The 1,152,192-nt window shown below is 40.5% G+C and overlaps 15 protein-coding genes and 1 long non-coding RNA gene across 37 annotated transcripts; 11 read left to right on the top strand and 5 right to left on the bottom strand.

Moving 5' to 3' along the window:
- The first annotated feature begins 84,961 nt into the window (after positions 1-84,961).
- On the top strand, positions 84,962-88,291 carry IRX4 (iroquois homeobox 4). The gene is made up of 4 exons (XM_075086155.1): positions 84,962-85,207; positions 85,830-85,936; positions 86,882-87,204; positions 87,395-88,291. The coding sequence occupies exons 1-4, from the start codon at positions 84,962-84,964 to the stop codon at positions 88,177-88,179; spliced, it is 1,461 nt and encodes a 486-aa protein (XP_074942256.1). The 3' UTR covers positions 88,180-88,291.
- Positions 88,292-145,869: 57,578 nt separating this feature from the next.
- On the bottom strand, positions 145,870-153,027 carry NDUFS6 (NADH:ubiquinone oxidoreductase subunit S6). Its single transcript, XM_075084459.1, has 4 exons — positions 152,845-153,027; positions 152,004-152,057; positions 147,864-147,986; positions 145,870-146,017 (listed from the first exon to the last, which is right to left on the bottom strand). The coding sequence occupies exons 1-4, from the start codon at positions 152,989-152,991 to the stop codon at positions 145,952-145,954; spliced, it is 390 nt and encodes a 129-aa protein (XP_074940560.1). The 5' UTR covers positions 152,992-153,027; the 3' UTR covers positions 145,870-145,951.
- Positions 153,028-153,048: 21 nt separating this feature from the next.
- Positions 153,049-154,040, top strand: MRPL36 (mitochondrial ribosomal protein L36). Its single transcript, XM_075084460.1, has 2 exons — positions 153,049-153,134; positions 153,248-154,040. Exon 2 carries the CDS (start codon positions 153,258-153,260, stop codon positions 153,597-153,599), a length of 342 nt encoding a protein of 113 aa, XP_074940561.1. The 5' UTR covers positions 153,049-153,134; positions 153,248-153,257; the 3' UTR covers positions 153,600-154,040.
- A 117,327-nt stretch (positions 154,041-271,367) lies between these two features.
- On the top strand, positions 271,368-332,391 carry LPCAT1 (lysophosphatidylcholine acyltransferase 1). Its single transcript, XM_075084458.1, has 14 exons — positions 271,368-271,635; positions 278,257-278,399; positions 279,907-280,121; positions 289,767-289,879; positions 291,408-291,468; positions 293,936-293,994; positions 298,577-298,611; positions 301,205-301,259; positions 304,669-304,751; positions 316,437-316,562; positions 323,532-323,685; positions 324,590-324,688; positions 326,198-326,336; positions 331,488-332,391. The coding sequence occupies exons 1-14, from the start codon at positions 271,519-271,521 to the stop codon at positions 331,670-331,672; spliced, it is 1,584 nt and encodes a 527-aa protein (XP_074940559.1). The 5' UTR covers positions 271,368-271,518; the 3' UTR covers positions 331,673-332,391.
- A 10,944-nt stretch (positions 332,392-343,335) lies between these two features.
- CLPTM1L (CLPTM1 like) lies at positions 343,336-374,124 on the top strand. Its single transcript, XM_075084457.1, has 17 exons — positions 343,336-343,570; positions 343,975-344,075; positions 346,072-346,261; positions 347,482-347,624; positions 349,448-349,526; positions 353,433-353,550; positions 356,276-356,370; positions 358,513-358,597; positions 360,321-360,424; positions 362,995-363,060; positions 364,180-364,230; positions 364,836-364,918; positions 366,735-366,769; positions 367,086-367,141; positions 367,224-367,268; positions 370,578-370,693; positions 371,973-374,124. The coding sequence occupies exons 1-17, from the start codon at positions 343,394-343,396 to the stop codon at positions 372,055-372,057; spliced, it is 1,629 nt and encodes a 542-aa protein (XP_074940558.1). The 5' UTR covers positions 343,336-343,393; the 3' UTR covers positions 372,058-374,124.
- An 11,791-nt stretch (positions 374,125-385,915) lies between these two features.
- Positions 385,916-419,870, top strand: TERT (telomerase reverse transcriptase). Its single transcript, XM_075084456.1, has 16 exons — positions 385,916-386,515; positions 387,685-389,587; positions 392,304-392,499; positions 397,327-397,516; positions 400,976-401,158; positions 402,460-402,621; positions 403,001-403,096; positions 405,177-405,262; positions 407,810-407,923; positions 409,682-409,753; positions 411,597-411,782; positions 413,237-413,363; positions 413,683-413,744; positions 415,521-415,645; positions 416,024-416,161; positions 419,446-419,870. Exons 1-16 carry the CDS (start codon positions 386,288-386,290, stop codon positions 419,547-419,549), a joined length of 3,972 nt encoding a protein of 1,323 aa, XP_074940557.1. The 5' UTR covers positions 385,916-386,287; the 3' UTR covers positions 419,550-419,870.
- A 6,009-nt stretch (positions 419,871-425,879) lies between these two features.
- LOC142053926 (sodium-dependent neutral amino acid transporter B(0)AT3-like) lies at positions 425,880-453,179 on the bottom strand. The gene is made up of 12 exons (XM_075086154.1): positions 453,023-453,179; positions 444,779-444,919; positions 442,513-442,650; positions 438,096-438,277; positions 437,622-437,732; positions 434,896-435,008; positions 434,488-434,616; positions 433,716-433,872; positions 431,849-432,053; positions 430,044-430,203; positions 428,097-428,259; positions 425,880-426,092 (listed from the first exon to the last, which is right to left on the bottom strand). Exons 1-12 carry the CDS (start codon positions 453,177-453,179, stop codon positions 425,880-425,882), a joined length of 1,869 nt encoding a protein of 622 aa, XP_074942255.1.
- A 2,136-nt stretch (positions 453,180-455,315) lies between these two features.
- On the bottom strand, positions 455,316-479,184 carry SLC6A19 (solute carrier family 6 member 19). The gene is made up of 12 exons (XM_075086153.1): positions 478,917-479,184; positions 470,295-470,435; positions 468,606-468,743; positions 467,143-467,324; positions 466,283-466,393; positions 465,407-465,519; positions 462,960-463,088; positions 461,196-461,352; positions 460,268-460,472; positions 459,504-459,663; positions 457,094-457,256; positions 455,316-456,014 (listed from the first exon to the last, which is right to left on the bottom strand). Exons 1-12 carry the CDS (start codon positions 479,116-479,118, stop codon positions 455,805-455,807), a joined length of 1,911 nt encoding a protein of 636 aa, XP_074942254.1. The 5' UTR covers positions 479,119-479,184; the 3' UTR covers positions 455,316-455,804.
- Positions 479,185-492,000: 12,816 nt separating this feature from the next.
- CCDC127 (coiled-coil domain containing 127) lies at positions 492,001-496,633 on the bottom strand. 3 transcript variants are annotated; one of them, XM_075084450.1, is made up of 3 exons: positions 496,553-496,633; positions 495,796-495,924; positions 492,001-495,155 (listed from the first exon to the last, which is right to left on the bottom strand). In XM_075084450.1, the coding sequence occupies exons 2-3, from the start codon at positions 495,914-495,916 to the stop codon at positions 494,482-494,484; spliced, it is 795 nt and encodes a 264-aa protein (XP_074940551.1). In that variant the 5' UTR covers positions 495,917-495,924; positions 496,553-496,633; the 3' UTR covers positions 492,001-494,481. The 3 variants fall into 3 exon arrangements, with proteins under 3 accessions (XP_074940551.1, XP_074940550.1, XP_074940552.1); XM_075084449.1 differs by having other exon boundaries at positions 496,304-496,599; XM_075084451.1 differs by having other exon boundaries at positions 496,352-496,599.
- On the top strand, positions 496,606-512,411 carry SDHA (succinate dehydrogenase complex flavoprotein subunit A). Its single transcript, XM_075084427.1, has 15 exons — positions 496,606-496,744; positions 500,050-500,136; positions 500,427-500,588; positions 500,997-501,140; positions 501,287-501,451; positions 502,636-502,784; positions 503,049-503,173; positions 504,416-504,584; positions 505,176-505,371; positions 506,173-506,344; positions 507,710-507,828; positions 508,207-508,318; positions 509,454-509,584; positions 510,113-510,226; positions 511,133-512,411. The coding sequence occupies exons 1-15, from the start codon at positions 496,679-496,681 to the stop codon at positions 511,217-511,219; spliced, it is 1,998 nt and encodes a 665-aa protein (XP_074940528.1). The 5' UTR covers positions 496,606-496,678; the 3' UTR covers positions 511,220-512,411.
- Positions 512,412-512,624: 213 nt separating this feature from the next.
- FH (fumarate hydratase) lies at positions 512,625-530,052 on the top strand. 3 transcript variants are annotated; one of them, XM_075084428.1, is made up of 10 exons: positions 512,625-512,835; positions 517,988-518,122; positions 518,880-518,990; positions 522,082-522,258; positions 523,187-523,369; positions 524,323-524,488; positions 526,316-526,519; positions 527,644-527,771; positions 529,141-529,294; positions 529,852-530,052. In XM_075084428.1, the coding sequence occupies exons 1-10, from the start codon at positions 512,713-512,715 to the stop codon at positions 529,992-529,994; spliced, it is 1,524 nt and encodes a 507-aa protein (XP_074940529.1). In that variant the 5' UTR covers positions 512,625-512,712; the 3' UTR covers positions 529,995-530,052. The 3 variants fall into 3 exon arrangements, with proteins under 3 accessions (XP_074940529.1, XP_074940530.1, XP_074940531.1); XM_075084429.1 differs by lacking the exon at positions 512,625-512,835 and adding an exon at positions 513,267-513,493; XM_075084430.1 differs by lacking the exon at positions 512,625-512,835 and adding an exon at positions 515,043-515,168.
- Positions 530,053-530,108: 56 nt separating this feature from the next.
- On the top strand, positions 530,109-540,737 carry CHMP5 (charged multivesicular body protein 5). 2 transcript variants are annotated; one of them, XM_075084448.1, is made up of 8 exons: positions 530,109-530,384; positions 535,231-535,335; positions 536,101-536,147; positions 537,756-537,849; positions 537,930-538,001; positions 539,084-539,192; positions 539,546-539,658; positions 540,145-540,737. In XM_075084448.1, the coding sequence occupies exons 1-8, from the start codon at positions 530,316-530,318 to the stop codon at positions 540,193-540,195; spliced, it is 660 nt and encodes a 219-aa protein (XP_074940549.1). In that variant the 5' UTR covers positions 530,109-530,315; the 3' UTR covers positions 540,196-540,737. The 2 variants fall into 2 exon arrangements, with proteins under 2 accessions (XP_074940549.1, XP_074940548.1); XM_075084447.1 differs by lacking the exon at positions 530,109-530,384 and adding an exon at positions 530,717-531,144.
- A 369-nt stretch (positions 540,738-541,106) lies between these two features.
- Positions 541,107-560,738, top strand: BAG1 (BAG cochaperone 1). 5 transcript variants are annotated; one of them, XR_012659108.1, is made up of 9 exons: positions 541,107-541,246; positions 544,407-544,535; positions 544,692-544,774; positions 545,505-545,618; positions 546,128-546,235; positions 546,396-546,532; positions 551,750-551,815; positions 554,913-554,975; positions 557,387-558,147. XR_012659108.1 is itself a non-coding variant. In XM_075084452.1 (7 exons), exons 1-7 carry the CDS (start codon positions 541,204-541,206, stop codon positions 560,551-560,553), a joined length of 669 nt encoding a protein of 222 aa, XP_074940553.1. In that variant the 5' UTR covers positions 541,107-541,203; the 3' UTR covers positions 560,554-560,738. The 5 variants fall into 5 exon arrangements, 3 of the variants coding, with proteins under 3 accessions (XP_074940553.1, XP_074940554.1, XP_074940556.1); XR_012659109.1 differs by lacking the exon at positions 546,396-546,532 and having other exon boundaries at positions 551,738-551,815; positions 557,387-558,185; XM_075084452.1 differs by lacking the exons at positions 546,396-546,532; positions 551,750-551,815; positions 557,387-558,147 and adding an exon at positions 560,425-560,738.
- A 571-nt stretch (positions 560,739-561,309) lies between these two features.
- ZNF830 (zinc finger protein 830) lies at positions 561,310-573,123 on the top strand. Of its 2 annotated transcripts, XM_075084446.1 has the most exons (11): positions 561,320-561,508; positions 561,648-561,747; positions 562,863-562,983; positions 563,540-563,573; positions 564,935-565,146; positions 565,476-565,566; positions 566,250-566,313; positions 569,050-569,130; positions 570,484-570,560; positions 570,696-570,756; positions 572,443-573,123. In XM_075084446.1, the coding sequence occupies exons 1-11, from the start codon at positions 561,387-561,389 to the stop codon at positions 572,443-572,445; spliced, it is 966 nt and encodes a 321-aa protein (XP_074940547.1). In that variant the 5' UTR covers positions 561,320-561,386; the 3' UTR covers positions 572,446-573,123. The 2 variants fall into 2 exon arrangements, with proteins under 2 accessions (XP_074940545.1, XP_074940547.1); XM_075084444.1 differs by lacking the exon at positions 570,696-570,756 and having other exon boundaries at positions 561,310-561,508.
- LOC142053177 (poly(rC)-binding protein 3-like) lies at positions 567,878-997,400 on the bottom strand. 12 transcript variants are annotated; one of them, XM_075084443.1, is made up of 14 exons: positions 997,312-997,400; positions 755,828-755,927; positions 633,739-633,890; positions 619,406-619,429; positions 619,274-619,306; positions 615,195-615,311; positions 611,239-611,370; positions 607,177-607,305; positions 604,929-605,072; positions 600,550-600,591; positions 599,964-600,039; positions 598,073-598,125; positions 588,355-588,524; positions 567,878-570,051 (listed from the first exon to the last, which is right to left on the bottom strand). In XM_075084443.1, exons 3-14 carry the CDS (start codon positions 633,814-633,816, stop codon positions 569,991-569,993), a joined length of 1,059 nt encoding a protein of 352 aa, XP_074940544.1. In that variant the 5' UTR covers positions 633,817-633,890; positions 755,828-755,927; positions 997,312-997,400; the 3' UTR covers positions 567,878-569,990. The 12 variants fall into 12 exon arrangements, with proteins under 12 accessions (XP_074940544.1, XP_074940543.1, XP_074940534.1 ...); XM_075084433.1 differs by lacking the exons at positions 567,878-570,051; positions 755,828-755,927; positions 997,312-997,400 and adding exons at positions 581,501-582,580; positions 660,723-660,792; positions 718,890-718,951 and having other exon boundaries at positions 600,535-600,591; XM_075084442.1 differs by lacking the exons at positions 755,828-755,927; positions 997,312-997,400 and adding an exon at positions 718,890-718,978.
- LOC142053924 (uncharacterized) lies at positions 904,558-911,367 on the top strand. Its single transcript, XR_012659373.1, has 4 exons — positions 904,558-904,858; positions 908,606-908,730; positions 908,826-908,911; positions 910,851-911,367. It is a non-coding gene; the product is annotated as an uncharacterized LOC142053924 (long non-coding RNA).
- Positions 997,401-1,152,192: the final 154,792 nt, after the last annotated feature.

Below are 1,152,192 nucleotides of genomic sequence, written 5' to 3'. Positions count from 1 at the left end.
TGTGATCTCAAAGTGAAGTACTGCAGCACCTGCTCATTGATTTGAAGTTTCCCTGTCATTCTTATATTCTTCAATATATGTTTCTTGTTTGTAAGTAGTTTCAGAAGTGTTTATTCTCTAGGTCAGTTTTTCACATTCCTATTGATTAACTTTTGCTGGTTTCATTATTGGGGTTTTTTTAATTACAAGTGCTAAATAATAATATCTGGGGACTCTATGTTCTTGCTTATGCTGCTTTTCCTCTTTCACAAGGCTCTTTAATAGGTTCCAGTCATGCAGTAATGCGGAGGCTTGAGCTTGTCATTTCTGCCCATTAAATCTCTGATCACCCGCTTCCGTCTGCTGGTCAAACACACCATTTGCCCGCAGTAATACAAATTGTTTGAGGCCTGTCAATAACTGGGGTATTCCGTCCAGGTGGGAAGGGTACTCAGCTTAATGAGTGAGAAGAGCATGAATGCCAGCTTTCCTTCGTTCCCAGCCTCACCTGCCCACCCGTGTGGACAGCTGGCAACAGCTCTTTCACCGATTTTTCCTCTGTGCCGCAAGCCTGCTATCAGGTTGCCAAGTCTGAAATGCAGAAGGTAGCACCAGCCCCTTCTAGATGTTTCTAATGTACCAAACAGGCACTTACAAGTTGGATTCCAGTTTTGACAACTTTTCTGGTTGCTGTTATTGGCTGGTCACTTAGATATATCCTCCAAACACAGTAAGCGTTTTTGCAACAAAAACTAAGCATCACAGTCCTTGCTCCCTTTAGATGAGAATAATTTGTAAATTAAGATGCCTGAAATAATTTAGATAAAACAGACATATCAGATCAGACTGATGTTCAGTTTAATCCACTAGATGCTGACAATAGCCAATGGTGTATTCCTAGCCAAGACTGCAAGTATGGGACAAGGAAAGTGGGATTTAAGAGTCTCTCCCATAAAATTGTCCAAACACCATTCAAACCATGTGCACTTTTAGCAGCCACAATGTTCTGTATCAGAGAATTCCACGCTTCAATTCTGTGTTACGAGAAGCACAACCTCTTGTCATCTGCTTTGCGCTTACTATCTGGTAGTTTTCACTCCCAGGTCTTGTAGAGAAGAAAAACAGAGGACAGACAGTTACCCTTCTATCCTCTTAATGGTACTCATGATTTAGTAGGCGGCTGTTGTGTACCCCCTCAGCCATCCTGCATGGCTCAGAAACCATCCCAGAGTTTTGATTGTCCCTGTGGCCCTTGTCTGAGCCTTTTGCAGTTCTATCATTTTATTTTTGAGATGGAGCGACCAGAAGTATACAGGGTGTTCAAGCTGTACATGCCTCAGGGATTCATCACCATCGGGTGGTGGCAGAATAATGTTAGTCTTCTCTTCTGTTTTATATGACTTTCCTCAGAATCCCTAACATTCAATTTCTTTTTTTTTTTTAATCTGCTACTGAATGATCATGTTACATCTATGTTTTCATCAAAAGAGCTATTCATCAAAACCCCAAGATCTTGTTTCTCAGTAGTAACAGTTAACTCATGATACATGCAACATTAGGATTTTTGTCCCACGTACATTAATTTACTTTCATCTATGGCAATTAACATCTCCATTTGTCTAGAAATTCAACACTGTGAGATACTTCTGCGCCTCTTTTAGAGCTGACTTTCAGTTTCACTGCCATAAATTATCATCAGCAAACTGTCGCCGAAGTGTGACCTTTTCTAGATCATTTATAAGTAAGTTGGACCGCATAAGCCACACCTCAGTTGCAAGTGTGTCCATTCCTAAGTTATCAAGTGATCCACAGAAAGCATGAAATTATACAAAGTCTGTCTTTCTTTGTTTATCCTTATTCTTACTGTGTATGTATTAGTTCTAGCTTTAAGGAGGCAGATTGTCAGGGGGTGTGTAAGCAGGCATTGAGAAGCCCAATCTTCATGCTGTTGTGACTCCTACAGGCATCTCACTTTGGTCTGGGAGGTAAAAAAATAAAGAAGATGCATACAGTGAAGCAAGAAACAAAGTTCAGAAACCAGCGTGGGAGGTGAAGATCATGAGGTAACAGCTTAGAGGACTGGGAGACTGAAATAGAGGTAAACCTGAACATAGCCTGGAAGTGCGGGGATGAACAGAGAGGGCTTCAATACCAGAAAGTGGCAAAGGGCAAGCGGCAAACAAAAAGCAAGATGAAACGAAATAAAGAGGCAGAGGGATTCTCCAGAAACATACACGGTACCAAGGGACAGAAAGGAAAATAGCCCTCCAGATGTAGAAGAAAACACAGGTAAGGAAAGGAGGAATTCATTTAAAGGACAACCGTCCCCAGTCTTTGCACTTAAAACCATAAAGGATGTCATTTTGTTTTCCAGATAAGACAACCTGAAAGAAAAGTCCCACAGGGTATAAAATCACCAGTTCTTCCATTTGCCATTATAGCCAAAGACAGAAGTCTCACATCTGCTGGCACTGGCTTTGGTAGGAACTGCAGAACAAATATATGTGTAGCTTAGCAGTGCTTTAAGAGTTGAGAGAATAATCTGCGAGTAAACAGCCTGTAAAAGAAAATGGTTACAATCTTTCTTAAATGGCCTCCAAAGGGAATTGCCCATGTTGCCATGTTGCATGCTGTATAGACACTGCTTGTTAGACGACGACTTTCTCAGCAAGACCCAATGGATAGAAGATCTAATTGATACTGTCAGAAAAATCTGTTGCCACATTTCTAAACTCAGTAGATGTTCACAAAGCACTGAAATCTCTGCATCTGGCAAAACCTCCCTCTGACCCATAAAATTGCTGGAACAAACATCGTGTTTGTGAGAAACAGTTGAGTCTGATTTTAAGAGTCTTGTTCCTATGACAGGGCTCTCTCCAAACTGCAGATGAGAAAGTTATTCAAGAGATGGTAAACTCCAAGTCGGAGTGTGCTTCTCATTCTGGTTTTTTGTTTCTCGTTAGCTGAATTGATATTTCTTGGCTAGTTTTTTTATCTGTTTAATTCGTAACAAGCACCAGAGTGATAACTCTGAAGCCTTTGCATCGTTCACTGTATAGATAGAGTACTGCCAGCAAAAAACAAGATTTCCAATTATGAGCTGCCAAATTGCTTTAGCCTTGTTACGAAGATCCACTCAGAATGACAAATTAATTCATTTTCCTTGCCAACCTAGTCATTGTCCTCTCCACTGAGACTGTCAATAACTGCCAATTGCAATGCTGAAAATTGTGATGTTTTATGAGACACTTGGCTTGTGTGCTGGTGGCAAGGAATAATAAGTAAGAATAAGGTTTGACAAAATCACCTGCAATTTGTGCCCTGCAGAACAGGTAAAATCTTACACCCAAGGAAGACTTTCATGCCTGAATGCTGAACAATGACCCCCCCAAAATGTATTTAAAAATAGAAAAGAACTTATCAAGAAACAAAAAGATGTCTTTAAGAGGTTAGAACTATCAGGATAAAATTATAAAATCACAGACAAAAATTATGCTGTGTTAAATTTTGCAAAGAATATTAGAAAACAGAATTCTTTAGCTGCATGAATTTTATACAAATTCAGCAAAAAATGAGAGAAGGTAGTAAGAAGGGGAATGGGTATGCAATGACAATAAAGTGGGGATTAAAGATAGCTGAGATATGGCTCCCAAACTAAATCAATAGTCTACCTTAGTTTCTCAAAAATTATGAAGATTAACAATGTAGGGGGGTGGTGAATGGGAATAGGGTTTGTGGAAATGGAAATCACTTCATCTTAAGTGGAAGAAAAGTGGAAGATTTAAATGGGGGCAAGAGTGGGGAAGAAGAAAAAATAACTTTATAATCTCCGTCCCAGTATTCTGAGAAAACTGGTACTCACAACCAGCATTTACAGTATCAGAGTTTGTTTGGCGTAGTACCATCTGATTGAATTATAACATAGGTAAAGTCTATGTTTGAGGATGAAGGGGGAAAAAAGGTGCCCAGACAAATCTATGTCCATTAAGTTGATTGCCATAAGACATTGGACGTTAGAACTGAGTTTGAAGAAATAAGCAATGACTTAAATGGAGATAAATAGAAAAGGAGATAGAATGCAATATGGATTTAGCAAATGTAGGCTGTATCGCTCAACCACATGGTGTTCTTTAGTCAGAGACATGATGCTTTTTTAAAGAGAAGGGGAATGAAATATACCAGAGTTACTCAGATTGCTATAAAGTGGTTGGTACAGTTCAAGAGGGGAAGTTATTAGCTAAGTGGAAAAAGAGAATGATGACTAGAAAAACTGTAAACTGAGTAAAGTGGTAGGTAAAAGGAAGACAGCAATGAGTAGTACTGAAAGAGGATGCATGTGGCTAAAGTGAGGATTAGTATAGTTGTTTCTTATGGATTGATTCTAGGGTATTTCTATTTATTCAGCATTTTTGTTAATTGACTTGTCACAAGAAGCAGGAGTGAGCTAATCAGATGTACTGATGACAAAATGTGGGGAAGAACTGTCAATAAAGAGAAGAAGCAGGATTCTGTAGGGAGCATTATTTTAATAAAAGCAGATGAAATTCAATAGTGGTGTCACAGTAAGTCACTTAACTAAGGCAAAGCATTTATACTAGGACCTGATCATTTAGAAAGGAGTGAGAGGGGCAAATGCCTGGGTGTATGAGGCAATCCCAGTATCTGCCTAAGGAACGTGCAGTGGTTGTATTAAAAAAGAAATGTAACCACAGGATGTTTTGGTACTAATGCTATTGATAAAGGCAGTGGGAGGGAAATGTTTGTCAAAGCTGAGAGGTTTCAGGCAGAAGTGACTGGCATTTTTCAGTGAAATTAGGTTTTGCTAGTGAATTTCCACCCAGCAGTGCTACAGTCCTGGAGTGTCAACAGAATTCTCCCTTGGGTAATCTCTTAGCCTTTTCATGATGCTTTTAAATGACTTGAGATAAATGGCACATCCAAGCCATATCCAATGGTGAGCTGATGGCATCCTTTCACTTCCCAGTGCACACTCAGTAGCTCCTTTTTTGATTGTGTTTGCTGCCATGGTTGCTTAGAGTTTTGTTAACAAGCACAGGCTGCCAGCTCTGCATCAGGGCAATTCCTTCATTTCCTTCTTACCCCTTTTTTTGAGGCTTTGTAGCACTAGCTGCATTGAAGAGCTGGGGCTGTTTGGAAAGAGCACAATATCTAAGCGTTCCTTTGCATTTCCATATGTCTGTAATTGAATATTATTGTGGGGGTGGCTCAAAGGTTGATGGGACTTCAAACATAAAAATTTCAAAATCCATGGGCTTCCTTCATGCCTTTTGATATAAGCACTTCCATAGTGGCTCTTAAATTCTGTCTGGACCACTCTCTCAGAAGGCAACAGGTGCTTGATAGAGGCAGTACTTGCATTTGGCACTCTTGTTATCTGCTTAAAGATAAGCAGAGTATTGCCTCTATTGCCTTAGAGTAAAAGCAACCACAACTCAGGACTGCCCTTCCATGAGAATGGTGCGCCCCTGCCCCAGGCACTTTATACAAGACTGACAATACATTACAGTTCAGGGCTCATGAAAAAATACATGGTGGGAGGACGGGGGAGATTGTCCGTTCCTTAAGGAAAAATTAAAATATTTCTCTCTCTTTCTTCCTGAATGATGTGGAGCACCGAGCCATCCTAACTCCTGGGAAGCCTTTGTGTTTACCTAGGACCTGAGAGCAGCTTCCCAGGCAATCCTCAAGGCTTCGTGGGTCTTGGAAGTTCCCTGGAGGCACTAGGATTGCCCTCCCACCTCTCAGCCCTTGGCTGAGTCCCCAGGAGCTGTGGCAGCATCCGTACTGCCAGGGCAGACGTCTGTCATTCACCGTGGACTCTGCCTTCCCTCTGAGGGGTTTGACAGTATTGTCTGGAAGCGGTGGGTTATCCAGTCTCAAGGGATTTGTCACCTTGGACCCACAAGTTGTTTGTTCCATCAGTAGCTGAGATGCCAGGCAGGAGTTTAATGAGACTTCATCCTCACAAAATCATTTCAGCATGATGTCTTGCCAAAGCCTGGTTTGATTTTGTTGAATTGGTTTAAAAATATCCAAAAATTCCTAGGCAGCTGTAGGCAATAACTCTTCCCAAAAGCATAGATAACACTGGAATATCTCTTGGGATGAACTGCTACTTATAGAAACAACTGCATAACAGTACCTGCTAAATGGTGTGGCACAAGTTGTCAGAGCTGCTCTCTATAGTTCAAAGGGAAAAACTCATTCTTAACATTAACAGCAAACATTTTTTGGCCCTGAATAAATCAGGTAGCCTGAATTGCAAATGAATGCAAATTCATTTGCAATTTTTTGTAACTTATTGCCATTACAATGCTTAGTGGTTTGGGTTCAGCAGATCCCTAGGCTTATCTCTAACCTCTTTATCTCTCATCTCTGCTAATGTGAAGATTAGTTTCTGTGAACGCTGAGGTGTAACATCTCTGCAGACTGCTAGCTTCTTGCTGCCAATGCCTTGCTTCACAAAGGCTGAATTTTAGAAATATTGTTGGGCTTTTTCCATCTTGAGCTCCCTCATTCACAGTCCATCTCCCCAAAAGATATTTCATGCTCTGTCAGGATGCTGGACAACAGAGCTGGTTTTCTCTCATGATGAAGAGGATCTGGCAGTGTTCTACAACCAAATTGGTTGGCTGGCATTGCTCACTGCCTAGCAGTGGGAGATGATATCGTGTGCCTCACGTATGATGCTGTCTCTAATTAACCAAACGTCTGTGGTTCCAAATCTAAATGTGGGTGCTGGGAGCCTCAGCTCTGTGATATACATCTCTGTGCCATCTTCAGCAGCTCGGTTCTGGGCATAAGGAAAATGTTTTTCTAATTTTTCATTCTCAGTGGAGTTTCAGTCCCTGTCAAGCAAGAATAGTTTTTTGTCAGTTGTCCTAGTGTTTCAGGCATTATTCCTGGCAAAAATTTCTCACTCTTTTCTCAGTGACATAGCGAAAAGCTTTACCTTTATGATTGCATCTGTGTTCCCCAATATCAAGGTTATTATATATACAAAATATGGTTTTCTTCTTTTTGCTTGTATTTTTGCTGGGAAGACAAGTATACTTTGTCATTGAACTCCCTCCATGCTAATACTGCCATTTTTTTCAAGTTTTAAGGCCTACATGCCTGTTAAATACTCACTTTTTTGCTGTCCAAAATCCTCATAAACCAACCATTGTTACCTTATTTCATGTGACAGAGAGAACTGCGTGTTTCACCAAACTGAACCAATCTGGGGACCTATTCGGGTAAGAGCACACAGCCTTACACACTTCTGTGTAGGTCATCATACAGCTCTCTTTGTAACAAAAGGCCGTGCCTAAGTGCACCTATGCATTATCAAGCTGTGGACAAGTGGGTCAAGACAATCATGCAGGATGAACTCATGCATCAGTCATAATTAACATTCATCAATGAGGTGTATTTTCCCATCGCTTTGTCACAGAAGGACTCTGGCATTCCTCAGCACAAGTGAGTTTATCCTGTAGGATAATTTTTCCTTCATTTGGAAATCAGCACTTGTTCCTTGAGCTACTGATCTACTTGATTCACTTCCCGCTTAGTACATGTCTGGCTGCACCTTCAGGTAGCTTCCTCTTTTCTTTCTGTCCACCTCACCAAGGCAGTGGAGTCAGAGAAAGGCCAAAGGCTTGTACCACAGATGCCTCTGTATCCTGCTGAGGGCATTTGTTTGCTGCTCTCATCAAGGTTACGAGTGTAAATGTGGGCAGTTGAGCTGTGACCATATTCCCCCCTTTGTATGTCGTATAGGACAAAGAGGGTGGCTGTAATGGACAGCTGAGCATTACAGCATCTTAAATGTCATGCATTAAGTATTTCCTTGTATACATTTTCAGTGTTCAGCACCATTACTGAGGAGTTCTTCAAAGGCTATAGCACAGCTTTTTATGGATTGGAAAATTAAAACTGAACCACAACATCATACAGCAGGCAATGACAAAAAACCTATCTTTATTAGAAGAGCTATACATGGTAGCATAAGGAATTCATAATATTCCATTGAAGAGACCATAATTCCTTCCAATAGTTAGTCATCCTTAATAAAACAATTTAAAACAAGGCTTGTTCTCAGTGTTAGTCTGTGGTCCAGATTTAGTATGAAATTTCATTTTGAGAAACAGTATTTTTTAAAACGCCCAGATGAAGAAGAAAAATAACATTATTTTTCTATATTTTTCTATTATAAAAATTAACAATAACAGGAGCTAACAAAAAAATCTTAATTATTAATTTTATCCTAGGAATAGATCTTGCCAAGTGTTAATAATCTCTTTGAGCTAAATTGAGCACTGAGCAAAGATATCACATGTGTAGCTGCACAAGCAACATCAACAAATTATTCTACCTTTTTCATTCTGAAATACCAAGTTTATACAAACCAAGTCTTTTTCCAGATGTGTTTTAATTTCAACATTTTTCCCTTGGATTTGGAATTAAATTTCTGATCCAAATGAGAGAGAAGTAGAAGCTATTCCCCAAGTGACTGTTGAACTGGGATGTGGAAGCCACAGGTGCAAGTTCCTGTCTGTATCAGACAGAAGGAATTTCACTGTGGAGAAAGTATTTCATTTCACATGAGTGACTCCAGTATTGCTGTTCTGTGAATAGCTCTTTTTTCTAGGTTTTACACCAAGAAAAAAATGTTTCAAAGCCTCTTGTTCTTTTCCAATATGGAATGAAAACAAATTTCAAAATCTCCCACATTTTTTTTTTCCCTGAACTTGAATTCTCATTTTTCAACTAGCTCTACAGTCACATGGTCCATCTTATATTTTGCTGCCAATCTTACACATGTCATAAACAGTGTCTCCAGCTACAAAATGAATTATTTATATGAAGGGAGTGAATCCCAGAACGTCGCAAGTTTCCTGCATGAATACTTTTGTGCCTCTCGTTTGTCACACACTTCATCCCATATTTGGCTCTTGTCAGATTGAGAGCAAAGGCCCCGAGTTGCTGCCCCAATAAGAACATCTCCTCTTCCCCTTTTTTTCCAGAGCCCAGAGGAGGTAAAAATATGACGCTGCTATACTAGGAGTGTTTTATTACCCCCTTTGTATCTGCCCTGTCCCTGTGCTTGCAGTCAAGTAGGGAAGATAGAAAGGTTTCTTCATTCTTAATGGCTTTGCTCATGGGTAGGGTGAGTTCTGGCTCACTGGCCGTATCGGCCTGAACATCGAGCCACAGTTTATACTGGTCCTATGTGGCTACAGAGAAAGTAAGTAGAATAGCTTTTAAAGTTCCACAAATAATTAAATGGGAAGGAGGCTTTTACAATTTTAATATAATTTTACTATTTGTTATTTAAAGTCTTTTTTTGCCCCTAGTCCTATACAATTATCTGACTTAGTGCTTAGAGCACTCGTGGGGTGGGTGGTCACCGGTAGACCCTGAGGTGTCAGTTCTTTATAGCATGGAAAGACCATGTATCTGAATTCTCCCATTTGAACTGCAGGATTCTCCTCCAAAACTACAAATCTCTAAGAGTCCACAGAGAACAGGAAAACATATGAGTTATGAACAAAGGCCTTAATGAAAAAGGAGTGGACCTGTGGAGAACTATCTTGGGAGATAAATATAAGTTATGGAGGGTACCTCCTTTCAGCAACACCAGGAGCAAAGCAATATAAATTAGATGCAGAAGAGAAAAGAATCTAACTGTAATTAGGTCAGAAGTGCACGTGTCTGTAATAATGAGTTTCTGAGATGCTGCTGCATATTAGGCCTGTTAACTACTACCCCTGCTCCTCCACTTTGATGCTCCTCCCCAGCTCCAGGCTGTGACTCCAGGTTTTAGATGTGTTTCACCTGGAGCTCCACAACCTGTTGCCTGCAATGGCCCTGGTGCATCTCCAGAAGGCTTTGAGTGCTTTTTCTGCCTTAACTGACAGGAGCAAAGCCTTTTGGGATAATTAGTGCTGCTTCAATTGGACAGGTAGCGGATGGGAAATAAACAGGTTCAAGAGCTCAGGGGACATCCGTGTTGCTGTAGGCAGGGAGGCAGTGGAAAATAAATATAGCTAAGCAGTTGGAAAAATATTTATTTATTTATGCTCCTTTCCTTTTGAGATGTGAGAAGAGGGCCAGCTCCAATATGAACTCAGTTTTTTTCTAAGCAGTTGCTAACTCTCTCCAGCTCTTGAAAATGGCATCCCACATAAGTCTATGGCCAGCTAGAGTGATGACCCATTTGGAAATGCTTTTCCTTATTGTTAACTGTGAAAGGAGATAATTTGTTACATAAATAATGAATTAGATGTGTATTAATTTAGAACTGCTTGTCTGAATGGTTTGCAAAGCAGCTGTGTGATTTTAGGCAGTCATATGCTGTCAATTAACAACTTACTCTAAGCCAAATCTGTTTAAGCTTATTATGTGTATCACACAGTGTGGAATTTCTTCATAGGTTTTACTAATTCTAGCTATATACTATTGGCTGCATAGTAGTTTAAAACTGCTAAAGATTAGTAAAAATCCTGGTTAAATTACTGACGGGCAGAGGGAACTTCCAGCTGCATTCCAGCTATTAATCTGCTAGTGATATTTTTCCTGTTGTTGAGAGGTTGGGAGACCTCATTAAAATCCCCAGTTTTTCTTTATAGAAAACTTAATACAAGTCCAGGAAGGCAACATTAAAATTGAATAGTCATAACATATTATCAATATATTATTTAATTAAGGGAGGGAGCTTTTCAGTTCATAGTTGAACAAGCAGCATGGCTTATACTTACAAGTCTGATTGCTCACTGTCTTTCCAAAACCAATATGGCCCCAAATTTCAAAGGACTGATCTTGTACCATTCTAGAATTTGGGAATATCTGAGATAACTAATTTTAAAAATATGTTTCTTCTTTAGAAGAGACTAATTTAAACCTTTGACAAGCTTCTTTTATTTTTTAATTTTAACCAGGAATTCCATATTTTGATTATTCTGATCTTGTTGGAAGCTAACAGGAGCTTTAACAAATCTTGAAGGGCTGCCACTGAACAGTACAATTATTCAAAGCCTCTCTTAACAATGCAAGTTTTCTCTGCTCAATATTTCTAAAAGGGTAATCCTAAAGATGATAGCATGACCAAGATACACTCTTTTATACTTGCTGTTAGTATTTGCAATATACCCCACTGTATAGTTTGGACTGAAGTACACAAGGGTGACCATGGCCCATTTTCTGCAAGAGTGTCCCTTTTCCAAGAATGTGGTCATTGCTAAGAAAAAAAAAAGACAAGCTTTTACACAGAAGTCCAGGGCACTTTTTGACACACAAATTTAGTCGTAGTCTCCCAGGCATATGAAGCTTTAAGCATTTTCACAGGAAGAATTTCTCGTGCTGTGTATCAAGTCGTTAATAAAATCACTTACAATGAAACTTGTTCCACTAGAAAAATGGTGTGGAAGCTTGGCTAAGAGTCAGGGAAAACTCAAGAGTATCAAGACTGTGTATTTCTGTGCTTTCCAGAGTGGTGGCTCCCCAGCTTCTCACACTATCTGGGCACCTGACCTGCAGCTAAGAAGGAGAGGGAACATCTCTGTGTCATTGCCAGGAACTGTGTGCTACTGTAAGGAAATTTTAGCAGTTTCCCTATTAACAATGGTCTCTACTAGTGCTTTGGGATATCTGCTTCTCTCACCTGTGGAAGCAAGGTCTGCCTTCCATTCAACACCGCATGAATACACTCGGTCCTGACTCCTTTCTCTTCATCATCTTGATGCTCCTTGGTTTCTCCATTTCCTCTCTTCTCCATCTGATGTTTTTATTCCATTACCCATCCAGCTCCATTTTCCTCTCCGATCTATCTGCTCCTTCGGAGACAAATCAAATTTTCAGATCTGCAATTCAGTATTCCTCCTTTCCAGGCACGTGGAAAAAAAAATTCCCCTCAAACAAATATTTTCAAAAAAAAGAGAAGGAAAACCTGCAGAAAAACTTTAATCAAAATGTCTTTGGGAGACAACTGCCTGCAGACAAACCATTTCACCAAACTTAGTCAATGAATAATGAGTTTCAGAATCACCACTCTTTGATCCCTCCCTCAGTAGAGTAATTCAGCTCTAGTTAAGTGGGCAAAATTGCTGTTAACATGTTGTAAGAGTAAACAGAACTGCCATAAAACTGAGAGGCAACAATTTTTAAACCTGATAAAAGGAAGTATTTTCTTATGCAGAAAATATTTCACACACAGTTTTCCTTGGAACAAGATAACATTGACACCGAGAGCTTAAAGCAATACAGAGAAATAGTGATTTCTACAGAGAGTGTGAACATCCAATTACATTAGACAGATTTCAGTTGCAGACTTAAAAGGCTATTATCTAATCTACCAGAGTCACACCAGGATAAAACTTTCCTAACAGCAGATTGTTTCATAATTTGTCGTAACAAAACTTCACGAACCTTTTGCTGAACCTTTTGGCAATTCAGACAGGTACGAAGAAAAGGTAGTACACCAAATTAATAGTTTGAGTCTGCTTCATTTAATTGTAAGCAAAAGAAGTAGCATCATATTAGATCATATACGGATATTTTATTTATGTTAGGAAAAATCACAAGGATTGATTTTGACTTTTTCAGGTTAAAGTTCTTCTTAACTAAAATGACCTGCTCTTCCATTTCTTCCTCTCTGCTTCCTTCTTTTTCCAGTTTGCCCTTTCTGCCTCGCCATACCTCTGCCTGTGTAGTACAAACACTTCCTCTCCTTCTTCACTCAAACTGGCAAATTCTGATTCCTTAGCTAAGTTCTCCAGTAAGCCAAACAGCCAGCAGAATTAATAAGATTTTCATAGCACTTCTTTTTAATTCACTCTATTGCTTAATTTTCTTATATGATTGTGCAGCCAAAGAAAAGGGATAAAATGTCAGACTATTGTACAGATCCAAAGCAGCCCCTTTGAACTCTGATTTTACAGCAGAAGCATCAAAGAAGAATTGCTACTCCAAGGCTTTTTATCAACAGAAACTATAAAAAACAAATTATAAAAGAACATATTCACATTCTTGCCTCAATTTCCCATTCTGACTTAAGGAAGCTCCTATTGACTTTGATGGTGTAGGATTAAGCCTTCGGGCCCAGATCCTCAAAGGTGCTTAAATGTTGCAAATCTAACTTTTATTCCCCCTGTGACCTCGTGGATTTCTCAGCCCAAATGCAACTTCCCGGGCAATGAATGGTGAGAGTGAAGGGCTGACAAAAGAAAAAAAAATCAGAAATCAGTTGAGCAAGGATCTGTCTATTTCAGCCACGGCTGAAGAGCAGAGAAGTGGGACTAGGCATAGTCATCTGCCTCTGCATAGGCTCTGAGTGACCTAAATGCCATTCCTCTCCATCTGCATTCTGGTTATTTTGGTGTGCAAGGTCTGGTTGATGGCTGTATCTGGATTACCATGGCTGACATGCCTAATCTGACTCCAAATCAACCAGTAAGTAAAGAGTTAGAATGGGATGGGATAGAATGGGATGGGATAAAATGGGATGGGATAGAATGGGATGGGATAGAATAGAATAGAATAGAATAGAATAGAATAGAATAGAATAGAATAGAATAGAATAGAATAGAATAGAATAGAATAGAATATTTTCAGTTGGAAGGGACCTGCAATGATCACCTAGTCCAACTGCCTGACCAATTCAGCGGATAGGTTCTGGACCCCATGCAGCTATCTCAGCATGCAGGGCTAATTCACCTGGGTGAAACACAGCTCTGATGCAGGTATGTTGCTTCTAGAGCCAACTTGCCCAGAGTCAAGTTACATATCTGTCCACAGAGCCACACTATTCATTGCAGACCGACCAGGTCTCCTGCTGAATCCCTTCACTGTCTACAAATTATTATGTGTTGACTGCAAGAGAGCAGAAAACTGATGATGAAATATCTCACATGACATGTAGGAAGGTGACATTCAAGCCCTGGACTTGGAGATTAGATTTACATCTAATCTAAAACCCAGTTGCAGGCTGAGGCAGGGATCTCAGCCGCTGTTAACTCGCAAGCTGACCTCGGCATTTAGGCTCCGCAGTGTGACTACGCAGTGGTCACTAGCCAGCCAACTATGTGATTTAAACACCCACCCAGACAAGTTGTTTCTTGGCAGAGATTTTAAGCACTTGAGATTTTGACATGGTGTGTGCAGACAGGGGTGCCAAAGAGATACCTTTAGGGACCTGAGATTCAGTTTCACTAACGTGGAGAACCTCTTGTTTCTGTTTCCAGCCTACTCTGATACTTGAAGGACAGGACACTCTTGCCTTGGCTGTGGACCTGCCTCACCATGATGGGCCTGTTGGGGTGATGAGGACTGTGGGTGACCATCACCAGGCACCTCTACCCTCCTTGCTGGGGTAGGGCAGGATGGCAGCCCTCAGCGGCAGGGCACTGCCTCTCCTGCCCCACCACCAGCCCCTGCCCTTGCAGACCACCTGCTCCTCCTGCTCCCTAGTGCATGAGACACAAAGTAGTGGAGCCAAGGAGCATTGCAGCTGCAGGGAGATAAAAGATTTCCAGCTGTATCCATCCTGCTGCTGCTTCTGATTCCCTCCCCAGCTGCATTTGTCAGGCCCATCTTTCACTGTGCTCTATCACCTCTCACCCTTCTCTGTTGCTCCGATTTTATGGAAATTCATTTATAAAATGAAGACAGTTATATTTATAATGTAGAGCATGCTGGAATACTTAATCTTTCACTTCATTTTTTTCAAGTGTGCCTTACTCAGACGTGGACTGATAAGATGACAAGTGCTAAAACAATCTGTGAAATGATGCATGGACTTTTAAGCAAATTAATAAGTGCCTTGGAGCAAAGTTATATATAATCACAGAAAAACCTGACTCTTTTCATAGGAGATATATCCTTGAAACAGTGTTTTATCTGGTTAATTAGAGTTAAGGGGTGGAAAAGCTGGCTTTCCCAAGATTAAAGAGAAATCTTAAAATATTCAGATGGGAATTTGTTTTATATAATATACTACATATACACTTAAATATTAAAGTTTGATCCTTTAATATTTAACCAATGGACAGTCCACCGAGACATCTCTTTCATTTCCACTGGGGTCCTGGTACAAGCACCAGCTAGTTTTAATAGACATCACACATTTTAAAAAAATAGGCACAGTTAAGTCACAGTTCAGCTAAGAGCCATGGGGCACAATATGTTGCATGGGTCAAAAGCACACGTCCTAAAGGAACTAGTGAACTAGAACAGTGTCTTTGTTATTAATCCGGAAATTGCATTTTTAGAACATATATTGCTGACTATATAAGTCTCCTTTTTTTTTCTTCCAGTAATTTTTTTTTCACATGAACAGAGCAAACATCTTTCTTTGTTCCTTATAAAGATCTTTTAACTGTGCTCCTGTTCCAGCTAGGTGGTAACAACCCCTTATGCATCTTAACATTTATGTTTATGCAGGCTAGAAATGTTCATGCTTATACTCAAGCTAGACATCTTTAATACACACTTCCATCTGCCAGTGACCTGCTCGTGACCTTCTTCAGAAACGCAGAGTAACTTGGCTAGCTCTATTTGTGGTCCTTCTGAAAAAGGATTGTCAGGTCAAATTCTGACAGTTTAAGTGTGATGTCTGATATTGACTGCTGTCCAGCAGGGACTGTAAGCACTGTGTCTCCCACTTCATTCAGGACCTTACTATTGACTTGCACTATCATCTTAAGGTTAGTCTTTTATCTCCTATGCTTCCAGGAAAGAAATAAGTGGCACTGGAGCAAACTGCTGTACCGCAGCCCAGGGACACTCTTCTCGTGAAGCTAGTGGCTGTATGACTTCAATGTCCACAAATTAGCTGACCACCGCATGGTCTGTCAGGAACCGCTGCAATTACTCTTAAAGCACGTTTCTGTAGCTCACTTTTAAATAAAATAAGTTTTCCAAAATATCTCTTTATATGTGTGTCTGTATACTTTGGGCAACATAGGACAATTTCATTTAAAAAAAAAGTCCTTCTAAAAAGAGGCAGGCAGGTAAGGGAGATACCAAAAACCAAGCAAACAAACAAAAAACTGCCACTGTTGTTTGCCTTTTCTAACTGTACATTATTGCTAAAATATTATTATTTCACCTTTTTCTTCCCCTTTCCGTCTTCCAGGCTTGTCAAACCACTTTCCTAATGCCCATATTTGTGCTTGCCAATCCTTTCCAACAGCAGTGCATGTCCTCATGGTCGCTTCACTTCCAACTCTAAATTTTTTACATAAAAATTAAATGTGGGACATTAGGACCTTTGAAGTACACCTTCTAATAGAGTAAGAACTTGAAAGAACTTGGAAGCATGGAGGATCCCTGCTGGTTACTGCCCAGGGTCACTAGCAAAAGGGCAGAGGACAGAAACATCTTTACATTCCTATCTTTCTCCTTTTCAATTTAGTGGATTTTCTACATAGATAAATCAGAGTTAAAAACTGAGGGCTTCAAGAATTACAGCATTCAGTTTGGTCTGATCTTTGACCTAATTTAGTTTAACAACGGAATAACAGACCTTCAAAATGTGCAAATTATTTATAGTTAGTAAATGTCTTGCAAATAAACTCCATTCAAAACATACTTTGTAAATCAGATGCACTATTATTGCTGTTGTACCTAATTGGAAAGATTGTTATGTAGACTGTAGAAAAGCTTGGGTCAACAGGCTACATGTACCTTTTAAGCAGACAGTTGCACCTCCTGTCTTTCTGCTCCATGCAGCAATTGTACTAACAATATTGACCCAGGACTATTGGAAAGGCTGACTGCATGTATCATGATTTCTCACTAAGAAACTTTTTTTGCCTAAGTACCACAGCTTTTGAATGCCATTTGTTAATTTGACCACCAGTGCTGTGTTGTAAAAGTGCAGAAATTTCAGGAGTCAGAAAATAGTTTAAGGTCTCTCCCCCTTTTTCACAAAAAAAAAAAAAAAAAAAAAGGCCATTAAAGGAGTTTATTCATTAACTGCAAAATATAGATTTGTTTCCCCACTATATGCAGCAGCAGATACAACTTCAGTTTAAGTGAGTGGCATTACACCATCGTCATATTTTATCCCAGGATAAAACCATATAATTTTATTCTTCTTGTCCACTTTCCAGGTGCAGTTCCTCACCTGGATTATTCTATGGCTGGAATCTTTTTTTGACATGAAACTCTACCCAAGCCTTGAGGAAACCTTTGCTGCAACAAATATATCAACGGTATTTTTTTTTAATCTGGATTTTAGCAAAAGAAAAGTTGAAAACTCTTGCCTCATTCCACACATGAAAACTTTGTTCAGTGTTGGCTTAGAATAGCTCAGTCTCGTTCAAAGAGATTAGCAACAATGGGTTTTCAGTTTTTACGATTTTAATCCATGATTAATCTAAACATATTTTAATGCTCCTTGAAGCACAGTATTATTTTCCTAATCCCAAATTTGCTTCATTGATCTCATCCTTCCTTATTTTTCCCACAAAAATTAAATTTATACAAGACCATAGCTAAAGTCTTTACAGTTAAATTTGGTAGTACATAATTATTATTATTATAATACTGAATGTAGCTGTAAGAGTTGATAAGATAGAAAGTTAGACCTTTTACTCTTTCCCACCCTTCAAACATGACCATCATCCAGAAAAAGTACTGAAAGGTGAAGTGTTAATGTGATCATTTTTCACCTACTTGGTCTTAATGAGTATTTGCCGATGCTGTACGTCTGCCGTTTTATATTAGTGAGAAGAAAATCAGTTAACAAGATACCATAAGAGGCTAGTTAAAAATTTTGCTCACAAATATGACGTGTCAAAAAGGAGGACATACACAAGTTTTCAGAATGATAAGGAGATTTTCTTGGATTTTGACTTATACCAGGATATTTTCATGAACATTATTTTTTAATGTTTTTCATTACTTTCAGGTGAATAACAGAGCCTGTTTGCTATTTCTGAGTAGACCTCAGTATATGAAACAGTAATGGACAATTAAAAGAGCAGATAGTCACAAAATGTGCCTTCAGGCTCACATAAGATCTCTAGAAATAAAATGGTTTCCTACAATTATTTAAACAATTAAGACCTATATTAAATAACAAAGGTAGGTTGATGCTAAAGGTTGATTCATGGCTCCTGTTGTTTAAAATTAAAAACTAAATGGATTTGTTAAGTGCCTCCCATGGCTGATGCCTCATAACATCTGCAACACTCACCAAAACCACTGTGAAGGTCAGGACACAGGCATTATTCAGCCTTTGTTTTTAATGGGCAGGTTGTGAGCAAAGTCAACATCATGAAAACAGCTGAAAGTTTTAGAGAATTCCCTTTGCATTAAAGTTTCAATGGCCCTTAGTGAAAACTAACCATATTCTAAACTGTTAATTTTCCTGCTTCCAGACTGCGCTCCTTTGTCATAAGTAATCTTTATTACTGCTACAGTCTTTATACTCCCGAACAATATTTAGGGAACCCAAAACATATTTTTTAACCTTTCTATGTAAATGTTGCAACCATCCCATCCACCACTGCTCCTCCAGTGACTCTACAGGTTGTTTTAGCAGGCAGGGTGTTTCGGCAAACTGCTGTCCTCTTCAGACTGGGTATAGCCATGCCACATTTAGCCCCAGAGGGCCCTCCCGTGCCATGATCAGATGGACATGAAGGAGCTTCTGGCTTTGGGGTGACTGTGAAGAGGCAGCTGCCCAGGCTGCCCATCCGTTCACCTGGAGCGAGAAGAGGCAGTGTCCACACACTCCAGCCTGTCACAAACATGCCTCCTGTCAGTCTGGCACCCGTGTGACTGAGGTTCCCCTCCTTTGCCCATGGAGGATGTCAGAGTTGTCACAGCACAGTAAAACATCCAGCGCCATTTAAGTCAGGTCAGCTGATAGGCAAGAATAAAACGCTACCTAAATGGAGAAACACCACCTCTCCCACCAGTGGGGACTATTAGCTTTCCCAGTGACTTGCCATGCTGAGGTGAACAAGGACACCTCTGTGGTTGCCCATCGCTTACGGGCAGCTACTGTGAGGTGACTGAGGACACATCCATGGTTGCCCATTTCTTATGGGCAAAGTTATGGACTGTTCTGTAATTTATTTGCTCTCTAGCAACATCTGCTCATACCTGGGGAGAGGAATAACCTTCAGGGGGTTGTTATACCCTCCCAGGGCTGTGGTAGTTGTGAGGAGGCTCTGGGCTCTCCATTCCTTGCCGGGCTAGAGAGGGCGGGAATGCAAATGAAACAGCAACAAGCTAGGGAGAGTCCAGGAAGAGGGGTCTTCTCTCTCTGTATCCAGAGAGGCCATGCTCACTCCAAGTCCTCCCAGCAAAGGCACCAACCTTCCAATATTCAGAGGAGAAATTCCAGCTGAGCCTTTTTAGACCTGGCCAAATTATATTTGAATAGGTTCAGAGGTTTTAGAAATAAAATACATTATTTACAACTAGAAGTATTTATCATTCAAGCCATTCTGTCCATCCTAAAAGAATATTTAATGGCTAATATATTTAATCAATTTTTATTAATAGTCAAATAATTTTTATTTCTTTTTCCTTTTGTCAACTAGTTTAAAAGCCATGCTGAGAAATAGCTTATTAAGTTCGTGTCACAAATGCGATTTCTATTTTTTAACTCACAGCTCAGAAATATGCCAAAATAAAAAAAGAATAAATAATGTTTTCCATACCTTAACACTATTATTCTTAAAACTCAAAGTAGTGTCTATGCAAATTAAAGGTGAAAATGTGTTTAATATTTGATCACTACTTTCAAAGTTCACGTCTTGTACGGCCATTCAGAATGTAAAAATCTATCTCACTGGTTTATCAGCTGTAAATACAAGCAGAAAAATTACCAATATTATGAATTTCAGAAAAGCATTAATAAATATTTGAATACTCAAATCCTTCCCAACCCAACAAGAAGCAGTAGCAACTATTTCACGTATCACATCAACTTGCAGGAGATTATAAATCACAGAAGTGCAAAACAGAAATACAGTTCAATACTCCTAAATGATGTGCAGGAAGAAGGAGAAGTTGCAGGGTCCTTTCCTCTCAAAGTGCAGAAGTGAACTGTAATGAGCTTCTGACAACCAGTGTGATGACTGGCAGAAGGATGACGCCTACCAGGATCATCCATAGTTTGCAGAACACCAGAGTTTGCACAGCAGAAAGCAGTAATTCCTGCCAGTAAGAGTCAAGAGTATCCTTAGGACCTACCCATAGCATCAAAGACGTGCCCAAGTTTGGAGCCTGTTCCTATAAATGCTCTAAAGATTCCCTATAGATTTACCTTTCTCATGTAGCTTGTTTCATATTTCTTCTATGGACAAGAATGGCAATTCTAAATCAAGGTCTTATTTTCTGCAAATACGCTCTATATTGTATTTCTGCTATTCAATGCAAATGTCAGAATATCAATAAAATGCAAATGCATAGAGGCTATAAGCAATGTGGAAAATAATTCACATTAAAAAAAAAAACAAATGCTTTTAAAACAGTGGCTGCCATATTTCCCTGGATCTATATACTGTAGCATCTTTTCATTTGTTGTTTTCATGTTCTCTTACCACACTTGTTTTCTTATGTTTTAATTTGGTTGGTTGTACTCAACACTTTCACTTTTCATCTTGCTTCCTTTTTGCTTTAATGTCTGAAATGTTTGCAGCTGCAGTCTCTTTGGAATATCTTTTCTTCTGAAACAGACAGGATGCAGCATGTCCTGCCATGCGGAACTAAATTATATTAAATGCATTATATATGCAATACATGTAATATAGGAATAAGGTCTCTTTCCTGTTGCAACAAATAGTGGTAAATGTTGGATTATTCCAAGAATCATTTTATGAAAATTTCTCAGCCTGGTTGACAGCAATGGTGCAAGTAGTTAAAAGGTTTGTTTTCTGTTTATTCTGTAAGTACCATTTATTATATTTTGTTAAAGAGGACAGGAGGGCTGGGCAGGAGGAAGGAAAACAATTTGTCCTGGTTGCTGTACTCTGGGGACCCTCTGGAGGGAGGAGAACTGCACCCTTCCTGGACATGCCTGGCACAAAATGCTTCTAGGGTACGAGCAGGATGGGGGACATGATGTGGGAGTCTACAGAAGGAGGAAGGACTTGGCACAAGGGGGGAACCTACATGTAGACGGGAGCAGACCTCCCTTTGGTATGATGGAAAGAATAAAAACTTTCCTAAGCAAGGGGTTTGAGCAAACTAATGGTCATTGACTGTTTCTGGTCTGAAAGGGAAATGAGGGGGAGACCTTGCCCTGTAAGGATACAATGGTCAGGAGAGAGGAATTCAGAGATTTGTTTTCAAAACTTCTTACTTAATATGGGTCACCTGACAGATCAGTGGCCTCTCTGTACAAAGAATTATGTTGTTCTAGTTAAGGGATTTTTATCACTGATAAAACCTGTCTTTAGAGTCAGGGAGATATTTAGTGCCCCTGGACACACTCATTGAGAAAAGACAGAGCTTTCCCACACTCGGCCAGTGCAAGGTTGGGCTCCTGATTCTGTGTTTATTCTCAGCAAATGGTTTGCCTACAATTAAACGTGGGTATTATTTAGCACCTTACACAATTCTCAGCAAACAAAAAAACCTGGACGGCAGCATCCCTGACATGTCTGTGACAATTTGTATGGCTTGTGCTATATCACAGCTTGTGGTGGAAAAAGCTGAGGTGAATGATATACTCAAGCCTGATACATTACGTTAGTTATCAGAGGGTACATTTTTGATACTTTTATGCATGTTAGAGCAAAAAGGATGGCTGTCACTCAGTACCATTTAGATTGTCACAGCACTTACATTTTCTAGTCTACCCACCTGCATCAAACCAGCCATACAAATTTATCTGATGTTATTTGCATCAGCCCCAAATCACATAATGTTACTTGTTTCAGACATTAAAATGCGGACTGAACTGGAGGTTATACTGGAGAAAGATACGGGATCCCACCCCCTTCCTAAGCCCTCTTCGTGAGTGACCAGTTACAGTTGCGTTAGAAAGCCCTGTTCATATGGAGGAAGCAGCCATGGGCAAACATAGTCATATATTGGGTTCTAGTTTGTTTCTGCTTATATTAAAATACATCATGTTACTTGGTTGCTCCAAATTTAACCAAGTTATCCAGTTCAAACTGAGTAATTTACCCTGATTTACCAAGCCACAAGTCTCAGTATCATCTGCAAATTTTATATATACATCTTACACCCTTTTCTTCGCATATTTTCTTCTAGAAAGTTGATTGAATTCCATGGGCTACACGGTGCTGCAGTCAACCTGCAGTCGACAGTCCTTCATACTTCCAAATATATATATCAACAAGCAAACTTTTAATCTGTGGAAGAATACATGCTCTCACATTTTGACTGCACATAGTAACAGGTTCTTACTGAAAACACTGTGCAACTATTAAGTCTGAAGTCACCTTGCTGATGGCCAGCTACCTCTACATCAGTGCAGTTGCTTTTATCAGCTGAATTTGTTATCTCTTCAAAAAAACAGAACATAAATATTTTCAGGAAAATTTACTTCCACCGAGGCAGGATGATTGCTAGCAACTCCTGTTCTGTCTTTTGACTCCATGTGCATAGGGTTCTGTGTAGCACGACCAGGATAATCCATCTGATCCCTGGCCTCAGTGACTCTTAGGGCAATGCAAGACTAGATGCACCATCCTCGTGGCCACTATAGGTTCAGAAATCTCCCAGATACCTCCCCACTGTGCACCTGGACAGCACTCTGCCTTGTATATACGCTGGACAACCAGCGTGAAGGGCATGTGGTAGGTTTTAGGACACACTGTAATACATTCACAGCTTTAATTCTGCATCTTCTCAGTGAACTCACTGTAATAATTTCAGGGTAAGAAAGGCTATGAAGGGGAAGGCAGTGGGCAGTGGGTTAGTCCTGCAACTGCTGTGTGGGGGTTGTGAAAATTTGGGTGTCACTGCTTCATTTTGTTGAGTACCATTTTAGAAATTGCCAAATTTTTTTCCAGGATGAGCATCTAATTGGTTAGCTAATATTACATGGTTTCATATTTTTAAGCTGCTGTTACTCTTTTTCAGACCCCGGTATAACCCCTTCATCCTCTCGGTTTTCCGTAAAGCAATTGGCAATAGATACTGCAATAGTACCAAGAGTTTATATGTTTTAATTTTCTTATTTATATTCACTTGTATTCATATTTATGCTGGTTGCTTATTTTGCTTTTTTAATTCCCTCTTTCCTTATGTATTGTACTCTGGTATATAACTTACAGAGTTCCTTTTTGGTCATGAAACACAGTGTTCTTAAATTTCATTTTCTGTTTAACAGTTGGTAAACACCTCTTTTGTTTAAATGTCTAGGTATTATGTACTGGTTTGTCTAGTTATATATTTATATGTATAGATATTATGTACTGGATTATTTTATTTTGGGGTAAAACTGACTAAAGAATATCTAAATTACTTTTCATACAGGAGATACCGTATTAATGGTTACTTCGGTCTTATTCATCGCCCTTTTGCATAAAGTAATAGCAGAAATTTTTTTCTGAGGTCTATCAAGAAAGAAATAACATGCCAATATTTGCTAGCACATGCTGTTTCTAATAGAGGCTGCTCAGCGCAGAAAGTGTATGTAGTAGGTGATGGAATGTCATTTGATTCTGCATTTCTGAGGTTTTCCAAGCTGCAAGTTGAGTCTTTTGTCCTTTCTGACTGTTGGCATGAAGAAGATGCACACATACAGCTTCCTGTGTTTCTTTCATAAAACATGTCAGAACAGGGGATGATCAGTATAAAGTTGCCCAGCCAATTTCAGTACATCTTGGACAAGATATTTTCCAGGCAGTGCACTGAAGTAATGTTTAGGGCTGCTATTGTTGCTCTACACATGTGGATATATGTAAGTTTGCTTGTACTTGTGCACGTTTGTGGTTACCACTAGATATCTGTTCCTCTGCTATTACAGAATGCTTTGATACAATATTTTTCATAACCTGGATGAGTCAGTGCTGTATTAATCAGAGCCAAAAAGCATATCCTTTCCTTGAAAGATACCTTTATATATATTTTATGTGGTTTTCATTTAATTGCATGGGTTTTCCTTATATCTTTTTCTGTGTCTTTCCACCAAACATATATTTTTTTATGCCTTGAACTTACAATGCATTCAAAACAGTAACTAAATTATTATTAGTAATAGTAATAAATTTTTGTTGCTAATAGATATTATAAAATATATATTATACTCAATATATATGTATATAGTATATATTATATGTATTAGTGTATATAGTATATACTAGAACCATAGAATCGTAGAATCATAGAACCATTAAAGTTGGAAAAGACCTCTAGGATCACTAATTTGATAATTATCATTTATAAACTAATAATATTTATAGGTTTTGTTGAATTTTACTTTTTATTATATTTTAAAATATTATATATAATACACGAATATGTAATAAATAATTTAATAAAAATAATATTAAAGATAAATAATATGTGTATATATACTAAATATTAGTATATGTAGTGTATATATGTACTATTATAAATAATTGAATAAAGTAAAAATAAACCAAAAAGTAACTAAATTAATGTTCTTATCATTTCAGTTGGTTCATTTGTTCAACAAACACCAGTGTAACTGCTATCAGTATATTTCAAGAAAATGTGTTTATAACAGCCAATCATTTCTAAAGAAGTTGACATTTTAAGAACATGCATGATTCTAGTCTTACAAAGAAATTGCAAAAACATTACAAATACTACTAGAAAATACTTTTCTATAGGTTTGTACTACTTTGTTCACTCCTAAAGATTCTGTGGACTGTTTTCAGCAATAATTACTGAGACTATCTGTTCTTTTTTCCACTGAAATCATGTAAAGCTCTAATTTTAGGAACTGCATTTAACTGTGTTAGATTAGTATTAAGACCAAGCAGTGCATGACTCGCATTCTGAAAGACACTGCTAATAGTGGCTGTAGTATAATACACATATCCAGTGATGTCCAAACATGCAGTCGTTCACAAACTACATGTTTATGATTTGGCTATTGTGTTCAGACTATAGCTGCAAGGCCCATTGGAACAAGGAGAGGTTTGTAGAGAATGAGAGATATCCCCTTTCATTCAGCCAGGTTATCAACCAGAGGATGTTATCTTGCTCTACAACTCATTTACTGCATTTGCCACAAGTTCTGCTGAACTCGGTTACAATTACACCTGCAAGTCGGGGGATGGACTGTTCCCATAGTGTTTATGAACCACAATGGAAAGAAACGAGCAGTGTTCACAATTGCCAACTCTTATACCTAGACCAGAGCTAAAGCCTTGTCACCAAGAAATGCAGCTGCTGAGACAATAAAAAGGATGATGCGTAAAACTGGAGGGCATTGCAGTACTTTGCAGTCTGTGAGTAATTAAGAAGGATGTTGAACAACATCCACAAGAGATAAATATCTTAAAAACAGAAGATTCAGAAAATTTTCAGCCAAGAATTCCATAAGAATTAGCTGAAATGCCCTTCCGGCTGATACTCATCTCCAGTACAGCTTGCAATAGCAGAAAGATTTCAGATGCCTAGAGATCATTAATTTTGTGAAAGCTCTCAATAGAAAGGGAAGCAGACCAGTGCTCCTGGTATTAATCCAGGATATATTAATGAAAAAGTCATGTAGGATTTACATCACAAAGAATTAAAGGATAAGAATATTAATCCTACCACCAGTCATCAGAGTACAGCTTGTCAAAAAGGCGTTTTGATTCTTTGAGGATAATGGCTCACAGACAGGTTTCAAAAAGTTGGGAATCACCTACAGCAGATGTTTCTAGTGGAGTCTGTATTTAGCTTGATGCAGGTCAACATTTTAATCAAATCTGTAGCTGTCATTGATCCAAGCTGAATGGCAAATGAAACTGGGAGGAGGTGAGCCCAGATACCCTGCCGAACTCTAAACAGTTACACAGCATAGCTGGGGATGAAGGGATTGAGAACAGCCCTGCGGAGAAGGACTTGGGGTATTGGTGGATGAAAAGCTGCACGTGGGCCAACAATGTGCGCTTGCAGCCCAGAAAGCCAACCACATCCTGGGCTGCATCAAAAGAGTGGCCAGTAGGTCGAGGGACATGATTCTCCCCTTCTCCTCTGCTCTGGTGAGACCCCACCTGCAGTGCTGCATCCAGCTCTGGGGCCCTCAGCACAGGAACGGCAGGGACCTGTGGAGCCGGTCCAGAGGAGGGCCGCAAAAATTTTCAGAAGGATGGAGCACCTCTCCTACAAGGACAGGCTGAGAGAGTTGAGTTTGTTCGGCCTGGAGAAGAGAAGGCTGTGGGGAGACTTTTTTGCAGCTTTTCAGTACTTAAAGAGGGACTACAGGAAAGATGGGGACAAACTTTTTAGCAGGGCCTGTTGCAATAGGACAAGGGGTAATGGTTTTAAAATGAAAGAGGGTAGATTTACACAAGATATAAGGAATAAATTTTTTTACAGTGAGGGTGGTGAAACACTGGAACACATTGCCTACAGAGGTAGTAGATGACCCATCCCTGGAAACATTCAAGGTCAGGTTGGACAGGGCTCTGAGCAACCTGATCTAGTTGATGTCCCTGCTCATTGCAGGGGGGTGGACTAGATGACCTCTAAAGGTCCCTTCCAACCCAAACTATTCCATGATTCTATGAAAGTCACACATCTAGGAAAAAAGAATGCTGACCATAGCCACAGGCTAAGGAATTGCATCCAGGAGCAAAATAAAGTAATAATTATGGGCATCTAAGTACACAGATGTGTGAAGATAAGCTTCCATTATTACGGTGACCCAGCAAAAGATGCATCTATGATCCTCAGATACACAAAGAGCAATAAATGAGACAAAGCCAAGGTGATTTTAGCTACCCCTTATAGCATTTGTGAGACTAATACTGGAACACTTCCTCCAGTTTTGGCATTCTTATTTCAAGAAAGATGTTGAAATTGCACAGAAAGTGTCACCCCAATTATTTGAGAGCTCAAAGAAAATGCCTTGCATAGACAGAATAAGGAATCTGCTAGCTTTTAAAAAAGAATAGTGAGAGATGGTTTGCTTACAACGTACAAAATATCTACATGGCAAAAAAATAGTGCCTATAAAAGGGATTTTAATGAATTAGGAAAGGCATAACAAAACAAAAAATACCACTCAGCAGACAAAAGCTAAAGCTAAGCACAAGAAAATTTAGATGGGGAAGTGCTCTGGTTGTTAACTACAAGAATGATTAATCCCTGCAACAATGACCAATGGTCATGTAGTTTCCCCATTTCTTAATGCCTTCACATAACGATTGAAAGCTTTCCTGTAAGAGCCACATAAGTCAGATGCAAAATATGCACCAATTAATGGCAAATTATTAACCTCATTAGAGAGGTAGATGCGCATATTATACAAGAGATCAGACCAGATGACCTACTGATTCCTCTGTCCTTCAACCCTACAATTTCAAGTAAAGAGCTGAACTCCCCTGTTCCAATTCAATTTTCATGTGTTGCTGACACATAGGTGTTTTATGACTCCTTTCTCCTCACAGACAGCCCACTGCTGGAGTGACCATGCATGAATTACCTGCAAATCTTATGACGTTGCCTTTCTCTGAGGTGCAAACCATGATGGTCCTGATTTAAAGTAAGATCAAAATATGGTCATTAGGAACTTAATTAAAAATATTTTAATTGCAAATGACTTTCTGCAATGTGTTTGCTCAATAGTCTGTTCTGCAGCTGTCACTTATGAAGTCAGAAGATCCAGCACAGCGGTTTTTTTCTTTTGTATGCAAAAGGGTTGTAATGAACCCCATTATGTAACCTGCTGGTGAAATAAATATGATTGTTCAAAATATATTGTAGAATTTGGTATGGGGAAAAAGGGTAGGCATGAAGAATCTCTCTTTAACTCACAGTTAGAACTAATGATGACAGACTGTCAGGGAAGAAATATGAAGGTATATAATTATTGGCTGGCATGCCTCAGGCATCACCCAGGTGTTAACGATACATAAAGGCTGGGCATGCAAGGACTAACCTCCTCCAAAGGTCCTTTGGTATCTATCCCCCAAATATTTTAATAGTGCCATTTGTTTTACAGTATTGTTGGACGAGCAACAATTGGTTATAACATAATAATAACAAGAAGCACACATGCATACAGTCCTTTTTATTCCCAGATATTCTGAATCCACACTTAAGATAACTCAAGTTATTAACTGAATTGTTCAGAAACATAACTTCTGAACACTATGTGCTAAATCAGCAAGTTCCCCTGCTAAACTGATGGCGAGAAGTTTCTAGAAGTGATTCTTTTGATTCAGTAGCACAACTCCAATGGCCAAAAGTTTACTAACATTACAGAAGGTATGCAACACTTGCTTCCCATTAGATGAACACTCACAACAGGAATTGAAAATCAGGTCCTTTAATTGTTGTTAATTCTGACCTAGTTTGATATTCATTGTTCAAACTTCTTAAATGTTTAGTTCTCCAGAAGGGAAGCTGAAAGATTACACTGTAAAATTGTTAATCAAACACTTTATGTGAACAGCCAGTGGTGACACACAGCAGCAATCAGTTTATCGACATTCTGTAGCCTGAAAGTTAATCGCCCAGATTATTCAATTTATGCTTACAAATAACAAACCAATAGAAGAAATCTGGATCCGTTTCTGAATGATTCATAAGCATGGATGGAAAAATATAATCCCAGTAACTACCTGACGAGCTCTGACACACACAAACACCCACGGACTGGCATACAGTGCAAAACAGTTCTTGTGGTTGCAAAAGAGTTTCCATTTCTTCCCTGCTTTCCAAACTTAAAACTTTCAGAAACATTTCAGGCCTGTAATTTCTGATGTTTTCTCTTCCATCAGTGAGTTTGGGTTATTTTTTGTTCTTGGGGTGGGTTCTTTAGAAAAGTCTGGAAAAAAAAATACACAGTCACTTTAAAATAAAAATAAGCTTAAACATATTATTTGCATCATTAAAAAATAATACGTGAAAAGAAAGTTTCCCCATTTCCTTTAAGGCCTGGAGCCAAAAAATTATTTCATTTTAAAATGTCAGCTTAGCAAGAAAATATTTCTCCATATGCACAGTGGGCTTTGCAGAAATATTTGTTTAAGGGCATGATCCACCTCTCATTCACTTCAGACTGATATTGACTTCAAAGACTTTAGCTGAGGCCCTACAGGTACATTTGGACAGTGGTGAGCTTTACCATGCATAAATCTGTAGTTAATTACACACAGAAATGCCAAATCCCATTAATTACTCCAGTATGGTCAAGGCAACTTTTCATATGCTTCAGGAAACTCCAAAAAGCCATCCAAAAGCCCCTCTTCTCTTAAGTCCATCACCTTCTGCAAACAAGACTGTCCTATGAACTACAGGGCTAAGCTCTTGAAGATTTCACAGCTTTTATTCCTTTTCTCCTGTTTCTGACTGAACACATTTCTTTCCTTTCACCACACATGCTTAATTGAGTTAATTAGCTGAAGTGCCTGTGTTGAACCCAAAGGGTCATTGGGGATGTAGCTAAGCTCAACAGGCACTATGCATGAAGAGGTCTAGCTTGGGCATTGACAGCTACATAGCCTTAGTGTAGTTCTGCACCCAGACTAAGTGCTGTCACCTCCTGGTTAGCATGGCTATACTGCTCCCAGATCTGGAAAAATGACCAGATCCCTGGTCAGTGCTGTCTGAGGAAGCTCAGAACTCCACATACAAAAGACTGGCATTTCAACACAGGATAGCTGGATCATCTCAAGAGGTATCCAGAACTGTACATTGCGTAGGGAGTGTTAGCCACATCAGCCTACAGCTCACCAGAAGAGTGGAGGTATGACTAGCTACATACCTTCCTCATCTCTATATGTACCAGTTAGAGCTCTGCCTCAAGTGCTCTTTTTTCCCTCACACACCATCTTTAACTCCTGCAGAATATATGACTTGCCAGATGAAATCTGACATGTAGAAAACAACTTTGCAAGAAACAATGTCCTAAACGTTCTGCTGATAGAGAGGGATGACACTCTTCTGAATACTACTTAACTCTTCAGATAAGATGTTTTATTAAGTTTCACATTTCAAAAAAGGAATTACCTACATTGATTTGCCATTTCCATTTCCAAATAATGCTCTATTTGAAAATGTAACTCCTACATATGTCACCAAAAAACAGAATTTTAGGAAGAACACGTTAATTTATACAAGTTTCAATAGATCATACATCAGTTAGTTTAAAAGTACTCTCACTTTATTTTAGAGGATTGATGAGTCCTGCTTTCCGAAGGAGCCTTGTCTCATAATAAGAGCCAATTCTGAAGTATATAATACTTGCTGTTGTGATGGTCCAATTATGAAATCTCCAACATCCTTAAATACCAGTTTTATGCTTCTATTCTCATTTGAACCAAATTTTCTTTAATTCCTCTGTAGTTGGCTCTATTTGTATTTTCTTCCAAATGTTTTCTTGAAATGCAGAGAGGTCACATAGATTTACTTTTCTATTTTCTACTTTGTGACTACCAGATCTTGCTTTCAGGCATGGATTTCACATGTAATGTTGATTGAGAAGCACAACGGTCTTACTGCTAGTATTATTTTATCGCTTTTTTTACTCTGTGTTTCTTTTTCTTGTTGAATTTTAATGCATACAAGTACCTTGGAGTAAATTGGTCGTTGAGTTTCATTCAACATATTAAATTTTTAGCTGCTAGGTTAAGCTAAGATAGCTCTTACACACAGCTTAATGCACCGCCTTTAACTCTCCTTCCTTCCCTTCCTCAGATCAGCTCATGCCACCCATGCCCCCTAAGGCACAAGTGTCTGTTGCAACTCTAATTACTGTCACTCCCTCATCTATTACTTCATTCTCTCTCTCCTTTTCCCCCTTTGCACCCTAGACGGGGTGTGGTGCATTTCTGTAGCAAAACCTCTTCAGAAACAGCGCTTCTCAGCATTCCTAGGACGGATTGCGAATGTGCGGTGCCAGACTTCATTCCCCTATAACTCATACCAGCTGCCCCACAACACCGCAGCCTTTGGCTCTTCACCCCATCACCTCAGCAGCCACAAATGTGCAACTTATCCACCACTGAAAATGTGTCCTCCAGCAGTCATACAGGCAAGGGTAAGCAATTATGTTCTCCCAGAGCATAAGCAGTACCAGAAGGAGCTCGTCCTGCAGGTGTTCAGTGTTTTGTATCTGGGAAGAGCCTCTCAGCTGGCCTTCAGTATGTCCCCCACAAATATATATGTTGTAACCCAAGATAGCAAAAGCATGCAGTAAACTGTGGTGGTCAAATTGAGAAACTCACAGCTTTGCATGCCTGTAAGGGGTGAGACAGTCTGTGGTACACCAAACCTCTGCAGGTGCTTTCTCTGAGGGCCAGCTAAACTGAACCATTACATAGCTGCCACAGGCAAAGAACACAAAATTGGGCAGTTAGCACAGCACAGCTGACACGTGTTAACTTGCTAGGCTGAATGTGTAAGATCAAACGTTTCCTATATCTTATGGTACACATCAGTTTACTACACATCAAAAATTACCTTGCATCATTTAAATAATCAAACTTAAAATTAACAAAAGAATTATCCCAAAACACTTGGTACAAATTGTCTTTCTGTTTACGTGTCCAAAACATGACAAAGGGAAGCATCCACAGAATATGTTTCGGATCACGATCTCTGCTGTCTGTAGTGGAGAGTGGACAAATCAAGTTTTAACAAGTTTAATATACAATGAGAAAGAGACAGCAGGAATATAGTGTGTTGGCAGCTGGAGCAGCTTAGCACTGCACACTGATGGCACCTGCATGAAGTGAGGGGCAGAAACATGAAGATCCCATGAGATCTCTCCAGTGACTTTTGGTCACTGTCTACAAATGCAGCATCACTACTGAGCAGTCATCTTTCTTAAGGTATGACGCATGTGAAAAATTACTCCTGTCATTTCCCCACCACAAAAATCTTGGGAGACACCCCACTAAGTCATCTCAAACCTAAGGCCACTTCAGCAATAGCCTGCTGAGATTTACAGTGCCAGATCAGTAGGGTATGGAGGAACCAGAAGCACTGCTGCCGTGATAGAGTGGACCGTCACCCAAGCTAATTTACCCTGCTTCTCAGATGTTTGCTCCTGGATGATCATCTCTTTTGTCCCTGTTTATCAGAGGTTGTTTCAAAGATGCTTCAAGAATGCTATCTATGGCAGCCCAGTGCCAGCCCTTCGAGGATTTATGGAATAAGGGTCATGATTTCAGTGCCTATTAATAACAAAATGAGCAAATAACGTAAGACAAAAGCTACTGATTCAAAATTATGTTCATTAATCTTTCTGCATTAATCACCCTGCTGCATGCTGCACCTTGTAAAGCTTGTATATCTCTTCTTAACTAGCCTCAGATCACTTTGTAGTAGTCCAGACTGGATAGGAAAAAGGCATAAATGACTATGTAAATGCTTTGTAATGCATTTATTCCATTTGTTAATTTGTCATCATGCTAAGTACCTGCAAAACAATGTTTGTCAAATGCCACGAGTGCAATGCATCAATCATGATAAGATGCAGGGCACGCAAATATGCTTTAGGATGCTGACTTCAGCCCTCTGCTGCTTAATCCTTGGTTTGTTTGGTTGGTTGGTTGTTTTGTTAATGGGCGTTGGCTACAAGGTCTTTTTTTTTTTTTTTAATTCAGGACATGTTTTGGATTCCTGAGAATGGTTTGGGTAGGAGTTTTGGTCATCTCTCAAAGTTCTGCACCTCCACAATTTCAGAAAAATAAATCATACATACATACAAAAATGATCACATGGATTTAAAAAAAATATGGTTTTTTTCCAGTTGTGTGCAATCATTTCAGTAAAACACCACGATTAAAATGCTCTATGTAAAGTACATTTTCCAAAATTTCTTTGCTATTAAAGCAGTTTATGGTTTTAATATGGAATATAAAGAACCTATAAATAATCTTCTTACTATTGCAAGGAATGCAATTTTAATACTAATTTTCCAGGATTTTAATTAATTAGGTAGTTTAAATTTCTTTATTTATTCATTACAGTTTCATACTTTCCCTTACACTTTTAGGTGAGAGGTATTTGAAGCCTTAGGGAAACAAGTTGCAGCACAATCCTACTCAAACCACACAGACCAAGTTTCCTGAAGATGCACATTTCATTGTCTAGTCCCTAGTTACGTTCATAATTACCACTAGAATAAACAGGAGTTAAATAAAGCTAGTGTAGGTTTAAGTCTTTGTCCGTTATAAAAAAGAGGATGAAACTGTCCAGACCTAGGTTGTGGCTGCTGCTGTTCTTTTCCTTCCTAATCCTTCCTGCTCAGCTAACGTTTCTGAAGTTAGCAGGCATTTAATGGCTATGAAATGTGCTTTTCCTCCTTGTACCTCCTGCTACAGAAGAAAGGCTCAGATTAGTCTGGCTATGCACTGCTGTCTAATATTGGCATGGCGGGGGGGTAGGGGGTAGGTGTTATAATCCTGAAACACAGATGAAAAATGTCCAGCTGAGCTTCACAAACAAACGCTCTGGGCAGTGCAGGAGCCACTACAGTGAGCTGCGATACTGCAGTGTGCTTACAGGAGGAGCCGTCTACCAAGTCCAGTTAGTCTGATCAACCAGCCTAGTTACCCAGCTATCTACCTTTGCATGGACAGGTGCGCAATTGCAGAATGGCTGGATTTCACAACTTCTGTTTAAGTTTAGAGTGTTTGCTAATAATAATAATACAAAGCCTAATGTGAGCCAAAGGACCTGTTAACTCAGTATCTGAGGAAAACTGGGGTGACGTAGTGGTACTTAATGTTGGTCTGTCCGATCATCAAGCATCTTATACAAGTTCAGAGAGGGAAGTTTCTTCTAGCTCTGCCCAGCTTTTCTTGCCCACTGCAGGTTGTGTACCTGTACCTTTGGTTGCTTTGGGTTCTCTTTTAGGGATTACGACCCTGATTCCAAGGTGTGCTTTGGACTCTGGAAAGTTACAATTTGGAGAGTCGCAGAGGTGCATAGGGCATTTCAGAGGTATCGTGAAAACCCTTGAACATATGGTTTGCGAATTCAAATTAAGGTGGCTGTGGGACGTGTCACATGGCATCTCTCAGAAGAGGCGAATCAAGTCAAATCGCAGACAGAGGCCTTGGGGAAGCAATTGTTCTCCTAAATGACTAAAGACCAAAACATTTTTTTGCAGAAGCCTCACAGCAAATGCTAAGCTTGCCAAGAGCACTAGCCAACAGCTTGTTTTGAGTAGACAGAAGTCATGGCAGGAATTTGCAAGTCTTGCCAAAACCCTCGTAACTATGAGACTGATAATCAGATATACCCACAGGTGAGAAAGCATTCTCCTAGTGGCTTGTAAAAATCTTTCGCTGTTCAATTTGCTCATGATACACAATAGCTAGATTTTTAGATTAGGCAGGGTTTTTCCCAGCTTGTAACTAGTACTCTTAATTTCTGCATGGATCCCTCTCCTATTCAGAGCCATGTGAAAAGCCTCCTTTGAACAACATTTGGACAGTTTTGCTTATGCTGAAAATGCTTCTTAGGAAATGACTGGTTTACTGCCTGGTTCAACAGCCTTCAACACCATGTATTATGAATCATAAAATATTAATCTTGAGTCTTTAACAACATAAATAGGAATCTTGTTTAAACAAGAACAAACAATCTTTGAACAGGGTTACACTACTGTGAATGAAATTCCCATTACTTCGATAGTGCCAGGTTTCCAGCCTGAATGCTTTCTTGTTAGTTCTTGAACTTTCAGAAATAAAAATCACAGCAAAAGAGCATAATAGCATAATTTTGTTTTCATTTTCATGACACAAGTGCAGACGTCAGCCAAATACATAGATTTCAAGCTTACTTCAGGATCCAGTCACCAACGCTAAATAATTGCATGCTTTTCACTGATTATTCTATTTAACTAATAACTTGGAATTTTTTTAATATTGCTCTAAGTCTAAGAAGTATTACCCCAAAATACTAATAGCAAAAGAAAAGTGAAGGGACTCTTCTAGCCAGTAAAATACATAACAGAGGGAAATGAATTACATTTAAAAGGCATCAGACCTTTAACACCTCTGCTAAGCATCAAATCCAGAGAAATAATAAATAATGCACTATAGTTCATGTTAATTCTAACATTATTCATTCATGAATGAACAGGTAGCTAACTCAATAATGGAACTTTACTAGTATAGCCATGGTAATGTAAAAACTATGTGGGCATTTTAGGTTGGGGTTTTTTCCCCATAAAATGCAAGTATCATAAAAAACCGTGCATGGACCTGGCAGGATTGAGGACGCCTAAAATAATGTGATCTTTTTGAGTGAAAACACATGGGGAAAAGAAAAGACTGTTTTTTCCACAAAGTTTAAATTCACACAAGAGGCTGTGACAGTATCTTTATATTAGCTCACATTCAAAACCAGAAAGCTTCAAGCAATGAGGACATGACATAAGATGTTTTCAAGCATTTAATAAAGTGGATGCTGGTGTCATAATTTTTAAATGGATAGGTTATCTTTGCTTTTGTGTTAGCAGAGCTGTTATCCACCCTCAGAAAGGTTTATATGCAATGCTAAAATTATAAAATCCCCAGCATTCTTAAATGTTTAGTCACTTGGCTACCTCTTCAAAGTAAGCAGCATTTACAAGAAACTGAAAGATCTATTTACTGAGTGGCTCATGGATTATGTTGTACAAGGAAATTAAAACATGGGATTTGGAGCATTTAAAAATATTTTTCCTATTTCTTTTCACTACAATTGTGGGTTTTTTTACAGTATGTATTTTTTTTATTAAACTAATGACAACCTTATAAGGTTAGAAGTCCTTATTTTATCCTCTAGTTATTACAATATAATTCTTTGGGTAAGCATAAAACTTCGTTTCTTAGTAACATATTTCCCATGACCAAACAGCTGCTATAAATGGCAGAAAGAAAACGCATACACATGAACATACAAAACCACTACTGGTGTCACGTTCCACTATCATTCTGTTTTCTTTTTTAGGTCCTAGACCTGAATTTCTTGCATATTACAAACTACCATCACACTTCTAGAGGCTTTTAAGTGCTCAGAACATGTATTCAACATCTATGTAAAATATAAATAAAAATGGACAGTAAAAAGAGAAATCTTTGTGGTGTAAACACTTCCATGGCTTAACTCAATTTCATTTAAAGGACTTAATTAATAGACTTTCCATTAAGTGTCATGCAAAACAGATACTCATTCTTTTCCAGTGCGAGATTTATATGCACAATGTCTTCATGTCCAAGACTGGAAAGCAAATCTTGATCTGTAGCTACTCTAAATTCTAGTTCAAGACACTCTAAATCATTTTATAATCCCACGTTAGTGTTACACAAATGACAAATAACAAAAACATACATTTAGCAAAACTAAGTTGATTATTTCTTCGAGCAAAACTGAATTCTCGCTTTTGTAGAAAATGCTATTATTGGAAAATGTCACACTAAGCGCGGAAAAGTAAGCCCATTTTATGGTAACTTAGTTTGTATCTAAAATTCATTATTGCAATTTTTAAGTACTGTAAGAAGCTCTATCACTTCTAAAGGGAATGTTTGATTTAATGCCCTAAAAATTGTCAAATGTCCTATTCAAGTAGAAAGATCAGTCAGAGTTTATAGGAAATGGCATTACAGTTCCTGGAGAAATAGAAATTCAACTTAAGCATATCATAAATCTAATTTTTAGTAAAAAAAAATTCACTTTCTGTAGCTGTAATTTAACTTCGCAAAAATCAGCAATACAAAACTTTATTCAGACAAGAAAACTTATATTTTATGTTCCAGCGCAGTAAACTGCAGACCCTCAAATATCTTTTTTGATTCCAAATAGGTTGGTTTTAGTTTTTATTTTTTCACTCAACCTGAGTGCAGTAAGGCTACATGCTCTGTCTGCAGGGAGGGAGAATGGGGCTGTAGTGTGACAGATGAGTCTGGTGAATACTTTTGTGAAATAATAAAAATAAATATGTCAGCTTGTCATTAAAAGAAATAGGTTGTCATTCTTTGTTTATTAGTCCTGCCTGCAACCCAGGGTTACCTACTGTGTATAAATAGGTTGGCTAGATAACTTGATTTCCTGTTTCTTTGTAAAAAAAATTTTGAACAATTGACTCATTTATAACACTTGTTAGGTTAAAAATTTGTTTTGTATTGTTTCCCTGTATATTTGTATTGTATTGTGTATAAACCATACATTTTATACAATAAAGGAGAGGCTATTCTAATTCTGGTTTATCCTAATATTGTCTATGAGAAAAGTAAGGACGATGCATGGTAATAGCTGAAGGGTCAACTGAACTTCACAGTAGAACCAGAAAGAGTCTAAACGAGTGCACATATATATACACACATATATATGAAATATATTAACAAAACCAGGGAAGGGTCGGTGTTCACAAGAGCCACAGAATTGCTGGATACACTGTAGGCTTCTCCTGAAGTCTAATACAAATGTCTCTATTATAACATACACCTTACAGTGACACTGGTCCCTTTGTTCCTAAATACAGCCTTGTGTAAAGATGAAGCACTGTAATTAAAGGAAATAACCCAAGTAAATTACTATTTACAGCAAATTGAAGTAATATAGTGCTTATTTTTCAAAATGTGCCTGGCTCAGGTGACTTCATTTAATCATGCTTTCAAATATTTCTGTCACAGACATCTATAGGTTTGATCTGCTAGTAAGAGAGATGTTTTGAGAGCTCGCTCCCTGCCTTTGCTCATGGCAGCCAGAGAAACTTAATAAACTTAGAGCATCCGTTCAAATTATCACTTTCTCCTATACATGGCCAAGCAGGCAAGATACCTCACCTGGTTTCCACAGCCAAGACAAAAGGAGGAAAGACAACAAGCCCCCATAATGAAAGCACTGAAAGGTGTTTATTTTTGGATACTATGTCCCAATCCTGGGACCCTCTCCCTGATGAGAAAGCTGTGTGAAAAGGCACAGTGCAGCTTTCAGGCTGCATCTGTACCTTCTGGTGTGCGAGAAGAAGGTAGATTTTGATGCCTCAGTGACCAGATCTCCTTCCAAGTAGTTTGCTAAATTCCCACCGGCTAGGAACAGCAAAGCTGGAAGGGCACTAGATGGAAACCAGGGGCCATGATAATTGTACTAAGGCCTGCTGAGATTTTCCTAACTGCTTCCAGTAAAAGAAAAGAGTCCCCTAGTAACAGTGGTAAGTCCCACAAGAAGGAACAGTACACTATGTTCACTCATATATGAATAACACTTATTTTCTCACATGGAGTTATAGATCCAGGAAAGAGGGCTTAAACAAATACATCACTGAGTAAAAAACTTGCCATTTTTCCCTCAGATATGACTTAACTTGCAGGCCTCTGTTGTGCCTAACATAAGGGGTGTTTTGTAAGCAGTTAGATTCAGGAAGATTATTTTTTATTTGGTATCATAACAATACGAAAAGGATTATGTTAATTCCATCTTTTTTTGTTTACACAATCTGGAAAAAAAAAAAAAGAAATCAACTTAAAGGGCTATGTGATTGACCATTAAAGGTAGGAGATCATATTGCTATGACAGGATATTGTAAGAGGAAAACCTGAGGGACAGATTCTGATCTCCCTTGCACTTTTCCCAAGCTCAGTTATAATACTGAATATAAGGTGATTAACCCCAACAACTATAAAAAAGTTAAAGCTTTCTGACCTTTTTTACAGTTTTAATTTTAAAGGCTACGTAATATTCTACTACTAAAAATATCAGAACCCATTGACCACTACCTGACTTTGTGCACATTTCCGCTGCAGGGGGGAATAATCTGAAAGCCCAGGAGCACAGAAGTAAAAAGCTACTGGAGGTGAAAAGCTGTGCAGACCCAGCTGTGGGGATTTGAGGTACAGCACTGGTTAACCAGGAAATGCCACAAGTATGAATCGTCTCTGTGCTCACAGAGTGGCAGATTTTGAGACCACTGAGCGTTAGACAAAGCAGAACTTCAGCTACTAAGGTAGTCTGTGCTTACTTACAGTGTTGCTCTAAAGTGAAGGCTAAAAAATGTATCTTCAGAACGCCTTATGAGTCCTCAGATGATTGAGCTTACTGTCACACAGGCAGTGAGAAAAAAAAAATTGGAGAAGACAGGAAATGCACCATTCTGTGTTCTGTCAGAATAGTTCGAGTGCCCCGTCTCAGTGGAAGAAAACAAAATCAGTGATGTTATATTTTCTGAGGCATGAAACCTGCACCTGGATCAGACCAAAGAACCATTTATTCCAGCATCCTGTTCCTAACAGCATCTGCCTGAGAAAGGCCATGTGAACAGTGTAGAGGGTAGGAACATAAAGAGAGACAGCATTAAGCCGGACTCCAGGTCCCACCAGTAACTCGGTATCTGGCCTCTAACAATGGTCACCTATTGTCAAGCATGCAGTGAGACTTCCCCTGAACACCCTCTGAGCAGTAGGTGATGCCTACTTTGAGCAAGAAACATCTTTGCATTCCACAGCTGCCAGTCTGGTGGGGTTTTGGTTACCCTGAATTTGGCCAGCCACTTTCTGAACACATCTAAAATTATCTTTTCTTCTCTTACACCCTCCCAGCTTCCAGTGCTCTTTAGTTTTTTAAATCAGTGCAATAGCCCTCAATGGCTTTATCTACCACACATTCTGCTTGTCTCCCACTGCTAAAAGTCTACTCCATAGGTGCTCGTTTCTCTTTTCTCTCAGGCTATACAAATTGTTCTCCTAAAATATGTTAGTTCTTCCTACAAGTTCTGCTTCTGGTTTGAAAGAGGGTGAGCAAAATGAAAAGTTCAGAGTGAAACTCACCATAGGATCTGCAGTTTTGCTTGCCCTTGGCTATGGAAGAACCTGCAGCCTTGCACAGCTACAAGTAAACAAATGTTAACTCACAACTGGAGAGAAAGGTGCCACTAAGCCCAGCTGAACCACAGGGTGACTGTGGAGTAGAGCAGTGGTCACACCGTGTGTAGCTGTACGCTTCTACGGGAGAAGTTATCTTGGGCCGCATATCTCCGGGACACAGGGCTCTACCCACCCTGGGGACAGCGATGCACAGACATCAATATGATGGATACAAAATGTCTGTTTATTTAGCTGCGTCACACGCTTATATAGCTCTTGCGCTTCCTGTTCCTGCCACTCCTATGGGGAGGAGTCTATCTTTCCGTCACATCCCGTGATCTTCCGGTCGCCGATCCCTGTCTATTCCCCTACAACCGTGGGGCTAAGTATAGGGACATTATCCCACTGAGAGTGCAAGTCTGCTGAGTAGGAGCATGTGTCTTTAAAGTAATGTATAAAGTGGACTTTTGAGATATTATCTGAGTTAGATGAGTAGCTGGAAGAGATTATCAGTAATCTTGGATGACTGCAGAGCTGCTATCTCATCCCTGAAAAGCAGCAGGTCAAGAGCAATACAGTGGTGCTGGTCAGCGAGGGGGTGGAAGGGGAGAGCTGAGCGTCTGGAAGAGCTCAAGAGTAAAAGGTTGTGTTCGCCACGCACAGAACAAAGTGATACCTGAAACTTTATCCAGTTCTGTTTGCTCCCCAGACATGAAACAGCTTATTTTGACCTCTCTTATCCACACATCTTGGAGGGAAGGGTCAATTTAAAAACAAGGAAAAACAATTTTCTGATGCTTTCCCTGTCTGTAGGCTACTTGGAAGGTATTAGACATGTTAATCAAAATTCTAGCTAAGAAAAGATTTTGGCTAACATTTATTTTCAGAAGAATGTTCCTGGCACAGGAGGAAGCCATCACATATAAGGCCTCCGGGATCCAAGATCTCTAATTACTGGCACAGTTCTCCAGTCAGAGTATCCTTTAGCATTCTCCTCTCTTCTACTGCTCAGTTACAAAGCCAGTGAAAAGCTAATTTTAAACTTATGAGATATTGATCATTAAAGCAGCATATTCAGTTTTGTGTAATAAAAGCCAGTAGCAGTAACCAGTCTTTAAGATAACTTATTCAGAAGCATTTTCATTCAAAATATTTTTATCTCTGTTTAAGAACTGTGGAATGATTATAACTGATAAGCCTGCATTTCATACAAAGCATTAAGAGATTGGAAAGTGGATGAAAATGATTTCCTTTTCAGGGGAACTCAGCACATGATAGTAACAGTTTGGAAAAAGCTTTTGGAATATTCCTAAAAACATCTTAAACTGTTGTAAACAGCAGTATCTGCTCTTGAGCTTTTGTTACTTTTTGAAGAAAGGGAAAAACAAGCGCTTTTTGCCACTCAAAATAAAAGCCATTCAGAGTGAAAGTATATTTTGGTGTTCAGTACTGGAAGCATGTAGTCAGTACTGTAAACGAGGGTTTTAAATGTTCTGATCTAAACAAAACAGGAACATTAATGTCACATTTTACTTTTCTACAAAGGCAGAAGACTGCTGAAGGTCAGGGACTACAGCAATGAGCCTCTATGAGAAAAATCAGTGGAAAAGAAGGAGTAGCACGAACTGACTCTTAGAAAATAGGTTTCTAGTAAGAAGTCAGCTCCAGCTGGACATCTCTGTGATAAGAGAGGTGGTTGAAAGAGGGGTCCAAAAGGCAGTGAAAGCCAGGTGGGGGTAAAGGAGAGGTGTAACTGTACTGACGACAGGACAAAAAGGGAAACCGGCAACTATGGGATGGGCCAGGAGATGGTAATGAGCAGAGACGGGGCAAATGGGTGGATGGATGATGAGAAATAAAACAAAAAAACAGTGAGCGCATGTGGGAAAAGGCAAAAAGAAAATCAATAAACTACATTAAAAAAACTCTGACAGTCCAAAGGCCTGAGGAATGGCAGTCAAACTTGTAGGTACGAGATGTGTTTGATCAGGGAGAGGAATGACCGATCTGGTGTTGAGCAGCGGTGGAAAGGAGGAAGGCAGCAAGGAGCGTTCCGTGCCCCTGCCTGCCTCTGCCCGCTGCCAGCCCCTGCACCAGGAGGGGACTTGGTGTTACCCAGCGATGCATAAGCCAGGAAGAGTGGGCAGGGGAGGGAGCACGTGGGAAGCAACTCCACCCTGCACCTGGCTGTGGGGTGAAGTGTGCTCCACCAGCCCTTCCAGGGGGGATATTCTTTCTGAAAAGAAGCCAAGGAGCACACTGAGGTGCTCATTGTGCAACGGAGCCCGGCATTTTGTTTAAGCCTTGAACCTTAGCTGTTACTGAGCCTGGAAGGAGGAAAATGAAAGCAAGAAAAGAACATGAATTATTAATGCTTCTACATTATTGTGCTTAGAAAGCAATAGCCAGGGAGCTGGGTGGAAGGGAAAGGCCTTACAAAGGGGAAGCTGGGGGGCTAGATGCATCCCTCAGAAAAGGTGAGGTGTGGAGGTGGCATTTTATTATTACTCTTACAGCTCTGAAAAAAACAACAATCACCCATCCTGATCAGGAGTATAAATGTAGAAATCAAGCGTTATGGAACTGAAGGCTACAAAGTAAATTAAGACAGCATCAGAAGAAAGACAGAGACTTCTTGTGTCTGGAACATTTTGATCTGTGACAGCTCATACCAGCAAAGAGTTGGTCTGGCCACCCTCCTGGCATTCTTCTATTTGTGATTTTATTTTTCTATGTGTGCACTTAATCATAGCTTAAATGCCCAAATATTTTCCCTACATTAATACACCTGAGTGTAGCTAGTGATTTCAAACACCATACAGAAGCATTTTCAATTCTGTGTACCTCCTTATGTGCCCATCTATCATCTACTGTACTAAGATACTCTTACTGAAAAGCACGCTAATTCAACCAGCCTAAGACTTGCAGACCATGAGTGGGAACTCAGTGGCCATCATATACAAACAAGGATTCTTGAAAAAGCAAGACATTTGACAAGCCTGCTTGCCTGCCTGCCTGTTATTTGACATACTAAACATAAGCTGTGGAGAGGAAATGTGCCCTCCTGATTCTCCAGAGAATTTCTGTGGCAGTAGCTTCCTCTGGATCACCACAAAGCAACTTTTTTCACAAGGAAAAAAAAAGGAATGCGATTTATAATATATGTTTTTCACAATAACTAGCAATACGATCAATAACTAGCAATAGAAATGTTCCGCTAGTGGCAAGGAACATTTTATGGTCTCAGCTCCATCAGCTGACATTACTAAGAAATACATGCCATGGTTTCCTTCACAAGACAAACAATATTGTGGCTACAAATTCTCTGTGTTTCTTACAGGCTTGTTGTAATCTTTATTTTCTTTCACATTTTATTTCCTAGGTTATAAACATATGCTTTATGCTATCCTGCAGCACATCTACAAAACGTTTTAATTTATATTTCTGCTGAATCATCCTAGTCCAAACTTGTTAATGAAGCTTTGGGAGTGCCATAAGGAGGAGATATTTCAACCCATCCATAAGCAAGATTCTGTAAACCTAAATCCTCTCTGGCCATTAGGGTCTACCATTAAGACCCTCAAGTAAAAGCTTTTAGCTCTCTAAGGGTTAAAATCAAAGCTCTGAAGTGACTTAACCACTTAAGGGCTGATATCAGGTATTCCTGCACAAAATGGATTGGCCTCAGGCAATCAGTGCCCAGGCAATGAAGAATCTTGTATAGATGAGCCCAGAACTGGTATAGGAAATAAACAAGGGGACATGTGATTCCCGGACAGGTTGTGCAATGGGTTTCCTTGAAAACATTCTGCCTGTTGTCTCCATATACAGTTTATAGAGGCAAAGGTCTGGAACATACCTCAAGAGGTCACCTTGTCCAGCCTCATTCCCTAAAGAAAATATCTACTACATTTATGTTATTCTTGACAGATATTGCCTAGGCTTTGCAACTTTCATCATTGGAGGTCTTTACATACAACCTCTTCAACCAATTTATTCCTCTGTCTTTACCACAAAGAAACAGCTCTTAACATCTGTCCTATATATCCCTTTCTGAATTTTAAACCCATTACCTCCTGAACCACCCACCACAAATTAAAAAAAAATAAAATCAGTGATTCCTTTGTCTCGGCAGAGGCCTTTTGTATATTTGAAGCCTGTTCCCCTTCCCCCCAGCCTCAGTCTTCTCTTTTTATAAAAGACTATCTCTCCAAACTTGTAGACTGGTACATGCTGTCGACCTGCTTTTGGTCTTCATCCCTAGTTATCCATATTGTGGACCTGGCTGAAACACCAAGGACCTCTGTCAGCTTGCGTGCCTGGTTTTCTTTCCTAGGAGCTAAGGCATCTAGGCATTGGCAAGAGGAGGAGGAGGAAGGATGTGAGCTGCCTGCAGAGCCCACAAATGGCCAAGGTCTGCAGCCAGACCCTGGGAGGGAGGAAGGACTTTCCAACTTGCAACATGTCCAGCTCCAACCTGCAAGAGCATACACCAAAGGCACCATAGCACAAATTGCTGTGGCAATGTCTGAATTCTGTGAGATAAATGCTACTGCTAGACACTATTCAGTGAAAATAATGAAATTTTGGTCTCTCACAGTAGTACTCATGAGACAAAAGTGTTTCCTTCATGCAGCTCAGTGTCACAATCACTATGACTACACACAAACCAGTCTGACTTACCCATCTGGTTAAAAAAAAAAAGTCTACAACAAACTATTAGCTTGTTTTCCTGGGCTGGTTTTCTTTCATCTCCATTACCTGAATTCAACTGACATATGGAGGACAGTAGGGCTCCCAGGCTGGGAAAAGGACCTGCTCCTTGTGTTGCTAGCAGGATCTTGGATTGACTCCATGGGCAAACTGTAGCATCCCACAGGCTCTTCCCCTGTTCAGTGTGAAGATCACAGGTGCTAGATTTGTTACCTCCTAACAAATAAGTCTGCATATCAAATGACCCTTCTCAAGTCAGGAACTTGGTGCTGGGTGTCCCAGACCAGAACCTTGATGGACAGAGTCCTTTAGTTAGACTGAACGTGGACTCACAAAAACATTAATGTTTTTCAGCACAGCTGATTTAAAATTAATGGAAAGTAAACTCCCAAATAGCTTTCTGAATCTTATTCCACCTGTCCACTTATTCTCCTGTCCATTATGCACTGACAGCTTTTTCAGTATGTGTTTGTAGGAGGAGCACCACCTACTTGGACAGCAGCCATTTGCTGGTGACCAGCACCTGAGCAACAAGTGATTGCTGAGATCACTTGAGATAGTTGTAGGCATCTTTTAATGCTGTGAGAGGAACATATGAAAATATTTCCCAGAAGGATAAGCATGATGGAAAATGGATGGACTGAAAGGAAATTGGAGTTCTGTCATCTTTTCCATGGTGCTTTTGATTTTGAATGAAAAATGTAAGAGTGTACAGATTCAAAAGCCACAATAGGAGACAAAGGACAGAAATTCTTGCCACTGTTTACTGTTGACTATATTACTGTAACACAGTCTTTTCAATACCATGAGCAACTGATAGTAATTAGATCTAGATAGATCTAAATCTAGACTATAGATAGATCTATTTAGATCTAATATCTAGACCTAAAGAAAGAATAGAAACTTTCTGCTTCTGGGACTTATCACACACTTTTTTGTTTCGTGAATAATAGGTCCAAAAATGTGTAAAAACTAATTTCTTCAATAAATTCTGTGGTCTCTCTAAAAAATAAAAAAATAAAAGCAGGCATTAATAGGTACATCTACTTCTTATATACCAGGGATTTCTGATAAAACACAGTGTCCATACATGGAACAAGTCTCTGGAGATACTCAAATATATCCACCAGTCATTAATTAAGTACATTATGTTGTTATAAGACAAATGTCAGGAAAGCAACAGCGAAAATGTTGCTGAAAACCAGACATCAGTAAGCATAAGAATACATACTACAAAGAAATGCCTAAGAAAATCCCATAATGTTACCTGTACATAGGCACATAGCATTACAGCTATAAGTGGTTACTCCTGCTAAAAGGAAAATTTGAAATTATTTGTGTAGTGTATACTTTTACCCACAATGTTTCTGAAAGTATACTCCTTTCAGCGTGCTCCAGTGTGTTAGAAAGTGAAGAACACAGTGCTGACTACTGAGAACCAATAGAAATTTTTACTGTTGAACAAAGATATGCTCAATAGCTTCTCTCCTAGTACTTCTTGCTATATGCTTGCCCTTCTAAAACTGTTTTTAATCTTACATTTTAATAAACTCATTTGGCAAGAAACACTTGTATGTGCTGAGCATCTTCATGGCCTTCATCAGTTTTGTTTCAAAAGTGTGATCAGGTATGGTAACTGTCAATGGAAGAGAAAAATAGAGTAAGGAAATAATAAATATAAACTTGAAACATTGGCATAGGTTAATATACTAGAGTAAAAGAATATCTTTCCCAGACATCTAAGCCCTTTGCCATCATTTAAAATGCAATAGAGAAAGCTGTATCAGCAGAGACAAAATACTGCCCTCCTTTTCAGGCATGGGAATGATTTCAGAAGAAATAAGAACTAAAACACCAAAAAAATCTTCCTAGCTCTCAATAATCAAAGGAAAACTTTATCTCACTAGCAGGGGAGTGCTTTAGTTCCTCAGATTCTTCTCTAAAACAGTTGGTTCTTTTCTTTTGGGCTTGTTTGGGTTTTTTTGCTTCCCCCCAAGGTTATTTTGAAACAAACTAACATTGAGTGTTGGAAATATGTAAGGGTTGAATTTCTCTGTGCACCTGTTTGAAAGGCCAGTTTTGGCTATCCCAATACTCTAAGGGGCATGTCCTTCCTCCTTCTAGGAAATTACGCTTACTAAGTTTTTGTGCTCTTTTATTTTGATTCAGTAAGAAAGACCTTAATTTAAAATAACTACCTAGATCCATCTATCTCTATGTAAATGAATCCGACCCAGAACTTATACTTGTCAACACTAATATTGCAGAAAACTAGAAGCCTTACTGCAAAAAGGGCTTCCATTTAATGTTGCTGATATAGGAAGGGTACCATCAACACACTGCTCTACTATAATGATGTCTAACTTATTGGAAGAGAATTCAAAATGTTGTCCATGAGCCCCACCAGCACTATGCACACACAGCCCCAGGAACTAAAAAGTTAATCTTAAGACCAGCAATAGGAGCAAAGTCTGATTTTTTCCATTGCATGTTATTCACTCAGCAGCGTTCCTGAATGCTGAAAAGACCACCAGCATGGAGTATTACCCAAAGAACTATAATTGGCGGTTGATGTCCCTCATCAGAATCTATTTTTTGTCGCTATGTTTATGAAGTACTGCAATGTCCCAGCAAGGGCTACAGACCTGTCTCCTTCATCTCAGAGGTAAACTATGATGAACATGAAAGCCTCTTCTGGGCATCTCCACACATGACCTGCCAGAGCTAGCTGGACGTGAGTCACCTCCAGTCCTAGCATAATATGGCTACCTATATACCGCCAGAAGTCAGGACTGACTGGTTTGAGACAGGTTGATTAGTGGAGGTGCAATGTTGGGTAAATAGGGTTAAGGTGCACCTAGATCCCACCGAGGATCTGCGCCAAGTACTGCTGCCTGTGTATCATGAGGATCATAAAGACTCAGGCCATCAGTTTAGCCACCTGTACATTACACTCATGACTCATACATGGCACCTATATTCCATTGCATGCCTTTCTCTTTACAAATATTGATTTAATCAGGTATATAACTGGCTGGCAGCTCACCCCCATGCTAAACACGAGCAGCTTCCCATACTTCATGTTCCACAACATCAAAAAGAAATCTTCGGTTTCCCTGTGAAATTCACCAAATCCTCCCACCAAATCATTAACCTTATTCCACTGTGGTTTTTAACACACAGATGCCACCACTTTGTAGTTTTGTAGACTTTGAGCCTGCAACTCTTCAATGAACTACTCTGATATCCTTTGAATGTGAATGTATATCACAGATCACAGTTCAAACTGGTAGCTCCCTATGGAGAAAAAGAAATCAAGATAAAGTGGTTGGCAAGTGGCAGAGGCTCTACACACGACTATGTTGTCCTCATGATTATTTACCATTCTGTTAATCTATCAGCAATGACCTTGTATTAGTTTAGTGAACACTGAGGCAAGAGTTGTGCTGAGCACGGTATCTGTCCCTGCAGAAGACCATGAGAAACACCTACATTCGATGATGGCTCTCAATTGACAACTACCTGCATTACCTGTCAGATAGCCAGATTTTAATCTATTTAACATGTGTTTTATTGACATGGTATAGTGATAGGGTGTGGTTTTTTTTTAAATCAGAACAGCATGTTGTACAAAGTCAAATGCCTTTTAAATGTCTAAGTGCATCACACCTACTCCTTTACCGTATCAGCCCTATTTATCATCATCAAAGAATATAAGCAAGCTTGTTTAACAAAGATCTATTTTCCATGAAACGTGCTGACCAGTCTTAATTTTAGTTGGATCTTTTTGATTATGTATGAACTATTATAACCACAGGGTGTTCTCTTCATTTACCACAGCATGAAACCCACCCTACCAGTTCCCAGGCGTCATCACACACCCTCTTGGAGTCTCAGGGTAACATGAAGGGCACTCTTTTGTCCTGGAATTTTCTCCAGTTTTCTAAAATTTATTGAAAGCAAACAGGGCTGAGGACACAAAATTTCTTTGCTCGCTTTTACAGGTCACTTGCATGCAGGTTTGGAGAATCTGATGGAGGTGTGGGTTTGGGTTTTATTTTTATCTTTTGAAGAGAACCTTTAAGCTTCTTAGTTGCAAATCGCAATATGTATCACAGCACATCATTATTTATACTCTAAGCAACTAAGCCCATTTTAACAGCAAAAATGATTTGGTCTAACAAATTATGAGGGGAAATTAAAAAAAAGACTGGACTATTTCTATATGTAAGGTCATCTGCCATGGAATCTCATGAGGGGAAAAAGGAAGTCCACCCTCCTAGTAACATGGTTCACAGATCTAACACACAAAGGGACTGAGCAGAAAAAGTGACTACAGGATTTCTTCTCTCCCACTCCGGGAAAAAGAGCAGTGCAACAACAGCAATTCTGTTCCTATCACAAACTAAGATTTTTTTTAAAACTTATAGGGAAAAAAATGTAACCAAACAATGTTCGTTTACTTAAAGATTGTTTGTCTTTCCTGCATTTTTCATCAGTCTTACATAACTCCTGATCTGAAAAAGTCTCTGGTCACATAAGTTTAATTTCAACATCAGGAGCAGACCAAATAAAATAGAGGAAGCTTGCAAGAGAAGAGTTAAATATGTGCACAATTGTTTGCAGGATCAAGACCAGTGTTGTCAGTAATTGACTCTATCTTCACTCACAAAACAAAACAAAAAGGCTAATATGAATGTTTTTTTTATAAAATAACATAAAGTGTAATTTACTGAGGAGTTTTTAAACCCTCAATTTATGGTTCTATGCTACTGCTCATCTTAATGACCTGAAACTTTTTTCCACTCAATTTTAGCAATTTTCTAAATGAAAAGAGTTTCAGCATGGAAAAAGAAGATGATCTGAAAACACAGGAAACACACCTTTGATTTTTAAATAAAAAATTTTTGTGAATAAAAGGGTCTCAAAATCTCTGTCATCAATGTTTTCTTTAAAAAAGCTGTATTTTGGAAAACATTGGCTATCTGTTTGTACAGTGCACAACTCACTATATCAACAACTAGGATGAGGGCATTGAAATCCAACTATGATATACTCTGGGTATGAGCAATAAACTACTACTAATGAGCCATTATAGTAGCTGGTATTTTCCACTTTAAATTCTTGCAGTACATCATGGATTGGTTTTTTGTATTCAAAAACTGAATTCATAGCCAGCCTTTTACTTAACAGAAAAACCCCAACCATCAGAGACTATATTTGGCAATAAAAAGTACAACAAATCCCTGTCTGATTCATTAGGTTTTCAAAACAAATCTTTTCAAGAGGAAGTGTGGCTTTCAAAAAGGTCTGTGTTTCGGTAGATGGAGTTTTGAACATCAAGTGAGCTTCAGAATATGAAGGCTCAATATGCAAAATGAATCCCCAATTAATTTCAGTGTTTCATCAGTTCTAGCGAAAGGATATTATTAACATCAAATCCATTAACACCGATGTACATTTTCAAAAACCAGAACAATTACCAGGCTTTATTTTGTGATATTTTTTCCAATAAAGTACATAATTCAAATGTACTTTTAAAAAGGAACAATGGTAAATTCAAAAGCTTTCTTTTCTCCTTGTGAGCAACAAAATTCAAAACAAATACCATGTAAAATCAGTCTAGATACACTTGTAGTCATAAGAGTCTTTATTGCTAAGCAGGTAAAGCTGCCGTGTATAAAACACTGAGTCCAAAACCAGACCTGTACACCTTCTGACAAAGAGCTACCCTGCTGGTTTAGCTATTGTCTTTGAGGTTGGAAAATCACCCAGTTTCAAGAATTTCCTATGAATATAATAAGTGCTGTTATTATCAGGAAAATTACTTATGTTCTGATATTAAATTTTAAATTGTGGAAGTCTTAGAAGCAAATAAAGCTCTTTCTTTTCTCCTAGAAAAGAAAAAAAAAAAGCTGGAAAAATTGTAAACCTTATTTAGGTGCCTTGGATTTAATTTTTTCTGATTTCATGGGGGGAGGGAGGGGAGAATCCCACTAGCACTGGTAATTGCATAAATGCTATAGAAAAAAAAGGAATAGATGAATAAAATAATTCAAGCAGTGACGTTTACTACCTGGACCAGATTAGTTTGCTGCAAATCTAATTTGCATGAGATAACATTAAACATAGGGGAAAATGTAACTAATGCCCAGAACAGCTTATAGATATATAGCTCAACTACCAGTAAAAGAGTGTGAATAAGTGAAAATAAGGAAATTATTATTTAAGGGCTTTATATTTAAAAAAGAAGTAATTTTGAAGATGTTACTTTTCATCTTCATTTAATTTCCTTTCCTCCTGTCTTGGATTACTTTTACAGTGTGGAAGTTTGCCTCTTCCAGCAGATGATCTAAGCAGCTTGTGGGCACATATTTTGATCCATTATAAAGTTCTATGCACTTTATTAGAAATTAAAGTGATATTATGAATAATCTCAATAGCAGTGAAGTCTCAACACCTCTAAGAGATCAGCCAAGGTGTATGTCTGATGCACTTATAAGATTACTTATTCATCATGCTTCTATTGAATACAATAAAAAATAAGGTGCATTATGTTAGAAAGCATTTTATTGTCTTCTTCTGTATCTCATTTTATGCCTAAACTAGTAAATGGACTTCTTTCTAATGACATAGCCATGTTATTATCAAAGTGCATATTGTACTGCCCAAGATGAAAGCAGCATGTTTGGAAATCCAATTACAAATTCTTTCAATCAAAAATACTGTGAATGCATTTGAATATTTTTTTGACCTAAAAGAATTAAAACTACAGTATACTAGGTATTTAACATGTAGCTGCTTTTTTCAACTTTCCATTTATTTCTAGGTTCACCTAAGTCAAATTCAAGTAACTTTGGCAGTTCTGAACATAACATTACTTTTCCACAATAGGAAAAAACTACTTACTTTTTGCATATGGTGCCCATGAATAAAACACTTGAGACACTAACTCTTCAACCCAGAATTTGAACTTTATCTGTCATTGTCAGGGGTGGTGATTCTGCATTGCACAAATCAAAGAAGAAAAGAAGGCAGGCACGAAGGAAGCTTGCTTTTCTTCAAATGCCAACGTACAAAATTGAACCTGAAGTGAACACCTATTTTAAGAAGTAAATGTGTAAAAATAATGATTTTAACACCTAAAGATTCGTCTTCAAGTGATGGCCATAACAGTGTGTTCGGTCTTAGAGAAAAACTACAACCTTCCACCTGCCAGCCCTGCCAAATTCAAACAGTGTGGATGGACAGGCCACACTCTTCTCCTCCTCACCAGTAATAATGCTCCTGCAAGCCAGATTAGTCTCTCAGTTACATTTCTTCAGCTCCCCATATTGCTTTCTATTTAGATTCCTAGTAACACCTTTGAATCAATTGCTTCTTGAAAGAGTTTGCCCTATCACACAAAAAAAGGAAAAAAAACTTTCGCCTTGGTCCTGAAGATAGTATCAGACTGCCCATTTGCTTTTCTTTTCCTACTCAAACTGGGTATAAAATAGGCATTTTAAGTCATGACCTACTTTAGACGTCATTTTTTAATGGACATGATCTGAGCCCCTAAAGGTGCACATTTCTCTCCTTTAACTCTAAGAGAAGCCAAAGATGAGCAGTGTAGGTGCTTGCATGAATACCATCCCATTTTCCTCTGATGACACTCAAGAAGGATGAGACATACAAAAAGAAGCAGACCAATCATAAAAAACAAGCACCCAAAGTAGTAAATAACATTAGCTACGACATGGAACAGGCAGGCAGAAGCAGGAGGCAAGAAATGCTATTTTGCAGTTGTTGAGACTTTCAAAAACTCCCTAGCAATGCCTCCTCAAACAGGCTTCTCAGAAAAATCACTTGCTGTTAGATGGTTGCTTAAATACAAGTCTGGTCATGGAGCACATGAGGAGGATGTGGGAGAAGCCATGAGGGAGAGAAATACATGTTTCTCAAAAGATTTGGCTTCTGGGAAAAAAAAAAGGAGGGAACAGGACCATGGGCTCCTCAATTCTCTGAATAAACCTGGTGTTCAACTAGGCTACTGCCTAGAAAAATTGATGCTTTCTTTGATACTTAAAAAAAAAAAAAAGAAAGAAAGAAAATAAAAGACCTCTCTTAAGAAAAGGGCATAATTACTGACATTTAAGGTAGGTTTCCAGGTTGCAAATCCTTTGTGGACTATCTGCCAGTTCTAATTGTGGCACCGTGTAAACCACAAAGCCAACAGAAGGCCCATGGTCCTCTGCATTTTATGCCCTCAGCATTGGCCTCCTTAGATATTTCCTTTTCACTTCAGTGGAACTCTTTTAAACCTTAGATAAAAAGTTAAAACCTTAGATTAAAATCCCACTTAGATTTGTTCCTCTTTTAGGATGCAGGCCTACATTTCTTTGCCTGATCTGAAAGGAAGATAATGGAGTAACCAGGGCGTAAGAGTGCTCTGATCCCTCCCCGTGTGGTTTACCTCAATTTCCTCAACTGCTCCACACCTCACAGCTTACCTACCTTTTCATGATCTTTCCTGATGGTAACTAATCCAAATAACTGTCTGCTACAGATTTTGTCATCCCACTACTCTCCAGCATAACAAATTTGTTAAAACAACACTGACTGTTACATTAAACCCTGGGGCACTTCACCGTTAACCATGTGCCATCACGGAAAATTGCTATTTTTACTAGTCAGTTTAACTGATTTCTGATCCAAGCAATACAGTTTCCGTAGCAGAATTAGTTTGTTTCTTTAGCAGCTCATAAGGTGCTTCTGAAAATCTAAGGAAAAAAAAAAAGCTGTAGCTATGAAAGCCAAACACATCAGAATCTGAAAACTCATTTTAAAAAAGGGGGAAAGACCACATAATGTAAATTAATTCTTGTTCTCTCCAAAAGCACTATCTTAAATTTTCCTTCTCTTTACCCACCACCAGTAGGTGCAAAATAACGAGAAAGTCAACAGAACCAATGTGTGATTAACATAAAATGAGCTATTATGTTGCACACATCTCTAAGATTTTTCTCACTGTCTGCTTTCTTGTGGATATAAAAGCCAGCCACACAGTTGAGGGGAAAAGGCTGTACGCATGGAGCACTTGACTCCTAACTTCTCTACCTACTACAATGTTTTCTTGAAAGCTGCTGCACCTGGCACAACAATGAGAGACATAAATGTAGCACAATGTCATGGTCCTCCGATGGAACAGACACAGCATCAAGAAATCCTGCATTTTGCCCAGTTCTAGTCACTGTGTCTCAGAAAAGAATAGTGGAAATAAAGACTTTACAAATCTAATTGGATGTTCAGATGTTCAGAAACAATCTCACGTTCCTCCTGAACAGCCCGTGGAGAACTTAAAAAAAAATCCAAGCTCTGCTGAGGGCAAAGATTTCATTCCAGCACCTTTTGTAAATTATTTTTGAAAAATATTTCACACACACAGTATTCCTCATATGCTGTGTGACTGTAATGTCACTCTGACATTAGCTGTATTTGGGAGACAGCAGATTAAGTATTTCTACTATTTTTCAGTATCTGAGCAACACAACCAGTAAAGCATCATTGGCTCCACTAGAGAGAGCTCTTGTGCTAACATAATTATATTAATAAACATAATTACCTATTTGAAATCAGTGGAACTATCTATGGAGGAAGTTGTGTTATACACACACAAGAAGAGTTAGCAGAATCTGGTGTTGGATGACTGGTGTTTCTATGACTTACCAAATACATGCTGCAAGATGTTCCCTTTGTGCTCACCTTTGGAAAGTGTTTAGATAGAATGTTTTCCATTTGCATTAAGACCTTTTCAAATTATCCTGGCTGGGGGGGGGGAAGAAAAAAAATCACAAACAAACAAAAAATCCCACCAAAACACAGACTATGGCCTGAAACCAAATTAAGTCCTCCTAACGAGCATTTGCAGATTTCTTGACTTGAAGACAAGTGCTTAGCATAAATTTAGATATTTTGAAGTTGTTAGAGTGACTGTAATCTTACTGAAATTCCATTGAGAATAAGCAATTAAATGAGGGCATAATTGGGTTCAATATGCTGAGGGGGGTCCTACAGAGCCCTAGGTACACATAGAGCTATGGCAGACAGGATTGGAATCCCTCCTCTGGGCTATTTCAAGGAAAAATGCATGAAATATTATCACTGAAGGAATAGGAAGAGATTTAAAAAGTTTTGACCTAATCCCAGTGGGGTTTAGATTTTAGTTAATAATCATTCATCTGTCCTAATCCTACAAAGTGGCTTAATACAGAAGAGTGGAAGGAGAACTACTGAAGCATGCAGAAAAGGTACAGAGAGGACTATTGATCGAAGGAACTAAGCTTCCTTTTCTACTCTGTTTCCCAATGCAATTGTTGTAACTAGTTTTATGCTTTCAAATCTTAATTTCTTTGTTGAAAGTGCACAGATTGGTTTTGCTATTTTTATGGTTGTTTGGGGAAAAATAAGAACTGAATCATAGCCTTACTTACGTGAAATATCCTGACTTCAATAATACTTTGATAAACTACCAGATCGAAGATCTAAGACTGAACGTATGTGGCCTAAAAAGCAAAAATTTTGCATGCCTTCTTGCCATATAGTACACCGAAAGTCCATCCGGGTGTCTCCAATAAATCTTTAACTTTTTGATCAATAAGAGAGCACTGTTCTATCAAAGGAAGCGTTAAATTACCAGTGCAGTTTATTCCCCCCACCCCCACTGTCATCATTGCTCCCCCAGTTCTCACTTGCAGAATATCTTTGAGTTGAAAGGCTGCTTAACCCATAGCATCCCGCTTGCTCTGCTATTCGTTCAACTCGTACTTACCTCAGTGAAGACTTTGGTGAGTCATCATATCACAAGCCTGTCTTCAAACTTAAATGCAAAAGTGGTCTGGATATCTGATTTCCAACTGAATCTACTATGTTCCCCTAATAGGTACAATCACTGTAAAACAAGCTCTCTTTTTTTTTTTTTTTTTTTTTTGTTTAAACAGAATCATTAGAGATTTCTTTAGTGCCCTGGCACAAAATACAAATTCATTTGGCTGATTGCTTCTGCTCGTGTCTCCTCTTTTAAGAAGCATTAGCAACACATATCACATATATTAGTCCAGTACCTTTAAATTTATTTCTTAACATCTAGTATGCAAAAACATAGCATTTTTCCTGCCTCTCTATATGAACATGACAGACTTTGACAGTACATTGCATACATCAAATTGTTCAATAATTCAATAATTACTAACATTTTTGGTTTCTTTGTAAGGGATTTTCTACAAGTATCCACTGAGATTCAGTGTTTATCTATATTCCTGAAATATATGTAACAGAGTCTTTCATTCAGATACCTGTTCTTCTGATGAGTTCTTCTAACCTACAGATCAGAAGAGAAACCCCGAAGTCCTTTTCTTCTGTGTTTCTACTATCTGCTAAACTGCATAATCTTGTTGCTATGTGAAATTAGCAGTAAAGATCCCTGTGCAAAACAAACCCTGACACGTGCTGTACATGAGTTACAGTAAGACAGCACCTAATCACAGAAAACTGGGTCATATATCCCCCGCTACTGTACATAGCTAAGATTTCTGGATAATTCCTCCTTCACAGGGCTGCTTTGTTGACAGCTGTTATGCAGACAGAAGTTGTAACTTCTTTATTTAATATAAGAGCTTTTCACCTTAATACCTTTAAGTGCTAAGCAAGTTACATTAAATAGTAATATTAAATGCAACTTAAAGGAGAGCTTCAGAGAGAGGGTTATCCACCAGAGAGTTAAATGTGAGAAGTACCAGCTTATTATTCATCCACGAGGGTAGTCCTTCATTTCCCAGTCTTAACGAATTGTTCTGTGAAACTGCAGAGTTAAAGAATTTCAACCTACACAGTGATTCGGTACTTGGAAATGGGATATAGTGACAAAGAGGAAAAATCAATAACAAAATACATTCAAAGGCAACTACCCTTTTCATTATACACCCCAAAATCCCTATGTTCTGCGTAGTTATTTAGTTTCTTCGGTGCACCCTCAAAATTCACTGCAAGAATCAAAATGCTGGTACAAAGTAAGCAGTCGACTCACTTGCTAAGCAAAGGTAGAGCAGTTAACATTGTTCCAAAACCACTAAAGGTAAATGCTGATACCACATTTGATAAAAGTGACAGTGCTCGACCTCTTCCAGAAGTTTGTAACACTGTCATCCTTTACTGAAGATAAAAGCAGGGGCAAAGCACAATACAGAATATTAACAACACGTCAATTCTTTCAGCTTCAGACAATAAAACATTTTGTTTTAAGGCTTGAGCTTTTTGTTTTGTTTTTACAATGTGAATTATACTGTATCTTGATTTTGTCATCTTTTTGAAGTGTGACTTTATGACCAGCTGCTAAGGCTCAGCTGTAAGCCAGGCTTTTTCTGATAATGTGTTCTTATAGAGTGGCTGTTCATGAGTTAGGGAAACAGACTTAGTCCTAACAGAAAATTATTAACTGATTTCATTGCATGCCAAGTAGATTGTAAAATATATCAAACCATACTTCACTAAAATGTATTTGAATGTTTGAAATAAGCAAATCAGGTGTGGCTTTACTGTTGTTTGGGGTTTTTTCCCAGCAGACCTCAAAATTGTAGTAAAATGTCATTTTCTCAAGGAAACTAGTGGCAGTGAAAGATCATTTGACATAAACTTTGCATGCACTGAACTCTGAGACACATGCTTATATTTTGATTCTTAAAATATCAGAATATTTTTAAAGTTAAAATTGTATGCTATCTATTTATAATCTGACCTAGATGCAAAAAAAAGAAAAACTACGGGAAAGATTTGCTGAACCATTTCTGTATTTAAAAGTTCACCAAAGTGTTAAAAATAAATCATCATTTCTTTTGAGTGTGAGTACTCTGAGCATGCCATGTCATCTCTAATGGAAAAGTCAGGTCATTTACTCAGGTATGATGCACTTGCTACTGAAAAAAACATGATGATTTGTCTCTTTTTATTACATATTATTCAGATAATGCTAAATAATTAAGTTATTTAGAATCTAGGAACTCGTGACATTACCAAAGTAAACAGAGATGGTAATAGGAAAGGATTTGGAATATTTTTGCTTAGATTTTTGTGATCCCAAAAGATTTCACAAAAGAAGTTAGAAAGATACAAATAATTTTCAAAACTTTAAAAATTTCATTCAGTTAAGCACTGACATTGTATCATATTATTCTAAGGCCATTACAAGAGAAAAGACAGAATATGATTTAATTAAACATCAGAATTGATTTCCAGATCCTTTATAGCTGAGGTTACTTACTAACCTGCAGATGACTTTATGATTAAACTACAGAAATTACCTTGTAATGGAAATATTAAATGAAAACCACAGCTAAGGCAGGATTCAACTCTGGACTCTGAAACATCACTTGAAGCATTTACAGAAGGTGTCTGCACATGAGCCAGAGGTGGAGGATCTCGGCTCCCTCTGAAGTTGATGGAGATTTTGCCAACATGGCCAATAGTGTCCCGAGCCCCAAGGCAGGTTCTTGCTACCGCAGCCTGCCTGGCCTCCAGATGCTGCTCCAGGCAGGCATGAGTGTCCTCTACAGACTGTGCTAGATCTGCTAGATCTAGCATGGCAGCTAAATGATGCTAGATGCCTACATTTAGGCAAATGAACAGGTCCCGGCGCCCCATCAACTGGCAGGACTTAGACACTCACTCACATGTGAGCATCTCCACTATCAAGACACTTCTGTTAGTTGTCTGAATCTGGAGCTGAATCACACCCACAGTCTCACCCAGCACAAGTACCATAGCTTTCCTAAAGAGGAATACTATCCTAACTTAAATGTTTAATTAATAAAATGCTATACAACCTAAAGTCTCGATGTTACAATATTCGTATACCAGATTTTTTTCTCACTTTTTTATTACTCATAATTGCACCTTCTTAAACAATATAAATTTCCTGAAGTTTAAAACCCTTCAGCTATTATATACTATTAGTACACTGCCCTCTCTTTCTTACCACCTTTCCACTGCAGTCACCTCTTGACAAATCTCTGCATGCCTTGCTTTTATACTCTGTCCCCATAAACCAATTTTGTCACCCATTGTTTCCATCCAGATTATTTTTGTTGTTCCCTAAATTCTTCCCAGGGTCTTTTTAGTAATGTGAAATTCAGAACTGAAACAATATCAGCTGCCACCAACAAAGCTGCGTAAAGTGTTGTTTATACCTGGGAACTCTTCCAGGGCAGAAAACAAAATGCAGGAATTAGAAGTGACAAAAAGCTGATACTAACTGATGTGCCAACTGTATTACAACCATCTGTGCTTTGAATCTTTGTCTTTCCAAATTGGTAGGGTCTATAAGAAAGTAATTTTCATTCCTAAGAAGAATAGATTGCCTTAAAAGTAACTTGCAACTAATCTCTGCAGAAAATCCATTAATTAATCTTTATTCTGTTCAGAGATAATTTTCCCGGTTTCCCTCAGTTTGTTTACTCTCATCAAATGAAACTATATGGCATGGCAAAAAGACTGTATTCAATCATTGCCCCACAATCTACTACAGTGTTCAAGGTAAAATTTTAAAAGCTTGTAAATAATTCAGAAACCAACCCAAACGTTCAGAAATTAATATGACACTATGAGTGTTACAACACAGGAACTTAGACATTTAGACACAAGAATCTAGACACAGACAGTTAGTAGATTTTTAGAAATTGTCTAATTTCTGTTGCTTTCCATAATAATTCAGAGGCTTCAAGCTTTTGAAAACCCCAGTCAGCATAAATAGTCCTGTGAGGTGATTTACAGCATCATCTTTTGTATCAAAATGCTGCTACTTCAAAAACAGAGATTCTCTGCTATTTGACTATGTAAAAGAAGCTACTGTGACCAGACTCCTTTTTCTATCTATATTTGGCTAAGATGTATCCATCTTACCTCTGAAATGACAATCAAAGTACTTTATTGGCATTTCTAGATCAGAATATTGCAGTGAAATCTATCCGAAGCCACACCTTTAAATTTATTCTCAGACAGAAAACTTATGCATACCTTAGAGATTTTTAAATGCTCTCACTGCTCTTGTCAGTGGATCACAAGATGTACTTCTAGGTAAATCTTAAGACACTGCTTTTCAGCTGTGCAGCCCTGATGTGTCTTTTCCACCTGAGCCAGGTAGAAAATGTTTTCCCAGGACACATTTCTGCATTTGAGACCTGTGGATACCTTTCATTTCAAACAGAAGAGGTACAATCAGCATTTTCTCTTCAAAGACAACTTCACTTTGGAGTTAATATCCTCCATTGGCCCAGAATAACCAGGGACTGTGACTTCCTTCTGTTTAAGGCAGGCCTGGAGTAAGGAATTACCTTTAGACTTCACTTGGCAATGATTTCTAATTTCAGAAATACCAGCTGATGTTTGTTTTTACAGGCAATAACCCAGGAAACATGTTCCCGCATTGGCTCTGTGATTATTCCTGTACTGTGTTCCTCACATAAACAATAGAGCTAATATTGGAACTCTTTTAAAAATGCAGGGACATTATTAATTAATGTGTCTATTAATTATTTGGGAAAAGGTGAAGTTGAAGGTGGCGTATTCACAGATGTCAAAATAATTTAGGTTACTGAAAACCAGGAAGAACTACGTGAAATTCCAGAGGCACTCTAAAAGATAGACAGCTGCGCAGCCTGACTGCAGTTAAAACTCCATGTTAACAAAGGCATGTTAAGGTACAGTGGGAGGTAAAACATTCAATATGATCTGAGCTGACGATACACCTTCATGAGCTCTAAGTGAACAGTAATCATTTGGGAGTCAGGCATAGGAGACAATGAGTCATTGTTGGCACCTCCATTAACATATTTATTAATTATTTGTGGATTTGGCAGACTAAATTTTAAAATATGTAAAAAATTGGATTAAAATGATATCTGAAAAATTATATAATGCCATCACCAATCAGATTAGTTGGGTTTGCATTAACTGCTCCTAAACCATTTTATTCCCTTGCACACTTTTCCCTTCTCATTTCTATAATTTATTCACCTTTTTAACAGCTGTTTTAAAATTTGATTGGAAGATCTTCCAGGCAAGAGCTCCATGTTTGCGCAGTATGCAAGCCAAAGGAACTTTATGCAGTCTGGAGGCTTGTGGACACCAACACACTACAAATTAATACACACTGCTACAGGCTAGTTGTATGCTTTCATTTTGAACGTTGTGCTTAATTCTAGTCACCTCATTTAAAATAAATAATAGAGTGCAAATGGAAGGTGTTCACAGAACATAAATGCAAATATAATGACAGATTTTCATGAAGTGAAAGCTTTTAACGATCAGGATCCTTTCCTTTGGAGAGGAAACATGTAAGAGAGAAATAAAATAATACATGCAAAGGCAAGAGCAAATTGTGAACTCTTATTCATCTCTTCACTGCAAAAAAAAAAAAAAACCCAAGGAAACAGCCAATAAAATTAAAGGAAAATTAACGACCTAGAAATGGAATTTCTTCCTTTCCTTGTGTGAAGGGAAGCAGAAGAACTCGCTGTGATAGCATACAATTGAGCCCAACAGCTCAAAAATGAACAGGGTGGAAGGGGGTCATTCACTTGCCTGAACATGGCACGTAGAGACATTTAACATAATCTAAAGTATCCTAAGAGGGTCGTGTGTCAAATATGCTGGAAAACCTACAGGACACTTGCACTGTTCTGAAAGCAGGTGGAGACCAGTGGGGACACTCGGAACATCTCCATAGAATAAAAATTCCTTAAGGACAGAGAATTTCATTCTTCAGAGTATAAACCAACAAGTGTCTGACTAAAATTAGAATAGACAATTACCTTCAAAGGAGGTTATTCTTACAGATTACACTTAAGTGATACACAACGGCCAGCGCCATGTACAGGTTGCTCTTGCAGTAGCACAGTGTTTTCATGTATGATTCCTTGGGTTTTCCCCAAGACCCCTGTACGGATTGCTCAAAATTGGTCTGGCTTTTACTGCTTATCATGCCTCACCATGTGACTGCCCAGTTTGTTGACAGAAAACTGGACAGTTATTTTTCCAAAAGGGAAGTTAACTTAATGTTGCCATCAAAGATCTGGGTAGATCTTTTTGAAGAGATCTGGGTAGAGTGAAGCTGATTAACCTACAACACTGCGAGGAAATTAGGTTCTTACTACAGCAGAGACTTAAAAACTGAGTGAGCGATTTCAGTACTAGATAACAAAGGGTGTCTCATGTTCTTTTTTGTTATTATTGTTTTTATATATTTATGGATATGGTTTGGTGTCATTGATTGCACATAGAGACATCTGTTCGTTGGAGGCTGGCATCTCAAATTCTTATTCCACATCCCTCTGGTGTGTTGAATATCAGAAATAAGATTTTTTCCCTACAGATGCTACATGGTCAAAGCCTGGTCAGAGTTTATCAAAATTATCAAGTCACCCGTAATAGCAGGGAAGAGTGGAGGAACATGCCTGTAAATACAGCTTCTTCTCTGGTTCCATAATCAGGCAGTAAAATAGGAGCTAATTTTCTCTCTGAGGATTTTTCCCTCAACTTGCTGTTCAACAGCATTGATAACGGATACTATCTTCTATATTCAATCCAATCTACGCTTGTGCACTTAAAATCTTTTTTATTTTTACTTCTGGGGTCTATCTTTAACCCAGCTTTTCCAGTGGCTTCAAAGGAGATGGAAAATCCTTTCAGAAACAGTTCTGGGGGAGGTTGCTGGGGAGTACTCAACCAGCAAGAGGAATTACATTTTCTGTCTTTTGGGAAGTGTGTCAGCTTTGAGACTCTCATTTAACATGACCTCAGTCTGGCCTATCTTGACTTGATAGGAAATGTATTACCATCCTGATTTGTCCTGATACAGTAGCCTCGATTCTTTTGTTGCTAGACACTGAGCGTACTTTTCCAGTAAACGCCAGCAGGCAAGAATCACAGCATGACATTAACATGTGGCAAGTTCAAAAGATGCAAAAGATAATACTTCATGCAGTGAGCACATAAGTGTTGGAACTCCTTGCCACAGGATGCTGCAAATGCTGAAATGCAGAGCATGTCAAAAAGAAATCAGAAAAATTAATGCAGGGGAAAAAAAAATCAAGGACCACTAAACACAGAGGTATTACCTGTATTGCAGGTCCTGATCTGAGAATTGCTGGAGCCTGGGAGAACATCATTATATTCTTGCCCTGGTGCTGTATTTTAGCATAGGCATCCTCCATGAACCTCTCAGAAATAAGCTGTGGATGGGCCTTTGATCTCTTGTTAGGGCTTTTATATTTATTTTTAAAACATTTAAGTTTTTAAGCTGTTCAGAATTTGAGAAGTAAGCACAAGTTTCAGGCAAAAGAATTTAATGTACATTTTTCAAATAAAAGTGTTTCATAAAGCCATTTTACCAGATGTGCTCAGTATTCCCTTTCTTTCCCATTTGTGATCAACATTTGCTCTCTTTTCTTTTTCTCTAGATATCCTTTTATATTTTGATTTGCAATTGGTCTTTTCCTGAAAGTACTTATTATTCACATTGTAAATCTTTCATTGTTTGTACAAGCCCTGTGTGCAGACAAGCCTTGAACTCTGTGAAGTCCTGTAGGCATCTCAATTTGCATAGCAAATGATTGATGGGGACAAAATGTGATGTCATATTGGCTTTCATTTTCAAACTGTGAAATGTTCATGCAAAACCTTTGAGGAAAAATGTTTCAGTTGAAAATAAAGAAGAAAAATCTCAAAATAGTGCTTCAGTGTTGTTCTTATTGTTTGATAATGGAATCCTGCAATTTATGGACAGATGATAAGCATCACTTATGAAGAGAAAGTGCAGTGAATTTTACCCTGCAAAGTCTTGCAACAGGAGACTCTATCTCAATATCTTTTTAGGAAGGGCAGATAAGGTCTTACAGATACAAATCCTTACTTTAATGAAGACTTCAGAAAACTGGAAAGCCTGATGTTCTCAGTGGTTGGAAACAGCCTCTCAAACAGATATATTTTTTATTAAAAATTGCAGCAATTTCTGTAAAAGGGTTGTACATGATTTGGGCCCTCAGGATGAAAACAATTTTCACCCAGTTTTATGAAACTACAAACTTAAAATCATGATCATGAAAGTGTTTCAAGAAATAAAAAATAAAATAAAAAAACCCCCCAACTTTCATTATATCACTGTATAAATCTACAGTGAACCAACATGCTGAATATTGTGTGCAGGTCTGATTCTGTCCCCCATCTCAGAAAGATAGAAAATATACTTAGCAAGGTGAAAGAATCATCAGAGTCACTTCACATTAGATACAATGGAGAAGGGGGAGCCTCCAGGGCACCTTTCTGGGGATGGGCTGAGGCTGGACAGGATGACAGCCCACAGGTCAGAATCAGGATCAGAACCAGTGATGACAACCAGGACTTAATAATATTGGAATCAGGAAGCCCTTGAACCATAAATTGCTGGAGGTTGACAGATTATTCTGGAGAAAGTCTCTGTATCGTGTTCATACCCACTCAGCAGTCAGTATCTGCCACTATCGAAGACAAGGACAGCCCAGGACAGCCATCTTTACGTTAATGCTTATCATGAAAAAAGATGGAGGAGGGATGGAAGGCGAGAGCATGACTCAATCCCTTGATTGGGAATGGCATCAGCTGGACAGATGGAGAAGCCAGAATCATTTAAACAAGGCTGGCTGTTCCCCAGACAGAAAAGACTGTCTTTATCTGGCATCGGTGCAGTAAAATGTTAATTTTGCATACTTTTAATGCTGAAGTAGTCAGTTGGTTTAACCAGGGTGAAGTGATTAACTGGAGTGAGAAAAGGTACAAGAAAGGGAAGAAGCGCTTCTTAAGTTGTATAATGAAGTTATCCATCACGTTGCCACATAGGACAGCTCTTTTACACCTCAGTATAAAAATTGGCTGGCTCTAGAGGTATGATTTTACTTGAAGGTAAACAAATTAGTAACTCACTGAGATGACTGTAAGTCCTTTTCACAGAATCACAGAACCACTTTCCTATGGAAAGAATTATTTACTACTAATTCCGTTTATCATAATCTCCTCCTCCTCCTCCTTTCCAAAGTCCATATGTAAACAACCACTGCTTATTCCTCACATTAGTTAAATAACAGTTCCATGGTCTGGAGACAGGGAGTACAAATGACTCTGAGGTACTCAGGTCTATCTAGAATAAGTTTACAACCACCTTCTTGAAACCAGAGTGTCCGAAATCAACTATCTGGCCCAAGGAAGGAAAGGAGGCAGGAAGGGATGTAGAGTAGGAAACAGGACTTAATGACAATGACAAGATGATTAGCAAGCACCTCCTTTTTGAAAAATTTATCTTATCTTTCTTATCTCAAAAAACCACAACCCATGTCTCTCCTAACCTAAAAGAGACATCAAAATGAACTAAAAAAAAAAAAAAATCCTTCACACTAAGCTAATATAGCAGCAAGGCAGCCATATAGAAAGCAAATATCCCCATTATATAATTAGAAAATTAATTATCTGTAATATCCCAAACATTTGCTTGACTAGAAAGCCATATTCCTCAAATAGAATGTGGGTGTTTATACATATTTTAGCAGCCACTTCTTAAAAGGCTTCAAGTTTAGTCTCATTGGGAGAGAAAACAAATTCCCCAAAAATACTCTGAAGCAATCACGAAGAAATAAATTGTGCACTCCAGAACTGTTCCCAGAGAAAGTGGATTAGGGCAATTTCTAAACGTATTTCTCCCAGCTGTTTCATAACCTAAAAGGAAGGGTCCTTCATTGAAAAGGAGAAGGGTGCACTCTGAATCCAACATAATCCTGACACCTTCAGGCTATGCAGATGCATGTCACTTGTGCAAGTATCAGAACTTTCACATAGAAGGGAAAACGTCATCCTTTGTTATTGAGAGGTTGCTGGTCTCCAGTGCATTAAAACTTTTGTGTATTCTGCTGCAAAGTAAAATAGCCAAGGCAGAGGCATCACCTCTGTGCTTCCAAGTTGATAATTAGAGTTGATAACTCGCCTAAAAATGCCAGTATCTCAAAATCTGTTTCTTGATACTCAAAAGATGAGAAGGGACCATAACACATGCTCAACCAGGAGGCCCAAGTACTAGGAAATGGTTTTCAGAGTAGTCTTTTCAAATGACAGTAGAACCTAGAAATTATGACGGAGCCTTCCAAAGACAGGACAGATGCAGCCTGACCAGGAAAGGGGTGGTAAACAAGAGAAGGTTGTTTTGATGGTTCTTCAGGATTGTAGGGAATCTACAGACCCTGAAGAAAAGGAAGTCTTGATTGCAAAGTCTGGTCTAATTGTGAGAGCAGGCAATCTACACTGACAAAATAGTCCTTAACTGTGCAAGGTGGAATGTATTGTTCCTATCAAAACAGAAAGGGCAGGTTTGGGAACTGTTTATGTCACCCAATGAGCAGAGAATTAGTGCCAAAAATTTTGTGTATAGCTTATCAAAGCCTTATTGAACAGCTTTCTGATTCTGGTGAGAACAGCTCTGGGCAAGCTAGTAAGCCATATTCCAGTGGTGGAATTGAATGTGCTCTTGCCCAAACAGGACTATGTGTCTGGCCTAATCCTCAGCTAGATTCTTAGGAGTCAGATATCCTTGGTGTTGAAATATTGCAAATATAGATGCCATCTGATATTATGTACTGTTAATGAGAACTTCCAAAGAACAATTATTCACATTTAGGTGGACTTAAAGCTACGTAAACGCTTTTCTTTTCTCTTGGAATTTTAAAGTAAAGTACAGTCTTGTTTTTTGCAAAAGCAGTTTAAGGCAGCTGTTAATAAACTTGCAAAAGATGAAATAGTATTGTGAAAATTACATACGCTGTAATGTAATACATAAACATGGAACATATCAGTGTATACAGGAAGGAAATTAAAGAAATGGATAGCTCTGAAAATTAGAATTCCTCTAGCTAAGGAAACTGGAATCTGTAGAATGGTGTATCTGTGTCTAGAGAAATTAAGGTCTAATGGTCATGGACTACATAACCAAATGATCCTTAACAATGCCTGGGTCAGCAGTTGAGAGTAAGCCCCTACGCTGATTATACAAATCCTGGGTCAAAGAATATGAGTGCAAGTGAAAGTAGTCAGAAGTGTCCTTTACCTGGTCTGTTTGCCAGATTGGTATAGATATATTCCATGATACTATGACTTATTATAAAAACAAACAAACAAAAACAAAAAAACAAACCCCACCTAAATTGCAGTAAGGATTCGAGAGATTTTCTTAACCTCTCTTCTAGGAGTTCTCCATTATCTCTGAAGTGGGCAATAGATCTCTGTCTAAAGTATTGGATTCAGATTAACAACAAAGATTTAGTGGATTTAACCACAGAAGCATCAAGTATTAGAAGAGACAAGAATTCAATTTCTATATTTTGGTCTTCTAGTTGGGTGCATACCATTAACCTACTCTTATTTGTTCCCACTCCCAGTTGCAACAAGTAAATTGTCATTAAGTGCTTAAAGGCACAAAAGAAGCTGGGGTTTTTTTTGTTTTCTTCTGGCTACTTACTAGGTATTTCTAAGTTTTGAAGAAATTTCAGCTAAACAATGACAGTTTTCAGTAACTGCAAACCAGAGTTGCTTGTTTTATTCCAGTTTAGGGCAGATTATATTTTCAAGGAAAGATTAAAAATTTTCTGAGAATTTCAAGAGAAAGCTAATTTGTTTAAATTGGTTTTGAATCAGTTACATTCTAAAACTTTTAGATCAATATTTTCAGATACACCATAGTCTTTCCCATATATATATTATGTATATGTACATATATTTGTATGAAACCTCTCAATTATGTCTAGATTTCAGAAAAAAAATAACCTTTCTGCCACACACCTTTTCACTGCTCTTTTCTTCTGTCTTTGTTCAAGCCCTTTAAGTGTTTGCAGAGTGCTTGTGGGCTCATCATAACTGTTGAAAATCAGGCTGCGCAAATGTGGATTTAAGTGAAAAGTTTCCCAAAGGGACCAGTTCTGTTCTACATCTACTCTAAATGTTTCTGGTATGTTCAAAACAAGAAAGGAAATTCTGTCAGAATTTGCATTTTGGAATTGAAATCTGAATGTTTTGATGGAGAGTCATCATTCACACATGTTCAGTCCGACTCACAGAAGACCTGAGTTTAGGTTTCTATCCTGCTGCTTTGAGCAGAATCTTTCATCACAAATTGCTCTAGCTTAAATGCATCACATCACAAGAGGCTTTTGCTTCTAAAGCTACTGTCTTAGTCACAAGATAAGACCAATTCTTACTGTTAAATCTCTAAATGAAATTTCCTTCCTAAACATGACTTTATGCATCCCTTTCTGCAAACATTGGCACAAGGAAATGAGTTCCATCCCTTGATACATAAAAGAGTTAAGAGCTTTTTCCAGAAAGTGACCTAGTCAGAGATGCTGAGCATCAGCTGTTACTGACCAGAGCAGAAGCTCCTGATGCTCGGAAACTCTGAAAAACTTATTTAGGTTCCTGAATATGTATTTTGACTCCTGGTTTGGCTCAACAGCTGAAGAAAGAATTAACACTGACAGATTCCCAAGGAGATATTGCTGCCAGAAGGACAATTTCCTCTGAACTGGTTAGCAGAAGTCCAAATAAATCTGTCTTCAATGAAAGCTTTAAAAACAAGGCCATGAGCGGTGTGTTGGGGTAAATATTCTTGATAATCTTGGCAGTCAAGAAAGGAGAAAGAAATGCTGAATCTGGAAGAAATATGGGAATGGCTATTCTGAAACAGAACTACAGTCTATCCATCAGGTATCCTATTTCTAATATTGACCAGTACCATCTGCTGCAGAGAAAGACTATAAAACCCCCTCTCAAAGCAGCTCAAGTTCATCAGTTGGCTTATGCCCTAAGACATGACAGTTTATGTCTTTGCAAATCGTGGGGGCAGATAAAGCGAGAGGAAAGATTCTGGGCATCTTATTTACCTATGGAATTACCCTTCTTTTCTGGAATCCAGCTAAATTAAGCTTCTAAGTACTTAGGTATAAAAGCTGGACTGCTATTTATGTGTTTAAAATGTTTTGGGACAGGCAGCTTTACCACATCATTTTATTCATTTCATCCTTTGCAACCACTATTTATGAAGTTAAATCCAGTAGAGAAAAGAAAATCAAATTGGTTATATACACAGAACCTGTACCACTTACACAGATCTATATAGTACTAGCATAAAGCTTTCCTTCCAAATGAAAGAAATATATTAGGCTTACACAGGACCCTTGATGGGATTCAGCTACCACTGGGACATGTTTCTGTGATGCACATGTAAAAGTGGAAGAGAGAAGTGTTTGGTGTCAATGTCCCAGGCCTTCTTCATTCATCTTGCTATTTTTCACCATAAGCTTTTTTAATTTTATCACCTTCTGGGAAACTCCTTGCAAGTTTTATTTCAGCGAAGCTTCTATATTAGGTTGCTTTAAGTTTAGTTCCCCTTAGCATTTACTCTGCAGCGTGATCACTACTTGGGAATGCCGTCACTTGCTTGAAGGTAAGTCCTTTGAACTTGATTTTTAAGATAAAGAATAATCTTCTCATTCAGCTTTCCAGAGCATTTCAAAATAGCTTCCAGATCTGAAGTAATGAACAATTACTATCCTTAGTGGAATTCACTAATTGCATGATTCATATATAACACAAGATTCATTCTTTATTTGTATTGTTACAACTGACTTTATTTTTCCTAGTTCTATCTATAAAATTTTCAATTGTAAATTCTACTATTGAACAAATTTACCTTGGCACAGGCACTTCCATGAGAATAACAAATCTGTGAAAAGGAAAGGCGGCTTCAAAATAGAAATATTTTTTATCATTATCCTGTTTCTCAGTGAGTTGTATGTGGATTTTTTAATGCAACCAAGGCAAGACAAGATTAAACTCATATGACTCAGTGGAAGAATGAAATAAAATGAAGAGGGAATTGGGACTGGGCGGCTGAACTGCGGTTTTAATGACTGTATTTTTATAAATTTATAAAGGTCCCCCTTGCCTGCCTTTTCTGGTAATCCTGAAGTGCCTTCACAAAGCTGGTCTAGTGATTTTAAGTCCTCTAAACTGCAGGTGAGCAATGCTGGGGATTGTTTGGCTAGCAAGCCACGGCGTAATTCCAGGAGGAAAAAGACAGGTAGGAGATCCTTACAAATTTATCAGTGGTTACTGAAACACAGATTAAGCTGGGCTTCCTGAAAGTAGATATATTGCATCAAGTAGGAAAAAAAAATTGCCTTTGTTTTTTTTTTCTCTCACACAAAGGTCAACCATTAAGGTCACATGACTCACAAATTGCCCCAAAAAAAAGCTATTTAGGGTCCCATATCACAAGGGCCGGCATAACACAGACCAGAGGAACAAGCTGCCCTCCCAGCCTTCGGGCGAGCCTCTCTGCTTTCCGGAGTGATTGCGGAACCCCCATCTGCCTTTTCCCAGCGGTATAATTCACATAAAATATTGTAAATAGGAAAAATCCAGATTCATAGGTCTTACTTACATATATGGAGTCATCTTCATCTTTTCCTTTTTCAGATCATCTCAGGTTTTACTCCACCATGTTTTCTGTTTCAAATCTTCAAGTTTCATGGAAGAGTAGTCAGCTGGGATTGCCGCTTCCAGCAAGTCCTCCTCCCAAATGCTCAGCGAGACTAGAAAGCACTGTCTGAGGCCCAGGAGCTGCCAGAGTTAGGAGATCTTTCTTTACACATTAGTGTCAAGTGACTAACTGCCTTTTGGTAAGAAAACCTGGTGCAAAACTACAAGCCAACAACAGTCCCACAGGGCACCACAAAATAGATTTGGCAGCTCAAGGTTTTAGTTATTAGTTAAAGCTTGACGTGACAGTGGGCAAAAAAGCCAGGGTTCAGCTGAGCTCCTGCTACCGAGTCCGGACAGACCCAGCGGTTGCCTGTGTTTTGGTAATGCTGGAAAGGAGCAGGTTTTCTCACACTTGTTCCACTCTGACTTCTTCATTTGGCTGACCCCAGGCAGCCAGCAGCTTGCATGACCCCCTGGCCAAACTTGCAATAGGCATCCTTTTGCAGCTTGGGTGAGAGCTCCAGCTTCTGGAAATGGCTGTGGTGCCACCGGCTGCCATGACCTTTGGCTCCATCGCGTCATTTCAGCTGAAATTTCCTCTAGGTGATGCACAGTCAGCCACAGTAACCAGCTTCATCGATGCTGCCGCCAGTTCTGCTGCACCCCCAAGCTCTCTGGGTTTGAGCATGGTACTGACATTTTCTTGGTTCCTGGGTAAGCAGCTCTTGTCCTATTCTGCTCCGGTTCCACCTGAAAAATAGTCTGGCAGGGGAAGAGAGCACAGCTCGGAGCCTTACGCGAGGCTTGAAATGTCAAACAGGACACGCTCTCTGCGGGCACGTGCGGCTGTAGGTATCCGCTCTTCATCTTTTACCTCCCACAGTTGTCTCTGGATATGGGCAAAGACAAGAAACAGAGTCATCCTCCCAAGGAAGGCTATTCCTTCAACACCGGTGAGGATTTTGCAGAAACCCCACAGCTCCCACTCTCTGTGTCCTAGGCGTGATAGCTCTACCTGCTATGAAATCAGATGCTTGGGAGAGGAGGAGGAGGAGTGTTAACTGGAAAATACAATGCAGATGAAACATAGCGCCTTATGACAAACATGACTATATTTTATATCTTGACTGCACTTTGCAAACCTAAAAATTAGATGTATGAGGGTAATTTTTTCCTTTCTTAGTCATATTTAAACTTGCCTGACATGTATTTTCAATTAAATGATTCTACTTTCTAGACAAGTTATCCTGAGTTTACCCAGCTTTAATCTGAAGCCAATACTCCGACTTGTTTTTTACTTCAGCTCTTCTACATTACTGCAGTTCAAGCATTTCACCACAGGTTGGGGGGAGAGGGGGAGAGAGAGAGACTTTTTTCATTCAAATATTTATTGATTAAAAAAAAAAAAAGGAGGGAGAAGAGGAATGTCCTACAGTTTCTCAGAATTTATGGGGATATTATATACTCATAAATCCATGTGTTCCTTTATTAGACAAACAGCCCTTCTGAGATAAACAACCTAACTATTCTTGAAAAAGATCTTTTAACTGCACAGTCCTCAGAAGAGAAAAGCTTTTAAATGCTTGTGAATGATTGGAGTAATTGGTGGAACAAACGCCTAACAGAAAGTTCAGGCTTTTTTGTATGGAATTGATTTGAACCTGGGGCTGCAGGTCACAGGTGCTAATTTGGTAGATGTGAGTCTCTTGTGAATATTATGGGTATTTGCCCATAATATTCAAACTGTTTTCTACAGTCCACAGCCCCTGATTAAAAGAGGGTCATGGTTAGACTATTGCCTTTATTAAACAGAGTTCTTTGACGAAACCCAAGTCTTACTGGTGTTTTTAGTCTTGTATTATATTTATTACAGGCAGTTTTAAAATAACTGCTATATAACAGATGCATTGTCGGTGACTGCATTTTTGCAACTGCAGTCTATTGTAGGTCTTTCCATTGCTCAGTGACACCCCCCCAACCTCGCGCCTGCAGGGTGCAGAATTACTGTGTGTGGCTATAAAAAAAAGGTTACATTTTCATGACATAACATCACTGTTAAATACTCAGAGATTCCTGTGGCGTTTTTGATTTTGAATGACCAAAGAAAAGAAGAAGACGGGATAAAGATGTATATGTCTCTGCAGCATTATTGTCACATTTTACTCAGTTCAACACATTTTAAACATGAAGAAAATGTTAACAAGCTACTGAGAAAATTATCAGTGAGTATTGAAAGTAGGTAGCTGTTGGAAATATCATCATTAGTCTTCTATAGAGTATTTTCAGTCTTTTCTTGGAATACAGTCCCTTCACACAGAACAGACCCTTCTCTGCACCCTTTCCTTCTGTGTGTGTGCGTACATACAAGTGCGCGGACACGGGTGTGCATGAAATGTACATGTGTGCATAAATCTGGTTCTACTATTTCTAAACTTTTTGCACTGAGGAATGATACGCATGCAGTTTAATTATTTGTCATCAGTGAATAATTATAAGGAGCCATTTTGCAAAGAATAGAAGTTAACCCTTATCTCCATGGTAGGATAACTGTGGGTCTATGATCTGCTTTCGTGGCCTGGGTACAATCAGGAGCGTGGCTGTAGGTCGAGATTACTGAAGGGAAGGACGAGCTGCTCAGAACAGAGCACACCTATTAAAAAAAAATTGACTGGTAGCAACAGTTCAGCTTCTACGTATTTCTTACCACTTTCCTGCTGCTGAGTCATTATAAAATCACCTTGCAAATCAGAAAATTGTGATGGTTTAAACACTTCTATTTTAAAGCAAACCTCTATTGCTCATAAACTACAGGCCAAACGCCAAGGTATTTATTCACAGAGTCGGATCCTACTGAGGCATACTACCTTAGACAACTACCCGCAAAAGCTGAAAGCGGCTGTGACTGTTTGAGATGTTCAGCACTTTGCAAAGCCATGTGGGTGTTCAAGTTTGCACGATTAGTCCGAAGAGAGGGGAGGAAAAAAAAAAAAGAAAACCGATTTGGCCCACAATCAGATAGCTTGTCTGGTACACGGCTATACACAATACCGGTTGCAGGGTGGAATTTTGGTTTGATTAAATTCAATAGAAAAATGCTTACTGGCTTTAACAAGGACGGATTTAATTCCAGAACCTGAAATATCTCCACAAACCTGTTAAATTCCAGTATAAAATGTCTAAATGTGTGTTTTACGAAGCCACTTTTATGTTTTGCTGGCCCCTTTATCTTGTGTCAACCAAAAATTCATAATACCAGTTTTGACTGAAGGCTGGCTTTAATTACAATTTCTTTTACAGGTCTCAACTGCTTTTTGTATCCTGGGAAATGAGAGCAATTCTTTCTATCATATTCAGAAAGAAAATGAAAAGGTTGGTAAATGTATAAGTAATTTTAACTGATTCATTGATCTGAATACTTTTAAAGTAATACAGTAAGTATTTCTGTCACACTTTGAAGTTCAGCTTGGAGCTCAGTTACATCCCTTAGGGTTATTTTATAGCCATTAAGAATGTGTACCTTTTATCTGGTGCCTTCAATTAATTGAATTTCAAAAATATTCTCAAATGTTTTTAGAAAATCATTTAGTTCCTGGAGGACATTCCTGTGTGATTTATTGTTACAGTAATTAAAAGCAGTGAGTATTACACTGGTCACTGTTGGAACTCCTGTCTGCCTTTGGCTATATTTTGGTTTAAGTTAAAACACATAGTGCACTTGAGAGACTTGTGAAGGGAGGCAAGAAAAAAATTAATTCTTTTCAGATTGCTTCAGAATTTTGGCACACTTAGAAATAACCTCTTAAAGTGATCACAGTGATATTTACATGATAATTATATGCAAGCACAATTAAACTTCTATATTAAACAATTAAATAATGCTTTTCCTGCTATGGTAAATTATTCCTGACTACCCATATTAGTATTCTGTAGTTCTAATCAGTGCCATAAATAATTCTCAGTTTTACACATTTTGCTCTGAAGCAATTATTAAGAGCTCTCAGGAAAAGTTAAAACAGCTAATGAAAATAATTAGCAGAAGGAAAAATGATGGTTCATCCTGCGTTGAAAGATAGCCCTAACCGAAAACTACAAACGCTGCTTTAACTGCACCTTTGTTTTCTGAGGCACACACAGTTCTCTTCTGTAATCCCTTTTGTGCAAGAAGTGATCACTCGCGAGTAGCATTTCACAGAACTACTCACTCATGGGAAGGTCGGTGGGATTAGACCCGAGGTCCACTGCTCTCTACTTGTATAACATCGAGGAAGGAGCTTATTCCTGCGTTGCATTCCTGGAGCTCCACCTCAGTAGCATTGCGCACCTGGGCAAGGTCTGCAGGCTCAGGCTGCCCTCCCGGTGCAGGCACAGCTGCAGTGCAGGAAGGAGGGCTCGGTGCTATGGACTCACTTGGTACCTTCTGCCTTTTCAGGGTCTTCAAGGAGGGTTGCAATGGCTAAGCTTTTAAGCAATGAAAATTATGCTCTTTTCCTACTAAAAAATAATCCTCTCCAACCATCCATATATGGAGCACACTAAGACAGCCTTAGCTATTTCTCAACCCCATCAACATTTTTTTTCTACCGCAGAATAAATAACTTCTCAAAATCATGGGCTCACAAACAGAATTATGGTAACACTTGCTTAGAAAATTACTGAAAAGAAAAAATTATGAGCCTATTATCATTCTGGACTGCAAAAGACCCACAAATGGCCATGCAGAACCTGAAAAGAAAGATGTTTTATCAGCTTAGGCGCGCATTTATTACTAAAAGTATAGTTGTACAGGTCAGTACAATGCAGGTCAGTCTCAGATAAACATTTCACATTTAAACGTACACACTGAAGTCATTGTTCAAAGTAAAAACCTATCCTTTTAATAAACCATCCCTTTTACACTGAAATGCCTAAAGGTTTTCTAATGTATATCAGTCTTTTGAACACCACATAATGAATTTAGTGTGAGAAAAGGAAAAGAGATGTACCTGTATGGATCCCTGCACATTAAGATAAACCTTGTTGCTCTGAGGCTAGCATAAAACTTGGCACCCAAACCAGATGAGGACAAAAATAGTTTCAGTGAAAATCTGATTTCTGTCTGTATATTTACTACATTCTGAGTTACGTTGGCTTTCCTGGGAAATTCTTCCAGGTACGTAAATTATCTCAGAGATTTCATCATTAAGCTAATGTGTTTCTAGGACCTTCACAGTGTATGTGAGTTATGGGACAAGCATTAGTATATTATTCCTTGACTAGGTGTGATTTAATAACCTCTACAGGAAAATAAAGGCCAAAGAAATAAGAGATCAAGCCAGTGTTTTCTCCCACCTGATCTCTTAGAAAGTAGTTCTTCAAAGAACAGCCACTGCAGAAATTGACACTGGCAATTAAACGATATTCCCTTTCCGAATGGAAGTATGTGGTGCTATCACCAGTGGTGTTTGTCTAATGACATGGAAAATTAAGGTTTTTAACCACTTGGTATCATTTAATGATGGCCCTTTCACAGCAGAGAGGACATTGATCTAGCTACAGAGATGGGAAAGAGTGCCAAAGAATGCCAGGAGAGACAGGAGTGACACTGTATCTACTGTGGAAAGAGCACTTTTTAATAGTTTAAGCCTTAAAAATGGTTGAAACCTCAGTATTATTTGTCATTTAAAAAAAAGGGGGGGGGGGGGGGAGAGAAAATCTGATCTGTAACAACGTCATGAACATCAAGCAAAATCTACAAATGCCCTTCCAGCCATGGGCTGTGGCCCATGACTTTTGGGAAGTGCTTCCCAAAAGCTTTTGCTCTGGTTGCAAGCACCTTCCCAGATTTACTGGCGACTTGCATTCCCTTAGCGGTTGTATCCTTCAGGACACTACGGTTGACTTGCATGCATGTCTACTGGGATTTCAGCTCTGCTCAGTTTGATCGCCCGCCTGCCTGGCTAGGCCGGTCTTTGTCAGAAAGCCACGGTGCTTTCTAGTGCGTAGGTCAAAGTGGCAATGGGTGGCAATTTCCAAGGTGTGCGCGTTGACATGGGCAAATCAGAAAAGACAGACTCGAGGGTCTGCTCGCTTCCTTTAACCGCCACTGAAATAATAAAACAAATGTTGATCTGGTGGAACTGAGGTTGTTATATTACAAAAGGTACATATTAACATACAGCTACTGTTGGTAGGTGTCAATATAAAAAAGGATTTTTCTGAACGATGCCTCCTGCCCTGGAACATCGCAGCAAATTCGGGGGGGGGGGGTGGGGGGGGGAAGGGGGACAGCTGCATTCAGCAGCCCCCCAGCACCTCACCACAGTAGTTCCCCCCTGCTGCTCTGCCAGTGGGAAAGGCGGGGACGGCAGCTCCCCGGGACCCCGGGCCATGGGCACTCGCTCCCCCAGCGCTCCCGGGCTCCACCGGCGGCGGCTCCGGGCCGGAGGGGGGCTGCGGGGTCCCGGACCCCCGACGGCACATTTGGGCCGGAGGAGGAGATGCCACCCCACCCTGTGAGACACGGCCTCGGCCGTGCGGGCGGCTGGACGGGGTGGGCGGCGGGACCCGCCCCCGGCCCCCGGGGCGGCGGGTCCCCACCGCAGGCACGGCGGTGCCCCGGGAGCCCCGGCCCCGCGTCGCCGGGGCTGCCTGCAGCCGGGCCGGAGGCAGCCCGGGGCGGGAGCCCGGGGGCAGCGCCCGCGGGACGGGCCTCCCCGGGGGAAGGAAGGGAAAGCCCCGGGCCGCGGGGCCGGGCCGGGGGCAGCGCACACGCCTCCTGCGCCCCCGGGTGATTGGGGGAAGGCGTCAGAGCCCCACGGGGTGGTTGGGGAGCGGAGCGATGCCCCCGCCCCGGGCCAGATACCCCCCGCCTTGCCGGCGAGCAGGCCAGCCCCGGGCGGGCACCCCAGGGCGTCCGCGTCGCTGTGGGTTTGTTACTCGGCTTTAAAATGCAAAGGCTCGCTGCATGATTGGCTTTCTGTTTACAAGTGCGGATGGGGAGAAGGCTCACGTTTTCTTTCTCCGTGTGGTTTCCCCGCCTTGGAAGCTGCAAGGGCAATCCGAGGAGGGAGAAAGGGGAAGAGAAGAGGATTTCCCAGTTCCAACGTTCATCAGATTTACCCTGTCATTGCACTACAAGGTGCAGCGTGTGTCGAACATTACGAGCGCGGGTCCATGCAAATGACACGGGCATGAAAGAGCCCTGGCAAGGATAAATCTGTCGATGTACAGATGTTCCCTATTAACGTTATTGTTCAGCCTTGGTGGTTACGGTGGGAAGGCACGGGATTAAAAATTCCCATTGCCACCCCACCTCTACTGAACCTTTCTCCCCACACCTCTTTGTCTTCGCTTAATTAGGTAGGATATAATATTCTCTTCCCCCCCCCCCCCCCCCCGCCTTATTGAGACGTCTGCCCAGGCTTACGCCTTTAAACAGGAATGATATTGATCCCTCCTCCCCCTTCTGTCAATCCCGATTTGTCCCTTTTCGTGCTAAACAAACAATTAAGAAAAGAAAGTACCGACCGACCGCGCTGTAAAACTTGGCGTGCGGCGGGTCCCCGCAGGGCCGCCCGGGCGCGGCGCGGCCCCGGGGCACCGGGCAGGGGCCCGGAGCGGGTCTCGGCGCCCGGGGGTGACGGGTGGGGGGGGGGGGTGGGGGGGGGCTGCACGCCAGGAAGGACATTTAAGACCGGGGGGTCGCTGCCGGGCTCGTCCAGCCTCGGGCCCGAATAACTTCTGCGCAGGAGAAAGGGGCAGCAGCAGCAGCCTAGGGCTGAGACCGGGCGGGACGGACGGACAGACGGGCGGGCGGGTGCGCGCAGGAGGACGGAGAGATTAAGCGGGAGCAAGCGCTCCTGCCCCGACCTGCCTGCGGCCGCCGCCGGCGCCCAGCCCCCCCTCCCCGCCCGCCCCCCGTACCCGTGGCCGGAGGGAGCCTCCGGTGCCCGGGCAGCCCCGGCGGGCTGCGCCCAGGGCGGGCGGTGCGCGGCGGGGCCGGCCCGGGGGGCGCTGCCGGTAGCGGGTACCCGGAGCCGGGGGGCGCCGCCGCGCTGCGCCGCCCCCCCCGGCCCCCTCCCCGCGTCCGGGGGGCGCCGGCCCCGCAGCCCCCTCGGCAATTCCGCGGCGGCCGGCTCCGCCGCGCTGCCCCGGGGCTATGAATAAAGCCGCGGGCGATGGGCGGACAGGTACAGGTGCCCGTCTCCTGCGCGCAGGGCTAGCGCCGGCGTCCCAGCCCACCTCCTCAAACGGGAGGGAAACAAAGGCGGCGAGAGAGGCAGGGAGAGTTGCCTGTAAGTTTAGCGCCTTTCGGTCGTGACTCGCAGAGACAAATGATGCTTCGGAGGTGCGCGCAGTTAATCAAGGCTGCGGCTGCCTTACAGCGCGTGCAAGCCGCAGATCATTAGGTTAAATGGAGGACATTCGTGTCCTTCCAGAATCAATGCAATTATTGTTGGCAACAAGGACAACAATTGGAGTGGCAGCGCTAATTTTACTAACCCGCTATTAATTATGGTGTCCCCCACGCCCCAGACGGCGTTTATAATCCGCGGAAGCGAGCGGTGCTGGCTGCTCCTGGTTTAAAACGGGAAAAGTTGGAAGCGGAGCGCCTGGTCGCGTTGGAAAGTGTTAATCAGTAGGAAAGAGTGTGATCAGTGGAGCTATTCACTTGAACGTCACTCTGGTACAGGGGGTTAGTGAAGTGGTTGTGGCGCCTGGGGACCGAAGGCACTGCCGCTCCGCTCAGGTACTGCACACTGAGAAATGTCTGCGTTAGTTCCCCGTAGCTGCCTGCAAAGTCAGCCGGCGCAGACGGGAGGAGAGAAGCCCTGCCATGGCACAGCCATCGCTACGAGGTTTTAGCCGAAGCCTGGCGTGATCGCAGGTACAAATTTTCTTCTTGTTTTGGTGGTGGTGCTTGTGTTTGCGTGTGTGTGTGTTTGTGCCTCTCTCTCTCTCTACGGAAGCAGGGGGTGGGGGGGAGCGGTGGGGTTTATTCCCCCCCCCCCCCCCCCCCCCCTTTTTCGGAGCCTGCTTTAGCAGCAAGGCAGCTGAAAAGGAACTGCTGGAGGGAAGAGAAACTATCTGTGATGAATCATTTGGCTTTGTGCAATCTTTACCTAGGACAGAGGGCAAATGTGTTTTAACATATGTGTGTTATTTCTTGGGAAGGGGGTGTGGATATGATATTCAGCGAGCGCTAAGGTAAGGTATCGAGTCAAACTTTCTGGATTTTAAGGCAAACTTTAAAAGGCGTAGAATTTGACCTTGCGAGTAGGAAAGTTTTATCCTCGCAGGGAAGTATGCTCAAGCTGCCCACTGCCGGGCAGCTTAGAGGCGGTGGCGTTTGAATGCCTACGAGTCTGCGGCACTGGGGGTGCAGAGCCTGGGAAGAGAAACCTTACGCAGCCTTTGCTTTGCGGGTGAAAGCGTAGTGCTCTGCACCGGGCAGGTAAATGTGGATGTGTTGTAGGGTCCCTCTAGCCATACAGCAGCTGCCCGGGTCGCAGCGTTTGCTTCTCTTGCTGAAAAGTTTTGTCTGTGTGCGTGCGTGTGTGTGTGTGCTGGCTCTAGCTCTCAAGTGTGAGAAGTTAATAAATGCAAAGAACAGAACAAGCCTGTGAGGCCTTTCTGCTTCAACCTAGATTGCCAGGAGGACTGAAGACTTACAAAATGAAAGCGTTCAAAGGGATAGCTTTGAACAACTGATTTTACGTGTAGCTGTAATCTGAGCAAATTAATTAGCGGCGCCTTCTTATGCAACTGTTACGTTTGTCATCATGGCTCTACCGATCACAAGCCATTGCACAGGTTTGTGCAGGTAGGCAGTGTCAGGTCGCTGTCCCTCGATTCAGAGGGCGGGAGATGCAATTACACTTCAGATGGGCTCAGAAAAAACAATCGTATTTACTGGCGATAGCGACTTTATGGGAGCTAATCTACTTGAAAATGTTGTAGGCTGCCCTCGGTTCCATGTCAGATCCCAAATGGGCAACGTGTAGAGCTTCACAGCGTTTGTCAGGCGGTGTCAAGGTTGCTTTAAGTCTGTAACGTGAAAACAAAGCGAAGTCGACTGAAAGAGCTCGCTAAAGTCTGTTTAGCCCATAAGCAAATTCCGTCGCTGAAGTATTTCCAGGAGTGGCAATAACCCCTCCAAAAGAGGAGGCGATGAAAACGCAGATAGTAAAAGCGTAACTGTATTAACTGCCTCTAGATCATGTCCCTGAAGACGTCCATCAAAGCATTAGTCCCGAAGAGGTTCTCTGTTTTACCTGCTGTGGCCTGTTCCAGCATCACAGCGTTTCCTTCTCGTTTCATGCTTTTATGATAAAACTTGCATGAACCTTGGCTCCAGGTTCTCGGAGAAGAAACATATCACCCTCGGAGACAGACGTACTTGGGCTTTGGCTGTAAAATACCTGCTCGCCTGGGTGTGCAGGCTGACTTCCAGGAGGGAAGCTCTCCAGCGTTTCCTATTGATCGCGATGGGTTTACTCACTCAAACTTTGGAGAAAGCAGTGCGTGGTTCCCTTTCTCGAAAGCTGCTCACTGCTTTGTGCAGGAAAGGGGCTTTGAAAAGGCTCAATCTTTATTGCACAGCGAAGGCTTGCATTTTCCAAATGCTTAAGGATGTAGTCCACAGCATTAAGCGTCTTTGCCTGGATTTGAACAGTGTTGCGTTGTTTATGTGCAAGAACCACAAAGGTTATTTTAAAACATTGCGGGGTTTGTTGCATGTTTGTGCGCTGGCACCAAAAATTCAGGATGAAATATAGTTGGGCTGCGTTTCTCATCAACAAAGGGCCGTTATTTGCAGATTGTAAGTGAAACGAGACATGAACGCTGGAGGAAGATCTAGTGTCAGCTTTTAGCGTCTAAGGTTATTAAGTGTTGAAGGTTATTAAGGTTTTCTTTAGTGGTGGTTTTTGGTTTTGGTGGGTGTTTTGGGGGGTTTGTTTTGTTTTTTAATGACTGCTTTCTAGGGAATACGGATTGGAAATGGCACAAACCTGACCGGGAGTAAAGTAATAGAGCAGGCAGGCTGCGAAGAAAAATGGCAAATAATTCTCATGATTAATACAGGAAAGTTCAGTGCAAAAATGGGCGCCAGAGTATTTGTATGGTGCAGCGAAAGACAACTGTGACATATAAATAGGCAAGGAATAGAAATATTGAATTTCACCTTGTGTTTTTAAAGTCGGATAGACTCATCTAAATATCAAAACCTGTAGTCTTCTGTGGGCCGCTGCGGAGTTGACATCTGCAGTAGCAGCAAAAGAGGGAAAGAAAAAAAAAAAACAACAACCCCCCCCAAACAACCCACACCGCCAGGACACATCTCCCAAACTGTAGCCTGGAAAACTGCGAGGACTTCTCCAGGCAGTCCTCCAGCTCTCCCAGCTAATTATAGCGCTTTGCACCGAGCCGCTCTTGAGATAAGTGCAACTGTTTTCTTCCCCAGCACCGGTGAGTTATACTCCGGGGCTTAAATAAACATCCCCCGGCGCAATCCGCGCAGGAGGCAGAGCGAGCAGCACCGAAGGCTGCGAGCAGACCATTGTGTAAACACCGGGTGTCTTTTCTTCCCAAACAATGCAATAGCTCGTCAGCACGTCGCGTAGAAGGACGCCGCTTGTAAATAGTAGCTTAAAAGTATCGTAATATCCTGGGAGCACCGGGGTAGCAGGAGGAATAAAGGAGCGTTTCTGTACCAGAAACCCAATGGAGGGGTTATTAATATTCCCGGAAAGAAGAAGGTATTAGCATTTCAAGTGAGGAAAGAATAGGCACTTTCTTTCCCCCCTCTTCCCCCGCCCCCCCCCCCAAAAAAAATCGATACAGAATTCAAAACCGATTATTAATGTCATTTGATTCCCGTTCTTTATACCTTTCTCCCGGCTACAGATACTGAGCTGTCAGGATAATTTGCATGTACTGTGTCTGATAGCTTTTATTTGCAAACACTCTAAAGCGCCATAAAATGCCGCTCGTTGCAGTCTAACTCGATCCGAGAACTAGTATTTTCATCTGTAAATTAAAGCAATTACGCAGCAGATATTATATTATGTGTACTGTGGTCTCCAGATAGTCATCAATCACCCTCAATCGAGCTGTCAGTGTGGGCAGATTCGTTTCTGGGAGGCAGTCTTCCAGCTGGGGAGAAGAAGAGAACATCATCATTAATTAGAGTGTGACCCTGGGGCTATTCACATGTCTGAACCCAGGAATCTCTCTGAGCAAGTCTGCACACCACGGAGCAGCGTTCAACTGAACCAGCAGCCGAGCTTCAGCCTCGGAGCTGACTCCTCCGCTTCCTCCGCCCGCCCGGCGGCTGCCTCATCGCCCTGTCCCGGCGGTAGCTGCCCGTCGGGGGGCAGATGCTGGGGCTGCCGGACGGCGGAGGTGGCCCTTGGGCAACGCCAGCATCTCCCGCCCCGATGGCTGCTACCTCCGGGCTGCAGCACAGTGCCTGCCCCCTCCTGGGGTGAAGCAGGGGCGGTGGTGGGGGATGCTGCCTGCTTGTGTGGAGGGGTCCCAGCCCCCTCACCCCACCCCGAGGGCAGGGAGGCTGATGGCAGCGGTGGGGCGGGTTGGAGGGAGAAGGGGGTGATGGAGACGAGACTCCTTCCCAGGCCCTCCTTCCCACCCGCCGTAGCCCCGGGGAACCACCCAACCGGCGGGAAAGAAATGTTTGCTCTTCGGTGAGAAACAGCACTTGGCACATTTGAGTTGCACCCCTCCGCTTCCCTAATTCACCCCCCACCCCCCACCGCCCAGCTGTGCGCACCTCGGAGCAGAGAGGCAGGCGGCGTACGGCCCTCCGCCCCGCGAAAGGCTGGCTTTTCCAGCCGAGGTTTGCGATGGGATCAAAGTCGTTTTAACGTGAAAAGTCACGTCCTTTCAATCATTCCCCGGAATACGCTTGTAGGGTTTTCTACCTGTAATCACACGTCTGGAATAAAAGCCGAAAAGAAAGGCAGGATTGCATGTCATGTGCTTTATTGTCAGCGTTAGCGCTAATTTTAACTGTTGATTAAATCTTAAATGAAGACTCAGTCGTGTGTCCCTTCATATGTCTTGTTTGTAATTGAGACTAATTATTACTGTGGGGTGGGAAGAAGCAGCTGCTCATTAATTAATTTCTAATTAAAAGTGCTTACCAGCCCTTCAGTGACGAAGAAGGGTGTGGGGGGGAAATCTTAGCTGATACAACATTGATCCTTCGGATTAAACCCATTCATTTCCTTCCCTGCAGAAACACACAGAAATGTCGCACGCAGGGGTAGCCGCTGCCGGAGAGCTTTCCAAACTTTCCCTCCTGTTAGGCAGACTGAGAGGGGCGCTGGGCAGGCACTTTCCGCGCCAGGGGAAAGGTTCCCGAAAATGAATGTTAATTTACAGTCAGGTTAATCTGAATAGGTTTTGCGTGACGTCAGAGGCTCAGCTCTTTTAAAATAACGTGCTTCTGAACTGATGTGTTTGTATCGCTTTTCTTCCCCCCCCCCCCGCCCCCTTTAGTTTTCCGTGGGTGTAAAGTATGTATTTCTGCCGTCACGTTTGCCAGCCTCGGAGCCCTCACGTAACAATTCTTTCTGTTTCGTAGCTGCAGAGGGGCAGGTGCTAAAATCAGTGTACAAATCTTTTTTTTCTTCTCGGGTTAAAAAACCTAAGTTTTAAGAATTCATGTAAATAAATTAAATGTGGTTTTCTGCTTCGTCCTATAAGCATCTAGGGACCTGTGGTTACCAATCAATTGGTACAATAGAGCAGAGCCAGGCTGCAATAGCGTGCAGATCAGACGTCTCGCCTTGTTTCTAGATAACTGGGAGCCTCTGTACCATGTCATATCCTCAGTTTGGCTACCCTTACTCCTCTGCACCCCAGGTAAGACTTTTTGCCTACCGACGTTAATTGATTGAATTTCAGTCCTTATTGATTGCTTCCGTCCAGGGCTAAGAGCGGCAGCGACCCTTTACTATCTCGCATGCGGGAGCGGGCGACCGGCTGCTCGCCCCGCATCTTCCCGGGATGCTCACGTTGTATCTCGCGCACGTATCTTAAAATGGGAAGGAACACGCGGGATTTAGGGTGTTCGGGGGTGATAACGATGCGTGGGGGAGGACTACAGAGATGGGGGAGGTGAGAAGGGGAGCTAGAGATCCCCCAACCCCCAACTGCTCTCCCTTCCCCCGCCCCCCCCCCAGCGCTTTTTCCTCTTTCCCGATTAAATTCACAGTTTACCAATTAAACACGCAAGTACCGAGGTCCGGACTGCAGAAACATGATGCGATATTCCAAACCAGCAGGTTAATAACAGATGCGTGCGTGGCCGCTACAAATCTGCGGTCAAAATAAATATGCATGAGTGATTTAGAAAAAAGGTTTAAAAACGCAGATGGGCAAGCATTGTGCTGCAAGCGGAGAAACCCGGTGTAAAGCCAGTCTTGTGAGGACGCATCAGAAAAAGTTAGTTTTTAAATGGGAAGGACTGGAGCGACGTGTTACAGGGGATTAAACGTCCACGATCACGGGGCGTTTTGTTGTTGTTGCTGGGGGGGGGGGGGGTGTCGGATGACGGACTGACTGACAAAATACTTGCACCTCTGCGTTTTTACCCCGATTGAAGTAAAATGCTGGAGGGGAGGGAGGGGGGCGACACCCCAAAGCTGCGACCTGATAAAAAAAAACAAACAGAAAAGCCCTAAACTTGGTTACAGTTTGGGAAGTTTCCCGCCCTCCCCCCCCGCCCTCAGCGCCGCTCTCTCCCCCTCCAGTTCCTGATGAGCACCAACTCCCTGACGACCTGCTGCGAGTCCAGCGGCCGGACGCTGGCCGAGACGGGGGCGGCCGCCTCCGCCCAGACCCCCGTCTATTGCCCGGTGTACGAGAGCCGCCTGCTCGCCACCGCCCGCCACGAACTCAACTCCGCCGCCGCACTGGGGGTCTACGGCGGCCCCTACGCCGGGCCCCAGGGATATGGAAACTACGTGACCTACGGCACCGAGGCTCCCGCCTTCTACTCCTTGGTAAGCCGTCCCGGCCCGCCGCCGCGGGGGACGGGGACCGGGACCGTGGGGGTGCTCCCGCCCCGCCGCCGCGACCCCCCGCCGGCGGCAGGGGCAGCCTCGGGCGCTGCTGCTGCTTCTTCTCCTTCTCCTCCTCCTCTTTCTTCCCCCCCCCCCCCCCCCGGAGCCGCAGGGCGCTCCCCCGCGCCACCACCCCGCTTTGGGCCACAGGCGCGGATGGGAGCGCGCCGCGTCCAGCCCCGCCGCCGTCATTAAATATTCAAGCCCGGCACGGTTCTCACGGTAACGCAATTAAAAGTCGCGCCTGACGAGGTGGCGCGGCCGAGAGCCCGGGGCCCGGCCGGGAGGGCAGCTGGGGGCGGCCCCAGACCCCGACTCGCCAAAAACATGAAGCGCTCTTCCCAGCCAGCTTTTTCCCTTTTTTTTCCTTCCTTCAGTCCCCCCCTCCCCTTTTTTTTTCTTTTCCTAGCACCATAGTAGCGCGAGTTAATGTCGCTATTGATCTCATGGCCGCCGCGGCCGAGGGGCCTCCGGGAAGGTCCGTCCCCCGTGTCCGTCCCCCCCCCGCCCCGGTACCCGGGGGCGCCGGGGGCTGAGGGCGGCGGCGGCGTGTCTCTTGCAGAACAGTTTGGAGGCGAAGGAGGGGAGCGGGTCTGCGCATGCGGGCATCGCCCCGGCGGCTGCCTACTACCCCTACGATCACACCCTCAGCCAGTACCAGTACGACAGGTAAGCGCAGCCCCCGGCCCCGCTCGCCGCCCCCCCTCCCCCGCCATCCCCGCCCCCCCTCCCCCGCTGCGGGGGCGAGCCTCCGGGCCGCCCAGCATTCCCTTCCCGGCCCCAGTCCTGGCGCCTCCCCTTCCCCGCCAAAAGCCCCCCCTCCCGCAGGCTCAAAGCCACGGGTCCCTGTGTCCCTCCCCGGGGGGGGACACGGGGGGACTGTCCCTCCGCAGGGGCGGCGATTACCTTTTCCTGCGCGGAGTCAGGCTTAGGCGCCCGGGCACTTCCCCTTGTCTTTATGAGTTTTAAACCAGCGCAAAATCACTTACACACCCTTTCAAGCTCTGAGGCCCACTGGGCGCCTATGACCTTTCCTGGAGGATGTGCATTAAATATTCAGACGCAGCCCAGTGTCATCTGCGTTGGGTTTCTACAATTTCAGGAACAAAAGGGTGGGAGAGATTACTAATAAAAGGGGTAAGAGGAAGTATATTTCTACTAACGGTTACACCTTGGGGTCACCCAGATGTATTCTGTTCGGGGAGGACTGGCCAAACAACAGGAAAGTGGGATTTCTGTGCCTTTGCATGCTGCTAGGATTTCCCTGCTGCCCGAAATGTCGACATAGACTTTTCCACGCCAAAAGACAGGCACTTTCTTCCCTCTTTCTGCTACCAGCGCCGTGGCACAGCGGGGATTTGCATTGCCCGGTGCCGCTGTTAGCTGAACCCTTCCTCCTCGCTTTCATCCTCGACCTGAATTGTCGAGGCAGGCCGCTCTCCTAAAGCTGGGCTGCCCTTGCCCACCTCCCCCCTCTTGGGTGCAGCTGCCCCCCGGGGGGTGCTGCAGGCGAGGGGCCGGGGCCTCGGGATCCCGCGTCAGGGCCAGGGCACCGTGTCACACTGCGGGTGCTCCCCTGTCAGTAATGCTGCTGGTGCTCCCCTGTGCCCGCAGGTACGGCACGATGGACGGCGGGACGCGGAGGAAAAACGCCACCCGGGAGACGACCAGCACGCTGAAGGCCTGGCTGCAGGAGCACCGCAAGAACCCCTACCCCACCAAGGGCGAGAAGATCATGCTGGCCATCATCACCAAGATGACCCTCACCCAGGTCTCCACCTGGTTCGCCAACGCCCGCCGGCGGCTCAAGAAGGAGAACAAGATGACCTGGCCCCCGCGGAACAAGTGCTCGGACGAGAAGCGGCCCTACGAGGAAGAGGAGGAGGAGGAAGAGGAGGGTTCGCAGGAGGAGGCGATGAAGAGCGTGAAAGCCGAGGGTACCCTGCTAAAAACAGGCACTTAGCGGTTCGGCCGCGGGGGCTCGGCCGCCAGCTCCCCCCCGGGGCGGGCCTCGCTCGTGGGGGCGGCCGCGGGCCTCGTTCGTGGGGGCGGCCGCGGGGCAGCGCGGCGCCGCCAGTGACCCTGTGTCTTCTTTTTGCTGTCCCTTCCCCCGCCCCCACCCCGCAGAGCCCACGGGCAAGGAGGAGAAGGAGCTGGAGCTCAGCGACCTGGAGGACTTGGACGCCGCCGAGTCGGAGAGCTCGGAGTGCGAGCTGAGGCGGCCCTTCCCGCACCCGCTCCCGCACCCACATCCGCTCCCGCTCCCGCATCCCGGCGGCAGCCACCCGCCGCGGGCCGCCGAGCCCCCCGCCAAGATGCCGCCGCCGGCCGCCGCCGCCGCCGGGGAGGAGGAAGAGGAGGAGGAGGAGGCGGCGGCGGCGGAGCGGGCGCGGAGCTGCCTGAAGACGGCGGCGGAGGAGTGCGGCCCCGACCTGCTCGGCGCCCGGCAGCGCGGCTGCGAGTCCAAAATGTGCTTCCAGCAGGGGCAGCAGCTGCTGGAGGCGAAGCCCAGGATTTGGTCCCTGGCGCACACCGCCACCTCCCTCAACCAGGCCGAGTACCCCTCCTGCATGCTGAAACGGCAGGGGGGCTCGGCCGCCGCCGCCGTCTCCGCCCCGGTCAGTGTCATCGACAGGCACCAGGATTCGCCGGTCACCAACCTCAGGAACTGGGTGGACGGGGTGTTTCACGACCCCCTCTTCAGGCACAGTACTTTGAACCAAGCCCTGAGCAACACGACAGTTTCCTGGGCTACCACCAAAGGAGCCATTCTGGAAACGGGCGCCTTGGGACGCGCGGTGGGGAACGGCGCCAACGTGCTCAAGGGGCAGCTCTCAAACTTGGCCCACCATGACTCAAACAAAGAGTTTCTGGCGTTTCCCAAATCAGGAAGCAAAATGTTTTGCTCCTAACAGGTCCGCCGAGGGGGCGAAGGACTTTCTAAAACGCTTGAAGAGTCAGCTACACTGAAAAGAGACTTGCAAGAGTTTAAATATAAAACTTTTTCTTTCCTTTTTTTTTTTTTTTTTTAAGAAAAAAAACCAGACAAACCAGAAACGAGGATTTAAAGTTCAGTTTGCTCAGTTCAACGGACAGACTTTGCTCATAGCCGTTCTGAAGAATTTCTCCTGGCTGCGACTTTAAGGGATCAATGTCGTGAAAGTTATTTAATTCCATGTCCAAAAAGCACGTACTATAGCGTAGACCTACTGAAAAAGTTTACATCCGAAAGTTTACAGACGGGAAATTTTAATTCAGATTTAATTTAAGGCATGCCGACATTAGTTATAAAGACTTTCCGAGAGTTTTTCCTCCTGATTTCCTTGTTAGCATATAATTCACGAACAGCACTTCTACTACGTTTACACCCACTGCACAAATTTATCTTGAGAAAAAAAAAAAGAAAAAAGAATATGTTAAAAGGTATGTTCACTCCAATAAATTGTCTGTTTCAGAGGTAACACAAGTGGTGGCGTTTTGCATTGCGCAACAAGCACCTTTTAGGTTTCCAAATCCCCCCTCGGAGCCGCTCCCGGTAATTCCAAGGACCGGCAGCAGGCTGCCGGGAGCGGGGAGAAGCGGCTCGGCGGGGCGCTGCGGCGGGAGGACGCTCGGCGCTGCCACCCCCGGCCCGGCCCGGCGGGGGCGAGGGGCGGCAGCGGGGGCGGCGGCTGCCCCGCGAGGCCCAGCGGGGCGGGAGCACACCCCTCCCGCTCCCCGTTGTCCCCCCGTCACCCCGGTCCCCGTTGCCCCCCGCCCCCGAGGTGGGGGCGGGCTGGCAGAGGTCGGCCCCAAAGGGCCGGGCTCGGCCGCGGCGTCGGCTCCGCCGGGCGCGGAGCAATTGATTCACATGGAAAATGTGATCTTTTAAAGAACCGTTTTAAGCTTTCCAGCTCCTCTGCCAGTATGGAGAATCGCTGATCCTCCATGAATATTTCAGCACTTCAGGACAGATGCTTTACCGTTTTGACATTAAATAGAGTGCAGCCAACAAAAAGAGAGGGGGAGAAAGAGCACTCTCGACGCGTGATTCAGGAGCACTCGCACCCAATTTACCACTTAGATAACAGGCGTTTAAAAGATTTCCTTTCTTTCCCGAGAACCAGAACAAACTTTACTGATCCCCGGACCGGGAGAGAGGAACAGCTGGAAAAGAAAGTGCGAGGCAACAGCAGACCCCGGCTTACCCAGACCGGCCTAACCCCCCTGAGCTGCGGCGCCCGGCGCTGCGGGGCAAAACGGAAAAAGCGCCCGAAGGACCGAGCTGAGACCGGACAAGCCGAAGAGCCTTCTTGCTTCCCAGCCTCCTCGCCCATCCCACCCCTGCGGCTCACCGCCAGCCCCCCGCCCCCAATACATAAATAAATAAGAATACAATGCGGAATACACACATACATATGCGTATATATACGTATAAGTGCAAGGCTAAACGCCACCGAGCCAGCACCCAGCCAAAATATAACAGACTCCAGCCCGCAAAGTTTCTAGCGAGACCTGTTAGTGCAAGGACTGAATAAAGGAATCCGGGTGCGGAGATCAGATCAAGCCCTTCCCCTCTCCAGGAGCAGCCGTAATTGGATTGTATCCAGTCATATTCCCTGTCATTGTATTGACTTTCGCTCTCTTGGATGATATTATCGAGATCACTGAACCCCTCTGCTGATCTGGCTGTCAAAAGGCTCAGACAGGAGCCCCCGGCCTGGAAAACGTGCATCAGCCAAGATAATTTGAAGTGAAATTTTCATTTTGACAGTAAACCCCTCAATTTCTAAAGGCTCTGCACCGGAGAGCTCGGTGGCAGGGGGAGGCTTTACAGAAAGCCCACGTCTTAAACTGAAAAGGGCAAAAGAACTCGAATTAGTTGTAATAGATAAAAGGGCAAAAATAAAGAGTCAAGGGTACTTGACAGTAATAGCGAAAGTGGAGTCTCCGGGGAGCCGCGATCTCAGCTAAAGGCTGGGCCGGCAGGAATTTTAATGCAGCCGGGGCGGCCGGCGAGCTTCGCCTCTGAAACCCTTTAGACAAAGCAAATTATTTTCAGCCGAACCGAGGAGGTGGGGACGAAGGAGGCGAGGAAGAGGGAAGGGAGGAAAGGGGAGCGTTCAGGCTGCCTTCGAACCGTTGGGGGAGGCGAGCGGGATGGGGGGGGGGGGAAAACCCCGCCGCCTGCCGTGATTTGAGGGCAGGGAGGTGCGTGCGTGCCAAGCCTTGCGGCGTGCGCGGGGACCGGGCGGGGGACACCGGGTCTCCCGTGGGCTTCAGCTTCCGCGCGGCAGAGGGAGGCTCTGCGGGGTAGGAGGGGACTTCGTTCTTGCTGCCACCACAGCCACAGCCGAGTGCGTGCGTGAGACTGCGCCTGTGTCTGTGCGTGTGTGTGCGTGCAAGGAGAGGGCTCCTCCGCTGAGCAGCCAAAAGCCTCCCTCAGCCTTACAGGTGCCCCGACTTCTGCGGCCCCGGCAGGCGTTCGGCAGGCTGCACCGCGCGCAGTTACGAATCGTGATGTAAAAGTAACGCGATTTGGTCAGCTCGTCATTTCGGGGCAACTCCTCCCCTCCCGGGGACTTCAAATGAAGGCGATAAAACGGTGGGCGCACTGAAATACCAGAAGCCAAAAGAGAAGAGGATCAAACCTTTACCCCTTCATTTTCGTGTCATTGTCGTTGTAAAACAAGTTTGAGTAAGTTTATGCCTGTTGTATAACAAGCCCAGATCCCGCCGGACCGCGGGGTGGCCGTGTGTGAGATGCGGCGGGTGTGCGTGTGCCTGCGCCCCCCCACCCCACGCAGCGAAACCTCACCGATCCCGAGATGAGGCTGGAGAAATTATGGGGGAGGGAGGAAAATAGTTTCTTGCTTTGGTCCACGAACCTTATCTCTAGATCAGCCGTCAAACGCAGCGGTCTTCCAAAAAGGTTTTTTTTTTTTCTTTTTTTTTTTTTTTAAATTTTTTAAAGTATGAACAAAAAGGAGTGGGAAATTAATTTTGCCATTTGATTCAATGGCACAAGTCAAAGATCAGGTTCAGCTGCTTTAGAGGAGGCTACGGGGCTGAAAGGGAAAGCCGTGTGGCTCGTACGGCTGTACAAAGCAGAAATATAAAGGCAGACTGAGAAAGAAAGGGCGGGGGGGGGGGGGAATCGTAGAGAAACGGCTTGAAACTGAGAGACTCTAAATCATTCAGCCATGGCAAATTCAAACACACAAAGGAGGGGATGCTAAATTAACAGTGCTTTTTACATAGAGCCCAAATAAAACTGTAATCAGCGACGCGTTACTTTTCATTAAGCGAGTTTGACAGCAGCATATTCAGCCTCGACAAGGGAACAGGAGCGAAGAAATATACGGCTCTCCCAGCCCGAGTCATAAGATAATTCCTTAAGCTCCATTAACAACTCTTAGCCGCAGGAAATGGGCTCCCTGAAAACATCTCCAAATCTAAAAGCTTTATCGACCTCTCAAACCTCTGCTGATGGTTCTGTTTTTTTAAAAAAACTTAGAGGCGAGACGTCCAGCAAGGTAATAGACTTTGACACAACACCTTCTTAACTAGAGAGAGAGAGGCAGGGAAAACGAGACCTTAAATGATATTTAAAAGGCAGCCAATTAAGATTTAAAATGATTGTCTCCTGAGATTATGCATGCGATTTATGCCATCTACTTTTTCTCCCAGGCATGCATGCAAAATTGCAATGGGGCATATTGCCTGCTCCTTAATAATAATGATAATAATAATAACAACAATAATAATAACAACAGTAGCAATTAACAATCTGTAACTATCTCACATAATTGTAAATGCTAATTTAGGAAAGAGCTAGCGTTATTTAAGCTGATTTGAGAGCACCTTGCAAGAGTCAGATTATTTATAGGTGCCTAATTAAAAGACAGATAGATGAAATGATACACACATTTTCTATTCATGTTTAGGAGCACATTTCTTTTAATCCTGAGCATATATTTGGCTATTAAAGTCGCATAATCAGTTCATAGTCACAGAACTCAGTGTAGCAGCTTCTTCCCATCAGCCGCATGAAGAGACGTGTCCAAGGAGACTTTGTCTTGGCAAGACTTTGAACATTATGTATTTTAAAGATATAATGGTTCAGAAGTAGACTCTGACTTACTACAGCCTTTCTGAGATACGTTTACCTTTTCCATTTAAATCTGACCTTCAAATAATATGAAGGCTTGAGAGTGTGAAAGTGTATCCAGTTAAATGCCAAGAAAAGAGTTAATGCTCTCGTTCTTCACGCAGAACTTCTGGAAAATGCAAGAAAGGATTATAACTGGCTGATTTTGTGAGGGGTCAGAAACTGTTTCAATGAGTGTGATGATTTGTAGATGAATGGGGAGAAAAAGGATCGTTCAAACACTGCTGTGTTTTGGCCAAAGTGTTTAGCTCCCCCCTTAGATGAAGTTAGTACTGGCTGCAAAGCAATGCGCTTGGGTCCGAGTCCCGTGTCTGTTAAGGTTTATGCATGTAACTTTGTTCTTGAAAAAGGGAAGAATAGAGGGATGTTAATAGTCAAATTATATATTGATATTTCCCTGATTAAAAAAAAAAAAAGTAATAATATTGCTTCCCTTACAGAGGAAGCTATTTTTAATGGAATAGCTAATGGCCAAAACACAGATCCTGGAAGTGTGACATCTGGCATGTTTTAACTCACATTTACTGTCAAAGGGGTTGCGAGGTGATTAGGAATTGTGGGAATGATTCTCTTCATACTCCTTGTGAAATGGCAACACTGCAGAAGATAATTTCAGATTTGTAGGCCCCCCAAAAGCAGATTTAATATCCACACCAACTACATAGGACGGGGGCAGTTTCATACGCAAGGCACCAGCCTCCCGTACCATATGACTATAGAACAAAATCTTAATTTGGCCAAGAACTTGAAGATACATTTAACATAAAGTGAAGAAACGAGGGAAGAGGAAATGCCTGGGAGAAATTCAAAAGCAAAAGATGATAATTGTTCCCCAGTGTCCCCCCACCCCATTGAGAAGTGGGACTGGGTTCAAGGGAGGAAAGAGAGAAGCCTCCGTGCAACCTAGAGAGAGTGAATATATGCAAGCCCCACTGGTACCCTGCTTTTCACAGTGGGGAACACAGTCTGGGCATGAGAACTGCAATTGACCTACTTACAAGGCTCAGGAGCTATTTCTTGTCCATCCCAGTTTAAGGAGAGCATGAAAATGAAGGAAATATCTTGAAGGAAAGTGTTCTCGTAATGTTCTTTTTTTTTTTTCCTGACACAAATACATGAAAAAATCCTTTTTCTCATTGATTTGGCTAGACAAAAATGAGGGCATAAAAATCTTTTTCTTCTCGGTTTTACCTCTATTTCCTTTCTCCAAATCAGCATGACATTATTTAAATTTTGAAATGGATGGATATCACTTGCCGTTGGTGAGTATTTTGTCAGTGGTTTCCATAGGACCATAATCAGGCCATTTTTCAAAGAATACCTCAGAAATACTGCCAAGGATGACGGTGGCGATGAAATGGAACAGAGGAAACAGCTCCCTCCAACATTATTTCTTTGATTTATATGACTCCTATGGAATGTCAAAAATCAAACAATTAAAAAAGATTGTACTTGAGATCTCATAAAATACTTTCCCCCATGTATTTTGTTGTGAAACAGGGTTAAAACACTTGCTAGAAAATAGAACAAAGCTTAATAACCAACACCTTATGATGGGAGATGTGCTACATCAAAGGCTGATGAGTCTTCTAAACTTTTGTCCTCTATCACAGTATCGATACTGGGCTTGTAATAATCTGACAAGATATTCAGAGTAAGTTCTGTTGTCATCAACTTAAAGGCGCTCAGCTAACAAACAGGGTTCACTATATTAGTATTTTTGCCGGGGAGGAAATTATTGGAAAGGTAGGATAGTGCCCAGGGAATGAGCTGAACAGGGACACTTCCAGGGTAGGAGAAGCGGCCGTGAAGTGACTAAAGGGGTGAATGCTTGGGAATCCTTTGTGGGTGGGGTTCTTCTTCCTCCCTTCCTGGGAACAGGAAAAATGGCCAGACAGGCCTTCACAGAAAGTATTTAAAACACGGCATGATGTTTTTCCTTCTGGCCTGGTTAGGTTACAGCACACAAACAAGAGCTTTGGATCTTGAGGCTTCATGCCATTAGGTTGCCCCCTTTCTGAACATACCATTGTCTTCTCACTGACCTAGTGCCACAAATGGCTGACAGCATGTTAAACAGAGGAGCTAGAAGGTGGGAGCTGTTGCTGTCACTGCAAGTAAAGATGACAGACAACTTTTAGTCCAATGTCACATCTGTGATCAAGGAAAGATAACGTTATTTTTTTGAGTCTTATTTGCCACGAAGTCTGGTGTACACAATTTAATTCTTTGGTTACAGCCTTCAGAGAGAGACATGTGACAACCTGATCACATAAAGGAGCAATCTCATAATCTTAAGGGTAAAAGCAAACCAGATCTGAAACAGCCTGATCAGTTTTGTAGTTAGTTTACCACAGGTTTGGCCCACAATAGCTGAAATAAACAATAACTAAAAAAGTAAGGTATCCATGTTGATTTTACTGGGGAATTAATGTGGGAAAGTCCCACCATGACAGACAACTCACTAGAGAAAAAGGAGCAAGGGATGGGAGGTTTTTGTGATAGGACCTTGACCCAGTACTGATTTCTGCCTTCATTTACACCAGATTTAGTCAACTATAACTCAGATTAACTTCGTTAGACCTTCTCCGTATTTACAATACCATATGAGACAGGACGAAGGATCCTTGTGCATGAAGCTGACTTGTGTAAACCCTCTGCTGACACAATTCCTGCATGTAAACCTAGGGGTTAGCAACACCCACAAAGTATGTGAAGGAATCTCATGCTATGTAACTGGCTTAGATTAAGGATTTTAGTCACAAAAAAGGAATGCTTTACTGAAGCAGGCCAGTTCAAGTTATGTTACTTCTCTGTTAAATTGAAGCAAATGGAATCAACAAACATAGAGGCCAAAACTCAGATTCCCAAACTTATTGCCAGGTTTACCTACAAGCATTTCCACTAAGCCTCTATTCTCTGACACTAATGCAGGAGAGAGAAACATAAAGAATTTTCTCTTTCTCCATATGAAAACAAATAATGCTGCAGTCTCTTCCTGCAAACACCAGATTCCTGCTTTTATAAAGGCTTTAATTAGCTATGCATAGACAATTCCCATGCCATCCTTCTTCAGTTAATAACGACCAAACAAATAGGCTTGACATGGTATGTGCACAGCAGTACCATAGAACTACTTTATAGCTGTCACTAATTCAAAACTGTCGCTCCTTAATCCTGAAGAGCGTAAGTGGGCCAACTATATCACTGAAAGTGCCCAGTTTTTAATCCAAGAAAACTGTATTCTAATATCAGTCTGGAAACCTGGGTCACAATGCAAGGGGAAATCAGTTTGTTTACTTAGTGTCCTATCTGATCAGCTTCCCATTAGGATTGTTTGGGCTGAATTTGAGCCTGGTACTCTGCCTTTCAGAGTTGATCTCCCAACTGGCTATAGTTAAGTCAGTATCCCAGCCCTTCATAAATACCCTGAGCTCTTCACAACCTAACTTCAGGCTTGGACCGTGAAGACTGAAGAGGCTTGGTACTCCTGAGTGTGAGGGACCCATGGGGAGTTGACAATGCGGCATTGCTTGAAGTCTTCTCAGTGCCACTCCCAGGACTGCTAGAGAAAGGATGCAGTCCATTCTTGCTCAGCTGTGAGCAACTGCTGACATCTTGCTCTCTGTAAACCCAAAGGTAGGACAGATAGTGACAGAGTAGATGGGAGACATTTTATTTTGTGATGCATCATTTACAGTGGTAAAATGCAACATTCTGCTTACTAAGAGTGTGTTCCCAAATTTGATGCAATTACAGCTGAGCACAGGAAAAGATTCTGCGGACCAAGAAATAACAGCAGCTTGTTGTTTCCCAGTGAGTGGCTGCTATGTGAGGCTATGCATATGGGAGAGCCACAGAGTTACAGATGAAGAAGGATTCTTACAAGGATAGCTGCAGAGATTCCCCTTCTGGGCATACCTATTTTCAGCCAGTATGCCCCTGGGGTTGTAATTTTTAAACAGTTGGGACTCTAGATGGCCAGGAGAACATGACAGGAAGTATCGTTACAAGACCTTGATTGCTGTTGTCACAGAGGTAGCTGACTGGTAGACAGATAGCTCTAGAAATAGGGCAACATTAAGAAAAGGACGTAAGGAAGTGTTTTATTTTCATTCCATTGCTTTTAACTACTATAAATTCTTCAGACATTGAGATGTAAGGAGACAAGGTTCTCAGCCTTCATCTTGACTTATCCTGATTAATGCTCTGCCAGAAGGAAGTAATATATTAATTGTTTGTGATCTGGAAAAGGATAAGTCCATGACTTTGCATATGTTACCAAAACTCAGTCAGATAACGCTGTCTTAAAGGCAGGCTTTGGCACAGCTCTCACCAGTGAGATTTCCTGAACTAAAGAAGGATGTGTGGCCATGATTATTGCATCCAGCTTCAAATGAAGGACACCTCCTTCTTCAAAGGTGGAGCAAAGAGACTGAATCCACTCCACATGCATATTCAAGTGGGGGATAAAAATGGAAGATACTTTAGTGTGGCATACCCCACATCACCAAATCTTTTTGTGGAAACAGTAAGCCCATTAGAGCCACAATTTAAGAAATAGAGACTGAATACGTTCAGTGACTGCACTCTGCACAGAGGCAATATATGCTTTTAATCCGTAACACATTTTCTAACAGCTTCAGCAATGGCAGGCTGCCACATGTTTTGGGGGGTTGGGTTAAAGGCTAGGCAATTCTCTGAGAAATAGAGTTAATTGTTTTCGACCATTTCGCTACCTTCACCTCAGAGCTGTATCTGGAGCACGTTTCACTGTACGTGCAGCTGGTGCACTGTAAAGTGGTTAAGCAGGTCCTTTATATTTCTAGTTCTGGGCCTTAGCACTTGCATAAATAATACTGTGGAAAAAAACTTTGTTCAGACTAGACTAGGGCATCCCTTCCCTCCTTTGCTCCTCTGCAAGGTCCTGAAGCTTCTGATTCAAGAAATTGGTAATTATGCAAACCGCACCTAAACGACCTTTGCTTAAAAAGCCCAGAAGTTCAATATTTTGTTCTTCTTGAATGCTGATTTCTCCTATCCGTTGTTCCTGCCCACCAGATCTTGGCCCTGCCCTTTTGAAGAGCGTAGGAAGAAGTGAGGATCACAGAAGCAGTTCTCCCTCAAACTGTGACACATCATACATGCAATTTGCTTTAAATAACATGGGAACTGAACTTGCCTAACATGCATACATGAATGCCTGTCATGATCTATATTGTTTAGTGCAGTTTGCCAATGTTAAGACTACAGGCTAGGAAAAAGGTGAGCTAGTAATTCAGGGTGGGATATTTGTGCACTGGGAAAGCTGCATGATAAATCATGCACAGTACTTTTTATCACCTTATCTAGTTTAAGCAATGTCAGCTTCTTGATTACCACAATTATATATATTGGTTATATGAGGAAAGGAACACTTGCATTGTCTCAAATATTGGCACGTACATGCCTCTTTAAGCAGAAATAGGGGTGTTTCTGCTAGACGTTCTAAAGCTTCAGAAATCTATTTCTCATTCTTTTAATATAAATATTTGAGCTTGGTCCCTAACATGTACGTGTCAGCAAAAACTCGATAAATATCAACTAGTAAAGCTGCACATTTTAGCTGTGATAAAATTAACTGCATTTCATTTATTTTTAATAAATTTAAGTATGGCATAAGATAGAAACTATCTGTATGCTTTAATATGTATGGACAGACACATACATTTACAAAGCTTGCTTAAGTAGTCTTCTCATTTTCTTCCAAAGCCCCCAAAGGATTCAAATGACATATGGCAAGAATTCTTTTAAGGTAATCACACAAGAAAAACTACGCAGAAGGAAATACATGGTTGCTGACTGTAAGATCAAAGGTCCCCAGTGAGTCTGTTGTGAATACCCAGTCCATACTGAAATGGGTTTTTATTCCTTCTAATCTGTTTTGTCCGTTTTGTACAAGATGTGTGCTTTCCGTATTAAAGTAAATGTGAAGTATGTGCATGTTGAGTGATAAGGTTATTGGTTCTGGAAACAGAGTTAGTGTAAAAATTCCTCCTTACAAGCTCAGGATCAGGTATTTTAAAATAATACTTATTTTTCTATCAGTAGGTCCCAAAGTTATAACCGGAATACAATTTGTATTCTGTCACAATAGTCCCACCTAAGGCAAAGACACCAGCTACTTCCACTAAAAGTTGAGGCTCTCACTTTTCACAGCTGATCCACTTGCTTCCTTTTTTAGATTTCTTTGAGGATATAAAATAATAAAAAAGTGTATGGGTTTCTGTGCTGCCGTTTCCAGTAATTTTTCATTCTGTACTGCTCATGTTTTAATAATTAGCACAATGGAGACATAAGCAATATTTTTAATGCCTCTAGGAAAGAGAATATTTACACTTCAAAAGTTTTAGATAGTTTAATTATAATGCAAATAATCAAGAAACAATTAAAAATAATATAATTTTCACAGAAAAGCAATTATATGGCGGACCAGTAGTACCAGAAGTTCCACTATTGCAATTTAAGGGAAAGAGAATGTGACACTGTGACCAAAATCTTAGAGATAATTTACTCTTTAGGCATTTTCATGCGTATAAGTGATTCATAGTTAGCCTATTTGTCACAACAATTTTGATTTTCAAAACTGGGCACTCCGAACTGCCTGCAGTTTTACTAGGAGTTTTGCTGAGTCCTACAACAACCCCCTGCCAAGTGCAGCCATTGTTAGTCAGATTACTGTTTCGATTCTACAGAACAATAATCCTCATTAAAAGATTTCTTTGAATCCTGGCCCATCTTTCTACAAGTACAGCTTGGAAAGCTGGAGTACAGCAGTTTGTGATCTGAGGAATGTGAACATCCAGAGAAATCCAGGCTTTATAGAAATTACTTGGATCCTTACATGTTGTTGACTTTCCATTACATATGTTGTTGGTATTTGACAGTTACACACTGTACATAATTAATTTAGTTCTTTTCCCCGTAATGTACATGACCTGACTGTAATTTTCCCAAATTAGATCATTTTTCATAATTATTCATCATATCATTTATGTGAACAAATGTCAGACTATGGTTTGTCTGCAAATGCAGAGCTGCATCTTCTGCTATGTATGACTGACCATGTAAATCAACTCCCCCGCCCCTTCTCTGGATACCCGTAGCTTTATAAATGTGAGCAAAGCAAAAAAAATATTTCCTAGGCTTTGAAATTTTAAGGGAAAGCAGAGAACACTTTAAGCAGGAAAAGGCAGCAGGCACAGGAAATTTAGGACAGCTTATGCTTTTCCTGACATTATTTGCAAAACTTTCCTTTTTCAAAGGATTCTGTTCGATTACCCTCATAGACCGCAGACTGACAACCAGTTTGGTTTCTTTTGGACACATTGAAGTCAATGGAAGCATATTATTTTAAGAATTTAAAAAATCTCAGGCTGCTTTGCAGTAACTCAAATGGCAACATAAGTGTCTCATCTTGAGCCAAAGGAAATATTTGGCTTACTGCCTGATCTTAGATTCTTATTTTTAAAATTTCAGCTTTTTCATTGTGTCCCACAGAGAATTTGTTCCTGCATAACAAGAAGAGTGGGAAATACAGCTGCAGATGAGTTGAAAAATAAGGTGTTTCACCTAATCAGCTTGAACTCCCTCTACAGCCAGTGGGAAGAGATGCTTCCTATGACAGGTCCTCTGACCTCCAATATCCATGACAGACAGTATTGGTTAGAGGAATCCCACTCAGGGTCTTGCCGTGAGTTTAGGTAAGTACCTTTCAGGGCTTTCCTCTTCACTAGCTATTCACCTGCTCTTACTTCATTCTAACGTGTTGGTCATGGGTTCAGACCTGAGAGAATGCAGGTCTGTTTATTTGGCTCTTTTATAATAACAGCCTGAAGGAGGTCGCAGTAGCTGACCTGTACAGGAACGGGAGACCGTGCCAGCATTTGTTGACACTGAAGCTTTGTCTGAACTGAGGAATAGGCTTGTGCATTCACTCTCACAGTCCCAGTCCCTTGACTACCCACAGCAGGGGATTGTTGCAACAGATCTTGACTCCCTCCTTTGCTTGTTCAGGTTTCCTTCAAGCGCAGAACAGGGTGCACAGAAGAACTGGTGGTTACTGGGGATTTGTCTTAGCATTCAGGCAAGAGCAGTTAGTGTGGTACCCTAATGTGGGGGCCAGGACACAGCACCCATGGGTAACTCAACCTGTCTGGAGCTTCCTCTCAGCAGTTCCAGCAGCACTGTCAAACTTCCCTTAACCTGAACACAGAGCTCGCAACATCGCTTCAGACAAAATGTCTGAGTATGAAATAATCTGGGCACATGATGGCCTCTTCTGTCTTTCTACCTGAACAGCACTCTCTGTTGAGCTGGTTTGTGTCTTTTGATCTGGACTTTCCACAAAGTGATAGTTAAGAGGGAACAGCATTAGTCTTCATAAGTAAAGCCGGAAGCTAAATATCCCACACACCCATCGAAATAAGGGAGACATTGCTAGCATGTCTCTCCATCCTGCAAAGCTTGCTATCAGCATCATGCAAACCCAACTGGCATGTTTCTACTTCCTCCCTTTCCTATTAGCTTACAACTGCAGTGACTGCTCAGATTATGTGATACAGTCTTTACTTTGATACAGCACAAAAGGCTTCAGAGTGGAACATGCCACAAAATTAGGAAGGGTGGATTGGTTTGTTTCCATGCATCATAATCTTCTCTTTCTTCTCCTCCCTTTCCCATGCCTCTTATCACTCATTCTAGCTCTGCACTGGCACTGTTGCCACTAGCCCTGATGTTCTTTCTTCCTCTCTCAGTCTCTCACCATTACTGTTCTGCATCCTCTTATACCCAGTGAAACTTCCCTGCCTCAACATTTCCAACTTTTCTTTTTTTTCACTCAAATTCCATTCAGTCACAGAATCACAGAATGGCAGGGGTTGGAAGGGACCTCTGGAGACCATCTTGTCCAACCGCACTGCTTGAGAAGGGACACCTGGATCAGGGGGCACAGGAACGTGTCCAGGCGGGTTTTGAATGTCTCCAGGGAAGGAGATTCCACAGCCTCCCTGGGCAGCCTGTTCTGCTGCTCTGGCACCTGCACAGGAAAGAAGTTTTTTCCTCATATTGAGGTGGAACTTCCTGTGTTCCAACTTGTCCCCATTGTCCATGTCCTGTCATTGGGCACTATTGAAAAGAGTTTAGTCCCATCTTCCTGACACCCACCCTTTAGATACTTATAGGTATTGATGTGATCCCCTCTCAGTCTTCTCTCCTCCAGGCTGAACAAACCCAAGTCTCTCAGCCTTTCCTCATAAAGGAGATGCTCCAGGCCCCTGATCATCTTGGTAGCTCTTTGCTGGACTTGCTCAAGCAGTTCCCTGTCCTTCTTAATCTGGGGGCCCCAAAACTGGACACAGCACTCCAAATGTGGTCTCACCAGGGCATAGCAGCAGGGGCCTTAAATAGCTCCCAAAAGCTCGAAGTGGCTTCTCAGACATACCCATTTCCTTAAACAGCCACTCAATAAGGAAGAAAGAATATATTTTACACATATCTGCTCACCACCTGAGGAAAGGGGTACTTTGGACCTGACATGAGGACAGGCGAAGGCAAGCAGTGATAAGTGAGAAAATCCCCTACCAGCAACTGACTGACCGACCGTGTTCTCTTGTGATAACTTCCTGCTGCCTACTCCTCCGGAGTGTGTGAATAGCCATCCACTGCTGCTTATTATCCATAGGCTGCATTTGCTCTGCACAGATCTGCACACTGAGGCTTTGGGAGATTGGCTACAGCTTGTTGTGGGATCTCTGAATGTGAGGAGATCACTTTATTGATCTCTGGGGCCTAGGCTTGGCTCTGAAATCAGTGTCCTGGTGTGTTGACTGCCTTGTACCTCCTTCTTGAAACATAGGGTTTCTTTGAGAGATAGTTTGAAAGGACCAGAAGTTAGCTGAATTCTAAATAGTAATGAACAAGAGCAGAGAGCTGGCAAAAGGCTGTACCAGGGCCGAGCAAGGATCACTACCAGGGATTTTTACTTCACAAACCATAATGTTGTAGGAACCCCAGAGTGGAAATGGTGATAGGAAGACTCCAACAACAGATCATGGGACCACGCTGAGGCTTGTAAACCTGGCAGAAGTATCTGCTGTCAGAGAAGCCTGAAATTGCAGGTCATCCACCACTGAGGAAAACAGCTCCATCAGCTTTTCAGGTGAATGGTCACTGCGCAGGGGGGCTGTGATAAATCCGTCCTGAGCACCTCCTGTAGTTGCTTCTACTGCCCTGTTTAAGCAGCAGTGCTGTTATTCTGAATGGCTGATGGTTCAAGCTTATGTTCAAACACAGTCAAGGATTTTATTCAAAACAAGGGCTGAGCCCACCACCATCCTTCAGCTGCAACAGAAGGAGCAACCAAACCTTGATTAGGCAGTAACAGGACAAGCAGCAGGGATCACGCTGCCCCACCCTCTTCTGATTTTACAGGGGGATAGAAGTGCATTGCCCTAATTCAGCTGTTTCTGTGAGTCAAAATGCAGAGACAAAGTGTGCTCCTACCTAAGCCAATTTAGCCTACCAAAAGAGCAGGAAAGTAACTAATGAAAAAAACAAAAGATGAATGGGGTTTTTTTTGCTATTTTAGTGAGCTGATGTGAATCAGCAAAGGAACCAAGAAGTGCAAGAGCAGGCAGAAGTCTGCAGCTCGGAGTGGAGACAGGGAGCAAGGAGCAGGGGAAGGAGGATAGGAAGCAGGGATGGGGTGTATGAGATTTCCTCCTTTTGTCTGCAATAAGACATTATGGGCTCGACTGCCTGTGAAACTGCAGCCTAGGGGTGAAGTTATACACACATTTCAAGCTGATAGAATTGTTCGCAGCTGCCAGAAGAAGGAAGTCCTCCCAGCTCCGAGGCCCCACCAGCTTTGCTGCATTCTGTCACGCAGTTGCTTGTAACCCATCTCTCCGCTTCTTTCCTGCAGGTTTTCTTGTGGAAAACTAATTTCCAGAAGTCAGATCAGAATGAATCTAATAACAGAGGCTTTCAGAAAAGGTTTGGGTTTTTTTTTTTTTTGGGGGGGGAGGAGGGTGTAACCTTGTGCACACAGGGTTAATAATGACTTAATAATTCTGCCTTGCCTGATTTGTAAGGAACAGACACACTGACAGAAAATGACCAAGAAGGGAATGTGCAGAGGAGTCAGCAGGAAACAGGAAGCCATCACTGGTAAGGGCAAAAGAAGGTATACTGCTTTTGTAATTTAAATAGGGACAGAGACCTCCAGAGTGGTGACACAAAGTGAGAATCATACGAACATCATCAAGCTCCTCAGGATATCTTTTTGTTTTACTTTAAATCTGGGTCTCGTTTTTGCATTTTGGATACCTGTCTGCATTTCACTGCTTTGCAAAAGTTTTTATGGTATAAGCCTAAAAAGCAAAGAAGCATCAGAAACACGTGTCCTGCTCCTACAAGATGCAGTCCATGTCTGCGTGTTTGTTTCTGGTACTGGGCCAGACTCCCTGATGCCGCCAAGTTCCCAGGGCAGTCAGTGAGCTGGTTATAGTTTCCTGGTTATCTGAGTCAGCTGCTGCAATGTATATATACCAGATGACAATCATCCCACAAGGGACTGTTCCCCTAGCTAAGAATAGCTGGAGCAGTGAAAAGAGGGGACTATAAGGGAGGAAAGCTGTCCCAGTGTCTGTGCTGAATGGACCAGGTTGCAGCTTGTACAGCTTTATCATAATTAATAACAAAAGTGATAGGGCTGACAGGCCTGTAATCTTGGCAGCCCTTCAGCATCTGATCAGCCTCATTCAGTATCTTTAACTCAGACCATAAGCACTAGAGCAATCAGGCTTCTGTCAGAGGTGAAAGAGGGTGTTTCTGAGTCTGATCAGAATAAAAGGTTTGGCTCCTTGGAATAATGTCAGTAAACCCACCAACTTCCGCGGATGAAGAGCCCACCACACCCTCGGGGCTGAGCTCAAGACAAAGGCTTGCATTGTACCGCCGAGACCCTTGAAAGAAACACCCCCTTCCCGAGACACAGGGGACAGAGCTTAGGGACTTCTGCCTGAACAGGAGCTTTCCTGCTCCAAACTCTCACCAGCACCAGTGATACCTCCTCCTTTGCCAGCCAGGTGGCATGGTGCTCAACCAGCCCAGGCCACCCCGTGGCACTGGGGGATACCTGGTTCTTTTGCTTTTTCTCTGTTTCAGTGTCAGGAGTAGCTCATGAAAGGTTTTAACTCTGTTTCATTTAAATGCCTGAAGCAAATACACATTTACGTTCAATAAACTTTTTGATAAAGATCTCCTGTTTCTTCATGGTCTCTCTTCTTGTGTATCTTAGCTCAGTAGAACAACGTGCACCATATTCAACTCTTTGAGTCATACAAATAAATACTTCTATTGCCTCTATGCTTTAGATAGTATAAATGGTAATGGTTAGTCTCCAGTGACAATTGTCATTTGGGGATCTGGGAAAGACAGAACAACCAAACTGTCAAAAGGCTACTTAGAAATGGCAAATGTGCACCTTCTGATTTTGCCTTCACTAAAATAGGTTTGTATGGCCAAATTCTACTCTGAGTTCTAATTTCATTATGCAATTGTTGTGTGACACTTAAAAACTGATTTTCTTCTTTACCATTCTCAAGTTACTGGGTGATATAAAAATACTTAACAGGAGTATGGCAAGGCCATTTTTCCCACTCTTCTTTCCCAGGTAACGAAGCTATTAACTTGCATACTGAGATGCAGTATGAAGTACAACTATTGCAGGCTTTCTAATCTACAGGCACCTTCCATTTATTGTGTTACACCAGTTGTATTAGCTATAGGCTAATTTTACATATGACTATACATGTTCTAAATAGTCCAAAGTTAGAATGCCTGTTCTGAAAAAAATTTATGCCTTTTTACAGTGTATTCTTACAGAATTACTTCTGAAAAACAAAATAAGCTCTTCATAACACATATTCTCGCTACAGAGGAGTTGTTCTCTACAAAGGGCACAAGAAAGAAATCTGAATAAAGACTGTAGTGAATGAGAAAAACAGGTAAGATCTCCATTGAAAGATGGAAATCTTTAGCTCTGAGGGTAGATACAGGGCTGTGGCCATTTGTAAGCCATTAGAGGCTTGAGGCAGGAGTTATGGCCTGGATTATGAAACTAGTCATCCCAGAAACCTGGACTGGCCTTCTGGCATTAAAGTCTGAAAATGTAAGCCAAAATATGTCCTTGTTTATGTATTTGAAGTTGGAAATCTGTTTTTCTTCACATAACCTGGAATGACTCATTTCTATCCAAAAGCAGTAGTAACAGATAAACCAGTTTTCAGTTTTATGGCAGTATTACCACTTGTGTCCTTGTAAATGTATGCTATATGTATATAATATTAAATATCTTCAGTAATTTAGGCATGAAAAAACGTATTTTCTGTTCCTCTGAAATACAGGTGATTCTGAGTATTTTTCAATCCTGTTCTGATTTGAAGGCAAAAGGGTCTAGTTCTCCTCTTCTTAGCGATCAGCTAGACTGCTCAGTTTATATCCACTTGCCAAAGTTAATATTTATGCCTAACCTGACCATTGGACTATCATATAAATAGACTGTCACAGCTGTTCCTCAGAAAAGCACGAAGACTGTGAGGAACATCTGCCAACCTACTGTTCTTTCTGAAAGTGTAATTCTTGATTAGCTGATGGAGTTTTCACAGGAGATCAGCGATACATATGAATTAAAATCCCTGCATGTGTCTTTAAGACAATTTTTACTTGACCTCGCTCATGTTTCAGACTCTCCACTTCTTTTCAATAGTTCATTATATTTTCTTTTTCTTTTCATGTCTTGGTCTACTTTTCACAGGTTTCCAGTTTTGTCATGTTCCAAGTGGAAAGTAAATATAAGGACTTCTGTGCCCTGCCTTGGAATTGCTCAGATGACTCATTAAGATGAGAGCACGCTCGTTTTCCAAGAGAAAAGAAGACCACGTTTTAGTTTTGATGTTTCCAGGGTAAAAATCTCAAAGTGTCATTAATGGTTCTTCCAAGCTCACAAGCAAGAACTATTAACAAAATTTTGACATTTTTGCATTTTCTTTTGACAATTTCCCAGTTAATTGATCATTAAGGCAGAGATCACACTCATGCTCTGTCCTTGTCCCTCACAGACATAGCTTTCTCTAAGGCACCAGCCCCCCCAAGACACAGACACACACACACACTCTCCCTTCAAGGTTCCTTGATCCCCGTGAATACCCATGCTGGCTGAATCACCAGCTCTGGGGCAGGAGGAGTTGCCCAGCCTTCTGTACTTGGCAGGGGAGAGATGGACCCGGCAAGGTCCACTTGGGTGCTCCAGCTTGGCTGCGTGCCGCACTCCAGGGAACCAACAGTAAAAGCACTTAAACAAGCACTGGAGCAAGGGCTTGAGCCCTGGCCTGTCCCAGTCACGGACAAGGAGCCCACACTGTGGCTTGCAGGGTGCTTCTGCTGGCAGTGTCCATGTGAACCCTCACAGACGAAGGAAGGGAGGTGATCTCTTTCTTATGCCTGAGTGTGGATTTGTAGCACCAGCCCATCACAGGACCAAAACATTAGCTTTTTTTTTTTTAAGGTTGCAATCCTTTATTTCAGGAGAGGGTTATAGTCCCAGTCCCTTTGTGTGTGCAGGCTATAGGTTTCAGAATACCCTCCTTGGGGCAGATAAAATCATTACGGTGTCTTCACCCATCTAAAGGAAAAGCTCTGGGATTAACAGCACAAAATGAGCTTTCTAGCATTTTTCATTTGCATCATGGTATATTCACAATTTAAAGTTCACAGCCATATAAAGAGCTGTGACAACTGTCACGTCTGAGCGTGGCTGCGGTGCCATTGTCAGCCAAGCTAGCTTGCAGCGGTTAGGATATGGCCCTGTGTTCTGCATGCATTTGTGTTATTTTTCACATGACTGCTTCTTTTATAAATATTTGCAGGTTCACACAAAATGTACATGAACATACTTACATACACACAAGCCAACATGCACACTTGTGTATGTGTAAACGCCTCAAATACCTAAAAATATGTTTCTTTTAAACAAACTATCATCGCTACAGAGCAACAGTATTTTCTGCACAGTCAATGAATATAAAATATCAGGTTAATGTGCTGTGTGCCATATCCATTACTGTGGATTTGACAAATAGGTTATTTCTACTGTTTTTGTTAAAACAACACAAACCTAATTTCTTTGAAGGCTGTATTTTTTTATGTTTGGAATTAAGTATCCCTTAAAAACAATCACCTTTTGCAATAATCTTATTTCATATCTTCTTACTACTCAGTGGGATGAATTTCTCATGCAGCAGGCAGCATTTAGCTTTATGTTTGCATACCCAGCGATGTGGCCAGGTTTCATAATGCTGTGAATACCAAACCATAAAACCGCTTTTCAAAAGCAAATTCATAAATGCACTCATGCATACCTTTTTGAGTTATGAGGTGGCTGCAGATTTGGCAGTGCTGACTTGATGCAGTTTTGACAGGTTAGGTTAAAGGATTAAGTCTAGTCTGTCTTCACTTTGCCCTGGCTCTGACACACTCTAAAAAAAGTTGTAGGCTGGCTCTGTGCCTAGCATGACCTCTACATCTCCTCAGAGTGACAACACTTCCCTTTAAGGCTCTCCAAAGGTCAAGGCAGATAACTTGTTGAGTCTTCCAGATACTTCCTTATCTGTAGCTCTTCCTTCTAACCTCACACAGTAGAAGAAATATGCAAAACCTTGGAGAAGAATAAATCAGGCTTCATAAGGAAAAACTTGCATTAGATCAAACACATCTATCAACCTTGTCTTTATTATACAACCCTTATTTACAACAAACATTCAAGACCAGAGGTCACTAAAATCAGATACGTGTTCCATATGAAGAAATTTCACCGTCCCTCGTCTTTTTGCCCTGGCTAATTTGCAACCAAAACCAACTTTCAAGCACTTAAAATGAGAGAGCTAGGGAAATAATGATACAATGATAGAGGAGTTCAATGCCACAAAAAAGCCTGCAATATTTGTTTAACAACTGTTCACATTTGAGAAAAAATTAATGTCAATATATAATAATGATAAGCACAGCCTTTTATTCTGGCATTATGCCAAAAACTTTTACAGAGAAGCGTTGGTGTATGCAAGATTCGTAGAGGTTAATAGATTTTTAAGACCAGACTATCATCTGGTTTTCTGTGTGATTTAGCCATTTAATTTCATCTGGTATTGAGTTTAAGAACTTGTGACTGATTGCAAAATATCCTTTATGAAAGAGAGAAGAAGAACCATTCAGTTCTGATGTAAAATTTCAAACAATAAAAAAATCTTTCTACACATAGTGTTATCACTTTATATTCTGATTGCTGGAGCGGGTGCTTTTGTCTTCTGAATTCAAGTGCCCTGTTAAAAGGAAACACTTTAGGTAGTTAGAGAACTATATACAAAGCACATACATCTCCTGGAGTACGATTCTTTATGATACGCTAAAAACTTTAAGCTTCCTGTAGGTTTGGTCATAAGGTGGAATTTCCTGTCTGTAAAATCATTCCTGTAGCTCTTCGCTGAACACCCTCCAAGCTTTTACTATCTTTTTTGAAGAATAGATATCAGACTGCATTTTGGCAATGGTGTCAGTAACTTTGTGGACAGAGATAATACAGCTCTCCCTTCTTCGATGATTTCTTGTCTATGAACTCGCAGTCTTACACTAATTCTTTTGGCTGTAGCTTCAGCTGAGAAAATATTTCCATTGAAAAAGTGTTACTGTCTTTTCAGGCTCAGTGTTTCTTAAAGTGTTGTCTCCCTAATTTTAAATCCTGTAGTATTTATCCCTAGGCGTTTGGCCTTGCATTTGGTTATATTAAAATGCAGGTTATTTCTTCCCAGTTTACTAAACGATGCAGAGGATCCCGTACAAACGATCTGTCATCGTGATTTTTTTACTATTCCATCTGTTTTTGTGGCACCTGCAAACCTTATCAACAATTATTTTATATTTTCTTATGTGCTTTTGTCAATGATTTATGGCTCCATTGGAACAAGAACTGGTCCGTGAGACCTCAGTGGAAACATACTTGATTACGATTCTCTAGTAATTACTCTGTTGGATATTTATCATTTGTATATCACATATCATATTGTCTTATGATAGTGAGAAATTTGCATGGTAATATGGGGAAAATTGTACAGACATTGAGCCTGATCAGGCTAATAAAGGTACCTTTAATCAGCCAGTCATCTCTTAAGAAAGGAAATGAGGCCAGCAAGAATGGTTTTATTTAAAAAAAATTAAAAATGTCACTGAAATTAATTATATTCTCATCCTTTATTTTTCATATCAGTTATCCCCTTATTTTGGTAGACTCAGTGTCATCTTTACAGGTTTATTCTAATGAGGGTTTTGAAATACAAATTTACTTGCCACACTTTAGAACTTCCCTGCCATTCTGAAATTTTTAAATATTAACAGGAACAATCCTCACAGTTCATTTGAAACTCTTTGATTCAAGTCATCAGGACTCTGCTTCTTTGTAAGAAAGGCCTTATATAATTGTCTAACTTGTTTCTGAAGCCTGTTTTTTTCTAAGAGTGCAAATGTCTTTGTTACCACTTCTTGTCTGTTAAAGAGCACCTGAAGTAAAAAGTTATAAACCCAGTTACCATCTTAAAATGTAGCTACAAGCTAAATTATTGACATACTGAATTCCCCGTATATTTCTTTGAAGCTACAAATGAGTGACCTCAGTCTCAGGCCAGTTTGGGGCTGTTTTTCCAACCCTTTTCAGAAGAAAAAATTCAAGCAGGAGAGGAGGAAGAAAAAAAGTCCCATAAGGTTCACCAGCTGCATTTTTGTTTACCCTTCCTTCCCTCCCTTCCCTCCTTTTCCTTCCTTCCCTCCCTTTCCTTCCTTCCCTCCCTCCCTTTCCTTCCTTCCCTTTCCCTCCCTCCCTTCCCTCCCTTTCCTTCCTTCCTTCCCTCCCTCCCTTTCCTTCCTTCCTTCTTTCCTTCCTTCCTTCTTTCTTTCCTTCCTTCCTTCCTTCCTTCCTTCCTTCCTTCCTTCCTTCCTTCCTTCCTTCCTTCCTTCCTTCCTTCCTTCCTTCCTTCCTTCCTTCCTTCCTTCCTTCCTTCCTCCCTCCCTCCCTTCCTCCCTCCCTCCCTTCCTCCCTCCCTCCCTTCCTCCCTCCCTCCCATTCCTTCCTTCCTTCCATTCCTTCCTCCCTTCCTCCCTTCCTTCCTTCCTCCCTTCCTTCCTTCCTTCCTTCCTTCCTTCCTTCCTTCCTTCCTTCCTTCCTTCCTTCCTTCCTTCCTTCCTTCCTTCCTTCCTTCCTTCCTTCCTTCCTTCCTTCCTTCCTTCCTTCCTTCCTTCCTTCCTTCCTTCCTTCCTTCCTTCCTTCTTTCCTTCCTTCCTCCCTCCCCTTCCCTCCCTTCCTTCCCTCCCTTCCCTCCCTTCCCTCCCTTCCCTCCCTCCCTTCCTTCCCTTTTTTAAAGCATTGCCAAAGAGGATGGCTGCTTTATGGGCTAAAGGAGTGAGGGGACAAGAAGGTGCTGGCCAGAGTGGGGTGCTGGGACAAGAACGCCCCTGTCTTCCTCCAGGGCAGGGACACTTGTGTGACCCACTCCCAGCGAGTGTGGGAGCTGTGCTGCCACTGCACTGGCTCCTCAGCAAGGGCTGCAGCCCAAAATGTGCAACATCTGCAGATTCAGCTTCTTGCCCTTCCTGTATGTGTTTATCCTTGCATATTTCATTTAATTATTTTCTTCTACCTCCATGAATAAAAATGGGCCCTTATTCCTTTTTGGTGCCAAAACATACGGTTTGTCATCTTTGGCAGCACGAGAAGATGTTGTGCCAAAAGGCAAACCAAGGCACTCCAGTGGCTTTGCCACAGCACCCTGCGCCGTGTGAGCATATGGACCAAGTATAGTACTGCATGCAGACTGCCCTCACGGTGCAGAGTGCTTCCTCGAGTCCGTTTTATAGTCACTACCTAGCAGATACACAGACCTTTAGTAAAGTACGGGGGTTCAGTACCGTATTTTCTGCTCTTCAGCCTACACCCAGAAAGATTAAGAGCGTGAGATTTAAATTTTCTTTTTAAAGAGCTTATGCATCCTCAAAGCTAATTTTCCTATGGACCTGAAAAACAATTTGATGAACTTAAGTATCCATCGATTATGAGTAGTTTTAAACAGGCCAATTCCTACACGGAGTTATTATCCAGTGTGCATTGCTGAGTGTAAAGAGGACAACGGTTCAACAAGGAATAAAAACGAATTTCATGTTTTAACATTAGAGAGAGTAAAGAAGATCATGTATTAATTAAATAAAAGACTAAACAGGACAAACCTTTGGAACAACAGACATAACATTTAAGAAGAAAATCAACATGGCAGGGTAAAGGTCGGAGAAGATCAAGTAAGACTCTAATAGTTGTGCTTTTTCCATTTTCTTATCGATCAATATTATGTTTTTCCCAGTGAAAATGCAACAGCAGAGTTATTGCTGACCTTTTCCTCACCCTTCCATTGTGTATAAAATCACAGCAAAATAACAAACAACTTCATAAGCTGCAGAGTTTCTCCGAGCCAAAAAGCATATGTCTAGAAAATAATTGCTTAAAACATGCAGAGAAAAAACATTCTGTCTATGGTAAAAAGTAAGCTACTTCTCTGCTAAATACACAGGTGAAAAACTTTGTGTTAGCTTAAAAGTCAACAGTTACACATCTTTTTTGGAAAATTCAGCAATAAACTTTGTTAGCACTTTAAATAATTGACAGATCATATATACTTGCAGAACAAGAATAGGAATCAAGTATATATTTCAGTAAGGAAAAAACCTGGACATGTACATTTCTGTTATAATATTTTTTCTGATTTTTAGTTCTTCCTTTTCAGTTTAATGCACTATGCATTTAAAAATTATCAATAATTATTACCTATATTGCCATTTTAAAAGCTATGAAAAAGCTTTTGTAAGAACTTTACAACAGTGCTTACTAATAAGGACTTGGATGGCCACAGTGAGCAATTCAATAAGAAAATTGTGTTCTCTGTTCCAGCAAAATGATGCTTTCCATTTTCTGCTACTGCCACCAGGAAGAATGACACAGAAAGTGAGGCAAAGAATAAGTTAAATTAAAAAAAAAAATAAATTTACAGTGATTTTGCTGATTCCAGAACAAATAAAGTATTTTATCCATTTTTATATTTTTATTCTGATCAATTAAAACAAGACTGGGAACAGAATAAAAGTTTACCTGTGGAAAGTGGAACTGATTAATCATTGTGAGTATCAGCAAAAAACACATAGATGTTAGGACATACCATAAAGAAACACCACTTTCAAGAAATAAATGTTTCTATTTTTCTACTGTAAATAGTATGTGCAGATCCACGTAGTAGAGATAATAAAAAATAGCTAACTCATTGAAAAATATTCACAGTTGTCCTTTTAAAAATATATACTGAAAACACCATCAGAAGTTAATAGCTGCCTGGTAAAAAGTTTCTTGCCATTTCAAATGTGCATGTAGTGAAAAAACAATTGGCTTACATACAAATTAGATAATTACAGGATTACCTACATTAAAGTTTATCTTGATAAACCTTATGGTCTGGTGCTCAATGATGCAGTAAGGATAAGTTTTATTGCAGAATGTTATACACTCACTAGATGTCCCTTTATGTGACATGCAGGGTGTGGTGACTTTTGGAGACAAAGGAAGCCACTTTGTCTTTGTAAAAGTTATAGCTGTGTCCTTTATTAAAAGCCACCAAAGAATAGAAGCATATAGGGTAACCTAAGTGTCCATGAAACTCTCAATATTACATCTCAGATTTCAAAACTTGGACATCGGCTACAAAATAAGATATATATATATTTGTAACAAATGCTTTTTTTAACAAATGCCAGCTCTCACAGCTTTTTCTGGAGCACTGATATAGTTGAAATTTGCTCTGAAGCTATGACCTACAAACATATGTGATTATGGGGAAACCTCGCCTTTGTTAAGGCAGGTTGCAGCCCACCTGGCTACACGAAGATGCTCAAAAACAGGACCTCACTGTATTCCAGGAGTGTTGTCAAAATCAGAAGGCAAATGCAGACTCCCCATATGCATTTTTTATTATCAAGTCTCATAATTCATTTAATGATTTCATTGTTTTACCCGCCTGAGTCATCATTTGTGAATAAGTGTAGTGACATAGAAACTAACCTAATAAACTGTCACTTTTGTGCTTTACTGTGCCACAGCAATTACTGTAGGCAGTATGCAGCTCTCACTTGCTCTCCTCCTTTTCACTATCCTCACCTTTCTGCACTAAACTGAAACTAACACTTCTTGAGATTACAGAAAACAACCTTTGACAACATAGAGGATGTTTTCTTTTCTATTAGCCCAGCAGTTATAACATTCACTTGAAACACTGGAAACCCACTGGAAACTTGTCAAAACTCTGGAAACTCTGGACTGGTTCTAGTAAGATCTGTGCAGAAAAGAAGACATCTGAACACAACAAAACACTGTGGTGGAGACATGGGAGAATGTAGACCCTTATGTACTCCCTTTCCATTATTTCTTGCTGTAGAGCTACTGCTTCGACCCCATTGCTCCATCTTTTTAACAATCACTAGTAGCCCACAACAATGCAAAGCTGAAACAAAATGCATGCCACAGCTTTCTGTCCGGTGAGACACTGGCTTTGTGGAGGATATTCATGTTTGGGTTATTGAATTCCCAAGGTAAGCATTTCTTGTGAGTAGGCTTCATACTGGTTCCAAAATGGCTTTTTTCCCTCACAAAAGCTGCTGTTTAGGAACACTGCTCCTGGGGCATTATGACTTTGGAATAAGCAGACTTCTCTTCCTGCTGACCAAGACACATAGAAAGCTATTTCCATAGCACGGAACTGCAATATTTCTATTGCAGTAGAGGACTTTTGGGTGTCATAAGACTGCATGGGTTGCAGCTCACTCTGCTGCTTCTCCCCTGCATCTTCTCATATCTTTTGGAGGGTTTTTAACTTTTATTTCCTTTCCTCTTGCTTCCCAATTTCCTTACACTTGTCCCTTCTCTGTTCCTACACTCTGCATTCTGCTTGATTGTCTCTCAAGCTGTCATTTTTTTCATCCATCCGCCATGCTTTTCCCACAGCTTGCCATAATTTTATCACAACTGTGGTGATACATAACTATTTTTAAAAGTATCTCTGACTTGTGTCACACATTTTCCCTTGTTCAAATTGCTTGTTATCCCCCATAATTTTCTGTGGGACTCAGACTGAGGAAGGTGTCTGTGGCAGCGGCTGTGATTTCCCTACAGTTTGGGTGCCACTGCAGATCTTGGCTGATGTGCTGAAGATGGCTTGGACCTCCTTTTATTTGTGCCTGGAAGGAGTCTCGGAAAGACAACTGCAATTGAGGCCTGTGTGTAAGAAGCTGAACAGATAGTACAAAGGAGAAAATGTTTGGGTTTTTCTAAGTGGAAGAAGAATAGGTGAGAAAGAAAACGATGTCTCAAGATATTTGAGAAACAAAGCCTCAGTAACTATGGCAAAGATAGGAAAAGCATGCACAGGGTATTGCCTGTTCTCTACGGTTTTTAAAGATGTGATGGCTGGACTGGATACCCAGAAGCCTTCACAGGGCAGGGACAGTAATCACAGAATTGATCCTTGGTGGCAGGAGAGGGCAAGGCAGAGCACCACTTGAGCCTGTGAAGCTGGCCCAGGTGACCACAGACCAGACCAGACCCAGCTGTGAGAGACCAGCTTACTTTCAATACTTTTTTTCTCCCTGCACATTAATTAGATTTGTGAATACAGTAGAAGGGGATACGAGGACTGTGCTGTCAAAAAGAGTCTTGGCCCTAACCAAGTAATGAATTTGCTAAGTGGCCCTGCAATAGCTTTTTCATAATTTTCTCTGTTATTTTTGTGTAATTTTATAGTTACATGTTTTTTCCCCCAAGAGATATATGTGATTTTACATTTTCATGGAATTCCCACCACTTGACAGAGAAATGCCTGCCTATGAAGATCACTAGGAGATTTAAATTCCCCAAATTCTGAAGTGAATAGGGCTTTACTGGGACCCTGAACCAAGCATTTTATTTCGAAAGGGATCCCTTGAAATAATTGACAGCTCTAGCTCTTATTACTGCTGGTGGATCTGCCAGAAGGGCTAATGTTTGGAAAAGGAAAGTTACAAAATGTATCTTGTATTTAAAACTCAAGAATAAAGACTAAAAACTCATATCTTGGCAAAAAAAAAAAAAAAAAAAAGGCATTTTCCAAGAACAGAAAATGCGATGTAGCTTTTTGTGGGCAAGAAATCTAGCACAGTTGCTCTGCGCCCATCAATCAGTGGCTGAGATGAACACATTTGTAAAAGTTAATAGAGCAAAGTATAATGAAAGACAAATTGGTGTTATTAGTCTAAAGTTTATGGTTCAATTAGACTAATAATATGCAGTAAAGCAAAAAGAATAATTAGAAATTATGATAAATATACATGGGTTTGTAAAAATATGACAAAACTTTACATATTTTGTTCTTTTTGAATAGACTATCTTTTTGCTAGCTTTATACACAGTTGCCTTGGGGCATACAAGAAAACTGCAACAGTAAGATTTAAAACAGATAATTACTTGAAACCAAATAGTATTAAATATGCAACATAAAATTTACACCAGAAATTATCCTGAGAGCTGAACCAATTTGAGATTTAAAAAAATAAAAGGACATTTTAAATTGGTTTTATGAAATTACTTGTTTATCAGCTTTATAAATAGATAAATTATAAATCTTTTATAGCTAAGGATTATTATTCTGTTCTCTGAACCCTCTAATATTTGCAAAATACATACAATAAACTGATCTATCTACCATGAACCAAACCTTTTATGTCCTCAGTACTTTCCTCTCCGGAAATGCATAAAGAAAAGAGTCCTTGTCAGCTGGCTAGAGCTCAGCACTACCTCTCCCTTCCTTGCAGCGTGACATCAGGAAGACCAAGGAAACTTGTACCCTCTTTTCCCCAGAAAACCAGGTAGAGGGGTAGGAAGCCAGGCCAGAAGACTTGCTTTCTCTTCAAACTGGCTTCTTCCCTAACCCCTCTCAGAAGTGTCTGGATAACTGACGTGATCCCAACAAGCCTTTTGGCTCTATCAGTCTTTCCAACAAGGCATGGTCTGCCAGAAAGTACCCAGTTAACCTGTGGATGCTGTGCTCGGCTCTGCAAAATAACAGTTTCCTCAGCTCAGGAGAACACTATTGCTTTCGCATTTATATCTTCAACAAGGGGGCAGATTCTGTGCTATAACCATGAGCACAGACTGCACAGACGTGGCTGGAATCAGCAGGAGCAGCTGAAGTAGTGACTTAGATTGAGAGGGTGAAAATGTATAAACATCAGCCCAATCGATGTTACACATAGCCTCCCAGCCTCCAAATTTACAATACAATTTTTTTAAAGGTTATTGGGATGTCAGCAATGTATTTTGGCTGTTGAAAGATGGATGGGGAATTTGCATGAGGAATCAAGCACAAATCCTACAGAAATAAGCCCAGTTTTAAAATTTACATTTAATCTCTATCTGCCCCAATCTGTAGTTGGTGGAACATCAGGCTTTCATCCAGCTCAATGGGGAAGCACGACATCAGAAAGCTGCAGCAGAAGGGAAGTGGAGAATAAGACAGTAAAAATTTCAGGTTTATAAGAGGACAGGGTTCGGTTTTGAAACATGGTGTGAATGCTCCTGTGGGATTTTGTTAAACAGACAAAGAAACTAAAGAGAAAATAACAGGAAAGTAATTAAACCAAATTAAAAAACCAACCAACCAACCAAAAAACCAAGAACAAGCTATTAATTAAAAATTTTCTGAAAAAACCAAGCAAGCCCATGCCTGTTCAACAAGATATTTTGATATTTTTTACAGATTTTGAGTACAGAAAGGACCATCATATGATCTTCTTGGGGAAGCCAAACTTCATACATCCTTCATCAGTCAGATATCTTCCCTCAAGCTCCAGGGCTGTGACACTTCAGTCAGTCAAAGGCAGAGGACAACAGAGACCAAGACACTTCCAGGATGAGAGCCTGATTAGATGTATACTCAACAAATGCTGTTACCCTCACAGCAAAGAAATGGTATTGTACTTCAAGAAACAATGTCTAGCTTCAGTAGGATCTCTGGATGCTTTTGTCAACAAGATTGGAATCCCCTACTATGTCAGAGCTTTTTTCCACTATGACATTCCTGTTGTCAGTGATCAAGTTACATCTTGATCTTCTTTTCAGATAAGCTGAGCAAGATGAACTCTGAAAGCCTCATGCCATAGGGCTCAAATATTTTGATCTCACATGGCGAAATATTTTGGAAGAGAATGTCCAAAAAGTTTCACATTTTCCCCCACAAAACCCCTAAATATCAAAAACATAACTTCCATTAAAATCGCTTTAGACTAGATACTTTTGACCACAATTTAGCCTAGAAAGAGGCAAATTGTTGGGAGGCTTTTACTACTTTATTCAGCATTTCCATTTTCTTGCCTTTTAGTTGGGTAAATTAATTGCAATAGCTTGATCCCTACTCATATTCAGAAGCTATGTCTTTTTTATTTTTTGGTACGTTTGTTATTTGAAATTTTATAACAGATTGCTTAGGCAAAGTTATTTTAACCTATACAGTAACACTTGCCTACTGCAATCATTGATTTAAATATTGTCTTACTCAAGCTTCTAATTTCCATCTATGATTGATTACTTAAATATGAGAAGATGTCTAGGTATTTTTCCCCTTCCTATTAGTTGAAAGACTCTCAAATTTACAAAGAGTTTCCTGCAATAATTTCAATTAGAACTGAGCAAATAGTCTCCACCTAGCAATTCAGGAAATGCACTATTATCTTCCTTCTTGCTGACTCTCTGGGGAAAGATCCTCAATAGAACTCATGCATTGCTAGCAGGAGTTGGTCGTCTTCTTCCCACATACGTACAGTTTACAGAATACATACAGTTCCCTGGAATATTTAGTATTCAAAATTAAAAGTCTTTTGAATGTTCTCACTAATTTTCACAACTGTATTATTATGCTGAATTGGTTGAACACAATAGCCAGTAAGGGCTGCACAACGAAAAACCTCATGGCAGGCAAACCTTGACCAGGTTTTCCCTCTATTTGCTACACTTGCAGAGCTTGAGGAGCACATATTTGAGATGACACTTGCCATCTGTTTAATACAAGGCAAACCACTTTTCGTGCCAGCCTTGGTCTAAGGCATGATGGTCACTTTGGAGACCAGAGTGAGAAAGAAAAGGAATGGAAGAAGTGAAAGTGATTTATTTGTCTGCTTAGGCTTGGACAACACAGAAAATTCTGCCTTGCCCATTCCCAGCCAAGAAATGATCCCTCTCCCCAGACTGTCACTTCATTTCTGCTCTCATTCATATTCATTTACCATGTCCTCAGTGGTCCTACCTATTCAAGCTGGAGAGGATCAGGCCTTGGCACCTTTGTTAGAATAACTTAGCTAGTAGAAAATTAAAAGGATGGGACAAGAGTTCAAGTTTTCCTGTTGTCAGCTACGAACACATTTGCAGAGAACATTTCTGGAGGGAGGGAAAAAACTTTCTGCTTTGTGAGCTTTTATTTTCAGTTAAGGGAGCCAAAACTATAGTCGTCGACCCTTTGCTCATCTGAGACAACACAGGCACACCTGCCTCAGCCTGGCAGCACTTTAAAGATCACAGGCAACTCATTCACATCTGTAACCCTATCCACACTGCCACTCACATCTAAGAAAGCTCCCAGGACTTCTTTGGGGATCTCTGAGAGGCCCAAAACTGCTTTGTGCTACTTGGAGGAGTTCCTTCACCAAATTTGTGCACGGCTGGGTCCATCTTCTGTTTGTACAGAATGGAGAGCGCTCACTGGCGGTAGGAGAGACCAGGGCTCAGTGATGGTGCTCCCTCAGCTACCAGGAAGCTTTGCAAGTGCCAGGGATATTCTGGAGCAGAAGCAGCCTGATGTCCTGCATATAGAAGGGGTGAAAATTTGAATGGCGGTACCGTTAAATCTGAATTAAGACACAGAAAAATCAGTGTGAGTGTGACAGCCTAGCCTAGCAGTCAGAGCACTTGCTGGGCAAAAAGGAACTCCTGGAGTATATTTAATGGCTGTTTGATTACTGAAAATGTTTATTCAAGCAGAAGCTTTAAACCATGCTCTCTCTCTCCTTGCTGAGTGTCCCAGCTCACAGTGCCACAAATATGCCGGGGTCTTCACACACCTTTTCCATCTGATCCAGCAGACTTCTTTTTTGTGCAATTCAAAGCACCAGAGCATAAATGGGAAGGTATGGGTTGCACTACCCTCTCATCGAGGGAGCCCATGGCCTCCTGCTGAGGGCTGTCAGGTGCCAGCTTTGATTTTCTATGGGCAGAGGAAGGTGCCCTAAAGACTCGGTCCCCAGTCATGCCAGAAACTGTTGGAAACTCCTATCTTGAACTACACGAAAAGGAGTGTGTGATGAGCAAAGAAAATCACAGTACATTTCCACAGCCTTTCCTGATGGATGCCCCTGGCAGGTCCCCACTCAGTGCTCTGGCTGCTCAGAGTCCCATTCTATGGCATGTACCCTTCCCTTTGGTCATGCAGGAGAATCAGGGACCTGCCCAACCTAAGATACAGTTACAAATTATAGCTGTGGCATATAACTGCTCAGGACTCCGTTGTACCCCTTGAAGAAAGAGAATTTTAGCCAACGCTGAAATGCTTTCCAGCCTCGGAAAGTCAGTCACTGCTTTCTGAATCGGCAAGTATCCTGAAGTCTCAGGGAAGCCTGTGTAAACACCATGACCTGGTATTTCTGAGGCAGACACAAATCTAAATCAGCTGAGGGAAACAGTAGGCATGCCTTTGAAGCTGGGCATAAAAACATATTTTGTAAGGGCTAATCTTCATGTTGTCCTGCACTTCATTCCCCATTCCTTTTCTTCATTTCAGCCAGAATCTGAGTCTGTATGTCTTTTCAAACAAACCACAAATAATTTCCCCTGTTGAATGTGTTTGCTATGGTAGTGACACTATTTTACAGTGCACCAAGAATTTCCTGAGGTTTTTTTGATACTATAACAACACCTCAGTTTTAATTACTTGAACAAAAGGGTTTCAAGTCCATCACAGTGCCTTTCAAGGCCTGCAAAGATATTAACTGATTCCATAACCAATTACCTACATTTTCCTTTACTTATTGCAAATGTGACCTTTTGTTAGAATTTGATTGCAAGTTTCCTGCTGTGAGTATATAACTATCTGTGTGTCTGAGAACGGCTACCCTCCACTCATGTGATGACTGCTGTTAATTTTAATACACTTTGATGGCTGGAGAACAAATAAGTGTCTGTGACACAGAGCAGAGACATTTGAAGGTGGATAAACTACCACTTTAATGAGTAGAAATCAGCGAGTAAAGGGGCCTTCTAGTGACAAACCAGAAGACCTTCAACCTAAGCAAAGCATTTTTCAGTCTGGAGGGGTTTAAAAAGAAAAATTCTACTTTCTGAATAGAGGTAGAATAACAAAATACCCCATAAAAATGAAGCAAATTACAGAAAAGAGGAATAAATAAATAACTGCTTTCAAGAGAGAATCTATTTCTCTTATAAATGAAACTGTGTGAGAGAAAATATTTCAGAGAAACTATTGCAGTTGTACTTTATTACCTGTTGATAGTAATTCTCTGAGAGAAAAAAAATGGTTTGTAGACCTGTTTTCACTACACTGGCACTGTATTACTGTTGTTTGGTTTTGGTTTTTTTTTTAACTTGATTCCAAAGACAATCCTCAGGCTAGAATCCTACCTCTGAAGAAAAATATACTCACAGACTTGTTGGAGTCCAGAGGAGAGCAAGAATGAAAATGAGGAAGCAGAATGGATTTGCTTGCAAGACAAGATTAAAAGAAGTTACTTACCCTAAGTAATGATCAAGGTGAAACATATTAATTCTTTATAAATATTTATATAGTGTGAATCCTTAAGAGTGAGAGGAATTAATTAACAATAGGTAAAGGAGGACTGGGATATCAGAAAGGTTGTAAATAATCTAAAAAGCTGTAGACTGGATTATTTATTGTACAGAAAAAATATACAAATCCTTCAAAGAGAATGAATTAAAAATATTGCCTGCTTATGTAAAACGATATGAGATTAAAGTTTGGTTCTTGAAGCTGCATTCTTTTCTTTACTGTTATTTCCACTAAAAATGCACAATTGCACAGAAACGTTGCATTGTGCAAAACCAGGAGACAAACAGAAAAGCCTTGCACCCAAGCTCTTTTTTTTCTTCCTTTTCTAGTTTTGCTCCATAGTTTGTGGGTATATTCTGAACCTTAAATACTAGCTTGTTATCACTAATGGAAGAGTTTGCAGAGCACAGCAACATCTCTGATTACTTGTAAAAAAGGAGGAGCAAGCAGAACAGATTCTCTGAATACATTCTTTCCTACTCAGTCACTATTGAATTGTTCCCCAAAACAATGAAATAATCAATTATTAGCCTACAGAATTATCTTTCCTTTTGTTCCCAACCACTGATTATTTTCATTTATTTTCAGAAAAAAATCAGGTTTTATCTTGCCCCCAGAAAGAAATCCCATCTTTGCACTGACTCCGGAATCTACTACTTGCCTGGACCCTTACTGCCTCACCAAACACACTATAAAATTATAGGAAAAGTTTCAGATTTGTATGAGGACTTAGGGCCCTCTACAGCATTTTAGGTTCACAGCCTATAGCTGACTTGTTTTCTGTTATCACTGTTAATTTAGTAAGCAAAGGGGCATTGCCTTTGTTTAAGATGCAAAATACTTCCCATTATAAAAGTCTTTCTCAGTGATAATTATTTCTGCTAATCACTTAACATTTCGGTCTGAAATTGCCCATGCAGAGTCAGATCATTTAATACTAGTTGCTGGAAGAGAAAATTTCAGCAAAAACAACACAGCTGACTCCGATAGATGAACAGAACTACCATGTTGCTTATTCCAGCTCCTCCATTCAGTGACGGTGTCAGAGGACACCCTGCTGTAGCCGACCTTTTTCTCAGAAGGCAGGAAAAAGCTCTTGGTCTGGCCCCGTGTTCACTAGTTCATCCTTGCTAAGGTAAATTTTAATGGTCACTTTATGGCCACTACGATGAAGTGGTCCCATAGTTTACTGGGACTTCCACTGTTGGCACACGCCATCCACAGAGTCATCCAAAACTCAGGGTGATGTTCTCCTTTTTCCTTTTTCTATATAGGCCACTAAGAGAAGGTTGTCTTTGACCCATTAGCTGAGTAGCTCCATGGCTGGTGGGTAGCTGGCCTTCTCCAAAATTGCCCTTCTACTCTTCTAACGTCAAAAACCTGCCATGATGTGGCCTACTAGCTTGCACCAATCTTTTTTATTCTACTGACCCCAGGTGGCCAGCAGTCATCCATAATCCGCCACTATTATCTTGGCAACTAGTCAATGAGCTTTCTAAACCTCCTGCCTTGCACATAGGTTCTCCGCTAAAAGTAAAGTTCCATATCAGAAAATGTTTTTTTCAAGACATTAATAAATATGTTCTTTCTTTTAGTGCACCAGACTGGAGCCCACTAGATACCTGGTGCACACCGACTGGAAAACAAAGCCAGTTCCCAAAGCAGTACTGTAATGGCAAGAGCATGAAGGCAGGCAAGGCTTCAGCTGTCAGAGCTATACTGATCATAGGACAGCACTTGAGTGTTAAGCTCATTGCCAGCTGCTATCCAGACTTGGCCTTCTACAGTGCAACTAGCAGATGCACTACATAACATTTTGGAATACAAATTGACATGCAAGGGTTGAAAATGATCCTGAGGAGGATGAGCAAGGTTCACGCTCAGCAATAGCCTCATACTGGAACTAGCTTATCAGCCAACAGACACAGTCAAAAGAGATCTGGCACACAAGTCCAAAGGCTTGGGTGGTATTTCCAAGAAGAATGACTGGTAACAAGTAGTTCCACACAACTTCTTAAAAAATCAATGTTGGATCCATGTTCACATTGAATAGAAACTGTCTGTAAAACAAAGCACTTTGTAGAACATTGCTCACAAAAATGTTCAGTTGGTCTTGCCTTTTTGTATCAGTGTGGCCTGTGATTTCTTTTTTTGGTTCTCAATAAGTATTACTAAAGCAGGAAGGAGGAAGTGCTTATAGTAAAATGGATATTTTTGTAATAAAATATATTTCATAGCCAGATGTATGTCACTCAAGGTCATGAATCCTAAACTGTGAAATCGAGTGAAACAGCAAATCTTACAAAATCTGCTTATATTAAGGGCAAAGAGTGTTTCAAATATAAGGCAATCAAGATGAATTGAAATCAGAATGATACAAGATGCAAAGCTGCATGTCTTGAAGAACTGAAACCACTTGCTCTTGGCACACATTGTATTTCCACAACATCTTGCAGAACGTCCACAATTTGTACCTTCCCCCATTATCATCTTCCTTGTCTTGTTCTTGTCTTCTTATTTTCCAAAGGGAAGTGATTTATACATTTTAGTCTTTTTTTGATCTCTCAGAACTGTATTTGCCTTTTTTTTTTTTTACTACTTCATAACCTTCTAAAAGTAATTACAAAAGTATCGATAAAACCTGTAAGGAAAATACTAAGAGCAAAGAAAATCATGTCTCTCCGAAACACACCTAATAAAATGCAGTCGGTCTTTACAAAACACATCTTAAAAGTTGTACTGTGGACAGTGAAGTTTCTTTGTGAGTAATAAAAAGGAAAGCATGATACTTTGTATCAGTGAAAAAGTGTTACCGGACCAGCTACGCAATGGCAAGGGCTTTCAGACTGATTTATTTTTTGCTCCTTCCTCTGTAACAACAGAACAATTTTAACCACTGTGTAGATTGAGACAGATTGTCACATTAGTAGCCACTGGTCTTGCTGGTGAAGCAGAATGACAAGAGGAATTGCATTGCTTTCAGATGCTACAAGTATTGTATGTGCAAGATGGACAAGATAGGTGGGATTCAGTTGCCTAAACTTTGTCACCTCATGCTATCTGAGATACCCTGGGGCAGCCACAACATCTGCATGGGGCTGGCAGGTCTGAAGTAGGGCTTTAGGGAGATTTGCTCCCTTGCAAATAGCAAGTGGAGGCCAGGCAGGCTTAAAATGTCAGAGCCAATACCAAAAGTGATAATTTACACCCCTGTTTAGATAATTGAATCTTCCCCTCCTCCTTGAGTATTCATTAGCTTGACCTCCTTGGAGTGCTTGGGGCTGTAGCTTGCCTTTCACTCTGTTTCTACTAGAAAATGGAATTTCTCCAGAGATTTCATTGAAACTGAACATTGCACCCCAACCTTTTGATTCCCCAGTTATTCAGCTGGGAAAGGACTGAAAAGGTTTTCTGTCTGTTTCCTTTCTTTCTCTTTAGGAGTTCAGAGAAACTATAGGATGCACTAGCTGGGTCCTCACACCTCACTTCTGGCCACCATGGCAGAACAGAAGGAAACTCCTCCTGGAGGTGTTACGGTTTGCTAACAATTTTCAATCTCTTTTTGAATTAGATGCCTAAGACACATGACCTCTACAAAATAAATAAAAGCTACTGAAATAAAAGCTACTGAAATCTTTGCTGTCTTATAACATTGCACAATGGCGAGTGCTCTCTGATAGGAGGTGAAAGATTTGTTCTGACATACCTAATAATTTGGAAACAAGGAGCTCGACTCAGTTCTCCTGCCGGCCAGGAGACCGCCTGCAGCAGAAAACCATTGAAGAATTGCAGGTGCAGACTTCCCAGGCTTGACAGAGCTGTTCCATCTCATGTTAATAATTAAATATTCATTGGAGCATGGACCAGAACCTGACTCTCCCACTTCCCAGGTGATAGCCCTAATTACATGCCTGTGTCATCAATCTCTGTCTTTGCTGTAATGAATTATCATTATTTGTATATATTGGAAGAATTTTAATAGGAGACAGCTCCGCTCCCTCTTCCCCTCCCCTCTGAATATCTGACAGCCAAGAGGTTGCAGCGCTCTTTCTTGCACAGATGAAGAACTGGGTTCAAGTCTTCCCTCTGAATTACATGGAGTAATGAATCTGAGAAGAGGTGCATGGAGAACAGCCATAGTCACTGCAAGGTAGCCCTTGAAGACTCTTCCTTTTGCTAAGCTGAGGGAGACCGAATCTGGTAAGAATTCAACTGAGGTCATTGTGAAGAAGGATCCTGACCAGGATGGCTATGGGTACATGTTTGCGCATGTCCATTAGCCACTGAACTAGGGCTTTAGCAATCTTGCTAGTTCCTTGAGACTACAGTTATGCACCAAAAGGAACACACAGATGCTTAAGTCTCTTTGCACATCCAGCCCTTGTTATCTACAGGACTACCTGTGGAGCTATACATTGCTTCAAGTACTTTTCTAATGAAAGACAGTATCAATAATCAATATACTGGCTCTACGCTCCTCTCCCTTCAGGTATCATTACACAGTCCTTGCCACTGACTTCAACAACATAAAGATTTCACATTAAGACTCACACAAAAGATCCTTTAGACTCTATAATCACATATTGCCTCTCCAAGGCATTTTCTGCAATGCAATGCCGTATTTTCATATCCATTACTCACACTCAGTGTAACACTTCCAGCACTAACACTGTTGAAATTACTTGTGCAGGCTTTAAATAGGCTGTTTTTACTACACTAAGTAAGTGTTTCCCCAGAATTTTCCATAGCTAGATGCTTCCTGAAATGCAGCACAAGAGAATTCATTTATCACAAGTTAAGAGTCTGTTAACGCTTACCTTTTCTTTAGGAAAACAAATAAGATTAGAACTGATACACTTAGCAGTATTTATACTAGGCTCACTAGTTCTATGCATTCTCAGTGTGTGCAGAATTACTAACTCTACAGTGCAGAAAAGCTTTTTCTATTATACTCTGGTCAAAAGAGAGCATGGATTTTTTTACACAACATCTTTACACATTAACCTCTTTAATATTGTAGCTTCTCTCTTTAGTGTCTGAGTGCTTTGCAAAGTCAAGCTGCAGCAGGGGCCAATGCAGTCCCCAAGTGACTGGGAGAGGCAAGGGACAGAAGAGGAGCTTTACCCCTTGCATATCTGATCACATACCGGGGCATGAGCCTTCTTGCCCCACCATACACTAGCCATGACACAGCTCCCACTCACCAGCTTCTGTGTGGTGTCACAGATCCCCTTCAGTGATCTGCACCTGCCTCCTGTGACCAAGATGCCAAGAAGAAACTGCGATGTTGTGCTGTGGATGCCCAGGCTCCCAGTGCTGCTGCAAGGAGCTGGATATGGGGACTATTGTGTCTTCACCCCCTTCTGTAAATCTGCACCTGCAAATATTGACTGAATTTCCTATTACAGATAACATGCCCATAGCCAATCCATGCCCATATCATTTATCTTTGGTCCTTCCCTGTTGCATCTATCATGTTTGTTTTAAAAGTAACTACTATGTAAAGCAGCAGTAATTAAAACATTGCTTTATAAAATCCATTCAAAGCTGTAATTTTGAAAGTAGTCCCATGCAAATCTTTTGCACTCCAGTTGTGCTTTTGCTAACAGCAGTTACAACAGTGTCACCCCAGTGAGTTTTTTGGAATTACTATTAGTTTCACCCTAACAGAAGTGACAGGACAATCAGGCTTTCTGAATCAGCTTTAACATGGTCAGAGGGAGAAAAACACTGAAGGCAACACTAAATTTTTGCTATATTAGTGCCAGCATTCACACATCATGCCCTCACCCCGGCACAGTCTTTGTGAAGCCAGAAAAGATGTGCAGCAGGACAGTGTATATTGATTGACAAGGTCTTATGGGACCAAGGAGAAAGTTTCACCTGCAGTTGGGTATGAGGGAGGAAATGGCACACTGCTAGAGCTTGAATCATAGCGTTTCTACAGCAGGAAAAAAGGGAAAAGCAGTGAGAACATCTGTTGGGACTCAAGTGTGCTTTCTGATATACAGCTACAAGTACTATTGATTTAATCTTCTTTCATTCATACATGAGAGAGACAAACTTTACCTCTGCTTATCATTGCTTTAATAATTAAGAAGCTAAAAGCCTACATGTGATCTCCCATATATAAGTAAGAAAATTTGATGAAAAATATGAAGAAAAAGGGAAGGGAATAATGTTGGCTGAGCAGCTGACTGGCTACGGTGCAGAACATACTAGCACATCTGTTTTATCACATTATTATTATTGTGGTGGCTTGCCATGCCATCTAGCAGGGACTCAGGGAACTACCAGTTCTGGGAAAGTAGTGAAAAGGCAACACAAAAGCAAGACAAGGAAAAAAGATCTGGAATATATATTTACCGAGAATAAAAACATTTGCATTTTTCACATAAAATAATTTCTGAATGAAGAATAGCTTCTACAAAGAGTATCTTTAACCTAATTCTGTAAAACAGACAGCACTTTCACAGGATCACTATACATGGAGTATGAAAATATTTATCTTCTACTTTTAAGTGCCTCATGTTTTCTCATTTTTTCTAATATTAACAAAGAAAATCTGCAGCTGACTTTCCATATATCATGCGGGATAACTATTTGAACTCTGTTGTGTTCATTGTCTTAATCCATTCCCTGACTACTTTTCTGATGCTTCTTTCGGTTGACCCCGTCATGCTTCTAGACCAATACTGAAATTGCACTCACAGTGGTTGGTGAACATCACTGATGACCAGCTAAACTACACTCAAATATCCGTCGAGTGTAGTTGCTAATTTTAATTTTAGTTTTAACTTTAATTTCATGTAACTTTACTAATTAATGGAATGCAAAAATGGCTTGTTAGACTTTTCCTTTTTTAAAGAGGTATTATGCATTTTTTTGGTTAAAGTAATTTCCAATCCAAGAAATTACTAACCCCCAACAAACATACCAAATCAAGAGTACATTAAGCAAAACTTCATCACTTCAGGATCCTACTAGAAGATGGTATTTTATATTATATGGACAAAATAATATTTCCGTTCTCTATTTAAGTATTTTCTGAACCAGGAGAGCAGAATGACAAACAAAATATTTGTACTTAATAAAAGCTACAGATACTATATCCCATGGCCACACAGGCAAAATATATCCACACCTCTACATATACCAGTACCAGGTCAGTGGTGGGTCACTGAGGACCGCGGAATCCATTGGCACAGAGTCTAGTGCTGAAGCACATTGAGTGTAACTTTGTGGTGTAGGTACTAAGGGAGATGACTAGAAAGGTGCCCCCCTAAGTTTGCTGCTTGTGAAGAGAGAGGGTCTAGCTTGTGGAGCCGCCTGGGCCTCCCTTTCCCACCGGTGGCAGCTCTGGACGCTTTGCCCCTCGGAGGCACCGTTGAACATGGGGGGGCTGTGCCACTTGCAGGGCGCTGGGTCGGTGGGGTTCTCTGAGGACCCCCGACCCTCCTGGAATGTGGTTGCCATCGTCTCGTCGAGCAGGCCCCAAGCACAGTACAAGGAGGGGGCTGGAGCCCAGGGCTCATGACAGGAGGAGGAGGGCGGTCCCCATGGCCCAGGGCCAGCCTTTCTCTGGGGCAAGCAACGTGGCAGGTGGGAGCCAGCCCCAGGAAAGGAGCCCTCAGCCCCCACCACCTTCCTCCTTCTCCCACAGTTGGGCACCTTTCAGGCCACAGGCCCCCCCCCCCACCCAAACCCCCCATATTTCACCACGCGCATCGCCCACAGGCACAATCGACATCACAATGGCCTCCTGCTGTCAAGAGCCACCTCACTGTTGCTCGGGACCTGTAAAAGCAGGGACCCCTGCAGCTGGCCCACAGTTCACCGAGCTGCCAGCATGCCTGTAAGGAAGAGGAGCCAGAGCAGCGAGGCGCAGGGCTGCCCACCTTTGCATGGCACGCCATGGAGCCCCTCCCCGCAACCGCGCAGGAGGAAGGCCCGTGTCAGGAGGAGGAAGCAGAGGCAGCGGAGGAGGAGGAACAAAACCACCCCTCGCGGCAGAAGCGCCACCAACCTCGCACCTCTGATCGATGCCATGCAGCGCCTGTCTCTGGACCCCCCAGAGAACGCCGTGGCACCTCCACATGCCTGCCTGCCAGGGAGCAGCCGCAGCGGCGAGGCGGGTGGCTGCCCACCTTTGCGTGGGACAGCAGCACAGAGACGGTTCCCGCAGCCGCCAAAGAGGAAGGCACCTCCCAGGAGCCTGAAGAAGGGCCATCAGGGGAGGAAGAGGAGCAGGACGAGGAGGAGCAGGACGAGGAGGTGGAACAACATCACCCCTCGCGCCATGAGAGCAATGGCCCACGCTCACGCCACCGACCTCGTCCGGTGCGCGGCTGTGGGCACACAGCGCAACAGCACGGGGCCCTGGCGTGTCTATCTGCTGAGGCACGGTGTGAGGCCCAGGCGTGACAGACCATCAGAGGGCGACGTGGAACCCATGGAGGTGGATCCACCTCAAGAATCATCAGTGATGGCAGCAGGTCCACCTGCCACGGGCAGCGCCTGGCAGTACCCCAGCCATCCAGGCTCCTCTACGTGAGATGGCGCCAACAGCCTCGCAGGAGCGTCCGCACGGCTCCCTGCCGGTGGCCCAGCCTACGCACCTTCGAAGCTGCATGGACAATAAACAGCAGCACAAGAATAAAAACGCTGTCGGCCTCTCTTATTTGGCACTTTGCCAGATCTGCACTGTCATGTCCCCTCCTGCTCTCTGTCCCATCCCTCTTTGAGTGGCAGGCTCTTTCTGGAAGCTCTCCGTTTCCAAGCCCACCTTTGTGCTTTGGCAGTGCCTTACATTCTGGCTTTTCTGAGGCTCTAACAGCAACCATTTGATAACAGTTTTTTAGACGGACTACAGTTAGCAGCAGGAAAACCACTGAACCCGAGGAATGTCTTGTTTCCAGAGAGAACAATCTCCCAACAGATCTGAACTGTAGTGTTGAGAAAGTAAGCTGGTTGCATAGGAAATGCCGTGACAAGTGCAGCACTCTCCTGCCTGGACCTGTAAGAAGTACCACCTTTTAGAGGAAAATTTAAATCACCCCTTAAATCACCTGCGACGATCACTTTACCTTTCCCAGCACACAGCTGATGCTCCGCTTTTGCACCTTTTGCCTGTGGCTTTCAAAATTTCCTCCTGTTCCCAAAGGGAGGAGCTACGCTGACATTGCAATGAACTCAGCGGGAGGTTTTCATCGTTCTGAGATACTCTCAGACTCTGCCTTGACAAGTGATGTTGACTAAGCCTAGGCCAAGCTTAGTGAGCCAGGCTCAGGTAGGCCAACCTAAGCGTAACATTTTTGCTCAGAAGAGACGTAGAACTTCACATCTCTACACTAATGAATGGGCAGTGGTGTGAGGAATAAAGCGGAGGAGGAGGAGCTAGAAGCTTCGGCCCAGGCCCAGAGCTACGACGACCTCGGTGGCATAAGTGAAACCTGGCGGGATGAGTCCTCTGGCAGGTGTGCTGTGATGGACGGCTAGCGGCTCTGCAGTGGGGACAGGCAGGGCAGGCGAGGCAGGGGGGCTGCGCTGGATGTCGGGGAGGGGCTGGGCTGTATGGCGCTTGCAGCTGGCGACCACACTGTTGAGAGCCTCTGGCTAAGGACGAAGGGGAAGGCAAATAAAGCACACGTTGTTGTGGGAGCCTACTATCCACCAGACAGCCAGGCTGCCGCCGCAACCTCTGCCGCCGTCGTTGAATTATTCTGTGAGGAACTAAGGGCTGTCCAGAGATCAGCTGCCCTTGTCCGGCCTTATGGGTGATTGGCACTTGCCAGGCGTCAAGTGGGAGTCTCACAGAGCGGGCACAAACTGGTCCAGGAAAGTGCTGAAGCACGTTGAAGGTAACTTCATGGTGCAGGTACTAAGGGAGACGACTAGGAAAGGTGCCCTCCTACCTTTGCTGCTTGTGAAGAGAGAGGGTCTCACGGGCAAAGTGGTGATTGGTGTCTGTCTTGGTTCCCGTGACCACCAGGTAGTCGAGTTTCAAGTCGCTGGCGACAGGAGAAAAACTGCCAGCCAAATTTCCACCCTGGACACAAGAAGAGCAGACTTGCACCTGCTGGAGGAACCACCTTCAAAGGTCCCCTGGGAATCGGCTTCTGAAGGTTGTGGGGTGCATGAATGCCGGTCACTCTTTGAAGAGCCTTCTCTTAAGAGCGCGGGAGCAGGCAGTTCCAGAGTGTGGGCAGTCAAGCAAGCGGAGCAGAAGGCCGGCTTGGCTGAGCAGGGATCATCTTCTCAAACTTTGGTGCAGAAGGAAAGCGTACAGGCATTGGAAGCAAGGACAGGTGACACGGCAGGGCTGTGGGGGTGCTGTTTGACCCAGCAGGGGGAGAATTTGTGCAGCTGAGGCTTGATTTAGAGTTCAAGCTGGCCAGTACTGTGACGGGCAAGAGAATACTTGAACAGCAAAAGGAGCATCAGAGATAACATTGGCCCATTGCTTGGGGCAGCCCGTCACCCTCACAAAGAGGGGCACAGACAAAGCAGAGGCAAAAACTTCTAATGCCTTCTTCACCTCTGGCTTTAGCACCGGTGGTGGACCCTGGGTGCCCGGAGCCCTTGTGTTGGAAGACTGTGACCGGGGGGATGATCATCGGCTCCCAGCCAACTCTGAACTTCTGGAGACATGCTGCTCCAGCTGGATACACCCAAGTGTATGGGGCCCGATGGGATTTGTCCCAGGGTACTGAAAGAGCTGGACGATGTGATCATGGGACCTTTCTCCATTAGTATTATTCAACCACCTTGGGAACCTGGAGAGGTCTCAGTCCACTGGAAGCTGGCAAATGTGGTCCCAATCTTCAAGAAGATTAGACGGAAGACCCTGGAGTAATTACAGGCCTCTCAGTCTCACTTCAGTGCAAGGTAGAATTATGGAGAAGGTCATCCTGGGAGTTACGGAAAAACACTTGGAGAGACAACGCAGTCCTTGGTCCTACACAGCAACGGGTTCACGAGGGGAAAGCCCCGCTTAACTAACTCCACGTCCTTTTAGGACAAGGTCACCCATCGAGGCGAAAAAGGGAAGCCAGCAGATGCGGGCTTTTCTGGATTTTAGCAAAGCTTTGCCTACTGCCTCTCACAGAATCCGCCTGGACAAAACGTCCAGCAGACAGCTAGACGAGTCCGTAACACCTTAGGTGAACAATTGGCTGACGGCTCGTGCTCAAAGACTTTGAGGAAATGGGGTTCCATCAGGCTGGTGGCCAGTCACCTGTGGGATTCCCCGGGGCTCCGTTCGAGGGCCAGTGCTCTCCACTGTTTTCCTACATGATCTGGATGCAGGAGTCGAAGGCACAGGCCCTCTCCTCCACTCTGCCTCGGGGCTCCGTGCACAAGAGATGGCACCTTTCCCTGCTCCAGGGGTGGCAGGGTCGGGCAACGGAAAGAAGAGCTCACGCCACACTTGGCAATCAACAGCTCCTTTCTGGAGTGCCCGGCAGAGCTTGCGCAGGCCGCCTGAGCCTCCCTTTCCCACCGGTGGCAGCTCTGGACGCTTTGCCCCTCAGAGGCACCGTTGAACATGGGGGGGCTGTGCCACTTGCAGGGCGCCAGGTCGGTGGGGTTCTCTGAGGACCCCTGACCCTCCTGGAATGTGGTTGCCATCGTCTCGTCGAGCAGGCCCCAAGCACAGTACAAGGAGGGGGCTGGAGCCCAGGGCTCATGACAGGAGGAGGAGGGCGGTCCCCATGGCCCAGGGCCAGCCTTTCTCTGGGGCAAGCAACGTGGCAGGTGGGAGCCAGCCCCAGGAAAGGAGCCCTCAGCCCCCACCACCTTCCTCCTTCTCCCACAGTTGGGCACCTTTCAGGCCACAGGCCCACCCACACCCAAACCCCCCATATTTCACCACGCGCATCGCCCACAGGCACAATCGACATCACAATGGCCTCCTGCTGTCAAGAGCCACCTCACTGTTGCTCGGGACCTATAAAAGCAGGGACCCCTGCAGCTGGCCCACAGTTCACCGAGCTGCCAGCATGCCTGTAAGGAAGAGGAGCCAGAGCAGCGAGGCGCAGGGCTGCCCACCTTTGCATGGCACGCCATGGAGCCCCTCCCCGCAACCGCGCAGGAGGAAGGCCCGTGTCAGGAGGAGGAAGCAGAGGCAGCGGAGGAGGAGGAACAAAACCACCCCTCGCGGCAGAAGCGCCACCAACCTCGCACCTCTGATCGATGCCATGCAGCGCCTGTCTCTGGACCCCCCAGAGAACGCCGTGGCACCTCCACATGCCTGCCTGCCAGGGAGCAGCCGCAGCGGCGAGGCGGGTGGCTGCCCACCTTTGCGTGGGACAGCAGCACAGAGACGGTTCCCGCAGCCGCCAAAGAGGAAGGCACCTCCCAGGAGCCTGAAGAAGGGCCATCAGGGGAGGAAGAGGAGCAGGACGAGGAGGAGCAGGACGAGGAGGTGGAACAACATCACCCCTCGCGCCATGAGAGCAATGGCCCACGCTCACGCCACCGACCTCGTCCGGTGCGCGGCTGTGGGCACACAGCGCAACAGCACGGGGCCCTGGCGTGTCTATCTGCTGAGGCACGGTGTGAGGCCCAGGCGTGACAGACCATCAGAGGGCGACGTGGAACCCATGGAGGTGGATCCACCTCAAGAATCATCAGTGATGGCAGCAGGTCCACCTGCCACGGGCAGCGCCTGGCAGTACCCCAGCCATCCAGGCTCCTCTACGTGAGATGGCGCCAACAGCCTCGCAGGAGCGTCCGCACGGCTCCCTGCCGGTGGCCCAGCCTACGCACCTTCGAAGCTGCATGGACAATAAACAGCAGCACAAGAATAAAAATGCCTTTAGCCTGTCTTGGCACTTTGTGACATAAATATGCACCAGGCTGAGGAGATCATTCACCTGGTCAATGGCAAGCAGCTGTTGTCTCTGCTGCCCTCCAGTACTAATGCCAGGCTCAGGCACTCCCTGGAGGTGGAGACCTGCACAACCGCACGTGTGTGGGGAGCTCCCTCTGGCTCACCACATTCCTTCTGGTGATGGTTTTCAGGTGAGTGGAATTCTTTGACCACAGCCCAGGACACCACTACCCTTGACCTTGCCACTTTTTCTCTATCTGCATATAACTGCCATTTACTTAAAGAATTTTTTCTGGGCAAATTCTGTTTACATAAAATTTTCATTTTGACTGTTCGTTTATCTTTTCTGATAATGTAATTGAAAAGATGTATGGAGAATGGATATAATTATCTTTCTAGTCAGTTCTGAGGCATTTTATTTTTAAATAGAGTTTCCAGGCTTTTTTTTTTTTCTACCTGGTATTGAAAGTTTTCTAAAAATGCCTCCATGTAGCACACACAAATATTTTCTGTATTAGAAAAAAAAAAAACAATCAGGCAAAAATCTATAACAAATCTTTCTGCCTCTGAATTTCCCTCTTTCCCCCAAATGCTCACTAGTGCTCATCTTCTCTTCACTACTTCTTACCCTATCCCGGTAAATCCCACTCCCTCCTTCGTTTCTGCGATGACTTATGACAAGACTTAAGTGATTTTTAAGGTGGAGCAGATTATAATGAGGTACAGATTATATGATGTAAAATACTTTTTCTTTGTTGCCATTTTAAAAAGCCACAGAAGTGTACAGAAAATATATAGGAAACTTAGATGTACCTAGAAGACGTATAAATCTGTGAGTCTTTCATACACCTAGACATGCACACACATTTTTCTTGGCATTTTGTATTCAAAAGTAATAAAGTTGGACAGGAAATATTTCACAGGTGACCTGCTGCCAAGAAGAATTTGAATTATTTTTGGTCATTTTGAGTTATGAGGTCTCAAGATAAAAGAATAGAACATTAAGAATAAGCCATTAAGTCACTTAACCAAACAATCCTAAAGGAGTTTGCTGCTAAAGTGAACCACATTTCTCTGTTCCTCTACCTGCTGTAATGAATGATACATGAAGCACTTCAGATAGTACCATGGGGTTCAGAGTGATGAGCTGACAATGTGACTTTCCTTGGCTACACTGGCAAGCCACCGAATCAAAAAAAGAAAGTATTAAATCATTGTGGGGTTGGGTTCCTCTCCCCTCAACTTCTTCCAACTACCTGGTACACAAATATATATTTTTACTTGAATGACATAAGGCTCTTTTCCCCCACCCTTCATAATTAAGAAAGTACTGCAACATATTTGTTTTGTAATGAAGTTGAGATTTACCAACATGAAACACTATCTGTATATTTGTAAAAGTATTTTACAAATCATAGAATCATTAAGGTTGGAAAAGACCTCTAGGATCATCAAGTCCAGCCGTCAGCCCAACACTACCATGCCTCCTAAACCATGCCCTGAAGTGCCACATCTACATGTCTTTTAAATACCTCCAGGGATGGCGACTCCACCACCTCTCTGGGCAGCCTGTTCCAATGCCCGACCGCTCTTTCAGTAAAGAAATTTTTCCTAATATCCAATCTAAACCTCCCTGATGCAGCTTGAAGCCATTTCCTCTCATTCTATCACTAGTAACTTGGGAGAGGAGACCAACACCCACACCGCTACAACCTCCTTTCAGGTAGTTGTAGAGAGCGATAAGGTCTCCCCTCAGCCTCCTCTTCTCCAGGCTAAAATGTCCATATAGTGAAATCCTTATGCAATGAATACGACTCAGTGAAGACAGCTGTGCTGGTTTTAGCTGGGATAGAGTTAATTATCTTCCCTGTAGCTGGTGAAGTGCCGCTTCCTATGCTCTGCCACGTGGGCAGGAGGCCGGGAAGGGCAGGGCCATGGCCAGGGCAGCTGACCCCGACTGGCCAATGTTCATTCCATACCATGTGACACCATGACCAGTACATTAACGGGGGGGGCAGTTGGCGTGTGGCAGGGCAGTTGTGGCTCGGGGACACATGATCATAAAAAGTGAAATAAAAGATAAAACCAGTAAAATACAGGGAATACAGAATATGTTCTGTATAAATTAATCAAAATGTAAGGGACAGAGGACACAAGGAAAAAATCCATTCTGTAAAATATGTAAGGCCAGTAAATGGGAAAAGTTTTAGGAAAAGTTTTACACTCTTGTTATATTTCTATCATTAGATGAAATCAGAAATAGCTAGGTTGCAGATTTCAAAAAGTTGTTCCAAATGAGAAAATCCTTGTCAAACAAGGGTGTTTCTCGTTAAGCAAGGCCTGACACCAAGCAAAACTGTTATCCAGAATTAGAAAGAAATATAAAACTATATGTGTTCACTGGGAGTATATGCTTAACATCCTTTCCATTTACTGCTGGAATAGAACATATTTCACCAACATTTAATAAATATAAATATATCTGATGTTTACCAATCACAGGACATTATTCATTAAATACTTTCTCTCTTTGACTATTTCTGGTATTTTTATATCTTTAATGTAGACCACTTTATTCCATGGCTGTTCTTGAGGAACAAGAATGTAAGAAGATGCTGGATGATAGCTACTTCATCAAAGCCATGGAAAACTTGAGAGGCCACCATAATCCAGAATGGCATTTAAGAAGGTAAGCAAAGCTTAGAGAAGTGCAAGCCTCTTCATTCCAGAATCTGGTATAATATCAAAAGCACCACAAAAGCAATACTTATAAAAATAAAATTATGGTAACCTTTGGAAGCGGGACTTAAGTTTGAATGGAAACAATCCTTTTTAATTTTCATCCCAAAAAGCAATGCAGATTTCACATATGTTGTCTTAACTGAGAAAGTGAGAACAGACATGAAGTCATCTAATTGTCAGTGTCCTAAAGCTCTGACTCTTTTATTTTAGTTTGTTGGCTTTCATAAGCACCAACCAGATGATTACAATTCCTCATCATATTTGATTTTGATTTGAGCTTTGATCTTTTTCCACATTGCTATAAAGCCAGAGACTCTTTTGCAACAGCAGAGTTCAAGTCTCCTTCCCTTAGACTACTAGAATATTTTTGTGGGAAAACAAAGTTCAAGTCCTTTCCATGCCTTACTCAGAACAAGGTCTGGAAGACATTTTTAATGCACCAGTGTTCAACGGAACCAGTGTCTCTGGACTGATGCATCATTTCTACAGATTGAGAATGGACCACTGCAATGATCTAATTACCTTTATAACACAGTCCATAATGGTTTCCAGATTCCAGCCTTGTTTCAGTTAATACACATTTTAGAAAATACCAGCCTTAAAAATAAAGTCAGCAATGCTGCAGAATCTACTGCAATCTTTGGTAAATCACACTCACTGTAAAGCCTCCTTTCCCCCGGTCTGAATCTGCTTGTCTATAGCTTCCAGCCACTAGACCTTATCCTTTTTTAGCCAGACTAAAGAGCCCATTACCAAGGTTTTGTTCGTTGCATTTATACTAGTAGACCCTGATCAAGTAATTCCTTAACCTTGTTTATGAGGCAATGCAAAAATGAAACTTGTTAGATCTTCCACTACACAACGTATTTTCTACTCTTGTAATTAGTACGATGGCTTTCTCTGAACTTTCTCCAGTTTATCCACATTAATGAATGAACTGTGGACCTCAAACTGGACACAGTATTCAAGCAACAAATGCACTCATGCCAAATTCAGAAAGATATACCTACTCAATACATCTCTATTTATTCCTCCAAAGTTCATAAAAGTTATTTAAGGCACAGAATTGAACTGGCAACTCATAGCGATCTGACGATCAACAAACTCTCCCAGTCAAAGGTAATAGTCAATGCTTCCTGTTACCTAAAATCATTAAGGCTGCGATTCACACAGGATAAATAGCGACTCAGGCTGTTATAGTTATCACTTCATAGAAATAATTTTTTTTCAGTAAACATGGACAGAATTTTATTTTTCCTGTACAGTTCATTGCACTGAAACACATTCAGCTTTGTGCCAGCTTTGGCTGGGTAAGCAGCAGTGAACGATATCACTGCTGAATCCTCTTCCTTACTTAACAATGCTTCAGCCCTTCAATCCTCAGCAAACCATCAGTAGCTATTACATGGTTTTTTAGGACACTGATAAGAAGCTAAGTGTCATAGGGTTGAGAAAGGATGCCATCAAGAGCCCAAGAGGAATGCACCCTTTCAGCAACGAGTCTCATTTTACACGGACATTTTCACACCTAAGAATCAGCTACTCTTTAACACATGTAAAACATGTATAGTGTTGCTGGTTGATTATAAAACTTTCATTTCTGAATCAAAACATCATGGACTACTACTAAGTCTAACCGTCACAGAAATCAGAGGAGATTACATTAACACTTTTAGCTTTACCAACCACTACTTCTAATTTCATCAAAAATATGTCATGCTAGCTTGACATGGTCTCGTTTTCGTATAACTCATGTTGATTGGCACTAATTATACAACACTTATTTAATTCATTATTAATTAGGTCCCTTATTATTTTGCCCAGAAGTGATGTCAAGCTGACAGACACATAATTATCCAGGTCATGCCTTTTACCCTCTTTGAATGTTGGCAGATTAGCCATTTTTGTGTTCTCTGTCCAGTATTTCAAAGCTTGTAAAAAATCAACAGTAATGATTGAGGAAGCTCATTGGACAGCCCTGTTGAAACTAATTATCTGGGCACACCAATTAAAAAACTTCTAAATTTAGCAGCTACTAAAGAGCAACCCCTTGAGTACCTACTACTGGAAATTATTTCACTGACCTATTATACAATTACATAATAGATACATATTTTACTTTTCCTATCTTTTTACATCACTTAAAAATTTCACGACATCCCTCTCACATTAGACCAATACATCTGTTAAGACTCTCTCTGATTCTAAAGTAATTCAGTGCTTATCAGCCTTAGTTATGCTCACTATTCGTCTTGTTTCCCTTCTATTTTCTTCATTTTCCTTCAGCCTTTTATAATAAACGTATTACTTAATTTTACAGCTCTACTAGCTGTCCTCTGAATGTGGGGATAAGTTTATAATCCGTGTGGCTGCCTTTACTCCTGACTCTAAGCCAACAAATAAAATTTCCACATAGCACGCCCAGTTTTTTTTTAAACTTTTCTTTTTAACCTGACTAAATACTCCCAAAAGAATCAGGTCATCATCATCTTCTGGCTTTCACAAATAACTCTGATTTAGCCTTTAAAACAGTCATAACTTTTCTGTTTCATACTATTCACAATAATTCCTACTATAGACTGGATTTTGTGACTGCTACTGAGCTTTGAGCTGAATTTTTTTTTAAAAATGGAAATATGACAACCCTAGAATCTCACTCCTGTCTGATTCAGCTCAGATAATAGTTGACAATAGCTCATATTTATAATTTTATATGTGAAACTAAGTTCACATAGAACAGTTTACATTTATCTACACCACATTTCAGTTCCTTGGAGGGGTGGGAAACACTGCCCAGTCAGTCTAAAAAGCTCCTTTGGTTATTCTTCAGAATAACATTTTCTTCACTATCTCAAATGAACTGATAAGGAAGATTGCCCATTTAACTTTCCAGCCCCTTTTCCAGGCCTTCTACAAAGAAGTTGAAGAGTGTTTTACTGGTAGAGCTTTATTATACACAAATAAATCACAACCATTTCTGGCTATGCTACCACTAGCTGTTGCTGATTCAGGAATCAGGCCCACAGGGCTACTTCTCAGCCACAGGACTTTGAAACCTTCTCAGACTCCAAAGCCCTGACCCCAAATCACTGCAAGATCCAGCCATGCCTTTGACCCGTTACTTTGAGCTGACCTTATACTTTGCCTTTGCTTTTGTTGCACAAAAGTCATCGAGGAGCATAAGCCAAGCAAAATAAGGCCAAGCACAGGCTCTGGCTTGATATCCAGTCACAGGCTCTGGCTTGATATCCAGTGTTCATAACTGGAGACCACAACTGTGGACTACATTGCAACATACATACCTACAGATAATGTCAGTAATCCTTCTGCCGAAGGCTGCTAGGAATAAAAACAGCCAGCTCAAGTACTTCACCATTCCTTACCAAAAACCCAAGCAACCCATCCTTCTCAAGTATAAACAGAGCCGACTCGAACTCCCATCCAGAAATCCAGGAAACTCAGTTATCGGATCTGAAACCATCACATTTCACCACATCCAGTTCATAGGTACTGTGTCCAAGTATCTTAAACCTCGAGAAACATACCTGTGCAGAAGGAACAGAAATAAAAACAAACTCAATAAAGTTTATAAATCAATTAATAAATCAACAATATTAGAGAATAATAATCTCCCACATGTAGACATCCAACAGCCTCGTTCCTGATCCTATTGGTTATGAGTGACTGGTAGACAATACATTCAAATATTAGCCACTGTATCCCCCCTTTGCATGTCAGTCAGCTTGTTTTTCAGAGTTAGCACAAACTGAACTTGGAGCAGGTCCAGTTCTCACTCTGGGTGTGCTGCTCCTGAGAGCACTCTGCAGGCAACCACAGTATCAGGGATTTACAGCTCTGGAGCCGATCAAGCAGGCAACTGCTACAATCTCTCTGCCAACTTCAGCCCTTAAAATGCTTCATTTCAAACCTGTTCATGGCCTCTCCCCTCACAGAGAGACCTAGGCTGTTGGGGACAAGAGTAGAATCCTTCCCACGCAGAATGTGCATGTTCCTAACTACATCTTTTGGAAAAACAAAATAAAAATCATTCTGTCCCAAGTAAATATACTACAGCAGGCTTCTACACTAAACTCCCCCTCTTCCTTATAGCTGCCATAGTGAAAACAAATTTAAATCTTTGAAAGTTACTTATGCCAACGAAAGTCAGTGATTTCAATATTTGGACAGAGTTAACCAGAAATGACCTGCTGTTAATACCAATCACAAGTGAAGACTAATAGAATTTATGCAGTATTTTACCAGGTTGCTATGCTATAAAGTCTCTTAGATCTTCCTCCTATGTAATTAGTACAATAAAGAGATCTCATTTTAATCATTAATGAGTGCAGTGCAAACAGTCTAGATCTCTTGATCCACACAACATTAAGATAAAATCTAGCCAAATGCCTGCCTACTTAGATCTCTTTAATTTCTGCCTTAGACCAAGTGACAGAGTTTCAGAAAGAACAGGCTTTTGAGTTAGGCACTCTTTTACTGAAGCAGGAGATAAGCATTAGAGGCTGTTCCAAAGAGCCAACTTTATTATAAGATAACCATTGCTTTGTCAAAGACCGAGTCCTTAATAAAGGGATTGGGGGGAGACGACAGAAGCATGAAAGAGGACAAGAAAGAAAACAAGACGACAGTTAAAATATTTAAATGAGAAAATACATCCAAAGCCAAATGTTAAAAAAAAAGATGGGAAAATACCTACAAAGCTGCAGCTAGTTTTACAAATTTTTGCAATGTTTAAGTATATTTTCATTTCACGACTGGATTCACACTGCTTACGCATGAGAACTTTTTGCTTGAATTCTAGTGCTCACTGAAATGGCATCTCCACTGGAAAGTGCTGTTGATAGCATTTGTCCTGGCATACAGTTGCCAGTACATCAGTAAAAATGTATGCACAGCAGGCTGATGGGGAGGACTTCCTAAAGCAGGATGTTGTATCAGCAGAAGATGTATGGATAAGTGCAATTATGCATATTCTCACAGCATTTGTATCACACTAAGGGAAACTAACAGCCCCTTTAAAAAAAAAAAAAAGGTGCTTTAAGGAGATGTTCCCAGCGCTCCATCACATCATTCCCATATTGCACAGATTACATTCCTGGTTCCTCTGTTGCACTTTCATAATCTGTTATTCCACATGGCAAGTTTTGCTTTGTCAGCTCGATTTTTGACACCTGAATGTTGGACAGTGAAATGAGCATCAAGTGATTGGATGGCAATGCAAACCTGGAATAATCAATAATGACTACATAACCTTCAGGCGCAGAAAAATCTGGTAATTATCAGTTAAATGCACCAGATCTCAGAGACATCTGAGCTCCATGAGCTGCTTTGCGCATGGGAAAAATGAAAAATCATCATGTTCCACTTGCAACCCCCTGCTGCAATCAGTCAGTAGGAAGTGATCTGGGAAGCCTGGAGTGAAAGCTGTCACTACAAGGGCATGCGAGGTCTCCAACACATACCTTGTTGCACAGGCTACTAACACTGGGCAGTGTCTGACAAAATAAAAGCGTGTGAAAGGATCATCATCCACATCAGAGTGACATTTACCGCAACAATACATATCATGGTTTTAATTCTTTTTTTTGCTCTACTATATTGCCTCTGATTATGAAAACTGAAACTGCTATTCTTCCCTAGTTACACAAGCCCTGCTGGACCTCTTCAGACACATAATTTGCAATGTGAACTTTATGACAAGGTGAATGTAGCATCATTTTTCCCTGATCAGTCTATTTCACTGTCAAGACTGAATGGTGAGATGTGCTCCTCCAGGATTGCTGGCTTTAAAGTTAGATGACATACTCAGAGACCACCACAGAAAGACTGAATTGCCTCTCAAAACATCATAGACCAATAGCAGGGAACACACCAAAGAACGCCAGCAACGTGGATATTACAGAACCAAACACTTCTATTGTTGTTACGGTATGCTGTATTTTGTCTAATACTTGCAATAGCATTAAATAAGAAGTACAAGTATTACTGGCAGGTCAGAGAGTAAGTATAGGGATACCATTTGATGATTTGGAGAAGCCTGTTACAAGAGCAACTTCCAGGGCACAATCAGATGCCATGTGCCTTTTAAAAAACTTTTCAGTCATACTTGCATATTATGCCATAATCATAGTAGTGCTTTGCACTCTTGTGAACAAACAGGACTTGCCTTGTAAATTCATTTTAGTTAGTTTTTAATTAGAGGACAGAGAGCTACCAAGTAATACGGGAAAAAGGATGGATGGTCCTTATTTGTTTTGGAACTTTAAATAATACACAGTGATTTTCACTAAGAAAAGCTTGATATATGTGGCAGTAGAAGGAAAAGAGCCTATCCAGTTTTAGTAGGTAAAGGCAAGATACAGTTGTTAGGACAAGCTCTGCATCAATGTAGAATACTTCATATTTCCATAGCGACAGAGTCTAAACTATGGTTTGCACTCCAGTAATTGGAGTAAGAGGCTATAGTTCCAGCCTGGGATGAATTATCTATGAAGAACAAAACAGTGACTGATAGAATTTAAGTCTGAAAATTTTATTCCATATTGCTTTCTAGCCTGAAATTGTTGCCTGAGAACTGCAATGCTGATTTAGTACTTAGATGTTTTAGTCTGTCCTCATAGATCCATTTTCACGTGTATCTGCTTGTGACCACAGTACAAGTTTGTTTTCCCTCACTACTTCCTGCAGATGAAGACTGGCCTTTCCACAGCTATGTGGATGGTGTGGCTCAAAGTGCAAGGCTTAACATAAACAGCCATTCCCAACTAGATATATAAACTCAGCACACAGGAAGTGAGCAAAGTCTGAAGTTTTCCTATGAAGGTCACCAAAGCGAAGTAGAGATGTTCTTTGTTTCACTGGTGCCAACAGCTTCACATATCACAAGTACTTCGGGAGAATACCCAAGAACAGCATTCCATAGTTGAGACCAGTGGGATGGGATTTGTCTGGGTCCTCAGCAGATGCTGTGCCAATTTAAACATTGTTAATTTATTATGAGCAGCAGTGATCCAAGCAGATACATTATTTATTAGAAAATCAAAGGCCCAAGGAAGAGGGCCACATACGATTCCTTGTTTCAGGTCTCTTTGCAGAGATGATTGCACCATGACAGAACTGTGCCAGCTGAGATGCTCTGCAAACTGGTAGAGAGCCAAACTAAAAAGCAACCAGATTTATGCTTAAAGGCAGACACTGCAAGTTCAAGTAATTATTTTATATTTAGAGCATGAGATGGACTTATCAGAAGACAATTTATAATGTCGCATTTATGCTCATTGGCAGATCATTTGCATAAGGTCAGATAGGCTGAATGCAAGTTACTGGGTTTTATGAAAGGATCCTTTGCCATCTTCATCTGTGCTCAGGTGCTACTCAAAATGCAACATACATTAAGTCTTCCTGAACTTGGCCAAAACTACAACCATCATAACAGCCATCTAGCCTCAGTCAGACCCTTCGAGAAAAGTCAGTATTCAGTAACTCATGCTGAATTTACAATTAATTTACTATGCATAACTAATATTACTTCCTAAATCTAGGTCATTACAAAGAATGAACTGAAGGCCAGTCAGATGATCACTGAAACCAGCAGCAAGGGAAAGGAGAAAAAGAGGGAAGTAGGAAGAAGGGGAAGAGACAGAAAGACAGGCTAAACTCTTACAGGTGGAAAGAATGAAAAGAGGAGTGTACATGCACGTGAGTGACCGCAGTATAGCCTCTAAGCACACAACTTCTACAGACAGAATATTTCACACCTTGCTTTAAGCCTGACTGTGTTGGTTCAACTTCATCTATAGATTGACATAAGCAAGTTAAGCAGCTGTAGGCCCACATAATTTGGTTCAACTTGATACCACCACATCAATTTAATTAAAGTGATATAAGCAGCAGGTTTAGAATCATGCCACATTAACCTTTGGCCAAGCAGCAATTCACCACCATCACCAGCATTTTAAAAAAAAGTCACTTACTAACAACAAATTAAAATGCTCTCTGGAGCAAAGACCACAGCTCAGACCCTCCTTCTCCAGACACATGCCCTGTTTGAGTCATGCTTATATGATGGAATGCTACATAAGTGAAATTAAGCAAGAAGGTAGATGTCCTACAACCAGCCTCACACAGCCTAGGTGGTGTTACACATAGGTGGATGCTACCTGTAATGGAGCAATCCCTACTAAGTCTGGTAAGACCCAGTTCCAAGGGAGGTTTCAAGGGTGTGAATACCAAGCAGAATCAGATATTTACACTCTGATCCTCTCAATTGGAGGACAAATGCTTACGTTGTCACCTTTCACATGTGCCAGCTTAGGTAGTTCTCCAGCTCACACTGATTACCATCCCAAGGCACTGGCTGTTTCTCTTAAACAAGTAGCAAGTGTAGCTACTTAATTCAGACAATCTTGCTTCCAGGAGTAAGCATTGTAATGCTGAATATCATATGTTTGTGCTTCCATTTGTGAATCTAGCTATAGTTACTAGGCCATGAACAAACTAAGAGTGTCAAACAATGCCAAAAGACAAACACTTCGGATAATTAATTCCCCAGTAAACTTTTACATCAATTCAGTGTTGAAAATAACGCAGATCTACCCAGTACAAACCAAACCCATGCTGCAGCCAAACGCCATTTCCAAGCCTATGAGAAGTCTGCCAAAGAAGGCAGGATATTTGTTCCATGAACACCAAATTAAGTACAAAGCAGATACTGTAATACCATTCAGCTCTCAAATATGTGACAAGCTCAGTTTTAAAAAGGTACAGATTGGACTTTCCATAGTTAAGATAAACACAAATACTAATCTTGGGTTTCTAAATATATTGTTTATTTATAGTTAAATGCTAACATCTGAACAGAAATCTTGCAAGTACACAGGGATAATCTTTCAGTGATGTTTCTGTTTAAACTGAAGCCCACAGTAGCCACACGTTCCAGTCTTCGTATCTTTGTCCTGCAAAAACATAAAAATACAACAGCTGCTAGTTTCACTTTATAAAACTTCTAGAAATTACACATTTTCTTATTTATACGTACCATCTTAAAATGGATCAATATAGCTGAAGTACAAAGTTTAATCTTACTTGAAACACTGGAAGTAAAAATGATGGTATGAGGTTCGTGCTCGATTTCTGTATCCTACGCAGCTTCCCTCCACCAGCCTTTTAACTACCAAGCCTAATCTCAACAATATAATTTTAAAGCCAAGCGATATCTCTTCAGCAATAAAGGATCCTCTTATCGAGCTCAACATCTTAAGTCCCAATGTTCTGAAAATATAATTTCACAGTTATTTTAATACACAATATGATTTGGCACTTCCAAGTTATAGCTAGACAGGAATTTTGGCCAGTAATGTAAGCTGACAGAGTTAGATACAAGAAAGATGAAATTCCAGTAAGATTCTGGGAGAAATTCTGAAACGAAGTGTTTTAGAGAAAAGTAGCGGTTACTACTGTATAAAATTTTCTTCCTCTGTCCAAAAGATACACTTTTTTTTTAATTTAGGAGTGTGACTGACTGCGAGCTGTTGTTGTACTCATCCTTAACATGACAAAAGAAAAGACATTTAGATAAACACTAGGGGATCTTCAGTGATTTAGCAATATGATTATTTGCAGTCATGAAATGAAGTAAACTCATGGTTCCTCTTCCTTAATAAGGATTAGAAGTGAGAAAACCAGACTACCCTCCATCCATGGAAGCCTGCATTTCAGTTGTTAGGGTAGGGGGAAACAAGCTGGTCTAATACTGTCCTCTCTTTGCAGACATTAGCTTTCAAGAACTACAGATGTCTTGTAATTTGACTGTTAATACAAAAAGATCTCAAAATTCACAAAAACTAAAGCATTCCTCAAGGAGAACACAACGCAGGTCAAACAAATCAACATAAATGCAACCAATCAGCAGTACGCTACAGAAGTTAACTGAAGAACGCAAGCTTCCTAAGTTTTATGCATTGGAACCTCCAAGCATTTGACTTTGAATAATGTAAAATTAATCATTATAAAGTGCTTTGTTCAAAAAAGAAATGCTTGTTATTATAGTTAGGGGTTGCAACAACACTGACTCTGAAGGACACCAGCTCTCCCCCACCATTCTTTTGGGTATTAAGCTAACGTCAAGGTTGAAATGAGCAAAGACTTTAAGACATCTGCAGTCACGATCTGCCTGAGAACAGTACCCATGCAACAGGTCATCACTGCTTCCACTGAGGTCATATGACAGTAGCCTCGATATTCTTACTCTAGAATAATAATACTCTGGAAACTATCACTACTGTCAAGGTAAATACAAAGATAAGACATTTATTCTTCACTGATTCTCTGACTATGACGGAACCTTTCAATCTTCAGAACTACCAAGACTCCCAACGACTGAGAGAGTTTTGTTTTGTTTGTGCAGGATTCAAAATAAATTGCATATTCCTAAGAATACTGCAGATGTATCTTCAATCTACATGGGAGCACTTAAATAATTAGAGTACGTTTCTCAAAATACAGCAAGCATATTTTTTATTCATGAGGCGCTGCCTGCTCACGGTTTATTTATTTTTTCAAAAACAAAAAATATTGTCCCATCAAACAAATCAAAATCAAAAGAAATGCCTGGTAACTTCAAATGGAAGCCCTCTACTTCTTCTGAGTAGAAACCTTAGTTTTGTATTAGGCACCAAAGAAAATTAATACCTCGGGTGGTTAATCCTTTTACTTTGTTAAACTAACATGCCAAAAAGTAGATGATCTTACAAACAAGAATTGACAGGCAAAACACACTATACACAGATCAGAAAATATTACCAAGTTTATGTATACTTTGGGATGTCCCAAAGCTCCACCACCGCCATCGCACGATATCACTCTGCTTTCAACTTCACTCACAGGCTGCTCTGCTATCAAATCAATTGCAAAATTCTTGTTCACCTGTAAGAGAAAAAGGAAGCTTTCAGATACCTTCCTCACTCAAACAGAAAGCAAATGCTATTTACTGCCTCCCCAAGCTGTTCCACTACGGCCATCTTGAGAAGTTCCTGCATATTTCCTTCTACCTCCTCTGCAAAATCTTAGGCTGTGCTATAAGCCAGATCAGTGAACTAAGTATGTTAAACTCTGCAAAAATAACCCCCTTCCCCTGACACACAGGCCACATCAGTGCTCAGGTTTACAGCATGACCTAAGCAGATTCAGCAGAGAGATGAACAGGAACAAGCAGCCAAGAACATAAGATATTTAACTGACACTGCTTCTGTATTCTGGTTTAGCGACTACGTGATAAAACTGCAAAAGACTCACTGCTGATAAACTAAAAAATAATGGTGGGACAAGTAAGGTCAGGAGTGAGATAAAACAACTGCTGGTAATTTAGAGCCTCACACCATGCACCTTATTCTATCACTGCACAAGGATGTCAGGAAAACATGAACACAGTGCATAACAACAGTCAGAAAGGCAAATTGTTCAGTATTATAAAAAAAGAAAAACCTCTAAATATCACTATGCCATTCTGTAAATCCATCTTATACAGACTTCCTGAACGTGCACATCACTGACAAGTAGGGTTCTTTCCTAGAGCACTTCTACGTGGCCTGGCAAACATATCCACCTCTGGACAGGCCCGTGACACTGCAGCTTGTGCCTCAGCAAGACCTATAGCACCCAGCCACAGCACCTTCCTCCGTCATCCACACCAGCCTCTTCCAACCTGGTCTGCGCTAGCACTGTGCAGACAACCACCCTTACCCCTCAGGTAAACATGCTCCAAGAGAGGCCAGCTTTTTCAAAGGCAACGTTATACACACAAGAATATAAAATAATATGCACACCCAAAGAAGGCACTATCTACTATTCTGTGTATAAGGTTCATAAACATGCTGGTATTTGAATGAAGATGAGATTCTTAATAAAAAGTTAGCTAGGTGTCCACTAAATGAAACTCTAAGAACTACAGTGGTATTTCTATATAGTTCTAGTACACAACATCTTAGGATCTTTCAGCAAGCCTCCAATTAAGCCTCCCCCAAATTTGCATTTTTGGTACAGCAGTGGAAAAGTCAGTTTTGCCAACAAGCAGATTTTCTTTACCTAAAAAAGATGATAGTTAAATAAAGTTAACAAAAAACTAACTTCCAGTACGGAAGCAAATTGCCAATATCAAGAACTTCACTGCCTGGGGCCTGTGTCCACAAGCCACATGTAATCTCTGCCAGCCTACAAGGACTTTTACTGCTGCTTTTAACAATGCTTAAAATTGTGTGTCCTTCATTTCATGCTAAGGGAGAAGGGAGATAGCACCATGATGCACCTTTGCTTCAAGATCAGAAGGAGAACCCTCCTCTTCCCTACATTTCTTAACCACAAAGATGTTTATGGGGAGAGGTGGGAAGCAAGAGCCTGCCACCCACTGTACAGCTATGACTTGTCTGTGATTCAGCCTACTAAACAAGACAGTCTAGGAATTCACAAGGAAGACATGCCAGAAAAAAAAAAGGATACTGAGAAAAAACGTGAGGAAAAAAAGAAGTGGTTTCAGTTACATCATGTCCCTTCAATTAAAGCACAGCAGTAGTTAGCGGGAAGGGGCTGGCTCCCTCAGCACATCCAAATGCTCCTTGCCCAATGCATAATTCAATGAGCAATTTTTTCCTGGTCATACTGCCAGTTTGACAATCCCATTGCTGCTTCTTTCCACCTACTCGCCTGTGCCAGTACATGGTCTGTGAGGCTGAGAGATAAAAATCAAACTTGGAATTGACCCAGGTCCAAAAATCCAGAGGGAACACAGGTTATATTTAAACTGGACCAGCTCTGAGGTCAGTTCTCCTCACAGCTTCAGCCGCTGCACCAGCCCAACAGAAAGGGCCAGGCCAAAGCAGGAACGGCGGTGTCGAATGAGGTCCTGCAGTGCCTTAGGGATTGTACAAGAGCAGGAAGACCCTAGTCGGACTGCAGCAGATGCAGTTTAACAGCTGCCACACTCAGTTTTCTCACAGCTACTTGGCTTTAGGCCCTTGCCAGAGAGCACTAATCCCGTGGTTCTGCACATCCAGCGCAGAAAACAATGATTTTATCTAAAACAGTAAGTTCATTAACAATTAGGCTGGCAGAACTGAGGGGAGAATAGCCACATACTCTGGGCCATGCTCCCAGGCCTGGCCACTGCCCAAGAGGCCACATGTAGCACCCAGGTGTGGGCCCAGATGTCCTCACTAAGGGCACCTGCGTCCAAAGGCTGCAGCACCAGACAAGAAAGCTGGTGTGGCTGGGCAGATCACAAGCCAGACTCAACAACCCAGAGCATACTAAAGGCAAAGAGAAGCAGCAACCGAGGAAGTAGTCACCAACTTCGCAGGTTAAGTTTAGCTTCAGAAACAAGACAACATTTGACTTCAGACACAGCTGTGAAACCCTAATACTAGCAGCTGAGGCACACAGGGGGATAATGGCAAAGCCCCTGGAGAGAGATCCTGTTAATACGCACAGATAAGGATCATTTTAGTATTTAACATATAGCTTTTATTCCAATTTCACAACTAAAACCTAGCATTAAACCTTGCTCAGCAGACTTGCAGCTTGTCTTTTGCTGGAGAGGGAAGAACTGGACCGAACTGAAAACCCTGGGTGTTCCTCACCACAGAGAGTCTGAAATCAGCCGCTGGCAAAGGCACACCAGAGGAACCTGTGTCCTATGGACAATTAGGCTTAAGGAGCGTTTCCTACGAAGTTACAGAAGCAGCACAGAAACAGGCATTGAGTTTGGGAGAGACCTACTTTGCCACTATCCTCCTTCAGCATTTTATGTGACATTTTCATTTAATTATTTCCCAAGTAGAATCCCCATTTTTGCCACATAACGTGAGTTAAATTGCATCCATGATACAATGTGGTAAATGCAATACGAAAACTCAGAGATCAGCATAATTAGTTCAGGTTAATTTAGGAAGGGCATAATTATACACAACTATATTAAAAATCTACTACACCTTATATTTAATACTTCTACTATGCATACACTTTTACAGCATTAACACTACAGCACTAATCAGATTCTCAGGCATCAAAGAATACAATTTAGCTGAAACAATCTGTTTCTCTTTCAAAGGCCAGTAGTCCTCTCATGGAGGTGCGCTGCTCGATCGTTAGAAAGAACGTGGCGCTAAAGGACTTAGAGTTTCACATACCCACTCTATTGATAAGCAGCAGCAACAGGCCCACAAAATAACTTCACAGTAGTATGCTTGGCTGATGCTGGTGTTACTAGACTTTGTCTTTGAGGCTTCACTATTTCAGAATACTCTAAATTTTAGTTTTACTTGTTACATCACTGTTTCAGCAAATGCTTCCCAGGCTCTGGAAGTGAAGTGGCCTCATTAAAGACTCAGTTTGGGTAAAGATCAAGATTTAAAATATGCAAAAGCAAATTAACTTTTAAAACACACATTTAAAGAGATATACAGAAGAACAATTCAGCAGAGCATTTAATTATGTGATTCTTCTGAACGCAAATGGCACTAAAAGCATGTTTAAAATTTTCTTTAAAATATATGCTTAAAACAAAAAGCGGTCCAAGTTTAAGATGCTCAAATGCCTACAACTTCCACAGCCTAAATGTAAGCACTTAACAGGATTAGGGCAAGTGTTGAATTTTCCAAATGTGCCAAAAGTAGGGAGGTACACAGAACTGTATAACCTGGCTTAAAAGAAGAATTTTCACTGTAGTAAAAAAAACACCGAAACCCAAAATCCAAAACAATTTGATTTTGCAGGATTTTTTTCTTGTTGTTGGTTTTGGTTGTGATTGGTTTGGTTGATTTGTTGTTTTGAGTTTATTTGTTTTCTTTTTTTCTTTTTAAATGACAATCAAACTGAGGACATCAATATCAGGTATAAAAAAAAAAACCATAAACCACCCCCTCTCCCGTGAGTGAAAGTAGAATGAGTTACCTCCTTTTGTCGTCCAACAAATCTAACTCTTCTATAATCCTTCTCTTCATATACCTAAAGTACAACATAAACTTGATCTTATTTGAAAAGCAATGAACATAAACAAGGAACACAAAGGTTTACACTGTCAAGACTAAACAGTTGAAATAATTTCCTCAGTTTCAAGTATTGCCATAACTTTACAAGGATGTACTGCACAGAAAAAGTAGTTTCTACCTCTCTCAGAAAAGAAAAAAAATTTTAGGTTGGGAAGTAGAAGAGAAAGGGGTGGTGGGGAACAAATAGACAGAAGCCTTAGCTCCGACCATAGAGGAGAACATAAGATTTATGACTTATAACGCTGTTCCTTGATCCCACACTGCCATCTGGAAGGTGAACTCAACTAGCAAATTTGAGTTTTACATTTATTTGATTAGAGTAACCACTGTGAGAACCTTCCTAGGTCAGCTCCATCAGCCATGCCTCTCCCACTTCTCCACACGAGGCTCTCCCGCCCCCACGCTCGGTTTTCACATTAATAGATAAAACGGAGCTACAAGGCCCTGACACAAGGGTACCTCCTACCCGCCACCTCTTCAGCCGCACCAAGTGCTGGATCCAGACCTCGGTAATAGCTAATGACGCTGTTCCTAATTAACAGGTTGGGGTTGCTTTTGGAACCGCGCGTACCTTTAGCCGACATCCCACCTCAGAGCATTAATTTCCGCAGCGCGTACTAAACGCGGCAGCACCCCGTCGTGACGCTCGCAGCCCTGGGAGCGCTCGCCCGCCCCAGGCAGCGGCGGCGGGGCAGCACCGACCCCCGGGCCGCCCTCCTCTCGCCGCGGCTCCGCGCGCTCACCTGCCCCGTGTGAGTCACCAGCTCGCCAGTACCGGAGGCCCGCACACCGTAGGGCCTAGCGGCGACAACCGGCGGCGGGAAGAGCAACAGCGGCCGACCCAACACCGGCAGAAGCAAGCGGCGGAAGGTCGCACCGGGCGCCGCCATCTTGACCCGGCCACGTGACCCGCTGGGGCAGGCGCAGGCGCAGCCCTTGCCCCGCCCCGCGCTCTTGTGGCGGGCCGCGCAGGCGCAGGGGGGCCGAAGCGGGTCACCGGCTGGCGGGCGCATGAGAAGCGGCGGCGGTGTCGGTCAGTGCCCGGCGCCTTCCCTCGGGGGCTGGGGCGGCTCGGGGCGGTTCGGTGGCAGCGGGGGAGCGGGGCAGGGGAGGGCAGGTGTTCTCATCGGTGTGGTGTCCCCGCAGGGCGCGAAGCATGCTGTCCCTCCTGGCCCGGGCGGCCGCTGGGCCGCTCCGCTCGCTGGGCCGCTCGCCCTTCTGTTCCCTGGCCCCGTGGTGGTGGCGGCGGGCGGCGGCGCCTGTGAGCCGGGCCCTGCCGCTGTGGTGCGGGGCGGCCGCCGCCGCCCCCCGCGCCCTGCTGGCCCGCCCGCTGCCGGCCCCCCACAACGGGCTGCTGCCTCCGCCGCCGCCCTGCGCGGGGCTGAAGTCGAAAACCTCGCTGAAGAGGCGGTGCAAGGACTGCTTCATCGTCCGGCGGCGGGGCCGGCTGTACGTCTACTGCAAGACCAACCCCCGGCACAAGCAGCGGAAGCTGTAGCCCCCGGGACCTCGGAGAGCTGGCTGCGGGCGACACGGATCGGAAAATGGTGACGGTGTCTCATCTTAACGCTGACCTAGAGCGAGTTGTGTCCCTGACGGCCAGTGCCGTAACTTCAGGCCGTGGTGCTGAGAGCCGGAGTGGGAAGCTGTAACCTTCGTGACCTCTCGTCATCTTAGCCGTGAAGCCTTACTTCCAGGCACCTCGCTGTTAAGTTAGTAAAGCTGAATCATCAGACTCTGAGATGCGTTTGTGTTTAATTAAAGCGAAATGAAGATAAACGCCGCCGGTTGCGCATTACTACAATATACAATGAATCTTTCTTTAAAAAAAACAAATGAGAACCCTAGGTGTTGAAAGCTCTGATAACAGAAGCAATAGTTTCAAACTTAGGCGGGCTCTTTAGTGGCAAAGAATATTAAATATGTTCATTGAAAGATGCTGTTCTGGCGTTTGTCTTGGTTCAGAGGTGTGGTAAAAATTTAACTATAGAGTTGCAGCAGACACGTAGCTTCAGTAATGCCAGTGTAAATAAGCCTTGTTGCTTATCATTGCAGGTTCTGAGGGGAGATGGTGGTACTTTAATTGGTATGAAGTAGTCAACAGGTTTTTAAGTTTTAGTGTCTAAAGCCACTTAATGATATATTGACCATTCACGGTGTATTTGGAAGTGTTCTTAGCCGCCTCTTGCTTCAGAGAAGTTATCTGTGGTGTTTCTGGTGTACCTGCTATTCTATAGTTTCCTGAACCTTAACCCAAATAAAAAGGTGGTACCTGGGAATCGTTGCCTTTTGGGAGGAGTTTGTAAACCATTTTGTGTAGGTGTCTACAGCAAAGAAGATTAAAATAGTAATTTCAGATTCCAGCTAATTTGCCTTAAGTTTCTGCAAAGCTTTAGGCTCACTCACATAAATCAATGAGTACTAATAGAGGTGTGGGGAGAATGACTGGGAACAGTAATGCCTCAGAGGTCGCATAGCCAAGCGTACTGTCAAATGCAAACTCTAATGGACCTGTGAATTAAAATTAGGCAGCCAAAATCGCTACAGTCCCTAAAGGTGTTTGTCATGTTTCCAAATACAGCTAGGCTTGAGGCAGCAGCGTTTGATCTTCCTGTGAACCACAAGTTCCCAAGGCAAGGTACCAAACTAAACGTTTGGACAACTATCAAGTTACTGCTCCAAGTTTGCCAGAGTACTCTGAGAGAGTGTTCCCAAATCAGAAGAGCCGCAGTAACTTATAGTTGCATCTTTTTTTACTAGGTGCTCAGTGGACAATGAGAAACCAAGCCTGGAAAGCTGTGGCTAAACAACTCGGAGGCAATAGTAATTGACTCTTTCCCATGTGTTGGGGCAGTTTGTCGTTTCACTGATCTCTCTCGCCACTGGAAATGTGGGTTTGGAGAGAGAGGAGCAGGTTAGTTAACGTACACGTCCATCTTAAGGGGCATCAGACAAGTTCATGGCAATGAAGGGGGAGAGAAATGGCTAGCTTCATCTAACTAGAGGGAGACAGGCTGATTCAAAATGCGAAAGTTTCCTCAACACCAAAGAACCTTGAACTGGTGCAAAACTTGCTGTACTTCAAAAGGTTCGATTGACATTTAGGCACTCACAAATAAGAACTGCTTTCTAAATACCTGTAGCTTGTGCGTATAAATAAAATGTAAGCAGAGGAATCTCTTGGAAAAGTTTTACACCTTTGATACACTTTGCCAGTTAAGTAGTCAAAGCAGCTGGAGATTTTAAAAGCTCTAATTCTCAGATTAGAGTTGATGGTACACATTTCTAGGTGTGCGCTGTGTGTTTAGTTCCGGCAGAAGAAAAGGCCTGTATGCTGTGAACCACTGTGATGCCTTGTGAGTGTAGCTGTTAGTACACCTCTAAGGTAAACAGTGTATGTATGTCCAGAAAACCCAGCGATTTCCACCCCACCCACTTTCTTGGAGGATCATAAGGAATGTGCAAGGACTGAGCTGAGGATTGAATGAGTTGGCCATCAGATGAAGCAAGGGTCTGCAGGGTTTTTTTAGGAAAGGTAATTGGCAGCTGGTCTTATTGCCTCCCGAGGAGCTTATCCAGCCCTTTGGTTCTGTCAGAAAAAAGGACGGCTCTCTGGTACAGGGCACTGTACTGGTGTGTTGCTGGGGGTGTGATCAAACAAGGGCTTGCTTGCCAAGAGCAACCTCAGATGGTGAACCTGCGAGTGCAGGTTGCCAGGACTAGGAGCAGCAGTCAGTCTCTGGCCAGGCTTTTTGAATGCGGTAGTGTGGGAGACTTGGGGACAGGTTTACTCATTCCTGGCTGGTGCTTGTTAAATGCAGTCTATGCTCAGCAATGGGGAGTGAAATTCAGGGATAGGATTACTGTACAGCTGAGAGGGGCAAAAATTATTATGTTTTCACTTCCCCCGTGGCCTAAGACTTAAGTTTGTCTACAGTGCTGACTCAGCAGCCTATTTCAACAGCTTAAAATTGGGAAAAATTGTTTCACAATTAAAGCCATTGAATTTAGTGCTGCAAGACAGAAACTTGAGATGTCAAGTGATTTGAATTCAGATGTTTAATACGGCTGTAAATTATTCGTGTGTCATCATCTGAATGGCCAGTTTGTGGTACATGGGGTGGAGTGTTCCAAAGAGTGGAGCATTCACGGCCATCACTGAAACAGCATAGCTGGTTGTGCTAATAGATTTGGGAAAGAGGATTATAGGATTAGAAACTAGAAGGCTCTGAACTGTAATTGTACTCTGCCATTGACTTGCTGTATAATCCTGAAAAAGTAATACTGCCTTTGTCTCAATTTCTCCATCTGTTAGGCAGGAGTAGTGTGTCACACTTCAAAGTACCTTTTTCAGTTGATCCCTGCAAACTGTTACAGAGGTGTTGTAAAAAAATCAGATTCCATAGTTTTCTGTAATTTGGATGACGTGAGGAAGGTGACTAGAGCTGGTGGAGGTGCATGTTTATTTTAGGCTTATTTACATCTAGAAAATGAGAAGCTGAAATAATGTCAGCCAGTAGCCTAGTTGTTGGTAGCTAAGGGTTCACATCCTTCATTACATTCAGACTTCTGAATGTTATGATACTTAAACAGCTTTTTTCAAAGGATAGGGTACACAACTGCTACTTATGCTACCCAGGCCAAAAATTAAATCCTGGAATACTAAAAATACTGATCTATATTAGTTCCATAATTGTATATGTTTTTTATTTCTCCCCCCTCCACAGATATTTTGTGGGCAGAAGATGAAAGGGAGGGGAGTGATAAGGAGAACGCAGCTAAAATATAAAATGGTTTAGGGGGTAAATAGGACCCAATAAGACCTGAAGAAGAATCCATACACTGAAAACTGAACTAAGACTCAGTCTCCAGTTGTGTTTTTGGCTTCCAGTTTCCTGCTGGTTTTGTGCCTAAGTTACCCCTTCCAGAAATTCTTCATTCTTTACATCCCCACACTGGAGTAGGAGTGTGACAGCTGATGTCTCCTGTGACCGTCTCTATCGTAGAACTGTGAAAATCATTTGCAGTTGTGAGTGACTGAACTTGTTTAACTCCTCGAAACTGTTGTAGGGAATAAGACTGTCAGATTCCTGGTACGCAACAGGTAGAGATGTATTTAGGTCAACTGGAGGATAAATCCTAGAGCTCATGTATATTAATGACTGTCAGACTTTGTCTGTGATTGTGTGTATGGGAATTACTGTATTGGTTGCTAAATTAAGGACAATAGCTCTCCAACAATGACAGGTGAGAGAGAAGTCTTTGGGAACTGTACTACTGGGGAGCCGTGTCTGCTCGGGTCAAGGCAGCACAGTTAGCTGACTGACAGGTGACTTTTCCAGAATCTGACACCACCAAAGTCAGTTTCCGAGGCTCAGTTAAAATAATAGCTGTTTTCTGGTTCTGTAGACATCATGTTGCTCTTCCAATTATTTTATCATACCATGTACATAAGCAAAAAAATAAAAATAAGCACAAGAAAAGAGCAAACCTTAAGAACAATTGCTAATGCCTGTGTGAAGTATTAACAATTGGAAACTTTCCTTTATTGGTAGAGGTGAAGTGGATGACTCTTCTGTAATATCCATGAGTCTATGACTAGGCAAAGGAAAATTAAAACTTGGAACTATTATTTTACAAGAAAAATAAAATTAAAACATAAATACTCTTAAACAAGTAAAAAGAAAGCGAGAAGCAGGCTGCTTTCTCCTATTCATTTAACAGTGCGAATAGACACATCATGCTATTGCAGACACTGTTCAGAATATCTTCTCTGTAACACAAAGGTCTTTCTGTGGTTTCAGTGAGCTCGGTGCACCTGGTATTAGAGAGGTTTCATTACCAAAGCTAGTTTACGTGTGTCTCCAATGTTACCATATTCTAAAGTTCTGAATCAGCAAGGGTGGACATACCTTGATACACGTTGCTGAAGACTGTCAAGTGACTTTAAGATGTAAATTGAGGATACAGTAGTCCCATTCAGTTTAATAAGCCTAATGATACATTTAATTACTTGCATTCATTGCATTGCAGCTCATCAGATTATTAACTTGGAGCTTGAAATCTGTACCAGTAGCTTAAACTGGGGCAGGGGGGCTGAATATTTTAGTCCCAGAGGCTGAGAAGGGTCTGGGTTCTTTCTGACAAGCCAGCACAATTTAACTCCCCACACCTACGAGGGGTCATGCCCCCATCTGTCCGGTCTCCGCTGCTCTCCAGGGCTGGATTTTACTTCCCGTAGGAATAGCTGAACTGCCCACGAAGCTGCTATTGAACTGTCACACTTTACAGCCCAGTTTATTTAGGTAAGTGGTGGTGGTTTACTTCTATACCTCTGGGAGATAAACTGCAGCAGTTTCGTTATTGCTCCGTATCCTACTTGTAGCGGAGGCAGCAATCTTTATAAGAGCTTCATCACAGTGAAGACATTGAACCTGATCTAAAAATGATGAAAGTGGGTACGGGGAGAATATTGGCACCCAAGATGAAGCTGTCACTTGCTGGACTTATCCACCTGCCTCCAGAAATGGAAAATTCACCATTTCACCTAGAAGCTTGTGCATCAGACTTTGAAATCCATTGTCTGTAAATGTGAATACAGTGTTGAAAGAGAGCAGTGTTTGTCAAGAAGCCACCTGTTTTTATGTGCCACGTTGTGCAAAAGCAAAAAAAAATTAACTTTGTGAAGTTGTTTGATCTTTAAAATACATTGATTCCATTTAGTGGCTGAAGGTAAGTAAAGGAACAGGCAAGGAATAATATAAGCCTCTCTGTTGTGCGTGGTTGAAGATTGGTAAGGGCCAATGCCTAAATGAGGAAAAGGTTGGGAACAAGCAGTCTCAGAGCTGATACAGTTTAAAATGGGCCTTATCACTGTGAAGGAAATAACCTAGGAAGCTACTCTTTATAAAAAGCAGTGACTGAGATATCTAAAATAGGTTGCTTGCATAGGAGGTTCAGGCTTTGGTAAGAGCCATTGCATGTAGATTGTGTTCCAAGTACTTTGGTTTCGCTCTGAATGCTCATCCTGCTATTAAATGACAAGTTGGTTTTAAGAAAGTTGTCCGTTTGTTCATCCTGGTCACCAGTTGAAAAAAGGGAACTTATTTGATATATTTGAGTGAATGGCAATACAGCAGATATGAAATGGTAACCTGAGACTCGGTCTGAAGGCTGAAGTATTCTGTCCTACCATATGTAAAGGCATGAAGCCTATAACAGAGTTGGAGCCATGTAATGGGTAGGTGAACAGCCAGTCATGCAGCTACAAGTCTGTTCCAAACCACTGTCACTTCACTGTTAAAAATGAGCTTTTTTGCTTTAATTTGCAGTTATTGAATTTTGTTGTGCCTTTCAGTGCTGGAGTCCTGTATTTTTTCTATTCAGAAGGTACAGTTACTAAATTCGAGTCACCCTTTAGTCTTTTGATAAGCTAGTCAGATTAATCATCTGATATTTTATATTTTTCTTTTAAAAAAATTTTCTAGCCTTTGGATATTTCTATTTTCTGTACCTTTTCCCCATTTCTTTTTAAAAATACAGACATAGGAACTGTAGGCAGAATCTACATCAGTGGTGCTGAGCATTGAGGTTAAAATGCTCCTGAATTTTGCACTCACCAATATTCCGCTTCCTTCACCTGAAGACCACATTATTGCTACAGCTTTCCATAAAGAGTTCATGTTATCAGTTTTCTATGACCAGTAAAGGCTTTACCCTGCTTGTCACTTCACAGCCCTCTGTTCTGCAGGTGTAGCTGCAATGCCTGCTTGCTAGGCGAACGATGTTGCATTTGCATGTAACAAACCAAAATTGTTTTTAGTAGGTTCAGTGTGTTGAGCAGCCTAAAATTTTCCCTGTGCCTTCCTTGTCATTATTACCTCTTTGCTGATTTTTATTTTATCAGTGCTTGATCTACATCACTGCTGAGTCACTAATAGAAGCACAGGGTATCTGTCACTTGTCCTAATACCTCTGAAACCACAGTGAAAGACGTTCAAATTTCACAGTGGTTCCCATTTGCAGTTACGTTTTGACATGTTACTAAAGTAGTTGTTAATTCATATGCATATATTAGGGTTTTCTTAGAGTTTTGAAACATAAGACATCTCATGAGTCAGGTTGAATCACTCTGTTTTTGCTCCTGCATCTTGTTCGCTTGATCATCTGCCCTGCATACATGATGGACAGCTTCCAGAAAGCTTGCATTCCTCAGGCAAAACCCAGAAACAGTTCAGTGTCTAGACTGCTCTAGCTTATTCTCATACACAGTATGGCTGGTTCCTCCAGCCTATAGTGGGTCTCTGGTGCTATTCCAGCTGGCCTTGCTGTCTCACATTACTTCATACCATAGCCTTCTGCACACAGCATACATCCTCAGCTTCATCCAATGAAAGCGCAAACATGGAAGGCTGCAAATCATCCGTCTCATTGTCTCAGGCACATAGTAAGGAAATGCTTTTTTTTAGGGAACCTAAGATTTATAGCATGTGAGGTGTTCAAAGAGCGGACACGAGGGAAAACAGGCAAGGAAAGGCAAGAAGATTGCAATGAAAGATCTTTTCTGGTGAGTTTTGGGTGCATACCTCGATGCTGCTTGAAAAAGTGAAGAGCAAAACTAAAAGCATCCCACGTTAAGGCTGACAGTGAGAGGTGGCATAGTCAGGTGCTAAGCATGAATCAGATGACGACTGTGGATGGCATGAGCAGCAGGTCATGGAGCTGTGGTGGTAGGGCTACTGGTAGGGGCCAAGGTAGAGGTCATTGGTATTAAGGTCTGTGAAACATTCAGCGTTTAGAGTATCCTTAAGCATTTTGTGGTTGTAGAGTCTCCAGGCACTTTAAAGGACGCTGCCTATTAGCAGTATGGTCACAGTCAGCTCTAGGCCAGTTCGTCAGCAGAGTGGTGATCACTGGAAAAAGTCATAAAGGCAATATATATACAAAAACTCCAACTCCCTGCTATTCTGGCAACTGCTTAATATAATTATTTAAATAAATTCATTAAGTTCTGCATTCAAAACTAATTGTCTTTTGCTACCACTCTTTGAAAGATAGGCTAGAACTTCCCTCCTCTTCCTAATCTTCTAACTCCAGCTCTACATTTATTCAGGACTTATGCCAACATTATCTTTTATGTTAAACAGTGCTTCTGTTCCTAGGGAATTTACCTGCTTGATATTTATTTCCTGACAGTTATCATGTCCTTTCTCAGTCTTTGTTTTCCAGAGCTAAACAAGTCATTTTGGTATTTTCTCATGAAGCAGACTTTCTGCTCTTCTCATCATCCTAATAGCCCTTTTGTGTAACTTCTGAATTTGGGAGATAAGGTTTGTAAGGAGAGGTAATATATTTTATTAGATCACTGACATAGTTAGAAAAAAATCAGAATGCTTTTGGGTATACAAGTCATTCTCACGTATGCCCAAAGCTTACCAGCTTTTTTTCCAGCTGTCTCAATTGTTTAATATTGCCTCTGCCTACCAGCATTTCCTCTTATACATTCCTAGGCATTGTTGGCTACACCATACGCCTTTTCAGTTAATCTTTCCTGAAATATTTTATATAATTCTATCCTCCCAAATATTTCTGGTCTTGCCAATACAACAGATGAATATCTGCCTCTGTGTTTCTTGGAAACACACCTCACCCTAGATATTTTGCAACAACTCATGGGCCAGCTTACACTGGTGCCCCAGCATCTTTACTTGAGATACCAGTGTGCACAGGTTTTTGTCCGAGAAGTAGCCAACAGCCTGCTTTCCTTCAGTTCATGGGTGATTTTATTCTTCCTATACAGTGTTTCCATTTCCTCCCATATTGGTTTCCTGTTGCTACCTTGCCTGCACAGTTGATTGAACATCCCACTTTTTGTCCTAGATCGGAAGGGACATGCCACTAACTTCTCTTCTGAAGAAATATTTGGGGTTTTGGCACACCCATCTTTTAGTCACTTCCTCATCAACCTTAAAATTCATTAGGGAATCCTCCCTGTTTCTGTTTTAATTAGCTGCATAAATGAACGGTCAAATGTTTTGCTGATGACCTCATAGATCTACTGTATTTTCCTCTCTTAGAAAAAGTCAAAGAAAGATGCTTTCATTTGATGTGATGTACACATGCTACATCATGTTTCATTGAATCCTGTTTTCTGTTGATTGTCATGTCATTACTTTTGTTCCATATCAAAACCCTTTTACACTGCGGAATTTAGCTTACAAGCTTGTGGTACTTACTTTCAACTGCTGGTATTTCAGTATTTTAAAAAAATATATGAAATCAATAGGCCAAAAATATCCTGAGCCAGCTCTTTAAAGTCTCCTGGTCTTAAGTTATCTGGACCAGCTGCTGTAATGTGTTCTTGCCTAGGTACACACTAACTGTTGTCTGTCATAAAGTGGTTTGATTGTGTAAGACTGCCAAAAGACTGAACAACAGCTTATGTTTTGAGTTTGGGGTTTTTTTGTTTGAAACAGCAAGTAAGAGCAAAGGCTGTTCTGTCGTCTTCCCCCACCCGCCCACCCACGTTTAGACATACATAAGGGGTCATGTTTTCACAAGAGAAAACATCGTGCCTTTAAAATGCTAGGCAATGTGTACTCAATTCCTCATGAGCACAAGAGAAGTTTGGTTTCAACACATACTACCAGGGGTGTCAAAAACTCCAGCAGTTTCTTAGCCACCCAACGCATACAACCATAGAAATCTCTGTGCTTACACAAGGGTTTTTATATCCTTCAAGTAGTATGTATGACGCAGTAAAAAGATCCCTTCATTAGCTTTCAGTAGGTACATGTATCTGAATTTGGATACTGAAACGCATCAATACTTGAAAATAAATATTGCACACGCTATTTTTTTGTTTAAAGATTTTAGAATTTCAATAAAATAGCAAAGGCCTGATCTAAACCCCACTGAAGTCAGTGGGAAGAAGCTGAGTGACTTTGAGGAGTCAGATGCCGTGTATATGTTCTCCACAGAGTACACCCTGTCAGAGGTCTCCCCCAAGAAGAGGAGATAAGGTGGGAGCTGGGATGTGTGAAACCTGTCCAGTGGTACATGCCTGTGCAAAACAGCTGATCTAAGGGCTTGAAGAGTCCCTCAAGGACACACAAGCTGCATTTCTAATACAATTTTGAGTGAAGAGGGTTTTCTTTCCAAAAGTCGTCTTATTCTCAGCTCCAAATAATAGATCATCCTTCCAAAATTGTATAAAAATTAGATGTCTTATAAAGATGAATGGTATGCTTTGTAAGATATCAAGTGTATTCCTCTTAAACAGTCTATTTTTAGTGATTTCTTAGGAAATTTTATGCATGTTTGTATATGTGAAGGTTTGACTGGACTCACCAATCTTCCTTTTTTTTTAATAAACCAGCATAAAGTAGAATTTATTTACATAATGCAATGATCCATGAAGGTTACCATAACATCAAGGGACCATATTAACCGCTTGAATGGAATTCATTAGAAATTAACTACCACTTAAATTAATTTTCCCACATTCACAAGGCTGTAATGGTGGAAAAAGGAACCGTCCATCAGCATGTACTGACAGGAGAGCTGTCACTGCTTTTATTTATAGGCGAATACATTAACCCATGAAGCAGCCTTTTCAGACCAAATCTTGAGCTTCTGTGCGAATAAGCTGCTTCAGAAGACTTTTCTTTTAATAAGTAATCCAGCCTCAGTTAATCAGGAACACGTACTGCCTAATGCTTTTGGCACTGGCTATATATATTGTAGCCTTTTCATAAGAACAGGAGGAAAATTTGCTCCTAAAAATCCCAACTTCACACTGTACGTAGTTTATTTTCAATGGATAATATTATTGATTAGATCTAGTTATTATGATATTGTATTACCAGTATTGGTAAAACTACACAAACAAAATATTGTCCTTTGATGATTCTTCTTTTGCAGTTTGTTACATCGTTTGAGTTGTTTAACTTTCTTACAAATGAATACACTTGCAAGTGCAAGTCTCCAAACCGTAGCATGAAAGTCAGCAAGACTTGCACCCATCTGTGATCTAGGTATACGTTGGGCAAAGTTACTGTAGTGCGTTGCAGGCATCAATTTGCATAAGCTACAATGGGAAGGAGCTTTGTGGCACCTGTTAGATGACCATAGTCGTCACAAACCAATACAGCATTAGAGGGGCATGTCTTTTATCTATGTAAACCTCATAGCTGAAGTGATCTTAGGACCATTTCCTGTACTGTTTAATCCAAACAATTTTTTTCAGGAATAATTTTCAGTAAGAAAATGATAGGATTGTTAGCTTTTAAGAAATGCCCCCTATCTCTCTCTGTTAGTATGAAAATAACAAAATAAAATCAATTTTAAGTATTTTTCCATTGATTGCTAACGTATGTAATAAACAGTAGTGACTCAGCCATGTCCAATGTGGCTCTATGCCAGCAATACTGCTCACAGAAGTGTTTCACTCTTATTGCTGTCCAGAAAGAGGAAATACAAAAGTTACGGTGAATCTCATAGTGTTGTGAACACTTTCTCTTGCGCTCCTCCATGGTTTCCATAACAGTGTCAAAGGAAGCTTTACCGCACAGTTTCTCATTTGAGGAATATGGAGAGTGGGTGGCCTTTGCAGGTATATCTATGAGTTTATTACTTTCTTCAGACATTTGGCAGATATAGCAATTATATGAGCTTTTCCTAGGTTACCCACAAGACACTATATTCTAGGTAACTAAAGACTGTCCTGTTACTCCAGTGATAAAATTGCATGCTGTTATCCTTCATGTTGTTCCCTCTGAACAGATTATTTTCAACAGCTTCTCAGAGGTATAGAGATGTTACACGCTCAGGGCTAAAAATATAAACCCAGTAAGTGAAGGGAAAATCTTTTACAAGTCTTTCCCCACAATACTATATGTACTTTTCCATTTCAGTTATTTAAATACGGCTGTTGTATGCTGTTCAGCTATGCTGAATTAAAAATTCAATGTCAGTATTACCTAAAAAGACTATTGTTGCAGTTATGTCAGTCTCAGCCTGATGTCACACGTCTTAACAAAGAATTTGTTCCTGTTGACTTTTCTTATTTTTTATAGTTTTACTTTAATTAGTTAAACTGAAAATCCTTAAGTACTTCTACTAATGGTTTGGGATGCTCTTTGTTTAGAATATAGGCAAGTGATTCTCCGATGTTCTCATGGCAGCCTAAGGAACGCTCATAGCTGGAAGCAGACTAGCCACTCTCCTTCAAAAGCAGCAACTGTCACCAGTACAACATATGATTTATTTATTATTTAATGGATTTAGAGCATTTAAAATCCTTACAAACACTATTTTGTCTAATTCTTCCACATTTTATGTGGCACTGCCTTTTAGTTTGATTTGTTTACACTAATGTACACACTTAATGTATAATGTGAATGAGTTAGACAAACTAGAAAATTATGCCATTCTACTTAGTTCTCATCAGAGACTACGGTTAATTTGGTTAATTGATACAATATTGACTAAGTAATGACTCTCACTTCTGTCAACATTCTTACATTTGTTAAATTCCCCTGCCTGATTCTGCTTTTCTGCTTTATTTCCTTTTAAAATTTAAACATCTTAAAAAAGGCTCTTCTCAATTAATGCATTTTATGATTGAGGAACACTGAAACTAACTTTTAGCCAATTAAATTTTTACGAGTATTTGCTATTGTCGACAGTAGTAAAAACTTCTGTTTCAGCCACATCAATAATTAATTTAGAAGCACATGCCTGAAATACTTCCCACAAGCCAAGGAGCTGTTATTCTCCCACAGCTTCCTTCACAGTCATCCTGGTGACTCCCTTGGCACTAGTAGGCCATTATTTTGTTGGCAGCATTTTGATTTCTGCATGGTTATGATTAACCTGTACAATGTGTTCCTCTTAATGCAAAGCTGTTTTCTTATCCCTTCAATTCTACAAACTGGAAAAAGCATATAGCCGGAGGCCACACAGAATAATACCAGTGTCAAGCTTTGAAAAACATATTTGTTTTGTGTCCTCTAAGGACAAATGATAGACATGTAAAAATGTTTTCTCTGTTTCTCTTTCAGGGAATACTTACCTCAGAATTAACTTCTGTCACAGAAAACATAATTTGAAGCACCTGCTATATATTATTTCCGAGCATTTTTTCTATAAAGAGAGAAAGTAGTACATTGTGTATGACGTGTGATTACAAGGTTATAGAAACTCTTTATGTTTCTCCTGTTATGGTTTCTCCATAAGAAAGCTTGTCACTGGAAACAGGAGTGCGTCCTTCCTTCAAAAGAGGCAAGTATGTAGTATTATCAAAAAGCGCAGAGTAATGAATGTAATCATTAATCACTTTATAATACTTTAAATTCCTACACCTCTGAAGCACTCAGTGTTCTTCGTGCAATCCAGTCATGTATCACTTGAAATATTTCAGAGGAGAAAAGAGATTTTTATGATGCATTCTTAAGTGTTCTGATGATTACACATGCTGTAACCTATTCCTTATAAACGCATTCCGTCTTTAATTTTGTCCTTTTCAAGATACAATCATCTTAGTGTCCCTTTATTCATAAAGATTGTTCTTTTACATACTTTCTCTATCCTACCTATTTGTTAATTCTGTTTCTCTGTGATATCAAGCATACTTCATTTCATGCTTCATTGTCCAGATTTTAGCTTCAGCTCCAGTATATTAAATGTTCCCACCCTTTTGCTCCATATTTTATAGTTGACAGTACAGAAGTGTTAAAAGCCTCTCTCAAGCAAAGAGAAAGATGAGTGTTCTTAATGTGGGATTCTCTTCCTTCAGAAACTTGATTGACCCCAAATCTTGTGACTCCAGTCAAGAAAAATAAAACTCATCCAAGGCAAAAAGTATCACAGCAACACTTCTCTGAAGGTAAAATATTAGAAATTTTCTCATTTCTTCCTATGTGCCACTCTTTCCCCTTGAAATAAAGACCAAAACTATACATTAAAATGGAAAAAAAAAATAAAAGGATTAGCTGTATAATTTTTCCTTAAGTCTACATATTATTAGGAATTTTATGTACCCATGTTTCTGATATCAAAGTATTCTACTTCATTACATTGAAGACTTCACTTTTTATTTGAAATCCTTAATTTCCTGGCTCAGTTGTTGTAGTGGACCTGATCACAGAAAATTATTTCCAGGATCTGAGGAAGTCCTGATAAAAGGGGGCAGCTTGGAATGGTGTCTTAGAAAACTCTGTGGCGGATGTAAAACAGATTATAACTATAGCAGAGCCCTTGAAGTCTGAGGAGATGCTCATAAAATAGTCATGGTTTAGCCTGTCCATCACTTTCTTTTTGTCAAAGGCTGGGTGGCTGAATGACAAATGGTAATGATAAGTCAACTAGAGAAAATCTTAGAAGCAGCACAGATCATCAGAATAGTTGTGGTCTGAGAAAGTACAGGTTTGGCCTGAATGGATCACATTTCCCAAACTGGATACATGCTATAGTGAAATGACTTCTCTGTGCTTTTAAAAATCATGCTGAGAAGTCATATGTGGCACCCTGTCAGCTCATGAAGGCTGGCCTTCAACTGCAGAGTGAGCGCAGCCCACCTCCCTGGGAGAAGGAGCGTGCAGTTTCCTGAGGACTTGGTCAGGAACTTGAGGTGCCCTGGGCTGAAGATCCATGGTCAGTACCCAGGGATTTACTAGTGAGCACCCAAGAGAGCACCTCCAGGGGTTTGGCCTGAGAGGGAAATAGTCTCTTCAGCTAGTCCTGGTCACACTGAGTCATGGGGAACCAAAAGCCAGCAGTGAGAGTCCTTCAAAGTCTCCTCTTCGCAGGACTCCAATGGGAGAACTACAGCAATAGCTTGGACAGCTTGGCCTGATGGATCTCATCAAGGCATGTGGCAGAGGGCCCAGTAGCAGCCTCAGCTGTTGTGCAGGATAATTCTCTCTCCAAAATGGAGTGAAACTGAACCATAGTTTGTGCTTTCCTTCCTTGTCCTGGAAGATGAAGTCTCTGCATTTGTTATCAGAGGGTCTGAAAGCAGTCAGCTGGCAACAGCATGCAGGGCAAAAAGGTCTTCCCGCTTCAGACAGCCTGCTCTCATTATTTCTTAGAGCCTCTTCCAGCCATTGCTGGCACCCTCGTGTCAGTAGGGCGGGCATCCATGGGCAAACACCCTCCTGCATGTTTTGGGAGCCAAACACTCTTCTGTGCTGGCCCTGGCTGAGGAGCCACTGAGAGGAACAGGACAGCATCCTTCTGCACTGATGGTATGTGCATGGACCTGCCTGCAGGGGGGAAACCCCTGCAGCTGAGCTAAAGGAGGCTGAAAGGGGAGCTTGTGACAGCAGCGCTGGGGAGAGAGTGGCGCAGAGGTGAGACTTTTGTCGTTTGCACAACAGAGTGATTTCTGTAGCTGTAGATCCCTATTTGCTCTCTAATATCTGTTGTGTGATGTGCTGGCACTTCTCCAGAGTAGAGGATAAAATACAAACAGGAAGCTTCTGTCTGTTTTGTCACCTTTGCCTTTTCCATAACATCCTTTTTCTCTAGAACAATTAAATTATCCTCAACTTTCCCTCTTCAGTTGCAAAATATCCTGCAGATTTTCTGCCTGGAGTGGAATTGCAAGGAAATTTTGAATGTATTTGACACAGGTATATTTTAATTAAATGTAAAATTCCAGCAGTTATTGAAATGTTGTCTTAGGCTTGGGTTCAACTGGGTTTTGGAGAACACACTGGAAAACAATGACAAAGCAGCTAAACAAAGAAAGAAGCACTTAGAATCCCAACAAGTAACAACTTAAAAATAGGCAAAAGGTGATATCAATAAGTAACAGAAAGAAGGCTAAAAATATTGGCAGCATTAAAAACCAAAAATAAAATATTTTTAATACAGCAGAATAACAAAGAAAACCAACCAGCTATGTGGATCTTAGTTGTCAGTTGAAATGCTTCGAAGACTGTAGAAAATGTAGATGTTATCTTTATTTTGCCTTGTGAACTGATGGCTTCAGAATTAAAAGAAGATAGTATCTTACTGATGGTACGGGCATAGAACAGAAAGAAGCACATGTGTTCTCCCTCTTCACAATCCCATAGTAGTAATTAAAAACGCAGAGGAAAGATTTTTCTGTCTATAATAGTTGGCCTCATTAACACATCAGCTACTCCTTTGATTTAATGAAATATCAGACAGGTTGTGCTCCCACTTACAGTCATTAGGCTTGAAGTGCTGATTGCTGTATTCAAGGCCTTCGGCTTCTCTGTGGCACCATTATGAGGAATACCCACAGGTGTCTGTCTTACTGTTCGTGTTTGAATGTGCATTAAAATGGATTAATTTGTCAATGAACAAAGCTGATTTCTGGGCAGGTTCAAAAATTTTTATTTGTATATACATATACACACACATATATGTATGCACTTTTAAAAGTTCCTAGGTCAGAACTTCTCCATATAATATATTAATGATTTAAAGCCACACTTAGACTTTTTAGCACACTTCCTTTCCTGTACATGTGCTTGAAAATTCTTAGAAATAAAAAGACAATAATGTATTTAGATTCACAATAGTTTTCCATTATTTTGGCACAACTAAGAAACTGAATTAAATTGTTACTTATAATTACAGCTGCTCTTAGAAAAATAGAATTTATCACTGGAACTTCTTCATGGATCGGCTGTTCTGTATGGGCTACACCACTGTCTGCTGTCCAGACATTTTAGTTCACTTTTACAGGAAATATATCACTCATGTCGGTGAAAAAGTAAGAGTTACTTCCTTTGAACAAAAGGGCCGAGCCTTGTTACGATGTTTCTGTTGTTTGTAAAATGAACTGAACTGCATGCTTTACTGGTTCTGCTTGGACCACCATGCTAAGTTGTGGCACAGAGTTTACAGCAGTGAGTGTCACAGATAAATGCCTATTTGATGAGCATCACCTGTTGGTGGTTCTAAAAATACCCCTTCCTTTGGAGACACAGTAATCTCTGTTGGGGAGCCAATGAATTCAGAACCCTAAAATACCTTGAGCCCAAACTCATGCATCTGTTGAATACACGAGCAAAAGAAAATTGTGGAAGTGCTTGGGTGGTGTTTTCATTTTGCTTTTATGTGATTGCAGTGTGGCAATTAGTAATTTTAGAGAATAAACAAGATGACAACTGCCTAACAGCAGAAGGCAGAAAGAAAGAATTCATCAGTGCTGGCGTACTCCCACTCCCACCGTCCCATTCACATTATCTCAGTCACACACCATAATTGGAAGTTAAGGCAGCAGCTCTTTTTTACACAGCATAACGATATACAAATAACAAGCATTAAATAAGAAACATAGCACCACATCAAGACTAACAAAAGTAATAATGCTGACCTTGCTAGCACTCAAGTCTTTTCAACCGCGAATAATCTTCCATCCTGACAGGGAAGAGCAAGACACCTAATCCTCTAGCATGTTCATGACAGAGGAATTGCCACTCCTTCCCAATTAATCATTATCTGAGGCAGTTCCCTTATACTTGAAAAGATTATTCCTTAGCCCATTGCAGCTAAGTTTCTCCTTGTACGGAGAAGAGCCAGCTAGAGGTCTCTTAACTTTGTTCCAGCAATAACCCTTGCATTTCAAGTCTCGCATGTTGTATTTGCCCAGGCCCAAATGCCATACCCTCCCTCCCAAAATGGCCGTCAATGGCTGTCAGCTGCCCTTGCCTTGCTATCTTAAAGAAAAGCATATCTAAATATTTTTTAGTTTTTTTTACAGATCAAAACTGATGTCTATTTTTGGTTTTTGTAAACATACTTTGGGTAGAGCTTTAGCATGGTATTAAGATTAATGACCCTTAAGAGGAGTCCTGCAGGTTTCATTTGTATTCTTTGCACTATGTTTTCACACTTTCCGAGAGCAGTGCTGAACTTCTGAACCACTTTGTCAACCTTGTTAATTTGACAGTAATTTACATCTCTCTTAATTCATACTGAAATACCTTCAGCTGTAGCTATTTGTTAGTTATTCCACTTGCAAGGGGAAATCCTGGACTTACTGACACAGCACAAGGTCTCAGCACACCCAGCTGTGTAAATGACCTTGACTAAAAGCACCCATTTTTTCATCCCATGTTAGTGTCCAAGTGTATGTAAAATAGAAGTCAGGCGCATCATGTATTCTGTTTCCATTTCTCACTCAGGACCTAGGTCTCTAAAATCTTTCTCTTCCTCCCTGAAAAGAGAAGAAACAGGATCTCCCTTTCTAGAGAAGTAAATATGTAGAAGCAGATGAGACAATCAACAGTGTTTATCTACATTCGTGTGGCTTTTGTTTAATGACTAGAAAAAAAGTTGGGAGTTCAAGGTTATGCCTAATGAAATTCTTGGAAAGGCTGACACAATTAGACCTGTGGTTAAAATTATTCGGTGTACTCTGACGGTGTATACAAACAATGTTCAGCACCTCAATTCTGCAAAGTTGTACTTGCCCTTACCTGGAGATACTAACAGTGTCTCTGGAAGGACTGACTTCTAACCCAGCAAGCTGCAGAAATGTCTGCAACTTCTGCAAACTTGGCTGAACTGTGTTTCATATTGGAGAAAAGGCTAAAGCAGGGGTTGGCTGCCTCAAAGGGCACCATCGATTTTACAGAAGTGATGTCTGAGAAAATGTCTATTATTAAACTTATAGACATACCTTTTGAGACAATGGAGCACTAGAATGCAGATGCTGTCAGCTTGAGGGTGGTCTCAAAATTGTACCTCCTTAAATTTACTGACTATCTCTTCCTTTTTTACATATATTGAAAAAGTAGATCTCTCCCTCCAAGATCAGATTAGCTGTCTGTAGGGTACCATTAGATTCTACTTTTTTAGGCAAGGATGAGCAAGCTCAGCTCCACTTTCCAATGCATCTTGTGGCCACATGGCTCTAGTTAGTACTTTGTTAAGAGCAGACGAAAAGCCTTGAGCAAGACAAAATGTATTGACTTCGTCTCAGCAGTGCATTAATGCTGCTAACTGAGTTTTGCGTGTTTTGGAACATGGGCTAAATGATGTGGATAATATCTGCCTGTGAAGGACTATAGAAATATACTCTTAGCCTCAGCATTGGACAGGAGGGTTCAAGTTCAATTGGTTATTCATAGTTGAATATAAATGCTGCTTAGTTGATGCTTCCTGATACACAGTCTTTTCCTTCCCCTTAAAATGACACTACCCTCCCCATCATATTGTATGTGATAAGTGATGTATATTATACTTCTCTGAACCAAAATATATAATGATAATTTGCACCCAAATTTGTAAGAGATCCATTTGTTCCATGTAGGCACCTTATTATTTACATTTCCATCAATATTGAGGTAACCTCTGTTATGGACAATATATCCATTTTATTATGTATTGTCATTTACAATTACCATTTGAGCTCGACAGACTGTAATCAATTCTTTTACTACTGTTATATTGATTTAGTTTGATATTAACCTTTTTACCAGAAATTGTGTCTAGCTGTTGCTACAAACAGCTAATTCATCTTCAAAAGGCTTGGAATGCAGCACAGAAACACCCCCAAAATTTATCACATCATCTGCTGCTTTAGGATAAGGTAGCCAAACCCCGTCCTATCTTTAACATGCTTTTATTCTAAGAAATCTGAAGCTTGTTAGATGATATGATCTACTACAGTATTGAAAACTTTCAAGAAATTCTACTGCTACTTCAGATATGATAAAGCTCTTTCACATTTTTATCTTTAATCCATTGTATCTAAATGCATTTTTTTCTTCACTCTAAGGGACTGTTGGAGTATACACTTCCCCTTTCTACATACTTTGACAGGTGGTAGGAGAACACCTAGGGAGGCCCAAGCTGTGGATGATGAGGATTTAGGCATTTCAGTTTCCATCTGTAGGAATTTATGGCACCTAGAGACCTGTAGACTTCCATTAGTTTTGTCCTTAGAAATTAGTGTGTCCAACCAAACGACCAAATTAGTGTATCCTACCAAAGGAAAGAACTGAGGATGCATACGGGTGAAATAATTTTATGAACTTCATTATTATATGTATATCTAAGGCAAACTACATGTATATCTAGGAGTTTGTCTGGATGCCTACGTTGCTGATACAGATCTACCAGCAAGACCAGTAAAGAAAGGTTGTATGTCTTAACACACCAGCTGAAATGGTTGGAGACAACTGACATCTATCTCAAACCCTTTAGCCAGGTCTGACGAGAACTAACAAAATCCCAGCAAAGTCCAGGTGAGACACAATTGCTCTTCTGCTATAGTGCCTCCACTGGAAGTGTCCAGCGATGGTACTGGCTTCAGGACTTTCCTCTTCTCCCTCCTGCTGTTTGCTGTCCTGCTGTCTCAGCTGTGCCATGCTAGCCCAGCAGGTTTTACCTATGGTACGTGACAGGGAAAGATAAACAGGAAGCTTGTGAGAGGCAATAATAGTCTACATTTTAATATTGAGAATGATAAATGCCGTCATTTTATCTTGTTGACAGTTTGCCCACAAAAGAAAAGAAAATAACTTTGGAATTTTATATTTCTTCCTCTTGAATTTTCACAACAGTGAAATTCTGATAGGACTACCTTTGAGGCTTTCAGTTAAAAATTCGTAGTGTGTTTCACAAAAATGCTATGTGAACTGAGAATAAGGCAAGGAGCCTTGCTTTGGATAAAGCCATTGCCTTTGTAAAGTAATAATTATTGTTCTTTGAAGGAGGATGCTCTGTATTAACGTTTTTTAAAAGTGCAAACTTATGTAATGAAAATGTAGTATTTGTTTAAAGGAAACTGCTTTCCGTATACTCTACTGTCTGTTATATTTCTCTAGAATAAGCGTTGCTTTTAGTATCGAACTATTTAAATTCCTGTGAGAGTCAGGGTTATTAACAGTTGTAATAATTGTATGAATTGTAGCAGAAGAGTAAATTTCCGTGAAATACACATTGCTTTCCTGAATTGTATTTTTTTTTCAAATCCAATTACTTGTCTAAGCGGAAATCATAAATATCACTACGGATGTTTTTTCTTTGTTCACTGGAGGAGACTTGCCCATAAAAGGCTTACTTACATTATTATTAAAATCATTATATTTTAAAAGAACTTAGTCTTTAATAAACAGTTCTCCCTTTAAAAGAATAAAATCAACAAAAGCATTAGTTGCTTCATGTGATATATGTACTTCAAAAACATAAGTGTATATAAAGTTGCTTACACTTATGCTTTATGCTTTAGCAAACTTTGCAGGAAATTGAGAACACAGAAGAATCTTCGAGTTTGTTTTTTTTAAAAAACATTACACTCTTGTATTAATCAAGAATTATACAAAATCAATGACAATTTGAATTACGAAATTGGATATTAGAAGAAAATCTCTGTAAGGGCCCATTTATCAATAGGAATCTGAAGGCATTTTCTAGTAGGCAAAGAATGGCACAGTTGTAGGGTTTGGGTTTTTTTAAATATATATTTTTAATTTATGAGACAAATAGTCTTAGTTTCAGATAGACTGCAAAACAGCATAAGCATTGACCACCAGGAACTGTGGATGCAGTTTTGAAATTCAAATACCAAAACAAAAATACACGTAACTTGAGAAAACTCCTATACATACTTTCAGGGTGAGGTGTAAGACACATCCACAAGCAGAAAAACAATAGGATTTCCAATATACGAAATCATTATTACTATTATTTTAATGCATTGCATCAGCCCAGGCCAAGGATAGGTTTACAGTGTTAAAAATGGTAGTAACACCATAGAAAAGGCAGAATTGCTCAGCAGATGCTTCTTACGTGATCTAACAGGTAGGGAATCCCAGCGTGCCTATACTTGGCGTGGAGATCCCTACAATGTATCCTTCATCAAGCTCCTCCCTATTTCTCCCACTAGCCCTCTGAATTGTTGGGGGGGGTTTTGAGTGTAGGTTGACAACCCACCAAAATAGGAAGAACAAACTTGCACAAAATGTTGGTTTAAAGCCTCCTGGATCAGAAAGGGAACAGAATCCAACTTCCATGTACTGGGTGAATGTTCTACTTGCCAGATTGAAAAAAAGGTCTGTAACCAGGTGATAACTGTTCTTAATTGTGGTTTCTTTTTGTCTGACTGTGTTTTAAATGGATGCAACTATATTTTTGGCTACCAAATCCAGTCTGGAGGGAGGCCCTGAGACCACAGCTGATCAACCTCCCATGTGACATGGGCAGAGAGGCAGACAGTTTCACAGTCCAGCTCAAGCATGAACATAAACAAACAGAGCTGGCGCAGAAAAGTCCCTCCTGCTTGGAGATGCGGCAGAAGTAAAACTCTGCTCCTCAAAATTTTCAAATTGAAAGATGGGTATCTAGGAAGTTTAATTGTTTCAGGAATGAAGGACAGCCAAGCAGAAGTTAATGGGATTGCAGCTTGGCTTGTCCTCTGCCTAGCACCTCTGCCAATCTCCCGTTTTCCTTGTGTGTGTGGCCCAAAATGGCGGCCGCTTGACTAACCTTGTTAGGTGACAGGTTTGCAGTATGACTGCTGTAGCCAACAGAGAAAGCAATGCCCCTCTGTAAAATGGGAATAACGATTCTCTTTGCCCTTCTAAATGTTCTGAAACACACAAATGAAAGTCTTACACAAGAAGTAAGTTTCTATTTTAAAACAAGCCTGCAATATTGTTTGCCTGCAAAGAAACAAAGGTTACATGTTTCAAAAGTTTGCACAGTAAGTACTTACAAGCTGCACATTGTTTTTCATTACCAATGATTTGTTTTCTTGCAGAACAACTTCTTCTAAAATATTAAACATAGTCAAAGTGACTAATGCATTTTTTTAATCTAAGGATTGCTCAATTAAAAATTTACAAGGCACGCAATTTTGATTTCTGCCAACAATAGTCAAAACTTGTGTATAAAGATTAATTACTTATAAAGTAAAACACATCTTCTAAAAACTGACATTAAATTTGCATCTGCACTGTATATTGGATTTTATTCTACTCTCTTTTAAGCAAAGGACTTCTGGTGGACTTTTGGTAGAGTTTGAAACTGCTGATGGAAATGCATTGATGAATAGACTAGTGCTTGAACCAGCTGAAATGGAGACACAAACCATATTTTGTACTTTTGGTTCGGATGCATTCATTATACCCTATGGATATCCTACTTAACAATATTAAAAACATACTGAATTTTTAATTTTATTATTGTGAATTATTGTCTTACGTCAAAAGGTATTCATATTTCATATAAAATTAAACAACTTGGATAAAATCTTCTTTAAAAATAGTTGCACTTTATTCACTATGTTATAGTATTTTGTACTGACTCTACATGATTAAGGTTTCTAATGACAGAAAAATTTATATTTCTTTTACTATACCAAGACTGCCCTCTAGAGTCTCATTGGGCCAAATTAATGTTTGGTGTAACTCCTCTCTCTCCAGGTTAGGTTTGAAATGTACATGTCTTTACAAGCCCCATTATGCAGTACTCCAATCTGAATGATAGAATGCTTCCTTGAAAAAGTAGGTAATACAATTTCAAGACAAAGATGGGAATTTTCTTCACTTACTATGGGCTCTGATAACTCATTACAAAAAAATTACTTTTAGCCTCTTTACTGCACATATTTTGCGTTCCAATTGAGTCGTAAAATATTAGGAAAATGATGAAAAAGAGAACAGTTTTAATCTCTTCCTAAAACCACATGAGAGATGTGTATGCCTATAAAAAATGACAGATGGCACGCATGCAGGATAACTGAATTAGGCTGGTACTTGTTCTTTCTTTACAAGTGTTAAAAAGCAGCACTTCTCCCCTCTGAGGGTTGGATTAAGCTTCCACTGAAGCCAATGGCAAACCTTAAGTAATCAAGGAAACAGAATTATTGCACTGATTGCCAGCAGCATTTGTATTCAGTTCTTAAATTAATAATGGGTATCTGGTTCAATAAACAGTTGTGTTTCCCATTAAATTGTAGCTGCAGTGCTGCTTCTTATTACTTACCAGTGTATTATGCAAAAAAGGCAGGGGAAAGAGGACAAATGTGAAATAAACGGACTCACACAATATGGCTTTAAAATATATAATGCAATGAAGTGGACTCTTAGCGCACACTTTAAACCATGCACCACCTTATATCATTGAAAGAGAGACTTATCTGCAGATTAAAAGAATGTAATTCTTAATTACAACTCTACAATTTAAATCAAAGAATGTAATAAAAAAAAAAAAGATTTTCTTTTTCTTCCCTCAAAGAAGTGAATTTTCACTTTTTTCCTGTTTCCCATGTCCCAGTAGAAATGGTTCATTCAAATCAGGTTGCACTTTGCATGTATTATATATTCTGAGGCAAATCTGGGATAAATGGCCTCAGCAAGCTAACTGAAATTGGCTTCACTTAGATAGAGCCAAAAGGATTTGGCCCTACATTGATATTTACAGCAGATGCACATGAGACTGAAGAATGGCTTATTGAATTATTTACTGGAATCTGCATTTATTCAATAAAGTTTTTCTTTATTCTGATCTTTCTGTAGGAAGAAACAAAAAAAATCAATCTGGATCACAATGAATGGCACAGATTTCTTTCTCACTGTAATTTTGTTGAGAATAAACCCCAGTTACTTCATCATTCTATATTACATGGTCCAGAGTTCTGGTAACGTAACTGCACCAGTATCTGTCTTACCAGGGAGATCCGAGACCATTCTTTTGTGAGCAGCAGTGCACAATTATTCTTGGTCACTGTGACTGGCACGTGAAGAGTTACAGGCAGACGTTTTGGACATCTAGGACCAATTTCACATATTGAGGACAGGGCATGCAGTAGAAACACTATACACACAGAATACACAAGAGTCTTTACTTTGGGTAGGTTGCGTGCAACCTGGGAAACACATCTTTAGTATAACATTGCAAAAATCGACCAACATTATGTTACACATTATAGACCTAAACTGACAAAACCACTTACCAAATAAACTAGGTTTTTTGCATCTAAAAGAAATTTTTGGAGTTTAATCTGAATGCCACTGCAGTCAGTGGAAGTCTTTCCACTGACATGAATTGGCTTCTTACCTGTTCCTTCTTATCCTCTGTATATGTGAGATGGCAGGAATCAATTTAGACCATCCCCTAAACACATCTACATGATCTAATGATCACAGGACACTGGATGAAGAATACAAAAGCCTCTGTGCTTGTTTTGTCTGGGATAAAGTTAATTTTCTTCATAGTAGCTAGAATGGAGCTGAGTTTGGCATTTGTGCTGAAAACAGTATTGGTAACACAGGGATGTTTCAGTCACTGCTGAGCAGGTCTTACACAAAGTCAAGGCCTTTTCTGCTCCCCACCCCACCTCACCAGCGAGCAGGCTGGGGGTGCACAAGAAGCTGGGAGGGGACACAGCCGGGACAGCTGACCCCAGCTCACCAAAGGGCTATTGTATGGAATGATGTCATGCTCAGCATATAAAGCTGGGGGAGGAAGAAGGAAGGGGGGACGTTTGGAGTGATGGTGCTTTGTCTTCCCAAGTAACCGTTACACCTGATGGAGGCCTGCTTTCCTGGAGATGGCTGAACAGCTGCCTGCCCATGGGAAGCAGTGAATGAATCCCTTGCTTTGATTTGCTTGCGCATGCAGTTTTTGGTTTCCCCACTAAACTGCCTTTATCTCAATCTACAAGTTATCTCACTTTTACTTTTTTTTCCCCTGATTCTCTCCCCCATCCTACCAGGGTGGGGAGTGCACAAACTGCTGTGTGGTGTTTAGCTGCCTGCCAGGTTAAACCACAACAGCCTCATTCATCTCCCTGCTGTTCCAGGAAACCAGTTTTGATATCACTTTCTTCAGTACTTCCCTTGGCCATAATGGGAAAATATTCTACATTTCTCATTTAAATTGGAATAGGTTTCCTATTATTCTTTATAGTTTGGATCCTCTTTTTCTGACTATGTCTTGGAAATACTTACCGTCAGTCCCAACATATAGATATGCTTTTATCTTTTCAAGAGTATTGATTTTTTTAATCTTCTAATTCTGTTGCCTTTGAGCTGATCATTTTTCACTGTTAGACACTTTTTCACTAAAACAGAAACACAGAGCAAAAAAGAGGCATTTTAAGAAAAAAAGTTCACTACTGATTTTGTTGAAAGTCACATCAAACATTTTTCCCCACCTAGCCCTATTACGACCATGATTTCACAAATAGTGGATAGTTCACTGGATTTGGGTGCTAAACCAGAGAGTTGTTACATTTCCACTCTTTAGAAAGATAAGAGGCATTTTAAAAGCCACCTGGTGTAATATGTGCATGAAGGATGTGAGGTAGAGTTTTGTACTCAGCTGAACAGCTTCCTGACCATCAGCCTACAATTCAATTTGAGGCATCACTTTCCCAGTCTCCCCAGTTGGAGAATCACAGAATCACAGGTTGGAAAGGACCTCAGGGATCATCTAGTCCAACCTTTCTAGGAAGAGCAGAGTCTAGACAAGATGGCCCAGCACCCTGTCCAGACGACTCTTAAAGGTGGCCGACGTGGCTGAGTCAACCACTTCCCTGGGGAGATTATTCCAATGCGTGACTGTCCTCACTGTGAAAAATTTTCCTCTCATGTCCAATCGGAATCTCCCCAAGAGCAGCTTGTGTCCATTCCCCCTTGTCCTCTCCATGTGACTCCATGTAAAAAGGGAGTCTCCATCTTCTTTGTAGCTGCCCCTTAAGTACTGGTACATGGTGATGAGATCCCCTCTGAGCCTCCTTTTCTCAAGGCTGAACAAACCCGGTTCTCCCAGCCTATCCTCATATGGCAGCTTCCCAGTCCTTTGATCATCTTGGTGGCCCTTCTCTGGACCCCTTCTAGCCTGTCCACATCCTTTTTGTATAGCAGGGACCAGAACTGTACACAGGACTCCAGGTGTGGCCTGACAAGCACTGAGTAGAGCAGGATGATGACTTCTTTATCTCTGCTGGCGATGCCCTTTTTGATGCAAGGCCTGTTGGCCTTCTTGGCTGCAGCAGCACACTCTTCGCTCATGTTGAGCTTCCTGTCCACCAGGACCCCCAGGTCCCTTTCCACAGAGCTGCTCTCCAGCCAGGTGGATCCCAGCCTGTGCTGCACTCCTGGATTATGTTTTCGCAGGTGCATGACCTTACACTTCTCCATGTTGAACTTCATAAGGTTCTTGCTGGCCCACTCTTCCAGCCTATCCAGATCTCCCTGCAGAGCAGCTCTCCCTTCTGGAGTGTCTACTTCCCCACTCAGCTTGGTGTCATCAGCAAACTTCATCAGGCTACACTTGATGCCGTTATCCAGATCACTTATAAAGATATTGAATAACATTGGGCCCAATATCGATCCCTGGGGGACTCCACTAGTGACAGGTTGCCAGTTTGAAAAGGAGCTATTTACCACCACCCTTTGGGTGCGGCCTGTCAGCCAGTTCCCCACCCACTGCACAGACCACTTGTCTAGGCCATAACGCATTAATTTCTCCAGGAGGAGACTGTGGGGGAATGTATCAAAGGTATCAAAGAAGTCCAGGTAGACAATGTCCACCACCTGCCCCATGTCAACCAGGCAAGTCACTTTGTCATAGAAGGCCACCAGGTTTGTCAAGCACGATCTGCCCTTAGTGAAGCCATGTTGGCTTTTCCCAATCATGTGCTTCATTTGACTTGTGATGGCCCCCAGGAGGGTTCATTCCATAACTTTCCCAGGGATTGAAGTAAGGCTGATGGGCCTATAGTTACCCGGATCCTCCCTCGAGCCTTTCTTGTAAATAGGGGTAACATTTGCCTTCCTCCAGTCCTCTGGGACATCCCCTGTTCTCCATGACTTCTCCAAGAAGATTCACTCTGTCTCAAATCACTGTGATAAAGAGTAAGCTTGTGAGAATGACACTACTGCTTGGAATCAAGGGTGCATGTCTGCACAGTGGAACTATATATTAGTGTTCATAGCTGTAGAGAGAAGAAATCAAGAATTTATCCTTTCTCCTTTTTCCAGATACTCCTTCTCTTAGTAATTAGTACATTGTTTAGGAGTAAGATTTGTCTGTACTCCCTACAGCAGGAAAAGGGAATTATATGAATGTGACCAGCTGCCAAAGTGAACGATTGAGCCGCTGCAGACAGGGATCCATGGACATTTCATCTGATGTGGTGCTGATGCAGAAGCAAAAACATTTTTCTGCTCTGTGCCTTGCACTGGCACTAATGCAAACAGGTGAATAGTCAGTTCAGGGAGCCAATCCAGCTGAAACCTTGCAAAAATCAGGATCGCCTCTGCACATGCAAAGGATTGGAAGGGAATGCATGGTGTACGGCTGAGGCGGAGGGAGGTACAGCAGCCCTGAGAGAGGGCAGCTTTAGAATAGTGCCTGAAATATTTTGAGCAGAATCAATAGCTTGTGTTTGGTATAAGAGAAGGTCTAGTTCCTGCTCTTCTTCTTCTTCTTTATATTTGCCTACAGATAGTTTTCTGATCCCATATTTCAATACTGAAATAAGTAACTTGCCTTTAAAAGTGCTCATGATTCAGATGTCCTCAAAGACATGCTTGGACTATGTTAATGATTTAACAAGAAAGTTCAGCTAGAAATTAAACTACAAATGTGGTATCTGTGGAGAAACAACACCAAAAGGTTTTTCAAATGGGAAAATCGCACATTCCCTCATGCTATAATTGCTTCCCCATATTCTTTTCAATGCTAACATCTTTAGATTAAGTACTTCTTCAAGAAGGGGATATGTGAAGAGGAAAATACATTGAACACAATCAATAGAATTGCAGTTAATTATTCTGTCAAACCTTTCTTTCTTCCACTTACTTTCTCTTTCCACAATACCTTTCATTTAACCAAGCATGTTTCTTTTTACATCTTGGCATTACCAAATTCATCCTCTCTCTCTAACATCTGTTACACATACAAGAACTGTATTGTCTCTTTTGGAAGGAAACTGCCACTCAGTGTTGTGTGATTGACAACTTCCACTCCATCTCTGACTATTGTTTTAACTTTTTTAAAAAAACTTATTTCTAATCCTAAACCCCAACAGTGTGAGGGAGGAAGAATCATAGCATATGAGATGTCTAAACATACCATTATAAAGGTATCATCATATTTAAGCTGGTGGACAAGAACACTAGGTTTGTCCATGTGTGGGTGATTCAACAGACATCCATACAGCTAGATTAAGAAAGAAAAGGGTCTATGTTTTTTTTCCTAGCCTCTCAATTTCTTGCTTTTGCTGCATAACACTGATGTCAGGTAAGGATTAAAGATATAGTGTTTCTTCTATAATGCAGAATGACAATACTTTAGTTAATCTAAATAAAGTGAATTCTGAATTTGGGATTAATTCTTCACACGTTACCCCTAAGGGCACAACACTGTCCTGACTGCTGTCCCAAACAGAAAAACAAAATACAAACTGAAATTTTGTCCCATCACGGTGGGTAAGCCTTACTGGTTCCCCCAGCGCAGATGCTGCACGTAGAAGCCATGTATCTGGAGACAATGGCATGTGCTGCATTGCTCTGACTTCCCTGAGTCTGCACCAGTGGTGTTGGAATTAAGCCAGATCTTGGAATGATCAAAGCTTATATATTTGAAATTTTTTTTGTAAAAGTAGTTTGAAATAGCCACTTAGAAACTCTCTGTGTTCTGAGATATTCTGTTGAGCTGGCATGCTCTCATTCTGAATTTATGTGGTCTCCACAGTAAATTTTGAAATCTCTTCAGAACTTCCTTCAAGTTTTTTTAAGGATCTTCCTGAATTCTTCCCTGTAATTAGGGTCATCCAGAAAGCAGATATAATTTATCCCTTGCATTTTTTTTCCATTATTCTTTGGATCCCAGAGGATACACTGGTTACCCTCCTCAGTAGTCCTTCACATCCAATATTGACTCTATAGTCCCCAGAACTTCTCACAATACCTTCACTGCATGAAAGACAAACACAGAGTCCTACAAGTAATCCTGAGTCTGCAGTTCATTCTGGTGCTTTTCCACAGGGTGTTGTACTACGTGTGTCACAGGTCTAGCTATAAAAGACACAGGAACTGCATTGTCTGCAACAACTGGCCCCAAAGTGACTACCTTTGACCAAACATATGTCTGTACTAAATGTCTTCGTCTGACATCACACTTGTACTTCTCAGTCCATTCTTAACTTTGTAGTCAATTTTTTCCTTGTGGAACAGACTTCTACTACTACAAATAACTCCATAAGTAAAGAAATACATTCATAAGCTGCAGTGGCAGAAAGCATGGCATGCCTTTAGTAATAAATGCCCTTTTCTTAGTCTTATTCCCACCCTGGAAAAATATCTACTTTTGTCCCTTAATAATTGCAGGTGCTTATCTCGTAGATAAGCACATAAATGCTGTCCTGTAGCCATAACATCATAACACTTTTCCTGTAACTGAAAAAGATCTTAAATACAGTTCACTGGAACATAGGACAATGACCTTTCTTGGGTCCTGGCCCTTGGTATCACAAACAACTGTATCCTAAAATTGATTTAATAAATGTATTTGGCTTCATTACAAAGTTAGGCCTTTGTAACTGCAGTGACTTCTATGGAAGAACTAGGATAATGCTTATGAACCTTCTTCTAATTTTAGGTCTAAATGCATTTATAATCTTTTAATGTCTATTTCTTCTTATGGCAACATTGCCTTTTAATTTAAATAGTTATTTCCCCTCACTGTGTTTACACCCTTGATATATTTATAGATCACAATCATACCCTCCTCCACACTACAATGTACTTAAATAAACAAGTCAGTCTTCTGCAAAGCCCTTTCCGTAAAGATAGGTTCTCGGCTTCTCTAGTCTCATTAATAGCCTCTCTGCACACCCGATCCAGTTTCAGTTCACTGCTTCTCGGCATGGGTGGGAAGAGTTGCCTGCAGTACACTTGCAACGTCAGCAGGCAATGTCCACGTGCAACGTCGCTAGCCCTCGTCCATCTCTACTGCTCAACCCTGTAGTATTCCAGAAGTCTTCAGTATTGACAAAGCTTTTGACTTTGTACCAGTGGCATCAGAATAATTCCAATACAATTGTAATGTTCAATCATGGAAATATTAAATGAGGTTGACTCCAAAGTTCATGAGCCTAACCAGTAACATTTCAGCCTTTTATTTCAATCTGCCTTTTTCAGCACTACCAGTTCCAGTCTTCACTGACCTATTTTCCTTGCTTCCTACCTCCCTTATGCTTTCTCTAGTAGCTCCTATTTTCTCAATTTTGTTTGAGGTTTCCCACGTGGCACTTCTTCAGGCACACTAATGCAAATCACACTGACAAAAACTACTCCCTCTCTTTGTTTGTATATTGATCTCAACAGATCAGTCCCACAGGATTTTGTTTTATTTTTGTTTTATCACAGTTGGTATCATTTTCTCTTTTCTTTCTATATTTTTTTATGTGTTCTTTCAGAGATTCTTATAAAGTATAATATACCTTTGAGATGAGGTTTCCAGGCCTGCTACTGGTTTAGGTCACATTTTTTTCATTCTGTAAAACAGACACTACGTTCACTATTTTTAATCATATTCTCAGTCATCCCAACACCATTTCATACCCCAATGTCCTTCTCCTCATCTGATTGCAAGACTGCTGAAAAAACTCTGTTGTGATGCTTCAATTGGAGATTCTTTTGCCAGTTCTTCCAGAAATCTCAGATTATTTTATCTCCAGCAGCTTGAATGCAATAACATTTCTTGAGTGTTGCTTCTGTCTCAGCTGAAGTTATTTATGCTTCCATTATCTTATTAACATTTTATATCTTCCTTTTTCTCCCACTAAACATCACATTATTTGAAACTGAATCAAAGCATTCACTTAGTTTTGAGGCTAAACTGAAAATGCCTTCCATCTAGAGGTTAAATAGCTGCTGTGTAGCTTTACTTCTTCTCTCTTAGCCCTTGTCATTTAGCCTGGTCAGGCATTGGAACAGGCTGCCCAGAGAGGTGGTAGAGTTGCCATCCCTGGAGGTGTTTAAAAGACGCGTAGACGTGGCACTTCAGGGCATGGTTTAGGAGACATGGTAGAGTTGGGTTGGTGGTTGGACTTGATGATCCTGGAGGTCTTTTCCAACCTTAATGATTCTATGATTCTATGATTTGTTTTACTATTATTTGCAATGTCTACTTCATGTTGAGTCTCTGCTTGTTCTTAACATCCTTCTTGAAACGGGTATTCATCCAGTTAGCTCTGGAGTCCTTTTCCATGATTTTTTCCCATTTGTTTGAGACAAATTTTAATAACATCAGCACCTTTGGTTTAATGTTGAAGGCCCTGAGGCTTCATTCTACCTGGATTCAGTGTCTGTTTCCCTTTGTTTATTAAGGTTTACCTTCTCACTTAGCTACAGGTCTGTTAATGTTTAGCCTTCTATTTAGGTAAAACTGAATTGACTTGTAAATTGTAAGTTTTCTTTCTGTGTTCTATTTTACTTAAATGCCCTTATCACTACCCAAGATGAAGCCTAAACCAGCATTATCTCCTGGTTTTGCGGTGACACTTTGGTGGAAGAGATTGCTTGCTTCCATATTAACATGGAATATCAGTATCACACCATAGTTATTAGTGTTTATTTAGATATTTCTACATTTTTGTTGTTTATCTTCTGCAAAATGGTTCAAACCCCTGTTTCGCCTCACATCACATTCTTGTTCCTGAAAGAAATCACCACTGTTATGTTGCACTAGGATAACACTGCAGCAAATGTGCATAGATATTGTGGTTCAGTAAAAAAATTTACTGTTATTGAAATGTAAGCACATCTTTAACTTGCAGATGTAACCAGTAATGTTTTTTAAAAGATTCCCACTTCAGATGTGTAAAAACAGCTGAGCTCTTCAACTTTCTCAATTCTATCAACCTCAGAAATGTTAAGACTATGGGGGACTACGAGATGATCATGTTGTTGCCCCTCCACCTGTAACACAGGTGCTAAAATTTGACCCACTGAACTCTCTCCCAAGATGTTTCCTGTGTAACAACAGAATATTTTTAAGAACTCAATAAATTTTGGATGTGAAGATGGAAAATCCATTGCTTCCCATGGTAATTTGATTTTGCCTCATTTTAACTTCCAGTTTTTATTATATACTTCTACACCAGATTTTTTTAAAATCCTTTATTATTGGGTATTTTCTCCCTTTAAGTATACTGCCTTTATATCACTTCTCAGTCTTCTTTCTAATAAACTAACTGAGCCCTTCAAATTTCATAATTTACTGTATTTTTTCCAGCTCTTGAATTTGATTGTTTTCTCCAGTTTCCCCACATCCTTTAAAAAATATGGACAGCGTGGGTGGAGATGATAATTCAGTATGGGTCTTAGTGCTACTTCCATTTCTAGTGCAGCTTGGTCTTCCCTTATTCATTTATACTCAACAGGCTTTTTAGCTCTTTTTTCCCTGGATGATTCATAGGGGGTTAACAAGTCATTACCGCTATCGGCATGTGTGTGCAAGGGGAGCACTAGAGTTGTCCGCATGCCCAGATAAGGAGAGTGATAGTATTGTGGCCTTGTCCCCCCCCAAAACACAAAATATCGGTCACAAATGGTGCTGATGTGCCGTGCCTCCATGCTGATCCAGGCTCTCTTAAGATTTGTTTTCAAAATGGTGGAGGGTAAATCAGGAGGGATCGCCTCCCTCTGTTGTGCAATCTGAGAGTGAAGTTAGGAATGAGGTTTAGGAATTAGACACTGTATCGCCCTGCTGCTTGGCTGCACTACTCGCTATCATATTCTTGGAAAAGAAACATTAATGTGGTCCCTGATAGGTGACTCACCTGAATGAAGGAAAAATACTGTGACAGTAACAGCTAGTGAGTGTGAGTCAAAATTAATATTGCAGGATGAGATGTCTACTTTCTTGAATTTATAATTGCTTTGCAATGAAAATATGAGATTATAGTTGTCAGATACTCTAGATACTCTGCTTTTCCTCACTTGGTCTTGCTACAATTTTCAGCGCTCACAATTTGTTTGAAACTGAAATTCAAGAATTGCAAAACTCAAATGTCAATAGAGTTTTAAACTGTCCTGTTACTAAAACTAATACAAACTATTAGTTAAAAAAAAAAACACCACACAATAAAAAGAACAACAGAATAATCCTGAAACAGAAAACCATTTGTTTGATGTTTCTGCCTAACAGAATATTACTTGTGGATGCACCAGTTTCTATCAAATATAAACCTTTTTAAAAAAAACAACTACTGTTATATGAGAAGATAGCACTCTGGTCCTCTCTACTGGGTCTAACAGTGTAAAATTATCAATATACACAATAGCATTTAAACCCTTCTCCAAGAAAACTGTTTGCCACATGGATTTTTTATTGACCTGTGTTTTTTGTTTCAAAGACCACAAGCCCTATACACTTTAGTTCTTAAAACAATATGTTTGCATATTCTGGACACTAGAGAAAATGGTGTCCACACTGAAAATGCTTAATCACAAACAAAAAATGTAACCTTGCCTAACCCCTTCTAGTGGAAATGCCGCCTGGCAGAGGGGTCATCGCAAGAGCTGCATGCCACTTCCTTACCAGTAGGCATACCCACGCCGGTACTCAAAACTGGGCACAAATGTAACCAACCGGTGGTGTGATTTTCACAGGCCCTCTCTAAGGGCTTCATTTTAGCCTTTGAAAGCACCCACGTAGCGTCAAGTTTTTTCAAGATGAAAGAGGTGAAGTTACGCAAAAAGTCTATTGAAGTTTGGGTAGGATATCACTGTTTTAACAGTTAAGCAACGTATGGCACCTTCTTCATTCTGCAGCTGTTGAAAAATCTCAGAAACAATAATGTTTTTGTCCACTGCACTTTTCTGTGTTTTCAAAGAAGCAACATGACTTACCTTATGTTTAACTGCAAAGTATAAGTGCACTCTGTAACAAATAAATGTAAGCGGTGTAGGCTGGAGCCCTGGGACACATATTACTTATACATATCTTGTTGGTAACAGAACATAAATACTTCACTAAAGTCTCCATTTGTAATTTGTGCTGAACGTTTCTGAACATATGAAATATGAATTACGTTTTGTAATGGCCCTTTGTGTTGAAGTCTAGCGGGAAAATATTTTTCTCTATGAGACAAAGTAAATTGCAATGATTCCTGAAGGGACTTGACTTTTGTACAAGAAAATACATTTAATCTGACATAGTTACTCTAATGATCTCTCATGTTATCTTTTATTGAACACAAAATGAGGTACAGCCATCAAAGTTTAGCATGCTACTGAGTGCACCATCATTAGATTACCAATATGGGGCTAAAGGGAATTTACTTAGCTTTGCACACTTTTAGGGACCCACAAGTTTAGCACAGTGGTCTGTAGCACCTGGTATTTAAAAGAGGAAGGCTTGCAAAATGTACTTTTAGAAACATGTACACTCAAAGTAAGTTAGAAACAATCACTCTCTCTTTACGTGGACGAGACATCAAGGGATCTCTTAAGAAGAGGGATTTAAGAGGGGAACTCATTGCTGTCTTCAACTGTCTACTGGGGCATTACAGAGAAGGCAGAGGCAGACTCTTCTCAGAGGTGGACAGCAAAAGGACAATGGGCGACAGGCTTAAGTTGAAAGAAGGAAAATTCCAATTTGATACTAGGAGAACAATTTCACAGTGAGGTGATCAGGCATCAGAAGAGGTTGCCCAGGAAGGCCATGGAATTTCCTTCTTTGGCGGTTGCTCCAAACTCAACAAAAAAGAGTCATATGCAACCTAATCAAACTTCAGAGCTAGATCTCCATTCAAAGTCAGCCCTGCTCTGAACAGGATTTTGGGCCAGATGACACCAGAGTTCCTTTCTGACCTACATTACTGCATGAACCTATGTCGTGGTTTAGCCCCAGTCAGCAACCAAGCACCACGCAGCCGCTCACTCACTCTCCCCTGATGGGACGGGGAAGAGAATCAGAAGAGTAAAAGTGAGGTAACTCATGGTTTGAGATAAAGACAGTTTAACAGGTAAAGCAGAAACTGCGCACGGAAAGCAAAGCAAAACAAAGAATTCATTCATTCACGACTTCCCATGGGCAGGCAGGGGTTCAGCCATCTCCAGGAAAGCAGGGCTCCATCATGCGTAACGGTTACTTGAGAAGACAAATGCCATCACTCCAAAATGTCCCCCCTTCCTTCTTCTTCCCCAGCTTTATATACTGAGCATGACGTCATATGGTATGGGATATCGCATTGGTCAGTTGGGGTCAGCTGTCCCGGCTGTGTCCCCTCCCAGCTTCTTGTGCACCCGGCAGAGCACGGGGAGCTGAAAAAGTCCTTCACCAGTGTAAGCGCTACTTAGCAACAACTAAAACATCTCCACGTTATCACCACTGTTTCCAGCAAAAATCCAAAACATAGTCCCATACTAGCTACTACAAAGAAATTTAACTCTATCCCAGCTGAAACCAGGAAAACCTATGATCTTATTCTAGGTTTTATCATAATTATAATGTATCTATTATGTGAAACCTTATTTAATTTGAAAAATGGAGTATATTAATCTGTGACAGTTCTGAGGAATCCTAATACAGTATAGTTCCGTATGAAGAATACAAAATTGCTATTGTCTTGTATTATAAATATGACCAATAATACTTCTTTATGGTTAACCTGCTTCCAGTTAGTTATATAAGAATGAATCAGCTTCAGCAGAGGGTTTTATTAGCTTTTAACAGAATAACTGGCAGCATAATCAGACTTTTTGTTATTCTGATATTCTTCATATACAAACAATTGTTATACATGAACTTCATAACTATTTTGCTATGTCCATGATATCCCTTTATTCATCTGATTACTGTTCCTAATCTCGGCACAGGATGAGACAACACTTTGGCGAAATGGTGGTGTTACATATAACATATGTAAATGAAGCCTACTGAAGCTGCACTTCACAGTCTTTTGTTTATTTTGTTCAGTTTGGTCTGGTCTGTCTTTCTACTTAAAGAGGGATCAGACATTTTTTGTCCTTTAATATTCTCATTTGCAAAGCTTTTGCAGACAACTTCTTTTTTTTTTTAAACCCAGAAATACCAGCTCCAACATCAAAGCAAGCTCAGAGGAAACAGCTGCACCCTGTACACTGATTTTAGATAAACTAGCACAGAGAAAACCTGTTCCTGATACTTGCAAATGCCTTTTGCAAAACCCAGCATCACATGTTTGATAGTACACAGTTTCTTTCTGAGTTTTTGATGCTTTGAAAAAGAATTTGTGAAACTATATAGCCTGTTCACCATAACATTAAAGATTAACCTCACTTCTATTGTGATACTGTAATACAAAGTCTGGCAAAAGTTTGTGGCATTCGTGTACATTTCCATGCCTTCACACATCTGACTTTATTTAATGTATGATAGTGGCAATTAAGTATTTTAAGTTTATAATGCTTGTTTTCGTTATTATATCCTTTAAATTTATTAACTATATGCTCATCTTTAACTTTTCATTAATGTAGTTTTGAGACTGAATTGGTTTGGGGTCTTTGTTTGCATTCTTGGAGATAAGGAAAGGAGTAAATTTAAAGCTTTCAAGCATAGAAAAGCTGTTACTTGTTCAAGACTTTGTTGTACTCAGCCTAGACCTTTTGAGAAGTTGGAAGGAGTTAAAAAACTTGTCCTTGGTAACTTGATGTATCTTTTTGTAGGAGTTTCTTTTTGTTAGTTACTTTTCAAGGCACTAAGGAATTTCAAGTGGTAGGATGAACGTTGAAGGAAACTAGAGGGGGACAGGATGCAGGTTTATCAGTTAAAAAGACAACTAATTAAGGAGATGCACAGCTGTTACTTAATTCTGGTTTTTAATATAAATACAATACTTTTGAAAATATTAAAGACAGAGAGAAACTTCTCTACTTTGCAGTCATTTTCCATTATAAAGCTGCATTTATACTTCTTTGTAATATTGCCTTTGACTACTTATTTTAGCTGAAATTTATTCTTAAACTGAAGGCAAAAGTAAGGGGGTTTGCATATTTAAAAAGGAAACTAAGATATGGTATCTTGGTCATTTTTAACTGAACCTCATTTAAAAGCTTGATCTATCTAGATGTTTCTTGGAGAATTTTTGGTCATAAAATAATTTATTATAAATAATAAATTTATAATAATATAATATATAATATTATATATTATACTATATTATATATTATTTATATTATATTATATTATATTATATTATATTATATTATATTATATTATATTATATTATATTATATTATATTATATGACTTATAATATAATACATAAAATAATTATTATAATTAATCTGTTCATTAATAATTTTCTGAACTTTTAATATAAATTACAATAACAGCTTTCTTTCATATTTCCTCCAAATTTCACATGCCAATGGCATGCAGAAGAGTGTCTAGTAAAACAAAGTGTACAGTGTTATTTAGTTATAGATAATTTCAAGCTCTGCTGTGCTGCTACTAAAATTTTACTTGGAGTTTTGTGTCTGTATTCCGGGAAGATGAACCTGAGCTGGAGCATGTGCATGCTGGATTGTTTCAGGAAGTGTAAAACCAGCACAGGGGACTGTAAGCACACACCAAGTGATCCCTGCCTCTTAGGCCAAGTAACACAGCACAACCTGCATCCCTCTGCAGACTGTTCCTCTTTACATGCCATAGTACTTTGAGTTTTATCTGCCTTGGCACATATGCCAGAGTCCTTGTTGCTTGCTCACCGGCACACCTGGGACACATCATTGCCAAGGCTCAAGTGCCCTGCATCTTGAACATGACCATCACCCCAGACTCCACAAGGTGATGCGTGGGTCTCTCTCTTTAATACTCACGCTGTCGGTACCCTGCCCACCGCTGCCGCATCTGCTGACCCTGCATTTGCTGCTGTGGTCATACTTGACTTTTCCTCACACTGTTTCCAACCCCACCAGCAGCCTGCTTCTTTGTCTGGTCTGGAGCATCACTCAATAAAGGCGTGTGTCCGTGAGGTAGGAAAATTGGCCTAAGACCTCTGGGACACAAAGGACTCCTGCCAGAGACCTGGGAAGCCAGAGGCTGCAGCCCTCTGCTTTCTGTGTGCCCAGCCTCGCACCATCTCAAGAGTGGATCGGGAAGGTAAGATGTCAGACAAACGTGTGAGGCCTGCTAGTGCCGAAAGAGCATCAGAGCAGAATTTTGGCAGACTCTTGCTGCTACAAAACTCAAAGAAGATCTGATTTACATTTGCTTTTCTCCCCTTTCCCTGCACTCACTTCACACAGGTAATGACAGTGTGTTCTTCTTTCCCTGCACATTACCTGAGCAGACAGTGCCTCTCCATAGAAAAACCATGAGTCACAAAGTTATACGTAGGCTGCCTCTAATCAAGAACTCATTCCACTCCCAGAGTAGGATTGTGGGCATCAACCATGGATCTCTGAGTCAACATCTCCGCTCCATTCTCCTCACTCCTACCTTCCTCCCACCATAAATCCTGGAGCTGCCCTACCCAGGCTGTTTCTTGTTTTGGAGCTGGTTTTCCTGCCAGCTGACCCGTGTGTGACCCGTGTACCACCGCCTCACCCTGGGGATCCCAAAAGCAAAGAGTGCGATATGGATGATGATGGAATCAGAGCTGGCGAGTGAAACAGGGAGTGAGCCAAGCTCACAGCACTGATGCACCCGACAGGAGTGCCTGCATGGATGTAAATGGTGAGTCCTGGAACCATGCAGTCACATTATCGTGGTATCTGGCTAGTGGCTGCCTGCCTAATTTAGCGATGCTTCCTCTGAATATTTCCCTGGCATCTTAAAACTTGCAACTCTGAAGGTTCATGAGCTAGAGGTAATATTTATTTTTTACTTAATAGCCCCTGTGAGATTTTTAAAACTTTTTGAACCTGTGCAAACTTCTGGCATTTACACCATCCATGCACTTAAATCATGTGGCATTTGGGTCCACAGTTTAACAAACCTCAGCTTCTGCCCAGGAATTTGTTGCAGCATTAGTTTGAAAGCAAATATTTTCTCTTTCTGCATCAGGGCAGTGACCCCTTTACTCCCATGGCCATCTCAAAAATGTTCTTCTTTTTATTTTTAATGAAATAAAACATTTAATAAACTGATAGTTCAGTAAGTATTTAATGTTATTTGACAACCAAGAATACTTTTTAAACACCAATGATACTTTTCTGTAACCCTAATCTAGACCCACTGTTCTAGTAAATGATATTATTTACAAATTTTATCCTGCCAACTGAACTAAGTATGATCTAAAATTTTACAGCTTAGGCCACTTCTAGAGATGTTTTTGTAGCATCACGTTTGTCTCTTATTTTTAAACTGGACAGACTTTTCTGTCAATAAAGTGTAATAGAGAAGGCAATATATAAAAAAATATATTTCTTTTACCAAGACTAAAATGAAGCTTAACCCTTTCCAAACACACAAAGGGGAATCCTGAAGGTTTCAGGCCTTTTTCACCATGTATTTCTGAGATGGAGATAGCAAGAAACAGAAAGTTTGTGTTTCACCATATACTGTGTAGCAAAAATCTTACAGACCTTGAAGCACCGTCTTGCCACAAGATATTACTTCACCAGACTAATTCATATTTCTGAGCTTGGCATAATTCAGCTACACCTCTTCTTGTCTACAAAGCACATATACACTCAACTTCACTTACATGTCATATTATGTAACCCAAATTAAGCACGTCTAAATCATTTGGGACTTTAATTAGGCAACTAGTAAAAAAGGTTAGCATCCTAAAGCTAGAAACAGTTTTGAACAAAAAGGTTTGGAAGCAAGAATTGCAGCACAAAAATATGAATGAAAATTGGTACTATTAAGGCCAAAATGCAATCAAAAAGCCATAATTCAGTAGTATTTAAATAGTTCTGCCGTTTTAACTTACAAAATCAGCAATACAATATAAAAACCTAATAAACAAATACTAAAAAATAGCTATTTCATTAATAATGTAGACTTTATATTAAGAAATGTAACTGGCACGGAGTATAGATATACTAAGAATGTATCAATGAAGGATTTATTACAACACGGCTTTAGGACAAAACCTCATAATTTTAGCTATTCAGCAGTAATGAAAGAAATCCCAGTAACCATTACAAATCCATTTCTATCAGGTGATAGAATTTGGAAATGTCAATGAATTGTCAGAAGTGTAACATTTGGGGGCTTTGTTTTAAAGGCAAAAGAGAAATACCAAATTTTTGAATTTGTGTCCTTGTTTTTAACATTATCTAAAGACAACATTAAATAGTATCTGCTGAACTTGAACATTAAATCAGCAGTTCTGTATAATTTTCACATAGATTTTCAAGGCACTGCCTGGAGAGCAATAGCTGACACTATTTTAATAATTTTAATAACTACTGAAGCTGTAGGGAAAGTGCTAGGAACAGAGGGAAAACTGCTGTTGTATAGGTATTTTCAAAGGAAAAGTGCAATGATCTGAACAAATACAGGCTAATAAGTCTGGTGTTGATACCAAGCACAATATCGCCGTTGGTGTGAGAGTATCAATAAGGAATGAAAGAGCGGACATATAGTGGAGACACATCTCTGATACAGAACCAGCCTGCGTCACTTTGTTCCACAGCACTGCACCATTATGCCAACACGAACTCAACTTTCTTCACTCTGTAAATGTTTTCCATCACAGAAGGACAGTCAAAGCCCACCAGTGATCAAACAAAATAACCCTGAAACAAAGCAACCTGGAAGGAGTCATTGGCTTTACTATGGTTTTGGAAAAGAAATCTGTCCTGGGGGTGGGTCTCAGTGAGCCTGCTCGGGTGCGTGTTGTGCACTGAGTGTTGCTGAAGCACTGCATAACCATGGCTGGTGGTCAGTCCATGGAGGAGTAGCAGAAACATAAAGCAAATTAAATATCATAATAAGCAAAAACATTTCCTCTGCAAGCTAATGGAATCTTTTTTTAAAAACTTACATTAAACTACTAGAAACCAAAGGTTCTGATCTAAAATATCACAGACACGGGGAACTTCATTACAGAACGTAGTTGGGTCCCCATCTATTTGGTAATATCTGACATTTCTACAAAGGTTCTACACTTTTCCCCCTCTGAAAACTAATAACTGGCCTAATGGTAGCTGTTCTTACAAAGGGAAGGATTTGGGCTATAAACACTTCCAAAGACACTTTTCTTTCACATAGGCAAAAGACAATGCAAAGTGATGCACGGCGGTCCCATATCTAAATTTTACCTGTTTCTGCAGCTGTGAGGCTTGTGCATAAAATCTGTTTTCAAAAATAATGAGATGAATAGTGTTCTGTTGCAACACTTCCTCTTGCTATTTTTTTTTAATTTGAGATAAAAGAAATGTTAAGCTGGCTTTAAAATGTAATCAAAATATCTGGAGGTAGTGGAAAATGCTTTCTTTTGTGGTAGAAAATTATTAGATTACAGAAATAACAAAAAGAAGGGCAAGAACTGTAAGAATTTCATCCTAGTGCTGCCACTGGTAACAGGGCTACTCTAGGCAGGCGTCTTTTGTGTATCCTGCCTGGGTTGTTATGCTTTTGAATCCAAAATTTTGACCATCACTTTTCCTTAGTACTAACATAAACTTTAAAACAATATTAAAAATATTTTCAGAAGCACAATTTGTCTCAGGAAACCAGACTGGTGTGTTCAATAAGATATTCGCAATGTCTACCTGCATTGCAGTCAAATTAGGCTTGTGGTTTGCAGGTTTCAGTTCAACTAAGGAGTGCTAAAGAGAGTGAGAATTTGCTTAACCTGTGTGATAAATATGTATTCTGACCCTCTGTTGTCTAGCAAAACACACAAAGGATGGATAACATTGCATGTAAATGCCTAATGACAAGTGCCAGGATTAATGTGACTAAGCCTGGCAGTGAGATAGACCTACCTGATGCATATTCTACTAATGGATCAAAAGAAGAATTGTACTTGCACAGCGAGTTGCTGCAGAGGTTAATGCATCTTGTAGCAAAAGGGAAGATCCCAATCTCCTAACAACAGCTCACAGGAAAAACTCCCTCTTTTACTCTTCCTAGGACAATTATATCTAAAATCTAATTGTTGGGGTTTGTTTTAGCTCAAAATACAACATGGCTGTCTACATTGTGTGCAAGCAGTACATTGTTCAACAGAAATATCACTTGTTTTATTAATTGTATCTCATAAAAATGAATTATAACTGTACCTGTGCATGTAAAGGTACAACGAAGTTTTGTTTTATAATTTGACTAATTTATAGGCAGCCTTCAAATACTTTGTGTGAAAGAGGCTGTTTGGTTTTTTGTTTGTTGTTTTTTTCTATTTGTATTTGCTAAAGAGTGATTCCTCAATCTTTTAGCATAAATGAATATTCAAATTTTTTTCAGCCTAACTTTTTATTCAGGAGATGATCCATCTCAGTGAGAGAGAACATTTGTTACATTTAAAATTTATTGCCATGTTCTTTGTGGGAAACTCAGCCCTACTAAGAACAAACCATTCTGAGCACCGTGCCAGATCTTTCTGCCCTTTCCTACCCCTCTCTATGCGAGGAAGGATGTGAAACTATAGCATCCTACCATGGCCATGCGCAGTGGTCTCAGGAGGGGCAGACAGACCATATCATCTTCCTGAAAGGAGAAAGAGGCCAAAGGTCTGTGAGGATGGGTATGAGCTCTGCAGGGATGAGGATGCTAGTTTCGTTTGGGGACATTTACTGACCCTGAGCACGCCCGTGCCTTCTCATTGCTGTGCTCAGTGCCCCACAGCTCTGCCCCACAGCCTTCTATGCCCACATGCCCTTCCCCAGGCTGAGAGACTCAGGACGGGTACTCACTGACACCCCATCCTCCATCTTCACCTGTCATGGGGATTTCTCTCACAAAAATGTCTCTGAATGTGGTCTCCTATAAGTTTTTCATGTACCTCAGCCAGAGGGAGGACTCATCTGGAAAGCTGGCAGCATCCTTGCAGGGAAGCGCTGGCTGGCTGAAGGGAGAGGACCTTGCAGGGTGCCCTGCAGGGACACGCTCTATTTCCAAACGTGGGACTTTCCCACATAGAAGGTAGCCTGGCTTCATGAACCAGCTAACTGAGCAAGACAGAGATGGGCAGGCTGATAGGCTATGGCTCTCAGAGACCTAGACGCTTTTGGTTATAGCAGCTCAGCTTCCCCTCTTTGTCCCCTATAGTATGACATCTTTCTGACCTGATACCTTTGGCTTTCCCAGACTAAAACTTCTCAGTCAATCTGTTGTTAACTGCTGTTCATTTGATCACTTCTACTCTGTTCCTTTCAATTTCAAGACCACCCATGGCTCATAGCTCTCTAGCCAGATCCTTCTCTGTCATGGCATCTGGCAGCCAGTCAAGTTCACTGCTGGCATTCGCTGGCACTTGCTGGCACAAGTGTACTTCATCATTTTCCCATGGCAAATGGGCCACGTGGGAGCTCATATGACTAAAGACAGTTCTCATTGCCTTGTGGTTTAATAATGCTTTCATATCGCTGGAGCCCTCTAACAGGCAGCATCTTCCTTCTCCACAGCTGACTAATGGTAGCTGTGCTCTCCAGAGGAGTGTCAGCTATTACTTTCTGTTTATCTGGTCTCTTTCAGACCACACATACCTAAAACCCAGCTGGTGGAGAAGGTGGGGGAAAGAGCCATGTCGTAGGTAGCTCAGGTTGCTAGTTACAGTACAATGTGAAGAGTTCTGCAGGCCCCGGTGCTAGGAGTTTGGTATACTGCTTCCCTATATGGAGCAGTATGCACAGACAAATTACAAAAATTAATTCTGGAAGGAGGCCCAGTGTCATTGCCTACAGTATCCACAACAGCTACCAACTACTCAGCAGCTGCAGAAAGATTCTCCAGCTGCTGTCACTAAGGGTTCCCCTTTCACAGCATCCAGACTTTGATCCGGATCTCTTACATTACTTGAGTACATAGGTGAGGAAGGCTATGCAAGGAGCCTTTGTACTCATAAGAACATCTGCTGAGTTTCAGAGCAAAGGCCCATTTCATCCTGTATTGTGCTTCTAAGTGTGGCTATTACTGGATGCTTAGAGAGAAAGCATCAAAGGAAAGCATGGGGTAGTATCTCCCTGCAGTAGCTCATCCAGCTTCCAACAGTTTGCAGAACAAGGTTATTTAGTCATTCTTGTATAGAAATCATTCCTTACTTCAGATCCTGTTCCTGTCACTGTTCTCTGCACATTTTCTAGTTTTATAATATCAGTTTTGTTTTTTGGGGGGTTTGCGTTTTTGTTTGTTTGTTTTGGTTTTTTTTTTCTTTTTTGTGATAGAGAGGGCCAGAACTGCACACAATATCCCTGGGCACACCAGTGTTTTATATAATGACATGATAATGCTTTCTATTTTGTTCTCTCTTTCTGTCCCAATAGTTCCTACCGTTCTACTTGCTTTTTGATTACAGCTAAGAACTGAGCACATTTCCAGAAATCTTCCACAAAGTCCTTTTCTCACTAATACATATTTAAAAAATAAGTAATAAACCCCCCAAAAAAACCACAGCCAAAACAGAAGAGTTATTGTGTCTAATTTAAAGGTGTAAATTTTCTCTTTGTCCAAAGAATAAAAGGAAACCCTTGCACAGTACAGTCCTTAAGACATAAATGAATTAATACTCTTTCTGAAATATTTTTTAGCCATTCACTAAGGCTAGATGAATTCATTATATCCATCTACCAACCTCTAAGTCTTGAATATTCAAGCTGTCATTCTAGATGTTCTATGTGCATCGTCCTCTGTGTGCTTCCTGCTCACACTATGAACTTACTGAAGTGAAACAGTCCAATTAAGCAAGAAACTCTTAGGCTCACTTTATATCTATTATTAGGGGTGTTGGTATTGGCTTCATACTTGTGACTTTCCATTGAAGAAGTTCTCAAAAACTTTTCTTGAGAACTCCAACATTTCCAATGTTTGCAAGAGACCTTTGTAGTTGAGGAACTGGAGGAAACAGAAGATGCTTTTGAAATAAGTTAATAAATGCAGATTTTACTGGCCATGAAATATTGAAAAACTACCAGTCACTGGCTTTGAACAGCTTGATAGTATCAACAAGGTAAAAAAAAAAAGAAACACTATATATGTATACACACACATTATCTTGTTATGCAGAGCAGCGCGACTGGGAAAATGGGTAGCGTAAGTTCATCCTTGTAACTTCAGGTGACTGCAGAGCATCCCCTGTCTGCATTTTGGGGGTGTCTAGGAGGTGGGTTGAGGAGCAGTCTTGAAACTCAAAAGAAGATGATAGCTTTCATCAGGGTCTTCAGCCTTGGCTTAACCAAACACACTGAAAAATCATGCAGCGTCTGGAGGATCCCTGGTAAGCAGAGGACAACACCAAAATAGCTGCATAAAATAGATTAAGTGTTCCTTATCATATGTCTTACTGGTCAGGAGGAGAAGGGGAAGTAATTGCTCAGCTTTGTAAATTAGATGTATAAGGTGCTACATTAAGTAAGCTTACATTAAACTTACATTTAAGTAAGTTTAACACAGCTAGAGATACAAGATGTCTTGACAGAGATCACCTCCGCTAGCATAGTCTTCAGACACAGAGATTGCTGTGATCATGGTCTTCTTCTCCATGCCAAAGAACAAGGCAGAGGACCAACTCTTACGGCTGCAACACTCTCCAGTTCCTTGGCAATCAGACATTCAAAGCTTAGCTACATGAAAACGATGAGCCTCTGCCTCTTGGACTTAGCTTAGATTGGCCTGTCAGTATGGACAGTTTAGATGAATCCTTGACCAAAGATTTCCAGCACAGTATAACGCCTTGTCCATCCCAGCAATTTTGTGAGATTTATCCAGTATGAGTTTTTGACAAACTCAGCCAGAGAAGATCATGATCAAACTCTGTGGTGTCACGTTCATTTTATGAGACCTTGAGACATTACTGCTGACTCTTTCTGGAAAGCAGAGGTCTCACTCCTTCCTCCATCGACTCCTCATTTTTCTAAAACACCAACTGCTCTTGCTTGTTCTCTGGATGTTTTGCTAATTAACAAAACAAGCAAACAAACAAACAACTGCCAAAATTAATATACTTACTCTACCTTCTGTTAAGCAGCAACACCACATGAAATTATATGTTTGTGATTCAATTCAAGACAAATATTTAATAAAAGCACAGAAAACTCAGATTTCCACTCAAGAAAATGAGAACAGTTACAAATTTACTTAATTTCCATTTTGTTCTGAATGTCATTTTTTCCATTTATTTGACTGGCAAAATTTTATTGTCAGAACTGGACTAACATTGCCAAGCTTTTCACTTTAAATGCAATTTTTTGACCAGAAACATAATGAAAGATTTCAGCCAGCTCTAATAATTGGTTTTTATGTCTGTGATGATGCTTATTGGCTTTAATTACATTATGCTAGGCATTGTACACCCTTAAAAATAACAGTCTTTTCTTCACGTCTGCTCTCCAGCTTCTTCACTGCCCAGCCCCACTGATCACCCCTGTGATGAACACAAGGCAACCTACCAAGACTACCTAGCACTGCCATCCAGTGAGACAGGGTGATGAGAGAAGCAAAATATCCAAACTTCTCTTTATCGTTCAGCTTCCAACAAGTGAAGTGTTCTTAGAAACCTTAAAAGAAGGGTCGAAAAATATGCCTAGGGGAAACTTGGTAGCAAGAATCTCTAGACTTTTTATGAAATAAAGAATGACTTCATAAAACATAAAATGTGTGAAGCCAACTCAGCTCTTTGCAAGAGAAAGATTAAAAATTCACTCAGGCTTGAGCTAGCCTAGCAGAGAGAAAGAATTGTGAAGTAAACCATGCCATGGTAATCACAGTCATCACATAGAGGACTGGGCCCAGAAAACCTAAGAAATAAAGCTGAAGTAAACATTTCAAGACTCACCAGTCCTTGTGGATGCCAGACACCAACCCATATCAAAACCAGGTGATCCCTCTGTTAAACTGTTTAAGGTATGGCTAGGTTTTATGAAAATGTTGGAATGATGCCCACTGTTGGAGACGGGCCAGAGAGGCCCAGAGCCTTTGTCCTTTGTTGATTATCTTCTCCATCTTGATCTTCTCAAGTAAGAAGAGGGCATGTTTTTACTGGGAATTCGTAGGTCAGAGAAACAAAAAAAAACCCTACTGGACAAGGAAACTGGGAGAATCTATCTGTCTAGAGGTGTTACCTCAAAGGAGATAGTAGCCCTCAGCAACTTCAAAGACTACGTTTGGATTGTCAACAAAACAGTATTTGGAGGAAAAACTAGGAAGCAAAAGTTGGGGAAGAATTACTTACTCCTAGTTTTATTACTATTCTTTATATACTTTTGTTCAGAGACGTTAGACAAAGCAGCATGTTCTAGCCTGCAGTACTATGAATAAACAAATTATTTTTGATGAACAGAGCAATCTCTTTATAAGGTAGGGAAGACTGAAGGAAAATTGTCCCAACTGAAGGAAATGGAAGAATTAGGGAAATTTGATGTGACTTTTAGGAGCTTTCTGAGTCCTCTGAGAGGCCTTTCAGAGATTAAAACAAATTGCCTTGGCATACAATATGCACTTTATTAAATTCAGATGACTGGAGGGCAAAAGTCTGGGTTTTGATACCTGCATACACCCAAAGAAATGTCTTAGAAAAGGGACAGCAGCCAGATTTAAAGGAAACAAAGTAAAAACAGCCATCCTATATATGGAAAATCCTCATAAGCCTGCCAAAAAAAGAGACACATTTTCTTTTGCATTTGTTTAGTTGGAAGCAAATTCCCTAAGCATAGCTTGAAATGTGAAATGGTTAAGAACTCCATTATCATTCATGCTTCAGCAAGTTCATTATGTACACAGGCCCAGTCTTTTACGGGCTAAAAGAGCAATCCTGATCCATGCTGCATGCCATCTATAACGTAGCCTTGCTGAAATACCCATACCACTAACATCTGTCTTGTGCAATGTTAAAAGGAAAAAAAAGGGAAAGATTCCCGTAGATAAAATGCACATGAGGATGACAAAAAAGGAAAATACAGAAACCTATGACAGACAAATTTTATTAATGGCTCAACCATATGCATTCAGGGCATAATTAACTATTCACAGGTGAAATTAGCAGATAGGAGTGTCTGTCGTGAGCGAATTGAATAGACTCTGATTATATCAATAGTTTTCAACCAGTGTCCCCTGGTTATCAAACTATCAAATAAATTTGTCCACTCTCTCCTTTTCTAGGAGGAGGGGGTTAGGAGGGAGGGAGAACTTTAATTATCCGGCCACGGTATATGGCAGGTCATTAATAAAACCTAGTTATCTGGCTGCAGGTTTTATAGTTTTACTGTTATCTATCTTTTATCTAAATAAACATTTTCCAAATGTCCTTAAAATTACTGGAGATACTTTGCCCCTTCTCCACCAGATATTTGAAAATGAAACTTTGCTGGATTTTACTATACAATACATGGCATCACCTCAAAGACTCCCACCTTCTTCCTCCTAGCACTATAATGGAATTATAGAATTTGGCAGTACATACATTGATGGATCTAACCAACCTGCAAATGCAGATAAGGGTAAAATCACTTGATGGGTTAGTTCTCCTTAATGTATATTTACTCAGCCTTTATGTTATGTATGCATTTTTTACTTTCGTGCCACATATATCAATGACAAATGTAAGAATTGAAAAGCCAGTAATAACAAAAAAGAACAACATTTTTTTCTCTACAGTGCAATTGCCAGAGACAGTATTTTTTCATTTGAATAAAGAACAGTAGAAAATTAACATTTTGGGGGTCCTGGTCCTGATTCTGTTCCAAGTAAATCCAATTTCTAAAGTTAAACTGACTTCTGTGGTAACAGAGGTTTCCAGTAATAAAAGCTTTACATCTCATTTACACCATCTTTTCCAACAATAACTGAATGATTACAATGGTGTGTCTCACAAAGGGATATGAATGTTTATTTTATATACGTTTACACAAGCTCAGTACGGAAATGGCCCACATAAAATGTTTGTTTTGAGGATAACCAATTTACAGATATATTTTCCCATCTGACTATTTTCAGTATTTTCTCTTCTGTCTACAGGATATAACATATAATATGATTTTTAATATTATCTATTCCCTTTTCCTGTTGACCTTCAGAAATGTGAAAATCATAGCATTCTATTAATTAAGAAAGATCTTGGTTATCCAATAACTTGAGAGTTGATATATATTCCAGTAAATTTTTTTTGCATATATGATCTTTCATAATGCTGGGAACACTTTTCTACAGCTTTTAAGTTCCAAAAATAACAAAAACAAAGAATCTAAATCAAATGGCAGGTTGGTAAAAGAAACTTGATTCCCATTTTCAAAAAAATGTAAGCCTCAAGCACTTATATTGCAGGTTTCATTAGTAGGATTATTAATTCTGATGAGTAGTCTCCATGTGACCAGGAGCAAACTGACATAGGGCACAATATTGGGGTAGGAAATGAAAGGAAAGCTGACATACTGAAGTCCCTTTAGAAGTAAATTGGGATTACAGAAAACCTCTATGTTAATGCTCTGTTAGATAGAAGAGGGAAATCCAGAGTGAGTCCTTTTTATGATTTTACATTTACAGCACTACGATTCCTTTCAACACAAAAGGATTACTCCTCATACAAAGAGTAAAACCATTGATGAAAGAGTGAAGTCTCTCTTCCTGATAAACCTCTGTAGCAGCAAGACTTGTGTTAACAGCAAGTCCAAATGGCCTTGGTAGGAGCAGAAGAGGGGGTCAGCTTGGAGGACTCACACTCCTTTTTTGGCGTGGAACTTGGAAAAGGGTTTATATAGTTTTTCCAGCTGGCATATGATGGTTTGTATTTAACATCTAAACTACAGGCAAATATAAGTAATAAATACATTGGAATTAATGTCGTTTCACTGAAATCAAAAGAACTGTCAACTTGTTGAAGACTTAGCCCTTTGGGAGGTTTTATCTACACAGTGTAGAAATGCAGACTGTCCCATATATAGTGATATATATGTGAAATATAGAAATATGACTCTCACAGAAGAAAAGGAAAAAAATATCTACCAATAAAGTTAAAATGCATTATTGACAATTCTAAACAATAAGTTTCTGGTTCAGATGTAGTAATCTTGTAATTCTTTGTTCACTGAAGTAAGTTAATCACGTCCCTTTACTTTTTGAAAGATATCAATCTGAAACACATCTTTAAATAGTGATTATATCAGAGAATTCACCTTTATATCAGTTTTACTAATTATATCTTGGCATTACTTCTATATTTTCTGTATTAACTGTATATTATAGCAAAGGTTTTCTTCCTTTGCAATTACAGTTGCTCCATTTTCCATACATTGGGCTTTGGTGGTAATATAATTAAAAAGTGGTGCTTTGCACAGGCAGTATTGCACATGGTGAAAAATGGTAGCTATTTCCACACTTCACAGATCCAGCTGCTATGAGCATTAAAAATTACTTAAAACACAAATTTATCGCATTGTGATTACAATGGATTGTGTTGTTATATATTAATTGAATTGTAAATTGCTGTTTTAAATTAAAGCACAGCTTATTAGGAATGGCAAGAGAATAATAAGGGATGAAGTAATGTTTCATGTAATTGCCAAAATAAAATAAAAAATCTGAAGAGAGAGAGGAAAAAAGTATGTTCCAGACAACTACCTCTGGTGAAAAATTGCCCCAGAGCTATTGATGGACTGTATGTTTCACTTTCTTCAGTGAATAACACCTTTTAGTCTCAGAACTCAAGGAACTATTTGTAGCAAAATAATAGTAATAGCAATAATAACAAGCCTGGCGATGAACTATCTACAGATGAAACACCGTTTTTACAAAAATGTTCTTTTCCCATGTAAGTTCGATCTCTGTAAGAAAACAGAACCACTGGCTGGCAGTTACAATTATGTAGGCAGCCAGGAAGATTATAGGAAAGTGGGGGGGAAATCCTAGCAGATGCAAAACACTTCCAGAATGACATACCTTCTGCAAGCGACATCATCCAAGGAGAGGATGATAAAGAAGAGCATCCAAAGAAGGGCAACGAAGCTGGTGAAGGGTCTGGAGAACAAGTCTTATGAGGAACGGCTGAGGGATCTGGGGTTGTTTAGTCTGGAGAAGAGGAGTCTGAGGGGAGACCTTATCGCTCTCTACAACTACCAGAAAGGAGGTTGTAGCGAGGTGGGTGTCGGTCTCTTCTCCCAAGTAACAAGCAATACGGCAAGAGGAAACGGTCTCAGGTTGCACCAGGGGAGGTTTAGATTGGATATTAGGAAAAATTTCTTCACTAAAAATGTTGTCAAGCATTGGAACAGGCTGCCCATGGAAGCAGTTGATTCACCATCCCTGAAGGTATTTAAAAGATGTGTAGACATGGCCCATAGGGACATGGCTTAGTGGTGGATTTGGCAGTGCTAGGTTTATGGTTGGACTCGATCTTAAGGGCCCTGTTTATCTTGACTGCGAAACTACTCAGCTGACTTTCGGGCAGGGTCCTAGGAAGGTATAGAGTGGTACAGAAGATAGTGATGACCTCCCACTTCCAGCCCAAATAAAACAATCTTCTGTGAAGAGCCCTGGTGACTGCTTGTCCATTTCACACAGAAATATGGATCCTGATGGCTCTCAAGCCCCAAACAGCTCTCCTTAACACCAGGCTGGGATATCCTTCTTTAATGTAGGAAGGATTTCATGACACTCAGTTAATGAGGTAGACCTGCTTTACAATGAGATCTTTTCACCAGGAATCGGAGTCTCTTGGATTTCAGAGAAGGTTATCTTGCAGTCCAATTTACCGTGTTGTAATCTCATCCAGTCTTCTGCCAGTCAGTAGCTTTTGGAAGGTAGAATTAAAGTAATTCAAACAGTGACAGACTTGCTATCGAGTCCAGTTTAAACATATTGCACAGGATTCTGCTAGGACTCTTATGTGAGTCTTTGAAAACTCTGGGTTATCTTTCCATGAAGATGGCTTTTTGAGTGGGCAGTACCTCAGGACAGCAGGGATAATCCTTCCTATTGGGTCTTCTCACTGAATCTGTACCTGCCGTCGCATGTTTCACAGGTAGATCTGAGGCGTCACACACTGCATGTGGAAAAAAGTCTCTCTTTCCACTGACTCAGGAAATATCCATTTATATAAACTCCCATGCCTTTTTCATTGTTAGCTGAAACCTCCCAGAGTCCCATATTCTCTACATGAGGGGAGTCTAGCAGGATAACTATCTCAGCACATGTGAAGACACCTAACAATGTGGCTTCACTCTGTCTGAGCTTAGCCTTCCTTAGGGAGATCACTAAAGAGAGCTCAAAACCAGATGTGTCTAAGGAGGTACTTGCAAAACTAGTCATTCATACATGTTTCAAGCATCAGACTTTCACGAGGGTGCCTAGGTTTGATGCTGTATTCAGTCGATCAGACTGCTGTTCACGTGAAGACTTTAAAATCCGGTTTCAGATAAGGGAGGCACTATTTGGATTCCCTGTAAAGTGACCATGCATCTGTTGAAAAAGAAACTTAAAAAACCAACCACAATCCCCCCACCCCAAAAAATCCCAAACCCAATCAAAATCAAAATCTAATAATAAAAGCTGGCTTTGAAAAGGAAGTGATGCTACCTGGGATGTGGTTGTCCTTACAGATATTCATCAGCTATCCTCCTTCCCTGTCCCTCAGAGTTCTTGTATACTAATGGGAGCTGCATTTTTATAGTCCATATATGAGTATCCTTCTCATCTATAGTCTATATATGAGAATCCTTCCTAAGCACAGGAAGGATTTGAACCTTGGTCCCTTACATTTTGGGTGCTTTAAGATATCTATAATCTAATTTATGAGAACAGCCCCTTCTTGAAAGTGCAAGGCAGATGGAAGCCCATATCCTGAGTGGTTGGCACCTACTGCTACGGAAGGAAGATTAATGTAAAGGGCCAATATGCACATCTGTTTTCAACTGTTTTTCACATTCTGCTATATTTGAGGGAGCTTCTCCAATAGCATAATTTTTTTTTCAGGAAGGTGAAACGATAATGGCAGTAATGTGTGAAAAGCACAGGCAATAAAGCTGTACCTGGGCTCACCGCTGATGAGCAATCACCCTAACTCATGCAAGAGTTCACTCCCTGGGATGCAGAACCCCTACACACCACAAGAAGCAGTGACTCCAGCGAGGATGTTTTTTCTCCTATAACAAGACCTGAACATAGGTGTTACATGCTGTGGTATTCCAGCTGGGGGCTGAGCATAGGGAAGAGCAGAAAGTTACCGCAGTGTGGCAGGAGGAGCGGCTAGCCAGAACTGCAAGTGGGGCCTGATAGCGTAGACGGGTGGCTAGCAAGGGACACGTTGTCAGCTGCAGCTGCAGTACGGATCTTTATCCTGCAGCCTAGATTATGATAGAGGCGAGAGATGTAGCATTCAATGCAAAACAGATTGCAAGTTAATACGCTAATGAGACATAGTAGACTCAGCAACTCTCCTCCTTCTCCTATCACCCCTCTATTCTTCACTAAAAGAAGAAAGAGCTTTATCCTTCATGTACTTCAGGGAATGGATTTTTTGTTTTCCTGTTTCTCTTATTTTGCAGCCCTCTAACCTTTTTTCTCCTCCTTTTCCATAAACTTTGTTTCACTAAAACTTTTTGGTTGAGGTATCTTGTGTTATGCCTTTTCACATGAAAAACTGGAAAGAAAAGACCTAGTTGTTTACAACACCACATCAAGGTATTATGGAATATGTTTTTTACACTTTTTAGTACACAGCAGATATTGGAAGTTTTATTAAAGGGTGAGGATATGAACAGTTCTAGTAAAGGAATATTTTTAAAAAGAGGTTGTGTTTGTAATAAAATTTAAATTAATGCATTATACAACATAGGAGGTATTTGTGTTCATAGGGTATTTTTAACATTTTTCTCCAAATCTTTTAAATGTTAAAGCACCTTTGTTCAGCCCACCTTTCCCCAATCAGTTAGAATAGACAGCAAGTTAACTCATTCCTCTTCATTCTTTTTATTCTTATTCTCTAGAACCATGTGCTTTTGCAGCCAGAATCATGGAATATACTTAAAAGATGCTATCACAGAAATTCTAAAGAGGTGAATGTTTTAAGATTCCAAATGTTTTCATCCGGATATATATCTAGCACTATAGCCACAGAAATGTACAGAATGATGGCCTGGTAATAGATTTTTAGAATAGAGCTACTTTTAAGAGCAGCACTGGTATTGCCAGAATATGGCTTCATAATTTTAGAGGACTTATATCTGATTGTAGTACAGCATTCTGAGATGATCAGGAAAACAAAAAAAGTAAAATTTGCCAAACAAAATGTTTTCAATACAGAATGAAATATGAATGGTTTATATAAGACTCTGGTGAGACCCTCCACAAATTATTATACACATTTCTGGCCACTCATTGAAGGAAAAAAAAAAAAAAAAAGAGGAATAATTTAAATAGGAATAGGTGCAGAAAAGGTCAAGAAAGATGGCTAAGTGAGCAGACAGCCTAGAGGAAAAGAGGAAATATAAAAGAAGTTGCCTTGTTTAGCCTAGAAAAATGAAAGGTAGAGGAGTTAAGACTGTACTATATAAATTCAGCAGGCAGCTATAAGCCACAGAAGGAAATGAGCTATTTAAGAAAAAGATAATGTTAGCGAAAGAACAAATTAGTATAAACCAGTCATGAATAAAATTAGACTGGAAATTAGAAAAAGGTTTCTAAGTACCAGAGAAGCAAGGTTCTGGAACAGCCCTCTAATAGGAGTTGTGGAGGGCAAAACACCTATATAATGTTAAAACAGAGTCTGAAATAAGTGTTAATAAGGGTATCTGGTGTAGTTGTCTACAGCATGGAGGAGTCTCTCAGTGACCTGCCAGTTTTCTGCCAGCTTTTCTTCCTATGTGGCTAAATTACTTGCTGAAAGTTCAAAGAGGGAGTCTGTGTAGATCATGGCTCTTCTAGATCAAAGGTCAGCATTGCAAACTTGTGATTTTCCTTTATATTCCATTACAGTTTTAACTTTAAAGATTCATCTTATGGAGGCTGCAAATATACAAGATATCTTTCTTTCTAGGAGAGGAAGAAAAGGTGGTTGCTTCTAGCCTTCCTGGCCTCAGAAAAGATTTAAAAGCTTAATAAAACAGGGTGATATAAAACAACTACTATTTTTAGCTAATCTAACAATTCAGGGGTATAAATATGTTCTCATTCTCATTCAATTCCAGCTTCCTTCCCTGAACCATTACTCTCCTCAATGCTTTTAGCATGCTATGAACTTCTTTCCCTCCCCCACCCCAAAAAACCCCTCTGTGGACCACTCAAACTATGCCCCAAGCAGGCCTTTGTCATCCCCTCCAAATGAAAGATTTGCACTCTAGACTTATTTTGCTGGTACATGTGTCACTTGTAACACCATGTTCATCCTCTTGGATAGTTCATTTACAGTTTAAACCAAAGGAAAAGAGGCTTTAGAGCCAGTCTGTGAGGAAGGTTTGTCAGTCGCCCTTTCCTACTGCATCACTCAGTAGGGCAGGATAAGATACCACTTCATCAGCATCCATCTGGCAGCACTGTCTCTTGTCTATGGGCACCATACTGCCAAGAGTCAAATGTCACTGGAAGCCACCAGCCTTGTGGCCACACTGAACAAGTCAGTGATGTTTCTGGGCTGAACTAGTTTGCTGGGTTGGCCAGCTTTCAGCCAGTCTCCTGAGCTCTGGCTGTTAATGAAGTCAAAACCGGTGGAGCCGTCATCACCTTTGGTAACCTATCTTAGACAGGTGGCTTCTTGACAATGTATCTGCCACCAGGTGGTTATTACAGAGGAGGTTTTCACCTCAGTTCTTCACCCATGCCAATCTTTATTTGGTGCCACTGTGGTGGGAGAAGCAGTTAATATTTTCATAAAGAAGATGAGTGCCAATGGTCTATGATCTCACTTGTTAGGACATCACGACCTAGCATAGCACCTTGAGAAAATTTACATTTTACAGGCTTCTGCCAGAGCTGCTTCTTGCATGTGTGCATTCCTGTTCATTGTGCAAGCATTTGTAAGGCTTGTAATGTATGGTGTGGCCATATGTTCATGTCATTGTCTTGCGTCTTAATTAGTAACTGCATGATATTCACTATCTAGACACTCAGCTTACGAAAAAATACACTTGTTAAGAAAAGAGAAGTACAGGGGGTAGGGGGGTGGGGTGCTGCAGGGGTAACGTCTGTGAGGAATGGTGCTTGCAGTGAAGTTGAGCCTGGGGATGGGGAAGAAAAGGTGTTTTCCCCCTATGTGTGTAAATATTTGTTTCCCACTACCTGAATCAGTAATTAAATTTTTTATCTTAATTGTCAGTAAATTGTTTCCCCAAGTCAAATCTGTTAGGGAAGTGATCATCCCCCTGTTCTCAGCACTGGTGAGGCCACACCTCAAATATTGTGTTCAGTTTTGGGCCCCTCACTACAATAAGGACATCGAGGTGCTGGAGCGTGTCCAGAGAAGGGCAATGAAGCTGGTGAAAGATCTGGAGCACAAGTCTTCTGAGGAGCGGCTGAGGGAGCTGGGGTTATTAAGCCTGGAGAAGAGGAGGCTGAGGGGAGATCTTATCGCTCTCTACAACTGCCTGAAAGGAGGTTGTAGTGAGGTGGGTGTTGGTCTCTTCTCCCAAGTTACTAGTGATAGGACAAGAGGAAATGGCCTCAGGTTGCACCAGGGGAGGTTTAGACTGGGTATTAGGAAAAATTTCTTTACTGAAAGAGTGGTCAGTCGTTGGAACAGGCTGTCCAGAGAAGTGGTTTTATTTTTTGTAAATAATGCTTCAGGAGAACAAGTATTTAACAGATTTTTAGCAATTCCATTTTATGGTTTTGTTTCCTTAGGCACCTGGTTTAAAGCACAATGTCATTCCTCAAATACAGGAAGGTGTAAGTGCGTTCCTCTCCCAGTGTGCTCAGGAAGCAAGCCTCAAAAAAAAAATCTCAGCTACTGAATACATTTGCAGTTCAAACAGGAATCGTTCCAGTTGTTCTTAAAGCTTCTTCATCTCTGTGATCCCCATGGCATGCTGAAATCCCTTGAAAAACAAAATAAACTTATCTGCACAGCTCTATCTGTGAAAGTAGCATTCATTCACCTCTGAGTCATAGGGAGAAGATGATGAAAAAAATTACTTTCATAGAAAAATAAGTAAAAATAGAAATAACAGCATTGTTAGCCATGTATGTTATCAGGACAAATATACAGTAAAAGTTTTTCTCACTCTGAGGAGGGGAATTCTGAGTCATTCTAGATTTGCAATTTATACTCAAGAACCCATTAAATGTATAGCAGTACCTCCGATGACCCAGGACAGCCTGTGTGGATTTTAGCTACGTTTCCCATGAAAATCAGGCTTCAGTGATCTGCCTGTCTGTCAGGTTGTCTTTTCTGCCACAGAACACCTTACTCCATCATAACTTCCATTCTGATGGCCTATTTCAGCCAAAGGAGACACCTGAGAACACGGCCCATGCACCACTTTTCTGCTTCCTCACCCTCCATCCCCAAGATGACTGTCACTGCCTTTCCCGCTGTGTTTCACAGGACCATGTCAGGTACAGGGAAGGCTATGACTGGGCTCTGCCCCTCACCACAGTCCATGGAAAGGGTCACCCGGGGAACCAACAAAATCTGTTGGTGTCTGTCAGCTCATGGAAGAACTGCCTGTGATGGGTCTTACTGTGCTGCAGGAGAAACTGCAGCAGCATTTTGGAGGGCTTACACACTCTGCTTGTCCCTCTAGCTAAAGGACAAATTTTCAGCCCAGCATGATGCAGCTTGTCCACTTGGCTGTACAGCTTTCATCACACCATTTATGAAGATCCACTGGAGCCCAGGAAGGCACCTCCAACACACACACACACACAAAGAAGTAGCTCCTGATCAGAGCCTGGTCCAAAAGTTTACTGCCGAAGAACCACATTGCAATGGTGTGACACAGTGTTTTAAATTCAGCTTTCCTTTCAGAGCAAAAAAAGCCCAAAATATCCACTATGGTGGTTTTTAATTTTGAAAAGGAGAGTTGCATAAAAATGAGAAATTAAAAATTAAAGCAGTCAAAAGGGTAACATTCTTTTTGTCTCTTTAATATAAATTTTTATATCATATTATAGGCCCTCTATTAGGAAATCAGGGCATAGTTATTGCTTCTATTAAGAAAATGCTCCCACCCCTAACCAGAGTGGAAAAACAGTAGAGTAAGGGGGCTACTGGTGCTAAACTGGTATCCTTCAAGAATTGGAACTCATTCAAACAATCAAATTAAAATGGAACCTCAACTCTGGTGACCAAAATAATGCAGACCAAGATAGGCTGAGGCATAACATTAACAGTAACTAGAATTTATTAACAATAAATTAATTACCAAAATATAAACAAATTCAAATATTACAATTTTTAAAAAAAATTCAAACCCACCCATAGCAGGGAGCTTATCAGAGAATCAGCATTCAGTAAGAGCATTATAAAAAAGGATAGAATCGGCAGGCAGCTGGATAAATGAAGTGCAACATGAACGACACAGCCTTTGCAAAGACAAGCCATGGACCCTGCATTTGATGCAGTTCTTTGAAGGTGCAAAAACCGTGTGGTTAAGGCTATCCTGAGGGACAAAGGGTTAAGATTTCCAAAATGCTTTTGTCAAAGTCCTCCACCAAAGAATCTCAGAGAAACTGATAGTATTTGGTGGACTGGACCATTATGAGAGGTAGCTCAAGGCCCTCAGCAGCACAGAGAAGCTTTGAATTTTGCAAGCCCAGGTAACTGTCTGGCCAGGATGACATTTTGCCTCATGTACCAAACAGAGCCCTTGGCTGTCCCCTGTGACTGAACCTCCTTCCCTTCCCCTCTGCACAGCACAGATCTTCCTCTTTCTCTGAACAGCGGGCTCAACAGACCTTGGGACAACAGAAGAGGACATGGGTGCCACAAAGGTGAAAAAAAGTTATCTTTCCTTTTCCTCCCATCTTGGGCACTGGCAGAAGAAATTTAGCGGTATCACTTCCTCCAGTGCTGCAGCTGCAGCATGTCTCTGCTGCTGGTACATTTTTGGATTTGCTCCCAGATGGGTAAGGAAGATCAGAGTCATGCACAAGAGCAGGGTGCAGAGATGGGGGATGACTCTCAGCAGGACTTTTTTATTGTCTTCACAAGTCTGCAGGCAAGACACTGCCACCTCTGCTGAGGCTCAAAGCCAAAACTGACCTGAGCTGCCCTAATGATGGTGAGTCACGGGCCAAACTGGGCGTAGTTAGTGTGCTAAAGCTTGACACTCTTGAGTAATTACATCACGAGAGCAATTTTGTAATGACATAGCACATTAGGTGATGATGTGTAATGAGCTTTTTTCAAGGAGCCAGTCAATATATTTAGAACTGTAAAAGGTCTGTTAAGAAGCTACAATTTTCTTCCAGAGACATTTTCTGTAACTAATTCTGCAAGGCAGATGAATCTTTCCCCTTTTTGTCACATTTAAGCACACGTGTTGAAAAGTGGTGGAGGGGAAATTCCAAACAAAACACACAAAAATTAATGTATGCTAGCATCACACGCTTGTTTTGCCTCCAGAAGTGTTGGAGTTGCAGGGTTGAGCTGACAGTGTCTACCAGCCACGGTGGGGAGGGAGGGGAGGGAGAGTAGTCTGCACCCCTCTGCTCAGGGCTGCTGGAGCAGGCTCCTTCTTCAGGAGTACAAGGCTCTGATGAAGGATCTGCCCTTTTCAAGGAGGATTGGTCCTGATGACAAATATCTTGTATTTGTATTTTGTATAATGCCAAAGCATTAAGTGCTGTATAGAGGAGCTGTAGGCAGGGGAAAATCTTTCTTTCTCATCCCCTTTCTTTTTCTTGTCCTCATTTTGCATGTCATTCACAATATTCTGTGGGAAAATGCTGTTTCAGATGATGAGCCACATACTAAAGCTGTGATGAAGACCCATCACAGCTTTAGTATGGAGCTAAAGCTAACAGATCCAAAGACCATTAACTTTATTTCACTGTTCACATTTTTTCGATGCGTACTTTCTATTTGGTGAGGCAGTATCTATTCCACTGTAGTCACCTTTCCAATATTTGTTTTCACTGGTGCTCTCTGATGGACAGTTTTCTGAACCAATGTGTGCCTGAACAGATAAAATGATTAAATGACATTAAATCATTTAAAGGGAAGCATCCTCTGGATTTGCATGTGATGCAGATCAGTCTTTTTACCACTTAATATGTTAGCATGGTAATACTGCAAGAGAAATTGTCCATCTATTATTAGGAGAGAGGTAAAGACCATCCAGTCTTACTAACCAGGGTGTCATGTTACTTTATCAGTGCATTCCCATTCTGTGCTCAGCATTCCTTCTTTATCGAGTGTTCATATTTCTGCTGCAAATCAGCAAACGCTATGTAAGGAAAAAAAGCCTTGATGGTTTGGTATAAGGAAAGATGCCTTTCTTGCACAAAGTATAACAGTAACCTAAATATTTCTATGGTATCATTTCTACCCGAGCAGCCAACTCTCTGGTTAAAATATTCATATTCACAAATCAGTTCACTAATCTTTCTAGTGTGTTTCTGAATTCAGGTTTTATCTTATACAATTCCCTACAGCAATGCATTCTAAAATTTAATTACATGTTACAAAAAATACTGTCCTTTGCTTTAATTTCTTCCTGATAATTTAGTTTGGTTGTTACCAGGTTCTCTGGATATGATAAAAGAGTAATTTTTCCCTGCTGTTCTTTGTTATATCTTCTGTTGTCCAAGTTGAGGATTCCTAGTTTATTTTTGTCTCCCCTCACATGAAAGCCATTCTAAACCACTGATTTCCCTTGTTGTGTTTTTCTGGAATATTTCAGGTCTCCTGGATCAGCTCCAGCATGTTTCTGTTGTCACCTTCCTACTTTTGGGAACCAGTGCTCTTAGGAGGAAAAGGTAGATGGTATATACATCTCACATTGCAACAGTGAAAAACTTTCTTCTCTATTTATTATCCCAGAGGATTTTAACAGCAACCTTTAAAAATACCTCTGGATTCAGGAAGTCTGGAGTTCATGGCTTCCAGGAGTTGTGCAAGGTGAAACTAAGGAAACCCTTGGGTCATTCTCAGCAGCAGCTGGAAGGCAGCTTACTCCCAGACATCCACCATTCCTAGTATTGTGCTGCTCCTTAAAAATGGGAATAGGTCAGATAACAGGCCTGTTAGTCTGCCCTTATCCCAAGAAAAATAAAGGAGTGATTAAAATGGCCCTTTGATAAAGATTTTTAAAAGCATGTTGCTCTGGATAAATTTGCTTCAGCTACTGGTGCCCTTTTTGCATGTCCTTGTTTAAAATGATAGCCATAATTTTTGAACCTCAGTTGTTGCTACGTGCCATCTTTGCAAGTCCTGTTAGATTGCCATAGTTGAATTAAAAGCATAATTTAAAACTGTGCTGCGTGATGAAGCTGTGTAATATGCCATTCTAGGCATCTTTTCCGATTCAAAACTCAGCCAATTCAAGAACGAGGAGTCAGCTGTGTAATCTGACCACAGACCCAAATATTCAACAGTGCGTGGGAAACGTCTTTGGTTTGGATTCCTCTCAGGCAAAAAATGTCTGGGGAGTGCCAGTCTACAGAAAACCATATTTGGTAGGAGGATGGTGAGGAGCCTTCAGTCGTCAGAGTTCCCAGAACAACGTCACTCAGCAGTTTGAAACCCGCAGAGGTGATGACAGCCTCCTGAGCTCCAGGCTCAGCATGTGCTAGGCATCTTTCGGTCACCGTGGCTTTAGCAGCTGCAGTATTCGCATAAGGTAACTCACAAACCAGTGGTTAAGCCCAGTGGCAGATACTAATAGCAGCAGCCTCTTTCCATTTCTCAAGTCCATTTTAAATTAATAAGAATGTTCCCCTTCTGTTTTTCATCCACAAAGAGACCCTCTTCGCATATTAATTTAATGTTAAATTGATGGATTAAATTATACCAAGCTCAAAATCAATTCTGCACATATTCATTAGAACGGACTAAATCCCTTAGTAAGGATAAAGCACAGAAAATGCATTTAGAGACACTGATAAGTCCAGGTCCATTATATGTCATTTTAAACAAAGAGCAAAAAAAAGCCCCTTTGGAGACGCTCTATCAGCTATTAAACAGAGACATTGCATGCACAGGGAGATTGATGATTAGCATTTCCATTCTCAGAACGGCTCTCCCTGGGCTGATGATAACAAGTAAATGCCTCTTCATGTCTTTGTCACAGTTCACAGAGAAGCAGATGCCTAGACTAAGCTTTTCTCCTTTGTCTTTCCTCTTGTGCAATCAGTTAACAAGTGCAAAAGCACAACACTTTCCACTGTTTGCTGGAATTCTTTGATCTCTGGTAGGATCGGGTGGCAATTTTACCTCTTTTTCTTTTTTCCTGTACTGGCCGTTTCTTTCCTGTAAGCCTCCGTGACTGTACGTTCATTACATTACTCACCAGCATGGGAGGTCTCTCATTTGATAACGTGGGACAGACCATCTTTCACGTGGCTGCTGGCCAGGAGAACCTTTTCAGCCTACAGAAACCCAAGCCCAATCCAGGTGCTTCTCCTCAGCTTTTGGCGTTCCAACACTCAGCTTTGAACCTGAATCCAGGTTTCATAGATGGGTCCCATTTTTAAAAATGAATTCTCTAAAACTGAGAATTTCAGAAACTTGTACACACCTACATTTGCATCTAAGGTCTGTTACCTACCTCACTTTTACCAAAGTTGGGATTTTTCTTGGGATTTTGGCTCTTCCTGCAGTCAACGTCTACGATGAAAGAAATGCTATCCTTTCGATGAATATTAGGCTTGTTTGAGGAAAAAGCCCTCCGCTTTCCAGGTGCCTGTCTTCTGGACAGAAGCAGTTATTTAGGCTGCTTAGGAAGCAAGTGGGGCAGTCCCGTCTTTCTTCTGCTTGGCAGCTAGAAGTGCTCTCACAGAGTCAATGAAAGGAAGACGAGAAGCAGCGCCCCAATGTTCACTAGTGTCCCGAGTGGTGCATGTACCAGATATGGCCCCTACAGACTGCCCTGTCTTGGGCCGGGCTATGGAGGTGGAGAATGCGGCCATGTTAGGGCAGATCTGTTAGGAACAAGTAAATCTCAAAAGCAGGCAGGACTATCTCATGCAGAGAAGACGGCAGGGAAAGAAGGTAAAATGATACCAAGAAATTACCTAAGATGATTCTTTGAGGTTTTTTTATGTCTTTCTGTTTTGGAGACACTGAGGTTTTTTTCTTTCTTTTTCTTTTTTTTCTTTTTTTTATTTTAAGCTCAGATTCACAACATTGATGTCATGAAGCTGTCAATATTTTACCTCTAGTCCAACTCATTACTCTAGTCCCTGCAGCCTCTCCACGACAGAAGGCTGAGGATCATTATCATAGTGTAATGTATGGTCCTTATTCATTTTCTTAGTTTAACCTGCAATGATTTCTAGTACAAAGGGGAAGAAAGGAGACTCTAACTATGTACAAACTGACTCAATAATGGTATTCAAAGGACGAAAATGTTTCCAAAATTCTGTGTGTTTTCAGAACGCGTGTAAATTCAATGGATTTGATCCTATTTTACAGTTATGGAAGTTCATAGTCTTACAGCTCATTCTGCATCAAAATAGATTTGATAGGAAGAAAAAAGGCATAGAGTATTGCATGGCTAACATCAAATCACACAGTGGTTATAGAGATCTTGCTTTTTATATATGACATTTTAAATTTGTGTAAGGAAAGGTGCAACAACTTTTTGAATAATGAGACACTTTTTTTGAAAATTGTGTGGTATGCCCAGAATTGGGCAGTGTGTGAAGTGAAATATCAAAATTGCTAACTCAGTTTTATGCCTAATCCCTGCTGTGGGAAGTGAAATTGTGACAGATGGTTGCCGTACTCATTACCCCTTTATTCACAATGAGTAATGATTTACCATTAAATCCCACTAAAAAGAATGTATCTATTCATGTAACAAGGTTTATTCAGTGTAACCAAAGAATCTGGTCTTTATTTTGTCAAGAGCCTTATATTTCAAATCCATAAAATTGAGCTAATAGTATTCATTTACCTATACGCCCAGGGCTGCAGACAACTTGAATCCAATACGTCTTCACCTGTGGTAAACGTAATTGCCTGTCTTTTACATAAAAAGAAAGAACATATTAAGTAGGGTCTTAGGCAATAAGGATCTCTCTTCTAGGCCTGGATCTAGTGTTAATTTGATATGAAATAAGATGGAAGTCTCTAAACTTGCCCTCAGTGAACAAAAAAGGTGAACTTCCATCTTATAACTAAAAATGACTGGGAAACTCTAGTTCAAAATGCTATTTATGACAAAGGTGGGAAGATTAACCTTAGTTCCATAAATAATCCAATAGACCATGGGGTTTCGTGGCATGTTTGGTCTTATGAAATTGAAATGTTGATGGAGAAAAAAAGCATTCTGATTTTTTTCTATTGAGAAAAACTAGTATTTTCCAATATGTAAAGGATATTTTGTACTTTCCAATTTTTATTTTGAGAATCGGCAAAACTAATCCACACATGATGCATACTGTATCACCACAATATTTAATATTTCTATTAAATATTCTTATCAATTGAAATATAGTGGAAAAGCAATTACTTTTGCTAGAGGGTTAAATTTTGATTTATAAGAAATACCTACTCATGTTTTTATGTCTTGCTATCAATATTTCAGTGTGCATTCTAAGTGAGTAAATATAATCTTTTTCTAAACATACAGTCTTTTTTGCTACATTGTAAGGGCTGTTAATCACTTGGAACTAGGCTTGGTTAAGCAACTGCTATTAGAACAGTTTGAGTTGAAGAACTAATTTTCTTAAAAAAAAAAAAACAAACAGGAAGCAGACACATCAAATCTTAAAAGGCATATTTCATCAGAAACTTCAGCTCCTGATGACTGGATGAAGAACTAGAGGAGGGATGTTCTTTGACCCCCCAAAAAGAAATATATAATTCTGAAATCTTACTGCTACATTTCATAGGTCAAGTAATTTGCTGTCATGCTCTTATTTTCCTCTTCCTCATACACCCTCTCCTGCGATGTGCTGCAACAGACGCAGAGCTGCCTACAACTTACCTCCAACATTAAACAGATACCACCATAGAGCACAGGGTGCAAACTTTTGCAAGCAGACCTCAGCTATGAAGCAATTGAAAAGGCAGGAAATATTCAATGTATAACACTCAATAAGCAATACCTCAGAAGTAAATTTTCATGGAATTTTTCTGAGTTTTACTGAAGAGAAAAGAGGGAAAATGCAAAGAAGAGAGAAGGGGGAAGGGGGGGGGAAGAAAGAGAAAGAAGAGAGAAAGAGAAAGAGAAAGAGAAAGAGAAAGAGAAAGAGAAAGAGAAAGAGAAAGAGAAAGAGAAAGAGAAAGAGAAAGAGAAAGAGAAAGAGAAAGAGAAAGAGGAGAAGCTTTTCCTGCCTCACTTCCTCCCATAATATTGCTTAGTGTTAGGATTATTAATATGTACCTTCTGTTTTTCACGAGAGCTTTTAATCTGAAATTTAGTATCTACTTTGTAAACAAGTAAATTGATAAAGCACAAAAATTGAAGAAAGAAACCCCATCCTCCTGCAAACTTGGCATTTAAAGCAAATGTGTCAGTCCATTTATTTAGGTACACAGGAAAAACAGTATTTCATGACCCGCTGTTTCTTCTGAACAGACTAGGTTGTGCATTTTTAATTTCAGAAATCAGATCAATATTCAATGTGTACAAAGGAGCGTATCTTCTGATTTTCTATTTGAAGATTAAACATTGTAGCTTGATTCACGAGGGCCCTGGGATGTTGACTGCTGCAGCATTTAACTTCCAGGTAGTCTTGCCTAGTGAAGCTCACAGCTGTGAACCAGGCAGTCCTTCAACAATTTAGCACTGAAAGAAACAAGCATTTCTCTTGTAACTATTCTCTTTTTTAAGCTGTGATTTTCCTGCAGGCTTGCCATGTAATTGTCGTTGTTTTTAATGACGACTTATTGATCAACACTTATGTCCAGCAATGCCTTAGGCACATGGTTGCCTTGAGACACTGCTAGGAGTTTGACTGGAGTCAGCAGGACTGCTTGCAGAGAGTAGAGCTCCTTGCAGAACTGGTGTCCTAGGTGTGATTTGCAAATGCTTATCTTCTTTCTGCTTTGCTCTTAATTTTTTCCTCTTATGATTTATCTAATAATCTCCATGACAAATCGGTCCCATTTCACCAGTTATATGTAAACCAGTCATTGCATCAGAATTGCTATGAGTATTCATAAATAAGAGCTGAAGAACTTGGCCCAACACATATAATTTTTACAGTAGCAGCAAATAAGCTTCTAAAGAATAAGTTTGAGTATCAGATTACTTGGCAAGTCATCTAAATCAAGATTTGGGAACAAAGCATTAAGCTGCTGCTTTTGAAAACATTAGTCTAACTAAAAGTCCTCCAGTCTCATGTAAACATTTTATACTACTAGAATATAGGAAAATGTGCAGAAAGGGCCCTGTGCGCTCTAATACAATCAGGGCTAGGATCTGTCGCAATGATCAGTGAATCCTACTGCAATGTTGGTTCATTTTGTCTTTTGAAATGCCCGTTACTGCTCTTTCCCCCTACCCAAACATCCCAGTCATGGCTCAAAGCTGGGAAACTCTCTAACAGTAAGTATTTTCACCAATATTTGTTTGTTACATTGGATTTTTCCATGTTTTGTACGTGTCCAGATTCTGCAAGCAGTGGAGAGGCAATATTCTTCAGGCACTTTAGCGCTGAATTCCTTTCCTCACAGTTGATATATTGTCCCCAGTATATAGTCTTTGATATCCACACGTTAGTTTTGCTGATTTCCTTCTGATGTCCTAAAGTCTATGGATACTAAACTGTGTAAAACTGCTTAACACAGCCATAAGCTGGCCGATTAATGATGCCAGTACTGAAAATTTCAAATTAACTTTTGAACACTAGCTATCTCTACTACCTTCTTCTTTCACTCATAAATTTTCAACTGTCAGGCAGCTTCTCTCTCCTCTAACATCCCAGCAACAGACTCTGCAACGGTTTCATTTTTATCCAACAGGTGTCCAGCATAAAACATATAAGTCATCAAAGGAAAACGTAGCAAATCCCAGGATTTCCTAATTCTAGCCAGTCACCCTAACTGCTAGGTAATGAGACTCCTTTCTGGCATGGAACTTTACCTTCTGGGAGACAGGATGGCCCAGCACCAATGGGAGGGGATGGCCATGATCCTGTGCTCTACAGACATATGCGATGAAGGTCTGGGTATACTGCTAGCATGTGGGGGAAGTAAGCTTAGGCCAGAAAAGGATTTAAATCCTAGCCTGATGGAAAAAGTAGTAATCCTTTTTCCCCCTGGAACCATTCTTGCTCTTGGGTGCTTCAGTCTGTGAATCACTGTTTTTTGAAGACACTCAGATCAAGAGAGGACCATTCCTTCTATATTTGCTGTCATCCTGGTGCTCAGTGATACAAGGCAGCTTCCATGTTTCCAGGACTGCAGCAGGCTCCAGCACTTTCATAGTCCCTGGGGCTGTCTCCTCATCGAGTTTGTGGCTGCAGAGCAGACCTTGGATTGCCAACAGTGCTGTCCCTGCTGGGGCTGTGCTCTGAAAACATGCCTTTCCTTCACCATGTGGCTTCCCAGCTCAACATAGTCGTTCAGCTATCTCTTCAAGCTGTTTGCTTAAGGCTCCCTTTCTTCTGGCTTTGGCTTGAGCAACTTCCAGCAGGCAAGGTGAAGAAGCAGCAACAGCTTTCTGCCAAACCATGAAGTAGCAGCCTCTTTCTTGCAGAACAGCTCAATGATTAGTCAGGAAATAAGTTCCTTCCCCTGCCTAAGACCTTCCAGCTCCACATCTCCTGCCTCTGAGATGAGCACTGCAACCTGCAGGTCTCTGTGCTATGTGACAGGAGGAACACACCTGTCTCAGGAGGAAAATGGACTATGATTTTGTAGCCCACTAGTTCTGTGGCCAGTTCTGAGGAAGAAGAGAGAGTTTCCAGTTCCTGCTCCAGAGATTGTACATGTCATTTATGCAATGCACATGTAAATTAGAAAGTTAATCCAGTTATTGTTGCACAAATTGGAACCCAGGACTCACTCTTTCTACATGAATGCCATAATCATTCCTCTGCAGAATCATGTCTCTCCTTCTGGCTCAGTTAACTCCTGAACAAAGTCACAGAACCAAAGACCGGCCAAGGTTGGAAGGGACCTCAAAAGATCATCTCGTCCAACCTTACATTGGAAAGGGAGCCTAGATGAGATTATTTAGCTGCCTGCCCAATCGCATCTTGAAAACCTGCAGTGATGGGCATTCTACCAAGTCCCTCTACTGGAGTCAAGTCACTTCAAGAGGAACCCGTTAGCAATACAGAGCTGATAGGAGGAGAGTTAAATTCCTGGAGGAAGAAAAGGGTGAGTGAGGTTTCCCCTGAGCTTCTGGATGAAAGGGAATGCAGCTGTATCTCCCCTTCCAGTCATGCTCCCAAAGAAAGGAGTTACCCAACCTGAAGCACAGTATCTGCTTTACTTGCTTGTTCTGTTTTTTAATTTTGTGTATTTGCAAGAGCACAGTCCTGCTCACCCTTGCTCTAGAGCACTTGCCAGGGGGAGAAGCTTTCATGCGGTGGGACGTGGCAGGGAGAGGAAGACAGGGACTGACGCAGGAGCTGGAGGCTGCCAGCACAGCAGGGGCTGAGGGGCTGCTGAAGGAAGCCGCATGCTGGCCAGGCATGTCCCAGGGATGACACAATCTTTCTAGGGACTGGAAGGGCCTGCTTCAAGTTTGCTGCAATTCAGAAAGGTGACTGCAACAAAGATTGGAAGCAGGGACTGCTGCTGCAGGGACACAGCAGAAGGACTTTCTGACCCTTGTATTTCTGCTCTGTTGTTTCTGGGGAGTAGAGGGGAGTTCCCCAGACTGTTGGTGTCTAAAGTTCATTTCCTTCCTTGTGTAACAACTCCATAATACCTTGAATCATTGAGGTTTTCTAACATTTCCTGGCAATATTCTAGTTCTTTGGCTATTACATAGACCTTTGGCAAGTACCTAAGACTATAACAGGAATAGGATTTGGGATGATTAGACACTGCATTGGGAGGAAGCATTAAACCCATCTCCATTTGTGCTGATGTCAGAAATACAAAGTATTAATTTTCTGGTGTGTTTCTTTTCCCATTTCTATGCCTGTGATATAGATGATGGATTTATGAATCTTAAAAACAGGTTAAAAAACAGCTTATATTGAAGTAAAGCAGACACTATTTCTGAGATTGTGTTTGGTTTCAGATCTGTGATTCTTTATCTTCAGCAGCTCATATGCCTTTATTTATTGGCTCACTCTCTCAAGTCCATTTCTGACTCATGCAACTACAAATTTCCAAAAGCAGGATAACCGTCCATTGATTCTGACAGTTCATTTCCTGATTCAATCCTGACTGTAATCATACTGATTTGATGCATCACTTGTTGGCAGGAACATGATTCAGTATTCAATTGTAATGCAATGTTTTGATGAAAAGTTCTCCATACAGTAAAATATAACTATAGTACAATGTATTTAACTGCCCATTGCTGTTGCAAGCATATGTTGTCTTAGGATTTCTCCTAGGAAAACTACTTAGTCAGACACACCGAATGATAGTAACTGCTGCTAAATCAGGACGGAGTTAACATCATTGCCACTTAATGTGGAATAATTTAACATCATTGTCACTTAATGTGGATTAATTTAACCAGTGCTAATGCATGTAAAAAATAATTAACCAGGGGTTCAATATGTATAAACTGTATGCCTTAGCCTTTACAACGGAAGCAGCTAAGTAAAGATAAATCCTGTAAAGTTCACTCATTGTTCAATAGACCTTAGTGAAGAGTAAAGGATTTCTGAGGTTCAACGACAGCTTGATTATATGACCATCAGTCAAAATTTTTTGTCCATCTTTGGAATGGCAACATTCATGAGATTTTGTAACATTCTTTACTTGCATAGACAAATTCCTTGCCTTATATTTTCAGTACCTATGAATATTTGTTTGCAAGACACCTGATAAAAACCAGAGTAAAAAAACAGGGCTCTGGGATGTTGGTTACAAAAATACTGAATACCTGAGAGTGTGAAAATAGCAAGTATTATTTACACAATCACATTCTCTTTCTCAAGTATAGTCTGTACAACAACAATATATTCAGCAGTGCAGAGTCAAAGTTCATACAGCCCATGCTGAACATTTTGATATTTTCTGGTTTTGAAGGACTTAACCCTTTTTTCCAGCATACAAAGAGAAAACAGACTAGATATATGCGCAAAGCTAGCCTACGTCTCATCAGTGTTGGTACTGCATGTACCAAGTCTTTGCAAACTAATGTCCTCTTTGGCAGTTTATGGGCCTGCATTTTCAGCTGGAGCATATTTTCCACTTTGCATCAGCATAAGATCAAGCCCTATATATTGTATTTAGGAAAAAATTATGAAGTGAATTATCTTAATAAATGTTGAAGAGACTAGAGGAAGATGTATCATGGGTCGAAAAGGCATAGCTAATGAGGTTTGACAGCTTAACTTTCCCAGAATATGCCTAGGGTATCCCCTCAAGAAGTAGATGATTTCAAAATCAACATCCTTCAGTGAGCTTTTGCATAAGCTTTACCTTTCTCCTCCTAAGTGTTACAGGGGGAAAAAAGTCAAGTGTCTGTAAAAGCAAATAAAGAGAAATTTTAAGGGCCGATGAAGAGATCCAACAGCACATTCCCAGAGGAAATGTGAAAGGAAAGCACAAATGAATCTTTCTGTAGGCAAATGGAGATGAAATTTTGTCTGGTTTAACTAGCAGTGGCTATAGCTGGTACTCGTAAGGGTAGCATGGTGCCAGCTTGTCTATAGCTATCAGTACATATGTATTGCAGTTAGCATGAATGTGACAGCCAGGGAGTGCCCTGTGGTAGAAAGAAACCTAAGCCAGCTTCAAGCTAGTTCGCTTAGTACCAGTAGCCGTCTGTCATGGCAGAACTGACATGAATGGGGTCTGCAAAACCAACATAACAGGAAGGGGAAATTACCCTGAAATCAGAAATAACCATCTAAATTAAAGTTTAATAGAAAACTAAAAGGAAATAATTTCTGCTCTTCAGGAGAACTGAACAATTTCAGGTAGCTGTTGGTCTCAAGCTTCTGTGGACCCTTAATAGCCGATAAATGGCTTGGTCCTGGCCACCAGCCATCAGCAGATTGATCTTGCTGAGAATTCCTATGTGAGAAATACATGAAGATATTTGGAGAGATACTGGTCTGGCAAAAGCTGAACGGTTTTCACATCTACTTGCTCTGCTTTGTAGCACTGCATCGTCAAAGTCAGTCAGTCAAGCAGCCGTTTCCCATCTCTCAATCATTTGCATTCATTGTAAGAAATGAGTTAATATGCAGAATACTGTTAAAATAATTCATCAACCTGAAACCAAAGGCTCAAGCGCAGCCTCAGAAATAATAAGATATACTTCAGCTTAATGTAAATTACACTTAGCTGCATTGAAAACTTCATAATCTTCTAATTTAAGGCACAGCCCCACAGGGGGAAATCTTTCTAGGCAGCTATTTAGGCTGGTTTTCTCTGACATTAGCAGAGATGGAAACTGATGGAATGGATCTAAATGCCTCCTTCCAAGCCACTGACTCTAATGAAGATCCCAAATCCACTTCCAGCTAAGCACTTTCCAGTTATAATGTTGAACTACATTTCAGTCATTTTTTATAAAAGATGAGAAATTTAATTGAGGCATTTTATCAATACAATATAGTATCTTATCAAAAGAAGTACAGTATTTTATTAAAAGGCATTATTAAAACCATAGTGCAGTCTGCTCTTGTAGAAGATTTCGGAGCATCTGAAGTCCAGAGGCTGCTTGAGAGCAAGCCTTCTCTTCAGCGCAGCACCTGCTGCTCCTAAGACCAGTCTGCAAGTGCTACCTGGGAATTCTGCTGTAGCATTAGGTTTGCAAACATGAGTTTTCTCTGCAAAAGAGAGGTTTAAATGCTTTCTGAACTGCTTTTGTTTATGAGATATGAATTAAAATCTTTGTCACCAGTTCAGTTTAAGAGCAGCAGCAGCATCCTGGTATCTACCCAGATTTTTAGAAAGGATTCAGCAGTAATTTTCAAGTTCTGCACATGTCCATACAGCTTTCTGGCAACGTCTGATCATTTTCTGAATCCTGGCACACCACTTAAAAATGCTTTCTCCCTCTTTGCTTCAGGAAACAGTTACAAAAGTAACAATTAACGCGCATTGATTGATAGAAACTGTTTTGCAGCAAGTCAATCAGAGACTCCAACTAAACCAAGTGTCAAAGTAAATCTATTCCAGTCAGCTTCAGGACACCTCTTGGGCTGAATCGCCGAGATAGTCGCTTCCAGGGGTACACACTGCGTGCAAAGTGTTATCCGACTGGCAAAGACTGCGGTGCTGAGAACCCCAAAGCCCCTTTAACAATGAGCCCTTAAAGAAACCCCACACCTGTGGTTAGGACTGCGGTAAGACTGAAGCACAAATTATGTGCTGCTTCAAATATAACGGCTTTTCAGTAGGCTATACAGGTAGATCTGTTAGGATCTGAGAAGTCCCAATGCTAAAATGCCATCCACGACCTCTTGCTGAGGAATAAGGGAGGCAGACATTATTTGATGACAAGCAGTCACTCCCACCTCAAGAAAAACAGAATGGCAAAGGGAGAAACAGAGAGGGAAAGCTTTCCTGGCCGGCCAGCTTCCATACAGCTGCTCGAAGCCAAATTGCAGTGAAATGCTTCTTGCTGTTTGGAGTTAGATGTGAGTTTCCTTGCAAGTTGGAAGGCTGGATTTGAGAGCATGTAGGGTTTCTATTTTGTTTTGGGTTCCTGCTGTGTGGAACAATCTACAGTCAAATTATCAAGCGCATTGTGCAATGGAAAGGCCAGGATGTACTAGTTAATCTGCCACATAACTAGTGTCTTACTAACAATTGCATGGCGGTCGTATATCCCAAGCATAACTTACAGGCATATGAAGGATAACTCAGATCCTTTGGCCCCAAATCTGTAAGACTGTCAGTAGCTGGGGTGGCACTAGCTAGTACTTAGGCTGTGGCACCAGCAGTATAACACAGGTGCATCCTTTTGTATATGTATTACAATGATGGGCAAAAAACTGATCTGGGTTTTTTTCCTACTCTAGGCAGAAGTAGCTGTATAGACATGTAAACCTGCACACACACACACACACACACACACACACACACACTTCCCACAAATATATATATTACCATCACTATGCTTAAGGATCTAAAAAAATAAATAGCTCTAGCAGTCGCATACAATTTTATTCTCTATGCTCCAAAAGAGTGTCTGCAAGGTATAGATTATTTTTCACTCTTCTAATCCTGTCATTAGTGTCTCATTTGAAATGAAAGCACCATATATTTATTAGGAACAGATCTCTGAAAAGTATTCAGATAAAGATTTGTACAAAAGCAATTCTAGGAAATGCAACTAAAATTCTGTTTCGAATTATGGAATAGTCTTATAAAAGCTATCCTTTTTACACTTCCTTTTCTGACATAGTTTTGTAAAGTTCTAGTGAGTGATCTTAACTGCTCTGTTAAAGGTAATACAAAATCTGAGTGCATTAGAAAATCCATAGCCTACTTTTTCTTTACCCTCTAAGAATTAATATTAAAACACAGAACTGATTTTTCGTCTTCACAAAATTAAAACATTGTTACACATGAACAGAATTTTTAAATTAAAAAATATCATATGAGCTACATTTAACTCTAGTTTATGCCAGTTTCAAAAAATGAAGATTATAGAACCAGGATCATACTCTACCCACTTTTTTCGAAGTAGCTGCCTTTTGTAAAAAAAAAATTTAGTCTTTTTAACTATAATGCATTTCTAATCTCCACTGGCCTCCGCCTAACAGACTAAACTGTTCCTTCAGCAGTCCTACAGTCAAACGCAGGTATGTGCCTTGCCAGCTCCTCTTTCTGCATCACTTTGGGAGCAGGGAAGTGGTCATCCCCAGTTCTCAAAGCAACAGCTCCACCATTTGTTGGCCAGGAGTGGTGCATCCTACCGAAGGAGAGGCAGATAAACGGAAGCCGGAGAGCTTTACTGAAAACAGGGTCACATTTCAGAGGCGATGTATATGCGCTTCCCAGAGTTAAGCTTGCAATGAACGGAGAGCTGCAGAAGTGCTGCTCCCAAAACAATCTCACTGCAGGATAAAGTCTCATTTTTCACAGTGCTAAGGGGTGGGGGGGTGGCAAGGCCGAGGAAGGCGAGGGCACTGCGACTTGCGCGGCGCTAAGCAGCACATGCTGCAAGAAAGGGTCAGCAGCATCTTTACCTGGCACCAAGCGACCGGGACCACGGTGGCACACGTGTGAACACATCCAGGCCCACACAGGGAGAGGGATGCTGGTGTGGCTGTGCCTTGGGTAGCAGCAGCAAGGGGCATGTGTGTACCAGTGGCAACGGAAATGTCCCGGTTTTGTGGCATTTTGAAATGTCTATATAGAACAAAACTGAAAGGCCAGCAGACATTTCTGGTTTTTACTATAAGCCCATTCAGATTTCAACAAAATGTACAGATTGCAGAAACTGAAGAGTATGACTTTTAAGCAGAGAGCAGAGCAAATACAGTGTTGTATAAAACACTTTCAAAGGAAAAGTGACCTCAGGATAGCATCATACCATGTACAATGAATCTGCAACTGAAAAATAACATGCAAATGCGTGATTATGCTTTGAGTGGTTTTCCATAGTCCTGACAATATTATAATTACCAAACTGCAGACTTTGTAAATGAAACCATTGGTTTTGGTGCTTAAGGAAGAACTTCAGTTTCCCCAAGAATAAAGGACCCAAAGGGCACCTTCCGCCTTTCCACAATCTTTTCAGGCTGTATGCATCTGTTTTCAGGATCCTACATTTACAACCTCATGTTTTGATCAAAGAGCAGGAATTGATGCAGTGGTCTCCTCAGGCAGCTCCAAAGCCAGGCACCGTAACCTCAGTCACCCAGGAACCCAGTTCAGATATTTGAAGGACTGAAGAAACAGTGATGATTACCAAGCCTGGCCCACACAACTGGAGCCACAGAATTTCTCTCAGTAACTTCTCCTGTCTAATGCAAAACACTTTCCTACCCATCTTATACACTGTGTGCTGTACAGTGGTACAGACTGAACTTCACATATAATGGTGTCAACTCTTATGGGCTGTGGGGCGGGGGGACAGAGACACAGAGGCAGAGGGAACAGACGCCCACTCTGACCCATCCTGCCTTTTCTGCCTTTGCAAGAGTGGCTCGTGAACCTTCCTGAAGTCTTTACATGGCCTCTTGATGTATGCCGATTCATTACTACTGTATGTTTGTGTATGTATAGATATGTCTCTGTGCATATAGACATGCATGTGTGCATATAGCTCTGTGTATATTATTATGTAAATATGGATATTACCCTACCTATACATCATGCCTCACGTTACATGCCTTACATATTATATATTATATACAATATGGGATGTTATACAAGCCAATCTTCATTTAAAGTTTACAACTGGCTTAAGCGTGTTTATTCTTAAAGCCATAGGTTTACTTACAAGGGCAAGGGTCTGTTGGAGGCCCAGCAGCATTGGCAGCTGCTGCACTCAGACTCCAACAGCTTGTGGTGTGGTTGAGGCCATATTGCCAAAGGACTCCCCACTCTGGCCAGGATCATGTCCTTTTCCAGGTGATAGTCTCCCATGAAACACAAATAAGCGTATAATGCATTCTTTCTTCTTATGGCATAACTGAAAGCATACCTGAAGCCCCGTGCATCAGCAATTCAGAAATTATATTTTCAATTTCTGTGTGATAAAGCAACAAAAGTTGCCCTACTTTGGAAATCTTTTACTCCGGTGAGAAGTTGAAGAAACTCCAGAGAACTGCAAAAGCTTTTACAAGAAAATGAATGAGAGAAATTCCTACTGAACTATCTGCTCCATAATTAAAGAAATGAGAAATGGGGTTTGGAGGGGCGTTGGTAAGAAGTCTGTAAAATCACAAAAGATTGTAATACAAATAAATTAATAATTAAGAAAATGTAATAATACTCTACAAAGGAGGCAAGTGTGATCAGCTTAAGAGTACTTACAGGTTTCTAAGTGTTTAAAACAATAGTAATGCCTGTAATAGGAATGAAAAATAAGTCGTTCTTTTTTGTGGACATGCCATGATCTTCTGGTGTCCTGGAAAGACTTCTAGATGTCAGCAACTTTTAACAAATGGTGAATCTATGTGAGGACACCTAGATTACTTTGCCATTCTAGTGCAGGAAATACACAGTAACATCATCTTATACTTCTCATTTGCACCTTCAGTCCACAGTCTTCTGGCTTTTTCATACAGAGCAAGGGTTCAGAATTGTTCTCACAAGACTGGCAGGTCACTTAAACTTGCATAATATAATATAAGAGCAATGCATTTATTACCATAACTTACTAATAAATAAATCAGAATATTTCTAGAGTCAAATTCTGTTGTGCTTTTTTTTCCTCTTGGGAGAAGGAGAAAGGTGGAATGTCACACTGTTGTGACAAATGAAGATGACCCGAGCCCTTGTGCTTTTATGATCTGTCAATATCTTTCTGGTAATAAGATGCCCATAACTGAACACAGCATTGCAAGAGCATGTTGTGCATCCTAAAACCACATAAAGAAAGATTATTAGCTTCCTGCTCCAACACATGAGTATAGGGTGCCTGGTGAATGCAACCCAAAACCACATTGACCTTTTTTTCATAGGCACAACATATTGGAAGCTCATGTCTAATTTGTTACTTAATATCCCTTGGGATTTTTAAAATTGGACTGGAGAAAAATATGCAGAAAACTATGAGTCTCATTTCAGCAAATGGATGGAATTTTTATTTTAAAAGATCCTTTCCATTCTGGTTTCTATTACCTTTTATTGTTGTTTCAAACCAGTAATTTTACAAATATAAATCCACACTGAATAACTGTTTATTGTATTTCCAGTGGATTACTTTGTATGACCCAAATCCTGATTGCTTTGGTAATATGAGGTGAGCCTTAAAGTCAAAGTTACTAGTTCAGTGCATTAAGTAACCAGGAGCTGGCTGTAGACCTGCAACAAATACAGAGGTAAGATATAAGCAGTGAGTAAATAATTTTTCAGAAATTGCAATTTCTATTAAATATGTAAACAAAAAAATCACAAATTAATTAAAGGGACAAGTGGCATAATTAAAGAGACTGTATTTTTTCTAAATTTAGCCAGCTGAAACTGTTTTCCAAGCGAGTGTTCATCTCTATTAACAACTATTGCTAAACCCTGAGTGCTCAACACAAGTCAGTCGCCTTATTTAATGTTAGGAGAGCCTGGTGCCCTAACTTTGTTTCCCTGAAAAGAGTGCGTAATGCAACTGGAATGCTAATGGGTGACATGTTGCAGGAAAGAGGAAGCAGGTTATCATATTCAGAACATTGACAACTCAAAGTGTTGGGTGATATTAAACAACAATACTCACTTGACTAGCACGATAGCATTAGAAAAGCCAAGGCCTGACCTGTAACTAAGATATGTCATGCTCAGGAAGTGGATTAAGTTCAAAATGAAATGTCCTGAATACAAAAAGAAAACCTCCCAAACAACAAGATTCAGGGTAGGTATTATAAATATGGAATAATAAACCTGTGGATGCATCTTATGCATCCACATACGCATATGCATATGCAGTTACAAACGCAGCTCTGCAGTGGCCAGCCCATCTACTTTCTTCCTGGTATCTGTTGATACCTTCCTCTTAGGGAAGAGAAAATAAAAGACACAGTTCTATAAGTATATAAAAGTGCGAGGTGTTACTTTTAAGCACTTACATATAGCCATAGTGGGAGAGCAAAAGCGGTTGTAAGCCTCCGTGAGCAGCACCCAGCACAGTACGAGCGTGCTGTGATGCAGACGCGACAGCGCAGCTGGGTAGATCACAGAGCCCTTCATCTCAGAGCTGTACCCACTGTCAGAGGAGCAATCCCCCACTGGAGGGGGTGCAGAAAGCTTTCTGCCCACAGGAAGAAAATAGCTGCTGTGACCGATCTGCACCTTGTTGCATCTGGTGATTTAGACCTCTGCAACCATCTCGTGAAGATGTCCACGACATACAAGCATCTCCTAGACACACCATAGGTTGTAACTGGCTTTGTAGTACTGTTCGTCCACAAAGAAACTGTGCAAGAATTAGAACAAAATAGAATATTTATTTTAACAGAACAAAATACTGGTTTGGGGTTTTTTTAGGATGATTTACTTTTTCAGTGAGAGTATTCTTTCTTCTCCTGCAGAGTCAGACCAGTCACCCCCCTTGCCTTTTTCTTGGTTGCATTTTAATCTTTTAATTACATAATTAATATAAGGAAAGGAACAGGACACAGATAACATGAGCAAAGCTCTATCAGGAACCTGTGATTTCAAGCCCTGTGTACAGTAGCTTTCAGCTAGTTTCATATTGCCTTAAGCTTTCATCTTTGAAAAGCTAGGAATAGTACTATTTGATCACCCACTTCAGAAGGACATTTTGAGGTTTAATCCATTGCACTGCTTCATATTTTGTAAAATCTAAAAATATACATAGGGAAGTTAGTATTGCTCTAGGCCAGTGTACTTCATGTGTATAATATGGATATAACAGTTCGTTTTTCATGGGACGGTAGTCCAGATTTTTATGTTGTTCTCCAATAAAAGCTTTTATTTCATCATGGGACATGCACCTTCTTTTATGCTACCCACACTTGCATCAATCCAAACTTCAGCCACACTTGCGGCTTCTTCACATGGCCACCTCACAGAGCTGAAATGCACAGCAACAACGACTAATTTGGAGGATGACTAATTATCACTAGGTCTCAATAGTCATTCATGGGATACACAGCATACACTGTTTTCCCAGTAAAGTAAAAGAAGGATCAATGCTAAGTCTGATACTATTCAGGAATTGGACTAGATCATCCTTGAGGGTACATTCCAACTCAGGGCATTCTATGATTCTACCATACTGTTTAACATCGTCATATGCTTAAAAAACAAAATCAGCAATGACAAAGGTATGGTGACCACAGACAACTTGGCAGTGTGATAGGTGATACTAAGGGCCAGCCAGTTGCACAGTTACCTAGATTGCTGGGCAGGATCATAAAAATCAGGACTGGAAATTTTTCAAATGGCCATGTAGTTTGTTTCCCACTCCCAAACCATTAGGGATGCCTGTGTCACCCTCACAGAAGCTTGCATAATCTGAATTTAAATACCTCCCAAGAGCGAGGTTTTCTGGCGTGCTGAGGGAACCTTTTCTGGGGTTTCACCATCCTTACAGCACAGAATCTTTTCCTGGTGTCTAAGGTGAATCTACCAACACACAGTTTGAACCACTGATTCTTGTGCAATTCTCCATGCATCTGCTATCTCTCCTGTAGCCACCTTCAACTTATTTAAAGTCTGCCAGCAAAGTTTATTGCCATATTCTTTACTTTTGCTACCCCTGTTGATTCAAATCTCCCTCGCAGGAGACATTTTCCAGACCTCGGATCATTTCCACTTTCTTTCTCCAGTTGTCAGGACACTTAAAATTTCAAACTGTGCATTCCTTCATGGTCATCTTCTGTATTTACCCTCTGCGACCTTCATAGTCATATTCTTTATCCCAGCCTCTAGGTCTTCTGTAGCAATATTAAGCAAGTTGTGGACACTCCACCTTGAGAGTGAAATCAGTGGTTAACAATCTTTGAGCATAGTTTTGCAAATAATTTCTACCATCTTATTGCAGTTGAGTGTGCTTCCCTACCTCAGTTGTGAGTGTATCATGTGAGGCAGTGGCGATCACCACCGACTGCTTCTCATCTGCCCGGCGAGGCTTGTCATCTTGCTGCAGAATTTTAACAAAGTGACACAACTTCGTTCTGACAAATCTGCATGGCTTGTAACTCATTTTCATGCTTTAATGGAGATGCTTACAGGTATTGGTTCCAATATTTTTTTCAGTAAAACGTTGCCCTGGGGCAGGGCAAGACTGTGGGGAGCTGGAGGCTGGCCCTGCTGCAGGGGGCTGTGGAGGGACAGTCAGAGCTGGTGGTGCCCTCACAGCCCTGACAGTTCATTTACTTTGTTTCAGAACAATGAACATCTCATGGTTTAGCCGAGTTGGTCTCTTCTGACATTGCCCACCCTTTTTTCCTCGATAGGGCAGTCTGCACCGGTGTCATTAGTACTGCTTCTCATACAGCCACTCCTGTCTCTGAAACTAGCCTTCCTGAAACCAATGTTTGTGTTTCGCAGTTCTTCCTCCTTCCTTTCTGAGGCATTATGAACCCCACTGCTGTTGCTGAAGTCGTCTTCCACTGTCATAACCTCAGCAAGGCTCCTCCTCGCTGGTGAGGCTCAGCCCTTGGAGACCCCCTCTGCTGCTTGCCTTTTCTGGCTCCCAAATTGAGACATCTCCTGCATCCAAAGGAGACCTAGGTGCTGAGTCCTCTCCTAGTCCTCTCTCAGTGGCTGTCTGGCTTCCTGAAAACCCCTGTTATCTTCAGATTGCCTGCTTGGCTTGGTTTTGCTGGTTACTGATCCAGCTGTCATCATTCCTGGTTTTGCTGCTTGTAGCAGATTTCCTCCGTGAAAGTAGACGTGCTTGTCCCTTCTGCCACCAGGCAGAGCCTTCTTAGAGCAAGTCAGCCTGGCTTTCAGGGCAAGGGCTTCAACGTGTTTCTTTTAAGTCTTTCTCTTATCTATTTTCACAGGACAAGCCTTTTGTATTAGTAGGCTAATTGATGCCACTTTGAGACAGAGACAGCAATGTGAGGTGATCCAATACAGGAACTGCTGTTTACTCTTTTCCCTCCAAGCAGCTGCTTGGATGTCAGCGGAAAAGACTGACTATGCCCTGGCAGTGCCATCACTGAGGCTTTATACTCAGCTATTGCCAGGGGCCAGACCCTTCTTCACCATCTCCTCACTTCCATAGCATTCCCCCAGCCAGTCCCCTTCCTCTCTGCACACCTCCTCCCTGCAGAGCAGCCCTCCTCCTCCTTCACCGCTTCTCCAGCAGCTGCTCTGCAACCCACCCTCACCTAGCACAGAGATGGAGGCAGGCCGGGCCATGGCCAAGCTGAGCGCACCCGAAGCCAGGCTGTCCATCAGGGAAGACAGTGTCAGGGAAACCTAGTCTGATGCTCTCACAAAATTGACTTTTGTTAACCCTTTGTGAGTAAGGAAAAAATAAGTTACCTTGTATTGTCCTTGCAAATAGCAAAACAAGATTTGGTCCATACTACCAAGGAGTCAGCCAGATCCAGTCCTAACTATGTGAATTATTCCAGCAACTCTCTCACACCAAGTAAACCATTATTTTGGGTGTTTATTAAAATTCTCACTATTTTTATTTATTCTTCAGATGTCTTGCACTAGTTTACAAGTGTCTTAAGATGACCTGCTGTCCTTTTCCTTGTTCCTTCCAGTATGCTATTAAAATAAATATACACCTTAACAGTTTTATACACGTCTGGCTCATTTATAATCTTACTTCCTAGCAGGCTTACTGCACCTATTTCTTATCCTGTGTTAAAGCTCTTCCCACTAGATTAGCAAGATGATATATAAAATTGTCCACTTTTGTGTGTGGCTGTGCATGGTGCAGACTCTTACCTTTGCTCCTCAGCTTTCAGAACACTATCCCACTGCTGACAAAACCCCAAAGCCTGCTGCCAACACCAGATATGGAAGTGTGTACTTCTCTCTAGGATGCCTCCATCCCTGCCAGTGCCTTGACTGCAGAGACTGGCAGGAACAATGTTTATGCCCCCACATCTGTGTCCTGCTCCCGCCAGAGCCTCAGAGTCACTTTGACTCTGCTTTGGGCCTTTCCCAACCAACACCACCATGCATGTGCACAAGGATGTGCAGCATGGCTACTGATGTGGTGGCCAGCTAAGCCTCAGTAACTGCTCAGCAACACCTCTGCTACCTCCTTCTGGGACGTCACAGCAGTCTCCAGCTGGTGCTTACACCCATTCCTCTGGGAACCCACCTATCACTAGAGGGTGGTAGGACCCATCCAGCACCATTGCCCTTATTTATCTTCTGGGAATGCTCATCATCACATCATGACCCTCAAAACATGTGTTTTCTTCCTTTGTTTATAACTGGGTCTGGATACTCACTGTCTTGCTCTCTGCAGTGTACATGTGCTCGGTTTCAGAGGGAGACAACTGTGGATGAACCTGGAAGTCGCTTGGCCTCCTCTGCTGAAATGGTGAAAGAGGCATTTTGCTGTGATGGCCAATAGCCACAGCTTCCTAAGAAACTTCTGCTTTTCTAAATAAATCCCATTTTTTTCAGCTGGTAGCTGAAAAGTTTCACATTGCTTCATGTGATTTTGAAAGCGTCATCTTTAAAAAAAAAAAAGAATTGTAAATGTAAACTTTAGCTCATTCAGATTTTGAAAAATAGCTATAAGAATCAGAGGAGATACAGGCACTTAGATAAATCTCATTCATCTTTCTAAAGAGAAAGGATAAAACATGAAACTGAAAAAAAACACCTAAAATGTGAAAAAAGAGGTAACAGTATATTTTGGATTTTAATATTTGCAATTTTTTATGTGCACTGTTGAGTACAATATAGATTTATTGAATCATTAGGGTTTTTGACAAGTCTTCTATTTTAGGTCATTTTGTAATGCAGCAAGTCACCCATGAGCAGCTAAATATGGTGGTAAACAGCCTTATGCCTAATAAATCTAAGATAATATAAAAACTCACAGTGCTCTGTTACAGCAGGAGATTAGGCCTGTGCTCCAAAGGTACCACACCCTGCCCAGCCACCCGGGGCTCAGCCCTGCTTCCCAGCTCACAGTCACGCTGGGTTCTGTCATTCGGTCATGATTTATTTACCCAGACTGTTAAGTTGTCCTGGCATTTCCACAAGAACTTGTAATGGATATGTAGCTGGCAGAGGGCATGTGCACACAGCGCAACACAGTGCAGACTCAGAGATACCTATCTGGCTGGGAGTGAGCCAGCACACCTATGTGGAACAGCGGAACACGCTGCAAAAATACAAACCTGAAATCCCCACCCATGTTCAAGCACATAAGGGAATTAGCTCAGCTCGGCACTACACATGCATGGCTTATGTCCCTCAACCTAGCAGGATCAGGACCAGCAGAGAGGTCTTTGTGCTGACCTCTCCTGTGCAAGGCCGGCGCTCCCCGCAGAGGTGGCTGTGCTGCCTTCTCATGGTGGCAACACAAGCTCTTCTCTCAGCCTCTTCTTTGAAGCAAATGCAGAAATAGCATCTGCTCTTTCCTCCTCCTTCTTACTAAGCACTGTCTACAACCAAGATGACCTGTGTCAGAATATACTTGTAATATTATTTATGTCTTGAATTGTTGACATACCTTGTCAAATAATGGATTTACATCCTGCCTAGCTGATGTATGAAGTCCTGGACCTGATTTATAAGTCATGCCACTTTGTATGCCATTGCATTCATTTAAGGGTCATTGAACTGATTTATGGCTTGAGCTTTTGAATTATAAATCACACTTGTATTCTACATTTCCTGTAACTTACCTGCAATCCAGCACTTTCTGCTTTGGCTATAATCTTTGCTTTACTAACTTGTCTATACAAATAGAAAAAAGGTGCTGTGCTTAATGAGCTGTAGCTCTAGGGTATGCTTCGCCATCTAAGGGGCACCTTTAGCACCACCTGTCTCATCATCCCAGACAAAACTGTTCCAGCCCTTGCTCTTGTATAACCACTCCACACAATCCCATGAACCATTCTGCAGCCCTGCAAAGGTCATTGCCCAACTCAGGCAAGTACTTCTGAGGCTGGGCTGGGCTGAACCACTGTTTCCCTAGGTCCGTGCTTGTGCCTGACAAACCCACATGGGACAAACAGCCAGCATCCATTCTTACAGGTTCAGTACACCTGAACTGAGCCTGGGGTACCTTTCTCCAGGATGAGCTGATTCTCTTTCTGTGCATTCTTGCTATGCTGGGGAAAACTCAAGTGCTACATCACTGTCTTCACCATCCCCATGTAAAAAATCTGGACCTTTTCACCCCCAAGCAGCATTTGTCTATCAGCTTTTATCCCACAAAATCATGCAGTATGGCCATCAGCATTATTACCACAAGCCGTGCTCTGCAGCCCTACATACAGGGCAGTGAAGCATACAGCAGAGGAATGCCCTCGCAGGGGCTGAGTTCCCCCTTGAGGACAAAGGGCATCTCAGCATCCTTTTCTTGGCCTTCTGCTCTGCTGCTATCTGTGCCTACCCACTGCTATCTCCAAAACTTCATCTCACTGTGGAAGCAGGGAGCTGAGGCCACTCCAGGTTTGGGGTTACACAACAAAGAGGTTGTAAAACCAGGAGAGCATGGGCTGGCAGGGCAGCTTGGGCTCAGTACAGAGAGACACTCCAGTTGAGCAGGGGAAGTTCAGTCTCACAGGGGAAGGCTACCAAGCCCTGCTGGGCACAGAGAAAGAGTACAAACATAACACACAACACCTGAAGCCCAGAAAGATGGCAAGACATGGGGGGCATCAGACAGTTAGTACTGCCTATATTGCAGAGTTCAAACATTAAAAGTGTGTGAGTTACCACTTGAATATTTTGGTTGTTACTTCCACTTATAAGTACCCCATGCTCTTAACACAGACGGAATAGGTAATAATCTTAAAGATAAAATAAAAGGAATGCTTACATCCAGTTCAGGTACCATTACCTTCCCTAAATTTTCTTTTTAAAACAGATGTAAAGTTCAGCATGTTACTGGAGGTGAAGACCTCTCTTCCCATTTGATAGTACAGTATCTCCTGGGAGCTAGGATGCGAAACCCAAGCATGCATTTGTATCTTGTATATTAACTATATGTGAGCTGTCTTCTGCTGTACCCTGAGTTTCTGTAGCGGTCATATATTTCCTTTCAGGAGAAATGGCTTGTGCCACTCATTTGTGGCTTTGTCAATTATATTTCAGAAAAAGTTGGAAGAATTTAACACCAGCAGATAGAAAAGCAGGTTCAGCTACAACAGCTCATGTTCAAAGAAATGAAAAGGAAACATCTCTCATCAGTTTCAGTAACAGCTGGGCATTTCTTTATACAAACCAACAAAGTTGTTCACACGAATGAGAACTGCCAAAGTCCTGTGGTAGGCACCCACTCCTTTTGCTCCCTCCTATACTCAGCTTAGCATACAGCCCTCAGCTGTCCTCTTATGTAAGTTAAGTTTTGTGACCATGCACTGGAGGCTGAGCGAGAACAGTAGGCAAAGTCACAGAAAAGCATTTGAAGAAGAACATAAATTCAGTTTGGTATTTGAATCCTGTGACTAAACCAGACATGGGAGCACTGACCGAAAAATAAGAAGTGCCAGAACTTCTCCTCCCAAGAACAAAATGATTGCTGAGAGGTCATTATTGTCACCACTTTGTGACTGACATTTCCACTCTCGCAGAGTGTTTCTGTGGATGATTAACCCATGTGCTGAGTATCGCAAGTTTGGGAGTAGGCAGCTTGCGTGTGACACAAGACAGCCTTCTACACGCCCTCGTGATACCCATTAGAAAAATAAGCAAATTGTTTAAGAGCATTGCCAGGAGCAAAGGAAAGGTGGCAGAAGTCAAGTCAGTGTCCTTTGTGTTACAATAAAATTTCCAGTCAATATTTTCCACCCTCAGCCAACTCTGCAGAGAGCTGAGGAGACAGTCTTACTGTCGTGTTGTCAACATCGTCCCCTTAACACACATGTAGGTGCCCTATACTTGTGGCCACTGCTCTGAAAAGAGTGCAATAGCAAACAGTTTGATATCAAAGGCAATGGAAGGCTGTGTTTACAACAGACCAATGATTCTGGCAATTAAAAGTTATGACTTACTTTGGTGTATACCTCAGCCCTGTTGGTACCAAGTCGCTTATGCTGCATGCTACACAGGAAAGATGTACCATGTACCGTGTCTCTCTTAACCCATTCACTACTCCAGGACCATACTGAAGCTCTTCAGTAGGAACCAACTGGTGCATTGGCAAATGGTCAGAAGATGCAAGGGATTTCAATACACATAAAAACTGTAACGTATAGCGTGTTTCTAAAAGGGAGGCCTTACCCTAGGCGAGCAATTAGCATGGAGGGGATTTCCAAAAGAGAGAAAGTAGATAAGACAGAAGCAGCACAGACTTGGGTAATTCCCCAGACCGTAGCAGACACAATATTTTATAGTTCTCTTTTTCTGCAATGGTGTTTGGGGGTTGGTGTTCTGTTGAAGAGCCTTCTGGTAGGTATTTCTGAACAGCTGAATGGTTTGAATTAGAAAGAAATTAAAAGAAATCTTCCTTCTATTCCTTTCTCAGCTAATGTTTCAGACTCCTTTTATTTAGGTGCAGATGACAGTACTTGTAGATGACGAAGAGTACTGACCTGAGAGCAAAAGTCATGAGAAGCTTGTGACTTACCGGAGCAGAGATCTAAGACTTTTAAGGGAAAATATTCTGCCAGAAGAAACATATTCTTTAATGATTGCACTGACAAATTTTATTCTCCATTTGGGAAAGCACTGTTTTAGAAATCACAGCTTTAGAAGTTCCAACTAGATATGTGAATTGTTACATACTCATGGCTAGCCGTGTTTCTCTTCTGTGCAGGTGTCACATTTTCCCTCGGAAGCTAGTGAATCTGGCCTGGTCTTTGCTAAGATTAAGGGAATATGCTGAAATGGTGTTATACAGTCTATCCTTTTTACTTTTTTTTAAACTAATAACTAGTTCAGGCGTGTATGATGTGTGGTGGCTAGCTTTGACAAAGTCCGTAAGGAACTAGAAATAAGCATGTTTTGCCTGCTTTCATCTCTGATTACATTCACCTCTTGAAGAGGCGTTGTTCCCTAGGAACCATACATTCGTATGGATCTAAGATTTCTGAAAGAAAGCATTATCCAACATGCTATTTAGTCACCACCAGTCCTGAGCTGGTATTTATGGTTAAATACATCAAGCTGCAATCAGGTTTGCACACCCATTTTTCTACTTTGGGCAGCTGCCTGCAAGAACTCTTGTTGTGCCACCCTGGCACAGGGGCAAAATAGAATTTTTAGGTCATTTTCTTTGTCTCTAAAAATTCATTAGAGGAAACATAGTGAACAGGTGTTTGAAAACCAATAAATTACAGCCATAAATACTTTCAAAATAAACATTTAAAGTGACTCATTGCATTACATCCGTTCAGGGCTACTTGCAGCTGCTATGACCTACAGGCTGAAGGTCAGCTTTCTTCCTCATATCCGTGACACAGAGAAGAGGCGAATTGGGTCATCTCCGTGTTTTGACGCAATTTTTTTTCTGCTATGTAGCCATGCCCCTGAAATAAAACTGCCGGGGGTGTTCTGCTGGAGATATTTAATTGTCATTATCCAGAGATGATGACCACTTAGATCACTGAATGTCATTGCGTGGAGTAAGTGTTGGTCCTAGAACAGACAAATGGGCACACACACCAATAATACCCATAGCTTGTTTCTTTGGCAAGCCAGGTTAGCATCTTTGTTTGGTGTAAGCACTGGGCAGCACTCAAAAAGGAAAATCAGGGCCCATCTGTTGACTAATAAAAATGAAAATATATTTAAAGAGCAGCTTTAGTCAGCTACAGCTATCACTTTTGTGCAGTGGACAAGGCAGTGGTCCTGTGGGGAAAAAAAGTGTAATTGTAAGTTGTGTCATAAATCATTGCGTTAGGTTACCAAATTCAGCCTGCGTTTCAATACAAATAAATAAAACTGCAAACCTTAGACACAGCACTTCTTAACATACTTAAGAGGAATGTTCTTCTATTTTTCTCTAGAATTTTGTTTCATTTGTGGCAGACTTTTTATGTTCAGGTGAGAGCTATTAGGCCAAAGAAGTGGCCTTCCATTGCCTTATAACATTTTGTTTACCTCTATTAATATACAAACTGTTAAACATCACTGTACCCACTAGTCATATTTTTGTTACCATGATAATTTTGACATTATAAGGCAATGGTGACTGAACACCAAACAGTTCCAAGGGAGAATCTGTGTCAGTGTACCTATCATGGTGCAATCTTTAGTTACAGCTACAGTTGTATCACTCAAAAAGGATTGGGAAATTTGGCTTTCTATGCACGAGTAACTAATTTTCAGAATTTCTCATTTTTCAGCATTCTGGAGGTGATGCTTTTTGAAACCCAAAATTCTTTTGTAGTTCTAATGATTCCAGAACTGTCATTAACAAGTGCAAATTTTACAGAATAAGTGTTTAATGCACAATATACTATAAGAAAAAAATCTTCATTCTTACATGTGCTCAACACCAAAATACGAGATAATAGCACAACATGAAAGATTTGACTGGCTGTGCATTGCTGGGCCAAGAAAAGCTGAAAAGTGTCCGGTGTTCGCAAGCATCGGTTTGTTTGGCTATCACAGCTGCCATTCTTGTGTTTTGTCAGACTGCTGTGGACTTATTCCCATCAGAAGCCCTATTTCAATAAGAAAAAAAAAATGCTTATTGATATAACAACATGGTTTAAGAATTGATACTTAATTCTCAAAGCTGCACACAAAATGTGTGTGTGACATGTTCATGGTGATATTTCATCCTCTTGGGTGAATCCAGCAGGACGCAAACTGTTGGCAGTTATGCTTGCACCAAACTCCAAGCTTGCTTTTGAGTTAGTTTGCTTGCCAAAGCTGGAATATCTCACTTAAAACATTCTTCATCATTGCTGGCTGGCAAGATCTTCCTTTGCAGCAAACAGTAGCTGTCCCTGCCTACTGGTTGAGTGTGAGGTGATAAGAAAACAAAATCAAGCACTAATATTTGCCTTAGAAGTTGCACCATTAACCCCAGTGACACTTCTGCTTCCTGAGAAGGCATCTGAGCATCTGAACCTCAAACATCCTGCAGACAGCACTGCCAGTCCGGGTCTTTTTATTTTCAGGCAAAAAGATGGGCAAGCACTTAGCTTTTCCTTTTTCCAAGTGTAAATCCTTTCCTCTACAGATCCCAAATTGTTTTCATTCATCAGTTTTACCCAGATGGGCAGTCTTGCTTTGCAGTTTCACCTGCCGCTTTCTGAGGTTGTTTGCCATGTTCAGTAGTGATGATGGGACCGAATCAACCAGAGCCTGGAGGTGGAACGGCTCCACATATCTCTGAAGCGAGCAAACCAGGAGATACCATCTGCCTCCAGCTTTTAAAACAGGATTTATTAGAACTCGGCATAAAATACTGGTGCAAAGTAACTTGTCAGGTAGAGAAATCTTATTAACTGAATGATGTAAATTCTGAGATACAAGTATTCAAACAGATCTCTTGCTCCTTGAAGCCTTGTAGGGCAGGTCCCTCCCTCAGGGCTGCTGCCTGCCTCACCCTGCCCCTCTCTCCTCCTGCTCAGCCTCACTGCCCTCTGGGCAGCAGCAGTCTCCCCTCCCTGTTTAACAGAACATTCATAGGAAACACAGGCTGCCCCAAACTGCCCCAGACTGCAACCAACAAGCCAAACAATCAATGCTATGAACAGCAAGGTATTCCTCATCTCTCAGTGACAGCTTACTATTAGCTGGCATTTTAGAAGCAAGATCTGTCTTCTCTGCACTGTAAATGTTCCCAAGGTTGTACTTATGGAAGACTGAAAGCAGCATTTCCAGCCTTGAACTTCCTCACCAGCAGGGTCTTGCTTCAGCAAAGATTCATCTGCAGCAGTGAAAGTTCAAGGTGTCAGAAGGAGGCCAAGGAGCCTTGCTGGTACAGACAGCCTGCAGAGCCTTTGCCAAAATCCTGATTAAGCACATCTTCACGTGACTGCTCAGTGCTGCATGCATTTTTTTCCAATCAGCTCAAAGTACTGCTTGGTTTTGCACCAAGCATTGCACCAAGATGCTTTCCTTACTTCTTAGTAGACCACTAAAGGACATGTTCAGCACACTAGATTCTTTCATATATCAGGTTGCTTATCTGTAGATATCTCCTGTTCAGCTTCCAATTTCTTGCTTGGTGCAAGACTTAGATAAGCCTTTACACTCATCATTATTGCTGTTAAAAGGTTAAGTTTTAGCTCATATCAGCCCCACTGACTGCTTGCCATCTGGCTTAACGTGACTACTGACATCGGGGCTTTAAACCCACAATGTGTCTGCAGCCTGTAACCCAGTGTTTAAGCTGACATATTGGTCTTTTAACAACCAAGATCATTGGGAGGAAATTTCACTGTTATTTAGTATGTGTGCACATTTATAATGATAAGTTCTGCTTTAACAAGCAACAAATAATCCAAAGTCTCTTACGTACATGTCAGAACAGTTGTGGCAGAGACTCTCCATACCAAAGAATACGGCAAGAGTGGTGAATTATCCCAGAGACAAATAAACCAGATTTACTATATGTGATTATGTGGAGCTTCTCCTACATGACTCCCATGTCATATACTGTACAGGTCAGAAGTGCAAGAGAGCTGAAATGAAAGCTAAACAGCAACTGTAAATTGGGCATTTTCTGACTTGTGCACAGCAAGCCAGAACCATTCTTTAATCATTTTGGCATGTGAATTTATTGATTTAGCCTGACATTCTGCATTTCCCTGGGGAAAACAAGCTAGGAAAAATTCTTTTTGCACCACTTCATATCTCTGCCAAGTCTGAGTGGAATTTGGTAAGACAAAAAGGAATCACCGAAGTTCATGACTTGAGCAGTGCAGAAGTTCTCAGCATATATCTGTACTCTGCATGAGTTGATAGTCTTATAACTACAAGAATGAAAGTGGTGCTCGGGAATTTGATGTGTGGCAGGAGACTGAGGTGACGAGGCATGCGTGTTTTTGTGCAGTGGCACCCAGCTGCCTAGCTAGGTCTGTCTGTGAAGGGAGTGGCTTTTTAATAAGCTTTTTGATTAGCAAAAACCTGAGTGACGATGTATCTAGTTGCTATGTGGAAGTGTCCTTTCAGTGATTCAGGATTGTCAGGGTGCAGGAAGCTACATCAAAGCCTTACTCATTCCTGGGTGGGGATGAGTAGGGATGAATAGGGAGAAAGGGTAAGTGTGAACCAAGTGTTGACAAAGGAGAACACACACCAGAGGCATTACCTCACTCCAAGTGTCCATCTAGTCTCTCCAGACATGATGGCGAGAAAGGCAGGCTGATAAGGCAACCTCAGAAGACAGCTTTCACTCTCCATCCTTGTCTCCTCCTTCAGGGGCCAAGAGGATCAAAATATAGGTCAGGCTCCTCCAAAGCTTAGTACAGAGGACTGGCCCCAAACCTATAAGATTTTTAAGCATGAAGTACTGCTTTCTGTACTTGACCTGGCCACTTAAGCTGATGACCATGATAGTCCTGATTTCTTTAGATGACCCTATGACCTCAGGTGTTATTTCATGGGTTTAATACAAAGGCAGAAACTGAAAATGAGCCAGGCACCTGAAATCATAAGAAGTTGCTGACATGCTATCATGGTTGCATCCTTATACCAGATGGTGGAAAGTATGTCAGAAATATGCTGGGACATGTTTATGAGGTTGTACAGGAGCCTGTCAAAGTGAGATACAGGTGATTAAGTGAGATGGTGCTGTAGGATCATTCTTAAAAATTTTCTACCTCCATGTATCTGTTTTCTGTATGGTGCAGAAATAGTTCAGTGAATTATTCTTTTAAGCACACCTGGGTTTGCGACCAGATGGTCCTGTGCGGTTTGCTACAGATGAGGATGCTACTATTCTAGCATGTGTGCAGCATGAACCATTGAGGAACCGGAGCCCTGGAGTAAACCAAGGAGCAAAACATGCCAGTATAAGGAGCAGTTTGCTGTTTGGGGAACAACAGTGTGTTGCCTCCCACAAAGCACAATTAGTGGGAGCAAAGCTTCACTGATATAATTGAGTTGTGGGTCAGGATCATAAAAGATAATGAGTAAAACTGGTGACAACAGTAAAAACACCCCAGTCTACACAAACAGATTTTGTCTCCACTACTCAGCCACGAGGCTGCAGAGTCTGCTTTATTTGAAAATAGGAGGCAGCTTAAGACTAAGACTCCACTTGAAACACCTTGTTTTCTCTTTAAGGGTATGAAGGATCAGATGTAGCTTTCAAATACAAGCCCTTCCTGGGGTGGGGAAGAGTAGGTCACATGTCAGTCACAAAACTGTTATTTCTGGGTCTGGAGAAATAACCTTGCCAAAGTAAAACAAGTCTAATAAGATAGAAAGGAAAGAAAGAGAGAAAAATAGAGCAAAGAGGTGGTGTATGCGGTGTTGTAAAAGGACAGGGGAAATGTGTGTGTCTGAAAAGGACTTGCAAAGTGACTTGACAGAAAGATCATTTTCCTAGAAAAAGTGCATACCATACAGAATTTATTTGGGTAAATGAAGTGTCTTTTGTGAAAAAGACATCTTTATAACAATAATACACTTTGGAATATCATATTTATATTACTATGTCGGATAATCATGTGTCTTTGTTTTTTATTTTATATAGTTAAGTAGGGGAGACTGAACTGGGAACTGATGATCTATTCAGTGTCTGAAAGCCCATCAAGCAACACAGAAATCCCAAGTAGAAATTTTATAATTATTTTCTCCCAAAACATCTGAAGAAAGGTGTTTGATAAGGCTTAGGGCATATATAGGAGTGCATTTTCAAACAATTGTTTCTGGGAAGTTGTTTGGAGATCTGGGAAGCTTGGTTGCAGACACATAACAGCTATTCATGTTGTTAATGCAGAGAATATTGCAGATTCATGAGGAAACCCTGGAGCAAAACAGTTAATAATATCGTGTAAACATTTTCCATACAGAGGTCACATATGACTGACACACAGCACTACCAATTTGATAAGACACTTCTGTAGACTAAAACAGCATAAGCCAGGCTGTCACTCATTTGAGCCTTAGCCTCAAGGCTTATTTAAGATACAGAAATGAAAACAAAGTGTGTTTTACTGATACTCTCCTCTTTCTCTTCCACTGGTGCTGGAAGGACTAGTAGGAGTTCAGTACATGTTGGAGGAAATTGTGGTACCTATTGGTGAATGACACTGCTATTTGTACTCTGTGCCCTACATGACCCAATCAATTCTCTCTTGCAATAAACACCGCCGCCTGACTAAAGAATTTAACCTGAGAAAAACTGAACCCAAAACAAATGTCATTTGACCTAGATTGGATTTTTTGTTTGTTTGTTCATTAAAACTGTTCATAAGGTTCCCTTTCCTAAGGCAAGCCAAAGGCAATAGGAGGAGAAATACATAACTAAACATAATCCTTGATCATCTTATATTGAAACATCAGTGCTCAGCTACTGACATACATCTTAATTATCCCGCTCTACTCAAATACTCAAAATAACAATTCCAACTGGGAATTCATAAATATCAAACCTTACTAAAAAACCTACCTTCTATGTTTATCTCTATTTTATTACTCTATTTTATATCAGGCACTCTCAGCTCAGGATCTAGACTACTCCTGTCTCTTCATGCCCCTTTGTAAAGTAGACCTGTTCCTAGAGGATAAGTGAGTGGTGCTATGGCAGTTAGCTATCTGGGTCAAGAGTTTCCTTGCTGTTTCTGTTACAATCAGTTTCTCAGGATGCTTTTCCTCATTCAATGTTATGTCTAAGAACAAAATATTACTGAACTTGAGCTAGACAGAGACTAAAACAAGGATATTTTTCAGTCCTTGCTAATGTAGGTATCTAGAAAGGTTCAGGAATACTCCCCTTGACTAACCTACCTTGGTGAAGGAAACCACAGAGCTGGCTGACTGATATGTGAGCAAAATAAATGCTTTGTCTACTTAATCCAGCAGTTTGTGGGACCATGAGCCCAAAAAAGAAACCCAGATATGTTCTAAAAGGCCAGAAGCGTGCCAAAACTTTCCCAGGGAGAATGAAGCATGCCATGAAAACTATCAGAAAATTACAGTTGCAGCTGGGTAGTGCACAGGACCCTACTCCCCTGAATGTAATTTTGGAATAAAGACAGTTCTTCCAGCCATGCAAAAGGCTTGGACAAGAGCTTTATGCACTGACACCACTGAGAAGGGAGCAATGCCTACACCAGAAAAAAAGACTGTAAACTTTATAAGGTTGCTGTAAGTTGAGTCAACTCCCTCTCCAGGTGAACCCTTAGCAATATTTGTGTCATCCTCTGCCAGCAGAAGGTATCCCATCATGGTTCTGAAAGAAATATGCTGAACCTCTGGCAATTAGTGAAAATATTAGATTACATTGATGCAGATGGCTTAGTCCTTGCACAGAGAAGGTATGTGCCATAACTGATATGCACAATGATTTTTGCTGCTTTACTGCAAAATTGTGGAGAAAGTCTCATTGTATTATCCATCACGAGACTGTTCATTCAAAAGAGAGTGTTTTATTTTGTGTTTCAATCTATGCTAATTGCCTCATCACCTGTTGCAATAAACATTCAAGACTTCCATAATTTATTTAATGAAAATTAAGAGCAAAGGGCAAGAGGGCTCCATTGTAGGGCTCACTGATTCTCAGAGAAAACATCATTAAAAAGCCTTGAGAACTAGAAAACTGGTGTTAAGGTGTTGTGAAAAAGAGGGGTACATTTGTTGATGATTGCCAGTTACTGAAAGACAAAGGCTAGCTAGACAACCTTTCTTTACAGGAAGCACACACAGTATTTTGGTGTTATGGTAGTTCTGATGATCTAAGGACATAAGCATGGCAAGATCTGTAATCATCAACCCTTATTAGACCAACTCATATTTGGAAAAAATGTTAGATGTTTGGGCACAGAGGCTTTTGTGTACATGAAAGCTTGTCTTCATTTTCCACCACATGATAATGCTGGGGATATAGAATCATAGAATCATAGAATCATCAAAGTTGGAAAAGACCCTTAAGATCATTGAGTCCAACCGCTCACAACAATGCAGTTTCTTCAATTTTAGGCTCTTTGGGATCTATCTCTGGCAAAAAAAGGACTGACCCTGGTTGTTAGTTCAGTTTGATCTTGGAGGTAAATCAGAACGAGTGGCATGAGTCCACTTTGGATGAGGACTAGACACCATTGTGAAGATCTGTCATGAAAATGAATTAGCCTTCACTTTAATCTGTGGCATGCATGATGAAATTGTATTTGTGTTGTATATACAACAATTCTCAGTGGGGACTTTCTTATAAAAAGATAGAATCCCATGGTCACAAATTTTATATCTTGGTGACTCCCTGTAGGGCCAGCAAACCTGATTTCAGGGAATGATGACTTCATGACAAAAAGTACATAGAGGAATTCCTTTAGACTGTCATCACAACACAGTGATTGTGCCCAGTTTCAATCTGCATGGAATTTCATTATATTTTTATTAGTACTAGTGTTAAGCATAGCTATAAAGGAGCTCTGCCCCTGAAGATTTTAAGAAAAAATCACTACAGAAACCATTATTCATATTACACTCATTGTAAAATGGCTATATGATGGTTGCCCAAATATAATTATTAATAAGGACTCATCGATAACAAGAGGTTTCCCAATAAAGTCTCTCAGGGATCATCTGTCAGGATAATATCCCTCAATGTTTCCATGTCAGCTCTGAAGGGAAATACAGGAGGATTATGGCTGTGCAGGAAGCCCAAAGATCAATCAGCAGCAAAAGGGAATGGTCACTCACACAGCAGGGACCATTACTCAGTCAGATGGTGGAACAAGGGCAGGGAGAAAAGAGTTATGTGAATGTTTTTGCTGGCTCCAGGTTTGTATGTACCCTTTAGCAGTGATCACATGTCTGTTTGGTTTGAGGTCTCACAAGCAGAAGACAGGGAGAGGCATTGTCTTCTTGCTGCAGCAATCTCTGTCGCGGTCAGCCTGGAGGAGTGGGGTAGGCAAAAAGGAAAAGGGTGGCAGCTCCAAGAGTGGCACTGGATGCACACAGAAAGGGCAGGCTTAATGAAAAAGGACAGCCACAGGCACTTTGAGGTCTACCTTCTCCAGCATGGACTTATCCTTGGGCCACAGTCACTTCAGAGGTATACCTGCTGTGGCACAGACATAACCATGGCCACAGACGCTTCGAGATATACCTGCTCTGGTGTGGACTTATCCTTGCCCACAGATGCCTCAGGATGTCCTGCTCCCACGTGGACTCATCCACAGGTCACAGTCCCTTCAACGTGAGTTAACGCTGGAGTTCCAGCCTGTCCAGTACAGCAGCACAGAAACAGCAGCGATGCCCTGGCCATCTGCCAGCCCAGGCACATGGCCATTGCTGTTATCAAAATGCTCCCCAGCACAGCAGAGTAAGGTGATGGCAGTACAGCAAGCAGTGAAAGCAAAAAAGCCTCTAATGAGCACTAGGCTAATATACAGTAGGCAAGCAAGCCCCGTGGCAAGCACAGAATCTAGCCGATTAATAGCTAAACAGCAATAACAGCTATAAATTTGATCCTGCGCATTCCAATCATATCTGTTGTTATCTCAAACTCTCCAAGCCCCATGTTGGGCACCAAAAAAGGACTGTTGTTGTTTAGCCCCAGTCAGCAACCAAGCACCACACAGCCACTCGCTCACTCCCTAACCCAGTGGGATGGGGGAGAGAGTCAGAAGAGTAAAAGTGAGAAAGCTCGTGGGTTGAGATAAAGACAGTTTAACAGGTAAAGCAAAAGCCATACTCACAAGCAAAGTAAAACAAGGAATTAATTAATTCCTCCCCATGGGCAGGCAGGTGTTCAGCCATCTCCAGGAAAGCAGGGCTCCATCACGCATAACGGTTACTTGGGAAGACAAACGCCATCACTCTGAACATCCCCCCCTTCCTCCTTCTTCCCCCAGTTTTATATACTGAGCATGACGTCATGTGGTATGGGTTATCCCTTTGGTGAGTTGGGGTCAGCTGTCCCAGCTGTGTCCCCTCCCGGCTTCTTGTGCACCCGGCAGAGCATGGGGAGCTGAAAAAGTCCTTGAGTAGTGTAGGCACTACCTAGCAACAACTAAAAGATCTCTGCGTTATCAACACTGTTTCCAGCACAAATCCAAAACACAGCCCCGTACTAGCTACTACAAAGAAAATGAACTATCTCCCAGCCAAAAGCAGGATTTTGTGTTGTATTTTGGAAAAAAAGATTGAACAATTGAATGTTTGAAGTTGACTTTTACTCATGCAAAGAATGAAGTTCTGCAATAGTTTTTCAGAAAAAGAAACCTGTAATCAAATAGAAGCTCAAATTTAAAAGAAACAACTAATAGTCTAAGGCAGTAATGAAAGTAGATGCAGTATAATTTTTGTCCGTTGTTGTTAATCAGCAAAGATCTCCACTTCACACAAAGTCACTTGGAAGCAGGGAGTGGGGCTCTGAGGAGCAATTAAAGTGAAGTATGCTTCACTAACAGTAATTAACAGCATGCAAGCTATAATACACTGCTGCAATGAAAAGGATTAAGCAGGATGAAGGAACTCATTACATTACTTTGAGAAAGATTCCACTTTCTTTTAATGCTGATGTAAATCTGCAGTAGCGTCAATTGCTTTAATATAGTCACTCATGTTAGACAATAGCAGAGAACAAAATTTATCAGAATTCACATCTCATGGACATTAACCTGAACGCTCATTTTCAAAACCGCTGATATCAAAATAAGCAGTAACTGCCTGCATACAAGAAGTTTTTGTGCATGCAATTATTCCATAACATTTTTTTCCAATGTATAAGTAAAAGCTACAATCCACAGAAAGAAGGTTTCTTCTAGTCACTTATTTACATTTTTTATTAAACATCTCCCAATGCTAGATAATTATTTATTGCTGAGAAAACACAATGCCCATATCCAATGGAAATATGTTTGCTAACAGACCACATGGAAAGAATAAACATTTAATTATGCCATTTTGAAACTCCAAGAGGATCAGCTAAGCTGTAATTTGTCATGTTATTCTGGTTTTGAATACTTCACAGTAAACTCTGATTATATAAATTAATGTCAGCTATCATGTTAAAGGCATTTTAGCTTTGGAGTAATACGGGACAGAAAAAGATTTTCTTTCTAGAAACTGAGGGGTGGGAGTTTTTCTATGGAACCAATACTGCTTTGCAAAACCCCACCAGTTTTCAAAACACTGTAGGTGACTCTACTGTGAACTAGTTTTTTTGCCAAAAGACTAAAGCATTTCCATCTTCATTCAGCCATTTAGAAATTATCCTAGGAAATTTTTTATAGGAGATTGAAATGGAAATGATAGAACTGTTTGCTAAGGAACATGTAACCTATTATTGATTTTACTCCCCTTAGTTTGAATAATACTTTCCTTTATCTAAAATGCGTGAGCACATTCTGTGAAATTCTACCATTCTGTGAAATTTACATCTGTGGTTCTTTTTGGCACAAAACTCCATTAAAGCTTCTCTCTGAAAAGGAGCTGATTTCTGCCCACATTGTTTACAGTCTTCTCTTCCTTCTTCAAATATTACATCTGTACCACAATCAATTTCAAATTATTAAGTTATAGTCTTTAGTATTCTTGATGGATTGTTAGGTAACCCTGCTCAAAAGTGGCACACAAAACCAAAAACCAAATAGACTTGATAGGTAAATGTGTTGTGATACATTTATGCAAATATGCTGGTAGAAAAATGTACTCAGTTACCGACTTTCATTAGGCTTTTTGAAGTCTGTAATCACGGCTGACATATGTAAAGTCAAAGAAAGCTTTAGAGAAGACTACCATTTAGGCTATATATACTAGTTTTCTGGAATTGTTGTAACATAGCTGGAATAATTACTGATCTAACAAATTTCTGAAGTTTCACATTCAGCGCTTGCAAGCCTTGACTTCACTATAACGCAGATCTGATTTTTGACAAAAGGAAATCTCCTAGTTATTTTGTGTACTCCCCTTGATTCCCCAGCCCGCACCTGACCCAAAAAAGAAGATGCATGACGGTCGTTTGTGGAAAGAAGACTGATGTTTCTGTGTGTCCTGTATTCTTACTCCAACTTCCTGTATTTGCAGATTCTGGTTCATACATATTGCGTTCATATGGAGGATTATTTGGGTTACACTACCAAAACAATGAAAAAATAATACAATTCAACAGAAAAAAACCCAAAACCAACACCAAAAGCTAAAACACAAACACATCAGCTTGGTCCTGAAGTTCTTAATAAAACATTATATACCTTGGCTGAATGGCTCAGTTCAGGGCTCTGAATGCATAAAGACAGTCAGAGAGCAGTGGGTGCAAAACAGACGAGAGATGCAACTACAACACGTGTGGATGTACTGGACCTCGAAGAAAAGGCAAGTTGTTCATATTGGTGCTGACAAAGACCAGGGAGATCCATTATTTGGGGGGAACAGATCTCAAACTGAAGTGAGAGCAGAAAACATTTCCAAATAAATTCATCCAATGTGTAGTAAAAAAATCCAAAGGACAACCTTTCCTTTTAAAGAAAGAAATGTAGTGAAAGCATTGCACAGTCATTTGCAGGGCGTTGTTTGGAGAAGGCTCAAAGGTTTAAAAAAATATTCAAAAACTGCAAAAAATGCCTCTAAGAGTAAGAGAGAGCCTTCAAGACCGCAGTCTCTTTAACCTGTCAAGGAGAACACTGAGAGGAGAAATTATTAGACACTATAATTATCTCCATGAGGGAAAAATACTAATACAGGTATTCAGTAGCTTTTCAAAGTGGCAGTGAAAAGTGCAAGAACTGAAGGCTGAAAGCTAAAGCCTGACATATTCACATTATTAAACACAGAATATTTTAATGTAGAGGGTAGTTTACCTCTGAAACATGGTAATAGAGGAAACAGCAGATTATCCATCTCTCATGGTCTTCAAATTAACTATCCTGCACTAAAACATGAAGGAACTATGGCATCTAAATGAAGCAATTATAAAGAAAATGTTAACAGGTACAAAACAGGCTGCTTCTTGTAATCTCACTCTGGTAAATGACCAGACTATTTCAGGTGAAAATCAAACACGCATAAACAGAGAACTGGCTTGAAGCAGATTCCTTAAAAGGGAAATTTTTCAAGGCTGTAGACAAATTAAATTAAGTCTTAATTATAAGCAGTAGTTCCAGCCTATTCTTTTCAAACAACACTTCAGTTTTGCTGGTCTTCTGTACAGAAGGTCAGGCAGAAACAATTTCCACAGCCCAGAGTACTAAGCAAAATTATTGACAGCATCTAGTCATTGCTAAACTGATTGCTCTCAAATATACACACATTTACTGTAGCCTTATAGCTGTATTCATACATATTTCTAATGGTCTTGATTAAAATTTCAAATAAAAAATAATATTTTAGATCCAGCAAGAAATATTTTATTCTTCATGAGGACACCAACCTTTTTAAAAATGCAAGGTAATATTAAGACAATTATCTAGTGTATTGCTTAAACCAGAAACAATCTGAAATATAATGCAATTATAGTGATTGAGTAGGTATTTTTATAGCAAAAATACATCAGGTTTTGAGAGCTTCCAAGTTTGTGAAAACTTGTTTTTTTAAAATTTTTTCATCAGTGTAGTACTAGGGGTGAAGTGCAATGTAGCCTTCAACTATAAAATACAGAGATAGTTCTGTACCAAAGCCAAACGTACCCAGGTGCATATAGTAATGCGCACTCATACACATGGATCAGATGCAAGTAACAGTTTGGCTTCATGTTTGCAAATTACATTTTTTTCTTCCCCTCCCCTAAAATTCAACTGTTGTAATGTAAGTCTTATTAGATTTTCTACTTATTATTAACCTGGAGGCCCTCCACCCTCCTCCCTACTCTCTTTCTTATTCGTTTTTATACTTCTGACCCGATGCAATCTGCCTGCAGGGGCAAATACAGTTATCTCCTTTGAAATTAAAATTGTAACTCATTTGGTACAGTTTACACAAGGCCTCAGCTTTGACACATGCAATTACTATGAACATAGGAGGAACATGATTGCTGAGAGCCACCAGAAATAGAGTTTAATCAGAAAACATGGAGTTGTTCCAACAGATTTATAATTTCACCACTTGCTATTCTTTTATGTTCCTGAGTGTTCGGATAATTAGGTACACTGGTTTTTTTGCTTCCCAAGAGGCCAGGGAAAGCAAAATTCCTACTTTTACATCAACGAGATGAAATTATAATACAAACAATCCATAACTTTTCTGTTGTAATGACAAATTCATACAACATTAATTTTAGTACTTACAAAATGTTACAAATAATTTGTTCTGTAGTACTGGTGTGTATCTCATAATGTAGACTTACGTGAATTAATTACCCATTCAGATGGACTGCCCAGTCTGCTAGCTTTTACTCACATAAGAACCCCTAAGTAGCTCACCTTGCCTTTCTTAAAAGCTAGCTTTTTAAATTAGGTCTTTAAAAAAGTAAGGTTCACATTTTGTACCACTGTTAGGTGGTGTATCGGCTCAGATCTGAAAAGAAATGGAGATGTTACAAAGCCAGATTCATAGCCGTGCCTGATCTCTGTACCTCAAGCTCCTCTCTGAAAAAGGAATTTTAAATGTATTTCATCAAGTTCAGTGAAACACAGAGTTGAATCAACAAGGAGACATCACTCACTGTAATTAGAAAGGAAGGTGCAGACTTCAACTATATGCTGCCTTGCATGATGACATTACATTCTTCTGAGGATAGGGGTGTTCCTGACTCAACTGCTTTTCCAAATAAAAGCATCTGAACAGTAAATATAAATGAACAGACATGTGCAACATTGCAGGGTTTTGCAGTCTTTTTACTGAGGTCTGAACGCATTCATTTTAATTATATGCTAATATCAGGTTTCCAGGCTGATGGATGGGCCTCTGGGAGGACTGTGGGTCAAATAAGGAGTAAGGTTACAGAAAATACTCTGGGTAAAGAAAATGCATGGCTGATAATGTGCTCTGTAGTACAAATGTGGTCCTGGAGCTCTGGCTGCTTTTTCAAGAGGCCACCTGCTTTCTGTTTCTCCTTTTATGTTAGCCATTAATTTCGCTGCCACAAGCACAATTCTTACTTACAAGGTTGGAGGCTCAGACAGGAGCAGCTGCTGTTTCAAATGGCACTACTCCATTCCCAAGACAGCCAACTCAGCTGCAACAACATCAGTGACCTGGATACACCAAATTCACCAAAAGATAGATTTTCCCATCCTTAACATACTCTTTTCTGCTGAGTACATAACAGCAAGGTGAATCCATAAGGCTGGGAGGAAACAAATTGCAAGTATGGTAAAGTCATGGAAGAAAGAGTCTGGAATAGCAACAAGGAGAAGCCAAGGACAAACAAACAAACAAACAAACAAAATTTTAAAAAAACAACAAACCCCCCACATTGCATAAATATTAGTGCTGCAGTTGTCAATCTATCTCAAGCAAACTGCTTGGTCTACAAGCTTTTCTATTTTAGTAAAAACCTAACTTAGGCAAATGTAGTATTTACCAAATTTATAAAGAGATGGCAAAATAGAGACATGTAGTACCATCATGTTTGTTTAAGTCTGGGATGGTTGAGTCCAGCTCCAAAAGTAGATTTATTTTATTAGGCTCCAAGAAGGCACCCTTTGCTATTAGGATACACTGCCATCCTGGCAGCCTGCACACCCCCAACCCGCTCCTCAGGACCCCACGCTCGGTGGGCTCTGGGGTAGGAAGGTGAAGCACCTGCAGAGTCATCTCAGGTCTTAGAGAGTTTATGAGCTGAGCCACAGTCCTAGGCAAACTGCTTTTTTTTTCTCAAGCCCATTTGGTTTCATCTCAGCCCATTCTGAGAAAGTCCAGCCCAGGAATCCCTGCACCACATTTCCAGAACTGGAATTACAGGTAATGCAGCTCAAAAGAGCTGAATGCTATTGCAGGTGCAGCTCTTGAATTGCATTGATGCTGGTACAAGGATACAAGAAGGCAGGAGCCTGCAGCCAGGAGCAGGGCCAGAGAAGAGGTGGGGGAGAGAAAAAGACTACGCGTAGCAGCCCCAAGCAGTCTGCCTTATGTCACCGTGGAAACACCCCCTGAATCAGCTGAAATTTCCTCATGCACCAGGGAGAGGTAGAGCCTGGGAGCAGTGCTCCAGTAACATATGGGGACAGCAAGGGCTCACTCTGAGTGATTTTGCAATATCCTGAATGGAGAAGAGACTGACTGTTCCCTGTCTCATCCAGTACAAGCAGAAAAAGCCATCAAATTAATTTAGTAGCAGCCACGTTCAAAACAAACAAAAGGAAGTGGTTCACCACACAGCAGATATGAGAGCTGAGAAACTCCTCGCCCAAGAGGCTGTGTCTGCAAGAAGTCTGTTGGAGCTGAAATGGAGGCTGCAGGAGTGCTTAAAAGATCCTGAGTGTTGTAAAAGAGACCACAGGAGACTCAAGAAATACTCTCAGTCAGGGAAGTTTTAAAAGGGAAGTGTTTTATAGATTTGCTTTTATTGTTCCTAAGCCATCTGTTTCTGGACACTGCTGGAGACAGGATAATGGACTAGTTGGCCCATGATCTGTACCAGTCCAGCCACTCCTCTCCTCTTAAGACTGATAAATCCTACCAGCTTCCTGAGAGCCACTGGGAGATTTCCAGGGCTGCAGCTAAACTGCTGTGTTCAACAGCCATGTTAGGTCTATCCTCCAAAAATATGCCTCATCCCATTTTTAACCTGTTTCTGATCTCCACAGCATCCTGCAACAATGAATTCTAAACTTTGTTTATAAATTGTGTAAAAGGCACTTCATCTTTGTTACTTTAAATATGCCACTTGGCACCTTCATTGAAAGCGCTCTACTTGCCACATTATGAGAAAAGAGTGAAAAAAGTAGGGGATGTTTATCGTATTCTTTCTCATACATTCATACAGCTCTTTTCTAGCCTGAAGCAGTTCGTTTACTTATTTATAACTCAGTGCAAAATTATTCTCATAGAATGTTAGAAAATACATATCTTAGGAGATAGCTCTGAGAGTTTAATGTCAAACTCTACTACAGCTAAAGCATAGGAATTTAAAGGATAAACATTTATTTCTAGAGACTATTTCCAATTCCTGTATGGTCTTCTGCCGTGCTGATTCTTCACTGAGTACAGACTCTACATTTGTACCAGACTCCTCTGCACCCCTCTGTCCTAGTTCAGACATTTAGAGGCAGATAAATTGAGTCTAAGGGAATTGGTTAGGACTGTAATACAAATGTGAAAACACCAAATGTTAAGTATAGCAGCGGGGAATCCACAGCACTTAAAAAGAAAGGACTGTGTAAAGGGGTATGCTGCATTTTTACGATGGCCATGGATATTGATCGTAACGGTGGCTAGATAGGAATAAGGATAGAATAAAAACGCTTTTGTAATTAATTTGATTTGTGATGCTAGACTTAAACTACTCTCCTGTGTTTGTAAATAGAGATAAAAGGAAATTTATATATTCATAGTGCAAAGACAAAATCTGCTACCCGCTGGAAACCTCTTGATTTGCTGGACCACCATAGGTTTCCACTAGATGGTGCTCCTAGCTTTAGAAAAGCCATAAACCGCTTACCCGGCTGCAATTTAAGGGAACAAGTTATTTCATGGACTGGTGAAACAACAAACGTGAAGCAGTTTCTTGCAGATCTCAATCCACCCTCCCAGATCCCCAGGCTGCAGTAATTTTGTTCTTTCTTTTATGTCTCCTGAAAACTCACAAGCATAACACTTTCAATCTCATTCTCCTTTTCGTGCAACGTCTCCTCCTGGTAACCCTCAGCTCCTGCCCATGCCCCTGGCTAAGAGCTGGCGGCATGCCTTGGCCAAGCTGCATGAGAGCCCACCGGCCTCAGCCAACAGGCAAAAGCCCACTGGGCCCATGCTCCAGCCTTCCCACAGCAGAGATTGGCCTTATTGCCTCATGCTTTTCTTCAGCGGCAGAATTTCACAGAAGTCTGTAAGATGCTTCTAAGACATCTTCTGCAAAGCAGGATCATGAAGAAACATCATCACTCAAACAGGCACTTTAGGAAAAAGTATGTATATACATATATTGTGCAGCTTCTTTACCCGGTCATCTTCATTCTTTCTGCAATTCTTTTTACCTCCTCCACTAGTGCCATAAGGTGTTACCATCTTCATTTTTGACAGGTAAACAAAAAACCCCATACCTTCCCTAGATAATGTTCCACACAGACACTCTCTTCTGCTATTCCATTGGCAGACATTGTGTAGATTGAACCCCCCAAAAGGGCATTAATTTCTGTGAATTATTGGGTAACCCCTGCTGATTCCTTCCCCTACTCCTTTCCATCTGAGCAGCTCTTTCATCAGTCAACATGGTACCAGCAGCCTACGTAAGGATGATGTTGAAATACTGGAGGCATTTCAGAGATGAGCTGCAAAAATGACTGAAGACAACAAAAAGTATCTCCCAGTAAGAGATTCAAAGGTTTCGAATCTGTCCACTTTAAAAGTTCTGAAGTACCATCAAGCCCCAAGATGGGAAAAGAAAGGTAAGAATTAGTGCAGAACAAAAAGATATAGACAGTTAAGTCCAACACATTATCTGTGTGCAGCAGAGTTGGTTCATGTGTATTTGGGGATACCTCACGCCTACTGGGTACATGAAGAATAACTGCAGCCAGTTTCTGGGAACATTGCACTTGCCTGGCCAATGAAGAGCAAACAGGGATTGCAAACAGACTAGGGGGTAACTGGAAGCACCAGACTTACTGCATGTTGTGTACAGCCACCATTCACGTATGCCACAATCTTACTGAGGCCTTCCAGACATGCAGAAGCCTGGTCAGAGCTGATATACAACTCAGGCTGTGGAATTATCTCAGGGGCAGATGGCAGAGATTTGTGAGGTGGAAGAAGCGAAAACTGAGCAGGCACATCTATATGAAGCCTTCTTAAAGAGCCTTTTTTTGCAAGAACTACCTGTCTTTGGCTCAAAACAGCTACCATGGTTGGTGGAACAGGTCAATACCTGGCAGCACCAGCAAAACTTTTTCCTTAGAAGTCTGCTGCTATGGTTCTCTAAAGTGAGATTTCTCTTTAGGATGTAAGATCTTCCTCTGGCATCTGGAAGACCAGTATTTAAAATTACTGTAACCAGAGCACTGTTGATAAATCATCATTGTGATGGTAGTACACACTGCCACCAGGAAGGATTGGTACCCAGCATTGCAGTGCATCTGCAAATACCACATACTCATGTGGGCTGCTGGTGATATTCATGTACCCAATATACTGAGTTTATTCACAGAAAGAATACTTCTCTGTTGTTTGTCAGAGTTACAGAGAAATCTGTAGTTACAGAAAGACTGGTTTATCACTCTTAATAGGGAAAGGCAGTTTATTTTCTTCTCTAGGTTGCAAATCCCTTTAATAATTACTTTGCTAGAAGAGACGAATGGCTGAATTTGCCCCCAGGCTGACTGGCAGTGAAATTTGCACAGGCAGACAAATGAAGAACTCTGCGGTTGAGGCTGGCAGATCCATTTAGCCTACTGTGGGTGAGCAAGATGTATAGAAGAAAGGGACAGACAGAGCTGCTAGAAGTTTGAACTGCAGATGTTACTTCTGTGAAATGCTGCAACTGAAGGGGGCAGCCCACTTTGCCCTACCACTTTGAGCCTTGACTTTATGCTACAGAGCGTACACCTGTGCTCCTAGTAAAGCCATGTCCTTGAAGGGATGCATCATGGACAGCGAGTGCTCAGAACAACACCCAAAATACAGAACACAAAGGTGTTGAAGCTACAGTTGCCATGGTGTATTTGTGGTTGCAGCGATGGTAGCCAAACACCTTTATTGCAGCAAATGGTGGAGGTCTTAAGCTCATCTCTCTTCACCAGAGATTTGAGATGGCATTGGTTTCTATTCCACAGCAGAAGCCCTTGGGCTGACCCCATTACCTACAATGCCATCAGGCTCTCTGACGTGTCTTCTTCCGCCAGACATGTTATCTAGTGGATTGACTCACACTGGTCTGAGAAACCTGTGATAAAATATGGTGCAAGGTTATCATGCTTTCCTGTACTTGAAGGCCCTCTCAAGGGCCAGGCAGAACTTCCCATGCTCACAGATACATGACTACTAGGTCAATGTAGATAGGTTTGCAGCCCCTTCAGTGACTGCTGTCACCTAAACAGAATTGCTTGCTACTTTAAGTCTGTCAAAGAGAGGACAGATATGCACTGCTGCTACACTTTCTGGCATCTCCTCCTTTCAGGAGTTTCCACATGCAGATGTAGAATTCAACTCCTTCATTCATTGCTGCAGAATGACCCTGCCCCAACTTAAATGGTAGTGTGTGAAAACTGTTGAGATTTACCCGTCTGGGCTACCTATATGTAAGGACTCTGCCTGGAAATCACACGGGAACAAGGATATCAAGAATTTTGGAACTCATTGAACCTGCTACAGTAAAAAACAAATTCCATCCATCCTACCAACAAATACGTGTGTGTGAAAAAATTCAGCCTCCAAAGAAAAAGCTTGAAACCAAAAGCTGCACACACCATGACTTATGATTAAATGTGGCAGAATGTAAAGACTGGCTAAAAAAATATACCAATAAAACAAATGCGTATTGTACAATTTGTCAACACATCTTTGCCACAAAATACATTGAAGTTGATTTTATTTGGGTTCTTTTCTATGAGGAAAGAGCACTAAGCAGCAGTCCCGAGTGAAGAAGAGCAATGTGCCAGTGTAACAGGGGGATTCACAGAAGAACACAAAACATTGTGGGTTAATTGACCTGTATCATTTGCAGAGAGATATAAAACTAGAGTTTTTGTATGTGGTCTGTGGCAAAAAATTACCTGCTGTAACCAGTTCCTATATGGTAAATGACATGAGACCAAGAACGGAAAGTATGGTGTATGCATCTGTGTGCACGAATATAAATAAATTATTATAATCATATATTCTATTTTTGTAAATATGATGCAGTTGCAAAGCTTCTGCTGAACTGGGAGGCTACAAAGCTATATTTCTTGCAAGTCAGAGAATAAGCTGATGACTAGTAATTTGACATTCATCACACAGGAGAGAGCCAAGCAAAGAGGGTGTTCCTCGCACGCTGAGGATTCTGGCATGGTTCATTTTTGGAAAAGCAGTATAGAAGATCCTCTTCATCATGTCAGACATCAGAAGTCAGCAAGTCAATGGCACAAAAGAGGCAAAGTTATAGGAGTGAAGTTTTCCCATGCTTTCTGAGGAATCCCAATGAACTGTTAAAAAGGAGGAGAAAAAATGGTTACAGCATAGCAGCAGTTCATCAGAAGAAAAAGCTGTCTTCTGAGAAACCTCCTTTTAAATCGTTGTTGTTCCCTGACTTCACAAACACTTCATGTGACAACAACAGTCTCACTGATGCTACAGATGTGGAACTTCAGATTTTTAGGCCAGCTGAACCCTGAAATATATTTCAGCTTGTCTACCTGTCACACTTTGCTTTTCCTCTCTGATGGTTACTGCGACCATTGCCTGAGTCCCTGGATGCTGGTTGATCTCCGGTGCACTTCATTAATTTAACTTCCTAGCCAAAGAGGTAAAGTCCACCGCTCCTGGAGCAATGGCAGAACACCACACGACCACCTAAGTTGATTTCTGTAACTGCTGCCCCAAATCCCAGACAGGAACTTTTGCATTAATTTCCATTTCTATTATGAAAAACATCAAATTCTTCACTAAAAATGTCTACTAGGGGAGATGTAAGCATCTGAAAGGAAGCCTGTGAATGTTTAATTATTTTCTTTTCACGATCCCCTCCCCAAATCACCTCTTCTCCAATTTAATTTGAATCTGGAAGCTTTTAGCTTCTACTTACAGTCATTGAATCTTGTTATGATACTGTTTTCTGCAGGGTTAGAGTCATCTACCTCTAGAAATCTTCTTAAGTGCATGTAATTATGGATCCTACAGAGTACATCAAACTCCAAATTTCTCACCAGCTGGTTTTTTTTCCAGACCATGGAATATTCTTTTGTGTTCTGCTGAAACCTCACTTAAACCGTAGTGTCATTTATGAAGGGAGGATGTGATACTCTGGTAGCAATCTCACTCAGCCACTAGCAAAGGACTGCCGGGGCAGACACATGCTCAACCCAAACAGGAGAGCCATGTAATTGCATGCTTATGACATGAGTGGGAGCCTGAAAGTTGTGTTGGGAGGATCAGCTAATTCTGGGCTGATGATCCCCTTCCCCTCTTAATAAATTCATCATCTCCAGATACTGTTTCCCTTTTCTCTGGCTCACTGTGATGTGAGCCAGAGAACTACAGCACGTGAATGAAAGGATTCAGATAGGGCTGCTCCACTGAGGGGCTACAACTACCACACAGGCATGCAACTACCGCTGCTCCCCTGGTGCAGCATGTGAGTAGCTCTGTATCGCTAGCAACGTGCAGGGGCAATAATCTCCCCTGCTCCCTTAGCAAATCCTCTGCTGGCTGATCTGTGATTGCTGGTGTTTGTGGGTGGATTTGTATGAAGTCACTCTGATGAGCTTAAACAGCATGTAAGACATTTTGTTTAACAGGGGCTGTTCAGTGGACCATCAGTATGACTGTTCTTCTCTGCCACTGAGTAGATTTTCTAAGATCTATCCATCCTTGCCAAAGCCTTGGGAAAACAATCTGATCCAGCCAGCCACAGCACACTATGAATGAAGCACAAGTCACTAGCGGGGAGTTCCTGCTAGCTAACAACTGGATACCTAGTACCATCTTTTTCCGCCTTACACAACTGACAAAAAAATTCAGTTACCTCTTGGTAAGAGCCAATGAGAAAGTGTTAAAATCTGAGTATAAAATTAGTATAGAAAAGGGCTACACAATTTATAACTGAATCATTCCAAGTAATTATTGCTACTTGATAGGGTTTTAAACTTTCATATTAAATTAATGCTTATTGTTTGTCATCGTGGCTCACTGTTGTAGATTTCCATTAAAATGTTACTAACTCAAAATGTATTCAAAGAATTGTCTTTGTATTGGCCATATGATCTTGAATTTAAGAAAAGATGTAGAAAAGTTGGGTACAATCAGTCACACTAATTAACCACTCCAGTGCCTAGAAATTATTCAGGGCATGAAGAACAGCTAAATGATACTGAGCTCATACAAGAGCCTATCTAAATTTAACTGCTGTACCATGTTAATGAGATATAAAATGCCCTGTGCCCACAAACAGATGGTGTTAGCCCACATTAATAAACTCACTGGAGATCTTAATATGCTTGGATTTAGATCGGTTATTCCACTGGATGACACAGCTGATGACGCATCCTGAAGCACCGTATCTGTATCTGGCAGTTCTACCGGCTACGTTGTCTGCTCTCCCTGCATCTTGTCCTGCCTCTGGGTTATCCTGACTGGCAGATATACAGGTTCCGCCCTTTGTGGTTCTTATTTGTGGAAGCCAAAAGCAATTGGAATAAACCACTTGCTGTTGCACAGCCATATTTTACATTTTCACACAATCCCTGGGTTTTACTGACCTCAGGGAAGACCTGTGGATCCCTCTGTATTTGGAGAGCAATCAACTTATCCCTGCTCTCCCAACCAAGACACACACACACACTTAATCTCCCTCTTTCCTCAGCAGAGTGGGGAGGGGTACACGGGTAAGAAAGATGTGGCTGCCTGCTCCTGCCATGCTGTCTCATTGGAGGGCTGCAGCTGCCAGGGAGCTGGCATGGGCAGGGGCATGAGCTGGGCATAAAGCCACTGGCATCACTGTGAGTTCCATATGGTCTCTTTTTCACTACAGGCTGTGATTTTGCCTCCCTATAATCTGCCTCCCAAGGCAACAGATTGAATCTGGACGTTCTTGCCCAGGGATCTTTTGGCAGCTCATCCTATTTGCACTTCCAAAAGCATAAAATGTTTGTATGTTATGTTTTGCATATTTAACCAGTGTTACTAGCTTACAGTCAATAAGTATTTAAAACATATTAAATAGTAGACTTTACTACTTCACAAAAATTAAATGAAGAATTTCATGTGATTGTAAAGTTGTATTGGATGTGATCGGATCAAGGTATTAATTTCATGAAGGCTGCTTCTGGTGAATTCACTTATATGAAATTGATCCACCTTATCAGCAATCTCCATGATTATTTTGTATATGAATAACGCACAAAGCTTCCTAAAATAAATGTTTTGGATACCGCTTTACTCATCTTCTGAATAATGTTAATTTAGTGCTCTTTAAATAAAGGTTACCTAATACAAAACTCTGTAAATATGTACAGTAACTTAGAAATGAGAAATCATTGTAAGTGTGTGGAAGACAACACGTGCAAACTGAAAGTTCAACTACATTGGAATTATTCAAAAGGTATTTTCATAAGCTATTGTAATATTTGCACAAAGATACAAGTGTGAAGTCTACAGAAAGCTTAAGATGTTCTTATCTACCTTATAAAATGCGTCCTGGAAGATGGAAAATGTTGACTCAGTAGTTAGTATTCCAACTTGCAGAAATTACCATGACAGTCATATCAAGCCTTAGCTGCTGTATACCTGGGCATGGGCTTTAAATATGCGCAAAGATTAATTCTTCTGAGCCCAAGTACATCTGTAGAATTTAATGAGCATGCATATTCTACTTGCAAACAACAGATGTACCTGAAAAGTTACAGAAAAGAATTCAAGGGTTTCTTTCTCTACTTTCCAAGATTATCTTACATGAGGGAGAGACCATTGCATTTCCTTAGGATTGCTCTTTCCTGTTGGGACTAGAAACAAAGTGGTTTTAGCTAAGACATTCAGAGAAAGAAGGGGAAGGTGTGTGAGGATGAAGAAGAAACAAACACAGATATAGAGGGCTACAAGCGTAGTAAAGCACTGAAAACATTTGCTACTTAAATTTGCAGCTAGTCCCCTTTATCTGTGCTCTGGTATCGTATTCATACACCCTGTGTGTGTGGCCGTTTACAAGGATGTGGTTTTTCAAGTAAGAACTGAGAGGAGTTGAGTCTAGATCTGAACTATATCCGAGAACCAAAACATTTTAAGTTCAGTGAGATACTACCAGAACTGCCATGCCCTCTTTCTTCTGGGTTTCAGTCTACGAACAAGGGAGAAATAAAATACACACGACGAATTGGAATACACTTGATCAACTGGTCAGGTGTGAGGCAGATCTCAGATCCCAGAGCAATTTGTTCCACAGACTTGGATCAGCCTTTGAAAGAGTTGAGCAAGGCTCCAGCTGCCCAAATTTTCTTTTCATCAGCCAGGGAAGGATGGAATCAACATGCACTGCTCCTTAAGCTCACTCACCCTCACTGCTGAGGTTCTTACGCTGCTGAGTATTTCCAGTGGTGTGCAGGGGCAGGGTTTGTGAACAAGCGTGGACTGCTCAGCACCTGGCAAAGACTCTGTGACACCTAACACATGTGCCGTCTCCTAGTCCAGTACAGAGAGACCGTCATCAGATGGGCACTGATGAGTTTGTTCGCAATTGCCGAAGCCAAGGTCATGTGTGAATTATAACACTGGGAATCCTGAGGTGAAAAGTACATACTAAGTGAACAATTATTTCTTGAAAACCCTGAATTATGTTTCCTAATAATTCCTGAATGAGAGGTCTCTTCTTTTTTTTTTTTTTTTTTTTTTTTTTTTTTTTTTTTTTTTTTTTTTTTTTTTTTTTTTTTGTCACAAGGGCCTCCTTTTTCTTCGGGCTGACACACCCAAGATAATACAGCACTATCAAAACAACAAACTGTTGTTCTTCCCACAGACCTGCCACTAACGTAGGCATTCCGTTCCTGATTCAGGAAAGTCAGATGGATCTGCATTTCCTCATAAATCGGAAGAAACTGTGAGCACATTTTGATTGCAAAATCTGTACTACCATTAGTAATTCAGCATGAACTTATTTTTCTCTTCACAGAATACATTTTTTCAAATATTTTTAAAACCTTTCCTGGTTTAAACACTGAATAGATTTGCAATGGAAGTCATGAGAGAAAAATAAGAAAAATTTTAAAAATAATGAAAAAAAATAAAAAAAATCCCTATGGAACATGTGAAATCATATGTAGAAAAGTTGTTTTAAGGGTGGAGGTGTACTTGAATTGTGCTTGAATATGTATCAGCTGTTTCTACCAAATGGCCATCAAGGTCAAGGACCATCATAAAAATCAAAGCAAGGACTTTTCCTAGGCAATGAGATCTGGGTTTTTTTCTAAATCAAGTTCAGGGCTGTGGTCAATATATTTGCTTTTTATGAGCATTTGTTTGATTTATTTTAGAGAAAATCACTTCAGTTTAGCTGTTAAATATTGAATACTCCTTTTCCTACTTCAAGGCTCACAGAAGCGTATTTCATAATTAATATTTGTATGCTTTTTATATGTAAGTCCTCTTATTTGTACAGCTCTTGATAAATCATACAAATGAATGACAGAAAGGACCAATTACAGCTTTTGCGCACCAGGGTGAAATGGCACTTTTATGTTTGTGCAATCTTACTTTAATGGTTTCAGGTTCTACGGTTTCCCTGAGGAGATTATTTGAGAGCTTGCTGCAATTTATTCTCATGATAGTCAGCTTCAACATTTCCTTTTCCAATTGTATCATAATACACTTACATCCAACATAATGTATCACACATTTTCTCCTCTTGTGAAGCAAGGTAGATTCCATAAATCCTGCAATAAATTTGTCACCTATTCTTGTGTCCTTATAAGTCCTTATTAGATGAGCTACGTAGCATATGCCAGCCTTGACAGCAACATCATAGTTACAGCTTTTTCGTGATTTGCTCAAAAAAGTAGCAATGAAACCCCAATACTGTAAATGTACTAGAGTCAATCTCCAAATTAATTCACAAAATTGATACTTGTTTTTAAATAATTATATTGTGCTATATATTATAAAATATTGCCCTTTTTTTACACACGCTCACAGAGTCTTACCCCCATGATCTCAGGGTCATCCAATATTGCAGGAGCAAGTTTCATCTTGTGTCTCTGAAAAGATACAAAAAAACTTTCCAGTTCACTGCTCAGAAAGCAGTAGCAGTAGAAGTGTGGCTTATTCTGCCCTGCCGTCTGGTCTGGTTCCTTCCCCCACTCTGTCTATCACATGCCAAACTGGTTTGCTTGCAGCCTCCCAGCTTGCCTTTCCCATTCAAGCCCTGCCATGGGATTGCCCCTGTTCCAGGGCTCATGCTCAGCTCCTTCACCAGGTGAATGTTCTGTCAAAAGAAACAGGGCTGAGATCCACCTTTTTACAAACACATTCCTGCAAATTGAGGAAAGCTAGGCTGTACATTTTAACTTATCAGTCTTAAGTTATGCTGATCACTGCAGAATTTTAAGGAAAACAAATGAGAACCAAAATCCAGGGAAGCACCTCTTAACCTCCTAATGGTTCATGTATGTTCATATAGGTGCTAAAACAACTTAGAAGGTGGCCATCAAATTACAACCGATGGAACATTATACCTACCCAACAAATGAGTTCTATAAAACTACAAAGTCTCCCAGAAACTCTTTCAGGTGGTACAGATGTGGTAATTAGAAAATAATAGGCTAAACCCATGAAAGCAGTAATAAAAAGTTAGAATACTGCTTGTGTACTCAGTAATACAGAACAGGTGTTCTAATAGCCAAGGTTTAAGAGCTAAAGGAACAGGCAGGTGTCTAATACTCCACTAGATTTCACAGCTGTGGGAGATGCTACAAATACAAAAAACTCTGATGTGACTAATAATAACATTAGATCATTTTTGGAAGCTGGCTTTAGAAAACTAATAAACACAACTAGCAGAACTAAAGAAGCCTGCTTGCATCTCACAGCTGAACCTGTTCCAATACCCTCATTGAAGGTATATACTGGACGGGGAATGATGGGGCTGCGTGTTGGGTATCTGGTGGCCACCACCTCCTGCCTGCTGCCCTGACAGGACAGCTTCTACCAGCTGGCAAGGCAGGCAGGTCCCTGGCGGGACCTGCAACGAACCCCTCCCCAGGCATGCCGTGTACAGGCCCTGTTAGAGGGAGTCTCTGCTTCATTCTTCAATAAAACTGTCATTTATCATTGAAATCAGCCCTGTATGGCTGAACTAATCACTGGCTTGAAGTCACTGGACAGGGAGGAAAGGAGAGGGCTGCCATATTGTTTGGAATGCAGCTAAAATACTTCAGAGCGTTTAAGGTTGAAAGGGATCATTGGATCACATACACTGACCATGGGCCGGTAAGTCTTATCACTAGTCCCAAACTGAACCAAGGAGCTTGTTTATGATTAAAACAGTCACATTTGTGCTAGGTTATCTCAGATCCTGACCTAGAAGATTCTTCTCCTACATTTTCTGTGTTTTTTCTACCACATTAAAAATCTTTAGCATGCTGTACTTTTTCCTTGTGAAGGCATTTGAACGCTGCAGTAAAGCCATCTCTTGCAGATCTTTTTGACAAGTAATATTGATGTAGCTTTTTAAATGTATTGTTGTAAGAGATTTCCTCCAGTCCTGTAGTATTTTGGCAGGTCTTTTCGGCACCTCCCGATCTTTAATGTTAGAGCTACACACCTTGTTCTAGTATCAGCCTCATTAGTAGACACAGTAACTGATTGCCTGTACAGTAACCCTGGTAGCACATCCAACAGTCATACCCGCCACATTGCACTGGGACCTTATCTGTAGTAGCTTGCTTCAAGTTGTTTTTAGACGATCTTTTCCAAGACACAAGCTCTTGTCCCAGAGGCCTGGCTTGTATTCTTGGAAAACATATACAGGCTTGGCTGTAAAAGCCTGCTCAAAAGCACTAGTTTCACTAAGCACTCCAAATGACATTGCAGTTGCTCTCACAGAAATTTACCAAGTTACCATTTAGCACATCCATGGATTTTATTAACAGTGAGTTTATTTTGGATCTTTGGTAAAAATCTTGAAAGACGCTGAGCCTGCAGAACCTTGCAGACCCCAATATCATGAATACTAACCTCTGAAAATTTTTCTGATCTTTCAAAAGTCAAAACCTATTTGTTTAATACATTAACCATTTAATATCCTCAGCCATTACAAGTATATATGGTACTATCCATAAGACTCACAGAGATCATTTTGCATTTCTAAGGCAAATGATTAGGAATGGTGGAGTCATGATGTTTTTGCAGTTATTTTTACCAATTCGCCTTTAAATCTCACTGAATAAGGCTATCAGTATTGTCTTGTAAGACCTATGAGATGATTGATATTGAGGATATCTTTCCATATTTCATTAACAGTTTACTTTTCTTTATCAAACTGTTTACATATTTCTTTATCAAATGGTTTACATATCTTTTTCTACTGTTTTGCCTGTGGTTGATGTTAAACAGCCAAGAAGCACACAGGTCATTCTGACTGATCTTTCGAAAACAGGCAGAACACAAGTGGTTTTTTATTTCTCAAAAACTTCTTTTATATTTAAAGATTTATTAAATCCCAAACTTAGATACTTCCTTAGCCAACCCTGTCAAGATCCCAGGGTGCAAATTAACCAGACTCTTCATTTTAAAAAGTCTAGGCTTTCTCGGGACAGAAGATTCCCCACAGCCTTGGCAAACACCCTCCAGGTGCTGCGAGTACATCTCCCTTCTTCCAGGTGGGGCGGAGGTGTGCGTTCAGCGTTCTCGATCGCCCGAGTGGTTACTGCTAAAGCACCCGAGCACCCTCCGCCTCAGCGACATTCCCCTCGTCCCCTTCGGTTTTGAGTTTATTTTTTAAAGCTCCCAACAGCCCCGCCGCTCCGGGGTGCGGGCGAGGCGTCCGTTCTGGGGCGCACCTCAGCGGCGGCAGCTCCTCGCCCGCCTGGTGCCTCCAAGCCGCCTCCTCCCCGCTGCCATCCGTGCCACGGCGTTAGGGCGGCCGCGCAGCCCGGTTCCCTGCGGTGCCCCCCCGGCATCCCCAGCAGCGGGGGGCGCCCCGCCTCACCTCACCCCGCGAGCGGGGCGGGCGGGGCCGCTCTCCCATCATGCCCCGAGGGGAACAATTGCCCTGGAGCGGGGGGAGTGGGTGGGTGCACCAGTGCGCGCGTGGCGGCCGCGGCACGCGGTGGCGGTGAGAGGGAGGGTGCGCGCACGCCACCCCCCCAAACCGCCCCCCCCCCCCCCCGACGCGGAAACCGGCGCCCAGCCGAGCCGCTGTAGCCGGCGCGCAGGGCGCATGCGCGGGCCAGCGGGAGGGCGGGGGCCGGCGTCTAGTGGCGAGGGAGCTAGTCGCCGGTGCCCGCTCGTCCGCCCGCCGCTAGCCGGGGACTAGCGGTCGCTGCGCAGTGTCTGCGCCCTCTCCCGCGCTGGGCCGCGCGTAGTCCTGCTCCGCCATGAAGTTGAGCAGCCGCGGTCGGGGATGCTGCGTGGCCGGCAGCCGAGAGCGCGGGCCGCCGCCGCGGAGCCCCTTCGTGCACCAGCTCCGCCTCAGCCCCCTGGAGAAAGCCAAGGTAGGGGCGTGTGGGGCCCGGACTCCCCCCTCCGCCCTTCCCGCCGCCGCCGCCGCCTCCTTCCGCGCGTCCCCCGCGGCGCACCGGCTGGCGGGCCGCGTCCTGCGGCGGGCGGGGGCACCCTGTCGCCGGCCCTTTGTGAGCTGCGGGGGGCGGCGGCACCGGGGGAAACCCGTCTGTCCGGCCGTGTGTGTGGGGAGGGCTGCGGCGGGGGGGTGCGGTCTTCGGCGCGGCCGTGAGGCGAGGGGTCGGTAACGGCGCGGGAGCTCGCGGGGCCAGCGGCGGCTGGCGGGGCGTGTTCTCGAACTTCTATACCGCTGCTTTCTTTAAAAAAAACAATGGTTTTGTGTTGTGGTTTTTTTTTTTAATTTATTTTTTTATATAAGGGGCGGGGGAACAATCCTTTGGAGGCACTCTGTTCCAGCGGCAAGTTAAGGTATGCCTGGGCCGAGGCATCCCGTGCATCTGAAGTTTGGCCCCTGGGTAAATAATCCCTGCGGCATAATTTATGCATTGTACAGGTAGCATGATATGACAATAATTGGTATTAAAATGCAAATCTGCAGTTGCATGCCTTTGTTTTTTTTCCCCCGCCTCCGTGCCACTGCCTCACTTCACACGGTGAGCATTAGGTGGTTGGATATGCAGAGTGCACGGCCCTTGTCTTAGGCTTTTGGTACGATCTGGGTCATTTCCCAGACGAAGAAGTACCATCGAAGGCTCACTTAATAAGGGGCTGGCCATTTCTGTTATTTTAATCATGGTAATACTTCACTTCCCTAAAGCTGTTGTTTTGGGGGCCTAACAGCCTACAGTACCTATCAACGTGGAAACTAAGATCTGTTAACATTGAACCTCTTGGATCGTGGGGCTCTAGATCGAACTTTAACTTACGTCCTGAGCGAAGTTCATCGTTGTGTTGTCCTGTCGCTGTCCAGATACTTAACACAAGACATGTATGGCCTGATTTACAAAACATTGGAATGTGCTTCATATTAAGTATCTGGCAGCCAAGGAATTCATAGTAGACTCCAGTGGAAAAGATTTTTTACTTTTTTAAATAAAGTTTCCCAGAATGACACAGTTAAATACTGAATTCAGTGGTTGTTTGAATGGGGGAAGGGAGAAAAGGTTTGTGTCATTTGCCTCATTCAGTTTATATCCACAGCTTCCTCAATAAATCACATAGTTGTAATGTAGAAGCCTTTTAGGGAGCGAAGAGAAATAAAGATAGCATGTGTTCATATGGACTAAGATTGTATATAACAATAACAATGTTTTGGTTTTGTAGTGTTAGTGTGTCTCTTTAATGTCGCTTCTACTTGGTTATCTGTAAGGAATTTTAAAAATACTGTTGGGAGGGCAGAGTACCAGTTTCATGGTTTTTGCAATATTGAGTCTCATATGAGCTACTGGCATTGCTGCTCTGTTATTAGTCCTAACAGACCTTTAGCCACTTCACCAGTGAAGCGACTGGTCCGTAGAACGTACCTGCCTTCTGTGTGGGCTGCCCTGTACATCTGTATGAGACGTGGGCTTTGCCAGTGGATTTCAAGGATTTATTTTCAATGAAAACTGCAAGATGTGTTTAAAGCTCTGTAGGTTTTTTACAGTGTGCAGACCAAAGGAATAGCCTCACTAAAGAGTGTGGCTCAGTCTTGCTTTTTAAGTGAGCAATCTTTTATTGATGTGCAGCAGCACAGTTCTTTAACACAGCCTTTCTCACCATCGTATTCCTGTAGTTTTATGTGAGGAAAAAGCACACAAGCTGACATAGAGAACTGTGATAGATTTTCTTCTTTGCCTTAGTCATGCTCTCCTAACCTCCTCACTTATTAAAAGAAAAGTTGTGCTTGAGATAGAGGCTGTTAAAGAAGAGCTGTGCAACTGTTTCACTTACTAGAAAAGCTGCTCTCCCAGAAAGAGAGACTTCTTTCTGGAGACTGCTTTACAGTCAATTACAGCAGCATGCGTTCTCTTCCATACGATCCTGGCCTGTTACTGAGTGTTCAGGATGATGTATTACAGCTGAACTGACTTCTTGTTCAGCTGTAGGTGCATCTTGTGTCACAGGTTTTTCTGTCTGCCCTGTGAATCTAACAGGTGAGTTCTGGGATTGCAAAGCCTGTCATGGGGTCTGGTTGGTCTTCACCAATGTGAAGAAGTTGGTGAGCTGCTTTGTCTGCCAGTCTGTTGCTGATGGTTTGTCAGATAGCCCTGTTATCTTTGCTGTCACCTCATCTTTCCCTCATGCTGCACTCTGCAAGAGGTTAGATTAGCTTTTTGCTCATTAATACAACTCAAAGTAAATGCATTTTAGAACATTTCAGCCTGAGACTGTGGGAGTGGAAAAAAGTAGAAAGTAAGAGGGCAGAACAGCCACAAAGAGGGAGGAACAAAAGCAGAAAGAAATCCATTTGAGTGCCAAGGAACTGTTCGCATAATCTTTTATTGGCTTTATAAAAACTGGGAGATAACAGGGGTGTAAAAGCAGTAAGGCTGTTTGAGAACTGAGTCTCATGCTTCCTGTAGAAATTACGGTTATTTCACTCTGATCTGAGGGTGACAGTGGGGGTTGTCCTTGAAACTCCCTGTTTTATTTCAATACTACAATAAAAAGATCCGTTCTGGAAGAAAGGCAGACATGATTTCATTAACCATGAATTTTCTTCATCCTAATATTCTCTGGGCACCTATCACATAAGTCAAAGCTCTTGATTCTAGTTGCCTCTGCAGAACAGGCAGAAACATTACTGGAGCTGTCACAAAGCATTCGTAGCTTTGTTTCCCTGCTGCTTAAAAACACAATATGATGCCGTTTTTCTTGCTTCCAGTGTTTCTGGCCCTTTTATTGCACCAGCGCTGGTGTTCCTCTGGTGCCTTGGTGAGCTGATTTGGTTCATTAAACCAACCGGTTATTGTGTTTTTCTGTATTCTGATTATTTTCTTTTGCTGGGATTGCTTTCCTTCACTCTGATGAGCTGTATTGGCTCATTGCAAGCTCAGATAAGTGCTAGAGCTGACTCAAGGGGAAAGTGAATGAGACCACCCTCTTTAGCAGCAATGATCTGTTAGATTGGCTTAGTTGCACATGAAAATTTCTACTCCTGTATTTATCTCCATGATTCTGTCAATCAGGGAACTTGTGGAGTGAGAAAGTGGGTAGTAACAGAATTGCTGAGGGATGAATTCTTGGCTCTTTCAGTGCCATCTTCAGTGAATTGAGGCTGTAGGGATGATAACAGGAAGTGGAAGTGTGGGGCAAGATGTAGTCTCTATCCGATATGTTTAAGAGAAAAATGAAAACCTCTACCATGTTAAATGTGCAGTTCATTATTTTTTTGTTCAGTATGTGACCATTACTTTGTAATAAGTCATGGAAATTTTGTTGTGAATAAACTGGTTTTTAATTATGTTTTTACTGTATTGCTAATTTCAAAGATGAATTTTTTCAGCTCTGTGCGTGAGAGGTGTTGATACTGACTTTCAAGACAGCAAATGGGGCCATACAGAAGGAAGAACAAGGGTATTCTTCGATTCTGCACAGTGCTTAGATACGTAGGACCTGGTATTTTGGAGAACTTTAAGGGCTTTAGTTCATATTTTATGCCTTCATTATGAGTTCATACCCAAATCTGAATGCAGAGTCTCTAAATGAGGAGAACATATGATACGTGTTTAGTTTAAGTGACTTGCCTTTCACCAGATTGAAGCCCTTCTGACAGAACAGTAGAGCACGGTTTCCCAGGGCAGCTTTCCGTTACAAGCTATAAGACCAGCTTCTCCCTTCCTGCTGTATATGGTGTGAAAGAGTCACAGACTTCGACCTCTGAAAAACTAAGTAGGCTCCTGTAGAGCAGCAAATATTAAGTGAGCTGTAGTCAAACCCCTTTTGAGAAAATCAGTCATGAGCTGAACCTCCCAAGGTATAGCTCCAGATGGATCTTTAGAGGTTTTTAAATGTATCTCAAAACACACGTGTTTACATATGACTTATTACCAGTTAGAATTCTTAATCTTAATAGAAAACATGTCTGGATTAATGTCTTAAATATGTAGAAGTATGATCACCAAAATAAGATACCTGTACAAGGTCAGACCGGGAGTGTCTCTCCTGCATTCTGATCCCTGACAGTGGCCAGTGGGAACAGGATCTTCTCCCTTTTACTGTCTGACAGTGACACTACTACTGTACGTAGGTTTTACAGGATAGAAGCTTTCTTACCCAGTAAGGTGTCTGAACATAGAAGTAGACTGAACTACTTTTCAAATGTTAGTGTCTTTGTTGATACATAACCTTCTTCAGGGGCCAAACATACTACTTCATCCTCCTACCAGGTTTCTTCTGTGGGCAGCTGCTGCGCTACAACCTGTTTCAAAAAGAGGCTGATGTCGCATCCAGACGCCATATACCTGTGTACTTGGAGCTGATTCCTGCTGGCCATTTCCACCACTGCTGTCTCTGGACCAAGAGGCCTTTTCTAAACGCTTATGCCATCTTTCACAACCTTGTGGATGCAACTACCGCTTCCATTCTGTGATGTGGCTCTGAAGTGATCTTGATACAAAGGATTGCTACGGAGATGCAAAAGACTAAATAGGTCACTGCCAGTCACCTGCAATTCAGATTTGCCCTGGTACAGGAGGAGACTTTGAGGAGTGGAAGAGGGTGTGAATCCCAGAGGACTCTGTCCTCGCCTGCATTTTGTTTCCTTTTTTCTTGACAGCTGGTCCTTTTGATCTTATGAGCCTAGAAGGCAGCTGCTCTCTTTTCCAGTTTGCAGATGAATGCTCCCCTATTTGCTATCAGACGTGGTGGTCTTCTCCATGGATGCAGAGTTGCATGAGTTGGTATGACTTCAGTGCTCATCTGACCATTGCCAATTTAGGAAGTTGAACTGGTTTGTCTGGGTAACTAGCCTAAGAAAAATATTCCTTTTTCTTCTAATTCTGCGGCTGAAGCTGTCCACCCAGGACTGGTAGAATCCTATTCTGGGGAGTGAGACCATGGTTGCTATAAGATCATGGTGCCAGTCTGAACCATCACTATAAAATCTGGCATTGCAGTGGGCTGGTAGCTTAGGGTTTGAAACTGGTAGCTTAGGGTTTTCTCCTGCTGTGTGTTCCCTGCCTCTACCCTGGATCTACAGATCTGTGCAGCTACAGGGTGAGTTGGTTATTGAGCTGTTTTGGGAAGTAAGAGGAAGCAGGAACTGATCAATGGAAAACTGAGCTGCATGATGACTAGATCTGCATCAGGGAAGAGAAGAAAAATATGAATAATGCTTTCCGCAGCAGCCTGGAGATGCATCAGATTAAGCACAACATGAGACAGCACCTTATGCCTTGTTACTCATCCTTGCCCAGCCACTGTGATGCTGCAAAGTACTTTTCTACCTCTTCTGGTACACCTGTGAATATGTAGCGTATTTCTTTTTGAATTCTCTTTCTTTACACGGCCCTTCTGTTTCATAGTGTTGTCTTCTGCTAGCCTCCATTGTACAGCTTGAGGAGCATTAGTGCTACTTCAGTTAGCCTCACACAGTCTTCGGTTCCCTCTCTCTCCCTTAGACAGTCATCTGATGCTATACCCTCCTCTACTTCAGGAGCTTTTTTATTTTCTTCCTGTCATTTGAGTGAGAAAGATAGGACTCTTGGCTCCTGGAACTGTTTCCTGGAGCAAGTGGATCATTGCACAGATAGTTGCAAAGTTGTGTTTTCTGGAGAACAGTTAGGAACAGCTCCAAACAGCTCAGGAAGGGCCCTACTTTTGGGAGAATTCTTCAAAATACCATGGGAGAACTTCCAACATGACATGTTTTTCACCAAGGTTGAAGGCAGAGGGCTGACTGGCTGAGAATGGGCTCTCTGAGAACTAGAGTGTTTGGAGGAGGTACAGAAGCAACTAGGTTCACTGTGGCTTCTCAGGGAGGTTAACTTCTTGAAAACCTCTGCTTTCCAAGGGGTTGTGCCTGTTAGCACAGGTCTGGAACATAAACTTGTATGTGTGTTTGGATGTTTGTTCAGAGGTGTCTCTGCATAGTGTTCCCCACTGTAGTTCCTCACAGCTTCTGGTTTCAAGAACATAGAGCAGAGGGACTGGTGCCTGCCCAGTCCTGAAAGAGTTTTCCAAGCTGGGCCCTGCATTGCCATGTGAATGCACCCTGCTGAAGAAGTACACATCACTGGCTAGGAGCTGCTGTGATGGACTGACATCTCTGTAGTGCAGTGAGGTTTACAACACACCCATGCTAAATATTTACTTAATATGAGGCTGCAGAAAGGGAAAAGAGCATGCAGGTGTAGTCCCTGACAAACATGTGGCTTTTGCTTTACCTATTAAATTGTCTTTATTTCAACCCATGAGTTTCCTCATTTTTCTGATTCTGTCCCCCATATCACTGGGGAGGAGTGAGCAAGCAGCTCTGTGGTGCTTAGTTGCCAGCTGGGGTTAAACCATGACAGCATACCCCACAAATTATTTGTTTGGAATTGAAGTGTATAATGCTGTTTTTAACATGAAATATTTTTAAGTTAAGACTTTAGATCAGTTTCTAGGAATCACTGACTCTTTTAGTCTGAGATTGTGTTAGAATAATGTATGTGTTCTGAATTTTGCAGATTGCCTTCATGACCCTGACTCTGTTCCCTATCCGACTCTTTTTTGCTGCTTTTATGATGCTGCTGGCCTGGCCTTTTGCATTTATTGCTTCAATGGGATCTGACGAGCAAGAGCTTGAAAAGCCCCTCTCCTGGTGGCGAAAGTGAGTCACTGATGTGGTGAAATACTGAGAGAATAACTATTTAGTTCAGCAGTTTGGAATAGAGAAGATTGGAAATACCCGATATCTGTGCCAAAGACCTGCTTTTCTCTTCAAAAGAAAAATATAAAAATTATTTAAACACTTTCCTCAGATGGGAAAGTAAAAGTACCTCAACTGTTTGATTTACCAGGTGACCCAATAATTACAGGGAGAAAAACTGGTAATTTCTGGCCTCTTATCTTTATTGAGGATGTAGTGTGAAGCTTCATTGTGACATCCTTCAATTTCAATTATTCCCGTAATGTCAACTTGTTATGAAGATCGACAGTATGGAATGTGCCCAGATTGCATATTCTAAATTGTTTTAAACTGCTTCTCCCCATTGTTTGCTACCCTGTGATGAATTGACAAAAACTCTCTTGATTCTCTGAGGGCTTGCACTGTGCTTTGGTGCTTATTAATAAGTGTGTGCTTGCTTGATATTGGAATGCTAATTAAAGTAGAATGTAAGATAGTGTTCACTCACCCATGAAAACTGCCGTTTGAGAAGCAAGGGAGGAGTATATCACCTCTTTTGTAGAGAACTTCAAAATCACAAGCTGGCACAAGCATGAGAAAAGCTGATTGTATTATGCATCACAGGAGGGAAGGAAGTTGAGAACCAGGGGCATATCACCTTATATTTAATTTGGGATGATATCAGTATAATGACTAAAGGAATAATGGACTGCCTTCAATCTTGTATACAGTTATTTTGAAGCTTTTTAGATTGTTCCTCCCCCATTTCATCCACTTGTCGGTGTCACCCTGCTCTCCAGCCTCCAGTCCCTGTGGGTGTAACAATTTGTGGTGTTTGGTTTTTGCACTCAGTTGGTTCAAAGGAAAAGTTTCTGTTTTCATGACTGTCAGGCAGGTTAAAAAACAAGCAAACAAAACCCCACAACCTGCCCCCACCGCAAACACTTTAGGAGGAGATGAGGAAAAGGGAAAAAAATAAATGTTTCCAAAGCTCCCAGATGTGTTCTGTAGGCATCCCTGTGTTTGAGTATCTCTACCCTACAATTCTCCACTCTTTTGTGTAGGTAAATTTGAACACAAGAATCAGAGTTGTTGCATTCTAGCAATATCCTAATAGCATTTTTCAGGACTCGGTTTACTAGAGCTTTTTTGGTATTACTAGAAAGTGGTATTAGACATGGTATAGAAGAAACTCAACAGCTATAGTTTGAATCAACATTAATTTAGTGATAAAATAAATGCCAATTTTATTGTGATGCAAAACCGTTAATATTCAGGCATGAAGTGAAATTGAATGTCATCTTACCTTGAAAGTGGTCTTAAATCTGCTGAGAAAGAGAAAGGTCTATGCAGCGTTCCCCTTCTGTTTAAGCAGCGTATCGTATCTGTGCTTTTATCATGCTTACAAAGTTTTTATGTAATGTTTTTTCTTTTCATTATTTTAAGGTATTCCTGTGGCAGTGTAACTGTTTTTCTGAACTCTTTACAGGATAGTGGATATTTTGCTGAAAGCAATAATGAGAATGATGTGGCTTGCTGGTGGATTCCACTGGATAAATGTAAAAGGCAGACGGGCATTGCCGGCAGAAGCAGCAATATTAACTGTGGCTCCCCATTCTTCCTACTTTGATGCCATTCCAGTAACGATGACCTTCGCCTCCATTGTGATGAAAGCAGAAAGCAAAGATATTCCTGTTTGGGGAAGTAAGTTGGTAGATACTTAATTTTTCAAGAACAAGTAAAAGTGGTTACTTAGGAAGTTCAGTGGTTGTATATGAGAAGGCCTGAAACACAAAGAAAATTTTGCTATAATATATGGTGAGGTTTGGCTTTTTTTTACTGGCCAATAGAAAAAATAGGGGAGGGGTGTATTCCCCCCTCTTCTCCAAAGTAGAATCATTGTACAAAGTCAAAACAATCCTACAGAACTCATGGTTAAATTTGCAGTGAAATAACAGCATTTTAAGACCTGACAAATATAAAAGCAAGTTATGATGGGGCTATAAAGAAAGTATGCCAAGACTTCCTTCTTAGTGCGAGTTGGGGTGCCATCTCAGAAATGTGTGTTGGGAATGTTGTCTGCTCTGAATGGTACCCTTGAGGGAGTGCTGCTAATTCTTCACGCATCAGGAAGTTTGTTTCAGGCAGGGTGTGAAATGAGTGAGAGCAGATTGTTGTGCACTCAGATGTAGTCACAAGAAATGCAGATGCCCAAGTCAGTAGTGTTTGAATACTATCTTTGGAATTACCAATGTAGATTCCCACAAAGGCTTGAGACCTGTGATTTTTGGTGCAGCTGTGCCAAAAAAAAAAAGTGTAAGCTTTTAGGCTTGTATATTTCTAACCAAAGTCTGTGTAGAAGCATTTTGGAGAAACCCACTGCGTTGTGTCTAGGGATCAGCAACATTCAAAGATTCTTCCTGTGTCTCATTGTGTAGATTTTAAGGGAAGAAAAAAAAGGAAAAAGATTTTACTTTCACCTTGGGTAGTGACTCTTTGATTTAAAAGTCTAAACAGAAGCTTTGAGTTCCTTCACAACTAAGTGGAATCAGGCGGATGGTGTTGGCATCCTCCTAAAATTTCATTAGAGAATATGGTTTTAAGGACATGTTCAAAATGAGAAGCTGAGACATGGCCACAAATGGTGAGTGGTTACATTTGAAAGCTTCATACAGGGAATCTCTTGGTATAAATGGATCTCTGTATCAAGTAAAGCTCAGGCCAGAACTGTAGCTGTATCTAGATTTCATTGAATATCTGACTAATAGTGTTTGGTAAAAGTTTGTGGCAGTGAAAAATCTGGGTAAAAATGAATAGATGCTTTGAACAAAAAGGGTGTAGGCACGTGTTTTTAAAAACAAATGTATACAAACAAGCATAATGTGAAAACAGAAAGAAATTTAACTCCCTTGTCCAATACTGAAGGAAGATATTGTTGTGAGATGGTATGTTGACACTCCTGTCCAGTATAGGGATATCCAGGCCACCTTGGGTTTTAGGAGCAGTCCAGCCATGGAAGCAGCAGCAGATTTATCTTCTTTCTCAGCTGACTCAATTGACTGTTTAATAATTGCTAGCTCAGCAAAAGGAAGTAGTCCATGTGGAGCTCTCCATTACTTGCACCTGGACTGTTTGGAGGACCCAAACTAGATTAGATGACTCTAGGCCATGTTGTGTTACTGAAGTGGGATGAAATGTTAGAATGGCATTTGGCAAAATGCCATAATGGCTGCTTAACCATTACACGTAATAGATTCAGTGGTGACTGGTGGGAAAACCTGTGGAAAGCCTGTAGGGATAAGGAGGTTGTAGTTACACTGAATGTAGTGCAAATAATGCATATTGAGTAGTTCAAACTATTTCCTATATCTGATTTCATTTTAAGGTAACTTTTAAAGGGTTCAATTGGAAGTCTAGACTTAATGCAAAAAATTTCAAAAACTATTCACTTGATTTTGTTCATGTGTGAGCACAGTGAGTTACAGAAAAACAGAAAACCCAGAAAACTACATAGTGATTTAATGGAATATTAGTGGAATGCTCAGTGCAGTCAAGTAAATGAGTGTTTGTCCTGTATAGCTGCATTTGCTTTATGTCACGCAGCCACAAAAATTTTGTAGTCCATGATGAAGTGTTCAGAAAAATGCCATGGAAATGAGGCATGGCAAGGGTCATAACTGGGATTCAGTGCTCAAAAAAACTTTTTTGAGGAATACTTTTAGATGAACAACATTATTACAGCAGTTTGTGTTATTAAAATAAATGGTCCTTAAAAGATTAATTTGGCATAAAATTTAGTGAAAACTTTCCAGGGGAGAGAAGGGCTTTTTTTGGTTGGGTTTTTTGGTGGTGTGGTTTTTTTACTGCTTGAAAGATGTTTTCTGTGAAACAGATGCTACTGACCATCCTCCCTCCATTTTTCTAGTGTTTTAATTCCAATGTTGTTTACACTTGTCTACATGCACACACAGAAAAATGTATTTCATGTTATTGGACAACTGGTATTTCTCTTATGCTATCTGTGTAAAGGTGGTCATGTTTTCCTTGAATTGTGTGGTAAATTGTCAACACTGTGGACGTTCATCTAGAATTTATCCCAGAGAGGTCAGAATTATTTTTTATGTTGTTCAGTTTTGTAAGTCTTGCAAACTCATTGTATCATGACCAGTGAAGTTTTGGAGCCAGCCACTGGTAATCCTAAATTTCCTATCTCTTAATTGAGGCTTGTTAATGGTCATTCAGAATCTTCTGGGAAGTTTTGAAAAAAGTACATTCATTTAACTCTGTGAGCAGACTTTTCAGCATGTAAAAAATGAAGCAGCAGAGGAAACTGGAAGATAATTTCCAAGGGTGAGGACTTTGGGTGAACAGTACATCATCTACTTCATCTTCATGGGGGTTGAACTAGATGACCTTTAAAGGTGCCTTCTAACCCAAACTATATCCAAATATGATAAAATAAGTGGGTTTCTTATGTAATGACAGTGTTTATCAGGACGCTGTGCCTTGTGTACCTGAGGGATCAGGTGCTTTAGCAGGCACAAAAAGATCTGATTGATAACTGGTTACCAAGATTGGTTCTGAAAATATTTTAATAGGCTTCTGAAGCTGCTGCCTGTGTTACTGTACCCTTAGTTTGCCAGTCATGGAACATTAAGCTTTTGATCCACTTTTAAGTCCAGACGATTAATAGGCTGTTCTTTATGGGATTAGAAGTATTCCACAAGTGTTTGTTGTATATGAGTCTTTTATTGCTTTTTAATGTGAAGACAGCTCTCCTGGACCACAGAGTCTAATTTCAGACTTAAGTCTTGTCAGTCCTTTGGACAATTCCCTTCTTTTTAGGAAAACAAAGAAAAGAAAAGAAAAACCAAATTTAAAAAATGCTCTTTTGCTCTGACAGAGGAATTATGCTCTCTTCAGTTGGTGGCGGTAGTGAAGAGAATTACCCACCCGCCACACATGCTACATTAACAAACTCTGGGGATGAACTACTTGCCCAAATATAAATGAGATTTCAACTATGATAAAAAATCAGTATCTGGTAAGTAGAGAAAGCCAGAACAGGTGGAGCACGCTACCACGGTGCTGAAGGAGGGCATCTCTTTCTGCACAGCGGCTTCGCAGGGTTTTGGTAGGTTGAGGTGTGAAGTTCATTGGACCACTTCAATGTAAAGTGTGCAGCCCAGGGAAGATGACATCTATGAGTCTGTTGCACCTTATGTTGGCTGAAGAAGTTAGATCAATTGATGCATCAGCACAGGTACTTAAATTTTCCTGTTTTGTCTATTGGACCCCACTTCAAGTCAGGACAAGCTCTTTGCATAAATTCTGGATAGTTACACTTGACTGCCTTATTTTTGGCTGGTAAAGCAACCTGGATAAAAGTTCTTTTTCATTGCTGAAGTGGTCAGTGCTACTGCAGAAATGTTTCAGTAGGATCAAAAAGGGATTTGTCAGCAAATATGATTCCATGGCAGTTTTGTTGGACAACTTTGAAAAATCTGTGGTCTGAGCTTATAAATTAGTTATAAGCTAATTTAAACTTCAAGCAACTTCTCAACATCTGTAACCTCACCCTCTGAAAAAGAGGAAGTTGTGGTACCTGTGAAATGAGTGGGGGAATAAGTTAGCTTAGGTTTATAAAGGGGGAAGAAGTCATTTGTACTTGGCAGAATACAGAATAGCTATAGAAAAAGGGAGAATCATAGTGTGCTGTAAAATCTATCAATTCTGTTGTGGGGTGTTTCTCCACATCTAGTAAATTTTTCAGTTTTTTTTCAAGTACATCTTCTGAAAGTGCTTTATAGGCCTTCCTTGAGCATCATGACTAAAAGAAAATAAGTAATTCAGCGGGAAGTATTTATGATGTGGTAACTGAGTATGTTTTCATTTTGGAACTTAAAAGATGACAAATTACATACTCATCAGCTCTGTGAAAAGTTGTGCAACCTAATCATCCAGCCCTTCACCCCAGTTGTTTGTTGGTTTTTTGTTTTGTTTTGGTTCCCATCACCACCTTCCAAAGCACACAAGGAAGTGTAGACCCATAGTTCTTCAGTGAGGATCTTGCATTTAGATACACCTGATATTCATCAAAACTGTCCTTAAACCCCTTTTGGAAAAACCTGCTGTAAGGTGAAGTTGTCACAGATTTATTCTCTTTATACACTGTAAATCAGCAGCTTACAACACTGTTAAGGTCACCAGCTTGAATGCCAACACGCTGTGCTATGTTGGCGTTGTAGCCTGCCTTGAGTACACAAATGAGCTCCCCAGTTCTGAGGAGCATCTTGAAGTTATTGCCAGGCTTATCCATTTCATCCTCTGTTTAAAAACTTCTGTTTCAAAATGCAGTCTTTCATTCAGGCTGTGGGCACCCAGATGATCCCGCAATATTTCAGTCCTCACATGAGCTCTCTTGGAGAGACTTACACAGGTGACAGTGCAACTATTTTATTATAAGTATACCTTAATTGTTTGGGTTGGAATGCTTGACTTGTTGGATTTTCTTTTTTTTTTCCCCACCATAAATTCAGTAACAATTAGGTCTCATTTAAACTGCTGCTGGAATGCCTAAACCATCATCACCTTTTTTAAGCATTCTAGTTAATATTGTTTATGGAAGTTACAAACTACAATGTATAGGAAACCTGCAAACCAACATAACTGCCTTCCTGATATACTTTTTAGACTGACAGCAGAAAGCTACAACATACAGCCATGCCCTCATACAGGTGCTGCAGGTGTGAGAGCAAACAGCAATCTTTGTGATATGAAAAGGTTCTTTGTCCCTCAATAAGTCCCTGGAGGAAATAGATCACATTTTGAAAGATCAACTCAAATACCATGGAATTTAATTCAGTTAAAGCTAAAGTGAACAGTGATTATTTACCTCCCGCTACTGACCTCTCCTTGTCTTACAGACCGCCTATCTCTTTGGAAACAGGGAGAACTTTCCCATTAACACTGCACTTATACTAGGAATACTTGGTATCTCTTCTGTCAGGGGATCTATATGCTAAATATTTAGTCAAGTTCAGAGAAGTTGTTCTTGACACGTATTTAGCTTTGGTTTTTGGTTCCAGCGTGGGTCAAAAAAGTATGTATTTCTGTGTTTTGTTGCTTTAATAAGATCAACACTTTGCCACTAATTTTGTAAATCTTGTGTAGAGTACCATGGCTACAGTAACACTGTTGCTATAAGAACAATATAACTCCAAGTGGAAAAGGTCCTAATTTTGGTTGATTTCAGTTTTGTGCATTGATACAACTTTGTGTATTTGTTGTGTGTGAGTTTGATTTTGGTTTTTTTTTCCTTCTCCATTTTAAGGTCTCTATGTCCACATACACAGGAAGCCATTTTATTCTGGAACTTTAATGCTTTTTTTTCCCTGTAACCTTCAGAAGACTTCTGAGCCCCTTGCAGATTTCTTTTCTTCTCTTCTTTGCATAAAAGAACAATTTTATATTAAATATTCCTTCAATATTTTCAATACTTTCAATTTCTATTCAATACTTTTCATATTAAATATTACTTAGAAAAGGTGTGAGTTCAAAACTTTGTGAGCATGTTCATTTGAGTAAGGCAACTCTTAAAAACTAATCCCAAGATAGCACTTTTCGATCCTTAACCTTCATATTTTTGGAAGCCCTAAATACAGAATGCACAAGAGGGCAACTGCTATTGGGAAAATTGTCTATTTTTTCCATAGTAGGAAAAATCAAGGAGTAAATACTGTAAATGGATATCCCAGTGCCAGGCAACCTGTATTACACAGCCTACCTCCGTGCTAAATGCAAAGAGTCAGTGTGTACTGGCTCTGTAGGCTGCCATCTCAGTGTCAGAGGAATGTACGTGATGGGATTTTGTGTTGTATCGGGGGAGAGGCCAACTGAAAGCTTCAGGTTCAGCATTCTTTATCCTTGCAGCAGATCCATCACTCTGCTGTTTCTACAGTGGTGAAAATGTAACTGCCTACTCAAAAATGTGTGTATGGATACATTTTAGAAGGACAGTATTTAGTGCCACATTGCCATTCCGTTGCTTTTTGTGTTCTCTGATGCCTTGTAGGCCAGTGGTGATGCTACCAGTATAGCTTTATCTATTCTCTGGTTGTAACTGTCAAGCATAATTTAAATGGTTTGTTACAATACTTTCTTCTATTGCATGTTAAATAGCACTTAATGTCTTGATTTGAAACAAGGTTTCCTCACCCATATTTGCCTGGAAATAGAGAGATGATATACCTTTTTTCTTTTTCCTGTTATCCTAAGAAGTTCACTGACACCAATTTTGTGTGTTCAGCTCATCAGAGAAACCTTTTTTGCTTATCCATCAGCTGGTGCTTGAAATGATTGCATCGGAGCTGTGGTTCTGAAATCAGTTGGAGCTGCCACCCTGCAATTAAGGCAATAGTGAATTTTTGCAGGCTCTCTTAAAAAAGGCTGATCCGTGCTAGAGCAGCTTTCCGTTGGGTAGCCTCTCTGCGGCATTCCGGCTGCCCTGCAAGGCAGAGGTTTTGACAAATTACTGGCAGTGCTGTTTAAACTGCAGGGACCTACCTAAGAAGGTGGAGTACAGCATGTGTCACCTGCCTTCAGGACCACTTGTGATGAGCTGAAATTGAGGATGAGAGTGACAACATCAAGTAGGACTGACACTGCTAGAGGAAAAAGTTGGAATTATGACACTGACAAGGTCAATTTTGTGAATTGAGGCATGGTCTACCAGCGCCCACTAGAATTCATGATTTAAAGGTGGTTTTAATGGAGTGAGAGGAGATGGGCAAGCACTTCTTTCATCATCTCTTGAATACTTGACCTGTTGTTTTTACTGTGTGGTTACAATCAGCCTTGGACAGTTAAACTCATGAGCAGAGAGGGTTAAGATTATGTTCTGTTTATTAAGCATATTGCACAGTTCTGCTTGTTTCCTTTAGTTACTCAGTATGCCGGCTGTCTGAAGCATTTTCATGCATGCTGCTTTTTGTTCCTGCCATGACTTTGCTCTAGCCCTGTCTATTCCTTGCCTCATATATACTACCTTACAGTACTGTCTGCAGTACCTGTGTTTTGACTTGACTTTGACTGCAGTCTCATCATGCCCACCTATTTGGTATGTTTCTCAGCTTCTCTTTACAGACCTTGGCCCTGATCCTGACTGCTTCTTTCAGAGATTGACTTGGTACAGCCTTTAAATTTTCAGATTCCTATTTACTGAATGTGAAAATATGTGATGAGAGTAAAGGTCTGTGTAGCCTTGTGCTCTGTTTTCAAAAGTGGTTATGAAAAGACTATGAGGAAAGGCAAGTACAGAGCTAGTCTTCCCCTTGGTATGTACTTGCAGCTCCTTGCTGATGACTGAAAGTTTCAATTTCACTTAATTTGTTGAACTTAGCCACTAAGGGCCCAGTAGTTGGTGTCTTACAGGCTCTTAAGTTGCTGTTTAATGTTAAAACAAGAATTCTGTCAGGTTTTTAATCTGATCCCTAAGGAAGTAAGACACAATACGATCACCCTGTCTCCCCATTAGGCTAAGATTTTGTGTGATAGGTTGAAATGGTGACAGATCAGATAAGAGCCTCAGAGCTCTGGAATGACTTGTTCATTCCTTGGCCTGAAGTAACCTGAATTCCATTGTTTGGGCCTAATGTAAAAGAAACCTGAGGGTGAAGGCTGAGGAGGTTTGAGTATTTTTTTGCTTGCTTTTACTTGGTAACGTTTTTGCTATAGAATAGTAATTTGCAGTAGTGGGGGAATCTCAGGAGTAGCATCACTAAGAAACAAAACGAAGAGTTATGAAACCAAGTATAGTTTCCTTTCCATCTTTTATTGCTTGTCTGTTTGTTCTCTTTTCTGTGTTTGGTTTTGTAATTAGTTTTGGGTTTGTTTTTTTTTTTGTTTTGGGGTTTTTTTGTTTGTTTTTGTTTTGGTTGGTTGGGTGTTTTTGCCTTCCCACAGCAGTAACGCCAGCTCGCATGTGATGATCTTTGCTCCTGTAGTAAGCCTTGTTCTGTGGATAGTGTCTAAGAGCAGCCATGTAGGAAAAAGTGCAAGAGTACGGTAACTCTTCTCTGATATACTGTCTCTTAAGCTTTGGCAACTTGTGGGATAAAAGCAGTATTTTGGAGGCTGGCTGAATGTTTGGGAGCTTGCTGTAAGGTGTGATGGGTTAGTTTTGCAGAACCGTAGAAGGATTTTGGTGAGAGCCAACTAAGCTGCTGGTGCGGTAAGACCAGAATCGGCAGCTTTTGCTGAGTACAGGACCGTAATTCCTTACGCTGTTTTTTAGTTCACACTTTTAAGCACTGGCTGTGCCATTAATGCAGCAAGTCTATCCGTAACAAAAGAAGGTTATAAAACTAGTGTCAGTGAACTCATCTCATGGTAGCTGGAAATATGAAAACTGTATTTTGTATTTGTATTTTAGGCAAATAGAATAGCTAATGATTTAGTGACTTTTGGACCTTTGAATAAGATTACAAGATAAAAAAAAATTATAAAAAGGTATATGAGGACAACCTGCTTAAATAAAAGCATGAAGTAGTATATTTGAAGATGCTTCTTTTGTGCTTTTTGACACTGCAAGACTTGTATGTGCCACTTAGATTTTGCAGCTGGGCCTCGGTGTCCTTGTGACAGCCATGCACGGAGAGGATATTGTGGATTGATTTCTGATTCTTGCTCACACTCATTTTGTGTCTGGCTATGTATAAGAGGTTTCCCACTGAGCCAGGAAGAGGGTGCCTGAGATCTCATTTGTTTAGTATGAGGAACAGGCAAACAGGTGACAGGTCAGAAAATAATCATGCTTTTTCTTCTAATCATGCTGATTCCTCAGAAAAGATAATGGAATCTTTGTACCTTCAGTGAACTGAGTTGTCATAGGAGACAAAAAACTCTAAAGACTCTTAGTTTGACCCGCAGGATGTCTTTTGGAAGCACTTGGGAGGTTCCTACTACTTTGCTGGGTTGGGGGTGGCTATAGATTTTGTGATTTTTGTGGTAGGAGGAAATGGCTTATAGTCAGCCACAGCTGCTTTGACGCAGAAAACTATACATAATATGTACAATCATGTTTTAAAATTGTGATCTGTGTGTATTGGTCTATTAAAAATTGGACAAGTACAAAGTGCCAAAATTATGAAAATGGTTTTCGTCACAGGAATTCATTAAAATATTTCAATAAAACTGAATGATTCAGATAAATATTTTAAGTTTGCAGTGTAGTAGTTACATACTTGTGCCAAATTTTTGTCCAGAGGACTACTGGTGGGAGGAAACTTTTTTCAAACAAGGGGGAAATTAAGGCTGTTTTGCTTATTTTTTGTTTTCCCTCCTCTTCAGCTCTAATAAAATACATCCGACCGGTATTTGTATCTCGGTCAGACCAGGATTCTCGCAGGAAAACTGTTGAAGAGATAAAGAGACGTGCTCAGTCTGATGGTAAATGGCCACAGGTACTGTATACTATGTGTGACAGATTGTATTTGGCATTACCAGGCTTTGGATCAGCAATTTACTTTATTCCTTTGTGGTATGCTTTAGATGGTGGGGGGGGTGGGTGGAGGGTGGAAGGGGGTGGTGTTCCCCCTCCTTCTAGAAGACATAATGTAAGATTCTTACCTGTACAACACTCTAGCTTTTCATTGCAGTGTTTTTCAAAGGGAGACTGGGTAAGTACATGGGAGTACAGCTCTAAGTGATACTAAATGGACAGACCACAGCAGGTTTAGAAAGTCCTCTGAGGAGAAAATAATCAGATGCTGAGTGGAATACATGGGGGAGTAGTGTGTGTTCTTGCTCTTCTCAAGATTTTGGCATACTATCATTGTTGGAGATGCAATTCTGTACAAGATAGCCCAAGCAATTCAGATGTTCCAATAACTGGAGTATACCTCTATTAAACAACGATTCAAATGTTGCTAAAATAAGTGGCTCAGGGTTTTTTCTACACCTGAAATATGACTATTTATAATGTGCCTTGGAAGAGAGTAATGGGGAAGGAAGGGGATGACTACCTAAGGTCTCCATTTTCTAGAAGTGTGTCATTATTTTGAAAACTTGAAGCATTCTTTTGAATTTCTGAGATGAAGATACAGCATGTCTTTCATGGCATTGTTACTACTACAGTGGTTACAGCCACATACTGGACTACAGAAACATTATGAACAGTTAAAAACAACGTGACAGAAAGGTAATATATAGCTTTCACATCATGACTTTAATCAATAAATTTCAAAGCACTTTAAAAGGTAAATACTCTTACTAACAGATAAAGAAACTGAGTTGCAGACCTGAAGTGATTTCCAGAATATCTAGCAAGTTAGTTTCAGAGTGGGCAGTAAAACTAGTAATGTTAATCCTAGTCCATTGCTTTGTCCCCTTATGACATGTCTTTTTCTGTAACTCAACAAAATTTCAGCAGTTCTTGGCTTTTTGCTGTCAGAAACTCTTTTTTTAACAATCTAACCTCTTCCTCTGAATTGGTTTCCACTTGAGCATTTTTGCCGTGTTAGAATTCCGTTCAGATATTTTCAGCCTCTGTCATTCTGACATCTGTGCACATGCCAAGTAATAAATGCAAAAAGAAAGTAAGTCTTTCTTAGCCTGTAAGCAGGTAGCTTGGGAGCAGCAATGTTGTTTTGGTGCAAAACAGAATGTGATATTTTTACCAGCACCAAAACTTTTTGTGAAAATTCTCTTGATTTGCAAGTGTTTCTGGTTGCTGTCAATGTTCCAATCAAATAGAATTATTATCACAGGTCAAGAAACAGGCAAACTGACAGATACAGAAAAATATTTTGACTATTAAGACAGACCTTTACATGATGACTTTATTGAGCACTATTTTTTCTTTACTCTAACTGAACTGTTTTTCCCTGAGAACTTTTTTTGCTGTAATCACTTAACATTAGCTTTGAAAAGATGTGTTTATAAATAAATCCACATTGAAATATTTAAGTCAACTTTTTTTTTCACTTCAAGATAATGATATTCCCAGAGGGCACTTGCACAAACCGATCCTGTCTAATTACATTCAAGCCTGGTAGGTATGATGCTCACTTCTGTTCTCTATAGAATGTTCTTGTACCTTCATTTTCTGAAATACCACTTGCATTGTAATTTGCTTGCTGTTGCAGAAATTGAGTTAAAAATCTTGCAGTAGGGTTGACTTGGAATACAAATATTCTGATGCTACAAAAAGATCATAGTTCCACTGTTGAGCAAAATGTTTCTGATTTTTCTTCCTTGCATTCTGACATGCATAAGAGCTGAAGGACTGATATTTCTTACTGGGTTTTTGTTTGTGGTTGTCTCTTGTTTTTTGTTTTGTTTTTTTCTTGCCCCCTCCATTTCCTATTTTGGGTCTGTCATGCAGCATTTAGATACATTAAGCTTTACAGTGTATCAGCTTGTATCTATTTCAGGCTGCTGTAGGATTTGTTGCTGTGTTGTATGTGGTTGATTCCTCTTGAAGTCTTCTGTTGAGTTGCATTCTGGTGAAGATGGAACAAGAATCTTGCCGGTATAGCAATGTTACAGAGGCTGTCACTTTTTTACAATATTTTTTTGTTTAACAAAGACATTCTAAGCTCCTTTCAGTTAGTATCACTCTTTTAGCTTATCAGATTAAAAGAGGCTATAACACTGAACGTTGTTGCAGCTGTAAACTACAGTTAAAATAGCGAGCAATTTCAATACTGCAGTGAACAACTAATGTTTAATGTAAACTTGCCTTTATGATGTAGGGAGGGATGTGGTGAATGAGGAGGCCACAGTGAGCGATGCAGTTGTGAATGTGTTTTTTTGACTCTTCCTAGGTTTCTTCCTAGCTCATTGTGTTCTGTTCTTACTGTGCATCTTATATTTTGTGTTGCTTACAACTTGCATATCAGTATTAGAATATCGTGCAATGAGTCAGCATTGTGATTCCTTGCACTGATTCATTTGGCTGAAGGAATCCCAGTATCGTCTCCTGAGCAAACATTCAAAAAGCTTTTCTCTCCCCTTTCAGCTCTCACCTTTTTAGATGAATGAATGGTGGTTAGGAGAACATCTACTTCTTTCTCTCTTTACTCTCCCTCTCTCTCCACCTGAATCCTGTCCATGCTTTGAAAACCAGCCTGAGTCCTTCATTAAAACTCTGGTTCCCTGTCTTCCCTCTGTGCCATAGACATTCCAGGCACCATATACTTTCTGCCTCAAATTCCCCTATCTTCCTCCCCTCTGGTCTAGTATATGCTGCTGTTGTCTGCTTCTTGACTGTCTCACTTTTGCTACTGGAACCTGCTTCTGTATCTGTCCAGCCTCTCAGAAATCCTTTGATTTAAAATTCCTCATTTATATCAAATTACTTTAGGTCTCTGTTCAAGTAACAGCTTTCAGAATGGCTTTCCCCGTTCTACTCGTGGCCTACACTCCTTGATTGTTTTTTTTAGTTTTGTGTTCATGTGAGCTAGTCATACAGTGCAAGCTAGTCTAGTCTTGTTTAAATATGGTCTTGTCATCTACCACTCAGATTTTGTCATCTTTGGGTTCTTCCAAAAGTTGCTTAGGCTGTTGTTTTTTGAGACTGAATAGGAAGTACCACTGGGCCAAGAACCAAGCCTCTGCAGCATCCCAGTTGGACAACCTTCATTTAAAGATATTCGTACTCCATTAACAATTCTTTTACATCTGTGCAATTATTATGTAAAGCAAATGTAATGCTAAGAACACAGTATACTTCCATCGTTCAGTTCTTAATTTTAATTGAAATATTAGGCAGAACTTAGTAAATTGCTATTAAAAACATAGTTTGAGTGAAGGCTTGTCTTTATTAGCTGTTTTCACAAAGTAAAGATGCTTAGAGAAATCTTGAGCAAGATACTTGTCATGCTTACCTGGTCTTTGTGCTAGAAACCAAGAAAACATTTAGAAAATTATATTTATAGATCTTGTGCTACTTGTTTGTCAGAACTATAGCTTTCATATGAAATGAAGCAATACCTACTGAATAAACAAATAAGCCCTTCTGAGGGGAATTAAGGTGGGAGAAAAGAAGTTAAATTAATTTTGTTACTTTGGAGATGATAAATTTCCTGTAAATTGATATTGCTCAGCTAAAAATAAAAAGCTCCTTTTGCATAAGAAAGCTTAGGTTCTTCATCAAAAAATACTGTTGACCTCAGGGAATATATTGACTTAAGTATCTTGCACATACTTTTTTTTTTAGATTTCCAAAGCTGAATTTGGTACTGGGCTTTAACTTGTGTACATGACAACTTACGTAAGTGGTAGAGGATAATTTAGAGAATGCAAGCAAGCATTCTTAATGGTGGGTGTACATTGTCATTCTTCAGTGCTTGCTTTTAGATTACTTTTGAGGCTACTTTTGGATCTTATTTTTTAACTATCAACTAATTTTTATGCATACCAGCACAGTAATTGTATAACTTTTTTCTTTACTGCAATAAATTTCTTCTGTACTAAAATGCACTATAAAGTAATGATGTTTCTTATGTGCCTTCTAGGAGCATTTATTCCTGGAGTTCCTGTGCAGCCAGTGGTTTTACGTTATCCAAACAAACTGGTAAGTTCAGCTTGCAGTAAATATGGGGCATTTTCTTCTAAATACATTGGCACTTCTGTAATCTTTCAGGTTAGATAATTAGCTTTAGAAATTTGGAAAGCATTAATAAATGCTTATTGGCTAACTATGTATTCCATAACCCTCTAGCAATATAAATAGTCTTAACTGAGACAGTTTAAATGTTTCTGCTTTTATTAGGTTACTCCTTTAAAACACTGCTCTGAAAGTTATTCAGGTCGTTACAAGTAGTACTGTACAACTGACAAGACAAATGTCAATTTCTGTCTAGGATCTGTGTTCTCATGCGCTCCCTGTTGCTGCAGTGTGTGCTGGAGAGTTTTCTTACTATCATTTATTAATATCATTTATCAAGATGCTTCTGCACCTCCTGCCTGTGGCGGTGTTAGTCACAAATTAACGCAACTAGCTAAATGATGATAATGTGTTGGGGACCTCAGCACCTTTATAAGATGTCTTGTTGTCCATGTTTTAACGTTCTATACACTAGGCTAAGGAATGCTAGACACCAGCTAATTTGGAGTAGTCCTTCAATATAAATCAGATTCATGTAAATTATATATGTGAATTAGTGTTTGTTTACAATATCTAAATAAAATAATTGTTACAAATGCTTGTAAAGATAAACAAATGAAGGCAAGGCTCACTCGCTCCACCTCATGATCCACCCTATGGGAAAGCATGGAAGTGGGTTTTTTGTTTGTTTTATTATTCAGTTTACCTGTTGTAGATGCTTTCCTGTCCTATTGCAGCCAGAATCCTGTCTGTCTACATTCCTGGGTTAACTAGAAGATGCTTCCTAGTGAACTTTGTTAGCTTTTATACTTGAAGTTTCTTTTTGAGACCTCTGGAGCTATTTTCGGGTCCAGTCTGTCCCCTTCTAAAATAGAAGTTTAGGGGAGGACAGGAGGAGTGTCAGAAGTAAAATAAGGACTACCTTGTCTCTTTGTTGATGCATGTCACATCAGAAGGTCTTATGTCATCTCTCCCTGACTAGCCCATTAACCATGCCTCGATCTAAGGAAGGATTTTGTTTCCTCTTGGTACCTGAGTGCTTATGATTTAAAGTGTTTCCATCCGTTGTTCTTCCTGTCAATTTACAGGTGGATGTAAAACATGCTTGAATAAAAAATAAAAGAATCTAAGCAAAGATAATATGCATAGACCACCACTTGCTCTTGACTGAGACAAGGTGTGATGGCCGTCAACTAGCTTGCAGTAACAAACGCAAAAATTATCTTTGCGGATGCTGTGACAAGTATAGCAGCCTGTTATGCTTGCATAGTATTAAGTGCACTGTAGTACGTTGTCTGGGACTTTTCATTACATACTTGTTTTATTTTCAAGAAAAAAGATTACTTTCCAAAAATATTTTTAAACCTTTATTGCACTGCCAGTTTAAATTGCAAATATGCACAGGCCTTATGTCATACTTAATATACCTTGTTACTTTTGGTTAATAGTAGGCGTATTTATAGCGATATCAAACAGTATAAAGCTATCAAACGTTCATCTGCAAATATCTTCAAAAATCCATTTTCATAGTGAAATGTCATTATTGCCTGTATTACATAATATGCAACGTTTGTAAACTAGTATTAAAAATTCCTGATACTCTATTAACAGAAATTATGAGCTTTTCACATTGAGGTAAAACAATGTAAATTTATGATCATCATGAGTTTTCGTAACTTTTTAATATTACTATGAAATGTCATAAAAGAAACGGTGAATATTTATATAGATATCCATCAGAGTTGGCCTGAATCTGTGTATGGAATTTTACAGCAATTGGAAGTATTAGGAAAAAGTAAAACACTTAAGTTTTCACGCTTTACAGTGTCATTTAACCTCCTACAATCTACTTCCACTAAGCATTAAGGGTTTGGCGGCACAATTGCTATTATTGCTTAAATTTTAGATCAGCTTGCAGGCTGCAGAAGAGTTGCAGCAAAGTTAGAATGAGGAGAGGAAGGAGGAATATGATGTGATACGTGAAGGTGAGATTTATTTTGTTTAAGATGCAGTTAGGAGTTAGGTAGCAAGTAAGAACAACAGAGTAGGGAGAGAACTGTTTTTCATACACTACGACACCATTTCTAGCAAACTTTGGCTTCCTGTTTGTTACCTTGTTTGACACATATTATAATTTAAGGTTTAGGAGGGAATTCCTTAAGATCTTCGCTTAGCCAGTGAATTCCAGATATGCATTGTGTGCAGTCACCCCACTACTTTTAGCTTGAACTGCCTGTTCTGTTCTACCTTCAGAACTCCTAGTTTCACAGTACAGATGAGAGAAGTCTTGGACTTGAGTGCAGCTGGCTGGTTTTGGGAGGCTTTTGGAGATCAGAGCCTGGGGTGAATGTAGTAGGTGTATGCATACTTAGTTTACCTAGTTCTTGAATACAGTACAAGAAAATAAAATACTGCAGCGGACTGACATGTGGCAAAAAAAATTATGTAAATTTAGTTCTCTTCTAGGAAGTAAATCTAGTTCTGATTGTCATGAAGAACTCTTTCTAGTCAGGGTTGCCCACTGAATACCTTTATTCAGATTTGTGATTGTTTGCAGTAGGTGGTGGCTCTGTCCTCTGTTGATGTTTCTTTAGGAGTAATACATTAGTATGTTGCTCTTGATGCATCAGCAGAAGAAAATTGTAAGGCTTAAAACGTTTAGACTTCAAATTCAGAATTTGCTTCTGTTTATCTAGTTTTGTAGTGTTTTACCTGTTGGATGCTCAACAGCTATTTACCTATATTCTAATTAAAAGTGCTCTAATGTCTCCATCCACAAGTTCTACAGCAGTCCTTTTTGCAATTAATTTTTAAACTAATTTTCTTTGTGTATACAGCTCTTCCTTCATTTGAATTAGAAAATTCAGAGTCAGAGTGCTGGTAATTACGAAAGGCTAGATACCAGTTTAAATATCGCAGAGCCATTTAAAATGTATTTTTATGTCCAAGTGTCTCCTACAGGTAACTACGCTATTTGATAAGAGGTTTGGCAGCATCTCTTGTGCAGCTTTGGTGTATCAGGGTTGATTGAGCATGTAAAAATAGTCAGTCTGCTGTCTGAAGCTTGGCATGATTCTCAGTACCTTCTTGTGTCAAATACAAATTGTGTGGAAGATGTACTTCCACACAATTCAAAGGATTCATTATCTAGGTGTGAAAGTTTTGAAGTATACTCAGAATGCCATCAAAGTGAATGCTGTCCATAAGCATAAGCTGGAAGCTGTGATTAAATATAAAAGGTGTTTAAACTAGGTATGGAAAATACCACTTCCCATCTTCTACTTGCTGTTTTTATCATAAAAATGTGGTTTATGCTAGCAGGAGTCTCCTACAAAACAGGTCTGCCTCTTGCAGAACAGAATCCTGTGTTCTGCTCTGTGGCATTTATAGTCCCTGCTGCATCCTGATCTTCTCGATGAGAAAAAAAATCATGCACGTCTCGTGTGACATTCACGTTGGGAATTTCTTGCAGGATTGTGGATAGCTACGTGGCTTATTTGAGTTTGTCTTGCCAGCTAGCCAGCACAATGTCTGGATTCTGAAAATACCTATTCACTGTGCAATGTTCCATTGCCCAGGCAAGAGACCTTTATAGGACTCACTACTTTGTCTCCTCCTACACTGTTGCTCTTCAGAGAGCTGAGCTGGATATGTGTAGTGCTGTGGTGGTGTTCTATATGGCAGATCTAGTCTCTGATCAGAGAATTTATCAGCTATCTACATTGCAGTGGTCAAGGTTTGTAAATGAATGTTCCTTGTGAAAAAAAGAAACCCTATTAAAAATTTGATGACCTTTACTGTTGTATTCCTTCTTGTCATCTGTTACATACTTGTTTCCAGGTCTCTGTTCCCTTTTTGCTATTTGCACCTTGTTCACTTCTTTCACCGCTATTTGTTCTCTCATAGTGTTTTACACACTGTTCATCTAAGCCACCTAAAAGTGCTGCTGGTCTTGCCCAAGAGTAAACTGGTGGGTTTAGATGTCTTAACGTACCTTTTGATTCTTGGATCAGGTGGGTGGTTGTATGCTGTCTGTGAGCAAAGGCAACTGGAAAAATACTGGTTTGAGGTAAGACTGGTTTGAGGTCTTGTCCTACTGCTTCATGTCAGTTGAGCAGACTTCCTTTGTCATCTCCACAGGTCCCAAACACTTCAGAAGTGTTACAGGGTGTTCGTATCTACTGCTGGGAGGTCCCAATAAAACGCAGAGACACTTGAGGGACACAGTGTCAAGCAGGATGGGTTACGAAAATACACATGGACTATGCATATCAAGGAATATCAGCTTATAGTAAATAACTTTGTTTTCTTAAGCTAACAGCATTTGAAGAATCCCTGAATCTTTAAATGTTGTATGAATATAGATATTCTGTGTTTAAGAGCTGGTTACTGGGTAGTTCCTAGCTGCATAAAAGGTAGGCCAATTCCTATCAAGGCTAAGAACTTTTACAAAGAAGGCACTGAAGTTTCCATTAAAACCTTTTAGTCATATGTCATCAGAAGTTTAAAGTACAATAATTAATTGCAACTATCATGCTTCTTTTCTTAGGATACAATCACATGGACGTGGCAAGGGCCAGGAGCGTAAGTGGTTTGTGTTTTATTGCTTATGTAATGATTGCTTTACTTCATTAGTTTTTATTTACATATATTATAGGTTTATATAGTCAAGTAGTAATTGCTGGTTATTGGATTATTCTGTGGGATTAATTTGTCTTCTATCTATTATTCCCTAATTATGATAATATTCACTTGAAGGAATCCAAGTATAAGCAGTGTAATTCTGCTGCTGTGATTTTGGTGGTTTGCAGCATGGATGATTTTTTTTGCCAAGTACCTCAGGTAAAACAACTTGCTTCTGCTCTACGTATTTGATTGCCTGCAAATCAGTTTGCTGTGTTTCTGTATAAAATTTGTATGGTTATTGTTTGAAATTGGTCTAGTCCCATGGAAACAGTCAACCTACTCAGGGAATTTGGAGATACTGTTTCCATTATCTTGCTGAATGCATTCATTCCTTTCTTTTTAAACAAAATGTTATTCTAGAGGTTTCTTAGCAAATTCATGGAATGTAAAATACTAAGTGAAACAGTTCTTGCTTGTTTAAAAAAAAATATTTTTTAGCATTATTTTCATGTTGGGGTTGGAGTAGAAGTTCTAAAGTGTTTAGACGAAGACCAAAACAAGAAATTTTGAACCCTAAGTAAAGGGGAGTTGTTGTTTTCTGGAGTTAATGGTTTACCATTACCTGCCTCCTATTGTTCTGAATGTCCCATCTGAGATCCTATCTTTTAGTAGTAATGAGGAAACCATTGGGATTAGCCAAGATTCAAGTAATTCAGAATTTTGACAATTAATTTTGGACCTTCAGATGGACTAGGAACCAGGCCTAATTAAGGCCATGTCTAGATTTGGAGACTTGAAATCATTGGTCACTCTTAATGGTTCAGCTTTCAGTTAAATTGTCCTGTTGGAAGTAGATAAATCCATGATAGTGTCTAAAGTAAGCAGGTACTGCAGCATTTACTGCATGCAGGGATTTCTGTTCTCTCCATGTGAGTTCCTACCTCTTCCCTTGCATTTGCACTGCAGTTCATCTAGCAAATTAACTCAGCCAGAGGGGAGAAAGGTGGGTAGCTTACTTCCAGCTTAGCGCCCTACCCAAGGAGTCAAGAGCACATAGGAGGAAGAAGGAGGAAGGAACTTGTAGGTGTGTTGCCTCAGATGACTTTAATGTGTACAAAACCCTTATTCGGAAGTGCTGACTTCTGCTAATAAAGTTAAATTAAATTAAAGCTGATTCAGAATCTGAGGCAGCATGTGATGTTATGCAAATTCACTGGGTCAGTTTAAACTACAGCTTGACTTAATTAGGATTAATTCTCCTGAGTGACCTAAAATGTATTTCTAATGTCTTGGCAGAAAATACTGTTAAGACAGATACAGTCTTTGCTTTCTCAGCAAATGTCTCCTCTTCTGCCATAGCATTAGCCAAAACTTAACCTGGAAATGTTGATGTATCCAGGAGTGTTCTGTTTGTTCAAAGTTGATGTAGCCTATAAAATAGATCGAAAACTTTTCACAGGGAAACCACATACTTCCGCTTACAGAAAGTAATACTTTTACTAGTTTGACAGTGTTCAGAGCAATCAACTGACTCTACCTTGAAAACACAGATTGACTATAGCATACAACTTAATTTTTTTCTCCATCGGACTTGAGTTAGATACAGGTTCTATCAGCTTTTTTAATTGATGTTTATAATTTAAGGTTTAATCTTTGAGGATTACAGAGAGTTGGCAGATAGAAAAGTTTACTTGTAACTTACTGGGTTTAACGCTTTTGGACAAGGGTCTAGAAACCAGACTTTCATGTTTCCTGTCGGTGATGTAAACTTCAGACCACGAGTTTCACTGTTCTTGTTCCTTTTCTTTGCTTTAATGTGTTGGAAGTTCAGTAGGGAAGAAGGGAAAAAACCCATGTTGCAGCCCTGAATGAGTGTATAGCAAAGTGAGTAGGGTGTTGTTTCTAGGAACTCACTTCATCTGCCTAAGAGGATTTTGACCAGCCCTCCCCTCACAGTGGTTGACTGCTGTAACTACCTAGATACTGTATAAAACGTGACTACTGACGCTGCTCCCTAATTTAGGTTTGGTAGATCCTTTCCTGGATTTGAATCTTAGTGCTTCCTAAGGTCAAGTTTATTCCAGCGTCTTGTGTCTTAGGCTACTAAAACACAGGTACTGCATTTCATTAACAGACTTTTGAAGTATGATGAACTTTGATTTCAAACCAAGGTAATGATAAAATCTTAGTGGTTATAATTAATCTTGGCAACTCTATGCTGAGTACAGCATTTTCTTCAAACAGACTTTCTTTATACACTTAAGCATACATATCTTACTGTATGTATTAGTATCTGTATATTATATTACTGCTTGTCTTCTTGCCTTTGGGGTATATTAAGATGCAATTTCAGTGTATGCTGCTTTTGTTCCACCTACAGAATGTAATGTATAGAAGTATTATCAAAGACCTTTTCTGTTAGTTTTGTATCTGAATATGATAACTACAAGTAGGAATGTTACCTGAAGATTTGGAGCACAATGTACTGCTGTTTCACTACATGTAAATTTTTTCCTCATACTTTTCCCTTTTTTTTTTACCCCCCTTTTAGGTTAGAAATTCTGTGGCTTACTTTGTGTCAGTTTCACAATTCTGTGGAAATTGAGGTCAGTAAAAGAACCCAGTGTGTTCTGAGCAGTATCGGAATACATACTATTTTACTTAATTGTCCAATAAATGTTGGTATTCAACCTTTATATGTCAACACATAAACTGTTCCTATTAACTGTAAAAACAGGTTAAAATACCACTTATACTTTAGAGAAATGGCTTCTGTATCTGAAAATGTAGCCTAAAAACAGAGTAACAAAATACAGTTTTCCATTTGGCTTAAGACTTCACTTTCTTATTCACTTAAATTGAGTGGATAGATTTCTGACTCTGTTTCAAGAGTCTTTTGTGAACAAATATCTTGGTTTTTAATCACCTGACGGCTATTCCAGCTGGTATATCAAATGTGTATGTTAGATATCCAAGTGTATGAATGCTGATATACAAAGGACTGTCTTCTAGAGAAAAATCATGTAAGTGGTTTCTTATAGGCCAGGTAGGTTATTTAATATGTCTGGCTAATTTTTTTTATTAGGCTACACTGTTCAGAATGTGAAATTGGAAAATGCAAAGAAAATTTAAGTTTATGTATATTCTTAAATTTGTTTTGTGGAAAACACTATGTGATCCTAAGGCTGAAGACTATTGTAGTGAAAATGCAAAAACAGTTAAAACCTTTTCTTTTAAATTGCTGACCGTATGCATTTTACAGAGAGTAATTACATTTTTGTGGAGAAGTATGATGTTTAAGGGTGTTATATAGGATATTTGGCAGATGTTCTGCAGTTTTTGCTTATATTTTTTAATAATGAAGTTGCTACTTATCTCTGGCAGGGTAAGTTATTAGGAAGAACTATTATGTATTTACATACACATACATGTTACTATTGTAGCCTATAACATATGCTAATCATAGTATTTATCATTGCTATGCTCTGTGTTTACTTATGCTATAACTTATTCTCAAAAATAATGGATGCGCAAAATACCAGCCACTGAACAGTTGTATCTATTGTAGAAATTTGTTGTTTGTGTTATCACTTTAATTGCATGTTTTCAGCTATTAATAGCATATTTTAAAAAAATTATTTAAAATCTTACTTCCAAAACATTGGGCTGTTTTTGCTAGAAGGGCCAGGGAGTGACTGCGTCACATCCTGACTGGCAGGATGCTGAGTTTCTGTAGCACATACAGAACTTGCACAAGGACAAGTTATGATCTTTGGTCAGGGTTTTTTTTTTTAAAAAGTTAGTGACTTTCTAAAATACTCCAGCCGACAGAGGGTGGAGGAGCAGGCTGCTTGCAAATAATGAGGCAGAGTACTTGAGAGAGCTACGTGTTGAATCTGTTTTTGTAAGGAAGTGCTATAGACTTAGAAACTTAGAGGAAAAATTAGTTGTTCTGTGTTCAAAGTCATGTTTTTCCCCTGGTCTCCAAAGTTTCTTGGCTTTTATTCCTGCTCTTTCTCAGCCAAAACCAGCACGCTGCTCTGTTCCATCAGCACAGGGATGCTGGCAAATACCAGCCAGCATTGATATCAGAATTACTGCTGAATATCCAATAACTTAGGGAAGTGTACAGCAAAACAACACAACTTCAGTATGTTTTTGATTAAATGCTAGCTTTTAAGGCCTAACAGCTAGCAATCAGGATCTGAAGTTTGTTAGCCTGTGCTGAGAATCTATGTAGATTTTATAATAGGTTACTGTCTATACTGGCCTGCCCAGCCAGCCAGTCCTCCATTCATTCTGTACTTGAAACTGGCATGCAAGCAATCTTGTGAAGAAACCATATGTGATCACCTGCACATGTAGTTTGTTTTGGCTCATGTCAGTTTGTTTTGCTGGCCTGTCAGCTTCAGTGTTCATATGTCCATCACGATCTGCAGCAGGTGAGAGTTCTTATCTTAGTTTTGTTAGTGGTGCTGAAATGATCATGCTATTTCTGTCCAGTTAGGCACAGGCATGTAGAACATCTCTGAAGTTGCCTCATTCTAACTTGTCCTGTGTTTGGATTAATGACTTGATAGCAATTTGCAACTCAAAGTCAAAAAATAGAATTGGGCTTGGAAATTGAAGAAACAGCCTTTCTGTCTCTGTTAGCTTTACAGTTTTTGTCCTTTTGTATATTATATCACATCAGGCTGGCATACGTGTTTGTAAACCTAGAAGACAGGAGTGGTATGTTTTCAATTGAAGTGGTACATAAAGAGAAAACTGTAGCAAACCCCAGAATAAATTAAAGATTTGTCCATCACTAAATAATTCCAAGAAATGGTTAGACAATCATCTCATGGCAGCATTTTGGGTACTGCTGATCACACCATTATGTGATTCTGAAAATACAGGTAACTTCATAGTTATTGAGAAGTATTTGCTTAAATGATAAACCTTATATTTATTCCCCAGTTTTTATTTTCTTTTTTAAAGACCAGTGTGAAATTTCTGGATCATAATTCCAACTTTGTATTACCAATAGATAATTATATGAAATATAACTAAGCTTACTACAAACTTGGTTTCTACTTCAGAAGCTTTCCACAGGATTATGAAGATTTTGTTCTCTTAGTGCATAAATTATCCCATTGCCTTGCACTAAGGGAATTGTCTGTCTGGTGCTGAGCAGGGGTGGGAATCAGTGTGACCCCTTCTTGTTCCTTCTATCTGAGAAGTCAGTTACTCGGCAGAAATGGGATGTTTTGAGGGTTTTTATAGGTGAGGCTGGCCATGATCTTGGGGCTTAGATCATATTTCAATGAACACTTAAACATAGCCAAAAGCTGGAAGGTCTTTTAATATAGGCCATCCCATACTGAAAACTACCTTTTCTGTTGCAGGTCTCCAGCAGTTCTGGTTTAATTCTCCCCTTTCAGCCTCAACTGTTCTGTGATTCCTTGGCAATCTGTATTTATTCAGAATTTTTTTTTCAATTGAGTATTAGTATCCAGTGTCCAGTTTGAAAGAGAAATTTTTCAAAACCTCCAACAACAGAAGATAAAAACACTTCTGATGTGTACATTAAGTGGTCATACATGATTTAAAAATCTGCAGGGGGAGCAGTAAATACCTGATGTCCTGAGAATTCAAGTTCTTACTATTTAAGCTATAGAACAATGTTCATGTAGCAGGTGCTTTTCTCTGTTATCTATGAAGAGCTGAACAATACAGGATATAAGATAAAAGTTTCTGCAAGAAATGCTAATACTTTTAAATAGGTTTAAAATTCTGGTCCTACTTATGAAAGGATGATAAAACTCTATACTCCATGAGGTAAGAAATGACCTTGTTATATGAATTTCTAGAAGTATGATGCATCCTGAAGCATTTAAGAGTTCATTTTTTTTACAGTCCTTTTGTTAATATAATTTTGTAAGTAGCAACAAAGTTTATAATCTTTCACCATAGTGCTATAATAGAGATTAAAATGTTAAATATTCTTGGGATAATTCAGTTCTCTGTGTGCAGTTCCTACCCGTCTATATTCCTTCAGAAGAAGAAAGAAAAAATCCAGTGTTATATGCCAATAACGTCAGACGCGTAATGGCAGAGTAAGTATGTTGTAATATAGAATAAAAATAGGTGTGATTTTAATTTTAGGATCAAGAAAATGTCATGAAATCCAGTCAGTGTAGTTGCCTGCTTGCAAAGAAGCTTGTAGTGTGCAGTAGTGTATACAAAACGTTTTATATAGAAGTTGCCTTGCTCTATGAGGAGGCCAGAGAGCCACAAATACAGCAGGGACTGTAGGAGTTGCTTAGTTTTTTTAAGGTGTATTCATGTAACAAGCCAGTTCTGCTTGCTGCTGTGGGTATTTAGTCCTCTGGGGAGAAAGATATAGTTAAATCATATGAAAGTTAATGTAACTGAATTTTGTGCTATTGAGGTTGCATTTTAAGCTTGTTGCTTTTTTTTAATGAGGTTAAGAATAATTTCATGTATTCATTGTTAGTCTGTGGTTGTTTCAAACAGTAAAGCACAGGAAAGTTGATTTTGCTGGAAACAGAGCACTGGTACAATGCAAACAATTAACTGAAGTTGAATGTTAATGTGAGGCCACTTGTCTATAGTGCTTAATAAAGCTAAACATTGAGTACGCAGACCTTCATTCTCTTTTGTTGTATTTTTAATTAACCTCTCTTGTTCGTTCTTTTTTTTTTTTTGTCGTTTAGGTAAATCTTCCATTAGTCAGTAGATGTTCTTTTCAGTATTTACAGAGAACCCTCAGGTCTATGATCATTAACAACTCTTGAATGATTTATGAATCTTTCTACTTCTAATTTTGAAGGAACTTGTGAAATCTTAATTTCTTTCATCTAACTTCTCTTCCATTTCTAAGTTACCAGTTTCAAGCAAAGACCAGTTTCTAGACAGAAACTGGTAATTCTTCTCTGGTTTATAAGCAGAACCCAGCTCTGAGTTTCTGTAGAGATGTTGGGCCTATAATATAACAATAGGTTAATATTCAATCCGTTGTAAGAAAGGACATTTCTCACAAAATAAAAAAACAAAAGGATCTGTGTGAATCAACCTGTCTTAAAGTTGCAGTGGCCTCAGACTTCTGTAGGTAATTAAATGACTTTAAGGCAGTCAGCTGACACTACATAAGTGTTGTCCTCAGGCTTTGGATAGAAGGCTGTGTTATGAAATCTTCATTCTGAACTCCACTCCAGTCAGACAACAGGGATTGTGTGGTATAAAGGAAGTTTTGAAAGACTACAGAAGCTTACAACCAGCATGTCGAAAGCCTCTCCTTCTACCTGTTCATAGGAGAGGGATATTTTCCTCTTGCTTTTGTTTCTCCCTCCAACTTCTGAAGAATTAGGCATTTGGGGTAACAGAATTGGGATGCAAGTCTAAAGGGAAGAGTGTCAGAATGGGGAATAGCAAGTATGCTTTGCTTTGACATGAAGGAAGGGCTGCAGGTGCTGTGTTGGTGTAAATTGCAAATAAATGTGTTTGGATGTCAAAATTCAGAAGTTAAAATGCAGACGGGAATAAACCACTGTGCTGACTCCTGGATACTGTGGGTTACTGTAGGCCAGTTAAAATACCATCAACATAGCCAAAGCTTATTCACTTCTGACCACTTCCTGATGCTTACTTCTAGTGGCAGTTCTCCAGACTCTCGCAGTTCAGTCGTGTGGCTTTTGGGGTAGGAGATACCAGCTCAGATGCTGTCAATCTGTTCTGGAGCTGTAGCAGTTGCAACTCCAGCACCTCAGGGTGCTATTTGGTGCTAGCATTGCACCCTGCATTGCGAATAAAGGAAGGTCTTACTGGTTCATCTAGATTTGTCTCCTTTTCTTGAAGATTGAATTGGTGACAGTATACCATTTTGATGTCAAGAGGTCACTTCAGGATCTGTTCAGATGTCTGCTTTCCCCTTCCTCCCCATCATATTTTTCTGGAAGAACAGTCTAATCCTTCTGGATATTTTACAGCAGCAGAGGTGGCAGTCCTAGATAATAATGCATTTGTGAGTCTAGAACTAGTGTTGCGGCAAAACCTTGTGTCTTGCCCGCGATTTCAAGGGGAATTGATAGAACTTGCTGAGTACAGCAATAGATAAAATTTCCACTCCTGACATCTGTATGCCTTCATTAACTTCTTGTGAATAGCTTCTGTTAAGTGTTGAACAAAGCACTCAACAGGATGTCTGATTCTTATGCTGCTTCTACTTGTTGACTCTATGGAGAACTTTTGGTTTAGCCTTATTTGTTTAGATTTTCTGTGGGCAGCCACAGATCTGAGTAATGGGGGTCTCTAGATGGTGCCTGTTCACTTACATATAAATGGAATATTTGACAAAGGAGATGCTGTCATTCACAGATGTTTGCTTCCTTAGGGCATTAGATTCTTGCAAGGCAGATGAATTTACTTGTCCAAAAAATGAAATCCAAAGTGACCCTAGACTTTTGGCTCTCTGGTTTAGGCCAGGGACTTCAAGCTTAACTGTGTTCCTGTGTGTCAGGTTCCCTCAGGCAGCCATAGCAATAACAAAGGAAATACCATTTTTTTAACTGCTGTAGTGTTCTACGTGTCTTTATTGTATTCCTTCCCATCCTTCCATCCAAGGATGACAAGGATTGTATACTTTTGAAGATGCATTCAAGTGTTAACCCACCATTTTTATCATTCATCTTTTTTGCTGCCATATACCATCCATTTGAGTGTCAACACACTGGTTTGCTTTTCTTGGACCATGCTGGGGATGATCATCTCGTTGATGTGAACATTGTGATGAGAATTTACTGAGTCTGAATTGCTATTCTGCAAGCACCCCTTCCTGCTGCTTTTCAGGACCTCATTTCACAGACTTTTTTTCTAAACTAAACTGGGTTTGTTTTGGTTAATTCAAATGTAGTATGAGCTGATTTCTTCTTGACTGATGGTGTTTCAGTATTTGTGCACTGATCTGTCACCAAATTCCACAAGAATCCAGGTGATACATTTCTATTTTTTTAAAGGACACAACTTGTGTTGTGAGCTTTAAAGCTCACAACTTCTCCAGAGCTTTCAGTTGAGTCTGTGGCTATTTGCTTCCTGGAACGCTAACTTGTAGTGATATCTTTTGTTGCAGTCCTCATCAGAAGGATGAGCAAGATCCAAGACTTAGTGGTTGATAGCTTTACAGCATCCATAAAACCCCGAAGTTTCTTTCTAAAAGGGTTTCTTAATCGCACCTATGCAGTTAGCAGTATTTCAATATCTGTGATCTTCAACCTTTTTTCACATTGACAGATAGTTATTCAGTAACATCGGGCAAAAAACTAGAATCATGTATAATCTTGTTACAGCCACTCAGCTCAGTTTCTTCTGTTTTGGGGATTATCTCCATAATCAGAACTGGAATTACTCATGCAGGATAGCCACTGCTGCTGAATAGTTACTCTATGCTTGTCTTCCTTTGGATCACTTTCGTATTCTGCACAAAAGGTATGTGCAGATTAATCTAATCTACTGTTTAAAGTATGGACCCCTGCTTATTTCCTATCAGTGTTTTGCTTTTGATTTTCTCATGCAACCTATTTTGTTTGAGTGAGTCTGTCTTGGTCTTTCTGGCCTTATTCTGACTGCTACTCTGTTTAGTCAATATCCAGCTCATTCACAGCATGCTATCAGGAAGTGTGTTTAATTCACTTTCTAAATACTTCAACAGTCTGTGCAGGTTATCTCTAAAATAAATAAAATTTGGTGGTACCTTGAGTTTTAATTCACTTCATGTGTTCTTTATTGCCCTAATACAGTTCTGATACCACCGTGTTAGTAAGTCATGCTGTGTAGATACATCTGTTAATTTACTAATTTCAGTACTTTTTCTTCTGTATAGTTTCTAGTTGAGTGTCAAGCTTTCTGGCCTATGTTGTTACTTTTTTTAATCTTCAAAGTATTAACTCATAATTTACTGGAACTACAGTAGTGTTGTAAAATTGCCGGTGTGTAGACTTGAAGCTTCAATCCTAGCTCTTCTAGAATTATTAGGATCAAATCATCTGACCTTGCCATCACAAGCGTTTATTTCTAAAAATTTCTCAGTGATAAAGGAAACATCTGTACCACTGTTAAAACACTGGAAGGTACTTCATTTTATTAAGATATGCAATAAATACATTAGGAAACAATTAAGGTGACATATGATGGCTTTTTTTGCCTCTTGGCAATTTTACTATCCTCAGCTAGTAATAAGTTATGTCACTATATGTATTATGCTTTAGAAAAGTCTTATGCTTCTTAGGTGCATCAGTTGCAACTTTTTATCTGTCTTTACCTTTCCATATTGTTTTTCTGCATCATAGTTTCTAACTTACTATTACCCATTTATGGTTTGTTTGTTTTGTGGTTGGTTGGTTTGGGATTTTTTTCCCTAAAAAAAAAATTAGTTGTCTCTTTTCATTGTGGGGTTGTAATCTTTTGCCTGTTGAATAGGTTCTTGAACACCTAATTTTCATTAGCACTTTTGTTCTGGAAGACATCTGATAGTTGTAATCAAAGTACTGTTTAGGGTATAGAAATATTGCTTTAAAGGAAAAATAGGTACTCTTCCACTCCCATTTTACAAAACAAAATTTGTTAGCTTATTACCTCAATATCCATTAGGACTCAAATATATTTAAAAGGAGTATGTCAGTAGCTCAGCTTCTAGTTAGTTGCGTGTACTTAGCACTATTCATTTTGTACATCGATAAGCCAGTGGTAGCGCAGGCTGTTCATTGTGAAAATCTGCGCGGTAGACTTTTTGTTCTAAGCAGCTTACATCTGTAATTATGGGTGAGGTTACTTTAGACTTGAAAGTTATACATAGGCCTGTTGGACACTTACTAATGTCAAAATAATTTGTTTTGCTTTAGTTTTTTAGTTTCTCTTACAGAGACTATCTTCAAAATAGGGAAGATTATGGTTTAAATGTACAATTTGGAAAAAAATGCAAGGTAAAATATTTCAAATTTTATAATATTTTTATGCACTTGGCAGATGCTTAGACTGAAACCTGATGGAAATTGGACATCTTCGCCCCTTTGTTTTTCAAAACTGTAAGCACCTCAGAACTGAAGTGTTGTCAGCATTCCTGATTTGATTTTTCTGATCTTTCTGGTGTTAGAACTCAGCATTATAACTACACACATGACACTAGCCAGGAGTTTTGAAGTTTCTTTTGTGGCGAGCCCAGAAAGGTAGATTTCCTGTAGAAATACCAAAATCTCATAGTCTGGTTTGCATTTTTTTCAATAATTTGTTTCTCTTCTCCACTTAAACATTTAAAGACATGTTTTTATATTTACGGTAGATGCTCAAATCAAAGTGCAAAGTATTAGACATGGAACTTGAAAACATCTGTCTTCCTTATGTTTTCTCTGTCAAGTCCTTGCCGGGATCAGTATCCCTGTGTTTGGAGCATGTCATACTTAAAGCAGTAACTCTTATCAGCTTGACATAGGAAGATTACTTTTTTGCTTTTGAGAAATGAATCCTTTTTTCCAGCATGCTGGTGATGGCAAAAGATATTACAGGTAATCATCTGTGTTCATTTCACCTTTTGTCATCTGCTACATAGCCAAAATCAGATTTTTTTTTTTCCATGCAGGCTTTGACAGTATCAGGATGTGATCACTGTATGTGATATAGTAATGCTGGCTGTGGAAGAATAGCCTTGAGGATGTGGGTTTGCAGTAGCTTACTGGTATGTCTCATGGCCATTTGATGTATTTTCAGTGGCCAATTAAATCTAACTCTGGAAAAACTGCTGTGCTTTGTGCCTGTGCTGTCTGAAGTTTTATATGTGATTCTACAGAAGCACTGGTGAGATGCTCAGCACTCAACTTTGAAATTCAAGACTTCTTTTCTCAATTTTATACCATCAAAGTCACAAGGATGAGTGTAAGTGGAATTACTGAAGTCCTGGAGTTAATAAGCTCCATTTATTTAGGTTTCAGGCCATATACAAAAATGGAGATGAGAACTACGTTGTGCACTCTGTTTATTTCTGTGAATGCTGTAAGTGTGGCAGTTAGGGAAATGTAATTACTGAACAGGGTTAACTCTATAAAGCTTCTTGCTAAGTTTATTTTCTCAAGGAAGAAATAAAATATTTCAAGTTAAGTAATATTTTGCAACAGCCTGGTTTGAACTAGATTTTTGAATGCTGACAGCACAAAGACAACCTACTTCATTTTTCACCCCTTGAAGATTTGTAATTGTCGTGGTTTAGTGGCAGCTCAGCCCCACACAGCCGCTCGCTCACTCCCCCACTGGTAGATGGGGGAGAGAATCAGAAGGGTAACGCTCGTGGGTTGGGATAAGAACAGTTTAATAATTAAAATTAAAAGAAACAACAGTAGAAATGCAATGTAAAGGAGAACGAGAGGCGCAAAGCCCCGGGGGAGGGGGAAGGGAGGGGAGAGGGGGAACGAACCGCCGAAACAAACCGCACGCGCCGCAGCCGCTCGCCGCCCGCCGACCCGACGCCGCGTGGCCCCCGCGCTGCCACTGCCCGCCCTCAATATACTGGTCATGGTGTCACATGGTATGGAATGAACCTGCCATTGGCCAGTCGGGGTCAGCTGCCCCCACCATGGCCCCGCCCCTCCCAGCCCCCCCCCCCCGCCACGCGGCAGAGTGCGGGAAGCTGGAAAGGTCCCCGACCCCCACAGTGAGGAGAATTAACCCCTTCTCAGCCAAAACCAGCACAGTAATGTACAAACCTACAAGACCAACAATTACAGAACCCATGTTCTTAACACAAGAGAGAAATGCGGCTGTTAGCAGCTTCTTTTTCTGTCTCAGAATTAAACCACCATGAGATACTGTATTTTTGATGTGAACTCCAGACCCTTACAACTAGACCTTCGTTTGCTTGGAGTGTGTCATAAAAGTTGGAGCAGTCCAAGAAGGGAAAAGGGGCTATATCTACCCTGGCCTTCCAAAACTAAATAGGTGAAAACTCTTCAGCTTGGGAATGAAAGAAAGAAAAGGAGGGGGGGGGGGAGGGGGGGAGAAGTGGAGGGTTGTTTTGAAGGTCAGTAAAATCATGAGTATTCTGGAAATACATGGTATAGAAAGTCCTGTTACTTTCCATAGCAGAAGAGATGGAAAACACTCAACGGTAGATCAGCTGAAAGTAAATGGAAATACCCTTTAAAATAGGTACAAAATTGTGGCATTCACTACCAGATGCATAAAATTAATCAGAGCTGAGATATACCGTAAAAAATTTGGTGTATCAATGACTCTAAAATACATTGGTACAAATAGTCTCTGGTTCAGGAAGTTCCTATACAGATGACTAGTAAAAACTGGGTTTATTTGTCCACCATATTTTGTATGTCTCTTCCTTAAACATCTGATAGAGAAGTAAAATACCAAATTTGGTACCCTTTTAATGTTATCAGCACCCTATAAAGGTTATAGCTGATTTGAAGGGTTTTTGTAGAGCAACCTGTGGAATATTTTCTGGACTAGTTCATGGTTCTGCTTATTAACAGTGAAAAATATTTTGAAAATGTTTTTGTTGAAACGTAGGTTCAGAATGTCACAATATTGCCTGTACTATTTTCTCTCACTTTGCAAAATATTACAGCAGTCACATTTTGGTTTATGTTCAGAATTTTGCATGTGTAGTGGATTGGTATGCAGAAAATGAAAGTTGTTTATTTTTATATTATGACTGCAGAAGTGTTAGGTGTGAGAAGTCAGGGATATAACAGATACAGCTGTTGTGTGTAAAGACTGTTTGCAAGAAGGCATTTGGGGTTTTGTTTGTGTTTTTGTTTGGTTTTATTTTTTTGGAGTTTCATGTAGCGTTGTATCATGAAGGGTAAATAGCCAGCATTTCAGGGAAGGTAGGGAGAGAAGAAGCCTCAGAGTATGTCAAGCCAGACATGCATGTCTGGCCATATAAAACTGCTGAACGTTGAAAAGGCCAGGCTTGCGTTAACTGACTGTGAAAGCAGAGGTAGTATGAAGAAAAAGAGGAAAAAAAAATGCTTCCAAATGAAGATAGGGGAAAAGCTGGCATATTCCTAGTTCATTAAAAACACTAGGCTGCGCTTGCAATGTACACCTCAAATTGAAATGATCTTATTTTTTTCCTAGCAGTTGAATTGAAGTAGAGAAAGATTGCCCCAATGATAACTTGGAATAGTTTGGTAACCATAGCAAATCCTGTGAGTTGCAGCTGCACGCAGCCTTTAAAGTGAACTCTTTAGTATGTCAGTCTTTATTCGAAGAAATTGAAAAATTCACAAGTCTTAGCACAAATAATGAACTTTATGTTCCCCAGTTTCAGTTTCTTCAATATTCTGAGCTGAAATTAAGGTCCTTTTGTGTTAAACTGCTGGCCTTACACAGCTTGTGATTTATGTTCTGAACTCAAGAGCCCCCTGAATTCTAATCTGGCCTTGGTTGATTCTGTGACTGAACTTTACTATGAGCAACAGTTGTTTCTTCCCCTTCTTTACTTCTGATCTGTGTAATTCTGAAAGTCTGGATGTATACATAAACATGCTGCTTCAGTTAACTTTGCTTTTTTTTGGAAGTCCAAAGGCTGGAAAATTACCAACAGGTGAGCAAGAGAAGATGCTTTTATCCTTCTGTGCTGTGTACGTGTTGATACTGGGCACACATGCGGGCATTCATTGTAGTGGGAATTCTCCTGTACTGAGCGCACTGTAAGTCTGGCCCAAATACCGTTCCTTCTGTAAGGGGTGCACACAGCTATAAGAAAATGCAGGTTGTATTTTCCCATCACGGTTTGGCTGAGTCTGAAATGATCCCCACTTTTGTTTGGAATTTGTTCTGTATCATAGGTTTGGTTTTGGTTGCTTGTTGTTTGGGTTTTGTATTTGTTGTTTTGTTTGGGGTTTTTTTGGGGGGTTTTTTGGGGGGGTGTCATTGGGTGGGTTTTTTTATTTTTGGTTTTTTTTTTTTAAATTCCTCTTTGGTTAGGCTCCTTCAATGTGTTTGGGGACCATTATTTAGGATAAGTTATTTAAATCTGGTATTGATTCTGGGATGGCAGTCAGTCAGGCTTCTACCCTTCCCCCAGGTTGAGTGGCGTGACCTTTCTTAGTCATCTTTCTTTTGATGTGTTTGAAAAGCTTCTAGCTTCTAGTTTTAACAAGTTATTGTTTCTTGCTTTGGCTTGCCACCTTATGTTTGTTTTAACTTGTCTGTCTTCTCTGTTTGCATTGAGAGAACATGGGTTGTATTTTTTTGTTGTTTTTTAAAAAAAGGTTTTTATTCTAATTGCTACCTTTAATCAGTTGCTGCATCATACTGGATTTTTTTGTCCTTTCAGAATCTTTTTTGATAAGTGTCTTGTTGCTTCTCCTGATTCCCTAATATGGTGTGCTGGCTTCTACCACACATGAACACTTTACCCTTTCAGTTTCATCTTTTAACTTATTTTTAACCAGCTTCCCCTTTTCTGTGTAGTTGCACTATGCTTCAGCTGATCATCTGTAAGTTGCTGTATCTCTTGTGTGTTTTACCTACTGGTGCCTTAAGATCTGATGAAATTTAGTGTAATGTGCCTGGCTGGACAATATCTTTGGTTATTACCACATTCTTCTATTTAAGCTCCTCTGGATGGTACTGCTTTATAGTGTCCTTGCTGCACTGGGAGATCAGATGCTTCACTGACAGTTGACAAGGAAGTTTGAGGATGATGTAGTATGTACACAGTACTAAAGAAGGGAATAGGAAGTAATCTAAACAGACAGGGTAGACTCTCCTTTCATCCACCCCTTTTTCTTCTAAGGAAAATTGATTTTGTATTGTATAATACTAATGACTTCATATCATGTAATACAATGCTATATTGAATACCATAAAACGGAAGTATTGAGAAGACATGCAATTCCTGATCTTTAAGTCAGGTGGAACTTTGAAATGGATGTAAATCCCCACAGCATAGGGGAGTTCTCCATCTGGATTTTACGCAACATTTGTTACTACATTAACCATAAGTCTATGGGATGAGATATGGTATCCCAGGAACCTCTTGTCCATTTCATTAAGGTAGTTTACTGATTTGCAAATACTGCTAGGACATTGTTTATAGGAGGAGTAGAGTGATGAAACAGGAACAGATCAAGAAGTGAAAAATTTGGAGGAACTGAATTGAATTGCTTAGGATCACCCATAACAAGGCAATCTAGCCTTCAGCAGTCTGCAGGATTTTAAGATGTCTTTTCTATGTACCTGTATCATCTTGGTGTAGTTGGCTTTTTTCTTTTGCTGCTTTCTGTTTGTTTGTTTCTTCTTGCAAGGGGGAAGATGTTCATCCAGAATCACTATTCTGTATGTCCTTGTTTTATTCATTAGTAGCTTATAAATAATATCTAATTTTTTAACATATTTAGTACTTTTGAGCTTAAATATCTGTTAGTGAGGTGTTATTCCTGAACATTTGACTTTCTTAGCCTTAGAGACAACAGAGATACTCTGATCAGTAGCTTTAATGTTAAGTGCATGTCTTACTAATGTATTGGATTTCCTGAAGTTTGACAAATTAATTGGTGGATAAAAGAGAACTGGCTTATGTTATTTACATTGGCATTCAAAGGCCTTGTAACGAGATTCTGGGGAGGAAGCTGCTTAACAGAAATTATGTGGTTATTGCATGGTAAGTAACTGCCATTACAGATTAAACTGTCTATAATAAAGCATAGAATTGAATGCAGAGTTTTCGTCAAAGCCAAAATGACTGCGGCATGCCAAAATGACTGCGGCATGCCACAAGGGTTTGCATCAATCTTGCCATTACTGTATATTAACTTCACAGATGAAAAAGGTGGTTAGTAGTAAAATAGAAAAACCTGTAGAAGAAAAGGATGAAGGTAAGTCAAGAAAAAAAAAATCTGTGAAGACTTAATCAAACTAGAAGAGGCTGCAAAAGGAAATAATGTTCCATACTAATATAAGTAAAATCAAGTAAAATGGAAAACGTGGCAGATGAGTAACTCATATGGAGCAGTGCTTGCTTTCTAAATTGTCTTATGTTTGTACATTGAATTCTTAAAGGCCTTCTCCAAACTGCAGTATCTTTCTCTCAACTTTGGCATGGCAAATGCGGTGCAATATCAGCATTTACTTGAAGTATCTTTTGGTGTTGCTGTTGCTGCAGAGCATCAAGTTAGAAGTAAAGCAAAAATGAGTACTTAATTGTTTGGTGTATAAAAACTCGGGTGTATTTTTTCTTCTGCCTTATGTTATACACTTAAAAATAACTCGTGTTTGCTTGGAGTCTAACTCTACTTGCTCTTATACTTTTTTCTAGTCATTCTTTATAGATAGATGTTGCCTTTTGTATAATTTTAATACTACCTGAAGGTAATAGGTGTATTGCTCAGATGATTATTGATTTATTAATACATTAGTGTAATAATAATATGAACATTTAACATTAATACATAATTTTGTTCTAGATTAAATTTGTAAACCCTGGTTATTCACTTCTATGAAAATATTAAGGAATTTGAAAGTCTATGTACTGCCTAATTTTCCCCTTGTGTTCTTTTATATTTTCATGTACTTGTAAAGTCAAAATAGATGTTCTGCAATAGGTAGAGTACCATATTTCATTTCTTGCATGTGAACTTTATTTTATGGGCTCTTCCTTATAGTTCTTCTGAATAGAGAGCATAATTTTTACAGGATTTCTTACAATAAAAGTGATGATTCTAGTCAGTTGTCTTAGATTATCTTGCTTACTGTGTTTCTTTGGTTTATTCAAGGGCGTTGGGAGTTTCAGTAACAGACTATACATTTGAAGACTGTCAGCTAGCTTTGGCTGAAGGACAACTTCGTCTGCCTTCAGACACGTGTCTTTTGGAATTTGCAAAGCTTGTGAGAAGCCTTGGGTGAGCATATACAATATTTATACGTAAGATGCATCTTTATTACATATCTATGTTTATATAGTTTTCCCTCCATGTAACAACATTGCATTTATGAATATATATGGAATGTTGTCATATTACAATTGGGGAAACACTAATACAAAATTAAACCAATACCATTGTCCACTTGCAAGCAGCACCTCTAGATCCTAATGAGTAGGTTGTAAAATTCATATTTTCAGTCTGACAGGTGAGCAGAGTGTGTCTGAAGTGTTCGTTCCTGACAGAACTAGAAAGACTCCTCCTGAAGAGTATTAGGAGTACTGTGGGATTCCTAACACTTAATAGAGTTAACAGTCAATTGCCCTTTCCTGCGACATCTATGAAGGGAGAACAGTGCTGCCATAGCAGTTTTGTGACTGGATTAACATCATAATAGTGAGGGCAGAGGGGTCACCCTTTCCCAAGAAGCACAAAGAAGTGGTTGATATTTTGAGTAGGTTACTGCTAGATGGACTTTCTAATGAAACTGTAGCTTTGTATACACAGTGTACAAAGTTCTCTGTTCTCATAGCTTCAGTTCTCTCTGGCTTTACCTTTCAGGAAAGCTTCAGCAAACAGTGAAAAAAAGCACATAAACAGTAGGACTTGTTGCTGCTGTTTCCAAGTTTTTCTCCTGTTTCTCCTCTCATCCTATTGAATAACTGCAAACTAAAATTACAGCCTATTAACTGCTTTAATATACAAACAGCCTTTTCCATTTTTTGTCTCCTCACCTGAAAGTATAGAGCGTAGTTTCATGTGTCCATTCTGTACTTTATTTCTTTTTACTGATTTTTCCTTCATCTTCCAGCTTGTGTACATAAATGAAAAAAAGAAGAGAAAGATCTATTGGAGAACAACAAATGTAAACCAGCATACATAATGCATTCAGATGACAAGCATATATTAATTCATTGTTGGGACCTTCATCTGAAAAGACTTCCAGTAGAATAGGAGAGACTTCTAAGGGGAAATAAAGATTCCTGCTTTGTTCCAAAGGCTCTGAATGTACAGTACTAAAAAAAACCCAAACAAAACAAACACACACAAAAAACCAACCACCCATGTCTCTTACTATGCAGTTGATAATCCCAGGATTCAGTTTAATCCTCTTGTTAAATTCTCTGGCTTCTGTCTGCTCAATTTAAAGCTGTTCTTTCAAATTATGCTTTTCTGGGTTTTTGTTTTGCCTCTAAAGCAATTATGTGCTTTTGTGAGTGAGGTTTCCCACAACCCAAAAGTTCTCTGTCTGGTTTGAGCAATTGTACATTGGTGAAATGTTATCCTGTCTTGATTTGGATGTGTGCCAGTAAGAAGGCTATTACAATGGTATTTTTTCTGGCACAATTGGATGAAGATTGTAATATGACTTCATTTCTAATGCACATTTGGTGATGCAGTCATTTTACTGTTTATTCAAAGGTTTTGAGGCCAGGAAGGCATTAAGATCATCCAGTAACATCCCTAAATAACTGGAACAGTAAATTTTATCCAATGTATTTTGCATCTAGTCTTAATACTCATTTTTGAGCAATGGCATACCTTTAAGGTAACATCCAGTTTTAAATGCAAAATTTTTATAGTAAGGCAAATCCAGACTTCTTGTTGTTTTAGATTCTTTGAAATCAAGTTACCCCTCATTTTGCTACAATGGAGAGTTACTTCTATTCATGTTATGTATCTTCAGGATTCATTAACACTGTCTGTAAAATTTGCTTAGTATGTGCTCAGCTGGATGGTGTCCAGTCCAGAAGCTGCATGGCTACAGTAGCGAGTTCTCATGCTTATCTGATGAAGAGCTTGGGCTCTGTTAAGACAGCTGTACAGCTGCCAGGTCACAGTGGGCTGAAACTCAGCTGCCTCGTGCTGAATTCTGTGGTAAAATGACTGCTGTATCAATGAGATCAGTTGATCAGTCTCATCTTCTCAAATTCTGCATTCATTAGTCCTCAAGCAGTTAGGCTTCTGTTGAGCCTGATAATCTGTGTCTGACCAATGAGCTGATTACGAAGTTATATGCAATTTATTGTAGCTTTCATGCATTGTAAATCCTCTGCTTCCTTTGATCTATTCCACAATTAATTACCCCACTGTTTAAAGTGATTCTCTATTTGTAGTTTTACTGGATCTACTACCATGTTCTAAATATTGAAACTTGTTTAAATTTTGTGCATTATTATAGACCTCTTTGGATATCTTCTTCAGAAAGTGTTAATACAGTCTAATTAAGTCTTATCTCTATTTTTTTTGAGATGTTTTATGAGTTGCTTTAGGGTAGTTGCCTGCAAGGAAATCTTTAAGTTCTGATTTGAATTGATTTGTTCGTATTGTCTCAAACTTCTGTTCATTCTAATTCCTGCACTCACTTTGCCCCTGAACTAGAAGGATCTCTTAGCCTTAATTGTTGTTCCCCTTTCTTGTGGAACTGTGGCCTTTTAGGCCATCAGTAGCTCCTTAGAGAATTCACAGTTTTCAGTCAAATGGTTTTCTAATTTTTTTTAGTTGTGATTAATCTCAGTTTTAACCAGCTATCTCCTCTCCATAAAAAAAAGGCACCAAATATAGTACATTGCAACCCAAAGCAGAAATTGTTTAGTGACTGTGTTCTGCTTTGTTAGATGAGGCTTCTAAAGATCATCTGTTTGCTTATCCCGTGCTTGGTTGTTTGTTTGTTTATTTTTTTTTAACTGATCTCTTTTCTCTTGCTTTCTGTCTACCCTTTAGTTTGTTAACATTCAGTACTCTGTTTCTGCATTATTTACTTAATTGCTTCCTGGCTGTTTTTTCCCCAAATCTTTTGCTTCCTAGGTAAGATTTGGAACATCTAGCAAGGGTGGATGTCTCTTGCATCCTTCTGTTTTAGTCACTTTTCTACTTCCTGATTTTTCTTATTCATTTCAAGTCTTCTGGGCAAATATTCTTTAAAAATAGAGATTTTTCATCCTTTTTTTCTCTAAATTTTTTTTGGAGGCTAGGCAGCACAGGATGGCACATCATCTCTTCCAGTATGGTAGTTGGCTTCTGCTTTGTGCTTCAAAAAGCAGTAAGTATAGAAAGTACAGCAAGAACATAATACAAGATCATGGTGAATATGCATTTTACGTGTATACTTGTGGCATGTGATTTGGTTTGGCAGGCTCTTGATCTAGTGAATGTATTTAGTACAGAGACTCTGAGGCTCTTTGAGATTCTTTGTAATTCTCACTAAAGATAGCATGGCTTTGCTGATGATGTCCCCTTCTTTTAAAAGGTATGGTTTGAACCAAATCATCTTTTTCAGGTCAGCTTTCAGAAAAATCCCCTGTTCTTGCATTCTAGATTTCTTAGCTTTCTCAGTAGGATTACTCTTAGTCAGTAATTGTTATCTTTAACAATGGGCAGCAATTTATTTTTGAATTCTTTTTGGATGTTTAACTATCTCCTTTGCTTTCCTGAGCCTGAGTATAATTGGTGTCTTGTACCTATGTGATGGCTACTAGTGATGTCTGCCCTGGAAGAATGTTCTATAACCTTAGCAAGCCTGCACGGTTTACCCCTTTACGCACTCCCTGGCCCTAGTGAAAGTCAGTGTTAGTAAACCTGCTTGTGTTGAATCAATTCTGCTGTCTCTTAAAAGCCGTAGTATTTTGGTAAGAAAGACCTGAATTAAATAGAAGTTCCATTTTGACCATTACTTTCCAATCTTATCTCATCCCAGTCGGCCATGAGGATCCCAGTAGGCAGTACTTCTATAGGCTTGTAAGATTTGCAAGGAGGAGATAATTACCTCTAGGCCTGGTGCCTGTCTATTCTTGCTCAACAGCTTTTACCATCCAGACTACAATGCAAACTTCTGCTGTCCATGTGTGCCTGAAATGGTGTTCCAGACTGTAGGCAGGGCTTTGCATCCCCAGAGTAATAACCCCTCACAGCTAACGGTGCCATGACTTCAGAGTGGTCAGAGATCATCTATAACAAGAAGAAACCTCTGGAGGATGTTGTCTGTCTGCATTCATGATAAAAGTGGTACTGTCCATTACAGGAGGTGATCACGGATCAGCCTTAACACAGTAAATACCAACCATGCTAGCTCCTGCGTTGTGGATCAAGGCAGGGCATGCCAGAGTATTCAAAAGGTCCGTTTTGCAGGTGTTCAGTATCCTTTCTTCACTATGACAAGAAGTTGCACTGAAGTACATCAGCAGACATAAAACTGTATTGTGCTTTTCGGCCCTAGGGCATGTTTCTCTGAGCTTGCAGTTTACAGTAGCTAGCTACAAGATCCAGCTGTTCTTATGCAACTTCCAGTTCTGTGAGACACTAGAAGGTTTTTTGGCAGGTTCCCAGCATGCAAGAAAGGAATTTGTTTTCAAATAGTCACATGCAGCTAAAACTGGCTTTAAGGAGGTAAGACGTTCTAAAAATAGTGGTTATTGTGCTGAAAATACCCTACCTTCAGGGATCTGGTTTTCCTTGTGAAGTCTGCTGTGAAGGATTTAATGTTCAGAGCAGTTAATCTTGAAAAACGTCCTTTCCATCTTTAGGGATTCAGGAATGACTTTTTGTTCTCTTTAGTGTGCATTGGCCTAAAAAGTGAAGCAAAACACCACTACAGCAAATAATGTTATATATCATAAAGCCCGGATCCTGCTTGGAAGCCATTAGGCAAGCAAGCATGATCTCATGAGCAAAGACATCCACTGTTGGCTTTCTAGCCTTTATAGCCTCCAATGGGATAAAAGTAATGATTTTAAAGGAATTGAGACGTTCAAACCATTTCACATTGGTTCAGAACCTATTGTGGGATTTGGAACACTTGGCTTCAAAAGACTTCAGCATAGTAGGTCATGATCATCCACACATCAGTTACTTTCTGATTCTGAAAGGACTAGAGTGAAGTGAGCACACCTTGGATTGCCAGAAGTACAATGCAGTCGTACTCAAGCTGAAGCAGTAAGTTTGCCTCACTGATCCACGTACTCTTTTTGACATTGGCTCACTGACATCTCTTTGTATATTTACAAAACCCAAACCACAAGATGCCTGTAAGATTCGTGGTAGGTCATGCTACTTTCTGTACAAGGTTTTGCCTTCAAACTTTTTAGCTTTTCGTACTTAATCAACTGGTGAAGAGGAGATCTTACAAGTCTCAAATACTACTCACCAAACAAGTACTCCCTAAGTTCTAGAAGGTGAATTTTGAGTTGATTCACTGCAAATCAAATCTCTCTGATTTAGAGACAGATGTTAGACTGCGTATTCTGTGTCAGTAGCAGCTTATCTCAAGGGAGGAGTCGGATGCCAGCTGTCCTTATCCCACAGTTAAAATCCATTTCGGCTTCTGCAGTGGGGATGTATTATCTGTGGACACCTCTTACATGTAATCTTGCATGTGAGAAGCTGAGTTCTGTGTGTGTCTTAAATCCTCCATGGATTCCTTCATCATTGTTCTTGATACTTTTCTACTTGATGGAAAGCAAATGTTTGCAGGGGAGTGTTTTGCTGCTCTTTCTATACTGTCTAGGACCAAAACAAGATGGGTGCTTTAATGCCAGGATGGAGAACATATGTTCTGTAGGGACCATGGGTTTCTAGAATAATTCTTGCATGTTCAGGTGTCATAATTCAGAAATACAGGGCTTGGTGGTGTTTAGTTAGTACACTTTCAGTAAGTCAGTTTGGGTGACGCCAGACAGCATAGTAGTTGTATTTTCACTAAAAGCAGTGATTTTTAGAAAGGCTCATTTTGGCAAGCGATCAAGGTCTGGAGCTGATGTATCAGATAATCTTCCTATTAGAAATGCTCTTATCTTTTTTCAGTCGCTCCTGAGAATGCTGATATTAAGTATTTTATTCACTCTTGTCACTGAGTGGAAGCTGCTGAGGCATCCCAGCTGCAGTCTGGCAACAACCCTGGTGTGAGCTTGTGAGCTCTGTAAATAAGTGCTTTTCCTTGCCTGCAGCAGCAAACAGCAAGACAGGCAACTGCAGAAGGATATTGTAGAAGACTTTATTGGCTTCTTTTGTCTTCAGACTAGAAAGCTTGGATGCCTGCGTGAGACTAAATCAGTTCAGAAGGAACCTACTGATCAAGATTTGGTTGATGTTGTTGTATTAGGGAGGGAATTTACTTTTCCTCACATACTCGCAGCACCATTTATTATATTCATAGTAAGACTTTTTTTTTTTGCAAAGCAAAAACAGGAAGCTTGACTTGGGGTGGGGGGACACACCAAAAAAAAAACCCCAAAAACCCCCACCCACAACAGAACAAAAAGCAAACCCAAACCAACAACCATGCAGTAGATATCTGCATAAATACAAGGCTGTTCATTCATCAGTCAAAATCTGGTTTTGCAATCAGAAGGACTGAGGGAATTTCTGTAGTTGTATTAACAGTATAACTTTGGGTAACCTCATAATGGTATCCAACTCCAGACTGAATGTGAAAAATGAGGACTGACTAACAGGATTAACAGTATAATCGCTATTATGTAATCCCTGATTTCTTCTAGGCAAGATGCATCAGGTCTTTCCTGTTCAGTGACATTAGTAAATTTGGAAACGTAATTGGTTTATGTTACTGTCCTCCAATACAGCCATATTCAGGTGACCTAAATCCCACCTAGTTCTCCATGCCTGGTATCTATTAGCTAGTTCCAGACTGTTTTTTCTGGTTCATATTGAACTGCGTACACATACAGTTTATAATCAAGGTAGAATAAAGGACACAAGTTTATGGTCAGGGCTCCTATCCCTTGCAGTAATTTCTAATACAGTTCAAGAGCTAACAGGAGCCTTAAAATTACAGAAATATATTATTTTATAATGAAGTTGCTTAGTAATTCTGATTCCATATTTTGTAATGTTTTACACCATTATCATCCATTGCTTCATTTGTTATATTGAAATCTGTATTCTTAAAACTGGGTTTATTTTTAAAATGTGCAAAAATAATATGCTTTCTAGGCTGAAGCCAGAAACACTGGAAGATGATCTTGATAAATATGCTGCAAGTGCCATGAAAATGAATAAAGAAAAGGTTGATCTTAAAGAATTTTCAGCATACTTGGAATTTCCAGTTTCTCACACATTAGAAAATATGTTTGCACTTTTTGATGAGGTAAGAAAGAACATAATGTTTAAAAATTGTATTACTTTTGGTAAACTCTGCTTTAGCCTAATTCTGTTCCCGTTGAATCCACTGAGCTCTGATTCAGGCCAGTGCTGAGTGCTTTTGACCACTCCACCACAGTATTTGCCTACTGCATTTGGCTTTCAGTAAGGTAAGAGCACCTATCATCAATTAAATAAAGTATTCCTTCAGGTAGAAGTCAAAAGGAGTATCAGCTGGACAAAAGTGATTTTCTTTCTAGATGCAAAATATGAAGAGGAGAAAGATGGGTTCAGGCTAAACCTCTGCTGCTGCTTGTTGCAACTGAATACAATGCCTATTAGCTGATATTTCATTCACTTTGTAAATAAATCACTTGTTCTTCTAGGATGCCTGAAACCTGAAGGACCTGGGAACGTGGCACATGAGCCAGTTTTTCATTCCTCTGGCAACCAGTCAGAATGGGGAAATGACTATTATCTTTGTCTGGATGAGGTGCGGTTTGGACCAGGAGGTGGATAGGTCCACAGTGTTCTCTCTTAGACCAGAGAGCAGATGTTATGTATTCAGGGTTTAAATTAGGCTACCTTGCCCTCTGGTTCTCGAATTTTAATTTCAACCCAGTAATTCAGATGGTTTAATGTAAAAATCATAGGCAAATGAAGGGTGACCGTAGCAGCACTGTCTTCCAAGAGCCTTTGAATTATGACTTCTGACTGAGATTCTGAGAAGGGCCTGCAGAGCTTTGATGACCCGGGTTCTTGCCCTGACGTAACTCCATTTCAGTGAGACTTTTTTTGGATTGGCATACGTAGTAATATTTCTGAATATTCTGCACCTCTAGCCACTGTTAGCTATTTATGAAAGTTCTCAGACAAATTGCAGTGTTTTGAGGTGAGGTTTTCCTTCACAGAATGAAGATGGCATAATTGACATTCGGGAATTTGTCATTGCTCTGTCAGTTGTCTGTAAGCCATCCAAAACTCTGGAAACAATTCAGTTGGCATTTCAGGTAAGCAACCTTTTCCTCTGTGTCATTTACTTATTTTTAGAAATTAATACTGCCACTAGACTTAACAGAAGCTTATTTCACGTGCCCTTTTAATGCTTAATTAAATTTTAAAATAACATTAATGGAAAGTTAGATTAAGAGGTCGTGTTCAGAGGGAATGCACTGCAAATTTAAATTGTGTAAAATTATGGAAGTTTGCAGTTTGAAATTGTTCTCTGTGGAACTCTGCTAGAATCATTTTCAGCACGTTGAGTCTCAAACCTGAAGTCCTTTGTACTGATTTAACTAAAGGCTAGTGAGTTGTGCTTACTACTTTCATAATGTTTCAATCAAAACTTATTTTTCAAGTTAATACAATATTTTAAAACTTCCCTACATGTTAATAGAGATTAATTTTTTTTTACCCACTTTTATCTTCTTGGTAAGATTTTTCTTCCCTCCTAGTCTTACCACGTTTCTGTGTTGGTCCTGCAGTCTCTGCCCAGACTTTATGCTTCCCAGAAGCGCTCCTGATATTGTTCTAGCCTCAGTGGTTTGTTGTAGGATCAGCATAGATGGTTAATACAGGCTGTTTTGGAAAGTAACAGCAGCAATACTTAATGTTTGCTATTCCAGTGGGTTTATGTGACACCTTGTTTTATTACTTTTAAATTAATTTCTTTCAATAGTACTGTTTCAACATGCAAACTGCTGCATCCTGCCTTATCTTCCCCCTTTGCCTTGAACTCACATGGTCTTCAGAGTTGCTGAAATGGAAGAGTGCTAACTCTTGATGCTGTCTTCAGTAGTGAATGCATGGAGCTGAGAACATTCAATGGCATGTTAATACATGGCAGCCTTATTTTCTGAGAAGTTGTTTTCAGGTTCTTCAGCATACCTGTATTATTCTCCTAACTATGTTCCTAAAGAAATGAGGCTCCTGTGATTGTTCAGTGTTCACATCTATAGTTCTTACCCTTTGGCCAGTATCAAACATATTTGACAAAGGAGGAAGGAACAATGTTTAGTTCCAACAAATACTGGGGGAAATCTGCCTCTAATAGCTGCTGTTACTGCTGCTTCTGAGGGAAAAGTAGAAAGGTGCCTGCCCTTACTTATTCCATTTGATCTATATAATGGCATAGAGAAATGGTCAGGTGCTGTTTGGTCAGCTCTGTGTTTTCATACTAAATGAACAAGCTCAAAGTAAACTTGAAGGTGGCATCTTAGTGTTAAACAGTCTTGTCTCTGAATACCACTGAAATTCCAGTGGTTAGGCATGTAAACATAGGGGTATTTTTTTTTCCAAATATATCAAGCTTTATTTTGAAAGCATACACAGGTGAACTGGTAATCAATGCTATCTTTTACCCAGAGTAACCAGAAATCCATAGTAGATCACATCAATCTGAGAGCAACTTAGAATTTCCAATGCAAAACTGAAGTTTTGCATAATGTCTTAGTGTGGTGCTGTTTATAGGAGTTAACATTCAGCTTTGCAATGATTTCTCTTGCTGCCTTGATTCATAGCTGTACCAGTCAGAAAATGGAACTATAACAGAAGTGGATTTAGCTCATATTCTGAAGACTGCCATGGGTGTGTCACAAATTAATGTTACGCATCTTTTTAGAGCTGTAGATGAAGAAGAAAAAGGAGAGATTACATATGGTAAGTATTCTAAGTGGATCTGAAATGTCATAAAATGTCCAAGTTGTCTGAACTTGTGTTGATTACCAAACCAGGTATATTCTTCTTAAATGTCACCTTTTTAGTTGTTAACTTTAATAATAAAAGCACTGCGGACAAAGTAAATTTTTTTTTTTAATATTTGTTTCACCTGTAATTTCAAATATGTTTACATGTTTTCAGCGTTTTCTCCTTTTCATGTCAAGTCAGGCAATACTTGGATTAGCTCTTCTAGCATATTCTGTTCTGTGACTTCTGTGTATGTGAATATGTATTTTTAAGAAATCTTTCTTAGTTCTGTCCTGTTATTTTGTCTCTTGTATCTGTTCCCCACTATTTCTGCCCTCCCGAAGTATAGGGGGATATAAGACTTCTATAATAATTTCTCAGCCTGTCTGAAAATAAGTCACAAGTGTGGGAGGGGGAAATGAGGGAGTATTAACCAGGCTGCTCAATATGTAGCCTGTAATGCAGGTGACATGGAGGCGAGAAAGTTGCATTTGAAAAATTGAGATCTGGGTGAATAGATTATGCTGGGAATCAAAGTACTTGTGCGTTACCCCAGATTCTTCATGTTTTATGCAGTAAGGCCCTAAATTTAGTTCTATCATTTAAATATGAGCTGAGTTGTTGATAGCCAACATATCACGTATCTCCAGTAGAAGTGCTTATGACATGCCCTGTTTTAGTGGTTTTCCTTCAGGATAATGAGTATGTATTTCATTTGTAAAAAATCTTACAAGTTAAGACATAGGTGTTAGTAAATTGCAGTTTCTACACTAGTAATCCCCGTGTTTCAGTCATACAATATATATGTAAAGCTTCAACTACAGAACTATTTTAGTTATTGGAATGAGAATCGTTGCCACTGCTCTCCCCTTTTCCTGACTGTTACGTCTTTCCTTCTTCATTCCTGCTGTACTACGCCTTTCCTTTCTGTACCTCTCGTCTGTCATGGCCTAGCATTTCCATGTCCATTCTATGTTACTGCCTATCTCTCTTGCTCCTTGTTGTTTCCCAACTCATTTGGGTGGTGTCCCAGTTCTTCTTCCCCTTCCCACACCCTCCATCACCAGCTTCAAAAATACCAGCACAGAATCTAAGCTGGTAAGCCTAGCAGAACTCCAATTTTGGCACACTTTATTGTTTGAGAATAGGTAAATTTGAAATTGTGTACAAGTGAACTCAGACCAGTTTATATGAGTTACCAAAGAATTTGTATTGTAATATCTATCTTTAATAGTACTTAGTTGCATTGAAATCTGCACTTTACCCCTGGGTGGTTGTGGTGTGTTCCTATCACAAGGAAATCTGGACCACTGGGCCCCAGCAGTGGCCACTGAAGTGCTTAGCTCTCATTTTCACTATTCTATTTCCTGCAGTCAAGTTTAGTCTTTTGTAAGGCTATGCAAAGTAGGATGATGTTTACATCCCTTCTTTGAAACTTTTCTTGAATCTTCTTCTGAGAGAAGTGCTCAATTTATATTATAAACATTGCACTGAGATTTTAATGTGTCTGAAAGCTTAATAGTAAGAATAAATGTCCAATTTATTGTGGTAGAGAATTAGAAGATAAGCTTTTGGTATTGCATTTCTATCTTGAAAGTTCTTGCCATAAATATTCAATCTCTTGCTTTTCCTGAGAATATGTGCAACCTTCCACACACTTAATTTGTTGCACTTAAATACTGAGAAAGGTGAGGTGGAAAATTTGCAAACTACACCTTTTCTGAAGGCATTGTCTGGACAAGTTCCGAGAAATCAAAACTTTGTATCTGGCAGAAGAGTACTGACTTTACTTTGGATACACACAGCAGAGGGGTCTGCTCAAAAGCTCCTTCTTTCTAGGGTGCTAGAATGTGAAGCAGGAATATTAAGTCTTCAGTTTTACTTGTAAGAACAAAAAAATAAAGTATCCGAAGTATCAAACCTGAAGTGCTGCATGTATAGCAGAGTCCTTGAAGCCCGTGATCTCATCCCAAAGGAAAAGCTCAGGTTGCAGGTAATCAGCACAAACAATAGCAAAATTGAGATTTTTATAATTACATTGATAATGTTGGATCTGAATTGTTAGAAGTCTGGATTTTAGTTGCATGTTTGAAAACATACTAGTTGCCAAAGATTCGTGTATTGTTTCGGTTCTCTTAAGCAGTATGCTGTTGGTGTAACTGTTTAGGTGCACCTTGATTCCAAAGCTCATCCTTTGACCATAGAGAGAGGCAAGATTTCTCAGTCTTAAGACACAATTCTGGAGAGTTTGAATAGGTTCTGTAGGTGGGCATTGCAAATTCTAGGGAACTGTCCACCTGCTCTTGATACACAAGTGATGAATTTGAAAGTGTTCTGAAGACTCTGCCTTGCTTGCTGGTAACAAGAAGAAAGGGGATTGGAAGTATTGTGATTATCCATATGGATGAACATTCAGAGAAGGAAGAATTATTTGTTCTTTAAAAATGTAGTATCCTTACCTGTATTAACTACAGGATTATCCTATTAAGTTCCTGTACACTAAAGTAACTTGTAGCTGAGGGGGAACAAAAATGGAGCTTCATGAACTCACGGCTTCCATCAGGAGCATCAAGTAGAGGGGAGGGTATTGCAAAGGCAGGAGAAAAACCTCGAAGTTCTTGTACATATGCATATTTAATGCAATAGTATAGACAGCAGTCCTGAATAACTCCACTTTGGGTTCCTTCCTTCTTTGGTCTCTTTCCTTTTAGTAGGGGTAGGAGGCAAAATTACTTTTTTTCCCAAGTAAATGACTACGGTGATCTTCTTCAGTCTAATGCTTCACAGTTGCTTTAAGCTTGAGCTCCAGGATGAGACCTGTGATTAGAAGTAATACTGGAATAGCTCATTCTTCCTACATCACCTTGTCTCACATTTCTGATGAGGCAAATAGGATCCCAAGCACTTTTCTTTGGGCTTTGCTGTTTACAACTTTGATAAATATTCCTTAATATCTTCAGGACTTGTTTCACCAAGACCCAAAATGTCTGCTTACTCAGATCTATCAGAAACATTATCCTGTTCAATTCAGTCCTCCCTGGAATGTGGGGTTTTTAATTTGGATCCAGTGCTGATAAAACATTGAGGGATGGATCCTGGTAACGTTGTCGGGATGCTGAGCTGGATATAGACTGTCGTACTTGTGTGAACAACTGCTTCAAGGGATTTTCTGAACTTATTTTCTGAAAAGATACAGTAGATTTTTGAAGAATTACTTACAATGGCATCTACAGTAAATATTCTTGTTTCTCATGCAGAAAGTATTATGCTCAATGTGATTGTAAGAGCATCTTTGGTACTGTTAGTAGAAATTTTTTGACTTGTCTTACCTTAGTTGGGCTAACTATCGCGATGACCTTTCCCAAAAAAAGCCTATTTTTTCATGATCACTAATATGATGCACACATGTGTTGTTTAAAGCATCCATGTGAAAAAAGGGAATGCTTTCATGTTCCTGCTGCAGGCCAGAGCCAGTTAAGGCGGATAGCCGATTGCTCTCTCCTTGTTAGCTGCAGAAAGATTATGGGTTCACTGAATGTGCTTAACTGTTTTGATTCTGATGAATCAGTTTGCACTCAGGTGTTTCTAATGTATTATTGCAGCTACTAGCACTGTTAAATATTTTAAATATAAAATAATGTTTTATGTTTCCTTGTTGAAAAAGGTGAGACACATCACGTTCTATGCTATGAGATTATTAAGAGTTGAACTTGCATTAAATATTATCAACAGAAAAATTTTTGCTGTATGCATTTTCAGTGTTTAAGATTTTCCCCCTGTTCCAAAGGCTTTATCATTTACATGATCAATCAGCCTGTTATACCTACAGGTTTTTCAGCATAGATGATAGTGTTGGTTTTCATGGCCTGAACATTATCAGCTTTGGACGCTACAGGGTCCAAAATACTTTAGATTCATATAGGCTGCAGATAAAGGATACCCACTTCTTTGTTTGTGGAAGGATGAAGTTACGTTTACTGTATTGTCCCCACCTATCCCTTTGCAACAGTTCAGAGGCAGGGTTGACCTACAACTTCAGTGCCCCTGTGAGCCAAGCGCCATTCCCTTGCCCTTTGCAATGTTGAGAAAAACACACTGTCTCAAACAGAAGAGGGTGGTGGAGCAGAAAAGCTGTGGTAGTTCCCTTTTTCCACACCAGCCCAGTTGTACCGGGAGGAACTGGGCTTCGCTCCTCTGAAAGGCTACTTCAGCTGTCATCTGCGCTGCTCCCAGGGGACTCACAGCATCACCTGGTGATGAGCTCCTCTGGCTTAGCACAGTGAATTTGAGTGGGCTGTGTGCGATACACTGTAGGTGACTGAGTTAGTGGTAATGTTCACATCCAGCCTCTTCCAGCGTCAGTTAACATAAGAATAGCTTCTTATGACTTGGATCCTGTACAGTATCTTGTATTCAAGCCATGTCTGAATAAACAGTCATATGGGCAAATTGTGACAAGGCTTCAATGCGTGATTTTTCACACAAAATGTAACTGCTCTCCCAAGAACTAATCTTGCACTTTTTATTGTCTTATTAGTATCCATCATTAAAATAATTTTTTTCATAATGTGTTATAAATTAATTACCTTATCACAATGTTGTTATCTAAAATATTAGGAATTTTGAAATGCTGAAATCTTTTAAGTGGAAGGCAGCAATAACAGGTGCTGTTAGGTTGAAGAGAATTATGAGAGCAAAGCTTTAAAGGGCATGTTTGCAAGAGACTTCCCAGGTTTTAAGAAGTGACTACTCTTGCTGCTCCTTGTTTCTCAGCTGGGGGAACCTCTGCCCTTCCCCCAGTAAACAGTGAGATGCTATGTCAGGGCCTGTGGTGCTCCTCATGCATTTTAATGAAAATCTGACCTGTTTACCCCTTCACAGTACAAGCTAAGCTCTGGTCTGAAGTGTTCTAAGAGGTCTTAGATAACTCTTTGTGGTATCTTGGCTCTGGGGATGTGGTAAACTTCTGCTGAGAAGCTAAAACAAGCTGTGGGGCTAGCGTTATGTAAACTGCTGCTATTTTTCTCCATAGTGATCATGTGATTATATATGTGTAAGTATTCAAATTTAGCGTCCTTCTGTTTTAAAGAGCTGATTCTGTGTAACGACAATTTTTTTTTTTAGATGACTTCTACAGATTTGCTGAATTGCACCCACACTTTGCAGAAGACTATCTCTATGCTGATCAGATGGGAGCTGAGACTGGCTTGGAGACTTCATCTCTTTCTGCTCCTAATGGTATCTGTACTGACTTCAGCCCTGAAAACGCTGAAGATAAAAACAAGCCCCTGCAGAAGAAACTGAATTAACACTAAACTCTTACCTTCCTCTCCTGGTGAGAGGATTGTCTTTTCTTGGGATTTTCATAAGTCACTCCAATTATACAGCAAATACCAGTTTTCTGTGTGAAAGTTCTTCTACCTTAATACTGTTCTTTGAATCAATCATATGTGCTATATTTAACATGTTCCAGGTTACTTTGGGGAAGGCGTGTTTATTTTTTTTTTTCAAAAAGGTCTTTGAAAGGCAAAAATGTGAATGTGCTTCATTATTAATGTTCATATTTAAAAGGAAGCGGCACACTTATTTATATTCCATTGGCTAGTTTCATGTACAAAGTGTCGCACAAACTGTGCATGTGTAAAGAAACTGTAGCTACTCTGGTGTTAAGTGCACTTTGGTGATTAGTGTTTTCCCTAGTTATGGGGATGTTTATTTGGGGCCAAACTTTGCTGTCCATATTTGCATAGTCAGTCTTGTTGATTTCAGTGGGATAATTCTCGTGAGCAAGGCAAGCACGTTTTGGCCCTTTGTTTTGGTTTCAGTGAACAGTTTGGAAACAACAGTAATGCAAAAACTTGCTAAGGATTACTTTTTATCTTTATCGTTGAATGACAAAATTGTTTCTCTTTCAGTCTATTCCATGGTAGAATGAAAAGGAAAGGCTCCTTTTCCCTCACCCCAACACTTTTTTACTGTAATCTTCTGGATGCAATTAAACATGAATTTTTTCCGAACTGACATGCCACATACTGTTTGCAAATACGTGACAAAACTGTTTGTGCTTTTTCTTTTATAATCGATTCAAATCATGTCCACCACATTTAAATCGGAGACGTTTACACAATTGTATTTAATCTAGATTTATCAGGAATCAGAGGTTACTTTTGTAGCAAGCCTGTATATACAGATAACTTAGCATGGAACACGCTATGAAAACTTTGTTGTATCAGCATGAGTTTGAAAAGGTTGTGGTTAGTTCAGAGGCCAAGCCCGCAACAAGCTGCAGAACATCCTGAAAAAATGCTAGTTAAATCTCTATAGCAACATTACATATACTGCATATAATGTATATGAAGCTTAAAATAGTTTAGAGCTGTTTAAAAAAAAGAAGGCAACTTAAACTACTTGTATTAGTAATGTTTCTTATCTTTCCTTTTGTAAAGCCATATGCCTTAATTACCAAAGGAGGTCTCAGAGAAAAATTTGAATTATTTTAAAACCACAGAGCTTCACTGATCAGGAAATGTGACAAAAGCCTCAAGGAGGAGGAAGGAGGACTCTGTCACAAAATAACTGTGATGGCAACTCTAGTTCCATACAAACAAAGAAAAAACTTTCTGATCATTTCTGTGACTAATTTTGTAGGGCTGTGCTAAAATATGATGGTTTTGTGTTTGGAAAACTGCTGTTGAGATTTGAATGTTCCACATGTTAGAGTAATCTAAAACTAGATTTGAAAGGGAGGAATTTTAGCAGAAGGAAATCTGTTTGTACCAAATGCTTTTATTATTTTTTAAATAACAATAACAGGAGGTGTGTTCAAGCTCATTAGGGCATTGGAATATGTCCTTGGAAATCCCTAACTGAAAGTGGCAAGTCTCCAAACTGGCGAGGGGGGAGGGAGAGTAAGAAATTATGCTTTCTGTGCGGTATGTGGAAGTAGGTCTTCATATGGAGGTAATAAATATTTGGTTTATCTAGGTAACGCTTGTCAAGCTGACAGGGCTGCAGCAGACTGGCAGACAAGATTTGAGTTAAAACAGATCATGAAAAATAGGATAAATGGTTCAGAAAAATAAGGGAGGTGAGGACCTAGAGTTAAGTAGGAATAGTCAGCTGCACAAACAGGAGGGAGTGGGTATTACTGCATAAAACATCTTGGGGCAGGAATGGTACAGACTGACAAGCTGAGCACTGTTAACTCATTGCTGCAGAAAAGACGCTCATCATAGTGAGAAGTGTGGTGGTATTTCTGTGTTGCCAAGGTGTGATAAAGCCTTACCTGAAGTACCTGTCCATGTTGGGGCACCCAAGAAAGGTGGGGAGTAGCTGGGTAGAGTCTGGAGGACAGAAAGTACTCCAAAAAGAGGTCATAAGTATTCTTTAATCCAACCAAAGAAACTGAGACTGAAGGTGTGAAAACAGTCTTCACGTATGGAAAAGGTTGCTGTAGAGAAGATAGGAACAGTCTTTTCTCCATGTTGATGGTAGATGCAGGCTGTTCATTTAAAAGGCAAGTTAAGCATTAGGAAAATTTCCTTACAATACACCTAGTTAGCTAAGGGGAATGGGTTATCCCAGGTGGGGCGAGGAGCCTTCCTTCGCTGGAAGTTTTGAAAACAGGACAGACAGACCGCTAAGACGGAGGCACTTTGATTTTGTTGATCTTGCCCCAGGGTTGTAGGGCTGTGTCGTGAGCCTACTTCCTGTGATTATACAGTGTGTATTTTAGTCAGTATATGAGGGAAGGCACATGAACTGTAGCCTGGGCGTATCACATCTCCTCTACAAGACTTTTTATGACACATGGTTCAAGCTGGCTGCCTAAGATAGTTATCGTTTGCTTTGTATGTGAGCTTGGGAATTTGAGAATTTCAGAGCGCAGGGGATGAGATAGAGTTCCCTGAGACACATGTCTGAAAAGAAGAAAAAGGTAAGCTTAGTATCCCATGGACAACTTTGGGGTGAGGGAAGCTCCAGAGGAGGAGAGATACTCTGTACCCATCTGTGAAAGAATAAAGCTGATTGAAGTTGGCTAAATATGAGTGTGCCTAATTTTCATGGATGGTATGTGTAACTTGGGGATCTGTCTTCTGAAAACCAAAGGGTGCATTTGGTTTCATGTTTGTTTTGGTGAGGGAGATGTTCTCTAATTGTGGTGAGTGTAATGACCATGCTTGTGTGCAGCTGAGCTGTGCAGAGTGTTTGGGTTGAAGCATGCTGCAATAGACAGGCCCTTAAACAAATGCCACGTTGCATGGTGAAGAGGACCTGAAAGCCATACGTGTCAGTGAGTTTGGTCCAGAGCTGCTGCTGAAGAAGGCCAGTGACCAGCACGTTGTTTGCTTGGTGAACAAGTACTCTTGGTGGAAGCAACCATTTACAACAAAGAACAAAATACCCCCAACACTTAAATTTTTGTAATGAATTAATTGCAATGCTCCTTTTGTGAGATTGTTGAATGAGGTAGAGCGTAATAGGACAAATGACCGGGTGAAGTCCTGATCAGCCTCCATGGAGATGCTGTTAGATCGCACACAGTGTCACAAAGCTGAGGTTAATAAATATAATTCGGGTGATTTTAGCATCTGTAGAATATAAGGCTAAACATTAGACTGCCAGATAGGGACAGAAAAGCCACGTAACATGGTGAACTCAGGACTTCATTGAGTGTTGAGACTGTAACGCGTTGCATGAGCGCAGCAGTGGTCGTTATGACTCACCTATCGAACTCCGACTGCTGAAGTGTTTTAGTAGGTCTGTTTAAACGACCTTTTTACAAGGCACCCAACGGTGGGACAGCTGGGTTGTGACCGTCAAGTTTCAGCAGCTTGCTGCAATGTCAGGGCTGAAGTGAAAGCTTCCTTTCCCCTTCACCAAATACTGGTGTGTAAATGCTTTCAGTTAAAATACTACAGATTTTACAAACGCATTGGTTTATTTTAACTGGTGATATCGACAGCCCCTAAATTCCCAGGGGGACATATGAAGAAATGAATTCAGTTCTTTGCAACAGTTTAACTTAAGTGATCCTTACACAAAAAAAATGCAAGGGTGTGAGGGCATTTGACATTTTACTACTTTTATGTAATACTGCCCTCCTTTGCCAGTAGAGCTCTTGCATCAGACTGAGTTTTTATATATTGTATGAGAGGCCCAGCCAAAGCTTTGCTATTCTGATACAGTTGAACAAGCATACTGGGTCTTTTAATGTATTTAAAGTAATCAACTTGTATTTCGTGATTTTCTTATCTAAAGTGTCTTTTTTTTTTTTCTTCATTTATATTTCTTCAAACATAACAAAACCCCGCTAAAACCAATCAAATGTTTAGGAGGTGCAAAGCATGTTTAGGCCTCTGTCTCTACCACAGTAAGGCAAGTGCTGTTACAGATGTCACAGGAGTCTGCTGCTGTGAGCAGATACACTTAGAAGGCATTATCGGCAATTTGTAAGCCTTATGGAGGAGGAATTAGGTCGTACACTTTATTTTATACTGGTGAATTACACCGTATGTTTCAATGCATTTATTGTAGCTAGAACTGTGATAAAAAGAACCCAGGCTGGTGTGTGTGTTTGCTAATCCCGCTTCGAAGATATAAATCCTTAGGTCACAAAGGTTGGAAAGGAGACACGTGTGTGGTGAGGAAGTGATGCAACCTCTCTAGCGGCAAAGCTGCCAGAAGTGAATAGTCAGGTTTTGTACGTAGCTGTTCAGTTTGCATGAACATACGAATGATCGGGGTTGTTAGCTAGCTTAAGCACCGGGCTGGTTGGAATATAGTTTCATTCATAAAGGGTAGCAGTCGTTTTACTGGAAGAGGGATTGTTGCACGTTAACACTTGCATAGCTTGATAAATTTTCTAAAGCAGGTGTACATTTGAGTTCCCTTACAAAGCCACCTTTGGTATTTTTCCTGTGTTACCATGTGGTAAGTACAGCTTTCTGTGTTAACTGTTGTAGTCCCGTTCTGCTCTCTGCTCCTTCAAAAATGGAAATCTCATTTAAAAATTCTGCAACTTGTATTCTTTGAGCACCATGTGCTGTAGGTCCCATGATCTCAATAAAACTACATAAGCCCAGCTTTGCATATACTATGGGACTGAAGTAGGATGCAGAACAAAAAAAATCTGATAAAAACTCTAACCAAGTCAGGTCAGTTTTCCTTGTTTTCCTTTAGGTCAGAGTGTGGGTTATAAGACCTGAAATGTTGCATTTTGCTTAATGTGAAGCCTCTGCTTTTTTCGTAGCAGCGCTTGCGTGAGCATCCTAGCATTAAGAAATGACAAACATGTTGGCCAAGAGTTTTACATTAGCAAAATGTAAGTTCGGGTCCTAAACTCCTATTGAAGCACAGAAGTTCCCTGTGAACCAAGTACTCGAGCTGGTTTGTTACTTTTTAGGTGTCTGAACTTCAGCTAATTTGGAAAGCATCAAATACCGAGTTAACGTGGCTAGGTCCTTTACAAAAAAAGGAGGAAGAGTAGGTCCAACAGTTCGAAATGGAAAGTAAGAATTTGTAATCAGTGTCATTGATAACTAGTTATTAGTAAATTAATTCGGCAAAACCACAAGATCTGTTTCACAAATGAGCAGGAAGAGTGAGATTGTCATGCAGGTAACTTTGCAGTCCCAGCTAGGGAGTAATTAAGCCAGCTGCTCCTTAGTCAGAGGGTGACTTCTTGACGGTACTGCAGTATCACGCGTCTGAGTAATGTCTAGGTCACCGGCAGCGCGGCCCGTGAGGCTTCATCTGCTCTCCCTGCCTTTTTCTGATGAAGACTGGAAAAAAGTATTCAGACCACGATGGGAACCTCATTAAGACCTCCTTACAGGTGAAATCTTCCAGCACCACCTCAAAGGAACACACACGATCGTTCTGTGCTAGAGATAAAGCAGTGAACTGGGTATACATGTTAGTCACCGACACATTGTGATCAAAACGTGCATAAATTACGTAATACTGAGGTCATGCTGCTGAGAGGAGGCAGCAGCAAAGAGATCATCCATTGGATGTGCCTGGGCTTGCATCTGTGAACGTTTCCCGCATGTCATAGCGATCAAGTTAAGACAGCTTCTTTCCCTAGGAAACTTTTCAGGTTTATTTCAAGATACTAATGTATTTTATGTGAGTGGAGGAATGATTTTTTTTGTAGAAAACAGCTTCTTTTTCCCCAGATGGTATGATGTGCTTTGTGGTGTGTAACGGGATTAAACTCAAGTGGGTGATACCAAGAGAGCAGAGGACTTAAGAGGCTTATAAAATGGAGAGGTTATGTTTCTGTGAAATACGCTGAGACCTTTTTGCAGCAAATGACACTGCCTAGATTGTCTTTCAAGCTTGTCCAGAAAAATAGTCTTAATAGTTGTGTGATGGCAGTGGTGGCTTGCTCCATTTTCTTCAGCAAAGTGGCAGAGCAGTGTAGTCCTGCGCAGGGTAACTTCAGGAAGCTGTCTGTAACCGGTGAAGACATTTGCAGTTTTCAAATGATCAGTGTCTGGGAGGGGAAATGGTAGAATCACTTTAGCACAAGTTGCACTGGAGCAAGTTATTCCTGTTGATTAACTTATTTGTTGGGTTTTGGGTTTTTTTTTTAGCAACATAGTTGTCGTGCTTCTTTATTCTGAGCTAAATCACACGGGGCCATATGACCATCCCAGCTTATTTGAGGTTAGCTTAGGGATCTTGGAAAAGGTGCTGTACGATAATCTGTGGATGTAGCATTAAGCTTCAGTTCTTTCACTTTCACCAAAAAAAAACGTTAGAAGCAAGAGAAGTCATAACTACTTTTGTAATTTTAATAATAATATAAAATATTTTGATATTATGAATGAAGTGCCAATTCTGAGCCAAAGAGTCAGTTGGAGAAAATTTGGGCTGAACTTCTGGTCCTGAACCAGCAAGCAGACAAGCCCATCAGGGCTAGCGTGGCAGCGAAGCTTTCTCTGTGCAGCTGGCCTTTTCCCCACAGTAAAGGACGACTTTTTCTGTCTCTTGGGCTGGTGAATTCAGTTTACTGGATCGCTAGCACTTGCTTGTGTTGCCTGTGCTTTGTAGGTGTGGTGCAGCCTGAGGGAGACCTTGCCTCCTCTTAAGTGACACTCTTGGACTTTTGTCCCTGAGCCGGAAGCGGCGGGTGAACGTTAAAGTCACGTTCTGGTAACGCCACCCAAAACGAAGGGCCTGTGTGCTGCTTCAGCTTGTGCCTGCCGCTGCGTAAAGGATTCCTTTTTCCCATACTTTCACTGTTGCAGGTGTCTCCAGGTGACAGCAGCTCTGAAAGAGCTTATGAGGCTCTCCTTGTTTATTGCTCATAAACAATAAAAAATTAAGTTTAGAAATACAGTACAACGAAACCTTAAATCGGACCGACTTCAGACTCGCTGTGTCACCTTCAGTGTGTGCCTCTTTACTTCCCAGCTCCGAATGCAGTGTCTATAAATGCGATAGCAAAGAGCCTCCTCCCGGATACTGAAGAAAGCTGAAGCTCAGACACTTTTCATCCTACCATGGTACTGGAAATGAAATGCATCTGACGATAGGTTATTTCTAAGTCTATGAATGTATACGGGGAAAACCCAAATACATGTCTTTTATTCACTATCCAGCATGAAGACAACTTTGTATTTTAAATGCTAAAGACATAAACCTGTGAAGATCTTGTATGCCCTAAGTATATATTTTTGTCCTATGTTTTCTTTTATAATGAAGTTCAAGCAAAGTATTTCTTACATTTCACAAGCGAGGTTTAGGTTAGCCAGTGCTGTACTACCCAGACTACAAAAGCAGTTTTTAAGGAAGCATCTAAAAATGAAATTGTATTTTTAAATATGTCGATTAGAATTCCTTAAATTAAACATCTCTCCTTAGTGATTGTATATAGTTAGACAAAAAGCAAAACTGTTGCAGCTCCTTGTCTATATGGTTGGTTGTGGTTGGTGATTTGTTTGTACTGCTTTCTTAAATTGCTCTGAGGGTAACAAGAGCTCTGTGTAAATCAGTAACGTTAGAAGTCAGAAGTAAATTTCCTTAGAAGCGACGGAGTTTGTTTCCTGGAGAGGAGGACCAACGCTAAGTATCCGCCAACCTTCTATTACGTACTGTACAACTTCACTGTCGTGGCGCCGTGCTGAGCGTACTTGGCACCCATTCAGTGGGACCACTTTCTCAACTTTTTTGTAATTCCCAGCACCTCTCCAGGTGCGCAAGGCATTTCTAATATGATCGCAGGTACTAGTCCATCTTTCTGGAAGAGTAAAATCGAGTTATCAACACGTGAGAAATAATTCAGGGGAAAAACTGTGTTTTTGATCTCTCGAATTATTATTAAACTTGCATTGAGGATATCATTTATATATTTTGGAAAAATATTGCTATGTTTTTGAACGCACTTCAGAATTTAAATGCAAAAGCAAAAAAAGTTAACCTTTTAAATGATCAAATTTTGGAATTCTCTCTTACTGCTACTGAATCCACGTTAGGCACTGCCATGAAAAGGATGCTTTTAGTTGAAAATCTGTGCTGGCGGAGCAGGAAGCTGTTTTGCAGGAACCCACTTGCAAGGTACTATGTGCTCGTTCCATCAGCGGTACAACTTCTGTTGCCTTCAGGGCTGCTCAGGAAGACCTGGGGTGTTTAAAGACGCATATTGGCCACGAGCTTTTGATTATAATAGCCCTTGGATATGCAGTGTAAATCTGTAACGAGATATAGCGCTACTGGATAATAGTAATCTGAACGCGTATTTTCTGCTGTAAATTTCCCTCCTGTTGCTCCTGTGGTATGTGTACATAGACTATTACCTTTGCACTGAACTGCCTGTACTTCATAACCGAAAAGCAAAACCAAGCAGTGTACTAAAGGTGACTGTAGCTTGTGGCTCCAATTGCGGAAATACTTTTGCAGAACGAAAAGTATAGCTTCAGTGCTGCAGATTTGATTTTTATATTTTTTATTAACATGCATGGAAGAATAAGGATAATATTTTTTAAAAATGAACTTGGTTTTGTACATTTTTCAATGTTTAAAACTATATGATTTAACATTACCTCTGAATACCAGTGATCAGTCAGTTCCTAAAGGAAATACCTCAATTTGAGCGTTCTTTTCTCGCTAGTTGTCCGACAGGTTGAAATGCACTATAGCGTGTGACGAACTCGGCCAAGTGATGCAGATGCTTAAACTACTCTGTAAAAGTTGTATGATGCTTTACTAAAAGGGAACCAAGCGGTACACTGCCGGTGTCGATGTGCGGTATACAGTCATGGCTCATTCTGCCCAACCGGACGTTTTCTTTATGAATGGCTTGTAAATTGAATTGCTGAAGCCAAATTAAAAGTGAAACAAAATGTTTGGGTTCCTCTGGGTTATTTTTTTATAAACAAGGTTTACAGTAAGGGAAAGGATACAAATCATAACTGCGAATAAGACTGAGTCTGTATATGTGTAAGCACACTTCGTCGGTGTGTGTTCTGTCTGGCAGTGTGCAAAGGGGAACAGTGTTTCTTTACCTGACAACTGGGAGTGTGAAATTACAGGGGTTTCAGTTCGTTCCTTTTTTTTTTTTTTTTTTATTTGGGTTTAGGGGCTTTTTCTGTGGGTGTGTGGTTTTCGGTTTGGTTATTGGTGTTTTGTTTTGTTTTGCTTTTCTTGCCTGAAGGATGATAAGGATAGTGACTCCAGTTCTGTTTTCTGTGCTTAAAGAAAAATATTGAAAGGTCAAAAAGGATTCAGAAAAGGGGCTCCAGAAGTCTGGAGGACAAGTCTGTCTAATTTAGACTGCAGTAGCTCTGGCTACTTTTATTTATCCAGGAAACAGACAAGAAGCGATCCAACACTCCAGATACCTACATACGTGAGATATGCGTAATGGAGGGTGGAAAAAGGCACAGTGAGGTCTGGTGGACATAAGCTGAACCGTTAAAATGAACATTTTTAAGAATACAAGTGAAACACTGGGGAAAAGTTCACCGGAGAAATGACGTACATTCATTGTGATATGAAGATTTCAAGAGACGACTCGTTAATGCTTTTAATAATGTTAGTCTCTAATTTCAAGTTACAGGGTGGATGCAGGATTTGAGTACGTTCTTTGGCCCAAGTCCAGATAGTCAAGCAGTGGTTTGTGTGAAAGGAGGCATCTGTAGGTGACAGCAAATGTGTATCATTTCATTCTATGTAAGAAAAAAGACTGAATACTTTGTCCAGAACAAAATTTAATCTAGTTATTTCTTCTTTCAGGGAAGTCCTACCAGCCGTGCAGGGCATGCTTTCTTATTAAGAAAAGCTTTAAAACTTGAACCTTATTTTGCTTAAATATATTTTCCCTTTTTCTTCTGCTCTCAAATGCAAATAACTTATTTGCTCTATACTTATGGAAGTAGACAAAACATTTTCTCGTGTAAACTAATGCCAGAGGATGGTATCAGAATGGGGGACGCTTTCAAACACTTATTCATTACAACACAGAAGCGGTTGACATCATTAATGAAATATTACAGATGTGCAAATGCATGGAACGCATGCAAGATTTCTTTCTCCTAAGGGTAAACATCTCCCTACCTGCCACCACCTGGTTTTAACCCCGTTTTTCCCTGCTGCTTGTCAGGGTAGCGTGAGGCCTGCCGGAGGTGACAGGCTATAGCCTGGGCTTTGCTTGTGTGTGGCGGCAGAGCCCTCTGCTGCTCCTGCCGCTGTGCTGCTTGGTTCAACAGGGAGCCGGTGGGGGCTGAATCTGCAGCCGGCCCTTCCTCGCTGCTCTGGTTTGATGTCTTTCCATGTGATGTGATCCGCCAAGGTAAGAGCATGAGCTGTGAGCCCTCATGGCATGCCCTCGTCTCCTTCCCTGCCCTCATCTTCCCACCTTTCTCCTGTTACTTGCCACCATCATCTTCTCCTAAAGATATCCATGTTCACCTTCCCCTCTGGTATTTCAGAGTTCCGCGCATCCCGCGATGCGCTTACGCCACTGCCCCAGACTGCCCCAGCCCTTCACCTGTCCGTGTGCCTGTTTCCCCGCTCGCCTGCGATGCAGGGAAGCTCCCTGTCGTGCCAGTCACCTCTGCATGCTTGTGCCTCTTCTGCCCCCACAAGCCCTCCACCTGAAGCTCTTGGTTGAGGTGTAATCGAGGTGTGTACCCACATCACCACTTTCTCCTGGTTGACATCGTGTCAAGCGCACACGTGAGGACCACAAGAAGCGTGCCTTTTTTACTCCCAGCCTTTTATTTCCGGGGCCTGGAAGAAGAGCCTTCCCAGCCCCCTTGAAGGGGGCAGCAGGTGCTCGCTTGGTCCTGTGAGGGCAGGGCCTGAGGGGCAGCGTGGCAGCAGTGGTGCCTCTGGGCTGCTTCCCTCGGTCGCCCATGGATGGATGGATGGACGGACGGACGCTGGTCTCTCCTCTTCTTCTGGGTACTGCCACTGTCAGTGTTTGCTCCTGTTGCTCCCTTTCATTTAAAAAAATAGTTACTCATATTACACTACCTTTCTCACTGTGTACCACAGGTTATTTCCTGTGATTTCCTGTTATTATTATTACTCTTACCCTTCCTTTGTATTAAGCCCTAAGCTGCCTCTGCTGCTTTCCTGTGGGAGCTGGCTGGGGGAGGGGGGGAGCGCAGCGCAGCGCCTCCCCGCCCCATTCCTCCCCCGTTACCTCCCCCCGCCTGCCCAGCGTGGCGTCACGGGCCCCTCCCCCACGCTGGTCGCTGTGAGGGCCCCCAACTACGCCGGGCACCGGCACCGGCACCGCACCGTAGAACCCCTGGCGGCCCCCCGCCCCGCGCCCGGCGGTAAAGGAGGGCGGGCGCACGGCTAACGCCCCCTGACGTCACGCCGTGACGCACCCTCCGAAGCCGGTTGCTCGGCGGCGGGGCGGCGCTTCCTCCGCCGGCCGGAAGTGACGGGCGGGCGGCTGGCCGGCTGCGTGTGGGATGCGCGAACGGCGGCGGCGGCGGCGACGGGGCGGCCCGGGGCGGCCCGGCTGATCCCGAGCGGGGCGGGGCGGGGGGTGGGCGGCCGCCGCCATCATGCTGAGCCGCAGCTCGTTCACCAGCCTGGTGGTGGGGGTGTTCGCCGTGTACGTGGCGCACACCTGCTGGGTCATGTACGGCATCGTCTACACGCGGCCCTGCCCGGCGGCGGGGGGCGGCGGCGGCGCGGCCGGCTGTGTCTGGCCCTACCTGGCGCGGAGGCCCAGGCTGCAGGTGAGCGGGGCGCGGCGCGGCGGCGGAGGGGGGCGGGAGGGGGGGGCGCGGCGCTGGTGCCCTGCCCGGCGGGGCGAAAGCACGTTTCGTGTCTCCATTTCGTGTATCTGGACGGAGCAGCCCGGCGGGAGGAACGGCTCGGCGCGCTTCGAAATCTGTGACAGGTCGTCCTGCTGGCGCGTACGTAGCGGCTGTGCAGCGAGGTGCTTCTGCCCCCAGAAGGAGGGAAGGGGCAGCCGAAAGCTCCGTTAGGCTTCCCTGGAGTGCGCTGTTTTCTTTGCCGGTGTCTACAACCGCCCTGCGACCGGGGAGATGCGCGACACTGAAATACAGGCCCGTCCCCGGAGCGCGCTGATGCACGAATTTAATGTTTCTGATTTCTCTGTGCTGTGTTTTGGTTTCAGTTAAGCGTGTATACAACCACGCGGTCAAACATTGGTGCTGAGAGTAATGTAGATCTGGTTTTGAACGTGGAGGATTTTGATATTGAGTCCAAATTTGAAAGGTAGGTGTCCGAACTACGAGTTCTTTGCTTAATTCCGAAGCGCGTATCCTGACTAGCAGTTACGCGTATGGCAGCCTGTGTGAAGCAAGGGAGACTGTTCGCGGTAGCTCCGTTGAAAGAGAAGCGTGTTGCTCTTGCATTCTTTGTTTTGGGGTTAAAGCTGTTTTTGCGTGCTGTACAGGCTGTTCAGTTCACGCTCATTTTCGTAAAGCAGTAACCATATTGTGCCATGTTAAGGCAGGAAAGATGTTAGTTGGATTTCAGCCTTAGAGTTGAGGACACAGTGCTGCTACTAATAAAAACGGTAATTTTATCTTTGATTAAAGGGTCCTAGAATATTTCATGAATTAAACATTGGCAAAGTGCCTGCCTTGATGGAAATGGTGCGCTAAGCTCACCTGGGGCTGAGCAAGAGGCTCTTAGTCAAACTTTTCTGACGTTGAAAATCATCTTGTAGTTGCAAGAAACAAAGCTCTACTAGTAAATACAGAAATACTTGTTTTCTTTCGTGTAGGTTTTACAAATTTTGAACACTGTCCTATTCTGTCTATCTTAATTTTGAAATCCCGCTCTAAACATGCATCTCGCTAGCTGTGCTAGGTCAGTAACATATGTACGATGTGCTAAACTTCAGCATTGGTTAGTTTGGATCAGCATACTGTTCTTAGCCGTATAGACAAATGTTTTACAAAAGTGTGCTTTGGTTAAAATAGTAAAAATGACTCTCCATTGTGAAAATCTAAGTCAAAGTGCTTGGAAATGCTTGAGACTTTCCTGTAATAACAGGTGCAGCCAGTGTAGTAGCTGTGTGATGTTTTGTTCTTAATAGCCACGGCTTCAGACCTGGAATTGAACTTGGAAGTCAAACCGCGTTCTCTTTTCCTGTGTTTTAGCAACATGCACCGAAAAAGTTACAGAAAAGCTAATAAAAGTAAAAGAAGTAAACCTTCTTGTAGTTCAGGGTTTTGAGATTTTCTGAAGAGATGTTGGTGCTAAGATGGAATAAGATTGTGCCCTTACACAAATTTCTGAGTATAGTATTACACTCTACATATGTCTCTATGAAATTAAAATTATTACAAGTACTTGTTTTGTGCTTCATATTTGCTGCCACAGTTGTGGTTTTTGATTTAAAATAGTCACCTTATTCCTGACTCTGTTTTCGCAGAGTCTCTCGGGTTCTTCCACGTTCAGTGTTTTCTATAATTAAAGAACACGATGGTTTGTAGTTGAGGTCATATTAAGCTTCATCCTTGACAGACCTGAAAATACAAGAATTGTTTTACTGACAGAGTCTGCTAAGCCAGTGAAGGTATTCAGAGCAAAATAACCTGAGTAAATTTATGGGAATAGAGGAGGCATTGTGCAAGGTTGCAAGTAGGATGATTTCTTGGCTAACACAAGGGGAGTGACAAGTCTGGGGCTCCTATCTAGAGTTCTGTGGTCGGCATGTCATAGCTGAGAAGATATTTTATTAATGCAAAGTGCTTGGCAAAACTAAACTTGGGATTTTCTTCTTAAACTTTGTATCACGGATATGATCTGTGATACGTATCCAGCACATGGAAGGCTATTTTCTACAAGTGGTGTGATAATTTTGGCCCTGCGACCTATCAGCAGGGGAAAACAATGAAAGAACTGATGATGCAGCCCTGTGTTATCTAGTTATCTAGGGTAATAAAGTATGAATTGGACGAAGATTAAAACATTTTAAGGTAATAGTAAAACACTGGAAATGCAAGTAGTGATACACACTGGAGTATATAAATTGATCACATCCAGCTACTGCTCATTAGGACATATTAGCCATAACCAATTGTTGTGTGCCAGGCAACCCAAATGTCTCTTTACTTGTTTTGTTGGTTTTTTTTTTATTTTAATGTCTCCAACCTTTTTTTGCTTGCTTCTAGAACATCTTCAGTGACACTTATATGCAAGAGCTAAATATTTCAGCATGTTCTATGTCATTTCATAATGTATTTATTTTGTATTTTAGGACAGTGAATGTCTCTGTACCAAAGAAAACCCGAAATAATGGCACGTTATATGCATATATATTTCTTCATCATGCTGGCATTTTGCCTTGGCATGACAGTAAGCAGGTGCATATAGTAAGTCCTCTGACCACGTACATGGTCCCTAAACCAGAAGAGATTAATTTGCTCACTGGAGAATCAGCCACACAGGTAGGTGGGTTTTCCATCTATAGGTGAACAACTGCAAAAAAAGCAATTGCTTTTGTAGACACTTATAGCGTTAGCTTCTTCTGTGCTTGCATCTTTACACTAATGATGATATTAGGGGGGAAAAAAAAAACCTCCTCTTCTCCATTATCAGCTTGTACGCTAACAGTAGACCACTCAGTACAGCAGGAGTATATATATAACGCTGGCTGTTATTAAAACACTTCCCTAGTTAACATTAATTACTTTAAGGATGCATTGCTTTGGTAGGAATACTGTATTGTTCTGTAACAGGGTGATGCTGCTTTTTATAGTAAATTGTATTAACGTGAAATAATATGCTTTGCTTTTATAAAACAGATATGAACTTGATTTTGACATTGGTGAGTGACCAGCATCAAATTGCTTCTTTTCCTTTAGGATGTTCTTACTCTCCACTTCAATGCAAGAGAATAAGATCATACCCTTTGACAAATGCTATGATTACTCTCCAGGGGGGAAAAAATATAGTATTATTTAATGAAATACTTGTGAATGGCTGTTGTGCCTCATATTAAGTGGAGCTTGAGAATTTCACTCTGTTATTCTTTGGAATCTGACATATACCTGTGGCCAGCAGCGCTGTTTCTAAATCCTGTCAGAATAAAGCTAAAAATGAATTGAGGCTAGAGTCCAACACTAAAAGTCAGAACAGGTGATGTTCGTCCATAGAAAAGCAAGTAGACTGCCCTGGGGATAGGCATCTGCTGAAAGCTAAGGTTGTACTCTGTTTCAGCACTGCTTTAGACAGCATTGGGAAGCTCAGAAGTTCAAAACAAATGGTCTGATATTTTTACTCCCCAAAATTGACATGGTTGACACCCACATCCTTTCCACAGTTTTGAAGTAACATCTGATTACTCTACAGTCTGTATTTCAAATTGACTTTTTCTGACTAGTGTCCACATTCCGAAGGTATTAAGATTAATTAGCTGAATATTCGTTCTTGATGAACAGGCTGTGAAGGCACTGAAGTTTTTCAGTGTCGGATTATAGTGGGCCTTTACAATCTGTTCTGTTGTATTTGAGCAAAATACTTGATCTGGTCAAAATTAAGGTAAAGTGTTTCTTAGCGGGCTTCTGTTTTGTGATATTGTTAATGACTCCACAGTTTCAGTGACTTAGAGTATTATCCTAGTCATAATTCTGGTTTGTTTAGCAGTATGTTTGTTGTATTTTTAAAGCAAATTGAAGCAGAAAAACAGACCAATGCTCTAGATGAACCTGTTTCTCACTGGAGGTCAAGATTAACCTTAAATGTGATGGTGGAAGATTTTGTGTTTGACGGATCATCCCTCCCTGCTGATGTTCACCGTTACATGAAGATGTAAGTCGATGACTTAATTTTGCTAGATTTGTTGGAAGTACTTTGTCCCTGGACAGCTCAGAGTTTAGAATAGTTTTTTTATATGGAGTTATCATAGTAAGACAAAGCAGAACTACAAAGACACAAGAAAAATACTACAACAGTCTTCATACCCCCTTGTTCTCAAATCATACTTCTGGCCTTAAAGCAATTACTGTCCCTTGACCTTTCCAACTATTCTTCACCTGCAAATTATCTGTACAAACCGCAGGTGCTGAAGAGGCACAGCTGATCTTCTATGATATCTTTTTTCTACCTTTTATGATTGGCTTTATTTCACTTTGTGGATTCCTACATTATGTCATTTTCTCAAGAAAATACTAAAAAGCGGGGATAGGATTTTAGGCCGCTAAATGCAGACGGTAGCTTCTGTTCACAGCTTGCTTAAATTACTTCCAGTGTTAACCATATAAATAGTGCTGTATTGACTTGTGCTGCTGTATGTTGATGCCTTTCTCTACAAGTATCCTGTTAAATCCAGAAGTAGTTGCTTAATCAGCAGACCCTGGGGTTCTGGGATAGCTTCCCAGACAGAATAGATAAACTTAGTAACTCAGAAGACAGGCCCATAAACAAGGAGGGGTTGGACTGGGGTTGATGAACAGGGATATTTTTTCTCATCTTGTTTAGATATGCATCAGTGCTGTTTTGTCATTGTGTTATACAGGAAATAGTTGGGATATGCAACAGCCTGCTGTAACCCCGCTAGAAGTAGCTTTAATTATAGTTATTATGTAGAAATCTAAACCTCTTCAGTTAAATAACCAAGCAGTATTTCTGAGCCTCGATTTAGTACTTTTCTACAGTACTGTTGCCCATGTATATTTAGTATGCAGTCTTTTTTAGCATGCATAGAGATGTCTTTCTTTTGTGAATAACTAAAATTCACCTTTCAGGCTTTAAAAACGTCCATTACGCTAGTTCTGTAGACTTTTACCAAGAACATCACAGTGTAGATAACTGCCTTTCTAGTGAAGAACTTTCAGAATTTGCCTTTCTTAGGGCATTAGGCCAAATACTTTCCTAAGATACTGACAACCCAATTGTATATAGGTCATAATTTGCTAAATAACTTTCTAGTGGTCAGTTTTGTAGAGGGCTCAAAAGCTGGTAAGTTTCTGTTGGTTTCATGCAGGTTGGTGAGGTGATAAAGCAATCCAAACGAGAGCTTCTCTTGAGGAGAAGGCAGAGAAGATTTCTGCTCCTTGTGCACTTTCCCCACTAGTATCTAGCCTTCCTGTGTTCGTAGAGTCGTCACGTTCTGATAGTCCCATGCCAGCTAGAGCATGTGCCACTGCTGAGCTGCTAGATGTCATTGGGAGCGCAGAGGAGTGGGAGAGAGGTGGTGGAGAGTTGTCATTGTTGTGGTAGCAGAGGGATACTTGAGACAAAGGATACAAATATATGGTAGTAAATTTCGGCATGTTTCTCTTCAACAAACTTTTTAATTTCCTCTACCCTTGGTCATGCAACAGCGTCAGCACCATCACAACCAATTTCATGTGTCTTTTTTTTTTTTTGCTTATTCTGTCTCTCTACAGAAAAGTGAAAATAAACTAAAAGGAGAAATATGACATGCCTAATTTTTTGTAGAGACTTCTCTCAGTGAAAGACTCTAGGCTGGTGACTTCTTTCTTGCTGTGTGTTGAAAGAAAATGTGCCTGAAAAGACTGGGAAATACCTACATGGCTAGATCTGAAAGTGATGAATGAGTGCTAATTTGAATAAAAATAGTTTTCTTTTTAGATCTCTATAGTCATAAAATCCATGTTTAAACATCCTAGGGTTCAGTTGGGGAAGACAGTGCATTACCTTCCAATATTATTTATTGATCAGCTAAGCAACAGAGTGAAAGATTTGATGGTGAGTAATAGATTACCTTTCATTACATTTAACAGTTTTAATGCTCTTCAATGTTGTTTTAATTAAGATTTTGTCATAGGTTGTTTGCTGTAATGAAAAAGTACAAATTCACAAAAGGACTCTATCAATGACTGTTTAACTTAATGCGGTCAAATATGGTAACTGGAGAGGCTGGGTCTTGAGACTCCCCTCTGGCAGAAGTATCTGCCAAGCACTCCCTTCTGTTGCACCAAAAGATATTTGGATGCCATTGCTTTTGCCCTTTGGGTGGATATGGGGGACATCTTTGCAGCACCAGCTGTGGTGAGAGCAGTCTCATGAACAATTTCACTCCCTAACCTGAAGAAGTTGTGATAGCATCCTAGAGTGGCTTCTGATATCTTCTGGGGAAATGAGCATACTGAACACAGCTGATACTGGAGCTACAGGGAGATAAGTCAGTAGCTATTGTCTTATCTCCAAAAAATTCACTTGTGGTTAAATTTTCTGGTGGTGCTCTCTACCATGTTAGAGTAACCTGAGCACCTGAAAGCTTGGTGTTGCACTACATCTGATGATTTTGTGCACTCAAACAAATCAGGACTTGGAAACTTCAATTATGTAATTACAGCAGGATGAAGTTCGATGGGATTTCTGGAGATGCTAGTCCAGCACCCCTGCTCAGAGTAGGGTCACCTAGAGCAGGTTGCTCAGGACCTTCTCCAGTTTGGTTTTGGATATATCCAAGGATGGAGGTGCCATAGCCTCTCTGGGCAACCTGTTCTAGTGTCAGTCAACCCTGCAGTTTAAAAAAAACCCAAAAGGTTTTTTAATGCATTTAAATAGAATTTTCTGTATTCAGTTTTTGCTCAACTCTTCTCTTGCGGGAGATCATGCCATTGCTTTACTGTAAGTTGCACATGGCAGTCCCCTGCATCTAAACCATGTTCATCTTGACAACTCTTACTTAATTTCTGCAGCTCTTTTCAGTTGCACTGACTGGAATTTAGCAGTCAGAGTTACTAAGAACAAAAGTCTTGGGGAACGTCTCAAAACGGTTAAATGAGGATATCTGGATTCAGCGTCTTCTAGATGGAAGTCTTGTAGATGTAAACTTTCCATAGATCTTCTAAATTGTCTTTCCAATTCATTAACTTTAGCTCCAACAAAGAATTTTGTTCCTTAGTTTTGGGGAGAATCTTCTTTAAGAACTTGTATCCCCTCCACCCCAAGCTTGTTCAGCAAAATAAACTCCTGAGCGTTTGCTAGAAATATTGGTAGCAGATAGTTCTGTCTGGTATTCCATTAGATATATTTTTGTGATGTCTTCATTGACGGTCATTGTCCTTTAAGTTCCTAGCCACAGCTCATTCAGTTCAGTACATTCGTATGAGCTTCTAAGTGGTCAAGTCATGTACACTGTTTACAAATAAACTCGGCATTCTCATGTTATTAGTAACATTCCTGCAGTTGTCATCCATGTCACGGTTAATGCTATTGTAACTCACTTCCTTGAAGTTGTTAAAGATCCTGAGAAGTGCTGCAAAGGCTATTCAGTCAAAACTAGCAAACTTCCCCTTCAGCCCTGGCATATGTGACTTCTTCGTAGTGACTTGCCAAACTGCTCGCAAGCCCTGCAGAAAGAGTGCGTACTGTGAGATAACGGGGGGTAAGCGAAGAGCAGGAAAGAATAAGGCAAGAAGATGATACAGCTTTTGTGGAGCAAGGTCAGCATTTGACTGTAAATACGGGCATAGGCGCTTCCTGGTTGGTATGCCCGACCTAAAGTCTTGCAGCTGAAGATGCATTTTCCCTGCTTGTGCTAGGCTGGGTAGATTTTGAACTGACTGTCATTTTGACCCAGACACAGGTCTTCTGTGGTAAGTATGGTCTAGAGGTTATGTTTTCCTCATGTTCCTAAATGTTCTTGCCAAGGCTGGGGGTTTGGGGGTTGTGCAGGATTCTGATTTAATAAAGATAAGACTTAAAAATTCATACCACAGAGCTTACATGCTTTTTTTACGCACCGTTTTGCAGTAGTGATAGAGTTCTAAGAGCAATATGTGATGTTCTGAGGCCATACTACAAGAATAGGTTGTATTGCAGAGGTTTGGTAACTTCGTAGTTTTCAACAGCCTAGCAACCATCACACTCAACCAGGTTGTGAGGTAGCACTTGATTATTCACTGAGAAAAAGTTCATTTGTCCAATCTTTGTGTTCATTTAATTTGCTTTTGGTGTTGAAGAATTCCTTTCTCTGTCTGGTATCGCAATCTGATTTTCTCCCTACGCTACCCCTAACTCCTTAGTAGTGCTTTGTCTGTGTAGAGTGCACTTGCTGCATGTTACTTAGCCATGCATTTGCAAAAGTTTTGTTTTGTATCTGTCCTGCACAGGTAAAATTTCTTTTCTCCTAGAAGCGTTGATCATATCTTTGACTGAGAAATTGGAATGAGAATGGAGGGATTACAGGCATCCTTTAAAAAGGAGAAGCAGCCTGGAGGATGTTTATGTAGCTTTTGGTAAATAGCTGTAGAATTTTGCCAACATTCTCTGCCATTGGCTCTAACCACTTTGGTTTCACCCTGTTTTGTTGTTGGTTTTTTTTTCCAGACTGTTCAGAGATCCCTGGCACCATTGTAGTTTCTTAAGGTTTCTCCCTGCTTTATTTATAAAACATTCTCAGCTTCACATTCTCTCCCTTGCATGCATGGATGTTCTGCCACTGTCTGAAAAGCTTGTGGGGTCTTGGGAGGGTGGTGAAATTGAGGAAAGAGTGAATGGGAGAGTGAAACTAATCCCCAGTTCACACCTGACTGATATGTGGGGAGGCTAAAACCGTGTTCTTTAACATAAGGATCAGAAGAAACCTATTCATCTCAGATGGGTGTCAGCTAACTAATTACCATAGAAACAGATACAGTGTGGAGTAGCTGTTCTGAGGTGGAAATTAGGATTGGGTAGCAATTAGGAGCCAGGAGCAATATTTGTGGTCTTAAGCTATCCTTAAAAGTTTAAAACTTATGCCTAGGTAGCTGCAGAGAATTCCAACATGTCCTTACAGGACAATTTTGTTTTCTTGGTTTTAAACTTATTTGAGGGACAGTCACCTATCATGCAGAAGGAGCTGAGGCAATGTAAGACTCTCCCCCTCCACCCCCCACAGCTTAAGGGGGCCCCAGGTAGTTCTCATCGTAACTAAAGTATAGATGATACAGGAGGATTAGCTGAAATTTATTTTTCTTGGAGCAGGAAGATGATTTCTGTGATGCTCCGTATCCCAAGTTTTATAGACAGGGTAGCTTGCTTGCCTTTAGCTGTGGTGTTTTCACCAGTCTGAGCAGGTAGGATCACCTTGCTTTCCCACCTTTTGTTTTAGTATGAGTTGCTTAACTTTAATTTCTCTCTCAAAAAAAGCCTCAATTTAGTAAAGTTCTGACTGTGGCCTTTAGGGGATAGGAATTTTTTTTGTAATATCCTAGCTTAGGTAATCTTAGCATGTACGTTCAGAGAAGAACTGTCAAAAGAGACGACTACCTTAACAATGCTTTCCCACTTGAGCCGAGACCAGCAAAGGGAACTTTATGTAAATGTGGCAGAGGCATCTGTATACAGTAACAGTGAGGTTGCTGTCAGAACTTGAACAGAACAAACTGGTAATTTAGCATTTCTTGGGAAAAACCCCAAAGACTTCAAGCATAGTATAGAAGTCTAAGATCTTATTCCCTTTCAATAAACAAACTGAACTCTTAAAATTGTGTGATTAAATCATATTGTGATATAGTGACCTCTAAAGGTCCCTTCCAAGCCTAACCATTCTATGATTCTATAATCACTTTGCTTTATTTAAAAAAAAAAAAAAAGAATGGAAATAGTTTTTGCAATTTTTATGCGTTAAAAATGAAACTATGTCTTTTTGAAATACAGGTTATAAATCGTTCAACAACAGAGCTACCTCTTACAGTGTCATATGACAAAATATCTCTTGGAAAACTCCGGTTCTGGATCCACATGCAGGATGCTGTGTACTCCCTCCAACAATTTGGTATGTTTTTTTATCTTTAATGACTTCAGGCCAAAAAAACCTCATTCCCTTAAGTTTTTTTCTTGTAAGTACATAGATGACACTTAACTCTCCCTTTTTTTTCTGGTTAGCTGGTGAAGAGGTTTAATGCTACAAATCTTACACTGTTTTACCTTAAGGTAAAGATGGAAATACAATGTTGACATGTGGTAGGAAACAAGAATGCAGAGGTAAATTAACCATTTTTACAATAAATTTTATTTGGATAGTACTACTGTAAAAGCACAAGAGGCCAAAATGGAGGAGAGAATTTTTGCTACAGGTTTCCCCTGTTATCCAGAACAGAAAAGCCGTATTGGTGTTACATAAGCTTTGATATAAGCTATATATAGCTGGTCGCTGTAGCCATATACCTACAGTGAAATACAGGCTGGCACAGCAAAGTCTTTGTGCTCAAGCTGAGCATGAAGAAGGAATCTGGGTTCTGATCATACTGCTTCTGACAGTTCAGAACTGGCTGGCCTCTCACTGTGGCACAGTTACAAATTTATAAGGTAATTCAGATAAACTGGAGGCTTGCTATGCATGGAACTATTAAATTCTGTGTTTCACTTAGATGTGATGGAGTAGGTGTACACTTTCACTCTGAAGTTCATATGCTCTGTGTTGGTGATGGTATGGCCAAGCTTCTACTGTCTTTAAATGTTTTTCCACTGATGCATGCCTTTGTGAGGCTAATCATCACTCTTAAAAATCTGTATTTTATTTTCAGGGTTATCTTTGCTGATTTAGTTTTTTTTTCTCACTAGACCATAGTTAGCTTCTTTATGCTAGAGTAAGGAGCTACATCATAACTGAACTGGTGTTGATGTATATGATGAGGTATTTTTTCTGATCCTCTCGTTTTAAGCTCTTCAGACAGCAGTTTGAATGTTTTTTTCAGGCCAAGAGATCTCAAAAGCTTCTGTGCTGTATTATTTTAGTGATTCTTAAATCCTTCCCAGTTTATATTTTTTTTTAATGCAGATAGATGCAGTATTCTACTAGTTTCCCAAGAGAAAAATGCAGGGGTAATGCTGCTTCCATAGTACTCAGTGTTGTTTTTTGTTCACCAAAATTTAGTCAGTAAGAGGGAGAGCGTTTGGTTATTCACTGTCATCTCTGAATTAATATTTTATGATGGACAACTTAACATTTAAGGCATTGATTCCTCTGGAAAAAAATGTTCTGGTTCAGCACTAGTTTCAGAGTACAGTATTGTAAGAGACAGTACCTTATACAGTGTAACTTAACTGTGAGTCTAGACTTCCTCCATTTCTTTTGCAGCCTAAGCTTTTCTCATGTTCTGTTGGGGAAGGGGGGGTGGGTAAGAAGTAAGGTCATCCTAAGTAGAATCCAGCTGCTTCTCCTTAGCTCAGGCTCATGTGTATCAAGGCTACAAGTATGTCTGCTTAAAACAACTGTCTTGAAAGAACCAAGTAACCACTTCCTCAGAGTTTGTGTGGGGCATTTGACCACCATCATTTCTTGACACGTTTTCGTGAGCCTCCTCAGAATGGCATAATTGGAATTTTCATGTTCCATGTACTGGCTGTCTTGTGATAGACACATATATCAAAGCCTATCATCCTAGGAGAACCTCCTTTGCCTGGAAAAGAAGCTTACCTAAAATGCTCCTTATTCTCTATAAGTATGCAGATTATGAATCGTAAGTTTTAAAATTTTCCTTCTGGAATAACTTATGAAAAGGTCACCTTAGATCAGCAGAAAGACTCTAAAATCACTTGAAAATGGGTATTTCACATTCTTCTTGCTGAGATGCAGGACAGCTGATGTGACAAAGTAATTTGGTATTGAACTCACCAGTGTCGTAACTAGCACCACTGCTGTAAATGCAGCATTGTGTAGACAGACTTCAGTCACAGTGGCTGGAACTTTCTACTTCATGAAGTAAGTGTCCGAACACTGGCTGAAGGAGTTCGAAGAGATGCTGTATCTTCTGGAAAACACACTCCTTGGTGGTGGCAACCATATTTATCACAGACGTGCTCTAACTTTTTTTTAATTAATGGGTGTCCAGTATATAACAAGAAAGCAATGTTCCTCCTTTAGGAGAAGGGATAGAGTAGTAGTAAAGTACTAGATAGAGCAGGAGAGAATATGTATTCAGCCTACAGACTGTGATTTCTGGAAGATGCTTTGCCTCTTTCCATTTATCAAAAAGAAGCTTCCATGTTAATTCTGCAAGGACTGTCAAAAGAGTTGATGCCTAATCCATGATCTGGGGTCTGTACTGTTACGTGTATGGCTATGTTTCCCACTGACCTTTGTTGTCCTCCACAGTGTAGTCCTTTACTGATTTTTCTCTTTTTAATGTGAAGTTCACTTTTCTTATGTATCAAATAAAAGCTCAGAGGCCAAGTTGAATAATCCTTTTTCTTCCCACTCAGGCCAGAATTACTTCCTGTGTCTTGCTGTTTGTGCCTCTGGTGTTCAGCTTGGGTTGTAATTATGCACCAGGTTAAAGGCACGTCAGTCTGCTTGGGTTTTGTTTAAGGCAAGCCAAATAACCAGCCAAAATATAGGTAGACTTGAATTTTACCAATAAGCTGCCATCTTGTTTTGGATTTATGGTTCCTTAATAAAACATGTGCAGGTGAAATAAGGTTCCTTTCATACTGGGCTCTAGCATAACAGCAATTAACTGCCTAGTACTTCTTGCATAATTACTTGTTCTTTCTCTTAGGGTTTTCAGAAAAGGATGCAGATGAAGTGAAAGGAATTTTTGTGGATACTAACCTGTACTTTCTGGCTTTGACATTCTTCGTAGCAGCATTCCATGTAAGTGGAGGATCTTTGGTATTTAGGAATTACAGCATAGGAAAAAAAAGGGGGGGGGGGGGGGACAGGGTTGAACTTCAACTCTTCCATTGAGAACTGGTCTTGGAAACAGTAATTTCAGTAGAGCAATAGAAGAGATTTCTGGTCAAGTCATCTGTGTTTCCAGTGCCAAGGTAATAGAAAAATCTCAAAGAAGATAGAACTATGAGGTTACTAGGCATAACCAAACAGTCTTGACTGAAATATAAAACATTTAACTTCATTATCATCGCCTTTATTTTTCTAGCTGAACCAAAGCACCCAGAATTAATATACCTGTCAACACTGCTTCACATCTTCTGCTAAGCTGACTTATCACAAAGTTTAATGCTGCCGTGGCATAGCTCAGGTACCAGCAGTAGGATTTGAGTCTCTGACTTCTAAGCCCTGGAGAAATTGAATCAGCCGATCTAGGTTACTTTAAAAAAGTGTCACTGTAAAGTGCAGAGCTTGTGGCTCTAGGCGTTGTTTGTTGTTGTTGTCTCTCTCTGTCAGCATTGTGTGTCTTGGTTTAAATATGAATCTTTGTTTTAATGAACAATTGCTTTAGACTTCATTGTTCTATATTCAACATTTTTGTCATCTACAATTACGCTCAATATAATTCCCACATTCTGGGATAGATAAGAACTTGCTGGGCATGTTATGTTTTTTATTTCTTATATTACATAGAGTTAGGTTGGTTAGAAACCCTTAGACTTCCCCGCCATTTAAATTTTTTTTTCTTTTCTGTTTATTAGGGGCTAAGATATATGTAGGCTGGGACTAGCTCTTCTGATATTTATTTTGTGTATCATTTGCCCAAATTAAAAGACTACACTTTTTATTTAAAATTCTCTGACCCAAAATATCTTGAATCTGTGCTGCTTTTTTTTTTTTTTTAAAGACACTGAAATCTTAAAGGAAATATTGAAAAATATCCTGGTGGCCAAATGGGCAAACCGCATTCTGGGGTGCATTAAGCACAGCATAACCAGCCAGTCAAAAGAGGCAGTTATCCCACTGTATTTAGCATTGGTGCAGCCTCACCTTGAGTACTGTGTGCAGTTTTGGGCCCCACAATTCAAGAAGGATGTGAAGGTTCTTGAATGCATCCAGAGGAGGGCAACAAAACTGATGGAAGAGCTCGAAGGCATGACCTGTGAGCAGCAGCTGAGGCTTCTGGGTTTTCCTAGTTTGGAAAAAAAAAGTGGCTATGGGGCAACCTCATTGTTCTGTACAGCTTCCTGAGGAGGGGACATGGAGACAGGTGCTGATCTCGTCTCCCTGGTACCCAGTGACAGGACATGTGGGAATGGTTCAAAGCTGTGCCAGGGGAGGTTCAGACTAGGTATGAGGAAACATTGCTATATCAAGTCAGTGGTCAGACACTGGAACAGGCTCTCTGGGTGGTCGATGCCCCAAGCCTGTCAGGCCTTAAGAAGCATTTGGATAACGCCCTTAATAACATACTTTAACTTTTGGTCACTCCTGAAGTGGTCAAGCAGTTGGACTAAATGATTGTTGTAGGTCCCTTCCAGCTGAGGCATTATATTCTATTTGGAACAGAAATACTGAAAATTCTGGGGGAAAAAGTCAATACCAATAAATTTAATGCTAAAAATGTCCTTGAAGTTCAGATCAACTTCATGGCGATGAAATAGGAGAAAATGGCTTGCCATATTTTAGGAATTTTTAAAAAACTGCAGTACAATCCAAGCCTAAACTGACTATCGATCCAATACAGAGCACTTCGAATCTAATTTAGTGTGGCTTTCCCAGGTCTGTCAAGGAGGTGAACAATTCGTCACAGTCCTCAGTTCTTCATCCTCTATTTTATGTTACCCAGTATTAGGTCACTAACTTTCTTTACCAGATACAGAATTGTAGCAGTATCAGTACCTGGAATTCTTCCTGTCATTTTGCACTGCTTTTGGAGCTTGGGCTTCTAAAACAGTTTTTGGTTTTAGCTTTTTGGTATTTTTGATATTTAATTTTTATTTCTGAGGCTTCTAAAACAGGTTTTTCTTGCAATTCCCTCTTAAATGTATTTTTTACAGTTCAGCTGGTAGTCTTTAACTAGTGCAGGTTTGAACAAATGAGTGTGTTTCTTGCTATTTGCAGCTTCTCTTTGATTTCCTTGCATTCAAAAATGACATCAGTTTTTGGAAGAAAAAGAGGAGCATGATTGGGATGTCTACAAAAGCAGGTATGGGCCAGAATGCAGTGTGTTGTGCGTGTGCTAATATACACTATGTTGTTTTAGTCTTACTCTAAGCTGAAACTTTGTAGATTCACCAAGATGGCAGTATGAAAAGAAGCGGGCTAACAGGCTGGTTCTAACTTGGTTAGCTTCACGCTCAAATATCGCTTGCTTTTAAGCACTTGTGTCACTTTGAGGTGTGACAGTCTTACAATTGAGAATAAGTTTAATACTAAGTCAGTCACCAGATTTCCTTTGCTGAAGGAACAGAAAAATACTTCAAGAAATGCATGCAGACCAGAAAAAAATCCAATGGGTGGAGAGAATGTGCTGTCATGGGTAGTGCTATCCTGCGAATCCCCGTGTTCCTTGTAGATAACTACAGGTTCCAAAATATTTGGGAGGGAAAAAGTTATAGTGTAATGCTGTTGTTTGTTTTGGGCTTTGGTGTAAACAGGAGCAGTAGCAGTTCCAGGAGGTGGGGAAGAGCATGGGAGGGTTGAGTTGACTTGGATGTAGGAAAGATGAGAGGAACATAGTGGTCCTGGCAAGCCTTCCTAGAGACAGATGAAGGTAGTAGCCAGCTCTGGGCGCTCGAGGTTTAACACACCACTCCCCAGCCTTGTTTATTGTGCTAATAGGTAGTGCTTGTTTTTCTAGTAGATTTTTCCATTCTGATTATAATCCAAAATTATAAACCTGGAGTCACTTGACCTCGGAGACTGTCCCTAATTCTATCATATGTACAGGTTGATTAAAACATGTGAGGAATATGAATACCAGGAAGAAAATTCAGCATTCTAAATTACAATTAACAGCAACATGTGTTTTTTCACATGGAAAATCTGCTTAATGTCTTTACCAGAGTGCCTGGTTTTTTGTAAGGCATTTATACTGCTGTTGGTATATGAACGGCAAAAAGTTAGTAAAAATTCAAAATGGTCTAGGAAAGTTCAGAATTAAGTGTCCGTTGCCAGTTTAAAAGGTGACTAAAGGCAAATTGGAAAGACAGAGTGACAAAGGGTTTTCTTCACCTTACTATCAAAGTACCAGTCTTCAGTCTCCAGTAATTGGTGGTTCCATCTTCTCTTTAGCAAGCCTTAATGACCTTTCTGCCTGCATCTCCTTGCCTTGAGGGAGACGTGCTACAGGCTATTGCACTGGAATGGTACAGTGTAACTGTTGATGTCTGAGTGTGTTGCATCTCTCCTCTCTTTCTGTTCTTGTTTAGGGAGATGGATATTGAGTCCAGGAAGTAGTTGGTAGACACTTACAAACATCCAAGGTTTTGCAAACCCTGAAAAATAACCCTAAAATATACTTCTTAACATTTACAAACATTTAATTAGTTGCATGAGTTTCAAAGACTGACGTTACATTATCTCACAGCCTTTCAGCTTCCTGGAGCCAAGAATCCTGAATGTAGTTCATAATAGTACTGGTACATTGGTGAATTGCTGCAGTACAGAAGTCTTCCTTTAAATATTCTGATTTCCTTTCATCATTTGTGATAAGGATTTAATAAAATGTTTTTGTTCCTTATTTGCCCGGAGGTACACAGATCACTGGCTGTTTCTAGGACTACCTAATATATCCAGATGTATGCAGGAGAAGTTCATGCTTAAACTGTGTAAGGCAGAATTACAGTAAATAGACCAACAGTCTTCTGTCATCTCAGCTGTTCATTTAAAGATGAATAACCCTTTCTTTTTTTTTTTTTTCTGTCTAGTGCTTTGGCGGTGCTTTAGTACTGTGGTAATATTTCTTTTCCTTTTGGATGAACAAACAAGTTTATTGGTACTGATCCCAGCAGGCATTGGTGCAGTGATTGAGGTGAGTTCTTAAAGCTCTAGAACCAAATACCAGTATTCACAGCAACATCCATAGTTTATTGTAGGAAAAAAACTGCTGAACTAGTTATTGGAAAAATACTGCTGCTGTGGTATGCTGTCTTAGCAGCATTGTTTAACCGATTGTCAGTTGTAGAGAAAATCGTGTGCCTTTATTAAACAACTTCACTGGAAGTGTCAGGCTTTTCTGGGAAGGGCCAGCCGGTATTGTGGAAACCAAACATAGAGCTATGCTGAGGTTCCTTCCTATCGCATCATCAGACAGGCTTCACTCCTGACTAGGCATGTATAACCATGTCAACAAGCCTTCATGGAAACTTTTGTCAAAGAGCAGGCTGTGTGCCATCAGGCAGCGCCTCAGGTCTGCAGCTTTCTCCTTGGCCATGACTGAGGTGCTTGGGCAAAGAGGAAACTGCTGGATACGTTGTTTATTCCAGCAGATCATGTCCAGTCAGTAGGTTGCAGGTACTGCTTAGAAGCCTGCTTTATATGTAGTAAAGCACAAAGTCAGCAGTAATGAGAAGGGGAGATCTCTCTCATAACATTGCTTGCAGATCTAATTACTTCTCAGTATTTAAAAATAAGTTCAGGACTCTCATGAAATTTTTGACTATACATCTGTTACAGTTGCAGATAATCCCCATGGAAACAAAATAGTTCCAAATTTTTAGTTAGTGATTAAATTGTTCCATGAAAAGTCACAAAGTGATCTTTAAATTTCAGGTTATTGTATAAGACAGATTAAGATCTTATGAAAACTATGAACAGTAGTGTCCTAAATAGTACCATTTCATTGACTGTAACATCATTTTTCAGTAAGCTGAGATTTTTAAGTCTGATGTATTTTTGTGTGTTAAGTTTCCTGTGTCAGATTTGCTGGTGGTTTTGTTCCTGAAGATAGAAATTTAGTCTTGTATCTCAAGCTTTCTTTAGCTGTCTGAAATTGTAACAGTTTCAGGGATAAATATATATGTCTATAAATATGCTGCTCCTTTTGTAGAGTATCTTTTATTTTCATCCTATATCTAAATAATTAAATTCAAAAAAAATCCTTGAATCTGAAGACTTCAGAAATTCAGAAGTGTCAAATGATTTAAAAATTTATCAGGTCAAGAAAAATTATGCTTTTGTTTGTTTCTGGTGGGGAAGAAGAAATAGACCTGGTGTCTAAATCACTTTTTTTCTTTTGAGAAGCTTTAGTGGAAATCAGACCAGGCATGTATAGTAGGATAACACAAATGATCGGCTATGCTACAGGATTTAAGTTCAATTAAAACTGTTAAGGTTTTGCATTTCTCCTTTACAGTGAAAATGGATTTCTTGGTTGCCACTACCTAAGCACATGCAGATATAGATCTCATTTGGTCGTTGCGCCTGTATGAGATTCTTCTTGGAGCTGCCCCAAGATCTGTTAATACATCTCTCTGAGAACTGTAGTCCCTTTGATTGTTTGGCTCCTAAGATCTTTCTCATGTACCTTATTTTCCACTATGTTGCTTTTGGATTGCAGGCTGGGGGAACTGGGTTGAAAGGATTATATAGGAACACTGTGTGGGACACTTAAATGGAGGGGAAATGTTCAGTAGGTTCTGTTGAAGTAACATCTCGCCTCTCAAGCGATGGTGAGATAACATGGTTGCCTCAAGGTGAAAATGAACATAAGGACTATACATCTCAAAGGGATTTGCTGGGAAGAGCTTTTTCACAACTTGTTCTTAACACCTGTTTCTCCTGCAGTACTAATAGTGACATTGGTTCTGTAATAAGTAATTTTCTCACTTGCATCAAAGATGACAGCAAAGGATTGTCTTTACTGCACTTTTTTGTTTGGAAGATGTGATAGGTGAGAAGAGAATATTGGTGTATCTAAAGTTAAATAAACAAACCTTGTGCACAGAAAACTTAATGGAGCATAGCTCTCTCCTGGTGAGCTTACTGCATTGCCTGAGTTTTTGAATCTATATAGCAGGGTGGGTACATGAGTAAATTTTCAGGTGCCCTGAACCTGTGGTTACATTAGGGTCAGCCTGATGCAGCTGTACCATGTGGCCAAACAATTCAGTGGATTCACTGACTTTTGCTTGTTACCCACCACTGAAATGAAATGACCACGTAAGTGCCCGCTTAATTGCTGTTAGGAGTTCTGAGGCACCCTCATCTTGCAGATTCCAGCAGACCTCAAAGGCATGTAAAAACCTGCTTGCAGGTGGTTACTGGAGAATTTTCTAAATGCTTGACCTGGGCTGTATGCTGGTGCTGAGAGCAGCTAACCCCCACCTAAGCGCTGCAATCCCAGTATCTTGGAAGGACTACATGATCTCACTTCAAGCGCATCATCTGATGCGGAGACTGAACAGTGCATGCTCCCAGTGTTGTATTTGTCTGGTGACACAGCATTTGGTTTGTATAGAGGTGCTGCAATCATGCTGTTGCTGCTTTTTGCAATGGATGCTTAAAATAGATATTCTGGGGTCTTGATTCTGAGTATCTGAATCCTGCATAAGACATTCTGGATAATTCTTTATATGCATATTTTGGTTTTTCTAATCACAGCTCTGGAAAGTGAAGAAAGCTTTGAAAATGACAATCAAGTGGCAAGGCTTGAGACCCAAAATTCAGGTATAGTAGACATTGGCCTATTAATGATTGCACTCTTGAGCTTTCCATCTGTTTCCAGGTTACTGTGCACCTTGGCTTTCAGTGAAATGAAGACTGGAAACAAAAAAAAAACAAACCCCAAACTATAAAACTTTCCTGTGTACATCTTTTCTTTATGGATGGCTTAATCCAAAAGTTGGATGAGCATTTTCAAACTTAATAATTTCTTTGATGAATTATGTAGAAGAAAAAGCTATTTGTGTGTATTTATGGTGTGAGAAACTTCAGAACTCTTCTGTCAGACGTGCTAAATCTTAACAGGTGGGACTCTGCTACTGCCACTGTGTTGGAAAGGCACTCTTAACTGGCATCATGATTTGAAGTTAGAAACGGAATTTTTCATGAAGCTGTAGGTATAACTTCTCCATTGTGGAACTAGTAGATGATGTGACATGTTTTGGGGACAGGACAGTCCTTGATAAATCACCTGGGGTAAAAATTTAAGTCATGAGACTGTTTGCAGGAGGTGCAGAGGTAGCTGGGATTAAAATTAACCCTTTTAAAAGTACAATCTACATTGAAAGGTTCCCTTGTTGGTAGGAGAAACAGTTGTCTAATCTTCACTGCTTGCTTTGCAAGAAGTACTGGGTTTTTGTGCTGCTTGAAGTCTGTGCATCTTGAGTGGCTCATAGCTCTGGTTGTTCCTTTGCCAGTATTCAAGGAACGTTTTTTAAGCAGTCACCATTTCTGGAGATGTGGAGATAATCTGTAACTGACCTCTTCATGCATTAAAATGGTTATGGTTTTTAATAATGGCTTTCTGTATCTGCCAGGTTCTTAGCCACTTGACTTTACTTTTGCTTTGTGAACTCTGCTGTCTCAACAGCATTTTCCTAAGCAAAGAAGTCCTCAGTGTTTGGTGTAAAATATGAAAGAGAAAATGAAACTTTTCGCCTACCCTGTATTTGGCAGGCTGCGCAGGGCATTTATATGACTCTTGTATAGAAGCTTCTTTGAGCTGTTACTGAGCTTAATGTCTAAGCAGTTTAGTTTGCAGTTTAAATCTCTGCTTAGGGATTTGGGCAGAAAGTGCTTTTTCCCGCAGTTCTGACTTGATTGTACATTTTATATGTATTGCAGTTTGGTACGTACAATGACTCTGAAAAGAAAACTGAGGAGTATGATACCCAGGTAAGAGGGAATGCTGTGACTTTGGATCTATAAAGTCTATATATGCAGCCTGCTGATGGACTTGTTTCACTTTTTATTGCTACAAGTGCATTTTCCAGTTTCTCATAGTTTTCAAGTGGATGATCATTATCTGGGTGATCAGATAGTGATTCTTTTCTAATAATTTATGAAAAGAAACAGTGAGAGTTGTTTGTTAGGTAAATCTGGTTGAAACATTTCTTTGAGAAGCAGAATTGCAAGTAACGTTCCTGAATAGAAATATCTTAAAGGGTCTTCATTCACATATTTGAAAATTTATATTTGTACTTGTCATACCAGAGGATGTTTGTGTGCTTCCTGATTCCTGGAAGGAATTGAAGAAATCAGGAAGTTAAGCAGAGAGCTACTCTTAGACTCTGATCTTCATGGTGCCTCTTGTTGCTTATGCTCTAAGGTCCTTGGTGGTCTGAACTGAGCACTAGAAGCGTACTAGAAGTAACAGTAGACATTTGGAAACAGGAAAAGATTTTCAGGCAAAAAATTATGTGGCTGTCTTCTAGTTAATGCCATGACAAATCTGCTATATATAAAACGTAAGCTAACAAACTATTTTCATTGTCTGTTAGGCTATGAAATACTTGTCATATTTGCTCTATCCACTGTGTATTGGAGGTGCAGGTTACTCCTTGCTGAATGTCAAATACAAAAGGTACTGTAAATCTATAAATGATCTTATACAGAATTGAAACATTCCCCATTTTTCCCCTATTAATTAATTGGAGACAATGGGTTGTGGAAATCAGGTATTTTCTTTTGCTTGATTCTTAAGGTAGGAAATGGAAACTTCCTTGTTCTATATGATCTGAAGCTGAAAAGTCTAGCTGGTTTTTTACCATCTTGTAAGTTATAGGCTGTTGTATTTAGCAAGTAACCTGATATTACTGAAGTATAGAATTCAATGGCTTACATGAGTAAGCTGTGAATCAGAAGAGAAGGAAGAAAGCTCCCATTGATGTTCAGAGAACTGATAAGGTGACAGGAGGGATGAGAGGAATTCAGTGGCTAAAACTGTCCAATAAAAGAGAGAAGCAAAAACTGTCCCAAAATTATTTGCTCTGACCAAGAGGTTCCTCTGTTCCTAAATGTGATAGCAAGGATGACAAGCAATTGAAAGTGTTTTTAAACAAGGACTCTGCATTGCTTTAGAGCCATGGGCTTACAGCAACATTCTGATACTTCAGCAAGAGCGGAAGACTCAGTATTTCATGAAAAGGTGAAACTCCTGTCCAGTTTCACTGAGAATAATACAGCTAGTTCATTTTGTGTGGGAGAGATGCAAGCAAGTGTGCAGTCATGAGACTGTTGTAGAAAAAACCTGCAAACGCAAGCGTGGTGATGGCCATGTAGACATAAGTTTTAATAGTCTTTAGGCCCTGAAGGGGTAGGAGGGGAAAGCAAGCAGTAGCTTAAAATAACGTCAGAAAGAGCTACTGTTGCTGCATATGTGGGCCGTAGCACTAGAAACTGGGGCAATTTCTGGGCTAATAGAAAAGTCATTTTTTCAGAAGGTTCTTGTGGAGCTAACAAATGTGCAGCATTTAAATCCTGCTTTTCTCACAAAATTCATAAATGCATTCAGTACTGCAAAGTATTATATGCCAGGTGTTCTGTGAGCTGTAGCTGAAAGTGAAAACAATACCACAGAATTTTTATCATTGTTAAATCTATTTGTAAGGAAGTGGGATGGAACAAGTAATCTTAACAGTGGATTATCTTTTAATCTTGCAGGCATTTTCTGATGCATTTTTTACATGCTTGTGGATTAGTGAAATGCTGCTACAGCTGTAACATTGCTATTAACAAGTCACTGACAAAGCCTTGCAAGTTTGATTTTAAATTATGAAACCTGAGCATCACAATTAATAGCTGTTCTTAGTATTGCAATAGAAGTATGGAATTTTACCAGTATGTGTAACAGTACTGTTATGTTGCTAAGATTGTGCCCCATTGAACATCTGGGAGGGGTTTTTAGATGTGAGGAGGGAAAAATGTAGGTTCCTTGTATTCACCTTTTTTTTTAAGTGCCTACTATAGTGGTTTGCACTGAATGGTGTTTGTTGTTTGAAATTTGGTGAGTCCTTACAGTGCCATATTAAGTGTCTCTTTAGTATTTAGAATGCACTGTTACCTTTGCAAGCCTTAATACGGTCAGGGTTCAGTGTGTGCTATTATCTGATGTCATTGGGTGCAGAAGTCTTAGAACATTCTGAAAAAATATGAAAGCAGTTGATAAAGCTCTCCAGACTTGTTGGATGCACTGAAAAACATCCTTTGTTTAAACTGTTAGCACCTTCTCTGGAGCCCTTCCTAATCAAAGAAATATGTGAGGTATTTAGTTCTTGTGTAAAGTAATTCACAACATAGCCATTTCTTAGAGTAGTCGGCGTACAGGCACGTAGAGGATGTATTACAGGTATATATTTTTGGATGAGGTGAAAAAATAACTGGACTGTCTTTGTTTGTAGCTGGTACTCCTGGTTGATTAACAGCTTTGTCAATGGTGAGTCCCTTCTTATGTTGGGTTTTTTGGGTTTTTTTTTTTTTCTATTCACATTTCTTCAAACGGAGGCCAGGACTCAAAAGTAGAAAACTAACTGCTATTAACTGGATCAGTGTAATCTAGAGCAATAACATGACTGTAGTCCTAAAATTATCACAGTGATTGAGAAAGGGAGAAGAATCAACGCAAAGTGAAACAAAAGGATTAGATGCATCTACTCCTTTAGAAAAAATGAGTGTAAATCTCTCATTGTGAAAGTATAGTTGTGTGCTGTACTTGTGCATTTGTCTGTAAGTTTTCCACATTTTATCTTCAGGAGTGTATGCTTTTGGATTCCTGTTTATGCTGCCCCAGCTGTTTGTAAACTACAAGGTAAGATTGAAAAGTGATAAAAGACTACTTTTTTTAGTCTCTTCTTCCAGGACTTATTACAAATTGATATTTTTAATCCTAGATGAAATCTGTTGCACACTTACCGTGGAAGGCTTTCACATACAAAGTAAGTAAAGCTCTGATTTAAAGATTGATGCAGTCATTTTGGAAATAATTTTCTATGAGAAACAGCTTAGTATTACGTATCTTAAGGCTGACAGTGGTTGGTTTGTCTGTTTTAGAACTAAACTGACAGTAAAAACAAATTTTTTTGTAAATGTCTTAAATAGAAACATTCATTTCCATTTTTCATAACGAATTCCATATAATGAGAATACCTGCATCCTAGTTTTGATGATAATATTGTTTTTTCTACTCTCAGCTGTTTTGCGTGGGTGCAGATGTTGTCCTACAAATAAACCAGTCTCAACTCAATACATTAATTTAGAGGGAGAGAGATTACATTAACAAAGGATAGTTCTCTGGAAGCAGCTAGGACCACTGAGAGACCTTATTTTGGCGGGATCCAGGAGCTACCAGAGGCTGAAGTAATGTACACATTGCTTTGTGCTGGGGTGGTAATTCTGAGCTTCTGGGCAGTGTAGCGACAAATGTGTGGTGGGTTGTTACATGGTGGAAAAGGGGCTGCACTGTGGTGTCCCCACTGCCTAGACTGCCCTTGTAGGAGATGATGTGATGCTGTAGCAAAGCTTAACACCAGACCTTGGAGGAGGGGAAGGTGAGTTTATTTCAAAACAAAGTCACCTTACTAGCACTTTTATACCTGCATACCCACAAGCACCCACACATCTGTCTGAGTGGTTTGTGTAGTGTTCAGGCACCAAGATGAATGTACCTGAGTATCCTAGTCGGGATTCCTTGCACTGATATGGAGGGCAAGGGGCACCCACTGTTGGGTTCTTATGTTGCCTATGTTCTTCCTCAGTCAACAGTTACATGCTAGTTTTGTTCTTGCACCCCTAAAGAGCTGACAGTATTTTGACTTCATCCTTTCCCACCTCTGTGGGTCATTAGGATTTTTGTACTGTCATTTGTTTTCCCGATCATTGTGTCCTGAGAAGCCCTAGATGATTGTGCTGGGATCATCAAGATGCCATTGACATGTGCCATGTTTTCTTCTGCTTCCACTCATAAATGTTTTCATTTATTCCTTCTTTGTGTCGATGTATTACAATCCTCCAGAACATCAGTACTTTAAAAGAAACAGTGTTAAGAAGTGCTCAGAAGACGGTGTCGAATTCTGAACAGATGATCTGGGGCAAAAGAACTAAAATCCTAAAACCTGAAGTGCTTTTCATAGCTTTTCCATTTTGTGAGCCTACAACAATAGCTGCCTTGATATTTTTAAGGAATCATGGAGCATCTAGGAAAACACTGAAATAGAGCTGATAGCAGAATAGCAACTAAACAGTGTTTGATTTGGAAATATAGTCAACAAATAAAAATAAACATCTAGTGTTTCAGACACATACTAGGCAAATCAGCATGTTTCTTAATAGAGGGGAGTAAAAGGTACATTAGTGACATAGTTTCACAATTTTACTTCAGCAACAAAATAGTAACTGAGCAGAGACATCAGCAGTTAAATAGACAACAAAGGGACAGTATTCAAGCAAGTAACCTTTAAAGCAGTATAATTCTCTTGCTGAATAGCTGTTTCCTACAGAGCATTTATGGTTCCTTTAAGATGCCAGAGACTACCCACAACAAAGGCTAGTGTGTATGTAGAAAGAAGTATATGATGTTTTCAATTATGTTTAATTTATTGGTCTCTGGAGGGGGTAATTTACTTTTTCCTAGCAGATATTTAAAGTCTCTTGCTCTCTAATGCCCTTTGAAGAGTGGAAAGAACAGTCTGAGGTCTCATCTGTAACTGCTTTTTTAGAGGGCTCTGTTTTTTCCCTTAATTTCCTGTTTTGGAGGACCTTGGCAAAAATAAAGATCAGTTTAAAAATAAACTTCCCTGTTTCTGTAGTCTTTATGTTTGTGCTCTTTATACTTTCATGAGGAGTACCTTCAAATGAGCTAATCTCAAAAGAAAACTAGCTAGACTAAATACTGTTAGATGGGCTGCCTTGATGCATTCAATTTCAGTGGCTTATGAGGACTGCGTAAGTGCCTGAAGGATGGAGCATTCAGCTTATTCTTTCATTGTTGTAGGATCGCTTACTTGGGTGTTGACTTGGAAAGGCTGCCTTTTAAACTTGCCAAGATTTTTTCTTCCATGACAAACCTTTGCACAGGCTTGAGAAGTGCCATCCGTATTCCTTGATCACTTTGGATTGATGGATTTGTTTTGACTTGCCAGGAAGAGCTTTTCTGTTGTAACTAATCAGAACTCTCTCCTGTTGAACACCCGCATCTTCTGCTCATGTTTTGTTCTATCATATAAACATTCGTTCACTTTGATGAATGAGTCCTTCTCTGTTTAGAGAATACATAATTTTCCCCCTTCTTATGGTATGGATTAATGTACAGCTTCCTAATATCGAAAGGATAAGCCACGTTACTGACTCAATTTGTTAACCCAACAGTGAATATTCTTTGCTGGATTTGTTTCCTGCTGTCTTTAGTGAGTCGAAACAGTTTATTGCACCATATGGTAAGTACCAGAGCTGGTGCACTGTGAGAGCTGATTTTTAGTCCTCCATGTAGGGTAGAGCCAGGTCCAGAGGAGTTGCCCTTCTGTTTACTTTATTTACTTTCTCTGACAAAATATTGTTGTCTTTGCATGCTTGGAGCCTGTTTGTGTTGCTTTCCCAGCAGGTGTCTAGGAATTTAAACTTTCTTACTCAGGAAGAAGTAGGGAGAAAATATTTCATTGTTGCTTCAGAAACAGAACCTACAGTATGCCTGCCTGAGTGGAAATGATGTGGAAAATTATGTCTCAGATAAGGGTGGGATGATTACTTCCAGGAGAGCACTGAAAATATTTTAAAATCTCTCCAAGGCTGTCAAGTTAATGTTCTTAAGAGCATTAAATTAACAAGTTTTTACATAACTTTCCACAGGAAATGAAAGGGAAACGACATTTTGTAAATCTTGAATCATTTGAGTAATTAATGACTAAAAGTTTTTTGCCAGTTTCTTTTAAAGATTTCACTGAAGTTGAATCCATGTTTTTCCCCTTGCATGACAGTACTCTCATTTACCTAAGTAGTCCTACTTCCTTTTTACTTTTAACTGTAATTGTGTGGTCTGGAGTAGACAGCATGGTCTTCATGAAAAGAAAGCACTTTAAAGTTTGCATTAATTAGTTTTTCAGCATAACCCTTAAGTATTGTTACAAATACGGAAGTAGTCTGTATTCCTCCTGAAAAATATAGTTCTAGGAAGCCTGTTTCCTGTAGCATTGTATGACAGATTACTTCCTTTTTTCGCAGCCAACTGAAGTATAATTTTCTTTTATTTGTAGGCATTCAACACCTTTATTGATGATATATTTGCTTTTATCATCACTATGCCAACTTCTCATAGGCTGGCATGCTTTAGAGATGATGTCGTGTTCCTGGTCTATCTTTACCAAAGATGGTATGGCTTTCTTTAATATTCATCAGAGTTTTTACAACACTGTAGATGACTGTAGCTTTAGTGCTATAAAGTACTATGAAATAGTTTGGGATAGACTTCAAGCAGAATTTTTATACCATAGTAATATATAGTATGGTCTGGATAACGGTAGTTGGGCATATGCCTAGTGAAGGGAATGTTGAGTAGGGGATCCTGAAAAGGAGCTCTCAATACAAATAAGAGGAGCAAAAGCTCTTTCCCATAACTGACAGTACTCGTGGACCCTTTGTAGCACGCTAAGAGGGTCGTCAAGAAATTCCTTTTCTCACAGCACTCAGAATTTTTATCGACTACTCCTTCCCTCTCCCCAAAAAGGCGGATAGTCCTCCTTTTCAGCAGATAGTTTCACATTTGAAAGTTACAAAAAAAAAAAGTGAAACATGAATACCTGAAGTAAGGTGAAGGGGAGCAATTCTTAAGCCTGTATTCACAAACCCTCTTAGAAGTTCTGGGTTTCTAACCCTTGCTGAGGGGCTACATGCCTACAGGTGCTCAGTGACTGAGGCATGCTTTCCAAGTCGCTCTGCAAAGCACTAGCAAAGGATGTTTTCTGATGAGGGATTGCACAGCTCTGCTTTCCTCTTTATCTACTTTCCAAACAAGTTATCAGATTCTCTTGTGAGCTGCATATCTGGCAAATTTCAGATTCTTTAAGTAACTCAAATCAGATGGGGAAGAAGCCTATATGCAGCAATCATTGAAATATTGTTCCTAAGTGAAGCTACAGAAAGTGTGTTCTTGTTCCCAAGAATAAATATTTAGATGTGGAGCAAAGAAGAATTTTAAGCCTAGTTCACATTATACCAGAATATATGGATGCATATGTCTAATCATTAATACTAAATGAGAACTTCAGTTTTATATGATCGCACATAAGTGTAGTAAAATAGGTCCCCTTCCAAGGTATTTTTCTAGAAGTTAAGAGCTCAGCAACTTCTGACAGGGGCTGGACACTGGTTTCAAGTTTGAGAGGTGTCCTGGATTGCTTGAGAAATATTCCAGCCAAGATTTAGGGGAGCTAATACAGAGGCCCTGTTATGAGACAACTGGATAAGTCTTATGTGAAGAAGCTGATGTACCTGTAGCTAATCTTTAAAACTGCTGTATTTTTTTTGCCATAAATGGGAATAGAGAATATGATGAGAAAAGAAATTCACTTTTAAAATTCAGTAGCACAGAACTGCTTAATTCCTTCAGGTAGCAGACAATATTGTAACTAATCATTTGTTTTTTCTGCCAGGCTTTATCCTGTGGATAAGAGCAGAGTGAATGAGTATGGAGAATCTTATGAAGAAAAGCCAAAAAAAAAACCTCATAGAGAATAACTAAAAACTGAAGAACATTCTGACTACTGGACTTTTACTGGCTTCATGTATTATCTGGCCTTCGGGAAGGAAAAACTTATTTAATAAGAGTATTTTTAAAGGTTATGACAGAACTACATGGACAATATGTCTTCTATATTGCCAAAATCTAGTTTTGATATCCTCCTATTTCAAGATCCTCTTTTGTCCTCGCAAGGTCCACAGTCTGCCAGATGCCATTAAATAAGCTTCCTGCATTTAAACTTCTCTTCGGTGAAAATCTAAGTGTCCTGACCATTGTGATTAATATCCAAATCTATGTTTTTAAGACAACTCCCTCACTGGAATTTTGGTGCCCATGCCACTAGGCTATGAAAAGCGGAAAAAACAAGACAGTGTGTTAGAGCAGAATCAAGCATTGTATCATAATGGATTTTATGCTAATTACAAATCATTCTCATTTGATAATGGATATAATGGAAATCCATTGAAGTTGTAAGTTGTCTGTGGGCATTTAAGTTCATAGCTTAAAAAAATTTTGTTGGAAATACAGGACGGGAGAGGTGGGGTTGTTAAAATTCAAATTCTGCCACGTTCTTAGCCCACGACATGGCAGGGGGTTCAGTTGTCTTAAACTGAACGAAGATGTGAAAAAAACTGTAATGTGATTTCTTTCTATGTGTATCCATGTTTATATGAATTCTGCATTGTTGATAAAACTTCGGATTTCATGGCACAGCAGGTATTCATATAATGCAAATCATTGTTATGTGCTAGGAAAGTCTCTTAACACATCTTAAATTCTTCATCATGTGGTACCCCAGTGACCTACTAAGCCAATTGTCTCACGTTTCAAAGGGAATAATTCCTTGGTCTTCCCACTCTCCCTCCCTCCCCACTTCTGTTTATAAGATGAAACACACATGGTTCAAGTGGAGTGATTTTGCTCAAATACAACAGAGGTTCAAGAAACTACCTGGATACAGAAGAAAAAAAAACAGCCAGGCAAAGAAGAGGTGTCTTCCTTTCACTCAATTTAAAATCCATATTCCATAGGAACAGTTCACTAAGGGAGGTATTTTGGTCTGTTTCTTTCAAATTAGTAAAAATAATCAGGTTGCATTATTATGCCAAAATTCAAACTGCACAGCTGTATCTAGAAACCACAGTTCTAGATTTTTAAAAGCAAATTTCTTAGTAACAGTAAGTGAAATACAGAGTGCATTCCTTTCAGCAGCAAATAAAATGCAACTAAATACAATCAATCCAGAAGGCAGAACTCTAGTTTCCAATTCTAGTTTTGCTCTGGTCAATGAGTGTACAAATTAACCCTAATGACTCTTAGGTTTCTTCATTAAATTGCATGCTGTTTGTGCAAGGCTATTTAACTTCAATTTATCATGATTGAAAATTTTAATTTAGTAACCTTGAAGAACACAGATCTACTCCTATAGTCTGTAACTGCTTCATGAAGTGGATTTTATCCAGCTCTGATGCTGCAGAAGTCTGAACGTGTAATACTTGGGTCCCAAAAAGATACAGAAATGTGCCTGACTTCTTTTGTCACAAACTATGGTCTTTCTTACACTGAAGTCCTCCTTACGTGCTACCGGCAGTGGAAATGAGTCATCTGGATTTCTTTGGAAGGAGCTTTTTGCTGTCAGGCAAACTAATTTGGGACTCCTATTTCATAATAATAGTTAAATGTAAGTGTATGAAAATTTTTCCTGATATAAATAATGCATATAGCAGATTCCCTTGTTGTGCCATTTTAAAACAAATCAAGTTATTGGTTCTTCTAGAATAGCTTCTTTAAGTCCAGAATACCATATTTGGATATTCCTAATGTTTCATCACTCATTTTTTTGTATGTAGCTGTTGAAAAATCACTCTTGCACCTTTACATACTGTGAGTTTATTGGTCTCCTGTCTTGCGTTTCTGGTGACAATGACCTCATAATATTGTATATAGTAATCATAAGGAATATACAGTTAGAACATTTTAAGTCTTTAAAATGAGCGAGACTTTCCTGTTCAAGTCATTGTTTTATGCATTCCATTTCCAAATAAAAGACTTGGCATATGGGATAGAGAGTTACCTTTTGTTGCTGGAAAGATGGTGAAAAACTATGTAAGCAGTGTAACTTTGGAGATAGTAAATGAAATGGTTTAACTTTCCAGTTGTGGAAATGACATCAGCTTAAAACAAAAATGCGGTTAATGCAGAAGAAAAACTTCCGATATATAAAATTTCATTTAATGTATTGCAGCTCATGCCAGCTTATCAGTACCTGTGATCTATTTAAGAGTTCACAGGTAACTTAAAAACTTCCTCACTTCTAATAAGGTTAACTGTGGTCAGCAGCTTGGTGGCCATCTCTCGTTCTCATCTTCCATTAGGCTTGTAATGGCTTTGGAAGTTAAAAGATTACGGTGTGTTGGGGGCGGGGCTGTTCTAGAGTTAATTGGGCAAATTGTCGTATGCTTCTGGAAGAAACGCTTGCACAGTGCTTATTAGTGCATAATAACATAGCAGTCATTCTCTAAGGACCTAAGCGAGGAGAGGCAGCTGACGACACTTTCTGTGGGTGTGCGCGACCTGTGGCTCAGTGCCTCGTGGGAGCGTTACGGAGACTGTGCTGGACTCCCGCACAGCGCTTCTAGCTGCATACCGTGCTATTTCCTCCTCATCTTCCCCCGGTGCTCACTGTGCTGTCCACGAGGTGACCTTCTGCCCTTACGGCTTTTTTCCCTGGAGCCATAGGGCCAACAATGACAAAATGGGCGGCAGCACAAGCTGCTGCTCTCTTATCAGCAGAGCTCAAGAAGTCTGCTCTGCTTCTGTTGCCGCTAGAGCAGGTGATGTATACGTTGCTGATGCATAGGCTCAGCGCAAGTGTATGTTCCCTTTTGATACGGCATTACGCTCCAGTAACTGTCAGCTCCAGCATCTACACCTCGGCGCCAGAAGCATTAAGACAGATAATTCTGTAATTTGCCTGCTTTTAAACATCACATTTTCCATTTTCATCAGAAGACGACGAATCTCACATTGAAGAAGTGAAACATGATTGTTTACTAGTATGCTGGTCCTCTTTACGTTACAACTTAAGGCTTTTCAAGGTCATAAGATCTAAAATAATGCGGCGGGGGAAGGGACCTCAGGAGGATATCAAGTACCAGCAAAGCATCTTCTTTCCCCTGCCCCTTACGGACCAGTCAGGCTTTTCTGACAGCCCTGTGTAAAACCGCCTGAGTGAATAGATGTAGCTGTATGAGTTGAGAAATAAAGCCGGAAGGAGCCCAGCTTTCCCAGATGCCCAACATCAGTCTCTGACTGCTTCTCCTCTTACACTAGGAGAGGTTTGGTTCTGTTTCCATGAGGATCCATGCACTTTTCCAGTGGTTATAGACACATTTAGGAATTTCCTGTTAGTACAGAGGGGGAATTGTGATGTCTCCTATGTTTTCATCCATCTGCATGAAATACTGCTGCTCCTTGTTTGCTCCAGTTTCTCCTTTACACAATTCTCCTGTTTCATACTGCTCCTTTTAATATCGGGTCCCCCAAAGTCCTGTATTGTCTTGTTTTTTTTACCCTAACCCCCACCCTGATGAGAATACCTGCATCAAAAGGAACAAAATACTTCAGATTCCACAGACAAAACACCTTAACGCTGGGGAATTCTGGCTCACGTCCGCCTATGTTCGGTTTAAAGAATAGGATATCTTCTCCCCTTCTCCTCCCAGCTTTCTTTTTGGCAGTAATCTGTCCTTTTGGTCCTCGCCACATGGTACCTGTAAACCTTCTTGCAAGCTTTTTAGGGTTTAATATGTACCAGCCTCTCAATTTCTGGCCCCTAATGTTCTCCTTAGTCATCCACAGCTCTACAATCCTTATTAAGACAGAGCACTTTGATGCTTGCCTCTATGATGATTTGTCCTCCTGCTCTTGCACTGATGGAGTCTTGCACGCCTGGAAAGGCTCATGAGCTATCTTACTCTTATTTCAGACTTTGAAAAGTTCACTCTGAACAATTTTTTAGGCATTAATCACCTCTAGCAGTCTCTAGCTGCAGGTTAGTCTGTGTTGAGCAGCCTAAAGCTAGGTAGATGTTTCATTGCTGTGGTTCAGGATGCTCTGGTCCAGCGAACCACTGAGGCACGGGCCCTCGAGCATAGACTTTGGAAGTGCAGCTGCGCTCTTTGCTCCATTCAGAACAGCAGGCCTGGCACAGCTCCAGCTTAGTGCCCCATAACGCTTGATGCCTGGCTCGTGGCCAGCCAGCAGCAGCTATCCAGGACACTTTGCCTCCTTGCTGCCTTGCAGCCTCCCATCTGCATCACTTGCAAGCTTCAGCTCAAAGAGTTGTCATACTTAGTTTGGACTGACTTCCACAGGATCTACTGGGCTATAGCCTCTACTTTTCCAACTGGAGTTAGCAATTTCTATTTCCTGTACTGAAATTCTCAACTCCTGCTACATCTGCTGTTTAGTCTCCATCAGAATCTGGCCTTTCATTTGGATAGTGCTGACCGTGAGAACAGAAAGGGATAAGCGGTGTTTCGTTTGGTAAAACCAACAAACTCTTCATCAACTTGCTTGAGAAAGAACTGGTCAGCCTCACCCTTTCTGCCATCCCAGAACTTGTTACAAAGATACACAGGAGAAAAAAAAAAAAAACAACACCTTGAACCAAGACTTCGTGTTGTTTCAAGCCAACTCTGATGTCTTAAACTTGGGCATCTCAGAGATCAGTGTCAGAGGACCATGCAATCTGAAAAAATCCCATTCACAGACCTTGACTCCATTATCCCTGGAACACAGTAAACGTTGCTCTGCAGCCACATACAGGCTACCTCTGATCCTCTTTAGTTATGCCAAATGTGCAAGGATCAGCGGTACATTATGGATCCGTTTGCTTATTATCAAAAACCTCCATTGAAAAGCAGTTCAAAAAGCAGACTTGAAGATACAAGCATCCATGTCCTCAACTACTGCCTTCTCCAACCTGTCACTTCGCAGCATTAGAATTTCAGGAAGTAGCTATTGAATACAAAAAGGGAACAGAAACACATTCATCCCTTTTGGGGAAGGGAGAGGGGAAAAGAACAAAGTATTCTTTGGTTATGGTGTGTTTTTAAATGGTTATAAATACCTCTAGCTGGAGTGCCAAACAAGTCCCTTAGACTTTCTGGTTTCCTATCCCAGGAATTCAGAAAGGATTGGGGTCTTCTGCTAATCAGCTACAGCTGTTCTGAGCCTGCAACGATCTTTTTTGAAAAACTGCCGTTTTCCACTGACCCCTGCATTTCTAAAGGAAGCACAGTCTTTGACTGAAGCTCTCCCCGTGACAAAGGCTAATTTAGTTCACGTACAAAACAGGTATTTCATTCTGCTGAAGATTTGACCAACTGAAGGAACTGTTCTTACATTCAGCTCTCAGCAATATTGTATATTTTGCTTCTTTCAGATTACTCTTCCCCAGCATCTTTTTCCCAGGTTAAATGTAGTTCTATAGCTCCTTCTTGGGACCGTACCCTGGCATCACACTACTGGGGCAGAGCTCCAAAGGACTCAGCAGAGAAGTGAAAGGACACTCCCTTCTCTAATGAAGTTGCCAACTACCAACTCTTCTTTAGGGTCAGGCTGAAAATTGCTTATCAGAATGGACCATCTTTGAAGTGAGATAGTAACACCTAGGTCCACCAAGGCCAAGAGCAAATGCTGAGAAAAGTGCTTTGTCTATAGGAGCAGAATTAGACTCTTTAGCACGCAGAGCTTTTCTACCACTGGACTGTTTCTGGACACTACTAAGGTTTAGTGCACGTGAACTCTCACCCCACTGCCACAGGGGCAGGACTTGCTTTACATTGGGCTGTTGAGAAGCTTACACTTCTGCCTTCTGGCACAACAAGTCACAAACATGAGCAAAGTAAACTTAGAGCACTTGTACAGCATTTACTCCACACCTACAAATGTAACTCTGAGAAGTAATTTTATTGCTGGTGCCCCTGGCTGGTGGCAGGTACCAAGCAACCTCTGCAGGGAAACACTGGTTTTCTTTCTCCTTTCCTCAAATACTGATGTATAATGAGACATGCCTTTCCTTATATGGCAACACCGTGCTGTAGGTTTGTGAGCTTGGATTTAAGGGGAAAGGGTTAAGATATTATGTCTGAGTTACCCTTACTGTTTCCTACATAGCAGTCCCCCCACCCTGGGGGTACAAGCACAGGACCGAGAGCAGAGTTTCCACCACCCAAGAACAGATACGTAAACCACAAATGGTCAATTAATGGTCACTGGGGAATGCCATCCGAGAGGCCGGGTAGAACAAGGTTCTGGACAAAAAAAATTAAATAAAGAACCCATTTGGAGAACCTCCCATATTTGGTGAAAATGCAGAGGATTACAAGGCAAAAAAGATGGTCAAAGACCCACCTACAAGAGCAGGAAAGAAGTTATTACAGAGACAGAATGCTCCAGCATTAACCCCACCTCTTCACTGCCAGCAGGTTCTCTGCCTCTTCAGTATAGGAAGAGCACTGCTTTTTGATTCACCTTTTGCTACTGCAGACTCTTCAATCACATGGTAAAAAAATAACCCAGTGAGATGTAAGGTATTGAGTAAATAAAAATTTTAGGGAGCCAACTGTGCACACATTTTCTGCTCTACCTTTCCCATGTGAGAAGGTCATGGATGCTGCACTTAGGCAGAGTAAATTTAGATGCAAACTGGTGGATGATGCATGCATCTTCAGCACTAAAGTAGAAGTCAAAGTCTGAGAGCAACTGGACAGACCACACCTGGGCTATGAAGAGATCGGTGCCAGAGGGAATAAATTTCTGCAGAGGTCTCAAAACTTATGAGTCTTATCTGTATGAACAGAGGCATGTCAGCACAGTGTGAGCTTGCACAAAGTAGTAATTCAGTAGGGACTGAACTCACAATGTTGTGGTTTAACCCTAGCTGGCAACTAAGCACCACACAGCCACTTGCTTACTCTGCCCCTACCCCCCAGTGGAACGGGGAGGAGAATTGGAAGGGTAAATGCGAGAAAGAGCTCGTGGGTTGAGATATAATCAGATTAATAATTAAAAATAATTAATAATTAAATAACACAGTTGTAAGGAAAAGAGCAGAAAAAATATTCATAACAAAGTGAGAGGAAAATAAAACCCACGGAAGACAAGTGATGCAAATGAAAACAATTGCTCACCATCAACTGAGCAATGCCCAGCCAGTTCCTGAGCAACAGCCCCCCTGCCAACTTCCCCCAGCTTTATTGCTGAACATGACATCATATGGCATGGAATAGCCTTTGGTGAGCTGGGGTCAGCTGTCCCAGCTGTGTCCCCTCCCAGCTTCTTGTGCCCCCCCAGCCTGCTCGCTGGTGGGGTGGGGTGAGGAGCAGAAAAGGCCTTGACTCTGTGTGAGCCCTGCTCAGCAGTAACGAAAACATCCCTGTGTTATCAACAACTCTTTCCAGCACAAATCCAAAACACAGCCTCATACTAGCTACTGTGAAGAAAATTAACTCTATCCCAGCCAAAACCAGCACACATGGAAAATTAATTTTCCCTCAAACTCTCTAATACTGAAAGGCAGTGTGAAACAGTGAGGAAGAGTGTGCCTGAGGAAGAGCAAAGTATGATGCACTTGGGCATGGCTGGCTGTCAGCCAAGAGTCTGAGAAAAGGATCAAAGAGTTTGTGGAGGAAATATTGGGACTGAGGGGTGAAAAGCAGCATTGAACACTGATTAAACAGAATTGAAGAGAAAAGTTCAAAGTTTGACCAGCACAGGGTGTGTCTGACGCAATGAAGACCATGACTCTTAGGAGGCAAATGTAGAAGGAGAAGGAAGGGCTAAACATCTGTTTTAAGGAGCAACAGGCAAATAGGGAGAAGCTGAATCAGGCAGAAGGGCTGAGGCTGGTGTGAGAACAGAGACACACCATGCAGAGACCATCACACACAGTGCAAGAGACACACAGCGGCCTGGAAAAAGCAGTTAAAAGTTGGGGAAGGGACCACCGCTACTCTCAGGGAGAGCCCTAGTCAAGAGGATTGGGATGAAGACGCGTGGGAAGATCCAGACCCATGTAAGTCTGGTAACTGTAATAATAATAATAGTGCTAGAAAGGGCTCGTTCTACCACACCACATACCCCACGGCAAGATGAGCTCCGTAACTCAGGAAGTCGACCAGAGAAACACATGGCACCTCCAGTTACCAAGACCACTGTAAAGACACCAAGGCTGAAGATGCAGCCCAGCAGAGGAGAGAGCAAGTCACTGTTGTGGAAGGCTTCATTCCACAGCAGATGAAAACCATGACAGGTATGAGTGCCCTAAAAGGGGATTACACTGAGTAGCTGGTTAAACTGGAAGGATGTCCTTGATTAACAGCATATGACTGTATGGATCTAGCTCAAGCAGCAGCCTCAGGGTGAGACTGGGACCAAGATCAGCCACATTGGCTGAAGATCCCCTAGTCAGTGATGACTCAGACTGATGGATGTGATGGATCATTAAGGGGTCTTACTCTGACAAACCATACTGGGTCTAGCTGAGACAGGTACCTGTCTTCATGGCAGCCTGTATGGTGCTACTTTTTGGGTCTGTGACTAACAGTGTTGACAGCACACCAACATTTTGGCTATTGCTGATCAGTGCTTGCACAGTTTCAAGACTTCTTTTCCCACTCTGACCCCACAATGAATAGGCTGGGGTGGGCAAAAAGTTCAGAGGGGACACAGCTGGGACAGCTGACCTGAACTGACTAAAGGGATATTCCATACCATATAACCTCATCCTCAGCAAATGTAATGTTGGCTCCTCCAATATGCCATAGTTATCAATGTGTCCACTAAATCCATTCTGCATTACAGAGTTAGTCAGCTTCCACAGCACAGTCCTCTAACTTACTGCTAGGTAGTCCCCATGATCTCCTTTGGGATCCTTGGTATCATATTATGTATTTTCACGGCTTGTGATATTAAAACATTCTGGCATGACAGAGGTGGTTGTTCAGCCACTGAGTTCCTTTAAACTCACTGGTAAATACCATCTGATCTCGGAGACTCACTGATTTTTGAACATTTTTTCCTCTCTCTTTATTGAACAACAGTATTTGTAGTCCCTGATCTTGAGACAGATAGTTCTGTGTGCAAAGATTTGACACAGGGCTCCCCTCAAGTTCATTATGTAATTTCCTCAGTATTGCCACAATTGCCCTAAGTGTTCTTTCTCTAGTTTTACATTATGGACTTCCTGGCAAGCTTCTGATGTTTGATGTTTCTTTCAGCTTTGGAAAGTTATTCATCAAACTATTCTGATTTTATTAGTGTTTTTTTTTTTTACTTTTTTGTTTGAACACAGCTTCAGGTTTTTGAAAGATGCCTTTCTTCTTCCTCTCATGACACTTATAACAGTTTTCTTTCAGCATTTTCAAAGGGAGCTTTAAAAAGAGAGACACATTTGCAGTAAGCTTGCATCTTTAAACAGTCACTACTGAAGGTAAACCTAAACACATCATCTTACTTACTTCCACTTCACTGTTGGATTATAAAAATGGCATTTTATTTTTATCACTGCACTATCATCACCCATTCCCACGGTAACTCCCTTTCACAGAAACTGTTTGTAAAGTTGATAAGATTAATTTTGCCTTGAACAATAAATTTTGTTGAGGAGAACTGTGACCTCATTATTTGTACAGATCTGGGTTCCCAGTACAAGAATGACATGGATATACTGGAGTGACCCCAGTGAACTTGCCACTAAGGGACACTAAGATGGTTGAGGATCTGGAGTGTCTAGCATATGAGGAGATGCTGAGGTAGCTGGGATTGTTTAGCCCCAAGCAAGAAAGGCTCTGGGGGGATCGTATCCAAGTGTATAAACAGCTGATGTAAACAAGATGGATCTAAATTCTTCTCAGTGGTATCCAGTGACAGGAAAAGAGGCAGGGGGCACAAATTAAAACACAGGAAATTCCACTTAAATGTGAAAAAAACTTTTTACTCTGGGGGTGATAAAACACTGGAGCAGGTTGCCCAGAAACTTTATGGAGTCTCCATCCTTCGGGATTTTAAAAACCTGATTAGATGTGGCAGTCAGCAATCTGCTCCAAGTGACCCTGCTTTGAGCAGGGCGGTGGACTAGACACCTCCAGCCTCAGCTATTCTATGACTCTGTGATTCTATTCTTTTCCTTAATCATCCTTGTAAAAAAAACCTAGTATTTTCCATGTCACTTCATCCCCCACTCCCTCCTGAATTCTCTCCCCAGCCCAATGGTAGGCACACAGAAAATCATGTGGTACCTGTGAAAAGAAACAGGAGGAAAGAGACCCCCTTAGCCTGGATGCAGCAGCCCTCCTCTCCCCCTCCACTGTTGCTGTGGTCACCGCCACCAAGAAGGCATGAGCAAGAGGCACAGGTCAGGACTTACTGCGGGACTCACCAGCAGCTGGTAGAAAGGGTGAAGAGACCTCTTCAGAAATTCAGCCTGCAGCAACACCTACCACCCAGCCATCTGCAATGAGTGTGTCAACCAGCTTTGAGAACGTGGATCTGCCACTGCCAGAGCCAGGGCCAAGTATTTGCAACCTCACTAGCAACCAGCATGTCCTCAGCTGTGGGCATGTCTGTGGGCATATCCTGCACTACCACCACAACTCAATTGCTTGCTTGTACACCAGTCCTGGGGCTGCATCTCCTAAGGAAGACCCACTGGTAGAAAGGCATAGTCTAATGTTCACCTCTTCAAGGAGAGCCTAAACACCAAGATCTCACAGATGGTCCTCCTCACCCTCATGCCCTTGCTTTTTCCAGTGTCAACACCCTGGCTGCTGAAGAGGACTCCATTGTGGCAGTCAGGGGTCGGGTTGTCATTTTCAAGATTAATTAAGCCCCTTCTCTTCCTCCTCCTCCTCTTCCTCTTCCTCCTTCTTTCTTCCTGAATACGTTTCTCATAGGATTCTACATTGAGGCTCCCGTCACCTTTGGAGCAATGTGGGGAGGGAAGAAATACATGCAAAACAGACCCACCAGAGGTCAGAACAAGGCCATCAACCCTACTCTCCCAAGGGGCAGCTGCTGATGAATGCAGCTCCAAATCCCCTGCTCTTCTGTATGCAGTGGCAGTGCAATGTTTCGGTTACTTAATTGCTGAGGTCCCATGAAGCCTGCTGGTGTTATCACTCTCCCTCCTTTGGGAGTGCCACCTGGTGGCTATAATCCGTGTCAAGGGGTAATGGAGTCTGGCAAGCAGACAATGCTGAACTGGGAGTGATATAGGAATGCCTCAACTGAGGTGCCAAGGAGTTGACTCCTCAGCCATGCTGATGTCACTAGATGAGCTTCTTTGCTCCCTGGAAGAGATTAATTGGTTTAGAAGGAAAGTAGGCCACTCCTCAATGAGCAGTGGGATGCTGACCTCACTCCCTAGCCTGTAAAGGCTTCACATGAGGAAGGGAAGGTACACATTGCCCTGTCTCAGCAGGCCCACAACTTCTACACCTCTGCCACTGCCATTGGTCAGAACTACTTGTTGCTAGCACCACCACTACCAGGGACAGGACTGTCCCTGGCCACAGAGCCAATAACATCTCACTTCATCCAGCGACACAACTGAAAAAAAACCTTCTCCATGCTGGGTGCTGTTGGATGATTCCTCACAAAGGTGAGGTACTCTCTAATCTTTGGGAAGGAGAGAACTCGGTCATGTTCCTTTAGGAGACTCACGGCAATCTAACTAGGAAGCCTAGCTAGAAGACAGTCACCTCACCAACATCCCTGATGGAGTGCTGACTCCATCTTGCCTGGACCTTTACTTAAAGGTCCTGGATTTGTTGAATTTATGCCATGTGGCATGCCACCCTTCTCTGTTCTTAATCTTTAACACCTACAGCCCCCTGGGCCAGGAGTGCAGCCTTACCAGCAGACACGTCTTGGTAGTCAGAGCCCCAGAGTCTTCTGCTGTGACTGGATGTGAGGGATCAGCAGGACAGAGCAGCTGGAGCAGGAGAGTTGGATTTGGAGAGGAACTTGGTGCCTTTGCAGCATGTTTTGAGTGACCTGTAAGACTGCCAGGCCCCAGGTCACATATCCAGCTGCTTCAGGAGGTGGATCATGGCATACAGCATTTGCCCTTCCCCACCAAGTTATCCCTTTTCCAGTTCCAGCCTACCATGCCATCGCTTATACAGGACTGTCCCATGCATTCGATTGACCTTCTCTGAAGCTATTCTAATTCTAGTACAACCTTTCTGAGATGCAGAGACCAGAGCTGCACTCAAGGTGTAGGCAAACCTTGAATTTATGCAATGGCGTAATGAAGTCCTCTTTATTCTTTCCCAATCATTCCTAACATGTGATTTGTTTTTTTGACTGCTGCTGAGCACAATGCCTATTTGTTTCATGTAACCTCAGGGTCTCACTCATGAGTGGTACTAATTAGCTCAGAACCCATAATTTTATATATGAAGCTTGGAATGTGTTTCGTCTCTGTGCTATACTTGATTTATCGGCATTAAATTTCATCTGCCATGCAATTACTCAAACACGCCATCTTGTGAGGTTCTCCTGCAATTTTCTAGTCTGTTTTTGTCCTTGCTGCTTTGAATAACTTCATCTCATCAGCAAATCTTGCCACTTACTGCATATTTACAGTACTTCTGGGTCATTTATGAAAGTTACACAGTCCAGGTTAATGTGGAACTCCGGTGGAGATCCTCCTCAGTTGAAAGAACTGACCATTTATTCCTACCTCTGTGTCTTATCTTTTAACAATAATATATCTGTACCAGCACCTTCCATATTTTTTTTAATTGACAACATTTCCTTGCAAAGGTTTTTGGAAATTCAGGTAGAATATATGCTGTGATATATATCACCATAATTTTCATGTCTTTCCAACCCTTCATAGAACCCAGAGAGGTTTCTAAGGCAGGATTCCCTTTTATGGGAGCAATGTTGACTAAGCACCTTTTACTTCTCCCAGCATCTGCTAATCCTCTCTTCTGTTATTTCTACTAATTTACCTGGAATAAACATCAGGCTTGGAGACTTACGGTTCCCCAGAACTCCACTGCAATCCCTTTTGCAGTCTGATATCAAGTTTAAGTAGGACAAGAGGAAATGGCCTCAAGCTGCATCAAGGGAGGTTTAGATTGGATATTAGGAAAAATTTCTTCAGCAGAAGAGTGGTCAAGCATTGGAACAGGCTGCCCAAAGAGGTGGTGGAGTCACCATCCCTGGAAGTGTTCCAAAAATGTGTAGACGTGGCACTTGGGGGCATGGTTTAGGAGGCATGGGGGTGCTGGGTTGACGGTTGGACTTGATGATCCTAGAGGTCTTTTCCAACCTTAATGTTTCTGTGTTCTGAGTTTGCTGCTGTGAAGTCTTCAGATGCCAAGAAAAGTTTTGAGTGGGAGGTTACGCACTACCATAAGCAATTTGGCTTCTTCATTCATGAGCTTGATGAGACACTCAGGACCAGCCTGTTGGTTATTTTTATGGTTTACTCTGTTCACCTCCAACATAACTTCTTCTACAGTTGCTCTTATTTCAGACAGATCCTCTATAGAGTGCTGATCCTAAAAGGGGTTCTTCGGAAGGGAACCTTCCTGGTTTCTTCCAGAGGAAGTCTACTTTAATAAACCAGCAAGGCTTGCTTAAAAACTTCCTTCAACACCTTGCCTGAACTGTAGCTCACGCCATCCTAAGCATCCTGAAAATTCACAGCATGAATTGTCCACTGAAAAGACGCCACAAAGCTGACTGAAACTAAAAGCCTGGGTGCCTAGAAGTCGAGCCGCACACCTGCGGAGGACAGTGCTCGTTCCCGGCCCCGCGGAAGCCCCAGACGTGCCCTCGCCCCCCGCCGGGCCCCGCTGCCTCACCGGGCGGCGCCGCAGGAGGGAAGCGGAGCTGGACAGCGGCCTCCCGCCCCGCCCCGCCCCGCCCCGCCTCACCGCGGCCGCCGCCCCTCCACGGCCACGTTGGGGCCCGGCGCCACCCGGGGGCAATATTCCGACGGCGTTTTCTTAATTGGTTGTTTTTTTTTTTATAAATAACACGAGTGTTGGTTTGGGTTTGGGTTTTGTTTTGGTTATTTTTGTCTGTTAAACAGCAGCCCGTTGTCCGGCGGTGGCGCGGAGCTCAGCGTAGCGGTGCGGTGCGGTGCGGGAGGGTACCGCGGGGCCGCCCCAGGTGGCGGCGTGCTCCCCTCTCCACAACATGGCGGGCGCAGAGCCCTTCGCGGCGGTGCTGGCCGCCCTGCGCGGGTGCTACGCCGAGACCGCCCCGCTGGAGACCTTCATCCGGCGGCTGCGGGAGAGCGGTGCTGGGGAGGCCGAGGTGCTGCGGGGCGATGACGCCCCCTGCTACCGGACCTTCGTGGGCCAGTGCCTGGTGTGCGTCCCCCGCGGGGCCCGCGCCATCCCCCGGCCCTTCACCTTCCAGCAGGTAGGAGGAGGCAGGGGCGCGAGTGATGGCCCGCTCGCACCTGCGTCGGGCCCGGGGTGGCCGGAGCAGCGCAGACCCGGCCGAGGAGCGAACCCTGCCGGGGACCCGGCCGAGGCCCCCCTGGACCGGGGCTGGTGGCTCGGGGCTTCCCCGGCGGCTAGCGGGAGCAGCAGCCACCGCCGCCCGCCCGCCCATGGGGGCCGGGGCCGGGGCCGGGGAGAGGGCGCCCTGCGCCGCCGCCCGCCCTGGCGGGGTGGCAGCGCGCTTCCTGTCCTCCATGCCGGCGCGGGGGCGGCGGCCCTTTGCCCCTCGTGGCTGCGGGCGGCCGGGCCTCCCCGGCGGCCTCCTCGGCTGGCGGGGAGCGGTGGTGGTCCATCGCCTCCCCCCGCCTCGTCTGGGGGGTGAGCGAGCAAAGCCTTGGTGCTAGCGGGTGGGTGGTAGGTGACGGGAGAGGTCTGGGCGCCTGGGGCTCTCTGACCCTCCGCTTGCCCTGTGAGGTGGGATTGAACAAACCAGACGCGACTGGAAACGAAAAACGCCGCTTTCCCACTCTGCGAGGGTAGAGAAGAGGGGGAAAGGCAGCTTGTGTGTCGGTGTTTAAGCAGAAGAAGCTTTTCAGCGAGGAAAGACTGCTTTTGTCTCCGAGCTACTGCATACCTGAGCAAAACCCAGCTATGGTAGGAGATGAACTTTGCAAGCTTGTTGAGTGGGCTTTAGAATTGTGAACTGAGTCGTTTCGTTGAACTTTTCTTTACGTGAAAGGAAATGGAGGCCTCAAGAAAATCAGCGTTCATTCCCTGGAGTTTAGAGCCTGCGTGAGCACGTATTTACGGGCAGAGTGACCTGGGGGCCTTGTAGTCCAGGTTGCTGAAGGAGCTGAGGGGAGTAGCGTAGGGTGTTTCCTGGGCATGAAAACCAGGATCAAAAGGGCGGACGTTAAAAAGACTTCCTTAAAGCTGTAGGCTCATGTTGCTGCATGTAAACATCTTGTGGTACTCTTGAAAATCTTCTTTTTTGGGTACGGCACTTGCAAATCCTTCATAACCCATTTGAAAGGGTTTTATTTTAAGCTGATGTCCAGGACGGTGTGTCTTGTATGTCTGTTTAAAGTGTATATTGTGGTTTATAGAAGAGTTGGTGATAAAAGCTAATTTTCTTTCTTTCTTTAGTTATCCAGCCAGAGTGAAGTCCTCATGAGAGTTGTTCAGAGGCTGTGCAAAAAAAGAAAGAAGAATGTCCTCGCATATGGATACTCCTTACTGGATGAAAACAGCTCTCATTTCCAAATCATGCCGTCTTCAAATATATACAGCTACCTACCCAATACTGCAACAGAAACCATTCGTATCAGCGGCCTCTGGGAAACGCTGCTGAGCAGGATAGGGGATGATGTGATGATGTATTTATTGGAACACTGTGCAATCTTTATGCTGGTTCCCCCTAGTAATTGTTACCAAGTTTGCGGGCAGCCAGTGTATGAACTTATTTCGCATAATGTAGACTCATCCCCGGTGTTTGTTAAACAAAGGTTTTCAAAGCATAGACGTAGTAGCTTGCTTGACTATATGCAAAAAAGGCTTATGTTTCATAGACAGTATCTTTCAAAAGCACGTTCGTGGAAATGCAGGCAAAGACTTGAAGCGAATGTCTCCAGCATGGCAAATAAAAATAACAAGACACAAAGCTTAATGTCCAGTTCCCAGTATTCTGCAAAAGCTGTTTCTAAAGCAAGCAAAGAGATCAGAGTGGTAACTGAACATCTGGAAAAACAGAGTAGCTCCAGTTTATATTTGTCAGCTACGGCACCATCTTTAAAAAGGAAGCTTGATAGGGAACAACTTGAGATTCCAGCCAAGAGAGCAAAAGTAGAGGAGAAAGAGAGAGAGGAAAAGGCTTGTAATATCCCTCCTGATGTAAACCAAAGTAGTTCCAAGAGATACAGAACTGGGTATGTAGCATCACATTCTGTAAGTCTCATTAAAGAAAAGCGCGTTTCTCAAAGAAGTAACAGTGATATGTCTGGTCCTTCTTTAGTTCACGCGTCTCATGACAGCAAGAAGTTCGTGGCAGGTGAAAGCTCTTCTCTGCGAGGAGTTCAGAGTGACAAACCTTTAAAGTCCAGCATTGAAATGCAAGCAGAATCCTATAGGAAAGGAGTAGAAATGCATATGTGTAAATCTCAGTTGGATTCTGTACAAATCAAACCCATGGAGGGTATTTCTTCAGAATGCAGAAAGCGGGAAAGTCCCCTAGCTCATTTGGCAAAGAAGTTACCAAACACGCTCTTGCGTTCTGCAGTGTACATTGACAGGAAGTTTCTTCTGTATTCCCGCAGGAGTTTCCAGGAATGTTTTCCTAAATCCTTTTTATTGAATCGCTTGCAGGGCTGTCAGGCAGGTGGAAGACGGCTTATAGAAACTATATTCTTAAGCCAAAATCTGTTGCAGCAAAAACACAGCCAAAGTCTGCCACATCACATCTGGAGAAAGAAGAGGTTGCCCAAACGCTACTGGCAAATGAGACCCACATTTCAGAAACTGTTAAAGAACCATGGAAAGTGCCCTTACTTAGTTCTCTTGAAAAAAAATTGCCCTGTCTGGATATCTGAAACCAGTGTGAGAAAAACTGAGCTGCCTTGTCAGGCAGCCTTGCCTGGGGAAGCAGAGGTTCACAAGCAAGCAGAACAGTTTGGGAAAGAGCCTGCTAAGTGTGTGACGAGCAGCAGATGTAAATCTGGTCATGCTGATGGTCCAGACAACTCAGGCACTCCTCTTGCAAAATCTGTGCACGGGGAGTCACAGAGTGAGGAGCAAAACCCAGGAGAGGTGTGTGATTCAGCCCTCGGGGAGCTCCTCAAGCAGCACAGCAGCCACTGGCAGGTGTACATCTTTGTGAGGGAGTGCCTGGAGCGGGTCATCCCTGCTGAGCTTTGGGGTTCAAACCATAACAAGTGTCGGTTCTTAAAAAATGTGAAAGCGTTCATTTCCATGGGGAAGTTTGGTAAGCTTTCGTTGCAGGAGTTGATGTGGAAGATGAGAGTGAATGACTGCCTGTGGCTTCGTCTAGTCAAAGGTACTTGTACTAAAGAACTTAAGTGGTGGGGGTGTCAGATGACTGGTGTTCACAGTTACGGTGAGAAGGGGAGGGTATTGAAACACAGTTCAGAATGGTTGGGTTCATCAGTAATAACCATAGCTGAGAGAGCAAACCTAGCAGTGTTTGTAATTGGTGGTAGAAGAACACTTAAGCCTGTCTTCCTTCCAAAACTTAAGTTTGTGTTGTTTTCATCCTGCTTTTTGTATTTAGTAGGATGACATTTTCATAAACATTAATTCAGAGCCTGGGCCTTTCAACAAAACTCTTTACCTTCCACCCTCACCCTCCAAATTGCAGTGACTCTGAGAAGTCATTGAAGTATGACTTAAGCACGTAAGGAACAAATGTAGTCTGCCTGTAGGTTACCGTAAGCCTTCAGAAGGAACTAAAGGCAAATCAAGACACTTGTAGTGACATGTGTTCCTCTGCTATGGGAGTGAACCTTCATCCCACAGCGTGGGTTTTTTCTTCCCCCCCCCTCACATCAGCCCTGTGAGAAAGACATGAGTGTGGGACCCATGCAATACAGGAGTTGCCCACCATCTGTCACCTTTCTGGAGCCCTTCTCTAGGAACAAGAGACCCTTACTGAGCACTGCCTCAGACTGTGTAGCTTGGAGGTGCCGAGGTCACCAGATTGAGTGGTCCCTGGCTGAAAGCCGTTCTGACAGCATCAGCTGATTGTTCCAAATTCTATACAAATTCCTTTTGTTTAGTCCTTTTTCAGATGATGACAGGTAAATCTTGGTTCCTTGAAGAAGTCTGTCTTCAGACACTATCCTAGGACTTAAGTCTAGGCTGAAGCTGTGGTTCTGTGGTTGATTGCTGTAGGATCTAATGCATATTGTAATTTTTCTGTGCTTGTATTCTCCATCTATACAATGTGGATTGCACTTTCTTAACTGGTATGTTTGCAGTATTTATTCTTACCTGGTAATGTATTTGGATCCTACAGTAATGTGAGCTCAAAATGGTATTCCTTTTTAAAAGGTGCAGTAAGGTTCTGAAATTACTACAGGTTCTTTGTAATGTAAGAGGTAAATAAAAAGTCTAATGTTTGAGAACTGATGTCAAAATAGGGGAGGTTACACTTCCATAAGAAACTGTTAATTCTAGCAAGTTTCTTGATTCTTTATTCAGAAACTATGGCTCAAAAATATGCTTTTCAAAATGCTGAGGAGGTTAAATATTTTAAAAGGTTTTTATTGTAAAATATATGTTTGGTTCATAGTCATTTGGAACATGTTCTCTTAAAACAAAAAAGTAATACCCTTTTATTCTCTGGCCTTATTCCAGGAAAAGCAACACATAGGCTTGATTTTACTTTTCATGAAACTACTCCCTTGTGCTTGAGGTTTAAACACACATGCTGTTGCTTTGCTGCACTGTAGGTGGGGTTTTTTTTTCTCCAAAACTAGTACTAGTGGTTTCTTGTCAGTTCCCTGAATTGTCGTCAGCACTTACATCTGTTGTCAAGAACTTAAAAAACAAATTATCTCGTTCCAGGGCAGCTGCTTAACAACGTGATTTAATTTGTGTATTACAACTGCATATTGCAACTCTTCAGTTAGAGAATTTTCTAACAGTCATTGGAATTTTTTCATTGATGTTACCTTCTGTTGAAGTGAATGATGTTTTATCTCTTTATGGTAGTCTTTTCTTAGGTGCTGTAAATACATGAAAATATCTCTGCCCTGAAGTTCACAAAACCCAAGCAGGGTAGAGAATTGGAAACTTACTTCCATTTTATGAGTTTTAGTTTTAAGCCTCAGCTCTGTTGTGTCAAAATTAAGTGTTTTTAACACATTTGTGCCATAATCATCATTTGTGCTGTGCAGCTAAACTAATATTTCTGTGTAATTTCTTTAAATTATCCTGTTGCATTTTGCAAAGTTCTACTCTTAAATTTAATTAGAAAAAATATTATTGGAAGTTGGCAGAAATTCAGTATTACAGCACAAGGTTTTGTTCCCTACTTGTTTACTCATACTTAGAGATCAATACAAACCTGTGTGGCCTTAAATTTGACAGTAGCTAGGAATGTTCTGGGTTCGTAATTTTTGTGCCATCTGACTATTATAAGTGCTGATGGACTTAGTTGGGGTGATTTTTTTTTCCTATTTTTTGACCGCAGCGGTAAGTTCTAGGTAGGATGTCTGAAATCAAGCCTAACCGTTACATTAATTTTTATGTAATTGGGGAATCCGAATATCATTCTTATCCCCAAGTTAGCCCAGTTTAATTCTGTTGTTTTTACAGTATGCCTAAGTATTTTCATTCTTTTGCCTTTTTTTTTTTAAAGAAGTTTTATATTATAGTAGACTTATTTTCATTGTTCATTTCCTCTCACTATAGTCTTGCCTTTGTGCATTAAAGACCTTGCACAATCAATGTTGGGGGAAGAAAGTAAGTCTTTGGGCTACTAATGGCATGTATTTGTATCCTGTTAGTCAGTTTGTCACTGCAAATTAGTTTCTGTGTTTGTACTGTAAGCTTGGGTCACATTATTTAATGCCAGTGAAAATTTAGAGCGGCATCTGTGCCATTGTTTTTGTTTGCTTTTTTGTTTTTCCCATTAACCTCAAGCTAAGAAATGTCTGTTACGTGTGGGTTTTCTGTTTGTATGTTCTATTTTTTTGAACTAATACAAATAGTTGATATTTACTATAACTACCTTTGATTGTTTATTGAAGGTGATCACTTTGTTCCTGCCTATGAACATTGTTTCCGTGAAGACCTTTTGGCTAAATTCCTATACTGGCTGATGGATACCTATGTTGTTGAGTTGCTCAGATCATTTTTCTATATCACCGAGACCATGTTCCAGAAAAACATGCTTTTCTACTACCGAAAATTTATTTGGGGCAAGTTACAGAACATTGGAATTAGGTAACATTAGAAAACTAATCAAACATAAATGGAATATGTGGCAATCTCATGTTTTGTAGTGTAAAGTTACAATTCTGCTTTCCTTTACTACCCATTTATCCTCCTTTTATTTTCTTAATTTCCCAAAAGAAAAAATCAACCTGTATAGTATGCGCAGCTTGTAAATTCAGAAATATTTTAGTGAGAAATTATTCAAATTTTGAGTCCTTTCGTATGAGAAGAGAAACCTTTGCAATAATAAAATCCGTTATGAAGAAGATTTTGTTTTGATAAGTCAAATTTTTACCCCTTTTAACAATGAGGAAAATATTGTGGTAGAATCCCAAAGTAACCTTGGGAAAGTTAATTTTAAAAATACTCAGTTTGCTTTAGTTTCCTTAATAATAATTAAAAAAAAAACACCAAAAAAACCTGAACAAACAATAAAAAAAAAAACTCTGCTGAAGTGCTGTAATACTCTATTCATAAATTCAGGCAGTGGGTTTGTTTTGTTTGTTTTGGGTTTTTTGGAAGGTTGAGGGTTTTAAAAGCTGCAGTTTCTTAGTGCAGCTGTGGAACTCCTGCTGGTTTTTGGTCTTAAAAATTCGTGTGTGTATTTAAGTTACAACATTATTTAAGATAAACTTTTAAGCAATTTTGGGGTTTTCATTATAAATTTTTGGTATCCAAGAGAGCTTTGGAACTGTGCAAAGTGAGAATACTTGATGTCTTGTGTTTTAATGGCCATTTTATATGGTGAACCGGTTGTATTCACAGTGTTCTGTTGGTCTGCAATGTTATATGTGTGATTATTTTTTTTTCCCCTCCTGCCCTGCTCCTCCCTGACCTTAACATTGGTATCTCCTGTGCAGCTCTTATACATATGTGTTTGCACTTAATAGGGCCCTGGTTCTGTTTTGTCCAGAATACGCAATTTAAACAGCAGTAATAGAATATAATTTTCAATCTCACATATACTGTTTGTCTTGTCTTCAAACTAACAGCCTTAGTGTTTCAATTAGTGTTTTATGTAGTTTTAATGTATTTCAAAGGCTACTTTGTGGCAGAAAGTATCATCAAGTACTAATTTTTACATATTATATATAATGCTCTTTTTAGTAGGGCATGTGATTAAAAGAAAACAAGTATTTTTGGTTTTAGCCTTTTTGTCCCTATTCCCAGTTTCCCAGAAGAACCCAATGTGTAAGGATGTCGTGGTTTAACCTGGCAGGCAGGTGAACACCACACAGCGGTACGCTCACTCCCCTGCAGTGGGATGGGAGAGAGAACTGGGAAGAGGGTAAAACTCATGGGTTGAGATAAAGACAATTTAATAAGATAGAAAAGAGAGGGAAACTAATGATAAAAGAATATAGAAAGCAAGTGATGCATAATGCAGTTGCTTACCATCCACTGACTGATGCCCAGCCAGTTCCTGAGCAGCAGCCCTGCCCCCCTCCCCGGCCAACCTCCCCAGTTCTTTGTTCAGCATGACGTCATATGGTATGGAATATCCCTTTGGCCAGTTGGGATCAGCTGTCCTGGCTGTGTCCCCTCCCATTTCTTGTGCATCCCCAGCCTGCTAGCTCACAGGGCAGTATGAGAAGCTGAAAAGTCCTTGACTTAGTGTAAGCACTGCTCAGCAACAACTAAAACATCAGTGTGTTATCAACATTATTCTCATCCTAAATCCAAAACGCAGCACTATATCAGCTACTAGGAAGAAAATTAACTCTGTCACAGCTGAAACCAGGACAAAGGACAAGGTGCTCTGAAACCAGAAGACCCTAATCTGGGCTGTTTCTTCTGATTTACTCCCCACATATTACCCCACCGTGCAGGAAGCGCCTTCTCATCTTTGGCTCAGGAAGTCCCTGAACTGCAGATTACTGAAAATTGGGGAAGCATCCCAAGGAAGTACTGCCGCATGTTTGCCAAGGGCATGTTGTAAGGACACGGCATTTGCTGTTGGCTACAGGATATGTAGCTATGTGGGCTCTTAGTCTCATCCCAGCAGCTTCACTTAAGCTTCACTCGCAAGACTAGGGCTTTCAGCACTACTTTTTTGAGTGTGGAGTGTAATATGAGGTCTCCTACTAATCCATATTACTGCATTCATGCAGGTGGCAAGCTGCCTACTTCAGGAGAGAAATTGGGGTTTAGAGATATTGGGAAGGACACAGCTGTTTAGGGTTGCCTTGGCCATTTTGAAGCTCTCCAGGCACTACCCTCTCTTAACCAGCCAGTGTTTTCAGGTACTATTGGTGAATTGGTACCAAAGGCTGTTGAGCTGCTTCCATCTTCCTTGGAGGAAGAGTATCTGGTGGCCTCAGTTGTTTCCCTAATGGCTGTTCTGTGGCTGTCCTGGTTTTTTTCCGCTCAGCTGGAGCTGCTCACGGTGATTACTCTGAGCTGGCTTGCAGGAAGGTGTTCACAGCCAAGCATAGCCACTGATGCTTTTCCAGTTCTTCTCTTCCTCCCAAAGGAGGATGCAAAATGGATGGAACAGGCTACACTGAGTGGACCTGGACTTCACTCATGAGCTTGCCCTTGTACTGCACCCTCATCAGGGAGTAAATCCCCATCCTGAAGGACTGTCTGTATGAGCAGATCTTCCTATGTGGAATCCCACTCAAGGATACAGACTGTGGTTCTCAGCAGGGACCTGAATCTGTATGCTTGTCTTGCTGTGTGGGTGGAGGTGAGAGTGTGCTGGTCATTTTGCACACAGGCAACTTTCTGTTAATTTTTGAAGCGATACCAAATGTCATGCCCCAAATTAAAAACAGTGCTTGTTAAGAAAAATTCAGTATTTCATGATACAGTTGCTTCAAGTTACACGGCTCAGGGAATGCAAAAATTATGTTTTAAAAATAATGTACCCAATGTTGTGGTGACAGCACCTGTTTTCCTAAGGACCGCGCCCTCCCCGCCCTTGCCACACACATTGGCTGCTGAGGATTGAAAATGCTGCTGAATCTCACCCATCAGATTGTGGTGAGATGTCAAAAGACAGCAGGACTATCCACTCCACTTCCTCCAAGTTCCAGTGCGTAACAGCACCATGATTGTACAAATGAGAGTAGGGTGGTTCAGTGGCCGCTTGATTAGCGCATTGCCAAAATCATTAGCACTGCTATAAATGCCATGAAATAAGCAATGAATGTTGTGGCAGGCAAAATGACATCTGATTCTACAGAGGTAGTAACAATGAAGGTCTGCCAATAATTGGCCTTTGTCTTTACCTCCAGAGGAAGTAACTTTTTTTTAATATATAGTGGTTGGTTTTTTGGGTTTTTCTCCCTTCAGTCTTAAGTGTGAACTGCAAAGCGATGGAGATTTGATCATTTGGTTGTTTCTGTTAAACTGGAGCTCTCTGTTTTATCTTAGTGTTCTAGCTAATGCTGTAGTACATGATGAAGTCTTACGGGCTCAGGAAAGAATTTTAAGTCACAATGAATAATAGTGATCTCTAGCTGTGGAAAAGTGATCTCACTGTGGAGAAGTGCTTTACTTCGGGCTACATCCGTACCAGGGATTTAATTCCCAAGTTTGAATACAAATCCTCAAAACACGTGCTTGGTAATAGGTCAACTTGCCGGCCCTGGATGCCTGTCTACCTTCTTGGTGTCACGTGCTGTCTTGCTCAGACGCCGATGGTCCCAAGCAGCTGCATGATTAGCTTGTATGGGAGTTGTGTTGGCAAACAGAAGGGAAGTATTTGTGTGCCTCTCACCTGCGTGCTTAGCTTCTCAGGTGTCTCCTAGAGCATGCTTATCAGGTTTCCACCAACTGTCCACTGCCTTTTGTGTTAGTGTGGCCTCCTTTTGCTAAACCAGCCTGTTGGTTGGTGTGGGGTGAGAAAATTCTGCATGCATGTTTGTATTTGCATCCCCCATCTGCAGGGATTTGAATTGCTTCGCCTCACTTCCCAGGGGAGTATCCTAACCGCTCAGCTGTAGAGCTGTTTGGAATGGCACATTTTGTCCTTCTGAAGAAGTGCAGGAGATTGATCCAGGTCTTTTACTTTACCAATAGGCCACTTTAACAATACAATCTAATGTAAAACCAAGGGCTTTTGTACCACCTCCTTTTCCTGCCTCGTTGCATGGGAAAGTATTGATTTGGTCTGAACTACACTGAACTGTAAATCCTGAGGGGTGTGTCTCAGGCAAAAATACACTTCCCAGTAAGATGGGCTTATGGAACTCAGAATCTGTGACTTGGGAGCTTTCCATTCTTCATTATTCTCTGCTGTTCACTTTAGCTGACACTTGAGCAGCAGATAGGTTCTTTTGAATTATGTTACTGATTACCTAAATGCTCTTATGTTGTATATGTATCCTAGTATCTCGGTTCACTGTTACTTTTAATAAGTAATAGGTCCCCTAAATGTTGGGAGTAGAACAGCCCACTACAGTGTGTAAGTCCTTCCCTGGATCTTTCTTAAGATAGTTTTCATAAGGCTCTATGTGACTTTGTTCATGTATTTTAAGCTTCTGAAACCAGGAGAAATGTCCATCTTCTTGTTGTCTTGCATAAAAAGTATTCCTTAATGTTCAAATATACTCAATTGGTGCTTAAATTTTAATTTGTGTTAATTAAGATTTTTTTAAACTATCTTAATTTGCATCAAGCAGAAATGTGTATTCTCTCATTATTGTATTACATTGCCATTAAGATACCGTGAAATAGTTCTGAAATTCAGATTTCCATGTCGCTTTCTGCAGAGGTTAGTATTTGTAATTATCTTCTTAGTAAAACATTTGTCTTTGGTTATAAAGAAATTAAATGTTTTAACTTACTGCCTTTCCTGTTGCTTACACTAAATGTTTATTTGTATTTTAGAAACCATTTTGCCAAAGTACATCTACGTGCTTTATCTTCAGAGGAGATCAAAGCTGTCCGTCAAAAAAAATATGTTCCTATGGCATTAAAGCTCCGGTTCATTCCCAAAGCGAATGGGTTAAGACCCATAGTAAAAGTGAGCGGTGTTGTTGAAGCACAAGCATTCAGCAGGGAAAGCAGAGAAAAGAAGGTTTTTATTTTCTTTATTGTTTTATGTGTGTTTGGTATAGGCAGCTAATAAAGTGAGGGTTTTTTATGTTATATAAAACTAATTTTAACATGGTGAACTGAACATTCAAATCAGAATGACTGAATGGGTCTACCTGTGGCAACGTAGCTTCTCCTTTCCCAGTGCTTAATTACCATTAGCCGCCAATTCCAGAATCACGTACTTGTTTGCAAGCTTGTCTTTAGGAAATTACTCTAACAGAATGGCATGGCCTGTCAAGTAATCATGTTTTCGTTCTCTTCTCTTTCCATCCTCCCTTCCCCCCAGGCTTGCCAACTGTGTCTGGTTGTGGTGGGCGTTGGCCATCTATGGGAGCAGAAGGACAGAAATCTGAAAAATACTCAGTATTTTGAACTAGTATGTCGTATTTGTTTGGCACACCAGAGGGTGAGGGATGGATGAGTCCAGCCTGGGATTTACCTTAATATACTGATTGTGCATGTTGATCGGCTAGTTGGCTGTGGTGACGGGTCAACCCAGGGGGCTGAACAGTGGTGAATTGGGTGTGTTACAGAAGGAGGTCTAAGAAGGGCGAGGAAGCTGGACCAAGCATAGTAGGGAGATAGGAAGGAAGCTGGGAATTACTGCAGTGTGAGAATGGAGACAGAGCATGTACTGCACACAGTGATCTATTTAACAGGCCAATTAATCAGAAGACATAGTGGGAACCCAGTTTCATTATCTTGCATGACTCTATTGTTTTTCCTTAAGGCTGAGTCCTGTTTAGTGCACAAGATTAAATGTTTCCCATATGTGTGAGACATCAGTAACTTCTTAGTACTTGCTATTCAGTATGTGATCCCAGACCAGATTTACAGGGCTAAAAGCTGTTCTGAAGTGTTATTTCTTCATAGTCTTTCTGTGACAGTCAGATTTGAGAGTATGCACACAGTTAATTTGGAAATGGCTGCAGTGCTGTAAAGCTGCTAATGCTCCTGTAACAGATCTGGCATAAAGGATGACATGAGCATACTGAAGAAGAAGAAGAAGGTTCAAAGTCGTGGTAGCTGGTCAAGCGATTTGAGCTAACCTGGCTGTCGTGGAGCTGAGAGGGAATATCTCTGTCTGCTGAAAAGTGGGAGCAATAGACTCCTGTTGGAGAGTGCTGACAAATAGCTGAGGCCACTAAGGTTTTCAGCTTTTAGACAGACCTCATCTGTCTAAACTATTCACACAGCATAGCTAATGATTTTCATAAATCCATGAAAGAGAAGGTGGTAGTAGTGTTACCTCTCTTCTCAGATAGTAGACTGAGATGGAGAAAAGTGTCTAGTGCAAAACGTTCATCTTATTCATCAGTTTAGGGCTTCTAATGTAACGGAAGTGATGTAGTCCTCCCCCCACCCCAAACTTGCATGGCTACTCAGCTTTGTTTCTGTCATTGCCTTTTATCCTGCACTCTGTCCTAGTTTTTCACCTTGTACCATATCCAGCTTGTCTCTGCTCTCCACTTTCCTCCTAGCATTTAAATTGTAGGAGGAGGACGATTTTCCAGTTTTTTTTCTGTCTGATAATATTACAGTTTTTGGAATTTGGAAGCTAGTTTGGAATTGTAGGGCTAGCCTTGGCCAGCTCAGCGCTGGACTGTATCCATGTGAATTGCCAGAGATAATCTCCCAGATATCCAGCAAACCAACTTCTGATTCTTGGGCAACTCCCAAACCTTGCTGCAAAATACATGGTGGAATGAGTCCAGTTCTGTGAATTTATCTTCAAATCAGTGTAGATTTTGTTTTGTTTCAAAGGTTTTACATGTTTGCTTTACATCTTTCTTCCTTTTTCATTTGAAACTTTTTTTTTTAATGGGAAGCTCAAAGCACTGGGAGGCAGCAGGGTTCTAAAAGATCTGATTTGTCTGAGAGCTTGTAGTCTCTTACTGCATTCTGCAGAGATTCCAGCAGATCTTTAGGTTTTGCAAAAATGTTTGTGGATTAGACCTGTTCTGGGGAATGAAGAGGCTCAAGGGAATTCCTTCTGACATGAAAATAAGGAGTTACTGTGACTATTGCAGCTCCAGGTCTCTCAGGTGTAGTTCAAACCGGGTTGGAAGATAGTCTCAGTTTTCTTTTATTGACTCACCTGCTAACACCCGTAATGGCCATCAGCTTTGTGAAAAGGTGAAGGTGTGCTTTTTGTGAAAAAGCAACCATCCTGGGATATGCTCATTGAGAAGGAAAGGAGGAACTTTTCTACTGACGATTACTTTGATTTTGCTGCTTTGCTTTACCTTTGAGCTACATCTCTATCCTTTTTTCTGTTTTTCTTAGGAACTTGGCCTATAACAGAAAAGATACAGCTGCAGTAATTCAGGAAAGCGTCTTAATTTTCAGAATTCTTTGTTTTATAAACTAGTCAAAACCAAAGATCCTAAGAAAAGTTAATGGCCATATGGGTGTTAGCAGGTGAGCCAATAAAAGAAAATTGAGACAGGCTTCAAAGCCAGTTTGGCTGATCAGCCAGTGAATGAACACACTTACCCTATATAAAACAGTGAAGTTTGATCAAGTTGTTCTGGAGACGGTGGCAGTGAGTACACTAAACATTTTTGGTGTGCTTTAGTTCTGCTAGCATTCACTGAAACCTGTAATTGATTTTTTCAGTGCAAAAATAAATGTTTCCAGATGAATTGGAACACTTCCGTAATGAGTAGTTTCAGTGTATCCAGATCATGATCACAATACTACCATTGAGAGTAAGAAACCCTTTTATGTTCTGTGTATACATTTTGAAGGATATCTCTGAAGTTCTAAACTGATTCATAAGTATGCTACGTGTGCAGTTTGTTTACTTTCTTCAGTAGTATGGCTTGCCCTTCTAACATTCTTTTGTTGCCAGGTCTGTCAATATTTTTTTTGCCTTAAAGTGTTTACAGAGCTAATCAGCCTGCACGACTTCACTGCCGCTCTGGTGTACTTTACTATTCCCATAGCTGAGAGTTAAATCTTTGCTAACGTGCCATAAAGTACCTGCAGAGGCTTGAATGATGGTACAGCTGGAGTTAGCCTGAAGTCTTGGGGCACGTGTTCTTTTTGCTGTTCTTGTTGCAGTGATAATCTCCGGCAGAGAGAATGACTAATACTTAAGAAGTTACCTTCTAATCGGCGGCAGTTTTATTTGCTGGAGTCCATCTCTATATCTCCTTAACTGTTAGACCTTGATTTCCGAAAGTTAAGTACAGAAAAAGCCATTTTCCAGAGGATTTAAATGTATTTTAAAAAAAAAATCTCTGAGGCTGTCTTGTCACTTGGAAGTAGTTACTACAGCTCTATTCAGGCTTTCTGAAAACTGCAGTTGACCAAAATAATATAGTAAACATATGATTTTAATCTCATATTTCATCTAAAAGTAAAATGTGTGTATTGCACAGAATTTAATATGTTTTCAGCATACTTTAAGGTGATTCTCTTTGGTCTCTTTTAGATGCATCACTACAACACTCGACTGAAAAATCTATTTAGTGTGTTAAATTATGAACGGACTATAAACACCAGTTTTATCGGCTCTTCGGTGTTTGGGAAAGATGATATCTACAAGACATGGAAGAAGTTTGTTACAAAGGTTCTTGAATCAGATGGTGAAATTCCTCATTTCTACTGTGTAAAGGTACGCGGTTTTAATTACATATTCAAACTAAGTTTTCAAAGTCAGCCTGTGCAGATACTTCTATAGCTGTAATAGCTGTGATCTGAGTGCATAATTGTTTCTTTTTCAAAATAAACTTTTGTGCATACCTAACAACAGATTCTGGTTGGTTTTTTGGGGTGGGGGGGTTGGTTGTTTTTTGAGAGGATGGTGTCCCTGCAGTAGTGCTTCCTTTACTTGGATATTTTTCTGTCCATCTTTCTGTCATGTAGCAGCTCTTCTGCACATGCACTGGATTTTTGCAGTTACTTGGGTATAAAAATGGGACAAAGATATAAACTCAGATATGGTTTTAGGGCCATATCCCCAAAGGAAAACCAGGAAAAACTTGCTATGAGCACCTGGATAAATTCAGCATCCTGTTAAAGACAGGTCTCTTCTATCTCAGTACAGTTAGTTTCTGTTGAAAATGAACACTTGAACTCTAGTGTCTCTCCAACAAGTTTCTTCTCCCACTTGAAAAAAAATGTGTCCTTGTTGTATTTGGCTATTTGAAGGAGTTTCTTCTTAACGCTTGTTTTTCAGTTATGTCTAGCAGGCAACTTTTTGTGTTTGAGCTCAGTTCGTAGCTTTGAACTGGGCGATCTATACAGAAGTTTGTAAATTACACAGATTTATATATATATTATAGTGGGGCTTCTCTCCTTGTCGGTTGTAATTCTGTCCTGAAATTACTTTCAGCGATTGTCTCATTATCTTTCAAGCAAAATAATCATGTCATTGACATAGTTCTCCTAAGATTATTGCTTCTCCAGAAGGTTTTGAATTTTGGCTATGACAAGTAAAATCAGAGGTAAGATTGCAATATGAGGGTTAGGAAAGGTAAAACATCTAGGTTTACAGCTTTCTAAAAGCCTAAGATGTCACCTCCATGATCGTATGGAGAGGAAGGTTTCTTTAAATATTTAAACATATGAAAATATCACCAGTAAACTTTAGTTAAATGATTTAAGGTTGAGCGTTAGATTTAAGGTTGCATATGATATCATCTTCCGTTAATAACAAAAATTGTGCGAAAACTGATGGTTTGGTTATCTCCTGTAAGGGAAAACTCACTGATGAGCAAGAAAAGGTTTTTGCAGGTAAGCAATGGGAATGTTTTGTTTTGTTACAAATTTGGACTGAATGATGCAGTAATTTGACTCCTATGTGATATATCCTTCAGCCTTGTTTACATACTACAACAGTACTTCTTTCTTACTACCACAGTGTTTATAGTGATATTGATGAATACATAATGGAAGATATTTTGTCTGTTTCAGGCTGATGTGTCCAGGGCTTATGATACCATTCCTCACAATAAGCTTGTGGAAGTGATTTCACGGATATTAAACCCTGAGAAAAGAACTGTCTACTGCATACGGCGCTATGCTGTGATTATGATTACCACAAGTGGAAAAGCCAGGAGGTTATATAGGAGACATGTATGACTTGATTTCTTCTATTTGCTGCTGTAGATGTATTTCGGCCATGGAATGTTTTTGTTTATAGCTCTTTTTAGTCACAGTTTGAATTAGGCAATTACTTCATCAACCCTTTTTTAGTAGTGTGGTTATTTTCCAGAGGTAGCAAAGCTTCTTTTTACTCTTTACTTTTTACACTTTTTACTCAATGTTAGTGAGAATAAAGATACATGTGTTGTGGAAATAGAGATAGGTGAGAGAGATATTTCATTTTAACAATAGCAAAATTGTTGGATAAAAATAATGCAATAAGGCTGGCCCTTCGACCTTCACTGAATAAACGTCTGGTACTGAATTTTCTATTGTTTTTGTCATTTATTTCTTTACACTCAATATACAGGTTTCTACTTTCAAGGATTTTATGCCAGATATGAAGCAGTTTGTGTCCCAGCTTCAGGAGAACGCCTCGTTGCAAAATGCAATAATAGTTGAACAGGTAACTATTAGGAGGCTTCTTTTCAACTGAAAAAGAAAGCTACAGAAGAATTGGAGGAAGATGGGTTTTTTTGATTGAATGTACATATTATGTGGTGACACCACCTCTCTTCCAGTTTCCCAGCACCTTCCATAAAAAGATTTTTGTCATCTTTTCTTTGATGTTGTAACAGGCTCTCCATGTTCAGTGGAAGGAGTGCACCGGGCAAGAAACCTGACAAAATGTCCATCTAGACTTTTCCCAGATTTTCTCATTGTTGTCTCAAACTTTGATTTTAACCAGTGTTTTCTTTTTCCTTTCCTAATTTAATTGTTGTTTGCAACAGTTCTCAAGTGAGCCATTAACTATCTAGTAAAGAAGGGCTTTAACACTTGCTATGTCCAAAACATACAGAGGGAAGAATGAACAAAACGTATTCTGAGCTAAGTAGCTAAGGAAATAGATGTGGCATCTTGAATAGCAAGCTGCATGGAATGGGAAAATGACTTTAAAAAAAAAAAACAAAACAAAACCAAAAACAAAACAAAACCCCAAACATTATTTTAATGACTACCTGCCAACATTGATAAGAATGAACTCTTCTTTGTAAGAGTTAAAATGCAACACAAAACAAGATTAACTAATGTGTTTTTTGTTTAAAGAGATTTCTCACTTTCAGTGAATTAAAGTATGGTTAAAATTACATATATTTACTCCAGCTGACGCTTTGTTACAAGAAGGAAGTGTCCTTCTGTTGTTTTAATTCTTGTGCTGCTGAGAACTCTACTAGTTCCAAATGTTTGTTCTCAAGACTTCCTTCTGTGCAAGGAGCATGACAGAGAAAGACACCAAGTAGATGATAATGCTCAATCAGTTTCTTAATACATTTCATTGCTTGGCATCATGGTGTTCCATGATAACAACCTACAAGATTCCCGAGCGCCAGGTGACCCCACAGGTATTTTCTCACAGGCTACTTCCTCTTTAAATTTTTTTTTTATAAACTTGCCAGTGGAAAATTTTGACACAGTGTAATTTATGCTTTAACATACAAGTCAGATGATCTGGTATATCTGATCATAGGAGTAGAATATGCAGTGCAGGTGGTGCACAATTGCCAGATCATAGGAAGTGCAAAGAGCCTAATGTTTATGTGGATGAAAATGAAAACTAGCTGGACCTATGATGATGGATATGTAGGTTTTGTTTTGGGGTTGGTTTGTTTGTTTTTTCCAATGGGCACCTGATTTAGATAACTATGCTAGATAATACAAGAACAGCAGCATTCTATTTCAAAATATTTTAAATTTGAAAATAATTTCTGTGTGTGTATCATTACTCAAAAAAAAAAAAAAAAGTATTCTGAGAAAAGGATCATGTCAGCCTGGGTGTCTGTACCACAGGTTCATCACATTAGATTTTTCAATACAAATAACCATGATCTCACAAGGCTTTATCAAAGGCTGGTTGCATTTGTCTGATGTCTAGTCTATGCAAATAGGAAGTAATTTTGCTGTAGTTCTCATAAAGTCATTGTTAAAGGGATTTAAACTGCTCTTAAATGAATGTTTTATTACACAATTTTTAACACAAAAAGCTTTGTAAATACTGAGTGCTCAGTCACACATGAAATACGTGGCAAAGAATGCGTTTTGCAGCAGAACTGGCAAGTGGGTGTGCCTATACTTTGGGAATCATGAAGAACATGACAGTTACAGAAATAGTCCTGCAGGATCGAAAGTGGCCAAAAGACCAAGGTCTCATATGTTGTAATAATCCAATATAATATACCAGCACTTTAAAAAGTGCTTTTAGATGTGTTATCTGACTATTTTCCCATGTAAAACCAACAAAAACTGCTTTTCTCCTAAAGCAAGGCTAAAAAAGGACTGTACCATTCACTTGTTGATAGTGAGCAGCTTTTTAGTGCTTTTATTCAGATCTTGGTTTTAGGTGGGTTTTTTCCTCACTGTAGGGGTTTGAAGTGCTATAGTCTAACTTTTCATAAAGGTTTCTGTGTATCTTTCACATTTATATTGCATTTTTAGTTTTCAGTACATTCCTAAAGTAAAAATCTTGTTTTGTTTTGTCCCAATTCTAGAGCTTAACTTTTAATGAGACAAGTTCCACCCTGTTTACTTTTTTTCTTCAAATGATACATAACAACATCCTGGAGATTGGGAGCAGGTAAAAAAAGAAGTTTTTCTTTGTACAGTGCGTTTGGGTTTTTTGGTTGGTTATTTTTTTCTGTTAAGCAGGATACTTTTAATTGGATCGGGAGATTTTTGATAGCTGTCTCTTAAAGATTTTTATTTGATGTTAATTTGAAATCTGTTTATCAGTTTAAGCTCCATAAAAGCATGAAGAATTTGGAATCAAGTTAATATTTGAATAAAATTTCTCTTTCCCACCTGGATGATGTTTACTGTACACAGAATGTGTTATTCTATAAATATGTACACTTCTCTTAAAACTGCAGGTGTAGTTAAAAATACTTTAAAATGTTGGGATCCATAGCTGTGAACAAAAGCAAGGTAACATCGAAGCAATCATGCAAAAGCCTTGTTAGTCGTTTCCCTATTGTGCAAAATTAAACCTTTTCTGCATGCTTTGCTATTTGGCAAGTTACAATAAAAATAAACGGCAATAACAATAGGAATTAAAATTATTGGCAGCTCCAAAATTGGGAATCGCATGTTACAGAGGGTAGTAATGCAGATTTCCTCTTGTGTTGCTAGAGGAACTGATCTGGTATTTATGTTTTGCCTCTAGGTGGCAAATGTGTACCATGTCTAGAAAGCAAGTACTTACATGATCTTTATTTGTAAATTCAGAGTGAGATGTATTAGAATGAATAGCTTCCTGCTCTTGAAAAAGTATGTTTATTTTAGAATACTTAATCTCACAGGATTGAGAGAGGAGGAAGGCTTCCAAGGAGGCAAATAAAAGAGTGTTTATAGGTTGTTTTTTTCTAGCATTGATGCTTACTCTCCCTTTGGCAGGATCATGAGAATGCTGAGGTGGCATGCTGTTAATAAGGACTAACTGACATCAGTGTATCTAATAAAAGTGTAATGGTTTTAAAGAGGGTACACCCTGACAAAGCCAACTTCACACTTACTTAGATTCAGTCACAGCTTGGTTGAAACAATACTTTTTGTCCTGGAACGAATTTGCCCTTTTTAAGTAGCTCATTCTTATTTGTTCAAAAAAAGGCCAAAACTGCAAATAAGTTTAGTAAATGAATACGCTCTTTAACTGATGGTTCTCAAAAAACCATCACAGTTAGTTAGTCAACATTGACTTGATGTTTTGAGCAAGATACTGGGGACCTAGAAGGAATCTTTTAATACCACTTGATACATTCATCGGAAGTCTGGGAAAATGTAAAATTACTGCTAGAAAAACTTGCAGATTACTCAAAACATAGGTAAGATAAGTGCTAGAATGTAGTATGTGGCTCTGGTGTCCAGCTGCATAATTTCATTCTCTTCAGTTTCACTAAGCCATTCATGTAGTAATGGTAAAATGGACATTATAATATGATATCTCATTACTTCAGAGGAGTGTTGTGAAAATAATTCCCTTGAGTTTTGTGAGGCATACTCATTCTATTGCCAGTGTAGACAAACCCACAAGGTTATGCGGAACTCTGTCTTCAGTAGCATATCTAGATGTGATGCATTACTGTTACTGTGTGTGGCTGACCTGGCTTTATACAAGTAACAAGACAGGGGAAGTATTAAGGAACCTCCCACTGACTACATCTGTATGAATTCTTTGAAGCCATGAGAGAAAAATCAAGATTTATTCTTTTGCAAAATGACAACTGGCAACTTCAGTAAATTTTTCAAGTGTGGTGTCAGTTTAGTATAATTACAAATAACAAGGGTTAGCATTTCACAGGATGTAGTGCTTTTCTTAGTTGGAAGTAAGATAGCTTTGTGCCTGAGCAGTTAAATGAGGAAATAAATGTGATTTACAGTATAGCTGGGATGTATAAAACTGGATCACGTGCTCTGTTGGGCTAAGCCGTCAGAGATTTTGCTGAAATTAGTGATATTTATTTGTGGGGGGAAAAACAAAACGCACACCCCAAAAAAACTTTCCCTTGGCCAGATCACACTGCAACTATACACCGAGAATAAACACCTCCATTTAAATTATTGACTTAAGTTATTTCAGAGTTAAGCATTTTTACTCTCACTTGTGCTGATGAAAAAGCTTTTTTTTTCCTTCTTTTTTAAGAAAACTTAGCAAGGTTTGATAGTGGTGAAAATTTATATTTGAATTTAAGGTGGATGTCTGTTGTTTCTGAGAAAAGTTGGAAGTGTTCCATCTCAAATTGACCTAAATTTAATTCCTGATGTAGATGTACAGTATGAGCTTAAATGAAGGATGGCTCTGCAGCTGAAGGAGGAGGGGAGGCATTGTCATTTTAGATCAGTTGTAAAACTAATCTAATGACAGTTGTCTACTGGAGTTTGGTTAAAAAAAAGGAGTATGTGTATTAGTGCGTTTTTTTTTCCACTGTTTAACTTAAAACTTCTGGAGCCATATGTAGATTCTTAGGGGAAAGAAAGAAAGAAAAAAAATTAAGTAAGGCTAGCTAGCAAGCATGTAGTATATTTCTTATTGAAACATATATGTTATACTTGAAAAATAAGTAAATGTTTAATGGCTATAGCAATCTTCGTGTTGCATGTTTTGATTTTTTTTTTTATTCTCTACTAGGTACTACTTACAGTGTTGTGGAATTCCACAGGGCTCCATTTTGTCAACCTTACTTTGCAGCTTATGCTATGGGGACATGGAAAACAAATTGCTCTGTGGAGTTCAGCAGGATGGGTAGGGATGCTTTGTTCTGTGCTCTGTTATAGTGAGGCATAATATTTTCGCTGAAGTTACATATTGGATTTCAAGGATTTCCAGCTCTCCAAGATAAGTGTGGTGCACACAAATATCTCTGCAGCTTCAGGGTCACTGTGGTTTTTTTTGTGGGGAAATGTCTCTGTTTGTTGTAAGATTGGGAAGAAAAGGGCTGAAAATAAGCTTTCCTGGATCTGTGAGTAGAAGGCTTGTTCTTACAAAAAGCATGGTATTTAGGGAAGCTGTAAAGAGTGTGACAAGCTCTTCTTGCACATCGAAGCTTATGGTTCTCCCATACTCATTCCCACAACATCTATGGTCTTTTGTCCTGAAACAAGATGGGATGTTCATTACAGGCTTTCTGATGCTCCAGGCTTATCCCTGAGGGCTTTCCAATTCACTATCTGTAAATCTTAACATTATCAAGTTCACAGCTTTATTGCAGATTTTTTACAAGGCATGTTGGTGGTTCTTTGAAGCCCTGTGTGGCTCTTGGTACATCTTCTAAGTCGTTGTGCCCTGCTTGTGCTTGCTTCTTAGGAGCTTGACAGAAAGCTAGCCTGATAAAAGCTCTACCTCTTTATTAGGTGTAAAAACTTTGGGGCCCCTTTGACCTCTGTATGAACTGAGCCCCAGATGCATCCCAGATTAGGGTCTTTAGGCATGAGCTGGACCCTGAAGCTCACACATTTCCCTCCATTGCTGTGAATTCTGTCCTAAGAAAGAAAAAAGAAACTAAGAAATGTGTAGAGTACTCTAGATAAGTGCATCTATCTGGTGTCTCTTTTTGGGAGGCTCACCGAGTGATGGAAAGTCTCAGAATTTTAAACATTTTCCTATACAAGTAGTAGAGTTCTTCCCATAGGCTTTAGGATGCTCTGATGGTATGAGTTCAAACAGTTATCTTTTCCTTTCAAAGGATGTTGTTTATACATACTGAAATTATGAAAGTGCTTTCAGAAGAATGCACTTTTTAATGTAGCAGCTGTTTTTAATTAAGGCAGATTTTTAGAATGTTACTTAGGTGTCTGTTGAATGATTTTGATAGTTTCATTTCGCCTTTAAGTCAAAAAAATAACCTGGCTATAGATTTGGCTGGGCAAAGGTGCAGCTGATCTGATCATAGTGGTGGCAATACTGCTTTCAAGAGAAGACTGGACAAGATCATCTCCAGAGATTCCTCTCTGATCTGCTAGGCAGGATTTATCAGAAAAATATGGGCATGCTTGGGGTCTGAATTCTGTTGAAAAAGACAATTCCAGCCTTAGCAGTGTTAAACGGTAGTCTGTTTTAAATTCAAGTCATAGCTTCACAAACAAGTTATTACATGGTAAATGAAGATACAGAGTTAGAGCACATCAGGAATCCACTATCTGCTTGTGTACCTGGTATTACACCACCTTTCCTTGCCTTGTGGATTAAGATACTGCAAATTCTCCCTCGGAAAAGTGTAAAACCCTGTACCCAAGCAGCTGCTGTGGAGTAGCTTGTGCGCTCTAAATTCCTGTCATATTTCATGTAGCCAGCCCCTTTGCTTTCTTCTTTTTATTTTGTTTTCCTTTATTTTTACGAAAGAAGCAGAACTGAGAATTTCTTCACGAGACTTGAATTGGAGATCATATTGGCCTCTACCTTCTTGTGAATTAAAATGGGCATGTTGTTGCTCTGAAAAGTATGACAAAAATTTGAAAGGATTACATATAAAAAAATCTAACATCAGTTTCTTCTTGATTACAGAGTCCTAATACGTCTCATTGATGACTTTTTGCTGGTTACGCCACATTTAATGCAGGCAAGAACTTTTCTAAGGTATGCTATTAAAGACATAGTCTTCAAAGTAATGAGCTTTAACACCTTTTATGTCATTCTTTCATCTTGATACATGCTTGAACATATAGGTATATTTGTTTTATGGGTTAATAATCACGGGCTGTTTTGGAGTCCTTGTTGGTAGCCTGTGCCTTGGAATAATCCAAATAGCTACATTCTTGATGCCCAACTAACAATCTGTTGCAGCTCAGATGATGGGGGATTCCTGCTGAAGTTTAAATTAAGGACCTGGCTACTGACCTTGCTGGAGCTTCTAGCAGCAATTAGTCGTGCAGACTAACCAAAGCAGCTGACAGTTGTCTTTTCAGACCATTTTCCCTCAAATTTTTAAGAAAAGTTACATTCTTAAAATGTTTCTATCGGGCAGGCATGCTGCTACCTTCTGTTCCCGGGGAAAGAATGCAACTTTTCTCTGATCCAATATTGCTAAGAATTTTCTGGTCATTAATATTCTGGGGTGAGTATTTGAAGATACTGATAGCATGGCAGCATGCAGCTCACACAGAAGTTTCCAAAGGGTAATTCTTCAGAGTGCTTCAAAACTACCTTTTTTTTTTTTTAATGTTGGTCCCCAAAAGAGGTTCCTGGTTATAGTGGATATGAATGTACAGTCAGTATCCAAGAGGAGTTCTGCTGATGCCAAAGCCAGTTTTAAGGATCTGAAGGAGAGGTTTTAAAAAAAAGCTTAGCATCTACAATGCAGTCAGTTACATGATGCTTTTCAATAGTCAGAAAGATGCAGCTCTGTTGTGAGCCTGAAATCAATTAAGCATATTTTGAACTACAAATTGTACTGAATAGTGGATAGTGTGCTTTGAAGACTTCATTTGTCCTCATTTCCTTATCAGAACAGAAAGATGTTTCTAGGGATGTGCAGACTTAGAGCTCTGGAAACGATAAGTCAAACTAAGAGGCTGGGGATACCTCAAGCTATTAATCTCTATAACATCTTTTCAGCATAATGTCACTTGCAGTAGCATTGCAGATATTGTCCTACTTGCCCTTTGAAGTTATCAGCATCTTTGTTCTGTACCAGCTTCTGCACCAGCTGTGTTAATTTTCTGCAGAGAAGTTGCCTCTCTGTGCAAGTTTTCCAGAACAGCTTACAGATCCTATGAACTCACTGCCACAACGTCGTAACAGTTTTTTCTAATGTACTATTAGAACGGGGGGTCTCAAGAAATTAATTCTGAGGAGACGGTGTTATGTCTGTTACTCCCCAACAAGAAGAGCCTACCTCTTCCTTTCAGTCTTTAAAAGAATGAAGCCTGCACATGAATACATCGCCAAGTAAGACAAACTGCAGCCTGTCCGTGAGATGACGCTGCTGATCCAATGTGTAGTAGGTAATCAGCAGGCGTTCTCTACTGAAAACATCCTTAGGGAAAACTTTGTGAAGAAAGGTCAAAACTTTTCATCAGGGAAATGAGGTTTCTGTTATGTGGATTCTCCTTGTTTTCGTTAACTTTCAAAAACAATAACCCTTCTGTCTTCCAGTGATTTTGTCTCAGTGGTTTCTGTGAGTGTGGTTTATGCAGCTTGTCTCAAATATTAAATGGCTTAAGTTCTAATTTGCATTAATTTGTAAAAGTTTTTCTCCATGATCCTCATATCCTTAAGCTTGCTTACTTAATGTATTTATTTACCTCTAATATCCTCAGTTTTGTTCAGCTGTGTTCCTTACCGTAAAGAGTTGGCTGTGGTTCGCTTTATCCTTTGATTTCTGTCCTTTTTTGCAAGGTCATATCTGTTGCACAGCATGGTGGGGTTTTCTGTTTGCTTTTGCAGGAGGAGTTAGGCTAACTGTTTATATCTGTTTTAGGACTCTAGCAACAGGTATTCCCGAGTATGGCTTTTTAATAAACCCCAATAAGACAGTCGTGAATTTTCCTGTTGATGATATCCCAGGATGTTCCAAATTTAAACAGCTGCCAGATTGTCGTTTGATCCCGTGGTGTGGTTTGTTATTAGATGTACAGACACTTGAGGTTTACTGCGATTACTCCAGGTAAATAGAATTATGTACTCCAGTGTCAGCTTTACAGTCTGTTGTGCACAGTGGGAGAAGCACAAGGGTGTCTTGTGGATGGTGGAGTTGAATTAACTGCAAAATAGATTTTACAATTCTGTTTTTTATACCAAAATTTAAACATTTTATTTTGCTGTGCAGCCTGCTATTTTCTTCATTCCATCGTGGTGGAATGTACATACCATTAACACCATCAAATGCGGCACAGGTCACTAGTGACCAGGGTCATACACTGTATGGTGGCTACATGGTTCTGAGAAAGTTCATTCAATCACCTTAGTTCAGCTTCTTTCACTGTTATGCACTGTATTGTACCCGATACCCTTACTACATTTATTGTTCTGAAATTGTTATTTTTATGTACCTTCCTTGAAGAAACATTAAGTATTACATGAACTACAGACTGGGATTAATTTTGTATAGACTAGAGGGGCTAGTAATCCTTTCAACATAAGAAGTGTTCCCCCTGGTACATTTCAGATGGTAGTGTAGAGAAGTAATCTCTTTAAACTAGCAACCTTGGCTATGTACACAGAGCAGTCTGAAATGGCATAGAACTTGTGATGGAACAATGTATCCTACTGAAAAGCTGTGTAGACCCTTTACATGGACTCCTAGAGATAGCATGAGGTGTTTGTTAAAGATTAACAAGAAAAAACTGTTTAAACTGAAGGATAATATTGCTGTGTTATTGACCCTATTTAATACAAACAGCCCATGCGTACATTTAAGTGGGAAATTAGAGGGAGGTTTTTCATCACCAGCTTCGTGAAGTTCTTCAGTAGTCTTCCAAAACAGAAAAGCTTGGTCAGTTTAGGATATGAATGTATACAACATGATTTTCTGTAACAACAGAGGACTAAAATCAAGAGCCAAAGACATGTATTCATTAGCTGTGTTTCTAAAAGAAACAGTTTACGTTGATGAAGGCATTGGTGCTACTGGTCTGGGAGACGCTAATCTGAATCCTGAGGGTGTTTGTTACAAGGGCCGCCTTGCTTTTGATACGCTTGACATAAGTAACTGGAATTCCAGGGTGAACTGAGGTGGCTTCCAGCCTAAGCTCCTGCATCGCATGGATCACAGAGTATAGCCTGGTTGTTAATGGAGTCATTAATAATGATCTGGCTAGACAATGTGTTATAGAAATACATCCAGTTTGTGTTTAAGATTATTGGTTTGGGTTTTTTTTAGCAGGGTGAATTATTCAGCCCTGAGGTGCTGAAGTCATTCCTTAGCTAATAGCCTTAATGCCACAATGTCCAGTCTGTTTCTAAATTGAATTTAGTTACAGTCATCTTTTTAGCTATTGGCTCATTGATTAGCAGGCAACCTCTGTAACATAAGTTAAATGAGGCTTACTTTACAGAATTTAATTTAGGCTGTTAGCCCATGGAGTTTAACTACTTGTTTTCTTTTTTTTTTTTTCCTAGTTATACCCGTACTTCTATCAGATCAAGTCTTTCCTTCAATTCAAGTAGAACAGCTGGGAAAAACATGAGATACAAATTGATTACAGTCCTCAAACTGAAATGCCACTGTTTATTTCTTGATTTACAGGTGGGAACGTGGAAATGGATGTTTGGAAATATTGTGATTAGTGGTAAAAAGCATTAAAACTGCTTTGAGTTCTAAAAAAGAGTTGATTTTGAGAGGTCGTACACATAGCTTGGAAATGTCGACATCAACTAAGATTTGGGGTCTCAGCACCTTCCAGGCCTGAACCTTGACAATATTGTTACTTAGGTACATGACAGAAATCTTTGAAGTTTAGTATCAAATGTTTTTTCTCTAGATCTCTAAGTCATCTTATGCTGTTGAACTTGAACAAATCATGACAGTAAAATATTCCTATAGCCCTCTTTCTGTTCTGTTCTAGATCAATAGTCTTAGAACAGTTTTCATTAACATCTACAAGATATTTTTACTTCAGGCTTACAGGTAGGTCACTCTTTTTTCAACAGTGAATCTGAATATTTCATTACTCTTTCTTGACACATGGAGGAGCTATGGATTATGAAAAAGTGTGCCATAAAAATGCGCATTGGTAAATGTCAGTAGTAAGTCACGTTATTCTTGTTTCAACACCATTCTTACGTAATACTATTAGATTCAGCGTATAGGATTATATTGATGCATGTGTTTAAGTGACACTTCACTAAATGGATTTTCATTTTTCTTTCTGGATATTGACAGCTGACCTCAAGAAAAGCTGCCTGCTTTGCTGCAGTGGGGTGACGAGAAGCCTTATCACTCATTAACCAGTTTATATTTAGAACTTTGTATCTATTAAAATTATATAGAACTTTGACCTGTATAACTTTGCCATAAGAGAGGTTTCATTATACCAAGTTAATTGCAGTTTCTTAACTGCTGAAAACTACTTAATTGGTCCTTAGCTGGTAATAACTTGGGTTTTTTGTGAGCTGTTCTTGACCAGCAGAGGAAGTGAATGTTTTAAACAAGGATAAAGGGAAGGAAATCAAAACTGATAAGCAAATTGGGAGGAAATACTAATCCTCATGCATCAAAAACTTTGAATGGTTTGCAGCACCAAGTAATTGTTCATTTATTGTTTTAATGCAAAAAAGGTATAAGAGTTGCTTTCCTTCCAACAGAAATCAGGTGTTGCTCTTCTGCTAGGCTTATACTTGTTAGGAAGCAACATTTTAGTTTGTTCCTAAATTCAGCTTGGTCCACATTCACGCTGTATCATTCCTGTGTCCAAAAAGTGTAACTGGACTTGTCTAGTACAACACTGATATGTCAAACTCTTAAACTTTGTGTTGTGAGTGACTTACGGTTTTACTCTGATGTTGGACATGATTACTTAGTTACTTCTGTTTGCTTTTATGGTAGCACTCTAATCAAAGGTCTTTATGTTAGAGTACCTTTAAAGAAACTGTCCACCATGCTAACAGCATGTCAGGTTAATTCAGCCAGAGCTCTGTGATGCAGTGTGGTAATTATGTTTATCCTTTAAATACTTTAAAATGTCAAAATTTCTTGAAGTGATTATGCTTATGCTGGGTTAATTTAATAAACAGGTATATACACTGCTGAGTAATTAAAAATCAGCATTGTAATTGTTGACTATATTCAGCATAAGCAGGATTATAATGCCAGAGTCTGGAAAAACAAACAAACCACCAAAAAAAAAAACCCACAAAAAAGCCCCCAGCAGTTTTAAAATATGTCCAAACAGAGATATAAGGGAGCATAAAATACAGGTAATTTCCATAGAACTGGATTCCAAATAGACAAAAGAGTGGGAACCCTGGTCTGTGGAACGCTATGTCATTTGGAGATCTGTTTTCCTGAACAACAGAATTTGTTGTGGGATTGTGTTTTGTTTTGTTTTTTCTTACTCGGACTCTGTCATGTGGGTGTTCTCTGGCTGCGTGGTCTGTGATCTGGAATTGGTGGGGATGCGTAGTTTAACTTCCCGTGCACGTAGGACAGTTGTCCTCAGAAGCGAATTCTGTTGCCAAAGCAGGTGCCTTCAAGATCTTTCAGCACAGAATTTACAAACAAACATCATATGTGTCTGACAGTCCAGGGATGTGTATATATAGGAGAGGTGTTTTATGCTAAGTGTTGGTATAGCTAAAGACTGTTGGGTGTTTTAAAATGTTGTATAGTGCCTCAGGTATGTAATACTAGTTTCACTTTAAATTGCAAATGACTTCTGATTAAATAGGCTGGTTTTGTGAACAGGTTCCACGCCTGTGTTCTGCAACTTCCCTTCAACCAGAAAGTTAGAAACAATCCTTATTTCTTCCTAAGGATCATCTCTGAAACTGCATCATGCTGCTATGGTATCCTGAAAGCAAAAAATGCAGGTATAGTATGTTAATGGCAATGAAGTACATGTTTGGGTTTGGGGTTTTTTTTTTGGTGGTTTTTTTTTGGTGTATTTTTTTTTTAAATAAACTGTCTTGAGTGTGCAGTCAGATCATGTCATTTTGAGATAAAATCAAGAATGAAAAATATGAAGTGCATGACAGGAATCACAGTGCATTTTTTATAAACTCAATTTCCTGAAGATACTAAAATGTTTCAGGTTTTAGTTTTTAGTCCTTTGCTGACATACAAGGCTTCATTAACTACATCAGTTTTTAGTAAAAATATCTTGGAGTGGTTTTATAGGAAGAGAGGAGAGGTCAGGCATCTTAATGCTCATCTTTTTCAGTGACGTTATTTTCCTGTTCTGTCTCTAGGGGTTGCTTTAGATAACAAAGGTGCATCCGGCGTGTTCCCTTCTGAGGCAGCAGAATGGCTCTGCTATCATGCCTTCACTGTCAAACTGTCAAACCACAAAGTTGTTTACAAATGCCTGCTTAAGCCCCTAAAAATCTGTAAGTGTTCGATTATTTTTACAGTTTGAAATATGGTTAATTATAATAGAACTTGGAATCTAATGGATTTTTAAACTTTTCTTACCATAAAGTGTTCTAAAATGTACATTAATGAGCTTTCTGATTTCAGTCAGGTTTACTGAGTAGGCAAATTAAAATCGTATGTTTTTCAGCACTGTATGTTCCAGAGCCTTGTTCTTAGGGACAGCTAGTGATACTTAGCACTCAATAAGTTTGTACAGCTCACAAAGCTTAATGAGATAGGGTTAATCATATAAACATTCTCAGCAGGTTTAACTAAATGAAATATGAATGGTCAGTTTTCTGTTTTTAAAAAGCAGATTAACTGGCAACTAAATAAGTTCCTCCTGCAATGTAAACTCTTACTAAAAATAGTGTCACTGGGGTCACTTTGAAACAGCAGCACTTGCTGTGCTGCATATGCTGTATCGTAGTAGAGTTGTGTGGCAAATCTTGGACTCTTCTACTCAGTGAAAGAAGCTGCCTGTGGAGCTGGCCTCTGGGAGCTCGCTCTCTGACCAGTTGTGCGGTCTGTCCCCAGGTCAGCCACAGAAGTAATAGAATTTTCAGTTCTAAGATATTAAAAGTGAACAGCAGTAGGTGTTTCTGAAGCAGTCAGTACTGTTGAATTTAGCTGCCAGACTCTCAGCACTGACTCTGTAATTCACACTCTGAATGAGTCATTACTTGGGTGGTTTTATTATACAATACCGAGAAATTCTTCCGTCGGGTTCCAGAACTGATGGTTGGGATTGCACCAGGCGTGTTCCTGACAGCTGTGCACTTTCTGTGTGGAGCAGAACTCCAGCAGCCTCTCCCAGAGAAGCTCCTTCTCTCAGAGTTACTCACCGACACCAGAACTGGGGGCACCATGTCTGATTGCTGCTGCTGAGAAGCCAGTTCTCTTCAGCCCTTCCAGAAGTACCAGGGGAAGCAGGCTGCCTCCGGGAAAGGAGGAGATGGCTGTTGCCTCACTTGGAATGGACAGAAACTGAAGAACTGAGCAGAGAATGCAGTAGTCACACCCAGTAATATAATAGCTTCTCTGGGAGCTGTGTCACTTCTCTAAGGTCCATATAGAGCACATCTGAGTTTTCACCTCTAATGCTGAAGGTGTTGCTCTTGGGATCTTTGACTGGCAGCCACAATCCAAGCCAAAGCTCCCCCATGCTTCTCTGTGCATGCTTTGCTGTTGAATCTGACAGTACGTTCAGGGTGGAGGTGCTGACCTGACTGAAAGCTGACAAGACCAGCTGACTACATATATATATATATTTTTATTTGCTTCCCATCTGCCTTTCTGCTTCCTTTAAGAGTTAGTTGAGGTTTTAAAACCCATCTCAAACTGGTTTTGGGAAGGAACTGAGAAGGCACCAGGGGCACCACCTAGGGGCTGAGCAGGAGGGAAGGTGAGGCATCAGTGTGCTGGTACTGTAAAGCTGTACAAAGACTCTTGTGATCTGTAGTAATAAGTCATAGGCATACCCTTGGTGTGAACGTGCATCATTAGCTCCATGTCTCCAAGAACTCTGATAGTAGATAAAGGCTATTTCTCAGTCACCTGATTGTACGTGGTGTTATTCTTTTCCAAAGCTAGTAAGATACTAAGTCTCCTGTCCTGAAAAAAAACCACTAAAATGCATTTAAAGAGATGTTGATAGTTTTCTATTGTCTTAGAAGGTAGTTTTGTTTGGCCTGCACCAGCCTTTTTCCTGGGTGATGTCACTGTAATCAGAACATCATGCTGTAGAGAAGGTTACCACAGAGCTGAGCATTATGTAGATATAATGGAGCAAATTTTAAAACTGTATTTTAAGCTCTGTTTTGCTTCTGGAAATGAGGTAGCATGTGCGGATGTCAGAGTAGCTGTGGCGGGGAAGCCACTGGTTCTCAGGTGGGTTCCTATACAGTTAGCTCAGTATCTCTATAGGGCACAGCAATCTGTAGCACAGAGATAACCAAGGCTGGTAATAGTGCCTGTGTTGACTGAACAACTACACTTTTTGTTGTAATTTTGGAGTTTGTATCAGCTGTTTAAAACCTGTTACCCCTGTAAGATCACGTTGTTGACAAGAATTGATATAAACTTAATTTTTTTTTCCTTGTCTCCCTGCACATGCCTTTCCATTACTCTCCATGGGAATAGATATCAGGCTGATAGGTTTTGGGGAGGAGGTTCTTCCCACTGTTCCAAAACCTGTTAAATATCAACATTAGGGACTTGTCAGTACTAGTTGTCCTCATTCTTCAGAGTTAAGTATTTAAAACATAGTTACTGTTTAACATCCCTCCTATTGTTACCAGTGGGGAAAGGAGCAAGAGTCTTTCCTTATCATGATAAGATATAAGTACATCATCTGTCTTCTTTCCAAATACAGAACACATGTTTATTGAGCAGTTCTGCCTTTCTGCACCATTGACAATTTTGCCAACTCTGTTTAGGTAATGGACTTAAACTGTTGCTAGGATTTTACATGTTCTTCCTAATCTTTGAAAAGTCATTTTTATCGTCTGTAGCTATGTTGACAATAGATTCGGGTGACCTTCTGTGTTTCAGAGCTGTTATGTTCTATTATAAAAATTTCATTCCCGATCTAAGCCTCATTTAGTCTCCAGAATTTTCCACTTAAGGGTGGCTTTCCAGTTAGCCTCTCTTCTCTTACAAGGAAACACAGTGGGGAGAATTGCTGTTGCTTGGTATAGCAAAAGGTGCATTTTCCACATGATTTTATTCTTTAAAATCTTTTTGTATATGTCAGTTCCAGGTATAGGCTATTTTGATGTCATATCTGAAAGTAGAGGGGGAAAGAAACAGTCTGGGAATCCCTTCCTGCTGTAGGTAAACATTAGCAACCAGATAAGGACCCATCCCTGGTCCTTTGCATTGTTTAAAATAGGGCCTTTCAAAGTAATCATGTTTTGACAGAAGGCCTTTTTTGGTGGATATAGTTGTGCAATGAATGGTCTTATACTTTTCAAAAAAACTTGAAAATTCTTAAATCCAAACAGAGAAGTGTTACAAGGACATAGTAGGAGGAATGTGATCCTTGGTTTTCTTAGTTAGGCTAAAAATCATATGTTAAAATACTGATTTAAGAGTGGAAGAATAGTAGCATATTTTGTTATAGTTTTTTTATCCCCATATTCCAGGTGTTCCAACTTTTAAATTGGATTCAGCTAGTATTGATTTTATTAGCATTTTCCCTAAAACACAATTGTTTGTTACTTGTAGCAGTAATTAATTGTTTCTGATATTTTGGTAGGTAAGATGCAGCTATTCAGGAAGATCCCAAAGGATACTATGGCGCTACTGAAGACAGTGACAGAACCATCTCTTTGTCAAGATTTCAAAGCTATCCTGGACTAACTGACTGAGGTTTATTGCGTAATTTTTCCAGGTTTTAAAATAAATGCTGTGTCTTTAGATGACTTTTTCTCTGTAGTTTATTTTGGTAGAGTGGACTGAAAGCAACTTCACACAGATACCACACAAGGACCTAAAAAAAGCAATTTTGTTAATAGCTTCTTGTTTGTAGTTGCCTGTAAGTTCACAGGCTATTTGAAGTAATTGGTTTCCTTCAGTAAGTCATGTCGTCTTGATGAAGACATCATTGTACTTTGTTCTGTACAAACAGATCTACTTTCTTGTTTCAGCGTGTTGTTTCTTCAGCATGTTCTTTGCTTCTCTGTGCAGACTATTTTGTAATAAATTTTCTGGTTAATTGCAATAATGTGCGCTTGTCTCCAGTACCTTTATTTTACAGTAATCTTCAACTTCACACCCAGCTGGGTTACGTCCTGAAAGACAGTAACTTGCACAGGGCAAATGCATTTCATGGCACTACCTAGCAAGGTGTACAAGTTAGAGATTTTATGCTTTGGAGACCACAACTAAGATATGCCAAAATTTCAATGCCAAAGCTGGGTTTATTTAATACATGTTTTCTACATGTTGAACACTTGATGATACAGAATGATGGTGGTGCATTTATACCCACAAAACAAAAGTTCTTGATTAAATCATATACTGAGTAGATTACTCTTCTACCTGCATTTCCTGTTCTTTATTTAGGGTTAGCTTTGGCACAGTAATGTTGCTGCAGGTACTGTCTAGCCCTGGTGCTTGCGTGTGGTGCAGGGCTGAATTTTGCCTTGTGGCTGCTCTGACAAACCTGCCCATTTTTTTTTTCTCTTCAACTTGTGTGTTGAATTTGCAATAGTCTAATTCGGAGCTATTTTATTAGGATTTTTCTGTCTCTGTTATCAGCTAAATAGCAGCTGCTGGGCGGTCTTATCAGAGTAGATGGAGGACATCTTGCTGGCGTGAAGCAGTGTAGGCAGTGTTGCTGAGTAGATGTTTTCAAGGGATGACAGACCACCATCACACAGGGATCAGTAACACAGCTCCTGGAAGCTGATCTGCAGTATTGCAGTCTGTCCATTAACACCACAGCTCAGTTCAAACTGTCAAACGTACAGTGTCTCATTCATACAGTTGGGTTTGTTTGGGATTTTTTTTGCTATGAAGTGGCACAGTTACAAATAAAATAAAAATAATGCCATAGAAGAATTTCTCCTGCTAGAGTAGAGAACAGATGAAGAACAGCTCAGTTGCTCCCCAGCCAGCAGCTCAAACGTTTAAAAACCCCCATTCCCCTCAACGTTCTGCAGCGATAACGGTGTGGGGAAACACGATCGTGGACACCATCGTACAAGAGAGGCCTGACTGTGCAGGAAGCTTTATTTTATTGGATCATGTGGCAGGAAGAGGCAGCGAGATGCTCCACCGAGGGCCGTGACAGGGATAAAACTTGAGCACTTGTAGAACTTCCTACTCTTTGGCTGGAGCTGTTCCTACATGTGGCCATTCACTCCTTACCTGGACTTTCTTCAGCTGTGCATTCCTTCCTACCTGCTTCTCTTCCCCTCTCCTGCTGTAGTAGTTGTGGGCGGTACAAATTTTCACTCTTTACCGCTTACTGCACAGGCCCTGTGCATTTTGTGTGTCCTGTCGGGGCGGCCGTGCTGGTGGGTGGCAGTAGGGATGAACGCATGCTTACTTTGTCCTGGTGTTCTGCATGAACCTTCAGAGAAGGATGAGGCAGAGGAGCCCAGTCATCTCCTGAGAGCCAACGAGCGTTGCCTGTTATGAAAGAATGGTCTGGAAGAGGGGGTGGGCAACCTGAAAGGATACCTCACGAGCCAGGATCCTACAGCATAAATCCATTGGGGAGGAGTGGCCCCTGGGATGAGTGGGGGAGCCTTTCTGCAGTGAACAGCTGTCCCAAGGCAAACCCCCAGGGAGATCAAAAGAGCATCCTGGATAACTGGGGTAGAAAACTGGAGCAAGAACTGTGCTGAATTGGTCAGCTTTTCAGAACTTTGACTCTTTCATCTGTGCTGAGGCATACCTTGTTTTGTTTTGTATGTTTTAATGTTAAAGGCAGCAGTTTTTAATGTCTTTCAGCAGGGTCCCTAATAGAAAAGGATGGAGCTTTTCCACCTTAAGGCTCAGAACAACAGGTCCTGTTTCCAGCATCATTGCTTCTTTATGTGGCTTCCACTGGATGCCATTGGAGAATGCAGGGAATGTAAACTTCATTGACGGTTGGATTAGCCCATTTCCGCTCTGTTTCACAGTGGATACTGCGATAACAGAAACTGCCGACGTGGTCTCAGTTGAAGGTGTAATTTTGTAAAAACGCGTAAAGGAATGCTTGCAATTCTGTGAGCCGATACTTGCCTTTCCCCATAACTGCTTGCTGAGTCATCAGTTTTAAACTGTAACTGCTGTTTTTGAAGGCTATTTGTGCACAGATGCAAATACAATGCAGAAATCACAAGAGAAGACGATCTAATTCAAAAGTATCTTCCATTAAAGAAGGCAAGTGAAAATAAAGCTGAACCTAGTATGTGTTTTAGCAAATGGAGAATTTGGGAATCTAAAGAAGAGCTGGCAGTATGTACTAGAAACTTGTACTTACTTGCTGCTGCAGCTTATGACAGTTGGAAAAAAAATACTGTAAGCTTATACGTAAGGAATAGATTAACCATAGCAATGGCATAGATCTAGTGCTCTAAAATGAGATGCTTATACTGTTAGGAAGGCAGGGATATTCCATAAAGCTACTTCTGTAAGGAACTGTTCTAAAAGAAATAGTGTGATATATTATGGTGGTAAAATATTTTCCACTTAATTGGTAGCAAGGTAGTATATTAAACAGCGGTTTCTGAGGGAAAACATTTGGGTGGATTGAGTAACGTAATTCTTTTAATATTTCCAGATTCTGCTTAGGAGTGTTCTGAACTTTTAACAGGGATTTTCAGCAATCACTGGAAAGCTGGGAAAACTGCAAAAGATTTGAGGGTTGGGGGGAAGGTTAAGACTGTCTCAGTGTTTAGAAGAAGTAGAGAGTTTGAGAGCCAAGCCATTCAGTGTAACTGCACTGTGCTACCTACGTTGCAAGTATTGCAAACCACTGTGCAAGTCAGTGCTGGAAGCTGTGTGGGGCAGAAGAGTGATAGGGCTGAGAATTGTTTTTTAGTGTCTCTGAAGGACTGGAAGGGAGGAATTGGACAGAAGCCCCTCTAGAGGTAACCGTGGCATCTGCATGCATCCATCAAACACATCCTTCTCCCCAGTTCTTCCTTTCGGGAGGGTATTACGGACTGTGAATCTCGGTTTGAGGTAGGTATTGAATTTTGCAATGTAGGGAATTGTTGGTGATCCAGAAGGAACATACTTTTCTGTCTGCAGCCTTTCTCTATTTATTGTTTTATGATAATTTGGATGCTTCCTTATTTACAGTGCTGTTGCAATGGTCCTTCTGAGGCTTCATCCTTTAATAGGTACTTGAGCTCCTCGTCTTAGGGCTATGGACCTGCCTAAGGCTGAACATCACCATGCCTCTCTCTGTGTCCTTTATGGATCTACCCCCAAAGAATCCAGGCTGTCCTTACAGCCTAGATAATTCTAGAAAAGTCTTTGTCTGTCAGAATGGTATGAGTTCATAGAATAGTATGATAGCAAAGAAGAACTGATGGGATATGCTGATAAAAGATGAGGAGGAGAGAAAGCAGAAGTAGAAAGTGCTTAGTACGTAAGACACTGACACAGGTTCAGCTTCATGTCTGCATGCACATGGTTCCTCAAGTATCAAAGTCAGTCATGCTATTCAAGAGAAAAAAGTACCTATAAGATGCTGTGCTTCCTATGAATAGGAAGGGGAAGATTGTAGCACTGATTTTACTGGAATGAGACTACAGTTCTGGCACAGGAATTTTAGTAGCGGTCACATCAGAAGTGCACTGAGAACATAAAAGCAATGTTCCTGCAAGAGTTGCTCAACATATTTTCTACATACCTACTTCAGCTAAACAGCAACTTCAGCTAGCGTGTTTCCCTGCCGTGAGTTGTAGTAGCTGGAGCTGAAAATTGTCTTCCCCCTGAGTACTGTCCTAGGCTGAACTGCGTGTCCAGTGACCCACGAAGTCTCCCTTCTGGTGAATGGGAAGGGGCAGCTCAAAAGTCAAGAAGTCTGTGTGCTATGACAGTGATTTGAGATAGACTTGAAAGCCTTGTATGTGTAGTTTAATTCTTTTCTCAGATTGTGTCTGTATTAGTTGGATGTGTTTTTCTTTAAGAACAGATCTCTGACCAAATACTTAAACCTGCTGCCTGTACTCTACCTATATGATTTTAACAAACATCCAGCTATCTGTAGTCAGAGGCATGAATATAGAGTGTACACTTTAGTTAATTTAAAATTCTTATGTATTTACAGCTTTTATATTAATGCATGCTCAAAATTGCAATTGGGTTTTTTTTGATTATTCATTCTTTATGGAAGCCTTATTTTCTCATAACCCTTCAAATTTCATTTGGAACAGGCAGAGCGGCAATTGAAATCTTTGGTGTCGTTTTCAACAGCCTTTACAGTGCACAGCTGCAAAACATCAAGAAGTTTGCTTGGACCTCTGACTTGTGAGGTTTCTGCTAACAGAAGCAGTGTTTCTGTGCTAGGGTACCTGCCCTGCTATTGACTTGCTGGGCTGGGACTGTTGGCAGGCTACCATGGGGAGTTGCTGGACATCATCACGCAGGTCATTGGCCAAGTCCATGGCTCTTGGAAATAAAAGCGTGAAGTCCAGGCGCTTAACTCTTTTGCAGGTGATACCACTCATCCCACATAGTGGAAGGGCCAGGAGGCTCTGGCCTGGCAACTGCTGTGCACACAGACAGTTTACCCGTGCATTTCCTTCCAGCAGGCAGAAGCACGGTATGCTTTTGGTCCTCTCTGGTGGATCCGGTGTGGCAGACTGGATGCCCATGTTTCTAGTATCATCACTGCTCCAGGATAGTCTTACTGTCCAGGCTAGCTGCAGGACAGGAGGCTGCAGCAGCAGCTGTGTGAATGGGATACTAAATCTAAAAAAGAAAAAAAATACATCTCTCTTTACCCTCCCCTTTTCTTAAGCAGCAAGATAAAAATCATCTCCTCCTCCATCCCAGGCTTGCAGTTCCCCTTGTGCCCCTTTCAAGGAGTCAGGTAACTGCCTTTCCTCTGCAGAATTTGAGTTGGTCTCATTCATCTTCACTGTGTGGCCAAATCCCTGATACCCATTGTGAAGCCCTACTAGGGCACAGCCTGTCACAAGGCTAAATACTGAAATTGCCTCCATATTCCTTAATCTTCCTCTCTTTTCCTTGACTCTCCTAATTACTCAGCCTAAAGGCTTTGTCATACCTTATCTTCACATACTTGTCCTATATTTTTTCAGAGGCTGCTGGTTGCTCAAGTATCTCAGCAAAAGGAATCCTCATTTCCCATCACTGCAGAGTGACCAAGACAAGTACAGGAAAACCTGTTTTTAAGTAAAGATTAACTTCATTGCCATGTCGTTGTAAGGTAGCAGCTTACGGAGAGGCTTCCACACATCCGAACTTGTATTACAGTGTTCAGTTACTGTGTTCAGTACGAGAAATTACAGGGAAAAAATAAGGGACATTTGTTTTCACAGTATTTCCCGCTACAATAAATTCCGGAATCTGCTAAGGTAAGAGATTTGTGCAAAATTAATAACTCAGGTTTACTTAATGTACATTCTTTTAGCTGCTGATGCTTTATTTTTTGCTCTTTGTAATGCTCGAGAATATGAAATAATCATAAAATAACCTCTATTTAAATGCATGCGAGGATTTACAAAAAGTAAGTGTACTGGACAAGAGGATCTTGCTCTTCAAGAGCTTCCATTCTACATCTCTCAGAGGGGAGTCAGTGAATTAAACTGTAGGTGCTTGTGTTTCAATCTTTATGTGGCTGATCCTTAGGAACAGACTGTTTATTTAGAAAAGAAGTGAAGGAAGACAGAGGACACGCGCAATAGCTAGCAGGCTTTCCAGGTTTAAAGTCTGGCTGGAGAGAGATATGAAGTGGGTAATGCATGAGGAGGGTTAAAGCAATAGGGCTGGTACTTGGTCAGTATGTAGGATTTGGGACAGGATGTAGGAGGGACAAGATTAATATAACTGTTGTGAAATTGATTGAAAATAAAGGGAACATAGCAGCTCTGTTGATAGAGTGCTAGTAAGCATATGAACGGCATAAACCAGGTTGGTTGGATGGTCCCATACTACAGGTAATCATGTGTAACAAAAGCTGTCTTATTTTTGCTTACAGGCAGATACAATGGGTATTTATTCTTTTGGATGAGAAAAGTTGCTATTAGCCCCCTGGCATGAAAACACTTCTGGTGGTACAAAGCTCGGGTCCCTGCTTCTGTGGATTCGTTTGATCAGATGGAAGAGTGCTACCAGAGGTACAAACACACAAGGAAGGACAGCTAGCAGCACACAGATGGCCCGTACCCAAAGTGGATAGACTTTCTCCTCTTTCATAGGGAAGCCTTCCTATGGAGATAAAAAAAGCAAGCAAAAGAAATAATTGGTAGGTACAATTACATTTTGCTGTGATTTTCATATGCATTTTTTTATGATGTTATGGTAAGGATAGCAAAAGTTTTACTCTTTCTCTACAATAGCATTCAGTGGCCATGTCCTCTCTATGCCTTTCCTGTGGGTCTAAAGATGGCTGAAAATGTTTTATAGTTTCAAAGATTTATACCTGGAAATGTGAGATACTCCTAGGGATGCAGTGGTTACCCAGAGAGTTATCAAAGACAGAATCATAGAATCATTAAGGTTGGGAAAGACCTCTAGGATCATCAAGTCCAACCGTTAACCCAGCACCCCCATGCCTCCTAAACCATGCCCTGAAGTGCCATGTCTACATGGTTTTTGAACACCTCCAGGGATGGTGACTCCACCACCTCTCTGGGCAGCCTGTTCCAATGCCTGACCATTCTTCCACTGAAGAAATATTTCCTAATATCCAATCTACACCTTCCCTCCCATTTAGCCCGGTGGGAGAAGAGACCAACACCCACCACGCTACAACCTCCTTTCAGGTAGTTGTAGAGAGCAATAAGGTCTCCCCTCATCCTCCTCTTCTCTAGGCTAAACAACCCCAGCTCCCTCAGCCGTTCCTCAGAACACCTGCTCTCCAGACCCTTCACCAACCTGCTTGCCCTTCTCTGGACACATTTCAGCAATTCAACGTCTCTTGTATTGAGGGGCCCAAAACTGCACACAGTACTCGAGGTGTGGCCTCACCAGTGCCGAGTACAGGGGCACGATCGCCTCCCTGCTCCTGCTGGCCACACTATTCCTGATACAAGCCAGGATGCTGTTGGCCGCCTTGGCCACCTGGGCACACGGCTGCCTCATGTTCAGCCGGCTGTCAACCAGCACCCCCAGGTGCTTCTCCGATAGGCAGCTCTCCAGCCACTCCTCCCAAAGCCTGTAGCATTACGTGTGACCAAAGTGCAGGACCCGGCACTTGGCCTTGTTAAACTTCATACAGTTGACCTTGGCCTATCAATCCAGCCTGTCCAGATCAACTTCCACCCTTCTTGGTGGAGCTCTGATTATTTTTGTACATACTCAAAGCTTAGCTGGTTTCAGCAATTACCAAGCATGATCTTTGCCAAATAGGAAATATTTACTTGAGAGATTTGGAGGGAATGATGATAATGCCATTTCTGCAAGTCTGTGGCTCTGTGGCTCTGAGTTTTGGTTTGGGATGATAGATACATAATGGTGTTTGGAGGATACACTGCTGGTGTATGAACTACTGGGAGCAGAGAGCTTTTTCTTGAGGTCACAGTCCATGCGCATATATATACTATGAAGGGTGGCGCCTTTCTGTGAGGGTGACTGCAATCCTCATGCAGTTTAAGGCCAGAATCGAGCTTCAAACCCCTACGCAGGGTGTATCTGGGAAGTATCCAAGAAACTGCAACTGACGTGAGCCAGTGCCATCCAGATCACATGTTCTCAGCATCCTCACCTCTTTGGTGCTGAATTAACCAGCACTGTTCTCGGACCATGGCCTCCCTCCCTGGCTGCCTGTCAAAGTTACACATTCATGTTTTCATCAGGGTCCCAGTGATATTGGTAGTTATCACTGAGAAATGTTTTCATCCCCAGCATCTGTTATGCAGCTCTAAAGCTCTGCTCGTGCATTTGTTCCACCTCTGAACCCCCTGTAGGTTCGGAGTCTCTGTGAGACATTGCACTTCAACACTTCTCTGTATTACACACATTCAAAAGAAATACGGAGCACAGCGTATGTGGGTCTTCTCAAGAGAGGTCCTGTTAACAGGAAAATGTTTCAGTAGTTGTAAGCTCGTAACCTCTGTGCTACTGGAGCCTTCTCATTCTGGGCATTGCACCACTGCAGGCTGCAGTACACAGGTAAGCAGTAGATAGCAATAATTTTAAAGGATCTGGTAAGGGCGAAAAGTATACAGCTCTTGCATTTCTTAAAAGTTTAGAAAATATTTGGGAACATACGTATTTAGGGTTCCAGGCTGCATAGCTTGGTGGCTTCTGTATCTGAAGAGTAACAAAGGCCATGAAGACAATTAGCAGGAGCAGAGGGCTAATAAACCTCCACGTGATCTGCCAGTAGAGATTAGGTTTTCGTCCAGTCATCCATTTCACATCTTTACTGAACCTTTAAAGAGGAGGCATGTTTATAATGATGTCAGGCCTAAGTGGTAACAGTTTTACCTTTAATATTTTTCTGTAAGTTTTAAACATATGGTACAGCTCCCTAAATCTCTTCTATTCCATACCCTTCTTCAATAACTTACTACAAACTTAAGTAAATAATAATATCAATAAAATAGTTCTCTATTGATCCCTGCCAGGGATGATCAGTTTACATTGTCAGTTTATATTACCTGAGCACTTAGTCTAAGGTTTCTAGGCACAAATAAGTGATGAAAATATTACAGCAGTTCTGTAGAACTATTCAAACATTTTAAAAAGACAAAATTGCCAAGGGAACAAACATAGCTTGTTAGCAAGAAATCTGAAGTAACCAGCACCAAATGAATCAAAGCAGGTCAGGGACAAAATTACTGCAATCTGAACCAGTTTCCTCTGGAGTCAGTAGTGGCAGTGATTTCGACATGGAGCTGATCTTTTATATATACCTCTCAGTATTACCTTTTGTTCATTGAATGGGCACTAGATACATGGTTCTGGGCTTGATACGTGATAACCAGTTTCTATCAAGTTGGAAAGAATTTTGTAATCTGGAGTAGGAATTGTGATTTTTGTGTGTGTTGAAACACCATCTTTGTTGTCAATTCTGTTAATCTAACTGAAGATACTAGAAATTCTGTTGAGAACTAGGAAAAAGTGATTTGGCTATGCTCATATCCCATAGTAACAAAGAGGAAAAAGTATATGTATATGCATAGCACAACAGAGAAAATACAGGTGCTGTGGAATCCAGAGTCTAGATTGCAGTGTGTGAAACCAGATTTTATTGCTGCTTCTGCATCATGGGAGATTCAGACTAGCTGTACATGCAGCAAGAGGGATATGTGAAATTTTTTATGACAGTATAGCCTGAGATTTATCACCATTAAACATGGGAAATACTCCAAGGATCTAAATGCAGGGACTTTATCTGTAATTGATGAAGATTTTTTTCTTCAGTCTCTTATTTTTAAAATCATAGCCTATGGTAAGACTTAAGTTGAGATGATACTGGAACACTGTTATATGCAACAGTACTGGCCAAACATAAGTTCATTACCCATACAGTATACAAACTGATCCACAAAAAGTCAGGACCTTCATGATTCCAGTGCCAGAGTAAGAACTAGAAAGGTGAAGTCCCAACATGTAACTGAGTAAATTATAGAGGGGGAAAGATTAATCTTTACTGAGAATTGGGGAAATTTCTGGGCCGGAAGGACCCTGAGTAGAGAAGGCAGGTTTATTCTAAATCAAAATGAGATAAGGTTTCTGGCACTTACGGTTACAAAGGATGTATGAAAGCTTTTAAACTAAAGAGTGAATTTAGCGTCTGTGGCTGTGGAGATTCTCAGCATGCAGGCTGAGCCTTTTAACATGGGGAGTTACTGCATGTTGCTTACTAGGAAGTTGGAGGGGGGAAAAATAATGATAAACAAAAAATACAAGAACATACAAAAGGCAGTAAAAGGAGGATATCTGAAAGATGGTGTAACTCCTATTGGCCAAAGAACTACAATGGCTGTTGATTTTCTAGCTTTAAACTTAAGATTCCCCCTTCCATAAGTGCTATGCAGAGATTATCCTTCCTGTTTTATAAATATAAGAGACTTGAAGCAAAGAACGATAACTACATTCACGGAACCTGTAAGTGTTACGGAAATAAGTAGTCTTGTATACCTGTATGTAACACACATGGAGCGAGAGGAAAATGCATTGAGAGGAAAATTCTGTCTGCTTCCAACGTACCTTTTAATTTTATAGACATACGCAACCCCAATCACTTCAAAGAAAGCGATGACTAGAAGAGGCAACGAGCCTGCGTAGCTGTCAAAAATGTCAATCCAGTAACTCCCCGAACCCAGCGTAAAACACAGAGCAATGAGGAAGCAAATTAGACATATTATACCTGAAGAAAAGAAGGTATCTTTGTTACTGGGGTACTGAACTGAACTGAACTTGGTAAGTATATTTTTGTTCTAAATTATTTTTGCTCTTGTTCTAGTGATTTTTATTCTTTCTCCCTCCATGGAGCAACAACAAGCTTTTTCCTTAGGGGAGCTAATATCACTTCCCAAACTCAGTCTTCCCCTGTGTGTTGGCCAAGAGGCACCACTCTGTTGCAGGAGGAGTGCACTTGTATGACTCAGAGCATCCTTCAGTTGTTAGTACTTCCAGCAGATAGCCTGGGCTGTGTTGTGCTGTGTCCTCTGTTAATTTTTGACTGACGTAGTGAGTTTCAAGTGCCCTTACTTCCATGCAGTCATATGCTCAAAGCAGAGACAGCCAGCACCCGAGAACTGTGAGGGCCCCCTAGATTTCTGCCCACCATTTCCTCAGAGGGCCCAGAGCTACAAATGTCTGTCCCTTACGTCCTGGTGTGCGTGGTTTATGTTTCACCACACTCCTCTACAGTCAGTTCCACTTTAAACAAGATATGGATTTGGGGTAATTGAAAGAAAATGTGGGAAGGAGAGGAAGGAGGGAAAGTGTTGCTGGATGCAGACGTGGGCTGCAAATCAATTTTTATGTCCTTGTGCTGTGTTACTAAAGGCTTCTGACTCTGAGATGGCCTTTGGTTCAACGCTGTGTAAAATCGGCCCCAGACCTTTTTAATTTTTTTAAATAAAAAACAAACCAAAAAAGCTCACAAGTGGAAAATCGATTTCAAAATATTATGGGTACCTCATCAACTTGTAAAAAAAATTTGTTTCTACATAAAGAGTTGTAAAATGAGAAGGATATAATTTAGATGCTACAGGAAGACTCTAAAAAAGGCACGGCGGCAATATTCCCCACAATAATTTAAAAGGGCATTGCAAAAATGTTAACCCATTACTTCAAACTGCCAGAAATTTTTCTAGACCATTTTTTCTAGACCAGTTTCACAGTAGGATCTCTCAGACTCCCACTGAGTCTGGTTCTTGAGGAGCAGGTTGGGTTCAGTAACTGTCTGTGGTTGAAAAGATTCTGGTTTGGTGTAAGAACAGGATCACACGCACTCATTCCTCAGTTTCCAAAAGGTAATTTTCTACTCTGGCGTGTTCACACTAAACGTGAAATAATCTGTAGCAGCATAAACCTGAATGAAATAGGGGTGAATGACCTGTCTTACAGTTGTGTCAATGTGGTAAGTTCGTGCGCAGGTGGTTATGGCAGACCAGCTGATGTCACTGATTGCCTTAAAGTGACTTGTTTAGGCGCTGAAGGCTTAAGTGAAGACAAGGCTCTTCCTGATGTCTGTAACAGTTCAGAGAGAACTTGACTCCAGGAGTAGCATTTTAACAAACTTTCCCAGACTAAAACAGCTCTTGCAAGCTAAGAGAAAAACCTGGCAAGGGCAATATAGTACTGTCATCTGACAGCTTCTGCTATAACTGCTACCTCATCTATGTGCTTATCTTCTGCAAACACAATCTACTGCCCTTACTACCACTATAAGATAGCTAAATTAATATTACAAATTCTTTATACCTCTGTGATATTTATTAAGCTGTTGGTAGTTTGTGCATCTATAAAGAAGCCACCTTCTTTGAACAAAGCAAATACTTTACCAGATAATAGCTCTTTGGGTATTGATTTAGAGATAATTCGAAGCTCTAGAAGAGGAGTGAAGACTCCCTCGATGTTCCCAAACATAGAAGAAAGGCCCAAGCTGAACAACATTATGAAAAACAGGATGGCCCAGGCCTGGGATCCTGGCATTAGAATGATGGCTTGAGTGAAAATGATGAAAGCCAAGCCAGTTCCTGATACACTCTGCAGAATTCACAAACAGATAAAAATATGGATTATAATGGCGGAAATGTAGTTTCTCATGCATAGAGAATTATAACACGCTTCTGTCCTTCCCTGGAGTCAAGGGTCCTGGTCATCCTGCAGGGTTTTGTGGCAGCCAGCAGTTGAGAAAATGGGTAGTGGGGAGTGTTTGTGGGGATTTTAATTTTAAATGGTCTATCAGAGCTGTGTAGACAACCATAGAGCAGAATTTTAGCTTGCACAGAGAGATGAGTCCAGAGTAAAGCAGCTCTGAGAGTTGTAATTAAAATAGCAATTGTTTTGCTAATACCATCTTAAATATGCTTTTTAAAAAAATCTGTGATGTAATAGCTGCTGGAAAGAAAAATATGTAAATAAGGATGTGATTTCCACTCTAGCAGCAAGAGAGTTGGTGAGTTGTTGATCACCAAAAACCCCATAATTACTAGGGCAGAAAAGGCTAATAGGGAAAAACCCAATTTCAGCCAAATTTCTGTGAGTTCAGTCTCCCAAGGACAAGGGTATTTAAATCTAAGGAATGAAAAACTGCTAATGTTGCTTTAATTTGGGATAAAAATATGTCAAACCATAAATCAGAAATGGGTGCCATCAGAGGAAGCCAGAGAAAACAGAAACTGACTCGTGTCAGGGCTGGAATGTCATCCTTGGATTTGTCCATCATGTGAGTAAATGAGCCTATTTCACCATCATTCTGCGTTAAGGCTATCGTGCATTAGCCTTAACTAATTCTGTCTCTAGCAAATGTGTCCACTTTTGTCCTAAGAGTTGATTTTATTTTTTTCTCAAGCTCCTTTATTTCTTATTCTTTCCTCCAACCATGGGCCTATTCGTCTCTTATTAGGTGGTAAAGACTTAGTACAAGGGACTACAAAAGGGTGGGTAGTGAATGAGAATTACAGGCCCGGGTGGGATCGCTGGAGGAAGTGGAATGAGGTGGGAGAAGTAAACAGAGAGGAAACATCTGTATTTAGTGATAGGAGAAATGTTTTAGGAGGGTGGGAAAAGAAGAAGAGGGAGGGGTTCATTATGTATTTTAGTGGGAGGAAAGGGTTTGGAGGAAAATAAAAATCAAAATATTTGTGAGATCCTGTTCAGAGAGGAGGAAAATAAAAAGGAGAGGACAAGGGGGAATAGAAAGATGGGGGAAGGAAAATAAAAGGGAAGACAGTGACAAGATACCTTCCTGGCAGTCAAATATGTGATTGAAGGCAAACAGCGAACATTTTAATAGATGGTTTTATATATATATACTTTCCTAAATATGGATTTAGGAGCTCCTATTCAACATCCTTCTTCTATAATCTTTCAGCTAGATATGTTTCCTCTGTTGTGTTTATTCCTGAAAACCAAAGTAGAACTGAATCCAGCGCCCATGGTAGGCTCCAGGTAGGAGCACCTTTGAAGATTAGTTTTGTGATAATAATAGGTCATTTTGCATGCCGTACCGGGCACCTTGAGTTCAGACCGTCCTACAGCAGTGTTGTTATTTCAAATTTTGAAAATTTGTTTTGTTTCATGATTATGTTATAATATATTCATTACAACTAGAGTAAAGCACAAGTACTTATGAGAAAATGGAAGATACCTGTCCTTCTATATATTGTGTTTAAAGGGTTACTTTGTTGAAAGCAATTATGGTACCTGATCAAGAAATTCTTGAAGGTCACAGCTTTTCAGTTTGAGTCCAGCAATTTTTTCTGGATGTGATGAATTTAGGACACTAATCCAGGCTGTATAGTTCTGTCGCATGATACTTTCTTCTGGAAGATCAAATTCATTGATGATACTGACAATGTTCCTGCAGAGAAGCCAACGTATCATTAGTTTAAATGTTTGCAGATGATGTGGCTGGAAATGCTATGCCATGTATTCAGATATTAATTGAAAGTTGCGTTTACTTTCTGTTCTGTTATTTACAATATAAAGGAAAATATTAAACGAGGACTTATATATAAAATAGTTAGGAGAAAATATTCAGACTATTTAATGTCTTTCGGATACAAACTCTGAGTACCTTATGCAGATGCAGTCTCTAAAACATTTCTATTTTTATTTTATCAGCTCTCCAGACCATTTCCACCACTTGTGTTTAATAACTTAGTAAATCTGGTGGAATAGGAAAAGCTGTTGGTTTTTTGACTACTTCTAATGCTAGTCTAAGATGGAGATGTGGTCCTTGATGCACTACCTGCAATGAATTGTTTTATACTTTGTCTTGCTTCTTACAAATGCTACCGCTGATCATTCTTGCATCAGTGCCATAATACTTTTCTATTTTTATATTAGACTTCTCCATACAGATGCTTTTCCTTTTCAGTGAAAATAAATTCTCTAAAAGCGTGTTTTTCAAGTAATGCATTATCTATTTAGGCATTGAAACCATGGTGTAACACTGGAAACACAAGTTTCTCACCTGTCCAAGCAGTCCCAGTAGCCTGTGGTTGCTTTAAACCCCAGAACAGAAAAGACTGGGATGGAAGCGTAGAGGGATGTCATGCTGTTCACAATTGCCACTGTCACAGCATCCTTTTCACAGTCATTTCTAGAAATTGCATACAAACAAGTGAAGTGATTAAAAATAGGCAGTATTTTATCTGTGAATCTCTCAGGTATTTCTGCAAACACTTTATATTTTTAGATTCCCTCCCCCTTCCTGTTAGAAAATCTATTTGGCCTTTTAGAAAGACAGCAGCTGTTAAATTCCTTTGGAAAAACGAAGATCCTTTATAAAGATCCTATGGAAAGAGTTCTGAAAATTTTAGAAAATTGCATGAAATGCTGCAAGAATTTAGCCAATTTATAAAGTTGTAATTCTACTTACTTTGGTGGATTATAGCTTGAGAATGCAATAAGCCCTCCAAAAGCCAAAGAGAGAGAGAAGAAAATCTGGGTAGCTGCATCAAGCCAGACACGGGGATTTTTCAAAGTGTTCAGCTGAAATAATTGGAATAAATGCATGTATTAGGCTTATTAAAATTTCTTTTTCTCTCCCAGTTCTCATAGCTCGTCTTGTATTTCACTTCTGAAATTGAGAGTTGTGTTGCCATCTAAATACAGTGACAATGGAAATTAGCACAAAATGTGTCAGTAAAGCAGGTGCTTCTGGAGACATATTTTGGTCTATTTAAATGTATGTAGTAATTATAGAATCTGTTTCATTGTGCACCTCTTCTGTCTGATGACAAAAATGTGTTTCTAAATGATAGGCATTAGGCACACAGTAGGGACAATACACTACATTTGCCCTCAGTTTAGTTCTTTTTGTTAATCCACATACTGGGTAACTTACAGTTTAAGAATATTATCTTCCTAAAACTGTATAAACAAATACTAAACCTTCATTGTTTTAAGACACAAAGGGATTCCATAGCTTTCCAAATTTGCTTAAAAAAAAAGAAAAAAAAGACTAGAAGCCCAAGCAGACAAGAAGAGGATATTAATTTAAAAAAGCATCTTAGATTCAAAGTACTGTGAAAACAGCAATACAAAACAAAAGGGCAACATAGGAAAAATAAGGAAAAAGGAGAAATTGACAGAGTGAAATTTGAATTTTGATGTAAGGGCGACATGATAGAGGAAGCTAAATTAAAAAGTCAATGATTGTTGGATTACAGAGAATAATACGCAATTTTAAGTAGCTACACTAAGAAGGAATCTCACCATTAAAATCAGTCTAAAAGAAAAAGATAAAACATAAGTAATGCACAAAAATGTAAATGTGCTCAATAAATACTGGTTTCCTGCAGAAACTAAGAAGTGGCGTGTTATATTTGTACCCTACCACGTGAATTACTTTTCAATCTGTTGTCGAGTAGGGGGAATAGAAACCAGTATTAGTTAAGAAAGAGAGTTTTAAAAACCATCTGGCCCAAAAGTAATACCGGGGCTGTAGAGTATTTCACTTTGTTTTACATCAGGCTAAATCAAATCTCCATCCTAGTCCTGCAGGGCAAGTTGTGTGTTTTCTGTGTTGCGCCTATATGCCTGCGCTATTCATCCTAGTACGTTACTGGGAGCATTTGTAGGAGCGATCCTACTAGGAGCACTTGTAGGAAGGAGAGGTACGCGTGCCAAAAGACCCTTAATAGCATCCTGGGTTTTTCTGAAGCTGGCCTGACTTGAAGAGGGAGAATAATGGGTTCGCCTCAGTGTGGATGGGTGCAGTGAATGCCATTTCTGCAGATGCTTCCTCCACAAGCAGGCCGGTGCTTTGACCACAGCAGAACTGGTGTAACGTTTTGTGCCAGAGCAGAGCAGGCAGGTATGTGTAACCATTACTGGCCGAAACGCTTCAGCTTAGGCAAATCTTCTAGAGGCTTATTTTGAAAGATCATAACCAAACCCTGCAATGCCAGAATGCTCACTGGCAGGACCTTGTGCGGGTGCAGAACTAGATAGCTATTGCAGCGCAGAAGCTCAGCATTCACATTGCTGCGTGGCCTTCAGAGTTTGATTAAGTGCTGCCGAGTCAATTATCAGTGCTGATCGATGTGACTGTTACAAGTCTGCCTTTCTGACTGGGGACTTTGGCAAATGAATCCGGACGTGGTTTAGTTTGGTGTTGCAATGCATTTATTGACGCTAAAAGATACTAATCAACCCCCAAACTTGAAGAAATAGTGGACAGGCAAGCATGCCATGGCAATGTTATTACCTGGTCTTAAATAATTATGAATCTAAATGTTACTTTTTATTTTCAGTAATATGGCATACAGATTTTATAAGTGTGTCTTCAGAATAAAAAATGTGCTGAAGCTAGAAACATGCGGATGAAGATACACAACCAGAATGTTAATGGATGAACACAGGAGTAATGAAGAAAGGAAGCATAATTGCTCCCCTCCGGGCGATGACATGTTTGAATACTGGAACACATGAAACACAGACAGAAACTTTGTTAAAACAGAATTAAAAATACTGGGAGCCCTGTGATATGTAATTTTGGTGTAAAAGCACCTGTTGCTTTTTTCATAAGCAAGTGGCCAACGAGTAATACTGCAGTTCATTAAGGTAACGCTTTCATTCTCCTTAATACCAGCAGCTCTGTTTTAGGGACAGCTACAGCAGGGGAAAAGCTTCAGCTATGGAGAAACAGGGGTAGAAGACAATTACTTTCAATCTTTAAAAAAAATAATCACTTTGTAGTGTAATTCCTCACTTCTTTTCCTTGTGAATTCTTAAAAATTGAAGTTGTATAAATTCTGTAGCACTGGCAGGGAAAGCCCATCTTTATCATGTGTAAAAGACAGATTATTCTGTTCATGAAGTGCATTGGTTTCACTTATGCATTCAAGACCGAGGCACCCTTAACATACTTATACTCAATTTTACAATATTTTCTGATATGCTTATTACAGAATTGTTAAATACTTTGCTGCTTCTTGTCTTGCTAAAGTATATTAAAATACTAAATCACTTCATCTCAGAAAAAAGAGCTTAGCTGAGCTTTTGGATAGAGAGCTAGATCAGGAGTTGCTAGAAAATGAATATACAGTGTGAGATCCGAGGGGGAGAAAAAGGAAAAATAATATATCTAGCAATACTTACATTAGGGGTGAAGAGGTAAGTGAGACCGTCAGTGGCTCCTGGTAGAGTGAGTCCATGAATAAGGAATATAGTTAGGACCAGGTAAGGAAATATTGCTGTTACATAAATTGCCTAAAGTAAGAAAACAGACAGACAGTTACTGACAATAACACTGATAAATCCCATTTAAGTTATTGCAACGTACAATCCTAATAATACTAGATAAGACAGCCACAGGTGAACATTGGCATCTTCAAAAGAAGCAGAATGCGCTTTTGCAGAGCATATATTTAATAAAATTGCTCTTAAAACTGTGTGAGGGGAGACTGGTAGGGCAGAAGAGTTTGCAATGGAGGAGGAGAGCAGTGTCATTTTGAGCCACCTGCACCGCTGTTATCTCTTCGTTGGACAAGGAGCACACTGAAATGGTGCTAGTGTGGTAAATATGGAACTCACCAAAGTGTGATATAATGCACTTCTCTATCCTTTCCGTACCTTTCCTGTGGTTTCAATTCCTCGGATGGTGCAGAGGTACACAATTGCCCAGCAAGTTGCTAAGCACAAAATGAGCCACCACTGTAACGCGCCGCTCTCGGTGACATCGGGTGTTATGTTCAAAGTTTTCCTGTACCAAAAATAATTAACCGCGGTACTTTCGTAACATTCTTTGTTGAGTCCTGGAAAAAAATGTGGCAAGCATAAGAATAAATTTTAAAGTTGGTAATACTTTTCCCACTGACTGTATGGTTAGGCAGCAATACTTTATACTAACGGAGAGTGGCAGGACGGTCTTTTGTGGGCTGCCAAATCAGAGATGGACTGAAATGGCCTTTCTGCGCTGCCTGTAACGTGCAGCAAGACAAACTCTGTCACGGCAGTCTGAGACTGCGAGACTTACGTGAGACCTTCACCAGAACATCACCAGCAATAACCTTCTAAATAGAAAAGGTGTCATACTCAGTGCAAGGTAGAATCGAAACTGTAATTGCAATGGAGATGATGAAACTTTTTAGCTGTATGTTTACAAGTTGTTGGAGCCATAACAAGGTTCAGGCACCTGAGGATACAGCTAAACCCAGGATCCCCTGGCTATGTGGTGGCCCTGTAGTGGGGCAAGACCCAGGCATCAGCCTCTTTGGTTCATGTTTCCAGGAATTCTGTGAGCAGGAACCTTGGGTACCTGTGCCCTGGGGAGCAGGCACTGCCCAGCCAGGCTCTGTACCTGGCGAAGAGGGAACCGGGAACACGATGTATGCCACAACCCCTGCTCACCCCTCTGCCTCCGTGCAACTGAAATGCCTGAAGAGGAGGTTGACAGAGGATCTTCAGGAAACCTGCTGGCCTGCTGTCTTTAGCTGGAAACCTTAGTTCCCTGGGTGCTGCAGCTTCTGCCTTTGCTCCCAGCCAGAATCAGGTGGGTCCTGAGAGCACGAGGCAGCCCTGTGCATTTCCAGGAGCTGGGGTTACACAGTGTGGAGCTAACAGAGGTGACACTGATAGCAGTCCCTGTAACCAGGAGGTCCAGCACGCACCCAGACTGGGGGAGCTCTTTCTCCTTTCCCTACCTGGTGAGAGCTGAATGCATCTCTTCCTCTGCCTAGGAGAGCAAGCTACTTTTCTTGCAGTGTCTTCTGCTGAAGCAGCTGTTTTGCATGCAATCCCACTCAAGTTTAGAATAATTTTTTTTCCCCCTCCTTCCCCAATTTCAAGGCCTGTTAGCTTTGGCTGTTGGCTTCTGCTCAGAATACCTAATGCACTGAGCAGAGTACCTCGTGCAGGGCAGTTTGTCGCTGTCCTGCCACGAAAGGCTGATAGCCCAGGCTTGCGCAGATGGTAAGTGCTCTTCCGACAAAGAGAAAGAGCATGTCTGTGGGCAGGAGAATTATAAAATGCTGTATTTTCGCAACATCCTGATGCTGTATTTACTGGTAGTAAGTTTGAGGTGGCTGAATGAGCTAAGTGGCTACAAGAAACCTCCCTTACTCTCCTGCGTAAACTCCAGAGCTGGGCATGATGATATGTTTTAGGAAGGTAATCCTGAGGGTACAAGAAACAACTCCTCCCTCCATTTTGATTTTCCATGTTGTATGAAATGTCAGCCTGTTCAATCAAGCGCTCAGACTGGCCCACTTGTCCCTTGTCTTGTGACCTCTCGCTCCCTTCTGAAACAGCCACCATTCACAGCAAAACTCTGAGAACAAGCGAATCAACAATGTGGCAATTAAAAGAGCTCAGGGATCCTCTGAGTTCATTCCCCCATGGCTGCAGCTGGGAAGCACGCTGCAGTGCTCACAGGTGGCCAGCCCCACAGCCTCGATGGTGAATCGAATTTGGTTCACTTTTTGCCCTGATAAATTCCTTTTCTTTTAGGCAGTCTCTTGTTGTGCAGATGTTAATTCAAGTATTTTCAACTAGAGGGAGAAGGCAAAGTGCGCCTCCCTTCCATCCTTGCCTTGCAGCCCTCCAGCCTCTGGAAGACATGGTTGCTGTGGGTCCTTCTGCTGTGGTTCTGGAGAAAGGACCGACTGAGGAGTCTGGCTCCAGGAGAGGTTTGTGGAGTGGTGCCCCAGCAGCAGGGGAGTACCCGCTGCCACCTGACCCCGGGGTGCAGAGCCATCAGCTCTAGCAGGCTAAAGAGAACAGGAAGACCTTTTACAAAAGCGAAAGAGCCGTGACAAAAGGCATCATAAAAATTGTTATTTCTAATGTAAAAAAGGTAATATTGGTAAGTCAACATTTTGCTCTCATTATTCTGTAAAATAGAGCCATAACAGGTCTGCCAAGCAGTAAAAATGGACTGGAAAATGCAGATTACATTAGAAACAATTACAAATGCTAAATTTTTAATTGAACAGGTGCAGCAAATCCCAGTGGAGACAGCAGAGGAGATTCCTGGTTTGTAACACTTGAAATACTATAGAAATTCTAGCAGACAGAGTTAGGGCACCTACCTTTGAAAAGCAAAAGAAGTGACCTGAATAGATGGTGGCAAAATCTTGACGTTAACTCTGAGCTAAATTGGAAAGCTAGCCTAGCTGGCAAAAGGCTGATGGAGAGGAGTAATCATGATTGTGGTCATCGTGGCTTTATAAAACTTTCAAACAAGAATCTGGGGAGATTGCAAGGTGGAGAATGAAGTAACTTGCAGGTGTATGATGTACTGATATACCTAAGTGACTTTCTGGCTGCAAATTTACACTTGAAAGTGTCATTGCCAATGAAATGTCATTACACCTGAAGCTGGTGATCCTCTTTCAGTGTATGAGGACGCTTTTGTAGTCAGACTTGCTGGTGTCCTTTCCTCAGCTCTGAACTTAAAAGAGCAGACGTGCACCCAGACATACACTGGCCAGCGCAATCCCAGTTACCTCTGAATACACCATTTCTGGCTGTTGAATGAAAGTCTGTGGGTTGTAGGAGGGTACATGAGTAATTGCTATGTAGCGAAAAGCTTTGTTGCTCTTGTGCCTTTAGTCCCAGCTTAAGTACGTGAGCCTGAAATAATGCACTTTAGTCTAGGTTCAGCTAAACCTGGTAGATAGGAACAGCTGCTACTTGACTCACTTAGGAAGCAGCTCCCTGGAGAGAGCATTGCAATTGTGATGGAGAAGTGCAGGTTCTTCCCATCTTGGCACTGGTATTGAAAAATCCATCCTGAAAGTATTTCTTCAATATTTTCTGAAAGATGCTTAACTAAAAATCCAGGGGTTTAAATACCAAACTAGTTGATTAAAAAGTTGATCTCCAAAGCAGGTTTGGAAAACATTTGTTTAGCTCACTAGTTGGGACATCTGTATCCTGAAAAATGAATGAATCTTATTTCTTAAGGCCCAAATAATTTTCTCTACTTCTCTAACAAAGATTAGGGATGTCTAATGTTCTTCCTACTCTAGAATAATCCTAAAGTCTCCAAAAGAAAGTTGCCTTCTGGTATGTTTCGTGTTTTTTCTTAGCCTCTTACTCAGATTATGTTTCTTGCTCTGCCCTGGAACTTCTTGTCTCTTGTGCTCTGAACAAAAAAGAAAGCTGAAAAACAGTTTTAAAGAACTGAGAGCAGTCCTCCTTGTCCTGCTTACGTACACTGTCTTTGGTCTTACTAAATGTTTCGTAATGGATAGTCTGAATTTGGTCTGAGCTTCAAAGATTCCCTCTGTAAGCAGTTTCTCTGCTACCTTAAAAGTGTTTTGTGTGTTCGGGTACTCCTTTTTCTTTTTTTAAACACTGTTATTTTGTTTCCCTTTTTGAAATCAGGCAAAAAGGGTCGTGGACTTTTTGGCATTTGTTGTTCCTGTGAAGATGATGAATTTGAGTAGGCTATCATCACTCTTGTAGCTTTTTGACAGGAAAACAAACCAGGTCTTGTGCACAACTCGGGGCCAAATCAAGTGTGGCTTCTCTTCTCAGGGGTTTCTTGGTTAGCTGCTCTAGGAAGCTATCTTGCTGGGTGTGTAAAAGTAGGCTCAGCAATCTACAGGCAGAAACTAAAGTTCTCCAGTAGGACTGTGTTTCCTGATCTGGCAACTCAGCTGATCTTTCTCAGCACATGACTGCAAATGAACTGAAAGGCTTCTGTAGAAGCTTGTTATGAGTCATAACCAATGCATCACTGCCTAATAAAAACTCAAAAGTCTTATTTAAAGCAGTTACTGAAAGATGTAGTCATAAATTTGGTTCTTAATTATTCTAACAATCTCATGTCTCTTGATATGTGGTTTATGATAACAGATGTATGCCTTGATAAAGGACTATTTCTCCATAGTCAGAAAACAGAGGATGCTTTTTCAGATTGACATTTGTATTAGAGCATGAGCATAAAAAATAAACAAAATTTCTCTTTCCCCCTTGCTAGCCCCCAGCCTCTGATGTTTGTGGTCCTGCTTTTGCTACCAGTGATGCTCAAAGTGGTAGTTACCTGTTCTGTTTTCATTTAGAGGACAAACACTCCAAGGAAGAGGTTCTTGGAAGGAGTTTATGAAATACCACATCACCCAGGTTAAAACGGTGTTGTAGTATAAGCTCACCAGAACTGACACCATCCACGAACCAACCCCTGCAGAAAGCACAAGATCTCAGCTTAGAAAAGCTTTGGAAAAAATAATTATCGCAGCACTTGCTCTAAGAAGCTCATGTTTTCCTGATTTTTCAATATTTTCTCTTCCCTCCCCCTCCCACTCCACCCCGCAAGATTTTCATATGAAAGGTGGTCATTTGTGTCCTCACTAGCTAAACACTGGTGCACAGTCCCCCAGCTCACCAGCCCTGCTCCAAGAAAGTGGATGCTCCCTACTTATGTAGAAGATTAGGGTTGAAATCTTTGCTCTAATATATAATACATTGTTCTCTACAACATGGGACAACTTTAATAGCAGACACCAAGAGAGACTGAAGTTTCACAGCACGCTGCAGCTGCATGAGGGCATTCTTTTGTCCCAAATCACACATATATGCTCTAAACTGGTAACTATTTTGCTCCTACAATAAGGAAGGAAGAATAGTGACATCAGAGTTCCTACTTCCTTGCATTTTTGCAAAGGGAGGATGGACACGCCTAATTGTTGGAGATAGGTATAGCTGGAGGCAGCACCCTGCTTCTTGGTATTTCTTCCTGGTTGCCCTCTGGGCTTTAGATAACTCCTCTTACCCACACCTTCTCCTCCCACACACGCCCACAGGCATGGCTGTTTCTGCCAATTCTATTTTCAGGCACCTGCTTAAAGCAGGGCGTGGTCCAGCAGTGCTGGCTGGAGCATCCAAGGGTTTCTTCTTGCCCCTGCAGGCAGGAGGGTGCTGTCTCAAAACTAGTAGAGCTGATGGTTCAGGCCTTTAATGGTGGCTGTTCCCATTCACTTTTTGCAGTCTAACAATGCACACAGGACACAGGATAAGTTTTTTCAGTATCTATTAATTTAAATAAATAAAAGAAAAAATTGCTGATACAGGACTGCACAACAGTCTGATGCATGCTGCCGTGTAGGTTGTCCCTCATGCCCAGCCATGTTAATAGTCTTCCTTCAGTAACCCCACTGTGCCCCTCTCTCCAGAAAGGAAGCTTTCCCAGGTGCTTTAGGATCTTTAGGTGATTTTGTATCTTTCTGTCTCTGCTCCAGTTTGACTGTCCCTGGAAGAAAAAGACTGGCTTCTGGAGGGCCTCTGAGGAAAGAGTGAGAGGAACTGTGGGTGGGCAACTCTTGTGTAAGCTCCAAGATAATGTAGGGACAGAGCAGCACAGGCTAGCAGAGCTCATGATCATTATGCTTGCCACATCAGAGGTTATGAAGTTTGCATCTAAGGCTCTTGTGTGCCTAGGGTAAAACCTGATGGGAATGATGTCCTAGCGAGCATCAGGCACAGGTCTGTAGGAAGTGAGTGCCAGATTTTGCACGTGGGGCACAGCAACCCTGGATGTACATACAGACTGGGGAACGAGAGGCTGGAGAGCAGCCCTGCAGAGAGGGACCTGGGGGTTATGGTCAATGGCAAGCTGAACATGAGTCAACAGTGTGCGCTGGCAGCCAAGAGGGCCAACGATGTCCTGGGGTGCATCAAGCCCTTCATTGCAGTCGGTCGAGGGGGGGGATTGTCCTGCTCTGCTCTGCGCTGGTGCGGCCTCACCTCGAGTGCTGGGTGCAGTTTTGGGCACGTTAAGGATATAAAGCTACTAGAGAGTGTCTAGAGAAAGGCCATGAAGTTGGTGAAGGGTTTAGAGGAGAAACCATATGAGGAGCAGCTAAAGTCACGGGGTTTGTTCAGCCTGGAGAAGAGGAGCCTGAGGGGAGACCTCATCGTGGTCTTCAGCTTCCTCACAAGGGGAAGAGGAGGGGCAGGCGCTGATCTCTTCCCTCTGGTGACCAGTGACAGGACCCGAGGGAACGGCAGGAAGATGTGCCAGGGGAGGCTTAGGCTGGATATTAGGAAAAGGGTCTTCCCCCGAGGGTGGTGGAGCACTGGAACAGGCTCCCCAGGGAGGCAGTCATGGCACCAAGCCTGGCGATATTCAGGAAGCACATGGACAACACCCTCAGAGATATGGTGTGAATTTGGGATTGTCCTGTGTAGGGGACGGAGTTGGACTTGACGGTCCTTGTGGGTTCCTTCCAACTCAGGACATTCTATGATTCTGTGAGTGCTGGGTGGGAGCTCAGCTGTGGTTCCTTGAGTTGTGACCCCAACAGACGTACCGACTCCTCCAAGGTAAGGTGAGATGGTGTTCCAGGCACCGATGCTGCCTTTCCTCAGGTACTGTCCTAGGGCCAGTTCGAGATGCAACAGTGGGATTCCTTCGAAGAGAAGAGCAATGACGTATGGGATCAGGAATGCCCCTGAAAACAAAATTAAGTGGAATTAAGCCCCAGGATGATATGAATATCACTGAAGTTACTGTTTTGTAACTTGTCTGCTTTATGAACCTAACGAAGTCCTTGTGGGATGCATTGCAAGAGGGAGCATTGCTAGGGATATCTGCCAAGTAACACCTGTTACTGGTAATTTTGTTGGTGAAGGTGTAGGAAGAAGGACTGGGATGCTTAGTGCTGGAGGATGCTTCCCCTCAGGCACTGCTACAGCCCGTTATAAATAGCCTTACTATTTCCTCCATTTCCCTTTCTTTTAAGCATCTTCTTTTCTCCTGCTGTGCATGAAGCACAAGGGCTTACCTCTCCCCTATACTGTCTGTTTACCCTTCAGTGCATCGCCTCATTTCCCTCCCTAAAGCTTTCAGGACTATGCTTTTCTGTCCTCTGCTGGTAAAGCAGGCTTTTGTGCTGGAGACCCCCAAGAGACCAGGTTACTTTATTGCATGAAGTTCTGCTCAAAGCACAGAGCTTCTGGCTAATGAAAAACTGAAACAAGGGTGACACTGTTCTGTGAGACTTGGGAGCAATGAAACCTGATTTCATCCTGATTTGTATGCTCTCTGTCTTCCCTGGTTTTTTCATAGCAGCTCCCTTGGACCAGAGGCAGCATGGGCTGTTGGGCGCCTGTAGGCAGGCACCAATCTTGTTGGCAGCCTGGCTGGTTCCTGCAAAATGGTGTGCAATGCCTTGTCTCCTCCATCTTCCCTCAGAAGGGGCACAGGTTTGGGTCTCCCTCCTTTGCACAGGTAATGTTTTTTATGAGACAGTTTTAACCACTAAGAAGCAGGTTTGAAAAAGGATTCTCACAGTTAATTCCCAGAATGTTACATCCTCAATTTGGATCCTCAGTACCCCTGCTCAGTAGTCCCCTTGCTTGGAGGAAGCTCTAAAGTGGCTGTTATAAGCTCCCCCTACAAGAGAGATTTACAGAGAGAGTTAAGATCCACAACAGTTTATTTTTAAGTGTTTTACCACCTGACAAGATCTCACCTGGAGCTACCTACTGAAGCTCCCATGTGAATAAAAAGGAATTTGCAGATCCCTTCTGCAAGAACTCAGTAACCTCTCTCCATGTTCAGTCTGGCGCTCTCCTTCAAACCTGCTGCAATATCTCCCTCCACAGCACACCTGAGGGTGCCCACCCAGCCCTCCTGACAGCCTGATGCCTTGGGCTGTCCCCTGGGAAGAACAAAACATTCACGCAAGTGACTGCAGCACCGCAGTGCGGGGCACTCTGCTTGTTCGCCCGGCTGCGGGCCACACACCAGCTCCAGGCAGCAGCTGTTCCGCTGCCAGCCATGCGATGCCGGGCTCTTGCTGGCGAAGTGCTCCGTAAGGGACCGATCTGTCTCCCATATCATATCTCCCTGGAAATAACTATAATAATTAGTGCAAACTGCTCTCTGTTATCTCTCTCCCCTTTTCTGTTTGCTAGCAGAACCATTGACAAGAGAGCATGTTTAGATATTCTGCTGATAAAAGCCTGTTTATTTTGTGCTGGTTTGTACGTATCTCCAGTCATATTTATAGCACAGCAAAACATAATGTCACATTCAGAAAGAAAACACTGGTTCACTGGTTTTCCATGAGAACAATATAAAAAGTATGCTATCAGCAAATATGAAAATACAGCAGAAAACTGGGCTAAGAAGAAATAGTTAATGGAGATAATCTTTCTCAAACCTAATTCAAATAAATGGCTTGTAGTGTAAAAATATGGTTTTAGTTATTAATGCCTTTGCTTTACAGTATTTTTAGGCAAAAAGGCAATAGTCAGGAAAAGCATAGACAGCCTGCTCAAGCACTTAAATCTTATTAATTTCCACAATAAAATCCATAGAAACAAAAAGGATACCGGAAAGGTATCAGATATCTAATAGTGAGTAGGAATCCTCTAGCGCTATACAGTCAAGGGCTCTGTTTAATAGATAGGGGAGGATGTGCCAGAAGGCAGAATTTAAATACTTAAAAAAAAAAAAAAAAGAAAATACCACAAGACATCTGACCATGGAAAAGGCAAGAAGAAAATCAAAGAAGCAGAATGAAGAAGTGAGCTGGTACCTAACACAGAGCATGTATCACAAAACAGAGCAAAGACAGGCACAGCAAAACCCTGTCAGCACCATATGACTTGCAGCACAGGTACAGCAGAAACTCAGTAGGTTTGGCTTCCCTGAGGCACGGAAAAAGGAAACCTTAGTAGAAACATAGTAGAAACATCATAAAGTGCTAGTAAGCAAATTATTCTATATCTGGATATCCTAAGTACATTTATATCTACATGTTCTAGAGCTCCACAGTGAAAGGAAAATAAATGACATACATAAGAGGCAAGCCTGGGAGCAACCTCTAAAAACAAAAGTTTAGCTTCAGGAACTTTTTTCCTCTCAGAAAATGAATAAGGAAAATGATAGTGATCAAGCATTTGTAAGTACCTTAAAAGCCTGGAGAAATGCCCATAAAAACCAAAAGTGTCACCAGGGCACAATTTAGTTGCATCCCTGAGGCATGACCTAGGAAAATTTTAGTCTACACCATTCCTTCTGTCAGAAAAACAAGATACATAAAGCATCCGTCCTGCAAGTAGATACATGTGCTACTAAAAGAAGGTCAAGGAGAAGAAAAAGAAAAAAAAAAAACCAGTCCAAAATCTACCAGAGTTAAAAGTTATTTTGGAAGGAGAAACCTGCACAAGGATACCACAAAGCCAAGGAACAATCCCTGTGCATGTGAGAAGGCACAGAAAGCCTACAAGAGCTTTTTCAAATGAGGCTATCAACATTACCAATACTGCACGTATCGGTAAGTTGCTGATGCTCTGGAGGGCAGAATGACCATGAGGCTAATGAAGGAGTGCAGTCTAAAGCTGAATCATGGCAACCAGCAAAGCAGAGTAAAACAGCCAAATTGGTTTTCTCACATCTTATAAAGAGAGAGCAATAGACCTGACTAGTGGAAATGTAAAGCAGTTTGAAGTATCAGCCAGGTGACCTCCTAATCTAGATGTACCAAGACCAGCAGAAATTGGTGAGCCTCAGCGAGAGGCAGAGAAGACAACCCAACAGCTTTGCTTGATGTCAGGGTACCAGTGAAGACTTCCTAAATGGTGGAGAAAAACTTAGAGGAACTGATCCACATGCTTAATATTGCATCTTAGCATCACCTGCAGATCATCTAGCAGAAATAAGGCAAGTAACTTGAAACAATGATCTAAAGACACAACAGCATTTGAAAGGCCAGAACACAAATAATAAATTTCCTTCAGATCAGAGATTTAGGAATGGAAAAAAATATTTATAATGAAGACTGAAGTGGCCCGAAAAGTGGCAAAATAGTAATTCCAAAGCAAATGCATCTATAGAGTCTGAAAAATACAGAAAGCACATCTCGGTACAGTACAATGCAACAAGCATTCAGAGATCCCCTTCACCGGTTCTGTTGGTACATAGTAGAAATGGTGATGAGTTCATTTTTCCAGAAGACTGAGAACTTAATGGCAAGGTACCTGTGTTAACTGCTTGTTCAGATACAAAGAAAAGGCTATTAGCTATTGAAAGGGGATTATCAGACCTGTCCCCCTTTCTCCACGGGAGTTCAGCTAAACAGTGTAGTAGCCAACACAGCAATGAATCACATGAATATATCAGGGAAAAAAGCAGCAACTTAATCATATTCACCCCTGTCTCCTGATCTTCATGATCTTTTTTATGTCTTCTGCACACGCCTTAATCGAGATGAAAAGTATGAGCTACTACAAATGTCATATTTGCACAGTATATTTATGATGGCACTGATTTTGACTTAGAGGCCATGTTGCATGTCTTACAGACTCTGAAATTCTGCAGTGTTGAGCTTCCCATGTAAATGACTCTGTCTCCTTGAGCAGCATTTAAGGAACTAAAGCCATGTCCAGAAAACCAAGGAGACAACAGCTATTTCAAATGAAATGGGTAACACCAGTAGATCAACTTAAAAAATAACCTTGATGAACTTCCCTATGAAATATTTATGACTGAAGGATGTAAGTGACCAGCACCCGTGTGCAAACATGCACCAACCTGAGCTGTAACGGGCAACCAAATACAACAAGTTATGAAACGATCAACCCCAAATGCCATAGCTTTTCACCAAGGACTTGAGCAGGACACAGCAACAATCCAGAAAATGAAGTTTGTTACTTGTTGTAAAACAATTAATTTTTCTATCAGAGAGTGAACTGTTTTGCTCTTCCCCACATACTGTTTTTTTCTTTTACAGTATCTTCCAGGTATACCTGTTGTTCTTCCCAGATTTTATTTTCCTTCTGAGGACACAGTGAGCCAGGCAACTGCATTTTGTAACAAGTTTTAGTTCATATTCTAGCAAAAGGTTAGGTAGGCCATGCGTTATAAAAGTTTGTACATCATTGCCCCAGAAGTAAACAGTTCTCCCTTTTTGGCAGGACTTTAGTGTTTATATCTATTTATATTCCTAGAAAGAAACTGTATTTAATGCTAAAGGTATCTTTCAGTCATCCTGTAGGTTCAGGCACTAGCACATCTTTAAGACCCATGGGTTAGGCAAGTATATATATACTAGCTATAATCAAAAGTAAAACACTGCAGTAAGTTCCAGCTGGAACTAGGTCGGGTTTGGTTATTTTTTAGGTATACTGAGAAGACTGTACGTGTACGTATATAGCTATATGACTTGTCTGAGCCTCAGTTTTAAGTGACAAGCCATATACTGGGCCATTTAGAGACTGCTTTTCAATCCCAGTTGCCTGGGAACCTTTGTGTTTGTCTCCACTTACTCTGGCAAACAACCTTCACGTCCATTAGTCATGAAGAGTAAATAACTAACTTAACTCAGGCAATAAATCCAAATAATCAGTAACGACAGCAGGTGATAAATGTCAGCAAAACTGATATTATATTAGATTCGAGTTACTGAGTAACACTAATGTGCGATGAATAAGGTCCAGAGGTCTGATGAGAACAGCTGACATGAGACAAATATACAAGCACTTATTTTTATCTCTTGTTTTTTAAAAGATCTAGAAATGAGGAAAAGTGCATTGCCTAACTCTTAAACACTTGGATATTACCTGAAGCAGCTGTGAAACTGATCTGAATTGCTGAAGCCATTCAGCCTTAGAGCATATCTATGCCATAGCCGTATCAGGTTTTGCTGCACTTGTGGCTGTGGCCACAGGCATGGAGCCATTGCACCTCTCAGGGCTCCTAGTTAACTGCAGCGCTGCTGGTGTCTCCCGTGTTCACATCTTCAGATGCACACAAGCAGGATTTATGCTCCAGTAGCCCCGAAAACCTACTGGGCTTTTGCATCTAAGTTGTTTGTTCTCAAAAAGGCAACCCCTATTCACATCACTGCCTTAAAGTGGCAGAAGAAAAATGCAACATTATACACTGGTGTAAACACAACAGCTCTGTCTTCTTGGTGGTCTTGATGACTCATTCAAACTCTTCCAGTGCCAGCTTTCTGGGATAAATTATTCACAAACTCTACAGCACTTCGTTACCGAGTCCATCCTGCTGTTGAGCATCCAGAGCTCTCTGAGCCCTTTGTTAAAATCCAGTGACCATACATTAACCTTTAGTCACTACTGCCTTGTGCTGCTGTTTGTAATGATGCAAAGTAGTTGTATGCCTTGAGTCTGCAAGCTATTTTAAACTGATTTTTTCACTGGCAGAGTTACTACTTATGGGGCAAAGGAATGACTCATTATCTTAAAGCCTGCTCTGAACCCTGTCTCTTTGTCCCTAGCAGCTTCTGTGGGATATGCAGTGCTCAGAAGCTGGATACACAAGGGAACAGGCTTTCTGAACACTGTGCAGTCCATAAAACAGGTTACTGTGGGTCTCCCTGTACTTGGACTCATACTTCTTCTGGGATGGTAGTGGTCTGTAGGACAGGGATGCAGCGGACTGCGGAGGGGAGGAATGGAGGGGAGACATCAAACCTCAGTAGGAGGCGAGTGTTGCTGATCTTCTGAAGTGAGGCTGGGATCTGAAGAGGTTGAAAAACAGCTGGCCACAGCTAGTCCCCCACCTCCAGCACGGAGAAGCAACCCTTGGTGCATTATGGGAAGGTGTGAGAGCATTTTTATGGTCAGTAGAACAATATTTAATCTTAATCCATAACAGAGATTTGCACAAAACCTGAAGCACAAAGCTGATGCAGCCTCATGCAGCTGGTGGCCCCAGAAGCAGCTCTGTGTAAAGAGATGTGCGGAGGAGATGCCTCTTGCTATGGTCCCATCTGTGAGTTTCAAACTGAGTAATTTGTGTTAATTGTTCATTACATTATGAAAATATCACAATATGTTAGTTTTGTTATGTTGTTTGTTAATACTGAATGCTTGGTCCCTTGCTCCAAGATAGAAAGGCCACCTGAGATGTTGCAGGTATTTGTCTGACCTACAGCTCCTACTCTAGAAGAGCATCTTCCTCACAGCCCCCATTCCATATCTACTATGGAGGTGTCTCTCTAAAGCCGTTTATCATATATCATTAATGCATATATCATTAACTGAAGTGACAGGCGTTTTCCAGCCATTCCCATGGGCAAACGCAGAGAAACAGCATGCTTGCATCTATGGCTTTCTAGCCACCCAGTTATTACACTCCTCTGAGAGAGTTTCACTGGGTTTCACATCTTGCAAATAAATATTGGAAGATGTTAAGTCTCCTGGAATGAATCTAAGCTACTGCTTCTTCTCTTTTCTTATTTGAAATTGTGTAATCACAGCTTCCAGCTGTCACACGTTCAACACTAAAGAGCTCCTTGCCACCAAAATAATTTCCATTTTCTTGTTATAGACTATGATAAACGTACTCTTTCATTTTCAATTTCATGAGCTAAATAGATTAGATTCTTAAGTCATTCCTTGTCCTATGAGTTTTCCAGACCTTGAATAATTGTTGAGGCTTTTCTGCATTTTGTCTGATTTTTCAAGTTGACTTTGAAAGGTGGACTTTCAGAAGAAGTCAGAAGTTCAGAAGTTGTCTTAGTATCAGTAGCAATATCTCCACCTACTTCCTAGTGCTCTGCTTATATACACCAAGATTCTTTTTGTTGATACAACCTGCTATATCTCATTCATTCAGCTACTTACCAGAGTCCCTAAGTGGCTACTTCTTTCTGAAACACCTCCTTCCATTAAAGGCAGCATCCATTCTTGGTTCCTTGGTTGATTCAAAGATATGTAGTTCATCAAGTAACACAGATACCTTGGTAGAACAAGCTTGGATTTAATAATTTTTTCTGTCATTTGACAGTTTCTCCAGGTCTGAATTTTCTGTTTCTCCAGTTAATTGAAAGATAACGCATAATAATGGGCTGAAACAATTTGCTACCTCATTCTGCTATAGACACCTTAACATGGCAGATCTCAAAGGCTACTGTGAATGAGTATAGATGAATTATCAAGTACTCTCTTCTGATTCATTTATATTTACTAAATTGGCTGCTTCCAAAGCAATTCTGTGTAGGAATGGTGCCCAGGGGTAGGCTTGGGCAGCTGTTCGCACCACCTGGCAGGCTCCTGTTGCAGTTCTATCAGCTGAGCATTTTAAACAGACTCACAGGCATCAAAAAGTGCAATTTAGTTTTGTGCTGGGGCAGTTCTAGATGATGAGGTAGCTCCTAAGAGCATCAAAGAAGGGAGGGGAACGACTTGCTCACATTCCCAAAGGAAAGCACGACGACCATTTGTCTGGGGTCCAGTTTGTTCAGGCCTCCCCAGGACTTCTTGATTTTCTTTAGGTAACAAGCTGCAGGTTCAGTTTCCTGCTTCTGTTGGAACTATAGAAGCAGTACAAGAACTTTAACATCAGTTTTGCTGAGAGTTAGTGTCAGTCTGGTCTTCCTTCCTAAACAAACGCATCATTTTAAATGAAATATACTTCTATAGAAAAAGCTAATCTAACTGGTGCAAAACATTTATGGGAATTATATAGTTAAAACAAGAAATTATGTGAATATATAACTTCCATGCTCATCATAAGTTAGCATAGTTATACTAGAATTGTAGTTTAATATTTCAGCAAAGTCCCATTTCAATCTTACCGCCTCCATGTATCTGACACAAGTATGGAAATCGCCACACGTTCCCCAGACCAACGGCAAATCCGATACAGCTTAAAATATACTGGAGCTTATTGTCCCACTTGGGTCTGTCATCTTCTTTAGGGATTTGAGGTGGCAGCGATAAACCTTTTGACATTTTAGTGAAATATCCTTGGCCCCTCTCCCCATAAATGGAGAGATGCTTCAAAACCTGTCTCTCCTACAGGTTTTATATGGGGTGGCTGGAGGATCCCGGAAAAAGAGGTGGAGCTTTCTTTTTACGTGATGCAAAGGAACCTGTCATTGCCAAAGTTGTAGTTTAAAGACAAAACCAGGAATTATTATTATATAGAGAGTTACCACTCCACTTTTTTGCAGCTCCTTCTATAGTTAGAGAACTTGGGAATATGTTGTTAATGGGTAACTTGGGATCAAACAGGTTTTTATTTTCTGTTCTCCTTCTGTTCTCAGATACTTTCAGAGAAGTGTGACGCTGAATATAATTAAAAAGAAACCTTTACAGCGGACTCATTAAAATTGAAAAATACTTCGAAAAATCTGTGAATAAAGTGTTGCCGTTTCCTTTCTTAGTCTGTTAATAGAGGTAAATGAATGAAGTCATCTTTTGTAAGTGCAAAAAGTAAATTAAAAACAAAGCAAGAACAGTTGGACCATGTATGTTCAAACACTAGAATTTGGTCCGTTTTCACCCTAACTGCTACAGGTTAATCTCTTCCCACCTGTCAATGAATCCCAAGTAGCTATTTTTATTGTTCATTAAATAGTTACTGAAGAATGCAAGAGCTGAATACTTTCCTTCAATTGAAAGCGTGTGAAAATGTTTTTCTGGTGCCTTTCAGTTGTACCAGGGTTTTGCTATTTTGCACACCAAATCAGTTCACTCCACACTAAACAGATCAGCCAGTCAGCTTACTTGCCTCAGTAAATCAACACTTTATGTCTGGATTCCCTTTTTTGAAATGGGAAGAGTATCTAAGTGAAGATGGATGTTTTTTTTCCCAAAAAATGTTTAGAGAGAAATAAAAGCCCTGCTCTGCAGGTAAGCATACAAATATGGTCAGGCTGCAGATCATCCAACCAGAAGCCAATTTCACATCTAGGCTACGCAAGTCTCACCATGTAAGTTCAGTTCATCTGCTTGCAGCTCTGCAAATACCCAGATCCGTAGGTGGAGCAACTCAACTTCCCAGCCCCTTACCAGGATGTCTCACAGGGCACGCACGAATCGGTGCACGCAGCATGGTTTGGCAGCACTTTAACAACCCACCACCGTTGCCCCTGCTGCTGCTGTGCTTCGGGTTGGGAGATGCCTTGTGCTGTGCTGGGGCTGTTCTAGCAACAACACTGATTTCCATACCTGCCACCTGCAGCTGACCACTTCAAACTTGGTTTTACTCATTCTCAGTGGCTGAGCTTTTTCTCAGCAGGAAGACCTGATAAAAATTGTTTTTCCAATTACAGAATAATATCTTTAAATAGTTCAAATAATTGCTTACATTCAAATAATTAAAAAAAAAAAGAAATTGGAATGCAAATTAATCATTCAAGTACACATACTATGCCTGGTGCTTTACTCTCTTTTTAGAGCAGACATACTACTCTAAAGATTCACTCTGGAGTAAATATAACCTATATATCCCTATTTCTTGTAAGAGAGTATTTTGATTATAAGTGAGTGTCAGGGTATAAATTGGGTCAATTCTTGTCTTAAAAGGTAAGTACAGGAAGAGCTGCAAAGTGATACAAATGTGTTGCCTATGTACAGAGACAGCTGGATGAAAGGAACCATCTATCCAGAGGGGAACATTTACGCTGTCTGCTTCTGGCATTCAGCCTGGGTGCCCTAATGGTGCCCCTTCCTCTTTCCGGTGACCACGTAAGGAATGGGACTCCTGATTGAGCTCCTCTGGGTCACATGGAAGTTAGAAGCTTGAAATAAGTTGTAAGGGTGGTGTGCGAGTGCATGCATCTGTGTGTACATAGACTAGAGCCACCCACCTTGATTGGGACAGATGAGGGCAAGAAGCTTTGCACCACTTCGGTGCCTTGGAACCCCCATTGGCATGGACCTCCCAGGCAAGCGGCGCACCCCTTGCTCATGGGTGCCAGAGAAATCAGATTCTGCCATTTCCTGAAATGCTGCTGCCCCGTTGCAAGATTACTTCTTTGGTCATCAGCAAAAGCAGTGCTGTCTGCTGGGAACTTGGATGTAATAGGCAATTAATAAAATATCTGGAATTATAAATTAATCAAACTGTTATTCTCATACTTAGAAATGTTTTTATTAAATATTTTAAACTTCTGCATGAGACATAATATTGGTGGCTTTGTGCAACACAGTGGCATATAAAGTAAAAACAATTTAATGTGCAAGAGAAGTCAGTATTAAGTTACCCTTCACATTGGTCAGCCAACCGAATGCCTGCATATGGAAGAGTCACTTATGGCATGTCAAGCACAGTGCATCCCCAAACAGGGGACTGCAACCCAGTTTCAAACAAGCTGGCTTCAAAACCAGAAGGAGGACAAATGATTTGGCCTGGTGCCCCAATCACTTCCAAATGTGGTTGTTTTGCTTCCAGGATCCAAGCCATTAACCCTTCACAGTGCATTGCATTGTTAAGTAAACAAATGTTTACCTGGAAACAACACACAGTTATCCTTTTATGAAAATAAAATTAACTCCAGATTCTTTTTAAAAAAAAACCCAAACTTTACTTTTCTCCCTGACAAAGCATTCTTCCACATTTTTAACATGGTTTTATGCTGAATTCTTTAAGTTTCCATTAACAGAAGTCTCAGATGTGGAGATCATAAGGCCCATACGGTCATTCCTTTTCTTACAGAAATTTCTGATTGCTTTGTAGATGGCAAAGGCAGGGATGGACAAACTAGGCACTCCAGCGAGGATTACAATAATAGCATACACCCAACCGGGATATTCAATCTTCTGTGTTTTGGGGAACTCCTCCTGAAAGAGCAAACAATCATGTTGTAGAAAGTTGTGAGGAATAAATACTGGGGGACATGGACACATTCAATAATTCAACAGATCAAAAATGTAATCAGAACAGTAGCTGGCCACAATGACACAATGGTTTGCCAATTCCACAGCAGTTTCCAGCTCAAGGGTTCGCAGTCTCAGCTGTTTTTGACTTATTTTTACTTAAAAGTGATGGAAAGAAGGTAGCATGAAAAAAGCAAGAGCCAGTGAGACTGGTGGGACTGCTCCTGACATGCTTCCTGGGAACAAAAGAGTGTGGGGCTGGGGTGGCTCGCAGGCCACCGGGGCTTGGTGGCCAAACAGCCTTTGGGTGGGAAGGCTGAAATCAAAGGGTGTGGGAGACCTGAAACATTATTAAGAAGGAAGTGAGGTTTCCAAGGAGGAGAGAAGGCGGCAGTCCCATTTTCCCCTCTTTCTTTCTCTCCCTTTCTGTCTCTGTTATGAAAATAACAATTCATCTTTACAAATTAAGTGTGCTGCATGACTGTTTTTATTCTGCAGGGGGAGGAAAGGAAAAGTAGGTAACGTATTGCTGCCATTATAATTTAAATAATTCCAGTGTATTTGGAAGAGGAAAGAAGATATCTGGATATTAATATTAATATCTTTTGTCAGCGATGAGGAACCAGCAATACTGTAGTTCTGTGATTTTAAATGCTCACAGAAGTAAGCGCAACATCAAAATGGCTTCACAAATCTGGTCCTTCATCAACATAGAAAGGTTGCGACATTTCCAGATCTTCTATAAGCCCTACTGGGGAACTGCCATCTGTTTCAGCCTTGCCCGACAATTGGACTAATGTTTTGGTTTTGCCTACTCCTGAAAAGCTACTCAGGTGTCACTATAAACCAGTTGCAGGCATCACAGCTGAAGTTAGGACTTATTTTTCTATGAGTTACTTTTTGTTAGTACTTTATGTCTTGTAGTAAGTTTTTTATGAGAAAGCTGTTTCAGATGGGAGATTAATATAATGGACTATGACTCTTACATTAAAGAAGAATACATAAAATAATTCTAAAGGAATATTTTGGTTTTATATACTTACATATCTAGGGTCCCAAATGCTGTAGAGCAGTTCTTCGCTGACTTTCACCACAAAATAAAAGAAGAAGATAACTAGCATAATGAGAGGACTGATAACTCTCCAGGTAACCTGCCAGAAAATATTGGGCTTGTGTCCAATCATGAACTCAATATCCTTGTTAAACCTAAAAACAAAACCAGGAAGGTCAGGACAGTAAAATCGGTCAGGATCAAAGAGTCCCTGCTCATAAACTAGCTTTTCTTCCCAGGACTTTGCTAATGTCAGTGTGAAATGAGGATTGATGACAACATCAGGAGTTAGACGTAAGTGGTTCAAATTGAGGCAGATATAGTTGCAACTATGTTAGAAGTTTCTAACTCTATAGTTCTCAAAACTAAGTCAGGAAAATTATTTTTGGAAATGTACTTTATTCAAGAAGTCTGCAAAGCGTATGTGAAATAGTTTTGACACAAAAGAGTCAATGCAGATGGACCTTCCCTATAACACACTGCAGTATTGTTTCATGATTTTTTTGTAATCATCTCAGAGCTGCGTAAATTTAAAGGAATGACAAAGTATTTAAAAAGAGCAAAAGCAAATTGGAGTAATTTTAAAAATTAGATTTTATACATAACATTTGCTTAATTTGGATTTCTAAAATTTTTCTCAGGTTGAAGAATGAAATTATATTTAACTGTACACATTATTAAGAACACCTGAAAATGCGTTATTTGGGTTATTCGTAGAGCATGGAGTGGGCAATGTGGCAAAAATATCTCCACAAGAATACACAATTCCTGCATTGATATTGATACTGTCTGCATCAGTCCTGAACCAATTCATGGTCTCTACATATGATGCAGCATCATGTACACACATTCCTTAAAAGGTAATAATTTTGGAAGTTTGGGGCTTCTCTTGCTAGTCGTCTTGTCTTGCTTTCCTGAGTATCCTATGGAGATAAGTTTGATGGGACTATTCGGTTGGTCTCAGTTACTACATATATTTATTTTATATTTTTATTCCTAACTGCTAAGATCTAGGTATCATTCTTAAAATGCTGTGGAGGCCCGTGTCCCAGCTGCAGAGCACGTCCAGGTATCGGTCATGTGAGTGTCATGGATAACATGCAGGTTCTCCTTCAAGCAGGAGAGCCATTTTACCAGTGACCCTTTCTCAGAAAAAGGTCACAGAAACTCATCTGGAGTGGTTTCTGGGCAACCCTGATAAGCTTTGTACTCAGAGAGGGCTATAGTGATGTGTACTGGCCAGGAACATGAAAGTTTGGTGTGAAGTTCTTTTCTGAATCAGTCCCCACCTCTCTGTGGCCTCAGGCCATGTTTGTGTCCTGGGAATAGTTTTATTTTGACTTCGTAAAGTGTTCTGAGATTTTAAAGGGAAGGAAAAGTGACCAAGCAGACTTTCCTGTCGTTAAGAAATTAAAATAAGCCTTCTTTCTCTAGGGTATTCTCTCTGCTCTTCTAGTTTACCTAAGTTGATTCATGCCTCTTCAGGTAATATAAAACCCTAAGTATGGGAAAATGGGCCATAAGGGCATTCACCCCATCACCAGGAGCAGCACAGCTGGAGGGTCTGGCACAGGTTCAGGGAAAACCTATGGATGATTGAAGTCCCCACGCTTCTTTTGTATTTCTTAGATATTAGTTATGAACAGAAATACGGCAAAATTTGATTTATTACATCTCTAGAAAGTTGATAGGATAATTACTCACTGCTACAACTGATAAAGTCCTGAATCATCAGCTAAAAACATATCTCAGTAGCCTTGGATTTGCATTCTGCTGTGAAACAACATCTGCAGCCTGCCTGGAGTTTTCTGCTTTGGACAGCATCATTTAGCATTCACTTTAAACATGCCTGGGATATACCTCTGTTTTGAACTCTCAGCTTAGTGCCAATGTGCTTGTACTTCTGCTAATTAAATATTTAATGCAATTATTCTGAAGAAGATTTATTATAAACATCACCATATTTAAAATGTAAATGAGCTATAGTGGCACTTACATAACTTACAAATACGTACTTTCCGATGCCAACTTTAAAAATAAATTATTTGCGCTTATTATACTCTAGGACACTTCCTAATGCTTAATATTTTCTTGCAGTATCTTAGGGGTGTGTTTATCTTAGCTGGTTGTTACAGAGCATTCTCTATTATAATGTATCAATAAAGTGGAAAGCTTTAATGTACAAATAAAAATCCCCACTGCACTCTTAGCAAAGCATTTTTTCTTTTTTTGGGGGATCTGTTTTAGAAACCTTAATCATATAAGTAACCCTAAATTGCGGTTGCATAATTTCAGTGATTTCTATAACAGAAATTCATACACCAAGATGTAGCAAGATTGCAGATACACAACTAATCGATTTATGCACTAGTTTCTTGTAATGTTTAACTTGTATATCATACCTGTCTATTCCATAAATGTAGACGACTGAAAACATCTCACAAAATGCAATTATTAGCAAGGGAATAGATCCAGCAAAACTGTCAAACAGAGCCAGCCAGTAATTACCAGAATTCAGCACAAAAATAAAAGCTAGCAAGTAAGATCCTGCACAAATGAGACCTGTGGAAAAAAACAAAACAAAACAAAACAAAAACAGCAGCACATTTAGGCAAAGAAACCAAAAGAAAAAAAAAGTAAGATATTTTCCCGGTAGCTAGAAAGCTTTATAAATAACTTTTAATTCAGTTGCAGCCTGAAGATTACCACTGTATTTTTTAATGGTACTCTGAGAAGGCCTGTTACTATGCAGGCAAAATGGCAAAACTCTCCCGTCATTGCACAGGTGGGAGATGCTGCAAAGAAAATGGGAGAAAGCTCAGGAGGGGAAACAGGTCCTCTTCCTCCTAGTCAGTGGGAGAATGTTGCACTGAGAGAAATCCTGCCTGGGTGGAGGACTCGGGTCCTCCAGCTTCCCAATGGAGGAGATGATGATCATCATGAGCAGGCTGACAGGCAAGCCACGGAGTGAGCAGCTGTCTGCAGGCTCAGAGGGAACCTCACAAGAGCTGCCCCAGTGGGGGGCATGAGAAAACCTTCATTAGGTTATCTAGGAGTCTTAGGACCAGCCCAGATCAGAAAGTAGATGGGCGGTGGGATGATTTTTCAGCATGTAAGCTATTTCCTGGGGAGGGGGAAGGTCACTTGTCTCTAAAAAAGTACTTACCAGTAACAACTTCCTTAGGCACTTTGGGGGGTATAATCTTAAGGTCTTGTAAAGGTACAAGCACACCTTCCATGTTTCCAAACATAGATGACAAACCCAAACAGAAGAGCATGATGAAGAAGAGAATGGACCACAAAGGTGAGACAGGCATTTTGGTGATGGCTTCAGTGAAAACAATAAAGGCTAGGCCAGTTCCTTCAACTCCCTGTGGAAGATTTCAGAAGCTCCAAAATTAGGCTCATTAAAATTGTGCAGCACTTACATTTACAGTGGTATTCACTAGATTGGGTGTATGCTACACCATACCACAACACTCAGGTTTTTTGTTTCCACAAACACCTCCTAATGCAGCAGTATATTTAATGTAATTATAATACAAATTCTATTTCATGGAATTTTATGGGCACCCCTGTAGTTCGTCTGTAATTCACCATCTTTTTAACAAAAAATAAAAGGGTGCACCCAATTTATTCTTCTTGTAACTTTTCCACCCCGGTGTCAAGGTCCATTCTTTCTCTGTTGTGACACACTCTGCTCCAGCAGAGCAAGGAAGCTCCAGCTGCTTCCTTGCTCTGGGAGTCTCTTCCCTAGCAATCTTGTCCCACCATAGCTGCAACCAGCTAGTTCCAGAGGAATACCTACTGCTATTTTCCAAGTACATGAGGTCAGCCTACACCACCTGTGGTTTTAGTTACTAGTCTAACAGATTGCCAAAACTTTTCAGCAGAATTAAACAGTCTTCAAAAGCAAAATGAGGTAAACAAAAGTAATTCTTCAGTCCAAGAGCATTCCAAGCCAATTGCAGTTAATCCGTGGAAATATATAAAGAACCAACGACCTCAGAGGCCAAAGCATTATGTCGTTACAAAATTACTATGCATTCCTACCATATTTATGGTATCGATATGAGTCAGGGGGATAAACTTACATCATTCAGGAAACTTTCCAGATTACAGGATTCAAACTTCAGGCTTGCAAAAGTTGTTGGATCAGTCATGTTACATAGTTGCTGCATTTGTTCAAAGTTATCTTGGGTTACATTGCCTTCTGGCAAATCAAATGCATTCATCAGAGTAAGAATATTTCTGAAGAAGTGAAATACAAGTAACTTGAAATTATTTATTTGTAAGCATCCTCAGGATTCATTTTCATCATCAAGCAAGTTATTAAGAGCATGATGTCTTCTATAAAGATTCAAAGGAAGCAATGTTTCTGTTGCTCAAGATCAGATTTTGAAACTGGGAAGTTCAGCAGTTTTGTGCATGTGCAAGTCTTTCTTTTTCCAAGGTGAGTCTGACACTCTCTTTCATGGCACATATGACAGCTAAATGGATGGCCGCTCTAGGGACCTGTGTCAAAGTTAGGTGCCCATCTTCGCACTGCACGCTGGGCACCAGTTCCCACACTCAGCAGCTTCTGGGAACATGTAAGGTGCCTGCAGCTATGTATCATGCACTTTTACAGCTGATGTGGAGGAACTTGACTGGAACCTGCGGGGCCTGGCAGCCCCAGTTAGAAGGGAGTCTGAATTGCTCATGTAAAATTAGGTACCTCTGATGAGACCTAAGCATTTAAGCTCTCCATGAGGCAACCTAAATACAGAGCTGACACAGGGACCGGGGTAAGTTACATTCATGCCATATGTCAGCTCAGCAGGCATCAGTTACTGCAAATTCTGCTTTTATTTAGTTTGTTTGTTTGTTTGTTTGTTTGTTTGTTTGTTTGTTTGTTTCAGAGTGTCTAGACAATTTTCCAGTGGTTGGTAGAGCTTCATCTAATGGGAAGAATTTAATGAATGAATTTGGGTAATTTCCCAACGTTGTACACAGTGTCACCAGAAGTACCTGAGGTGCTTACACTGTGATCCAGCTGTGGGCAGGACTCTGCAGGACTGTCTGAACCGCCTGGTCACAGGGAGCTTTCTTAAAATGGGCAGTGCTTTCAGTGGCCTATTGCAACTGATCTCCAGGGCAGAACTGCATAGTTTGGCCACTATGTCAGGAGGCCTTTGAGGATTTGACATCCATAGTAGAAATTTGACAACCATAGTAGAAATAGCAGGAGCAACAGCCTAGTATCCTTTGTTTATTTGTTTGTTTTTGAAGTATGTGATGTAAAGTCCATTTTTTCACAGAATCTGTTTTATTGAAGCTTGCCTTATCCACTTAAGTAAACACTCCTTCAGATTGTTTTATATCCATTGTTGCAAATGATTAATTTTTCACATTTACCTCTAAAACTATAGATCTTTTAGTATGCTTTAGTGAAATAATGTATCATGAATGAAATCCACCTTTACATAAATAGGAATTGTTACATAAGCTGCAGTTATATTTGAAAGAACTGTTTCAAAAAAGCTCATTAAAATACAGAATATCCTTTTCCTCCCTTGTTACTTTTTGGAAATATCTTTTGGAAAAATCAGGGAATGTAAAATATGGTTGCTTACACCACACCTATCTAGGAAATAAGGTGGCTCAAATAATTATCACTCCCTATGGGGTTGATACCACATGATTTAAAATTTTTGAAGCAATGAGTGGTCTGATACCATGTGGGTGTGGAGCTGCAATTGTTCAGAAATAATAAATCCATTATCACCAGGCTAACAAAGCTGCCTCAGCCAAACAACCACCTGTATATTCTGGAGGTTTTTTTCAATAACTTCAATATTGACCTTTTTTTTCAATACCTGTCAAAACAGTCATCATATCTTGCTGTGGCTCTAAATCCAATGATAGAGTATATGACAGTTGCTGCATAGACGGATGTGAAACCATTGATCACTGAGATAATCAGGGCATCTTTCTCACAGTTATTGCTGCAATTCAAAGAGATGGAAAAAGAAAAGGATTTCAAACACATTTCTAAAATAGATACTAAAAACTGGCTACCAAGACCAACAAAAATCAGTCTACAGACACATAAGTACATCAGTGTGTTCTCTAAGAATATACAAGTACAGCCGTTAAAGATAGATTTAGTGAATTAAAACTTGGTGCCTTAAGCAGTTTAATAGCTATGCTTCCCCTCTTCCTCCCACCCCAAATAATCCTATTCATTAGGAACAAGTGCATGAGTTGTTTCCATGTCTGGCTCATGGAAAGTAAAACATAAAGGGCCTTTCATGTTCTTCATGAAACACTTTTTCATGCCTGCATGCATGTGTGTAGACACACATTGGCATAAGCTGTAGCTTAGCTGCTGGGGTGTTCTGCTGCAAGGCGAAAGATCTGGGTTTGAATTTGGACAGTCAGAAGGCAAAAGTGACCACAAGTTTCCATAGCACTTTAGTATGATGAAAATGCAGTAGCCAAGAGCATTTGGGAACAGTTCTGTTTGATTGTTGGACAGAAGATGGTTCAAAACCTCCTCAAGTTTTGGAAATACGATGGAACGTTGTGCTGATAAGGTCAGACAGACAAGATATTATATTGTGAAAGTTAAACTGTTTTGTAGAGACTTCTCTGCTGTGGGCCCTTGCCAGCATGTCTGTGCTAAGATGAAAAAATTGCAGAGCCAGAAAAAGGCTTTCATCTGAGAGAGAAGATAAAGAATCAATATTAAATTAGTTAATGATTTTATGAGAAGGTTGTAAAGCTCTAGATATTGTGTTACCCTTGGGCAAGAGAGGACTACTGAGATTAACATGATGTTGTCATATGTAATTTTCTGATCACCTTCAAGAGGAGAGGAAAGACAACCCTGTCCAGCCAAGCCCTGTGACACTGTGGACTTTCCTCATTTATAACATTGCAAAGAGGTCTCTAGTGGGTGGATGGCATCAAATTGAAATTCCTTGCTGTACTCTTGTGTCAGATTTTTCTGTGTAACATGAGATTCTCAATGACAGGCTTGATAAAAATATTTTTTCCCTTCAGAGAAAGTAAGATGCTTAAGTTCCTCCTGGTTATGAATGAGTGAATCTTTGATGGCATTGAAACCTCATGGTATTTCCTGAGATGTTTATAATCCCAAACCATCTGGGAGCAGAGTCATTCACACCTGGTCCAGCTGGTGCTGGACTGCAGGTTGTCCAACACCACAGTGTAACACTATGGTATTTGCATGGGTTTTTTTCTTCTATCTCCATGGGATTTTCATTACTTTCTGCAGTTTCCTCCTTAAGTCGTGAATGACTGAGAATTGAAGGAACATGGCCTGGCGCCACAGCCCTGTGTGTTGGAAAAGCAGGACACTGCTCCTTTTCTTTGGGTCTTTTGGAAGGATGCAGAACATTCTCAGCCCTGCTTCTCATGGTTGTGGGAACATTGACCTGGACCTGAAGGGGGCTTGTCACCTCACACTGAGATGCGCAGGCACCAAAAGTTCCAGATGAACTTTTGAAAAATATCTGAAATCAAGAGTGGTGGCAGGGAATTACATCAGTGGCTGAAATGCTGGTGTGGTGTGGTTGAACCTGAGCCAAAACTGAAACACTATTTTCTGAATGCATGACCAAACCAGATAACCAAAACTTAATTCGGAGATATTTATCAAAAATATTAGGTTCAGAGAATGCTGCAGTTTGTCTTTAAAGAGGACAGTGCTGAAGGGGTGGAAGTAAGAGGCACTGGTTGTTGCTCTGATATTTTGGGAGGGTGAGTGTAGAATACAGCACTGTGTAATTTGCTGACTGGATCATTCCCTAGGTGATGAGAGTTTGTACTCCTCCTCTTCCCTGGCCCCACTGCATACATAAAGGTAGGAACTGAATTTGAATTTCAAAATTCCTGGACATATCTTCTAATCTCTAGGCTGAAGATTTAAAATGGGGTCTGAAAATTGCTTTGATATGTGCGTATTGTCACCCAGCTCGACAGTGTGGAGACAAAGAGCAACGCCATGCATTTGAGCACTCCTGCAAAGGAATCTCCTGCTGGTCAGCTGGTGATAGGCATCCAGTCCCCTTCTTTCTAGCCTGCACTACCATGTCTTTCTGCACCAAATCAGCCAGCACTGGGACCTGAAATCTTGGCTTGGGAGAGCTTGGATCAGTCAGAGATGTGCCTTACACAGCTGAGCGGATGGCGTCCTTGTCCCAAGTAATTACTGTGTAATGATAGGGCAGAAGTGGACATGCTTCATTTGAAAGAATCAAATATTAATGTAAAATTTGGCTTTTGCCCAGCTACTTACTGAACAGAGTTGTAACTGGAGAATGAAATGAGGCCTCCAAAGGCCAGGGAGAAAGAGTAAAACACCTGAGCACCTGCATCCAGCCACGTCACTGGGTTAGCCAGCTCGGTAACCTGAGGCATCAGACATACAGCTTTAAGCATATGCAACGTTTCTATTTAGACTCAATATGAGGGATTTAAAACAACAATTAAAACAAGAACATTAACCATGCAGAAGTCACCATTTCTGAAGAATGTTAACAAATAGGTCAATAACTTTGTCAAACTTACTTTTTTTTTCAAAAAGAAAATCTATATGTACGTTTTCTACATGTATTTTGAAAATTGACAAACAAACTACTTTCCATAGCTGACAGCTGCCATGCCTGTTTCCAGAAAAGGTGTTTACTATTTAGCATTAATAATGACCATTCAGACGTCCTCTCATGGAAACTAAAACCCCTTTTAAATTTGTTTCAAAAGTGTTTTATAGTTAAACCGTTCTCTTAGGTGGTTTGTCCATAAAGACATACTGAGTAGATGGGTTCTACTCCCAACTGGACTATTTCTGCTTTAAAGTTAGACTCTTCCTTAACTAGAAAACAGGTAAAGAAAGCAAGCTCCCTTATGGCAACCCCATTGCATTGCTCTGTGATGATACTTCAATTTTTTATAACAGATTTTGATGGGGGGTGAAGAGAGAGAGACAGAATGTGTGTATATATCTGTATTTTACATCCATTGCAAAGGATTCACCTCCCAGAATCAAGATTTTAAAGGTGACTGGGGGATAGTTAGAAAAGCACCAATGGAGGGGATCAATTTTGAATCGGTTGTTAATTACAGAGAGAACTACATCGTGTTTCAATACGGGAGGAACCATGCAGTGACTTACATTAGGGGTGAAGAGATACACAATTCCATTGGTTGATCCTTTCAGTGTCAAGCCACGTATTAGAAAAATGGTAAGCACAAGGTATGGAAGAGTTGATGTTACATACACAGCCTGCACAAGAAGCATGTAGATAAAACATTTAAATAAAACAGAACACTTGAATAAAAATAGCACTGAAATGAGGGGGATAAACAAGGTACTGTGAATAACAATAATGGCAAGTTTCAAGCAAGTCACAATTAGCATACTACAGAAAACTATATTCAAGAAAAACAGTATATGCAGTACATTTTGATAATAAACATTTTTACAGTTATAGTGCTCTATTTAAGGCAAATTGTCATTGTTGAAATTCAACTCAGATCATTCAAAAGCAGCATAAAAAATAATCTGCAGTTTAAGATCAGGTTGATGCTGCTGATGCAAGGATGGGCTCTCAGGGCTTTGCTGGGCAGAAGAACATTGGTCACTTTTTTTAGAGGGATAATATTAAGGACTAGCACAAACCCAAATAAATCTGAGAATAGCCATAGCAAAAAGGCAGAGTCCTTCAATTCTGCGTTGAAGTTTATATTAATGTTAAGGTTGTAATACCTAAAGAATGTTTCACTAGCACCTATAAGGACAAGAAAGCTGAATTGCTCACAAAGATCTCCACATGTCACATCAAATCAAATCAAATTAAATTCCATTTCAAACAGCTCCCACCTTCAAAAAGCAGCCCCAGTGATGACACACAAATCTTTAGACATGCTTTTGCTCAAGAAACAGGCAGTTTCTACAGTGTGATTAACTCCGTATGAATAAGGAATCACAACAGCATAATGAATATCATCTAATAAAAAACCAAAACAGAGTACCTTTCCTGTTGTTTCGATGCCTCTGATTGTGCACACGTACAGTACACCCCATGCGCATGTTAAACATAACAAAAGCCACCACTGTATAGTGCCTGAATCGTCAATGGAAGTGGAGATGTTTAGTGTTTCTCTGTACCAGAAGTAATCTACAGGTGAGCTCTTGGCACACTCTTCTATGTAACCTGTAAGCACAAAATGGTTTTTATTCTGTATGTCTTTTATTTACTTGAAAAAGAAGTTAAATAGTAAACACCAGTGTTCTAAATTATACCACCTAAAGCCAATGAATTTGTTGTTGGCAAATTTCAGATTCCTAGAAGATGGTTTCATGGGAAAAATGAGAGATTTAAAAGAGAACAATTTAACAGGGATTTTAATACAGATTTTATTGTTATTTCTATTAATTCAACCATGCAGATGAAATCTTTGAAGCTCAGTCAGAGACTCTTCTACCTTTATGATTTTTCTTTTTACCTACAAAAAAGCAAGGTTAGAAGCCTCTTGTGCCAAAGAAAGTGTGGAGAGGATTCCTGAGCATAAATGTGTGTATATTGTGTGGAATACTTTTTTTCTTTAGTAGAAGAAAAGCAGTTTGGCAGGTGTTTTTCAATGATTGTACACTTCCTACCTCATCTTAAAGAAAACCCATACAACTTTGGGCTTTCCACATGCATCTTGCTCTGTCTTGCCTGATGGTGTGCAGGTACCTGCCCGTAGCTTCCTGCAGCCAGGCGGCTCTTCCCCTCCCACAACTCCTTCAGATCAGCAATACTTTGTCTTTCTGTTTTGTGGGGCATCGTTCAAGGTCTTGTCAGCTCAGGTTGGATTCTCAGCTCCCTGCAATGTGCTGACCTGTGCAGTATTCTGCCCTGGCCTGCCCTTATATGAGGCTTTTTATACTTATTCTGGGAGGAGGGGAGCAAAGCTCTCTGAACAGCTCTTCACTGAACCACCAGAAAAATCTGCTTCATACAGTTTTAGGCAGGGCTGACTATGGAAAACAAAACTGCTGTCACCAGGCAATCTCCAAGGAACTCCAGACTCTTGTTATATTGAGAGATACAGGTATTTCATATAGATTATGCATATCTTTCTTTTTTTTTCCTTTTAGATAGGCTAATGCAAGGCTGTTGGTGAAGAGATGGATGAAACACTGTCTAAATCTGGAAAAGGTTACTATTGACACTAGACTTGCATTTTGTGAATGTTCTCTGTGTGAATACATCTGTCAAAATCAGCCCTGAAGTTTCATATAAAAAGTCAAAGTTTGTCTCAAAGATTAAGCATTGATCACATTTTATACAATGTGATTTTTTACAAAACACAAGCATTAAAAGAGCACAATGCTCCTGACAGGACTGCCATGCCTTACTGTTGTTTTACAGAAAGAGGCTCAGTTAGGCTAATTGCTAGAAACAGAAAAATATGCTGTGCAACAAAATACAATATTTCATGAAATATACCTGTTCTGTTGTCATTGAGAGGACAGCTACTCCAAGGCAGGGGTTCTTGGAAGGAGTTGAAGAAATACCACATTACCCAGGCAATAATAGTGTTATAATATAAACCCACCAGGAAGGATACAAACATTGCTGCTATGCCTGAAAATAATAAAAACAGAACACAATGTAAACTTCAACACTCTTAGTCTTCAAGACATATCAAAATATATGGTATGAGCCTCAACCTTTCCCTACTCTCCTCCCCACCCTAATTCCATGGTTTACAGCCCTTCCCCTCTCCTCTCTTTATTTTGGATGTAGGTTTAATCACTGTGAATTCATTACCACAGGTTGGACGGATGAGTCCTACATATTTGTACAGCCTAAAACTACTGTGGGACTGAAGTTGGCACCCCTTTAGGAACCAACATTATGGATGGACTAACTCCCTACAGACACTACACAATCCTGTTCACAGTCTTGCCTGCTGATATCTAGGGAGTTTAGGATGTTGGGTACATGCAAAGCTCAACTGACTTGGGATTTTGCCTGAGACCCAGATTGCCTTCCCTTTCCACAGTGTCACTGCTGAGGTCAGCAGAGGTGTTTGGCTAATCTTTGTTGTATAGGATGGATAGCTGCCAGGAGGCACAGTCCACAGAAAGGTGCAGGATTCAAGCTGGTATCTGTCCTTCTCCACGTGCTCCCAAGTAATCAACCTCTGGTGACTTCTCTGGCAGACAGTAAATGCTAATGATTAGCTCCTGAGGGCTTATAGCTTCTGAAGAATTTTGAAAAAATCCAAATGCAATGAACAAATATCTTTTGTGACTGATTTACAGAGGCAGTGGACGCCAACAAAGGTCTTAACGGGCTACGTTTCTTCCCTTTCAAATGTGTGGTAATCACAGAACGGCTGAGATGGGAAGGGACCTCTGGAGGCCATCTTGTCCAACCCCCTGCTCAAGCAGGGCCACCTACAGCCAGTTGCCCAGGACTGTCCAGGCAGATTTTGAATATCTCTAAGGATGGAGGCTCCACAACCTCCCTGGGCAACCTGTGCCAGTACTTGGTCACCCTCCCAGTGTTTCCTGATATTCAGGCACCTCCTGTATTTCCTGTGTAATGAGGTATATCTGTGGAGTTGTTAATGCTGTGTGCATCATGCTGCTTTTACTTTGTTGTCGGATAGAGTGTCTGAATACTCAGAAGTCTAATACAGATGTGAAGAAGTATTTTCTGCGAAATGCTTTCTCCATGGCTTTCAGCATAGTACCTCTCTCAGATGTAAGAAAGTAACATTTCAAGGAGCTGAAGTCTGGAAGACCAGCTTAGACAAAGATTCAACTATTATTTACCCACAGAACAGTTACAGGACAAATTTTTGGCACACTTAAACATTCATCCTAATGGTAAAAACAGCCAATATTGATAATACAGAAAATACCTCTGAAGCCTGAAATTGGTCTCAGATTACAGAAAGGTTTTAACTGGACCGATAGTACCTGGGAACGTAGACACAAAATTGTCATAGTGTCTTATCATAACTAGTGTGAGCTATCAATGGAGAGTTAGCAAGAAGGGAAAAGGATTAAGTCCTGGACTATCTTATGGCACACCAGAACAAAATCCTGAAGCTTTGCTCTTAAGGTTATCAGTTCAGAGACTTGAGCTTTCTCAGGTTACTTTTTGTATCCTCTTCAGACTTACCAACCCCTTTCAGGGTAGGGTGGATAGAGCTCCAGACGCCCACACTGCCTTTCCTCAGCCTTTGACCGATGGCAAACTCAAGATGAAGCAGGGGGATTCCCTCCAGGACTAGCAAAATCAGGAAAGGGATCATGAAAGCTCCTGAAATGGATAAGAAAAAAAAAGATGTTTCCCATCAGTGAAGTACTACAATAAAGCACAAACTTCAGTTCTGAGGTCTTTTGAAACAGCAAGTGAGTTGTAAGCATACTTGCGGAAACCCATCTCCATTTTCTGAACAATGTTTTTGCCTGATTGCCCAAGCAGGGACTTCATTACATATTTGGTTTCAGTTAGGAATTCTTATTCTTCCCAAGTGACAAACATAAATACAAACTATACACTCCCAAGGTTAAACTTTGAAGAAGCCACCTTTGGATTGCAAGTGGAGGAAAGGGAGTTACTTTCCTGGAATGACTTCCTTTTCTTTCCTGCAAAAGGTTATGGTTTTGTAATTGTGAATCATGCAAATTATATGAAGTAGTTGAATGAACTAAGCCTTGAAAGATTAGGCAGGAGCCTGGGGCTGTCTACATAAAATAACCAGTAACTTCCTGGCAACTGTGTTCAACAGCTTTTACATTTGAGTAGAAGAGATCTGGACTTCAGGGTTCAAACCATGTGAATTATGACAAGGCTGGTTAGTACAGGACAAGTTTTTAAAATTAATTTTTCCTGAACAAAGTGTACCTCAGACATGGATTTAACATGTAACACCGAAGTGCAGAGTCAAATGCTTAAAAAAATGCTACACATTAGAATTATGGTTATCTGTCCTTACAAAATGCCTTTAACTTCCTAATCATAGGCAGTAAATAATCTAAGTGATTTAAAAAGTTGAAACCAGTATATGAACAGTTCAGGTTTGAGTATCTGCTGACTTTTTCCTCATGTATGCAATGAAAATCAGGAAATTTGAAGAATGGAAACTATAGTTTTGAATTCAAGGCAGTTGAATGTTTTTTGGAAGAGCTGAACTGCATGCTTTTCTGCTCCATCTTCTTGATATTGTCTACACCAGTGTTTTAGAAATTATCATTACTGCAAAGTCTTCGTTTTCTGTGTCCTTCGGCAAAGTCTGCTCAAAACAAGGTTGTTGTATCAAGTGGCCACTATTATAATGAAATTGGCCAGCTATGCTTTTTGCTTTCCACTCCTATGGAATTCAAGTAATGCTAGTTACTCAGCTGTCTTTCATGGACATTTTTAATATTTACTAATCAAAATCAGTAGTTTTAAATACATAAAAGGCAATTCAAAATACTGAGCTCTTTGAAAATGCACATGCCACAATCAGGCTGAATGACTATCACTGATGCACCAGCAAATATATTTTTTGTTGAAGCCAGTTGCCAAAGGTAGTTGTACAGACACGATATTCTCAGACTGCAGTAAAGCATGTCATTTAGCAACATGAAAACTTCTTACTAAAAATTAAACACTTTTCAAAATCAGTGTAGCTCATCCTGTATGCATTAAAAACTATCACTGTAAAAATGGAGACTGACAAACCGAAGAGGTTTCAAAGGAGAGACAGAAGAATAACTGGGGATATATGCTTTATTAGTGAAAAACTGAAGGACTTATTATGAACTGTTATTTGTAGAGAGTTTGCTGAACTTCCAACTCTGCTGACTCTTCCTCTCTTTCTTCTGTGTCAGTCTATCTCCTTGGGAAATGGATAATACACACATCATCACCAAGGAGGACAGTATCTCATTTGTTTTCTTCCCCACCTCTCACATCTCAGCTACATTGCCTTTTCCAGAGACAGTGTAGTACTTGCAACAACAAAAACCTTGCATTAGTGGGGAGTGGCTACCTGTTAGATCCAGGATCCTCAAGCTGATCCCCTCACCTTGGAGGAAAGTGGCTATTTTGTAATGCCAGAAAGGAATGGAGGATGGACGTCCATCCTAGATTTGAGGAAACTGAACTCCTCTAGCTGCAAATTCAAATTTAGCACTGTGGTCTTAGCTGAGATACAGTAGCACAAATGGTATCAGTGCTAAGCAATCACTTCCTGACTCGTGTCTTTCTGAATATGTATTTCACATCACAAACATGTGAAACATATAGGGCATATTTCAATTTTTAGAGGGACTAGGATCACTTCCAAAACAAGGTTATTCCTCTCTGTCTTCCCACCACTCCAGGGTTTTCTACAAAATTACTGACAGCAGGAGCTACTAATGTCAGATGTAATGGGGCAGTCCTCTCTCCGTGCCTAGCTGAAAGGTAACTACGCCAGAAATGGCGATGTACTCTTCAGCTGCCTGTGCCCTGGAGTCATTGTTGACAATGCAAAAGCCTTACCCAGCTCTGGCAGAGGTTCTGGGATTCGTTGAAACTGTGTCACACTTGGTCACTGCAAGGAATTGACTCCCTCTGTCCTTTCAGACAGTTTCTGGCATTTCTAAAAGTTTGCCCCGCGTTGTCTGTATGGACTTGCTTAGCTGCCCTGGGACATGCACAGGCGTGCACATAAGGACCCCTCTTCATCTGATTAGCCATGCAGTGCATGCAGTTTTGGCTCCAAAGAGTTTGTTCTCTACTGATACCCCACCGTATTTCTGTGAAAAACACTTCTCCCAACTGTTTTATTCTTGCTTTCATAGAAAACAGGACTTTTGCTGTGTACATGATGAGTGTCTTCTCGCTGTTGAGATCCATCCCCCTACGTACCAATCGCTTCCTTCCTACATGGGAGGGCCAGTGGGACAACCTCCACACACAGAGCCTCTGGCCTTTCTTAGAGACAAAGTTACTTATCAATGCATGGAGCTGCAAGCAGCCAGAAATATGTCATGTGCTCCAACCTCATGTCAGGCTGGCACACAGTTTCACTGCTGTTGCACCCTGTCCAGGAGCTCTCATGAGGTCAAGATGAGATAAGGACAAGATAATTGTGTTTATACCAGCAATTTTTAGTTCTAGAGCATTCTCTCTGTTTTAAGCCCAAGACACTCCCTCAGAGTCTGAAACCTGACCCTACAGAGTTTGTATGACTGCTCCATCTGGATCTTTTCTTTTTACCTCGCTGTTCAGATGCCAGATAGGCCTCTGCTGTACCACAATCTCACTTTTGTCTGGTAAAGCCCTTCCTCAGGAATAGTAATTAAGTCCAGAAGATGGATCTGTACAGCTACCTGATCCAAGTACTCCTCTTTTGCACTTAGGGTAAGTCTTTGTCATCCTTTGAAACTCAACTTGCAGTGATTTTAGATCGTCTCTTGAAACTTAAGATTGGACCGGCAGTTAGTTCTGCTAAGATTCATTGCTTAACCATCTTTGCTCCCAATGGAGACATGTCACATTTTTTCCATCAGGTCACAGTAAGATTGCTGAAGGACTTGATTAGAAATTCTCCCCTTGGTCAAAGATTTTGTTGTGTAAGGAAATGCACAGCCTTCATAGTCCTTTCAATCTATGACCTCTTGTTTCTCATCATACCTGTCAAAGAAAAGATTTTTTTGGTAGTTACCATCTCTGTTAACAGAGGGAGGGAAGGTCAGGCCATTTCCTGTGAAGCACTGGAAGCATTTCCTTTAGAAAGCATTCAAAGGTAGTCTCAACTTTTCACTTTCAGCAGAAAGCAGGCTGATTGATATTCTGATTTGGGCTCCATTTTCTTCCATGTTTGAGACATTCTTGCAACCCTTAAATGCAAAGTGCACCTCCACTCACAGCTCTAGCAGTCTGGGTAGAAATCATGCCTCATCCTCCAAGACAGCAAGATTCAGCAACAGCACTCTCCCTACACTATAACTCTCCCAGTGGACAGCACAGTGCATTAAATTTGCTGCAAGACCCTCAGAACTGAACCATCTTCTGTGGTGGACATGTCATGAGTGCTCTGTCATCCTCAGGGGATTTCTTGAGGTCTTGAGAGACTTACAGAGGTACCTTTATCACGATGTCATAAAAGAAGTCTTTATGCATGACTCGTCTTTGACAGAGCAGTCAGAAAAAGGGACTCCATGATGTTCCTTGCACAGCCAGGGAAAGTGGAAAGGATGCCCTTCATGGAGCCACCTATCACATGAAAAAGGTGTGCTGAGCAACTGTGTGCTCCCAGCTTCCTTGCTACCTTGGAATCAACAGGAAAAAAATTTCAGGTTCTGGGGTGGACACAAATGGAGAAGGTGGGTCTCTGTCTATCCCTTTTGCTACCACAGACATAAAATACATGGCCTGTATATACACCTGCAGTACGGAATCTATATTCCTATGCAAACGCATACAACTGAAACATTTATAGCTTGAAGGGCTAGCCATGTATATTACGGTAGCTCTGATGAGTGAAAAATGCAGGGTGTGCCATGTCAGAACTGGACAAATAAGTAAAACTACCTATATTTAGCTGTAGGAATATTGGTATATTTTCAAGAGAAAGAAAATGACAGTTCTCTATTATGTATGCCACTTTTTTCTCTTTCTGGTGTTCTTCTTTTCCCAGGGTTCAGTTCTAACAGCCAGATCGGAAATTCAACTCTGCTGTATTTTTCCATTTCTCTCAATTTCTCCCCAACCTTTCTGAAAGAAGCTATAATGGAAAAATGAGTGATAATGACTCTGCAAAGCTGCTATATGGGACATTAAAAAAAAATCAATACTTTTTAGCTCTCACAGTTTTACTAACATAACAAATAAACCAATGATCTGAAAATAAATGCCGTATAGATGTATATAAACAATGAGAAATCCTCCAGTCTGAAAACCTTACAGCTGAGATATTAGATTCTCATCCTGTTTCAGTACTGTGTTTCAGAACACATAACACTTGGTTTGAGCATCTGTATAGCTATTACTTTCTCTTCAAAAGTTTCTAATGTGAAATTGAAAAAATTATTGCTTTCACATAATTCCTCATAAAGGGAAGACAGGTAGACTTCAGACAGAGATGTTTTACTGTGTATCATATTCTTAGACCTCAACTGTAGTGAGGGTACCAGCAGCAGTGAAGAACTGCTGATGTCATTACTGTCACTTCCTTCAGAGTGGCATGCACAGAGATGAAAAAGTTCTCCCTCATGCAGTGGCAAGGTTTACTGTAGAACATATGCAAGCTGTAGACTTAAAGACTTTTTTTTAATCAATGGTTTAAACATTAAATATACATTCTCTTTTTTCTAATACTCATCAGGGATGAAACAAAAATGTTTAGCAGTTGATTAAATGACATGTTGCTCAATAAAAATTAAACAAAAGCTACATGTAATGTCAGAGATAGCTATCAAATGAAAGGAAATTTCAATCTCATTAAGCTGGTGAAAGCACCGAGGCAAACACTGTAGCTTTTACATTGTGTGTATATTGAAATCTAGTTTGCCTGTGGTAATGATGTATTTTACAGCTTTTAAGACTTGAAAAGGATAAAATGTGCTTTACTCTACTAAATCTTACTGAGGTAAATATTCCATTTTTTAAAATACAAACTCATAAACTGTGACAACAGAAGTTAGTAAATTACATAGCTACTGATTTATTTTTGTGTATTTGGGTATCACAGAGTTAAAACACTATCACAGTGTTGTGTTTAGGAAGAAGTAGCCCTCAAATAATTCTAGATTTAAGTTCAAACATCTGAAAATAAGAGTTATCTATAAACTCTCTTCCTAACTACCTTCACTACAGTCAATTTGCAGAGAAAAAAAATCCACCTTCCCTGAAGTCCAAGTACTACAAGGCTAAAGGATATAAAGGATGTAAAATAGGCAAACACTAATTCACAAAGTAGGTAGACATCCAACCTTATTTGGGAGTGTCCTTGCTGTAATACTGACTAACTACACCCTTGCTACCAGACCTCAGCCGTGCTAAATGACTCCAAACATTCATCCATATAACTCATATTTCAAAAAGGAAGAAGTTAAGATAGTAGAGCCAACCCTGAGAAATAAGAAACTATTTTGATGAGGTAGTTTATGAGCCTTATGAGTCTCATGACTTCTTATGAGATAACCTCTAATTATGTGATCACATAGGACTTTTTCTCAACCTCTGCAGATATTTACTGCGTGGTAAATAGCTGTATTTTTTTCTATCTCTTAAGGCATGGCCATAATCCACCATCATATCCAAGGCGAGCTTTAGGACTCTATAAAATAATCATGCCAGGGAGAGACTGAGGAGCAGCATAATCCCCATCTCCAGCAAAAGAGGTTCACCCAGGATTCAGCTTCAAGACATATCTTGAAGACATGAAGTATGAAGACATACACCATCCAGGGTAAAGGCACTGGACAGATTAGGGGAAAAAGGAGCTTCCTCAGTGCACTCAGAAGTGTGGTGCATGCTTTCTGTTAGTTAACTTGGAAGAAGGTGCATAAAGTTGCAGTTTTCCCCTACTTTGTTAGCGATGCACATCTGTGGCCCTGAGTGGGCAACACAAATGCAAAGATGAATGGATCATCTTGGCCACTGTGTTGAGTGGCAAAGACTAAGGCAAACCTTGTCCAAAATGTCTAGTAAATACGTATCACCAGGTAGCTGAAGCCAGGCTTAAGAGTGTCTGTGCAATCAGAGATGATGCAGAGAGCTGCATATACATTGGGCATTTGCTCTGCTGTGAACATGGCTGAATGGGAATTAGAGATACAGGAGCCAGAAAATCTCATGAGGTAGAAAATGTCTCAACACAAAAATATCTTCATAAATAAGAACTTCAAGATCTGTTTTTACAGTACAGATAGTCACATGCTCAAATTCAAAGCCATGCATCCAAAGAACAGCAAGAAACTTTTTTTTTTTTAATTGAAGGGAGAAGTTGGAGAATCGGCGCTGTAATAAAGGGACGGCAGTGGTGGCAGGAGTTGGAATTAGACCTACCAGAAGAGGCTGAGGTGCACTGTACAGCAGGGAGGAGTCCTTCCTAAGAAACCATGGGAAGGCATTGCTGCTCACTCTTATGTATTGATGTGAGTGACAGCATTTGGTGTTATGCAGAAGAACTGATAGAGAATGTAGGAAGTCTGGCTACAGGGACACATATCTGTATGGTAGCTCTAAGCCCAGAGCCAGCTACATAATTTCTTTACTATATGCTGCCTTTCAACTTCCTCCGAAATTTGAGTGAGAGAATCCCAGGGAAGCAAGAAGCCGGGGATAACTCTTGGTAGTGTTCCTGAGCAAGGACAAGCCACAGAATGATGAGAAAAAAAATTCCACCAAAGGATAAATTAAAACACGGTAGTAACAGACCCACACAAGCAATGCATAGATCTTCACTGACATCAGTCAGAAAACCATAATCCATACCAAGCTCTTTGTGTTTGTTGGTTGTTAATTTTTCAGCTGCATTTCATACTGCTAGAACACAAGGGAAAGGAAAGATCTACAGAAAAGCAGGAAAGTGCCCATAAATCAACCCTGGGACATGGGGTTGTGTAATAACATTGTGATAATGGGAAAGGGCATGTCCACTTTCTAAGACTAAGTAGAAGAACCTGAGAAGCCAATGAGTGCCATGAATTTGGATATATCCATCCACTTTTTCAAATTAAAATTGTCACACATGAAAAGGGGGTTCTGATTTTTTTGTGTCTTTCTTGTAACTTTTTTGTGACAAGATTTGGCTGTGCTGCAACTGACCTTCAGTTTGCACTGCAAACTCCGAACACCAGCCTATGTTAGAAAATCTTAATGTTAAAAGCATCTCTTCTTGCAGCTGAGTCATCTGTTGCTAAAGGTCCGTGAGTCTGTACCAGCATCTCCCCATGGAGCCTTCCCCATGGGGCCCCCATGGGGACCACAGAGTCCCTACTCTAACAAGGAAGAACAATTTTTAAACATCTCACTCTGTACATTTAATGAAAATTACTTTGAAATACTGTTCCTTAAGCCAAAAATTTTCTTTCAAGATTAAACATCACAAAGGAAGACACACTTTTTACACATACCCCAGAGTGAAATGCAGATAACAAGTAGAGAGTGGGCAGAAAAGACTGCCAGAAAATGAGAAATTTATGTTGTCGTATAATATTCAAGCAATGGTTCAGCTCAAGATCATCTTTAAAAACAAACAGCAAAACAGTGAAACAAAATTTTTAATATGGTCATTTAGTCCTAACCTGAACCCTAAGAAGTCACAGTAAATTAAATGCTAAATAGTATACATTCATATTTTAAATGACTTAACACCACCAACTGTTAAAAACATATTCTTAATATTAACTACTTTCCTGCCGTTACTCTTACCATAAATTATACACACACTGACCCTAGAGCTGATACGCAGACCAATCCAAAACCAGTGAAAACCCAGTTATGAAAAGATCATTTGGGATCATGAACAGAATCATATTCCCAAATAGTTTATTAATATTTTTAAGTATACATTATATGTATGTGTGTATGCAAAGTAAAATTAGTTTTAGACTGACAAAATATACTAGGTACATGACTTCAGAGGGTGTTCATAACTTCTGAAATAACCTTCCCCATTCAACAGCCTTCTAGAGATGAACGTCACTGTTCTTACTGGAACGGACCAGTTCTAAATATATTCAGTTATTTGTTTCCTAAAAGAGAGATTAAACCTAGTTTATAGCCAAAGTTAGTTATGACATATTAAAGACATACCTCCTCCATGGCTCTGACAGAGATACGGAAACCGCCACACATTTCCTAAGCCCACACAAAACCCTACGCATGTCAGCATATACTGAGCCTTGTTATCCCATTTTGGTCTGGAGCTTGCCTCTTCTTTCTCAAGGACTTCAAGTTCTGCATGGGAAGGTATCCTGTCCTCCAGGCCAGGATTGGGCAACTGTAGCTTCACCATATTTTAAATTTCGGGACTGAAAATGCTGCCCCAGTGAGGAGATAATGAAACAGGCAGCTAGTTAGAAATCTGAGCAAAAGGAGAACATCTATTTGCTGCCTTCAGCTATATATAGTGAACCTTTGGCACTAAACCTGAAAGTGCAGGCTTGTGGTAAAAAGAAGCGTCAGCAAATCATTCGATTGACCAAGTCAGCTCTGACACTTATTAATGCTTTATCTGTCAAGGTTTTATGGAACAATCTGTTCATCAAGTAGAAGACATTGATTTCAGCTAATGTAATTCAGGAGATAATTTGGCTATAAACTGTAATCACCTATAAAGTTATGAAACGCCCCTTGCCACTCCCTTGTTTAAACTCACTTAAATGCATATATAGCCCTAGCAAATATGAAGTAAAAAGATTCCACTGGCCTCAGGCTGAATATAGATGTTTTATACTACTTTTTATCAGGAAGATAAACTGCTTGTGAATCACCATCACATTCAGTTTCCCATAGTGTATGCTTAACAAAATCATATACTTTGTGATAATTACCAAAACATGTTCTTCCTTCTCTGGAAGAGAACTTTATTAAATGCTCTGGCAAAAAAGGATGGAGAATGAAAGGGATTATAAAATCTGACCTTTAAAATCATAAGCATAATCTGCTTACCCTAACGCCTCTAATCATTACAGAACAAGGTCTGAAGAACATAACATATTTCTTGTCAACAGGCTTGAAATCAAAGGTCCTTTCACCTTTTCAATGACCCTGTGATACTCTGGTCAAAAATAAAAAAGAGACAAGAGAGACACTGGTTAAAAAATATCAGAGATGCTACTCACACCCTCATTCTTTCAGTACAATCATAACAAGACCGTTCTGTTTGCACCTCAGTGTTATCAAAAGGTAAGTACTTGCCACTGAAAAATATATATTAAAAATCTAAGAGAGTATATAGTGTAAGAAACAATTTTGTCAGCTAAGCCCTACAGGCTCATTGCATACAACAATACAGAGTGGTCAAAATAAAGAACTAGAAGGGATCTTGTAAGTCCAGACCCTGCCAAAGAAGGTGAACACATCACAGCATCCCTTTGCAACCTTATCATGTTGATTCAAATTTGACTTTTTTGTACTCCCTCTCTTTAAAAGGCTGGTCTAGAACTTCAGTCCTCTTATGCCCCAAGAAGGCTGTTCATTATCTCTTGAATAGAAAATGTACAAAAAAAGTCTTCATCCATGAGACAGACAAATGTATATGGTAGCCCAGATGGTTTTGCCCTGTGCCTTGTATCCAAGTATTAATATTTCCCTAACTTGACTTGAAATCTCTCTATCAGTCTGCCTATCAGTAGCACTTGCCTTTTTCATGACCCTGTCAGTTCTATGGATGAGCTGTCTCCTGATTAACCACTGGATCAACACCTTTCTTTTCCTTTGGCGGTTCCACCTAAGGATTTCCTAGCTTGCAGCAGAACTTCGTTTTCTAAGTCACCAAAAGCATATTTTAAATTTCAGCCAGTTTCTGCTACTCCAGTACACTGAGCTACTCAGTTCTTCCTGAATGATACTTTTTGAGCATTCACAACACTTCTGAGATTGTGTCGTGAGTATTTCACTAACATGCTACTATTTTTTGTCCGTAATCATTAGTGGAAGAATGACAAAAGACTGTTCCTAAACCAATCCTTGAGAATCTGCATTAGTAACCTCCCATTAGACCACCGTTTCTGCTTTTAGCACAGCTTACCATTATCATGAGATCTTTACCTAGTTCTTTGTTCATGTTGTATCTCCTATTTAGCTCAGCTAATACATCCAGTTGTGGTCAAGTGGCAACGGGTCTACTGAAGCCCAGAAAGACTACATTTACTGTACTTCCATTGTCTAGAAGAATCAATTTTCGCTTGTAAGTGAAATATGGACAACTTTCAAATTGCAGCTCTTCAACTTCCAATTTTGCAGAAAGACATTGACCTATTGGTCAATAGCAACAAACTGCACAGTCCAGGGGCTCAAAACTCATCTGGGTTATTGTTCTGCCTCCTGAATTATAGGAAGATAATCCTAGGGTTCGTGCTCTAGGGAATATGAGGCAGTAATAAAGAGCAGACAGAAGACAAATAGGAAAATCCAACATACTCCCCATAATATTTCTAGATTCCCTGACTTGCAGGCTTTAGTTCTATATCTTTGCAAAGCTGTATGTAGAACCTCTTTCAATAACTGAATCAGATCATGATTACATGCTGTAATCCAAAACGTCTTTCCAGAGTTTATTTTACTTCAGTAATGCCAGGTTCCAGTGGTTGTCAGTTATCTATCAGTTGTTAAATATTTGCAGAAGGAAATATGCTGGTATAGCATCTAGCTCAAATTTCTTTATCAGTGTAATTGCATGGCTAATGATCTTGGAGGGCACAGCAGATTCTTCTCTAGGACCTGCTGTATCAACGACACTGGCTGGAGCCCAGCCCGGAACTGAATGGAGGGGTTGCCTATATTGCCACCCTGTGGACTTGGACAAACATGTTGGGGCTGCTCTGTGGTAGTCACAATCACTTGCTTATTTGACAGAGCCCTTTCCTTTGCTCTAAGTTAAACTTCTGCTTCAAGTAATGGAAGGTTTAGGTCTGGCACATCCCACAGGGTTTCTTATGGCTAATCAACCTCTAAGAAATCCATCCTTTCACAAAAGAGGCTGCTAAACAAGACATGCTTTGCAAATTGCTAATTATAAGTGCAGGAGAAAAAGACATCGTCTTTTGGTCTACCAGATCTGTATTTTTAATGTACTATTTTTTCCAAAATTTAAAAAAGGTTACACAAAAAATTAAGCCAACTTGTCCATAAGTAACTCACAATTTTAGAAAAACTTGATTAAAAAAAATACATCCTTCTTCTAGAAGTCATATATGAATATGGAAGTTATTTACTGGAATATACACACATAGACATTTGTGGAAGAATATGGGCATATTCCTGGTCTTAGACGAAAATGTCTTCCATCTCGCAGGATGATGAAGATGTTAGGAAAGAGTAAGAGATTGGGTAGCAGTAAAGAAAGGAAATGGCAGTAGAAGGATATTGGGGATGTAAATCAAGACAACAGCAAGGATGGAGCTGCTTGCTTCCACTCTGCAGCGCCAGGTCCAGGCGTGGAGCAGTAGCCACCTGGGTTGAGGGGCTCCTGGCTACGGGCTGCCCCTGATGTGTCTGCGGTAGCCTGAGCTCCTTGGGTACTGTCCCTGGCTGGGAGACCAGCCCTCCTACCCTGAGGTGCAAGTGGGGCCTGACATGCTCTCCCAGGCTGACCACCTAGCAGTCACTCCTGCTTCTGACCTTGTGGGGGGTCTCTCTTCATGCTGGTGTGGGCACTCCTGGGCCAGCACAGCTCACTCGCCCTGCAGGAATCCACCCTGGCATGGAGAAGGACAGGTTCTTCCCTCCTGTGAATGAGTTGAGTTGACTGACTGAAGGACCTGGATGAAGAACCTGTCTCCTGCCCTCCACCATGGGCTGGAAGGGACCGCACTGGGGGAACCTCTTCTGGCTGGATCCTGTGAGGGGGAGGACAAGGAACCATCAGCAAGACAAAGCAGAAGGCAGGAACCTGTTCTTTAAGAAACACAATTCCTTTCATTTAAAGCCACTGAGAAAAGCAAAGAGCGGCAGCGATATACGTGGTTTGCATCCAGTCATAGTTTCAGGAATGAAATACTATATGGTCCTTTCCTTGTGATCCCATCATCCCTGGTATGACATAGGACAAGTCTGTAACTCCCCAACTATTTTCAGAGTGACATTTACAGAGCATTGCAGCTAAAGGCAATTAATCATAACCACCAAGTTTGTGCTCTAATCTTGCCTTACGCTATACCATGCTATTAGGATTAACTACATTACTTCCAGACCCCTTTTAGTACTGTAGCAGATACTGGTGTGGGATCTCTTACTCTAGTGATTCTATAGACTATCTCAACAGCATTAATATTTTTATTCAGTCAGCTTCTGCTTTGTAGTCAAAGCAATGTACACAGCAATCACAATTACTCTTGGCTGTGTAATAAGCTTAAAACAGGAAAAGATGGAGATGTAAAGACAGTGGTAACTATACAGCCAAATGCCTAAAGCACAGGATTTACACAGGTAAAGGTGTAATAAAAGTGAAGTAGAAGAAGAAGTGAAAGAAGAAGAGAAAGAAGAAGAAAATTCAGAGGTTAAATGAAATGCTCTCTCTGACAGCCTGACCCTGACAAAATCTGCTTGAACCATCTTTTAAAATACACGGAGAAAACACAAAATCCTTTTATGAGCTGCCAATGGGTAAAATCCTTGACCAGCTACTCAAAGAGGGACCACTGAACCCCGGGCTCAGGAGGAGACTCAAAATCCCCAACCTAGTGCACACTAATGATCATATTAGAACAGGAGATATGCAGGCAAAATGTTTCAGAGTTGCTTAGTTTTAAGGCTAATAATCAATGGCAGGTGGTTATGGAGTTTACCTTGCCAAGAAATGTTCTGTAGATCTTTAACTTGATCTAAGTTTTATGCTCTGTTGTTCTCAAACTCTACCTGATAAGTAACCAAAAAACAGCTCCTCAGCTGGAATTATTTGATTTCCTGTGTGTGTACTTCAAGGCTGCTGCCATCAGCCCACAGCAGTTCAAGCAGGGATACCTTGAAGGCTTTGGATGAGTCCAATAAACTTTGGAGGCTAGATCTCTTTCCATGTGATTGTAAACTTCTCCAGATGGGAGAGGAGTACTTTCGTGACAGCAAGTATTGATGCAGAGGAGAAACAGGACAGCACTGAGCTGTCATTGAAATTGTCTCGGGCTATTTGGAATGCAACAGATGTAGGATGTCATATACAATGAATTCCACAAGCATCTTGTTATGGAGTGTTTTTATGGTGTCAGGGAGTTTCCTTCAGCAATCTGACATGCCTAGGAATTACCAGTCTATGTTTATTGTGGAAGTAGCAGTCTCCTTAGCCACAAAAGAATTAAAGGGAACAAGCTATGAATATCATGTCTGCTGCAGCTCATCCAGAACTGAGCTGAAACTGATGCCCATGTGGCAATTTTCTCCTTCTAATCTTCCAGAAGTAGGCATGATCTTTATTTTTGTATATACTGATAGCTTGCGTAATACTTACTACAGCCTTTATATCTAAATATTTCACTGAAGTAATATCAGCTGTAGCAGCATCATCCTTCTTTGTCTTGTTCTTCTTCTTGACACCAGGGAGGGAGATGTGCTGTCCTTAATGTTGCATGGCATACATTCAGAAGGTCCCCAAAACATTGCTTTCATCTTTGAAGAATATATTTCATCTTTGGAATCACTTTGAGGGGAACTACAAGTAAGGTGCATAGGTGTAGAAATGCTTCTGTGGACAGCACCAAATTATCTCATCTCATGATGGCCAGTGTCGCCCTAAATTTCTTAGCCAGTGAAGTGCTGCTACTGCTTGGATCATTCTCACCACACACCTCTCTTCTCTAGTCAGCAGCAGAACATGTTGATTATTGTAGGTTGTTGCTTGCCATGTTCATTAAGCAGTGACGAGTGTTCTTTAACCTAGGTTGTTACTGTTTTCTTTCCCAGTGCTGTAGTATACAATGAGATGCTAACAGGTTGCTGAGCTACATCCAGCTCCTGCATGCCACCTTTGCATAGAGGTCTACTCTAATCTCCACTGTGGTGGAGAGAAGTTCATTCTGTCTTGGTCGCTGAACACCACATTTTTTCTCATCTTTCTTGTTATTACACTCCACTCATGTTTGGACCAGAGACCTCTGACTGCGTAGCATCATAGGTGTGCTCCAGAGGAGCTCATGGGAACCTAAGTGCAGCTGAGGCTGCTGGCTAGAAGAGCCTTTAGCCACCAGGGGGAGGTAGTATTTAATAATATGAAGCACCAATCGCTTTAGATGAGGATTTTGTTCTGATTGTATAAATCAAGTTCAGAAGCTAGATGTCTCAGAAATACAAACCCGCAGGAGCAGTTGTAAAGAGAAGGGTGAAGAAGTGTTTTTCCAGCAGCTGGATGACTCGGGCTGGGGTCAGTCTGGAGCACAGGGCTGTTCGAGATGCATGACAACAAACAGCCATCTCCGTAGATCTTACAATCCCTCTGCATCCTTCAAACTCTTCCATGGACTCTTTGTTTCCAGAGGCACCTTGTACTTTTACTAGCTACCACTTTCAAAGCTGTTTTACCAGTAATATTTAATCTTTTCACTTTCCCCAATGGCTATATATAACCTGTCTGTAATTAGTCTTTTTGCACAACTCCTTCCGCAGTAATTTCTCAGACAGTGGTACCTTGTGAGTAAGAATATATGCCACTGCACTTGTCCATTTGGAATAAACCTTGCAACATGGGTGACTTGTCACCCTTAGTGTTGTTGTACAGTAGGTGATTATATGTACAAGCTGGGAGTTGTGACACCATGTTTTAACAGCCCGTGATGATGTTAAGGTCCAGACTCTGCATCCTTTGTGCCTGCACACTTCACCAAGTATGTGAGCTTTGGCACTGCATAGGTCTTCAAAGTTGTGAGCTTTCTGTAAAGGTTTTGACAGAGCTGTTGCCATGTTAGAAAACCAAGATTCAAGTTTCAATATTCATTTTTAAACCGAGGGCTTTATTTATTTATTTATTCAGGGCTTTAAACTGGGGGACTTGGAGGGTGGGGGCCAAAGTGGCAATGCTAATGCCATCACATCCAATGGGGGAACAAGGCAGGCCAGCTAGAGCAGTGACAAAGGTGCCTTAGCTGCCTCATGCAATGACAACCAGGAGACCAACCACCTCAGGGGTGTGCATGGCTATAGTGGATCCTCATGCACCCCTCCAGGGAAACCTGTGTACTGAAGCACCTTTCTGAAATGCCTATACACCAATGTATGCAGCACGGGGAATAAACAGAAGGAACTAGAGGCCTGTGTGCAGTCACAGGGCCATGATCTCGTTGCAGTCACAGAGACATGGTGGGATAGCTCGCATGACTGGAATGCTGTCATGGATGGCTACAGGCTTTTCAGGAAAGACAGACCAGCAAGGCGAGGTGGGGGAGTTGCTCTTTATGAGAGGGAGCAACTGGAATGCATCGAGCTCTGCCTTGGAGTACAAGAAGAATTTGAGAGCTTGTGGGTAAAAATTAAGGGACGGGCAAATATGCGTGACACTGTTGTGGGCGTTTGCTACAGGCCACATGACCAAGAAGAGGTAGCTGATGAGGTAGCTGATGAAACCTTCTACAGACAACTGGAAGTAGCCTCACAATCGCAGGCCCTGGTCCTTGTCGGGGACTTCAATCACCCTGATATTTCCTGGAAAAGCAACGTGCCAAGCCATGCATGATCCAGAAGGTTCCTGCAGAACATCAAGGATAACTTTTGGATGCAAGTGGTGGAGGAGCCAACGAGGAGAGGTGTGCTGCTCAACCTTATACTAACAAACAAAGAAGGTCTAGTTGAGGATGTGAGGGTTGGGGGTAGCCTTGGCTGCAGTGGCCATGAGACAGTCACGTTCAGGATCCTGCGTGGTAGAAGCAGGGCAACAAATAGGATTGCAACCTTGGACTTCAAGGGGGCCACCTTTGGCCTCTTCAAAGACCTGCTTGGAGGAATCCCATGGGGTATAGCTCTAGAAGGCAGGTGGGTCCAAGAGAGCAGGTCAGTATTCAATGACCACTTCCTCCAAGCTCAAGATCGGTGCATCCCTAGGAGGAAGAAGTCAGGCAATGGAGCCAGGAGACCTGCATGGACGACCGAAGAGCTTCTAGTGAAACTCAAATGGAAGAGAGAGGTTCACAGTAAAAAAATCAAGTGCAAGGTCCTGCACCTGGGAAGGAACAACCCCATGCACCGGTACATGTTGGGGGTGACCTGCTGGAAAGCAGCTCTGCTGAGAATGACCTGTGAGTGTTGGTGGACAGCACCTTGACCATGAGCCAGCACTGTGCCCTCGTGGCCAAGAAGGCCAAAGGTATCCTGGGGTGCATTAAAAGGAGTGCGGCCAGCAGATCAAGAGAGGTTATCGTCCCCCTCTACTCTGCCCTAGTGAGACTGCATTCGGCGTACTGTGTCCAGTTCTGGGGCCCCCAGTTTAAGAAGGACTGGGAACTGCTTGAGCAAGTCCATCAGAGAACTAGGAGGATGATCAGGGGGCTGGAGCATTTCCCTTATGAGGAAAGGCTGAGACACTTGGGTTTGTCCAGCCTGGAGAAGAGAAGACTGAGAGGAGATCTCATCAGTACTTATAAATATCTGAAGGCTGGGTGTCAAGAGCATGGGACTGGACTCTTCTCAGTGGTGCCCAGTGACAGGACAAGGGGCAATGGGCACAAGTTAGAACACAGGGAGTTCCACTTAAATATGAAAAAGAAAATTCTTTCCTGTGGGGGTGCCAGAGCAGTCGAAGAGGCTGCCCAGGGAGATTGTGGAGTGTCCTTCCCTGGAGACATTCAAAACCCACCTGGATGCATTCCTGTGCCCCCTGCTCTGGGTGTCCCCACTCAAGCAGGGGCGTTGGACAAGATGGTCTCCAGAGGTCCCTTCCAACCCCTGCCATTCTGTGATCCTGTGATTTAGATGTCCCTACCCAGAGGCAAATTTTCAACCTGGAATATTTTTCAGAGTCTCCTGGAGCAATTGTGTTCAGTTTATGTTGAACACCTTTGAAAGGCTGCAGTCATGCAGTCATATGGTGGTGTGTGTGCCTGTTCCCTGCCCCCACCCCCCCCGGAAATAACCACCAGTGGGGGTTGTGATGGCTGCATCCAGCTTGTGCTGGACTTTGGGGACAGATGGTGACACAGTAGCCAAGGGCTGTCTGCAGCAGTGACACACACATCTTGCTGGTATGTAAATATGACTATAAGTCAATCACCTTACTCTGTAAGTAGTGGATAGCCTGGGGCCCCTTGAGCTCTCGTGCATAGCAGCAGGCTGCATGCCAGGTTCTCCCTTTGAGTAGGGATACCTCTCAGGGTAACTCCTCAAGGTTGAGAGAATCCCTATTCCATCAAATACTCACTAAGTAATTTGGGAATAAGTGAGCTGAAACTTTGTTATCTTAGCTAAGTGATATAAAGCACTGATTATGCATATATAATCCTTCAGACATAAACCATTGACAAAATCTGTGTCTAAGTCCAGCCACACCTAGACTCCTCTCTGAGAAGGGGTTTAGAACAGAAGGGGGTCCTCTCTGAACCTCATGACTCAATGGGAGGGTCTCCCTAACAGTTTTGTCTGACCCTGTCCTCTTTGCAGTAAATAATTAAGTGTACCTTGCCATCAAATCTTGTTAAACCACTGTTGCATTTACCATTTAACTTTGTTAACTTGCTTGTTTTACATCAATAAAATATATTGTTGCTTCTTTCTTGCGTGGCATGCATCACTCCTTCTGCAACAAGTCATCGATTGTGTAAGAGTCATGGGTGGGGTTGATGAAAAAGCCATGACATTTCTCCCTTCTGGGATTTTAGACAAGTGCACTCACAGGAAGGTTTCTACAAGGGAGATGTGTTTTGCACCCTCTCCCATGTGTTCCTTGGCAGAACCAAGTCATCAGCAAAGGCCAAGCTGGTAACCTGTTTTTGCCACGTTGTGGCATTTGCTCTGGTGGAATCCATAGCCATCTTTTTCTAGGTTGCAGAGTAATGGATTCATTGGGTGACATTGGATCCCCTTGTTTGACTCTGACCTTAATGGTAATTGGCTCAGCACGATCCTTTTTCAATTCCAGATGAATGGTGGCACTTCCAGATCAAGTTTCATCTGACCACATGCTCCGATAATTCTTTTTACTTCAGAACCAGAGGGTATGTTCATGTGTCACTGAGTAGGAGGCCTTGGCTGGTTCTGTGAATACTGTCCACAAGGGTAATGTTTTTTCCTAGTATATTGAATGAAAAGTTGGAGTGACTGTACACTCTCAGAGCACCTAGGTTCAGCTGTACGGCCTCTTTGTCACCCATTAATAGGCCAAGCTTTTGTTACCCTCGTTGTCAGAAACCATGGAAAAAGTATTAAGATGGTTGATCAGATTGTGATAGGTCTCTCAGTTTTGCCACAAGCTGATTTCAGTATCAAAACAGTTCTGTATTCTTTGATACTACCCAGTACATGTGTTGGTAGCCATTAGCTCGAGCTCTGCTGCTGATGTTGCAAACATCCCTCAATGGTGTCTTCAGATGATGGACTGAGGCTCCTCAGACTGTTGTTCTGGTGAATTCTTATAATCCAGCCAACCTGTGGACCTATACAACCACTACAGTGTATGCATGATCAGTTTTTGTTGATTATCTTAAACTATGTAAGAAATACATTTTAACTACGAGTAAAAGACAGCCCCACAAGCCCATTTTTTGCATAGGCAGGAACAATTTCTACTGCCTATATAAAATTATGGATAGTTTGGTCAATTCCTTAATTGACAACAGGAACCACCTGGAGAAATCCTTGGCCGTGCACTGCATCCTTCACCCCAAGTGGTTAACTAATGTATCTAAACATACAGATGGCGTCTATCAGCTTACACGCAGCAGGAACTCCCTGGGGAAACCTCTGGTGTGGTCCCAGCTGCTGGAAGAGCTCCTGCAGCTATCAGTTGGTTGTGTGGTTGTGAAGTGGCTGGCACACGTTATCTCCTCATTGCCAAGCTACCCTAAATTTCAGTGAGTTACTTCTTTGCAGATCCGTCAGTTGTCACAGCTATGCAGTGATTAGCTGGAGGGCTCCTGGACCAGGCAGTCAATTAATGACTACGTGTCCTTGGCATGCACACAGGCAAAGCCTTCATATCCAGCTGCACCACAACTGTACCTATAGAGTAAACTTGAATTTCATCCTTTTATCACAGCTATAACTTAAATTCCATTTCTTTTGCCACAATACCTGAATAACCACTGTTTCTGCCTTGTATCCTCCACAGAGGAACTCTCAATATTTTCTCATCCTCACATAGAGGTGCTCAAAAGTGTGATTTAAAGAGCAAGAGGTAATGGGTGGCTTCCTAAGACCCTTCCCTTCAGGGGTACTTGAACAGAGCTGTCACTTCTGGAGCGCAGCATCCCATTGAGCAAGACATGCTGTCGTGCCAGCAGTCTTCTGGCAGCTCCTAGCCAGGCAAAAGGAACAGAAGGCCAGACCCTCTGGGCTGCTTCTCTTTACTCACTCCCCTTCAGGAGCAGTTTCTAAGGAAGATTTCCCCTTTCTAGCACTCAGTCCTAGTCCTGTGAAATCCAGCGTGTGTTTTGCATTTCTCTTTGTGTTCCATGCACCCAAGAAGCAGCTGTTCCACACAACCACAATGGACAGGTCAGACAGAACACGGTTTTTGCTTTGATTGAAACCACGAACCACGAGATGCCTCAGAGCATTTCCTTACCTGTGTCTAATTGTACAAAGTCATATTAACACAGCTGCTGCCCTGTGGGGCATGGACTGGGGACAACTTAGCTGTCAAGTGGTGAAACCCATGTGTGCAGCTACTCTCAGGGCACGCCCCACCAGGACTCAGATGAAGCTCAAGGCTTTCCCGAGGGACCTTCCCTTCTCAGATGCCTGTGAGGCAGACACCTGGAGCCCCATCCACCAAACCCAACACCACTACCACAGCCCCCAAGGGTGGGTTTTCTTTTGGAAAGGAACCCACAGCCCTCCACTCCACAGCAGCCTTAGGATGCCTCTTCCGACCTGCATGTTACTATCTTTCAGGAAAGGCTGTGACCCACAGATGTGTGAACCACATGAATAATACATGCATCAAAAAGAAACCCCAAACTCCATGACTTGAACAGCATGGTAATTTTAAACAGAAGCTATAACAACAAACGCGAAGTTTTAGTAACAAATACCAGCTCCTGTTCTCAGTTTGATAATAAGATGTAGTATTTTCTTAATTTATAATATTTCACAAGGATGGCATTCTCCATGTGAAGGTGAGGGATGAGTAAATGCAAAGGACTGTGTCTAATACAAAGAGATTAAGCATCTTTTATGAAGGGAACAAGGCCCACCCCCCCTACCCCTCCCCAAGCATCTGAACACCGTTCGAGAGCAGCTCAACTGTACTTCTTCACAGAGAGCAGAAAAACATGAAAATCCACATGGGGAAATGGGAAGCAGCTGACCTGCAGAATGAGGCATTTGAGGGACTTCTGGAGGAAGGCAGAATACCCTACATAACAGGCAGAGGGAATTACCCCAGCCTTTTAGTGGGGTGGTAATCTTTAGTTGAAGTTGGTACACTTATCTGTTTAATGATGCTCTTCTTTCCTAGGAAAGGAAAAAAACCTTCTGACATATTCACTTCTGAGCACAAAGACCAAAAATTTTTACAAGCCAATTTAAAAATTGTCCAATTTGTAAAACCTTAAAATTGTGCAATTTGTTTAGAAAGTTGGAATAAAATAGCAAATTCTACTCTTCCCCACCCACCTTGCCCAAGTTACAAACAGTGCAGAAATATGGGTTTTTATTGTTACTGTTTAACAGGTGAGCGTCCATTTTCATAACCAAAGAAAGTTCATTAAATATTTTGAAAACAAATTATTCTTGCATTCTACATATATGTGGGCATTTCCAAACAAATAACCAATCCAGAACAACAGCTTATGGGCAAGATAAAGCTCACAACAGAACTTTCAACATAACAATCTTCGAAGGGGGAATGTTTCAAAAATACATAACATACCAAACTAACATGAGTTTTGGTAGAAACTAACGGGATTGGTGCTTCTAAACCAGTTACACACTTTTAAAAATCCTCCTCAAATAACTCTTCAGTCTTAGTGTACTTATCTGCAGTGTCCACGAACAATAGTTCAACAATTAGTTGTACAAATAATTGACATTTCTAAAGAAGTGAAAGCAACTATCATTTATTGCATTGCATCCAACCCTGTACAATCAAGCATATGATGCCTCAACTTACACTTTTATACTGAAAAAAGCATTTTACCCTCTTGATTACACTGTCTTTAAACATTTTGAGTGATGTTGGTGACAAACTATGAAAAAACTGAAAAAGCATAACATGTTTGATCTTGTACATATTCATTGGTTCTTAATATTAAAAACTCAAGGCATGAGTCTTAATTACATTGGCATTGATTCACTGGCTGCTCTTTGTCAGCTGAGTTGCCTAACTGCCTCTGTGTACATACGAAATGCACCACAGCTGTGTGGTTAACCAGACACCTTTCACACCCTGGAGGAATTATACACAGGGTAATAAGTTGCTCAAACTAATTTGTTCTACTGGGCAATTAGGGCACACGTATATGGCCAGCTAAAGAAGCTTGGCTCAGGCTGTCACACACTAGTAGTAACGCAGCTGCATTCTCATCTCCCAACCCACATGTGCATGGCATCCAGACAGACGTTGGCATTTCTGGTGTTTGTGACAGTATCCTTTTTTTTTTTTTTCTCTTCACAACTTACTATAACTTAAAAAAAAATCAGAACATAAGAGACTAATAAATCAATAGAACAGTATAATTAGCACCACCAAGGTGAGGAAAAACACAACTAGAAAACTAAGTAGTTGGGAAAGACATTCTGTTTAAGAGTTCTGTTTCATGTTAGATATTTTTGCTGAGTAACTGGATTAGGTTGCACACACTGCTTCAAAAGATTTATCTGCAGTCTTCTGTGCCCAGACTTAAATGAAACCAGAAGGAGATAATAAGAGAAACACCTATATCTGCTGGAGTGCTTTGTTAAACTTGGCTGGGCATTCACTTAGCTGGATTGCTTCTGGGCCACGCAGTAGCTGATTGCCTACAGCAAACGTGTTTGTCAAGTCTAGCCCTCAGTAAATAAAGAACTGCTAATTAAAGATCTGACAACCTAACAACACTAATCAAAGTCAAGTAACAACACTAAACAAAGTCAAGTAAAGAGGAGACCAGATGTTCTAAACAAAAGGGTGAACACTGCCCCTTCGATTTGGCTGGATTAGAAAGGAGGAAGAAAAAAAGTTATTGTCTGAAATACATCGCACATTTGAAAAAGAAGGTGGCTCCTACTGCTACTAGGACCCAAAGAACACTCAAAGTTTTAAGGGTTTTCAAGCATGGAAATGCACTGGGTTTTTTTAAAAATATCTATATCTGTTTACTTTACTGTGCTAACTAAAGCAAAAAGCCCCCTTTCTTAAAAGTTTGCAAAGCTTGTGTAATTGTACTGGCTTTCATGGGTCATGTGTACGTGAAGTGGTGTACCACAAGCTCAAAATTTAAGAGTCGTGGAAAAGCATTCTTCAGTTCTGGGAGAACTGAGACAGACAGGGAGGGAGGTAGTGGCTATCAGTGCAGGCTGCATTTAGGTTCCAATCTGTGAATAACAAACAGGATCAGCCCAAGGAACAGAGCCAGGTGCAATGGCTGTAACCCATGGAGGTTCACGCCAGCTAACCAGGTAGCAGCCAGCGTGCTGTGATGCAGAGGCAGCAGCACGGTGGTGTCTATAACAGAGGCACATTATTGGGTTACAATTAAAACTTTGACTGAGAGAAAAAACATTAAGTATTCTTAGCAGATCTCCAGTATGATGAGAATACAGCTTTGAGGTTATACATTCTCTAGTATTCAAGCATAGATTCCTAGCTCCAATGAGACTTTCATCAAGCTGTTTCTTTATGTGTTATTTTAATTAGCATATTTTGGACGCTTCCTTCATAAAATACTATTTGTATATTAAGCTGGAAGACAATGCAAGACTGATTAATTTGAAACATGATCATACTATTCCCCCCCTCAGAATACTAATACATACATTTATACACACACACATATATTTATATAAATGTATGTATATACATGCAGGAGCCATGACAAGTACCTTGCTCAAACACGGCCTCATCCAAACATCTGTCTCAAAATCAGTCTTGCTTGAACAAACAAACAAAAAATTAAGAAGAAAAAAAGATAGCATTAAGACACCATGTAAAACATTGGGGATAAGGAACACTATGTGCTACCCCACTTGGGAAACACAAATCACACTTCTCTGTTGATGGATTATGACCATCAACTAGGTAAATCACTCTAAACAAAGTTCTGTTTTGCTGCTTCTGATGCCTATGGAAGCTGGCATATCTCTATACTATGCTGCAGTCTGTGATGCAAACACACTCACAGAGTTTAAGAGCATGCATAGCTCACTGGAGAATCTGTTGTTAGACAGTGAAAGGAAAGGCACCAGCACTGCACATGTCCCATGCAAATACAAGTGCAACGAGGAGAAACAGACACACAGTAGGAGAATTTAACAGCTCCAGACTACAACTGTGATTGTCCCTACTATGCATGATGGGTCACATGAAATCCCATTACTTCCCCAATTATTGTTTTCCTAACATGGCCTTTTCTGCCCTCTTGAACTTCTGTAGTTCAACTGCTAGTTCCCAATACCTCAGATACAGCCACATAAGTCTTCCATTTTGACTTTTGTTTCTGTTCAGCAGATTGCCACAGTAGTTATCATGTTTGAAAATATCTTTTAAGCCACTTTCCATATGTAGAGCCATAGCAACAGGATCAGTTGCTGCTTTAACTAGTAGATTTTTCTCTATTTCTAGTCTCTGGCTTCTGGGTACAACAAGACTGCAGTAGATGTCCTGTCTTTCTTTAAGTCCCTCTTCAAATTCTTTTAGTAAGATATTGGCTCTCTTTTGCCACTTTTCTTCCTTTGCCAGACAACTTTGGTACAAGCTACCTGCTGCTCCTGAGTGCAAAAGGACTTGTTTTTCTTGCTCTAACTTCTCCTGCTCCTGTTCTAGGATCCTTCTTTCTTCTACTAGTTTGCGGCTCTGGGACACGAGGGCCTCACGGTAACTCAGGGTTCTGTTGCGTTCCTTTTCAAGCTCCAACTCCAAGTGAGCAACTGTGCGACGATTTTCTGTGATTATATCCCGGTATTTGGCTTCCAAGTCTTTTTGTAAAGATGAATGTTTTTTATAATATTCTTTTTTTTCTCTTTCTATTTCCTTTTGACATTCTCTGGTCCAGATCCAACCTATCATATAAAAATGAGACTTTAGACATGAGTATAACACATTTAACATTGATGGGTATGATTAATTAACTATGCCTCTAAAGAAGCTATTAAACGGTAAAAAACTTCCTTTCCTGCCCTCCCCAGCGCTACCCACTTCTATTCACGTCCCACAAAACGTATTTCTGTGGGTCCATGTTTCACAGTAAGTCACCTTAAATGATCATGTTTCCTTTGAAACAAAATCTCCCCATGTCTTTTATTGCTAATAAATACCCTTATTGGATTAAAGAGGGAAAATAACGTTATGGGCAAACAAACTGGAGATTTCCAATGCAGAAACTGCACTGAGATATTTCTGGGTCCAGTAAATAAATCTACACCAGCAGCTCCTTGGGTTGTTACCTTTGGGCTCTCTAGCATGTTGTACGTCCGCTCTGCCGAAGCAACTTTGTACTCTGGAGCTTAGTAAACATGGACTCAATTCCATGTGTTTAAGTGGCCATTGCCTTAACCCTCTAAATAGTGCTTACCGTTTATAACATTAGGAATGAACAGACCAGAGGAAATGCCCAGACCAGGTATGGCTGTGGAGCTTCAGAGCCTGCCCTCCACCCGGTGGGCGAGGCAGCTGGGCACAGCTGGGCCGGGAAATACTTACGGAAGGCAGCCAAGCCCAGCATGGGGACCAGCAAAGCATAGTTCCATCTGCTGCCTTCATCCCCGGGCTCTCGTTGATTCGGCAGGATGTTCCAGTTGGGGGGGTCATTTAAATTATTCATGAAGGCACCTTAGATTTACAGGAGAGAAGCACGGCCTCAGCAGCGGGCACGGACGCGGGGCATCCCCATGGCCACCCTCCCGCCCGGGCCGCAGCTCCCGCAGGGACCGGTATTTCTGCCCCAGGCCCTCACACAGCAGCCCCGTTACTTGGGAACTTTACACGGACGTGCTTTCGCCCAGCGCCGGGCTCCCCAGCCCACTCCCGAACTGCCGGCCCGGCCGCCGCCACCGGGCCTCGACGTTGCTACCGCTACCACCCCGTTCCCCAGCCAGCCGCACGGTAGCTGGTATCACCACCCATCCCCAAGGCCTCCAGGCCCTTCTGCGCTGCAGGACTCGGGTCGAGGCTGTGCTGGGCAGGGCGGCGGAACGATACCGCCACTCACCATTCCTGGAGCACGGCGTCCCGGCCGAGCGCGGTCGTTGTCACCTACCTGCTGACCCCGCCCGCTCCCGGACTAGCCCATTAGCCTAGGGAGAGAGGGGGAGAGGCCGGGGGGACAACAAAAGCACTCGCACGAGTCCTAAGGGCTACCCGTCGCCTGGCCTCGCCCAGACCACTCAGACGGCGGGACGGGAGGAAGTCTGTGTGGGGGGAACCCCGCATGCAAGCAAGCAGGCAGGCAGGCAGGCACTCAGCCCGTGACCGAAAACTCCCTTCCCGGCACAATCAGTCTCTCCCGCCGAGCCTTGCGGGTACCGGCGCCGTTAGCGGCTGTTTCGCGCATGCGCCCTTGATCGCGCCTGCGGGTCTGTGTGAAATGGCGGCGACAGTAGCGGCTTCGCGGGGCTTGGCGAGGCGCTGGCTGCGGCCGGCAGCGCGGGCGGTGAGTGCTTGCCCTCGGCCCGGCCCGGCCCGGCCCGGCGCTGCCGCCGGCACCCTGGCGGAGGGGAAAGAGATAGGCGGCTGGGCTGGCGCAGCGAACCCCCAGGGAAGGGAGGCGGGCCGGCTGGGCCCGCGGCCCCCGTGCCTCCCCTGCCGCTCCCCTCAGCCGTGGCGGGGGAGCGTGGCCGCCCTCCCGGCCCGCTTCCCCCGCTGCCTGCTGCTGCGCGGCGGTGGCGGCCGGCGGCGGCCCCTATCTGTTGTCTCCCCCGTGACCTTGTCGGGTGAGCGCACGCCCCGGGGCGGGGAGCCGCGGCTGGGCTGAGGAAGCGGGGCAACCGGGGCCCCGTGGGGCCGAGTGGCCCCGCGCTGGGCTCGGTTCCTCTCCCGTAGTGGGGCCGTCCTTGCTGCTCGGCCCCTGGGGCAGGTTGCTGGGAAGTAAGTGACTGCGGGGATGGCCAGAGGGCTCCTCCGGCCTTGGGAAAGACGCGCCGTAGCCTCAGGCCGTGAGTAGGCTCCCTGAGGGGCAGGGGAAGGCAGCGGGTGTGGGGTGGGCTGGGGAGAAGCCCTGGAACACTCTGGCTGGTGCAGCACTTTCCAGCCCCAGCACCTGGGTAGAAAGCTTAGTGCTGGCTCCTTTTGGGCCCGTGTGAAATCCTGATGTGTATCTGCACGTTGCTCAAATCTGGCTAGCAGTTGTTTCCAGAAAGTGCTTCTTAAATGTTTGACAGTTTTGTTTTAGCTGAAGTGTAAGCAGTCCTTAGAGAGGGCTTGTTTTCCTTTACAGTGAAGTGGGAGTTTTCCGTTTATTTCCACTGTTCTCACTCTGTGTGTCCATAATAAATTTGGGAATACAGAAGATAAATGCATGGGAAAAGGACCCTGTAAATGCAACTGTGGTTGTCCTTGTCTTATAAAGCAAGTGCAGAAAAGATGACCTACTGAGAGGGAGAAAGGCTTAAAGAGTATCATGTTTTAGATGGCAGTGAACTGTTCCTAAGTGGACCCTGAATTTCATAAGGTCCATAACAATTCAGGATTAGTGTTATCAGTGTTCCCTTCAAATTTAGTGCAACATCTTTTCCTGCTTTGTGGGTTTTCCTCAGACTCATTTTGAAAAAAAACCCAAAAAACTTTATGGCAACAGAAATTCTTATGTATAGATTTAACAAAAAAGTGTACATGGATGGGAATAGCAGTTCTGAAAACTGTTTTGCAGAAGCTTATATGTGAAAAGGAACACAATCTGCTAAACAGTTGTGTGGTTTTGGTTTCCAGAGTCATCTGGAAAATTGCATTCCAGTGCATCTGTTGCAAAATATATTTGATAACTGTTTATAGTTACTTCAGAAAATAACAGAATTTTTTAAAAGGAAATTAATTCCAAGGCAGCATGGCAGAATTCTGACTGGAGGTTGCAGCAGGCTGTTTACTCTGAGGGGAGAAATAATGGGTCGATTTCTTTTGGGACTTTAGGGCACAATCACAATTTATAGGTCTTGAAGGATTTTTTGGAGGTGGTTTTTCTGCTCAGTTATTTGCACTTTCTTTAAACAATACTAAGTATGTACAAACCTGTTCGTTGTGTGCTGTCTTTGCATACAGTAAATATTTTCTTTGATTTGTTTGATGCAATAACCAAATGTATTGTTCACCTACAAGAAATAACTTATTGTGGCAAAAAGAGCTGTACTGATGCTGGAATGGCATTTTGGAAACCAGTAGTAGTACATGCTAGAGAGTTCACGGCTGCTACATTTAAAGTGTGCAGTATAGCCTGCCATGTCAGCTAGAGTTCTGCTAGTCTAACTTCAGTTGCACTGAGATCTGTGAAAGCAGTTTTGCTGGAGAGATGACACCCAGCTTTAGCTTGATCTGTGATTGTTGGGAGAGCTGTTTTGGAGGTAAATTACACTTGATACTTAGGTTTCATCTGGCTGTTGGTGAACTAGTGGACCTGATTCTGTATGTGAAGCATTAATGAAGATGGTTAATACAGGAATTAAGGTGGGCATGGCATTGCCCCAAAGTGTGATAACACAGCAGGGTGGAAGGGAGAAGAGTAACTGCTTGGAGGAGGGTACTAGTAGAACTCCTTATGAACAGGTTTTCAGACTCACGTTATTTAAAGATGGCTGTAAAAAAACAGAAGTGTGTTACCAAATATGATGACACATTAGATTCACTGTTATGCAAGAAGATAATGTGAATAAACTGTTATAAAAGATGATAAAACTAGGCCAAGTAAAGTGTACTGTAGTTCATTTCGGGGATGGGGGAAGAGATGGATGTTGGGAGGTGGTAGGGAGGGAAGGACCTGCTTGTTAGCATATTACAGGGTGATTGAACCATGACTATAACAGTTACTGGAAAGGCAAATATCACTCCAGTGCATTTTAGGATGTATTTCAAATAGAGCAGTGCTGATGTCACTGCACAGGTCATTAGAATGGCTTTGTGTTGCTTTTCTAATCAATCATATGTGCTCAGTTAGGTGTGTCTTTTTCTGAATGTTATAAAGAAGGAATACCACGTTCCAAGAAATTTGAGATTTGTACTGCAGAGACTAAAATTCTGATTGTTTTAACCTATCAAAGCAAAGACTGGATACTGGCTAGGTTTGGGTGGTGTGGCTTTTGTTTTGTTTTTGAACATGTCAGGGGAGAGGGAGTAACATGGCAGAAGAGTAAAACTGTGCCCTTGTGCTTTATATAGATATTAATAAATGGTTCTAAGTTGGCCACTAATTAATCAAGAATGAAAACAAGAAAAATATCTCTGGCTTTTGCAGCAATGAAGAACTGGAGCAGCTTTCCCTACCACCTAATTTCTTTTTCTTCACTACTCTTGACCACCCAAAATAATTTAAATTCTGAGGCTTGCTTGGCATGAGAGATGTTTTCCATTAATTCCTGTGGTTCCTGTAAAGCTGTCTTCATCTTTGTTGACTTATTAAAAAAAGGCAATAATACTGTAGCATTAATTGCAAACATACTCTTCTGTTAGTGCAGCCTCAGATAGTTCTGTGAGACTGGTTAGTGTTAGCGCAGTGAATAACACATAGTCTGTGACACGCTGTTACTTGCAGACTGTTCTCTCATCCAGTCAGAACTTTTTTTTTTTCTGGGTATGAATATAGGAAAGCCAGAACTTCATTGCATGTAGTTCTAAAATACATTAATACAGTAGTCTTGAATATGTGGTATGAGTGGTAAGTAAAGGTTTGTTATAAATGTAGGGTAGCCAAGAATGCTGAAAATCTTTGTGAAACATTTGCTCTATAATAGTTGTCTTGACTTCTTTCCCTAGTGGCCAGCAGCATGCCAGACTCTTGCACGTAACTTACACTTCACAGTCTATGGAAAGAAAAATGCTTCTACGAAGGTTTCTGATTCGGTATGTGTACTTCTTTATGTCTTAAGTAACAGGTTAGATAACACATGTAATGCTTGAGAGACATGAAGCAACCAGGTACTTGGCTTGTCGTGAAGTGTTGTGTTCAAGTGCATAGTGAGACTGAGTTGCTGAAATTCACTGCTTTTCTAAATGATAGATTCCACCCAAGAGAGCATATTACAGATCTAGCATTCACTGCTAGAGTCTGTTAAGGACATTAAGCCTATACTGCTTATGTCTCCATGAAACTCGAAATATTTGTGATCATAACAAGCTGATTTATTTTCCAGATCTCTACACAATATCCAGTAGTGGACCATGAATTTGATGCCGTTGTTGTGGGTGCAGGAGGAGCAGGTCTGCGGGCTGCGTTTGGTTTGTCAGAGGCTGGGTTTAATACAGCTTGTGTTACAAAGCTGTTTCCCACCAGATCTCACACTGTTGCTGCACAGGTGAGAAATGAGGTAGAACAAATGTTTAAAAAATACCTGCTGTCAGAAAGCTAATCTGGATGTGCACACAAACATCATGTTTCAAGGCCACGGTTCCTTTTATTAATATTACATATTTAGTTGAAACTGTTTTGGAGGGTAGTATATACTTAGGTTCTGTTCAGTGCTTTTTTCACTGCACTCAATGTAACTTTGCAATTCATTGTGTTACACAAAACAGAACAAAATAAGAGGCATTGTGAAACTGGTAAATTGCACATGTTTTCACAGCCAGGTTAAATCTGACTTTACTGTGTTTCTTGTACACAGAGGCGTAAATGGTATGTGATTTTTTAACAGAAAAGAGGAAAGCCTCCTAAAACTGTACCTCAGTAATATTATTCCAGGAAAATGCATTTTCATTTTCAGGGAGGAATCAATGCTGCCCTGGGGAACATGGAGGATGATAACTGGAGGTGGCATTTCTATGACACAGTGAAAGGGTCAGATTGGCTGGGTGACCAGGATGCCATACACTACATGACTGAGCAAGCCCCAGCTGCGGTGATAGAGGTGAGGCTCACTGGAATTGATGTCAGCTATAATTACTTATAACACAGACTAGCTTCCAAGGAGATCTCCTTAATAGGAACATAGTAAAATAACTTGTTGGATTGTTGTGCGCTAGCATTTCTGATGCTTGTATTTGGGTTCAACAGCTGGAAAATTATGGGATGCCGTTCAGCAGAACTGAAGAAGGGAAAATCTATCAGCGTGCATTTGGTGGACAGAGTCTTCAGTTTGGAAAAGGAGGGCAGGCTCACAGATGCTGTTGTGTTGCAGACAGGACAGGACACTCACTCTTACATACTCTGTATGGCAGGGTAAGCAGCTGTGAAGTAAACTTGGTCTGTGTTTTTGTATTTGCAGGTAATAATACTCCCCCCTGCCGCCCCTTGCCCTGGAGTTTGAAGTAAAGGCAAACAAAGCTTGTTGCTGTCCATATATCAATGAGGAATCAAGAGGAATGACTGATAACAATTCTGGATTTCCGTCCTTCCTCAGGCAGTGTGGAAGGATGTAGCCTAGGTGGTGCTGGGTTTTTGTCAGGAGTATGCAGAAATAGAACAAATTGAACAATTTTAATTATGATGGCTGTCATGATGGCAACAGATGTTAATTAGTGTACCCTGTTAGCTTTGTGATCTGGAGTAGTTCTTCATTGTTGATACTTCTGTGTCTGTTAACAAGACCCAGACAGAATTTATGTAAACCTTACCCAAAAAACTTTTTTCAAAAAATCTAACACAGCAGCACTGGACAACGCTGTAAAGAGGTACAAGGCAGCGTATTTTCACTCATCTTCAAACAGGGAGCAGGGGGAAACGAGAGGTGTAAATACATGAAGGCCTACTGTGCATTTCTGAGCTTGCTCTATGGCAAGTGACTTGCATTCCAGTGTCTGTTTCTATCAATTCTACAGACCATAACTGAAGCAAGACTTGGTTATTTTAAAATGGTAGTAAGCTACTTGAAACCTGTTCTTGGTTTTTTTTTTTATTTACTTGGCAGCTAGCTAATTGCTCTCCTTCAGGCTCATACTATATGTGCTGCTGCAATACAAATGCTCAGTGCTGCCAAACACTGTTCTGATCCTTGAGGGCAAGAAAAAATGTTTGACTTGATGCCCGCCCGCTGCTTCTGCTGGTATACTACGCTCCCAGAGATGTATTCCACCTCTCTGTGAGAGGTTAAGTAAAGCGTGCTTGTACATGTATTGAGCACCACAGCTGACTAAAGTGTTGCCAGATACAGAGGCAAATAACAAGCCTTGCTGACTCGCTATGACTTCTCAGAATTAAGTGGTTTGGTAACTACTTGTGTCTCTTTAAGGTGGAATGGAATCAGTGGCAAATTTTTACAAAGATTTCTGAGAAAACCAGCTTCCATGAGAGTTGGCGGGGGTGTTTTTTTTCCTGATCTAGTCCATATGCATTGACAGTTTTAAAGAGAGATTACTTCAGTTTCTGGATTTTTCTTAAAGTTCCTTTTTTTAATTTTCCTCCAGTCTCTAAGATACGATACAAGCTACTTCGTTGAATATTTTGCCTTGGACCTACTTATGGAAAATGGAGAATGTCGTGGTGTTATTGCCCTTTGCATAGAAGATGGCACTATACATCGGTTTAGAGCAAAGAACACTGTCATTGCCACTGGGTAATGTAAGGTTTTTGATGAAGCTGTCACCAGCTGTTTTTCAACTTTGGTTGAACATAACAGGGCAATACCAATTTTCTTCTGTCGTTTGAACTCAGTACAGGAGATGGCAAAACTTATTCATCTGGCTTGTTAACCCTCTGGTCTGTTTCCGCTATTGTGCCAAGAGCATAGTTGAATTTTATGTTCTGGTGGGTTGTTTGGTTTTTTGGGTTGGTTTTTTTTTTTTTGACTGCTAATTCTGTTAACTTTTGTGTTCTGTAGTGGGTACGGCCGCACTTACTTCAGTTGTACATCTGCTCATACTAGTACGGGTGATGGCACTGCTATGGTCACACGAGCTGGTCTTCCTTGCCAGGACTTAGAATTTGTACAGTTTCACCCTACAGGTACAGAATATGATGTAATACTTACAACATTATTTTTAATGAGTTGAACAGATTGTTTTGCTGATGTTGTTTTAAAATGTCAGTTTGCACTTTTCTGCAGCACTTCATTAGTTTATTAGTTGCTTGTGGCAGGTGTTCAGACTTGTCTGCAACTGCTGTGGAATATCAATCTGAGAGTAAGAGTTACAATGTGAGAGAGGTCTCAGCTGTTGTAATTTAAGACCAGTGTCAAATATTTTAAGGTGCTGTCTTTACAATACTAACAGGTTTTATGAATTCCACATTGAAACCACTCCATGCCTTAAACTTAGGTTTTCTCTTGCCTTTAAAATCTTAAAGGGTTTGATATTAGATATAGGAGCAATGGGATAGATGCAAATGTTCGGGAGCTGTATACTAGAATATTTTGTGGAAGTGGGGTAGTTGAAGTAAAGTCATAGTTTAGAACTGTAGTTTTACAGCACAGGATCAGTATCTAAACAGAACAACAATGGTCACAAAAAATGATTTGCTTTTTTTGGTTGTGAGCTAAATAAATGCTCAGTTCTTACTTGTGATAAGTGATCAGTTGTTTTTTAATTGTTCACTTAATTTCACAATGTTATATCATAGATATCCAATGTTCATTCCACTTAGCTAAGGTTTTTCTAGTCAAAGGAGCTTCATTGCTTGTGTGGTAATTCCATAGCTTTTAACATAATTACCAGGTGCATGAGTTGGTTAGCGTTCTTGTTTTCTATGACAACCAGTGCTGAAGGCTAACAGGTAGGCCTTCCTTCTCTAAAGCAACAGAGACCGAGTAAGCAGTCCACACGATTTGAAACCATCCTGCACTGCCTTAGCACAAGAAAAGAACAAAGATGAGCAAAGCAGCCTTGAGATAATTAAGTTCTGGTTTACTTCAAAATCTTGAATAAAATAATTGCCGGAGATCTACAAAATCTTTGTAAAATTCTCCTTACATATTGATGGCTGCAGATCTCTTCTAGTATTTTAGATACCACAGTTGTTGCAAATCAACTTGCTCACCTTCCAGGAAGAGTGTTTGAAAGGAATAACAACACTTGTTTCTAAGCAGCCTTTGGGGACAGTTGTTAGTGGTATGATTAGAGTGGAATAAAATCTCCCCCTGTGACTTGTTTGCATTATTTTAAGATGACCTTGTGTATTCAATTCTGGTTGTCTTGATTATGAAGCTGTCTTGAAAATATCTCACTTAATGGTTATTTTCTTTCTTTACAGGTATCTATGGGGCTGGCTGCCTTATAACAGAGGGATGTCGTGGAGAGGGAGGTATTTTAATTAACAGTCAAGGTGAAAGATTCATGGAGAGATATGCACCTGTTGCTAAGGATCTGGCTTCCAGGGATGTAGTGTCTCGTTCTATGACCATAGAAATCCGTGAAGGAAGGTTAGTTAAATATTCCACCGAAGCTGCAGAATGAATACTTAAACATATTAGACTATATGCACTACAGTAGTTCATTCAGATAAACACCTGATAATTTGTGGGAGTGAGCTGTAATAACTGTCAGCTGAACACTGCACGTAGGGCAAAAATTTTTCTTGATTATTCCTAATGATACTAAAAAGGAACACAAGATGTTGAGAGTCTCCTGTTTGTATTTGATGCATCTAGAGAGAGCTGCTCAAACAAGTTTAATGTATATGCTCTTAACTGCAAACAATGGGAAGAATTTGGTACTTTGTTCCCTTGGTTAATATCTTCAATTTTTACATATTTCTGCAGTGATACAGTGGTTTAAAGTCTTTAAATACTGTGAATTTTTGTGAAAAGAAAGTTGGGAGGTGAAAAATACATGTAAATTCTGCCAGGTTCAGCAGTCTTCTCAATTATGCTAGATATTAATTTTTGTCAAGATAACCTTTGAAAAAACTAAAAGTTAGAATGTTTTACAAATGAAACAAATTGGATTAGAAATATTACTGGTGTTTGCAGAATCCCTGTTATGTATTCCAGTGTTGACTTTTTTTTTGGTAGGGGTTGTGGTCCCGAAAAAGATCATGTGTACTTGCAGTTGCACCACTTACCACCACAGCAGCTAGCAACTCGTCTCCCAGGAATTTCAGAAACAGCTATGATATTTGCCGGAGTTGATGTGACCAAAGAGCCTATTCCTGTTCTGCCTACTGTGCATTATAATATGGGAGGTATTCCTACTAACTACAAAGGACAGGTAAGTAATAGATCACTTTTAGTATTATTTTTTCCACCGCGATAATAGGAAATTGTTTTCCAAATACAAAAGCATTAACAATGTTTTTCATAAATATAGGGATGCTGATTAGCATTAGCTTAATGATATTCATGACATCAGAGTTAATTCAACACACAGTCTGGTTTGTTTTTGTAAATAACTTGAGAACTATGTTCTAGTCCATCTAGAGATGGGAGTTCCGAGAAACATCTAAAATGAAGTTACTGTCATGTCTGACAACAGTTCTCTGTTAATCAAGCTGAGGATAATATATAGTTGAACAGGGGTCAAACTAGGGCTCTATTAGAATCTATAACTCAATTTAACGTATATTAATTCTCTGTACCTCATGTAATCTCCACACTAAGGCAGATTCTTTCAGCTCATACTAGTTAGAAGTCAATGTGATGATGTCAGCTGAATTTTTCCATTTCACAGTATTGTACTTGTTAATTTTTAATGTAAAATTTTGCCTTAGGAATGTGTGCAGATCAGACTTTCTTCCTGTGCTTTTCTGACTTGCTGCAGAATTGTGAAGAAGAGTACATGGTTCTGTTTCATAAGCGTAACTAATGAAATCTTAGGTTTAAGTGCAATCTGTATTTACACAGCATTATTACTTAGCCTTTAGAACTAAGGTATTTATGGTTTTAGCATTGGAGAAAACTTCTAGATTGCTGTGTTTCATCCTTAGATGCACATGGCCTTTGCAGATAAGGAGGTTTGCACTGTTATAAACTGTTTAAGAAATGAGTATTAATTGACCATCTGAAATTATAGGTGATTACACATGTGAATGGTGAGGATAAAGTGGTACCTGGTTTATACGCTTGTGGGGAAGCAGCCTCTGCCTCTGTCCATGGTGCAAATCGACTTGGAGCAAACTCACTCCTGGATTTGGTGGTCTTTGGTCGTGCTTGTGCCCTTACTATTGCAGACACGTGCAAGCCTGGTCAGTCTCACAGTTTGTCTCACTTTTTTAGAGATGTTTGCCTTTGTGTCTTCACTTCTGCCCAACAAAGAGTTGTTGCTATCTCATTCAAATTTAGAATGCTAGACATAAATTCTTAATTGTTAAATTAAATTAAAAAGGCAGAAATCAGTGCTTATGCTTTTTATAGGCATGTTCTTTGCGATGCAAATGCTTGATGTTGAAGTTGCTTTGTGAGTTGATCATCTTAAAACTAGAATTGGGTCAATGCTATTGGCAAAAACTGTTCAGATTTTTCACAAACTAGCAAACCAGAATATTGAATATTAAGACTGACTTCTCTACATCCTGCACTGCATCTTCTACAGCAAAAGGTAGTCATGTAGTCTGTCATACACTTGGCACTTTTATGTTGTGGAATTTGCTGCCACCTTGATTGATAAGGTGGACTGCATGTGCGGGTGATAAGAGATACTAAAAATTGTCACATTCATCCCCTGTATGTGGATTGTCACTGCTGAGTGTTATTTTTAAATCTAGTTCAGCAACAGTTACTAAGCTGCAAAAAACCCCAGCCCAACCAACCAACCAAAAAAAAATATCCAAACTAGAAAAACCCCAAGAAAATACTGTAAGAGGCAGTTACCTTGCCAGAGCAGCTGAAGTCCAGAGGTTTTCTTATTTTTTCTTATTGCTTAATGTCCAACTTAATAAGACTATTCATTTTTTCAGTCTGACTCTGCACTTTGTGCAGAGTGATGGTTCCTGATGGAATTGGCTTGGATCTAGCGGTGCCTGTTGGCTCTGGCTTTGTGCAAACATTTATTTGGATCAGTCTTTGTGTGGCTGTTTTGAGTTAGAAGTTGCAGGAAGGTTTTTATTAGTCTGAATGCAAAACTACAGGAGAGGTGAAATGTGCTGGTAAGATGCTGTGTTTGGTTTGTTACCCAATAGCTGATGGGTTCCAGTATTCCAGCTCATGTGTAATTGCCATGCTTATTAACTGATCCCTGGTCCTTTAACAGGTCCAAGAGAGGGTGGGAGGTTTGGGGGTGAGGAGAGAAGGTGGTAAGGGGCCACAAGCTTGTTCCATACTTCAGAATAACTTCCATCAAGTGTTCTTAAGGAATCAACAGCAGAATTTAGCCAAACCCATAAATTATATATAAATTATAAACGTGATTCATATTCCACCGATAACTCTATTTTAAGCGTATGGATACTGTTGGTGTGAGTTCAGGAGAGTTACAGTTAACTTGTACCTCAGCGGAAGAAAAAGAGACTGTGTTTTAGTCAAATCTGACTTTTAGTAGTTGCTAGTCTATGAAACTGCCAAAAACCAAAACCAAACCCAACATACTAAACTTACTGAAACTTTCTTATTAGGAGAGCCAGTTCCCTCCATTAAACCAAATGCTGGTGAAGAGTCAGTTGCTAATCTTGACAAATTAAGATTTGCTAATGGAACCATAAGAACTTCAGAAGTGCGACTTAACATGCAGAAGGTAAGCCTGGTGAAGCTCTCAAGTATAAGGTGGGAGAAGCTGCAAGCAAAGGAGGCAGTTTGGTCACACTGTGAAGTACGCTTCAGAATTTGCTTTGCAGAAGTAAAAAGCAGTGTGGGGAGATTTGTCTGTGCGCAGTAAACGCGGTATCAGTTTTGCAGGTTTCTTCTTCTCTCCATGGTTATTTCTCTTGGGTAGTTTACCCACTGTATAATAGAGCAGGGTTTCCTCTGGGGTGAACAGAAGAACGGGGTTTTTTTCTTCAGGCTGCAGGCATGTCTGAGGTCAAAACATCAAGCTCTGTTGGAACTAATGAAGTTATGTGGAGTGTTACGCATATACAGCATATGAAACTGATTTTGTTTTACTATCTTGCAGACCATGCAAAACCATGCTGCTGTATTTCGTACTGGTTCTGTACTCCAAGAAGGCTGTGAAAAACTAAGTCAAATTTATAGTGACCTGGCTCATTTGAAGACATTTGACAGAGGTAATCTGAAAGAATACACCTTTGCCAGAGTACTCTCTGGGAAAAGTGTTTTTTCTTCTCTAAACCTTCTTATGAGTTTCTTGAAACTTTGGCTAAAGACTTTGACCATTTTGAATCTTTCAAAATATTTTGTAGACCCCTACTTGCTAAACATGGTAAAGTACTTGATCTTACTGGTCATTTTCTGGTTGCACACCCTTTCAAAGAAGCAGAGGCCAAAATCAGATTTAACTGTATAAGGTACTAACTCCTGTTCTCTCAAAACATGATGTTAAGTTGTTCAAATAATAAGATGAACTTTAAGTGTCTTCTGTAAAGGCCAGGGAGTTGCAGAAAGATGGCAAGACCATTCATAGGCTGAACGCTCAGCTTTCATTCTTCAGCTGAGCAGATAGCTCTGCATGCAGACACTGCCATGTCTTGCAGTGTATCTTGGGAGAACTTGCTTAATTAAGTCCAACTGATCACGTACCTTTTGTCCACTCACATTGTGTATTTCTCTCCAACTACTGCTATCGGACATGTATCCCTAACACTGAAAGCAGAACTGGCTTTCTTGGACAGCTCTCACCAAGCCTCAGGAAAAGTGCTCTGATGGCTTAGAATGTAGGCATCAAAATGAAGATACATTCATGTAGGTGAACTTGGGTCCACCTTGGAGATACTTCAGTGAAGAACCACCTCGTATAATTAGCAGTTCTGTTTTCCTCTTTCTGAGGGTGGGAAGGAAGGGAAGGTGCTGTTGGCTAGATGTGCTAGGGATCTACTTAAACAGCTACCATCTAGCCAGCTCTTGTGATCCACGGTGAGGTATGGGTTGAGCTGCAGTGAGTTGTAAGCGTGGTTATAAAGCAGGCAAGAATCTATGGTGTAATTTTGTTTCAGTAGTATGCTGGCAACAGGGACACCTGGTAGAACTACTGAACATTTCTAAGATTCATTACGAATATTAAGGTGTAGGAATCATTACTGAGCCTCGCAGGCAATAGTGAGTAATTCATTATTGCAGAGTACTGTGACAGCAGTAAGTAGAGCTTTGGCTGGTTCGATTCTCAGTATCAGCAATAGGACAGAAGTAAATGGAGGAGTAACTTGTTTGTAGAACATCTTCCATAGTATTTTAATATTTTACTAGGTATTGTGTGGAACACTGACTTGGTGGAGACCCTGGAACTGCAAAACCTGATGCTTTGTGCTCTACAAACCATTTATGGTGCTGAGGCTCGCAAAGAGTCCCGGGGAGCTCACGCCAGAGAGGACTATAAGGTATAAATATTTTCTGTGACCCGGATGTAGGATTGAATTTCCTTGTTATGTATCCCTGGATGGCTTATTTAAAAGTTGTAATTTCTTCCAAGTATAGTCTTTAGAGTCTCGAGTTAAGATTAGTATAGTATTTGTTTGGGGTCCCATCTGCTCTGTTTTATCTGTTCCTGTTTGTTATATATAAAACGACTAATACGTGCAACATTGGGTAACAATCTCGAGAGAAGAGTAGGTCCATGTGTGAATCTGAATCATCAGAGGGGTCTAAAGCAGGACTGTAGTAATAAGGTCATGAATACATAAACAGGACTTCAAACAGAATAATTGTTCTATGCAAGGAACATTACCTTAAATACTGAGGCTTAACAAGGACTTTAAAATGTGACATGGGCAATGTTAAGATAAAGCTTGCTGGCTGTTAGGAGACATGTTATATTACAGTTGTAATTGGAATGCAACTAACCATGTGGCCATAGAGTAATTTGCAGATGCAATTTCTGGTCTGTACTAAGCTAACTTTCTCCTTAGTTACGGATAGATGAGTTTGACTATTCTAAGCCGCTGCAAGGCCAGCAGCGGAAGCCATTTGAAGAGCACTGGAGAAAGCACACCCTTTCGTACGTGGATGTCCCATCGGGGAAGGTAAGTTGAGCCTGATGCCTGGGGGCCTGTCTCACTGTCAACAGACAGCTGCTTTCTCAGACAGCTGTTAATATCATCATAATAACTGCAAATGATTTTCACTGTCTGAGTATCTGGTATAGTTCAAGGTACTTAGAGCAAAAAAAGAAAAAAAAAAGAGAACATTGGAATAAATGTTGAACAGTAGACGTAGCTGGGAGAAGTTATTGTTGATCTTTGGGAAGTGACTTTGTGATCTGAGCTGGAATTGTTTTTCCCCTTGTCTCAGGCTAGTTAAAAATCTTTTCTCTTTTCCTCTGATGGTAGCAAAACCTGTTGTTGGTGTTTAGCATAAAGTTTTTAAGGTATTTCAAAGAGAGAACTGAAAGCTGACCCTGAAAAGATCTTGTGTGTTGTTTTTTGTATCTCATTCTCTGAATCCTCTTGGTTTCCTTTCCCCCACTTCCTGCTTCCTTGAATCTAGTTTGAGGACAAGTGTGAACACTTGACATCCTGAATAGCTGCTGTGGCCGAAAAGATAGAGTGACAGTGTTCTGTCTACTAACTGATCCATTGGGTTCTCTATCTCCAAGACTCCCCTAGCTTAAAGAACTAGGAACTAGCAATCTTGGCCAAAATTTTACTTTTGTCCAAAAGGCCTCTTCAAAGTAGTAGTCTTCTGATGCCGTTTCTGGTCAGGCTTTGCTTTTAACATTTCAGTCAGTGGTAACTTGGTGGAACTTAAATGTTCCTTGTGAGTTACTAACTTCATTTTCTATGGAAGGAAAACAATAATGGAGAAATTAGCTTAAAATCAATAAAGTTATTCAGTTACCTGTGTACTCGGTCATCCTTGTTAGCTAGGCTGCCTTGTCTAGATACAAGAGCTTTGCTTGTCTTAAAGTTCTTTGTTCTCTTTTACTTTAGGTTACCTTGAAATACAGACCTGTGATCGACAGAACTTTGAATGAAGAAGACTGCTCTTCTGTCCCGCCTGCGATTCGCTCATACTAGTAACTTACTTTTTAACTTGCAGTCCTCTCCCAGAGTACATTTATTTGTACATAAACATAGCGCAATCAAATCAAAATAGTATTGTCATTATCAATTAATGGACAGTGCTGACTAAACTCTTCTCCAGCTTGTATTCTGCTGTAGCTTATTGTATGATTATGAAAATGAAATACAGGACAGCTTATGTTCTTTCACCAGTCTGTCAAAACTGACAGGGAAAACACAAAATGTGTCTAAAGTGATGGGGAAGTCTTGTATTTGTTTGAATATGCTGTTATGTATATAATAACAATGTTTTATTTTGAGTGTATAGTTATTTCCATATTGTAAGAACAAGAAAAGCATTGCGATAGTTTTAGACAAGATTGAGATGCTGAATTTTGATATGGGGACTCACAGTTAAGCATCGTAACTGTTGATTAAATAACACGGAAGATAAGAAAATTATTCACTAGTAATTATAACTTTGTTTTTTCTAAAGCTATAAAATTGTTCAAATTGTGATATTGTTGCTTTGTTGAAGGAAACAAGATACTTTCACTCCAGTTGCTTCTTCCAAAATATACCCTGAAGAGAATATAATCTTAATAACTAGTCTCTATCATCTCTGGAACTTCTGAAGCCATTCTTGTGGTGTGTCTTGGGTATTTCCAAGACTGTCTTTGCTCTTAGAGGCACCAAGGGGTCGTTTTGCAGAAGGCTTACCTAAATATTAAAGCTTACCAGACTTGAACTTTGTGGGCTGTAGTGCCAAGATGTAATGTGTAAGGCATCAACAGAGTGGTTTCTATCACCATTTCTATGAATAACTCCCATTTTTTTGAGGACTGAAGAGTAACTATGCAGATTGCAATTGAGTGGAACATTTCTTAAATTGTCAAATTATTTTCTCAGCTGCTGAATGTTGGCTGTTAACTGGAAAAAAATGAAATCTTGGAATGTTACTGGTGGTGGTAGGAAAAATTGAGTATTTTCACTCTTGGAGTGTTTCAAGACCCTGGTGCAAGAGTAAGAGACTGTGCTTGGAGAAATGCAGTGTGCCAAAGCACGACCCGTGCATGGGCAGGAAGAGGACTATAACTTAACTTGCCTTTTTTTTTTTTTTATAGAAAGAGCGCTGACTGATGTTGGGGGGGAGGAAATAGTGTTTCATACGTCTTTAAAAAGATTACAATAAAGCGGCATAACCTCATCCTTTATTCTGTTGTCTGCAAATGGCTGTTCCTGGGGCCGCCGCTGCCCTGGGGGCGGGGCCGGGGCGAGGGGGCGGGGCCACTCTCCGCCCCTGGCCCCGCCTCGGCGCTGCGCGGTGCTCACACTTCCCCCCCCTCCTCCGTCTGAGCCCGCCTCCCGCCGCAGCCTACTGGCGCGGCGGAGCCTGGTCGGTGCTGGGCGCCCCTGACACCGTGACGCATGTCCGGGGCGGATCCCGCTCCCTCCCGCCCTGCCCTCCCTGCGGCCGGCCCCCGGCGGCGCTCTCCACCGCCCTCACCATGCACCGATCACTCCGCGTCTGCCGCCGTCTCGGCTGCTCCGCCGGACTGCTCGCGCGCCCGCCGCCCCCGCGCGACCCCGCCGCCGCCCGCTGTGGCCCGCCGCTGCCGCGCGCCGCCATGGTGAGCACCGGTGACCTCTAACTGCCACTGCCGACTGTTGCCGCCGTGGCCCCTCCCCCTGGGTCCGCCGGCCCCCGCGACCCTCCGGGCGCGCGGTGCCTGATATAATGGCGGCCGCCGGCCGGGCCGCGCCCGGGGTCTTTAATCCGGTGCGTTCCCCCAGGGGGAGGGCGCTGGTCACGGCACCGGGAAGACGTTGCCGCCATCCCCGGTCAAGCTTGCGCCGCCGTTTTCCTCTTCCGTCCGTGGACGGCAGGGCGCGGGGACGGCGGCGGGGCCCAGCTCGGCACCCGCTCGCTCGGCAGCGCTGGGTGGCTGAGGGGATGGGTGCTGGAGGCCTCGGCAGTGCTCGGCGGGGCGGGCGCGGTGTCCGGGGCGAGGGGGCGGATTCCCGTCGTGAGCACGGCCATTAGCTGTCTGAGCGTGGCCAGGAGAGGAGGGAGGCACCAGGCTGGGTAGGCAGGAGAGGTGCTACTGCCGGAGCCGCTGTGGCATGCCTCAGCTTCTTCCGCAGAGGTGTCAGGCCCTTTCTCAGGACTGTTGAAGTGCAAATAAGAAAAAGCTGTATCCTCACAGAAATGGGGTAATCTGGAAAATCTTCGGGGCTGCCAGAAAACTAGGGATCTTTCAGCTGCGAACTGCCTGTGACCTCTAGCAGGTATTCTCCGTTATTGTTTAAGTATAGGTGGTTGACTATCAGGCTGAAGCGTGAGTGGGTCTTGTTTATTGCACGTGGCTCAATGTAGAAACGAAAATGCGATTTGAATAAGGAACTCTGAATCTCAATATTAACAGCTAGGGCACTGCATAGAAACCTTAGTCTCCAGTGCACTTCAGTAAGTTCGCCCCTAAAAACAGGGAGGTAATGTGAGACTCTTGAAAGAATTCCAGTAGAAAGTGGGGTGGTTAGGACTTGATGCTCTTAATAAAATTCACTAGAACATTACTTCCTAATCCGTGATATTGATTAAGGTATCGAAACAGTGTAAAACCCCCGAACTTTCAAATGAGTGAATAAGCTGCATGGTGAATGAAATGCACCTGTATAAGAAAGCCTACTCTGACACAGATTATGGAGCTTACAAACCATTGGCCTGTCAGATAGTTTCCTTCTTTGTCTTCTGTGCCATCATCCAAGCAAAATGTTATAGATCATGGTCTTCATTTACTTGCCAAAGACCTATTGTTTAAGCCTGCAGTCTTACAAGCAACATACATGTTTTCATCTTTGCCTGTTGGAAATATAAACTATCCTGTAAATTAGCATTATTAATTGGCTTTAAGTAACACCAGTAGTTACAGCAAAATGTCCCTCAGTAAATTTGGAAATCAAGCAGCCCTTGAATTGTTACAGGAAAACTTTGTATGCTTTTTATTTCCACAAGGAAAATGTACAAAAATAAATGTACCAATGAGTTTTTAAATTAATAAAAAATTTTTTTGTGGTCTTTGCAGTAATTTTTTTTTTGGCAGCGAGAGTTTGTTTTGGAGCACCTTGTGTAGACACAATCAAATGTGCATGTTGTCCTATTGTATGACTACTGTGTTGCCTTATCTTAGATTTAAATTCCACAAGATGTTCTAAACAGAATTGTGGTCATAATGTTCTTCAGCTGAATGTTGTAAAATATTTGGTTTTGGTTTCTAAAGAGTAGATTTCAGGATTTGTGACTCAATTGATATTACAAAGGCAAAGCGACGCTTAAAAATGGAAACATTCATCTGCTAAAGGAGAGCAGTTGAGCAAAAATTTCATTTTCTGCTGGCCTTTAAAGATGGGTTTTGACATGCTAAAAATGATGGTACTTTGAATTGTAATACTTATATCCAAAAGCTGCTGCATCCTTAAATCAGCATGTAATTTCACGTGAAACATTATTGCAGTGCTTCTGCTATTTTAATACCTCCAGCACGTTATGGTGCAATCACCAGTTCTAGGTCATTAGTTCCCTGCAACAAGGCAAAGGTACAGTTATGTTTACCTAACTGTGTAAACGTTGAACTATGGACTCCAGGGATTTTGGGAGGCAAAGCACACCTTGTCAGGCCCCTTAAAAAAAAAAATAATTTTTTTGTAAAGGTGACGAATAGTGGTTTTGAGCTGAGACTTGCTGTCGCTATGATAGAAACTAGGTGAATACAGGAGTTTGCCTTGGCTTGTGGCAGAGTCGCTGGGTCTCCTTTTGGCTTCTCCTGTGGCCCACAGGTGTGGGAGTACAGGGTTGCCACAAGCAAGCTACTGTTGCATCGATTTACAGCTGGTTCCAAGGGCAGGGAGTGACTGCAGAAACCGCTTTATATATGGGAAATGGGACCTAAAGCTACTCAAGAGGGTGAGTTCCATCTAAGGAGTTGACAAACAGGTTTTTTACATTAAAATTCAGACGGCTGCTACAGTAGTCTGAAGGTAGTGATGAAGTTAGTTTAGTTACTTTAATATGTATGAAAAAAATCACTTTGCTTTTTTACCTAATGTTACTTTTTACTGTTACTTGGCAAATGACGTTCAGCCTAAAGCAGTTTACCCCGTTAACTTCATGGGAGTTTGTGAATGTGTGTAATGTGTAATTGGCTAGGGAAGTAATTTAATAACAGGTTTTATTGTTTAAAGGTACTTGTACGAGGAGGTACTGATCCTATGTATCTTTGTTTCACCATTGTTGACGTTAGAATTATGCAAGTTTGAGGAATCAATTGCACAACTGCTAGCTTTTTTGACTAAAAGGTTACAGGTAGTTTAACTTTTTTATATTGTTTACCACCGACAAGATCAAGAGCTGGGCTTGGAACTGAATTGGTTCTGCGTGTCCAGCGCTAGGAGAAGCCTGACATTGTCTGCTTACACAAGTTGTCTAGAGAGCAAAAGCTGGGGTTTCAGAGCCCGTGCATCAGTGATCTCTACTGTTGGAATATTAGCATGTGCACATGTACAGTAACACCCACAGGCATCCCCATTAAACATTTTTGGTACTAAGATACTAAATAAGTGCTGACTATGTTCTGTTTCTTGTTAGCATGTAAATGAAAGCTAAGTGATTAAAATATGATAAAGAGAATTAAAGAACATAGGAATAGCATACTGGGCCATGCTAAGCTTTGTACTCCTCTGGGGTCAAAGTCTGGGAGAGCATCAGCCAAAACACAAGGTGTGGGGAGCAGGACAGGAAGAGCTAACCCTAGCTGTTTGTGGGCTGGGCTGCAGTTTCTTTTTGGTCACATGCACCGCCTTCTCTGCAAAAGTGCCCTACGAGAGTGGGACTGGTCTCTTTGGTACACGACTGCTGGAGTGCCTGGTGGTGGAGCATCTCCGCCTGGCTGGGGGTGCTGCTTACGACAGTAAAAAGGCTGGAACACTCCCCGCCCCCCCCCCCCGATTACTACCACCTGCAGCTTGCCATCCACGGTGATGCAGACGTGGACAGGCTGGTGCAGAAAGTCAGTGTTGCTGGAGAGGGTGTTATGCCCAACACCCATCTGTGCTCCTGCCCAAGAAGACTGAGACCCACCAAGCAAGGAGCAAGTGAAACAGACCAAGAAAAGAGGGGAACAGTCTGACTTCAGAAGCAGACACTTAGGGAAGAGTAAGAACTGTGCAAATGTATATGATACTTTCTTCCTGCTCTGACCCAGATACCTCATTTTCACATCAGGCAATTTCCTGAGTCTGTGGTTTCTATAATAACCCGGGTTAGATCTTTCTTCTGAGTGCTTATCTCACTTTCCCTGAACTTGTGTGGGCTTCTTGCATCTATAGCATCAGCTGGCAAGGAATTTCATCAGTCTGGTGCTTTTGTGAGGAGCTGCTTCCTTTTGCTGACTTCAGACCTGACTCCTTCTAGCCTAATGCTCTGGTTCCTGTTTCTTGTATTGGAAGAGGCAGTGAGCAGTTAACGCCTATTACCATTCTACTGATGCTTATGTTGACCTCAGTTTTCCTTCAAATCCCAAGTTGTCTCTTTTCTGAATGAAAAAGTCAGTCGTCTTAAGAAAGCTGTTCCCTACCTTTCATCAGCCCTTATTGCCTTTCTTTGGACTGTTTCCGACAACGTGCTTTTTGGGATGAGAGAACCAAATCTGCACAAAGACTTTGAAGTGTAGATGAACCATCATGGCACAGCTTTTTCTTCTTGTTTCCTCTTTTTCTTCTTGTCTTCTTGTATCCTCTGCTTTTCTTAACATTATGATGATTGCAATGATTAAGAATTAAAAAAGACGACTTCTCCTTTCTGAAGACTCTGCAGGAAAGTAATCTCCTCTTCTGGGGAAGAACACTTTTCTCAAAGAGAACTGGGACTTTGGTGACCAAGCTGTGGGGAGAAGAGTAAACTGCTCTTGCTTCCTGTCCAGTCCTATAATCTTTGTAGAGCTGCATGTGAATGTGATCATATAATCACAAATGAACGGGTTGTCTCACAAAAAGTAAAAAATTACTTTTAGTTGGTGTCTGTCACCTAAAATTAATCTACCACTAGCTATGTTAGGTAATAATGCATGCTAGGAGTATACATGATACAGAAATATTGCCTTACATAAATACTGCACAAAATACACCTAGATGCAGTTTTTTTCATGTTGCACAGCTGGGGCAACTGTGTTCCTGGTTTATTAGGCTTAAGAAGATAATTAATTGTCAGTAACTTGGTACTGAATTAGTTGCTCCCTTCCACTATTTTCCTTCTGTCCCATGTGCAGTGTGGTTTTCAAAAAGAGATTGTTACATGTATGTTGCCTGGGTGGATGCCACCTGAATGCTTACCATGCAGGTTCTTCGGTTTTGTTTAACAAAACACCGGTTCTGTAAACTGTAAGATAAGTTACTAATCCTTCGACAAGAAGAAACAGAGTCTTCCGTCAGGATCACACATTTCATACAGTGGGCAGCCGAGGTCTTAAGACTTGTGGTGCTGCCTGTCACCAGTGGGACTGCTAGGCTGCATAATGTTAGTAGTTGTGACTTCCAGTGAGACAGGTGCTCAAACTAGAAAAATGTCTTAACTTTGAAGATATAATTAGAAAAATACATATGACTAGCTGCGTGCCTTTGTTTTGGTTTTTGCCACCTTCTTGCACATTTTTTTCTTAACTGTATCTGCTTTCAAAAAGGTTGTGCTATTTACCAGTGTTTGAAATACCATTTTTTCCTTTTCCATAGTCCACTCAAGAGGCTTTTAGGATAGAATATGATACCTTTGGTGAACTGAAGGTTCCAAGTGACAAATACTATGGTGCCCAGACCGTAAGATCTACAATGAACTTCAAGATTGGAGGTGTTTCAGAAAGAATGCCAGTAAGTAATTTAAAGCTGCTTTCATTTCTTCTCTTCAAGTATGTTTTAGATGTGAGAGTGGAGACCTCCTTCTTAGAGTTTTGCTGGGAATATAAGCAACTTTGAATGCATGGCAAGATATTGTTCTGTGGTAGAAATATTTTTTGTTGCATTTAAAGAAATTGAATGTTGTTTTTGAATAACTTCATTGTGTTGCTTAATTTTTTTTAATAAGCAGGGTGAATAGAAATGTCTTTCATCTGAAGAAGAACGACAGAATGGAATAATTTGTTTGCTAAGTGTTATGCAATTTGTTATTGAAGATGTTCAGTGTAGCATGAGTTGATAGGAAGTTACTTTTTCACGTGTAGCTGCACATAGAGCTTAAGTGTGCACGTGCTTTGTCATGCCCTGGTTTTGAAACATATGTTCTGAAACATATGTCAGTTTGCCCTCAAAAAGGCTGTTTTAGAAATAGAACCAGTTCTCCTTTTCTATTAATTTTAATGCGTGTAATCTTTTTTGATACACAAAGCATACCTGGACTTACAAGGAAAGAATGAGCTGTGTACTGCTTTTTCTGGACTGCTTGGGTAAATGTTACTGTTGATGGGAGCACAGGTCATGTGTTGTGATTGCTCTTTGGTTTGGTTGATGGACTACTGCTGGATTTAAGTTCAGAAGGAGTTTGGTTTAGAACTAGACCTGTGCTATAGGTTCCTAAAACGTCCTTTTGGGGGAAAAAAATTATGTATTTAAATTTAATCTTATGTCTCAGGTTCAAGTTATAAGGGCTTTTGGCATCTTGAAGAGAGCAGCTGCTGAAGTAAATCAAGATTATGGTCTTGACCCAAAGATTGCTAATGCTATTGTAAAGGCGGCCAATGAGGTAGGAACAAACTGTTCAAAATACTAGAACTGTCTTTGTATTTTTGTTAAGCTTTTCACAGGAAGTTTGGAGGCTGGGGGAAGACCCCTTGTATTTCTCAAATTGTTAGAGGAAGGCATTTATTGTTAGTAAATTTTGGTTTTCAGATTGAGAAATCATTTACTTAATATAATGTTTTACTGTTTTACTTCTTTCATTTATAGAAGTCCTAGAATCATAGAATCTTAGAATGGTTTGGGTTGGAAGGGACCTTTAGAGGTCATCTAGTCTACCCCCCCTACAGTAAGCAGGGACATCTTCAACTAGATCAGGATGCTCAGAGCCCTGTCCAGCCTGACCTTGAATGTCTTTAGGGATGGGGTGTCTAACACCTCTCTGGACAACCTGTTTCAGTGTTTCACCAGCCTCATAGTAAAAAATTTTTTTCTTATATCCAGTCTAAATCTACCCTCCTTTAGTTTAAAACCATTACCCCTTGTCCTGTCACAACAGGCCTTGCTAAAGAGGTTGCCCCTATCCTTCCTGTAGGCCCCCTTTAGGTACTGAAAGGCCGCAATAGTCTCCCCGCAGCCTTCTCTTCTCCAGGCTGAACAACCCCAACTCTCTCAGCCTGTCCTTGTAGGAGAGGTGCTCCAGTCCTCGGATCATTTTTGTGGGCCTCCTCTGGACCCGCTCCAACAGTTCAAATACATTTTGATACCTAAGTTATAAAAACAATGTAATTTTTCCCCCTCTATTAAGACAATTCATTACTTGCACAGCATTTAATCTTCCCAGATTAAGAGTATAAAAAAACCTAGGAGGGGAATGGAATCTCAGTTCACTCAGCTAATGTGATGTCTGACATGCCAAGCAAAGCTCTGTTGTTTTGGAAGTCTTCAATATGTTAAGCAATTGCATCTTGGTAATGTTAAGACCATCTGCAGCCTGAATAGTTTCTCTGTTGCTAGTCTATTTCCTCTTCAGACTTAAGCTTACTAGTAAATCTGTGCTTTTTAAGTATCACTTTTATAGCTAAAGAGGACATGATGTGACACACAGAGGCATCTCCTCTTTCTCAGGATAAATGCCACCCAAGTGCAGAGAGTTGTGAATGACCATTATTTGAGGTATGGTAATACCAGATGTGTTGCTTTGTGTAAATCAACAGAGATATATATATATATTTAGAAGCATTGTTTTACAGAGTTTTCTTGTTCTGACTAGCTTCAAAATATTTCAGTATTTGCAGAAGCCTTATCCTCTTTCTACCAGCTGTAGCACTGTAAGTCCCAAGACCCAAGAGCTCTGGAGAACTCCAGAATATATCCAGTCTCTTCTTGTGGTTTTTAGGATTCTCTTAGTTACAAGGAGGATAGAAGTTTTGGTGGTTAAAGGCTACTTAGTTTAGAACCATGGGTTCTGAAAATTGTTTGAGGCTTTTTGTTGTGTATTAAAAACATTCCTGTGGTGATATCCTTTCCCTTACCTCCAAAGTAATTTTCTAATATAACTGAAAAAGAAAGAGATACAGCAAGGAATCAAGTTACTCTTGGAGATAGGAACTCCCTGTATGAGATGGGAAGTATATAAGATCCTTTCCTGAAAAGGATGTATCCTGATAATCTGGAGATAGTTACCTAGCCTCAGAGTTGTGACAACAGATCCTTTCCTTTGCATTCTTAACTTTTCTAAGGCTAATATGCACGGGGGTGATACTTCTGAGCACAGATTTTGATACTATTACAAACACACATTTAGAAGAAATATGCATGTAAGGATCAACAGGCTTCAAAAAATGTAGATCAAATAGGAGAGTTTGTGTACCTGTTGTTCTGTTTTGATTTGAGATAGTAGTTGTCATAGCCTACTTACAGAAGATGTAAGTTGATATAGTCATTTTGGCTGATCGGGACCTCGTTCCCATGGGTAATCAGCAAGTCAATACGTATGAAACTTTAAAAGTCCATGTGATTCTCTTAACTTGTTTATACATGTAACATGTTCAGTTACAGCTGAGGTGCAGTAAAGGCAGTTGCAAGCCCTTTTCAGGCACTTCTCAGCTTAAAGCCATGTAGATCCAGGGCAGTATTAGGGAAAGCATGCCTTACAAGAAGAAGGTGTTTGATACCAGCAACCGTCTGCCAGCATATCGTGTTGATGCAAAATCTAATGTCTATTATCTAAATCTAAATTATTAGATCTAAAATCTAATGTATAAAAGGTCTGGAACTTCCCTGTATGAAATATATTTCTGGAGAAATTTCAGAGTCCAGTCATACAAATATCATGTACTACATGTGCATGACAGATGGCCTTTGGCAAAAACACCTCTTCTGGGGGACTCTCTGCCATAAGGAATGGACTTCTGAATGCCTCCAATTCAAATTGTTTCCAATTGTTGTATAGTTCTGATCACTGTTCATGATGAAACTGTGCAGCTGTTGAGCTTGATTTCCTAGGAGAAAGCAGTGCACCCATGCTGATGAGGAGTTTGTAAACAGATAAGCGCTGTCCGAAAATTGCTGTTTCTGACACCCAAAGGATGGTGAAGACCCAAGGAGACACGCAACACTGGATCAGTACCCTGAAGCACCCTATGTGCTCTGATTGAGAAACTACTTACAGTATTTTCCTTCCCTGGGAGATCTTACGAAGCCGAGCGAATAACTGTGGAAGGGAGAACCAGCATGTACTGCCTCTAGTCCTAACCAAGAAGATTAGAATCCAAATTCCTTTAAAATTTGGGAAGGGGAGGATATTTTTGGACTTAAAAAAATCATCTGCATTGTTTGGGAAACAAGCTATAACCTAAAAGACCTTTTTAAAATCTTTCCTTTCTGTAACTGTAGAACAGGAAATCAAATTATATATTTCTCTGTGATTGAGAATTCAGCATCTTCAAAAAGCATAGCAAAAGTCTTTTGCCCTTTTAATATCTTGTATTATATCATACTCTCTTAATTATTCTGGTACAAATTCACAATTGTTGTATGTAGATTTGCAAATATAATAGAGAACATTGAATTATAGCTATAAAATTCTCAGGTTGATGCTTTTTAATTTTTTTTGTTTCAGCAGAACAACTTTTCTCTCTTTCCTTCCATTATAGGTAGCTGAAGGAAAATTAAATGATCACTTTCCATTGGTGGTGTGGCAGACTGGGTCTGGAACTCAAACCAATATGAATGTCAATGAAGTCATCAGCAATAGAGCTATTGAGATAATGGGGGGCAAACTGGGGAGCAAAAACCCAGTACATCCAAACGATCATGTTAACAAAAGCCAGGTGGTTATACTTGTATTATACTTCTTTTAATGTCATAAGTATTTTGTTTTTGAGTTGTGAATTTTGAAGTCTCTTATAGCTACTGTTTATATTTAAAAAAAAAAAGTTTTGTACAGCTTTGGCAACAATTTTCCAGGTTTTCCAGTTTAAATGAACTGTCAAATGTTGGTCAGTGACAGTATGAGCTTTTTAGATTAAAAATTCTGAACTCATTCATGAGAAATGAATTCACACATGATATAATGAGCAGAGGTGGCCTGGTGACAACCTCTGCTACTGAGACAGTCTTAAGTTAAATATAGATCCAGCTTCTAAAGGTTGGATACTTATAACTATTATCTCCATAATGCGTTACATAAAGCATGTAGACAGGATAATAAAATGTCTGAAGTCCTCTAATGGGTAATTTTTCCCCAAGGATCATGGTAGATCTTTTTATTGTACTTCACTCAATATTTCCTTCAGATTAACTGAAGTTTAGGCCACTGACTTGGTTGTATCCCTTCCTGATCTTTTGTGCTTACTCAGTATCCTGGGAACTACAGATCTAACATTATCAAAGCAACACACAGGTGTTTTGAAGTCACCTACAAGTCCTTTAAAATCATCCATCCCTTTGTTACTCGTCTCATAACTACTATAGTAATTATTTTTCTTTTTTTTTGTCCCAGTGTTGTGAACAATCTACTCAAGTTAACTTTCTGTGGGTATAGTTATAAAAAGTTGATTTTATCAATAAGGTACTGGACTGACATTTGGAAGATTTGATTAGTCCTGCAGATTGGCTTGTGGAACATTCTTTAGTTGCTTACTCTTAGTTTAGTTTCTTCTTGTTTATAAAATACAGAGAATAAAGACATACATGTACATCTTACAGCAACAATGCTGAGAAAAGCTTGTAAATAAATTTCTTGAACTTCCTTCACAGAGTTCAAATGACACTTTCCCAACGGCAATGCATATCGCTGCTGCCCAGGAGGTTAATGAAGTGTTGTTACCTGGACTAAAGAAGCTACAGAATGCACTTGAGGCAAAATCCAAAGAGTTTTCCCAAATCATAAAAATAGGGCGCACTCATACGCAAGATGCTGTTCCACTTACGCTTGGACAGGTAAAAAAAAAAACCAAATTGTGCATTTGTTTGGAAAATTCTTGTAAATATTTTGGAGGAAACGGAGGCAAACTTGAGGATGCCTAAATTAAGTTGATAGTTTAAGCGAAATTGTGGGAAACTGGCTGAATCTGTCAGAGTATTTTCATCTTTATTAGAGTTTGCTGCCTGCTGTAATCTAATAACCACATCATAAATTTTCGTAAATTTTTTCCATGTGTGTTTTACTTCCAACAGTAGTAACATAGAAATTATTTTTAAAAGATGTCCCATTACCAAATAATACAACGTGGTACTGTTGTTACAGCGACACTGGAAGGAGGAAGGTAGTTAGTCTGTAATCTGTAAGTTTATATAAATGAGTTTTTGCTAACACACAAAACTACTAAGGCTTTTGAACAAAAGTCTTTTATATATGATCATATATATATATGATAGCAAATCTTTGTTATTATATTGTCAGGAATGACTTATATTAAATTAATTTGGTAATGAATTAACTGAAACTGAATTGATAAAAATCCATGCAAAATTTGTGGATTTTTTCCAAGAGTGCACAGGTGGGGTTTTTACTAACTAAAATTAAATGAACAAAGCCCAAGATCCGTTCCTCTAATTGTACCTTAAGAACATTAGTTTAATCTGACAGCTGGTTTACCTTGGATTCAGATCCTGCTAAATACACAACTGAGATAAAAGGCAAGAGAAAGATGTATTGTGTATTCTTTGTTATATATGTAGGTTGGTTTTATGTGTAATTGTTTGCAGAGGGACAGCAGTCTTCTAATATATGTAAACTTTCCCTCTTAATGAAAACATGCTAAGATTTAGTGTTTGGGTAAAGTTCAGTGCCTTCAGGTTTTTAAAGAAATTAGTCCAATCATCTTTAAAAAATCCTAGATGCTTATCCTTGGTTGTTGTCTTTGTTCCTTTATTTTGTCCTGCTTTCAAAGGAGTTTAGTGGCTACGTGCAACAAATTAAATACGGCGTGGCTAGGATTGAGTCAGCCATGCCAAGAGTGTATCAGCTGGCAGCAGGCGGGACTGCAGTTGGTACAGGATTAAACACAAGAATTGGCTTTGCTGAGAAAGTTGCTGCTAAAGTGGCTGAACTGACGGGTGAGGAATATTTTGAGTTATCTATAAAGCAGTATATGAAACACACAGTCAAAATCAAACTGTATCTTTCAGTTTCCATACTTCTCATAAGCTCTGGTTGTATTTATATTGTAACATGAAGCTTTCTGTTAATGCTGTATGTTATATGCCTTATACTTAGGATTTTTCATGCAATGTATCTTTATAATTACACTTGGTGCATTGAAAGCAACTGAAATTACTGTGTTTTTTTGAGCAAGGCTTACTGGAGATGGATATAGTTTCAGGCTTCTATTATTAGTCCAGCTATAATGCTTCTGTCTTGATCTTTGCTCCTCTGGCTCTCTTAACCTACAGTGACTTGGTGCAAAAGAAGGGGAAAAAAACCTCTCAAAGCCACTCCTTTTTTTCATGTGAAAGAGTAAAAGTTAGCTGTCTGATTTCTTTGATGCTGTCTTTACAGAGCTTAAAACTTAATTTACAGAGCCACTGAGTTTTTTTATCTGTAAACCAGATCTTCTGTGTCACTGTATCAGTTTTTAAAATGCCCTGAAAATGAATGTGCACGTCTGTCATTTAAATTTGCTGTAAAATCTGAAACTGCTTATCAACAGCATTTTTGTTCTAATGGACCTATTATTCACTGTCTTGTAAAGGGTCAAGAGTTTCTTGTATTATGAGAGGGAAGAATTAACTTGTCATAAGCAACAGCTGCTGAGAAGCAGTACAGGCCTTTGTCTGGTGTTTGAAGAAGCCATTAGTGGTGTTGGGAAGCTCTCCCATCCTAAAACTTGTTAGGTGTACTGTATGGGCAGGCTGTATGAGTTAAAAACAAGTAGGGCAGACTATTGAAGTTCCACATGTCCTTATAGGGGAATTTTATTGGCAAGGGCAAAAATGAAAGTTTGGAATGATCTCTGCAGCTGAGAAGGCAGCTATGCAATTCAGAATCCCATGCAAAGTGGGTGAGATTTGGTGTTTGGCAGTAAATGGAGAACACTAGAAATTATGGGGGTTATGCTGCTCTTGTTTGAACTGGTAATGTAAGCTCAGGCCAGTAGTTTTGTGGGGCAGCAGTCCAGCCCACCGTCAGGCCTTAGTGATGTCCATTACCACTAATAAAATTCTGCTGAGACTTTTCTTCTAGGGCAAAGCCCTGAAGAAGTATTTTTCATTATAGAACTTAGCCTTAAATATCAGGCATTTAATTAATGTAAACAGAGCTGTTGCTTCCATTGCTCCTGTGCTCTTGCTGTTGGCAGCAGTTTCAAGCATCCTCCTAAGTCTGAATCAGCTTTCACGTGCTCTGTCTGGTTTGTTGTTCCCTTCTGGTGCTGATACTTGAATGCATCTCTCTTCTTTAAGTAGCTAATTGCATTGGGATTACTTTTTTATTTATCCCGATGTCTGCACTGTGCTGCGAAAACCTGTTTTCATAAATGGGAGAAAGCATCCTGGCAACTGACAATGTGAAGAATCTAACTTGCTTTAATGGAAGAAATACATAAGCTTGGGCTAACTTGTAAGAGATTCTAGACATTCACAAAGTACTGTGGTGCCAAACAATGTTTAGTGTGCAACACAGTATGAAGGCTTGACATTTGTACCTTTGTTGTGGGCAGATGGGCGAATTTCATATTCTTCTGTATTTTAGTGACACTTATTGTGCCTTTTGTATTGAATTTAGCCTGTTTAAGAAATATATTTGTGAGGAAAGGTCTAGAGAAGAGAGATGATCTTACAGTGTTAGTAATATTTTTTTAATTAAGCTAATTATGTGTTTGACTATCTGTTTTACATCTGCAAAGACGTGCCTCACTGGATTAATGTTTCCTGCCCTCCCTACAGGTTTGCCTTTTGTCACTGCTCCAAATAAGTTTGAAGCTCTTGCAGCTCATGATGCTCTTGTTGAACTCAGCGGAGCTATGAACACGGTGGCATGTAGTCTGATGAAAATAGCTAATGATATTCGTTTCCTGGGTTCTGGACCACGCTCTGGACTAGGAGAGCTCATCCTGCCTGAAAATGAACCAGGAAGCAGCATCATGCCAGGTAGAGAGAAAACATACAGAGAAAAATGCCTGTTTCATTTGTTTAGGACTAACCCTTAACAGAAGTTTACCAGACAAACGTCAGTAAGTCCATGATTCAGCGCTTTCTGTCAGTTTTATATCTTCTGCCATATTTTACCAAAATTTGTGTTCATAAAAATACTTGCTTGCGCAGTTGTTTGTTGGGAAGTATTTGGCGGACAGTAGTATTTGTAACATTTGACTTTATTAATACAAGCATACTTCTCAAAACCTTCTTTCAGAATTGCAAGATCTCTACAGTTTTTCTGTAAAGACTTCATTGTAGCAGTATCACGATGTAAATTAATGTCTGTCTTTACTTCCTAGCATGATTAGTGTTATGCATTCACATTCTTTTCTGCAGTGATCCCAGTGTATGGGAAGATAAGAAGGGAAGGAATAATATTAGTGATCATTCCTTGCCTCTCTCCTAAAAAAAGTGTGTGTATGTGAATATTGTATATCCAAAACTATTCTAAGCATATTCTTCCTGTACGATAAATTATAAAAGAAACAGGTGGTGACCATATCTGGCTCTCAAAAAAGTGGATAGTGAATGTTCTTATTAGGATCATTTCTACTAATTGAAGCAACAGTAAAACTTTCCTGTTAGGAGGCCGCTCTAATTTGCTTGGTTTGGTTTTTTTTTCTCCTGATAAAGTAAAGAGCGTATCCATTTTATTATAAAGTCATTCTAACAAATTGAGCTGACTGAGATTTGGTAATGATTTACCAGAAATGCCTACTTACACAAATAAAGACAGGTTATAATCTCTTGACATTTAAGAACTGAGGTAATTAACACCTGCGTAGCTCACACACATTTTTTCCAGCTGTCAAAGTCTGGATAGATTGCTAAAGCAGCCATACCTGCTTTAAAAATCCTAGCTGAATGACTGGAATAGTACAGTGAATTTAATATCATTTATGGAAATTATTTCTCTTCTGTGGTGCACAGATACCAATAAGTAAGACACGTTACCTCCTACAAAACATTTTCTGTTGAATGTGATTTGCTAAATGAGGGAAGTACTGATTTTTTAAAAATTGTTTTCCTTTTTTTCTCCTTCTTTGGTAACCTTTTTCTCTCCCTTCCACAACCAGGAAAAGTGAACCCTACCCAGTGTGAAGCTGTAACCATGGTGGCGGCCCAAGTTATGGGAAACCATGTTGCTGTTACTGTAGGGGGTAGTAACGGACATTTTGAACTGAATGTTTTTAAGCCCATGATGGTAAGTTCATAAAGTTTTAAATATCTAGGACTTTTAAAGTCTTTGTACAATCACAAAACTGAGGGAAAAAAAGCCCTCATTGAATAATTGGTCAATACAAGCAACAGAGAAGCTGCTAAAAATGTGAGAACAAATTTCATTCTTTCCATGGTAAGTCTGTGTTATTTTGACAGGGAACTGGCAATGTTTTTTACATGAAACTATCTTATGCAGATAAGCTTTAATCTTAAAAATGTATGCTTATCATCAGTCTAAGGAGGCAGGGAGAGGGGAACAGAGACAAAATTTTGTCCAAAACTGAAGAGAATTTGGTATTTTAGCTAAAAATGAGGATTTATTTTTTTTTTTAGCAAATATCTGCTACTGATTTCTGTTACTGCTGAGTACTAAAGGATTACATGCTTTTGGCAAGTGAGTTATGTAAAATTGTAAATGATTAGTCTCAGACTTCAGTATTTATATTAATGCCTGCCTTCTGCAGTGTAAGCAGGACACACCAAGATACGTACTGTGTGAGATGCTGAAGGAATAGTACAGCTGTTAGTGCAGGGATGATAGTTTAAAAAGAATGAAGGTGACTTATGGAAAAGATCCTGATATTAAATTGAAATAAAAACAAAGATTGAGATTTTGTTATTTTGTTAGAAATAACAGGCACAAAGGAAGCAGCATGTCATATGAGTTTTCTACATAGCCTATACTGACTGATGCTTTTTTATTATGGTAGTAAGAAATGATTGAAAAAAATTGAAATCTTATAATAAAATCAGTATTGGTTTCTTCCTTGCTGTGCCTGTTTAGGGGACTCTTTTTTCCCCCCCTCCGTGTGAACAAACTTCTTCTAAGCATATAGCACCTGGCTTTGACAAACAAAACCCAAACCTTCCTATTGAACAGCCAGGAGATGTACCTAGCAGCAGATAAATTGAGTCTCCATTCCCTCCCACACACAAAAAAAGGCACGTTATAGATTGTCAAAGTAGAGGACTAATGACAGACATTAATGTACTTTGTATTTTTAGATGTCTTCTCTTGATCGGTACCCGAGGGGGAAAATGACAACGAATCAAATGCCTTCACGTGTATTTTTTACTCTGTTAATTGTGAACTGTTATAACAAAATGATTATACATGCTGTGGTCTCCTTAATGCAAGAGGAGTTCTGCTATGGACCGCTTCTCACAAATTCCTTTAAATGGCTGAGGCTGAGCTTGCCCTGCACAAGGAGGCGGCTGTACTCCTTTTTTACAAGTAGCCTGTTAAAGAAGTGGATATTGCGGGAGGTGGGGGGCACTGGTTATCACCAAATGTGCCAGACTGTGCAGCCGCTAATGTCTGAACGTAACGGTATTTCTTTCTTTTTTGTTAGATTAAAAATGTTTTAAACTCTGCAAGACTTCTTGGAGATGTGTGTGTTTCTTTCACTGACAACTGTGTCGTCGGAATCCAAGCCAATACAGACAGGATCAACAAACTAATGAGTGAATCTCTGATGTTGGTAACGGCACTTAATCCACATATAGGTAGGTTTAAGGCTCAGAAACTTTTCAAAACATCGTACTGAAATATTTTACGGTAACATTATTTTGCACACTCTATTTGTATTGTCACAATGTTTGGGAAACCAAGTTATGGCTCAGGCCAAAAGTTGGTTTACTTTTAATGTCACCAACTAGTATTACTGGTGAAAAAGCCGCGTCCTCTTTGCAGCAGCTGTGCCAGGTGCCAGTGCGTGGGAATTCTGGTGAGAGTTGACAAAAAAAAAAAAAGAGATTGGGGGAATTTGTGTAGGTGTTGTCCTGATTTGACTGCTAATAATGAGAAGTGAAAGATTGAGAGATTACCTTTTTAAAAGAGAAGGTCACATGTAACTGAGATCTAAACGCATTAAGACCACAATAACAGAATTTACCTTCGCTTCAAGTAAGGAGTTGGCTAAACATCGGGTGCGCATTTACTCTACATTGGATGGTACCCGGTGAGCCAGTTCTCTAAAGGCCTGGTGTCCTCCTTCCTTCTCATCTGTAGTAAACCTTCTGACACTACAGCCAGCCGATTCCTTTGTTCTGTTTCGTTCTAGGGTACGACAAAGCAGCTAAGATCGCCAAAACAGCACACAAGGAAGGGACGACGCTCAAGGAAGCTGCTGTCAAGCTGGGGTTCCTTACCGCAGACCAGTTCGATCAGTGGGTGAAACCCAAAGATATGTTAGGGCCTCAGTAACTTCTTTCTGGGGAAAAAAAGGGTGTCCGCAACAAAAAAATAAAACAAACGCAACCCACTTCCCTCCCTCTTCTGTCCAGACCCGCCGCCGGGGGGAGCCGGGGCCGATTAAATAGGTTCTGTGCGGCGCCCCCGGGTGGCCAATCACAGCGCGCCGCGGGGGAGGGCAGGGCGGAAGCGCGGGGCGTGCCGCTGTCCAAGTGCTTCCGCGGTCGTCGCGGCGCCGCCCCCAGGGCCGGGCCGTCCGTGGATTTCCGGGTTGGCCGGGATCGCGACTGCTGTTACCGGGTCCGGGATCGAAACCGAAGCCGAGGCGCCGCCATGAACCGCTTCTTCGGCAAAGCGAAGCCAAAGGCGCCGCCGCCCAGCCTCACCGACTGTATCGGGACGGTGAGCGCCTTTCCCGGGGGGACCGGCCTCCTGCGGCCCCTGCTCCGGGCAAGGGCCCGGCCCGGCCTGGCCGCCGCCTGGGGAGGGCCCGGGAGCGGCGGGGTGGTCGCGGGGGCGGCATGGCCGGGGGAGGCCTGGGCGCGGGGCTGAAACCCCTACGCCCCGCCGGCCCTGCCCTGTCTCCGTCCGCTTCGGAGGGTGTGGCTGGAGAGCCTCGTACCGGGTCACCGCCGGTGTCGGGGGGTGGGCCTGGCCCGGCGGGTGTGGGCGGGCGCTGGTGCGTGTGTGTGTGTACACACCTGCGTTTTAGTGTGCGCCTGTGCTTCAGCACAGCACGTCTAGGAGCGAACATGTACACTACTACATACATTTGCATGTATATACACCCGTGCCGGTGTTTGTTCCCTGCGCGTAAGAGCGCGTCCCGTAAATGGATGGATGCAATGTCCATGTAAGGCCTGCCTGGCTCTCCCTACATCCTCATGGGTATTTTCAATATTTCCACCTGAGGACTTCACTGCCCTGCTTGCACTGGCCAACTCCTGCCATGCCATGTTGCAGGAAGGCAGGGAGAGGAGTGAGGGACCGGCCCCTCTCTCCAGTATGGAAGGTGGGAGGGGAAACGTCACCTTCTGAGGAAGATTGTTCCATCTACTACAGGCGAGCTTGCCGAGATGTGTGCAGACAGACAGTTAGACAAGCCCGGACCAAGAAAAAAATGCTGAGGAAATGTGGTAGAACACTTAACCGCTGTTGTAAGGTCTGAAAAGAAAGTTAAGGAAAAGTGTTAAGAAGGCTAATCTTGTCATTTTATAGTTGTCTTTTTGGCTTTTAAGCTTGCGAAGAAAACCGTGTTATGTTTTTACAGCTCCTTCTGTTGTAAACTGATTTTTAAAAGCAAAAAAACCAACATGGAGGTCTTGAGTGTTTGCCTGAGCAGTTAACAAAGTCAGGTGGAAGGTCAGTAACAGTCGTGGTATAAATGGAGGCTAACTAAGCATTGTCCCTGGTATCTGACAACAGAATGTTTCTGTGGAAAATCCCTGTTTCCCTCCCAGAGATTTACTTTGCTACCCAGTGAAGAGACTCCTTAAGTTAAATACCTAATGTTTGTCAGCGCTACCTACACAAACCCATGCACATCAGTCTCTTGCATGTGCCAGTGGCTGGGACAAGGAGAGAAGTGGTCATAGTTAGTGCTTTTCCGAGTGTGGTTTTTTATTGGCGAAGAATCTGCATTGCTTTTTTAGCAGTATTGAACCCAAATGTAGCTCCAGGTACATTTAGTTAGACCAGAATAAAGCACGTGCTGACAAATAAGGATGACCTTTCTTATTGTTACCAGTGAATGCTTTGGTGGGTGGCTAGAACTCTAAAATCCATCTGAGATACTGTTATTAATACTTAAATTTGCCATTTCACCGCTATAAGCAGAAGATCGGGAAATCTTTTCCTGACAGCAACCAACTCCATATGTAGTCCATATTAGATTTTTGAGAGCTGATTTTGACAGTTCCAAGTTAATGTGCGTTTTCTAATGGTGAGACAAATCATAACAAAAGCGGCCAGCTTTAGATATGCTGGCAGGCTGTTTTCACTAGGGGCTTGTTCAATCCCAGTGGATTTTTGGAGTACATGAAAGTGTAATTTAAACAGCTACTTTGACTAGCAACACCAGTAATTTAGGATTTTTTACCAAAAAGGTGGTAATCACCACAACCCACCAGGAGCTGCATGCAGTTTTGATCCCCCTCTAGTTGTTTGTAATCACATTCTCTGAAAATTTGCCTATAAAAGACAGCAGGTTGACTGAAAAGCAGAGTTTCAGGTTTATTTTACAGATGTGGTGACTTGGCAACCAATGATGAGTTACAGGGTGGTTTTTAAGATATGAAATCAAAAGCCTGTGTTGGCCAGCTGTTGAGAAATGAAGGGCTGGCTCCAAGCACAGCTCTTTGGTGTGAGGAAGTCTGTAAACCACTGTTGTTATTCTTGAGCTCTGTGTGAGCTTTTTGCCCTGTTTTGACAACTTTCAATTTCTGCAGATGGAACTACAATTTAAGACAGTTCTGTATACTAGTAAGTGTGGGGAGGAACATTCTTTCTTTTACAAGTTCGAAGTTTATGAATTAACTTTCTGTGCCAATTTACATGAAGTGCTGTATCTGATCTGTGAATGATTTGCTGTGTTTCAGCTAACTTTCACAGTAGTGAAGTCTCTAGTACAGGTCCTGCTAAAGGATTGGAGATATTGTTAGGGTTTTCTTCATTAAATTTTATGTGAATTATTGAAGAGAGTTGTGTGAGATGTTAAAAAACTTGCACTGTTTCTTTAGCATGTTAAATTCAACAGTTTGGAGACTTCAGTAGTATAATTTCTGTGTTGTTTTCAATCTTAGACACATTTCATTGTATCTTTTGAAAACGTCAAATTCTTTGTAAAATCTCTTACTGTGCTACTTCAATGGTAATTAGCCATTAAATGGCAGTTAGGAATTATTGTATTTGGTGAGCAATGATTAATGTTCATAGTTGCCATTTGCTAAAAATGTAGACAACTCTCAGGCAGAATTATGCCTATGTTTTGGATGTTCTTTCCTGTGTGTGCAGAAGTATTATGTCTGACCCCAGTAAGATCAGCACACAATATGCTTTTTTTTCTGTGGCAAAGGAACAAGCATCACCTTAAGGTATCTGAACAATTCAAGACTTGCATTTAAAGAGCTGGTTCTGTGGGCTCACTAAGCTGAAGTGTTTACTGAAGCCCAGGAAACATTTCTCCCTTTTTCGATGGCTGGTTCCGATTGAGTTTGCTGGCCGGCTGTGTGACGCCCTCCTGTCTCCCCACTTACTCTCCGCAAGTGTGTTCCCACTCTCCCTTGCAGTTGCTGCTTGCTCTCTTGCCGTGCTTGCCTCAACATTGCATTAAGTGGCAGATTTTTGTAATCCTTGCTCACTAAGCAGGGTCAGATGACTCACAGCTGTCATGAGGCCGGTAGGAGGAACGATGCATCGGGAACTGTGGCATTGGCATTGTTTTTACTTCTTTGAAAAAACACTCCAAGTAGTAAGTAGGAAACATAGGAACAAAAGGCTAATAGTTGTGACCACAATGTTAAAATTCAGTCTCGTGTGATGTTCTTAATGTGTTTTTTTTTTTAACTGAAATAAGCTGCAATAGCAATTTGGGGTACCACGATCACATTCTTTTGTTTACATTGGGGCCCTCCTGAGGCAATGAAATGTACCTTGGTATGCCTTATTTGTGAATAATAGAAAGCAGCTCTTCAAGTCCTAACACCCAGTCTAGTTTTCTTTAGGGTAAGCTAGATCCATCCTCCCCTCTTCTGTCCATTCTCATTTTTAAAAGCTGAGGTCCTGTGTAATGTGTGTTTGAAATTTTTATGTAGTTAATTGATGTAGCAGGATCTGTCTCTATTTCCTGCTAGTACTGCCTAAAAGAATCATAAAAATAAACCAAATAACTGGTTTTCCCCTGTGAAGGAGGCTGACCTCAGAGATGCATTTAGGTGATGGAGATCTTGAGCAGGTGCTACACTTCGAACCTACAAGAGTTTTAAAATCACAAATCTCTCTTTCTTGCTTTTAGTAAAATATTTGGCATAATAGAAAGCTTAATAAATTTTTTTCAATGCCAGCTGTGCCTGGCATTTTAATGTCTTGTGTGGAGTGTTCATATCGAATGTCCTGCTCACGATGCCCGTGGCGAATCCATGCTGCTGTTATAGAGCAGAGATTCAAAAGGATCATTGAGATACCAAAATTATAACCTGCATAATTATGCATGTTTAGCCACGCTGTTAGCAAGGCAGAATTGTAATTTTGCACCGACTGGCCTCATGCTATAATTGGAATGTCATTGTATCTAATCCCTAGAGAGGCTCCTTGGAATGAGAAGTTAATAAGCTTTACTTTGTTGTTTCCAGAGAAATGCTGTGATAGTTGGTTAATGTTAAGGAGGCTTTCTTGGCTGTTTTGTTTTGTTGTTTTTTTTTTTGTTTTTATGAAATGTATGTAATGAAATGAATGAAATGTAATTTACGTATGCTGTTAGAATGATAGATACCCGTGCTACCCATCATCTTTAGCCCTCTAATGCAGAAGGGTTAAAATCTTTCCATAATGACAGCTCTGTGACATGCTTTGCACTAGGGCTGTGAAGGGTTGGCTGCTGGAGGTCTCTGGCTGAGCTGTGCAGCCATTATTGGGATTTGGAGCAAAAGTGCAGTAGGATTCCAGAGCAGCTACCAGGTTGGACCGCTGTGGCCTGGCTCCCTTGGTGGGAAGTGATGGGAAAAGTGTCTCTCTGACAAAGTTGGGCACCTTTGAAAAAACTGTTAAGTCTGTGTTTCTTAATCCTTCAGAATGATACCTGGATTACTGGTTATGTTTAATGTTCTCTGCCCACCAAGAATAAACCTCTAGCCTTGCTGAACAGGTCCCTGTCCCTTTTCCATTGCCCGCTTACCTGCCAGCATAGTACGTTTAGGTTTTTCTTCTTCTGTTCCAGTTTAGTCCCTGGCACCATCAGAAATTTCTGAATAGAGACTGTGACTGGGGTGGGTGCGCAAGGGAGCGTCTCAGAACAATGAGAGCTTCCTGCAACCTCAGAATGTTTCTTGTGCTCCTTGTAGGAAGTTGTTTCACTTGATTATGGTTTTGGATTCTCTACAAACTTTAAACTGTTCGTAAAACCACTGAGTGAAGAAACAATTCAGTCAGAACCATAATAAAACTGAGGCTGTTCTTTTTGTTGTCCAATACCTGACTAAAACATTAATGAATGTTTTGTTTGTTTGTTTGTTTTCCCTGCCACGTATTAAAGGTGGATAGCAGAGCTGAGTCAATTGACAAGAAAATCGCTAGGCTTGATGCAGAACTAGTGAAGTATAAGGATCAAATGAAGAAGATGAGAGAGGGGCCTGCGAAGGTAAGAACCTTCTGTGGGATTTAAGCACGAGAGGATGTGACTCACACTTCTTGTCTTGTAGCGCGGTGATCTAGCCAGTTCAGCAGGTTCTTGGGATTGCATCTTGCCCTACTGGTGAGATATAAGTTCCTGCAGGACTATTTTTATTCTGAAGCATCTCTTAGACATGAGTCTTTGAACAGTGTTTTCATTGGTTTTTATTTCTTCCAAAGTGTAATGTAATTCCTCAGTCAGAAGTTACTTGCTTCCCTTCTTCATTCTGTTACGTGAAGTAAGTCTGGTAGAGAGGCTGGTTTTGTTCATCAGCCAGAATAAAAAGGCCTGCACTATGCGGAAAGGGAGTAGGAGAACTGATTTTCAAAGGGGATAAACATACATTTTATATAAAACGTATCTAATAATAAACATATCCAATATAAACAGTATTGTTAAAGTACCTAAAAGTATTATTTGATGCTGACCATTAAAATGTGTTGATGAAAGATGGTTTTGATAGACTAAGTTTGACTTTGTATTCTGCTTATCAAAAAAAAAAAATCAGAAGCCAGAAATTTTTAACGTATTTTCTATTAGGAGCTTTACATACAAGCCTCTTTGGTTAATCATGAACGCAGGACAAATGCTGAATGTGACTATTGTTAAACTCTTTGCAGTAGTAACTGAGGAATCTTCTACAAAACTTAAATGTAATACATTAGGTTTAAACAGTATAATCAAGAGTAAAGTAAAATATTTTTCCTAATGTAACATTATTGTGTCTTTCAGAATACAGTAAAGCAGAAAGCGTTGAGAGTGTTAAAGCAGAAGCGAATGTAAGTTTAAACCTTTCTCAGTTCGGGATTAATGAAAGCCTGTTTTCTTGAAGGGGGGTGGTACACTTTCGTTCCTCTTCCCAGTACTCTTGCTTGTGATCATTCTTTAAGGAAAAATGCTGAACAAGCTAGCCAGCCTTTCAGAAGCTTCTCCTTGCAGATTTTGCATCCACATATTTGTGCCTTATTTGTATGTGAGTGTATAAATTTGGACTGGGACAAGCTGACCTAAATCTACTCATTATTAAAGCTATGCTTGACTCCTAAACTTTCTGAGAGTGTGCCTCATTTTATGTTATTAATTGATTATTATAAATTGTGTACTTGATAACCTTGGTCTTGTGTACTGGAAACTTACCTGTTCTCTGTGGACACCCTTTAGGACTTGAGCATGTGTAGTGCAGGTAATTGTGTCTATGCAAAAACCCCAGAATGGACAGGACAGATGATCCTGTGGTGTGGTCTGGTCTAGTACTGTCTTGAAAAGTGCCCAGCAACACATACTGGGGAAAGAATGTCGGAACATGGCAAGTATTCAGGGGTGTTTCACTGGAACATCTTATAGTCCCTGAACTGCAAATCTCTTAGATGCTATCTGAGCCAAAGCTCATATCGTTTTGTGTTTCATATCCCTCAGATGAATTGTACCTCTACAGACTTGCTCAATTACTTGTTATGTATTTGCGAACTTTTACCATCCAAAATATCCTGTGGTAAGGAAGGCAATAGTTCAGTTAGATGTTGTGAGGAGGACTGCTTGGTTTGGGGTTTTGGTTTTTGCTTGGGTTTTGGGTTTTTTTGTTTTGTTTGTTGGTTTTGGAATTTTTTTTACTATCCTGCCTACTAATCTTATTTGGTAATTGTTCCCCTGGTTATAGTCACTGGGCCCCTCATAATAGGCTATCATCATATCCCTCAGTCGTCTCTTTTCTGTCTTGTTGAACAGCAATATATTTAGTCTTTCCTTGTCCAGAAGCTGTTTTGTATTTGGACCATCCTTGTTTTGCAGACTTCCTGCCTTGGGTGTTTGAAGAAAGACTCATTGTTCATTTTTGTGCTTCCACTTTTATGTTTAACTTGACATATTTTACGTTCTTGATTGGATACAAGTTTAGCTTTGATAAGGATGATTTCTTGATTTTTAAAAGTCTCGTTTTTCTTTTTGGTTAGTTTTAACAGTTTCTTTTTGCTACCCTATCTTCCCCTTCCTCCCTCCAAAGCTCTGGTGCAGAGCCATTGTGGTTTGGGTATCCTGCATCTCTTCCATTCTGCTTGCAGGAGCAGTGGCACCCGTCTCTACCTTATAGCGATTAAAACTTTCGCTTACTTGCTGTGTAAGCCTGTACAACTACGGGATCGCTGTCAGTTAAAACAGAAGCTTAGTTCAGGAGTAGTTTTGTCAACTTTAAATACACAAAATTGCATAATGGCCAGATTTTTATGAAGCTTTTTATTCTGTGATTGTTTATAACAAATTTTTTAAAAAATAAAGCTGTTCCTATCTTTAGACTACTGCTGCTGACTTTTCAATTTTTAAAAAAATCAAGAATTCTTGTGGCAAGAAAGAGTGTGGTGTTTTAAAGCCATTATTTGCATTGTTTTTAACAGGTATGAACAACAGAGGGATAACCTATCACAGCAGTCTTTTAATATGGAACAAGCTAATTACACTATCCAGGCACTGAAGGATACAAAGACAACGGTACCAGTATATTCATCTCACATTTTTTCAATTTGCATATTCTGCATCAGATACAAGCATGTTGTTTGTCTCTATTCTAGGTTGATGCAATGAAACTGGGGGTGAAAGAAATGAAGAAAGCTTACAAGCAAGTCAAAATTGATCAAATTGAGGTGAGTTTCTGTTGTTTAAATTATTAAGAACAGAAACAATGTACTGAAATAGCGACCAGTGGACTGTGCAACTTACAGGTAAGCTGGCTGTTCTAGTTCACATGAGTTTGCCTCCCTTTTTAATGGGACCACCATCATAATTCCTTCCTGATTTCTCTGGTACTGTACAATCAGCTGTTGGCCTTATTGCACTGATTGGTGTTCCCTTGCTGGGCAAATCTTTAACCTCTCCCCTCCTTCCCTCTACACTTCAGCATAGAAGTTGGTGAATACTTCCTGCAACGGCTTTTTTGTCCTTTTTCCCCCACCCATGTTAGAAACATGCAGATTAGTCCTTTGTTCCCCCAGTTCAAGGTAGTGCCTGATTAAAAAAAACCAAAACCCAACCCCCAAAAAAACCACCAAAAACCAACCAACCAAACAATTTAATTTCAAGAGGTCTGCAAGGCCTGGCCCTGTCTTCAAAAAATTCATTAAAAAAATCTCTAACGAAATAAAATATATATTAAAATAAAGATCTCTAAATATAATTTAAAGCATGCTGTACTTAAACTCTTACCAAATGCCAGTGCTGAATTCCTTTAAGTTCTTTTTCCTATGCTGTTTTTATATATGGCCTGCATTGTAAACCTTTAGGCAAGTATTGTCTCCTCACTTGTACCCAGGTACAGTGCCAATAGGTACGCTAAAGTATCTTCTAAATGTTGATGTGGCACAACTCAGGTTAGTGCTTACTCTCCAGACGGTGGCTTTAACTTCTCTAGATTTCATACCCTCCAGCTTTTCAAGATTAATGCTGGACTCTGCGTAATTTATTACAGGTTTTCAGTTTACCTTGAAGAATACTTAAAAGGATTTTGCAGAGATGTTCTCATACTGTTATTATAATTTTAATCATAGTTAAAGCCACACAATAGTACTGAATGCATGTGTCGTGACTTGTGTTAATGCTGCTTTGAAAAATGGTTTAGGCATTAAAAAAATCGAGTGCCTTGTATGTTGGAATTATTAAACCGAATTTCACTAATCTCCGATAAATTTAACTATTAAATATGGAGAGTTGAAATTGTTTCTTGCTTCAGGACATACAAGATCAGTTAGAGGATATGATGGAAGAAGCCAATGAAGTCCAGGAGGCACTGAGCCGTAGCTATGGAACACCAGAGATCGACGAAGATGACTTGGAAGCAGGTCAGGAAACTGTACTGAATATAAAAATAATCATACAGTCAGTCATGCAGTGATTTTTAATTTAATTACTCAAATACTTTAAATGTGTTCTAAAAAAAAGTTTTAATTACTTTTTTCAACATAAAAGCGGCATTTCTTTTAAGAGCAGTAACAAGAGTGTGAGACAAACATGAGAGATAAACTAATGGAATGCCTAATGAAAGAAAGAAGGTGTATTGCTGACTGATGACTAAGTAATGCTAAATGAGCGTGACTGTAGCACTCAGTTTCAATCCTGTTCTCTGTAAGAGCAACTTTTCTCTTGCAAAAGGAATTCCTTGCATAATTTTTCAACCAACATAACTCAATTTCAGAACTGGATGCGTTAGGTGATGAGCTTTTAGCTGATGAAGACAACTCCTACTTAGATGAAGCTGCATCTGCTCCAGCAATCCCAGAGGTCACTCCTACTGACACGAAAAACAAAGTGAGTCCCTCCCTTTTTAAAAGCAAAATACATTTTTTTTTCTTTTGGATTAATCGCATTTGTGTCGGTTGCTTGATATTTGGAAACCTTAATATTTTGAACAAAACACGGGCTTAATGTTTTATTTATGTATTTGGATGCTATATATGACAGAATACAGTGTGCTAATGTGCCTTATTGTATTTTAAAGAGCTAAAATGGCATTTTGTAACTCTCGTCTAACATTGTCAGACTGTGAGTAGAATTTAAGTGTACCATTACAGCTCCTAGTATAGTTATTGTTTAAAAAGTAAGAGAGTCATCTGTATGTTTGCTTTTGGGGCTTCATTGTGAGGAAGAACCAGTGATGCTCTTATTTTTGATGCCAGCTGTCACACAAGTCACAATTACAGATACATCACTTTCTAGAAATCGTAATGAAACTTTTGTGAAATGTTCTGGTTGGTGGAGAGTTGTTAACATGTTGCTTCTTTTTCTTCCTTACAGGATGGTGTATTGGTGGATGAATTTGGATTGCCAAAGATCCCTGCAACATAAATGTTTCAAAAGCACAATGGAGATAATGAACTATACTTTACAAATCAAAATAAGAATTTTTTTTTAAATCCTGGAGAACTTGTCCTTCCAGTGTAACCTTAATATCACTACATCCTAGAATGCAGTATGAATGGCTGGTGGTGTTCTTTCTGTGAAGAAAGTTGTTCTACTACTGACTTTTCTATTAATGGAAAATTCAGCACAATTCCCTCAAGTGGAAGCAGTCAGTCTAATAGGTTTTGACTTCCGTGTCTTATGGACAAAGGTAATACGTGAAGAGTAGTGGTGGCTGTTGATAGCTGAGGCTTGATTTGGTATTATGTTTCTCTTTCTTGAAACTAAGACTGTACGTTGCTGCTTACTCTCTGTAAAATAGCTCCCTTATTACTATGCTTATTTGACAAAAGAATCGAAAGCAATTTTTAAACTACTGCAGTCTTGAGACTTTTATGCTATTGTACTTGTAACCTTCTTGGAAGCTGTAATAAATAGGGTTATTGTTATGTATTCTGTGGAGACATAAAATCATGTAGTTTAGCTGATCCGTTTGTATGGTGTTTCTGGCAATTAATTTGGTCTTAACCTGCCCCGTTCTCAGCGGCGCCTCTCCCCTCCTGTCAGGGGGGTTACTTGGAGCAGCACTGAAAGCCAAGGGGAAACCGGCATCAGAGCGAGAGCGGGCGAAGGGAAACCGCTCCTTAATTCACCGGCCACCAAGGCGGGCCGGGGGCGGGGCCGCTCCCAGGCCCGCAGGCAGCGCTGCCGCTCCCGGGGGCACCTGAGGGGGCGCCCCTTCCGCCCGCCGGCGCTTCGTTCTGACGTACCCTGGCCGTCACCACGACGCGGCGAAACAACCGCTCTGTAGGAGCCCCGCCTCACCCGCCTGTGGCGTCACGGCCTCGCCGCGCCCTGGTCCGCCGGGGGGGGTGTGGTCTGAGGCGGAAGTGACGCGCTACCGGCGCGCCCCGACAGGCGCTCCCAGAAGGGCTTCCTTGTGGCGGGGCGGAGATGGCGGCGCCCGGAGCCCCGGTTACCGTCACCGTCACTTACAGTAAGAGCCGCCCGCGGGGGGGAGGGCAGGCCCCGCCCCCACCGGCGCCCCTCACCCCGAGCTGGCCCCGGCGGTCGGACCCGGGCCCCGGCGTCTCCTCCCGCCGCCCCCGCCTTTAATGGAAACCCGGGCGGGCCTGTGGCGCCGGGGCTCAGCAGGAAGCGCCGGGCGGGGGGTGTGCGACTGCCCTTGGCGCCCGGGCGGCCGCTCCGCAAGGCCCCCGGGAGGCGGAAAATGCCGGTGCTGGCGGCGCCGGCTCGGGGCTGCGGTTGTCGGATGGGCGGCGGCCCCGGTACCGGTCGCGGCATGGGGGGCACGATTCGCCCCCCTGCTCCTCTAATGGCCACATCTTCCCGCTCTCGCCTTCAAGCTGGACCACTTAAGCTGATCCAACAGAAGGAAAACCAAAATAGCTTATTTTTCATATCAGCCAGATGCTCAAACTCGCCGCGCAGGGGTAGGTCTGCTGTAGGGATGGCGGTGGGAAGGGAGACAGGGCCGTCCTGCCTCTCGCAGAGCAGAGTCACTGTTGTGGCAGCAGTCCTCGTTGGGGTGAAGAAATCCCTGAAGCCAGCACTGTATGTTAAAAGCAGGCGCTGCCCGATGGGCTCGCCTCTCGTTTGTTGAATACAGAAGTTGCTCGGACGTTTGCGGTTAGTGAGGTGCAAGGTTGCAACAGGAAGTGGGCGTTTCTGCAGTGTGACTGACCTGTTTCTGCAGGGGGCTGACCTGATGAAGGGGGTTACTCGGAGGCCAGCTGGGAGGACTGAGATTTTTTTCCTCAGGAAGAGGAATAGGAGGAGGGAGAAGAAGGTGGAAGGGAGGATGTGGTTAAGTCCACAAATAAATATAAAAAGTTACTGCAAAGAGGTAAGAATAGCCTAGACTCCACAGTTCTTAACCATGATATTTCCCATGTTATTTTTAAATTTTGATGAAGTGGGTCTAGGTGAGTCAATAGGAGGAATGAGAAGGACCAGCAAGGTATTAATCAGCTGATTTTTATTAACAAAACTTGTTAATTTTTAATGGATTATTTTTAAATTATTGAATAATAAATTCTGCTCCTGTTCCTTTTGCACTATGTTGATGACGTTCTTTCCACCTTTAGAGCTTATTTTTTATCTCTGCTTGCTCATTCGTTTTTTCAAACTGTTACATTATTTTGTGAGGATGTTTCCTTTATCACCTGGCAGTTTTATCTAAGATTCTTTAGTGAGGAACTTTGTGGAATAATCTGTTTAAATCTTCATGATTCATGTGCTCGTTGATGCCTTCATAGATGCCTTCATGTGGTCTGAGCTATTTCATTTGCAAAGATGACAATATCTTAACAATATTGACAGATTTATAATTCCAACATCTTGTTGTTTGCCAGCAGTCTTCTTATCTGAGGAGGTTTTTATCTTTCCAGTTGTTTTCTTATCTGGTAATTACTTTGTCATTAAAAAATAGTAAATAGAAGGCATTGTTCATCTTGGTCTTAAGCTGTCTGATTTATACCTGTTGCTGTCAGAGGCTGGTTTACTACTTAGCACAAACATTTTTATCAAAGTTTTGCACGTATGAGTGAAAGTGAGGAAAGATGGAAATAAGGGTCAGTAAAGAGAATGGTAGTAGACCCGCATGTATCACTTGACAATCTGCATCTGCTAGAAATTGAGCTGATTTTTAAATGCAATTAGGTTTTTTTTTTTCTTACAAAAAAAAAAATTGGAATTTTGCACCAGTGGTTACTTTAAATTAGCATTGACATTTACTGAAGCAAGCTGATAAGCTATCATACCAGTTGTAACCCATGCTGTATTTTTCATGCTGATTTCACTCTGCTGTGAATGTACAGTAACAATTTTTATTCCAGTCTGCCCAAAGTGGTACTCATAATTTATAATTAAAACTGTGTCTGCTGGTAGGCAAACTTCAGCTGTTCTTTTCTCCATTTGGTCTTTCTTTGGTTTTTTTTCTCTCAACTGCTGACAGGCACAGCCATTACACAAAGCAGTTGTATATATCAAAACAACTTTTTGAAATATATTGAGGTTAGGACCTAAGTTTTTTGGGTGTGCCCCCCCAAAAAAAACCCCACCAAATTGTGAAGAAGGTCTTTTTTAGGGAAAATGCTTGGGGGAGAGTTTGTAGAATGTGATTTTGAGCTTAAAACCATTTTGGAATTAAGAAATATTGTTGGAGCTTGCAAGTTTTTGATGCCACGGTGTCACTTGTCACATGACCGAGAGGCTGGTACATTTTAAAATCAGTGTTTCTAGCACTCTTCTTCTACAAAGATATCTGTGCTTCAGATTAGTAGCATGAGAATAGTTCTCATTCTGGTATATTTTAAGGAGTTCTCTATTCCTGCAAAGTAAAATGTGCCTGTCTTGATTTCCCTTGCACCAACGGTGGCTGATTCCTGTGTGTGCTTCCAGACTGAGGTCTTAAGTGTGCGGGAGCAGAGGGTTATAGAAAGGGTCTGTTGAAAGCAGAGATTAATGCATGTACTCCTTTTTTCTCAGAACTTCTTGCTGTTTGCATGCAAGTAATCTCAGGGAGTCTGAACATGATGTCCCGTAAGTAGAAGGTGGCATATAGGCTGAGAGTTCTCAAAGTGGTTAAGGCTGCATGTCGGCAGTATTATGGGGAGAAATAATTTTTGGACTGTGAGAATTCTCTCAGGTGGCTGGTGCAGGGGAGACAGGGTATACATTGATCACTTACTTTGCATATATGAGGAGTAGGGAGCAAAGGAAGTGGTAAATTGTCTCAAATTCCCCAAGATTCATGCCACTAAACATTCCTACAAGCAGGAAATGGAACTCATCAGGAAGGTGCGGGCTTTTGTGCTTCAGTTTGTGGGATGTCTGGGCACCATCTACACTCTTAAAAAGAGGTGGGAAGTAATATTTAGCAGGAGCATTATGCCAGTAGAATAGGCCTGATTGAACTCTTCAGGTTATTAGAATATAAAACAAAATTTTCAGCTGAGATAAGTCACTCCCAAGAGGAAAGAAATGCAATATAAGCCTTTGACTGAAAATTATGATTGTACATGAGAATCAGTGTAGAGAACTTTCTTCATTAATGGAAATAAACATTAGAAACGGATTCCCTGGAATATTTTCTAGGTAAAAGTAAGTATTGCTGTTACTCTGTTTTTTGTTAGGTAATGAAAAACACAGTATTCAGGTTGCTTCTCAACAAGAAGATGGTGAACCTACACTACAAGACATGGCTGTACTTATTGAACAAGTGACTGGAGTTCCAGTTCCTTTTCAGAAACTGATATACAAAGGTAACTTATAAATCTGTCAGTCTTTCTTGTAGATGATACCTTTCCTCTTAGTCACTTTCAGGTGTCCATGTTTTGAATGTCTTCAAAAAGACATTCTTATGCCACTAACTATATTTTAACTGGTTTTTTTTTACCCTCGCTTTGTTTTCCTTTTAGGAAAGTCTCTGAAAGAATTGGAACAACCGTTGTCAGCACTTGGAGTTAAAAATGGTTGCAAAGTCATGTTGATTGGGAAAAGGGTAAGTGTTGCCTTTGGACCTTTTTTTCCTCCCTTATATTATCATCACTTCTGTCAGTGATTCAGCTGCTGAACATACAAACAGGTTACAGCATAAACCTAATCTTGTATACCTACCCACAAAGTCGAGTTCAGTCTCACGATGTACTGCAAAAAACTCTGTAGTTTGTACATTTCTGAAATTACATTATTGACTGACTTCTGCCTCACGTTGACAAAGTCCTGCCTAATCTGTTGCTTGTCAGTGCTCATGAACCTTCTGTGCACTGATGACCTTATCTGCTCATCATGTTTTTCTGGTCTGGAAAAGAAAAAAAAAAACCCAAACAAATAAAAAGCTGTAGCTACTGAGTCTGTTGGGTTATTTCTAGTGAAATGACTTATGGCTGGCTTTGTGAAGTAGAGGACAAAGTAATATCTTGATACATGTTGATATAAATGTGACCTCTGCTTCAAAGATGCTAAGTGAACAACAACAAAAAAAAGTTTGCACTTTTCTTTTTTTCCCTTCATTTAATGTGTTTGTATACATTGCCGCTTTGGCTGAATTTGTAATTAAGCTTTGGAGGAAGCTTATTTGTTAGGCATTAAAATATGGAAAGAATAACCACAGTGTAGTATGTATTTTAAATCAGCAGAAGCCTTTATGTATCACCACTGTTGGTGCTTTTTAGCTGCATAGTGTCTCTATTTGTTCCATAGTTGTGAATGTTGTACTTTTGAATACACAGAATAGTCCAGAAGAAGAGGCTGAATTAAAGAAGTTAAAAGATTTGGAGAAGTCAGTGGAGCAAATAGCTAATAAGTTAGAGGAAGTTAATAAAGAGTTCACAAGTATCCAGAAGGTATGCCAATTTTGTATCATTTTATATCTTTGCAAAACAGTTTTGTAGGTGTATGTATATTTTTAAAGAATACTGTTTAAAGGGTTTGAGTAGTCAGTAGTAGGCTGCCCCTCCTAACTGCCCAAGGGGCCTGTAAAATTCTTACTGAATTTCAAATGCTATTTGTGAGTTTGAAAAATAGAGACATGGTGCTGTTTGGAAAAAGGTAAATACTGTTGCATATTGGATAAATTGTGTTCTTTAGATCTGGAAAAATATTAAGAATTCTGTCAAAGTCCAAAGGAGGATGTCTGTTACTTGTTTAATCTTTCATGTAAACCTAGCAGATCTTACATTTAACATTTCAAGGTTTGATAGACTACAGATTGAGATTGGAGTCCCTATCATACTTGAAACTACAGAATAGTAAAAGTTGTTTTCTGCTGTGATGGATTGACAGATTCTCTAAACTGAGTATTCTGTAGGGTATGGAATAATTTTCTCTTTCCTTCCCTCTTTTTCTTCCTCAGGGATTTTTAGCGAAGGATCTCCAAGCAGAAGCACTAAAACAGCTGGACAAGAGGATAAAAGGAACTGCAGAGCAGTTCATGAAGATCCTGGAACAGATTGATGCCATTGTAAGTAAATAACCACAGAAGAAGGTCAAATCTCAACAGAAATTTATTGTTAAGAATATACCTTTCTTGTAATTTAATTGATATTTTAAAATACAAAAAAAATTTATCTTGGCTTTGGAAATTAGTTAATTGGTTTGCTCATTTTTTCTTTAATATCCAGCTCTTGCCCCTGTATGTCTCCAAAAGACTACTTGGCAGCATCAATTTCTAAATGGTGATATTAATGCCTGTGTATGCATCCCCATTCTACAGAAGAGCTTCATTTGGGGAGCAGCCCGTTAAGACTACATGAAATGGGTATCCTTTACTCAAGTTTTACCCTTTTAGTTTGTCTTGGCAAACTTTCACATTAAAATTCATGATAAAACTGGAGGTCTGGAAGAAAACCCCAGATACATTTTGTTTTCTATATTGCATAAGAACAAGGAGGTCCTGAAGACTGAAGAATTTTCTGGCCAGTCATGTGTGGACTGACAGTACTTTTACATGAGGTGTCTGCATATAGAGGATTCTTTCACTGGAATGTACTGGGGTATATCCAAATGCTTCACAGTCATTAATGGATCATAACCTTTCAGCGTATTTTCAGAGTATAATATCACAGAATCACAGAATGGCAGGGGTTGGAAGGGACCTCTGGAGATCATCTTGTCCAACCCCCCTGCATGAGCAGGCACACCCAGAGCAGGGGGCACAGGAACGCGTCCAGGCGGGTTTTGAATGTCTCCAGGGAAGGAGACTCAGCCTCCCTGGGCAGCCTGTTCTGCTGCTCTGGCACCCTCAGATAATATGTTGTTTTCCTGTGTCATGTGGTAGCTGAGAGCTAGCTGAGAATAAGGGACTTGTGCAGAGATAAATAGGAGATGATGACAATTAGGGTATTTCCTTATTCTGTTTCTGTGTGCTGGTCATTCTCTGTAAACGTCATTGTATAATTATGTTGCACATCACGATCATGATCACATCATGATCACGATCAGGAAAAATGCTGCTTTTCTGTGGTCGTGATGTCTTTGGGTCTACCCCTTTGCACGGTGACCCTTTATGGGATTGATTCAAAAAGATGCCATGCAAATGCCTATATTTGGTGAACCAAATGTAGTTTAACTGATGGACACTTTTTCAAAGTTTCACAGCAGACTAAATCATAGAGTAATAATTTGAATCAGACATTATCAAATGCCACCATGTGTTGCTCGGAATGGTGGGGAGCTCGTTACCTTATTTCTTCCTTTCATATTGTGCACCTTTAATGGTAAATTAGCCTTTGCTGTTCGTGATAGCCAATAATTTTTAAATACTTTTTAAAAATTGTAACATGCTAAGTATTTTAAAGTTGTAAAAATTCTCTTTCCTTTTTTGCCTCATATAGAGGGAAATATTTTGCTGACAGTTGTTGAATGCTGTTAGACATACAGACTTACTATAACTGATGCCCTGTTCAAAGTGGCAGGTTTACTGTGTGCTGTCATGAAAATAGCAGTAAGGTGACAACTGTTTCATTTGGGTGGGATGAAAGCTTATTTCTGATCCCTTCAATTTCTATTATGAAGTCCTATTTAGAAAAAAGGTCAGTAGTTTTATGCTGGTGTACGGTTCTGGAAGCCAGCAAGCAGTCTTGAAAAGCCCTTTTCACTGCTTCCTAATTAATCCAAACTGAGTTTCTCAAGTTTACTTTTGATTCTGTTACTTTTTGCATGGCTTAAACAGAAAGCATGTTATTATCGATCTCCTTATCTAAAATACTCTAAATAGTTTTTGACAAGAGACTTTCAGGTTTAGTGCAAGATCTTAAAAGGCTTATAACCTGGTGATCTAATGTTTAGATTTAGGAAATAATGGGGTCCCTGTGCATCAGGTTTGTCTCTTGTGGAAGCGGAGCAGCCAGAGCTAAAACTAATTATAATTAGTATCCTTTAATATTTGTAATAGTTGTTTGTTACTTTATTGTCTGGGAGCCAATGACATTGATGAGCCTCATGTTTTTAAAGCAAGAAATAAGTGAAGGTTTTTATGACCAGTGGTTGAAGTTACATTACACACACCAAAGTCCATATTGATTTGTTTTAATAAACAAAGGCGGCTGTGGTTTTTGCATAAAAACTGAACTTCTGTGAAATCTTGCAGACGAGATACTTGTAGTTGGGTGGAGTCTTTACCTAAAATGTAGCTGTGCAGTGTACTGGTATTGCACCAGATCAGATGAACAGGCCACCAACTTCCTGAGGTATTACTTAGCTGTACTGTAGTTGTGCAGCACACAGAGGTAGCAACACAGCACGGTAATGAGGTATGTATATGAACAGTAAATGGGTTCAACTGAAGTAAAAAGTGGTAAACAGAAATGCAAAGCAGAAAAGCGTAAAGTTTCCAGAAAGTACTTTGTGTCTCAGAATTGTTTTATACAGTATTTAGTATTTTTTTGTTAGCCAAGTAAAAATCAAGTCCTGATAAATCTTGTGAATGCTGTTAACTATATAGATGTGCTATTGATTCAAGCAACAGCATGCTAAAAAAAGATAAGGGAGGAAAAAAGTGACTGAGCGAGCTGTTTCCTGCTAAGACAGAAGAATGGATGCGTTGTAGAAGTGAAACATTCAGCAAGTTCACACTGAACGCTCTGGTTTGTTTCTTTGGCAGAATTGTTGTGAAAGCTCTTTAAAGTGTCTTAGCTGTCATACATTGTTTGGATCATTCAAAAACATGTAGCTTGATATAACATGAGATTTGTATGGTTATAGAGAGCTAAGGGTGAGGAAGCCTGCATATTCTTTTCTATCTGTTCTAGGGGTGTCACCCTCCTACTGTTAGCAGACAAGCTCATTCATTAGAGGAACTGAGTTTGGAGCTAATAATCCTTTTTACTAGACTCCATGTGTTCAACAACAATGAATTTAAAATAAGTGATTTAGGAAGTGGACAAGTAGGTCAGTAGTCATACAGTATTGGGGTGCGAGAGAAAAAATACAGTGTTGTCTGTCACTGCCAGAGGTGTGAAAGAAAAGTGTTGAAGGGATGCTTTTGGGTAGAGTAGCTGTAACTTAAGCTTTTAACATTAAATGTGTTTAAGTAGCTACTGCTTCCACAGCAGGAAGGGTGGAAGGATCTTATGAGCCATCTGAGAAATTTTTGAATACTGTGAGACAGTCAGATGTTCCCATAAGCCACAGATATTTGAAGTTTTCTTCAGTAGGAATACAAATTGAGTCATGTTCAACAGCTGAAGATTTGTGTGTGTGCATCACCAGAAATGCCATTATTTCAGCAGTTAAAACATTTGGTCCAAGGGTAAAGGTCAAAGTACAGTACTTATTAAAGATCTCAGTGAGTAGAACACAGAAAATCCTTGACTTGATCAGCTGGCACAGTTTTTTGAATAACTGAAAGGCTTTTTTCAAGAAAAAAAAAAGGAGAGCTTTTCTGAGATCAAGGAAAATTTAAATTCACAGTCATGACACTATGTACTTCTTGTGAGCCTGCTCTAATTTCTATGAAGTCTGTCGCTAATGTTGCAGTCTGAGACATTACTTTGTTGTTATGGTGATTTCTTATGAAATAGCAGATTTGTAATCTAGAAATACAGTATTGCAGAGAACAGATTGTTCTAACAACTGAAAAAAAGCTTTCTCTTCTGAAATACCAGTCACTGATTTTATTTACATAATTCACGACAAAATCATCTGTCAAATTGCATGTATCAGTACTGAGGACATTTCTTACATTAGTGACTCATAATTACATTCTGCTGGCCCATCCTCCTTTCTTGAGGATTTTTTTTTTTTCTTATATTTCCTCTGTAAAACTTAACTTAAATTACTATACTGTTCCAGTGAAGCTTTTTTCACTGTCTCCTTGTCCCTGCTATACTTGTCACCCAGTAAATCAATACCAGACTAACTTTTCAAGGATTAAAAGACAGAAGTATGCTGAAAAAGAGGTCACAGTGACTGTGACAAACATTTCTCGGGCTTCTGGGAAGTTACTTAGAGTAAGATGAGAACATGTTACTAAATCTCTGAATTTATCTGGATAAATAACATTTGATAAACATTATTATAATTCTTAAATCTCTTAGCATGAATCATAAACATAAAATCAAAGCTTCAGGGAAAAATTTTTCTAAAGCACAAGGAGCATGAAATTATTGTCATCCCTCAGTGAGGGTAGAGCACTGAGTTGCCACTTCTGCATTCAGAAAAGCCGTTGACAAATGCTGCCAATTAACAGCTGCTTTTAAAGAAGCTGCTCAGATCTACTTAGATAAAAAGATATTCAGTGTCAACATAATGTGCTTACCCAATTTACCAATTTATTTAACAACAGGTTAAAAAAAAAAGTGAATGGCTGGTAGTCAGTAAAAATTAAACATGAAAATGCTACACATGTTTTTGTTTGGTTTTTTTTTTTTTAAAAAAAGAAACTAACGAAAAAGCTTCCTGTTGGATGGGGTGTCAGCAAAAAATCCTTGTTTGTATTTGATTAGCATTGGGGCCATGTGCAGTAGAGTGAATTTTTTTTATTTTTATTAAAGCAATTTGATAACAAAACCAAAAATGTTTCTAGCTATTATTGCTAGTGACTGCCAGTGCAGGAGACTGTCTATTTGAAGAATGGTGTCCCTTTGGTTCTGATAAGATAGTCATAAATTATAAGTTTGATTAGCATTTGTTTTGTTTATTAACTGACTGCACTGCTATAAAGTGGATTGAGGCATCAGATATTAGCTACTGGGGTCTACAGTTTGGGAAATAAGGAATAACCAAAGAGGAGAACAAAGATGTGGTGGTAACACTAAGCTTAAAACTGCTTATTGGAAGCACTTCCAAAACGAATGGAACTCAAGCAGAGCTGCAGGTGATGTTCTGTGGCGAAGGGAGGTGGTTTTATTAGGAGATCGGCTGGGAGAAAGGAAAGAAATGGCAAGAAAGTCTATGTTTCGCAAGAAGCTGTGGTCATAGTTAAAAGAATACTCAAGCCTAGGGAGGATCTAGAGGCAGGAAAATGCACAGGCATTAACTTATTACTATGTAAATGGTGATCACTCTGCAGGGTGAGAACTCTTGAAGAGGTGCGGTTAAACAACTCTGAATTCAGGGGTGTGGGGTGGGAGTTAGCCGCTGATAACAGGGGGACTCAGGCTCTGTTTGTGGGCGGATGGGGGTAGGATAAAGATCCTGTGCTCAGCAGTTCCACAGAGGCTGCTGAGGTGGCGTCAGCACTGCATTACTTCTGAAAGTTTAACACCATACAGACCAAGCCCTGTGAGACTTGAGCAGGGTTTTGTCACTGAAAGTGCAATGCAAAGAGACCTGCTATAAAATTAAGCATACGCTGTGCAGTAGAAAGCCATATACTAATCCAAACTACTTGATTGGCAAGCAATGTTAGCACCAAAATGTAGATTTGGCAATACTTTTGCATAAACACTGCCTAGGCTTAAGCTACTCCTTCGTTAATGAAATTTTATTTTAATTAAATATTGAAATGTTATTGTGACTTAAGGTTTATTGCCAGCTTCACCTGTTAAACCCTGAATAGTTGGACAACGTATTCTTGGAGAGGAGACGTAAGCTGACTAAGGTAAAACAGAGAGACTGTGAGATTTAATTTGATGTTAAGATTTGTAAACTTTACTGATTTGATTGCAAAACACCTTTTAAGCAGCTTGATAAGTTAGTACGTTTAGGCCCTCCAATTCCATGTCTCTGCCAAAGGCATTACAAGGTGTGATTTTTTTAAAAAAAAAAAAAAACAACCACGAACTAGTTGTGACGGTGTGCAAGCAAGCATAGGAGTTTGCACGCACAGATGTCATTAAAAAAAGCAGTTTTGAAAAATGTTGTCAAAAGTAGAAATAGTCTGAATGTCTTCTCTACACTCAGATTTCAAAGTTTCTTCCAGTTACCAATATCTGTTTTAGGAACAGATTGTGTGGTAAGCCCAGCTGGAGTTCCCTGTCTGCTGATGAAAGTTAACTTAGGCCTATTCTGATAATAGAAAATTGTTTGTTAGTTTGCTGTTTCAGATTGGTAGGAATACTTGCATAGGCCAGAATCTCTTTCAGAAAGTACAGCCTGAAATAAGTACTCTGCAAAGGGAGATGGGCAGTGTAACTGAGCTAGTACATAATCTCATTTTTAATTAGACTATTGAGAAATTCCAAGTTGTAGAAAACTTCAAGGCATAAAAGAATTTCTGTGATAATAACATCTTCATTTTCTGGTAAGAATCAGCCATTAATAATTAGGCCTAACCCATCTTTGTTCTTTCAGGCTATTACATATATGGAGTCAAAACAGTATGCATCAAATACTCGCTTTATGTTAAATGTTTCTTGTCATATTTTGTTAATATTAAAAAGTGAGTCGTGTTGTTGAAAACTGAGGGAAGGTTAGGAATGTTTTCTCGTGTGGTTGCAGGGTCCTATGTCTAAGATCCCTTTGAATACTTCCTGTAACTTTAGAACATTTTTTCTAAACTCCCCCGACCTCTGTAAATACTCTGAGGGCTGTCTTTTCTCTGAACCAGAACTGGTGTTTGAAGCTAATTCACCCAGAGTTTTAAACTAACTTCTCCATTGTTTTGTAATATCTTAGGAGCATTCAGTTTCTGAAAGAAAAGCATGTAATACAATCTTTTCACAGTGTCCTGCTTAATGAGAGGAGACATGTGGGCTTAGCAGGCTACAGCGAGCAAGGGCTCGTTGCAGTACACAGTACTAGAAGACACTGGATAGATAGGTGATGGAATGCATCTTAGGACAAACTGAAGACTATTTTGGTATTAAGAGGATTAACATCAATTAAAAAAAAATCCAACACACAAAAAAACCCACAAAAAAACCAAGCCCCAAAAAAACCTCCCACAAACCAACCAAACAAAAGAACCCACCCACCCAACCAACTGAAAAACCAACACGACTTCTAGTTTTTTAGATATTTCTGTCCCTGTTTGTAAGACAACACTGCAAGAGTTTGCATTTGGAAGGGTATCTCCTGTAATCCACATACTGTCTTGTGCCTCTGATACTGATGGTCATTTTTTCACCTGAAAGAAATATGTTCCGTTTCAGAAGGTACAGTCTGACATAAAAGCTCTCTGCTGGGGAGATACCTTTTCTGATCTTGAAGGGAAGTGTTAAAAGTTGATACAAGTTTTATACAGCTTAACAATGCTGCTGTTTGGGAAGACTGGTACTGGAGCAACAGAAATGGAAGCTGGAACTACAGGAACAGAAGATTCTTTCTATTACTTATCTTCCAAAAGCAAACTAACAAACAAAAATAAACACCTGACCCTGGGAACAGATCAGGGTAGTAGCAGTTACTCCCACTTCCAACCTTGACACTCTCCTAGGAGACAAGAAGCAGAATCGTGCATTCCTTCTTTCAGCTGAGTGTAGAAAGGGCGAGACATATTTTAAACCAGAAGTTTATGCAGAAGTAAGATGTAAGCATGTGTCCCAGCTTGCTCTGTGTCTGGAAACACATGCTAAGGCTGGTAGTTGAGAGTTCTTTGTCTGATATCACTCAGAATGTGCTAATTACTGCAAAAATACTGGAGCGGTGTGACCCCTGAACTTCCTGGGATCTCAGTGATGACTACAGTTTCACTTCCCATGATGGACTGTTTTTTAGTGTGGAGTCCTGTGTATTTTTAACTGCGATATTAGGTTATGTGCAAGACCCCTATATTTAACACCACATATGTTTGGCTGGACACTAAAAGAGCTTTTTTTTTTTTTTTAAACTGTTACCAAAGATTATGTATCTAAACCCCCCGGTGGGGCTTGAATTTTAGCTGAAATCAGACAGAGAGTAGTATAGGGAAGCCTCTATTCTTGATATGGAGTTAGGGTGGATAATAAAAGATATACCAGTGAGAAACTCCAAGGTTTTTACGCATTTTCAAAAGTGAGAGCATAATGCTTCTAAGAATGTTCACATAAACTTTACATGCTAATCATCCATTTTACCTGTTCCAAAAAAAAAAATCATAAACCTGAGCACTGTTTCCCACCAGCACCCCAATTTCACACTGCTCCAAAAGGAGCATATACCATAATATCCGTATGTGATGGATATATATCCATAAATAAGCATATAACATTTGCTAAGATGACATACATTAATATATTGGGTGGTAGGAGTGTGGAAAATAATGCAGTTTGAATTAAATTAAAAGCCGTCAGCATGTAACACTTCACATCCCTTCCGTGAGCAGATTGCAGAAAGGATCAGATGCACAGTTTAGACTGGCAATGCCTACATTACTGATGGTAGGTTCTAATGATGGCGAGCGATTGCGTTAATGTGTTCATCAGAAATGAATTCATCTTACAGTCTCTGAAAAAACCTGAAGTTGAAGCTCAGCAGAACAGTTAACATGCGCCACAGAAGACAAAAGCAGTGTATGCAGTTATTGCTGCATGTTACCTAAAGACATGGTAAATTTGCTAGCTCAGTTCTTTGTGATCAGCAGCTGTATCCCAGACTTCCTGAATTTATGACACTGTCTTTTAAATTCTTTCTTGTGTAATCATCCTTACTGAGCAGGTGTGGCATTTTCAGGACGCCTGTTAAGAGGATTTTTTGATGTACATTCAGTTTTTGTTGTAAGATTAACACCTTAATTTCAACATTAAGCTGCATCAACTTGTTTGTTTATTTTACTGTAGAACCTGCCAGAGAATTTCAGTGATTGCAAACTGAAAAAGAAGGGGTTGGTGAAAAGGGTTCAGGTGAGTTGCTTTTGTTTGTTTTATTTTCTGTTAATGCTGGGTACTTGTATACAAAGAGTTTGTGAAAATGAGAGCTCTTTAGAGCTTAGATTTTTTCAGTGTTCTTATGTTAGTATTTCTTATGATCTCCCTTTAAGAGGTATTATAAAACATTATACAAAAATACAGATTTTCATATTTCATGCTGTCTTCAGATAATGTTTGTAATTTGCATTAGTGGTTGGCCTTATGGCTGCCTGATGATGTAAAGTAATTCTGATAACCTGTAAAGAAAACAGGATGATACTTCCTTTCCCATATCTTAGTGGGCTGGAGTAATGAATGAGGAGGCCTGGGCACAAGGATGCAGTCAACTGTAACTCTGTTCTTTGGAAAATTTAGCTTCTGTTGCAATGTACCAACTTTCTGTGGAGAGTCTCTAAAGTAAAATCTGTACAGAAGAGCAGCTGTGCCAGGGATGGGTTTTCAAATTGCTTTGCCATTGTATGATGCTTACGAATTCCTAGGCGTTGTTTCCGTAGAGACCTTGAACTGAAGGTTTGTTACTGGAATTTGTCCTTCCTCCCTCCTCCCCCAAAAGCCAAACTTCCCTAAATGAATGGTGCTCCTATTACTTCTTTTATTTGTATTATGGTAGCTTCAGTCACAGATTAGACTCCTGAAAATTATTTGGGAAAGTACATTGCGTTCATGTATGTACGTGAAATGTTTTGTGTGTTAGTGTAACCTTATTAAATACTTCCTATAAATGTTTCTCAAAATTTTTAAAATAGCCATCTATTTTAGAGGAAGCCTTATGAAGAAGTACTTCATAGTAGAGGTTTTTTTTGTTATAGCTTTAGGGACAAAGGCCTTTGTACTCTTGTTACAAAGGTAAGTTCAGATAATGTGAATTGAAATGAAGTTTGTTGCTGGCGTAGCTAAGTTATGTGGGGGTCTGAACATGCTCTTCATGCCATGTGCCTAACCAAAGCAGCAGAAGTTTGTAACAGAGGTATGGCTATAACCCTCATGGCTATAACCCTCATGGCTATAACCCTAGAGCTCCACTCGTGGGTGAAGTTATTGCAGAAATAAGTGGGGCTTTGTGTAAGAACTGCTGTTAAAGCGTAAAACAGACTCTGTTGAGCAGAGATCAGAATTATTGTTGTGCTCCTGTAGGCACAGTGTTCTGCAACTGTAGGTTATGAACCCTTTGAGGACTGCAGAAGAATCCAAGGGGTTTCAGACCAGAGCAGTCAACAACAATGTATTTTTTCCAGAGCAAGAAAACGATGGCAAGTTATGCTTATTACTCTTAAGTATTCGTGAAACTGAGGGGGAGCTATTAACTGCCTTCTGTTGCTGGCAATCACGTATCTTCCAGAATAGGGAGTCAGATATAAAACTCTTGCAGCCGGCACCTACAGTTGTTACCACCTTGACTTTTTCATCCCTCAAGTCCTTACAGAAGTGAGTTGATGCTGTCTCAAGGCATTGGTTGAAGACAGATGATTCAAAACAGTGTGATGGTTGAGAAACGTCCACCTGGCAGAACAGTTTGCTGTTCTAGAGGGAAGGGAGTTTCTTAATGTCATTTTAATATAAATGTAAACGTAAAGTCTAGTTTGACTGTTAAAGTCTAGTGCAGACATAGCAAAACTGAGTGCAAGACGTGTATAGATAGTGGCAGAGCCTGCACTATCAGAAACTACAATGTATCAGAAACTACAACATATATTCAAATTGGCCGAAAATAATTTATAGGCTTAAAGTGCTGCCGTGTTGTGCTGTGTACAGCACAAGCAAAGTGACCAGTGGCTGCTGGCTCTTAATCACTGGGTGTGGGTTGCTATACTTGTAAGAACTTGTGGGCAGGTTCAAAGAAAGGTTAAGGTGGTGTGGACTGCCCTTTTCAGAAAAGAGCTTTCTGTCTTCTGACGCACACCAGCCACTTACTGATAAAGATGAGGGTTCATGTTGCCCTGTAGTCCTGAGAAACTGAAGAGGCCTTGGTTTAATGAAAGATTTTTTTTTAGATTTGACTCAGTAGGTTTGTCATTCCCACCCTCGGCTACAGAAGTATGTGTTTCAGAAAGCAGTTTAAAAGTCATATTCCAAACTGAAGCACTAACTTGTGTGAACCTTTGTGATCCTTATTGCTGTCTATGGACTTTGGATCACCTCAGAGTACTTCAGTGGCAGGACTGGTGAGGATGGGCAAACACGTTGTTGCCTTATCAAATACCATGCTTCTCTTGGATTTTGGGTAAACAAAATTGTGAATAAGCTATTACTAAAACTGAACTGGAAGGTGGTTGTTGAGTTGGCTTCTTCAAATTCATGATGGAGACTGCAGTTTCTGTTCTTAAGAAGCACTAACGTTGCTGTAATTGCATCCCCAATAACGTGTGCTTGTTTCTTATTCTCAGGTTTTTCTTGCCCAGTGTGATACCATTGAAGGAAATATTGGTCAAGAAATGGACAAGCTACAGTCAAAGAATTTGGCACTGGCAGAATGAGGCATTGCCCTACATAATTAGGAAACATAATTGCTCTATGAGCAAGAAGAAAAGTTTGCTCTTTGTTTTGGAGCATGTATTGAGCATTTTTTTTTTAAAGCCCAGTCTGTTAGACTGGTACTAGTCAATCATTTCTTGCTGGTTGTCTTGTTTGCCGCTTGGTTAGACCTATTATTTTGAAAAGAAAATCCTTTCTGAAGAATTGCAGAAATTATCTTCGTGGTGAATTGTTATGTATTTTATGGACGAATGTTTAGTTAACTACGTTACAAAGTTTGCAGTGATGGGCAGTTTTGTCTGATATGCCTTTGAATTTATTTACAGCTCAAATCAAAGAAGGTCTGTAATAGTACAAGTGCAATAAGTTGCAATTATAGGACATCAGCTTGATTGAAAAAGGCAAACTGAGACGACATCTGGGAAAGTCGCAACATTTTAGTAGACAGTTCAGAGCAATAAAAAAACCCCTACGCATTTGTATCTACTTAATGTTTGTATGCATTTATAAATATAAGAAAGCTTGACTATAAGAGAGTCGTAGCTATTTTAGCCTTAAATTGTCATAATAAATGGCATGTACTGTAACATGTATGGTACTTAATTTTGGGTGGTGCTTTAAGTTGTTACTGAGCTCCTTGATACAGATGTATGTTTTTTACATAGATTTCTGATGTACTGTGGTTTTTATAGATTATTCTTATTTTTATTATTTGTGCTCCATCTTGAGTTATGGTGGGAAATGAAATGAGATTACTCATGCTGCTCATATACCAAGGGTTCAGTTCAAGCAAGATATAACTAAGGAGCTATTTTGAAGGGTTTTTTATACTTTTTTCTGATTTCATTGAAGTCATGATGCTATATTTAATGGAAAATTGCAGTGATTATTTCTAGTCTGTTAAGGTAATCAGTGAATGTTTATAATATGTTACAAAGTGACACATCTTTATTTTAGCAATGCCATGTGACAGAGGGTTATGACTGATTCTTGCAGTCAGATACGTGCTGTGCCTAGCCTTCTCTGTTAGCTGAAAAATAAGCTTTTGCAGGAGATAACAACTGTCAGCAGGTGCAGCCAATTTTGCAGTTGTTGGTCAGAGCCTGTAGCTAATGTACTGTAGCGGGAGTTGCTTTTTCACTGATGCTTCTGGTCGGTAGGTCAGTCATACACACAGTGGCCAGTGAAGTATTGACTGGTAAGGAGGCTGTTTCTGTGGGGAAAGAAAAGCTCTTTAATGAGTCAGGCTGAGGATGTTCAGAGATGGCCCTTAAGTAGTGAGTCTTTATCCATATGTGACTGTTTTAAGATTAGCTGTCCTTTCGAGGTAAAAACAGGAAATGGGTGTAAAAAAAATTCTAGTAAGTTATAAACCTTAAATAATACCTAAGTATTATTATTAAAGTACTATCATTGATTGTAATTGGAGGAGCATTTCTTTAGTGCTAAATGCCATTGGACAAATGAAGTGATAGCCCTGCATTAGAAAGGGTCACTTTTATTCTAAAGATGCCTTTTGACCATACCAAGATTAGAGTTGCAATATTTTTTACTGTTAACCAGTTTCTTCAGGGTTGTATTATTTCCCTATGTAACTCTTCTCAGCATCTGTGGAGGATTACAAGATCTAAACTCCTAGGAAGCTTGTCTGTCATGTCAGGAAGTGGTATGTTTGGTAGGACTGTGGATATTTTTTTCCTATGCTACTAATCTGGTCATGCTGCATTTTCCCAGCACTTTAAGGTTAGGGGGAAGAAGTTGGTTGTAGCCATTCTTGTGAAGCCCTACCTACCTTGGTGCTGCTTCTGGACCAGATTCAGCTGACTCTTAAACCACCAGCAACACTGTTGCCTAATTCAGGGAATGCAAAATTATCCACTTTCCTGTGATGGAAAGGATCCTCACCGTCTCAAATTTGAGTCCTTTGATGCACTGAACTTTCACAGGTGCACGTGTAATAAGCAAAGCATCCTCTTGTGCCCATGAAGAGAACGGGGAGCTGTGGTCATGGCTAGGACTGTGTCTGTTTCTGCTGCTCCTTTGTATTTTTCTCTCTTGGGCGAGAGTACTAAGGCTATAGGCAGACATTGTCTTCCCAGCACTCCTTCCCAGAAGCTGCTGCTTCTTGAGATGTGCTTGTGTGAGTACATCCTCTGCCTGTCTCAAAGCCAGGTGGATTGACTTTAAGATGTTTTGTAGCAGATCTTTGGATAATCTGGTACTTTGAGGCAAAGAGAGTGATGATGAACCTCTCCCACGAGCACATCTGGATTCAGCAAAGGGTGGGTGTCGTGAGCTGAAGTTACCTCACAGTGGTTAACTCCTGGTATCAGTGTGTTCTAGGACAAAAGTAGGTGTATGAAGGCAAACTTGTGCAGTATAAAATTTTTTGTCTTCCAAATATAAAAATGAGTTGATTTTGTTTTGAAAAATGGTGGTTATATTTAGAGTTATCGAAGACCTTCTAGAGTGGATTGACTTTTATACTTAGTTTTGAAAGAGGAGCCCTACGCATCATTTTTTCATAATAGCTTTTAATTGCAGTAAAAGCAAACTTCTGTGCTTTTGAAAAGTGCAGCAGCCTACAATTGTGGGAGGAAGGGGAAGGAAGAGCAGATTTTAAATATTCTTCAGTATTTGTAAGTCTAAACATAGATGTCAATCAAGCTTAAGATACATTCTCACTGATTCTAGTCTAGGTGTACTGTGATACCTGTTTTACTACTAGATCATTTCCCCACTCCAGCCACCTGCCCTGATCATGTCAAAAGAGAAGTGACTCCCTTTGGTTGTAGTTACACTTAGCCCATCTTCTTCCTCCGGTTGCTGAATAGCTCTGGCTGTGTTGACACACCTGGGATCTGCCATCCGGGCAAAATGTCTTACCACAGTGTCTTTTATGAAAATGGATATCGAATGACACACTTCCCTGCCCCGCTTTCTCCCCCAGCTCCCTATAAGCTGTCATGTGAGACGAACCAAACCCGGTGCTCAGGGAGCCGCGGAGTCTGGAGCCGCGGGATGGCTTGCTCTCTGGGGACAGCCTGAAATACGCTGCTTGTACTGGCATCCTCTGTGACCCATCCTGAGGTAATGTCGCTGTAAACCTGGAGTAGCGCTTTCTTGACTTACAACAGTCTCTCGTGCTTTGGAGTGGAGCGCTTGACACCGTGGAACTTGGGGCTAGATTTATTTTTTTTTTAAGTTAACTTATTTTATTATACTATCATTAAATGAAAAGGTAAAATAAAATATGGAAAGTTCTTTGCTGTCTGTGGTGATGATGCGGTTGCTAAATGCTGTAGGTGGGCTGTGTTTTAGTGGGGAGAACGTGTGCAGCCCTCCATGCGGCAGGATGCTTGGTGCTGGCGGGTGGGAAGCATTTGGGAGCAGCGGCTGGCCATACCCGGCCCCCCAAAGGGTGCCGCTGGCCGGGGCCTGGCTGGCAAGCAGCGAAGGCATAAAGAAAAGCTGCATTTTGCATAAGAGCACTTTTCACAGCTGTGTGCACACTGAGGGTTTCTGCAGCTGGGTGTGTGGGATGTACTAGTTTGGGTTTTATTATTTTTTACTTATTTTGGGCAGGTGGCTTTGGGAGCACTTCTTAGGGAATTTACTCAGAGATGTGAATTTATTCAGCCGGGTTACAGTGTGTCTCTGCTTCTGACGGTGCTCCAAAGGCTTAACTAGTGAAAACCTGATCAAGCCAGAGAATTTAGTTCTGCGCCACAGTCAAGACAACTATGTTTCTGCCTCTCCCCGGCCTCCTCTGCGGGTGGGGGGCGGGACCGGGCCTTCTGGCCCCGCCCACCAGGCGAAGCCCTGCCCCCAGGCTGAGGGCGTGGCCGCGGACGAGCCCCGCCCGCCCCGGCGTGCCGCGCGCCGCCCCTCCGCTCTGCTCGCCGGGAGAAGATGGCGGCGGCCGGTGTGGGCCCGGGGCGGAAGCAGGTGCGGCAGGAGGAGCTGCGGCGTCTCATGCGGGAGAAGCAGCGGCAGAACGCGGGGAAGAAGCGGATCGACTCGCCCTTCGCCAAATATCCTCGGTACCGGGGCCCGTAGCCCTGGCCTCGGGGGCTGGCCCGGTGCGGCGGGGTGGGGGGAGGGCGGGGGGTGGCCGGTGAGGGGCGGGGTCCCGCGCCGCAGCGCCCTGCTTCCCTTAACGGCGGCCGCCACGTACAACAGCCTGGGGCACCTGAGCTGCGCGCTGTGCAACGCGCCCGTGAAGAGCGAGCTGCTGTGGCAGACGCACGTCCTGGGCAAGCAGCACCGTGAGGTGAGCGGCCGCCCTGGCCGGGGGGCGCGGCGGGCCCGGCTGGCGGAACGGGGGGCGCGGGCTTCAGCCCGGCCCTGGGCGGGTTTTTGTCGCTCGGGAGCCACTGGCCACGGCGTGAGGAAGGGGAGGTCGGCGGGGCTACCCCCCGTTAGCGGAGGCCGGGGCTCTGCTCCATTGGAGGTGTGCGCTGCTATGGGACAGCTGAGGGTCTGCCAGGAGAGAGCAGTGTGAAAACAAGCCTGGCTGCGTTGTCTGGTTTTGTTTTCTCAAAACTTCCGTACCCGCTGAAAGGCCGGCACTTGAGAGAATCGCCCCGTGGGTTTCAAGGCGTGTATCCTGAAGATGAAGCTGTTCCCACGTTAGCGACAACTTTCAGCTGTCCGCAGCTGTCCGTAGTTGGGCTTGGAAACCCTCCTTGGGTTTAGCTTGTTACCCGTGTGTTACCAAGCAGCAGCGTATACGTTGTTAAGAAAACATGTTTTTTGGTGGGGTTTGTTTGTTTGTTTGTTTGTTTGTTTTTCAATAATCTAGCAGTAAAGGTGAAGCGTTTGTAAAACAATTTCAGGGAGCCTGTAATTTAGATGCAACCTTAAGTCTGATTATTTTTTTTTAAATCCTTTTAAATTTTGCTGCTGATTAACAGAAATGGAGAGGTTGCATTTCATTTTGCAAGTACTGAGGAAAAGACTAAAAGAACTGAGGCGTTCCTAGTTCATTGCCTGCATTCTGGGTAGATCGTTGTCATGAGGCAGTGACACACCTTTAATATTACTGCTGTGTTTTAATTTTAAAACACTTAACATTTCACATGAGTCCAGCCTCCCTGCTCTTTCCTCCAGCGTGTTACTGCTGTAAATATCACTGATCTTAGTTCCTTTCTCACTCATAGAGCCTCCCATGTGCAAGTGTCAATTCCTTTGCCCCCGTGTCACATCATTCAAGAGGCTGACAGAAACATTGGTCTTGGTTTCTGTATCCATGATGTCTATTTCAGTGATCTTGTTATAACAAGATATTAGCTCATTTTAATAAAGTATTGTAAAAGAGCTGTGTTTTAAGTTGCAATCCAGAAGTTCCTGCTAGGAAAGCCTCCTGAATTTTGTATTTCTCTACAGAGAGTTGCAGAATTAAAAGGCACAAAGCAGACGGCAGCTGGTTCAGCTGCTAGCACATCGTCTCATCCTGTCAAGAGAAAATCTGTTGACACAGAAAATACAGAGTTAAAGAAAGTAAAAGGTAAGGAGAGAAAAATACTTACGAAGCACTTGCCAGAATCTAGCCGTTTTACATCTTGAATGTTCTTGGTTTTTTTTCTCATGGAAGCGAGCGTGAATACACGAGACTGTTGAGTTAATGTCAGCCTCTTGCTGCTGAAAAGGGAAAAAGTCTGTCTTGCTCTTGCTCTGTGAGCAAACTGATCAGGAGAAAACTGCACTTTTGGTAGTTTACCTAGTTTTCTTCTGGGTTATTGGGTTAATTAGGTCATAGGGCTGTGGGCTTTGTCAATACAGAACAAGAAACAGTGTAAGTTAAATAGTAGAAGCACTTGCTCAGAAGTGGTGGTATTCCTTTTCAGTGGGATTGAGCCACTGGATTACCACAAGTCCTGTGTGTTAAGTTCATGGTAAAAGAAAGATAGTTAATATTTTTCCCGTGGTGCTACGGAACGTGTAAATCTATGAAATATATGAAAGTCTGCATTTGTGAATGTATGGGTGTAGTAAGACTTTATTTGAGGGATATTTCTTTTAAACATATGGGTTGTAAGAAGTGACTCTTGGTTGTTACGCAGGTACAGACGAAAAGCCACATACGTCTACATCTGGGTAAGTAAATCTTATTACATGTGGGTTTTTTTGTAACTGTACCAGCTGTTACATTCTTACCCTGTTTTTCCTTGTCTGTCCTTCCTATCCAAGGGTAAAGATTCAGAGAATCAACAGATCTCTGCTTCTGCTCATTTTCTAATATGGGTATATATGCCCAAACATGGCAGCATTTTCCTCAGTGCAAATGAGAAAATCACAGTGTTAACTCTAGGGTATGTGACAAAACAGGAATTATTTCACTGTCACTCTTAGACTTTTAAGGATGAATATGTTCTGGTGTTACACAGTTTGCTAGAATGAAAATAACTAGATTGTGGCATGCACTCTGATCTTCAATGCTAGCATACTGCAGTAGAGGTGGTAGTCTGAAATTAAGCCTGTGTGTGAATAAATGATATTTATTCACAAAAACTACTAATAAATGTAATCAACAAATCTTTGTTAAGATGTTTCTGTCACTTAAAATTTATGTAAATGCATATCTTGCAGTATCACTCTCACAAATAGAGGAATATATTTGACTTCAGGGGATTGGGTTAAGCATCTTACTGCCACCAAAGATTTCTGACAGTATTTGGATATCTTTGTGGGATTGGTAAATGTTACACGAGGCCTGCAGGTCTCCTGTACGTTTCTTCACTGGATAATTTATTATTATCTTGCGCAGATATTATGTGCTGTTATCTTGACAGTAGAAGACACTTACCTTGTGGAAATTTTGAGTGTGTGTGCAAAATTAACAGTTGAGAGGTTTGTTCGTTATTAAACTGCTTGGTATGATTATTTTAAAATATAACCTGGAAAAATGTTTGGCTTGGAGGCCTCCAGCTATTCTAACCAAATCTGGATTTTCTCATTGCTGAGCCCATATGGCCCTTCTAAGCTGCAGTTCTGAGCCGCAGTAGGTACCCAAAATAAGTAGTTGTGTTTATATGTGAAGATTATCACGGTTTACATGACATTAATATGATCTCTGAATTACGAATTTTGTATTTAATGTGTTCACAGCAGGTGTACAGATGCAAATAACTTTGAATGCGGTAATAGTGTTACTTGAGCTGCCATTCCTCACACACTTTGTTATAATTTCATTAATGTTTCTGATACTGAATATTCAAACGCAAAAATGGAACTGATACGTGCTTTCAGAATTAACCTGAGTGTTCCTGGGGAACTTCAAAAGAAAGCAACGAGGATGTGCTGCCTTCAGGCAATGGTTACATCAGCAGCCGCGCAGTTTAGGATACTGCACAATATCTAAAAGATTGTGTTGCTCACAGATTGAATAGGCTTCACATGAGAGGCTGTAACTGATTTTTGTGAAGTTTGAAATAATTACATTGTGTGTTCCTTACTAGGCTACCAGCTGATTTTTTTGATGAAACAAAGCAAGATAGTACAAACGAACAGCTTTCAAAGGGTGCAGGTCCCAGTTTATTGTCAGGAGGTTATGACGACGACGACGATGATGAAGAGGAGGAAAAAGATCAGTCAAACAAATCTTGTACCACACATAAAACTGAAATTCCACCTCCAACTCAAGAAGCAGTAGCTAATTCTCTGCCTGCAGGTAATGATGACTGAAATAGGAAGTGATTCAGTGAGGAGAAGCTGTGTTTTAACTGATGATGGAAGGGTTTTCATTTGTTTTTCTAATTATTGCTAGTAGCTGGTTAGGGTGTGTTACACTGGAAGTAGAGAAAGATTATTTGCTAGTTTATTACTGTGTGGTGTTTTCTCAGCATGGTTATTGATTTTGTGTTCTAATTGTTTGAAATGATGTCTGGCTGTTCTTCCCTTGATTCAGTAAGCTATTAATTGAAATTCCCCTCTAGACAGAACTTTATGAAGAAGCTTGAACAGTTCTTTTTGTTCATAGGCTTCTGTCCTTTCTTACAGACTTCTTTGACAACAAAGCTACAGCTGCTCCTATAGTTTCCCATTCAGGATCCATACAGAAAGCAGAGATACAAGAGAAGATAGTGGAAAGGTAAGCAGTCAAATAAAATATTGATAAACTTGGAAACGTAAATAAACATTATCCTTCCAGGAAATACAGACTGTGCTCACTTAGAAATCTGTCATATTGTTAACTTGTATTGGAAATAGTTTGTATGCACATCAGCATCTGGGATTATTTCAGACTGGTATTTCATACCCTAAGGGCAGGATAAGAGATGGAGCAGTGCCATACAGTGTCTGTTAGGCATCTCTATTGGCAATTTTTAACACAGCATACTTCTGAACTTTAGTGTCGACCACTGTTTTTTACTGTTTAAAGAAAACCATTTGCTTGTTCTGTAGTAATAGTTCAGCTCACTTGGGCACTTTTTTAGGCAGTGGTTTAGGCTTTCAAAAGTAGAGACTGTGCTGTTGAAATGTTTGGGTGCTCAGCACGCTGGAAAGAATAGTTTAAGAAGCCTAAGCTCTTGTTTGACAGTGAGGTTTAAACCTGTCTGTGCAGTTCCTTGTAGGTTAGATAAAACCAAACTGGAGAAACAAGTTTTGATGGCTGTAGGTAAAACTTGGTGCATTAAAAAAAAAACAACTAACTTGTGTAACTTCTAGGTCCTTTTGTAAAAGATCATGGATTTTATTTTTTACTATTTTAAACTCTACAATAAAGCAGGTTGTAAAGTGTTAACTTGGAGTAATAGAAATCAAACATTTCAGGAAAGAAAACACTGCTGAAGCTTTGCCAGAAGGTTTCTTCGATGATCCTGAAGTGGATGCAAAAGTAAGTGATCTGCTCAATTTATGCTGCTGGATTTATTTCTGCCAGTTGTAATGATTTTCTGAGTAGTGAAGATGCTTTTCCAGGTAACCAGTCATACCAGAATATAAGAAAATGACTGAACTATTTTGGTTCGTATTAATTAGAAGACATGAGAAGGGACAGAGGGGCCAGGAAGAGCTTGCTATGTCATCTCTCGGATGGTGTTTTTGATTATGGCTCCTCTGTGGCTCTTAAAGAAAACTAAAGAGGAGTTATTTGTTGGCCAAAACACTGGACTGTCATTTGGCCAATCCACCTATTACTTTTATTTCTTTGAGTAGCCCCGGGAAAAAAGTTTCACTGAATTTGTACATCCAATTCTGTCTATGAATTGAGGATATAAAAATAGTTATCTAATGTCCTTTGAGAGATCCTGTTGAAAAGCGCTAAGAGTTAACTATGCAACTGATACTATGCATCCTGTGAAAATGAAAATAGGTAGATTGTGGCATACGCTGTGATCTCTGATACTGGCGTACTACAACAGTGATCTTGTTTTTCAACGCTCTTGTCTTTTACTGCTATGGGGTTTTTTTGATGCTTGGAAAAGAGAGGTGCACATTCAATGTGTTTCTCAAAAAAATCACAACTGAAGTTCTTGGAATTTTGATCAAAATCATTCATACTTCCTTCAACTTGCACAGTACCAAATTATGACCAAAATAAACACTGATATTTTACATAGAAAGCTTTTTTTTTTGGGGGGGTGGGTGTGGGTTAAAATTTACCACAGATTTGATGACTTTCCTGCTTCCTGTATCAAAATAATTGTATCATAGGCTCAAGGTCTTCTTTTATTTTCGTTGAGTATATTTTTCACACTGTGGAAGGCTGCTGGTGTATTTAAATTGGATTGTGAGGTCGACTTCTGATTTAGAGACCTTTCAAATAATGCTTCTTTATGTTCAGTTAGTTCCACTGTCACAGTTACAAGCTTAGGTGTCTCTTATTTGCTCTGACAAGATTCTTCTAGCACCACTCATGACCACGTTTTGGCATATGTGAATAGTATTTTGAGTAATGACATTCTGAATATTGAACTACGTAGCTGAAAGATGCACTTTTTTTTTGCGTATGATTAATTGCTGTGTTACACTTTAAAATACTTGGTTTCACCATGAGGTGAGAAGCTTGCAGAAGGTGGGAACGCCTAGCAGGCAAAGGAGAACCTGTTTGTATCTGTGAGGACACTGGTTAGTGATCTTTGTTCTGGTCATTGCCTCAGCTGATAAAATTTACAAGTGGATACATGTTCCAATAAGCTCTTCCTTGAATTGCTTGCAGGTGGTCTTTTTAATCAGCCCTCTCTAAGTTTAGCTGATACGCAGGGGAAGGAAAATATTTGTAACCTCTTATATTGTGATGGCTGCAGTGATTCCGTGTTGGAATCATAGACAAAACAATTCTTTTCAGAATTAACAGATTTTTGGAAAGGAGATTGTGGGGTTGAAAAATGTTGGTTTGTTACATCAGGAATTTATAAAGCATAAACTCTGGTTGAGATAAATATTTCAAAGAGAAATAGTATCTTTAGAGTTTAAATTTATTGTAAGAAATACAAATAATTATGAATTACAAAAGACAACCACAATGCATAATAACACAGTACATACACATATGATAGAAATAATCACAGAACAGAAAAATGAAATGATGACTATTACTTCCCAGTACATAGTTTGCTTGGAAGCTTCTAATTTATTCTCTAAACTTAATTCATACTACTGGATTTTGTATAATCGCTTGGGAACAAAACATACCAAACTGTTGTCTTTACCACAACGATGACTGATGTGTTACCAAAAGAGAGGAATGAATAAAGGAAAAATAAAACTAATGCAAAAAGATGGTGTCATGAATTATTCTGTTCAAACTGTTTAGTTCTCCTAGCTAGAGAATATAATTTCCACCCAGTCCAGAGCCAGGCATGATCTGTCATCTAACATATGTTACATGCCACACCTTCCAGTCTTGAATTGTGGAAGTCTTGGTTATACATGTAGATTACCTTGATTATTTGCTTGTATTAATAGCACAGTCTGGTTTTGATTACCTTAGTTGTACATCTTAAATGCATTCTTACAGCTACTGCGTTTTCAGTCTTCTTGTCTTAGTATTTAATGCCATCTACCACAGAAGAAAAAGCTTTGCATGTTGTTAAAATCGGTATGTAGCTGTACTACTTCTTCTGTTAGCCAATAAAATTAGACTAGGTTTGAAATCTAGTCAGACTATCTAACGCCAGTCAGACCAGTGACTGAATCATTCGGTATTTTATGTTATGCCAAAGGCAAATGATTCACTGCTTTTTGGCTTGTGAGATAGCTGCTATATACGATTGAACAGGCAGCTTGCAGAAGAATATAAAAGTTATCACCTGATATAGTGAAATTACAGACCATCAAATTAAGAGACGTAGTAATTTTTTTAAATCCAAATATTCCACACCATCCACTCTTAGTCAATTATTCTTTAATGCTACAGTCAAGGATGTTGTTTTAATCCAGGAGTAGAATCAGATTCTTTCCTCCAAAACAATTGTGCAGCTGCACTCTTATTCATACACATAAACTGAAGTATGTTGACCGGACTTTTCTGAGAACACAGCATTATTTGCCCTAGTTCTCCAGTTTTACAGTGCCCCAAAGAGTCACTAGACGTAGATTGTTAATAAGCCTGTTTTTTCACGTTCCTTAGGTGCGAAAAGTTGATGCTCCAAAGGATCAGATGGACAAAGAATGGGATGAATTTCAAAAGGCAATGCGACAGGTCAACACAGTAAGTAATGGAATCTATTTTTATTGATTCTAAATACTATACACAATAAGGAAAACAACAGTTTCATGCAGCTCTGCAGAATGACTGACATCTGCATTTGCCGGTTGTTTGTTGCAATGCAGTGTGTGGTTAAATGCACTTTATAAATGAGCAAAGGGTTCCTTCTGTTTTCCGTTTAAGATAAATTAAGTTGAAAAACCTTTTGATCAGGATCCAGTCATCAATATCTATCTAGACACATTTGATAAATTGTATTTAAATAAGATAGCATGTTCCTCAGATCAGCATCCTGTATCCAAACAGGACATAATTGTGGGCTCTTCTTTAGACGTATTTAGATATATTCATGTTTTAACCTCGGAAAAAACAGAACAAAACACCACCTGTTTGTCTTTTTCAAAAAGGATCTATAAAGCGTAGGTAACTTGGGGTTTATGATTAATTTAAATGTGCTGGAAAGGAACCCCAGAATTTGGGAAAGTGACAAAAGATCTTGTGTGTGAGACACATAAGTTGGCTACATTTTTTCTGTACTTCCATTTTTTAATGTTTAGCATCACATGGAAAGTTGTCCTGGAACGGGTTTTTGTCTGCCCTTTCGTACAATATAAAACTGTCACTAAAGATACCTGGTGTTCTCAGTCTTCCCCTAGAGGATTTGCTAGTTTTTACATTTTAATTGTAAATAGTTGCTCATACGTCAACCGCTCGGAAAAGTGGTGCAAAAAAATTTATCGTTGCTCATTTTAAAGTGGTCAGCACTATAAACAGAGCGAATGTTCATACAAAAGCAGTGGTGGATACATTTTGCTAGCATTAGCCATTCAGATAATTCTTCAGCTTAGAAGGAATCTTCTCAGTTATGCGTGGACCATTGATTGCATAGCATCTCCCAGACACTCAGATTTGAGAAAGTATATGCTGAAAAAAATAACAGGTTAGAAACACTTCGGGATCTAGTGGGAATATTTAACCAATACTTTCAACAAGCTTGTGTAACTAAGTGCCAAGCATTGGAATATAGCTCCTATTTCAGCCTCAGACTTTGGATGCGCGTAGTTTGTTTATATTCAGTTTCAAATAGTAGTGTATTGAAAAATTTGAAAGGTTAATCCCAAAGCAGCCAAACTACTTTTAACTTTTAAGAAAAAAATGTTTCCGTTTCAAGTTAAACCAGATCGGGTTTTTTTTCCTGTATTTGCCTCCAGAGTCTTTTGTGAAGGTGGGAGTATATGTATAGGAGATTGACATTGACTTGAGGTAGAGGGGAGGAAGGGAAGACACAGACATCAGAAGGGAACAACAGTGGAATTCAGGATGAAGGTGAATTTTCTTAGCACTTTTCTGGTTTAGATTTCAGAAGCAATAGTAGCAGAAGAGGATGAGGAGGGGCGACTAGATCGTCAGATTGGAGAAATTGACGAACAGATGTAAGTAGATCAATTTTTCCTCAAACTTTCTGTTCTCCAGCAGTAATGGATCGCTATTTGACTAGAGTGATAAAAACATTTTTATTTCTAATCTTCTGTGATACTACTTTTCATAAACCACCTAAATATTTGAAGGAGAAAGACCCCCTCAAATTGCAGAATGATACCTAAGAAAAACATGAAGTTTGGTGCAAAGGTATGTAATTATTTGCAGAGGGAGAATGTGATAGGATTATAGAAAGTACAGCAAGTGGGCATGGGCAAAATAAAGCAACATAAGGCAAATTCTTCGAACAAACTGTCCCCCTTCCCCCTGTCAAATGTCTTTATTTGTATTTCTCTGTAAATTCCAATCGATGTAGAATTTATGTGAATATTTCTAAAAAAGTCTATTTGCACTGCAGTTAAAATTCTGTTAAGGAGATTCGTGTTTTGACCATCCATTTGCTGCAATGGAATTGCCCTGTTCTGTGACTCTCTCCTTTTTTCTAATAGAAGTTTGCTTAAAGGTTTTGCAGAATGATGCACCTCATGACGTGAAGTGGGGCTTGCTTTGTTTTGTTTAAGTGGTAGGTGTAGTGGATGGATAGTTTAAGTGACCTGAAATACAGCTTAGTGGAACAGATTGTTACCATTATCATGTAGCCTAACGCATTGACTAACAGTGATTATGGCAGTGCTAGCGGTTGAAAAGAAAAAGATGAATTCTGAAGTTAATGAACCTTGCAACAAAAAGAAGAGACCAAAAATTAAGGCAACACTTAAGCCAGATTTATGCGCTACACAGATATTACGTGCTACAGAATATCAGCATGTAACAGTATCGTTGGAGTCAAACTGAGCTTTGGTAATACAGGGGTGTCTTATTAATGTTTGTGTAATTTTAGAGAGGGCTTGAGCTAAACCTGGCTGTCTTTGAGCATTCATTTTGACCAGTAGCTGAGGACACTATAATACATAGAACCAAATTCAGAAATTTGTAGAAAATTTCAAGTTTGTTACCATAATTAGTTTTCCCCAAATAAGTTCCAAATAGATTTTTAAAGACTGTTTTTGTAGCTTTGTCTTCTGAGTGCATTTAAATGCAGGCTATTTTGATTTAAATTCAAGATCAAATTAATTTCCAGTGACATTCATGTTTTCCTTTAGCCTTCAAATCTTCAGATGTGACTGCCTGTAAGTAATTGTATCACAGATATGCAAGGGGAAACAGGAACCAGATAATAATCTTTCCTGTTGACTCTTCCTAGCAAATTGGAATGAAAGAAGGAAAGATGTATGTAAATCAGGCTGTTACTACTTGGCATTTTCAACAAACGGCCAGAATAATTGTTCTAAAATGTATTTCAAGGACAGAACTTTAAGTAAATGAAAAACTGCAGCCTGTGGATTACTTAACATACTCTGTTACAGCACAGAGTAAGCAGATAAAGGATCTGAACACTTGTGCTGCTTTTTTATTTCCAGAGGTGCCACCACTAAGTTATCAAAATTGGTATCTTACGTCCTACCACTTACGAAAACCGTAAGTGGAGCGAAGAGTGGTGTCTGTTCTTGTGTGGAAGTGAATATTGGTTCTGGGTTGGGTTTTCTGGGTTGTTTTTGTTTAGTTCTGTCTTTAATGATTTGTAGTGGTATCACAGTTGTTAAATATTTGGATTAGATCTCATTGCTAGAGAACTGACAACACCTCTCTTCTGGTCTGTTTCCACCTGATTAACACAGAAAGGTGCACGAGCATATTGAAAGCTTATTTTTAAATTGATGGGAAGCTGTGGAGCTTTTGTTTTTTATCCAAAGTTGGAGAAGCAAAACCCAGCACTGTAGAAAATCCAGTTAATGTGGAAAGGCCGCAAGTATTAATAGGTTTGCTTTTCAACAGTGAATGTTATCGCCGTGTAGAGCTTTTGCGTAACCGCCAGGATCTGATGAAGGAGAAGTTAAAGGAAGCCATGAGATTAAAAGCAACTCAAGAGAAAGAGGATGAGGCTATTGGTAGCGAAGATGAAGAGGAATTGCAGGATTTGCTGTCTCAAGACTGGCGGGTGAAAGGGGCTTTGTTGTAGCATTTCTGCAACGTGACTGATATTCTCCATCTGTGGTGTTACTTCCATTGTTAGAAGTGAGACACTTCTATTAAATATTTATTTAAAGAGGATCGTGAGACAGTGAAGAGCCAAGTGTATTTAAAAAATCATCTTTGTAGATGTACAATGTTGTATTACTTGCTGTAAAAACTGTATATTGCAAATGTTTTACAATATTGAATGTACCTTTCCTATTAAAATTATTGGTTTCCTACCAGAGGTATTTTCATGGGATTAATAAGTAACTGAAGAATCTCAAAGGTTTTGGAAGCATTAGATAGATCTGGTAATTTTGAGACTTGGATTACTGACTATAGAAGTAAAGGACTAGCAAAAGTGATAGTGTGTGGAGTTTTCCCAGGCTGGGGGTTAGGGAAAGGAAAATATTATGCATTGATGTTTTCTTAAAATTTGTAAGTGCTCTTCCATCCATTGTCCCAGCTCCCAATAAAATATGTACTTTTTTTTAGGATCTATTACAGTTTCTCTGTTGCATGTAAGGGCTAAGCTCAGAAATGTTGAGCTCCAGCTTCTCCACAGTGTATGCTCTGTGATGTGCCATAGGCAGTGCTGAATATTTTTCTTTAGGGTATCTTTTTTACTTAGCGCAGCCATAGTGTAGCATACTGTACATTTCTTGAACCAGAGGGATGAAAACATCGTGGCTACATATTGGCAGAACTGCATGAAAGGGAGACAAAATGCCAGAGAGGAAGGTGCCGCAGTGGAAAGTAATGAGGTAAAATCATTTATCTTGCTGCAAATACTGGAGGTTTTCATAAGATACCATCTTGGGCACGGAGAGCGTTAAAGTTGATTTCTGTTCTGAATAAACACAGATGAAGTAAAATCAAGAACCGACAAACTTGACAAGACTGGGACATGGGAACCAGAATTACCTTGAGCTTTGGTAAGTGTCTTTTTTAATGTAGCGGGTTTTTTTTACTTTTTCAAATCTTAAAACATTTCAAATTTGCTGAGGACTTTTGGGAAAAAAGGAGAAATATGTGGTTTAATTTTTATCAAGAAGCAAATTTGTGAAGGAACAGGTTAACATTTTCCTGTTTTTTAAAGATTAAAACAAGTTAGGTTGTAAAGGCAGAAAATAAGAACTTTCTTCTTATGGGAGCATTCTAGACACTTGGCTGAAATATGTTTATTAATCAAGCAAGCAATAAAGAGAAAAACTAAAGCTAGATGTTTGATTTGTCTGTTTTGGGAGAAAGGCTTGATATATGGTGGGAACCTTTTCCATATTGTGAGATGCTTTTCCACCGCTCCTGGTTTCTGTGGTCCTTGGGTTCAGCTCTTTCTGTTTATAAAGCTGTCAAAATTCAAGCAATGGTCCTTAGCAGTTTGGTGCATCCGTTTATTTCCGCTCACATATGTGGGCTTAAAGTTGTTGTTTCTTGGTTGATTTAGTAACCATAAGTGTAAGTTGCTGTTACTGCTAAAATGTTTGGCACAACACTGCAGTCTTACGTGAATTAGTGCTGCTGTTGAGATAGCAACATTCAGAGAGTATTGAAACAAATATTGAATGTTTTGGCAAGTTGGAGAAAACTTAGCTGGGTCAAAACAAATAAAATTTCCTTCTATAGTGTGAAACATTTGAATATCGATGTATAAGGTCCCTACCGTGCTGTACTCAAAGATCTCTAGATCCATTTATCACTATAAAGAGAACTTCCAGCTGAGAGCGTGGTACAATATTAACAGATGGACAGGTTGGTTGGTTGTTTTTTTTTTCCAAAACAAGAGACACTCGCCCAATTTCACTCTCAGAAGAGCTAAGCTAAGTTTCTCGTTGTCCTACTTATCTTTGATTTTCACTCACTCATCAAAGGATACAAGTTTGTAAACACTGAACGTTAGAACTCTCTGCATTTGGCTTAATGTCAAAGAAACAGGTGTGACTGAAGTCGGGTTACACTGCGAGTCATGGGCATCTACAGTTTTTATAGTATAAAAGTGTTAATCTCTGAGTTTGTAACTTATGCTTCCATTTTGTACGTATATCTGTAACACACTTTCATTTGGTACCTGAATCTGCAAATCATGGTTTCCGCTGCAGATAAACAGGAAAGGAACTGAGCATTAAGAGAGTTCAGCTGTTTTAGTTCAGTTGCCTTCCTCTTCAGAGATATCTAGTGGTGAGAAGCTAAAGGCGGTGAGTTTAGTTACAGCGGAGGGAGCTTGTACATTCAATCCAAAGCAGTGTAGCCTGTTGTGTTAATTTTTATTAGGAACAGATGGCAGGAATAAACACCAGATCGCTCATCACTCTATTCATTATCCTTGCATAACTTCTGCTGAAACAGTGAAGACGCATGGCCAGCCAGTGGGTTACATATTGCTGAGGAAGTAACTGACAGCATTGGTCCCTCTTGGTTGATGCTTGTTTAAGAGTTGATGCTTTTTTTCCTTGGAGGAATCTCACAGATCCACAGATAGTGTTGTATACAAGTCTTATACAGCTTGTTGCATACAACTGTATGTTTCTGCACCATTTGAAACAAAGCTTTCAGAGAGCTTTGTGAAGAAGAGCGACTTCGCTACCCGTATCCTATGTGATCACTGATGTACGTTTGCTGTTGTGTCAAGACAGCAAGAAATCACCCTGCTTTTTAGCAGTGGAAGTAGCATGGCTGTAAGGGAGAAGAGGGAATTATCCCAACCGTATTGAATAGTCAAGCTAATTTATCAAGGTGAATGATCTCCTGTGTCTTAGAAAAACACAGGAATAATTAATTCATATTTTAAGCCTGTCCTCAGTTTTAGAAAACAATTTTCTGAACTTCTTACGAGCTATTGAGCTAGGTAATTAAACCAGAGCAAATAATTGTTTTTAAAGATACGTACTTCCTTAATTTCTTTCTAACTTAACTTTCTTGAGTTCTATTTTTAAACAATAAAGATGAAAGTAGTCTTAATAACTAGCTCTGTCCATAGCACTATTGAAAATGAAGTTTTAATCTCTGGCACAGTGGAATTCAGAAGAATATTTTAGTTCTCTCATCTCCAGGACTTCCAGAAAATTGAAGAATCAGAATTAAGGGGGAAGACTTAGCATTTGTAATCCTTATTTATTGATATACTAATAGAAAGCGTTGCCAAATTTAAGGACTGTGGAGTTTCATGCCACCAAAAAAACAGCGGTGATTCCCAGCTCAGTGGTTTTGAAACTGGAGAGTTCCAGGGCCAAAATACGTGTGTATGTGTGCACGCATGTGTGTTTGAAATGGAGGTCAGAGTAGCCGCTCTGCAGGGAGCAGATAACGGGCCATAGCTGCTCCCGGCAGATGTGGGTAGTTAGCTGTTCCTGGCCAGTGCAAACAATCGCGAATGGCAATCTGCGTGCTAACTTCTCTCCCGCCACGGAAGAAATAAGCTGCTGCTGCCATGACTTAGAAGTAGGTGTGAAAAAAGGGCTGTATTTGGTACAGAGGAACCCAAGTGACTGCGCAAAACCAACCAAGCCAAAATAACAACAAACGAAACAATGTTCTCATTTGCTAACGTGGTGGTTTGTCATTCTTCCACTAAAGCATATAATTTTAAAATTTGCTTCAGGATCACAAAAACTAGTTAAAAAGAACATTAATATTATCTTTGGTCAGGCCCCCCGCCAATAAACTCAATTTGAGGAGAGAAAAATTTTGCTTATTATATACCACTGTAATTATCTGAATTTTATCATCTTAGAAACACTGAGCTAGAAATAGCTCTGATGAGAAAAGTCATTGCTCAAATACTTTCAGCACTTTTTTCTTAGAATCAGACATTCAACCAATACGAATGATGCTGTAGATGTCATTAGAATCCAGAACATATGTAATGTTTCAGAAATTCCCTTTTGTTGGGTAACATCAGATGAATTTGACACTTCTCTTTCAGTTTCTGTCTGGAGACATATGCCAGGCTGTAGAGTGACGGCACATGCACTGATGCAGAAACTGATTTAATCAACATTACTGCATTCCTTCCTGGAAGCAAGGAGTAAGTACCCTTCAAAGGCAAGAAAGGCAGTGCGTACTTGTATCCCTAGGAAGTGTCGCTCAGGCCAAGAGATTGAAGTTTTCTGGTGTGGAGCAGTTTTTCAGTATCTGCCTTCATTTAATCTTCTTTTCATCGCTTCGCTTAGAACTACCCTGGCCTGTTAGCTGGGAAAAGAAATGCGAGCAATTCCCTTGGGTAGACATCGAAGCCAGGCGTGTCTTCCAAAAATACAGTCGAGGGACTAATGCCTGGTGTAACTGGCGGTTACAGCACTTGACGCAAGAGATCTGTGTTCAAATCCTTCCTCTCTGTGTTGTCCTTTGAACCTACAGTTCCTCTGATCTAGCTAAGCAGCCTAACAATTGCAGTCTTCCCTGCAGAAGCTGTGCCACTGTAAAATGATTGAATTAGTGAGCGTGTGTGACTTGTCTGATAATCATGACACTCACGAGAAGGGCTACGTCCTGTTCCAACTATGTAAATAGTGCTGAAATAGTCAGCTGAGATTGAAGCAATGGAAGAATCTGGATTTGGATCTGCCCCATCCCAGAGAGGCACTCTTATTTTCATGCTGTTGGGTATTTAAAAATTTAAAAAACAGGGATGCTTCCATTTCTGCCTGGTTCGGTGGGGAAGGCTTGGTGCATGCTTTAAGACTGTCTTGTGAAACTTCACAGAAGCACCTTTCCCATGCAGCCCAGTGAGGCTGAGGCACTTCCCAGGTGCCCACGTTTGTGGCACCAGTGAGATCTATGCTGTTAGCTTCCTAGGAGCCTCGGCTGGCACAGATATGCACCTTGGGGCCCATCGGTGCCTTCTGGCTACGTCTCAGACCAGAAAACTCTCTGGACTAGGTTAGGTGGCTAAATACCTCTTTGTTTTCTTGCTGGTTGTCTATTCTAGCCAGCATTCATACTTTCTAATTTTTCGCTAGCGAAACACAACACAGCTTTCTGAATTTGTTTGAGATGTTTGCCAGAACTCTGGTACCGATTTGATGACGTGAAAGCTGCAGAACTTGTATTATCTTTCATTTGGAAACTCAGTTGTGTGGGCAGTGACCTTTTCATATCAGGTGCGTGCTTCCTCGTGTCTACCTTTGGGCATCAAAGGTTTAGTTTTCTTTCTTTGATAATACATTGTTTTACTTCCCCCCCCCCCCTCCAGATATGCCTTCTTCTGTTTTGTTTGCCTGCTTTCTATATTAAAGCTATCCAGGAACTTTTTCTTGCCATTCAAAAATCTTTTCTAACTAAAATAATTGAATTGAGTCCTCAATTAGCCCAGATTTTATCACATTTCTGCCTATATTTTTTGCAAAAGCCCTCTCAAAAGACTTTTTTTTTTTTTCCTTCCTTTGTCCATGTGTCTTTATTTTACCTCTCCTCATTCCACACACAAATGTGCCTCTGCACTGGTTTGGTTAAATCTCAGTCTGTTCTAGCCAGTTCTGCAAAGCACACGAGAATTATTTATGTGAAAGATGCAATACACAACAGAGCTGCTGCTGCTGCCCTTTGCCTAGCAGCTTTACTGGGAGAGCAAAGCCTTGACCTACTTAGTATTGAGCTGCACTAATGTTCTGGGTTGGTTTTTTTTTTTTTTTCTTTTATGCTGGCCAGGCTAGCCATAGAAACAGCTTTTGCTGTTTAGGAAATGGAGAATGTGGAGGTCCCAGCTGTGAAGCAGCTTCACCTCTCCTTTCAAGAGTAAGAAGTTAAATATATTTTAATAATGATAACACAGAACTTTATCAGGGCGAAGGTTAGTACTACAGCCTATCCTTCTTCCGACTGAAGGGTTGGAATAGCTAATTCAACATTGGGTAAGGCTTTCTGGGTGCTGGCATGCAGCGAGGCATTCTGTAGTCTTTCTCGGCAGCCTTCATTGTCAAGAGATGCTCTGTGGCTGTGTCTGTATTGAAAAAGCTGTTGACTTCTACGGGTTTCCAGGTCTCTACACACGTCTTGTTCATATCGTAGTTCCAGGCTCAGACTCAAGACCAAGATACGTAGCAGGTCTCTGTACCCTAGAGTCCACGGGAGATAATAGCGATACGCCCCGCAAGTACTCCGCTGGGGCAGTGAGGGGACCCCAAGCTAAGTACCAGGAGACAAGTATAGACCTCGGTGGAGTAGGGATGGAAGTTGTAGAATTAGTCTTATGTCATTAAGGATGCTACTCGCTTGCACTGCCAAAAACTCTGCTTTCTCATGAGGATAAAGCATTAAACGTGAAAGTATTGTCAATGCCCTGAGAGGAGAGGTGGCCAGAGCGCAGCCAGAAGTGCTGTATGCAGCAACAACGCCGAGCCAGCCCGTCTTGCACTTTTCCTGTTAGGAGAGAACTTGAGGCTGTGCCTGCAGTGCTTCAGCCGATCCAAAGGAGGAGCTGACTGGCTCAGGCAGTGTGTCAGGGCAGGATGAGACAGCTGAATGGACAGCTATCCATTCTCCCTTTTCAATGCAAATTGTAATGCTCCTCCCAGCTGCTGGCCTAGTTTCCTGCCTGAGTGAAAGGTGCTGTCTACAAGCCTCACCACTGAACGGTGCTGCTGGGAATGGGAAAATATGAAGGGTCTCAGCAATATTGTACTCAGTATCCAAGTTGGGTCATTCGATCTTGTTTTTCTTTGCCCAGTATCTGATCTTAAAAACAGTACAGGAAAACACAAGAGAAACAAACCAGTGGCTTCCATAGCAAGAAGCCAAATTCTGTCTCTTTTATGCAGCGCCAGAAGTTCTCCAAGAGCAACTTTGTTAAAAACCAAATAAGGTTTGGCACAAATACTGCTCACTCTAACTACACAATCTGGCTCCATCTAATCGTGAAAAGACTCGTCATCCCTGACAACGGGCTCATGTACTTCTAACGTTGCCAGTATTGCACCGTTGTTACACTCTTTCCCAATGAGCACTGGGACCTTAAGCGTGATGATATGAAACCTTTAATCATTAATGAAAACAAGCAATTTGTCTATGATCTTACTTTGACAATCCATTAAATAGTGTTTCTCAAATGACAAATTAGCAACTTGGTTACAAAGAACAAAGTTTAAACAACACAACAGTTGTATGCACAAGGCTACCACGTCTTTTTTTTTTTTAAATCAGGAAAAAAATTTATTTATAAAAACGTCTCATTTAATTTACTGTCGAGTCTCTAGCTGAATACAGTGGTTTAGAACACTAACAGCCCATGCTTTTATACAGATTAGCCAAAGCATGAACATCGATGAAAATTAACCCCCGAAAATAACTTTTCTTTCCTTTATGTTATGAGCCACAACAGTGTTAAAACTGGAACAGTAATGAAAGCAACACAAGAGTTAGGAAGCACAGTTGCTTAAAGAGTAAAAGAAGTATTTTCTTTTGATGTCTCAGAATAATAAGAAAGTTAGAAATGGCAGAAACTCCTCTGTAGATTAGTCCATAGAAAGCATTGTCTCATGGGGCTTTGGAAAAGTCCTGTCTGGTGGCTAATGCACTAGGGCATGATGAGATACATTACAGAGCCCCCAGGCCAGTAACTTCTGAAGACAGCCTAAAATGTAGGAACAAAAATGAGGAAAAGGAGAAAAAAAAAAAAAAGGCAAAAAAAAAAAGAAAAAAGAAAAAAATCTTCTCACTATTAAAAAAATAACACTTGAGTACAACCAGCATAGAACAGCATTTCAATGCAGGCAAGTTTTCTCACACAGAGGTTGGTAGTTTGATTTTTTTTAAAATGTCAGTTATTGAAACAGTTACAATAGTCCAGAACAATTTTACAGCAGTTTTCTAGAGCTGTTAAATAGCTGAGGTACCTTGACATTATTTCCAGTTTGTCCTTCATTATATAAAAAAAAAAAAAAAAAGAAAGAAACCAAACCAAAAAATCCAAAACCGAAAAACCCCAACAAAACCAACCAAAAACCCCATTTGGATAAGTGCAAACTGTAACAATGGCAGTTCTACAAATGGTTACAGTGACAAAACTTAGTGCAAAAGTACTAAGGTGAAGAAAAGCCCACAGAATACAGAAATGACACAGACTACTGAGAGAGTACTTAGCCCTATACAATAATAATAACACACTTCGAAATACCATGTTTTAAAAAGTATTGCATTTGCATTGTGTTTTTAGTTTATATTAAAATGCACTGAATACAGTTCAATTGTTAAAGCTCTGTGTCCAAGGAGTGCAAAGTGGATGAGCATGGCGGGCTAATGGGATTCTGGATTCGGAAGTGGTGAGGAAAACAATATTGCATTACTGAGTTATGCAACAGAAATTAAAAAGAAGGTGGATGGCAAACAGAAAATGCAGTTAAAAACTAGTTCCAACAACTAGCGACCAGCCGTCACCTCACCCAGCTCTCTTCGGTTTGGCTGCAATTAGGCGTCTGGTTTTGGTTAATCTGACCATTGTTAAGCTCTCGTTAAAGGGATGCTATCTGTCCAGGCAGCAACCTTTGAATGTCCTTTGATAAGCACTAGATTTTAATTGTAGTTACAGTACAATCCGATTGCATTATTAGGCATGAGTTAAACAGGAATGTATTTAGAGAAACCTAACAAAAAATAGTCATTTTGGCTGAACGAAAAAATACCTGGGAGGTGGTACCAGAACAGTGACTGTGCCTGTCTGGTTTGTACCTACTGTTAAGTACTTACAGAAACAAGTACTTTGCCAGTGTATGTCTGTAAGTGTAAAACATCCGAGTGCAAAAAAAAAAAGGAGCCTGCTCTCCCTCCCTGAAGCAAAGGTCTTAAAGTTATGCTTTTCTAAACCAGAGAAAAATTGTTGTCCCCTGTAAAAGAACGGAGTGGAAAGGCACAGGTGCCTGATATGTTTTTTTTTCTTGTTGTCTTCCAATCATTTTAATTTCGGAGTTTTTCTTGGACCAGAAAGCTTCATTGGTTGTACACAGAGGGACCTGAGGTTTGGTTCGTTCTAGCCCTGCGCCTTCTGCTCGCAGGCAGGTGTTGGGGCAGGGGAGACGTGAGTCTTCAGGCCTGTTGGGAGCAGCAGAACGACTGGGGGGGGGGCAGCCCTTCAGGTGGGATTTCAGGGGCGCTAGCAACCATCAAAAGTGCCAGATTTGCAGGCTCTAGCAACAGAAAAAAAACCTATCAGAGGTGCCAATTCACCAGAGAAAATTGTTCGGCAGTCGGAGTGTTGCCTTCAAAGGGGTATAACTGTATTTACGTGCCAGGCAGTATTGCCGGAGCAGGACCCTGTTGCCAAAATTTTGCCTCATTTATATTTTTCCTTTCTCACCAGGTGTCTCCTTGCCGGGGTGGGGGCACCCTGCCATGCTGCGGGGCTGCCGCAGGGCCAGCTGCTGCAGGGCCAGCTGTGGCCACGGCCCCAGCGGAGGGACGGGGAAAGCCCCGGGGCTGGCGCCTGCCCGCTGTTGGAACTAGTTGGTAGGTGGTGCCCGGGTGTTAGTCGTTATGGAGAGCGGAAGACGACTTGAGTCGGCAACAGTTAACACTAGCAATTTAACAGAAAATAAAAGATGCCGTATTGTTTCCTTGATAACTAGGATCTACCACAGACTCTTGGTAGAGCTGGCAAAGCTTGCATTGTGTCTCATCCCTTCAATATGGAGCAAACTTCTGGCGGTCAGATTTCTTAACCCCGCTCGTCGAAGGAATTTTGGCAGTGTAAGCGGACAAACTCCCCGTGGCCCCCGCGGCGGCCGCGGCATTTAGTGCCAGGAGTGGGACAGTTTTCATGCCAAGCAGACTGGAGACAGGAACGGCATAGTGGGTGGTTGGCAGAGTTGGTAGGGGAGGGGGGGTACTGACGGTAACGGCGGAGGCGGCCGCCAGCACGGCCATGGAGGTGGGGGTGGAGGTAGGGGTGGCAGACTGAGAGAGGTTCATGTTGAGGTCAACAGGGGTCGTGACGGAAGCGGTCTGGGTGCTGACTTTAGCCATCTCTAAGCTGCAAACGAAGAGAGGAAGAGGAACAAACAGGTTGGGAGGGTCCAGCCAGGGCGGTGGGGCGAGGAGGAGGAGGAGGAGGAAGAGGAGGAGGGAAGGACAGAGGGACGGCAACCACGAAAGGGCAGGATTAGATCGGTGGACGAGGGGGACAGACGAGAGGGAGGGAGAGGAAGGGACGAGAGAGAGAAAAAAAGGGAAAATGAGGGTCAAAGGAGGAACATGTTATGTGTTAAAGAAGAGAAATAACAAAAGGGTTTTTCATGATTTGATGGTGAAAACATTATTGAGACTCTAAAGTTATTTCCAAAAAAAAAAAAAAGAAAAAAAAAAAAAAAAAAGGTTGGGGTTTGCTAGTTCATTTTACATATGAAAAAAAGAAATTTAAGGAATGCAGGTAATGGCAAAAAGATGGAAAAAACCAAAACTTAAAAGAAAACTTAAAATAACTATGAGGTTTACTCCCCAGCACTGATATGGTGAATTTTGCTTTTCAAAATTACGGTATTTTTGAAAGGGGGACGCGGGGGGTTTTGGTAATTTTTTCAATTTGGCAATTTTGTGGCATAAATAATACCCTTCATCATTTTGCTAGGATGAGAGGAGACTGAGCAATGATTTGCTGCTTCCATCTAAGGCATAAAGTTTTGTTTGGGGTTTTTGTTTTTTAGAAAGTTTTTTCATTTCATTCATTGTGAGGTCAATGTGCATTTTTCATATAAAACAAACCTGATTAGTCAGTGTGTTCACTTCGATTTGTACTTTCCCCAGACTTTTTTTAAATCACAACAAAAAATTTATGCAATCTTATAAGGAAAACAGTAAAAAGGAAGACTAAAAAACACCCCAGCTTCCACAGCAGCGCTAGCCTTTCTGAGCTTGTGGCAGTGGTTACAGTGAACATAAAAGAGCTTACCAGCTGACAGACAAGGAACTACATGGATACAAGATACACATCGTCAGACAGACCCCACCAGCACGAGGAAGTTCCGATTGACCCGACCTCCAAGCCCAAGGCCATGACGGGCTCTTCGGAGGATGTAGGTATCAAACCACCTTCCCTTTAGTCTAATTCCACCCATCCGCAGGTAAGATGAGTTTGGCCCATGCACTTAGGCTTTTCTGTGCGTTTTTACACAGTAAAATACAGTAATTCCAAGGATGTGTTGGATTTTTCACACGACAAAGTGTTTACCTAGCTAAATCCTCCCTTTGAGGTGTGTTGCAGCTTGTGCGCTGCTGTTTGGGTCGGCAAACAACCTAAATACTAATTTCAGGATGCATTTTGCACGTGACCAGCTGGAAGGTATGGCAGTCTAGCATATAAATGGGACTATGGGTTAGAAAATCTTTGCTAGCTACAGTTATACGTGTATTAATTCCAAGTTTGGGTTTGGTGGTTTTTTTTTTTTCAGTAATTACTAACTTGTCAGGCTCCTGGGCTTTCTCCTGCAGTGAGCTGAGGAGCTGCAGCAGCTTCTCCATCCCAGAGCGGAATGCCCTGAGCAACCAGCCGGCTCTGCAGAGGACCTGTGTGGCAGAGGACCTGCCGTTTTCTTATCAAGTCCCATCAGGCCTGGGGGGAGCTTCCCAACGCAGGGTTTGTGCTGGTCCCTGTTGGCACTAGGGGGCTGGGCGTGCAGGGTTAGAGAGTAGCTATAGCCAGGCTCCTTCCCCAGGACAAGGGAGGGGAGCACGGTCGCCCTACTCCGGGCTTGGATGAGCCCCGCCTTGCCTCGCCTTAGGTTTACATGCAGGCTTGAGAATAACAGCCCCTGGTCTATTCGTTGTTGGAGAAAGGCAACAACTGGAAGGCCTGCCCTCTTTGTGCAAGGGCAAGGACGCAAGTGATGAACTAGCACTATACAGGGGGTGGGGATGTTGGACTAAAGCTTCCCAAAAAACTGCTGCTGAAGGTGAGTCTAAAGGATACCCAAAGTGGGTCTGAGCCAGGAGAGGAGAGTGGAGGAGAGAGGGACATGCTTAAGCACCAAGCTCCTCTCCTCTCTGCAAAAGAAAGAGGGCTCTTGGAGTATTAATGCCTCATCAGCTCTTGCTGGGAAATTGGAAGGTTCATGTCTTCTCTGAGGGGCTGGGAGGGCAAGTGGTGGTAGGAGGTAAAGCTTTGGTTTTCCTACCCTGTGGTGCTTATCTGTGCCTGTGGCTGAGCATCTCAGATTTTTTTCTAACCTCCACAGCGGAGTTGCTCTTTGCAGAGAGAAGAGCATCCTTACGCTGTTAGCTGTGCTACTTGCAATCTACTCGCACAGTGGGGTTTACATCAAGAAAACTTGTTTCTATCCACTGAAATGGTGGATCCAACGCCAGCGTGCATCCTCGACTTGGAGTGTAGGGGTTACATGGTGAGACCTTAGTAGATTTTTAAAAACTCAGTTTATACAGTTAGAATTTTTTTTTACATTTCTGAGTCAGTTTTATTCTGGGAGGGAGGTATATAGAAAGATAATGCGAGTCTCAGTGTTTCAGTGACTCCAAATTTGCCTACCTCACATTTAACAAAACCAAAAAAACCCCTCCTACTGATGTGGATGCTATTTGAGCCTGAGCTTTCTCCTGCACCCGCAGAATAGATCCCACAGGCTAAATGCTGCTGTTGGTAGCAGCCACTCAAACTCCCCACCTCTGGTGTACTCACAGAGGTACAGTTAAAGCTCTAATTTGCCCTGCTTCACATTTATTACTGGTAGTAACACGTAAAGTGAAAGTAGATCAGGTTAGCTATGAGCTGTCCTGTGACAGCAGCCGTTTCCCAAACCAATTGTAGATGCAAGAAAATTGAATGTGAAAGCAGATGAGGCAGCCTTCATATAAAATTTCATGGTGCCAATTTTATGCTGTCCCTTTGAAGAACTACACTTTATGAATATATACACTGAAGACCACATCCTGCAATACCCCAAAGCTGGTGAAAGGAATAAAGCTCGAGCGTGGCTTTGGCGGTCCTGTTAGCTCTGTGAATGAACCGCTCATCAAAATGGCAGTAAAAAAATATCTTCAAGAAACTGCTCTTCAACAAGGAGAAAGTGCTGCTGGCTACAGTTCATTTACAATCCAAAGTCAGCTATTACACAGGAAACCTAAACTGCGGTTCATTCTTAATAAAAGCTAGAAGATGGAATTGGATCATGAAAATAGAGTTACTACAATGGAGACCAGTTAAGAGACAGAAGATTTTACAGGAACAAAAGACACTTCTACTGCAAACAAGCTGGGACACATTCTACTCGTACAGAGGTCAGCGCTCGGGTGATCAATACAGAATCAAAACGATACTTCAGAAAGATTTAAATCTCTGTCTTGATATTGTATCAATGTATTTATATATCTATAATTTAGAGTATATTATGTACATATTCAACACCAGATTGCAATAAAAGTCAACAACTCAATAAATTGTTCTATAGATGGCAACTTTGGTTGGAGGATAGTTTAAAGATACACACAGATTGTTTCAGGAATACGGTGGATAGCTTTTTCTTCCTTACATCTTATGCTGCTGTGAGACACTGATTTTTGCACAAATACTGTCCCTGGAAACTAAATCCACCTTACCCTGAATGCTTATATGGCTTTTACTTATTATAATTATTATTTTGACATACCAGACTATACCTTGGGCAGCCTAGATACTGTACTCAGCTCTTCCCCACCACTGTGTATTTGACGCCAACATCTTTAATAAAGACGGCATTACTTGTGACAGTTTTAGAACTGACAGACACTGAAATTGGCTCCCAGCGTGCACAGGCAGCAGCAGCCTAGATCTGCCTCTCAAAACCTGCCCGAGTGCCTAAACCCCAGCTGGAGCAGTCCTCCCTCTTGCCTGAAAGCTTCTCAGTTCTTCCTCCAGTGCCACTGCGAGTTAGCGCTGCTGCTGCGGTGGCACCTAACTGGACAGGAATTTCTCTTGTGAAAGGAGAAATCTGGAACAGTGTCACTTCTTAAAATGAAACAGCCACCTTAATGTCCTATGTTACCTTAGAGCTTAATTTATTACACATTACTTAAAGAGTCTTCATTTACAAATGAAGTCACTTCATCTAAATACAGTTTCAACACATGGTACATAATAATATATGATGGTTTATTGTAGATGATGGTAACAAATGACTTCTATCTAGAAATTCAGCAGGAAGAAAATATTTTGTTCCTGGGTTCACAGGGTATAGAGTATCCGCGGTATATGACTGCTGAGAAGTTTTCTTCTTTGCAAAAGTATGTTAAAGGACCTCATATATTTCCCATTCCATCAAAAGAATCATTAAACAGTAATAAACAGAAGTGTGAGAGTTCACAGGATTTTCTAAAGTGAGTCAAACAGAGGTTTGGTCACTAGAGTTTCTGTCTCTGGTGAGCAGCTCACTGCAACGCCATTAATAAGTGCATTATTTTATTTGCATGCTTTAGCTGTCTTGAAGATCTTAAATTGTTATCTTCTGAGATCCAGATGCATGCCATATGGTGTTTGTGCAACTAAAAATGAAGGGGTCTATTCTCGTCTCGATGTGTGGGGAATCCCTGAACACCAAGAGAAGAACATATCCTTAAGGGTTAAAGGAGGGAACACATTTTTATTTGATTACAGGGCTTACGGAAGTGACTTATATTTGCTACAAAAAAATATAAATCAAAAGATCTGTAGGCTGTTTTAGAGTTCTGGAAGCAACTTATCTTAGGCTTCACAACACCACCCCTCAATATATCTTTTCCTAGGAAACGACTTTCAAACTGAATTATAAAAAGTAATGTTTTTGTTTGTTGTAACACAAAGCTACACAAACCTCCTTTTCCTCCATTAAGACATTTACAAGGGCTTGCAGGTGTGCACTACAGAACTGGGCTGGAGGGGAGGTTGGACTGTAGGAGACTGTAGACCTGCTATGACTACAGCACCTCACTATATAAATCACATACTTTCTACTTCCTTAATAGCAAACATAGTTAAACATAAAGCTTGAGTCATATCACAGTTTTGGGTTTTTTTTTTTTTGGGGGGGGGGGAGGACAAAAAAAAAAGGCAATAAAATATGTAGATACTCCCCCTCCCCGCAATATATTGCCTTGATCCACCATTTACAAGTAGATCTATGAGACAGCACCTTATCCATTGCACTACCATCTCAGGATAATCACAAATAAAGGTGGCTATCAATTTTAATATTTTTCTAAATAACCATATCCAAACTGATAAAGATTTAAGCCAACTCAATGGCTTAGCTAAACAGCCAGTGCTTTCATTAATTCTGGCACTGAGAAGTGGAGAAGCAGTTAGTCTCACCCCGCCTCATTAGGGAATGCTTTTTATAAATAAATCCCACACCCTTTAGCAACCAAATGCCAGTTTAGTATCAACTCTGAATGGCAATTTCCAGTTAAATTAAATCTGTTTCACTATATTTGCTATTTAGGACAGTAAAATGGGTCTGTGAAAAGTATTTTCTTCTAAAGAATGTGTGATTGTCATTTAATATATCCACCTATGTTTTAGGTGGGAGCCAATGTGAGTATTCAGACTTTTCAGCTTTTGTCATTCAACATGTATCTGGAATTGCACCAGATTAAGCTGGTTTCCATACAAACCAACAGCAAACACAGGTTCTAATGATACAGGCTTTACAAATCATTAGGAATTGAATAATGCTATGCAAAATGGACACTGCAAAGCAACTTTCTGGATCTATCCAGGACAGACATTTGCTGGAGAGCACGCAGAGCAATCTCGCAGAAGCATTATCACTTACAAAGCAAACTTACCTTGCATTAATGAGGTACTGTGCTAAGCTGATGTTTGCAGGGGATCCTGTGATTGTAACTTGTCGTTCTGCGGAGCCTTCTGTGGCATTAGCAATCTTGATCTGCGCTCCTGACATCTGCCTGATTTCATTTATCTTACTGCCTTGTCTGCCAATAATGCAGCCTATTAACTGGAGCGGGACAAAGACCGAGATTAGTGCCACAGACACAAGCAAAAACCACTTAACTGCAATTTGTAGCATTGATAAAAACATGGTTATGAAAGCCTCAGTATCAAAACAGAAGATTTTTGCTGTGCTGTTTGGAAGGAATAACTAGCACGGTCTATTGGCTCTATGGTCATACGTCTCTAAATAACATTTTGCTGCTACATGGCTATCGGCTCAATAGCAGATTATTTAGCTGTCTTCTGTGGCAGAAAACGACAGCGTGCTGTGGTGCTGATGACTGCAGAAACACAGCCCAGCCTGACTTGCCGGTGGCAGCAGCAAGCCAAGAACAGCAGCTGGAATTCAGGCTGACCAGCCGCTGGGCGGCTTTGCACCGTTCCAGTGCATCCTCTAGCCCTAGACCTCCCTGAGCACACGTCGTCCTTGCTAAGCCAGGTACTGCGCTATTAAAGTCAGTGGGATTTACAGCTCTGTAACTGCAGACAGAAGCAGGTGTAGGAAAAGACTGAAATTTGTCTGCGTGCCTTTACAGAAACTTACCAAAACTCATATGTCATTAATAGAATTGAGCCTGCTTTTGTGTGTGAGTCCCTAGATCCCCTCAACTCTTTTAGTAAAACGGCACTGGTGTTATCTTCAATTAACAGTGTTTTAAAAGTTGTTTAAATGCTCTTGGTGGAGTCACAAGCTTTTGGAATGGTGTACAAGACCTCGAGGAAGTGTTTAGCAGCAGACGTTGCGGCGGGGGTAAGGGAGCGTGCTCACTGTGCCGGGGTGTTGCTCCTACAGCACAGGGAGCCCCCAAGAGCAAGTAGGCACCAAGCCAGCAGCTGAGGATGAGATGTTTTGGCTTCTGCAAGGGTGAGGAGTGGGTCACTTTTTTTTAAGGAAAGATGGGTGCTGAGAAGCTCAGCAATGGCCAGAAAGGGTAGAAAATGGAAACTTTGCTCTACAGGTCTGTTGACACTGGGATGATGTTGCCAGTCTGGCAGGAGGATGTACCAAGATGCAGAGACTGCCTTCCCTTCCCACCCTTCCCGCTGCTTCAGGCCCTGATGTGTCACCCTTTCTGGTACTATAGTACCTGGAGTATCCTGGCAGAAACAGATTCATATTGTCCAGACATTTTATCGAAAGAACCTCCTCTCCCCACACCAGAATAATCCTTGCTTCATGCTCAGGGGCAAGCAGAAAGCCAAAGCGTGTACCTGGGTAGCCAAAACAGAGACCAAGCACAAGAGGAGTACTCACAAGGGGGAAGAAAGGAGATTTCAGGAAACACAGGTTCCTGTCCTGTTCAAAGACGAGGGCCTCGCTGAGCTCCCCCTCCTTATCCTGAGGCCCTGGCTTAGTGTGTGACTGCACGTGCCAGTGCAGAGGGCCTGCGTGAGCTTCATCGGGAAGCCTCTAGCCTGTCTCTGTGCGTGCACGGTTGTGCCTGCATATGCTAGCTGGTAGCAGCACAGGGATCCCTACGTGTCCGCTTCCTGCACTTCAGTCTCACTGGCCTCCACGGTCCGCAGGTAGCGAAGGTGAAGCAGGAGAGAAGAGCACGCAGAGCACAGGTGGTAGCACCAGAGCCAGCCAGTGGTGGGGTTTTTTTAAATCAGATTATGGCATCTGTATGAGGAAAGCAAAGGCAGTCCTATGAGAGCATCATTGTACAGCAAAACTGGCAGGTCTAGATCCACTCTTATCTGTCAAAACCTGGTAATGGATTTCCATAATATTGGTCTCATTAATCAACTGCATGCCATAATGTAGGTATAATTTACCCAAATCTGGTCAGAAGCTTCATTACTGCAGAAGCAGAATGGAGCATAGAGCAGGGAAAAACCTTGGGTTGTCTTTACTAGACTGCTAGCCAGAGTTGTGCCCCCAGGTATCAGGGTGGCTTGAAATGGCCAACAGGAGTGGAAGCTGTCAGTTATTTCCTTCTGCCACAACTAGCATCTAACTGGTTTTGCAATGATGATCTTGAAGCAACCGGTCAAGAATCCGTCTGTTGCTACTGATGATCTTATGAAGCAATGACCAGAGTTTAGACTGTGCAGCAGCTGTTACGGTGCCTGTCACATCTTCAGATTCCTCTGATACTTCTCACATAATGTGCAGATCTGAATATGCTTGTGGTTGCTTTAATAATATGTCCTAAGTGTCAACAGGAAATTGTAGACTGTACATATTCCCTCCATCCAAAGCAGAAGGATGGAAATCTGATAAAATTACTTGGTGTAAAAAACATGCAAAAAGATATTACTTAGAAGAATTTCAAGCAGTCCAGTCCACAGGCGTGGTTGCCATTGTGGCATTCAAAGCAGAAGAACTGCATGGGGCTTCTGTGTCTTCAGACATGTGAGACATAGTCTTACATGTCTGGTTCACCAGCTCTGAGAAGGCACTTGCCAGGTCGCTCAGGACGCTGCCACTTGCACATGCTGGGGGTCCTCTAAAGAGGCTTGTAAGACAGGTGGGTCAGTAGAAAGTATTTGCAGTCTCCTAGCTGACTTCAAGTTAGGTAGTGAGGATTCAGTCCAGCCTGGTCAAGGATATTGGTGATGCAAGCATCTGGAAGAGGGGTTTGGTAACCTTCGTACTGAAGCTCTCCGAAGTCATCCTTTGTTGCTGTGACAACGAGCCGCTTGAACATGCTCTGCAAGCTGTGACATGACCTGCAGCTCACGCAGAATACACTTCTCCATTTGCCATGCAGGAAGGACAGTAGTGCTGGGGTGCTTGGGCTCTCCCTGGGGTGCCTATGCCATTGTGTGTTACTTAATGATGAAATTTGTGCAGTATCTGAATTTTCAAGAGATGACAGGTTCTAGAAGGTGTTCAAGGGAATGGTTTTAATCTACAAGGCTTTGATCAATCAGACCATGGACATTAGATTTTACATAAAACCATCTGTTCTGCCCTGCTTTGAGATGAAGCCATGTCAAACTGCAACCAAACACGCATCTCTTTTCAAGCCTGACCTTTCTAACACTGTCTGCTGCCCCCCATCATTCTGTAGCTGGCCATTTCACATGAGTTGGCAGGCTATGTGTAATTCAGTCCCACAAAGTCCCTCACCACAAAGGTAAGCTTCCCCAGACTTTGAAAGTTGCTACCTTGCATGCAATGCTGCGTGTTTCACAGACATGGGTTCGCTTCTTTTCCAAGATCAGCAGACAGAGTTAGTGTGGAGAGAGTGTGGAGGGCAGTAAACATATAGCCGTTTTCACAGACTTTAGGTGCTGCATTATTTTTGATGCTCACTTGCTTGCTCAACATACAGTGAGCCTTACTGTCACTTATGGAATAAATCAAGAGGAAATTCTCCAGAAACTAAGTGATAAAGCTGGCCCATGTGAAAGAGGAGCCAAACCTGCTATCGACTACACCAAGCCTACCATGCACTATAGTATAATACATATACTATAAATATATATATGTATAATATATATAATACAAACACACACACATGTATGTGGATGTATACGCATATATATTTCAGCTCTCTCAAGACTTGAGCAGAACAGCTCAGAGCAGATGTGCACCTAGCCCAGCAGCCTGCTGCCTCTGATTGTGGCAGTAGTACAGACTTACAAAAAAAAAAGGATAGAAACAGTGTGAGAGGTATAAAACAAAGTTCCCATTGGTACCCCAAATTCCCACCTAAGGCTTACGGACTACATGAGTAGCAGCTGGTATCTCTGTCTTCATGCTCAATAGTTTCTGTGTCTGACAATTTCTTTTTGAACCCGTTTCTCTTTCTGCTGCCCCAGAAAGGCCATAGAAGTGACCTGCAAAGCTAGCTCGTGTGTTGTGTGCAAGTACCACCATTTGTCCACATACCTCAAAATTTCAGCTGATGTCCCCTCCTTCTTGGATTATGAGCACCACGGAAAAACTAGTCCCTTTCCACTTTTTCTACACTACTTCTCTCCCTACCTCAGCGTACCTCATTTCTCCTCATGCAAAAAAACACCAAACCCAAACACACCAGTCCCACCTATAATGTGAATTCCACTTTTTGCCTGCTTTCAGTTTTACTCTGTGCTTCAGTAAAGTTCTGCTCATACCAATGTAAACAGGACTGCATCAGAAGTCTGGACTCTTAAAGGGTGCGACTGGAAGGTCTACTGTGATTCCTCCTGCCCAAACTCTTGATGCTGATAGTTTCTCCCAATACACTATGCCATCTCTGTTTTTTTTCTTCCCATAATGCTAAATATAAATGCTAAATATATATACACACACACACACTTTTTCTCCATAATGCTAAAGTCACTGCCAGAGCCTAATAATAACAACAGCTTTCTGCTGGGTGTTTCCTACAGGTTTTTTCTTCTATGTCCATCACACTGCAGTACTTCTGTGCAGCACTGGGAGCAATCAGACTTTTAGTTTTTGGTTTATTATCCAAGTCCAATGCAGAGTATTGCTTGTCACAGGAAGTGGCACGGAGCTCACTTTCATTTTAAATACAGGTAAAAAGGGTCAGGGAAGTAGCCTCTGCAACTTGCTATCCACAGTCTGGAGCAGTGGGGTTGACCACAGGTAGACGTGGTTCTCCTTGGTTCCCTGCTGCCAACCCAGAATAAGGCCGTTGACTTTGTCAAAGCCTCTGCATTAGTTGAGCAAGCAGGTGCTCATTGTGAAGGAGCCTCTTCAATCACCTTTCATAAGATAGAGGCTTTCTTAGTTCCAGGTTTTGGTTAGGTTTTTTTTTCATTAGAAATGCCAGGGCAGAGTATTCTGTAGGGAGAAAAAAAAATCTCTTGAGGTATGATTACGGTTCTTTACAGACTTACTGCAAGGCCTGGAAAGAGATGCTTAAAGACTTTGTGCCTCTTAAAAACCAATAATAATAATAGTAATAATAATAAACTTCAGTTTCCTTGCCAGGAGAATGCGAAATTTGCACTATAACAATCTCATAGGTTTTGCAAGGAGGTGGACAGCAAACTGAGAAAACATTTTCAGAAATGAGCCTTCTTATTACTTGTTTTGTAACCCAAATGACTCTGCAGATTTGTGTGCGTTTCAATTTATTGAGGGCCCAACATCAGTTCACATCCTGTTCCCTAAACAGAGCAGTAGGTGGTTCTGGAGGGACTTACTTTTCCTGCTCAGAAGTGTTTGTTCCACCAAACATGTCACACTGCTTCTGATGGATATTAAGCCTGTGAAATCTCTCTACTGATTCTTGACCTCATGTGGACAGGTCTCCTGGAGGAATCAATTGCTATTTTCTTAGCTTAAGGGAACACAAAAACCAGGCAATGTTCAAACATATCAAAAGGATTAAAAATGACTTTTTTGATAACACACCTCCTTAAACATGCTTAGCTGACAGAATGTGATTATTTCTGTATTTTTGCTCTGGACATTATCTCTATTACATAGGAGGTTCAGAGCAGTAAGTTTAACTTGTTGAGGTTGAATCCACAGGTCCCTTGCTTTCAGTAGAAGTGCTTTGGCTTACACTACTGCAGGACCTTTCCCAGCCCATTTTGTGTGTGTTATTAAGTCTTCACCTAACCATTGCTTTTAAACCCTCTCACACAACTCTGAAGTTTCTGACCCAGGGCTGGGCTTAGCCAGCAGCTTAGTTTTATAAGAACATGGCACTTGGACTTTTCTGGAAGAGGGCTGTAGGGAGGGCGAGGTGCACTTTTCCTGTAATGTGTAGGTGGTGGGTGGCCTTGTTGGAAGTCACAGCTAGGGTTGGACACTGCCCTTATGTTCTCCTTTAGGGCTTGTGCTGGTTCTCCCCTCCACAGGCGATAGACTGGGGATCTGCAAAGATGAGCGCTCAGTCCCCCCAGTGACTGCTGGTGGAAGTGGCAGTGCCACGTGGATCTCCTTGGAGCATCATGCGGAGCCGAGGCTGGATTTCACTGTGGGCTGCTCTGAGAGCATTTTGCACATGTATGCCCCCCGCCCCGTCGTTTGCAGGGAAGTCCTTCTGGCTCCATGCGGGAATAAAGGCAGTTCTCCAGTATGCCATTTCCAACTTTGATGGATTGACATTTCTGTTTCTATGGAGTATTGATCAGATTTACAGCTTTCTTAAAAATGTTCTTGGTGTTTTCTGAAGGGGAAGTTGTCCTCCTGTTACTTGCCTCTGCCTCTCTCTCCCACATATATGCAAAATATGCATATTTTTTAATAAGACAGGCTTTTGTTAATTTACTCTCAATTGACATTTTGGGGGATTGGATTGTGAAATCTCGCTCCCTACAACTATCTGAAGGGAGGTTGTAGTGAGGTGGGTGTTGGTCTCTTCTCCCCAGTCACTAGTGATAGGATGAGAGGAAATGGCTTCAAGCTGCATCAGGGAGGTTTAGATTGGATATTAGGAAATACTTCACTGAAAGGGTTGTCAGGCATTGGAACAGGCTGCCCAGGGAGATGGTGCAGTCACCATCCCTGGAGGTATTTAAAAAAAATCTGTATACATGGCACTTCAGGGCGTGGTTTGGAAGACATGGTGGTGCTGGGCTGATGGTTGGACTTGATGATCCTAGAGGTCTTTTCCAACTTTAATGATTCTATAATTCTGTCTTAATACATCTATTATATGACCAATCAGGTACACCCAGGGACACCATCTCCTCCATTCCCTTGAGGACCTGCCACTGTTAATGCTACTTTATTCTGGGATTTATGTGAAACACAATTACATAAACAAGTGGTTTTGATGAGGAAAAGGAGATACTAGATAAGGATCAAAGTGACTTCTGAGAAGGACCCGTAGAAATGTCCTCTCTCTTCTCTTTTTGGAGATATTCAGAAGTTAGAAAGGCAAATTCAGAACCCATAAAGGCAAATCTTCTGAATACATTATTTGGAAAGGAAGATTCGGCTTTTAGCACCTGGAAAATAACTTTCTGTAAAATGCATTTCTTTGTTATCCGGTATCTCTTTGTTATTGAGCAACAGGTTAGTTACAATTATCAGCATACTGTATGAAGAAAGCAGCATGATGTTGTTACAGGAATCATTAATAACAGGAAAAAAATTCTGTCACTGCCAGACAGGGAATGAGCAAAATGTATTTTAATAGGAAGCCCTGCAAATTGTAAATGGCTATTATTATTTACTTTCTGTAGACTAGGCTGAAGTCTGAGCTCCTTATTCTCTTTTTGTCTGATTTTGCTCCATCAGATTCTTACTGAGGCTTTGACTTTATGTGCTTATCATTATCTTGTTTTTAAAAAATAAGTGCAGCACATGTAGATATACACTGACTTCTCTGGTAGCTGCAGAGCGTCTAGATATTTCCAAGTCTCATGTTCTTCTCCTGCGCTGGACTTTTGCATGCATAAATATATATGACAAGAAAGCTGGGGACTCATGCAGCACAGGGGATCCCTGGAGTTGGGGCAGGCAGGGGACTGGCCATGTGTAGCCTCAGGGCTGCACCACAGCCCCATGCCAGGGCCTGCAGATTCCTTCCCCTTCAACCAGATAAAAAATCGCCGTGCCGCACCAACTGCCCATCTGTCAAAACTGGGACTAGGAGATGCTTATCAGGAAAGTGAAGTCAAATTACCCACGTGGGCTTTGCTGCACAACTGCTGTTGCTTATCCCTCCCTGACCTCCCTCCGTGCACAGGTTCTGACTGACAGGACATATCTGAAACACGGGTGCTGGCACCTCCTCACCCTGCTCCCTCTCTGCCCCATGTCCCTCCGTCTCCCTCATCTCCTAATTTTTGGCACTGGGCTGCCCGGAGAGCAGCCTTGCTGCAGCAGTGATGGGGCTGCGGGACACCGGTATGCATGGTTACGCCGGGAGACCCCACAGATGGAACCCTCCTGCTGCTGCAGCCCTAGAACAGCCTGGCAGGGCACTGCTGACAGCCCAGGGCACAGGCAGAGTGAACACCTTGGGGAGACGCATGGGGAAACTGCTTTTCCCCCTGCAAAATTCCCAAGCGGCCCCTGATGCCCGACGGGACAGGAGAGCCCTTCTTGCCCTCTGCGCTGGCACTGCAGCACCAGGTGCACGCACACACACACACACGCACGCACACGCACGCAGTGCATGTGGGCAGCACTAATGTCTTGCAGTCCCTTAATGCACACCTTAACACCATATGAACATCAGAACTCCCTTTCACCACCAGTAGAGCCCCTGCAGGCTGTTCCTAAACCTAACCCCATTTTGGCCTTGGATTTGCTCCTTTAGCAAGAACAGCAAGACACACATTGTGCAGCCAGAAAAAGTCTTCTACTAGCACGGATGTGTTTGCTTTTCAGAGGATAGTGCTGAGCCAGGGCATTTAATACCTCCTGGATGAGAAACTTTATATTAGTTTTCTGCTACACTACAGGACACAAGGCCAACTTTCTCCTTCTCTTTCTCCGCTATGAGCCCTGAAAGAAGTCAGAAGAGTGACCTTGGATTTATATCACCGATGGCAAGAGTAGCATCTGCCTGAAAGTGAGATTAAAAAACTTGCACTGATAAACAGGGATAAACAGGGTGCTCCCATAAATTCTCAAAATACAATAAATTGCATAGTAAAGTAGGTACTGATAAATCACATGGGCATCTTTTATGTAACACAAAGCTTACAAAACTACAGCACTCACACCTTCGCTTCTTTGTCACTCTGTATTTTTTCTTACTGTAAATCGTTGCCACTGAGTTTAATAGGGCTTACACAATACTGTAAGTATCTCTTAAGTAATATAATTGCTATTTGTGATCTCACTCATGCTTGAAATCTTTTTTTACTGGAGGGGAAATCTTACATTTTCCAGGTGGCTCATTTGTAATGAAAACTGAAACCTCTCCCCTCCCTGCCTTGTTTGCAATGAATGTGAATAAAACGGGAAGGCATTTTTATATGACACACAGCATATCAGTTGGGCACTTTGAGTAGCTGTTTTACGATTCAGCACTGTATTGCTCATGGAGGCTGGGTCTGTTGACCACAGCTGGTCCAGAGCTGCTGGAGCAGGAATGTTTTTAGCCCTTGTTTTTCAAATAAACCCTTATATTGCACCTTTATATAACTAAAGTAGCTTTTTTTGCTCAGGAAAAATGCTGTCTCAGGTAAGTGCGGGGTGCAGCGGAGACTGGCACAGCACAAGCCGTTGTGGTACAAGCTCTCCTCTCCCTGGCATGGAGGACTCCGGCCCAATGCACAGCACAGAGGGCTGTACATTTTTCCATTTCCTTTAGCCCTTCTACTGAGACCACCCGTGCTAGTGCCACCTGAGAGATGAATTTTGACAACTCATCTACGACCACTGCAAGCAGGAGGCACCCAGGCTTTAACGTAGCTGGTGAGGGACTGCGGCAATGGTACTGTCGTGTAACTAAACCAGCATCACTGAAGACCTGATGCAAGGGGGGGACAGTCACTTCTGCTGCTTCTGTCCAGCATTTCCCTAACCCCTCATACCCCCTCCCCAACAGACTAAATGCTGTACAGTTTGTTCTGGGGACTAGTGTTTACAAATCAGCCAAAGAAGAGAGGTTTCCCCTCGCATGGCAGAGGAGTGAGAGAAGAGAAAGTGATACTGACTATTGGTCCACTTACATCATTGGGAATAGTAAGTTCATGGGAACTGGTTGGAGTAGTGGCATCCAGTCCTATTCAGGGGACAGAGGGAAAATGTTACGCCAGTTGTTTGCAAGAAGGGCAAGACACAATAAATGATATTTTAAAGAAGGAAACATACAGATAGAAGGAAAAAAAAGAGAGAGGAGCAAGGAAAAATAGAGAACTGCTAGCGAAACAGAAAAGAAAGCAAGAGATGCAAAACTCAGAGGGCTGGACTAGTTTTAAATCAGTCTTATTTTAATTAACCTTTAACCCACCAAAGCAACAAATGTCACATGAGATTCCACAGGGTCATAAAAAGCTTCTACAAAATGAAGGCTTTCCCCTAAAATTAGTCTCTGAAGTTTGTTCTAAACACATCAATTGAGAAGTTAATGGATGGCTGAAATTTGACCTGTCTACCAGGAGTTCTAGAATATGGAAAATAGAAGTGGGAGTCAAATGAACAATTAGCAGAACAAAATACATAGATATATGAAAAAGAAAAATTAATAAACGAACATAAGGATGAGGAAACCAACCTAGGAACATTTGGAAATTATATGTGGGATTAGTTGCCGAAGTAATGTTTGGAAGGGTAATTTTTGAAGGGGAATGTACAAAATAGTCTAAGCTGCATACATTTGTTTGTAAATTGGGTGGACAAAAGGAAAATGCTCAGGAAAAATGGAATTATTGATCTAACACACAGTAACATTACAGAAACATACATCTCACAAATATAACCAGGGTAAGATTAAGGAGCAGCATGTTAATGACAAGAATAAGGAAAATACAAAGCTAGGAAAGGCAATTTAGTATGACTTGTAGATATTTTATCAGATACATCATGAAGAAACAAACATATATTTTGGACGTCATGTCTCTTTCTCTCCTCTAGCTTTTTTTGGTGTTTATTATTATTATTATTATTATTATTATTATTATTATATAATCTGCAAAGACATGCCCAAAATACTCATTTCCAACTAGAAAAGATGGAATAGAAACAGTCTTACAAAAAGGTGACTCACCTCCATTTTACTTATGTTTACAGTCAAGAGATGCATATGCTTATTTTCCATTGAATATAAAACAATCAAGTTCCTCACAGAATTTGATGTATTTGATAAAATGTTATTTGCCGTACAAAGCATGTACCAGTACATATGTACTTCGGGTTTGTGTAGTTCTTAGATGCCTAGCGTGTATGTAGTGAAGTACAGTAAAAATTATTTATTGCAGGGTTAGCTGACCTCTCCCTCTTGAATCAAGAATACAGCTTCAGCTTTAATAAGTACGGACCAAATTTGCAGACCTTAATTTAAGGAAATTTCCATTGCATTTTGTAGCTATATCTACATATCTCATAGGAAAAGAGGTATTTGTCCCAGCAGTGATGATTACAGGTGCTCTCAAGGCTTTTGGCTCTGCAAGGAATGCGAGTTTCAGCGTGCCGTAATTTCTTTAATCAGTATTTCTGTACCATGATTACATCCTGTTTTCCTGTGTTTGTTTCTTTCTGAACCATGTTACCAAACTGGAAATTTGACAAGATTCACGCCCAAGTACTTCACTCAGGACCAACTGGTACATACTGTGTGGTCCATAATAACTTCACAAGGGCTGAAGAAAAGAAACTCAGGGCTTTTAGCCAATGGCACAAATAAAGCGGTTTTGATTAAATAAATGTAACAAACAAAGCATGTTTTAGTAATGATGAAAGGAACTTTAACAGAGGCAAGGGTGGGGGGAAGAACAGAGATTAATGTGTAAAAACAGAAGGATCACTGGTCATTGACCACATTTATTATTAAAATGATGTAATGACCACGGGAAACAAAGCTGTTAAGAAGAAGGACATCCCCAGGGGGTCATGGGTACGTACCAGGGAAACCAGGGGTGGTCTGCCCAAGGGGAGTAAAGGGGGGATGCTGCATAGCCAACTGGTGAAGCTTGGTCAACTGCAGGGCAGGATGGGAAATTAGAACTAACCAATCAAATGGAATTATTTCAGAGCAGAGAAACCATCTTATGTGTTCTAAAACTGGATTAATTAAAATTATATTGGAAAAACAAAAAGGTTTAATCATTCATTCTAATCTACCGTAGAGGAAAAAAAAAACCCAAACAACCCAAACTGGTTATAAATGACATCTCTACTGTTATTACATGTAATGGCTATTGTTAATATTAACTAATTACTGTAGAATTACATATTAAAAGAACTCAAATATATCACATGCAAAGAAAGACCAAGATAACTGTCATTTGTTCCTGGGCCATTGTACTTTCTAGCAATTATTACAAAATGTAAGAGATGCAGCTGAGCTAACACGTGGCTCTACAGTGTGTTGTTCAGAAAGGTGTCCTTAGGCCATATCTTTATTGCTAACTGTAGAAAGCAAATGTTGCCCAGAACAAATAGGAGGGAGAGGAAGAAAAAGGTAGTAATTTACATGCGCAGGACTCACGTCTGGATGAGGGATGGCATACTGCCCCTGAATCGTGAACGCCTGAAAACAACAAGCACAGTTAAGACACAGGTCAGTCAGGTGGGACAAGCAGTCTCCCTGTTTTCATCAGAAAAGCTCCTCCTGGCTCCCCAGGGGAATGCGACCCACACCGCTTTCAATGCTGACCAAAGCTTAATTGTCTTGTGCTGCTTGATTACACTTGGCGTGGGACAGGAAGACCCTGGTCAGACTGCCTGCACACCCCTTGCAAGCAGGGGATGCCAACTGCCACTGCCTGAGCTCTGGTGACCCTGCTCCTCAGGACCGCTCTTCAGCCCAGCTCCGTCTTCTGGGAGCAGAGCTGGGGACACCGTGGGGGCTGAGGAGCTTGTGGGGTGGCCCCTTCCAAAAGCACGTGAGAGAGGAGGGATACAGTGGCATGTCTGGCACTAGTTAGCGTGACCCTTCGTCTCTCCTGCTGACTCTGTTCAACTCTCTGTAATGGCCTACAAAGAAAGAACTATAGAGAGTTTATAATTTTCTATTATATCCTGTAGGGCTTTTCTGAATGCAATGGCATGTCAGAAAAATTTTAATGTGCTTGTTCTTAGATAGAAAGGAAAGCAGAAGGACAAATTATAGCATATAAATATTTGTAGTGGGAAAATTATAAACAGGAACAGAGCTGATTAGCTTAGTTTTTGCAAAATGCTTGTTAGACAAAAGGCCTCTTAGAAGGTAATGAATCCTCTGCAAATGATAAAACAATTCATTTAATGGAGTTGTGATATTAAAACCTTTAATGCCCCAACTGCTTAATGCACATTTCTGCAGCAGAATTTCCCTTCTGGAGAAGGAACGTTTCATTTAGTTTTTAAATTAGTTATAAAGCAAGGCTGCAATCCGGCAAACACTATGCACATGAGCAGTTTTCAGGCAGAAGTGTGTGTGACTGGGCCTAATTGGGTGCTCATGGGCATACATACTCACATGCATCTACCGGGGATGACCATTACAGATGGCTTATAGGTGACAAGAAAAGGTTCCAGTTCACCAAAACAGGGGCTCACTGCTGTCAGTGGCTCATAAGCAAGCACATATTCAAGCAAGCAAAGCATGTGTTTAGGTGTTTTACCAAATGAGGACAACCTTAAGGAGATGCTACACTGCTTTGCTGAGTCGGGGCTCTGTGCGTAGCCAAGCACAGGAGCAGCCTCGGAGAGGTTATAGCTGGAAATAGCGCTGGGCTGGGGCTTAGGTCCATGAGCAAACAGCGAGTCTGGAAACCACGCTTTGGCCTCTGAGCCTCTGTGCTCAATCACAAGTGTCCTTTCTCATCTTGGTTTTGCTTCAAACCCAGCTGACAGAACACCTTTTACATGGGTGCTTGGGAAGCAGCGGTCTGCAAACCAGCAAGAGACTACTGCAAAAAAATCACCAGCGAACATAATAGAAGTCACCCCTTTCCTCATGACTCTGCTTCCTCATACTTCCACATATATATACGAGGAAGCAAACAAACTGGAGAAATAACAAAAATAATGAACAGTCAGAGCTTAGACTGGCTTTTATTTGGTTCTCAGTGAAAACCATGATGACAGCATGGACAAGACGGATCTTCTATTTTCTTTCCCAGGTTTTTTTTTTTAAAAAAGGCTCTTCATTTCTTAGGCTTCCAAAAGGTCATTTGATTGATTTAGGTTGAGAAAAACTGTCTTTGACCGCTTCACCCCTTGCCAGAGGAACTGTGCCCTTCTGTGGCCGAGGCATACTAAGCACAAGCCGGGTAGAGGCTACTGACACATCTGTACTGTCATGTTTCACTAAGGACATGAGCTAAGGGTCTGCTTCCATCAAAGTCAAGGGCAACTTTTCTACTGACACACTGACATTAGTAACAGCAGGAATGACCTGGTCTACAAATCTTCCTCAATTTAAACCATAAAACTGCTATGAGACATAAACGCTGTACAGCAATGTAGCACAGTGGGTAGAAATTTTCACTTTGTTTCTATCAGGCAGCAGTGCTGGATTATTCTTTTCCTTTTTAACCACTGCATATGCTAAATATTGGTAAGGGGCAGAGCAGGGCAGGACAGTGTTCACCTTCCTTTTAGTTCTGTTGTGCAATATAGGATCGAAGAAGCACAAGAGAATTAAAAGCAATACTTAAAGAAGAAGAACCCCAACTTGTTAAGGAAAACTAGAAATTTGATTTTGCTAGTGTTTCTTGATATGCAAGCATTAAACAAACCAAAACCTTTCAAGATAGCCATGACGTAATTTAGGATGGAAAAATAACTTCTGATGGCATAGCCAAAAGGTTGGATGGAATTAAGACTGCTGATAAAATTTTATTTTCAGTATTAATTTCCACTTAAGAAACCTGGTTAAAGTGTCTTTCCATATTGATGCCCAAACACACCTTGACTATTTTCTTAAAAGTCTGCTTAGTCAGAGCACACAGAAATTCAAAGCACACAGAAAATGTCTGTCTTCCACTCTTTCTCACATCAACAGGGCTGCATTAGAAAAGTGAGAACACTTTTTTTAACTGATAAAACTGAGGACGACAACAGCTATTAGACCTTAAAATAGGACACTTTCAATTATTTATACAAACTGCTCAGAGCACTCTAGCAAATGGTTTCAATACCTTTGAGTAATCATATGCAGAGACAGTCTTTGAAGGTAATGGCAATTACAGTACTAGTAACATGGGTTGCTGCATATATACACACAATTTTTTAAAGGAAAGCACCGCAGTGTAAACTTACATATACGGAGTAAATTATTCTGAACTTTCAGTCATAGACCAATTTCTGGCAAATTGTTTTAAATTTCAATTCAACTTTGGTCACTTAGGAAGCAGATTTCTTATTTTGAAGACTACTAAGAGCGGTAGGCTTGAACACCAGCAATTGAATGCTACTATATCCAGATTATGAAAATCTGGATATACATCACAATGTATCATTACAAAGTAGAAGGTAAAACTGTGAGACAAACATTCAGAGAAAGCTCATTACAAGGGCCTGTCAGAAGCAGTGGCACTTTGGCGTATGCTTGAGATGTACAGGAGCTTCCTTAAAACAGGCAGATTGTGGTGCTGGAGGTCGTCACACTGCCAACAATACCAGCAGCACCTTGTGCCCACCGCCCCACCAGGAATCCCCTGTCTGGCCTCTCATATGGCCTCTGAATTGCCTAAGGAGGTGAGACATGGTCTCTAGGGCTGCTGGCATGGCAGCCCACAGCCCACAGCCCACACCCCACCGCAGAGTGATGACCTGGGCTGGGCTATGGATGGGAGGTGGGACCTGCCTGCAGGTGAGTGGCTCTTCCCACTGGGTAACTATTTAAAAAGAGGTCTTGCCATCATCTCGGGGAAAAGATTTGGCTGGGTGGGGGTGCCTTACTGCCAGAGAGGCGTCACTTATGTGAATCCTGAGAGATGGCTGCCTTCCTTTAGTCCAGGTTTAGGAGACCAGTTTCCCCCTGAGTTGGGCAGGGCTTGCAGCATCTCACTCCTCCACCATTGCACATATCTGGGCAGTGCTGCTATATGGGTCCTGTTGTGAGCCTCCTATGACGTTTTTAGGGGACATACCAGCTGTGTTCATTGCTAGCTCTTCAGTTGCTAAAACTGCATTCCCCCGCAATGGATGATGGCAGAACAAATTCCTGCCACGTCTCAGCGGCACATTGCAGACCCATTTCAGAGCATTATCAAAAGACAAGGAAGAGTTACATTGCACATGGGGTTTTAAAGGCTGATGAGAACCCTGACTGATATAGCTTAAGATAAAGGGGGAATCATCAAAACTTACTATATAAAAAAGAAACAGGAATGCTGTTCTTTTGTTATCAATCAGGCTGTTGCATGCCACGGTTCGGAAGGTCTACATCTGCCTGTATGTAGTTCCTGTAACCTCAGAACCCCATTGCTACTTGGTCCTGAGGGACTATAAGCAGCAGCAATTATGTGTGTGTGTAAATTTTTCCTGCAGAATGCACTATATGGTCCTAAAAAATATGAAAACTGTGAGAAAAAATATGCCTTCCATGAACAGAGATATGCTCCTGTTTGATCATCTCTGAAAATTGACAAAACTTGCAGTGGACCTGCAAGTTAAGAATGAAAAAAACAGCCCCTACAATAAGCAGTTGTGTCCCCGTAAGAGGTCATCTGATTTGGGCACCTCTCAATTTGGAGAAAGCCACACTTTTCTTAATTACAGAAGTTAATTTTAAGTCTTGGTAAAATACCAGTCATCACAATTTTGCATCAAGTTTGCAATGCAGTGTTCTCCTTTCCTGCAAACTGTAAGCACACAGAGTAGACAAAGCACATCAATACTATACCAGGCAAGAAAGAGTAAAAGTTGAAAACTAACAGGCGCTGGCTGAGGCTGGGCCAAGACGGTGTGGTTTCCAGCTGAAGCCAAAATGGTGTCTGCTCTTACCTGGCCACCTGCAAAAATGATAGGTGCAGAGGCAGGTTTGGGACGGTAGGGTATGGTGGCACCTTTGGGTGGGGACTGCAGACAAAAACACAAAGTGATCAAAATGCAGAATGAAACAGAGCTCATGTTAAACAATCACTCCTTATCTTGGTCACTTCAGACAACAAGGCATGCAGGTAACTCAACCCAGGTCATCCCACCCTGCCCTCCACCCCAACATCCAAAAAGCAAGCTGGAGGCCGGTTGTCTGGGCTTCGAGGGGAAGAGCTGAGGTCTCGACTACACAGCCAAAACAGGCAGTGCTGGCACTCGTGGCTTCATTACCTCCACTCTCAGATGAAGCTATAAAGCTTCATTCAGCATGTCATGGCATTTCAGGAAACATGGGCACAATTTTGAAATTTGTCAATGTTTTGGAAGGCTCCGGCCTCTGCTCTCCCTTTGTTAAGACGGAGCTCATCTCCTTCGTACCCATCTTTCCTACCCTGCTACGCATCAAGGTTTCTTGTTTTACCCACTCAGTTAAGTCAGCTGTTCAATTGCAAATGACCAGCCTGATTCTGCCTTGTGTCTGACTGATCTGGAAGATCCGAGAAGAATCCTCACAGCTTGGCATGCATGAAAAGGGAGTTTGTTCCCTGTAGCCCAAGGCAAGGACCCAAAGGGAAAACCCCTGACTGAGGCTAACTTTCTCCTTGTAAATAAAGCAGGAGCATGTGTCTGTAAAAAAGGCTTCAAGCTGTCTGTGCACCACCTAGCAGAATGGTGCCCTGATTTCAGTGTATTAACTACAACTAAAGAAGCTAACAATGATATCACTTCCATTAATTAATAGCACATAATTAGCTATTTCATGTCAATGAAGGTGTTTGTTGCCAAATTAAATATATGCTAAAAACTAGAACACATTCATTTTCTTCAATGTTTGAAGCAGTAAACTGTAGTGAAGCCAGTACCTTCTTAGTGCTGCTTGTGATGTGCCTAATGATAAAATGAAGTACTTCTTATGTCAAAACTGGTTATTTAAAAAGTGGGAAAATAGGACTGTGTCCCTCTGATTTTGCAAAGTGGATTCTCTCATCTTCTTTAGCAAATAACTACTTATTTCACGAACGTCACTTGGACAACGGATTACCCTCTGTATTCACAAGGTTGGTAACTATTACCATCATATACTCCATCTCTAACAAAATAAAAATATTTAATATTATCTTTCTGTTCACTTGCATTTTTATAAAGAAATTCTTTCCTCACAGTAGTCCAGCAAATTCTGAAGCAAGAGTCAGTTTTACCCAGTAAAACACTAGGGATTTATTAGTTTTTATGCTTTTATTTGCATTAGGCTGTATGACATTTTGATGCATTGCATACTTCTGAACAGCCAATAGCTGTAGTGCTGTCTGAAACACTCCACTGTTTCTCTCCTCTTTAAAGAATAACAGAGCAGCAGGGTGTCAGATATCATCATGAGACAGCCCTTGAATAGACTTAGGTAAAAAACCAAACCAAAACAAAAAAGCACAAAAAAATTTTCCAACAGGAAAATACGATAAAAGCAGAGGATTTTCACGTTCCTTGTCAAAAATTATTGTTACTAGGTCAAAATACTTAATTTTGATTTGCTGAAATATTTTTTTTCAAACTTCTACTGAACTTAATCGGTTGAGAAATGTACTTGCACAAAATTATGGGCATTTTCAGCAAGGGTTAAAATGCCCAGAGTTTTATATAAATTAATTTTGTATCATTTAATCTAAGAGCCAAAAAACTGCCGTCAAAATGAAACATCCTGGCCTTATGCGATGAACCGACCCTGACAAAGCAAAAACTCCTGGTAAATCTACATTACACTAGTCAGATTTATTTCTATTTAAAACAAGACCTAGATCTTTTCTGTGCTATTCTGCATCAGAACAAAATGCTTTTCTCTCAGAATGGGCTGCAGCTCCATGCTGGACCTGGTTTGTTGTTTGACAGTGCCATGACACCCTGGTCTTTGATTGCTAAACCCTGCTGTGAGGGGCTCTCAAACACCAGGAAGGGGCACTAACAGAGTCCTTTTGAAATCCCTGGCTTGGGAAGGGCAGGCAGCACCCCTGGGGAACCCAGGGCAATTGAAAATTAATAATGTGTTTGAGCATCTCCCAAGTGAGAGGTGATATACCAAACACTCACTCACCTCCAGCATAACCACGCATATTTGTTTCACGCACTGGATAATGGCGTCGGGGGTGCCTGATATAGTCACTGCGCGCTCCGTTGAGTTTGGCAACATGTCCCCTGCCACCTGCACCTGGGCTCCTGTGGACTTGAGAGGAGACAAAGCAAAGAGAGCGTCACCGTCGGGCAGGCAACGGCACCTCTCAAAAGCCGGTGATTCACTGATGTGATGGAGGGGATGGACCTCTAAATTTTTGTCTTTGCTTTGACAGATATGTGGTAAAGCGCGTATGTAAACTCATGCCCAGACAGGGTAATTGGGGTCTGGCAGGACATGGATTTGCTTGTTCAGCCAGTCTGCAAACACTCCCGTCCTAGGAAGATTAGTCCTCAGGAGCTGTTAACGAATCAAACTGTGACCTGAATTTCAGGACAAGCCTTTTAACCCCCTCAAAGACAGATGGTTGCAATGCTGACTAAAAAAAGAAAAAGGTGAAATAAAGTACTTTTTAATAATAAAAAAATAGAAAGGAAAAAAATGCTGATAGCAGAAGAAGGTCTGCTAATCAAATGAGCTGCAGATGAACGGCTCTTTAATTCACTAATGGCTGACTTGCTTCTTTGGATGAGATCTGGGGCTGCCTTATGCTCTGAAAAATTTAATGTCGTTACAGAAGCACTTCTAAATTATAATTAATGTTGATTAAATATATGCACATCATCAACTTTTCGCTCATTAATGAAGCCAAGGAGGTAAATGAGCCAGTTTTGTTTTATTTTTTTAAAAATTTGATCTTGGCACTAATGTATCTTAGTTAACAAAAAAAACCCCAAAACAAAATAACCCAAAACAAAAAAAATACATAAGGCCAAAACAATCCCTAGCATTATTTCACAAACATCCTGAAAGACCTTTTCAGTCAATAGGAAAAAACCCAGGCATTTCATGTTGAGTTAGTACTTTCATGTATTACAAACAAAATCTATTCCTGACTGTTATTGTAATGCAATATTTTGGGCTTTTTATAAAAAGTATTTTCAGTAACCGTTGACTTTGTGTTAGTCAGCAAGGAGTTAATTTATTTTCCTGCTGGTTACATACAACACATGTTATTCTTCTTTCCAGAGACTGATTAAATTACTGATTGCATCTTCTGTTCATTAGTGCTGTTTAAGGCCAGAATATCAATTCCTTGCTCTATAATAGGCTTTGGAATTTTGCCGTAATTTGATCAATCAGTCATACTTTTCTTTTCTTTGTAATCTTATCTTGAAAATAGTACAGCAACACTATGTGTTGTTCCTTGGTACATGACTGGACACAAAAGACCATCCCTCGTACAATTGCCTCTCAGTGTGTTGTGTGATGATGAAATTAGACCACATCTAGAGCTGGATGCTCCTTTTTTTTTCTGTTTGATCGTGTTTGCTGTTTAACGTACAGTTCTGGGTATCCACGCATCTAGCACAAAATACTCTGCCAAATGCTGCAGTCATTTATGTGTTTGCTTCCAGTGCCAATCTTGTTTAGTCTTTGATTTTGGTCATATGTCAGCAACGAAAAAATGAATAATATATTGTCCATTACCCTTATGCTTAAGAAAATGTGCAGCGTGACTTCCCGCTCCATTAGCCTTATCAAAACACCTATTTGGACAAACTCTATCCTTTTACTTCCTTGTACTAGACTAGGAGGCAATTGCTTCTGAAACTATGCTCACCAGTCATTTAATGTACACAGACCAACAGACCAATCTCACCTTTAGAAACCTGTCCTAAAAGCCCTCACTTAGTGCTATGCATGAGGTTACCAATATTTACAATAAAATCTGAAGTATCAACTGCTGTAAAACCTAGAGCCAAGCACTCACCAGCACATGGTTCACAGTCATACCTACTCCTATTTTAACACAACTAAGAAATTGGCTGGATTCCTGCCGCCTGACAGCTCTCCTGGACACCTAAGAGATCCGGAGGACCAAGAGAAAGCATGTCTTGTGGCTGAGGTTGCCTCCAACCATGTGCTCTGACAGTAGCTACGCCTTTTCCAGTGGCAAGGCTGTAGCCTGGTTTCACCTGCTGCCTGCCAGGGCGAGGAGGTGCAGCTGCTTGGCAGGCTTTCTGACTCTCCCAGACACGAACTGCTGCAAACCCCAACAGTCCGGTGGCCATGCAGAATCTGAACCTGAAATGCCCCATGCGTAAGGCAAACTGAACACCTTCCTTCCAGCCAGGAAATGCACTTCAACACACAAGTGTCTTCTCCCATCTACCCAAAGTTCTCTGACAAAGCTTTTTTTTGGGATTAAAGAAAAAAAGGGAGAGGGTTTGCTCTGACCCTAACATCTGCACAGAAATTATGTTTTCTTTCCCTCAGTGTCATCAAGTGACTCCTTTTTCCCACATCTCAAAAGCTGGTTTGACAATGAGGACTACCGAGAGGCGTAGCTCCTGGACTCTGATGAAAAATAAAGTAACAGCATTCGAAGGAAAAAAAATCTGATTTGTAACTGCCTTTTATTTGCAGGTCTCAGTGAGCACAGAGACCCCCTTCAAATGGCAGGGCTCTGAACTGTTTCTCTGTGAGTTTACAGCAGACAACCTATGCATGTTTTCATGAACGCAGTTTACAAAGCGAGAGGCACGTGGAGGAACAACATGATGTTCACCTGGCAACAAAAACCCTGAAACATCTTTTGGCAGCTCTGTGAGCTAATGGAAGCAGTACCTGCTGCTTGTACTTCCCTGTATGCAAGGAGGGCAAAGACTCTTTCAGTAGTGGCCAAATCCTGAAAGGTGAACATAAGCCTTCAGAGGGAACTTCGTTAAAAAAACTCCTGGGACAATCAAATTGGAATTGAAATAATTTGGAAGAACTTGAAAGCCAACAGGATAAGACTCTTAACTGTCCTCTATCATCTCCTTTCCTTCCATGGCTACCATAAACTAACATTTCATAGCAAATGCTGGATATAAAATTTTCATCAAAGGATTTTCCACTCCCTTTTGACATTTGTTCAAATTTTCTGTGATAGAAAAATATCCGTTAACTTTTTTTCACATTTGAAATGAAACATAAAAGCTCACTGAAACCTACTGTCTTGAATCTACATTTTAGATAAAAAAAGGAAGTCCACTTCGGTAAAGCCTGTCAAAAGCTTCTGTTTTGACATAGTCAAATGGAAAAAAATGATCAGCATGTTATCTTGATATTCAACACCTCATCCCATGTTGGAATGAATATCAAATTTTGAAGGAATAGTGTCACTTTCTCCAGAATAAACATCCATTTTTTTCTGAAATGTCCTACTCAGATTTTCTCTTCATAACTGAGCATGTACCTGATTTTCTTGTCTGACTGATTACAAACATTGGACCCTTGGCTTGGCATGTGCTATGTTGTTACAGCCATGGATGGAAGAATTAAAACTGGTACCATATGATAATTTTTGCATTCCTGGTTAAAGGAAAAGGTGGCTGCTAGCACAGCACATTGAATGGATACCTTTAGATAAAATTTAGATTAAAAAAACATCAATATGGGTTTGGAATACATGAAATCGGGTCACCTGCAGCACAGTGAGATTAGTGAGAAATGGGAAAGGAGTATGAAAATAAATTTTTTCTAAAAAGTAGATCAAGCATTTGGTCGACTAACCTGGACTCCCCAGTGCTACTTGGGCCTCTCTCTGACTGCAGGGGTGGCAGCTAATTGAGAAATGGCTCAATGCTCCAGCTTGGGATCTCCTGAGGACTGCCTGGGAGGGGGCTGCGCCTGACGAGAAACTGGACGAGCCATTTCTGTCGCTGAACTGTTGCTTCGCTAAATTGTGCATGAGAGATTAACATGTTGTAAAGCTGTTTCTTTATTTCATGCTTGGTCTTTAGCTTCAAGGAAGGTAGAAGGGTACAGCTGTGCTGGACCCCGGCTTTCCTGAGAGCAAGGCTTTTCCAGGCTTTTCACTCAGCGCACGCTCACATTTGTGCGATGAGCAAAGTGCAGCATCCGATGGTGTAAGAGCGCGCTGCAGTAGGACACTAAGCTAGCCAGCGCTTCCGGCAGATGCTTTCCAAGACTTACCTCCCTGATTTCTTTGATTTTGGAACCTCCTTTCCCTATAAGGGATCCACACTGACTTGCCGGGACGACGAGCCGCAGAGTTACAGGCGGTTTGCTTGTCACCGTGCTGTTCGTCATTGAAGCGTTAATGTCCTGTAATCATAATGTCAGTGAGAATTAGTGGAGGATTTGTTATTCCTGGTAAGCACTGAAAGGCTCAGAGCAAATGCCTGGGCTGCTCATGGAGACCTGGGGAGTGTGCAGCTAGCCGTGGTTTCCTTGTGCTGCAGGTAGAGCTGCCGGCTCAGCTGGCGGTACGCCGTCAGCACGAACCGCACAAGTGGCTTGTGCCAGAGGAACCCTTTTGCAGTCTGGCATTGCAGGTCCACGCTGTGGGACCAGAGGACAGTTTCTGAGGCAAGACTAGGAGGAGGAGGAGGTAGTATCTGTCATTAGACCAGCCAAAGGAGATGGAAAAGACAAAGAGGCTTTTGAGTTCACAGGCCCCCAGATCCTGATCTGGACTCTTTTCAACTATCTCAATTAGAATATTTCTACTATATGATATGTTTTTACATTTCAGGCAATTTCTGGTCAGGTTTGATAAAAAGGAAAAAGGTTAAAAAAGGAATGATAAAGAATCTGTGAATAATCTGAAGCAGAGAAGATTAGATTATTTTCATAAATGTTTTGCTGCCCCCCAGGTTTAATTTCTCCTTTGTAGCAGATCCATAAGTATTTGTATTGCTAAACAATTTCTAAAATCTTTTCCATCACAGCTACGTAAACAGAGTACAGAGAGCTCAGCAGAACAGCGATTACCTGTATCCAGGTAATGTAACCTATATCTGTGTATCTCATTATCTAATGAGACTACTTATAGGTTCTCACGAGCATTTCAATATACTACTTGTTGCAAGGTTTACATTGTTTTAAATATATTTTGTTTGTTCAAAATCTTCTACGCAAGACAAACCAATCCCTCTAAAGTCTTTATCACAGCGGAAAAGATAAAGCTTCCCACTGATCGATGGGATGCTGTTGAGAGCACTTAGGATGACAAAAAAAAAAAAAGCCACAAGCTGCATGGCAACCGCCCAACAACTCATGAGAATCTCAGTGTGGTTTGCTTCACGTGGGCATGCATAAAAAATACCAAAAATCCCTCAAACCATGAGTCTCACGCATGCACCTTTTTTGTTTTGTTTGAAGGTAGCTGCGATAACCGGAGCTGGGCCAGACACTGTCTGCTCTGGGATATTAAATTCTTTAAATGGCTGAAGAAACCTTCAACAAAAAGATATACGTGAAAAATAACATTTGGTAGCTACCTCATTTGTAATTTCTGAAACAGTACTTTATTTTGCCTCCAAAGTGTTACAGCTACCTCATTTTATTGACAGGAATAATTATAGAAACCTAACTGATTATGAGAGACATTTTTCTTTACCACTGTTCTTTTAAATATACCAGAAGCCAATTGCATTAAAACTAAATACAGATATTACAGCATATAACTGCAGTACCTTATCTGCAAGGAGTGCCAATACCCTTTTGCTAATATCTACATGAAGAGTCCAGACTATCCTCTAAAATCTACAAGGGTAAATATGCATAAAATGTAGTCAGATGCCTGAATTTCAGATTTCTTTGCCTATTGCTAGCTACAGAACTTTCAAAGACAACGTGGTGTTTCGTGGTGGGGTGGAGATCTGATGCTGTGCAATGTTCAATGGTTTTACGAGAAATGCAGTGTTATTTCCACTGGGTACTCGTTTTGGTGGGAACTGGCAAGGATTATCTCTATTAATGATGCTCTCAGCATTTGTCAGGATAAGAACTTAGAGCAAAGCATATTTTTTTTGTGTGTAGAGGGCAGGGAAACTGCTCTCTCCAGGTCTCCATGGATTGGAGGGTGTTGTACCATACACGAAGCTGGCTCTTAAGCTAGAAGAAACAGGGATAGGTGCAAGATGGGTAGGAAATAAAGCTGAGAAGGAGATGACAACAGGTGGTTTTAAAATTGGGCTGGACAGAATAACTTGTGTGGTTCTGCAGGATTCAACCTAAAATCATTATTATCCCATTAATAACTGGTAAGGAAAAAAAATTAGCATTCTTATAAAATATACCATGCCACAAAACCAGGGCACTTTATCAACATGTTGAAAGACTGGAATATCACAAAGGAAGACCTGAAAATCCATGAAGGATTGGAGAAATATAAATGTGATTAATATTTGCAGTATAAAAAAAGGGTCATCTGTCTGGGGGCTGACGGGAATGTCTGCTGACACCGAAGAGGTTCCCACTGAAAACACCTGATCAGGAGCGGGTAATACCCACCAGGCACAGCATGGCTGTGTGTAAAACATTACAGTAGGAGGAGGTGAGGCTTTTCCAGGAGCAGTAGGGATATGTTAACCTGATAGCCAGGACAGAGGACTGTTAGCACCATTAAATAAGCTCTTGTGGAACTTCATTTGCAACGTATCCACAACTGATACATACTTTTAACGCAAACTGTACCTGGGAAAAGGTAGAAAGGGACTACTAGAGTCACGAGGGGGTGGGGAATGCATCCTCTGAAAGACTGAGCTTTGCTCACTTACTCTGGCAAAAGCAAGAGAGTGAGGGGATAAAAAGGGTTTCTAAAAATATGTCTAAGAGGGGGATTCTGAGGGATGGAAAGGGAAGAGTTATTTAAACTAATGGCCAGTGCTGGCACAGGAACAAAGCTGTATAAACTGCTCGCAAATAAATTTAGGTGAGGAGTGAAAAGAAGGTGCCTAATTATGAGACAGCTGAGTTTGTGGATCCAATATCAGGAAAAAGTGAGAAAAAATATAACTAGTTTTTGATCATGCTGTGAAGGAGGCTGCAAGTCATGCTGCTTATGCTAGAAGACAACTGCATCTGATGACCCACAAGCTCTCTTATAGTCCTGTTACTCTAAATGTGAACAGTCACCATGTATGAAGCACATGCTGATGTTTCCCATAGATGCCAGCATCTCCCAGTGCTACGGGGAGATGTGGAGAATAACCTCACTGACGTGGAGAAATAAGTACTCATAAGAAAGGGATTAAAATCCCTTCAATTTAATTACTGATGGAGAGAAACATCCCCATTGTCCTGCTGCAGGTGATTCAGTCCACCTATCTGCAGGCTCTTCCTTTAGCAGAAGGTAAATTGCCTTCTGCAGGGGCCTCTGTCTCTCCACAAAGGACAGGAGAGATGCCTGGACTGGATGTCTGGTTTTTGAAAGTCAAGGGACTTAAATCCTCCCCTGAGTGACCAGGATTCTTGTTCTGTAGCCTGCTGCCTTTTCTGTGAGGTTTCCTGTTAAAGTGATAACCATATCTAATCATAATTGGTCCATGAAACTTGAAGAGATCCCAGCACTTTAGGTATGTATCTGCACAGAACTGTAATTCTACAGTAAATTGAGTGTTCTTTTGCCTCACTTACTCTTAGTGCCTTTATTTTAATTAATTTTAAAAGCCAAGCTTTAAATATGGTAACTGGTAAGCATATAGTTTGTTTTTAAAATGATTTTTTTCTAGTTGCATGAATTATATATTCATTTTGACATATATAAAATTTACTTCAATACCAAATGAAATGATATAAAAACAGAGCTAAAAGTTAGGCAATTTTTCTTTTCAAATCAAACCCACAATGGGACCAGAAATTTTCCAAGACATTTTTCCTACCATTAGTGCACATTACTAGAAGCAATTGCTTTTCCCTGAAGCCTCCAAAAAGCAAAAGAAATGATCAAACAGCTTGTAAATTGACCCATTATTTTTCTTCAGCGCTACTGCCAGAAGCATTTATAAAAATACAACCACTTTCATTGCTATTAAATAGAACATTAAACAAATCATATTTAACATTAAAGCAAACATGAGAAAATTCAAACAGTGTTTGTATTTCAACTTGAAGAGAGAAAAAAACATATTTTATTTGCTTACCTCTTCAAATTTTAGTGCAATCATAGAAAAAGCTTTAAAAATTGCATCTGTTGGGCCTGTTATTGTCACAATTCTCTCTGGACAGGAGCCTTCTGAAATATTGATTCGAGCACCACTCTGTCAAGAAGAACAAATATTTTTCAAATTTATACTTCCCAGGGAGCAAACTAAGTAGGATTAGGGATGTAGTTTAGGAAGGAATATCTTGAGGCATCTAATTCACTCCCCTGCAACTGCAGCCCCAACATCATATAATTTCAGCATAAACTGATCACACTCCAAAAATTCATCTAACTGTGGGAAGCCGGATTCTGTCTGGGTAAATACTTATGCAGCCTTCATCGCAGTATGCAAATAGCGCCTCTGTAACTCAAAGTTGCAAATAATTGCATAATCAAGTCTTTCCCCTTTCCTCTTGCAGGGTTAATGTTAAGTAGGACTGGAGCTGCACAATTTCAGATGAGGTGGTTGTCTCCAGGTAGCATCAACATCTCCCAGGAAAGACAAACCTCTCTGGACCAGAGACTGAAAGGCGGGACTCTATCTGTCTAGCTGGGGCATTGCTTTGAGCTGTGGAGAAGGTGCCTTATAGACGCATCTCATATGAAGGCAGTCAATTAATATGCATGGAACAACCCTTTAAAGGAGTAGCGGTAGAACAAGCAACAGTAATGGTGTCATCTCCTTATGGCAAGGAGTCTGTTGGAAGGCGTTAGAAAACCCCGTCTTGGAGACAAGCAGCATGACTCTCAGGTATACTTAGTCTCCTTTATGCCACTGTGGCAGTGCAGAGAAAACGCTAAACTAGATGTAAATATATTTAAGAGGATCTTGGTGTAGATAATGATCAAAGTCAGTTCAGGTAAGATCCACGCTACATTTCCCTGAGATTTCAGGCACGGAAATGTGCCAATGCAGTCTAACATGTTACTGGAGCCTCAAACTCATCCACAGGCACTGAGCTTCTTGAGGATCTGGGCCTATAGAAAATGTGAGATAACCTGGGTTAATTTGGCCCTTTGCCTTCAGGGTTACCATGAATCAGCCAATGTGCTCTGTGTCTTAGCACTTCTTCATGTGCATACTGCTGCTCAACAGCAGGATATCGTATTCCCCCATATGACAGCAATCAAACTCAAGAAAAAAAAAACCAACCCAACAGTACTGATAGAAAAACTCTGCTGCCACAGATTTGGTTGGCAGAAATACTCAGCGTTTATAGCTAAGAAAGGGCAGCAGGCACTTCTGTCAGACCAACCTGAGTGGGACTTGCCCTCATCAAACTAGGTCAGGAAAGAGGTCAGGGCCGAGGGCTCTTCCATGCTGCCACCACCACCACCCACAAACCTGGGGCTGTAGGACTCAGCCTGGCCACAGGTGGTGAAGGAGCCAACGAGGAGAGATGTGCTGCTTGACCTTATACACTAACAAACAAAGAAGGACTAGTTGAGGATGTGAAGGTTGGGGGTAGCCTTGGCTGCAGTGACCATGAGATGGTGGAGTTCAGGATCCTGCATGGTGGAAGCAGGGCAACAAGTAGGATTACAACCCTGGACTTCAGGGGAGCTAACTTTGCCCTCTTCAGATATATGCTTGGAGGAATCCCATGGGTTAGGGCTCTAGAAGGCAGGGGGGGTCCAAGAAAGCAGGTCAATATTCAAGTACCACCTCCTCCAAGTTCAAGATCAGTGCATCACTAGGGGGAAGAAGTCAAGCAAAGGAGCCAGGAGACCCACATGGATGAGCAAAGTCCTAGAAAAACTCAAATGGAAGAAGGAGGTTTACAGTATGTGGAAAAAGGGACTGGCCACTTGGATGAATATAGGAATATTGTCAGGGTGTGCAGAGATGTAACAAGGAAGGCCAAGGTCCACTTGGAACTAAATCTGGCAAGGGATGTCAAGGATAATAGGAAGGGCTTCTTCAAATACATCAGTAGTACAAGGAAGACTAGAGAAACTGTAGGCCCACTGCTGAACGAGGTGGGTGCCCTGGTCACAGTGGATGCAGAGAAGGTAGTTACTGAATGCCTTCTTTGTTTTGGTCTTTACAGCTAAGGCTGTCCCTCAGGCATCTCAGCCCTCAGAGGTGAGAGAAAATCTGGAGAAAGGAAGACTTCCCTTTCATTGAGGAGGATTGGGTTAGAGATCACCTAGGCAAACTGGATCCTCACAAATCCATGGGCCCTGATAGGATGAACCCACAAGTGCTGAGGGAGCTGGCGGATGCTCTTGCTAAGCCACTCTCTATAATCTTTGAAAGGTCAGGGAGAACAGGAGAGGTGCCCACAGACTGGAGGAAAGCAAATGTCACTCCAGTCTTCAAAGAGGGCAAGAAGGAGGACCTGGGGAGCAATAGGCCAGTCAGCTTCATCTCCATCCCCAGAAAGGTGATGGAACACTTCATTTTGGAGGTCATCTCCAGGCATGTAGAGGAAAAGAAGGTTATCAGAAGTAGTCAACATGGATTCACAAAGGGAAGATCATGCTTGACCAACCTGATAGTCTTCTATGATGATGTGACTGCCAGGGTAGATAAAGGGAGAGCAGTGGATGTTGTTTACCTCAACTTCAGCAAAGCTATTGACACTGTCTCCCATAACATCCTCATGGACAAGCTAAGGAAGCGTGGGTTAGATGAAAGGACAGTGAGGTGGATAGAGAACTGGCTAAACGTTAGAACTCAGAGGCTCGTGATCAATGCCGCAGGGTCTGGTTGGAGGCCTGTCACTAGTGGTGTTCCCCAGGGGTCTGGGCTGGGTCCAGTCCTGTTCAACATATTCATCAATGACCTGGACGAAGGGATAGAGTGCACCCTCAGCAAGTTCGCTGATGATACCAAGCTGGGAGGAGTGGCTGATACACCAGCAGGCTGTGCTGCCATCCAGCGAGACCTGGACAGGCTGGAGAGCTGGGCCCAGGGGAACCTCATGAAATTCAACAAGAGCAAGTGCAAGGTCCTGCACCTGGGAAGGAACAACCCCATGCACCAGTACAAATCGGGGGTTGACCTGCTGGAAAGCAGGTCCGCTGAGAATGACCTGGGAGTGCTGGTGGACACCAAGCTGACCACGAGCCAACAATGTGCCCTTGTGGCCAAGAAGGGCAACGGTATCCTGGGGTGCATTAAAAGCAGTGTGGCCAGCAGGTTGAGAGAGGTTATCCTCCGCCTCTACTCTGCTCTAGTGAGGCCACATCTGGAGTACTGTGTCCAGTTTTGGGCCACCCAGTTTAAGAAGGGTGTGGAACTGCTTAAGCAAGTCCAGAGGAGAGCTGGACACCAAGATAATCAGGGGGCTGGAGCATCTCCTTTATGAGGAAAGGCTGAAAGACTTGGGTTATTTCAGCCTAGACAAGAGAAGAGTGATGGGGGATCCTATCAATGCTTATATATATCTAAAGGCAGGGAATCAAGAGGATGGGACCAGACTCTTTTCAGTGGTGCCCAACAACAGGGCAAGGGGCAATGGGCACAAGTTGGAACACAGGAAGTTCCACCTAAACATGAGAAGAAACCTCTTTCCTGTGAGGGTGCCAGAGCACTGGAACAGGCTGCCCAGGGAGGTTGTGGAGTCTCCTTCCCTGGAGACATTCAAAACCCACCTGGACGCGTTCCTGTGCCCCCCTGCTCTGGGTTGTCCCTGCTCAAGCAGGGTGATTTCCAGAGGTCCCTTCCAACCCCTGCCATTCTGTGATTCTGTGATTCTGCAATGCTTGATTTCAGATTTTGGAAGCTTTCTCCCAGGAAGCCAAGCCATCTGCAGGACCGATATTGGTATGCTGAAGAAAGGTACAGTGGTTTTGATGCACAGGATCATGCTGGCTAAGCTGTTCCTGAGATGAAACAGCAGCAGACATATTGCTACAGGAATGAAAGACTCCAGGCTGCTGAGGTGATAAGGAGTTTACATTAACAACAATGTTTAATTTAGGCCAGCACACTTACACACCACCACCTGCAAAGAATGGTGATGTTAAACTAACTGCCCACTTGATGGCAGTATCGGTCTGTACAGGCTGAATTTCCCTGTTCTCGGAACTGGAAAGACAGGCAAGTAAAGACATCAAGGCTTGTCTTACCTCCTCCCTCATCTTCTTAACCGTCTCACCTTTCTGTTAAAGAAACAGAAAAAAAAGTTAGCCTGGGCTGATGAAGTGAACTGATATACAATATTTTGACATAAAAATAAAGAGAGAAAGTAATTTCCTGACCTTTCCGATAATGCTTCCAACCTCCTGAAACAGAAAAAAAAGACACCGTGAATGATACAATTTGCTACAGAGGAGCATTTGCTCTGCTCCTAAGCTATTTCACTACCACTTATTTCAAACCTGCAATGTGAAGCACAGCCACCTTCCATTGTTGCTGTACACAAATATGCCATGTTAGATACAAAAAGGCGGACTAAAAATGCAGCTTTGCAACTTACTGATTGTGCAAGAAAAACGCCTTTAACAGAAGCTGATCTTGCGGTTACAGATCAATCCTTCTACTATAAACACAGATTAAACCCCTATCAGGCAATGGAAAGTTCAAAAATAATAGAACTGCATGACCTGCTAGAGAAAATGGGATATAACACAAGCATCAAAATAATTGTTGATCTCTCTGAGGGCAGGTGTTTACCCTCTTTACACCATGTATTAGCTTGAGCTGAATTTCCATGCTAGCGAGTGTTACTGCATAAACACCTGGTGGCCTGTCTTAATCTCCCTATTAAGCACTTACAGAACAATAACTGCTAATCACTTTTTAGGGATTTGGGAATTGCTACTGGGCTCCCGCAACCTTCCACAAAGAGACAGAAAATACTAAGAAATGCCATTGTGAACATACAACAGAGGAACAATTTGGTGATTCTGGCAATGTCCCAAGGGTTAAAAATTTGGTGCATAAAACCAACAGGTAGCAAAAATGAAGGTAACAACTCTAAAATCAATAATCTGGACACATTACACAAATCAGGCAGGTGTGACATCAGACTGGAAATCATCTGATGGAGAAAAGACCAGCTAAGGGAAAACAAACTCCTCTCCTATACTTAGATTGTGAAATCTACTTCAACAGTTAAAGATTGTCTCACATGGCTGATCTGTCCCAGACATATGATATACAGTTTCTTCTCCCTCCCCCAGTCTAATCCAGCCTGACCTATCCTGAAACACAGCCCAAAGAGTAAGATTTAAGAAATTGTCCTCCATTGCTCTATCCTGTGATGGACTCATCGTAAAGCAGTAGTGACTTCACCCTGGAGTAGAGGACTACTTGCAGTGACCTTGAGAGAGCTATTTCTCACCAGAATGTTCTTTATAAGCTCATAATATGAAGCTGTTTGTGCTTGCAACTCCTCACATCCTGCTTACAAGATGTAAAGACTTTTCAGTGAGAAGACCTATCTCAGTGAAGAACTCTGGCATAAGGTTCCTTTGTACTCTGCAAGTCTGCAGATAACACCAGACCAGTCAATACACTGCTGGACAAGGCTGCTATTTGGAGTCACCTAGACCAACTGAAGAAATAGGATGAGAGAACCTTCAGGGAGCACAACAAAGTCAAATGAAAAGTCCCATGTCTGGGATGGAACAAGTCCATGCAGCAGGACAAGCTGGGCAAAAACTTGCTACATACAAACTGGCTTTGCAGAAGAAGTCCTGAGGGTCCCAATGCGCAAATCCAACATGAGTACATGAGTGCATCAGCAATGCATCCCTCATCAATCAAATGTTGGGCTGTATTAGCAAGAGTGTAGCCAGCAGACGAGGGCAAATGATTCTTGCCTTCTCCTTGTGTTTATGAGACCACGCCTGGAGGATTGTGTCCTGATTTGGGCTCCTAGTACAAGACAGACAAGGACACACTGAAGTGAATCCAATGCAGGGCCAACAAGATGGTCAGGGGACTGGAGCACAGAACACATGAGGAGAAGCTGAGAGAAATGCGTTCACCCTTAGGAAGAGAAGGCTTGGGGGGATCTTACTGAGGTATATAATAAAGAAAGCAAGTTGCAACATCAAATTCCTACTCAATATGAGGAAAAGTTTTTTTGCCATGGGGATGGATGGACATTGGAACAGGCACCCAGAGGAGCTGTGAGGTCTCCATCCTTGAAGGTTTCCAAACCCAGCCTAGGCAAGGCCCTGAGCAACCTGCTCCAATGGGATCTGTTTGATTCAGGAGGTCAGACTGGAGACCTTTGGGGATCCCTTCCAACCTCCATGGGTTTGTCAAGGCCTTATACCTATTGAATTCAGTGCCTAACTAGCCACAAAGTTCCTCAACCCAGTGAGGCCCCTTCTCAGGTTTATTTTCAAACTTTACTTTTTCTGTTTCCCATTTCCATTTTTTAATTTCCTTTCTTACTTCTCTTCCACGATGGGATTCTGCTCTCTTGTACATGCTGACCAGAGAACAGATATTGTCCAGACAGGCATTGCAGATCTTCCAGAAGTATCTGCTTTGCAAACTTACAGTTCTACTGGGTGAGGTACAGTAGACCTTTACATGTCACACAGCTGTGCGACTGTTCTTGTTTCCTGTGACCATCTAGGACGGTGAGATGTCTGTACATCTGCACATACAACGCAAGGAAGCAGCACTGTGAGAAGAGGATTGAACGAAGTGGACTTGCTGCAGTTTTGTGTCTCGTGACCAAATTATCCTGTGTCTCTTACTATGTGGGTTTAGGTCACACCTTTTCCTGTGGCTGAGACAGCCGTACCAGCATGCTGTGTAGGCTCTTTAATAAGGTTTAGATTTTTGTTAGGATTGACACAAATTTGGGACACCCATTCCACAAAATTTTTAAGATCTTACTTTTTTTTTATATTATCATTGTAGCTCTGCCAACCTGCCTGTAACTGTTGAATGGGATTAAACAATACAGGGAATAAAATTCTCAGTGATGATAGGCCTTGGGAACCCCTCATGACTAGTAGTTCCTATCTGCCCCCTCAGCACATTCAGCAGTTTTACCTTGAAAATTTTCCATTCCTCTCAGTCTCAGCTTTCAGAAAGAATTTATTTTGTAAAACAGAATCCTAGGAGGTAGAAAGACCTTTTGCTATGGGTGAGCATATTGTGTTTCAGTTGCTATGGGCAAGCAATCATATTTCAGTCCATGGTATAATTTCAGCTTTGTACATCTGAAGTTTTGTTAGAAGCTGTAGGCCTGGTCTTGAAACTGCAAGGCCCTGCCAGTATACACTTAGTATGAAGTCTGTCCCGGTCCATTTGATCATCCTGGGGCTTAATGACAGATACTGTTCTTTCAGAAACATATTGACGGGTCATGGCTAATAAGTACAAAGATATCTTCCCTGGAAACAGGAAAAAATACTTTTGCTTTGGAAACAGAAAAGCAATATACTGTTCGTAGCCCTAGTAAAAAGGATGGTCCATTTCAAACTGGGAGTATTTAAACAAGCAGACTAGAGCATAAAATATTAGGATTCTCAAGCTACTTATTCCACTGAAGTCTGTGGGAGTTTTGTTATTGATTTCAGGGAATAGAAATTCCACTTGACTGATCATCAACTTGTTATTACCAGAGAGTACAAGCTGCCGAAGAACTGAGTGAATGAACAGTGTCAATCCCACTGAGAAAAAGTATTTCAATGAGACTGTTCCTTGGAACATGCTAGCAAATGTCACTGTAATGCTATAGAGTACTTAAAACCTTCCCCTCCTCAAAGGGTGCATTTAAAGCTTATTCTATAAAGAGGCAGTTTCAAAACATCCAAGCAAAAGCCACCTCTTCCCCTGCACCGGGAGCTGGGATTCTGCTAGGAAATGTGAGGGAAGGACGCAGGGGGAGCAAGAAACATTAATTTTACATGGATATTCCTAAATTTTCCAGATTTTTTGATCCATACAAATCACTAAAAAAAAATCTAGAATGGTTCTAAACAGGTCACTTCAGACTTTTTTTGAGCCTTAGCTGTTTCTAGGAAAGCTCCTGTAAGTATTGGTGACAACAGACTATGTCTTTAGTTATGATAAGAAAACTATGTCAGCCACAGATTACATCAGAAGATTCCTTACACCTCATTCTCCAAACTACCAATGCTACTTCATCAAACCTTTAATGTTTCTTTGTACAGTCCAATATTTGTTTCATATAGATTCCCTTATCACCCTAAATTATGTTTAGTGCTTACTGACATACCTAACATCATTTTTATGACATTCAAGTTTCATCAATATTTCTAGCCAAGGTTACTTTGAGAGATTTTTCTTCTTCAGAACATGTTTCTAAATCTGCCAGACACCAAACTGTGCTGTAGTTAACTGCATAAGACTGAAGGGATGGGACATCTGTCACCTCCATCAGTTCATTAGAAGTTGGGAGTCTAGTGTAAGCCATCCATCCCTCCACTGCAGTCCAGGGAGAGAGATAATGGAGGACGTTTTGTCCTAAAAGAGGAGGGAAGAAGTGTACTCCTGAGGATTCTGTCTCTCTCCATGTGCAGCAGAAGCAGCCTAGACTGACACTGACATACCTGAAGTTTGGTGAGAGGAATCCTAAAATTGGTGTCAAATTCAGACTCAGTGCAGGTCAGACAGGAGGCTGACTTAGCTGTCCTAGCAAATAATTGCCTACTTGAATATACTAATAACTCCTGAAGTATATGCTGTTTTCCCATGCTGAAGAATATGAGCTAAAGGTAAGTATTTATGATCAGTTTCAGACTGATTTATTGACTAACCCTCTGCACATAAACACAGCGGGAAAATAAGTTATATGACAACAATTACTAGGTTTCATATAATCACATTTCAACAGCTGACTGAAAGGCAGTGCACAAAAAAAAAAAGGTTATAAATGGGGGAACTAAAGCTCAGAGGGAGAAAGACAGGTCCAAGGCAACCCGGCAGACCAATGCCATAGCTAAAAGTACTACCCATACTCCTTGGCCTCCGCGTATAAACATCTACCTGCCAGAAGCAGATATGCCACAGCAACCGTGCTGGATCAATGGGAGGCACCAAAGAGATAGATATGAACATTCCTTTGAGAAACGACAGCAATTTGGGGTGCCTATCTTGAGATTCATCAAAGAGCCCCGAGTTTCAGATTGTGCAGAGTACCCAGCCCAGGTAATGCCTTTGAAAGGGTATATCTCCAGGTGGCAGCATCCCAAGCAGGACAGTCTCATGCTTGGCCTCCAACAGTGCCACTTTGGAAAACCCCAGGAAATTTGAAATGTACATGCTCATTTCAAATAGCCTGAGAAGAATTCTTTAGCCTGGGGGGGGGCAGGCTGAGTTGATTTATGTCTATGATTCTCTTCAGTACACTGTTTCTAATAAAACTGATAAAACAGCAAGAGGTGAACCTCACCAACAAGCACTGGAAGACTGCTCAGTATCGATAAAGTATATTGCTAGCCACCCACCCAGTTGCAGATAACTTGAGGAAAGGCAATGGTAAAAACGGGATGCTTGCTTTCATGCTGAAACGCGGCATATAATATTTTTAGTACATCTTATTCACACGAATGGGGTGAGTTTTACTCTTAATGAATACTTGGGGAGAAATGGGCCCATCACAAAGCAGAAAGCTATTTCTGCAGTTTTTGCATCATCTGAGGGCAAGGCAGCACCAGCAGAACAAAAGGTGGCAGCAGGGATGTCGATGAGTAAGGCTTTTGCAGGGCTCTTCATGGTGCGAATGACTAAACAAAGATATAAAATAGGCTGTAGGAGAAAGCTATTTCCTAATCAATTATCTGGGGTGCCTTTTGAATAGCAAGAGAAATAAATTATTCACATTAAGAAAACAAGAGGCTTAACAAATGGTAACAAGCCTTGGTATAAAGATTAACCTTTGATCTGTAAATGTAGTATGTGAAATTCCATAATTTTTCTAAGTGTGGGGCTAGTTTACTAAATACTGTGGCCCAAGAAATCAAAACAAAACAGCTAGCTATTCCAAGACTATCTAAAAGCACAGGTCTTGCTCTATTACCGTGGGGCATGCAGCTTCTATTATCAGCACTACAGGGCGAATGGAACACTAACCTCACAGGAGCCCTGAGAGAAAGCCATGTCTAGAAGGAAAATACGTTTAAGAAATAACGTAAGAATATATACTTTAACTCCAAAGCATCTGATAAAGCAGAGCATCCTAAAGCCTGCAATTAATTCAGGCAATGTTTTGATTGCATATATCTACCTGCCTTCTATGAGCAAGGAAAAGGTAGAACCAGTAGGAACGGACTCTACAAACAAAAAAGCCCACTAGAAAAGCACTGAAAGCAAAGAAAAAGTGTTCCACAGTGGGAAAGCACATCCATCATGAGGCAAGGAGGGATCGTGGCAACAGGGACCAGCATTTGCACTGATAGTTTTCTAGACCAGCACCAGCTGTCTTTCTTCCATCCATAAAGAGGCATAACATAACCCAACTCTCTCTTCGCCTTGTTCTGAGGATAGAAGTGCCAATGCTTGTTTCAGTTCATTAAGATGCTTGCATGGAAGACCCCAGGAACATGTTCCATGAAGATGTTCTGAACAATGTGTTTGTATGAAGCGTGGGGGGCATCAGCATTTTTCAAAGGCCGGAAAAAAAGTCTTAGTTTTGGAAAAGATGATGCAACATGTCTACCTCAGGGAACAAACGGCTGCCTCAGATAAACAGAGTCTGATTTATGTTCTGGGACTATGTGGGATTAGCATCACTGACACGTAAGATCTCATGGTCCTAGGTGATGCTTTAGTAGCCACTGTCTGATGCTAACAGCCCTATTAGTAAGACACTGCCATTCAAGGCCTTACTGAGACAGATGTCATGCTAACAGATGTGGTAGTATATGAGGAAACCTTCAAATTATGTTATTTCTGATGGAGGTGCAAGTGTTATGAATCTTCTGCAGGTCCATCTACCATTTTTTTGGCCAGCTGTGCCAATGCGCATTTCTCATTTGCTTTGTAATAGCAGATGGGTAAGCAATTTACATTCAATTCCACACCAAACCTTCCAGCCTTCCCCCCAAAAAACAATCCCCAAACCCAGTTCTGTCCCTCCACTTGTCCCTCCACCTGTTATGCTGAATCAGCAGCACTGAGTAGGGTGTGTGCCTTCTGCAATCTCCGTTCATTACAGCCGTGGACTAATGAGGAGATTCTGTTTGACAGAAGTGGGAAAATTTGGCTATGGATATTGATTTTGGGGACATAGAGTACCCAGGGGCTGGGAGAAAACACTCCTGCCTTTTCTGTTGATTTTTTAGGCTAGTGAGAAACTCTCATCTGTTACTACAAACACACTAAAAGGAGATCCATCTTGTGTTGTGTATTTGCACACAGAGTTTTGTTCCATGAGTAGAGCTCTTAGGTACCACAGCAATGCAAACAAACAAAACAAGACCTATAATAGCAATAGGCAGGACAGTCAATCCTCATAATACCCTGACAGTGTTCATGGAAACTAGAAAGAACAGAACAAACATTAGCTTGGTTGGCATTTTACAGCTTGGATTAAGTTACTGAAAAGGTGATTCTTAAAGCTACTTTGTTGTATGCTTATTTTAATAAGTAAAAAACAAAAGAAAAAAATGGGGAAGGAGAAGGCTATTACCTTCGAAATGGGGAAAAATTATTTCTGTGCTTGCTTTACAATCTTTCAGGGAGCAATTAAGCAGGCACAAAAAAAGTGGCCACTAAAAGAAATCCCTGATGCCAAAACTATATTACTATACTGATGAAAACAGCTATTTTCTCCATGGTTTTATTCTGTCTATATCTGAGCTGTTAAGTGTGAGCAATCACCTCAATGAGTCTAAATTTTTTTCTTTTTCTTGTAAAAAATTCTATATAGAACATTATAAAACAATCACCAAGATGTCTGAAAGTCACCACTGAAGCTGGATGCAAGTCTGCTGTAACCAGTCCTTCCAGTGCCACGAGGCACTCACTGATCCTGCTGAAACCATTGGGAGATCGAGTTCCTCAGGGCATCTAAAATTAAGCTGTAAGTACTGATAGTTTAGTGCCTAAAAATCAAAGCACTCATTGGGTTTTGTTCAAACCTGAACATTTGACTGCAGGTACGTTTTTCTAGTTCACTACTGCTGAAACTATGAGAAACATATCATTGAGCAAATGGTATCAGGGAAGGAAAAGCTCTACTCAGTCATCATATCTTTCCTCCATCAGTGCAGATTATACATTCTACATAGCACATGTGCTGCTCTTCCCCAAACACGTTTAAAATCTGCTTAGGAGACTTCCAGAACCTCACAAAAATCCCAGTATCAGGAATTTCTCTCAGGATTCCCTTATTAGGATTTATTTTCAAAAATATTTTAAATCCCATTAGTTCCAGCCACAAGCACTTGTATCATTCAAAATAACGACACTCCATTACACTCGTATTTATTCTCTCCAGGTATTTATGAGAATGTCTGAAGAAAGCTAGACACAGTCTCCTTAGCCTCCTAAAACTTTGTTATTTTTCTGTGAATTCCCCCTCTGCTCAGTCTTCAACATCACTCACACAGGTGGTGCCTGCTGCTGAGCACAGAACCGCAGGTGTGATTTTGCCAGAAGAACAGTAAGGTAATTACCGTCTCTTTGCCCCACGATGCACCAATGGTATACATCCAAAATTGCATACGCTTTTGCTGCAATACGTTTTCTCTCCAACCCAGCATATCCCAAATGTGCCACTCTCTAGACACTGCCACATCTGATGCCTTTCAGCCTTTTATGCTTTCCAGATTTCATTCTCTCACTGAACATGTATCTTCTAAATTACCTTCTCCAGTTATTTGCCTCAACTGTCCAATTTACACCTCTCAGTATTTGGCAAGAGTCCTACTTCCCTGTCAGCTTTCCCTTCCCTCCTTCATTCTACCTGTAAATCATTTCCTTCTTCTTCTTAACCATCTGACTTTATGAATCCATTTTGTTTTCTATTTCTGAACTCCTTCCCCTTTCTCTAAAAGACTCCTCGTACTCAATATTTAATATATTCTACTTCCGTTTCTTGCAGACTTCACTGCACCTAATATGGTTTCAGCGATGCACACCTTCACACAGTGCATTTGGAAATGATGCATTTTCCCTTCTGCGGGTTTGTACTGGAGGGAGGAAGCAGAGCCTCCTGTGCCACCACTATAAGATGGAGACCAAAGTGGCTTTGTGACCCTGCTGCCCTTGCCATGCTGGCATATATGAACACTTTCTCCTGTTCCACCTCACGGACCCAACTTTTAAATCTCCCTTAAGCTGCTTTCCTGAAATTTAACATCTTTTTACCTGCACAGTCTCTGTACCATCCATATTTAAAATTAACCTTTAGTGGTGAGTCTCTAGGGTCTTAATCAGCCTGTGTATGCTGGCAGTGTACAAATCCAAACCAGTCCAAAATTACATAATCATTACCCAGTATAGTCAAAGTAGGTGCTTTTACAAGAGTTATTTCTTTCTGGGCATGAACTGACCAAAACTAGAACAAGAGCACTGCAAATGTCAAGTGCTAAGGTCTGTTGGCAGAGATGTGTGGGCAAGGCTATGATTTTCCACTACCTTCCAACCTCATTACCTGCGGCAGTAAGCAAAAAAAACCAAAAAACCACCAGCCGCAAGTCATGGGGATAAAAAAATTCAGCAAAAGGTGAGCAAGGAATGATAAAAAAGAAACATTGAGCTCCATCAAAAACCCTATAACATGCAGACAACCAAAAGAAGTTTGATTTTGACAAAAACTGAAAAAGTCAGAAAAAGTGAAAGGCTTATTTCTTTTGGAGCCTAAGCTCTGCCTCTCCTTACAGAGGGTTCTGATAGCCGGGAACTGTTTACCCACGAGCGCACACACACTCAATTTGTGTTCCATAAGCCCTTCAAAAGTGTTGATCTGACCTGGGTAAATACTGCCATTTTTGCCTTTGCTGGAAGCAGAAATCCTGCAATCACTGCAATATTCCAATCCTGCCTAGAAACTTTACTTTTAAAGCAGACAAAGGTAATACAATATCTTTACCCATTCTATCTCTGCCCTGTGCAGTGACTTTACTTATTTTACTTCAAGAAACAGCAGGGATTAGATGGAAAATACAGAAGTAGGGCAATGCAAACAGCCCAAGCCTGTATTCCCTGTTCTTCTCTACTGAAATGCATGAAATAGCTTTATGCCTTAATGTGGTTCATCTTTCTCATTAATAAAATATGAAAATGCATCTCTGCATTATTTAATATACTCTATATATCCAACTCTTGCACATGCTTCAAAATACTCTTCAGTTACTGCCCTCTCCAGAGCAACATTCAGGTAACCCACTCAAAAAGGTCCTGGGCAGCAGAGGCTGCAGGGCCCTGGCAGCTTTATCGGATATATTAATTTATGTCTAACATCAACCATATGAAGTTTAACAAGGGCTAGTGCTGGATTTTGCACCTGGGACACAACCCCCCTGGATTTACATACAGACTGGGGAACGAGAGGCTGGAGAGCAGCCCGGCGGAGAGGGACCTGGGGGTTCTGGTTCTGGCAAGTTGAACACGAGCCGACAGTGTGCCCTGGCAGCCAAGAGGGCCAACGATGTCCTGGCGTGCATCAAGCCCTGCATTGCAGCCGGTCGAGGGGGGGGATTGTCCTGCTCTGCTCTGGTGCGGCCTCACCTCGAGTGCTGTGGGCAGTGTTGGGCGCCACAGTACATTAAGGATATAAAGCTACTAGAGAGTGTCCAGAGAAGGGCCATGAAGTTGGTGAAGGGTTTAGAGGGGAAACTATGAGGAGCAGCTAAAGTCACGGGGTTTGTTCAGCCTGGAGAAGGGGAGACTGAGGGGAGACCTCATTGTGGTCTGTAGCTTCCTCACAAGGGGAGGAGGAGGGGCAGGCACTGATCTCTTCCCTCTGGTGACCAGTGACAGGACCCGAGGGAATGGCAGGAAGATGTGCCAGGGGAGGTTTAGGCTGGATATTAGGAAAACGGTCTTCCCCCAGAGGGTGGCGGAGCACTGGAACAGGCTCCCCAGGGAGGCAGTCACGGCACCAAGCCTGACATTATTCAAGAAGCATTTGGACAACACCCTCAGAGGCATGGTGTGAATTTTGGGGTTGTCCTGTGCAGGGACAGGAGTTGGACTTGATGATCCTTGTGGGTCCCTTCCAACTCAGGACATTTTACGATTCTATGATTCAAACTTATCCTTAAAAACCTTCACTGATGGATGCTATGAAATTCCCAGGCAGCCTCCTCCCCTCCTCACACATCCAGCATAAGAAATATTCCCTAATTTTGCTTTTAAAACTCCCTGTAAACAGAGACACTTCCTTCTCTGTGGATGTGAAGAATAGCTGACCACTGCCCTTGTAGTGTACTTCCTAACACCTGCCCTCTAATTCATTGCAAGGAAGTATGAGAAATACTTTGTATCGCTCCTGGTTTCTCTTCAGGGCTGTCATACTTGCATAACTTTTTTATGATGTAACGTGGTCCAAGATTAAAATTAGGCCTTTCATTTTACACCATCACCCTCTGAAGTCCTGGCTCAGGAGGACACCTTTCATATCAGACCCTAGAAATTTTACCCTGAGGTTAACCTTTTATACCTTGCAGGGACTAGCTTTCTGCTGGGCCCACACAATATTTTTTGCTGCTTCCACAGAAAAAAATATTGTTGCCCTCCCTTAACATCACATTTTCTTCCCTGAAAAAATTACGGCTGTGCCTTGCCTTGTTGCCAGGCAGCTGCTCCCAAGCCTTGCTACTCTGTGGAGGAGTGGTTTTGCTGGTCCTCCAAGTGGCCGTCCCAACCTCTTTGGTAGGAGGCTACAAAAGCCCTGCAGGAGGTCAGCTGAACCTGCAGCCATTCCTCTCTCCAAAGCAAGACACGGCAAAGCAGGTGATTAGAGGTGTCCTACCTGTGGGGTAGCACCTACTGGTGCTGGGTTCTCGTGGAGCTCAGGACTGTTACCATCTGTTTTCCTTTCACCAGACACAAATATTGCCTTTGATTTTTGCTACTTACTTTGTTTGTTGTTGTTAAAGATGTGTTTTTATTCCCTACCCTCTCACACAGGTCTGTCCCTTCATAGAAATCCTGATTTTTCTGTCAGCAGGTACAGAATTCAGCTTAATTGCATAATTAAGATGTCCATCCTTGACTTAAAGCTCCTATATAAATCACATGAAAAGTAAACACCAAAAATTTCCTGTCTGCAGGATGTACAGCTGAGATAACTAAGCATAGTAGCACAAGCTATGGACATTCCATCAAAATGAATGCAAATATCACAAAGCACATAGACCTTCCCTGTGCAAAGTTACGCTGGTAATAGAGGTTTAGAGACAGAATTAAGGTTAGTGGGATAGACACCTGTATTTCCATGAAACACACTAATAAATAAATAACTTTAAAATTATCTTAATTTAAAATTATCTAACGGTATCCAGTTTGCTACTGTTATTTTTAAAAACCTTTTAATTCCCCTCTTCTCTTTCAAGTTATGACCAGTTATTTACAGCCCAAGCTCTGCTTCAGTTAATTGTTTTGTCTAAAAGTACTAATTACAAATCAGCAATTTCCACCAATGTCATTACCACAACAAATCTTAAGGAAGAGCCTAGAAACATGTTTCTTCTTCTTTTTCAGAGGCGCATACAGCTTTCAGAGTGACCTTCTCACACTGAGTTCATATTGACTCAGACGTCCTTCACTCCTCTATATTAGCATTTCTAAATCACAGAAATTACATCAAAGAAACCGTAACGGTCTGACTTTTATCACCAAAATAAATTCTGATTTAATGTACTCTTTGCAATACTTAGGCACAATAGGATACATGATTAGAGCATAGTGGAGTTAACAGTATACCCATCGTGCCTTGTTAACTGAGGATGCATGGTACACTCCCACTTAAAATTTGAACCTTGTAGCTTTTATGGGTTTAATTTAGACCCTTGGGGCTACATATATGTTGAAGATCGGACACATAACATCCATTACTGTTAAAAGTGGCTCCACACACAATCATTCATGTTTAACACTGAAAATTAGCTTTTTCTAGTTTCTTCTCTGATTCCTGTATCTTTTGTTTCAAAAAACCCTAGCCCACAGTTTAACTAAAATGTCCTGAAAATGACAAATGTTTGATTTTTGCTTTAATGGCCTCACTCTGAAAGAAGCAGAGCAAAAGCACATCTAAGCACATGGGAATTTGACTGAAACCAGAAAGGCTACTTATACCCACCAGGATAAGGGTGTGTTCAAATGCTTTTCTGGACTGGGACCAGAATCCAGTAGAATCAACCCCTAAGACCTAATTTTGAGTGCAGACATGCGCACAGATTTTAGGTGGGTTTGGTAAGAGAGACTGTTATTAAATTTGTTTGACAGATCTCTATATAAGATGCAGATTTTGCACACCAGATGCCTGCCTGAAGCTGAATATTTCAGGGGGAGAAATCAAACAAAATGGTTGGATCTTTTCTGAGAAAATACATCATTTGATCTGACATAACCTAACTTGGAGTTTTTTAATTTGCAAGCTTAAACTGTACCTCCTCATACCTCTTGGCAGCTACATAAGTAAAATACAGAGGGAAATACCTTAGTCTCTTATTTGTGCCATAGGTATGCCATATGTATGTTCATGCCATAGGTTGAAAGCATGCACTGTTTTAAAATGTAAGTGTATTTTTAGTTATTAGATTAAATTCTAGGAGTAAAAATACTTTTTAGATTTAGATATACAAGTTTGATCTCAAAAAAAAAATTTTTTTTCACTGTCCTGTGTTAAGAAGGAGCCAAAACCATCTTCATTCATTCATTAGGCCTAAAAATGCCTGGTGTTGCCTGATGCAAATAAGACAAACAAACCTATGAAATGTGTTTTTTAATTAAAAGCCCATTTTGTGATGTGGCAACGTGAAATAAACAGCTATCAGACTGTTAAGTCTGACAATACTGAATTGGCTCTTTGTCTATGGCACAGATTTCACACTTATCTGCATGCTTAAAGAGCTGCGCTGGACAGAAACTAAATGACAGTCATCCTTCCAAAACAAACCCGCAGGGGACCTGGACAAATGCTTGGTATATCAGGGGGTTTGCTCTAATAAGATGCTACATCAGAATAAAGAAGAACTATCCCATTTGCATTCAACAGAAACAGACATTCTGTGCCTAATTCTGCAGCAATCGTTTCACACAAGTCAATGTTCTGGTATCTTAGAAAAAACCCTGCAAAATCCAGCAAATGATAAGAAAGGCGAGCCACATGCTGGTCAGCCTTATGCAAGGGTCTGTCTAATTTGGCTAACTATCAAGGAAATAACTTTTTTTTTGCCACTGGATCTGCTCAGAATGGATTCGGTACAGGCAGGGTTTGTTCCAGTGAACTCAGGCTGCAGTGCAAACTTAAGTAGGATGCCTTGAAAGGCAGGGGGTGATTTTTCGGTCATGGCAATGGTGCTTTTGACTCAAGTCAGAGGAGGAGGAGCAGACCCTCTGTCAATGCCACTGTCAGGCTCTGATGGTAACCGCACACACTTGTTCAATACACAGGCAACTGCTGTGGCAACAGTAAATGCTTCACCTTGCCATGCATGAGAAGGCGTATGGTAAGCGTGACATTGAGACCTCCTTCAGTCACTTTTGTGTCCTTCGTGTTCATCCTGGCCTTGTATCTTCAATACTTGAAAGCAGCTTCGTTTTTTCTTTTTTTTTTTCTCTATTCACTTAATCAACCTATGAAGACAGAAAGAGAGAAAAAGTACCATTGAGAGGCTGAAGCTACTCTGAACTGAGAATATCATGTTGTACAAACCAATTAACATTCCTCCCTTTGATTTTCTGGACTACAGTTTAGTGCTGAAAAGGCTCCTTTGATTATTATCCCTCCCCGACTAACTCTTTAGCCCTTCACCAATTACAAGATAAACTCCCTTTTGTAACAGTAAAAATTCTTTTAACTTCCTGTATTTCAAAGCTGAAAAGTACAGAGCACAACAGAGTGAAATGCAATGTTTTCTTCTGAACGGCATCTTCTCTCTGTATATGCAATGTGTGTATGTATGTGTGTATATGCAATATATATCTGCACGTGCATGGTGCTGTTTTAATTTCTCTGCCTGTCACTACCTCTTTCTCTTTTTTTTTTTCTTTTTGGTCTTGCAGAAGAGATATTTTTGTTTTCTCTCCAGCTTGAGAGGAATTAATTCTGAGCCTAAACACTGATCCCTGCCAGCAACAGTGGATGACACATTATCAAAGACATCTGAGTAACTAAGAGCCACTTGCTGCTGTAAATCTGGGCACTGTCTGACTTTGTCTCTGTCTACCAGGCCCAGAGGTGCCTCAGTCCCTCAAAGGCCAAAGCTGAGCTTTAGCCCTAAGTAGAAAGAAGATTTTTCTTAATTCCTACTGACAAATTGCAGATTTTCAGTCATTTACAAAGCCATAAATATCCTAAAATGTTAATGAAAGCTGCAAGGGCCGGCTTTGAAGGGATAAACAAGATGCATTATGAATTTATTAATGCAAGGACATTTATCAGAACAAAAAAAAAAATGAGGGCAGGAAGGAATATTACCGAAGGCAGGCAAATTCCATGGTAGAAAAGGCTTAGAGACCCCTTATTTGTTTTTGTCCATTTCAGGCCAGTCTTACAGAGCATAAAACCCTTAAACAGAAATCATGCCCCTCAGAAACCACTTTTTATTAATCACAACCCTATTAGCTTTGCATCTTGGAGCTTCCTAAAAATTTGGCTAGCTTGAGTGCTGGCTAATGAGCATCCCTAGGGACATACAGCAGTGTCTCACCAGGGTGGCAGGTTATTGTCCCCTTGTGCACACTGCTCAGGCATGGGACCAAACTACTGGAGGGACCTACAAGATCATTCCCCTGAAAACACTGCAGGTAGCATCACACAGATTGTTTCAGTAACTGATTAAGCTCCATCTTAAGAGCCACTAAGCACTAACACACTAGACCAAAGTAAAGCCCATCTTATAGAGCATGTTATGTGAGAGAGAAGTCAACCGCAATGCTTAAAGAAAGAGCACAAGAAACACATACGGAGCCATCCCATGGAGTCAGCGATTCAGGGTCTTCTGGGAGGCTGCATCCAGACCATAGCCATTGGTGGACCACTCCTCCATGAATTTGTCTAATCCCTTCTTGAATCAATACATGTGGTCTCCAAAAGTTCTGGTCTCACAGATTAATTACTAGTGTGGGAAAAGAGTGTTCTGCTTTATCTGGCTTAAATCTGCTGTCATTTCCCTTTATTACACATGTTGCCCTCTGCATGTTGTCTGAAGACCATCCCAGAAAGTCACTCCTCTGATGGCTGATGCTTCTTGCTTCAGCCTGAGCCTGCAAGTGGCCAAGCCACTCCTGTTGTTTTTGCTGCTACGTATTTAAGACCTTCCATGGACCAAAATTTAGTGATGCAGGTACAGCTATGTTTCTAATGAAATGTATTCCCGTGTGGGGAAAAAAATCCCATACAAGATACAGTTTTACAGCTGCCATGGTCTTTTACTGCTGTGATGCTGCAGCAGTATGCTCACTTTGGGAAAAATTTTGGAGGAAAGCCTTTTCCCAGAAAACAAAACAACCCCCACCCAAGCCTGACCTTTTCCAGATAAAACCTGAAAAAAAAATCTGTATTTTTAGCTAACACCTTTTGGGTTCTTTTTAAAAACAGAGGTTAAAAATGAAATTCCACCATAAATATTGTTAAAAATATCACTACCATCTAATTTTTTTGAAGGATTTTATCTCTGCCCCTCCTCCCAACAAGCTCAAACTCTGGCACCTGATACTGAGAAGCAGAACAGATGTCTGGGGGAGGGCTGAGAGCGTACGTGCCTACAAGGAGTTAGGCAGCTGTGTGAGATACAAAGGGAATAAATTGAAAAAGGCAACCTCACATGATAAAGAAAAATACGTGAAACCTATACATATACTATGAAGAAAGAAGAGTTTTTACTATGCCGGCTCATTTACAACCACCCCAGTTGTCCTGAGTGTCTAAGTATTCTGGTAAAACATATACAGATTTATAAAGTAAACCTACAGGACTGTTAATTTTCTGGGTATTTCAGTTTGAAAGAAAGATTAAAATAAAATGCATTGTTGTATTATTTAACTAATTAAAGCAAATTTTTCCCCAGATATCATTGCAAACATGGTCTAGATGTATGGAGATGTCAGATCATGGCACAAGGAAGAGAATGGTTTCCTCTACAAAGCCTCCTACCAGTCAGCAATACATCCATGTATTTATAAACCTACTGCTGTAATATATTAGCATATCATGAATATTTAATCAGTAAAATAATTTCCCTCTCCTTTGCAAAATCAGCATGTTGAACAATTTACTATGTCCCTGGCTTGTGTGTGCCTCTGTGTGTGAGCAAACAGAAGGCTAAATACATAAGGCTTCCCTTTCTCAAGTTCTGTGTGACAAGGCCCCATGGATCGTCTAGGGGCTGGGAGAGTTGAGTCTCCAACTATGAAAAAGTCAATCTGTCACACTTTTCCTGATGCCAGAAGAAAGTCAGGGGACTCCACAGGTGAGCAGAGAGTATTGTGCAGGCAGCTACAGTCAATGGCATGGCTGAGCGTTAAGAGTGGATACGTAACCTTATGCAAATGTTTTTACCTCTAAGTATGCGTTTCTATACATTTTCAATATTAGCTATCCCAAGCTGGCATAAAATGGCATGTCCTAAATGCTCACTATTCTCTACATAAGAACCGTCAATTTTCTAACAAGGCTTTTCTATAATTGTTGGTAGATTAAGCAATTAGAATAACAAGCAGCTAAGCCACATGTTCACGAGGCTACTACAAAGAACAACACAGTTCCTCAAGGATTTCACTGAATTAATAAAAGCTACAAGATGAACTATACAGCCAAAGGGCAGTGACACAACCCCACCCACCCACCACATGGAGGTTAGGAATCCACATGGCCAAGGGGGTAGTGTGAGATGGCTGCCTACAGCCTGAGACATGAAAAGTCAATCTCATGATCCCCTTTCTTCCTACCCCTCCAGCCTACTAATCTCTTCCCAAGAAAATAAGCAGACCATTGCAGAAAATATGGCTGCACAATGCTGAAAAAGAAGAAAAAATATATTTTAAATCTCTAGGGTGACTACTTCAGGCATGCAGGAAAAGAAAGCCTTTGACTCCACAGCAGGCAGGGATGCCAAAGATGAATAAAATCAACATAGTACCAAGGTAGACATCAGGCAATTGATCTCTGAGTTTAAAGCCACAATAAATTATTTGACACTCGTAAATCTGCCAAGAAAGCTTCTCATCTGGAAGATCCAGAGGAAAGAGAGGGAAGAGGGAGAGGGTGTGTACAGGGTGAAATGGGACAGAGCTGCACAGTCACAGAGGTGTGCTGGAAAGGAAAGAGATGCAGAGAGGAGAGCAGCATAGAAACATAGAATCACTGAGGTTGGAAAAGACCCTTAAAGAAGAAAGACAGGGAGAAAGAGAGAGATGACACTTCAGATGGCTGATACAGAAAATAATGTGAGAAGACTCAATGTAGAAGTAAGAACCGCCTGAAAATTTTCAAGGAGGAAGCCTGCTCTGGTATGTGAAAACTTGATCATATGGTTGTTAAATCTGAACCCGTCAGAAGAGATGAAACTGGTCAGAGCACTCAGCACAGCATTCCCTGTGCTCGAGTCTCAAAAGGGACTCTTGAACCTAATTATGGTGCTGCATCACCATCAACAGAAAGATGTAATTATGAAGAAAGCAAGGAAGAATCTACAGAAAAAATTAAAAAGAACAAATTTCAGTTATTCCACTGAAAGAAAAAAGAATTACAACAAAGAAAAAAGAATGGGGGAAATTATAGTTACATGCAGCAGAAGCCACATCTAATTTAAATGAGGACACTTAAACTCAGTCACCTAGATCCCATGAATCTGTAGGTTTAGAAAAAGAAAACTCCAATAAGGGAAACAAAAGAACATCCAGTCTCTCACAGTAAATCTGTCATTTCCTTAATATACAGAAACATCCCAAAGGAGGGATATCTAAGCAGATGATCAAGCCATAGGGATGGGGGCAGGAAGACAGGAGCTGAACAAGGAGATTAATTACACGAGCAGAGTAACCTGAAGACAAAGAGAATTACCATGAGTTATTAAGAACTGGAAGTTGGACAGTAACACACTGATGTTATGAAGAAATAGTTCAGAAATTGGTTTATTTAGCAAGAACTCTTAAAAAAATGTTATTACCAAAAAAAAGATAGGAAGAGTCAGTAAAGAAGACTGGAGAGAACTGGACAGTGAGGTTGATAGAGAACTGGTTCAGCAACAGAACTCAGAGGGTTGTAATCAATGGAACAGAGTCTGGATGGAGGCCTGTCACTAGTGGTGTTCCCCAGGGGTCTGGGCTGGGTCCAGTCCTGTTCAACATATTCATCAATGACCTGGACGAAGGGATAGAGTGCACCCTCAGCAAGTTCGCTGATGATACCAAGCTGGGAGGAGTGGCTGATACACCAGCAGGCTGTGCTGCCATCCAGCGAGACCTGGACAGGCTGGAGAGCTGGGCCCAGGGGAACCTCATGAAATTCAACAAGAGCAAGTGCAAGGTCCTGCACCTGGGAAGGAACAACCCCATGCACCAGTACAAATTGGGGGTTGACCTGCTGGAAAGCAGGTCCGCTGAGAATGACCTGGGAGTGCTGGTGGACACCAAGCTGACCACGAGCCAACAATGTGCCCTTGTGGCCAAGAAGGGCAACGGTATCCTGGGGTGCATTAAAAGCAGTGTGGCCAGCAGGTTGAGAGAGGTTATCCTCCGCCTCTACTCTGCTCTAGTGAGGCCACATCTGGAGTACTGTGTCCAGTTTTGGGCCACCCAGTTTAAGAAGGGTGTGGAACTGCTTGAGCAAGTCCAGAGGAGAGCTGGATACCAAGATAATCAGGGGGCTGGAGCATCTTCCTTATGAGGAAAGGCTGAAAGACTTGGGTTATTTCAGCCTAGACAAGAGAAGAGTGATGGGGGATCCTATCAATGCTTATATATATCTAAAGGCAGGGAATCAAGAGGATGGGACCAGACTCTTTTCAGTGGTGCCCAACAACAGGGCAAGGGGCAATGGGCACAAGTTGGAACACAGGAAGTTCCACCTAAACATGAGAAGAAACCTCTTTCCTGTGAGGGTGCCAGAGCACTGGAACAGGCTGCCCAGGGAGGTTGTGGAGTCTCCTTCCCTGGAGACATTCAAAACCTGCCTGGACGCGTTCCTGTGTCCCCTGCTCTGGGTGTCCCTGCTCAAGCAGGGGGGTTTAGACAAGATGATCTGCAGAGGTCCCTTCCAACCCCTGCCATTCTGTGATTCTGTGAAACATGGGAAGCCATGAAAAGGTTGTAGCTAGGTCCTCTTGATCAGAAGCCTCCCAGGTGGAGGAAGACCTCCCAGGAACTGGAGGAAGCACACTGCCAGGGATTAGGATGAGAAGAAATGACCTGTGTTTTCAGCAGAGTTCTTCAGGGACAGATATATGCTACTTACATGATTTTACTCTTCCATTTAAACTGGAGGAAACAAAGGAAAGGGGAAGGAGACTGAAAGGAACATAAGGAAAATTCTACAGGACAAGAATTGATGACATTATCAATAGAAATTGACACATTCAGCCATATGGGTAAGGTTTAAAATTAAAAATAAGCTGTCTGCCAAGAAAGGTTCATGCTATAAAATGAGGAAATAACTGCTTTTCTTTCAAGTTCTTTGATAAGCTAAGCAGTTATTATCTATAGCTTTTCACTTGAAAGTGACATCTCTGGATGTCAAAGGACTAAACAGTGTAATTATAGAGAAAAACACTGGCAGAAGTTAAAAAAACGCCCCATAACCGAAAGTGAAATCAAAAGCAAAACAGCTCTAGTTGTATTATTTTGTTTCTCTTCAGAAATGGTGAGAAGTGATAAAGATCAGCAGCTGTCTATGGTCTGAGCTGAAGCACAAGAAGACGGTACATTTGCTAAACATATACTTCTTCAGTTTATGTGTCAACTGAAGGATGAAGACATCTACTGCTACTAAACCACATCATTGTGAGGTTACTAAGAACAAAAGGCTCACAGGATGCCCACGATAACAGAACAGTAATATCAGTGACAACTCTTCAAAGGATTTCTCTCCCAATGATCACTATTTGGAAAAGGAGAAATCACACTTTGAAGCCCTCCAGTTTTATACAGAAGCCTAAACAGGAGAATCTGATTAATGAACAATAGCTAAGGAAGCAGGTGCAGTATTAACCTTTCTTCTTTACCAGTTGTATCTCCCTAATTACAAGAGAGGACTGTACACAAAGGAATGAGATTACATGTTTTATTCACTGCCTTATCATTTTTATCCCAAAATAGATTTAATGTTAATCTCTAACTCTTTAATGAAGTGAATAACATCTGCAGAACCTGGCTGCATTAAATTGTCATATCATGGCCCATTTTAAGTAAGCTGATATTTGGGAAGGATCCAAAAATCCAGAAATGAGAAAATTGATTCTTTGTGTTAGCAGAATAAAGGGGGAGGGTGTCAGTTGGTAAAATGGGTTTTCACTAGAAAGATAAGATAAAGGAATAGCTGAAGAATGAAATTTAAACAAACACTAGAGAGAACAAGGTTTCAGGAAATTCATAAATCACATGCTTGAAGAGATGTAAATAACAATTAATGGGAAAGTAAGCTGAATATGGGCCACAGAAAGAGCAGCAATTGAGTATACAAACATATAGAAAACATCTGTTTTACAAAAGAAGTGGTAAAATATTAGCTCAAAGATCAAAGGGCATCAGAGAGCAGCACATTATTCTGACCAGTTAACAGCTACTAACAAAAGACAGTTACACACCTTAGCAAGCCATGTGATCCATTTACTAGCTATTGTAAAAACTTCTGTAACTCTGACATGCTAAACTCTGTAGTTACTACAGATACCTGGAAGTAGCAGGTTTGCCAAAGATGTGAAACTAGCAAGGAAATAACAGATTGGAAAAATAGCAGAAAAACTTTTAAAGGCAATAGCAAGCATAAAAACTGGCAAGACTCCAGGAGTGCTGCCTTCCAAATGTTATTTTATGAAGTATGTAAAGTGGTATTATTTTTTCCTTGAGGGATATGTTTAATGCTATTTTGTCAGAGGAAGAACCTATCCTATTTATAGAAGTAGCTGTCTTTGTGTTCTTCCTAAAATGAGAAATGCCCTCACCCTATATGGCTAACATAGTTACATCTCATTTGCTGAAGATCACTAGATGTCAAATAATCTTTGAAGAGAACAGCAAAAGCTTAGAGACATTTTTTCTGTTCTCAACTGATGGACATTTAGCTCCTGAACTTGACATATATGAGCCCCATTCTTTAAATGAACCACTTTTCCTTATGCTGGTCAAAAAGCATATGCTTCAGCCAATAGCACTGGTTGTTCCCTTTTTGATTTATTAAAGGAAATAAACAGCAACATATTTACTGACTCTTCTACTTATAACATTTTGTGTAAAGCCCTCTGAGTAAACAGTATGGCATCATGAATTTATTACAGGAAGAAAACACCCAGAAGCACAATAAAGACTTTTGTCTCACTGTCCACAAAACTATTTCCTGATATCAATATTCAGTGATTAATTACTTGTCTAATATAAATTAATATCAAAATATTATGTGGTGTGTGAATAGTTGGCTACACACTTTGCCAAAATACAGAAAGTTATCCCTTCAGAATACATCACATGTCAAACAGATAATAAATGCTATCAAGTGCCTGGAAATCAAGTCTCAGGAAATCTAGAAAAGCTGTTTAATGGCCTTCAGCAAATGCCAAACAGATCTGGGATCCTGAGGGAAGCAAGTAATTTCCAGGCTATGGAAAGCACAGTGATTCTTTTGCCAATGACATCTTCCATCTTTCTAAGTCTTTCTTATTCCTTTCTGTAATTATTCCAGAAAGAATTACCTTGGCAGGAATGCAGAGAGTATCTTTACAGTTTGCCATGAACTAAGAAAAAGCACCAAAGCGTGCATGTCAATACCTTGTACAGAACCACTAGCCAACTAGCTCTTCCATGTATGTGAAAAAGTCAGGCAGCTAAAAGCTCTTGTAGATGGAAGCTGCCACATTAGACTAATGAAACATAAACCCCTCCACAAATAAGAAAGTTGTGGCAGCCCACCGTTAATTACTCTGTACAAGCATTCTCCAGGAGGATTCAACAATGAGTTCAGGACAGACCAGAAGGTGCTTCCTTTCTTTTCCTAATGGCATGTAATGCAAGTAACTGTAGTCTTTATCATGGACTTGGCAGTCTGCAAGATCAGGGAAGACAACATATGCGTATGGTAGACCAGCTATTTACCAAAGAATAATTCCTAATCATAGCTTTGAGGACAAAACCAGCTTTATCGGCCACTTGATCCTGTTACTCCAAAACCCTCAAGCAAAGCATCACGGTTCTCAAATCTTTGGTTTTATGTTGCTCAAGTTTTAAATAAAAATTTTGCTTTACTTGCTTATGGTCAACCAAGAAACAGACACTTGAACTAACTTGTGTTAATCATTCCATATGGTCTGAGATAATAAATCTAACACAGAAATGTACATTATTGTCATGGTGAAGGTGCGTAAAAAATTGAAAAGACCATCAACAATAGGAGAGTGGCTTACAAGAGATGCTTACAAGAATGGCCTACTGTATAATAAAAGATTTTCAGTCCACACCTGTTCCTGAAAAAAAACCCTAGATTCTTATGTCCTAAACATTGTGAATGTGTTATATTTGTTAATTTATCTCTGCCCCCAAAAGTCAAAATCATGACTTTGACATTTCATCAACGAAATACTTCTATTTTGAAATAATGTTTCAATTGTAAATTTACCTCAATTTAATTGAAAGCAGATAAAACAATTAAAAATATTCTGGGGCAAACAAACCTTACTTGTTGATTTTAAAATAAATGTACTTGCACCAAACAAAAGAGAGTCAAGCCTAAACAGATGTTCTTTTTTTCCACTTTTTGAGATCTCTGAGGAAATAAAGAAATCATTCACATGTTCTACTTCCAAGAAATTTTAAGTGAGCAAGATTTATATACATATATAAAGAGATATATTTTAATATGGTATGCATATAAGCATAGAATATGGTTAAATGCTGGAAAGTAAGCAAGGTACATTTTTTACATTATAGATATGTACAGATGTTAAAAGATTGCTAGGGCATAACCTAATAAGCAAATATTGAGAATACATGAGGTTTTTTAAATGGATTTTTTATCTTTAGTAAAAATAGTCTCACACCCATAAAGAAGAATTATAATTTTGTTTGTCAGTACATATAAGAGTACAGATAACTTCTTACTGATCAAAGGAAAAAATGCCCCAAACCAGTAGAAGAGTTCAAGAAATATGGGAGAACATTTACTGGAAAACATTAACCCATCAAGTATGTTCCCACTAGACACAGAATAAACATATATTTAAATAAAATTATATTTTTACAATCCCATCAATGTTGAAATGACATCTGCCATAGAATATGTATTTGTCCAACCTATTTGTAAATTAAATGCTTTGTAAATATATCTGGTTTGATAAACAGGAGTCAGCTGTTTCACTCAGTCTGGTATAAAACACCGTTGTTGGTTAGGGAAAGAGGCTAAAAATAATAATAATGATAATAATACATTTCACCTTATTTAACAGAAAAATGTTATGTAGTGGTATAATTGAATCTCTGACACAAACAAGCAGAAATATCACTTCTGTAATCACCTTAATTACGTTATTTACAAGGCTGTGATTTGAAAAGCCATTCAAGCTCCCTAGATGAATAAAATAAATACTCATTAAAATAAAAAGGAAATTCATACAGCATCTAAGGGAGGGGAGAGGATGAGCCCCCATCCTTCTGTCAGAAGGGGATTGGTACCAGCCTCTGAAATGTGAGTCACAGATCCCCCTTCTGGGATGACACACTTGCTTGAGGCAAGGATGGATTGGGAATTGTCTGAGAAAGAAGAAGAGAGAAACTGGCCCATCAGGACCACAGCTGTAACAGCTGTAAATATTACTGAGTGCTGTGAAGACTTCCATCATTCACAGGAATAAAAGGAAAAACAAGAAGCAGTGTTGCAATGTCCTGCCAGGTCACTGGAGTTGTTGCCTTCAAAAGTCACACTCACAGGATGAATATTCAAGTTCTCGATCAGTGGTGGTTAGTCAAAACATATGGCATTATAAGAATTTCACTGTGAAACTCAGGACTATGCAGTGGGTAAAAAAACCCAGTAAATTCCCAGAGCTTCATCTGAAACTAGATTTAATAAAAAAACCCAAACCAACCAATCAAAAAGCCCACCAGCCCACAATAAATGACTCTATTATGGGCAGTCAATACTCCAAGTAAAAAGCCAAACACATGCCAAGATTTAAGCCACGTAAATCAATATTTTTGTCACTGATTTAAACCAGGAGAATCTTTAAAACTCAAAAGTAAGTCTAATTGATGAAGTATTCAAAAGCGAAAAAAAATCAAATAGTTTATTAATGACTTCAAAGTGCCAGCTGTAAAGTGAGTCACCATATCTTGCTTTAGCACTGGGAAAAAACAGCACTAAAGCTATCCATTTGCTAGTTTTGTGCAACCTTTACAAAGCACAGAGCCTATTTTTGCATAAACAACTCATTTGCTTCACAAAGCTACTCAGCTGCAACAGTGCTTCATGAAGTATCTGTCCTTCTGCCTATCCTTCAGTCCCTTTCCTTACAAATACATGCATACGTACATGCCCAGGCGGCCAAGAAGGCCAACGGCATCCTAGTTTGTATCAGGAACAGTGTGGCCAGCAGGAGCAGGGAACTGGTCATGCCTCTGTACTCGGCACTGGTGAGGCCGCACATCGAGTACTGTGTGCAGTTTTGGGCCTCTCAGTACAAGAAGAACATTGAGGTGCTGGAGCGTGTCCAGAGAAGGACAACGAAGTTGGTGAAGGGTCAGGAGGGCAGGTCTTGTGAGGAGCAGCTGAGGGAGCTGGGGTTGTTTATTCTGGAGAAGAGGAGGCTGAGGGGAGACCTTATCGCTCTCTACAACTACCTGAAAGGAGGTTGTGGAGAGGTGGGTGTTGGTCTTATCTCCAAAGTTACTAGCGATAGGACGAGAGGCAATGGACTCCAGCTGCATCAGGGAGGTTTAGATTGGATATTAGGAAAAATTTCTCTACTGAAAGAGTGGTCAGACATTAGAACAGGCTGCCCAGAGAGGTGGTGGGTCACCATCCCTGGAGGTGTTCAAAAAACCTGTAGATGTGGTACTTCAGGATGTGGTTTAGGAGACATGGTAGTGTTGGGTCGACCGTTGGACTTGATGATCCTAGAGGTCTTTTCCAACCCAAATGATTCTATGATTCATATATATACATAGGTATATATAAGCTCCCCGACCAGTTTCAACATTTTGAAGAGATACAGGGATGTCCAACGTTTCAGATTCACACAAATTTCCTGGAGCCACAGCCTAACCACAGGCGCAAGTTTGTGGTTCCACCACAGGAAGAGCTTTGGTCTGAGCCCTGCAGTGAGCGATTCCCAGTGGGGCTGGCAGGAGGTGGGCCAGTAGGCGCACGTTGGTCACTCAGCAGATGACAGCCAGCCCCACCACACGCTCTCCTCTGCTCACAGTGAGCATCACAAGAGAGAAAAATGAGAGGAGGGGGCTCTGGAAGTGAACTAATACAATCACTAAAAAAAGCCCCCATGTTGGAGGAACTCCCTACAAAAGGTGCTTTAAGCAGACATAGAATACACATTCGATTTTTTTTTCCCCAGCTGCTCATTTGAAGTAAAAAAAGATAAAGATCAAAAGAAGGTAATTGTTGACTTATTGCAGGGACTCCAGAGATGTACTGAGGCATAGGTTACTATTTTAAAAAAAAAAAAAAAAAGGCATTTCTAGAGGTTTGGTAATACACCGGTTACTGGAAGAGGGCATTCGCAGCACATTAATGACACCCTTAGAAGACACTCAATTGGAAGGACTGCGGGCATTGTAAAGAAGGGCTCAAATATGAGCAGGAAGATGACAACCTGGGAAGAAACACAGCAGAGAAATATATGATGATACAAATAGGGAAAGCCAGTTCTTAACAGTGAGTCAAATCCACTGATGATACCAAAGATTTGGGGATGACAGAAGACTGCAAATTAGAGGTTGAAAAATTATACTTTGGAGCGGGAAAAGAGGAAGCAACCATGTTCACACAACCATATCCCGTTTCATATTTGGATCTGGATACTCCATAACCACAGAGGAAAAAAAATAAGGAAAAAGAAAAAAGAAAAAACTGCAGTTCATTGAGAGGAGAGTGGAAAAAACTACTAACAGAGAAAGTTATGCAAAGACTGAGGTGGAGCTTAGCTGGTAACAAATGAGGCAGCATTCGAAAAAGGCTACTGATATTGGAGGGAAATAGGAAAAAAGAGAGAAACTAGGATGCTGCAAGTGTAGTTGGCTGATGCAAGGGCAACTTAACTAGATAAAAAGGGAAGCACTTGAAGCTAAATTTCTGCCCCAAAAATCTGTTTGGGGTATCTCTGAGGCTGAATGACATTCTCCAGAAGCAGCAGTGCCTCTGGCATTTCCATGTAGAAAGGTTGCATAAAGCTTCCTGGAAGCCATATAAGAAATACACTGAAGTCAGAAAAGACGCTCAGCACTGGTAATGCCAAACCAGATCTTAAACATAATTCAGACATAGAGTGCGTATTTCATAGGAAATTTCACCTTGCAAAGTTTGCTTTCATTCCAAATAGGACCAAAACATCAAATTTTGAAAGAATTTAGTATGTGAGTGTGTGTGTGTTTATGTATGTTTTAATATTTTTCTGTTGATCTAAAGAAGTTATTTGTCTACAACTGAATTTTTGTACAGACTTCAACTTGCTGGTTTTATATTGTTATGTATAATACATCTCAAAGTAAAAATATCTCTTTGAAATGGAAAACCAAAATGGCACAATTCTGCAATCTTGTGAAGGCAGTGTGGACAGTCCTTATCAAAACCTTTCATTTAATTTTTTAATAAGGAAATCAACACATTCACACATAACATTTAGATACTGACAACTACAAAAAAATTTGAAAAATTTCTATGTGCCTTTCTGTAGACTCACTTTGTAATGGAAAGGAAAGAGAGTGAAATGAACTAAGCAGGTCTTTTTAATCTCCAGTTTCCAAGACTCTGTATATTTTCTGCCTCTTTTCCATTTTTTGTAAGAACCCTGGCATTATCTTTGTTTAAGTTAGGGAGGGATGCTTTACAGGTTTTTTTTACTATCATTTAGTCAATGAGTAAGTTAACTTGGTAGGAGAAAAAGGAGGTCATATAGTATTCAAAAGGATACAATACTTGTTTTCTTTTTTCCCCTCCGGTACTCTGTATTGAAATCTGAAAAGCCCCGTTTCAGATTCTGCACTTTGCTATTGCACACGTAAGAATAGGATACACTGGCCTTTGATACAATTCTCTTCAGGGAACAAAAGCTTCCTTTGGCACAACTACAGCCACTGCTTGTTGTAGGTTACACATGTCTTTCCAGTCAAGCATGATTAATAACTCTTAAAAAAAATGCTCATGACCCATGGCAAGTATTCTTTCAACTATAATACCAGCATTATGGGCTCTGAATCTCAGTAATTTTAAAATGTGCTTCTACAATGGAACTATAATTTAATTACTTTTTCTGCAGCCTGTTCCATTTTGTTTCATCACTTTGATTGCACCATGCGCTTGGCAGCTTATGGAAGACTGCATCTGCCTCCAGGATTATTTCACTGGGCTCTTTCGACATCTGTTTCTGAAAATGACTTTATTTGCAGTGGCATAAAAAATAATCAGAGACTTGTTTAATCCAGATAAATTGGAAAAGAGAGAGACACAGAGACAGAGTTGGAGGGAGGGAAGAGACGGGGGAGAAAAGAGAAAGCAAATCTATGCTGTATGCTGCAGAAGACATCAAAATAATCTGACCTGTTCCTGTGCTTCTGAAAATGCTGTTGTCTGATGGTTGATATGATACATGAAAAGATGAGTCACTAAGTCAGTTCCTATTAATGTTTGGGTGGAGTTCATAAACGCAATACATATGACATTATAACTAATGCTTCATGTTGTGCTTGATCAGTTTAACATAATTTTCATGGACTACATTTGCAACGTCATCCCTTGAGAATCAAAAAGCAGTCTGAAATGACCTGTAGCAGTTGACAAAAGTCCCTATAATAAACGAGCTAAATCCAGGCTCCAGCACAACCTGACATCCTTCCAAGCGCAGCTACCGCCAACACCTGTTGCAGAGTGCCATGGCACGGACCGCCAAGCACACAGTTTAGCAGTCACCCTGATGGATAACTTCCCACATAACATCAGTCATGACCTGGGTCACCTGTGTATCAGACGCACAAGGCGTCTGTAACATGCCTGTGCCTGTATCAGCTTGTGTTCAACACAATGGGAATCACCATTGCAACCGCCGTTTATTTTTGTGTTAATGGGTGGGTTCGTTAACCCACAAACCTGCAAACCATCATAAGCATTGAAAGACTTTCTCTCTAACAGAGCACAGGTGTTGGTCAGGTTTTGTTTTGTTCTTTATTCTTTTTGTTTATTTTTTCCAAGGGGTGAGCAGATATTTGTCAAGAAGCATCCACTACCTCCATAAGGAAGTGCGTCAGGAAGGCACCTCTGGCAACAGAAGGAAAGTAGTGATGGAACAAGCTGTACAATGTGGCTTTAGGAACCAGGGCCACTAAAATTCAAAGCACCAGCATAGGCAAACCATAACAATAACAAGCAAAACAATCCCCAACATGATCTCACTTTTGAGAGTTTAAAATCTTGCCTGTCTGGTTGCTTCTATCCTTTTGAAGATTCTTTTTTCCTCTGCTATTTGCTGGTCTTCTGGGCTCTATTGCTGTAACAAGCACATCAGGCACAGTCACACTGAACAGATTATCCAGCTGGTTTGGACACATGTATTTTGCTAGGAATTACTTAAAGACAATCCAAAAGGAGGCCATACAATTCTCAGAATAATAGCAAAGAAAAATCGTTGTCCCCAAAAGTAATAGGTATCATGCAAACACACAATAGCTGGACCTAAACAACTTGGAAACAGCCTGATTCCCATAGTTATGTAGCCTTAATTAGCCATCACAAGCATTTGGGCTTTCCTTTCCCATATGGCCAGACTGACTCTTGCCCCAGTCCAAAAGCTGTCCCAGCTTCCTTCTGGGACTTCATCCATCCAGGGCATGCAACTCCCTGCACCGCCAAAGACATGGTCTTAAGAAGTGCCCATGGATTATGCTGCTGTCCCCAAGTGAAGGCCACAAAAAGGAAAGACAAAAAATTCCTCCTCTTCTGTATTTCACCACCTCACCTTTTCTGATCAAAATACAGCAGGTGAGCTGAGGACCTTGAAAAGCTCAAATCTTCCACATTGCTGATCTACTTACTACAGTTATAGAAACCATTCGTATTCTATGAGAAGAAAAATCCTCTGGCATCCTGCATGTCTAGTAACTTGGCAAGCTTGACAGACTGCATTTGGAAGCCTGGTTATTTTCATAAAATTCATAATCCCAAAAGCAAACATCTCAAACTTTTGGAAGGAAACACAGAGCAAAACAAAAATACACAGCTAACGCAAAGGAAAAGAGTCATCAGTGTAGAATATTTTGCTGAAGAACTATTTGAAACCCAGGAGAACAAGGTTCTCTCCCCTCCTCCTAACCAACCCCCCAATATCTCTTTTATGTGTGAAGAAGAAGTGAAGATTTGATAGAAGATAACACCTATTCACAAGTTTTTGTTTGGATAAAACAGGCAGGGAATCTGCCCTGAGGAGAGATATGTTCCAGTGGCAGGGCATGCCTGTGAAAATCTTATTAACAGAGAGTATTAACAATTATTTTCCTTTTTTTCTTTTTTCTTTTTTTTTTTTTAATTTAGAGAAATTCACCCCTCATTTTCTACCTCACCAGTGTGGGCTGTAACATAGCAGTTGTGCAGGTCCAATGGCCACGCAAAGAAGTTACTCATTGCTTTTCTAGAGCTTTGAAGTAAACTGTACATAACATAAGACATGCAGAGGGTTATTACAATTTGACAACACTTTGTCGTCTTGCCAGTATTACCAAAGAAAAAAGCCGTCATGCTTAATTAGAAATTCTCCCTGAAGAATTTATAAGAATTTATTGCTCCACATCCAACATGAAAACAGGCTTGCCTCTGAAGCACCAGCTAGTGACCACTACTGGACAATCAGTAGATGTCGGTACTGTACTGCTGGTCAGACGTGGCTCAGTAGCGCTCTGTCCGCAGCGTGTTTCATTAAAAGTGTCCTTAAAGACAGGGTAAGTGTTGGAGCATATGGATGTTTACCTTAGCTTAGTCACATGAACCTGGGTTGAAGGTTTCAGGTTGTTGGTAGCAACTTAAGAGACAGAAGACAACATAACCCCATAAGCACTAATAAGTAAAGCAGTTTGTAAGGTCAGGGTCAAGTCAGGACAGGGCAGCATGGGGGAAGTGGCTGCTGTGAATGAATGCTGAAATTCCCTGTCTGAACCTTAAATAGATAGATTCCAAGCTGCTTATTAAAATTTACTCAAAATATGAGTTTTACCTCTTAAAACATTGTGTTTAAGGGGACAGACACACCATCCTCATGCTACCTGTCTCAAGTGTGTATGAATCAAATGTGACCATACCTATACCCTGTCTCCAGAGATCTGAACGCCACGCCAGGAGCACCCACCCTCATGCTTTTTCAACTTTTATGCCTACTTCATTGTTAATATTGATCATGTCTGATGCAATGCCAGACTCTTAGCACCAGTTTGGCTGGTATCTTCCATCCGATCAATTACTTCATCTCCACTGACTCTTTCCCTGTCTCTCTCAATGCTACCTTCATCACCTCCTTGAAGAACAAAAAATATAGCAGAGTTATCAGCTCCTGCCTCCTCTGCTTTTTGCAGCATCAAGAACCTTGACCTTCCCCAGTGAGGAATGCTGACCATGAGGCAAGATGCAAACCAAACCCTCCTCCTGTCACTGCAGGCTCACCAACAAGCATGTGAGACCCATATCAGGAAGCAGCTGGACGAACAATTCATACCCCGTCCAAGACATTTCCACTGAACTCCAGCAGCAAGAGAAATTCAGTTTATGCAAAAGCACAACCTGCCTTTTACCCACCACCCCACCTTAGGCAGAGTGCAGAAAACTTTTTTTGAGGACACTTTAAAAGGCTACGCTGGTACCAGGGAGTAACTCCTCCAAAAGTGAAAACAGAATATCTCAGTAGAAACAGCAGAGATGCCTGCAAAATGTCTGGACCCTGGCAGGTCCTCACTTATTTAAGTAGAGCGGAGTATATTGAACTGCATGATTTAGGCCCCTTAATCCAAGCACAAGGAGGATCCCAGAACCTGCCCAGCGTCGGCACAGCTGCAGGGAAACTACCACGCCACCAAATTCTGCTACCATGAAACGAATGATGTCTGCAATCATTCGATCTTAAAAAAAAGATCTTAAACGCTGGACGGTAATTCCCCAGCAGCTACCCACAGAGACTGTCGAAGACTGCCTGGAGTCACCTAGTTATACCCAATGATACATCTGAAGAGCTAACCTGCTCAACAGAGTTGCCCTTAGGTCAGCAAAGGAGGACTGTACTGTAGTCTATTAGCCGTTCCTCCTCCCTTTCCCCTTGACATGCTCCATACAAATTAATCATTTTTCTTGCAGCATTTAAGGAAATATACTTATAAATTGCTTTCTGATGCTCCATTTCTCAACTATGTAATTGATTTTCATCTACAACTTATATATACATCCTTGAAGTGATGAAATTAAGAGGGGCTGAAATGAGAATGGACCTTGTTTGTAATGCGCAGATCTAGTTACTGTCTGTAGCTATTCTCCACCTCAGTAGGGGAAGTGATAAATAGAGAAGGAAAATGATCTGTGTGGGAGGCCACTGTGCTCTGCTTAATTAACCGCTGTTCAATATGTAGAACACAGAGCAGTGTGCACCTTCATGTCCACACATGTACTTACATAAAAAACCAATGTGCACTGGTAACAGGGTTGATATATTTTCTATAAACTGGGATCTGACACCAAAACATTGCCAAGAGGAATTAGTGTACATTAATTTATAAAATAAATCAAGATTTTCCCAGATTGCAACAGCTCTGAGTCTGCTTAGTACTGAGTTCGTGAGCAGGATCTTTTTCTTCAGGATCTAAATCTCCAATTGCTATCATGTAGATGAAACTCTGTCTTTGCAACAGTATTCGGTCAAGCTATCAGAATCTTCCCAAACTGTACTGTAATATAAAATCAAAGTAACTGAGAGACCAGCCATGCAATACACATATACATATGTATGTTCATCCTAATGGAGTCCTACATGCATAAAACTGCCTGTGTTAGTCCCAACACTCCCTCAGCACTCAGAGATAATACTGTCATCACATAAAATACAGCAGCAACCACTGTTTTATCCCACAGTCATTCTATACATAAATGTCAGATTACGTATTGTTCTCACCCGTGCAAACGTCAGTTTGGATCATTCATAGGCTATAGGCGTGCTCCAGGTTACCCTGGGTCCCCTGTGGAGCTGAGGCATGAATTCTCAGCACCTTGCAGGATGAAAAACTTTTGCCGCAGTGATAGGCAAGGGTACATTGGCCCTGCCTTTCCAGCGTGAAGGAGGCATGTTTTGTATGTGCACTTCTGACCCCTAAAATGCATCATCAAAGAAAAGCAGGGCAGGACAACTTCTGTGGATATGTAAAATTAATGATCCAGCTTCTCTGATCTGTGAGCATGGGGTAGGTCACAGGTGGGGCTCTTCTGGGCACAAACTGGACCTTTAAGGAGGGAGGTCAGGCATCTATAAAGCACAGCAAGGAGAACAGCACAACACTTAGTGGTGACTTCTACAGCTAACCACTCCTTTACTGCTTCTACAGCAATCTGTTGATTATAGAAGGTTGCTGGTGGATGTCTGTAAGATAAGAGGGTGAAAACGAGGGCATTTTAGGGAAAGGAAATATCAGACATACATGACGTATTAAATATTTCCCTCTGTTTCCCTTGACTCTCCTTGTGCTCTAAATAGGAAAGGTGGTGAACCACTCTGAAGGATTTCATGGGCTTTACTGATAGCCTCCAAATGGCTCCACTTCACAGTTTCTCATTGTGACAGATTTGGTTAATGACAAAACTGAGGAAAAAAAGATGTAGACAGCCCGAAAATATTGAACTTAATCATTTTGTGTGTTGTTTTTTTTTTTTTGTGTGTGTGTTAAAGTTTGAGAAGCATAAATTCTGTTGAAGTATTAGGACCTTGGAGAAGAATTACACAGGTAATTTGTTATTATGGCTAGCTGGAAAAAAAAATCAGAAACCTCCAAGAACACATCATTGCCTCTCAGAGTATTTCTTCAAAGATGAAGTTTCAAATGTTACATAAAGCCTAAGGCATCATGTTTTATATGAGGTGTGTATGTGTTAATAGAGGGTTATCCATGATGATATCCCCAGGCCCTAGGCAAACTAACAGCGCCTCTCCTCCCTCCAAGCCATGCTGCCTGCTTCCTTCCCAGCATCAGATTTCTGCCAGCTAGTTCACGAGACCCAAACACAAATATTCTGAATTTCTGCAAGCTATTTTGTTAATAATTCATTAATGAGACACTGGTCTGAGAGTCCTACTTCTGTTACCTAAATATTTGACAAATATAATCCATTCCCAGACATTTTTGCTACTTAAAAACAGTGGAAGCCAGCTCTCTCGGGAGTACAGATAGCTGAGATAACCACAGTTACTGAAATGTTACTGTACTCTAATAATGCTTGAGAAAAATGAAGAGAAATTATAGCAAAACAACAAAAGAGTTGTAAGTGTGAAATGCAAAGATGACTAAATACTGAAGCAGTACCTTTCAGGTCATGCAAATACATAATGCAAGTCATTCCCTTTCTATTTCACGAATCACAGGAGCTAATGTAGATGAACAGCTACCTGCTCTCTTGCCCTGCACATCCCCCAAACACACACACACACACTAGAGTTGCTGACATCCTCGCACTTCTAAAAATGACTGGTTTGCCATCCAGCTTTTGGAAATGCATAATGCAAAATTTAGTGGGTCTTACCTCCTCCTTACTGATGGACTATTAACACCATCTAGCTTGACTTTATGTCCAGACTGAATATACCAACAGCTGCACTCTTTCATAAAACGAGATACAGAGTTATTAATTTTGCCACCAAAGTCACCAGACTAGAATTTCTTAGTCGTGGCCATGAATTTCCTTTCAGACTACATACTTAAAAAAGAAAGAAAAATAAAGAATCCATGAAGGGGAGGATAAAATGACTCTCATATTTTAGCAAAACACAGGCTTGCAACTCTTAGACATGTAGGTTTGGCAGGAAGCAAATTTGTACACAACCTATTATAAAAGGCATCTTGTTGGTCTCTCCCACAAATGCATAAGTAACTGACAGGCTACTTGAAAAACTTTCATGAAAACAGCCTTTTCATGGAAAACAGCCTTTTCATGGAAAACTGAGATGTTCTGTTGCTGTGTTTTGGTTTTTTTTTTTTATTTATTTTATTTTATTTTAAACAGAGTGTCTTCCACTTTCCAACTTTAATCACAAAATACATTTGCAGCACATGTTCGAACAACAGCAGCTCTTCACAAGAAGTCTTTGCTGGATGAATTAGCAGCTAGTAAATACCATGTAGCTGCTAGAATACCACAGTGTGAACCCACTGGCCAGGCTCTCTCCCTTTCCCTTTGTCAGATCTTGCCCAAAGCAGTTGCAGTCTGAGCTTTGAGAGAAAACCCCGTTTCTTTGTCCCATTCTCCCTTGCTCCAACAGAAATGCACTGCTCTGGACTGTGACCAGGAACGAGGACTTCTGTCTCAGTGTGGAAGAAGGACACTCTGCTGTCCCCTGTTCCCTTGTTCCACAGACGAGCAGCTCAGCATGAGCAACGGAACACAAGCACAGAGGGATGACTGGAGTAAAAAGCCAAAAGGTAGGCATGAAGCCCTGCACTAGCAGCACGCATGCTACAGAAAATGGCAGAGTTATCCTGAAGTCCAAGTTCAGCTGGGTGAAAATCCCTGCACCCAGTATTTCCTGTTGGGTAGGCGCCTCCAGTGGGTGCAGTCAGAGTATACAGAAACCGAGTCCAAGGTCTCAGGTGTAGTTGAAACCATCTGAATCCAACCACCTATGCCATTTCCTACACTGCAGCCGTCTCCCAGCTCCTGCAGGAATTCTGGCCAAGCACAGGCTCGCTATTTAGACCTATACATCCTATGATTGCAGCCTCAAGACTCAGCAACCTACAGTCCTGCTGTCACTGTCAAAAATGGTGCTGCAAATTCTGCAGACATTTAGGACAGTAGCATCCTGTGGACTTACCTAGCTCAGAGCAAGGGAGCAAAAGCCATCACCACTCATTACAGTTAGGTAATAATTATAACAGCTATGCGGGACGAAAGCAAATAGAAACAACATCTAGTTCTATATCTAGACTTAACTGTGAAAGCATTAGTCTACACAACAGACTTTCTAGTAAGGGCTAGCTAGACCTATTCTACCTGTTTCTGCCAGCATGGGCTATCAAGGGAGAAGATGTAATCAGCTCTGCTGATACAAACTTCCAGGCCAATATATGGTCAAAACCATGTACCTACCAGTAGTTTACTGTGCTTGGAGACTGTGTGCAAGCTATAACGTGTTTACTTGCTAGTCTAAGCTGCAACCACACAAGGCATGCGCTGGTGGGATGGTACCGCGGATTTGCAAAGCCATTCTGCTGTTGACACCACCTGAGCACTTGCCCTTAATTTCACTGGGACTGGTTAAGTGATTGAAGGTATACAGGATTGGGCCTGGTCCTTATGCTGGTAACATTACCTTGAACTCTACGAGGTGATCAGCCATTTACATCTTTAGTAGATTAAAAGTGTTGGCTTCATTTGAGTTTGCTTTTCAAACAAATTTAATTTGGAGGATTTTGTGTCCCTTTTGTTCCTGGTATGTAAAAAGCTAATCCACTTATTTTGGTACACGTCCCTGCTTTAAGATGCTTTATGACTACACACTTTTTGTGATAGATTTACAATTTATCATATGCTGGCACTGAAGGAGATTAAATCCAAAATCTTGCAATACTGTGGCAGTTAAGTGATTACTATGAACACTGGAGCTAGTTCAACCACTGCTTGTCAACAGTTTGATAAATACAATGTTTTTATCCTGCTGGTAAATTGTCTGTAAAGAAAATAAAGTTTTTATAAGTGCGTTTGTCATTCTCAGGTGTACTGGGATTGATTTATCTGGCTACAGGTTTATCCTGAACTGTTCACAGTGAATAACAAATGGACTGGACAACATACGGCATTTTTTATTCAAGGACAGTTATGTGTGCAACAAACATGGTTTGTTCCATCATAGGGCAATCTAGCTCAAATTAATATCACAAAATAAGATATATTACTCAATACAACCTGATTTATAAGCACGTTCAAGAGGTACTGACAGATCCACATAAACCCAGTTTCTAATTTAACAGTTTCTTTAGAGGTCTTTAGTTTCTGACTCTTTGGTTTCATGCAAACGTAACTAGCCTTTCTAAACACTGGTGAGTCTTCAAATGTGTGGACAAAGTTGAAATAAAATTCCCATGGACATGGAATAAAAAAATAATTTCAAATTAATCAAACATTCTCCTTCTATCTATGTACGTATGCATTTAAGATCTGTAAGTGATTCTGAGCCAGTTCAGCTCAGACTCCCAAGCTCCTGCTATCACAGCAGGCAAGTCCATGTGCACATTGCACATCCTTATCTCCAGCATACATACTATTACATTTGCATCCTTAGCAGCCCCCCAGGTGACCTGGCAGATAATGAGGGACATTTCATTAGAAGATGTTGAAACTGCTTTGTTTCCACAAAATACTTGGCTAGTGGCAGATAATGCTATTTCTGACAATTCTCCCTTCTCCTTGTTTCATTAGGAAACTCCTAAGAAAGTGCTGCCACAACAGAACAGTGGCACTGCACACCCTCACCCTGTAAAAATAAAAGAGTTCAGAAACATTTTATGTGATGACAAATGCAGTTTAAGAAATCTTCATTCTTTTTGTCTTTACATTTGCTTCTTTCCTTCAGTCCTCTATCCCCTCAGTCATGCTGATGCAACTGTAAACTGAACAAAACTGTACTGAAGTGATTTGACTTGAAAACCAAACTAAAAGAAACAAAAAACCCTGAAATATGGATCTGGTTTATAGTACAACCCTGCAAATAATAATCTGGCACAACACGGAAGTGGGCAAAAAACAGTGCAACAATTAAACTGGCTTTGCTGACTGAGAAAATATTTGTGTAACCATACCTGGCTACACAAAATGGATGGTAATGAAAGGTCAGTCATGGCATTTTTTCCCTAGCACTTTTGCCCACTTCTAGTTGGCCAGGGTTGAAATTGTTTGCTGTTTCTCAGGAACCACAAGACTACTTGGTATCTCTTTGCAATTTCTTCCTGTTTCTCAATCATGCTATCTCAGTTCCAGGAAGGGACATGTATGTGGAGATTAATTTCTTGCAATGTATGGTGTAACTGTCTCTGTACTAGCAAAACAAGAGGAGGGGTCAATCCTTACTCTTGTTGCCTTCATCAGTCTTAGAGCTGCAGTGTTGGTATTCAACCAAATTGGAAAGATATGCCAAATCTGCAGGCTAAATTAACTTGCAAATTTTCTTCAACAATTTAGACATCAAATCACAGGTGTGGTCTTTTTCTTTTGAAAGGAGCAGCATACATTGTTTTCCAGTTAGCTGTCACAACTAAATGCTCAATACAGACCGAAAGTCCAGAAAAAAAGTATTTATTGTGCTTTCTTATATATTAACTATAACTTTTTAGGAAAATGAAAGCTTTGTTGCAAACACATTTTGATCACTGAATGAAAATGTTCTTTCACATTTCTGAAATGTTTTGAGATCCCCAGAGAGAAGATAATATATACGCCTTACTGTTAAAATTACCACCTCCTCATCCTTAGAGAAACAGTACGCAAAATGCTTACACTGAATTTTAATGCAGCAAAAATGCAGACACTATTTCTCTGTGACAATTTATCTTTTTTCCCCCATTTTAGAGAATTACTTGGGCCCAGATGTTATCAGGTGAAATTCAACAGCAGATGTCCTGTCAAAGGCATGCCAAGCAAGCTGAATTTATTCTAGTGATCTGCTGGCACTCCAGTGTAAATGACTCAGTGTTATTACCTGAATTCTCCCTGCTCACCTGAAGTGGATTTAAACTCATTTTTATCTTACAGAAAGAACCACACAGGAGTAATCTGATTAGTTTAGAAGCTGCTAGAATGATTAAAGAAGGATGTTTAAACTGAAGTGTCGGTCAAGGAACAGCAACTAGTACCAGCAGGTTTGTTGCTTTTCCCATCAAAGACCGAGAAGAAAATTTTACCGTCCCATTTCTATGCCAGTGTCCTGGCATGTCTTTGTACAACCATCTTGTTCCCACAATTTTGCTAATATGTTTTTTTGGATGAGTTGAAACCAAGACCTGAGGTGAGAATGCCAACTCTGAAGTGGCACTCCTTCCTAACTCTATCCTAAGTACAAATATTTCCATCAAGCCCCAAAAATGAGTCTTATCTTTCTTTTCTTTTTTTTCCCCCTCCATACATAATAGAATTCCCTATATTTTATTTTAATAATTTTCAGTGTCTTGGCCAATGAAAATAAGGCTCTGCAAAGTATCTGCAGTTCCTCATTAAGCCCCTCTAGATCAGGAAAAGATTGTTGCTTCTGGTTAGCTGGAGAGCACAGGTCAGCGACCACAAAATCACAAAGATCTAAGCAGCTAAGGATTGCATGTTCCTAACATCTCCTCAGAGGTCCTGCCACCCTCAGTAACTCTCTGGTTCAAGTTCATGACCCACATCCTGCCCACTAAAACAAAACCTGTGTTGATACCTGTGCCTGGGTCTAGCCTCTAAACTTTCCTTTGCTGTCTTCTGCAGGCCTGGTGGCCTCCTGCCAACACCATCTCTGGACCAACTAGAATTTTTCTAAGTCTTCAAACCTGGACAGACACCTCCTCTCCCCGCATTACAAACCACAGAGAATGACCATTTCTCACCACTGAATTGCACCCCCCAGGCTTGGGATGACAACATGTCCAAAGCTCAGGCCATCCTACAGCTGGGCCCCACTGCTGCCATTGCAGCAGCACACACTGTGTTGGGAACCTGGGGGAGCAGATCAGCCTGGTTTGCCCATAGCAGGCAGCCAGGAGGAAAGGATATGCCTGTCTGGACTTCTACCTTCCCACACTGCCCAGAGCCAGTTGCTAATCCCGATGCTTTCCTTCTCCCTGCTGCCCTGGGGCAGTGCCAGCAGTGAAGTCTCCAGCCTCAAGTTCATCTGATTTGAACACAAGACCATCATTTCCTCTCCTCAAATCATCATCCCTCTTCTTTGCACAATTGTAAATTCCTAGATTAACTTCTTCGACAACATCCTCATTCATTACACCAAACTGATTCATGCCCTGAACACTGCCCATCTCATGCCCGAAGGGAATTCTGCTCTTCTGGAAAAAACTGCTGCAATGATGTCATTCATGACTCTAACACAATATGTATGTATAATAAGGCTTAACCAAAGGCACAGAAGAAACCACACATCTAGCTTCCCTTAACTTCCAAGAGCTTGCTTCTGCCACTTTAAAGTTCTTTTTATGTTGTTCAGTGCAACACTACATACTCTTTGTTAAGCACTGACAGGGGGGTTAGTGGCACAGTGGAAAGAGATATAAAGAGAGTCTCTGTCTTGAGGAACATCCTTTCAAGCAAAGATGATGCATAAAGAAAAAAGTCTGAACCCTTTGGCCTTGTAGAACATCATGATCTTCTACTCCCACTGCCAGCAAAGTGAAACCTACAGGCACCATGGCCCTGCACCACTACTAGAGGACACATGGGAATTCCTTCAGACAGAAATAAAGCTAAACACACCTAAGCCTGTACTGTTACCAGTCTACAGTGTAACAGCATTTACACCACAGATATAAAATCCCCAGTGTCCTGCCAATGTTCATTCATAAAAACAACCCAGGTTTGTTGGTGGGGTGTTTTGTTTTGTTTTGTTTTGTTTTTAGCAAAAACCTTGCACTTTGAGCCTTCATATTATGGAGCCTATGCCTTAACGATTACTTTATTAAGCTTCATTGTTCTAATCAATATCACATCCGCTTATTTCTGCTTTACAATTAGCATCACATAATGCACAAGACACCACACACCATGAGCTTTTTAAATGAGAATCATAGCTGTACTGTATGCAAATGACCAGCACCAAGAAAAAGCAGCAGTACCTTTGGTTCTGCCCTCTCCTTCCTTGCAAGTCAGAGTCCACTCCATGCCATGGTCAGTCTGTTTCCATTTCTAAAAAGTGTAATTTTAATATGCTGAGAATTTTAGGCACTCCAACAATTTGTAGACACGTTTGAGCTTCTGACTATAAAGGGTCACTCTATGTTAAATTCAAAAGAACTGAATAATCATTTATTTTAAACAAAGACTCTTTTGTTCCCTGAAGTTGTTGCTATGCACATTGATGCGGGAATATAACTTCATCACAGGAAACAAGAAGGATTTGCAAGTTTGCATTTTTGGGGCTTACAAACGCAGTCCTGTTCACAGTGGTCACAAAGACATCACTTGATTTTTCACCAGGATTAGTAATGAAACGATCTTTTCTTGCTAATGTTTAGTGCTGCACAATTAATACACTACTGTAATACAACAGACCTGCCTTTATGGGTTTTGGGGCTGGAAAGCCTGTTTTTTGCACAGTGTTTCTTAGCGTTTCAGATTCTGAATGGTACCAGTGATGGGCAATCGGAGATGGTTTACAGTCACTCCAGCCTTGTCTCATCATAGCCTGTTCACATGGTGCACGCCAGATCCCAGACCTGCTCATGCTGCCCCCTGCGGCCTTTTGCTTTCCGTTTTGGACATGTCGTGAGGTTCTCCATAGCATAGGGTAAGGCTGCCTCAGAGAAACAATCCCCCTGGGCAGATTTGTGCCAGGGCTGATAAAGCTCCAGGAGGCAGAGAAGGCCTACCCAGACCCTGGAAGGCATCACAGTTTGCTGCCACTGTGCTGTGTGCAGTTGTGAGCATGGACAGGAGGCCAAAGGCACTCTCTGGCCTCAGACCAGACCCTGGAGAGCTCTGGGCATTTCAACAGCATGGGGTATTTTCATTTGCAGTCATGTAGATTTAAGCACTCACTTGCATGTGGGCCTTTAGCTAAGGAGAATTAACTTACAAAGCATATTCCATTTAAGAACAAATGAAGCAGAGCCATGGATATGTGAAATGACTTTGGGTGATGAGGCAAAAAAACCTCCAAACACTTCTTGCTGTTGAGTGGGTCTTCAGTAAGTAACTCAAAGCCTGGGAAACAAAAATCTCTCTTCTTTAACAGCAACAAACTGCATCATCACTAACCCTAGCATAAAAGAAAACCAGCTATTGCTGCACTTCTCCAGTTACAGCTGAATCAGTCTTGGCTCTGCAAGCAGGGCAAGGACGGGAACTTGTGGCTGGAGAGGCAGGGAAACTTCCTCGGTCCCCTTCCCAAAGACAGAGCTGTACTACAGGTCTGCTTTAAGACTGCCAGGGTGTGAAGGTATTGCCTTGTTCACTGCTGGAGCATAAGCATATATGATGTGAGGCACCAAGCAGCTTAGCAACTCAGGAACAGCAAGCAACGCAAATCACTTCATAAAGCAGCACATAAGGGGATAGTCTTTTTGCCACTACACGATATCAGTGACAATTTGGACAGAGTACTTTTCATCTGTCACTGATCTATAATTCGCTTGATTTTGTCATGCTGAGTTATCAGACGGTCTTATGCTGAAAGCAACTTCATTCCTCAGTTACCCTCATCTAACAAGGGGAAACTGTAACATTAGTGCATTTTCCATGAAAGAAAATAGAGTATCAGTTAAAAAAATTGGAATGGACTGCCTATCTTAAGGACTTTCCTAATAAAATGAGTTAGATGAGCTTTTTTTGGCATTACCAATACTAATTTCACTCAGTATATGTATTTAGTGATGGTCCGTATCAGGTGATGTCAGAATATATCTACAATTCCACAAAAAAACACAAAACAGGCAGACCACAATGACCTTCATTGGTTCGGTGACAAAACAGCATCCATTCACTTTAACCTGAAGCACACTTCCAAGTTTGTCCTGGACATGGCATTAGGTGAACATTCACACATGGGTTCGCTTAGGCAGTGAGATTAGTGCAGGACAAGAGAGAACACTGTTGCCTTAGCATGATGCCATCAGCATAGGGAGACATCTTTCCTTCTTATTTCTCCTGTAAAGAAAATCTAGCTGTCAAGTGTCAGTCTGAACTCAGACTAAAATGCTGATAAGATTTCAACAACATAAAACAGCCTTGCTCATTTTTGAGTTTTGCAACAACTAGAAATAATCTCCAAAAAACAGAAGTGCCTACTTATAACATATGGAAGATTGAATTAAAATCTACACTTCACGTTTTTCTGCCCCGTACTCTAATGTACAGGGACTAGAATAACGTATGAAGTCAAATTCTCAGGATGTAAAAAACACACCAACAACACAGCTCTTGCTTGCCTGTTTTTTTTTGGCTTCTCGGTTTGGTTCTGCTCTGTTAAGCTAGAATGAAATCACAGCAAACACTACACTAACGCTTCTGTTAATTAACAACCTGCTTCGCAACTGCACTTTTCATTCCCACAAAAAGTGCTGCATTTTCACAAAGTATCGCTTGTAGTAAGGCATTCAAACACGCTAATCGCAGCTTTGCTTCCCAGGGAGATGTATGGGCTTACCCTGCATTAGTTAAAGGCTTCTGAGTTGGTTTCCTTTTATTACTCTAACTATTTGAAAATAAATTAGAATTTGTTTTATTTTTGCAAATTTGCACAAATCCAGCTCAAGAACAGATAAAATGATACCCTGATATGCTTTACGAAGATATACAGAACCCAGCTAGGTTTACAACAGTGTCAGAAATGCAGACAGGAGGGGGTGGGAAGAAAAATTCTTCAGGCATCTCTGTTCTTTTCCACATAGGCTACTGTGCATTGGCTGTGATGGGAGTGGGACAGAGAAGCGACTGCAGCTGTGCAAAGCAGATGTGACTGTAAATTGCAACATAAGCAAATTGTTCAGTGTAGTTGCCTATAAACATTGCATATACTTTTTTTGTTGTTTTTTTTTTTACGATCTTCACTTGTATTGTTATTGAGTATTTCAGGCTTTATTTCTCTGCTTTATTTTTATCTGGTTGCTGGGTAGCAATACCAAAGATTGAAAAGGTTAGTCGCAAGACAACAGGATCCAGCACTTCGTTATTACCAGTTCCTGTTTACTGCGAACACTGACGTATGCGAATAAAGAATCTGGGTCAAAAATGCACAACAGAGGATGTTACCTGTCTTTGTACTGAATAGCAGGTAGCTGGGAAATTGGCAAGTTTTAGCACGAAAACAGTAGGAATCTGCTTCAATGAGATTATTTATTTTGTTATAAGGGCATTTTAGATGTTCAGCTGAAGTGAGAAAAGTTGGTTTCCTGTTGAATTAATGCTTCACTTTCCAGTAGAACTAGGCATCTCTGGCTCCTATTTCTGTGTTCATGCAGCAGTGAAATTTGTCTTGCTAGGCACCTCTGCACCGATTGTATTGCTAAACAAATTAGCAGGGGACTGGGACCTGTGGGTCTGGGAAGAAGCACTCTTCAGAATAGCTGTCCAGTGCTAGGTAGGGAAAGAGAGAGAAAAGATGCCCTGGAGAAAACATTATTAGGAAACCGCCTGGGAAGAGAAGCCCCAGGGATCTTGCTTTGTTTTGAAAGCAGCTGCTATACCAATAACATATGATAAACTGCCTGGAAGACTCTAGGGTAAAGCTATAACTAGAACAAAACTGATGATGCAATTTTTGACCAGCATAAGTGGTGGGAGATTGCACAATATTAAGAAAAAAGATAAAATCCAGGCCGTTGCATGAAAAGAACATCTGGAGTGCATCAGGAGTAAGGTAACAGGGCACGGAGAAATGAACACAATGGAGCCAGAGCTCCCCAGACCAATTTACAATGAGTCATGATGCTCCAAAATAACAAATCAACATAGATGACATAGCCAGTTGTCATCCAAACAATTTGGCATTTTCTGTACCAGATCTTGAAAAAAAGTAGTTTGTCACTTGAAAAGGAGCACCAGGATGAGCCTTTTTTTCAATGAAATGATGAAATGGGCAGCTAATACCTTTTTTTTTTTTGAAAAATGAAATCAATAGACAAACACATTTGATTATATAGATGTTATTTGTTGAAAATGTTGCCTTATTTCAAAATGTCATGCATCAAGAGTTGAAGGCTCTCCAGAAGACCACACACCCCGAGCATATTATGCATTGTTAGTCTTCTAGTTGGACTTGTACACAAATTTGGCCAAAAAAGATGGCAGATTTTCTTTTTTAAAAATAATTTTTCTGAATATATATATGCAAATTACATATACAAAGCCTTTACTACCTCGATCTCACTAGATGTCATTTTCAGTGGGACTAATAAAAGTCTAGAGTAAATTGATTTAGCTTATGGTATTACTGTGTAGGGAAGGGCAAAGCAGATTAAGCTCCGATCTACAATGCTAAAAACAGTCAGATACACTTGCTGTAAGATTTTAAAAATAGGACCTTATTTCAAAAGAAAAGAAGTAATTTTTAAAAGTTCCTCTAAATCCATACTTCCTTGCAAAAATTAAGTCCTGAAAACAAGAATTAAAAGCCCAGCATTACTCTTGTGGAAACCACCAGGAGCTCTGCCATAAGACTAAATGGCAGCCACATCAATTGAAGTGGAAGTAGAAGATAAATTAATTGTCTATAGGACACCTTTATTTAAAAAAAAAAAAAAACAACAAACAAAACACAAACCCATAAGCATAAGATTAATTTGTTACAATGTAGATGCTAGGTGTTACAGAGTCAATTAGTGAAATGAAAAGTTAGGATAAATCCATCACTGCCAATTAAGACATATTAAAGATAATATTGTCTCTTCGGTGTTCTAACAAATTTAAAGGCATTTACCCTTAGGCTATTGTTATTCAGCTCCTGTGTGTGAGCATTAGCCTGTGTCTTAATGATGCTCGATAATATATACACTTTAACGGGCTGTTTTCTTCATTTAAAGGTGAACTCCCAAGCAAAAAGACTATGTCTCTACTGTTGCTTTAGGATTTATTAACTGCAGTAGCAGGGCTGAGCATTTTTGCTTAAATGTTGTGCGCTAACATCTTTTGTCTTTTTTTCTCTTTCAGCCCCTTCTTCAGGGAGGGGCTCTGAGAGATGCAGCATCTTTCGTTAAAGTTTTAACATTGGCTTCTTTTGAAATGCACAACCTGCATTATCTTTAGCTTTGAGAAGATTTTGAACTTGCACACTGTCTGGGCCTGGGCATTTCCTCCACCTCTAAAAAAGGGGCAGTTGGTTTTGGGAACTTGCAGAAAGCCTGGATGCCTGTTGGCTTCCGCTCCCACACACCCCTGAGGAGGGGAAGTGTAAGCCCGGGCTGCTCAGTGAACAACCACGCAGGTGCACTTGAAGGCATGTGGACTGCCAATTTGGGAGGGAGAGGGAAGGCCTGCAGCCACCCCTGCACACTCAAGGCATATCTCATCCCTTTTCCACAAAGGGGTTTCACTGGGGGGAGTCGGCTCAGATGGGGCATGCTGACAGCCCACTGTAAAGTGGGTCCCTCAGCTGCTCTTGGGTTTGATATACTTCTGAAAGTCCCTAAAACTTCTTCGGATGACTTTGTTCATTTGCTGTCCTCAAGAATCCTACTGCTATTGCTTAACCTTCAGTGACAGGCAGACTGTTCCCAGTGCATGATTAAATAGACAGAGGAGCAGAAAGCGAAGAACAAGAACTCATGTCTTGCCTTAGGAAACCAGGACCTGCTATCAATACTAGCAGTGATGCTGACAGACACTTTATGGAATGGTTAAAATGTTTGAGATGAATGACAGGGACCAGTTTTCCAAGAAGACACCCCACAAAAAGCGTCAGCTCCTTGACTGGGCACTTCTTTGTTCAGAGAAAGAAAACCTTTGAACTAAGCTCTTCCGGGGTATGCTCCAAGAAGGCTTTATATTGCACTACATTTATAGACTGCTAGCCCTGGCTGGGCTGGGTGAAAGGTTACGGTTAGGTAAAGGTGTCCTTTGTCTCTCTGTAATGAAATGAGGAGCGACACTCACCCTGCAAGAACAAGCTTTGTCCTTAGTGGATGGGGCAGAAGTGCTGTCCTAGGCATGAGTATTATAGGAGGCAGGTGAAAAAGACAGTTGTCAATCTTTCATGCCTTGCCTGTTGTTTTAAATGGACTATGTTAGAACTGAATTGGACTGCTGATGAAATCATATTGTTAAACAAAGCCATTTAACGTGGACAAGAATTCATGAAAATTAATTCCTTTTTAAACCCTGTCCACGTTAAAAATAGATGATCATTGAACTCTTTCTTTGTTGAGAAAACATAATTAATACAAGACAGTCCTCCCACTCCCATTATAGGCATCACCAGGCTTACAGGGGTGGAGACAACTGATGCTGTCAAGAAAAAGACAGTTTTCTCTAAATGCCACCCTGCTGTCCTCTCCCATCCCTGCCCACCAGCTTTGAAGAGGGCAAGATACAGCTCTCCATTGATTCACTGGGCACAGTTTCAGCCATCTCAATGAATGAATCTGAAGGTAGAAACAAAAGAATTGTAACATTTTGTTCTCCACACTGAACCTCAAAGGTCTTGGTCTTGAAATGTCACTGGTCAGAGATGTCCAAATAGATATGCTTCAGCCAGAATTGTAACCTTTAATAAATAGTACAAGTACTTTATAAGTATATACATCTTCAGCACAAATACAATATATAAAAATTAAAACAAATCCAACACCACAGCTGGTCTTTAATGACACTTAATTTACATAACAAAACCAGAATTGAGTGTTTATGGAACTGTCAAGGGATTGAGGAGGTTGTTTTACCTTCAACCTGCTACTAAAAAAAGCCTCTGTTTCCATAGACACTTCCCAATGCATTACCAAGTGCTAGGCGATCTTAACTGAGATGGGTGCTTACTGAAAGACAAATCCACAGCCAGTTACTCCTTCAGACAGCAAAATTCACCTCAGAGTAGTTTCCCTTTTTGCAGAGGACCACCAAGCTTTTAGTCCCTCATGAACTTCCAAACTAGGGTTTAAATAGGACTTAGGACAGGTATAGTTACTGCATTGACCACCTGTCTGAATGTTAACTTAGGTGTAAAGTAGATCATACTGCACGAGTCAACAAGCCTTGTGATCAATGGTCTCAGAAGCTGACAATACATTTAAAATCCAGCACAGGTATCTCCATGTTCATCATCCATTGCTAGGAGTCAATTATCCACCATCTGTACAAGCGCATTTGAAGTTCTCCTTGTGTTACTTGAACATAAAATTGCACCAGGTCACGTCAGTTTAAAAGGCTGGATTTGTTTTTGGCTAAAGTCCACATCTCTTTTCTTGCTGTACTTCAATGCCAGCTGCAAACTTCTAGTAAAGCTGCAGTATTCTACTTATTAAAATTAACCTTCATATTAACACTGGCAAATAATCCAAGTTAGCATTTGCAGAGCTCAAAACTCCTTGGGACCAGTCAGTTTTATTTAGGTTTGGCACCAGTGACTCTATCCAGCCTTTCTCTTCTTCAGCAAAAAGAAAGCCCCCAACCATATTTTGAAGCCATCAACCCAATCTCAAGCTTTTAAGAGCAACTGCGACTCAAGTGCTCTGCTACACCCCTTGTTTTCAGACTGTTGAGGCCTGCCATCGATCTCAGTAAGACAGGAAGTCCAGGGCCCCAACACCTGAGCCTTGAAGCTGCGTGAGCTGCTCAAGAAGCGCTTTCAACAGGCTGTCATCCAGCTTTCTTCTCATCTCTTCAGTTTCAGTATCCTCATTCTGATATAAACTCCATGTTATTTCTGTTTTTCTCTTCTTATCCATTTAGAACATAAACCTGGCTTTTCCTTTCAACTGCTTATGAACTGATCTGCTACATCACTGCCAGAAATTGGCATCCCACATAGCAAATTGCTACAATTACATTACTAACAAGTTTTAATATTTCTATGATGAAAAAAACACATGAGAAAAGAACCCCTTTGTTAAGACAAAATTGACACTACTATTTACAGGTGTGTCTGTGCAAAGGGCAATTTTCTGACACCCTATTTTATTCAGTGAGCTAAAAAGAATCTCCCTGCCCAAGATATGCTTAAGAAAATGTATGCAGTAGTTTAATTAGCTGTTGCAATTTTGTGTAGTCCAGGTAAGATTTTCTGTAGAAATCCCCCAGTTCATGGGATTTCACTGGAAGGACTTGGTGAGTTCTCTTCATGTTGCACAAGAATAGTTCCACCCCACACTATTAGATGAAAAAGCATTCCCTCCTGACAACATACTGTTGCGGCACTGTTTGTGCTTAGCATGGGAGGCACTGGTGGCACAAATATTTGGTGTAAATAACTGTACGTGGAGACAATGATGTGGATTCAATCTGCCATCCTGAATTCTGACTGAATGCTCTAATGCAGAATTTATTACAGGAACTTCATATCAGCTCACACATAGTGTCTGCTACCAGGTAAGGCTATATAATGTTTATTTAGCACAGTAACAAATGAAAATAAAATTATCACCTAGTGCAGAAATTAAAAACACCTATTTGTTTAGACTACCCTGGAAGTACTTTTATGCAAGAAATCATTCCACCAGGAGCGGAGAATGATGTCCATCAAATAAAGAAACTACATAGCTGAGTAGTGGTATTCTATCAATGATCATGAAGGTATGTGCCCAATCCATCTAACGTGTTGAAGAAAATATGGTATCAGAAGGGGGCAGGATAGCCAGCTGAAGAGAAACTGGTGCAATTTCCTATTCTGCCACACATCTGCTGAGTGATCTTTGGTGACCACTGCTCATTCTCCCCTCCTCTAAGCATGGCTAACAGTCCTGACACTTTTCTGTCCAAGAGACTGGGAAGTCTCTTGGGAAGACATACTAAGAGATAAGTTAGGGTACAGCTAGAGATGTCTTGTTAAAGGACCAGAAGGAACTGAAATGCTCAGAAACCTCTAAGAGTCTCTCCATGGCGTCAAGTCATATCTTGCTCTGCTGTACAGATGAGGCTATTTTGCTGTGAATAGCTGAGAAACAGTTGTGTCAATACCTTTGAAATTCAGTAATGAATGCTGATTTAATCATATTTTCTTCATTCCTTCCAGGGAGGCAAAATTTCAAATCAAGGGTAAAAATTTGAGGTATCTTACATCCTTCCCTCTTGTCCCCTAGGAAAGTTTAGGAATGAGTCTTGGATGGGTGGATGTAGGTTCAGCCATTGGCACTTTTGTATTGAAAAACAAAGCAAAACCTACACTTGTAGTTAGAAAAGTTATTCCAGGAAGCTGTGAGAAAGTAAAACAAAAAGACATCATTGGGGAGCTCATTTTAGAGGCAGCACAGCAGGATGTGCAGCCACAGGAAAACAATATTCAAAAAATCTGACCTAGATAACAGTATTTCCTAGTGACTAGAATTCACTAAAAACAACAGATTAAAAATGTGCTGCACAGGATTCTTTGAAGCCTGAGTGTCACATTCAGTTTAAATAACCCAACCCAACCTTGCTAAAAATAAAAGCAACTTTTATTTCCTGCCTTACCAAAAAATAACAACAAAGAAAGCTGAGAGTTCTGCTATTCTGAAGAGGCTTACAATAAGTTAGTATAAAAGAGAGCTCTGACTTCATAGGGTTTTATATGAGTGAACGCTTTCTTTGGCTATGAGTGAAGCTGATAAGCTCACAGACCTGAGTGTCGGGTTCAAAGGGATTCCAAATGCAAAAGCAAAGCTCAGCAGAAAGTCTCAAAGTTTCCATATTATAAACCTAAAACATTTTCACATAATTTTAGTAGAAAATCATGATGATTAAATTATGCTGTCTCATGGTAGCAGTCTGTTAGCACATGTTAGGCAATAATCTTCAAGCCTTTCCTACTTCCCTGCTTCTCCCTGAGTGCTACAGTGAAAATCCTTTTTACAAAAGAAGGCTCAGTCGTGTGTTTCACATAGAAGAGGAAGGGAGAATCAAACCCTTTCCTCCTAGAGAAAGCTTTTGAGTTGTGTTGAATACAGCCCCAGGTTAACACTCCATTCAAGAAGCTACTCGCATGCTTCTGTACTCAAAGTTAAGCATGTGCTTAAGCGCTATACTAATACCAAAGCGCCCTTCTACATCAAGCCTATATTCACCTTAGAAGTAGATATGGTTTACTTTAAAAGCCTTAGTTTAGTAGACTACAGTTACTAGCTAATATAGGGACTATTCATCATATAGGGCCCATTGCCCAGAGAGCTGGTGGAGTCACCATTGCTGGAGGTTTTCAGAAAATATGTAGACATGACACTTCAGGACATGGTTTAGGAGGCATAGGGGTGTTGGGTTGGACTTGATGATCCTAGAGGTCTTTTCCAACCTTAATGATTCTATGATCCCCTGAAGATAGCAAAGTACTGGTCAACCGTGTTGCAGGAAAGAAAAGATTCACTGCAACTTCCGCAACCTGGGGAGTAAGCACTCCGCAAAACAATCCCTACTGGATTTAACGGGGGTGACTGAAGAGTTTGCCGGTCTTCCCATCCTCTTCCCACACCAGCCCACTGCCACAGTTAAATTGCTGAGTTAGTCACTTGAAGTCTCCAGTCACCTCAGTTCACACGCTGCCTCAAGACCAAAAAAAAACCTGAAGGTGAATTACACTGCCCTAGCACTGGGAGCTGCAGTGGCTGGGGAGCAGGCACACTACTTTTTGCTATTTTTACCTCAAGGATACGGAATTCCAGCAGAGGCAGGGCAAAGTAATCACCAGTAACTTTTTAAACTGCCTCAGTCTGAATCAACAGAGCTCTTCAATCACAGCCTATGGGAGCAAAACAGATCCCTGCTCCCCATCCGCTCCATGTAATTTACCCACAAAAGGATTTGCTAAAGTGTATTTCAATTTGCTTTCTTTCGTTGCCTCAATCACTGACAAATCTGTGGAATTAAACTTTTTATAACTCATTTCACCAAGTAGGTGAAGTTTCTTCTTAGACAGGCAGTTCTGCCTAGTAAGGCAGCTACCTGCGTGGCTTTATGTCTTGGGCAAATTTGCAGACTTACCAGAATGAAATCTGAGCAAAGCATCCTCGCATGTTTTAACCGATTGTATTCTTGCATTTTAGAGTTACTATTTTTAGGTCTCGCAAGCTGACATCTTCTCCTTGCAGGGCCAGCAATCAGAAGTTAAACTTGGTATCTTGGAGTCAGTGCTCTTCCACCTGAGATTTTTGTGTGTTGTCTCAGAAGTCCTAACACAACTGGCACCTGTCCAAGTGTTTCTAGTGACAGTGACTGCTTGGTAGTCATCTGCAAGACCTCCCTAGTGTTTTCTTTCTTACCCTCAAGAACACCACTTTACTTGACTGTATTCCCTTTAAGCCTATCTATAATGTAGAACTGCTACAAGGTCCTCCTGCTGTTTCAGAGGTCTCTGGCAGCAACCTTTTGCTGGAGACTGATTTACTCCATTTGGTGTCTAGTGCTTCTGCATCAGCTTCCATCATCTCAAAGTTCAAAACGCGGTTATAGGCTGAATAGCTAACACAGGCTATGCTGCTCTCCTGCTGTCAGGGTGCATGCTGCCTTCACCCCTCTGCCCAAGAACTTAAAAGTAAGATTGCTCCCAGTTTTTACCTGATCCTTTCCTACTTGAGAAGCTTTGAAAAAAACTGTTCCAAACTATTTTGCTATTTTACTGTTCAATCAGAATCATGATGGTTCTTTCCTGTACCTGGATGGATATTTCTCCTTTGGAGGACACCATTTCCATTGAATATCACACAGTCAAATAATCCTTCCTTCCTGCTTGATGTTCCATGTGACTGATTTGGGACTCTACATTAACTTTGGCAGCTAAAATTGTCCAAACTGTTTAATGCTTAATAATGGAGTCTCTTCGTGCATGCATGAATCTGAGGTTTCCACTTTCAGCCCCTCAAACTCCAGAAAAGGGATCAGCTTGCTGTTCCTTTATATTTATTTACTTCATTTTACTTGAGCCCCTTCTTGTGAGGAACATTTCAGTATGAGTGTGGATCTTAAGAATTAAATTCTAGGAAAAGTTGGCAAGAACAGCAGAAGACAGACAACGGCAATGTGCCACGACACTCAAAGTAAACGGACTTATATTAGGTAGGGATAGTGCCACTTAAGCTCTAAAACAGGAGCTCATTCCGTGGGGACGTATATCTGATCTCTACGACACTGGGGCAAATGCGGGACAGCTTCAGTACATTGACTGGATTTACATCAATGATAGAGGAGAAGGCGATAACTAGTTTTACAGAATGTAATTCTAAAAGTAGAAGCAGCCTGTAGGTCTGTCATCTTCCCCCACCAATCCTGAGTCTATACAGACTCACAGGAAGTAATTCAGGGGGAAAAAAACCAACTAACTAAGACTCTCACCTATACCTTTTGTTTTTTCTGGTCCTAACAAATAGTCCATTTTCACAGTAAGGTCAGAAAACAATTACCCAACCATCTGCTGTATTTCCTTGAATTCTCATTTATTTTCTCTATAGGGAAATACTGGAAAGTCTGTCCTTACCAAAGGCTGCCCAAAATCTGTACTTAAGCTGTGACTAAGCATTGCTTTGGATCACTCAAGTCCCAATATCAGTAAAACAGTTAAATTTGTGCTGAGGTTTATTTCCGTTGAGCTAAAGGCTTACCTATATGCTAAAGCCTCAGTGAAATAAAAAGTATTTAAACCATATACTTACATTTACACAAGGGAGATGGATTTAACCAGAATGTTCAACTACTCTATGGAGATGGGCCTAAGTAAATCAAGGCAAGTAACAGATTACATTTAGAAGTACTGCTCTGTGGTCCTGTGATATCACAATAATTAAGATGGGACTGCAGAAGTGGCAAATCACACTTTGCACCCCTCACCTACTTCGCAGAAAATATACTTATAAATTAATATAATTAGGGATTTTTAGATGTATCATTGGTTGAGCCATGCTCTTGCCTGTCTCTTTGGGATTATTTTACTGTCTGTCTGGTTTATTTCACCAGGAATAAGAGATTCCCAATTTCCACATGAAGACTTACTCCTATCATTGGGAAATAACATATTTTCAAGTTCAGATAAGGTAAAATTAATGTGCCAAAATGCAGGTAACTCACCTGAGGATGAGCCGCCTCAGACTGATGTAATAAATTATCATTATTTCACTCCCTACTGCAGAGATATTGGAAGAAGCTTAAGCTCTTGTCTGAAATACAATTTTGGTGACTGTAAAATCCAGTCAGATCCACAAGTACAAATTCAAATTATCCAAAGTGATTGATAGTTACACTGTTCTCCGAAGTCTTAATATGTCTCAGAAAAGTTGATGTATGTAGAATTTACAATCAGTAATAACTTATTTTTAAAACTTAAGATCTAATTTGGATGGATACAAGTAAATGACATTTAAATGATTTCAGAAAAGCTCTTTTGAGTTTACCAAAGCCATGAATTTTAAGCCCCACATCTCAGGCTTGAAAGCCCAGAGTAGCTGTTCAGCAAGGTAGAGTAGAAAACAGAGACCCAATAAGCAACTGACATATTTATAACATAATTCTGTGAGGACTGTCACACAATGATCTCCACATAAATGTATGTACATATACAAATTTTTAACTGTACAGTGTATACACTTTATAAGGATATTAAAAATATATACATAGATTATGTACAACACTATTAAATTTGCACCAAGGTGTACATTAAATTAACAGAATTTCCGATTATACAAATACTAGTACTTCTTCCAAAAAAGTAGCAAAAAGGAATCATCTCTTCCTTTTAGTCTTATAATTTAAATTTAAAAGACACCAAAATTTACACTAATCAAAACAGAAGAAAGCACCAGTTTCACTGGAGATTTTATAAAAATATTATTCTCTGCTTTGCTTGTGCTCCTCAGACTTATTACTGCAATTCTCGTGCAGTTCGGTTAAATGTCAATGCTCCAATTACTTTAATAGTCAAACTGTGCGCTATTTTCACCACACAGTCATTCAGGCTTGTCATGTTTGACAAATCCAGTAATTGAGATGAACTCTTAGAGAATACTGACATGTAACCAGTCATTTCCTACTGCAGAACATTGACCTCTGCAGCGTAAACCGCAGAGGATTTATTCAGCAGCTTGAAAAAATAAACAGGCTTGTTAAGTTTAAGATCATCGTTTCACACATCTCCACTCATTTCCTTGTTTATTCACTTTATGTTTCATTGGGGTGGGAATTAAAACATTAGGAGCGCTTGGAATAAGCATGGAAAAAGGACTAGAGCAAATATTCTGAAAAACTATTGTAAATTAAAAATCGCCTAACAGATTACTAGAGACTGAGTGTACTGTCAAACAGCTTCAAATCCCCCCTCAATCCTCCCTTGCCCCCGAGCAGCTGCACCCCCCACCCCAGCTTCAGCTCGTTAACAGAGAAGGTATTATACAAATTACATACAATATTTATGTAACAGTGCTTGTTTCAGTCAGTCATTACAGTACATTAACCCTTGCTGGGGCCTTTTTATTTTTACCATTCCTCCACCGAGATGTCCTGCAGCCAATATGTAGGCAATGCACTGAAACCTCAGGACTATCCCCGCTCACCTCAGATTCACTGAGCCAAGCACAAACGCTGCAAAACCTACCAAGTATGTACTTGCTGGGCTGGCAGGTCCTTGAGTGATGCCTTTGGGACAACCAGCAGTGTTTGATGGATCTGGACAGCTACAAGCCCATCACAGTTGCATTGAAAAACAAACTAATATTTTGCAATGCCAGCTCATTACAAAGAGAAAATGCAACAAAGATTTGGGATGAGGATGCAACCTAATTCAAATGCAGTTGTGAAGATCCCCTGTGATTTACATCAACTGGAGACCTGACGCTACTTTTGTTATAGTTATGAAAATCACTATGGACCTTTCTACAAGAATTTAGCTGTTCTTTGGACGAAGTGCTGACATTTCCTATAAATAATAATGAAAAAAAAAAAAAAGAAAAAAGAGTTGTGATCAAAAGTAAATGGTGGATAAAAATATAAAGAAGAAATAATCCACACAGGCAATACCAGCTTCCAAAAAGTGACCTTTGCAGTTGCCAAAATATACCTTTGAATGCTTCTGACTGCCTTTATTGGAGACAGTGGCTGGTCTAGGACATGTTACTAAACTGGGCTATAAGACACCTTGCTTCATGTCCCCCTCTCCCAAAGACATTTTGCTTAATCTTGGCAAGTGAATTAATTTATCTATTTTACAAGCTGATTGATTGCTCCTCCCAGAAGTCTTTGAAAGAAATGTGATAACTATTATAGGTCACTTAGATTCCGCAGGGGATAAAGACTTATTAAGTACCAAAGACAGCCTGTCCATACAATTTTTTTAATACATACTAATTCACAAGCAAGTGTATGGCAACCACTGAGGCTGAAAGGGCAACAGGAATTACCTGAGAAGGCAGAACTAAAAGCAAGAGTTTTGTAGGAAATTAAGAGCTAGAAATTACTTGCGCAAAATTCTGTTCCTAGGAAACAGTTCAAATACCCAATAGAAGGGGAAAGTGAATAACTAAACAGCTGCACTCTGATTAAACTATGTGTTTATCTTCACACTATTTCCTTCCAGTATTACTTTTTCAATCAAGCAGGCATTGCCCACCTGAGAGATAGAGACCAGAAATCTGTGAGGCTACTCAGAGCTTCTGGCAGTGTACAAAGCCCAGGAGCTGGTGGGTGAGAATAACACACTCTGTCACTGCTGAGGTCACTCAACCCTTCTCAGGGAGGAAGGCAGTAACTCTTCCTTCAGCTGGAGGCTCCAGTTTCTGCCCTTTTCCACAGGAATACACAAGTTCTTCATGAAAGATGGTTAGTTGCTCATACGTCATGCATTCAAACAGAAATTAGCCTGTGGTACAGTGCGCAGCTGACTGAAACAATTCACTGCATTTACTTTGAGGAGTCTGACTCAGAGGAATAGAGGACTGACTCTAAATTACAGTCCTTTTCATGGTCTCACAATCCTTATTATCTCCATTTGTCATGTGCACTGTGGGTCCATCCTTACCAAGTAGTGCATTCGCAGAGGTCATGAATTAACTTTCTACCTATTCACATGACACAAACCTCGTTGAGTCTTGTGATGAGGAACAACCAGTAGCAAGAAGGTCATAGGGGAGACTAGGCGCTCTCCCAAGGTACTGCAAGCTGAATAGCAGAGCTCCCTGAAGGCAACGTGGCCTCTTGCACCATCTGCATGTGACCATAGCTGCTGAAGGAGTTTCTAGGAGTGTCAAAGCACTACACAGTCCTAATCCACAGAGCATCTGTGGGCACCACCACAATGCAGAGAGGACAACTCTTCAGGCTGAACTATGAACACCCACGGCCCACACACAGTAGGAGGGAAGAGGGATGCTACCTCTGCAAGGCAGAGCCACAAAGCCTGAAGAACTGCACACATGCAATAGTGGTCAGTGCTCTGCCCTCTTCCTCACCGTATAGCAACCCCCTACTATAAAAGTCCCCATCAGTCTTCCTGACTGAAGGAAAGCAGGTTATGTCCCATCTGCCACTGTGTACGAGATCGACTTTTTTTTTTCCTTCCTTCTTCCCCACCATCTTGCTGGTAGACAATTATATTACACTAAGTAGTCCAGACAATTTCACACCACGTGCACCTGAGCAGGAGATTAACCTTTTCCATCCAGAGACACCAGCCTTGCTACCCTCCCTCCGTGGCTTCACCACCTCCCGTAACAGTGGGGCTCTGGCAGAAAGCCTTTGCCTTTCTGTTAATGAGGAGCAAAACAACATGCTAACACTAATACCTAGTGCTTTGAGGTATGCGTTGGGCTGCCTACTGCTCAGCAGGTACATCTGAGGTGTTGGTTATGATGTGCGAAGCTGTAAACAGGCATCAGACAACTGCTCAACCCAGCTCTGGGAAATGGGGGGAAAAAGTATTTTCCTGTCACAAGACACAGTAAATCCAAACCTGTGAACTCCTAAAACTTCACCCTCCTCCCTTCCCCAGTAAATCCAAGCCTGGTCTGATGTATCCAAATGACTGTCCCTCTCCCTGCGCCTTCTCGCCATAGCTGCAGAGTAGATTCTCACTGTTGCACAAAAAACCAGGATTGCAACTCCAGTGCTCTTCATGAGGGCAGCAAACTGTAGACCACAGCAAAGAGCAAGTTCTTCAAACAAACCGTAACATATGCATCCTCACAGACATACATTCCACCCATTGAATATGACCTTCCAGGTATGATTAGGGAAAGCTGATCCATACGGCAGCGAGTCTGTGCTAGAGGACCTTATGAGATGCTTTCCAGCACTCTGTCCTATGACTCTGCTTGCAAAGCCCCATTTATCAGACAGCATTTGTGGCAAAGGCAGAGCTTGTGTTCCTAGGTAGTACATGCAACGTATCGGCCTGCTAACTTATTTTGTTACCTATGTAAGGTCATCTATGTTATCTAGTCACTAACACACAACTCGGATTATTTGCCAACAGTATATAAAATTTTATTCAGAGGGTTAGCATTGATAAATCACACAGAAAAAAATACACTATTATTAGCTAGTGGCTAATAACTAAGGAAGTGTCTGAGAAACTGCTTTCCAACACTTCCCTTTTGCTGCCACACAAAGCAACTTACTGTACAAGAGATAGTTGGTAACGATTAGAAGAGAAATAAACATGCTTCAGAAAACTCAAGATTTACATGATATTTTTCCTGCATAAAAATCTGGGGGAAAATGTGTCCACAATATATCTGCTCCTGGTATTTGGACCTGCCTCATGAAATTAATCTTTTCTTTTAATAATCGGTCATCAGTATTTCTCAGGGAACATTTTCAGGCCCCAAAGGCTGTCAAAGCCACTTTTGCTGACTGTTTCAAAGTCAGCCGTATCTCTTCTGACAGTCTGAAAACAGATTATCACATCCTGTATTTTTTTTTCAGGCCACATCCTCCTGCTCTGCAATCAAACTCCCAGCCAGCCAGATGTTTGAATATCTAGTCTGAAAAAAAAGACTTTGCTCTTGCAGAAAGAGGCAACAAGGAGGGAGAAGCAAAAGGGCAGGAAGAAAGCATCATACTCAGATGTTTAACCACAGTGCATTTAAACAATATTTTGCTCTCAGTTACAAAATTAACAAACATTCCTTTCCTTAAAAATACATTTGTGTTTTTCTGAATGTTATTTCAGGTTATTTCATGGATTTTTTGACTCACTGATAGTTCACTTTATGCTGTCTTATTTAAAAAAAAAAAATCAGAGCCAAAATTATCTTCTAGATGCTAAAATGGCTGACTTGTGAGAGAATTCATGACTGCCACAACGATCTCCACTCATGTCTCCAGGCTCCTGAATTACTTAAATCTGTCTGTAAAGCACCCTAATATATTCTAAGTGGAAAGGTTACATCTATGAAGAATATAATAAATTGGTGTTAATAGTACCTAATAAATGACTTGTTAACACATCTGGAATGAAGAAGCTGAAGGGCCTGATGTCACATAAACAACCACGTATTATTTTGAAATCCCAGTAACCGTTTCAGTCTTGGAAACAATTAGTTTTGGTTATGTACTGAATATGTTGCTCATGCTAATATTAGTTATCTTTAATATTCCTTACATTTATATTGCAACAACTGTACTAAGTTCATTACAGAACAAAAGATGTAGTCCTAGCTTTGGCAGGCTTAGTCTTCAAAGATGAGAAGAGTAAGAGTGGAAGGATAGCAGGAAAGAAACGGGTTAGTCTGTGTCTCGCAAGCTACAGGGTACTAAACACTGTGCACACATGACTAAACACATCTGTGTGCAATGCAATTACTAGAGTGCATTTTCTTGAAGCGTCACTCACAGCCTCACATGTAGGAAGGCCTGTTCACATCAGTGCTGCATCTCACAAGCTACAGGAGAAAGAGAAAATCCTTTAGGAATAGTCGCAACAGGATACAAAGGCCTCCGTAAATAATTACCTCCTCCCATAACCATGGAAAACTGAGATAAAACACACTCATTTAGTCATAAAGCTGCTTTCATAAACTTACTGACATAGAAGAGACCAAAAAAAAAAAGACAATAAAAGAACAGAAACTAGTCAGGGCTTTTCTTCATGCTAAACCAGACCTCCTTTTAATCATATTTGCTTTATAGGGCTCTGGGGGCTATGATGGTTTTGCCAAAATCTTTTTTGAGTTGCTAAAGCATAATCTCACAACCCAGACAGCTTTTTCATTTATTCTGCAAATTTAAACCATTTTGGCTGTTCTAAGACAATACATTCCCTGGCACCGGTATTTTCAGTCATAAATTCTGTGCATATTATACAGAATTTTTAACATATAAACATACATACATAGATGGAATAGTAGTCCACTTTATGTATACTTGCATATAACTTACACAGTATGCAATATATTTTATATATGTATAGGTAGTATACTGTGCTATGCCTTTTTTCCTTAATACATTGCAAAACTCATTGTACTGCCTAAACAAGTACCAATGGAGAATGTTTATTATGCATCTTGGGCTTGATACATAACTTTTTCCCCTTTTAAACCTATTTAATTAAATTGAGAGTTCTAAATTCTAAAACTGGAAAACCCAAATAATGAACTGTACCAATAGCTGCACTGTACCATGACTCTCTAACACCTAACCCCAATATCTTAAAAGCACTTTACAGACTTGATCTGCATGTTTACCTGTTTCCCTTTCAATATGGAGAAGTGGAGTAGCTGTTGAATATTTTCTGTTAATTGCTCTCAAACATCTGTTGAATAACTCTGAGAAAATATGAAATCAAAAGGGTGTTTTTAATAGAGGATTTTTCTTTATGTGCCTTTCACATACTCATTCATAAGCATATCTAATACATCAAACCCTAAAAATCGATAGAAAACTTCAAGTTACTTTGAGTGGAGACAGAATTTTATTCCTAAAGGCACACATCTGCAGATGCCGAACTCTACTGCCTACACTTAAAACATGAAATTTTCCAAATAAGAAGGAAAAAAGAAAAAACCCTTCACACAACAAAAATAAATAATAAAATGCAAGCACACACACGCACCCAGAGGAAGCCTGTTTTGGTGCTACAGTAAGGAATCATTTGAACTTAATGTTTCTGGTTGGTTTTCATCCCATTACAGACCTGCCTACTTACTGTTAACACACACTTAATCCTGCCAATGCTGTTCTACAGACAACATTATCAATGTGCAACCATAAATGAACAAAATTACCATCTGCACACTGAAGAACAGAACTGCAAACATAATTATATCTCTTACGATTGTAAGTACATGGTTGTTTTAAATTTGGACTTATAACCTGTTTTTCAAACAACAGCTTCAGTCTGCTTCCAAGTCACCAAGGTAATGGCTGTAATAAGTAGCTATACCTCCTAATCAGCAAGTGTCACAATAAGCATAGTGCATCTATCTATCTATCTAATCTTTTTTGGCCATGTTATTATGGTTTATGAACAGTTTTACCACCCATATGTTATGCTGTCATGTTCTTCTAAAAGCTGGTTATTAGGATTAACTGGAGAAAGTGAAATATGAATGCCTGTATAAATTGCAGAGCTGACTGCTACTAAAAGCAAGGTGTCCTAGGTCAGAGGAAGACATGTCATGCATTGCAGGGCATCCCACTTATTTAGGTGGGAAAGCCACAGAATTTGCTTTGGCCTCTGTGGGGCTTTCTGACTGATTGCCACAGTTGACTTCATATGGAAAACAACAGCTGACCCTCTGTCCTGGTTTTGGCTGGGGTAGAGTTAATTTTCTTCCTACTAGCTGATATAGTGCCGTGTTTTGGATTTTAGGATGAGAATAATGTTGCCAACATACCAATGTTTTAGTTGTTGCTGAGCAGTGCTTACACTAAGTCAAGGACTTTTCAGCTTCTCATACTACCCTGCCAGCGAGGAGGCTGGAGGGGCACAGCCAGGACAGCTGATCCCAACTGGCCAAAGGGATATTCCACACCATATGATGTCATGCTGAACAAATATCAGGCGGCAGTTGGCCAGAGGGAGCACGGCTGCTGCTCAGGAACTGGCTGGGCATCAGTCAGTGGCTGGTAAGCAATTAACACTGTACATCACTGGCTTTGTATATTCTTTTATCATTATTATTATTTCCCCTTCATCTTCTGTCCTATTAAATTGTCTTTATCTCAACCCATGAGGTTTACCTTTTTTCCAGTTCTCTCCCCCATCCCACTGGGGGGGAGTGAGCAAACAGCTGTGGGGTGTTTAGCTGCCTGTCAGGTTAAACCATGGCACCCGCATTTATTTGTACTGCACTAATATATTCTATACATGACTGTACAACACAGTAGAATCAATCCTTCTTCTCACCACCTTTAAAGCCAGATGCTGTAATGACCATGTTATTCATCACATTAAAACCAGTATGCCTCATGAAGAATTATTGATATCCCTTTCTGACCTTAACAATACACCACTTTCATTAGGAAAATGACTACTTTCATTAGGAAAAAAGTTCACGATGCAATCGGACGTCCTTAGATGCAGACTCCTTAATTTTTGGTACAACATATAAGAGATACACAGTGGAGTATAACTAGAAAACAAAAAGAAATTTAAAAAATCCCACCAAAACCCAAAAATACTCATCAGGGATCTACGACCCACAACAATGACTTGCATAAGAACCAATACTGGAAGGCAGTGTGGGGCAGGGGGAGTGGGTGGGATGACAAATTTCATCTGTGACATATTAGCAGAAGTGCTATATGCAAAAGACAGGAGGCAATTATTGTCCTTCACTCAGCACTGAGGAGGCCCCAGCTGATGTTTGGCGCATTGCATCTGGGGGAAGTGCGGGGAAATTGGAAAGAAATAAGTTGTTTTCTTCTAGATTAAGAGAGTTCCTAAAGCTCTGACCAGGAAGGAGAGACTGAAAGGTGGGGTTTCCTATTCTTGATAAAAAAGGAGAGTTTTCTGAGAGGAAAATGTTCTTGTAAATCAGGACAGTGCTGTTTTTCTCCATGTCTGGACAAAAAATTACTGGTTTAACATGCAATTAAAAAGAAAAAAAGAATTATTCTGTTTCTAATTAATAAGAGGAAAAACCTTCTAACTGAAAGGACCACTAAGCATGGAAGCAGACTACTGCATGCAATCCACTTTGCTACAGATTTTTAAGAAAAAAATCCCGTAAGAGATAATGCAACTGTAAATAATTCTCCCTCCTAAATAAAGATCCCTCCTAGCAGAAGCAGCGTAAGAACTGTAGTGGTCCCCCCAGCAGAGGGGAACATATGAGCACCTTCCCTCTGTAGCCTAGCTTCCCGCCTCAGCTGAACAAGAGGGGCTGGCAGGGGCCAGCACTCCCACCCAACGGCCTGAAGGAATCACCTCCCTGAGGAGCTGCTTGGCCCTCTGGTCTTGTACTTCCGAAGCAGAGTTAAACAGGGCTGCATAACAACGTTTCCGTCTTCCTGCATGCAGGAGTCAAACAACATCCTTTCTTCACAAGTCCCTTTGTCAGCACATCATCCAAGAGCCCTCTGCTGTTTCTTAGACCCACCTTCCTGGTGTTTCTGTGGCTGCTTCTGCCCCTCCCTACTACCCTCTGCCCTGGCCTTCCAAGCCTTCTCAAACCTTCGCACGGACAACAGCTCCCTGCGGACTGTGGGGAACAGTCTGCTACTCTTGGAGGAGTCTGGCTTCATAAAGAAGGTAAACAACCTCTTGACACCTATCCTGACAGCAAGGCTGAGATCCACCCAGGGTATACTATGATGTATTTGTCACTAAAGCACTAGGCAAGCCATTTCTGTGCCACCTCTTACTACTTTATTAGAATGGCAATTTCAGTGTTGGAAGTTCACACACTTCTCCAGGGTGGACTCTTCTCTGTTCCAAAGTTTCTGTATCCTTCTTTTCTGACAAGCATCTTTAAATGTCTCTTCTGCTACTGTAGAAGGATTCCTTCAAAACAGCATGAAGCTTATAAACTGGGAGGAGACCTTTTTTGTAGCTGCCTCTGAGATTCAAGAAAAGGTCTTTGGCCAAAATTGCCTATGTACAGTTCCAGGGAGTTTCATACTGCTCATGATCAGCAGCATTGCACTAGAGACATGAAGCTAGCGTGGCAAGCTGTAGACAGGCAGCATCCACACCAGTACTTTGATGACCTTATACATTGAGTGAGCCCACGGTTGGCTGCTAAAGCAAACGGGATGCCAGCTGATGATGCACAGCATAGGCGCTGTGTGCTTGCAGCGCTACCCCTACTAATGAGGTAGGTTGCTGCGCTCTGCAATAGCTGAAGTTTCTATGGAGCTTTTATCTTCAGCTTCAGTGAGTCACAATAATCCAGCCTGGTTGTGCAGAATCGCTACTGCTAGATCCATGTCAAAGAAAAGGAAGCATAGCTTCTTGGACAGCCAGAAGTAGATTAATTAATTTCTGACTATTTCTAGCATCTTGGTATCGAAATACCAGCTAGAGTAGAATACTGCACAGAATTTGCAACTCTTTGAAAAACAAAGGTCAAGTGCCTTCCCAGAGAAAAGGGGTCGCTACTTATTCTAGTTCCCTCAAATAACTCACACTAAATGCATTTCTATGCTGTGGCTTAGATACAACCTGAGCCAGTCACTCTTGCTGAGTAATTTAACAGTATCTTGTGATCTACATGTCAAAACCAGTAGGAGAATCAAGTATGGATGTTAATAGGATTTAAAAGGTACTTCGCAGTAGCAACGGCTAGAGACACAATTAGGTCTCTGCCTTTGCTAGTCATGGAAATATAATGAAAGATTAGTATAAGTAATTACATTACAGTGGTCAAAAAAAAGAGCTAAGCACTGAGTTCTCTTTGGTGTCTCTACTTATTTTCAAGTTTGAGGTAGCAGTTCCTTAATGCCTTAACTATGATAATATACTGTGGAGGCTGTACTGCAGACGTACCTTTAGCATTCTGTTTGCTTCTTATGAAGCAAAACTAAATAAAGGCAGCACAAAATGGTACTTTGCAACATATGTTGGAATAAACACTCCTCTGATATGCAACAGCTAAACATTACGGTGTATATGTATGAGAGGATGGGCAGCGTTTGGTACTCTGCATTAAAAGCTGCTAGTAAACAGCACCTCATAGGTGAGATGACACCCTAAAATGTTCAATATAAACTATCTTGGTTGGAAGAAAAAAATCCCAGCCCAGAAAATTAATCCTTAAGGTGGTCAAAAACCCCTAATGTTCCACCGTGTTCCTCTGAAACAACCTACCTTGTTAGTTATTATTAATGCTTTTGAGCAAAGGGATGTTTGGCAGCAGCTGGAGGTAGCTGCTGGCTTTTTACCCCAACAGGCTGAAGGGAGGGAAAGGAGAGAAGGACTGGCTTTTCCTAGTGACAGAATCTAGAATATGGGCTGAAGAGTCTAGAGGGCATCTGCACACAGTGTTTCTGACAAAAAGGGGTTACCAGGATGTTTCCCCCTCTGAGGTAATGCATTGAAAAAGACAGAGTTGCACATTAAGTGAGATCAACATCTGACCCTCCATGGGGGCCCCAAGACCTGCAGTACTTCCTGCAAGAAATAACACCTTGTAATGCAAAGACCTTGAGTCAGTGAATGTGCCTGATAGGCACATCTAGGACATGGTACCCATACAGCCAGACACTATAAGAGCATGAGAACTTTCAACCTGAGCAATGTGCCAAACGATGCCTCTGTCTTATTCATTCATGCCTTGCTGGGATAAAAAAAGACTTGCCTTACAATGCAGTTTTGCATTTGGAGAAGAGACATGATCTTTTGATTTCTCCATCAGTTGTGGCCTTTGGCTTTCTATTAGCAGCTGTAAATGCACAGCTGGTAGGAAGCTACAAGCAGGTTGGCAAGGTACTACCCTGCAGAAGATGACTGGACAAAGGTGAGCACGTACAGCACCCATCCTGTTCTCACTCCAGTGGAGCAGTAGCTGTGACTTGTAGCCACCTGCAGGTCCAGCCATCAGCACAGAAGCCCCCAAGGAGCAATCTCGTTTTAGAGAACCCAGGCACATCAGTAGAGACCTTCTCTACACCCATTGGGGCTGCAACACACAGTGGTGGGATGCACACCCAGCCCCTGGAAATACCCTTCTCCCCATGAGGAGCTTACAAATGAGCTTAGCATAATCCACTCCTACTGGTGATGGTTTACTGGGCATCACTTTGTTACATCCTGCCAAAGATTAAGAGAGTTCAGGTTGCTTTCTCAGCCCATGAATCTCATGTAGTATCACCAAGTAGTATTCTGTAAATCCTCAGGTGCTACTATAAAATGAAATAAAATTACTAATAAGCCCTATTTTTAACCACAAAACACGTTACTCATTATGCAATATACGCTTCTGTCATTCTCTGAGGAAAAACTGACTAATTGCTTACATTATATCTCACTGGAAATATAACAAAGAAAACAAGCCAGGCCATTGAAGGATGAAAATAACCATCATGGCAACATGTGGTACAGGGGCTGATCCTGATAGACAGGTATTTATTCTGAAGAAATGTAAATTACAACAGGAGTTTTGAAAAAAGCTCTGCCAATTAAGCAAATTGTCTTTCTTACACCAAGGAAGTCACATTTACACCAATATTATTTGCTTATGCTTAACCCATATTGCTCGGTTCTTGTGCGCAGGGGTGGAGAACAGTGGCATACAAGATTAATGGAATCCTGACTTCCCCACCCTACCCCTCCAGTATCCTTTCTGCTGCTCTTTGGGACTATAACTGAGTGTAATACAGAAAGGTAGTTTTCTGAAAAACTATACTGGCCGTCACTTACCTTTGAACATATGGTCAGTTTGACAAAATCTCTAGCAGCCTTATGGTTTCGTACCTATGTATACACCTTGTTTTTGCCTCAACAGGCAATGGTATAAACCTGTATCTTTTTTCCTTTCTGCTGACTGCCCGTCACTTGCACGCATTAACAAAGAGGAGCATACAGGGAACTACTACTGCTGCTAAGTGACATTACGTTTCTGCAAATGTGATGGGTAGTCATGTCTCAGGAATCCTGTATGTCCTCTGCACACAAAACCTGCAGACCTCCAGAACAGCTGCTACTTATTAGTAGTCTATAAATCTGCACACCCATAAATGTGTTGGATGTGCTTGGTTAGCTACCAGATATGCAGAAAGGTAATGGTGTGGCACTCATTAGAATTCATGAATACACTTTTTGTAGTGCTTTTTTTGTCCCCAGAGGTATATTCAGGCCAAATCAATGGCCTCCAGAAAGTAGTGATGATGCAGTGCACAGCTTGGAAATCAATTCATGAGGGAGGGTGATATGAAAGATTAATTAGATACTTGTACTTTCTGGGGCTACAGTTGTCATTTTTGTGGAAAGGCACCTGTTACATGCAAGTGTTTACCAGGTTTGACAAAACAGGGCATAACTGGACATGAAACCTTAAAAATTCATACTTGCAATTGAAAGAGTAAACGTTTACAGGACACCTCAGCCATCGTTTTACCCATGCAGTGTGCCACGTGGAAGAATGGTGATGCCCTAACATTACTGTTAAAAGGTTCATAGTAATGACTACCTGCTAAACACAATATAATTAGAGAATACTTCCCTATGAATTAAATGCAAATACTTTGATATGTGACTGAGTGAGCACATTTAGTTACTATTATTATATTAAATATAATTTAAACCCCATTCTCAAGTGCCTGATATTTGTTCTGAAATGGTAGTCAGGCAGAATACAGTATTTCCACACCAGGGGCAGGAGGGAGACTGGAAAGCTTGGTGAGGCATGAAAAATTGAATTTCAGCAAGGCAACGGAAGGGACATTGTTGGGCAATTACAGCACTCCAGTGTTTGCAGTCCGCAAAGGCTGCAATCATCTGTGGCAACAGTGTGGTGTACGACTCCCCCAAGGCAGTGCACTCTAGTTAAATCAATTTGTCAGAAGCGGGGAAGCTCCCTCCCTTCTGCAGAGGAGACCCACCGGAGCGGAGGACAGCTGGGGCGCACAGCTGTCTCTCTGCAGCAGATCAATTAGAACATCAAAATTCATCTGCTAATTAGCAAGCATGTACAGAGGGGAAAGAAACCTCCCTTAAATGAATCATTTCCATGTTTTAATGAATTCAGTGACATCCCAAATTTAGAGCCTAGCCCAACGAGAAGAGACACAGCCACGTAAGGCACCACCTAACAGGATGAGACAATTTCAGTATTGCAGAAGTTTAATCTGCTGCTGAAGTGAAAATAAAACTCACTAAAACTAAAAATTTGCACTTCCAGTATCAGTGAAAGAAGGTGCACATCTAGTAGAGCTACTAATGTCCAATCACAGTGTAAACACTGATCACTGTAACGTGGCACTGAGAGTAAATACAAGTGGCACCAGGAAAAACACTAATCCTGGTCAGCCTGACACACTGCTTGCTCTGAAATACGCTGAAAAGTCCCTTGACTTCTGTGATGGAGAACTAGGCCTCCAGTCAGCAATGTTTATCCTTGCTTTTATTTATTTTTATATTCGACCTTTGCGTTGTTATTAGAATGACACTTACTGTTTATTCACATGTTGCAATGTTGCTGAGGGGTGTTTTTACAAGAGAACTTGGCCAAAGTCAGCTGCTGATTCAAAGCCTTTTCAAGGCTTAGCAGGACAAGGTCACTAATTTTTTTTCTGACACTTTTAGCATGGTTTAGCATGGTAGTAGAGACAAAAAAAAAAAAAAAAAGTAGTCATACTACTTTTTACATCAAAGCTCAGAGCGTAGCTGTTAATTCTTGCATGTGCAGTTCCCAGCCCAAAGAGGAGCCAAGCACGTTGATTGGCAATACATAGAAAAATAATTTCTTCAGTTGTGAAGGGCACCACCAGCCTCCCTAGTTAATTCCAGTGCCTCAGCCATCACAACCTAATCGCAATGGACTTGAGAGGCTCTTCTCCGGATACTGAGCACAAACCCTTTGTTTGGAAGTCTGTCCAAGAACGCTTGTATAATGGGTATCTTGTCAGAAATTATTACGAAAAAGGGAACATCTTTGTGGAGAGGACTAAGACACAACAATCTCCCAGAAACAGTAGCATAGTAAGGGAAACTAAAACTGGCATCAGCGATGACCCTACTGCTCTTTTGAAGCAGTTGATTCACTATAATTCAATAAATTTTCCCAAGGTGTTTATTTTTTAAGGCGCCATTTTCTTACAACTGTATGCAGATATGATTTTTAGGCCATTTGGCATCAAATAAGCAACTGCAACTCATTATTTTCAAATACATGACTATAACCTGCAACATGGAGAAGCCACAACACACAATACTTATTCAGAAACTATATTCTTTAACCTGACATACAGGGTGCTGAGTGCTTACCTTGTTCTTAGCTGTTGAGCTGCCTCACCAAGATTTTTTCTCTTTTGTTCTTTTAACAGCACTCATTAAAACCAAAACTGCATTGGATGGCTGAAAACACAAAGCCACACAGCAATGCCAGTACAGGAGGAGCTCAGTTCTCTAAGGGAAGGCTATGAAATGTTATTGTTAGCTCTGCTGCAGTAAAACAAACTGCCACAGAGAGCCACATCCATTCTCATCTACTGAAGGAGATGAGCTGAAAGTAAGTCACAGAGGAGGTCAACCAAGATAAGTACAGTGCCTCGCTTGCCTTGCAATAACGAAAAGCATGCATGAAAAATGTTTAATAATATTAGGAAGTTTTATCACCACCCTCACTTCTTTTCAAATCCTGCATTGGACTTTCATCTTACACTGATCCCCATTAGACGAAGTAAAGTCTATGCATGGGAAGGAAGAGCATGACCCACCAAGTTTTACAGCTCTAAGCTGCCATTTAGTTCTAAATTTCTTTCTAAAGTGAGGACTGCTGAATATGGCAAGCACTGAGCTGTAATATATATACTCCATTAAAAGCAGTCCAGAGAATGTGACATTCTTATCATATTACCTCAGTTACTGGCAGAATAATATAATTATGATTCACATTGAAGTGGCCTACTAAATGAATTTAATCAAATTTTAATATAAAATATGGCCACTTAGAGCATATTCCATTCAATAGCTTGTTCAGTCAAGATGCTGTGTAGGGAGGGGAAGTGCATGGTTATCTTTCCCTGTAACAAAACAACAATTGCTTTTAAGTCAAATATGACATCAGGATGTGTAAGCAGACATTAGAGGATGCATGGGTGTCACTGCTATTGTGCTGTACTCTGTAAATAATTTGGCATGAGTGACTGCTGTGTCACTTTCAGTCCCTTATGCTTACAATATAAAAACATGGAAAAGCTTAATATTTGAGAGGACCTAGCAAGGAAAGAGTAACTAATTCACTGAGAAAACTCTTCTCCTACCTGCATTCATGCAGACCAAGTGGCTGGATTCTGTTCTGAAGGACACTGGTGCAAATTACGAGTGTTGTCACTGAATGCACAGCAGTTGCTGCAATTCTACACTGTTCTGACCGAGTTGATATCTACGGATTTACTTATAACTAGATTACTTCAAAGCAGAGTGTGTCCCATTGATTAGATCTTAGGTAAGTCCAAATGCAAGGAGATACTGTGTAGGTGTGCAAAATTCTTACCATTTAGGTAGATTTTCAGAGAAGCAGCTTGGGGACTATGGTTGCAAATGTTCAGATATGAAACTAAATGCAGAAAATACACAAAAGATGATAGATGTGAGAGGTACTTGATACAAAAGGCATTTGTGCAGGAATTTAAGTTCATTACCGTGCACATTTTCTGCAGCACGATCTTGGATTTGTTGCTCTTCAGTTTTATGCTTTTGAGTTTAAAGGCTCTAGCAAAGCTCTGGTAACACAGGAAGAGCCGTGGTGAGTTAAAAAAATTCAGTGGAGAGCTACCTTTTAGTTTACAGCATCTGAGGGTCCAGACATGCAGTTTACAAGTATTTACAACATTTTAGCTATTTGACTATGATTTCCTAGCTGTTTATGAGATTTTGCTTGAAGGTGGAGTAAGTCCATGAATTCCATGGATGCCATTCATGGACTTTGTTGTTGTTTTATTTTGTTGGAGGTGTTTGGGGTATTTTTTTCTTGTTTTGGTTTTTTTGTTGTTGTTTTTTGTTTTAAAAACCCTGCCCATCTGTTTATCTCCCAGGGCTCCCACCACATCCCTTACTGCCTCATAGCATCTGTCTCCTTTATCCTTTCCTTACACTAGCTCCAGTTGCTCTTTTCCCATTACTTTATTCTGTTATTTTAATTTCTTTTTGATTCTTATCTGCTATGTCTGAACATCTTTGTTTATTGTGTCTTCATTTCCACCCCACAGCAACCCTACGATCCCACATCCTCTCCATGCTGCCTCCGGTGACATTCTAGCACCGGAGTAACCTTCCTGCCACATCCACCTTCTGCTTCACACCCCAGTTTTGGCACTACCTCCAGGTCTTTAGTAGCATTATTCTTACCTGCACAACTCATCTCTCAGCCTCTTGCTTTCCCTCTGTCTCTGCTTGTATTTCCTCTTAAACTCTGTATTTAAAATTACCATCACCAGCCACAGCTTCCTTACAATTCCCCTTTCCAAGATACCCTCAGAGATCAAGACGATTTCTTCTGAAATTACTCCTTAACTATACTTTGAGTGATTTCTCTTTTTCCCTACCACTCACTCTACCTCTGTTCAGGAGGCCATGGGGATACTGAACGCCCCCAGCAAGCTTTTCCAAATGCACTCTAGTCTGGAATATTGTTCAATTATTTTATTTTAGGTTTATTTAGTGTCACATCAAGTTCTACTTGCATCTCTGCTCCATGTTGCTGCCATCTATGATGCACCAACTCCTTCCTTCCCTTCTTCACAACTAACTGAACTAATTTTTGATGACTGGGTCCTCCACTTGTTCAGTTAGACACCTTACCACCCTATCTTCATTCAGCCAAAAGCACTGATTCAAGTCTTCCACCCCGCCAGACTAACCTTTAATTTTACTGCGTTCCACCTGAGAACATGTTCCCTCTTACTGCCATGATAGCCTTATCTATCTTCCGATCTCAGCCAAAACAGAGCATCAACCCCTCCTCTTCTCTCCCTGTCACTAGAAGTCCCAGTGATTTCTAGGTCAGGAATGCTGATGACTTTTTATCTATTATCAGTTTACTCTTGCATTCTCTTGCTTTCTTTGCCCCCAAGCATATGGCTGAAGATCACCTCCCTTTTCCACCTTTTCCATCCTCAACTCACTTACTGTTCTACCTCATTATGGATCAGGGGAATTGATACCCACTTCCCACAAGCATTTTTGAAAATACTGTTTTGAACTCTCCATTTCCATTTTTGACACCTCTTGCAGCCTGGTTTCTACTTCTTGTACAAACTCCTGCCTTCACTGATGGCTTTAGTGCCTTCTTTTTAGTCACGTTTTTTAATCAGTACCCTGGCCATCCAACTGCCTTCTGCAAAGTCAGTCAGAAGCTTCTTCTCCAAGTTTAATGCTTTTTTTCCTACCCCTCCAATTATTACTTAAGAGAATAATTCTCACTCTTCCCGCCATGATTTTCAGAAAAGGTCTGACATGGGCAAGTCTCATGTTCTTTAACCTTCTGCAAGTTATTCCCCAGGTAACATCATCAAGAAATTGGACTACTATGCTGATATCACTGATTTACCTCTCCCATGCATACCTGTCTCCTTTTCTCCAGTCTGTATTTGGATCTTTCATTCTGACATTTCCTGTAATAATTAACAAGTTCAAGAAGAACAAGGATAAAACACACTAGACCTACCTGCTACCCCCTTCTTGGCTCTATCACCTTGCCAATCACACTATCGTTGAATGGGATGCCACCTTCAAGTCTACTCTCAGTGTGACTTTTGCTCTCTATGTCCTAATCTTGTAAATGGGCCTGAGATATGACCTTTTGTATTCACCCTCATTGCCAAAACTTCCATGCTGTGCCCTTTTTGCTAGTTTTTACAGCTCTCTGTGCTTCTCAGTTCATGCAGGGAATCAAGAATTGTGATGATCATCCAGTTATGGTAGACAACATTAGATGCATTTACTGTCAGAAAACCCTTGCTCAGATCTTTCAAGTTTTACTCCCTATCCCTACCTAAAGGGTGAAAGAGGCAGGCAGGTGAACGGGGAGGGACAGAATCATACACACCTGAAGCGTGGGAGATAAGGTCCTGTATCCAATCTAGGGAAGAGCAACATGGAGGGGAAAAACAAAGGCAAAAATAAGGAAGACGTGGAAATAAAGAAAAGGACAAAGAATCAAAGAAATTCAAGCAAAGTTAGAAAGACAAGAATGAATGAAAGTGTGTGCAATAAAGATAAGCAGATAAAAGAGAAAAAAATAGTGGGGGGGGAATCTTTGATACTTAAAAGGATATTTAAAAGAAATTTAAGCAAGTAATCTCAGTTATAATTTTAGGAAAAGAAATAACGACCTCATATAATCAGACATCAACCAAAATCACCTTTTCTTAGCAGGTAGTATATAAAATCTAAAATATTTCCAAAGTTTTCATTAATCTTTAACTTGTTCTTGAAAACAGGGAAGGAATGGGGCTGGTTTGAGAAGATATTCCAAGTTAATGGTGCAGCTCCACAACCATGGCAACAAAGAGTTGACTTCCTGCCGCTGGGGCCTGACATGGGAGCTGCAAACACAGCGCAGCACTGGGATCCTGATTAATACCAATAGAAGCACTGTGGGTTCACTGCTCTGCAGGAGCACCGCTACTTCATGTGTGTGTTTGTTACTATGCTCACAAGTCATACTAGGTCCTCTCTTGTTTTAGGATTATCTTCCAATGAATTTAAACTCATAACACCTTTTTAAACATATCAGCATTTTACATTAAAAATGTAAGCTATTTTCCTCAGAGCTAGGCAAACAGCTTAGGAAAACCTGTTTTGTTTGAAAACATGTATCTTACCTCTAAACAGAAGATTGTCTCCCAGGTTATTCAAAATAAACAAGAAATCCACTATATTTTTACTGAAAATGAGCTTGAAAAAGAAACTTAAAGCCATTATAGATCACTCTAAACAAAATACAACTTGTTAGAACTGATTTCTACACAAATCCTAATTCATTAAAATCATGCTGAATAGTGAATATCTAAACATAGTATTTATAAAAAAGACAGATCATTAAATACTGTGATTGTTGTCAGAAATACTAAAACAAACAGAATTTTATTGTACAAAATTAAAATATGAGATAGGTCATTTTCAAAGTTGATGCAGGATATTCTATTCTCAAGACCACTATTTTCTCAGGGAGAAGATTAATTTTTGTTTGCTTCCTAATCTACACATTTTAAAATAATCTATGGTGTAACTATGGTACTTCCATCTGTTCCAGAAACATGCCCTTTCAATTCTACCTTTTCATTTATCAAGACCATGATGAATATAAAATCAGAAGTATCATAAATTATAACAATCAAGCCGCTGAATATATTAGAAGTTGAGTAAAGAAAGATGCTGAAATAATTTGTCTTGCCAAGTGAAATGATGGAAAAGGTAGCAGTGCAGGGGGCAATGCTATGCATGGAAGAAAAATAAATGGAAGGGTCTCTGTTTCACTGACTGCTCAGTATATTTTTTCTGTCCAGTCCTCTCTAGTAGGTTAATAGCTGGGCTGTCTTAACCATGATAGCCTTGATGACTGTATTGACAAGAAATCATGATCTACAGCAGATCTGCTTTTATGAAATGGCTGGATAAGCCCTTCCATTAACAATACTAATCAGATAAAGTATGGCTAATGGATGACCCTGCATCTGGTTAGCATGAACTATTCTGTTTAGTATGTATATGCTGTATTTCTCACGCAAGATCAAGATGTCACTGCTATAAATTTATACATTATGTTTGGAAAATTGTTTATAATTTATTCTCTACATCTGCTGCAACTTTGGAAAACAGAGAGCTGGTTCTTTGTTCTTGTCATTAAATCAGATTATTCTCATTCACTGCTAAAGGTTTTGATGACTGAAACAACAAACAAGGGACCAACATGTAAAGACAGGAATTAATTTATACATTCACTTTTCCCTCCTGGTGTAAAGGAGTTATCTATAAAAAGTATGCCTTGATAATCACATTTCTAGGTAAAACAGAGTATGAAACTGGAAGTATAACAGCCATTTGACAGATCCATTGCATAAACCCATAGTGCCCTAAGTGCCAATCCCTTCACGTAGACATAAAATATTTAAAGTACACAGTGTTTACACATAGTTAATAGATAGTGGTGAGAAATCCCTTTCAGAAAGAATAAGACAGACCAAAAAAAACCCAAAACACAACTTGCCCTGTGAGCTTTACAGAAAGAAGAGAAATCTTACAAGGCGTAGCATCCACAAAATTCACATGCCAAGAGATCCCCCATGCTCTTCTCCATGAAAAGGACGGCATCTGTGCTAAAATGTGTATGAAAACGGTTTTCCTTCAGTCCTGTGCTGGGTTTGCCACCAGATCAGCGTATGCTAGTAACAAAAGCTTTTACACCATTTGTCTTCAGTCAGTGAAAATCTCTCTTACTGGCAACACAGGTAACAGAACTTGGTCGGCTTTTTTCTCTTTTGCAGTGTAACATGCAAAAAGAGAGCAAAACATCACCAATTTATAACAACAACATTTTCTACCTATCTTGCAGAGTCAGTGCAAAGTCAGTTATAGTCTGGACATCAGCAAGAAACTGGAACTGAAGCCACTTATATTATTCTGATCCTTCCAACTTCAACATTTGTTTTATAGAAGAGTGCCGCAGTCCTTGCAGATGGTGGGTGGCTTTCATTTTAAAGCAAAATTCAGGACTCTTCCAATTTGGCCCAGAAGACAGATTTTTGCTTCAAGACTGCCAGGTTGACAGTAAAGATACAGGGATGTGTCTTTGTAAAGGCGAACACAAAAATTGAAAGTTGCAAACTGTTAAAATGACCTATCCAGTTTAAACCTACTCTTTTGCCCCCTAACATTTATTTATTTTTCCTCTACATCAAAAATCACTTGCTGCTTTACTAGGTTTAATTATCAAGAAGCTCTTGGAAAGCCAAGCTACAGAGAAAAGCTTAATAGAGTTCCTAAACCCCTAAGCAAATCCTCAGTTATGAGTTTCTCCTCCCTAATAAGGGCCTTGGACACAGAGGGACAATTTCTGATCAGCAAGGGGCTTGGGAGGTCAAAAGATCCCCTCCACCCATGAATCTTGTTTGTTAGCTGGAACTGTGATGCTTAGCGCACTTATAGAAGAACATAAACTATGCCCTAAACTTCTATTTCTTTGATATTAAGAACTTGAGCTGCATGAGCTGGGAAGCAAATGGGCATTTAGAATATTAGTAATTTTTAAACACATTTTACTTCGTCCCCCAGAAGTTCCGGAACTTAAATTACTTACACCCAGTAGTACTAGCAATGCTGAACAGTGCATGGCTAACTCATAGCACACACTTACCAACTCACTTATCATACAAAGAAACTAAAACACATTTTCACATCAGGTTACTAATAATCACTCTATAAAGAAAGAACAATTTCATCCTTTAAAAGTGGTTCTCGCTAACCTACAAGTCTAAATTTTCAGTTTCAATCAATGCAAACCTCATAACTTGAAAAAAAAAAAAAACCAAAACCCGAACCCCCCCAAGCTATCTCCCCCCTCCCCCCAAAGGAATACTGTGCCAAAGCTTTTACAAGGGTTACTTAATTTTTTATTTTTAGGTACAATAAGGTTTGGATGCCCTTTCAGCTTTAAAGCTTTGATCTAAATATTGTCATGCCCCATGTAATTTTGGTGTGGTCTACCGCCACACAGAAACAATGCCTGGGGTTATTTCTGTATATCTTTTTGCCAAATTATGCAGCCTTCCACCTGTGGATGGAAACAGATGCCAGATACTATTAACTGTAAGTGAACTCTTGTATCACACTTCTCTATAATTCATCTATTTTTCTCTAAACTTTAACCTCTGATGCTGCCAAGCTTGGATCCCTCAGTGCTGCTCTTGTGCCTGTGGTGAGGTTTGCTCAGCTTGGTCAATCTTCCTATAACACCCGTCAACTTACTGTTATGCTTTACATTCTTTCCTTACCCCCTTCACTGTCCTTTTTTTTAAAATTTATTTAATCAAAATGAAAATCAGGGTCTAAATCCTCAGCTTTGAGTCTTACAGAATTGAGCCCTAAAGGACTATGCCCAAAAGTATAATTAAAAAAAAAAAAAGATCTTAACCCACACAGTTTGGTTGGCTCCTTTAAGGCCTGGGACAGATACAGACAGTACAAGTGTTTGCCCTTAACTGGCTCTGTTACTTTCCATCCCCACTGCAAAACAGGAGAGTAGGTAAAGCAAGAAAGAGGAGAGTTTTGGTGAAAGGAGAAACTGAGCTGCCAGTTCCTACAGTTTTCAGAGTTTTAAGGATTTTTTCCTCCCTAAAATATATATATAACAAAGCAATGAAACTTTTACAAGTGAGCCAAGTTTCTCTTCCCTATCTTTATGAAGAGCATCAAAAACGAGAGACTGGAGGAAAGCCAAAGGGCAGCTGCAGCTCAGCAATTCTTGCCTGGGCTTCTGCCTGAGCACTGAGCCCAAGAGGACCATACTGCAGAGGACCAAGTGATCCAGGACTTTGTATAGAGTGATGGATGGAATTAGCTTCAACAGGCCAACCGCTACAACTATGCTCTTCCATGAACGCCCTTCAATACTGGGGTCATGTGTACAGAAAACTTTATGTATGTTTTGGGGGTCATATTGACACCGTATATGCTTTTATAGTGGATAGGAAAGTATACAGTTGAAGAAGCACCTCTCACAACAATGGCCAAAAGGTATCTTTTGGCTATTGCTTAAAGGCAGGTGCTTTCACTAAAGAGCTGTAAGCAGCATTTGTTTCAATAAATTCATGGGTGTAAATTGTCAGGAATCCCTGCAGCTATTCTTACCATTAAGATGGCATCACAGCGTTACTGAGCTGCTGCTTAAGCTTTAATAGGTCTGTGACCTAACTGTGAGAAATTCTCAGCATAGTTTGTGCTGCTATCCTGGCACCATAAGCATGTACCCCAGAGTTCACTTACTCAGCTAAAATTCAACAGTGACCTTATACAACATAGCGTCAGAAAAAGGTGCATTTTCACACAGGAACTCACCTGTCCATCCTTTCAGGATGGACTTTAATTTATTTCTCAGCTGTCCTTTTATTTTAATTAGACCTGTTTGCTGTGTTAGCAATGGCAAGATGATTCGAGGTTGGGAGTTTTCTCCCCCAGAAAAAGAAGGTACCTTGGTGGTGGTACTGGTGGAAGATGAAAGGATATTTAGGAAACAGGGATGGTTTGATGTTTTGCTCTGAGGCTGGCAAATTATTTGGATAACCCGGTGGCTTCAGGGAACATCACAAAATAAAACGATATGGTCTCAGGTAAAGGGAAGAAGGAAGGTCATAAATATCACAGCAGTGCTCAAAAAAAATGCAGTACAATTAATTCCATGAGCTGCAGCTGCCCTACCTGCATTAAGAGTGGTCTGCAACAAACACAAGCCCCAGTCGCCTGAACTGGAAAAATGTTTTCCTGCTCAAGACTGCTGCCAAAGGCTATGATCAGACATGAGCATATTTCATGAAGACAACAGTTACTTTGAGGGAAACAAAGTCTGTGTTGATGTCCACCCCAGGCAACCCTAGTGATTTCAGTACATAATTTAGGTAACAGCAACCTCCTACGCATTCCGTGCCAAAAAAATGCGGTGAAGGGGTGGGGTGGAAGGGTGGTGGAATCCCAAACACTAAAAAAAAAATCTCAACCAATTCCACATCCCTTAAACTCCACCTTCTGTCAAAATGAAGCCCAATCCCAACCTAACCACCTTTCAGGGGTAACCTTTTCCTACAAACCTCCAAACAAAAATATCACATGTATATACAAAATAAAGAACTATAATGTAAGTATATATGAATGAGCTTTGACCTTTCCTTTTGGCTTGCCCATACGACTAAAATAATGACATCTGCTTAAGGTCAGGGGTCTGTAACACATTTATGAATGCTGTGCCTGTAGTACATGCTTTCCAAAGGCAGGCTGCACTGTCATGGATAATTATGATATCTAGTATAGACACATCTCAGTTTGACAGCAGTAATTTTTTTTTTTTTTTGAATGTAAATGGAAATAAGCCTTCATCCAGAACTATAAGACATATTCATTATAATGGGAGATCTCTTTGGCAAGACTGACCATGTAAAATTAATTAAAGTGAAAACCATGGTTTTTTTCAAATTAATCTAACTTTTCATTTGCATTTAAATTTACAATACATCAGATAATTTTACAAGCACTCTAGGAAAGCACCATGCTGATCTTTCGATGCAAAAAGAGCTCATTAGAAAAGGTTTTGACCATAGGAAATGAAAGGCTATACTCTAGCTACAGACCATGTGATCCATTAGTAGGAAAGGGGGTAGGGAGCAAAGGCATCAACATTACCATAGAGAAACGTTCTGCTAACTCAGTCTTGCTGGTTTTTCTGAAAACAAGGGAATATATTTTCAGGTCAGTGATTTTCAACTGTTTTCAATTCACAGATCCCTAAATATTTTCCAGCGGAGATGCAGACCTTTGAATAGCAAAAATTAAGCCCAAGGCAAAGTACTTGCTTTTCATCTTTACCTGCCATGGGTTTCTGAGGTACAGTTCACAGACCATAGGCTGAAAAACATTTTTTAAGAGATATCTCTCTATCACAATTTAGCTGTTTTGCTCAGAATACTGCCATCTTAGCTTCCCCCAAAAGGAATGGGGAGAAGAGACACACTACCCATGCTCTGTGGACAAGACTTCTTTGAACTGAAATAACAGATGCTTACATTTTCAGGTCCCTTAATTCTAGATATGTTTTGGTACAAATTACATTGCAATCCTTCTTTCTGTAGTTTGTCAGCCTTCCATTATGCAGGATTTCAGGTATCAGCCTCAACCTAATACTCTCCCAGGCCATAGTTTTAGAATCATCAGACATGGCACAAACCTATAAAAAGGGGCGGGGGGGGGTGGGGGGTGGGGCGGTGTAAGCGCTTTTGTGGTTTTTTTAAAATATCTTTCTTACAGTTGCCTGCAGAATCATTTCCTTCCCTTAGTTCCACCGGAGCAAGGGGAGCGTCCTTTGCTCCAAAGAGGTTTGCACTATATATAGTCACCTCTATATTTCCTTCGGGAGTATCTCATGCATCCATTTCGCAACAGATATGATTCACCCAAAGGACCTGGCCCAGCATTATGTGGCCTATATGAAGAGTCCTCTATGTGACAGATACCCCTTCAGGCACAAATTTGGAAACAAAAGTGTCTTTGTGCCCACTGATCATTGAAGCCCCTGCAGCACTTCTTTCAATCTATGTCTTGCACACATGTTGGTTTTGAGGACACGCATCCCTTCTCTTCACAGAGTGTTCGCAATGCAGGCTTTTAAAAGAAATAATGATTTGAACAGAGCTCTTCCTGGCTGTGTACTTTCTTTTCCCCCATACCTTTCCAAATTTTGACGAAGGGTTTGAGCACTAAGCCCCAGCTCTAACTCTGGTGTTTGGCAATGGCACATCATGGTTCGCGGTAATACATTGTTTATAGAGAGCAAAGGACAATACAATCACTATGCACTGGATGAGGCCCAATCTAGATGATTATGCAGGCTCTTTCCAGTAACAGCATCCCCTCATCTCCATAATCTATACACAAAATAAGGATATTTTAAATCATTATCAGACTGATTTGTATGTATGGTACAATTTGGTAGAAAACATGACAAAACCTTGACAGAATCATCAGAAAAAGTTACGAATTTATATGGTGTAGACAACAAGAACCTAACTTTTTTCCAAAGTGGTTTTGATGTTCCTTATTCCACATCTTTATTACTAAATCTTTTCCCCTGCTAGCACACTGTAGAAATCCCTTTCCTGGCAAACATCATCATCAAGGGGACAATTTCCCAAAGAAATCTGCCTCAAATTCAAGATTCTTTGTTAGGATCAAAGATGGATCAAAAAAGGGGGAGGGGAATTCATGAACACATCAACCAGAAAAATTTGCATGCATATATTCTTGCACTTGATTAAAAAAAAAATTGTTTTCTTTTAGTCTCTATATGACTATGACTGATGAACAGTGAGGTTGAGTCAACATCTCTGATTTGCAACTGGGAACAACTCTGCTTTCAGAGGGATTCAGATCAAGTACATTAAATATAAACAAAGAACAGTTAACACCAGAAATCTTCATTGTGGAAGAAAAGACACAGAACAGGCATGTGTATGCCATTTTTTTTTTCCAAACAAGTGATACATATAACATCCTGACAGATCTAATGTTCATACTTGTATTACTATCAATCTGCAAAACACTCCAATAAAAACTTCATTTTGATGAGCTCGAATCAGTCGTTCAGAATGGCTTCAAAGAAAAATGGACTACTACGGAAAAATCCCTCAGATTTTTGTATGAAATAAAACATAAGACTTTCCTTTATGTGGTCATGAAAGCTTACTGTATATCTTTGTTACTTCACATAAAGGCAATCAGGCTGCTTAATTGGGGAAAATTAAAAGTAATGTTAAAACTACAAAAAAAAAAAGAATGATGTTATTGAAAATGGTACTAAAATTTATTAGCCTTGGCTCACAAGATATGAAAAAATAAAGTGAATTTCAAACATACAGGCTTGCCTTTGCAAAGCATACTGCCTGTCATGGTTTCAGCTGGGATAGAGTTAATTTTCTTCACTCTAGCTGGTATAGTGCTGTGCTTTGAAATTAGCAGGGAAAAAAAATCCTGTTGAGATAACACACAGATGTTTAGGCTGTTGCTGGGTAGCGCTTATACTAGCCAAGGACATGTCCAGCCTCCCATGCTCTGCCGGGTGCACAAGAAGCCGGGAGGGGAGGGGGCACAGCTAAGAGAGCGGATTCAAACTGACCAAAGGGATATTCCATGTCATGTAACGTCATGCCCAGTATGTTACCTGGGAGGGGCTGGCCCGGGGGGAGGGAGGGAGCAATCGCGGCTCGGGGACGGGCAGCGTCGGTCAGCGGGTGGTGAGCGGCTGTATCGTTCGTGTTTCTGCGTTTTTTTTCTGTTTTCCCTTTCCTTCCTTTTCCCTTTTATTATATTAACATTATTGTCATTATTATCATAATCATTTATCATCATCATTTTATTGTAATCATTAAACTGTGCTTATCTCAACCCACAAGTTCTTTTGCTCGTCCGATTCTCTTCCCCATCCCACAGGGGTGGGGGGGGGGATGTGAGCGAGCGGCTGCGTGGTGTTCAGTTGCCAGCTGAGGCTGAACCACGACACTGCCAAACAGTAAAGTAACTCAGGTCACACTAGAAAGGGCTTACTTACCATTGAGAACTGCCTGATTGGTGAGCACAGAGTGTAAATTGAGAGTTAACGCAAGTGACCTAACTTTACCTTGTATCGTCATATTCTGCCTAAGCCTTTCCAGCATCATCAAGTAGTACACTTTCCACTGGTCTTAAATCGTGATTGTTTAACAGCACTCTGCAACTTAACTTTCCTGAGCCAAGGTGTAAATGTGGGTGCACATCAAGCACGGACGAAGAGATTGCTACTCTGATTTGCGTGTTGCATTTTCTTAGGTATATAGGAAAAAAGAGGGAAAAAAAAAAAAGGGGGGGGGGAAGGGGAGAGGCAGAGCTGAAGGGATAGAAGAACAGTTCCTGCCTCTGTAAGTGTCCTCTGTGCCATTCCAATTTAAAGACAGACCTTAAGACAAGCACTGTGGTGGTAACAGTGATCGCAAGCCGAAGAACATAGCAATTAAGGTGTAAGGACTACCAAGGCACAAAAAACAGTTAGGAGACAATATCTGTAAGCCTGTAGTGGTGTTGTGGCGTCAACCTCTGATGCCCTGACTTTCCACAAAATTGTCTTTTCCCACCTCTGATCCTCTGTCAAGATGGATTAATGCAACGTTGGGGGTCCCAGCCACCAAATTCCCAGCCCAGCGCCAGCAATGGTTGGTGACTTTGTGTGCCAAATGTAGCTGGGTCCCAGCGCGGCCCGAGACGCACGTCACAGCCTGCAAATGCAGGAGGCACGGCCTCTGGCCTCAGCTGAGGGAATGGGAAGGGGAGCGTTACACCCAGAGGTCACTCATGCCTTATGACCACCTCACCTCTGGCTCTTCTAATGGATATAGACTTCTTTTTTCCCCCTCCAGATACCAGGAAAATGTATGAATAGGAGCAAGTTTTCCAATTTAACCTTGCAAGGACAATTCCTTACAATGCAAGTGAACTTAGTACAAGTTGCTGTTCAGACCTTGAAAGCCTGGTTCACTTGCAAAGGGATCAACCTCCCCCCCAACATGTATGACTGCTGCATCAGGAGTAGCTGTTGTTGCATTTACAGTGTCTGTGAGATTAAGCTGTTAACAGCTATTTCTGCTCAACCCAGAAGGTACACAGACACTTGGACAGCAGCTAGTCCATGCAGGCCATCTGTTTGCACTTGACAGACTAATCAACCTCAGTGGCTTATATTAAAAAAACAAACCCCAAACCCCCAAAAAATACTTCCAAAAAAAACAAAACCCAAAAAAACCCCAAAACCAACCAACCAAACAACACACCCATGAAAAAGCCAAACACGCATCTATTCTCTCCTGCTGACAATGCGACCACAAGCAGCATGACTGCACGCTCCCTGCCTCTGCCTTGCCTACCAACAGCGCTGTAAGAGCCTATAAATACCACGGGGATGCACACTTGTGGTGCGGAGCCCATTCACACTGTCTTTCCTTTTTCTGGCCTCATCGCCAGATGCCAGACTGTTCTGCAGGGCTGCAAGGGCACTCCTGGGCTTTTGTAGCTCACTGGAGTAACATGGCAGCATCGTTTGTTTCGGAAACAAAACAATACAGAAAGCTTCAGCTGTACAAGTAAGAACCGAATAGCTTCTTTTAATCTCAAGAACCTGTTATCTCTACATATCTGTCTTCCACCACACATTTTTCTTTTGCTATTTATGCACTACCACACAAACTCTCTGAACAGGCTACTAACCCTAAATGATGCCAAGTAAAACAAATAAATAAATAGGTAACTCCTCTAATATCCTAAACTAAGGTACTCATGGAACACCCCCCCAACTGCCCCTCACCACCCTTCAGTTAACAGTAATGTCAAGTGCATTCAAGAGACTTGCTCTGAGGATGGGGGTGGCAAACCAGGAATAACCATCCCCAACTCCTCTGCTGCCAGCACAGCACAGCAAGATGAACTCCACATCTAATAGCCTGAGACTGACATTAGGAAGGAACTAGTCATTTACCGAGGACATGGTAATCAAAGCTACGTCTCTGCAAATTTGATGGCAATGAGATATGAGACAAGATCCCAGCTCCAGGGCTAGAAAGATACCTTCAAGTGGCTTAAATTTGCTCCCTAAATCCCATTATTTTCTAATTCCAGTTCAATTTTGCAGCAAGTCCCCTTTCCTTGGGCTTCCCTTGGGACTTTAGGTCTGTGCTTCAACTTTTCAGGACTACCACTGCTCTCCCAGATCTCAGTGACTATTAACTTCAAAAGGGAGCACACTTGGTTCACTAGACTACTTAATACCATTCATTTTGGCACTAACCTTAAAGCACTTAATGCATTTGATTTTTTTTTTTAAATAACCATTATAACCTAGCAGTCAGAATGGATTTGCCAACAGTTGGCAAGGACCTCCACCACAGGAGGAAGCAGGCACCTTTAAAAGACAGCATGCCTAATTCAACTTTCACCTGAATTATGATAAAGCATCATCCAGAATCATGCATTAAAATATTTCATACAGTATTACAGCAACACTTATATTTTTTCCAACTGAAGATAATGAAACAAATTAATATCTGGCATAGACTAGTATGGAAGCAAATAAGAAATATGGTCACTGATGCCAAGGATAAATCTGGATGAGAAGAGTAAGAAACCACCAATGGTGATAAAATCAGCAGAGTCTTTAAGTGTTTACATCTGGATGAGCAGAAGAATTTTATAATCAAGGAACAAACTGCTTTCTTACTAATCCTGAAATTCTAGCATTCACTCAGGCAAGAACAATACAAGATGCCAGATGCATGAGCTCTTTCACACAGATAAGCAACTCTGGAAGGAAGCAAAAGGTGCTAAATGTTACTCAAGGGGAGGAGAAACAGCAGTAGAGGAAGAATTAGGCATGCAGGATAAATTTAGCAGAAAAAGACTACTGACTTGGAAATGCACGTTACAAGAAAATCACAAAGTTAAAATAAAGATTTTCTTTTTATTATAAAAGTGACTGCAGATACCATTAATAGTACCCCATGATACTTTTATGTAATCTGATTTATAAATGTAATTCATTGTTGGATCACACTGAAACCGAAAACACCTTGGATTCAAGGTAGATAAATCAGACACAGTTCAGAGGTTTGATGTACTAGGGAGATGGGGGTGGAGTAGAGAACAAAACCAACCAAGCCTGTAAAAATTTAGAGGCCTCCTAAACGTGGAACCTGAAGATCGTTTTGTGAGATTTCTGGTATATGTGGCAGTTGGTCTTACGTGCAGTTGGTTTCTCTCTGGTTTAGAACTATTACTTTGTTGCTCTCTTGAAACCAGAAATGATAGATATGCATGGAAATTAATAAAAACCCAAATACATATCAAGTAAAGATGAATGATTTTTTAATTTTTTTTTTAAAGTCTATAATCATTAAGTTCGTGTACTTTGGAGGAAATATTTTGCATCTTCCAATTTCATTTGCTTTTGTCTACAAAGCCAAAGAGGATAGCAATCCACCAACATGTGAAATATGCTAATGCAGAAAACAAGGCAGTATTTACTCATGATACATAAAACTATTTCTGCTTTAGGTTGGAATATAAGCAGCACTGACAAAACCTGTAGCTGTCTGAAAGCATCGACTGTGATGTCATCTGAAAGTAGGGGCAATATTCAATTGGAGATGGAAGATTATTTAGCAAGTTTGATCTGTTTGCAGGAGAAGCAACTGCTGGTCTTCGATAACTATGTATCTCCTATAAATCCAAGGTAATAATTCCACAGTACAAAGCCATGACATGACCACAAACAGAATATCACACGCAGCACTTATCTCAACGGATTGCCAAAAAAAAAAAAATATATATATATATATAAAATAACTACGAGTATATAAAGAAGGCTAACTTAAATGATATAGGAGTTGGAGGATAAGATACTGAATATGAAGGCAGTCTAAGGAAGCTAAAGTTATATAATCCAGAAAAGAGGATTGAGCAGAATATGATCATAGTCTATAAATAACTTACAGGTAACAATATAGATGAAAGAAGGGAATTATTTAGAGTCCTGGTAGAGGATAAGATAAGAAGCAATTTCCTTTAGCTAAAGAAGGAAGAACTGAACAGAGGAATGTAGGCCAAACATTTGCAAAGCCTAACACCCCACAGCAGTGTACATGGGACTGCATTTTAATTAAGGTGGAGCCATTTCACACACGTGGCAGTTCCAACTCCAACAGATGAGTCTTGTGCCTAGCAGGGCACAGCCCAACCCTATGGTCATCTGCCAACAGAACGGACTAGGTGGGGTTTTTTTGCTGTCTGGGTAGCCAACAGCAGAGATGAATTCAAAGAGATATCAAAGTTGAGTGTAGTTCTAAAGTTAGAAGACAGGCTGTCCAAAAGAAGTATTTTTATTTTTCCCTGCAACTTATGGCAGATGGGCTGCTAATACTAACCGCAGACAGGAAAAATAGCATTAAAAGGGCAAATAACCCATCATAACAGTTAAATATGGACAGATAGTGAGTGCCCAGAATGTGTCTCAAACAGCAAGAGAAGACTTGCTCTCAGTTAACAGAACTTGCAACTTTCCAACATAAGCAATACCTGCTCATAGCAAATAAATTGGAATGAGATTAAAAAAAACTGAAGTTTGACTTTGCAAATACATTCAACAGAACACCAGGCACCTATAAAAGATGACAAGAAGCTGGCTGGCCTTAAGGTTAATATGAGATCCATAAGGCTGCTGCTGTACACCTCATGTTGCTGTACAGCAGCACGGACTGAGCTAACTTGAGCGTAATTATTTCCTTGAGCACTGTGCAGCCAGTATAGCCATAACCACGCAGACGTTAGCACAGCCTGCAAAACCACGTTTAGGTGCTGGTAGAAGTTCAGGCTCTTCCCTGGTTTTGGGCTTCTGTGGCTACATCACTGTCACTACACAAGTAGCCCACTTAATAGTAGTTTTAAAAGATCTGCAGGAGGACTGTGGTGATGCACTAGTTTACACTTCAGGCAGCCAAATATTGATGTATCCAAGTGGATTTATGTTCAGGGATTAACTTCAGCCTAGCAAGGCTTCCCAATAGTCAGGGGAGAATGACTGGCTACCGACTACGGAATGAGCCAAGAGCAGGGGGAGGCCTTCTTAGACAGCTTTGGGGAATACTCCCCCCTTGCATCAGACATACCGTGCTCATAACGAGATACACGCTCTGCCCACTAAAAGCAGCAGCATTTTACCTTGCAATACTGTTAAGTGTATGTCTGATAATCCAACTGATTTACAATGGCTTTAAGAAGAGGCAAGCAAGAATTTTTTATACTTAATAACATTGTTGCACACATCTTGGGAAGATTTTATTGCTTGATTGCCATTAGTCATGAAAGCTCACATGAGCAGTGGAACAAGAATACACCCCTTTGCCCCATAAACATGGCTATTTGAGACATTTTTTCTGCTATGGAAATGTCACAGGTTCAAGAAAGGTAATTGACTGCAGTCCATTTGCTGACAAACATTTGTACAATGGTATCTTCCTACAAACACACCCAAGATGCACAATCATAATCAGCTCAGAAGAGAAACACTGCAGTGGTTAAAAGTGTAACTAGAGCTACAGGTTGCCCCCCTTGCTGCAAAGAGGTGGTGTGTTTTTTGTTGTTGTTTTTTTTTTTTTTTTTAACACCACACACTTGTGTCTACAGTACTGTTACAGTACACTAGATAATACACCAATGTTTACTAGGGAGGATTGGTCAACAACCAACCAAAGCCTACTTGTTCCATCCCATTAAGAGCCCCTTGCTAATGCTGACATGCTGACACTCAGAACTTCACACAGAGGTTCCAGATGCACTGGATGCTGTCCAAGACTGTCTGCTCATGTGCCACCACAGCACCTTCTTGTGGCATTTATTCCCATTTCAGCTGGTGTCAGAAGTACTCGGGCTGAGACAATTTTGAGTGGGGAAAAAAAAATGCCTGCCTGGAATATGAACTTTTAGGTATTTCGCTGCTGAATGCTCCAAATGGTTGAAATGAAAAAGCACAAGTTTTGGAAAGTCCATATTTCTACTGAAGTGAAGTAGTGGTGGACACAATACAATAAGCATTACAGCGTAGTGTTCCCACACTAACCACTAGACCTTTCCCATGTCATTAAAAATATTATCTACTCTAAGGAATGCGGGAAAAAATCCACATACCAGGGTAAGTATTTTCTACCCAAATGTATTGCAAAGACTTTCACTCTCCCCTTCTATCTCATCAGCACACCACTCTCACTATCCCTTTCCACTGGTCCCACGACTGAGACAAGGTATCTTTGCAAACCCATTTCTTTCTTCTTTTACCCCAACAGAAGGTGCCATCCAGGGTTAAAACTCAGAGGACCTTCTGAAGAGGGGAGGGAAAGTCAGGTGAAATGGATGGGGGAAGAAAACAGAGCCTGCGAAAACACAGTTTACATGGATCTTAGAATCACAGAATCATTTAGACTGGCAAAGACCCTTAAGATCATCGAGTCCAACTGTTAACCTAACACTGCCAAGTCCACCACTAAACTGTGTCCCTAAGCATGACATCTACACATCTTTTAAATACCTCCAGGGATGGTGACTCATCCACTTTCCTGGGCAGCCTGTTCCGGTGCTTGATAAACCTTTTGGTGAAGAAATTTTTCTTAATATCCAATCTAAACCTCCTCTGATGCAACTTGAAGCTATTTCCTCTTGTCCTATCACTTGTTACTTGGGAAAAAGCTGGTATCTTATTCAGATACGAGCTGGAACAGTATCACACATCACTTTCACAATAAGATGCCATCTTGCAGCCCAAGTCAACTGAAGCGGCTCGTTACATCTTTGTGTCATCACAAAGATGGATGTTCCTGGGACACATGAGCACAGAGGTTCCCGGGAGATCTCAGGGATTAGACAGAAACCTGTTCTCATCCCACTGCTCCAACACGATAACTGAGGAGAAATTCTGTCAGGGGATCTGTGGGCACTCCTCCTCCTCAACACCTTCCTTGGCTATTACAAGAGAACAGGGCTGCCTGCAGCTCAGCCTTTTATCACTTTTGGTCTTCTGCACATGTTAAAATTCAGGACAACCTTCACAGTCTGTCCCAAAGAATGAAGGCAACAAATGAGTGGAAAAGAGAGATAGCTGTTTCAATTTGCAAAAACTAACCAGGTAATATAGCTACAGTTACAAATCTATGATCATCATTTCCTAAGAATGCAGATCAACAGCACTCCAGATTGCCAAAAAAGAGAAACAGAAGATGACATTTATGGCTCAGAATCCCCTCCAATACCCTTTTTGTCACAAGGTCATTATGTGTATACACAAGCTACAGATAGGTACATAAATTAGGTACCCAGTGCTTACACAAAACTACTGTCTTTGACTAAATATTAATTGAACAACATTATTAGCTTAAAAGTGATATAGATTATTTCCATACTTTGTTGATTACACATCATAAATTAAAAAGATATTTATTTGAATAAATACAGTTCAATAAGTCAGTCCTTTTCATAAATAAGAAGTGTGAAGACAAGAGAGACTGTTACAAGCAGCAGTTATTCAAAGTTGCAGACATGAAAGCTAGTCTCACAACATGAGCTATAAACCCGTTTTTGTTTATTACTATAGCTTACCCATTTGACGTCTACTCTGATAAATGGTTCTCAATGAAAAGCATGCAAGTACACGCCATTTTCTCTGGCTTTCCCTGGAGTATTGAGGATCATTAGACAGATCATCAGCTTTCTGCAAGAGATGTCTGCATAGTTTTCAAATTTTGACTAATACTCTCTCAAAATAAGGTTTGCAGCAGAAGACATGCTGAACCAAAGTCATCACTAGTCTGAATCTATGATGATGTGATTTTTGAAGATGACAGCTTCAGACATATTTGCAGGTCCAAAGTCCATAGTTTTATTCTGTGGATATCCCCACCCCCCAAAAAACTGCAATTACTATCAAGACAACAGAAGTACCAATCCAGAACTACTTCAGCAGAGATGTTTCCGTGACTTGTTTCTCAGAATTTTCTCAGAAAGCAGAGATAACAGTGCAAACTTATTTCCTTTTAAACTTGGGCAAATATGTACACAAATTTTACTTGATTTGCCCAGATCCTATAAACAAAAGCATGCAAGAAATTTAATGTAGCATAAACATGATAATTTTATCAAGTTGCCAGCCATGGTTTAAAGTTGTAGTTAAGTAAAGTTCCCAGTTAAGTGTTTTAGGTGAGTAAGAATTAATATCTTTGAAATCAACACAGCCAAGGAAGGATTTTGTAAAATCTACTAATCTCCACATACGATAATCCCCAAATATAAAAATATATATACCTGAAAAACCTGAATTGCATTAGCAGCATAGGCACTAGAAATGAAACAAATTTTAGGTACATCTGCAATCTCCTACATTTATCCAGTATATTTTAAGGATATTACTTAGAAATACATTTCTTTATCTGTCAACTCAGCCATATTCTCATTGAAAGCATCAGATTTTGATGAAGTATAATCTCAGAGGCACACAGAGCTAAAATGAAGGTGACACTTTATTAGTAGCCGTAGGCAGCCCTCGTTCTGGCTACTTTCGTTATTATTTATCTCCCTATATATATATGATCTGCTGCTTTTAACTTTATTGACTAATAATAATACTCACTAGAGACTGGGTCTTTCCTGTCTAGTGATGGGAAAGCAGAAAGGTCACAAGGTAAAAGAAAACTCCATTTTCATAGGCACTTTAATGCATTGCTCCTAAGGGAATTCCAGTTGCTTTAGAAAGGTTTAGATATATATTGGTGGGCCCTTTACTCCTGAGCCAACTAAAAGCCCATCCATCTGTGCACAATCCATTGTAATAAAAGCACAGTAAAAAGGATAGTTTCTGTACACTTTTTTTTTTTAAAGCCTCACTTGCATTTTATTGCCAACTCCACAGTAACTTCACACACTCACAAAAAGTAAGGTCAGGGTTGGTTCTTAACCAGAAGTACAACAGGCAAGAAAAGGTCACAGTGCTGTGAGGTTTCCTTTCAGACAATGAACAGGATTAGAAGTGAATAGGTCCCAGCAAGCAGATTACCCTAAAACAAAACCCGGGGATGACAAGGCAAAGCCCAGGGTCCAAATCGTGTAGCAATCTCCTCCTAGCAAGTTTGGGGTCAAGAAGTGGCTACCAAAAAAACTGGCATATATACATATATACGTGTGTGTGTGTGTATATATATATGTAATCCACCACAAGTGGTGTTGATACATCTGCCCAGTCAAACAACAAAGCAAACAAACAAAACCTTCTAAAAGTCTAGCAAATCCAAAAGTTAAGGTTATCTTTGTCAGAAGAAAACTAAGTATCAGAAAATATGGGAATATTGAGATAGGTTGCCTAAATGGCTGTAATTCTGCCTTTTATTATCTTTTCATTGAAACTGAAAGCCAAGAGCGCAGGAAGGATGTTTCTGAGAAATCAAAAAGCATCATCCAACCACATTAAAGCATGTTCACACAACTGAAGGAGCTGTAAGACCCGCTGGCTATAAAGTACCACTCATCTATCACTCATCAGCTGACACCTAGTAGCTAGTCATGGATGTGATCCTATGTGGGGGCAACACGAAGCAGAACAGGTGAGCTACCATTACATTCCGTCAGATCAGTCTTAATAGCTGCAGGAGGCAACTATTTGCATTTCTAGTGTTTTAGATAATGCATTTGGCTCCACAGCTAGCACCAGCAACAGGTATCCTTGAAGCTCCCATGCCACAGCTGAAGATCAGTGTCTTCTTAAAGCATGGTTTTTAAGACATGGGTGAAATTACTCACAAACACTAATTAGCTACCAACAAGCGGTTGGATACTGCGTCACACATTAAGTTACGATAGGATATGCCGACAGTTTAATTAGTACTGAAGCTCCCAGAGATATATAGCCAATTACGGTTCCTGTAAAAAAACACGAGGCCAACAGCAATGCTGGTTAGAGGTGTGGGAAAGAGTCGCACCCAGCATGTGATGGTCACAACAGACACCCCCAAATGCAGATGCATTTCTGTCAGCCTTGGAGGCTGTTTGGGGAGCTGCTCTAGTTAGTCACGGGGAAGTACAGCTTCAGGGGGCTCCACCACCACAGTTCACATTGGAGGCTTTTGTTAGAGATGCATCATTCCTGCACAAGCAACAGAAGCCTCAAAAATTTCATCAATATTTTAGAACACAGGGTCAGATTCAGAGTATCTTACTTATCTGACACTACAAACAGTGAAGGGACATTAGACTTCATCACAAGCGAGGTTTAAGAGCTCTTAAAATTTTTATTCAGACTCCTCTACCCAACCCCAGTCCACAGTAAGCATTGTGGGATGCTAACAGTCATTAATTAACAGTGGCAGCCTTTCCATTACCTGCCGGGCATCTGTATTTGTACAGTAGCAATGCTGACAGGGAAAGCAGGGAGGAGGAAATGAAGTATATCTCTCTCTCACTGCGCTGGAGCCCTTGCTCTTCCCAGAGAAATCTAACGATGTAACTTCTGGTGTTCCCTACTACTTGATCAAAATCCAGCGACTTAAACATCTCTGAACTGAAAGGAGTTGAGACTCCAAACCTGATTCTCATTGCTGTGAATGAAAACTCTGAACTTACATATTGGAACAACTGTAGATATCTCAGATTTTCCCATTTGCAGGAGCAAAACATTTTTTTTTTTTAAATTTATTCTTATAGGTGTAACACACATTGATAAAAAAGGCAAACAGTCTTTTTAATCACTTGGATCATATGTAAGCAAATCACTAGATCCAGGCAGCTCAGGGACTTTCAGTATTTAATCCAGTACTATATAGTAATTATTGAGTGGATTTACAGCATTTACAAAGGTTGTGTCTGGCCCCAGCGCTTTTACAGCCTTTTCATTTAAAATCTCTGCTGTTGTTCTATAGAATGTTTAAAGTTACAAAACAGCCAGCAAAATTTCCATTCACTCTTCTGGCTAGATGCTGGCGCGCAGCCACAATCATGCTAATGAGATCCTTGAGGTACATACCAGTTTTGTTAACTAAATGAAATCACAGAAAAGTAATTTTATGGTCTTCAAAGCTCAGATTCTGTCTATTTGTTTAAATCAGGCTCAAATGCTGAATGGGTGTTTTACTGCCCACCAATGAGAAAATACAAGCCAACGAGGGTAAGGGTGGTGTGGACATTGCACCAAGCATTTCACTGTTATGCAGCTACATCCAAAAGCTCTTTTTTTTTTTTTTTTTTTTTGGAGATGTATCCCTCTTCTCTTTTCTGTAGAACACACTGCATGTGGGATGGCATTCTGCTTCCCTTGCTGCCACGAGGCCAACCAGACCGTTCAGATTTCATGTCATGAAATCCTCAGATTAGCAGTATTATCTTATCTGTATTTGCTTGCCAACAAATGCATGCCTATTTGTATATAAAACGTGACAGGAGTCTTTTTCTAGAACTCCACTTGCTCTGTGTGCAGCTGCCCAGACTTCTGCTGCGTGCTTGGGACTGTGGTTCTGACACAGCCACCCCCATTTTCTAAAACTTGGCTGAACATTCATAAAGCCCTGCTTTAAGCATCACAGTCAAGTGCTTTTATTTGGTTTCGCTGGGGGCTTTTTATTATTTTAGTAAAATTACTCAGTTTCTTCTCTCAGACATGTCCCTAAACTACTCTATAAGTACAGCCAAAAGGTTTTCAGTAAATGTACTGTGAACCTAACAGAAATAAAGCAATAGAGAACAATGCAGAGAGGTGCAAAGCGTTTTTTAAAATATTTTCATTGCTTTCTTTTGATTATTTGAAATTGTTTGTCTTAAACTGTTTGTCAGGTCAAAAAAACAACCAAACCCAAAAATTACACATTCAAGTTTTTCTCTGAACCATTTTGCAGAAGTTTTTAGATGTTGCTGCAATAAATCCCAGTAAGAAATGCTGCAGGGTCCTCCTCATGCACTTGTACCAAGCCACTGAGCAACTAGGTTATGCTGAGAACAACAGGTATGTGGACTTTTTTTTTTTACCTCATTTTTTAAGCTTGCTACTTATTTATTCCACACTGATACAGTCAAATCCTGCCAATGATGCCCACATCCTTCTCAGAGGAAAAAGTCTGTTGAGGTCACTGAGCTGAGTCTTGACAGTCTTAATCACTGCCCAGTGACTCCCAGCAGCATCTAACTATGACGTCAAGCATGGACCTTTGAGGGGGCGAGTAGAATAAGAAAGTGTATCAGACTCTAAAGGACCATTACAGCTTTGGAAAAAACGAGGTCTGATCTGAGTGGGAGTTTGGTCTGCAGAGGAACAGAATTGAAAAAAAAAATAAAGCATACATTAACCCTCTTGGAAAAAAGACCCATTCATGTTGGATTGCCTTTTTTTTTAAAGTACAGATAACTTATTTTTTAAATAACAATGACTTTCTATACTAATTGTTTTTTGCATCTCTGTGCTGAAGGCTTTCAGGGCTCGGAAAGCAAGTCAAGATGCTGAACAGCATGTGTGTACACAAGATGACAGCCCTTGGCAGGGGACACAAAAGCTTCAGAATATGGGTGAGCACAGCTAAGGGCCACCCGTGTGCGTCAGGGACAGCGGGGCTGTCTGCTAGAAATCTTGGCATACTGCTCAAATGGGAATTTGTTGACTTGAGCTTGATTTCTGTGCCCAAATGATGAATGTTAACATACAATTGCACTTGCTGAATATTTTCCTGGCTTTCTAACCACTTTACAGACACTTGGACATATTATCATCTCCTCCTTCCCTCCCCCTAGCTGATGGGCTCAATAAAAAACACACATACACCCTTAAGGCTAGGTGGATGCCTATTACAAAGATTTTCTGTTTGATTCTAATCCAAAAGAGCTGGCATTGAGCTGGTATTTTTTAATTAAGACCTCCTTCACTCAGCTCTTTTTTGTCTTGTGGAGCATCTATCAATCAGAAGGAGTCACCACAGGATGCACCCCGTGGCAGGACGCCATTTTGTCCCCTCCCCCAAACCCAGACAGTGACTTCTCCCTTCCCCCCCCCCCCCCATCTTCATTAACTAAAAGCACTGAATAAACCTTAACATCCCAGCTAAATCCTATTGGCCCTGGATTTGCTGCTTAATGCTAAAACCCAAGCGACCCATTTTTCTCATGTTGATACTTGGATTGCTGATGGCAGCCAGCAGAGAAAAATATCCAACCTTAAAATATTTTAATGTAAGGAACAGACCCCAGAGAATTCATCACTCACTCACTCTGCTGCTGCTCATGAACTTTACGTAAGCTCTACTTCGTGTGTCAAAGCCTCCTTTGCTTTTGTGCTTCATAGGCAACGCAGTGAATCTGTTGCTTAGCAAATGAATGCAACAAAGTGTATCTGTTATTAAAAGTGCAACGAGGTTTCTCTTAAAGAAAAATGATCTTGCAAAGTTTATGAAAACAAACTTCTGCGCATTCTACAATCCCCAGTCATGAAGTTGTTATAAACATCAGAAGATGGAGACCCCACTAAGTTAAAATCTTTGGGAGAGAATAACAATGACAGTAAACAATTTCAGTGCTACAGATTCATTTTGAGTTCCTATCCTTACGTTTTGCTTTAAACTGTAGTAGGCTGCCTTCCCGATTTCACGTACACAACAGAAAAGGCTAAAGATTATTCACCATCCCCCTGCCTCCTGGCTGCCAGCCCTCCTGTTGCACCCCAGTTATAATTGCTGTACCCAATCTCACCGTGGCTCAGCTGCCCAACACTTCCTCCTCAGCCCGTGATGATGAGCGGGAATGCCGATCCCAACCTTTGATTCTTTACTCCCAAAGCGCCCAAACTGGGTTACCCATCCAGCTGCAAAATCTCCCTATGGTAGCATTCAAGAGCTCTGGCGCTCCTGACTGCGCCTGGGGCCACCAGCCTGCCCTTTTGCTCCATCAGACCTGCAACCACTCTGCCCCCCCTCAAACCACCACCACTGTGACCACCATGTGTTTCACCACATCATCTGCCACTTCAAAACCCTTCCCTCCTGCAAATACCTCTTTCACACTTCTGCCACGCACATCCATGGCTGCAGCAACATCCCCATTAGCTTTGCAAGCTTCTCCACATCTTTCTGCTTCAGTGATAACTCCCTTGCCCTGTTTCAGGGCCCCTTTGCAGTTTTCCCTGCCCAGCATGCTCAGCCCCAGCCTCCCAGTACTCCCAAGCAGGAGGGATGGCTCATCCTCTGCTCCTCTGCCTCCTGTCCCACACCCCCCAGCACAGAGCGCTGCAAGGGGTGCAAACCACTGTGCTTTGGCTAGGACAGCCTCTTGCCCTGTGATGGCTCTGCGGCAAGCAGCTTCACAACTGCACACTACCCTCACGGCTTACAAAAGTAGCCCACCATGTTTTCAGTAATCTGTTGGAGAAGTCTATTCCAGTCTGCTCTTGAGCACCCAACCATCCAGCAGTCTTTTTGGATTTGACTTATATTTTTAATAACATATTTTGCTTTACTTTCATATCAAGCCTCAATGCCCTACAATACTGAGGCTGATTTCTGAAAAGAAGAGCCGCATCCTGAAACACCTACCTCATGCACACCCAGTCCTTCACCCAGCAAATTCCTGTGGCATTCAGAGGCTGTAAAGGCTGAAAAGAAACAAGGAGCCTGGACGTCTAGTAGAAATTCAGTTATCCTGAATAAAAAAAATATATTTACAAAGTACCTAAAAAGCAAACCTGATCTAACACTGAAGATATGCAGCACAGGTTACACATTAAGGTTCTTAGTATGATGTCTGTTATGAGAAGGTTTTCAAATAAAAATGCTTTCTTACTGACTGTGCACTTGTGTTAATGTATTTCTTACCAATATCACTAATGGAGTGTTTATCATGTTTCTAGCTTCTCTGAAGTAACAAGAAAAATATATTTACCCATATAAGAATGAAATTAATATATCCATGTTGCTACGCATTATCATACTGCACACACTCTACAGATACATTTAAATATGGTCCTTGAAGGAAGTAATGATTTCAGTATTAGAGAAGTATTCAAACCAGCATAAATTTGAGACCAAGAGTATTACAGAACAGAACCAGTGAAACAGACAGTTACATACTTGAGGACTCATTTTTGCAAAATGGACCCAGACGAAAGAAAAGGGGCAAGGCCTTTTGTAACAAACCAGCTTTTTCAGGTTGTAAGGAAAGTAAAAATATTTTCATTCACCTGATTATAGAATATGAAGGTACGGGGTAATAACCGCATGATCGATCCAGTTTTTCCTTTTCATTAATACAATGAATAGAATACCATATAGATAATGTATCTATTACGAGATCAATGAGTAGGCAAGCCTCAGCTTTTCAGTTTATTTCATTTTTATAAACTCTTGCCTGATTTCAGTACAACCGATTCCTGGATTCCATTTTGAACCATCCTCAGTGACAGTTCATGAACTTTGCACCAGGAATCTTTGTAGGGTATAAGTGGTAGACAAGTGGATTACCAGCTTCTCAAGTCCATTTTTTACTATCATTCTACTTCTAAAACCATACCTAAAAGAAACAAACAAGGCCCACGGCTAGACTGGATGGTACGCACACTTCTAACAGCAATTTTTTTTTTTAAAACATTTGAAGATAGACATGCACAGCAATTTCCAGCTATGACTGCATTCTGTTGTCTAGAATCTACACAAGAACTGTTAAAATATGATTAAGTAATATGTATTGTTTATTTTTTCAGTAGTAATAGTAGGGTTATCAGAAACACCAATATAAGTTGTTCATTATACGTAACCCATATCCAGTGTAATAGGAATTCTAGCAGATGCATCAAAGAAAATAAAGCACGGTTTTTGGCGCATAGTAACAAAGCTTCTTGCTTCTTTAAAAATAATATTATTAATAATAATGAGAGGCACAAAGTCCAGAGTCGTCTCTTATTACCGTTATCATAAAACCACCATGTATTCCTAACTTTTCTTTAAGAAACACACACTTTGAAGTTCGCTTTTCCCCAGTTGCACAGCAAACGGAACAGCGATATGAGGGTTTACTTAGGCTGTTTACATTAGCAACTTAAAAACAAACAAAAAAAGCCTTCGGAAACGTTACCAGCTCAACGAAAGGAAGCAACTTCCAATGCCAATGCCCCCAAAACATGGGACAATATTCCAGCTCAGTTGCTTTTGACAGGCGTGCTGGTTTACAGCACGCCGGGAACTTCGCAGCCTCGGCCTTCCTTCGGTAGCTCTCCTTGGCAAGGGCCGGCTCTCGCCTCTCCCCGTTTCACGTTAAACTTGCAGGAAACTATTAACCGGGGGGTGGCTGCGGGAAAGGCGGCGGGGGCACGGCACGCACCAGCCTCCTGACGGTACTATCGCATCTAAGCCCTGGAGCTGCCGCCCAGGCGGGATTACCCACGCAGGGGAAGCGCCGGCTTCCCGACGGACAGTCCCTAGCAGGTATTTTAGCGGAGCTCACTCGTGCGGGCGAGAAACCAGCCCCGTCTCCACGCAAAGCACTTCCACAGCAACTTGTTGGTTTCAATCTTTTAACGACTTTGCCCATCGCAGCCTGTCCCGGGCAGGCAGAGGGGCGAAACTCGGTCCCCAAGGCACCCGCAAAAGCAGCACGCTGGGCTCCTGCAAGCTCGAAACAAAGCAACCCCCACCCCACCCCCACCCCCCAAACCCACCCCCCGCACGCAGCACCCCCTCCCCGGCCACCCTACAACTCCAGAAAGCAGGAGAGGGTTTCTCCCCGCCCGCCCCATCCCTGCAGGGGCAGAGGTACCCACCTGCTGCGGAGCGGGTCCCCGAGCCCGGCCGGAGCCCCACGCCGCTCCCTTCCTCCCGTGGGGCCGTGCCGCCAGCCGGCTCCCTCCGTGCCGCCCTTGCGCGGGGCTGCCGCCAGCCGGATCCCTCCCCGCCGCCCGGGCGCGGACAGACGGCCGGGAGCCCCGAGCCCGACCAGGCTGAAGCAATGCTCGGCTTCCCCCCCACCCCTCTTTTTCCCCTTTTTCCTTCCCCTCCTTTTTCCCCTCTTTCCTCCCTTCTCCCCGTTTTTCCTCCCCTGGCTTAGCCCCTGGCAGATAAGCCCGAGTCAGCCAGAGTGCGCTCACGACACCCCCTCCACCAATCATTTCAATTAGTGCCACATGAGAGGAGCTTCTGCCCAAAATCTGCTTAAGAAAGGGCCAGAGGGCAGGGCAATCTTCTTTGCTCAACAATGACCAGAAGCTGCTATAAATATCCAAACAAAAGCACTGCCAAGGCCAGGAATGTCACATCCTAATGTGATAAAAATTGTAAAGGTCTGATGTATACCAGAACTACAAAGGAGGAAAAATAATGATAATTAAAAAAAACCCCAACAACAACAAAACAAAGACAAATATTTAAAGCAGTCACCACCTTCCTACCCTCTCCCCCAATACGTAACCTTGTAATATGTTCCCAAAGTTGTATATTTCTGGGTGCCAAGCTATTATGTTTTCGAGGTCCCGAACAGCTTGCTCACAATCCCTTTGTGACAGCTGCGCGCTAATATTTATAGGTACCCAAGTCTATGCACCTTATATAACCAAGTACAGTGACCAGGACTGGGCAGAGGTAGCCTCCAACCCCACAGATGCATTACATCACACAAATAGTATAAGCAATGACTTCTCTAAATTAAAATGTTAACAAGAGGTTCGCAATATGCCAATAAGTAAATCAATACATTAATAAAGCACAGACTCGCGTGCATTTGTATCAAAACTGGGGGATTTAATCTAATTTGATTTAGGCACATTTTACAGCAGCATATTCCAGCACTGTGAGCGAGGAGAAACTCCAAGCCGGAGGTTTCTAACTATACAGTGAGTTAGAGCTGAAAACTAACAAAAAACACCCCCCCAAACACCCTTGATCGAGCAGAGTGCCTCCAGCCGCAGTGCCCGGACCTACAGCTTGTGCACCACCTCGCAAACCTCCAGTTTGCACAGTGCAAGTAGCTGGACGCTGCCTGCTCCAGTGTGGGGAGGGCAGGGCAGGGGAAGGGAGTGGTTTCGGTTCCATTTGACTGCTTGTAAACTCTGCAGTGCCTTGCAGATAGTGGTTTCCAGCCTGTTGATGGCAGGATGACAACAGCTAGGTTCATCTGAGGGGAAGCTGATAGTCACTGTCACCTAATTCCCCCAACAGACATTTCCGAATGTAATCATTGCAAAGGGAGGGCTCTCAGCTGATGTCCCTCCAACTCTAGTGTCTCAATGTTTACGTACAAATCTTTATAGAAGTAGTTAATCCTCTTGACTAACCCCATGGTCTTTCAGAACTGAGATAAAGGCCGCCTGAAATTATCCCTGTGTTCCCTCTGTTCGGTTTCCACCAACTCAACAATAAACTTCTCTTCTAATACAAATAAATGTTATTTTTTCCATTTCATTCCCATGCCCTCCTCTGATCATGCTTGTTTGTCCCACTGCAGTGAACACTGTTTTCTCATACTAAACCCATTCACATACAGGCTTATCCTCAAAGCACCCTTATCCTCAAAGGATGTCCAGAGATGGTTTTTGCTGGTTTATTAGTTCCCTGAATTTAACCATGTGCCTTACATAACAAAGAGCGTACTTTTAGAAGATCATTTGAAGAAACACATTTAAAAGAGAGAATAGTTAAGTGAAGCTCATGCAAAACTCTAGTCCGAAAATCACGTGCACAGGCTTGCAAGAGCAAAACTTCCCGCAAAATTTCCAGACTTCCTAGTTTTAGCAGGGACAGAAATATTCTTTATTTCAACAAAGAGCTTTCAGGAACCCAGAGTGCACAGATGCAGAACAATAACACCAACACGAACAATACAGACTAAGCATTGTCGGGCCAAAGCCGCCAGCCCGTGGGCGGACAAAGCCCTCCCTGAGGACGGGAGAGCGAAGCAGAGGCCCCGTTCTCCCACAGGCAGGGCGGACGTCCATGTAGCCCAGCACAGGAGCCGGAGGTATGGCAGGATGGCCAGGTGTATTTACAAGGAATTGCAATATAGCTAATAAACCCTGCCAGTTCCACCAGCTGATCTTTATGTTGGGTCCTGCTTTTACTTCAAGCAGGGCCAAACTGGGTGTCCACAGTGGCAGCATGGACATGCTTTGCATTGCAAAGGAGTGGACAGGACCTTCGCTGAAGGAAAAAAAGAATTCTCGACAACAAAAAACCCTCCAGGTAAGCAGTAAAAGATTTTTAGAATAACGAGCTTACCTGGGAAAAACATGACCTATGACTGAAACAGCTGCATAGCTGTAACTGAGTAACAAGACAGCAAAAATAAGTCACTAATGGAGTGAAATGCAAGATTGTATGCATGGTATAAAAATCCATCCAGCCAGGAAGATTAATAAATTTGCAGAACTGAGCCACTGATGCCAGAATTGAAAGAAAAATATCCTTCTCTCTGAATTTTGGGTGGTTTTTGTATCTTTCACCTCCTGGATCATCTACCCTTACAGAGCTCAGAGACAAGAGGGAAAAAAAAGGTTATAAAAATAAGCAATATTTCCTCGTCTTGCCAAAAGGCCCTGTTTGCGATGTTCTGTCTTGACCTGGTCCTCATTGTTTTGCATGCTGCTTTCCTACACCAGCTTTTCCACCCTATGGGTAAAAATGGTGGGGGAATCTTGCAGCCTCCCTTACAAATGCTGAAATTGTAACATCAGGAAAACTGCATGTATGGAAGGACTCCTCACAGAGAGGTATTCAGAAGGGCTCTCCTTTGTAAGCCTGAAAGTATTCAAAATGCCATTTGCTTTACAGATCAAAATGCTGTATTTAATGATAAATCTAAGAGACAGATGACAGAAATCTCCATGAGCAATGTTCCAAAAGAAAATGTATAAAGAAATGATGCTGTTTAGTTTGTAACTATTTAGTATATATTTGCAATTTTAAACTGTTTATAAACTATTCTACCAAGAGATCAAGGTAAGACTTCTTGTTTAATAGAAAATTATTACTATAACCTGGAAGGGCTTTAAGTTAGCTCATTATGGAAATGGAAACCTGGATCAGATACATTGGGCCCTCACGTTTGACATAATTCCCTGGAGAAAAAAGCCTATATATGGAAAGCTATCCTCAAGCACTGGTTGAAGTTTTCCCTTAAACACTCTTTTGTTTGATAAGTGAAAACTGACAACACCATCTCATCTAGTATTAGTGTTCTTTTCTTTTACATGTCCCTGCTCTTGGAAAGGAAAAAAAAAAAGAGGATTATGCTATTTCTTTGTCTGAATAAAATGTTGCAGTTCCGGAGATAAAGACGTATTCAGCTGAGCAATTAAATAGCTAAATAAATGAATCAGCAGAGCAGAAGTGACAGATTTAATTACTGCTTAGAGCTAGGAAGGGGAACTAATTATGGGGTTCATGAACCACATGCCATTCTTCTCCTTAAGCATGTGCTTCGATTCTTCTGGATCAAGCTCTGCAAATGCAATAGCACCATGCACCAGATTTAAAAAAAAAAAAAAAAGGAGAAAAAAAGAGCTATTCAATATTTGGAAATACAGTTTAATCTTTGAAGAAAGCATAGTCAATACTGTGTTTTAAAAGCCCATGTTCAATTGACTTGATACCATGAGTTAGAGGAACATTCTTTTAAATAGATAAGCACTAAAAAATGTAGTTCTCCAAAAAATGCAAGCACAATGAAGTTCACTGGATGTGAATAAACCAAAGATTGCAACAGAAAGCTGTGGTAATTGAGGCATAAAGCATATAGCTACATGAAGTGATTAGGAGCCCTATTCATCAAAAAGTATCTGTAGCTGGGAAGCCTGAGAAAGCTGTTGATCCTAGCTCTCTACTGCTTTGGTCCGTCTACCACAGGAAGCAATACAGTTCAAAAAGATGCTCTTTTGGCCACCAGCTGCAAAGCCACGAATGGTGGAAAAAACAGTTCCTCAGTTTCTGCCTTCTGTACCATTTCTCTACTTCACATTTACTTTATGATCCTAATTTTATTCTTGTTTGATAAGACTGTCAATGCCAATTATTTGAGCTTCACATTAAAATCATAAGCCTTGCGGTATAGTCCCACAAACACAGAACTCTTCCCCCCATTAGTGGGATGGAGAAAGAGGAAAAAACCCCACATGTTCTGCATTTGGATCGCATCATTCAACGAATTGCATAATTTTGGTGAGTTTATGGCTAGCTTATAGAGATGAAGAGAGACTGGTATCATTCCAGAAGAAAAAGAAAATGAAGAAAATGAAAAAGAAAAGGAAAAAGGAAAATGAAAATGAAAAGGAAAGGAAAATGAAAATGAAAAGGAAAGGAAAGTAAAAGTAAAGTAAAAGTAAAAGTAAAGTGAGGTAAAGTGAAGGGAAGAGAAAGAAAAGAGAAAAGAAAAGAGAAGAAAAGAAAAGAGAAGAAAAGAAAAGAGAAGAAAAGAGAAGAAAAGAGAAGAGAAGAGAAGAAAAGAGAAGAGAAGAGAAGAAAAGAGAAGAGAAGAGAAGAAAAGAAAAGAAAAGAAAAGAAAAGAAAAGAAAAGAAAAGAAAAGAAAAGAAAAGAAAAGAAAAGAAAAGAAAAGAAAAGAAAAGAAAAGAAAAGAAAAGAAAAGAAAAGAAAAGAAAAGAAAAGAAAAGAAAAGAAAAGAAAAGAAAAGAAAAGAAAAGAAAAGAAAAGAAAAGAAAAGAAAGAGAAAAGAAAGAGAAAAAGCACCAAGCCATACTAAAAAAAGAAAAGAATTAGTGGAGGTAAGAGAAGACAAGTCTTTCATTCATAGCCAGTGGCTTTCTAAAATTAAAATCTTAATGTGCTGTGATGCCTGTTTTAGCATAATTTTAAAAATCAATATTTTCTTCTTTTCCTAAAAATGCTGTGAAGAAAGAGATAAATAACTCTGCACAGCTGACCTTGTTACACCATTCTGAAGAACAACCAGACCTTCAACTCCATGGACTTTGAAAATTTTTAAAAAGCAGAAGATGATGCAAACAATACAACATCTTATGGCTGGGAAAGATCTAAATCCACCCCAGCTATTGCCATGCTCTCCTTACGCATCACCGGTAATTTTGTCAGAATCAAAATAATTGTGTCCAAAGCCAGGCATGTAGGCTGATCCCTGGGATGGCTCACTGGACAATCACGAATGCCATCATCATCCAAGATTACACCATCAGCTGTCCTTGGCTGAAATTCTGTTCTTTGAAGGCAGCCAAAACCAAGGTCTATTGCATCAATAAAGTCCAACAATCTATGCAGAAAATCAGTGTCTGGGCTTCTGTATCAAGGGAGACTGTATCTGCAGGGATCCAGGAGCACTGTACACCCAAGGTAAGGTAAAAATAGGATTTTTATTTTTTTTAATGGAATTATGGCATGGCTTTATAAAAGTGACATCCCTTGTGCGGAATTCCAGTGCAGTTAGATCAGAACAAAATGCACTTTGTACCTAGACACACAGTAAAGCAGAGAGGAGCTATCTTCAGAAAAGACACTATATCTGAAACAATACGTACGAGTTGCATTAGCACTCATGCCATATGAATTTTATGGCATGTTATCCATGTTAATAAAGTGTGATGTCTAGAGAAAGTCACTAAGGTACCAGTGATCACCAACTTGCAGAACACATGCACAACTGGTATCTCATAACAGAGATATTATGCTTGTATAAATAACCTCAGTGGAGTGTGACAAGTTGAAAAGGATCCCATGGGCAGGGGCAGCTAGTCAGCAGACTGCCAAAGGACAAAGGAGAGTACACTCTTGTTGCACAGTACTTCTGATCTCAGGAGGTAAAATCAGCTGTATTTATCTGACAGTCCTTGCCAGGCTGACGTGAAAATGACCATTTAAGTATCTGAGGTGTCCCTCTCAAGACAGGACATGATCGGCATTTTCATTTGTATCTAAAAGCACAGCTCCAGAGGAATACAGGGCGTTTGGACGTGGAAGTCATGCAGACGTGAGCTTGCCACCTGGGAGGAAAGCTGACTCTATGAATCCACCATCGTCTGCTCTCACTGCAGGGCGATGCAAAAGAAATCCCTCATGGGGTACTTGAAACAGAAGTCATGGTTAAGTATAGACCAGAATCAAATTTGTCACTGTTTTACTTATACCCTTTTGCCCTCAATCTTGCACTTGGATGTCTGCCCTTAAGTCTTGCTTAACATAATTCTGTAGTGTTTCACCACCCAGCCAGTCTGGTGCAGTGGAGAGACAAGATGAAACAGACTGAAACCAGTAGGTTCTCAGAAGAAACCAAAGACAAAGAAGGGTGCACAGGGTGTCTCGAGACATGGGTGTCTCCTCTGGCAGGGTCATAGAAGCCTAGAGCTGGCAAGTATTTCCTTCCTAGTTTCAAAGGATCACTGGGAGATGGACAGAAAGGGAGGACTTTACAGGCAGGGAAAGGACTAGCCCTAACAGGCATGAACTAATTCCTCTCCTGCAAGAAGCAGGTGGCAAAGCAATACTCCGCGGTTCTGGGTGAGCCCTGCGTTTTCAAACAGGCTCCGACTCCCTGTTTGGTTGTTACAGGGAAGATAGAAGGTCATTTTTCTCTGCCATGGGAAGCGTGGCAGTTTATCAAAGCTACCCTTGGGGAAGTTTTCTTGTAAGGATTTACAAAAGAGGTAACTAAGTATGCCAGTGAGTGTAAGAGGAGTTGCTAGTTGACTGGTACAAAGAAGAAATTACTGTGTGTTTTGTTTAAAGTCTGACTAACATTTATACACTACTAGTCACAGAGCCACAAATAATTTTAAATCACCCACCATTTTCTTCTTCTAAAAATCACAGAAGAAATTTTTTTTCAGAGCCCTATTGTATTTTCCTAATAGTTCATTGAAAACTGGAAGCAAACATCCAGTCGTCACTGAGGACTAATATAAAAAACAGTCAAGCCCCTTGACAATAATGACAACTGAAATAATGGGAGCCACTGTCCAAACCAAAAGCTGAAGTAGGCATCCAGCCACAATGCCCAAAGGGTTCTTGCTGAGAAGGGCAAGGATGCCTGCATACAAACATCAGAGCTTGCTTACAGTTGAAATAAGTTGTATCTGAGAAAATATAGAAATATGCCAGAAATAAGGTGAGCAAGCAAGCACATGAACTGGCTAGAGGGCAGCTCTTGAAGACTGAGCAAAACTCAGAGTTCTTCGTTTCTCCTAGTGCAGTGGCACGCCAAAGAAGAAGCAGCCATAAGGAGTATGAAATAAGGAGTAAGAAATCTGATCCTCACAAGCCTCACAAATATGATTCTTGACCTAATACAGATGATAAAAAGGGGGGTTATAATATGGCTCGCTGTGACACTTTTGAACAATTAGAATAAAAAGCTGCCTGGATTTGTAAAACCAGAGAAGCAGTTATATTGTAAAATTCTGCCAGTTTGAAAAACACTGTCTGCAACATGAGGGAGTATCACAAGCACAGGATGGATCAAGGGAAGAATTCACAGATCTGTAGTAACAGTTCAATTCACTTAATGTCTGAAATTTGCCAGCTTCAAGGAACAAAGCTCCAGGACACCAAAACCAGTCAGACAGTTATGGAACTTCTAGACTTTTAATTTGGTTACTGCATTTGTAGTCTGAGAATTCTCATGGCAGAAGGTGTAGAAATCACCAAGCCAAAAGTCATGAAAACACAGAGAAGGCAGAAAGTTGAAACCGAACCACCTTTGTGGTTCCAATCTCAAATGCATACAGTGAAGGCAGAACATACACCCATTCATCCTGAATGAAAACTGTTTTTAACACTAATATGTTGAATTCACAGCAAAGAACCTTGGGTAGAAAAAGAAGAAACTGAGATAGCCAGGATTGGAGAATGAAATGCTGATAATGTCATCTGCATTTATGGAATGAGTAGCATGGTACATACAACATTTAGACCAAGGACACTCCGTGTATTTCTAAATGTAAGTAAGGCCACGATTATTCCTCATTTAAGACTATAAACATTTTGCATGCCCTTATTCTAGAGCCAACACAAGACTTTTCAATGGCTCAGAGAAAATTGGCAGTCAGTCCTCCTAAAATAACAAATGGGACAAGGCCACCCCTGCCTGCCGCAGAAAAGTGGGGAATTGTGATGGAGAGATCTAGAGGATCCACGCTGCTAATCTGGCTGCCTCCAGGGACTGATACCAGTCAGCTATCACAGCTGCTGGCACTGGGCATTCTACCAATAGTTTCCACTCCTACTTTAGGGGCAGCAGCAGTTTCAGACAACCTGTTTTTCCCAGTCCTAATATGGACAAAATTGGGGGGGGTGGGGGGGAGGGAAGGATGTTAAGGGACATGCGCTTTGTCTTCCCAGCAGCCTGCTACCTTAGGCAATTTCTGCTTTGCCTATGCTCACAGCCAGTCCGGTTTGCTGCTGGAAGATGAAGACTCAATTTAGCTTTGCTTCTGCATTCTCAGAAGATTCAGCAATGACTACATTCACCATTGTCATAACTCTTCTGAGAGTCAGAGGCTTTGACGCTAAATGTATGAAGTCCTCCTTATAAGGTTGGACTAGATGATCCCTGAGGTCCCTTCCAACCTGTGATTCTGTCATTCTGTGATTCTGTCAGTCTTAATTCTTCTGCAAGGGCATCAGTATAATACCATTCTCAAAAAAGCAAACAGTTCCCCTATAATGATCAAGAACTTTAAAATAAGCTGTCCATATTGTGCTCTTTAAGTTCCTTATGAAAGAGTTTGGGTGCAGTGAAATTCTTGATGTAAAAGGCTACCATGAGATATTTCAATATGCTGGTGCAACATAAGTTATCAGTATGCCAGGGTAGAGCTTGACTAGTTTGATCAGGAAACTACTGAAGAGCTGTAGAGTAAATAATAGATTTAAAAACAGGAACAGCTTTGAAGTGTGTATTGGCAGTTGCTCATCATAGGGTACCATCAGAACACTCGTTGTGTCAATATTGGCAGATAACACTGAAATGTCAGTAAATATTATTGTTTTGAGCTAGTTATTAAAGCCTTATGTAGGTATATTTGTTACAGCTTTTCTGGCAGATTATACCACTGTTGGCCAAGTCTACTAGCATAGCAACAACAGGAAAAGATGCAGAATAATAATTTTGTTCAACATAAAATCATATCTTACCATACCATAATGACTTTTTATTCCCAACTTCATATCCTACTTCATTGCATTATTGTTTTTCAAATGTTCAGACTTTACTGAAGGAGGAGATCCTTCCGTGATGCTTACCACATTCAGACCCCTTCTCCACCTGCAGATTTCCACTGTGCTCTCTTGAGATTCATTTTGTCTTTCAGTGCTTCAGCTTCATGGACATGAAATAATAACCTTGTCCTACCTCACAGAGCTGCTATTAGTGCAGCCCAGTTAGATTTTGGAGCATTGCAGCATTATGGGGGAAAAAATGGTTTATCTATGTACCGTTTTGTGTTCATTTTCTACTGAGCTTTCTTTAAAAAAAAAACCAACAACCAAATTTTTCTCATGACCATTTGTTTTTTTCATTTTCCTTTCTAACTTCTACCACTGTGTTTTGCTTTGTACTGAGCGGTGTCTCCTGGTACAGTCTTCTTCCTCCTTCAGTCACTTTTCTGTGTCATATAACTATGATGAGGTTTCTCTCCATACTTCTTTTCTCCACCGTTACATTCTTCTTATTTCTCCTATATTGCCAGGCTCTCTAGACTGAGAATAGATAATTATTCCCAAACTTTTTCACATCCTTTTACTTCCTTTCTTATGGCTCTGAGCCTTTCCTTTCCTGTCTGTGTACCATCCTGCATTCCCTTCTGAAAGAATTTTCTCACTTCACAGGGGTCAGAGAGAACCCTGCACCAGCGAGCATTCATTGATGAGGAGGTAGGGAAATCAGAAAAAGTGACCGATCAGGGAGCTTTTATTCAGGATATATGTAGACCTTTAGCTACGTGTAAAACACCTCAATGAAAGAGAGAATGAGTGCTTCAGGGCAGGGACGGTATCTACCTGAAAGAAACATTTCTCAAGTGATCAGTGCAAAAAAGCTGCTAACCTTGCAGAGGCCTTAAAGTTGCTACAGCTCAAACCCCAGGAGGCTTTACAGGTTAAATCTTACATCTTGGACCCAATTGGGAGACAAAACCAAAGCTGCTGCATGCTACAAAACACGTAGTTTATGGGCTGATCACAGCCCAGGTGCTGATGGCTCCCAGTTGCTTATTCCCTTGCCCTGTACAGTGGACTTTAAAAGACTGCCAGTCAGAAACAACCAATGCTATCATTTACCGTGATTTCACTCATTTGGAGGATCTAGATCTGTCCTCAGAAAAAGAAGTTTAAAATGTCATTGTTACGCCTAGTTAAAAAATCATGCTTAAAACTGCAACTGCAACTTGACCTTTCAAAGAACTCAGAATGCAGCAGAACTCATTGAGTAGCCATAGATATGTTATAGATATATTATTTGTATGTATAGTGATATTCATTTTTATATTTCCTTCCCTTTCAGGGGCGGCAAGTGCAGTTTTAAAGTTTGATAATTGCTCGGTTCCAAAAGGATATCTCTTTCCTTCAAATCTGTAGAAACGTTAAATTTGGCAATACATTGCTAGAAATGTTAGGGCTCAAATGTAAGGGCTAGAAATGTTAGACCTTGTTAGGGATCAAGCAGACCCACCATTTCTGCACAGAGCAGCAGGCTCAGGGAGAAATCAGCACCTCTCCTTCTGGAGTGGTTCATGAGCAAAAGCTCACAGGACTCAATCCTGCAAGGCACTGATGTAATCTGGTAGCATACTTTGCTGCTTCAGGGTGCAGTGCTCAGTCACTGCCAGGATATACCCAGAAATCATGTCTGTATGTTTACAAGAGGCTGAACCTGCCGTTCAGAGTCTGCTGATGGGTGAGGAAATTCAAGCAGCTGCCCAGGATGAAATTTGCCTCTGGCTTGGGGGACCTGCTCACTATTCAAGTGCCATCAAGGCATCTGGAAGCTTTGCTGCCTCAGTCTTCCTCACTTTTGAGGCAGGATGTATGTACACACACGCGTATAGCCAAAATTAAACCTCTCTCTCTATCTGGGTATAATTTTCAGAAAACGGAATTTATTCCTAGAATCATCCCACTAATCCGTAGTACAACCTGCACTGAAACCTTCAGTATTTCAGAAGGGATTATTTTGGTACAATTGTTGTTTCATTTGTTTGTGTAACTTCTCCCAACCTATTCTTTCCTCCTGCTACTCTTTCTTTCTTATCCATGCATGCTTACACCAACCTTTAATTTCTCTATCCATTTTTGCAATTGATTTCCCTTTGATTTTTTGCCACCATCGTTTGAATTTTATGAGTGTTCTCTTCATGCTTTATTTCCTTTTCTGAGAGGACACAAAAGAAAGAGAAAGCAATTTGGAAGAAGAACAATAATTACTTTATAACTTTAACTACATACCTAATGTCAGATCATTCTTGGGGGGAAGGCAGGGAAGACGGAAGGAGAAACTCTCCAGAGTTCTCTGGTTTTCCTAGACCATTTCAATACACAGCACAGTAAAGGAGATTACTAGAAGTTCTTCTGAAAGTGGAAGTAATTTCCCAACCCGAAAAATAGAAAAGAATATCAACTCTGGCAAGTTAAATTTAATAAGCCCGGCCAAAAAAAGATTTTGAAAAGCAATTTGCTAAAGGCGTAAAACCAATAATAAAATGTTTTCTAAGCACATCTGGAAAAGGAAGTCTGCCAGAAAGTCTGTAGGGCTGATAAGTAATTGGGGTGTGAAAAGTGAGCTCAAGTAAGATCAGACGGTATGCCAGCAAAGTGAGGGGAATTCTTTACATAGGTGTTCACTGTGGAAGAGCTTTTGGAGATTCCTAGGCCAAAACCTTTCTTTACAGGGAACAAGCCCCTTAAAACTGGTTACACAATATGAAACACACAGTAGAAGTAAATGGTCACTCTTCACAGTCAGAGAGATTTCTAGTGGATCAGTGCAGGGAAATGCAGTGTTCAACATAATCGTCAGTAATTTGGACAAGGCTGAAGAGTGAGGTGACAGTGAATCACACTAGGTTATTTAGAGTAAATGGGTAAATTAGGTAAAAGCTAAGGGTGACTGAAAAATTGTAGGAAGATCTCAATTCTGTGTGATTGGTGATAAAAGTGCAAATGAAATGCAATGCTGATAAATGTAGAATCTGGAAAAAAACCAAACAGTCCTAACCACACATACCCAGGTATAAGCTATAAGTTAGCTGTTACCACTCTGAAATACAGCTGCTGCAACTGGAGAAACCACATACAGTCCTGTGAAACATCAGCCTAAAGTGAATAGAATATTATGAATTATTAGGAAAATGAAATGAAAGAAAGAAAACTTATTGCCACTGAGAAAATGTGCCTTACCTTCTAAGCCCCAAGGGACTCACCTACAGTAGAAAACATATAGACAAGGGTGTTAAGTAAGATAACTGAAGGTAAGGGACAGTGTCTGTGTGAGAAACAACAAGTAGGCTGGGATAACTCAGTTTGGAAAAGATAGCTCAGAAGAATGTGACAAAACCCATAACATCACGTGCCACACTGAGAAGGGCAAATCAGGAAAAACTATTACCCCTACTAATAATACAAGAAGGAAAGAACAGCAAATGAAATGTTGGAGTGTCAGATTAATGCCTAAAAATGGAAGATACCTTTTTACAGAATGGGTAATTAAGTTACGGAATAAATAGTTAGAATATATTGCAGAATATATTGCCTGAATAAATTAAAAAAGCAATGATACAAATTCATGGGACAGCCCAACACCTCCAGCGTTTATTAGAAACAAAAGTATAATTTGTAGCCAAGTCCCTAAACTTCAGACCAGGAAAGGCTGAGAAAAGTACTGGAAAATGTAGCCCCCTAGCATTGCCATCTTACACTCGTGAAATATATGTTATAATTTATGTTTAGAAAAATATACCAGGCCTGCTGGTTAGGCCCAGCAAAGCCATTTTTCTGTCCTTACCCTTGGGAGAGCTGTTCTCTGAGCAGACCTGTACAGTTCGGCATGGAGGCACAAGGTTGCCAAACCAACCACTGACAGCATGTGTCAGGACAGCAAAAGGGGGCCAGAGGTTCCCTCATCTTGTGCTGGGAGCTCTACAGCATCTGTACCCAAGCTCTCTGAGCCTGGAATTCACCTGGTACAGTCCGCAGCTCTGACCACCACTCTGGCTGTGGGTTTATTTCAGTCAGTAATGTAGGTTTCCCTCACAGGAGTTCTGGGACCATAAGAGGGAGGATAAAGGCTTGTCCTCTTGAGAAAAACCACTTCTGCTCACAGAGCCATTGGACAGTAGAGTCCCTTACTTTCAGGTAGGTCTTGATATACAGCTAGTGAAAGATTTTGAAAGAGAAATCATTGCCCATATTCTGGAATGAAAAATCTCAGCAAAGTCCACGATACTTTCTTCCCTCCATTTCCTCAACCCCCAAGGCCTACCAGATTTCTTCTCTAAGTGAAAGAATATTTGCAAAGATTGAGAAAACTGGTGAAGAAAGTGGTTTGCATTTTAAGCAGAAGAAATAAACAAGACAGACAAATGCTAAAATATATTTAAGTTGGATTTGTCCAGGCTAGGAAATCACCCAAATTGACCTATTTTACCCTGTATTTGTTTACAAAGTCTGCAGAACTCTTCACTTCTGCGGATTAAACATGCTTCACTGATTTTTTTGTTCTATTTAACAAAAATCTACAATCCATTCTGGCAGCCTGGTATACGTGACCACTCCTATAATATTTTCTAGCTGCAGTGACTTACATTTTGGTAATAATAATGATCTGCATTTTCACTGTTCTCTTCCTTCAAAATAGAAAGTGCCCCAGGAATATTATTTGAATTCTTAAAGCAGCCATTTAAGCAAGCAAAAACAAATTCTGTGGGAATTATCAGGTTGGAAGGGATCCTTGGGGCTCATCTGGGCCCACTCAAGCAAGATCAGCTTTGAAATTACATCTGAGTTCAAAGGTTGCTCAGAGACTGCCCAGTCAACTTTGCAGTATCTCTCAGAAAGTAGATGCCACAGACTCTTTGGGTACCTGTGCCAGTATTTGACCCCCTCCTCAAGGCAGAAAAGATTTTTCTGATACTTAGACAAAATTCCCATGTTGCAACTTGTGTCTGTTGCCTCTTGTCCTATTATGGTGCACTACCTGGAAGAGTCTGGCTTCACCTTCTCTGTACACTGCCAGTAGGTAGTATAAAATGATTCAACGCCGCCCTTATTCCATCTTCAGGCTCAACAAACCCAGTTCTGTCAGCTTCTCCTTGTATGTCCTGTGTTCCAGCCACCCGGTACCCCAACAGTCTCATTCCAGTACGTCAATATCCATCTTCTACAGAGGAATCCAAAACAGGACACAGTCCTCCAGGCAGGGTCTCACAAGCGCCAGAAGGCAAGAATCACTTCCGTCAACCTGCTGGCTACACTGTTGCTAGTACAGCCCAGGATGCGGCTGACCTTCAGGATGCTCTGCTGACTTGTTGGAGTTGTTGTCTGCTGGGACCCCCAGGAATTTTTCTGCAAAACTGCTTTGTAGCCAGCTGGTGCCCCTCCTGTGCTGCCGCATGGGCTTGTTATGTCTCAGGTTCAGGAGTTTGCATTTGCCTTCACACACTATACCAGCCATCTGCTCAGAGCAAGCTCTCAGATTGTTCAGCCACAATTTGCCATTTGTGAATCCATGCTGGTTGTTCTCAATTGCATCCTTGTCCTCCATGTGCCAGGATGTGGTTCCCAGAAGTGTTTTCTCCAAGATCTTCCTGGGGACTGAAGGGGGGTTTATAAGCACAGAAATTTCCCAGATCTGCCTTCCTGCTCATCCTGAAGATGAGTGTGACACTTGGCTTTTCCCAGTCCTCAGGAACCTCTCCTGATTCCTAGGGACCTTTTGAAGAAGATACAAAGCAGTCCTTGCAGTGATCCCAGCCAGCTCCTTCCACATCCTCGCATCCTTCCTCTCTTGTCCCACGGACTTATGTATATCCAGTTTGTGTATTTAGTCACTAACTCAGTCTTCCCAGATCCTGCCTGGGAGACCTGAAGACAGAACTTGCCAGTGAAGACCAAAGCAAAGAAGGCACTAGGTTTCTCAGCTTTTTCAGCGTGCTTTGTTACCACGTCTGCTGCCTCATTTTGCAGCCCCACATCTTCCTTAGGCCTCCTTTTGCTGCTACCTTTAGAAGCTCTTCTTGTTGCCCTTCCCATTCCTCACCAATTTCAAACCCAGATGAGCTCCAGCTTCCTTAGTTCCCTGCCTGCATGGCCATACAGCGGTCTGCACTGCTCCAAGGTAGCCCTCCTTGGCCTCCCCTGCCCTCTCATTTGGTACCAGAGCCCAGGCTGGAGCTCCCTGCCTCTCTGTTGTGCCTGTGTGACTGCCTGGGCCATGGGCTGGGCTGAGCTTAGGTCTGGGATGTTGTCCTCAGAAAGCAGCATCCTCTCTGGGTCCTTTTCCACTTCAGGGCAGGCTACCATGGAACCTGCCAAGCAGTGCCCAGAACAAGATGCTGAACCCTCTATTTTAATTTGCTGTTGTAATTCTGAAAACTTCAAATTTTTTCCTGAAGTATTTGTTCATTTCAGACAAAGTATCTGCAAAAAAGGAAGTTTAAGTGTAAAACAAAAATAAAAAGAAATTAAAATGAAACTTTTTTCTCTATCAAAAGAAATTAAGATGCATCTCAACTTTTACCAGGAGCCAGAGTCACTAAATTGTGTTCACTGACTAAGTTGAAATAAAAAGTAATGGAGCAGTGGTACTTAATGATTATTAACTATAAGTAATGTAAATTATTTGAATTTTTAATTATTAATTTGTAAATAATGATTCATAGCTAAGTCTGACAATATGGCTGAAAAATAAAATCAAGAGACAGTACAATAAAACCCCTCCCAACTCAGCATCTCACAAATTTTGCTTGCTACCTGTCAACATTTTTTTCACTTTTCAACAGACCTAGTCTCGCCCCCTTTGCAACTCACAGTGCTGCCTAATTTAAACATTCTTTAATCATGTTTTTTAGTCCTAAATCATGAGCCTGTGGATGTTCAGTTACTGCTTCTTTCATTTTATACACAAAAGACAAGCAAGAGGGAGAATACAGTTTTTTATTCCCAGATATTATGCTAAGAGAAACCGAATGAGTGTTTGACAGGTAGAAATATAAACCATGAACCCCCAAATTAAAACACTATTGGAATTAAACTCATATACGTTTGTGAGAGTTTGGGCAAGTTCCAGAAACTGACAGCATTTTGCTTTTTCTTTGACGTGTACAGTATGCTCAAAAAGCCTCCATTAAAATGCCATGTAATTAACTTAGGATACAAGGGATAAAATGGTGAAAGAGATGACAAAGATAATTTGTCATCAGGATTTTCATTAAAAACCCCAGTATTATAGGAATCAATTTCAGCAGTGCTTTGCCCTGATTACTGCCTGTCAGAGAGCGTATGGGGACCAAACAGGATATTTGAATGGGGAGCATTTCCAAAATCTCATCCTACATCAGCATTACGAAGGTAAGTGGTTTATCTACATTGACTATAATACATCATCTATATTTTAATATTCCAAAACCTGAAGACTTTGCTCTGATTTTAACTTCTCCTAACATTACTATTTTCCAGTAAATCTTACGTTGATAATAGCTTTTCCTGACACACATTGCAGTCTCTGTCTTGGACAGGGAGAAAGATCAGTGTGCTTCAAAATCACAACAGCCATTAACTTGTTACTTTTTTCTCCCAAACCTTGTAGTTGTTCACTAAATAGCGTGGTATCACGCAGGCACAAAAACATTACTGGCCACAGAAAGGAGAGAACCAGGTTTGATTTCAGACTCTGAATTGACCTACCCCTTGCACAGCATTTAGGCAGTGTTCTCATCCAGCCTTCACATTTTCATTTTTTCCAAATGTTCCCCTTGTAAAGCAGACCACTTTGGAATCTGCAACACATTTTAAAGTAATGACTACATCTTAATCCACTAACAAGTTAAAGGGGCACTTGAGAATTTGGCAGTATCACTTCAAATAATCTCTTAGCCTACTGGTGCCTCTCTCGGTAGTCTGTGTTTCCACACATAGTTGATGAATAAAATTATTTGAAGTAATCTTTGCCCATACTTTACTTCATACAGTATTTTTTTGCATGAAGAGCAAAGGATGCAACATGCATGGCTTACAGTAAGGAAACCTGTAATAACATATGATCAAAAGTTCAGTTTCTATAACATTTTTCCTTCAAGTTATAAAAAAGTATGTTTATAAACAATCCCACCTTAAATCTAAGAGTGCCATTATGGAAAAAAGACTGTATGACAGAAATTACTTTGGTCACCTTTGGCCAAAGCAATGCAGAAGTTCAATGTCACACACGGGGGACAGGCAGGGGGTAGCAGATGGAGAAATCAAATTTACCCCTACAGGATACATGAGATATGCAACATTACTGAGGAGCAACAAGCTGCAATATTGTACAGTGTCTTATGTGTTAAGTGAGCACAAAGGTAATTGGATGTTGCCTTGAGTTCTTTTTGCTCATTGGCAGGAACTTGTGATTTGTTCTCTGCAAAAACTTGACTGAATAATGTCTGTGCTGCACACCGTTGCCTATAAGGCATGTAGGCAGAGTGCCTTTCATGGCTTAAAAATTATTAGGGGATCAAGATCCGCCTAGCTACTTGAGCTGAAATGTGGCTAAAAGCAAAGGACTAAGCTTTTGATACTCCATCTTTGAGTGGGGAAAATGAAGGTCGGGAGTGTCCTGATCCTTAAGCAGTATTTCAAACAAAAAAAGAAGCACTCTCTAGCATTCTGCTTTAACAGTTGTGTTGGTGCACTCATTTTCCATCAATTCCCAGCTTGCCTAAGAGCTATCCCAATATGCTACAGGTATCCGATTCAAACCTGCTTTGCTTGCATCTTCTGTCACAATCACATTATAAGTCATCACATACATTCATTTGGCTGTAAGGGAACTCTTAGAGAAGTCAGGTTAAGAAGATGACTCAGTTGCATTATTTAGATGAAAAATCTTCTGAGCATCTGGCACATTAAGCCATTCATTAAATAACAAAATGTGCAATCTCTTTTTCTTCTCTCTGTTCTCATCATTCCATTCCCAGTTTCCTGGTCCTCCTACGGATGCTTCCCTTCTCCCAGTCTGTTGGTCTCTTTTCTCCTCTTTGCTACACCTATACTTGCTCTTGCTCCTGTTCCTCTTCACTCTTCCCATACTCTCTCTTATCCTACTTCTACATAACACTGCCAGTCATTCCCAGCTTCTCCTTTTATTCACATCCAGCCTCTTGGTATTTATGCTGTTCTTTTCCATGGAGCATTTATACATGTCAGGAAACTAGCAGCTTTCTCATTTTCCATTACTTCACATAGGGAAAATCTGCGCCATTACATAGGATCTAAATCCAGTCTACAGCAATGCTCCAGGAGCAAATGGCCACCATTTCTTTGAATACCGAGCTATTCTAGCCAAGAACAGATCCTGTGAGTGGTGTGCATGACAGTGGCTCCATGGTAAACAGAAGGTCTTGCTCCTCCCTGAAACTTTTCAAGACTGCTGGATGTGTAAAACAAGTTATATTGGGTCAAACTCCACAAAAAGTGTTTTTCCCCTCCTCTCCCAGTGCTAGATTTATCTTTTAAATTATTAAAGCTGCTCATCAGAGCTAGTTCTACTAGGCAAGGCCTGGGGCTTCTGAATACAATGATATCACACGCATGAAAGCATTTATTTTCTGCCACAATGGAGCCATAGAATGGGAAACCCCCAAAAAAACCTATAGAAAATCTAGAGACAGAATATTAGACTTTTCTCTTTGATTTTTCTTCCTGTAAAACCTGTTAAATAGGCCAGTGTGTAGGCAACCTCTTATTTAACTAGAATTATGGCAATTGCGTCTAGTCCACGTGGAAATATATTGAGTAGTAATGGCTAATTATTTCAATGGACTTTTTTCCCAATCAATAATTATAACTCACAGATATTGATTATAATCCATATCTTTAAAAATATCAACAATTATTGCTAAATGACTGAGTAGTTGCTTATAGTGGAAAACGTCCGCATTAGGAGAGAGGAATTATTCAGTTATATGCGTTCTGCAACACAGCAAATCTATTAACACACACAAATTAGCAAGCTACTTTGTGTTTCCAGTCAGGGCACCATGATGGTCTGTGAATGGTATTCTAGAGCACAAATAAAGCTGTGAATTTGCTATGCTAAAGTGCCACCATTGATATTCCTCCATTTAACGTGTCTTACATTAATGAACTGTTCCACGAGGAAGGTGGTTAGATGATGCTTACTTACATTTAGATATTATCCTTTATGTACCAAGTATAAGCCATTGCCACAGGGCCTATATAAGAACACTAATTCCTGTGCGTAATTCTTTCCACTTGGTTGACTCTAAAACTTTAGGTAACACCTGACACAGGAACTTACATAGAAATGAGGCCATCTGAATATGATCTTCTACCCCTAACCCATTCTCTCAGCCTCTCCTCAAGGCCAAGCCATGGGATAGGTTATAAGGATAACCCCTCTCCCGAGCATGTCCAAAAATATGGCTAACACATAAAGAATGGTGAGAAGGACTTCCACCAAAATCATCTCCCATTTTCAATATAGCCACACCAGTTCCACAGGCAGGGCAACACAGTGGCTGCAGGGACATAACTTGCTGAGATTACCTTAATTATGCTTTCTCTCACCTTTCTTTATGAATGCTGCTTGTATCAGTCAAAGACGACTCTTTGAAATCCCATCCTTAAAAAAGACCCAGAGAAGGACTTCCACACCACACTTCTGGAACAAATCTGCCTTGCTAGGCTCTGAGTTATAACAAATCTGAAGAAATTTCTGTTCGCTATGTAAAACTAGGGCAAGAGAAACACGATCATTAGCAATGTGACAAAATACATTTAAACCTCTGTCAATTAATGAAAAACACTAGTTTCTTAAAAGCAATGCTGCTTTCGTACAAGTTCACAAGTACCACAAAGATACTTTCCAGTGGCTTCAGTGGGAACTGGTCATGTAAATAAAACGTGGTCCTGGATGTAATTTTGCCCTTGCTGCTTCTGTGCTGACAGAATTCTCAGCACCCAAAGTAATCTGTGCAACAGGGAGGCTTTGTTAATTCCATGAAAACCTGGCGGTAACTTGATGTTTTTTCTTATTTAGTTTTTTCTTTCCTTTCTTTTAATTTTCTTCTGGCAACCAGTGCAGTTTCCAGGAATTAGAATGCATGGGCTAGAGGAAGAGTGACATGATTTTCTATAAATCTTATGGTGATCAGGAAAGGAAAGTCACACAGCTGTGGTCTCCCTTTCATAGCGGGAATGTAAGGAAAATACAAAATATTGCAATATACACCAATAACACTGTGAATAGAATTTTTTTTTTAACTGAAAAATCAGTAAGTGTCAAACAATTATAATACAAGTAAATTCCCAGCACAGCCTGCAATGAAGTTGTGCTTTAGATGTAAGGCAAATGCAAGCGATATTTTAGCCATGTTTTGAAGTTAGCAAAAGACAGGGTTCTCTAGAATTATCCACTGTCACCATGACATTACCTGAGATTTTATTTCTCTGTCTTCAGTCATTTATTTATTTATTTAACTTCTAGGTATGTTGTCCATACTCTCTGGATAAGGTTCCGTTTAAAAACATTTCTGTTTTCGTTTACAACAGAAGTCCAATAAACACTTACATGCTTCTTAGCATGAAACATTAGTCTTTTAAAATATATACTGATGCTTTGAACCATCACAGAAGTTGTTTGTGAACATGTTCAGAGCTTCTTTGAATCTGAGTGACCCAGGCTGGGTCCTACTGCTTTACCTATCCAGAGGAAAGCACAGTTAAATATTAAAGATAACATATTTATACAGCTTACTGCATATGTGTGTGTGTGTGTATCCACACTCACTATACATACACATGCACTCTATATGCATCTATTATACCTGTAAATGTAATTTTATTATGATTAACTTAATGATCAACTAATTTGATCCCACTTTCTTTTTTGATGTGAATCTGAGATATCTCCATTCTGTTAATTCTTGATAGTGAGCTGTAACTTTTCTTTCTCTCAGAAAGAAGAAAAGATAATTTAGAATCCTTATTTCATTTGACATTTCTCATTTGGAGTGAAAAACTAAATCCTCAAGTCTTGTACCTATGCTTGGTACAGTAATTATGAGAATGAAAAGAACAGCAGTTTGTTCTAAGTTTCAGATTCATTTCAGGCTGATAACATCTGAAATTGGGAAGGCAGAACAGACGTATAAAGCCAGTGTAGAGCAATGAGAAAAGATCACCCTGTGCCTGACTTCAAAAAAAGTATGCAAAGCCCATGCTGCCTACTGCAGGTGATAAACATTGTCTGGATGGTGAAAATAATACAGTCCTCCTCCTTCAAGAAAGCATAGCTGCACACACCACCACCCCCTGACTCTGAATGGAGACAAAGGCAAGGGATTGATCTGTATGAAGGAAGGAAACTACCTGCTGAAAAGATGCAGACATACATGCCCCTGTTGTCTGGCACAGGAAAGAAGAAAGGGTGATGAATGCATATATGCACATCCATTCTTCTACTTTCAGCACTACCCACACTTTTTCAATTTCAAGAGAAAACAACCATCTTGAGAGAAACAAAGAGGAAAGAGATGGAAAATAAAATAAAGCCAGACAATCCAATGCAATAAAAGCTGAAGCAGATTTTCAAAGGAGTTCAGTACCCATGATAAGGGTTCTGTCCCTCCAACAGGTCTTCTGAGCTCCTAGAAATGGTGGGGGGGCAGAAAAGGAACAAGAGAACAATTTTGAAAGCTCAGCGAGGGTGCTGGTGGACTGCCCCACACTGCACTCTAATGCAGTGTCTCAGGCTGTGCACTAGGCCCCTGAGAACACCCACGTGTGCTTCGGTGGCTCACGTTCAGAATTTATGTAATTCACCAGGCTCTCTGGACAATTCAGAAGGAACCTTCCTGTCTGATGTCCATATGTATTTTCTGAGCATGCATGGAGAACCAGAGATGGTCTATTTCACTGTGTTCATAGGTTCACCACACAAGAGGTCTGGGCCTTATTATCGTACAATGCCACGTGAAGCACTTCATAGGGTGACAGAGCTTACTGTAGCTTTAGGGTTTACCATTCATGGAATCCAGCCCTGGGCACTGTTAGTCCCGAACTGGGTTGCTGTGATGCTGACCTGAGCACTAGTACACAGGCCCAGGTGAGCAGCATGGACACTCAACCTCTGGCTTGGCTGACTGGGTTCTTCCAACTACAGAGTAAGTCTATAAATCTCTACAGAGAAGACATTCTCAGCAGGGAATTCAGCTGCTGACAAACAGCCAAATGGAAACACCCCATGGAGCAGCTAGTGCATCTACACAAAGCAGTCTGTGGGCGCAGAAAAGTAAAGACAGTGTCATCTCCTGCCATGGTTCGTGTTAGCAGCTGTGTTGGAATCCTTTGCTCCAGAAACACCTACTAAATATCCCAGTTCAAAACGTATATAAGGAAACATTATATAGAGGTTCACTCTTATAACATTAATGCAGGGTGGGTTTTTCAGTACAATGCCTTGGTATTTCATAATGCTACCTGACTGCTTTCCCAAAAGAAGAATAACAATAACATACAGAAATAAGTGGTTTTGCTAAAGGTACAGTGATCATGAAGGAAAGAAAACATAAAATCAAGACACGTAACAACTGCTTGGGGTGTTTCCTGGCCTAAATTGCAGCTCTCCTCATGTCTAATACCCTGGATTCAAAAGACAGTTAATGACGATCATAAAATAAAATACTGAAATGACTATTCAATTCCTATTCTCTGGCAGAAATTGTGATGTTGGTTATTACCGGCCTTTCATGCTTCAATAAAAGACTTTAAAATATCACCTCTGACTTGATGGATGTGCTTTCGAAGTAGTTTCTTGAATCAGAATACCTCCACAGGCAGTGTACTATGGAGTTCCCTTGAGAGTTCCTGGCTTTTGTATTAACAAGTTTTCTTTCTTAATGTTTTTTTTCCCCTCCTGTGGTCAAGGTTTGGAAATACTACTCTGTGCATGTGTGCAAGGGCACAAGGTTCTTCTCAGTGATTTTATTCAAACTCCCTTATTTAAGAAAACGAATGCTGGGATTAAGTAATTCTCATATGTGCCTTCCAAGATGAGAAATGACATTTCTTCCCCTACTTTTTGTTAATTCTAATAAAGGTTTTTGTCATCTACTGGTAGAGAATTTAAACTGTAAGTTTGTTGGTGAAACACTTTTCAGCTTTTAATGGATCTTCCTTTCTTGTTGCGACAACGGTGCTGCTGTCCTTTTGCAGTACGTAGACGGTAAGGCCAACAATCGGCTTGGATATTGCAGCAATAGGTTCCTGATTCCAGAGGACAAAAAGAGGCTAATAAACCCTGTTCAGCATCTGGGTTCCTCCTCAAGTGTCCAGGCCATGTTATCTTCTTCATATACTTCTAGAGGAATTGTCAGGGATTTCCTGGCAAATTACCAAACTGAACTCTTCAAATTCCTTAGGCCTTTCCATAGCTGAGATTATGGAGCATTACTTATCTGCTGTCAGGTTAATCTCTGTGATCTGCTGAAAGCACCTCCTAATAAACTTTTATGTCTCTAACTGGTTCACTTAGAGAGCACACTGTAGTCTAAAACAAACTTTTGTACCAAAGGTTTGACATATCCTCATTGATCTCTGTTTACTTAAATAAATTAACAACCAATTAATCTGAAGTAAAAGAAAACCAACCTCAAAATGCTAGCATAGGCCAGTTTTAGTCTTTAGAAGGGGGAAAAAGATGAATGAATGTTTAGATATCAGTGTGAACAAAAAATATTTGCATGTCAGTATACATATTGTTGCATGCTTTGCATCACACCTGAATGCAAGTCTGCTGGAGAAAACCATGCTACAGCCACTTCTCCTGCCTTCTTTTGTGTTTAAAGTGCTTAAGACTTGGGGAATAGCAAACACTCACTTTGCACACAATATTACACTGATTTGACGACATTACTCCTCCCTATTTTCCACACTCTGCCCCATAGCTGTGCCAGCAGAAGTGGTCATGTGAACACTCTCTAAAATGCTCAAGGCAAAATCAGCCAGTTTATTTTAAGTAGTATGAACTGTGGATCTGGCCTGGCCTGGCTGAGTTTGCAAGTTTCACGCTAAGGAGCAATCACGCGAGCCACTGTATTAGCAAAACCGCAGGGGCAGCACTGCCAGCTGGCGAGTGGCAGTGACAGTAGGAAGCAGAAATGTCTTTGAGCAGAACAGCTGGAGCCTAGACTATGCCATCCCTCTGCAGCTGTAAAACTTCTGTCTCAGTGTCCCTTAGGTGTGGGAAAGACCAACCCCAAAATAAAACAGATGTGACTGTGAAACTTTCTGTTAGTAGCTGTAAAAAAAAAAGTTACAATATGTTACTTCTATCCACTTGATATAACCTATACTTGAAAAAAAAACACCCAGATAGTAAATCAGCAAACTCTTGTAAGTACAGAGAGGAAAAATTTGTTATACTTAATCCTCAAATAAACAAACTACACTTTTCTGTGGTGTAAGTGCACCAACTTAGATTTTCTCCTAGCTTTTGGCCTTAAAAATGCTCCAGACTCATAAAAACTTCAAATATAAAAAGCTAAATTTATCCTTAAATGTACTGGCAAAGGTTTTGAGCAAAGATTTGGTTCAGAGAAGACACCATTACTAGTACTTAACCTTAAACATGTCTATGTAGAGTTTGTAGGCTAAAGCATCAAGAAAATAACATGTTTTAAAATCCAGTGGTAGTTTGATGGACACTTTTTTCTGGCCTGAATGAACTGAAGCAGTTCCCTTCTATATGATACATGTTCAGTTGCATCAGAGCAATGATCTGGGGGCTACACTGCAAATCAGATGAGCACGTTGCTCTGCTTTATAAAGGACCTTGAGATGAAGAGAAAGGAGATGGGTAATTTTCCAGGGTTGCTAACCCAGGTCAGTGTTCAGTCCTACAAAAAATTATACCAGCACAGTGGGAAGAAAAGAGGCAGAGACAGGTGGCAGGTTGTGGACAGGAGTGGGAGCTACTTAAAGTCAACTTCGCCACGACTAAAACCCATGGAAATCTAAACTGGTGTTAAGCATGAGTTCTGCACCCCATACAGAACTATCAACTAACATTTAATAACTTATATTAATACTAATATACACATAAATTAGTAAATGTTTAGTCAAATATTAAACATACTAAATAAATAATATTATAGACCCTGATCTAATAGTCCTTTAGAAATGTAATCAAGTAAAACTAAAGTTCATGTATGTATTACATATTTGTATTTTAACACCTTTAAGAACTTCACCTAAAAATATAGTATGAATACGTATGCAGGAAAACAGTCACTTATGATTCAATGTGATTCATTTGTTGCATTTGGAAGGAACTGTAGGATGGCATCATGGATGTGTATTTTCCTCTCATTCTGTTAGATACACAATAAAGCTTTCAGAATATTAATGTCACAACCAAAACTCTATAGGAAGCAAAAAAATAGCTGAAAATCACAGAAGTCTGCTTTCTAAGGCCTGCCTCCAAGCCCAGACACAACCATTAGCACAGAAGCTGCACTTACTGTACAGATATGGATTATGGACTTCAAACAACGGCTGCCAAAACACACATTTAATGAAGATAAAGTAACAGAGCGCTGGAGAGTATCAGCTAGTAAACTTCTCAGGATTACTCATGAAAGACATCATTCTTTAGTGTAAATAATACACAAACATGCAGTGCCAGCCAAAAGCCATGTTAATCTAACATTGAATTGGAGGCAATTTTAACTTCTGGACTTCATATTGATGCTGAGAGTAGCTCTCCCCACTCTTGGTACTACGCCAGAATAGGAGCAGAGGGCAAGGTTAGGAGCACCTGGAGTTTCCTAGGCTGCACCACATCTTGGGTTTGTATATTAAAAGTATATGACACCCCTTCAGAGAGTGTATGTGGCTTATTAGGGCATAAAGGTCAGAGAAACCAAGAGTGATCACCTCAAGGGCCAGCCCCCCGTAAGGTGACATGGTGTCATGAGAAATGATGCTCTAAAGGATGGTCCTTCTCACCAATAGCATAATGCCTACTGTAGGGGTCGTGATTGTGGCTGCAATGCTTTAAGTGTGATTATTTAAAGACAACCGAGTCTGACCTAAAGAAGGACTTACATGCTTGAAACTTGCCTGCTTCTCCCAACTGTTTTGGTCAGCGGAAGAAAGGACAGTGCCCCTCCCCTGCAAACCCACCTCTCTTACCTTGTAGGCATTTAAAATTAAAAGCATCAGTTTGAAGCCAAGAAAAATCTGTTCTCATATAAAAGGAAAAATTACATGCAAACTTATTCAAGACATTGAATTATGAATGAATATGAGAAAACTATGAACTGTAATTAAAGTTGCACCTCTTATTATTTTCCAGAGCAAAACATATATTAGATGAGTGGCTGTATTTAATTCTTTAAGCAAAGCTGTAGGATTGGATCTTTGGGTCTCAGCTTTATTCAGAGAAATATGAAATTCTGCAAGGGTTAAAAGCTATATGAAGTTGCTGTTACATTGCATAACTACTGATCTGGCTTTACTTGGAAGTGCAGATGCAACAGACTGAAATGCTGTCTCTGATCACTCAGTGGGCAGTACTGAAGAATAGTGCAGAAAAAGAGATGTGTCCCAGCCAAATGCAGAGGAGCTGCTGTACTCATTTTATAGATTAATATGACATTTGGACAAAATTTTTAATGACAGAAGCAATAACTGAAAGAGTTGCAGGCAGTATTATCTATGAGAAAACATTGTGGAAATCTTTTTAGCTTTTGTTTTACCGAATAACAGTTTAACAAAGAAGCCTTGTAATATTTCATTTTGTTCCCAAGTATTTAATGACAAGCACGGCTCCAGAAGATGTCTCTTACTATCCTTCTGGACTCTGATTTCTCATGCAGAATGAGTGTATCGAGGTTTTAGTATTAAATAGTTTACTCACAGCACCTTCATTCAGATTCACATGCTAGTTTTCCTCCTTCATAAAAATGTATTTTTGGATACATGGCTGAAGAGGCAATCCACAAAGTTGCCTTCTGAATGCAGCAGCTGAGCGCAACACACAATCCCAGAGTTATCCCTCTCGGTACGTCCAGAGGAACGCATGGGTAACACTCTGCACCTCGTTCTGAGCATAATGGGAAATACCATCCATGCCAGCAAGGCTGGAAAAACCTTTTTCCTGATTGGCTGCTCAACCCAAACTGCCTGGCAGAGGTTCGAAATATGCAATACAGGGAAGTGATATTCTGTGGCATTCATTCAATTTACCTGCACTACACTCCAGGGAGCAATGCTATTAAACAACAGCTCCAGCGGGTCAATAAAGTTAACTTAATTAAATTGCTTTCCCTCCCACTCTTCCAACTAGCAAGATTTAGGGCAGAGGGACACAGTGCTGCTTGTAAATAAAAGGATGATTTAGCTAATCATTTGCTGAAGAAAGACATATTTTTGTCAATAATTCTATACACAAAGCAGAGAGCTAGTTTAAATTAAAACAATCATGTAGGATAAAAGGAGCGACAATACCTACTAATGAATGGCCATTAATATTTTTCAAGTAGTGTCAATTAAATCCACTACTTCAAAGTTAAATCTCAGAGATTGCATTTTTTGCTCCATAAAACTGAAATTACAATTGCTTGAGTGTAATGTTATAAAACATACTATCATTATTAGAGGCATAATGAATATACATTCTTAATTTGCCGAGGACTGATCTAGTCCCTTTCTCGTCATTTTGATATGTACACTCTCACTGCCTTACAAGAGTTATGTTTTAGGAGTCTCTAGTCTGCCCTTTTCTATGGCAGTACAGAAAAAATATCACCAATAACTAAGGATAACAAGCATTACAGTTAAGCCAATGTTTACAGATTATTTGCAACCTTATACTTTCAAAGCCTCACCTGGAAACCTCTGAGGCTGTGTGTCTGTTTGAGGCTAGACACTTTGAAAAGCTAAAATTAAACTAATGTAGCTGTTTCACAAAATGATATTCAGGTTTTCTTATTCCTTTTTCTTCAGAAGCTCAAATACTTGCTCACTCGGAATACAGACCTGCATTTTGGCAGGAGGTGCCCTGATGATACAAGGGCACCCTGTGCTCTGTATCTCGAGTGTTTCCAGCTTTTCCCCTGAATCTCCCTTCACATACGCTGTGCAAAAGCATGCCAAGCACTGGCAGCTAGACTCTCTAAAGATTTCTTCTGTGCTGTTTATAATCCATTCCCTCTGAGCTTTTACCTGCAAGTAAATGGGTCTTTTTCGTTTCTTTTCTTCAAATATCTTTACTGTTTCTGATGAATAGCAAGATCTTGGAGCTGGTCTGAGTTCTTACAAGGAAGTGAAGAAAGAGGGATGCTTGTAAAGGCACGTAGGCACAGTTTAATTTAGGAAGTATGAAAATACACTAGAAGGCAGAAAAAAAGGTCCCTTTATGTCCTCATAGCCAGTTCTTGCAGTACAGACGGTCTCTCTGTAAACCTGTCTGCCTTGGGGTCTGAGACTGTTCTTTCCTCCTAGAGCCCAAATCCTCCTCCAGTGTTGGGTTCTACTCTGACTCCATCCATCTGGTGCAAGTCAAGGTGTCTGATCCCAAACCAGTGAAATCACCAAGCTGAGTATAGCCTTACAATAGAGGCCTTTTACTACTTTTCATACTGTTTGTTTTGTCTCCAATTTCTTCACATCACAAGCTGGAATGGCAACAGCGTTACTGCACGTCCTCTCCCAGTATTGAAGAAAGAAGCCCAGGGAGAGCGTTACTCACACAGATCTGAATGTCACTCCATAAGAACTCCCACTGAATACACTAAAACAAAACTAAGATTAAACATGTTATTTACTGTGATTAGGAGTGTCAGAATTCAGTTGGAATGAATAGCCATTTGACTGCTTCATATTCCAGGATGTGTAACTTCATCAATGCTTTGTCAAAGTCGAGAGTTCACAATGAAAAATGCATATACAAATACAATCATTAAATAACTAGGCTGAGAAATTTAATATAAAACTAAAAATCACCTATCTGGGGAACTATCTGTCAAAGAGACTGAATTAATTTAAATTAATGGCACGATGCAGTGGGAAGGTGGTCAGGACACTGAGCACTGTAGGGTCAGAGCCAGGAGGTTTGGTGGGATTGCCCGTCCCCCTCCTTGCACATTTTCTGCAGCACCCCGAGTGATGCACTTGACCTCCAGGAGGGGAGGGTGATGCTCAGCTGCTCCCAGTGCACCTTCCTGCTGACAGATTTCAGCCTCAGAGAAAGAGAGCTCTATTCACAGCATCCAGAGGTGTCAGGAAGGGGAGGGAGGACTATCCTGTAGGACAGCAGTGACCTTTTGGCTAGGACTGAATACACTGAATAAGACCCTTCTGGAAGTAGAAAGGCAAAGAAAAGGGAAGTTTCTATTGTAAAACAAATAGCATTGAAATGGAAATCTTCTCTTTTTAAAACCAGTTTAACTCCATATGGCAGCATAAAATAATTCCAAATTATAGCAATTATATTCCCATATTTTCTTTTCCTTTTTTTCCCCCTCAATTCCCCAAGCCTGATGAAGTTGATAGGCCAGGAGACAGATGCTGTGCTCTTTTATTGCAATATATAAATCTCAGTGAATAGTAAGAAAACTACAGCCATTAGTGAAAAGAAAGAAAGAGAAAAAAAATTAGGAGGACAGTTTTCTTAGAATAATTAAATGGCTTGGTTCCTTCCAAGTGAACTGTACTTCTGGCTCTTTGCTTATTTGTACCCTGACAAGACAGGCAAAGAATGTGTCCATATCTGCCTAATAAGCATTGTTATCTTTTAACTAGTTATTAGTACTATGATATATAAATTATGTTCATGTTGAGCTACATCGGACATAAGAGCCAAACCTGTTCTTAAGCTGGACTGGGTCTGCCATGTTATATCAGAATGGGGGAATCATAATTTGGAAGTGGCACTCCTCCTTAAAAAGACACTAAACATTCGCTCTCTGCCCCAAATTCTTTGGGTTGCCTGGAATTTGCAGCCCTTTGCCAGAGCCCCAGGAGAAGCTGCTGGAGGGAGGGTGTCACAGACATACGCCATAGCCTGAGGGCTCCCAGCTGCAGCGACATCGTTTTCTTCTATTTTTAATGTTTTGGGTGATGCAGCGCTAGCCTATTCTGCAGCCAAAAGCCTGAGACAGACATGCTGTCCCTGCAGACCCTCCTAGGCCAGGCTCCTGCACTCACTGCAAGGGCTGCTGCTGGGCATCCACGATTTGTGCCTGCAGGAGGAGGCTGGGGGGACCCAAATCTTGAAGGCTCAGCTCCCTCTGCCTGCTGGGGAGCAGCAGGAGCAGCAGCCTCTCTGTACAGTGTAAGGAGCAGAGACCACTCGCTTCACTTACAGGAATGAGTACAGAAGTTGTCAGTGGCCCTGCCTACCTTTAGGCACTTAACCAAAGCTTGTAATTCAGGAGAACAGTTGCTTTTGGCCGACAACAGAGAGAAACAGATGCCTCGGAAGGCCCACTCAGACCTTAAACAGACCAGGGTCCCTTGAGGTCTTGCCCTCCCAGTACTCTTTCTCTATGTTAACTGGAAGAGCCTGAGGTGATGATACCTCTGATCTTAGGACTCTCAGTTGGATGCCAGAAGTTAAGACAGATGTGGGTCCATGGGATCTTTGAGGAATGAGAGAGAGTGAGGATGAGAACAGTGGGAGAGCATCTGACACCCCAGCAGGATCTGCCCACTCATCCTCTATCACCCTAAGCACCCCTGTAAAGGGTCCCCTTTGCCAGGACCCTTGTGTAGCTGCAGCTCAGGCTGTTTCACTTGCCCCAGCTAGCAGCTTTGGGGAGTGCTTGGTCCCCTGCACTGAAGTACTACCTGGCCACAGCAAAAGTGCTGACCTGGATCAGGCCTGGGGCCATAGACACATTTCTGGGGAGGAAGGCAGCACTGCAAAGAGCTTTCCACCTCCGCAGGCAGAAAGGTGCTGCCTAGAGGTTCAGCACTGAGTGTAAGCGGCAAAGACAGGCAGTACCTGCTCTGGAGCAGTCTCTGAGGGGAAAGGTAACCCCCGAATATAATTTTAACACACCTGAACTAGGGGGAATTTCTGCTTTTTTTGTGTCTAGTCCCACTGGCATTTTTTGCCTGATTAGAGGCTCCCTAAAACTGAATTCCTCATTCAGCTGTCCCCTCTGCTGTCCCTCCAACCAGGTGACTGTGACCTTTCATTTTTACTAACACATTCACCTGCAAAACTCTGACTTAGCAAAAACAGGTGTCACAGGTGCTCAGCATCACCCATGGCTGAGATGTTTATTTGTTATACCTGTCAGCCCAGTCAATGGATGCTCTATCACACTGTGGGCAAGCATATTCCTCCCTGTCAGCGTCAGAAGCATATTTATCTATTCAGCAATGCTCTATGCTGAGCAACTATCATGCTGTGGGGAGAGAAGGCTGAGATCAGCACCATTTGTCTACATAATTGCACTTGTTACTGGACAATTGTTGGGTCAGGGGCTAATGTTTTTTATTTATAGTCTTTCCACATTCATGTGAATTTTCATGTGCCTCTTCCTATAACAAAGATTGTGATGCTGTTTGGTTTCATACTGCAGAAAGTCTGCTAGAAATCTGAGAAAAATATCTGAAAGTAAATTCATTACACTTGACTGAACAGAATTTTACATTAGGGAGCTGGAGAGGTGCCTCAGATTCAACGTGCATTTCTAGGAAAAAAAGACAGATCACGTACTGTCTAGCTTCTTTTTTTCTTCATATTGTGTAACTTCTATTTCTAGGAAAATATACTGAATTCTGCTAACAGTATACATGGAATTATATATATGGAAGATGAAGATCTATACATTGTCAAGGTTAGCTTTCGTTGAGCCCTTTATTAACAACACTACCAGACAGAACTCAAAAATGCTTTCCTGGATACTACCTTGTCTTTAAAACCTGAAACAAAAAATATATGTCCCCCTTATATCTCAGTGTCCATATAATCTGGTTCTGAAATTCCCTAAATGAGAAAAAAATATTTGCTTTCTTTATCATAAGAATTCTGTTTACTTTCACAGAGATAATGCATAGTATTTTGCCTTTTTGTTATGCTTATTAAATAAACAAATCAACGTCTAAGTATAACACACTTTCCTTAGGCAAGCCACTATTTTACTTTTTTAATACCTCAAGGGTTTCCAAATAATCATGCAAAGTAGAGTTGCTTCCTTCATTTCCGTTGTCCTGCAGGCACACTGGATAGAAAATCATGCATAATTTTTTTAATATAAGACTGGATTTTGCTCAAACTGTTTTTTTAACTAGATGCATTTTTGTCAGATTAAATTTATTTTTATTTAAAAGTAAGACAATTTAAAATTAGACATGAAATTTTAACAAGGTTCTGCCAAACTTCCTAAATTCCGTAAGTTGATTTACATTAAATAACATGCAGTATTCAAGTATTACATATCTATTGATAAAGATTTGCTGACCATTAAACCACTGAGCTGGGAGAGTTTGAGTGACTGGAGATGCCATGGTTTTAGCTGGGATAGAGTTCATTTTCTTCACTGTAGCTGGCATAGTGCTGTGGTTTGGACTTAGTACGAGAATAATGTTGATAACACACCAATGTTTTAGTTGTTGCTAAGCAGTGCTTGCACTAGTCAAGGACTTTTCCAGCCTCCCATGTTCTGCCAGGTTCACAAGAACCCGGGAGGGGAGGGGGCACAGCCAAGAGAGCTGACCCAAACTGACCAAAGAGATATTCCATACCATATGACGTCATGCCCAGTATATTAAATGGGGGGAGCTGGCCAGGTGAAGCAGCGATCATGGCTCGGGGACCAGCAGCATCAGTCAGCGGGTGATGAGCGGCTGCATCACTTGTGGTTTGTTTTTTTCCCTACTCCTGAGGTTTTGCCTCTCTCTGTCTCTCGTTATTTTCCTTTTCATTATATTATTGTTACTCTTACTCTTACTGTTTTACTTTAGTTATTAAACTGTTCTTATCTCAACTCATGAGTTTTCTTACTTTGGCCCTTCCGATTCTCTCCCCCATCCCACTGGGGTGGGGAGAGAGAGTGAGCAGCTGATCAGTGCTTAGTTTAGTTTAGCCCCAGTGCTCAGCAGACTGGGGCTAAACCACGACAGGAGAAAATGGTCTCTGACGAAGTGTTCAGTCCAAGTTTAATAGCTGTCTTTTCCTCTGCAGGTGCAGAGGATGCATTTTCTTCACTTTATTCAAGTTTTCTCTGTTTGATATCTGCTTCATGCAAAGCTATCCTTAGAGCTGATAAAGACAGAAAGTCCTATTTTCTACTGTAGGTAAAAGCTCCATGGCAGAAGCTGAAATCTCCTAATTCTAAAATCTTGCAGGACACAGTAAACAGAAATTAAGACATGGTTCTGGTACTTAGTTAATTTGACTAATAAATCAGCTTAATGTAAGTAATAAGTAAAACAAATAAACATATAGTAAATGTGAAATGCCATTCATTGGTTTCTAAGATAAGAAAAAGTAAAATTCAGGAATCTGTATAAATATATCAGGCACTTTTCTATAAACCCCTACATGTAACTTAGTATAGCTCCAACTTTACAAACAGAAATACCTAATGTAAACAAAGTAGCAGTCAAAATAATCTGGTGTGTGATATTCTCACAACAGTGGAACAGGACTGACTATAGTGATCAAGGACTTTTGTCCCATCACCATTTTGACCACAGGAATTATGCTGCCAGTCAACAATACTGTAAGCAAGGAGAATATGATGTAAAAGGAAATTACCCACTCTTATTTGGGTAATAACATACTTCACAGCCTAGATTATCAAACAAGTGAGGTCACCCACCTTATTATTTACTGCTACACTGTGGCAGAAAACCAAAATACTTTATTGATACCAACTGAGAAGAACCAACCCTTTTCCAGGAAACAGATTAAAATGTAAAAGCACAAAAGAAAGACAGAGTGATGATTTCAATTAAGTTCCTTGCTTGTTTTTTCCCATGGTAAGACCATCAAATCAGCTCTCGGCTTCTTTTAAAAAAGCCAAAGCAGACCGAGCTCTTTGAATCTGTTGCAGACATTTTCTTCAGTGTACTAATGATTTCTGTGGTCCTCTTCTGACCCCCTCTGAATTTTTTCAACACTCTTTCTTAAAGCAGGGGCACCAAAACACTGTCTTCTAACATCAGTCTCACCGAAGCCAGACTTATGACTAAAGCAACGATCTCTGTTCTATGTAATCAATTTTCTCACTCGAGTTGCTTATCTGCTGTGATTCCTGAAATATTTCCCACAAAGGTTAGGAATCCTTAGAATACAATTCCTCTTTCTCTCAATGAAGCTAGTATTCTGTGGCCTTAAATTCAGTATTTCGCTTTATATGGATGGACTGGCGTTACCAAGCAACCCAGGCTGCTTGCTATAGCAAGTGGCCTGGACTCTTTGTATCATTTGCAAATTTCATTGACAGTGATATTCTGTCAGCTTCCAGGTTGCCTGAAAAATACTGAAAACCTATGTCTAATTGTGAACCTTGTTGAAACCTGCTACAAATGCCTTCCCTCAATAACAACTCCTCATGCCAAGTATTTTCTGTGATGCTCATTTAGCATGTGCTCTATTGACATTGTGTACAGTTAATTTTTTATCAGAACCCTGAATAGTGTGAGGTAAACTCTAATCAATACTTTGCCTGGGAATATTGTAGATCCAAGGTAGCTGAAAGGTACTGTAATTAGACATGAGGGATTTGGGTTGAAACACTACTTAATAGAAGAGGGAATTGACCTTGTGACTATTACAATTCTTTACTACAAAATAAAAGAAGATATGACCACCTCTACTTCTACCTATGTTGTGAACCTGCTACCCTTCTCCTTTGCTTTCGTAACATCTGCCTCAAAACACAATGTTGTTAGTTAAAATCAATTGATCTGCCCAAATCCAAATGGGCAGGTCTTTCCCCTTCCACCATCTCAAAATGAAACCCTTCCTTTTCTCCATTCAGATTGACTCACTATTTATTTCCTAGGTTGATGAAGTGATAAACCAGTGTTGTACACAGTCCTGATATGCTTATTGCCACAGAGATCCAGTAATTCAATTATTAGGCCTGGATTCATTGTGTCAAATAGTCTCAGCTTCCTCACGGTCTGCCTTCAATGGTTAGCAGGACAGAGCTTCAAAACTGCATCTTGGAGACAAATCCAAGAAGAATTGAAGCTGTTTGCTCTAGCCTGTCTTTGCTTTTAGTAAAATCCAAGTGAATGGTCAATTAAGTAGGTACAGAAACTCATATTTTTATACACATCTCTGACACAATATGGACCAGATAGGAAAGTGAACCACACAGAAGTGCAGATAATTAGAAGAGCTGAGCCAGCCTGTAACCAGACAATGAGTTTCATAAAGTCTGTTACATATACTGAAGGGGAGTATATTCCAAAAAGAAACAAATATATAGCAATTTACAGCTATTTATATTATATGGAAGGAAAAAATCTGGTTTTCCCTTTCTGTAAAATCTCTGCTGTTTTTGAGACATGCCGTTGTATTTGTCTCAGAGTTTTTGTCTTGGGCTTCACTCAGATTGGGAGTAACAACTTGTAGGTTACTTTAAAAAGCTTTAAAATCTTTGAAAAGGGGTTTTCTCTTGTTGCTTTAGAATTGAAGCCAAGGGTCAGACAAGCTCCTCTTCCCATTTCCCAGTATAGACCCAATGGAGTCCAGGAAATCTAACAATAGTGGGAGAAGAATAAAGTCTGAAGACCTTTTTCAAGTCTCAAGTTACCCATTTTACATCAGTTTACCTTTGGGGTAGCATGGCATGATGTATCAAGCCTGCACGGGCGTGAAAAGGTTTAAAGGCAAAGGTCTACTTTTGGGGGAATGCAGGGGAATTTGAGAAAGACAGTACAGAGTCGCTAGGAGAAAGTGAGTCAGGTATTGCTGCAATATAAATAAACATAGTTATGGAAACAAATTTTATAGAAAGGTTACTCTAGTGTAACCTGTTGTACTAGGAGGACTGCACTGTATAAGGTACTGATTTAGATGCAGTGTTAGCAAACTCCTGATGCAATACAAGGCTGAGACTAAGCAGCTCAACCTTTCAAAGAGTAGGACATGCAGAGGGAGCATAGGAGACTAAATGGGCAAAGGTGGTGAAGAAGGGCCCAAATGCAAATGGATAAGCATTTCCAGACCCAGATACCACACAATTCTAGTGGCAGAAAAAAGGTTTTAACCATTTATCCTTTTACCAGGGAAAAGCCACCAAACATCCAGCGATATGACTACAGTCCCACTGGCATTACAAGTTGGAACAATCCGGTGACCTGGTACTTTATCTCAATTATATCTGTAATACTGATAGGTTTCATTCTGGTTGGGAAAGATTAAGATCACTTTCATACTATTGAATTTGCACTCATATTCACTTGGCCCAGAAAATGAATATGGCAGTCTGTATGATAAATACAAGTATAAGATACAAGTAAGAAGTATAGGGGAGAAAATAAAACTGAGAATGAAGAACTTACTTGTCAGAAGACCAGTAGTACTTAAAAAACTGCTGTTGTTGGTCAGTATTTGCAGTCACTCACGGTCTCAAGGAAGAAATCTATAGGTGTTGAGTATGCTCTGAAAAGAAGAATCAAGGACTTAGTGATTATATCACCTATCAAATACTAAAACAAAACTTGTTTTAAATAACTTGCTTTCCTATTATATAGGGTTATTAATTCATAAAATATTTTTTTATTCCACCACTGAACCTGTGCAGAGAGTTTATGGGTTTCTACCAGTTGAACTGCTCAGATCAAGCTTCCTGGAATGCAGAGGGAATCAAAACAACAAGAAGAGTATTATTCTCTTGCATACTGACATTTCTACACTGTTCCAGTTGTGAGAGAATAGTGAAAATGAAAGAGGCTCCGCTCCTTTCTGGTTTAATAAACCAATATACAGAGTAAATGAGTTTCCAAAACAGACACATAAAATCATATCCCTAAATGTCTTTCAAACAATTGACTAGAGTTCATTGGCTATCTTTTGGACTAGTTCATGTATTTTATTCCTTAGAATCATAGAATCATAGGGAAGCCATATGTCTAAAGGCTAAAGTCACTTGGCTTAGTCTGGAGGAGGCTGAGGCAAGACCTCATTGTGGTCTTCAGCTTCCTCACAAGGGGAGGAGGAGGGGCAGGCGCTGATCTCTTCCCTCTGGTGACCAGTGACAGGACCCGAGGGAATGGCAGGAAGATGTGCCAGGGGAGGATTAGGTTGGATATTAGGAAAAGGGTCTTCCCCCAGAGGGTGGTGGAGCACTGGAACAGGCTCCCCAGGGAGGCAGTCACGGCGCCAAGCCTGAGAATATTCAGGAAGCACTCGGACAACGCCCTCAGAGATATGGTGTGAATTTGGGGTTGTCCTGTGCAGGGACAGGAGTTGGGCTTGATAATCCTTGTGGTTCCCTTCCATTTCAGGACATTCTATGGTTCTATGATTCTATGATTTGGCCTCCTTATTTGTCATCTAATAGCTGAGGATGTCCCATTGTATTCACAATGTTACTCTGCATTTCAAGTCTAGCTTTGTAATTTCCAATTGTCCTTAATGGACAGGACAGTTGACTGAGTCAAGGAGCCATCTCAGCTCTCCAAATCAAAATGAAACTGAAAGACTGGGAGACGACCAGTGCTTCCATCTATTCAAACTATGGGGGGAGGAGGCAGAGGAGTTGGAATTAAGGATTGAAGTTGAGCCTGGGAAAAAGAAGAAATGGAGGGAAGGTGGTTTTAGTACTGTCTTTGTTTCTCACCACCCTATTCAATTTTTAAATGGCAATAACTTAAATTAATTTTCCCCAAGTGGACTCTGGGTTTTTTTGCCCATGATGGTAATCGGTGAGTTACCTCCTTGTCTTTATCTCAACCCATGAGATTTTCTATCTTATTTTCTCCCCCTGTTCTACTGAGAAGGGGAAGTGAGCGAGCAGCTGGATGGGGGTCTGGCTGCTTGCCAAGGTCAACCCACCACATCTATAAAATAAAGTTTCTGTTACTGATCTCTCCCAGACCAGTAGGACTGACACTGGAATGGAAAAAAAAAAAAGCCATATAAAGAAAACTCTGCCTATAAGGCATGGGAATAAACAGGACTAGTAAGGAACAGAAATCCTCTCAGAGAAAATTGTGTCAACAGGAAATCTTCAAAAACCCCTAGCTTCTGTACTGTCATGCAATCACAAATTTGGAAACAAGATCTTATAGTAATAAACAAAAAGTCAACTAACTCATACTCCATGGAAGGAGAGTGCTGAAAATCTCATTTAAAAAAGATCTCTGCTTGTGATAGGATACTGAGGTATTTTTTGCCCATTAAGAAATTTTTGACAACGATCATTGAAATGTAACATAGCAAGTGGTTTAAAGTCAGAGATGACACTGACTTGCAGTAATATATTTATTCTGTCAACGCTTCTTTTAGAAACAACTATTTTAAGTTCTTTCACAGCTAGATTTTAACAATCCTGAGGTGATTTATTTAATTCCAGATTTCATTAAGCTACTGAACTCCATCTTAGCAACCATTATGATGATAGTAATAACACATTTTGGCTATGAAAAAAATTGAAGCGCTATGCATGTCTATCTCATATTGAAGACTATGGGATGAAATCTTCTTTGAGTTAGTACAACAAAGGATTATGCATTTGTTTGGATTCCTTTGGGTTTGGTCAGGATATGCCTTACAGTGGCAAAATTAGCAAAACTGTCTTAGAAAAACCTAATTGAATGAACTCTTTCCTGAATGACTTTCTTGTTAGAATTAATGTTCTGTTAAAATAATCAACAACCCACCAAAAAGATGGGGTCCATGGGAAACATTCACATTGCCTCACATGCTTGTGAGAAACCTCTGGTATAAAAAACCCTAGAACAATATAAAATTGCCAGTAGAACTGAGAGAATATTAAATTCTGCCAACAATCATTCTGTTTACAGCCTAAAACACTCTTGTAATTTAGCTGTGTTTTCATGGCTAAATAACTAACGTCTCATGCCTGTACCCTGGGAAATCTATAAACAAACAGTGAAATTAACTGTTGGTTGGGAAAGAGAGCTTGGAAACAGCTTTATGAAAATGTCACCTAAATCCTCATCAGCTGTCAAAAAAGAAAATGGTATATTAGGAAATATTAGGAAAAGAACAGAAAATAGCAGAAGAAAACATGGTAATGCTGCCATAAAAATCCATTGCCCACCTAACATTTTGAATATTGAACACGTTCCCATCATCTTATCTCAAAAATGACAGGGTAGCAATAGAAGGATAAAGAAAGGGATGACAGGATGATCAAAGGTGTGTAATGGCTTCTGTACTATGAGAGAAAAAACAGCTTTAGGATTTTCATATTGGAAGAAGGACAACTGAGGGAAAGGACTGTGACAAGACACCAAAAAAATCGTGAACAGTACTGAGAAAGTGAATAAAGAATGCTTTTTCACTGTTTTCCGCAGTACAGGAAGCAGTCCCAATAAACAAGCACTTAGCAAGTTTAAAACATGAAAGCCAAGAAAGGATGCTTTCCACAAAGATCGTAATTAAATGGCGGAACTCATTGCCACAGGGTGCGGTGGATGCCACATACATGTGTTAACTTCAAAAAGCAATTCACTATGGTGATAAACGAATCGTCCACCAGTCAGTATTTCACACAAAGATGCACGATATAAGCCTTCAGCTTAAGAAGCACTAAAGAGTGCTGTGGGATGACACCAAGGGATGTTACCTTTTGGTCTGATTTAAATATAGATGTCACAATATCCTCATTCATTTTGCTCTTTCATTGCATCCTTGCTGATCTCTTGCAACATACAGATGTTAGAAAGCATGGTGTGCCTCCAGCTAGTGTGCAAGGAAGACTTTGAGGGCAGAAAATGCCCTGTTTCCCTCATCCTCCTGTGCAATTTCACATCCTAGGGTAATTAGAATAAGTGAAGGATTTATTTCTGGGGACTTTACAAGTCCATCCATAGTTTTGAAAATAAAAAATGAATATAATGATAATTACAACAAGGCCAAGCGCTGGGTCCTTCACTTGGGTCACAACAATGCCATGCAATGCTACGGGACTGGGGAAGAGTAGCTGGAAAGCTGCCTGGCAGAAAAGGACCTGTTGCTCAACAGTCAGCTGAATAAAAGCCGGCAATGTGCCCAGGTGGCCAAGAAGGCCAACAGCATCCTGGCTTCCAGAGAAATAGTGTGGCCAGCAGGAGTAGGGAAGTGATTGCTTTCCTGTACTCAGCACTGGTGAGGCCACACCTCAAATACTGTGTTTAGTTTTGGGCCCCTCACTACAACAAAGGCACTGAGGTGATGGAATATGTCCAAAGAAGAGCAATGAAGCTGGTGAAGGGTCTACAGCAGAAGTGTTATGAGGAGCAGCTGAAGGAACTGGGTTTGTTTAGCCTAGAGAAAAGGAGGCTGAGGGGAGACCGTATTGCATTCTACAACTACCTGAAAGGAGGTTGTAGCAAGGTGGGTGTCAGTCTTTTCTTCCAAGTAACAAGCAATAAGACAACAGGAAATGGCCTCAATTTGTGCCAGGGGAGGTTTAGATTGGATGTTAGGGAAAATTTCTTCATCAAGCATTGGAACAGGCTGCCCAGGGAAGTGGTGGAGACACCATCCCTGAAGGTATTTAAAAGATGTGTAGATGTGGTGCTTAGGGACATGGTTTAGTGGTGGACTTGGCAGTGTTAGGTTGACGGTTGGATGTGATGATCTTAAAGTTCCTTTAAGAAATCATTATTTTGGCTAAGCCAAAAGATTTTCTTAGGCAGGCATATACCTACCCCAATGCCAGTCCACTCAATAATGGTTACCATTCAGGGTAACCGCATCCTTCAGAATAACATGTTTCAGTCACACAGAAGCAAACTGCCACGAGTCCCAGAATGTTGCTGTGTTTATGCTGATTATTTCAGTTAGCAGAGTTGTCTTGGTCTAGGGCAAGGTATCCAGGTCCCTGGCTGGCTGACAATTCCCCCAGGAAAAATTCATGGTGTAGGGTTTTTTTTGTGTGTGTTTGTTTTCCTGGGGGTTAGGAAACAACAAAACCCTTTCCAGGTCAATTTTACTGCCCTGTCATGGGGTGGGACTGCTGGTATAGCTGAAGCCCAGCCTGAGGAATGCTTTGCTTGTGGAGCATAGTACACCCGCATTTCTGAGTCGATTAGGAAAGTACTCCTCCTATAGGTGTGACCACATTAGACCACACTGGCTCAATCGCTTTTGTAGTAGTGTACTGCTTCATCTCCCAGCACACATCTTAAGAATTAAACTTCGCAGTGTAGAAAAGATCCCAAGTCAACTTGAACCCCTGCAGAGAAAATGAAGCAGCTCAAGAGCACCTGCAAACTATATCTTAATCTACTGGACATGCTAATCCCCCGCATGTTAGTCTTAGCTGCCCAACTACACTTAACCTTTGCAAAAAAGTAACTTTTTATTGTAGTTTGTACCAGGCCTACAAATGATATGAACTACAGTGTGCCTACAGGGCTTCCCCACTAGTACGAGAATGGACGTTAAGCCTTCTACTGATCCAGCAGCACTGCAATAAACACCTCAGATGACATTGGTGTGCCAGCAGCTTCTTGCATAGTCCTGGCCTTATTTTTCGATGGAAAACAGGAACATAAGAGTAATCAAAGAAATAAAGAAATTAATAGAAATAAGTTAAAAGGTAAAAAAATATCAATTTTTGATAGCTTAATTCTTTGCATTGGGTGTAGGTGTCCAGGTGTTGGCAGTGGGGGGGCTGCAGGGGTGGCTTCTGTGAGAAGCCAAGTTGGTGGCACCTCTGGGAAAACATATTTAAGAAAGGGCAGAAAATGCCACACAGGAGGAGGGAAAAAAGATGAGTAAGAAACAACAGAGGGAGTACCAAGGTCAGAGGAGGAGGTGCTCCAGGCACTGGAGAAGGTATCCCCTGTGGTCCATGGAGGATCCCACACCAGAGCAGGCAGATATTTCCTGAAGGAGTGTGGCCCATAGGAGAGAGCCTGGGCTGGAACATGGTGGGAAGAGTGAGAGGGAAGGAGCAGCAGGGAGCAACCACTTTGTATTGACCGTAACCCCCATCACCCCTACACTGCTGAGGGGGAGATAGGAGTTGTCTGTAAAGGAATGAAGTTGAGCCTGGGAAAGCGGGGAGGAAGAGTGTTCTTTTAATGTTTGCCTTCTTGTTTCTCACTGCCTGAATCTATTTTAATTGGCAGTCAATTAAATTAATTTTCCCCAAGTTGAGCCTGTTTTGCCCATGATAGTGACTTGCAAGTGATCTCCTTGTCTTTATATTGACTCATGAGCTTTTTCATCCTATTTTGTTCCTCTGTCCTTCTGAGGAGGGGGATTGAGGAAGCAGTTGGCTGGATGCCTAGCCACTGGCCAAGGTCAACCCACCACATCCTTGGAGCAAAGAATATGTTTATGCTACTTTTTTTTCAGTGAAAGTGTCCATACTGGGTTTGTTGCACCTCAGTAATGAACATGAATACCCTACCTTCATTTAACTTAATCTTAACTGCTCTAAGCAATCCTTATATAGACAAGGAACAATTCTGTTCTCAGAGAGCATGAGGATGCAACCCTACCTTCGTACTACATCCATTGTAGGTAGTTTGTAAATGTATTATCCAACCCTATTTCCTGCTTGCAAATTGTTAATGAGCAGATTTCTGCCAATGCATTGTTAATTATGCACTGAATAATTTGGACAAAGCGTTTTTAGCATGTGGGTTGTTTGTCAGCTCTTTGCCATTGGCTATGCACTGTTAATAATTGTTTTGACTTCTGCCTTATGTGACTTACAATGCAGGAAGAATGGTATTGTTCATGAATGGCCACCTCATAGTAACAATAATGTTTATGCTTACTGAACAGATGAGAACAACTTTCCAAAAAGACACAGGTGAATAAGGAACAAAATATTCAGCAATGCAAAGTGCTTCCTCACGCATGTAAGTAAATATTTCTCAATTATTCATAAAAGGAATAGAAACGTCATCCAACCAAATAGCTGTTTGGACCTAACAGATGTTTTTGTCAGATGTTATAGTCTTTGTGAATCAGTTTAATCTATAAGAAAACAAGTTTGCCGTGACCAACAGGTAACCTGTAATGCAAAAGTTGACATATTACTGAAGGAGTTTTGAGTAAAAGAGTTATGGGGGCAACCAATTAGAATTATATTTGCTGTAAGTTTGGACAATGACCTGGAATGATTTAATTTGCTTTAAGCTTGGTCAACCCCAGTGCATTCTTTTTTCTGATTTTCCTTAAAACCTCAGTGCCACCTGAAAAGATCACATCTGGTAGGGTCAATGCTTTTTCTTTGCCCTTCCAATACCACACACACAACATTTTTTAAGTCCCAAAGGCCTTTGACATTGCATTACAATGGATCAGCCACCTCTAATACGCTGAGAAGGAAGAAAAGCAGACTCCCCAAGAGAGGGGAAGCAGACAATCTGCCCTGAGGCTTCCCTATTGTTATTTCATTTAGAGACAGGCAATACCATAGTATGTATGACAAGAGAGGAAAAGATTTCAAGTCGACCCATCTGTCTCCTCCTTAATTTGATACGGATTGTTCAGTTGGTCCCAACTGTCTGTAAAATACTGAGATTTTTCATGGCTGCTGTGCTAGAGAAATCTCCTGCCTGCCTGTGATATGCTGTTCTTCTACTTTGAGCAATACTCCAAAATCAGTAAGCATACGAGTAATCATAGGCAGCAGACGCTGTGCTACCTTACCCAGGAGCAAGCTAGTTTTATGTTGAAGATTATTCTGGTGTGTCTGGAAGCAGGATTCATGCTTAAACTTTTCTAATTGCCTCATCTTAGTTTCATAAGGACATGTGCAACACAAAGATGTATGTGAAGAACATTACACAGTTCAGTAAGCATTGCTTTGGGGAGGATGGACAGAAAAGAGTGGGGTGGTCAGGATAGTATCCTTGTTTGACAAGCTTGGACTGACAGCTGGACAGAACTGTGCAGATAGCAAAAAACAAGAGTTGTTTCACTAACACTCTATAGGAGATAACCTCTTCTCTATGCAGCAGACACTGATCAGTAATGGTTAGGAACAGGGAATCTCTCAGAGACCATGTCTAGTTAATACACCATCTCAACTTAGAAAATACTAGTGTGTTTATTGTGCTATATTGCTCAGTAGAAATATTGAGCACTTCCAGAGTTGTCATTCTCTTCCGCAGGAGGTATCAAAATCCTTTACTAGTTGAGAAGCAGTATTATGCAAGACTGTACGAAGAGGCTGAGCTACCTGCCTCAGGCCTTGCAATGGAAGTCATAGAACTAGAAATAAAATTCACGTCCGCTGTCCTAGATGCTATGCAAGTTCCATCACTGCAGACAGAGTTACAGAGTTGACACATTTCTACCAGGTAAGGACAGAGAAATAACATAACTTGCTCCATGTCACATAGGTATTACATTATCTGCTAAACTGCCCTACCTCTGGAACTAGCTAAAGCTAAGGAAATGGTGATGCTCTCAGAAGGCAACTGAGAAGAAATGTCTCACTATGAATTGCTGAAAGTTATTGCTTACATCACAAAAATTATATCCAGTAAAGTACCACTCTCCAGCAAAGAGAAACCTAACAATCATAACACAAACATAAACATTTGCACAAAGAACTAACTATAGAGGAGGAACGAGTTTACTAGGAAGAAAAACTGTCAACATAGTATAAATTTAATCAACTATTTTTATTCCAGGACTACAATAAATGGATACATACCATATTATAAGAGTCTGTGAGCACAGTCCCATTTCACTTATATATGAAGTCAATGGACTTATATTAGAAAAGCACCTCATTCAGGGACATCCTTGAAACCATTCACATGATTAAAAAGAATAAGATTTTACTTAATATGGTCAGCTGACATCCCTGATGTATATCACATATTACCAATTTTATGTTATCCTTATACAGTGCTTCAATCCTTAAAATGTCATTTAATCCATTCAAGCATCAATATTGATCTCTGACTAAGTTAAGTATTTCCAGTTAAACAGTGTGAAAAATCCCACCTTTTCAGCTATGTTTTTAGATAAATAACTCAGCTGAAAACTACAAGAATAATTCTACATCTGAGAATGATTGGCAGTAATCTACTCATTCAAAGAGTGATTTCCCATAGTTTTCCAATAAGATATAAATGGAAACAAATAATTTTGATCAATCTACAGCTTATAAACAAAATAAATAGCATATTGCAATCAGTAAGCAAATCTGTGAGGGTAGAGTTTATAGCAGCGGGTCATTTGCTTATACTGCAATTTAGATTTCAGTTTTCTCATATCCACTTAGTAATTTTACCTGCTATGTTTCCCAGAACACTGTGGTGTATCCTGTTGTCGTAGGCAATTTGGCTGTGCAGAAGCATAGTGATGTTTCCATAGTTTAACTTGCATGCAGAAGTCCACTTTACCCTTTCTTATGCCAAAAGCAAAGCCACGATTGTTTTCATCGCTTACAGATCATGACATTCTTATGCAAAGATCAGTGGGCCCTCTTGATCCCTAAGTGTCACCTCCCACAGAATACGTGATGCAGAATCCCACTTGGCTTGTAAATCCCTGATGGCGACCTAAACTCCTCCTTTCCCACCTGTATCCCACCTTTCAATAGCGAAGCTGTTCGGTGTTAGTGTACGAAAATGGGATTCCTCTTAGAAATTATGTTTCCCTCACCTCCCATGACTGTCTCTATCTCCTCTAAATATAAGACAGACAAAAAAGAAAAAGTGATAGACAGAAAAATGGCTCTACAGAAGGAAAGAAGGTCAGAGACAGGGAACTGTGAAGTTACTGCTGTCCAACTCCAGGGTAGGTTTGTCTACAAGATAAGGAAGCACAGCCTATTCCATCAGCCAAATCTTTACCAAAAATACTGAATAGTTGGGGGAATTGAAAGGTTGCATGCTGGAAAGGGCTCAGTTGATGACTTCAAGCCCAGGCGCTCCAAGAAAATCTGTAAAATAAGTAGGGGTTCAGAAAGTCTAAAAAATGTCTAGGGGGCTGAGCGGAGTGGTTTGCAGTATAGGCAATTTGTGGGTCAGGGGTTGAAGGACAGCCCAACCCTTTGTGCAGATACTGGAGAGTGGCCTGTGTAAGGCACAAGAGCCAGGAAACACTGTGCCTTGGTGCTACATAAGCCCACTGGCACTAACTGCAGCTGTCCTTCAGGAGAGCAGTGTGCTACCCTGGCAAAACATATGCTGATGCAGGCAGAAGGTTAAGCCCATAGATCAAATATTTCTTTGTCCCCTTAGCTCTGCAGTTTGCATAAACTGAAGTTAGTAGGACCTTGCTTATATCTAGCAGGCACGGTAATATTTTACCTGTGCTTTGTTCCACTTTTCAAGGAGGGACAATGAGGCCCAAGGGAAATCTGACCCTTTCTGCACCAATATGCCCCCATTTAACATGACATCTTTGTACTTACAGCTGCAATAACATCATAGTCTATGGAATGAGGCAAATGCTGATTTTTTTTTATGAGTACCCATTGCAGTAGAAGGGAAAACTCTTTAGAAACATAAAAGTTCTTTGAATCACTACAATATTTAAAATGAAAAGAGACGTAAGTCACTACAAATATTTAAGTGTCTTAAATAAAGATTAATTAAGAACTAGGCAGGAAGCTGCCTTTTCTTTTTAAGCAATACATTTTAAATTGCAAAGTATGCTTTAGTAACAAATTGGTGCTTAATGGAGATATGAACGGCAAAATCTGAAGGTCAGGAATAATGATCAGATACCTGCATATGTGTCTGCACATAGAATACTGTTCTATATTTGAGCAAATTTTACAAAAATTATTAAAAGATATTAATTTGAATAAAATGCTAAGTTTTGTCCAAGTACACACTATCCTTTTTTATTTGCATGAGTTCATGTTCATATGCAAGAGTATCCCCTAAAAGAATACAGATTACAAATACCTACTTCTAAAAATTTTCCTGTGGCCTACATGCCATGATTAGGAGAGTAGGGAACAAAGGAAGATGCCACTCTGAAGAGATTAAAACATCTAATTCTAACTACATGGAAAAGGCCACATCTATGAAGTGTGAACATAAGCAAAAAGCTTCAGTTTTCCAGAATTCAGGTAAAAAATAATTTTTTATCCATCTGAAGATAGATGCAGGCATTCCATGTGTGATGTCATGGCCTATTTTAAGGTGTTCTCTACCTGTTTGAACAGAAAGGTAATTCTCCTCTGGTCTTTCAAGATAAACAGAGACCAGAAAGGCACCTTGGGTTCAATTATTCTCAGCTACTCAGAGACCCTGGAAAAACTGGCTTTGGAATGCATGGCCAGGGCATATTTTGGTTTTGTGTTAGCATAGTTCCTTGGTTTGTTTTGTTGAATCACACTTCCCCTGTTGAGTGAGCTTATTTCATTTATTTGTGCAACTGCACATGTAGAACTTTACACATAGGTTAGGTTATCTACGTGAACCATCCGGGTTCACAATGCTCGATTTCAAGTATTGGGTACTAATCTGAAAAAGTAACATTTTATAGACACCGTGCATCAAATGAAAGCGAGTTCCTGCATTATTAGTTGCATAAAGGTAATTTTCAAGTGCAGTTTTATAATTGATGAGCAGAACTGAAAGAAAAAATCAAACTGCAAGAAGTATCTTACCTGAACTGAAACTTAGCTCTTGATACAAAAACCATGGATCAGGCTGAAACCATTCAGTCTCTCTTCATATGATTGTGGCCTTCTAGCGCACATAGAAAAAGCCTCTATCCTATATTCTTGCTTGCCTTTTGCGCATTCAGAGCTAAGGACATAAGGATGATAAAAATAAAGGGCCAGAAAAAAACATCGTAGTTTCTCCCAGTTACTCTTTTCAACAGAAAAGAGGTTTCTTTTTTTTTTTTCCTCTACTGTTTGAATTTCCTAGATGCAACCTTCCAAACTTATCTCACGCCACCAGCAGTAGGAGATTGCTATGACTTTTGGGTACTGACCAGCCCCTCCCCACCCCAATACTTTATTCTGTGTTTACAGTGGAGCTTTGCATGCTCTCCTCCTAACCACTTGCTGGCAAGCTGAAACTGAGAAATGAACACAAGCAAGGGTGAGTGGTTTTACTTTTGGCAACTTTTCAGAGTTTCACTTGAAATGGAAATGTTTTATTATTTTGTCTTGGGAATGAAGTTCCTAATCAAAAACACAGCAATAGCAGAGAGTATATCTTCTTTCTTTGGTATTAGCATAGCAGATACCACTACAGTTAGTATAAACTCTTAGTCTCACAGCTTCTCTTTTACTGGTGCTCAGGCACTGGTACTTCTTTTGCTAATAATAGAGCATTAGGAATATCCTCTACGCCCTAATGTCTCATGGCAGAGGCAGGAACCAACCACCTTCTCACAAACAAAAAATTCCTAGTGAAACCTAAAGCAGAGAGTATTGAAGTCACGCATTGATGTGAGAGAGCCAAAACCGGAAAAAGTAGGCCATTAAATACAAGATATTTTGAACTGTATGGTCAAGACTTATGTGAACACACTGGGTCACATACTCAATTGGTATAAATAACCTTAAGTCCATTAATTGCAGAGCTACTTTGGTTCTCACCTTGCTAGTGATGTAGCCAAGTCAAAAATAATCCAATGCTGGGCTCCCAACTTGCTAAGCTTTGGTGGTTTGCATATTTTATAAAACAAGTTGAGAAAGCAACCATGAGGCATTACTAGCAGTTTGCAAGCCATCCACTTAGAGAACCTGAGCAATTCAACTGGCATGTAGCCTAGGAGCTGCTCTGCCTTTCCACAGGGGGGCCTATGCACGCTGGCAGGACAATCTGTGGTAGCCTCTACAGCATCTCCCCAGCTGTACATATGCTGTGGATCAAATGATGCCTTCAGCCTCCTCAGTATTTACTGAGGCAGCTTTCTGAACACCAAGGGACACTCTTCCCTGAGGAAAGTATAAAATCTTCTAAACATTCTAAGCATTATAAAGAAATGTGGGGAAAAATAAGAATATTTTTTCAACAATTTTGAGCACTGATTTTCCTAGTAGCTATATTGAGGTATAGACTATCAAATGCTTCTTCAGCTGTAATGTTCTTTCCTTTAAAACTTGTCAATTTAAAATGTTCGTGTTCTGTGATAAGAACTATCTCTTGCTGTCTATAAATTTGCTTATGTACAGCCTAGACCATAGTCTTGCTTAGACCAATGAGAAACAAATCCAAGTGAATTTGACATAATCTGTAAGGTGGTGTTCTATTTTACTGTAATAAATTTACTCCATTCACTCCAATATATTTTTTTCTCTCATAACAAACACTTGAAGAAGTCATGACACCCCTTGCTTTCCTCAATACTTTGAAGGTGTGAGTTTCTGATAGAGATTAAACTTTAGGGATGCTTGATAAAAAGAGAAATTAATATTAATGGCACTGATCATTGGATCAAGGTATTTATCGATTATAGTAACAGTTTAATCTGTTAAGTTTTGCTAGATTTACAAGATCAAGAAAGAATGATCAGAAATGCATCTATACCAAGCTAGATTCAGAAATAAGCACCACTGCTGGCATATCAAAACACAGCTCCTTTCAATATTATTCACAAAGATTGTTTTGGTTGCCTAATATAGTGATTTGATACAAACATAACTCCATTTATTTCAACAGAGCTATAAATGCTGGGCTTACCTCTCCACTGAAGAACACATTTTCTACCAAGGATTCCCCGCTGAAGCCCAAAATTACGTGGTGCCGTACCAGTCTCGCCAAGTGCAGAATCAGGACTCACATGTGTTTTGACCACCAGAACCGTGGTCCTCCATTTGCCCACAAAACTCCTAGTCACTAACTGACATTTCAAGGGATTTCAACTGATGATCATATCTGGCTGACAGAAATCAAAATACAGAGGTTCTTTTCTATGCACTTGTAGTTTGTCTACAGCACAAATGAAACAAGTATGTCCCTTATCATTGACCTTTTTCTATCATTTGAGCAACAAATGTGTTGAAGCACTGCTGTAAACAGGGTGGGAATACTGCTGCTGTGCATCAGGAGTAAACCAAATAAGACAAGACAGTAAAAAAAGATGCTTTCTTGCTGAAACAGACCAAATCACAGCATGGAACTTTATTACAGAATCTGACAGCAAAGCACTAATTTGCTTCTTTGAATGATACAGATTCAATCAATAAATCTCCAGCTCTCACAGTAAAACCTTCAGAAAGATAAACCAAACCAGAAAATCAGAATACACTCTTCTTTCCACAGAACATTTGAAACATTTAACTTTTTCTCTGCTGTACCTTGTTTATAAGGTATTGAGTTCATACCAAAACCATGCTTTATTTTCATCATATAAGCATATCAATGTTCCCATGCTCCCATTTTTTAAAACATACTTTAGTAAATTAAAAAGAAAATAAAGCTTCAGTGAACCAGTAAACTGTTTCTGCACAGCTTTGATTCTACGAGGTACTTCAGTATGTGCCTTGCTCACTAAGGTCAAGTCGAAGTTGAATACATATGTTAAAAACTATGGCGAATCAGGGATTAAAGCCTATATCCTGTATCCACAGCCCTATATACTCTGTATACGAAGTATACTGTTCGTGCAGTATACATTTTCTGAGGTCCCTTCTTCTAGTGGAAGAGAAGTATAGCAATGCTGTACTCTCTGGAACTTTGACATTTGCTCATCAGCTGAAAGTTGCGTTAAAACCAAAGGTTGTTATATAATTCTAAATTAAAAGAAAAACAACCAGAAAACCTGAACACTAACAATAAGAGCTTCTAGGTCTTCTTTCTTTTGAGACTGAACTCAGGTCTCATTTTTGGCTTATTTACCAACGTAGTAATTACTTTCATTTGCTCCATGTTTAGTATTTTTCTTTTGTCATGACATACTTGCAGGTGGTGGTGGAGAAGGAGGGCAGAGAAGAGAAGGTCCTGGTAGGGTTGCAGCCAGGCCAAATGCAACAAATAGCTGGGAAGAAGTGGCTAGTGTTTATGATACTTGGCATAATAACCATGAGAGAAGTAGAGTGCAGCAGAAAGATCTACAGTTTTACTGAAGGGATCCTTCCAGACCTGTTTTCTATGATTTATTTCTTGACGCGCAAGATGGAGGTTGACTGAAATTTTGGACTGAGTGGGAAATTTAATGTCTTGTAAGTCCTTGCATAGATGAGAACAGGGAGGGAAAATGAGAATTTGAGTCTTTTCTACCTTCTCTTTGACTCTACCTTCTATTTGAGAAATTAATAAGAACTTTATGAAGTAAGGTAGAAGAAGGGAAAGAAAGGATGTGAGGGAGGAGTAGGCTTTAGGGAAGGAGTCAAGGGTGATAGAAGTGTTTTGAGGACCAGGACTCAATGAAAGCTAAAAAGTGAATCTGCCTGGCCAAGAGCACAGCAGAACAGAAGGGAGAGGCAACATTTTGCAGGAAGAAATGTGATCCCAGTAATGGTTTCATGCCAATATCCAGAGGTTAGGTATAATTGTACCTAAACCAAGATCCCTTATGCACAACTTTATATGATCATCATTAATACAATAGAAGTTGTGTGGCTACAGATAGAGTATAATATGCACTAAGGAAACTAATTAGAGCTGGTAAAGTTGGCAATTTCAAAGCAGATATTTGATATCTTAATTCACATAGGTTTATCTACCTCTTACGGATATTCTTAATATTACCTCAGCTCCTGGAGCATCAGGACTCCAAGATAAATATAAGAAGGAAAGCTATTTTATAACTGGAAATTCTTCCGGGTGCAAAACTCTCACTCTGGTTACAACATTTATTGGCTTTGGACAAGATGCAGGAGCACATGCATCTAGGTTTGCATCTAGATGACCCTTTTCGGTTCAAGTGTTAAGAAAAGATGGCAGTGAAGCATTATATCTCCTGCCCTCTCGTTCTGTCCAGAGAAAGGGGTAAGAGGTTGGGTGGGGGAGCAAGGGAGGGAATTATAGACCCTGTAAAGGCATATCAAGGGAAAACTGACATGTCCTCATAGGACAGGCAGTACATTCAATGTTAAGGGGATAGATGCCACTAAAAGAATGAACAGAATAATGAGTACAAAACTGAATTTGAAACATGTCATTCTATCACGCCAGTGAGAAAAAGAGTACCCCTATCACTACTAAGGAGAGATTCAGTCAGGTGCATTTTCTGAAGCTCTTACTCTATGGAGCGCTTTTTGAATCACCAGCTGTGGTTGTTAAGCTGTAAAGTACCTCTCTTCAGACACAAGGAAATGAGTCTAAATAATACACCTGCAAAGTTAGAAATGGTTAAGTAATAGGTATCAGTTTAAAAAGAAACATTTTTTAATTTCAGATGGCATTTTCAACCACAAACTACTAAACCCTAATATCTTAAAACATTTTATTTAGAGAAGGAGCACCTGCATTCATCTGAAATTTGAATGCAACAGACAATGGAATGCTTAAAGGAATGGAAATCCTCTTATATAACCACTTACTGAATATTCAGCCACACACCTTTGTGCTTTCTCCAGCCCTCTGCTTCATACTTAAGATGAACTTCATATAAACACTTGAAGTTACCCAATTATCCTTCTACAAATCTGTTTTCAAAATTCTTATTTTCCATGATGACTATAAACACAGAAAACAGAAAAGGAGATGGAAAAGACCACAGGAGGTCAGTTATCCATCTGCCTAAGCCAGGATCAAATTATTCATGAAGAATGCTGCAGTCTCGACAGTGACAGAAGGTCTGCCTCAATCAAAGTGATCTATGCGAGTAATTTCCAAATACTCCCTTCTTGCCTTTCTCACCTTTCCTTTAAGGAAGGGGGCAAGGATGATGTCCTTTACTTCAATCCACTGTAGAAATGAACAACACCGTTTCCTTCCTCTACTGGTAAAGCCACTGTAATACTAGACCATTAACTGTGTTGACCATTCACCTCACACAGGTTTCACTGTTACCTTTTATCTGTCTTGCCTGTTTTATCGTCATTTACTTAGGCAGTAAACACCGACCTAATGCTACTGACCAACCGGTTGCTCTGTGTGGGCCTAAAATTTAGATCAGGACTTATTTGGTAGCATCTTTACACACATTTATGGTAATAAAATGAGGAAAACTTAAAAGATTGTAGTTGTTAAAAAATGAGAAAACCAGGAACTTCTACTAATTATTTCAGAGAATTGCAAAAATAATGGGTGTGGGTTAAGCAATGTTTAGCAGCCAGCTTGGGTTTGTCATGAATATTGTCAAACAGATCTGATTTCCTTCTACAATGTGATAACAGGCTTTTTAGAAGAGGAGTGTTAGCTGCTTAGATTTTGACACTGTCTCATACAACATTCTTATAAGTAACATGAAGAAAACCAAGTCTGAATTAAATGTTCATACAACAGACACAAATGTGACTGAGTTTATCAGATTGGTTAATGAAATACTATATTTATTGCAAAATCAAAGGATGGAATAAGCAGGGTTGTCCAGGGGTCCCACATCCAGTATTGCCCAATATTTTCAGTAGTGATGTAGATGGCAGAATAGAAAGTGTGCTTGCCAAGTTTGCAGATCACAGCACACTATGAAGGACTGCAAGGACGTTGAAAAATAAGATAGCAACCAAAAAGAATCTCAATAAATTAGAAAAGTGATTTGGGAACAGACAAAAAAATCATTACTCAGTATGGAAAACAGTGAGTTACGCTATTCTCAGGCAGGAAAAATCAACGGCAGAAGTATGGTGTGGCGAAAGTTTTAAGTGAGTTATATGTATGAAGATCAAGTTTGTTTCATACTTATAATTGGTGTGTAGGTGGGTTTCAGGGCTGGGGCTTATGCCCACCCAGTGCACGTCACTCATTCCTTAGTTCAGGAACTCCCCAGCCCGTCACCTGTACAGATGAGAGAAAGGACTGGTTTGAGACTAGGGACCAGCGTGAAACCAGGTGATGGCGTGATCGTTTCAAGTCAAGTGTTTGACTGATTTTACAGGAGCCCTCCTGGTGGGAATTTTGGACAGTTCCAGAAATTACTCCCCCTCCCGGATCATGCTGTGTATAATCCAATTTGTATAGCTGGGTGTGTTATTACCCTGGGTGGGGTGTCCCAAAACTGCCCTTGGTAGTTCCCACTGCAAAATTTGACACAGATAAGACATAGATAAGTAGTGGATACAAACTGTTCCTCCAGAAATGGTCACATAGGACAGTCTTTTATGTATAGTTAAGATATTTAAGAGATATTTTGTTTGTAGTTAGGAAATATAAATAGCAATGAATTATGCAAGTGCTGGGTGGTGACTTCAGACCATGTCCTGCTGAATTATAATTGAGCAGATCAGTGGTTCAAGGGTCTCACCCCGTGCAGCTGAAGAAGCCACTGCATGTACCCTTGCAATGAAGACTTCTGTCACCACCAGACAGAGACCAACCATCCTGTTCAGGAGATTCGATCCCCTCTGTGTGTGTGTTACCCTATGCTAAGATCTGCACAAATTATTTTTTTATTTTCACAAACACACTGTCTGTGCAACAACAGGATGGAAAACAAGTGTCTGTGCAACAGATCTATGGAAGAAGGATTTAAGAATTGTAGAGGATTGCTGTGTCAGTTTCACTCTGCTCTAAGAAAGGCAAATTCTGCCTGGGCATACCCAACAGAAGGACAACCTGCAACAGAAATGAAACAATTGTTCTGCTACTTCCAATACAAGAAGTCCCAGTTGAGGACCTAAAACTGAATATGTTCTTCACGTCCACAACTGGCAGGACAGGAAATAATAAGTGTAGACCACAGCAAGGAAGATTCATGTTAGAAACAAGGGAAAACTTTCTTTGAGGAAAAAGCTCTTGGACAAACTGCCTGGAGTTGTGGTGACAGCATTTCTTTTGCTGCCTAAACTGTTTTTTAAAGTTTTCAAACCTCTGTTAAAGGCAAGCCTGCCACAGGATGAAGGAATTGCCTAGGTGACTTCTTGTGATCCTTTTCAGGTCTATGACTCTGACATAATGTAGCAAGTGAAGGAAGAAACTATGTTTATTTGACACAATTAGCCCTGAAGTGTCTCAAGTGGATAAATACAGAATAGTGGAGTAGTCTATTAGAAATGTCACCGAATAATCTGCAACAACCATGTGCTTCCTGATCATTTGAGTACCTTTACCCTTACAAACAGTGAAAATCTCTGTGCAGTTTTATCCTCAATGAATCTCATGATATACAAAATGAAAGGAGTTAAAACAGATGTTTCTATGTAGACCTAGTAGACTCTATAAGACCATTAAGTTCACTGTGTCTGAAATATGCTGTTATAGGAGCTTTAATACCTCAAGACATCATCTAGTAAATAGGCATTTTTACTCCTAGACACATTAGAAGGTGAATAACCACACTCGTAAATGTGTAATGAATGAATAACTTGTTTCAGTCCCTGGAGGTAACACACAGGCTAGATACTATAATTTTCTACTGAAGAACCGTCCGTTTCAAGGAGAAGCCTATGAATTTCCTGCAATATGAATCAGTACCATCATGATGTGCTTACCTTTACTCAAGCCTATTTGCAGCAGGAAAACCCCTTTTGTTTAAATGGAGAGAGCTGCCAAATATCATGCCTCTCACACAACATTCAGACGTTTGGCAGCAGTGACGGTGACTCCTGCAGCCTGACTACACAGAGGGAGTTGTAAGAAATGTCTTCAGTGCGGGCCTGAGTCTGACAGCAGGAACCTGTCTCTAGCCCATCCTCTTGCCTCCAGCTCTTGTGAGCTGCCAAAAAGGGGGGTACATTGTACTAGCAGAGACGTGGGCCAAAGCTGACTCCCTTAGCTCCTTTCCCAAAGGGGACAGGGGCAAGGGGAAAAATGCTGTTGAGGGGAGAATAATTTGTCAGCAGAGATGACGACAGACAGGTGCATCCCCACTCCCAGGAAGGCTATAGCAAATCTGAAGGTGAAATCATATCTTTAAACATACCCTTTAATACCCTGCTTGCCGATGACACAGTGGTTGATACCATTAATGAAGATAGAGAAACACAAGCCTCTGCATAAGACACCCCGAGAATATGAAGGTCCAGAGAAGGTCTGTGAAGTGTATGGTGGTACTCGTGGGGCCATTGATTTAGTGGTTTTTATGCCTGAGAAAGCCTATGGCCCTGAAAACACTAACTGCACAGCCTGACTTTTAGAAGCCATCTCATACCACTGTAAGCTCTCAGCCCTTGAAAATCAGTCCTGCTTGAGCTCTTCCTTACCCGTCAGTTTATTGTAAGAAGATTCAGCACCCTTTCTGGCAACATGTTCCCTTCCACCTGCACCACATATTTCATTATGTCCAGTATCTCCCTCCTTCAGACTTCTCTAGACTCATGTGAACCCACGTGAACACCATTTAAATTCCTTCCCAGAGATGAGCATCAGTCCTTCCCACACTGTTTGGAGGACTATAGCAACAGCTTACCTTTTTAAACACAGGCTCAGCTACTGAATTCATACTGAATAATTATCCCCGAAAGATATATGCTACTTGTAGAAAGCTACTTGAGAAAAAGTAAGTGAATCTTGTGAGACTCTAAAATTTTTGAGTAAATTGGTGCTCATTTGCTCTTAAGAAGTGAATTTTATTAGCAAGTACACATACAACCCCCCACCCACTAGAAAAAGAGATATCCCTGAAAAGTGATAAACAAGCTACATATTAAGTTTTAACATGTATAATTGCTGGATTTCAGGAAAAGTTACAGCATTCAATAATGAAAAAGAGAACTATATTTTCAGCAATTGTAATCACAAATGAATTAGTTCTTACATAACTTCAGAAACATTTTAATAACAGCCATTCTAATTTATTTATTTCAAATACTTTTGCTGATGAGAAAAATTACACCTAAGACAGCACAATATAAAATAGTACCTATCCGCTGCTGCGTAATCTGTGGTGGTGTCCACCCACTTTACTGAGGAAAATTACAAATGAACAACTGAGAGAAGGAAGATGCTGTTTATGGGTATCGATGCAGAGACTGATGGAGTCAGAGGACTAACGTGCTCTAACAGCATAAGAGATGGAAGGCTCAGAAGCATTAGGGGATGAAGGGTTATTTACCTATTTTTGCTAGGTGTTGTAAATTTAGTTTTTTACCTCCTGAACCTTGTGTATTTTGCTCTAAGTGGAAGCAAGTCAGTTTCCAGAAAGCAGGATTTTTCAGAAAAAAACCAACCTGTGCTATGCTGTCCATTCCCCCACTGACCCCGTCACTCACTATTCCTCATTTTTCAGAGCTCAGCATCTACATTGGGCTCAAATTCAGCACAGTCACATTCCTATCAATCGATCTTTTCTCCTTCAGAGAAAAACACGTTTCTCTCTAGTATAACCGCTGCCTATGTTGGTTCTTCTTATTACAGGCAGATGACAAAACACAGCAGCTGAGACTGCATGATGTAATCTGACTGACCTACATTTCACTAAGTATCAACCTCTACAGGCTTTAAATGCATTGTTCCCTACTTTCAATTCGTTTCAGCATTCAAACTAAATTTTCCAAAAGTCTCCCCAGAGATCAGGAAGATTTCATTCAACAGTCTCTGCAGTTGGACAGAGCCGTGGGTTCCTGTGTTTATTTACAGTATGTTATATGTTTGAGTTGAATGTCACCTAGCAACTGCAACACATCCCCTTTTTTATTCTTACACCTAATCCTAAAGACCAATGCACACGTGCAATTTGCTTCCTGTGAGTAGATCTTGTCGAAGGGGATGAAGTTACTAATATTTAGTATTTTACAGGCCTGAGGGAATTACATGGATCAAATAGAATAGAAATACATTATTTCTGATCGGTGTTTTAATAAAATATTATTGTACCATATCTGAATTATTGCAGATATTTCACTGAAAAATATTCAGTGAAATCTCATCAAGAATGAAATTCTGTTCATCTTACATTACAGTATCTTAGACACAAATAAATTATTAATATACTATAGTTACTTTGTTTAGAGTATAAATAGATATATATACATGTACATGTATATGTACAAGACAACATAATAATAGCTCTAACCTATTCAACTAGATTCTTCTTAACGTAATGATTTTTAATAAGAACATGCTGGGAAGGTTGTAACAGTGTACAAGCTAAAGGGATACTGCTCAATCGATGTTCCTGTATATTGATCTAGTTTAAAAATATCCTGCTATTAAAATATTAAAACATCTCCCTCCTCTACTAAGAGCACAGTCTGGATGGAGGGAGACAAAGCCACCTTGGAGACTGGGCTTTTTTCTACATAAGGTATTGATATTGAAAGAATTCTTGTGAACAGAGGATTTTAGACTTTTGCAGTATGTTTGCCAATTTACAAGGGCACTGGAAAACATGAAAACAGTGGTGACAGAGACTACATGCCTTGGCTGCAAACCAAGACAAAGCTGGCTGATCTGATTTGAAGCCTAAGAGATTTGACGGTGTCTTGTCCACAGGACTACAGAGTGGACTGTGATTAAGGTGCATCCTGAGCACTGTAGGTCTGCTGGGTGTGTGTCCTGGATTGCCAACTTGCAGCACTAACCCACAGCTGAGACTGGAGCTCGCCATCCTCTTGTCAGGCAGAACTATGCATTTGCATTTTAATTTTCTCATGGCCACTGTAAATGCTAAAACTTAGAGAAACCAAGGCCACTAGCATACATCTCTTGCAGTCTTCTGCAATGACTCTCATCATTGCTTCTCTTTGTAATTCAACTACTGCTCTCCACTGCTGCTCATTTTTTTAAAATGAGTATACCTCTATAGCTTAGACAGATTATTTTCTTGAACTCCTCTATAGTACACATCGACCTTCTTTCTTTTATATACAAGTAATAATTATGCAGCTTTGTCATGACCTTAATTAAAAAAGAAAAAACTCAAATCATACTACACAGTGCTGATAACTTTATTTATAATCAGGATGTGCTCTTATTTTCACTGACAACATTACTACTGCTCTGAAGAGATGCAGTTCTGTATCTGAAGCATCTTAATCTGGAAAATAGCTGTGGCTATCCCTGATAATAAATTAAAAAGTCTCTATGTTCTCAAAAATATTTATTATTTCTCAGGCTCTGAGTGCCCAAAATGTTATTCCGGAGTGGCTTCTGTGGGCATGTATCAAGATGAGAAAGCAAATCAGAAGACACCATTACTATCGTGCCAATTACATTTGCCACACAAAGCTGTGGAGAAGTGCGTTCCCTGGAGAGCCAGAATTACATGCTAGAAATCACTCAAAGGGATCACCTATCCTCTGTTCCGAACAGGTGCTGAGATCTCATTTTATCAGCATTAACTGATCACAGCAAAAGGCTGTTGGTTAAAATCATCTTTCTGGTTATAACTCCATACACTAATGTCATCCAGACAGGCTGTCATTAGCCCATAAACTCACATGCTGGGAGAGAAAGCTCATGATCTTGGTTCAGCTCTGTTTACAGTGACTGCTTGTCACTGTTACAGGTATAAATTAAACACCTCTCATTTTGAACATCCATAATGCGTCTTCCAGAATATTTTTGTTAATGAAAGCCTCACGCCCACATGGTGTGAAAATTAACATGCTACGACACATCTTTTTGTAGGTACTGCTGGCCCGGGGCCCCTCGTGCTGCTCTTGCGCCCTTGCTCTACATAAGCCAAACTCTGCTATTCATCAAGCCTTGTTTTTCACCCTGCCTTTGACAAGCCAAATGGCAATATTCATTCGGCCTGCCCTACCATCACAGTCTGATTTGTAACCTAACTGCTCAGCTGTCAGCTTCACTGCAGTCCGTGTTTTATTTTCATGAAACTGTGGGAGTGAGACAACTTCTTTGTACAAGCACAGCCAAGACCTGGAGCTTGCCTAACTGAATCCATTAAGGCTTTATTATTAGCTGATCTTCAAGATCTATTTAAATAAAAAGTGTTAGTGATCTGACACAATGCTGAGAATAAGTTTATTTGACTTTTGTTATTTTTTCCTTTTTGGGGTCAGAAGCACTGAGTAGTGTTAATGCTCTGCTACTAGAAAGGGCCCTCTACCCATTACTGACTGCAGAAGAGGTTATGAACCTACCGTACGAACACTCAGGACTAAAACTTGGCCCACTGAAGACACACTCCTTATTAAAACCTAAATGTTGTGAAGCATTTAATTCAAACAGGTGAAATGTAATGAGGAACAGGAGGTTAGGCATGGTTAACACACAGTTAGTCCTGATGGGCTAATTATTTTTATCTTAAATTTCCAAACAATCGGTATACAAAACCCAAATGTTTTAGAATAGCTTACACATCCTCAAAAAACTAGACACCTGGGTTTGTCACTCCTAGAACTATGGCTAAACTCACATCAGCCCATTCACTTGCATTTCTCCAATGGAAAATGCAAGCTCCTGGGTGAAAAAAAGATAAAGCTCACTCAAACTGGAGGAATGCAGAATCCTTGGAAAATTCAATTCATATAGTCAAATAAAGTAAAACAAGTATAATTAAATATATAGGAGACAGCTAGAATTAGATTCCCAGGTCAGTGACATTACTGGTTCTGAAAAGGTGAATTTGTCCAAGCTTTTACAAACAGGATGTCCAATTTACCTCAGAACATGTTTATATTTTTCTGTTCCACCTTTCCAATCTGATGACATTTCGTAGACGACTGCACCATTAGCAAATAGCTTGCTACTTTTTAAGAATGGCTTTGCCAAGCTCAGAATGTAACAGAGAAATACAGTTCAAATTCTGTGACACCTATGTTTTAAAACTCACTATCGATCATCAGGTTAATTATTGCTCTAAGAAAATCAGGAAGTAAATGTAAGCCAAGGTGCAAAACACCCTGGAACAGCTTTTGCACTCTTATGCCCTTTTGTGCCCCACTGACAGGTTGCAAGGCATACGAACAAGGTTGAATTTTTTTCCAGGAGAGGAAATAGCTTGGTACAATTGCAGGTCTTGTTCAGTTGCATAAATGTTTCTGAATGAAATTTTGATCTGATTCACATTTTCTATTGTGTTGCATAAAGCTGCAAATCATTGGCCATCTTCTGCTTGTAGCAGGATATATACACAGGATGTGTCATTAATTTAATCTATCTGCAATAATATTAGCTTTTCATACAGTTGTTTTTTAAAAGGTAAAAAGTAAACTACGGGTCTGATTCTGCAGTCATGATCTTGTGTTCCACTGACTTAGACACACTTAATATATATTACAAATGCTAAGAGATGATATACAATCATTAATTGCCTTTAAGAAAGGTTTTTGCCTTTTTAACACCATCTTGGAAATTGCATATAGACCAATAACAAAGAGTGTTTGCTCAACTTAAAACTAATTTCATTTGCTTGAACTTCTATGATAAACAAACACAAAGAATAACTGAAATAAACATGATTCAAACCTCTCTAGGGAGGAGTTGATTTACTGTGAAGACCGCTTTCTGTGTCCTGCACTGCCCCTTGCTGGAGTATCTTACAAATGTGACAGTGTAAATTCTAATAGCAGCACTAATTAAAATGTGTATCAGTTTCTGAACCACGAAATAACCTTAAAATACAAGGATTGCACAATTTTATGATCACTTAATCAACAGTTCATTAACACACATGCGGGCTTCTTTTCTGTAAAACTATTGACCATTCCCATTTGCAAAGACTAATTTTAACCCATACAGAGTTGATGAACACTGTTAGCTTTTTCCCTGATTGCTTTCTCATAAGAGATTACTATTGAAAGAAGAAAACCATAAAATGAAACACCCAGATACATTGCTACTTTACTGCTAATGAAAAGTGGCAAGAAAACCAAGACAAGCAGATGCTTTCCTAAAAAATATAACGTCTAAGATGTACCATAAATGTGAACACGATCCATATATAGAAATGAGAATAAGAAAAAAAAAAAAAGCACACTTAGCAACATCTCTCACCTCTGAAACTTCCACAGCATTCCCCATTATCCTTCAAAAATGCATCTGAAAAACTGGTGTCTGTTCCCTTTGTGTGTGTTGTTGGTCATAGATTCATTCATTCATTCTCAAAGTCATTGCAAGCTTGACAAAATGAATACACTTGAGTACCTGTGTTTGTGACTCTGTATTTTTCAACTTTCTGGTTCTGGTGATTGTTTGATTTCTTTGAAGTTTTCCATCATGGATACTATTCAACCTTAAAACAAGAATGTGTTTTCACAAATCTTTGAAAGGTCGTTTGCACAACTGCATATGTAGAAAAACTGAATTACATGTTAGAAGCTCAATGAACACTTTCCTACATTAAAGTAAATCCTACCACAACACATCTTCTAACCAAACTATTTGTAATACCCCTCAGCTAGTCATAATTTATTCAATTTGTGCTGGTATTTTTAATTGCATCCTACGTGCATATATTAGCTTTGGAGAAGTCGTTTCATACATCGGATTTATGTGAGCCCAATGCAAGTTATGCTCTCCTTCCCTTCCAACAGGGACAATCCTTTGTTGGTAAATGAAGCCAAGGGCTATCCTTCCTTGAGTTTTTTCTATGAAACCACACAGTCTTATTTCTCAATAAACAGTAAAGCACTCTACGGTACACTTGGTGTTTGCACTGAACTGAGTGACATCACACCCCTGAAAGCTGGGGGCCATGTAAGGGTCAAAACAACTAGTCTATACTTGAAATATTACCTTCAATTTAAAAATGCACAGGAGAAAAAATAAAGAGCCATAGGCAGCTGGTTACTTAAATGCCTTTCTTTTAAGAGCTTGCAGCAAAAGTCTGAGGAAAAAGCCTAGCCCTGGCTATATTGACAGTAGAACACCTTCTGGCTTGGTCAAAGCTTTGATTTCACCTTCAGACTTTTAAACTGACCTGGGAATTTCACCCAAAATACAATGGGGTCACGTGGCAAGAACAGGAATTGAATCATACCTTTCAAATAATCCTCTATGCTAACAGATCCATGGGTGGTAAGAACACTACGGAAACAGAAGAGACTAAAAAATATGAGGTGGTATGGGAAAAGAGCACCACAAAGCACCTGCAACTCTTTCAGGACTTTGAAAGATGATAAAGACTAAAATACTAACTTTGGTCTGTTTCTGTGTGCTGTCCCAGGTGTGGATTTAGCCACTCCTTCACCTTGGGATGTGAGGCTGACAGAGGTCCAACACACAGGAGTTCTGTTTTCCTACTGCCCTGATCCAGGAACACATTGGGATGCATGAACAAAGCTGCAAACAGCTTAGGGTGCTGTCTTGTCTTAGCTCACACACATCCTGCTACTGGAGGGAAGCTCAACGTGGCTATTTAAAATGTCAGCTCACTGCCACAGTTGATTACAAATCTGCCCTAGAATGGAGTATCATTACAGGAAAAAAAGTCTTACTCATTGTACAGAGTGGAGAGCTCTGTGTGAAAGCTAAACTCAAGCCTGCCAAACCCACCAAGCCCCTTTCCAGCAAGCCTGCAGAAGAGCATCACTGTGAATAAGAATCAGGATGCTACCACAGATGTAGCATGGCAAAAAGGACGACAATAAGTCTCAAGGGTAAGACGGTGTCTCTGTGTTTCATCTGTATAAAACGAGGCAGGCCAACTCCCAGTTTACTCATAAGACTTGATTGAGGGGGACAGAAGTACAATATATTACTTCTATGTTTGGCACCAGTTTAACCATGGCTGGAACACTGTGCCTATTTCAAGCATCCAAATTTCAAGAAGGATGCTGAGAAATTGGACAAGGTTCATAACAGAGCCTAGGGAATGATTAAAGAATTAGAAGACATGCCTTCTAGTGAAAGACTCCAGAAGGTTAATCTACTTAGCTCATCAAAGAGAAGGTTAAGGGGTTGGGACTTAATCATAGTCTCACATCTAATATGAGAAGCAGAAGTTTGACAGTAAAAGAGTTTATCTCCTGCCTAATTACCAAAGGTCCAGTGGTTGAAAGCTGAATATAAATAAATTCAGAAAGGACAGAAGGCAGGTTTGTTTACTAATGTGTTTAATTTTAACCAAGGAGGATAATTAACTTCTGAAAATAAAAAAAAAAAGGTGTTACATTTTGCTAGTGATGCCAAATCAAGATTGATGCTTTTCTAAAAAACTATGCTGCAGTTCAGGCACAGCTATTGGATACAGGTTGTGCTCTTTACTGAAAGATACAAATCACACAGAATGAACTTACAGAGACAAGGGTATAAACATACTGTACAGAGAAGTGCCGTAATTTCTAAATATAGCAAGTCCTTTAGTTCAAAACTAATTCTGCCTAAACCTGAATTTAAAAAGATGCCCACAGAAATCTGAATCCCTACTAGGACATACCTAGCAGCAAATTGTAGCTAGAATTAACCATGTGAATTTAGCCAACTTCAAAAAACATACGAATTATCCACTTCATTAAGGGCTATGTTCTGAGAGACTGTTTTGTGACAATGTTCCCCAAATCACTTCCAGTTATTGATTTACAATGTCCAAGTGGATGAATGTGACTCTGATAAGGACAGATGCTTCAAAGTTGAATGATTCTCCATAGCTGTCTGACAGATAAGCTTCTGAACATGTCTGGCATTGCTGGGAAAATACAATCTAAAAATTGACCAGGGATTGCTCCCCCCGCTGCCAGCTTTTGTTAGTGGTAGAAAACACTTGCAATGCCAGTGTTTTTTACTAGGTTCAAATGAATCAGCTGTGTCAGGAACCAGTTTTGCCATAACATAAATTACTTCTACGTTTTCTCTTTGTTCTGGGACGACAGGCCTATTGGCGAACAACATCTTTTGTTGATTCTACAGTCTACAACAGTAGCATGAATTTTGAAAGACACATAACCTCTGACTCAAGAATATTAAGGTATATTAGATTTGCCTTATTGGGTGATTTTCATTAAAAAATAGAAACACAGAATAAATACATTGATAAGTGTCTCAACCCTTAAAATAAAACTCCTTTGTATATGATTTCACCTTCATCAATAGCCCAAAGGCCTAACTTTCACCAAGAAATAGTTTATTCTATATTTAATAATATTAGCTAATACAAGATAGCCAACTTTTTTGGCAGACCAAAGAAAACATCACAGCAACCTGACAGTCCTTACATTAACCCGTATGTATACCAAAATCTGCCTATTTCTTATTCAGATTAAATTTATTATGTGCTTATCCCATCCTTAAAGTATTGATGTTCAGCCCTCAGAAATGTCCATTCTTTTTGTGCTTCAAGCTTGGAATAATATTTGTCAGCCAGGAGTCGGACTGATACTGTTGCCTTAACACATAAAAACTTGATTTTATTAGAGACAGCCTAGCACTTTCTTCATTTGCTTTTTTGGTTAAGTTTCACAGTTTATTGCCCTGGGAAAAGAATCTAGAAGTTTCTTAGAAATACATTATTTCTCATTTAGGCATGCATGTGTTCTTGAGTGCTTACAGTATGTTTCAATACCCCCTTAAAGTTAATGGTGAGAGCAAGATTCTTTTCTCCTGTTCTGCTGTGATTAACACACAGAGAGGTGCCACAAGTAGCAGGACGGTGGTATCGCAACCCAGCACTGCCTAGGCCTGATGCCCTGTTTGAGTCTCTGGAGTCTTGCTAAAAGGAAGGGGAATTGCATGTTGCTATAGGGCTCAGAGTGGGTTCATGGCGCAGGTCTACACCCCAGGTAAACTCAGAGATGCGTATGACTGCATGTAATGTAAAGAAGCACAGCGCTAGCCCATGCAGTGTGTGTTGTCCAAAGCATTTAGACTGCTGCAGTGTCGTGGTTTAGCGGCAGCTCAGCCCCACACAGCCGCTCGCTCACTCAGCCACCGGTAGATGGGGGAGAGAATCAGAAGGGTAACGCTCGTGGGTTGGGATAAGAACAGTTTAATAATTAAAATTAAAAGAAACAACAGTAGAAATGCAATGTAAAGGAGAACAACGAGAGGCGCAAAGCCCCGGGGAGGGGGGAAGGGAGGGGAGAGGGGGAACGAACCGCCGAAACAAACCGCACGCGCCACATACACTCGCCGCCCGCCGACCTGACGCCGCGCCGCCCCCGCGCTGCCACTGCCCCCCCCCAATATACTGGTCATGGTGTCACATGGTATGGAATGAACCTGCCATTGGCCAGTCGGGGTCAGCTGTCCCCACCATGGCCCTGCCCCTCCCAGCCCCCCCCCCCCCCCGCCACGCGGCAGAGCGCGGGAAGCTGGAAAGGTAGCCGACCCCCACAGTGAGGAGAATTAACCCCTTCTCAGCCAAAACCAGCACATTCTCCACCCCTTATTCCATACCATTTACACCATGCCCAGGTCCCATATGATGCAATACAACCGTACCAACCACCACCCCTCCCCTTCCCATCCTTTAACATAATACACAGACATCATTCCCTTAGTTCATGGACCTTCCCTGTAAAATGTCCATTAAAATGTCCATTGAGTTCACCCAGTCCATGACTCTGGGCTCCATCTGTTGTATCAGTCTTTCCGGGTGGGAGAGATGGTTTGTGGCGTTGGGTTGCTGCATACCGAGTCAGTCATCGTTCCATCACTGCTGCACGGCTTGTTTCATAGTTGATCTTCCATGGGTTGGGAGGCTCGTACTCTGATATCATTGATACAACACAGAGGTGACACACAGTATTATATAGCAGTTCACATTGTGCCATTCAGTTCATTGACTGTTTTCACCCAAAATCAAATCCCCTTGAGGCACACATCGGATTTCTCCATCCTCCCGCATCACCCACCAAGTGCACCCAGGTCCTCGAGCAAAAGCAATCCCACGAATGGGTTTGCCTTTGCCGGAGGCAGGAAGAACCCAGACTGTTTTGCCCAGCATACTTTTTGTGTGCACTACAGGGACTCTATCCCCTTCCACAGTATGTAGGATTTCTGACTGGGCAGGGCCAGCTCGGTTGGCAGATCCCCTCGTGTTGACTAACCACGTGGCTTTTGCTAAATGTGTATCCCAGTGCTTGAATGTTCCACCCCCCATTGCTCTCAGTGTAGTTTTTAACAGTCCATTGTACCGTTCAATTTTCCCAGAGGCTGGTGCGTGATAGGGGATGTGATACACCCACTCAATGCCGTGCTCTTTGGCCCAGGTGTCTGTGAGGCTATTTCGGAAATGAGTCCCATTGTCTGACTCAATTCTCTCTGGGGTGCCATGTCGCCACAGGACTTGTTTCTCAAGACCCAGGATAGTGTTCCGGGCAGTGGCGTGGGGGACAGGATATGTTTCCAGCCAGCCAGTCGTCGTTTCTACCATTGTAAGCACATGGCGCTTGCCTTGGCGGGTCTGTGGGAGTGTGATATAGTCAATTTGCCAGGCCTCCCCATATTTATATTTCAGCCATCGTCCCCCATACCACAGAGGCTTTACCCGCTTCGCTTGCTTGATTGCAGAGCATGTGTCACATTCGTGGATAACCTGTGCAATAATATCCATGGTCAAGTCCACCCCTCGATCACGAGCCCACCTGTATGTTGCATCTCTCCCTTGATGGCCTGAGGTGTCATGGGCCCACCGAGCTAGAAATAGTTCACCCTTATGCTGCCAGTCCAGATCCACCTCAGCCACTTCAGTCTTGGCAGCCTGATCTACCTGCTGGTTGTTTCGATGTTCGTCAGTGGCCCGACTCTTGGGGACGTGAGCATCCACATGCCGTACCTTTACAACCAGTTTCTCTACCCGGGCAGCAATATCTTGCCACAATGTGGCAGCCCAGATGGGTTCGCCTCTGCGCTGCCAGTTGCTTTGCTTCCATTGCTGCAGCCAGCCCCACAAGGCATTTGCCACCATCCAGGAGTCAGTATAGAGATAGAGCACTGGCCACTTTTCCCGTTCAGCAATGTCTAAGGCCAGCTGGATGGCCTTCACCTCTGCAAACTGGCTCGATTCACCTTCTCCTTCAGCAGTTTCTGCTACTTGTCGTGTAGGACTCCATACAGCAGCCTTCCATCTCCGGTGCTTTCCCACAAGGCGACAGGACCCATCAGTGAACAGGGCATATTGCTTCTCATCTTCTGGCAGTTTGTTATACAGTGGGGCTTCTTCAGCATGTGTCACCTCCTCCCCTGGTGATAATCCAAAATCTTTGCCTTCTGGCCAGTCCATAATCACTTCCAAGATTCCTGGGCGACTGGGGTTTCCTACACGAGCCCGCTGGGTAATCAGTGCAACCCATTTACTCCACGTAGCATCAGTTGCATGGTGTGTAGAGGGGATGTTTCCTTTGAACATCCAGCCCAGCACTGGCAGTCGGGGTGCCAGGAGCAACTGTGCTTCAGTACCAACCACTTCTGAAGCAGCTCGAACCCCTTCATATGCTGCCAGCACCTCTTTTTCAGTTGGAGTATAGCGGGCTTCAGACCCTCTGTATCCCCGACTCCAAAACCCTAGGGGTTGACCCTGGGTCTCCCCATGTGCTTTCTGCCAGACGCTCCAGGTAGGACCATTCTCCCCGGCTGCAGTGTAGAGCACATTTTTTACATCTTGTCCTGCCCGGACTGGCCCAAGAGCTACTGCATGGACTATTTCTCGTTTAATCTGTTCAAAGGCTTGTCGTTGCTCAGGGCCCCATTTGAAATCATTCTTTTTCCGGGTCACTTGATAGAGAGGGCTCACGATCAGACTGTAATTTGGAATACGCATTCTCCAAAAACCCACAACGCCCAGGAAAGCTTGTGTTTCCTTTTTGCTAGAGACATGGCTGCTATTTTGTTGATCACATCCATTGGAATCTGACGACGACCATCTTGCCATTTGATTCCTAAGAACTGGATTTCTCGTGCACGTCCCTTCACCTTACTTTGTTTTATGGCAAAACCAGCTTTCAGAAGGATTTGGACTATTTTCTCTCCTTTCTCAAAAACTTCTTCCGCTGTGTTGCCCCACACAATGATGTCATCAATGTATTGAAGGTGTTCTGGAGCTTCTCCCTGTTCCAGTACAGTCTGAATCAGTCCATGGCAAATGGTAGGACTGTGTTTCCACCCCTGGGGCAGTCGATTCCAGGTGTACTGGACGCCCCTCCATGTGAAAGCAAACTGTGGCCTGCACTCTGCTGCCAGAGGGATTGAGAAGAATGCATTAGCAATATCAATTGTGGCATACCACTTGGCCGCCTTTGACTCCAGTTCGTATTGAAGTTCTAGCATGCCTGGCACAGCAGCACTCAACGGTGGAGTGACTTCATTCAGGCCACGATAGTCTACTGTTAGTCTCCACTCTCCATTAGACTTCCGGACTGGCCATATGGGACTGTTAAAGGGTGAGTGGGTCTTACTGATGACTCCTTGGCTCCTCAGTTGGTGAATGAGTTTATGGATGGGGATCAGAGAGTCTCTGTTGGTGCGATATTGCCGCCGGTGCACTGTTGTGGTGGTGATTGGCACCTGTTGTTCTTCGACCTTCAGCAACCCCACCACAGAAGGGTCCTTTGAGAGACCGGGCAAGGTAGACAGCTGTTCAGTTTCCTCCGTCTCCAAGGCAGCTACACCAAAAGCCCACTTGTAACCTTTTGGGTCCTTGAAATACCCTCTCCTGAGGTAGTCTATACCAAGGATGCACGGAGCCTCTGGGCCAGTCACAATGGGGTGCTTCTGCCACTCATTGCCAGTTAGGCTCACTTCAGCCTCCAATACAGTTAGCTCTTGGGATCCCCCTGTCACTCCAGCAATGCTGATGGGTTCTGCCCCTATATAGTTTGATGGCATTAAGGTGCACTGTGCGCCAGTGTCCACTAAAGCTTTATACTCCTGTGGGTCGGACGTGCCAGGCCATCGGATCCACACAGTCCAGTAAGCCCGGTTATCCCTTTCCTCCACCCGGCTGGAGGCAGGGCCCCTCTAGTCCTGATCGTGGCAGTCACAACTCACTTCCTGTAAATGTGAATCAGGAGTCCCTCTATTACACTTAGAAATAAAATCTGTGCTTCTACTCCTCTGTCTGGGGACTTGCTCACTGGAAACTGGAGCAGCAGCTTTCCTGGAAGAGCCTCCCTGAGTGACTGTTCTTCCTTGCAGTTCATGTACTCGTGCCTGTAGGGTCGAAGTAGGCTTGCCATCCCACCTCATCATGTCCTCTCCGTGGTCACGCAGGTAGACCCATAGGGTGGCCTGTGGTGTGTATCCCCTTCTTTGAGCCAAAGGACGCTTATTCCTAACAGCTGAGACACTGCTCTGTCGAGGTGGGGAGTAGGACAGATCTTCTTTGAGTTGCTGGACCTCTTGGGATAGTTTGTCCACAGCAGAGACAAGCAAGGAAGAGATATTTGTGTCATAATCCCGGAGTCTATCTATCACCTCTGCCACCGTTGGTGTCTCGTCATCTTTCCAGGACATCACTGCCAATGAGTTTGCATGCGAAGATGGTGCGCTCCGTACAAACTTCCACCACATGGGTCATGTGCACTCGGCTTCACCTGGATCTTTGGATGACCGTTGATCGTCCAGGTCACCATAAATCACCTCAAACACAGCTAATTCCCTGAGATACTGGATGCCTTTCTCTATAGTTGTCCATTTTCCTGGGCGATATCTAACATCTTCTTTAAAGGGATACCTTTCCTTCACTGCAGACAGGAGTCGCCTCCAGAGGCTGAGGGCTTGTGTTTTTTTTCCAATTGCTTTGTCAACGCCCCCTTCCCCAGAAAGGGATCCCAATTGTTTGGCTTCTTTTCCCTCTAGTTCCAGGCTACTGGCCCCATTATCCCAGCATCAGAGCAGCCAGGTGACAATGTGCTCACCTGAACGATGGCTATAATCTTTTCGCATATCTCGCAACTCACTTAAGGACAGGGATCGGGTGGTCTCTATTTCATTTATTACTTCTCCCTCCTCTCCCCGCCATGGCCCTGGTTCTTCATCATCCCGTTCTAAACGAGTTGATGTCCGCTTCCAATATTTCGTCTTGTGTATGGGGGCAACTGATACTGGTACGGGTTTATTTTCTGAGCTAGCTCCGGTACTTGTTGTGGGGGTTTGAGTGGCTGCAGTGCCTGTTGTCAGGGCTGGATTGTCTACAGTGCCAGTCACTTTGCATTTCAATCCAGAGACATTCTCTTCCCCCTGGGGGCACTGAATACTGTTGAGCAGGGCTCGGTATGCATGGGCCAGACCCCAGCATGTTGCAGTTATCTGTGTCTCTCTGGAGTTCCCAGCGTAACAACATACTTCCTCCAAATATTCTACTAGTTTTTTTAGGATTCTGCACTTGTTCGGGGGTGACACTCCAAAACACTGGGGGTGCCCACTGCCCTAGGTATTTGCCCATGCTATCCCACATGCCCTGCCACTCGTAACTATCAAGCCTCGGGGCAGATTTCTGGGTGATATTCTTAAGTTGCTTAGTCAAAACCAAAACAACATGCCCAAAAACTAACAATAAGTGCACTTTAACCACCCAAGGATGTTCAAGATACAAAAACGTTGTTGTAACAAAGGCACAGACATCATAGAACAAAGTTGCAAAGGTACTATTCTGTATTTCCTCCATATAAAATCTCTCAGAGGAGGAGGTATAATTGCTAATTGCCTCAACAAGGTGGTATCCGAAGTACAGTAACGGTTTCAGCAAAAACCCCAAATACCAGATAAAGCTGAAAACGAGTGTTTGTATAACAAATCTTGTAGGCAAAACATTACTAATCACAGCAGAACACAGCAGACTCAAACAACCAACACCGATTTTTAACACCAACTGCAAAAAGGACAACATGGTGCTGGGACCAGCAGCTGTTGTTATCTCCAACCCTTGAGCCCCACGTTGGGCGCCAAAAAGGACTGTCGTGGTTTAGCGGCAGCTCAGCCCCACACAGCCGCTCGCTCACTCCCCACCGGTAGATGGGGGAGAGAATCAGAAGGGTAACGCCCGTGGGTTGGGATAAGAACAGTTTAATAATTAAAATTAAAAGAAACAACAGTAGAAATGCAATGTAAAGGAGAACAACGAGAGGCGCAAAGCCCCGGGGGAGGGGGGAAGGGAGGGGAGAGGGGGAACGAACCGCCGAAACAAACCGCACGCGCCGCAGCCGCTCGCCGCCCGCCGACCCGGCGCCGCGCCGCCCCCGCGCTGCCACTGCCCGCCCCCAATATACTGGTCATGGTGTCACATGGTATGGAATGAACCTGCCATTGGCCAGTCGGGGTCAGCCGCCCCCACCGCGGCCCTGCCCCTCCCAGCCCCCCCTGCCACGCCACGCGGCAGAGCGCGGGAAGCTGGAAAGGTAGCCGACCCCCACAGTGAGGAGAATTAACCCCTTCTCAGCCAAAACCAGCACATGCAGATATGAAGCATGTCCATGTTTTGAAGGACAAACCTTTTTCCTTTTCAACATATTGTGCTTCTATTTTTGCTATTGCTGTTTATTAATCTGACCTTTTTTTAAAGTTTAGTGCTATATCACTATGTTTTCTCACATACATAGGATAGCCTTATCAAGAGAGACATTAAAGCAGCTGGTACTTTATGAGCAATCTGCATCACTCCAGGTTAGTCAAAAATATACCAGTTACTACAAAGCTTAGGAAATGAAACATTGATTCTAGGCAGTAGCACTAAGAGGTTTAATGTTTTACAGCTGTGGAGGTGTATGTTTGTATATTTCTAAACTGCTTAAATCAGTGCAGTGGGATGCAATATTTTAAGCCTTGAGGATCAAGCCGTTCAGGGGACAATAACAAATGCTGAGGGAGGTTCTCTATTATTCTGAGCTACATTGTGAAATTGCAAGGTGAATTCAGAATACTTTTACATTAGATGATTGGACTGTCACAGACTTTTTTTCTTCCAGGTGGGCTTGGGACAAATACTTATATCTTCCTGTTTTGCCATATTTTGCTGATTTTTTTTCATCAATTGTGTGTACCACATAGCCTTGTGGCATCATGGCAAGGAGGAAAAAGACAACTCACTAAAAGTCAGAAGCCCTTTTCTGATGTGTTATTCACAGAGGGATGCACTCAGGGAATCGTGCAAAGTGTGATGTTGCAAGGTCTATGTAAGCAGATTTTACTAAGATAGTTTTGTGCCATTTCAGTGAACTGAACTGGCTTGCTGTGGATGGCACTCAAGTTGGCACAAGTGGGTAGTGTAAGCAAGGCATTAGGGGGTAGGATTTGGGGGGAAGAAGTTGAAGCTCTGCACCTGAGCAGTAACAAAATGGTCAGTTTAGATCAAGCCGTACCTTGTAACTATGTCCAAAAAGTTTTTTTTTCCTGCTGTTTAAGTGAACTGATTCATGGAAGAGTCCTCCTAGAAGAGTCCTCCTGGAAGAGTCCAAGGAACACCAGAGCCAAAGCAAGAGAATACACTTAGCTCAGAGATACTATGTGGCAGAGCCATAACAACAGAATATAGATGGATAGACAGCTGAAGAGAAATAAACATTTCATTAAGAGATTTTTTAGAGGTTTCTGTTCAGCCCTACCCAGCAATAGAAACCCCAAAAGCCTCTTAAGGGACATCATCAGTAATGTACAGAGAGGCTAGACATCTTTCTGTAGAAGGAAAAATGTAAGGTAGGTATGAATTCATATGTAGGAATGAAAATGTGTAAGTGGGCTACATAGCATACATTGGCTAAGCTACACAGAAAATAGACATATATATCCTAGTTGCTTAGGAAGAAGCATGAACATATGTCTTATATTCTTCACCCACCAAGTTACACAAATATGGAAATTTAACAGCAGGTTGATGATTTTTCATTATTTTTAGTGGAGAAATTACAACTAGTACACTCAGAGTAATGCTTTGTAAACTACAACTACTAGATAATAGTAAAAAAATAAAAAAGCCCACATTTAAATTATTGTGCCAAGAGGAGCAAGCTCCATGTATGTATACAAGCATACCAGACAACAAACTTGTTAAAGCCAGGGTCCTGTGAATAGTATGCTAAGAGAAAACCTCATTATAGAGAGTAAATATAGAGAGTATGTATTATATTGTATATATATTTTATATAAAGTATATATTATATATAATACAAATATATTTATGTGTAAAATATGGAGAATAGATTACCTAGCAAAAAAATATATCTGACAATACACTGTGAAGAAGCCTGAATATTGATACACAATGTGTAAATCTAATAACGGGGAAGACTCTCAAAAGGTTCCAAATTTCGATAATACCTGTGCTGGCTGAGTTAATTGGAAGTCTTACCCATAACCTTTTTTGAATATTTCCTCTTCTTGCAATGATCTGTTATTTCCTTGTTTGTTAATGGAACAACAGGTAGAAATTTCCCAAGTGACAGCCTGCTCTGCAGGCTGGCTTGTAAACACAGAAGAGTGCATTATAGCCATCCACTGTTAAAGCTATTTGTTCTGTGAATACAATCTGCAGTCTTGCTGACTAACTTGAAATAATGTCAAATGCTTTTTTTTTTTGCTATTAGAAAGGCAGAAAAAAACCCATCAATTTGCCTTTTTTTTTTTTTCTTTGAAAGAATACTTGGATTCTACAAAGACCTGTTTCAATTTTCCTAAAACTTCAGTAATCTGAAAAACAAACACTTGGAGATACTGCATTGTAGAGCAATAACATAAGGGAATAGAACAGTACACTGGTAGAGAGAAACAAACATTTCATTAGGAGATTTTCTCTGTAAGGTTTCCATTCAGCCCTACACAGGAATACAAAGTAGAAAATCCTGTAAAGGGAGAGCATACGGTAATGCGTACAAAGGGCAGCCAGCTGCAGTCTAACATATGTTCAGTTCAGCATCTTAATTCCTCATATAAACTTTCAAGGTGAAAATGCTTATACTTCTAATGCAATGCTAATGGTTATCCTGGATCCCTACAATTTAATCACAGCTCGTGATTTTATTTTGGGGCTACTGTTTTACATTGGTGATGGTCTTAGATCTCAGTCTTTTAATGTGATGGTATTTTAATCTTATGAGTAGAAAAGTTAATCTAAAAGTTTTTAGTCAGAAAGAAACTTCTAGTGCCTAAGTTTTAGATAAACAATAAAAACATGAAAGTTAAAAAATCACCAAATACAACAAAATAATAATAATAATGAAAAGAACACTCCATCTTCAGACTTCTGCAATGATGTGGCTGTGTACACCTGCCAATCTGGATGTTGCACAGAGCTCTGCCTGGGTGTGGGTGTGAGTAGGAGAAAAGCATGCTATGTACTGCCATGGAGGGGGAGGCCAGCTGGCAGGGTTGGCCCTAACAGAGTTAAAGACTTTCCTGTGTCCTGCACTTGCTCTATGTGTGTATGCAAGCATACCATAGAACAAACTTGCTAAAGGTTGAGGGCCTCAATATGCGTCACCACAGCTGCCTTACTGTGAATAGCAAGTTTGCACCTGCAATGCTATAGTGTAAATATCAAAAGTCCCATGATACAACTGTGCAACAGGGTTGGAAAAAAAATCTGTGCCTTACACAGGACATGCAAATATTCATTGAGAAAATATACTTTCTCATCCTGGTGACAATCTTTTGTTGGTTTTGGGGCTTTGTTTTTATGAGTGTGCATTTTTTAATGAAAGTGAGTGGAGTTTGTACGTGCACATGTATTAGCTTTCAATACATCATTATTTGGTTGCCCTACATTTCAGCATAAAAAGGGGTCAATTTTAAAAATAAGAAACATGACAGAAAGTTTTCCTTTAATTCAGGAGGAGATCTTCTGTCATTCTCAGAAATCCTACTACATTTGAGTCTTTAATTGACAGTAGAGGCTGCTTCAGTTCCCCATCACATGATTCAACAGAAGTATAATGGGACCTCTGCGTCACAAGAGGAGAGGAAACACGACACAGGAATGCTCTGCAAACTCAGAGCAGTGCTACAGTGCTAGCAAAGCAGGCAGATCGAGTTTCTTTGTTAGAAGTCAGTTTTGGTCCCAATTGTCATATGTTTAAGGTGAAACTTGTAAAACAAATTAAAACTGAAGCATTCCTATACAAACCATAAATCTTATGATTTAGCATTAAGCCTAAAACTATTAATGGATAAACCTCCAATGGCCAGGAATGATGGAAAACCTGCTTAGCATTACCTGTTGTGCATACTCATTTGGTATTTAATCCTTTCCTATGTTTCCCTGCTTTCACTGCCTTAGGTTACAATATTAATATTCTTTTAATGAAGCTTGTCTTTGTGAATTAAATTATACTCAGGCTCTGAAGGATTCAGATGCTGGTTTATTTTTTCATACTTTTTCCTCCAGCTTACTTATTTTCTTGAGAAAAAAATGCTTCAGCAAGAAGGTGTTGCCACTAGCTCTCAGCTGCATGAAGAAAAACTTTCAGAGCAGTGCTTGGAGCATCCAATTTAGATAAGGATAAGTTCTATTTGGAGAATTTTGGAGAATGCTAGGATAAGAAGTTTATCTGCTGACCAGCTGAATGGCAGTCAAGAAAATGTAAGCATCCTCCACAAAGGATGGTTGTATCAGAGAGAGTGCATTAACAAAATGAATAAGAACCTCCTATTCAGAATAATTTACGAAGTTATTGTACCAGATAAGAAAGAGCTGGAGTTCAGGAGTATACCTCCTATAAAACATGATTAGACTCCTTAATCTTAGGAGTGATGAATATTTACTCTTGAGCTTTTAAATGTATCAGAAGATTTACATACATTTATTCCAATAATTCAAGATTTGACAAAACACTGATACAACCTGTAAGATTTCCCTCATGGCGGCACAGCTGAACTGGCGAAGAAGCCTTCTCCCAATACAGTTGACAGCCAATACATCACGTCATATAAAAGAAATCAACAAAATATTTCTTTATCTGCTAGAATCTCTGCTGTACACCAGGGCTTCTGCTGCAGAGGCCTCCCTCTCTGCACCTCCTGTTCCTGCTGTGTGGCCCTAGTAAAACCCTGACGTATAGATAAGCCCTCAGCACAAGGGGAAATGTCTTAAACACATAGCTCCATAGGCAAAGAAACTAGGACAGCGTGGTTTCTGGAGGACCTGAGGCACTGGACTGACTCACTAAGGAGGTGTGAGTTCCCATGGGAACTTCTCCCAGGGTGCTGGCACTGATGAGGCCGCCCTCCCGGAGGGGCATCTTTACTGCTCCGTAAGGTAACAGGAAAATGTCAAGAGCCTCCCATTTAGAAAACAAGAATAAATTAAAAATGTAACTGTGCAAATGACCAAAAGGGCGGAGAAGTTACTGGCTGTATCAATACCAGAGAAAATCAAAGAAACTGAACCCATTGACACTCCCACTGTTTTCCCCCATGCAGGATCTAGTACTAGTACTTGCAAATTCCTACTGATAGGACTATTTTTTCTTACTTCTTTGATTATTATGGTTGTTGGAATGCATTTATATAATTAAAAAAAACCCCAGCATATTATATCTAATTTGCAGAGAAAAGAAAGCAAAAGAAATTCTACAACCTGGACAGGCTGGATCATTGGGCCGGAGCCAACGGTATGAGATTCAACAAGGCCGAGTGCCGGGTCCTGCACTTGGGTCGCAACAACCCCATGCAACCCTACAGGCTTGGGGAGGAGTGGCTGGAAAGCTGCCTGGAGGAAAAGGACCTGGGGGTGTTGGTTGACAGCCGGCTGAACATGAGCCAGCAGTGTGCCCAGGTGGGCAAGAAGGCCAATGGCATCCTGGCTTGTATCAGGAACAGTGTGGCCAGCAGGAGCAGGGAGGTGATCGTGCCCCTGTACTCGGCCCTGGTGAGGCCACACATTGAGAACTGCGTGCACTTCTGGGCCCCTCACTACAAGAAGGACATGGAGGTGCTGGAGCGTGTCCAGAGAAGGGCAACAAAGCTGGTCAAGGGTCTAGAGAACAAGTCTTATGAGGAGCGGCTGAGGGAATTGGGGTTGTTTAGCCTGGAGAAGAGGAGGCTGAGGGGAGACTTTATCGCTCTCTACAACTACTTGCAAGGAGGTTGTAGCGAGGTGAGGGTTGGACTCTTCTCCCTAGTAACAAGTGATAGGATGAGAGGAAATGGCCTCAAGCTGCACCAGGGGAAGTTTAGGTTGGATATTAGAAAAAACTTCTTCACCGAAAGGGTTGTCAAAGATTGGAACAGGCTACCCAGGGAGGTGGTTGAGTCTCCATCCCTGGAGGTATTTAAAAGAAGGGTAGACGTGGTGCTTGAGGATATGGTTTAGTGGTGGACTTGGCAGTGATAGGTTAGCAATTGGACTCGATGATCTTAAGGGTCTTTTCCTACCTTAATGATTCTATGATTCTATAAAAGTTACATCCATAGCTCTTATTCCAAAATGGGCCACTTTACCAGGTCATGTGATTTATGCTCAGATTTGCTTAGATCCTCTTTGAAGAGGAAACATGGGATTGCATCCATAAATATCCAATGATGCCTCAGAGACAGTGCATTTGTTCTAGACCTCTATGACCAGAATGGTCAGTACCTTGGCAGTTTTATGGTCTATGCAATAGGAAAACTATGAGCTTGACTTGCAAACCAGACGCATACGTGGAGCCCCCCTCATCTGTGTTACTACTTCTGAAGAGCTCAATTCCATGCAAGTAAAGGAGCTTTTTCTTTTTTCTCGAAATACCATTTCCTTTTCTTCTGTATTTTATTGCACTGGAGTTTTCTGCCTCCTTATTACTGTTCTTGCTGTAACACTTCACAAGGTGTGAATGCACATCTGTGGGCATAAGAAGTGCTAACGCTTCAGTATCTACATTTTAGCAAATGTTACCTTCAATAAGCATGCTTCATTGGAGACAGCAAGAGTATGTTTGTGTGAAACTAATCTTCCTGAACAAAGAAATTGAGCTGTTTTGATAATTCCCACCTAATATTGGATGGCTACAATGCAGATGTCTACAGCCAAGCTAGTACCCCGCACTTTCTGTAGAGTCAGTGAAAAGAAATAGAAACTCATAAGGTATGATTTATGTGACCATTTTTAAACACATAATTTAGAATGGAATTATTTACATCCTACAAGTGCTTATTACTCTCTGTGAGAAGCTTGGCTACATCAACATTTACACTGTAAACATTTATTTTTGGCATTGTGAATCCCACCTTCTGTACAGCAGAACAAGCAGGGAAAAAAAAAAGGAAAGATAAAAAGTAACTCATGAGACAAATCTGATTGGCACAGCTGTGCCTTGAAGGGCTGGAAAGTCAATTAAATCCCTTGCCCTGCTGTGGCTGTGCTGCACAACTTCATAATTTGAATCTTCCTTCCACCTACAACTGGATGTTATTGATATAATTTCACGCAGGTACTAATTCATTAAAAGATCAATTTAATCAACTAAGCACAATCAATGTGACTCCAACTGCAAATTTGATTTGTTGATTGTACTAGTCTCTTGTAATCAGCTTTGTTAAAGAAAAAAGATTACACGTTAATTGATTTTTACTCTACTGGCTTGCTAAATTTCCATAAAATTCTAAAAAGAACATTGAAAGTTCCTGCCCTCAAAATGAAGCACAAGTTGTAGCCCTGCAAGAACAGATATAAAGCAACTGAACCTGTTGCCACTTTGCCATGCTTCCAAATTACAACTGTCACCTGCAGAAGATCAGTAAGTAACATAGGGAACTTGGTAAAAGCAGTCTGAAATGATTATGAGATTCTCCCACCAACCAGTGGTAATTCTTAAAGAACAGGTGAAATGTGATACAGAAGCATTTGTCTCACAAAGAGAAGAACAAACCAGACTAAAAGACCTAGCACAGAAATCCATCTTGTGTTTCAACTGGTAAATATATTTGAAAAAAAAGAGGCTTGGAGCAGAGCGCTGGAGCCCGGCCTTCTTCCAGACCAGAAACTGATGCTGTTGAATTATTTGCCCAAGAGTTTCATGCTCTCAATTTCAAATACTCCAAATTGCAGGAGTTGTCTTCCTTCCTGGACAATAACTCATGAGAAGGGGAAGTTCTTAAAGGGACGACAGACAACAGGGTAAGGGGGTACGGCAAATTAACTATATTTTGTCTGTGACTGCCAGATTAAAGTCATCTAGTTTCACATGTCCTGAAATACAGGAAGAAAGAAAGAAAACTATATTCCTTAAAAAATGGGGAGAAATCTGAGCCTTCCAGAGGAGCAAGAGCTGATACCAAAGGATACTGAGTACAAGTGAGATGAGATCTGACATCTCCGGGACGGTTCCACCTATGCTTATCGTCCCTCAGAGTCAGGATATTTAAGGTGAGAGATGTAACAAGAGCACTTGTGGGCAATGGTTGTAACACCAGCTTCTTGCTACACAGTGTATTGATTCTGTGTGTTTTAGTTCACAGTCATCAACAAGGGGGTTTGTCAGCTGTACCCACTGTGCATGAAGAACTTCAGAATGTACTGACGTTATCAGATGATCCAATCTGGGCATTCAGCTGCAATTTGCACAGTATTTGCTCTACACTGGGGATAGAAATCTGTGAAATTGGTTACCATATCACTGCCAAAAGGTAGCAGATGTTTTTGTAGACATCATCAAACAAAATACATTTTTTATCTTCTAAAACAAGGTTCTAACACTGATAAAACCATTTCACTACCTACCTAAGCACTAACCAGAAGAAATAAATCACAAAGTGGCCAACAATAAAGTCTTTGCCAGTGTGCTGGCTCCACAGCTATAAAGAGAAGATGGAACTGGAAGAAAATTGTAACTTTTCCAATTGTCATTATTGTGAGCAAGGACTTCGAAGTAATGCAGAGCAGAAAGGGAACCTCACACACTGGAAGTGGGATATACATAGATCATCACCCAAACATCAAGCAACATTTCATAGCTCAAATTCTACTCCCAGCAAAGCAAAGTGCAAGTGGAAACATTTCTCTTGGGTTTATTGGCACTACATCAGATCTACACATGCGTAGCTGACCAAAGCTCAGCTCTGAATATATAAGGTCAGCCTGTGAGGTATTTATGCACATAATTGATGGATGTACCTATTACAGTAGCTCAATCAGTGGGCCAGAGTGTATCAATATGAAATTGCCTAAACTAACATCATTGTACCTGAATGGGATGGGGAACACAATGTGTCGGTATAAGGGACTTTTACATCAATATAATGTTAGAGCTCTCCAAGAAAAATATTTGATCCAAAAAGAAAATAAATCTCCCAAAACAAACAAAACCCCCCTTGTGCTCAACTGAAATAGTGACAACAGGAAAAACTGTCAGATCTTAGTGATTAGCTTTGTCTGTATTTCTCTTCCTCCTAGATTTTCTACCCTCACACAGAACTGTGCCGTTTTGTTAAAGGATATAAAATACAACTGTGGTTACTTGATTTTTGAAGGCATACAAAAGAAATGAAAGAACAAGGAAATGAAAGGTTAAATCACTAGCTGGATTAAAGCAAGCTGTGGTCCCCATGTTGTCCTGAGCACAGACACAGATCCTCAGTATTTCAGAAAGAAGGAAATTAGCTTCTGACCTTGCACATGAAATAGCCTGGGTATCTAGTCATTACAAAAAGAAGCTTATGATCCTCACTTTGATCTGAACTGATGTGGAAACTTGGCCTGACTTGGATTAAGTTGAACATAGAAATTCAACAAGGGAGGCTTCCTTCTGTCTTTTATGCATCCATTTTAAATCTCATTTATAAAGCAGTGCCCTTAATCTTCTTGTAAACTTGTTTTTAACTGTCAGACTTGAGTAGCTATCGAGCAAAATGATACACATTTCAAACAACTGCCTAACTGGGTATTTACTCTAGAGACATGACTGCATTAAAATAAGGTATTCCATCTCCACAGGCAAATATTTTTCAATTTATATCATTTAATAAATGATTTTTAAAGACAATTTAAATATTCCTCAACTACTACTCCTGAGTAGCCACCAAGATTGCAACAAATACTGGCAAAGAAATGCCAGGTAAGACTGTCTCCTTCAGTGCCTCAGCAGTGCCCTTGTTTTGCATTTTTACAGCAGTAGCTAATAGCTTACTTGCTAGTTCCTCCTTTGTGTCATACACCTGACTGTCTTTTGTCACTTCTGTGACAGCCACTCTGTTATTTAAGCTTGTCTTTCCCTTGTATCTAATATAAGCACAAGCTTATCTGCAAAACTGAAGCTGTGCTTTCTCACTTTTACTCAAGCAAAAGTTCTGCAAACTGCAGTGAGAGGAGTAAGCTCTGTTTGCTAACTTTCCTGGTGTAAAAGCCCTCAGCAAAAGGAAGAAACATGCAATCGTCAGTGGAAACGTCTCACCCAAGATCTGCTTCTGGCCACAAGCAGAGGCAATACCTCTCGCAGACTGTGAAGGGGGCTGGGGACAGCACAGAGACTTTACAGGACCCTTGAGGGGAGTCGCATAGGAGCTCTTCATACTTGTCAGCCAGACAACACAACACCGTCAGTTCTTCAAAAAAGCTCTACTCAAGACAGCAAAATAAGTGGTCTTATCTTCAACAAAGACAGCAGCCAGGATCTTCCAGAGAGGCAGGTTATTCAATGCAAGGCAAGTTCATTAGTTGTTTCAACTCCATGCTTTTCACCCTCTGTCAGATTCTCCAGTCTACATATCAGCTGCTCTGTCCTGTTGGTCACTAACTTGCCTGGTAGCACCAGATCCTTAAGACTTGTGTGACTTTTTTTTTTTCACTGCAGAGTTAACTTCAGTTAACATATGTGCTGTTGATAACTCAGGTCCCATTTATGAAAAAATATCCATCAAAAACCCAGCAATTCTCATCCAAGAATAGTTACTCTTTTAACTGGAGTTAGCCGGCCCATCAGTGGAAATCAGCTCAGGAAGCACACCACATCAGCTACTAACACAGCTACTCTTTATTGGTGTAGTGCTAATTCACAGGGTAGCTTTCCTCAGTCAAGCCACATTACCTCGAGGGGCATTAGCTTGAGTGTATGCAATTTAAACTAACTCTTTAGTGAGGACAAGTTCTGTGAAGTAGCTTTTACCATAACCTCATAAACCTTTCCGCCGGTAGTTCCTTATCAAGAATTCATTTTAAAAGAAGAGCTTTTTTTCCCCCCACTCTTAATGTGGTGTTACACAGGGCAAAGCAACCAGCTATCTGCCGGGTATTTCAGCATGCTGGACTAGCTGCTCTCACCTAGGACAGAATAGAGCCACAACAAAGTAATTTTTATTTCACTTGTTGTTTTATGTGCTTTGACCTCCAGGTTTTGTCATTTTTACCAGAAGGACCTATTACTTTGAGTGCCTTTCACTAGCCAATATAAATCCTTGGCAGCCAGTCCCCTCAGCCTGACTGAAGCAATCAATCTGCCAGAAAATCACAACAGTGTCATGTGCTATGAATATTTTATATTTTACTTACTCAAATTGCCCATTTCATGCCCACGCACTAAGGGCACACTGGTCACACCTGTTAGGCTATTTTGTCCTCCATGAGACTGAAAATCAGCTCAAAACCCAGAATATTCTCATATCTCATAATTTTGTTAAAGGAAGATAAACTGGGACTAAGAAACAGATGAATTGACAAACTTCTCCAGACCACAGAGCTATCAAAATACTTTCAAGACACCGGACTTCTTTTCACCCCACACAGATATCTGTCAGGCACTTTGTGAACGCAGTCTGGGTCTGGAGCCATGCAGTGTCCATCTCAGTCAGTTTGCGCAGGGGTTTCTGTGGTACATGCTGATGTGGCAGGCTGACAATTAACCTCTGCTTTAACATGGGATGCCCTTAGGTTCAAAGTCAAGCTCCTGTGAAGCAAAACACTAACTATAACAAAAATTTACTTTAGCAGCTTCTTTTAGGGTTTTTGCATCACAGACCTGATTTGAATACCAGCTTCTGGAACACCAGACAACCCCAATACACTATTGAAAATGTAAATGTGAAGATCATCCTGTGCTGGATTTTCCTGCATTCAAGCTGTCTGAAGAAATACCTGTGCTATATCACAGATTCAACCCTGTTCCATGCAGCTGGCAAAGTTATGTCCTTTCCTCTTTCTGGTGAGGCTAAGACTGATGCTGCATACAGGACTTAGAGTGCAAAACGTGTATTGAGCACTGATGTAGCAGTAAAGATTCTCAAGAAACCTTCAAAGAATTCTACTACAGTAGGATATCCCCCCAAATGCAAGCACAAATACAGTGTTTAGGCACATTAGGGACAAGACCGATGCTCAGGGAAGAGATCATAAAACATCTTGTCTACCATACCAAGGAAATGAACTTGGTTCTGGTCCTCTTTTCCCAAGACAAGATATATAGAACTGGAATAACATATATGGCTTTGAATCAGCACTGCTTCTGGGTTTTACTGCTTAAAGGCAAGCATGCCTTCACAAGTACACTCAGGTTATTTCACAGTTCCAGCAAGAGATACATGACATCTGCAGCATGTATTGCTGTGGCAATGTGTCCTGGTTTTAGCTGGGAGAGAGTTAATTTTCTTCACTGCAGCTGGCACAGTGCTGTGCTTTGGGCTTAGTATGAAAGCAGTGTTGATAACACACTGATGTTTTGGTTGTTGCTGGGTAGTGCTTGTACTAGTCAAGGACTTTTCCAGCTTCCCAAGCTCTGCCGGGTGCACAAGAAGCCGGGAGGGGAGGGGGCACAGCTAAGAGAGCAGATTCAAACTGGCCAAAGGGATATTCCATGTCATGTAACGCCATGCCCAGTATGTTAACTGGGAGGGGCTGGCCGGGGGAGGGAGGCAGCAATCGCGGCTCAGGGACCGGCAGCATCGGTCAGTGGGTGGTGAGCGGTTTTACCGTTTGTGTTTCTTTTTTTTCCCCTTTTTTTCCTTTTCAATTTTATTATATTATCGTTATTGTTATTATTATCATAGTAATTATTATTATAATTATTATTTTATTGTAATTATGAAACTGTTCTTATCTCCACCCACGAGTTTTTTTTTTGTGCTTTTGCTCTTCCGATTCTCTCCCCTGTCCCACAGGGGTTGGGGGAGCGAGCGAGCGGCTGCGTGGTATTTAGTTGCTGACTGAGGCTGAACCATGACACAATGCAGCAGGTGATTAGAGATTGAGATGAACCCATTTTTCAGTGCAGGTTGTGCTGGTATTCCACAGGTTGTGATAAGAGCTGCTGTGTGGAGGCCAGGTTTGGATGTACAGCAGTGCTCTAAGCACTAAAAGCAGTTAGGAACCCTGTTACGAACTTTTGGAATGTGGTGTTATGGTGAAATAAGATTATCGCCAGCAGATTCAGAACAGACATGATAGTCTTCTGCCAGAAACAGAAAACAATGACTGTGGTAGCCTTTGTGTCCAAGAACAGGCAGTTCTCAGCTGTCCTACATATTGACATTTGGCAGGAATCCCTAAAAATGAATGTTTGCTAATTGTTTCCATACAGGCCTAATCATATTTAGCACAGAAAGTGGTTTACCAGATTTGTCAGCATATTACTTCATAAGCTATCTGTCTCTCATATCCTTTCACCTCGCTTTCTGTTGGGATTCACCACTAAATATTAGAAAAAGGAGAACTGAGTAAAGAAGCCTTCACAGCTGGATAAATGCCATGAAGCTGTCAATAGAGAAGTAGCCTGAAGTAGGAATGTCATGTATTAGACTAGTCTATTACATGTTCCAGAAAATGGTGGTTTATGCATTTCCTGGATTTCCCGTAAAGATTTTGCTTTGGGAATGTATAGAAATTACAGGTCAGGCTGTTCTTCAGCAATGCAATATTTGGCAAATATAGCCTTTTAAAACAACTAAAAAAATGCATACGGGTGCGGAGTGGTGATTTTGGTTTTGTTAGGTTTCTTCTTCAAAAACTCTTCTATTATAATTTTTTAAAAAGTACAAAACGTATATTATTCTGGATAATCTATAAATAACAAATGATTCTTAATAACCAATTTCAGTGCTCTACCATTACTTTATTGACACTTAATATAATGTAATTCCTCCTCACTATATTTCACATACTTTAGAGGGGAAAAATGGGCATCTTGAAAAGTATTGCTGGGTAAAGTCTAAAAAGTATTTTCAGTTCCTTTGTATTCTTCCAAATTTTTATGCATAATAGAGTCACAACTGCATGTCTTGAAGAAGTAGGACGCAAAATAATTGCACCAAGCACAGAGAGCTTACACGTACAATTTTCGCACTCAGAGACTGGGCAAGGACTTTTTTCCCCCACCTTGCCATGAAAACTTCTGTTAATTATTTAGTTTTCCCCATTCTTTCAGGTACCATCAATTTCCTTTAGATTTTGATCACTGGAAGATTCTAAAGTATTTGTGTATCTGTATGTCCACTTCCTTTGCTGGTATTTTTAGTGATGCATTTATTCCATTCATTTTAATAATTAATACCAGAAACAATAACTTCAGTATGACTACCTCTGATAACTTGGTTGTCTGAATTTGTCTGAAAATCTGGTCTCCTCAAAAGCTATTCTGATGGCGTATGGGAAGATGCAGTAGTAAATATGCTTACCACATTCAAATTCTTGATGAAAATAAAGTTGCATATAGTGTTTTGCATTTTGTGCTGATTCTTCTGCTGGTGAATGACTTCTGATATGTAATGCGGTAATACAGCAAGGATATTTCTTGGATATGTAAGTTGCAGTCAGCTTTTTAAAAATAGAGATGCAATCAGGAAGTCCTCTACTTGGTTCCCCGATGATAAGGATCTTTGTAGGTATACATAAAGCAAAAATACGATACTTTTCTGAAATCAATTCATTATCATGCTTTAGCAGCTGTTGAAATGATTTGAAAAGTTTAGGGCAAACCTGAACTGGCATACCCAGAATGATTTGTAGACTACAGTTATATGTCTATCCCATGTTCCCAACTGTACTGAAATAAATTTAAGACTGTTTAAGCATATTTGCCTTAAAGTGATGTGAAAACCCTTGGTCACATCTAGAAAATAGGTCATACTTTATTTCTAGGAAAATCTTTTATATATTTTTTCTTTTCAGGAGGAAGAAGCCTTTGTATTACAGGACCAGGGCAAAGCTTTGTAGCTTGTTCTTCCTTTCAAAAGCCAAATACAACAATGGGAAGCCCAGTGATGGTTTCGCCTCTGTGGAGGAAGCTGTAAGCCACATAAGCATTACATGACTGCATGCATAGTAGTCTGCTGAGATAACAATAGGAGGAGCCTGTGTCAGTCAAAATCTATGACAAAAGCTGCTACTGACAGGAACTGTTCAGGTAACTTAATAGCCCCATCTCTTCACCTGGAAATGCTGGATGTGGATAAGCTGTGGTGTCTCCAGATGCACATAAGAAATGAACATTATTGTAGGGCCTTGACTATCCAGACAAACTCGTAGGCTATCTATGCAGAGAAAGTAAGTATCTCCATCCAGCACAAGCCTGCATGAAGTCATCCTTCCACTATTTTTCAAGTTTTCCTTAGTAGCAATACCTGAAAAATGCCAAGCAATTTCACTACCAGTTAAATCTTTTCAGCAGCAGTACTGCACACATTTCCTTGTGCAGCACATCCAGCCCTAGGGTCTGTGTCCTGGCAAAAATTTATGTAAAAATGGTTTGTTATGTGCACCATCAGCTGAAGAATCAGCAGTGGTGGCACTGTTGTGGGTACTGCCTGCTTTCTTGTAAATAAAGTTAGAACTTCCTCAGTTCAAGGAACTTGCATTAGAGCTCACAAAGTAAACGAAAGCGTTGAAGCTGCTACTTTAATGACAATGTCTATAGTTACCAGATGATCTACATATATGAGAGACCGCTGATGTACGATTTTAAAGTGTGGCCACTGGGGACTTCTGCCTACTAACAACATGAATGACTGTGTATTTCTACTTATTTTATTAAAATACTAGGCTTCTACACATGGGACATGTCTGATAAAAGAAAGATTTTGCTTTTGAGATATGCTTTATATTTATTAAAATACTTCTTCATCATCCTGTTGTTCTTTCACAAACAAACCCATGAGTTATAGTTTCAGATCAAGTTTCTTTTAAGTCAATTTCATGGTAAGCAACTGTGCCATTTTTGCCCTGATTTTGTCCTGAATAGGCAAATGAGCCTCATTGTCACAAGACCATTTCTGTGCGTATGGCAAGTGGATAGATTTACAGTGACTGACCTGTCTCCTGTCTCTAATTCAAAAGCAAGCAATGTACTAACAGCAACAGTGGATAGTTAGAGAATGAAAGGCAGGCGAACAGGGTATTGGCATCTAATTGAAGCCAGCTAATACAATATAAAAGAGTCTCAGTTTTAAAGACTTAAATGGTTACCCTACCCTTAATATGGACACTTTGCAGGAGTCAGTGGGAAAAAAAACCCCCAAAACCAGTAAATAAACCAGATGCCGGGAAGAATAAACTAATACTATTTAATGTTGGTATACAGGACCTGAGCTGCTATAAATGGCAGTAAATTACATGCAGTGTCTGACAGTCAGTACTGCACATCAAATGAAGAGATGGCAGCTATCATTCAGATTAGACAGCGTCTGCTGCGGGCACTGAGCACCTGAAAGGGAACCTGAAACTGGGGACATGGGATATTATGCTGATGAACATGAAATACAAAGGCTGAACCAACCTTGGGTTTCCAGGGCTGTTACTTCTTCCCACTGGCTCTGAACACTGGGCAGTGTTCAATGGTATGGAAAGTTAAATGCTCAAGGACAGCAACTCCCTCACCTATGATTAAAAAAACAGAGTACTTTCTGCCTCTGACAGCTGATTTCAGACTGAAGGCTATATATTGTCCCCTTGAAGCAGTACGTCCTTGAATAAGATTTGAAACTTGATTTCGTGTTTGTTTAAGTGGAAGCAGTGGACCACAAACACATCTGTCCTTTCCTTCAGCATAGGAACGGGAAAACCTTCATTAATCAAATACAGTGAATGTTAAACACTGACTCTATTAACTCAGAGTAAATAAGCTACATGATTACATTAATCTTTGAGGTCAAGCCCAAGGGGATTTGTCAGAGACCACTTCATAACAGACTACACTTCTGCCCTGCCACACCCTTTCCCCTCTCTAAATAAAGCATAGAAAGAGATGGGCGCAGGCCATGTGGTGTCCACACTCTACATCTGTCATTGCAGCACAAAGATGAGAGCAATAACTCTGGACATTTTCAGGTAAGTGGACCGGATTTTTTTAATAACAGCAAAGTTGCCCGTGAGGATGAATAAAGATTCTTTATCTGTAAGAATCTGCAAGGATAAACTTTTTTTCCTCTCCTGGCCTGGTCTATGCCAAAAGCAAAATGGTAGGGAAGATGCCCAAGACTCCCCTTTGCTGAGGCATCTGCATGGCGGGCTGTGCAGGAGACCATGAGATAACTCAGTACCCCTCCCCACTGCCACCTGCAAAAAGGGTGGGAGGAAGGGCTGAGCAAGCTAACAGGCCAAAGGAGAACTAAGGCATCAAATCTATGAGTAATTTGTCTGATTTTGGTGAACTACCTTTGCAATATGCTCCTAGTTGAAGGCTTGGGAGAGTAGCAGAATTTATCCTTGTATGAATAAATAATTTATTCCACACGTATGTAATGTATCCACACATGTTTACAGAAAATGAAATACAAGACCATGGTAAAAACAACTGTAAGTTTCCCAAAACATGATTACATGCCAATATAAAATCCTTTAATACATTTGCAAGCAAGCTCATATGAAATGAAACGCATATTCACAAATGCAATAAGTGCATATCTTACATTTAATTAGCACAGCAGAATTTCTGCACTCTGATAATTTATCTGTGAAAATTACATTACAGATTTTGCAGCTGATATGAAGACATTACAGTAAAAAACACCTAGTAAAAAATATGAACTAATTATATAATGAGCCTAGAGAAATCAAGTTCTCACTTGGTACGTCATTGGTGGTATATCAGCTATCTACAGCAGTGGTACCCAAGAGCACTAATCTGCTCTATAAACATTGGTGATTAAACTTAATAACTAGCTCTTAATTCTGCTGAACTGACTATCCAGGATTAGGTGTCTGCAGATGCCTCCAGTGCTTGGAATGATTCATCTATGTCAAACCAAGACAGGCAGCTCCCTACAGCACATATTTGTGTTTTAAAAACAAACCTTGAACTATCCACACTGTAAATCTTCCTTGCTCCTTCTTAGGTTATACTATACATATCTTTTAATGCTCTATCCTTTGCTCCAGCATATACCACCATATGACCCATAAATTATTTTCTATTACTCAGATGGAAATCAGGGGAGTCTCTTCCCACATGAACGTCCTGCGCACCGAAGATCTCAAGGGCTATCCCTGCCTCAGCCAGTTATGTGCACCAGCAGGAGTGGCTCCATGGAGCAAAACACCTGTAACTTGAGATCCCACATGTGCATTATTACCATTTTGCAGCTAATCAATTAAGACTAGCCCTGATCTGTCTCCACTGACTGAATGCTTGCTTACAATTGGAACATACTATGCACAGCACACCTCTAGAGTGAATCCTCCAGCTTGGTTTCCTCCCAAAGGAAAGCAGCTCAGATGTTCTGAGATAGCTCCACATTGCAAACCAAAGCACAGTGTGTAGCGACACTTGGGAGACTTGCATCAAAAGTGCTCTCCTGATGCAAACTAAAAAGCTAATGTAGACATAACCCATTTGACCAAATCACGCTTGTGCCAAAGGGTGAAATTCTCTTTCCTCCATCTCACCTTTAAGGAAAAGTACTTCAGTACTTACACTTCAGTAGTAAAAGGAAGACTAGGGAAACTGTAGGCCTGCTGATGAACAAGGTGGGGGCCCTGATGATGCAGAATGCAGAGTTACTGAATGCCTTCTTTGCTTCAGTCTTTACTGCTAAGCCCCCAGAGGCGAGAGAGAAAATCTGGAGAGAGGAAGACTTCCCCTTCATTGAGGAGGATTGGCTTAGAGATCACCTAGGTAAACTGGATCCTCCAAAAACCATGGGCCCCGAAGGGGATGCATCCACAAGTGCTGAAGGAGCTGACAGATGTTCTTGCCAAGCCACTCTCCATTGTCTTTGAAAGGTCAAGGAGAACAGGAGAGGTATCTGAGTGGACCGGAGGAAAGCAAATGTTACTCCAGTCCTCAAAGAGGACAAGAAGGAGGAACCAGGCAACTGTAGGCCAGTCAGCCTCACCTCCGTCCCTGGAAAGATGATGGAATACCTGGAACACTCTGGAGGTTGTGTCCAGGCGTGTAGAGGAAAAGCAGGTTATCAGAAGTAGTCAACATGGATTCACAAAGGGTAGATCATGCTTGACCAACCATAGAAGGCTTGACCATGCCTTCGATGATGGCATGATTGTCTGGTAGACAAAGGGAAAGCAGTGGATGTTGTCTACCTCAACTTCAGCAAAGCTATGGATTCCTTCTGTAAATCTTCTGCAAAATTATATTATACTATTTCAATGGGAAGCTGCTTCTTCCATAAACCCTTGTTAAAAAGTGATATGTTTTTGCTGAGTGGCCTTTTCAGATTTAGCTGTCCAAACAGACATAAAAACCTGTACTAATCAAGATGACACAAGATAAGGTTTCTAAAAATGTATATTCTCCTTAACTGTTCACTTAATATATATGCTTAATGGTAAAAAGGATTTGTTATAACAGTCAGAACTAGTTTGCAGGTCAAGGTCAAGCAAATTTACAACAGATCTCTGCATATGCTTTTGTCTCCTTACACTAATCACAATCCAGTTTACACCGGACCAAACCCTGGAGGTATACTAGAGGCACCAGCAGATCACACCAGATTCTTGGGCCTGTCAAGTAGACACACTTCATAGTTGCAGTTAGCTTATAGTCAGTGTGAAAAATATTAAGTGCTCTTTGCTCTTTGTGCTTTTGTGTGTATGTGTTTTAGTATGATTTACTAGTCTTTTAAAACCAGCAATTACTTTTTAAATGATTCATACAACTGTCCACAGCTACAAAATTAAGGTCTTCTCTGTAGGAGAACAAGGAAAATTACGAAAAATCAAATAAAAATGTGAAGTCCCTTCATGTAAGTAGCATATGAAGACTGTCTTGCAAGAGGTAAAGCAGCTTGTGACCAATTTTTTGTGGATTAAGCTGTACAGACTACAGCTTCTGAATGAAATTGTATATGAATTTAAAGTGTTTTAAGTTACTTAAAATGACTGCTGTAAATAATTCATACAGTATGGGGATGGAAAGGTCTCGGTGCTCTTATTTACCTTACATCACTGTTCCTAAATATAATGTGCTTATTAGTCGCTCTCTAATTGCCTTTAAAGAAAATGTGTGTGCAAAAATAAACTATCCCGATACATGAGAAGGAAGGCAAATCTATAAAAGACAGCAACACCACACCACCACCACAGAACTCTGGTTCTCATTTAGTCCTGATCCTCTAGGAAGACCTAGGATACAGCTCCAAGCGACAAGCCTGCAAAATACCTGGGAAAAAGTATACCTCTACAAGGAGCACTTTATGCTTTACAGCACAGTACAAATTTTCTCTTATACACATCTTGTTAATGCATGCTGTTCTGTAAGAGACACCTGCTTCTCTGTCCCTTCTGGAAAGTATAACCACCGTCACTTCACCCTTCTACTTCACAGGTGCCAGCTATTTTTTTCTTTCAAATTATCTTATTAGACAGTACAGTTAAGCTAAATTCATAGAAATTGTTCCTAGTCTGCATTAGTTGCTATTGCATCTGTTTCAAACCTAGAAAGAAGAGTTTTTCTTCAAGTTTTTCTGTCTGTATTTTGTCGGTCAGATGAGAGATGATTACTTTCCCTTTGCTCATCTTGCTTCCCTTGCAATTGTAAAGGCCGTTTCCCAGACCTGTAGCTGCTCCAGCCTTTAGCTGCTTCCTGAGCATTCACATAATTATGGATTTCCATCTATAGCTGCTTGCCAGTAATAGACCCACAAATATACCAATAAAAGAGAACCATAAGACACTGAATGGAAAACTTACAGCAGAAGTAAATTAGGCAAAATTCAGAGGTCAACCTATCTCATTAATTTCAACCTACATGTGTATGCGTTTATCCATCCATCCATCCATCCATCCATCCATCCATCCATCCATCCTTCACCATCTTCAATACACCCTTTACATTCAGACCCTAAATCACGTGTGTAGTTCTTAAGGAGATTTACTAAGTGCACGCCTGAAGGTTGGGAAGGCAGAGTTACAATAATATGTTGTCTTTGAATTTTGTCTCTTCTGCTGTTACTGATAATAAATAGAATTACGTAAAATTTGATGCCCAGGAGTCATGAACTGAAGGGGACAAGCCTGTAACAGGTACTTCTAAGACAGTGCTATCAAATTTTGACATAAAAAAGAAAAAGTCTGAAGTAAGGTTAATAAGAATACATGCTCCATTACATTTTCCCAATAATTCTTGAAGAAAATACCGCCTTTGAGACTCTTCCAAGAACTGAGAAGACTAATGATATATTTGATCTTAAGTTTATTACTCTCTCTGGATATTTTCTTTCTGTCTCCTTTCACATTTATTAATGCTGTGTTAGTCAAACTCTTCTGGTTATTGCTGCCTGTGATACTTCTTCTGGGGTGAAATTAATCTTTTAAAATGTGCTTTATTATTTTGAAGTGTTTTCTTCCTCCCATTCTTCTTTCCACTTTCTCAGTAAAATTAGGAGTTCTTTGGGAACTTCTGTATCTAAAACTTTCTTTAGACATAGAATCATAGAATGGTTTGGCTTGGAAGGGATCTTTAGAGGTCATCTAGTCTAGTGAGCAGGGACAACTTTAACCAGATCAGGTTGCTCAGAGCCCCGTCCAGCCTGACCTTGAATGTTTCCAGGGATGGGGCCTCCACAATCTCTCTCAGTAACCTGTACCAGCGCCTCACCACCCTCATTGTAAAAAATGTTTCCTTATATCCAGTCTAAATCTACCCTCCTTTAGTTTAAAACCATTACCCCTTGTCCTGTCAAAACAGGCCTTGCTAAAGAGATTGTCCCCATCCTTCCTATAGTCCCCTTTTAAATACTGAAAGGACATGTCTGCTATGGTCTTTAAAAACAGTTTAGGTTCCTATTCTAGAAGACCACAGGGAAGAAAATGAAACTGGGGTGCAGTCAGTGTAGCCTCACCATTGTTCAAAGTGTTAGGTCATCAGTATGATCTGTAGTGTAACTCATTCTTAAAGTACTTTTGCGATTGCTCATTCTGTTTTATAAAATAGAGGGATGTGTATGGAAGCTAGCTTTATGTTATGTGGCCAACATTTATAGAAAAATCGCAGACTCTGCCAAGCTGTAATTCATTGGCCAGTGCTGCGGATTGCCATAATCCAGATCTCAAAACAGGTTCTACAGCAACACATAAGCATGCATTTCAGAAATACAGCAATAACTTTCTGAACTTTACCTTATTCTTTTATTTCAGCCCAATAAATCCAAAAGAGAATGTTAAACGAGAAGAAGAAAACCAAGATGGGAGTGTGTTATCTAGCTAAAATTTTTTTCTCTGAATGCAATTTCTCTGTAGACTCTGTCTTCAGCTTGAGTGCTTGTGTTATTTTCAGAAATTATTATTTGTTAATGAGAAAAAGCCAAAGCACTGCCATCATGAAATGGGAGATCCCACCGCGGGAGGTGTTTATAAACAAAAAGGCCATTCTTGCACTAAAGGCTTTATGATTGTTCCCATTATTCTAATTCATTGAACAGTTAAACTTTACTATGCTGCTGGTTTCATAAAGCTTCTGACTCACCACTGTTCTCCTTAAGTCTTGGCAATCATTTAAAGAGTAAAGTTTGACCCTTAGCCACATGTGGGAAAATAAAGACCTGCACTGGAGTGTCTGAGAATATTGTTACCAGAATTTCAGAGACATGATCAGTGAGAGCTCAGCAGGAAGAAGCAGCAAGCACTGCTAGAACTGCCTAGAAAGGGAAATCCAAGGACAGATGAGAAACCAAGAAATTAGGTGGTCAAGAACAGGACTGAAAACAATACAGAGTGGAAGCAGCCATGCAGCTATGTGACTGATCTGAGGAAGTGGAAAAGCAAATGATGGAAAAGCAGGTGCAGCATAGCATGGTCAGTGCTGAGAGGGGTCCCAATCCAATGGAGGTAAGTGCAGACCATCTCAAAATATGCAGGGATCTTGGTGACAATGAGACTATCCTGAAAAGAGGTATCAGATTCCTGAACTATCCATAAGTTTGGAACAGGGAAAGAGTGTAAGGGGACTCATGATATTCCAAATCAATTTTGTCCATAGCTCTAGTGGACTTGAGAAGCATCGACCTGTCCCACCATGCCCTCCAAAGTAACTACCACGACATTAAAGAATGGAACAGAGGCCTTTGAAATTCTCAATCTTTCACAAAAAAACCTGTCTGTCTGATGTAACGTACCAAGAAGTATCTCATTACAGTCAAGGCAAATCTGAATCCTGAGCTTGACAGAACTAAAATGAGCTATTCAGCCCCATTATCAGTGTGTCATCTCCAGAGCGTGGCATAGGATTTTAAAAGGGTGAACAGTTCTGCCTCCGAGAAACTTATGGAAAAGTAGTCAGAGCCTTTTGTTTCCTGAAATGGTATTTCCTGCTTATCATTTCCACTGTGATAGTACCTCAGAGTGTTACTTTCCTGTAATAAAGATTGGCAAGTTGTATGCTACTGATTCTGCCAAGAGACAAGAACACACCTGAAGCAAGTGCCAAGTCTGAAAATCTTTTATGCTTACTTCCCCCGCCCAAACCCCCAAAGTAATAGGTGCTATGACAACTATCGATAGTAGGATGACATGTAACAAGTCCTTTCTCTCCAGTATCCTTCTGTCAGAAAACTGATCTCTTCAATCTTTTATTAATACTTGATGTTAGCTTTAACAGCATAAAATATACGCTAGAAAACCAAAGGAGTATTTATAGTAGTGACTATACATGATGAAATTAATTTAGTAGCAAGGACACCAAAACAGAATGTGCTATGAACTGAAGATTTAGAACTGTATATACAGGATTTTGTAAGACAGCAAAGTTCTTCACTGTGTAAGTTAGTCTTAATATTAATTTCAAATCCATTTCACACCTACATTTTCAGAGCCCTAGCAAGAGTTTATCTTCTACTTATAATTTTATTTACATAGCAAACATGTGCTGAAGATTACTGAAAAAGTTTCTTGCATTGATAGCCTTAGTGGAAATAATATCCAAGTAGCAAACCAGAATTTTACAGTGCAGGCTCACACAGATTATAGAATTTCTTTTAATGCACTTACCAAAGTAAAGCTTGATAATACTCCCCTGCCAGAATAAAACTTCATCATATGAAAGCTGCCCATGTAGCTGAAGGGATGGAAATCTCTCATACAAGTTAAATAATATATGCAGCTTCATGTAGAACAATAAAGTGACTATCATCAGAATTTCATATCGACAATGGAGAATAAAGAAGCAATGGGCCCCATTTATTCCTGGTAAGATTTTATTACTTACAGTAAGGTTGTGCCTTGAAGTATAGTTTGGAGGCTTGGGCGTGTCGGATTTATGCTGACTTGTGCTTTTCAGACTATCTGGGCTTTGATTTGATAACCGATTGTAATTTCATGTACTCAAAAGGGCTGCCTAATAGGTCCTGAGGTCCAGTGGTTTGGAAAGTTTAAAGTAACATCAGGGACTGTTAAGTCAGAGGGACCTCTGTATTTGGTTTGGTGTTACATAACACTGTTAGCAGTATGCTCTGTGTTGGATCAGGTAGTTCGTCTTAAGTTTATTCACATACAACTTTCACAAAAGTTGAGTGGAGAGACTCACCACTGAAAGAGGCTTAATCTCTGAATAAAATACTTTGTGGAAAAAAACCCCACAACACCCTCCTAACTTATTAAGCTAAGTGCTGTACACAGAGTAACAAAATTATAATAAGACAACCCTCAGTGAACTAACCGGTGGGTGCCCACAAATATTGTTAGGTATTTCAGCTGGTACCTGACAGACTATCAGACATTTCTGACTTCAATAGAAATGCTGAAAAACCTGTGAAAGGAAGAATTTCCCACAGGAAAAGTTTGTCTTTCTTACTGAGTGGTGTTTTGAGCAGTTTTGGTTGGCTGTTTGGGTTTTTTTTGCGGTATTGCCACATGCCACTCCAGCTTCATGGAGTGTCTATTGCCAAAGGCAGGAGTTCAGACAAAAAAAGTATGCCAAGGCTAGTATCTGTAAGGATCAGGGACACTGGCAGAATTTTCTAATGGGGAAAAAGGAAGATAAACTTGATTTCCTGCATGGGGTGAAGATAAAATTAGGGATCTCTGCTTCCCAGGAAGTAATGAAGGAAGAACAATCATAGTATCTTGCATGCACATGGCAGGTGTCTAGCTGGCTGTAAAAGAACAGGATGTGCTGTAGCCAAGATTTGCAAGCACATTGGCACAGATTCCCTTTCTGATTTTTCCACTAAACAGAGAAAATGTAAAGTGACATCACAAGCTTTTCTACAGCCTCTCTTATGTTAATGCTTTCATACTCCTCAGTCCTTCTCTCTAAACTCTTGCCATCATGTACTAACCCCATCTTGGTGGCAGATACTTTGGATATTCCAGGAGTACACACAGTGTTGAAATAAGGTGTCTTTGGGCAACAGCTGTGCTGCCCAGCTCCCTCTCTGAGTCTGATCGCAGCTGTAAATGCGTTCAAGTGGGGAAGGATGTCTTAGTTCAAGGTTTGGCTCCTCTCCGTTTCTGACCTAATCTTTGGTATAGCTGTTGCTGTAGTTTCATGGTTTATTTTATCTTGTATTAATAAGCAAGTCAGTAACCATAAAAAGATATATAACAACAATGGAACCAGTAACATAAAACCCATCGTCATTTGGCTCCATGAAACTAAACAAAGCATGATCTGACAGTTATGAAAGAATCACAGTAAAAGACAGCGAAGTCCTGTATCATCAACCGAAACATATCTGAATAATTTTAGAATTATGTTACATCTTAGCAGGTGAGGGGCTATTACACAGATTTATTGGTTCACATTTACCCCTGGTATAACTCAGTTAAAATAAACGGTGGAACAAAAGGAATAACTTCGGTCTATTATGTAGTAAATGGTTTTTATAGCTTTGCTGAGTGAATAAATAATGATAGATAGGTTTTGTTGTCTACTACAGCACTTACTTTCTGCATTGTACTTTTATATTCATAGCAAATACATTGAATCTGTTTTAAGAGAAGCAATAATAAAAAGTCGCACACTAAATTATATAACCGGTGTGAAAATTAAAACACCACCAAACATACCCAAAAGGGATATAAACGTTTAGTCGTGATCTTAAGAGCAGAAGAAACAAGTCTACCGGTGTTCCTAAATTGTGGATCTGATCTCCTGCAGTGTTCCGCCAGACTTATTCCATGGGATTAAAATGCTGAAGCCCAAGATATTACATTCTTGGACATCCACCCTCATAGCAATTACTATCTCCACAGCAAGGACAGCAGAAACAACAACATGCAAAAAAAATCAATGGCTCTCTGGACACTGAAGTTCACAAGTTCAGCGCATTAGTTTAAACTACCTCAGTCTGTTGGATTTATCTGCAGGGTTTAACCAGTCCTCAGCAGGATGCTGAGGAGAACAGCATTCTCTTCTGCCTCTCTACCACATACCTGCTGGTCTCTCATGGCTCAGTGTATGGACACTTGGAAACAGTAATGTCCTTATTGCTGTAGCTTAATCCAGCACAGCCCATCCCTCTGAACCTTAAGATATCTGAAAACTTCCCCAGAGAAAGAATAAAGATTACTTTAGAACTCATTTATATTGCTTTTTCACACAGTGTGTACTGCTGTACTTTAATGGTCTCAGACATACTAAAAGCTTGAGCATCCAAATTTAGAGGGTCCATGGAGCTTAGACAAGGTGTGAGACACCCTGAAGCATCCCTTGGACAGTAACATTTTGCAGAGATTATGTAAGGAATCTTAGTACAGCTCTGCTTTCTTTTACCAAGGAATAAATCCTGATCCCAAGAAACTAGTGGCAAAATTTTCTTTTACTGCAGGCCACTGGGCTCTCGCTCCAATCCAACTCTCGACGTGTTAACAGAAACTGTATTTTGACTTAAAGCAAAATCTTATATCCAAAGAAAGTAGTCTGGCCCACTGATTTGCTCCAGCATACAGAATCCCACTCCCTGTGGCTCCACAAACAGTGAGGGAGAGAGTAAAATATTCCCTTTCACTTCTACGGGAGGAAATGTATAGACATAGACAAGGTATGTTCATTGATATAGCTTACCACAGGGTGCCCTACAGTATTGTGAAATCATGTGGTTTTTATTGCACAGGACATACAAATACTTACTATTACAATATGATTTCAGAAAGTAATAGTAATTAAGCAGGTAATGAAAATTAACTCAGAACAATTCTCCTTTGCCACTACTAAGAATTCAACACCCTCCTGTTTTCAGTCCAAGGGAGGCAGGAATAGATTTTTTTTTAAAAAAAGTGAATTTAATAGCTCATGGCAGCTGATTAACACAAACTCAGACAATTTTATTAGTAGCACTGTATTTTCATGTGTAAAGCCCTTGCCCTCAGATAACACCACATGCCTCTAAAAGCACTACTCCTTAAAAATCTATATCACACCGTCAGATAACCAAAACAAAGTAAGAAGTAAGGAAGGTGAAGGAGGGGTTACTGAGTGAGAGAGAACAGACAATGGAGGGGTTCCCAGGAATATTTTTCTTTTTATTACTCACACAGATATACAACCCACTCCGCTGCTAGATGACATTCTATTTTTCAAGAAGGTAACCTGCAGGTTATACACATAGAAGTACACGTTATTATTATTTGAGCTGCAGTATACTCAGGAATGGACTTACACCCTACTGTGCTGACTGTATGACAGACAGAATTTAAAAAAAAAAAAGTTCTGTCCCAGTAGACTTTCACAGCCCCATAAAATTACAGAAAAGCCAAATCTGGATGGTAAGTTCAACCCAGATCTTTTCTGCTTTCAAGTCACTCGGAGTGTTTTATATTACACCCTTGGGTTCTCCATAGTTTCTTTCAGTCACAAAAGCATTTAGCAATCACATTATAAACAGTTCAGAAAAATTCAAAATGCAGGACCATAAATTACTTTAGACACTCTCAACCTTTAGAGAGAGAAGCAAGAAGAGGGGAGGGAGGGGTAACGTGAATGTGAAACGGGGGACAAATAAAAAGTAGTAACAACGCTTTACTTCCAAACTTTTGTCTGACATCCAAGTAAGAAGGGAATCATCAGGGGGAATTTCCCAGGAAGTTCAGCCTCCAAGAAATGAAATGGTAGCTGCGATAGGGAGGGAGAGCATCATCTTTGGCAAAATTTGCTCTTACTTATAGGTGCAAAGTATATGTCCAAGATAGGTTGGAGTGATGCATATAAGCTCCTTTTTTCCTGACTTCTGGTGAATGGGAGCATGCTAAGCACACCAGCTAAGTATGCTCTCCATGGAACATGTTCCTGAGAGTTGCACTGGGGAGAGCAGAGAAAGTTCTCAAAGGTGAGACAGGGACACAGAGGCAGAGATCATGAAAACCAGGATTTTCTTCCAAGAAAACAAAAAAATGTCCAAAAGACAGCAACAACAGCTATCACCAGTCCCCAGGACTACACTGATGTAGGGAAGTGATCTCCATTTTTTCAGATGTGTGCCTGAGTATTCAAATTCTCTACTTGTTCGATACAGCTGAGATCAGGCTACTGAAATTCCACCAACCTTCACATTCATCCTCCATAAGACTGATTTTTATTAGCCCTAGTTTTTATTTTAAAAGCAGTATAACTAAGAGGCCCCTCTTGAATCAACAATCATCTTTTGAGGGAAAGCACAGGAATGTTCAGTAACGGATTGCTGTCAGTAAGAGAAGTGAGTGGACTGGAGGAAAGCAAATGTCACTCCAGTCTTCAAAGAGGGCAAGAAGGAGGACCTGAGGAGCAATAGGCCAGTCAGCTTCATCTCCATCCCCAGAAAGGTGATGGAACACTTCATTTTGGAGGTTGTGTCCAGGCATGGAAAGGAATAGCAGGTTATCAGAAGTAGTCGACATGGATTCACAAAGGGAAGATCATGCTTGACCAACCTGATAGTCTTCTACGATGATGTGACTGCCAGGGTAGATGAAGGGAGAGCAGTGGATGTTGTTTACCTCAACTTCAGCAAAGCTATTGACACTGTCTCCCGTAACATCCTCATGGACAAACTAAGGAAGTGTGGGTTAGATGAAAGGACAGGGAGGTGGATTGAGAACTGGCTGAATGCCAGAACTCAGAGGCTCGTGATCAATGCCGCAGGGTCTGGTTGGAGGCCTGTAACTGGTGGTGTTCCCCAGGGGTCTGGGCTGGGTCCAGTCCTTTTCAACATACTCATCAATGACCTGGACGAAGGGATAGAGTGTCCTCTCAGCAAGTTCGCTGACAATACCAAGCTGGGAGTAGTGGCTGATGCACCAGAAGGCTGTGCTGCCATCCAGCGAGACCTGGACAGGCTGGAGAGCTGGGCCCAGGGGAACCTCATGAAATCCAACAAGAGAAAGTGCAAGGTCCTGCACCTGGGAAGGAACAACTGCACGCACCAGTACAGGCTGGGGGCTGACCTGTTGGAAAGCAGCTCTGCTGAGAAGGACCTGGGAGTGCTGGTGGACAGGAGGTTGACCCTGAGCCAACATTGTGCCCTTGTGGCCAAGAAGGCCAACGGTATCCTGGGGTGCATTAAAAGCAGTGTGGCCAGCGGGTCAAGGGAGATTATCATCCCCCTCTACTCCACCCTAGTGAGGCCACATCTGGAGTACTGTGTCCAGTTCTGACGTCCCCAGTTCAAGTAGGACAGGCAATTGCTTGAGTAAGTCCAGCAGAGAGCTATGAAGATCATCAGGGGACTGGAGCACATCTCTTATGAGGAAAGACTGAGACACCTGGGTTTGTTCAGCCTGGAGAAGAAAAGATTGAGGGTGGATCTTGTCAGTACTCATAAATATCTGAAGGGTGGGTGTCAAGAGGATGGGGCCAAACTGTTTTCAGTGCTACTCAACAACTGGAAAAGGGGCAATGGGCACAAGCTGGAACACAGGAAGTTCCACTTGAATACGAGAAAAAACTTCTTTCCTGTGAGGGTGCCAGAGCAGTGGAACAGGCTGCCCAGGGAGGTTGTGGAGTCTCCTTCTCTGGAAATATTCAAAACCTGCTTGGACGTGGCCCTGTGTGCCCTGCTCTGGGTGTGCCGGCTCAAGCAGGGGTGTTGGTCAAGATGGTCTCCAGAGGTCCGTTCCAACCCCTACCATTCTATGATTTTGTGATTCTGTGATTTCAAAACAAATCCTGAACCCAGAAGAGTAAAGCGATCCAACAGCTGTGACAGTGCATTGGATTCTTTCTGTAGTGCCAGACGTGGTTGGAGCAGTAGTTTTATACCAGTCCTTTTCTGCATCATGGGAGAAAAGCCCTCAGAAGGGGATCACAGACAATGGATAAATTTTTTTAACAACTGTAAATCGGAACCTAAAGACATGGAATAACAATCTGTTGCTAAACCGTTAAGAAGGCTTGGCTTGCACACAAGCAGCTAATCTGAGATTAGCAACCTTCCCCTGGATTAGTTACAGAGATCAAAGACGCAGAAGTTCAAACACAGAGATTTGAAAAGCAGGTTGGGGGATGTGGTGACATGTCACACTGAAATCAGGCCAGGGAGCTCAACTTTGGCTCAGCTGGTCTCCAGGTACAGGCACCTTCTCTTAAAGTGTGGTGGTGGTATCAGGTCCTCTAGATCCAAACAGGAAAGGCAGAGTACAGACGCACACAGTGTAGATGTTTGGACAGTAATTTACAAGTGACTGGTGAGTGCCACTCATGCTGTTACAAAGCCACTTTGTGATTGCTATGCCTGCTGCTTTAGGTGCTTCACCTGACAGAGCACTGGCTGAGTGAAGAGGAGCAGCAATTATTCTGCCAGCAGCGGGAAAGAGTGGAAAGGCAAGGAAAGGGCAATGCAACTACTTTACCATGTACACTAAGAACTCGGGCAGGGGACTTTGGGATTATACTATGTTGGCCTTTTCAAGGAGTACTGACAACTCCTTGTGTCTCTAGCTTTCCTAATAGCAATAGGACAACATCTTATCAGTATTTGAACAGTTACAGAGTAGGCTAGGCTTGGCTACGCTCTAACGAGCAGTACCAATCCATACAGATGTCACGCACCTGATTGTTTCAGCAATCAGCTGATAATTTGTCAAATGGGACACCAGCAGTGAGGTCAGCCTGGCAATAAGGATACTCAAATGAAATCGCTGCCAAAAATATAAGGTCTTGTTTCCCATTTCTCCTCTTCTGCTCCTCCCATCTGCTATTCCACAGCCAGCCCTGTGACTCTTCTCCTTTCCTTGTACTTAGTCTGTCTAGCTTCTCTTTGCTGGGTGAGTTTCCTAACTGGTGAGGGGAATGAAGCATTTCACACAGAGGCTAAACAGGCACCAGAGCTGGCCCAAGGTACTGAACAGAACTGCGTGACCAGAAAAACCAGGGAAGATGCTGGAAAGAAGCACAATAACGTCCCCTCTTAGTGGTTGTAGGGAACTGTTAGATCAGTTCAAGGCATATTTCTTTTCACCCCTTCAAGTACACTCTCATTACAATATAAAGTCGTGACTTGTCTTGCTGTGCTGACCCTGGAAATGCTTCAGAGCCCCAGAGCAGGTGATGCCCATGCACACGTGGCAGGGTTTTAAGCAGGTGGGAAAAAGGCAGGAGAGGGCTACTAATCCGTGTATCCAGGCATGGATTTAATATGCAGTATAAAGAGAGGTACTTTAACTCTAGCAGGGGCTAGAGAGATGTGCAGAGCTAATGTGATAAATTCACACTCAGATGCCCAGTTGACTGATCAAGAAGTGCAGGGAAGAGATGAAAGTATAAGGGGAAACAGCAAAGAGAAAAGCATTACAAAAGCATACATACATAGAAAAGAGGAAAGTGAAAAGAACATCTGAAAACTAACCCTTACATACCATGAAGATGGAGAGTCCATTTTTACATGGAGTCACATGGAGAGGACAAGGGGGAACGGACACAAGTTGCTCTTGGGGAGATTCCAATTGAACACTAGAGGGAAATTTTTCACAGTGAGGACAGTCACCCATTGGAATAATCTCCCCAGGGAAGTGGTTGACTCAGCCACGTTGGACGCTTTCAAGAGTCGTCTGGACAGGGTGCTGGGCCATCTTGTCTAGACTGTGCTCTTCCTAGAAAGGTTGGACTCGATGACCCCTGAGGTCCCTTCCAACCTGTGATTCTGTGACTGTCACCAAGGTAAAATTTCAGGTGCTGATGCCTTACCCTTCTTCCCCTTCTCCCCCTTCTCCTCATGCCAGCAGCAGCAAATGTGTAGCAGTGTGATGAGTCTGAACAATGACCGATCCAGCTGAAAACTAAGTCCATTCCCATCTTACTTTTCAGCTGGATGCCTCTTTAAATCTAACTGACCACACAGTTACATAATCAGCAATGTATTAATACAGTGGCAGCCTGTACTTAGATGAGTTCAAAGCACCCATCACACTGCTACCCAATACAACCCTGCAACACATTCATGGCACAAATCTGTGCCATCCATCCTGGGACTCCATAAGGCAGGTGTACCAGTACAGGAGAGCTGGCCAGTTACGCAGTAGTGGCTCTCTGCCTTGTGCCATTGGATCAGCATACAAGGAGAAAGTTGCATTAAATGCTTTGCTTTACATTTTCTGTGTGGGCACACTGCTCTAATTAGTAAACTGAAGCCAGAAAATGAAATGGAAAGTGGTACATTGACACAGTGTGCTTACACAGCTATCTACCCTAGGAAATAAGGAGAAAACTGATGTTCTTTAGAGCCTCATCATCTTCTACTTACCTACATGTCAATAACTGAATCCCTGTTAAGGCCACAGAGACTTGGAATAAGCAAGGCTAGGAAAAAAAAAGAAAAAAGTGTGCAAATATAAAAGGCTAACATTTCACTGGTTTTGTGAAACAGGTCTTAAATGAGTACCATTTAAAAGACTTACTGGCTTCTTTAATGACTAGAATTAAGGAAGGTGTTGTTCCTGCAGGGGGTGTTTTGAGAGGTGGGTAGTTACAGTTCACATTGTTACAAGTGATGTGTGAACCACTGGCCCAGAACCATGGACTGAAGGACGCCATCTCCTTTCACATAAAATACAACTTCAGCATCTGTTTTCTGATGGAAGCTCATTTATGTCAGCTCTGATGTTGTAATCATAACATTAACAGGTAGCAAGCTGTTGAAACATGGAATTAAGATGAATATGGCTGATACCCCAGGATTATTTCTCAGATTAAATGCAAGGGAGAAATATTCATGTTTCAGTAGTTATGATAACATTGTAGGAATACGTTTCCTCAATTAATTACATAAATTCTGAAGCAAATAAAGGCTTAACATGGCTGATGACAGTGAAGCTGAACATGGTCTTCCTTGCCTAAGCAATAATGGTTCTGTTCACAGAGTTGGCACTTCTGAAAGGAAGATGAATTCTGGCAACCAGATCTATTTTCCTTAACAGATGTTTCAAAATATGGTAATGAGGTGTGGGTTTCCTAGGCTGTCAGCTGGAATTTACTAACCAGCAAACAAAACAAAATGGATCTGATCCAAACCATCTTTTCCCTTTAAAACTTTAAAGACTACATTAAATTTTATATTAATTTTACAAAACACTGCTTGCAATAAATTATGTAATAGTACATCCACCTCTGCTAACACAATTTACTCTCAACCTTTCCTTCACTAATTCCTAACTGTGTGTGACAGACGTCATGTCTATTTGAAGGGTTTCAGAGTGGCTTTGGCATCCAGAACACTATCACATGCTCCCAAAAGAAAAAAAATAATTTAAAAAATCAGAAGAAAAATATTTTTTGTGACATGTTCAATCAAACCCTACAGTTTGAAAAATGCAACACATGTTTAGACAGCAAAAATTTTCATACTGAACTTGAATCTTAAGTAAATTCTTAAACACAGCTTTATCTTCACACTGATGAAAGCTGTACTAATGAAGGACCAGCTAGAATTACATGTCTAGCAGAGAGATGAAAGAGAATGACTCTCTTAATTAAAAGCTGAATCACATTTAAATTTCCCACTTACAGTAGTTGCCAAACTCTTCTTTCTTGTATTTGTCTAGAATAACTCTCATGTACATCTCAGTTTAAAGGAGAAAACTATATCATGACAGCGTACCATATTAAATGTTTGCATACCCACAAAGAGGAAACAGTTGAGAAACACATCAAACCTTCCTCTTCCAGCGCTGCTGCTCATGCAAATGATAAATTTGTGTGCCTGGTGTTGTGTGTTGAAAATCATTGTTGGAGATTGGTCTTTGGTAAGCAGGTAGAAAAACCTACACTGAATCCTGACAACACAGAAAGAACACTAATAATTTTTACCCAATGTGCATTGTTAGAAAGCCAATAACATTGGTATCTGTATCAATAACTTTATCACTGGCAGAACTCTCAGCGTTGCCAGTTATTAGGGCTACTTGCCAATTCTTCTTATGAAAACCTGGAAAGAAGGGAAAATAAACAACTGGGCTGACATTTTCTGACAGTCTGCAGCTGGATTTCCCATGCACAATCACACCACCCGATTTCAAGCACAACTGTTTAAGCATTTCCATGAATGAGACTAGAGAAAAATCCATTGGTTTACAGTTTCAGACAATTCAAGTGATCATTCCCTGAGAAAGTGTAGCATCTCATGCACTGGAAGAGTAACCTGAAGTTTGGAAGATTGGTCAGTAAGCGTTTCCATCAGAAATACGGTCCTCGGTCTTATGCAAATCCTCCCAAAGTTGGCCAAAGTATGAAAATGTGAACTACTGCTATGAAAAACACTTATGCACTTATGGGAGGTTTCTCAGAGCTGGCTAGAATTCTTGGACCTTCTGTTCTTGATGAGGAAGCTCTAACCTTTCTCTGTCCCTGTCTACGACTGGATTTATCACCTGGCATATCAACTGCCCTGCAGGACCCGGACTGCTCCAACAGGGAGAGAGGGGTATAAACATCCTTCATCCCTCTGAGCTGCAGCAGTACAGGACAGTGTAACAGAGGACATCGAGTCTGCCCTCCCTTCACCGTCACCTAGCAGAGAGGATGAAGCTGCTGGACTTAAATACTGGGAAATAACCAAATCTAACATAGTTACAGGTTTATCTGGGTCCCATTGTAAAAGTTACTTGTGTTCTTCATTGCAGTCTCTCAGGTACTTTTTTTATGGTCTTATGAGTGGCAAGGAAGTGTTACTGCTCCTATATTGCAAATACAATACTGGGTATTACAGATTCAGAACAGCACCCCCAAAATGCCAGTTGTGTTGCAGAGCAGAAAATGAATCAGAGTTTCTGATTTTTCTCCTTCTCTGCTAGCCTGGTGAGACGTTGGGGTAGAAGGAGAAGAACAGTGATTGGGGCTTGCAAAAAACCTAGAACTAATATCTCCAATAGTCTTCATCTAGTTAATTCCCACCTGTAAAGTGGAAATATGTGTTGTTCTTTATCTTTTCATTGTGAAGATAAATCCATTGAAGACTTTGAAGTGACCAGATGGAAACTATAAAAATAAGTAAACCAGTAACTTCTAATAGATATGTTAGTACTACTGTGAATCCAACTTCAAAGTAGTAAGGGTAATTTGTATAATAAAATGAACTATTTTGTTTTATTTTGCTTTTTCAACTGACTATATAAAAGCAAGCGTATGTGCACATGCACATCTAAAGAGAGAGAGATGGGGATAACCTATACCAAAATGTTAACAATAATAAGAATCAAAACTTTGATGTCAGGCTAGTTGTTTCTGCCAGTCTCCCATTAAATAACTCCCTCCACTCCCCACAGAGTTAGAGTTGTCCTTATTATGGAGAATTTGAAAGACAGTGGCAAAACAGGTAATGTTTTTTTTTTCTTCTCTGCTGCTTGTGTAAAAGACAGTAAAATGCAGTTTCATTGTCCCAAGCAAAACACTATAGCCATTTCCTGCTGAGGCATTCCTTTATTGACCTGGAATAAGCAAGTAGCCAAGCTTATGTCTTAAGTTTGATGTGTCCAATATATATTGGCTAACTTTAAAATACACTGATATACACGTAAGCAGGACTTCATATTTATTTTCTCTGAGTGCTTCAAATACAGTTATGTTAGTCCTATTGCTAATGTCAGAGCTTATCTATCGTAAGTGTTGTTTTTACATCAGTCTTTCATACCTAGCAGCCGTTCTCTTTTTCAGACTCTATAAGGTTGTTAATCTTGTTCCAGTTTTGGACAGATAATTTTCCACGCACAAGCCCTCAGACAGGCATGACATCACCCATGGTGACACCAAAGCATCAGGAGCATCAAGAGGCTGAATGAGCACACATGCCAATTCCGTCATGTGTAGCAGTGGTCTAAGGCAAGAAAGTTCTTAGAGAAAGCATCTCACACTTATGCAGATATATAAATGCTCTTTTTGGACCTACTAGTCTACTGCCTCCTACAATCACTGTAATATTTATGGTGTCTGGAACTTCAAAGCCTTCCAAAGAAACCAAAAGCAAACTGGGTTTTAATCATCTCTTTAAAAAATAAACCGTTCACTAAAGAAACTTATCAATACTTCACTGCTACCTAGTGTTAAAGAAAACAGTAAAATACAAGAAAAACTTCTGAACTTGAGCACTTTCAATAGTTTACATCACAAAACAATCGACAGCAGGACTTGCTTAACCTCTGAAATCAAGAAACGTTGAAGGCATTAATAATTGACACCGGTGTCATCTTTCGATTGCTATCCCCATCCATATTTTACACATTCACCAACACTGTATCACTTCAGTGGCAGCTGCACGTTCATGAAAACACTGGTATGAGCTGACACTGGTTCAAAGACACTCCTTTTTACAGGTGTTTTGCCACCATTCAGGTGTTTCACTTATACTCATGTGTTCATCTCCTCAGTATTTTGAGGCTTGCGGTCAAAACATTTACTTTCACATCTACTCACCTCTGTCTTTCCCAGCCACACCCTTTCCTTGGCCATTTTACCAACAGGTCATTCTAAAACCTCTCTGAAGTTTCTTGCATTTGATGGTCGGTGATATTCGAAAGACTACTGCCAACTTGCTCCATGCTACTGTAGCTATCAGAGAGCCACCTCCTGATGCCTAGCTCAGTGCAGACCAACTACAACAGCTTATTTAGAAAAAAAGTATGATTTCCATCACTAGCACCACATCAGAAACAAGCAGCGCAAATTCAGTTTTGTTGATTTACGTACAAGGAATCATAAAACAGTCACTACCTTGGACCTGATTTTAGACAAAGAATATGCCTGCTTCTGCATGTCTTTAGGCTTTCTGTATGTTGCCAGTGGTCCCTGCCATGCAAAGCAGTGCTCTTCACTTCCCTGTGTCCTGAGGGCTGTCAAAGAGATGTAGTTTTTGTCACTCTTTCTTCAGCTCAAGGTGAGGTCCAAGCCCTGTATTAGCATCCTACCATTGCACACAGGCCTCCTGCACAACTAAAAGCTCTGGATTGTGCTATGACAACATCTGCCAGAGGCAGTGTCACCTTACTGGAAATTTTGACATACTTGCCAGGGACCAACTCCAGTGCCAGAATTTCCAGTCTATGATATAAAATTTGGGAACAACCATAGAAGACAGCATCTGGTCTGCAGGGCTAGCTACTCAGTGGCTTTATTTTATAATACAGCACTACCATTCCCATTTTCCTAAAGAAGGATGAACCTTCTAGCTCCACGCACTACCAAGCTTCTAAAAATTCACTCCCTTCTCCCGGGTAAATTTTGATTTTCTGACAGTTCTCGGGGACGTGTCTCACACTCGTTCTCACTTCCTTTCGTTCAGTGGTAGGTTCGATGCAGTATTGCTTGCTTTGTATACGGTGCCATGCAAGTTCATGCATCCAGATTTTAATAACACAAGGCAAACAAGCAGAATTCTCAGACTCATATACTCATTATTTCCTAAAGCAAACAGCTAGACACCATCCCTGTGCCACAGCTGAATTTGGCAAAGGATTTAACCATGGCAGCTCACTTGATTTAGAGACGTCTCCTGGAGCCTTCCCTAAAGCTAAAGTTTAAAATCATGTTTTAAACTACTTATTTTGTTGTCCTCATTCACAGCTCTGTTAAAGGCTTTCTTGTATGTGACCATAAATATTAAACAGTGTTCAGTCAGCACATTCATTTCTGATTTCATCTGTGGATTGTAACAACCAGTTTTTCATACAGAAAGAATAGGGTTCACAGGCACATATATTATTTAAATTGCTACTTTATTCCTTACAACTGTATGCAGAACAGAAAGAGAAAATTGGAATCTCAGTTTCCTGTAGTAGGCACTTTAGGCCGGCCGAGAGGAAACTCAGATACAAAGAGAAAGGAGAGCAAAGTTTCAGTCTTTCTTTTCAGGTATGATTCTTGACTGGTCACAATAAGAACTGACCGAGGTATGATCCACTAACGATTTTCAATTATAAGCTGCTTTGCCTTTTTTTCTTTTTTCAAGTAAATATTTAGAATTTCAAATAACTTGAGTAAAAAAAAAATAAATAAAAGCACAAAATATGCTGCTAGCATTTTACAACAGTGCATTAGATAATATGATTAACATCTGACACATTACCTTATCTTCTTCCCTGTGCAGGGGGCTGTCCAGTTTAGAAACAGTTTTTCTCTCTTAATATTATAATTCATTAAGAATAGAATTCACTGTTTATTCATTAGGAAAAGTGGTGTCAAAGATACGTGCCAATATCTAGAGGCAGGTATGGTAAGTTTATGATTGTTCTCACTTCCTAAGAAAGCTCAGTTGAGAACTGTTTGCTCCCACATTCTGTCTCATCCAGCTATGCTTTATGAATACCATAGAACAATGTTAAGCAGGAGACATTGGAAAATGGTCCAAGAAGTAAGCAAAAAAACCCTTTGTTCTTAACCAGAGATTTAAAAATTGCATGTATATTCCTGTTCATTACAAGCAAAGAGAAACAAGGAAATAAAAATAATGTAAAGGAACTTCAGTAACCCTTTTTTCTGTTTGGTTGTAAATTAAATGAAATATGGCAACTAATACTCTGTCCATCTGTTGTTTTCAAAAACACATGGATGGCCCTTGGATTTGTTTGAGAAAGAGAAGGTTATCTGCTCTGATTTAAAGAGTGAGAAATTGCATCACACAAGGAACAATACCTTTGAGACAGGTTCTCACCCTAGGATTGAGCACCCCAAATGCCTCCAGGGGATGATTACAAGAGAAAAGGACTGCAATTTTGAATTTGATTTCAAATTCTCAGCGAAGTCTAGTAGAAAGCAGAGACAGTTTTCATATATCACTGAGGAATCATCTTAAAGCACTGTATGCTATTTATTAATTTTCAAGAGTTCAAATTTCTGTGCTATTTTGAATTGCTATACTGAATTAAATATTGAATTGCTACAAACAAGCCAAAAGAGGATATCATCTGATCAGATCGCCTGCTAGCTTAATGAAAAGAACAAGGGAAAAAACATGGTTTTTTGGTGATACTACACAAAAGACAGACTAATTCCCAAAGAGAGTTTTCTTGATCAAATTTATTCTGCAGATACATTTTCCTAAGCTGATGTGCCATATATGTGGATAGCGAAAATTAAAATTGCTGTTTTCAGATATGAGTTAATTTATAGATGGCTTATGGTTGCCCAGCAGCTAATTAGGTACCCTCAATTCACAACTGGCCTGATTCAGCATCCTCGACCTTTCATTGATTAAAAGGTCCCAGTAAACTTCTCATTGCTCAGTCTGTTCTTCTACAGCTTCCTATTGTGATTCTTGCTAGAGATGTTTCCCTGAACCCAGCAGGATGAAAAGAAAAAATAAGAAGGGCACATTTTAAGGAACACTGCCTCCTGCCATGAATGGCATGGTAGTAGGATTGTTCTGGAATCGAGAAGTTATTATCAGGGCTTGAACTGAAAGGGAAGAAGGGGACAACTGAGTTTGACCAGAGAGCAGCAGAAGAGTTCCAAGTCCTTACGAAGTTCTCCTAGTGATGAGAATTACCTGTCAACTGACTGAATGCCTTACATATTCATTCAGTCATGCCCATCAGGCTGCTGGTGCTGGTCTATACAAGACCATTCATTGTCCTTTCCAAGCCCAGATCTCTCCCAGGTCCACGAACACTACACCAATCAGGGCATACAAATCACTGTCCTGAACTATTAACAAAACTGACCCAATTCCACAGTTCTTGTTCTATGAAGTACTCTCATTGACTTCATTACTCCGTTTAGGCCTTGACTCTTCCATGTTACACAAGCCATGAAAACAGTATGGATCCAGTTGAGATCTCATCCTGTGAGATTAAGTGACATGAAGACTTCTGTCCAGCACACGAATCATTAATAAGCAACAAGCTTAATGCATGACTTCTATGTCTTTGAAATATACACACACACAGGCTGATAAAGTATGAAAGCCCCACTCTGTACTCTCAACTCTGTTTTGAAACTATAACAATCTGCACTTTTCAATGGAACATTTTATTTTTTGGAACCCCTACATATGTAGACTCAAGAAAATATTACATTCTGAACACATACATTCTGCAAGGAAGTGAGCAGTGACAATGCTCTCAGCAAGAAGGCAACACGGTGATTACACTGTGAAGGCATCTGTCATCCTGACATCTAGCTTTGCTTAATTACTTGTATAATATCTTTACGGGACAGTTTTGAAATATCCCATTTCATCCAAACTGACATTATCTCAGAGTGTTATTATTATACAATAAATATAATACAAGGACAGCATTAGAAACATTGCTTCATAAATGAAGTTTCTTGTGGTGTAGTTTCATTACATCTTACAGTCTGTAGTAATTCAAGTGACTGGCACTCTGGTCTAACCATCTTAAGATATTTAAGTCTAGAGTGAGAAGAGACATACTCTGAAGCTATACCCAAATGGCTGTTTTTTGATCTGAAGTGACCAGTAAGCAGAATTTCTGTTCAGCAACAAGCCAAAGTTTTTAAATAAAAGCCAAAACCACACAACCATTGCGTGCCAGGGAAACTATGATGTGGTCGCCATCACGGAAACATGGTGGGATGACTCACACAACTGGAGCACTGCAATGGATGGCTACAAGCTCTTTAGAAGGGACAGGCAAGGAAGGAGAGGTGGAGGGGTAGCCTTGTATGTTAGGCAGTGTTTTGACTGTCTAGAACTCAATGACAGTAATGATAAGGTTGAGTGCTTATGGGTGAGGATCAGGGGGAAGGCCAGTAAGGCAGACATCCTGGTGGGAGTCTGTTATACACCACCCAACCAGGATGAGGAGACAGATGAAGTACTCTCAAGCGGTTGGCTGAAGTCCCACAATCTCTAGCCCTTGTTCTCGTGGGAGACTTCACCTTACCAGATATCTGCTGGAAATAAAACACAGCAGAAAGAAAGCAGTCTTGGAGGTTCCTGGAGTGTGTGGGAGATAGATAACTTCCTGACACAGCTGGTAAGTGAGCCAACCAGGGGAGGTGCCCCGCTGGGCCTGCTGTTTATGAACAGAGAAGGCCTGGTGGGTGATGTGGTGGTCGGAGGCTGTCTTGGGCTCAGTGACCATGCCATGATAGAGTTCTCGATTCTTGGAGAAGTAAGGAAGAGGGTCAGCAAAACCGCTACCCTGAACTTCAGAAGGGCAGCCTTCGGATTGTTAAGGAGTCTGGTTAACAGAGTCCCTTGGGAGGCAGTCCTGAAGGGCAAAGGAGTCCAGGAAGGCTGGATGTTATTAAAGAAGGAAATCTCAAAGGCACAGGAGCAGGCTGTCCCCGTATGCCATAAGTCGAGCAGGCAGGGGAGAAGACCAGCTTGGCTGAATAGGGAGCTTTGGCTAGAACTCAAGAAAAAAAGGAGAACTTACTGCCTTTGGACGAAAGGGCAGGTGACTCAGGAGGACTACAAGGATGTTGTGAGGTTATACAGGGAAAAGATTAGGAAGGGAAGACCCAGCTCGGACTTAATCTGGCTGCAACTGTTAAAGTAAACAAAAAATGTTTTTATAAATACATCAGTGACAAAAGGAGGGCCAGGGAGAACCTCCCTCCTTTGTTGGATGCGGAAGGTAACCTTGCCAGGAAAGATGAGGAGAAGGCTGAGCTACTTGATGCTATCTTTGCCTCAGCCTTTAATAGTCAGACTGGTCATCCTCAGGGTTGTCAGGCCCCTGTGCTGGGAAATGGAGCTAGTATGCAGAATGAAGTCCCAGTTGTTGAAGAGGTGGCAGTCACCAACCTGCTCCTTCACCTCGATGTTCACAAGTCCATGGGGCCGGATGGGGTCCACTCAAGGATACTGAGGGAGCTGGCAGAGGAGCTCGCCAAGCCACTCTCCATCATTTATCAGCAGTCCTGGTCAACCAGGGAGGTAGGTCCCAGATGACTGGAAACTAGCAAATGCGACGCCCCTCTACAAGAAAGGTCAGAAGGTGGATTCAGGGAACTACAGGCCTGTCAGCCTGACCTCGGTACCGGGAAAGGTCATGGAGCAGATCATCTTGAATGCCATTACGCAGCACATGCAGGACAACCAGGGGATTGGGCTCAGCCAGCATGGGTTTATGAAAGGGAGGTCCTGCCTCACTAACCTGGTCTCCTTCTATGATAAGGTGACCCACTTAGTGGATGAGGGGAAGGCTGTAGATGTTGTCTACTTGGACTTTAGTAAAGGCCTTTGACACTGTCTCCCACAGCACCCTCCTAGAGAAGCTGGCTGCTCACGGCTTGGACAAGTGCACTCTGCGCTGGGTTAAAAACTGGCTGGACGGCCGAGCCCAGTGAGTGGTGGTGAACGGAGTCAAATCCGGTTGGTGGCGAGTCAGGAGTGGTGTTCCCCAGGGCTCAGTGTTGGGGCCGGTCCTGTTCAATATCTTCATTGATGATCTGGATGAGGGGATTGAGTGCACCCTCAGTAAGTTTGCAGATGGCACCAAGCTAGGTGGAAGTGTCAATCTGCTGGAGGGCAGGAAGGCCCTACAGAGGGACCTGGACAGGCTGGATCATTGGGCTGGAGCCAATGGTATGAGACTCAACAAGGCCAAGTGCCGGGTCCTGTGCTTGGGTCACAACAACCCCATGCAACCCTACAGGCTTGGGGAGGAGTGGCTGGAGAGCTGCCTGGAGGAAAAGGACCTGGGGGTGTTGGTTGACAGCCGGCTGAACATGAGCCAGCAGTGTGCCCAGGTGGGCAAGAAGGCCAATGGCATCCTGGCTTGTATCAGGAACAGTGTGGCCAGCAGGAGCAAGGAGGCGATCATCCCCTTGTACTCGGCACTGGTGAGGCCACACCTCGAGTACTGTGTGTACTTTTGGGCCCCTCACTACAAGAAGGACATTGAGGTGCTGGAGCGTGTCCAGAGAAGGGCAACAAAGCTGGTCAAGGGTCTAGAGAACAAGTCTTATGAGGAGCAGCTGAGGGAATTGGGGTTGTTTAGCCTGGAGAAGAGGAGGCTGAGGGGAGACCTTATTGTTTTCTGCAACTACTTGAAAGGAGGTTGTAGCGAGGTGAGGGTTGGACTCTTCTCCCTAGTAACAAGTGATAGGACGAGAGGAAATGGCCTCAAGCTGCGCCAGGGAAATGTTTAGGTTAGACATTAGAAAAAACTTCTTCACCGAAAGGGTTGTCAAAGATTGGAACAGGCTGCCCAGGGAGGTGGTTGAATCTCCATCCCTGGAGGTATTTAAAAGAAGGGTAGATGTGGTGCTTGAGGATATGATTAAGTGGTGGATTTGGCAATGATAGGTTAGCGGTTGGACTCGATGATCTTAAGGGTCTTTTCCAACCTTAACGATTCTATGATTCTATGAATTTTAATGGAAGGAAGAGCTGCAACAATTTGCTTCAGAAACACCAAGGCATTGCCCGAACCTGGAGGCAAATGTGCAGATAACACCATGAGCAAGGGAAATAACAGCATGTGAAGTTTCATGGATATAGGCATGATGGGGTAATTGAAACCATTTTAGCTGACCTATTCCTAATAGAAAACTGAGACCTGGAGATCAGTACCTCTGAATATGTCGACAACATTCCCTACGAACATAAGTGGAATCTGAGTTTCAGAACTGAGTCTTTCCCCAATAATATATTTACAAGCTGGTTTAGCTTGCACACATGAATGCATAGCTTATGACTTGGGAAAAAAAAATACAGTTTTATGAAGAAGGTAGATTGTTTGTGTTTAATTCTCTTATTTACATGACACTAAGTCAGACTTAAGTCCTGGACATTGATGGAAGTATTACACAAATCCTCTTAGAAGCAGAATTTCATACTCCATTACTTTTAAGGCTATTCCCAGAAGCAGATGGATGGGCATGTTTATTAAGACACAATCTATTATCAGAGGTATTATATACACCATTTTTCTAAGAATAGGGGAAAAGAATGATATCTCAAGTACTAAGCACATTAAATTAGATACCTTAATGTTTATTCAAACACTTCAAAAGTATAAATATTAGTAAATATTTATGAAGTGCTGTACCCACCTTTGCTAAACCATTTGAGTCAGGTGAGAAGTGCCTTTTCCTCAATAGCACTGCTGATACAAGTCGCTGCTTTAGAAGGATGATTCCCAAAGTGATTTCACAAACAGAGCTTTCTTGCAGGTCATGATTAGCTTCTGCAGGGCTATGAAATCTTTGATTTTTAATTCTATAAAAGGTAAAATAACTGCTAGTGTTGATGATGACAAAATCTTCTCCAGGCAGGTATGGTTTAATACCTTCAGAGTGTTATGATCTTTTACAGGGACCCGTGTTTGGGATTATCACACTGCAGTTGCCCAAAGCCCCCAAATCACGGAGAGTCACACCAGAACCAGGGTAAGACCTGCACTTGGCCCTGTTGAATGCTTCAGGGAGAGGTGGGCTCACCTCAGATCTCAATCCTCAAGCTCTGCCTCTGATTAAAGCACAGGTCAACTGGAGGAGGTGATCCTCCCTGAGACCCTGTGCTTCTTTCGCTTCTCTCATTTATCATACGGTATAGGAGGTCAGCAGGGTTCTGGTTTATCTGATCACTTTAAACATACCACCTACATTTTTCTCCTTCCATTTTGCATACTCTTCACTAGGTTGCAACCAGTTTTTAGTCTTGAATCCTTAGGCTCCCCCACAACTCTACCAGGGAAGGGGACTCCCTATCAATCCATTCATTAACACCTTCAATCATCTAGGAAACATGAAATGTCTGCTCCTGCATGTAGGAAAACAGAAACTTTGGAGGTTTCCACTGAACATCACAACCCTTGTGCAATGAATCCAAAGGGGAAAACTGGGAGCAGTTCGCAAAATCGCCAGCAGCGAAGATGCTACTGCTGGAGCTCACCACACTCCTGGCATGAGAAGACCCATGTACAGCCTGTAGTCCTGATCTCCGAGCCAGACCTACAACAGTCAACAAATATCTCCCTTGTGATGACAATCTCACTACAGAGCTGCCATGTAACTCAAAGGAGCTCCAGAAGGACACTTCTGTCAGCCTGTTCCTCTGAATGGGAATACCTTAGTAAAAACAGGTGAGTCGACCAACATTAACCTTTGCAGTCAGTGCCACAGAGCATTGTAGAGCCATACAGCAACTGGTGGGGAGGGAGAGAAAACAGGTGACATTTACTTTATGTTTTCTCTAAAAATCTGCCATAAAACCCAGGGCTATTAAACTCCACAGAGATACACATAGCTTTATGAAGTATCAGTAACAGTTGAGTCTTTAAGGCAGGAAGGATGTGAACTGACCTCCTGGGTAATATTACTGGCATTACTTTTGCTCGTATTAGAGGTCCACTGAATCTCAGGGAAACCTCTAAATCTCCCTAATTTTCTTCCATCCTCACACTGTCCCTTTTACTTTCATAAAGTTACATATTCCAGCTACTACCATTCAGAGCTTGAAGGGGGACACTTGGGAGGCTACAAATACCATATCCTAACTACTCAGAAAACAAACAATGTGGGGTGTTGGAGGGCATTTTTAAGGAAACTGTAACTGGGCTAAGAGTAAAGTGTGCTGAAAACTGAGTGCTTGGGCATGTTTGAGCACGAGGTCTGCAACTCCAGCAATTCCACTGTATCAAAAGGTTTGGGAGGGAAGTCAAATCTGTGGAAGGAGGATCAATGCCTCAAGTAATTTGCTGAGTCAAGCAATCATTTGTGTAGCATTTAGTTCAGATGCTCATCCTGTTCTACAGACAGTTACTGCAGCACAACTGCAGACCTGGCCTCGCTGAGTAAAAGCTGAAGTGGATGCTAATGTAGCAGGTCTGGGGATTGTAACTCTATAGACCAGAAGTCTGCCATGCTTCTTTAAAACTGTGAAGCATTAGCCCTAAACCTGAAGCATGTGATTCACACAAATAATAATGAAAAGATAAAAATTTTAACAAGATACTAACGATATTAATTTCCAATGAAGATGCAACTTTTTGTCTCAAAAATTCTGATGTTTGATTAAAGAAGGGTCATTATCATAGATGAAATACAAGAGCAGACGTTAAACGATCTGTGACACATATGAAGATGCTACTGTTTTCTATTTAAGAAGTAAAGCTACACTCTCCACTGGTAAGTCTGTCACCATGGAATTTACTTTGACCCATTCAGCGAAAGGACTTTAGTGAAAACAATGACAGTTAATGATGGGGAGCTGCCATATGACTGGAAGCAAAGCCTGAAAGACCATGCTTACTAAAAGTTAATCAAAGTCTGCTAGAGCATGCTCTGAAACAGAGCTTCCATCTGCCATATTAAGGACAAGATTAAGCAAGTGAAGGCTAGTTTTTTTCAAAAGGTTTCCCACCACAGATACAGGTAGGAGACACAGGGAAAGTAAATGAAACGTGAAGAAGTGTTAAAAAAAAACAGCCAAAGACCTGGCGCAGTGATGAACACCATGCTGCCTGCAGAACAACAGAACATGACTTTTGGGATTTGCTTCCCATCCAGGTCTTTGAGGAAGCTACAGGGCAAAACACGTGCATCGAGTGAGTGCAGGTCTGTACAGCACTTCAGAGAATTCTTAATTCCCTGTTTCATAAATCTTCAGGAATCCAGCACTATAATATTGATTTCTCATTGCTGTTTTAATTCTGCTACTTGTCTTCTTTCTACTGAACTCTGAAAAACCATAAGCATATTCAAATGCAACCGCTCTGAAGACTTCTGTGAGAGGGTGAAGGTAAATAAGAAAGGAGTTGCAAAGATCAGGCATAAAAAATATCTGCCACAAAACTAACAGACAGTTTGAGACAGTGAACATCATTTAATGAAAAAAAGATGCAGGATCATGTGGAGTATAATTTAAAAATCTTTCTGTGACAGTTTTCCAATACTACAAGAATATGAAGAATAATGAAGATGATCCTGCTCAATGACACCTTTGAGACAGAGGGATGACTAGACACATGAAGGCACTTGCTATTTATCTTCTGTATTTACCTCTTATGTCCTATTTGCATTGCTCTGGGTCAAAGGATTGACACTGACCACTGAGGTATATCAGAGTACGAGAATGACTGAACTACCAGGGCCTTTCTGAAAGATGCTACATATCCCATCCAAATCAGCACTTGGGCCTAAGTCTGTTTCTTCAGCCTTATGCATTTAAGAAAATAGCTATAGACATCTTTTTAAAATTCTGTTTAGGTTTCTGGTTCTGCACTTCTAGAATACAGGTAAAATTGTACCTTTCTGTCCTGTCAACAGGCTGTAAAATGTATGCATGCTTCTGTAACTATCAAGATCCTGTAAAATTGCACTGGAGTGCTATTACATGCAAAACCAGGTAGGGGCCATATAAATTGAAAAGGGTATTGAAAAAATGAAGCTATTAGATGATATGGTTGCGTCAGACAGAAACAGGACTGTATTCTTCCTTCACTTAAATGTCAGCCTACTAAAGTCAATGGATATAGAGGTAAAACTAAAGCAAAACATATCCTGCTATGTACACTCCTTGTTGCACACTCATTTGTATATGTGACATAGATAAAGGACCATGTTGCCAAAAGCCTGTCCATCTTTCTGACTGTATTGGTGATTTAATGAAAGATATTAGCACTGCTTGGACACCTTGCATCACTCGTCTGTGCCCCACTGTAAGTACGCTCCTTATTTGCTTGAGCAGAACACATGATGCTTAAAGGCCCAAAATTACAGCCACCCCAAATTTAAATACTTAGGTATGTTTCAACATGCCACTTTTATATGTTTTGTTGCAGAGTTTCTGAACTTACTTCAGACTTGGGGATTTAAAAAACCAGATAGAGATCATAAGTATATTAATCCATAGAGAAAGCCCCTACACATCCTATGTTCAAAACCATAAAACATCTCTAAGGACTTGCCACTGCCCAGCCAGTGCAAGGAGAGGAGCACCAGGTGGCAAGCAGTATTATGAATTCCTGTAACAGTTGAGCAGTTCAGAGGACAGCTCAGGAGGACCTGTAGGACCAATGCAGATAACTTTTATACCTAGCACTCTGTTTTGCTATCTTGCTTTACTCTGCAAGTAATTGAGAGACAGCAAGCCTCAGGCTGCCACAAAACCATGAATCCATTGTCTGGACGTTCAGTGTCAGCTGATGAAGTGCTACACCACACATGGCACATGCTCTCTTTTGCCTCATAAAGGGTATCAGAAAGGACATGGGAAGGGAACTGGAGTAACTGTGGGAGTGGAGAAGCGGTACAGAACAGATATTAACAATTAAATGCTTGCTTAACTGCTCTAAAAGGATCAGTGTCTGGGGCCAAGGGTCATGGCAGTGAAGTACAGCCAAGGCAAGACAGCTACCTTAATCAGCAGCCTTTCATTCTTTCTATATATGTACAGAGACACATAGTGTCTTCCAGCTGCAAATTCTGTGTGAGCAACAAGCTTCAGCTCTGCTTTTCTGATTGCAGAACCTGTAAGCGGTCTTCCATCAAATGGAAAAATAGCATCAATTAAAAATATTCATGCAACAAAATTTATTTAAGAATCTCCAGTGATAGGGAGCAGTAGCAGTGAGGGATGAGGAAAAGGATGTGCTAGACAGCAGCATTCTCACCCCTCTCATATATTTGTATTGCAGTACCTTTAAAATTAATTTAAAATTAAAAATTCCCAATCATATCACAAGGGAGTTTCTGCTGTGTATTTTGGCTGTGAAACTAAAATGCATAAAGACAACCAGACCCACTCAAGTTTATGTCTCTTAGTACAGAACGGATATTTGAAGCACTTTTACCACTTATTTGTTTTATTATTTATGAGGCTATCAGCAGCCAGTCAGTTCACCTAAGCCTGGTCACAGCTGAAAGCCCTTTTTTATTGTTGTTGTTTCTGCTGTATCTGACATGGAACCTGCCTCTGAAAAAGACATGATATGAAATGCACTACTCACTCACAGCTGCCCCCTCTTTTCCCCAGTAGCTGTATGATTGTTTGATGTTAATGCGATCAAGGTCTGTAGGATGTTCCTTCTTACCACCCTTATAAAAAGCATTTCATGTACAGGCAATTCAAATTGATGGGTTGACAGCCAAAACTATCATACTTATGTTCATTTTGTTCAGTCGTTGCAATTTTTCTGGGTCTTTTTTCATTTAAATATCTTACAATAGCAGGAAGTCCTGCTGAATAAAATATCTGAGAAACATATATTAGAGGCATAATAAAGTATAACCGGAATGCATTTTTCTAAGTCAAGATCTTAGTCAATCTTCTCTCATTTAACAATGCACAGTCTCTGTGCCCCACACCTTGTTAGATCAGGCTCAGGCGTTCACTTTGTGCACAGAAAAGCTGCCATTCCCTGAAGAGTGGAAGGATTTCTGAGTATCTATTTCCACTCACTTTGTGAGAAGTCACCCTTGAAAAACAAGGGAAGAAGAGTACATGCTGGACCATGATAGCCACCACAGGTAATTCACTTTTAATGTTCTGAGGACACCACATCACAGCTTACTGTAGCTATTATTGCTTATCTCAAAGTTGCATTTTACAAATACCAACTTGCTGTTGATCTCATTTCTGTCATCAACTCCAAACAAGACAATAACTATTAGCCAAACACAAGCTGGCTAATCACAAAATTGGAAGTTTTAAATGTGACTTTGAACTTCCAAAGTGCAGCAAGACTGCATTTTCCCACTTTCCTCTGCAATCACGAAAACTATCAAGGCTCTACTATTGGCTTCTCCCAAGAACTATAGATTTAAGGAAAATATATGACTACGTGTCTTGCAGTGAAACAAGCAGAATTAACAGCACTGTATCATACCATTTAATGGTTCAAAGTTTGGGTATAAGGGATGAACAAGCCACACTGTGTGACTGTGGCCATACAAATAGATGAAATTGTGCAGAAAATTCGTTCAACGTTCTAAATGGTGTATCAGAGTTACAGTTAAACAGATATGGTGAATTAAAGAAAAAATAGCAGAAACTCTTCAGCTACATAAGTGCCCAGCACTTCCCAGTATAAGTACTATGGCCATTTTCTGAAGAACCACAGGATCTCTACAGCCCCTAAAGGGGATCTCATATCTGCCAGGGGCATTTCTCTATGACTGGTCATGTCATTTTTTCAGACTCAATAAAAATTTATGCCAGCTTAGGCAAGGCTTGACATACAGAATTTCCCTGGTAGTTTTTTTTATTATTGTTATTTTTTTGCTGACAAGATTCTTGAACGCTCCAGCAAGTAGCACTCTCATCCTCTCTCATCTTTCCCCAATGCCTTAAAGTTGAAATTTCAGGCCGGACATGGACAAATTAACTGTGTGACTGTCTAAAACATTACTTTGTCCTAAGGAAAATTACACTAGGCAAGTGATCAGAGCACATGACATTTATCTCCCAAAATCTTCTAGATGCATTTACAAAATCTAAGACTGAAAAACTAATGCAAAATGTCAGATTTAATTTAGAAAGTTCAGTATCTAAAATGCTATTTTACCATTTCTCAGATGTTCTGTAGCTAAACTGCATTCAGTCAGAATGGTCTTTGCTAATGCCCTCTCCTAACTGAAGTTACTGTGTCAATACAAATGATCTTCATTTTACATTTAAACTATTAATCGCCAACAGTGAAGCAGGACCTTCTGCTTGAATTACTAGACAAGTAACTTCAGGTATCTATTTGTAATAACGTATGAACAGGAGCAGCTCATCTTTCCAAAACACATTCAGACACCTTGTGCTGTGTCAGTGCTTGTAAAATAAGACAGAAGAGTAGATAATTTACACAACCTATCATCTGTTTTCTCCAGATAAAGTATAAATGTTCCTTTTCATGTCTACTCTGGAATAAATGAGCTTCTACCAATTCCATGGGAAATTATTCCACAAGGTATTAATTTTGGAAGTGCCAGAGTTCCGTCCTGTCAGAGTTCCTTCCACCCATAACCGTAAACAACTGTTTTTTAAATTTGAAGTCACATTCTGCAAAATTTGCACCAAGAGACAGCTCAGGACAAAATTCATGAATGTATTTTATCCCCCCGTATTCCTTTGTGGATCTGGCTCTTATTTCAGAAATTGCCTTCAGTTAAACCAGCAAGCATCTTGAGGGAAATAAGATCTGGGGAAATAAGATCCTGCATCTCATAAATAAAACTGGGAGAATCTGATTCCCTATTTGCATCCATGCATCTTTCTTCCCTGTACAATCTAAATATTAGTATAAGCCTATATGAGCAGGCAATAAGTACTTGGCAACACTAAAACACTTGTATCTTTCTTGCTAAGCAAGGCCATGTGCACTCCAGGGCAAGGGGGACTTAGGCTTTGTTGCACAATCATCTTATTTTGAGCTTGACAGAAATTAAGGTAGCAGTTAGTCAATGAATGATAGTATGATCCTGAATAGTACAGTCAGCACATGTAGTGTTTGCTTCTTATTGTTTCCGTATCATCTTTCACAGCTTGTGGACAACAGTCTCATACCTTGCACGTGCCTCTGCTAGAATGACTGGGAAGCAAGAAAGTGACCAACTACCCTCCAGCAGCTGAAGACTCAACACACTGAAGGGACAAACTGGGGCAGTTTGTAATTGCCACACAGTGTTTCACTCTGGTGTATACTGAAGTGTACATGAATATATGAAGTTTATACTTCAGCCTGTTTTTTCCCTGGTGGTCTTGCTGCCCTCTCATTAATGTATATTCAGCAGTCAGACATTGTGCAATACTTCTGTAATGAATAAATTTCACTAGCCCTCTTTATCAATTAGCAGCTGATGCTGTAAAATACACTATTTTCAGAAATATTTGGCTTTGTTGTCTTGCACCTTTTTTTTAAAAACAGCTCTCCTCTACAATTTTTACCTGCACCTGCAACCTCCTGCAAATGATAACTTTTCTTCATTACCAGGCAAATAAATTTAGGCATTAATCCCAAAGGAAGGACCATAAAATTGGTTTTGGCCTGCCTTTAAATTTCCTTGCTATTTACCTCAGCTAAATCCATGAACCAATCTCCAGCTTTGCAGCTTTGCTTCCTGAACTCATGTATTAATGATATGTCAAAATCTAAAGCTCCCTGAAGAAAAGAGGTTGCCATGGGATACTGAGCGCTTAGGAGCAAAGTGTAGAAAGACGTATCCTGCTAAGAAAGGCTCCAAAGACCTTGCTGTGTCAGCCAGTATTGCTTTCTATCTCTTTAGATGAAACAAAATCACTGCTCTGGGAGTCACTGGGCATTTGTCAGCCCTGATTGCTCCATCATACTGACCATTTCAATAGGACTATAGGAATCCTTTAGGGGAAAGGAAACTCCTCCGATTCCACAAAAGCTTTGACTTTTGGTATCAGGGCTGCTCTCCTGCAACATATGTAGACAAATAATTTTTCTTCAGCAATACCTGTCTGTCATCCTTTTCCCTCCTAGCTTTTTAAACGTCTCCAAACCCATATGCAAAGGAGTTGCATGCTACATATTAGTGATGCTTATGAGGGAGGAAAGGAGAACAAATTGTGAATGCTTTAGGTGGGGTTAGCTATCCAGATGGACATAATTTCCTCAGAGGTAAAGCTGACTTTGGAAAAAGACAAGAGGAAAAGAAGAGGTGAAGACTAGAAGATGTAACTGCTGAAGGACAATTTCCAAGGGAGAGCATAGCTTCTGCCAAGAGTATGTCCTTGGTAAGAAAAAGAGAAGCCTGAATTGCCTGAAAGGCTAACAAGAGAGAAGGCGTTTGTGACAAGTTCCTTGTGTGTATCGAAGAGCTTGGTCACTGATGTACTTAGAAGTATTTCTATATTCCCACAGTGAAGTAGTCTCACTAAAATCTTTAAAATTCCATTTTTTTCTGAACATAAATTTCTACCACAGAGCTATAATACATACACAGAAGTGGCTTCTGACACAATCTTCAGCAACACACCAGTTTACAGAAATTCAGTTCTGCCTGCAAATGATTCACAAAAGAGAAAAAAGGCTAATTTTGAGTAAAAATTTGCACCCTTTTTCCTTCCATCTCTTGTAGCAAAGTTACTCTTTGTAAAGGTAACTGTAAAGATTTGATTGCAAACATTGTGTGTAGTAATTTCGTTGTTTCAGAAAGCTACCTAAGAACACAATCTTCAACTGGTAAAACCAATGATGCATTTGCATGTCTCATATGTTTCTAATTGATTTCTTTGAAGGAGAACATAACAAAATTTTGCCTCTGGATCAGCAATGATGTTCAGTTGAAACATAGGTGATATTGATGTTTTCTGTGCACAGCTCTCTAAAGATGCAGTTGACTACTGTTATCTAAACATACAGCTGTCTACAGCTACCTAAACATCCAGCTAACAGGCAGGCTCTGGTCTACCTCTTTTGCAGTCCTTTGTACAGACAGAAGTGAGGCAAAATGACATGCAGGGGACGGCATGCTCTCCGAGAGTATGTGTAGTGTTTCTGCTTCACCAGTCAGTGACTGGTGGAGGTAAGAGGAGTTCCCCTATCATAATGGTTTCCAGTTGAAGACCATGCTGGATTCTGTCAGCAGGACCTATTTTATATCACAAGCATCCAATGCTAAACAGAAACAAGAAACCCAACATGCATTTTAGCTCTACAGGACAGATAACTGTTTACGGCAGAAAAAGGAATATGGTATTATTTACCTCCAACAGGGGATATAAGAGAGATCCCATTGAGTATACCAGTGAGACTACATCTAAAATAATTGTGTTCCTGTTTTTGAGAAGCCTGTATCACAAAAAATACAGGGAATTTACAGAAAAGAAGAACGAATTACTAAAGAACAGGACATTTTGATTTATGGGTAAAGATCAAAAGATTAATGCCTTGTTAAATTAAGGCTATGGTGAAAGGGCATGTGAAAATCAGCTTGAAGTATTGGAATGTCATAAGCAATGAAATGGAAGAGAAATTACACTCACTTAATGGACAAAAATGACTAATAATTCAATGATCATAACAAAAAGCAAATTTGGGGTAATAATAGATAAGAAAACATCTCCCAGCTGTGCATTTTACTGTAGTGCACAGGTTTTCCTCAGAAAACATTGAGGTTCACAGCTCTTAATGTAAATACACATGCAAACTCGTCAAGTTACCCACATGAGCAAAAGAACAGCGTAAGAGAGGTCTCTGTGCCAGCTTTCTCCTGTGAACTTGCAAGACTAAATTAAAAACTAAGAAATAAAAAGTGTCTTGTGTTCAGAACAACAAATGAGAGCTAAATATGAGCTAAAAATTACAGTTCTTGGTATTATTTATACCTTTTCACCTACTAGAAAGCTTCGAATCTCTTTTAAAAATCCAAGACAGAATAAAACAATAATACAAAATTGCCTTTAGTGAAACATTTCACCTTGAAGATATTTTTAGTTCCACAGTATTTTAAGGGTAAGAAATCTCTTACAAATTGCAGAATATTTCAAATCTGAATTTGTTGTTTTGCAAGTGTTTTTATGTCCACTGTATTTCTTAATAAACATGAAATCTTCATTAAATTTTGACTGTATTATCCTTAATCTCCAGACTTATTTATTTTTAAATTTAAAAAAAAAAATCCACCAGCAAAACAAACAGGAGATACAGGAGATAAAAATTATAAAAATAAAAATTATTAAGACAAGCAAAAAAATTATTCAAGCTGCAACTTGAACCCAGCTCCCGTTGTAGCTTTTGAAAACTTCATCCTCCCTGGTATGTGTGGAAGCACAATGACACAGTGGACTCAGATTGGACTGATGGCTCCTATAACCTGCACAGTTAACTGCAACAATTCCCACCCATAGACCAGGACAGAACCCAAACACTGAATAGTGCATTTAGGCAGACAACGGCCTTGGATCATGAATGGAGAATAAACTGCACCCTCATATCTTTGAATTTCACTTTCTGATGGAAAGCACCACTTTCAAGCATAAGTCAGAGCTCCTGGGAGTGGGGTTTTGAAAAACTCCTATTGTCAGTCAGTGGCAAAGCTTCCAGCGACTTCTGTGAAATGTTAGATGAGCCCTTCTGAAAAAAAAAGTGTCAGCAGTCTGAGGGACTGAACAGTTAAACTGTTACGAGGCACAGCACCATGGTCAATTACTCAGAGTGGTAAAATGGCATCTGTAAATCTACAGTTCGCTCAGAGAAGTAGCATATATTTGGGCCATGTGATGCTAGCTAACTAACTGAGACAACTACTTTTCCCAGGCTCCTTCCATAGTCAAGTAAGAATGATATGAAACCCTGGCTACCTCCTATTGCTCTCACAGTTACTAAATTCAGGTTAAAATTCAACATGTTCAGGCACAGTCCTGGTTCTCTTCTGTTTCCACCTAACAGGGCTTCTGGGGATGGGATTTAATCCACCTAACCACGGAGAGCTGTAGTGTTGAAGTATACCTCTGAAGCATGCTTCAGATCCCTTACAGAGAGGAGAGAGCAAAGGAGAGGGGAATGCAGCAGAGAACTATCATCTAGACCACTACTCATTTACCCAAATGCAGACATCTTCAACTACAAGCAGCCCTTTCAAATACAAATTCCACCCTTTGAGCCTGCACTGAACAGAGACCCCATTGTTTATTTTAATGCAACCTGTGTTAAACACACAAAGTCAGAGCAGCTGCAGTTTTAATTCCTGGCTATAGGGTTGCAGTCAGCTTGCCAGTTTACAACACATTCAGGCTTGAGTTCCGATGGATATGGGAAATCATCGCTATTTTGTATTGAAAGAAGTAACCCAGGACAGCCATTAAACCTCTTTAAAACCCCAACTTTAAACAATTATTGAACGTCATCAAAGTCAGCTTTGTACCCCAGCTCAAGCATGACCTCGAACTGCCTTATGACAAAGCTAAAACTACCTCCACTGTCATAATAAAGCAACACCACTGCCACCTCAATGTATTTAGTGCAGTGTAAAGACACCTCTTTTTTGCAGTGAAGACATGGCCTGAGGCTGCTGCTTCTCGGTTCTCTGTGTGTTGAGGCATGGATGTCTTTTGAACTTCCTGAAGTCAGGAGGATCCCCTGGGTATTATCATGTTTATTTTAGAAAAGACCTATTGTACTGGAGACCAAGATAATTTCTGAGGCTATTTTGAAACTGCTTTTTCAAACTCTTTATTGTTCTACCCTTCAATTTTAGGGACATCAGAGGAAAAGTGATTAAAGACGCATTTCCCCCAGCAGAGACACTATTTTTATTCATTTTTGATGCCCTATTTGGCTATTTATTGCCCTTATTATTCCTTTTGATGGTTGCTAGGGAGAAGGAGATTAAAACTCAATGTGCAGCACCGCTCATCCTAGGGTATAATTTTTCTGGTATTTAAAATAATATATGCTAGATAATAGATAAAAACTACTGTGTTGAGCTTAAAAGGGGATGTTGTTGTGCCATATTTAGTCTTATTTTTTCCTAGTTTTCAAAAAATGTTTCCTAAGGGATACACAGGGAGAGGACAGATGTGACAAATACAAACAGATTTCCTCTGTGAATGCAAGAGGAGAAGCATAAGCCCCAGAACAACTGACTCAGAAGGACAGAGCTTTCTGTTTTCCTCCACAGAACAATCAAAAATTCCTCTCTAGACAGTACTAATATACTTCAATTATGATTTTGCATAATCTGAAGTACATGCTGTTATGCATTATTTGGGGCATATGCTGTAATTCTGTGAATAAAATAATTTGTTACCATGGCTGTATTAGTGATACACCTACCAAAAGTGGGCAAATATCCCTTACTAAGTGGTCAACTACTTTGGCGGGCAAAACTCAGGGACTCTTTGGAAAAAGTAGAAACTTAGTTAGCAATCGTGTTTTGCTCTGGGTCTCTAGTTTCTTCCAGAGGCTTTGATTTCTTTGGGAAGTTTGGTTGTTTGGGAAGGTTGGTCCTTCCAAATGTGATCAGCAGTGAAGCAACAGATTCTGGGTAGACCACACGAGGGATCAGCTTCAGTGACAAGGCTCACCTCATGAAACGGAAACAGGTAGCTGTATGCCGGAGAAGGACTTCCATACAAGCGCTGCTAATCTGGAGTCCATGTCCAGAGAAGGAGGAACGATTCACCTACTTCTGAGCCTGCCCAGACCAGAGGAAGAAAACTCTGGTGGGGGAGAACTGTCCTGTGCAGAAGAGCTGCACAGCTAAAGCCAGGGCTGTAGCAACAGCTGTGCCACCCCTAATGCACCACTTGGCTTGTATTATTTTTCATTTTAAGTAAAACTGAGAGGCAACAAGTTTTATCAAGTAGGAAGAAAAAAATCTTTCAAGGTGACGGACAGATTTTTAAAACTCCTAAAACCTGGGAATGAATAGGGACTTGTAAGTGAGTTTGGACAAAGCATTCATGTTCTTTTAAAAACAATATCTGAAACGGGGTAGCTGATTCCTGTTGCTGACACCTGTCAGGAAGAATTCAGAGAGGAATTTCTCTGCTGTATTAAAAGAGAAAACATGTCCATGGTCACAGCCTCTTCTTACTTCCTCGGGCTCAATTTCTACAGCTGACTGCCTTTGGGCATATGCCTGTGTGCAGCTCACATAGTTTTAACAGGGTCCCATGAGGAGGAGAACTTGGAATGAGCGAGGTTTGATTCCCAGCCCTACCAAAGGGTTTCTTGTGAGCCCCGGAGCATCTCATTTAATCTGCACAGTTTGCCTCTTCATTCAAAATGAATATAGCAACACTTACCTATTCTACTGTATACTATAAAAATAAAAGTATCCATATACCTGTATCATTCAAATGCTACACTGGCAAGCATTCTATAGAAACATCCCTAAATACTCACGGTGAACAACAGTTTGTCAGATCAAAGTGTTTGACTATCTCACATTGATTTGAGATCTTTCTCTCACAGAGATTACAGCATGCGTCAGTTGTACAACCAGAACTTGTAAAAGTTGAACATTAGCTACTGGTCTCACCGATTTAAAAAAAAACAAACAGTCTGAAAGAGCTCTGGAAGACTCCAGTTTGGATTTCACTGCTCAGCCTTCAATTGTTACGCAGTCTGTGACTGTTGCATCAGACATCATCTGATTACCCAGAATTCATAAGCTATCTGCACAGAGTGCTGGAGTTGGCAAACATTGCAAGTACCAGGAAAGCTGTTTTTCTAACAGAACCTTAATTTACCAATGTCTGTCAAGATCAATGAACAAATGACTTCAGGAGTTACATCTACTTTTTAAAAGAAATTACAAGACCAGTGGTAATGGATGCAAGAGAGGCTCATCTGAAATACTAATTCAGCTGCTTTCCTCATGGATCCTTTAAAATCTGTGATCCCTGAAATTAAGTATTCCTAGAGATTATAAAGTGTGTCGTTTACTACAGCAGTTCATATACTCTGTCAAACTCGAAATAAAAGATTCACAGAGATCATAAACTTGCCAGATGCAAGACCTGGCATAGATACACACACTTTTCTGCTGACAGGTTCTGGAGAACTTTCATTTATGAGAAAAAAATTTTTCCACCTTTCTAGATGCCCTTGTATGTGCATGCGACTCTGACTACATGTGTTGATATACAGTATAATAAATGAAGTAATACAGTAACAAGAATTTCTGCCTCTACATACTACAGGACAAAAGATGTTTCATTTGAAGTAGCTTCAGTTTTGTAAGCACAAACATTAGAAACCTGAAAAATACATAGACAACCCAATGAAAATAACGATCATATAGAAGTCAGATGATAGAAAAGCTGAGAAAATGGGTTCCTTCCAAGAGAGAAGGGACCCAGGACACAAAGAAGGGAAAAAAATCTAGAGAGATAGTAACCACTTGGAAAGTCAAGATTTAAATTAAAACAAGAGGTGTTGTAAGAGGCAGGTGAACTGAGCTGACATTTTAGGGAATTAAACAAAATCTAAAAATGGAAATAGGGAATCAAAAGGATGATGTAAAAGTATGGTTTAAAAATAATTTTGGAAGAAAAGGAAGGAAACACATAAGGTGAACTTTTACTAGATTTGAAGATCAGCTATCAAGGGAAAAATGAAAATATTAACATTTAAGGAGACGGTGAAGGCTACAGAAAAAGACTCCAAAGGAATATAGGCAGTCTTAAAAGTCATTGGGAAGAAGAAAAGGACTTTCCTGAAGATGTCAGAAGTCAATATCACTATACTGCCGTAGCATCTTAGGTAAACAGACACTTAGGTAAACAGCCAAATATAGCAACCACATCAGCTACACCATTTTAAAATGAATCATTTTGGTGGTCAGATGTTACCCCAGCTGGGAAAAAAACCAAAGTGACTGTGGGGCACTCTGACTAGTGCGCCTGTGTGTTACTGCCAGTGCCCAGAAGGAAGATTTATGGAAATACTTGCAACTTAAGTTCCCGCAAATGGAAAGAATTATAAATATATATGTATACAGTGTACACCCTTTGGCTAACCACAATAGTTTCATTCACAGAAATGGCACGGTGCTGTCTTTTGGGGGTCTAAGATATTAGACAACCTCTTTGATGTAATATACGTTCAGTTAACAGCCATGGTTTCTATGAAATATATAAAATACCAGTGCGATAACATACTGGATACCTCCTCTATTCCAAAACTATGCTTCCCTCTGCTTTACAAGTTGGCAAATGTATTCCAGCTTCAAGGAGACTAACATAATTTCTCCTGGAACATTTAGTTTTAATTTAGAGGAAACTAAAGCCATATAAAAATTATAATCTTTAGTAGGTTAAAACTGTCAGCTTTTTCTGAAGGAGAAACTAACAAATTTAGAAATCTTCTGCACTGGATATTTACCACAATTTTGTTCAGTCTTGATTTAAGTGTTTCAATCAATATGGCTTCAAAGCATGTCCCTTGTGAGATCTTACTGTCAGCTATTCAGCCCATCAGTTCATGTAAAATCATAAACCCAGTTGGCACAGACAGGCACACTGAAATTTTCAAAGGAAAAGAATCAAGTCACGTCAAGAATAATGCAGAAACTTATGAAAATGAATTCCTGACATCTTCTAAAATGTCAGACTCTAAGAACGAGCAAACGATCTTGTTTTACTATAAAGCTAGACTATATTCAGACGTTGCTTTTTTTTAAAAAAAAAAATCTAAGAGCTTCACAGTCATTTAGACAACAGAATGGATATCTTAAAATATTAGATTCAGAATTACCTAAACTCCTTTCCTCATCTCAGTGTATTTTCCTTCTTTCTCATTTTGAGTGGAAGAGTATGTAAACATGCATGTACAAACTACCATTCACATCAAGTGGACTTACTTTTATAAGTGAGAGTGCAGATAATAAAGTAACATGATATTTTCTAATATAAGCAATCTTACAGACAAAAAGAGACGACTAGATTAAGACAAAGAGATGAAAACATAGAAATCTAGAAGATAAAGCCTAGGTATAAAAGCAGTTGAAAACCTCAGCTGTGGGAAGCAATTTTCATTACAATAACAAGATGAGCAAAAAGCCATTTCATCCTCTCCCTGGGCCCTGGCCCTTAGCTTCCCTAACATTCTAGGTGGTGTCTCTGCATGCTACACGGTGAGAAACAGGCCAAAATTTAAAAGTTTGGATCTGTAACTAGTGCTGAATAGATTTAACCTCAAACTGCAAGAGACATGTTTGGATACAAAATAAATTGCACTTTATTACGATTGCCTCTTCTTCCTTCATAATCTAAATCCAGATACCAAGCTCAGGAAGTACTCACAATTCAGAGTCTCGCATTCACCTCAATATTGCAACCAAAAATGAGCTCAAGTCTCCCTTGGAGGAGCTTATTACTCTGAACAACTAATGATGTCACTTACTGCAATGTAGACACAGGAACAGTACTGAGACTGCTTTAATTCTTGTTTGAAGTCCACGGAGGCTGTGGTAAAGCACTAATTATCAGAGATTTCCATACCCTTATGTGATAATATGCAGAGCTCTACAGATTTTGTATATAGCTACTCCAACATAAAAACCAGAAAGATAAGCCCAATAACTTACATAGCATCATTCTTGATTTAAAAGAATGTGATAAAATCAGAAGTTTATGTTTATAGTCACAAGTTTTTTGCTTAAAGGTGAAAGAATCAGAAATATGTAAATTTAGCTCAATGTAGTAAATAATAAGTGAAGAAGGTTAATCATCTCCAATTGAAATTTTCTTTTATTCATTTTGCAGTTATATTCTGCATGAGAAAGTATTATTGGGAATGCCAAATAAGCCAAAAAGGCATTAATTGGCCAAATAAGACTACATAACAAGATAAAGAAAAATGAAAATGAAATGCTCCTAAACTTAATTTAGGCATAGGGCATAATCATTATGAAACTTAATAAAAGGTAAACAGAGTTTTAAGAGTCACTTTTCAATTCAATTGACATGTAATGTGCTCAATTTACATGCAAAACATATCTTGGCTATATAAGCTACCCACAGCTGGAAGAGGTTCAATTTTCCAATTATAGTTAATAGCTATTTTACTGTAAGTTGAGAGAAAATTTATATACCATATAAAAGCGTGTGATGACCAGGTAAGTTGAGAAAGAGTATGCAATCAGTAACAAGTAAGATTTGGAAAAGGAAGAGCAACTCTTGCTTAAAGTGAGGGAAAACCATTGCAGAGACAACCAGAGGGACAGACCCTGGCGGCTGCTGTGTATGCCAGGTGTGTGTGTGTGTGCAGGATGGATATGTAAGAAGAAGTATGAAATGAGAATCATTTACCACTCATCTACAGATGGGAAGGGGATATTTTGCTGCCTCTGCTTTGTAGAGGCGCTGAAGAGACACCACGACTCCAGAGACACCATGGCAGGGTGAACGAATGGACACACAACCATATGAGGATTTTCCAAATTTTAACTGTGTCTGCTTAGCGAGGGCAGCAGTCAAGCGTACCTAAGAAGTGTAAGATTATATGAGCCTTTTTGGAGGATGGCTTTTCAAATTGTATGAAGACAGAAAATCAGGAAAGTGTTCAAATATATCTTTATGCATGTTATACTCATTAATTTTCACTAACAATATGGATGTTATTTCAGCTCTTTACCAGCATTACAAGGGTTCTTCAACTATCTTTGCTTGTCAAGTGGCCTAATTGGGTAGTCAGGAAGACTCAGGCCACCTTACCTGGTTGGTGTTGCAGGGGTGGTTCTAGCTGGTACTCTGGTTCCAGCCCCAGGCACAGGTCTTCCTCCAGGCTCTGGGAACCCTCCCTTGCACCATTCATCTTTATCCCCTGTCTCATGCTGAAGCCTCAGCGATAGATTCTGCCCAGAAACCACAGGAACGAGTGGAGAAGTGGAGCAGTCCATAAGGCATTTTATCCTACAGTGGGGGCGGCTCCTCCCATGCTCCCACCTGAGCAATATGTAGAGACCTCTAGAAGGAAAAAGCCCACTGCATATAGATTTACAATGTGTTTCAGGAAGGCCAGGCAGGACTTCCATCTGTAAACACTTGCTGTTGTTTGCACAGTTCTGTGGTAGGGTTTCACAATGGGAGAGAAATGCAGCAAATGCTCTCAGATGAGGTCTTTTCAGTTTTTCTAAAATGACATAAGTTATTAGCAGTGTTAATTGTGTTCCACACTACCTTACAGGGAAAACCTATCCAAGCAATATCTTAAAAACAGTTAATGGGAGAAAAGAATATTTTTTCAAGCTACTGCTACTGTTTGCAGGTACGAGTGCAGAATCTCTGCAGAACATGAGAGAAGGGGAGGGAAGGATGGGGTTTGCAGCCAGAATAAAGCTTTCACAACTGGGTTTATTTTGTAGTATAATGTATGCAACAAATAAGCCATTTTGTTTGTATTTTTCCTCCTCTTTCTTTTTTGAGAGGTGGAGAACAAAGGTGATATGTGGAAAAGATTGTGAAAAAGCTAGTTTTAGCCTGTACAATTTATACATTCAGCCATTGTCATGATCAAAAATGGGAAAAGAAGCAGCAATAGAGGTAAAAAAAAGAACTGAAAACACAGGAGGAAAAGAAAGGGTAAGTAGAAAGAAATTAGGGCTAGATATAGCACCACACCTTATTATGGAGCTACCTTTTGATGTAAAGATTTCCACTATCTGTTTCAACAAAAGACATTCTTATACAGCCTAAGAAAAGGGTAAGCCACAAGACAAGGGCAAAAGTGGAATGTTAATACAGGCGGAAATATATTCTTTTGTGAAAGAAGTGAAAAGCTTTCCTTCATTGTTTTATTGTAACAGAACTTTGTAAAAGCACATTTTCATGTGAATTTGTCTCTGCGACCTGTCAAGGGTTTTCCCCAGCATTTAACTTCAGAGTGAGTGTGTAGACTACAAGCTTGCCCAGCCTGTTATTTAATGGGATTTATAATATAACTGTCGTTTGCTAAATAACGTTGTGTAATAGCCCTTGTATTGGAATTCTGAGGTTTGCAGTATTCAGTCTTCATTTCAGCTCCGATCTGAAGGGAAAGGAAACCCTCAAGCTGACACTGAAGACAGAGCAGAGAAGTGATGTGGCCAAGATTAAAGGAGGGATGATTTCAGTGTGTAATCTAAGAGCTCACAAGGAATCCCTTCTTGCAGATGTCAACACAAAAGATGTCCTGACAGGAGGCACTTGGCATTTTTGCATTGCTGTTCATTCTGCACACAGGGATGGAGTCCAATGCTTGGGATTCTCCCAGGCTCTGTAAGGGCCAACATCACTCAAGGGTGTACACATTAATGTCATTGCTGACTTAGCTCCAGCTGCAGAAATACTAATTGTTTTATGATGTCCTTCCTTCCCTTTCCTGGACGGTGCTATGAGATCCTGCACTTCTTTCTCAGGGCACTCAGAGGAGCTGAAAACAGACCAGTCCATTTGCAAAGACACCTGTAGGGAACAGCTTCTTCCCAGTGGCCAGAAAATACCTCAAAGAAACATGCAAATGCCAAGAAAATTGTTCTGAAAATCTCGCCAAAACTTAAGATGTTGGATTTGCAGAGTTTATTGTAATTACTGTATTTATTGGAAAGATATATGTATAAACACACAAACAATGAATGTATACGTGTGTGCATATATGTTATATACATATTTGTATAGAATAAAATGTGGTTTTATTATTGCCGAGGTATATTGCCAGAGCTGTAGGGTGCATTTTAGAGCACAAATGACAGGATATCACCAGATTACTAGCACATTTGCAATATATAGCTTGACAAGGTCTATTTCAACTACTGTTGCAAATAAAAAACAAGACGGGCAAAACACTCATCCATTACCGAAGCACCTTTCAGCCCATGCTGTCTTTCATCCTGTCCTTCCATTTTACATATTTCCACATAAAGACATGCCCCAGCTTATGCTGTTGCTACACTGGGTATAACTAACATGCATTGTTGATTGAAAAGAATGACATTAAGGGGAAGAGTGTGGAGACCTCAGGAATACCATTCAGCCCTCGCTATAGTTAATAAACACATAAAGCCTCGTTCAATTTTACTAATGCTCCATCTCCAAACTGTTGAATACAGATGGCATTTCGAAACTACTACTGTATGCTAGAGGCTGAAACACCAGAATGTACAGGCAAAATTACTTTGAAAAGCCAGTCTCAGACTGCTAATATAACTAAATTTCAGCTGGCGCCACCCTTAACTTAATTACATAAACTGAAATGAAAGCTAGAGATAAAAAAAGAAAAGCTATACCAGTGTTTTGTGCAACACAAATGCAGTGCCCCTGCACGGCAGGCAGTGGAGGAGAGGAGATGGACACAGGGGACATCAGGGGTACACAGAAGACAGTGAAGGGCAGGCAAGTGATCCTGAACTGGCCTAAAGTGCAGTTTAAGATTCTGGGTAGTATAAATCAGTGTATTTAAACTCACTTAAATAAAGCTATACTATCTTACACCTGCTGAAAATCTGGTCCAAGGATTGCTTGGTTGGATTGATAGCAGTGATAAGTTGAGAAGTGGATTTAAATTACTACTTGCATTAGATGAATCAGTAATAATAATGAAAACGCAACCACTGGGGAAAATATCCCTTCAAATGACAGCTTTACGATGCTAACATTATGTTGCACACATTATTAAAGAATAGTCTAACAGGTTGATTAGCCCTTTCTAATGGTGCCCATCCATTATTAATAAAGCAATCATACTTTTAAGGCTTGATTCTCAATTATTTCATTAGCTGAATGAAAAATTAAACAAAGATGAAAAGAGAAACATTTTAGCTGCCTTAGAAGCCCTGGAGAGAAAAAAAACCTTTTCTCCCACAGTGTATTTACTGAATTATTTGACAAGCAGAATAACCAGCCTTTATCACTGAAGACTTTGGTGGTGAATGTCTGCCAATATACCCACCAGATTTGTTCATTAAGCATGACTCATGGAAAGATTTAAAAGAGTACATCATCTTAGCAATAGGAAAATGCCAAAAGATTTAGATGCTTTGCTTGACCTTTGCTTATGACTTGGCTTCACCTACAAATGGAGCTGAAAGCCTTCTATAAAAATCCTTCATCTTTTGAAAAAGGGCAAAAAGGACCGTTCTTGACATACAAGCTCATAAATACTTATGCACAAATCTGGTTTTTTTTCCCAATTTATATAGAAATTGCAATACTTTTTTCCCCTTTCCTGAGAAACAAAAGTGCTGCTCAGGCCAGCTGTCTGAGATGTAATTCATAAACAGAACAGCAGAACTTCTAAGAACAAGCTGATGTTTAAAACACAAGATGCTTCCCATTCTTCTGCTCATCTTCTCCACACTTTTACAAACTTTCTAGTCACCACATTTCCATTTTCTGACAGATTACCACCCACTACCCTATGTGAGAGCCAGAGATTCAGCTAACGTCTACCATGTGTCGGGAGGTGAATACTGATTTTTGTAGACCAGATTAGCTCAGCCTATTGAATTCTTTTTACGTACACAGGCAGGAAGTGACACCATCCTCTAGGCTGATACGCAAGCCATAGTTTGCAAGCAACGAGTGTGTCTGAACTATAGCCAAAGAGGAATGGAATCTTATTTATTTGAACCTCTTAAATATTTTGTAGTTATTCCGTATTTTTTTTTCTGAAAGCCTCCATATACACTACAGACCTCCTAATAGTTACTTTGAAACCAAAACTGCCTGCAGAATGTTGCCTGTGGAAGACTTCTTTTAAAAGAACTAGGGACAGGACTAAAGGAGAGGCAGTTTACAATTGTATCATGCAAGTGTTGAAGCAGGGAGAAACGGATGAACAAATTTCACCAATGACACCCCAAGACACAAGCAGACCATGGCAGCTGCTGCATCCCTGCTGCATATGAATGGGAAGCACCTTGAGTTTTAAACATCAGCTTGTTCTTAGAAGTTCTGCTGTTCTGTTCTGCTGTTCTGAAAACTGACGAGGTGACAGTACAGCATATTATAGTATTAGAGTATCTGATTTCTGATTTACTTTTTGCAATGCTATAGTTACAGACCGATCTGCAGAGATTAGAGGTCTGAAAGGTCTGGAAGACAATACCCATATCCAGTAAATCAGATGCTTAGTGCAACAAATATCCTCTGATTGCCTGATTTAAAAAAAAAAAGAACTAAAAAACATTCATAGTAACATACAATGTTGCAAAAAAGGAAGCACGGTATAACAAACATTGTTTGTATGTATACATTGTACGTACAACTCTGTGAAAGACAAAAAGATGCTATGCATTTCTGAAGAACGCCAGTTGTGATTGGTTGTAGTCATACTTTGAAATAAATGGTACATTCGTCATTAGAGTATCTCAGAAAAGACTGAATGAAGTCCCTCTCTCTCTGTTATTATGAAAGGTCTCTAATCATAACTCTAGCATCATTATATTACCAGAGAACTAGATTATGAATCCTAATCTTTCCAATACAGGTTGCAAAAGCAGTATTGTCATCAGATTTTGCAAAACAGAATCAGGCTGAATATTCAAAATCAGTATTTCAGCATGAAAAAATGGTATTTCTGTAAATGTTGACAAGCAGAATGTAATACTTTTCCTACATGTTCAAACAAAGAGTGGATCAATAATCATTGGAGAACCTGTTTACTCATGAAAACTTGGAAATTATTCACAATCTTGCTTTCTCCATTAACCTAGCTTCTGATATGTAATCAATGCATCTCAGGATAAATCCTATCTGAACAGTACTTACTAAAAAAAAATAAAAGTGCACTGATGTGAGGGCCTTCAGCAAACATTTGACTTAGAGCAGTAGTCCCTATTTCAACAAGTCTGTAGAAATTGGATGCCCTTGTTTTCCCATCTCCATCAGTACCTTTCTGGGGGAGTTAGGGAAACTACATATTTTCTCCACCCTTCCAGTGGGTTTCTTGGGATCCTTAATTAGTAATTGAGATGACATTTACAAAAAACTTTATTCTCTTGTCAGTGTAAATGAAAGAGGGTTTTTATTGTTTGTTTGGGTTGGTTTTTTTTTTGTTTTCTTTTGCTTTTTTTTTTTTTTTGCATTCAGAGATGAAGATTTGTTTACAATTTCCTAATCACATTCAGTTTTTTTGGGAACAGACGATGGCTGAAACCTTGAAGTAGAAAAAAACTCTGAGACAATGGAATGGATTCTGCACCAGCTAAATGCTTTGTGAACTCCCTTGCAAAGAATAGGCTTCAAATGAATTATTCAAACTCCGTTTGTTAGTTTGACATTTACATACACAGACCTAACAGGTGAAGTAACTTTTTTTACATGGGAAAATTGTTTAATTGGTTTCTTGCTTTTAGTTGAGGTGTTTAGCATGAGGGAAGGATTCTAGACTAGTTTCCTAGTATCCAGTGTTGACACCATTGGGAAGCCAAAACCTGAGTCTTGCTATTTCAATGTCTAACAGTAATTAATAATTTAAGCTTCTCCTCCCTTTTAAATAATGCATTGACAATTCCTTGTAGCTGCATCTGGGTTTTGAGTTTCTATAACTGCTTTAAAAATTTCTCTGTGCAACCACCAAGGCTGTAGACCAAGATCACATAAGCTACTACATAGCAATAGGAATCTGGGAAATGGGGCTGTGAAAACCACCAGCAAAGGAGGTCTTACCCAGAATATGCCTAGGGGAAGATGAATTTTTCTTTTAAGCCATCACCTCTTCCCTGCTAGAAGAAGCCTGACAGATTCTTCATAGCCCTTTCTTATTCCCCCCTCTCCTCCCCTTTTTTTTCACGTGGTTACAGAAATTTTGGCTAAAGAGAAAAGTTTATCATTACATGTGACTGCCTAAGCCACAGAAAAGCCAACTCTTACAAAGCAACAGGCTGTCAATGGCACATGACATGTTAGGATTGCAGACAGACACCTTCTTTAGGACACCAGGGAAAGAAGGACACACATGAACAGGGACCAACATAAAAAATCCTTCCCCCACCCCTTTTTAACAGCAACAAAATAATTTTTCCCTTTCAGAATAGGACACTGTCTTTTTCTCTCGTCCTCCCACACTCCACTGCTCTGTTCCTCTAATTTCCATTATCAGACTTTGCTTAGACATAAAAATGTCAACGAAACAGCACAGAGAGAAACATCATAAAAACAACTCCTTCTGGGAGCTACAGGCCTCCTTAAGATACGGATATGAGTAAATGGAAATTTGGATCCGTGAAAAAGAAAAGGACCTTGTGAAAAAGTATATTAATAACTGAGGAGAATCAAGACACAATTACAACAAAGAAAGCAGTGCTGTAACCCCAAGACAGACTCTGTGTGATGAACTTGCAGAAATAAAAATTATATTCTTCCTAAGTGGAGTGGTTTGTATACTACAGCTTCTACATCTTCTGAAGAGAGACCTTTGGTTTCACCAAAAAAAAAAACCCAACCCTCAAATCAAACCCTAAATGCTGGTCACAAATTACTCTATTGCTTTTTAACATAGCAGTCACAGTTCCTCTCTCACCATGGCTGGTTTAGTGTAAGGTTCTTTTCAGTGAGTTGCTGGTGTTAGAATTTTCTCAGCTACTATAATTTCCCAACTCAGTGTCAACATGTCATTTTTTATAAGACATCTGACAACCCCCCCACTCCCAAATCCAAATGCTCATATTTTTTTGTTGTTGTTGTTTCTGCACAATGTTTTTCAGCAGTTGTTACGGCTTTTCCTGATTTTACTCACTTTTAAATGAATACATTTGATCCTCCACTCTTAGCAAGAATAGCCTATCCTGAATCATAATAATATGTAAAACTTCTTTGAAAATTAATGACTTTGTTTTCCTAGTTGCACCACATACAACTCTATTCTGCTTTAAAATGCCCTTAAAACACAAAAATGTTTCACAAATCACAAATTATATAAATACTTTTCATCACATTCCAATTGTATAAGCAATGAAAATTTGGAAATTAGGTTTTGATTTAGTTTCTACTACAATGAAATTAAGATAAAATCGTTTGAAAGAGCACTAACAATCAGAACCAGACCTATCATATTATAAATGAAACACTGCTTTACTTCATTATGCAAAAATTTATGAACAGAAGCAAACCCCAGAGCTATCACTCTGTTTCCCACAGGAAAAAGGAAAAAAATCTTTTTACTAGTGGTCTTCATTTACATCAGTCATCATTCTGCTTATCAATAGTTCCAACATCATGTTAGCTGGAGTTCATCTTCTAATTTTATAAAGCAGAAATGAAATTTAAATACTTATGAGGAAGTTTCTTCCAGGATCACTCTATGGCTTCTACTTCTTGTACTGAAAGAGATGGTGAGCAATCGGAATTATTCACCCTCCAATCACACTTGCAATTTTATAGATCTCTATCAGATCTCTAAAGGAAAAGAAGGCTGAGCCTACTCTGTTGTTCCTTATATGGAAGCCACTCCACATCCTTCTCACATAACAGTTTAATTCTCTCGGACTCCTCTGTTGAGGGACTTAGAGTCAAAGCAGACTCTGGTACCTGCCTCCACATGCTTGCTGACCATTTAGACTAGAAAAGATTTGAAGACAGAAATTTCTTTACAGTAGCCACACTGATTCTTCCCATATAGACAGTATTTATCCAGATGTCTAATAAGTCTATCTTCTGTTATAATTTCTATTATTTTCTCAGCACAGATCTCAGTTATAGGACTGCTGTTTCCAGGTTCCACCTAACAAAGATGGGCATCATACCATCCTCCCATATTCAAATAACAACAGAGTTTTAAAACAGGATGTTACACACAACTACTACTATTAAGCTATTTTATCTCTGAGTGATTTTAGGGCCCTTTGTGAATACTGTCCCGTCCTCATACTCTGTTACTGTTAATTTCCTCTATTTCTACTACAACCTCTTCGACATTCGTTTAAGTTCCACACAAAGCCACTGTTGTAGCCTTCCAAAAAAAGGTTTTGCTGTGGGACTCTCCCTGGTCTCTTCAGCGGTGAATGCTAATGTAGAGTGCTGACTTGGCCTGTCAGCAATGTACTTCTACTTCTTTTATACTTCTACCCTTTCCTCAAGTGTTTCCTCTTTATGCTTGGCCTTTTAAAGCCTCCCTGAAGGGCTTCTTGCTCCTGGGTGTGGATAGGGATCAAAGTTAGTACTGATTCCTTTAGCTACTTGCTCTTCAAACTCTTCTTTGTCCACCTAATTGTACCTTTGTGCAACTGGCCAGAGTTTAAAATCCTTTCTCTTTTCTTAGTCTGGATTCAATTTCAGTTCCCTGGAGGATGCTTTCTGCTAGTAACCTTCATTACTTTGCTGATTATCCATACTTCTATCCTTTTTCAGCCCTTCCTCTAGTGCTTTATTTCCAGGACAGTGTTCCTTGCTAATCTTCACACCACAGGTAAAGATAATTTTCTCAGCTGTTTCTTTTAGGTTCTATTAACGATGCATTCTCATTTTTACACAGCTCACCTTTTGAATAGAAGCAGTCAATTTTTTGCTGCCTGTTGCTCTTGAAGGGATGCCAAATCTTAATACACTATTGGAGACAACACTGATAGAATAATGCCTCAGCTGTAAGATTTCACACCAGGCGATTCCTTACATTGCTAAATACTGATTCAAGGGCTGAATTTTCCTGTGTGAGTACTCAGGCTCAGCCCTTGAATCAGTGAGGATCAGTTCTTCTATGCCTGGTATTATTAACAATTTTACAAATAATCTTACTAAAGTCAAACGAAGTCATCAGAGCCTGCTACCACTGTCAGCAGTAAATGCCTAGGAAATCACAAGAAAAGGCCAAACATACTTATGCCAGACTTTAGCAACAAAAGAACTTCCAGACCCAAAGATTCTATCTTCTTTTGGCAAACCTTGACGTTCTCCAATCACATTCTGAATCCATGTAAATAAAGCACTAGCAAAATTGCACACGGAACACAGGATGCAGAATTTTTCATCCTTGGTCTGATCACTGGTCTGTCAGATTCTTATCAGGAGCAGTAACTGCTCCTTGTGCTGGAGGATGCCAGCTATATATATAAGACGAGAGTTGTGCTTCTTCCTTCTGAATTGACAAATATAGAATAAGACTGAGCTGTATCCCTGCTGAAGTGGGACATGGCTGTAATGCCTATGACTATTCTTTACAGTTTAAATTTGGGAAGAGCAAAAAAAAATTATTTCTAAAGTGCCATGCCATATCCTCCCCATAGGAAAATTAACACAATTCCACAGAAGTTCAGTGGAGTGACACAATTAACAGTGTCTCTCCCCAGTTTCTTTCTCCACCCTCAGTGCACTGTCAGGTACAGCGTGCACCTGAAAAGAACACACTAGAGACAAAAATTATTCTGCTAAGCTGAGAACCTCTCTAATGCAGCTTAAGCTATAAACCCCACACCTTTAGGGAGCACCTGAAAAAAAAAAATCCACCATCTGTTTTCATATAGAAGAGGAAGATCACCAAACTGCACATTTGACTCTCTTTCAATAAAGCTACTTCAAAAGTAGATGGGATGTGAGAGACGCACCTTGCCCATGCCCATGGCCCTTGCTTAGCTCTCCTCACCCTTTGAAAGAGTTCTGACCTCTCAAAGTTCAAAGCACTTGAGCACTCTGTGTTGGGCATGTTCTGCAGCTCTTTTACTATCCAGGAGGCATACCCTGAAATAGAAACATGATGCATTCACGAGCAGCTGTGAAGTGTTCTTTCGAAAACTGTAAGAAGCATCAGATGAACTTGTCCAACTGCTTCCTCCTAACATACAACTTATGATTTGCCGTAGTTCAAAACAATGTTCCTCTAAAATACTGCATCTGAAATACTGCATGTTTGTCGTGGTTAAATGTCAGTCAGCAACTAAGCACCACACAGCTGTTCACTCACTCCCCCCATCCCACTGGGGTGGGGGAGGGAATTAGAAGGGCCAAAGTAAGAAAACTCGTGGGTTGAGATGAGAACAGTTCCATAATTAAACTAAAACAGTAAAAGTAATAACAACAATAATAATATAATGAAAAGAAAAATAACGAGAGAGAGAGGGAGAGGGGCGAAACCTTGGGACAGTGAATAAAATACCAAACCACAAATGATGCAACTGCTCATCATCCACTGACTGATGCTGCTGGTCCCCGAGCCACGATTGCTGCTTCCCCCAGCCAACTGCCCCCAGTTAATATATGGGCAAAATGTCATATGGTATGGAATATCTCTTTGGTCAGTTTGGATCAGCTGTCTTGGCTGTGCCCCCTCCCCTCCCACAGCTTCTTGTGCACCCTGTAGAGCCTGGGAGGCTGGAAAAGTCCTTGACTAGTGTAAGCACTACTTAGAAACAACTAAAATATCAGTGTGTTACAACATTATTCTCATACTAAATCCAAAACACAACACTATGCCAGCTACAGTGAAGAAAATGAACTCCATCTCAGCTAAAGCCATGACATAAGCAGTTAAAGCGAAACTAATGCTTAAGAGCCTCGTGAGAACCTAAATTCTAGCTCTTTATATCAAGTTCAGCTGGCAGAAAGAGAGTACTAGTCTTTCCTTGGAGGAAATAGAGTAAGAGAGGGAATGAAGAAGTAGCTGTATCACCCTGAGGATTTCTCCAACTATATAAATCAAGTGTGTATGGATATTTAAACAGATATAAACACACACACATACAGACATCCATGTACAGAAACTGTTACTTATCCTGAAATTATATCAAGTTGTTTCATTTATTGTCTGAGAAAAAGGATGCTTGCTAAATCAGCTTGATATCATACCATTAGTATCGTGAATAAACACAAATCTAACCTTGACTAACTAGAGACAGTTAATCTCCAGAACTAGGTACTTCTCTAGTTCTCTAGGAAATTGAACTCATATCAAACTAAACAATCTATGATTCTGCTGGAACAACATCTTTTTGATGTGGGAAGCAAAAAAGTGTCCAGGGTTCTGTACGACAGGAAGGGAAGTAAATTTGCCTGTTTATCTATCATTTTAAATGTAGAAGCTGTGTTAAGAAAGCTCTGTGAAATGGCACTAATTAGGAGACAAGTCATCTTGTAAGAATTCTGTGGATTTCTTGCTGCTTGATAGGGGTTTTTCTTAGACTTTGTGCACTATATTTATGTTCCTGAAGCTTTCATAATCAAGACTTAAAAATAAAACCATCCTCCACACTGAAATATTTACATTCCTTTAGCACCAACTTCACCAACAATCTCTGTGTCTGTAAGCTGGACTGCCCAAACATGATTTCCTTTCTAAACTGAGTTACTTGTTCCCCTTCATGCTTTGGAACTCCCTGGGGGCTTTTCCAGTCCACATCAAAACTAGGAAATGCAATGGGGGCGGGGAGGGGGGGAAGTTAATTTCCCCCTAAAATGTTTTACAGGAATTGTCCTCAAAACCAGATATCCTCAAGGGGAGAACTTCCTATTCTAATTTTGCCATGATGCACAGTCCACATTTCTTTCACAACAACCAGCCAGGAGACAATGACCTTACTGTAGGTGTAAGTAAAAGATGCCTGTGACAGCAGACTGCTGAGGTGGCCGTGGCTAGAGAAGGAATCCAGCAATGTCGGGATCACATGCGGCTTCTGTCCCTTGAACAACCTTTCAGTCCTGCAAGCTGCCACAGAGGGCGAGGTTGAGCTGGAGATCATGGCAGCTATGCAGGGAAGAAATGGTCCCGTAAGCAACTGTGGCTGACACCTTGCCCCTGACAGCATCAGGAGTAGCAAGCTCTTTCTACACTGTCACAAAGCCTTGAGCTGGCTCAGAGAGAAGACCTGATGTATTCCTCACAGTTTTAAGATGATTGTCTCTTCTTTCCATCCCTGTACTCATTTTGTAATCAACCTTTCCGCAGATGAAATGAAACATCATTCTGATTACAAGTGCATCTTTAAAACATCATTCCTGAGCATAATTTCCCAGTGACTAGGCAAAAAACCCTTGATTTACCATCTGCTTTTAATTCCTTTCTGAGTGAAGATTATGAGTAAATAGGTCATCTTCGTGTCTTCGTAGTTAGTCTACTTAGATTCTCTGAATCCACCCACACATGGCTGAAGGCACTATACACAAAAGCCATGCTATCTGAGGTTGGCGAGTGTCTTCTCTTCCAAGTGACTGCCAGACAGATACATTAATACCTCCAGCAAATACCTATGCAGCATGGTGATGGGGAATCTTTCCCCATCATTTGCATTTTTATATCCTGCTAGGACTGAATCATAACTGCCTAAGGATGCTGAAGACTATTTTTCAGTTGAAGATTATTTTTCTCTATTAAGATGCATTAAAAAGGAAACAATTACAATCTCTCACATTCAAACTTTTCACATTGCTTTCTGCAAGCGCAAGGTTATTAAACAGCTGCCTATTTTGACCCTTTGAAATGACCGCAATTTAGTAATGGAATTACAGTTCTTCACCTGTCACTGCATACCAATTTGTTAGAAGCTTTGCAATGAATTTCTGTGCAAATGAAAATGATTGTCACCATTGTTACCGGTCATAAAGAATGAGTTCAGAGTGTTTCTTAATAGGATGCAAATGCCGTGAGTTGTTTCTGATAAATTACTTCAGTCCTAAAAAATAAAGATTTTAAAAAGGTGAACGTGAAGATGCAGTCAGCAAGATAGCAAATGTTAGAGGAGGACAGAGCTGTAAGTGTAGGCACAGCAGGAATCCCAGACTATGGAGGACTACCGAAAGTGCATGCCTGAAGTATGGAGTCTTTTTTTAATTAGCATCAGGCTTCTCTGAAACAAACAGCCTTCCAGGGTAGCATTGCACTTTCTGTAGCGGTGGGATGGAAGTCAGTTAACTGCTTCTTCACAAACATTTAACTTCATCGTTTAACTCAAAGTTTCTCATTTTGTCTTATGATACATTTCTCTATTACTAGTCAGCTGGAGAAGTGGAGGTGTCCCAAAACTGACACCTGCTCTGTTTAATCACACTTTTCATATTTCAAAACTGGCCATATTCAGAAGTCCTCACTTAGTCTAGTGACATCTCGAACAATCAGATCACTGTGAGGACTGGCACATTAGTGTGCTACCATGATGCATCAGTGATATATATTTCTGTGCCTAGTACCTTTCTGGCTCAAAAGGGTTGGACAGCAAGCAAGGAAGATTAATGAGATTCAGACTTTGTCTGCTTCTGCCTAAATTGCCTACAGGAAGCAGCCAGAAAATACTGGGCTTGGTTCCTCCAGCACAGCCAGTTCCAAGGTCTCGTTCAGGTATACATTTTAAAGACCAGTGTAGCTGTCTATGTTTTTAGTCTACCTTAAACACGGCAATAATAGAATACTGATGCCGGAACTCAGACTGCCAAAAAATGGTTCACAGAAGACTTTAAAACCGCCTGCAGAACTCTTCTATTTTACAGACTCATACAACCACTCATGTTGGAAGGGACCTCAGGAGGTCTCTGGTCCAACCTCCTGTTCAAAGCAGGGTCAGCCATGAGGTCAGACCAAGTTGCTCAGGGCTTTATCCACGTACTTCTTGAAATCCTTCCACAATGGAGAATGCCCAACATCTCTGTTCCCACGCTTAGCTCTTCTCAAGGTGAAAAAGTTTTTTCCCTATATCTAGCAGTCTGAATTTTCCCTTTTCAGTTTACAGCTATTGCCTTTCATTCTCCTGCTATGCACCTCACTGAAGAGCGTGGTTTTGTCTTCTTGCTAACCTCCTTGAAGGAGTTGGCAGGCCACTGTTAGCTTTCCACTCTTCTCCAAGCTGAACAACCCCCTTTTTCTCAGCCTCTCCTTGCTGGAAAAATGTACCAGCTCCCCAGCCGTCTTGGTGACCCTTCAGTGGACATACTCCACTTTAAAATTTTCCTTTTATTAGCAGCCAAAAACTGGACAAAACATTCAAGAAGTGGCTTAGAAAGGCCAAATAAAGATGAATAATAACTTCCTTTGATCTAACTGCAGTCCTGTTAATGTATCCCAGTATATTGCTAGCCGCCTTTGCTGCCAGGGCATACTGCTGACTCACAAGCAGCTTCCTCTCCACCAAAATTTTGCTCAGTCACATGTTGCTTAGGCCTTTTCTATCCTTTTTGATGCTAGTAATTATTTCGAAAAAAAGCAGTGTCAAGAATGGCATCACTGTAGCAAAATAAGTGATTTCCTAAAGAGGACCAAAAATAGCTTAAACACAGTAACTCACATGTCTTTACTATAGCCATTCAAGTCCTGTACTTAAACCATGAAATCATACTCAGTCCCAGGCAGGCAGGTCAAAAAAAGATGTAAACGATAGATTAATTTGATCCATATTTGTGATGTAGAAGATGTGTAAAAAGAAGTACGCTGATAGAAGTAAAATAACGTCTACTTCCAACTGTAAGAAAAATTAACTACACTAACGACTATGGAAAACAAGATAAATAGTTACTTATACAGTCAGGCAATATTTAATATTTAGTATTGATGTTCTGTTTCGACTGACAATTACTCTTAAGACCTTACAGGAAATAACAGTTGAATATTTCAGCTGTTCTAACAGGACAAGAAATAAAACCTCATTCATTCAACATACCACAGATTACGAGGCTTATTATTTTGCTGAAACTAGGATCTACCAGCTTTTTTTTTTTTTTTTTTTTTTTTTTTTGTGAGTGCTAAATATACACAAGAGGCACTGAGGAGGAAAGGGTAATCAAACTGCTTAACTTAATATTACTGAATCAGAGCCCCAGCCATCTCTGATTCCTTGCCCTGAGTCATCTTTAATAGGAATGTAATTTTAAGCATCTGTATGTTCAGGTTGGTCACAAGCAATCCTGTGTAAGATTAGATATCTTACATTTGTCTTGGGATGTCATCTTCGGACCATCGCCATCAATATCTGTCTGCTAATAGTAAAGAACACTTTGTAGGACTTGAGGTTTCAACATCGATTTTATCATATCGCAAGGCACAGATTCTTACTTAGATCTTCTGGGACTTCTAAAAGCTAAGTGATCTTCACAAAGCCAGTGCTGCATATTCCATTTCTGTTAGGTTAAATCTAAGCTAAACCCAAAGTGGGCTGATGGTATCAAAGTGGGCTTTCATCTGAAAGGTCCTTGTTTAAGGTCATAGCAACCAGGCAATTTCTTACATGTTTCTCCTTACTCATACTGAGCTCAGAATACCTACTTGATCACATAAATTTCTTCAGGGACTTCCACATTCTCCCCAGGCTTCTGTGCGCTCCCTTAAAAGCATGCCCATTCAGGGGTTACCTCCACTCTCAGAATTAGATTAACTTCTCTAAGAAGAAGGTCACCATTATTCAGATCTCATTCTTTTAGTGAAGGCAAATGAATTCCAAATATTTTCACCTTGAGTGCATGCGGCATATATTGAGTGCATCTGCACCTTACTGTTCTGTGTGTCAGACCTCTCTCATTTCAGAGACCTTCCTGAATTTTCTGGTATTTTCCTGTTTATTTCTTTTCATGGGTTCCTAGAGAATCAGTTGCTAACGGCTTTTGTAGACAGGGACATGAATTTGTCGTTTTTCTGTTTAATGTTTCTAATAAAGTGCATTGTGAATCATCATAATCTCAGGCCAAATTGCACTTGAGTGAAGAAGGAAATGAGCAGGATGAAACCTTCTGTCTCCTTGTGTGATTAGATGCATACCGGCTGCAGTGTTATTTAGAGTGAAGGGATAAGACTCAGTTATGACGAACATAATGAAGATTCTTTAGTCAGGACGTTGGAGACTGTAAAGTCCCCTGCTTCTTCCTCAGTCTTATTAAACAAACTGCCCTCTCTGCTGCTACCTTCCCAAGAACTCTTTATGCCCATGCACGCTCTGCAAAGCTCCAGAATGGAACTTTGTCAACAGCAAGTACGGCATCTTTTTTGAAGACTTGGCCTGTTCCCGATAAATACCTCTAAATGCTCAGCAGCATTGAAAATTCAGTTTATTTTAATTAATAAACATTTATGTCTCAATTATTTTCAAAAGCTCACATAATAGTCCCTACCACTGCTTTAGACACTGCAAAGCTCTTCTAGCATTAATTTTACTGTCAATACAAGCTTTGTCAGCAACTACCATTTTGATGTCACTATTCTGTTCTAGCTTTTAACATTTTAAAGCTGTCCTATTTCTATTTGTTCGATTCAAAACTAATAAAAAAAGAATATTTACTTTGCCTTCATAATGTAAACTCTGCTTGAAGGTACAGATATATCATTTACTGTTCACAGAGTTCTAGTGAAATTATAAATAATGCACAAAGCAAACACGACCTCTAATCACTACCTTTATTCAGACTTTGTGCCATTCAGATGTGAAATTCTAGCTTGAATTGCATTAGAATTATTATTGCTGTTTATTTGACTAAAGTGCCAGGGGGAAGTGGAGTCAGATCTCAGTCACGTGATATGTGGAGAGCAACTCTAACAAAACCTAGAGTTATTACACTTAAATATGTGTCAGTTGGATGAGAGCCTACTTGCACTAGATCTAGCAGTCCTGCTTGTCCTATTTATGGTTGTGGTTTGCCAAAAGTCCCAACCGTAAGATAACCAAGCTGGGTTAAACATACTGACTGGCTGGAAGTTATACAAACATAGTTTAATGGCAGTAACTTTCCAAATGCTAACAAGAACAATTACTTCATCCACAACAGCATTCAATGTTGCTTAGCAAAAAATGTCGTTAAATACATTTCATAAGCACTGCAGTCTGCATGTAATACTAGAGGTGGACTGACATAATCATAAATTATTCATGGACAGTCAATGGCATTGTAAAAAATCAGATTCCTCTTCTGAAAGCCTGACTATTCTTTTGAGAATATCAGTTGAACAGCTCTGCACTTTAAGACAAAAGACCTTCAGTGAATACAAAATATAAAAATCTGTAATGATGTCTATAGCTATGCAACATAAGTCCATGTCTATGGGCATGAGCCATCAATTGTGTGTAATGAAAAGGGTACAAAGTGCCTAGCCTTGAGAAAGAAAGAAGAGTAATATACGAATGCCTTAAGGTATCAGGGTGCAATGAGCCCTAGAACTCTCACAATCAAATGTACAGGATGCACACAACCAGAGACATTGATTTTTTATAAGACCAGGAAATTAAAAAATATGTTTAAAAACCCCCACCAAACACCTTATGCTATGCAATTAGATATCAGTATAAAACTACGTTATTAACTACAACAAAGTGGACCTAACAGCTACTTAGGGTTACTCTTTAAAGAGGAGTAAGCACTCAACAAACTGTAAAAGCTTATGTGCAGAAGTTAGTGCAGACAACTAGTATGTCTAGGCAGCAACATGTCCACAAGATCCACACCTTTCTCACTGTCAAGGGTCCTAGCAATTCCACTATGCATCATGCCACAATAGCACTTGTAATCAAAGCAAGAAAAGCAGACTACTTAGTGTTCTTCATATTCGGGCACAACTTGAATAAATGCATGCCATGGCACTTCATAGTAGAAAAAAGGAAAACTAACAAAATGTTCAAAATATATTACTATACCAAAACCATGTAACATGGCAGAAATGTAAGAATTTGTAACTTTCTCCCTGTATTTGCTGATAAACAAGAACTGGATAGTAATAGGTAATTATCTATGGTGTTAATGTCCAGCAATGTTTGTCTGAGCAAAGGCCTGACAGACTTTTTCAATGTGGTGGAGAGTCTTCTGGTAGACTTTGGCATCTCTGAACCCACAGATATAAGGCAGAGGATGGGGTAACCTCAGCCATCTCACTGGAAACGCTAACAGAGAATTTGCCACCCCCTGTAACTTGTTCTGCAGACAGCAAATATTTTTGCTTTCTGTACAGTAGTTTCCAGGTAGTCAACCTTGGAGAAAACGTAATGTCTGTTATCTAAGATAAAAATCTACTTCACGTTACTTTGCTTTTATCAATCCCTTTACCAGTTGAAGGAAAAAACCAGTTGCTTTTATTTTTTCTCTGTTGCTTTCTAACAAGTAATGAAAGATCTATTTACCTCTCATATGATTTTTTTTCCATGCAGCGTGAAGCAGACCCGTTTTTAATAGCTCGTAGGTTGCTTCCAACTTCCCCAACCTTCCTATCTGACAATGAAAAAGACATTGCCATTAAATGTTTCTAGGTCAAACCCAAATTGAAGTTTCCTGTTTGACAGCTGAGAAAAACGTATCCTTCACTGTCACTAGCTGAACACAATATTGCTTTTCAAAGAAAATCATAGCAGGAGACGAAGCAAAAGAGATAGTCAAGAAAAAAAAATTCCATCAAAACAGTGGCAATGTTTACCAAAACAAACAAACAAAAAACCCCAACTCCTCTACAGCACTTTCAGAGACAGAGAGTTGCAAAGGGAGCTCATCATCTTAGTGAGCCTTGATTCTTTAAAATTAGGAACCCAACAGTAACTTTTTTTCCTCTTCAGTACAGGCCAAGAAGCGCTACTACTGCAGCCACCTTGAAGTGGGGCCAGCATGCTACTACAAAAACCAAAGATGAATCATAGGATCTTTAGCACTTGTTTAATACATGTAATTTCTTTTCATTCGGCTCACAAAAGTGTCCCTGTTCTTCCAGCCAAACTGGTGCCTAGGACAAGCGACACAGACAGCACCACGCTCAGAGAATCTTGTCCTTCATCTCAGCAGAGTCACTGTTTGTTTTCTCATTTAAGCTGTGCCCACAAACAAGGTGTACACTGAATAAATTGGTTGCAACCTTGGAAAGTACCCACTGCAGATGTTTCAAAAACTTAAACAGGAATCTCTAAGAAAGTAAGAATTAGCCATCTAACTACTACTGAAATGAAAGCCCATCTGTCTGTAAGTAATTTTGTATATAACAGCCTAAAGATTGGACGAGAGACAGTGACTCATCCTTTAATGAGGGGCAGTGGGTGAAATACTGCATTTGCTGTTCTCACAGCATCAACATGAACATTCGCTGTGTCACATGGAGCAAAGAACTGAGTCAGACAGAGCAACGTGTCCAGCTCAGAGTGGTGTCTCTGGATGGTGCTAGATGTTTCAGCAGAAGTGTGGCATCATGTAGCAGAGAGCCAGGAGAAAGAGAGGGCTCTCTCAGTGGAACAAAAATCTGAACAAATACATCCTTACAATGAGGTATTCACTGTGAAGAGTCTCACTAGAAGAAAGAGAAGTAATAGCCAGCTGACCCAGAAGGTGGTTTTGCTAAGAAATTTTCTAGAACTGTGAGAAACAAAAGGAAGCCAGTTAGATGAGGGATCAGACTGGAAATTACTTCATCCTAAGGAAGCTTGGTGGGGGCGGACTATATAAAAAAGCCCATGGCAGTCTTCTAGGACCATGGTCACCGCTCTGTAACTTGAGAATACAGCAGACATGACTTGCAGTCCCACTTCATCAGCCCTTCCTCTCTACAGCCTGAAGATTTGTCCCTGCATCTTGCTGGGGAAGCCAGATCCAGATTCACAGGTTCCCTCCCTAGACTCCGAGGAATTTGTGTTCCCCACAAATCTTTCAACGTCCTCAGCTCAGCTGGCTGAACATATTCACCCACCATCAGCTCCTTTTAGAGGAATGAGATTTCCCCAATTGCCCTCATATCAAAAGGGCAGCTCCCAGGGAGAGCTGGAGCTGCTCTCAAGAAAGGAGAAACTCGAAGTGGCAGAAAGAGACAATAGGATAATGACAGAAACAGGAGAGAATCTTATAAAATTTAAACAGAGTGGACAATTACCAAACCTTCTTGGTAGTTCCTAATTTGAATCTTGAAATGAAAGGTGATTTTCAGGTGACTATGATATGACTTGGTATCCCAGGAAGGAATAGTTTAAAACAGACAGTTTAAAACTGTCTGAGATAATTAGGCTTCAACTTACTTAAACACATACTGGTGTGATTCCCTGTTCTTACATAAAAAAGGAATACCTCCAATAGTATCTCAAAACCCTGTTGCTCTCTGATCTTTCCTACTGACAAATTATTTAAGGTACAATTAACAGGGAGTGCCACAATTACAGAACCTATGGGGTGGCATATTTAGGAAGTGATTTACTTCCCCTCCTGTCTGAAGAGCTGCGCAAGCCTGATGTGTACAGTCTATCAGACAGCCGGTCCAAAGGGACAGAGGCTGCACGCTACCTGACAAGTTGGAAACTTTAATCAGGGAGCAAACATCAAGCGTTGGTCTTGTGTAAATGAAGGAGGCAGATCAATCAAGAGGATAGAGTCATTGCTTCATTTCGCTTAACTTTCCCTCGGCAACTGATTTTTCCACTGGAATTTGCATCAGCTTTGCAGGGCTCTGTTCACCTGACCTTCCAGTTTTAAGTGCAAGCTTTGAATGGGATGGTGCTTGCTTCCTGCATGCAGAGAAGGAGGAATTTTCCCAAGAGAGACGATTAGGATGAGCTTGCTTCAGGCACAATAAATCAAGAAAACTGTTCTATAGGGGGAGATCAAGACAAACTCTTCTTATGAAAGTACATTCAGAGGAACAGTGATTGTCTAAGGTTAATTTGAACTATGAGTTTAAAATCAGCGTTACTGAGATCATGTTATGGTTTATGAATCCATATTGTGCTTGGTGATGTGGACTGTTTGCTTCACCAGACTAGGACATGGGTTTGTTTAAAAGCCACCAGTTCTTTTTCGAAGACCTTGAAATTTCGGGTCCTGAAGAGGGATTCAGCCAAAGCTATGTGAAATAGTATCCTCCCCTCCTCCACACACACTGGTTCGTCCTCAGCGAGGATACAAACTCAGAAGAAATGCCTGTGAATTTAGTAGATATAATACGTACAGCCAAACCCTTTCATTTCTACCTGGGAGCAGTGCTAAAGGAAGCCACATTCAGAAATCTTGTAAAGCAACTCCAAGCTCATTAATGCAAGGGCACTGACTTCATTATACATGTCATCTTCTTGTTCAGCCTGAAACTTGAGAAGCAGATTAAAAAAATCTCACCCCAATCCTCTATTGTTAATTAATCACTAATTAGAGGGAGACATGCTAGAACTACTTTATTTACTGCAACTGAAGTTGCCATGCCCTTTGATGCCTTTCACACATGCCTTTCAATGAAACAAAACACGTAATATAACCTCAACTGCTCCCTGTTTTGACAGAAATTGAACCTGCCCCAGTAAGCTTGGTGTTTTTTTCTTTTGTAAAATTTCACCTTATTTATAATTTTTTCTTTTTTGGATATATTTAGATAGTGACTTAAGCCCCATATAAAGTGACAGTCCAATTGCAGTGATTACTTAGATGGGACAGCTATGAGATAAGTTGAGAGAACTAAATGAAGTGTCTAAATCAGGTCAAATTCTACCCATCTTTATACCTCTTTTTCAATCTTCTGTACTATGTTTACTTTAATTCAAGCTGTTTAAAAGGTGACAAAGCCATGAAGTGTTTCAGGAACACACAAATCACTAGAGTTTTCATTTGCTTGTAAAACCCAACCAATATCCGAAACACAGATCATTTAATACATGCATGATCCCATCCTTGCTTTCTTTGCTGGGAAAACATTACCTTGAATCAGTTATAAACCAGGGGTGTAATAACAGTGGCAAAAGAAATGTTTTTGAAGCCATTTGCAGTGCCGCAACCTTTCTATTTTTCTGCAGACAAGAACATTAATATTTTGCTTTCCTTACTTTACTATGAAAACAGAATACACTCTGTGTGCATGCACACGCAAGTGTTTTAAACATACCCACCAATCACCCAAATAGTTTGACGGTCTGCCAAATCTAATTTTTCCCACAGAAACATGAATTACTGACTCAATACACACCATTGATTAAGAAGTACCAAAAAAAAGAGCAAATTTGAACTCCTGTCCTTCTCATAGAACATTTTTCTTCCCATGCTTGGCAGACTAGTCTGGCAGTTTGCACAAACAAGTTCTTATTGCTTTTAGAAGCCTTAGTCCTGAGAATACTACCTCTGGGTAGTATCACCACTTTTAATTAACTAGATCTGAGGTAAAGAAATTATGGCAGTTTATAATAAACTGAAAATGAAAACGAAAACCATATTTGTTCTTTTACAAAAACATTGGAGAAGGTTATCCAATATAGCACTACTGCCACAGGGCTGCTGCCAAAAAGCAAGGCGCTGAGGTCTGTGTCCGCTCTGTGCCGTAGGCTGTGCTTGCAGACCATACAGTGAGCAGGTACCACACCTGTGATGCATCCAACCTCAGACCAATGTAGGGTCTCTTATATCCAGAAGTGGTTCATGTGATTCTTCCCCTGCTCAGTATTTCTAGACAGTACAGTATATATTTGTGTCTTGCACAGGGTTTTCCACTTGGCCTGGCTGCCAGCCTCTACGCCATTTCAAGTGCCTTTCCTTTATACTGTAAATGCATCCTGGCACCCATTCCCTTCCACCAGCCAAGAATGTTAAGAACAGAACCTCACCATGTCTAGTTTTCATCTTAATATACACCACAACATTTGCTAGATATCCAGCCATTGAATCACTTGCACAGTTCCCGCCCTATTCAGTCCATGGCTGGACATGCAGCTGCAGTTCTCAAGAGTTCAGTTAATACGCCAGCTTCAGAGATTACCCACACCATGCATGAGCAGTTTGAATAGGTACATGTCAGTGAGAGGATGAAAGGTATTCAGCAATAAGCCAGTAGAAAAGAGAAACAGACTGTTTTCAAGTGTTCACCAACTCAGAGGGTGAGATTTAACACAGAGCTGGAAAACTATCGGGCAGGAATGCAGCTTGGTGTGCTAGAACATGCAGAGCTCCCCTTCGACATCAGGAGAGTCTCCTGCACCAAAGGTCTTGGGGACATTTTTTCAGTTTTAGATGGTCCTCATCCAGAACAGAGAGTCTGCTGTATTGTTGCAAATACAAATAATAGCAACAGTCTATCCCAAAACATATGTTTTTCTTGACACATTGCAACAGAGGTTTTCACCTGACTGTTTTAATAGAGCTCAGCTATATTTCTAGGGATTATTAATTACCTTTCAACCTCCAGCACCCACACAGTACACAGTTAACTCTACCAGAACTACAACATAGGTTGAAACACAACAGTTATTCAGGCCAAAAAAACCTTCAGGGCTTACAAGAGTGCTCTGCTGTTCAGTAAAGTCTTCACTAAGTGAGAACAACTTTTCAACAGCTTAAATGAAAGAAGGTGCAATAAATATTGTCATCCAAGCAACTCTGTTTAGGCTGTACTTTACTTCAGCATTTGAAAGGCCAGGTTAGAGCAACCTCTCAAAATTTTAGTTTGTGGGTTTTTTATTCTATTCATTCCACCACCACCAATACTTTTTTTGGTGTAAGTATTTCTATGCTATCAGGCCCAATTTCTTCTTGCCAAGAACATGTTAGTTCAGTCATTATAATAACATCTGTCATAGGAAAACCATGAAAACATACTTAAACACGTGGTATGTAAACAGGCAGTTTCTGCCCAAAGCAGTTGGGCCTGGCATAGGGTTACCCAGTGAGCGCATGAAAACCTCATTAGCTTCCTCTCCGTCTGGACACTAGAAAATTTATTTAAGTATGTCTGAAGTCACAGGGGAAATAGGATTTCTGACTATCCTTTGGTCAGGAAACATATATACACATGTGTGTATACATATGTAAATTCATATATGTATAAAACTCATACATGACACTGATGTGTGACACAGAGCTTGTCTGCAACAAGAAGAAAACATCCAATGCAAGCAATACAATAAGAAAATGAATGAATAAATAAATAATAAAATAATAACAATATAATGGAGGTTGGAAACAGTAAGCATGGATTTCTCAAGGTACACTGTTTGTATGCATTGTCTAGTGTTCAATACGAACTGGTGGTTTTTGGTTGTTTTTCTCTCAGTGAGGGCACAAACATAGCCCAGCTGCCTATCCTTATGACAGTCAATGTAACTCACTAGTTTTAGAAATACATCCCCCTGTCAAGTTTGGCTGAAGTTGTTTTAAAAGTTATTTGGAGGAGGGCTTTCAGACACATCTGGAGAATGATCATGAGAGTTGTGTTTCCTTAGGAAATTAGATTGGGGGGGGGGGGAGAAGAGAGAGAAAAGAAAAAAAAAAAAAAGAAAAAAATCAGAAAGGATGAGGGATATAGTTAGAATGAAGTACTACAGAGGAGTTTTGTGTCTCTGACTCTGAATCCTGACTCTATATTCTTTCTGTATTTGCAGGGAATGACCCTACTTCATGTGTGCCTTGGTTCTCCCTTAATGTAAAAATTACACTTCCACACTCAGAGGGATATTGGCATGCTAAACTCCCATTAAGGAGCATAAACTGTTCAGACACTGCAGGTATAAAACCATATATGATGACCAGACAGTCGGAAAGCGGCTACATTGCTGTAAATCAGAAACTAGTGAAATACATACCCACACTAATAGTGTTTTAGAGGCCACAGGTCTTTCATTTCTGAAGAGACTGAAATTTGCCCGAAGTATAAGGATGTTCTTTCCCCTGAGCTTACTAATTCTGCACTGCATTGCTCACTGTCTCTATTTTCAGCTGTTGCTTCACTATCTAATTGGCTGTATTGCAATTGCTTCTTTTCTTTTTACACAGAATAGAATATTCAGGGAATATTATACTAGATAAAACTTACATAATGGAGCAGGGGGGAGATATTTTTGTTTATGTTCCATTTCTTTAAATGTTTATAATTTAACACATTTTAATCTCAGATATATTTTTTTTTTCTTGCTGCTCCTGACGGGAGAAAAAAATCCTTGATTTTTAAGTGCTTAGTGAGAAAAAAAAATATATTCTAGGTGTTTTTTTAAATATACATACAATAGTTTAATTACTGAGAAAACAGGCACCATCTTTTCTTACACCACATGCAACTGTAAAGCTAAATTCAGTGCAAGAGTAAATAGGGATAGCATATGTTGTAGTTTACCTAAAACCATGACAACATAGTCCATGGAATTATTTGAAAAAGCCTAATACCATTTCATAGGGTTATTATGAAGGTGCACAAGTCAGTGCCCAAAGAGTCAACAGAGATATAAATATTTTTGAAGAAGTAACTTGTTGAATTCATTTCAGGGAAGTTACTTGTCAGAATGTTACCACTGAAAGACGCCATTGTATTAGCTGGACCAAAATTATTGTGTCATAAGAGCCCTCAGAAAGTATTAAAACTTTTATTTCCAACATAAGTGATAGGTGATTCTAAAATATGTTTTTGCATAACTGTGAAACCAGGTAAAGCCAGTTAGTATATGTGTGTGGAAAGGAAGGAAGTTTGTCCAAACTGATTAATACATGTACTCAATATTTTATCACTAACAATTCAGACCAAAACCACACCCTCAGAAACAACTCAGCTCAGAAAAACTGTGCATTTAAGTTTCAATTTTTTTCACTCTATAAACCATTCGCTGTTCAGTTGCTTATTATTTCTATCTCCTGCTATTTTCTTTCAGTTTCAGAGCAGAGATCATTTTATGCTTCAAAAGCAGGGTGTTCACTTGCGTTTTTACACCTGATGAAAGCAGCATATTCTCTGGCAGTACAGTATTTTCTGTTCAGGCAAAGAAGGAGTTTTCTCAAAGTATCAACTACTAACACTGATTATAGCTGCATGTCTTAGAAGTCATTAAAAAGTCATTTTGCAAAAGCCACAGAAGGAAAAAATGGAAAGAAAAGCCACAGTGTGTCATTAAAAATTACTTTAACAAGCATTATTATGAGAAATTGGGACTGTATGCTTAATAAACAGCATTACCGAAGAACTGAAGTAGGTTTATGTGAGCATCCTGCAGCCATGGTGCAACGATCCTAAGGGATGGACCTGTGCACTGTTGGCTTACTCAGCAGTAGGAGTACGTTCCAAACCAGGCACAGACACACTGTGTCACCACGCTCAAATCCACCAAGGCACACTGTACACTGCAAATGTGTTTATGCTGGCTGCAGAAGAACAGATGATACACAATGAGGCATGAAGCCTGCTGGAACAAAGCTCCTGTCAATGTTTTGGGAGCTTATCTAAGTGAGTTTAGAAAATGTGTCATGTGGTTGCAGTGGGCTTGATCTGGCAGAAGGCTGAAAGCTAGGTTTTCTATACCACAGTTTCATTGAGCATTTATGCACAGCTTCTTTTCATTATAATCTAACTAAAACTTTGACACAATTACTATGAAGAATTATTTGCTCCACCTGCTTTACTTAGCATGAAAGCTTATGTTTCCAGTAGTTCTGATATGTCTTAACAGTAAACCCAAACAGCCTACTTCTAATGTCACTTACGCTACTGTAACTCTAGGGAATGACTTTTTCCATGCATCACCTTAGTTTACCTCATGACTAATCCTAAGACTTCCTTATAGGCAAGAATTCAGGGCCTTCCAAGTTATATCTGTTATATGACTAAGAGAATGTCTACAATAGTGTCTTAGCCCGAAGCAGAAGTTACACTTTTGAAGCAGACCTCCCAGATGTCCCCACTTTGCACTTTGGTTCACATCACAGAGGAATCTCAGAGCTAATGAACTGGATTCCTCACCAATGAAGCTGAATCAAAAGATGTGCTCCAGGAGTGCACCTAATGCATCCTGCTGCTAAGGAGGGTTCAGTCCAAGGAAGGGATGACACTAGAACAAGGCCTGAGTAAACACACAGACAGCTGCTGTGACTGCTGTTCAATATGTTGTTCCGAATCTCTTGACCCACCATCTTCCTGTTGGGATGAGTCTGCTAAATAAGACAGCCTTATGCCATTTCTACACCCAATAATTGAACCGTGGTCTAAATAAAGCTACAATGTGCTGAAGAGACTGTGGAAGAAGCTTCAAGCTCAAATTTGGTAGAGTGGTAAACTGTGAGGTAAGAAATAGATGCCAAATGTGGTAATTTTAACCAAATCTATATTTTGAGTGCATGCAAAACAAGTGTAAAATACATAATGCAGAAAGGGAAAAAAAGGTTAACCGCGGTAAAGGCATGTGTATAACCTGCAGAGTTCCTACATAAGTGATAAATATTTCCCATGCATGCATAGTAGACTGTGAAAGTAGCTCTGAAAGTCAAAAAAATTAAGAAAAAGGGTCTTAAATATTCCTGGAATCTGTTTTTTCCTGTACCTCTTTTTTCTTGAGGGGTAGAAGATAGGAGTCAAACATTATTTGAACATAGGATACTAAATTCTGCTTTTGATTGCACTATAGTAAAACAATATTGCAGATCATTATATGTAACTCAGTCAAATGGACTAGGCACTCTACAAGACAAGTATTTCCTTATTATTTTGTTGCCTGCCAAAAGTTTAACCCCCAAAACACAAGCATTTTGAGCAAAGCTTGGTGTCCAGGAAAATGTAGACAAGATGATCAAGGACTGACTCAGCTGGATAACACCATTACTGGGTTCAGTAGGAGAGGACTAAATCCTAAGAATCCCCAGATGATGTGAGATAAGAAATCCCACCACACTGAACTGTTAGGAAGATGGAAATAGTACACATTTTATAAATGACATCATGTAACATAATCTAACCCTGAAATTAGCTCGAACTTTGAAGTTAGCCCTATTTTGGACAGGTGCTAAGAGAGAGAACAGCTTGGATGAAATGGCTTCCAGACATCCCTTCCACCTTAAATTATTCTACAACTCCACAATTTCTAATATTTGTTACTAGAAATATAAAATTGCTTGATAAAGAACACACAATGCCAATGAGGCCTTCTCTTGTTTCAGGGCTCAGTGTTTTCTTCAAATAGTATTTCACAGGCTGAAGGAAAGAATTCTGGTGGCCAAAACTTACAGTGCTTCACCGCAATGAGAATGAATTGGTTTTTACACAAATACATAAGGTTTATCTCAGAGCTTGAGCCTTTAATTTAAAAAAGTTTACACCACAGGTGAGGCCAAGTTATTTATCACCCATAGAGCCTTGCAATTACATGGATTAAATGAGGACTCCAGAAGAAGCAAGTTCTGCTTCTAGCCTCCTCTTACACTGTGTTACCTTAGGCAAAAAAAAAAAACCAACAAAAACCACCCCAAAAAAAAAACCTTCAATGCTTCAATACAAGTGAAATTTTTTCACCACAAATAGGTCAATGAGCAGTTAGGACGAAGTAAAATTTTACTTATGCTAATTTAAATTACATGTATAACCAAATGTCTGAAAAATCAGAGTTGATTTCCCTTAAGCCTTAGCTCTCCTGTTATAAAACAGGAAATGTGATAGGGCCTTGGCACAGAAACTACTAGAAGAAAATTCTTTGTCTTCTGTTTTACGTGAGTCAGAATAAATTGTCATAATAGTCTGTTTTGGCCTTAATCTGTACTTCATTTTCTCACACAGGTTACGTGAGGATAAATTCACTTGGGTATTATTGGTGATAGGAGCAATTTAAGTAGATAATAGATAGAGAATGTTTGTTCCAAACAAATGGATTGACAATTAAAGATAAATAGCATAATCAGTTCTCCAGTTTTATTATTATCTGCATACACAGGCAAGCACAGATATACACATAAACATTTGATTTGAAAAAAAAAAAGAATGTGCATTTTTGAAATATTAACATTTTAATCATAAATATGTGCATTAGCTAATTCTCCCAATACTCTGGCAAAGTAGGGAAATAAGTATTAATATTCCTTCTTTAGCTGAAGGAAAATTGAGAGACTGTGGTGAGCAGTAAGTGATTTTTTTTCTAAGACCATGTATCAAATTAATGGAAGAACTTAGCTCCTGGTTCTGTGCTCATTCCCTCACTCCGTGTTGCCTCTAACTTGATTAGTTTCTTATGACTAACCATTAATAATCCCACATTATGCAATCATCCCTAGGTAAAAGAGAAGTTTATTCTTAATAAATGACAGGGAAGATAAACAATTTTAGAGTACCACAAAATGTATAATAATCAGATTAATTAAAGTGGACTCTGCTTGATTATGGCCATAACCTGATATACCCAGCCAGTCAGTCTCTCACAGGCTCTAATTGCCAGAGAAAATTACATTTCAAATGTATCAGGAAAAGAGAATATCTTCCTGCATTTAGAGTAGTCATTATTTTTCTTCTCTGCAAACTATATAAAATCCAGAATAACCCTTTCTACTCCTTAGTAAGCTAAATAAATAATACTAACAGCAATTAAAAAAAATCTGTGTAATCAACAGAAGTCTTGGTAAAGCAAGGTAATAATTTTCAGTGAACAGCAAAAAAACCTGCCTCTTCACAGTGAACTAGAAGTTATTCAACTTCAACAAATCTGATCTGATCACCCCAGACAGCATTTGACCAATTAGTCTCATTTAGCAAAGCACGTAAGTGCATGCTTAGTATTAATTCGGTAACACCTTCATGGTCATTAGGAGGATGACCATGTCCTTTACGATCAAGGACATACCTGAACAACATACTGAAACTGGATCTCTGCTATTACATTGTGGTTCAAACCAACCAGTGAAGTAAATACAATGTGTGACGTGGTACACGGGCTCTATCTGCCTTCCTGTAAACAGGGAATTTCTTACTGGTTAGCCTTGCAGAGCAATTTATATCTGGCAAACAGCTTGAGAGGTGGTGGTGAATGCAAATTTATCCATGTTCTCATTGAAGAAGATGTGAACATCAGGAAGGGCAACTACAAACATAAATTTCTGTTTGTACTGGGTTATTTTAGGCACAACCATCACTTCTGTTTCTTTGCTGGTAGAGCAAACAGGTTTCCCTGCTCACTCTCAGACTGTAATCATTTTGCTTTTCCAAAATCCTTAAGGAAACACAGAGGGGAAAGCTTGGATACTTTGAAAAGATAAGAAATCTTTACAAACACCACATTATGCTGGAAAACTGAAGAAGTTTTGCAGCCTTTGGGGTTTTGAAAATCACATAATGAAATGCCAGGTTCTGTGTTAGCACAGCAAACCCCACCAGTTCTTAAATCTTCCTGGCTGGCTCCATGGCCAAAGGCCCTGTCTTCTAGGCAATTTGTGGGTGGAGAAACCCTGCAGCAGCAACTCTAGAGTGACAGGCCATGCCTCTACATCTTGACACCACCTGATGCCATTTTGCTTCTTCCCCCAGCTTTCTCTGAAGTGGAACTGGAAGCAGGAAAGACTGCTTACGAATGTGATGGGACCTGAAACTCTGAAGCAACTTGGAAAAATTCTATATCTTCCTTAGGATTGCCCTTTTAGAAAAGAAAGAGGACCAGGGTCTCATTTGCACTCCTCCTGGCCCCAGGCCAGGTGATTCTCACTGCCGTGAATGATCCAGCCTGTCACTTATGCAGACAGCAGCAATGATGGACTGCTAGTGCTGCCTGTAAATTAAATTCCAATTAACTGCACCATCTCCTTGATAGTTAGAACTAGCCCCCTCCTTCCTTACTTCTGTTCTTAATGCTTATACCTACAGAGACTCGAGGCACCAACTCCAGAGAGAAAAGCAAATTAGGCCTTGAGCTTTTTCTTCATTTGATTTGTCTTGAGCTTGGCCTCAGCCCCAGTAGCTGCTCCAGCCTCAATACTTTACCTTTGACCAGCAGGGACAGAGCTTTAGCAGTCCCTTGGAGGCTGAGGTCATGTTTGCACTGTGGATCAATAAGCTGAGTTTTTCAGTCTAATGGCCCTGCTAGCATTGTACTTCAACAGAAGTCCAAGGCAAGATTTTCTTCTGAAAGGGCCCAAAAGCCATTATACACCTTGCACATTAGGCATATCGTCAGTAGCACATACATAACAGCAGATGCAGGTGCAGCAGCACCTACAAATTCAGCTCCAATAACCATTTGTTCTCAAAACACTGTCACACAAAGAATACAAAGTAAATCCACAATTCAGAAGTTTTAGTGGAAGTGAAGAACTCCCACCTTGTTTCAGGTGGTTATTATGTGAGTAATCTGTAATCCTAATTTGCCGTTTACTCTTGCCTTCTTTTGGTTAGCCCTTGACTCCAAAGACTTCTGTCCAGAGACTCTGCAGGGTTACAGCCTTTAAAAAGATGTATTTTTAAGTAAGCATAGGGAAAGAATTTCCACTAATTTGTGGAAATCTGGCTTCCCAGAGAATGACAATAAATCAAAATGAGCGTGGATCACTAAAGAGGAGATTGTATAAGACATGGGTGCGTGACAAGAAAAATGAAGGGTTTTTGTGAGAAAGGAATTCCCATGGGTTTTTAACCAAGTCTCTGAAAACCTGAACTTTTTCACTGGAAATGCCAACCCAGTATACTGGGATTCTTATGGAGACAGTGACTGGGGAATAAGAAATACTTTCAGCTATCATTCTTTCAAAATCATTCTGGTTAAGGCCAAAATCTTGATAATTATTGCATGGCCAATACTTCTTCCACCGATCACCACTGCTTATTAATCTACAAAATGCAGCATAATTCTGTATTATAAACATTAGATTGGACATCAGAAAACTTGATATAACCTATGAGCAAATAAGAATGTTCTTCAAAGACTGTTACCATAACTGGAATGAATTTATCAGACACAGTTCTTTTCTTTCCACATAAAACTGACTCAAATGTGTAAGCACTAACAGGAACTGATAAGGTTTTCTTTTAAAAATGTTTGATGTAGAAAAGACAGCATACACTGTAGGTAATGTAGCTCAAGAATAATGATATCATATTCCAGGAATAGACACAAGATGCTCCAGGTTGAGATAATGGAAACAATTTAGGGCACAATTTAAGCTAAATCTAAATTATATCTGTTTGAGAGAGCTATAAATTCAGTCAGGAAGGAAAAGGAGTAAGTACATGACTGCAGGTTTTCAGTGGAGTAGAGCGCTCTGGATAATTGTTGAGCCTGAGTTTTTAATCTATAATTGAGGTGATTATTTAATTTGAATTTTATTAGGAACCATGCACTGTAGCAACATCCTCTTTCAGTTTACAGATACCAGCTGTGTAACATAGGTGTGAAGAACTAGGATGAAACATTACACTTCACTGGAAATTCAGCATGTCTAATTAGTCACCTAAAGGACTGATTAATTAAGTTTGGGGGGGATGGGGAGGGTTGTTTCCATCGTACTAAATCCTTCCTGAAAATGTACAGATATTCCAATAAGAGCAATCGGAAGGAAACCAAATTACAGAAGGCCACTACTGCTATTTCTGATCTTGCAGAAATCCTTTGCTAGATACTACATACCACAGTGAAATACTGGAATTTCATTAAATCAGTGTACTTGCTGCTAGATAAAATTTTAGCAGAGAGAATGGCATTGCTCAATTTTCTTGAAAAAATAGTAACAGCTTTTAGAGCTTGTACTTTTGCTAACACTTAAATCAAGTATCTGAAAAATGCCTTTGATTTTAATGACAATGAAATATTTGCAATAAATTCAGATCATAATATCTGGCAACTATTAAAAACATCCAACATTTTTAATAGTCTCTTATGACTCTTACAAGCAGAGGTGTTGGGTGAGCTGATCTCCAGAGGTTCCTTCCAACCCCTACCATTCTGTGATTCTGTGGTATCCCTTTGGTGATTTGGGGTCAGCTGTCCCAGCTGTGCCCCCTCCCAGCTTCTTGTGCCCCCCCAGCCCGCTCGCTGGTGGGGTGGGGTGAGGAGCAGAAAAGGCCTTGACTCTGTGTGAGCCCTGCTCAGCAGTAACGAAAACATCCCTGTGTTATCAACACTGTTTTCAGCACAAAAGCAAAACACAGCCCCATACTAGCTACTATAAAGAAAATTAACTCTATCCCAGCCAAAACCAGCACGTATGTTTTCCCTGTTAGTCCTCTGCACAACAGCAATGGAGCTCTGCTGCCCTTCTCTCCTCCTTACTCAGGGTAAACCTTTCCGACTGGCGGTTCCTGGAGCCCTGCCTCAGCTGGGAGAACTGATCTTGTCCAAACAACACATGAAAGGGCAGAACTGGGGAAATATTAGCTACACATTTACCTCTTATTTAATATGAATAATGTGCATCGCAGTATTCCCTAGCAGCCAGACACTGCTGTGCTTTCGCCCTCCTCATACCAACAGACAGAAACAGGCAGTTTATAACCTGCCAATAGGAGTCCTTGTAAACATAACGAAGGGGAATCATCTTGGATTGAAAATCATAGTCAGGATCAGATACCCATGCTTATCCTATGTTGCATAAATGTATAGAACACTAAATGAGTAATTCATGTCACCATATAAGCTGTAGCATTACCAGGCATACAAATATGACTGTATCTGAAATATGACAGGTAGAAAAATATGTGAGCATCAACAAAACTATTTAGGAGGCTTTTCTTTCCTGTAAAAGTTAGAAGTTGGTATTCTTCAAACTGTTGTAAATATTTATATTTTTTACTACTATAGTTTTATAAGGACATTACATACAGTATCCTCCAGTACTTCTGCTTTAGCTAACAGACTTAAAAGTATCAAATTGAAAGCATCAAAGCCTGGACAGAGAGAGGCACAGCTTTGAACTACCATCCTCATGTATCAGTTATCAAACTCGGCTGGGATGTTCTTCCTTCAAAATATGTTTCATCTTCCCATCAAAAATGTTTTCCAAGGGAAAAAATCCATTAACAAACAACAGCCTTTCTTTCTGTCCTTCAACACCTTCCATGGGGAAATATTTGAACATTTTTTTCAGCAGGGAACTTTTTACAAAACAGTACCTTCCAGGCTGCTTCGATTTGATCAATATTCTACTTGCTTTTCTGTCTTTGCTGCAGCTATTCCACTTGGCATAAATGACTAAGTAATCTTCCAGCCATAAGCTGAAATCTCAGAGAAGAATAATCGCTACCATAAATTCCGTGGTTTGTCCGTTTTTCTCTCAAAACCAAAAAATATTTATGGTTTTTACCAGTGCAAAGCAACAAAAATGCTGGAGCCACATCCAACTTCCAACTCGAATACCGTCCAACAACTCCCCAAGTAAGCAAACATCCACAGGCCAACAGTCCATATACAGATACCTAGGGAAATATTTTTCCTTCTGCTGCACTATGCAGAAGAACATAACTCCAAGTAGACCAAATCTGATCAGACAAAACCAAAGATGTACCCAGCCCACCATCCTGCACCCCAAAATGGTCAGTAAAAGAAAGAAAGTTAAGAAAGGTCATAAATATCTGAATAGCATACATACCCAAAAGGAATACAAGCAAGCAAACCCCAGATACCAGCTGAGCACTCTGGATAGCTCTCCGACAAATTCACTAGATCTCAGCAACCGTAACAGAGTTCCATCACTAACAGCCATCATTCCAGACCTACATCCTCATGTAATGTTGACCCACACCACACAAACATTTCATGTATTTTCTGCCCCCATTTCCAGGCAGGTCATGAACTGTGAACACCCGTCATTAGTAGCAACCTATTTCAAAGCAAAGAACCAGTGATGCCGTATGTGGCATGCTGGCACTGTAGCCCACCAAGTCCAAGGTGGGTCTGGATGCGCAAAGAGCCCCTTTGCTACTTCTTGTCTAACATAACTTACTTTGTCAGATATTGGCAAAGAACAGTTGAAGACAGAAGATGCCTAAATTAAATAATTTTTTCTAACCAGTTTGAGGTTAACAGGCTCTTAAAATTTCTCAGTAGAAACATTGTAAATTCAAGCTCATTGACAATAAACTTGCTTTTCTCAGTTAGGCTTTAGTAGTAGCTCACGGATCTCCAGGTCAGTGCAAACCATATAATGAAAAACAATTCCGGTTTCTTTCAAGCCGTGTCACATGCATTTTGTTTTTTATTAACACTAAGCATACTATAGTTATACTACTAATGAAATATTATTATATTATACATACAAACTCTTTATCCAAGAACTCCTAAAATAGAATTAAACTTCAGTTGCCTCACACTGAAGCTAGGAAATCATCATCAAGATTAATTGCTTTGTAGAATTAAAAATTTTAAAAATCCTACTCTTTAATACTGAAAATGCCCTTCAACACCTGTATTTTCTTACAGGGTTTATTCAGACATAGCATTCCTTCAGTTCAAAATAAACAAGGAAGATAAACCAGTGAGCAAGTTCCAAACATCCACTGCTTCTACCTTGAACAGGATTATTTTGTGCTGTTCTCCATTTTAAGAGGCGAAAAGGCATCCCCCAGGGACTGCTCTGCACCCAAGTAAAAGATGCAATTAAAAATCAGTCTTGTAAAACGTTATTGTTTCTCACAGACAGGTAGAACAGCACTCGCAGTCTTGTGCAACCTGAATATAAATGAGCTCCTATTGTATCCCATAAAATTTGCCCCTGTTCATCAGAACTGTGGGTCCCTGTGTGCTCAAAAGGTAAAACAAGGATAGTGAAGCTGATAATAAAGATAATCAGAACCTAGCCTGGCAGGGCAATAACAATTATTGCCCAGCCAACAACAAATAACTTCCATCTGGACATACACTTTCAGTGTATTTCTGTTTTTAAGGAATTTCCATGAAATATATACAGATGTTATATTTCAAACAAAACCAGTTCCCTTCATCTACTAAATCAAGCACTTAAGGACCATAAACAACTCTTAAAATATAATTTTATTTAAAAGACTTATAGGTGCATGGTGTATGGCATTAGTAGGAAAAAAGAATCAGACAGATGCAATGTCCAGTATTCACTGCTCAGCCTTTGACTACCATTATCAGCAACTGATGCCTAAGGAAGGAGTAAACAAGCAAGGGAACAGTAGCAATATTTCCTTAACAGCAAAGGGACTTCCCAAGCCAAAGTTTGTGCCTATACCTTTGATCTGATAGGACTTCAAGGGGCTTTTGCCAAGAATTCATTAAATGATTTCACAGCCTGGTTGTGTAAAAGAATTTCTAACAGTTTTAAATTGTTTTGAAAGCTTTCAGGATAAAAAATTGTGTTTGATACCTTGATTCCTTGCACCGTGAGAAAAAGAATAAATAATCTGTGTTGTTCTTTTCCCCATTGTTCAAGTTGAGTAAAAATTCTGTGTTTTTGCTCAGATATGTTTATCGTAAAGTTGAAATGTGTCTGTGACCTTCATCTCCCCATATATGGAAGTTGTCTCATATTCTTAATTGCTGGCCTTTTTATTCTTTTCTAATTTTACTCTTTCACTTTTGAGAAAGAAGTCCAGACCAGCGTAAAAATTTCAATACATGAACACAGCATGGATTTAAGCAAGTATATATGCAACACCACAATGACATTTTCAGGTTTATTCACTGTTCTTGCTTACTAGTGCCCAATTTTGACTGTTGCTGAGTTTGAGGAGACATTTTCAAGGAGCTGTACACAGCATTGCTGGCTAAATGCTAATAACTAATTTCAGGGCCATCAATGCAATATGTATACTGTAGCCTGTTTCCAAATATGAATTACTTATATTATTTTAATATGAAGTTTCATCTGTTATTTTACTGAAAAATTGCTCTAACATAAAGTTTCCCTATAATTTTTTGCAACAAGAGTTAGTTCCCATCGCCCTTAACAATTTGGTTTCACCATCCAAATTGGCCACTTCTGTGTTATCCACATTTAAAATACTCATTTTAATAATTTGCTGAACCTGGTGAAAAAAGAATTAAGGGTTGAAGGCAACAAAGAACTAGTGAACTCAACATTTTGATAGTAAGTATATGGGAGAATGATTTGTCTTCAACATGAAGAGCATCTTATTTCTGCTGATCAAACTGTAGAATAAGAAAACTTCTGTACACATTTTGTTAGGACTACAGTGCTTCTGTAACAAAGTAAACCAGGAAAAAAAAAGATAAAAACATTTTCAAACAATTTGTTTGGATTTCAGATAAATAAGTATTTAGTTCTGCATAAGTAAATAGGCAGAAGGTAAGAAAAATAATGTTGTTATTTGTAATGCTCATGAAGTTATACTAAATCAACATAATATTGTACTTTGCTTTTACTGTAGGATCATTATACATGCATACTTAAAAGAATGAATGTACAAATTACGTGCTTTTTTTAATTCGTGGATTAAATATATGAAATTTATCTTTTCCTACAGGATACCCTGAAACCTGGCATTTATCTTGTTTCTGTCATGATTGGGTTGCACATCTGAGAGGATGTGTTTTTAAGAAGTGACTTGATTTTAGTACTAAAGACAGATCTCTCTCTTTGCACAAGTACTAAATAACTGTGAGGGACTATTTTAAGGGTGTAAAAGAACTACACACAAAAAAGGAAACAAAATTTGACAGTTTATCCTAATTCAGGAGCTAAATTTATAAGCTATGTCACTCTCCATCAATTTTTCCAGCTCATGTTCCCAGATGAAGTCCTAGATGGCATAAAGAAACTGAAATGCTAAACACACAGTCTACATATGCATAAGTTACAACATAGAGTAAAATCAGCTGTAAGCATGAGGGGACCGTGTGGTTTCACTCTGAATGCAGCTCTAGGAGGACTATGTACCACAGCAGAAAAAGTAATTTATGCACACGTTAGATGATCATCAGCTTGCAGAAAGGCCCCCATTGATTTTGCCATTTGATCTTCCATGAATAATTCTAGAGAAAGCCCCAAATTAATCCATCAAACAAATGCCAGGGAAGGATCAAGCTGAAACACTACCTGGTATTCTTGGTAAACACAGGAATGGCACCGCTGGTCGGATCACAGTACACAATCGCACTGGGAAATGTGAAAACTCTCAATAATAATATCTTTCTACAATTATGTTTAAAAGCCAGAAACCAGCACATTTTGGCCAGATAAAGACATATGGTTATGGTCCAGATCTGCAAACATATCTAAGCACTTCACTGTAATTTACCACTCTCAACATGAGATTGGCTTATGAACGCTTTTGTCGGAAAGAGGGTCTCAGTGCTTCCAGCTTCCAATACCTACTGCTGGCCCACGGCTCCTACACAGCTGGGCAATTTCATTCTACTTAGCAAAGAGGCTACAGATAATTAAAAGCAATGTTGTCTTTTGGAAAGCAAAGAAAGGAGGGTATTAAACCTTTCCATCACTTCAAACCAGAATGCTCAGACTCAGTCTCTGCTAACAATTTTGGAGTAAACAAAGCCACACTGGCTGCAAAATGCAGGCTTTAAAAATATTTGAAATATACTGAAATCATGAATATATTTAAATGTCACTTTCTTCTTTCTTAGAACACTTCTACAGATATTTTGAAACCTTCGAAGGAAAGAAACATGCCACAAACTGCAATATCTCCAGTCTTTAAAGTGCATGTAGGAGACAACTCCAGCTAACAGAAATGTTGCCGGTAAAGGCAGTGTACATTTAACTACAGTTAGGCTGCAATACATCTCTTCTTCAGATAGGCAACTGTTGTTTTCCCTACCCAGCTGTGGGGATTTTGCAAGTGATCTGCAGATACCCAAGTCAGAACAAAAGACATCAGTGTTCATTGGTACTGATGTCTTTCAGTCCTAGAAGTGAGAGACCTGGATTAATTTAATTCATTTCACTAAGAAAAAAAATAGAAAAAGTTATGCAGGTCTTCTCCTTCCCCAGCTATATTAATCTTAGGTGAACGCTACATGTAATTAGCCCTGACTTGTGCTTCCAGTGCTGTCCTTACCCAGAGAAGTCAGAGACTTTATTAAGGAAACCACATAACTGCTGTCAAGCACTCCTTTTTATTGAGCTTTACGCCCATTTTTTTCTCCCTGAAAGCAAGTTTATCAGTGCATTCAGCCTCCTCCAAATCCCCACACTGCTTCATTGCCAGTCACAGGAAGAAGTAGGTTCTCCAAAACTGCTCCTGTGGCCCCACGCAAGCTAGTCAACAGATGATGCTATGGAGGGGGTAAAAGGACTTAGCTCTTATTCAAACGCTCAGTCATCTGGAGAGGTATATATGGGAAAGATAGTTGACAGAATCTAAAATTTTACAAGGAGAATATTGAGGATACTTCTAATTGCTGACTCACAGCTTTGCAGTATGGTATCAGTGAAGAATACTACATTGCAAGTTCAGGAGAATGATAAACTGTAAACTCCTCATAACAAAGAAACAGTTACACTGTTCCCATCTTTTTTATTTTTTAAGGTAATACCAACAATAAAAATAAGTTTGTGAGTTCTTGTTTTATAAGTACAGGAAGCAGTTTTGAAAGGAAGAAACTCATTAATATACTGATGACAATCCTAAATATTTCAAGATTCAAAAGAAATGTTGCAATAAATAAAATAATTTTCCACCTTGGAAAATCTTATTTTCATACAAAAGAAAACATCCTCACAAAACAAAGGCTTATAGGATGTTTGAGACTCCACTCAAAACAGGGAATAACATAAGTTGCTTCAGAAAAAAAAATCTGAAAGAGTATATTTTGTAAATCACAAAATGCTCAAGAATGTTTCTTTTTTTTTGATTTCCCACATTACATAATATCGGACTAAAATTATGTCTTCAATAATGTGAAAAGTGGGAGGGGTAAGAATATATATCTTGAACAAGATCTGATTTTGACTTTGCAATCATTTATTCTCTACAGAAAGAAATAAATGCATATTTTTTAATGAGAAATTAATTTTTTTTGTTGGGGATGAAACAACACAGAAGAGTGGCAAATGTTTAACCAGGAAATCTCTCAGAAGCTTTTTCAGTTTCACGCTGATCCAGTACCGTTTTTATCTGAACATCTTGTCTGTGCATTTTACAAATTTCCTAGCTGTTATAATTCTCCCAGTCTGATAGCTCCCAGCAGAGCTGGGTAGCAGCGGGGCCTCATTGTGCCAGCTGCAATACAAAGCACAATGGCAGACGTTTTATCTGCCCCAAATTGCTTATAATCCAGTGGCCGTGACACACGGCTGGCTGGTGATAGCGCAATCACAACTGGGAAACAGGCCCTTCTCCAGTAACGTTGCCAGTATTTCACACAAAGGGTTAAAGTAATATTTATCAATCCCTAGCAGAAAGGTTTCATTTTGAAGACAATCAAGCATTTGAAATCTCTCCAGCCACTGACTACTCAGGAAACAAACACATTACCCAGGCTCTACTTTCACCGGCGCCGCATACAGAGAGCCAGCGTGCTCCACAGCCTTCTGGAAGCTGTCTAGGCAGAGTCCTTTTGGACACGGTTATTTCATCTGGCAAAAGCAGCTGAGGCTTTCCATTCCTTGTGCAGTATTTCTGCTCCCAAATTGCCAGTGATCATAATTTCATGAGAAGCAGTTTAGAAAGGGGGAAAAAAAACCCTCCAAACCCCAAGTTTGGCTACTTTCTCTATGTAGAAAACTGTAAGCTTGCTACCGAAGTTGCTTGTTGAATACCTGAATTTACTGCAACGCTAAAAAAAATGCCCTGGTTTTGTCTCCACCTTCCTTTTTAAAAATGGAATCAGAATTTTTGCACATTTGCTCGTCTGCAAGGTTGGGATCTCCCGATAATCTTTAATTTGAACGATGTGCAAATTGCGGCCTCAGATACACCACTGCTTAACCACAGGGTTGCCAGTTTTGCCTTGTAGGCATAACTAAAAATGGATTTTAAATGACACTGATACAGAAGGTTTTTTCTCCTTTGGACTTAATTCAGCATTCAGCCAAAAATGTAAATTGCACTGCCTAGCAAGGAAGAAGGAACTCCTAAAACTGATTTGCTTCAGAGGAAACTTCTGCTCTTCTGATGGTGGGTCCCTTTCAGAAGGTTGTCTCCCATCACTCAACCCTACCCTTCGGCAGCTGGAGATGGTGTTCAGTCAAGTCTCTCTTCAAGCAGTAATAAGATAAAAAAAGTTATCATAGAAAAACCTGATACATAAATAATGGGCTGCTGCTTAACACCTGTTTAATTATTACATGCAGGCTATATCTTTTCTACAGGCATTTTTAATTTATCTCTAAGAGGATTTATGGGATGGATATGCTATCTGAAACACAGATGATGAGGTCAGTGCAGCCCAAGGTATTTCATTTCAGCTTTTACAATTAACACACACACTGGAAGTGCTGGCAAGTTCTCAGAAGAGCAGTGGATTTGTCGAGCACTCTCCCTCTCTCCCACATGCATTTGCAAGGGGAGGTGATGGAAGACCAACAGCAAGTATACCAGTACTGTGCAAATTAGAAAGCCACAGATGGACAAGCTCTGGGAGAGAACAGTACAAACAAACATGCCACAAAGAACCACCAGGTGCAGAATTTTTTACTTCTTGCAGTAAGTTTCACCATGGAGAAAGAAAGTCTCCAGGGTACAGCTTTGCTTAATGCACCTTGTTGAGAATGAAGCCAGCTTCACTCTCTCTTTGTAGTTAACTTTCAACCACCACACTTTGATGGCAGAACTCATTGAACTTCTGTCTGTTTTTAAAAGAAATACCCCTTAAAACATCACCCTTTGACCAGTATTATTATTTCTATCTGCCTCAGCAAACACGAAAAGAGCAGTTTCAGATGCTATGTTATTAGAGATGGGGCTGCGTAGGATGAATAAGGAAAATACTAAGACATCCTATTAAACCTAAACTCCATGCATGGTGCCGTGCTGATCTGGAACCAGGGCACCACTGTGGGAGCCAGCACTCTCCAGGGAAGGCACTGCTCTTCTGAACTCAAACTTGGAAACAAGTCTCTAAGGTGAACTGAAAGCCTAAGGATTTGCACAGATCTACTAATACATGTACAAGCTACCCTATATAGGATGCGTCCTGATGGATTGGCGGCATTATATAAGTATTGTTACAGAAAAAGCAGCACTGAAGTGGAGGGAGGGGGGCAGGGAGCAGGAGGAGGGGAAGGAAGGAAAAGAAATCTGAAAAGGAGACACCCAGGAGATGAATTAGTAGAGAAGAGTCAGTGGTTTCATTTTCACTCGGCTCCCCAGACCTTGGTAAAGCCTATAGCTCAGCTTACTATATTTAGAAATGGATGTTTTCCTGCAGTTTTATTTGGTGATTTGAACTGGAAAAAATTCTCTTGTTGAGGAAGAGAAAGGGAGAGGGCAGAACATCCTCCTGATCCACTAAAACTGAAATTATATTTCAGACTCAGCTAAGTCTGCACCAGAATAAAAGAAAGACAACCAATTTTTAATCTGAACTTGGAGTTAAATACACATATATAGTTTCAGCACTAGTGGCTGGACATTAAAAAGCAGTCATTTATTTCCTGGTTTATTAGCAGCTCCAGTCTCTGAAAGCTAACTTGGTTTCCCAGACACAGTTGGCAGGAAGGTGGGATTTTCAGTTTGTGAGATACCATTATTCTCCCTGCCACCACCCACTCTATGTCTTTGCATCAGAAACAAATGCACAATTGTTTGTAAATTACCAATAAACCAGAAACTCAAACAGATTTTTAATTCCAGAAAAAAAACAGAATAGAGTTTCTGACAAAAAATACCCTCCATTATTTGGCTGTGCCATCTTTATGCCAGCTGAACAAGAGAGAATGGGAGTCAAATTAAGAGTTGCTCTCAGCTACTTTGATACCAATTCAAAGGTGAAGCATGGCTGGAACAGACAACTGCTTATTAAGTCTATGAAAAGGATAGATGTATTCTAAGGGGGAGGGGAGCAGTTACTATTCAACAACATTAAAACTGAGTGGTCTGCCGGCAACTTTCACAGGGAGAGTGCTGAGCAGCAAAAGCTGTCCAAAATGGATACAAATACTTTGTCAAGGCGCTGTGACAGATCCATTATGGGTGAGCAGCTTAGCAAAATGAACTTGATCTCAACTGTCTCACAATATAAATGCCACATGCTCAGAAGGACTTGAGCTTCCAGTTTCCCCATCCCTTCCTCTGATGTTAGCAAGTGAGAGCTGGCATCAAAGAGAAGTAGTGGGTCATGGAAACCCTTATCCACAAGAACAACCACCCCGGGAAAGACCCCCCTGTCACATGTCACATCTGCTATGCTGTGAGACTGCACGCTTTCAAACACATACATTTTCACAGTTGCTCTCTCCCCTTGTCCAGCTGCAGAAAGGAAATTTCAATGCTGTTACGTACAACAAACAACACATCTGTTTGCATATGGTGATTTCTCAAGTTACACCAAAACGTCATGGCATGTGACATTTTTTTCCTACCGTGAACTAATGAAGGAAACACAAAAAGGATAATGACCTAATGCTGGTAGCAACTTGAAACTTGTTAAATGACATTTCCCCAGAGTTATTAGCAGTAATGCTTCTAAACTCAATTTATGAGGTAAACATGTGACATACATGGGTAAGTGAAAGCTAGAGCTTTTAAAATTTGTTTGATTTTCAAACAGGAAATCTAACAAAAAATTAAGTTTTATGATAACAGTTAAGGGCACATTATAATTTTTGCTCACGCTTATGTGACTGTTCAGCAAAAAGCATTTTGGCATAAGTTTAAGCCTCATTAAGGTCTCAAGAATGTAAACCTTGTGATCTCCTGAGCCATGGTGTCAGTGAGAAACTGACCAGCCAAACTCAAAGGGTCTTCAGAACAACTGCAGTAGCAAGGCAGCAGGGTGGTGACTGAGGAAAGGTGAAGTATCTTACCTCTGCTCTTCAGAAGGATTTTTCTTACACTGTGATGAGTTAATTAGGAAATATAGTAATTTACAAGATTTCCTATTATTTCTTTCCTTTACAATAACAAGCTTTGCCACTCTCTTCAGATCCATCTACTTCAAGAGAACTGCTAGAGCAGACACCAAAATTTCACAGAGGATCTCTTGCTAATTCAGCATAGCACAAGCATTGCCACATGTGTAGATCCGAGTGCAGGGACATGTGGAAAAGCATATCAGAACAAAGGCTCAGCCAAATATGCCCTGCTAGCCAACACTTGGAGGGACTAAAGTACGGTAGGTGCCCTGATTGTAGAAGATACAGACTACTCTACTTGTGTATTAAAATCCAACCTTGATCTTGCTCCAAATTGCATGTTTGATGCCACAAAATAGGAAGAATAGCAAGGACTCCTGCCTGGCCGATGACCAGCTAGCTCTATATGTTGCTCCACAGGACCAAGTACTGCTGAGAAAGCACACAATGGAAAAGTTTCAGACATGAACTTGATCACACAGGAATCACTTTTATCTCTTTCCTCTCTCTTTCTGCTCTCAGCCCTCCCTCTTTTCCAATACTACAGCACAGAGAGTTCCACCTACAAGTGAGGTCTTACTGCAGAAATACCGTTTTTCAGCTCCACTCAATAAACAGACGGACAACTGATACTACGGCTCCTAACCTTAGCCAAGGTCCAACGGTGAGTTTCCTGCCATGGCAGTCTAGCCAACACTGCATGGCTCATCCATGGGGTAAGGATTCCTCGGTCACATCCAAGAGTTGGTCAACGTTCGTCATACGAATCAAATACTTTCTCATGTAGTTGCCTAAAGGACTCTAATGTCACCTGAGTAATTCAGCAGCTATTTCCACTCCCCACTCACCCACACATTTTTTTAAAGCCCACAGCCCAGCATTTACTACAATACTGCTTTTTAATGCCTGTATACCTTGATATTTGTAGGAGTGAGTATACTAGTGCCAGTTCTAGATTTTGAGGGGTTTTGAGATGGACAACAGAGGCATTTGCTTTTCTTAAACTGGCTAAGTCCTTACTGGCCAGAATTTCTGTTTGTTTTGTCTGTTGCATTTTTTGTTTTTAAACATAGATAGTTAGATTATTGCCATGAAGTCTGAGTAGATATCCAATCTAATAGACTGAAACTTTTGCACATAAGTCTCAAAGAACTGCATTGGATTATCAGTACCATTTGATGCGAGTAAGTGCTCTCCAATTTTTCAGTGTGCCCATATTAAATGAAAAGAGATATCAACTTATGGAAACACTTATCTGAACTAAGTTACCATCATCAAATGATGGCCTTATGAGATTGGATAAAGAAAGAGCCATTAACAAACTGGTAGACTGCCATGAAACCAAAGGAGAAAAATAATGAGACATCAAGCAGAACAGCATTAACTAAAAACAAACAAGCAAACAAAAAACAAACAACAACAACCCACACATAAAAATATTAATAAAGTGGCCTCCAAGTCTTCAGTATTTACTGCACATATAATGCCAGGTTGTTATTTTTATGCACATTTTTCCAAGCCTCTGCACATTGCAGTGCCCCCTAATAGAAACAACACTGGCAGAACAGAAATAACCTGATTTTCAGGAGCTCTGTCTCCACTAAGAGATTATTTTAGTTTTCCTCAACTCCCAGTTCATCTCTGTGAGGAACGGTATTGAATGTATCACTGCTGAATAATAAATACTGACCTCACTGTAATAAATAATTCTAATAATCAATTTAAAAGCAAAGCAATATAGGAAAAATAAAAACACCTTTAAAAGTACCATTAAGAATAAAACCTGGACATATCTAAATCCTTTCACGTGTTCAGTTATTCTAGTTAACATATTCTTAAGCATGTCAAAGTCAGTATTTAAAAAAACAAACCAAGAAAAAAACCCAAGGCTTAGCAGGATATGCTTTACAGGAACTTCTTTTTTAAATGGAGATATGTAAAGAAGAAGAAGACCATCTTGTGATGACCAATTTTTAAAGGTGAATTTTCTCTGACTTCTTACACATTTAGTATATATTCACTGCATGATTTATTGAGTACGTCTTCTGTACTTTTGAACTACATGTGGATGGTGCTTCTTCCTTTTCTAAACTCACTAGTTATCAGCATTATTGCCTAACAGATAAGCAACTTTTCACAATTATCTTAATCAGATTAGGCTCTCCTATGCCATGCTTAGAGGACCTGTCTGAACCCGGCTTCTAGGTCTCTGATTTCATCCCCTTTGTCCTTTTGCTTTGTTCAAGCCATGCAACTGCTAATTAAAGCAGAATAAATCAAGACGGGGAGCTACCATCACAACAGGTAATGAAGCACTAGGAACAAGAGAAACCCAATGCATTGAGCCAGGATAACAAAGGATGTTTTTAATTGTATCTCTTCACTTTCCCAACCCCACAAGTTTCTCATTGTATCTCCTCCACTATAACCTCTGCCACTGAGCTTTCACTTTTGGCCTCTTCATCTCCCTCTCAGCTCCATATTTCCAACTTGCTGGAATTTCCTTCCCTGAACCAACTGCCCATGTCTGCCTTCCCTTTTCAGCAAAGAGTGATATACACATCAAATCCACTGGCTGACATCTGTTTCCCTGTTTTTTTTGGTTTTTTTTTGTGGGTTGGGTTTTTTTGTTTAGGTTTAGGTTGGTTTTTTTTTTTAGAACATTAATAAAGTTACTTTCACAAATTTTAAGTGTGTTCATGGCTTGACAGCATTGTGTGTATGTGTCACAAACCCTCGTATTTCCAGTTTCAGCCTGTGGCACAATTTGTTTTCCATTTCCTCAGTATCAGACCTTCCAGAACATTGGACACTTGCTTCTGACACAGTGAGGGAAAAATTGACCCTATAAATGTTGCCTCTTTTCAGGAAAGATCTATCTATTAAATACTTAGTTCTTTTATGATACAGAGGAGACACTCACACACATACATACACACCCACAAACACAAAAACCTCTGATAAGATGAGCTCATGGACTGCCCTCTGCTGAGATGAATCCTTCCCTTTCTGCAAGGAAGGAAAGTTCCACATATTTCTGCAGCACCATTTTTCCTTTTTCTGCTTCCCACAAGCAACCAAGAATTGATTTATCCAATCCATAATAAAAAGCAACATAGCAATGGAAAAATATATCCATCTGATCCAGTGTTACCAATCACACTTACACAACACACCCATGCAAGATCAATTTCTCTTACGCACTCCTGCAGTATGAGTGCACCTCTGATTTGAGGAATTCATGCCCGGATCACATTAAGTGCCTGCCTGTATAATTTATCGCAAGTTATTACACGCACACAGAGTCAAACTAAAGTTCATTTTATCTAGGAAGAGAGGAGTTTCTGTACTATAAATCACAACATACTGACATCTTAGAAGCTACTCAATCTGTATGCGATACATAGGTCTGGATGCCAAACTGTTCTGGTGCTAAAAAGATTATTATATATTTTACATTCCCTATTATTAAATTTACTGTCACTTCATCATCCTAGAGTTGGACTGGTGCTACTGATTTGCCTTTGATGGTCTGTACCAAAATGAATGAAAAACACAGGTTAAAAAACCCCAAACACATTTGATACCTTGCAAAGAAGTGATGGAAGCAAACCAGACTGAATGGAGTTAAACTATCTCCTCCACAGCTTCATAAAAAGAAAACTCTGAAGTATCAACAAAGTTCTAGAAATTTATCATCACGTTCAGACTAGTAGAGAAAGCACTGACACTTTTTCTTACCTTCATTTTTAAATCCTAACCATAAAAAACTGAATGTAGACAACAACATGTATTGTAAATAGGACTCAAAATCCTACCAGGAATATATATCTTGTCTAGATTACTTCAGAAAAAGGCTGGAAAAATGACATCATTAAGCAGCCTCCTAAACTTGATGACAGAGATGGCAAACTAATAGTTATTTGTTGTTTCCAATTTTTTGCATACTTAGAAATTTCTACTGCAAGTTTCAGTTCAACTTTGTCAGATCGACTCTATCCAATTAAATACACTTCTTCACAATGCATCTGCTTGAGTGACACAAGTAGTGCAGGACACCCCCAATTGCCTAACTGCTTCTGACTGCCACAGCCCTTCCAGTAATCATTTCCACAGTGGATGTCCCTGAGACAAAGGGTTTCTAGAGCCTCACACAAGCTTAGATCGAATCCTTTCACATTTCTCTCCATTGTTTCTCTGGAACCGGAGCAGCCTCACATACTCCAGGGTAAGAAAAACTCCTGCTTGGTCACACCATTGTTTCATTACTAAGACCCAACAGGTCTGTAGATCTATGCCCTAAGTATTAAACAATTGCTGTGAATAATAAAATTCGGTGAACAGCTCAATATGAAACTCTACCCTTACTTTAGTCTCTCTTACATACTAGCGACATGCTTGGATACCTTCTTTATAACACTGCCCACCTGATTAAACAGCTAAAGAGAAAAGAAAAGACAAAGAGTGCCACTAAGTAATTTAACATCATTGATTATTACTATACCCAAACAGTTATTTATTACTCTATGAGCATGTGGAATATGTGTCAATTATATCGGATTTTCTGAGCTGCCTCCCCATAAGCCCAAACATCCTTTTTTGCACTGAAATATGTTACCCTCTTATTTAAAGAAATAAGGTATATTAAAGTTACTTGTTTTGTTCATTTATCTTCTGCCATATATTCTTTCTGAACAAAAGTTCAATAATTAATAATAATTTAATCCTTTTTTTGAAGTGTCTTTTGGAAAAGAGGGAAAGGAGGTAAATTTTCATTTCACTTCCACCAGTGTAAATGTAAAACTAAGTAAAATTATACGTCTATAGTTTGCACTTACAGTAATGTAATAAAAATCAGTATTTGTCACAGGGCAGTAATGTAGTAAGATGTGTCAAAATCAGCTTACCTATCACATCAGATGTCCGTGACCCCAATTCCACCTCAATCTGAAGAAAACTTGACCTGTTGGATATGAAGCAATACATTTTTACCCATGATAAAGTCTTGCCCATTTTGGAACAGGCTAACAAGCCACGTATTTTTGGTGGGGAAGATCAAAAAGCACTTTGTCATCACAGAGAGCTTAGCATCCCAAAACTTCCTTCCTGCTTTCCATTAAAATATTACAGATAACTTAGATTTACCAATCACTAGCCTGTCTTGTTTTAATCTTTTTACAGAGTGTTCACTGAGGTTCAGCATTTGGCTCTAAGAAGCATCTCAGAAAGCTTTACAAAAAACCCTGAAGGTTACTTATTGTAAAAAATTTGTACATACAAACTATTATGGTGTCCTTTGAACAAGTCTGCAAAGACCAGAAAGCGAAACATATCCTTCTTCCTTTACTTCCACTTTTCATCTTTGCTCCTTTCTACATATTATTTCTCTCTCAGCATAAAGTCAAAAAGAAAGGAATGGAAAAGAAGGGGAATGGAAAGAAATAATAAGGACTGTCAGGGAGATGAGGGGGCTGTTTTCTACCAACAGTACCTTTATACTAATTGCATTTTTATAAATCAGCTCTCAGACGATCATAGCTGTCAAGTATTTAGTTTTCTTGTATTTACCCAACCTAACTGAGATGTAGAACAGCTTTGCTGAAATTTCTTGAGCTATAAAGCAAGACAAACAAGACTCCCTAGCAGCCTTTGTTCCCTAGAAAGTGGTGTCCAACCCTCATTAATGTATGTAAAACATACTGCTAACGTTAATATTGTTCTTGAAAAGAAAACAGGTCAAGTTTCAACTCTTGACTAGCATGACAACAACATGAATTTTTATTATCAGACTGTGAGTTTGAGATGATACAATACACAACCTACGTCTTTTGATGTACAGAATTGTAGTGTGTTATATTAATTGCCTCCAAAGTGAAGCACAAAACATGAATCCACTATTTCTGACTTAAATTGTTTCACTGACACGACTTTAGCAGAGCAGGAGATCTGCTTTCAGGGGAAGCTAGCAAAAGATATGCAAGTCAGAAATGTTTAACCTATGACACCCAACATTGATTTTTTTACTCAATCTGTATTAACATTGGCCTTCCTATTTTTGCCTTGGTCTTACAGGTGCAGGGAACTCCACTGCATCCGAATGAGGTCAGTAAGCAAAGGCTCAATCCTTTTTCCACTCAACTAAGCTATAGCAGTACCTGAATGGCAAAAGATATCCTGGAGGTCCCCTTTTCTTGCCTTGTGCAGGGATTATAGACATCAATATTTTAGGATATAAAAGAGGGGAAGAAAAAAAAAAAGGCAGTTCTTTGGGCGAGTCGAGAGAGGAGATTATTTCCATGGCTTCGTTTGTTTTGTGGCAAGCTGTGTTGACACATAGCCAAGTGCAAACATGAAAGTAAAAACTAACACTGTGTTATATGTAGCAAGGGAAAAAACGACAATCTGGTTTTATAATGCATCAGGAAATTTCCTCAGGAATAATGCTGGCAGAGCATGCTTGTGTGGTATAAAGAGGAAAGAGATACAGAACTAAATAAACAATTGAGGGAGGAGATTTCTAACGGACCAGTTAAAGACCATCACGTTTCTGATATTGCCTGCAAGCAAATTGCCTTGTCACACACTTATACCTTCGTATAAAGGAGAGTTACAGTTAGCCCTTTCTGCTGATTTGCATCACTTGTTTGCTATTACAAGAGTTTTCCTAGGGAACATTTCAATCATTAAAACAGTTGAGCTTGAAGCCAGCTGGGCAACGCTTTGCAGCTCAGATTACAAGTATCCACTGCTTTCAATCAAACAATCCAAAGCTGATTTCCTCCTCCTCCTCCTCCCCCTACCCCATGTGTGAGCTACAGTTAACCTTGGTTTGCATTTCCTTAGGTCTGTGGCTTGAATAACTTTGAAGTAATATTTACATTAAGTCCTTAGAAGCAGTCAAACCTCTGTCTTTCTAATTATTAGTAGGAAATTAAATCAGCTCCTTTACTCCACTGCTGTTCTCAGAAGGGTGTCTCTCTGCTTTTCCTGGAAGGTACACAAGTCCTGTGGACTTCAGTGGCTGGTCCAGGCATCCCAGCAGGCTCTGTTCTAGTAACAGCTATGTCTGAGAAGGACTTGGGAGCCTCTTCCTATGAGGACCTCTAAACATTTTAAAAGGTGAGTGGCAGGATAAACACTGGCACATCTACTACATCTTTATCATCTATTTGCTAATGACTGAAGGAAAAATCTTTTTTTTATGCTTTACAATCCTTAATGCCTTTGGGAATATTACTTGTTACGTTTTTAATCTATACTGCCTTTCTCTTTATTTGCACTTTTGATTAGAGGAAGGTTTATGAATCAACCTCAGTATAATGGAAATATATTAGCAACTATTCAATCATTGATACGTATGTTCATCTAGAAAAAAAAATTACCTTGCAAATTCACACACTGTTTAATATGCAACATTTATAGTCTTTTAATTTTAAAACCTGTGTTTCCTCATTTACAGAACTGAAATAACATTTCCATTTTAGATCAAGATGGAGTTAATGACTCAGTCTCCTCTTTGCTTCTTTCTTTCAAAAGACCACCACCCCTCAGTGCACAGCATGCAGTTATGCAATACTAATGAGGGAAAAGGTCCTTGCATGAATGCTATTAGATGTGCTCTATGCTGTTTGTCTGCAGTACAGCTGTTTACAGTGGGGAACATTTTATCATCTTTGGCCTAGACCTTAAGAGTAAGAAAGGTACTATACAAAAGATGATATGAATACAATTAGAAAAATGTGCAAGTCATCCAAACTAGCATCCAATCTCTTAAAAGACTTAAAGCTTCCAAAAAGAGGAATTTGCTCAGTGAGTAATATGGACTATTCATCATACACTGTTATTCCAATTTCTTCTTAAAGTTCTTTTACAATACAGTGTATGTGTTGTTTTATACCCCTTCAAGTAAAAATGTAAAAGCCCTCAACTTTAAGTTATTACTCCACGCTGCCTGAGACAAGACATTAGTTTCCTATTTCAAGTATGGGAAACAGCAGCAGTTCAGCTATCACACTACCTCTAAAGACACAGGCTTGTTCAGCCATCACTGAGAAATCTTTGTGGTGGAGATCCTCCATCACTGTCTTCCAAGGGACTGCGCACCTCAGGAAGATGTTGCTAACATGAATTTTAAGAGAAATTGCATGACGGTGCTTCTCTATTATGCCAGCCCATAAGGTGATATAGCAGTTATTGCGTCATAACAGTGCTACATCAGGAGACAGTAACTCAAAACCAAACCAAAACACACGTAGAAAGACGAGTTCTTGATTTGGAGTCTAACTTTAATTTTTGCACATCATACAAAGCGGCACACTCTACTGCAGTGATCAACCAAGATAAATCTTCACTTTGTTCTCTTTTCTAGCCATGAAATGTTGTAAAGCACTAGATAAAGATAACTTATTTTATCCAGCATGCCAGGACACTATTGGCAATTCATATGAAAGAAGACTTTAGATAGAAATAAAAAAGACAATGTTGATTAACATAACTCAGTATTTTCCTTTAAAATGGAGTTTAATATAGTTGTAAAATTGAAAGGCTGGGGACCCGAATTCTCTACTTATGCACTCGGAAGATACAGAATGAACATGAACAATACAAGCTTCTCCAAGGCTGTTTCCAGTTAAGGTGCATTACCTGTGGTTTTCTGGAAAAGGAAAAAAAAAATCCAAAGCAGAAACCAAACTAACTACCCAAACCTGAGAGATCAACCAGTTAGATATTTCAAGCAATTTCTACTCATTCTGCAGGATGTACCAATGAGCTGCCAGTTTCAAAATGTAAATGTTCACAAAGAAATGAATTTACACAACCAAACTAATTTCTTGAGGCACTCCCACAACTTATCAGATAACAATGCTCACCACTGAAGATTTAAATCTGAAATTATTTAACTTAATAAGGATGTGATCTCCATTGTTTTGTATGTTGTGTAGGAATTTACATTTGCATACAGGACAGAAAGAAAAAAACCCTCTACTAAACCATTACGGTAATTTTGTAGGACCACTTTACAATGGAGCCAGTGAAGACTGCTAGAACATCTGTCCCTATATTACTAAGAAAATATTAACTTTTTTTTTTTTTAAGCAGCCTTACCAAGCAACATTTGAATTTAATGGTTTGCATTTGGGAGTGCTTTATCTCTAAGCTTGGAAAAGACTGCAGTGTTTTAGAATAGTGTTACAAGAAGCTGGACCTTGGTAATTCACTAACATGACTCTCAGAAACATTACAAGTTAACACACTTAGATAAATAAGAAAACAAGGCAGAAGTGGGGGAAGGAAAGCAGCTCTGCATCACAGTTACCAAAGGCTAAAACCAAGATACAGTTACTAAAGGCAACACCGCAATACTTTACATGCATTCAAAACATTTAACTACAAAAGCTCATACTATGTTAATTAACATTTTCCAGTGTGGTAAACTCAAGTAAACTGCAATTACTGTGCACACAGATTTCTGACGTAGCGAAGTGAAAGCTACCTATATAAAATGCAGTAACTTCTTAAAAGGCTGACAGCTGCGAACCACTAAGGTCAGGTGCCATATGCTGGAGAAAGCAATGCAGTGGCTGTGTCAATTTATTTGATCGGAGGCATGCTGAAACTCACAGGAGCCCTGCATCTATCAGGCTTTCACAAATTACACAAAGGAATGAGAATTAAACATACTGCGAAGAATTATAAAATGACACATCAGGAAGAATATTAAAAGGGAATATTTAAAAATTCACATGTGGATTGAAAACAAATGCAAAACAGTCTATAGCACATAGGGGTCAGGTACTTTGTTGTGCTGAGCTAGGCTCTCACAGAGCTGTACTCAGATATGAGGCCTGCAGGCTCTCTTTCAAGTATGTTTCTTTGTTATTTATATTGTTGTTTGACAACTGTTTACAAGTCAGTGGGAGCTCTAGACACTCAAAGCTCAATAAAAAATATTTAAGCACGTAAATTTCAGTTTATACATGTACATTTAAATATACATTTATGTTTCAAACTTGTGTCAACTATTAAAATTTGGGTGAGACTGTACCATTCTGTGTATTGCAGACCTTTGAACCCTGAGAGGTTCTTACCTGTGTTTTTCTTTTCCTCTTAACTCATAAGATTCTTCTCTCAACTTTAAGTAAAACCAACTTATTTTACTTCCGGTAAGAAAAGTAAATATGTAGAAAAATCCCACCAAAAACCTAAACGACCTGAGGTAGCAGCAACAAAATGTTTCAGTTTCTTCCTTTTTTCGTTCATAAGTTCTTTAATCATTTCAGAATTAGAAAATTTTAAAGGGCTAACATACACCCAAAATATTGATGATTCTTAAGAGAACTTCTTCACCTTTCAAAACACTTTGACCATCTGTAATGTCCCTGCCTGTCAGATTTCAAAATCTAAGATCACAGCTGTATATGCAGGCTCTTTAGCCTTCCAAAACCAACATACAAAGGAAGTCACAGAAATAATATCTTAAATAAAAGCAAAGGGCTCACTATTGTCATACCCACTGAACAACTTCATGTACAACTACTGACTAAATCCATTATAGATGTTGACAGCTTTAAATCTATGTATTACGTTTTGGTGAATAAATGCCACTACATATTTAGCCTTTATAGAGCAAAGCTTTTATTTTGTGTATAAATCTGCATTTAATGAGCCTTGAAAGAGATGATTGCTAAATAACAGCCTGCTGCATTCAAGCTCAACTGCCTCCAATTATATTGTTTATAATTATATAATTGTACAATATAATGTGTGTCCAACAATCCCTGTGTTTTATTACTGCACAGCACTATGACACTGGCGTAAATCACTTTTTCACTTTCACAGTCAGCCTCTTTCGTTTTGCTTACTCAGCCAAAACAAATGCATATGGAACTGCACTTTTGACTGCTGAATGCATCAAACCAGCCTACCAGCCTCAGCAGAAATAAGAAAGTAATGGAAGTGGTCAACTCACAAAGATGAAAGGGGAAAGAAAGGTACTGTCTATACAATGAAGTGAGGGAGGAAAAAAAAAAAAGAAAAAAGAATTAGTTCAAAATCATACATGGTGATTGTGAATTCTGTTTCTCAGGGTGTTTCTGGTTGGCAGGTGCTTCCAAGCATATTGCCTATCCAAAATTTCCATGGGAATGAGGGCACAGCAGCGAACATTGGCAGGTAACGTTCTTTGCATTGTTCTTACTCTCATTTGGATACCGCAGCATTTGCTGTAATGGTGCTAAAATTAGCAAGAATCTGATTAAGAAACACGCCATTATGCTGTTAAACACCTACGCAAACCTCTCTCTGTTCTCCACCTCCAAAGAACAACTTTTCTTCCTCTGTTCCATCATTTGAAAACTAACCCAACTTTTAATCACCAAATTAATACACTGGCACTCAGGATATACTTGTAATAATTTGTGCCACAGAAATTTAAGCCCCAAAGTTATCCATAAAACTCCTTTTTGGCTTAATAGGAACAGCATTTCATTGTTTTGATGTGACTTGTTGGGCACACCTTCCAAAGTAATAAAATTCTTATTTTTAAATGTGACGTAAAGCCCTCTGCCTCCCTCCTCCCTTCCCTTCAAGCACACTCTCCACACAGGATTTTCTTCTTTTCTCTTTAGTCCACAAGTCTTCACACCCAAAACATCTGGCCCTTTAATCAGCGAAGCTCTGGTACTGCAATCCCCTGTAAGAAGGGCTCCCATAGGTCTCCCCATCAGCTGAGGATAGCACACAACTGCCTGCCGCACCCTCCCCTTGCACTCTTGCTCGTGGCTGGCCGAAAGCATTGACTTTGAGTTGGTCTGTGCTGACTTTTAAAGTCTGCAGCTTAAGCCTACTCCAAATCAACAGATTGAATTTTGATGGTCCGAAACAACAACACTTCTAAGGTTTTCGGTGTCATTAGGTGACTAGTGGTTGAGCCCTTCAGAGGGTGCTTTGGGTGTAGGGCTTCACATCCTCTGAACGGCCCCAGCCTGTCCTCCTCCCTTATCAGCATCTACACACCTTTAAAACTCTTGCACTTGGAGGCATGTGTACAGTGGGATGCCTCCGCCTGTGCTTGATGACTTAAATAGTGAAATCTACTGCTGGTGTTATTTTAACAACCTGGACAATTTCCCAAATTTGGAGAAATCTGTTTAAAACTATGATTTTTTTTTTCAATGTTACCAATAAAATTACTGCGAACACCTTTTCAGGTCAATTAACTTCACTATTGCACATCAGTTCCTATACAGTCCCTTAATTAAAGTCAACGACTGAAGAAAACCAAGGAACCTGAACTTCTCTTAGATTTAGATGCTGTTTTAGAACTGAAGTCTAGATTAAAAACTAACTCGTAATTATAATTATGAAGTTGTTTTAAAATAATAGCTGTATCACTTTCTTTGATCTTGAGGAAATATTTCAACATTATTTATCAGACAAGCTACCTTTCTGTGACATCTCTTAAAAAAATTATTCAGACTACGACCTTAACACAAATGTGCGTATTGTGTTGAATAGAAAAGTATCATGTAGTGAAAAACATCACTGTGTATCTCATAGTTTTGAAAAACTAATTGTCACAGCAAGAAATACCAAACAAATAACAAGCACACCAATATTAACTTGTATTTAGATTTAGCAAATAATTTCCTATAGCCAGGCAAACTTGTTAAATGAAATCCAAGCAAAAATCCAATTAAATGAAACATCCAAGGGCAGGTGAGAAAAGGTCCAGTGAAGAGGCAGGCCACACAGCATGGCACACAACCATGCACCACCTTCGTCACTTCAAAGCAGGCTGGGGCTGACTGTGGGGCCACAGGGAAAGCAACGTGCTGTCATGTTACAGCAGTAGGAACAATACTGCTGATGAAAGAGGTGCTTTCTGCTAAACTGTGAGAATAAACATACCTCAAATTGCTAAAGTGGTTAAATCAGGTATCTCTCAAATTCAGAGTCCTTTCACTTGCCTTCCAGTTTCCAAGTCTCTAAGATTTGCTTTCCCGTGTTTACAAGATCTCCTCAGCAAAAATAAGGGACACATGCTTTGGCTTTTTCAAATTAATGCCAAAGTTTCAAGTGTTCTCCTCATCCCTTTTCCATTTTGCTGCAGGGGAAGGAGGGGTGAGCATCGCAAGATCCCCAGCAAAGAGAAAAGACCACTCTGAGCTCAGGTACTTTGGATACATCACTGGCAGCAGCTCTATAAGGCCCAACTGTTCATAAGCACCTGCTTGATGCATGAAGTGGTGACACCCCTGTGTTTCAGCATTTTAAATAAACACGTATATGAACTGTTCTCACCTGGCTTGTTTTCGCGCAGCAACAGAGAGAGGAAGCACTTGTTGGTTGGCAGTGGAAAGGTAGGGCAGGGGCAAATTTAAAACTGGCAGGGAAGGCAGAACAGACCACGTAAAAAAATTTTATCAGCCAAGGAAAAATAAATATTAAAAAAAAAAAATTAAACTAGCCTATATCTTAAATTTTGGGTCAGTTTTCCTTCGCATGTGTAATACATTACCTTTGAAAGGCTTTTCACTAAATCTATCTATACTTGGTTCTTTTTCACACTTCTGTAAATTCAGAACAGTTGTGGTGTTTTGGGTTTTTCCCATGTGCTTTAAGGGTTGTTTTCCTAACTACTATACTTGGACGTCTTCTCTAGAAATTACTGAGTTTGTGTTGCTTTGCACTTTCAGAATATCCATGTAATATAAGATATTATGTCTCCTATACAGGAATGGCTCCAGAAGATAAATTTTTTTTTTATTTCTTTTCACTCCTCTCTGGAGAAGTGATCATTAGCAGAAGTAGTCATGGCTTTAAAAATAAAACACAATAAAATAAAAAAGTGTTTGTAAGCAAGAATGATTAAATAACATTTTCAATCCAAATGAAAAAACACAATAGGTAAAAACAAAAACCTGACACACAAGTATGTTAAATTTAAAAGGAAAGAATGAGTCTTCATGTCATAATCATTAATAAAGGCCACTTTCCACCACTCAGAGGTGTAAATTGACAGTAGATAAGAAAGCAGTAGAGAAAAAATATGCATTAGATATCAGAATTTTTGCTGAAAAACAGAAATCCTACTACTCTGTAGATGCTAGACATATCAGATGGGTCAAACTGATCTCAGGCTACATATACATGGATTAACTGATACTTCCACAGGCACTGCTACCAGGTGCAGCAATTTTCTGATTGGCTTTTCCAGTTATCCCAGGAAACAAAACAAATTAAAAAATCCCTTTTCCAATTGCAAAAGTGCAGGAAAATGTACATGGCCAGGATGCCAAATTGTATGCACTTCAAGCCCTGAATTTGCAAAGTTAAATGAAGTCTGAGCAATAAAAGCCTTGCATAATTTAATATTTTTTCTTAGAATATGGGGAAAAAATGCACAACTGATAGACTTCAAGCACTTATATGTGGTTGCACACCCAGCAAGAGTATTGCTGAGAAACAGCTGTTAGTTACTTTGACTTCCAGCTCAAATAGACTTCGAAAAAGACCTCAGCTGTTACCAAAATTTACATACATTAGATTAGCTTCCGTCACAAAGTTGAAGTATTATAAAAAGGTAAAATATTCATGCTTCAACAGCTTTATCAAAAAATCTACCTCTATTTAAGAAAAAAAGAAAAATCATGTCAGTGCATGTGAATAGTTTTCACTTCTCCTTTCCTTGAACAGTCTTGCACCAAATCCCTGCACAATAGATTGTTTTAATTTATTTATTTTTACACAAAAGGATTTCAAACACCTTTTTTTATCCCTATCCCTCAGGCAACCCACTACAACTGAAGGAAAAATGTGGTCTTTTTTCTTCCCCTATTATTTGATGGATATTCATTGACTGAAAAAGTAGTGGAAGCAGAACTATTTATTTACAGGTCCATCAAGTACAGTATGCCTTAATTTGATTCCGTCAAGAGCCTGTAGATGCCACTATGTATTTGAATTCATAATAGAATATGAAAAAAGTAAATTAAGAAAAATAAAATCAATGAGGGCCATTTTAACAGAACACGCTAAAGCATTTCTTGAAAGAAATGGAAATTAATAAAGACAAACTAAAGGCAGAAAAGGTGTTGCTCCCCCAGTATTACATTTTGTTCTGTACTGAGGTTCACATCCCTGCTGACAGCTGGCAGGTAATACATTACTGCAAGTAACCAATATACATCCCTTGATCAAGCACTACAAGTCTGCGTCAAGAACTTAAAAGTCAACCGTCGGTGTCTTTTTATAAAGTATCTGGACATATGCAAAGATTATGTTTGCATCTGCTGAAACTGCCCTTCTCTCCCTGCTTTCTTCCCACAATCCTTTCTTCCCTTGGAAAAATTGTTTCATTACCCAGTTAAAACTTCATTAGCATAATTTTTAAGGCTGTAGGATATCAGGCAGTCATCCATGATATCGTAGATACCATAAGCCATAAAAATACGTATTTCAGCCATTGGTCACACACATTTTGACTGTGCATGTCATGCAAGGATGGGTTTAAACATTACAGAACATGCAAGTGAACAGAATAATAGCTTTTCCATTTCACACGTGAAACACATGGCTGATTCCAAAGCCTGAATTCCTGGGTGTGGTACTGATATCAGGATCAGTTGGCTTTCCACATGAGATTCATCTGCAAGAAGCCTCCAGGCTTGTCAATGTTAGCATTCTAGGATCTCCACCTTCCATATATTTTACTTCCATTATCTATTACAAAAAAATATTTTCTCTCCTGCCTCTGAAGCACTAACAAATGCTGTTCTTTGGCCATGCTTTCTGAGCTTCCTGCTCATGCCCTGAGCAAAGAGGATTACTTCACAGGGCAATGATTCTTCATAGGACATTTCAAGACTAATTTCAAGCTTCACCTATGCAATCAGATCTTGGGTTATCTGGCAGCTATACAAGAGCCCAAAATGCCGACAGCCACATACCTGGAGTCTGTCTCTAAAAGGCTCTTCAGCTCTTCGTAGGAAGTGCTTGCAGGAAATGAGCCCCGTCATTGGATGCTGCTCTCTCCCCTCACATTCAAGACAAAAGCAATTTGTCGGCTTACTGAGAGAACAGGTTCCCACAGGTAACTCCCTACCTTACAGAAAGAAGAAAGGACAACGTAGTTCCCTTCTGTGAATTCACATGGCCTCTTTAAACTCCTCATAAATCCCCACTGAGAAGATTCTCTGAAACATTTTCAGGACTCTGGAGTGTTGTTCTCCTTTCTGAAAATGCTGATATTATTCCTGAGTCTTCTTTAAAAGATTTTGTCACAGTTAAGATTTTCCCTTCACAATTAAGAGTTTCCCTTCTGGGCCTATCAATATTCCTCTGGGCTGTCAACCAGGGAAGTTTCCAGCTCTAAAAGCGTAAGATAAACTAAAAAAAAGAGGCATTTGCCTTAACTGCCTGTTACTTTCGAGAAGTTCTTAAATTCTCGTACTTATTCTTCACCAGGCTGCCAAAATCATTCATATGATGCTTTTTTTTTTTTTTTTCATGTTAATAGTATGGATTCAATTTTTAGCTCTGCCCCCGCATACCGATGTTTCCCTGCCTGAAGTCTTATGGGTTCTGGTTGGACTTTTTAGCAGGACTCTCTTGTATGAAACAGGACACTTTTTTTTTTTTTTAAAATGTACTGCATCTAAGCTAGCAACTACGAAGGGATCCAGCCTGGTTTTGCATAGGAACTGAGATGCCCCCTGTACACACATCACAACTCATTCCACAAATGAAAAAAATACCAAGAAACAGCAGCAAAACTAGGAAGCATGGTGCCTATATACTGAAGTAGCTTTTGAGGAGCAAGGCTGGGTCCAATCAGGCAGCTGAGATGAACAGGGGCTGCTCAGGACCACTGCTATCTCCATCAAAAGCCACCTCATAATGCCTATATTGACTTCTGAAACCAAGAACAGCACAGACACACTTGCCATGGATGTGCACGGAGCCAACTTGGGTTCCAGGCATATTTATTTCTTCAGGATTTGCACTGCAAGACAGCTGGCCCTGGAAGCAACCGGTCCACATCCAGACCTAATTGAACATGATCTCCCAGATGGGAGCTGACTTGACACAGAGCTGGCTCCCTGTTGCCCACTATGGGTAACAGAGCCAGTGGGCAGGGCTGCCTCCTACCCTGCACCAAAGCATTGTCACCTTGAGGGAACACGATCCCATGCCATTAACAAATTAGCAAAAACAGTGATGTGCACTTATTCTCAGCCTTAATGGTGAGAGAACATCACAAAAATCACTGGAACTGAAACTGGAGAGCATTTTCCCATCCCCAAACTGCTGCTGCACCCACACTGCTGCTTCAGGTCCAAGTCCCATATTTTCAGGAGGAAAGCAGGAAGAAGGGGAAAGGAAGTTTCTTTCTCAGTATCTGATATATATTTACAGATATTTTCTCTGTGAACATTCAGTGAAAGAAAATACGAAATGCAATGCTCTGACGAGGTCAAAGACTCCATTAATTTATTACAAAACAGTATAGGATTTCTGTGTCTTGAGGCAAACTGCTGCATGGGAAATGGTGATCCCTGATAAGGTAGTACAGTTACGGTACACTTGAATTTCTAAATACAAGTGCATTTAGATATTTTTTTAATGGCTTGGCTTAAGGGTATTCTGAATCCCCTAAAAAAAATGCTATTTTACTATACTTCATCTAGCAGCCTAATTAATTCTATTTTGGAACATATAAATTGATCACATTTCGATTAACACACAAATTCCAAGACAAACAAGGTTTTACATGTCTCATAAATGTTTATATATCAGGACATTTCTTGATGGAATATTCTGTCGCTCCCACACCTCCTGCTTCAAGAAGATAATTATTAAGACAAGAACCTTCAACAAAATATAAAATTTGAAAACAAGACCAATACAAAGTCAGAAATTTCTTACTGTGCTTTCCAAAAGAAATTAATTATAGACAGTATGAAACGAAGATGAAGAAAATCTGGCACTGTTAATATAAAACCTCGTATCTTGGACTAAAAATGAAGGTGCTAAAACCTGTACGCTGACCTAACAGTCAGAAGTGTTATTCAAAAAGTAAAAGCAGATCTTTAATTGCTGAATAGATGCTAGAGGTTTTTTATTTTCCTTTTTTTTTAAACACAAGTGACAGTGTAATATAAACCAATTTATGGGATCAATATTAAATCTGTTAAGATTAAGAGGTATCTTTTATCCCTATCCATAAAGCAATCTAGTCCTCCTATATCTCATCATCAAACATTATGGTTTTGATCTTTGTTTAGTCTGAGATTAGCCCAAAAGAGAACAAAGGCTGGGCAACCAAGGGCAGCAAATTCTGCCATAACCAAACACATTTCATGTTTACTGCAGGGAGCTGAACACATCTCAAACTACAGCTCTGTTAATGAATGAGTTTTTCAAATAACTGCTACAGAAGTTCTTTATCAGGCTGATACAAAAGCACTAGACAATAATTAAGCAAGTCCAAGTGGTGTAAAGATAGTCCTAAAGCTTTAGGTTAGAGGGAAAAATTTTCCCTTTCCCAGGAACTTTGGAAGGCAACTTACAAGCTGCCCTCTACAGATGTTGCTGCAAGCACTGGTGTATGGAAAAGGCCACAACACTCAGCACTGTGAATACTACAGCTTGCTCAAAGCCATAAAGGACAGCTCCAGAGAGACTACCACAATTTATGGAGGTGCCCAGAGTTGGACAGTTTATCCTAGGGTACATTTCTGCCTCCAAAGCGTCAGGAAAACACAAAGATGGCCTGAAGCATTCTTATATTTCATTCTCCAAAGCCTCCATTGTGCTTCTGAAAAGGCAAAAGGGAAAGAAAACATCTATCAGGATATTTCACTACAAATTTTCCTTGAAAGAAAGCCAGCTACATCAAATGGGGAAGATCAATTCCCTGTAAAATGTTAATAATACATAATAAAGATCTTTCTATCTTACACTTCAAGGGCAAAACCAATGCAAAGATTTTAGAAGATTCTCTAATATGTTATAGATGTGACATCTTTTTTAAGTGAAAGATGTCTTGAGGTACAATCCAAGGATGTTTCTCTCCTCAATTTACAAAACCAAATTCTTCATATCCAGAGGGCTCTTATTAACTTTTTTCCTAATCTGATTTATGAGGTCATTACTAACAATGATTACTGCTACTACTTATGGTGCATAAAAATACTGTTAACTTCATTTAAAGTTAGTTCTGTCCCTTCCTCTGTCTTATCTGTCCTCCAGCCTCTATTTGCATTGGTTAGTATCATAAAACAAAAGAAAATCAGGAAGATTTTCAAGCCTAAGGACTGCACTTTATAAATTGTCTCTCAGAAGAACTACACAGTTGCACAAGCAAGTTATAAAGCCAATAAAATACTTCCTAGAACGGAAAGTTTCACAAATAATGTTCAGGCATCACAGACATGTTTGTGTAAGTTAGGTGAATTTTGATCCTTATTCCTTTTGAAAATTGTAGGTCAAAACCCTCAGTTGTAACAGTCTCAGTGACAAAGCATACTATTCTTTTTGATGCAATTTTAAACAGCTACAAGATAAGGATTAGGAAGACTTTCCAAAGTTGAAATTGTTTGATTTTAATTAGTAGTTTCCAAAAACCATGCGAACTTCACACTTGTATGTTTTCACTGCTGAATAAATCCCACATTAGTTACTAGAAAGGTCATAACCCACCACTGCTGCCGAGCAATGAGGGCACCGTGATAACACCTACGTTTGGAACACCAAGCTATTTGACTGCTTTCTGACAGTACCTCTGGGGGATTTCAAGCTTTTATTTAACCTCACAATAGTACACTTTGGGTTACTAAGTTGTATTTTATTGTTGTCGTTGTCAAATCACATTCCATAAACCTCAAGGCAGCCTCTCCCAGCCCAGACATGAAGATCTAACTATAAATAAAGCACAGAGATGGGAGTTCTTGAAGAAATGCAGTGCTTTTCCTAGTGAACAGTTTCTGGCAGGTTTCCATTAATACCTCAAAGACATGCATAGCTGAAGATAAACCAAATAACATGGCTAATACTACTGGGAAAGGTCTGAGTTTGCAAGGATCACTCAAAAAACCACAGCTTATGTTCTGTGTCTTACTAAATAAAACTCTAGAGTAATAGATTATTCATGAAGCAAAATAAAATGAAGACATTAATTGGAACAGGAGTCATCAGAACAAACACCATGTGAAACATGCATAGTAAAATTTGAGACAGTAAATCTGTCTGTTGCAGGTGTTCTGGTTTAGGCATTTAAAAATAAACATTGTGAAGCTGTATAGTGCTACGTCAAGTCAATAAGCATTGTCCTTTGATTAAGTAACTTTACTGGTCTTGGGGAAAAATATTATTGTTTTCCCATGTTTTTCAGATCATCTGAAATCTGCTCATTTTTCCTGAGTTTTTGATTCAAATATTTTGTATTTAAAAAAAAAAAAAAAGACACACAAAGTTTTCCCTGATCTCATGTGAATTAAAATCACTGTTCTGAAAGCTCAAGTACTGACTAGTTTATCTTTCTTAGTGTTTACTATTAAATCAGAAAAAAATCCTACTAAGCCTACTTTAAAAATTTTTCAAGACATGGCAAGCAAATTATAGGATATTATTCTGAATGACTTCAGCCCCAAATCTTTTAAACCATTTGCACACTTCATTACTGAGTCAAGTTGTCCCATTGATTATTCCAAGTGATAGAACTGAAACTTAAAATTAAACATAGCAACAAAGTGAAAATTATACATTCTGGTGGAAAAACTTGCCACTGCACTGCAGTCACAGTCATCACCAACACGAGGTTTAACTGTCAATATTTTTTTTCTTGAAGCAAAGTAGAACACTTCCAGAGAAATCACCATACCAAACATCATGCGATGGTTCACCTGTTTTACACTCACACTTGTCTTTGTCAGCCTTGTTCTGTAGCCCTGATAATGTAAAGGCAGGAAGGGAGCTGTTGTGATTTAACCCCAGCCAGCAAATAAGCACCACACTGCCGCTCACTCATTCTATGCTGGTGGGGTGGGGGAGAGAATCAGAAGAGTAAAAGAGAGGAAACTCATGGGTTGAGATAAAGACAGTTTAACAGGTAAAGTAAAAGCCGTGCACACAAGCAAAGTAAAATAAGGAATTCACTCACGACTTCCCATGGGCAGTCTCCATCTCCAGGAAAGCAGGGCCCCGTCACACATAATGGTTACTTGGGAAGACAAACGCCATCACTCCCAATAATCCCCTCTTCCTTCTTCTTCCCCCAGCTTTGTATGCTGAGCATGACATAATATGGTATGGGATATCCCTTTGTTGAGCTGGGGTCAGATGTCCTGGCTGTGTCCCCTCCCAGCTTCTTGTGCCCCCCCAGCCCGCTCGCTGGTGGGGCGGGGTGAGGAGCAGAAAAGGCCTTGACTCTGTGTGAGCCCTGCTCAGCAGTGACTGAAACATCCCTGTGTTATCAACGCTGTTTTCAGCACAAATGCCAAACACAGCCCTGTACCAGCTACTGTGAAGAAAATTAACTCTATCCCAGCCAAAACCAGCACAGGAGCAAAACATAGGGGAACCTTATTACAGTACAGTCTGGGGAGGGCTAGCCCACTTACAGAGCAGAGTCTGTAGTGGAGTATAGTAGCCAACAGAAACACTCAAGCTCAAGCTGCAGTTCACAGGGACATGGCAGTAACACTGTGAAACAAGCATTTTAATTTGTATTTTAAGGGAAAAAAAAAAAAAAGAGGATTATACCTTTGGCCATCCGATTTTTTTTCCCCCTAAAATATCCTGAAGTAGCATGCTTTTTGGGGAGTGGGAGGGAGAAGGGAATTCATTGAAAACACAACTGTCTGAGAGAAATAACATCAAAATGTAGTCTGAACTAGCCCTAGTTAATTCCCTCCATCAAATAATTTATTATCTCCTTAACTTCCAAAACATCAAAGGACATGCAAAATTGTAAACAGGTCAATTTTTCTGACAGAAAAAGATGCTTTATACTATACTACTCTTCAGTTACGTGTATTTCTGTTCTCATTGTGGAAATAGAAGTATTTGAGGCAAACAAAAAATAGGGAGACACTTATTTTGTTGTTTTAAGTTTCATTACTACATCTGTATTGTAGAAGCCAAAATATTTCAAGTCTCTTTAAATGCATACATGGCACTAAGTACATTTCCCACAAAAGCCACAACTTTTGTCACAGTTTTTCTATGACTTGACTTAACAAGAGAAAATGAAAATAGAAGATATATTTGTAATTCACCCTAGTTCAAAAAAGGAGAAAACTGGGGTGTCTGAGCAAACAAAACAAAACAAAACCCTGTAGGACAGTGGGCTTAAATTTTTCCTAGATGCATTGTGAAATACCATTCTTCTGACGTAAGAAAATGGGAAAAGGTAAGAAATAAGTTTTTTAGCTGCATACTTCCTGACTTAGTAGTTAATGACATGATATTACTGTACCATTTTGCAGTCAGCTAAGCAGCAACAACTAGACTATAAAGTGTAAACCATCACAGCACAACTGAGTTGCAGGAAATTAACATTCTTGCAAGTGGTGATGTTCAATAGAAATTAATGCTTTAGTCCTGAAAATATCACTCACTCCCAGGTGCAAAAATGGTAAATCAAGGCACCATAAATACCTCTAATCGTCATTAATAAACCCCTGAACAGAGATGGTGAACATAACTCTGAGGCAAATTCAGAAAAGTCTGACTGTATCCTGAGATGCTGGTAACTTTTATCATCAGTCCACCTGCAATTCCTCTGCAGCAAATTACTTACAGATATACAGAGAGGCGCACACACCTTCACAAATGGCTAAGCATTTTGACTATACTCCAAAAGTGTGACTGAAGCCTTCTGTGGACACGCCTACGCTAACCCAGGTACCAGTTACCACACAGACACTGCAGCAGAGCTCAGCATTAGCTGCAGAGCCCTGCCAGCAAACCCCAGCTACCTTACAGGGAACAACACTACTGTCACCAGACTACAGCCCCAGTCTGCCTGAGCTGATACTGCTCCATGCTAATGCTCCTGGAGTTGTGCAGAGACAACTGGAATATCTTTGCACATGCATCTTTTGACCAAGACCGTTTTTCCCCTGCAGATGAGCAGTATGGTAAGTACGTGCTGAGCAGAGAAATGCCCATAGTAGGTATATGTAGTTTCTCAGTCCTCATGCAGACCAAGCATTCCATTCAATATTTCCCAGCAAAACTGACTGCAAGACAATCAGGGACACACAGAAGTTGTTTGTTCACTCTGATTCAGGTCTGCAGTTTGACCATGTGCTGGTGAAACCGAAGATTTGGTTTTGGACCTTCTTAAAAATGAAAAGACCAGTTTCTGCTTTGTGGTGATGATGAAGCTGATAAATCCAGGGATGGGAAGAAACTCACATCTCTATATTCAGCAACAAAGCAGAGCTAACGAGGGATAAAGCACTACCCCTTACTGAAGTGACCTCAGTGGACTGCTGCAAGGATCCCAAATCAGCAAGTGTTAGGACCATTTGAGTTACACAGCCCATCATCCTGACACACCAGCTCTAACACTGAAACAGCAGGCAAACATACACATAACTTCCCCAAGACACCACCATATCTTCAGGTCTCATAGAATTGCAGCAATTTCAGATTCCATCTTAGGTTTTAACTTACAACTGTGCATTGCTTCCTCACAGGTCTGGTTCTTCTAAACCTTGCCCTGGCATACACATTTATGCAAAGGCCAACGTGGGTAATACAATGATACCCTGTCAGAGGAGTAAGCAGGTATACACATTGTAAGGAGATGGTAAATCAGATCCCTAAAACATGCTATTTTGAATTGCAAATCCAGAGGATAAATAACATCCTTTGACTGTTGAGAGAAAGTGCTACCATTGCTACACTGCATAAAAGGTGGGAAGTGTGAGTGCATATGTCTGTGTTTGAAAGAGAGGCCATGAAAATAATGGAATGAATATAAGTACCACAGCCTAGATATGGAGGTATCACAGTAGGGAATGGGCATGGTAGGGAGATTTAACTGTGCAATACATTGTTACTCATTTATTTGGTTTGGGCAGCCTCCTCCAGAGCACACAGAAAAGTCATAAACTGATTTTAAACAAAGGCATCTTCAAAATTACTTGGTGCCTGCAGAAAACAGCTGGACAAGAGACAAGAATTTATTCTCTTTCCAAGCTCTTTAAAAAGAATTGCCTTTCATATTGACATCTCCCTAGTTGCAAATGACAGGTAGATTATCAGAAGTGAGGGCATATCCCTCGAAATGACTTTTTCAGGTTCTTGCAAACTGTACAGGTTTATTCCTTTTACATTTCTGAGGCAATCTCCAAACTTATATGTAAGTACAGGTTTTGATGATGAAAATGACAGCATGATCCCCCCAACTCAAATGAGTAAAACAACGACAAAAGCAAGGATCTTCATAAAGTAATTCAGTGTAGACCCATCTGACAGCTGGCCACCTGTAGCTATAATAAATGATTATTTGACATGCTATCGCTGATTTTCATTATTCAGCTATTCCCCCCAAGACATCATGCTACATTTAGTTTTAAAGATTCAATCCCATATTTCTGTCCTCATTTTTACCTGATAAACATCAAAATAATCCACAAATATTTTAGGACTTAACCTTAATGACGAAACCACAATCTTGCATTGAAGTTACACACTTATAATCCTTCTTAATTTAGAAATATCATGAATAGATATATAAAATAGAAAATAATTATTCACAACTCTTTATTATGAATGAATAAAAACAGAGATCTAACCAAAAATGCTTGGCAATTTATTTTTAATGTGGATGTTTTGACTTTGCAGAGGTCCCTTACATGTGGATTTCTGAAAGCATTAAAAAATTAGAATTATTTTTTACCATGGATGAAATACCTGGCATTATACATATATAACTATTCATTGGCTTCATAGTCCTCTAGGGTGTATTGCACATCTACATGATATACCTGACTTCTAGGCCTGATTTTTTTTAAGCCAGCAAATGAGTAAAAAAGACTGCATAAATCTGACAACTCTCAGTTGGATAAATTTCTCAGAGTTTTTATAAAGAAAGTTTTATTCCCACTAAGAGCTGAGAGAAACGCATAGTCATTAAATTTTTGCCAGATAAAAAGCAGTCACCTCCGCTGTCCCTCAGATTTACCATACAGATAACTGTGGAGCCAGGCAGAAAATGATATTTCAAAACAAAATGGTCCAGATTGACAAGAAGGAAAAAAGAAAAAAGTACAGAGGCCTTCAGGATGTAGAAGAAATGCATAGGCTGGAATTTCAGTCCCTCTCTCAGTAGCACTAGGGAAAACTTCTATTAGATATGAATAAATAAAATGTATTCTCTATACTGTCCTTCTGGAAGTACATGCTTGCAGGTCTGGTCAGAGGCTAGTATTTCTACTTCCTCATTTTCTCCTTTCCCAAAGTGCATAAAGAGGTTCTCACAGAACTTCATATCACCATGGAAGGCCAAACTAACCAGGAGCTCAGTAAAGGCACTTCAGCATGAAGTTGTATGAAGCTACTGCCCCTCTGAGGTGCATGGGATGTGGCGGTTTCACTTAAAGAGTTTCAAAGTGTTGGCTCAATAAATCACTTCTCAGCGGTGATACTTCAACCATCACTCTTCTTCCAAGCACCTCTTTATTAAAGGCTGTTACTGTATGGAGATCCCCATTTGGCTTTTGTTCATTTAGTTTCAGGACTGGGACCCAGCATAAAGAAACTTTTTTCTCTTGGTTGATGTTCTTCATCTGCAGAAGGGTAAATGAGTCATGAATGAACATGACTTTCGGTCTACCAGCCAATTCTCCGGGACTGAGAAGCAGCTGGCTGAAGTAGCAGCAAATGCAGAAAAAGCACAAGAGCACAAACTTCTCCCCCTGTTGTTTGCTCGCCATGCCCGGTGGGGCTTCCCTTTGGAGGGACAAGCATGGCTGCCCTGACCAAACTGTTGTCACAAGCAACGGAGCAGACTAGAAGTTTCCTAATGGGACCGCATCTGTGTCAGCCAGCCCTCTCTGCTCTGCTGAGCCCCCAAGCCAGCAAACGCAGCACCTGCCAGCCTCCAGCCCCCACAGCCAACCCCTGTTTCAGGGGCAGTGCTGCCTCCAGCGCATGGGGATACATTTCAGCTGGCACCCTACACCTTCCATGCTGCTCCTTGTGCCCTGGGCACCCTTGAGGTTCCAATGTGGGGTCTTGCACAGCCTTGACCCCCACTATCCCCATGCCAGCCTCTGCCCCTGGACTGGCTGGACACCTGGGGCATGCCACCACAGGCAGTCGCCCTTGAGTCCCTCTTCCTCTCCAAGCAGGCCCAGGCCTTGCAGCCCACGGTAACTCATGAAAAATCTGGTCCTGGATGGATCCTGCCAACTTTTTACTCATTTATTTGTTTTAATAAGGCTGGGAGGCTCTGGCTGTTATCCTGATGTGAGATGGAAGCATTTTTACATTGTGGGAAGGGAAAGGCGTGTCCGTTGCACACACCCTGCGAGATTTCCCCCCTCACCCCACGCCACTTCAGCCCTGTAGTCAATTCATAACTAATGCCATCTCTTCTCCTTACGCCTGGACAGAAAGTAAGTATCAGAAATAATTATAATACTTACTGACTTCACAGTTAGCACCAACTGAATAACCTGCTGTAATGGTATTTCTCCTGCTTTAGGCAGGACATGACATCTATTGTTTTTTTAATGTCAGGGAATATGACTTGTGTGCTTCCACGTTATTTGTTTCATTGTCAGCCTGGTCAATTTGAAGAGAATGGAATTTATTATTTTAATACCCAAAACCTGATTTCTGCCCACTGTCTGCAGGGCAACACAGAAATACATCAGAAGGCAAGGACGACAGAGTCGTTCAGTGACAAAATAAACCCGATGATCTATAAATGCAACTGGATGTGAATTTTTGCACCTGTAAGCACCCTTTAGGATAAGTTAAATATGCTAGAAGGTGATTGACAATTTTAATCAGTCCTAAAGACTGTATAATTTAAATGCAGGACTTCTTGTCTAATACAAAGTGCTGAGCACAGAATCCTAAACAAACACTGTTGAATTTAAATCTAGTCTGCACAAAATCTGAAGCAGAGGAAACAGTTTAACCCAAGGTGAGCATGCATGCTCCATGTCTGCAGTCCCATCTGATTACTGGGAAAGTGGCAGGAAAATCTACCCAGACTGCAAAGGGAAAAGGATAGGGTATGTTAAACTCATCTGAAAAAAAACAGGAACAACAATAATCCCAAGCCCTATAACTGTGCTAGGGTTAGATGACAACCTGTGTTTGCCTTGACTTATTACAGCAAAGTGCTGTGTTAGTGGGAGATGAGCCCAGATCCTCATGCATCCCAGTGGATTCACCATTTTGCTGAAGAATCAAGTAAGAGTCTGATGAACCTTACTGTCATTTACAGAAAGCCTCAAAAGAGCTTCAGAACTATGGGAAGGTAGTAGAGTAAATCCTTTAACTTGGGAAGGAACCTACATGCACATGGGCAGGCTGGCTGTGCTTGGGAATCAGCTGGTGCCAAGGAAGCTGAGGGAGATCTGCTTCCTCCCATGTCCATTCAACACTGTATGAGTTAGTGTTGTTCCACCTCCATCGGCCAGTCCTTTTCAAAAGCTCTAGCATGAGCCAGTTATTTAGTTGGCTTTTCCCAGCAATATTCATAAAACTGAATTTCCATAATTGCATCTGCAGATTAAGCTTAGGGGTGTCTTGTATAGGAATTCTTTAATATCAGCATCACTGTTGCCAGCCAGTGATGTATTAACTCTGGTGGTGGGATGCTTTGGGACTTAGCCATCTCACTTGGCTTTTGTTTTTCATAAAACTCAGGCAAACCTCCGAGACTTCAGAACACTGTGAGTTTTCATTTCTCCTTCTCTGTCTTTTCTCATGTCTGCAAGACCCCTGCAATTCTGACACTGTTTTCTTAGAGTCAAAACATCTCAGCCTTTAGCCCTCCCATGCACATAGTGCTGGCAGTGATAAAGCCAGGTTTCACCGGTGTTGTGCTGTGATTTAAGACAAAATGCAGATTGATGTGCCGCTTTTCTTTTTTTGTAAATAAATACTTCAGTACTGTAATGAATAACTGACTGATTTATTACACTAGAACTGCACGTTCAGTTTTAAACTTTACAAGAACCTGCTTAAACATGCCCTATACTTGTTGTAGCATAATCTTGATAGCTTTACACAAAACCACATCCAGTACAGGCAGCTACTCCTTCCATTAATGATAAAGGCTAGAAAGATGCTGTTCTGGGCAAGCTGTCCAAATAACCCTAATTGCTTTTTTGACAGCTGTCATTCTCAGAAATAACTGTGACAGTCCCATTCCTGCCCCTTTCTTCCCTCATCCCCATCAAACTGACATTTCTTTATAATCTAGCTATGATTAGCTAGAAATAGCTAATTTGCACAGCTATGCTTTCAACAAATGTTCAGGGGGATATGTTTGCAATCATCCAGTTTCTCCTAGGTTAGTATTCAGTTTGCAGCCACCAAAGTGCTTTCTATCCTTGTTGAGAAAGGGGTACAGGACTGCCGGTCAGGCTCCTTTCAGGAAAGGGAATCAATTTCAGCCAAGTTAACCTCCTGTAAATAAAGGTATGAACTTTTACCTACTAATTTTTCTGTCCAGACTACTAATGTACACATAAAGAGCATCTGGTTTTTCTTAGGAGCGAGATAAATAAGCCACTACTCAGTTAAAACCATACTGGTTTAGGACAGTGCATCAATGTCCTCCTAAGATACGATCTACAAATAAAACTGGTTTGTGTTTGTGGCTTTTGGATAAAATATTCTGTTCTTCTGCCCTGATTTTCATAAAAACACATCACAAAGCCTGTTAAGTTATTATGAGGATCAGAAGATGCCTGAATATGAAAAGTGACTTACGTGCACATCTCTAATACTTGAAATCTCTCTGACAAAATTAACTTTAAAGCACACATTTAATGAATATAATTACTGCTTAAACAACTATAATAACCAAAGTATGAAACATTTATCTGATGATGAGATTTCTGTGAAGCCAATAAAGCTTGTCTTTTTCTTTTCACAATGTGTCACTACATTTCTCTTCAGTTTTTAATCCAGATGCAATCTGGCATGACAAAAACTGCTGGCTTCCCAGACACAGTCTGATAAGCCAAATTTCATGCTGATTCAAACTCTGCTTCAGCGGGAGCACGTGGGTTTCAAAGACAGCATACAACAGTTGTCGTTGTTGAGAAACTTCTGAAGAAAGATGAATCACCGCAGCCAGAATAAAATTGCAGATTACTGTGATTTCTTTTATGGAACAAGGCTCTCACCCATTTCCATCTTTGCATTCATCTACTGCACATGCTTTTCTGTTTGTTTTCTTTCTGATATTGCACAAACTCATAGTGGTCAGTTCCTACTTTTCTTGCTGCCATATCAAACAATTTCATTTTTATGCACAGAGCACATTCCACTGGAATAAAAAAAGAAAACAAACCCCAGCAAAATCACACAGACAAATTTTCTTCTGTATAATCCTAAGTGGAACCAATGCTTTCTTATGCTGCCTTACTTCCATTCCTTATAATGAAAGGTGTGGGGTTGGGTTTTTTTGGTTTGGGGTTGTTGTTTGTTTTTTTTAAATTAACATTTCCATTTTTGTTACCACCGTCTGGACTGAAGGTCTTTGCTCTATTACAAATGCGAAAGAAAAATAAAACAGATTAAGAGTCCTACTCTGCTTCTCTCTCTTTCAACTCTGAAACTGAGACGCATTGACACTGATGCCAACAGAGTTACCCAGACTCAGATATACAAGAATAAAAGACAGAATAATTTAAATATAAATTTGGACCAAAAATCAGACTTGCCTTCACATAAAAGCTTGTGATAATATCGCAATTGGCAAAGCACATTTAGCTAAATATGTATGGGTACAGATAAATATGTATATAGTCTATGCGTGTAGCTGCAGAAATACAAAAAGAGATAGAGATGAAACCTGTTTAGCTCTCTAAGAAGAGAAAGCAAGTGGGGAAATCAATTTGGAATCTGGAACACTTTCACAAAAATATTCTTTTGGATCATAAAATACTCTTTTATAGACATGCATGCATGCAGGCAGACTTACTGAAAATGGGCTAATATTGCTTCTGTCAGCACCTGATGCAACAGCAACGTGTGCTTATTTGTCAAGGAAGATGATTTTCTCCAGTAAGTTAATGTCCTCAATTATAGTTTATCAGAAAACACTGTTGTTAGTATTCACTCTGAGCAGAAGAATAGCTCTGATTATGTCTTCATCCATTTGATTTTTCTCTACACACATGGTCCACACTGGCTTACTGTGTTTGCTGCTGATTAACGGAGAACAAGCATTGGGTATATCAGTCTATATTAAGCATGTGTTTTATACCAACTAAACAAATCTGAGGCAATTAAAAAAAAAAAAAAGTCAAAACTATGGTATTTCCAGCATCTATAACAGAAGATCCCAGCAATGCAAGCTGAATCTTCCTTCAAATTCTCAGATCTGGAGTCACGTCTGTCAGCTTAATCCTTAAAGCACCAGGACGAAAGACAAGGGACGAGGTGTAAAGTACCATTTTGGGGGAGGGAAAGATGAAAGGGAGGAAAAAGAAAGATGATAATCCTCAGAAGTCCTAGAATAGTAATTCAACTTCTGCTCAGACGAAGCAGATGATAGCACAGCAGCTGATGCACTTAGTGAGCACACAACCCCAGGAATAACCCCTCTTTTCTCCTGTCCTTCCTCCATCACCTAGAGGAGTAATATCTTCTAGTGACTTTGAGAAGAAGGAATCACTAACCCATCCTTTCTCCAGTGATCTGGGGGTGCCCATGGCAGCAGGATCACTCTTACTAAACTCCTCAGCAGGGGACTTAGTAGCAGAAAATATGTCCTGTTTGTTCTTTATATCAGCTTGAGAAGACGACAGTGGTAAAGGCTTGAACATTTCCTTCCTTCCTGTCTTGTCTGACTACTGCTAGGTATATATGTACATGCTGGAAATGGAGGAGAGGAAGCAAATTTCTTCAAAAGGATGGAGAGAGGAGACAATTTACAGAAAGTTGGGAAGTTACAGTGTCACCACATTTTGAACCTCTAAGACTATGTCTAAGAACCACCATACAGTTTAGAAAGAAGAGTGGTGCTGCTCCCAAAAGGCAGTTCCTCTAAATTTAGAGGCTCATCATCCTAGCTGGACACAGTCCAGCTGGACATTAGACCTCTGTCTCCACCCCATCACCATGTAGGCTATTTCATTTAAATTTGCTGAGGCTTTTATGAAGCACCCTTCTTACCTAAATTTTCAAAGCAATTTCAAAAGCATTATTTTCAACTCACACACAAGAAAGGCAGGGAAAAAAATTAAGTGGTCTGCCCAAGGCAGCTTCTCAACCTGCACCTGCTCTCAGCAAATCACTCAACAATGGCTGGGCACATCTATGTGCAACAGAAAGTCAGACACACATACCCAAGCTAGCTTTGAACGTGCCAGCAGCAACACTGCCAGCAATATAAAGTTATCAGCACGATGCTCAATGCTGTGCTGAGAAACAGGGAGTAGCAGCCCTCAGAGAAGCACGCTAGCATAACCACACAGAGAAAATACTCAAGCAACGATAGCTGGGGGCATGGTGCCCACATAAACCTATCCATTCTTAGACATAGCATTAATTTGCCTGTAGGTGGAGCTCACGAATACATATACGATTCCTGCATTTTGTGGGATGAATACCATCTCTCACATACTCACCCTAGCTCCCTCTCTAGAACCTTCACAAGCCTTACGTCAAAAGCTAACACAGAAGTTTTTAATAGAAATTACCATACAGGGTCAAAGCCACATAAGTGTATATTCAGAATAATGCATACCTGACTGAAAAAGATGGGCTGTTCTTGCTTTAAGTTATGTAAGACTCAGTAATTTTGATTACCCATCCTGTTAATCTATTCATAGAAGCAACTGTATCTCCCAGGAACTCCTTTCGTCCTTTGTCCCCACCTAGACTCAGGCCCTTCCCTGTAAGCCATGGGGAAACATCACAAGGATGCCTCCCCAAAGACCTAGCACCCCAAGCATTGCCAGCTAAGTCTCTGTGTCCATTTATCCTGATTTTACAGCAGCAAAACTGTGGTGTTCAGGGGGCCTTATATCATGAGCAGAACCAGATAAGCATCTCTTTTTGCATTTGTTTGATTCCCTGATACCAGATCGGAGGAGAGCCATTAGAAACACCAGCTTCTTCAGACGACATGCTTTCTCATTGAGAAGTGAGATTTTAATAATCCACTCTGTTGTCAATTGCTGATATTTAACCTTTCAGATCTGAACAGGTTTTTCAATTGTTGTTATCTTATTGTTTACACATGCAAAATAAAAATCGTGGTATGTTAGGAGGTATCCTGTAAGGGTTCACAGATAGCCTGTTAAATATTTCAAAAGAAAATTATTAAAATAGATTTCTCTGTCTTAGTAATAGGACAGTACATCTCAAATTCTGCTTCAAGTTATACCTACTGTCATCTTTCAAGATTGGAGCCAAATACTGCCCCAAGTTACTCCTCTACAATGCTGTCTGAACATAACTGGCAACAAAATTTAATGAATGTGCTAAAAACTGAACTTTACAAGGTATGTAACTCAGGACCGTATTTCTAAAGGCAGGAGCAGCCAGCTGTAACCTAAAGGTTACACTGACAGTTTTGAACTTCATAAGGTAAATATGGCGAGTGTGCTCGCACCTGAGAAAACTCAACTTTTGTGAAATCCCTATTAGCCTAGTAATACCGTTTAAGATGCAAAGCCAATGTGCAACTGGCCCAATCCTGATTCCATTTAAAAAGAAAGTTAATCTATACTAAACCCACTAATGGATATAAAGAGGTTCTGGATTTACACCAACACAAATAAGACCAGGGTGTGTCTCTTGTTGAGGATCTTGAAGGGCAGATGGTTATATTACATATTTTTATTATAATAGAGTGACTGAAATGAGTCACTAAGCTAGTATCCACTAGGGATTGGCGACACTTCCATGATCACATTTGGATGGTGTCTACTTTCAGGTGTGTTATTCTAAGAAGTACTTGACAAAATTAGGAACTAGACAAAAGGCAAAATCTTGGAACTTACACAAGTAAAATAGGAACTGCAATGGCCAGGGAAATCAGAACAGAAAGTGCAACAGAAGCCAGCAGAGAGCAGCATCAAGATTAACGATCTTCTGTTTCTTATATTCTTATGAGAAGTTTCTAACCGTTTCACAGAAGTTGCAGCATCATTTGTGGCAAAAAAGATGAAGGAAGCCCAAGGTGGGCATAGCCACAGAACCAACAGCAGAAGGGAACAGCTTCGTAGCAATCCACAGCACACTGGCAAGTGCAAAGGAGCAAATCCACATTGAAGGAACCAATGTGGCGGTGTTTGCTAAGCAGAGCACTTGACCTGGTCCGGTTTGTTTTGTAGCAGTGAGCAGGCTAGCCAATGCCACGAGAAAGGTAAACAAACACAGGAAAACAATGACAGTAGCTGGAAAGTACAAAAGCAAAAGTCTCGGAGGTTCCATGGAGAGTGCCAAAATTAAAAACAAAAGAGTGACATTCAAAACTGAAACTGCAAAACACCCTCAGAGAGTGGCATCCCTCAAGCTGTCCTCCCACAATTTACCTTGTCATTGCCAGGATTTTTGCAGGATTTTTCTACAATTAGTTCAAATTAATTTAAAAGTTAAGGGCTCAAATAAATACATACAATACTTCTCTAAAATATGTAAGGACCAGATTGCAAAAGGTTTCCTTTTCTTCCACATGTACACCCTTTACAACACAGACATATTTCATGGCAGAGCTCTCTATAATTACCTGATTTTGAATATCTCAATTTTATAGAAGTTGGCCCAACAGCCAAAAATTCAGAACTAATCTTAGAAAAAGTTCTCAAATGTACATCACCCCATAACATGATTTAAGTATATTAGAGAAGACAAAGCACACCAGTTCAGAAACAGTTACAAGGCTCATATATAAAAATATTAAAATTATGGGAATGCTGCAATATCACTGTTGCCTCCTGTCACTTAGGTGGTGAGAACTTCAGGGGTTCTGGTAATCTGTATGAGCTAATAGAATAAACCTGTTTTCTAGTTTGTGCATGCCAGCACCAGCACAAGATAACCAACAAGTGCAACGAAGGCTAAGAAGTGGTTGTAGACCATAGTAATAAGCAATAAAAGCCTCCGCAGCCTTCTCTCTTACACGAAGAGGGGAAGGGGGAGAACAAACCAAGAACAAGAGAGGGCAATGGCAGGAAATGAGCCTGGCACATCAGCTGAAATGCTATCACCTACGTAATGCTAATAGGAGTACTTAGCTGTGCACCCCTTCCTCAAGGCTTGCTTTTTCCCACTACACAAGAGTAGCAGCAGGACTTCCATTAGCACAGGATGGGGTACTTCTTAGCAGCTTTCTCAAAATTTGAAACACATACTCATCACTCTGCATTTGTGTCATGCAAAATTAAATTTTCATGAGTCAAAATGGAGACACTCAAATCCCAGACCAGTTGCCAGTAACTGAATTAACAAAGTATGAGTTAGCTCAAAATAAACAGCACCTCCCTCACTGGCTGCAAAAATCGCTATTCAGCATTAACTCCACTGTAATGTTTGCCACTTTGTTTATGCAATTCCTCTTCCCCACCAACTTTATGCACTAAGATTGAGCTGTACAGTCTGTTAAATATGTGTTAACTCATCAAAATCAACATGTTCCATGCAGACACTTCCATTTCAAAAGTGCTTTCTGTGAAATTATTTTGTAGGAGCAAGAAAAGCAAGCAAAGACAAATACCACAAGCTAGGATGCTTGAAGCCCAGGTTCAAGTGCCTGAGCTCTGTTTCAATGAGTGATACAAGATGTAAAAGTATTTTGCACTGGGCAGAGAGAAAACCTGAGGTGGGGTAATCCATATCCTCTGAAGCAGACGCTCACCACAGACCAAACCACTTCTTCCATGAACAGTGTCTCACATGCTTTCTATTTGAAAAGGGAAATGCATTGACATTCAGACACCAGATCAATACAAAAACCTTAGAAATGTTTAATTTTCCTTATGGCACTTAAGATAAACACAATTTAGAATTCTTGGGAGGTGAGATAAAAAGGCAGCAGCATCCTCCAGCTGACCAGAGCCTGCCCTTGCATTGTAGGCAACAGCAGATGCTCAGAGAATGGCTCTTTCATCCTGCTGCTTTGTTTGTCCCATGTTATGCCAAAACAGACAGATGTGAGGAAAAAAAAAGCCAAATCCTTGTGTTTGGTCCTGCCAGTGAAGAGCTCTGCTACCTTTTCATCAGAGAGAGAAAAAGAGAAAAGAACATTCAAAATTAAGTGCCAGAGTATTCCTCAATACATAGGTGCAACTGATCTGTAAATTAGAGTTGGGGATTAAGTCATTGATGTTAATTAATAAAGCTTTACATTTTTTAAATTGCTAAAGGTAGCTGTAATTGTCCCTCAAAGCATCCTGACAATGAACCACAATAAATCAAGTTAAATATACCAAGTGAGCTGCAGTATCAGGTGGTATTGTTTTAACATTTACTGTAATAATAATTTGAATGACAGGAACAACTGGCCAGAAAAACAATGTGCAGTTGAATGGCCCTCAGAAAGCAAAGTAGCACTTCGCTTCATTGACCACTGACACATCACAGCCATCACTTCTATTCTACCCACTGTCCAACAGCAACAGGGGTTTCTTTTTAGAGGAAAAAAAACCAAGGGAAAATTAAAATTCTGGGTTCCCCTCCCCCTCTAATTCTGTAGCAGTCAGTTGCACTACGCAACATGTCACATTTATTTTCCTCAGAGAACACAGTTTTTTGTCTAAACTAATTCAAAACAGCAAAATCATTATAACTTACTAGGTGTCTAGCTACTCCATGTATCAAAATCATAATTTTTCTGCTGTAAGGGGCCTGCATCAGACATAGTATGAAAATACAGTTGGCTAAGATGAAAAAGAGGAAATCACGATCTGCGAAGAACTTCCCCCTACCCTGAATTTTGATGAAAAAAGAAAACCAAAACACAGACAAAATCAATTTTGCATTTTTAAAAGATGCTAAGATCTACGATTGACCTCTGGGGCAGCATTGGAAGGAGCAATACGCAGGGGCAAGGAAGTGGACTGGAATTTACAACTTACTTTTTTTTTCCTTTATTATTTTTTGTTAAGAAGAAAAAGCAAAATAAGCATTTGGAAAAGATCCCATTCTTGAAAATGTTAAACAGAAAGATCACTAGCTTTGTTAGATTCTTCACTTTACAACATGTATCTGATGAAGAAGTGCTAAAATGCTATAGGGACACTTTTCCAATAGTTACTCCAATATCAGTCTTTACAGGATTTGCTTGGATCGTCTTTCATTTACACTTGAAATGAGGAGGAAAAGAACATTCACTAATCATGTAAAAAGATAGCACATGCAGTACCTTTAAAAGACAAAGTCACAAAAGATTTGAAAATAAAATACTTTTCTTACGCTAACAGGCCTACTCACAAAGGCAAAAAAACCCAAAACAATCCAGGAGCTAAATCAGAACGAGGTACCTGATCCACAAGCATTGCTGGGAGATGTACTTTCACTGACTTCAATGGGAACTGTGGTTCTAAGTACCACTGAACATTAAGCTATTTCCAATTAGTAATAATTTATGAAAGGGGAGTTTGCAAGACATACTGAGTTGCTCCAATATACTCTAGCTGAATTCAAAGTGCATCAGATATGGGAGCAGCAGGTACTGGTATCATGTATAATTTATCATAATGGGACTTCTTCAGCATCCAGCAGCACTGCTCTGCAGCCTGCTCTTGCAGGCAGCTGGAAGAGCTGCTGAACAAGTGGCCTCTAAAAAGTTTTTTGGGTATCACAGTTCCCCTGAGCTGAAAGCTCCCTGCGCTGCTGGCAAGGACAGCAGAGGGGCTTTTCGTCCCTCTTTGATGTCATTTTGGCCTCTGAATTAAAGACAGAATTTGTGGTGTGGGTGCCATACGAATCCCCTTTGAACTCAGAGTTGAAGAAAGAAATGAAGACATTTAAATAATTCCCCTGGAATATAAGCCACTTTCTGTATGAGTTATTAAGTCTTTTCAAGCCACTTGTAGAACACAGCTGGAAGTAAAATCTATCCTTCTGGGAGATATTTTAATTGCTACTGATGCTGGGAAAGACACTGAAACCTTCTGGGAAAACCAAGAGGTGATGTCTACTGAGAAAGTCAACATGTAACAGGAAAAAAGTGTACCTCATGACAGCATTTGTCTGCAGCTACAGATAGCATTTGAGGAAAAAAAAAAAGACAGGTGAATGCTGTAGTATGAAGTACAGAATTTTCCTTAACTTATTACCTTTTTCACACCATTTTGGATACAAATTACATCTTGGAAAAGTGTAAAAGCATAGTAAGAAACAGAGTAAAGAATCTCTAGCTTTAATTTATAAAGATATTAAGAAAACCAATTTTGCCTTGAGATGGCTTCTTCCACTGCTATCATCTCCAGCAATAATTACACACATGTATTCAACAGCAAAATTTTGCTGGAGTATTTGAGTCAAATCAAAGTACAGGGTAATTAGTCCTGTAAACTAGAGACCTTATTCAGCATCGCTTGCACAGTCAAAACTCCCGCTGAAGCCCCAGGGAATTCTGCATAATTAAGGCACAAAGAAAGTGGCTTTGCAACTGCATCAGAAGAAATCTGGCTAGAGATGGGCTCTCTTGAATTATGGCAGCTGGTTCAGAAGTATTACCAGTATCCATCTCAATGATGTGATGCAAATCAGAACGTAAGGTTGGGTGGACCAAGATAAAAAAAGGACATGTAGTAGGTAAAAGAGGACTTCACAGACATTAAAGCTCCCTTTTGGGAGATCAGCCCTTTCCAAGTTGGACAGGATCTTCTGACTTTAAGTCCTAGGAGATGCTGCACTCCTAAGGGGGCTAAGCCAACCCATGTGCCAGCTGTTGCGCTGCCTCCTCAGCACTGACATAGGCATTTCTCTGAGCCACTGCCTGGACATTTTACCTCAATAAACTGGCACGAAACAATTTTTGGTTGCTCTGACTTTACGCTGCCTTAGAGGTCAACAATGCCTGTGAAAGGGTGGTGCCATGGCACCTAGCAGATAGATCACCATACACAACCGTGGGTTTGCAGCAAAATGGCAGAGTGGCACAAGACAGACCCTGACACAGACACAGACAGATGGTGTGTTGCTGCTCCCTTTCCTTATCTCACCTCTTCATGCACCCCTCCTCTCCATGTTGAATCGGCTCTCAGTGCTGGACAGAATAAACCACCTCCATCTGCTAAGACAGAAAATCAAGCAGGTGGGGAGGGAAAAAACCCACAATAAAAAAGCTATCATTATCTGTTTTGTTGGCAAAGTGCGCTGGCTGACCAGTAAGTAGCAGGGTCAAAGCAAGGGAGAAGACAAGGCTACATAGCCACAGTTTTGGTTGGAGGAGGGAACAGGATTACCAGTTTAGATGACAGCCAGCTGTTGAATTAGGTCAGTAAGGTTTTGCAGCCAGAGAAGTTATTTCAAACAGTGGGGTCTACTTCTGAGTGTCACTGTTGAAGAGTCACCCAAAAAAGGGTTAGGGAGCTGGTTTATCCTCTGCAGGACAGAGAAAGACATGAAGATCTCTTGCCCCCTCAGCGCACTTTTACAGAGCATGACTTCCAATGATTTGCCTTTCCTTCAATAAATGTGTAGGAAAAAAATAATGTCCTTTTAAATAATGTCCTTTTAATTTGAACAATTTCCTTCTCTTTAAAACTGGACATAGAATAAGTTAGAGACACAAAATTGATTTCGGATTAAGTGCACTTCAATACAACACAGGCTGAATTAGGAAAAATAATAAAGGACACTTTTTCACTAGTCTGTAAAAGACAGGCCTATTCTTATATCCTTACAGAGTATACCTGTACATAAATGGAAGAGAGATATCAAGCTTGGTCTTACTGTCTCACAAGACATCTAAATATATCAAAAAACACATGCCTCAAGCTGAGGGCTTTACCATCCAATTAATATTCAAAGGGATGAGGCACAGAATTTCAGATCTTTAAAAATTTAGACTAATTGAAACAAGTGAAGTACCATATTTAAACAGTAACTTTAAAATTGTGATTTTTATTTACAGGAAAAAGACCTGCAAAATTTGGCACAAGGATAATGTAAAAAGGCAAGCTGAAAGTAGAGGAAGGTTCAGAGTTGACAGCATAGTCCTTCAGTTGTCTAGGCACATCCTAATGGAATGAAGCTGCAACAGGGGAAGTTCAAACTGAGCATTAGGAAAAGGTTCTTCACTGAGACAGTGGTCGGTCACTGGAACAGGCTCCCCAGGGAAGTGGTCACAGCACCAAGTCTGTCAGAGTTCAAGGAGCATCTGGATGAAGCTCTTGGTCATATGGTTTAGTTTTAGGTAGTCCTACAAGGAGCAGGGAGTTGGGTTTGATGATCCTTATGGGTCCCTTTCAACTTGAGATATTCTATGATTCTACACTTGCCAAAGTCAGTGGAAGTTCTTATGCAGAATTTTCATTATTGCCTCTAATAAAGACATGTTAGAAACACAGGGAAATTAGTGAAGGAGTCATTTTTGTATTCAGAAAGTTGAACAGAACAATGACATATGTTAAAATTTGACAAATTATCCATATAGTCACCAAAGGGATTAAACTCAGCATGAAGAAGAGAAAAACCACAGTACTTCTCACGTAAGAGAGACATTCAAGAGGAAATTTTTATCAATGAAAAGGTATGAGAGGAATTCAGAAGTTTTAACTGCAACCTTCAACTAACCTCAAGTTTTGAATCAAGTGTAAAGAAAAACAAAAAATTATCTACAGATCTCACTAGATAAAAGAAATAGCCAGACTGACTAAAGTAACCAGTAGAAAAACTATTTTTCATAGATTCTTTACAAGTACAGCTTGCAATATATCAATTTAGTATACGGGTGAGCATATACTGTAACCAAAGGTGAACATATGTATATACACACACCACTATAAAACCTACAAGACACTGTAGTTACATCAGCATGTGATAAATTAGTGTAAATAGGTCTGAGCACTTATGATAAAAGCATCTCAGAATGGAAGAAAGGGGTTGCTGGTAATGCAGTTACCAGTTTTATTGTGCCTGATTACACTTATGTGATAAATCAGCGATCGGCTAGCAAAAGGCAAGTGACAAAAATTCCTAGCACTGAGGCTAGCAAGTAAAGAGGGCAAGGGGAAAGGAAAGCATATGTGGCAGTTTTATGAAAAATAAAGCTTCCTAGGATGTGCTTAATGTCACCAAAAAGAAAGTAGTATATGAAGATGAGCAAGGATTATGGAACATAAGGAATGGAAGGAGCTCTAGCCACATTAGAAACGTGACTGGAAAGGCCACATTTGGTGTTATTTTATTCTAAGAAGCAAAGTCCCTGTCCTGCTGCCAACTGATGCATAGACTTCATTCCCTTTGAAGTTAATTATAGTTGTGCACATTACAATAGCTACTGTTCTGCTGATAATTCTCATATCTATTTCCAAGAGCCATTCTTCTTCTCTAGTTTGCTCTGATAAAAAGGGGTCAGGTTAAAAAAAGAATAAGGCTTGAAACCTTGACACAAGTGGTTAACTCCTGTTTGTTCATAAATGCAGTCCAGGCATTCTCCTCCCTTTCCTCTTAGAGCAGACCATCGACTCAGTCTAACGGGTCTCCTGCTTGCATTCAAAAATATCAGTTTTGGTCTAATGCCGTGTTCTGGTAAGAAACTTTTTGTGTTTGCAGTGTGGAGTGTACCCTGTTACATGTCAAAATAAGCACACCCAAAAAGTATCTGTCTGGAAGAGAGCTAGCTCCTAAAAGTGAAGATTGATTTATGCCTCTCTTCTCTTCATATAAAAATGCCATACATTTAAAACAGAGTAGAAGCTGCATACCTAGAGTGTTTGTGGAAATGATATGTTTGTTTTGCAGGGGAAGATAGCAGGCATTTGCCAGAACCACTGCATAAACAAATGCTTCTGATGCTTATTTTTGGGTAAGGGAGTAAACATAGACTGACTCCACATCCAGAATTCCTACAGCACTTGATGACAAAGAGATCAACTTGACAAATGGCTGGTACTGTACCTACAGGAACACAAATAACCATGATGACCTGGGTTACTGGAGTTTAAATTCATTAATAAAAATTTCTAAAAATACAAGATTCCTTAATAGACATTAACCAAACAGGTAACTTATCCAGGCTGATGGATACAATATGTTAATCAAAACCAGCATCTCAGTGAGAGACTGACCATTAATTAGAGACTCATCATTAGACAAAACAAACTCTTGAGTAAGAGCAGTAAGAGCACTGTTTGAAACCTCAGAATAAAAGCTTTAGGCAATATTCATATTTCTGTTATGAAAGCAGCTACAGGTGCCAGTTGGGGATCTCTGCTTTATTGAGCAAGATGCTGCACTGCATGCATGTAAGAAGAAAAATAGTCTCTTGGCCAAAGACCTTCATCTTTCTTACTCTCTGAAAAAGGAAAACTAATTATTCAGAGCTCCTGAGAATAAAAATGGAAATGGCAGTGCTACAGGACAGGTTTCATCTTCAACCAAACAGGGACCAAAAAAAAAAGTTTGAATAGGGAACACTTTGGACATAGGGTTTTGGTTTTGCTGTTGTTGTTGTTGTTGTTGTTGCTTTTTGTTTTGTTTTTTTTTTTTTAAATGTCACTCCCTAATGCTGTTTCTTCCATAGAAAAAACTTAAACCCCTCCTTGCATGTCCCTGTTGTCCATTTTCTCTGATTGTACTAGAGGATCACCAAATGCATAATGTTAATGAATACTCCTTAGTATTAAAGGCAACTAACTGCTCTCTAGCTTTATGCATGAATATCTGTTCCTTCTGGAGCTGGTGAAGTCGTGCATCTCCTCAGGCCTGTTCTCCACTCCCATTCACTGCAGGGATCACTGGAGGCAGCTTCTTCCTGTCAAACCTGAAAGAGAGAAGCATGGCCACAGCAGACCCCTAAAGTTTTCCTAAAGGTTACTTTGAGCTCTTAAGAAGTCACAAAATCTACACCCTAGAGTGCAGGGAGTAAAGCATAGGCAGCAATACACACTAGCCACGGCGGGATGACAAGTGAGCACACTGCTTCATGGTGGTAACTGCTTCCACTTAACAAGTATAAGACACAAAATAAGTTAACTGTATTAGTAACATATTAAGCCCTGAATGGTGCTGACCAATGCCTTGCAGTACTTCTAACCAATCTAGTAAAGGAGGTCACTGACCTACACAGTTTGTGCCCCTCCTCTATGAAAGACTTCCTTACTCATAGCAGGGATACCCGAGCAGGACAGCTACCAGTCATCACATTATGCTTATTTACACTGAAAGCAGCAGGCAGGAGTTTTAGGAACTGGTTGTAAGTCCCACTGATGTCCCTCATATGAAGTTGCCATCAGAGGACCTCCAGGAAAAAGGGACTGTGGGCAGTTAAGACTGTAACTACTACGACTTCTCCAGCTACATCAGTTCTTAAATACAAGTCATTGATTCATCACCAGATGAATTACCTGAACCTCAAATGCTGTTTAGCAGTGAAGTCCCTCCAAGAATCTCTAATTAAGATAGATGATCCCAGATGAACACTAATGTGGAAGTAAGTGTCTCGCTCCTTCCACTTAAAAAAAAAAAAAAAAATTTATACTGCTTTGTAGCTTAAAAAGAAAAAAGCAATGGAAGTCATGCCACAAATACACACGTTCCTATGGGTTTCTCTTAGATGTTGCCTCTGAAGTAACATTGAAAGTGCAAACGGGAAATTATTCAAACACGCTGTTTTCCTGCTGTCTCCCCCTCTACTTGCAATCCCTTAGTCATCATACCCAGTGAACAAAAATTAAACCAGCCTTCAGGCTGCTCTAACTCGAGCTGTGACAGTGAATCACAGACATGTAACCATCTGCTGGATCTCGGGTTCCTCTGCTTACGCCATTCCTGAGCTGCTAGAGGAGGCTACCTCCCAAACCAGCTTTTCCTAAGCAAGTCCTTTGGCTCATGCAAAGCCTTTGAGTTTCTACCTAATCCTCCACAAGGTCTCACAGGGCCAAACAAGTCTTATACTCAGAAACTCTTTGGTTTCAAAACTGCAAGGAGTTGGAAAACAATGCTTCCTTTCACAAATCAAAAAGTATACATTTTCTCAAAATTATCCAAATGCCACAGTGTAAAGCCTCAAGATCCAAAGTCTGTTTGAAAGCCACAGGAAAAATTACCACAGGCTACGAATAATTTTAAAGATAAGAGGTCTGTTTGTCAGGCTTTACATGAATTGCAAACTCAGTTTTCACTGATTCTTGCTAATTTGTGAGGAAAGCAAATGCCTTTTCAACATTACAATCACCCATCAACTTTGCAGCTCATGCTAAAACTGGATTCTTCAGAGGATCACAAACACCCCTAATTACTGGGAAAATCAAAACCAACCCTAGATAAAATCTCTGCAGCTTAGCTCCATCTCTCCTCTACCACAAGTTTTCTCAATATAAATCTCAACTACTTCCAACCTAAAATACTACCATTGAATATATGGCACTCTAGTCATTACCCCCCTTCCCTCAACAGGTAGAAATAAAGGCAAAAACCAATTATGCCAGCACTTTTGTGCTTTATTTATAGTTCTTTTCTGACTGCTCAGAGCTGCTATAGTGTGAAGTACTCTAAATATGAAAGCGGTTGTTCCTGTGAGAGACTTAGGCACATCACCAAGCCAGGCCATGGTCTCAGCTAAATGTGTTATGGCAAATACTTTTTTGGTTGACAGGCATTACAACAGAACAACTCCAGGGAGTGAAGTGCATGGGGGAGGGAGATGTTGAGAATATGTAAAAGAGGAAAAAAAAAAAGAAAGGGTATTATTTTTACAGATGACAACTACATGATTGTTTGCCACCTTTTACCCTTCTGTTACCTACTTTTCTACTTTAAGTTCCTGTTACAGTTTCAGCTGTGAAGCTCAACGCTGCAAACAAAATGTTACAAAAACAGATCAACTTACCCTAAAATCACCCCAGACAAGAAACACTTACTATTCACTTTTTACACATAGGGTCACTGAGAGCATAAGGATTAGGAGTCTCAAAATAACCCTGGTGGCAGAAGTAGGAAATGAACCTTCACTTTAAGTCAGCCTCTTGTGTCATGATTACTGAATCATCCCACTCCGTCCTTAACAAACCTGAACACTAAGAGGGGATCAGAGGAGTGTTGGATTTTTAAAAATAAAATAAATATAATCAGAAGCATGATCATTCTTCAGTGCCTGTTCACTCTTGACTGTATGAAATTCTCACCTTCATGTTGCCCAGTGTAGGTGGCAAATAAAAAACACGAGGCAATGGAAAACAAGGCCTGCAGTGTTACTGTATTTTAGACTTATTAATAAAATCGGTTCCCAATAAACTAAAGGGATGACAGTACTGGCCAACCCAGAAAATGCGTGTACATGTGCAGTGGGTACATGCAAAGCTGAGACTACAGAAGGAAGATGGTATGATCTCATTTTTACATGGAGTTACTGATATAACTCTGTGAGGTTCAGTGGGGGGCTCTTGATTTCATACTACCAGTCAATCAAAACAGAGTTCCAGCTGCTAATAACATCAGCTGTCAGAACTGCTTTTAAGCTGTTTATGAGCCTGCAGGGCATCTGCAAAAAGGTTTATTTTGGGGTGTAAAAATAAACATATTTTCATGCAGGCTTACAGAATTTTAAAAACAAAATACTAGAGTGAATCCTCAGCTGGAACAAGCTGTCCATTCAATTTCAGTAGAGCTGCCTCCTCATATTTCCATATTTCTGATTGACCCTGTCAGAGATGTTTGCAACTATTGCTTTTAAAAGAGAAGCATCTCAAACTTGTTTGTGTGTTTTCATTGACCTTAAATTAAAAAAAAAAAAGCCCCACCTCCCCATGGCCCCCAGAAAACCCCAAACAATCCACTACACAAACCCAACCACCCATAATAAAGTCAGAATACTGGTATTTCCTCCCCTCCCCAGTCATGCATCTAAGCTGCCATGCTCTGTCCCAGAAAGCAGAATAGTTATTTTTAATTGAAATATCTTGTGAGTATTTTTTAAGGTCATGGATCTCAGCAATCATGCTTCCATGACAATCATATGGGGGGGAGGGGGGTTGGGGGAGGGAACGACAGGAAGACAGAAATAAATTTGAATGGATTTGATGAATAAACAACCTAAGGTAAGATTCCCTTGTAAGCCTCCTGCTAACATTGAGGGCATCCCAATCTGCAGATTTTTTCAAAAAGTCCATTGTCCCAATATTCAGTCACACCTATTCTAGCTTAAACTTAGAAAGGATCAGACACAAGTAAAACTCTGGTTTTCTCTGTCGCATCCAAAGCGAGTGAGAGGTGTAGAGGTCCCACTCCGGGAAGCAAAAGCTTTAAATTTTACTGGTTCTGTAGGACTTCATTACCCAAATGTCTTGCAGTACCACCTGAAGAGGCTAGGTCTGATCTTTTCACTACTGTAAGCCACTACTTATGTACGTTGCAAATAAGAGCTTAAGAGATCAAGGCTCTAAAATACTTAAAATTGACCATAGCAAGCGACAGGTAAGATCCAACATGCTTAGGAAAGCAAAAAATCCTTAATAGAACTTCTGCTAAATATCCTTTTATTTATCTTCCCACTTGAGCTCCAGGTTCGCTTCTGGTGCCAGCCTCACACACAGGGATGCTGCCTGAAGAAGCTCTGACAGCTGGAGTCACTCACCCATTCCTGAACGGCAAGGCCAGTGAGCACCTCGGTTGCAACCTGCCTGTTCTCTAGAAAGATATTTTGTAGTCCAAGGACAAGCATGTTTTGGGATTGTGGGAGGAATTTGAGATACCCCAGCCATTGTTCCTGTTGTTAATTAGTGGAGTTGATTACATCTCTTTAAAATATGGTAAATTAAAAAATAAAATTACTCTGATACATTTAAAACAAAGGGATTAATGAAAAATTCATTAATATATGGATGGTGTAAATGCATCCTTGCACTTAAAGTAGCTTAACTAAGAAATAAATCATTACAAATGAAGGCAAATCAGTTTTCCAATTCACGCTGTATATTTATACATATGTTCAGCAACAAATACGATTTCCATTATATATATTTATTATACTAATGTATTGATATATTTTTATTTTATCATTATATATCAATACAATAAGTAATAATACTAAATGAATGGTATTATTTTCTATTTTATTTAATGTCATATTTTATTAATGTATTTAAAATATATCATAATATATAATATATTATAATATGAATTAAATATTAGCAGTAAATAACTTTATGAAAGCAAAAGGTATCTAGATTAATTAAATGCTATTTAAGTGAGCTTCAGGCTGTTTTCTAGGTACATATGCAATTTTTAAAAAGCACTTCTCTCTGGAAACAGAAAAAAAGAAGCAAACTTGGCAGATGAAGATGAATATCTTCATTTTCAGTTTTTTGCAAGAATCTTGTTGCCTCTGTGATGGCTGCGTGTAGCCTGCTGGATGCAAAATTAGACAAGATCCTGAAATTGCCCCTAAGGCATAAAGTTTTACAATATTGGATACATGTTATTTTGAAGAGCTAAAAAAACCCAAAATGAAACACAAACAAAAAAATGAAGACAAATAGCTAAGAATTCTACTCCAGAGATTATTCTTTTTTTCCCTGCAGTTTCCACCAGTTTAAATGAAAATGCAGTTTTTAAGCAGTTTTGCAGCATTTCATAAAACATGACCCAATTCTCAGGCAATAAGAACAAAAACCCCCCATTTTCTTTCTATAAGCATTACATAAGGATACAGGTTATTTTGGGTGAATTGAAATATTGAGATCAATAACAAAAACCCACAACCATTTTACTTTTCCTATTCTCTTTTCTACAACTTCAGTATCTGGATCTTTCCCTTCTCCCAGTCCAGGGTCATCTCCTTTCAGCTAAATGATCTCATGCAAGCACACGTGTGCAATCAAGTCAACATGACCGTTCAGTAAAAGCTCTAACAGAAATCTCCACACTCTCTTGTTGCCACAGCGAGGATTCCTTAGTCTTTGGGCTTTCTGGTATTGCTACAAACTGATTTCTGTTGAGATCCGTAACCACATCTCTCAGCTTCCCCATGAGCATCTGCATCTTCCACAAAATTTAAGCTGTACTTACTATAGCAAGCCCAGAGAGGCGCCAGTCTGCTCAGGAGCACCCAGGCACGCAAACCATAGTGTTTCAACACTACCAATAATTAATTCCATACAGCATCGTTTCTCAAATGTAATAAAACTCAAAGACCTGTTGAGACCTCATTATATAATGATGGCAAGCATTTTCAATAGCATTCAAGACATATACCTTGGGGAAATACAGACAACACTTGATTTACATATGAAATTTCTATTTCTCTTCCACTTCCTTTTTTTTTTTTTTTTTTTGTTTTGTTTTGTTTTGTTTTGTTTTCTTCAATGTGCCCCAACATATCCAGCTAATTTCTGCCAACATAAATCAAGCTTTCATCTAATATTTCCAGTGCTGGCTAGTCACATTTGACTGAAAACATACATTCTAGGCCAAATTTCAGGCAACGGCAAATCTCAAATGAGACTTACTTTACACTGAAACTATGCATTATCCCAGAAGCGTTGACATAAACTATAGAATTATTTCATGTATTTAAAAGCTTGCATTGGTTTTTTGTGGGTTGTTTTTTTTTTTTTTTTAAATATACTCAGGTGGGTGGGAATACACACAAATAGTCTGACTGCATGAGTGTCCACACAGCATCATGATAATTTTTGTCCCTTTCACATTTTTGTAGTTAAAGAGTCAACTTCAAGAACACATACAAGACTTTAGAAGGAGTAATTAGGTTTGCAGAAATTACCTTATCCTGACCCAGTGCTCATCACCTGAGTTCCAAAGTGGGGTGTCAGTAGGAATTGAATAGAGGGAAAAACCAACAGCCCTCAAAACTGAAAGACCCTGCCTTTACCCAAGAGAGCTGATTTAACCTATCTCCTTTCTCAGAAGGACAGCAAAGTAAGAGGATATTTGTTTGAACCAAGAGGTAACAAGGACTTCTACCCTTTCTCTGTATCACACTACCTACAATTTGGACTCTTTCCTCAAGAGCTGGACCTTGCATGGACTTATTGAAATTAAAGCATCCACTGTCTCCAATCATATTCAAGAAATATAGGGGGTTTCTGTATCTGGAGTGGATATGTCTGCCTTAGAAAGAGTGATACAGAAAAGCTTTTCTCATGAATGATGTTCTACTTTGAGCAGTAGCAAAAGTACAGAAACTCATTTACACTTGCCTCTGTTCTGTACTGAGGACGTTTGGATTCTGCTGTTGGTGTTAACCTTGACAGGAAACAGGCATCTGAAGGTGAAGAAAAATCTAGAATCCCTGTCAAAGCCTTCATAAAACATCAGCTATCGTCCAAAAGGTGAAGATGTTATCAGGACAGCTGGCATTGTGTGAAAAATCGTGCCTCCAGCTCACATATATGTGTGCAAGTATGAAATAGAGTGCATAATTTAGAGCAGGCACAACCATATAGTATGGAAAACTACCATAAAACCGGAAAACAAACAAAAGAAAAAACAAACAACCCTTACCAACACCTTTCTATGGGACTAGAAAAATTATTGTATCACTGAAATAATCTAGTCAGCGTTCCTTTATATCACTTCAGAGAATTAGCTCCTAATTCTTGTGTTCAGTCTTAATACGCTTAAAAGAGTATCTTTCTCATAAAAAGATATTCCTGAAAAAAAAGTATCATTCCCAAAGACATCTGATATTGACTAAAGGCCTTGGAATGGGAAAGATTACCCACATCACTGTTCTAATTGTCCCCTACTCTCACTGTCGTCAAATTGTACTGCATTCCCAGTCTGAACTTTCCTCAACTTCCAGACACTGGATCTTGCTTTTTCCTGATGAAACAAAGCTTGTTCTAAAGTATAATGTCTTTGTGTGTGTACTCAGAGGCTGAAGCTAAAAGCTTCCAAAACGATTCTCATATCAAAGCTCTGTTCCACACAGGGTTGCTTATACAAGATCTTTTAATAGGTATTATTTATAAAGAATCATGACATCCCACAGGCCATACAAGCATCACTGTTCCACACATATCTCAGCATCCTTCTCTTTTTCCAGCTGCAGATAAGCTTGCAAGGAACAATATCCAAGGAGTCAATAGGAGCATCATTTCTTCACTGAATGGCTTGACTTCAAGGATGGTTCTGCACTAGTAAAAGGAAACACAGTGGCACTACACACATTTCCATACACCTCCCAGCCAGGAATCTACAAAATATCTTTGCTTATTTATTTGGTTTTAGCAAGGATGCACAATCAAAACTATTTCAGAATTTCTCTGAAATCAGAACATCTGTTATATACCAAGAGATGTCCTAAAAACCTACATAATCCTGGATTTTATTATTCTATTAAGCACCAAATCATTCTATATTTATGTGCATTGGCATGAGGATTCCAGAGACTTTATATATATGTAAGCTGAACATTCATCTGTTAAACATTGACAGTAATCAAACCCCATACTTCCAACCCTAGCATACAAGATTTGTGAATGTTTTTCCCCCATTTCAGGACACTAATTTTAGCACAATTCGGTTGTCACCTTTCTTGGTTGCAGGCACACAGCCTGTACTTCAAGATCACTGTTTCTCAACTCAGTCAGAAATTGGAGGATGAAAGAACTCCTTGAAAGATTTGTCATTGAAATCTCAGGATTCTCAGAACTCCACGGTAGATGTTTTCTTTCTGCCAAATCGTCCTTTTCTCTTCCAAAACCCATACCATCTTATGTATGACTTCTCCATATAAGTAATTAGAGAAAAAAAAAAAGTAAGAGAAAAAGCATACTTACCGTAACCCTACTTCAAAAATAACAAAACTTGAAATGGAAAAAAGTTTAATCAATGACCAAGGATAGGGCAACAATAGGTGCTAGTCATCCCTCCCCTTTCCAAATCTATAGGGTGTTTGAATCATGCCTAGTTTCATATACCTAAATAAATGAAAGACCTCTTGCCTTTGCTTCTCTCTGAAAAAAAGAAAAGATTGAGGAAGAGTTTTATTGTGCAAATGGTCTCTTCTCCCAAGTCACTTGTGATAGGACGAGAGGAAATGGCCTCAAGTTATGCCAGGGGAGGTTTAGATTGGATATTAGGAAAAATTTCTTCACTGCAAGAATGGTCATGCATTGGAACAGGCTGCCCAGAGAGGTGGTGGAGTCACCATCCCTGGAGGAGTTCAAAAAACATGCAGACATGGCACTTCAGGGCATGGTTTAGGAGACATGGTAGTGTTGGGTTGATGGTTGGACTTGATGATCTTAGAGGTCTTTTCCAACCTTAATGATTCTATAATTCTATGCGAAGGCTGACTGTAGTCATCAGATCTGCACGGATGTGCATGCTCTCTGGATGGACCCCCTGCAGCCTGAAACCTTGTGCAATTGTTTGTCTGCACATGGGCAAAACACCTGGCTTTGTGCATGGGTATCATGATGCACTGCGAATCTGTGCCTTTTCGGTGGGCAGCGTGGTGCCCCACAGCGCAGTCGGAGAAGCTGGGCGGCTGGCACCACACCATGGATTCCCCTGTGACATCGCAGCACCAATGCTTCTCAGCTCCCCTTCAAATATAGCTGAAAGCATCTTCTAACTCAGAAAACAAACAAACAGAAACACCCACTCCCCCCCAACAACCCACACTTCTGAAAGCATGGATATTAGAGATTATAAGATTGTTACACCTAATATAGGAAAGGTAATGATTAAGAACTTCTGATATTGAGACAAAACTCAATGCAGAGGTCACCAGCAAAAATCCTCAGAGAATTAAATTACTCTGATGCCTTGAAAGTGATACTTTCTAAGATTTGATAACCTGCTTTAATTAATGCTTCTCTTCAAGCCTTTAAACTGAAATTGCTGAATAAAGTTGTGTCAAACTTCCTCAGGGGTTGTGTTGGGGAACAGACACATTGCAATCAAAATGCTAAACAAATCTTATCATGAAGCAGAAATAAGACCTCCTAATTTATGTATATCCTACCCTGTTTCCTGTTTATATTGTGACAAAATGGTTTAGCTTCCATTGCTGTTGCTGCTTGTAGTAATGCATTTTATTTTAGGAAAAATTGTTTTTAAGTTTTTTTTCTTTTGAGCAAAACAAGAAAAGAGAATAATTATCCAGCTATTCTTCAAACTAGGTGCATGATGAAGGGCACACTAAAAAAGCTCAATGATCAAACAACATGATATGAGCATAGAAATAAACGACAAAATAAATGAGCCACACAGCTGTGACTTACAGGAGACATTTCTCTGGTTGGAGTTTGTTTGTTTTAATGTTACTATTTCTCACAATCTTTTGTCTGACTTTTTGTTCCCCCAGATGTTATTTCTTCCCTTAGATGTTTGTTCTCTCCCAGAAGATTAATTAAAAAAAAAAACAAAAACAAACACCCTAACCTTTTGAAACATTTTTTCCCTCGCCTCAAGGAAAGCTGAATACAGGGTTTATTCATGCTTGCACTTAGTGGACACGTGTAGTAGTTATCTCAATCAGCTTATTTTCTGCCTTTAAATTCCACAAATAGATGCCATTAAGACTGAACAGATCTATCTTGGATGAAGACTGAAAAGTAATCTGTATCATATTTATTTTTCTCTGTCAGTAGGGGGCTTGGTTTCAATAAACAGCTTGTAGCACTTTCTGAGCTCTAAGATGACTGTCCAGCAGTCCTGCAAAACTATCAAAACCTTGCCATGTTCTCACATCCCTTGGGCTATGCAGTTAAAAATGTTCCTGGCTTATGCTGGAAACCTGAGATAACATTTGTTATTAGAGTATACATTAGAAGTGGAATGCAGCTGAGCCCCTTAAGTCCACTAATCAAAGTGACGACACATCCATAACACCAACACAGCATCACTAGTGCTAGCTGAGAACACCATAATGATGCATTAGACGTTCCATAACTCAGCAAAATTAAAATATTTCATAGATGCGTAACAACTCAACTTTATGGAGAGAAGCTCATGTAGTTCAGGTCAATCAACAACAGCCTTTCAGATGCCATGACTGCTTGCACCAAAACATTGCTAGCCCTAATATCACCAAGTGGTGACCAGGACCTGGCTCAGAGTATCTCCCCCTACGCATCCCACATTCAGACTGTAGGTGCAAGCAGTCCCTAGAGAACAGAAGCTATTCTCTGCCTATTTCTCACCAATGCACAAGTGCAGAAGGAAAGAATATAAAAGCAAATGAACCAAAAAAAAAAAAAAAACCAAAAACAAAGGGGGAATAAGAATGGGATTAAAGATACAGCTAAACTCAGTGGAGAGGAAGCTGGTCCCTCTAAACACTTTAAGCTTCTGCTGTCTTTCCGTCTCCAGAGCAGAAAAGAAACTGTTTAAACAGAACTGATGCAGAACTTTCACAGGGGAGAGGCTAATAACTTACAAACAAAAACCACCAACAAAGTGCATTTGAAAGCATGGATACTTGGAGACAAAGAAAGGTGTTAAAAAAAATGTTTCAATTTGGAAGCTTTCTAACTTCTCCTGGAAGGGGAAACTTCTCCCCCAGTGTCTGTGTTCTGGCTGTGTGCCCAGAAGGGACCAGGAAGTGCCCACCTGTTGTGGGCTGCACTCCTCTTACCGCTCTCCATGCAGCTCAGGCCTGAGCTCTCCTCCTGCACCCTCCCTCCCCTCTCATGCACAGCCTCCTTCATCCCCACACCCCCAGGAAGAAGACCTGGGCTGAGGCACCAGCAGGCGCTGCAGCACTCCCTACCCCTGCAGGATCCTTGATGTGGCCAGGCAACCAGGACAGAGAGGCACCCCAAGTGTCAGCTCTTCTGCAGGACAGCTTCTGTGACACCAGGACCTGTTGCAAGAGTCAGCGATGGCATCTTTCATATCATACCTCATATAAGATCTCCATAAAGGTCCAATCTTCCCCAAAATGAATAACTTTGTTCTTAGAGAACACCAAGAAAAGAAAGAAAAGGCACCAGCAATAATTGCCTCCAATTGCTTTTGTTTCCTTTTCAGAATTTCCTCTCTTCCTCTACCCAACTTCCAGCTTGAATAATCAGACACAAACACGTACAAACACCACATATGGTATTTATACTGTCCAATTCTACATGGGGTGGTATCTTCAGATACCAAACACACATGTTTTTTAAATGGTAAAATGTCTCACCTGCCTGTTACAGATATTTCACCTCTGTAAAAATTTTGCAAAACCTGTAAGTGGTCTAACCAAATTAGTAGGACAGGAGGAATGTCTCGCAGAATTTGTTGCTTATTGCTGGGGGCTAAAACACTGCACTGCTTTTATTTCACCACTTTAGTGCACTGTCTAAATCAAACCTGGAACAAAACAGTGTCAGATAGGAAATTTATGATCATAAATAGCCAAGGAATAACACCCTAAACAGTTCTACCCTGTCTGTAAAGAATTGCTTCCTGGGCAGCATCATCTGCACAGAATCATTCTTGAGTGTTCCCTTTCATTACTTATTTTTTGTGACTATTAACATGACACACACAAGAGCTGTCTGCCAGCAGAATCTCACGAGTGGATGTCGTATTGCAGATACATCTAAGAAAAGTTCAGCCAAATGAATAGAAACAGGCAAATTAATCTCAGAAGGAACTTCATTAGGATAAACCACTCTCAGTTTTCTGATGTCAATTGGAGCAACTTCTTTCCTCTAACAGGGTTACTCTGAACAGGGCTGGTACAACAGAGCAGGAATTTAGCTGACTTAACAGTGGATGAGCAACAAATAAGATTCAGTTCCTGCCACCAAAAGCATTTTTAATAGTGTGAATGTGCAAATGTTTCTGCTGGATTTGTGACATCTCCCCAAGAGTTTTAGCAATTAGTTGGCTAAGCCATGCCACACTGGGTGGCACGGCTGCGGCTGTCCGGTGCTGCCCAACCGTCTCATTGCTCTGCCGAGGGGATACCACTCTCAGCTCTGCCACTAGGTATTTTCATCCACTTACTTTAATAGGGGGAAGTCAGCTTTACCAATGAATTTTATAGCTTGATTTGCAGTGCTGCCCTGGGAGAAAAAGCTGGAAATTTGCACAGACTGTTAGAAGAGCTTTAACAGCAATACATTACAATAAGCTTATTAAATAGAAGCCTGTGATTGAAGGCGATTGCATAGCTTCTGTTGTCTAGGTAATTAACAACATTGCACGGAGGGACTTGCTTGCAATACATTTAAGATTTTAAATATTCGCAAAGTATTCCCCCTTTTCTCACCTGCCCAGACCTAATCAGTTGTTATTGCTATTCTTTATTACTGTGCTTCGTGCCTGCAGGATCCTTCCTAGCACAGTGAAAATAGTATTTGAGTTGTAAGGAGCATAAAGAGGATTCTTTATTCAGGCTATGGGAGACAGAAAGCCTCTCAACTTCACCACTCCTACAGCACGGCTCTTGCTGCTTCACGCCACTAGGCAGGGCCTCCCCCAGCCATGGTCTGACCCCCACACTCCTGGAATGGACTGAGGACCACACTGCGCTGGCTCCCCATGAGCAACAGGACGTCAGACAGAGACATGGCTCCCCTCTGGCCCTGGCAGGTGACAGCTGTGCTGCCCTCTCCTTGTGAGTATGTCCAGGTGGGTGCAGCCTTACTGGGACAGCTGAACACTGTGTTTGGCAGAGAGCTACCTCAACCCTGTAAACAGTTGTCATCTCTCATGCATTACAGTCCTATATATATTTTCTTCTTTTCCGCTTTATTACTAACATGGGTGACTTAAGGCTTTTAAGTGGTAAATTAATAAACCTGTATAAAGATAATAAATCTGTATAAAGGTATTCAGAGATTTTTGATCTCTTGGCCATTTTGCTGGGTGTAAGAAATAATTTTCAACTCAAAATTTAGTCAGCTTGTAGAAGTTTAGTTTCCAAGAGAAGAGAGGTTTATCGGCTTCCATAAACCCAGGTGCTCAGTCCAAGACTGAGGAACCAAAGACAGAATTCCCTTAAATAAGTAATCAAGCAAATAAGTGATTGGGCATCAACAGAGCTTTTAGATTTGAGTATCCCATAAAAGGGTTATTAGAACCGTTGAAATTTTTTTATCTTTAAATGTATTTGCAGAAAACACTTTTGAACACATTAATAATCCTTTATTTTTAAAGCTGCTTAGAACAATACCAAAAAAGTTTAATTCTTCCAGCAGGAGACTCCTTCAGCCAATGCTGCAGAGACGGGGCACGGCACTACTTCGTGGGCAGTGTCGCTCAGGAGAGCGGAGCCAGTGGCAGTGGCAGAACTGTTGGTAAAGAAGCCAGTAGTAAAGATTCAAGCATGCAGCAGAGGAGGATTGCTTTAGCTTTAGAAAGATGGATATTCACTTCCTCAACTCGGGGGCGGAGCTCACTTACAGCATACCATATGTATTCTTACACCCATGGTTGTAAACTCAGCCTAGGATAGTTCAAGCAACCTGTCGAGATCAGGGTTTTTTTCCCTGCGTTCCTGCAGCTGCTGCTCTTGCTCGTTGCTCCACACGAAGCCCTTAATTCTTGAGGTGTTAATTGAAAGGGAAAAAGAAAAATCTGTCAAAAAGCTAATCACTCCAAACAGATGAATGTCACAATAAATTAACTAGTACTTAACAAACTGCTCATTCTTTGACAGTCTGTCACACACCAGTACAGGATACACACCTGACTGCAGTAGACTGAAAATGCAGGCTGAAAAATGCAAGCCTAAAATTTTCCTTTGACACAAGCAGTTCCCTAGGATTTTCACTTCTCGGAGTTTCTCAGCACAATAGAAAGGGAAGTAACAACCCTGTACTACACCTGCACCAGAAGGTTAAGCAATCTGCTTTGTCACAACCCAGATACAGTATATCCGTGCTGTTCTTCTTTTTGGTCATGTGTTGACAAAGACACACACACAAAAAGACAGGGCGATAAGCCATCTCTTTTTTTCCTCCACACTTTTATTTTTCCAGAGCACCCATCTTAAGGCCCTTAATTTCTTCGGCTTCACCTGCTTCTGCTCCCCCTGGTTCTCTTCCCTTATTTTACAGGTGCCTCACCTTGGCCTCAAGAAGAGTCTTCTATTTACCCTCTAACCTGTGCTCCCCTGTCATGCTGCAGAGCTTGCACCTTTTCCCTTCCTTACCTCTTCCCCCCACAACCATTTCTTGGGAAAAAAAGCTGTTGTCAGACTGCTGCTATTTATAGGGGCTTCTAGTCCTTCATCTTTGCTTTGTGGCCAGAGGAGACAACAGACAGCATTTCTGAGTGGTCATTGAAGAAAATGCCGAGAGTCTCACCCATCTCCTGTCTGCCAAATTGCATGTGTGAGACTGTTCTCAGCCCCCGACATAAAACAAAAGACATATTTCTGGTAGGTCTGGAGGGACAGTAGACTGGTTAATAAGAGTATAACTCAGTACTTTTACCGCATGCCGTATAAAAATAGCTGCATCAAACATCTGACTTGTGTAAATGCTATCCTGAGATCTGCTTGTTGCAAATGGATTTTCAAATATTTTATCAATGTTTTCTAAAAAAAGAAAAAAACCCAAACAAAACAGTTTTAAGTCTCTCACATAATAAGTCTGAAAGTAGGGACTATCTATACCTAGCTAATTTTTGTGACCTCAAGATCCTCCCAAATCCCCTTGAGCAAACAGTCCTACCCAAAAGCACGACATTTTGGCTTGAAATGCCAGAGGACTTGCAGGGTTTTCCCTAAAAACTTCAGTATATTGGACACACTGTAATAAAGTTTCCCTGTCTCCAACTGGAGTGTTTTCAGGGTGTGTCCTATTTCTACACATTGCATTTTTACTATTTTTTTTCCTGTAGTTTGACAATTAAATCATAATTCAGCTTCCAAAAAAAGGTTGGCATATTTTTCTGGAAAGGATTGACAAAACAGATAGGTATGACAACTGTCCCACTGTTCCCTCTGTCATACGCATTCTTGCTGTTGCTACCATACATACCTCCCCCTTTACCATCAGGCCTCCCTAAATCTCTCATGCATCTCTCAGTGCAGTTCAATAAAAACATCTCTGAATAGGTGTAATCTCTGAGCAGCTAGTGCTAAACAGACTCTGCAAGGTTCTGCTTCTCTAAATTGCTCTAAGATGCTCCCAAGTCTCAGTCATTAAAAACCTTCCTCTCAGCTCATTTTTGGCCAAACGCTAATATAGCCATAAGGTTTTCATTACCTGTACACTCAAAAAGGTGTATATACACGCATACCTGTCCCACCCCCATATGGTCAGTCATGTTAGAGCACCTCAGCGATCCATGACCTTTCCCAGCCTTGGCTTCATGTATAATATGATTATAAAGATTCCAGCAATTCTTCCTCTCCTTTTTCAGCACTGGAACTAACTGCAATGCTAGGGTTTATTTGCTTCTCTTTTGTAAAAAAACCACAGTAGTACACAGCAATCTACTTTAAAAAATGGAGGTCTGTTTCTAAGGTGCTGCATAAACTAGATTGTAAGCATCTCCATATTCGAAGAAAATACACAAAGAACAGACCAACAACAGGTGAAACAAAACAGCATATCTGGCCACGTGCTAAGCCGAATAGCATTAATGCCAGCAATACATCAGAAAATGTTCCAAAGCTGTTTGCTGTTGCTCAAGTGTCACTTTTCTATTGTGGCAAGGATCAATAAGTCTTCCAAATGGCTTGACAGCCACACAGAACAGATTAGCATGGAAGTTAGTTTCACTTGAAAGAAGACCACAGAAGATTAATTTGCACCAGGGACTCCTCTGCACTTTCACGTTTCAGAACAAGAGCCTAAACATAGAATAGAGAGCAGAAAAGCACTCTCCTTCAACAGAGAACAGGAATTTTGTCAAGAGAGAGAAACTTATTTGACCTACAGTTAATGCTACTTGGCTGAGAGGTAACAGGTGTATAAATTAAACATGTTGCAGCACCATTTTAATATGGCAACAGTGATGTCAGTACCCAAAATACCTTGGTAATTTCCATTGTCCTTCATTACGACATTTCTCTCTGATTAGAGAGAGGTGTGCAATGGGTCCTGCTGGACCCTCAGAAGTAAACTTACAGAGCTAGAATACAGTTGGTCAGCTTGGAAACTATCACTGACTTTTTATAGTTTATTTCTTCTCATAAGGGTTTTTTGTTGCTTTTTTTTAAATCAAAAATTAATGATGAAAATTTTTAAAAGTTAAGGCTGCCTGCCTCCAATAGAAAAAAAAACATACTAAACCTTTAGGAGGGCAAGTAAGCCTTCAGCTCAAAAAAGAAATGAAGGGCAAAAATCAAGACAAAATGCTTTATTTAACTGGGACCAATCTGGGAGGAAATCTTAATTTCAAAATTATATTATTTTATTTTTATCCCTGCTTCAGGTGAGGAATTTAGTTAAGTAATGGGGAGATGCATAAAAATTTGCAAAGCTGACCTACGTCAATCTTTTTTGCCTGCAATTGTCAACGCTTCATGGCTGAAATCATCCTTCTTTCTCTGTATGTCACTAAACTGATGACAGGCTCAGTCATTTTTATGCATTTTGCAGTTCTAAAATACCGCTCTCAGTAAGAATACCAGGCCACCAGTAATTCTAACACAGAGTCATTGGGGAAAGGAGCTAATTTGCTATGGCCAGCCTTCCAATTTCCAGCTGACTTCCACTGCCTTTCAGCCTGCACTGCTTCAGATTCTTCCAGCTACTTGGCCAGTCTGAGACTTTTAACAACCACCCCTTCTTGAGCTTGGGAGAGAATTACAGGCTATTTCCAACTGCCAGAGAAACAAAGTCCTACCTTCCCCTTCCAACACCAGGTACTGGACAATAATCATAGAATCATAGAATCATTGAGGTTGGAAAAGTCCCTCAAGATCATTGAGTCCAACATCTAACCTATCACTGCCAAGTCCACCACTACACCATATCCTCAAGCACCACGTCTGCCCTTCTTTTAAATACCTCCAGGGATGGAGACTCAACCACCTCCCTGGGTAGCCTGTTCCAATCTTTGACAACCCTTTCGGTGAAGAAGTTTTTCTAATGTCCCACCTAAACTTCCCCTGGTGCAGCTTGAGGCCATTTCTTCTCGTCTATCACTTGTTACTAGGGAGAAGAGTCCAACCCTCACCTCGCTACAACCTCCTTGCAAGTAGTTGTAGAGAGCGATAAGGTCTCCCCTCAGCCTCCTCTTCTCCAGACTAAACAACCCCAATTCCCTCAGCCGCTCCTCATAAGACTTGTTCTCTAGACCCTTCACCAACTTTGTAGCCCTTCTCTGGACATGCTCCAGCACCTCAATGTCCTTCTTGTAGTGAGGGGCCCAAAAGTGCACACAGTACTCAAGGTGTGGCCTCACCAGGGCCGAGGAGTACAGGGGCACAATCACCTCCTTGCTCCTGCTGGCCACACTGTTCCTGATACAAGCCAGGATGCCATTGGCCTTCTTGCCCACCTGGGCACACTGCTGGCTCATGTTCAGCCGGCTGTCAACCAGCACTTCCAGGTCCTTTTCCTCCAGGCAGCTCTCCAGCCACTCCTCCCCAAGCCTGTAGCGCTGCATGGGGTTGTTGTGACCCAAGTGCAGGACCCGGCACTTGGCCGTGTTGAATCTCATACCGTTGGGACAGTATGAGATATCTCATATAAAGTCCTCAAACTCTCATATATCTCATATATATATAATATTTATATGTATCTCTCATATAAAGTCCTCAAACATCTAATCCTTAAATTTAGCATCCTGTAAACTTCCTCAGGACCCTTCCAAGTTTCTTTTAGGACTTGATAGGAGCTCTAAATGTGCTCCACGTAACACAGTGTGTGAACACAAAAGTATGCATAGAGTCCAAATCAGTGAGTTTTGCTATAACCAAGTCTTGTGCTGTAGCAGGACTTTGAATGTGGGTAACGCACTCGATTCCTCACAGCTTCTCTAGGCAAGGAGTGGGTTGTGGGGAGGGAAACAGTAACAGTTGTAGGGTTTTTTATCTTTACTGTAGATTAAATTTGTCACAAAAGAAATGTTTTATGGCTCTTGTGTGTTGCCCATATGCAATAGCTACAGTGGGATTCAGAGCAGTTGCACAGTTGCCTGTGATTACAGAGGACTGGACGGGGGGACTGATAGGCAGTCCCTTTCACGTCCACATTCATATACTACTGGTGTTAAAAAAGCAAAAGAAATAAATTAATCCATGCATTTTACAAATTTTAATTTGTAATGCATGTGTGGTTAGGATTAGTTAGGACTTGGCTGGGTTTGATACTGAAGAATTAGAGTAGTTGAGAGCACGGACAATAGCTGATTTATCTATGAAAGACAAGAGATACATATGGAGGAGTTCCATGGATACACTTGTACCTGCTTTGGTCCACTCCTCAGGTCCAAGTTTGAGGAGAAAAAGTACTGGTCTCGCCATTCCCTGCACCATTTTTGATATTGACATAGGTAGGCATCATACAGCATGCTGAGTCTGATACATTGGCATACCCTGCCAAAAAGGCAAGGAGAAAGTCTTCCTTCCAGGCATTCTCTTTTCCACCAAGGTACAAGCAGAGACAAAAACATTCTGGTAGAAGGAAACTGAACAAAACTGAAGATTGCAAAATGGAACATTTAAAATATTGGAAACTGAGGGGTACACTTCCATTACTACTACCCAATAAAAATCCACAGTGAATAAAATATTATGACTTTGGTAAGTGCAAATTTCTTTTAGTAATTCTACAAAAATTTCCAAATACACAATGAAACTGGTACCTGTAGTGCACCATTTAGAGGCAGACATCACCTTCTATAATACTGTTGTCTGGCCATGCTTTTTACTTGCCATAAATTCACCTTCCAAAGGGGAACAGTTTGAAAGAACCCAAAATATCCATTAGAAAAATATAAATAAAAATTATCTGGTAGTCACCAGGTCAGAGCACACACAAATTTAAATGTAAAAAAGCAGCATCCAGCACTTGTAGGTCAAGCAGACATTTACGCCTTAGTTTTCATCCATTCCTTAATCTGGGGACTGGGTAAAAAGCTAGGTTAAAAAAAACAATTGTTTTTTGTTTTTTCCCTGACAGAATATTTTGAAAGGAGTGGGTATGCATTCCTGCATTTCAGAAAGTTAAGGTATTAACTTTGGAATACATACTTTCATATTCTTTGGGTCAGTTACTTAAATCAGAATAGCTTGTCAAGTTTCACTCTTTACTGGAAGGATCAACACTACCAAAAAGTCCCACTAGAGCTAGAAAGTGTCAGAAACTATTAGTCTGTATTCAGAAAGGCTAGAAATTGCAAATGAAAAAAAAAAAATAGGGAGAAATGTAGAGTGGGCAAATATGTCCTAGTTCCAACCCCTTTCCCAACTGCAACATTTCCCTTTCACTGGCAGAGGATCACCAAATGCACCTGTGGTAAGAAGAGAAAATTTATTAACTTCTGGGGAAAACCATATTCCTTTATTGTAACATATGGCCATCAGACTTCAGTTTTGGAAAATATACAGCAATACAGTATATACTGTACAGGTAGGTAGTATTTTAGTGCTGCTCTAGCATGTTAAATATTTCAGTAATGTAGGTATCATCCTGTTTGGTGTATGTTTGCACAGCAGATTGTTTGCTATGAAACTCAGTTTTTCCCAGAAAAAGACAGTTGTCAATTATACACACAGAAAATGACAAGTAGCACAAGAAAGAGGCCAGCAGACTTCAGCATGTGCTCTGCTGTTTCTCTTGACTTATGTACATTTTGCAGATCAATACAGCCATTTACCTGCTATAAAGCTGATACTGTCAATTAATGTTACAGATGCACAGCTATGTGCATCAGCTAAGGACCTCTCCTTTCCTTTTCCCCTACTTAACTTGCCACCCTCGGGGGCTTGAACAACAGGACATAGTGCTATTTGCAGTTGGGAGATCTGATATTCACGTGAAGAATCATTGCTGCATTGCTAACTAATTCTCAGGTCCTCTATGTGCTGCTACGTCCTTCAGTCAGTTGGAGCTCTTCCCCTATACAGGCACATAAAGCACCCCGGATTCTGCTGTCTCTTGAAGAGCTCTCCCCAACCCAGACCTTGCAATGATCGACACTTCAGCTGTCTACCTGCAAGCTAAAAGTTTCTCCAGACTGTCTACCTTTGGGCTGAAAGATTCAAGCCATCTCCTAACTTTCATATCCATGTGATATGTATATTCTCTTATACTACAAGCATAGTTAGGCCTTTGATATAAAAGTAGTAATACAATACTCCATACCTGCCATGTCCCCAGATGTTATGATTTTGAACTGAGACTGTTAAAGCGCTCTAAGAGACATGGTTGCCTATCTCCTCTTAAAGGTGATGGATGTTTTCTAAGTAGCTTTGTAAAACCTTAAACATTAATGTAATCATTCCATTAATCCAAACTTTCTTATGTGTGAAATACTGGTCAGCCTTTGTGCATCACACCCTCCATAAAATGCAAACATTTTGCTACATTCTGCTGCTTAAGAAAAAAATTATTTTTTTGTCCCTGTTGTACACAAGCAGCAGATGGAAGTTAAAGGGGATGCATTTAGATACAGGGTGTGTATATATATCAATGCCTCTTACAAAGGCTTAATGATCAATTAATATTTTATGGCTTGGGACCATTTTCCAGCATGATTCGCTTTTTTTAATAGCTTGTATTTGCAAACAGTACTTTAAACATTAAACTGCCTCATGCACATATTCCATTCCTTTGCCTCTTCCTATAGATGAAACATATTCTTTATTGGCTACAGACTGCAATTAAAGCCATACCTATAGCTAATTAAGCAGTTACCACAGTTCCCTAAATGAATCCTTATCTGGATGCTACTCTGGTAATTTTAGCTGTGCATACAAATGAACAGATTATACTCACTTTGGCCAAACTGTATTCTCCCTACAACAGAGTCACAGAGCACATGCTTATATACACTTTGGCTACAACACAGTACATACCGAGCTTGTTTTGCTAGTCTTGACACAAATGGGTAACGTATTGTGTCCTACAGCAACATAAGTGACACAAATTACCTCCCACAAAACTGGACCCATGATGGGCACCAGCCTAGTTGCAAATGAGTAAAAGCTCTGCCATTTATGTGACATCTTCTGTGCATGATCAGACCTCAGATGACTTCAGGAAGTGCAGGGCTGACCACTGCTTAATCTTCTGTAACTGATCTTTGGAGGCAAGGAAACAAATCTCAAGAGTATGACAGCCATGTATCCCTTATGCTATGCCCAAGAAATGTATAATTTTAAAAAAATACATATTCTAATTATTTTTCCTATAGTCCAGGACCCCATGAGTCTCATTCTCTCCTTCATGCTGGAACCAGGGTAACTCCGGGGGCCTCAGCTGATACAACTGGAGGGCAAAGACAGACTCGTCCCTCGCATGGAAAACTCATCAGGAATGTACAAAATGCTGAAATAAGAATGAAGATCAGAATATTTGCTGGTATGCAACATGCTTTCTGGGCTACTGAAAGGCTGTCACACTCCTCTGTTCTTCCCGAAGGCATACCACTGCTAAGGTGGCATGTCACAGCTGAAAAACTTACGGCATTCCTTTTATTTCACTTAGAGGCATGCTGTGCAATGCAGCAACCCTAACTGCAAAATACCGTCACAGATCCCATACATCGATCAAGCATATAGTGTTACTGGACTACTTACAATTGCAGCAGCCGTGAAAAGGCTAAGAAACTGGGGGAGGGAAGAATATCCATGTGTCTGTACTTTTTAGGTCACACATATGGTGGATTAGCTGTGTTTGGCATATGAACTTTCAGCAGAAGGTTGCTTATTTCACACTTGCAGTTATGTTAAGCACACTTGTTTCTTATGCCTACTAAAGAATTGTCTAAAAATCCTCTTCCTGATTAGGCATCCAAGCTGAGACATAGGAAACCAGAGGGTTTATATAGAAAACTTGATATCAAGAGTGCTCAGGTTAAACACAGGTCATATACAAGCTAAGTACAAAGACAAAGAACAACAACTGCAAAGCCAGATCTCTCTTTAGAGCCACATGGAAAATCCTGAACTTGGCAGAAATCGGTGACAAAACTCCTATTAGTATCACTGATGCTTTAGATGTGTTTGTGCAAGGCCTAGCACCCAATGGGGAATGCCCTACTGCTATAAGTAAATCCTGGCACAATTCTCCACAAAAGGTAATGCCTAGCCAACTCAATTATCTGGGGTAACAGAACAGGAAAACTCAGATTGTGGGAAAAAACCCAAAACAACCAACACCCCCACCAAAACCACCCACACTAACAGCACAAAACACAGATAACATTAGTTGTGAGGCATATTTGATATATTCACCTTTAAAAGTATAGATTTGCAGCCATCTGTAAAGAGCAGAGGAAGCCTCAAGTGCAACGAGGCAAAGCAGACTTGATGCATGCTGTGTTCCACAGCTAGCAACACCCCGCTGCAGCCTATGCTGCTGGGGAACAGCTTAATGAATTCATAACATCAGAGGTAGCAGAAAGCTGGCTAGCTGTATTAGATGCAAGGCCACTGTACACCCCTTCTTATTCCACAGGTTGCCTGCTTCCTATGAAGGAAGCACCTGTTGGGTTTCTGACAGCATCACATCCCATGTGGGTAGCTGTTGATGTGCCCAAGTCCTCCCAGGGCAGAGGCAGCGAAGGGAAGGTGGCAATGTGAGAAGGACTTCAGGTCCTGGGATAGGGATTACTGCAAGGAGTTGCGTGGGCAAGAAATCATACCCAACCCAAATGTGAACCTGCTTTTACAGTGTGCCCTGTCCTCCAGCCTAAAACAGGAGCCAAAAACCTTTTCATGTCCTTAATCCTGAAGGGACCATTTGTGAGGCCAAGACAAATAAGAAAAGCTTTGCTGCTTTGCTCCCATGACATTCAGTTTAGAGTAGGAACACCTGCCAGCTTGACCTGCCTCACCTATAGATGCCCCATCATCAAAAGCAGATAGCCAGCTGGCAGGCAACCAGTGGGAGAAATGACACAGCTTAAAGGAAGGGAAAAAATATCAGAGGCAAAGGCAGAAAAAAGACTAGAAGGGAAAATGAAAGAAAAAAGTAGAAAAGGCAGAGAGCATAAAGGTGTGGAAAACACCTTTTTTTTTTTTAATCAGACTGGGCAGGTGCTGCAAGCACCACATGGATAGTTTCTACGTGAAATGACGGTTAAATCTTAAAGGCCCTCAGAGAAAAAGGAGATCCACAGACAACCAAAGTAATGTATTTTTACACTAATGACCAAATACATATTACTAGTTATTATTTTATAATGGAACAAATTATGTATAAAAGAATCTTGTGGACTCCACACCTGCTCACTTTCAAGCTTAGGAAACATTCATGGAGACGAGGTCAAAAACATCTCGTGCTTCACTTAAACTCTGTACAGTCTTTCAGCTACTGCTGCTTAGCTACAAAACCTGTGTTACAACTCAAAAATTTTAAACGGTATGAGATTCATTTTAGGGATACAAACCCATAGACACAATTGCTTGGGATACTCTTTTTATGGGGTAAGAAAGGGACCAGTGCTTCTCCCTGACAACATGCCTGCCTGCCTCCCAGAGCTGAAGGATAGAAAGAGCCTGCCACCAAGGCAGGCAGGGAAAGACGAGATCCCAGGAGGCCAGTCACCCACTTTCACAAGCTGCTAAACACCGCTCAGAAGCAGGGTGACAGGCTCACAAAGGTCCTTTTTTCAGTGCTTCATCCCTATGCCTTCTTGGAATATTATGGCAAGGTTGCAGATCTAATGAGAATCTGATACACAGCACTGTGGGACTAGACCTACCCATAATCACTATCTATGATACAATAAGGAGATAAATGTAAGTCACCACTAATGGAATAGACATATATGAATGCAATGATGCTTCTCAGTTTAAATTTACATCCAAGTATCACTGACTATGGCAGTAAGGAATGTGTTTGAGAAGCTTTAGTGTAACATATTAAAGCCAGAGCCATGCTCTCCCATAAGTCTTAAGCATGCATTTAACCGCAGCATCCCAAATCTGATTTGTTTACATGAAGTCTAGATCAGATTATTAATGTCTTCAATTCCTTGAATTGAACAGAATGCTAAAAATCATTAGGTATACTTCTACTGCCTTGCTTTTTTTTGGTCAAGAAAATCCCCACATCTTGTAGAATGGGAAAAGTATATGCCACAAAGCATAATGATCGGTTGAATTGAAAAATCTAGGTATTTTCCTGTATGATGGAAAAGGTTCAGAAAGCAAGTCGTGTGGGTACACCAGTTAGAAATTAGGTGGGGTACTCATCTGAAAAGGTTGTTACCAGAAACCTTAAAAAGTAGCAATATAATGTAACCTGTGGGGTCATTTTGTCAATAAATGGGGCTGTCAGTAAAAGACAACTGAAAAAGCCTGTGAGGCTGGGCTACTAGGACTGAAACATAAAATATCAGGGTCTTTTTCACGTAGGTGTCTTGTAATTGATGTTTCAGTAGTCTATATATTTAGTAATAGTTTGTGTTCTAGCTTATCAAGGGTACATTTTCAATAAATAGAAACAGTGTTATTTATTTATTACTTCAGCAATGTATAACACAGCTGAAATAAACCAGTAAGATATATTTGTAGATAAAGGAGAACCAGTGAGATTTCTCTGACGAATGAATTTTACCTACAATCTAAAAAAAACAAAAAATCTCATCAGTTCTATAGATGGATTGCTTTCGCTTTTCTTGGAAACATCTGGGAGTGGCTAGTAGCAGTGACAGGACACTGAACTTAACAGACCACAAAGCTGGTCTAAATGGTCATTCATAAATCCCTGTTACAGTGGCTAGCTTTATGTGAGAGATTAATCTGACCTTCCTCCCCGCTCATATGTATCTGGCTTTAGCAGATTTCTACAAACAAGAAGTGTTTTTGGCAACAATATTCTATACAATTTAGCCTTTGCCACTCACAAATCTCCCATATGTCATAAAGAGAAACCATGTTTAGCTTTAAATAATTGATCTGATACTCAAAATAGCACTTCATATGAAATATTTAGTAGCTGCACAGGGCAACCGTGACAAGTGCTGTGTTCAGTCTTACATACAACTTTACAAACAGAAGCCATGATTTTCTTCTTCTTTTCAGGTTTGTAAGTCAGAAACTCCAGTGAGTTCAACAGCTTCACAGTGATAAATCAGGTGAGATTCAGACAACACATCTGGTATAACCAATCCCATGTAAATTAAGAATAATTATTCTTTCTACATTTACAATTATTCCATCTCAAAACATATAATATGTTTCCTTTTAGGTCAAATTGTACATTGATAAGCACCTGAAACTCCCATCTAGTATCTGGTAGGAGAAGAAATACAAGAACAAACTCTCCAGTTATATGGTTTTGCATGTCATCAGTGAGGGATAGCAACCAAGGCATTGAACTACACCTTTTGGAAGTACACTTAAGTCTCATGGTAAATTCTGCAGCACCCTAAACAAGCTCTAGTTTCACACAATCTGGAACCACCTATTTATATTATCTATTACGTTTTCAGTATTAGCCCATATATGTAAGGTGCCCTTACAACAACAGCTGGAGATTCTGGGTCAAAACCACATCTTTCATTATGATTTGCATTTCTGGCTTGCAAAAAGCAAAGGCTAAAAGGAGACTTTCTTTAACCATTATTTTTTTCTGCCAGCATAAAGCAGAGTCGCCTTTACCTTGGATGATTTAGACCCTTTCTTCTTCTTTGTCCAGTGCCAGAGCTGCAGCAGCCGATAGGGCCAGCTTTCTGGAAGCTCTAGGGCACCTTTGATTTATCCCACCATGGATAAATCTAGCATATACAAGAAAAGTGTAGTCTCTTCCCATCTACAAAATATTGTATGTGAAACCAGCCTCTCCTTGCTAACCCAGCTCTGAAGAGACCTGCTGATGTGTCTTATAGGGGCTGGCTGCTGCAAAGGCCCTTCAGAGCTCTCCGAATCCACCCTCCAGCCATCTCTAACCTGTGTGACAGGAACAGTCTGGCACTAAGAAAGATGAGGATCCACTAAGCACAAAATCACTTTGCACAAAACACCTCTCCCTAATCTGTTCTGAGCACTTGATCTGGTCCACAGACTATTTCTGCTCATCCTTCCATATTTTTTCAGTGCCCTGTCAGCCTGTGACATTGTAAGTGTATGTATGCTTCTTACATACATGCAAAGTCTGTAATTTGAAGTGCACTTATTCTGAATAATCAATATAAATTCAGTCACCTAAGAAATGTTCCTGTATATATCCTCTAATTAAACATCAGGCTGCAATTCTATGCTACTCTGACACAACACTGACAGCATAATCCTCTCCATGGCAGCGTATGGTGTAATCACAGATCCTGAAAGTACTAAGTGCAGGCAATACCTAAGTAGACGCTTAGAAGTGTACTGCACATAAAAACATGCAGGTGAACCAAAAATAAAAGACTATACATTCCACAAGTGTAGAACTGTATGTTACTGAAGGATTGATTAAATATTTCACAGAATCACTCACTACAAGGAGTGTCTGGAGTCATTCATCTGTCTTTCCTAACAAGGGTAAATATTTCTTCGCTATTCAGGAAAAACAGCACTGTATGAATAATTGATTTTTTAAACAATTGGTATGATGTCCAAGTTCATGTAATTAAATTTCTCGTTGCCAAGACATACAACCAGTAAATGATTCCTAAAAGGGAATGAGAAAAGACAGACATTAACGTCAAAACTAAACTGGCATTATAACCTCAAAAAGACCACAGTGAGCTATAAAATTCTCCATCACTAGGCCAGAGATACATATTGCTTATAAATACCCTCTTCCCTCACTCAGTCCTGATCATGAGTAGATGCTATTGTCTTTCAGAGTACACATACAAATTATGTGAAAAAAGGCAAACAAAAATTTTGTCAGCTAAATCCCATTCCAACTGGAGTCGGTGGCAAGACTCCCATGGACTTCAAAGGCAGCAGGATTTGGCAGGGGTTAAGCGTTCCAAATGGCATTCAAACAACAGATGGACTTTCGCTGTAGTTCAAAGGCACAAGACATAGCTTGTGCCTTATGTTAAAATCTTATCCCAGCTTATACAATTGTGGAAAGACCACTAGCCTAGAAGTGGGGGACAGGCTACCGAGAGAGCCTTGTGCAAGCCACCATCCATTCTGTTCTGAAACAGAGGTGAAAGTCAGCTTACTAGGATGAAGAAGAAAAACAATGAAAGGCAGCTGTATGTGGTCAGAGGATGCCTACATTCAGCAGCCATCCAGCTGCCCACAGCAGATGCTGGGGAACAGGGATGTATCCCTCCATCCAATGTCTCTGTTCATTCTGGTCATGAACTTATGCTCAGTATTTCACCCACACTACAAAAACATGTGTGCATGCTCACACCAAGTTCTTGCTTGCCCTTAGTTTATCATTAAAGACTTGATTTTATTTTGTGAATTTGTAAGACCTGTCATATTCTACAAAAACATACTATGAGGATCTACATATTATTAACAAAAATTTGTCAAACGAGTACATTCACATCCAACTAAAATGGGAAAATCAGACATTTAAGAGAAAGAACTACTTCTTACTGCTCATTTAATTTCTTGGCACCTCTCCAATTTATCCCATCTTGCTAGCTTTCCTACACACCCTGAAAACCTTGTTCATAGGTTTGTTTTCTCAGTTTCCTCCAAATGATACTTAAATACAATCATTTCTATTCAAAACTGAGATCTTAGGATATCACCCATCCTGTAGAAAGCAATGTCATGACATTTCTACGAAAGCCACAAATTTCATCCTAAAGACAGAAAATCCCCTACCAAAGATGAACAGTTTGATAGCCCCAAGACTGGATTAAACACACTCAGCTGAGACTAAAAGTGTGGTGTTAAAGGACCCAGTAAAGATTTGGAAAATACATTTACATCAAACACAGCCAACTTACCACCACCCATGGGCAGAGTACCCAGGCCCTGGACTACACAGGCTACAGGCGCAGAGGCATCTGTGCTGGCTCCAGGCAGAGCCAGCTTGGACTCCACACCCAAATAACCAGGCTCATATGGCAAGTGTCCAACTGGCTCAGGTGAGTATTAGCTCACCGACATCTCATCTCCATTACACTTTTACTGTGTGTTTTTGTAAAATAATTTGCATATGTTTTGTATTATCTGTATTTGCTTTTTACAGCCAGTGTCATTGTCCTTCTCTGCTCTGTACCCTGCTACCAAAAATAACCAGGAGTCCCTTGCATAAATAAAGTGGCATTTGCAATGTGGTGGGGGTGGGGTTGAAGAAAGCTCTGTAACATTGCCATGAAACAAAAATACTTCATTGAAATAGAGAGAACCATTCAGTGAGCATAATGTGAACTTCAGGCAGTTCTTTGCTTTGATATTCACATCAGCATTGCCGTATTCTCTTTTGTAAGTCTCTTCTCATATTCCCAATGCATGGGAGCCGGTTCAAAGACACTTTGGGCTCCCAAAGAGTAGCCCAAACTGCTTCAGATTTACTATTCAGCATCTTGCCAGAAAAATAAAAAAAAAAACAGTCCTTTTGTTCTGGATACCTCTGACTAAGAAATCACTTTGCCTTACAAGTCCCTATTTTGCATTCTCTCTGAGCACGCACAGTTTGGAAGCAAAGAACTCTAAAAACAAGATTGTTATTAAAGGCTCTTTGGCAAACTGACAGATTCTATGCAAGCAGCCCTGACTGCAAAACATTTCACCAGCAGTTTGACAATTACACTTTAGAATTGAGGACTAATATAAGTTTTCATTCACAAATGATTACTCTAGGCATTTTCCTTATAATGGTATATTCCAAAATGTAAGTTGGAGATTAGTATTAGAGGCTTCTCATGCAATAATTTTCCTGTCCTTGTAGGCAAAGTATGTCTTAGACAAGCTGTCCAACGAGGTCTCTTTTAAGATGTAACAAAACCATTTTTACCTTGAAGTTCATGCCCTTGTGCTTAATACAACATGGATCTTGGCTACCTTTTGCCCCAGAAGCTGTCCCACACCTCAGCTGGATCCATTCTGGCAAAAATACCCAGCAGACATTATAGCAGCTTAACATCTCCTGTAACACTGGCTGGCGGTGAAAGACAGCAATGAGAGAGTTTTCATATTTCCCACATATTATTCCATCACTGGAATATTATGTGGGAAATAATATTCCCTGCAAAGAAAGCCAGTGTCAAATGTAAGCCTGTGTAGATAACATATTTCTTAGCTTGGACGTTGAACAAAAGCAAATGGAAATGCCTAAAGCTTCACAGCGCTTTTGTTTGTATTCAGACCAAATGAAAGGTTCTACTAAATCCAAATGAAATATATAGGTTCGAGCACTTACAAAAAATATGAAGGATGCACATAAATACAAAAGTAGAAAGCGAAGGTCATTCCCTTTTATCCAATACCCTACTGCACAGAGCTTTCCTTAGCCCAAGTTAGTTAAACCCATTGCATCTCAGGAGAATAGCGCACTGCTGGCATATCAGCTTTCCTAGGGTGGCATAAAACTTAAGACAGGGTTCCTAATTTCGCCATTATACATGCACTGGAGCAGAGGTGTGAATCAAAATCTTCATCCTCTCAGACAACATAAACACTTGCTGTCTTGCTTGATAAATATCTCAGTTTTCAGTGCGACAGAGCTGCAAAACAGGAGAGAGAACCTCAGCTCAGAATATCCCATCCTTGCACTAGCAGAAGTCAGAAGACAGACATGGATTCAGACTTTTCAGATAAAAGAGGGATTTCAGTTAATGTCAGAAGATGGAAATGTTCTCATCATCCCAAAAAAACCCAAACCACCAAACTCAAAATTCCACTATCCAGAATTTTTCTGACCTAAAACTATTAAATCAGTTCAGAATGAATTTACAAGTAACACATAAATCATTCACCAAATATTCAATCTGAATTTATTTTGCACCTATCTAGACAAATAGAAGCAACATCTCTTTTTTCCCCCCTTTCTTTTCAGCAGATGGAGAACAGACTGCAAAATATTCCACTTCTTCAACTTACTATTATATTATTATTTTTAAATAAGTCTTGAGGTTCAAAGATGAAGATGGGGAACTACAGACCTACAAACTCCACAAAACCAACACTGCATTTTTAATGTTTATTCACAGAAAGCAAATGAAACTGGAAAGAGATTTGCAAGAGAAGAGGCATAGCAAGTGACTATAAAAATGGATTTTATATTGAGACTTCTAAGTTTGATACTGGGTTTCTGCTGGGGGACTAAAGAAGCAACTTAGAGGCAAAACTGAGCAAACCGATTTCCATCTGTCAATGGTTAGGACAAGTAGTAAGGCACAGAAGAGAGTAAAGGTTAGTCTTCAACGGCTTTATGGAGACACAGTACATTTCCTGTGTTCACTTCCTATTCTGTCCTCAGCAAATAACTATTTCAGTGCTGAAACTTCAATACATCTGCTCAGCATATTTTACTCTTCACTTGGAAAAAAATCTCAGTCCCAGACGGCCAGTTACATTTGCAAAACAACAAAGTAAGCCATATTTTCCTGTTCAATCCTTAGCCTACAATTAGTCAAATACCAGAATTTCATTCAACAAGAACCAAATTTTGCATAATTAAAACTGAATCCACTTGTGGTATTTATGCCCTTTAGTTCTTCCAAACCGCCCTGAGGAACTGAAGGATAATTAGTATGACCAATACCAAGAGCTTCTATCATCACAGAGGAAAGCAAGTTATAAAATTTGTCTTTATACAAAGGTATATCACAGGTACAAGCATCAAATAGCAATGATGGTACAAGGCACAGAAGTGTGAAAACAGTCTATAACTGCCCAGTATCACCTGGTCATGCTAGAGCGTGCATTGTGCTGTACATGGGGGAAAAATAGGAAACTCTGTCTGCATTGAATGATTTATCTCTTTTTCAGATACCCATATTTGACCTCATGCATTCAATTTGTCCTCTGGAGCACTGTACTAGTAAGTCCTCCCTCGCTGAATCTTACTTCCAGTGGGAATGAAAGGGATATGTTCTAACAACAAGCTGTCTGAACAGTGAAAAGTTCTCATGTGTATGAGGTGAGGCTGTGGACCTCAGGCCCTCCTAGCCATCACAGGGTATCATAAAACCTAAGAAATATGTTTTGGAAAGATGAAGAGGACTGTTCCTCATACTGTTCTAGGCTTTGATTTTGTTTCATTTCTCCTGCCCTTTCATAGCATACATGAGAAATACTGGAGCAGAGGAGGCTGTCCTGACAAGGGCCAACACAGATATACAAGTAGGTTATGAAATGTAAAATAGTGAGAGGAAAACTCTGAAATGAAACAACTTAATGAGTTGCAAAAGGGCTTATACTCTCAGTGGTCAGATCCAGCATGGCAGTGATCAGGAAAAATATGTCCAGCTGCTCAACAGCAGTCAGACGTGCGGAAAAAATCCCAGAGGATCTGAGAAAAAGAAAAGTCAATCAAAACTAATGATAATACTGTGCCTGACAGTGAATGGGAGCAATTCCATAGCACTATCTACCCTTTTGGGCTTTATTCATGAGCCGAAAGTGAACAATCTGGGTCTCTCAGCAATAATTACCTGCTTGTGCTGTGCTGTGTACACCCTGCTTGGGAGGGGAGGAGATGTTTATCTGGATGGAAGAGAGAGCCAATGGAAAATCCCAGTGCTTCTTCCATTTCAGTAAGAATCTCAAGCTGAAATCATATTCTTTTAAAGCTGAAACTGTATTTTTTTTCAATTTCAAATTTAAAAAAAAAAAAACAAACCAAAAAACCACAACCTACAGTCAAATTGATTACCACGTTTCTGACAGATCTGTTTTTTGAAGCACTAGATTATTGTTTTGGTGATGTTTGTGAAATTCCCTTCTACAAAACGAGAATGTATGGCACTGGAGAGACATACACTTCTTCCATTAGAAACAGTATTTCATACACCTTTGTAGATCTGTACTTATGCTCATTTTCAGATTATCTTCAGCATATAGTATAAAAATGAGTTCTTACTTAATCTGCACAACCTGCTTGACTTGGACCCACTTCCACAGAGTTGTTTGGCCAAAACACCTCCGTATAACAAGAGGCAGCTATCCTCAGTGGAGGGACACACTGCCCCTGGAAACGTGGCATGAAGCAGCATGCCTGCCGCTCTGGATGTGTGAAAGCAACGTGGCACTTCAGGAACCCTTGTAATGTTTCTGACCTTGGCTATTGTATCGAAAGGCATGGCGTCAGACGCAGCATGAAAAGAGTTCATGCAGCTGTGCTGCTTAAACTGGTTGTCCCCTTATTTATCCCTGTACAGCCTCACAACAGAAAAACACATGCCCCTGCAGCCACAAAGACCAGTTATTGTAATTCTCTCCATATCGAGTTTCCCTGCAGGGCTTCCCTGCCTCATGCTGTTAGTGCAGCATGCAGCACCACGTCGGCCACCAGGACAGAGCTGCAGCGATCACATTACAGCCACCCAGCGCTATGCCCCATACTCGGGCAAAAGAAAGCCTTCAGAAGAAAAGCGTAGTACAGATTTGTTCACCACTGCTACAGAGTTACATTTTTTAACACCACCCCTTACCTTTGCATTCAAACTAACACGAAGGAAGGTTAAGTAGGTTTTCCTCCAGGTGAACACCTTCTCTGTAAAAAGCTCTGTGTGCCTTGGCAGGTTACGGCTGCCCTACATACAACTCCTGTATGCTCAGCGAGGCCCTCCTCCAGGTCTACAAATATTTTTGCCTTTCAGAAGGGTTAGCTTTAACGATTGCTTCATGCCAGGAGACCTTCAGAGCTGTACCACATTCCATCAGTCTCATGCCCTAGTAAGGCTGTTCACGCATTGCTTAAGCATCCTCTCTCCGCTCCAGGCTCCTGTCTTCAGGAATTGGGTAGTGTAAATCTGTACGTCTATTTCAACATGACTTTCCTTCCCTACATGAAAAAACAGTAAATAAATAGGTACCAGACCCAACCATGGCATAATTGCCATTACTCCTGGATTTATTGTGATTAGTTAGTTCAAGTGGGTCCAACATTCATGCAATTAGCGTCCAAGGCACACAGCAGTGAACGCATTATCAGCACACAGAAATTAGCAGGTAAGAATTGCTAGTGCAGCACCCCTTCACTTCTCTGCGGGTCTCAGGTTGGAGTGTTTCACAGGAAAATGTTGAATGCAGCTCCGAGGGCTCATCTACATGAAGTAAGCTGCTTCCACAGCTTCACAAAAGCCCCAGATTGCAGCGCATCCCAACAGCTAAGCCTCCTTGGCAATCTCTGCAGTGCTTTCTAGTTCTGTTTAAAGTAACAAGGAAGTCAGTGCAACCCGAACTGAGTAGTGTGTCAAAGAAATCGGCACTGAAGACAGATTTATCTGTAGCTTGAAACTACATTTTGCCTGGATCCCTGGACAGGTGTTCCCAGTGCAGAAGTGGTACCAAGCTGTTGAAAGGAACCACCAATGTCTTCTGTCCCCATTAGAGGCCGAAAAAGTTGCCTGTACAGCCCTCCTTCAAGGAATCTTGTTTGTACACACCCAAAACGCTTTGTGAACCAAGACAATAAGCAGTATAAGTGGGGACAAGGAGGGTATTCAGTTCAAAATTGCACTGCAGCTCCAAGCAAAAACCAAAAAAGCAGTCTTGGCCACTGTGACCATGTTGAGACATCTTTTGGGGGGAGCCCAAGTTCCCCTAACAGTTAGTCTGCATTAGGAACCCACAAACCTTGCCAAATGACAACCAAGAGGTGGTGCTACTAGATGCTGCTTTTCTGAACCACTGCTACCTCTCTTTCAGAGACAGATGCCTGAAAAAGAAATTATTACATCTTCTCTCTTCAGCTTCAACTCAACAAATCATAGGTTTAAGTGCTGTTCAGGTATAAAACCTCAGGCTACCGAACATGATATCCGTCCTAAGCAGCTGCCCAAACAGAGCACCTACATAGTGTGAGAACAGATAAAAATCCCATAGTGGACATAGGGAAGTGGCTGGGAAAAGCAGCATGGGTTGCTCCTCCCTTGGGAAAAGCTAAACCCATTCATGGGATTGCCTTCTGTCAATACCCAGGTGCACTTGGTGGAAAATGCAGAAGGATGGACAAATCCAGGGTGTACCTCAAGGAGATTTAACCTTGAGGGAAAATAACCCATGATTTGAGCTGAGTGTTATAGGAAGTACTACAGTAGAAACCACTACAGTAGGAAACACCAGAGGATGATCCTCACAAGGAACAGGGCAAGCATAGTGATGACCCAACACAAGGCAGTCTTGGCAGCCAACAACCCAACATGCCACCTTTCTTGTCTTGAGTGACCACCTTGACAGATGAGCCCAAGTCATCAACCATTCTTACAGACATTTGACAGGGCCCTATGGAATGTGGAAATCATATCTGTGTGTATGTCAAGGAACAGAGGACAGTGGTTAATGAGGATATATAAACCTGACTGCCAGACGTAAAGATGGTTTTAGCAGGTAGTGTCAGTTTTAAGTGTTGGCGAGTGGGAACTTTAGGCATAAGAAGTAAATAGAATGAAAAGAAATAAAAAGGTATGGGATAGAAGGATCAAATATTGTAATGCATTGTGGGTTAGGTAAGTAAGTGGAAAAGCATGAGTAGGATATAGAAATGAAACCATATATGGATGGGACAGTCAGAGGATACTTAGATGTATCATAGAATTGGAGCATGATGCAAATGGTATAGAATAAGGTGTGGGGATTTTACTGGGTCTGACTGGGATGGAGCTAACTTTCTGCATAGCAGCCCGTATTGTGCTGTGCTTTGTATTTGTGGCTAAAACAGTGTTAATAACACACCAATGTTTTGGCTGTTGCTGAACACTGCTTGCATACCAGCAGGGCTTTCTCTCTTTCTTGCTCCATGCACCCCTGTCCCCCAGTAAGTAGGCTGTGTGGGCAAGAGGCTGGGAGCAAACACAGCCAGTGCCAATGACCCAAATTGATCAAAGGGGTTTTCCATACCTTATGACATCATGCTCAGCCATTAAAGCTCATGGAAAGGAGGAGGAAAGGGGGACACTCATAGTTATGGTAATTGTCCTCCCAAAGAGCCATTATGCATGCTGAAGCCCTGCTTCCCAAGAAGTGGCTGGTCACCTGGCTGGTGATGGGGAGCAGTGTATGAATTCCTCCTTTTGCTTTGCTTGTATGTGTAGCTTTTGCATTCCCTATTAAAAGGTTGTTACCTATGATCTTCTTGCCTTCCTTCTATTTTCTCCCCATTCTGCAGGCGTGGAGAGCGAGCAAGTAAGTGGCTGGGTGGCTGATGACCGATGTCAACCCGCCACACCTATATCATTCCACGTAAACTAGAAGCACAAAGACTGTAAATGGTACATGTTAAGGACCAACAAGTTCCACCACTAAAGATATTTTTAAAAAAACACTCCCATCCTGAAAAAAACAGCTTGTCACTCTTCCAGTCATGTAACAAAAATCATTAGAGACAACAGCAGGTATGAAATTTAAAGAACAATGTATGTGTGTGCATGCATATGCGCATATGGAATAAAGCAACAGCGCTACTTTCCTGAGCAGCACTTTGCACCAAACTTGCTCCCTCAAAATCTAGAAGTGAAAAAGCAATTCAAAAGCAATGGCTCTGGACTTCCCCCATGTCACTGACTGGTCCTTCTGCACAGGGCTCCATGGTGCTCCCAGGTGGAGAAGATGAAGGCCTAGTGTGCTTGTGGGATATTGGGAGGGATGAGCATGGTCACTGTCTGGGTTTGGTGCCACTGCAGTGCCTGCTTTGGCTGTCAGCCCCCTCGTCTCTTCTATCCTGCTGCTGTCTCCTTGCTCAGCCCTGCCTCACCAGATGCTGCCCCACTTCCCCATTTGCGCACAACTACACATGCGCACCAATGTGAATGATGCTAAACTCACACTGCAAGTCTGTGAAGCAGCCAGTACGGGTCAGACCAAAATCCTTAGAGTCAAACACCACTGAATTTCCTATTTCACTGAGAACAGTTTGTATGGCTGTTCCCAAAAACTGTTATATTTACTTTAGTCCATGATGCTTTCTAGTCTTTCTATCCAAATAATGAAAGCAAATATGATATATTGTGCCAAAATTCATGTCTATATTGGTGTAAAGTCACTTATTATAGGAGTGTTATCCAACTAACAGAATTATAATGAGAATTCAAAAGTGACCTTTAAATTTTCCTTGAAAATGGTTAAACAGTAACTCTAGAAAGTTATCACCACAGAGATGAGATGCAAATAGATGAAGAATTCAGATCCATGTACTTTGTTAATCTACCATCCATTAGTGATTATAGCATGATCCAATAGCCTATAAAAACAAATCTTGATCAGGTAGTACAAACAAAACAATCAGATTTCTAATAATTAACATGCAGAGTTTTTTGCATAAAGTCAGTCACATCACTAGATTAATGCAGTTCACCTAATGAAAGTAAGTTTTATAATAGACTGAATATTTTAAAAGACTTTTAGGTCAGGAAAAGAGTGCATAAAGGCTTTAAAGAAAAAATAGCATGAATCAGTACCTTCATTAGTTGCACACAGTATAACTTTCTGTTCCAAATTGTCATAAAGCCTCACACTGTGGGACATAACCAGCTCAGACCTGTAAATCCCCCAATGCCCACACACAATTTTTGCATTCATTGGAGGACACAGGACTCATTAGTGGCAATGTTTCAACAATCAATTTCAAAAAACAAATTCAAAGATGATCTGGGAAAAGAGCCTGTCATTGTCCCACAATAGTTACTATCCTTATTACACATGATTCTTTAAAAATGGGGCAACACACTGAACAATGGATCCCTGGCTCTTTCCTCCTCTCCCCCTCCCAACCATCAAATATTGAGGAGAAGCTTTTGTTCAAATTGCTCAATTACTGCTGAGCTGTTTACTGACCTCTTAAATTTTATATTACAACATGCTGCTGTGGTAAAAATGTGAGCACAGACAAAATAGCTGTCTTAAAAAGCTTCTCCCCCCTTCTGTCACTGTAGAAGGAGCACGATTCACTGGAAGACCACCTCAATTCCATACTTTTAAGATGAGCAACAGCTATAATGGGCTAGAAATGAATTATAACGAGGCACAGTGCTCCACTTGAAGGGTAGCTGCCTTCAGGTACATCAACCTGCCAATTACAGTTGCAGAAAACATTCAGGACTGAGACATGTGAGAGCCTGGAATGAGGAGGGAGTGAGAAGGCCTCACTGACCCGTTGCCACCTCTGCAGCAGGCACACTTAGTGGTAACAACAGACAGGGAAGGAGGGTCAGAAAAACCTGTTGCTGTTTTTTTCTCTGGGAGGAAGAGTATGCCATAATGAAGATAGAAATGCCTTTTATTATAGAGTCTGCCTACTTCTCATAAATGCTTGCAGATGCTAGGAACTACTAAAATTCCATTTGGTGGAGTGCCTCTCTGCCGCCAAACTAGATTGGCCAACATTGCTGCATCCCAGAGCAGAATGATCTAGCCTGAAAAAACATCAGTCAGTACGCTTAAATATTTGACAGTTATCACTATTATTATTTTAAATCAAAGGACTTGGTGTGATCTGTGCTTTGTATACAGGAGGAATTATTTAACACAGGAGTGGATTTGGACTCAGGCTAATCAGCTTCACCTTAATCCCTGGGAAGATGATAGAGCAACTTATCTTGGAAACCATTTCCAAACACATGAAGGGCAAGAAGATGGTCAGGAGTGGTCATCTTGGATTTACAAAGGGGAAATCATACTTAACCAATCTCATCAGCTTCTACAATGAGGCGATCAGCTTGGTGATTTCATTGGAGCAGTGGATGTTGTTTACCTGACCTTAGTAAGGCTTTTGACACTGCCTCTTATAACATCCTTAGGCAAGCTGACAAACTATGGGTTAGCTAAGTAGGCAGTAACGTAGACTGGAAACTGGCTGAGCTGCCAGGCCCAGAAGGTTATGGTGAGTAGCACAAAGTCCAGCTGGAGACTAGTCACTAATGGTGCACTCCAGGGGTCTGTACTAGGGCCAATACTGTTAACCCCTCCATTAATAACCTGGTTGACAAAACTGAGTACACTCTCAGCAAGTTTGTAGATGATACAAAACTGGGAGGAGTGACTGACCAGACCTGTTATTCAGCAGTACCTGGATAGGCTGGACAAATAGACAGAGCTGAATCTCATTAATTTCAACAAGGGGAGGTATAAAGTCCTACATCTGGGGAGGAATACCCCCAAACACTGGCTGGAAAGCAGCTTTGCAGAGGACAACCTTGGGATCCTGGTGGACCACAAGCTTACCATGAGCCAGCAGCAGTGTACCCTTATGACAAAGAAGTCCAGCAGCCTCCTGGCATGCTTTAAGAGCATTGCCAGCAGGTCCTTGGCAACCTGTTCTAAATGACCTTGCTTAAGCAGGGGGGCTGGACCAGAGGTTCTGTCCAGCCTCAACCATTCTGTGAGGTTCTGTGTGACTGCAGGTCTAACTAGTATCAGCATAAGTGTGCTAAATTACTTTAAACAATTTCATAAGAAAGACCTAGAGGTTTCATTCAGGGATTAGGGCCAGACTGGGCAAATAAGAGAACTTTATGAGCACCTTATTGGCTACATTAAAAGCATCAAATTTAGAAGCAAGTCACAGGAGTTAATGTCAATGAATGCCACGTTTCAGATCACATTGTGGATAATTCATTGCGCAGTTCTGGAATAAGCAAGAGTGAATATTTAATGTTTAATCACTGGAGCCACAATACCACAGGAGCAGAATCAAGACAGATATATCACTTTCCAGAAATACTTCCAAATAATTTATGTCTAACAACAGTAAAATACTGCAGCATCAGCACTATTCATTTTCTACTTCATAATCTATTGTTGGTTTGTCTTATATTCTGCAAGTACCCAAGCTGCAATTTGTTAAGAAGTTTGTACTAGTACATTGTTATATTCCCTAAAGTGATCTGAAATCACTTTTCTGGAAGTTGTGATGTTGAATTGTTAAGAAACTGATATTTTTCTCCTTGTTTGAGGTGGAAACAAATACTCTGTTAATCAGTGAGAATACTATTGTGGGACCATAAAACACCTGACACCACATACCAGCTAGAGGGGAGGTAAGGAGAGGAAGATACAGTCCTAGTGTGACTTGTAATCTCACTGAAATCCAACCCAGGCCTTGTGCTCAGAGCTGAGAACAAATATCAGGCTGTTACTCTAGGGCTAAGCCCTCAAGAAGAATGAGGAAGGGAAGGGAGGGGGTAAAAGCCAGGCTCTTTCTTTCTTCTATGTTTGTGCAAGGAGCACACACTACTACTTTCACTGCACAGTTTATACCAAGTTTATGAGAGAGATAATTGAATACTGTGGTTATAAAGGAGTCAAAAATGTATGCAGAATTCACAGTATGAAACATATTTTCCCTGCAGCCTATGTTAAATACTGTATCTTAAAACTGCTGTTAAACCCACCTAATTTTTTAAGAAATGATGGTATGTCCAACTGACACAAACCAGATGGCTCTGATCTCTGCAGGTGCAGCAGTGCTGTGCATCTGACTAGAGCAGATACAGTTACTGTCAGGGAGAGGAGGGAAGAGACCGTGTAGTGGTGTGGCTCTACAAATTCCCCAAATGAAGTAAGCTATGAATAAAATCACTTGCGTTTTGAACAACAGCACCCCACTCCACACAACATCTGGCCTTAATGTGTTAGGAAAAGGTAAAGATGTGCTGTGGTATTATTCAGTTTACTATGGGAACACTGAATTGAGAAATTCAGTTCAGGTTAAGCTTTTATTTGGTTTCAGTAGTACTTTTATTATCCCTTTACAAAACAGTAAGGGAACACGGCTTTAAAGCTTCCTGGAACGGGGATTATTAGTAAAATAAAATTTCTTCTCAGAGGATTTCATTGCGTATCTTGTTTCTTGATTATAAAGGCAGAACAGAACAGGAAAGCAAGAAAATTTGGAGATAACTTTGAGGACAACTGTTTAGCTTGCCTGTAGTAACCCAGGCATTGTAATAAAACATCATCTGTGAATCTGAAGAGGCAGGATGAAAACAAAAGAAAAAGTATCCTGATCTTCAGATTAAAAAAGCTGGCAGACATCTTCACATCTACTAGAGACTTATTTTTAGTGGACCATGTTTTTTAGGACGATGTTTAAATTAAGTGAAAGAAGGATACACATGTGCTTGAAGACATAGCAGGACTAAGTTCCTCATCCCTACTGCCTTAAAATCACATCATCTCTGTGGTAGAAGTAATAAAGGGGAGAAAAACATTACTAAAAAGCCTCAAACTAGCATTAGAATGTTTCCTTTCCCAAAAATGTTGTAATTTATAGAAAGGTTGTTTCACTCAAGAAATATCACATGCATTGCAATATAGAGATCAATGAGCTAAAAATAATAAGTTACTGTGTGCATGTGATGAAGAAAATATGCACTGTGCGCAAGTGCAGACCAGATCTTGGGGGGGGATAAGTTTTAAACAGCATGGAGTGGAACAAATTCTAAGCTTAAAACAAAGTCAATAATAATTTATACTACCAAGCACAAGACATGATTGAAACAGCATCTGGATTCTAGATCTCATCCTGGACAAGTATCAAAATCAGTATTGAACAGCAAAGGTTGTATTAATTGAGTCCCATGATGAAACCATAAAAAAAGAGGATTCTATTACACTCTCTGTTGTGCATGCATAAATCTAAAGTAACAGTTGACATTGATGTTATTTTGTACATTCGAGGCTTAACAGGGAGCAGAATGGGAAAACACAGAATGTGAGGACTTTCATATACCTTTGATAGATTTTGTAGTTAAAAGGTGCTTTATTACAAGGCTGCGAATGGACAGACAGGAACAGCTATTTCACAGTCTTAGAAGATTTAATAGCTATGTGCTAACACTTGTTACATTTATCTCAGAAGATGCCCAGGAAATATATTATAATGATGCCAGAAGGGAAGTGAGAAAAGATTAAAATTGTTTTCCTGGTACTTCAGAACGGGAACAAAAAGAGAAATGTGAACTGTCCGTTGAGGCCCTGAAGTATACTATATAACATCTGTTAAAAAACAAAACCATAAAACCCCCCGAATGTCCACTCTCTCATCCCCAAATGCAACCTGACCATATACTTTGTAAGAACTGATTTGTTATCAAAGGTTGTAATGGATCTACTTGTTTCTCCTACGTCTTGTTCGAGGGTCTTTTGGGAAATGCATAGTAAATTCTAACATGTTTTCTCTCATCTCCCATGCTGCTCATTGAAAAGACAAAGATTGTGGCAGTGTGGATGCAACTCACACCTTCAAAAAAATAATTTCCTACTTATTTATTATAAAACTAAGAATGTTGAGGGCTGTCATTCCCTCAGCGGAGGGAAAATGGCAACAACTAGTTTGAGGAAAAAACCAAGACTGTGTCTTCAGACTAAATGAACAGAAAGCCTGCTTTCATACAGGGTCTCCCTTGCTTTGGGTCTGCTGACTGCCACTGAGCTAGTCATTAATAAATATGATCTAAGCAATATTAGAATCACATGGATATCATTCAGAAACATAAGATAAACACTTTCAATAAGCCATGCCATTAGGAATGAGACTGAGTCACAGTCAGTTTTCAAATTGCCACTTAGAACCATTTCTGCTGATCTACCACAGCATTTAGATGTCCTAATCACAGGCCAGGACCCCATCATATTTGATGCTGTGCAAACAAGAAACAAAAAGATGCCAAAACTTCACAGTCATCTTTTGTAGTTGAAAGAGCTTTACAGTTTCGATTTTAAGAGCAAAAAGTGGCTCTTGGTGCTACACCAGAACAACAGAAGTATCAATGCTTGCCTTCTCCTTGCAAAGCAGCGCTTACCAGTTTCTGTTCAGCACAGACCGTCATTTAAATAACATTCCTAAAAATCAGGTTTTGAAATTAAAAACTGATATGGGACCAGACCATTCAACTTAGAGGTACTTTTCGTACAATGACATTTATGAACTAAAATATCTCAGGGTCACTGGAGTCACCAAGACCTGGTATTGACAGAAAAGATTTCTTTTACATGAAGAATGGCATGCTGTGTTTAATGCAGAGGAAGCCTGGTACTAACATTCTCCTGCCTGGTATGTATACTTTCCTCAGATACCACTTTCTCTTGTGCACTGACAAAGGAGGAGAACTATGGTTCCTGCAGTGATGGCCACAGAGCTTCCAAAGGAACAGGGAATTATCACAGTTTTTGTTTGTGGAGAAGTGGTTTTGGCTGATGCAGGCAAGAACACATGCAGGTTGTGAGCCTCCAGAAAACATACTTGACCTGTACTAACACCAACATATGCACCAGATGAGAGTTTCCATGGGTCAGAAACCCACATGTATATGTTATGCTGCATTGGCCTTCAGAAGTTTGTAGTGAGGTTTTTATTGTCTTAGAAGTTGAAGAATATTTTTAATTTATAGGAGCACTCCAGCAATGGTCAGACTACTACATCCTGTGTCACACAGAACTGGAGAAATTCTCTACAGAAAGCTACAAAACAGCTGCTAAGTGTAGTCTTGCATGATAATGAGAAACAGAAGGAGAAGGCTGGAAAAGATTTTGTTCACACATCTAACGTAAGAAATTGTAAAAAGCCTTGAAAGAAATTTATTATGTGACTAGATTTTCTGTGCATGCAGACAATTTTTATTTTGATCAGCAAAAACTGAGTCCAAATGATTGCTTGAGTCTATCCAAAATACACCTTAAGGTTCAGATAGAACACAGAAAATATTTTCGCTCTGAATAAAGAATGTAAGAATTGCTGTTCTTGGATACTACAATAGTATATGTAGGACTGTATGAAAAAAAGACTTCTCATAGAATTGTAGAAAAGTTATTAAAAATGCAGATCCAGAGAGATTACAGTCTGAAGGATCAGGTAAAACAAAGCAAATGAGACATGTACTAGTCTGATAGTGGAGAAGTTCACAAATTCACTCCTAGTGCCCTGGCTCAATACGCCTCCATATTTGCCACTTTGATCTCTGCTTCCTCTATATCCCTGCTACCACCACATGGAGTATCCCAGTCCAGTTATCAAGTGAAAGAGACAAGAAGCTGGGGCACTCTCCTTCATTTTTTTTTTCTTGCTCTCTCCATCCTTCCCTTACTCCTACCATACCGGGTCTCATGCTAGCCATGACAGAGACTTTGCCTATAGCAGCCAGTGACAGCACCCCTGTAACCCAGCACAGCTGGAAGAAAGGGAGTGGGTACATAGTTTAAAACCTCCTTTACTGGAATCTCACACCAAAGCTCCTCCCATATCAGGTCTTGCATCAGCTCCTGCAGATGCCATGCAGAGAAGTGGAGCAAGGCACTGCAGGAGACCCAAGGTGCTGGTAGTGATAGGGAGATTTGTGGAGGAATACAGCAGAGGAAATGAAATACAGAAGTAGATGACTCTCCAGCTTTTTTTTTTTCCCCAGCCCGAGCCAGTCATGATCATCCTAGGCTGATGGCCCTCTGCCACTTAAACTCATTGGGACCTCAAAACAAAGTGTTGTTTGGGGCATGGAAAAAAAGATGGAAGTCCAATGGATCGTATGGGTCAATCTTGCAATGTGAATGTGGTCCTTTGACTTGCTGCTGAAAAGCCTCATTTTAGAGGCTTTTGTAAGACACCTCTCACACTCTTACAGAAGCACCTATCTCATATGCCATATTGAAATCTTTTCCCTCAAAGAATGCACATTCTAGCAAATATCTTGTATTTTTTATTCCAACAAAATCTGCATTTAATGTTTTCAAACATGGGATTACCTTGATTACAAGCAAGTAGCATGTATATTTTCATGAGAAAGTACTATACTTGCTAGGAAGTTTTCATAGATAGGTCCTGTACTCCAATCCATCTTGAGGAGATTATTCTTCCTACCAACTGTCAAGTTTTATGTGTTAAAGTTTATCCATAGTCATATCACAATTTATAAACAGTCTTTCATGTGGTGTTCACTCAGAAATGTAAGATAGTACACATAGTAATTCCATGTACTACAATTAAACCAAAACTTATATTCTACTTCGATAACCGACTTAGTGTTCTGATTTTTTTTTTTACTACTAATTATCTAGTATACCTTTTTAACAATGGACTCATACTGTTCTCAGCTGATGTGCAGTTTACGACTACTAATTCAAGTTTACAAAAGTTAAATCACAATTCAAGTGTCATCCTGGATATCAAAGAGCAAAAGAGTGTTTTCTTTTATAAATTTTTGTTTCCAGCATACTTGGGGAACAACAAAAAAAGGAAAAAAGACAGAGGGGGATTAACACTTGTTTACATTTGTAAACCAATTAAAAAATCTGATTGTTAGAATTTTATCATCATATATCATATCTATCATCAACGCTATACTATTGGCCACAATAATTGTCTAATATTAGACAATTAGTTGGTCTTATAACCACAAGGTTTGGGGTAGAAATTTTGGAATAGATATTCTGTCAAGCATACTGTTTTCTAAAAGCTGAAATCCTTCTGTAATGTGATAATATTTTGTGAAACAGCTTTTGTGGCTCCAAAATTCTATTTAATCAACTGAACTCAAGACTGAAAATACACTTTTTGACATGAACTGATTTTGCACTGTCCAAAGGTGTGTTTTTCTTTGAGCACAAAATGACAAATTTCAAAACCTCTAAAGGTTTCTTAAAGCTGAACTAGAATCATCCACATTGCTCCCCTGTGAAATATCTGAAAAGACCTGATTTCAGATAGGTTTTCTGACTATTCTATCTCCTTAAACTCATAGCCTAAATACTTCAGGAGTCAAAACATTTTATACCTGAAATAGGCATCTTTGCTCCTTTGCACCTCATCTCTTTCAGTAAGGAATACCTGTATTTTTAAAGGAATAACCATATGCGTTGGGCTCCTTTCTCTTCCCTAGCTGCATTAGTTTTCGTATTGTCCCAAGTACTGCCTGAGGAGGATCGGCAGCTCTACAGCAAGCCAAGAACTGGGAAATATCAGTCCACAAGAGAGAAGCAGAACATGTTGGTTGGGGAGAAACTGCTAGAGGACCAAAGAAAGCAGCTCACATGGTCAGACTCAATGTCTTAAGAGAACTTTAGGTAACTATAGATGTATCAGCCTGCATATCCAGCCTGCATTTTTGCATATGTGTATATAGACACATGATTCTGAACTAACACTTACTACACATGTAACCTGTGGAGAAGATTTTAAATGTTTAAAATCCTACAAGTTTGAAATGAAGCAGTACTGTAGTATGTAGATTAGTACATCCTGAGATATTTCAGATTTGGGAATATTCAATTTCCTTTTCTGGATACAAGCTGTATGGAATCTTAATTTTATTTTAGTTGATTTCACATAGATTAGTAGGATTTGTAGTAATTCCAATACAGCAAGCAGCTCAAGTTATTAGTTGCACTTGTTCACAGGGGCAGTGGAGAAGCCCCATTTGTCATACCACAGGAGAAGGGGTTAATGATGAGGCCACATAAAACAAGGAAAGTATTTCACCTTTGCTGTTTAAGACAGTGTTTCACAAATCAGTGATTATAAGTTCGACTCACAAGTAGTAGGATGACCCTTAGATCAGACCTAGTTTTAAAACATACCGCACAACTTCACTAATAAACCTTGTTTTCTTTCAAGAATTAAGTGCTTTAAAAGCCAGCAAAACAAATCCAGCATGTTCCAAACACAACATTTTAGGCCTGGAAATGGCATCAAGGTCAACCTCTTGTCAGCAAGTACAAGCTCCAGAGGTAGTCTTCTAAAGGCCAGTGGTGATCCTTAGACTGCAACAGCAGATTATATTAGAGAAGAGATTAATAGCACCAGCATTATGGTCCTGTGAAACTCCAATCCTTATAATACCTGTAATTACAACAGTTATTATTCCCAAGGTAAAAAAAAAAACAAAAACAATAGCACAAAAAAATACAATCCCTAAAGAGTTGCTTTCCAGAAAACAGGCTAAACACTTGCTCTCCAGCAACCCATAAAACTGTCATGCCATGACAGCAAGTACAGCCAAATGAGAAAGAAAAGGAGCTCTCATCATTCATAGCAGGCTTACAAAAGTCTTCAGTAAGCCGGCAATGGAATGACAGTGAAAAATGTGATAGGAAGTGATAATGAAGTGTGATATGGATGATAGTGAAAAGAGTGATATGAATTGGGAACAGCATCATTAGACTATATAGGGCAGTGCTGTTAATTAAGAAGTAGATCTTATGCAAGGTCTACAAACTGAGCAGGAACATAGTCTTAGATGATCCACACTGCCCTAAATTAATTCCTAAGTCCTACAACCATAGGAGCAACTGCAAGGATAAAGAAGTAGGGAAATTCTGCAGTGACATCAAAAGGCTCTGGCAGCTGCTTGTCTGGGGGAACACAGATTCTGTACAGCATCCATCAGCTCTGCCCCCACAAAAGCACAACTGTACGGTGAAGTCCATGTGTTCCAAGTCAAACAGCAGAGGCTGACTTGTGAGTAAGAATGACTCAGTAATAAAATTGGTTTTGTCCCTTCATAAACCATCAAGGTGATGCACAGCCATCGTATCAGCAGATGTAAACTAGATTAATGCTGTCATCATTTCAGAAAGTGTAACTTTGCCATGAAAGTAAACAAACCAATGGTTGAAAACCTATAAAGGGACAACACACAAAAGCTATACACTTCGTTTTCTGCCTTAGCAGACAAGCCTGCAAGTGGGACTTCCATTTACATGGAGCAAGACATAATACCTAATCCAAACCTCTTTCGATATCCACCAGGGAATTTAATTCCCTTTACATTTCACGGCAATAACCGCCTCTCCATTCATTTTGGGTGCACGCACCAAAGAACGCAAGTGTCTACCCCACCCTGGCCCACACAAAGCACCAGCTCATCCAGAGGCTTTGGACTGTCTTGGCTGCATACACTCCTCTTACCCATCTCACTTCTCTGTATCTGAGCAGCTCTGAACACACACACTGCGTGCAGATGAAGGAACATGCTTCCCCCTTCCCCACCAAAGTGGAAAGTGTTTTCCCAGACTGCACCACCCTCCAGCCCAGAAGGACTAATATTCCTTGGTTTGAGGACCAGTCATTCTGGTTAAGGAATACCACTTTGGGGAGAGGGCTGGGGAAGCTAGATACATTTTTACATACAGGTAGACTCCTTAACTCTTACGATCACTGACCACCAGTATATGTGTTGGAGGACTCACTTTTTTTATAGCCTTGTACTAGCTTTGAGTATGTTTCCCGATATACTACTTACAAGGCTTCCAGACAACTGTGAAGCATTTCCAAATAGGCTGTTACAAATAATTCTGAATAACTGTCATTCAGCAAGCCTTCACAGACATTGTTGCCTCCTTAGAAAAGAGACTGACTGAGAACATTAAATCAATACAAGCCCAAACTAATCCTTGGCTTTAGCATGAGATTGAAAATTGGCCTTCAAGCATTTTGAACACTTTTGTATGTCCTTCAGAGTCTGCATAGCACTGACCAACCTTGAAAATTCTTGATCTACTCTAGGTCCTCAGTGATATTACTTGACTGTTACCTAGTAGGTCAGATTACAGAAAGTGTTATTCAACTGAAACCATTAACAAGAAAGTTTTACACTGTCTGAAGTTCTCTGTCTGCCTTCCTATTCCTTGGCAGCAGCCAAAAAGTCCCACTGCCCTGTCTGACATCTAACAGCTTTAAGTAGCTGGAAAAAAAAAGGCAGTTTTTGTCTGAGAGACTCCTGCTTTGCTGACAATCAACTTCTTTCAAGTCTTGGAGACAGTTCAAAAATCCATGCATTTTGCAAAATGAAGTGCAGAATCAGCCCTCTATGTCTATTACTCCATGAACATACAGAAAATAGGTCCATTTTGTACAAGTTTTTGTCTTCATCATTTGATAACATATGTTAAGAACTGAGAACCAGTACCATTATATTCTAGTGTGTTCCCATTATATACACAAGGACATGCACTCAGACAGCAACAAGAATTACCACTATAAACCAGGAGCTAATCCGCCAGTCAGAAGGAGTAGGATTATTCTGATTAAATGCAGAAATTCTGATCAATGTAAGCCACCTCAGGCTTCCATGATTCTCAGAGATTTAGGTTGTGATTCCTTTCATCCTAAATTAGATGCCTAAAATAGGTCATATTAATCTCACCTTAGCTCTACCTATTTCTCTCCATTGGCTATACAAACAGCCCAAGGTGACAAGTTCAAACACAGATACACAAACCTAGGGAAGATTCATCTTACTTGAGATGCCGACAAGTTACCAATAAACTCTCTCTCTGTAGGAGAGCCCAAGATATATCAAGAAATGTGTTTACATAAGGAAACATCAATCCTGTAGAAACTGGTGGAAAAAATAATTTGAAAAGCTGAGTGACCATATTTTTTACACATCCTAAAACAGGGACTTTAAAAATGGAGAAAATAGACAGACACCTAATCAAAATAGCAGAACAACAAAACTCACCTCACTAACCTGAAAAGTCATCTCACAAAAATAAACCCTGAGAAACTTTCACAGGCAACAGAAAGGCAAAACCATTTAAGCTAAAGGACAATATTGGCAATAAAACAAATATGAATTAACTGGCTTTGAACTTGTCTTCGCCAAAAGTTAGAAGGCTTCTAATTTTCAAAGGAGCTCAACTGGGGAACAACCAGCCTATAACAGGGCAGAGAGCCCTGCTAAATTGAAGATGAACTATGACAGCCTTCTCAAAGGGATTTATATACTAGAGCAGGTGTGATGACAAAAGGAAAGACAGGATGACTCAGGAGGTCAGCAAAAGGTGTTTGAAAGTCCTATTTGGGCCTGATTAAAGGAAAAGTTTCTTCAGGCAATTACTGAGGGAAAAAAGTTATTTAATGGAATAAGAGGTGATTCAGGACAGCAGTCATATTCTCTAGCTGTTTTTGGTGAACACAGATTGGTTTCAATGACCGAAGTCACATTTTTTTCAGTTAAACTTTATGATGGAAAAACTACAACCATTCAATCCCTGTTGCAGCTGGAGCCTGGACTCAGTGCTCTTGTGATAAGCTGAGGGAGGACAATTTCCATGAGTTGTTATTGCAAGGGGAGCAGTATTAACATAACTAACCTCTCACCCGATTAAGCACTAAGAGACTCAGAGGGATAAATCACTGAACAGAAGCAACTTACTGAAAAAGTAAAGAAAAATAGGAGACAAAATTAAGTGGCTTTATATGATCCCCTCACAGCCGGAAGCTAGTCCAGAACTCAGTGAAGACTGTACTGATATCAAGGGAACCCCACTATGAAGAAAGAACATGATGTTATAAATGGGAAAGGACAAGTGAAATATCCCCTCCAAAATGCTGCTGACTCTGGTGAGAAGGTATATACTGACTATATAGGTTATTTTTGAACAAATAATTTTTCAAAAAAATACACTGTTTAAAGTTTTCTGAGATGCTAAAAAGAATCATTGCTGCTCTTAGCCAAGTTCTTCCCCACTAATTGCAATCCAGCTGCTATTAGCCAATTCCCCTGGCTTCGCCAGCTTCCACTGTGATTTGAAACCCTGATAATGTTTTTCATTTTGTTTCTTCTGTAGACAGAGGCAAAAGCATTTCCTTTCCAACACCATGACACAGGCTACAGACAGCCTGACGCCAAAGCTTTCTGCAGATCAATATATTTAATGCATTTGAAGTCAGTAAAATCTCCCAGGCTAGTCCAGGGTTGCCTGAGGAAAAAGAAAGCCAAAAGGCTAGAGAGCTGTGTGAATATGGATTTGATATTCAATTTGCTTACTTAAGGATCTCTCAATTTTAACATAAACCCTTTTAAGTTACCTTGGGTTGTAATTTAGAGTATTTTTCTCAAAAAGTTTTGGTGAGTATGGAGAAAAATTTAATGTAGTAAGTGGAGTCAAATACACTCAAACCCAGGTTGGCAGGAGTTATATTTATATGCATAAAGACTAAACAGTGAATAAATCCCAAAGATTGTACAAACAAAAATATTATCAACGCTATCACACCAATTCTCCTTTTCCCCATCTCCTGGATTTATTTTGTTCATTTGAATATTGCTCCAGCCATTCTGGCCTTTCCCACAGGCTTTCCTCATTTACTTAAGATACTCTCATATTCATTAACCTTCAATCTTTATTGCTCTGAAGCATCTTCCTTGCCCATCGATGAAGTTTTACTGCCTCTTAAATACAAAAGCCAGAGGCAATCACACAAATGAGGAAGCCAGTCATTCTCCTATCAAACCCATCAGAAATGTTCTCCTTCCATTCAGCCTCAAAAATTCCCCAGGGATTCCCATTCACTCTACCTTTTTCCCCCCTCCCAGTCCACAAAACTGTATATCAAGAAAAAAAAAGTCTCACTAAAAAAGCTGCCATACTTTTCAGTCTTATTTTGTATCTATCAAAAAACATGATTATGTGTTAGGCTAACCCATAAAACTCTGTAATACCACAGAGCAATTGCTACCTTGCTATCAGTCTTTAAAACGGCTAAATAATAGTACCCCAAGTTCACTATTTGTCTTGCAAAACAGAAGCATTTTTTTATTGCTTACAATTGGAAGAGCAACTTAATAAACTTCAGCTTTATGTACAACCTTGGGCTGCCAGAAACAGTGAATAAAATAACATCTTCCACCTTAATATAGAATTAACCAAGATGCTCAAACACACATTACTTTAAATGAAAATATTAATTATTTCATGCTAATATTTCAGCAAAAATGTATACAATTATTTCATCAAAGCAGATGCAGTGGGAGGTAAGCAAGAAGAGGTAGCTTGTTACTGGCTTGTGGGAAATAAATTGAGTCTCTCTCTCAGTCATTTTTTCTTGTATGGATTAGGTGGTTAGCAAGAGAAATGTTACCTTTCTGTTACATCAAAAGGTCTGGCTATGAAGTTCCAGACAACTTGTGCTGCTCTCCTGAATACTAACAGTCCAGGTTAACCCAATAATATCTGCAAAGTGTTCATAATAATTTTATAGGGTTTTTATTGAAAATCTGGAAATTGAGAATCAGGGTATATCGCACAATCATTAAATTTAACATCATTTATTTCTCTCTCTGAGTGTATCCCATTTTGCTACAAATCTTCATCCTGGTACATTATAGTGCTACAGGAAAGTAGAGTCCCTGCCACAAATTCCAGGACAGTCTGACTCCAGCAGCTCTTGGGAATGGCACTTTATTCCTTTGTAGCAAACATAAGAGGGGAGCAGGTGGATTATATCATCTGGCTTCAGCACAGCAGAACAGGAGAGAATTAAAGAAACAGCTTCAGTGTCTGATTTTTTGCACAACGTTGTCCTGTGTTTGAAATGGCAGAAATCAGCTGCGGGCATTGCACCTTGGGACCAGCTCTCTGCATGTCTCTGCTTACCAAGTCAAATTGCAGATGCACTGCTTCAGCCAGAAACTTTATGTGATGCCTATCAAAATTCTTGAAGAACTCAGTGATCAAAAAAGTGACAATCCCCTCTCAGAAAAACTGTTCTTGTGCAGGTCCTGAGGCCTCTGTGGCTTGAGGTTCTTGTGATGGAAAAGTTTAGCCTGAAAGCAAGTGAGCAATAAAAACTCATACATGCATTCACATCACAATGCTAACTCTCCTCTGCATAAGCCTCTCATTGAACCAACTCTTCCTAGCTGCCTGCCCCCGCTATTCAGCAATGCATAACAAAATATATGCATTTTAGAAAACAAGCACCATTTCCCTTATGTGTGGTCTTCCTTGTGATTTACCAAAACCAGGTTTTGCCCATGCTTTTTGAACACCTGTAATGTCACATAAGAACTGCATGCTAAAAAGGCAGAAAGATGTACTGAGATATAAGAAAAGGACCTTTTCTGTCTCAACAGGACTGCCATCTGAGCAGCAAAGATTCTGTTTTGAACTTGCATTCTCAGGGATCTCGACTGTAATTTTTGTATCCTACACTACAGGCCTCAAACTTTGCACATGATTTCCCAGTACAGGAAAGCATCTAATCTATCTCTTAAATTTTAATATGGCATATGGAACGCTGTAGTACCTAAAAAGTTCAACCAATACTGAGTCAGACAGATGACAGAAAAAATATTCTGCCTACAAACTTGTATTCTTTTATATGCCAGCAGTGTAGGTAAAAACTCCAGTACACCCCATTGGCTTGTGGACTAGGGACCAAATTCCTCTCTGTGTATATTGGAATGGCTCAACCAGTTGACTTCAAATAACCCGTGCCATTTCATTCCAGAAAAGCATTTGCCCCAAGGGTCTTGCTAACACTTTTGATCATAAACACTAAAAGGGCAGTAATCCTCAAGCTCAAACGAATTAACACGCTAGGTTTCAATGGCTCAGAAGAAGCAAAAGCTGTTCAGTCTTCTGTGAAAAGAAGGCATTTGTCTGATAAATGAAAAAAAAAGACAACCAATCACAGTGTTTTCAAAATAAGCGTGTATATGACAGTTCCAAAATACAAATTATTCACTCCTAAGCACAGACAAGGCTAAATATTATGGACGGCAGGTCACAGCAATGCTCTTCTGGAAGCTTCTCATGAGGAAGGCAAATGCTGCACTCTTTAAACTGACTCATATGGAAGCCTGCTGAAATCACTGGGACCATCCACCTCACTGTGAGATACACCTGCGCTTCCCAGTGCAAGACTAGAAATACAGCCAACCCCAACCCATCCTAAAAGGTAGCTGATACTACATTTATTTTTTGTAGCCATGAAATAATTATACCAAGAGACTTTCAAGAATAGGAAGAGCTGAGTAAGAAGGAACAACATAATACTGCTGTAGTCTTGGATTTGTTACACATATTTAAATATTATTCTGAAGCAGCAGTAATGACCAGCCATTACTTAGATTAGTCAGACCTGAAGAAAGCTGTTAGGAAATTTTGAGGGACCTCTGATATAAATGGGAACTGCGATGGCAAGGAAAATGCCAGGCTGCCAATTAAAGGTCTGGTGATTGAACAGAGTAACAGGAACTTCTCATGCAGATTGCTAGATTTAAAACTAGCTATTATCACTCAAGGAAAAATCGCAAATGTGAACAAGTCCCTCCCTAAAGCAAACACACAATTGCTCAAAAAGCAGCAATATCATCCCCCCCAAAAACATTAAGAAAGGCAGTACTGGAGTTCTGACTTCTTAGACCTTCCTGGAACAGCATGTTCTTGTTGGCTGACTATCTTAAAACACTGGGCCAATAAACAAACAATAAAAAAAAAAAAGAAAGAAACAACAAAAAGGAAACAGTAGCTGAAAAATATTAGGGCAATGAAAATCTTGCCCAAAAGGCAGAGACATACTACAGAAAGACAAAACAGAAGTCCTTTTCTACATAACCATTTCTCAAGAAAATCCATGCTTTTATGCTCTTTTATTCTGCTACAATTCTGTAAAGATCTCTTCTCCTCAGAAGTTTCTACTGTAACTGTTGCAGAGGATTAAAACAAAATGGCCCCAATATTTTCACTGAGACAAAGAATAAGGACATAATAACATTATACAATAGTATGGAGAATGTAAATTACAATACCTTCAAGAGAGCATAATAAAACTGTATTAAACAATGCTGTGAACTGTCAACAAGTGCATCTACAAGCCATGTTTAGGTTAGAACAGCGAAGACTGCAACATCTTTTTTCTGCTCAGTTTAACAGCTCTAGGTGAATTTATCGTGGGTGTGAATTCAAACTCCCAACCAGAAATAAAACTCAAGCTATTTCATCCTGCAACAGTCTGGAAAAGAACAGCAATTCTCATGTGAAGTAATTCTAAGAGGAATCTTCGTACTGTATGTTGGTAGAAGAAGAAATCTTATTTCTTTAGGTGGGTTCTTGGCCAAAAGGAAATTTGGACCACATACAAATTTATGTGTCTGAATATGAAAACCACCACCAGAAAATGCTCGGTCAGTGGCTGCTGAAGCTCCTTTCTCACACAATCATCCCACAAACATCTCCACCTTGGCAACAAGGTGCTCATCTCAAATTCAGGAGCCCCTGTGACCCTGAAACAACATCTAAGCCCCAAAATCTCGAATCTGCTCAGCATACACCTAACAGACACAGGCAAATTTGTACTTCTTGGGAAACACCCTCATTTTCTAGGGTGCAGCTGGAAGAGGTGGTATCCTGTATTACACAAGCATATAGCTGGAGCACTCGCTTGGGTGTGAGAGATCTCATTTCCAGGTACGCCCCTCTCTGAGGTGGCATGGACACTCACTTTCCAGCAGAACTGCAAGCTGTTCTGGAAAACACGAGTGGGGAGTGGTCCACCAGTGCCACTACATCCCTGCCAGAGTGAAGTAAGTTGCAAGTTTCAGGCAGGTGGCAGAAAGCCTTGCGAGAGGATAGCACAGCCCAGTGGCTGGGCAACTTGGTGAGGCAGGGAAGATCCCTCGGTATCACACAAGCAATGAATTCCCACATATCTGGTGGGCTGCAAGGATCACCATGAAGCCTAATAAGTCCTTTTAAAAACCCCTGCTACGGGGACCTACCTCCAGAGAAGAGCCTGGACTCTGCACCCTGTAGGCACTGGGCTCTGCTCAGCCTTTCCTATGGGCTATTTCAAGCCAGTTTCTGCTGCGTTTGCAGGTTTCCACCCAATCCTGGCATGCACTACAGAGGGAGATTGTGTGTCCCAGCCCTATGTCTTTATTGAGCCTTCCCGGGACAGGCTACTGAAGACACCTGTTTCAGCCCTAAATATGACAGCAGAGAAGCACAGTGACTACATCCTGCCCTTTGTTCTTACACCTAAAGCATTTCTGGCCCAGCATTGTAAATGCTTCACAATTCTCCCACCCACTGCAGTGGGAAGTGTATTGCATCTTCTATATTTTGATTTAACTCTCCTCTGTACCTTGCAGCTGAGGACAAAAATGTTGTCCTTGTGATAAATTTCCTTACCATAAGATTACAGACACTAACAACAATGAAGGAAAGAAAAAACACTAGAAAAAAAGAAGTGCATTACTTAGACAAAATAATGGAAACCATAAATCACTGCAGTGACAGGATTAAATGTGAAACCTTTAATTATACATTTAATCATTTACCAACTACTGATTTTCCCTGTAGTATTGTTCATGAAACTTCAATAAGATTTGAGTTTGAGCACAATTTTATTTTATATGTGAATTACAAAAGCAATACATATAGAAATGGTTTTAAGACTAAAAATAATATTAACTTTAATCTTCAACTATGTTGACACCTTTACTGAACACCTTTATTGTTCTCAGTCCTACTGGCCCTCACTTAATGGCATCACTGTGTCAATGCATGTCAAGCCCATCTCCATTGCACAGATATTATATAAAATAAAGTAGAACTAAGGGGGAAATAAGTGGAGGTTCAGAAAGTACACTGCTGTATTAAAACAAGAGAGTGTAATTACATTGTGAGGAAGACACTGTGTTATTTATGAAGTACGGACAAACCCGTGCCCGCAGGCTGTATCTGCTCTGCTGCCTTTTCCACAAGGGGGCAAGAAGCAGCTGCCAGAGCAAAAAAGTGACTCCCCAGCCCCTGAACATCTTTTCCTACAGCTCCCAGAGTCCAGCAGCAGAGAACAGGGCTGTGGTTGCTGTTGCCATCAGGTTCAGGGAATAGTCTCATTTCTGCAAAAATTCTGTGCACCAGCGTAATCTTTCAACACATGCAGAACAGTACTTACTGAAAACAAACAACAACAAAAAAAGCTAAAACAAAAAGCAAAAATAGCAAAATTCCCCTTCTTCTAACTGGACAGTAAGGCAAAGTCCAGACAACTTTTGCTTACACAGATCCCCTCAAAGAATGTGCAGTAAGGAAAAGACTTTAACCAAAATCGGAACGTTGCTAGTATGCGAAGAAAAACAGCCTAAATTTTTTCTAAATACATCATCTAGTATGAATTGTAAAGGCACTATTATACTGCTAGATATTGCATTGCATATCAGAGAGCTGTTGGCAGGGAAGTACCTGTTGTTTGGAGCACCCTCCATTTTGTTCTATCGTGTTGCAGGCTCTGGCAAATTGCCTCAAGGTTCCTAGCTGGGCTGGGCTGTCACACAGCTAAAACCATGATTCAGCTGCTCTACATTTTCTTTAAAATAAAAATGTTCACTGGGCCTGGGTTGCAGGGAAGATGGGTTTGCTCTACTCATTCAGTTCATGCTTTTTGCCCAGGCACAGAAGACAGAAACAGACAGGGCCTTTCCAATGTTTAGGGTGCAGAAATGCAGTGGGGAGGCACTCACTCAGAGGGACTTCCAGCCTTCCCAATGGAAGAGGGCAACATTTTCATCATGTCTTTTGTAGCAACACCAGCCAGAGGACTCCAAGGTCATCTTCAGGTTTTGTTTGGATTTTCTGTCATGTTAATCATCTGTTTTGATTTAGATCATCTTTTTGAAACATATTATCCTCTGTACATGGGACCCTTGAATCTGTGGGATTGGCTTGTTGGTAGTTGACAGACCCTCTGGCTCATTGCTATCAACTGGTGGAAATGCTCCAGACTCTGCTGCCATCTCTGCCTCTACCATTTTTTGGAACAGGCAAACCCAGAAAGAAAAGGGGATCATATAATTAGGTTCTGGCTATCACATAAGTCGACTACACATTTGCTGCTCAGCTAGGTAATTTGTTTCATTGCATTTTGTAAGCAAGAAAAAATTGCCTAGGGAAAACAGGGAACACAGGCCCAGATCTGTGGGAGTTGTAAGTACAGTCAGCACTGGGAAAATGAGTTTTCTTCCTTTCTTTCCTCTTTTGGATCTCTGTTTGAATCATGAAGAGTTTGGACTGATTCAGTAATAGTTAGATGTTTCTATTTCACCCACACAATTTGAAAAGGGCCTTAACAGTACCACATACATAAAAAATCCCATGACACAGCACTGTCCATTTTTTTAAATGCATGCTCAAGGCTTAACATGAAAATATAAGAGGTGTCTATCCTGGTACTTCTGAACACATGTAGGGCACCAGTGTCAGAGACCTGGAAACAGGAAACATTTTTATCATCTTTTTTGCAAAAATTACTGGAGAGGAAATTCCTGAGGCAACGCTTAGAGCAGGATCACTTGTTGCGTACCTGATAATGCAAGGCTGAGATGCCGGGACATTTACTCACCCTGCCGGCGAGATGGTCTGTAGGTCTTTGGAGTTTTTCTGTCTTTCCTTTCTCTAGTCCACTCATGCATCAGGTCCCTTAGAGATAAGGGACAGCCAAAGGAATTTATGTTTCTTGCTCCAAATGTAAGATGGTTTCCTATGACAGAGAGGACATAGAGACCAAATGTGGCATATGAATGCACTGGAACAATCATTTCCGATGATACTATAATTCAAATAATTCCTACCTCCTGCCTTCACCAGTAGCCAATATTGAGAACTAAAAACCCCAAGAGATAGTTTCCAAATAAGCACTCTGGGGAGAGCATTGCTTAGTAAGTTTCAGAATCTTTTACACTGTCCTATTTAGTTGCAGAGTGATAACATGAGGAAAGTTTCCAGTGTTTTACTCTAGTATCTTATGGCAATCAATTCTACTAGCTAATTTTGCACATTTCAAATATGTTTTCCTTTCATCAGTGTTAAATGCATGAGTTTTTAAAGTTGCTGTCCCACCGTTCAGGCACTACAGCAATGACCACGATCCTTTCTGAAATATTCAATCCCATCATTCTACGCATGTTCTCTTCCCTGTACTTTCTCTAAACTATTTTTTCTACTCGCTTTTCACTCCAGAATGTCTTCCTTAAATATTATTCATTGGTTTAGTGGTTTTTTTTGAACACCTATACACTTTTCCTCCTCAGGGATGAGCTGGTTAGACCTAAATATGTTTCAGAATCGTGACTGAGCACTTCTGTTTCCCTCTTTTCTTCCCTGTACCACCAAGGGAGCTATGAAACACCAGTTCAGAGTCAAGCATGATAATCATCTATGGCACTTTTCTTCTTCATTTCCTTCAGAAAATCGGTGCATCTGGTAGAGAAGTGGAAGAGGAGAATTCAGAACATACACACGAATCACATCCTCTATGACCACTGTGCTGACATGGGTCAAGTGGAGAAAAGCAAACATGCAAGCCCCCAAACATACGGCACTTAAGAACATTATTAAAAACAGAAATGGGCAGATGTCTAGCTTTGAGGATTTCAGAGCTCCCCTGAATAATATTTCTGAATTGTCAACTGAATAGCCAAGAGACTGGAATAATTCAGAAAAAAAAAAAAGAAACCAATCAAGAATGGGTAATTATATTAATTGCCTCACAAAGCCTAAAATACAAAGGACTTTTACTAGGGGTAACTCTGGAGGTGAAATCACAAACTTCTCTTCACAGATTTTTCTATTAAAGGTCATGGGTATCAAAATCTATTGTTTCACTTTAGAGCAGTTATAAAGCTACTATAAATAAAGTCTCCTATATGGGCACCTTGTCATTGATTCCCGCTTCAGTGTAATCGGCACTGCAGACACAGGAAATTCTTAAAATAAACAGCAGTATTCTTTACTTACTGCACTTAAAATGGAGTCAGGACTTCTGTACTTTTATTTTAAGATATTCATTATAATTGTTCATTGAGCAAATTATTTTACTACAGTTTAAATGAACACAACTACTATATCAAAATACAGTGTAACTATGACAACAATAACTCATAGTTTACCACTTTTTACCACTAAGCAAATTAAGTAATTTTTTAATGAATTATTTCTTAATAATAAAAATTTTATAATTCCCAAGCAGCAGTGTTAGCATTTACTGTTCCTAGAACTAGTCGAATATCTTCTATGACAATTGCAAATACATCAATATATCTTTCTTAGATAAAAACAAGACCATACAACTGGAAAATACAATGCCCATTCTACTGAAGCTGCTAGAGAACTCATGATGCCTGTTCCAAAGTTCTGGCTAAAAAAAAAGTCCAGAAAAAAAAGTCAAAATACTTAACAACTTCTAAACAAACAGTTCAAAACAACCTGTAGTAAGTTTACTCAAATACAAATGAAAAATCGTGCTAAAAAAGAAAACCTTGTGGAACTACAATTTTTTGTATCCTTCAGATTACATTGCTATATCTTGCTGAAAAAGATTTGGGGATGTGAAGATGGAAGGGTAGGAAGTAAGAAGGATGACCTGAAAAATCTAAACCCAACATTTGAATTAATTTTTTGACAGCTCAAACTGAAATGTGTCTCCTGAAAACCTGGGCCCAGAAGAGTGAGCTCCTTGCTGAGGACAGCCTTCCCAATGCACAGGGATTTCCCGGCTCATCATGTAGAAAGTCTTGCCGGCACAGGGGGAGGGGCAGCATGGACAGACAGAGGATGAAGAAGCTGGGAGAGTTACTTGGGAGCAGTGCAGAACTTCCTTGTTCTGGCCTTCTTGGATGAAATTAGGGAAGCCAGACCTCGGTTGGACCTGAAAATGGTAAGGGATGTGAGGAGCAACCAGATGAGCTTCTAGGGGAACATTGACAGCAAAAGGAAGAGTGGAGAACTGGTAGCTGGGAGATGCTGATGAATCTCCACCCTTGTAGATACTCCAAACTCAAGTGAACAGGGCCCTGAGCAAAGTTATCTCAGTTAGTCTCACTTGGACTAGGACATTGTTGATGCCCTCCAGAAGTCTGTTCTAACCAACATGATTCTGTGATTCTGTGAAATACTTAATTTGCCAGGAGTTTTCCTCCCTATGAATAAATGAATGGTGAGAAAAAATCTGGGGAAAAAAAAACCTGAAAAAAATAAAAGTAACAATTTATCTCATATTTATTACTCTTTTGAAAGAAAAGATGCTGAATTCTAATAGAAAATACTGTGAATGGGGTAAAACCACTGCTAATAGTATTTTTATTTTTTATTTTCATTCTCTATTACCTATATTTTTTAAGCCATTCACTTTGTTCTGCTTTTTTTTTTTTCTTTTACTGAATTAATGCAGACCAATAAAAGAAGATTAACTGATGACTTAGTTCTCATCACTTTCTTGACTAATGTAGGTAAGCTCCAAGTCTAGGTAGGCGCTAGGACTGATTAGATCGGTTTGATAGGCAGCTTTCCCTGTGCCGCATACTGGCAGTTCACAAGTGACACTACAATAAGTGAGAATAGATGGAACACAGAGTTCTGGAGTCTAGACTTTCCAAAAGGGCTTACAGAGGCCTTTCGTTTCACCAGATATTTCTCTGGGCAAAAAGCTTCCTCTGTACCATGGGATGACACCACAGTGTAGGCACTATAATTTTTCCAGGTACATGCTCTGTCTGTTTCTCCCTCTTGCCTCTTCATGTTTATCCAAGAAAAAGCATGAATTTAGCACCATACACTCTTCAAGCCTTCAAGCCTGAGTAAGCAGCTTAATTATTTAGACAAAATACCATTGATTTAAAAGTGTCTGAACAAATTAAATTCAGACTTGTCCACCTCATAGAGAAGGACAGCCAACATTCTCAGGGAATTTCCAATTGTTTTATTTACATTTCTTGTCCCTTTCTTTTATTTCAGGGGCATTTGATACAATACAACACAACATCTGGCATTGCGTGCACACAGCTTCCTTTGAAATCAGAGGAGGCTTTGCTTAAGATGCAGACCTTCAGCTTCCTCTGAATTCAAGAGCAACATATGTGCACCCAAAGACAATATACGAATTAGGGAAGCTGACAAAAGTGATAAAAAAAATAAAATGGCAGTCTCATTTAAATCTCCACTAAAATGAATGTGACTATATACATCTGTGAACGTGCTACCTATAAACATGAAGTAAATCTCACACACCGTCATTGTCATCTTCTTAAACCATAAATTCAGGTTTTTCTAATGTAATTCCACACGGTAATTTTCCAACAAGCTGTGCCTTTTTTTCTTCAGTCTTTCAAAGTGTAAGCATTTAGACAATGGACAAATATCTTCCCCAGTATTCACTTTTACCACATCAGGCATGCTACAAAATAGAGATGCTATATACTGTATTTATTAAATGTAGGCAGGAAGCAACTTCCCAGGCTATAAATGGACCACATTACTCATTATGTTATTTGCTGTAATAGTTGAACACCAATGAGTCGCAGAACCAACAAATATCAAAAAATGGCTACCCAAAAAGCCCTAAAATTAAGTTCTTGAGAGATAATAACTAATGCTGCACACCCCTACTCTTTATGTTATGAACAATATGTACACTATATTTATGCAGAAGAAACCAGTATTTAAAACTCTTACATTTATCATAAAAATAGATTTTATTATAGAAAACAGTGCCTTCCCACAAGAGATTTACAACTGATTAAATAGGATGGCTTGTCCTAAAACACTTACATGATTGCATGCAAAGAAAACAGATGGTCTGTGTAACAGTAATTTGATTTCTTCCAGTAAACATTACTCATGATATAGAAAACGCTTATGTTGATCTCTTCCAGAATGATGTGTGCGCTTTGCATCTCTCTTTAAATGAAGCCTGTAATTCTGTTCAAGGAACAGCACAGCAGCTCTGGTTTCCCAACAAATCAAATAAAATCAGGTAGTCTAATGCATCATTCCTCACTTAAGAGCCTGACAACACAGAGATTGATTTTAACTTTTCACTCTCCCAAAAGTGCTTAACATAATGCCATGATCCTTTCTCATTTACTTCTTTTGTAATGCTTCTTCGCACAAAAAAAAAACCCCTACCATTTCTTCTTTCATCTCTGCCTAAAGAGAAGTATCATAAGCCAAAATACAATGTCTTTTCTCTTCTGATTGGATCTAACGTTCTTCTCCTTTATATGGCTGCAGGTGTATAAGAAGGGAAATAAGTCTCCATGTATCCACTTCAAATTCTGTTCTGTCACCTGAGTCACACCAAGAAGGCTGCTCAGGGAAATTCAGCACCCAAATTTCCCTGAAATGACTTTACTCAAGCTTTATGCTTCCCAAACACTGGATGAAATGCCGTCTGCCTTTGTAAGGCAGACAACCCTCATGAGGTCATCTAATTCACTGAAGTCCTTGGGACCAAACTGTGGATGGGGACTCTGTTACTTGTTCCCACAGGATGACAGTCTGGGCTGATAAAGGATTCATATTGCCTTTTACAGATCTTTTGCATGGGGTGAGTATAGGTGGATTTTCTCAAAGGTATAAATTTAACCCCTAAGAGTGCACCCTTAAATCTAGCCCTAACTTTTACAGGGGCTTCACACAGGGGTATGTTCCATCATCTGCAAGTAATAACTTTCCTGCTGGGATGTAACCCTATCTGTCATTATCTTGTCTTGTTTGATTACTGTTGCTTCACCTGACTGGCTGGGACTTACCCCAGCCAGATGAAGTAAGGGCACAATCCTATTAAACGCCTGCTGGGAACACCCTAATCTGCCGCTCTTGTCAGTGGGAATTAAGGGTTCTCAGCACATTGTAACAGGTATTCAGACTCTTGAGAAATTGGACTCTTAATTAGATATTCCCCCATGGCATTGTGTGATTATTTAATGTTCTGTCAAGACGCCTCAGCAATCTCACAGGCCCTGAATTAACTATCCTAGAAGAGCTCTTTGCCAACTGCAGTTCTGTGAAACCTTTGTCATGCTTGGCCATGGAAGCAAATTGCATTTCATGGAGCATATGAAATGATTTACCCAATGAATTGCCTGAATTATATATAACGCGATCTACTGGCCAGGCTTGAGATGTCCAGTTTTAAATAGTTGTTCTTTCTTTGTCCCTTTCCTAATCCCTTGCATGTGCCCTCCCCTCCACCCTTCCATGCACACTTTTTATCGTCCCACTTGCTGGCAGAGCACAGCAGCAGCAGCAGTCCCTTGTGGCAATGTGGGATGATTCATCACGCAGTCTACATGAGGCAGATTAATACTGCCAGAGCAGTCCCTTATTATAAATTTCCCTTTCTCCTGTCTGGCTCATCTGCGTTATAATATTTGTTACTCACGCATAGATTTCCAACTCAAGCCTATCCATCCAGGGGCTGCTAAAGTTTTTTAATCTATACTGAAAACTTTAACAAAACCCCAAAAGAGTAAACAATTCTGCCTTGCAGCTGATGCCATATTATCAAACGCATTAATAATAGCTACAATAGCATGAAAAATAAAGTGTAAATAAACAGAAGAGTGCTGAATGACATAGTATATCACATAACACATGCACACAACAAATGGTCATCTTTTTATCATTCCCTATGCATAACAGCTTTAGGCATTATCACCTCGGGGAAAAGGGCATAGCATCGAATGTTTTCCATAGCATTTTAGCAACAACGCCTTTCTGAGTACTAAACCCTGTCTCAAGTGTGCAAATTTATGGTGCTTAGCAATCAATACTGATCTCCCCTCCACTTTGTAGATATGGAAGCTAGAGAAGGAGTATTTGGACTACCTACCCTAACTCCTATGACACCCAAATACCCACGCCAGATGCAAGGATTGTAGGCAGAGTGTATCAGCTATAGGTAACTGAAACTTGTGCTGCAGGTAGAGTATAAAAAAGACTATGACTGTCACAAAAGAGGCATTACAATAGACTTCAAAGGTTGTATTTTTAGGAAAAGCTTTATTAAACTTTGAACTTCTCCATCCCTGCTGGGCCACTGTGCAGAAATTGCAACACTTGCATGCTCTCCACTAAGGCTTGTAGTTACCATGTTTGCAACTGCTTTTCAAAGGGCATACTCAACTCTGCTTATCTGTGGTCACAATTTCTACTAAGTCCAACTCAAAGAATTCACAGCCATGGAGTCTCTCCCAGCCCCCTCCATGCCCTCCTACCCAGCCAAGACTCTTGCTTTACCTACTTATATTTTAGGGAGGCCTTTTTCATTCTTCTATTGCTAACAACATTTCCATCAACTACATTTTTTTTATGAGCCTTCAACAGAACCTTAAAATGTGTCTCACAAGCATCATCAAATCCACTTCCACAACGAGGAATCTAACTTCAGATAAATCATTCTACCAACTAGTTTGAACTACAAAAAAACAGCTCCTTGAGTGCTTTATGCATTCTGGCAAGCATCTGCTTTGCCAGGAGTGGATTAAATAACACTACTTCTATTATTCTAATACTGTGGAAGATCATATAAAATATTTATATTGTGAACTGCAGGCAAAATGCCTGTTGTAAATTATGTTTCAGAAGCTCAGCAAGATCTTATATTGATAGAAAAATACCTCAGTTTAAATAATTGGGCAATTTTAGTTATTCCTTATTCTACGAATCTCATGCTATTTTGCTGTTTCCCCCTTGGGAACGTGATCTATTTTAGTAAGTACTATTTTCTGTGTTCAAAGTTTTCCTGTGTACTAGTACAAACACTGCACCCACATTACACTGAAGAACAGGGCCAGCATAGAGGTAACTAAAAATAAAATCCAAATGCTGTCCATGCAGATCAGTGTTCTGCCTGGGTTTCTTCATTGCATTATACAGGGCATCAGACATTTTTTTAGTACATAGCTATAGAGAATTTTGCTTAAATGCTCAATTTTCAGCTGCCTTCCAAATTTGCAAAGAGTTTGCACACGCAGTTATTTGCAAGCTAAGACTGTATGCACAAAACCCTATTGATGTGGTAAGTTGGCACCAATCTGCACGTGCAAGAACAATGTTTACACAAATTGAATATTCTCTCCCCCCAGCATCGTATTCATGAATTTATTGGGGTTTCTCCAGTTCACTATGTGGATGTGCATGACTGCTTTAGGATCACAAGCCCATTCTCACAGAAGTCACTTGTTTCAGCAGGTTCCACTGTAGAAGGCGATTTTCTTAAAACATGGCAAAACACTGTTTTTCCCACATTTCACAACTATCCAGTGCAGGATGGTTGGCATTAGATTCTGCAACCAGCTAAATGCAGTGTATGTATGCATGTGTTGTTTTGTGCAGCCCCAGGACAACGTGGCATGAGGAAGAAGGACATGAGCCATTCCTCTGCAGAATTTTCCCTGGGTAGCAGCTTTTTCAGTCAGTCTGGAGCAAGGACAGCTCACTGAATCTGCACTTTGTCTAACCCTGATGATGCTTTGCCGGGTATCATCAGCCAGGATAGGAGTGAGGACACAGGCAGAGGCAACGCAAAGTGAAACACAACAGAGAGTGCACTGTGCCTTCCCCTCTGTTGGCATAAAGCATCAAAAGCAACCCCGCTGCAGCTCCCATGCAGGCTTTCACATGCTATGGCAGGCAAGCTTTTTAAAGGTGGATACCTCAGTTAACAGCTGAAGTCAGCTGTCAAGCCATCCAAGCTAATGGCATATTTAGTGGCCTTGAAAAATCTTCTCTGCAGACTGTCGCGCACAGTTCTGTCTACACTCAGATTCAGAGACTACTCTAGGTTGCCCTTGCTCAGCCCAGGTCCCATTGCACACAATTTCCCTGACAAAAACGGCTGCACAGTGCTGTTGATACATGAGGTTCACCTCCTCAAGTGAATGAACATGCCTTGCCCTCCAGCTTTACTCCTGTTAGTGAGGGCAGGCATGGGCAAGGGCAGCAGGACGAAAGGAAGCAGCAGGAGATGAAGGGCAGGTTTTCCTTGACTGTCTCACTCTTGTCAATTCTGCCTCAGTTCCAGCACTGCCACTTGGCAAGGACAGAGATGGGGCAGCCAGGCCCATCCTTTCCAATGAGAAACTCTGCCTGCTTTTCCTGATCCCTCCCCGCCGCATGGGTCGGCTCCTTTATTTTGTAAGCACCTCCCACTGCAATGTCCTCCAGCACTCTATCTCCTATTTCCCCAAGGGCTCCTTTCCCCTTGCCCAACAGGAGTGCCCTCAGAGCAGCTCCAAACCCTTTGGTTGCCAACCCCTTCTGCCCAGGCTGCAGCAGGGTCATGGCAGCCACTGAGATCCAGTGCAGCCAGAGGAGTAACTGGTTTGTCCATTCATCCTTTCTGGGCTGGAAAAAGGACTGATTTACCCAGTACTCTCAACTTCAGTAGATCCAAAAGCATAAAGTTAATCCCACCCAAAATCAGGTTCACTTCCGAGGAAAAAAAGAAAAACCTAATCATGTTATTGTAGCCTGTCTTGTGGCTTTTTAACTTCTCCCCCTTCAGCCACAGTATGCAAAGCTGCAATAACTTCAGACTGAAAAGTCAGCCTTGAATGCATTTAAAATGTGCACATTTCCTTTGCTGTTTATGCAGACACCATGCTGACTCTCTGCTCACACCTATAAGAAAACCTATGCGTTTCCCCTCACTGGACTGATTTCTTCCCACTTTCTCAACCTGACCCTCATGCTGACCCTCATGCTCCTGCACTCCCACCAGTCTTTTTCTCCTTTTACTGGCCCTAGTAGAGCAAAACAGTAAAAACACAGCTAGAAAAGTGAACAATGAACATCTATAACCCAGTGAGCACTCATCCCATGTATTAGGTTTTCAAATGATTTTTCAATAGAGATTTATCGGTTGCCTTGCTAGTGGATAGTAAAGCACTCAGCCAAACAGCACCCTCTCTACCTTACTACTTTAAAGATACTTACAATTCTTAAATAAACCAGAAACAATTTTCAGTCATTCAAAGTATGTAAAACAGTTTTGCCTTGCTTTCTTTTTCGCAGTTACCATCAACTATAAAAATAAAGAAATTATCAAATAAATTTTGTTTATTGCTCAATAAATACACTTAATAATAGACTGCTTAGTAAATGGTTTTCATTAAAGGAAACAACATGACAACAGAATTATCCAAGTACCTAAAATAATTTCTTTCAGGCTTGTTCCATGCCTGGGACCCTAAAAGCACTTCCACAAATCTGTTTCTTTACTACCTCCTTGGACATGACCCCAGGAGCAACAGAAATCACTCGGCCCTGCTGAAGCTGTCACATCTTGCCCTATAGCAAAACAGAAAAGCACCTCACATTATCAAGAGAACCCTTCCCAATATTCCTGTAGAAATATCAAGGTGTTTGATTTTCACTTCTATTTTAATCCAGACTCAACTTCCCTCACTGTGTAGAAGTAACCTTAGCATTAGACACACTGTTGACTATTTCAGGGTGTCTACCTCACACAGTGAGCATCTAAGGATATGGCTGAAACGTCCACAAGGCTGCAGCCTACGTAAGAACTGCATTTAGCCTAAAATTTCAAGTAGACTCCAGTAGTCTGGTATCGGGGAAGGGAAATACTTCAATAATCTGCGAGGGTCCAGTCCCACAACAGGATTGCACTCAGATATGAAGCCGAGCTGTTTGTTTTATATCTAAACAGCCTTGCTCATATTTATATGCTCTGCAAAGTAAGGAGGCAGATAAGACTTCAAGTCAAGCCAGGCATTCAGTTACTTAGCAGTGTGTCCCAAGGTGACAAGGAGGATTGAATTTTTGCATCCTTTCTTTTGGAGACCTGGTCAATACATACAAAGAAGCAAATACGGACCAACCATTTGAGTCAGAACTGCCATGTCAGACACAAAGAGAAAACCTATTTTGCTTTGAATTTCCCTGCCCTAAGAACTTCTGTGACAACACATTGTCAGCAAGTAGGATTCTATTGATGCAATCCTCTTCCCCCAGGCAAAATAAGAACCAGGTTCCCAAATACTGATTTTAATATTAAAACAGGTTCAGAGAGAGTCTTTTTCAGGTTCACACTGGAAGTCTTGCTTGGCTTTATGGCTTGTCACAGCTGACATGATTCTTAATCAGAGCTCCTTTAAAAACACAGTGAATAGATAATAATATCTGGAAAACTAGGACATTAAAACTTTGATTCATGTAGCACATTGCTCTAGTCTTATCATACATTATGCATAGCTGTACTATATTTTGAAGGAAACTGCTGTGACGTGTTTTCAGTGGGAGATATACATATGACTACAGAGTCTACAGCATATCAGAAAACAGGATTCTGATGTCTGTAAGGCATTCAGAAAATTAAGCAAAACTGCAATACAGGAACTCTTTGCCCCAAACCAGAAGTATTTTGGACTGATAATGAAACACTTGGATTCCATATTACCACCGATGTATCTCATGGGAGATATAGTTTAGGTGCCTCAGCAGCCCAGTGTCAAGGATATTTAGTTTTCCTAAAAGTCCAGGTTGCCATGTGAAGACTATGCTATTGGAAATATTCAAACTCCAGTGGGTATACAGTAAGGACCCATAGCTGCCTACTTTTATCATGCTAGTTTTGCTTTTTAAAGCAATGGTAATTATTGACAAATTGGTATTGACTGATCTCTTTAACTGTTATGCAGATAAATTTTCATCTTTATCATTTACTTGACAGTGCAAACACCATATCCCCACTTTAATGACGTGACTGACTTTAAAGATTCACAAATTCATTACTACGGTACATATCAAGGTTAAAACAGGGAGAATTCCCTTATCAGTATGAAGGACTCGTACAGTTTGCAACAATCCTAGATGAAATTACCCTTTTGTCTTTCAATAAGCAGAAATCTCCTGCAGTGGCAAATGTTCCTAATGCACTGTTTCATCTTGGCAATCATCTGAAAAGCATCTAATTTAATTAAAGCTTTAGGACAAAATCATCTCTCCTTTAACAATTAAATATTTATGTTAACACACATATCACTTAATTGGCATAACATATCAAAGGGTATTAATTTATTGCACAGGGTGTAATGACTGAAAAAAAGCACCTAGCACAGGTTTAAAAGTCTTTTCTGTGTTAAACACTAAATAAGAAATTGCAGAGAAAGGGCATCAAAGATACAATAATAAGCGAGAATTAAGACAACTGAGATTTTAATGATCATTAGCTCTATGCTACCACTATGCTAACTGCTGGCAGTACAAGCTGTATGACAAGTCACCAGAAATGCTGTGTTCACAGAAGCCACATTAGCTAATGCTGGAATTGAGAGAAAGAACAGGAGCAGAGATTAGAGAGATCCTAGACTCAACAGTAAGTCTGTGTATTCTTGGTCATTAATCACCGCTGCACACTTGATTCCAGGGCTGTGGCAAAGAAGCTATAAGTAGCATAGCACTATCTATGTCAACATGAACTGTATAACGAAACAATATCTACAGCCTACATTATCTCGACAAAGATCAAAAGAATGTATCACATTTTATTCAATTATCTGGCAGAGAGAGACAGAATTTAAATATGTGAAAGACACACTAATTGGAAACATCCTTTCCAGGCTTTTTTTCTGCCTTTTTCCTAGGGAATTAGAATATATCTGTGAAGGGGAGGAGGTGAGAATTTGTCTGAATAGTTGCTAAAATTAACTTAAATGTGCAGTTACAGGCCATCTCTTCAGCTAACAAGCGCTTACTGATACCATTTTATTTAGTAAGAAGCTGACTTCTACTCTAACAAGTAGCTCAGTGGGGAACTTTCAAGAAACTTCAGGGGGGAAAAATCAGAAATTAACCTCTTATATACTACTTTTTGAGGTCTTACAGGCTCTGCTTTTAAAGCCACATTTTTTTATTTCTCTAATGAAGATCAGAAAAGAAACCCAAAAATTAACAGGCATAGACATTCAGTACCAATTCAAGGGACTAGTTCTGGTGTAGATATGTGTGATTACCATGTCATACAGCCATTTGAAAGTGTAAAAGCTGCTCATTGAAGTTGCAAATATTAGCAAATAAAGCCTGTTTAAGCTAGAGTGTTAAAACACTTTAAGTTGGCATGACCAGATGCTGATACTAAATGTAGTCCTGGATCTCTCAATGTTGCTGCCTTTGTAGGTTTAACCCAGGCCAGTTCCTTCCAGAAACACTTGTGGCAGCATCAGAGAGGACACAGGCAAGGGAATAAAGCAGTGGGCTGGAAGGAGGAGGGGATGTCTTCCTTCAGTGGCAGTACAAGTTTAAAGTGCTTGATCTCATCTCCACCCTCTTTCCTAAAAGCAGAAAAGGATGCAGGAGGGAGAGAATACTTTAACTCCCAACCAGAAAGACTCTTCATTCTACATCCCAGAACTAGCTGGGAACTAGTCTGTGGACTCTCCCCAGCATTTATTTTAAAAATTATGTCAATATCTAGTCTTCATCTCAAACTTCAGCTTTTCTAAACAGAAAAGCTTGCTCCTTATACGTAACCTGATAACTACAACACTTACAAACACTCATATAGGAGCAACTGCTTATGAATATTCCCAACACAGTTCTATGCACATTCATTTAGCTATTTGCAATGAACTTTCTCACAATTATTACCTTCAAAATAAGTTACGTGCTATTCATCAGTTTTCTAGGGAGATGTTCTGCAGTTAAGAACAACATTTGGTTCTCTGAGGGCCCTTAGAAACAAAAGGAAATTTCAATCTGAGATGGACTGAGCAGTTGATGAAGATTGTCTTCAGAAGTGTAACATGAAATGGCTGTACTAGATCACAACATAGAGTCCAGTACTCTACCTTTGACAATAGCTAACAACAGATACTCACGGTGAAAAAAAAAATTAGAATGTCAAGTAAAGAAATTTTAGTAATCGTTCTGTTTGGGACTTTCTGAGCCCAGACTGTTTTGTCCTTAATTAGTCTTGAGAGATTACTTTTAAATATATTTTTCAAAATTATATTGAAATCATACATGCTTTCAGCATCTAAAACAGGGTAGAAAGAAAAGTATTTCCTTATGTTTTAAAAATTCTGCAACTTCTTTTGATGACTTCTGTTTCTTGTGTTGTGAGAAATACCAAACACTTGTATTTGTTTAACATTACCATTTCATATTTAACCATAGCCCATCTCAGTTGTCTCTTTTCAAAGCTAAAAAACTAGACAATAAAATAATAGATGATATTCAGTATTGATAAATTCAAAGGAATGTATATGGAGAAGAAAATGCCCTCTTACTATTCAAATATAAGGCTGGGTCTGAATTAGCTAGTGCTGTTGAGGTAACAGATCTCAGAATCACCATGGACAGTTTTGAGAAAACATCCAGTCAGCTGCAGTGATGGTCAAAAAGGCAAATATAGCATTATTGATAATCAGCAAAGGAACAGAGAACAAAACAGAAAACAAATAATAACATTTAATAATAAACAATAACCACTAATAATAATAATAATATAGTATTAGCATAATTTATCTAAATTAATGGTAAAATTATTATTATCATTAACATTGTTATTATTATTTGCTATTATTATGGTATTGTGCAAAACTAGCATGGGTCCACACCTTTGCTGATTCACAGAGTTCTGGTCCACACTCTGAGAAAGAACAGAATAAAACACCACAAGGTATATATTATACACTACACCATACAGAGACCTCAACAAGCTGGATGACTGGGCCAACATGAATTGAATGAGGTTTAGCAAAGATAATTGTAACGTTCTGCTTCTGGGGTGGAATAATCCCAAGCAGCTGTGCAGGCCAGGGACTGACTGATTTGGGTGTGCCTCCTTGCAGCAAAGAAACCGACCTGGGGCCTTGACTGCATGAGCCAAAGTAAAACCAACAGATGAAATATTGTCAGTGTTACGTTTGGCATTTGTTAGGTCACACTTGGAATAGTGAGTCCAGTTTTGGACGCCCACTTCAAAAGAGACATTGAAATATTCCAGGTGGTCCATTGAAGGGCCACCAAGTTGATTAGAGGGTTGGAGAATTTGATGCCTGTTGAAAGGTCAAAGGAATTCAGTTTGCTCAACCTAAAGAGGAGAATGGGCAGAGGGGAGTCTAATCACATTCTCTCAAAACCTACAAGGTAGTTACAGAGAAGATGGAGGTGACAGGACAAGAAGCAATGGTCATCAGTTACTTCAAAAGGAAATTTCATCGGTCTATGTGAAAAAGTTCTTCACTGTGAGAGCAACCAAACACTGGAACCGGTCATCCAGACAAGTGGTGGAATCTCCGTTGCTGGAAATTATTCAGGACTTGTTTTGTTGGGCCAATGGATAACCTAATCCGAACCCCTGCTGTCAGCTGTAGGTGGGCTCAGATGATCTCTAAAGGTCCTTTCCAATCTCGGCTTTTCCCTGCTTCTACACGGGAGGGCAGCAGGCACAATGAATTTTCTGAAACAGCTTCCACAGTGGGCAAGGAGCAGCAGCCTAGCACTCTTTAACAATGAAAAAGAAATGCCAGAGACAGAAAGGGGGAAAAGAGAGGTTTACAGAACCATGAAAGACCCAGAACAGGTAAGTATGGAAGAGGTTGGGTTTTTTTCACAATACAGGAAGGAGGGGATATAAAATGAAATTTTCAAAGGGAAGACTTGAAAGAAACCAAAGCACTTTTACCAACAAAACAAAACAAAACTGACCTGTGAAACTTACTGGCTTATATTTTCTGTGTATCAAAAGAATAAAGGGAATCAAAAGGACAAGCTGAAACGAGTCCATCAAGGACTGTTAACAGAAGAGATGCAGAAACAAACTTTGCACAGGAAGTCATCAAGTACTGAGCTGACCAAACATGGGAGAGTATACCATGGCAAGGATCACAGTATGTACTCATGCCTGTTCTGCAAGGATTTTCCATATTTGGAAAACTAGAGTTCATGGGAGAATGTTTTACCTAAAAAATTCTCAACAAAAACAAATTCTGATGCCTTTACTGCCATGTCTGAATCAGGAAGACATTCACTGGCTCAGTGGCATATCCCATCCTTTTCTTTTTCTTTCTTTTTTCTTTTTTTAAGATTTCCACTCGTAAAGCTTAATTCTTTCCCCAAGGACAAAACTAAATCCTGCAAAATATACCAAATTCCTGAGCTTTTGGATAGCTGGCTACATAACAACCAACATTTGGCCTATTTTTCTTTTTTAACTGATGCTGGGAGCACTGAGATGGAAGACGGGTCGTGCATATGATTATAGCAACAGTGGGAATTCTCCTGGCTTTACAAATGAGAACCATGGCTTACCACAGGGAAGCCACAGAACGCCTTAAGGCCTCAACTGTAGCAGACTGTCTAAACCTGCTGTGCAGCAGGATTTGTTTCTTAAAATTCACAATTTACATCTTTTTGTCAGAAGGGAGGTTGCACATTCTCCTCTTGAAAAAAGAAAGAAGAAGTGTAGATTTTGTTAGTAGCCTTTGGTAAGCATTTATTTCTTTTTTTCTAACTGAAATGTTCCAAAGGAAACCTGATTCATTTAAAAGTGAAAGATGAGCTCGCATGCGTTTTATTGGTAGCATTCTCAGAGCATGATGCTGCAATACTGCATCACAGCAGAGCTCTGCTTAGTTCATTTTCCCTGTCATACAAACTCAGAGATAGCTAAGGGTAGCTAAGTTGCCCAGCCATACCAAGAGGGGTACAGGACAGGAATAGCCATAGTATATATCTCTATTGGGATCAATGTCAGAATGCTGTCTGGTTTCAATTCATCCATAATTTCCTACTCAAGTGTTTAAATGGACTAATGCAGGGTAGACATGCTGATATAATTTTTCTAGGTTTTTACACATTACTAACATTAGAGGACTGAGCACTAAAACTCTTACTTCTTTAAACAAAATCTTTTTCTAATAGAGCCAAATTTCACTGCTGCTTTTCGCTGTGATCAAGTATCAAAACCAAACGGCGGTATCCTAGGATGATACATGTTTTTGAGCTATATTCACAGGCATCTTGGCCCACCATATTACATCCATTCTATCAAAATATTGATAAGAAATTAAAACATCCAGATTTGAGTCACTTACAGCACATGGCTCAAATAGTCACGTCACAAAATAAACAGCAGAGCATTAAATTTCCTTCTGCTTTGCTTTTCAAAATATCTTCAAAAACCAGAGGTAAGTCAGTGGGCCTCTTCATATACAAATATCTCATTTATCAGATCCATTGTTAAGTATGCAGATTCATGAAAGGATTAAATTCTGTTTATATAAAAATCTCTGTATATTCAATGACAAAGAAACAAAATTTTCTTTTGCAGATGGTGGTAAGCAATTGCCCAAAAGTGCTGAAATCTGCTTTATTCCCAGCCACTACATCAATTTCTTATTGTGGTGATTTGCAAACTGTAATTTATCAATTTGTTTTGATTTGTGACAGTCAGTTGTGTTCTTCAGGAGTCACATTCTCTGGGTTGCCTTGGTTTCACCATAGAAAGGATACATTTATGTTTTCTGGTATGTTTGGACAGATTAGAAGGCCAAGGAACTGGAACAAGAATACCCAGAAGATTATTTGTATTTTAAATACAAATGAAAAAAGAAAGCCATCCAACCCCACCCACTTGAGTAGCAATGTTTATCTGGTAAGACTTAACGAGAAAGTAGCAAATTTCAAGTTACATGTATTACTGTGAAAGATTTGTGCGGGGCGATAGATTTCACAGAGTTTACAAGATTAAAAAAAAACTCTAGGAGAGAAAACCTTAGACTCAGTATATTAAATGACATTAATTGAATGCATGCACTGTTTTAAGATGTTCCTCTCATTCATCAGAAAAAGCAAATAAAAATATGAGGCAATGCTAGAACCCACAGCAAAATATATTCTTTACACCAGTGAAAAGAACAATTTGTTTCAAGTAAAATGAGGATCCTTTTAAATGGATCACAAGTTACTCTTTAAATGCTGCTTTTTTTCCAGAATAAATAAACCAGATTATCATAATTCTAATTGAATTCCAAATATCTTTGGCCCCATTTTGTTGCTGTTTGGAATACATTCAACAAAATGAAAATGGTTTGTTGATCTGTTCCATTGAGACGATGAGCTATTATAAGCAGATAATCAATGACTTCCAGATATGGTGTCAGCTTCTTAAACACAAACAGAAGATCAAACTTTGGAGAAGAACAGAACTGATGTCATTATCCTGTGACCCTAATGGAAGTTGATTTTTCAATCACTATCAATATAAAAAATACGAAATAAAACTACAGAGTGCTCTATAGCTACTGCATTTAAAATACCCCAAGGTGCCTCTTTTTATCAAAAGACTTTTAAAATCCATCTACATGGCAGTAATGGAGGCATGCAGAAATTATTCACTACTTAAGTTTTTTAAATGGAAGGCCTAGAGGGTGAAAACCTGACTCCTTCACTGACATAAACCCTACGTATGTATTAGCAAGTGGCATCCACAAAATTCAAAAGCTACAGAATGTTACAGTCTTTCATAATTTTCTCCCAGGCTGGCAATCTGCGCAAAACACAAGCACTAATGAGTCAGCAGTTCATTTGCATGTTACCCCAGAAGATGAGAAAATTGTTATTTTTATTTGGGTTTAGGGTTGTTTTTTAAGGAGACTAAAAAGGGAAAATTATAATCAGGCTTGATTACTCTAAAACAACAAGTGCATTCAGATCATACATACATCAGCTTATCAGACCTGAAAAGAAAGCATATAAAAATGTATGCATCGTTAATGTGCAAGATTTCTAGGCACTTTACTTCCACAAACCACCTAGACACTACGTTTTGAAGGATTTCTATATTCACAATTACAATATCACATTGATCAAAATCTGATCTGTGAAAGTTAAAAGTCCTAGCACATCGGTTAGGTCTATTCCCTTATCCAATGTAACTGGAGGAGCTAATCTCTTTTTAGGACAGGTCCTACCTGCACATGCACAGACACCGACAGTATCTAAACTTCAACTGCAAACCAGCCTGTTTGTAACTCAGTATCCTGACATTTCTTATGGGATTTCAGGTTACTCTACAGGTTTTCAAACCTGATAAGGTCAATTCCTCACTACATCCGTAAATCAGAGGAACAGGTGAAGTAAATAGCCTGAGTGGGAACACACTTAACTTCCCCAATTCCTGAGCTGGTTCCTTGCAGTTTCTGGCACAATCTAATCCAGCCTTGCTGCAAAGCAAGAAATAAATGAAATAAAGTGATGGCACACTGACCAGGAATGCAACATTTCTCCAAATGTGGAAGAGAAAATAGCTCAATTCCCCAGATCTCCCAGGCCAGAAACCATCAACTGTTTGAATGTGCTTTTTCTTCAACACTTGCTTTCTCTGGTAATCTGAGGTTGAAATAAGATAACAGGCGAACCTCGTCACAGCTATCAAAAATCATGACTGGATTTAGACTAATGCCTGAGATATTAATAAATATTTCTGGTCAGATTTTCCTGCCTGCCAGTCCTCATTGTGTTTTCAGACCACACAGTATTGCTATATTCCAGTTACAAACATATTTTTGGTTACCAACCCTTATATCAGATAAGACAGTACCATGGAGCATAACCCCCTGCTTTTCCTGACCCCAAATCACATCATTTCATGCTCTCCAAGCCAACACCTGTCTTACCTCAAATTCAGTTCTACCTTTCTTCCATGGGCTGAGGTTATTCCCTCCTCCTAGAAGCGAGGGAAAGAAACACAGGAGAAATGTTCCTCTTTTTCCCTTTCTGCATTAAGGGACAGAAAGAAGAGCAGGATACAGGCTACCCTCTGGCCCCAGGATGTGGGAAATCACAGCAGAGCAGTGGTAGGCTAAACACAGCTTTCAGCTTTCCTTCCCTTCCCTCTCAATATGTTTTTCTGCTCCAGGGTAGAAGAATACCTGTCAACAGGAATTAGCTAGGTGACTTTAAATACTTTACTGTAACCCTATTTAGCAGTAATTCTGATCTCTTCTTCCAAGAGAAGAGGTGATCCTCATCAGTGTTAACAACTACACCATGCTGATTTACATGCTAAAGCTGGTGAGCTCCTGCTTGCCAGACAGAGACCACCAGGTCCTACCTTCTCACTTGCAGATTCAGTTCACAAGTTGGCTAACAAGCTCTCTTCTCTGTCTGTTGGCAGTTTTTCAATAACACTTGGAATTATTTTAATTCTAGATTAGGCAGTCATCACACTTGCCTTTTAGAAAAAAATGTTTTAATACAACCCAATCTCTAGAAAACAGCTTGGTTGACTAATTTTATTAAAACCATCTTGTCCCAAGCACCTCACACTCTGATGAGAGGTCCTCTTTTATATTAATGAGGAAGAGGAAAAGAAGGCTTTGTCTTCTTTGAAGACATTTGTGAGTAGAGTTACTTTCCTACAGAGAGAGAAACAAGCAACACACTGAACAAGGAGACCTGCTTCTGAAAAGGTTACTGCCTGCATCACCTTTCTCTGTCCTAAAACTAGCTAAAGAAAGAGCCAGTGCCAACACTGAGAGATTAATTAGTCTTTGAAAGAAAAAAAATGGACTGTCTGAATCTGAATGCAATGGTGGACCAAAAAACATTGACTGAAAACAACTGACTGCCCTGCAGACATTGATGCAAAAATGTGAAACATGATAAAGGTGGAACTGTGTGTTTTTCAACATTATGTGCCCACTGGCCAAACTCTTTCTGTTGAACTACATTAAAGTTGATGAGATGGATCAAATAAGAAGAAGTAGAGTTTGGCCATAATATTCCATTCCAAAATGGAGAAAAGGAACACCACTTATCATTTATATTTCCAAAGCCAATAACCATAACTTGACTCAACAGAATATTCAGGATTATGCTTCTAAGAGCTGAATGCTAAAAATCTGAGTGTCCTGAAACTGCCTCAAACTGCATGTGAATTCTTACTGAGCTAAAACCTCACTGAGGTTTCAAGATGGAAGGATAGCAATAAAAAGATGGCAGGACTGAGCCCCTACAGACCTATTTAAAAGGGTATGGTGAAGTCAGTGTTTCTATCAATAACTGCAATTGTAATACAACAAAGACAATATAGAGAATAATACTTATTCATTTTCCAGGGACGGTGACACAGACAAGAGTTTTGCTTGAGTAAATAATATTCTTGATTTTGTATACAAGATAGTACTGCAACTTTAAGGCTTCATAATTAGTGGGATGTGTGGGTTTTTTATTGGTGACATGAAAAGTGTTGGGTTGTTGTGCCATTTTAAAATCTTATTTCAATTTGGATTTTATTTCCTGCTAGTAAATCCAGAATAACACTTTTATGTTGTTTGACAAAACTATAAAAGTGCTCGCATATATATCAACTGCTCTTCGTTAAGAAGGGCTTTCACATCAGCATTCCTCTGCCCCCATAGAACAGATGTCATGCCATTTTACAATATATAATTCTAATTTATCAGCATCAGTAATGCTGAATTACAAAAACAAGTAATTGTTGATACACAATATAAACGATTCCTTTAAAGCATTCTCCCACTGCTATACTTCTAACTCCTGCCTCAAAAAAAAAAACAATCTGTGATTGATTCTCCAAATCATGACTTCAGAATCAACGTATTAGTCCATTTTGGGAGTATTGCTCTTGGAGTGTCATTTAATTTTAACATTTTAAGGAATTTGAGTCTCAGTGCTGCTTCTACTGAAGTCATTGGGAGTTCCAGTAGAGACTCTGGTAGGAGAAAAAACTAATTGTATATGATTGATGTGGGACAGGTTCAGATTTCCTGACTTAGATTCTTTACTCCTAATGAATACAGGTAGAAAGAGGTCAGCTCCTCGGAGTACTTCCATTGCACAACAACATACAACAACATGTACGTACTAAAACCAGAGCTTGTCATTAAGAGAAGATTAAATATTTATTTATATTAATATCTCTGTACACTCGTTTCTCCCATCAGCTTTGTTTCAGAGACAAAGTGTTGTATTCTGTTTTGGAAAGGAAAATACTGAAACTACACTTCCTGGTGAAACGGAAATTATGATTTCTGAAGAGTTCTAGAGAGGAATAACTACCATGAAGGCTTTCTCTTGGATTGTTAGTGCCAATTACTTGTATTGGGGAAAGAAACTCTTTCTTAGAGAGGTAGAATTTAATATAGAAACCCCACTGAAACCTTTACCTGAAAACAGTCATTTTTACCCACAAGTAGGCAGTCTAGTTGCCCGTTCAACATCAAGCTTGAAATCAAGATTCCTCTTTCTCTCTTGCCAGGCTCTGAATGACTTTTATATACAGTACAATACAGACCAACAGCCACCACACAGTCTAATAGTGTTTGGTACCTGTCCCGCCAGGCCCCTTGCTTAAATTCATTCACTATGTCAAGGACAGTTAAAAAAGCATAGCCTGGGAATCCATCTCTTTAGACTTTAGTGCTACCATTTTATTTTCTCATTTGACACTCATTACTTCACATACTGTCTTTAACTCATCGTATATAAAGGGCAACAAAACTCTCTGCCTAATATTTTGGTGCAAGTATGTGCTTGCTGAATAGTTCCAGGAGGGCTCATCAGCTCCACTGCTGGCATTTCTAAACCACAACAGCAAGAGGACAAGTGCTTCTCTTTTTGGTTGCTCCTTTTCTGAGGCCTTTCATAGATGCAAGGAGAAGGAACTAGATTTTGCCTCATAGTATCTTATAGCTGCAAACAAGTAGAAATACTGATTTGGAATTCTTCAAAACACATGGATCAGCCCAAGCCATACCGCTGATATGTAGGGCGGGGCTAATCAAGGACATCCTGCACTGCTGTTTTGATCTAAATGCCCGAAGAGATTTATAAGTAACTGTACAGTAAAAGTTTTTCACAAACTATTCCAGAAATGTTATTTGTAAAAAAATTAACAAATGATACTATTTAGAAATATGACTTCTGATGCTACAAATACATTGGGAGAAATGTAGTTGGACAGTTTTGATGTGAGATGTGTTATTGATTACATACACAGGCTTTTATATTAATTCCAAAATGCATAAACACTTGTACAGCTGTATATGCATTAAAAATGATTTTTTATATCCTCCATAGATTACTGATAACTATGCAAATAAATAACATTACTGTAATGTTTTTGTTTTGTCTTTTGATTGCAATCAGTTATTTATCTTTTTCATTGTCTGTTGGAGCAGCACATACTAGACTTAATAAATGTTTCCATCCAGTAACAGGCAACATCCACTGCAGGTAGGTTTAATTTGTGCTGTCAGAAGCAATACTGCACCAAAGGAAAGATCCCTCCATGCATTTTTGAAGCATGATAATGAATGCTATGCAGCTGAGATTAAGAACAAGCTCTCCACATAACACTTCCTCAATCAGTTCTTTTAATTTTGTAAGAAATGCTTTAGGTTTAAAGGACTTAACTTACAATCTGAATAATTTGCTTTACATTTACTAATGGGAATGTTTCCACTGACATACAGAAGACTGTCTGGGAAAGTAAACAATACACTGAGGAAAAGATTTACAGATCTTCCCTTGAACCCATGATTTATTTACTTTCCCTTGGTAAGTCTCCCATTTACAAAGGACACACTTTTCCAAGGCTTGCATGCTCACCTGCAACATTTTCTTTCTTTATTTCTACTCTATTTTTCACTTTCCAGACAGAAATAATTGCATAACATTAATTAAACTAATACTTGAATGAATATCTTTCCTGTCTTTGAAGAAGCATTCAGATTTTTTTCTTTTTACATCTAGATGATTTATTAGTTTCTGACTTAGCAGGGGGTACAAATTGTGACCTGTGTTACGCATAAATTACTTTGGAAACAGTTGTAAATCCTAGCTCCATGGAACAGTAGAGCAAAGCTGGCTTTCTTCCTGAGTAAAAGTGGAAGGTGATTTCAGTAAGTAGGTTGTAACTACCTGCAGCACCGATTGGCACCACAAGCATCTCCATATAGGTAGCACACAGGCACATTTTCATGTCCTTCTGCCAGGCTTCTTCTTGTGGTAGCCTACGAGCCAAACTTTGTCCACAAGACAGTGCCGTTGACTTAGATCAATGCTCACAGAAAGCCAAAGTTGGGAGAACCTATGGAGACACTCATCAAACAGCCATATATTTCAAGGCTCAGCCTCTGGTCTATATAGTGCATATTTTCTTTCCCATCTGCCTGTCTTCCAAAAACAGTAAGAGTCCTGCACTATGTTCTGCATTTCCCTTCCTGCAAGCCAATTTTCCTGTTTGAGCTCTGTTCTCCAATTGCTTTGCTACGCAAGTGATATCACCTTAGACTCTCTAGCAAAAAAGTGTTACTTATGCCCTCTGTCTGCTCCCATTTATGTCATATCTGAATTGGACCAATTGTATCTGTTAAACTCTATATGCTATTTTGGGAACATCCCCGACTTTGCTGAGTTCAGGCAGCCTGCTGTAAAGTATCCTCTGTAGAGAACGCTTCATTCACCTTTCAAGCAGACCCTTCCCACCACTCTTTCACTAACATATATTGCAGTTCTCTCTATAATACATGACTTTTGACAGAGTCAGTTCTTACCTTTACAGGTAATTAAGTGAAGAAAGATCTAAGAGGCACAGAAAAAAGCAACTGTACTATGTCATCCATGAGGATAACAGTGTGTAATAAAGTGTTGAAGATTTCTGCAAGTGCCCGACCTAGCTGGCATCAACAAAGAAGTAGTCCATGGGAAATGCATGGCCAAATCCAGTTAATCTGGTCCAGCCTCACATGGTTCTCTTCTGTATGAATATGAGTCTCCAGCTTTGCAAGTAGCACAGGAAGAATTAATGAATCATTTCATGTAAGACTTAGTCTATCACTGCTTTGTCTCCTGATGTTATTAAATGCTATGCTGAGAGGCAAGGGAAGTATTTCCTTCCTGGAGCATTATTTTCAGTGAGTGGTGCGTTTGTGATTTAACATTATGTTTTGGCTAATTGATTCAAGAAGAAAAGAAAATGTTTCAGCTTTTAATAGTGTAGCCTAATCATTATTCTTCAACCATAATGAGTTAGGTTTGTGACTTTTTCCCCTAACTCCCTGTGTCTACTTGCCAATTTTATATTTGACTGCTTCATTTTGTTTTCATTTTGATGGCTGTGTTTTTACAAGTGTATGTATGTGTGTGCATATGCATTTATACATAAAATTAAGTACTGTACTTAATAATTGTTTTCTTAGCCTAGATTACCATATTATCAACATACGATTTTTTTTAAACAGTGTGGTATTTCAAATGTTTAAAATTATATTCTTGAATAAAAATCTTAGTCACAATGGTGGCATTTTTCTAGCTCTATTAGTCTTGTCGCTTGTGTAAAGAGATGGTATCATCTTTAATACTTCATTTGGAGGAAGGATTTACTGTTTATTAATTGGTACTTGATAAAAACAGTCAGATGTTTTCCTAAGTCGTAATTTTACGTATTTTAAAACTCCAGAAACCAAATATAGACTCATTAGAACAACATGTAATGCAAGTATGGTATTTGTACAACTGCACGTAGTGAGCATTTTATATGGCTAAGCCCATGAAGAAATGGTTTCTGCTGCTGTCCACAAAGGCTTTTGAGGCTACTATTTATCCTGTGGAGTGACTTTCTTCCACCAGAAAATGCTTCATTTTTTTCACTGGTTTATGATTGCCAAGACCATAGCATGTATGTGACCCAGTCACTGGCTTTATATATCCTGAAGGGGCAGAATGATAACTTGGTTAATCACACTTGAATCTGAGTACTCTGATGTGCAAAGAGAAAGTTTAGGTTCTTTGTTCACTGATTCTTGGGAAAAATCAAATCAAGCTTTTAATGGTAAGAACTGGTATAAAATGCAGCTATTTGTTTCATGAAATGGTGAGATAGTACATGTATAGGTGCTTTGATCCTGTGGCTCACTGACATCAGGGTCACCTATTCAATCATTAAAAGCCTTTTTTAGATACCTTAATTTCCCCTTGAAGATCTCTTGTGCAAGCTGTAGTGAAATCTGATCTTGAATGGTTAGTAGCAGGTTCACAGCCCAAGGTCATATTTGATGTTTGAAGGCTAAGATATAGGTAGATAATAAGACATTACATTTAATGAGATGGGCCCAGTAGGGCAATTAGGAGTTGACTATAGAGAACATATTTCCTCCAGGTTCACATGAGTGTTTCTATAGAGGTTTGAAAAGCAGCAGTGCCAGGGAAATGGATGCACAAAGAATGAAAATAATAATGTTGAAGATTTTGAAAGAACTAGAGGAGACTCAGGAGCTTATTTACTGGAAATATCAACACAGTGAAAACCAGAGAGAGACAGGGACCTAATTCATCTTTCCGTCATTAAAAACCCCCCATGATAATGCAAAAAAACCCCTGAAACTCCAGAAGACTCACTATTTACTTGAACAAAAAAATCTACTTGGGAGAAAGAAAATAATTCTCTGGACTTCTCAGTAAATAATTTTCTGTGGGAAATATTTTAGGTTCATAATGATGATAATAATGTCTGGCCTTATAATCTTGTAGAATATAAATTTGTCTATGGCAACACCTTCTGAAAACTGTAAGTGCCTGTAGTCACACTAGCTAAAGAACAGACTGCAGCTGGGCTACTTCAAAAAGAAGATTTTGAGTGGCATGTGAAGAGTTATAGAAAACTCTAAAACTCTGCCACGCTACAGGCTTGGGGAGGAGTGGCTGGAGAGCTGCCTGGAGGGAAAGGACCTGGGGGTGCTGGTTGACAGCCAGCTGAACATGAGCCAGCAGTGTGCTCAGGTGGGCAAGAAGGCCAACAGTGTCCTCCTGGCTTGTATCAGGAATAGTGTGGTCAGCAGGAGCAGGGAGGTGATCGTGCCCCTGTACTCCTCGGCACTGGTGAGGCCACACCTTGAGTACTGTGTGCACTTTTGGGCCCCTCACTACAAGAAGGACATTGAGGTGCTGGAGCGTGTCCAAAGAAGGGCAACGAAGTTGGCGAAGGGTCTAGAGAACAAGCCTTATGAGGAGCAGCTGAGGGAGCTGGGGTTGTTTAGTCTGGAGAGGAGGAGGCTGAGGGGAGACCTTATCGCTCTCTACAACTACCTGAAAGGAGGTTGTAGAGAGGCAGGGGTTGGACTCTTCTCCCTAGTAACAAGTGATAGGACGAGAGGAAATGGTCTCAAGCTGCACCAGGGGAAGTTTAGGTGGGACATTAGAAAAACTTCTTCACCGAAAGGGTTGTCAAACATTGGAACAGGCTGCCCAGGGAGGTGGTTGAGTCTCCATCCCTGGAGGTATTTAAAAGAAGGGTAGACGTGGTGCTTGAGGATATGGTGTAGTGGTGGACTTGGCAGTGATAGGTTAGCGGTTGGACTCGAAGATCTTGAGGGTCTTTTCCAACCTTAACGATTCTATGATTCTAAAAGCATTGCATTACTTTGGTACATCAAGGAAGCCTCCTTTCAAATATCTTCAGTATTTATCTTTTGATGCATAACTAAACTGCTCCCTTCAAGAAATGATACTGACTTTAGACAGAAATATAATCTTAGAAAATAATGATTTATAAGAAATGCCATGTATCAAGCTGTTACACTGAGAGCATCCAGAGCCAAGTCACATAGGTAAAGAAGTTTGCTGTGAAGGATTTCAGCATGGGATTGTTCCAGCCACAAGAATTTCTTAGTGTGATATAGTAGCGAAACCAGAGAACATTTTTGTTTGAAAGACACTGTGACAAGCAATGTCCGTTGTAGAGCGTGGCTTCTATGTTTGCCCTGGTTTCAGCTGGGATAGAGTTACTATGAAGAAATTTAACTCTATCCCAGCTGAAACCAGGACAATGTTCCAGATTAAGCTTATTATATGAACATCTGAATCCATATCCTTGACACTGGCTTAGTTTTGGAGAGAGATTGTTTCATATCCCTAAATTACCATCTAAGTGGATAGAATGGCTATCCTGCATGAGTAACTCTACCCCTCAAAATCTTGGAAATGGTGAAATTTTAATGGCAATTTTCACTGTATGATCCCTCTGCCCCCAAGGAGTCATTTATTTGAGAAGCACAGGTAGTATAACAGTCAGATTCTCTGAACCAAAGCATCCCATTGCAGCAAAAGTTTACTTTGAAGGAAGAAGAACTGGATCAAGAATTCTGCTTAGGCTTACCTTTTGGAATTGCTGGCAGGGGACCTCAGCTATTCTGATGAAACAGCTCCAAAAGTCCATGAGTGAATTTCAAAGAAGCCAAAGGGGAAAAAAAGGGGGAAGTTGGAAAGTGATGACTAGAAGGTACTCGTCTTCTCTCTGGAGTTAATCTTATAATATAGATGGTGAATTATGTGCTAGAAGCATGTGTAATAAGTGGGAAAACCTTAGTAGATATGTTTATCAGCAGTATCCTTTCAGTCAAGTAAATACAAATATGAACACCACAAACAATATATATTCCAGAAGGAAATATCTAAAGAGAAAGCTTTTTCCTTTTAAGAATCTCTTTTTTTTCAGGGAGGTCCAACAAGGTGCAGGACCTCAAGATTACTTTTTCTTTGACATGTGGTGGAAAAAATAATGGCTGTCACTAAAAGGAACTGAGTATTTTCACTGAATTCACCCACTGAACGAGGACATGACTGAATTACCAGCTGTTACCTAACCAAAAAATTTCAGAGGGAGCAAAGACTCATCACATTTCACTAAGCATGTGAGGCAAGGTATATTCAGGCAATAAATGTAGTCCCACGACAGGTTTGCTGTACTGGTAGCCATCTCAAGAGTATTATTATCCCTTTATGAGGTGAAACTCTCAGTAACATATCAGATACTTCTGGGAGAAAAGAGGAGAGGTGCTATCGCAGGGTACAAAGCATCAAAGGTAAGACAATAGGAGAAGTTCTTGGCTCTGGTCAATTGCGCAGGAATTTTTTAGCACACACACACTTGCCTCACAAGACCTTTACCTTGCTAAAACCTGGAAAGCTTAAATTGCTCTGTAATTTTGAATGAAGCAAGTTGGAATGAATCCTCTTTGTTCTGTGCCACTCGGCACTTGGGTAGCTAGAGAGCAGCATTCACAACTCCCTGTGATTTTGAACAACTGTTTAGATGTTGCTGTTGCTTTCCACCCAAAGTTATTACAGACAGCGGCATGTCACTGTTGAGGGATGAAGGCTACCTAGAAGACACAAGAATGGACAAGAATACAGGTGATGGGTTTGATGTACTGTCACCTGTAGGAGTGGGAACGGTCCTTTCCATCTCATTTGTATTCCAGGAAAAAAAATTTCAACTGTGATTAACATGTTAATGGTAAATTGGCCATCTCTTCTTTGAGCAATTCAACTTGGTTGTTTTATAAAACAAGACTGAAATCTTGCTCTGAAGAAAAAGACATCCTTTGGTTGACAGTCCCATGTAGATCAAATAAGGTGTTTTTCTAAGTCCTGGACTTCTCCGGTGATAAACACTGCACAATGAGGTCTGTGAGTAACAAATGCTATATATCACCACAAAGGTACAAATCACTTAGCCATGTAAAGAGGCAAAAAGGAAGTGAATATTGATCAAGCATTCACAGACTGTTCTTAAACAAAGAAGAATTGATTTGGCTCCCAGTTACAATGGCCTGACAGGAATGAAACTACTGAATTTGAGTCCTCAGCTACCCCAGAGGAACACGACAATAGTCCTTCTGGCTTATAAGCACTGTCCTCGAACAATTCATTTTCTGTACGTGCCTTTCAAGGCACCAGTTCTACTCAATACAAATGCACTCTGCCTTTTCAGGCTGTCCTCAGCCCAGACCCATTGGATCAGCACATCTATTGGTGGGAATTTCTCTGTTTTTGCTCCTGTTTCTGATCAACAAAAAAAAATTGCTTGCATTTTCCCAAGCAGTCACAACACCTGAATAGGCCAGTTACCAATGGTTACCCAGGCAGGATTTAAGAGCTGTCTTCTGCCATCTTACCTTATCACACCATTTCATGTTGAGGTCCGCAGGGTGGAAAAAGCGTACCTTCCTGAGCAACGCCAACCTGCAAAGCTACGAGCCACTATTTAACAACCACAGAGCTCCAGATATTTTCCTCTGATGTGTTCTCTCATTATCTGTGTATTCCTTTCAAAGTGGAGCACAATGCATGGCACAGATTTGTACTCTGATTACTCAGCAAGATTAAAGAATATCGTTAAAGCACTTACTTAGAGTTATAAACAAATAAATATTGGCTCCTCACAGTTTTCTTTGGACCAGAGGCTAGCTGATTTATACCCATTGAGCAGCATACTTCTTATCTAAATTCAGTGAGATAATTTATAAGATACCATTTTTCAGCCAGCGTAAAGTTTTCCAAATGCAGCCCCTGGGTTTTAGCTATTGTATAGACCTTCCTGTTCCTCACTTCAGAGACTTACACTTAGAAGAAAGGACTAGTTTCATTTTCTTCAATAAAACTCTAATGTCATTCAATGTAGGCTATTCAGAGCTGACCACAGAAGAGATTTTCACAGATGTGCAGTGGCAACAGAATTATTGTTATTGCCATTATTGGTTTCTTGGCTTGAACATTACCCCAAACTGGGGCCTTTATAATGTTGTTTCTACTGAAGTAAGAAACAGATTTGCTTCTACTACAGTAAGAAAGAGAATATAAGCATTTTGGTTAGGTGCAATGCTGCTTAAACACACACACACACGAAACAAACCAAAAATAAAGGCAGCAAGTCCTGTTTCCCTGGAGGCAGATAGAAAGAAGAAAAACAAGCACGGTTTTCTTGTGATCAGGTTTTCTATTCCAGCAAGCCCTGTGCCCAAGAAGTCCTCAGTCTTTCTTCTTTTCAGGGTCACACTCACAGATTCCTAGACCAGCTTCTTCTCTAACCTGCAGCTGACATTTCTGCTACCAAGCACAAGCCACAGTCTGGGTAGTTTAACATTTCATTTTGCCCAAAGCCTCAGATCAAACCTTCAACTAGTACTATTTAGCTGCATGCAGGGTTGTTTATTCCTGCTTCCACTGAAAAGTATTGGTTTGTACACCCACAGACTTTCATAGGTGCACTAGTGCCCTTGGGTCTGAGATTGCCTGCCTAATAGCTGGCCTGCTGCCATGAATACCCTCCAAGTTTACCCTCTAGCTGTCCACATCTTCTTGGATCACCTGCTTAATCCTGAAAGAACCAGTCTGAAAAAATAAAATGCCTGCTTTTGAAACACAAGCTTGTTCACCTTTGTCACCTCTAGAGAGAAAGAACTTTCCCTGGTTTCTAAGACACTTCTGGTTTTGTTTATCTTAGCAACTCTTCGCATTTTGTGTTGGTTCTTTTTGTTGCATAACTAGTTGACTGTTGCAATCCAGTTTTATAGACATAGTGCTGACATTAAATATTTTATTTTAGGAAAGATTTTCCAATCTGTACTTAAAATATTTACTGCTTAAATGAATACTTCATTCTTTGGTTTTAATGTGTTTCTCTTAAGTATATACGCATTTATTTTTCATGTCTCACAAAAGACACCTGGTACCCTGCAAAATTCCATTTATATTTTTGTCATCAGTTTTTACCTTGACATGTTCACATATGGACACAAAGAATAACCTAGAATTATCAATCAAATTATTTTAAATTCAATTACATTTTCTTTTTTGCTACATGAATAATTTTGCTGGTTTTGTCTGGGATAGAGTTAATTTTCTTTATAGGAGCTAGTATGGGGCTGTATTTTGGCTTTGTGCTGAAAACAGTGTTGATAATACAGGGATGGTTTTGTTACTGCTGAGCAGGGCTTACACAGAGTCAAGGCCTTTTCTGCTCCCCACCCCACCCCACCAGCGAGCAGGCTGGGGGTAGCAAGGTGCTGGGAGGAGGCACAGCTGGGACAGCTGACCCCAACTCACCAAAGGGATATTCCATACAATATGATGTCAGGCTCAGTGTATAACGCTGGGGAAAGAAGGAGAAAGGGGGGTGCGTTCAGAGTGACAGTGTTTTGTCTTCCCAAGTAACTGCCACATGTGATGGAGTCCTGCTTTCCTGGAGATACAGGAGAGTGATTAAACAATTTGATATATCCTCATATCTCATTTCAGTGGAGAGATTTAACCTGCTTCTCTTTGCTGATGCATGGAAAAATCCCAAGCTATAATAGCCACTTGAAATATAAATCTTGTTAGCTGCACATTAAACATGATCAGTAATTAAAACCAGAAAATTTTATTCTTAAATTTACCAATATTCTATGAATGCCTATATATAGATACTTGCTGGGATAACCACCTACTTGTAAATATCTACATATTGTGTCATACTGCACTGTGTGGCTGCAATCAGCAGAAAGCAAAAAGTACTCATCTTAGCTTAGACTAGATGCTGCAAGTTGGGTGAGATAAACCCATAATTAGCATACTGTGGTTAGGTAGTCCTTCTAAATATTTACAGAATGGTCTGGATTCTGTAACTCATATATTGAGCTGTACTTGTGCAACAAGACCTGTTTCACTCAAGAAGCCGCTTGTGTAAATAAAGGCAGTTTGCTAGTTGGTAGGGGCCCCAGCATCCTGCCTCCTTCCCAGAGCTGTCCAAACACAAAAAAAATGTGCTGTAGAGCTTAACGGAAAATGCCCTCTAGTTTGATATGGATTACCATTGAAGTCAAATAATTTGCCCATCTAGCAGCACAAAAGTGGAGGACACAGTAATATAAATTATCTTTGGATATTGTTTGTACTGTAATTACTGAGGCTCTTGTTTCCTTCTTATTTTATTAGTAGAAACCAGTATTGCTGTTACAGTGCTTAAAAAAAAAAAAGTCTTCCCTAAATGGAAAGGTTTTCAAGCAGTAAGCCTAGTATCTTCATCAGTGCCAGCGGTATAAAGACCAGAAAGAGTGACAGATAGTCCACACACATTCAGAAGCAAAAATGAAAAGGCCAGTTACAGGTGCTTGTCAGTGCTAGTCTCATCCAGTCCTAGTAGCTTGCAAGTCCTTCAGACAATCAGTCAGTGATGAAGCGAGTAGGGGGAGGAGAAAAGCAGAAGAACCAGGCAGGAAAGAGGTGGAACACCAACAAAACATCAGTCCCCATTCATGTAAATGGGAGCAGGACATTTTAAGTGGAGCTTCACAAGGTGGCTTAAATAATTTCTGGACTAAATATCTCTCTGTACTATATCAGCTTCTCAGGATCACCATTTGTTGGGTTTTTTTGTAACCCCCTATCTCCTTTTCCACCTTCCCTTTCCTACTCCCCACCATTGTCAGCATTTCTGTTTTGACAATATCAGGTCAAACACAGAAGGGACAGAACCAAGAGAATTGAATAGAAGAGACTGTTTTGGCAGGGCTGCCTTACTAATCCAGCACACACAAGGTATTACTGAGTTACATTCTATTAAAAAATATTAGCAGAGTGAAAAAGCATCCCATGCCAAATCCAAGGGCTGCTGAGCTCCAAGTGAAGCTCTTTCTTACAGCCTTCACCTTTCACTCTCACTCTGCAAAATGAGATAAAAAAAAAAAAGAGGTCTTAGTTTCTGTTTGCCTAATAACAGCTTTAAGAAAAGCAGTATGTATACAGAGTCAGTCTGCTCAGTAATTTGATCAGCTGAGCCTAACTGACGTACGTGTTCTCCCAAACTGTGATTTAAGTTACAGGGCATCTATGCATCAAAGGGGAGCTTTGCTATCTTCTCTAACAGCTGTGGGATGAATGTACTGATTGACAATGCAATTTTACACAGATGTATAAACAAAGCACATAATTCCTTTAGGCTCCTTGAAAAATCCCATCTGACCGTATTCCTATGGAGGAATCTTTCCATGATTACATATGAGGGATCCACTCATTTTTCCATTGAGGTTTCTGAATTCACTCAAGGCAGAAAATATGGCCCTGAAGCTTTGCAGTCACAAAGCTTGGCAATGTTTCAGAAGTACCATTTTCACAAACTTTGTTAGGATGTCAATGTCCATGAACAAAGATCAGCATGCTGGTATTTGCAAAATGAAAAAAAAAATTGTCTTTGGTGAATTTGTCAGTGAAAACATCATTACATTTGCATTTTGCTCAAGCAGGTGATTCTTCGGCGAATCCAAAGGCTAACATAAGACTTCCAGAACTGGTCTTCAAATCGCCATCCATTTATTGAGTAATACCATACAGTTCAGATGGAAATTTAAGGAAATATTTAAGTAAAGTTATATTGAGTCATTAATATCTGACATTTAGTAAAAATTATAAGCTGTTCAGTAGTACATATATGCTGGATATAATGCCTTGACTGGCAGAGAGTGGACGAAAAGAAATGTCAATTGTCACCTTACTCAGCTTTATCCTTTAAATTCCCCTGTCCTAAAGAATGATGGAAACACAGAAATTTTCTACTGTAAAACGTCTGTTAAAGTTGTTTTATTAAACACTTTTCAAACTTCTGGAAATCATTGTTCTGGATAAATATTACAGTCTTTCCAGTTTTTCCTGGAAAGAGTATTCTGCAGCCTTAAGGAAGATGGTATCCCTCTAGCTATTTATGAAGAATATAGAAAAGATTCATGTGGCTTTGAATTCACTTGCCAAACAAGCAGAATTCATGATAGCCAAAAAACTGTTAGTCAGCCTTTCCTGTGCAGAAACAACAGAAGCCTACAAGTGAAAAAAAAAAAGGAAAAAGGAAAAGGAAATGGGACATTAATTGTGGCGACTAAATTTCAGCACCATGCTTATTCTAGTCCTGGACTTTTACCAATGTCTCAGGAAGAGATGAACTACAGAGATTTAAGGTGCAACTGTCAACTGGTTGAATCTTCTCTTTTCCCACTTCTCCTGGAGTTAATCTTCTGGTAGCAAAGCTGCCTGTTCTTCAGAGGCTCCAGCTGACAGCCTGGTATATTAATGCAATGGCAATTGAAGCAGATATGTTGGACTGTGATTTGCAGTGGCTGAGGAGTTGATACATGCTCCTTTCTGTTATTTCTGCTCCAGGGCCCTTGTCCACTGGGGGATGGATGGCACAGGCCATAGGACGCTACAACCTTTTACACTGCTGGAGCAAGATTCAGCAGAGCTTGATCCACTTGTGACCTTAGGTTTGTTATTTGAAGCATTAAAACCTACAGCTGGACCAGTCGTCATCTAGCAGATTGAGATGGTACTCTCAAAAAAATAGAAAAGTCTCCCACCTTGAGGAAACCACGGTCTGTTTGCAAAGGCTTGAGTAAGTACTGACAAATGGGTTGTGCTTTGGTCTTTACCAACTTCTTGAGGAGCTGTGTTTGCTTGAGTGTGTTATGGCTTGCTCCTGGCACAGATCAGCATGAAATTACAACTCCTCAGAAAGCAAAGAAGTGCAAGATGAACTAAGCTGACAGGACACATCAAATTCACACTGACTGAATTTTCTCCTGACCACTGCCAAACACACTGACCCACTGACAATACCAATGCCAACTAGTCTTAAGCTGTTAACATCCGCGTTTCATCAGTCATCCAACCTTTTCTTTTATATTTTTAAGGGGGTATTGGGACATGATTTGTTTCTTATCTATCTGACACTAAAGACTATTCACATTCAGTGAAAAAAAAAAAACAAAATAGTATAAACACAAGGCAGGCTGAGTGCATACAAATGTGCTACTTTATTGTTAGACAGAATGAAAGACCAGACCAATGAGGAAAATAAAGATATTCCTCAAAATGTCACAGTGATTTTTCCAAGATAAAATTTTCAATGCAAAGTATGAGCATCATGTGACAGCTAACTGCTGTACAGGGAAAGGCAAAGGGAAAAAAAAAAGAATAAATTTGGGTTTTTTTGGTATGATTTGATTAGTCTCAATGGCCCACATGAGGACATCACATTAAAAAGACATTTGCTTTTTTTTTTTTCAACATGAAACAAATGCTGTGTTGCAAAAATAGTCAGCATCTTTAAGCTATGCTGCAGAGAAACCTACAGTAGTGTGGCCATCTGTTTTAATTGAAAGGTACTGTTGGGTACTGCACTACTGAGAATTCGTGGAACAACTGAGTATACTGAAAAGAAAAAAATTAGTCAAAGGATGATAATGAAAAGCTCCTATGTTTTGTTAAAATGCTGACTCTCTTTGGGATACCATGTCCTATTGGTTAAATAGCACTGCAACCTTTCCTCATTACATTCTAAGAACTATTTTCTTTTTGGCTGATTTTTCTGCAAGTCAGCAGAAATAAAGGAATTTTTAATTCAGTACTTTTTCTTCTGTCTGTCTCCAAAGTGGTTTAACACCCGTGTAGCTGTGCCACTCACAAAAACTCAAGAAACAAAACATAAATCCGCTTGTCTAATTTAGTGGCTCAGAGAATATTTTGAAATTCTATTCAAAAAGGAGAATAAAACCTTCATAGTTCATCTTCTACTTTCTTTTAAATAATTCGGTCTTTCAAGCATTATATTCCACTCACTTGCTTTAATCTATTCATTTACTTTTCTTATTTTTATTGCTTATGAATGTAATGATCATGAAATAAGCTGGTATGAGAGCCCCAGTGAACGAAATTCACTGTTTGGGTTTTGCATCAGTGTTCAGTGCAACATCCTCTTTTTATCCATGCTGGACACATCAAGGGCAATGACAGCAACAGATTGTTCTGTCACTGTGACCAGTCCAAATCCAGCAAGAGCTGGATCTGTTTCAATTATGCCCTTTGCTTTTTGGTGTTATTTACCAAAAGAAAAGGTACCATTTATCAATGCAAAATAATGGCAAATTATTTCTAATTACACTTTTTATAGCCATTTGCTAACACAGATGTAAACACTTGGGCCAGATACCAGAGAATCGGGCAACACCAAAGCAAAGGGGAATCAGGCTCCCATCTCTGAGCACAACAGAGAACTCGGGCCCCGTAGCACACAGGATGCTTACAGGTCCTAGCAAGAAGGCTAGCAAGGGAACCAATTAGTGCTAGGCATAATCCCATTTTTGTTGGCCTGGATATCTCTGTGTTAGGAACTGGACGAACTGGATCAGATACCACAGGCCCACTTTCCAGAGGAGCTCAGCACCTTGCATTTCATGCTCCTGGAGTCCAAAGCAAGTTCATCCCTCTGAGCATGTCACTGTGTAAAGGACACTTTCATTTCAGCAATCAAAGGGCCTCACTCTGCTTCCATTACAGGCACTGTACACCCACTGAAACCTACTCCCCTGGTCTGAGGGGAGAACAAGGCTCACTTGTTCATGTTTCAGCTCAAAAGTATTATTTTTCCCTAGGTATGGAATACATTTTCAAGGGCTGGGGGCAGCCGTGACATTGATCAGTGACAATACTGAAGAAATGAAAACCTAATCCTTATCTAGTGATGTGGAGGTGGATCCCACATCAGGCAATGGCAATAGGAAGCAGGGATGGTGTGTGTCCAGCCCAGAAACAGCAGCAGGAAGCTTAACATTTTCAGGTATCAGACCATTCACCATCATGCAACATTTTTACAAGCCCATGGTCTATGTTCAATAAGAAAGATATAGTCTTCCCAGCATTTTGCCAACATGACCAGTAGTTTGGTATCTGCGAGGCTATCTACAAATTGCTACCTTTCAGTTTTGTTTAGAAAAAAATATGGCTTCCTTTTCTAACTTGATTTAGCATCAAAAGATTTTGTGGAACATTACCTTACAGAAATGATGTCTTAATTGCAAGTTTTTTGATGCAGTATAATCTCTCTGAGAGAGAGACAGAATTTTAAAATGTAAATGATGAAAAATCTCTATCAGTTTCTAAGAACTAGAGGCCCGCGGTGCCTAGCTGATGTGGGGTTCCCATTCACACTTGAGATATAAATGAAGTTTCAAAGTCTTCGTTATTCTGGTTAGAGAGCACATCATATTCAGATAATCCTGAATGGGAATCTTACCTGTACAGAAAAACAATCTGGGTCATCACAGTTAGCTGTATGCTTGAAATTTATATCCCCCAGTGAACACAAATAATGCTCACATATATTCAGGAGAGGTACTCTAGAAAGCAACACAATGTACGGCAGAAGAAAGAGCAGTACAATCGTTAAAGTTGAATGCAGTTGTGTCCTCATCTGGGTGACAACATTTATTCCTTCCCTCCATTTAAGTCTGAGAATGAAAAAGGGTATGGCTTCCAAACAAAGGTCTGAGGGTCCTCTTACCGGTATCATGGATCTCACCTTATCCTCTGGTAACATAAGAGGTAACCTCATCTTGGTAGATGGCTTGACATATTTTGTAAAATGAATCTCTGACTGACCGAAGACACTGGATATCTGCTAAGGTCACTGCACTTACTGGAGTGAATCAATAACCTCACAGGAATACACACTGTGGGGCAGCAGTAAAATCCTGTCCTGGTAGTCTAATAGAGAGCATGAAAAGATTAAATTAGGAGTGACAAATGACTGGCAGGAAAAACACCAATACAGTCTTAGAGAATACCACGGTGGTTCTGGAAGTTCTTGCAGAAGAGACAAAGAAATCTAGGGGCAAACTAATGCAAATTGTTACCTCTCCTGCAGTTGCTATTAACTGTCATGTCCAAAAACAAGAAGCTTTTGCTGATGTGCAGGCCAGACCTCACTGCAATGAGCATTCCATGAGACAATTGTAGTACACTGACTATGATTTTCATGTGTGCACAAGAGTTGGACTCCAAAGGGGGGTTAGGACTACAAAGGTGCACATAGGGGCACGTACAGTTTTGTGCCACTAAAATCAGCCAACTTTTTCTTTCCTGTGCATGCAGCATGGAAGCTTAATTTCAAACTAATCTTCATTAATGGAAGCTCTTAGAGCAAGATTGGGAAGCTTTCACATCTCAGCTGAGCAAGACATGAGGGAGAAGTACAAATCCAGGGGTCTCTTTTCAAGCATGGTGACTCAGTGAATTGCAACACGAGAATAAAGATTTACTTCTAGTGTACTTTCACCTTTGCTTTTTTTTTTTCTTTTTCTCATCCTTATCTCCAAAGTAATCTGTCACATCGTTACCGGCACTGACGTTAATGACACATTGAAAACTCTGGCAAATGAAATGAAAGACAGGGGTATACTTGGTGCACTCTAATGAAATAAAAGACTGTTATTATCTAGACATGAATCTTCTTTCTAAGGTGTACTTGAACCCTTATGTCCCTTGATGCTGCCTAACAAATAAATGGCATCCTAAAAGCAAGGTCCTGGTAGGATATATGGAAACCAAGTGATACCCTATACAAGGTCTATTATGTCTCTAAACTTTCAAGATGATGTGTGCTTAGGTGTCTTGAGAAGCCTTATAAAACCAGCTCCCACACTTCCTATAGATCTGGCAATACAGCAGGTCCCAAGCATTTAAGTCTTTTTTTGTTTATTCATGATGAAGCTGTGGACTAAATTGCCAGTGTTGCACTTCTTTTCTACCCTGTCTTATTCCTGAGAATTTGTTTAGAATGAAGAGGTCTCTTCATTCTATTTACACTATTTACAGGCAAGGGAGAGCTCAAAATGTTAGAAACCTGTTATATTAAGCATCTAAAATTATCAATAGTGAATGAGTAAGTAACATGCATTGCTCTTTACAATTGGAAACCTGGGAGTACATCTGTCTCGTGTCTGCAAAAATTTCACATACTGGTATGAGAGGACCTCCTTGCTGGTATCTGTCCTCAGTCACCTGCCACCGTACCTCCACAGCAGTGGAATTATAGTCTCAGTCAGCACTTACAGTCTGTAGGTATAGTCTCAGAAGTAGCAAAGAGGTTAGTTGTTCTCCAAAATCCACCCACAGACAGACTGCAACTTATCTAAAGAAGCGCTGTAGACATTGGACTGCCCAAGCCAGTCCATATTCTGGGTCCTGCACACTCTGGAGGGAATATTCCTCAGGAAATATCTGGGACTGTGTCTAAAACATGACCATCTATCCAGACTGACAAAAAATTTGGCAATACTGTGTGCTGCCTCAGAGCAACTTTCAAAAGGCAACATAGGTATATGTATTCTTCTTTACAAGACATGAGGAACATCCACAGTAATTTAGTAGCAGGTCCAGTTCAAACACTTCTTATACAGAAGCAATCTTAGCTGTAGGCTAAAATAGAAATATAAACTACCAATTAACAGTTAAGAGCAATTTTTAGATTCTGGATTGTCTGTTTCTGGGCTACCTGCTGCAATATGAGACATAACTCAGTAAGCACATTCATGCAAAAAGTAAACATATCTAACAAAGAAACAGGACAACAAATAGGTCTTTTCATTTGTGCTCTCATTTTCATGTGGGCAAAGGTTTCCAGTGCAAGAGAGGACTAATGAAATACAATATTTAATATTTAATTAATCAGAGCCATGTGGTACTTCTGTTAATGAAATGGTGAACTAAAGTTTAGTGAAAAAAAGATCAAGCTCATCTATCTATAGAAACTGAATGGAAATTCTCTGGGTACAATGCTCTGATTTCAACAACATCATGATACTCTTGTGCATTTGTTTCCACAAAGGAGTCACACACTTCTCTGTAAAGCAGCCCCAGACTCCAGCTCTGTCATGGCAGTACACTTGTTGAAATACCCTGTGAGAGTCTTCCCTGCAGCTAAGGTAGCTGGCAGAGAAGCAGCTTAAAGAAGCTATAAAGAAATACTGTGCAAAGCAGCGTATGTCTAGAAGGAACACATAAAAGACAAACTTCAGTTTTTTATTGTTGAGGAAGAAGTTCAACATATGTAAAAATAGATGCAGAAAAGAAAAACAAATAAGAAAATTCTTGGCCTGAAGGTAGAACTAGAAGAAAAGCTAGCCCATGGCCAAAGCCCTGGGGACTATTTTGAAGCCTGATGTAAAATATATAATTTTCCAACAATCCAGAGTCAATCGGAATATTCTTCTGTAGATATTGCGCTAATAAATATTCTGATTGATCTTTTTAATGCAAACATTGTGCTAATAGAGAAAGAACATGCTGCTACTTCAAGTCTGGAGCACTTTCCATTAGTTATCTGATCATGGGTGGAGGATTTCTTGAATAATAAATTGCCTACTCGCAATAGGATCGCAAAAGCTCAATACGTCCTTATTAGTGCCTCAAAATTTTGCAATACAATAATTAGACTTTGAGTGAACAGAGACATCTTTCTGCATTCTGCAAAGTGTCAGCTAATGATTTTGTGAAGTTCTGGCAGTTCTCAGTTGCAGTATATTCTTATTTGTTAAGATCCATGGGACTTACACTTGCAAGTCTTGATGAGTGAAAAGCGTCCTCTATTGGAAATTTTGAATGAGTAGAGCATGCAGAATGAAGGCCAGATGCAGTCTGTAACAGTGAATATTATTCATTTCATACATAATCTAAACAAACAAAAAACTCTCATTAAAATGTAGGATACCTCAAACAGTCTCTTAAAACTTAGTATTTCTCTATGTCTGCCTGCCAGGGAATAAAACAGTACATTACATGGAGCATGCATAAGCTGAATAGGTCTGAAAAAAAATGTATTAGCCAACAGAGTGAATGTGGACCATAAATCCCATTTCTAGCTACCTCATAATTTTTAGTGAGCGGTCCGCTCAAAAGACCCAAAAGGGCAAAACTGTACTTTAGATTGGAGGTGTAAATAAATTTAGCACACACAAAAAAATCATTCCAGTATTACAAGCATGAAAACATAAACCCCAACTTAGTTCCAAGGTTCTTTTGCACAGTCCAGCTATATATTACTTCAGCTTCTGCAAGGATTGATGTTGGAGATGCTGGTAGACGATGAACTGATGTATAAGGGCAAGGCATAGCTGATTTATGCAAAAGCAGATTACCTCTTCCTCTAAAGACATAAAGAGTATCCATAAGCATATTTTGACTCAGATAACCTTCCTTCTGATACAACACAAACCTAAATAATTAAGAATATTCAGACTCGGCTGGTATTAATTGCTTTTTAAGAGGTGGAAAAAATGCCTCCAGTTCCTTATCAGCCAGAATAGAATAGCGATTGGTGATCTGAAGGCAATTCCTGCAAGACTCTTGCTCGTACCATCATGCAATGTGATACCACAGAGGCCATGGTCACTTCTGCCTGATGTGTGCTACCACTCTGTTGTGGAAAAAGCACTCCACTCAGTGCAGCACACCACAACTAGTGTCATCCGTCCACAATTTTAATAAAAAAATTCTGTACACACTGACACCACATCCATCACAAACTAACATAACCCCATCCTTCCATCCTGATTCTGTATCGTCACTCAATGAATCATTTGCAAACAATTAAAGGTTAAGGGAGGGTGCACCTCTTCCTAATTACTGAACTCTATAGCATACTACACACACAGAGGCATGTGGTTCTGTGTTAGATTATTTTCTTTTCTCAATATTCCTCTCTCCCCTAGATTTTCACTGTTACTGTAAGGACACCATCCAAACAGCACGACTGGGTAGGCAGTGTATGCAAATTAAAAGACCTGAAATCTCTTCCTGCCTTTGACCTCCACATCTCGCAACTTCTCTAAGCCTTATTTTCTCTAAAGATAAAATGTCATTCTTAGTAACATTTTTAGTAAACTGGTGTGACAGCTACAGATGAATCATGTTATTTAAACAGCAAAGCACAAGGAATGAGCTGTAGAAACATGAACAATACAGAAAAATGATGAGCATGGCACACACAATCTGAATAAACTACCATAAGATCAGAGTAAGTGGGCAAAACCGGTTGGTATCCAGTACAAATGGTGTTGCAGGATAATCAAGGAAAGGATGGAAGAACATGTTGTTACAGCTGGTTTTATTTACAGAGATGAAACTGTAATTGTGACTAGGTACAAAGTCAACAAGAAAAGTAAGCTAATCTTATAAAATACATGCCCTTCTGCATAAATCTAAAACAACCCTGAGGCGATGACCACTAGGACGCTGCTTCTTCCAGCTTTATTATTTCCTATTTTATCAAAACCAGGTCAAATAGACTATCCGCTATGTGCCTCATATCTGTATGTAAAAGTTCGGAATTACCATGTATAACAAATGCTCTGTGGCTTGCTTTTAATACAAAATTGTTTTCTAACTGTCCTCTTTCCAACTTTAAAGTCTTAAAATAGGCAGGGTAATATTAGTCTGTGTAACATCTACAGCATTAAATTCAACCCATTTAGCCATTAAATAGCATATTTATATAGACTTGAAGTGCAGTTTCTGGGGGAGTACATGAGTAACCACCAGAAAGGGTGAGTCCAGCAGATATTCCACAGAAATAAAAGCTCTGGTTTGTTCACTTCACCAGCAGAAAGACCCACAGAAAAGTGTAGATTTCATCCCACATGAATTATTAGCAGTGGCAATTTGTTTTGAACAAAAAATTACTTTTTCCTGTATTGCCTCTGACATCAGCGCAGTGTAGTACATTACTAACATGCATCGTACATTACTTGGGAGGCAAAAAACAAATAAGGAATCCTAATTCATGACATTTTAAGGAACCTAACTATGACCAAGGCTGGATGAGCAAGTGAGGCAGGGAAGTTTTCTGCAAAATCTTTTAAATTGGGTTCAAAGTCATTCCTCTAATAAATAAAGACCTGCCTGTAAAGGGGGCCAGCAAAGAACACAGAACCAGCCTGGCATTTTGTTCTGTTTCTTTGTCTTGTGTAAAAAAATCAAGCAGGATGAAAAATATATTTATTTTTTTTTTTAGGAAGAATGAGCTCTACTTTCTTACTTTTTTCCACTTAAAATTCAAAGTTTGTTTACCTTAGTAAAATACAATGACAAAGCAACTCATGAAAAAAGGACAGTATGAAAAACAGGAAATAAAAGTCGGGTTTAGACACACAAATTCTTTGTTTCCTTAAAAAATTCTGCAACTCCAGTGACTGACATTTTGGAGAAGAAATTTTTTGTTAACACTTTTGTCTCTCAGCTTAAAGTGTGAGAACTTGCAATATACATCTTTAAGATTTCCAGTAAGTATTCCAAAAATAAGAATCAGAACAAGTGTTTCTGACATTTTTATTTTTAAATAGCTGGGGAAAATTCAACATTTCTAAGAACCTTTCCAATCTTTCTTATTCATTGCAAGAGAACAAAGAGAGGGAAAAGTTTGAATGGTTTAAAATCACCTGATGGTCACCTTGTATTGAGTGAGCATTTACAGAGACTGTAAGTGCAGTTTTTCCCGTTATCCTCGAAATGGATTTCCAGCACTATGTACAGAAGACTTTGGATTTCATCTGACCTCTGGTCCTTAGAGTAATACAGCTACAGCAGAATTAGGCTTTAAATTGTAATTGTCAATATCTGATTATGGTGTGAAATAAAATAATCAGAGCATGCTCTTTTAAAACAGGTGATACTTAAAGTGGAAATACAAGCAACTGACACAATTTATCCTGTTCATAACTAATTTCTAATGTTATGTGAACTAATACTTGAAAACAGGGAAAAGTACTGCTTGAAGTTAAGATGTCCATCAATCCGTATGAGACAACTGAAGCCTTGCTTTCTATCACTGCTTAGCCCAGAAAGTAGTATTAGCAAACATGGTGGCGCACATGCATGACCACATACGCTGATCGTGCGTCACAATGGTACATCTTTCCTTTAACATAACAGAATTTTACCATGTTGCCACGATACCCCTAAGCAGTAAGCAGTGCTCCTTAGCTACCTCCAAAAAGTCCAGATGCCTTTGCCTGTGGTGATCAAATTAAGTTCATCCATCTACCACTGTCTTAGCATGAATGCAATGTTTCCCTTACTATGCTTTATGTCAGGGCAAGAAAAACATGAGCCGATGGCTTTATTTGTTCTGATAATGTTGGAATTTTTTCCACAAATGGTTGTGACGTTTTCCAGTGAAGACTTTTAGGTATCTATGTCATATTTAAAGGGGTAATTGCTCTTAAAAATGCCTTCTGGAAGACTTAGTGGCAATTCCTTAAAATTATCATTACGTGATAACAGTTCCCAGCCCTCAGGAGGTTGGTGCAGGCTTTGGTATGGACCTGAATAAAGTCAGGACTGTATTCAACTTCTCAGTTTCACAGAGTAACCACATAAAGCTTCATAATTTAACTCTGAATATAGATTAGTATGCCAAAGTGTGTACTGAAATAACTCCCAATAACCATTGTTACACTGAGGTTACTGAGTCATTGTTGATTTGTAGGGGAATAGACAGGGATCGGCGACCGGAAGATCACGGGATGTGACGGAAAGAAAGACTCCTCCCCACAGGAGTGGCAGGAACAGGAAGCGCAAGAGCCATATAAGCGTGTGACGCAGCTAAATAAACGGACATTTTGTATCCATCATATTGATGTCTGTGCATCGCTGTCCCCAGGGTGGGTAGAGCCCTGTGTCCCGGAGATATGCGGCCCAAGATAAGTTCTCCCGTAGAAGCGTACAGCTACATTGATTCAACCGAGAATCAAGCAACCCAAACAAAAAGAATTATATGTTCAATCTTTGCTTGCTCAAAATGATACCACCACAAGCCAGTACAAATATTCAAGAGATTTGGTCTATGGCCATTTCTGTGGCAAAATGCCAAGCTATGTATTAAGGCAGCCTCTTAACTCTGTAATGCATGTATTATCATCCCACACAAATCAGCTGGAAGACAAACATGATCAGCAATTCTTATCTTACTGTTTCAGTCTTTGAGCATCTACCACGGGAAAAGAATTACAGGCATTTCTGAAGCCACTGCGGTGCTGAAGCCAGCTTCTCAGTGAGTCACTGAAGACCGGTGGCCAGGGCTTGGAGAAAAAATAATTTTAAATTCCTTATTCAATAAAAGGGACTTATTTTGAAAGGCCTGGACAATAACCTTGGATTATTATATTTCAGCTGAATGACTGAAAGTATAAAGAGTCAGTGGATGTTTCTTCATTTTTGGTTCTTCTCTGATAAAAGGAAGAGACATAGTAAAGGGGAAAGAGAAGTGAACAGTCATCATCGCTACTCTAATTGAAAAAGTGAATAATTATAAGGATCTGTAAGTTTAAAACAAGTGCATGAGAATGCGCTGCAAATCCAACTTACCAGTTTATTAACTGCTCACAACAATGAGTGAAAAATTCATCATCTAGTCCCATACTGATAATAAACAGTGGCTGCAATTAAACTTGACACTTGGCTATCTCCCCACATGTTGAAAAAGTGACTGGCAATGCAATATGTTTGAAATGCCAGGCTGTGAGCACTATTTCTGTCTGCAGTTTATTCTTCCATATCCAGCTATAATAGTTTCATCTATAAACTTAAACCTTCCAGGCTACATATTCATAACCTTTAAAAATCTCCTTGCCCTAAAAGTACTTTTCTCCAAAGCCTTTACTTCAGCACAAAGGAAGATGTAAGGGTTGTATGCGTCAGGTCTGAGATGCCCAGAATCAGTAAAACCATACCTTATCATCCTACCAGCTTACTACAGATGAAATAGATCACATACAGCCTGCCCATGTGTAAATGCATCCATATGTATTTAAAACGGCATTTCTTGCTTGCTCTGCAGCATTTTTCTTCAGAGGTTTATGTCAATATCTTTGGCAAAATTCCCCCTCCTTCCCACTGTTTTGCAGTATGCTATGAAACTGTTACCTACTGCCCATCTGTAAGGTGGCTGAATTTGAGCAAGCTTGTGAGCACGGACTGAGCAATGTAAAGCAATGATCGTGCCAGAAATTTGCAAAATGGCATATAAATTAGTGATATTATTCTGCATTTCATTTACTAAGCCACACAGTCCTATTTCAGCCAGTAGAAGAGCTTAAACGTTGCTTTATGACAACTATGCTTAATGTGCTACTCATTACTTCTTTATACTGCTGATCCTCCACACTCATGTTGCTCTTCAGATCTGAGAACATCTCCAAGTCAAATCTTGTGTTGCATTCTGGCCTATATAAAATTATTTGTTTTTCCTATATGTCCTCCATCTTCAGTTTCTTTTCCACAACGCTGGAGCTCTGCTATGCAGCTGAAAAGTCTTACAGGCAAAAGATAGAACAAGAACTGTAATTTGTGAGCTGAGTGAATCAAATGTAAATATTTCAAACAGACATTCCCAAGCCATGCTTAAACTTCAGCTCTGAAAATACCGTTTGGTTTTTTTTCCAGGTGCAATGGTCAGAGAAAGACGTTTTGGTGGCTACAAGGAACACTGAACGTATTGCAGATGGCACTGCAAAGGAACTGTCCTTGTGACAGCAGGAGACATTTTTCGTAAAATAAAATAAAAAATAAACCTGGTGTAACCTTAGCAAGCAGGCTGCTGCATGAGGCTTTGCCTGGTAGAGACTATTCTTCCACAGCCTGCTCCAAGAATGACCCAAATTCTGTCTGATCAATACCTGCCTAAAAATACGAACTTTCTACGATTTACGCAAAAGTGCTCAAGGCCACATCAGTAATTACTAAGAACACCTAGTGCTGTTAGAAATCTCCAGGTTTTCATAGCATTATCTAGACATTATAGGTAATAACTTGTTCCGGATCTGTATCAGAGAACAAAATGGTGTTAGAGATCAAATTACTCCCAGGGAATAATTTTACCCCATTCAAGGCATTCAGTGGGTTTTTTTCCCCCTTGATTTCAGTGGCTGGTATTTCACTTGTAAGAATGTAATGATTACAATGGTTAGAATACAATGGAATTTTATTTTAATAATTATTACTATTAGCCTTCAGTCAGTTCCTCTGCATATTTAAAGAAAAAAATAGTTCCTACATCTGCATATAAGATCATGGCTTCAGACTGCAAGTAATTTGATTGATTTTTTTTCTTTTCAGTGTCACACTCTTTTGCCTGTCTTCTGTTTGCAATTAGAGCACGCTACAGTTAGGAGTATCTGTGCCCATCCCATCCTCCCCTCCCCCCAAAAAAGAGAAATTAACTTTCTTTGGTATTAAAATTCCTAGTGGAACTCTCTACGCCTTGGTGAAATTTTGTTTCCATGGAAGAATATGAGTTGGAGATTTTCCAAGATGCAATGATCATTTCACTTGCATGAACAAAATCGAATTTACCCATATCATTCCTTGTGACAGTATTTCAACATTTATTTTAGGAGAATTAACAACAGAGAACCATGTCCCTGATGCAGTAACAGATGCTCTACATACAAATTGAGGAAGGTTAAACAAATATATATGAATAATCGGTATTATCCCCTACTGCAGGAACGTGGTAAATTTTACATAATGAGTTACCAATTCCACTAAATATTTCGGTAACAGAAGGATCCTGTCCAGCGATAAAATAAAACAGAATGTGGTTCATAGGTTAAGCAACTTTAATACAGTAACTGCTATATTATACATCAGATTTATTTAGTTTAGCAGTAAATAGCTTTACACAAAACACCTACTAGAACTGCTTTCATTGCATTGTAGCTTTCCCCTGGGTTCCTTTATAGGGATAACACTACTAAAAGGATAAACTGTATAAAACACAGTTTCCTCATTGGATTTGGACCACAACATGTCCTGAATAAAAGCTTTCTGTTGAATGCAACTTGCAGAATTCCCTGTGTACATGTACATGTCTTGATGGACATGTACCCTGCGTATGCATGGGCCCCTCATCCCACCTGCATTAATTCCCACTAAAGTGTAATGGTAAACTCCACAACTAGAGAACTGCTGGAGGATGGGACCAGCTGCTTTTTCCTCTCAGGGCCCATGGGAGACGTGACCTTTCACTAAGAGCCCCACACTCCTCTCCAGCGAGCTTGCGATGCGGTAGTCAGCACTGGGCAGCAATGCCAACCCACCGGGCCGACGGGTGGCCGAGAGCCTGCAAAGGACCTGCTCAAGACCAACCAAACACCAGGTGAGATTCGGTCCCTATCCCCCACCGCCATTCTCTGACCTCGTGGACTTCAGCAGAGGAGACTGCTACAGACTTTTCTGAAATGAACAAGCAAACTGGCTACACATGTGCACCTCTGGCTATTGGTGATCTTGAGATAAGTGTTCCTATTTACATAACCAGTGTCTGCTTAAATCTTTGTGTTTTCTCTGTAAATTCAAAAGTTTGGAAAGGACTAGCTCCTTCCTGAGTAAAAACTATCAGCTCTGTATTTTACAAATGCACACATACGCACTACTTAAAATGCGCAAGCTCATTTTGGAGGGTAAGAGTGTATGGTGTGGAACGGGGGAAAAAATCAGAATGTTTGAAAATTATTTCACATGTTTCCTTGGCTATTCATCATGCCATTACATTTATTCTCTGCAAACTTGTAGTCATCCTTCTTTGTCATTCTAGGCTGCTCACAGATGCCACAATTTATTTAACATTCTACAATGATTTCGACACTGCACATATAAATCTAACAATTTCAATATGAATTCTGAGGAAATATTATATTGCATTCTGTAGACTGATATAAAATGAAAAACAAATATTTTGTTTTCATCAAATTAAAAAAAGTATTCAAGCTAAAGTATTACTGTTATATTCACAAAATATAGCAAAACTGCCAAATGAAAAGAGCAGGTTGCAAAAGTAACCAAAACAGATGCAATTAATTACAGTACTTAGGAAAGGAAAAAAAAATCTTAAGACCATTTAAACATATAGTTATTAGTACCTTTTCTTCTTTTTGGTAATTGGTCATTTAAAATAATTGAATAGTGCTAGGTTACAGTTCTGAAGGAGAATACACCACCCTCAGCAAGGTTTTTCCATCTGTTTCCAGCTTCTGGTCCTTTCAGAGTCAATTTTCAATATTTCGTATCTCCAACTCCAGTCATTATTCAGGGGCAGCATTAATACAGCCAGCGATAAAACTGATTAGAAAAAGTGGGCAGGGTGGGTAAATACATTAGGAGTGAATGAGAGAAGCCATGGGGAACCAAGCTGCTTTTGTTATACATGCCAGGGAGCTAGGACCATACACCAGGGAGGATCTTTTACAGCCAGCTCACATTAATGCAGCACTAGTGGCTAATGGATGTGGAACAGGATTAAATCCATATGGTAATGGCACTGAAAAGGGAAAAGCGGGAGTAATAAGGAAAGAAAAATCATAAAAAGGAACAGTCATCTCCTCTCAAACAATTTTAAAACTCAATCCATCTTCTGCTGAAGTAGACTGACTTGCCATTGGTTTTGATGGGAATAGCACTAGCCTCATTATTGGCAGCTAGTATATTTACAGTATATTACATAACCCTCCATAATGTGCTCCCAGAAGAAGTGCTCCCCAAAAAACCCCAGAAAACATCCACAAAGGGAAGGGCTTCTATTAGTGCCTAGCATACCAAATCCAGCTCAGTTCTTTTGTTGTCAAAAAGTCAATGGTCAGGGCCCTTGGCCCAACAGCTGATCTCTCCTTTCCATTTCTCCTTTGAAGAGCAAATGGTTGGGATACCCTCATGTCTAAGGAGGCTGATGCCAAGTGAAAAGGATCATTAACAGAACCTCCCCCATAGCACTTTTGTGATCACTCAAGTGCTCATTCAGGCTTGATGCTTCAATACTTCCCAATATACCTAATGTTAATCAAGAAAATTTCTCTGCCTGGATGAATATGATTACTACTAAGCTCAAAAGTTTACTAAATGTGGAATTATTGGCAGGACGGAGACAGTTGATGGTCCTCCCCTCCTCCTCTTTGGCCAAAAAGTTAATTTTCCCATTTTCTTACGAATTGTCATCTGCCAGAATGGAGTCGCAGAGCATGGAATTCGCAGAGTAATTTCTAAAGTGATTTCAAAATGTAAGGAAGGAGAAGTGCATTTGCAGTGTATTCCCAGTGAGCACGAGAGCTATTGTTTACAACAGCACTCAAGACTGGAAGTGCTTGATATTTTACTTCCACCACCTAGTAAAATATTCGAGTGCCATCGACAAACAATTAGCACCACGAATCAACTGAAATCCTACTGCTCTACCTTAGGAAAGCTTGGAGGCACAGCATTTCTGACTCTACAGTTTCACAACGCTACCCTGAAATCCCAGAGATACTCTTGTACTATTTCTAAAGGTAGTGACTTAATGGCACTGAACAAGGTCGTGCCTTTCCTTGTAGCGTTGCATTAAATGTAGTATTGAAACACAGGGGACAGGAACAGGGGTCACCTGCTGGAATGAACAGGAACACTACTACCTCAACTTATGAAGAACTTTCTTCTTAGCCAAAGAGTTTTCCCGGGCTTTCTGTTGCTACCACTTAACTAATCCCCTCCCCCGAGAGATAGACAGTAAGGTCTTCTTTTTTAATGCAGCTGCCAAAAAAATTGATAGGGTGTTTCCCTTAAAGGCTTGAGATGGGAACTGACAGAGGAGAAGAGTCTTAGTCCTGTGCAGGGCAGCACCATATGAAGCAAAAATGATGGCACATGTCCCCGTGGTTCTGTTCCCCTAGGACTGGAAGTCTGCTTGTCCTGCTAAGCTCTACAGGTGGCTGAAAAAGCCCTTGTTGTTCACATAAGAGAACCACAAAGTGAAAGTAGAAAAACAAGCCCAGAATTAAATATCTGGACCTGAATTATTCCGTAACTTAAAAACATTGGAGCCAGGACTTTGATTCAAACCTGCCCATACCAAAGAAGCAACGTGAAGCTTCTTGTATCAAGGGATGGCAAGTTTGCTGGACTGAAATTTGCTTTTGGCTTAGAGGTTTGTAATGGCTGACATGGTAAAATACTAGCTCTAGTTATAAAGTAAGCATAAGGAGTCCAAAACTTCAAGCAATGTCTAGAGAAGATCACAGAACAAGTGTGACGGGACACCTAAATGTCAGAAGTATCAGGGATTTGTCATGCTGTTGGATGTTGGTAGTGATTGACGTCTAAGACATACAAAGCTGCTATCTCCAAATGCTTTGGATATTTGGGAAAGCTCTTATTTTGGGAAGGTTTCTGCAGAAAGAGCAGCAGGTTATCCATGGTGTTTAAGGAATTTGCTATTGTCTTCCTGACCTGCGGCTGTACCTCCAGCCTGTGTACAGAAGCGCATGGCTACCTCCACTGATGCGGCTGGACTCTTGAGATGTACCAGGGATGATAATCAATGACTTCTATAAATATGTTCACCACTCTGTTCTCCTGTCCTGCCCAGTATATTTTACTGCTGAATCTTTCTCTTTTTGCCCTCCAATAAGCGCCCAGTTTGGCACACTCTGAGAAATGTGTCCTTGCTTTGCTTTTGTGATAAAAAGGTAAGTGAAAACCGACACTTCCATCTGATTCTCAGCCACAGAGACAGTGTTAAAATTTTCCTCAGCTGAAAATCACACTTACTATACTGCCATCGTACCCACCATATTCTGAGACCTCCTGCCAAAATGCAACTCTGACTCACAAGACCAGAACATAAATATTTCTGTTCTTCAATTTTCATAAGACAGTTCAAAATGCCTTTTTTTCTTTTTTTTTTTTTCCTAGATACAGTTCCATGGCCTGTTGAAGAAGCAAATTTTGATCCATCACACTAAAAACCTCACCACTTGGGCTAGATTTATGAGCAGCCAACTCAGCCACTCTATGGGAGCAGAGAACTGCAGGAAAGGACATTCTCTCCCCAGATTTGGAGAGGTTCCTCGGCTGGCTGTCAGCTGCTCCCCTTTTGGGGAATGGTGTCAGCAGTTGTGACACTGACTTCTATAACAAGATCTGGTGCAGCTACACTTTTGCTTTAAATAAGCTTTTTGAGTACCAGAAGAATTTGTACTAAGCAGCACAAACTCCACAAATGCTGAAAATGGAGTTATGACCCTGAACTGAGCTCTGTGCTTTTGTGATGAGACTGCATTGACTATTCAAGCTAGCTATTTAAAATTCACGCTAGTATCTCCACACAACACTAAAATCTATAGGCCAGATGTGTACTCAGGTCTGCACAGAGATAAAGCTCTTCCTTGCAGGTAAAGCTGCTCAACAGAAACAACGTTTTTTTGCACACGTGAGTAAATAACTATTTAAAATCATTAAAACTCACCCTAGATTAGAGGCATAATCTGCTTGTTTTATACAGGATGGACTCCCAAATGAAGTACACAAGGGACACCAGTCTTCCTTACCTTCCAAGGCAGCCCAGAAAATCTGGAACCCCACCCCACCCCCTGTCATAGGGACTTGTATGAGTTCCTCAGCAATCAACAGCACTTTTAAAAAAAATTATGTCACAGAGAAAAAGATGCACAGCAGGCAAGATTTTTTCATCACCCTTCAGCTTTCATGCTACTGTAATGCTAGAAACTAGTGAGCTACTCCTAAGCTATGTTGGTGTCACTGACCTCGGTATCAGGTGCTTATAAAGAGAAGACACTTATGCTCTCTATTTAAAATAAGAGAATAGAGCAGTTTTAATAATCTAAAAAAAAATAAAAACAAAACACAACAAACAAATCACCCTTTGGTTCAACAGTATGCAATAAACACTTTAGCAAGTCAGTGTGTTTTAAATTTAGAGTGGTGTCATGCTCACTAATCGATGAAGTAAACGGTATTGTACCATTACAGAATCACAGACTCATAGAATGGTTTAGATTGGAAGGGACCCCTGGAGGTCATCTAGTCCACCCCCCTGCTCAGGCAGAGCCACCTAAAGCAGCTTGCCCAGGACTAATCCAGATGGCTTTTGAAGATCTTCATTAAAATCTTACTGGATGTTGCACTGTTTTATTCTGTATCATATGTATAGCATTTTGCTGACTGACAGAAAAGAAGAAAATTACCTCTGAACCTCCTAAGTACTTGCTTATTATAATTATCACTGTGTTTAGGTGGGTATCTTAAATTATACCCGTGAATGAATATTAGAGTCTGCAAAACTGTGTAAAACAGAATGAGAAAGGTTATTCAACAGACAATTTGGATATTGCTGCTCATTTTTAAACCAAATTTCAGCAAATTGACTATTTTAAAGCATTTGCTAACTTAGCCAAGAAACTTATCATTTTGGGAAAAAAAACCAACAACCAGTGTTCATAGGAAGTTGGTTGAAGAGAAAATTTCAATACCCACTGATTTTAATAAGCAGTATTTAAGAGACCTTCAAGTCCACTGCAAGGGTAAGACGTAATTAAAAAAACAAAAACAAAAACAAAAAACTAAACATGGGTGGGGCAGGACTTCCCAGTAAAATGACAGATTAAAAACATGAATAGTCAGTGTTGAACCTTTCTGTCTTGTGTAATAGCTACTTTTATACATACTGCTTAATACATGAGAGGATGTGTTTTAAAATGTTACTATTTTTCCATAATCTAAGCATAAAATCACAGTCTGGCCATGGAAAAAGGTGTCACTGGTTGTCACCATTCTTCATCAGATGCAGCTCTGATGTTTATATTTTCTATACACTATTTCTTTAAATGTTCTACTCCAGAATAGGGAGCAATTACAGCTTCTAATGATGCCTTTCTCTGCAGGATCTGCACATCTATAAAAGATAGCCTGATAAGGAGCTGGGGCTGAGATAACACCGCAGACAGATTGCTTGCTGCTCTACCAGTATGCTGCCGTATGCTGTACCCTTCTCTCAGGAACTGCACTAGATCTTACACATCCTGCTCAAAGTACTTCATGCCATCATCTGTGTAAAACTAGGTGATCCCTTTGCGATTACTCCCTTTAAAACACTTACTTCCTCTTGTTTGGCCTGGGAACAAATGCCCATAGCAAAGCAAAGCTTTCGTTTTCTGTGCCTCTGGGGTATCTGGTGTATATGCAGACAGATGACAGTGCCAGGGTGACGAAAGAGAGCAAACAACGAAGACCATCTCCTGAAAGAACTATTTTTGTTAAGGCATGTATTCATAGTGGTCTAAAGACTGAGCTAAATCACAAATTATCTGACATATGCAGGACTTCATGACATGGGGCTGCAGTACCATCTCCTCAGATTAATGGTGGGGCACAGAGCTGTTTCTCAAAATGAATGCTGCAGTTGCTCTGAGAAAGAAAATATCATCTCCTTTTCCCAAGCTTTTGCATTTAAATGCTATCTTGTCCCAGTTACGCTCAAATGTGTTAGGCATGCAATAAGAAATATGGAGTTGTTGAAACTTTTATTTTGAGATGGGCAGGATGGCAATTTGAAGTCAGGTTTAAAATAGAAAGCATTTGATTCCTTCAGTGTGGAACCATTCCTGTGACTGTAACAGAGATTGCTCTTATTTGAACAAACCTTACCGCTAAAGAGCCAGGTTATGCCATTGGTTTAAAGGAGACTCCCTGGTGAGATCAATGGAGAGGTATGCTTAAAAGCCAGTGGTATGACATGGCAAAGATATTTAATACAATTAGTTTCCCATCTAAGTAGCAAATCCCCTAATGGGGTGTTCTGGGGAAGATACGGGCAGTTTGAAATCAATGAGATAGATGCCGAAGGAGAACGGGAAGATGCTGACCGGCTCGGGAAGTGAGTGGTTTCTGAGCAGCAGTGCAGCAGCCTTCCAGCTGTGCGGCGTGCACTGCCAGCCTAACCGTCCCCGCTTCAGGACAGAAGATCCCTTGCAAGTGGTTCCATGGTGGCTGTTGAATATAGATACAGCAGCTGTGGTTTAAATAAAAGAAACAGCGCTGTGCTGAATTGCTTGCTATTTTGAAAATAAAATTGGTGGTCTGAAGCAACTCCAAAGTCCTGAATACTCAGATTAGTGCTGAGGAAGATGAACTGGTAATACATGAACAGATGAGGTGGCTAAGTGAAAAAATATACTTTTACATAGGGCTGTAATTCATCACCTGGATCAGCAGCAAATTCCAAGGTGTGCAAGGAATTGGGGAGGGGGTGGGGGAGGGAGGAAGGAAGGAAGGGAGGAAGGAAGGGAGGGAGGAAGGAAGGGAGGGAGGGAGGAAGGGAGGAAGGAAGGAAGGGAGGAAGGGAGGAAGGGAGGAAGTATCCAACACCCCCAAGCTTAAGGTAGCTATTCCATCTCAGCTGTCATCCATGGATAATGGAGACAGAGGCACTTGTCCAAAGGACTGTGCCAGCCACCTGGTTAAGTTTCCACTCTACATGATAACCCAGAAGCATAGGGCGGTGTAATTTACGCAGTGTAAAATACCCTGTCCTAATTTCTTCTTCTGCCAGAGAGGGGAACGGAGTGAGACATAGCATTCCACACTTTCATCAGAAGCTCTGTTCTATTTCAACGGAGTCAGTAGGGAAAGTAGTGACTAAAAAAAAAAAAACCACAAAAAAACCCCAACCAAAAAAACCCACCAAAGCAATTTATTACTATGAACCCATGTTCTGAAAAGACTTCTGGTTATTTTCCTGGACTATATGCCACCCCAAATTGCACAAGTAAACCACAAAATAAGACAGGAATTCCATGGACCTTTGTCTTTCTAGATACAGCAGTGATATTACTGTGATTCACACATTATTCACCTTGACACTACATAATACTTCCCAAGTAGCAAAAACCCAAAGAAAAGGAGATAATGTTTTGAGCTGTAAAAGACATTTTTGTTATTTCCTAAAATAACATTAAAAATATCTAGTAGATTATTTTGCGGACACTTTAAAAAATATATGTAGAATCAGGTTACCAAGCTTTTTTCTGTAACAGGAATGGATAGAAATGTGCTTTTTCTAAAGAAATCTAAGGTTACAATGAGTGTCAGAGGAAAAATCATGAAACATGGCAATACTATATCAGTTTACAGGACTTAAACACCAGTGTTGTCAACAGGAAGGTGGGAGAACAAACAGAATGCAGTACCTTTACAGAGGCTGCAGACAGGGAAATGGTAATACAATAAAAATGAGGAAAAAAAATCAGAATATGACAGACAAAATAAGATGCTTGGCATGGGCTGAATATATTAAAAATACAGTTTAGTTCAGTTTAATTAAACAAAATGCTTTGAATTAAAATGAAATTATTTTCTTCTCATTATGCCAACAGTGGGTTGAAAAAAGAACAGAAACAAAGCAATTTCTGGCAGAGCTGAGGTGACATTTTTCCTTTGAAATTTTCTGGTTGGAAATGGAACTCAAAAGAAAATCTCTCTTATCATAGTGTTCTAGTCAATGGCCATGAATGAGACCTCCAAAGGTAGCTTCATTTGACCCTGTTATATTTCCTCACCTCCCCTTATCTTATGCTTTTCAGCGCATACAACAAAGAGAGTGTTCAGTATGCAGCCTTTACACTGTTAGAAAAGATGCCTTTTTACTTCAGGATGCAGAATCTAATTTATGTCATTATTCTCAGTGTTTCTTTTACAAGATAATCTAATGATTCAGCAAGTAAAAGAATCTGTTCCACAATATGTCACAAAGAGTAATATTAGCTATTATTGTTCATGATATGTTAGGACGTTATCTTACCGGCTGTACCTAATTCAAAATCAGGCTGCTGCCTCTCAGGAATTCTGCAGATGTCTAAGAATGCTTCCTAAATGAGCATCAATCCAGTAGAACATATATCTGAGTCTCAGACTACCTCTGGTAACTTTTTCACTTTCTTTTTGTTTTATCTACCCATCTTATAACTTTTCTTGGGAGTATGAAACAATTTTGTCTCTTAAACACATAATGAAACATACAGTTTATGACAAGGCTTTTTCAGCTTATTCCAGAAAGCAAATATACTCCAATCCATTGTGGAGGCACGCGAGTGTAGGACTAGCTGGAGCGTAGGTAGTTCTCTTTGCTCCAAGGTTTTAAAAAGAAACCAAAAAACTTAAAAAACAAACCACAACATTAAATGCATTTTAAATCATACCCACTGATGCTAGCCAAGTGACGAATGTTCAAATTTGAAGAAAGTTTGGAAAAATTGCTTTGAAGCCTGAATGTCCTAAGTTCTCTTAATAGATGGTAACTGAAATGCTACTGTTGCAAAGCCACCTCACTTCTTTCATCTGGGTCTTGTACAATGAGGGGTCAAGAAAACAAGAACGGTGAGTATCCATACTCATACATAGAGCACTGACTTGCCTTTTCTCTAGATGCATCTTTTTATAAACTAGTGATAGCATGATTTTTAGTACTGCAAAGTATTATTATTTCACCATATTTTATCTCACTTCCAATCACTCACATAGGTGATTTTGGATTGTGGCTCTATCATCATGACAGCATTTTTCCCTGTGTACCCAGTATGTGAATCCCATTTTGTATTATCATCTTTCCTTTTTTTTTGTAAAATAGTCACCTCCTCTCTGTCACAGTTTGTCCACACCTGCAGGGGCTGTAACTCCCAAGGGAATGAGACTAACCCTAATTACTAGAGTTTTTAACAGAAAGCTGCTTCAGAATTTGAGTCCTCCTCCTAAAATCCTTGTTCAGCTGTGGACCACAGTATCTAAAAGATAACACAATTATAACGTACTTAATTTCCCTTCTGAGGTACTTCAAGTGAAATTTCAATCATCTTTTTGGAGCTTATGATCTACCAACAGAACTTGAAAGCTGGCTTATACCAACGAAGTCTTTTTACATCTCAGAAGGCAGTGAAAAACTGGGGTATACAGCATGGAATGCCATTGGGTTAAGATAGCTCCTGACCAAGTATTTATTTATTTTTAACATATAAATGAAAAAGAACAAATAACAAGGCATCCAGGAAGATGGAAAAGAAAAAACATGGGCAAAAAAAGAGAAAAACCACAAAATTTTAGGGGGGGAGGGTGGAGGGAAGGGGAGGATAATTTAGAAACTGTAGTCAACAAACAACTACAAGGCTAATAACCAGGGTGGACCCAAACCCTGACATAGCAATAACCAGATAAAATTATCTGCTGGATCTCATAACATCTTTTAGCTGATAAACAGACGAACTTCTTTGTGTTACACCTAACACAACAGGGCTCTTACCAGTGGTACTTCAAGCATGACCAACACCAAATTGTTTCTTCAGGAGAAACAACTGAGAAACGACTGGATTTATCAGTGACTAAAATACTTACAGAACACAGATGGGACATGCCAGTAGACCACACTAAGGAAGCCCAAATTACTTTCATAATTTTCCTGGGAACTTTGTAGATGATGATCATGCAACAGGCAGTCATAAACCTTGAGATCAGTAGTTTTAAATCAATTCTATAAATAGAGATTCTAGTGATGAGTATGTATACAGACAATCACCAAACTCAGAAATACTCACTCTTCTTTAGTAATTGTAAATGTGATAAAACTAACATACTAAAATTTAATTTTAACTACTTAGAACTTTCTTCAAAAAATGCATTGGTTAAATTTACCACACATTATGATTGTCCATGTTGGCTTCAAGATGATGATGATGATAATTTATTAATAGTATATTATTAGTACTACTACTGCTACTACTACCACCGCCACCACCACTACTACTACTACTACTACAATCACTACCACCAACAGAAAAAGTCTATCCATTTTTCAAAAATTAAGATGGGTTAGTGTTTAAGGAGAATTTCGCTAAGAACTTATTTTATCAACACACTTTAAAGCCTATGGTACAGTACACAAAGTATTAAAAAGACCTAAAGGATTAAAAACTCTAAAGACCTCCTACTTCTCCCCTCCTGGGACATCAGTCCCAGCCAGTAACACCAGATCAAACCTTTTACAAACACAATAACCCTCATGTTAAAACTCGCTGTTTTAAGTAAAATTCTTACTGTTAAATTCCATTCCACTGATATTGCTTCATCCTTTAAGTTGATCCCATTTTCCTCCTGTATCATGATCTTTCTCTGTTGCTAATCTCTGCAAATTTAGAGTATCGGGCCTTTTTTTTTTTTTTTTCTGACGTCACTAATAAAAATACAGTAGGATAGACATTCAGAACATTCCTTAGCAGTTTATACCATGATTTTAAGAGGTATTGATTTCTGCCAGAAGCAGCGTGTAGGTGCTTGCTAGAATTTTAGCCCTACTTAGATACCTAACTTGGACTAAATTCAGTGACTGTTGTACTTTTGGATTCCAGTTATGGGCTTACCATCTTCTTCATGTACTTAATGCACCCTTACATTCTGACTGGTTGCAACTTGAAGTTTCTCTACAAATTTTTCAAGGTTGATCTTCCATAAACCTAAACCATGTAAACTTAGTGATCACCACTGCTAAGGCCCAAGCTCCCACCAAAACTTGCCACTGTGATAAAGTATTGGCTTTTCACTGCTTTGAATCTCTCACATTACAATTGTTTCATACATTTTCATTTATCATCTGTTTTTCGCTTAAAGACCTGTGTGACAGTGACAGACTTTTGAAATGTAATGAATTTTGATATAGTATTATTCACCTCTTTAATGTTCATGCCAAAGTGTACTTATCAGTGATGCCGACAAATTACACTCTTGGAATTATGCCATCTTTGAGTTTACAGGAGATTTTTTTAAAGGGTCACAAACAGATAGGTAATAGGAGAGGGTTTCTTCTTTTTGGCAAAGTGAATTCCTTTGGCTTTTCAGCTGGCTGATAAACCAAAATGGTTTGGACCTGGTTAGCTCTTGGGCGGGAAGAGTTGATACTACAAGGGTGCATGCGCTTGTGTTACAGTCATGGCATTTGTCTTTCATAACAAGCCTTCAGCACCCTTCAAAGGAAGGAATGAGGAATGTTTCTTCTATTTAATTCTATCTCTGAGTTATTTTGTTGGCTGTGGCTTTGACTGATATTAATTTGAGAGGATGGCAGCAGTGGGAGGGGGAGAGGCATGTAAAGGAAGGGTCTATTTCTTCTCATTTTGCACTCTGTATGGATTGTATTTGGCCTGCCACCTTATTTGGATGCTTGTAGTTTTGTTTGTAAAACACTGATAAAGCCACAAAATGCTTCTGATATGAAGCAGCAAGAGGAAAAAAATTTTATTACAAAAATTCTTATTATCTTCTACAGTTTCTAAGGAAAATTTTCTCATGCACTGTGTTTATGGGTTTTTTCTTCTGATAATCCAGTGACAGTGCTCTGTAATGTTATGTACTTGACCTGGATTTTATTCCTCCTTCTGTTGTGTCACCCCCAGAGGCTTCAAGTAATACAGTTTAAAAAAAAAAAATCAGTACCGACCAAGCATACCAAGCAAGGGAATGGTGTGTCTGACCAGGTCCTCAACAGAGGCCCTCAAAGGAAGAAAAGGAAAGGAGATGTATGTACCATCATTAGGTATCCCAAAGGAGATGTTCTTTCCTCTGCAGATTCTTCCTCCGGTTTTGGCAAAAATGTTTTTTCTTTGTCTCTCTGTTCCCTCATTAAAAACAAACAAACAAACAAACAACAAAAAAAAACCCCAACCAAACAACCAAAACCCAAAACACACCAAACCTGGTTTGCAACTCTCTTCTTCAATTTAGGTAAAAAATTAATAGATCACATAGGTAGCATATAGACAACAGTAAGTTAACAATATCTACAGTAACTGACTCAGCCACACAGGAGAGTCGCTCCATGAACTTCAGATATCTAGTTTAGACTGATAAATGAGGTTCCCCCTGTGGCCAGTGGAAATACATAGACTCCTCCAGAAGATTCAGAGCATTTTGCAAGGAGCTTCTCTCCCTTTTTTTTCAGTGACTGAAGAGATAATAACCTAAATGTCGACAGTAGGAATGCTCTTCTGTCTGTGTATGTATCACAACAGTGTTTTCCTTATCAACAAATTCCCACTGATCATCACCAGTCTTGTGGGGTAGCTTTCACAAAGGACATCATGCCATGGTGGTCAAGGAGCCTCCCTCCAGTATGTCAGCAAGGCACACCCTGAAAGGCAACTGGTCTTTGATATCACTGAAAGGAAAAGGATACTGACCTGCCACCAGCCTGCCCCTACTAAATGATTTAAAACAGAAGCAAACTAAAAAGTCCCAGGCTCAATCAATCTGTTTATGCCTCAAGCCTGAATGAGCCTGCAGCTCTGGGGAAGTTGGAAAGTTCAGAAAAACATCTGATTAGAGCTGCAAAAACCATGAGCTGGTGCATAATTTTAAGATCAGTATATCCCAAGCAAATAAAAGAACTCCTGGGAGCCCATCCTCTTTGCAAATAGAACCATTAATTTAGATGCTTAATTATGAATTTGGAGACTACCATGGGCACATGGTTCCAAATCTGCTGGACTGTAACTGCTTCAGCATTTCTAATTCCTTTTCTAGGGCTCTCCATGTGTGTGCAAAAGTGGGTGAAGAATGTGCTGGTTTTGGCTGGGATAGAGTTAATTTTCTTCATAGTAGCTGGTATGGGGCTGTGTTTGGCATTTGTGCTGAAAACAGTGTTGATAACACAGGGACGTTTTCGTTACTGCTGAGCAGGGCTTACACAGAGTCAAGGCCTTTTCTGCTCCTCACCCCGCCCCACCTCACCAGCGAGCAGGCTGGGGGGTAACAAGAAGCTGGGCGGGGACACAGCTGGGACAGCTGACCCCAGCTCACCAAAGGGATGTTCCATACCATATGACATCATGCTCAGTATATAAAGCTGGGGGAAGAAGGAGGAAGGGGGGGATGTTCAGAGTGATGGCGTTTGTCTTCCCAAGTAACCGTTACACGCGATGGAGCCCTGCTTTCCTGGAGATGGCTGAACAGCTGCCTGCCCACGGGACGGAGTGAATGAATTCCTTGTTTTGTTTTGCTTGTGTGTATGGCTTTTGCTTTCCCTGTTAAACTGTCTTTATCTCAACCCACAGGCTTTCTCACTTTTACCCTTCTGATTCTCTCCCCCACCCCATCAGCAGGGAGTGAGCGAGCGGCTGTGTGGTGCTTGGTTGCTGGCTGGGGTTAAACCATGACAGTGAGATAACAATTATGTTATTCAAACAAAATACTGCACACATGTAAATAAGCTCTGCCAGGACAGTAGGCAGACATTTGGAAATCCAGAGCTTAAAATGTAACAGTATGGCTCTGTTGTTTATAAAAGGATTTCTCGTTTGCTATCATTATCCATGGTTACTTGCCAACAGTCACTTGATAAAAATCTGAGGTACTAATGTATATATAGCTTGATTTAGAAAATCTAACAAGTCGTTAACCCTAAGCAATATACGCTTATCTTTGCTGCTGATGCTGACAGTGTTTAATTTCCTGTAGATCATAAATTCAATAGAGAGTTGGCAGTGCTGCCTGGAGTAAGTAGGGGAAAAATTCCCTTTTTAATATATCATCCTATAGATCTATTTTTTTTTTAACTAGTGAAGGTCTCTGTAAGCCATTTGGACAGTAAGATCATTCCTGGAACTATGTGATTCATAGTGTCTCTCTCATCAAAATAAATGGGGGAAGAGAAGGAAACGGGTTTTCTTTTCTCTCATCCCCCTTTCTTAGATTCCTTGAGTTTTCCAGCAAGTCCTTCATTCTTCTGAACGATTTATCTCTTTACGAAATGCTTTTCTCTGAGAAACCAGCTTACTAGCATAATTTCTCCATTATAACTGGGAATGTAATCCAACTTTCTTTTTTTCTTTTGTTCAGACTGTTATCCAAACAATCACTCCTACTCCATAATTTTAATGGCCCCTTAGATACACTGCAATATTATGTAAGACCTGATCCAGTGCTCAAATAATCAGATGCCTACCACCAAGACGGGGAAAAATCCAGACAGATGGTACCTGAGCAAAAGTCTATGGAGGTGAACAGAAGTCACTCTATTGACTCAGCCCCCAGGAGGCATGAGCTGCAGCCTCCTATCAAAACAGGTGCTCCACTGAAATATTAGGGAATGGTCCATATGTCTAATGCTCTTGTGCTGGAGATCTTGAAATTGGCATATGGCTTAACTTGGAGAGTAGATTCAAGTTTTGAACAAAGTTATTTATGTATATCATGTAAAGTCTGGCAACTTCAGAGCAAATAACTTTAGAGTAACTTATTTTAGACTTTTAGAATAAGCAATGTGCATCAGCCCTCTCAAATTCGTATTCAACTGGGAACCGTCTGGCTAATTCTGAGTTGATATATCTGCCAACTGAAAAGAAACATCATATCAAAAAATACTGTGTTCAGAGACGACAGAAGTATTGTCACATTCCTACAGGGCTCATAAACCTATGAATAAACCTATGAATAGTTTATATTTAGCAACATATATAGTTCTAAAATTTATATAAAGCAGCACTACTACTGCAGCAGTCTACTTCAGTATTAGTACCATACACAAAAAAATCTCACAGATTTTGGAGAGGTTCTTTTATGCTAAGGCTTAGCATCTCCAATGTTCAAAGGCTTGCAGTTAAACTCCGTCTGGACGGCAACAGTTGTGTTCTCCACGGGCAAGGTAGCACCACGTAGCCTTATTAGTAACATTCCATATTCTTTGTGTTTTGTGAAATGAAAATCTTAGTAGAAATTCATTGAGAGGAAGTTTGGACCACTTTGTAGTTTGCTACAAAAGCCTACAGTCCAATTATACTCCTGGGGAGAAAAATGTGTATTATAAGCTTCAGTGGCAGGACAGCAGTGTTTAACCAAGAGCAGTTCTTACTGCATCATCCCAGGCTGATTAGTAGTTACAAATCTTTTAGACAGCATCGAGATTTTCACCATAGGAGCAGAACTGCTATAATGATCCAACCTGAGGAGAATATCCTGCAGGGAACCCCAGTCTGCCCTTGGAGCTATGTTATATACTCTACCTTTGACTAGAACCAGAGTCGTCAAGGCATCTTTTTCATATGAGTGAGCACCACACCATGACTATGTTTTGAATACAAAATAACTGGTTCTTGCAACTTCAGAGCTATCACAGGATGCCTGTTACATATGTAATGAGCAATGTCCTGGGTAGCTTTGCATGGATCCTGTGTGGCTCTAGCCATTCCAGTTCTACAACTGGTATATATTGACTAACCACACCGATTAGAAAATGCTGATAAATAATATCCATATGTACAGCTAAGAATAAAGGAAAACTTTTGAAAGATTATATTATTTTGTATTCTCCACCAGAACTCATAAAGAAAACATGCAACTGATCAACAGAAACCTGAGGATCAGACGATCTGGAAGAAAAAATTCTTCCTTGGCAAAAGGACATATTGGGAGGTCTTCAGATTGTTTTTTTTCTCAAAAAAATTACTTCAACAAGAATTACATATTTTTGAAAAGAGAATGGTTCAGGATACAGTCTAAAAAGGAAGAACACAATTTCAGATTTCCAAAAAGCTCTTTTAGTAAAAAAGGGCAAATGCTACTTAGGTTACTCAACTGCTAGAGTCAGGAAATGAAAATCATAAACCTCATTGCTGCTACAGCTGGGGGGGTGGGGAATCATCCCATTTAGAAATGCTTCTTGTAAACAAGTGCATATTTGTTTAGGCACTACAGATCTAGGCTTGCTGTTTTCAGAGAAACAGTGGAGCAAAGGGACTATGCTCTATGGGAACTCTCCCACTTGGAAACAGTTGCGAAGCTGCCTGGAAATGAAGGACAGTGTATGTCAGCCAGGGAAATGTCTTTCTCTGAGGACTCTTCAATAACAAAAAACCGACCATACAGGACTGAAAAAAAATTGATTGTGTAATCTCTATTCACCATTACTCCTATTCATCTGCCCATGATGATGGTGGATTGTGTGTATCGCCCTCCTTAGCGACTCATCACAGATGGCCGGTTATGAAAGAGCTCTGTGCACTGCCGCAAGCCCCACTGTCCTCTGAATTACGAATGAAGTCAACAACAAGCTTCAAAATCCCAGAAGACAGAGGAGATAACCTCTAGCATGGCAGATCACAAGGGCAAAGGCTGACTGCCACAGCAACAAAAACGTGTGCAGAAAGAGTGTTAAAAATTAAGGTACGACTGATGATGCCCCTTGGTTTGCAAGAAAAGCCATATTCTTCATTTTTTAAACTGATAGGTTACGAGATAACTTGCTGCATGGCGATTTGTTTTGGTTTTTTTTTCCACCTGTTGTTTTTAAGATAGCAAGGTATGAAAAATGGAAGTTGCATAAGGAAAATCATCTTATCATGGCTCCTACAGCATATCTGACAAACAGATTTTAAAGCCTAAAGCAGTCATGAAAATCTAGAAGGGACCATCTACATTAATACAGAATAACTGAATAGTTCCTGCCAAAAAAACCCACAAATCCTCCATGAGCTGTAACATACGTTTTCAGGACAACAAACCTAGCTGACCTTAATTAAAGAAAACAACACCCTGCCACACCCATGATAAATGGTAGGTCAGGATTACCATGTTCTTGTACTATCTGGTCATTTTGTATTTCTCTTCATCCAGCCTATGGAAAAAAGTCACCAATACACCATGCTCCTTGGAAACAACTAGTCTGTAGATTTTGCGAATGATGCAAGATTAAATAAGTCAATAATAAAATAAGGAATAGCTGTAGACAGGAGTAAACCACTGCATTTTAACAGAAACTGTGTGCAACACATTCTCTACTTGGTAGCCCACATGTCCACTACTTATCTACAGTTTCCAAAACTGCCACTTCCATACACAAAATTACAAGAATTCTCCTTACCCTGTGAAGAATAGTTGCCTCTTCATAAAACTACAGCAAGCTCACGGATCTCATAAAATTGTTATTAATTTTTATGAGTGCTTTTGGTACAACAAGGAGTGTTTTTTCTTCGCAGATTTTGAATTAATTTAATTTTAATTTTATGATTTTTCGTTAATATAATTATAACTTGGTTATGCTTTCTTTCTTTTGAAAGAGCCTATTGCTAAAAGCAATTGTTTGAATTCTCCACTTGATTTATGTGTCCAGTTGTTTTAGGATAAATCAACAAGTAATATGACTAATGCTCTTTATCTATAAAAGAATTAATCCTTTAAGAAAAAACTGTTCTGAACTAGTAGTTTAACAGCTAAGGAGTCTGTAAGTTAGAACACACATAAATCTCATCCAGCTATCAACAAAAATAATCTGACCCACTACTGCTTTATGCACTTCTGGTAAACTGTAACTCAACATGCATAGGGTTTTCTTTGCTCCATAATCACCAAGAAACAAGTGAAACTGGAACTGAATTCCATACTATCCAACGGATGGCAAGCTCCTCCTTTAATTAAATCAATACTGTCTTTATTAATTGAATTTGAAAAAGAAGTTACTCTTTCCAGAGAGAATGCTGACTCTTCATCCTACTAATGATTAATACTTTTTAGTTCAGAAAACAGTAGCCCTGTCAACCCATCAACGGATTAGCATTGATTCATGGACACCATTGAACATAAGCTAAAAATACTATAATCACACTTACTAAAAAATTAGCAAGATATATTACCATTATTGTGACATTTAAATTTTTTAAGTAGCACAAGCTAACTAACCCCGCCCCATGGCTCTGTCTTCACCATGCATGAGGCCTGAAGTATATCTGTAGCTTACATACAAAATGCAATAAAGATGACATTATGGGATATATTCCCTGGGAGCAAATGCTTGTGCCACTTGCATAGATTCCAGTAAATCTATCTTCATACTCTCCTACTCTCCAAGATGAGCCACTGAGCTGAAATGTCCCTGACAGAAATGTGGGTTTCTGTCCATATGATTAACTAAATAAACACAATGAAATGTAAATAAAACCTTTCTGGATGTTTTGAAGAAAAGGGGGAAAAAAAGAGAAGCAATGTATTCTGAACACTCCGTTTATAGCTTCTCTAGTACAATAACAGCAGTGAAAGACTACTAAGGCTTTGAGGAGGAATGCTGCTCACTGAGCGCAATGGCTCTGGCTTGTCTATGGGTACTGAAAAGAGGTAAGATACTGCAGAAATCTTTGACTGACTCAGGGGCAAGCCAAGGTTTTTAACAGAGCAGTTGGTATCTCTATTACAGTAAACTCTCAGCATGCTCCCTCTGCTTATCCATGGGCTTTAGGACCGCTGCACAGCTTCAGCTTACTCCACAAAAGCTTGTGTGAGGCAGCAATTAAGTGACTCATGGAAAAGATCAGCAAAGGATAAAGAAGATATTGGTTCAAAAATTAAAATCCTTAATCACCAAGATAATGACTCTTTTTCCATGTTCCCTACATGGTCAAAATGCCATGAACTAATTGCTTTTCAAAATGTTTGAGAAGATCTAAATTAAGTATTTCTCTCTACCCTGGGCCTCGGCCCCCCCGAGAGACCAGCACAGCCAGCTCCCAGGTCTGTGGTCAGCCAGGACGAAGTCAGCTAGCATTGGGCCTTCCCAGCACCACATTTCCAAGAAACAGCCCCACCTACCACTCATGACAAACTTCAGGACAGCTTAAATGTCTGTTAAACACCCTACAGGTCAGAAGGTGGCTGAGGCATGTGCCTCCATCTCTTTGAAGAGCCTCCTTCATGACCATGCTTGATGAACCAGAGTTGTCTGACTTAGCTGTTTTAGAGGCGCTCATCTGAACCTCACATTCACATTTCTACAAGCTAAGCCATAAACTGGAGCTGCTAAGATCTTATTAGAGCTTTCCTACATATATTTTACAAATTCAATATTTATATATTAAAAAAGACCACTTTTCTCTCATGAATGCAAAAGCATCACAACAGGAACATACATTGCTTCCTGCTGTATGAAATATCTCCTTAATCACATTAAAATATATTTGGTCTAGCCATTTAATGACAACTTTATGAAATCATCATAAAGGACTACTTTTCACAAGAGAGATTTGAAAACAAACTAGCTCCAGATTGTACATATTTCATAACTAATCCATGTAATTTTTTAACAAATTCTGGCTGATACTGTTAGACAAATTTAACAAGCTTTAATGGCCCTCATCTCGGTATTACATTGGTCTCAGTCCTAAATGAAGCTGAGTTCATAATCTGTTTTCTCATTAGATTGGCATAGATTTCCAGCTCCACCGTCTCATCTATTATTAGAAAATCTCTTCATCATGCATGAAGAGCTAAAGTTTGATGAAATTTAGCTTATATGATGCACCTAAGCAGTCCACTCAGGAGACATTATGTAAAGGTATTAGATGCTTTCTATACATAATGCTTTTTGTTTTATATCCTGCTGAATCTTGGTCCTTTTCATTAAAAAAACAACCAAAAACCAACAATCAAAACCAACCAACCAAAAAAAAAACAATAAAAGGAAATATTTTCTGAGCTTCTTATGGGTTCATTTTGATCCCAGCTCCAGTTTTTGTGCTATTTACAGTTGTAGTTCTAATTGTCACTTTGACTGTAATGTGGTCTGCAACTTCTGCAAATTGCCGTGTTATGTATGCTCATTTTCTGTTAAAGACACAATAGCCCTTAAGTATTTTCCCTGCATAGGTATAGAAATAATAAATCTTTCTTTTCCTTCCCACCACCAAGTAATCTATTTGAATTTTAAAAGCATTTTATAATTTCAAAACATTTAACCCCACTAATGCAATACAATAATCTCAGTTTTGTGATAAAAAACATTTATTTGAAAGGTGGTGAATCCTAGTTAAAGTAGTACAAAGCACAAACATATAAATTTTATCTAGATACTGCCTTTAAAAGGCATTTCTGTTGTAAGACTCATTAGTCTCCACACACTACAAGAAATCCAAAGACCTTCTGAGCATTGTCCCCCAGCTGCCACACAGACTGGGTTGGCATTAGCTATCGTGCAGAGCAAAGCTGGTTTTACAAAGAATGAAACAGAAGAACTAAAGGTTTAACAGGGACAAATTTACTTTCCTTTATAGTAAGGAATCTGCTGAAAAGATGATAGCTAGGTAGAGCACCTAGCTCCTCCGTTCCCCAAAGGCCACTGATCTTGAATGCCCACAACGCTCTTGAGTAGCACTTCAAAATGCCATATGATGTCTTTAAAACATACAGCAATTTGTATTTGCTAGTTTAAAGGTCAGTATGGCTAAAAAAGGAAAACTCATAAATTAGTTTTAAAAACCACTGCTAAAGTAGCTATTTACTGTAGTTCTGTGAAACAGTGTCTCTGCAAGCACTTAAGAAAAGTTGTCTTCCTGTGCTACCCATACATAACCAATTATCCACAGTGGGAGAGATGTGCATGCCTGAAAGGCAAGAAGTCCCTGAACACGGACTTCACAGTAATGACAGCAATGCAGCAAAGTGGACAGAAAGTTGCTGAATGGAGCATGCTAAATTTCTCATACCACATGAATCTAAAAGTTGTTTTGCAAGACCAAAACCCAGATGAAAATTACAAGGCTTTTTCTCCAGTTTTGATGCTCAATTCAAAGGCTCTAAATGAGACTTCTAAATGAGGTCCTATCTACGTGTTTCTTTAAATACCCTACATACAAGACATAATGAAAGACAAGGAAATCTGTATGTTAAAAAAACCAAACCAACTTACTGTAAAGCCAAAGATTTATCACACACTGTGTTAAGTACATAGTGACAGCAACCACTTTTCCGAGACACTTTTTCTGTGAATTTCTACAAGAACAATAACTTCTTCAGCACTAAATGACACCTTAATGTTCAAACACCAGACTGTATCACAGGAACCTTCATGTACAAACATAGGAAGAATCTCTCAATGGCTTAAAACAATTAGTTAATAGCCAGTAGAAGAACCGAGCTGGTTCTTGCAAGACACACAAGTCACCACTTATCCCAGTCACCTGGTAATAGGTCTTACAGAAAAAAAGAAGGCAGAGAAAGAAAAGCTCTACTATATCTCCTATATAGTCCCCAGAAAGTGTCAATACAAAAACCTTCCCTTAAAATTGTTTTGATCCTGAAAGAGATTAGACGCAGCACGTGGGGGAAAAAAGAACAAGGCTGCTACTTTTCAGTGCAATGTGACAGGAGAAGCGGTACCACTACAGCTGGACATCAGGCGTAGTGGGATGTTGGAACCACTTGCACATTCAGTCCCTTGCAATCTGGAGTGCAAAGCAAATGAGCTGTAGTATGGCTACTAGCAATTAGTGGTGCTTCTGCATCTCAAGAGATGCTAGCTGAAGTGCGATTCTGAACGTGAGTCCTTCTCAGGCCCCCGGGAATTGAACGGATGATAGCAATTTCCAAGGATTTTATTCTCTGGCTTTGCTCCAACTTACAGCAAAACTGAAGCACTTCAAATAATCTTGGAAGGAAAATTCCATGGCTCGTCTGTTTATTTGTTTAGTATTTGCACTTATTTCTAAAGAAATCAAAATAGAAAATGAACCAAAAGAATAATTTCAAAACTAAGAATGAAAAAGATGTATTCCAAAACATTAAAATGTGCTCTGTCTGACAGTCCTTTTCATTTTTTTTTAAACAAAAGCCTACTGCCGTTGACCTTCTTTTGTGAAGTATTTTGATTTCAACAGAGCTGCATTTTCCAGGAGAGCTTTCACACCCCCAAAATTTGTAGATTTCTTCCATCTGTCTCTCACTTAGCCAAGATATGCATTTAAATTTTATTCATTTTTTATCTTCAGCTCATTAAACAGCCTTCGTCATTCCCCAGCTGACTCCCATTTTTCCATTACCCATCACCAATCCATTTATCTCTTGCCGTGTGAAAGTGTACGGGTAGAGGGTCTGCCAGAGGCGGTTTCAGTGCGATACCACAACTTGGCCCCATAAATACAGCAATACGTGTACCACATTTACAGTTCTGCAAACTTCTTTATAAACAAGTGTCAAGGGTCCAGGTCACACCTACCAGTCTCAAATTTAACTCCACTGCTTTGTCAGCATTGGATCTGGCATAATACAGGAGAAACCCCAGTGAATTAAGTTCCATGTGTACTGTCCACCGCTATCCCCTGCTCTTCAGTTAGGTAATTTTTCTTCGTCTCTGCTATTTATCCATCTGATCAAGCTCTACCCTCGCTGATCTGTGCACAAAATGCGATGCTTTTCAGACAACCACTGAAATTGATCTGAAGGCAGTTTCTCAGGTCTCCCCTATCCCTGCGAGTATGCAAGGATTCTTCCCTGGGGGAAAGATCAGGCACCAACTACAGAAGCACTAAGATTTTTACTAACAGCACATGCCATCGGAACGTGGCATCCCCTGCCATTAACAGGAGTTTGTGTCTCTTGGGTATCTCAACCTGCTGTTGAACAGCAGAAAGTTACTTCCCCCACCATCACAAGCTTGTTAAGAAGTCACAGAAAGCATATAAAGTTAAGGACACCTTTGATACACAGAAAATGAATTACTAATGCACGCTGAATCACAGAAAGGATGGTTGGAAAAAACCTCTGGAGGTCATCTAGTCTAACCTCCTACTCAAAGCAAGACTATCACTAACATGAGATGATGTCAGCAGCGACTCTGCTTAGCTAACTCGAAAACCTCCAGGGACCAGCAAAAAAACAAAACCAAAAACAAACCAAAAATGGTCAGATGACAAAACCATCAGACAATTCAGAGTTAAAAAAAGGACAAAATATAGAAAGTATAATAACATACAGTCATAATATCTATCTTACAGTCACATTTGAAACAGCACTGCCAATGTTTAAAATCAGGCTACCTGATCATCAGCACACTGGACACACAGCCATGCTAAAAACATGCCTCTAAAATGTCTAAAACCAGGAGATGTCATGGAGGGAGGTGGAAAATGTCCAAGAAAATAACAAAAGCAGTGAGAAGGAGACTGGGTGGCTTAGGTATTGCAAGATGATACGTACCTTTTTTTATCTGGGTCACCAGTTTAAAACTGTATGAGTATAAACACATTCCTCACTGTGGAATAAAGATGTGATAAAACAATCCTGAAAGAGGGTGAGCACACCTTCCTTTCTTTTCGCCTAGCTTCAGGAGTAATCCACCTCATAGAATTCACTCTGGTATGGCTACACCAGCGCTTTGTGCATACACCCAGGATACCAGAAAGTTCAGTCTGGAGTTACATCTTCCTCAAATCTGCCTGGAAAATACTTCTCCTGGAAACAAAAGGAACTCTCTACCTATGTATCTCAATCCACAGAAACTGATCCAGATAGGGGAAGGAAAGACACCATGAGCAGCACTTTTAGTTTGTCACACGTCTTCTCTCTGCAGCAAGGTCATGCACGTGCAATTGTTCTTACGCATAATTCTCCATTCAGATATTCACTGCATTCCATAGATGTCTTATTTGTCCATAGGTTTATCTGTAGGAGGGTAGCAAGCAAAAAAAACCCAGAAGCAAGCTGTCTGGTGGCTACAGATACTCTTAGAAAAACTCTATAGGTAGTTGGTGGACGTACATTTGACAGTGAATTGTAGATCCAGTGTAGGAAAACACTTCATGAAAAAAAGGTGCATAAAGGAGTTTTGAAGATAGAAAAAATATGGAGCTTATTAGAAAAATTTAAAACAAGTTACTGATAACTTTTCATATTTACAGAAGGATCTAAGTGTTGTATCTTGGAAAAGAAGATGTGAACCAGAGGTCTATTCATGTGTTAGGAGACTGGAAGATCTTCAAGCACCCAGCAGCCAATAAACATTGCAATGGGCACTGTAGTTTGCAGGATCTGCTCTGTCCTGAAGCCTTCAAAAGTACTTTTATTTAAAACTGTTCTTCCTGTTTGGTTCACACTACTGATGAGAAACACTCAAATCTTCACATCAGCCTTCCTCCTAGAATTCCAGCTCATTAGCCGTATTAAAAAAGGATTGGTGGCCACCCCATTTCTTAGAAGGCAGGTGTCTCCTTCTGGTTTTGCATTACATGGCTTTAGGCTTACGGCTTATTCAGAGGAGAAGCCTTGTGAGTAGACAGTGACATACCCTCTGGGCCATAAGGACGATTTCTTTCAGTTAGGGCCATGAGGCATCAGCAAGGCAAGCCTGGGTGAAAGCTTGTAAGTCAGCCAGTGATCCTGTCTTATCAATAGATCAAAGATCTCTGCTTTCAGGGGAAAAAAACACCCAGCATGCTTTTAATCAAAAGCAAGTCTTTTAAAAAGAGTAAATAGAACAAACTTTCAAATAACAAAACAGACCCTGATAAGATCATGAGCAATTGTCTTGAATGTGTTAGCACATAGGGTACTCTGTTATTTTTCACAGCATTTTAAAATGTACTCCATTTTCTCCTGGTTAGAATAGAAATCTTAGTCACAGGACTAGGAATTGCTGATTATATGATATCTGCAAAACTGCAGCCATGCTATTTTGAATAATCTCCCATTAAAAAAGAAAAAAAAGATTTCAAATATATATTAAATTATCCTTAAGAAATGCTACTGTTAACCAACGTAAATGAAGAACTCTCCTGAAGACACTGAATTGTAATGACATTTCATTTACATCTACAAATGAAATGCTTTTCTCCTCTCTAAGCTTAAGTGTTATTATGCCTGATAATATTTTCAGGGTTTTTTTTCCTTCTCTTTTGTTCCCCCATTGGGCTGTCTGTTCTACAAACAGGTTTAAGCAAAACCAGTTAACATTTCTATCACGTGGACGCTCATCTCACTTAATTGTGTAGAGTTCAAACATTTCTGGGATGACTAAAATGTATATGGCTTTGCTTAGCAATGCAAACTTCCTTGATCTGCTCGAGCACAGCCTAGGACACAATAGTGTTTTTGTTCTGTGCTTTTAATGAAGACAAAAAATTGGACGGATTTAGGTCAAAGAAAAAAGAGCATGCTAAAATGCTGTGGAGTTAAAATTCAGCTGCAACAGTAACAACATATCCTAATTAATTATAAACTTCATGAATACTAACTCAAAGATAAAACCAGTTATCACAGCATTTGCAACATTTTTCTTCAAAATAGTACCTCACTATTCTTGGTGCTTAATGCTGCCGTGAAATTTCCTGTTTATCTCACCTCCCTAAAATTTTTCTTTTCCTCTTTGTCGCAGTGAGAAGGGGCATTATCATTGTGGTGTTGTGAAGATGTCCCATTTTCTGCTAATAACAACGAGGCTGACTTCAAACATCAGGAGCTATATATTGAAAATACTTATCCACTTCCTGTTCCATTACTTTATTGTCAACGTGGTATTTTCCAAGATATTTTAGCAACAAAGAATCACTGCACATGTCAACTTTTATACTAGTTCTCCCACAGAACTTTTTCCTATTCAAAATTAGTTAGGCAACAAGTCCACACATTCCATCTATAAATTTCTGTTACATGAACCATACAAATGATGGTGACAAATAGAAAACTGAAAATATTTTCCTGACTTTTGGATTTGGGATACATTATTAAAAAAAAAAAAAAAAAAAAAAAAAAAGAAGGAGGAAAGCAAGAGGAGGAAAAGGACATTGATTTCTGCTGGTGTTCATACTTTGCTGAAAAATCTATTTCTGAATCAAACCGAAGTGGGAGGAAAAGTGTTTATTCAGAAGCTTTTTCATGGAAAATACCATCAGTATTATTGTCAAAAAGAAAACCAAAAAGCCATTATGGGAATGGCAAAGAGCTTCATGCTCTGTGCAATACCTGTATATCACACATACTTCAGACATGTATCTGAGCAGCCAGGTTGCCAGCAAGTGGCGCATGAAAGAGAACAGGAGTTAATAAGCTGCATGGCTATCGGCTTAGGAGCTAGGCTGGGGTTAGTGCCCTGCCGTGGCCATGGGCAGGCAGCTGGAGTGGCAGGAAGGAGAGCACACCAAAGCAACAGGGGCCAGTGGCAAGACTTCTGCTCTAGGGGAAACTGCAGGAGAGAGGAGCTATTGGTGAAACTTGTGGCGGGATGTACTGCCTTCACCAAGGCAATGGTGACTGCACCATAGAGGGGACCCTTTCTCTCTGCTCCTTGTGAGATGGTGAGTGCTGCAAAATCAAAACTCACTTCTTGCCCTCATTATCCAAACGCACTGATTGAGAGGCCGGCCTTCGTCCAACCAGCCAGTGAAAGCATGACTAGCATAATGTTCTGGCCATAGCATAAACTGCACTCAACTTGAAATTCCATGTTCTAGCAATAGAAAAAAACCAAGGAAAATCCAAATATGCTCTAGTTAAATACACTGAACATTTAGAGGAAGAGCAAAAAGTGAATTCAAGGTGGTTCCCCTCCCTCTCCCAAGATACTCCTCAGATCTCCAAAGACACATTCACACATGGATCTGACATGTGACATCAAGGACTGCAGCATGCTCCCAATCAATCCAGCTGGCAAAGTTAATTTCTGGACAAATCAAAAAGCAGATAGATTTCCTGTTAAGCTATACACCTAGAAAATTAAGTTGTTACCGGTAAAAGTACTAAATCCATAAGATAATGTTGTTATTAACTGTACTGCACTGTGATGCTCCTGAGTTTCAAAAGCGTCACTGATGAGTTAAGACTTCCCCAGAATAGCAGATGAAGAAGTGCTCTAAATAAGAGTAAAAAGCATCAGCAAGCAAAGAGATAGGCAGTGAAGGATTAAAGGGGGTGGGGGGTTATGGTTAACATTCATTCATTCATTTCAGCAGACTGCTAAGGTTTCAGAGAACGGATGGAATGGAAACTGCTAAATCAGTCAACAGCTCTATCCAACAACACGTCTCCCTGAGTCTTCCTTCAGGGAAAACCATGCTTTCTATGTCATTTAAAGCAAGAGATATTAGTAGTAACTTGAGCACAGTGGGCAGGAAGAATGAGTTTGACAAAGCTTGTGTCAGAGGTTCAAACAACTATTTAATAGTTAACTTTTGTATTCTTGACAAACAAGATATCAACTTGCTCTTACAAGTCTTAGCTCCAGTACACAGTTTCCAGTATTTCTCACAAGAAGATGAAAAAAGGAAGAAGAAAATAAAACCAAAAATACATGAAAGTAGTAACCCTATCTGGCTGCATTCTCCAGGGGATTCAATGCAAACCAACACAGAGGTATTATTAGCTAACCTTATGAACGAGGTTAGTGAAGCAGCTCATTTATCATTACACAGTTCTAGCCCCTGTTTCACCTAAAATACTTTTTTCCAGGATGAATTACTCATCCTAAAATATCGCTTCATAGTACTCGGATCATAACTGCACTGCAGCAAAAGCTGATTCTTAACTAACAAACCCATCCTAGGTAACTGATACTGTCATTACACCCAATAAAACAATAAAAGCATTATTACACACTAAAATAACTAGAAAAAACTTTAAAAACAAAGACACTGTAGGCCTTTACACTTTATCTCAAATATCATACTTAGTTGGACCTGATCTCTGATTTATGGGTTACTTCCACCCAACAACTGACTTGTTGAAGCAAAATTGGAGCCACAAAAAAACGAAATGCGAAACCTCAGATGAGGTACCTGATCAGAAGTTAAATAAAACCGAATGAGTGTAAGAACCTTAAAAGCCATATCTAACAGCTCTTCCTGAATTGCCAGTGAAATCTACAGCCTCAGCATCACTATCACTGAATTGTGCTACTGAGCCAAATGTACACTGAAAGAAAGCATGCTGGCATGAATTATTCATAGTCAAAGTGGTGTCCTAATATACTCCATAACCATTATACTGCCTAAAGATTTGGAATATTGTAAGAATATGAAGAACAAATATTTCTCATTTGAACAGAGGGAGGACACAAATTCAGGACAGAATAACACCTAGTCAGGTATACAAGGAGAAAGTCACTATCACTAAGAGCAGTAATAGAATACAGAGGATGGAAGAGAAAGCCCATGATGCAGAACTGCAGAAGGGTTAGTTTGGAAAGGGAAATTACAACTTAAATTTACATTAATTCAAATTAGACTCTTCTCAAGATGTTAAAAATGAGAAGTATATGAACATAAAAAAACATTATTCAAGCCAATGAACATTTTGAAATGCTTTTAGCAAGAAGAAAAAGTTATGATTCCCATCACCACCTTTGCTCTGATAGAAACAGTCAAAGGAGACATATACTTATCAGCTTGACTGACAGTTCAGGACTGGACATGCAGCTTCAGTGCATCACAAACATGACCTACCTTGATTACACAAGGTTGAATATATGAAAGATTAATGTTCTGATGTAAAACAAAAGAACTCCCCCCCCCAAAAAAAATCCAAACAAACAAAGCATAAAACCCTATCTATATCTTCTATAGGTCACGCCGAAACATATTTATCCAGATGTTCGCTCAGCTGTGTTCTGCTTTATGATCCATATTATCCTTTGAAGACTTCAAGACAAAAGTTTTAACCCTTCCCTCCAAAAACAGTTTCAGAACTTTAAAGTTGTGTATGCAAAAATATTCGCCATTCTTGAATTTACGATAACTTTTCTGTTTTCAAAATTCTATGAAAGAACAAAAGAAAGCATTTCTAGGTAGTAAGTTAAATAAGTGTCTAAGTCTAGGTGTTATTTTTATTCCCATCTGCTTATTTTACCAGGTAGAGTAATTTCATGGTTCTCGTGACCTAAAATGAAAATTAAGCATGAAAGCACCCAATGAGAACCAATATGAATTTGACTGAATAATGATGATTGAGTAATAATTTTCTGAAGACAATTTACTTCTTTAAAAAATTGTGCTGAATATATTTGGAGATAAAACTCTACAACATAAATGAAGAACTATGGACTGAAATGCTGGCTTTCTTCATTACTTTCTCCTTCCAGTTTTGTTTCATTGGTTTCTTAAACTTATTGTTAATATTTATCTAGGTTCTGGTACACTACTTATAATCATGTAATTCAAGCCACTTTTCCTAAAAATAAACCATAGAATCAGAGAGTCATTTAGGTTGGAGAAGACCCTTACGATCATCAAGTCCAACCGCTAGTCTAATGCTGCCAACTCCACCACTAAACCACATCTACACATCTTTTAAATGCCTCCAGTGACTCAACCACTTCCCTGGGCAGCCTGTTCCCCAGTGCTTGATAACTCTTTCAGTGAAGAAAATGTCAATTATTATTTTATTGCCAGAAAACTAAGACATGATGCTCATACAAAAAACAACCTGTGACAAGAGTAGACCTCAGACCAGTAATCACATCTGCCAAAATTCGGGGTCTGAACCATGAAACTGTCCCTGGTTATTTATGAGTTATCCCTGATGCACCCTCCATCCACTAAAGAATCAGCAGCACTGTAACTATCATAATTCACTCCTAAAGAGTTCTAATGACGAAACGTGCAACACAACGGATTCATAAAGAGCTTCACTACAACTGGGAAGATTCAGTGCTCAGAATGGTTAATGTTAATTAGCATTGTCAATGACCTTCAGCCAGTGGATCCTGGAACTGCTTACTGAAGCACCTCACTTAATTGAAATACACATATTAACTGTTTGGCCTACAGTGTGCCTTCCTTTTAAGTGAAACCAGTTTGGAAGGGGAAAGAAAAAGCTTGTCATTTAAGGTGTCCATTGACTTTGTTAATACCTGTATACAAACACACACAGGTTTAAAGGAGACACACTAGATCCCAAACCAGAGTAGGATTTGCACAAGAACACGTAGTCTCTGGTGGCTTCATCATTCAAAATATTAGCATGCTCCTGATGTCACCTGAAAGCTTGCAATTGCTGCCATAAATGCTGAAGACCAGCAGCCCTGATTTAGTCTTGAACCTGAATGTGCAACTCCTTGCCTATGTAGAGATCACCATGCAGCAGAAAGATTAGCTATATTTTTTTTCCAGCCAGCACTTTAGTGTAGCAGCACAGCTATCCAAACGCTTTTGTAGGTTTAGATTAGACAACTGGAGAATTGTCTCACAAGTAGGGAGATTTCAGAAACTTTCTGGGGAACAACAAATGACTGCAGAGAGGTCACATCTTATAATCTGTAGACAAAGGGATAGAGAAGAGGTGAGCCACATGAACTCTGACTTTACTGTTGTCTTTTTACTCTAGTGTTACGTATTGATGCTCAAAGAGAGGTCCCTGAGAGCTGAGAAGGGAAACTGGCTGAGAATAGTTCACTGATTTAGTAGCTTACAGAAGCCACCTCCATGAAAATCTAATGGGTTGCTAATGTGCCATCCTAGAGGGAAGTACCTGTCTCCTGAAGGTTTTCCTGGGTCTACTTCTGCAGAATCAGTCTATGAGGCATGAGTTCATACCAGGTGAGCCCCAGTTTGACTGCTTACTTTTACATCCAGCTTTTTAGAAAAGCTCACCAGAGTGAGCCCTGATCTTAGTCCGTGACATATGAAGAGGTTTTAGGTCTGGAGCTCCTTTGAAAAACTGACCATGTGTACTTAAACCCTGCAACACACACACAACACACACACATGCACACACCTAAACAGATTAATGACCTCCTCAAAATTCAGTCCTATTGACTACTTGTATGGCTAAAGGAAAGGAGGAAAAAGTCACAACCAAAATGACAAATCTCTTTGTCACTCCCTATTTTAACAATATGCAGGGGTGTGCATCACTTTCCTTGCCTCCATTAAGTCACACTGCTCACACATAGTGCAGGTTTACTCCCAGAAGTGATTTAATTGAGGAAGTCAGAGTAGTTGATCAATATTTAAGGGAAGAGATTAACAACCTGAAGAAGAGCCCCTCTAAATGACCAATCTCATCTTCTTCTGCATACTTTTGCTCCCATAATTAGTAAGGTTTTATAAAAAATGATAAGTCTACCCCATGGTGTTTCATTATTATCAGAATACCATACCCCAAGAACATTTCATAGCCAAGGCAGTCTGGACTTTTTGCATAATTTGAATGGCATATTCACGTGCTAAAAAGACAATATACTATTTTGAAGGTGTCAATTTATTTCTGTACAGCTAAACAGCCATTTACAAAGCATACACAAAACTGACTCAGACTACAATATCAAACATTTCCCATTTTCCAGTTACTAGACATTTGACCCCTTAAAACAACTGCAGTTGCATCAGAAACATTTTCATGCTCCTGAAGAAAAAATATAAAAAAAGGAAAGAAAAATCACAGACCTTTTCAAACTTAGCACTTGCCACACTCAAACTTTGGAGATGCTGAGTCTGGGCACACTACCCTGCTGAGCACCTAGAAAAAAGGCCCACAGGCCTGCCCTGGCAAAATTCAGCATGAACTCAGACAAAAGCTTGGGTTTTTTGGCCTGTGTATGTAAAAAAAAATCTAGGCAGTTGTAAATTAACTGTTCTAATATTTGTTTCTGAGTAAAACTAGCTGTACTTCTAATGTTTTTTTACTTGTAAAATGAGCTGTATTTCTACTGAAAAGTTTAAGAACCAAAATGCTGCATAAGCACAATTTTCACTTTAGGTTAAACTAAATATTGGGGTGGGTGTTCCATTTTCCTTTGTAGATTTTCATTTTCTGAACACAGTCCTTTTGTGTGATTTTTTTTCTTATTCTTCTGATTCAAGCAGTCAATAAAATAAATCAACTGCCTGCATTGCCTTACCGACACTGTTTCTATAAAGTTGTTAATGTAAATTGTCCCTCTTGGTTAGTTATGAGAACCTCAGGCAGGATAACTGTACACAAATCTGAATTAATACAAGCAGGAGAAAGGGGAATACTCTCCAAATACTGCTGAGCAGTAAATAAAGCTGAATCAGTGGTGTCCTGTCTGACAGTATGCCCTCCAAACAAAGCCTCCTTCAACACCTGTTTAAATGTTCCTGTTGCTTTCACTGGCTGTGGTCTTCTGAGTTGAGCTGCTTATGCCTCCTTATATGGCTCTCTACCAGTATTCACTGCCATCAGTGTGAACAGAATGAGCTCAAAGAATCAACCTCTTGAAAGGTTTCACTCCTTACCTACTGGGTGATCAGATGCTACAGACTGCCACATGAACAACTGCAGCACCTCATTTCAAATGTCCCATTTCTGTCTCACAAATATAAGACTGGAAGGACTGATCAGAAACACAGACCTATTCGAGGACAATTGGGTTTAGGAGAAATGCAGCTTCAGTTAGCCCTGTGAAAATGTAGTCACACAGGAAATAGAGCTCCCAGGAGGAAGTGGTGTAAGGTCATTACCATCTCTAGATGTGTCTACAGAACACCTTATCATTTTGAGATATTTAAGCAATATCTTTCTTTGCATCATAATCTAGCATATTTCTTCAACTGTGAATATCATTTGGCTCTGATGCAGCAGCTCTCTGGGTTATTCAATGTTTTTCTGTTTATATTCCCCAATAATTTTCTGCTGAATACATGGATCCCTAGATAACAAAATAAAATTTTCTACCAGTGGGTTGCTACTGTTAATTACCTTTCACTGATCCCTCAGGAGTAGTCCACAGGTGCCTGGGGGTCTGTAAGACCATATCTGAAAACTACTGTGATCCATGTAACTATTATTATTTATGCTCCCACAGAAATATTACTTAAGTCTTTGCAGGACAAATTAAAACACTTCATTTACCAAGGGGCTATCATCCTCTCAAAACTGAGGGTAACTCAATCCATTTAATAACTGAATGGCCCTCTGGAAGTTCCCAGCTCTCTACATTGACTAACAGATGTGCTTAAGGCAGGTGCTCAAAAGCTTAAAGAAGGGAAATGCACAATATTTATAGTCAATGGTTGGCTGAAGAGGCTTCCTATCCTAAGTTGCATATCTCACTGATACTAAAACAAGCCTCATTGTGATAGATGTTGGATAACAAAATAGTATTTGAGTGCAATAGTTGCTTCAGAGCTTAGGTACATCAGTTCTGTTTGGGTTATCAAAACTGAGATCCTCAAATGTATTTATGTGAAGGCTCACAGAAAACTTTGTGAGAGTTTGGTGCCTTTGAGAGCTTGGGTCCTGTACACATCCTTTTGGGTCATTCTAAACGGGCAAAGATCTGCATTTCTCACATGGGTTATGTTCAACACAGATTCCTACATAGATATCTGTAGGCATCATGTTAATCAAAACAAGCAGCTTATTTTGATTCAGAAGGTTCAAAATTAATCAAGAATATTGATGGCTGGACATCAGTCACTTAGAGAACTGGCTGCTTGACTGCTCATGGCACATCCTTTGTCAAAACTCTGCTAGGAACTCTGCTTTTACCTGGGAGCAGCACAGAGCAAGAGCAAGGGTATGAAAGGCTACAGCCTTATCAGTGGCCCATGTCTTAAACTATTCGCGTTTAAGGTCTTAAGTTCAGGCTGTTTGGGTTTTTTACATTTGCTTATCAATATTCGTTTTGTTTTTAAAAAAGGGAGCAGAGTGCGCTCTTTTCCTGAGCTTTTTCTCCCCCTAATTCCCTCAAATGTTGAGCACCAATACATACCAGCAAATGGAGGCTGAGCAGTACAAAGCAAAGACTGGAAAAAGGAGACTGGGGTGCACCCATGCTGAGAAAGTTTGAACCAACAGTTATCAGTAAGTCTGTTTTATGTATATATATTTTGGTTAGGCATTTAATTGCAAATATTGTTTTAAAATGGGAATGAGAAGCTGCACTTACTTATAGTACAGCAAGGTAAATCTTGCCCAGTGTTTGTCAGCTCACCAAGTATTTTCTTGTGGAACTAACAGTATGTCCTCTGGAGTGCTAATGTGCTCTCTCAGTTGTTTTTCTTCCTACTAGCTCTATTGACAGTAAGATTTGTGTAGCACCGCCGTACCCCAAAAGTCATTATTAAAAGCATTTTTACACAGACCCTACCTTCAAAAATAGAAACTTATCTCAAATAATATATGCCAACACAGCTTCTTTGCTAGCTGGTGTACCACAAATAAACGACAATTTAAAAGTTAAAAAATTAATAAATAGCTGATGGAATCTTTAGCTGCAGTTATTCTTTATCGATATCCACACAAGTATTTGCCATGAAAATAAGCATCACAACAAGATTTCATAACCCAGCAGCACTTCTCAAGTATGAACTCCTTGGCTTCTTAAAGGATTAATTGCCAGAAATAATGCAAACAGAAATGTAGACTCCTAACTTCAATATTTATACAACTATTGCATTATTCAAACAGAGATTGGATTGGTAATTGTTGTAAGTTGTTATCCTAGATTTCTTGCATTCCTGTGAATTTGACAGGAATTTGTGCTGGGAAAGGCTTAAAGGATTAGGAAGACAGTTATGGAAAGGCAATATCTTAATCGAGATGGCTAGCAAGGTATTGTTTCCCTATAGTAAAACTGACACTTTCAGTGACCAAAGAAACCACAGTACTTTAAACTATAAAAGAACTGTGAAAGTTGAGCCTTCTTTATGTCCAGGTACAATCCAAAGGGAAAGATGTATGACCCAGATTCTGACTAAATAAATAGCATAGCAAGAACAATCTCTCCTAGCTATGGACTAAAAGGCAGATAAAATTGCCACCACTCCACCTGTGAAGACATGCTTGCACAACTAGAGTTGGATTGCTGCCCCAAATGAAGCCTGCAGTTGAGTCATGCAGGCACTGCAGGTGAGCATGAAATGCCTTCTTCATGACAACAATGAAACAGGAAGGCAGGAAAGCCTGGCAGAGGAAGGAGAGAGCGAGGAGCAGATGCCCTGCTGCATAGCTTCAAAAATAAATATGAAAGGAACAACATTAAGAAAGTAGTGGCTCTGAGCAGGATGTCTTTCGTCCCTTCTTTCAAGTCTGAAATGCATGAAAAGTCTTCTGACAGTAAGCCTTGAGCCAGCATTCTCCATGTACCAAGACTGTGGGAGTTACTGGGGAACCCTATGGATGAGCTTCCAGGGCTCACAGGGTAAAAGAGCTTACTTGGTGTGGAGCATTTCATACGACTCTCCAGAAGGCTGGAGGAGGAGGAATAGTGCAGACACATTACTTGTTGCCCTTTCATTTCCCATTCCTCCCTTGTTCTTTTCTGTGTTTGTGAAACTTGTGGTATTTGTGACAAAAGCAGGAGATATTATCAGGTTACGTGAATCGTTATGTTCACTCTCCCCAAGTTTCTTTCCACAATTAAGACAATCTATTTCTCATATTTGCTGGGGAACACCATCAAGTCTGAGACAGAGAATACCTGCCCAGGGTAGCCGAAAAGTTGCTACCCGGATATACTGTACGACTGGTGGTACTCATCAACTCTCATCTGAATGTACTTGAAAGAAGAGGAGAATTGCTGGCAAGCCAGAGGTGGCTTTTTACACCTTCACAATCAATGGAGGAGGAGTGAGACACACAATACTTACAAGGAAAAGGAAAAAAATTACTCTCTCAAAAGAAAAACAAAGCAACATCCTAATCTATGAGCCAAAAAAAAGAGAACCTGTTTGATCAGAAACTTTTCCTAGTACCAAACAGCGTTAGGTAGAACTGCAAACTTAAAATATGCAGACCTGAAAACTCAGACCATCTCGAGCGTTGATGTGATTTCTTTCTGTAGTAATCAAGCATATATTTGGGACAGTAGCAGTTTCCCTGATTTATGAAGCTGAGGGTTTGGTCCACTGGTTTCAGGAGGAACTGTTTGTGGCTGAGCAATGTTCAGCAACCTGCAAAACTGAGCTTTCAGGGAAGTGTTGAACTATACACCAGTGAGGCTGATTTTTCACATTGCCAAGTATCCTCTATCTGTAATCTTTGCAAGCCTGAGGCTGTTCTCATTCTGGATACAGAACTGTTTTCCAACTGGCTGGAGATCTGAAGTCAGGTTCACAGGAACAGGAGAGAGGGTTGATCACCGAGCCACAACTGTGGCTTCTAAGAATCAAATCCCACAGCTTGAGCCCGAGGTTCAAAGTGCAGTTTTTCCATGGATAATTAGCTTTAAGGCCTTTTTATGAAAAGCACTTTCACTGGATCAAAGCATGGGACGCTTCCCGCTTCTAACTCATCCTCTGTTCCTAATTTCTTGACATACTGAAAACAGAAATGTGAAGCCAAGTGGGCCCTGCAAAATCCAGTGCTTTCCACTGAGTAATAATACTTATGCTTAATCTAAAGTTGCATTAAAAGAACTGAGTAAACTGCTAGAGGAGACGCATCAGGAATAGCTATACATATGTAACAACAGAACCAAGTGCTTTGATGACTTTAACTTGAATCTGCATGTAAATTTTGCATAGCTTGATCATAAAGAGCCATCTGTGGTCATTTTTGAGGATGGCTTTCTTAAGTAACAAAACACATCACATCCAAGCCAGAATACCCCAAACAGACTGCAGTTAGCTGCTGGGATTAAATGGCGACTTTATGAAATAAGCACATAGTTTTTAGTAAGGTACAGTATTTTATTTCCTTAAAGACATTCATTGAACAAACATGTTATCACCTTTGAGTTAACTAACAAAACCGTTGAGGTACAAAATCAATATTTACACACTGAAACTGAAAACTGAAGGGTTTCCAGTGTGTTGAACAGCAGAATATAGGTCCTTTTTATAAACAACCCCTACTGAAAAAATGACAGCGCTGGCACAACTCACAGTAGGAAAGGGGAGAGGTAAGACATTTTTTTGTTGCAGGGAAATGTAGTCTTGCTTTGAAGAATGCATGTCAGAGAAATCATCTTTTGAACTTGCTCTAACAGAGCCATTTAAAGTATTTCTGTGCAGAGAGAGACCTTGTGGTAGAATATGTTAAAGTCTTCAAAATGGTGAAACAAATAAAAGGGACTTCAACACTGAGCTTACCCACAGAGTCAGAAACCTCAGTGCTTGTGCATGTTAGCTACTAGGGTGGACTCTGAAGCAAGTATACCAGCTAAACTAAATTACACTGAACAGCAATATCAGAGTAATGCTTTATATTTTATCCCACTGGTTAAAATTTCAGTAAAAAGGAAACCCAATATTACTTTAAAGTTTACAGATGAGATTAGGCAGAAACAGATGAGACTAGCAGACTACCATGACTCATAATAAAACCCCAGTAAAGCCGTCTGTGAGAAGTTCTACAACGAAAATCAAAACCACAGAAGACTATAACTACATTGGTGTTTGAATAAGATGATTGAAACACGATTCTCTACATGGAATATACAAGTGTATTTCCATGCAATATCACTGCACAGAAATAAAGCACACAGTGCCTGTACACATATGTGCATTTCTCAAGCTTGAGTTTTGTGAAAACTGTGAATATCTAGGCAGATAGCAGATTGAATAAATCTCAGTTGTAACTGAGCGATTACCAAATACTGGCCTGGATTATTCTTCTTCATAACAAATCTCACAAGAGCAAGCTCAGGAGGAAGAATTTTCTTTAAGCATCTATATGAGGCACTCTTATTCATTAAGTCCCCAATTCATATGAATTTGACTGCCCAACCCACTCTCCAACCAGCAGATGATGTGCTTCATGTACTAGAGGGAATCTCTGGGAACCCAGGCAGGATGGCAGCCCTCCTTGAAAGAAATGCTAACAAAAATTAATTAACTGCTTATTTTAACAAGTGCCATCCACTTCTCCAGTAAGACCACCATATAGATTCTATTTTTCATATATCCACCCATATGAATACATATATAACAGCTTAATTAGGGATTGTGTTCTGTGAACTCCTGCTACATGCAGGCATACAGTTCTACTGCACTCAAAATATTGATTTTTTTTCCTTATTGTTCCCAAGTATTGTGCTTCATTCAGCACTCTGTTGCAGCTACAGATAAGATCCAAGGAACCTCTGGTGTCTACTAACAAGTGCCCAAAAAGATGTGCAGCTGGGGTTTTGACTGCTCATCCTTCTCATCCTGCTCATGTGGTGCTACGGCACAAGGGCTAGATCGAACACTTAGTATCAGAAATTCATTCCAACAGAAAAATACTTTGGTGACAATACTCTCTGTGTATCTCTACCTGCCTTTTTCCCTTCACTCCCACAGAAAAACTTGCTTCCCATGAAAGAGTCTGACAGAAAAGCTTTTCCAATGTTAGCCAAAGCTGGAACACTTGCACTTGGAAGTAACAGTGTCTCCTGCATGTGGTTTGAAATGTATATACGCTCGTTCCTTTCACTCATTTGACTAGATCTTCCATGATGCTGATGGCCATCAGATTCCCATGATCCACTAAAAAAGGTATAAGGCTGCTCCATATACCAGGGGACACTAGCTGGTCAGAAAGTTCAGTTCACAGAAAAACATAAGTCTCCTGAACTTCAGGCCATATAAAGTACCATGGAAACATCTCCAAGCTGCCACAACTTAGGTTTTAGCCACATATTTGCACTTTTTGACCATCAGCTTCTGATTTTCACTTTTTTTTTTTTTTTTGGTAAAGTGCTCATTTCTGAAATGGGGGAAGGTACTTGAGCATAAAAACAGGCTCCTGTCATCCTTTTTGTATTGTACCATTGTCTGGTGACTGAGGAGGGCACAAAAGACATTGCCTGTATATATTCTCTTTTGTGCTGATGAGGCAAGCAGGACAAATCAGAACGGAACACATCTTTGCTGAAGACGGAATATCATTCTATAATTAATTCAATTTCACTTGTGTATCAAGAGTGATTTAGAAAGGATATGCAAAAAGTCTTGGTGTATGCCCAACATGAATAAGCATGTAGAGTACCAGTGCATTCAAAACTATGTTCTTTGTTCTTGCTAACATTCTTTTGGACAGTGATATCATTGATGAAACTTGAACAACGTAAATAATACATATGTCACAAGTTATTCCACAAATGAACACAGCATACTGCATAAAAGCTAATGACCCACCGAAAAGCAGAATCATTTAGAAGGATAAGAAAGGAATTTTTTATATTCCTCCCTACGAGAGCCTCCCTAAAACCATAAATTTCAGTTCAGTGGAAATTAAACTTTTAAAAACCCTCAAAAACCCATAAATAGAGCACTTTAAACATGCCTTACAGGGAAAATAAACTTAACTTCAACACCAGGTGATCTAAAGTCTCTCAGCATTTTAATCAGATTTCTTTGATTTTTAGCTGTTTGCTGCTGGGGAACAAATAAATGACAATTTGTGGCATCCTCTCCTCCTTTGCTTTCTAAATCCCCCCCCCCCACACCTCCTGGCACAAAACCATTATCTTTTCATTATTTAGAAAATTTCTGATATTTAATGGAACCAAGATAAAGACTTTATGCTATTTTTCCACAAATTTATTAATGTATACATGTTCTAGATGCCATTCTGTCATCATTATTTGTGGCCTTGAAAAAGGATAAATACTTTAATAGTTACACTGACATAACAGCATACTTGAATACTTGGATTAGCTAAAGCCTAAAACTGTAAGAGAAAGGAATTCAGATCCAACTGTATGTCAGGCAGGATGCTCTACAAATGCATGAGATCCCTCAGCGTCATACTGCTTCATCCTTTCTGACTCTTTGTAAAGATATTGATGAGGAAAATTCAAAACAACAGCTATTCAGAAGTACACTTTCACATCAGGTTACTATATTTCTCCAATTTCTGATATCTGATTTTGCTTTTATAAGCATTTCATTAGAATATCTGAAAAGCTGCTTTGCCTGTTTGCTGTTCTGCAGTATCACAGTATGAACAGATAATTTGACATGTAAAATAGAGTTGCGCTTCCCGTAACACCTGTACTTGCTTTTAAGACATTTATCTACTCTCTGAACCATGCAGATCGTTGGTAACGAGAATTTCATGTGGTTCATCACATTTCACTTTCTCTGAGGCATAAATATTTTTGGATAATTCCTTTCTTTTTCTTTAAATTAAATTCCACTTTGCTTTATTTTCAGGGTGCTTAAAATGCCTTGTACCAGAATTATTTATTAACATAAATGAGGACTAAGGAGAACAGGACCTGGCTCTCTCCACCCACCAAGCCCACCAGGTTTCTGCAGAAAGCTGCAATAAATTAGAGTTCCATGACAACAAACTCCTGCTGTGTGTTTAAAAACAGGTGTTTGTTGAAACTGATCCTTTCCCAGGAAATGTTTGGTGAATTGGTAAATTAAAGTCAGCAAGCAAGCAAAAGCCACTCTTACTTGTACACTTCTGATTAATTCTCCCCATAACCAAGCTATTTTTTGACCTGAATGCTGTTCGACTGGATGAGATACAACCATTCAGGTAAGAAAGGCCTGGCTTCAAGGGTTGTATGCTCCCCGGCTAGATAAGCTGCTCTTGATCATCGTCCCACAGCAACTGCTTTCAGCCCCAGCTTAATAAGTTTCTCCCAGAAAATGTGTGTCTGTCACTGGACCACCAAAACTCCTTTTATGCTGTAATTCCTGATTTTCACTGCCTGTGTAAAAAAGCATGAGTTGAAAGCCTATCTGGAATAAAGGGATGCCACACCAGGGAACTGCAATTGCTGGCTTATTCTCTGTGCTTGGAACAGCTCAAGGGCCTGTCAGCAGACTTCGGTAGGACAAAGAAACAATGGTCTTTTGCACCATGGACCAATGCATTGCAGGCCCTCAATCTAGCACACAACGGTGGCATTTCCAAGCAGGCAGCCCATTCAGGTAAGGCCAATACAGTACTGCCTGTATAAAATTTGCTGAAATGGCTTTTGACTGTTCCAGCAGAAGTGAAAGCGTTAACCAGAAATCTTGTATAAATCACATTTTGCAGGAATCACTCTGTTACAACAGATTGCGCATCACTATTTTTTCCCCACTCTTTCTGATACAAGCACCCTAGGCAAACTTTCTAATTAGAGCAGCAGATGTATGCAGTCCCATGTCTCTGTGAAGTTATTATGCCCAAACCAAATTTTGTCACTAGCAGCCAATAATTCGTTTGTCTACTAAGGGCTTGAAGTGGCCTTATCAATTATTTAAAAGCATACTAAGAAGAGGAATCCATTTAAAATCTTCTGGGAAGCCCAGTTATAAAACAGTGCATGTTCAGATTTCATTCACAATATTGTCTTTTTAAAAATACAATATTACTAATTAAGGCTTAGTGCATTAGGCCATTAGAACTTGAGTGATTCATGACAGCATAACGATCTTGCTTATCATTTGTGCTTTAATTTATGGGGTACTAAGAAAAAAAAACAAAGGAAAAAACCCTAAGCAATTTGCAAAACTGAAACTCATCCAAAAATTGCTTGCAGTAATTTCTCCTGAAAAGTGATTCCACTGTGTGTAAGTGCTATGCTGGTAAGAAAATGCTTCATACCAGTAATTAAAGTACAATGAAAATTTCATGTGTCAGAAGACACCCTCAAAACAGGGCTACAAAGAACATTGCTTTTCATTCAGACCTTCCACATTTTCAGTCTCACAATAACACCCTTCTCAAGAAAGCATTTTCAATAAACTATTTAGTGAAATATATCACTATTTAAAACACAGTAGAAGCTGTAACGACAACACAATTCCAACAGAAGTTGCAGCAGAAGACACAGTTCCACACAGTGCCACGCATCCCTAAATGCCGAGGGTAGCCATGAAAGATGTGGACAGTTATCATATGTCAGGGTTATGAACAAAAGCATTACAGAGAGGGCATTAAAGAAGCCTAGTTTTCTACAAACTTGTGTTGATTTCGAGTGTCTTAGCTGCCCAAGACGGTCCAGCCACTGACCGACTCCTATGGCTGCAGTATGTCAAAGGTCTGCCTGGGGCTCATCATGGACAATCTGCGGTCTCCTCTTTGGGGCCGGTGTCTACCTCGTGTCCAGCCACATGTTTGGATGAAACTTCTTGGGACTGGAGTGTATTTTGAGCTTTTCAGCCCCAGGGCAGATGTGGCTGATAGCGGCAAATGGAGACAAGAGTTACTGGAGACAAGAGGAGGGAGGCAAGAAGCAGACTGCCATCAGCCTTTCAGAAAAAACAGTCTAAAAACAACAGTAATTCCGCACACTGATTTAATATAGCCACATCTAATACTGACAAAGACGGAAGGTTAGCAGAATTTTCAGAGAGGTCCTTGACATAAAATCCTTTTTAATATTGACAGAAGTTAGAGACTGAAACATGTTGGAGGGGGATTTTCCGAGAGGCCTAAGTTTTCAGCCAGCTGATCCCACTGCTTCCTCACTCTAGTTATTATTGGACTCTACTGTCTTCACACTACGTGAAAGCAGTTATGCTAGCAGGCAGGAGAACCGTCCAAGCTCAAGATGGCCAGGATTGCTGGCCTTCAGCAGCATCCCTAGGGAGGAATACAGTCCCTCTGCTGCCAAGGAGGCACCTCCACCGTGACTCTCCTGCTCGGGAGGTCGGCTAATCAGTTTGCAAGTGAGATCTGGTACATTAGAACAAATTATTGAGAGCCTAAACAGCAGAAAGCTAACCCTCGAAATGCATAGATCGGTCTGAACAAGGTTACTGTGAGCAAACTGCAGCCAGGACAGCTGAAGGCAAGCCTGACACATTGCTAGAATGCTCACTCGAAACACTATTGCAGTGCAAACTCTGCATGATTCCGAAGGGATGCTGGGCTCAGCGTGAGGCCACTGACTCTGCAACCAAGGAGATGTCTGCTTCAAAAATAACTGAAGTCATTGTAGCCTGAAGAATTAACTAAACCTCTAGCTAAACATTTTTTAGATACTTCACGTTTTAAATGGTTAAATATTATAGAGCCACTCTTCTACATGGCATTTAGGTGATAGTTTACAGCAACATCTGGATTGATGGGACCATTATGTAAAAAAAAAAACCAAACCCTCAGGTTTGGGGTGAGAAACACTAAATTTGGACTCAACCCTCTTGGTCAGTCTCCCTAGTTCTGGCCATCCAATGGACAGAGGCCAGACTGAAGCGTCCTATATTTGAAGTCCATAACTCAGGAGGGGACCAGCAGTCCTCTCAAATTTTTTCCCCCAGCCTCCTGCTGCGGGGATTGGAGTTAGCCTTGTCGCGTGACATACCCGCTCTCTTCTAACGCTGAATGAGGACATCACTCTTTGATCTTCTGCTCTTCCAGCAGAGCCACTGCCTGTCACCTCCAGTGGCTTTGGCTACAGAGACAAACTTGGAGTCTCCGATCCCCTCTCCACCACTTCCCATGCATCAATCTGTAACTGCAGTTACTATTTCAAAAGTGCACTAAGTAGGGCTTCCTCTCACGTGATAAGCTTAGTTTATCACATTTTGAAACATAGGTAACTTCTGTTCAGTAAATTCAAAACTCTCTTTAACAGGATCTCTGTTTAGCAGGCTGTGGTATACAAGTACTGTTGGAAACGGAGTCAGAGCAATTAGGTCTGGAAGCATCTGAAGATGCCACCTGTTTTTCAATACTCAAATACTTTGATCAATCTTTACCATGTAGAAGCTTGGCATGCCATTATAGGCCACAGCCAGTGTTTCCAAGTTCTTTACTCATCCAATTTTATCAAGACTTGATTCCTAAAAGGCAAATAGAGTAAACTTTGGGCTACATCCTCCCTCCCCGCCCTCCCACCCAAAAGCAGTAAATCTCTAATTTTTCTTTTCTTTTCTTGGCTTCATCTCTATTACACCATCACATTTCCTTCTGGATTTTTTTCTTTATATTTTCCCTCCTGATTTATGGATGCCTAAAATTTTCTAAAGGAGGTGAGAATTCTTTTGTAGTTAACCTTAACTGATAAAAAGGTTGAATTTCTTGATTTGTTTTAGCCATGCAAAAGTAGTCCATGAATAACAAGAGAGATGCCACCCACAGTTTGAAAACTCTTTTGACAGGGCTTCAGTAGAAACTCCAAACTGACCCTGTGCTGTCCCAAGAAATGCAAAGCTCTTCCAGGTTATTTATTGTGGTATTATTTGTTATGATACCTCTTCCTGACGTGCTGATTCTTACCATAGCAACAGCATGTGGAAAAAAAATTTGAAAATCAAAAAGCATCCAAAGCATCCTAAGAAAACAGGTCACACACTGCAATGACATATTATAATATTTTTTTTGCCAGATCAATAGTTCATTTTTTAATAGAAAACTGTTTGGATTTTTTTTTTTAATAACAGCAACATAAACAACACTTCCCTGTGCATCACTGCATTCTTTTCAGCCAGCATAAACATTCTGGTTTTCTGACTAGAGTTAGTGCAAAGCACTCCGGGCTTCTTCCCAGGCCACCTTTGTGCATTCACACGCTGGCAGTCTATTCCCCTACACAGATCTTTAATCCCTTCCCCGCCCAGGTCTGCAGGACAAATGACTCAGAGCTCACTCCTACAAACACTCAAATGAGAACCTGCAGCCCCGCTAGGTTAAATGGGACAAATCCAGTGAGTGAAGTTATTTGCCCATGTAGGTATACATAAACCTTAACACTGTGCCACACACCTTTTTCCATGAAGAGGATGTCTACACCAGGATTAAAGGTTGCTCATTACTAATGGACTAACACCTTGCAGATAACATGCATAGTCATTCTGCAGGAGAGGCAAATGTCAACAGGCCCAGGAGAAAGCAAAAAGGAATGTCTGCTGTTGGACAGCTGATATGAGTTACAGTTCCAGCTGCTTCGTTCACCGTGGGATTTTACCATTTTAGATATTGCTGACTGCAGTACGACTATAGCATTGTTGTATTAGATACTACTTACTGTAGTATTTTTAAATATATAGTAAATAACAGAATTGTATCTTATCCATCCATATTAATCTTTGGACAGATGATTAATAACAAGTAATATAGGAAGGTGGGGTTTTTTAAATGACAAATGCAATAATTCCTCATTAGGTAAATACTAACCTACCTGTATAACATAGCAATGTATAAAATAGTTTACATATACCTGAACTTGATAAAGACCGTGGTAGTCATATCAATCTAACTACAGAGCATTCTCCCTTCCTTGAGAAATGTTGGTTAAAATATTTCACACAATGACTTTAAAGTTGCAAACAATTTAAAAACTTCAATACGACTTCACTCCTTGGTTTTTGAGAAAGAACAGAAAAAGCAAACTGAAAATATGGGAGAGGGAGAGGGAAAGGGAGAGGGAGAGGGAGAGGGAGAGGGAGAGGGAGAGGGAGAGGGAGAGGGAGAGGGAGAGGGAGAGGGAGAGGGAGAGGGAGAGGGAGAGGGAGAGGGAGAGGGAGAGGGAGAGGGAGAGGGAGAGGGAGAGGGAGAGGGAGAGGGAGAGGGAGAGGGAGAGGGAGAGGGAGAGGGAGAGGGAGAGGGAGAGGGAGAGGGGAAATTGCAATTGGAAGGGACCTACAACACTGCCTGACCACTTCAGGGCTGACCAGAAGTTAGAGCATGCTGTTAGGGGCATTGTCCAAATGCCTCTCAAACACTGACAGGCTTGGCACATCGACCACCTCACTAGGAAGCCTGTTCCGGTGTTTGACCACTCTCTCTGTAAAGAAATGCTTCCTAATGTCCAGTCGGAACCTCTCACAATGCAGCTTTGAACCATTCCCTTGCATCCTATCACTGGATCCCAGGGAGAAGGGATCAGCACCTCCCTCTCCACATCCCTTCCTGAGGAAGCTGTAGAGAGCGGTGAGGTCACCCCTCAGCCTCCTTTTCTCCAAACTAGACAAACCCGAAGTCCCTAGCCGCACCTCACAGGTCATGCTTTCCAGCCCTTCCACCAGCCTTCTTGCGTTCCTCTGGATGCATTTCAGTTCCTTCACATCCTTCTTAAATTGTGGGGCCCAGAACTGCACACAGTACTCAAGGTGAGGCTGCACCAACATTGGCATCCTCCACTTTTTAAAATAAAGCCATTTCAAGTAAATTCTCGAAGCATAAAAAGGCCAGCCACGTGTATTTCCTGTGCTCTGTTTACATTATACTTCAAGGAACAAAAATAAAACATACACATTCCTTTCCCTAGTAATTTTAAAATTAGAAAATTACCCCAGAATCAAAACTTACTAATTTTTAGCTTCCCAAATGAAGTATAAGTGGTAAATCCACATGAAATCCAATGCATTCTTGATTAGGACTATTAGATAGTCTGATTTGAAAATAATCATGCTTAGAGCATAATGGCTACTTCCCACTTGAAAGATTAATGCTTAGAATATTGTATCTGTTTAAATGTTAAAGTATCAACTCTCATCAATTGAAATTTAATGCAAAGGAGAAACAGGATTTTTTTCAAACTATAAACAAAGGTTCCTTCTGTCTTACTTGAACTATTTATAGTAAGAACCAGAACTAAGCCAAATGAAAATGAGTCTGCAAAAACCCCATAGAGCTCTATGCACTGGAACACCAAGCTTACCCCGAAAGAGAAATGTGGCTAAGGCACTTGACATATCACTCACTCTGAAGGTCAATACTGAAGACTGGTTTAAGATTAGTCATCACATGAACAAGGACTCTGTTCTGTCTAACTTTACTCCATTGTCTAGCCTCCTCAAGAATGTAGGAGTCCTCACCAGAGCTGAACTGCATCAGGCAAGAAGTTTGCTTTTTAAGCCTGGCGCAGGAAGGCGGCAAGCAGCACTGCTCCATACTTTGGGGCGGTCAACACTGTACAGAAAAAGCCACTGAAGCTCAAGTACATGATAAGACCAAGAACAAAGTAATATGAGCAGGCCACAAACATATTGAAGTGGAAAAAGAAACCAGAATACTAAAATAGCCTTCAAATGGTAGTATGGGAACTAAAAAAATCCTTAAATAGTTGTAAGGAGGAGTTTGATCAGTACATGAAAGGAATTATATGATATCTTGGCTGCAAGAGTAAAGGACTGAACTGAATAACCCAGAAGAATCAGTCATATCTTCTTATGAGTATGCAATTCTCTATAGGTATGCTTAAAGGGAGAAAATGAAGCATTTTAAAAATATGTTATGAAAAGACACCAGAACCCATAGAACATGATCAAAGTAAAATCTAACATCATCAGCTTGCACTTCTGATTTTTTTAGAATTTTAAAATATTTTATTTAAATAAGTTAGCTAAGATTTTTTAAAATACATCTTTTATTCTAGTCTAGACAGCGTGACATCATCTGCCAGCATCTTATTTTTCACAGGGCTGGGTAAACTGTTCTTTTTCAAACCTTTCCTTCAAGAAGTGGAATCCATAATGTGGTTTTGCATGCGTATGTGTGTATTTGTGCATAATCTAACTTCTCCATTTAATATTTTTTAAAAATTAAGGTAGACAGTAAGACCTAAGAGCTTTAGATGTCATTTATTACCAAACATATTCTAATATTTGCCTCCTTTTCTCTGAAGGTGTTTTATTCTGAATTTCTTTTTATTTTTCTGTTTTGTTTCTTCTTATCCTAAGAGAAACTTGAAGCATACGTTACCATTTAAAAGTAAGCTTAACACATGTTGCACTTGTATAGCATGTTGCAGGTGCAGCTCTGAGGCAAAAAGAGGCAGAAAGATGTTTTGTTTGGGAGCCATAAATTCTGGATTAATAAAAAGTGTTACAAGTCAGTATGAAATAAGCCGAGGCGCAATGCAGGTTGTGAGAGAGAAGCGTGGAGCTACCGGTGGGACTGCTGAGCACTGGACTTTGTCATTCATGATCCAATGAGGTGAAATAAGCCCCAGGTAGCAGGCACTGCTCTGCCCCGCAGGGGTCATGAGGGACAGGGCAGCCACTCCTGAGGGGTATGGTACTCCTGCAGCCTCTGCCACCCTGCCTCTCGGCAAGCTGCTCTGAGGGAAAAAAGCCTCACTTGATCACGAATTAAAGACTGCATCAGCAGGCGCGCCTATGGATGCTGAATTAAATACACAGGCAGCATAAATACAGGCTTTTTGTAAATTTTAACTGCTTGATTTTGCCTCCTAAGTGTCTTGAGCATCTTTTTTCTTTTGCATGCGGCCGTCTAAACAGCTCACTATAAATACTGTCCCAGGTGGTTTCTTCCTTTCTTTGTGTTACCACTCCAAGTCTTCCCAGCCGGCCTCTCTTCTAAATAATTTCTAACTCAGAATATCACCAGGACTTTCAGACCAAGAGCACAGATCCATCATCAGCGTAAGTCAATTTTATGCTGCCCTTTCCTATGTCTGCACCCCCCGTCCTTTGCCTTGAGGCAGCTGTAATGTTAATATGAGCAGTTAGTCAGCTGGATCAAGGATCTGATCTGGATGAATTTTTCTTTTTTCATATTACGAGTTGCACCACATCCTTCGGAGGAAGGAATAGTGTACAAGACTCCCTTGGCAGCAGCAGCTGGAAGTTATGTCAACTTAAGCTGATCGTGAAACTACACTTCAAATGGATAGTATACAGCTCCCTTCAGCCTGTCTTTTTGCCTTCTACCATTAGTTGCATTGTCTTTCTTCTAATCCAGCCTCCATCTCTGATATTTGTCTTGTGCTTTTTCTCTCTCACATTCTATTAAATCTTACTAATTCCATCCTCTCTCTTAAGGACTCCCCCACACTTTTTGCATTTTTGCTTATCAACGTAACTTTGTTACCCTTTGCTAAATCCTTTCCTTGATTCCAGCTATTTTACTATCCCTGATTCTGCCTCCCATTGCTTACATCTCTAGGCTGCACATATAGGTGCCACACACAAGCGAAACCTGAGAGTGTAAATTTAAAAGTTGCTTTTAAGATTTTGGCCTTGAAGATGTAGCCTGAGCTTGCCTTTGCAACATGCACTGGAAAGACCTCAGAGGAGTGGATGATCTGATATTATCCATATGGCACTGCAGATTTTACCTTCAGACTTGAAAGAATCACAAAATCCTCCCCTTTCCAGGTTCTTCCATATTGCCAGGCAGGGGAACCCTGCCAATCCCAAATGCTAATACAAGCACTGGTCCCCACTCAGAAAGAATAAGGAGCCTTAAAACTCAGGATGTGGCCAGGAACAGTCAAATTTCTTTTCTAGTCTCTACCCCACATTACCACTGAAAGCTTACCAGAAAAAGAAAAGAGAGAGGAAAATAAGTTCTCTCCTGGTCGCTCATTTTACTATTATTGCTGCTTAACATTTTGTCTATGTACTACCAAACCAAGGAGGGTTTGCTGTGATGGCTGATTAGTTGATGTCTGTAACATAGCATCATGGAATGGTTTGGATTGGAATGGACCTTTAACAACCATCTAGTCCAAGACGCCTGCAATGAGCAGGGGTTGCTCAAAGCCCCATCAACCCCAACCTTGAACACTTCCAGGGATGGGGCATCCACAACCTCTCTGGGTAACCTGTTCTATTGTCTCACCAGTGTCTCATCTCTGACATGTAAAGAATTACCTGTGAAGTGTTTATCTGCTCCTAGAATTCATAAGTATTTTTATATTAGGTGAAAATCCAAATATAGACAAAATAATTTCTTGCACATAGGTGGTCATCGAGAAACATACAGCTAAAACATTAAATCTGAACTATCGTATACAATTAATATATTTTAAATGCTCCTATATTTAACACGTCCTTTTTTTAGACCTCAGATTTTAGAAAGGACTTTAAATTTATTTCATCCTGCCACAGAATCAAGCAGTGACGCGTTGCAGAAATCAAGTGAAAGTGCCAAGGAATTTTAATCTGGTGATGCAGACTGCCTGGAACATGAGCCATCTCATACAACATAAGCTTCTCTGAGATAATAATAATGATGATACTTCACACCTTCTCTGTTGCCACTGTTCCACGAGCTTGTTTCTGAGTATCTCGCTTAGGCAAGCAACCCCACTGAAGTTGAGGAACTATTTAACACAACCAGGAACTGCTGAATTTAGCCTTAACAATACCATCCCATTTTACAGGTAGGAAGAGCATCACAGAAACCCTGCATTCAGTGCCACTTTAGGAGATGTTTGTCAGAGCTGCAACAGCAACTCCCAAGTCATGGACCCAGTCTCTGTAACAGTTAAGGGCAAGACAACCCTTGACTTTGAATTTCCGTATTTTCCCCATCTAAATCATTCCCCATTCGTTACTATAGGTCACAGTGTATAAACCTTTTCAAAAGGTACACAAATGAAACAGAGTACACTTCTTCATTAGTCTCACAACAGGATAAGGAACCATGCACATTCTTATCTACATATAAGTAAGTACTACCCTCACGAAGTTCTCCATTTCTGCTCCTGCGACCACCTCTGCTGGATTATATACATTTCATAAGGATTCTGCACTGCAGGTAAGCCACTGGGATTTTGTCGTGTATAGAAACAGCCCTTAAGTCCAAGGAAACTTAGAAGTACATCATGGCCATGTGCTGACTTCTCCTCCAGAAAAGGTTTGTTTTTTCCTGAGGGGTTTTCTAAGCCCACCTCAGGGCCCTATTTACTTCCCAGCTGATGCTCCCTGTCTTTCACCACGTTGGCACTGAGTACAGGTATATCTCTAACTGGATGACTGACTCAGCTATTAGGAACTAAAGGTATTACCCCAAACTGCTATGGCTTGTAGATACATTTTTACTGAACTCACACAGATGAAAAGATGGCAATGGTATGACTGATAGGTAACTGTACACTAATAGCTGTTTTTTTCCACCGGAGCTCAATCTAACCACTTCGATTTAATTAAAATGTTCATACTTTCTCTGCAGATCAAAAAAAAAAATCTTTATCAGAGCTCCAGATGACTCATTATAAAAGGTATTGTTGTATGCAAAGTGCCAGTAAGTTTAAAAAAGACCTTGTCACTATATATGTCATTAATATTAATGAAAGTATGATAACAACCAGTCATTAAGAGGGCTACGTTCTCATAACACCTCTGGGGACTGCCCTAAAACTTCATTATAAAACTAAACTTTTTTTAAACTGTATACAGAAGAGACTGCCTAAAATTAATAATAGTAAATCCCTTCTAACTATTTTTAAGCAAACTAAGAGACAAATTTTAATCAAGTAAGGTGTCGTCGTGAAGCACCCACACCCTCCAAAAACAAATGGAAGAATGAGTAAAGGATTTTATCTGTCAGATAGAAGATAAGCATTTTGCTCCCTTATAACCTGTTAAGTGTCCACAGCATTTAAATATATCTAATGCATAGATGAGAAAGTCACAGATGTTCCAAGGTAAACAGATCCATAATCACAATGACTGGATTCAGACACCCTGTTAAAAGCATTGCCCATTAGCAGGAATCAATAGTGCGCTATATATTTTGCCCTATAAACAAAGGTTAAATTTTGTTACTGATACCACTGCAGCGCTGGGACAGGAACCCAGTCACAAGCATGGAGTTACAGTAGTGGATCGAATGGGAGAAAGCAGCCCCACCCCACTGTAACCCGGAATTAACTGGGCTGCTCCAAACAGATCCCGCAGGACAAGAGGGGTCATGGGGACTTGCTGAGTCTCATTCTGGAAAGAGCATTTCCTCTGAATTACGTTTAAAAACGTGTCTCCTCTCAGGAAGCATGAAAGCTCATATTCACGTCACGCAAATTCTGAACATTTTACCTACAATGCCACAGCGATTCTTGCCTTCGGTTGGGGTTGGCAGAGCCATTATATTGTGTTGTTCCAAAGTTAACTATAATATGCTTTTTCCCCTTCCTACAAACACTTTCTCCACACAAAGCAGCCTTCAGCCTACACAGGTAAGTAGGGTACAACTGCTGGATGCAAATCCAGGGAAAACTGGCATAAATGAAAACATACTACAAAGAAGGAACACTGTAGCTGCAGATTCCTCTCCACAATTATTTTCTATTTGACCTCCTACGAACAGTTGCCATCAGGGAGCTGTGTTAGCACTACCAGACTGTAATTAAGTCTTCCATATCTACACTAATACAAAGGGAAAACCAAGCAGATCGCTGAACGCAAACCGCGAGATAGAGGAGTTTAATACTGTTAAGGATGAGGAAGCGACTTGCTATTTTAGCCCTGAAGCAGACAGCCACTCCAACACCAGTTAGATACTCTGCTTTCCCAAGAGCCACGCTCTTCCTTTTCCTGCCATGCCCAAGCACTTGTCAGCCCTGACATTCATCCACATTCACCAAGACTGGGAAGGCAACTGCTTGTAGCTCTGTTCAGTGCCTGGCTCTTCAGAGTTACACATGGTTCCCGGGAGGAATATACTAATTTTCTTCTATGTGTAAGCAAGTACAGCAGAAAAAAAAAAATCTATTTTATTACAAAAAGTATATTTCTCGCAGACACAATGCAAATAAAAAGTCAGCTTTGCATAAAGTAACCTCATTCATCTAAACATTTCAAAATTACAGATATACACTCAGATTGAAACACACACAGAGCACCACTGAAAACTAGTAAAGAAAGAGGGATTTACAGAGAAAAATGGATTCATTTGTTTTCAGATGGATTATGCTACTGCTTTTTAATGTATATTGTGATTGCATTCTGCATGGATATGGATAATACCACTGCACTCCATCCCCCAAAATCCCAGGCAACACTGTGATAATTTTCGTTTCCTTTTTAAAATTTTAAGAAAATCCGAGATCAAGATAGCTTCCCCAATAAGTATGTCCAAATGAAACAGCAAATTCCCCTGCAACAAAATGCTACTGAAACTGATGAGTAGTTGTAGTTTAAGTCAAGACAAAATATACACGTTCTTCATTTGTGGAAGCACCACATCCACAGAATAAAAACTCCTTGGACTAGGTATTTTAGATTGACTTTGTAGAACAATAAAGTACAATAATACAAGAAAATAATTTCAGTTGGCTAACAGTAGAGAGAAATCCCACAAAGTCACTCTGACTTCTGAACTCTCCCTCCATTACTTTGCTTACAGCAGTTCACAGCTTTAGAAGGCTTGTTTCAAGAGGGGGGAAAAAAAAAAAAGGCTTTAAAGGTGAACAAATCCAAGGTTTTATATTTCATCCAAGCCTCAAAATGTAAATTAAAGGGAAGTTTCAACTAGGTTAGTAGGTTACAGAATAACCTAAGTGTTGGTGTGCTGCCATTCACATCGATGGGAATGACCACCAGATCGAACTCGGCGTTAACCTTGCTTCAGCATTTTGATACCCAGCTGAAAGCACTCGTCTTTCAGTTGTTATGATAAAGAAACACATGACTTGGTTGGGGTTTATTTTGTACAAATATTCCATGCGTTTTTTTATCTTCACTGATGTCAATACCTAATCAACCAGCCTAAGTAACTTAGCGCACAGACTTCTGAAGCAAACACTGCTTTTTCATCAACAGCTAGCAACAGGATACCAAGAGAATTCTCTTAAAAAGCCCACGAAAAAACCAGTGCTAAACCCTTCCATCTACTGACACATTTTAGTCTTCCTGGGGTAAAAGAAAACATTTACTGGTAAACATACTATATACACCCAACGTAAAACCTAAACAAAATGACACGTTACAGATCTGTTGGCAATTGCATCCTTTGGAAAATTCCTGAATCCTGATATGTTTAGGTAAAAAAATCTTGACGCGAGCTAAACACAAGTAACCGCTAGTGACTTCAGCAGGAGTTGTGGATTAAAACGAGGAGGCACGATTTTTATCAGCAGAACAAGAGCTCTCCTGTGCAAACTCTATCAAATCAGAAAAATTGTATCACATCGCAGTGCTTACCAAGGAAATGTGTTTAGCCAGTAGTCAGGGTTCAGCAGAACGTCAGCTGACAAGCTAATGTGCATCACCCTTATTTATTTATTTAAGCTGGTAGTGGACTGTGCTGGGTTTCCATCTCTCTTTCTCACTCCTGCACACCTTCAGGGATCATGTACAAAGCACATCAGGTGTTTCTCCCCTCACTGCTTATCAAGCGTCAGGAATGGCTCACTCAAAGCATGCTTCCTGCTTTCACAACATCAGCCAGCCACAGCAGAAAAAAAAAAAAAAATCCCAAGGCAAACTTGTGTAGAAGATTTTAATTCAGGCTAACAAAAAAAAAAAAGAAATGAAGAAATGGCTCTTGATAGCACAAGACTACTTCCATGACCGCTCATTTTTGTTGAACGTCATCTACGCAGCATGTGGAAAGATAGGTTATTTTGGAATTGTATGAACTAGACAGGCAACATCAGGGTTCCTGTATCCATACAGCATGAAGGCCTCCAAACACAGATGATAGCAACCTTTTTAGTGCACTTGTAAAGTTTTAGATGCAAAAATGATTCCACCTGTTTGAAAACTATGCATACAAAATGCTCTTTCACGTCCTTTGGATCCACTAGATTTCATAAACAAATTCAAGTTTCACAGTCAGACAAGTGTAATAATTTTGAGCTCTGAATATTTGAAACTGTGTATCATTGTGAAGCCGGTTTTCCTTCCAAGTTCTCAAGCAAAATCACCTGCTTGTTTTGAAACAAACAAGAAAGATGTGAAAAATCCATGAAAAAGAGCTGGGGGCGGTTATTTTGCTTTATATTAAGTGACACTTTGCAAATGGCACCCTGCAAGTTATGCCTTAACTCCTTGTTAAAATGCAACTAAAATCTATACTACTCCACTTCACAGGCATAGGTAAAATGCATAGTTGAAAGCACACTAAAATACTGGAGGAAAATCCATGAAACGGATAAATTACTTGATTGCCCCTGAATAATAAATTGTTCCCCAGCAGATTTATAATAGACTGTTTTACTGTAGAAACACATTTCTGTCGTCAATAGGAACAGTTAGCTGAAGAGCTGAAGAAAGAAAAACAATCTAAAACAACTTTGGAATTGGGAAGTAAACCGGGCTGCAACGTTTCTGCTGCTGGCCAAACTAATAATCTTTCGACTCTTTTTTCCTCACTGAACACTAATACGTGACAGCAAATGATCCATTCGCTCTGGAGCACAAGGCTATTTTCCCCGCTCATCCCTGGAATAACACTGTCTCGGGCTGCTGGAGGTACAGAAACGCTATCAATTCACGTTAGCCCTAAAGTTTTCCCTCTCAGCACTCCTCTACTGAGAAGCCAGGAGAGGAATGAGAGCCATCACCTTGAAGGTGCCAGTAATGATCTATGGAAAGATGTCCTGGAGCACAAGGGACCGAACTCTGTGGAGAGCTCTTGTGTCTTTCCTGCATCCCTGACCGATTTCTCCACCAGCAGCCTCTGCCGTGCTCCTCGCTCTGTGTGCAGTGGCTCTTTGGAAGCTTTATCACTCATCATCCCACGAACACAAAATACAAATGCACTTCACACACACATACGCGGGTGCACACGCACACACATACACACTCTCAAGACACACGTGCACACGCACACTCGCTCCCCCCGACATCACATGCAATTCTTTCCAAGTCCCCTGTGTATTGCTTAAAAACAGAAACCAAGCACACACACACCAAAAAAAACCCACCCCAAAAATCCAAAACGAAGCAAAACCAAAACCCACCCCACAAATAAAAAAACCCAAACCAACAAAACACAGAAAGGAGGAGGGAAGGGGGGGTTTGGGGGAAAGGGGGGGGGGGGGGCAAGGGGAAAAAGACAAGCTTTTTTTTTTTCCTGCTGTCTCTGTGACTCCCAAGCATGCAGTGCTAAGGAAGAGTAGTTCCCCACTTTCATCAGCTAGCTACATCCTTGGGATAAAAGGGAGCAGTCCGGAATGATGCTGAGGCTGCAGGAGGGAAAACACGGCTTTGCAAACATGCCTGACTCCCCACGAAATTCTCTCCTCCACATGCCCTCCTCCCTAAAACCTGTCCTAAAGGGGTGGGGGGTGAGGAAAAAAAAACAAAACCAAAACCAAAAAAACAACACACAAGGAAAAAAGTGATGAAAAGACACAACTCACCTTAACAAGGGGTGTTGGATGGGGTCAGAGAGGAGGAAGGGTATATAAAAAGATCTATTTTTAGCAGAGGTTGTGATAGTATTGAAACACACAGACACAGGGTTTGGAAGCAGGGAGAAGAGTATAAAAAAAACGAGGGGAAGAGAGATTATCAAGAAGGTGCAAGTCAGTCTGGCAGGAGAGAGGAGAATCCCCAAGAAAAAGAAAAAAAAAAAAGGAAAAAAATGGAAAAACAACCACCAAATGCCAAGAGGAGAAGGCGTGAGAGCGTGGCGGTGCCGGGGTTGTGTTTTGTTTCTCTTCGCTGGGGGCGGGCGGAGGCGGCGGGGCGGGGGGGGGGCCGCGCTTTCGGCGAGGGGCCCCTGACTGCCTCCCCGCGGGGCTGCCGCGGCGGCGACCCTCGGGCCGGGGCCGGGGCCGGGACCGGGGCCGGGACCGGGACCGGGGCCGGGACCGGCGGGCGGGCGGCCTCGCTCCTCGCCCGGCTCCGGCGGCTGCGGCGGGCGCGGCGCTCCCGCTCCCGCGGCTCGCTGGGGCTCTGCAGCCGCGTTCACGCCGCCGCCGCTCCTCAGGCACCCCCGCGCCCGCGCTCCCGCCGCCGCCGCCCGCGGGCGCCCCCCGCCGCCCGCCGCTGCGGGCCGGGGCGCGGGGAGGCTCCGGGGCAGGGGCGGGGCGGCACCCGCGGGAGGGGGTCCCTGGGGGCGGAGGGGGAGCCGCGCAGCTGCGTGGCGGGGAGGAGTGCCGGTGCGGGGCCCCGGGGCGCGGGGGCGGGGGGGGGGGGGGGGTGGTCCTTGCAAGGGGTCCGAGTGCGGGACCCAGCCTCGCCCGCGGGGCTACGGAGCCCCGCAACGCTCGCGCCGCACCCGCGGGGTGAAGGGAGTTCGGGTCTGGGGAGCAAAACTTGGGCGTGCTGAGAGGCAGGCGGCGTTTTATGCGCTGCACGTCAACGGCACGCGAGCGTCGCTCGGTATCGTTGGGAAAAGCACCGGCGAGGAGCTGCGAGGCTGAGAACTGTGCTGATTTTCACTAAAAGTAGTAAAACTGCATCCAGCCTTGCCTGTAATACAGAAGCGTGGCTCACAGGGAGCGGCGCCGGCAGATGATGGTCGTTCTTGATCCATACGGAAGCCGCTCTCAGCATCTTGTTGGTGAGCACTAGCAGAGGGTCATGTTTCTCTTAAACAGCTCAAAAAATCCAACAAGCATTTAGATGCTACAGAAGCAAGCCTTTCACCCAGCTTACCACCCCCAGAAGTACTCTGCAACTAAAAATAAATCCTGTGAAAGTTGTTTTTAAGCAGACAAAGATAAAAAGTTTGGACGCCTCTTTACATTTTCATTGTCTAGTTTGGAAGACGTTGGAAAAAAAAAGCGGAGAATTTCAGTGTAGAGAAATAAATGAGCTTTTAAAAAGCATTTTTATTTCTATCTACAGTGCTACTAACAACTGTAAGTAAGCATGTCTGTTTATGACTTGTGATTTTGAATTGGCATGGTCCCATAAACGATGAGAGCAAATGCAGGCCGAGCTGTCGGATCCACAACCCGCAACTGGTATACAAGCTGTGCTTCTGCACCGCTGCCACGCTGAGATAAGCAGGAGTGCATATAGTAAACAGTAGAAGGATATGCTCCAGTACGTAAACTGATGCTAAGAAAGACACTTAACTCAAACTCCTATCGTTTGTTGATACCTGGCAGGACATGAAGGCACCTGGAATGAGAGTTGTGGAGGTACCAGGGTACGTAACGGTGGCTCCTCAATACCGGCCTTGGTACCTACAGAGAGGACAGTGTATGAACCAGCTGTCAATGCGGGGACTGCAGCCAGCCTAGCTGAACACGTCATGACGGCCAAAGTGCCTGATACCGTACCGCTGGTGTAACACGGCAGGGGACGTGGAGCGCCCGGTTCCTTCCTCCAGTGGAGAAGTGACCTCACCAGAGAGTGGCTCTGGTCTTGCAGCACTTCTGGAGCACCCCCACAGGGGCTCTCAGGAGCACACCTGTCACCTCTGTGCTCTGTCTTCCCAGTTACTATCAGCTGAAATAAAGGAGCAGGTAAAATATTTTGAACCCAAGTCTTGATTGGAACTGGAACATCGTCGCTAAATTAATCATTAGTTAAATAGGAAAAACATTCTCGGAACCAAACAACAATTTCATTATCCTGTATTTGAACTCCTTTTCCTCCTCCCGTGAAAGAGGTGCTGCCTTTGGGTTTGCAGCAGAGGAACTGGGGGAGTAATGAGCTTTCCAAACCTCTCATATGAAGTAGAAATAAGAGGATGCAGTTCCTTTTGTGAGCTTCTCACAGGAGTCAGAGGAAGAAGATCCTCTTCTGCCTCGGTGCAGGCTCAGCTTCTGCCCATTTCTGCCCATAGAAAATCTCCAATTTTTCTGTGAACCAAATTGTTCAGCAGTCTAATGACTGAACCCAAGGTGTTTACAGGATTTGGATCATGTCTCTCTTTAAAAATCAAATATATACAAAATTATTCACAGCCACACAAGGGGAAGTAAAGACATTGGAAATAAACTCTGTGCTGCTTGGAGCCTTGATTTCTGCAGTAACTAAGTTGGGGAAATGTTTTATACATTAAAGTGGGGTTAATGTTTTATACATTATGTTATTAAATATTTTCTTTAATTTCAGTTCATTTTCAAGAAGCTGCAGCTTGGTTAACATGTATTTACATGAATTCTCATTGGCTTCTAATATTTATGAATCATTTTGCACTGTTGCAGAAGTGCCAATTTACTGTAAAACACAGGTCCATCCAGGATGCAGTGCGAGGCTCCGACCATTACCAGGTCCCTGAGCCACTCTATGCCTGGTAATATCAGGGCAGTTTTTACTGTCAGTTATAACTCTGTGGCCTGACTGACTTTGCCGCAGTTACACAGACCTATTATTTTTAATTCCTGTTCTCCAGGAGAAAAAAAAAAAAAGCTCTTTGATGAATGGCTTTATAGGTGGATTATGAAAAGCACACACACTCGTGGTATTCAGGAACACCTAAATGCACAATGCTTAAATGCCAGCATATCTTTTTAAAATGTACGTTTCAGTTGCCATGTCACAGGGTCTGCATATTTGATGTCTGATTTACAAGCATAACTTGGCACTCAAGTCATTTGCATGCTGGGAAACAGTTTTACAGCTTGAATGTACATGTAAATGGATGGAAATCATGACAAGGGTTAAAATCAGAGATTTTTATCATGTGAAGAGCTCCTGTAGAAATCCTTTTTTCCAGAAGACAGTACACACACATTATAGATAATTGTCAAAATTGATCAAAACCCAAAGGTAGTCAAAAGGTTATTGAGAGAACAAGACAGAGCATCTAAACTGACATAAACAAAATCACTCCTCACAGGTCATTGTATTGCTTCAGGGTGTCACTGATGCTGCAAACAGTTAATGCTGGGAAGCTTTCCTCTGGTTTTCGTTCAGACAGTCCAGAGGAAGACATACTTCGTGTTTGGTTCATTATGAAACACACAAATCATGTACACCGACAGGCAGCAAAGTAATCTTTGAGGCAGAGAGATAAAAACTTCAGTTTGGGTAATGCATTCGGTGACCTTATACTGCTGAGAGGTACAAACCAGGTCACCGTGAACCCTTGCCTGCTAGTAGTATCTCTTTAAAATTTCTGCTGCAGGGTAGACCCAGCCAAAGAGCAACTTATTCCCTCTCAACCTGGCAGAGATGTCTGCAGACCTCCACTGCTGCTTAGTACCATTTTCCCAAAGCTATGCTGTAGCCAACATGAGGTGAACCTCTTGTGCATCCTCACCTCAAGTCCTGTGTGCAGTTCTGGGCCCCACAATTTAAGAAGGATGTGAGGTACTCAAATGCATCCAAGAGGAGGGCAACAAAGCTGGTGAAAGGCATGACCTGTGAGGTGCGGCTAGGGACTTTGGGTTTGTCTAGTTTGGAGAAAAGGAGGCTGAGGGGTGACCTCACCGCTCTCTACAGCTTCCTGAGGAAGGGATGTGGAGAGGGAGGTGCTGATCCCTTCTCCCTGGGATCCAGCAACAGGGCATATGGGAATAGTTCAAAGCTGCATTGTGAGAGGTTCCGACTGGACATTAGGAAGCATTTCTTTACCAAGAGAGTGGTCAAACACCGGAACACGCTTCCTAGTGAGGTGGTCAATGCCCCAAGCCTGTCAGTGTTTAAGGCATTTGGACAATGCCCCTAACAGCATGCTCTAACTTTTGGTCAGCCCTGAAGTGGTCAGGCAGTTAGATGATTATTGTAGGTCCTTTCCAACTGAAATCCTATCCTCTCCTCTCCTTGCCTCACCTCCCCTCCCATCCCTTCCCCTTTTGTCTCTATCTGGGTAGGGACATAATGAAGAAATTCTCTTTAAATCACCAAGCATCAACTGAATGGTGCATGTTAGTGGTATGTCTGAAAGACAATCTTTCTGTCCTTGCTAGTGATACATGCAGATGCTGTTTTTATTAGTCAGGCCAGTAAGTAGATTTTTCTAATAGTGTTATCTCACACAATTTGAAATATATTTATTGTTTCAATCCATTTGAGATCCTCTGACTGTCCCTCTTGTCTAGGCTTTTGCCTGCTTCACCTGGGAATGGTGAATCCCCTGAGTCATGCCCAGGTGTGATGGGAGTCCACTCACCACAGGTGAAGGATGTTCTTAGGAACTTTTCACAGAGCATGTCAAATCATTCATCTAATATACACTTTCAAATTTAGTATGGATATGCAAGCAATAAATAGTACTTCAAGATGGTTGGGAAGTCCCCAGAGATCACAGATATGCCAACTACTTCACGCTATGACTTTTAACAAATAATGTCCTGGTTACCTATTGCTGCGTAAGGGGTGCGGTCTTGCAACTTCATTTTCTATTGTACAACACAATACAAACATACGTTCCATGGGTTTTAATAATATAATTTACTGCATTTGTGAAAGAAGGCATTTCACGAGTGTGTGATGCTAGAATTCTAACATGTGACTGGGAAATAAAAGATAAAACAGGCTTTTGCGTTGGAAAAATAGCAAACAACACCGAAATGAAACACTTGAGATGACCAACCTCAATAGTCTTATGATCTTATATATTATCGATATTTTTAATGTTTTTATGCATTTTGCCATTTATTATCAAAGGCTTCTTTTAAAATGTTTGCACTATACTAGCCTACATGTCTTTAAAATGCTAAACATCGCCAATACTGTGTGATGTTGAATGAGTTGTGTTTGCTATTTGATTGCAGTTTGATGTGACAGCGATTTAAAATATCTAACTACATATTAATAGAAATGACATGCATTATCGTATTTTTCCCCTAAAATTATTAGCATTGTGATAGATCTGGATACAGTTTTACACACCAATTTGAATTAACATAAACCAGGCTAATAATGTGGGCTTGTGAGCAAATCTTTTGTTCCAGGCTGAGGCAGAGCAGCTGAGCTGGAAACCGAGCAGACAAATGATGGAGTTATGGAAGGAAATCCCTTCTCCTTCAGCAGAGAAGTGGGTGTTATCTTAAGTTCCCTATTAATATGAAAGTTTCTACCCTCTATCAGAGGAAATGCCTATTGTGATCACTAGTCCAGAGTCACAGCTGTATTTGAGTGTTTGCTTCCTGACAAAACTGCCTAAAGTCTTAAGGATTACTTGTGATACCTTGGCTTGTAAGGGGTTTTATGGAGGGATGTCATACCTAACTTTGTCAATATTCATTTATGCTGCAGCCACTTAAGTTGTGAACAGTCCTTCCTGGGATAAATTGGTAAATATGTGTCTCTAGGTGACAGTGATGAGCACTTTTTTTTAACTCCCCCAATTAATTGCTTTGTACTATTGAGTAACAGCATCAATCCATTTCCTGCATTCTTCCAAGGCTGTCACACAGGCCAGGACTGATGGACTTCTGTGAAAGCTGTATTACTTCAGTTCACTTTCTACTTTTCAACAGCTGTGTCACAAAGTTGCCAGAAGCTATGCAAAGTGACTTGTCTCCCGCCACCGAACATACTTCTTTCAGAAAACAATCAACAAGTTCTCAAAATGACATTCCACTTCAATAATTTCTGAAATTACAATTGCATTTTAAAAAGTGAGCATGCTTCGTATTTTTGCACCTGGTACCATACATACAAGCCTGACCTCTACAAGCTCATTCCAATGCATCAGAATGACAGTAGCTCTTCCCCCATACTATTAGTTTATTTATTAAACTTTGGTAGGCTATCTCTTCAGACTTATTGGTAATTCTTATCTGACCAAGAAGATTACTGACAGGTTCATCCATTTTAAAAGGAGACTAGAATGGATTTCTCATTTGGCTGTCAGTCTGCGTTCTTCATTTGTCAGAAAAAAGTCGAGGCTCGCTCTTCATTTGTCAAGTCTGCCTTTCCCATCATATACAGTGGGTCAGAGATTACAACTCATCTCAAGTACTTACAGCAAATAGGTTGTGGAGGATAAGAATGGGATTGCTTGACTTTGAAAGACATGTACAGTAGCTCATAGCAGGCGCTACAGGACACCATTGGCAGAATCAAGCCAATAAAATAGAACAGTAAAATCTAGCAGACTCCTGCCTCACTCACTGGTACACAAGCTTTCTTTTTTTGGTCTTGCTTTCTTTGTCTCTGGTGCTTGTGACAAGAGGACATGAAGTTTCCCCTGTTCTGACACTGTGCATGTAAAAAACCATCAGCAGCATTTTCTTAAGGAAGCAGTTGGTTTGTTGGGTTGTTGGGTTTTTTTTCAATTCTGGTGAGCTTTTTAAATTTTTGCATCCCAAGGATATTAATTAGTTGGAAGACTTTTATTTTTGTTTATGGAAGCAATTCCTTAACTTCCTGGATAAAGCTAGATTTCATAGAGGGTGAGAAATATCCTAGAACTCAACAGACCAGATGTCAAGGAGCAACAAGGACCAGCATCTCCCTCAAGGACTGGGAACAAGGAACCAAGGGGGGTCACCCCTTCCAACATTGCAGCACTCATCCCACAGCACCCAAGTGAGGTGAACAAAACAAGCCTAGAAATCATGGTCAGGTTCAAGCAAGAGTTCAGATCAGACAAATTTGCTGTGAAATCAACCTGCAAGTCAGGGACAAGATCAAGGCCAGTGACTGCCCATTATGACAGAGCAGGTCTGATTTTAAGCTGGAAAATGAGACTGCAGATCAGAACCATCCATGGCCAGGCATAACTGTGGCTAAGCTCCAGACTAGCACTCCTACAGCGTACCAAAAAAGAGGTTGAGGGCACTGGGCTGAGCTTTAAAAGCAGCGGTGGTGGTCGAGGCCCAAGGTGAGGCTGGCTGGTGCAAGCAAGGCTTATTAATGTGTTCAGAGCCAAGAGGTGGTGGTGAAGTGATGGAAGTAACGAAAGTATCTCCGATTGCTTCTCTGTGTGTTTTGTGCTAGCAGGGAGGGGCCAAAGAAAGAGAGATGCAAATTAGTTGTGTAGCAATACGCCAGTCTGGGAAGAAGAAACAGGAGGGTGGGGGGACGGTGATTACAAACTAGAAAAAAAGGAATCAAAAATAACCTAAAAGGTATGAGAACCGGAAGGAGAAAAGAAAGGATGGCACAAGAAAGTAATGTAAGGAGAAAAAAGTGGGGTTCGCGTGAGAACAATATAGTTACAGTATAGTGACGCTTTTAAGAAAATAAGGGGAGAAGCTTGAGTATATGTGTTTATTTCAGCTATTTTGGGGGCAGCTGGAGCTTTGCCCTTATGACTGTGCCAAAAAAGGAAAAAATTTTGCTAAGTCATTATATTCTGTCCTTTGTTCTCTCCTTCAAGTTGCCTTCATTTTTTCTGTTACATCTTGTTCTCCTCCTTGGTGCCAGGGTCCCTACTTTCCTAGGGTGTTTGCAGGGTTTCCTCTGAAGAAGGCTATCTTTCCTTTAGTTTCTCCCTTCTGTTTTTTTAACCTCTGTGCCCTGAGCTGTGCCAAGAATTACCTATGGCCAAACCAGGATCAGGTCCATAGCTGACTGCATTTTGCTCTCTCTGTACTTAAGTATGTGTTTGGCTCACTGTTTATTAGGAAGGGGCTACTGACTTATAGCAGATCAGACTTTAAACTTGCAGTGATGTGAGGGTGGTTTTGCACCAGGAGAACTTAGCTCAGATCATCATGAATTGTCTCTGGTAGTTTTGCAACCCATGTACTGAACTTAAAATGCTTCTTTCGGCTTAATGATGCCACTTTCCATTTCATGTATCTTCAGCCCTTCCATCATCAGTTCTTCTGATGTTTTTCTGTCAACTCAGATTTTCTCCCTGTCATTTTCCTCCTGCTTCCTAATCACAGATTTAGGCACAATTCTCATTGTCCTTGACAACCTTGGACCAATGAGCAATTTCACAAAATGAGAATCAATTGCAATATCATTTTATGCTTCCACATTCAGAAGTATATTTTAAGATAAATGTAAAGTCTTATTACTCTGTTGTGTTAAAATATCTGACAGCACCTTAATATTTTACATCATTATGCCTTTTTAGTATTTCATGATCTAAATCCAATTAATAAACAGAATATTAGGAAAAATAGAAAACTTATCAAGTCATTTAAAACAGAACACATTATTCCTAGCTCTGATAGCAGATTCTTTTCCCACTGGATTTCACATCCTGCTTTCAAAATAATTGAACAACAGCATGAACAAAAAATGTTACTTAGCAGGACAAGTGAATTGAAAACACTAAACAGAATAAAAATATCTCAATGGAACATCCATATTACTTAATGGTTGCATGCTTACCTTGTGTCCACTGCATGGACAGTCACTTCTGACTACATTTGAAAAGAGATAGCTATCTGTGAATTAATCAGCATAAAATTCTGCAGCATTAAGTCTAGTTTATCCTTATGCTTATAAATCTGACCCATAATCTAATTTACTCCCACTCCTGTATTTGAATTCATGCATGATCTGACAGATTTGATAATCTAAGTTACCATAATGAATTTCTCCTTTCAGAAAATAACGCATGAAGCATCAGATTTCTGGAATTGACCTAAAAAGTTTAAATCAAGTCTCACGTAAATGCTGTCAGGAAAAACATGCCTTTTTATTTTTAAACTGACATGTAGAAGGTGTGTTACTATTTCTGGTATGTGATAACAAGAACAGACAAGATGTAGTCCTTTAATATGGAAATGGGAGACACATACTCAAGTTACTTTAATTTCAATAACAAGAAATTATGTTTATTATTTGAAATTGTTAAATATTGAGTACACAGAGAATTTGCCAAATGGATTGAATTAGTGTATGTATTTGTTTGTATTATTTGATTATGTCAATAAGGAAGGAGCAGATTCTTTCTGTGAATAATTTGAATCTTCCATATTTTTGCTTCAATCAACAGTGAAAATCATTTTTGTTTTCCACCTAACATATTGAATTCAATCAATATTTCAAGAGTCTTTCCATCCTAAGCCCCATTCCACCAGAACCATTATTCATCAATTTGACCTTGTCTTGGCAACTAAACCATGACAGACCTTCTTCAGAAGGTTTTTGCTGGCAGTCAATACCAATTATTTTCACCTGTGACTCCTCAGTGCAAACATGCCTCAGGCAGATGGATCAGAAGTCCAGTGCCCTGTGAGATAGGGACCATCCTGGATCATTTAGGAGTGCTTCCAAGAGTCTCATTCACACAAATACAGGCTTCTAACCATGTCCCAGACTTACTCCTCTCCAGCCCTAATCCAGTGGCCTCTCCCTGTCCCAGCATACCCAGGGACAGGGTAGGAGCAGCAGCCACCAGTAGCAGCGAACTCTCCCTAATTTGCTTCAGGCAAGACCAGCTGGGTTAGCGCAAACAGTTTACATGCATTTTCCTTCTGGTGAGGTAGAGCCTGCTCCTATGAGCTTTTCCACCTGCAGACTACCAGCTGTAGCAAACTCTGACCGGGAGGCATTGCTACGTGGTGGGGGTTAGAAAAGGGCAGTTCTTTCCCTAGCAAAGAAGGATCTAAAGGTGAAGATTACTTGTGGGTGAGTGAATGCACATTGGCACAGTGCACTTGTGCAGACTTCTGGATAGGATGGGGTGGCTCCTACTCCTCTTACCGTAGGTTGTACTATGGCTCCTGAGTCTGCCCTGTGAGATTTTGACACCCAGATTCAGAGATGGTAAGCAGCAGGAAAGTCAGCACAGCTTCAAAATCACTAGTGACAAAGATAAACCATAATCAATATTTTGTCTAGTGAATTTGATAAAACTTTGAAAATTTAATTGCTATTCTAGCTCACCTTCAGTACTTGCTCAGCAAATGGTATGGGTATTTTTTTAGCCTTGCTCTGTGTGGGGTAATAAACAAGAGATGTTAGCCATCTCCTTTCTTTGGGAAATTCAGTGGTGGGAAAACATCAAAAGCTCCTGAGAATGTGCAACACCCCAGACTTGGATTGCACAGAGTGACAATTTCTTATCTGGAAGACTGTTTTGTGGAGTTTTGGATATTTGGATGAAAGCTATTACAGGGAGGGAGGAAAAGAATTGTCATGAGGAACCTACAGTGAAAAAGTGATTTGAAGGTTTTCTTAAGACACAACTTTTCTGTGAAGTTTCCATGCCTTTCCATTTCCCATAGGAACTGTGTTAATAATAACAATGGAAAGAATAGTATTTCAGGTGAAGCTCTTTTACCACTTTAAAAACGCCACCAAACAGCGTAGAGATCAATTCAGAATAGGTTGGGGGGGGGGGGGAAGTAATTAAAAAAAAGCAGGAACTCTCCTATTACAGAGCTTGTAGGGAACCTTAGAAGTTTCTGGTATGAATTGGTCAATGGATTATTGTTTTATACAGAAACCCATAATAATCTGTGCTGGTCTGTTAGAACTTAGAGGTGGTAGGAAACATTTCTTGGTTAAAAGCCTTGGCTCAGAGTGATTGATGGACAGCACGTGGTGCCAGAGATAAAGGAGATTTTTAAAAATGAAATAGTGAAACTCCAGAGAACAGCACTTCACTCCGTATCTGTAAGTAGAGGCTGTAAGGAAGAAGGCAGGTGGAGGTAGCTTTATTTCTGATAATAGCAGATTCTGAAGCAGCAAATGTTTTTCATAGTTTTTCAGGTATCCCAGACAGGAGGTTGGCTGTGAAACTATATTGCAGAAATCTGAGGAGTATTGTGTTCCGTCTGAAAATGTATGAATACGTATACAGAGAGATGCATTTTAGCAGAGATTACATAAAGGAGAGAAAAACAGAGAGAGCTTTTTGACTGATATAAGACTGAAGAGATAGGCTTGCAATTTTGTCTACCTGTATCTTGGATAAGAGAACAGATCTTGAAAAGAGGAGGCACAGAATTAAACTATGATTAAAGCAAATAGAATTTACCAAGCAAAAGAAGTAACGTAATACAAACCTTTAATTTGTGGATGGTGTGCAGTCTGGACATGACAGAAAATCCAAAACATTAAAGCAATGGAGGGTTTAGCTAGAACGGCATGGAAAGCTCTAAGAGAGACTTCACAAATAAATACCACAAGAGCAGCGCAAGCTGAAAGTAAATGGGACACTTCTTATTCCTAACTGCAATATAGGAGACCAATTAATGAGCTGTCAGAAATGGTTACTTCCCAACTAAAAGAAAAGGCTTAGGTAGTAGAAGGTAAGGAAGTGAAATTCAAGGCTTAGGGAAGGAAAATTACCCCATTAAGTGAATTTGTTTTCTGAATACATGGGTGAATTAATTCATGAAGATATAGACTTTAATAGTACAAGGGAAACTTAATATGCCTTCCTGTATTAAAAAGACCTGATCTCTCAACCAGTACCTGTGCTTGTTCTGAGTGAGGTATCCCACATGCCCTGAAACGTCTTTGTACAACAGCAAACTACTTTTTTTCTTTTTTTTCTTTTTTTTTTTTTTGTTGCTTTTGACAATAAAGCGGTTCAAGACCTGTGAACCTGAGTTGGTTTCAGACGGGCTGGTGGTCTTTGGCATAGGCTTGGGAGTCACTGGGTAATTACTGAAGCTGGGCTAGGGATGTTCCTGCTTTGACAGGTACGAGGCCCAAGGAGGTGGCACAGGGCTGGGTGGTAGGAAGCACAAATCAAAGCCAGGTGGTGAGCAAGGTCATTGCAAGGAAAGCTTTCACAGCTTCTGCCACCTCTCCCTCAGTAGCTTTACCTGGATGCTGCTCATGGGCCCATGGACACAACGAGGGCTGCTTTTCCCCTCCTGCACATCCATGCTATGCTCCCTCTTTCCTCTGGCTTTCAGAAGGATGAGAAAGGGGATGTTTATAGCTATTTCAATGTACAGGCAATGGCATAAGGTGTTAGTGAGGACAGACCTTCTTAGAGTCATTGTTTTCTTTGGCAGAATTAGTGTTATTGACACCTTTTAGTGCTGTTTTCCAGGTGTTTTACAAGCAAATGTATTCATTGGGAATAGGATTTTATAAATAGTGGGATAACAAAATCTATGAAGAATTCAGAACAGCACAAAATATATTTTCACACAATCTGAAATCAAGCTGCAAACCTATGGCCACCACAGAAGGAGTCAATGCCAAGACAATAGCAAGATGGGACTGAAGGTGCATATAGATATCAGCTACTTAGTGCTAGTCTAAATCTTCCGTCCTGTATTGCTTGCACAGGATGGAGCTGATACCTAAGCAGATGTGGAAGTACCACACTGGTTTGGAGGACGTGCAGTAGTCTCAGGCCAAGAGAGAACAGATATTCCTTAGGCAGTGACCTGTACACAGGAGGGATTCAGACCACAGGTCTTCCCATTACAAACAGGTCAGTGGAAAGTCAGCAGGCTTGTCCTACAACCTGCCTATGCTCAGACGTGAGGTGGTCCTGTGGTCAACATTATAGCAAGTCAGTGGAAGACACAGTCATGGAGTTGAGGCGTCTAGAGACAGCACATGCTTAACTTGGAGGCATCACTTTTTAACAGTTATTCATAGCAAACAAAAACAGTAGGACACAATGCTGTGGGGAGCACAACTTGCAAGGGCTGGGACCGTCTTTCAGGTCATTAGCCTCAAGAATGGCTTTTGTTAATAATTTTGTGCTGTTTCATTTAGAAAATGCCAGAAGTGCCCAGCAAACTTGCACTGCTGCTCTTAAAAGAAGCCTGAAACCTTGTTAGGCTGCTTGAGGAAGATGGACAGATCAAGGCAGAAAGCAAGTCTTCCATTGCATAGAGTACATACCTAGGATATTGACCTAAAATAACAGACTATTTGCATAAAAAAAAAAAAAGGCAATCCAAACTCCAGTTCTGACTCACTACTCTCACTTCATATTTAGCATAGTTGCATTTTAAAGAGCTCTTTTTCTTATTTGGATTCTCACTGCTGAATGGAGGGTGAAGTACCACTGTCCTCAAGGTCCCCTTGATTTGTTCCAGGACAAAAGGCAATGGGCACAAATTGAACACATGAAGAACCCTCCTGAAATTCAGAAAACACTTTTTTTCATGTGTGGGTGGTTGAACACTGGAACAGGGTGCCCAGAGAAGCTGTGGAGTCTCCATCTTTGGAAATATTAAAAAGCCATCTGGACATAGTTCTGGGCAAGAAGCTCTAGGTGGCCCTGCCTGAGCAGGGGTCTTGGACAAGATGACCTTCAGAGGGCCCTTCCAACCTCAACCATTCTGTGATTCTGTATTTTTCCCTTGGGGCTTTCTTTTCTAGAAGGCTGTTTATGTATATGGAACTTGCACAAACCCTGTTTCCAAGTTATCTACATTTCTGTCAGGTTGGATTGCTGCTACTTGGTGTGTTCAAAAGTTAGTTAGTTATCTGTGGAGGAGAAAACCACACAGGGCATGATTATATGAAGTGACAACACTTAGGAAACCAGGGGAGCAGACAACCAAAGAATGAGTCTGCTTTAACCCAAACAATGTTTGCCCTCCTAATTTCCTCCCTATGCCCTTGTCTGGTTACCTCCATATTACACCAGTCAGAAAGCCTGAGGTAAAATCAGAAATGGAGCATGTATCTCCAGAGTCCATCACTTCATCTAAGCTGGGAAAAGTGCTTCTTGCATCACTGCTGTGCCACTGCTGTGAATCGTGGGGGTTTTTAAGAAATTGTATTCGGACTCCAGATAATTATCTTACAGCTGCAACTTTTTTTTCAAAATGACGATTCGGGGATTTTGTAACCCACATATGTATTTTCCCCAAACTACCTCAGCTCCTTCAGTTTATACACCTCAGTCAAGTGTAAAATTAAACAAAACCAGGAAGAAAATAATGCTTAAAGAAAGAAAAACACATCTGAAAAAATAAATCATTGTATTGTCATAATGCATTGTAGTCAAAGGCTGAGAAGTGGAAAATAGAAATCACATTCCATTTTGTGAAAGCTCCACTGCTGGCAGAGGTGAAACTAATAAGGCTGGTAAATCTTTATGATAAATATTTAATAAAACTTCATAGGTGTATGATTTAATGCATTATCATTCCGTGAAGAAAGGAAATAACTAAGACCCTATACTTGCAAAGACTATGTATTTACTTTAATATCACAAACCACAAGTCTCCCCACTGGTCATAATCATGGGGGTGTAAAATGGAATTTTATTCTAGTTTTTTGTTGGCTGTTAATCCATACCTGACCAGTAGTACTTCCTAACCTAAAATGCTGAAAAGTTATGACAATTTCCCCAAATTAGAAAGAAAAGTAAAAAATTCCTGAAGAGAGTGGGTGCTTTTTGGAATGTGAGGAAGTTTCTTTGTGGAGAGGGCAGCTTTCTAGTAAGTCATGAATCTCATTGCTACTCTCAGAGCAGTCAGAGTTTGTGGAGTCAGCACGGGGCCTCATTCCTATTTTAATAGATCTTCCCCATGCACTAGAATGTCATTTACTTAGATAACATCACTTTATTCACTTGTGTATATAAACCTATACACTTCTTTTACATGTAATTAAAGAAATCAGTGAGCATATTTATTTAAAAAAAACAGAAGGTGCTGTATCTGTAGAAGTTGCTGTTTTAAGCTTCATTAAGATTTTTATGAAAAAGAAAACTGCTTCTGGCATTATACAGATCCTCAGAAAAACTTTGATATGCGTGATAGCACCAATCTGTGGGTAGGTTTTAGGTGTCTGTATATTTAAAGGAATATTTCATATGCTCTTTTGGAAAGGAGAGTCTATTTAAAAGACTAACAGGGAATTTGGTACCTTTGCAAGACAGTCTGCCTAAAAGAGATAGCTCTCACTAGTGATTAAGCACATGAATTTGCCAAAAGTGCAGTGATCCATGGAAATGGCTTGTCTTGCTTTTTTACCATACCACTCATTTCCATGGATCGATTTATTGATGGTTTTGAGCCCATTAATAACTGCATTTGGAAACTGCTGCCTTGTGTGTATTCACATCATATGTCTTAAGTAGGGCGGAACTCCTGCAGAAAAGCATCCTCTAGTTACTTCCCAGCAGGACAGGGTTTGTAACATTCCTGAACAGCCAGAATGCTGTGGGGGAAGTAAAAAATACCATAGAAAAAGAATAGACGCACCTTATTACTTTTTTATCACAATATTGATGGGGAACAAGACTCTGTACTCTGCTACAACCTTGAGATACCTGTGAGAGAGAAATATAGGAATGGTAAAAAATAATGTGAAGTGAGATTTTTCTCCCAACTTCCACAATGAACATACTAGTTGTGCAGTAAATATACTGACTGTGAAATAGGTAGGTGGGACAAGAACTTGTACAGTACTCATCTGCTGTTAAAGAAATGCCTATTTTTGTCCTACAGAATGGAGAAACTGTTCAGAAGTAGTTCATGTATGTGAAAATATGACCCAGGAAGGCCTACCAAGCAAGGTCAGTACGTCGTAAAATGATTTGTTAAATAAATTCAGCCCTAGGGAGGCTAAGGTGCTGACAGCTACCTTAACCAGCACATCAGGTCTCTTTGCCCAAGCTTTCCAAAACAGCATAAGATGGTACAGAGCATGAGTAAGCAGCAAGTCCTTTCCCTGTGTTTAACTGGGGAGGACACCACCCCTATCCTATTCCAGACATACTGATGCAAAGAAGGAAACAGAAAAGCTGGAAAAGAAATCTTCCCAAAACTTTTCCAGGTTTAAGTTGTTGAAACTCCAGGCCTAGGTTGTTAAGAGAATACCAAATTCATTGGGCTCTTGACTGCTTTTTCCCCCTTTTCCTGAAGTTTCTGTTAGAAAATGTGTTCCTTTTGCTCTTGTATGGATTTTTCTTCAGCTGTTAAAACTTGCATCCTAAGCTTAAAAATAAATGTCAGTCTATTCTGGCATTTGCAACAATGTAGCAGTTGGAACAATGATCCATAAAGTTCCTTTCAGTGTTCTTTTCCTATTTTAAAGCAAACCTTCCCCAAGAATTATGATGAAGAAGTGGATGGCTGCATTCAGCAGCAGGGGGTCACTAATGACCATTTCTGTCCTCCCCAGTAAATGGCACAGCAGTTAATGGAAATTACTTTTGAGTGTTTCTCAAGACAGCTGAATGAAGAAACAAGCCAAAGACACATTTAAATCTCCTCTCCCTTAATTAACATGCATCTGGCAAATATATAACACTGTAAATACCATATTATCTCTGATACCGTAAAAGAAGAACAGTGAGTGGATTGATACTGATACAGATAGGGAGATAAATTAGCTTGATAGATAGTCTCCTGGTGTTTGTCACTCCCAACCACCATAATTACAACTACATTTGAATACTCGGCAGTATGCAAATCACAATTGAAAGTAAATAGTTTAAAATACATGGGTCTGAAGTAACTGTTCAAACAGCATATTTCAAGAGGGACAGAGAAAGACAAAAGAGAGATTTGATGCACTCACCAAAAATTATTTTGTTTTAAAAAAGAGGAGAAAAAGTACTATAGGGAAAGCAATGAGATAGTACCCAATGTTTTCGTTCCCCCTTCCTCTTTTCATTTGCCTCTTCTTTTTTTTCAAACCTTTTTCTTCTTTCTGTAAGAGTTGATTTTTAAGGCAGGTCCTCAGTAGTTTCAGAGAAAATGAATACTTTGCAGCCTTTTTGATTAAGCACCTGTAAAACTGAAACCTCCAAAATCATGTCACTTTTGGAAACACAGGCCTATGACTGCTTAAGGTAAAAGACCTTCAGACATGACCTTCAATGCAGTGTAAAACGGCATTGATTTTCCAGTCCAACATTGCTGGAATGCCCTGGGCTTTAAGAGAATTAAGTATGCCACGAAGAAAAGCTGGGATGGTGCCATTTTTGGAAGACTGTACTGCAGGTTTTAGTTCAGGCATGTTGTGAGGAACTGGGCCGGAAACTTACCGCTGGCATGGGACTCACATGGTGTGACAATCAGCTCTTTGTGGTCGGAAGAAGTCCTGAGAAAAGGAAGGACTTGACTTGAAAAAGTGCCAAGCATTCACAAATCACATGAAAGGCTGCCTATAGATGGGTGTAGCTGGACATTGCACTGATTGAGGAACTAAAATCTCTGAGATGGGAATAAGCAAGACTATAGGTAACCCTAATCAACAATGCACTGTTTAGGGGAAGGAACAGACAGCTTACATACAAACGATTTTTAAAAGTCCTGTGCTCTTTGTGGACCAGAAAGGTCGCAAAAATAATTGGCTTCTATTTGATGGTTGTTTAAAAACAACTTTTCTTGTGTCTACCTAACTACTACGAGTAGAGAAGTCCTTCTACTCTTTATCTATGTGTAGTGTCCACCAAAATGGAAACAAGAACTCTAGACCTTGGTACTATGTGTCTAAGGGTAGGCCTGAAGAGCATGTGGGTAGGTACAAGGTGATGATAGAGTCTGTGATGGCTCTGAAATGTGCTCCCAACCCACTGTCCAGGAATCCCAGGTGGTCCCTTCCTCTGGCTACAGATCCTACAGAAATCCCTCTGACTTCCCCTTTCTACTGACATGCTATACATGCCTTGCTAATCCTGCACAAACAACGCTGACATACTGATGATCCAACAGTTGACTCCCAAACCCCAGCCTGAGCAAATCATTGTCTGGGGCATGGTGGCACTGGGTGAGTGCACGAACATCTTTAGGTGCCTGTGTCGGTGGGACTAGCAATACCATTCACATTTTATTTTCCCATCTGAATGATGTGCTGTTCCCATCTGAATGATGTGCTATTTTCTTCTACCTTATACTACCTAAAACTCCTTTGTACCCTGTGCTGGGAATTTTTTTCCCTTCTCAATACAGAAGCTAGAGCTTAAGTCATCTACATTAAAGTATGACTTCTAGCCTACCTCTTCCTCTAGCTGATGTCAGGACCTGTGCAGACAGGTTGTTTTTTTCTCACGGGGTTTGCAATGCATTCACTTTTGAATATAGAATCATGCCCTGACAGATCAAGAAATCCTCTTGGAAAAGGAAGGCCAAAAATCATGACTCTGGGGCAATTCATGCGACTCACTGACCCATAACTGAAGACCTGGTGGCCTTGGTGTTCCTAGCTCCTTAGCAGCCTTCTTGGCTTGTTTCCCTAGATTCACATGAGAGTTGGGATTGCTAAGGGGTCAGGCACTTAGCAGTCTGCAGGTCAGTACTCTTTGAAATTCCATGTTTCTGGCTGCCCACCATTTTGCTGGAAGGTTAACAAGGCAGCTCTTTTCCAGCAGTCTGGCTGGCATGCTATAGGTGAGGTGGGAATGCAGTATCTTACAGAGGTACTCTCCACACAGCCTGCCAGGAAGTCTTCAGAGAAAACAAACAAACAAAAGGTTGAGACCTAGCTCCAATACAACAAAAATCAGCTCCCGTCTGAAATACAAGTTACCTGGACGTGCTCCTTTAGAAACACCTCACTTAAGGAAGCAGTTAAGCAGCAGTGGCTGTAGAATTGGTAGTGTGGTAATTGTCGCAGCTCCCTCATCACCACAGGGCTTGGCTGCATCATCCCACTGCTGGAAAAGCACATTTCTGACAGACCACTTTGCCTTTCCTGCATTAAGTGGAATAAGTCTACCACCTACCCCTGCATCAAGACTGTTGTTGCAGTGTAATTCTAGGTTGAGCGTAGACAGAGGAAAACAGAATTTCTATCGAAAAAGCAATACACTGACACTGTTTTCAGGATTCCTTTTGTTTCTAGTTTACTTAAAAGTCTCATTTGCATTGTTTTTAACTCTGCTGACTAGAGGGTTTTCATCATGTTCCTTTTTTCTCCTTTTTTACATTTTCTATAGCTCTTAGTTTCTAACTTATTTATATTCATTTCATTCTGGCCATAGAACCACACTGCTTCCCTTAAAGGCTTACTTTTGCTAAGTTAATGCTTATTTCATAAATATTAAACAGAGGAATGAACAGTTTTCTCATCAAAATCTTATTATGAGCACTATGTTGAGAGTTTACCTGATGTTTATACACATTTTAAAATAATGAAACACCGTCAGAACACTTTGAGTAGTTATGGATATATTCCCTCTGTTCCATTTTTTAAACACATATACATACGTATATAAAGTGAATAACATTTTGTACCTGCCTTTTTCCCATACGAGGTTGCATTTTAGGCAGTGTGGATATTTTCCCACTCTTTTGGTCTGTGGATTTTTGAATATAATGTCAAATAGCTCCAGTCATCTCTCAGACACTTCTGTTTATGTTTTTTCTCTCTACTGATTTGATTCATAACTATTTTCAGCATTTCTAAGTTGGCCTTATTAAAGTACTAAGTCTAGAACATACTAGTTACACAGTTACCTGTTTGATTCTGTTTCCACATAAGAAATGTAAATCAGTCTCCATCACTTCCATAGAAGTAGGCACTACTAGCTTGATAATTGAGCACATTTTGTGTGTTGTGGTTTAACCCCAGCCAGCAACTAAGCACCACACAGCTGCTTGCTCAATCCTCTCAGCCCCAGTGGGATGGGGGAGAGAACTGGAAGTGTAAAAATGAGAAAACTGGTGGGTTGATGTAAAGACAGTTTAACAGGTAAGGCAAAAGCCACACACACAAACAAAGCAAACCAATGAATTCATTCTCTCCTTCCCACGGGCAGGCAGGTGTCCAGCCACCTCCAGGAAAGCAGGGCCCCGTCACACATAATGGTTACTTGGGAAGACAAAACGCCATCACTCCCAATATTCCCCCCTTCCGTCTTCTTCCCCCAGCTTTATATGCTGAGCATGAGACCGGATGGTACAGAATATCCCTATGGTGTGTTGGGGTCAGCTGTCCCAGCTGTGTCCCCTCCCAGCTTCTTGTGCCCCCCAGCCCACTCGCTGGTGGGGCGGGGTGAGGAGCAGAAAAGGCCTTGACTCTGTGTAAGCCCTGCTCAGCAGTGACTGAAACATCCCTGTGTTATCAACGCTGTTTTCAGCACAAATGCCAAACACAGCCCTGTACCAGCTACTGTGAAGAAAACTAACGCTATGCCAGCAAAACCAGCACACTGTGGTACTCAGTGCCCCCAGGTCAAACACACTTACAGGTTAGGAAATATTCTTATATTGTTTTACAAGTTCCAGCTGTAGAAGATAATTTTTTCCTGAAACATCCGTCAGTCAGAGAGAAAGGCCCCACAATAATTCATTTCCCCCCTGCACATTATTAACAAGTACTTTTGAAACTCACTCTCTGCTCAGATTTGATGGAAGGAAGAACATGCCCACTATATCCATATTGTGATTTTTCAGTCGGAATAGTGATGCATGGCAATTTAAGACTTTTTGCTCCCAGGCTGTCAGTGACTTGGGAGTCATGAATGAGCAAGAACACCCTTCCTCCACTGCTTTTGCTTGTTTCAGTTCTTCTAATACACGAAGTTTTTAAACATTTGATTAATATGCCCCCTTCCACCCACTTTCAGTGAATAAGTGAAATGTGTGCTCATAAGCAGTCTGAATATCTCTCGCCTATTACCCATGCATTGGCATAGAGAGAGACTTCATTTCTTCTGGTATTTTGATTATGAACAAAATAGGAGCTGATTTTTTTTTCTGTCTCCTTTTGTTGCCCATTTAATGTCCTTAGCTATAGCTAGGCTATTCTCCTGAAGATCAGTTTCCTCTGTGCCAAGTAGATCGTCCAGTCTGCTTGGTTGCCTGTGTTTACAGAAGGAAAAGCGATGTTCCACAAGCCCCAAACCCTCTACTTTCCCATATATCTATAAAAAAATATGTTATAAAATATAAGACTGTGTGGGTATTTTTGCCCCAGAAAGTCACGACACATAAAGAATGTGTGTATATATTCATATTATTTCTACCAACCTGTACACATGCGGGGCTCCAGATCTGTATTTCTTGTGCTTCTCAAACTTGTATTCCTTCCTTAATATTTATGTATACAAGGAACAGGGTAATACTTGTATGCAGGAAGTGCCAAATGATCTTCTAGATCTCAGTCAACTAAGTATTACCTACATGGGACACTCATTTAGGACACCAAACCCATATATTTCTTAGAAAAAAGAATATTTTATATTTAGGCTTATTTAGTTAAGATTTTCCTCAAACTGTTTACAAAATGTCTTCCTAAATGCAGTGAAGTTGGAGAGAATGGATAATGAAGATCAGGGACATGCACAGCTTTCCTTTGTGTTGACAAAATATTAAGCTAAAATTAATTTCATTCACAATAGCATGATACTGTCTCTTTCCATGAAAACACCTTTATCATTTGGCATTTCTGTGTTTCCTAGTAAAATAAAGATCCTTGCAAAATTCCAATTACTTACGCTTGAAAGATTTTCATAGCCCAGCTCAGATAGGTTAACATTGATGTTTTATAAAATATTAAGCATTAGTAATGAAATGATGTAACATCTCGCAGTCTGGGGGCTTTCTTGTGGGACATAATTTTAAAATACATATAAACACAGTAAACTCTTAACAGTACTTAAAATGAGGTTTTGGTGACAATTTTATAGTACATTTCAATCTTAGTATTTATGAAATATGCATTTACTCAATAAAAATAAGTCTCTAGGAAATGCAGCGTGGTGCAGTGGCCAGGAGGCAGACCTATGAGTCAGAAGTTTGCGTTCTATTTCTGGACATGCCAGAAGGCTTTTTCTATAATTACCAGCATCTATATTTGTCTCTTTTTTCTCACTCTTTTTTGTCATATATTTGGAAACTCACAAGAAAAACAAGAAATTATTTCAGAGACACGGTGTCACCATCCATTTTGTGTTGTATCCTGACACTTGGAGAAAGTAGTACAAGTTGCCTCAGTATTTTCAATTCTTGAGATATTATTCTTTTTTGAATCCTGATCATTCACGACTATCCACATAGAATAATGGTATCAGTGAATAGATACCCAGCTTTCTGTCTGGAGATACAATATTTAAGAAGATATTAAGCCAAAATACAGAAAATTCCCAATTTTCCTCATGCACTACTTCTACTGCTTCACCAATTTGGACAAAATCAATTAATAAATGAGTTAGGCTTCAGATGAGATTTTCTTAAACCTGAGAGGAAAATATTAGTATTTGGGCTGTCCTGCTGGTTCCTGTACCTTCATTAATTACTTCATACCTTCAAATTTTTTTAAGCCAGTAAGTTTCCAGAAACTGCTGCTACAGTATTTCAAGAAAGAATATAAGAAAATTGTGTATTCATAAGTCTTATATCATAATAAACATGTTTTCTCCACTATTTTAGAGAGGGTGAAATTTGTATCTATTCTTATTCCAGAATAGAATGAAGTGCTGAAAATTCTGATGAATTCAATTAAATTCTATTAGGGATTTTTACAAAGTAGTATTCATTCACCATAAAGGAAGTCATATGATTATGATTTTTAAATGGGATATCTGGTGGTAGGGGAACAAAAATCAAAACATCAGCTAAAAGCAATAAACTGCATGGTGCTAAACTGAGAAAAATCTCTATGACATTACAACAGTCAAATATCTTTCCAATGATGCCAACACAATGAGAACGTTATACCCACTGTTGCATGAAATAATACAATTTATTGAGTCAATTTGTCTTCAATCTTTGTTGTATGAATAATATATCAATAAAAAGATGGGCATAGGCAGCATAGCTTCAGTTATATTTTGGAAATTTCAAACATCTATATTAGGACAGAAGAACCAGACAGGAGTGTTTTACAGTGAGACACTTGGATACCTTGTTTTACCTTTGGTACCTAACCTTCATATGCAGCATAATTTTCAAGATATTAGTCCTAAAATCAAGCTCAGTTGCATAAAGTGGAGCATGGGAAGGATGACCAGAGCTAATTTACATAATCTTTCAGGATTCTGCTTCTCTTAATTACCAACTCACAAATATTCACACTAGAAGTAGGCTTTCCAATGTAAAATATTAGATTTACCACCTGCGTTCCACATGACTAGGTTTTCTTTTCAATTTTTAATTGTAATTTTGATGTGCAACTGGACCTGATGTCTACTGTCCAATTTAAGATTAACGCATGCTCCATTTAAATTCAAGGTACTATTCAAATTTCTGGCCCTAGTTTTTCCACTAGAAAATCTTTAATTATGCTACTATTATAATGATCTTGATTGTTGCTGAATCCTTTTCTTTCTGGAGAATATGTACACTTTTCTTCTTATCAGTCCATTTTGTTGTTGTTTACAGCCTTTTGGAAAATGATTTTGTTTTTCATAAACATAGCATCTCTGTCCAAAAGCAGGTTATTGTTTTGCTCTGGGTTTGCTTCCATCCAACATGTATGCTGTATTTTTTACTCTATTTCCATATTAAAACATATGTTATCATTCTTTGCTGTGGTTCTACCCAGCTTAATAAAGACATAAAATTCTTGTCTGGACCGTTCCCAGTTTAATCCTGCAGTTGTAGGTACTCTGAATACACCGGATTCCTTAGTTGCTCCAGCTAGTCCTCTATCACCTTTTCTTCTGTTTTTCTGTTCCCAGGTACGAAGCATGGTTCTTCAGCAGCAGATAATGAACATTTCCTGTTGGAGCCCATGGATGATATCTCTATAATCTTACAGTTAAAGCTAAAACTGAAAGAGCAAGAGAGTGAGACTTCTGGTAGGATTCTCCATGGGCACCAAGCCCAAGCTTTAAATGCCTGTTTGTCAAATATCCCTCTCTTCCTGATGGAGGATATACAGTAATTAAAATACAACAGCTTGAGTCAGTCTCTTCAGTCTTGTATTCCTTCACAGCAGGTCCCAGTTTTTAGTTTCTGGACAATTTTATGCAGTTCATTCCCTGATGGTGTCTGATCCACTGTGTCCTTTTTGGCCCGTTCTGATTTGCTATTGGTAGATCAGAGTGCAGCTTTTTTCTTCCTTCCTTCGGAGGCATCTCTGAGAAGGCCTCCTATTTCTCCTGCTGATCTGCCTCTACTTAGTAATTGCTGCAGTAAGTGAGCAGGAAACATCTTCCCAAGACGCTTGCCTTTTGCACCCATGTTTTGCTATTCTTTCACTGTCTTATGGATCAAAAAGCTTTAACTTTACCTTTCATCACATAATCTGCTTCATTTTCTCATGGTTAATAAAAATTTTTGATACTCTCATTAGCAATAGTGACTACCTAAGAGAATCTCAACTTCCTACTGAACTGTATGAAAGTATTTTATGCAATTATTATAACCATTCTCCAAAACCCTGTGGCACCAAGCAGGGATCTGAATTTCTTTCAATGGGTTTTGAAGTTTTGTTTTTTAAAAATTTTAGCACAGCTTTTATAGGGCAAGTCACCGCAGGTACCCCAGACACTGGAGCATTTAAAACCATATCCTTTAGCAGAACATCAGAAACAGTCTTAACAAATCATATTGTGGTCCATTATTTGTCACTGCCTCACTTGGTATGCCATATTTAGCAGATATTGATTGTACATGTGAGAAGCAATTGAAACAGCACAGAAGTAGTGCTCAGAGTGCTATTTCTGGATGAAGAAAAATTCTGAAACAATATGTAATATTTTCCAGTGTAAACAAACAAATTAATGCTGGCCTTGTACACGGATCTGAAGTTTTCTTTAATATGCCTGAATTACAAGTAGTTTCCTGCTTCAGTGTCCTCCTCTCTTTAGTCATTTATTGTTACAAGCCTTTCTTTTCTGTGAAGTTTTTTAACTGTTCCACAGCACTTCACCTTCTTTTCTGTACAGTATTTTTCTGTTTCCTGGAGAAATTAGTTTTTCCTGTGAATGTCTACAATTTCTCCCACCTCTTTTTTTTCCCCCCTTTTAACTTTCAGGCACCACTTTTCTCAGTTTCCTAAAGTGTAAAATTCTTTCAGGAAGACATACATATGTGAACACAAACTGTTATCTTACTGCTGGGTTTCAGTGTAGACATGCTGGTTCTCTGAAGAGAACCCATGCTAAAAGGTGTGTTCGGCTCTGCAAGAGTTAAGAAGCCCATTTCTATGTTTATAGCAGCATTTAAAATGTGTATTCAAAAGGAAAAATATTTGCAGCAAGGGATGAATTAACATTTAAAGGTAATTGCTTAGTTGTATTTTTAAAGTAACCTTTCTAATGAATAGATGCCACAATAAATTACATTTATTTTAAAAAAGAGTCAAACTGCTCTTCATAGTGGGATAATGGATGCCTTTAATGACAAGCCATATAACATGTGCATTCACAAATGAATATTCATGCTGCAAGTGTTCATAGATACTGATAATATTTCACTTATTCTATGAGAGAGCAAAGTAATCATGTACCACATCTAGTGAATATCAAAAGGCAAGTAGATCAGAGACAACTCAGGGGATGAAACTTTTTCAGATAAATCATTTGTTAAACAATTACAACTAATGAGCATATTCATAAAAATCAGGCTATTCATTGATAATGCATCAAGTGACTAGAAGTCCATGTTTGATGGCTACATTATTTGCTATGAATAGTTCATCCATCTTCATCTATAAAGCTTTAATTTTTCTTTTAAACTGTGAACAAATATGGCTGAAATTATCTCTGAAATTTGGAAAAACTGAGCTTTCTTCCTTTTTTTTTGCCAACAGGTTTCCTACTTGACTTTGTACAAACCATTTATAGTCAGTGTGTGCTGTACTTGGTCATAGTGACCAAGATTTCTCCACTATTTTGACACCATCTGTGGCAGAAATGGTTTAAAGGAGTCGAGGTGTCTGTGATATCCCTTTGATGGCTGTGCAGGAAGCTGGGTTTGAGTTTCTTCAGTTGCTTGAGCAACTGGCATGCAAGCTCTCTGCTCTGGCTTATGTGGGGTCCTATCCAGTCCTGTCTACTCCATACCATCCCAAGCAGCCTAACTCTCTGAGATGCTTTTTATCCTGTGACGGAGTCCCCTAGCATTCTCGTCTAGCTCAATTTATTCCAATACAGGCATCTCATTTTTGCAGTGAGATGGTAAGAGTGGGATGGTATGGGCGGGGGGGCAAGCCTGCTGGGACACTCATTGATGACTGGGTGAGGAGTAATTTTGAGCATGGCCAGTGCCACCTGCTTTTCAGTGCAGCTTTCAGACTTGAGGAATGCCCCAGCCCTGCACGGAAGCTCCCTTGCTTGGAGAGCCAGCTGACACGTGCTAGATTACAAACCAGCAGGTAAGCAGTGTGGGTGCTCAGCAGGTTGTGGTTCTAGTCTGAGTTCTGGCCCCAAAATTAAAATGGTGTGTCCTTGATCCCAGCTTCAGCTAGAAGATGTATCATGTTGCCTTAAACTCACTTTTCAGAACCATGATCTTGTCCTCAGTTTCATTTGTCTTCTGTTGTGTCAGCTATAGAGGCAGCCTAAGAGCCAGGCTTGTGAGCCATGTCCTTCCCAGCTACGTTGCTGCTAGCCTGGCTGCCACTTGCATTGAGAACACCCCTGCAAGCCCTTGATTTGTACAGAAAATTAGTGGTGGACTGGGTGTAGCTGACTTCTTTGAAGCCCCGGAGCCAATTCGCAGCAGGGTATAACAGGCAAGGCTAGCAGGAGAACAGGACCATATGGGCGCACACATACGCTTGGACTGCAAATCGCAGGTTGAGGAGAAATTAAATGAATTCTCTGGCCCTGGGAATGGGATCCTCTCTCCTCCTGTGTGAAGTGAGGTGAATGATTGCCAACCGGGGGTCACTCCCGTTTTCAGATCTGGCTTCACACTGTGGGTTCTGTTTTGCAGATGTGCTGAATATTTGTTATTGCAGCTGAATCAGTGGTTCTTGATTTTGCACATCTGCGGAGCTAGCTAATAGATATCAGCTTCTGCAAGGAGGATGGAATGTTTAATACCAGGTCAAAGGCAGGATGTGTAAAGGAGGTGAGAGTTCAGAACTGGAAATAAGCTCATCTGAACTGGAAGCAGCACACAAAGAGCACAGTGCGCTTGAGCCACTGTGGTCGGGTACACCTCAGGTTGCAGAATACAGAAAGAATTGATGCATGAGTTTGTAAGATTCCTAGCAAGGAGTTTGAACAGAGTTATTATCTTGTGGGTTTGAACCGTGTGACAAAATAATAACAAATACAATAAAAGTCTTTGAGACAAGTTTGGGGGGGTGGGGGAAGGATGGGTGTTATAACAAAGTTCATGTGTTTGGCCTCCTAGACATGGTATGTCTTAGCAGAAACACTTGTGGGAAGAACAGCTAAAAGCATGAAGTGAAAATGAGGTAAAATGTAATTTGATTCTGCTGAAGATGCCTCACAACATACTGACTTCACACCTTCCTTTGTTAAGGAATTGATTATACAGATCAGAGATACTTCATTTTCGTAGTCTGTCTTGTTTTCAGCCTGATGTCACATAGGAAACTATCAGTTAAACTGTAAAAGATGGAGTTTTTATAGAATCATTATAAGATTAGTAAGGAAAAAACTAGAGAGGGAGCTCCAGATTATGCTGAAAGAGCATCTATCTGGCTGTAAAGTGATTACTCCTCAAAGATCAGTCTTGAGACAGAGCTCATTAAATACTTTTGTTAATGACCTTGACACCAAAAATGGCAGTGTGCTAAATGTGCTGACAGCAAGCAGTTGTGAGGCACTGACAATATTCAAGAAGAGTTAGAATATCATTCAGGGTACACTTCAGAATATCTCTTATAACTGGAGTGGCACAAATAGGGCTCAGTACGGTAGCTGGAAGTGGGATTAGGAATGAATAACACAAATCAGTAAATCAGTAACTTTGGAATTTGTGAACTCTTAAAAATTGATGAGGATAAAGAAACTGGGATTATTAGTCTATTATGGGAATATATGAGACATCAGTCTGACATACATAGTCTCAAAAATATATGTGAAAGCTTAAGGTGTAGCATGCCCAGTACTGAAAGTATTAGTGCTATGTGTAAGACCCTGTGTGCAATATTTTGTTCTGTTCTGGATGGTTATGTTTAATGAAGACGAATACAGAGCTGAACAGGTACAGAGCAGGAGGATTAAAATGAATGGGTAATGGAAAACTTTACTTAGAGGAGGGAGAGTAGAAAAGCATAGTTTATTTAGGCTAGTGAAAATAAAAAAAGAGGAAAAGCTTGCTGTCTAAGGAAATCAGTTAACATTGGGTGTGGACAATATTGGCAAAAAGGAAAAGGGTATAAACTGAATCTGGTTAAATTTGGTCTGGAAGAGAAAGGAGTTCTGAAACAGCTTTCCAACAGGAAAGCAATATTTCATTTTTCTCTGGAGTTTGATCTGGTTTGGGAAGTAGTTTCCTACAGTAACAAAGAAAGGCATCTGGGCAGTAAGATCCCATCCCTTTGTTCCTGTGAGAAGACATTAGACATGAAATCCTGAGGGATCCAGATGAAGTCTGGGGAGGCAAGGACTGTTCACGGGGCTCAAAAGGAATATTGATGTGAAGTGCTGGTGAGGCTAGGTGTTAGAAGAAGGTGCATGGATAAAGGCAACAACACATTAGAGAAATGGCTTGGATGAGGGATGAGGAATGAGGAATGAGGAAGAGGAGAAGGTGGAGAGCCAGAGCCTGGAAGTCTGGAGAAAGAGTGAGATGAGGTTGAGGAGATTGGTTGTATGCAATGAGGACGTCATAAGCAACCTGAAGAAAAAAAAAACGGGCTGTGAACAAGGATCCAGAGGTGGGAAAGAAACAAGGAGCAAGACAGACATAATAGACTGGGGCCAGCGGAGGCCAGTTCTCCTCAGAGCCCAGAAAGGAGCCAGTGATTCCTGAGTCCTGCCATTCCTCTGTTGACACTAAGTATCTGTGAAACCCGCTGTTGCTTCATGCTGTACTACACGTCTACGTTTAATACAATTTATTATCACCCTTAATCCCAGAGATCTGGCCAGGAGTCCTTGTTACTGTGTCCCAACTGGTGAACACAACTGTCACTACAGTGCTCAAGATTAAAAAGATATAACTGGGTGATACTTAAAAACAACAAAATCAAACAGGAGACTCACATTAGACATTAACAATAGAAACCCTGTAGTGGCATACTGAATAGTTGTTTCAGTCGCTCTGAAGTCAGGATGCTCTGAAAAAGTCCTAGACATTGGGGAAAATCTGGTACAAGGAAAATAACTCTCAGTTAATTCTGTTCTAATTAAAGAACCGTGGAAACTATCAGTTTGTTTTTAACTCAATTGTAATTATATTAACTCAGGATAAGATCTTTCTTTGAAGACTAAGAGAGTTGGGCAATCCAGTCCTATTTTGTTTTCAAAGCAAAAACACCACTAAAATGTTCTAGCTTTTATTTGCACTATTTAATGTCTAGGTTTCTTTAGCACTACACCATATCCTTAGCTTGGGGCTCCTAAAATAAACTTACTTAAAAACCACAGTTTTCATGGGGCAGTTAAGTTCCATAGCTGACCCGAAATGGATCAAGTCTGGGAAAGAATAAGGCTAGCTGCAATTTAGTTCAGGACTGTGTTCAGAAAACACAAACCTACTGCAATATAGAATGGCTGAGATTAAAATATAAAAAACACATAATTGGAGAGATAAAAAGATGCTGTAAAAATACTGAATGTTCATTTCTTACTGCATTTTTATTTACTGCTTTAAAAAACATTTGAGACGTGTAAGGAGGTTTATATTTTATTTCCACAGGCAATATCAGCAAGTTGGTAAATCTTCCTAAATTCCAGCATGACTATAAATAGCCAAAAGAGAATTACTGAATATCTCCAGTAAAATGATGACAGTTTATCATACATCAGCATCTACCTTCCTTATATTTTCAGTATTGTAAAGAAACACAGAGGTTTTAGCTAGGTAAAAAAATGACAAATTACTTGATGTGCATTTGTCCTTCATCCAGCATAGCAACTTGTGCTGGTAGCAGGCAAGAAGAAATTAACATTTTTGAGATCTAAAGAAACTAACATTTGTGCTCAGGCAGACCAGGTTCTGATATTAAGAATCAACTTTATGTATTAATTTTTCTTTGAAGTTATTTAATCCCTTTTATAATCTGACTAGGACTTGACATCCTGCATAGAGGGTGCATTTTAAAATAATTTTATTTTAATTCTGCTTCTATCCTTGCACTGTTGCCTACCATTTTAGTAATCTCCACATACTTACGTGAGGCAGTTTTAATTTTTCGAAATGATTACCTGGAGCAGAATGGGGATATCTAGTTGCTATAGGCACCCATTTTATGTTTCTATGCTTAAAGAAACATGACGGATGTCCCCATTTTACATGAAAAATACTCTATCTGTTATCCTTTTTCTTCAAACTTACCTTCTTTTTGGAGAGAGGCATTATTTCATTACTGTTTAATACAGAGGGCATACCATACACTGGTGTTTCTGCTGGTCACCTACTCTCATGCAGTCTTGTCAGAATGCTTTGTCAGCCTTTGATTAAAGCAAAGTAAAACTCAAAGGATCAAAGGGCAAATCAAAACCGTTCCTGCTTTTATGCACACTAAAGGGAGACATACAACAGACATCTGTCATGAGGCTTAGCACAGAAAGGAATAAAGTATGGTCGTAAGTGTGGTACTAAAGGATAGCAGAATACCATAGGGTGCCCAGGGTAATGCTTATTATTAAAGATTGTTACTGAAGGTGGGATATCAGTGAGTACAGCTGATATCCTAAGAATGGCACAAACATAACTTGAGGCACAATCCTGCAGATATGTGAATGGATTTATTAAATAAGGCCTTAAATATAGAGGGAGGAGAAAGGATTAAGAAAATACAGAGATGTCTGATCTGTTTCTTTTCTTTTGGAACTTATCTTTCATGCTTCACCTACTGGAAAGCGGCTCTGCTGAGAAGGACCTGGGAGTGCTGGTGGGCAGCAGGCTGACCCTGAGCCAACAATGTGCCCCTGTGGCCAAGAAGGCCAACAGTATCCTGGGCTGCATTAAGAGGAGTGTGGCCAGCAGATTGAGAGAGGTTATCCTCCCCCTCTACTCTGCCCTGGTGAGACCACATCTGGAGTACTGTGTCCAGTTTTGGGTCACCCAGTGTAAGAAGGACAGGGAACTGCTTGAGCAAGTCCAGTGGAGAGCTACCCAGATGATCAGGGGCCTGGAGCATCTCCCTTATGAGGAAAGGCTGAGACACCTGGGTTTGTTCAGCCTGGACAAAAGAAGACTGGGGGCGGATCTTATCAATGCTTATAAATATTTAAAGGGTGGGTGTCAAGAGGATGGGACTGGACTCTTTTCAGTGGTGCCCAACGACAGGACAAGGGGCAATGGGCACAAGCTGGAACACAGGAAGTCCCACCTGAATACGAGGGAAAACTTCTTTCCTGTGCGGGTGACAGAGCAGTGGCACAGGCTGCCCAGGGAGGTTGGAGTCTCCTTCCCTGGAGACCTTCAAAACCCGCCTGGATGCGTTCCTGTGCCCCCTGCTCTGGGTGTCCCTGCTCAAGCAGTGGGGTTGGACAAGATGATCTCCAGAGGTCTCTTCCAACCCCTGCCATTCTGTGATTCTGTGATTCTGTGATCTCAAGAACAAGTGTAGGGAATAAAGGTGCAATTGCATGGCAAGTAGATGTGCACATATGAGCTTTGGTCCAGGGGATGCAGGTAATAGTAGTAACGATATACTGGGAGGGGTTGCTCTGTGGGTTGGCAAACTAAATATAAACCACCTGGGAAACTTAGACTTGTGCTTTGCTTGCTAGCTCATATCTTCATTATTGTGACCTGTGCTTACCAGCTAGATTCTGTTTAGTTGCCTTCAGCCTGAAAGTTGAAAGCGAAATCGAGTAAGCTTTTTGCAAGTAGCTTGCCCTGCCCTGCCCTGCGTATTTATTCCTGTGTACTAAATCCATATAGCTTGGCAATGCTTTATAACACAGAATTGCTTGGGTTCCTCCCTCTTCTTATTTTGTATTTTTATAGCTATAGTATGCAGTGGTTTAAGACAGGACATTAGTTTTGTCACTGACATCACTAAGATGCAAGATCTGTTCCTAAAATTTCTTATTCCTGGCACTGGGTTGTGCTGTTTTAAACCATGTCTTCCTTCTACAGCTAGGTGATAAAGAAAAGATACCCCTTGTGCATTTAGGTCATGAGATTCAGCATAAGTATTACAGACAGTGCCAAAGGCACAGAAAATTGGATGGGAAGGTCATCTGGGGAATTGTCTTCTGCTCACTGTCAGTGGCTCTGGTGCTTAGTGATTAGCTACAGCAATGATCGCTATTTTCCCTGTTTCTTTTTGTGCATTAAAATTCAGGGCAAAATAACACCATTCCAGGACCATCCCCAAGTGTGGCCTGAGACATCTGATCACTGATTCCTGGAAGGGCTGGTGTGCCCTCTTCCTTGTCACAATCTGGTGTTCTGTTGCACACACTTCTAGTTATTCAATGTTACAAAAACAATAACAAAAGGCATTAAAAAAACTGCTATGCATATGGTGATTTGTCAACATAAAGATTTATATTCTCACAAAGACATTATTGCCAAAATCTTCAATTCTGGCAATATTTATTTCTCGGTTCAAAAAAATCTGATGTTCAGCTTAACAGGTGCCAATTTCTACTTAGTATTTAGACAAATACATTGGTGAAATCCAGTACTTCAGAAAAGAAAGCATTATAAAGACAACAGCAACAATCATGTTTTGCGTTATCATTCCTACTACATAATTTTTCAACAGTGAAGGCTTTAACAAAGCCTTTTGAAAAATTAATCACTACTTCTATTCTGTGCATAGATAGGATGAGTTTGGGAAAATGAAACCCTGTGAGTGTGCCACTATTTAAAGAATGGTTATTGAAGAGTATGGGATGGAATAGGTAGTCAGGTCAAGGGAATACCCTTATCACCACTACTCTCTTTGTAATCACATCTGGTATGGAAATACAATTAACCATTGTGGAGTTCTGTTTTTGTCAAATAATTTTTGTCAAAATTATTCTGTTTTTCCAAGAATAGAGTAAACATGAACCCCATACTTGGATTAAAAATATAAATTGTAGTGCAAAGGAAAGAGTTTGAGGGTGGTAATCTTGAATGTGCATTTTTACTTCAGTTTCTTTCTAATGCTTTCATTTTCTTGCTTCTAATATTGATCTATATTTTTATGTAAATTAACTTCAACCTAACTTCTTAATATTTTATCAGGGAAAAATGTGCAACTTTAATAACCTCAGAAGTCTTGGGGCCTCTGTTATTTTGGAGATTAGGTTACAAATTTAGAAGAAATTACTTGGCTTTTCTATGGGAATAAACAGGGATGTGTTAAACAAAACAGTATCACATGCATCTGGCTGTTTAGTACAGTGATGTCATTCAGACAAAAGCTTTTGATAACTCAATCACTCTCAAACTTTCTCATTCATATGAGCGAACAGCTTAGTGCATGCCATGAGCCATAAAAAGCTGGAGACAATAAGGTTAATATGCCTATAGAAAGTAAGATTTACCAACATGTTTTAGATATAAATTGCAGAGAGATTCACGCACATTCACTCTGCAACATACGTCACCAGACACCCACTGGAGTGGGACAGACTCTCGACGTGGCTGTCAGTAAAATGGCATCAGTGGTGGTTTTTAGCAGTCGAGGATTTGTTTCATTGTCCATCCAACACACATTGGCAGGTTTGAGTGGAGGAAGCAGTAGTAATTCAGGAAGTTAGTGACAGAGATGGAGGGACTCTCCCCTTCCCTCTACAATATTCAGTGAATCTCCTCCTGAAAAGTCCTGAAAAGAAATAGAGCAAGGAGAAACAGGTGAGCTCACAGACATGCACGTGTCTTACAGAACCCAACTTTATCTGCAAGGGCTGAATCCTAAGCATGTGCCTCAAGATATGCCTCCAGGGTGTGAAAGCCTTTCCACAACAGGTAGCTTGCCCCTTGGCCAGCTAAAAACATACTTAACCAATGGAAAAAAAAAACCAAACTCATTTCCATCTATGCCCTCTAAGAAAGGAATGCACAAAAATAATTTCTGCTGTTTGAGGCTTGAAAATAACTTTTCAGTCCTAAGCACAAAATAGACAAAGAGATATTAAAATATGAGACTGTCTAAGAGATTGCATCCTTTTTTTCTACATAGCTGGTAAACTTTGTCTGATGCTATGCTGATAAACTAAATTACCAAGGCTTGTGCAAGTAACTCGGTAACTTGAATTGATGAATGAATGAATAGAAATGCAGTGGTAGCATAGCTTGGTAAAGTCACCTCAACACTTCGACTCTATTTCTTGTTAGGCTGAATGGTTTTGAGACAATTACAAGATAAAACAGTGTTGGATTAGGCATCTTCTGCTGAAAGATTCCTCTTGAGAAGATCATGATTCTCTAAGATGAAAGGGTCTGCAATAATGAAAAAGAAACACAGATCCAGAATGAAAAAAACATGGTATCAGTGCAGTTGCAGCACCATGAAGTACCTTCCAGTTCCAGCTGTCCACCATAAATAGTAGTCTTCTGTATTAGCACAGTACAGTTAGTGTGTTCAACTCATTCTCTGATAAACTGTGATGAATCTCCATGGAAATCCTTGAAAAGCATGTTGTGGTCTGAGCCTGAAGACTTTCTTCCAGCTGTCATTTCTGAGAAAATAGTAATTCATGCTCAATGAATTCAAGAAGAGTGACCGCACATTTATTTCTTTTAATCATAGATTTTGCCACATTTTTAATTTAGGTGGTATTCCAGTCCAAAGCCTAAAAGCTTCTACCTTGGTTCAATGGGTGTTTAGTGAAGAGTTTGTTAAGACTGTTGGAGCTCTGTTTAGTTTTGGATCAGAGTCTAGTTTAGTACTGAGTCACAGGTGGCTAAGGACATCCAATTCTGTCTCAAATGTTTAGGTTTTACTTGTTTTCTTTAATTTATGCAAAAATTGGAAAAAAAAGCAGCAGACTTAGAACAAGCATGCTGACATACTTTGGTTGTGTCTCAGCATGAATTCTGGAATGATGCTTTTAACTACATGAATCTATTTATGTATGGCTATTTTTCTTTCTACAAAAGGACATACAATGCTGTTTATTGCTGAAGTGGAAATAATACTGAAAGTTAAACATCTAATTTAGCTTGCTACCAGTTAGGAGTAATTCAAGGCTCTTGACCTCTTTTCTTTGGTAATTGATGTATCATCAACAAAGCGTTTGGGCAAAATGACGGCCATCCCCACTGGGGAACATATGTAAATGACAGATGTTACTTAGATACATCATCTCTTATGTAGACAAGATGAGCTGTTAGGTGAAAGACATGTCATGCTGAGGTTTTGCACTGTGCCACGCACAAAGGTCAGGTCTGAGCTCTGGGTAGCAATGCAATATTAACAGCAGTAGTAATACCTTCTTCCTTTTGGCATTAGGATTTTAGGTCTAGAATGTGAAAGATTCCGGCTATTTTCCCATTCTAATCCTGAGGCAGAGCATCAGCAAGGTTTTCAAAAGTCCCAGTAAACTTAAGCCAATGGGGAGCATAGCTGAAAAAATCCCATTCCTTATTTATAGCTCCATATATCTTACTGAATAAAGTAAAAGTCACTTTAAGTATGAGAAATCACATTCAGTATTGCTGAAATACAGAGTCAACACACTGGCAACATACCTTCAAAGTAAACTTTAATAAGTATAGAAGTTCAGGATAAACATCAGAGCAGGGCTGAGCTTTGCTTCCTTCTGAAAAGTCATCCATCTAATGGTTGTGTCTCTGAATCAGATATTTTAATCCTCTTAGAAGACTTAAAATGATCCACTCTGAGAGTTACTCTGCCATTTCTATATTTAACTAATGGCAAAACTTTAACAGGAAATTCACACTGGTCACAAAATTCTGATCATGCACTCTCTTAATGAGAGAAAATTGTCCATTTTACTGGGAACCAAGAAAATAAGACTTCTAAAGTTTAGGTTAAGGCTTTTGAAGATGGGTGATGGATTTCTTCATGTTGCTTTGAAAAATCTGAGTGATTGGATATATAGGTAGGAAAATGAAATATAAAACTGCATGGACTTCCCATTCAGCTATCTCTGTGCTTGACAGAGCAGGCTCCTACTTTTATAAGATTTTTAATTTCAATGGTATTAATATGGAAGTCACAAATGCAGTGACAAATACAGAATAATTACTATGACAGCCAATTCCGTGATCGCCCTACTTTGTCCCCAGAACCAAGCAATAATAATAACTAGAAACAGGAATGACACCCTGCTCAGACTAATGGATTTTACTCAAGTACCCGTGCACCCTTAGTTATGTCCATGTTGCTTGTGAACGTTATTTACATGAGCATTTTTTTCCCCAGAATAAATATATGGCAAGTAGGACAGATTCATCCTGCAATGCATAGCCAGCCTTGCAACTAAAATTTTCCTTCAGTCACTGATATAACAGAGCAACACTTTGTCTAGTAGCATTTTCTTGGTTATACTGTCACTGTACAGACTTTACTACCACTTAAAATAGCAGCGTATGCCAGACTCCTGACCTACCAACCAGGACAGCGGTCCTTTGATTTTGCACCATTGATACACTAATGTCATACTGTTATTTTTAAACACTTGGAATGTACCATGCCACCCAATCTGCTATTAGCAAATCTCGCCTAGGCATTATTCTTCTGCTGCTCCAGTGGAGCAGTTCATGCTGCTTTTTCCCATTTTTATCACAGCACAAGCATTTGAGATATAATCAGGAAAAAAAGTAGATTTGTTTAAAAATGGTCTTGAGTTCTATATATTTTTAAGTATGGTCATTAAGGATTATTATAAATAACAGATATCTTTACCAGTATAAAAAAAACATAAGGTCAACTAAGCTTAAAGGAGAACAATTTTCCCCTCTTTGAGAGAGTACCAGCTTGGCATTGAAAAATAGTACAGCATTCAAAGAAAAAGACATAGCCTTTTTCATGTTCTTTACTGCAGCCTGGACATGCTGCAGAGATTTTACATACCAATCTTTGAAAGTAAACTATATGATCATTCAAATACAGACCCACAATGCATTCACATAATTTGAACGATATATCCAGACAATTTCTGACCATTCATTCATGGTCAGTTCTGGTTTGGCTAAATTGTAATGACTTTATTGGCAGAACCATCATAAACAGTCCCCCTTTCTCTTCAATTAAAGAAGTCAGATAACCCCAACACCTAGAACTAGTGTATGACTGATGGGGCTAGGGCTATGCCTATTTAGCAAGCCTGACCTTAGTCCCATCTCTGGCACAAGCAGCACGCTCAGCTTGGTTTCCAAAACTGGCATCCTCAGATGCACTGAGTCATCTCTGAACCTGTGGGTGAAGGCGATGGTGATGACAGTGCTCCTAGAAACATCTCTAACTTTCCACTGAGTGAACAAAGTTCCCTGTTTTGTTTGGCGTGCACTAAGCGAGGTTACATTGAACATCAGGGGAAGGAGACTCTGGGAGGCTGGCATTTTCAGCAAAAATGTGTGGGTGTCTTCCTGTCTCAAAGAAAGGTTTTGAAGCTTTCACCCATTCATCCTGCATGGAGCTCTGCCTTCTGGCCTTAAGTGACAGAATGACTCTTGCCTACACAATAAGAGGTTAGTGCTCTTGCTGAAAGAGCTGCCTCCATTTTGCACAGAGCTATGCTCCTGTTGGGGTCTGTGAAGGGGCTTCATCAGGCAAAGTGTCCAGCAACCTCTTTCTTCCCTTGGTCTGTAACCCCTCCCCCCCATTTGCAGTGCTGGGGAGGCACATCATGGTAAATAGCAGCTGTTCTGGGACCACGCTGCACCTTGCAGGAGATGAAGATAGGGTACCCGCATACAATGGGGCAGGTAGGCATCTCAGACAGGGTGAGATGAACTGCAGAGAGAGACCTTGCTACCCTCCCACACAGCCTCCTACAGTCCTCTAAAAATCATCCTTCCCAAACATTTCAGGAGTCTCGTAAAAAGGGTAGCAGATCTCATTACAAGTAGCCTTGGACAACAGTAGTGTAGTGGTTGATCTCTTTTCCCACTTTCTTGATGCGGATGGCAAATCCTATGCAGTGGCTGTCTCTACAGCAGTAGTAGTTCTCTTTCTCCCTCTACTTGTATTTCTGGTGATGCTTCTGCCTGCTGGGTTTGAAGATGGCTCTTTCTAATGCAGCAATCTCAGCAGTGGCAGTTCCAGTTCCATGCTTTAAGACATCCTTGCCAGCAGTATCATGGAGCTGCTCGGCTCCCTACGGACAAAAAAAGACTACAGTTTGCAAATCACCATTGTAGGTTTTAATGCTGCATTCATGCCACTCGCAAACATGAAACTTGTAAATGAATCGCTGAAGCACAGTAAAACCTCCAGGGACTGGAGAAATCTAGACAGGAACTGCAGCAATAGAAAAATCGCACACCCTGTCATTTTACAGTCTCTACAGTTTTTGTTGCACATTACAATACCCCTCAAATTGATAAACTTACTTTAAAAATGTTTGGGTTTTTGTTTTGGGTTTTTTTTTTTTCATCTAGACAAACAAGCTGCAGCCCTTACAGATTTTTCTTGGAAAAGACCTTCCCAGTAAGAAGTCTGGAATATGATCCTCTCACATCACTTCACATCAGCTGTGTCTGAAAAAATTGTGAATCTTAAAGGGTCAGTCTTTTTTTTCCAATTAAATAATTGAATTGAATGTAAAATGCTGTATTCCTGAGGTTTAGGTCATGCATGGCTCTAACATACCAGTAACTTCAGTATCCATTGATGCCTTGACAGCGGATATCCAGATAAACTTTCGATAATCAGATGTCCTCTGTTTGCTGAGACACTGAATTAAATACTCAGGGCTACGTCTCCTTTCTCTAAAGTATCTTGGTCAGATATTTAGTGCTGAGGAATTACACAGAAGAATTAATGTAAATTAATTTACAGAATGTAAACAGGCTTATATGGCAGCAATAACTAGGGTTCCTGAAGTAAGCATTGATGCTTAATATTCCATGTGAACTGCAGGAATGTAGGTTACTCCAGCCAGAGTACTCTCAGACATTCTCTTCCGTGTACAGGAAAACTCTGGATGACAGATTTCCCACTCAGCAAAGCAAAAGGCGTAGAGGACACTGTACTTAGCCTCTCTCTAGAAAATATGACATGGGTATAAAATCTCTCAGTGCTTGTGCTTTATCCGCAGGGCTTAATTAAATCTGATGAAGGTTAATAACTAGGAATAGGTAAATCTCAAAGTTTACAACATCTAGATTTTATCTCAATGAGCACCTTTTACTTCAGAGGCCAATTATTCTGCTCTCCTAAATGGAGATTAATTGGGTGACCTGCTCCCAGGGCATATGGCCTAGTGACCCCTCTGCTCAGCTTTGGTAGGGCGGTCTTCCAGGATGCATCATGAAATTCTTAACTGCAATCTGCTGCTTTTTAGTTCTTGGGGAAGGATTTCACAGCATTGCTCTGTCTGATGAAAGAGTTTTCTCACAAACCTAGCAGATTTAAAGCATGTTATTTAGATGGCAAGGGCTACTGTGTCCTACCAAACCAGAACAAGGGAATGGACTTGTCCTCTTTCCCTGTGAAGAGCTTTGCCTTTGAGCATTTTTGTGAGAGACTTCTTTTTTAATCAAATGGGTTTTAGTAAACCTGTTTAAAATCATCGCTTCCCTTGCATATAAAATGCAGAATGCCAGAAAGCAATTGGTGTCAGTAGCCTCTGTCCTGGATACTTAGTACTTTCATCCATAAAGCACTTCACAAACATCAGCTAATCCTTGTAATGTTCTTATAAAGTCCTGAAGGTAAAGCATTAGAGCTAGGTAAATAACTCACTACCAACCTTTTCAAGAATTAAACCCCTTTTGCATGTAAACTGTTGTCAACCCACTGGTTGTTTTTTTTTTCCCTCCAGGCTCCAGCTGACCATTGCATTGTTTGCAGAACATGTTGAAGTGGGGGCTCTGGTGCTCTTCCTTAAGAGACATGGCACTGTTTGATCCCTTGACCACATATGGACTTTTCCTCTGGCAAAAGTCAGTACTGCCAGTGGCTCTCATCAAATTCTTTGGGAAACCTGCATCATCTTAGGCATACGGTTTTGTGGATCAGTTGAAGAGCTTCATGGTGTTCAGTGAGGGATTTCCCACTTCTCCTCCCCTTGGCCACCCTGCTCATGGCCATGCATGCCCGCTACTTGTCTTGGGCTGGCTCTGGTGACCACCAGATCTGTCTGTGAACTGCCATGGACCTCCCCAACAGCAGAAAGCAAAAGCAGTGGCAACCCTGGCTGGCTCCCTGCTGTGTTAGCATGTTAAATTGGCTCATGGAAAAGAGTGAGGAGGGCCGGAGCTGGCACAAGGAAGAATGGGAGACCTGGGTGGTCAGGAGAGAGGCCAGGGAGTGAGGAAGGTAAGGCCAGCAGCAGGGCGGAAAGACAATGACCCTTCTGAATGTGTCTCCCAGTCAGTTCTCCTGTGTGGGAATGGCAACACGCAATGCTTTTGTATCGCTTCCTGTACACTGATGGGATTGAGCAGTCTTACTGTTGAAGAGAACCATGGGGAAAGAGAGAAGTAAACTAAGAACAAAAAAAAGGGTAATTCTAATATTTGACCAACGAGCCTTTCACCTCTTTTGTTAGAAGCAGGAAATGGTGTGTTGTACTTTTTTTTTTTTATTTAAGGAAACATTGTCATCTGCTGATTTCACCATGATCAATCGATGCCCTCAAGCCTCTGCATTGCCCCATCACTGGTAGTCTTCATACAGAAAATTCCTGAATGCAAGACAGATGGGACAGTCCAGAACTGAAGAAAGAAGAAAGTAGTGAAGTGGATAATTTCCTAACGACTCCTTATCGTGTTGTGAATATAATTGAAAAGCCAAAATCTAGTTATGCATAATGTGAGGCCAAATAACTATCATCTATTGCTCTCTTTAGGTTTTTGCATGAAATTTTATTTACTTTCCTAGCTTATCAGCATAAATGTATGCAGAAAATAATTTTGTAAATCCTACAGCCATTGCATGACAGAAAAATACTCAGTTAATTATATATTACTGCAAATATGTTGCTCTGGATTGATTACCTTATTTTGGAAAGCACTTGTATATGAAATATTTGATGAACAGTAACAATAGGAAGCAGGCAAACCAAAGCCCAAGAGAAGAAATTAATCTGAAGGAAATAGAGTGCAGAAAATAAAGTACAGGAAAATAAAAGAGCTTTTGTCTCCAGAAAAAAATGGTGAATCTTGTTAGTCAGTTGACTTACAGTCGGATCAGATTGTTAGGAGTTTTATGATTTGATTGAGCAAGTTGCTTAAACATGTCCCTCTGCATATGAGTAATCTCACTTACATATTTAAGTTAAGCATGTATTTAAATTGTTTGCTGAATCAAGGCCTTCTGAAAGATATGGTGCATAAGTACTGAGTAACACTTCTTGGTGTGATGCTAAAACAGCCACATGTTTTGTGCCAGATGCAATTCTTAGAATTGCTGCATCTGGTCACATATATATGTTCTGGTTTTTGTCTGCATTAGCAACATCTGCAAGTTTTGCTCCTTTTAGCTGGGAGTGAATCCAGTACTCTATTTTGGGAATTACTTTGCTGCCAAAACACCCCTAACAAACTACCTCCATTCATAACAGGAGAGTTCATATTCTGTTCTTCTAAACTTTTTCTTAATTATAAACAGCTTAAAACTCTGAATGGTACTATTAAGTCATTGAATCTCACTCTTTTTTAGCTAATTACTAACATTATTTCTATTTTGGGGGGGTATATTTTCATCTTTGGAACTCAATCAGATTTTCTCCTATAAAGCCAAATTTCATCATTATTCTGTGCTAAAGGCTGAATTTTCAAGCATGCCAATACAGCTGGCATGACATTGGCCTTCCTAATTCAAGGACACAAAGGATTACCCTAAATCATAACCAGAAAAGATCCACATTTGTTCTATTAATCAAGGTTTTTCTTTTTTGTCAAACATGATTCGTACTTGCCTCACAGCTAGGTCTCTGAGCAACTCAGTGTTTCCTGGAAGCCCTTTGGTCAGTAAGAGCTGAGCATTGAACCATGCAGTTTGTCACCTGCCACACTATTTACAGAGTGAATGGATGGAAACAAAATAATGCAGAGCAGTAGCTGTCAATAATTGACCCAGTAGTGGTCACTGACATTTAAGATATCACTAGGACAACTTCGGCAAAATCCAATCATTTCAGTTCATAAGGAGTAACAAGCTCTCTTTCTCTCAGCTCTTGCTTCCTCCACAGATTTTTCTCCAACTATATTGAAGAAAAAAAAGACAAACCACCAAAACCCAAAGTTTTAGAAACCAGAATGCATTGTGATCCCTATAAAATATGTGAAATTTTGACGGTTGATGTGGCAGGAATGACGGGGGTCCTGGCTTCAGGAACAGAAAGAAACAATGGAGCAAGTTGTTCTTTGGGCACAGGAAGCAAAAACACAGTTTTCAACATATCTCTCTAACTCTCTTTCTCTCCCTCAACTGCTTGAGTCTCTGCCTGAAAATTGGTGATCATACTCATCTTTTTCACAGTGGGGAACTAACGGCCCTTTAGTTTCCTGCCTTCACCAAACTCACAGAATCTTTGTCAAATTTGATTGAAATTCAGCAATGAATTAGAAAGCAGGAGACCAGCTGGTACCTACACATGCAGAATGACTGATGAAACAAGCCTAATTTCAGTGGGAGATCAAGCTAAAATCTTCCCACTCAGTGAGGTGTCTCTGAGATTTTACTCCAGGAATGGAGGCAGTCAGCACTGTCATAGAGAAAAATTCCAAGATCAAATACAAACAGAAAATGTCAACTGAGGCAGCCCTTTAGTTCATAAACTGAACAATATGGGTATGAAAATCAAGTGGTGACAACAAACATGCTGCCTCAAACTGCTCGCAAGGGCGTTTGTGACATGTAGCAGGTGAGTATGGCTGAAAGTGGTTGAGGGCAGCAGGCTCTGTCCTCCAGGGTGGTCCATGGGGTATGTCAGGGTAGAGCATGGGTGCTGGAATTGTTTGAGGCTCTGTGCAAGACCACAGGCCCTTGCATTCACGCAAGACTTGTCCAACCTTATCCTCATTTTCTAACAGTCTTACTTAGTTTAATAATGAATTTTGGGCAGAGTTTGCATGAAAGATGCTTTATAATGTCCTGCAAAGTCCTGAGTGACTCCACTGAAGGTTTCATGATGTCTTTGATGAAAGATCTCTGGCTATGTAAAAATCTTGATTAGTGAAGTCAGCTGCTGTTGGGACGATTTGCGTAGATTTAATTTCCTCTTTTAAATTCAAATTACCTCCAAATAAGTTTTCAAGGCACTGCCTATAGATTAAAGGATAGGAGGAATGTGACAGAGAGTATTTCAGTAGAAGATTTTCCTCAGAAAGCTAATCACTTGGGATTCTAGTTCTGCTAAATAAGTTATCTGAAAGGCGTAGAACTTTTAGCTGATGTATCTGATCCAAAAAGTTACTGAACACAGTCAACATCCCACAGAAGGCAGTGCTCAACAAGGGCACCCTGTGACTCACGAGGAGCATTTGGGATCTTGGAAATCAGATCTTTTGCTCCCTTGTGCCTCACCAGCTGTCCAGCCTTAGTCCTGCAGCAGCCCAGAGGCATTTTCTCATCAACATTTGGGGAACAGGAGAGGCTTGGCAGGACTCATAGCTGGTTAGCGTGGCTGATGGCCCATCAGTGGCCCTCAGTCCCCCACTCCCAGGTGCTTGCTGAGGTAGATGGGCTATTGCAGGTGTAAAAGGAAGGGCTCTGATGCAGCTGAAGGGATGCCTGAAAACAAGAAGGAGCCTCAGCAGATGTAAGAGGAGCAGGGGAGATACACATGAACCATGGAAAGACAAAGAAATGAAAGGAGGGAGACTGGCAGCTTGAGATCTCAGAGGGAGAAGATCAGGCAGAGGAACAGCAGAGGAGCTCTGCAAGCACCTGAAAAGGAGAAAGCAGGTTTAAAGGTTGTCTCACTTCTTCAGGGACCTGCATATGCAAGTGTCAGACTCATTTTGATTTTACATCTTTTGGAAAGTCAGAGCTACGAATAAATTGCTATATGATGCTCTTCTAGCCTCTTGGTTTATTTTCTTCAAAGGAGAGGTTTAAAAAGAGGCATCTCTTTCACCACTTTGGTATGGAATGGAATAATTTGAAAATAAGGGAGAGCTGCATTTAAAAATATATTTTAACAGATAGGAGGTAGTAAATAATAAACACATCTGTAGGTTTGGGCTTCCTTATATAATAGAAATACTGAGTACATTTTTGTATAGCTTCAGAAAGACTGAACTTTTTTCCTATCATAAAATTCTCTTCCACCAGTTTAAACACGTTTTATGAACTGACTTTAGGGCTCTATGTAAATCTGCTCAGGATTCTGAGAAAGGAGAGGGTTATTAATCTGGAAAAAAGTGTCTTTGCTTAGAGCCAACTTCAGAATCTGTTTAAAATAGGAATTTTTAACAAGTGAATAGTATTCCCTCAGTTGCCCTTAGATTAGCTTCTTTTCATGGGTACTGGGCAGAGTCAGTACAATTTCACTCCTGGTAAAAAGTTTTTACATCCCTGAACAGATATTAAACATGATCAGCATAACATCAGTGAATTTGATGAGATTCAGCCCACACAGTTTGTTCCTCCAGAGCTGACAGAGCTTTTGCTAGCCCTTATATCCCAAACTAATAAAAAAGAAAGACTGAATGAGCTCCCACGACTGAAGCAAAGAAAGCCAAATACTAGCAATTTTACCAAAAATAATAAGCTTTCAGTCATTAGTGAACATTGCAATTCTGCTGAAATGAAATGTTCTCAGAGAGCCAAGTGCAAGGCATGTTTAATTCAATATTATTGCCAAGTCTTTAATGGCTATGGAGAACCCTATCTTCAAATGTTTGTGTCTTGATAGTCTACTCCAACCTCCCGTAGGGATACTGTTGCTTACATTATATTTCAAAAGTACCCACTTTAAAGGGGTGCTGCCTGTCTCAGGTTAGAGTTTTCCTTTATAAAACAGTTGTCATGAATCTGAATACACATTATACTGATTCAGTGATTTCAAATTTGTGCCTACAGATCTACCAATTTCTTTTCTATTGTGGCATGGTTTTAAATGTTTGATTGTTTAATTTACTTAGTGAAATTGAAATAAATTAGTTTGTTACTATTTACATTGAAACATCATTTTAATGGTTTCATTCACATAAGGCTGGCAAACAAATGGCCTTTAGCTGTTCCTTTCAATCCTTGCCACTTGAGCCCACTAGTTTCCCACTCCTGACAGTCACACTAGTAGCTCATATAATGTTGGCTGTTGCGTAATGTTGCATTTTCCTTTGAATTTCCCCCAGGCTAAAGCTAAAGGGTATGCAAGAGGTAGAAGCATAGCAGGTCATAGCTCATCTCCCTACTTTTTCAGATCAGAGCCACCTTGATCGCAAAAGCCATCACGGAATGGGAAGGCACCCAGCCTTCCTATTAACATCAGATCTGTAAAAGTCCCATGCAGAATCTGACAGACCAGTTTACGCTATGTATTTTCAGCACTGGCCTTGAACTTAAGCCCAATAACTCTTTTGCATAAGGCATGTGCAAGCCACTTGTGCCTGATTCCATGAGACCCAAGTCTTTTTCCTTCCTTCTTCTTTATCTCCCATGCCCATGCTTTTCTATGCTTTTGTAGAGCTCTCATCCTTCATACCTTGTGCTGAACCAGAGGAACCACCATGGTTAGCAAAAGTTCAGCTGTCAGCCTCACTCTTCTGGCCCTTCTATGTAGCCAGCTAATACCCATATTCAAAACTTTATACTACTTTTCTCTCTCAATGTATCAGTGTCTTGTGCATTCACAAGACATTTCATTCAGGTATCCCTTTCTGTTCCAGTTCCACAATGGCACCGGCTGTGACATTTATGTGGTTATTGTTTTTTAACATTTAAAGAACATGACTTTGTGTTGCATCAACTTCACAAAAAAATGTAAAACCTAATTGATGCTGCTCTATGCCCCCTCCTCCGTTGTCAGATCTTTACAAAGGCTATGGCTAACATAATTATCTTTAATGCCAAATAGATATGGATATGGATAGTAACAGTGTTGTTCTGTCGAAGTGTTATATTGCAGAAAAGCTAATTTTAGGGTGGAGCTGCATCTATTAGGATCAGCTTTTCCCTTTGTACTAAAACCCATAAACAGGCTATCATTAAATTGTTGAATATTTGCATAGTGGACAGGAATTAATTTTTTTTACTCCTTTGTTCACAGTTGTATGTTGTCCCTTTATGAAGGCTAGGTCAGGTGCAGCCCCTTGGAGGGTAAAGCAGATGGCTCCTGTCTATCCAGCAGCTGTGTGTTCGTGGGTGGAAAAACTTTGCAAGACAGCTGAGTGTGGCACATAGAAGAGTTACAGCAGAGAGCTGGGAGCCTGCAGCTCAGGAGGAGCAGACAGACATACTTCAGAGGCTGATGGAAAGGACTTCCTAGGGATCAGGGGGGATTAGTCACATTTGTAACAAACTTAGAAAGTCACTGATTTGATCGAAACCAAGCCTGTAACTGAGGAAGACATGTTTAAGAACGCTTTTTATTTCTATTCTGCTTGAACTGGTCATTCTGAGTTTTTTCTACTCAATTTTTTTGTTTTTGTTCAAAGTCTAATAAAACATTGCTTTCTGGGTTTCAAAGTCTTTCAGTCTTCTTTGGGGATCTCATTATAATGAAAAGGTCTAGGCACTTCCATTGCAAAACCTTGGCTGACTTTGGCTTCTGTCACTGTTAGGTACTTAGGAGACACTAAATAAATCCCTTGCTTATATGCTTCAAATTGCTGGTCATAATGAGATACTTCAGTGCAACAAAAGACAGAATTTGGTGAAATTCAGTATTTGTACCATTTGCACAACTTAATTATACTACCTTACAAGGCCTGCGTGGACTGAGCTGCATTCAAAAATCTGCAACAAGCAGTGATTACAGCAGTACTGCTTTTAGACTCTGGTCTGTTTGGGATTTGGACATTTCTGCAGTTGGTACCTAAAGAGGAGTCTTAAAGCAATAGCTTATGTTCTTAACTAGATCACTAGCTCTTTGGGGCTGGCAGTAGCAAGCCTTCACTGTCTTCTTTCCCAATAAGTAATTGTACATAAACCTGATCTACCTAGGCATTGCCTAGTTGTTGCTCATTGTGTCTTCAGACTGCAAATTTGCCCCTGATTTGGTGTTTGCTTCTTGTACTGGATCCTGCAGTGTTGAATTAATCTCCAGGTATTTGAGTGCTGGCCACTCCTTTGGTCTGCTTTCTGGTTTCATGCTTTTGTTTATAGTTCATATATAAGAAAAAAATTTATATATATATATATATGAATCTACATATAGAATCATAGTTGCTGATACTGGTAGTTGGTGCTGATGGTCCAGCCACCACCAGCTCCTTCTTCTTTTCATGCAGACGGGCATCTCTGCAAAGGTGTCAGGATCTTAGCACATCACTGAGCTACACACTTCACAGGCTGGTAAGTGATAGGTAGATTTAAATTAAAAAAATAAAAATAATACTACTAATAAATAATACAGAGGAGAAGCCTATGTTTTGTCACACATTACAGTGAAACTTCCCCATCTGACCCATCGTTATGATATTTATGACACATATGAAGAGTATTTTCAAAATAACATTCATTTCATTATGCACAAGGTTTCCTTCCCTCTTTGGGGCCCAACCCCAATGCATGGTTTCTGATTCACTGAGAGAAAGGTCAGTTTCTCTGACTCAGAAGCCATCCCTTATGGGTTGACTATCTCCCAATGTGCTAGTGAAAAATGAAGTGACCAGCCCTGAAATAATTAAACTGCAGCTTTGTCCTCAAGCTTTCAGCAAATGGTAAGAAAGGTGATCCACAGAGACTTTGTAAACATCTGGTAAAGAAAGAAATGCAATGATACAAAAGAGGGAAATGATAACAGCAATGATAATATCCAGGTGGCTCATCTAAAAATTATATGTTTGCAGTCTACTTTTATGTGAAGTAACCCTTAACTGGAGGAAAAATAATCCAAGCTAGGGATTCAGAGGAATAAAAGCAGTAAATGTGCCGTGACTGGAAACAAAACAAAACTAAACAAGTAAGTTCACCTGCAGAATAAAAAGCTGTAATTGGTGTTTAATGCATCCTGCACTCTGAGACTGATGCTGGTTGTGATAAGGAATAAATTTCTGGCTGAGAGATGCTAAGAACACAAAGGGATGGGCTAAAAAATGATAGGTAGGTAGGTAGGTAGACAGACAGACAGATACATACATACAAGGATACATGCACACACACATACAGATATATGTGGCTAGATTTCTTAAGAATCTGCTGTAGTGATGTGTCAGTGGTCTGTACTGTATCAATAAAGTCCCACTGAGATACACATGTGCTGAGAAGCACAAGACGCACTATGCGCTGCGCTTGGAAGCATCCATATCTTTGGTTTGCAATGTGGATACTCCATGAGTTTTTCATTGTTATACAAAAACCTGTGAAGAGCTGTTCTGTTTCAGACCAAAGTGCTAGTCCAGTATTCTGTCTTAGCAGTGTCCATAAATTGACTCTTAGGGAAAAGAACAGAGCAAGCACATGGCATTTACCCTCATACTCTCCCAGCATTCAACAATTTGCAGCTCTGAAGATTTCTTGAGCTTGGTAACCTTCAATGGAGTTTTATTCCAAATACTTGCTCAGCCTCCCCTTGTACCCATGTAAAATTTTTGGCATCCAAAATATCTTTTGGGAAGGAGTCTGAGGACTGCTGCATTCTGTGTGAAGAGCTACCTCCTCTGGTTTGTTCACATCAACCTCCTATCAGCTTTGTTCCAAGATCCCAGTTATGTCAGAGATGCACAATACTATTATTTTTATATATATATATATGCAATAGTGTTATGTTTCTTTAAAAAGCCTGAACTGGGTGAAGTTCCCAGGAGGGAAGGGAGATTGATCTGGTGTGGTGGGAAACTGAGCCTGTCTATGGGACCAGAGTGTTTGGGCCCACTGCATGTGGAAAAAAAGGAGGATGCAAGTATGGAGCTGGGAGCCTGTAGGTCATTCAGGCAGCAGAGAGACAAGTCCTCCTGAAAAATGTCCCAGGGACCAGGAGTTGCTAGGCAGATTTTGCTGCAATTCAGAGAATCTCTGAATTGTCATTGAAAGTAGGTTTGAGGAAATGACTCACCTGCAAGGACACAGTGGGAAGGAGTTGTTATTTATGAACCTTTTAATTTAATTGTTGGTATTTATACTCCAGCTGGCATAGTCACTTTGGATTTTCTCCTTAACTTCAAGAAAGTTAAGGATCTTAGTTAATACTACGGTAAAACCTGGCTTCTCTGACTTTAAAGCCTTTTGTCTCAGAGGAAGGGAGAGTTCATTGGAGATGAAAGCCTGGGTAGATCCACCTCAAAGCTGAGATCAATGTCTATTTCCTCAATACATTTATTAGCTGCACTGTATCCTGCTTTACCGAAAATTGCCCGGTGTTCCCCACAAGGGGATCCCTGACACCTGTTGCTTACAGCTTTTTCTTATTCCATCTCTGGGAAAATCTGCTCATATTAACCAAGTTATAAGCATTTTAAAAAGGCCAGTGGTACATTCTCAGCGAATATTGGGATTTTTTCCAAAGGCTTTGTTTGTACAGAGTATGCTCCCTCTTGAGATTGAGCATAAATTCCCTGCACTTGCATTTCTCCATTAATGAATTTGAGTGGCTGAGAAAAGATTAGAAGTGTTATTTTTTTTCTGGCTTCTTTGTGTACCTCGTTTCTTTCATAAAATAATGTAACATTTTCATGATTTGTAGGGGCCAGCAGGCATTTTGTGTCTAGAGGCAAAATGATCCCTCTCATCTGCGATTTAGCAATTGATAAAAATGTCACTGATGACATTTTAAGGTGGCACAAATACTTGAAGTGAAAAGTAATGATTAGGTGGTGCCAGCCCAACAGAAAAGTTTTAGTGTTCAGTAAGCC

The sequence above is a fragment of the Phalacrocorax aristotelis genome, chromosome 2 (genome assembly GCF_949628215.1).
Source record: "Phalacrocorax aristotelis chromosome 2, bGulAri2.1, whole genome shotgun sequence".
Lineage (NCBI taxonomy): Eukaryota > Metazoa > Chordata > Aves > Suliformes > Phalacrocoracidae > Phalacrocorax > Phalacrocorax aristotelis.
This window is presented reverse-complemented; position numbering and strand designations above follow the sequence as displayed.

Coding starts and splice junctions, on each gene's coding strand:
- SDHA (XM_075084427.1), top strand. CDS start 496,679: ATGGCGGCGACAGTAGCGGCTTCGCGGGGCTTGGCGAGGCGCTGGCTG. Junction 501,452..502,635: donor TACATACTCTGTATGGCAGG/GTAAGCAGCTGT, acceptor ATTTTCCTCCAG/TCTCTAAGATACGATACAAG. Junction 510,227..511,132: donor TGGATGTCCCATCGGGGAAG/GTAAGTTGAGCC, acceptor CTTTTACTTTAG/GTTACCTTGAAATACAGACC.
- TERT (XM_075084456.1), top strand. CDS start 386,288: ATGGCGGGCGCAGAGCCCTTCGCGGCGGTGCTGGCCGCCCTGCGCGGG. Junction 389,588..392,303: donor GTGGCTTCGTCTAGTCAAAG/GTACTTGTACTA, acceptor TGTTTATTGAAG/GTGATCACTTTGTTCCTGCC. Junction 397,517..400,975: donor GGGAAAGCAGAGAAAAGAAG/GTTTTTATTTTC, acceptor GGTCTCTTTTAG/ATGCATCACTACAACACTCG.
- LOC142053926 (XM_075086154.1), bottom strand. CDS start 453,179: ATGTCAAAAGGTTTATCGCTGCCACCTCAAATCCCTAAAGAAGATGAC. Junction 428,260..430,043: donor TATGTCTATAAAATTAAAAG/GTACGTTGGAAG, acceptor TCCTCTTTAAAG/GTTCAGTAAAGATGTGAAAT. Junction 426,093..428,096: donor CAGCCTGGAACCCTAAATAC/GTATGTTCCCAA, acceptor TTATCTCCATAG/GAAGGCTTCCCTATGAAAGA.
- ZNF830 (XM_075084444.1), top strand. CDS start 561,387: ATGGCGGCGGCCGGTGTGGGCCCGGGGCGGAAGCAGGTGCGGCAGGAG. Junction 565,147..565,475: donor AGCTAATTCTCTGCCTGCAG/GTAATGATGACT, acceptor CCTTTCTTACAG/ACTTCTTTGACAACAAAGCT. Junction 566,314..569,049: donor ATCCTGAAGTGGATGCAAAA/GTAAGTGATCTG, acceptor CACGTTCCTTAG/GTGCGAAAAGTTGATGCTCC.
- LPCAT1 (XM_075084458.1), top strand. CDS start 271,519: ATGAAGTTGAGCAGCCGCGGTCGGGGATGCTGCGTGGCCGGCAGCCGA. Junction 301,260..304,668: donor ACAATTCTGTGGAAATTGAG/GTCAGTAAAAGA, acceptor CTCTGTGTGCAG/TTCCTACCCGTCTATATTCC. Junction 324,689..326,197: donor CAATTCAGTTGGCATTTCAG/GTAAGCAACCTT, acceptor CTTGATTCATAG/CTGTACCAGTCAGAAAATGG.
- SLC6A19 (XM_075086153.1), bottom strand. CDS start 479,118: ATGGTGAAGCTACAGTTGCCCAATCCTGGCCTGGAGGACAGGATACCT. Junction 467,325..468,605: donor TCTCAATGACAACAGAACAG/GTATATTTCATG, acceptor TTGTGCTTACAG/GTTACATAGAAGAGTGTGCC. Junction 457,257..459,503: donor TACATTTATGGAATAGACAG/GTATGATATACA, acceptor TTTTGTTTTTAG/GTTTAACAAGGATATTGAGT.
- IRX4 (XM_075086155.1), top strand. CDS start 84,962: ATGAGCACCAACTCCCTGACGACCTGCTGCGAGTCCAGCGGCCGGACG. Junction 85,937..86,881: donor AGCCAGTACCAGTACGACAG/GTAAGCGCAGCC, acceptor CTGTGCCCGCAG/GTACGGCACGATGGACGGCG. Junction 87,205..87,394: donor GAAGAGCGTGAAAGCCGAGG/GTACCCTGCTAA, acceptor CCCACCCCGCAG/AGCCCACGGGCAAGGAGGAG.
- FH (XM_075084428.1), top strand. CDS start 512,713: ATGCACCGATCACTCCGCGTCTGCCGCCGTCTCGGCTGCTCCGCCGGA. Junction 512,836..517,987: donor CGCTGCCGCGCGCCGCCATG/GTGAGCACCGGT, acceptor CCTTTTCCATAG/TCCACTCAAGAGGCTTTTAG. Junction 522,259..523,186: donor ATCATGTTAACAAAAGCCAG/GTGGTTATACTT, acceptor CTTCCTTCACAG/AGTTCAAATGACACTTTCCC.
- NDUFS6 (XM_075084459.1), bottom strand. CDS start 152,991: ATGGCGGCGCCCGGTGCGACCTTCCGCCGCTTGCTTCTGCCGGTGTTG. Junction 152,058..152,844: donor TGGTGACTCACACGGGGCAG/GTGAGCGCGCGG, acceptor GTTGTACTTTAG/GTATATGAAGAGAAGGATTA. Junction 147,987..152,003: donor TTGTTGGACGACAAAAGGAG/GTAACTCATTCT, acceptor TTTCTCTTACAG/GTGAACAAGAATTTTGCAAT.
- LOC142053177 (XM_075084436.1), bottom strand. CDS start 633,816: ATGAACACGAAGGACACAAAAGTGACTGAAGGAGGTCTCAATGTCACG. Junction 607,306..611,238: donor AAATCAAAGAAATCAGGGAG/GTAAGTCTTGGA, acceptor TCTCCTCTCAAG/TCCACAGGAGCCCAGGTGCA. Junction 582,581..588,354: donor CAGTACCTCATTAATGCAAG/GTAAGTTTGCTT, acceptor CTTCGTTTGCAG/CTTAGAGATGGCTAAAGTCA.
- MRPL36 (XM_075084460.1), top strand. CDS start 153,258: ATGCTGTCCCTCCTGGCCCGGGCGGCCGCTGGGCCGCTCCGCTCGCTG.
- BAG1 (XM_075084452.1), top strand. CDS start 541,204: ATGGCGGCGCCCGGAGCCCCGGTTACCGTCACCGTCACTTACA. Junction 544,775..545,504: donor TCATGTTGATTGGGAAAAGG/GTAAGTGTTGCC, acceptor TTGAATACACAG/AATAGTCCAGAAGAAGAGGC. Junction 545,619..546,127: donor AGTTCACAAGTATCCAGAAG/GTATGCCAATTT, acceptor TTTCTTCCTCAG/GGATTTTTAGCGAAGGATCT.
- CCDC127 (XM_075084450.1), bottom strand. CDS start 495,916: ATGAATAATTTAAATGACCCCCCCAACTGGAACATCCTGCCGAATCAA. Junction 495,156..495,795: donor GCTGGGCTTGGCTGCCTTCC/GTAAGTATTTCC, acceptor TTTATATGATAG/GTTGGATCTGGACCAGAGAA.
- CHMP5 (XM_075084447.1), top strand. CDS start 530,815: ATGGATGGATGCAATGTCCATGTAAGGCCTGCCTGGCTCTCCCTACAT. Junction 535,336..536,100: donor TGAGAGAGGGGCCTGCGAAG/GTAAGAACCTTC, acceptor TGTGTCTTTCAG/AATACAGTAAAGCAGAAAGC. Junction 539,659..540,144: donor CTACTGACACGAAAAACAAA/GTGAGTCCCTCC, acceptor TCTTCCTTACAG/GATGGTGTATTGGTGGATGA.
- CLPTM1L (XM_075084457.1), top strand. CDS start 343,394: ATGCTGAGCCGCAGCTCGTTCACCAGCCTGGTGGTGGGGGTGTTCGCC. Junction 360,425..362,994: donor GCATTGGTGCAGTGATTGAG/GTGAGTTCTTAA, acceptor TTCTAATCACAG/CTCTGGAAAGTGAAGAAAGC. Junction 367,142..367,223: donor AGCTGTTTGTAAACTACAAG/GTAAGATTGAAA, acceptor TTTTAATCCTAG/ATGAAATCTGTTGCACACTT.